Raw genomic sequence first — 1,153,433 nt, 5'->3', positions numbered from 1 at the left:
ATGGACCAGAGCACGCCAGGCACACCTTTCCTCCACTGCCTCCCGCAGTTTGGCCAAACTCATGCCAGTCGCTTCGAGAACACTGTCCAACCATCTCATCCTCTGTCATCCCCTTCTCCTTGTGCCCGCCATCTTTCCCAACAGCAGGGTCTTTTCTAGGGAGTCTTCTCTTCTCATGAGGTGGCCAAAGTATTGGAGCCTCAACTTCAGGATCTGCCCTTCCAGTGAGCACTCAGGGCTGATTTCTTTAAGGATGGATAGGTTTGATCTTTTTGCAGTCCATGGGACTCTCGAGAGTCTCCTCCAGCACTGCCCAGGTAGGAGAAGTGATTGACATTTTCCAATGTGGCACCATTGAGTTGGATTTGTGGCGCTGCAAATGAGTTGTTTTGTACTTGTTGGTGCAGCACTTTCCATCTTTCCCATTTAGCTACATGCTGCATTTCTTCATGTAGCATGTAGCTAAACTGCGGAACTCATTCCCACAGGAGGCAGTGCTGGCCACCAACCCAGATGACTTTAAAAGAGGATTGGGGGTGTGTGTGTGGATGGAGAAGGCTGTTGTTGACTACCAGCTACCATCGTTGCAGGCAGTAATGCTTTTGAACACCAGTTGCTGGAAACCACAGGTGGGGAGGGTGCTCTTGTGCTCAAATAATGCTTGGGGGCCTCTGGATGCCTACTGTGACAACAGGATGCTGGACTAGATGGGCCTATGGTCATATTGCAAGACTAATATGAATAGGAGCCATGGCTCAATGCAAGAGCATCTACTTTGCATGTTGAAGGTTTAATGATCAATCACCAGCATTTGATTGATCACTAGTATCCTGGAAGGTCTGGGAATAACCCCTGATTGAAAAATGGGGGGGTACTGCCCCCACTGATGCTTTTGAATTTTGAATTGATGCTTTTGAATTATGCTGCTGGAGGAGACTCTTGAGAGTCCCATGGACTGCAAGAAGATCAAACCTATCCATCCTTAAGTAAATCAGCCCTGAGTGCTCACTGGAAGGGCAGATCCTGAAGTTGAGGCTCCTGTACTTTGGCCACCTCATGAGAAGAGAAGACTCCCTAGAAAAGACCCTGATGTTGGGAAAGATGGAGGGCACAAGGAGAAGGGGATGACAGAGGATGAGATGGTTGGACAGTGTCCTCGAAGCTACTAACATGAGTTTGGCCAAACTGCAAGAGGCAGTGAAGGATAGGCATGCCTGGCGTGCTCTGGTCCATGGGGTCACGAAGAGTCGGACACGACTGAATGACTCAACAACAACAACAACAACAACAACAACAACTGCCCCCACTATACAGACAACACTGAGGCAGGCGAACCAATGGTTTGACTCTGTATAAGGTGTCTTGTTGTGTTTTTATATATCCAATAAACCCTGCTCAGCTTGAGCAGGGTTAATTTTAAGAAGCAAATGCATAAATGTGTCACCCAGTTAGAGGTGTGTGTGTGCGCGCGCGCATGTTTAGCAATTTAAGGGATAAATATACACCTCTGCCGTGCATATGTTTGCACAAATCAAGTTCAGGTGGTCTTTGCCAACTTGAAAAAATGGACATCCCTGGGATTCGGGGAGGAGGGGGGGGGAATGAGAGAGATCTCAGGTGAGCTAAATTTGTCTGCTTTCCTTTTCCCCCCACCTCGAACGAGAGAAATGGATTCTCAGCTTAATAAGGTTTGACAAGACCCGGCTCAGGAGGCAGGTGCCAAAGAATCCAACTAGTCGAAAGCATTAGAGACACCGTGGGCACCCAAGGATAGAGATGTTGCCATGGGAACAGAGTGAAAGGTGGCTGGTTAGGAGGCTGGAGTTCTTGTTGAAGACAGACCCAGGCAGCTGCAGCCGCGCTATCAGCCCACCACTTTAGCAACAGTAGGTAAATCCACCCTCCCTTCCTTTCCCCGTCGGGAGCTGAGGAATTTAATCCTCTTCCTTTGTACATCAGGAACAAGAGGGCTTGCGGCATACTTCCCGAAAGTATTTGCAAAAAAAAGAAGAGAGCCGGGCCAAGTTGGCTGCCGAGGAGAGGGAAAGGGTGCTCAGGGGTGTTGCTGGCATTTTTCTAAAGACGGCGAGGGGTGCTTTTTTTAAAGTTACAAAGCCCTAATAATCCTTTCGCTTACACAATCCTTTCTATTCACGGGGCCATAAATGCACACAGTTTGCTCCCGAGGTGCAAAGACATCCCAAGCAGAGCTTATTAGGAGGGGGGGGGAAGTAGAAGAATCAAAATTGCTTCAAGAGAGGATTTAATACTAAAAAGGAACATTGTCCGTTCACTAGGACAAAAACAAGGGTAGTTTGCTGGGTTTTGGGTGGGTCTCTCTCCTTATTTGATTAATATACTAACCAATTCCCATTTTCATTTTCATTTTCATTCTGCTGCTGAGGTTTAGAAATGTAAAGTGCCACACTCCTTGTACTGAGCTTAGAGTTGTACCTCAGTGTTATGTAGAGGGTCATGGGTATAGTTACCAGATTTCTTTTTCATTGAATCCAGGGACACTTTTTTTCTTTTTTTAGCTGAGTAGCAACAGGAAGTCAGTAGTGGAAATGGTGAGGCAAAAGACCCTGGGCCCAAGCACACATGCATATTGTATAAAGGTGCAAAGCTCTTCTTTCACACCCTATGAAACATAAATGCGCAGAGTTTTTTTTTTTAAAAAAACCTGGGCAACGCCATGCTGCCCGCCCGTGACTCTCAAGCCTCCCCCGATCTCCTGACCCCTTCCCCCTTTGTTTTGACTGATCAGGGGAGGCTTGGGAGTCATGGACGGGTGGCTGTTGCCCAGGAGGGGCGCAAGGCATGCAGTTTCTCTGCCAGGCAAGGTGCAAAACCCTTCTTTCGCACCCTGTGAAACTTAAATGTGCAGAGTTTTTTTTAAACAAACAAACTAGGCAACAGACGGTTGCCCGCAACTCCCGAGCCTCCCCTGATCAGTCAAAACAAAGGGGGAAGGGGGCAGGAGATCTGTACTGACGGACATCACCAGTTCCCCATGGGCAGTGGCGGCAGCAGCGGCAATCAGCAGTCCGGAGCCAGCCAGAGCCAACTGCGTCACCAAGCTGGCTTTGGGCTGCTGAGGCTGCTGCTGCCACATTTCCCGGGGACAGATTTGCAAATCCGGAAACTGTCCCCGGGAACTGGGGACGTCTGGTAATCCTAGTCATGAGGTGTGTTTTGGGTGTATGGCAGAGGCTGGAGAGTTCCTCCAGGCATGAATCTAAGACTTAGTCCAACCCCCTGCCAATGCCCAAAACTCAGTAGTATAGCTTCTATGATAGGTGACAAGTCTAGCCACTGATTAAAAGCCATGACTGCCACATTCTGCCTCAACTGTTGGAGACATCAAGCTTCTGAATACCAGTTACTGGGAACCACAGGTGGAGAGAAGGCTGCTATTGCACTCATGCACCCACTTGCAGACTTTGCACAGGCATCTGGTCAACAATTGCAAATACAATATGCTGGACATGATGGGCTATTGGCCTGATCCAGCAGGCTCACCTTATGTTCTTATTGTCTACATTGGCTGACAGCATCTCTACAGGATTACAGGTATTGATTCTCTCTCTGTCTCTCTCTCTCGAAGAAGAAGAAGAAGAAGAAGAAGAAGAAGAAGAAGAAGAAGAGTTTGGATTTGATATCCCACTTTATCGCTACCCTAAGGAGTCTCCAAACGGCTAACAATCTCATTTTCCCTTCCTCGCCCACAACAAACACTCTGTGAGGTGAGTGGGGCTGAGAGACTTCAGAGAAGTGTGACTAGCCCAAGGTCACCCAGCAGCTGCATGTGGAAGAGCGGGGAAGCGAACCCGGTTCACCAGATTATGAGTCCACCGCTCTTAACCACTACACCAACTGGCTCTTACCACACAGTCCCACTTGGAGATGCTGGGGATTGAACCTGGGACCCTCTGAGCCATAGCCCTTCTTATTCTTGTCTCACTGAGATTTATGATGAGAATGACAGCTCCCAAGGGTGAAATTTCTGGACATAAATCACGAGTATGAGCAGCGGTATGATTGCAAGCAACATTACTATTGCAAGGTCAACTCTTGTCACCATTCAACTGGTAGCCAATGTTGGTGTTTCCTAGAGGTTTGACATGGACTTGGGATAAAATGCCTAGTCTACTTTGAAGCTCAAAGGATTTATTTGTGCCGGTCCTGAACAGCTTAAGCTACCTTACAGGTAGGGATGAGGAGAAATTCAATTTTGGTTATATTTTAATGATAAACTGCCAAATTGGCCATCCTTTGAAGATCACACTTCTCGAAAATTTGCAGTTCTTCAAACAAGTGGAAATAATTGCATTTATTTTATTTTTTTATGACAGAATAGGGGAAATCACTTTGCAGAAATCTGCATTGTGCTGAATTTACTTGCAAATATTTGGAGAACTGCATCCCAAATGGAAAACGACAGATTTATCTCTTCCCTACTCCCAGGGTTGTTGTGACAATAAAAATGGTCTGTAAAGAAAAATGCTGGGTATGTCAGCCTAATTATTTTTGGAGGAAAGGGCATGATGCCCAATACTGGACATTTTCATAGATCCATACTCTTGGAAGAGTTGATGAAAGGTGCTTCAATATGCCATTGTACTCTTCAGCCGGCATAATTGGATTTAGGAGCACTCCCTGGCTGCAAACTTGAGTAACCAAGGGCAGCTGAAGATCCCATTCCCTTAGTCACAAGTCCTGCTAACAGCTATTATTTCAGTCTATAATGTGACAGCTTATGGCAATAGTTGTATACTGTATTTTGTCTTTATTAGGGAAGGGACAGTCATTTTCAACTCAGCTCTGGAGTATAAGAATGATAAAATAGGCAGGGTGATATCTTTTCCGTATCACCTTCTGTGCCAAGAAGAATGCACAGTGCATGTAGGCATTGCAATAATTCTGGAGTACAGCTAGTCAGAAATCTCCTCTCAAAATTTTCCGTCCCGTGTGCAGGCAGAGCAATTTTGGAGAGACCAGAAGTGGTTTGCTAGGTGGGATGGAGACACTAGCCTAGCTTCCAGACAGGTGAACATAAAGACACAATGCCCTGAGAAGAGCCTGCTGGATCAGGCCAATGACCCATCTACTCCAGTATCTTGTTCTCACAGTGGCCAACCAGATGTCTGTGGTGAACATGCAAACAAGATTCTAGCACAATATCACTCTCCCCTGTTGTGGTTTCCAGCAATAGGCATTCAGAAGCATTAATGACTCCATCTGTGGAGGAGAGCACAGCCATCATGACTATTTCACATCAATGGTTCTTTCCTTCATGAATTTGAAATTTCAAGGTGGACCACTGTTGCTTACCAGCAGCAGGTCCAGATTGGCTGTGCCAGTGAGTTTGTATCAACCCTTCCCTTTCTTCCTCTCTGTAAGCAACAGTAACCCTTCTGCTGAGAACCTAACATTGTGGCTTCACCCCATGCAGCAAGCTACTCTTTGAGCTAACCACTTCATTGAGCGTCGGTAGGAGGAGAAATTCTCCAAGGCTGTCCAGATTGAGGGAAATAATAGTACCACTCTATTCTGCCTTGATTGGATCCCACCTAGAATACTGAATCCAGTTCTGGCCACCATGGTTTAAGAAAGATATTGACAAGCTGGAACATGTGCAGAGGAGGGCAACCAAGATAATAAAGGATCTAGATACCAAGCCATATGAGGAATGGTTGAGGGAGTTAGGTATGTTAGCCTGGTGAAGAGAAGACAGAGAGGTGATATTATCATTATTAATATTTAGTAAACGTGTAGAGCCAGAGGCATAGCGATCCGCTTGGCTGCCGGGGGCGCCAATCCAATCGGCAACCCTGGGGGTGGGGCCTCATTCTGTAGCGTATGCGTCATGACGTCATGACATCATGACACATGTGCTATGGAGCGCAGCCCAGGCAGAGTGCTGTGGACATGCACAGTCCGCCCGGACTCCCAAGCCGCTGCCCGGCAACCCTTCCATGTGGCGGCTGCTTGCACAGAAGGGCTGCCAGGCGGCACCTTGGGAGTCACACTCATGGGGGGGGTGGCTGGGCGGAGGCCTGGGAGTCAGTCGCCTGGTCGCTGCCTGGCCACACACACACCCCCGCATGAGTACGACTCACAATCTACCACACGGAAGGCATGGAAAAGGGGTGCCGGGCGGAGGTTTGGGAGTCCGGGTGGACCGTGCATGTCCGCAGCAGCCTGGGCAGACTGTGCATGTCCACACATGCACAGTCTGTGCAGGTTGCTGCAGACATGCACAGTCCACCAGGACTCCCAAGCCGCCACCCGGCACCCCTTCCGTGCTGCGGCTGCTCGCGTGGAAGGGCTGCCAGGCGGTGGCTTGGGTGTCGCACTCACAGGGTGGCGGTAGCGCAGAGTGTCACCCTCCCCAGGCTGGAACATGGGGCGCGACACCCCCTACGCCCTGCCCTCGCTATGCCACTGTGTAGAGCACCCTTCATCTGAAGATTACAGAGTGCTTTACAACATAAAAATGGAAAGTATGATAGCTATATTCAAATATTTGAAGGGCTGCCAAAGAGAAGGTGGAGCCAGCTGTTCCAGAGGGTAGGATCTGAACCCATTGATTCAGATTACAAGCACGGAGAATCCAATTTAACATTAGGAATATCTTTCTGATGGCAATAGCTGTTTAACAATGGGATGTATTGCCTTGGAAGGTGGTGGACTCATTGGAGGTTTTCATTGGAGATGTGATTCCTTGGTCTAGATGATGCTTGGGGTTCCTTCCATTCTATGCAGAATCTTTGATTTTACCCATGCAGTTTCTCAGGGTTGAAGTTCATAATTAACAGTGACCCTTTTGCTCAAACTGCAAATGAAGGCAACAGCCTGGCCACCATTCTGCAGTCTTCACAATGATACAGACCTAGCATTTTTTGATTTTATTTTTATTTTTTTGGCAGGGAGGCCTGGACATACTACCACAAATGGTTGATAATATTCAAACAAAATTCTTCTAAGCAGCCTTCTTCTCTCCTCCCTCCCATTTTCTTTTGGAGGTGGGTGGGGAAAAAAATACTCACAAACATACACACACAGAGTTTTATGATGAATTGTGGATCTGCTCTGCAGAGAAGCATGTGGGATGGAATGTTCAAGGCTGGTCAATTATTTCCTTCATTCATGCATAGAAGGGTTTATTATACCCCCTGCTGGTCAATGCATTATATTTTTTTAATATATATATTTATTGAGGATTTAAACATTATTAAAACAACAACAACAACAACAACAACAACAACTGATGTGCTAGAACCCGGATTCGGAGTATTCCACACAGCAGTGTTTCTGATGTAATTCTCACTTCTGTATGCAGGTTATTAGGGTATGGTAAAAAAGGTAAAGGTAAAGGGGCCCCTGACCATCAGGTCCAGTCGTGTCCGACTCTGGGGTTGCGGCGCTCATCTCGCTCTATACGCCAAGGGAGCCGGCGTTTGTCTGCAGACAGCTTCCGGGTCATGTGGCCAGCATGACAAAGCCGCTTCTGCCGAACCAGAGCAGCGCACAGAAACGCCGTTTACCTTCCCGCCGGAGCGGTCCCTATTTATCTACTTGGACTTTGACGTGCTTTTGAACTGCTAGGTGGGCAGGAGCTGGGACCGAGCAACGGGAGCTCACCCCGTCGCAGGGATTCGAACCACCAACCTTCTGATCGGCAAGCCCTAGACTCTGTGGTTTAACCCACAGCGCCACCTGGTACCATGTGTCATATTATTTGTCCCTGAATGTAATAAACTTGAGTGGTCCAGGCAGTTGGTAATTCTCTCCCCACTAAAATAATAATGAAAAAACCACCTTTGCAAACTGCAGCCAAGTTCCTTCCACATGGTTATCACTTTGCAAACTGAGCCACCCTCGTGCCCGAAAAGATTGCCAACCATCCTGCCCCAGCTGATCAGGATCCCTTTGATGAAAACTCATGGGCATAAGGATAAATGGGCACAGGGAGACATTCTAATGCAGCTTCTCCCAGGATTGGTGTTGGTAATTACAGCCTCAGCAGGTAGCTTAATGGGTTTTTCGAATGCTAGATATTCTACCGGGAATAATGTGACCCAGCAAGCTCTGGTTCCCAAAGCCACTAGTTCTGCTTGAGGACGCTTGAATGAAATGGATTTGGCATGTGTAGGCCAAGCCACTTTTGAGATTCAGTGCTCTCCACAAAAGCAATCACAACGAGAGGGAAAGAAGTATCTTCTTCTCCCCCCAGATTCTCACATCTCCAAGGCTCCTTGTCCAATTAACCTCAAACTTCACCGAGAATATATATAGAAATCCGCTCCTTGGCTATGGAATGTACCCAAGTCTTTCTGCATGCAAGGCGGATGCTCTACCACACACTCACAGTCCTTGCCCCCCAAATAAAGCAAGACTCCAGTCCTCATGAGTCTGAAAAAGGGCTGATATAAACAGGGCCATTGGAAGATGTATCACAGACCATTGGTCTATATGGTTCAATGCCAACTGCCCAGACTCCACTTTCAGGTAGGAGTCTCTTATCTCCTACCTGGGGGTGCCCAGGATTGAACCTGGGACCTTCTGCATTCACGTCCCTTCCCTAAATGGGATGATATGGAGCCTGAGGGTGTCCTAGGAAGCTATGTTCCCTCCATCACATCCCCCCATTGCTCCTACACTCTCTGCATGCTGGGCAGCAGATTTCTGCTGTGACAAGCTTGTATTTGTGAAAGGTCCCCATGTTATTTAGAACACCAAACTTCTTGGGGGGGGGGATCACAAATTGTCAGGGAGTGACCTGAGAAATGACCACTGAAAACCCTTTAATTATGGTTTTCAGCAGCAACGCTTATGTCAGCTGGACTCCACGATGAATCCTCAAGTGAAATAAACTCTGTATTGCATAAAGGTAAAGAGACCCCTGACAATTGGGTCCAGTTGCGGATGACTCTGGGGTTGTGGTGCTCATCTCACTTTATTGGCCGAGGGAGCCGGCATACAGCTTCTGGGTCATGTGGCCAGCATGACTAAGCCGCTTCTGGCAAACCAGAGCAGTGCACCGAAACACCGTTTACCTTCCCGACGGAGCGGTACCTATTTATCTACTTGCATTTTGACATGCTTTCGAACTGCTAGGTTGGCAGGAGCTGGGACCGAGCAACGGGAGCTCACCCCGTCGCGGGGATTCAAACTGCCGACCTTCTGATCGGCAAGCTCTAGGCTCTGTGGTTTAACCCACAGTGCCACTCGTGTCCCTTCTGTATTGCATAGCTAGTAGTAAAAGCAATGATCAATATCATTTCTGTGGTGTTGACCTCTTTATGGAGAAGGGACGAGGGATGTAACTGCTCAGAGAAGCTTACTATAAACAAAGTTTGTGGGACAAGAATGTGCAAATGTGTCAAGCAATGGGCATCCACAAATGTAGTTGTATGTACTTAGTTTCCTGTCAGGATAAGGCCAATTGACATAAGTCAAAGTCTTCACAGAAGAGTTGAGTTTTGAGGAGGGATTTGGAGAAATATGCATGAGGGAGAAGTGGTTCTTTATTGGAGGTTGTCTGAACTGCTGTTTTGCTATATGTTGTGACACAGAGTCAAATGCTGTAGCATTTGACTACAGAAGAAATAGAGACCATTGTGTTTGTGGTGGTTGTCATCAACTCTCAGCGGAATGTCCCAGACAACCAAAGCCTCTGGGCCACAGCTTGGACTTTCATAGACAACTTTCTCTGAGCTAAAATATGGTTCTGCTGTGGAATTTCTGTTAAACCTATTATCAGTTAACCCAGCACCATGTATGTAGTTTTGACCACAAAACTGGTAAGAACAAGTCAAGGAGGAACCTAACAGTTGACTTTTAAAGTGGAAAAAGCCTCCGTGTAAAGTAGGAGGAAGGTTCTGTTTGTACAGTTTAAAAAATGGGTTGAATAAGACTTACAAAGGGATGAGAGATGGTGAAGTGATGGATCGATGCAAGATGTTTGGTTGGGGTGTGTGTGTCAACAGTTAAGAGGATGCATTTTATTGGGAAGGTGGAAGCAACATAACTCTGCCCATGCTGTACTTCCCGCTGTTGCTGCAAGGACTACTTATTTTGGATAAATCCTGCTAAGTATAATTGTTTAATTCACACTGAACTGGAGAATGCCAATGTCTATTGCTTTCATTGAAGCTAAAGAAAAGCAAGACGAGCTCTCTGAATTCCTAGATGGGTTGATAATTAACTGTTGTTATTCTCTGCTAGCCAGCGCATGAGTGATTAATCTTAGATCACATAGGAGGCTATTAAATTGAAAATTTGCCATCTTGGAAGGGTGGTGGCTAGAGATCTTTGTTCCTGGGCTCTGTGGGAGTAAGGATGTATAGAAGAGAATCTCCTGTAGGGAAAGATAAGACCTCCTGGCAAAATGGAGGCTGTAGGAAGAGGAAAAACATCTCCTTCTAGGCCTGTTTGGAATTATTTTTGATTTCTAAGTTGCTGAGCCTCTGCTGGACAGCACAAGATATTGTATGTAACTATTTGGATGTATCATTGACATTTTTTTTGTTCTGTCTTAAATTAAATTCTGCAAGTTAAGTTGTGAACAATCTAATGGGTCTGGACAATGCTTCATTTCAAAAGAGACAGTTGTTATGCATCCAGTTGCTTCAAGCTGTGCAATATTAATATCTGCAATAAAGACTGTCCCCAGTATCAGAGGTGGTGTGCCTCTGTTTGCCAATTTCTGGGGAGAATGAGTGGGAGAGAGAAGACTATGGAGGACAGTGTTTTTGTGTTTGAATCCTGCTTGCAGATCTCCCACGGGCATCTGGTTGGCCACTGTGGATGCTGGACGAGAGAGGTCTTTGGTCTGATCCAGCAGAGCTCTTCTTATGTTTGTTTGTTTATTTCGGTTTACAGAAGAGATAATGCAATGAAATTATCAGAAAGAAGAATTAGCAATAATTAATTTATGGCTTTCCAAAAAAGTTAAAACAACAATAAACTAAAAGCAGATTAATACTCTTATCAACTTTCTAGGTATTTAGGTAGGCTTGTCAGAAGAAGAAGAAGAAGAAGAAGAAGAAGAAGAAGAAGAAGAAGAAGAAGAGGAGGAGGAGGAGGAGGAGGAGGAGGAGGAGGAGGAGGAAGAAAATGTTTCCAGCAAGCCCCAAAATGAATATAGTGAAGGCACCTGCCTGATATCAATAGGCAGGGAGTTCCAAAGTACAGGTGTTCCTATGTCCATTGCATCAAGTATCTCAAAAGCTCCTCTCAGACCGTTCAGTTTGACTGGTGGACTGCGAGGTAGTCAAACAAGAACCACAGCAAAAAAATGCAATCACAGAAGCTCAAGTTTCAATGGGGAGACTCCTGGATTCTTGTCTCAGTTTAAACCCGATGGAAGATATGAATGTGTATTGCTTTATAATGAAGTTTCCACTGAGGTGTTCCTTTTTAAAAATTCAATGAACTGCCCTTATTGTAAGCATGTTGTTCAATCCCTTTCCACATCTATCCAAGTGGACAGTAGCCAACAAAAGCTCATGCCCTTGAAATAAAATGAGCCGGTCTTTCAGTTCTGACAAAGACCAAATCTTTTTTTCTTCTTTAATAACCTTAGCTATAGAATCACTTCTGCGGCTCCACAGCTCCGTAGGGACTGAGCTTTCTGACAAAGTCTTTTGCTGGTTAATAATGGACAGAGAAGTGGACGGCTGCTAATATGGAGAGGGCCGCATCCAGTTTCCATTCATGTATTTCTTCCACCTTTGGTGGTCCGGGGTCATTAAAAATTCATCCCCCTTTTATGTAGCCATTATTCAAGGAATAACAGGGAATTTTGTACCATTAAACAAAAAGCAAACAGGTTAGGGCCAAAACTAACAAGGATGGAAGCTGCTTCTACGACAAATAATGTTGGTACAATGAGGTAGAGGTGCAAAAAGTGTCAGCACCCATAACTATTGTACAGTTTGCTGTTACTTAAATCTCTTTGAAAGGTGCCTGCTCGCTGCTGCTGTTGTTATTTATTCATCACCTTCCACATATATGTCTCAAGGCGATGCACACAATCTAATAAAAAGAGCTAAAAAGGTATTTTTTTTAAAAAAAGCACAAAAATAAGAGTCAATGAATTGAAAAACAATAAAAACATGGCAGAAAACTATTCATAGATTAATGGCAGCAGCAGATTTATTATTTAATACTATTTATTTGTTCTACTTTTTCTCTCTCTCGAAGGAACTCAATGTGTTGTACATGGTTCCCCCCCCCCGGGCCACATTTAATCTTCACAACAACCCTGTGAGGTAGGTTGGGCTGAGAGATGGCTGAAGGTCACCCAGTGAGCTTCATAACCGACTGGGGATTTGAACCCAGGATTCCCAGGTCCTAGACCAGCACACTAACCACTGCACCACACTGGCTTAAATCTGATTATTATCTCATATTACTGACCCCAGAAATAAGTGAAAGTGCTGAGTTTTAGGCGTTGGATTTTGTGTAGCTATTGCTGTTGTTGTTTGGGAGGGTCAGTATGGATGAAGCCCTGGGTCCTCTTCCGAACCTGTGATCCTGTATCTGGTGGGCCAACACAACTTGTTCTTTTGTTCAGGTGATGACCTTAGTTGCTCAGCTGAGGACCCAACATCCGCATCTGAAAGAGTGAGCTGCATCATAAATGGGTGAGCACCATAGGAACCAATGGGTGGGTATTCCCCCACACACCCACTTTCACCTGGTGGGCAGGTAGAAGAACAACGATCATAGTGGTCATATGTATGGCCCTGAAGTAGGAGGACACAGAGACATGTATTGCTATGTGCTCAGCCAAAGCTGGACTTTGGCGCTTCTCTGGAAAACTAACAGGGAAGCAAGATCTGTTAGGTGTTAATCACACCTGGTAGCCAAATTTGCTTGGGCAGCTAAGAAGCTCCACTTCAGATACATTAATACTTTCTAATTTTAAAATGCTATGCTGTAAACTTTTTATAGGGTATGTCTTGTGATTTCAGATGAAAGCCTTGCCTTGCCCTCTGTAGCACATTGTAAAGACCTTTGGCTGTGTGCAATAAATTGTTTGATTGGGTGTTAATTGGGGCTATTTTTCCTAGAAGAAGAGGTGCTGGAACTGAACATGAACACCTCCATCGTTCTCTTAGAATGGCAATTGTGCCCACCTGATTGGTTCTGGAACTGAGTTCCGGCTGAAAAAAATGCCCAGGTGTTAATCCTCTGAGCCGCCTCCATCCTATGCTCAGGTTGTTGTAGTTGTTGTTCAGTCATGTCCGACTCTTCGTGACCCCATGGACCAGAGCACGCCAGGCACGCCTATCTTTCACTCCCTCTCGTAGTTTGGCCAAACTCATGTTAGTAGCTTCGAGAACACTGTCCAACCATCTCATCCTCTGTCGACCCCTTCTCCTTGTGCCCTCCATCTTTCCCATCATCAGGGTCTTTTCCAGGGTTCAAATCCTCACTCAGCAACGTGAAGCCCACTGGATGATCTTCAGCCAGTCACAGTCTCTCAGTCTGACCTACCTCACAGGGCTCTTGTGAGGATAAAATAGAGAGCAAGAGGACCATGTATGCCACCTTCAGCTCCCTGGAGGAAACCTGGGACATAAGCGCAACGAATCCATCAATTGTCCCAACGCAATGACTTTTGTACTTCATCTGATTTGCCACTAGGTGGAACTTGGTCTTTCCCCAGAAGGGCTGCTGTTACTGGAAAAAAAAAATCCAGCGCTAAACCTTCACTCAGATTTAGCTTGCCATCTCGCCACAGAATATACATCTATTCCATGCAATGCTAAATTGATTGGATGTTATTTTTGTCATTCTTGAATAGCTATTCAGGTTTTTTGCGGGTTTGCTAAGGATCACCACATTCATTAGCGGGAGGTTACAGAGGTTGGCTCCCTCTTCAACTAAAAGCAATCTACTCCTATGTACTTGGAGAAGCTTTAAGAGATTTCCTTTTCCTTTCCTTTCTTTCTCCTTTTTATTTTTATTTTACAAGAGCTTTTAAAACTTCCAGGATATTGTCCTCCTTAACCATGCTGGTCTACCACAATCTATAGGATGCTCTTTATAAATTGGGAGGGGGTGTTGCATTACAGATGGTGTTTTTGTAGACTCGGCACTTTTTCATGGCCCACACGCTTCTATCTTATATAAACTGAGGATTGTTAGATCCTCTATGAAGGAAGCACTAGTTTTGTGGCAACCTGACAAAAGTTGTGCAAGTGATACAATGGTGTCCTGCCTTTTCAAGAGGACTGAAAACGAGGACAACCAGTATACTACAGGAAAAGAATGGACAGCCCACCTTGAGAAGAGAAGAAATATTAATGAGTCCCCTGGACTTTTCAACTGCTTTGAGTTGATGTTCCAAAGAACCAGGTACAGAAATAAGAAAATAAGAGAAGCCTGATGGATCAGGCCCACAGTTCAGCATCCTGAAATCCCGCTGAGTAGGACATGGGAGCAACATCAGTCTCCACTCCTGTGGGTTCCAGCAACTGGTATTCAGAGACATACAGCTAGCAGCCCATGATAATATTATCCTCCATGAATCTTTTAAAACTATCTAGGCTGGTGGCCATCATTGCCTCCCATGGGAGCAAATTCCACACGTCCTCTATGTGAAGAAATACTTTCTCTGTCCTGGTTCTTCCAATATTCAGCTTCCTTGTATGTCTGCGAGCTCTAGTGTTCTCTATGCACTCTCTCCATGCCAGACAAACTGGACAAGCATGCAACAGTCCTCTGTTCAACTAAAGTTCCTAGCAATTGGTATCCAGAAGCATAATTAGAATCCAATACATTTGTTAGCAGGGACGCGGGTGGCGCTGTGGGTTAAATCACAGAACCTAGGGCTTGCCAATCAAAAGGTCGGCAGATTGAATCCCTACAACGGGGGGAGCTCCCGTTGCTCGGTCCCTGCTCCTGCCCACCTAGCAGTTCGAAAGCACATCAAAGAGCAAGTAGATAGGTACCGCTCCGGCGGGAAGGTAAACGACATTTCCATGCGCTGCTCTGGTTCGCCAGAAGTGGCTTAGTCATGCTGGCCACATGACCCAGAAGCTGTACGCCGGCTCCCTCGGCCAATAAAGCGAGAGGATCGCTGCAACCCCAGAGTCGTCCGCGATTGGACCTAATGGTCAGGGGTGCCTTTACCTTTACCTTTACATTTGTTAGCATAAAAAAGTAAAGATAAAGGACCCCTGACAGTAGAAGTCCAGTCGCAAAAGACTCTGGGGTTGTGGCGCTCATCTCACTTTACAGGCTGAGGGAGCCAGCGTTCGTCTACAGACAGTTTTTCTGGGTCATGTAGCCAGCATGACTAAGCCGCTTCTGGTGCAACAGAACACTGAAACCAGAGCAGCACACGGAAATGCTGTTTACCTTCCTTATTTACCTACTTGCACTTTTGGGCGTGCTTTCAAACTGCTGGGTTGGCAGGAGCTGGGACCGAGCAACAGGAGCTCACCCCGTTGTGGGGATTCGAACCTCCAACCTTCTGATCAGCAAGCCCAAGAAGCTCAGTGGTTTAGACCACAGTGCCACCTGCATCCCTTACAGGTAAATTGCAGTTGCAAACTTGGCTGAATTTCCACTTTCCTCCTTGCCCTTCTTGCAGAAGCCATCAAGCATTCTTCCCTGTGTGACCCCTGAATCCAGTTTTTTTTTTTTGTTAACTGAAAACACACACACACACACACACACACACATGAGTAAATAGAAGGCTATATATTGTAATCCTTTAAGATGATACCACGTACCATCTGACCCATGGACAGATAAAATTTCCCAAAACATAATTTCCTGAGAACAGCTGCTAGGAAATTTCTCCACCCCACCCAACTCACAAATCGGGTTCTACCTTGAGTAAGAGCACGTGTTGCGGTCAGGGCCTGGCAAGACACTTCCCTGTCCTGTGGGGTGGGGCCGGTAGCCGGCCTTAGCTGCAATAGGGTCAGGAGGTGTTGCTGGGCAAAGCTAGATGTAGCAATTTGTGATGGGCAGGCCAGCGTCCTTTATAATCCTCTGCACACAGGGTGATATCTCTCTTGGCTGCGAGCTTCGGATCATCCCCTCCCCCCCTCTTTTCATAGGCCTCTGCTTTTGGCCTTGCAACTGCCTGTCATGGGGTCATCTGCTTTTGGGGCAGAGGCCCAGTAGGAATTTTTCCATCTGGCTGATTGGCTGTTGCCATTTGGTTTTCGCCTACTGCAGTAGCAACTTGTCACAACTTGTAAGGTTGGTGGTTAGGCATTGGTTCTTGTGTTGATTACTGGAAGGGTGGTGCCCACCTCCAGATTGATGATGATAATGGTGTGCAGGGAATTCCGTTAAAGGAATCCGGCGGCTCTTATGCTTTGTCCGAACCCCCGGTAGGGGATAGGGCCGTAGCCAGAGCCCCCGGGACTTCTGGGGAGAGGGAGGCTTTGCCCCCAGCCTCCTTAACTCTCCCCAGCTGGCATTCTCCCGACGCTGACTGGAGGTCAGCAGCTGTCCCGGTTGGACAGATAGTCTGAACCAACGCCTACGCAACCACTCACCGAATTTGTATTTCAATAAAGTTGTGGCCTAAATTCTTGCCAAAAACCCAAACAAAATCAATGTCTCCAGTGTCAATTATTTGGGGGGGGGGGTGGCTTGAGGATCTCAACGCGCAAATATTTCACCAAATCCCCCCTCTCAATGTAAAGTAGATACATACTTGGAGGGGATTCTTACTCAGAACTAGATATTAGCCCAGGATCAGGTTGCAGGCAAATTGGAGCCCTGCTTGCAAGCTGCAATGAAATTGGGAACTTTTGTAAGTTTCTAACAGTTGGGGATATTTTGCTTAAATCCCTACTGAGCCCATCAGGATGCAGAGACCCCCCTCACTCTTTTGAAAGACACAAGATTGCAGACCGAAGGCAAGAGAATTAACATGGCTTGGCATTGAGGCTGGCGACCCAAGCATCTCACATGAAACTGACGAACATTCAAACACTGTTGTTATGCAAGACTCTCAGAATCAAAACGAGGAGCACGAGGATCTGGGGACTCGATATAATTTGCCTTCCGTGCTTTAACTTCAGTTAATGGTGATATCCGGAGCCAGCCAAAGGTGATACCAGGGTGAATGAATGCAAAACGGGCCTCCCTTCTTCTCTCCCCTCTCACCGATGCTTCCTGAATCTTTCAAAGTTGAAAAGCTGCTAATTTAGCAGTGTCAAATAAAATTTCTAAACTGTATGCCTATAAAAGAACATCTTTGCAATACGGCACAGCAAATATGCTTGCAAAACAGTTCAGTCAGCAAACCTGCTTTAGGTTTTGAAATATCTGGGAATGACATTTATTAGAAGCAAATGCTCATATATCAGCGATATAAAGGACTGCCTCTTCATCACTGCGCCTTTTTATTATAGGCACTAATTTCATGGAAAATCCTTTCAATTCTTTGCAAAACACCTGCTGAACTTCAAGAAATATGGTTACTGCTTGTGCCGAGACAGATGTAGCTTAATCACATAATACTGACTTTGACTTTCCAGTGCCTCACAATAAATGAAGTGAAGGTGCTATTGCGGTAGGTTTAAATCTTGCTCCAATTTGTACTCACTTCATGGCTGTGCAGCTTGAAATGAAGAGAGCATCTGAAGAAAATAAACCCAGAGTAGTTACTGGAACAGTATTGACTTGCTTCACTCAAGACATATTTCCTACCGGAGACGCTTATGAAATTCTCCCCATCAAAACTTTCCCCAGATTTGAAGGTTTTGAATTACTCGCTTATTTTGAGAGGGGATTTTATGCAATAGCAGTACACAACATCTTTGAAATCAAACATTTTTGATTTCCAGGCTTTGTTTAGGTCACTAGAAATGTGCATTGTTTGCATGGGTCCTAAAGGATCTTCACTGGCTCCCAGTATGTTTCCGAGCACAATTCAAAGTGCTGGTGCTGATTTTTAATGCCCCAAACAGCTTCGGTCCAGTATACCTGAAGGAGCCTCTTCACCCCCATCATTCAGCCCAGACACTGAGGTCCAACGCTGAGGGCCTTCTGATGGTTTCCTTGCACGAGAAGTGAAATTACCCAAATTGGCGGGGTGTAAAAAGAAGAAGAAGAAGAAGAAGAAGAAGAAGAAGAAGAAGAAGTGCATTGATTAGACCAGAACCCTGAAAGGAATCCTGAGTCAATTGCACAAGATTCCTTCTTGCACGGACTTAATCATTGTGCATATGTGTTGCTGGACATCTGTAACATCTAGGGGAAGGGAGATTGAAATTCAATGGCAACAAAAAGTATACGGACCATTTCCAGAAGTCACTAGTGATTTTTCCAGGTTTTAGGCAGGCAGAGCAGAACATATGGCAAAGCAAGACATGAAGATGAAGAGGGAAAGGCAAATCTGATTTCTATTTCTGACAGAGATTATAAGAACATAAGAAAGGCAGTTCTTGGATCAGGCCAGTGGCTCATCTTGTCCATCATCGAGAAGCCAACCAGATCCCTATGGGAAGCCCCAAAGTAGGACCTGGACACGACATCCCTCTTGTGGTTAAGTTTGTGGTCTACTAAGACCCCTAGATCCTTCTCCCATGTACTGCTGTCAAGCCACGTGTCCTCCAGCTGTCCAGAGCAGGGATGTGTCCCCCAGCTTAAATGCCCTAAGACCATAAAATGACGCTGCTAAACCAGGTCAGTGGCCTATCTAATCCAGCATCCTGTTCTCATAGTGGGCAGCCAGATCCCTGTGAGATTCGAGCATAAAAGCACTGTCCCCTCCAATGATTTCTAGCAACTGGCAGACAGAAGTGTTGCAGCTCTAACTAGGAAGGCAGACCATAGACATCATGGCTAGTAGCCATTGATAGCCCTCTCCTCTATGCATTTGTCAAACCTCTTTTAAAGCCATCTCGGTTGGTGGCCATTACTGCCTCCTGTGGGAGTGAGTTCCATAGCCCTGATTGCAGTAAAGGAGGTCTCCCTCCAAGGAAGTGGCCTGAACTTCATCTTCATCAGAGTCTTCAGCTGCACACTTCAGAGTCCCTGGTTTGTGGGTCACAAGAGCACCTCTCAGCACCCAACTTCCAAGCCATTATCTCTGATGGACGGGTTGTATTGAATTGTGCCTTCCTCCTCCTCCTCCTCCTCCTCCTCCTCCTCCTCCTCCTCCTCCTCTTCTTCTTCTTCTTCTTCTTCTTCTTCTTCTTCTTCTTCTTCTTCTTCTTCTTCTTCTAGTTCTTCTGCATATGGAAGAGAAGCACCAGTAAGGAAGGATGCCCAGAAATAGGAATATGTCCTGCACCTCATTCCCATGTAGATGTGGCAGGGCTACTCTCCCCTATTGATTCTTATTTATGCTCCTACGTAAAATAATGGCCCTTTAATTTTACTTCTGCCGATAAGGCAAGTGCTTGAGAAGGGAGGGGGGGAACCCATAAAACAATGAAACCTCATGAATATTTATATCAACGACTACATAGCATTATAGTAATAATCTTCAGAACTAGTTTTTACCGGTTCAGAATTAATTATCAAGTTGAGTTTTAATTGCATTCTTCTAAATTACAATTAAAAAATACATAATGAATTAGTTTGGAAGTATGCTGCTTGGCCTACTGAGTCCAAAAGTTTCATGGAATCCCATTCTTAATGCTTAATAAGCAGCTGGGGGGCGGCGGCGGATGATATGCTAAGGCATAACTTTTGTGCTTGTTATTGAACATATTAAAACTGTGGGGGTTTTTTATTCCTTTATTTATTTAAGTACTTGAAGCTGATTCTCCTACTTTGGTCCATTTGTTGGTCCACATTAATGTCACAGACAAAACACAGGGAAGATATCTGGGCTGTATCTAGGGCAAGGGGTCCATAGACTGGCCCCATCTGCCATGTTCCCATTCTACTTGCAATGGTCCAACCTCTCTGGAAGGAGCAATGAGATCTGAAAGGGACTTGTAAAGGCATTTAATGTATGCAGTTCAGCAACATCTGGGGGGGCAGAGGTTCCCCACACCTGCCCTATGGGGATATTGACTTTGGGGAAGTGTTGCTTGCACACATGAACCTGCTTCTGTTTGACATTGTTCACGTTGGATGTCTGAAGGGGGCATTTACTTCCCATCAAAATTAACCCCAGAGATCCACTGAGAATTCTGTGGCTGACCTTCAGAAGGTGATGCTCTCTCCGATGACTGAAAACCCAGTGGGCGTTGAAAACCAGCTTGATTTGATATGTTCCTAAATTTAAAAACAAAACAAATAAATATGAAAATGTCTTTTAATTTTCACTGATCTATGGCATTCTGATAACTGGACACCCAGTTCAAATTTTCATCAAGGATAAAAGTGAGCAAGGTGATTTCTATCTATCATCTATCTATCTATCTATCTATCTATCATCTATCTATCTATCTATTTGAGAAACCAGCTCTAAGTATTTTTTCATAACCCAGTTATGGGATGAGCTGTAACTTTGGAAAGAGGGAAAAGGGAGGGGGGCGGGCAAATCAAAGACCAAGGTGTTGCTTAAAAAAAGAAGAAGATGAAGCTATCTATGAAGTTTGATGCTGGCAAAGTTGAGTCCAAGTAGGAATCAATAAAGGCAATCATGTACAATCAACACATGTGGATTTAAGTCACGTGTCTCCAGGGCTTAAAATAGAGCCACGTTATTCCAAACAACCCCCATCAAGGACTTTACTTAAAGGAGATTTCACAGAATTATCTCCAGAATGTTGTTGTTGCTTTCCTTTAGTAGTGGGAGATGTCGTACTGCCTGTATCACAGGCAAAGACAAAAAAAGGGATGGGGGTTAGGGAATGTGTTTGAAGCAAGAAAACCCCGAGAAATTAACTGTTGTCCAATTTTCGAGGGGTGGTGGGTTGAAGATTGCTGTTTGGGAGGGCTTCCCTTTCACAGTCAATTTGCTGGGAGTGGGATTTGAAAGGAACATGCTGACATCCAGCAAAAGGGCTAACCTTTCAGGAAGCTTTTCAATATTTATACATTGGAACACTTGTTAAGATTTCCTACATTTTTCCTAAGGGGCCTTTTACATCTTCAGCCTGCATTTATCTTACCCCCTTTCTGTTTCACCAGAGACACATGTCTAGGGATGGGGGGGGGGGAATTGGACTCAGTTTGCATTTAAAGATGAACCTACCTAACTCACATTTTTTGAAACAAGTTGCAAAGCAGAGCACAGAGCCGTCCTTCGAAATTTTGTAGTGCAGTTCTCCAGCCAAGTGAGAGCTGTTCGGCAGCGGAATTTGCTACCAAGGAGTGTGGTGGAGTCTCCTTCTTTGGAGGTCTTTAAGCAGAGCCTTGACAGCCACCTGTCAGGAATGCTTTGATTGTGTTTCCTGCTTGGCAGGGGGTTGGACTGGATGGCCCTTGGGGTCTCTTCCAACTCTATGATTCTATGATTCTATGTTCCAAAAAATAAAAAAGCAAATATGATATGGTGAAGCGTACATAAAAATACATATGTTCGTGGAAATAGAGAAATTGCATCCGATTAGAAGGGATTGTTTTGCAAATATGTCAGCTAAGGAAGTCTGCAGGTGAAAGTGTGTCTATTAGGAGATATATGTAATAAAACGCCGATGAAATTTCATGAAGACGTTTTTTTTTTTTTTGAAAATTCAAAATCATTTTGAAAATTGCAAACTGGTGTGGAAATGTGGAGAACTGAGCTCAAGATTGGTAAAATGAGAAAAGGATGGGAACCCAAATGGCCAACTGTTTCAACATGAGCTGGAAGGTGGCTTTCTTCCGCCACAAATTCCGTAGGTAATAATGTCCAAGTGGAACAAGGAGGGGAATCTCCAAATGTCTCAAAGTCCGGAACATTTAGAGAGAAAATAACATAATATGCGCCAGTCCATGAGACCTTGAGTGATCTTGCAGCAGACTCTCCCCACCAGTGGTAAGTTGGACTTATTAAGTGGATCCTTTTCCTTAGGAAGATTGCACCCAGCATCTTAAGTAAGAGGCCATTAAAATGGACCAAATTAATGAGGAATTCTTTTTCAGGTAGAAATAATTCAAGGAATGAATGCCATGTTTCATTTTTTTTCATATGGATAAGCACATATATTTATTCTCTGCCTGTTCCTTCCATCCCTGAACTTCCTACATTGGTTTATTATGCACCTGAACTGTGTCTGTTTACTCTGAGGCAAATCCTAGTGGCTTATAAGCAAATTAAGGGATGCAGTTTGAGGATGCATATTTTATTTTGTGAGAGCCAATGGGGGCATCCTTCCTATTCAATTCCTCCATCACTCTTCCCAACAACCTTCTCCAAAATGTTGCCACGGCCCTCTGAGGATGCCAGCTTCTATTGCCAACCTGAAATATTAAGGGGAGAAGCTATTAAACATTCCCTTTACATACTGTCTCCCTTTTATATCTGAATTATTAGAACGATGAATGCCGGTCATCAAAAGAAATAATGAGTTTGAGAAAGCGAAAATGAAACTCACAAAGACAAAAAGGAATCGCGGCCAGGCAGAAGGGTCCTCAGAGAAGGTGGAACAAAGAGGTAGAGGATGAAAAGAGAAAAATCAAGAATGAAACAAAGAAGAAGACGAGAAGAAAGAGAGGGGGAGGGGGAGGGGGAGCAAGAATTGTGTGAGAGGAAGAAGGTTTCTCTTCCCTTTTCTGCAGAGTCAGGGATTATCCAGACGCTAAGTTCAAATTGCACACCATACGCAAACCTAGGCATCATAGAACACCCCTCCAAGCCTTTCTGTTATGTACTGAGTTGAATAGAATCAAAAACGCAGCAGTCCGATTGGTCCTAGAACAATAGGATCCAGAATGCAGCAGTCTGATTGGTCCGCAGGAGCCACCCAATCCAGCTCCAGGTGGAAGTGAATCTGCAACCTGATTGGCATACAGGTGTATCCCGGAATTAGCCAATCACGTGGGGCCCATTGTGTAAATAGTGTATATAAAGCAGACATTTTGGGGAAACTGCATTCCTCACTACTAGGAGCTGAATAAAGAGCATGCAATTCACACTTGACTCCGAGTATATTTCACTTTCCCAAACCCAACATTGTAATATCAAGTCCAGACACAATAGAGGTTGTGGGGGATATGTTTGCTTTAGGGATGGGCTCATTCTTATCATTCTGATTATCGGTTTTTAACCAGTGATGTGCCCTTAAGGTTGGGATGTGGACACTTCATCCAGTGATGCTGCTGAGAGCAAGTTTGGTGTTCACTCTCTGGTCAGACAGGAATCAGTTAATTGCTTGGCAGCTTTTTCAGTCAGCCCATAAAATTTCAAGCTGGTGTGGAATTGATTGCTTAAAATGTGCAAGAGAGGTTAGGTAAAACCTCGTTGTAAATTTCTAACTAGATCTGAGTTTTCTTCAGGAAAGGGTGTGTGGGTGAAGAAACCCCATGTATTGGGGGGGGGGGAGTTTGCCTAAGCAAGAACTCCAAAATCTCATTGCATTTTCATACCCTCCAACAGTGCTTTTTTGCTATTAAAAAAATGTTTAGGGGTACTCTCATTTTGACTCTAGAAAATCTCCTTTTTATAGTTCAAATCGGGGGAAATAAATACAGTAAATGGACAAAGGTACAAAGAACATGCATTACACCGGAAAAGGAAATGAAGTCGTCATTGGAGGTGCTAACAGTGAAACTGACCAATCACCGTGCTAGATTCCAACTCCTACTTCACACATTAAACACTCACTTCCATCTGAAACTCAGGAAACACTGTGACAGGAAATGAGGCCACCACTGGGGGTGGCAACGGAACTGAAATTCTTCTCCCGTTAGATTCACAAATGTTTATGGGTATGCATTCCCCTGCCCCCCTGAAAAAAACGCACTGCCCTCCAACATTTCTCTGATTAAAATAGGGGTGTCCTAATCAATCAATAAATCAATCAATAATACCCCATCCATCTGACTGGGCTGCCAGGGGGAACTGGGGCTCATCAGGGTAAATGGGATATGGGGGTGCTCTGCGAGACGTAAGTGTAGCAGGCAGCCAAACCCATATCCCTACACTCAGGGAAGTTCACTGGTGACCTTTCAGTGTATGGCCAGTGACAGCCATATATATAACCCCTTTAAGAGGGGGACCCTGGAATCACTGCCGCAGGGGGGTGTCACCACTTCATGCCCCCCCCATATATGGAAGAACAGACTAAAGGATTCCACCCAAGGCCATAACCGCCAAAGTTGTGATGAATTGCTACAGGGAAGACAAAACCTACCAATGCAGGAAAATTTCTCCCTGGTCCTTCAACAGCAACCAGTCAAAGACCATAGCAGCGCCCACTAAACAGGAAGAAAAAGTTAACCTGCAAACAAGAAACATTAAACAAAGGGAGAGTAGGGAGGGTGAATCTCCAGAGCTGACTGCCTGCCTATTGTCCACCCCCTGTTTTTATAAATGGGGCTGGCCCCACCTCCCAGCAAGAAACTTGATTACTGAGGCTGGGCGTGAACCTCCAAAAATTAACACTGGGAGGCAAGCCAGCCCCTGTTTGCCAGTAAGCTCCCTGGGAACTGTAGCACTACGTGTGATCCCACAAAGGGTAGCCAAAATGTAAAGTGTGAGTGCTCATTATATTAGGGTTACCAGACATCCCCGTTTCATGGGGACAGTCCCCGGATTTGCAAATAAGTCCCCAGACAAATTCCATCCCCGGAATGTCCCCAGATTTCATCTAATGTCCCCTGGAAACACAGTAGTGGCAGTCTCAGAAGCCTGGAGCAGTTGGCTCTGGCTGCCTTCAGGAGCTGCTCGGAAGTCCCCAGATGATGATGGTGTAGGGGCTCTAAGATGCAGCTTCCGGGCTGCCTCCACCTTCCCTGACCCCAGCAACTAAGCTGTGGCTTCATGCTGCCTATCGGAGCATGAACTCCCAACTCCTACTTGCGTGCAAGCAGGAACGGGGCAGGGATCTCTCAGGCAATGGGAAGCCTCCCTTCCCAGCTGAGGGATCCCTGCCCCCTCCTGCTTGCACGCAGATAGGAATGGGATTGGGGCTGCTCCAATGGGAAGGGAGGCATTGGACTGGCTGAGCCACGCTGCAGCAGCTCTCAGCCCTCCTTCTCCACCTTCCATGCCTGACCCACCGTGCACCGTTTCCCCACCACCACCGCGACCGAAGAACCAACAACTCAGGGGCTGCCAAGGCTCATGGAGAAAGGAGATAGAAGCCTCGGAGGAAGGGGAAACGTGGGGGCTGAGGTCAAGGCGGCGGCCACCTCTCTGCCACCGCCATCACTGCAGCATCAACGTCCTGAAAGTGTAGTATTTATTTATTTATTCAGATTGGTTCAAAAATAAAATTTTGTAGTGCAGTTCTCCGGCCAAGTGAGAGCTGTTCAGCAGTGGAATTTGCTGCCAAGGAGTGTGGTGGAGTCTCCTTCTTTGGAGGTCTTTAAGCGGAGGCTTGACAGCCATCTGTCAGGAATGCTTTGATGGTGTTTGCTGCTTGGGGGTTGGACTGGATGGCCCTTGTGGTCTCTTCCAACTCTATGATTCTATGATTCTTTGATCAATTATTGTTTTTTTCCTTGTTACAGGTGACTTGATGGCAGAGGTGAGAGACGACGCACAGCTCATTTGTTTAGCCATTTCACTACCTTAGCTTCCAGCCTTAAAAAGAGAATCTTTTCAAACTGCTTTCCTGGAAAATTCTTCAGATTTGACCTGAAGCGGAAACCTCCATCCCGGCCTAAATATTGGCAAACAAAGGTGAAATCAATAAGGGTTTTCTCCATCTTCATAATTAATGGGTCATTTATGCACGAATCTCTTATAGGCATTAATCAGTTCATTTTGTCAAATTATTGCCAGCTCATTCCAAACATTATTTTCGGAAAGCCCCAGCACTTTCTGTCGCTCTCTGCTTTGTTGATGTGTGGCTCCAGAGAAGTTTCCCTCCGCACCTCGAAAGAAGGATCACACCCCCAAATCTGGAGATAATTGGAATTAAGATTACACCTCGTGTCCTGAGCTCCTGTCTGCTCCAAATACATAAAGAGGAGAGGTAATGAAAGCAGGGGGCAATTATTCTAATTAGCCACCAAGGTCAGAACAAGAAGGAATGGGATGAAGAAGCAGCAAAGGGGAAATTTAAGTTAATGATTAAGACAAACTTTGTAACCATTAGGACAGTTAGAGGCACTGAACAAGCTGCCAAGGGAGGTCATAGAAGCACTTCTGCTTTGCGGCTTTCAAGGGCACAGCCCTCATCAGTCTTGAGGTAATGGCTTAAAGAAAATGAGTTCAGCCCCACTGAAAAATAGGAGCACGGACTGGGCTACCGAGTCAAACTCTTGCCCCAGTTCTAACGATTTGCTGATGGACTGGTGGAAGGTGGATCACTAAGCCTTTTTTTAAAAAAAAAACCCAGAAAGATGAACTAATGAATCATTTCACTGATGAATATACAGACACAGGTAGAGAACCTGCGTGCTATACCTGCCTAGGAGCAAGGGATCGCTTTGATTCGGTTGGCAATTAAAGCCATTTGAACTTTCGAAAACAACTCACAAAATGAAACGCCTTCAAACTTCGCAGTTCTCTGAATCTTGCGATGCTTTTAACCGGCAACACAGCAAGTTGTTCTTGTTTGCTAACCCATTGCCTGCTTCTCCTAAGTAGGGGATAGGGGAAAAATTGATTCAGTTCACATTCAGAATGGACCTACCTAATTCACACTGTCTGAAACAATATGTGAAGGAAACCACAGCCTTCTTACACTTCTTTGAAGTCTGCAATACGGTTCTCCAGCAAAGTAATGCGTACATCCTAGGGTCAAGTGTGCATAGAATTATATATTTTGGTGAAATCAGCATTGGGGGGAAATGCAGTATATAAAGGAAATCTGCTTTGTGAAAGCAACATTTTAAAATGTGAATATCGGTATAAACTTGCACTAAATGGCATGCATGCATGCGCGCGCGCACACACACACATACTCATTTAAAAAAACAGGCAAATTGACATGGAAATCTGTGGAACTGAATTTAAGACTCAAGGGGGGGGGGAGAAAGTGAGAGAAGCTGAAATTGACAGAATCCCTGTCTCTGCTTCCAAAGTGCTGGAGTTCCTCCTCTGCTTTCTTTACCCACCTCCAGCACTGCCTTAATGTATTATCAGTGTTATTTACAGGTGGAAATCGAAAAATTAGAATATCGTGGAAAAGTCCATTTATGTAAGCAATTGTTTTCATTAGCTACTGAAGTTTAATATATGAGATAGACTCATGACATGCAAAGCGAGATACGTCAAGCCTTTGTTTGTTATAATTGTGATGATTATGGCATCCAGCTGATGAAAACCCCAAAGTTGAGATTGTTAATTTGGGGTTCTCATCAGCTGTATGCCATAATCATCACAATTGTAACAAATAAAGGCTTGACATATCTCGCTTTGCATGTCATGAGTCTATCTCATATATTAGTTTCACCTTTTAAGTTGAATTACTGAAAGAAATGAACCTTTCTACGATATTCTAATTTTTCGAGTTTCCCCTGTATGTCATTATGATTTGCTTGCTATCCAACATCTTGAAGCAATTTCACAATACAATAAAAACCATATGCAGATTGATTCCATGTGTGTTTGTGTGCCTATACACACACACAGCCTTTAACAAAGAACAACCTTTACCAAAGGTGTCATGGGCTTTGAAGACACTTGAACTCAGGACGCAAGGAAGAAACGTGCTAGGAGGAAGGCACGTTTGGCAAATTGTCACTGTGATAAACTCCTGCCTGGAAACCAATGTCCCCACTGTGGAAGGACGTGTGGTTCCAGAAATGGCCTCCACAGTCACTTACGGACTCACTGTTATAACAGTTTTTATGGAAGACGATCTTACCCGGCTATGAGGGGTCGCCAAAGAAGACACAAACACACCCACTTGCACGTAAAAGACAATTTCAAATACATTCAGATTCCAACTGGGATATTAAAGAGAAATTCACTTTGATGTCTTGTTGAAAGTGGAAAAGCTTCAACAAGCAAAGTGACGCTTCAACAATCATGAAAAGTCAGAGGCTGCAGATTATTTGGGTTAAGGGTGTAGCAGGAAATACGAGTTGCATGTGACTATCAGAGGAGACACACTGAAATTAGTAGGCCAAAAATTAGCCACAGGACTTTATTTCAATGAACCCACTCTGCATAAAACTTAGTTGAATTCAACCCCATGTCAAGAATCGTATTAGGGAATGCAGCCAATGAAAAGAAACTTCATTAGGAAGGGCTGGTGACTGCTTCAAACTTACCTTCATGAAAGCTAGAAACTTGATTGATTGGTTTGCTTTCCTGGGGGAATCTGAGACTTAATTCATCCTTGGATGAAACATCTAAGAACTGGGGTGGTGGAGATAGAAGTTCCTGTTGGGGGATGCATACTACTGATCAAAAATTCTGCTGTGGTAATGTGGATGTTCTTGGCTTAATTTTCCTTCCATTCGCTCATGCTCATCTTAGCTGTATGGGTGGAACTGACAGCAATTAAGAAACATGCACCAAGCCTTCAGCTGGTCTAAACTGATGTTCCTCCATTGACTTCACCGCAGCTACATTGATTTATGCCAGCTGAGGATCTGTCCCTATGGGTTTATTGAATGCAGAGTGTTGCTTTAATTACAGTACTTCCTATTAGAGGAAATTGCCTACCCAGCATCCTTAATGGGAAGTCGAATGCATCTATGTTTTTGGAAAGCAAAAGAGAAGGGAGACACGGAAAAACTCCGTAAAGTCCCCATGATATGCTGCCTCGAGATACACACGCATGAGGTTGAGTGCACATCTTCGTACTGTGTGGTTTGTCTCCCTTGCCTGAGCCACTCAGTGCTGCCTATGCCATGGGTTCTCCTTCTATGCCCAGGGACCACTGGAGAAGGCTGAAAATTACTGACATCCATCAGTCACAAAATAGTGACAGGTGCAGACAGTTGGGCACAATTATCTGTCAGTCACTGGTCCAGCTAATCCATCTGTGGGAATCACTAAACTCTTTCCCAGAACTTTTGCTTTGTGGCAAGGAGTTCCACTGCTCAGCTTTCCTCAAGCTGACTATAGATATTTGCTCTGGAGGCTTATTATGTGTGCCCGTGAGGGTGGCAGGACTGAGAGAAAGGCCTCCCCCAAAGTCTCAGAGACCAGGCAGGTTTGTATGGGTGAATCCATAGGGATGTGGGTGGTGCTGTGGTCTAAACCACCGAGCCTCTTGGGCTTGCCGATCAAAAGATCAGCGGTTCAAATCCCCGCGACAGGGTGAGCTTCCATTGCTTTGTCCCAGCTCCTGCCAACCTAGCAGTTCGAAAGCATGCCAGTGCAAGTAGATAAATAGGTATTGCTGCAATGGGAAGGTGAATGGCGTTTCTGTGCACTCTGGCACTCGTCACAATCCTCCGTGTGCCAGTAGCGGTTTAGTCCTTCTGGCCACATGATGCAGGAAACTGTCTGTGGACAAACGCCGGCTCCCTCGGCCTGAAAGCGAGATGGGCGCCACAACCCCATAGTTGCCTTTGACTGGACTTAACTGTTCAGGCATCCTTTACCTTTTACCTTTACCTTTTAGGCACAACTGTTGATCCAAGAGGCTTTAAGTAAATAAGGTTTTCCCATTTATATTTTCTCATCTTACCTGCATCTCCACATGTTTCCCAAACTATCCTTTATCCACCTCCTATAATTTCTTCTCTCATTCTCCTCTCACACTCAAGCTACTTTATCGTTCATCCCTGGACCTATTTACACCCACTTGTTCCTTCTGCAACAGTTTCACTCCTTCACCCCCTTCCTTTATACACGCTGCTTGCGTCCCAGGGAAGTCCCTTTGGTTTGGTTTCACCCCTGGAGGTGCACTCCATTGTTTCTTGAGACACGGATGCCAACAACTGGAGGGACAAATGATGTGACATTGTGTAGGGCAGCATTCTACATTGCTATGCAGGAAAGCTGGAGAAAGTAATGTGACAAGTCTCACTTTCTCTTTCTAGGGTCCTAGACAAGGTTTCTTCTTCTGTTTCCTTGCAGTCGCACAAACCTATTCCCTCAATTAATCCCCCGAACCTCATTTTCTACCATCTTAACTTCCGCACTCAGCACTTTCTATGCTTCATCAATAAATCTCTCCTACTCATTTATCTCTCGGCATAATCTCAGTTCCTGCCTCAAATACTCTCCCAGTCTCAGCTTAACATTTCTTTCTGCTGTGACATCCCGTGATACTCAACCAAAACCAGAAGCAAGTTTTGGTGGGTGGGGAGGGGCACTTGCATGATTTGCAGCAGAAGCTACTTCACAGAGAAGGGAATCTCAAATTACACCTGGGTCAAACTCTGGCATGAAACTTGAAGGTTGTATAATACATGAGCAAATTCATCTCTCCAAAAGGCATAGGGTCAAGGGCTCAACTTACACCTGCATTCATCCCTGATCCACATTTATATCTATCTATCTATCTAATACACCTTCATAGACCTGTCCTCCAAGGGAGGGGGGGGAAGCAGGCTATTTGAGATAATGGTCATCATCATCACTTCTTGTGAAAATTGATTCCATAATGCAATTATCTGTTGCATGACGAACAGCAATTGTTTTGACAGCTCTGGCCATTCCTGGATTGGGAAGAAGCCTGGCCACAGTAGTTCATGCATTGGTTACGTTAAAACCATATTACTGCAATGTTCCTTATATGGGATTTATCTTGCACTTGATCTTGAGGCTGCAGTTAGTACAGAATGCAGTTGACCTTGTCAGCATATGCTCTTCTCGGTGGGGGAGATGGCCGTCCCCAGATAGCTACTGCAGGGCTGCAGGTTGACATTCAACATGTTGCACATGTCAAGCTGGAGGTGTTAGTTGGCTGCCATGACAAATAGCCATCTTAAGTTCCATGAATTTGTGTAGGCCCCCTTTTAACCCATCCATATTTGGGGGTGGGCACCATGGACAGTGTTCTCGAAGCTACTAACATGAGTTTGGCCAAACTGCGAGAGGCAGTGAAAGATAGGGGTGCCTGGTGTGCTCTGGTCCATGGGGCCACGAAGAGTCGGACACGACTGAACGACTGAACAACAACAACCATGCTATATCTCACAGAGGAGGCGGCCTGTTTGGGTGAACCACTGTGCCTATACTTAAACTTGAATTCAGGATTCTAATCGCCAAGATGGAAGACAAATCTCTCTCCAGTGTGGAGAGCCAGTGTGGTGTAGTGGTTAAGAGCGGTAGACTCTTAATCTGGGGAACCGGGTTCGTGTCTCCACTCCTCCACATGCAGCTGCTGGGTGACCTTGGGCTAGTCACACTTCTTTGAGGTCTCTCAGCCCCACTCACCTCACAGAGTGTTTGTTGTGGGGGAGGAAGGAAAAGGAGAATGTTAGCTGCTTTGAGACTCCTTCGGGTTGTGAAAAGCAGGATATCAAATCCAAACTCTTCTCTTCTTCTTCTTCTCCCTCCACTGAGCCCTGCCATGGCTGGTAGCACAGGTCTCTGACAGATGGCAGCAATGAGTGCTATTCAACCAAATCCTGCTCAGAGTAGACACAACGACATCAATGCACCTACATTATTTTATTTAAGGCATTTCTATGGCATTCACATTTCTAAGTGGTGTGAAGAAGCCATATTGTCATTCTAGTAGTGCTGGGGACATCCCCTAGCGTCCCTGATGGGCCCCACTTTCTCCATGGCAAGAGCATGTCTGCGAATTGAGAACCTTTCCATGCATGAATATTCAGTTCAGCTCCAGATATACCTGACTTAACTTTTCCTGGCAATCAAACACAGGCTGTGCAAACAGTTTGTTCTATTTGAAATTAAAGAGCTCAATTAAACCTGACATTTCTTAGAAGCTTGGCAGCAGCTTTCCTAAACGGAGGGAAAAATATAATGGGTACATCTTGTTATCTAGCTGCTTATCCTGTGCGGTCTTTGTCTTCCTGCACATGTTCTCTTCTTTGCCTCCTTCAAGTATTTAAAAGCCACGCTGGAAGGCAGGAATGATGCCCATCGCCCTTCTTTGGTTCTAGATGATTTGTACTTAGAAATGTGGGTAGAGATGCTTATTCAAATGCAGGTCCCAATGCCAGTAGAAAGTATTCAAACTCACAAGTGCTTGAATGAATACAGAACCACAGCTTTGTTGATTCAACAGTGGGACATGCAATGGGGGGAACTTGAAACATCCATCTAAAAGCTACCTAGTCCAGATACCGGGGGAGAAAGCACACTCGACACTTAAACCGTAACCAACTATCCTCACACTGCAACGAATGGGAGATGCACTAATAGTGCTCAGAGGAAGGATTTATATCAGAAGTCATACAATCATAGAATCATAGAGTTGGAAGAGACCACAAGGGCCATCCAGTCCAACCCCCTGCCAAGCAGGAAACACTATCAAAGCATTCCTGACAGGTGGCTGTCAAGCCTACGCTTAAAGACCTCCAAAGAAGCAGACCCACCACACTCCTTGGCAGCAAATTTCACTGTCAAACAGCTCTTACTGTCAGGAAGTTCTTCCTAATGTTTAGGTGGAATCTTCTTTCTTGTAGTTTGAATCCATTGCCCCGTGTCCGCTTCTCTGGAGCAGCAGAAAACAACCTTTCTCCCTCCTCTAGATGACATCCTTTGATATATTTGAACATGGCTATCATATCACCCCTTAACCTTCTCTTCTCCAGGCTAAACATACCCAGCTCCCTAAGCCGTTCCTCATAAGGCATCGTTTCCAGGCCTTTGACCATTTTGGTTGCCCTCCTCTGGACACATTCCAGCTTGTCAGTATCCTTCTTGAACTGTGGTGCCCAGAAGTGGACACAGTATTCTAGGCGAGTCACCAGTCTTGTAACTTCCCCCATGCCTGTCATGGAGCTGCATGCCAACTACCTATCTGCCTCTCCCCCTTTGCTGTGTGAAAATTCGCCAGTCCAATATGGAGGGTGGGGAACAGGAAAGGGATGTGGATCCGGTGCAAATCCAGTTTGCATTTGAGCTCCTAACCCATATAGTGATGTGAACACTGAAGTCTGGTTATATTCACAGATCAGGGGCATGAAATTCGCAAGACTTTTAACACCTTGGAAAACCAGCATTTGCAATACAATTTCTGGAAAGAAAGAAAGAAAGAAAGAAAGAAAGAAAGAAAGAAAGAAAGAAAGAAAGAAAGAAAGAAAGAAAGAAAGAAAGAAAGAAAGAAAGAAACTCCTGCGCTCTGTTATACTGGTTTCTATTACTTTAAAACTTTCCGGGCACTTTATCGCTAATAAAAAGAGACAGTAAAAATAGTGGGCTGTTCTGGAAACAAAAAGGTCCCCAAGGGCTGTTCTGTTCTGTTCTCTCTCTTTAAGGTTGCTTGTTGTAACTGAACACACAATGGCTTTCTTTGCTTACACTCAAAGTGGATTTAACAAACTCCTATATCCCACTATTTCAATCTTGCATGCCTATCACTTTGCCCAGCTGTTTGCCTCTCAGAGATGCTACCTACCCAAAACAACAGCCCCTGCCATGTTTATATTCCCCCTTTGTTCTCAGTGGAATATAGAAATGAGCCATTGAATCATCTAGCTCATCATGGAAAACCAGTGTGATGTCTTCCAGATGTTGGACTACAACTCACATCAGCCCCAGGCAGAACAACTAATGAAAAAGAATGTCCAAGAGATCTAGTAGGCACCATCAAAACAAAATAAAATAAAAAATTCATTCCAGTAGCACCTTAGAGACCAACTAAGTTTGTTCTTGGTATGAGCTTTTTGTGTGCATGCACACTTCTTCAGATACACTGAAACGGCACCATGTTAGGAAAGACAGGTCTACTTAAACTGGCAGCAGAACCAACTGAGCTAAGGACCAATACCTGGTGATTTGATGGAGCTACCTGCTCCAGGACCTGGTGATGGTTACTAGTTCTCATAGCTTTGAAATTCACTGAAGGCAAAAGGGCTCATGGATGATTGCTAGTTAGAATTGTGGAGTCGTCTTCTGAATGTCAGTTAATGGGGACAGAGAGATATAAGCAAGACGCAGTGACAGTTTCCATTCCTTCTTGTGGCCTTCTTCAAGGCTACTGTGTAAAACAAGATGCTGGAGAACATAAACCTTTGGCTAGGTATGTTTTTTTTTTTGTTTTTTAAGTACCACTTTACCCCATTACCTGGCATCTTTATGCTATGTGTTCCAGCTAAGAATCTGAGTTCAGGGCTGCAGCTTGAAATAAACATTTAAAACGGTATTTGGAATGTTTTCAGATTCCACTATGAAGCTGAACGTTCTCCCACATGCTGACGTGACTTTTAATATTCAAATCTTACAAAATTTACAGATTTGCACAAGGAATGTATAATGTATCTCCTATAGTGATTCAGTTTGGCTGGGATTTGTAAAATGCTTAGATATTTTTGTTGTTATTTTTGAAATGTGAAGCAGTATATAAAATAAGTAAATAAAGTAGCAAACTGTGGACTGCCAAATTCATTTCCTTTGTGTCTTCAAAGTCCCCTTCTATAAACAAACAAACAAACAAGACCCCAAATCCAACAGTCAATTACCAAATCTCATCATAAAGTATACTGTCTCTCTCTCTCTCTCTCTCTCTCTCTCTCTCTCTCTCTCTCTCTCTCTCTCTCTCTCTCTCTCTCTCTCTCTGTGTGTGTGTGTGTGTGTGTGTTGTTAAACTAGAGTAGAATGTGGTTTTCATTTGCAAATCCACTGCTGATAATTTCCCCACAACTCCACTATAGCTATCTTCTAAACCTTGTAATGTTTATTCCAGCTCCATCAGATTGATGTTGCATTTGATTGCATCATATGAAGTTTGTTTGGTTTAAAAAATAAAAATTATTGGTTTTGTAAGATTATAAAAAAGCAACATCATGCAACATTTTATACAAAAGATAAAAAAGAAATAAAAGGGGGAAAAGAAAGAAGAAAAGGAACATAGGTTCTTCTTACATATATAACTTGCACCACGTTCTGGGTGACTACCCTCGCGCCCCCCCCCCCCACTGAGTTCCATTTCCTTAACTATCTTTAGCAGTTTCTGTAAACCAATAACTTAACACTTATACATCTTAAACCTATAATTAACCTACCGGTATTTCAAAAGAATATAGCAAAAACCTATAACTACTTCCTAAGGCAACACTAAATATAATAATACTTATTCAAATAAATTTTAAATTTCTTCGCCCTCCTCAACCGTCTCTTCTCCCTGATCGTGGAGTCTTCCAGTCAGTTTGGAAAGTTCCATAAAGTCCATCATCTTCATTTGTGTGTCGAGGTCCCCAAACCACCCCTCTTCACACCAGAATGTAAGTTTAAAGTTTTTGGCATTATTTTGCCCACAACTTCATTGAATACAAAATAAGTGAGTGGTTGCTTAGGCATTGTTTAAGACTATCTGTCCCTCTGGGGACAGAACTGACATCCACCCGCCTGTGGAGTCATTATAGGGGAAAACACTTTGGGGAGAGAATGTGTGCCCATTCTCCCCTAATGCTCCCAGGGGCTCTTGCGTGGGCCCTGGCCCCCAAACGGGGGATACGGACAAGCATGACAAGCCCCTGGATTCCTTTAACGGAATTCCCCTTGCAGCAGCAGTATTGAAGGGGCAACCACAGCCAACTCTGCCCCTTCGCAGCATAGGAAGGGCAACCACAGCCAACTCTGCCTCTCCTCCAACCAATTTATAACCAATGCCTAACCACCAACCTTACAAGTTGTGACTAATTGCTACGCAGTAGGCGAAAACCAGATGGAATTAGCCAAATGGAAAAATTCCTACCAGGCCCCTGCCCCAAAAGCAGACGACCCCGTGACAGGCATAGCAAGGTTAATGCAGAGGCCTAATAACAGGGAGGGAGGGAGGGTGATCTGATGCACGAAGCCACACTGTGTGCAGGGTAATTTATAGGCTTTGGGCTGTCCATCAACAAATTGCAACATATGAATCTCCCCAACGATACCCAGAGCCCAATCATAGTTGAGGCCATCCAAACTAACCCGCCCAGCAGCAGCGGACGGGTGACTTGTTAGCCCCCACTGCAACACGTGCTCTCCATGAAGGAGAACAAGCTTTGCCATTTGTCTATTGTTGGTATTTCTTGGCTTTTCCAGTTCTTAGCAAATAGTAGCCTTGCAGCAGTTGTGACATACAAAAAGAATGTTAAGTCTCTTTTGAGTATTTCTTCTCCTACTATTCCCAGTAAAAAGGCTTCTGGTTTCTTAATAAAAGTGTCTTTCAGCACTTTTTTCATCTCATTATAAATCTTTTCCCAGAAGTCCTCTATCCTGGGGCACGTCCACCACCTGTGGTAAAAGGTCCCTTCTTTTTCTTTACATTTCCAGCATTTGTTATCAGATACAATACATTTTTGCAAGTTTTACAGGAGTTAAACACCATCTATACATCATCTTCATTATATTTTCTCTCAAAACAGTACACGCAGTAAACTTAATTCATTTTTCCACAATTTCTCCCAATCTTTTAACATAATAATATTGTGCCCCACATCCTTTGCCCAGTCTATCATTACAGATTTCACTTGTTCATCCTTTGTATGCCATTCCAACAGTAAATTATACATTTTGGGAAGATTTTTTTTAATCTTTGTATGCATCATATGCAGTTTGAGTCATATTTACCCATTTTCACAAACCTAAGATTGTAGCTAAACTCTGGGATGGACAGAGCAGGCTAGAATCCAGCTTAGTGCAAAGTCCCTCATTCCATCCATCTGAGGGTTTCTGCATGCACATGAAAACATTATCCACTTTCATCCAACTGGGGGCTATCTAAATCTGTTATAGGGGTTCCCCCAAACCTCTCAAGCAGATCTGAGGATAGTGGGGGAGGGGGCAGAAGCAAAAGGAAGAGAGGATGAAAGTCCTGTTGCACAACTGGAAATCATTGCGCTGGTGAGATGGGATGCTTGAATTACAGGGCATGGATTGTGTAGGATGCTAGGGGAATGAATTGTGAAATATGAAGGAATGTTCATGGTGATGACATTCTTCTTCCCATCTCCCCATCATATGAACCCAAAGCCATTGGAATGGGGTGAGTTTTATAACTGAACTCAATAAGCACGTACAGTTTCCGGCTTTGAGAAAAGCTTAAAGAGCAATTCCACAGAAGGACGGCTGCCTCTGCAATGATGGAAAACTTGGTGCATTCTGCACATCTTCATTGTGGCAAATCCTACTTTAAGTTAGAGCAAACAAACCCATTACAAACACACTCCACTTCAAACTCCAGCAAGGCGGAAAGCAAACACACTTCTGGAAATAAAAATGAAATAGGGAAACAGGGGAGGAGGAGGAGGAGAATAGTTTGGATCTGATATCCCGCTTTATCAGTACCCGAAGGAGTCTCAAAGCGGCTAACATTCTCCTTTTCCTTCCTCCCCCACAACAAACACTCTGTGAGGTGAGTGGGGCTGAGAGACCTCAAAGAAGTGTGACTAGCCCAAGGTCACCCAGCAGCTGCATGTGAAGGAGCAGAGACAGGAACCCGGTTCACCAGATTATGAGTCTACCACTCTTAACCACTACACCACACTGGCTCTCCACACTGGAGAGAGATTTGTCTTCCATCTTGGTGATTAGAATCCTGAATTCAAGTTTAAGTATAGGCACAGTGGTTCACCCAAACAGGCCACCTCCTCTGTGAGATATAGCATGGTTGTTGTTGTTCAGTCGTTCAATCGTGTCTGACTCTTCGTGACCCCATGGACCAGAGCACGCCAGGCACCCCTATCCTTCACTGCCTCTCGCAGTTTGGCCAAACTCATGTTAGTAGCTTCAAGAACACTGTCCATGGTGCCCACCTCTAAATATGGATGGGTTAAAAAGGGGCCTACACAAATTCATGGAAGTTAAGATGGCTATTTGTCATGGCAGCCAACTAACACCTCCAGCTTGACATGTGCAACATGGTAGCTATCTGGGGACGGCCATCTCCCCTACTGAGAAGACTATTTGTAGCTGTTCCTGGAGGGTGGCCAGCACCCCCCACTCAAGAGGACTGCAGAGAGTCCTGCAAGCACCAGGACCGTGGGCAGGCAGGCAGCAATGAGCAACACCTGCTGCCTCAGCTAGGTGTACACAAGTGGCTGGGGCAGCTCTATAAAGTAAGAATTCAAAAAGTGAAAATCTGGACACAAACGTTGTTGAGCTTTTTTTGTCAAAGTTGTTGTGATGTTTTTGTTTTTTGAAAATCTCCCCCCAAAATGAAGTTTATACTTTTTTTTTTAAAGGAAAATCACCAATATAGCCACACGTCCAATATGGGCTGCCATATTCCTGAGTTTTCCCAGAAATCTTCTGAAAATTCCACCCAGATGAAATTTTCGACAGACAATTCCTGGCTATGTCCAGGAAATTCTGGACTGGTGGCAGCTCTACTATAAAGCCTGCCTGCCCTGGGGGTAGGACCTCCCTGAAGGAGAGACACCAAAAGAGCTTGTCCCTTAGGTGGCGGCACTTCAGGAGCAAAACGAGGGCGCGGGCCAGCCCCCTTGTGTTAAAATTACTGCTTTAATGGGGGATGCAGTTTTAACTTGGGTGGGTGCTGTTTTATTTGGAGGGTGGGGTTGTTTTTAGTTGTTGTTAAATGTTATATGTCAATTTCAATTTTTGTATTTGTGGGCTGGAGAATTGTTATGGGGCTTTTGTTGGGGAGTGGACGGCTTATTGGTGCATATACAATAGTATTGTTTTGATAATTTGTATTATGTTTTGATTATTTTTATTACGTATTTTTTTTGCTTTGATTATTTTTTGTTATGCATTTTGTGCTTCGAATGCTGTCGGTTTCTGTTGAGAAATGCCCTGAGACCTATGGGTATAGGGCAGTATACAGATTTAATAAATATAATAAATCACCACCATCCCCATCATTTATTACCCATCATTCACCTTAAAGTCCCAGGATGGGTTACAAAGCTTCTCATATCCAAGGTGTTTTGTAGCAACGATTAAGTACTCCTTCCCATCCTTTGCTGTGGGGCCACAAGATGAACATGTAGACATGCCCAGGTGCAAGGAGGAAGTTGATCCCTACCACCTTAGGGAACTTCCCTGCTAAGTCTATATTTTGATCCAGCTATTTATGTTTCTTCATTGCTTGAAGGTTCTCCATGTCACTGTATTTTGAATAGGCATAACATTTCCCACCTATCTGGTGTTCTGAGTCTTCTTTGTGGGTGTGCTGGGCATGACATGTTGAAGAATGTTTTTGTTTAGTCGTTTAGTCATGTCCAACTCTTTGTGACCCCATGGACCAGAGCACGCCAGGCACTCCAGTATTCCACTGCCTCCAGCAGTTTGGTCAGACTCACATTGGTAGCTTCAAGAACACTGTCCAACCATCTCATCCTGTCATCCCCTTCTCCTTGTGCCCTCAATCTTTCCCAGCATCAGGGTCTTTTCAAGGGAGTCTTCCCTTCTCATGAGGTGGCCAAAGTCTGTAGCTAGGTCATAGTGCATGTATCACCACACTATCCTGCCTTGGTCGGTCTCCACCTGGATTCCTGTGTCTACTTTGGGGCGGAACAGTTTAAGATAGATATTGACAAGTTGGAACATGGGCAGAGGAGGGTAACAAATGTATGGTAAAAGGTCTGGAAAGCATGCCTTATGAGGAATGGCTGAAGGAGTTGGGTGTGTTTAGATTGGAGAAGTGAAGGATGAGAGGTAATATGAGAGACATCTTCAAGTATCTCAAAGGCAGATGGAGCAACCTTGGTTTCTGCTGCTCCAGGGGGTAGACCATAAACCAATGGATTCAAATTACAAGAATGGAAATTCTGACTAAATATTAGGAAGAACGTTCTGACAGTAAAAGCTGTTTGACAGTTGAACAGATTACCTCAGAAGTCTCCCTTGGGAGGTGATGGGCTCCTCCTTCATTGCAAAACCTTCTTCATTGGAGATTTTAAAGCACAGGTTGGATGGCCATCTGTCAGACATTATTTTGCTGTGATTCCTGCATTGCAGTGGGTTGGGCTGGATGACCCTTGGGACCCTTTCCAACTCTAAAGTTCCATGATTCTATGATTTACCCAGATTCTAGCTGTGCTTTCTTCTGCTGTTGATAGTTCTCCTTGTCATCGGAACAAGGAATTCAGCTGAACAGAAGACTGGCCATTTCTCCTCAAAGAGCAATATGACTTTTGTATTGCCCTAGGGTACAAGTGGATATATTTGCATTAGCGTCCCTTTTTAGGTCCTCTTCATCTTCCAGATCCTGCTGGATTAATTAGCAGTGAAGGGGGAAGTCCTGAAGGCCATCAGCAACTTCTCCCATCAGCAACTTCAGGCATGAGGGGAGGGGGGAGCTGGAATGTCATTCCAATGTGAATCCTGCGACAGCAGTGGCCTTATTTCCTTGGGGTGCAAAACTTGAGGATGAACAGTCAGGCAAGCTAGGAGCCCTCAATTCTTTCTGAGAAGATCTCCGGGGCTTTTGAAATCCCCACAGCTTCAGGATGCAGGAACAAAGCTGAGACTGCAACTGAGTTCAGGGTCTGCTATCTTGAGATAACATTTTTATGTAAACAAGCATAGACCATTGAGCCGAAGCTTGAAAGGATCCTGTTTCCTTGTGGTGCTCGAAAGGTTAATTCCTCCTTCCTCTTTTGCAGAAACATCCACCACCCCCAGCTCTCCCCCCACCCACCCGCCTCCTCCTTTTACTTGAAGCGAGAGTTATGCTTATCTGGGATCTAACATGGGGAGGTTGGATTTCTTGAGACAGCCTAAGGCTTCCAACAACAGCCTTCACATTCAATCAGCGTCGAGAGGCAGGAGAAGAAATTCATTTCGTGAACAGTGAGAGGTCCTTCCCTGCCCATGTTTCTGCTGAGCACACACCATCCTGCGCATATGCCGGTGGCAGCTCAGTGGGGTTCTTGCCATTTTCCCAAACCGCTCGTTGCTCAAATGCTGATAATTAAACACCATTTTATTCTGTTCGCTTAATAAAAAAAAAAAACAACCTCTCCCCACCACATGCCACACGCAGACACCCAACCAATACTGTAAGCTTGGAGAGATTCTCATTGACCTTGGCAGCTTCCGTTGACAAAGCTTTTGGGTTCGTGGAGAGTGGATTTTCAGCAGGATTAGTCTCATGAAGGCAATCAACCCCCTACTCCTCTCTCGCCTTCCCAATTCCTTCACACAAGCTGGTCATTGTGGCATTCCTCATCCCGTTTCTCTCTAGGAAAGATCTGTGGGCTATTACAGTTCATGAACTTCTATATTCAGTGTGATCTTCTCCCTGCCTGCATCTCTTACAAAACCTGTGCGTGTGTGTTTGTGTTTAACTGAAGTGTCTCTTCTATCGCAACCTGGTGCAAGATTCAAGGTGTCCCTTTGCCTACAAATCAAGGCTGCAGGACATTATTTCTTCCTCCTCTTCTTCTTGCTCCTTTGCCCTCACTGTCCTCAACCTCACTTGCCCAAGTTTCCATTTTATTCCATTGGAAGTAGTGGCCCAAATGATTTATATTATTTTTATTTTTTATCTGCAGGCGTCCATAATATACTCGTGGCTTTTTCTTTTCCCCATGATGACGTCATTGGTAAAAAAAAAAAAAAGAATTGCACGGGGTATCACGGCTAATTAAACAAAGTGAAGGCAAGCATGATGGAGGACAACGAAGGTGCAAGAAAATGAAGGTGAGAAGGCCAGCATGGCAACAAAATCTTATCATGATGAAATCGGTGGCAAAATTTGCATGGGGTGTCACATCCAATTAAAGGAAGTGAGGGCTAAATACAGCTGAGGACAGTGAGGGTGAAATAAAGTGAGGGTAGAAATTCAGCATTGCAACAGGCTACATAACATTGGTTATAATTATTTAAACACTCCTGGGTATGTTGTTGTTGTTCAGTCATTCAGTCGTGTCCGACTCTTCGTGACCCCATGGACCAGAGCACGCCAGGCACGCCTATCCTTCACTGCCTCTCGCAGTTTGGCCAAACTCATGTTAGTAGCTTCGAGAACACTGTCCAACCATCTCGTCCTCTGTCGTCCCCTTCTCCTTGTGCCCTCCATCTTTCCCAACATCAGGGTCTTTTCCAGGGAGTCTTCTCTTCTCATGAGGTGGCCAAAGTACTGGAGCCTCAACTTCAGGATCTGTCCTTCTAGTGAGCACTCAGGGCCGATTTCCTTGAGAATGGATAGGTTTGATCTTCTTGCAATCCATGGGACTCTCAAGAGTCTCCTCCAGCACCATAATTCAAAAGCATCAATTCTTCGGCGATCAGCCTTCTTTATGGTCCAGCTCTCACTTCCGTACATTACTACTGGGAAAACCATAGCTTTAACTATATGGACCTTTGTTGGCAAGGTGATGTCTTTGCTTTTTAAGATGCTGTCTAGATTTGTCATTGCTTTTCTCCCAAGAAGCAGGCGTCTTCTATCTTCTAATTTCGTGACTGCTGTCACCATCTGCAGTGATCATGGAACCTGGGTATACTTCCGACTAATAATCCTGTGCATTGCAGCCCAAAATTTGAAATGAATGTTGCCTAATTGTTGATGTAAGAGAGGGCAGGAGGTGAGGCGCATATATATATATATATATATATATATATATATATATATATATATATATATATATATATATCACATGATTGATCAACTCGCACATATGGTGAAATTTACACAACATTCCTTATTTGGCTCAATTTCAGAATGTGTTGCACTGTTATCCTTCCCCAAGCTCGGCTCCCTGATGCACTTGCTGTTACGAATGATATAGCCACATAGTTTGTGCTTTAATTAGTTTTCTAAACACATGACAAAGTAAACAGAATAAATCACAGTGACCTTTAAATTCCCAGAATTACAGCCGACTTAAATGACCATAATATGGTAATAATAACCAACCCTAATAGCCAGGCTCCGTTCAGCACTGTACCCTACGTGATATGCTCTGTTATTAATTTCAGTGTGATCACAAATTATTCCCATAGTTCAGGTTTAATACTTTATTGATGTTGTTATTAATATAGATTTGTCAGTAAAGATACAAAACTAAGCCACTCATACTTAATGTCAGTTGAGAAAGCCAACTGGGGAAAGGCAGGAGGAGGTTGGGAGAGGAGAGCTGGCTTCTTCTTACGGGGGGGGGGGGAGAGCAGTTGAAGGAAGGGAAGGGAAGACTTAATGAGTCCATTTCATTAGGGGCATAGTTAATCTGAATTAAATAAGATGAAGGAGGTGAAGATGCACACTGTAGAGAGCTGCTTTGGTTTCGCGCAGAACCCCCCACACTGTAAAACCTCAGACTCAGCCTATTTGTGCTTGCTGTGATTTCCTTTACTTTTCAAAGAAGCAGTGAACTGCATGAGGATATGAAGCATGTGGTTTAGGCCCAGGGAAGGCATGCCAGGGCAGTGTTAAAACACAAGAAAGGCAGCAACTCACCTATGAGGAAAGGTTGCAATGTTTTGGACCTTTCAGGGCTCATCCAGACTTCCTTTTGTGCCATGTTTCTAGTGTCATAGAATCATAGAATCCTAGAGTTGGAAGAGACCACAAGAGCCATCCAGTCCAACCACCTGCCAAGCAGGAAACACCATCAAAGCATTCCTGACAGATGGCTGTCAAGCCTCTGCTTAAAGACCTCCAAAGAAGGAGACTCCACCACACTCCTTGGTAGCAAATTCCACTGCCGAACAGCTCTCACTGTCAGGAAGTTCTTCCTAATGTTTAGGTGGAATCTTCTTTCTTGTAGTTTGAATCCATTGTTCCAGAAGCAACCTCTAAGTTCTCTTAAAAATATTGCCTCAAATGTTTATCATTGGTCCAACACATCACTTGCTCCACTATGTACAGTGATACCTCTGGTTAAGAACTTAATTTGTTCTGGAGGGCTGTTCTTAACCTGAAACTGTTCTTAACCGGAGGTACCACTTTAGCTAATGGGGCCTCCCGCTGCCACCACACCACCACCGCACAATTTCTGTTCTCATCCTGAAGCAAAGTTCTTAACCCAAGGTACTATTTCTGGGTTAGTGGAGTCTGTAACCTGAAGTGACTGTAACCCGAGGTAAATGTAAAGGTAAAGGGACCCCTGACCATTAAGTCCAGTCACAGACGACTCTGGAGTTGTGGTGCTCATCTTGCTTTATTGGTCAAGGGAGCCGGCATGCAGCTTCCAGGTCATGTGGCCAGCATGACTAAGCCGCTTCTGGCGAACCAGAGCAGTGCACGGAAAGGCCATTTACCTTCCCTCTGGAGCGGTACCTATTTATCTACTTTCACTTTGACATGCATTCAAACTGCTAGGTTGGCAGGAGCAGGGACCGAGGAACGGGAGCTCACCCTGTTGCGGGGATTCGAACCGCCGACCTTCTGATCGGCAAGCCCTAGGCTCTGTGGTTTAGACCACAGCGCCACCCACGTCCCTGAAGCGTCTGTAACCCGAGGTGCAACTGTATAAATATTCCCATTGAGAGATGCATCTCAGGTTTGTAGCTTATCTGCAAACAGCCCTGTCCCATCCTTAGAGAATAAGCCTTTCCTGCATCCATCTTCCACCACCCCACAGCCATGTAAATTATTCCAAGGAAGTGCCATGGAAGACAGCCAAGGTCTAACAAGAAATGCCCTGTGGTCATGTTTATGACACGTGACTTAGAAATTCTGCTTCGGGCTTTTTTCTTTCTTTCCTTTCCTTTCCTTTTTTCTTTTTAGAAAGAGAGAAGGGGAATATTTATACATGAGGTCTGCCAATAGACCGTAGAAGCCTGACTATAAGATGTCTAGGGACACCATGCCAATTAGCTTTGAACGTAAGAGAAATTGCTGGCATTGGTGTTGGGCATGCAGTGGATTGAAAAGAAATAATGAGAAATATTCAAAGGTATTTCCATCCTTTTCCTTTCTCCTTCTCGCCTGCTTTCTGTCTCCACCACAGAAAAAGCTTCCTCAAACTTTTAATGTGGTCTTGATGCAAAGTCACATCGTTTGACTTTGCCTTTCACCATTCACCAGAAGCGTGTTAAGTCAGGAGTGGGCAACCCTTGAGAGGTGTGTGGGCCTTGGCTTAATTTCATTTGGGCCTTGGCCTAATTTCATGCAGGTGGAAAGGAGGGAGAAATGAATAGAAAAGAAGGAGAGGGAGGCGGATAGAAGGTGAGAGAAGAGGAGGTGGCCCAAATCACATTTGACTCCGGATTCAGTTCACTTAAAGGCAGATCTACTATTGTGAGTCCTGCAATGCTGTCATAATTGGTCGTAGATTGACAGGCCCAAATGGCGAATGAAGATGAATTCATGGGGTGGGAGGAGATGAACTGAGCAGAGAACCTTTCAGGAGGTTGCCCCAGCATGAAGACCTCTCCATTCACTTTTAAGGTGTTGCTTGGAAGGAGCATAGACATTGGAGGAGACTCCATTAGGGAAAGTGAGGCAGTTCCCTACTGTCAGGAGCATGTAAGCAAGAACTTGCAAGGTGTCAGTGAAGTTAATTCTTTATTCAAAGGAACAAAACAGCTCAGGCCTACTGAGCAGAGCAACCATCCCCAACAGTTCTTGCCCCAATGAGGCAGTTGCAGGGATTGAAGGTCTCCACCTTCCCACATCTAAGTCTCCTTTCCCCACAAGGTCCTTCCCAAACAATCTGAATCTCTGACACCTTGTCTGTCTCTGCTCCACCTTCTCCATACCTCTTTGGTTCTGGGAAACCAGGATGAAGGGGAGTTGGACACAGCAGAAGAGGGACACCCCATGGCTTCTTCAGCAGCCCACCTCATCTCTGCCTCTTGCCCCTCTCCCCTCTGCTCCAGCCTCCGATTCTGCCCCAAGTTCTGGACTGCTCTCTGCCACAGACTCTTCCTGCTCACTAAACCCTGTTACCTCTTCAGCTTCCAACACCTCCTCCTCCCAGTCTGTTCCATCTTCTCCCTCTGGATCTCATCATTGTCCCTGGGCTCTGAGCTTTCTTCATTTGGGGGTCCACTTGGGGGTTCGCCAGCTGCTGCCTCCAACTTTGCATCCAGCCTGTTCATGACATTTACTGCTCTAACCCAGCCCTCACCTGCCTACGTATCTTCCTACTTGCATCCTGTTCAAGGTGTGGCATTTTCAGCATCCTGCCCTTGTAGAACTTGGCTGGGAGGAGAATGGGGATGGGTACAACACTAGAAATGGTCATCTCTGCCTGTCACTGGCTCTGGCACCACCTACAGCTGGTCCTCCCTGCATTCCGCCCCACCAGATTCGAGTGACACCTGCCACCACAGGGGGTAGGCCGGAAGGCTTAGCCTCAATCCCATTATGGGACTCCTTCCCTGAATAAATTGCAGGCTTTGCCTTATTAGTTTTAATTGGTTCCCACACTGACAGCTTTCTCTCTGAAGATATCTTGTTAATTAAATAAAGTGGCCCATAGCTTAACCCAGATACCTGTGTCCAACTCTCTATTTCAACCTTCGGTGGCAAGCAGTGTTTCCTCCTCAAACCCGCAAACAGTTCTTCTTACTCCCCACTCCAAATTTTTCCATCCTCTCTCCTTCCCTCCCCCGCCCCAAAACAGAACTAAGCAATGCTCTGAATCTTTATTGAAATATGTATATGCAAGCAAGCAAACCAAACAAATAAATGTGATTTGACAAAGCAGAGATCAACATGCAATAAGACAGGGCTTTATTTCTAAAGAAAGAGAGGAAAAGAGAGCAGGAGATGAGAGTCAGGAAATGGCCATGCAAGTCATTATACAGAATAAGGAGGTACGCCGAGAGGCTGGGATTCTGGAGTGCAACACTTCAGATGCTTCACCATGAGAAACACGCATGCACACCAGAAACCTTAAACGCTTTTTTGCAAAATGTATAGTAGTCCATCAGGCAGAGGGGGATATCAAAGCTCTACATGGGGCTGCCTTTGAAAAGTGTTCAGAAGCTTCGTCGGGCCCAGAAGGCTGCAGGCAGACTGCTGACTGGGGCTGGTTAAAGGGAACATGTTACTTCCTTGTTAAAATAACTTCTGTTTCAGGGCAGAATTCAAAGTGCTGGTTATGACCTATAAAGCCCTATATGGCTTGGACCAAAGCTATACCTGAAGCCTGAAGCCGCCCAGAGTGGCCGGGGAGACCCAGCCAGATGAGCGGGGTATAAATATATTATTATTATTATTATTATTATTATTATTATTATTATTATTATTATTATTATACCAGTGGTTCTCAAAGGGTGTGGCTTGCCACACTGGTGTGGCAGGAGAGGATGGCAAGTGTGCCAGGCAGATTCAAGGACAATCAAATAAACATTTGAGCATTTCAGAGTAGTATAATATAGTATAATGTCTATTATTATTATTATTATTATTATTATTATTATTACTATTACTATTACTATTACTATCATCATCATTATTTGCAGAATATGGATAGATAGCTTTTCAGAATGAGAGCAAGGGCATCAAATGATACCAGGGATAATCCTAGTTATGATCCCTAATCGCCGTTCTAACCCAGTGCTGGAGAAGACCTGTCTATAATTATATTTTTGGAATATTCTTGTTCTTGTGTAGTGGCATCGTTTTGTACTTTTTGGGTGTCCCGTGGTCATATGACAAAGTAGTTGTGTTCTGTTTTATAAACCAAGCAGTGCTAGGCATTGTTCCTTTTTTTTGTTTTCCAAAGTATTTCTTATCAGTTAAGAAAATTGGTGTGGTGCGAGCAAATTTTTATTCTGAAGTGTGGCCCACAGAAACAAGTTTGAGAACCACTGCCCTATACAAACCTGCCTGGGGGGGGGGAGGAGATCCTCAGGTGAGCACCTTATTTGGTCCCATCATCATCAGAAGCACAGTTGGTGGTGATCGAAGAGAGAATGCCTTTTCTGTGGCTACTCCATCATTGTGGGGTTCCCTCCACAAAGAGATTGGACTGGCTCCCTCCTTGTTATCTTTCCACCAGCAAACTGTATTTAAATTGCCAGTTCTAAATGTGTTACGATGCATTTTAGCTACTTTTGTATCTTATAATGTTGTAAGCAAACTTGAATCCCAACTTGGGAGAAGGACATGGTCTAAATGCATTAAATAAATAAGTATAACTTTCTACGCAGTGTCCCTACGACCAACTGTTGTTGTTGTTGTTGTTGTTGTTGTTTTATATGGAGGGAGAAACACTTAAAACAGTGTCTCCCCATTTGAAGTCTGAAGTGGTCCAGTCTGGAACAACTTCACCCACCCATATCCATTTCAAGTACTCGACTATCGCTGGAAAATGAAATGAAAATATTTGCAAGAAAGGTCAACTCAACATTTATCTTCCAGTTCAAGGGAATGAGCACGGATGATTTTTTTTTCCTGTCTAGATGCTCAGCTTGATTTGCTCTGTGTGCAAACACACACACACACACACACACACACTCCCCCCTGCATGTAAAACCACAGCATACTTTCCTCCATTATTCCCCAGAATTTATCATATCAATAAACACACACATACAATGCCCAAATAGATAACAAAGTGAAATGACTTATTTATAATCAGAAATGCTCGGGTACCAGATGGCATTCAGTACATCTTCATATAATGGGTTCTCTAGTACAGTTCCAACTCCACAGGAACAAACAGTGGAATATTATTAAAATGTCAATTAGTTTAATTTCTGCTCAAATCTATAATAGGAGGGGGTGGGGAGTGCTGGCACATGCTTGATTTTAATTTGGTTATAGGGTTCTGAATGCTAATAAACACACAAAACTTTGAAATGCGTCAAGATGAACAGATGCAAAAGAGGGGAGGAATGAAAAGAATGTGCAGAGGGGAGAGAAATAATATTTTTAAATGAAACTGACAGAGTCTTGTGTATTTCAAACCACAAAGACACTTTGTTGCACCTGGTTTAATTAGACACGTTGCCAATTTTGCGGCAAGTTCAAGCTCAATTATCTTAAGGATAGCCCTCCTACTGGGCAAGGATGACAGCAAAGTAAGGATGCCACAAATATCCATATTTCCCGTTCCTGCAGTGAAAATTGCACATTTGTTATTGTTACGGAAATGCCACAAAATACATGTACCAGAGACAGATCTATTAGTTTGGACCCAGGTCTCTTTTGATAGGGCTGTGCACCAGATGTGGCTAAGTCTCAAGGGGAAAAAATGGGCATTTTTGGAGGGACTTTGGTGTCGGAAAAGGCTGGTGCCACAGTTGGATGTGAGTCGTGTTGTATGGCCTAGAGGGATCCATGATTGTCAGAGGGTGGGACATCAGGCAGGAAGAAGAGGCAGGGTGAGAGAACCTCTCAAAAAGGCAGAGAGCTTCCTGAACCATGGCTGTATCTTCCCAGGAGAAGGTAGGCACCACCCCACCGTTCTCCTTCCTGCCCCTCAAGACCCATGTCTCTGATCAAGAGCGGTTGAGTGGAGCCACCAGTACTGTAAGGTGCTGCTTTATAGAATCATAGAACTGTAGGGTTGGAAGGGACCCCAAGGGTCATCTAGTCCAACCCCCTGCAATGCAGGAATCTCAACTCAAGCATCCATGACACTTAATGCTGCTTCGCACAAGCTGCAAGAAAGCTGCTTGTGTGAAGCGGCACCACACAAAATTGAATCTTCCTGTTCTTACCAACTTATTCTAGGACGACCCAATCCTGCAGGGTAGTGGCCCTTTATGAGTGACTCGTCTCCCTTGCATGAAGGGAAACTGCTTTTGAAGGAGCAGCACCCTACAGGATCAGACCCTCCAACTAACCAGCTGGTAAACAGAAGGCTCTCACCCTGTTTGGTACCCTCCTAACTGTATATTTAAACCCCATTTTAAACTTATGTGAAAACAAGGTGCAGAAAAACCCTTTAGCCCTGCTCTCTCAAGAATTTTGGGAACAAATTCAGGGTGGGGTAGGTGGTCCCCAGGGCAGGTAGTAAAAAAGGTGGTAAATTACATCTGGGGGGTAAAGTCCAGTAAAATTTGACTATTGGGTGAAACACCCATCTCCGCTTTCAGGTTGAGGGAGCCGACATTTGTCTGCAGACAGCTTTCCGTGTCATGTGGCCTGCATGACTAAACCACTTCTGCTGCATGGGACACCGTGACGATTGCCAGAGCACATGGAAATGCCGTTTATCTTCCCGCCGCAGTGGTACCTATTTATTTACTTGCACTGGCGTGCTTTCAAACTGCTAGGTTGGCAGGAGCTGGGGCAGAGCAATGGGAGCTCACCCCATCACATGGACTCGAACTGTCGATCTTAGGATTGGCAAACTGAAGAGGCTCGGTGGTTTAGACCACAGTGCAACCCCCATCTCTGCTAGGTCCCTATGGCATCACAGGGTGGATCAACCTGATCCAGGGGTCACAAATCAGATCCCTGGGATGAACTGAGGGGCTGTGCACACCCCAAAGCATATAGTTGGATGTAATGGCCAACTTCAACAGTAAAACTGGAACGTGAGTAGGGATGGGAGAGCTGGATTGTGGGTTGGTGCAGCTGTCATGTCCAGAGGGAGCATTTCCTCCACATGGGTTCTCATGCATCTTCCTCCTCTCACAGGGCACAGTAGGGCCTCAGGAGAAGACAGACACTATCTGAAGGAGCATCTTCACCCTCATCGTTCAGCCCGGACACTGAGGTCCTCCTCCGAGGAGCTTTTGGTGGTTCCTTCACTATGAGAACCAAGGTTACAGGGAACCAGGTAGAGGGCCTTCTCAGTAGTGGCCCCCGACCTGTGAAACACCCTCCCATCAGATGTCAAGGAAATAAACAATTATCTGACTTTTAGAAGACATCTGAAGGCAGCCCTGTTTAGGGAAGTTTTTAATGTTCAATCTTTTATTGTATTTTTTAATATCCTTTTGGAAGCCGCCCAAAGCGGCTGGGGAGGGCCAACTAGATGGGTGGGGTATAACTAATAAATGATGATGATGATGATGATGATGATGATGAAACGGCTGTTCAGCTCTACCATCCCACACCCCCTTGAAACTGACGGATTCATCCATCTCTAGATGTGACAGAGTTGACCTTTATCCACCTGCATATTTCGTAAGCTCACTGCAACAAGACGAGTCCAGCTGGGGGGCAATTTTGTGCATTTGACTGGGGGGGGGACTTCCAGAAGGAGGTTTTTTTTTTCTTTCTTTCTCTCCCCTACACTCATTCTGCTCAACAATCCCACTGCCATTGCTCACTTTACATGAAATTTGAAGCCAGATATGAATGGATCAGACAGTTTCTGGTCCATGTCCACTGTGTAAGTATTCAATTGTAAGTTCTCTGTGTCCCACTTCTGCATCTGAAGGCAGACCTGTTTAGGGAGGCTTTTAATGTTTAATAGATTATTGCATTTTATTGTTCTGTTAGAAGCAGCCCAGAGTGGCTGGGGAAACCCAGCCAGATGGGTGGGATATAAATAAATTATTATTATTATTATTATTATTATTATTATTATTATTATTATTATTGACTGCAAGAAGATCAAACCTATCCATTCTTAAAGAAATCAGCCCTGAGTGCTCACTAGAAGGACAGATCCTGAAGTTGAGGCTCCAGTACTTTGGCCACCTCATGAGAAGGGAAGACTCCCTGGAAAAGACCCTGATGTTGGGAAAGATAGAGGGCACAAGGAGAAGGGGACGACAGAGGATGATATGGTTGGACAGTGTTCTCGAAGCTACTAACATGAGTTTGGCCAAACTGCGAGAGGCAGTGAAGGATAGGCGTTCCTGGCGTGCTCTGGTCCATGAGGTCACGAAGAGTTGGACACGACTGAACGACTGAACAACAACAACTATTATTATTATTATTATTTGATGATTATATATGCATTGGAAAGTACACATTCTTGAATGCACTTTATCCTAAAATATGCACGTTTAGATGCATTCTGGCACATCGTTTTGAGTTGCAACACAAGATTTGGAGAAGTGCAGCATCTGAAGGATATCTCTATTCTGATCCCTGCATTGACTCAGAAGCTGTGGAGCAGGCCAATAGCAAATTCCTCAAGCATATACATTTTAAACAGGCCTGGATAAAAAACAAACTGGTCTGTTGCTACTGTCACAAGTCGTATCCGCCTAAGTGTCCTGAACAAGGTCTATAACTTTCAGTTCTGGAGAACTGTGCAAGGACGACAAAAATGTCAGCCAGGTACACCTGTGTTTTGCACAAGACAAAGGGTGGGGAGAGATTGATTCAGATCAGCAGTCGATGTGTCTTTTTGAATAGACAGTGATGCTCAGCAAAACCAGGTCTGCGAAGACTTTTGAATTGGGAATTATGCTCAATTAAGCCTACTGCATATGCGGGAATCAACTGCAGCACACATTAATGATTTGGGAATGTTGCATTAATGTGATAACCGCACACCCTGCCTTAGCTCTTTGCATATCCACTTTCACAGATCAGTGTGCCAATGTTTGGGAAAGCAGACGTATCTGAAGAAATAAATGGAAAGGTCTTGCGTGTCCCTGCAGTGATGACTGATGAGTTCATTACTAGGGGTATTCTTTCTACCTCCTGATGAGTAATGGCTTGAATTCCCAAGCTAGGAATTCACAGGTGCAAATCAGCTGATTTGCATATATTGAACTGGTCTTCTGAATAGCTCTGCCCATCTCTAATCACAATCTAACGCATCATTCCCAGAAAACAAGTGAGCTCGTTGAAATACTGAATTTGCGTCGATAATAAATGCAAACTTGATGTTATTATTAACACTGTTGCAATAAATAAATAAAGTTTGCATTTGCCTCTGAGGGTTTTGTGAGGGAAACTGTTCAGCTCACCATAAGCTAAAAGATTTGGAATTTAGAAGCTAAGGGGAGTAATCTAAAGTGTATTTATAAATCGTATCTATGTGAGCAACAGATAATTAAATAGATGAATTAGGGTCTATGGGGCAAAGGTCACCAATGTGTTACCTCACATGGTGCTTATGAAAGATCTCAGTAAATATCACCTCAAGAATCCCTAATACATGAAAGACTGTGACTTTTGCTCCACTTGATGAGTCAGCTTTCTCTGGCTTGACCAGTCCTACCTTAAAGGTGTCCCCTTAAATGTGTGGACATTTCATTGGATGCGAGGAAAGGACATTCATCTCCCTTCCCTTCTAAACACAGGAGAGTGCAAAGAGTTTCTCAGAGACCCTCCAAGTGTCCTTATTTTCCAGGGACAGTCCTGGATTTACAAAAGACATCCCAGTTTCTTATTTGTTCCCTGAATGTCCCACTTTTCTTTAGGATGTCCCTATTTTCATCAGTGAAATGTTGGAGGGTATGGAGTTATCCAATGCCCAAGCCATCTGAAGGCAGCCCTGTATAGAGAAGGTTTTTTTAATGTTTTATTATGTATTTATATACAGTCACACCTTGGTTTTCGAACAGCTTAGTTCACAAACAACTTGGAACTCGGACACCGCAAACCTGGAAGTAGGTGTTCCGGTTTGTGAACTTTGCCTCAGAAGCTGAATGTCCGGCACCAATCCTGCAGCCAATCGGAAGCATTGCCTTGGTTTCTGAACATTTCCGAAGTCAAACAGACTTCCAGAATGCATTAAGTTCAAAAATCAAGGTATGACTGTATGTTGGAAGCTGCCCAGAGTGGCTGGGGCAACCCAGTCAGACGGGTCAGTTAAAGTGCTGTTGTTGTTGTTGTTGAATAGGATGTCCCTACTTCCATTGGATGCGGGTGGCGTTGTGGTCTAAACCACAGAGCCTAGGGCTTGCTGATCAGAAGGTCGGTGGTTTGAATCCCCGTGATGGGGTGAGCTCCTGTTGCTTGGTCCCAGCTCCTGCCAACCTAGCAGTTCGGAAGCACGTCAAAGTGCAAGTAGGTACCACTCCGGCGGGAAGGTAAACGGCGTTTCCATGCGCTGCACTGAATTTGTCAGAAGGAGCTTAGTCATGCTGGCCACATGACCCGGAAGCTGTACGCTGGCTCCCTCGGCCAATAAAGCGAGATGAGCGTTGCAACCCCAGAGTTGTCCGTGACTGGACTTAACGGTCAGGGGTCCCTTTACTTTTACCTTACTTCCATTGGAGAAATGTTGGACACTATGTTCTCACTGTGTGAGAGAGCACAGTGGTAGCTGATTTAAGTTGCCTTTTCACCATGGACATGGGCATCCTTGCATTATTTTGGGGTCCTGTCTCCTTTTCTACTCCTTTAGCTGTGGCAGCCATTTTGTGTTCTGCCACAACCCACAGCAGCCATTTTGCAATTGGTGTCACAGCACTTTCTCAAAATCCAAACTGTGTCCACTGGCCTGAAGAATCTGGTGACCCCTGCAATAGCATTAGGGTGTGTAGTCAAGCAAGCTCAGGGACTGTCCAGTTTCATGTTCTCAAACTGCTGGAGTTGCCAGCAGTTCACTGGAGCCTTAAAAATCACAGTTTTGAAGTATACCTCTGCCTGAAGTGTCAGCCGTGTTCATAACTTAAATCCAATATTAGAAAGGCTATACAGAGATGAAATGTTGAGGAGCAGTTGAAAATTATAAGGCGTAACCAACATAAGGAGTCAATTTAGAAGTCTTGGGGGGGGAATATAACATTGATGATATATCCTCTAATGCTTATAATTGTATCCCAAATTCTCAGCTGTATAAAATCTGGAATAAATGCAATAAAATAGTACGAGAGAGACAGAGACAGAATAAATATATTCACTGGTTGTTGTTTGTTCTCATTCTAAAAAAAATCAGAGCCCTAAAATTCCAGACCCCCACATCATTCAAAGTCTAGTGGAAAATATAAGATTTTGGTGGGTATAAAAAAAAAGAAAAAACCAACCAGAGTATTGTTTGTTTGTTTGTTTGTTTGTTTAATTGCATTTATATCCCAGCTTTTTCTCCAAGGGGCTCAAGTTACCATACATGGTTCTCCTCCTCCTTATTTAATCTTCACAACAACCCTGTGAAGTAGGTTAAGTTGAGAGGCAGTGATTGGCCCAAGATCACCCAGTGAGCTTATTGGCTGGGCGCAGATTCAGACACTGGTTTCCCAGGTCCTGGTCAGACACTCTAACCACTACACCACCCTGGCTGTCTAAGTAGGTGGGTGGCACCTAGATTTCCAACAGAAGGGCATCACAAAGCTGGTTGCTACTAGAATACATTTTGTAGCTTCCTTTAAGTGTTAAGATGTCAGGTTCCAGACTGTCTCTGCATTCCTGAAAGATGTCTAAAAAGCAGTAGTTTGTGGATGGAAAGAGAGGGCGGCTGAGCTAGAACTGAGCTGGAACAACACTACTTTTAACAAAAAATTATGTTGCTACAGGCGGGGAATGGTTCCTTTAGGGAGAGTTTTTCAGTTCCTCTTACAAAGTGTTCACGTACCCATCTGCATTTCCATTATCTGCATTTGCCTTGGGTGATGTCACCACAGAGTCAGACCTGCTGGCTATGAGGACCATGCTGTGTTGAACTGCGACACCATCTTGTCCACTATGTGATTCCACTATATTCCACTATATTTTGCTCTGGTCAGACCTCACCTGGAATACTGTGTCCAGTTCTGGGCACCACAGTTCAAGAAGGATACTGACAGGTTGGAACGTGTCCAGAAGAGGGCAACCAAAATGGTCCAAGGCCTGGAAACAATGCCTTATGAGGAACGGCTTATGGAGCTGGGTATGTTTAGCCTGGAGAAGAGAAGGTTAAGGGGTGATATGATAGCCATGTTCAAATATATAAAATGATGTCATATAGAGGAGGGTGAAAGGTTGTTTTCTGCTGCTCCAGAGAAGCGGACACAGGACAATGGATTCAAACTACAAGAAAGAAGATTCCACCTAAACATTAGGAATAACTTCCTGACAGTGAGAGCTGTTCGACAGTGGAATTTGCTGCCAAGGAGTGTGGTGGAGTCTCCTTCTTTGGAGGTCTTTAAGCAGAGGCTTGACAGCCATCTGTCAGGAATGCTTTGATGGTGTTTCCTGCTTGGCAGGGGGTTGGACTGGATGGCCCTTGGGGTCTCTTCCAACTCTATGATTCTATAATCCTAACTGGCTGGGCTCACACCTGTGATTGATCCAGAATGAGGGAGGAACATTAGTCAGAGGGGGGCAATCCAACACCTCTACGTTGTTTCTGGTGTGGGGGTGCTTGTGGGGAAGACTCTGGTCCACCCAAAAATGCTATTTTCTACATCAGATCAAACCTAGAAGATATTTGGTACACCTCTAAATTGGGGGTGGCACAGGTAGAAAAGTATGGAATTTGCTAGTATGAATTCTTCCAATGAGTACCAGTTTGGACTAGTTAAGTCGGTGGGGATTGATCAACATTCCCCTCATGCATTAACACTTTTTGAATCTTAATTTGCAATGTAGAATTATGGATAATGAAATTACACTTGCAGGTTTTAATATATTTCGTTTTTGATTGCAAAAGATGTGTTGGATTACTAACTCAGTCCAGGCGTCTACGTTGCAATGCCTTCTCAGCTGCTTAAGGGGGGAAAGCAGGGGGTGGCGAGGAGAGATGGAATTTGGTAGAACCCAAGAGTCATTTATTTTCCGTTACACCGGATTTTTCAGAACAGCAATTTTGTATTTATTTATAATGTTTATCAGCACTCTAATGGCATTTTTTAAGAGATTAAATTAGCATCAGGCTTGTAATGAATGATACATTGGGAAACAGGGAATTGATAATGTTTAGCCATTTGAATATGGGCAGAATTTCTTGTTTAGATGTACACTTAGGAATTATTTATATCCTCTTATGTCATATCAATTTAAATAATAATCCACGCATTGAGGCAGAAAGAATAATGTTAATGCTAAAGGTTCTATTTAAAATTTGCTAATTGCACAAGAAGGAGCTCCATCTCCTTTAGTCAAAAGGAGATTTTTTTTTAAATTTCATTTTTAATTTAATTTAACTGTATTAAAAAGAATCCATGAGGTTAAGTCTGCAGAAATTATTGCTTTTAAATGTTTTCTAATAAAGACTGTGAACACCGAAAGGTATTCTGCCACCCTTCAGCAAGTTTTCCTTAAACGGGTTGGAGAAACTTCTATGGCAACAGGATCTGATTTCTAATGGCTATCATGGTAGAGTTCACCCTAATATAAATAAGGAAACGTAGTCATGCTAACCTGTAAAAGGGGGGGTCCATATGTGGAGAATACATTCATAAGACCGATCAAAATGTCACAAAATAATGTGCAAGGTTTTGAGTTATGCATAACTCCTCATTGAGATACCTTGTAAGTTAGGGGGGAAAGGTGAAGAAAACATTGCTTATTGGGCTTTCTATCTGGTCAGAAGCAGGAAAGAGCCATTCAGATAAGTTTCTGATAGGTGGTCCCAGAGCCTGTAAGGACTGAAAACAGATTTTTGGGAAAATAAAATCCAGGTAATAACCATGTCTGCCCCCATCCTTAGGCAAATCAAAAAGGGTTGCTTAGAAGGTGGAAAACAGGGATGTTGTTGTTGTTCAGTCGTTCAGTCGTGTCCGACTCTTCGTGACCCCATGGACCAGAGCACGCCAGGCACTGCCTCCCGCAGTCTGGCCAAACTCATGCTAGTCATGAGAGCCAGTGTGGTGTAGTGGTTAAGAGCGGTAGACTCGTAATCTGGGGAACCGGGTTCATGTCTCCACTCCTCCACATGCAGCTGCTGGGTGACCTTGGGCTAGTCACACTTCTTTGAAGTCTCTCAGCCCCACTCACCTCACAAAGTGTTTGTTGTGGGGGAGGAAGAGAAAGGAGAATGTTAGCCGCTTTGAGACTCCTTTGGGTAGTGAGAAGCAGGATATCAAATCCAAACTCCTCCTCCTCCTCCTCCTCCTCCTCCTCCTCCTCCTCCTCCTCCTCCTCTTCTTCTTCTTCTTCTTCTTCTTCTTCTTCTTCTTCTTCTTCGACACTGTCCAACCATTTCATCCTCTGTCGTCCCCTTTTCCTTGTGCCCTCCATCTTTCCCAACATCAAAGTCTTTTCTAGGGAGTCTTCTCTTCTCATGAGGTGGCCAAAGTACTGGAGCCTCAACTTCAGGATCTGTCCTTCCAGTGAGCACTCAGGGCTGATTTCTTTAAGGATGGATAATTTTGATCTTTTTGCTGTCCATGGGACTCTCAAGAGTCTCCTCCAGCACCATATTTCAAAAGCATCAATTATTCAGCGATCAGCAGAGATGATGAGTAACAAAGGAATTTTTTTTTCCCATTAACAAAGACAGAAATTAATTTTAGGTGGTGTGCTAGGTTGAAAGAAAAACCAGCAGAAGCCATGTTGGGTTGCTTGACCTAGCAGTTGGAGGGAGTGTTCCCTCAGAAAATAAAATCTCATCTTCAAGTGGTGTAAGATCCTCTTCCTCCATAGGAATCTGTGTAGGTAAAGTGGATTAGATGAGCCATTGGGTACCTCCAAACTCTACATTTCTATGATTGGTATGGTCTACATTGACAGGTAGCAGCTCTCTGGGATTTCAGACTGAGAACATTCACAGCTCTTCTTGTAGAGGATGGTGATTGAACTTGTGTCCTTTGCACACAATGTAGATGCTCTACAACTGAGCTGTGTCCCTTCCCCAGACCCCCCAAATTAGGATCCTGCTGTTGAATGGCTAAATTTGGTACTCGCAAAGTCATACAAAAAGTAGAGGCGGCCACATTGGCACACAACAGCAGCGGCAACAAAACACCATCCATATTAAGGCAGCCAAACTACTGCCCTGAAAGGAAAGGCGGAAGGGCAGAAGATAAACAGGTTATCTGCCCGTATAATGCTGACTTGACATCTGGCATCTTGATGGCCAGAGAGGGTTAACAATTAATGCCATCTAGGGGGATATTTGGGGGGTAGCAGGTAGCTAACTGCCAAAAACATTTTGTTATAATTTGTGATGGATAAAGTAGCGTTTGTGGCCTTCAGAAAGTCTTCCATCAGCAAATGAAATTCTTTTCCTCTCCCTCTCTTGCTCTATCCCAACATGGTTCCAAAGATAAAAAGCTTTCTAGTTCATCATTAAGTAAGGTGTGCAGTGCTAGAATTCATTATATCCCCTTTTTTTCCCAGGCTAGTGATAACAGTTCTGTTATACAAACCGAGGGATTTGTAAGGGGAGGATGCAGTCAATACAATCAATATCAGTAAGTAAAATTTACTTTAGCAGTATATTTTATTTGGAATGCATATGGAATAATCTATTTATTTGCACACAAACACAAGCAAACATCATAAATTGGGGGGCCGACTGCCACCTAATTTCTGCTTGCAAAGCCCAAGTCTAAAAATTAAAATTGACCCATTGCAAATGCCCAGAAAGATCACATCAGCCATTCCACATTTCCCCCTTCTTCCTGAGTTAAGACACCACCACTACTCACAAATAGCCAAAATAAATCTCAAAAGTTTCCCCATAAACCGGTCTCCGCTTCTCCTACCTGCTTGCATTCATTGATTAAGCTGTTTTATAAGATAATAAAAAAACCACAAGTAGAAAACATTATTTGCCCTAAGGCTGTGCAATGCCTCCACTCTTCAAAAGAACTTCATAAGTCATAACTGGAGCTCTGCAAAGTTGCCTGGCTAAGACCTCATAGTAGTTTTGGAACTGTACTACAAAGGCATTAGATGCGTACGATGGATCAGAGTCAACTGAAAAAGTCAAAAATTAGGAGTCTGCATCAGATTCAGATGAACCCCAAGAAACCTGGTGTAAAATGTTATATTTGGGAGGCGATTTGGGGTTGTCAGAGGTGAAGTGAAATCTAAGAGTTGTTGCAAATTGAAGCAGAGACACTTGAAGCACTTTGGAGCATCTTGGTGATCCTTACATCAAAATTATGCTGCAGACAAGCATCTGCTTAAAGAAAAATAATAATAATAATAATAATAATAATAATAATAATAATAATAATAATAATAATAATCTATGCTTGTCATAACCCCATAATGTCAGAGTGGGATGGCAGAGGAGGAATGAATACCGTAATTGTTTCCAAGGAGTGTGGGGGTGATGGGGTGGCAGAATGTGCTTGGAGAAAAGGTGAACAGCTAAGCCTATAAGCCTATATGCTGTGTGTTACAATTGCTTACTCTGTCATGTAATGCATTGCTGAACGAAGTCTGACCAATTAGGAATTTGATGTGAGCCTCCATGCTGAACGCTGAAGGGAAATTTCTCCCACATAGGTGTGTCTTTAAAAGTGAGTTAAATCAAAGTTCTTCTCCAGTGTGGTATAGAGAGCCAGTGTGGTGTAGTGGTTAAGAGTGGTAGACTCGTAATCTGGGGAACCGGGTTCGCGTCTCCGCTCCTCCACATGCAGCTGCTGGGTGACCTTGGGCTAGTCACACTTCTCTGAAGTCTCTCAGCCCCACTCACCTCACAGAGTGTTTGTTGTGGGGGAGGAAGGGAAAGGAGAATGTTAGCCGCTTTGAGACTCCTTCGGGTAGTGATAAAGCGGGATATCAAATCCAAACTCTTCCTCCTCCTCCCCCTCTTCTTCTTCTTCTTCTTCTTCTTCTTCTTCTTCTTCTTCTTCTTCTTCTTCTTCTTCTTCTCCATCCCTATTTGGGATGCCTTTGCTTGCATTTCATCAGAGTCGCTTGGGAACTTTTCAGTCCCCTGATTCTAATCAAATAAATGAAGAAATGCATTCTGGAAACCCCCCCCCCCCAGCCACCGCCTCCTCTCTTGATGGAATTCTTTCTTTCTCCCTTTCTTTTGTTTTAGTTTTAGCTGCCTCCATCTTTTCCACAAATCAGCATCTTGGATTTTAATCTTTCTCTCAGAGACTACATCCCAGAATGAATGCCCAAAGGAACAGTAGCAGCTGTGACTTTTATCTTGGGGAAGTGCAATCCATCTGGTTGCTGGGGGTGGGGTGTGTGTGTGTGTGTGTGTGTGTGTGTGTGTGTGTTGCAAATTAGCCAAAGGTGTTTAGATTTTTAGATCTGGGATTTTTTTTTAAAAAAAAATCACCACCACCATCATCATCATCATCATCAGTTTAGTATGCCACTTGGAGTTTTCAAGCTCCAGCTCTAAATATCAAAGCTAAATATGGGTACTGGGTAACAGGGGGTTATCCATGAGCTTGAGAAATCGTGGCATTTTGCTGTATTCTCTTAGAGAACTCTCCTATGAGTTTTTCCCCACCTGGCATCATGGAATAGGTTTCATCTGGAACATTTGACTTTGCTTTGGAATGCAATGTGCATATTATTACACAGTGCTAGAGCAGATTTTAAGATTTAGAATCCTGTCTGCAAAGCCCTAAGTCACTTGGGACTGTGTTGTTCGAGGGATTGCATCCCCCCTTGTGGAACAGTCTGATCAGTAAGGGCCGGCTCATCCACACTTAGCTTTGCTCCGCATTCCTAGGCACAGGTCTGTGGTTTCCAGGTCTGTGTCTGAGTGCCCCCCACCCCATGTTTGCTTTCCCCACAAAACCACACTCTTTACTGTGGGGAGGCAGAATTGCTGTTTGTTCAGATTTACAGACCCTCCAAGTGTCCCTATTCTCCAGGGAAAGTCTAACATTCACAGAAGAAGTCCTGGTTTCTGATTTGATCTTGTAATGTCCCAATTTTCCTTAGAATGTCCCTATTTTCATCAGAGAAACGTTGGAGAGTATGGAGTTAAGCGACCCCTGATCCAATGAGATAAGTAAGTATACAGCTTTTAGGAGACATCTGAAGGTAGCCCTGTATAGAGAAGTTACTTAATGATTAATGTTGTGTTATATTTTTATATATGTTGGAAGCTACTACCACGACCAACAGTGCTTTGATATATATATATATATATATATATATATATATATATATATATATATATATATACACATACACATACATATGTTTTGGGGTACTCTCATTTTGGCTGCTCCCTCTCAAACCCTTCCCCCCAACCCCCAACCCCAACCCCCAGATGAGGGACTCAAGGTGGCAACGCTGAGAGGACGGGAAAGTCTCCAGCGATGGCGACAGTGGGGTCAGCTTGAGCGAAGAGGGGCGAAAACCTGCTGGCTGGTTCTAGCCCGGCAAGAAGAGGAGGGGGAGGGGAAGTGCCGTCACCTGCACCACGGCTGCCCCAGATGCCCCTCCCTGGGCACCGGTGGGGAGAATGACAGAGCTCCAGTCTGTGCTGTGGAGACAGCTGGCATGTTGGCGCATTGGTCAGTCGGGGCAACACAAAATGTTTAGGGGTACGCTTTACCCCCGCATCCCCCCAGAAAAAAAGCACTGACCATCATTATGGAATAGGACATTCCTGTTTTCATCCTATTTTCATCAGAGAAATGTTGCAGTTATGGTAAAGGTAAAGGACCCGTGGATGGTTAAGTCCAGTTAAACTTGACAGTGGGGTGTGATGCTCGTCTCACTTCAGGCTGAGGGAGCTGGGATTTGTCCGCAAGCAGTTTTCCAGGTCAAGTGGGTTATGGATTCAGCATGAAAGCAGTGGGGGGCAGAGGGAGGAAGCACTCTAACACAGACGGGGAAAGTCCATATCTGTTTCTAGAAAGTGTGGGGCTAAAACTAAGAGTGGATGAGCCCTAAGATTTTCAGATACTGCTCTCTTGATAATTTTGCAGCCTGCAGACGTTCCTCAGGAGGACAACCTTTTCTGTTTGAAAACATAGAGATCTGCCCTATTTTGAGTCAGATCATTGGTCCATCTCATTATCTACACCGAATGGCAGCTGTTCTCCAGAGTTTCAGATAGGAGCCATTCCCCGCCCTACTGGAGATACCAGGGATTGAACTGGAGAAATTCTGCACGCAGTGTGAATGCTCTACTAAATGAGCTACAATCCTTCTCCAGCCTCTGAAGGCTGGTCCATTTAGCAGCTTCCCTTCTGAGATAAGGTAGGTTCCTACTGTTATAGGTTTCTAGCACTTGCTGAAATCTTACTTCATTCCCCAGGCCCTTGCTGACTTTTCATTCCAGCATCTTGAGCTTCTCCTGGCATTGTTGCTGCTCTATTTACTGTTTGCACAGATTTATTGTTTATCTTGTTTTATGTCCTCGAGATGTTTGTTTTTGAAAGGTGGTATAAAAGGGTACATGGAAACCACGAATCTGATAAAGTACTGCTGAAATATGCATTCAGATATTTACATCTTCTCTTCCTTTAGGACATTTGAGGTGGCAAGCACCGCCATCATAATTCACAGTCAATTAGAACAATAAATGGCACAACAAAACCAATAGTAAACAACAGAAATAGTGGCTAACCTTGCCAAACGTTTCATCAAATAAGTGCATTAAAAAAAATCCTATCTAAAATAAATAAACAGGACAGGAAACCAAATAAGCATAACTCATCTTTCCCCCATTTTTTCCTCCTTTCACTTTAACCAATCTGGTTATCTACTACTCTATAATTTTTGGAAAGTTGCCTGTTTGTCTGTTTGCAATGCATCTAAAGTTATCATAACCAGATTTTGCATGATGGTTCCTGAGATCAAGGATCAAAGTTTTTGGTTCTGTTTTTTGGCCAGTGTTTCCATACAATTGCATGCCATTTTGAATGATGATGGAGGCTTGAACCATTCAAAACTGCACTGACAGTAACCACTTATTTCACAACATCACCCATACACACACACACACATGGTTTCTTATAATTCATGAGTACCGGTAACAGTTAATATTATATAAAGTAGCTATTAACTCTTCAGTGGTAGTGCTGTGGACTACCCTTTTGCAACAACATGCCCCCTCTCATTTTTTTTATTTTTGTAAATATTCCTATTTGCATCCCACAAATGAACTCAAGGGATGGGGATTTACCATCCCAACTATCTACACTTTCTATCTAAACCGCTAGAAAGAAGGGCTTTTACACTGGCTAGATTCAACTCTAACCCCTCCAACCTCCTCTGGGGTAGGTTCGCAGGGACGACAGAAGGAGATAGGATCTGCCCATGTGATGCACACCTGGTGGAAACGCTAGCTCACATGGTCCTCAAGTGGCTCAGTTCTTCTGCTTGATCTTTGGCTGCAGAAGTACATTGCAGGTCCCAGACCTTGCTAGAGTCCCACAGAGGGAAACGCTGGCCTTTCTTCCCTTTGGTAGGTGACTGAACTGATGGTGTGACATCAAGAATGTACTGGCTCATTTATTTTAAATGTTTGTAAGTGATGCCAATAAAGGTTTTTGATTGATTGATGGATGGATGGATTGGTTGATTGATTTACCAGTTTTGCTCTCACTGTGGCCTTGGGAGGTGGGTTAGACAGAGTGATCACAGCTTCCTTAAGATAATAGAATGTGCTTCACCATGGCCAGAATTCAAGATACCCATTCCAGCTTAGGGCAGAGTGACCGGTTCCCCCACAATGGGCATCGCCAAGGGGGGGGGGCAGCACCTCACAACTATGACATTGTGCACATGCAGAATGGAAGGTGAGAGGGAGGAGGGTGCCACTGAAATTTGAAAGACCAAAGTTCACACCTCGTATCTCACATAGTCCCATCTTCTCTCTGTTGCTTTTGGTTCATCATTCACTGGAGCTAAGTTTGCCACCATGAATTCAGAGCCTCCATCATCCCATCACACTCAGAAACTAAAGCGGCTACCCTGTGATACGCTCTACCCAACAACAACCCCCTGGCTTTCTGGGAAAAGGATCCAGACATTGTGATGGGGATTCTCTCCATATGTTGCTGAGTCACAATGACCATCATCCCTGTTCATTGGACGTGCTTTCTTGGGTTGATGGGAGCTGGACTTCAGTGACATCTGGGGGGCCATTGGTCTTCCATCTCTGGAATGTGGTATGTCTGAAAAGCAAATCCATAGGAAAATAGGTGACTGCCTTATATCAAGCCAGACCATGGGTCCATCTTGCATGGTATTGTCTATACCAGGGGTCAGCAAACTTTTTCGGCAGGGGGTCACTGTCCCTCAGACCTTGTGAGGAGCCAGAATATATTTTGGAAAAAAATATGAACAAATTCCTATGCCCCACAAATAACCCGGAGATGCATTTTACATAAAAAGCACACATTTTACTCATGTAAAAACACCAGGTAGGCCCCACAAATAACCCAGAGGTGCATTTTCAATCAAAGGACACATTCTACTCATGTAAAGACACGCTGATTCCCGGACCATCCGCGGGCCGGATTAAGAAGGCAATTGGGCCGCATCCAGCCCCCGAGCCTTAGTTTGGGGACCTCTGGTCTATACTGAGAGGGGGTGACCCTGCAGAATTCTAGACAGGAGTCCTTCCCAGTCCTGCCTGGAGATGCCAGAGATTGAACCTGTGACCTTCTGCATTCAAGACTGATGCTCTACCACTGAATTATAATTCCTTGTCAAAGCAGCTCCAACTCTTCTTCCTCTTCTTCTTCCTCTTCCTCCTCCTTCCTCCAATTGTGTGTTCATTTCTGGCTTCTTAATTATTTTCTCTATTATATTAGCCATTTACTCAACTCCATCTTTCTTTCTTTCTTTCTTTCTTTCTTTCTTTCTTTCTTTCTTTCTTTCTTTCTTTCTTCAGTGATGTCTCTGTTTCACTCTAATTTGATGCCATTCATTTTCTTCTTCTTTTTTTTCCGGGGTGGGCGCTAGGGATATTAACTATTGTGGCTAATTATACGGCAAATTCAAATCTGAATGATTTTTTTTTTCTCCTTCTTCTTCTCAGGCTGCGACTTGCCTCTTCTTTAATTTTCTGTTATCAGGCAAATTACTGCACTGCTGATTGCTGGTCTTTCCCTGCAAACAGCCCCACCCTCATTTTCTTTTAATTCCTTGGCCTGTTATGAAGGTTTGAATCTGACAAGGTCATTCTGAAAACCTTTTAAAAAGAGAATGTGGGGAGGGTACCCAACATTTTGATAATAATTCCTCATTTAACTCTTAGTCTGCCCAATAGCATAGCTAACAGCTACAGCATCAATGAGGAGACAGCACTGAGCAGGGGAGTTAAATCTTTGTGGATTGTGGTACAAACTGACCAAGAAACTGACTTGATATACCATGTGCTTGCTCAGAGTATGCATTTCAACTGCAATGACACCCTGTGGAATTTTGCATGGGGTTAGCCACATTTCAAATACAGTGGTACCTTGGTTTTTTGAATGTCTCCATTGACGAACATTTTGCTTTTTGTATACCGTAAACCCGGAAGTAAATGCTTCGGTTTTTCAAACACGCCTTGGAAGTCGAACATGCCACACAGCTTCAGTATTGAGTTTTCCATATTGAGTTATTTTGTATCGAGGCTTCCATATTGAGTTTTCGGTTTTCCGACATTTCAGAACTCGAACGGTCTTCCAGAATGGATTTCATTCAAATCTCTCTTTTTTAAAAATATATATTTTTTTAATTTTATACTATACTACAACAAGAAAATCAAACATAACACTCACATATATTTTCCAGTTTTGGCTAGCATAGCCATGACTTCCCTCAGACCTTCCACATGGCTTTCAAAATTATATCTTATTATTATACTTCTTTAATCTACCATCGCTTACATTATCATAAATCTCATACATACTCTAACTACCACACTTACAATAATATTTCTACACATTAACTACAAAACTTCTTGAAGTCCTATTAGCATATTCAATTGCAAATTGTCTTTCAAATAATTCGTAAACTTTAACCAGTCTTTGATGAATTTCTGGTCCCGCTGTTCCCGGATTCTTCCCGTCATTTTATCCAGTTCTGCATATTCCATCAGTTTCATTGTCCATTCTTCTTTCGTCGGTAAGGATTTTCATTCGAATCTCAAACATCCTGAAACAACAACAACAACAACTCTGTACAACTCCACACTACAGTAAATTCTGCTTAACCTGGATTTTAACCAGGAGCTAATGCACAGGGGTGAAAGGGGAAGGGCAGGGAATTGCAAGATGAAATGCACATCAAAAGTTCACGTACAGGCATCTAAAGAAAATATATGAATCAAAACAGAGGAATGGTAGATAAGTGATGGATCAATGCAGCAACCACATTGCTAACTTAAAACTCCAAAATGTGGAGAAGAATTTAACATAAGAACAAAAGAAGACCCTGCTGGATCAGGCCAGCGGCCCATGTAGCTCAGTATCCTGTTCTTACCATGCCTAACCAGATTCCTGTGTGAAGCCTGTAAGCAGGACCTGAGTACAACAGTGCCCTCCCCGCCTGTGACCCCCCCAACCCATACTGACTCTTAACAGTGCAGGTAAGAAATAGCTACCATGGCTAGTAGATATCAATACCCTTCTCCTCCATGAATTTATCTCATCCTCTTTTAAAGCCATCCAAATTGGTGGTTGTTGCTGCCACGGGTGGGACATTCTGGTTTAACTCTGTGCTGTGCAATGAAGCACTGCCTTCCTGAATCTTCCAAAATGCTACTTCTCTCGGTGCCCCTGCATTCCAGTCTTCTGAGAACTACATCTCAGGAATGTGCATTTGAAATATCACCACTTTCTTGACCATCCATAAATGCCCTAACTTCAGCAGTTTTCATGTGGTTAACATAGAGAAAAGGTGGTCCTTGGCACTGGAGGAAATCCCTAGCCATCATGACTAGTAACTACAGTCAGAATAAGGTTAAAAAAAAAAAGGTAAAGGACCCCTGGACAGTTAAGTCCAGTCAAAGGCAACCATGGGGTTGCAGCACTCATCTCGCTTTCAGGCTGAGGGAGTCGGCGTTTGTCCACAGGCAGCTTTCTGGGTCATGTGGCCAGCATGACTGAAGCGTTTCTGGTGCAACGGGGCAAAGTGACGGAAGCAAAAGTGCACAGAAACAACATTTACTTTCCCGCCGTAGTGGTATCTATTTATCTACTTGCACTGGCATGCTTTTGAACTGCTAGGTTGGCAGGAGCTGGGACAAAGCAACAGGAGCTCACCCCATTGCAGAGATTCAAACCACCAACCTTCTGATTGGCAAGCCCAAGAGGCTCAATGGTTTAGACCACAGCACTACCCGTGTCCCATCCCTTTTAGTCAGAATACACAGTATTGGGCTGGGTGGTCCAGTTGGGTGACATAGTTTAAGTCACTTTCATATGTACATATGCAGAAGCCACCTATTTATTGTCTCTGATATGTGACACTCCGAGGAATTCCGTTCTTGAACATGGATGATCTATTTATCCGCCATAGCTAACAGTCACCCGAGAGCCCTGTGTTACCAGTGTATCATGCTGCGATTTGACCATGATTATGTAAAGTCTGCAAGTTGATTACACCGAGCAAGGAACTGTGTGATACATTTCTCTCCCTGACCCAAATATGCTGTAATGCGCGCATGTAATAGGAAGCCTTGCGGGCTGTGAAGGCATCACGGTGACAAAAAGATGTGAGCTATGATTTCCCCTGCCCCTGTAAAAAGTCCTCTGTGAAAGAAAATTGTCCAAAGTGCATATAATCGATGTGAATGCATAGTTTACATTGGCTATTAAACATGACAAGCTCTATTAAAACTGATGCTTCTTCCCCCCAAAGCTAATGGAAAAGAAGCAACTTGCAGGATCATTCCTTAAATGGACTGGGGAGAGGGGGAGTTGGAGGAGGAGGAGGAGGAAGCAGAGAGAGAGGGTGTGTGTGAGAGAGAGATCAGCTAGCAGGGGGCATGGATGGAGGGAAGGAGAGCTGAAGACAAGATGTTTGTTGGGAATCAGGTCCAACTCTACCAACAATGATTCAGTGGTTCCACAGTGTAGTGGCAATCGGTAAGTGGACTAGGGGGACCAAGCTAGTCCCTTCAATGTTCCCAGTAAATTAGTGTATTAAAATATTTAAACCTGGCACCTCCTTCCCAAAGCCCAGGAAGCTCCTGCCTGCCTTGGGAAGGGAGGCACGATACTCCGACATGGTCCAAGCCCTTCGGCCAGAGTCCACCTGGCTTTGGGAAGGAGGCAACCGGGTGGCAGCAAAGCCCCCAAAGTCTGGGAAGCTTCTGCCCAGCTTAGAGAGGGATCTGGAACAGCATACTTAGTGCCAGGGACGACGCCAGTTGGAGATGCTGATGGCACCTTTTTTTATTAGTACTGGGAGATTTCACTTTTCTGGGTTCCATGATCACTGCAGATGGTGACAGCAGTCATGAAATTAGAAGACGCCTGCTTCTTGGGAGGAAAGCAATGACAAACCTAGACAGCATCTTAAAAAGCAAAGACATCACCTTGCCGACAAAGGTCCATATAGTTAAAGCTATGGTTTTCCCAGTAGTAATGTACGGAAGTGAGAGCTGGACCATCAAGAAGGCTGATCGCTGAAGAATTGATGCTTTTGAATTATGGTGCTGGAGGAGACTCTGGAGAGTCCCATGGACTGCAAGAAGATCAAACCTATCCATTCTCAAAGAAATCAGCCCTGAGTGCTCACTAGAAGGACAGATCCTGAAGTTGAGGCTCCAGTACTTTGGCCATCTCATGAGAAGAGAAGACTCCCTAGAAAAGACCCTGATGTTGGGAATTGTGGCTGGATGACAATTCTAACATGCCGACATAGGAAGTGGCCTTATACGGAAACAGGGCATTAAATCATCTGGCTTGGTATCATCTGCACTAAGTGGCAGCAGCTATCCCAGGTTTTCAGAAAGGGGGTTTCTTCAAGCCATGCCTGGAAATACTAGGGATTGTACCAGCGACCTTCTGCATGTGAAACTGATGCTCTACCACTGAGTCCTTCACATCCACCCCCACCCCCACAAACATTTTGAGCATTAAGAAATACAGTGGTACCTTGGTTCTCGAACGCAATCCATTCTGGAAGTCTGTTCAACTTCTGAAATGTTAGAAAACCAAGGCGTGGCTTCTGATTGGTGGAGGCATCCCAGAAACAGTAGCCAACAACCACACCAGATGTTAAGCTTCTGAAAAATGTTCAAAAACTGGAACATTTACTTCTGGGTTTTCAGTGTCCGGGAGCCGAAATGTTTGAGTACAAAGATGTTCGACAACCAAGGTGCATAGATATTCTTTCTAGTTATCAAGGTCCTTTTATAGAACATCTTAGACTGTAGGGAAGGTTCCATTGAATTCACTGGAACTTACCTCTGAGTAAATATTTGCAGAAGAAGACTATGGGATGTGCACCACAAGTATCTGGAAGGTTTGGTGTTATGCATGTGAGGTGTACTATAAGAATTTACTTCTAGTGTGTCAAATAAATGCCCAAAATAAACATCAATTAAAAGGAGGGGGGTCTCTTTTTCAGAGAGATGAATTTGATTAGTACATTTTCTCTCTCTGGCACTCTTTCAAAGAGCCTTTTTGACATTCCTAAAGGAACCCAAGTTATGTTTATCCAATTTACTCCTTCCCAAACTCTCTCTCTCTCTCTCTCTCTCTCTCTCTCTCTCTCTCTCACACACACACACACACACACACACACACTTTGTGTACTAGGAGAAAAGGCGAACCAATGTAAGGTGTAATGGAACTGCTAATGAGCTGATGCTATCTAGCAACCAATTTTGAATTCAGTTTTCTTCTTCTGCATCTGTGGGGTTGTAATTTAAAATTACCAGTGGAGGGGTTTTTGTGTTTTGTTTTGTTTTTTTGCTGTTTCCCCTCTTTTCCACCTTGTTTCCACTGTTTGATCCCATTGTACAGACTGCCTTTGCAAGCCATGTCCAGAGAGAGAGAGAGAGAGAGAGTCCACAAGCTTAACATGAATCAACTGTGTGATGCAGCAGCAGAAGGGGAAAAAGGGGAAAAAGCTCATGAAATTCTAGTCTGCATCAACAGAAGTCTAGTGTCCAGCTCAAGGGAAGTAATAGCACCGTTTGATTCTGTCTTGGTCAGACCACATCTGGAATACTGTGTCTTTGTTCTGGTTACCAGTTTAAGAAGGATATTGACAAACTGGAAGGTGTGTAGAGGAGGGCAACTAAAATGATCAAGGGTTTGAGAACTAAGCCTTAAGAGGGAGCTGTGCATGTTTAGTCTGCAAAAGACGAGACGGAGAGTAGATATGGTTGTCACATGGAAGATGGAGCAAGCTTATTTTATGATGCTCCAGAGGGTATGACTTGAACCAATGAATTCAAATTACAAGGAAGGAGTTTCCAACTAAACATTAGGAAGAACTTTCTGACAGTAAGAGCTGTTTGATAGCGGAACAGATTTCCTTTGAAAGTGGTGAAATCCCTTTCACTGAAGAGGTTTTTAAGCAGAGGTTGGATGCTCTGTAAGGGATTATTTAGCTGTGATTCCTGGGGGTTGGACTAGATGAGCCTTAGGGTACCTTGCAACTCTATAATTCTATGATTCTAAGTTCTTGAGGCTCTTGAATTTGGGAGGTTGTTGGAGTAGAATGCCTTGGAACCCTTCAAGATGTAACATTTCAGTGAACCACCCCTCTCCAGCTGCAGTCTCTAGGAAGATCAACCCTCCACAAACATAAGTTGGCTTGAAAAAAAGCTAAAACACCATCCTCTACAGCCTAATGGTGTGGGCGATTAAGAGAGAGAGAGAGAGAGAGAGAGAGAGAGAGAGAGAGAGAGAGAGACCAAATTACTCCTGCTCAGAAGAATCTCTTCCTTTGGTGCTGTGGAATTTTGCTTCCCTTTAATAGTTCCTGTGGTCTTTGGAAAACATTTGGTTGGGAGCAGAGGACTGGCAGGGGAAGAGACTTGCAGTGGCTGATATGAAGGTAGAGGAAAAAATAATATGAACAGAGGATGGAGCTGATGTTTGGAGGGGGGTGTTAAATAAGACAAATCATGCTCTCCCCTCCATCTTCCAATAGCACCTCAGGTATACCTCTTGTAGTGAATTTAATTATCAGAGAGTGTGGGGGGAGCTGACATGAATGGGGCCAGCATTGATTCTGTACAAGGCGTTCTGAGCATCAAACCCTTTTTATTGCTTTAATAATTCTATAGCAAGTGACCAGGAACAGCCATCTGGCTATAGGTTTATGATTATTATAGACTCAGTGTGCTCGTCTGCTCCCGTTTAAACTCCTTATGCCCTGTCAACCTCCAGAAAGTTGCAAGCCTCTTCCAAATCATGCGACCTGGATGTTCTAGGCCTAGCTGTTTATTTTTTTTTGGGGGGGGGAGGTCACTTAAGGGAAAAGTTAGTTCTGAGATTCCTTGTTGCGTACCTGAAATATACTCGGAGTCCAGTGTGACTTTCATGCTCTTTATTCAGCTCATAGTAGTGAGGAATGCAGTTCCCCCAAAACGTTTGCTTTATATACACTATTTACACAATGGGCCCCACGTGATTGGCTAATTCCGGGATACTCCTATATGCCTATCGGAATGCGGATTCACTTCCACCTGGAGCTGGATTGGGTGGCTCCTGCGGACCAATCAGACTGCTGCAATCTCAATCCTATTGTTCTGGGACCAGTCAGACTGCTGCAATCTCAATCCTATTGTTCTAGGACCAATCAGACTGGTGCATTTTGGATCCTATTCAACTCAGTACATAACAGTACCGCACGCATCAAAGCAAGAAAGAGGGGACAAGAAATGTATTGGGGGTGGAGACTCCCACAGGTATTGTTGGAAGCTTGGAACAGTCTTGGAGAATCTGAGGGCTAGTGGAGATTAAACTGCAGGGACCTAGAAGTCGCTGCATGGAAATTAATGAAGATGGTAGGAGAGGGGTGCATTGAATTCGGGGACATCGCTTTCAAAAATGTGCATACCAGGCATAAACTGCATACCTTGACTTATGAGCGACTCGACTTCCGCATTTTCCGACTTCTGAATGACCTCCGGAAGCGAAAAAATGGCCGCCGCTTCCGAAATTTCCGACTTTCGAAAGTGAAAGCGGCGGCACGATACCTCGACTTACGAAGATTTTAATGCGCTTTTTTCAAGGTACGATTTTTTCCTAGATGGCGGCTTCGACTTGCGAAGATTTCCACTTACGAGAACGCCTTCGGAACGGATTAGCTTTGTAAGTCGAGGTACCACTGTACAAAATTTTGTATATTAGGAGAAATTCCCTTAAAAACGCTGGTGAATTTTCTAATTATTTACCATTCTAAAACTAACCTAAGCCTCAGTTTCTTCCAAAAACATTACTCTTTAAGAAAATATTACAATACTTTTTTTAAATACACTTTAAAATTGCTCCAATCTTGGTCTATCGTCTCCTCCTTCTGGTCGCGGATTCATCCAGTCATTTCGGCCAGTTCCATATATTCCATCATCTGCATTTGCCATTCTTCTTTTTTAGGTAAGTCCTGTATTTTCCAGTTTTTGGCAAGCAATATTCTTGCTGCTATTGTGGCATACAAAAAGAATCTTCTATCTTTTTTGGGCACTTCATCGCCTACTATTCCAAGTAGAAAGGCTTCTGGTTTTTTAATAAAAGTATTTTTAAATACTTTTTTTCAACTCATTATAAATCATGTCCCAGAGGTCTTTCACCCTTGGGCAAGTACACCACATATGATAAAATGTTCCTTCTTTCTCTTTGCATTTCCCATAGCCCAGGGTCTCTTAGCAAGGAGAGATAATTTACACCAAATCTTAGGGGCCACAGAAAGCAGGGTCCATTTGTACCCTCAGAAAGACCTCTTCCTACAACTCCAGAGAGCTTCTGTCCATCAGTGTGGAAAATACTGAGCTAGGTGGACCAAATAGTCTGACTTAGTATAAAGCAGTATGGAGGTTTTTTAAAACAGAGGTTATATGACCAGGTATCACAGTGATTCTTTAGCTGTGAGTCCTGAATTTTAGCTGGTGCTCAAAATGCATTTGGACTTGTGGATTTAAAATTTACTTTATTAGATCTTACATTTAGCTGTATGTTTCCTATACTGCGCCTCACCTTGAGCATTAGTGATTGGGGCAAAAAAAAAGAGAGACCCAAACAATTAAATTCAAGAATGAGTGCCATCATTTCTTCGACTTCTTTTCAGGCACTGAAGCCCAGCCGAGCTCAAAGATTTGCAGCAATGTTGCAATCTCTCCCCTGCCCCCGTGTCAATTTAATTTGACAATCTTGATATGAACAGAGGATGGGACACTACAATAATGGGACAACATCCTTCTCTTGTTAAGGCTTCAGAACCTGCTGTTGCCTTTTACAGTAATTGCCCTAGATCAAGAGACCGATTGTAAATGTGTTAAGTTTTGCTGACAACACAAAGTAGGGGAGAAGTGAAAACCCAGGCTTAAGAGGCAAGAAAAATGCAACGAGATTTGCCAGCAGTTTTGGGTGGTTATGCAGCAAATGGAATTCAGTATTGACAAACACGCATTAATGCGATTGGCTGGGGAAAGGGAGGGAGCAGCCACAATGAAATGCCACTCATATCTGGAGAAGTGAGAATCCGAGTCTCTGAAGCAGAGACGATGGCAATAGCCTTAATACAAAATAGATCCTCTCTGGATGGGATATATTCTATTAACGCTCTTTTGCTTCACTTTCCCTAAGTGATGAACAGCTAGAAAGAGCAATTATGGTGCCTGGGGGTGGGGGGAAGAAACAGCCTGGGCATGATCTAGTCAAAGATAAGAACACTGAAATCCCATTGACTGTGCTGCAACATTTTAGCACATTCCACAAACTGACTCTCAAATGAATAGGATTTAAAATTGAATGCAAGAAGAGCCCTGCTCATCTCATGGGTGGGGAACGTCAGACCTGGGGGCCAAACGGAGCCCTCTGAGCCTCTCCATGTGGCCTCTGGGACCTTCCTCAGGCCACACTCTTCTCCTGACCACAACCACCCACTTTTCACCATCTTGGCTTCACACCCTACTCAAGTTTCTTTTTTGTTTGTTTAATAAGTTTGAGGCAGTAATGCTTCTGAAAGCATTACCAGTTGTTTGAAAGTGCAGAAGGGGGAGAGAGCTCTTGCATCCAGGTCCTGCTTGTGGGGTTCCCACAAACAATTCGTCAGCCACTAGGAGTATAGGATGGGGAACTAAATGGACTTTAGACATGATACAGCAGGGCTATGCTCATACCAGTTGGTAGATGCCACAGGAATCATAGAAGCCTAGAATTGTGGGCTTCTATGTTGGAAGGGAGGGACGCGGGTGGCACTGTGGGTTAAACCACAGAGCCTAGGGTCAGCGGTTCAAATCCCAGCGATGGGGTGAGCTCCCGTTGCTCGGTCCCTGCTCCTGCCCACCTAGCAGTTCGAAAGCACGTCAAAGTGCAAGTAGATAAATAATTACCGCTCCGGCGGGAAGGTAAACAGTGTTTCTGTGCACTGATCTGGTTCGCCAGAAGTGGCTTAGACATGCTGGCCACATGACCCGGAAGCTGTACGCCGGCTCCCTCAGCCAGTAACGCGAGATGAGCGCCGCAACCCCAGAGTCGGACACAACTGGACCTAATGGTCAGGGGTCCCTTTACCTTTACCTTTATGTTGGAAGGGACCCACAGTGTCATGTTTTCCAACTCCCTGCGATGCAGGAATCACAGCTAAATCTGGGAAGGGGAATACTCTTGTGCTTGCGGTTTTCCCAGAGACATCTGGTTAGCCCCTGTGAGAACAGGATGCATGACTAAATGTGCCATTGGCCTGATCCAGCAGGGTCTTCTTATGTTCTTAAGGGAAGATAAGATTTTTGTTCACACCCCTGAAAAGTCTAGAACACTGCAGAGACCATTTGTAGAATGATGGAAAGGACATTCCCTAATACCCCTTGGCAATCATAAAAGTGAGATCGACCCAACAAAATCCCTGGATCCCTCCCGTGGACATTTGTAGGAGATTGTCTCTCCCACCTTTCATACTTTTCAAATGTCTTTTTTTCCATAAATTGGTAAGAATGTCGTCGTCATCAACATCATCATCATCCATCACAGCATAAATATTAAACTTGAATGGACCAGGAAGCAATTGCAGCACCCAAGTAGCTCCATAGAGCTAAAACAATTTTTGAGGAAGGGGGACTGTTTTGTCCCTGAAATTTGGAATCCCTCTGTTGAATCTCTGTGTCTCAAGATCTGATTCCTGCATGTTAATGGAATTACAAATGTGTGAACCATTTTCTTTAGAAAGTCCAATTTCCACCCTAAATAAAAAGGGCCAATTTTGGCTTTGTTGAAATTCCATAAGTTTTTGCTTGCTGACTTATGCTTGGTAAACCTTGAACTGCAGCAAAGCACCAACAGAGATCTTTGTTTCTCTGGCTTGTACTCAACAGCTTATGAGCTAAAAAATGCAAAAAGAAAAAAGTGGGTGAATATTCCAAGGAGAATGTTAATTTCAAAATCATCTCAAAAAGATGGAAATTCAAGAGCCTTTAGCACAACTCTGAAGAGTTGAGAGGAACTTGTGTTATTATTTCTAAAACAAGCAGTATCAAGCGCAATGCCTATAGTGTTTTCCTTGGTGCCTCCCTGTTGCGAGAGATCTTTCCGATCTATTATAAGTTCTTTGTTATTGTCCATCCTATTTCCACTCATGCAGGGAGGGAAGAGGAGAGTGGAAAGTTGATTTGCTTCCAGTTGCTGGGAGATTCTATACTGGTCCTTGGTTATTACTTGAGCTATTAGTTAATTTAAGCAGCAGGAAGGCGATTAACTGACCAGCGAGATTTCCTGCCCAGCATCTGCTAATCAATGAGCTGTGATTTGGGCAATAAAAATGAAATTGTGCCTGGACAATAAACTATATGTTGCCTTTTAGACCAATGATGGGAAAGAACCCAGAGTCGCGGAAAGAACAAGATGGTTGTGACTGAACGTGGGGAGACCTATAGCATGGTCCAACCATGCACCAGAGAGTACTATACAATCTATACGAATCTATACAAGCATAGACTGGGGAAGAGAGATTAGTGCGGGAACAAACAACCAGACTTACATAGGTCTCTAACTAGAAAATGAGAACTGAAATTCATATGGTGCACAGAGTCATATGGTAGCTGCAGCCATTCTAGATAGGCAGAGATTGGCTCTGTAGAAGGTCCTCTTTGTCCTTAAGTCTGAAAAGGGCCACATTGTTCTTCAAGAAGTTGCAGGAGGCTGCAAATTTGGAGTTGGCAAGCCAAGATGGAGACGGCACCATTCCAATGGTTGAAAGGCACAACAGTATGCAAACTTCTATTTTATTTAAACCATTTTCATCTTGCGCTTCAGCTGGGGGGGAAAAAGGACCCCAGAGCAGGTTACGGACATCAGAAATGACTTCAACCTATCAGCCACACCTATCAGCCAATCCCCCATTCCCACCACCCTTCTGAGTAATACCCCTCCCCACCCTCTCACTATATATAAAGGTCTGTTGACTTCTGTTTCAGTGTGTCTGAAGAAGTGTGCATGCACACAAAAGCTCATACCAAGAACAAACTTAGTTAGTCTCAAAGGTGCTACTGGACATTTATTTATTTATTTATTTAGTATATTTTGACTTCAACCTTGCAATCTATTTTTCCCCCAAAAGGAAAAGAAAAAAAAGCATGACACCAAAGGAAAAGGCTTTGGGGGAAGGATCCTGAGATGCCAGTTCCAAGCTGCAGAGTTCTTCCAGGTGGCATGGTATATCTGTAAGCTGCCTTGAGTCCCATTCTAGGGAAATGGGCAATGTATACATAAATATATATTCATATCAATAGGATATAAATAAATAAATGGGATAAGGCAGCCCAGGGAAGCACCAAAGAGGCAAATATAAAGGCTGCAGGTAGGACTTGCTAAGGAGCAATCTGGAAGGGAACACCCCCATGAAGAATATAGAATAAAAGATTTACAAGACACCCCAAGGGTAATCTAGTCTAAACCCCACCCCCACAATGCAGGATTCACAGCTACAAGATCCTTAATAAACTGTCCACCCGGCCTCTTGTCAAAACCTCTAATGAATGAAAGTCCAATACATTTTGCATTAGGTGAAAATTCCAGTCCAGCAAGCATGACTGTGCTGCCTACGGATGATGGGAGTTGTAGTCCAAAATATTTGGAGAGCAGCAAGTTGGCCAAGGCTATTCTGTTATAATGCAATTGGGGCAGAGGACGAAGAGTGATTCTCTCCATGCACTTCCCCCAACATGCATAATTCCACAAGCCTCTATCATCCTTCTGCTTCATCATCTTTCCCCCTTTTCTCTACTCTAGTGTTGCATTGGGCAAAAGGCCCTTCTTCTGAGCTACGCCAATAAAACTCAGAGACTAGAGGAGCTAGGAGTCCATTTTGTTTTCTTTATTGCAAAGCAATAAGGGTTACAGTCGAATCGTTTTGCAAACCTTCAACCCCGCCCAAAGGTCTGGGCAGGGGTATTTATAACATTTCAGACAAAGGATTTCAATTTAACCAATCATATTTCATTACCTCATTTCAGTTTAGTACGCATGTACATTACCTAATCTAATACACATGCACAATAAGCATGCATTGTTATCTAAACCTTGATTCTCAGAGATTGTTACATTTTCGTTAGTTTGCATGCATGGGAATCTGTGTTAGGCCTTTGTTCTCTGTATCAACTTTTGTTCTAGCTTATTAATGTGATTGACGTATTTGCTGTCCTTCTTTCCCAGTAGGGAAGGTCTCTTGCAAAGAATCATCAGTTTCCTTAAAGCAACAGGTCACCGTAACATTTCTATTATAAGCATATTCCATGATTAATAAAGGTATATTCATTGTGGCCCCTTTGGGCCACTGCTACACTAGCACTCTAAATAGTTTGCAGATCCTTCCTCCATCCAGAAATCCTGATTCACAGTTGGGCAGAGAAACCTGATTCTGCTTCTTCATGTTAACATTTGTCCTTGCACGGATAGCAATGTTTCTGCTGGTGTACAATGATCTCCATACATGTGAAGCCTCGGGAAAAGCTTTATATAAAAAGTTTAAAACCCAGAAGTTTCTGGTGTGTGTGTGTGTGTGTGTGTGTGTGAAGGTAGCTAGGGAGAAGAAATTAAAAACAAATTGAAATGGCATTAGTTGCTTTGATATCATCATAGTTATGACGGCCCTTTACAATCTCTTTTCTTCTCTCCCCCCCCCCACATTTTTCCTTTTATTTAAAAGGCTCTGTCGGGGGGAGCAATTTTGTAGCTCATTACTAGACCCTTTGGGCTACCCTAGCATCCCCAGAGTTAGCTGATTTACTTCATCAGTGCTAAGCATGATTATTTATTTATCTGCACGCTGCAGTTACATAATTTCCTGGTTATTTTTGTAGTGATAATCAGAATGCAAGAATAGGCTGTGACACATTATATTTTTTCTCTCTCTCTCTCCTTGTCCCCCCCCCTCCCCGCCCCCTGCCCACCCGCCTGCCCACCGTTCTTACTCTCTTGGTTTCTTACTCCTCTGGAAATCAGCTTGCATTCTGACGGCTGCTTAACAGGATTTGATTAAAAAGAACAACAAGCAGTAAACTAATTACAACGGAAATACAGCTCGACAAAACTTTTAGGGGGGGGGGGGGTAGCAACCCCCACCATGTATTATATTGTTTTAAGGTTCAGTTAATATACCTTCATTTATCATCTTTATAGGAGATATGCAGGGTGATGATGAATAATCCCTGGCTTCCAATCAGGAAATGTAAATTATCCTGTCTTAAAAAAATGAATAATGAATGCTAGCAGATTTGAAACTAAAAAAGTATAAGCCCCATAGTAAGCAATGTTGCAGTTCCAAATCAGCTGGTTAGTTGATAAAAGTGGCAATAGAGTGACTATCCTACAATGGTGGAATTTCACCAGCTTCGACCCATGAGACGTGGAAGGTGATCTGGAGAGAGTTAGCCAATCTAGGGTGGCTTCTTCCATGTTTTGGTCCTACTTTGCTGCAACTTTTGCCTTCTTCTTTGACAGAATGAGCTCCTGTTGCTCTGTCCCTGCTCCTTCCAACCTAGCACTTCGAAAGCATACCAGTGCAAGTAGATAAATAGGTACTGCTGTGGCGGGAAGGTAAGTGGTGTTTCTGTGCGCTCTGGCACTCGTCACAGTCCTCCATGCGCCAGAAGTGGTATAGTCCTGCTGGTCACATGACCCTGAAAACTGTCTGTGAACAAACACCGGCTCCCTTGGCCTGAAGCGAGATGAGAGTCACTCTCCATAGTCAAGTTTGACTGGACTTAACCATCCAGGTGTCCTTTACCTCTCTCTCTCTCCTAAACTGCAGGGTTTATGACTCTTGATAGAGTCCAGAAATGGAAGGGCCAGATGCCAGTTGGATTGGCAAACTGGTAGTTTTGATTAAAGATGTAACAAGGCAGTGGTTTGCATCCCATCCTATGTTTGTCACAATCAGCACTGTCTCCACTCTGCTGCAGCTCCGCATATACTACTAAAACATATTTAATTTGTCTCACCAATGTAATTATTATGTACTTAAAACAAACAAACAAACAAAATTCTTTGCAGTAGCACCTTAGAGAGACCAACTAGGTTTGTTCTTGGTATGAGCTTTCGTGTGCATGCACACTTCTTGAAGTGTGCATGCACACGGAAGCTCATACCAAGAACAAACTTAGTTGGTCTCTAAGGTGCTACTGGAAGGAATTTTTTATTTTATTTTGTTTTGACTATGGCAGACCAACACAGCTACCTACCTGTAACTGGTATTATGTACTTAGTTACATAAGGAAATTCAGTGCACTGCAATGGATGGGAAATGCCAAATACATTGCAGAAAACAACACAATTATGTACCTAACATTTGTAGACTAAAAATAATATTGATAGCAAATACACTTTGTATTCTCTTTCATGATTTCCATTCCTGACCTCATAGGAATAAGCAAATTGCGGCGATTTATGCTCTTATTTCAATTTCTCACAGAATTCTCAGGAGATGTGCTGTCTTCCAGGTGCAAAGATTCACAATGTGACAGATGTTGCCAAGTCTTATAAAGCCCACTGACCACAAACCCTTCCTTCTGATTCATATGAATATAACTGATGTTGCCAAACACAGCCTTTGATGTATAGCAAGGGACCAAGAGACTCTTGGCAGGAAGGTGAAGGGCCTTGGGGCACACATGGTTTTTTCATCACTCCTTCCTGTCGAAGGTTGTGGCCCAAGAGAGAGGAAAAATACTGCAAGTAAACCAATGGAGCAAGCTTGTTTTCTCCTGCTCTAGGGGATAGGACTCGCACCCATGGATTCAAGTTATAAGAGAGGATTTAAACATCACGGATAATGTTTTGAAAGTAAGAGCTGTTCATCAGTGGAACGGACTCCCTCAGGAAGTGGACTCTCCTTCCTTGGAGGTTTTAAAGCAGAGTTTGGCTGTACATCTGTCCTGGATACTTAGTTGAGATTTCTGCAGTGCAGGGGGTTGGACTAGATGACCTTCGGGATCCTCCCAGCTCTACAACTCTATGATTTGATGCTCTACTGTGTTTGTTGCTCTTTTAAAAAGCAAACAAACCTTAAGCAGTCCCTAAAGCAAATGATGTAACCTGAATCAAATCCCTAGGTCCATTATCCTGCACTCATCACATGTCATAGCCACACAAGTACTACTATGGGTGGTTTCTAACTGAATCGCACCAACAGCAGACCCACTTAAATCAACAGATTTGAGTTAGTCATGAATAATGAGCCTAGGGTGAGCCTAGGGCTTGCCGATTGGAAGGTCGGCGGTTCGAATCCCCACGACAGGGTGAGCTCCCATTGCTCGGTCCCTGCTCCTGCCAACCTAGCAGTTCAAAAGCACGTCAAAGTGCAAGTAGATAAATAGGTACCGCTCCAGCGGGAAAGTAAACAGAGTTTCCGTGTGCTGCTCTGGTTTCACCAGAAGTGGCTTAGTCATGCCGGCCACATGACCTGGAAAAACTGTCTGTGGACAAATGCCAGCTCCCTCGGTTAGTAAAGCGAAATGGGCGCCGCAACACCAGAGTAGTTCACGAATGGACTTAACTATCAGGGGTCCTTTACCTTTACCTTTTTTAAAATGAGCCTGCTCCATGATCACTGCAGATGGTGACAGCAGTCACGAAATTAAAAGATGCCTACTTCTTGGGAGGAAAGCAATGACAAACCTAGACAGCATCTTAAAAAGCAGAGACATCACCTTGCCGACTCCAGTAGTAATGTATGGAAGTGAGAGCTGGACCATAAAGAAGGCTGATCGCCGAAGAATTGATGCTTTTGAATTATGGTGCTGGAGGAGACTCTGGAGAGTCCCATGGACTGCAAAAAGATCAAACCTATCCATTCTCAAAGAAATCAGCCCTGAGTGCTCACTAGAAGGACAGATCCTGAAGTTGAGGCTCCAGTACTTTGGCCACCTCATGAGAAGAGAAGACTCCCTGGAAAAGACCCTGATGTTGGGAAAGATGGAGGGCACAAGGAGAAGGGGACAACAGAGGATGAGATGGTTGGACAGTGTTCTCGAAGCGACTGGCATGAGTTTGGCCAAACTGTGGGAGGCAGTGAAGGATAGGGGTGCCTGGCGTGCTCTGGTCCATGGGGTCACGAAGAGTCGGACACGACTGAACAACAACAACAACTCCAAATATATTTTAGGCCTCAAGCCTAACTCTTACCCTGGAGTAAGTAAAATTCCCTTAATCCGCTAAATTCAGTAGGATTTATTTATGGCTATGAATGGTGAGGCATGGGCTGTCAAGCCACCTTACAACCCTCTGCCTTTATATGCCATTCTGTGTCACCAGGCAACATTATAACAAGATAGTTTCACTGTGATTGGGAAACGTATAAGCATCTCAAATAGGTAGAAAAGAGCACCTGCCCCTGCGATGAATTCAAAGGTAATTTTAGGGTCATCTCATGAGTAAGGGGGATGAACATATTTATTGAAAATGCAGGGAAACAATTTACCTAGCAATGAATGGAGGTTGCAGAGCTTGGTGGATTACGCTCCAGGCAGCCAACCAGCCTCAGTTGACTTTAAATGCTGTTTAGCACCACAATGCTGTGGAGCTCCCGCCAAGCAGAATACTTGCTGATTATGACTTCCATTACGCACTGAAGTAACTGCCTGTAAACTTGTTCGGTTATTTTCCTCTTTTTTACTGGCCTGTAAAAGCATAAAATATAAATACATAAATAAATATTTATAATGCATGGATAGGAGTGCTAAATGTGTGCTTAAAGCTACTGCAAGGGGAGAAGAAATGGAAATCAATCATATATAGGCTCATCACCTTGCTGGACTTGTTATTAACCATCAGGATACGATCGCTACTGGGGGGAAAAGAGCAGTGTGGAGACATCAGGGAATGCCCATGTTGGAGGGGATGCCAATAGGCAGCCATTGGGCAGGAGCCAGGAAAGAGAAAGATCAAAGCATGCCCTAGAAATTCAAGCCAGGGTTCACAGCCAGGAAGCTAGACCCAGAGAATGAGCTAGCACTGGTTAGGAAAACTGTTGACAGGGTAAGGTCCCCGTCTTAGCAGGAAACCAGCCCGTTCTGTTTAGAAGAACCATAAGAACTTGACTGTTGGATCAGGCCAATGGCCCATCCAGATGCTTGTGGGGAACCAACATGCACTATTTGAGCACAAGAGCTGTCTCCCCTCCTATGTTGTTGTTGTTCAGTCGTTCAGTCGTGTCCAACTCTTTGTGACCCCATGGACCAGAGCACGCCAGGCACGCCTATCCTTCACTGCCTCTCGCAGTTTGGCCAAACTCATGTTAGTAGCTTCGAGAACACTGTCCAACCATCTCATCCTCTGTCGTCCCCTTCTCCTTGTGCCCTCCATCTTTCCCAACATCAGGGTCTTTTCTAGGGAGTCTTCTCTTCTCATGAGGTGGCCAAAGTACTGGAGCCTCAACTTCAGGATCTGTCCTTCTAGTGAGCACTCAGGGCTGATTTCTTTGATCTTCTTGCAGTCCATGGGACTCTCAAGAGTCCCATGGACTGCTCAAGAGTCTCTCCCCTCCTATGGTTTCCAGCAACTGGTCTTCAGGAGCATTGATGCCTCCCACTGTGAAGGCAGAACAAAGCTACCATGGCTAGTAGACACTGATAGTGCTCTCCATGAATTTGTTGAGTCCTCTTTAGAAGCCATCTAGGTTGGTGGCAATGACTGCCTCTTGTGGGAGTGAAGTCCCATCTGGTGGTCAACTAGATATTTGTGGGAAACCCACAAGAACAAGAGCACTCTTCCCCTCCTGTGTTTTCCAGCAATGGATATTACTGCTTTTGGGGGCAGAGTATAGCCTCCATCATGGTTAGTCCAGCATCCTGTTCTCACAGAGGCTGACCAGATGCCTGTAGGAAACCCACAAGAAGGATTTGGGCATAGCAGCACTCTCCCTTCCTTTGTATATATCAACCGATTGAAGTGCAGAGTGTTTGAGGACCAGGACATTCACAGGGAAACCAAAATGCTCGTTTACGAATCTATTGTACTACCAACCTTACTGTACACTTGTGAAACATGGACCACTTATAAACACCATCCTCCAGCTGCTTGAAAGATTCCATCAATGGTGTCTCTGAAAAATTTCACACATCACTTGGGAAGACAGGTGAACTAATGCCAGTGTACTGGAAGAAGCAAAGATCACCAGTGTCGAAGCAATGATTCTTTAACACCAACTTTGTTGGACTGATCATGTTGTGCAGATGCCTGATGATCATCTTCCAAAGTGATTACTCTATTCCAAACTTAAAAATGGAAAGCGTAATGCTCGTGGTCAACAAAAGAGGTTTAAAGACTCTTTCAAGGCAACCTTTAAAAGATGTAGTATAAACACCGACAGCTGGGGAAACAATGGTCTGCGAGCACTCCAATTGGAGAACAGCCTTTACCAAAGGTGTCATGGACTTGATGTTTGAACTCAGGATGAAAGGGAGAAACGTGCTAAGAGAAAGACACATTTGGCAAACCCTCACGATGATCAGCTCCCGCCCAGAACCTATGTCACCACTGTGGAAGGACATGTGGATCCAGAACTGGCCTCCAGAGTCAATTACAGACTCACTGTTAAAACCGTGTTCAAGGAAGACAATCTTACTCAGCTACGAGGGATCACTAAAGAAGAAGCAACTGGTTTTTGGAAGCATCACATTGTTGCATTTGGAAGTGCTCACCTACTCTAGTGCTTAGAAACTCTGTCAATTCTCTCTCTCTCTCTTCTCTCTCTCTCTCCTCCATCTCCATCTCCATCTATCTCCATCTCCATCTCCATCTCCATCTCCATCTCCATCTATCATCTATCTATCTATCTATCTATCTCTATCGTCTATCTATCTATCACCCCAGAGATAAGGGTCGACATAAATGAACAAACTTCCATAGCAAACAAAACAAAACAAAACCAATCTATGAAGTTAATGGACTACATGGAACTCCGCAGAACTGACCGCTAGAATCCGAGACCAGAGGGAGAGAAGGTGTCGCAGGACTGGAAAAAATTTAAGAACTATTTAGTTAAATCTGAAAAACTGAATATTTGAGCAGAATTAAGCAAAGGATCGGCTTTAGTAGGTTAATGTTAGATAAAACTGTCTAGAAGAAATTTTTGTGAATGATTTAATTGGTAAAGACTTTTTTAAGATATTGTGTTTAAGTTATGATTTATATTGATTCATATTGAGTAAGTATATTTAAGAGTATCAAGAAATATGGTAAATGTTATGGAAAAAGATACAAAGCTACCTATAACGGATAGATGATTTTGAAGGCAGTGAAGGGAACAGGGGAAGTCCCCCAGTAGAGAAGTTAAAACAGGAAAAGTACAAATAGTAGTGTTAGTTAAGGTTTGTATGTTTTTCTTTATGTTCATGATATTGTTATTGTTTTTATTGTGTTTAGGTATTGTGTTTTTATTGTGTTTATGTTTATGTTTATGCTGTGTTTATTCTTTGTTTATGGAAAATAATAAAAAATCTCTATAAAAAAAACAAAACAACAATCTATGGCACATAGGCATGTTATTTTTCTAGAAAAAGAGGTGCCAGAACTCACCATGAACACCTCCCTTGTTCTCTTATAATCACACCTGAGAGGTGCCAGAACTGAGATCTGGTGAGCTTTGGCTGGTGGAAAAAAAAGCCTGCATATAGAAAACTAGTGTTTTTAGAGGCGAGCAAAGGTAAAATCTTCCTCCCTGATGTCTTTGGCTTTTTTTGTGTGTGGTGGAATATTTTGTATAGAGGAGCACTCCATCACATGAACTCCCCACAGCACCACTTGCAAATTTAAGGGATTGCATTAAGCACTAACTTAAAGCCACTTAGCAGTACACTTGTTCCACTTGTGAAATATTTTCCACCAGCACAAATCTTGCTGCACAATGGAATGCACAAGCAGGATCCTGCAAAGTGTGCTGCTGCAACAGATTGCACACTCTGTTGAGCCATGAGTTTCTGCTCGTGAAAACTGTTGTGTTAGATGCCTCTGCTTTATAATATTAGGAAATGTGGGGCACAGGCCCGAGGGGCACAGCTTGCATGCAACAGTATGAATGCCAGGAAGCACTGAGAAAGCCTGTTATAAGCCTTTGCAATGTAACAGCAGATGTCCCCACAGATCACTTTGTGGGCCTAAATGTGAGCCTGAATAAAAGAAATGCTCAGTTGTGTTTTCTCTCACCTCTCCCTCTGCTGCCACTTTTGAAATTGTTCTTTGTTCACAGAAGACCGGCTCTCCCCCACCCCCCTTACAATCTGCTGTTTTGACCCCCCGAAAAAAACAAAAGTTAATTGACTATATAACTGAGAATTAACTAATATACTTAAATATTCCTTTGCAAAACATTCTTCAGTATTGTTCCCATTAGCAGCTACAAATTCGCATCATGCGCTGTTCTCTGTTAATCTCCTGACATTGCATTGTTGCGCTCAGGGAAAGCATGTTTTTAAACTCTGGTCGGAAATCTCTTTTCTTTCACATTTGGGTTGACTATTTCCTCTTGACAGGGGAAGAAAAAAAACCACCTCCCACGCCCACTCACATAAAAGAGATCTAGTTCCTGGAACTCAGGCACTCTCCTCGGCTTCCTTTCCTTGCATTTTATGAAGAGGTGCTTAGCGGATGACATCATCATGCTGGAATCAAATATTCTGACATCATCTCACAATAGCAAGTCATGTCACTGAGGTCTTAAGATAACAGTTATTGTGCAGATGGGCCAATTTAATAACACTTGCAAATCGCTCTTTTATTTTTCAAAGACAGGAGGAATATGAAGGAGGTCATGAAGAATGACAGAAATAGTTTTATTACATCATTTGCCCTTTGGCAACAAGAATGCTCACATATATGCATACATATACTATAAAAAAACACACACGTGGAATGGATGGATCCAGATCCTTTTCGTCCAGATCCTTTTCACACACAGATGCATACACACAGAATCCCAGTCCATTTCCATTTCTATGCAATACACACACACACACACACACACCACACACACACACACATTTCCATTAAGTATCGTACCTTGCTGTGCCACAAAGCAGTCTAAGGCAACTGCATTTAAATTTCCCATTCTTGCTTAAAGGTAAAGGTAAAGGGACCCCTGACCATCAGGTCCAGTCGCGTCCGACTCTGGGGTTGCGGCGCTCATCTCGCTCTATAGGCCGAGGGAGCCGGCGTTTGTCCGCAGACAGCTTCCGGGTCATGTGGCCAGCATGACAAAGCTGCTTCTGGCGAACCAGAGCAGCGCACGGAAACGCCGTTTACCTTCCCGCTGGAGCGGTCCCTATTTATCTACTTGCACTTTGATGTGCTTTCGAACTGCTAGGTGGGCAGGAGCTGGGACCGAGCAACGGGAGCTCACCCCGTCGCAGGGATTCAAACTGCCAACCTTCTGATCAGCAAGCCCTAGGGCTAGGCTCTTTGGTTTAACCCACAGCGCCACCTGGGTCCCTCTTACTTTCTTGCTTACTTTCTTTTTAAAAGCAGAATAGCCACTCTGGGAATAAACCCTGATTGTTAGCATGCATGATCCAAACAGGGGGTTTAAAAGCCCATAGGAGTGATGATGTGCTGATATCCTGTCCCTCACAAGCATAGTTGCATGAACAACATGCAGAGTCTGGAGCAGGGTTGGAATCACCAGCAATTTCTTCTGTTCTCCCCCATATCCCCATTACCTTGTATGTACAGAGCATACATCAGTTAAAAGACGTGGTTGAAGGATGGATGGTGGCTAACGGATTGAGGTTGAATGCTGACAAGACAGAAGTACTGTTTTGGGGGGGCAGGGGGCGGGTGGGTGTGAGGGACTCCCTGGTCCTGAATGGGGTAACAATGCATTGCTGGTGATTGCAATCCTGCTCCAGACTCTGTGTGTTCGTTGTGCACCTATGCTTGTGAGGGACAGGATATCAGCACTCACAGCTGTCCATGGAGGCGCAGGCTCAGGCTTGAACTACTGCAAATGTGCTCTATGTTGGGATACCTTTGAAGGTGACCCAAAAACTACAACTAATCCAGAATGCGGCAGCGAGACTGGTGACTGGAAGTGACCGCCAAGAGCATATAACACCATCCTGAAAGTCCTACACAGGCTCCCACTGCGTTGCTGAGCACAATTAAAAGTGTTGGTACTGACCTTTAAAGCCCTAAAAACGGCCTCGGTCCTGTATACCTAAAGGAGCATCTCCACCCCCATCATTCAGCCCAGACACTGAGGTCCAGCTCCGAGGGCCTTCTGGTGGTTCCCTCACTGCGAGAAGTGAGATTATAGCCATGTTGGTCTGCCATATTCAAAACATGTGTATCTGAAAAAGTGTGCATGCACACGAAAGCTCATACCAAGAACAAACTTAGTTGGTCTCTAAGGTGCTACTGGAAAGAATTTTTTATTTTGTTTTGACTTTTAGAAGACATCTGAAGGCAACCCTGTATTGGGGAACTTTTAATGTCTGATGTTGCACAATTTTTATATGTGTTGTAAGCCACCCAGAGTGGCTAGGAAAACCCAGCCAGTTGGGTGAAGTATAAAATTATTATTATTATTATTATTATTATTATTATTATTATTATTATTATATAATGATGTGTTTGATCTGTATGTCTAGGGGGTTAAACTCTACCTCTCACACATTAACCATGGGCCTGGGGTGCAAACTAAATCCTTCTAGCTTCTATTTCTGGTCCTTGAGAGACTCCAAAGTCCATTCCTCTTCATCCTCCTCCTCCGCTTCTTCTTCTTCTTCCTCTTCCTCTTCCTCCTCATCTTCTTCCTCCTCCTCCTCCTTTGCATCAGCCCTTTTCAATGCCCTCTTCCAGTTCTGGAATGCATCATTTAACTTTAGTAATGTCCCTTGCTTCCTTGGATGGAGAGACGTATATGTAGAAACCTCTGGGTGTTGTGTGCCTTGACTGTAGCCTATCGCCTATGGCTGACATACGATCACTAGGAATTAAAAGCATCTATGAAGGTCACACAGCCTTCCGATGCCCCCAACAACCATGCTATAAGAAGGAGACCTATGCATCTGTTGAGTGTTCAGTGATGTGAGTTGGGTGCAGGCTTCCCCCCATGTGCTTATGTGCATACATGGGCAGCCTCCTCACAGCTGATGTACAGTATGCACTACTGGTGTGGTAGGCAAGTGTGGTGTATCAGTAGCACGTACAAGGCTGCACCATGCATGACTTCAATGCAGGGACAGAATTCATCTCCATTTCTGCAGGATACAGCTTGCACTACTGAGCCTACATGAGTACAGCCTGCACATGCGGAAGAGGTATGTGGGCAACACAATCAATGCATTCAGGTGGGATGGTGTCACCCCTTTCCCTCTTAATGAATTAATTGTAAGCGGATATGTGGTCTAAAGAGAGCTCAACTCACCTGTTAAGTCTGCACCTCAGAGGGCTATTACATGTCCAGCTGGCAATCTTAGCATAAGCCCTTGCTTCTTCTTCTCCTATATGGCCTAGGACCCTTGTACTTACGGGACCACCTCTCCTGGTAAGCCCCGTGGAGGACCTTTTGTTGTTGTTGTTCAGTCATTCAGTCGTGTCCGACTCTTCGTGACCCCATGGACCAGGCACCCCTATCCCCCACTGCCTCCCGCAGTTTGGCCAAACTCATGCCAGTTGCTTCGAGAACACTGTCCAACCATCTCATCCTCTGTCATCCCCTTCTCCTTGTGCCCTCCATCTTTCCCAACATCAGGGTCTTTTCCAGGGAGTCTTCTCTTCTCATGAGGTGGCCAAAGTACTGGAGCCTCAACTTCAAGATCTGCCCTTCCAGTGAGCACTCAGGGCAGATTTCTTTAAGGGTGGATAAGTTTGATCTTTTTGCAGTCCATGGGACTCTCAAGAGTCTCCTCCAGCACCATAATTCAAAAGCATCAATTCTTCAGTGATCAGTCTTCTTTATAGTCCAGCTCTCACTTCCATACATTACTACTGGGAAAAGCATAGCTTTAACTATACGGACCTTTGTCGGATGTCTCTGCTTTTTAAGATGCTGTCTAGGTTTGTCATTGCTTTCCTCCTAAGAAGCAGGCGTCTTTTAATTTCGTGACTGTTGTCACCATCTGCAGTGATCATGGAGCCCAAGAAAGTAAAATCTCTCACTGCCTCCATTTCTTCCCCTTCTATTTGCCAGGAGGTGATGGGACCAGGTGGAGGACCTTAATGGTCCACAAATAATAATATCTTGGAGGTCCCGGGCCTCAATGAGGTTAAACTGGCCTCAACCAGAGCCAAGGCCTTTTCAGCTTTGTCCCCAGCCTGGGACTTGACATCCTTCTGCAGGGCCTGCAAGATGGAGCTGTTCTGCCTGGCCTTCGGTTCAGGCCCAGTTTGACCCCCCCCTTTACGGGACCCTGTAAGTTACCTCTTTGGCCCCTTTATCGGCTCATCTGGGACTGACATGTATAGCTGGCCCTGGTGAATACTTGAGGTTCCCGACCCCTATGGTTGTAATTCGTGGGCAGTCATTTAATTTTATCCTGATTCTAATTTTTAAGTTGTCTTTTAATCAATTGTTTGATTGTGTTTTAAGGTATTTGATATTTGATGTTAGCTGCCCTGAGCCCAGTCTTGGCCAGGGAGGGTGGGGTATAAAAAAAAATTACTTATTTACTTACTTACTTCCCATGGATGCTTTAGGCTGCTCCACTTACCTCTCCCATCACTCTGCTGCATGAATGGGGAACCTGTGGCCCTCCAGAGGTTGCTTGATCCCAATGCCCATCAGCCTCAGTCAGCATATCCAGTGGCCAAAGATGATGGAAGCTGCAGTCCAACAACATTTAGTGGGGCACGGGTTCCCCTTCTCTGCTCCACACCTTCCAACAAGTGAAAAATATCTCCTCTACTCCTCTGTGACTGTTGGTCTACTTTGGGGTCCTAGAAATTAGTCCCCGTTCCCAGCATCTACACCCTGTGGCTTCTGCACAACTGATGGGATTGCACCATGCATGAAAGACAACCCTCTGTGCACCTCCCATTAACAGAAAATAAATAGTTTATGTCATACTAGTACCAGTATGGGTTTTGTGCTTGTGTTATGTCATCACACACACACCACGCAACCATCATGAAATCATGGTAGAGTATGAATGCAAAATATCAGGCCATCTTGTAATATATGCAAGATAATCTTCTTAAGATGAGTTTTCACTTCAAGGAACAAAAGGGCTTACAGAGGAGCAGCACGCCTTCCCCACACCCCCACTCCAATTTCAGCATCTCATTATACTTCCAACCATTTCATTCCAGACAACATCTCATTATCATGTGTGGAGTTGCCTGGTGGGCCTGATCCAAGGAGAGGTCACTTTGCACTAATCAAACACTTAGGACAATTTTTTTGCCAACCTTGTCCGCCAGCTGTTTTGGACTACAGCTTGATGGCTGCGCTAGCTGAGACTGATGGAAGTTGTGATCCAAAAAAGATCTGGAGTGCAGCAGGGTGTTGAGAGCTGCTTTGGGTTCAGAGTTATTGGCCTTGGCACTGGCTTAATTGCATACCCGAAATGCATCCAGTTGGCCACTGTGAGAATAGGATGCTGGCCTGAATGGGCCACTGGCCCTTAATTGCAAACACTTGCCCCTCAATGCCTTTCCACACCCTGGTGGCAGCAAACCCAGATATGCCACTTGAAAGGTGGGCCTGCAACTAACCCTGACTCTCCAATGAATGCACCCTCTCAATCAAAGAACATAATAGCTTGGGAATATCAGATGAATCTGCTGAATCAAGTGGGAAGTCCATATCTCTAGCCTCCTGATCTCACAGTTGTCGACCAGATGCCTTTTAGATGTTACTCCACCACGTTAATCCCAGTATAGACACCTGCCTTAAACATAACATAAACTCACTCTGTTCAGGATGTGGAGCCTGCTGTGGCTCTTCACATGTTTGTGAACTCCAACTCTCTTCAGTCTCAGCCAGCATGGATGATAGCCAAGGATGGTGGAAGTTGAAATCCAAAACTGTATGGAGGACTGCTGGCTTCCCGCTCAAGCTGTTAGGGAGTGAGAATATTTGTGAAGATGAATTAAACACAAAAACGCCACAAATGTTCTTATTCAGTCTTCTCACCTTGTATTGACCGTAGTTCTGTTGGCCTGCTACATTTTGAATCAGGAGAAGATATGCACATTATCGCTGAAGGGATAGCCAATGAAAAACGCACCACATACTGTTGGACTACAGCGCCTGTTGTCTTTGACCATGTTGGCTTGGGACTGATGGGAATGAGAGTTTGAAAATGTCTGAAGAGCCACACCATTGCTGTCCTTAGCTATCTCTATCACAACTCTATCATCTCTTGGAGAACAAATCTGTGATCTACCCGATGCTGTTGGACTATAGTTCCCATCATCCAAGACCATTGACCAGGTTGGATAGTGGCTGATGGAAATTGTAGTCCAACAACAGGTGGAGCCCTCCTTCCACTAAATCCAGTGTTTAAAATTACCAGAGGGGCATTGAGTCATGTTACTGTCATATTCTCTCTCTCTCTCTCTCCTCTCTCTCTCTCCTCTTCCTCTCCTCTCTCTCTCTCCCTCTCTCCCCTCTCTCTCCTCTCTCCTCCCTCCCTCCCTCCCTCCTCCCTCCTCCCTCCCTCCCTCTCTCTCTCTCCCTCCCTCTCTCTCTCCTCCCTCCCTCCCCCCCCTCTCTCTCTCTCTCTCTGTTTCACCTCCATGGCTACCAAGAAAGTCTGAAGGACTCAGAATCCACCAAGGCTCTCATCACTGGTAAGCAAAGGGCAGGGGCGTAACAAGGGGGCGTAGGGGGCGGACCGCCCCATGTTCCATAATGAAGGGGGTGACAAATTATCAAGGAACAATTACTGCCCTACTAGGGCAGTTCATAAAAAAACGTTATTTTTAAAAAAATGCCTGCTCCAAAGGTCTTATCTTACTTCACTAGGATTATATAGCTATACAGTGGAACCTTGACTTACGAAATTAATCCGTTCCGAAGGCGCGCTCGTACGTCGAATTCTTCGTAAGTCGAAGGCGCCATCTCGGAACGGGGAAAAAATTCGCAAGTCGAAAAAACGCATTCACATTTTCGTAAGTCGAGGTATCGTGCCGCCGCTTTCCCTTCGCAAGTCGAAAATTTTGGAAGCGGCGGCCATTTTTTCGCTTCCGGAGGTCATTCGGAAGTCGAAAAATACGGAAGTCGAGTCGCTCGTAAGTCAAGGTACCACTATATATGAAATTTCATGCATATCGGTTAATATCTTGACCCTCCTCCACCAAAATAGCTGTTTATTTGGCTGTTTTCCTATGTCGTGAAGGCTGAAATTTCAGCTCAGTGGAGCACTTACTGTTCCCAACCCTAACCCTGTGGAAAGCCATCTAATTAGACTTTAATTTGATTTTGAGATGTTTTTAGGAGGTAATTTAATTATTGTTTGATTTTATACCAATGTTGTGTATCTGATGTTAGCCACCCTGAGCCCGACGTTGGCTGGGGAGGGCGGGATATAAATAAAAGTTATTATTAGTATTATTATTATTACTTGTTATTATTCCTTTGCAAGAAAATATGAAATAACGTAAAACCACTTTTGCAGGGGGGGGAATCAATGGGGGGTGACAAGAAATTTTCCGCACCGGGTACCACCTGACCTTCCTACGCCTCTGCCAAGGGAAGATGTGGGAAGGAGCGATGACAAGGCTGGCCCAGTCTGCTCAGTTCTCCTTATTTACTCACTCGTCTATCCTCTGAGCATCCATGTCTAATTCTAAGAAAACTCTCTCTTGTGTCTTAAGAGTGTTACATGTGAACTTGACCTTAGATGCCCTGCTGAACATTTCTTTGCAACAGAATTATATAGGCCCATATTTTTCACATTCTTTTTCTTGAGGGGGGGGGGACTTCACAAAAGTTTGAAATAATCCTTGAGTGGTTTTATATAATTGTTTTCCCTGCACAGCATCAGAAGGAAATTACACTTAGAGAGGTTGACAGTTGGATTGCTGTTAATGACGGCCTGTCTACGAAGGCTTAAACCAGCCTCTGGGGTAATTGTATGCTCTGACCTTCCACAGGCCCATTATACCAAATAAGTAAATATCTAAAGAAATAAACCAAGCCTCACTCTTGACGGAAAGAACACAGTGGAAATTACCACCGTTTAAACTGAAAGCATTGCCCCACAAATCTCTAAAGACACTAGTAATTGGGGCCACATCCAATTTTTCACAAGCAACTTGAAAGGAAGCTGAGAAAGGAAAACTAGGGAGGGGAGATCACAAAACAACACAAAAAACCTTTCATTCCCTGTTGGGTCTTTAAAGTAAATGGACTGGGGCGGTTGTGGTAGTGGATGCCATTTCTCAGCTTTGGCCCTGATCCAGAGAAGTGCAACTCCAACTTCTGTGCACCCAAGGGAGCTTAGGACATTTGCTCTTCTTAATTAGACCCCTTCAATCTTTGTTGTTGTTGTTGTTGTTTGTTGTTGTTCAGTTGTTCAGTCGTGTCCGACTCTTCATGACCCCATGGACCAGAGCATGCCATGCACGCCTATCCTTCACTGACTCTCACAGTTTGGCCAAACTCATGTTAGTAGCTTCGAGAACACTGTCCAACCATCTCATCCTCTGTCGTCCCCTTCTCCTTGTGCCCTCCATCTTCCCCATCAGGGTCTTTTCTAGGGAGTCTTCTCTTCTCATGAGGTGGCCAAAGTACTGGAACCTCAACTTCAGGATCTGTCCTTCTAGTGAGCACTCAGGGCTGATTTCTTTGAGAATGGATAGGTTTGATCTTCTTGCAGTCCATGGGACTCTCAAGAGTCTCCTCCAGCACCGTAATTCAAAAGCATCAATTCAATCTACATAATGACAAACAGCAATGAGACACTGGACAATATTGTCTAGGTGAATCACTAAGGCCCAAAACACAACTGGGTCCATCTTTAGTGTGTGCATAGAATTTTTCCTGAAGAGCACCACATACAAACCACACAATAATTCTTACAATGTTATCAGGTAAGCCAGAATCACCTTCACCCCCATCCTCACCCTTGGTCTTAACATCCATCTGCCTCTGGAGACAATGAAGGAGTATACCTTTAGGGTTGAATTCAATTTTTGGAGTGTTACTGTATTTCTTGTGGCTGTAGAGACCACAAATACACTATCTGGGTAACCTTGCATGGCAGATTGGTGCTGTTATCCCCAGTAGATTTCAGATGTTATTATTTAAAAAGCCTTTCTAAGCCACTTAATATTTTTTTTTTTTTAAGTCTCTAAGCGATATACAGACTTGCAACATAAAAAAGCAGAGATACAACATAAAAACCAATGGTATTCTACAAACAGGTAAAAGCAGGAATTCGGTAATAACGGGGTCCGACCTTACGGACCAGAGAAAGCCAAAGCAGAGAGAGAGAGATGCATTGTCTGAAGCAATTGATGGATGATGATTTGTGTATGGCAAAGGGCATTGCAGAGTTCAGAGCCAGTGGCAGGAAAGGCCTATTTTCAACTCACCGTCCTGTGATATTCTGTATCCAAGAGCCACTGATATCTTCTATCCTTCCGTTCCTCTCTTCCTCTGGCAAAGTGCTGCTGCTTCCCGTAGTTAATCAGCCAATGAAGTTTTAAATAAAGGGAGGGGCTTTTGGTGGGTATGCGGAAAGAGACTGGGGTTTTGGCGTCTTGTTGTTGTTCAGTTCAGGTTCAGTCGTGTCCGACTCTTCGTGACCCCATGGACCAGAGCACGCCAGGCACGCCTATCCTTCACTGACTCCCACAGTTTGGCCAAACTCATGTTAGTAGCTTCGAGAACACTGTCCAACCATGTCATCCTCTGTCGTCCCCTTCTCCTTGTGCCCTCCATCTTTCCCAACATCAGGGTCTTTTCTAGGGAGTCTTCTCTTCTCATGAGGTGGCCAAATACTGGAGCCTCAACTTCAGGATCTGTCCTTCTAGTGAGCACTCAGGGCTGATTTCCTTGAGAATGGATAGGTTTGATCTTCTTGCAGTCCATGGGACTCTCAAGAGTCTCCTCCAGCACCATAATTCAAAAGCATCAATTCTTCGGCGATCAGCCTTCTTGATGGTCCAGCTCTCACTTCCGTACATTACTACTGGGAAAACCATAGCTTTAACTATACGGACCTTTGTCGGCAAGGTGATGTCTTTGCTTTCTAAGATGCTGTCTAGGTTTGTCATTGCTTTTCTCCCAAGAAGCAGGCGTCTTCTAATTTCGTGACTGCTGTCACCATCTGCAGTGATCATGGAGCCCAAGAAAGTGAAATATCTCACTGCCTCCATTTCTTCCCCTTCTATTTACCAGGGGTCTACAGGCAGTCAATGTTTCTAAAATCAGATCAGCTTGGAAATAAGCCAAGTCGTTCTCCCAATTCCTGAGTCAATCCAATGTGTGTTAGGACATGCCACCAAATTCTAGCTACCCCACCATATACGTACCTCACCTTTTGCTCCGTCATTCAATCACACAGTGGCAGTAGGGGGCTGTAACGATGCCAGGGCAATTAGATCGTCCTTAGGATTCTCACCTCAGGTCCCTGGAATCCCTATCTAGATACTCACTTAGCTTGCATAGGAAATAAGGCGAGAGAGAGAGAGAGAGAGAGAGAGAGAGAGAGAGAGAGATGTAAGGAGCTCTATCAGCAAATCCATTAGAAAAAATAATATTGGGGTAGAGATCAGATAATGACTTCATGTACACTTGTTAACTTCTATCTGGCCTTTCTTAACCAGAAACTAGAGAGTTTCCTCCCTCCCTTCTTAGATGCAATCTTCCTTTTTAAAAGACATTTCTTGAAGTACAGCCACAGGGACTGCAATCCTATGCCCACTTATGCTATTAAGACTCCATTTTAAATCAGGCTCCTGGAGTTAAGATATGGGCGGTACATTTATTATTTATTTATTTAAAAATAGAGAGATCAGCTGGAGTTGGTTAATGCACATTTTTTATTTCAGTGGAGAGTCTTCTGTGTATTTTGTATCACTGATGGGTGGTGGGCTCTCTCTTATGCACACTTTACTCTGGCACGTCCATTTCTGTGCAATTTTCTTGGCTGCACTGCAACGTTTTGGAGAAGCGTGAATTTGGAAGGGGAGGTTGCGTTTCAGTTTGTGTATTGCAATGAAAAGTGAAAATCAGGTTGGCTCACTTCTAAATGGTGAACAGAATAAACGTTTGCCCTCCTGTGTGTACATCGAGCATTCCAAGTCCTTGTCCTCCGGTCCTTCCCCACAATATCTGAATTCTTTCCTCGCAAAACAGCATCGGAAAATTCACAGTGGTGCAAATTTCGAAGGGTGCCTGTGTTTCCATTTGTTTATTAGACTGAGATGTACAAATTACGTCCTTTGTCATTAAAATGCAAACTTGGGGTGCATTCAGACATAGGGAATATTGCATTCGTTTTTCTGATTATAATGTGTGTGGTTCTGTTCCATTTTCTAACATCCCTTTTTAACTAGCATGCTGCACTAAATTTCATTCACACCAGTGGGTGTAATGTGCCATAGCAACAAATGTCACCAACCCCTTCCACTCATGTGTGCTTCTGTTCACCCACAAGGCCCCCACTGAAACAGCATGAAAGAACCCCGTGCCGCAAATTTTGCCACTTTCCTTTCGCAATTTTCCAGGTTCAGGCAGTTGCAAACAGATTTCTATTTCTCAAATGAATTAGCATGGAAATGAGTGCTAAACACAGGCTGCATTCCACCAGGTTTCCATGCGTGGATTTTACACCGTGCAAAAGCTCAAATACAAAGCGGAGAGCGAAAGCTAGGGAAACATAGGAAATGGAGAAAATACTGTTCTGCCATGTGAATGCAGATTGAGTCTAATGTCTCGCTGAGTAACGAACATATTCTTGAAGATAAGAGCCTAGAGCAGGATGCATGCATGCCTGCATGCGTGTGTGTGTGTCTTCCAGCAGTTATTCTCCTTGCAAGGACAGGGGTACTGCAGAAGCGTCCCTGCTCCCTCCCGTCTTTGAAATGTTGGTGGCATGTGTGGGAGCCCCGGAGACCAAATGTTTCAAGAGAATATGACCTATATAAAATCCCCTTGGAGGCTTGCATACTGTAAAGGAGGGATGTATATGTCTGTCCGTCTGTCTCTTTCTCCTTCCTTCCCTCCCTCTTGTACTCTCTCAGAGAGGAGAGAGAGAGGAAAGGAGGAGATAGAGAGAGAGAGAGAGAGAGACTTAGTACGTGAGTAAAAAGAGATATGAGCAACTTTTAAAACGTTATTGGAGAGACACCACTTTCACATTAAATACTAAAATATTAAATTGATTGAGGTTGTGAAATAAGTGAATTACTTAGTCACCCATGCATTAAAATTAATTTTTCATCTCCTTATGTGAGTGGCTCCCCTATTGGCATTTGCAGGGCCTTTTAAATATTTTATATGCTTCAATGGGGAAGAAAGCTGCACTTTGACATCCCGGCATTCCCAAGGATGTTTAACTTTATTATTGTTATGTTTTCTTCTCTCTCTCTCTCTCTCCTCTCTCTCTCTCTCTCTCTCTCTCTCTGCATTGTTGGGGTGGGGATGATGAACACAGCAAAATGGCATTTGGCCTAGGGGAACAGATGGTGGCAGCGGTGTGGGCTTGGACCAGTTTCTAAGTGGCATTCGTAGGAACAGAGCAGTTGGTGAGATCAGGTCTGAAGCGGGATAGTTTCTGGGAATGAAAAGTCCGAATGCTAGTTAGCTAGTCAGAAAGCAAAGAGGCAGGGGAATACTGCCATCACTATCCTCTCGATTACTCAGGGTTACTGGGTTAATCAGCCTGGGCGATAATCCTCCCCAATCCCTGCACTGGGGCTCGCTCAGCACAAATGTTGAGTTCTTACCTACAATACGTTATTCATGGTCCTTCTCCATTTTACCTCCCTGCCTTTGTTCCCATGATTGCTACTGTCTCTTGGTATGTTGTGAAAAGCTCTGAGACGTACGGATGAAGGGTGTTATACAAATTTAATAAACAGCAATAATAAATAGTTCAGGCTCATGTATTTGTACAGGAAGGGCAAACTAAATAGGTTCTCATTCTTACACAAACTGAAGGAATCTCTCCACCCCGCCGGCGAAAGAGGCCTCGGGCAGCAAACGTGAAAGCGGCTTGCCTCAAACCTCAAAGACTCCCAACCACTCAGAACAGCCAGGGCAAGGCTAGAGGACCCATGTTCTCACTATGATGATGGGAGGATCTGTAGCTAATGAGCAGAGCAGCTGCTTGGCAGGTAGAAGTATTTCACGAGGTGAAATCTGTGCCATCTTCTGGTGGGACTGGGAGAAGCCCCAATGCATTCTATGACTCATTAGAACATCCGTAAAGGCCACACTGTTATGTACTGATTGAATAGGATCCAAAATGCAGCAGTCTGATTGGTCCCAGAACAATAGGATTGAGATTGCAGCAGTCTGATTGGTCCCAGAACAATAGGATTGAGATTGCCCACAGTCTGATTGGTCCGCAGGAGCCACCCAATCCAGCTCCAGGTGGAAATGAATCCGCACGCCGATTGGCATACAGGAGTATCCCGGGAATTAGCCCATCATGTGGGGCCCATTGTGGTAATAGTGTATAGAAAGCAAACGTTTTGGGGACGGGGGGAAACTAGCATTCCTCACTACTATGAGCTGAATAAAGAGCATGAAATTCACACTTGACTCCGAGGATATTTTACCACACCAATAGAAAAGCTCATTTGCAGGCATTTCCCTAATTTTCAGAGTACCGGCACATGATAATAGCTCCTTACCCCTGCCCGCACGCACGCTTTCCTGAGATTTTTCTACTTCCAGAAGCTTCCCAGTTTTTAAGGATTTAATCCGCAGAGACACACTGGTCCTTGCACACCACAGTGCTGACATCAACAGAGTGGGCTGCTGCCCCAGGAGATAACTTCTTAGTTGGTACCCCTGCGAACAAAAAGGGTTTTAACTGTATCAGCTACTGGTGCTAAACGCAGAGTAGCAAACACTCGCTCATCAGTGCCGGCGAGCGCTTAAACCAATGCCCTTGTGGTCTTCCGAGGTTTGCCAAGAAATTAAATATGTAAAACCTTCACTATTATGGTTCTTATATTCACATGCCTGAGTCTGTATCATTTGATACAACAGGATTTTATGCTCTGGGATCTTCCGTAGGCACTGCAGTCCTTCCAATAAGCTGCAATTTTATACCTTCCGGGATAACATTAGATGCGGGCTACCTTGCCAAGCATTACATAAGGCGGAGGCTCTGGATCCGATCTTCCCACTAACTCCAGATGGGCGGACTCCTTTGAGAACGCAGGGTCTTCATCTTCCTCGTGCTGCTAATGCTCGAATCCAAAAAGCCAGTGTGGGCAGCTAGGTCCCTGGCACAGCCAGCAAAATGAATTCGGGGGGCCCACATCCCCCGCCAACTTGCTAACACTTATTTCAAGAAACCGGCAGTTCAGCTCTACTGCTGGAAGTCACTCTCCCGTGAGGCAGTGAAGGCCACAAACCTGGATGGCTTAAAAAAGAAAAGGATTTGACAATGAATGGAGGAGGAGAGGGCTATGAATGGCAACTAGATATGATAGCTCTGTTATGCCTCCAGTGTTGCAGTGTGCTAGAGAAGTTTTAGGTCATTGGTAATGTTTTAATTACCGTATTTTCACTCCTAGGGCACACCGGACCAGAGGGCGCACCTCGTTTTAGAGGAGGAAACAAGAAAAAAAAAATTCCCTGTTTTCCCTCCTCTAAAAGCCCTTGTTTTTTTGAGGGATCAGCTAAAAAGTTTTGCAGCTTTTTTTGCAAAGGGAAAAGGCCCTGTTTTTTGAGGATCAGCTAAAAGTTTTGCAGCTTCTTTGCAAAGGGAAAAACCCTGTTTTGAGGATCAGCTAAAGTATTGGAGTTTTTTTGCAAGAGGGGAAAGGAAAGCTACCTTTTGCAAAGGGGGAAAAAACAAAGAGGAAAAGCACTGTTTTTATATGGTGTTGTTCAACTCACATTCACATTCTCTGCAGAGCTGTATAAAGGAAAGGGAACACTTTCATACAGTTTCCAGACAGATAAATCTAATCAGCCAGTCACATTTAGCTGGGGGAAACACCTCCCTCTGCAGCACATTCAACAATGTATAACCCGGGCCACGGTGTGCAGTTGGCTGAAAGTTGAGCCGGGGACGTCTTATCTTCTCTCCCAATTCTGCGGTTTGGCTGATCAGGCTGCCTGGAGTGTGGGTGGGGCTCCGTTTCACACGTGAACCCTTGTTCTCTTGTGTACTAATAGAAAGTGCATAGTCCTCTTTAGGGTTGTTTGGGCCCCTTGGGCAATTCACCTCCAGTGACCACCGTTTGCTCCATAAGATGCACAGATATTTCCCCTTACTTTTTAGAAGGAAAAAAGTGTGTGTTATGGAGCGAAAAATACGGTAGATTTTTCTTTAAATAATAATAAAAAACCTATATAAACTTATGTCTGGGTACAGCAGATGTTATGAACACGTATTAGTTTTGTGGAGTGATGCTTTGCCAGGGGTTTTCTGCAGGGAAGCTACTTGCAAAGGAGCATCCCACACAACAGAGTATTGATGTCTCGGCACATCAGCTGTAGGAAGGAGAGTCAGGTGGTCTCAGGCTCCTACCTTCCTCTTGGGAAGACTGTCAGTGGCCAGGCACATAAGTCTCAGCCTTTTCTAAGTAAACTTGATGCATGCCTCTCCTTCCCTCCAGTTGCCCTGTCAGGCCCAGATCCCTCTCTCAAAGTCAACCCAAACAGCAGTGATTTGTCGCTGTCACAGCCTTCCTTAGCTGAGGCTCAAATCCCCATTTTTGCTCAGGGTTGAGGTGTTGGCCAAATTATTATAGAGAACCAGTGGTGGTGAAGTGATTAGAGTTTGGAGACCGGGGGTTCAGATTCCCCACTCGGTCATGAAGCTCACTGGGTGTCCCTTGGGCCAGTCACTGCTCTCAGCCCAAACCTACCTCACCGGGTTGGTTGTGGGGATTAAAAGAACAGTGGTAGAGTCATGTTCACCTTGAGCTCCATGGCAGGAAAGCTGGGATATAAACACGACCAATCAATCAATCAATCTGCATGAAAGAGATAAACATTTTTTTTTTCTGATGCATTCAAGATTAGGGAGAGTGCTCTTACTTTTTGGTGTGCATTTGGGAGTGGGCGGGGGAGACTGACACCTTGCCAACAAAGGTCTGTATAGTTAAAGCCATGGTTTTCCCAGTAGTGATGTATGGAAGTGAGAGCTGGACCATAAAGAAGGCTGATCGCTCCGAACAATTTATGCTTTTGATTTGGTGCTGGAGGAGACTATTGAGAGTCCCATGGACTGCAAGAAGATCAAACCTCTCCATTCTGAAGGAAATCAGCCCTTAGTGCTCACTGGAAGAAGGCAGATCCTGAAGTTGAGGCTCCAGTACTTAGCCACCTCATGAGAAGAGAAGACTCACTGGAAAAGACCCTGGTGTTGGGGAAAGATGGAGGGCACAAGGAGGAGAAGGGGACGACAGATGATGAGATGGCTGGACAGTGTTCTCGAAGCTACTAACATGATCTCGACCAACTGTGGGAGGCAGTGGAAGACAGGATGGCCTGGCGTGCTGCTGGTCCATGGGGTCCGAAGAGTCGAGCACGACTAAAACAACAAAGGGTTGCCATACGTCCTCTTTTTCCAGGATAGGTCCTCTTATTTGTGGGTTTGTAAAATGTGAGTTGTCCATAGCATCCATAGTTAAAAGTAGAACATTGGCAAATGTGTCCTCTAGTTTGCTCTTCAAAATATGGCAACCCTACTTACCGGAATATCATTGTGATATCCTGGACCAGGATGTTCTTCTTTATAACTTTTAAAAATAAAAATCCTCATTGGTGTTCTTGAAGTCTCCCTTGTCAAGAACTTCCAGGAAGCACTGAAGGTCTTATTCATCTTCACAACAGTCCTGTCACAACCTTTACAGAGAACTTGCTTGTGCAGTCAAGCAGAAGAATCAGAAGTTGGTGGAGAAACAAACAATGGAAGGAAGGAGAATTGAAAGGAGGGAACTATTGACTGCTATGAATGTTTCATAGTGGCTACAGAGGAGAAGGGAAAGTTGGAGAACAAACTATTATTATTACTATTATTTATTTATTTATTTATTTATTTATTTATTTATTTATTTATTTATTTCTATACTGCTCTTCATCCAAGGATCACAGGGCAGGTTACAACATAAATAGGGAGTGGTCATTGGGTGGTTCAAGGTACCACCCCAATAAAGAAGAAGAAAAAGAAGAAAGATGAAGAAGAAAAAGGAGGAGGAGTTTGGATTGAATATCCCGCTTTATCACTACCCGAAGGAGTCTCAAAGCGGCTCACATTCTCCTTTCCCTTCCTCCCCCACAACAAACACTCTGTGAGGTGAGTGGGGCTGAGAGACTTCAGAGAAGTGTGACTAGCCCAAGGTCACCCAGCAGCTGCATGTGGAGGAGCGGAGACGCGAACCCGGTTACCCAGATTACGAGTGTACCGCTCTTAACCACTACACCACACTGACCCTCAATGTTCTTTAGCACAACATCCTGCAATGCAGGAATATGCAGAACTTTTGCATTTTAACTAAAGTGCCACATCTGCCGCTCCCCTTGCATTCAGTTTGTGAGATCTCATTGTGTGCACGAGAAAGCCCTGCTTAGACTCTTCTTCTTTAAACTTCTTTAATATCACCATGCAAGGTTGGAGGAGCAGATCCGCCACCCCACATGGGCTGCTCCTCCCAGGAGCCCGCCTTCCCAGCCCAAAGTGATGTCAGCCATGTGGCTCTCGACTGGAGCTCCTTCACAGGTAAAAGCCATCTCCCCCAAGAGGCTTTTTCCCTCCAGTTCAATCGATGGCTACGCTTTCAATCTCTCGACTGTGGTTACAGGAGGCCCGTGATATTTCCCTGTTCTGGGGTTGCCTGGTTTTGTCAATTCCAATTTACCCAGATATTCTTTTACCTTTTTCCAAGACAACAAAAGGTTTTGGATCAATAGAAAGCCTTATAAATGCCCTGAGAGGTATTGCTAAGCCTCCTTGCCTGTGTACCAATCTCCTCTAGGGTGCATGCGGAAGGATCTTAAGCAGTTCGGCTGCTTGGCTTTTAACTGACATATTATAGAGAAGCTGTTTTGCCTGGGTATTCTTAGACTCCTTCCCATAACACCCTTGTTTCTTTTAAACGATCCTTTCTCGCATTGCTTCTGGAAGTTGGTTGTGTTTGTTTTGTTTTGTTTTTAAAAAAGGCTCTTTCTCTTACGTTGATATAAATGGTTAGAGCTCTGCACCAGATTCAACCAAGGGCCTAGTCCAATGGGGACTGTTCAAAGGGATCCAGGACTCAGTTGAATGGGCCAGGGCAACCTGGGGCTGTCTATGCATCAGACAGGAAGGATATGGGAAAGGGTCATCTCCTTTGCAAGCAGAAGGCCACAGGTTCGATCCCCAGGCAACCGACTGCTGTCTACGCTCTGGTAACCTCAAGGTTAGATTACTGCAATGTGTTTATATGTAGGGCTGAATATGCTCCCATGGCAGGGGACCCAGTGAGGAGCCTTGCTGCAGTGTTCTGCACCCGCTGGAGTGTCTGGGACAGTTTTCAAGGGGCAGCCCCGCGTAGAACGAGTTACAGTAGTCAAGCCTGGAGGTGGACCCGTCGCATGGATTACTGTGGCCAGGTCGGGTCAGGAAAGGTTCCCATGCTTGAAACCCTGGAGAGCTGCTGCCAGTCAGTGTTGGCAATACTGAATAGATGGACAACAGTCTGTATCATTCCTGTGAGTCATCTTCCTGTGAGCCTGTGAGAGGTAGGCATGGGCAAGAAGAAGGAGAAGCTGTGAAAAGGAGAGGCCTTCCTGTGTCTACTTCTGGTCAGGATGACAGCAATAGGATGCATAGGATGGTTGAGTTGGAAGGGACCCAAGGCCATCCAGTCCAACCCCCTGCAATGCAGGAGTCACAGCTAAAGCAATGCAGAAGTGTGTGTCCCATTTGCTCCAGATTCCTCACAACTGGCCCAAGGTCCACCATATGCACCAAATCACTGTAAAAGATTCATGTGTAAGGAATGTCCCTCAATCAATTCAGGTGTTCTACTGTTATTATAACTCTTCAAAAGTTTCAAATTATGGCTGTTATTCCCCCCCCCCCTTAATATTTATTTGTTTTATCTTTTCTGTAAAGTGCTTTGAGGTTTCGTTCTGTTCTTGAAATCAAGCAGTGCATACCTTTTAGGAAATAAATAAAATAGTCACTGCAGAGGAAAGGATGAGCAAGGTGGCTGGAACCTTCGGGTTCTCAAAGACAGAATTTTGTAAGCGGAAAAATGAGAATGTGGGTTTTGTGGTTGTTGGTTGTTTCCTTGGCTATCAAGTTGAGTGAGGAGGAAATTTACAGTATGTTCAGACAATGTTTCCCATTTGTAAAAACCTCCCCATCCTCTTCTGCTTTGAAATGTATAAAAAGATCCTGAAATAAAACATAGATGGAACAAAATAAAAAATAATAATAAAGAATTCCTTCTAGTAGCACCTTAGAGACCAACTAAGTTTGTTCTGGTATGAGCTTTCGTGTGCAGGTATCTGAAGAAGTGTGCATGCACACAAAAGCACATACCAAGAACAAACTTAGCTGGTCTCTAAGGTGCTACTGGAAGGATTTTGTTTGCTTGTTTGTTTGTTTTTGACTACAGCAGACCAACATGGCTACCTACCTGTAACTAAAACATAGATGATGATAGATGATAGATAGATGACAGATAGATAGATGATAGATAGATGATAGATAGATGATAGATAGATAGATAGATAGATAGATAGATAGATGATAGATAGATGATAGACAGATGATAGATAGATAGATATAGATAGATAGATAGATAGATGATAAATAGATAGATAGATAGATAGATGATAGATAGATAGATAGATGATAGATAGATAGATAGATAGATAGATAGATGATAGATAGATAGATGATAAATAGATAGATAGATAGATAGATAGATAGATAGATAGATAGATAGATAGATAGATAGATGATAGATAGATAGATAGATAGATGTAGATATTTCAACCACCACCCCATTAGACAACCATATATTACTCTACTTGAAAAGTAGTCTGTAAAAACATGCTACTTAATTCAACCTATTTTATTTGCATTTCTTTCTCTCTCCATGCCCGTCTTTTTCTCTGGGTTTTTTGACCTGCCTCAGACCCTTGGATTAGGGTGGGGGTGGGGATCTAAATTAAGCATCGATGATGGGAGTCCATGCGCTTGTCCGTTGCAGGTGAAATTACTTAGTTAGTCCTCCTCTCACACTTAAAATGGAAAGCGTAAACGGTTTTCCTCTTGCTTCTTTCAGCCGCTGATCAATAGAGACAGCTCTTTATAAACAATGAAGTCATCGGACAAATGCAATCTTCCAGGTTTTGTTTTTTTTCCCCATCAGGGCCTACACATCTCAATGGGAAAAAGATGGGAATAAGAAGAGTTTTACATAGGAAAAAAGACACCCCTTCCCCACCCCCACCCCAAAAAAACCCTCCTCAAAATTGTCCATTTCATTGGATCATCTTTGCTTGCCTTTCCTCAGCAGTGTCTAACAGTGTTATCCTAGGCATGTCTACTCAGGAACAGGTCCGTAGTTCAGCAGCAGAGGATCTGCTTTGCCTAGGCAGTGTCACATTAAACTTTGTGGGGGCCCTAGGCAGTCAAAATCTGGGGGGGGGGGGGAGCTTGTCGCAAATTATCTCCTAAGACTTGTTCGATTTTACCAATCAACCATTCGAATAAACCAGTTCTAATCCAATGGCACATATATCCCAAGGCAGAAATTTCTCTTTTCTTAATTTTAAAATGTCTTTATTGAAAATTATATCAAAACATACAGATAAAACATCCCAATCAAAAACAAGCAAATAAAACATAACACAACACCACAAATCAAATAAAAAAAACCATTCAATATTCCTAACAAACATCCTAACATCCTAACAAACAAAAAAAAGGGGGGGGGACACTGATAAATCAAACAAAACAAACCATACACACATTCAACATTCATTCCTATCCACATCTTAGACCAATGCAGAATTTTTTTTAAATAAACTTTATTTAGATTTAACAATTTCACAACAAATTTAAAAACCTTTCGTAGGTACAAATACAAAGGAATAACAACAACCACAAAAGATAAAAAACAAACAAACAACAAACAACAAACAAACAAAAACAAAAACAACAAAATAGAAACCACAAAAAGTTGAAAAGGGAGAAGGAAAAAAAAAATAAAGAAAAAAGAGAAGGAAAAAAAGGGTAAGGACTAAGTGTATAGTCACGTAAGTAGCTTCTACCAATGCAAGAGAGACACAAGCAGAGGAAACAAAAAACAATAGTTAATTCTAATTACACATTATTCAACTTTTTCCTTTCCTATAGTCCTCCCTGCATTGCTACAATTCTACACAATAATCTATACAAATAGTCTATACAGTGACTTCCACCTTCCATACAGTACTTTGCTTCAGATTGATCCTTCCGTCTGTTTTAAATCTTTTCCTATCTTTCATCTTTCTTAATTTTAATTCAAAATAACTCTTCCTACTTTCTTTCCTTTCTTCACAAATTTCTTTCACTCTAAACTTAACCAGATTGTCGATTTTGATCCTTGTTTTTTAAGGTATTCGTTCAAACATTCCACTCATTTTTAACTAACTTCTAGGTTTACCTCTTCTGTATCTGTTAATTTTGCCAGTTCTAAATATTCACATACTTACAGAGCCATTCTTCCCAGGAGGGTACAAGTTTCTCTTTCCAATGCAGAAATTTTGAACACATGAAGACTGCCAGGAAAGGCAGTAAAAGGGATATTCTATCTCGATCTCGTCAAGTGCAGAATAATCCCTTTGTACCTTAATATTAGTTAGTTAGTTAGTTGGTTAGTTTACCAACCACTCACCTGACTGGGTTTTCCCCAGCCATGCTGGGCAGTTTTCCAATAACTCAAAACATCAAGTGCTGAATTTTGAGAACATGCTGTGGATACTCCTCACAAAATGGCTGCCCAGGGGTATGGCATTACACAAATGGGTTGCCACATCTAAAATGCAGGGGGGAAATGACACCAAATGATGTGGGCACCCACACCATCCCATCCATGGTGTGAAAAGGGACCTATATCAGACACCAGCAGATAGATAGAAAGAATAAAGAAAGAAAGAAAGAAAGAAAGAAAGAAAGAAAGAAAGAAAGAAAGAAAGAAGAAAGAAAGAAATATGTGGCCTCTCCTCTCTTCAGCATGGGGGGGTGGGAAGGACAGGGTTCAATACTGGATCCAATGATATATATATATTGGGGGAGGGTTTCAGTGTAGAAGAGGCTGAGGCAGTGCGAACAGAAACTGAGCAAAAAGAGGAGACAATATCCCATGAATGCTGCCTATTTTCCTTGAGGGGGAGGGATGTTTACTAGAAGTTTCATGGGAATAATTGACTGGCAAACCAGCACCCAGGGCACCAGGCATACAGGTGATACTCAAAAAAATTAGAATATTGCGGAAAAGTCCATTTATGTAAGCAATTGTTTTCATGTAGCTACTGGAGTTTAATATATGAGATAGGCTCATGACATGCAAAGCGAGATATGTCAAGCCTTTGCTTGTTATAATTGTGATGATTGTGGCATTGCAACTGATGAAAACCCCAAAGTTGGAATTGTGAATTTGGGGTTCACATCAGCTGTACACCATAATCATCACAATTATAACAAATAAGGGCTTGACATATCTCGCTTTGCATGTCATGAGCGTATCTCATATATTAAACTCCAGTAGCTAATGAAAACAATTGCTTACATAAATATATCTCGCTTTGCATGTCATGAGTCTATCTCATATATTAGTTTCACCTTTTAAGTTGAATTACTGAAAGAAACGAACCTTTCCACGATATTCTAATTTTTCGAGTTTCACCTGTACAACCCCTACATGACTGCCTGCCCACCGTCAACCACAGGCACCTCTGAATGTATCACCTATGCCAATCAAATAATATTGCACATGTCTTCATTAGCGAATTGATCATTGTATTGGCTAAAAGCAACACAACAATGTATAATCAGAATCAGACAACCACTAGAACATTCATATCTTGTGCCCTAACTGCCCTTGAAATCCGCTAAGCATTTCCTGGCTCCGTCTCCTTGGTTTCCGCTCAGCAGAGACTAAGGGGAAGGCAGGTCAAAGGTGACCATAAGCCATTTTTTCCCCATGGCTCAGCTATCCAGCATCTGCTTCTTACCTTTGGTACAACTCAGGGAAAAACAGCCACAGGGCTGTAGCAGCTACAATGTTTGCTTGTAATTATATCACTAGGATTGAGGTACCCAGAATGAGAGACCAGGTTTTCGTTATCTGTTTGGAAGTCCAGATAACGCAGGCAAGATGTCTAATCAAAAACCGTATTACCACAGGAAAAGAGGAGCCGATCGCTAACTGGATGCAGCTGTCACTCAAGGTTAGCCTGGCAGAGGAGTCGGGCAAGCTCTGGACACGAGGCAGTAATACTTTATCATTTAATTTCAGGTCTGGAACAGGTTCCCCTCCCCCACTGCCTTTCTCGCAAAAAAAAAAAAAAAAGACACATGGAGGTCGAACAGATTAACTTGGCATTGACACAAGAAAGGAGAGCTGTGTTCTTATAAGAAGCAAAAAGTTTCCCAATGGCCTGGTGCTAGGAGTTGTTAGAGAGAAGGGCTTTCACCACCTCTACGTTGATTCCAATAACTGGGACCAAGTTGAGATATTAAGAGGGTATGGGGAAGCATAGATTTGCGAGTGTGGCAGAGAATGTAATGCAGGCACGTCCAACAGGTAGATCATGATCCACCAGTATATCACTGGAAGTCTGCGGTAGATCACCGGCAGATCACTGGCTCCCCCCAAAGAAGCTAAAAACTTTGGCTCCCCCTCAAAAAGTTCAGTATTTAGCCCGGCACCCCCTAAAAAGGGGGGTAGATCACTGCCAGCTTTTAACTCTGTCAGTAGATCGCAGTCTCTTGGGAGGTGGACACTCCTGATGTAATGGAATCGACAGGGCTGGCCCAAGTTTCTTAGACAAAGGGCAAAATCACACCTCATATATCTAACGTGAGAACATAGGAAGAGAAGAGGAGCATGTTGGATCAGGCCAATGACCCATCTAGTCCAGAATGATGGCCAACCGATGCCTGTGGCGAATGACCAAGCAGGATTCATGCACAAGAGCACTCTCCCTTCTGCTGGTATTCAGAAGCACTGCTGCCACAAGCTATGCAGGCAGAGCATAACCACCAGTGGCGGAGGAAGCCTCTTCGCCTCGTGGGGCGGCGTGGAGGAGGCACCCCCTGGGGGCGGGGCTTCACAACGCGTCGGATACACTACGCATGACCGAAATTTCAGGGGATGCGTAGTGGATCCGGCCAGCCAGCGAGCAAGCGGCGGGTTGTCACCCTCCCCTCCCCTGGAACATGGGGCGGAGTGCCCCCTACGCCCTGCCCTTGCTACGCCACTGATAACCACCATGGCAAATAGCCATTGATGGCACTCTCCTCCATGAATTTGCCTAATCCTTTCTAAAGCCATCTAGGAAGTGGCTGTCACAGCATCCTGTGGGAACAAGTTCCACAGTTTACCTAGCTCCAGTGGCAGAGCAAGCCGATTTGGCACCTGGGGTGGCGCTCGTGCCCTGCGAACTGGGGCAGGATGCTCCACGGGGCCTCTGAGGAGTCTGCCTGCTTCCTGCCACTCAGCCGCCCTACAACTAAGGGGGAGGTGGTGGGCAGACCATTTGGGGCACTGCGGAGCCTGCGGACACCCAAGCCACCGCGTCACTCCCAGAAGAGATGCATGGCTACCCCACCCCCTTCCTCCGCCCCTGCCCAGCGCCCACTCAAAACTAACAACAAGTACATCTACTCAAAGTGAAGAAGTGAACTTTTATAATGGCAGTCTGTTGGTGCAAACTCAGCCCCAGGTCAGTCTTTTGGTTCCAGCCAGCGTGGTGTAGTGGTTAAAAGCAGTAGACTTGTAATCTGGTGAACCGAGTTTGCATCCCCGCTCCTCCACATGCAGCTGCTGGGTGACCTTGGGCTAGTCACACTTCTTTGAAGTCTCTCAGCCCCACTCACCTCACAGAGTGTTTGTTGTGGGGGAGGGAGGGAAAGGCGGATGTTAGCCGCTTCGAGACTCCTTATGGTAGTGATAAAGCGGGATATCAAATCCAAACTCTTCTTCTTTTCCTTCCTCCCTTTGCATGCCCCTCTTTCCTCCAGTTTGACAACAGGAGGGGCAGACAATATCCTTCAGAAGATGAGATCTGGCCAACTTTCAGGCTCTGAAATCTTTGTTGTCCTCATGCGGGAGAGTAGCAGAAGCAGAGTGAGGCAAGGCATTTATAATTTCAGCAAAGTTATCTCATCATACACCCACGGCTCACTCCCCTCTCCGGAGGACCCCAGCCCCCTCCTCCCTTTCCCACAAATATTAGCTAGTAGAGCAAATTGGTGGTGAAATCAAATTTTGTCTACCAACAGTTCCCCCCTCTCTCTCTTTCTTTCTTTTCTTTCTTCTTTTTTAAATATGGAATCTTGTCCGGCATGAACTCAAGTCATTAATAATACAGCAAGGGGGGGAGAGAAAAATATGTGCTACGGTTAACCTTAAATTATAACTTACAAAGGGCTTTCTTGCAGTTTCTCGCTTTGATTTATGGGCTCGGTTTATTCTATGCAAATTCATGCACAGCTTCTAATAAGAGGGAGGAGGAAAGATAAAGCAGCCCTGAATATTTTATAAGCTTTCCCACTTACCTTAATTTAGAATTATGGAGCTGAATACGTAAGTGGAGAATAATTACCTATTACTAATCTCCCACATAGTTTATCTATTTCAACCCCGGACATCCTGAGCAATGCAAAACATAACGATTTTACTACCTGCACCACTGTAAATATGATAATTAGGAACACTTCGGAGCTCCTTTTTTTGCTGATTCATGAGAAGATACATACTGTAATATAATCAGACAATGCTGTGCTATTGTTTTATATCCCTTTTAAAAATAATAATGCCCGCTGTTTGGTATTTCATCCATTGGACGCAATAACAGCAGAATTTTGAGAGGATGGATGGTTTGAGTTTGCTGTGTGTTTCTCCTCTCCCATCCCACAGGGGTATTGTTCCACTTTTATGAGCAGTGCAACAAGATTGCTGTGGCTGATGTTTGTGCACCACAATTCTCTTGAATTTCAAACTCATAACAGTCCCGTCGCAGCACCGATTGGCTGGTTACAAACTCCCTCTCTCAACCTTCCACCTGTAATTCACACAATATAACACCTTCCTGGAGTTTCTGTGTCCATGGTGCTGCCTCTGCCTTCCTTTCCCTTCAAACTCCTACTCAGAACTCATATTTTTCCCCATAAAGCCACGGGCTTAACCCCACATCCCTCCCCCAACAGAAATTAAGTAGGAGGAATTTGTTTGCTCTGCATTTTGCGACGGACTGACCCGATTCAGTGCTCCTGAACTTGCTTGCAGGTCATAATTGCAACTCACAGTCAGATAATACAGCTGTCTGAATTTTGCGATGCATTCTCAGTGCACAGAAATACCGGTACTTATTTTCCATAAAAGAAGCACACAGATAAAGCACATATTTTACTGGCAAATACATTGAAAAGTGCCCTTTTAAGGTAAACAATGTGCAGTTTCTGCAACAACAAAAGATGTGCTTACAAAATGCTTATGATGGGATAAAAGGAGGGGAAATGGGGGGGGGGAGGGATACAAGAGGAGACAGCAAAAGCCTCCTGGAACCTAAACTTGGTCTTCATACCTTACAGAGGTTCTAGCAAAATTGCATAACTTATGTTCGTTCATCTCTTTCTTCCCCTTAGAGGAAGGATTGGGAAATAGAGATGACCAGAGGCTGGAACCTGACCTCTCCAGCCTCTTGCTGACTTCAACATGATGTTTGCAAACCCTGATTTTTGACAGGGAGCTGCAACCAAAGTCTTGGGGAACACGGACTTCTCAGGTAAGTTTGGTCCACGAGCCAGTCTTCCCCATCCCTGATTCTTTACACTTTCTGGCAGTGTTCAAAGCTGATAGTAAGCTCCTTTCAACAAAGACCAGTCTTTGATTATGTTACTTTTGAAAGCACATTGATGGCATGATAAACAGAAACCTACCTTGGAGTTCTCTTGTACGAATTCCTGAGATAATGCATGTGAAACGCTTAGGAAAACTGGAGTATTAATTTCTGTAACTCTCTACCTACTGCTAAAGCTCTACTTCCAACGATATCTCAATCTTCACTTGACTTCCGCCCATCACAATAAATGTAGATCGAATTGCAGTAGGGAAACTGACATCCTCAATTCAGTTGGAAATAAAACCACTGGCCTTGGCACAAATCATAATATCAGGTTATGTTACAACAAGCAACTCCGGCTAGATCTTGTTACTTCTGGCAATCCACCCATATCAGTTGTTCACAACTCCTAAGCACCTTGTAAGGAGATCTTATTTCAGTGAGTTAACCTGGTTTACAGTGTATATTAATTTAAGATAAATCACACCAATTTCAGGACAGAGCAGGGTTAGCCAACACAACATCTTCTGGGTGTTTAGGATTAAAATTTCCATTGGCCCCCGTCAACAGAGCCAATGGTCAGGGATGATGGGAGTTGTGGTTCTACAAAATTTGGAGTACACCACCTTAACCAAGGCATAACAGGTAAAGGTAAAGGGACCCCTGACCGTTAAGTCCAATTGCGGACGACTCTGGGGTTGCGACGCTCATCTCACTTTATTGGCTGAGGGAGCCGGCATACAGCTTCCAGGTCATGTGGCCAGCATGACTAAGCTGCTTCTGGCGAACCAGAGCAGTGCACGGAAACGCCATTTACCTTCCCGCTGGAGCGGTACCTATTTATCTACTTGCACTTTGACGTGCTTTCGGACTGCTAGGTTGGCAGGAGCTGGAACTGAGCAACGGGAGCTCACCCCGTCTTGGGGATTCGAACCGCCGACCTTCCGATCGGCAAGCCCAAGAGGCTCAGTGGTTTATACCACAGCGCCACTCGCATCCCTAAGGCATAATAGAGTGTTCTTATTACTTCCCTTGATCTGGACACTACAGTATACTTCTGCTGATACAGCCTAGAATAGCATTAGCTTTTTTTGCTGCTACATTATATGCTGCATGTATATATTTCCTCTCCAGGGTGTGTGCTGATGGAAATGATTTCACTGACTCTTTTGGACTCTGTCCAGTAATGCATTACTGAAAGAAGTCTGACTAACTGAGGGTTACGGGATGCAGGTGGCACTGTGGTGTAAACCACAGAGCCTAGGGCTTGCCAATTGGAAGGTTGGCGGTTCGAATCCCCGCAACAGGGTGAGCTCCCGTTGCTCGGTCCCAGCTCCTGCCAACCTAGCAGTTTGAAAGCATGTCAAAGTGCAAGTAGATAAATAAGTACCGCTCCGGCGGGAAGGCAAACGGCATTTCCGTGCGCTGCTTTCGTTTCACCAGAAGCTGCTTAGTCATGCTGGCCACATGACCCGGAAAAACTGTCTGTGGACAAACCTCGGCTCCCTCGGACAGTAAAGCGAGATGAGTGCCGCAACCCCATAGTCTTCTGCAACTGGACCTAACGGTCATGGGTCCCTTTTTGTTGTTGTTGTTCGTTCAGTCGTTCAGTCGTGTCCGACTCTTCGTGACCCCATGGACCAGAGCACGCCAGGCACGCCTATCCTTCACTGCCTCTCGCAGTTTGGCCAAACTCATGTTAGTAGCTTCGAGAACACTGTCCAACCATCTCATCCTCTGTCGTCCCCTTCTCCTTGTGCCCTCCATCTTTCCCAACATCAGGGTCTTTTCAAGGGAGTCTTCTCTTCTCATGAGGTGGCCAAAGTACTGGAGCCTCAACTTCAGGATCTGTCCTTCTAGTGAGCACTCAGGGCTGATTTCTTTGAGAATGGATAGGTTTGATCTTCTTGCAGTCCATGGGACTCTCAAGAGTCTCCTCCAGCACCATAATTCAAAAGCATCAATTCTTCGGCGATCAGCCTTCTTGATGGTCCAGCTCTCACTTCCGTACATTACTACTGGGAAAACCATAGCTTTAACTATACGGACCTTTGTCGGCAAGGCGATGTCTTTGCTTTTTAAGATGCTGTCTAGGTTTGTCATTGCTTTTCTCCCAAGAAGCAGGCGTCTTCTAATTTCGTGACTGCTGTCACCATCTGCAGTGATCATGGAACCCAAGAAAGTGAAATCTCTCACTGCCTCCATTTACCTCCCTTTACCTTTACCTTTAACTGAGGGTTTGGTGTGAACCACCAAAGGGAGTTTTCTCCCAGAACTTATAGCCATCTGAATCTGAGATCCATCACATCCCAAGACTCTCACCGTGGCAGACCTTGGTTTAGGAAGGCTCCCTTGCTTTGTGTTCTTTAGCTCCCGAAGACACTTGCATTCTCCTGGATGGCACAGCTCCTGTTTTTATAAGAGATGATCTTTGCTGTATAGATTCTGAAAGGGTAATGAGTGAAAACATCCTGTCATGTTTGGAAGGTAAATCACTGATGCTCTTTTGAAGTGACACAGTGCTTCATTCATTCCTGATTAGCCTACTTGGTATTTCACTTTGAACCTAACCTCTCCTGAAAAATACAGCCCCGCTGAGTCAAATGCAGAGTCACAAGGGGTGAAGAATCTGTTGTGACATTAATTAGAAGGGAGTTGCTTCAGAGGCACATTTTCTTCCATTATATACGCCAGCAATCAATGAGATCTCTGGGATGATGGAGCAATCTCAAGTTTACAGCGGTCCTGCTTACGTACCAGGATTGGATGAAAAGAAAGGAAATGTTAACCCCCCCCCCCAAAAAAAAAGTCTTTTCTTGCTGCTGACTACTAGGCATGCACATATCTGTCAGTTTATGTTTCTCTCAGATTCCCATTTTGTTCCATTCTTAAGTTCCATATCAGTCCATCACAGTATTTTTCTGGTGCACATTTGATGCACATTTATCCTAATACAGAGCTCTGTGTGTGTACACACAGTGTGAGAACCAGTGTGATGTAGTGGTTAAGGGTGGTGGACTTGTAATCTGGTGAACCGGGTTCGATTCCCCGCTCCTCCACATGCAGCAGCTGGGTAACCTTGGGCTAGTCACACTTCTTTGACGTCTCTCAGCCCCACTCACCTCACAGAGTGTTGGTTGTGGGGGAGGAAGGGTAAAGGAGATTGTTAGCCACTTTGAGACTCCTTTGGATAGTGATAAAGCAGGATATCAAATCCAAACTCCTCCTCCTCCTCCTCCTCCTTCTTCTTCTTCACAGCTTTGCAAGCAATTATCCTATTATTATGCATTCTTGCATGCTGTACTCACAAACATATGCATTTTTCTGCACACTTCCCCATAATAATGTACATTTTGTACACATTATTTTGGTTGAGTAATAGCATTGTAAAATTCAGGGAAGTGTGCATTTTAAGGGTTAGCTGTATAATAATAATAATAATAATAATAATAATAATAATAATAATAATAAGTGCATTGCTGGGGAAGTCTGAATTAGGCATAAAAATAAAAAAAGTCATCTGAATCAAATAGATCTGACATCCCTGCAGACTACAGACAGTATGCTCTGGAACAGAAGCCTCCACTAGCATCAGGGGGGTCTCCTGCAATGGAAAACAGAGATCAATTTCGCACATCGCTCCCGGCTTAACCCTCTTGAAACACCTGTTCCCCACCTCAGTGAGAACCAGGCCTCAGTTGTGTTAAGGAGGAACTACGCTTCAATGCCCTCCTCACACCCATTGTCTTCCTGAACTTTTTAATAAAGTCGTACAAGGTGGTCACAGTTTAGTAGCATTAAGTGACAATTATCCACTCGGGGCTTTTGAAAACTGCCTGGAGAATGTAAAATACTTGACCAATCATATCTTTGTTATTTAATGGAGAGCTACGATAATTTAGTTGGCTGGCCTGTCATATAATGGGACACAGTAAATTCACTTGAGAAAGTGAGACCAAAGGCAGGATATATGCCACGGCAGGGGCTCTAAGGAGCCTGAATTTATGGTCTTCTGTAACAGTGAAGAGGTTTGTTAACTCATTTTCCATTCCAAAACCTTAATCCTCAGGACTGAACCAACCCCACGCTCGTAAATTTACTGTGGCAAACAAAGTGGCGAGCGGGTATACATGAAATATAGATTTAATAAATATCTTTCAAATATGGTGCAACTTCTGTTACATAGTTTTCCCACCCCTCGATGTGTAACATGGTGTCCCATTGGGCTAGGCCAGAGATGGCCAAAAATTCTAATTTGCTACCTTTATGTCTGAGTAAATCGAAGGACACTTGAAATCATTTAAAAGAAGACCACAAGGGCCATCCAGTCCAACCCCCTGCCAAGCAGGAAACACCATCAAAGCATTCCCGACAGATGGCTGTCAAGCCTCCGCTTAAAGACCTCCAAAGAAGGAGACTCCACCACACTCCTTGGTAGCAAATTCCACTGTCGAACAGCTCTCACTGTCATGAAGTTCTTCCTAATGTTTAGGTGGAATCTTCTTTCTTGTAGTTTGAATCCATTGCTCCGTGTCCGCTTCTCCGGAGCAGCAGAAAACAACCTTTCTCCCTCCTCTAGATGACATCCTTTGATATATTTGAACATGGCTATCATATCACCCCTTAACCTTCTCTTTTCCAGGCTAAACATACCCAGCTCCCTAAACCGTTCCTCATAAGGCATCGTTTCCAGGCCTTTGACCATTTTGGTTGCCCTCCTCTGGACATGTTCCAGCTTGTCAGTATCCTTCTTGAACTGTGGTGCCCAGAACTGGACACAGTATTCCAGGTGAGGTCTGACCAGAGCGGAATACAGTGGTACTATTACTTCCCTTGATCTAGATGCTTTACTCCTATTGATGCAGCCCAGAATTGCATTGGCTTTTTTAGCTGCTGCATCACACTGTTGACTCATGTCAAGTTGATGGTCTACCAAGACTCCCAAGACTGTTAAGGTCATTTTGAAGTGTGATCCTGATTATTTGTGATTGATTGTGTGGGGGGCTTACATGCCCCCCCAATATTTTATTCAAGTTGGCAGATCATAACTCCCTTTTCCCATTCTCTGTGTGTCTCTCCACCCCCCAAAAATATTAATTCGGTTTCCCTCTGGGAGGCCCTGCAAACAGGGCGAGAGAAAGTCCTGATAGGCAGGAAAAGTATTTGTTTTGAGGGGTGACTTTTGCTGCACTCAGACAATACTTTATTCTCCCCCCCCCCGACATTTCCATACTTGTCAATTTTCACATTTTATCTGACGTCTTGTGTGACGCAAAAGCCGTTTCTAGAAATCCAGTGGAATCTAGCAGAAGCTTAGCATTCATTTCCATGTTAATTTGCTCTGTAAAAAAATAAAATAAAAAATCATTTGCAACCCTGTTAATCCAGAAATTAATGAGAGTTTTGCTCTGTAATTTTTTCTCTCTACAATTTCCATGGATCACCCCCCCCACGCTGGCCACGTGACAAAACTTGGGGTGGTCTTCTGGCACACTGTGTTTCCCCACCATTTCCATGGGTGAATCAGAAGCATACATGCACATGAACAATAGCTATAATGCAACAGGTAATGCTGTGTACAAGCAATTTTGGAAACTGAGACAGAAGTGGGAATATTATGACAAGGAAAAATAAGGTAATAACCCATACACCTGAACGCATCCTTTGCTGGATACAACCCATAGTTACTTTTGCTGCAACAAGAGAGCGAGTGGAGAGCCAGTGTGGTGTAGTGGTTAAGAGCGGTAGACTTGTAATCTGGGGAACCGGGTTCGCGTCTCCGCTCTTCCACATTCAGCTGCTGGGTGACCTTGGGCTAGTCACACTTCTTTGAAGTCTCTCAGCCCCACTCACCTCGCAGAGTGTTTGTTGTGGGGGAGGAAGGGAAAGGAGAATGTTGGCCGCTTTGAGACTCCTTCGGGTAGTGATAAAGCGGGGTATCAGATCCAAACTCTTCTTCCTCTTCTTCTGCAACACATGGGCAATGTCAGCCCTCTGGGAATCACACCCATGTTTAGCTAACTGAAGACTATCTATCTATATGTAAATTGCGGCTCAGTATCACAATACCTTAAGGACAATAAGGCTTGACAGCCATCTGTCAGGAATGCTTTGATGGTGTTTCCTGCTTGGCAGGGGGTTGGACTGGATGGCCCTTGTGGTCTCTTCCAACTCTAGGATTCTATGACCACCTCTCCCCATATGAAATGACCCGGACCCTTTGATTGTCTCCCAAGGTCCTCCTCTGTGTGCCTCCTCCAAGACAAGGCAAGAACAGGCCTTTTCTGTGGTGACTCCCCACTTGTGGAATGCTCTCTCCAGGGAGACTTGCCTGGCACCATCTTTAAATAGCTTTAGGCCCATGGGGGGGGGAAATAATATTTCTTTTATACCTTTGCTTCATAATTATACGTGGCTTCCTTGAGTGGGCTGAATGTTTTAATCCTGCCTCTTCAAAGTGGGATTGTCTTACCTAGACTTTTCTTTGTTTTCTTTTATTTTAATTAAAAAAAAATTCTTTGTTTAATCTCGCTGTAAACGTGTTGTGGTACAGTGACAATAAAGTATTTCTATTTTATGCCGGTTTTAATGTTATCTATTTGTTTGTGTATTTGCAAGTTGTCCCCTTGGTTAAAACAACAACAACAACAACAACAACAACAACAACAACAAACCAACAAATTTAATAAATAATAAGGATGTGTAAAGATACACCACTTTTGCTGCTCAGCTAAGGGATTTACAGCAGGTAGACCTGCTAACCAATGCAAGTTCCATCACCTTCCCCATTCCTATGCTCGAGGCATGGCTTTCATTCTCTCTCTTGGTGCTTTTCCAGCCTGCAGCCATTAGTTTCCTTTATCCCTTACTGCGCCCTGGTTGATTTTGCCAGTGTGTGCAGACAAGAGACCGACTCTTCCTCAGTCCCGCAGCTGGGAAAAATATATATATACCTCCCTCATTGGCTTCTCCTTTCTTTGCAGTTATCATCGGAAAACACATCCCCTCTCTAATGCCACTTAATTCCTCCCTCTCCATTATTGGCCCCTCAGCTGACTTCAGCGCTCTAATTTATGTGCCCTGCCAAACCCATGCAGTCCCCTTTCCTTTAATTTGTAAATTATACTGCCAGCTCTCTTTGATGATTTAAACCTAGTAACCTCTTTGGGGACGTGGTCTTTATTGTACAAATCCGTGGCCACCTAGGACTGCTTGGCTGCTGGTTTGCTGGGCTATGTGGCCACCATCACAATCCTGGCATCTGTGAATCGTAATTTGCTGAGAGAGCAAGTGAAGGGGGTCAGAAAAAACTAAAGCAGGATCTCCAGGAGCTAATAAAAATTGCTGTTCCTTCGCCCTCTGTCAGAAAAAGTTTTTCCCCCCCTCCTCCTCTCATAACTCTAGAACTCGTGGACATTCAGTGAAGATTCAAAATAATGTTGGAAGATTCAAAATAATAATTGTCAGGAGTAGCCCAGCTACTCACGGGGAGAGGGAGAGAGGAAGCCCCGCTCAGGAACAGGGCAAGGAGAGCTGCTCTTCAAGAACAGAAAGCTCATGAAGTTACAGGGAACGCGAGCCGCTTTTACAAACGGACTCCTCCTCCTCATCATCCAGTTTATCACAGGAATTGTCTCCAAACGAGGGAGCGGAGCTCACAGCTTCCGGCACAGGCACCATGCAGGGGGGCTAGAGGACCCAGGAGACATCGTTTCAGGGTGCCGAAAATCTGGTGTTGGGTGGGAAGAAGAAGGAATGTATTTCCGGATTCTGATAGTGATTGAACGGTCATGTTTTTTACTATCTCCGCTTGTAAATAGCAATGCCTAATAAATAGCTTCAGTTTTCAAAAGAGGCTCTGTTGTTACTCATGAGCAGCACTGGGGAAGATCCTGACAACAATAAAAGAAGAAGTCCTTCTTCATGCACTGCAGAAATGAACTATGAGACTCGCTCCCGTGGAAAGCAGTGGTGGCCACCAACCTAGATGACTTTGAAAGAGAATTGGACCCACTCATGGAGGAATGAGCTATCGGTGGCTACTAGCCACGATGCCTCTGCCCAGTGGCGGAGCTTCATGCTCCAGCATGGTGGGCCGCCTGCAAGGGTGTGGTGTGTGTCCTGGGGGCGCGTGTGGGGGCGTGATGTCCAGGGTGGGCAGTGGGGCAGCCGCAATGGCACCCCACCGGGATTGTGCTGCTGGGGGCGGTGCGCTCCCCACGCCAGACTCTTCCTCCACCAGTGCCTCTGCCCTTCCTCCACAGTTGGAGGAAGCAATATTCTGAATGCCAGTTGCTGGAAAGAACAGGAGGGGAGCATGCTCCCGTGCTCAAATCCTGCTTGCTGGTTTCCCGCAGGCATCTGGTTGGCCGTTGTGTGAACAGGATGCTGGTCTAAATGGGTCATTGGCCTAATCCAGCATGCTCTTATAATCAGACTCACAGTCCATTTGCTCTCAGCTTACCTAGACTGCCTCCACAGGAAACTTTACATGAGTCTACACTTCCCCCATGTAGGGCTTTTGAGGATGGGTAGAGGAAATTAACCTTGTCAAGCATCATTACATGGTAAGAGTTACCAGTTAAACCCCCAGAGTCAGACACTCTTGATTTATGAATCTGGCTGAGTTCAGACATCTGGAAAATGGAAGCATCATGACTGTACTCCTTCCCATGTATTGCCGTTAACGTACTTCCTCTTGATTGCATTGTGGAATGTTAACTATGGTTTCTTCATAATGTGATTCCAGTTCACACAGAATCTTACAAATGAGCCACCACATAAGAGGAAACACGTTATGATTCTGTTTTTTAAAAAATTACTTCCATTATTCCAATACTGTAGACATTTGTTTTCTGGTGAATGATGCCTGTTTTCCTCATTCTGATTGACTTCAATTTCCTATTGAATTCAGTGGGAGACACTGGAGTGCTTCTGCAGCCTGTAACTTCAGTGTTTTCCTAAACATTTAACACAAAATGTTCAGACGCTGCACTACCATGTTTCTCCTAAAATAAGACACCGTCTTATATTTTTTTTTCGCTCAACAAAACACAGTATGGCTTATTTTCAGGGGATGTCTTATTTTAACCATGCCGCATCGGTACGCTGCATAGCCACACCTCTCCAGGCTGTTTTAATGGGAGGTACCACGTCACTATGGCTTATTTTTGGGGTATGGCTTATTTTGGGGAACGGCTTATATTTCGCAAATGCATAGAAATCCTGCTATGGCTTATTTTATGGCTATGGCTTATTTTAGGAGAAACAGGGTACCTGTCAAAGGTATCAGGGCTGGTTAATTTCAGAGAGAAAGGGAGATAGAAGCCTGGCTTAAAAGGTGATTAGAAAAGACACAAAGCAAACTTAATATTTAAAATGTCTCTAATATTTTTTTTTAAGTCCAGGACCAGGGACGTCTTACCCATAGGCGCTAGGGGTGCGGGGCACCTGGGCACAAGCTCTCAGGGGCACCAGGCCGAGAGTCTAGGGCCCGAGAGTTGTGGGTGGCTCTGTGCCACGGGTTCGGGGCGACCAAGCCAGCGAGACACTGAGATGGCTGGCCGGCTTCGTCCTCCTGCACACCTGGGACTGGGCAACTTGGGGGTGGGGGCGCTGGGTGGAACTGTGCACCCCAGCGCCACATATGCTTAATACAGCCCTAACCAGGACAGCTATAGATGCTCACAGAAACTCAGAATTTTTAAGTTTCTGGGGAACAGTGGTGAAGCCTATTTTATAGAATCCAGATGAATTGCCTTACAATTTGGCCAAGCAGATTCTGAGAAAGGTCCTCAACCCAGCCTAAGATAGGAACAAAGCTGTTCTCCTTTATGAGTTCTTGACCTCTTCATTTGATGGTGAGATTTCTAAAGGGGCAAAAGACTTATTCCCAGAAGTCTTTGGTGTTTAATGCTTTGATTGAACACCCAAGGCATCTGGTTGGCATGTGTCTGTCTTGAGAGGCAATGGAAGAGTGCACCTTTGGTAGTGAAGTCAAACTGTGGGAAGATTGCAGCACCTGCTGTGGCTGCAGAGGCTGATGTGGGAGAGACATGTTTTGTTGCGGTTGGGGAAGATGAAGGAGTTTGGTTGTGCTGCTGAAGATACACCATGGTGTTTATTCTTTCTGCACTCCTCCCAGCAGTCATTCCTTCTCTGATCACCGCTATAGATGCATGACCTGACTGTCTGTCTCTAGGGACTCTGGTTGTCTGCCAGGGATTCCCTCATAGTGCAGTTGAAGTTCCAGCATTCTTGCCATATTTGCAGACATCTTTGGAACATAGAGTAATGCCACATTGAGCCGCATGAAATGGAAGTACCAATTGCAGTCATTAACAGTCTTCAACAGGTTTGCCACAGCTATCAGCCTATCACCCATTCCCACCACCCTTTTGAGTAATACCCCTCCCCACTCTCTCACTATATATATAAGGGTCTGGTGACTTCTGTTTCGGTGTATCTGAAGAAGTGTGCATGCACACGAAAGCTCATACCAAGAACAAACTTAGTTGGTCTCTAAGGTGCTACTGGAATGATTTTTTATTTATTTATTTGTTTGTTTTGACCACAAAGGACATCCTTGGTGATCCCGGCATCTTCCATTCTGTGGACATGACCAAGACAGCGTAGACGTCGCTGAGACAGAAGCGTGAACATGCCTGAAATGTGGGCTTGGGAGAGCATATCTTTGTTTGAGACTCTGGAAGACAGTATTTGAAGATCTTGCTTGACTCCCTGATGTCCGAGACATTCAGAACAGATTACAGCATGGGCCTGATGGAACCAGTGAAACTTTTGAAATTAGAATGGGCTGCCTGAGAAGACATTTTATTTGCTTGCTGCGTTCATAGGTCATTCCGCGACAAAGCTCTCGGAGCTGTTCACAGCATGCCATAAAGCAATTTAAAGCAAATAAGTATAAATGCAGCCTTAAAATAGTTACGGAAAGTATACAGTTTAAAGCTAAGACAGATGAGCAGCTTAGTTCTATGGATGTCAGCTCAGGAGTAAGGCATGTGGAGCGCAGTGTCATTCAGTGGTTAAAGCTGCACCCCATGTGCACTAATGGGACTGCATGGAGTGGTGTGGGCACTGCCACATCCTCAGGGCAGGGCCAAAGAAGGTAGGCAGGCAGGTAGATCCCTGCTGGACTACAAACTATGTGGTCTTGCTCAAATGACAAGTCTCACTTCCTTTCTTCCTCTTCCTGCAGTACCAACATGGCTACCCAAATTAGCATCTCCTTAATTGGGGTCCCTGCTGGCAACTGCTATAACTTGAGGGCTCTTTTCCCCTTCTCACCTTTCTCCCCCCACCCCTTTCTTTTTCTCTCTCTTTTCCTGAGCTTCAAAGATACACCCAACCTGGGATTTGGGAGCTCACTGAACCTTTGCTTAGCCTTTGAAATGGCTCCCAGCTGACTACCAAATGCAGTCAATTCCCCAACCTATTGCTCCCAGGGGGGTTATTAAGGGTGTAGGTGTCTTATTACGGAACTCCAGGAGTGAGTTTCAGGGCCCATTAAGAAACCGTGTCCCGCTTAAAGGAGGTTTGTGGAGTTCCGCAGGCAATTCTTTCTAGGTTGATTAGACTAAGTGGGACTTGCAGCCCAACACTGGGCTGATCGCTCTGAAAGAGGAAGTGGAGCTGAGAATCTCTTCCGCAACCTGCCCTGACATCTCTTTCCCTTCCTAAGCTCTCTAAACCCTTTGCTCCCCAAAGCATTTCCCTCTCCCTACTTGTGTGTGGGGGGTCTCTTTTTGGTCACTTCATAGCATACATGCACACATACATAATTTTATTTGTATGCTACATTTCCATAGCTAAAACCATGCTCAAGGTGGTCTACAATATGGGAAAGACATATAGCATTCGACATAACAAAAGAAGTCATGAACAACAAATAAAACCACACAGAAAACACAGAAAACACACAACCAAATCCTCATGGTCCCTTCCAATTCTATGATTCCGTAAGTTTCCACATAAATCATAATAATATCTAAAATAAATATACAGAAAATTATTATCAATAACCACATCCCTCTAAACAATAATCCAGCCCAAGTATCAGTTCAACAGCCTCAGCTTTTGTAGCTGGAGTCAGTCCGGACTCCTCCCTCCCAGGCCAAGTGGAAAAAAAAACAAAAACTTGCAAGTCAGGGAGCAGGTTTTCTGGGACTCACAGCCAAGATGGTATCTGGACTCTTCAGCTATTGTAGAGCCTCGCAGGATCAGGCCAGCATCCTGTTTTCACAGTAACTTCACTGTACTCTTTTCGGCACCTGCTAAAACCCATTCTTCTTTAGACATGCCTACCAAGATGTTAAGAAAGCTGGCGCGAGTTTTAATCAGTTCTTAGTTGATTTCTATTTTAACCTTTTGAAGGCATTAGATCATGGTTGCTCATTTTCTTTAGTGATAATTGTATTGCTTTAGCTTTTTCTAATCAAGCAGTGTGTGTGTGTGTGTGTGTATATATATATATATATATATATATATATATATATATATATATATATATATATATATATATATATATATATATATATATAAATGGCATTCTTAAAATGCATTTCGATCCAGGGGCCGCCCATTTCTGCATGTATTCCAACAATGTAAATGTTGGCAACAGTTATTGACAGTGGCTTATTTGGAAATCTGGCGAGGGTGGGGTGGCCTTGGGGAATGAGGAAAGGTATAATCACAGCATACATCCCACCTGCCTGGGCTACTCTAGAGGTGCAAGCGATGCTGGCAATTATAGACTTCAGGTGTCCTGAGAAATCATTTTCCCCCAAACTGCTGCAGAGCTGAAAAAGACCGGGTTTGATCTGATATCTCAAGGCTCTAGGAGTTCGTTGTTGTTTTTTGCCCTTTAAGTATAATAGTGGGTTATTGGTGATTGTAGGGAGGCGAGAAAACAATAAGCCAAAAAAAAAAAAGAGGGGGGAAATGTCTTGCCCCACATTTCCCTTGTTGATGCTGACCTTTAAAGCCCTAAGCTGCCTCGGTCCAGTATACCTGAAGGAGTGTCTCCACCCCCATCGTTCTGCCTGGACACTGAGGTCCAGCGCCGAGGACCTTCTGGCAGTTCCCTCGCTGCGAGAAGCCAAGTTGCAGGGAACCAGGCAGAGGGCCTTCTCAGTAGTGGCACCCGCCCTGTGGAACACCCTCCCATCAGATGTCAAAGAGAAAAAACAACTACTACCTTTCAGAAGACATCTGAAGGCAGCCCTGTTTAGGGAAGCTTTTAATGTTTAACTATTATATTTTAATAGTTTGTTGGAAGCCGCCCAGAGTGGCTGGGGAAACCCAGCCAGATGGGCGGGGTATAAATAAAATATGGTGATGATGATGGTGATGATGATGATGATTACCCCTCTTAAAAGTTCTTGAGGGGTTGGTACTTTTCTGTGGAGACTTACTACCCTCATTATTTCAATAGGTGTTACGTGACTAGGTGGGTTGTGTCTGTCGTCTGCCATCCTGTTGTGATTATCCTGGTCTAATATATAAATATGATTGACATACTGTAGTTTCATTTTAAACTATCATGGAGGGCTGTGTTGATAATGCCAAACGAAGCAGGCTGCATTTTGCACAGTGGTGTGCAGCGTTCTGATGACTAGGGAGAAAGGTCCTCCCTCCCTCCCTCCCTCCCGGAGACAAGAGTTGCGATGGAGAAAGGAATCTAGAGATGGGAGGCTGTAAGACTTGTACCAAGAAAGGAAAGGAGGGATTCTTATTTATCTTCTTTCTCCACAGAATGATGAGAAACATCTACAAGAAGAAGAAGAAGAAAAAAATGTGCATCGCAGCCAACAAAAGCAGTGCTTTTTTCTGGGGGTACACAGGGGGTACACACATACCCCTAACTAAACATTTTGTAAATCCTTATACTTTTTTCCCATTTACTGTATTTATTTCCCCCGATTTGAACTATAGAATGGTGATTTTCTTGAGTCAAAATGAGAGTATCCCTAAACATATATATATATATAGATATATATATATAGAGAGAGAGAGAGAGAGAGAGAGAGAGAGAGAGAGAGAGAGAGAGAAAAGCACTGACTCAGAGTAAACCCATAGAAATTGATGGGCATCGATTAATTATTTAGATATACCACCCTGTGTCCAATAACATAGCAGTGAATTTGCCAAATAAGAACAATAGTTTGCGTTGGCTGGTTGCTTTATAAAAAAGAAGCCTCAGAGTGACTTAATAAGATAAAATAAGAATACAGGTGAAACTCGAAAAAATAGAATATTGTGGAAAAGTCCATTTATGTAAGCAATTGCTTTCACTAGCTACTGGAATTTAATATGTGAGATAGACTCATGACATGCAAAGCGAGATATGTCAAGCCTTTATTTGTTATATTTGTTATGATTATGGCGCACAGCTGATGAAAACCCCAAAGTTGAAATTGTGAATTTGGGGTTCTCATCAGCTGTACGCCATAACCATCACAATTATAACAAATTAAGGCTTGGCATATCTCACTTTGCATGTCATCAGTCTATCTCATATATTAGTTTCACCTTTTAAGTTGAATTACTGAAAGAAATGAACCTTTCCGATATTCTAATTTTTTTGAGTTTCACTTGTACAGTGATACCTCTGGTTACATACTTAATTCGTTCCGGAGGTCCGTTCTTAACCTGAAACGGTTCTTAACCTGAAGCACCACTTTAGCTAATGGGACCTCCCACTGCCGCTGCACCACCAGAGCACAATTTCTGTTCTTATCCTGAAGCAAAGTTCTTAACCTGAAGCATTATTTCTGGGTTAGCGGAGTCTGTAACCTGAAGCGCATGTAACCTGAGGTACCACTGTATGCAGAATCAGTTAAAAGCCAAATTTAGAACAACAGTGTTAAATTCCTAACAGGATCATTAACCATGTAGTAGAGCTCGAACCCATGGCCACCCTGTTGCACTCAGGACCTGACCCAGCAGCCCAACTTGTTCTGTGTTTTTATCAAGCCTGTCCACACATTACACCAAACACAGTGGGGCATGCCAACTCTGGACATGTTTGTGTGGCAGAGTGCACACTTGTTGAGTAGTACTGGTAGGTACACAGAATTGAAAGTTACATGTGAATGACTGTACATGCACTCAGCTCAACAATTTGTGTACCCATTGTGAGAAGACCCGTATGTATTTTGAGATCAGTTCAAGCTCCACGTAGTTCCCACAGCCACCATGCAGATTCCTCTGGAAGCTCACAAGCAGAGGTGACTGCAGGTACCTTCTCCTTTTTCTTCCCTCGCCACTTGTACAGATATACTGCTTCTGCCTCTGGAAGTTCCATTTAGCTCCCATGCCTAATCATGTTGACTTCTTCCTGCTTGGGCAGTAATAATAATAATAATGATGATGATGATGATGATGATGATGATGATGATAAACCTCTGATAAATTTGAAGGGAAGCACAACCCATTTTGCAGCGACTAGAGGAATTTCTCAGTTGGGTTGGTGTCATTCATCCCTAGTTCTGACAAACGAACTGGGGAGAAAGTTTACAGGCTAGCTGGAGAAGCACCGCCTGCTCCATATCCCCTTGGCTCTATTTTGTTCGCGTGCCTCATGTCGCTTGGAACTATTTGAGAAACTCAGTGGTATTCAGGGCAAATTAAATCTAATTTACTGTACAAATTGCCAGAGCATCAGAGCCTACAAGTGTTTATTTTTATTTTATTTTTTTTCTTAAGGAAAAATACACAAAACAAGAGATGTAGACACAGCTCACCTGCTTGTGGCAGCTTGATAATCAGAGAGACCAAAGTCACTAATTTGGATAAATCTTCTTTGGTTTTTCATGAGGGAGAGTGAACTTCCCTGTGGGTCTGCTCTCCCGGCCTCTAGCTGCCCCAGAGCGAGAGCCCCAGTTGGGTGTGTACGCACACCTATTCCACTCATATTGATTCATTTTAATATCTTTGCAAGGCTCCAGTGACTCACTCCCGGACGTAAAACTCAATTTCGTATCATGATTGGAACCGAGTTAAATTTCTCTCCATTTGTAACACTTGATTTTCCCCGTCCAGCCAGAAGCAATTAGAAGAGATTTGAGAGAAAACGGCGGGGTAGCATTCAACAATAATATTCTTCTCGCTTCTCGATTTTTCAGCTGTGCAAATGGGGAGGGAGAGCAGTGGGCAGTGAATTTCCCCCCTCCCCACCCCCAAGAAAAGAGTACAAGAGAGAGCATGCCCTCCATCTCAGAAATGTCTTTTCTTGGGATGCATGGTTTGGAAGACACATTGAGAGCAGGCAAGGCCATAAGGAGAGTTAAGAAGAGGCTAGTCCTGGCCATGGAAGCTTCGCTCATTGACCTGAGCAGGTTCTGATTTGACCCAGCCCCATCTTTATGGACAAAGGGCCCATCCATATTGTCAGCAAATGTAGACAGAAACGCTTCCTGCGTCTCCATTAATTCTCTCTTGTCTGTATGGTCCATTGCCCACATACCTCTGCTTGGAAACAATCGTGCTTCTTGGGTCTTGCTTGCCAATGTGATGTAGTCATTAAGAGCAGTAGACTCATAATCTGGTGAACCGGGTTCGCGTCCCCGCTCCTCCACATGCAGCTGCTGGGTGACCTTATGCTAGTCACACTTCTTTGAAGTCTCTCAGCCCCACTCATCTCACAGAGAGTTCATTGTGGGGGAGGAAGGGAAAGGAGAATGTTAGCCGCTTTGAGACTCCTTCGGGTAGTGATAAAGTGGGATATCAAATCCAAACTCTTCTTCTTCTTATTTCCCAGAGGCATCTGGCTGGCCAGTGTGAGAACAGAATGCTGGATTGGATGGTCCATCAGCCTAATCCATGGATGGTGGCAGCAGTGCTTCTGAGTACCAGTTTCGGGGAACTGTACGAGGAGAGAGTGCTCTTGTGCTCAAATCCTGTTTGTGGGGTTTCCATCTTCTTCTTTGGCGATCACTCGTAGCCAAGTAACATTGTCTCCCTTAAAGAATGAGTCTGTAAGTGACTGTGGAGGCCAATTCTGGGTCCACACGTCCTTCCACAGTGGGGACATTGGTTTCTGGGTGGGAGTTGATCACGGTGTGGATTTGCCAAGTGTGTCTTCCTCTTTGCACGTTTCTCCCTTGTGTCCTGAGTTCGAGTGTCTTCAAAGCCCATGACACCTTTGGTAAAGGCTGTTCTCCAATTGGAGCGCTCGCAGGCAAGTGTTTCCCAATTGTTGGTGTTTATACTACATTTTTTAGATTTGCCTTGAGACAGTCTTTAAACCTCTTTTGTTGACCACCAGCATTACACTTTCCATTCTTAAGTTTGGAATAGAGTAGTTGCTTTGGAAGACGATAATCAGGCATCCGCACAACATGACCAGTCCAACGAATTTGGTTGGCCTGATCCAGCAGGGCTCTTCTTGTGTAGTTATGTAACCAGTGATATATCATTTGCAGACTGAAAACAACAGCAACAGCAAGCCTCAATTGTACTCTCCGGGTCGATTTCCATTTCAGACATGGGACGAATAAACGAACGTTGGAAATTTCCATTTTAAATGGAATTGTCTGACATCTCTACCTGTAGATTTCACTTGAATTGGGCCTGTGCTGTTTTTTTCTTCTTCTGCAAAATGAATTCAGGGAGACCAGGACTATATGTTCAGTATTCTCTGGCTCTAAGATAGTGCATGTGTGTGTGTGTTTCTTCTTTAAATGTAGCAATACCATTATGCTCTCAATATGCAATGAATGCTGAAGTTTAATAGGATGGCTGGGGCTGTACCAGAGTTCAGATCTGCTGCCAGAGGTTGCAGCAATTCATAACCAGGCTTTTGTTTCAGACTCTGAGCAAAGCAGCAGAGACCTTGATGCAAAGTTCCGGATCAGAATTTTACCACTTGCTGAAGATGTCGTATCTGAAAGAGTTTTAGTCTGCAAAGACAAAAAGGAAATGAGTCAAGGACAGAGGTCAAACAGAGAGAGAATCTCAGACTTACTAAAACTGACAGTGCCTTCTCAAACATTTGCCTTTATTCTGGCATAATAATTGGGCCTGGAGGGGGGGGAAACACACACTAATGTGAAGTCAGCTAGCATGATACACACTAAAGGAGCTTGTTTTGGAGCAGCACGCCGAGTCAACTTTTTCCCTTTTTTAAGGGAAATTCCCTTATTCCGAATAGGATTCCTCTCAAGAAAAGGGAAAAGTTGACAGCTATGCACCGATTTGCAACAGTGTAGGATTTCTGGAGTTTAAAGGAGGATGGATGCAGTCATAGAATCATAGAATAGTAGAATTGGATAGAACCATGAGAGTCATCTAGTCCAACTCTCCACAATGCAGGAATCCTTTGCCCAAAGATCCAGTGATTAAGAGTCTCATGCTCTACTGACTGAGATATGGTCAATGCAGCTATTTTGCAGAATGCCCATTCGGATCTGAAGCCATGTTCTGGTGCTTGTTAATGGTGCATGAGAAGAGAAGACTCCCTAGAAAAGACCCTGATGTTGGGAAAGATGGAGGGCACAAGGAGAAGGGGACAGAGGATGAGATGGTTGGACAGTGTTCTTGAAGTGACTGGCATGAGTTTGGCCAAACTGCGGGAGGCAGTGGAGGATAAGGGTGCCTGGCGTGCTCTGGTCCATGGGGTCACGAAGAGTCGGACACGACTGAACAACAACAACAACGGTACAGTATCCATGGAAGGGCTGCAGAGTTTTGTGTGTTTCCTTCCCACCTTGACCTCCATGTATTCAGTAGGAAGGCACTGTCAATTCAGGACATCAGTTGTTAGCTTGGATTCTTGGAAAATATTTCCCTAGTAACTGCTTTATGGGTTCAGCTAACAGGCAATGGGAACACCATTTCCCCGAAGGATGCACCATTGAAGCCACTCTTCCATTGGATGCCACCCTTCTAGATTCTTGGAACTCCTGGAAGTACGCTGAGCTTTCCCCAAGAGTTCTGGTGATGGGAAGGAAGGGAAGGGGGAACTTGGCGAATTATGGGGTGACTTTCCCATTTTCAGAATGTCCCATGGCTGGAGGAGAAGCTCCAAGCAATGGGTTGCATTGCTGATCTCTAGGCATTGCCTGTTTACTGAAAAACAGATCAAGGCAATTTTGGAAGAACTTTCTCAACAGGAGCACCTACAAAACTGAATCGACTTTCTCCCCCATTCCGAAGGCCAGCTTCAATGTCAGATAAGGAGGTCTACATTTTCAAAAGTTAGCACACATGGACCATTCTGCCCCCAGGTTTTCTGATAAGTCAAAGACCCCCCACCCCCACCCCCACCAGAGATAACTTTCAAGTTGTATGTTATCAACATCAACTGCTTTACAGTAGTCACCACTGTGATCTCCCCAATTATTATAATGGAGGCTCAAAGCCTGTCGTGGATATTATACCCCCTCCCACTTTTTTTTTTCCTTGCTGAAACATATTAGTATATACTGTCAGGACAAAACTTCCCTCTGTTTGATCACTCCTAATTTGCATTTTTAATAGCCCCCATTAGACAGCCTCTGAGCTAATTAGCCAAACATCTGTAATAGAAGGCTCCTGTTTCCTGTTTTCTGAGCTAAGAAAGTAATGGCTGAAGCGCTACTAAAACAATTAAGTAATACGAAAAATACACTGCAAAGATTGGCAATCGAGCCGGCACCATAAATCACTTCTATAATGACTCGTTGCTCAAAAATGTTTAATTAGAGAGAAGGGGGGGGAGCCTATAAAATATTTCTGTAGGCTAGGAAGTGAAGGGTACCGGGTTGGTGGCGGTGCTGGAGCAGATAATTACAGTTGGCAATCTCGGATCTGATTGCAAGAAAGTTGAGTATACCTCTAACATCCCATTATGATGAGTGGGATTACGCCCCAAAGTGGAGCTGTGTATTAGTGTCAGTGGGGCTCAGAACAGGCTTCCCCAAGCTGGTGCTCTCAAGATGTTTTGCATTACAGTTCCCAGAACAGAACAGAACAGCTCACTTTGGCTAATAGGAGTCCAAAACATCTATACAGCAGCAGATTGGGGCTCATCCATACTTATTTTTGCTCCATATTTTTAGGAACATGCCTGGGCTTTCAAGGTCCATGAAAACATTCATCCATCCATTCATCCATTCATTTGCCCTGCAGTTCTGCCTGCAAAATGGCAATCCACAGAAAACCAAAATTGCCATTTCACATAATCATAGTACTCTAGAGTTGGAAGGGACCCCGGGGTCATCCAGTCCAACCCCCTGCAATGCAGGAATCTCAGCTGAAGCATCCCTGAGAGATGGCCATCCAACCTCTGCTTAAATTCCTCCAGTGAAGGAGGTTTGCCAATGAAAGAGGAGCCCAGCACCTCCTAAGGGAGACTGTTCCACTGTCAAGCAGTTTTTACTGTCAGAAAGTTACCAAACCTGATAAGCTTGTTACATAGCCTTCTCCCTGCCATGCCATTTTTTGTAGCAGAAGTTTTCTGAAGGAGGAAGAATTCAGACATGCAACTGTACACACAAGTGAGTTACAAAGTGGGAGAGATAAGCAAATAGAACGTATTTCTGTTGGTTGTATATAATCCCCCCTAGATGAGGCAGAAGACTCTAGTGTCACAAATGGGGACTCCACCCACTTACATTCAAAGGCGAGAGAGACCTGGAGGGGTGTGTTTCAGTGGAGGGGGGGGGAGAGATGGATGGAAGTCAGAAAAATATTCTGCTGTTCCCACTGGAGGCACCGAGCATCATCTCCTACTTAATTCTATTAGAGCCAAGAGCATCTGCTTTGGGTAACTGGAATAATATACCAAATTTGACTAAAAAGGACTTGCATGATGAATTGTAAGGCTTATAAAATCCTAGTCAACATTACAGGAAGTGTCTGGATGATAGACAGAGAGACTAAATATAATCCCCATGCTACCCTGATGAAACATACTCGGAGGTTTAGCTTAATCCCCGAAGGAATGACAGCAAAAATAAGGTGAAAGAGCAATTAGCCTTCTCCCACACTAATCCCAGGTAAATCAGTTTTTCCTTTTCTTACTTGTGGCACTGTTCTGAACACCCTGGAAAATTGAGAGGTGAGGAGATACACCTTCTCTGCAGAGGGATTTGATTATAATTAAGTGACGAGTGCCATTTTTAAATGGCTGGCTACAGACGAAATGAAATCGCTTTGAGTTCCGTTGACGGGGTGCATGGGTGCATTAAACAATGGCACATCCAGTTGTATTTGGTTGGGTTAATGGTCCATTTGGCCTTTCGCTTGCTTCTCACAGGGATAAAGAATTGGGCAGGATTTGCAAATGGTATAGTCTGCAATGGAGACTAGCAAAGGTGTAGATAGGTGGCCATTTCCACTCTCGGATTTGTGATGTGATGAAGAGCAGCAGGACAGAGGTGAAAGAGGCATCCCTCTGTTTGTTTTTCAGAGCCATCTGCCTGGCAATGATTGGAAATTGGAACAGGGGGTGCTTTGCCTGGTGCAGCAAGGCATATCTGAAGATTACCTCAGAAGGTGGTGGACTCACCTTCATTGAAGTTCTTTGCATGGCAGTTAGATGGCCATCTGTCAGGGATGCTTTGCAGTGCATTGGACTAAGTGACCCTTGGGATCCCTTCCAACTCTACAATTCTATTGTTATATGAAGTTCTTAAGAAAATGCCATACCTGGAACATCTCCTGCAAAAACCTCCAGAAAGTAACAGGACACAGGTATGGAAGAAAGCAATGGATTGCTCCTCATGCTTCTTAGTGGGAGAGGGTTCCATGTGTATTTCCTCTCTCAGGCACTGAAGTATATTCTATGATGGTGAACCCCTAAGCTGCAACTCTAGGAAACCGTAGCAGGAACCAGAGGGAAGGGTGGGTGTTTGGAATTTCATTTTGAAGAAGAAGAAGAAGAAGAAGAAGAAGAAGAAGAAGAAGAAGAAGAAGAAGAAGAAGAAGAAGAAGAAGAAGAGTTTGGATTTGATATCCCGCTTTATCACTACCCGAAGGAGTCTCAAAGCGGCTAACATTCTCCTTTTCCTTCCTCCCCCACAACAAACACTCTGTGAGGTGAGTGAGGCTGAGAGACTTCAGAAAAGTGTGACTAGCCCAAGGTCACCCAGCAGCTGCATGTGGAGGAGCGGGGTCTACCGCTCTTAACCACTACATCACACTGGCTGAGGCCATTCGCACAGCAGAATGGGTTGGCTGCTGCTCTATTGACAATCTGCTTCCATCAGCCAGGATAAAAACTAATGAAAACTCTCTAAGTGCGTTCTTAACCCATAGATCCATTACAACCCTCTTCCTCATTCCAGATGGGTAGCCATGCTAGTCTGCCGTAGCAAAAATCCTTCTGAAACCCTGAGACTAGAAGTGGTTCTAGTCAGTACAAGTAACACTGTTCATCTCTGATAGGGCAGCTACCTATATTCCTGTGTTTGGAGATAGACCCACATTCAATCTCCAACCTGGGAATGGCTCCTGCCAGAAGTTCTAGCAAGCTGCTGCCAGCCAGTGTAAGCAAAACTGAGCTGGACATAGACACAGACTGGTTCAGTATAAAGCATCTTCCTACATTAGTTGGGGAAGCATCAGGGAGGTGAGCTGGGATGTTGCTTTCTCAGATCTGTGGCCAAGCTCTGAGATCCTTGGGTTGCTTTTCTCCCAGGGCAGATCTCATTCCAAAGACTCGTTGGGGGGAGATGCTCCCTCCATGGACACAGTGGGATCTCTGGACCCTTAGAAGAGGTGTTTCTATTGTGTTTTCACTATTCAAAGGTGATGGAAGAGAGTCAGTGTGGTGTAGTGGTTAGAGTGATAGACCAGGACCTGGGAGACCAGAGTTCAAATTCCCATTCAGCTATGAAGCTTGGATCAGTCAAATGGATCTCTTAGCTCAGCATACCTCACAGGGGTGTTGTGAGGATAAAAACAGGGAGGCGAAAAATCTTGGCTACTGCCTTGAGCTCTGCGTAGGAAAAATGGGATATATAAGTAATAATAATAATAATAATAATAATAATAATAATAATAATAATTTGGAGTATTATTTGATACACCCAAGAAACACTGGTGGAGAAATATGTACAATGTTCCCAAAAACTCCTTTATTATTATTATTTTTTAAAAGAGAGAGAGAGAGAAAACAGAATCTGTGCAATTTCATTACAGCCAGGTAGTGTTTCAACCCAAGGGACCACCTTCCTCTGACAATTATTATAATTTATAAAAGAAAATATCCCACATCTGACACTAGTCAATTTACCCTGATATAAAATAGGCCGTGTGTTTTCCTTCATTTATATTTTTATGGTACGTAATGTCTTTATAATTTCTACCACTCCACATCAAAGCTGCCAACCGCTGAGCGTCTAAATAAGTAGCATGTGTAGAAAATGAATGAATTGCTAAATGTCCCATTACGTCCATGGAGAATATTCTCGCACTCTGAGTCTGGCATCTTAAAAAATTGAGACAGCAAATGAATGGTTTTCACTCCAGTGGACTGAAGGGTTTGGCAGTGGCGATTCCATTATATTCCGTGCATGGGAAAAAGGAGGGAGGGTTTTCAGGCAGAGGGGCAGGTGGAAATGAGAAGGAAAATAAATTTCAGAAATGTACATATAAGACTTTGTCATATCCAAGCAGTTGAGCTGAATGCCCCTCCCAGGAAGCAGAGGGCGAAGGCTGATTCAGAAGACCAAACCACTGCATGGTGAATGTGAGGTTGAATGGATAGAGGACAAGGTAAGAGCTGCTTTTGCTGAATCAAGTCAAGGTTCATGCAATCCAGCATACATTTCATTATAATAAACAGTCTCCAAATCAGGGAACCGGTGGGCTTTCAGGTGTTCCTGTCTTGCAGCTCCCATCATTCATGACCATGGGCAACAATGGCTGATGGGAGTTGGGCTAAGAACATCTAAAGAGTCACAGGCAATCCTCTAGAAGATTGCAATTCATTCATGAAGGTGATGGCATTCTCGTTTTCCCTCAGGATCTGGTATTCACCTGCATGTGGAGATTCCATAAGAATGTAATTTGCATAATCTTTCAAAATCTTCAAGTGGTATGCAAAAATGCAGCATGAAAGCAATAAACTTATGCCTCCCGTGGGAGTGAGTGTCTGGCTATCTTTCTACAAAAGCCTGCTAAAGTCTAAAGATGTGTGGGACCCCACCAGCTAACCCCCTAACTCTTCTGAAGACCCTTTGGCTTCCCTTGAAATTCCTCCAATGTTTGGTCTGGTGAGGATCCCCCATAAATTTTGAGAAAACTCTAAGTGGGATCCGATTCATCCAGCACAAGAATATTCTCCATCAGTCTATGGGTACATATAGTTCAGTAATGTCTGCATTCACTGGCAGTGGCTCTCCAGTCAGAAAAAATATTTCTTCAGTCCTACCTAGGGATGATGGGGATCAAACTCAAGACCTTCTGCACGCTTTACCTCTGAGTTATGGCCCTTCCTTACAGCCGGCAGGTTAAAAACAATGCAACTTTCCAAAACGGATCAATTTGGGCGTTGAGATTTCTGAAGTTATTTGCTCTCATAACTGCTGTTAATTACCAGAATGTGCAGCCTGCAGCACGTGAACATTTCACCAGCCAGATTCTGTTTTTCAGACTCCCCCCGCAGCCTGCCTAGCAATTTGACTGTCATGATCAACACTGCACCAAAAAATTACAATATTCATTTGCTTCCTTGTTTGGATGACATATTTTTGGCTTAACTTTGCACCCAAAAATACAAAGAGAAGAAGAAGAGAAAAGACATTTACCATTAAAAAAAAAAAGTCCAGGAATGTTTTCTTAGTAATTGATGGCCCAAGATCAGATGAAGCTCTGTGCCATTTAATTATTTAACTAAAATATTTCATATGCAATAATGAAATGGCATAACCTTCTCCCACCCTGGCAAAAAAGAACAAAAAAATTCCAATACAGAGCAAATTGGCAGCAGCTTGGTTAAGTGGCAAATAAGTTACAAAGGAACCAAGTAATATTAACAGGTAGGAGGAACCTCAGGAAATACAGTGATACCTTGGTTCTTTAACTTAATCAATTCTGGGAGTCCGTTCGACTCCTGAAATCATTCAAAAACCAAGGTCCGGCTTCCAATCGGCTGCAGGAGCTTCCTGCACTCAAACAGAAGTCGTGTGTGGTGTTCGGCTTCCAAAAAGTTTTCGCAAACCGGAACACTTACTTCCAGGTTTCTGGCGTTCGGGAGCCAATTTGTTCGACAAGTAAGCCGTTTCAGAACCAATGTACCACTGTAAATGGGTTCCCCAGAGGTGGAAAAAATGCATTGGTCGTGGCTTGAGCCAGAGAGCTTTTTCCAACAATCTGAGTGACCGGGCAGGTTGATATGAGGACAAGTGCCTTAAGGTTTTGGAGGTCAAAACTAAAACCTTAGGCCAAGCCTGTAGCACATTAGCTGCAAGAGAGGCATAATGTAGGATGTCCTAATCCACATCCTAGACACTTCATTTTCTGTTTCTTGTGGCTTCTGGATCATCCCTAAGGACAGCCCCACAAAGAGAGCATTGCAGTAGAACAGTATTGAAATTGTGAGCTTGCGAGTCACCTTAGCGAGACCATCCCAGTCCAGGAACAGTTGTAGCTGGTATCCCAGCCAATATGCTCCTGGGCTAGCCTTTGTAAGTCCCTAGATCTCCAGTGATAAGTCAATTTCCACATTCCCAGATCTGGGAAGGACCCACCCATCTTGTCCGGATTCAGCTTCAGCATGTTGACCCTCACCCAGTCTATCACTGCATCAAACCACCAGTTCAGGTCTTGCATAGTCTCGGCTCGTTCAGCTGAAACAGAAAAGCAGAGCTGGGTGTTACCAGCCTATGGATGACACTGTACTCTGAATACCTTAATGGCTTCTCCCAAAGATTTCATGGCAACTTGAAGCAACACTGGAGACAAGAGAGTTTGGATTTGATATCCCGCTTTTCACTACCTTTGTTGTTGTTCAGTCGTTCAGTCGTGTCCGACTCTTCGTGACCCCATGGACCAGAGCACGCCAGGCATGCCTATCCTTCACTGCCTCTCGCAGTTTGGCCAAACTCATGTTAGTAGCTTCGTGAACACTGTCCAACCATCTCATCCTCTGTCGTCCCCTTCTCCTTGTGCCCTCCATCTTTCCCAACATCAGGGTCTTTTCAAGGGAGTCTTCTCTTCTCATGAGGTGGCCAAAGTACTGGAGCCTCAACTTCAGGATCTGTCCTTCTAGTGAGCACTCAGGGCTGATTTCTTTGAGAATGGATAGGTTTGATCTTCTTGCAGTCCATGGGACTCTCAAGAGTCTCCTCCAGCACCATAATTCAAAAGCATCAATTCTTCAGCGATCAGCCTTCTTTATGGTCCAGCTCTCACTTCCGTACATTACTACTGGGAAAACCATAGCTTTAACTATACGGACCTTTGTCGGCAAGGTGATGTCTTTGCTTTTTAAGATGCTGTCTAGGTTTGTCATTGCTTTTCTCCCAAGAAGCAGGCGTCTTCTAATTTCTTGACTGCTGTCACCATCTGCAGTGATCATGGAACCCAAGAAAGTGAAATCTCTCACTGCCTCCATTTCTTCCCCTTCTATTTGCCAGGAGGTGATGGGACCAGTGGCCATGATCTTAGTTTTTTTGATATTGAGCTTCAGACCATACTTTGGGCTCTCCTCTTTCACCCTCATTAAAAGGTTCTTTAATTCTTCCTCACTTTCTGCCATCAAGGTAGTATCATCAGCATATCTGAGGTTGTTGATATTTTTTCCGGCAATCTTAATTCCGGCTCGGGATTCATCCAGTCCAGCCTTTCGCATGATGAATTCTGCATATAAGTTAAATAAGCAGGGAGACAATATACATCCTTGTCGTACTCCTTTCCCAATTTTGAACCAATCAGTTGTTCCATATCCAGTTCTAACTGTAGCTTCTTGTCCCACATAGAGATTTCTCAGGAGACAAATGAGGTGATCCGGCACTCCCATTTCTTTAAGAACTTGCCATAGTTTGCTGTGGTCGACACAGTCAACCTTAAGGACTACCTTAAGGAGTCTCAAAGCGGCTAACATTCTCCTTTCCCTTCCTCCCCCACAACAAACACTCTGTGAGGTGAGTGGGGCTGAGAGACTTCAGAGAAGTGTGACTTGCCCAATGTCACCCAGCAGCTGCATCTGGAGGAGTGGAGACACGAACCCGGTTCCCCAGATTACAGGTCTACCGCTCTTAACCACTACACCACACTGGCTCTCTGACAAGATGGTACCCTGTCCTTTCATTGATAGGGGGCAAGACATAATCACCCAATGCCACTCCCCCATCAGTCATATACAGTGGTACCCCGGGTTACACACACCCCGTGTTGCGAACATTCGAGTTGCGAATGCCCGCAACGTGGAAGTGTTTCCAGAGCACACACGATCCGCGCACAACCCCTGGATGCGCAGAAGCATTCTGTGCACTTCGCGCATGCGCAGAAGCACTCAAATCACGCTTCTTCTGGGGGTTTTCCGTGCGTTCGTGATACGCACGCCCGCGTTACGTACCGTGACCCGGAACGGATCACGTCCGTAACCCGGGGTACCACTGTACATTGGTATGGGACCACTGTAATTCCAATTCTGAAGTCACAAAGACTGTCATGGAAGGTTACATTATATACGGATGCGACATTATTTCCTATTTTCATTGTTCTGGCTTTATTATGATTTATACGATTTCTCTTTATTTTGTTTTATTTATTTTTTTAATGTATAAAGTGAACAAATGCTTATACATTATCTGCCCGGGGATTTTCTGGCGAAGGTTAGAGTATAAAAATTCTAAATAAGTAAAGGCAACTGGGAGTCAGAGCAAGAGAAAGTGGGCTTCTCCTTCCCTGTCCTTCTGCCAATAAAGGCGATTCTTCATCAGGGTAACCATGGCCAATACGGTTTGGAAACCATCCCTGAATCTAGACTGAAATGGGTCCAGATAATCCGTTCCCTCCAAGTGTGTTTGGTTAGCGTCAAATGCTCTTTGCACTGGGCTTGAGTCAGTGAGATCTGAAGCCCTTTAAGCAATTTGTATCTGTTTACAAAGCAAGATGCTCATTAAGTTAAAAAAAAAAACCCACCAAAAACCAACACACCAAACTGGAGGGGGGGGGGCAGACGGATGGATGGACCCTCAAAACACTTCAAGAATCTTTTTTATTTCTTTAGATATAATATGACTTTTCCCCTTCCATATCTCTAAGACTCCAGCTTCTCTGTCTTCTGATGAAGGCTTGACTCTTCCGAATGGATTTGGATAGAATATAAATGAAAGGGAACCTTCTGAGGTCCCTGGAAGTATTCGTTTTCAAGCAGTAATGATCAAGATCAAGCTGGTTCCTGGGGATTAATGAGGGGTTTGGAGGAGTTGATGGCCCAATGTACAACAGAGGGATATTAACAACAGCTACTCATTAATCCCAACAGATGCCCCGCTTTGAGGCTGTCATTATAGGAACACACTGAACAAAACAAACCCAATACAGATGTTCTGTGAACTTGAGGAGTTTTCAATTAGGGAAGGATACTTCTGGAGGAAAGACGTTTGAGGTTTTTTGTTTTTGAGAAAGGGGCATACAAGAAAAAAAGCGATCCACCCATTTGATGATTCCACATCTAAAATGCACACACAAATCACAAGCCCATTTCCTTCACTGAGGTGGACAACCTGTTTCTGGGTACAACTTAAACTGAAGGGAAAGACTTACATGTATTAATTTAGATGGCCTTTAGATGAGAATATGTTTTCCTTCCTCCATCATCGTTGCTCTGTAGTGCTGTTGTGTTGGTTTCGTTAGTAGTTGGTTTTGTGGTTTTAATTTTACAAGGTTAGAGATAGTGCATCTTGTTTTCCACTGTGATCTTCTTGCAACCTGCCCTGGAATTATTCATTCATTCATTCATTCATTCATTCATCCATTTCATAAAATAACAAAAAAATCCAATAAAAATTAAAATGAAGGAGGAGAAAAAGAAAACAGTTACCAAGCTAACTATCTTCCAAGACAGCACTATTGCCCAAAATAACCTTAAGACTATTGTCTCCTAGCTGTGCTGAGCAAATGACAATGGAGTCCAAGTAAATGTGAAGGAAGCTATGAGGCAAAGGAATACAAATATCATAGTATCCACAACCTCAAGGTGGAGATTTGTCATGTTTGGTAAATAAAGTCAAACCACAAGGCAAAGAAAGAGCCCTCCTTACTGTGTCCTCCCCAGTACTGTGTTTAGTTTAGAGAAAATGAGAGCAAGAAGTGACATGATCAAAGGGTATGAAATTATGTGTAGTATGAAGAATGCGTCTGTCAGGGGTTGCCCGGCTCGTCGCGAGGAGCAGGAGAGAGCAGGCACTACTCGGGAGGAGAGCCGGGGCAAGGGTTTTCCTTGGGAGGAGCAAGGGGAGAGAGTTTCTCCTCTCGAGGAAGAGAGGGACGGGATGACTACTCGAGAGGAGGGGCTGGTTGGAGGTCCTGCTCGAGAGGAGGACTGGGAGAACAGCTCTTAGGGAGAGGAGGGCTCTCTATGCTACAGGGAACTCCAGCCGCTTCTGTCGACAGACTCCTCCTCCTCTTCTAGCCTTTCGCCTGAGCTCTCTCCAAGGGAGGGAAAGCTGTGAAGGCTTGGAGACTCTGGGCAAAGACCCAGCACTGCCAGCCAGAGAGGATCTGAGGAAGAACTGCCACTTTGGGTGCCAGCACAGCATCGGAGGTTCAGGGGGCACCGCAGACGTCGTTTTAGAGTGCTGAGACTTTGGTGTAGGGCAGTAAACAGGAGATTCTGCAAGTGACTGAGCAGTCATGTTTTGAACAAACTCTACACTGTAAATAGTAATGCACAATAAATAGTCTTAGATACTGAAGGCTTGGTCGTTACTCATGAGCAACACTTGGGAAAACCCTGACAGTGTCTAAAGAAAAGTTTCACTTCCTCTCATGTGAAGCTAGAAAACCTGTGGGCATCCAAGGAAGCTAAACTTTGGAGGATTCAGAACATATAAAGGTCATTTTTCATGTAGCATATGAAATGTGGAACTCACTCCCACAACAGGCAATGATGGCTGCCAACTTAGAGGCTTTAAAAGAGGATGGGGGGGGAGGCAATGGAAGACAAGACTATCAACAGCTGATTACTGTCATGGCTATGCTCTGCCTCCACAGTCTGATGTAGTAATGCTTCTGAATGCCACTTGTTGGGAATCACGGATGAAGCAGAGTGCTGTTGCACTCATGTCCAACTTGCAGGCTTCCCACAAGCATCTGGTTGGCCACTGTGAGAACAGGAGGCTGGACTAGATGGGCCATTAGCCTGGTCCAGCAAGTTCTTCTTATGTTCATGTGTCCCCTCAATGCTTCTAGTTCTCCATCAGTGCAAGCGCCCATGCCATCTGTCCAAAGGAGCATCCTTCAGCATCTTCCACTCTCCAGAAATGACAGCCCTTGCAGCAGCTAGTAGAAATTGAATCAGACCCTTGGATCTGAGATCCCTGTTTGGCCAAGCAATGCCTGTTCCAGAGGCCTGTCAATGACCTGTTCAGAAATACTCTCTTGTCTCAGAAAAGGTGATGTTCCGAAAAAATCTTCTTTCTTTTGCACACCCAACAATATATGGTGGTAAAGGGACCCCTGACCATTAGGTCCAGTCACGGACGACTCTGGGGTTGCGGTGCTCATCTCACTTTATTGGCCGAGGGAGCCAGCGTACAGCTTCTGGGTCATATAGCCAGTATGACTAAACCGCTTCTGGTGAACCAGAGCAGCGGTCGGAAACATGGTTTACCTTCCCGCCGGAGTGGTACCTATTTATCTACTTGCACTTTGACATGCTTTCGAACTGCTAGGTTGGCAGGAGCTGGGATCGAGAAACGGGAGCTCATTCCGTCGTGGGGATTCGAACCACCGACCTTCTAATTAGCAAGCCCAAGAGACTCAGTGGTTTAGACCACAGCGCCACCCATGTCCCACCCGCTTACCACCCGTATATGGTGGTAAGTCCTAGCAACACTGCAACAAGCAGAGACAGCAAAATGTGATTGACCGATATGAGAAAGGTGACTAGGAGTGAGTCTGAGGTTTTTCCCAGCCCTATCTAGAGACACTGGGCCTTCTGCAAGTTCTATTCATGCACTCTCCTTTTATTACCTCTCACTGCAGTGATAGACACCCAAAATGTGGTGCAACATCTCTTGTTGAGATATCAAACTTTTCTCATCAGCATGCTTTAGAAAATAATTATGGTAAACTATAGTTTTATTACTCCGGAAATATATTAAAAATGTAGATCTTTTATAATTCCTTCAATTAACAGTAGACACTTCTTGATTACTTTCTAATTAAATCATTTCACTCCAAGACTTGGTAATTACAACAAGAAGTTATTAAAATTAGAAAACATTTGCTAACTCAGGACTTTTGATTATTAAGCCTTTGTCGCTTAATATCACGAAACCGTCTATGAAGATATATGGGCTTCCAAAGTGACTTTAATGTATTCAGAGGCAATAATTAACCACAGGTGTCCCGCAAACAATGGAAGACTTCGCTCTTGTCAGACAGTTTTCTTTCAAATCTATTGTGCATGTCATTAAACATATTTCCCTATTACATTATCAATAGCTATAAGATACAGATATAGCTATATAATGGTTCAAAAATAAACCGCAGTCCAGATCTTCAGGTTCGAATAGCTCCTAGCAGTTCAGCATGCTCAGAGAGAAAGGGAAGAAGGGAGAGAGAAAGGGAAGACGGGAGAGAAAGAGAAGATACAGATGGGTTGTTGTTGTTGTTGTTCAGTCGTGTCTGACTCTTCGTAACCCCATGGACCAGAGCACGCCAGGCACTCCTGTCTTCCTCTGCTTCCAACAGTTTGGTCAGGCTCATGTTGGTAGCTTCGAGAACACTGTCCAACCATCTCATCCTCTGTTGTCCCCTTCTCCTTGTGCCCTCCATCTTTCCCAACATCAGGGTCTTTTCCAGGGAGTCTTCTCTTCTCACGAGGTGGCCAAAGTACTGGAGCCTCAACTTCAGGATCTGTCCTTCCAGTGAGCACTCAGGGCTTATTTCTTTAAGCATGGATAGGTTTGATCTTCTTGCAGTCCATGGGACTCTCAAGAGTCTCCTCCAGCACCATAATTCAAAAGCATCAATTATTCGGCGATCAGCCTTCTTTATGGTCCAGCTCTCACTTCCGTACATTACATAAATCTACAGATGGGTAGATTTGATTATTTCCATTCTGTGCTCGTGTCTCATGAAATATATCAAAAGTTCAATTCATCTCTGATCTCCATTAACCTGTGATTTTTTTTTATCAAGCAAACATCCATACAAAAGGTATGGATTGTTATGTATTCTATTTCAATCTACGCATTGCTATAATAATAATAATAATCTTCATGTATGCATTTTTTTTTTTTTAAAAAAAATAACCCACATATTTGGGTACTTAAAAAAAAAAAAAAACAACTGGGTTTTTTCCCCCCTCCCTTGCAAACTGTGTAAGTTTGAAATCTGCAGGACAATTCTGTTCTGATCTGTTTAAAAAGAAGGACCACAACACAGTGGTGGAATAGCTCCATTGTGTACAAGAGATCTCAGGATCAATCCTCAGCATCCATAAGTACTCCAGCCTGAAACACTGGAGAGCTGTTGCTAGTCTGTGTAGGCAGTGCTGAGCTAGATGGATCAATGGTCTGACTCGGTGCAAGGCAATTCCTTGTGTTCCTACGTGGTATTCATTCAGGAAGTGTGAATTAAGTAAGTTCTCTTAAAAATATTCACAGAAGAAAATTGTCCTCCATCTCTAATTTTCCTCCAAGGTCTTGATCTATGATGGCAAGAGGAGGACAATAGTAGACTGTCAAGAGAAGAAATTGATGGTGGAATCATAGGACTGCAGCATTGGGAGGTACCCCAAGGGTCATCCAGTCCAACCCCCTGCAATGCAGGAATCACAGCTAAAGAATCCCTCACAGATGACTATCCAATCTCCGCTTAAAAACCTCCAATGAGGTTAAAAACCTCCACCATCTGCAAGGGTTCCACTGCCAAGAAACCAGAAAGTTATTCCTAATGTTAAGTCAAAACCTCATTTCTTGTAATTTCTGTCCATTGGTTTGGGTCCCACCCACTGAAGGAAAACTGTCTTGCTGCATCTTCCATGTGACAGCCCTTCAGATATTTGAATGTGGCTATCATATCACCTATCCTCCTTCTCTTCTCAGGCTAAACACATTCAATTCCCTCAACTGTTCCTCATAAGGTTTGGTTTCCAGACCCTTTATCGTATTGGCTGCCCTCCTGTGCACACATTCCAGCTTGTCAATGTTGTTCATTCGTTCAGTCGTGTCCGACTCTTCGTGACCCCATGGACCAGAGCACGCCAGGCACCCCTATCCTCCACTGCCTCCCACAGTTTGGCCAAACTCATGCTAGTCGCTTTGAGAACACTGTCCAACCATCTCATCCTCTGTTGTCCCCTTCTCCTTGTGCCCTCTATCTTTCCCAACATCAGGGTCTATTCCAGGGAGACTTCTCTTCTCATGAGGTGGCCAAAGTACTGGAGCCTGAACTTCAGGATCTGTCCTTCCAATACCTTGTGAATACCTTTCTTAAACTGTGGTGCCCAGAACTGCACTCCAAGTGGGATCTGACCACAGCAGAATAGAGTGGTACTATTACTTTTCTTGATCTGGACACTGATGGTGCTTATTTTGTACTCCAGCAGATTGAGGGCTGTTTATAGACCACAGAGCCTAGGGGTTGCCGATCAGAAGGTTGGCGGTTCGAATCCGCACAATGGGGTGAGCTCCCGTTGCTTGGTCCCTGCTCCTGCCAACCTAGCAGTTCAAAAGCACGTCAAAAGTGCAAGTAGATAAATAAGTACCACTCTGGCGGGAAGGTAAACAGCGTTTCCATTCGCTGCTCTGGTTCGCCAGACGTGGCTTTGTCATGTTGGCCACATGACCTGGAAGCTGTACACCGGCTCCCTTGGCCAGTAACGCGAGATGAGCACCACAACCGCAGAGTCGTCCGTGACTGGACCTAATGGTCAGGGCTCCCTTTACCTTTACTTTTAGTTTGAGGAATCAGAATAATTTTGTAGTCTCCATAGACTTTGCTACTGATGCTCCTTTCCCCATGCTCCCTTTCTGCTTCACTCTATGGCACTGGACACACTAGGGCTCTTCTCTGAACTGATCAGATGCCATCCTCTCTCCCAAGCAAGCACCACTTGGCCCCACCCATTGCAACAGGTCCCACCCACTGATGTATCAGGTGCCACCCGTTTGTTCCCAAGCTCCACCCCCTGAGCCTTAGGAAACCCGGGATATCTACATGCTCCCTAATGAACAACAATCTCACCCAAAAAGTCAAATAATAAACCTTGGGTGCTGATTAATCAGAATTATAATATCACACGTATGTATTAGTTCCATGAAAATAATGAGAGGCTGCATGTCACGGATGGAATAAAAAAGCAGTTGAAGAGAAAGTGAGGGAAATCAGTGCTTTGTTTACTTACAGTGTTGCTCCTGACGCATGAAGACACACCAAAATAACTGCTGTTTATTTTACAAGATGGAAAAAATATTGAACGCCCTCTGGTCATAGAAGGCATTTTCTTTTGGGATTACAAGTGCAGAGATGAATTAGGTACACTTAGGATCAATATCTGTTTCTCTTCTCAGTTCAAGATGGGATTTGTCAAAAATTCGAGAGAGGCTTCTATTGAGTGTCAGCTACAAATCCTCGCAGCCCCGAGTCACATACTCACTGGAAGTTGAAATATAAATGGCAAAGGCCTTTTTTCAGCCACAATATCTGAGGTCAGAATGCTAGATCACCCCTCTTCTTTCCTTTTAATGAGCTTCAGTTTGATGAAGTGACTTTGCGGGTCCGGAATAGAGGAGAGGAACGGAGTCTTTTCCAACCATAAGCCACGCCAGTCTCATTCAGAAGAGCAGGTTGTTCAGAATGGGGCTCTCAGAATAGGAAGGGACAGTTGCCGTAAGAGGGTTTTTGGGACCTGGTCAATATACCGGATCGGCAGGAGATAACAGTGAAGGGTGAGCAGGAGATTTGTAATTAGAGCTTGGATGTGGCTTGAATGCAGGAGGAGGAATTAGTGACCGACGCACAGCTCCTGTGTGGCCAACTGATGTTAATCAATCGTATGCCTCTTCCCAGATGCAGTTTATGAAAAATGAAGCAGAAGGACAATGGTCGTGAATGTTAATGCCCAATGAACAAACCCAACTTCCGACAAACAGAGACTCATTTCTCAGCATTGTGAGGACACTGGGAGATGAAACTACAGTTGCCATACGCCTGGAATTTCCTGGACATAGCTGGGATTCGGCCATCGGAAATCACTGAAATCACTGTCCAGGCAGAAATCACTGAAATGTCCAGGAAAATCCAGATGTATGGCAACCCATGTTGAAAGTGTAGATTTGGGTGAATTTCCTTAAAAATAGCTCAAAAACTTCCCTCTTTTTTTCGAGATTTTGCAAAAAAAATAAAAAACTCAAGAACTTTTATGTCCGATTTTCACTTTTTGAAATATGACAACCCTAGATGAAACACTTGATCAGAATATATAGCCAATGTATTTGTTCCTTATCTGTCCAGGCTACAGGTGGTGGCGGGGAGTTTGAACACCCAGCATAATAAAGGGGGGGAGGGACCTCATGAGAGGCAAAGACAAAAAGGAACACTACATGGAGAAAGTACTCATATGCCCCTTTCTCTGGTCTGCTAGTGTTCCGCAGGCAGAACCGAGGCTCTGAAACACTACAGCATGGAGATGTAAACTTCTAACACTGTTCCACTGGGAGGCATTTTAAGCCCAAGACTCACATTTCCTCATGGGCAACCTTCTGAGCATCATATGTCCATGGTGGGTGGGCCCAAAAGCAAAAAGTGGGTGGGGCGGCTTTTGTAGAAGACATTCCAGCGAAATCAGGGGTTTTCTGTACAGCTGAAGCTACTTAGCCACAGTCCTGAGGGCCAGACAGAGAGATTCAGAGGTCTGCGTTTGGCTCCCTAGCCTGGTTATCCCCACAATTCTAGCAGAGGGCTGTACTCCAGCAATTGGGCTGATAACCATCATGAACAAATGGATTTTGCTAATGCACTGATATAAGATCAGGTCATAAGGAACCCTTCAAATTTATGGAGAAATTCAGATGAAGAGGCTTTTTTAGTGGTATCATAGGAACATAGGAAGTGGTTTTACATTGGACCAAATAACTCAATGCTGTCTACAATGAAGAGCAGTGGCTCTCCGGGATCTTAGGCAGAGCTTTTTCCCAACCCTACCTGGAGATGATGGGGATTGAACATGGGACCTTCTGATTTCAAGGCAGAAGGAGAAATTCAGTTGTACCAAACGAAGTACCAATTAAGTACAAAAATTGCACTTTACAAAGCCGAAACACAGCAATCTGTTCGTGTTTCTTTGACTTTTGCAATGGCATTGTGTATGAAAATGCACAATGAAGGCATAGCTGTCAACTTTTCCCTTTCTTGCAAGGAATCCTATTTGGAATAAGGGAATTTCCCTTAAAAAAGGGAAAAGTTGACAGCTATGAATCAAGGGTAAAAAAGCATGCATGCAAATGGAAATAATGAAAATAACATACAAAACTACATTATATTTTGCATTGCGAAATGTGAAATAAGTATGATCATCCTTAGTCCTGAACAACTGTCCTGCCCCCCCCCCCCAGCTAAGAAAGACAAATGTCTGAAGCACTTGCAGCAACTCACGGATGCTCCAGATGCACATGCTCACACAACGCTTCAAGCCATTAGGCAGCTGTCCTCCTGATCTGTGCCCTGAGGAGCAGTTGCAGCAACAGTGAGACCTCGCTCCTCTGCAGGGGTATATACCCTCCCCTGACAGGTTTCGCATCCACAACCTGCATGCCTTTGTCCTACTTGGACTGCCCTGATTTTCCCTCCTCCCCTTGCCCTGGGTTCTACCTTGCGGGCAGTGCCAAACCCCATACATCGCTGGTCCATTCCCCCCAGTTCATTCCCCTGATCCCCTGCCTCCACCCCACACTCTTTGGAGCCCCGCCATTCTCTGACAACCACTCGAGCTTCCAAGTGAAATGCCCTCAGATGCCTTTTTTTTTTGCCAACATGCCTCATTTTGTGTGCCACGTTCCAGTCCCGGCAATTTAACAGTTGCGGTACCTGCACATGTCTGGCCTGTGTATGTTTACAGTACTTCCATTATAAAAACAATGCTCTCGTTTCCCCTTTCCAGGTCAGGAAATATCGCTTGATTCATGCCAGCGGGCCATTGGATGCTCCGCATTTCGCACCCCCAAGAGGCTTCTAAATCGTCTCCAAGTAGGTGACATCTCTCTAATTAGCAAATGCATTGCATTGCGATGCCATGTGTATACAGAAATTAACAGGGGAATTTGGACTGAAGAAGCTGAGTCCTTCTGTTAAGTGGGAAAAATACTGTATAATTAATATTGAAGGCAGTAACAATGCACAATGCTTCTTATCCTTGAAATTTCACTGACTGGAGAAATTAGCCTTCTGTTTCCGTGGCGTTCCCCCCTTTTTAATTATAACTTGCAGAGGCACTAGATAATACCCCTTAATCTCTTTTAATAACTACGCTATCCTAGATTTCTCTAAGAATCCCCTTTGCACTGTATCCACAAATCCAAGAATGAATTGCTCTTAAGATTGACTGACTGGCTGATCTCTCTGAGCTTCACTGATTTACTGATCCATGGCTCATTCCTTCAGCTCCAGAGATTCAGGATAAAGTTCTGAAGTGGGGAGGGTGAGAGCAAAGATCTTATCCTTTGGACCAGCCTGATGCAGGCTGCAAAAGTGCCTCCAGAATCGGCCACGTCTCGGGTAGCACTTGTGGCTGTCAACTAAGAGGAGGAGGAGGAGGATCATAGAATGCACAACAGAACTATGAATGACATTCATTTCTATGCTGAAAATAATGTCATTTTAAGCATAAATAATCCTGTAATACAGGAATAAGGAACCTCGGGCCAGCCAGCAATGCAGCCTTCCAGACTTTTTATTTAAAATGCTTTTTAGTTGAGATCCTGCATTGCAGGGGGTTGGGGTAGATGACCCTTGGAGTTACTTCCAACTCTACAAATCTATGATTTGGTGACTTCTGCAATTGGCCCTTGTAATTCTCCCCATATCACACCCCTCATTGTTCCTCCTGCTTCATGCTCTGATATGTTTTTTTTTTTTAATAGAACCACAGAGTTGAAAGGGATCTCATGGATCCTCTAGTCCAACTCTCTGCAGTGCACCCATACGGGGATCAAACCTGTGAACTTGCCATTACCAGCACCATGCAGGACCAGTGCTAGGGCTTCTTGTGCCCTAGGCAAACCACCTTCTGGTGCCCCCCGTCCCCCCGCCAAAGCCTGCTTTAGCGAGGGGTGGGGGTAGAGAGGCAAGCAGCAGTTTCTCCGCTATAGCAGAGAGCTGCTGCTCGCCTGCCCCGCCGCCCGCCCCCTGCCAAAGCCTGCTTTAGCAGGAACCAGGGGTGGTGGTGTAGGGGGCAAGCAGCACCTCTCTGCTACAACGGAGAAGCTGCTGCTAGCCTGTCCCGCCCAAGCCTGGCCAGCGCCCCCTCCATTTTGGCGCCCTAGGCAATTGCGTAGTTCGCCTAAATGGACACGCCGGCCCTGGCACGGTGCCAGGGTAGAATGTGTCCTTGAGCTCCGACAATGCTTCTTGCTTCTCTTGGTGGGCAATGGTGATGGGTGTGCATGCATGTGTAGAAACTAGCCTGCTGTACAAAGCTAGAATGTCCATTTGTTTCTCCACCCACATTGCCTCTGGCCCTTGGAAAGTTTCCCAGAGTTGAATGCTGATGGCACCCATGGAATGGGTTCCCCACCCCTGCTTTTTTCCAGGTGGGGGGGAGAGATAAGTTGCGCTCAGGTCCTGCTTGTGAGCTTTCGACAGGCACCTGGAGAACTGTTTGAACAGAATGATAGACTAGATGGGCTTTTGATCTCATCCATCTGAAAGGCTCTTCTCGTGTTCTTACCCCACTTTTCAGCCGAAAGGGCACCCTACAAAGATTAATAACAAGACTGTTCCTGCCTTCAGGCATACAATTCTTTAAAAAAGACACAAAAGTGGGTGGGGGGATGTGTTGTGATACAGGAGGGGAAGTCGCAAACTTAGGAATGAAGTCCTTATAATAGCCTGATGGAACATAAAATCGTTTTGGTAGAGGAAGCGCCAAATGTTGGTAGCATCTCCACTGAGCCAATGGCATGTTCCTGCTTCCCTTATCCTCCACTGTAGCCTGATGGAATGGTTGCTGCCAGCTGCCAGTTGATAGATGGGGACACCCTCTTAGCAGAACCAATAGGAAAATGATGTATTTGTGGCTGCAGATGCTCACCAGCTATATCAAGAGCAGCTATTTCAACTACCAGCAAACAAAATCTAAGCAGAGACCCACACATTTGTTTAGGTCGTAGCTCAGTGATAAAGTCACTTATGATGACAGAGATGGTCCCAGGCATGATACCCAACAGTTATCACTTCTGGAAAGTTCTCTCACTGGGCCTTTGGAGAATCACTAGTGTGTTAGCTACACCATTGGTATAGCTTGCTTTAAAGCAGCTGCTGATATGTTTTGCTGTCTTCTTTTTGTATTAGTATTACATGCAGGTCTCACAATCTGAGCGTTCACATAACAAGTTGGTAATTTCGATTGATTCCTATGGATAATTTTCTAATGTGTCCCTCACCCCAAAATGATGCAGTTCCCCCTCCCCACATATTTCAGCAACATCTGGAGGGCTAAGAAGTTTCCAACCCCTGCCCTAGACAAGTTGGGAAAGGGCTATTTGCATAGTACAGGAAATGCTTGACTTTTCTCCAAATCAGTCTCGGTCACCGTTTTCTAGTCTGCATTTACCTGGGTCATTTATTCATTAATCTAAATATGAGTTCAGGATTTTGTCCACAGCAGAGAGAGAGAGAGAGAGAGAGCAGGAGAGAGATATGAATATGCCCTCAAATAGCAAAATGGACTTGGCAAAGGCAGGGTTTTCTGCTGTTGTTGTTTTCACAGCACAATGCTTGAGAGCTTTATTATTAATTAACAAACAGTAACATGGGCACCACTGTTTGCTTTCCCTCTCCCTGATAGGAGTTTCACAATCAAATGAGCTCCTACCAACTTCAGTTTTTAATTTCATGGTATAAATTGGGGGTTTCACGCTAGTTAGCAATAAATAAACAAAGGCTTTTCCCCCCAGAATGATTGAAATGGAATTTCTGAAGGAACGAGCAATAAATAATTAGATGGCTCTATTGCTAATTATTATTAGAACTTGCTGGAGAATTACATTTCTGATCTGTGGGAAGTTCAAAGTTACAAAGTCAAAGTATCGTCACGCGGTGCCTTGGAGCGATTTTCTCCAAGGTCTCTCACTATGAACCACAAGGCAATGTTTCAGGTTTTAAGGCTGCGGGAAGTTGGGTGGGTGTGTACCATCAGGACCTCTCCCACAAGAATTTGGTTGCAATGAATGGAAATAGCCCATGAGTATGACTGAACTTGACGTGGGTGGCGCTGTGGGTTAAACCACAGAGCCTAGGGCTTGCTGATCAGAAGGCCGGTGGTTCGAATCCCTGCCACGGGGTGAGCTCCCATTGCTCGGTCCCAGCTCCTGCCAACCTAGCAGTTCGAAAGCACATCAAAGTGCAAGTAGATAAATAGGTACCGCTCCGGCGGGAAGGTAATCGGCGTTTCCGCGCGCTGCTCTGGTTCGCCAGAAAGCGGCTAAGTCATGCTGGCCACATGACCCGGAAGCTGTACGCCAGCTCCCTCGACCATAAAGTGAGATGAGTGCCACAACCCCAGAGTCAGACACGACTGGACCTAATGGTCAGGGGTCCCTTTACCTTTACCTATGACTGAAATTGGGAATTTTTGTGTGTAGGGTTCACATTTAATTTCAATGGAGTTGCAATGGATGCCTTCCTAGCAGAGTATAGAGACAACATGATAGCAGAGCTAGAGCAAAAAAAGGACACTATACTCATGCTGGTGTAGCCTCAAATAGCATTAGCTTTTTGTTGTTGCTGCTGCTGCTGCATCACGCTGTTGACTTGTGTTAATCTTTTGGTTCACTAAGACCCCAGGATCCTTTTCACATGTACAACTAGTTGTAGCCTAAAACATTTGGAGTTCACCACATTGGATACTTCTGCTGTATCTAAATGTTAATTCTCCTTTACCTCCACCTGGAATATAGGAGATGTTGTCACAAGCTGATAAGATAAGATAAGAGATAAGATTTATTTATTGTCATTGTCCGTATATACACAGTATACACAACAACGAAAATCAAACACCCAAAGACCGGATTTACCATACATATTTGCACATATCTCCAACACTCTCATCCTTATTAAAACATAATCTATTAAAACATAACATAATCCAGAGTATAACATAACCTATTAAAAGCATAGCATAACCTAAAAGCCTGTCTCATTCCTTACTACTCACTGCTTACTATTACTTACTACTGACCCTGAGATCATTATTAAGTGCAATCAAAGCTCTTGGATCTGGTCACTGTTAGGATTTCTTTGGGATTAGCCAATGGGGAATTCATGGAATCATAATAAAATACCTGGTCTCCTACTTGTTGGGGTGCTGGCAAATGGTATCAAGCTAATCTCCTCCCAATGGCTGTGCTACTAAGCTCTGCTGTTTGCTAAACAAGGGCAGGAGGTAACAAATCACAGTGGTGTTGGTGTCAGGCCAACTCCGCTAAATCAAGTTGTCATTTATTTTTGACGCGTTTTTGCCCCCGGAGCAGCAACTCTTTCGTTCAAGAGGTGAACGGAGCAATCAGGGGAGCTCAAAAGTCTATTAGGAAAAAATGGCAGGGAGGGTTAGTTATAGCTCCGGTGGTTGCACTTTGTCATGTGTCGTTAACTTTCCCATCCCAGGGCTTGAGAAAATGTCTGCATGGTTCACGGATTCCAGGGCAAGCTCACGGTACAGGGATGCAGAGAAGAGGGCATGGCAATGGATGGGAGGGTGGCATTGCCCCATGCTAGTCTGGACACAGGCTGGGAATGTGGATTCAACCCATACCATACACAGAGTGCCTTAGCAGTGGCTCATACCTGTCTGTATACCAGTCAATAGCTGCAGCATCAATCAAATCTCGGATGGGTGCTGAGGACTCTTCATGTATACCTTGCCTTCTCCCTCTTTGTTGTTGGTTTTGCCCAAGACTGAGTGCTGATGAGCTAGTGCTCAGTCACAAAGAGGTGAAAGTCTTATCTCAGGAAAGAGCCATAACTCAGTGGTGAAGCATCTTCTTGTGAAGCAAGAGGCCCCAGTTTCAATTCCCAGCATCTGCAGGCTGGAGACATTCCTGTCCAAAACTGGGGAGAGATGCTGCAGGTCAGTGTAGGCAGTACAGAGCTAGATTGACCAGTTGTCTGGTTCAGTATAAGACAGCTTGTTATGTTCTCATTCCTATGCTGGGTTTGATCCAGAAGACCTCTTCTCAGAGAGAGCATCACTCAGTGGTAGAGCATGTGTTTTGAGTGCCGATTCCGCAGTAGGTATGTCCCCTGTCTGAAATCCTGGAGAGCTACAGGGGCTGTAACCCTCCAATGGTTTGACTTCACTCTTGAAGGCAAACTCTTTCATTGTCTCCCAAAACAGATGTATGCCAACAACAACTTCTGGTCAGTGATGACGATACTGAGCTAAGTGGACCGGTGGGGTCACTGGTGCTTGTCAATAGGAAGAAGGGAAGGACAAGACATGGGAAGCTTGGCTCAGGGCAGTGCAGTGGCTCAGCTCCATTGATATGCACCATGTAAAGCTAAGCTCATCGTACCTTGCAACTCCCATCTCTATAAGCACCAGAGACTCTCTGTCTTTGGGAAGTGTCAGGAAAGCAATGATATCCTATCAGCACTACCTCACTGCTATTGTCAAGATGTGTATGCCTCCCATTCTCTATTCAACCACTGCTAAGAGCAGAAAAACAAAACAAAACAAAACATAGTAATGACTGGGTGAATAGGAAGGAGGTGCTGCTTAAGGTCTTATCAGATTCTGGCAAGATCCAACCTAGGTTCAGAACTAGTCTAAGAACCAAGCTATCTACTCTATCATCTACCTACCTACCTACCTACCTACCTGTCTCAGGGAAATAATTTGGATTCTAAGCCTGAGGGCAAAATCTGTTCCACTAGACGCTATCTCATAGAGTTGCCACCCAAAAAATCACTTGAAGCAACGTTTGAAGGATCTCATAGTGTCCCTGAATCCAGTGGAATTTTAACAAATTTCACGCAAGGGGCTGAGAGTTCTGGTGAGGTTATACAACTTCTCAGAGAAGCTCCCCCTCATAAGTCACCAGATTTTCAACTACTACGACTATTCGAAATGAACACAGGGGTTCCTTTTGTAAGGTTTTTTGTTTTGTTTTTTGCAGGGAAGGGGTGAGAGATGAAAAATGGGCGTTGGATAAACTAGTGACATTTTGTTGTTGCAGCTGCTCTCCAGAGGAATTTCACACATCCCCTGCTCTTGGGGGAATTTTCCCTACTCTCTGGACTTTGAGAATGTGGCATTGCGAAGGAAAGTGCAGGTGACATTAATTCATGTGTTTATGTAAGAGGTAAGTGAAAATCCAAGGGCATGACGGGGCCAGGCTGCGCTTGGATACTCAGCGGTGTGCAAAATAATTTAGTTGGTCTGTCGACCATCTCAGACTGGCCTTATTCTCTGTGGGTTGACACTTGACAGTCATTCGGCGTGATTTTCTGCATGTTGCTGCAGTGGGAACTATCCCATTTCATTACGTTCCTTGCGGTGAGTCACTCACCATATGTGCGAGTCATTTTATCAGGTAGATGCGTCTATGAAACGGAGTCACCGCAACAATACTGGGATGGCTGAAGGGAGGTTCAAGGTTGGATGATTCGCTTCTGACTCACTGCTGAACGAGACCACTGTGTTCCGTTTAATGCAATTCTCCAGACTTCTCTTACTTTTCTTTTTTAATGCTTAAAACACACACAAACACAAACACCTTGCTTCTGTGTGATGCATGCTAGTTCTTCGTTTCTTAGGCCCAAAGTGGAAATCATTTTTTCAATTAAAAATTATTTACCGTCAGATGGCCATAAACGTGGCTCTCGATAAGGATCTTAAAAGTCTCATCAATGGAAACTATGTAAGCAACAAGAACACAACATGGAACAGCCAATGGGTGAGAAGGAATAATGATCCATTAATCTGGCACAAAGGCTTCTTAAAAGCATGACTTGCCTTCCCAACCTTCAAAGGGCGAGTATGTGCCTATCTCAGCACCTATGCCAAGGGAGCTGCCCTGGGTACAAGGCAATGCTCATGATATAAAGCTCTGAACAACTCAGGGCCAGCTTGCAAGAAATCCGATCAGTTAGATCAGGCATGTCCAACAGGTAAATCATGATCTACCAGTAGATTACTGGCAGATTATTGACTACCCCCAAAGAGGCCGAACAGCTGTGGCTCCCTGAAAAAAGCTCAACATTTTACCTCCTCCCTGAAAAAAAAACAACAACTTTGACACCCCCCCCAAAAAAATGGGCCTTCCTCCTTCCTAAAAAAAGCTCAACAACTTTGACCTGAAACCCCCCCAAAGGAGGTAGATCACTGTCAGTTTTTAACTCTGTGAGTGTGAGTAGATCGCAGTCTCTTGTGAGTTGGCCACCCCTGAGTTAGATCATATGGGGAAATTGATAACAGGATAGTTTCTCCTGTGATTGGTTCCCATGTCATATGTTATCAATGGAGGCTGTCATAACAATGTGCCTCCTAGGGATGTGGGGAGGGGAAGGGTTGAGAGAATTTGATTCATTCCAAAATGAATGATGAACTTACCTAATACACACTTTCTGAAACAATCTAAGAACTGAAAACCCTCAATCCTTGAAAAATTGCACTTCTCTGAATTTTGCAGCCTGATTCTCTAGCCAAGTAATGGACACCAAAATGCATATACCAGGAAACTTGTAGGAGGAGACCAGAGGATATTGGGCAGTGCATTTTGTGGTATTCTGGCAACTGCAGCACATATCAACCATCTCTCAACTTAGTAACAAGTAATCTCCAAGGCTGGTCTTATTTATTTAATGCTCTTGTTTACTTGTATACATGGTGCCCTTGATTATTGTTAGGTTGCTTTTCTGCATTATATAAATTTCTTTTGGCTTTTAAATTGATGCTTTGAGAAGGTTCATACTTTAAGGTCACATCAAAATATTTGCCCGTATTTCTCCAGCGGTATCAAATCTATATACTAATAAGGGCAGGTTTCATGAAGATGTGATGCAAGGACTCCTAACTGGGGCCAACTGAACTGGTGATAAAGCTTTATAAAGCTTTAATGAAACTGCACAAGCTATAGATGTGCAGAAAAATAAAAGGTTGGACAGAAACCTGTTGCTGCATGGTGTTAAAAATCACAAGCAAACAGCTGTAGCTCTCTGGTCTCATTTCCTTATAATTAGGGATGGGCGAGTCTGTAAATTTCAGTTCCTCTCCAGAGTTGTTCACACCTACAGTGAACATAGGTCCAAGCTGTCTCTCCACACGTACAAATGTTTGTGTGAAAGAGAATACACGTGTTCACTCATACAGCTCAACGACTGTATACACAGGTACATGGGCAATATACTGATTGAACATTATGCGTGAATGACTGTACAAGTGTACAGCTCAACTTATTTGTGTCCACAGGTAGGGAAATTGTACACTCGTTGCATAGTAACATCTGAACACCCCTTCACTTTTTCACTTTCTCCATTTATACTCTCCATCTCCCCATCTTAGAATCATAGAACTGTAGTGTTAGAAGGAACTTTGAGTGCCATCTAGTCCAACCCCCTGTGATTTTTTTTTAAAAGGGGAAAATCCTCTTTAAAATTCATTGGCATATAAGTTTGACTTTCCCCTAATAAACACAATTTTGCAAAGCAAGTTCCCCTAATATAATGCATTCCTTAAATATTATTTTCACTAATCTATGCATTTGTGTGCACACTTCACCCTAGTAGCCTGAGCAATGTAGTGCATGGATTGGTAAAATTGTGGTTGGATTACTACAGTGCTCCATATGGCGGACTGCCCTTGGGACAGGAGCTGCAGCTGCTGCAGAATGAGGCAGCATTAGTTGTGATTCTTGCATTGCAGAGGACTAGATGACCCTTTGGATCCCTCCTAACTCTACAGTTCTATGATTCTATATCACATATACCTCTGAATATCAGTCGCTAGAGATCATGAGTGAGAGATGGCTATTGCAGTTATACTATAACAATAAATAAATAAAATCCTTCCAGTAGCACCTTAGAGACCTACTAAGTTTGTTCTTGGTATGAGCTTGCGTGTGCATGCACACTTCTTCAGATACACTGAAACAGAAGTCACAAGAGTCTTATATATAGTGAGGGAGTGGGGAGGGGTATTACTCAGAAGGGTGGTGGGAATGGGGGATTGGCTGATAGGTGTGTAAATCATGTTGACGACTGTTAATGACTGCAATAGGTCTTACAGGAAAAGGCAAGGGGTAAGATGGTTAAAGATAGCTTTGCCATGTATAATGAGATAAGAATCCAATGTCTTTGTTCAGACCAGGTCTCTCCATGGTTTTAAGTTTGGTAATTAGTTGCAATTCAGAAACTTCTCTTTCCAAGAAGGAATTTTTATTATTATTATTTTGACTGTGGCAGACCAACACGGCTACCTACCTGTTCCTGCAGTTATACTATGTTTGTGAGTTCCCCAGAGGCATCTGATTCGCTTCTGTGACAATACAATGCTCAACTACATGGGTCTGATCCAACAGGCCTCTTATGTTCTGACAGTTCATTGTGCTAGTAGGGAGGCCATTTTTATCCCATCCCCCAAATGTGGACTTGCTGATGGCAAATATGAGTTTAGATATGCTCATTGCCTTGTTTCTTTGTCTTGATTTAGTAGTACATTTCTCTAAATCGAGTTGTTTTTCTCCCGAAGTTATTGTTCAGTGTAGGAACAACAACAAAATCTCTCTGTTAAGAAATCTAATTATATGTTTGAATTATTGAACTTTTTTGTAAACAAATTCCTTTTTTTTCTCCCCACAAGAATCTGATCGTTAAGAGTCTTTTGTCAACAAAGCAAATATGGGTTTTATATTTCTAAGCCCTAGAACCACCAAATTCTAATTGCCAGCTTCATTACACAGAAAAGTATAAGTGTAACAATCAAGGGCCTTATTACACATTCATAATTGAGTTTCATTGCGACTTATGAAAACATAAACTGTCTTAAACACACTTGCAGAAAATGTCACATCATCAAATCTACACTTTTATTATACAGAAGTAATTGTGTTTCAAGACACCCGACATATGTTGGTTGTACAATCAAACCACAACAAAATCCATTGAGTTCGAATATGATTGAGAGGTCTTGGCAGCCCTAGAGTGTCAGAAAGTTTCTGTAACAATTTGCATGAAATTCAAAACATGAGAGATGTTCTCCATAGCAGTGGAAACCAAACTCACCAAGGAAAATCACTTCACTTGCACATAGAAGTTGTATTTGCGTCCTGATGTGACGATATAATAAACCTTCCTCAACCCTCCTTGGCCTTATCTTCAAAGCTCTTCAGGTTCTTGTTGCATCCTATTTTTTATATCCTTGTCTATCAACACATTCATGCCCATAACTGCCAATTCTACCTCTCTCTTCCTCATGGCCCTTCCTGCTCTCCCTTCTTATGCTCCTTCCTATTTTTTTATTTATTTCTTTTTCTTTATTAAGTTTGTATATCACCCTTCATTCGTAGACCTCAGGGCAGTCCACAACTGTGAGGTAAGTTAAACTGAGAGGCGGTGACAGGCCAAAGGTCACTAAGTGAGCTTCATGACTGAGTTGAACCTAAACATTAGGAAGAACTTCCTGACAGTAAGAGCTGTTCGACAGTTGACTTTGCTGCCAAGGAGTGTGGTGGAGTCTCCTTCTTTGGAGGTCTTTAAGCGGAGGCTTGACAGCCATCTGTCAGGAATGCTTTGATGGTGTTTTCTGCTTGGCAGGGGGTTGGACTGGATGACCCTTGTGGTCTCTTCCAACTGTATGATTCTATGATTCTATGAACCCTGGCTTCCCAGGTCTGATTTTCTGACCACTATAACTCACAGGCTCTCAATGTATGTGTGTGGGTGTACATGCATGAACATGTGTGTATGGAAGTTTAGGACCGATCACTGTTTCATTCCCAGAATGTTAGATGAGAACAATTTCCAGGAACTGAGATTTGAAGGCACTTGGAGCTACCATGTTTTTGAAGATAAGCTGGTCCACATAGGTCTGGTGTGTGGCTTGGAATGATGGCTGTATGGAATCCTCATGTACCCGTATATACCCGAGTATAAGCCGACCCGAATATAAACCGAGGCACCTAATTTTCCTACAAAAACCTGGGAAAGCTTATTGACTCGAGTATAAGCCAGTTCACCTTTGCCGCTGTGGAGGAGGAGGAGGAACGAGCAGCCCGAAAGCAGCCCTTTGGGCTGTTCCTTCCTCTTCCTCCTTTGTCAATTACAGGTGGGTAGCCGTGTTGGTCTGCCATAGTCAAAACAAAATCAAAAATTCTTTCCAGTAGCACCTTAGAGACCAACTGAGTTTGTTCCTGGTATGAGCTTTCGTGTGCATGCACACGAAAGCTCATACCAGGAACAAACTCAGTTGGTCTCTAAGGTGCTACTGGAAAGAATTTTTGATTTTGTTTTCTCCTTTGTCAAGTTTGCATTTATGCGAGCAGTTCAGGAATGAAACAAGCTGCCTGGGGAGAGTAAAGAACCGCTGTACTTGTACGCTTCTTAAGGAATAGTTGACTGGGGAGAGCGGGTGGAGGCACAAGCGGAGAGAAAGGGCTTCTTTCTCGCCGCCCCCACCACCCGCCTCACTCGAGTATAAGCCAAGGGCAGCTTTTTCAGCACCAAAAAATGTGCTGAAAAACTAGGCTTATACTCAAGTATATAAGTACACTACTTTTGGTTCCATGCCAGAAGAAATGCAGGATATAAATTCAAGAACATAAATAAACAAACCTTTCTAAGTGTCCTTCCTAAAACTTGGATCACATCTTCATCAACACGAAAAGTTCCCCATTGCAGCTGGAAGCCAAAACAGAACAGGGAATTCATGGTGAGATTCTTTCATATCCCAAGGAGTGAATCTTGTATCATCGGATCTCACATTCTGACTCATCTCAGCCTATAACGTGGTCATGTGATATAGAAATATGTGGCTTTTTTGGGTTTTTTTTTTTTTTTTTTTTTTTTTAAAAAGAGAAAACTTCCGTGGCCGGCATGTGGCTCCATCACTTATGCATTATAGACTTTCTACTCAATTGCAGTCTAATCTCGCAGGAATTTATTATGCACCCTTTATATAAAATAGTGTGTACCCTCTACAGAGAACATCAAAAGGCGGTTAATAGAGATGTTAAATTATTATTGGTTGAAAGAAGCCCAATGCCCTAGAGTAATCAAGTTCCCCTTTTCCCCTGCATGCTTCGTACACCGTATATAATATATACAATTAATAGCACACTTGCATCAATCTCTAAGAATATCTCAATGAAGTCTGCGTTGGATGTTCAAGGGACTGATGTATAAAACATGCGGGGACAAGCAAAAATGTCACGCCAGGGCAAATTGTAAACACTAGCAAAGAGTGGATAGATAAGCAGAAGAGGTACTCTGCTTGCCTCAGAACTGGCATCTAGACTAGGCTTTAAAGTTCAAAGAGGAATCTTCACAGAGTTGTATTATTCTACACCAGAGGGGGAAAGCCTGAAATTAATTTTGGGTGGAAATTCTCCAGCAAATCATCTTCATTGCGGGGTCCAAGTTGGACGTGTGGATGACCTCACTGAGGTCAGTGGCCTGGATTGGAGGAGATGGTATGGAGGAACATGCACTGCCCTGTTGACCAGGCAAAGGCAAGAGTCCAAAGTATTAGCATTTATATCAGTCCAGCCCAGCCTTGGACAGAGTCTGCATAGCACCTGTCAGTTGCAGTGGCTGGTGTTGCAGAGCATAGGCATACCACACCCCTCAACTATCCTGTGTTAAGTGGGGCATGCCAGAATTACAGAAGCCATCTGAGCTTCTGATTGGATCCTGGGAAGTCCCGTTTTGGCTCCTACAAGATCACAGCCTCCAAAGGCAACCCACAGAGCAAGTTGCAGCCTTGCTGGCACTGGCAGCACGAGCGCAGGAGGACCCCTTTGGTGCCATCTTTGGCTCAACAGCAGGCACAGGGGCGCAGCACATGTGCCAAGTTAGGCAGGGAAGGAAGGAGAAGGAGCTACGAAACTCCACAGGACACCACCAGGTCCCTGTGTCCCCTTGCACCCCTGAGAGTGCAGCGCACCAGCCACCTCAGCATGGTGGAAGTGTTGCACCGAGTGTGAGGCAGCGAGCAAAGAGGAGTGCACTGCAGGGATGCAAACGCCACTCAGCTGCAACATGTGCCCCATCCTGGCTGGGAGCTGAGCCTCCAAGGGGGCAACCACAGTCCCCGAGTGGCAGTGGTGCTGCTGCAAAGAGAGCTGCTACCTCTGTTCAATGCTGGAGGAGAAGGCAGTCTCTGGCTCCAGCTTCCTCCACACCAGGGGCGGAGCTACCTGCCCCGGCACCCAGAGTGGTGTGGGGGTGGGGCTAGCTAGCCTGCAGGGGTGGGGCTAGCTGCCCATCCAGCGGGCTTCCCTAGCCGCCTGCTGCCCACACAGCGAGCGTCAGGAGGGGCGCCGCTAGCTGCCCGTGGCAGCATCGCCCCTAATGGTTTGCCACCCTCGCAGCGAGCAGGTGTGGGTGGCGTGGCGATGTCACCCGTCCTCACGGCTGACACCCGGTGTGCACCGCACCCTCCCCCCACTCACCTTCCTCCGCCAGTGCTCCACACCTCCTCTCCACCTCCAGACTGGCTACGTTCCCCACTATTTAAGGAGAGTGTGTGTGCTGTCAGCTTTTGGGGTACCTACCTTGAATTATGCTGCTGGAGGAGACTCTTGAGAGTCCCATGGACTGCAAAAAGATCAATCATATCCATCCTTAAAGAAATCAGCCCTGAGTACTCACTGGAAGGGCAGATCCTGAAGCTGAGGCTCCAATACTTTGGCCACCTCATGAGAAGAGAAGACTCCCTGGAAAAGACCCTGATGTTGGGAAAGATGGAGGGCACAAGGAGAAGGGGACGACAGAGGATGAGATGGTTGGACAGTGTTCTCGAAGCGACTGGCATGAGTTTGGCCAAGCTGTGGGAGGCAGTGAAGGATAGGCATGCCTGGCATGCTCTGGTCCATGGGTCACTAACAGTCGGACACGACTGAACAACTGAACAACAACAACCCTGACAGGGTGAGTCGGAGATTCCGATCTGCTAGGGGATATGGCTGGATGACCCTTGGGAGACTTTCCAACTCTGTGGTTGTATGAATCTGTGATTCTCTTAGCACAGCCATGAACACGGCCCAGGAGAGGGATGTGAGTGCTAGAATAGGCGGTGTTGTTTTCTGAATGTGTGCAGAGGGCAGCTTGGTGAAAGATGTGTTTTTTTGGGGGGAGGGGCATACGAGTCACATGACACATGCAGGAGTGTGTCCCTGAAGGACAAGCATCCCGATTTTCCTCTGCAACATAGTGGACCGTATGACATTACAACAGGGTTTCCCATGGGCAGCCGAGTGTCCAATGTGAGAATAGGACGCTACACTACATGGGCAATTGGCCTGATCCAGCAGTTTCTGCTTATGTTAAGCATATGAGAGCATTTGCCCACCCACTCAGTTAATACTGACTGCTGTGCATTCCCACATGCCAGGTGACATTTCTCTAAGAAAGAGTCACCCAGGTGTACGTTTCTTGCACCCCTGTTGTGATGTGTCCTTTGCGAAGCTGCAAAACGTTCGATTCCATGGGGTCTCAAAAAGTAGAGCTCGCATGCATGGCAGTCTCCCTGCTCCACTTCATCCAAAAAGCTCCCTTTGGATCCTTGCAACGGGGTGGCCTTCCCTGCAAAAAGAAGAAATCTCACTTTCCCTTTCCACATTCATGGTGCTAGGAGATCAAACGATTACCTGGGGGAAAGTTTTCCATTTACCAAAACGCTCAACATTCTAAGCACCTTTTCCCCCAAACAAATGTATAAAAGGCCTTCTGGGAGGTAAAGGGGGGGAGTGGGGGGGAAGGAAGAGGGAAAATGGGTTTCTCATGGCTTCCCACTCCCACTCCCCCATCCCAGTGTACCCCAGCAACACACTGCCTGCAAATCAAGTTAAACAATTATGCCCTGTAATAAATAAACAAATAAATAAACTGTCTTTCCAAATCTTATTATCACAAGTGGCAGTCTCATTAAGAAAAGGCCAAGCGCTCCTGAAGGAATCGTTTTAGGTAAGGCTGTGTCACATCATATGTGTTTTATCACTTTACCCATTAGCTGATATTACGGTGGGGTGGTGGTATTGTGTGTGTGTGTGGGGGGGGGGGGTTGCACACAGGAGAGGAGGTGGTTTGTGCTTTGAACTTCGCGTTTCATCAGTTTTCTGTCTTAAGAACATAAAGGCCCTCTGGGCGCTGAATTTCATTGTTAAACCATCAGCGTGACAAAGTGGCACAGAGGCATCATTTCAAAAGACACTTTGCGGTGCTCCTAGCTTACATTGTCTCGGAATCTCGCCATTTGTCTGCTGACATCCTGCCTGATCCTCACTTGGAGGGGATGCCAATGTTTTCCTGGGTGTGGAGAAATGGTTTGCATCATCAGAGCTGGCTCTTCCATGAGGCAGCATCAGGTGAACACCTCTGAGAGCAGGCGCTAGCGACAGGGAGGCATGGCAAATACATTTGTATGTTGTTCCTCTTCAGCCATCTTCACCACTGGATCATTTCTTCTAAGGTGGCTTTTCAATAGGATGATCTGTGGACTCAAACATTTCACCATAATTGGTTGGGTTTAAATGATGCCAGGACTAATTTATGTCTATTGTACACCTCCATGAGAGCCAGTGTGGTGTAGTGGTTAAAAGCGGTAGACTCGTAATCTGGTGAACCGGGTTCGCGTCTCCGCTCCTCCACATGCAGCTGCTGGGTGACCTTGGGCTAGTCACACTTCTCGGAAGTCTCTCAGCCCCACGCACCTCACAGAGTGTTTGTTGTGGGGGAGGAAGGGAAAGGAGAATGTTAGCCTCTTTGAGACTCCTTCTGGTAGTGATAAAGTGGGATATCAAATCCAAACTCTTCTTCTTATTCATGATAAGCTTTGAATCCCATTTGCCGGGAATCACAGGTGGAGAGAGGTCAGTAGCACTCAGGTCTTGCTTGAGGTTTTCCCACACGCATCTGGTTGGCCACTGTGAGCACCACATGCTGGACTAGACGGGCCATTGGCCTGATCTAGTATGGTATTTCCTGTGTCTGCATAAGAGCCACAGCCATTGCGTGTCGAGGTCCCCAAACCACCCCTCAAATAAAACACACTTCACTCGAGATATAAGTTTAAGGTTTTTGGCATTAATTTGGCCACAACTTTATTGAATACAAAATAAGTGAGTGGTTGCTTAGGCATTGGTTAAGACTATCTGTCCCTCTGGGGACAGAACTGACATCCACCCGCCTGTGGAGTCAGTATAGGGGGAAACACTTTGGGGAGAGAGTGTGCACCCGTTCTCCCCTAATGCTCCCAGGGGCTCTTTGCATGGGCCCTGGCCCCCGACCGGGGGATACAGACAAGCATGGTGAGCCCCTGGATTCCTTTAATGGAATTCCCCTTGCAGCAGCAGCTTTGAAGGGGCAACCACAGCCAACCTGCCCCTTCACAGCATAGGAGGGGCAACCACAGCCAACTCTGCCCCTCCTCAACCAATTTATGACCAACGCCTAACTGACAACCTTACAAGTTGTGACTAATTGCTACGCAGTAGGCGAAAACCAAATGGCATCAGCCAATCAGCCAAATGGAAAAATTCCTACCAGGCCCCTGCCCCAAAAGCAGACGACCCCGTGACAGGCATAGCAAGGTCAATGCAGAGGCCTAATAACAGGGAGGGAAGGCGGGTGATCCGATGCACGAAGCCAGGAGGGCTCCGACGCTGCGTGCAGGGTCATTTATAGGCTCTGGGCTGTCCATCAAGTTGCAACATATGAATCTCCCCAACGATAGCCAGAGCCCAATCGCAGTAGTGGCCATCCAGCCTAACCCGCCCAGCAGCAGAGGGGTGAATTGTTAGCCCCCACGGCAACACGTGCTCTCCATGAAGGAGAACATGCTTTCCCTTCATCTTGATGGGGTGCCCCAGAATTGGCAGTGCTGTCTTGACACTGCCCTGAATGTCTTGTTTGGCACCATTAGAAAATGCCTACAACGGAGCTGGCATGTATCCAGTCTAAGCTATTAGCTCTGCATCAGGCATTACCTATACCCATGCACTGCTTTGCAATGTGACATGCAGTGACACATCAAAGGGACATGGGTGGCGCTGTGGTCTAAACCACTGAGACTTTTGGGCTTGCTGGTTGGAAGATCGGTGGTTTGAATCCTTGTGATGGGGTGAGCTCCCGTTGCTCTGTCCCAGCTCATGCCAAACTAGCAGTTCAAAAGCACATCAAGTGCAAGTAGATAAATAGGTACCGCTCCAGCGGGAAGGTAAATTGCATTTCTGCTTTCCATCACAGTGTTCCGTTGTGCCAGAAGCGGTTTAGTCATGCCAGCCACATGCCGGCCTGGAAGTGAGATGAGTGCTGCAACCCCATAGTCGCCTTTGACTAGACGTAACTGTCCAGGGGTCCTTTACCATTATTATTATTATTATTATTATTATTATTATTATTATTATTATTATTATTATTAACTGACATATCTGCCGCCATATTGAGCCATATTGTAGCATTTGTTTATAATAATTTTATTATTTTTACCCCACCCATCTGACTGGGTTGACCAACATATATCAAAGCATAATAAAACATCAAACATTAAAAACGTACCTATACAGGGCTACCTTCAGATGTCCTCTAAAGGTTGTATAGTTATTTATCTCCTTAACATCTGATGGGCGTTCCAGAGGATGGGCACCACTACCTAGAAGACCCTCTGCCTGGCTCCCTGTAACTTCGTTTCTTGCAGTGAGGGAACCACCGTAAGGACCTCAGAGCTGGACTTTAGTGTCCTGGCTGAATGGCAGTGGTGGAGATGCTCCTTCAGATTTGAATGGGTTGTGTGGCCATGAAGTTTAATGGTGCCCACAAAGCTAACCTTCTTCCCTTAGTTGATGTATGGTGGGGCATTTGTGCTTGCCTGACTTCTCATCACCGGCACTGGTGCATCTTACCAGGAAGGAGATAAGAAGGTAGTAAAGGTCACACAATGCAAGTGTTGGTGGTGAGGAGGAGAGGCAACCTGGCACTCCTGCTGTTGTGCTTCCACCACAACAACCTCATCTCCACCTCCCCCCACTTCGCGGTAAGTCTCAGCAACTCCAGTGATGGGAGGCCATGTAAGCTCAGATGCCCCTCCAACTACCACCAACACCCCTACTAACATCCAGGTCTGGAAACATGCTAGCCTGTATGCTATTTTGTGTGTTTCTGAAATTAGTGCTGATAGACCCACGAAATTTATTGCTAGGGTCCAGGTTTTGCATCACTGCACGTATTTGTGCATCTCCATGCCAGCCTTTCCCGAGTCACATTTTTCAATTAACATCCTTACTTTGAAAAATGTTGCATTTACGAAGAAGGCGCTTTTTTATTTTATTTTTTTTAAGAGTGGGGATGGAGATGACAATGAACCCAAGAGCTGTGTGGCTGGGAAGACTAACAGACCCAAATTACCATGAGCCATGCTTGTCCAAAATGTCCGGGAGGAGTATTGCTTTATAATTATTTCAGACTAATGGCAATATTTAAATGTTACTATTTTAATGGGAGCATTTGATCCCGGAAGGCTCATGAAATTGCATGTCGCTTTTAAGCTGCATTGCTAAACCAGCTCACATCCAGCCTGTATACAGGCCAATCATCCTCAGCTGGGCTTCAGGAGTGGAACAAATCGTTAATGCTTTTCATGCATGCAAAGGTTAAGGCCGCAATCCCATGTACACTTACCTGGGAGCAAGCCCCGTCGAACCTAATGCGGCTTAGTTCTGAGTAGATTTCACTGTGACTCATAGCCATAACATCCCTGAAGGTTCCCTCCCTCTCCCCTGTGTGGTTTTTGTACACTATCAAGAGTATCGTGGTGGGAACTCCTGAATGTCAAGAGACGTTTCTTGGCGATGACTCAATCGCAGTGTTTCTGGACTTCTGCTTTGCGCAAAAGGGGAAGGGCCGTGGCTCAGTGGCAGAGCATCTGCTTTGCACGCAGAAGGTCCCAGGTTCAATCCCTGGCATCTTCTGGTAGTGAGAAACTCCTGCCTGGAACCCTGGAAGGCCACTGCCAGACAGTGAAGACAACAACAAGCAAAATGGACCAATGGTCTGATTCAGTATAAAGCAGCTCCCCATGTTCCTAACAGGCACCCTGTGTCTAGATTTTGCTTGTAGCTCCCCACCCCACAGTGAAGTGTTAAGGTTCAATCTATTTCTCTGTGATGCCAGTTAAGTGACTATCTAGAATGATCCAATCAAGCAGAAGGGGGGGGGGGGGCTGGAATGTCAATAAGATGCCACTGTGGGGGAGGGTGTTGGCTCCACAGGCCAGATCCTTATTGGATCTTTGTCTCAAGGGCCAAATGTGACAGGTGAGTGGGGCTGCCAGCCTGGGCACACCTGGTGATTGGGTGCTTTGACGGCCCAACGTTGGGACTTCAGAGCACCAATGCAGGGCTTGCAAAGAGTCATGCGCATTGCATAAAGTGGCTGGGGATTTGGCTTGACTGCCAGCCAGCTGGAGGGCAGTGCAGCTGAATCCTGCTTTCTGCAAGCCTTGACTGTGAAAATGAATTCGCCACAATTATTCTGATTGTCCTTTGGTGGCTGCCTCTCTACCTGCCCTACACCTGATGTCACATAGGATTTCAGGCCTGGAGGAGGTGAGGAAACAGCCTCAGAAACCGAATTTGAAGCCCTGGTGGGACAAGTTTGGGCCACAGGCTTGAGGTGCCCATCCTTGATACAGGTCCCTAAGATTCCTCCAGATCAAAGGTGAATTTAGGGCAGCAGAACCACTGATGCTGCAGGGTGTCACAACTATGATGCAGTGCATATGCAGAATGGAGGGCAAGAGGTGGGGGTGCCAAATTTTGGGCTTTCACATGGCGCCGCTGAAATTTGGAAGACCAAAGAACACCCCTGTACAGATTACTGATGCAGGTACTGGGCAGTGTACAGTTTAGCTGAACAACAAATGGAAATATTACCTTTGTACTGTAGGCTCTTTCTAAGCACACTCACACATTGCTCTCTATTCTCCACCCAACATCCAAAAGAAGAGGTATTGCCAGAGTCCCAGGGCATGTGCCAGCCTGAGAAAACCACTGAAGTAAAGTGCAGAGGAGCGTCTGCAGATTACACCCTCCTGAACAAGAAGCAGAAGAAAGTGCATGTGTCTTTGAGACTATGGTAAATGCGCACAATGTCCAGTTATTATGCACATAAACCTCTCCCTCCACACAAACGAGAGAGAGAGAGAGAGAGAGAGAGAGAGAGAGAGAGAGAGAGAGAGAGAGAGAGAGAGAGAGACTTATTCCCTTTCTCAAAATGGCTGCATGACTCAAACTTGGGTTTACTGTTAAAAAGCAGAATGTTTCTCTGAACATTAAAAAAAAGAGAGTCCAAGTCCCCTTTGAAAACTAAAATGGAAATGGAAAAAAAAAAATACCCAAGTGCAGGGGTCGAGCTGTTATTCAAACTTGAAATGCAGAATTGGGGGCAGAAGGTACATTCCAAATGTCATCCCAGAATCTCGCCATTCAACAGTTATTGTGTTACAAATCAACCAACAAATGGAATGTCGAACGATCAAATCAAATCAAAGGTCTCGCTTTGCTCGGCAAAAAATCCAAGAAATAGATAAAACTTTGCAGTGTGCAATATATCTATTGCTTGCAATGTGTAGTGTTGTGTTTTTTTATTATTCTTTGTTTTGTTTTGTTTTTTTTTTAAAAAAAGGTTTTCGTTATATTTCATCATATGAAGATAAAAGGTGAGCTGATAAAGTTTTCTTACAAGCGAAACTGGAGGCAAAGGGCTGGATCCCAAAGTTGCCCTTCTCTAAACAGAAGGGGCTTGAATCCAATCGAGGCACCTGCCAATCAAAGGAAGCAAATAGCTTCTGATTTCTGCATCTCTCTCCATTCTCCCATGCTACACCCCATGCTATTGTAGAGGGCCTCCCAACCCTCTGGAAAAGATTTTAGGGAGCCACAGAAGAAAGGTTATTAAATAGTGGGTGGACATAGCAGACAACACAGTGATTCTCTCTTTGTTCTCAGGCTGGAACAGAAAAGAACTGAAGGGCTGAGCCAGCCTGCTTATATAGTGCTCAGTAACATGCAACAGTAGCAACTCTCTCTCTAGCTACCCAATCCGTGAGCAGCACCCTCAATGCTTCATTTGCATGTGCGGACCTGAGTGAGAACTGCAGCCATGGTAGGCAGAGTATACACAACAACACTAGTGGCCTAGGGTGAGAACTTCAATACATAACAAAGGTGAAGCTGAGACACATGTATGCTCCATTTCATGATCACCACTCCACACAAAGAACTCTGTGTTAGGGGTGTGCATTTGTTTAGGGGGAGTTCCATATCCTGAGCTGAAGCAGGAAGCCGCGGAGAGAGTTTTTTGGCTTGTCAAAGGTGAATCAGGATCCGTTGATTTGTTGTTTTCACTGAAGAGCTTTGTGGTGCCCCAGCAATGCAGACATAAAAATAATTGCTGCAGGCAGGCATCTGCTTAAACAGAAAGGAGTGTCTCTAAGCTGTTGTGGAAACCAAACCACACATGACGGAAGTGCCTTATCCCTTTATTCGGGTACCGGGTGAGGATCTCAGATTTCATGAGTGATAGTCCTCTGAAGAGCAAGCAGAATAAAGTAATATCTATACATTGTTTGTCACATGAAGCACAAGATCTACATCCTCAAATATAAAATGGAAGGTTCAAAGCAATATTTCAACATGTTCCAAAACGCAGTAGTTGTTAACCCTTTCAATTCAGCTTGCATAACAATTACTGTATTTTGCCATTACTGATAGTCTACAGTTACTCGTGTCTGAATATTTTACACAACTTTGTTCTTTGTAGCTAAGCAATACGTGAATCACCAGTTGTAACCCTCACCCTCCTGATCACCTCCCGTATTAACTAGGGTAAAGTTGAATACCACTAATCCTTAATGCTCAACCAAATTTTGTGGATTTTGCTAACAAAGTTTACATAATACCGCAAGAGCACTTCACCCAAAAACACACCAGATCACCGTCAGACATGCATCTCTTGTGAGATCTTAGTGCCAAAAAAATGCACATTTTGGGGCACACTGCTCTCAGATGGGTGACATGATTTATGCAGGAGCGCAGCCCAGAAGACATGTTTCCTGGTTTTGCTCTGGAACATTTTGGAGGGTATGGTGGCACCTGTCACATAACAAAAAACACCACAGAGGTGTCAACATTTTCAAAAGTAGGGGGACCATGGCTTGGCCTTTGAAAAATAGGTGGTCCTCCATATTTAGCTAATTGGGAACCACTGGATTAGAGAATATAATAAGCATTATCAATTTGTTCTAAGTAGTGGCCCCAACTTTAAGCAGCCATTATGATTTTCTGCAAAAAACGGCTGACCAGCTGCTATGGTTTTTTTTTTTATTATTATTGTATTTTAAATTATATGTGCAAAAGCAACAAAAAGCAGGTGAATGTTTTCAATGATTACTGGCCATTATGGCAATATTCTGCTTCCACAATTGGGAGCATCATTGTTTCTGAGTTTCAGTTGCTGGAAAACACAGGAGGGGAGAGTTGGATCCTTCTTGTGGGTTTCTCAAAAGAGGCATCTGGTCATCCGCTGTGAGAAAAGGATGCTGGGCTAGATGGGCCATTGGTCTGATCCAGCTGGACACTTCTTATGTTCTTAAACATTGGCTCAGAAATGGCCTCCGCAGTCACTTACAGACTCACTGTTAAGACTGTTTTCATGGAAGACAATTTTACTCGACTACTTCTTCTTCTTCTTTGGCGATCACTCGCAGCTGAGTAAACTGTCTTCCACAAACACGGTTTTAACAATGAGTCCATAAGTGACTGTGGAGGCCAATTCTGGATCCACACGTCCTTCCACAGTGGGGACATTGGTTTCCAGGTGGGAGTTGATTTGGAAGACGCCCGTGTGTGAATTTGTTTTATGTGTGTAGATCAGTGCACGCTGACCATTGCACAGTCTTCTCAGTAGGGCTCTGTTCCGATGGCATGAAGTAGTCACGACAAACCGGTAGATTCCTATCCACTGTAGCCTTCATCCGCCTTCACAGCCGTTGTAACATACCCCTTGTTATCATTCGCCTGTTCTGCCACTGATGACTTCTTGGATCATTCTTTGTCTAGCTCCTTCCCTTTGACCTTACTGCCTTGGGTGACCCTGCTGGGAGTACGAGATTCCTGATGGCTTCGCTCACAAGGGTCATAGGAACATGCAAGCCCACTCACCATGACAAGGTGATGATCCAGCAGGATGACTCGGCTACAAGTGATCACCAAAGAAGTAGAAAGAACATTGACTAGCTAGTTCCAACATAGCACCCCTCCTTTTTGCTATCTCTCTTCTCTGTCTCTTTCTCTCTCCCCCCCTGATTTTTATTCCTATTCTCCACTAGCCCAGCTGTGCTACGAAACCCGCAAGTTCAGCTGCAAAACTTTGCTGACCGAGCGGCCCGTTTTAGGCACTGAACTCTTTGCGTCTCTGCCTTATTAAGGTATATATTTGCAACCGTGGAAACTCCAGATGCTTTGGTTGTGGCTGCCTGAGCTTAGGCACTAAGCTGTTGACAATCTGTTGAGGATATCGTTTTGTTTTAAGACCATTAAAGTGTGATTCTCTCTAGTCTTTTTTAACTTTGGCTTGAGATGCTCAGATAAAAGAAAATAAAGATGCAATCAGTTCCTTTGTAAACCTCGCCTGCTTTGCATCTATCAACGTGGCAGAGGCTCTCCAGAATCAGAGGCCGCAATCTCTGTTCATCCTGCTTCTTGAGAAGGAAGCCTAAGATTCCCCCCCCCTTTTCCCTTTTTATCTACCATTCTGAAAACGCAGCAGGTTAAGGGGGGGGGAATATCCTAATTCTTGCTCAATTTACTTTGCATAATATATTGGTGCTGGGGAGGGGAAGAATCTGCCAGGGAGACTGGACTTGCGGCAACTGCAAAGTAAGTAGTGTGATGTGCAGCGATAAGATGAAGCCTGATCACCAACAATGCACCATGATTATGTATAAAATCCCAACCACCCAAGTTCACGGCATGATCCAAATTAACATAGACTAATCAACACATTGGAGAATTGCACTAGCAATCATTGTGCCCTGGAAACTGTGTGAAGTGAATCCAAAATATTCTACCAGATCAGAACACTGTTGGGTACATGATTATTATTTTTTACAGGGAAAGGGAGAAAGCTTCCTCTCTCTTTTGTTACTTTTTAGAGTAGAAATACATAACATGTCAGCAAACCATATTTATGTCAAGCCCCCTGGGTCTCAAATCAGAAGCCCTGTGGTCAGAAACAGGTTCCTTGCTCCTTGAGGCTCCGGCACTAATTTGTAAATGGGATTAAGGATATCATATATAACTGTGATCCCAACTGATGTAAAGGGACCCCTGACCATTAGGTCCAGTCGCGGACAACTCTGGGGTTTACTGGCCGAGGGAGCCGGTGTTTGTCCGCAGACAGCTTCCGGGTCATGTGGCCAGCATGACTAAGCCGCTTCTGGTGAACCAGAGCAGTGCACGGAAACGCCGTTTACCTTCCTGCCGGAGTGGTATCTATTTATCTACTTGTACTTTGACATGCTTTCGAACTGCTAAGTTGGCAGGAGCAGGGTCCGAGCAACGGGAGCTCACCCTGTCGCAGGGATTCGAACTGCTGACCTTCTGATCAGCAAGCCCTAGGCTCTGTGGTTTAACCCACAGCACCACCTGCGTCCAACTGATGTAGCTTTCTTTAAATACAAGATGGGAGAACATAATCCCAACATCCCTCCTTGGGAATCAATTGATACAAGAAATCCAATTTCACATTACTTGAAGGGTTATAGCACAGTGGCAGAGCTCTTGCCTTGCATGCAGAAGGTCTTGTGTTCAAATCCCAGCATCAAACACAAGGCTGGGAGAGAACCCCACCTGAAATCTTGGAGGTCCACTGCCAATCAATGTAAACAACATGGAGCTAAATGGACTTATGACCTAACTCAGCATAAGGAAGCTTCCTACTGTCTGCTGTAAATGTGCTGTTGTCTCTCTCGTCTGACCACAACCAGCCCTGAACCTCAGTTGCATGAGTGTGGTGGAGTCTCCTTCTTTGGAGGTCTTTAAGCGTAGGCTTGACAACCATCTGTCAGGAATGCTTTGATGGTGTTTCCTGATTGGCAGGGGGTTGGACTGGATGGCCCTTGTGGTCTCTTCCAACTCTATGATTCTATGATTCTATGAATAGAATCATAGAATTGTGGAGTTGGAAGGGACCCAAGTGTCATCTAGTCCAACCCTCTGCAATGCAGGAATCTCAAATAAAGCATCCATGACAGATATCCATCCAACCTCTGTAAGGAAGCTAATGTACATCAAGTCAAATCAATGCTGACGGGCAATAACTTAAACAGGCAGTAGTGTACTTGGTCCTGGAGAAACCTCCCCTGGATCTGCCCATTACAAATACAACCTTCTTGTGTAAGGTTGCGAAGAGTGTTGGAACATAGGAATTCCCTGGTGCCATTTATTTCAGTCTGGGTTCAAATCTGTTCATACCCTCCAACATTTCTCCAATGATAATAGGCATGTCCTGCTCTGTGACGATGACGATGATGATGATGATGATTATAATTTTATTATTTATACCCCACCCATCTCTGGGCAGCTTCTAAAATATATAAAAACACAATAAAACATTAAACATTAAAAAACTTCCCTATACAGGGTTGCCTTCAGATGTTGTTTAAAGGTTGTATAGTTACTTATCTTCTTGGCTTGGGGCTCACATAACTCCATATCCTTTAACGTCTCTCTGATGAAAATAGGGAAGTCCTACCTTACCCTCCATCATTTCTCCGATGAAAATAGGGACGTCCTAAGGAAAAGTCGGACATTCCAGGATCAAATCAGAAACCGTGACAGCTTCTGTAAATCCGGGACTGTCCTTGGGAAATAGGGACATTTGGAGGGTCTGTTCTGTTTCCATATGAACCTACATTGGGAGTCAGATGGGAACAAAAGGAGTAGTTAGCTGACTTCCCTGTAGGACCCTTTGGGAGTAATCCTGTGCAGAAGAAGATGGTGTAAAGCTAGTGAAGAGTTAAATCAAATCTGAACTCCATCCAGGAGTGGAGGTACTGCTGCCTGAGGTGGCCTAATTGTGCCCAGAGGGGAAGCAAGTCTATTATTATTATTATTATTATTATTATTATTATTATTATTATTATTTATTTATTTATTTGTACCCTGCCCATCTGGCTGGATTTCCCCAGCCACTCTGGGCGGCTTCCAACAAAAATCAAATACATTAAAATATCACACATTAAAAGCTTCCCTAAACAGGGCTGCCTTCAGGTGTCCTCTAAATGTCTGGTAGTTGTCTATCTCTTTGACATCTGAAAGGAGGGAGTTCCACAGGGCGGGCGCCACTACCAAGAAGGCCCTCTGCCTGGTTCCCGGTAGCTTTGCTTCTCACAGTGAAGGAACTGCCAGAAGGCCCTCGGCGCTGGATCTCAGTGTCTGGGCTGAATGATGGGGGTGGAGACGCTCCTTCAGGTATACTTGATGGAGGCCATTTAGGGCTTTAAAGGTCAGCACCAATAGTTTGAATTGTGCTCGGAAACCTACTGGGAGCCAATGTAAGTCTTTCAGGACCAGTGTTATGTGGTCCCGGCGGCCACTCCCAGTCACCAGTCTAGCTGCCGCATTCTGGATTAATTGTAGTTTCTGGGTCACCTTCAAAGTTAGCCCCACATAGAGTGCATTGCAGTAATCCAAGCGGGAGATAACCAGAGCATGCACCACTCTGGTGAGACAATAATGATTTTAAAATAAGGAGTAGCACCACCCCTTTTACTAGTTCAGCTTATGTCGTATGACCGAGCTAAAGGGGCTTAGGATCTTGCCTAAGTCCTCTCTCTCTTGTACCAGCCCCTGCCATGCCCCTAGACTGTCCCCTTTCAGGGCTTATGCTTGCTTAAGATCAGTTGGTCTTTATGTGATCCTGGCTGACTGAGATGGGGGACAGACACTGGTGTTAAGCCAATGTAACTCAGTTGTGATGGAAACCTCCTGGCTCAGCTGAAGACTCACTGGATCCTAATCCACTCATCTGGGTGGTTCTTTCCATAGGATTGCTTTCTTAGTCTACAAGTGGCATGTTTGCGAACAGTACTTAAAAATGCAACAGGGATGAATTTCCTGGTTCTTCCTAATGAGAAAATCGTTCCGATATTAAGCCTGAAGGAGAGACGCTTAGTCTTTGACTCCTTGTGGAGTGTGGTAAACACAGGTCTTGGAGACCTGGAGAAGAAAATATCTGCAATTTGGGAAATTCTTTTAGCATTGGTGGAAAACCACTCACTGTGGGCCATTGAGGACCAATCACCTGTTCATTTTTTTTTTCCTTTGTCCTAATTAAATTAATTAAGTTAACTTCCAAAGTGGTGTTAAGAAGCATTGCCCTGGGTGATTAACTGTTCCCATATCAAAGTGTTTTCACAAACACATTTACTCTGATTAGTGTACACATTATTATGTAATTAAATACCTCACACCGAGGGATTTATTAGGGCCTCTTTGTCTCCGAACAAATAAAGCAGCCCTCAGATTCTTGGGGAAAAAACACACAAGAAGACCCTTCTTCTGGCCACAGGGACTGAGAAAGTTGGTTGCTGAGTCATAAAACATTTGTATGCATGCAGCGATGGTTGAGATGTTTACTTCTCCAGGTAACTTATCAAAGGGATGAGGAAATGCAATATATAAAAAAAGAAAGAAACCCCACAAAAAATAAGAAAGAAGGAAAATGCAATACTCTACTAGTTTGCTCCAGGTTAGATTACTGCAATGTGTCGAATATAGGGCTGCCCTGGAAGGTAATTTGGACCTAGAGTTAGTGCAAAATTCAGCAGCCAAGGGATACACTGGGGCCAAAAGATCTGAGCATATTGCACTGATTCTGGCCTCATTTCCCTGGCTGGTTTCCAGGTTTGATTCAAAGTGCTGGTTTCGACATTATGGGGCTCAGGAGTTCAATACTTCAAGGACAGCCTCTCCCAACATTAGAAGGCTGAGGCCCAATGGTCTCCATCACTGTCAGTTTTTAGGTGCCGAATGAATACATTTTTTATATACCTAAGTCTTTGGAAGCAAGGTTCGCCTCATTCATGGTGCCCATCTTTTGGCACGGTTGGGTAGGCTCTTCCCATCTTATATTGTTGGATGAGCAATTTAGGAATCGGGCATTGCTTGTAATGAAATTTATCCTTCTGAATTTTAATTTGTTCTTAACTTAGAGTCATCTGTCTTTGTAGAGAGTCAATAACAAATGTAACAGCAGCAGGAGCAACAACAACAACAACAACAACAACATACCACTTGCAAGTCAGCTCAGAAGAGTTTATTTATTTATTGCATTTATATTTCTCCACCAAGGAGATGAATGTGGCATACATTATTTAATAATAAAATTATTACTATTTTGGAAACTGTCCAGAGTAGCAACCCAGCGAGATGGGTGGGGAATAACAACAACAACAACAACAACAACAACAACAACAACAACAACAACAACAGATCTGGCACATGGCCCTCCTCATTTCAATAGCACAAGAACCATGTAAGGTAGGTTAGCCTGAGAGAATGAGGCTGGCCCTAGGTCAACCACTGAGCTTCACAGGTGAGTGGCAATTTGGACCATGAGCTCCTGGGTCCTAGTCCATCGTTCTAAGCCCTACACCACACTGGCACTCCCCAAACATAAACAACAACAGCCAGAAAGGTTGTCATCTTCTTTATTGGATAAAATGGTGGAGAAAGCATTTTTGGTTTTGCAGTTAGTTACTGGCCAGTATAGGGTTGCGGAAATCCAGACACAAATGTTTTGGGCAAAGTTGTTGAGATTTTTGCAAAATCACCCCCCCCCAAAAAAAAAAGTTTCACAGCAATTTTAAAGGGGGGCCACATGGGCTTTCCCTGGACAATTTTTGTGATTTTTGGAAATTCCGCCATGACACTATTTGTGATGGACAATCCTGTATATGTCCAAGAAAACCCAGATGTATGACAGCCCTCATTCCGAGTTCACATGTTGGAGTAACAGGGAGACAGGGAGAATATCAGAGGGCCTGGTGACTTCTGTTACTTAAGATATAGTAGCACTGGTTCAGAAGAGAACACTTGGAGTAGAGCAGACACCCCCTCCCCCGCAGAAGAACTCTTGCAGAAGATTAATCTTTTCAAAATGGACTTGCAATAAATGCAACATTCTGTGGCATCCTTGGCTCATTTTATGGGCCTGAGCAGCCACTCATATGTGAGTGCCCCTGGTCTTTAGCTCAGCTTCTGTGATGCCACAGAATGTTGACAGACATTCAAATTTCTCGGGGTGAAAAGTTCATTATGACATGTTTTACTTAAGTAAAGATGCTCTCAGGAAAGCAAAAGATTTCATTGAGTCTTAGAGTTGGAAGAGACCCAAGAGCCATCTAGTCCACCCCTTGAAATGCAGGAATCTCAGCTAAAGCATCCATGACAGATTGACATTCAACAGCTCTTACTGTCAGAAGGTTTTTCTGAATGTTTGGTCGGAATCCCCTTTTCTTGTAACTTGAAGCCATTGCCTCAAGTCCTACTATCTAGAGTAGAAGCATGCTCCCTCTTCCACGTGACAGCCCTTAAGATATTTGAAGATGGCTATCAGGTGGCGCTGTGGGTTAAACCACAGAAACAAGGGCTTGCTGATCAGAAGGTCAGCGGTTCGAATCCCTGCCACGGGGTGAGCTCCTGTTGCTCGGTCCCAGCTCCTGCCCACCTAGCAGTTCGAAAGCACGTGAAAGTGCAAGTAGATAATAGGGACCGCTCCAGCGGGAAGGTAAACGGCGTTTCCATGCGCTGCTCTGGTTCGCCAGAAGCGGCTTAGTCACGCTGGCCACATGACCTGGAAGCTGTCTGTGGACAAACACCAGAACCCTCGGCCTATAGAGCGAGATGAGTGCCGCAACCCCAGAGTTGGACATGACTGGACCTGATGGTCAGGGGTCCCTTTACCTTACCTATCATATCTCCTATCAGTGTACCCTTTTGATGATCGTAGCAAGAAGGGGCCTAATCTGAGGAACGAACCGTTGAGAAAGGCCATGGGATGCACAGAAGTGAAGAGAACTAAATATTGCATATTGCAGGCGGTGACCATTTTGTGTGAGGATTCCATTGCTGGCCTCCACATGTGTCGACAGAGCACACATTAGCCCAGTCCACCCTCTTGCACCCAGATCCCATAATGAACCATTCTACCCCCATTCCTCCTCCTTCCAGGTCCAAGAGGACCCATGTGTTGGCAGCTGTGCATCAGCTTGACACACCTAAAATGGTTGCCGCCCGTAAAATATCCAGATATGTAACTGTAGGCTTTACACTTATTTCTGAATTTGCTTGGCTTGATGTGGAGACGTTCCTAAGAGTTTTGTGGAAGAGAGCCAAGCTCATCTCCACAAAACCAAGAATACAGACTGGGACCATCACTAGACTGTACCTGGTATTTTATTAGGCATGACCACCGTATTTCAGCATTCTTTGCTGGCTCTGATAGTAGGTCATAAATTGTAGTCACCATCTGATGAAGCAATGAGATTTGCTTTATGCCTCATTGGCTCCTCTTTTTCTCTCTCCCCCACCCCATTCTCTCTTGCATTACAGGCTGGACTGAGCAAATAGTCGAAGTTTCATCTGGGATACTTACCCAAAATTCATATAAAATTGATGCAGTGATCCTTGTCTCTATGAAGGCTCCCCCCCCAGGGTCAGTGTTAATATTTAGCCATCCTTGTACCTATTGGTACTGCCATAGAGTTCTGATGATTTCTAGAACAGAAGAGTTTCAGATAAGCATTGAACGCCTCCAATTTGCAGAGTTCTCTCTTGCATCTTTCCATCACCTTTCCTTCTACAGTAGGGATTGATGATTCTGTCAGTTTCACTTCTCTCTGTTATTCCTTTTTCCACCTTCTAAAACAGCTCTCCATATTTCTGCATCAATTTGTTGTTTGGTTTTAAAATCCCTGTGAAAATTCACCAGCATTTTAGTGCACGTTCCCCCCAATAAAATATTTTCTCTGTGTGTGCAGTTTTCGTAACTATGCTCATTTTTGCAAGCAATTTTATCTAACACAATGCACTTGTGTTTGCTATTTTTCACTAATAGTACTATTTTTGTGCATATTACTTCGGCTGGAAAATGCACTGCAAAATTCAGAGAAATCTGGATTTCGAGAAGGCTGTGTTTCCTTTCACATATTGTTTCACAATGTTCAGATTAGCAGGTTTGCTTTTAAATGCAAACTGAGCTGAATTTCTCCCCCATCTCTATTCTACATTGCTCAGATTTTTGAGCCACTCTAGTCAACGTACCTACAAATCCCTAAAGCACAATCTCTTTATCACGTTCCTGCTATCATGAAAACTATTTAAAACAACAACACCCTGATCAGTTATTACACAAATAATCCTCCTTCACCTAGCTAGCGGGAAAATAATACCTAAAGGAGAATGCTAGTTATTTGGGGGAAGAGCTATAACTGTGTGGGAACAGCTGTAACTCAACGGAAGAGTAGATGTTTTGAATGCAGAAGGCCTTTGCTTCAAACTTCCACATCTCCAGATAGGGCTGAAAAAGGTACCCACTTGAAGCACTGGAGAGATGCTTACAGTAAGCATAGATAGTTCTGAACTAGATGGATCATTGTTCTGTCTCAGTATAAGGTTAATTCATATGTCCACGTGTCCCCAGGATTCTGTCTTATAGATGCTTCAGCTATTTGATATTGTTCCACCATCCTGGCTATTTTGAAATACTGCAATGGTTGCAGGAGACATTAATGTTCTGAAGCTACACAGAAGGAACCAAGCCAGGGAAGGGCAACAGCTCAGAAGTAGAGCGCATGCATTCCACGCAGAAGGTCCCGGGTTCAATCTTTGGGTAAACTCTTGATGACCTTTCACCAGTCATTGTAGACAATACTGAGCTAGTTACAGGTGGGTAGCCGCGTTGGTCTGCCATAGTCAAAACAAAATAGAAAATTCTTTCCAGTAGCACCTTAGAGACCAACTAAGTTTGTTCTTGGTATGAGCTTTCGTGTGCATGCACACTTCTTCAGGTATGGTATCTGAAGAAGTGTGCATGCACACGAAAACTCATACCAAGAACAAACTCAGTTGGTCTCTAAGGTGCTACTGGAAAGAATTTTCTATTTTGTTTTGAATACTGAGCTAGATAGACCAATGGCCAGAGTTAGTCTAAGACAGCTTCCTATGTGCTGGGATGCAGGTGGTGCTGTGCTCTAAAGCATTGAGCCTCTTGGGCTTGCTGAGCGGAAGCTCGACAGTTCAAATCTGTGCAATGGTGCTGAGCTCCCATTGCTCTGTCCCAGCTTCTGCCAACCTAGCAGTTTGAAAGCACACCTCTATCTATCTATCTATCTATCTATCTATCTATCTATCTATCATTTATCTATCATCTATCTATCATCTATATCAGGGATGTTCAACCGGTCGACCGTGATCAACTGATTGAACCCTGGTAGGTTTTGATCTATTGCGGTTCATCACGGGCTCTTTTTTCTTTTTGGGGGGAAGAGAGCATCTTTCTCTGTCAACACACCTCATCCTCCATTTGCGCATGATCGCTAGAATAGAAGATGGACTTTTCGCTCTGAGAATGATTGTTTCCTGAGCAATCTTTTGGTGAGCGAATTTTTCCTTTTCCCCCTAAAGAAAGCTCAACAACTTTGACTTGAAACCCCCCCCCCCCCGCCCAAGGTCAACAATTTTGACTTTCCTCCCTAAAAAAACCTTTGACCTCCCTGGGGGGAAAAAAAAGCTTTGACATGGTAGATCACTGCAATTTTTTTATTCTGTGAGTAGATCGCAGTCTCTTGGGAGTTGGACGTCCCTGATCTATATCATGTATCTATCATATATCTATCTATCATCTATCTATCTATCTATCTATCTATCTATCTATCTATCTATCTATCATCATCATCTGTCTATCATCTAACTATCTATCTGAACTGGTCCAAATCTAATAGAAGTCTTTCTCCTTTTTTTGGAAAGGGACAATGTTTCGTTAACAAGACACAATCTGAGACCATAGGGATTTGCAGGATATCACAAGCGCAGTCCTCCAGCCATCTTTATTCCTCTAGATCACTGGCCTTCCTTTCCATCCTGGTCGGATCAGCACCTTCCTTTCTGTTGCTGCTGACTTTTCTCTTGTTTCAAAAGAGTTGAGTTTAGGCTGCATTCTTCAGGCAATCTGGAGAACACCCCTGAGTGAATCAATGTTGAAATAAGAACAAATGCAGTCCCAACAAATGGGACAAGAGCGATCAGGTCTGTGGCAGCAGAGACAGAATTATGTTTGCCTACGGCTAACTCCTTGGGGAGGGAGGATTGATTCTTCGTGATTGATGAGTCGGCAACCTGAATGCCGAGTCATCAATTCCCCCAAGTTAATGGCCTTGACAGCATCAAGATAACTTTTCCCTCATGCTTACACTCAGAGATAGCCCTCATCGGTACCCCAGCCCCCACAGATGCAGGTGGAGGAAAAAAAACACACGAATCAGTCTATTTAAATAAGGCAGACATCAAAAGTTGAATTATAAATGGATGTGGTTCCATCCTGAGACAGAAGAAGAAACAGCACCATAAAAAAGATAGATCTGAAGGGAAAGATGACTCTTAAAACCCCAACTTGTTCTTCATTCAAAATCATTGGTCACCAGCGATGTGGATAGGTCAAGTTGTGACTCTCATGTGGACTTGCTTATTCAACCATTCTTTGTTGGTGTTTCCTGCCCTCTGGGGAGATGGCATGCAGATGAGGAGTGTTGTAGTCTGCTAAGAGTTCTGTGGGTCAGGCAGAGAGGTCTGGAGGACCCCATTTGACCCCTGGACCTGAGGTTCCCTGCCCCTGACTGCCCATCAATAGCATTACACTGCAACCTTGTTGTCCCTAGGATGGTAACTTAGGCCATCAGAAGCAGTGGATCACCTTCCCTGAAGGTGGAGAGAGTGCTATAGTCTCAGAGATGGAGATTTGTAGTCCCCTTCTCTAGTGCTGCATCCCGAACCCCACCAATGTTGGAGCTGTGATGACAGTACGGTATGGCGGGGCGTAGGCAAGAGAAAAACTTGGTTCTCTATCCCCCTGGCATTAAATTCTGCCAGCCCTAGAGCTGGTGTAGTACATTCTTATTTGTTCTTCCTATTATTTGCAATGGGAGGTGAACAGTTAAAAATAACACAAGAACAGGGAAATGGCAGAGGCGAGACCAGCAGGGTGTTGGATATGGTGGACTAAGCACCTTTGGTTCCTCCCCATTAGAACTTGAAGATTGCAGTCTTAACAGACTACCTCATTATCATTGGACAGCAGTACATAAAATAGCCAGCACTATCTTCAAAGAGGCGCTCCTCTAAGTCTGTCACAATACTGCAACTAGATTGTTCTCTTTTTCTCTGTTTTTAGCCTCCATTCTTTAGTTCACCTCTCTACATTACGACATCAGTATGCATTTTTAAAAAAATTCCCATGAGATCCTCCAGCATTTAGAGCACATTTCTCCTAATATACAGTATTTTGGATGCAATGGTGCATAATACACAGGTTTTTTGTTTGTTTTTTTGTTTTTGCAAAGCATTCCACCCCCCACCCCCAATAAAACACATTTTTGAATGATTTGCACTAAGGTGTGCATTTTGCGGCATGTTTTACCCCAGCCTTTCACATACATTGCTTGGCTGGAGAGCTGCATTGCAAAAAAACATCAAAGACTTTGACCATTGGTCATGCTGGCTCAGGTTTATGAGAACTGCAATTTAAGAACATCTGCAGGCTACCAGACTGGAGGAAGGTTGGCATGCACGTACATACCATGTGCAGATGTGCTATGCTCTATAATCACATCTGTACTGTTGTATAACATAGAATATCACACAAGCATCTTGTTTATGACTGCTACTGTACTTAATAGAAGTAAATTTAGTTTTAGAAATACACAATACTTTGCAGCTTTGTGCTGCAGAGATTTCTGGAAGGTTCAAGAAATCTCTCTCTCTCTCTCTCTCTCTCTCATCTCCTCCATCTCTCTCATCTCTCTCTCTCTCTCTCTCTCTCTCTTCTCCAATGTTCTTCCATACATGATGATCATTACCCAGGTGATGATCTGACTCAATCATGTTCTCTCTCGTTCTCCCCACCCCGCTTTAGTGTGTTGACTTATAGTTAACAGTTACACTGTTTCTTCATCTTCTAATCTGGATTGCTAGTCATTTTCTGGAGGGCCATTTGTTCAGAAATGTGGCCAAAAATATTTCAATTAAAAAAAAAAAAATACCCGTGGTGGACCATTTAGCACCCTACAATCTTCTATTGAGGCATGCAAGCACACACACACAAACACACACACGCTGTGAGGCTTGGGGTCCTTATGGCAAATTGCACCATAAATACAGGTAAAGGCACCCTAATTCTTAAAGATTCAAAGCTACCACAATTTCTCAACCTATGCAACCCATTTAGGGGCTCAGTGAGATACTTTGGTACCTCTGGTTATGAACTTAATTCGTTCCAGAGGTCCGTTCTTAACCTGAAATCGTTCTTAAACCCGAGGTACCACTTTAGCTAATGGGGCCTCCTGCTCTGCCGCTGCATGATTTCTGTTCTTATCCTGAAGTAAAGTTCTTAACCTGAGGTACTACTTCTGGATTACCGGAGTCTGTACCTGAAGCGTTTTGTAACCTGAGGGCACCACTGTAGTTCCTACTGGAATTTGGATTAGGAGACCTGTGTTGGCAGTAAAACACACTAGATGTCTTTGTGCCATCATTTCATCTCTCAATCTAGCCCACCTCAGATGGTTCTTAGGAACACAAAATGGCGCAAAGCAGACAAATGTCTATGAGGAGGCTATATTAGTAAAAAAAAATAAAAAAATAACCCTCACTTTGTAGCCTGAAAAAAAAGTGTGGCAAGTGCCAAGATAATGAGCTGCAAATCAGAAAATGCTTGGGTAGTATCCTGCCTCTGCAAAGTGTTCACAAGATGCCCTTTGTTGCTCATCTAGAACATGAGGGTGATAGTCCTGGCCTACCCTACAGGGCAGTTGTAATGATCACAGCAATATAATGTATGAGAAGTGCCTTTAGCATGCTAGACGCATGAGAAAGTCTTGTTTAAAAAGGGGGCAATTCCAGAGCTCAACTTCATATTCCTAACTCAAAGGAAATAAGTGCCTTTCCTCAAGCTTTTTGTCTGGAAACAGGGATGGCAATTTAATGCTCATTCCACTGTAGCCTTGTAAGCTGTCCGACTCTATTACACAAAGTGAGGGAGAACAGGAGTCAATTTACACTATAATTTTGATTTAGATGCCTGTTTATACCTATCTGTCAGAAACATAAATAGTATGGCTTGTCCCCCTGTCACTAGGTGCCTCTGAGGCATTTTTCCTTCCTCTTCTTTCTAAATCCTGCATCATAGTCCTTATGTATCAGAATTGTAACTTGCAACCATTGAAAAGAGGACAGATATAGGAGAGGGAGGAACCTCAGTCTCACAGCCCAAATAGAGCCTTCTAGACCACAACCCTTCCCCAAGCACATCCTCTCTGAGCAGGCCACACCCCTTTCTCAGACCACACCCCTTTCTCAGACCACACCCTCTCTTCCCAGCCCGACCCCTCATCAAGCTTGCTCCACACATTCCTGTGATGCTTCTGCCTGTCTGGAATGTGTCCTTCAGCTCTGATAATGCCCCCTGCTTGGAAGGATAGACAGAGAAACTGTGTGAAGAAGGAACTAGCCTGCTGCACAAAGGAAAAATTCACATCCTTCACTCTGCCAACTTTCCCCTCTGGCAATATATCCCTGGCATACAGCTAGAAGTCGGGTTGCCATATGTCCTCTTTTTCCAGGACACGTCCTCTTTCTCAATGGGTATGTAATTGAGAGCCATCATAGTGATCTATAGTTAAAAGTAGAAGTCGGCAAATGTGTCCTCTTTTTTGATCTTCAAAATATGGCAAACCTACCAGAAGATTCATATAATGAGTCTAGTACAGATGTCATGAAGTCTAGTACAGATGTCATGAAGTGGATGTTTGGATGACATGGAGGAACAAGAGGAGCCAGTGGTGCAGCATGGGGTGCCAGTGCCCGGGGCCATATAGAGAGGGGTGGGTTGGGAGGGAGGGAAATGGATGGGGTACACATGCACATCAACTGCCTAACGGCATCTGCATCACCCAGGAAATTGCAGGTGCAGAGATAAGAAAAGAAGAGTTGTTTGTTTTTGTCTGCAGAAGTCACTTCCTGGCTGGCATGGGGAAGCTGTTTTCAATGGAGCTGAGTTATGGAAGTGTGTAGCTGTATTGAGGCAGCACCAAGTGCTGAATTTTTGCACCCCAACAATTTGCACCCAGGGCAACCACCTCTGTGCTCCCTGTACCACTAAGAGATGCTCAGAGAGTTGAAAGAGGCTGACCCAAGTCCCAGCAGCTTGGGAGCTGGAAATCTGGAGCTGTGGGGCACCTTTTTCAGCTTGAGGACCACGTTCCTTCTTGAAGAGACTTCCATGTGCCACAAGCTGGTAAAAGGTCAAGCCACAGGCAAGTGGGGCGGAGTTAGTAAAGTGACTTTTACAACAGGCTACAGCCTAGCTATGGGAGTCAGATATTTTGGACACACGTTCCAACATCCTCTCTCCAGGGTCTGAGATTTGGGCTCTTGGGTCTGAGATTACTTACCCCTGTCACCAGTCAAGGAATGTTAGAGTGCATTCAGTCAGGGCGATTACTGTGTTAGTTTTCCTGGTTTTACACTAGTTTCTGGTTTCTAACATTGCATTACCTGTTGCATTATGGAACTGTGTCTTTTGGATCAATATTTCACCATGTTGTGCTAAATTTCAATCACCCGAGTGGGTGTGGAACAACAGCAGATGACATTGGCAATCTTGCCACTTTTTATGCACATGTGGTGCTCATGTTCCCCCATGATTCACCCATGAAAATGGCAGGAAAATAACTTTAAAAAACTGGAAGAATACCCCAAATTACATCATATGGCATGAACCATGAAAACCACAGGAAAATTACAGTGCAAAACTTGGGTGATTTTCTGGGTTAATGGGGTTGCAAAAGGATTTTTTTTCTGGAAGCAATTAACATGGAAATTAGCATTAAACTTCTACAAAGACCCTTCTCATTTTCTACAATTGGCTGTTAGCTTGTGTGAAAATAGAAGAAGAAGAAGAAGAAGAAGAAGAAGAAGAAGAAGAAGAAGAAGAAGAAGAAGAAGAGAAGAAGAAGAAGAAGAAGAAATTGCCAGGTAAGGAAACATCAGAAAAATGGAATAAAGTGTTTTCTGCATGCAGCCTTTATTTATTCCTACACTAGATCTGTTCCCCCCCCCTGATCTGATATATTTTGCACTGCTACATAAGCACAGGAGTTCCGTTGTTTATTCTGAACCATATCCGTCCTTCCTAATATAATATTACACCTTCCCTTGCTTGCACCGACATCAAAAGTTCATAAAAAACCATTAGTGATGTTTTCATACTCTTCAAAAGGTATCACCCCTTTTATTTCTTTGTGGAAGGAAATTCTGTGATGAACCTCCATGCCTTTTATCCAGAGCTTTCCCCACTTAAAAACAAAACCCGAGCCCAACAGCAACCTTAAATGTATAAAACCTCATAAGTGCAAAGATAAATCAAATTGAACTGTGGGCTGGAATAACCTGAAACATATTACAGAGTGCAGACATCTGAGTGGAGCACTTCTCCCTGTGGAAGAGAAAGGAGGTGTGTGAGAGAGCATGCATCGCCTTTGAGCTGGAGAAGCGCAATGAGTTGTGATTAAAAGGATGATTGTAATAGTGATATTTCCCCTAGCATTAATAAAAAACACCATTAGAAATGTTCCCAGGTAACCGTTTGTGACATCAGCATTATTAAATGATAATCAGGGAAGGGGCATTGCCAGATAAACATTAAGCAATAATGATCCCAGGCAGTTGGCAAACACAGAGATGAGCAAACATTTATTTACACCAGGATTTGAGAGATGGAGATGGCTGGTCACGTTTTATGCCTTCTGCCTTCAGTGGGAATGAACACAGGGTCATAGAAAGCATACTTATACAGAGTTCAGACCAGTGATCCATCTATGGCAAGCAGTTAAGAACATAAGAAGGGCCTGCTATATCGAGCCAATAGATCCTAAAGTCCAGCATCCTATTCTCACAGTGAGCAACCAGATACCTTCTCCTGGCAGTCATTCTTCAGTAACTGGAATACAGTGCAGAGGCATATTGCCTCTGGTCTTAGATGCAAAGGCAAATCTAGGGGAGTGTGACCACTGCAGTCAGAACCAGGCGCAGAGCTTCTGAGGCACCGCTATTAAGTCTACAGCTATTAAGTCTAATGGAAGGTGAGAGGCGGGTGCTGGGTTTCGCCGTCATACAGGGCCACTGAAATTTGAGACCACAAGGTCCACCATAGGCGTTAGGACATAGTCAGCAGGAGCAGTCACCATTGAGAACCTTTGACGAAGGGTAGTATATTAATTCTCTACACCTCCCAAAGAATAAATGTAACCCAATGTCACTGGAGAGACTGGTAGGTATTCACACAGTGCAAGATGGAGTTAATTCTATTAGCATAAACGTGATCTCCACAGACTTGGTTTAGTGTCAGGCCTAATGAGCAGAGCAGCTCATTACTGGTTGTCATCCCCTGTGAAAATCAGTTGTCAAGACTGAAAGTCCTACCATCCTCACAGAGGTCGGGGAGTGGTGGTGAGACACCTGTGACTCTTCACCAGCCCAGACTCATGTCTGCTTCTTGGCTCCACATCCCACTCTCCTGCTTCAACTTCTGCCTCTGATTCTGGACGTCTCTTGCCACAGACATCTCCCTGTTACATCCTCAGCTTCTGAAACCTCCTCTCCATTCTTCGCCCTCTTCTCCTTCTGACCACTCATGTTGTCCCACCATCACTCCCCGACCTCTGAGCCTTCTTCCTTTGGTGTTCCCAGTTGATTCCTACCACCATTCATCTGTGTCACCAGTCCATGACACCCCAAGATGCTAGATGTGAAAGCAAATGTAGCAAGGCTCATGACCACCAAAACCTCCCAAACCAGAAGTACCTGCCTGGCCTCTTTGGACATCTTCTCTAATATGAAGCCTCTTTTAATGTTGATGGTGACACCAATTATTAAATTGCTGGAAACCACAAGGGGGGGAGAGTGTTCTTGCACTCAAAATCCTACTTATGGTTTCCCCAAGTTATCTTGCTCGCTTCTGTGAGAACGGGATTCTGGACAAGGAGGGACATTGGCATGATCCAGCTTATTGCGATTTACATCAGGAATTTTCAGGTTAGGATGACTAGGATGGTCTTGCCTTGTTGATTTTTCCTAGGTCATTTTTCCTGCACCAATCACTTAGTGCCGTTGCCAATTTGTTGATCATTTTAATTACAACAAAGCCTGATTATGGAACTACTTTGCTTACAACCAGCCAGGGCTCCTTTCTATTAAAGTCTTATCATTCTATAATTGCAAGCAAGAGGGAACTCTGGGTGCTCCCAACCTTGCTTGCTTAGAGGCTCTCTCTGGTTAGCCATGCATGACAAATCTCTTCCTATTTCCTTTCAGATCTCTTTTAACAAAGGGCCCAACTATGCAGGATGCTAATGACTTCCACTTGAAGCTGAGTGTATCTTTATATTACGATTATTACTCTAAATAGCAGCTACCAGGGTGGGGAGATTTGACTCAGGACTGGGACCACGTTGAGTGATGGTGTAGAATTCACATTTTTTTTTCTTATTCTGATTTGGGGGTGGGGTGGCTATTTATTTATTTATTTGACGGGGTATTTTTCAAGGCTCTGCACCGGAGTCGTCGAAAGCCTAATCCTGAACTGAATCGGTATGGGGAATTGGATCTGGGCTTCAGCTGAGTCATGTGGTGGCAAGCCCTGGATTGTCTTGGTCAGGATGCCAAGAGTGATCTGGGGCTCTTGGTAGGTGGGGTATTGGCTGGGAATGTTGCCTCCTTCACTGGCATGACCGCCCAGGGAATGTGCTGAAGAAGCAGATCCCAGGGGATTGACCTGTTTACCAGCTGTGCACACCCAATTTTTCCCCCTCATCTGAAGATGAATGTTGGAAGATCCAGGACAGATTAAAAACAATCCTTCTTCATGCAATGGATAGTCAAACTATGGAACTTCCCTCCAAAAGAGGCAGTGGATGGCCATTGACCTAGATGACGTCTAGAACCTCCAGCTTCTCAGTTCCGCAGTGTCCCACCACCACAATCTGGGGTCTAAGTCTTCTTATTGTATGTCCTCCCTGGGGGGGGCGGGGCTCTTGGGCAGGGAGCATCCCACCACTCTTCCTCATCCAGCCAGTCCCTGACACATTGACATGATCCAAAAGTCTCTTTACGTGCTTATGTCATATCCCCAGGGCACCTTCCAAAGCTACTACTACACATCTCTCTCTCTGGGTGGGTGGGTGTTGCTGTTGACCTTTCATTCAACGTGCCAGCATTCTTCAAATATCATTATAGCTTCCCAGGACGCAAATGGAACCCTTGGCAGAGTCAAAAGCAACCACGATTCCACTGGGCCAAGCCGCAACACTTAAGGCTGCTTAGATCTGTAGAGTAGACATGGCTTGAGACAATCCACTTTATTGTCGAGCCACCTTTCAACGGTCAGCTCTTCCAACCCCGGAACATCGCCTTGAATTGGCCCTGCGGCTCCCACTCCCTTCCGCAGCTCCTTTGATCACTACAAATTCTTTCCATTTGCTCTTCCATGGATAAAAAGGGGGGGGGGGAGATGAAGTAAATAAATCAGAGCTTTGAAAATCCTTTTTAGAAAGCTTTAAGGTGTGCATCACCCCTCCTTCAACCCCTTCCAGCTCACAGCAAGTGGGGAAGGTAAGAAAACATGCCTTTCAAGATCTCCCGGCGGGGCGGGGGTGTTTGCTCTTCCTATTCAAGGCATCTGTGCATAGAAAGAAAAAATAAGTCAAAAAGGGAAGAGAGAGATAGAGAGGAGAAGAGGAAGAGAAGAGGAAGAGGAGAGCCGGCTTGGCAAATGCTCTCTAAAAGCCCCTTAAAATGATGTAAGAAGCTCCCGTCTTCAACTCCTTCCTTTTAACACAAGGTACAACAAGTCATTGATGTCTTTAATCACACCGCCTTAATCACACGCCGGGTAGGTTTGCTCAGCCTGTAATGTACCACTTGACAGTTATTTACATAATGGATAACTTTACTCACATCCTTCACATGCAGCAGCTTCCCAATAACATTAACAAGAAATGTACATCTTCAGAACTCCCTGGCATGAGACAACCTGGGGGGAGAAGGAAGAGTAGTGTGGGTGTTAAAAAAAAAAAAAAAAAAAAAAGTTTCACAGTGTGGAAAGGCCAAAGCTCTTTCGTAGAGCATCTGCTTTGCTTGCAGAAGGTCCAGGTTCAGTTTCCAGCATCTCCAGTTAAGACTGGGAGAGAACCATAACTGGAACACTACAGAGCTGCTTGCAGCCCATGTAGGCAATGCTGAGGTAGATGGACCAACGGTCTTACTAGGCACATTGGTACCTCGGGTTACAGCCACTTCAGGTTACAGACTTCCGCTAACCCAGAAATAGTACCTCGGGTTAAGAACTTTGCTTCAGGATGAGAACAGAAATTGCACAGCAGCGGGAGGCCCCATTAGCTAAAGTGGTACCTCAGGTTAGAGAACAGTTATCAGGTTAAGAACGGATCTGCAGAACGAATTAAGCTCTTAACCCAAGGTACCACTGTATGTTTCTTGAGAACCAATTTAACATCTGAAGTCTGCAAAGGCATGAGGAATTGGCATGGGGAGCATGAAGGGAGCAAAAAATGTGCACTCAGACTTAATAAAGTCTGCCCGTCACCATCAGGGGAAGGATGTTTAATTCTATGGTAGAGCATCTGCTGTGCATGCAGAAGGGTCCCAAGTTCAGTCCCTGAATGTATTTCTATGCAGGGCTGGGAAAGAAGCCTTTCTAAAATCCTGGAGAGCCACTGCGTGCCAGTGTAAACAATACTGAGGAAAGAAGGGGCCAATTGTCTGACTCAGAATATGGTAGGTTCCCTGTGTTCTATGTAGGCTAGGATGGATGGAAGGATGGATGATAGATATAGCTAGAGATAGATAGAGATAGATAGATAGATAGATAGATAGATAGATAGATAGATAGATACAGTGGTACCTCACTAAACGAATGCACGCTAGACGAAAAACTTGCTAGACGAAAGGCATTCGCTAAGCGAAACGCTGTCTCGCAAGACCAAAGTTTCCAATGGGCTTGACTTGCAAGACGAACATTTTTGCGATCCCCCCCCCCCCCCGGTCAACTGCTCTTCCCCCGTTGGTGCTTCGCAAGACGAAATTTTCGCTATACGACAGCACTTGCAGAACGATTAATTTCGTCTTGCGAGGCACCACTGTAGATAGATAGATAGATAGATAGATAGATAGATAGATAGATAGAGAGATAGATAGATAGATAGATAGATAGATAGATAGATATAGATGATAGATAGATGATAGATAGATAGATAGATAGATAGATAGATCGATAGATAGATAGATAGATAGATAGATAGATAGATAGATGATAGAGAGAGAGAGAGAGAGATGATAGATGATAGATGATAGATGATAGATATAGATAGATAGAGATGATATTGTTACAGTCACACAAAAAAACACATGTCCCAAAGGCCTTTGATGTCTGTCTTCATGATGGGAGCTGCATCATGAAGATGCCAGATGAACCTCTGTGGGAAAGAGAGGACCATGCATGGAGGAGAGGGCTATTGATGGCTAGTAGCTGCTGGAAACACAGGAGGGGAGAGTGCTCTTGTGCTCAGGTCCTACTTGTTGGTTTGATGTCCTACTTGTTGGTGATGCTTGACTGGATGGGTCCCCTTGGCTTGATCCAGCACGCTCTTCTTATGCCCTTATGAGGGAATTCCACAAGTTGGGGTTGGGACAGAAAATGCCCTTTCCCAGGTTGCCACCATCCCAAAACCTCTCAGGGTGGTAGAAACTATTGTCACAGATCTTAACAACTGAGGTGGACTGTGGGGAAAAGATGGTCTTTCAGATATTTGCTCAGCCTGCATTGCACAACTTGGCATTGAGGAAGCATTGGTTTTAGATTGGCTACTTTTTGATTGGTTGCTAAAATCGAACAGCTGTTGACACGATCAGAAGCAGTCAATGCAAAATCAATGTTTGGTCAATGTCAAGTTGTGCATTACAAGCTTTGCAAATATAGGAAAGACCACATCATGCATATCAGTTAAAATATTACAACTTCACATGTGAGTCGTCTTAAAGATGTCATTAAAAAAACATGTATCTCCAAGACATGGACAGGGAAAGGATCATTGGCCTCATCATCACCCCATTTTAATGGGGTTGCAAATTGAGCCATCAGCCAGATCTCTTGCAGAAGTATCGCTCCCTTTGGCAACCTTACACAACTGTGCTTCTCTTGGTTAGCGTTCTTTAATGCACTGCAATGCACCCACACACATTAATTGCAGGGTGTATGTGCTGGACCTCAATAGACAGCTGCACAGAACAGTTGGTCCATAACCGCATCCATCTCTCTCAGTTCTTTGGCAGGAAAATTCCTTGGTTCCCCAAAATAATGTGAACAACAGGCGCTTTCTAGTTCCTGTAATTGAAGTGTGCATAGACACAGAGTCAGCTGTTTGACACAACTGGAATAGACTTCTTTACTGTACTCAGTAATTTGAGTTTATTTTTAAGACACCATGCTTGTGGGGTTAACCCCTTCCTTCCGAAGAGGGCTGAGCTGCAATAACACCACACATTTTGTGCTTGCTTCCATGCATGGCCTGCAGATTAAGATGTAGCTCTTCTTCCAGGCATTGAGGGAATACAATTGTCATGTGTATGTCACTCCTGCTCTTTTTTTAGGGGTGGGCAGGGGGTGTTTGCCTCAACCCCTGCTTTGTACAGTGGTACCTCTAGTTGTGGACACGATCCGTTCCAGGGTGCGGTTCGCACCACGGAAAGTCCGCAACTAGAGCAGCGCTTCTGCACAAGCCCAGAGCACGATAGAGCGCTTCTGCACATGTGTGAAGCATGCAGAACGTTCCTGCGCATGTGCGTGTGGTGAAACCCAGAAGTATACACGTCTGGGTTGTCACGTTTGCACCCGAAAACCCGCAACATGAAGCAAATGCAACAAGAGGCATGACTGTACAACAGGGGTCACCAAATTTTTCAGGAGGCAACCAGTCCACTGTTCCTCAGATCTTGTGTGGGGCCAGACCCACCCCCTCCCAAAAGCACACACACCCCACCGATGCCACTCATGGCAATGACACCTCGTCTTCAGCAGTGTTGGCATCCTCGGCGGGGCGCAGAGTCCATGCCACTGGCCTGGGCAGCAGAGGCAGCCTCCATGCCGCTGCCACTTCCGTCCCACTCGACTGCTTGCTTCCCTCCCAGACGCCTCAGCAGGAAGGAAGAGGTGGCACCCAGAGGACTCGCCACGTGGAGACTGACTTTCATGACGCGGCACGGCTTCTGATTGGCTGCAGGAAGCGTGGCCTCCATGCCATGCCTGTTTAGCACAGGGACTGACTGAGTGTGCGGCACGATCTGCAAAGTTCACAGGCCGGATTAACAACCCCAGTGGGCCATATCCGGCCCGCGGACCTTAGTTTGGCGACCTCTGCTGTACAATGAAGAGAGAGATTGACTTCCGTATGAGGAAAGTTTGTAAGATCTGGAACACTGGAGTAGAGAAAAGGTAAGAGGTGAGTTGACATAAATTTACCAAATTATTCATGGCATGGAGACAGTGGATAGAGACAGTTTTCTCTCTTGTTAAAACTTGAACTTGTGGACATCCAATGAAGCTGACATTTCTCCAATAAAAATAGGGACATCCCATTCCATAATGACAATTTTACTATTTATACCCCACACATCTTACTGGGATGCCCCAGCCATACAGGGCACCTTTCCAACACATATAAAAAACATAATAAAACATTTATTTATTTATTTTTTTATTTTTTATTTTTTAAAAAAAACCTTCCCTATAAAGGATTGCCTTCAGACGGCTCAGGGGTCAGATAACTTCATACCCTCCATCACTTCTGCAATGAAAATAGGGGCATCCTAAGGAAAAATGAGACATCCCAGGATCAAATCAGAAACCAGGAACGGCTTCTCTAAATCTGAAGAAGTGTGCATGCACACGAAAGCTCATAACCAAGAACAACACTCAGTTGGTCTTTAAGGTGCTACTGGAAAGAATTTTCTACTTGGAAAAGTAGGGAGACTTGGAGGGCCTGAGCTAAATGTTTTAAGCTCCAGGGCACACAGAAGAAATTACTACCTCACACAACACATTGATAAACTAGGGAACACATTCCTACAAGAGGCAGTGATGACAACCAATCTGGATCGCTTTAAACAAGGATTGGACAAATTCATGGAGGAGAAAGCTACCAATGGCTACTAGCCATGATGGTTATGCTGTGCCTCTATAGTTGGTAGCAGCATGCTTCGGAACAGCAAGAGGAGAGAGCAGGAGGAGAGAGTACTATATTGATTGGGTCATGCTTCTAAGTTTCCTAGCGGGCATCTGGTTGGCCACTGTGAGAGTAGGATGCCAGACTATATGGGACATTGGCCAGACCCAGCAGGACTCATAATGTTCTTATGAAAGGAAGGGGTCATCGGGGAGAGTTAGTGTAGGGATGGATCCTGGCTTTATAATCTAGCTCTCTCCTCACCCTTCATGATTCGACTTTCCCATCTTCAGTCAGAGCGGGGTTGGGCCTCTCACCTGTTAAAGGGGCGAAGTAGGAATTTGTGGAGGAATTTGTTGAACACTCTTCCCAAAACTTCCCGCACTTTGGTAAGGGGGCACTAGGCTTTAATACTTTAAAACTCTACTTTACAGGGAAAATTTAGGTTGACTATCCCCTACTGGGATACTCTGATTGGCTTCTAGAAGTGGTTTGGTCTCTTTCTTTGAAATTCAGCACAGACAGGTGAGGAAGTTAAGAACTAAACATTGTATCATAACAAATTATTGGGTTACGGGCACCCTTCAGGTACCTGCTGTTCCATGGTAGACCTGGGTGGGATGCTTTTTAGGCAGCACATGAACATGTGGGTGAATTCTGTACAATGCAGCCTTTGTGCGTTCATTTGGGTTCACATGTCCAAGGCTCACCTAGCATGGAGGGAGTAATTTTCTTCCAATCCTTGGCCAAGGAAGCTACAGAACACAGCTATTTCATGCCTAGGTGACTGGACAGATGCTTCCCCTTCAGAATTAGGGGAAAAAAATCCTCTCCTGCCTTTGCTATCTGCATTTACTTAGTTGCTTCTGCAGTTCTTCCTATTGTTACATTAATAAATACGACCTTTTCTACCAGTGCTTGGAATGTTAGAGAAGTTTCTCGCAAGCCGAACTGCAGCCACACAGAAACAGTTCTGCATGTGATGAACATAGGACAGAATGGAAATCAGGGTCTTCTTGCACCCCTAGTCAGACATTGGTCCACCCAGTTCACTACTTCCTACATTTGACTGGCAGCAACTCTTTGGGATTTCAGAGAGGTCCTCTCTACACCCTGTGTGGAGATGCTGATGATTGAATCTGGGAGCTTCTGCACCCAAAGCAGATGTCCCAACACTGAGCTACTGCCCTTCCCCTTAACTCCTTGAGCCATTGCACCAACATCGCATCAACATTTGTGGACCATGTTACCTTAAATTTGCAGTCGATAAACCAACATCATTCTAATTAAAGAGGGAAATGAACAGCCAGTTCCTTCTGTTGCTTAAATTTGTCTATGTTTACTTCTTTACTTTAAAAATTCCCTCAATTGTGTGCTTTGTGCAAATTATAGTGTGTATGTGTTGGGGGGGGGGAGATTGGATCTACCAGGTCTTCAGTTTCTAAATTGTTTCCATTTATGTTCTGTTCTGAAATATAATGAGAGGCGCATTTGGAGTTTGAAAGGTTCCGCTTTTAAATGCAATACTTCAGGCCTGTAATCAGAGACTATTTTGAATATGTGGCACCTAGCATACATATGAATATGCTAATCAGCTAAACTTAATAGTTCTCATTTGTATTAATGCAAATGAGGGAAATGTACTTTCTGCCCAATATTTTCCTTGATATTTATGGAGGAAACTGGGGGACGCAAAGCTTCTGCCATTGGTTTGGCTCGATACGGTCTAACATTTCATCCGCATGCCTTAAAAGGGCGTGTTTGATTTTAGCTTAATCTAATTTCATCAAACAGAATTGCATCTAAAAGGCGATATAAAGTTACAATTTGTTCCATGTCAAATAATAAAAATGGCCTTTAAATTTTACATGAATTTGACCTTTTGGATTTTGTGTTCAATTAAAACCCGACTCATAGCAAGGGAGACATAAAGAACTTGGTATTAGCTCCGTCCTGCGCGCAGGTGCTTAATCGAGAGAGTTATTCCTTCTGCCTGTTTTGTATTTATGATTATTATTGTTATGTAGGTTTTCTTTTTCAATATTGCCATATCCTTAAGACTCTGGGAAGGTCATAGCACAAAATTAAAAAGTGGGAAATCAGGAAGGGAACTTTGAAATTAAAGCTACGGGAAGGCGGAGGGACTTCAGTTGCAGAGAGTCTCCTATGCATGCAAAAGAATCTAAGAATTGTAGAGTTGGCAGGGACCCTGAGGGACATCTAGTCCAACCCCCTGCAATACAGAAATCTCAACTCAAACATCCATGACAGAAAGACCATGCAGCCTCTGCTTAGAAACCTCCATTGAAGGTCCACTACTTTCCGAGGGAGTCTGCTCCACTGTCTAACAGCTCTTGCTGTCAGAAGGTTCTTCCAGGTGTTTAATCTCCTTCTCAACCCACTCTAACTTTATGTTTAATTGGGGTTTTAAACACTAATCAAACATGTTGCAATGGGGAGAGGAAGGTGAACACCGGACACTTACCCCTTGCTTGACACCAGAGCCACCAACCCTGACAGCCCCAGATTGCTCCAGGTGACCGTGATCCACACCTGCTGAATCGGATCTGGTGAAATCCTGAGTCAACTCAAATCAGATGGATTTGGTCCAGGATCTGGGATTCAGCTGGTTCCCAGGTTTAGCCCTGATACCGGAGATCATGTAAGGTCAGCTGCCCCAACTCAGATGCATAAATATAGGGGCAACTGCTGCAGTCACTTCATCTAACATTGCTGCTGCGCCCTGAGCTGGAAAAGAAAGTTATTTGAAAATGAAAATAAAAAGAGATAATGGTGTCAGCCCTGGTGGGACCATGGACTATGTGCTGATGTTGAGTAGGGCTGGTTTTCAACATCACACTATATTACCAGCTGAACATCGCGGTATACTGAAATATCACAATGTCTGAAATAAGGGTTACAGGTAGGTAGCCGTGTTGGTCTGCCGTAGTCAAAACAAAATAAAAAAATAAAAATAAAAATCCTTCCAGTAGCACCTTAGAGACTAACTAAGTTTGTTCATGGTATGAGCTTTCGTGTGCATGCACACTTCTTCAGATACACTGAAACAGAAGTCACCAGACCCTTATATATAGTGAGAGAGTGGGGAGGGGTATTACTCAGAAGGGTGGTGGGAATGGATGATTGGCTGATGGGTGTGGAAACCTGTTGACGACTTAACGACTGCAATTGGTCTTACAGGAAAAGGCAATGGTGAGATGGCTAAAGATAGCTTTGTCATGTATAATGAGATAAGAATCCAATGTCTTTGTTCAGACCAGGTCTCTCCATGGTTTAAAGTTTGGTTGTTGTTGTTCAGTCGTTCAGTGGTGTCCGACTCTTCATGACCCCATGGACCAGAGCACGCCAGGCACGCCTAACTTTCAATGCCTCCCGCAGTTTGGCCAAACTCATGCCAGTCGCTTTGAGAACACTATCCTTTAAGTTTGGTAATTAGTTGCAATTCAGCAACTTCTCTTTCCAGTCTATTTCTGAAATTTCTTTGTAGTAAGACAGCTACATTCTATACAAGATCTTTGCTTCGAAATAAGGGTGGCTATGTAGAGACGTTGCCTGGCTTCACAGATTTTCCCACATTGCGATTTTTGCATAGCACACACACATCACGATTTACGATATATTGCCAGGTCAAAAATTATGAAACCAATATCCTGATATGGACATGAAACAAGTTTTGGATGATATTTTCCCTAGCCCTAACACATATCATGATTCAAGATATATTGGCAAGTCAAAAACTCCCGAAACAGTTATTACAATACAGACTTCAAAGTGGGTTTGGACGATATATTGATATATCCACCCAACCCTAATGTCGTTTGATGTCAATAAAACTGGTTGGTTTATGGTTTGTAGCAGTGTTAAAAAGCTTGGAAGCTGGAGTTACCCCTTCTATTCATGTCCTGTTCTGTCTCGTTTATACATCACTAGCATCAAAATTGACATATTTGCCCATCTCTGATATCAAGGCACAAACACCCTTCCCCACCCAGGCATATGTAACTTCAAGAACTGTCTGCTGCTACGAAATTACACAATTTATGTAATTATGTAAATTACATTGTCATTACGTTATTCCACCTAATTCGTTTCAATGCAAAGGAGACAAAACAAAATGTGTGTGTGTGTGTGTGTGTGGTCACAATCAATTCCTTTTTGTTTGCAGACTGAAAGCAACAATTGCAAACACTGACCATATTCACTGGATTGATTTTCTTTCTGGACATGGGATGTCATTCAGATAAACTTACTCAGATTAGATGCATTGAAATTAATGTATGTGACTAAACTGGAACAGCTGCGCTGGCTGCCCATCCAAGCCAAGCCAGCTTCAAGGTTGTTAGATTAATCTATAAAGCTCGGAATAACTTAGGGTCTAGGGTACCCTGATACTGCAGTCAGCTCAATCACTGAGGTTGTCTCTAGGAGTACCATTGCTCTTTCCCCAAGATGGTGTGGATCATTTGACAACAGCAAAACAACTGAGCCTTTGGCCCAATACTGTGGAACTCTCTGCCACTAGAGATTCAACATGCACCTTCTGTTTGAAAACTTTTCTATTCTGCCAGGTCTATGTAGGCAATTGGGATCTTTCCACAATAGTTAATTGAAGTCTGATTTTAACTGTTTGTTTGGTTTTCATTGTCTGGGTTTTCATACTTTTGTTGTAAACCACTTTAATTGTGTGTGTGTGTTTGTTTGTGTGTTAGGTCTGTGTGAGTAAAATTTCTTTCACCATGGAATGAAGAAGCAAACAACATAAATTTTCCATTTTCATCAGCAGCCACTGCCATTCCTGGGATCCCACTGCCCTGGGAGTCTTTTGATAAAGGGCAGTATATAAATTGAATAAATAAATAAAATTGAATAAATAAATAAAAATAAAATTCCAGGGTCACAGGTTTCCTATCTCTGATCTAGAGTCCAAAAAGAGAGTTCTGAAAGATGAAAATCTCTCTCTCTCTCTCTCCCTCTCTCTCTCTCCTCTCTCTCTCTCTCTCTCTCTCTCTCTCTGTGTGTGTTTGGGGGGGGGGGTATCTTAGTATCTCTTCAGATGTCAAAACAGTGACAGCATTTTACCTGGGGAAAGTATCAGAAATCAGGACTGTTTCAGTCTGTGCATCCATTGTGTGGAACACGAGCAAAGGGATTTTTCTCCACACAACCAAGCACCCAGCAGAAACCTTATTTTTGGCTTCAAGCAAAGGAGGCTGGCATTATAAAGGGAGCATGTGAACATGTGGGGGGTAGGGTAGGGGTTGCTTGGAAGAATCTGTCAGAGCAGCTCAGCAGCACCATTAGAATTCAGAGAGCTCCAAAGTAATTACAAAACAGCTGTAATGGAAAATTGGTAGTCAAACCCATTTTCCACCAACTAGAACGGTGAATGGGCTCCATTATGCTCCTAATTCTCATTAACTTAATTTGCATAGGAAACAATGAAGGAATACCTAATGAGGTGCAGGCAGACGGCAGCAGATCGATACCTAGTGAGCAAAGGTTCGACCCCCTAATTGCAGGACAAGTTGCAAAGGACAGGAAGGTGTGTGTTTGTGTGTGTGTGTGTGTGTGCATGTCTGTGCATGCTTTGCCATTGTATAGCATTTGGAGATGGGGACTGGGCCAGGTTGAAGATGATGACCCAGGCACTGTCTCGCCTGCATGTTTCGATGCTGGTTATGCACTGAATATTGTTGGCACTGGGCTGTTTTAGCTTGTTTTTTCAAACACAAATTGAATCCAATGTGATTTATTTGTGCATTTATATCACCTCATGAAGACCAAGGTGGATTCCATCATGGGTGGAATCAATAAGGTTGTGAAACATCTTCCCAACCAGGCATGGAACAGACTCAAATCTCCAACAAGGGTTTGATATCACATGGCTAGAGGCATGTTCACATGCGGGTTTACTGCCTGAGAGATGCAGCATCAAATCAGGAGTTCTTGAGCTGCAAATCCTGCAATGCAGAGAGTTGGACCAGATAATCCTTGGGTACCTACCAACCTACCTACCAATTCTGGGCTGCATCAATAGGAGTATAGCGTCTAGATCAAGGGAAGTAATAGTACCAATGTATTCCACTCTGATCAGACCTCACCTGGAGTACTGTGTCCAGTTCTGGGCACCACAGTTCAAGAAGGATACTGACAAGCTGGAACGTGTCCAGAGGAGGGCAACAAAATGGTCAAGGCCTGGAAACGATGCCTTATGAGGAACGGCTTAGGGAGCTGGGTATGTTTAGCCTGGAGAAGAGAAGGTTAAGGGGTGATATGATAGCCATGTTCAAATATATAAAAGGATGTCATATAGAGGAGGGTGAAAGGTTGTTTTCTGCTGCTCCAGAGAAGCGGACACAGAGCAATGGATTCAAACTACAATAAAGAAGATTCCACCTAAACATTAGGAAGAACTTCCTGACAGTGAGAGCTTTTTGGCAGTGGAATTTGCTACCAAGGAGTGTGGTGGAGTCTCCTTCTTTGGAGGTCTTTAAGCGGAGGCTTGACAGCCATCTGTCAGGAATGCTTTGATGGTGTTTCCTGCTTGGCAGGGGGTTGGACTGGATGGCCCTTCTGGTCTCTTCCAACTCTATGATTCTATGATTCTATGCTTCTATGAAATGGAGACTTTGCATGTGTGAATGAACCAAAACAGTTTCAGTGCCACAGATGGAATAGAATGCATTGTTGTTGTTTTCGGCAGAGATGCTGTGCACATTTGGCAACCCATCGCTGAGAGTTGACAATACAAGGGGATGCATATTTATGTGTGAACCAAACAAATGAATGAATAAATGGTCAACTTTAAAGCATCAATGTGTTAAATCAGGAACAAACAAAACCCAAAGCCAGAGAGAATGATACTAATTGTAAATCAATAATACTTTATAGTAGATTCCAGATTCCAGTCTGTCCTCCAAGAATTTAAGAACGGCTCTCCTGGATCAGGGTAAAAAAGGCCCATTTGGTACAGGATCTTGCTCTCACAGTGGTCAATCAATTGCTCCAGTGGGAAGCTGATGAGCCTAATCTGGTGTTTAGATTAACTGGACATCTAGGAAATCAGTCAATTTACTCTGGGAAGGTCACAAACAGAACCTGAGTGTGACAGTCCTTTTCACCTCATAGCACTAAGATGGCTTCATATGCACAAGAATTTCTGCTTGCCTGATTGAAGAATCTCCCCTTTCTTCCCCCTGCATGTTGTTCTAGGGGTTCTCCTGTCAATGGGGGGCTGTGGAGAAATGGGGTGGGCACTGCTACACTAGTGGAAGCCCTTGTTGAAGCTTCTGCTAGCGGATACAGTTAGCTGAATCCAGACCTTGGTCCACTTTCTTCACCAACAGGACATCTGCAATGCCTTTCCTGTGTTTTTGTTTGTATGAACATGACATATAACATACCGGCATCACTAAATATGTTGGCTATAGCATTTCAGAAAGATGGGTTCAAGGTTTACATTTAGGAATTAAAAGCAACTGTGTGTACTTTTGTACTCGCACTCTGAAGTCAGTGTTTCTACATCCTGTTAAGCCTTGGTAAAGTCAAATCCTGATTTAGAAGATTAGTCACATAATTACAACCCTCCACTATCTCCCCAGCCTCTCTGTCTAGTGTTTTGCATTTGTAGGTATGCTTGTGGGAAGATACAAAAAAGATATCAAATAGTTAAACACACAGAGAGACTCTAGAAACTTTCATACCTGGCAGACAGTTTGCATAGCCTCAGACCACCTTGGATTCTGAGGAGGTCAAAATATCTCCACAGTGAGGATCCTGACGTCAGGTGTTGTACTTCAGCCAAGGCAAAATTTCAGGTTTACTGGTGAGCAGAAGATGGCATCCATGGCTGGAAGCAGCAATGCTTCTGAGTACCAGTTGCTGGAAGCTGCAGGAGGGAAGAATGCTCTTGTGCTCGGATCCTGCTTGCGGGTTTCTTGCAAGCCACTATGGGAAAAGAATGCTGGACTGGAATGGGCTGACCCAGCAGGGTTCTTCTTCAGTCCATTTCATCACTATAGATACAGCCTGCACTGCAGTTTTCTGTGGGTTCCAAGTAGGAATATCTGCACATCAACTCAATGTGTTTCTCTCTTTTCCTTCCATGGAAAATCTCCTCCCAATCCCACTTGAAATTTGACATTAGGGAAAAGCTAGGGGATGATTGTGGTCAATGGTCTTATATCACAAGGCTGTTGAGTCAAATATTTAGGAAAGTATTCTCAAGAATCAGGAGAGCCATGGAAGAGGATGCTAAGAGCAGTGCTAGAATCTCCTCCCTCTGGAGGCCTCAATAGAGAGTGGTAGAACATGTCTCTGGGCCCACATAGGTGATGGGTATCCTGAAACAGGACTCAGTAATACCCTGGCTTGCTATTTCTCTGGTTTTATAACTGCCTGTTGCCTTTGAAAGAGAAGATCCAGAGCATCTTGCGTTTGAAAATGACATCTCTCTGTATATTTTGGCCTAGCCAAATGCCATCCCGTGAAGCTAATCATATTTGTTTAATTAAAGTAACACATCTGTGTAGTAAATAGCCTGTGAGCGGTCAGTAACATAATGCTGTACAAGTACAGCAATAATTGGATAATGTAATGAAATGCATGGGAGGATTTTTATTTTTTTATTTTTTTTAAAGGAAAATATAATGAGATTTCATCGTTTTATACACACAGGTAATTAGTTCTTAGAAATATGAGGAGAGCGAATGATCTGCAGATTTGAGCTATCAGCAATTAATTCAGACAATCCAAGTGAAGAAACAAACAAAAAAGTGATGTGGTTGAAGAATTCAAAGGAAAGATAGAAGTTATGGTTAGAATTCAAATAAATGAATGGACTGGAGGTGGGGGAGATGATGAATGAAGGGTATCACCTTTGCTAAGGTGGTGAGGTGAGTTACTAGAAAAAGAGCTTGCTCCCCCAGAGAAACAGAATCATGGAATCATACAATTGTAGAGTTGGAAGGGATCACAAGGGTCATCTAGTCTAGCCACCTTCAACTAATGGCCATCCAATTGCTGCTTTAAAATTTCAAGTTAAGGAGAGTCCACAACCTCCTGAGGGAGCCTGTTCCACTATTAAACCACTGTTCCTGTCATAATGTTCCTCCGGATGTTTAGTCAGAATCTCCTTTCTTCTAGTTATTGGTTCAAGACCTAACTTCTGCAGTAGGAGAAAACAAGCCTGCTCCCTCTTCCATGTGACAGCCCTTTAGATATTTGAAGATGGCTCTCATATCTCCTCTCAGTCTCCTCTTCCCCAGGCTAAACATACCCAGCTCCTTCAAGCATTCCTCATAAGGCTTGACTTCTAGGCCCTTAACCATATTGGTCACCCTCCTCTGCCTGCACTCAAGCTTGTCAATATCCTTCTTAAATTGTGACGCCCAGAACTGAACACAATATTCCAGGTGTGGTATGAACAAGACAGGATATAGTGCTACTATTATTTCCCTTGATCTGGACACTATACTTCTATTGATGCAGCCTAGACAAGCATTATCCTCTTTTTTTTTTTTGCTGCTGCATCACACAGTTGACTCATGTTAAGCTTGTGGTCCACCAAAACCCCTAGATCCTTCTCACATGTATTATTAGTAAGCCAGGTATCATCCATCTTATATTCGTGCATCTGGTTCTTCCTGCATAACCATTTGATCGATCTTTTTACCTACTATTGTTTTTAATTGTACATTGTGTATCTTTTGTTGCAATGGCTGCAACAAAGTTCTCAGTTCTCTATCCCTTTCTTTCATTTGGTTCTGAATCTGACCATCAGAACTCCATTACATAAAAATGATAATAATAGAAAGCAGTATTGATGATAGAGCAGTAGGAAGAGACCTCAAATATCGTTCAGTCCAAACCCCAACAAATGCAGGAAATTTACTCCTCCAGCATCCCTGATAGGTTGGTTGTTCAGTTTCTGCTTAAATATTTCTGATGAAGGTGATTCAAGGGTCTTCCGAGGCAACAGATAATTCCTTCAGGAAGTTCAACTTAACATTTAGTCCTTATTTGAACCCATTCATTTGGGTCTTACCCTCTGAAGTAATCAACCAATGGAGAAACTCAGTAAAGTTTTAATCTTTGCAGAAGAAAGGGAGAAAGAAACACACCAGCCATGGAACAGTTTAAAGCAAAGTTGCACGCTTTATAGCTAAGCATTTTGGAGCAGCGGAAGGTGGCCGTTTCACTGCAGGACACAGCATATATTCAGTAACCTACAATTAAGCCAAGAAGAATGAAGGAAATGTAAAGCACCAATATAGAAACATGTAGCTAAAATGGTATAATTTCCACATGTGAAAATAGAACATAATGAGAAATTCAAAGCATTTCTGACAGGAGATCTGACACACGTCTCAAATGATTACACCTGCCACGGCAATACTTATTTGCTTATTTATTCATACAGTTAAAAAAACAACAATCAACTTAAAAAAGAAAAGAAAAGAAACAGCAGACTGCAAAAGGAAACCTAAATATGTGGACTTCCTGAAACTCAGGGATGAAGGATGCAGTCATAGAATCATAGAATTGTAGAGTTGGAAACGTACCCAAGGGTCACACATGCCAAACCCATGTACAGCAGAGCAATCACAACCAAAGAATCTCTGATAGATGGCTACCCAACCTCTGCTTAAAAACCTCCAATGAAGGAGAGCCCGCCACCTTCTGAGGGAGTCAGTTACACAGACAAACAGCAATTGCCACCAGAAAGTTTTTTTCCTGATGTTTATCCAGAATCTCCTTTCTTACAACTTGAATCCAATGGTTCGGGTCCTACTCCATGGAACAGCAGAAAACAACCTTGCCCCATCTGCCACGTGACAGCCCTTTCCATATTGGAAGATGGCTATCATAACACATATCCGTTTTCCAGGTGTAATTTTTGTAGGTCTTTCACCTGTTCCTTATAAGGCTTGGTTTCCAGACCCTTGGTCTCTGCACACATTCCACGCCCCCAGGGCCTGTGGTCCTTTGGAGAACTGAAATACAGTGGAGGGTGTCATAGTGTTAAGAAATCTGGTTTATTCACCTATTTGCACCTCCAGTCTGCATGGAGGGAGTCCAGACCTTACAGCATGGTCATTTCAACTGGGCCTTTCAAGAGTGCAGCCATGAAGTTCAAGGCATCTCTCCCAGCCAGCTTGCCCATGATGGACCCCAGCCCTTCTTCCTCCTTTCTTCTTCCCAGAACCCCTTGCTATCAGACTCTCTTTTCCTGTAACCTTAAACACCTGGCTCCCCTGACAACCTTCCAAACCCCTAGTCTCTGTCCACACCTCAGGGCAAGGTGGGGAGGACAGTTGCCTTGCATAGCAGATGGCTCTCAATGGCCCTGTGTTGCATCTTGATGGCCCTAGCTTGGCCAGGTCGGTATGCATTGGCTAGTCCAGGAATTCCTCTACAGCTTGTATTTCTCCCTTCACATACCAAATAATCAAGAACCTACCATTTAAAAATTTCTAGGGTTTAGTGGGTCCCCCCAAAATCTATTACAAATATTTGGGTTGGGGAATGTAACCAAGGGCTCATACTTTTGTGTTTCCTTGCACAGTGTCATCTCCAGTTGCTCCCCCACCGCTCTGTACTTTCCCCACAAAAACTCACTTTATTGCTGAATGAGAGTCAATGGCAATGCAGAATGGCCGTTTGTTACAATTCAGTGGTTTTTAAGCAGGAAAAATACTGAGCCAAACAAAACAAAACAGAAAGTGCAGGGCAAAAGGTGGATGAACCTAAAGTCAGGACAGCATGAGGAATCTATTGGTGTTTTACTCCCTGTTTTTCTGCTGCAGAGAGGGTTGCTTTGTGCCTTCAAAATGCAGTGACATGAGCCATGCTCACTGGATCGCTAAAAAAGAAAAACAAAAGAAAAACCCCAACCACACACCTGTAAGGTTGTTTCAAGGACCACGCTCCTGATGTTTGGACGGTGCACAGCCATCGCTCCAACTGACGTGACAAAGGCCGCTTGCTGGGAAACGTGCAATGGCACGCGTGCCCGGGTGTGAAACTTGAGAGGCTCTCTTTGTGGCCATGGTTTGTCTTGAAAGCTCTTCCACCTGCTCCTTATCTTTCCTCTTCAAGCCGGTTCTTCGCACAGTGGGCGGCCTGCCACTCCGGCAGCCAGGTGGCCCTGCCGGCGGTGTGCTGCGATAAACGTCTTCCACGGAAATTTGCATTGCTTTTGTTCTGCCTCTCTGTCTCTCTGCTTCTCCCCGAATTCACACAAACAATGCCAATTTGAAAACTGCAAACAAACAAACAAACAAACAAATGAAAGAGATCTGAAACTTTCTCTGAAGGCTGCCTCACCCCCTTGAAGATGGTCCCCCTGGAGCCGAGCTTTCTTGTTATTTTTCCTTAACGCTTTGGCTCGCTATTTTCCCCTTCCCTTTGTACTTTGATGTTCCTTTGGGGACTCGGAGAAAGGAACAATAAGAAAACACTAAGGCATTTGCTGAAGTTTTTCTTCTTTTGCTTTTGCGTGGAGGAAGCCTGTCGAAACAGTCAGAGGGAAGGAGAGAAGAGAGGGTGGGTAAGAAAAGCTAGGAGATGCTCATTCAAGGAATCGGTGTCCTTTGCTACAGATCCCAACAGGCTTCAAAACCCATCCACCGAGAGAATGTCACCCTGCCCTGCAAACTATCTCAAGTTGCATCTGGATACGAAATATACCTTGGAAGACTAAGAATAATGAGTGCAGCTGTTATCAAGGTACACACCTATTGCCATCACATCAGAAAGAAGACTCAAGGCAAACTATAATTTGGGTAAATAGGATGTATTTATTAAAAATATTACTAAATATTATTAATATATAATAACTCGAGGATCTGCAAATCAATGAAATGGAACCAAGTAACCCAAACAGGTGTGGGCAGGTGAGTTGGAATAATTGGCAGAATATAATCACTGCTATATAGGGACTCGGGTAGCACTGTGGGCTAAACCACTGAACCTGGGGCTTGCCAATCAAGAAGGTCGGCGGTTCGAATCCCCACAACGGGGTGAGCCCCTGTTGCTCAGTCCCAGCTCCTGCCAACCTAGCAGTTCAAAAGCACATCAAAGTGCAAGTAGATAAATAGGTACTGCTCCGGCGGGAAGGTAAACGGCATTTCCGTGCACTGCTCTGGTTTGCCAGAAGTGGCTTAGTCATGCTGGCCACATGACCAGGAAAAACTGCCTGTGGACAAACGCCGGCTCCCTCGGCCAGTAAAGCAAGATGAGCGCCATAACCCCAGAGCTGTTTGTGTTCCAAAACTAAGGCACGCTTTCCCATAGAATGCAATGGAAAATGGATTAATCTGTTCCAGACTTTTAAAAGCAACCCCTAAAACAGCAATATAACATGAATTCTACTATCTAACGAGACCACTGATCCATAAAATGAAAGCAATAATCAATGTATTGTACTATAAAATAAATGAGACAGTATTGTAGCTGATAAAAATTAAAATCATTCTTTCCCCCTCTTACCTGCACTGATGATAGTCATTGTTTGGATGGGGGGCTCTTATCCATTTCCACAGTCTCACAATCAGTCAATCAATCCGTAGCTGAACTGGGTTCCACACAGTCACAAAAACAAATTAACTGAAGAAAGCCACAAAAACACGAAATAAATAGCAAAAATAAAAATGCCAAACTTAATCTGTTCCAGAAGCCCGTCTGAATTCCGAAATGTTCGAAAACCAAGCTGCAGCTTCTGATTGGTGCAGGCGCCCCTGAAACAATAGTTGACAACCACATCGGATGTTCGGTTTCAGAAAAAAAAAAAAAAAACCATTTGAAAACTCCAACGCTTACTTCCGGGTTTTTGGCGTTTGGGAACCAAGCTACCACTGTCATGGCCAACAACTTGGATGTCTTTAAACGAGGATTAGTCAACTTCATGGAGGAGAGAAATATCAGTGCCTACTAGCCATTGAGTGTTCACTGGAAGGACAGTTCCTGAAGCTGAGGCTCCAAGACTTTGGCCACCTCATGAGAAGAGAGGACTCCCTGGAAAAGACCCTGATGTTGGGAAAGATGGAGGGCACAAGGAGAAGGGCGCGACAGAGGACGAGATGGTTGGACAGTGTTCTCGAAGCTACCAACATGAGTCTGACTAAACTGCGGGAAGCAGTGGAAGACAAGAGTGCCTTCTGTGCTCTGGTCCATGAGGTCACGAAGAGTTGGACACGTCTAAATGACTAAACAACAACAACTAGCCATTAACAGTAGAGAGCAATATTGCATCTGAATACCAGTTGCTGAAAACCACAGATGGGGAGAGTGCTTTTGTGCTCAAGTCCTGTTTGTGGTGTTACCCATTGAAGCTTCTGTGTGTCCATTGTGATAACAGGATGCTGGACTAGATGGACCATTCACCTAACCCAGCAGGCTTTTATCATGCTAATAATAATAATAATAATAATAATAATAATAATAATAATAATTAGTGCCCGGCACATCTGGCTGGATTTCCCCAGCCACTCTGGGTGGCTTCCAACAAAAATCAGCTACAAAAATATCACACATTAAAAACTTCCCTAAAAAAGGGCTGCCTTCAGGTATTTTCTGAATGTCAGGTAGTTGTTTATCTCCTTGACCTGTGATGGGAGGGCATCCCACAGGGCGGGCGCCACTACCGAGAAGGCCCTCTGCCTCGTTCCCTGTAGCTTTGATTCTCGCAGTGAGGGAACCGCCAGAAGGCCCTTGGCACTGGATCTCAGTGTCTGGGCTGAATGATGGGGGTGGAGACGCTCCTTCAGGTATACAGGACCAAGGCCGTTTAGGGCTTTAAAGGTCAGCACCAACACTTTGAATTGTGCTCGGAAACGTACTGGGAGCCAATGTGGATCTCTCAGGACCGGTGTTATGTGGTCCCGGCGGCCACTCCCAGTCACCAGTCTAGCTGCCGCGTTCTGGATTAATTGCAGTTTCCGGATCAACTTCAAAGGTAGCCCCACATAGAACGCATTGCAGTAGTCCAAGCGGGAGATAACCAGAGCATGCACCACTCTGGTGAGACTGTCCCAACACAAACAATTCATCCCAAACAAAATAAAAAAATTAAAAAAAAATTCTTCCAGTAGCATCTTAGAGACCAACTAATTTTGTTCTTGGTATGAGCTTTCGTGTGCATGCACACTTCTTCAGATACCATTCAGCCCAGACACTGAGGTCCACTTCCCTGTTCAGTTAAGCTTTTAATGTCTGACATATTATATATGGCTGGGAAAACCCAGTCAGATGGGCAGGGTATAAACAATAAAATTATTATTATTATTATTATTATTATTATTATTATTATTATTATGAATGGGGTGAAAGTGGTATCAGTTGGCTCTGCCTGTCATTGGCTCTGACTCCACTAACAGCTGGCTTTTCTGAATTCCACATCATCAGTCTCAGTGGGGACCAGCCCCAACTGGTGGGGTGCAGCCCTGTGGCGGGTCTTTGATGCTGGCCCTGGCTGATAATAACCTGGCATTCTGCTTTTGTTGCGGAGGCACAACAATGCACCTTGCCGCAATTGTCAGTGGAGGCAGGCCTCTGTTCTGTCTTTGAGAATTCGCCTTCAAAGTCCCGTTCTGTCTCTGTGTGTGCACGCCCGTGTGTCTAAAGAAAAGAAGTAATAAACAGCGAGTGATTTATTTGTGTGGACAAAATGATTTGATGTTGTTCCTTGTTGACAGAATGATCTGTCCAGAATTACATTCTATTGATAAAACTGTGAAGAAATGCCATTCATCGACCGCACAAAGTTAGGGACTGGCAAAAATGCATTTGTCCAGAGAATATGGGATCTCCCCCCTCCCGAGCTGTCAATTGTTTCTAGAGAGTTGAGCAACCTCATGTTCATAACTGTAGTCTCATCTACTGAGATCCGCCCCCCCCTTCCCTTTCCCTTGCTTTTAACCTTTTGGAGCATTTCCTTAGATTCTTTTTGTAGGCAGCAATAAGAGAGGTGAATTTTTTTGGGGGGAGGTGTACTGAACACTCCTAAATTGCATCTAGCGCACTGACGGTGAACCAGATATTGATGGCTTTCCAGAGGTGTGGGGGCAGTTTATTAGGCAGGAAGATACCCAGAGCAAGTGAATAGGTGACGTTAGCCTGTTGGGAGGGGGGAAGGGAGAAGATCAAATACGAGGGAAAGACCCTTCTCTGCTTATCTGTGTAAATAATTCAGGGCTAGCCAGAACATAAGATGCAGGTGGCGCTGTGGTCTAAACCACAGAGCCTAGGGCTTGCCAATCAGAAGGTCGGCGGTTTGAATCCCCACGACGGGGTGAGCTCCCATTGCTCGGTCCCAGCTCCTGCCAACCTAGCAGTTTGAAAGCACATCAAAGTGCAAGTAGATAAATAGGTACCGCTCCGGCGGGAAGGTAAACGGCATTTTCGTGCGCTGCTCTGGTTTGCCAGAAGTGGCTTAGTCATGCTAGCCACATGACCTGGAAGCTGTACGCCGGCTCCCTCGGCCTATAGAGCGAGATGAGCACTGCAACCCCAGAGTCATCCGTGACTGGACCTAACGGTCAGGGTTCCCTTTACCTTTACCTTTACCTTTACCTGAACATACAGTCAGGAGAGAGGCAGGAGGAGAAGCTGGGTCTCTCCCCCACACTTCCACACACACAAAAGCAGGAGGGTTTGGTCTTGCAGGGTCCTGATTCACGATGGACATAGGCTTCAATCCTCTGCTTACCAGCTGGTGAGTAAGAGATTGCATCCTGCACAGTGCAAGGTGCTGCAGGGAAGTCCCTCGTGAAGTAACAGGACACTGTAACCTGCATGATCAAATTCTAGGATCCCATCTTGCATGGTGCTGCTTCAGGGGGGCAGGTATCAGGCACAGAGGGAGACAATGAGCAGGAATTCTGACCTTTTCCTGGAAGATGCAGCCGGTCAGTTACATCCCACTTGGCCTTGTCACCGTTTCCCACCTAATGCCTATCTCTCATCCCTGCTTCACATCCCAGGTCAGGAGATCCACCCGACCCCAGCAACCTGGGGCTGTCTTAATCCAATTCAGCCCATTTCCCAAGGTTAGAGAAGGTGCCAGCCCTCCAGGGACAAGGAAGAATGTTCTCGGCTGGAGTCAGATGGAACTGGATATGAAGCCTCGAAATGACTGCACAGAAGGATCTTAGGGAATATGCTGTTTTCTGAAGAAGTGCCTGTTTGCTTCCGTTGGGCTCTGCTTGTAAAGAAAGCAAACACTGCAAAGACACCAGAAGCACCCAGGCTCAACAAAATGTATCAGCTTTGGCCTCATTGAAGTCAGCAAGCGGCAGCTATGCATTTGTGTGTGTGTGTGTGTGTGTGTGTGTGTGTGTGTGTGTGACACTGAAAACCACCCTGTGATCCTTGGATGAAGGGTGGTATATAAATTGAATTAATAAATTAATAGAGCAATAAATCAATAAATAAACTAAGCCTTGCTCCACTGCCCACAAAACTTCTCACTTGGAGAACCTGGGAAACACACAGCAATATTCACAGTTCTCTTCTTATGTTAGTATGTTTCATGTTAGACCACTTGTTATCTCCTCTTTGCATGCAAACCATCTTCACTGTGACAAGCAAACTACATTCTGCTCAAGCTAAACATCTGCTTTGTAGCATAAGCTTTGTTTTATTTTATTTTAAATTTAGCAGAGAACACAAATGAAACATGCATGGGGAAAACAGGTGGAAGCTTTACATCAGGTGAGCAAATATCGTAATTACCAAAATTCTTTGCTGCTTTGATCGGAAGAAAACCTCTGAGTGGTTAACAAAAATGCAAAACAAAACATTAAAATGATGTACTATAAAGAAAACAAGTGGTAGAGCTAGAGGAAGAGCAAAGGACATAGGTAGGGTACATCAAAGATGAGAGAACAGAGAGGTGGGCGATTGGGGAATCCCATGGAAGGTTTTGATGGTCAGGACAAGGCAGTTGTCCTGGACTTCAGGAGCAGGCAGGAAGGCAATGTAGGGATTTAAAGAAGAGTCTTCACAAGGGAGAGCTGTTTCAGGTTTCCCATGGGCATCTGGTTGCCCATTGTGCAAAGCTAGAGGTGAGCTAGATGGGCTTATAGCAAGATCCAGCAGGGGGTCTAATTATGCCGACAAGGGAGATGCTTCTGGAAGAGCAACAGAAGAGGGAATGAACTCTGTGTGTGCCTTTAGGGGATGGCTCATTCCTCCTGCCTTGTTCATTCAGTAGCCCTGCGAGCTTCCATAATGGAGCTGCTTCTTAAAGAATAATAATAATAATAATAATAATAATAATAATAATAATAATACCCAGCCACTCTGGGCGGCCTCCAACAAATACCAAAATACAATACAAAGTCACAAATTAAAAACCTCCCTAAACAGGGCTGCCTTCAGGTATTTTCTAAATGACAGGTAGTTGTTTATGTTTCTGACCCCTGATGGGAGGGCATTCCACAGGGCGGCACCACTACCGAGAAGGCCCTCTGTCTGGTTCCCTGTAGCATTGCTTCTCGCAGTGAGGGAACCACCAGAAGGCCCTCGGTGCTGGATCTCAGTGTCCGGGCTGAATGATGGGGGTGGAGACGCTCCTTCAGGTATACAGGACCGAGGCCGTTTAGGGCTTTAAAGGTCAACACCAACACTTTGAATTGTGCTCGGAAACGTACTGGGAGCCAATGTAGATCTCTCAGGACCGGTGTTATGTGGTCCCGGCGGCCACTCCCAGTCACCAGTCTAGCTGCCGCATTCTGGATTAATTGCAGTTTCTGGGTCACCTTCAAAGGTAGCCCCACATAGAGCACATTACAGTAGCCCAAGAGTGAGATAACCAGAGCATGCACCACTCTGGCAAGACAGTCTGCGGGCAGGTAGGGTCTCAGCCTGCGTACCAGATGGAGCTGGTAGACAGCCGCCCTGGACACAGAATTAACCTTTGGGGTTGTAGGAGTAAAGGGGGTGGGGTTAAAGTACTAATGTCACCAGCTTTGTTGCTCCCTTTTGATGCGATGTGGTTTGATGTTTTCGTAAGCTTTCTGCTTATCGGAATGTTGGTGTTAATAGTTTATCACATTTAGTGTCACACTGTAGTGGTGTTACACTTTTTAATTATGTATTTTCACAGTACTGCTGTGGTTAGACTATGGTTTGCTTCCAATGTCAAGTGACTGGAGTGCTGTTGGTTGTGCTTCTGGTCTACACTAGTTGTGTAGGAACAGGATACTGGACCAGATGAACATGTAGCCTGATAACACAGGACTCTTCTTATACAATTATAAAATCATAGGATTGAAGTTGGAAGGGACGCCAAGGATCCCTTCCATCCTTGGAGTAAAAGGATCATCTACTCCAATCTTCTGCAGTGCAGTAATCGCAGCTACCTTCTCGGTAGTGGCACCCGCCCTGTGGAATGCCCTCCCATCAGAGGTCAAAGAGATAAGCAACTACTTGACATTCAGAAAATACCTGAAGGCAGCCCTGTTTAGGGAAGTTTTTAATCTGTGACATTTTAATGTATTTTAATATTTGTTGGAAGCCGCCCAGAGTGGCTTGGGGGTCCTAGCCAGATGGGCGGGGTACAAATAAAATAGTAGTAGTAGTAGTAGTAGTAGTAGTAGTAACAACAACAACAACAACAACAACAATAATAATAATAATAATAATACTTAAAAACCTGCAACACAGGAGAGTCCTTCCAAGGGAGTCCATTCCACCACCCAACAGCTCCCACTGTCAGAAAGTTCTTCCCACAAGGCTCCCTATAGGGTGGTGGTTAGGATTATGTTCTTATATTTGTGGGGGAAATGATATATTAAATAATTGTCCATAAAAAGGAGTCTCACAACATCAGAACAACTGGAGAAGTGGATAACATTGGTAGCAAGTTGCTGGACCTGGTTCTCTAATCCAAAGATACACACTTCTTCCAACTGACTATCAAGATGACATCATTTCAGCTTGGATTTTTTAGAGTGGGGAAAACACCTTCTAATAAAAGGACTCATGTTCTTGGTAATGTTCTTGGTATTGAAAGACTAATTTTTATTCTGTTTCGTTCTGCATTAACTCCGACCCAATGATGCCAACACACTGCAGAGATTCATAGCGAATAAAAGAGGCTGAGGACCCCTAAGTAGGACCCCTCCCGCCCTCCGCCCCAAAGCTTGGTTAATAAGAAGCTCCCAGAGTTTCATTCCCATCTTTTCTTCCCTCTTCCCCCACAATCCTCCACCTCCCTTGCATTTCATACCCAATCAATATTATTTGACAACACACAGGTCAGCAACGATGGAAGCATGGAAATTACAAAAGAAACTATTGTTTGGCTTGAAATTAAGGGCTGGTGGGATCAATAGTACATTTGAAAATTGATATCTATCATGGGGTGTGTGTGTGTATGGGGGTGGGAGAAGATACTGGGGGCAGTGTCCCTTCCCAGCGACACGACTTCTGTCTCATTCCAACAAAGCCAATGAAATCAACCTAAAAATTATACATGGGCAAATCTTTTTGAAACAATTGGAGTGGTGGTGGGGAAAAGGGGGGGGGGACTATTGACATCTCATAATTGGATTTCCCCACTTACAGCAGTAATGGGGAATTTTTGTTTTGTTTTGTTTTGTTTTTACCCTCGTATTATTTTGCAAGGTTTGGACATCAGACAATTGTTTTTGAAGCTTGTGTTATTTACTTAAAGGTTTCTAACTCAATACGCATTGGGGGAGGGAAAAAAAAAGAGGGGGCAAGAGTGGAGTCAGCAGAATGCCACTCACTTCAAAACAAGCTGGGAATCACAATCGTCAATGTTTAGCCCGCTGGAGAACTATTGTGTGACAAATTGATTTGGAGTCATCATTTGCTTAAAAAGGCAGTAAATGAAACTTTATGAGATGGGGACGAAATAACGACATGAAATTGTCCATCCAGAACTCCTGATGGTGATCAGTAAAATGAAATAGATTAACTGCTTTCATTCTTCTTCTTCTTTTTTTAATCTCTCCCCCCTCCCCCTGCACATCTCCACTATGACAGCCTAATAGGCAAGAGGGTGGGACATGGGTGCTTTGCCCTTGACCCGGTGTGAACTGATGGGTTGCCCACTGTTGGCTTCTGATTGCCAAACCTGGTGGTTAGCAAGAACTTTCAGCACATGTCCATGTGTTCCCAACTTATTATCTGATTTCCTAGGAAGAATATATGGACCTGTCTGACCCATATTGTTTTTTCTTCTTCTTCCCATAACTCATACTGCCTCATACTGTCAGACCTTCCGTCCTTCTAGCTTAGAATTGTCCACACTGACTGGAGATGCCGGGGATTGAACCAAGAACCTTCTGCATTCCAAGCATATGCTCTAGCACTGAGCTACAGTCCTTCCCTGACTCATAACTATCGGTAGACCCAAAACGAAGAAATACAAGAGAGACAAGCGGATCTACCTACCAAATAGAGAAGCACGTGTAGATAGCACAGTCCTCTCACTTCTGCTGCTAGCGCCACTCAACAGTGGCAGATGAGGCAAAATTACATGCTCCCCACTCCTGGAGATCTCTACTCTCACCAGGAAGCACCCACAATCTTCCTTCCACACATACAATGCTCATAAAGTCAAAAACCACCACAGAAATGAGTGGTGTCATTGCCCTTGTGGTGACCCAAAAAGGTGATCTGCAGTGGTACAGAAGACTGTAAAATCATGGGTGAGGACCCTGTGGCCCTTGTTGTTATATTCCATTTTCCACATTGCTATTTATGCATTTATTTTATTGCATTTACATACCCCCTTTTCTTCCTGGGAGCTCAAGGTGGTGTATGGACATGGTTCTCCCTCTCCCCAGTTCATCATCACAACAACCCTGTGAGGTAGGTTAGGCTAAGAGATGGTGACTGGATCAAGGTCACCCAATGAGCTACAGGTGAAACTCAAAAAAATTAGAATATTGTGGAAAGGTTCATTTCTTTCAGTAATTCAACTTAAAAGGTGAAACTAATATATGAGATAGACTCATGACATGCAAAGCAAGATATATCAAGCCTTTATTTGTTATAATGGTGATGATTATGGCGTACAGCTGATGATAACCCCCAAATTAACAATTTCAACTTTGAGGTTTTCATCAGCTGTACGCCATAATCATCACAATTACAACAAACAAAGGCTTGACATATCTCGCTTTGCATGTTATGAGTCTATCTCATATATTAAACTCCATTAGCTAATGAAAACAATTGCTTACATAAATGGAATTTTCCACAGTATTCTAATTTTTCGAGTTTCACCTGTACATGGCTGAGTGGGGATTTGAACCTTGGTTTCCCAGGTCAAAGTCCAACACTCTGACCATTATGCCACAGTGGCTCCATCATCCCTGACCATTGAACTTGCTGGATGCAGGCTGTTGCGAGTTGTAACCGAGCAGTGCCTGGAAGGCCACCATTTTTCCCATCCCTGCTCTGATTTCTATGGACTCATTTGACCTACCAGATTTCTCCTTCTGGTATAATGCAAGGGGAACAACTGGGAGAAAATAAGCCAGGAGGAGAGGCACTACAAAGATGCCACATAAACAAAGATTTCTTTTGGGTTTGCTCTCTCTCTCTCTCTCCCGCTCTCTCCCGCTCTCTCTCTCTCTTTCTCTCATCTCTTCCCTGGTCTGTCTAGAAGCAGCAAGAGTGACATTTGTAATATCCTCTCTCTCAAACTGTCTGCCGGTCGGGGAGTAATGAAGGGAGCTCGGCTCGTTTCTCGACTTCCTCAGGAGAGATCAAGATTTCTAATGGGAAAGTGGTGATGGAGATTGTCTGATCGCTTGTGCCCTCAGCAGAGACGACTTAGTCAATGTCACAATGCAAACCATCACTCACGAACCCTCGCTAAGCTGCCTTGACTACAGAGGCTTCCTATCCGAAGAAAGCATTGCCTAGGCCTGCTTCATTTCTTAATGGGATACTTGGCTCTTGGAAACGAAAACAGCAAAGGCTGCTACCCTCAAGGATCGTTTCTTTCTACGTTGGGAGAAGTATTCTTGGAAGGAGCAGCTCTTTCACTGAAGCCTCCACAAAACAAGTTACTCGGGAGTAACTAAACGGCAGTAGCTGAGTTTGACATGTAGCTGTTTGATCAGCTGTTTGACATGTAGAATGAACCAGGTTTAATCCCTGCCATCTTCAGGTGGTGTGATGGCCTGGGAGTCAGACTCTGATGCTGAACCTGAGGGATCCCAGCCTGCACAGGATTCCCCGCCTCCAGAACCAGCTGAGCCGGGGCCAGGGCTTGAGCCTGAAGGATCCCCACCTGTGCTGGATCCCCAGGTGCAGGCATCAGCAGAGTCTGCTCTGGCTCCTGATGGGAGGGAGGACCCATTGCCTGCAGGTGCTCCACTCCCAGCCTCTTCAGAGGAAGCTGAGGCAGCCCCTGGGTCCGGTAACCCACCAGCCTCTCCTGAGCTGCAGAGGCTCAGGGCAGAGAGGCGAAGGGAGCTAAGTGCCTACAGGAGGAGTGCTCGCCTCCAGGCCCGGAGGAGAGGTGAGTCTCCGGAGGATCGGGGCCGCCCTAAGCATAGGGCCAGATAAAAGCCAGCCAGACCCAGCCCAAGTTGCGTGAGCAACTTAGTTGCAAGCATATGCTCAACCTGCAACCTTGTGCCTGAACCTGCCTGGGACCTTGACCTGCTCCCTGCCTCGCTCCCCGCTAGACTGACCTCCTTTGGACCCCTAGACCCAGGACTGGACTTGGACCTCGCTTCATGGACAAACCCTTGGGGCCAGCACAGGTAGGGTTGGGAATGCCTGAGAACTGCTGCCAGTCAGAGTGGACAATGACATGACATGACATGCCGCCCTCACAAAACAGTTTACAACACTCTAAAACTCAGGAAAACACAATTAATAAACTCAAATTATTTTCTTTTTCTTTTCGAGATTGAAAGATTCCGCACAGTTCAACCCACTGAATAAACTTGAATCAAAGTATATTCAAAAGGTTTGCATTTGTTTAAATTCAGCAATGATGTGGCTGTACATATTTTCAACAGTGGAAGATTCTGCCCTGGAAGGCGGTGAACTGACCTTTCCAAGAAGTTGATTGATCTAATTTGATTTATTATATTTCTGTGCCATTTTTCATTTGAATTAATCCCAAAGCGGCTTACAAACAATAAATAGCAATAGCATGATAGAACAAAATGGAACATCAAAAATGCAGCATAAATCATATAGAATAATGAACAAACAATCAGTGGAAACAATACAATCTATAAAACACTGTTCATAAGCAGTGACTGGGTGGACCACCCATCAGGAATGTTGTGTGAGTGACTTGCTTGTATTGATAAGAGGCGGGTCTGGAATCATTTGAGAATCATAGAATTGTAGAGTTAGAAGGGACTGTGATGGTCGTCGAGCCCAACACGCTGCAATTCAGGAATCTCAACTAAAGCATCTGTGACAGATGGCCATCCAACCTCTGCTTAAAAACCTCTAATGAAGGAGAGTCCACCATCTTCTGAGGGAGTCATCCCCACTGTTAAACAGCTGTAACCATCAGAAAATCCTTCCTAACGTTTAATCAGAAACTCCTTAGTTTTCATTTGAATCCATTGGTTTGAGTCCTACACTCTGGATCTGCAGAAACAGATTTGCTCCATCTTCCATGTGACAGCGCTTCAGATATTTGAAAATGGCTATTCTGTTCCCTTCTCAGTCTTCTCGCCCTCAACCATTCCTCATAAGTCTTGGTTTCCAGACCCTTGATCATCTTGGCTGCCCTCCTCTGCAAATGTTCCAGCTTGGCAACATGCTCCTTAAGGTGTGGCTCCCACAACTGGACACAGCACCATGGGGTCCAGTACTTTGGACGGGCCTCCCTGTGGAAAGTCAAATACTTTCCAGCCTTATGGTTCTTTGAATTAACCATGAACACCATCCCATTGTTGCTTGTCAACTGTGACAGTTTTGGATACCCAGGTTGCTGGTCCCAGGTCTTTTGATCCAAATTCTGGACCTTTATCTCTTCCTTCCCCCAAGGCAGCCAGGTTTCATTGCGTTATCAGGTTCACGTCCGCAGCAAGAGAGTGATTCCACCCCGGGCGGACTGTCAGGTTCCCCATGGCCGGCAAAGGTTTTTATGAAATCAGATGTATTTGTCTTGATGTTTAGTAGAGAGCATGAAATTCAAATCGGGGCATTTGGCAGTCGGTGGACCAGTCCTTTAATATTCAATGACATAACTTCATTGCGGTTTTGACAACGCTCTCTAGGAGTTTGTGCTTACCACTGGAAATTAAAGCCACTGAAAGAGTCGACAACAGCAGAATTGCAAAGGCTCCCTAGCTCCTGAGGTGTTTGTTATTCTCATTTGTCGAAGGTTGTTATTGTGTTTGTAAGACCGTCACATTCTATTTAGAGGCGCACCTGAAGTCGATGCAATACAGGTATATACTGGGGAGGGGAGGGGAACCTTTCGACATGTTTTTTCCACATTTCTGCTCTTGCTACTCGTCTGCATTTTCATTTACTCACGACCCAATTGATTAGATCATTGTCACGAGCCCCTTGGGAGGAAGACTCAGTGTGTGGGAGCAAGCGAATAAGAAAGCTCTTTAGAAGCCTGCTTGTTTTCTTCCTGCCCCCCCCACATATTCATAGGGGCGCTGTGTGTCTTCAAAGGGGAACACATGGGGGGGGCACATTTCCTTGAGCTGGAGCTCATGCTTGAATCACAAATAAAGACTTTGAACATGTGTAGAGCGCATTCAGCTCCATTATATGAGTGGGTTGTGCTGCTAATTCCACCCCGTTTTGGCCGCACTATAAAATTGCAGCACTGGAAGGGACCCTAAGGGTCATCTAGTCCAACCCTCTGCAACTCCCTGAGATGAGCACTCAGTCGTCACTTCTATGCTGTTTCATGCCACTGTGCTCTGTTTTGCCCCATTAATTGACTTTATGTAGGAACAGCCGGCTGGGTCAGGCCAATATTCAATCTTCTCCAGAATCCTGTTCTCACAGTGGCCAACTAGATGCCTGTAGGAAAACTGCAAGCAGGATTCAAGCATATGAGCATTTTCCCCTCCTGGTATTCAGAAATGCACTGCTTCTTACTGTGGAGACCCAGCATAGCTGTCATGGCTAGTAGGCAATGGTAGCTTTATTTCCTATGAATTTGTCCAGTACATTTTTAAAGTCATCAAAATTAGTGGTCATCTCTGCCTCCTGGGGGAGTGACCTGTTACATGCATTTTGTGTGCAATTTTAAAACACCCACTTTTTAAGTAAAAAAAAAAAAAGTTTACAATGCATATACCACCATAGGTTTTTTGTTTTTTTTTGTTTTTTAAAAAAGGTAAAGGATCCTTGGACGGTTAAGTCCAGTCAAAGGCAACTATGGGGTTGCGGCACTCATCTCGCTTTCAGGCCAAAGAAGCTTTCCAGGTCATGTGGCCAGCATGACTAAACCGCTTCTGGTGCAACAGGACACCGTGACAGAAACCAGAGCACACGGAAACATTGTTTGCCTTCCTGCCAGGGTGGTATCTATTTATCTACTTGCACTGGTGTGTTTTCGAACTGCTAGGTTGGCAGGAGCTCGGACAGACCAATGCAGGGATTCAAACTGACGACCTTCCAATCAGCAAGCCCAAGAGGGTCAGTGGTTTAGACCACAGCGCCACTCGTGTCACTATTTACTAGCGTAATGCACATTTTGTGGGTGCCTTTTAGATTAAAAAAAAAATACATACTTTGTGTACACACCACAAAATTCAGAGAAATGCGTTATCTAACAGGGAACTGTGCTATTCCCTGCAAGTGAGTTTGGGAGAATCACACGAGGTCAAGTCACTGCAAACCTCCCAGTAAGGAGTTGCTACATGGGGAGAGAGAAAGAACTAAAAGTTGGATGACACTTTCCGCAGTATGGTGGTTAATAATGCAATTCTACTGGTAGTCAGGCTCCTGCCATTGACCACTGACTTCCGAAGAACCTGGGCAGGCAGAACTCAAACATCTGGTATGTGGGTGCCAAATTACCACATTTACAACCATCCTTGGCACGGGGATCACTCAGGGAGGGTACGACCACCAGATTTCAGAGCCCATTTGAAATGAAGACATAGTAGACCCCAACCACTTCATGGAAGCTTGAAGCAGAAAAAAAATTCCCAATGCACTGAAACCGTAGTCGACAGTCATATCCAGTTGCTCTGAGTTGTCCGTCAACAGTTGGAGTTTGTACTCTGTTTCCTCCCCAGTCTTCCTGATGAATTCCAAGAAAGATGCGGAAAATGAGGCTTCCGGGCTGTGAGGAGGGGACGGGTGTTCAGGAGGGGAGAGGCATTTTGGCATTAACGAGGTGCCCTCACTTATCGCTTGCAACTGGAAGTGGAGATTGCTGTTAGAAATGTACCATTAGTGCAAAAGCTCATTAGCATGCTCTAATCCTTGTAAGCATTTGCAAATGACACTCATGAAGCAGGTGTCATGTTTTCTTTTCTTATGTGGCTCTGAATGGAAACCAGGCTACTGAAGCATTCATTCGCTGGAAGAATCCCAAGTGCAGATGTCTGCCACATGTCCTTTTGCAAAGGGTCTTTGAACCAGGACTGAATCAAAGCATCCTATCTTGTTGAGGCTCGATTTAAAGACTTTCTGAAAAGTGCATCCTATTTTTGGTTGTTGTCGGCACTCATTGTTGCCTTCTCCGTTGTGTTCTTGCCACCATTTCCTCATTTGCCCTCACTGGTTTTGCCCTTGCTTTTTTCCCTCCTGCTCTTCAGTCTGATCAGCTGTGACGACACCACTTTGTCACTGTGTTCATGAAGCTCTTTCTGGCATCACAGAAGATCAATAATAAAATGGCATCGTTTGCCCTAGCCAATGAGATTAAAATGGAGTGACTCCCCTTTGAAGAAAGGTTGCAGCATTTGGGGGCTTTTTCATTTACAGAATGAAAAATGCTGTGGGTTAAACCAGTGTTTTTCAACCTTTTTTGGGCAAAGGCACACTTGTTTCATGAAAAAAATCACGAGGCACACCACCATTAGAAAATGTTAAAAAATTTAACTCTGTGCCTATATTGACTATATATAAAGTAATTCTCTTGAATAGGAATCAAATAAACACATTTTTTCCCACGGCACACCAGGCAACATCTTGCGGCACACTAGTGTGCCGCGGAACAGTGGTTGAAAAACACTGGGTTAAACCACAGAGCCTAGGGCTTGCCGATCAGAAGGTCGGTAGTTCGAATCCCCATGACGGGGTGAGCTCCCGTTGCTCGGTCCCTGCTCCTGCCAACCTAGCAGTTCGAAAGCACGCCAAAGTGCAAGTAGATAAACAGGTACCACTCCGGGGGGAAGGTAAACGGCATTTCCATGCGCTGCTCTGGTTTGCCAAAAGCGGCTTTGTCATGCTGGCCACATTACCTGGAAACTGTACACCGGCTCCCTCAACCAATAAAGCAAGATGAGCGCTGCAACCCCAGAGTCATCTGCGACTGGACCTAATGGTCAGGGGTCCCTTTACCTTTACCTTTACCTCATTTAGAGAAAAGGTGTGTAAGAGGTGGCATGAGCAGTGGTGTAGCGTGGGCTGAGTGGACAGCAGGGCTGGGAGGCAACGAAACAGACAGAGAACACATGAGCATTCAACTTCCTAACTGTATCTGCATCACCCAGGAGATCACAGCCACAGAGTTAAGAAAAGAAGAGTCGTTCCATTGTCTGGAGAGGTCACTTCCTGCTTTGCACGGAGGAGCTGTTTTCAATGGAGCCCAGCAACGGAAGTGCGCAGCTGTATTGAGGCAGCACCAGGTGTTGAAATTTTGTGCCCCTAGCAATTTTGCACCCAGGGCAACAACCCCTATACTTCTCCCATGCTTTGCCACTGGGCATGAGAGAGGTTTGTAAATTTCTTCATGGCATGGGGAAAGTAGACAATACCTTTCTCCCTCTCTCATAATGCTACAGCTTGTGAACACCCATTGAAGCCAACTTCACTGGACAGACAAAGAAAATACTTATTTGCACAGTCCATAGTTGAATTATAAAATTTGCCCCTGCAATAGGCAGGGCTGGCCACCAACTTGGATGCTTTAAAACAATATTGGGCAATTTTATTTTATTTTATTTTTTTGCAGAGGATAAGGCAATTGGTGGCTACCAGCCACAGTTGTACTCTGCCTTCATCTTTGGAGGTAAGCTGTTTCTGAATACCAGTTGCTGGAAACCATAGGAGAGGAGAGTGCTGTTGTGCTCAGATCCTGCTTGCAGATTTCCCGAATAATAAAATTATTATTCAATTGGCGACTACGAGGATAGGACGCTGGAGTAAATGGGCCAAACATTAGCAGAGCTATATTTATGTTCTTAGCTGAGAAGATCTTCTTGTCAAACCAAGGGGTGTACCACTTTTTCTAGTGCAGTTCTCCATCACTTTCCTTATCACAGAATCTTTTAGGGAAGTGTGCACAAGACCTCCAAGTAACTTTAACTGTGCAACCCAAATGGCCACTTTGTGATCTGAATCCTGAGAATTGTGACAGTCTGGAAGCACGCTAGGTTAGCAGAGTTGTAAGTATCTATGATTTTCCACACTCTCCTGCATATAGCTGCACATGCAGATAAGTGTGCTGAATGGACTGGAGGGGTCCAAAGTTTGTAGTTAGATCAATTGTGCGGGGTGGGGGGTGAGCCCACACTGGCAACTTAATTGCAAAAAGTTGGAGAATGCTGCAAAAGTCGGAGACTATTTCACACAGCTCCACTTTTTAACATCCGGACTTTTCTGAAATAACAGAAACGTATATGTTCATCTTCCCTAAAATATCTAGATATTTTTAAAAGAAATTAATTGAGAGAAATCCTGCAGTGTCTCTCTTCCCCCATCCCACCAAACCGCATGGCTTCTCCTTTCTCGTCTCCGACTTCTTATCGCTCAGCACTGATGTTCACATTATAATATTCCCCTTACAAGGCCACTTTTTTTTTCATCCCATAGAATGATTCATGTTGAAGTTGGAAGGATTAAACAATATGTTATCTCAAACACCGGTAATAGCTTCAGGTTAAAATCGCGCCGTTTGCGAGAGGCACCTTGTTGCTTAAGTTATGCAAGGACCAGAGGCTGTAGAGCAAGTGAAATCTCCCCCACAGCCTTTTATCATGCCCACTCCTCTAATGTATTATAAATCATTAGCTTCTCAGCCAGTATCCCAGAGCCACTGATACTCCAAAGTGTGCTTTTCGTTCCCCCAGACATATTTTGCGGGAAATATGCCGCTCAGGAATGGGATGGAAAGGGGCTGGTAATGAAGTGAATGCAGGGGGTTCGAGAAGGAAGGCAGTGAAGAGATTGGCCGTGCATGATGGTTGAAAACATCTCCAGCTGTATCCAAATATATTTCAGGCATAAGCAAGACCAGCGTCTCAGTGAGCTGGTTCTTATTTGTTGTTGTTGTTGTTGTTGTTGTTAAGTCGTTCAGTCGTGTCCGGCTCTTTGTGACCCCATGGACCAGAGCACGCCAGGCAAGCCTATCTTTCACTGCCTCCCGCAGTTTGGCCAAACTCATGCTACTCACTTCGAGAACACTGTCCAACCATCTCGTCCTCTGTTGTCCCCTTCTCCTTGTGCCCTCCATCTTTCCCAACATCAAGGTCTTTTCTAGGGAGTCTTCTCTTCTCATGAGGTGGCCAGAGTACTGGAGCCTCAACTTCAGGATCTCTCCTTCCAGTGAGCACTCAGGGCTGATTCCCTTCAGAATGACCAGGTATGATCTTCTTGCAGTCCATGGGACTCTCAAGAATCTCCTCCAGCACCATAATTCAAGAGCATCAATTCTTCGGCGATCAGCCTTCTTGATGGTCCAGCTCTCACTTCCATACATTACTACTGGGAAAACCATAGCCTTAACTATACGGACCTTTGTCGGCAAGGTGATGTCTCTGCTTGACAGTGTAATAGACTCCCTTTGAAGGTGATGGACTCTCTGTCATTGGAGGTCTTTAAGCAGAGGTTGGAAGGCCATCCGTCTTGGATGCTTTAGTTGAAAATAATAATAATAATAATAATAATAATAATAATAATAATAATAATCCACCCATATGACTGGGTTGCCCCAGCAACTCTGGGTTGCTTCCAGCAATATATATAAAAAACACAAAAAACACCCCTGCACTGCAGGGATCTGGACTAGATGATCCTCAAGGTCCCTTCCGACTCTACAGTTCTATGATTATATGATTATGCAGATCAGAATCTGATCTGTTAAATCCTAATCCCAATTTCACCTATATTCAATATAACGGGCAACCAAAAATGGCTATAATTTTTTTTTCCTCCTTTTTCACAGAAGTCAATGGAATTTGCAGGCAAGGGGTGGGTCAAAAGTGAATTAAGCTGGCCGAATTTTGGGTAGATGCATCTGGGTGTTTAGGAGACCTGCCAAAGTTCAGAGAAATGGGTCCAGGGAGTATCACATTAGGTGATTGTACCCTTGTGGCTAACAACCCCCCCCCCCCCCCAAAAAAAACCCCACTATTATTTTAAAAGTCGGTTTTGTTTTGTTTTTACCTTGCCATCCATTCCATGAAGAAAATAGTTGGAGAACTCCGATTATTTTGCTTACGTAAAGGAACAGTTGGAAAAATGAAGACCACCTTATTACTCTAACTCCACCACTGATACCCTGTTGCATGGCAATGTCCCTCCCCTCCCCGTGGAAATAATGACACAGACGCATTATGTAAATTTTAATGGCCGTAAAGGCCACAACTTTATTGGTTACGGATGTTGAGCGGTATTGGCTTCGGCATTGGACCCTATCAGCTATATCCGACCCCAACCCGTGTGTTGGGAGTCATGGAAGGGTTAACCACCAGTAAGGAACCCCAGTGTTGTACATTGACCGGAATTCCCCCTGTGATCACCGTTAGGGGCGTGCCTTAGGCCCTCAGCTCCCCGGGCTTCGGACAGGGCCATGCCCCTGGAATCCTTTAACGGAATACCCTTCAATTGAGGGGTAGTTGATGATGCTACCTCCTCTCCTCACTTCTATGGAAATTTTCCAGTGCCTAACCGCCACTCAAGCCTAATGGGCCCAATCAGCTGGGAAGCGGGACAAAGAGGGCGAGTTTCCCGCCTGTCTCTAGTTTATTTTTTTATAAGAATTTTATTGGATTTTCCATACAAACAACATAAAAACAATATAAAAAAACAAAAAAAAAAACAAATTACACAAAAACAATCAAATAAAACACAAAAACCTATCAATCTACTTCTTATACCCTCATTTCTAATCTTATTTAGGGGACTTCCCCTGTTCCCTCTTCTGCGTACATTTCTAATTTACTTTAGTAACTTCCTGACTATTTTAATAAACATTCATCAAAATTCTTCATCTTAACCTTAACTCATCTTATCTCTATCACTATTTCTTAATCTTTTCACATTAATCTTAACATCTTATATTTCTATCTTATACTACTTCTAAATTTCCTTCAATCTTCACTTCTTATATACTACTTCAGCCTAACATTGTATAGCTATCGCCTATTATTTACCGCCTGTCTCTAGTTTAAAGGAACTAAGACACGCCCCCCAGGCCGACCGGATTGGTCAGCCTGTGGGAGGCGTGGGGATATTCTACCAATCGCGCAGGGGCTGAGCCGTACGCGCGTGATCAGGTCGTGACGCCGGCAAATCCACCTCCGTTGCGATGCGGAAGTGGGCCTCTCACAGCCCAACTGAAAGGAGAATAATGACCTATGTGAAGAAAAATTCTGTTAATAGATTAATGTTTTAGATTAGATTTTTCTACCAGCATCCAGTCAGATGCCTATGGGAAGGATACAAGCAGGACCTGAGTGCAAAATCACTCTCCCCACTTGTGATCCCCAGCATACTGCCTCCGACTGTAGAGTTGGAACACGGCCACCATGGCTAGTAGCCACTGAGAGCCCTATAGCCCACGGATTGGTCTAAACCCCTTTTATAAGGAGAATGCTATCAACTACTTGAGTCTCAGTTGCCATCATATTATTCCCACTTGATATCCCAGGCCTGACATGTTGACTTAATGACAAATGGTGTGTTGGTTGAATGTTTGTTACTTTTTAAATGCAATTAAGCATAAGCCTACTAAAATCACATGAGTTGTTGATTTCCCCCCTCCGTAATAAGCAGTGTCCTTTCACACAAGTCAGGAAAACTTATGCCTGTTAATGGATGTTTGCTTAAACAGGTCATTTTTCCCCCCTGAAGATGCTTCCTTGACCTTTCTTCTAATTAACGAATTGTTCATCTGACAACCACAACTGCATTCTGTTAAGTGAATGGTTGTTTCCTGCTGAAACTGAAATTGAGATCTGCTTGCGTTGGTGGAAATGAGAGACACTTCTAAGCTGCACAAACTTAATGGATAACCACAAACACGGATGCCGTAGAGTTGGCCTCCACCATTTGTAACAGTAAACCTTCTATAAATACTCTGGTTAGAGGATCTTGCTCCACTTCATTCGACACCATCTGCCAAATGAAACCTCCAAACCACATGATCACCAGAAAAAGTTGGGTTGGTTCATACTAGCAGGGCTGCACCAAAAATTGTCCTACAGTTTCTCATAGATTTTCTTCACTTGGCAAAGAGGTGGCAATTTTTCTTCTCAGGTCCCTAGAATGTTTTTTGTTTGTTTAGAATTTTATTGAGTACATAGGAATACTGGAAGGTGCCTTATACTGAATCAGACCATTGGGCCCATCTAGTTCAATACTGTCTACACTGACTGAAAGCAGCTCTCCAAGTGTTCAGGCAGTGTTTTCTCCCAGCCCTACCTGGAGATGCCAGGGATTGAACCTGGGTCCTTCTGCATGCAAAACAGATGCTCTACCATTGGGCTACAGGCCTTCCCCCTCCTGGGGAAGGAATGCATTACATGCCACATGAACCCGTCCAGTGACTTCACCTCCTTCTCTAGGTACTTCACAGACTGTCTGTAGTGGTCTCCCACAGTCTGAGGACCCTTGACCGGGTAACAAATTGATCATGCATGAGTGTTCCTCTCTAAGGAAGCAAAATCTTTCTCAACCAGGTGAAGGCCAAGCCTAAATGTAAAGGTAAAGGACCCCTGGATGATTAAGTCCAGTCAAGCTTGACTATGGGGCGTGGCACCCATCAGGGCTGTCTTACCCATAGGAGCTAGGGGTGTTGGGCACCCGGGCACCGGGCTCTCAGGGGTGCCAGGCCGAGAGTCTGGGGCCTGGGAGCTGAGTCCGTGAAAGTGCCCGTCCATTGGTCAGAGTGCCACGGTGGGCCCTTCTGCTGCGGGCAGCTCTGTGTCATGGGTTTGGGGGCCACCAATCCAACGAGATGCTGAGGTGGTCAGCCAGCTCCATCCTCCTGTGCGCCTGGGACTAGGCAACCAGGGAGGACGCCAGGAGGATCTTTGCACCCCAGCGCCACATTTGCTTAAGGCAGCCCTAGCACCCATCTTGCTTTAGGCCGAGTGAGCTGATGTTTGCCCACTGTCAGGAGTGCGTGCAGGATCCAGGCCCTGTGACCAGCAGGGCTTCTGGAGAGGCAAGGTGCGGCCACACAGGTGAGGCTGCTTGGTAACTCACTGCACCTGGTGGCAAGAGCCGGGAAGGGACATAAGGTCAGCATTTCCCTTCGGCTCTTTGCCACAGCAACATACTTCCTGCCTTGCTGTGTCTGGCCTCCTGCTTCCTGCCTCCTGCTTCCTGATCCCCGGACCTCAGCTCCTGAACTCCTTGCTTCTCGACCCTTGCCTTTGTGATGCCTTGCTTCTCGACCCCCGGACCTTTGACTTCGTGACTTTCTGCTTCCTGATCCTCAGACCCCTGGTTTCTGGACTCACATTCCTGCTCCCACCTCGCCATCTTGCCCCTGGTCCTGATGTCCTCTGCTGGGACCAGACCGTGACACCCACGGACAGCTTTCCACATCATGTGGCCCATGGGTAATCCGCTTCTGGTGCAATGGGACACCGTGATGGGTGCCAGAGCACATGGAAACAGTGTTTACCTTTCCACTGCAAAGGTACCTATTTATCTATTTGCACTGGTATGCTTTCAAACTGCTAGGCTGGATTTGAACCACTGACCTTCCAATCGGCAAGACCAAGAAGCTCAGTCGTTTAGACCACAGCGCCAGTTGCTCCCGTTAGACCTTAGACCAAGCCTACCATGAGCACTGTGATGATCAGGCACATTGCAGAAATGCATCCTTGGAAGATGCCCCTTGGGTCACCAAATCCAACCACCTGTCAGAGGCAGCCAAGCATTATGAGCAGAACACGGATGTGAGAATCTGCCCTCGGAGATTTGTGTCAGAGGGGATAATCTGATTGTTGTGTTTCCTCGAGATGGTAGCTGAGGAGGCAGCTGCAGCTTCATCCTCCCGAAATGGCTGCTGACATGCACCGAGGAGCTTCGAGGCAAACCGATTACGCTCCTGCTCCATTAGGACGAAAGCGTCAGGCCTATGTGTTGAATCTGTTCTGGCACCACTATTATCCTCACTAATGATGTTTCCATGAAAACATAAAGATCAAGGAAAGAAAAGGGAATAACAACATCTTTCATTGTGTTGCTGTATGTCTGATAAAGTCATTAGGGAAAACAAGAAAATGGCTTTTTGATGCTGATGTTGCATAAACATGTTTTCCGAGGGAAAATGTTTTCACATTATCTTAAGAGATGAAAGAGGGCGGGGGAGAGAATAAGCTCTCGGGCTCTCCACACCAAAGGCTGGAGAGAATCAGAGAGGGTCTCTCTGCCACTTGCTATGGCCCAGAAGGTTGGATTTCCACCTGGTTTTGCCAAAAAGGGAAAGGTCAAGGTGAATGTTGAGGTTCCTAGTTGAACGAAACATCTACAAGTTGAGGGAAGCCACCAAATTTTCTCAGGATGAGGTTCACTACACATTCCTGCACAGTTTGGGGGTGAACCAATAGCACTGGTGGTCAACTGCTGGACCACGGTCAAGATCCACATATTTATTTATTATTTATTTCATTTCATAACATTTATGTACCTCTTGATTGGGAAAAAAGGAACCTCAGAGTGGTTCAGGAAAAAAACAAAAAACAATCCAGTCTGTGCCTTAGAGGCCAATGACCCAGTCATGATGCAAAAAATGAAGAAGATGCTGAGTTAAACATTAAAACATAAGAAGAGCCCACTGGGCGATCACCAATGGTCCGTTTAATGCAGCACCTTGTTCTCACAGAGACCAACCAGATGCCTGAGGAAAACTCTGCAAAATTTGTTTCATATGCCCAGGTTGCATTTTGTATGTTTTAGGGAGTATTGACCTAAATGCTTTTGCTTGCTTGCTAACATACATATAAAATACTCTATTTATGAAATGTGTTTGAGTTGGGAAAGTATAAATGAAATGAAGATGATGATGATAAATGGATATTTTGGGCAAGTGCTGTGTGTCACATAAAGCTGCATTTTAGGCGCAGCTTTCCTGCATTGAACACATTTTGTACTTGCTTGGAGACTTGCTTAAAAACTAACAAACTCAGAGGACTTCAAATATCAACCATCTCATCCTCTGTCGTCCCCTTCTCCTTGTGCCCCCCATCTTTCCCAACATCAGGGTCTTTTCCAGGGAGTCTTCTCTTCCCATGAGGTGGCCAAACATAGTTGTTGTTGTTGTTCAGTCGTTCAGTCGTGTCCGACTCTTCGTGACCCCATGGACCAGAGCACGCCAGGCACGCCTATCCTTCACTGCCAAACAGAGTAGAAAATATGAAATACTAGATGGATCATTTTGTTTGACTCGGGTTACAGCAGCTTTTTGTTTCTCAGAGTGCTTTTTCCATCAATTTCTATGTGAAAGTAAAACTTTGGCATTAGGATGAAATCAAAGCACTTAATTTTTTTCTCCCATTCTTTAGAAATGTTCATTGTTTATATTCATTGTTTCAGCTGAGCACTCAAATGTACTTATTATGTCTCAGATAGGCAGGAAAGGACATGCACACATAGGTGAAACTATCCCCTTTTCTATTGTGTTTTTTTTTTTTTCCAGGCTGCTGGGATCCATGCATGCAGCAACCCTCTCAAAAGAGACTAATTGGATGTCCGTCCCCCCGCATCTTGAGGTTTAGGAGGTGCGGGCTGAAACAATGTTCAATCAATGACAAAGCAAACCTGTTAATTTCAGATTCACGGGTTTTATTATTATGACTATAGAAGAGGTTCCAATTTGGTCTAGGGTGCAGAGTGAATAACCCAACATGGAAATGATTGTAATTATTTAACAGAATCAGGATGCAGAATGGCACCTATACATTAAAACTGAAAAGAATGAAAGGTTATTAATCACTGTAGTGGAAGGCAGCACAAAAAAGCTGGATGACCCAGAGGGATCCAGGGCATGTCAAGGGTGGGACAACATGCAAGAAGGAAAAGCATGCATTGGGTTTTCCATGAAAAGCTGAGACTTACCTGACCACCAGCTGTACCTTCCCATGAGAAATGTGCCCCACCACAGAGCAAAGACTCTTCCTTTCCCCTTCTTTCCCTTTCCTCGCGGATTCTCTCCCACTCACAACACACATAGGGGCCACCCAATATTTGTGGATGGAAACTCTCGCCCTTCCTCAGTGTGGAATCACATCTGTATCAGCTGTCATGAAACCCTCTTGAGTGTGTCACTAAATTAAGTGGCGGCTGCACGAATGCATAATCATGTTGTTGTTGTTGTTTGTTATAAATATCCCATTTCCCCAGAATGAGACTCAAGGCGGGTTACACAAATTAAAACAAGACAAATAAAATGGAAACAGCTAAAAACATGTAAAAATGAATTAAACACTAATCAAGTTACACACACACACACACAATCAATCTCTCACACACATACAGAGAGAGATCTATTGTCTTATTACACTGCCCCCAGCCAACTCAAGGGGACTTGGGCAGAAGGAGTTCCCAGCGCCAGAAGCTCTGGCCAGGGTCCACCAATAATCCTTATTTTCAAAACCAAGGCTGCCATCCCTCTTCCCATCCCAGAGTCATCTGCATTTGACTGCAAAAGGTGTGTTTGATATCTTCCCCACTCTACAGTTTGCAACCTGCTTTGGAAACCCTTCAGATGAGAAAAGAGGATGGCTTCTACTGCAACCGCATTAGCTTGTAAAGTAAACATGGAGGAATGGGTTACTGATCATAAACAAGCTGTTTGCCATTTGTCATTTGCAGTATACGCGCTGGATCTCATTCAGAAGAGCAAGATGCCGGGGTTTGTTTTCATAATGGCGCTCGCCGTTGCCAGGGACTCGTTACGATCCCGAACATAAATAAACCCAGTAATATACATTGTATGCCATTCTGTTCACTCAGTCTTCCGTATTAGATCCTGAAAAGTATTATGGTATGCCTATACCTTATGTCCTATATAGCTGAATGGTAAACTTCCTGCTATTCTAACTGACAAAGGGTGGGTTGGTAGAAACTCAGAACGATGAACTTTTTGGCACGAACAGAGGGCCAGTTCACACAAACACACACGCCGCACATTCACAGCAGAATGTAGTTTGCAATTATAGTAACACCTGCCCTCCTAAATATTGCTGTGATTGATTGATTGATTGATTGATTGATTACCCATCCTTCACCCTTTGGTCTCATTGTGCATTGCAACATTAAAACATCTTTAAAAATTGTTCAAAACTACTTAACAATAATAAAAAATAAGGTGGATCCAACATACAACTCAAGTATCAAGAGGTGTGCCTTCACTGGAAACTATACATTGAAGGTGCACACCCTCCAATATTTCCCAGCAAAAGATTTAGGATGTGTGACTTTTGATGCTGCGCTGCCGCGTGAGTCAGCTGGCTCACGCAGAAGCACAGGTACCAAAAGATGTGCAGGTCAGCTGGCTGCCTCCCCTGCTGCAGTCCATACCTGACAACTGCTTGCTCTCCTCCTCTAACCAGGGGCAGAGGAAGGGGTGTGTGGTGGGTGCGGTCCGCCCCAGGTGCCACCACTGAGGGGATGATAAAATGCCAGGCAGCATTCACTGTGGGGCCTGCAGTTCGCCCAAGCCATGTGTCTCTCCTGGGAGAGACAGCTCTGTGCTGCCCAAGCGGTCCGCCCGCTGCCTCCCCCACCCAGCTGTAGGGTGGCTGAGTGGGAGGAGGCAGGCAGACTCCAGAGGCCCTGTGGTGTGCCCTGCCCTTGTGCCGCCCCTATGGGCAGCTCGTGCTGCCCCTGGGCATGCCGCCCCAGCCCAGGCACCTGAGCAGCTTCCTCCTTCACTGCCTCCATCCCCACCCCACCTAATGCCACCGTGACAGTGGAAGTGACTTGGGAAGTGGCAGAGAGAGGCCAACAAGCATGTCACACACATCTGCCACCTCTGCTCCGGTGGGGAAATGCCAGCCCGGGGCACAAGGGTTCCACTTGAGGAAGGTTCCCCTGCTGAGTGCAAACACTGGCTCATCCTCCTCCCATGCTCCGTGGTTGTAGCGCTGGAATGGGACACTCACGGATGAAATCAGAACTCAGGATTGCTTCAGTAATTCCATGAATGTCCCAGCTAAATAGGGACACTTGATGGGTATGAAGGTGACAGGTGCGACTCTGTGGGGAGTGACAGCTTAGAGGCCACCACAGAGAATGCCCTTTCCCAGGCAACCCACCCATGCCATCTCCTTTGACAATCTCAGTGCACGAAAGGGTATTTCAGGTATTTGGGGCCTGAGACATTTAGGGCTTGATACATTAGCCTGAGCACCTTAAATTGGGCCTGGGGGGGAACTGGCAACTGGTGGAGCTGTTTTAAAACAGGGAATAAATGAAATATAAATGGGACCCCAGCCAGTAATCTGTCTGCTGCATTTTGGATCAGCTGAAGTTCCCCAGCCATCTTCAAGGACAGTTCCACATACAGTGCATTGCAATAATCCAGTAATCCAAGTAGTTCATGATAATATTAAGAATATAAAGAATCCTCCTTGCGGCTATTGGCAACTTTGGCTATCCTCTACCTCCAGTGTCAGATGTAGTGCAGCTCTGATTACCAGCTGCTGGGGCTCACAAATGGAGAGAGTGCTGTTGTACCCTAGTCTTGGTTCCAGGCTTCCCCTGGGTACCTGAATGGCCAATACATAAATAGGATGCTGAACTAGGTGGCCTGATTCAGCAGGGCTCTTCTGATGTTCTCACCAACTGCTCTTCCAGAATTCCAATTTCTCCGCCTGCCTATGTCTACTATCTGCCTCCAACGTGCTTGTGAATACCAGTTCCCGGTAACCACAGGAAGGAAGAGAGCTCCTGTGCTCCGGTCCTTGCTTGTGGTTTTGCCGCAGGTGTCTGGTTGTGAAAACAGGATCCTGGACTAGATGGGCCATTGGCCTGATCCAACAGACTCTTCTCATATACTTATTTCCTCCCCTCCTCCCTGCTTCCCTTCCTCCTCTCAGTCCCCATCACGTCTCTCTCCTCCCTCATGTCTGTTGTTTGCCTCCCTTTCCCCATAGGCAAATGCTCAATGCTCATGTAGAAGAAGGAGAGTTTGGATTTGATATCCCGCTTTTCACTACCCGAAGGAGTCTCAAAGCGGCTAACATTCTCCTTTCCCTTCCTCCCCCACAACAAACACTCTTTGAAGTGAGTGGGGCCGAGAGACTTCAAAGAAGTGTGACTAGCCCAAGGTCACCCAGCAGCTGCATGTGGAGGAGCGGAGACGCGAACCCAGTTCCCCAGATTACAAGTCTACCACTCTTAACCACTACACCACACTGGCAGCGGTGGCAGCAACTTGGGTGAACGAAGCCCAGTTGCCTTTTTCATACCTCTTTCTCCAAATTCTCGCTTTTCAGAGTGAAAAGCCTTAAGAAGAAGCAGGTAGCTGATCTGGAGTGTCACAAAAGAGCTGCCATTTGTTACTCACTTAACTTATGATTATGTGGGTGTGTATTGTGGTCAAGGAGGCAGAGAGGTGCTGCAGCTCAATGGCAGAGCATCTGCTTTGAATGCAGAAGGCGCCAGCTTCAATCCCAAGTAGATATGGGAGAAACACCTCCTAAAACCCTGCTTAGGTATTACCAGCCAGTATAGACAGCCACTAAGCAAGCTAGACCAATGGCATAACGCAGCTTTCTAGGTCCCTCCAGGCATATAAATGAGAACAGCAGATGTATCACTTGAGTGCAAGGCTCCGGGATTTTGAGGGTGGAGATCCCCACCTTCTTTAATTCAGCGCTGCCTTCATATATTTTGGACCATGCCACAGAATCCCTCAGGAGGGATACAAACCTTCAGAATCGAAGGTTTATGACTCTTAGGTTTTATGTCCCTTCCCCATGAGGTTAATATAGGTGCAACAATGGCTTGAAAGTTGTTTTGCAGTGGTGTGCAATTAAAGGCCTGGCAGGTATATAATTTAGTGTGGCATTAATTGGCTGGAGATGGAGCATAAACGAGGAGCACAGCGCGTGAGAGTGCAAGTCTTGCCTAGTTTACTTCAGGAAGGACAAGCCGCTAATATGATCCCAGCAATTCAGCCGTGAAAACCAGTTGACTCTCATTCATCTAGGCTGCCATTTTTCTTCAATGAGCTGTTGGATCAGACAGTTTCCTTTCCTTTCCTTTTTTATTTTTATTTGCTGGGGGTAAATCAACAGAGATCCATTTCAGGAACCACACTGATGTTATATATATATATATATGTGTGTGTGTGTGTGTGTGTGTGTATAAAAACACGGGCAAGTGTTTTATTTTCAGTTGTGTGTTTAGTCAGCTATTCCCTCCAGGAATCAATTCAGAGTTTTTCTAAATAAAAAAGGAGAACAATGGCTGGATCATACCCACTCTGTAAAATGTGAAATGTGTCCTTACAAGATGGGGTGGGAAGATCCATGGTAGTTGTCTGCACCTAGTCATTCAGCAGCAAATGGTCCTGATTAGGATCCATCATGGTTCTACCTAACATGCATTGTAGGATTGTTATAAAGGGGTGGAAAGGACATTCGTGGTACCCTGAGTTCCTTGGAGACAGGGTAAAGGAAGAAGAGGAGGAGGAGGAGTTTGGATTTGATATCCCACTTTACCACTACCCGAAGGAGTCTCAAAGCGGCTAACATTCTCCTTTCCCTTCCTCCCCCACAACAAACACTCTGTGAGGTGAGTGGGGCTGAGAGACTTCAGAGAAGTGTGACTAGCCCAAGGTCACCCAGCAGCTGCATGTGGAGGAGCGGGGACACGAACCCTGTTCACCAGATTATGAGTCTACCGCTCTGAACCACTACACCACGCTGGCTCTCAATAGGCATACGTACGTATGTATGTTTGTATGTATGCATGCATGCACCAAAAGGTTCATCCAGTCATTTCACTTGGGCCCAGATCAACACCACTGTGCTTGACCACAAAATAAAAATATGCGGCGTAATTATGTATTTCTCAGAGTGATTCTTAATTGGCTGGGTTGCTCCCTGGGTTGGGTGCTTTCGCTATGCTCCAAGGGGGCCATTGTTGATTACTGGGAGGGAAAAGAGGAGGTGCAAGAAGGTCCCTGAAGTAATTGAAGCTTTTTTTCCACAGAGGATGTTTTGGACTGATTTCAGCACCAGATGATTAGATAGGTAGATAGATAGATAGATAGATAGAGGTGATAGATATAAATCTGGACTTGCTACATAGTTATAAACTCCCTGTAACATCTCCCATTCAAGCTTTGAACTGGGTGGTGTTTGGCATGCATAGTTTGGAAAGAATGATGTTAATTTCTGCAAAACATCAGCTACCTCATAACTCTAGTGATTAATAACAATCTCCGAAGACTCCATCTTCCCATGATACTTTCATTTGTGCAGTAATAAAGCTCCCCTTTTCTTGCTTAATAAAAACAATGAGGAAATAAATGAATGTGCAAACAGTGGAACTTTTGAGGAATTAATTCCATGGCACGGAGGAAAGTTTTTTATCATGCTGCAAGCACCCGAAAGGTGCACATTACTCTTCCCTGGAGCTGCTCGCCATGCATGTGTTATACTGAGGCAGCACCAGGTTCAGAGCCAGATGCTCTTAGGAATACCAAACCCTCAAGGGATTAGATATGTGATAAGGCCCCTCGCAACCTGAATGAGTTTGTAGGCACCCAACAGAGCTGGGCTGAGGCCAACGGGGGAGACACAAATTCTGACCACTCATGAACATGAAAATGTTGTTCAGATGCAAGTGGACATAAGAATTTAAACAGAGCCTGTTGGATGAGGCCAATGGCTCATCTAGTCCAGCATCCTGTTCTCACAGTTGCCAACCAGATGCCCAAAACCCACAAGCAGGATTTGATCATGCAAGCATTCTCCCCTTCCATGGTTTCCAGCAACAGGTATGCAGAGGCTCTGCTACCTCCAACTATGAAGGCAGAGCATAGCCATCATGGCTAGTAGCAATCGAAAGCCCTGTCCTCCAGGAATTTGTCTACTCCTCTTTTAAAGCTATCTACAATGGTGGGCATCACTAACACCTGTGCAAGCAACCTGCATTGTTTATGTAGTGCATGAACAAGTGCTTCATCTTTATAGAATCATCAAGTTGGAAAGGGGCCTGAGGGCCATCTAGTCCAACCCCCTGCAATGCAGGAATTCCAGTTAAAGGATCCATGACAAATGACCACCCAAGCTCTGCTTAAAAACTTCCAATGAAGGAGAGTCCACAACCACCCAAGAGAGACTGTTCCACTGTCAAAAAGCTCTTCCTGCCAGAAAGCTCTTCCTAATTTCTAGTTGGAACTTGGAGCCATTCATTTGGGATCTGCCCTCCAGAGCAGGAGAAAACAAGCTTGCTCAATCTTCTCTGTGACAGCCCCTAAGACATTTGAAAATGCCTATCATATCTCCTCTCTGTCTCCTCTTCTTCAGGCTAAACATACCCTGCTCCTTCAACCATGGTTTCCAGACACTTGATCATCTTGGTTGCTCTGTACTGCACACGTTCCAGCTCAAATTATGGCTCACAGAATTGGACATAGTACTCCACATGTGGTATGACCAAGATAGAATGGAATTGTACTATTACTTCCCTTGATCTGGACACTATACCTTTGTCGACACCACCTAGAATAGGTTGTCCTAAATTTTCCAACATTCAGCTTTATTGGATGTATATGAGTTCTAATATCATAAGAGAGGGGAAGACATGTTTTTCCATACAGTTTGTCCATGCCATGCATAATTTTACAGAGTTCTGTCACATCAAGAAATGGGACGTAGGTGGTGCTGTGGTCTAAACCACAGAGCCTAGAGCTTGCTGATCAGAAGGTCGGTGGTTCGAATCCCCATGACGGGGTGAGCTCCCCTTGCTTGGTCCCTGCTCCTGCCAACCTAGCAGTTCGAAAGCACACCAAAGTGCAAGTAGATAAATAGGTTCCTCTGCTGTGGGAAGGTAAACGGCGTTTCCATGTGCTGTTCTGGTTCGCCAGAAGTGGCTTAGTCATGCTGGCAGCATGACCCGGAAGCTGTACACCGGCTCCCTTGGCCAGCATCATACTGATTCTGTATGAATATTTTAGGAGAAAGCTTGCACCAAGCTTAAGTAAGAAAAGTGCAAGGAACTTTTTCTTTTCTTTTGGAGGTGTTCTGAGAGCAGCCTTTCTGCTTGCTTTTACAAAGGTAATTACAGCTGCCAACAAGCAGCTAGCTGGTGCATGAATCTCCTGCCACGGCATGTATGGAAAGCAATGAAAATGTAGAGCAAGTCCCCATGGGAGTGACATGACTTGTCATGGGGTCAGCCCTGCTTCTTCCCAAAAAATTCTCCTTGACAGAGGCATCACATCATCGAACCCAAATCCCCACATTCAAAGGAAGCGGATTGACCAGTTGGGGGGTAAGGAATGTAACTCGGTGGTAGAGCATATGCTTGGCATGCAGAAGGTCCCACATTCAATCCCTGGAATATCTAGGCTGGGAGAGACCCTGCCTGAAACTTAAGAGAGACCCTGTGAGTCGGTGTAGTGTAGACAGTGATTTGTTAGTTGGAGAAGGGTGCGACTCAATACAGCTTCCTAAGTTACTTCATCCCTTTATATGAATTAATAGCAGTGTTTCATTCAGCATTAAATGAGCCAAAAATTTATCAGAGCAGATTTTTTTAGAAGAAATACCATTGAAGAATTTCCCCCCACAACAATTTTTTTTCAATAATTTTATTCTGTGAACCACCCTGAGATCTTGTGATGAACGGCATCATATAATAATAATAATAATAATAATAATAATAATAATAATAATAATAATTTGTACCCCGCCCATCTGGCTGGATTTCCCCAGCCACTCTGGGTGGCTTCCAACAAAAATCAAATACATTAAAATATCACACATTAAGAGCTTCCCTAAACATAATTCATTCATAAATTAAATGAATGAATGAATGAATGAATGATAGAACCATAGAATCAGATTTGGAAGGTTCCCCCAAGGATCATTTAGTCCGACCTCCTGCAATATAGAAATCTCAACTGAAGCATCCATGACAGATGGCCATCCAAGCTCTGCTTAAATACAGCAAAGTAAGGAAATTCCACAACCTCCTGAGGGAGTCCATTTCTCTATCGAACAGCTCTTACTCTCCGAAAGTTCCTCCTGGTGTTTCGTCGGAATCTCCTTTCTTGTAACGTGAAGCCATTGGTTTGAGCCATACCCTCCAGAGCAGGAGAAAACAAAATTGTTCCGTCTTCCACGTGATAGCCCTTAAGATATTGGAAGATTTCTCTCATATCTCCTCTCTGTCTCCTCTTTTCCAGGCTAAGCATCCCCAGCTTCTTCAAGCGCTCCTCATAAGGCTTAGTTTCCAGACCCTTGATTATCTTGGTCGCCCTCCTCTGCACACGTTCCAGCTTGTCAACATCCTTCTTAAATTGTGGCACCCAGAACTGGACACTGGACTCCAGGTGTGGTCTGACCAGGGCAGGATAGAATGCCTTGATCTGGACACTAATTCAGTGCCTTGTTCCTTCCCTTGGAGACTATACTTCTGCTGATGCAGCCCAGAAAATATTAGCTATAATGATATAAATGAATAAAAAAAATGATTGACAACGTGCACATGATTTCCCCATTTATATGGGAAGGACCATAGCATGGTTTGCAGAAAATCCCAGCTCCAATCCCAGACATCTCGAGGTAGAGCTGGAGACAAAAGTTGGATGGCCACCTGTCAGAGATTCTTTAGCTGTGTCTAAACCACATAGCCTAGGGCTTGCCAATCAGAAGGCCAGCGGTTCGATTCCGGGGTGAGCTCCCGTTGTTCGGTCCCAGCTCCTGCCCGCCTAGCAGTTCGAATGCACATCAAAGTGCAAGTAGATAAATAGGTACCACTCTGGCGTTTCTGTGCGCTGCTCTGGTTTGCCAGAAGCGGCTTAGTCATGCTGGCCACATGACCCAGAAGCTGTCTGCAGACAAACGCCGGCTCCCTTGGCCTATAGAGCAGGATGAGTGCCTCAACCCCAGAGTCGTCCGCGACTGGACCTAATGGTCAGAGGTACCTTTACCTTAGGGCAGTGTTCCTCAACCTTGGGTCCCCAGATGTTTTTGGCCTACAACTCCCATCATCCATAGCTAGCAGGACCAGTGGTCATGGATGATGGGAGTTGTAGGCTAAACACATCTGAGGGCGCAAGGTTGAGGAACACTGCCTTAGGGGGTTGGACTAGATGGCACTTGTTGTCCCTCCCATCTCTACAATTGTAGGATTCTACAGTCAGCTGCCCCCACCTGCCTCAGCCCCTCCACCAAACTGTATCCTTCCAGCCAGATGATGCCCATGCCCTAACATTATGGCAATTTGGAACAAGGCTTGGTGCAGGCGGAAGTCTCGCTCAGCTTCACCCGATTTTCCTGGAACTGCCTTCCTGCTTAGCTAATAGGCAGGGCAGCCACATCTGTGTCGACATTGCAGTCACGAGTTTCCAGTTTCTCCCCACTTCGTCAGGCCCTGTGCTAACCTTCACTTAATAAAAATGTGTTTTAGCCACAGGCTGTGAGTACTTCAGAGACATCCTGACTAGCAAAGCCAGAGACCTTTGTAATGTAATAAAAATATATATATATGGGAGAGCGAGAGAGGAAATATTGTGATAAATTGTTCACCCTGTGATCTTTTCCTGTCTTTCTACATATATATATATATATATATATATATATATATATATATATATATATGTATGTATATATGTATGTATGTATATATATATATATATATACGCTCTCTCTCCTCTAAGAAAATGAGGAGTCTGTTTCATTAAATCACTGTTTCCTTAATCAAGGAGCCCTTAAAAACATGCTTAAATAAAATACTACTTTAAAAAACGGGCTCCCTTTTTATACCGAGTGGAAGAGAGATAGTGTCGGAATATACAGTATATCAGCCTGAATTAGCTTTTCATGGCACAAGATGTAAACAAATCTATTTAATTAGAACACCTTGTTCGTGTCGCCTCCCGAGTTATTTTTCATTAGGAGGGGGAAAATGCTTATTGGGGAATTTCAGACAGCATTATGCAAACTATCTAACAGTTGGGCTAGCTCTTAATTGCTCTCATTTCTGCTTGTTTGCTATTACGGATGCTGCATAGTAACCTTTGCAAGTCTCAGGCCCACCCAGAAGCTGAGGACTATAATTCCCATCAGCCCCAGCCAGCATGGCCGCGCAGACAGGGCCTCATGGGAGTTGTAGTCCAATGCAACTGGAGGTCACTCCCTTACAATGGAGGGAGAGGTGAAACAAACATTGATAAAGCCTCCCCCTTTGCCCTTATCTTAACTGATAGCACTATAACTGGTGATCATGCGTTGCCTCTTTTGTAGGAAATGTATACTTTATGGTGCATTCTGCAATTTGTGATCTGCAGAAAGGTTGCAAAACAGTCTGGAATATCCGTGCTTGTTGTTGTTGTTCAGTCGTTCAGTCGTGTCCGACTCTTCGTGATCCCATGGACCAGAGCACGCCAGGCAAGCCTATCCTTCACTGCCTCTCGCACTTTGGCCAAACTCATGCCAGTCGCTTCGAGAACGCTGTCCAACCATCTCATCCTCTGTCATCCCCTTCTCCTTGTGCCCTCCATCTTTCCCAACATCAGGGTCTTTTCCAGGGAGTCTTCTCTTCTCATGAGGTGGCCAGAGTATTGGAGCCTCAACTTCAGGATCTGCCCTTCCAGTGAGCACTCGGGGCTGATTTCTTTAAGGATGGATAAGTTTGATCTTTTTGCAGTCCGTGGGACTCTCAAGAGTCTCCTCCAGCACCATAATTCAAAAGCATCAATTCTTCGGCGATCAGTCTTCTTTATGGTCCAGCTCTCACTTCCATACATTACTACTGGGATTAGCCCTGCCTATTATTATTATTATTACTACTATTACTACTACTACTACTACTACTACTACTACTACTACTACTACTATTTTATGGCTTTTTCTGCTGGAATGTGCTGGAACACAGTTTCAGCAGTTTTTCTTTTTCTTTCTTCCCTGCTTTGTCCAAGTGGTGAGCCACGCAGGATTGTGTCCAAAGTGGCGTGAGTGGTTGAGGAGGCCAGCAGCAAGGGATGAGCCCAGCTTATTGTCCCATAATTTGGTTTCAAGTTGGTGTTGGTATTGACATCCCTAGCCTGCCACCCAAATCGGTAATACGTGTGGAAATAGTGGCGTTCTCCTCAGTTAAAAATGCATATGAGAAATTTTAAGTGAATTTGCAGAAGAAATAACAAAATTTCCCAAGAGTTGCTGGGTGGGGTGGGGTGGGGGACAAAATATCTATTTTAAAAAATCTATATTCAACTATCTCAAGGGCTGCCACATAGAAAATGAGATAAGCTTGTTTTCTCCTGCTCTGGAGGCAGGACCCGAAACCAATGTGTTCATATTCCAAGAAAGGAGATTCTGATTATACATCAGGAAGAAATTCCTGACAGTTCAGCAATGGAATCGTCTCCCCCAGGAGGTTGTGGACTATCTTTCCTTGGAGGTTTTTAAGCAGAGGTTGGATGGCCATCTGTCATGGATGCTTTAGTTGAGATTCCTTCATTGCAGGGGGTTGGACTAGATGACCCTTGGAGTTCCTGCCCTACTCCACAATTCTACGATTCTATGAAACGCGTAGACCTAATTGTGGGTTCTGCATTGCTTTTTTAAAAATTATTTGCTTTGCTTCTTAAATACACGCATGATCAGACAGAGGAAAACCTCCCAGACGCGGAAGAAAAATGTTTCCATCAAATTCTAGCTTAATTCTTTGTGGCACAATGGCTGCATTCAATCTAATGGAATATGACTTTCATACACCAACTGGAAATTTAACCTTGGCCACAAGTTATGGTGTACATTACAATACACTTTTATTATGTTACCCTGTATTGTTGCTGTTACTTTAATCTATCGCTAAACCCCTAACAGTATGTCTGTGTCGGTGAAACCCATCTGTCAAAGCCTCAGTGGGGACATTAGCATGCAAATGTTTCTTGGTTTTTTTTCTTGGAGGGGGGAGAGAAATTTAATATACTGTCCTAATATTCCAGCCAGAGGGGGGAAATGTTTATGAAAAAGTATCTCTTATTTCCTCTCTCACTCCCTTTCCCGGTAGGAGGAAAGGATTGTTGTTCTTTTTTTGAAGAAGGGAAAAAAAAGTCAGGTTGAATGGCAAGTCAGTTCATTCTCAAAACCCTCAGCAACAGAATCCTTTAAACCTAATGATGCAGTTTCTAATAAAAAAAACCCCCAAATAATATACATGAGAGACTGTTCTGTAAACATTCCACAAAACATCAACGACATTAATATTGGTGTAGCTATCTTTTCTATATTACAGTCATATTTCAATAAGAGATGTTTCGAGGAAGCTGCCATCTTGGATTATTTCTTATTAGATTGTTGCAAAATATGCAGATTCCACCTCTGCTTCCTCCCTCCCCCCATCCCTCAGCTAGATTTATTGCAGGTTTTTAAAACCTGAACCACCCCCCTCAAAAAAAACAAACAAAAAACAATAGACATTGGGGTGGGAGTGGGGAATACTATCTACACCTCTTTGCTGAAATTTTGAAACCTGCAGGCACTGTACATTGGCCTTTCATAAGAGAACAAAGCTCTTGTTCAGCTTTCCCATCAAAACGATGTTTGTGTGACAGGGTGTGCACCAGTTGACTTGTGTGGCTCAGTCACTTGCATATTTTTGTTGTTGTTCGGTCATTCAGTCGTGTCCAACTCTTCGTGACCCCATGGACCAGAGCACGCCAGGCACCCCTATCCTCCACTGCCTCCCGCAGCTTGGCCAAACTCATGTTAGTAGCTTCGAGAACACTGTCCAACCATCTCGTCCTCGGTCGTCCCCTTCTCCTTGTGCCTTCCATCTTTCCCAACATCAGGGTCTTTTCCAGGAAGTCTTCTCTTCTCATGAGGTGGCCAAAGTACTGGAGCCTCAACTTCAGGATCTGCCCTTCTAGTGAGCACTCAGGGCTGATTTCTTTAAGAATGGATAGGTTTGATCTTCTTGCAGTCCATGGGACTCTCAAGAGTCTCCTCCAGCACCATAATTCAAATTCAATATGCATATTTGCATATACAAGCATGCAAATTGCACACCCCAAAAACTGCTTTTCTGTGGTCCTTATAAGGTCATTGGAATATTTCTCTGGGCAAAACTTGCATCCGTGGCTGGATTCACAAAGCAAGGAGATCCCACGTCTTCCTTGGGCAATCGATTGCCAGTTACAGAGAGATCTTCTGCTCTCCTCTAATGCTTGCCTGGGAGAGACCTACTCTTTTCCCTGGAAGAGTCACACAGGACTGTATTGTCTGTACCAGTGATTCTCGAAATGTGGGTCACAGGGATGGGTGGTTCAGTCCATGCATTTCTGGTCATTGTTTCTTTGGAATGTGTTTATTCATAAGTCCAGTTCATCTTGTTTCTGCATTCATGAGTGATTTTTAGAAGCAACATTAAAAAAAAATCTGTATGAAAATTTACACTTAAATCTATATTTTAAGAATGTTTTCTAAGGAATTGTGAATTTCTAAATGTATTTTTTCTCATTTTTAAAATGCATTATTATTCTTTTGAGCCAAGAACTGCACTCCAACCTTTTGCAGGTTTTTGCAGGAATGCCATGTTCTGATGGCATTCCTGCAAAAACCTGCAAAAGGTTGGAGGTTTGCACATCTATCTGCACATTAGCCCAGGAAGTGAAATCTGGTCAGTTTCTATTGCAGTAAGAACAAAAATAGAAGAAATTCCTCATTCACACCTTAATTGTGACCAACAGGCGGCTCTGAATATTTGGTACAACAACAAAATGAGGGCTCCCCGTCCTATTCCCAGAGCGCTTTAACAAACTATCCATCTTCCCAAGGAGCTCTGTCATCTCCTGAGAAGCAGAGACAACCTAATTCTGAAGTCAGTGGAACAACCAAGAGAGGTCCCCTCTGCTGAACCTGCACCTGAGAGGGTCTGTAGGGAAGGGAGGGGTCTTTCATATATTTGGGATCTGAGTAATATGGGACTTTAAAGGGGGATTATGCCACTGAATACGAGCTGATGGGAATTGCAGGTCGTCAGAGTGCTGGTGTTCTCTTCGCCACCTTGTGGCCTTTCTTGAGGCATCTAGTTGGCCATTGTGTGAACAGGATGCCAGGCCACTGACCTGATTCAGCAGCTACAGGTAGGTAGCCGTGTTGGTCTGCCATAGTCAAAACAAAATAAAATACAAAATTACTTCCAGTAGCACCTTAGAGACCAACTAAGTTTGTTTTTGGTGTGAGCTTTCATGTGCATGCCCACTTCTTCAGATACCTGATTTCAGATACCTGAATACCTGATACCTGATGCACACTTCTTCAGAACCTGATTCAGCAGGTTCTACTTATGTTCTTATGCCAAGTCTCCTTTCAAGGCACTAACTTGGAAGCCTCCTCCCCGTTCCCTTTAAGTTGCCCTTTTATTTCAAATTATTCCAGCCAGCACAAGACTAATCTAGTTAGTGCAGCTTCGATCAGGGTGGTGTGAACAAGATGCAATACTATGGGAGTAAAGATAAAAGGTCTGGGAAGGTAGCCTATCTAGGAGAAGGAAAGCTTTGATCCTAAATCTCTGTTGCCTTGAGGATACACTCATTCATGAGAAAGGCTTCGGGAGTAAACCCTGAGGAAAAATCCATACCCACTGCCTTGAGGGACATCTTCAGGAGAAGAAAAGGATAAGGGGGGGGGCCCACAGAAATCTGGAGTGGAATCTCTAAGGCAGTTGGGTGGCAACTTGTATGTCTCCTTCAGGCAACTCCTGCAGCCAAGCTGATATTCCTTTCCTTTGGACATCAGCAAGGCCAAGAGGGGCTTTTGTCATCTGAGCAGCCCAGGACCTCCATACACACTGCCCAGACTTCTGCCCCAGAGAGGTCACTTAGGTGCTGCTAACATAGCAAATACAATACAGCCATACCTCTGGTTGCGTTTGCTGCGGGTTGAGAACGGCATGGGTTACGAATGCGGCAAACCCGGAAGTGTTGACTGCGCATGCAGAGAAGCACAATATTGCACTTCCGCGCATGCTCGGTATCGCTGCTCTGGTTCTGGACCTTTTGGGGTGCAAATGGCACCACGGAACGGATCGTGTCCACAACCCGAGGTACCACTGTATGGGAAACAGCAGTTATGAGTTACTGGTCTCTGCAGCCACAGCAGGTGCTGTGAGTCTCCAGAGATTTGACTTGACCCATTGCCTCTTGAGACAGATAGATCATAGAATCTTAGAGTTGGAAGGGACCCAAGGGTCAAGCCCCTGCAATGCAGGAATCTCAGCTCAAGCATCCATAATAGATGGCCATCCAACCGCTTCTTAAAAACCTCCAAGGAAGGAGAGTCCACCACCTCTCCTGGGAGTCTGCTCCACTGCCAAACATCTCTTACTGCCAGAAAGTTGTGGTATTTATAAATGTTTAGTCGGAATCTCCTTTCTTGTAACTTGAAGCCATTGGTTCAAGTCCTATCCTCCAGAGCAGGACAATGCAGGCATGTTCCCTCTTCCATGTGGCAGCCCTTAAGATATTTGAAGGTGGCTATCTTATCTCCTCTCAGTTCCCCCTTTTCCAGGCTACACATACAGCTCAGGACTGTCAACAATGACTTGCAGAAGCTCTTCACTGGCTCTCCCCAATGGTTTTCATACCTGATGGTGATGTTCCATCTCCACTGTTGGAGGCAGTTGCTGGGAACTGCTGGTGAGATATGGCTCTCAAATGGTGACCTGCTGTGCCAAAGGCCTCTGGGAATCACCAGTAGGGAGAGTGCTGCTGCGATCAAGTCCTGGTTGGGGACTTCCCAGAAACATCTTGTTTGCCACTCTGAGAGCAGGATGTTGAACTAAATGGACCTTTGTCCTGATTCAGCAGGCTTTCCTTTCTGTTCTCTTCTTTCCAGATCTTATATTCAAGAACACCTGCAATCTCCTGACGCTTGTTCCATCCTTTGACTGACGATCCACAATCTCCGGAAAGGTATGCAAAAGTTATAAAGGTGTGATAGAAAATGAATGAAGAATGTCTTGAACCACACTTCCCAGCGGTTTAGCGGCAGTGATTAGGAACCAATTTCAGGGACGTCGTGCCTGAGCACCATGCCTTAATTATGAAACTGTGAGTTCCCTCTCCTTTTCAGCTCCTCCTCGTAAAACAATAACCAGGTACATCTCTACCTACACCCGGATTGCCTGCTATCGACAGCACTTCACTGTTGCCTTTCCAGCTGCATTGCATATGACAGACCACATTAGAGCTCTAGTTTAGATTGATGACATGCCAAAGAGAGATTCCCCATGAAATATGCTCTCAAACTCCAGCGCTCTCTTCTCCTACGGGCTCCCGGTGAATGCTTGCAATTTCAAGCAACTGGAAACAAAAGCCTAGAGGCAAATCAAGACAAAAGCTTAACTCGGCTGTACGTATGGTGAAAGAAAAATCTCAGGTTTCCGCTCATTGCTCTCCGTGAATCTTTTGCAACAGGTATTTGAATGTCCAAAGACTCAGCCGCCATCGTTAGGATGAGTTATGTATACAGCAGGTTTAGCTTGCAATGCTACGTGCAAGTCTTATTGGAACGTATCAGGGCTAGAGCAAGACATTTTGGCACCTGCAGAGAACCAGAATATGGCACCCACAAATCCTGCCAGGGAACAAGGGCTGAGTGAAGATCAACATCAGGAAAGCAGGGGGGAGTATAAAGATCTACATCAGCAACAAGGGCTGGAGGAGACCAGCTGTGCTGTCAGGATGCTGTCCGTGGCTCCCGGTTGGTTGCCCAGGGAAGTATAAAGACAAGGAAAAGTTTCTTACAGCCCTTTTTTATTTCAAACTTTACAGAGAGAGGCTATAGAACCCAGCCTCTTGGATAATGGTATTGTCCCAAGTGAATCTCCACCCCACCTCCCACTTCTTCATTCGTCGTTGTCATCCTCTATGGGTTCCGCTAAATACTCTCTGTCTTTGAGCTCTTTGCTCTCCTACTTTTAAGGCTCGTCAGGTTCTGGGAGATGGAGGGTCTGGAATGCTTTCTAGCGACAATGTGTCAGTCAACTGCTGCTCCAGCTCTGCCTGCTCCTCCTCTCCCATTATTTCCCAACTTTTCCCTCATCTGCCTCTGAGCTGTGACCTCCTGCAATTCACTGTTGTAAATCTATATGGTCTTCCTCTTCCTCCTCCTCCTCCTTGGAAGGGTCAGGATGTGAAGGCAGTCTCCACCACTCCTCTTCCTCTGCCCAGCACCTGTGCCTCCTACCAGGGGTGCCAACTTGAATAAAATATTGGGGGGGGGCAGGTAAGTAGATTACAAGACGTGGCACACACACCACATTTGGATGGCAATGGCCATCAACTGTGGAGGTGAATCCCTCACATATTTTATTGTGTGGGCAAAGGGACCTTGACCCCTAGGAGTTCGCTTCTATGCCTCCTATTCACCAAGAGGCCACTGCAGAGGTGGCATGGTGGAGGACTACCAAGGAGGTGGCAGATCCGGTGTCCAAGGAGTGCACTGCAGCTATTGATACCACCATGGCAGCAGCAGATAGGTGATGCATGCCTTGGAGGCTGGATCTGCTGTCCCTGCTGCCTGAGGCGGTCGCCCCACCTTGACTCATGAGTGGGTCACCCCTTAAACTGATGCACACGTTACTCTATAGAGAATTGCAGCTGACTACTCCAGTATTGTGAACTGATGGAGTCAAAGAGGTTCCAAGTTCTTCTTGTCTTGACACAAGGTATGGTCTTAGTGGTGTGGTGCAGTACCTATCTAGGGAAGTTTCCTAATTTATTCTCACCTGAATTCCTCCCAGAAGTGGGAATTCCAAATTACCAGGCTTGTCTTTGAAGTGGATGCATTCAGGATTATTCATTGTACCATTAGGAAGTGTACTGAGCACACTATGCAGTGGCGGAAGAAGCCTCCGCACCTCCCGGGGCGGCGCGTGGAGGCACCCCCCTGGGGGCAGGGCATCACGACGTCACAACACACGTCAGGATGGGCTGTGCATGCGCGGAAATGCTGCACATGTGCAGTCCATCGGCCCAGCACTGCTGCTCCCGCAACGACCAGGCAGGCTGCCGGGTGGGCGGCGGCTTGTGGGCTGCCCCGTCTGTGCTGCTTTATGGATGGGGCAGCCCACAAGCCACAACTCGCTTGGTGGCCCGCCCGGTCACCATGGGAGCAGCGGCGCCAACTCGGATGAACTGTGCATGCCCAGAATTTCCGGGCATGCACAGTGCATCCTGCCCGGCACTGCTACTCCTGTTGCGACTGGGGGAGTGGCGGCTCGTGGGGCTGCCCCGGCTGTTTGTGGAGCAGCACAGATGGGGTGCCGGGCGGCGGGGAGTGGCGGGAGGGACCGCCAAGTGTCACCCCCCTCCCCTGGAACCCGGGGAGCAGCGCCCCCTATGCCCCATGCTTTCTACGCCACTGACACTATGCACAATTTCCCATAGCTCTCAGTTTCTTTAATTCATTTAGGAACATAAAAGGAGCCTGCTGGATCAGACCAATAGCCCATCTTGTCCAGCAACCTGTTCTCACAGTGGCCAACCAGATGCCTGTGTCCCTTTTCCATAGGAGGCAGAGGAAGAGGAGATATAATCTTGATATGATCAAGATTCTTTTGGTGTGTTGTTTTCCCAACTGAAGATCCAGAAGCAAAATCTTCTGAAGCAAAATTTTCTGAAATTCTGATTCAGCAGGCGAGACCAGATTTTTGCAAGGCACAGTTGCTGATCAACAAGAAAAGCTATCCAACCCTGGGTAATTAATCCAAACGGGATATTCTTGAAACAGGAGTCAAGTGAAAGTTCAGATGAGTCCCTAGTTTAAAATAAGCAGACTGCCTTGAGTCTCTCCCACAAACCTTAGGGAGCACCCCCAGAGTCCCCAAGATACATAAGCCTATATGTCCATCAAAATCAGTGTTGTCTGCTTGGCTTGGTAATGACTCATAGAATCACATAATCATAGAACTGTTGAGTTGGGGACTTCCGGCGGCTGGCGCCATTGCGGATGGTCCTGGGTTGCTTCGGTGGCGAGGCACCCAGTTCATCCCGGGGGTTAGGAGCCCTGCAGCCGCATGCAGGGCTCTGGTTGGGGCGCGGGAAGAGCGTCCCGCGCCCTGGGCTCCCCGGCTATGCCCGTTGTGCTCCGAACCCTTCCCCCGCGCCCCCTGTAAGGGGGGAGTGGGGGTGAAGGGACCACGGAGTCGGGCTTCAGGGGACATGCCCCAACCGGGATGTTTACATGCGGCGGCAAAGTCCGTGAGGAGCGTCTCTGTTCTACCTGTCATTAAGAAGTTGCTAAGAAACCAGAAGCTGTGAGTAATTGACTGACTCTTTGTACTTCGGGAAAAGCTCTGGGATCAAAAGAAAAGGCAGCCCGCCTCTCTCCCTTCGGGGGTTGGAAGGAATTAACTCTTTAAGTGACTGCTGCTACACTAATCACTTGAAAGTGCTTGGAATTTGAAAACTGACTCTGTAGAGATTCCCTCTCAGGGGTTAATTGAGGAAAAATATCTCCATTTGAAGTTTTGGTCTTTATACTCTGGCTTCGGAAGAAATGGCGGCGATTTGGAATTGCGCAGGAGAAAATTGAGACAAAGGAGGAAAAAGACAGGAAATGTAATTTGATACCCACCTCCCTTCCCCGAAGATGTTGGACTTTGCGCTCATGCTGGCACAGAAGGACTGGGAGGTAGAGGAAAAGCTCACTGTCTTTCAATTGGAGCTGGCTAATCGAAAATTAAGAGTCTTGTGTGGGATTATAAATGGAAATAATCTGTATTCCACAGAGGAGGCTTTCCAAAAAATCTACTCAATGGAAACAGACTTTTGCAAAGAGCTGGAAGATGTGCTGGAAGGATGGTCTGAGATGGCAGAGCAAATCCGATTGGAACAGGGACTGTTTTCAGGGGGTGGCAGAAACCCTGAAACGGAAAGTTTTTTAATATCTAGATTCCGAGGTGGCAGCTCGGGGTCGAGGGACAGAGAATTAAGATTTCTACAAGAAGAAGAATTTTGGTACAAAGCTACGGAGAAGCTCAGAATGCAGAGGATGAACATCTTGGAGCTCGATGCAGGGTTTGTTGTGGTTGTAACCTGGATCTGTGGACATTCAGAAGCATACAATAGGGGATTCGGTTCTGGTGAAAGACAGGAGAAGACAATGGACAAAAGGGGAGTGGGTTGAATTAATCATTGTATAACATAGATGGTCTGCCATGGTATCCGAAATCGGAGTGTGAAGTTTGTTAAATAAGTTTATTTTAAATAAGTAAGGAGATATTGAATTTAAGTTAAAAGCAGCATGCTAAATGATAGAAGAAATAAGTTTAGCTCTAAGAATATTTGGTTAAGTTTTAGGTTATAATGCAAAAGATAAGATAAAGGTGTTTTTTCTTTCTATATCAAGATAAGTTAAACTTCTATGGAGAAAAGATGTTAAGGAGAAAGTGTATTGTATTAAAACCGAAGGTGTATAGGCGGGGGAAGTCAAGTGTCAAGATTCGGAACTAGAATTTTTTTTTTTTTTTTTTTTTTTCTATAGCAAGATATACAGATAAGAAGAAGAATCCTGACATTATGTGTATGTGTATTTGTATTTGTGTTTGTTTTGATATTTGTAGGTGTGGGGGTTGGGTTTATGTTGTTCTGTGAAAATGCCAATAAATTCTGTTAAAAAAAAAAAAAAAAAAGAACTGTTGAGTTGGAAAGACCCTGCGGGTCATTTAGTCCAATCCCCTGCAATGCAGGAATCTCAACTAAAGCATCCATGACAGGTAGCCACCCAACTTCTGCTGAAAACCTCCAAGGAAGAAGAGTCCACCACCTTCCGAAGGAGTCCACTCCACTGTCAAACAGCTCTTACCATTAGGAAGTTATTCCTTATGTTTAGTCTATTTGGAGCCTTGGGGAGAAGAGGGTCTTCTGCAACACTCCAACTGACTTTCTCTCCCCCCCCCCGCAAAGCCAAGGATTGGCCTGGGATTGATCCTGGGATCTTTGACATGCAGAACATGTTCTCTGCTGCTTAGGCATGACCCCTCTCTCGCACACAGCTGGTTAGGAACCTTTCAGCATGAGATGTCAAAGACACAGGTAGGCCACAACAGGGATGTAGCAGCAGGGGGTACTAGCAAGGGGAAGGTCAGCTATGCTCTTTGATTGGCAGGCCAGCATCTGCTAATCAATAACCACAAGAGATCATTGATCCCTTCACCAATCCTCACTCTTAATTACTGACATTTAAATGTCAGATTTTTTGAAGTGAGTTTACCATCCATGGCTACAATCGTGTCTTCCGGTTGACCCTGCCATGGTGAAACATTGTCCATCGGCCAAATCTTCCAAAGGATGGGATCCAGTTTCCACTCTTCCCATGTCAGTGTGGAGTAATTCCACTGACTTTTTTACCTGCCCTATGGATTCACAGTATAGGAAAGCATTGCCATTTTTATTTTATTTAGTTATCATATCATTATAAAATAATAAAATACAGAACAATCAACATTGAATCAAACTGATACTCTAAAAAAACGTTTGGATGAGATGAAATAACAAAATTATTTACCATTGCTTCCTTCCACCCTTCTCCTTGTCACCTTACAGCTGAAATGGTTTTTAGGGGTGATTAAACTCAACTTGTAGGGACCCAGGTGGCGCTGTGGGTTAAACCACAGAGTCTAGGGCTTGCTGATCAGAAGGTTGGTGGTTCGAATCCCTGCCACGGGGTGAGCTCCCGTTGATCGGTCCCAGCTCCTGCCCACCTAGCAGTTCGAAAGCACGTCAAAGTGCAAGTAGATAAATAGGGACCGCTCCGGCAGGAAGGTAAACGGCATTTCCGTGTGCTGCTCTGGTTCGCCAGAAGCGGCTTTGTCATGCTGGCCACATGACCCGGAAGCTGTCTGCGGACAAACGCCGGCTCCCTCGGCCTATAGAGCGAGATGAGCGCCGCAACCCCAGAGTCGGACACGACTGGACCTGATGGTCAGGGGCCCCTTTACCTTTACCTTTAAACTCAACTTGCATGTTGGTTTTGAAATTTAACAACAAAATCCAATGGCTTGAGTTCTACTATCACTTGAAGGAGTTGTGATTGGTTAAATGGGTGAACAAAGCCTGTATGAAATTGACAAACATTGCATTTAGAAAGCACTTTGCTCCATTTTCCTGATCTGCAATGAAAGGTGGTTGGAAAATTGCCCTTCACTCACAAACGCAGTGGATACAGAACAGTTTTTCCTCACTCTTTCATAATGCTAGAACTCATCAACATCCAATGAAGCTCAATGTTGGAAGACTCGAGAAACATAGCAGGAGGCACTTCTTTGTGCAACTGATAGTTAAACTATGGAACTCCCTCCTGCAGGAGGCAGTGATGGCCACTAACCTGGATGGCTTGAAACGCATCTGGACAAATTCATGGAGGAGAAGGCTGGTCCTGCTTGCATCTGGTTGGCCACTATGAGGTCAGGATGCTGGACTAGATGAGCCCTTATCCCGAACCATAAGACTTATCTGATGTTCTTATGGAAGAGGCTTAAGGAGACGCCGCCTATGGACCCACAGTCAGAGGTTCTCCACCCTTGAGCTAGGTTGTTCTTATGCACTATGCAAACTTGAACGTGAAACTTTGCGGGAAGACTGTTGGAAGCCAATGCCATCTGTGAAGCTCTGATTTAATAAAACGCGAGTGAACCTGGCTCCGGAACAGCCCAGTGCAATACAGCTACTAATAATAATGAGCAGAAAAACCTGTGAAACCAACATAAAGTAATGGAAGGGTGGGGGGAAGAATGAAGTGCATTGTTTGAACTGTTTGACATCATAAAAGAAGATGCTCACTTGGGATGTTTATGCCCTAGATTGTTATTTTCTGATAATGTACCTGGTTAAAATAAAGTTTTCCCTCTGGATGCATATATAATGCTTAGATAAGAACAATTCACAAAATCCTATTATAGCTGCGCTGTACACAAACAACATTTGCGGATGCACTAGATAACATCGGGTACATATATACGTGGAGAGGGGGTGGGTGGAAAACGTATTTCTAGGAATATTATTACTTGCTGCCATATCTGGTTAAGTCAACACATCGGTTTAGGGGCCTCGGTTGCAGCCAAGTATTTCAAAAATCAAAAAATACATTTGATTTCCTAAACTGACATTCTTAATAAAATTGCATCTGTAATTCCCCACTCCCACTGACTACTGGAAGCATCTTGGGACAGAGTCAGTGGTGTTTATATTATACATTAAATCCACAGGAAGGAATGCAGAAGAAAGTGTGGAGCAGATTTGGAGCCCACCATTGCCATTTGTCAAAAAAGATGGCCTAGCCATTTTCACATAAAACAAAATGAGTTGCCAACAGGCTTTGGGGACTGACAGGGTGGGTTGTTGTTGTTGTTACTGCTGCTGTTGTTGTTGTTGTTGTTGTTGTTGTTGAGCTCTCAAAGAGTGCTGTGCTGCTTTTTACTAATGATATTTTAATAGATCTTTTTATATCATTTTAATTCTATTATAGTTTAATAACTTTTCAACTACAGTGGTACCTCGACTTACGAATTACTCGACATATGAATTTTTCGACTTATGAATGAAAAAAGTGCCTGCACGCCTACGAATTTTTCGACACCTGAAGGACATACGTTGGCAGTTTTAGATGGGGTTTACTTGACTTACGAATTTTAGATGTGGTTTACTCGAATTACGGATTTTTCATTTCCAATGCATTCCTATGGGGAAATCGCTTTTTTCAACTTACGAATTTTTCGACCTACGAATGTGCATTCGGAACGGATTAAATTTGTAAGTTGAGGCACCACTGTATTATTAATATGACTTCAGCCTTCTTTATTTTATTTGTGTTGCTTTAAGTTGTGCAAGCCCTCATGAGTCTCAATCTGAGGAAAAGGCAGGAAATAACAATAACAGACCTCCAAGTGTCTCTATTTTCCAGAGACGTCACAGATTTAGAGAAGCCATCCCGGTTTCTGATTTGATCCTGGAATGTCCCACTTAGGATGTCCCTATTTTCATTGGAGAAATGTTGGAGGGTATGGAGTTATTCGACCCCCCCCCAAGCCGTCTGAAGGCAATCCTGTACTGTATAGGGAAGTTATTTTTAATATTTAATGTTTTATTACGTTTTTATATATGTTGTAAGTTGCCCAGAGTGGCTGGGGCAACCCAGTAAAAGATGTATGGGGTATAAACAGTAAAATTATCATTATGGAATGGGACGTCCCTATTTTCATCGGAGAAATGTTGGAGGGTATGCAATAATAATAATAATAATAATAATAATAATAATAATAATAATAATAATAATATATTCAGAAGCATTGTGCATCTGATAGTGGAGGCACAGCACAGCCATCATGGCTGGTACATAGCTGTCAACTTTTCCCTTTTCTTGCGAGGAATCCTATTCGGAATAAGGGAATTCCCCTTAAAAAAAGGGAAAAGTTGACAGCTATGGGCTGGTAGCCAATGAAACCCATATCCTCCATGAATCGTCTTTTAAAACCATGCATGTTGCTGTTCCTCACTACTTCCTGTGGAAGCGAATTCCACAATATAACAATGTACTGTGTACCTACTTTTATCTGTATTGAATCTTCAGCTTAATTGGACGTCCATGGGTTCTTGTGTTACGAGAAATGGAGGGAACCCTTTTCTCTACCCAATTTCTCTACACCATGCATAATTTTATTAGCTCCTATCTTGTCACCTCTTACTGACCTTTTCTAAGCGAAAGAGTCCCGAATGCTGCAACCTTCCTTCACAGGGGAGTTGCTCCGTCATGGATCCTTTTGGCTGCCCTTTCCTGAACCTTTTCCAAGTCTGCATCATCCTTCTTTGAGGTGAAGCAACTGGAACTGCACGCAAATGACCTGTGATTTCCAGGGATGCCTGGAAAGCTAGGCAGCCAAAAGGACTTCCGCCCCTTGGATAAGGCTGCTAGAGGTCTTGACAGAAACTTTGCATCAGGGTATTCATTTTATTTCTGCTTCTTTCTTTCTTTTATTTTCTATTTCTTTCTTTCTCTATTCTACCCTTCCGCCGGCCCAGAGTACAGAGCAGCCTACAGCAGGAGAAAATAAATCACAAAATCAACTAGTATGCATTAAACAGCAGCAATCAAATATATAGGACAGCACTCCCAGAGATGATAATCTCCTGGTCTTTTTTAAGTATCAAGCCATGTATTTAATGTGACAGCTGCCTGGATATCATGTAAAGGCAAAGGGAGCCACCACCAAGAGCGCCCTGTCTCACGGCACTGCCTTCCTAGCCTCTGTTATGGGTGAACCTCTCCTGCTGTAAATGCTTGGGTCAGTTGGCAGCTGGGGATGGAGGTAGGAGATATGCACTCATATGCAGAGTTTCCAATCACATCCAGGAAACTGCGAATTGCTTGAGTGAACATAAAAGCAAAACGACAGTGGAGACTTCCTGTTTGGTGGCGCTTCCAGGTCTGCCTCTGTGTCATTTGCGTAGAAAACAGATTCTCAATTGTGGGATGTAATCCACTGGGAGCAGTCAAATACAACATTCATTTGTTGTTGTTGTTGTTGTTGTTGTTGTTGTTGTTGTTGTTGTTTTTGTTTATTAAAGATTTTCTTGGTTTGCAAAAGTGTGTGCAATGTCTCTCGTATTTTTCCATGTAACATTTTTACAGATCAATTTTGGTTGTTGAGACATTAGGGAGAGAAGGGGGAAAGAGGTGGGTGGGATGGGGGGGAGGGTGGGGTGGGGAGACAATGTTTTTCCGTAATATATGTAGGGTTTGGTGTCAGCGTCGTTTGTTGGTTCTCTGTTGTTCGCTTGTGTTTCTTTGGCGGTGAGAGGTCGGGATTGGCGTAGGGTGTGATTGTTCATCAGTGGTTGGCTGTGGTGATCTTTGGTTTCCTGTGTGAGTGGGGTGGGTGGGTGTTTTGGATCAGGTTAGCCATATTGATTTGTATGCTGTCGGTAGATTTTTGCCATTATCTTAACATTCCTTGTTTTGCTAGAGTGGACATGCAAGTCAGTCAAAACTTCCTGTTCCCCCTGGCCTGGGGCATCCTTCCTTGCATGTGACAAGTGGGTGGGTGTGACCTTTCCGGATCTGGTAAAAGGACAAGGCATGCTGCCACTTTCTCTCTCTGCCTCTCTCTCTCTCTCTCTCCCATCTTCCTTTCGTCCTGTGAACTGCTGGACTGCTAGCCTGCAGTCACTAGGTAAATCTCCTTTATAGAGTAAACCTGTTTGTATATGTTTGAAACTTTAAGCCTTAAGCCTGTCTTCAGGGATCACACTGTCCTCTGCCTGATCGTGAGTAAACTTTCTTTTTGTTACTTATGAATAAGACTGTGGTGTCTTTATTCTTTTAGGAGGGATTCAAGGGGTCTTACCAGGAAAATACTAGAACACATTTCAATCTGGGCAAGCTAGATTGAATTGCGTATTTTCTTAAGAAACTCACACAAGTTTGCAACAGGTTTTCTGCCATGTAAAGTAAGGTTGTTGTTGTTGTTCAGTCGTTCAGTCGTGTCCGAATCTTCGTGACCCCATGGACCAGAGCAAGTAAGGTTACCAGATTTTTTTTCCAATGAATCTGCGGACACTTTTCAACTTCAATGGATTTTGTATGGGGAGTGATTTGTAAATCCAGGGCCTGTCCCCGGGAAATGGGGATGTCTGGTAACCTTAATGTAAAGGGGAATGCACTCTGCTAAGTAAAGGAAATTGCTAGTGCAAGTTAGGAAGGATATTGTTAAAGGAGAAATCTGAGGCTTGGTCTTTATTGAAGACTGTTGCAACAGGACTCCCACCTGCCACCAGGTGGAACAAGATGGAACCCCCAACCAAGAGAGACCCCAACTGTTATTAGTTCCTAATCCCCCAGTTACACCCCTAAAACTACATCACCACCACTACATCACAAATACATCATAAAAAGGAGTTGTTCAAGGTGGAAACCTGAGTAAGTTTACACGTGTCCTGCTTCCTCTTCTCACCCCTCCCAGACACACTTTCCAGAGAACAAAGAGATGTTCACAGTTTCCTGCCCTTCCAGAGAGGGTTTGATTGCTGTCCTTTGTTTCAGTTCGTGTTGAATCCATTCCCAAAAGGTGCCTCTTTGTAAGTGAAATGATCCGCAGTCTGGCACCTGAGCAGAGTTTGCTGTGGACGTGCTGCCACATCTAGGAGACGATGGCTTCCCCACACTCCAAGTCTTCCTCCCCTGATAGTCCACCTTCCATGGTGAGAAACAAAGGCTGAATTTATAGGAATTTATAACAGAAACATCACAGAGAAAGAAATACTTCCACTCAAGTGTGTGTGTGTGAGTGTAAACAAAAACAAAAACAAAAAAAACCATTCCAGTAGCACCTTTGTTGTTCAGTCGTTCAGTCGTGTCTGACTCTTTGTGACCCCATGGACCAGAGCACGCCAGGCACGCCTATCCTTCACTGCCTCCCGCAGTTTGGCCAAACTCATGTTAGTAGCTTCGAGAACACTGTCCAACCATCTCATCCTCTGTCGTCCCCTTCTCCTTGTGCCCTCCATCTTTCCCAACATCAGGGTCTTTTCTAGGGAGTCTTCTCTTCTCACGAGGTGGCCAAAGTACTGGAGCCTCAACTTCAGAGACCAACTAAGTTTGTTCTTGGTATGAGATTCAGTGTGCATGCACACTTCTTCAGATACACTGAAACAGAAGTCACCAGATCCTTAAATACAGTGAGGGAGTGGGGAGGGGTATTACTCAGAAGGGTGGTGGGAATGGGTGATTGGCTGATGTGTGAGTGTAGTGCCTGTGGAACTGGGTGGTTTGGGGAAATTCCTGTAACAATATTAATAAACAATATATTCACTCCTGCCACCCTGAACATTTCCACATCAATAGCCATCAATGGCAGTTAACATATCCTCTTCGGAGATCTTGGAAACTACTCCAGGATCTCTCATAGCATTGCTTACCCAACACATAGTCTATTCGGAGGTATTAAAACCTGAACTCCCAAAGGGTCACTTTTGTCATATCGCTTGGGGAATTGGGAGAAGCAGAGAACCACGAGGTTCAGTAACACTGAGCTTGGGAGTGCAGATTCCTTGGCACACATTGCTGTTAAAATGTAAGCAGCGGTGAGCCAAGTGTGGCCGTTTGCACTCTAAGACCTAATGGGAAACAGATCTGCCAGGCAGCTACATCAGCTGTGATAAAATGGGGCTGTTTCCTAATAGTTTTCTTTTTTTCAGTGGGAATTGCAATGAAAAAAAATGCATACAATCCAAACAAGGATTATATATTTCAATTACTAAGGAGAATGCCTTGTGCTTATAATAGTCTGAGTTGGGGTTGGGGGAGGAATAAGGATATCTATAGGATTTTGTTTGTTTGTTTGTTTCAGTCATTTCTTTCTAGATTTTGCTGGCCTTCCTAGTTATTAGAGGCGTTACTTGCTTATACGTTTGTTATTTCATTTCATTTATCAATCGCTTCCTGCGAAACATCCCAAATTGATTTCAACAAGTTAAAATATCAGCAATAAAAACTGTATGCTTTTTTTAAAAAAATCAAAATCCAACACAGGTTAGTCCATATTTGTTTATTTGTTTGATGTCCTTGATCAGCACTCTGTACTTTTGTTTATGCAGCCCATAATTGCATTAGTTTTTATTTTATTTTTTTGTTTTGCTACTGCTTTCTTATTCTTCTTTCTTTGGCGATCACTCACTCCTAGTCGAGTAAGACTGCCTTCCATAAACATGGTTTTTACAATGAGTCCGTAAGTGACTGTGGAGGCCAATTCTGGATCCACACGTCTTTCCACAGTGGGGACATTGGTTTCCGGGTGGGAGTTGATCACGGTGTGGATTTGCCAAGTGTGTCTTCCTCTTGGCACATTTCTCCCTTGCGTCCTGGGTTCGAGTGTCTTCAAAGCCCACGACACCTTTGGTAAAGGCTGTGCTCCAACTGGAGCGCTCACAGGCGAGTGTTTCCCAGTTGTCAGTGTTTATACTACATTTCTTTAGATTTGCCTTGAAACATTCTTTAAACCTCTTTTGTTGACCACCAGCATTACGCTACTGCAGGGGTAGCCAACTCCCAAGAGACTGTGATCTACTCACAGAGTTAAAAACTGGGAGTGATCTACCCTCTTATTTTGGGGGTTCAGGTCAAAGTTGTTGAGTTTTTTCAGGGAGGAGGTAAAATGTTGAGCTTTTTTTTAGGGGAGCCACAGTTGTTCAGCTTCTTTGGGGGGAGCCAATGATCTACCAGTGATCTACCACAGATGTCCAGTGATCTACCTGTTGGACATGCCAACGCTACTGCTACTTCATCATCTGAGGCCGTTCTTCATGTGCTTCCTCCACGAGAGGCCCAGAGGTGGGCAACACAAGAGTGGGACTTTTCTGTTGTGGCTCCCTGCTTGTGTAGGTTCCTTCATTATATATCTTTTTTCACTGAGCAAAACATTCCTCTCTAACCACACCTTTGGTTTTTAATGATCTGAAGCATTTTAGAAGTGAGAGGGAAGTTTTTAATGCATTTCTTTTTCTGCAATACAGGCCAGGTTACCCAAAAGACCAGCTGTCACTGTGTAGACCCGTAAGATCACTTAGATCATCTGGGAAAAGTTATAATTGTGGAACCACACACTATGGGAGACCATATGGTGATGTCCCGAAAACTGGCTTTTTCTTTCATTGCTCCTGCCCTTCCCTTTTACCAAATATGAAGCGGTAGTCCTCAGTTGCTTTGGAAGTCTTGGAAAAATATACCATTTCATCCAGGCTTTTCCTGATCCGTAAGATTGGATGTTGAATTGTGCGTATGAATCCCGTAAACCTGCTTTATTGGTGTTTGTGTTTCTACATTGTTTTACTGCTGTGTTTCTTGTTTGGCTTTCATGGATATTGTTTTTACTGTATGCTGTACATCATGTACACATTTCAGATATTTTTAAAAATATGAAGCACTTTAGAAATGCTTTTAGATAAATGCAATAAATTAATGCCTGGTGCTGGGGAAGACACATAGGAGAGTATGTCCTACTTCTCAGCTTCCTAGTGGTTGGCCTCTGAGGGGCACAGAAAGTCAGCCTAGGCAATCCCTTGGCCGGATGAGCAGAACTCTACTTCAGTTCTTAATATTCAATTCCTTTTAGCCAGTGTTTTTCTTTTCTAGGGAAAAAAGGTGCTGGAATTCACCGCCTCAGTCACCAACCCAGATGTCGATGCAGACACCACCTTGAAACCAAAATCACGTGGCAAGATGCATTTTGTCACTCACCCCGCCTCAATAAAGGGACTCAAGTCACTTTGGCCACCATCTTGAATACCTCACTGCTCAGGGACTTCCTTTGATGGGTGAGCAGACTTGCGTGTCGAGACCCCAAAGCCGCCCCCCGGGGATGAAATAAAAGCACCAGGACACAGAATATAAGGTTAATGTTATTGGGCAAAATTTGGTCACAACTTTATTGGTTACAGCATGTGAGCGGTATTGGCTTAGGCCAATGGACCTGACTATATCTGACTCCTGCCCGCAGAGCAGGGAGTCCAGTAAGGGTAAACCACTGATAGGAGGAGCTCCGTCGATTCAGACCAACTCGAGTTGCCCTGGGTTCCCAATGGGGTCGTGGCATGGCCCTAGCCCCGCCCCGGGCTTCGGACAAGATCCACACCCCCGGATTCATTTAACGGAATACCCTTAAGCTTGGAGGGGCAGGCGATGGCCAGGCCACCCCTCCCCCATCATTAGGTCACCCAATGCCTAACCGCCACCTTACAAAGTTGTGATGATTGCTAAGTGGTAGGCAAAAACCAAATGGCCCAGCCAATCTGCCAAGTGGAAAAAATCCTACCAAGCCCCTGACAAGGGCAGGCGACCAACCGAAGTCCAAAGCAAGGCCATAGAGTGAAACCTGCCTGTAGGGTGGGAGGGTGGGAGATTTGAAGAAGCGAGCCAAAAGGAAGCCTCTCGGCTCACGCCTCTCCTTTTAAAGGGGAGCCCCCGGCCACGACCCCAGCCGCCTGATTGGCTGGCTGTTTGCTGACGTGGCCTGGGACTCCCCTGAGCGGTGAGGGACAAAGTCCCCCGCCCCTCCGGAAGTGGGGAGAGCGGCTTCGCAATCCACCGCAACCCCTCCCCACGTGGAAGTGGAGGGGACTTCTTGGACAAATCAGGGCTTTAAAAAGGTGCTGGAACTGTGCTCTTCCATGTTCTGGAAGAAGAAAAAAAGATGTGCTTAATTCCCATTTAGAAGTGATGAATCATTTTATCTTTTCAATTCTAGCCTTTAAAACTCCGAACTGCTTGGGATCTGGAAATTTAACAATTCACCTGCTCCTCCATGGGCTTGACTATTTGTTAATGTCACCATCAGAGGCCGGCCAGGAGGTGCCCAGGGGAGAGAAGCCCTTCCTGTGGTGGTGTCCTAACTTTGGAACACTCTCCTCAGGGAGGCTTGTCTATCACTTAGATTGATGGTGCTTTTGGCACCTTTATTCTCCCAGGCTTTTGAGCGTGCAATCTTAGGAACAGGGTGCTGCTTCAGACTAATGGTTTGAGAAGAAGGGAACATCAGACAAGCCCGTCAAGCCCAGCGCTCTCACGATGGCTAACCAGATGCACATGGGCAGCCTGCAATCAGGATTCGAACACAAGAGCCCTCTGCCCTCCTGTGGCTTCCAGCAACTGGTCTTCAGAAGCATTGCTGCCTCCAACTGTTAGCCATCAATCGCCCTCTAATCTGTGGATTTGTCTAGTCCTCTTTGAAAGCAAAGAAAGTTGGAGGCCATCACTGCCTCCTGCAGGAACAAGTTCCATTGGCAAAGCCATATCCAAAGGACGAGTAAAATGGGGAGGGGGAGAGAGAGAGAGGAAACCATGGCATTAGCAGGTTTACAATTTAATAAGAAAAGGCACACAACAGAATGTATCTGAAGAAGTGTGCATGCACATGAAAGCTCATACCAAGAACAAACTCAGTTGGTCTCTAAGGTGCTACTGGAAAGAATTTTCTATTTTGTTTCACCTGTGGCAGACCAACACGGCTACCCACCTGTAACTGGAACTATGGAAGGCACCACATTGAGCCGCATGAAATGGAAGTCCATCTGTGTATCTGTAGAAGTGTGCATGCACATGAAAGCTCATACCAAGAACAAACTCAGTTGGTCTCTAAGGTGCTACTGGAAATAATTTTCTATTTTGTTTCAACAGAATGGAGGATAAGGAAAAGGTAGAGGAGGATGACCAGTTCTTCAAGTTCAGGACACAGTGGTGAGCTATAAGCAAACATCTTTATATCAAGTTTAGCCCAGGCTGATCTTTCCATCCTTGATTAGAACTTAGCGGCTTTTGTCCTTTTTGGACCAATGGATGGGGTCAGAATGTCCTTCCTCTCTTGATTTTCCATCACACAATTGAAATTGAATTTCCTTTCAGGCAAATTGTGGGGGAAGATTGCTTCTTGCAGCTGATGGATGGAGCCCAAGTTGGTCTTCCCTTTGCCTCAGTGCCCTTCCTCATTTCCTCCACTCCATCCCAAGCTCCTATGCCCTCTTGAAATCTGTGGCCCCCACAGGACCTTTTCTTCCACTTCCCCACAGGAGACAGCGATGGCCACCAACCTAGGTGGCTTTTAAAAGAGATTAAGGCAAGCAGAAGCCTAAGAAGTTGGCAAGATTGAATCCCAACAGCAGGTATTATGATTTAAGATTTATTATGATTTACTTTGTGGGAGTAAGGAATATTGATTTGTTATTACTAGAATGAATGAATATGTAAGATTTGTTTTGTTATATTTTATTTAAGATTTATTTGGTGTATTTTGTTATGTTTGATATTTATTATTAGGTTGTTGTTTTTTCCTGTTTTGGTTGTTGTTTAGTTTGTTCTGTTTTGATTTTATTGTACGGAATGTTATAATTTTCAATAAAGATTAAAAAAAATAAAAAATAAAAAAGATTAATTGATGGAAGAGAGGGCTATCAATGGCTACTGGCAGGGATTCTCCTGAATGCCAATTGCTGGGAACCACAGAATCATAGAATCATAGAATTGGAAGAGACCACGAGGGCCATCCACTCCAACCCCCTGCCAAGCAGGAAACACTATCAAAGCATTCCTGACAGATGGCTGTCAAGCCTCTGCTTAAAGACCTCCAAAGAAGGAGACTCCACCACACTCCTTGGTAGCAAATTCCACTGCCGAACAGCTCTCACTGTCAGGAAGTTCTTCCTAATGTTTAGGTGGAATATTCTTTCTTGTAGTTTGAATCCATTGAATCTTGAAGTTTGAAGAGGAATTTGTGCTCTGACTCTGCTTGTGGGTTTCTCACAGGCATCTGGTTGGCCACTGTGAGAACAGGATGCTGGACAAGATTGGCCATTTGGCCAGATCCAGCAGGTATTTTTCTATGCCCCCACCAACACCCCCTGTCACTGCTTTGATTATTTCCCCCCTTTATGCATTATATAAGCAGGAGCAAACCAGGTTGCATTGCATCTGGGAGGTGAGAATTCTCTGCCTGCCGATTTGCATGCGAAGTTCCAGAATGCTCTCCTGCCCGGCAGCCCGGCTATTGGCTGAGCTCTGGGAACTGGTTGGGAGGGCTGGGGGCATAGGCCGTTAAATGCACTTAAGTTATGTTCTGCGTGCTTCATTCTGCAGAAGGCTTTTCACGCTTTTAGCCTTCAGCCTTTTATTGAGTGTGGAAACACAGTTTATAAATAACTTCTCTCTCTCTCTCTCTCTCTCTCTCTCTCTCTCTCTCTCTCTCTCTCGTGTTACAAAAAAAGGATGTCATTTAGATGCAGTTTTACTAGAGTTTATAAACATGGTATATTCAGTTTTTATCACTGCAGCCTGTTTTATTGGCTCTGGAAGACAGCTGTCTGTCAGCTAGACCAGTTTTAATCACATTGTTTCCTGGAAGATTGTGTTCTGAGGCCTTCTGTATATAAATAAACCTGGGCTTGGCAGGCGGGCGATCTCTTTGGAGTCTCGATCCTATGGCATACATTAAGCCCGTCCAACCAGAAGGTTGCTTGCCCACGATTTTACAGGAAATCTTTCCTCCGGACTGGAACGAGGTGGTGTCATGTAGCCGCTAAGAGACGGAGTTATAAATCAGGAAGTCCCGGGTTAGAGTCTCACCTCTTGCCCTAAGCACATGGCAAGATTTTCTCTAAGCATCATCATTCCACAACGAACTTGGCACCCGCCCTGTGGAACACCCTCCCACCAGATGTCAAAGAGAAAAACAACTACCAGACTTTTAGAAGACATCTGAAGGGCAGCCCTGTTTAGGGAAGCTTTTAATGTTTAATAGTTTATTGTATTTTAACATTCTGTTGGAAGCCGCCCAGAGTGGCTGGGGGAACCCATCCAGATGGGTGGGGTATAAATAATAAATTATTATTATTATTATTATTATTATTATTATTATTATTATTATTATTATTATTTCAGGTGGAAGCTATATAGCCCGAGATCTTGATCAGTGATCACAAATATATGAAGCACACCAAACACTGCAAAGCTGGGGTGACGAAGCTCATATTCACTGGCCAAATCTGGCTCTCCATATCTCACTGTCAGGCACTTGGAACCATTGGTCCATTAGATCATATGGGGCACTGCCCCACCAACCTCTGTCCCCTCAACCTCCTGCCCACCTTCCTTCTTGTAAGCAGTCCAGGGGGGGATCCCCAGCTGCCAGCTTCCTTCTCCTCCTTAGTCTCTGGGTTGTCTTTCCAGAGCTCGGCTAAGAGGAGAATAAAGACACAACTAGACTTTGTTGGCTCTGCCTGTCATTGGCTCTCGCACCACCTACTGCTCATTTCCACGCCTTCTGCCCTACCAGCTCCAATGGGGACCAGCCATGCACCAAGAAACTGGTTCAGGAGAAGAATGAGGGCAGACAGACTCGCGGATAAGTGGAACATAAGTACAGGAGATATTTCACTGCATTTCCAATTAGTTCTCAATCTTTCTGGGTTCCTCCCCCCCTCCCCCCATCAAGCTGACTCTTTCTCTCCCTCTGTTCCTCTTACACACACACACACACACACACACACACACACACACACGTAATGGGCAGGAGGCAAAAAGCCATTTTCTGCCATAAGATGAACTACAATATTAAAGAAACTGAAAACTACATTTTGAAAATTGTTTCCTTCCCGGCCTCCTCCTGCCTATGGAGAATCAATACGCCAGAAGAGCATCGCCTTAAACATTAATATTAGAGAACAAAATTCATTCCTGATGGATTGACGGGCGCATTTTCTTAAGGCCAAGCCGTAATGAACACGGCAACTTCCCTCTTCCTCCCCTTCCTCCTTTCCATTCCGTCGCTCTCTTCCCTCCCCTTGCCCCCACGGAGATTGCAGTGAATAATTGGATACTGCTAGCCTGTACACAGAACCATCTATTATTAGGCAGTAAGACGCTTCACGAGGCCTGGTGCCCTCAACCTCGTAATGGCAAGGGGAAACCGGGAGAAGAGAAATGCTGCTGTTTTGCTCTAAGGCCCTGGATCCTGAGTCAATCAAGGGAAAGGTTGGCTGATGCAATGCCGGCTAATAATTCCTCTGGGGCCACGGCTGCCCTGACTGCGAAGACCCCTAACAGGCTGGGCTTAAAAGCAAATCCGTGTACCCCTATAATTTTGACACGGAGGTTTACATCATGTCACACTCGCTTTTACTCTCCAAATCAGCAGCCTTCCAGCCCAGGCGTCGCTTCACAGGTATGCCTGCCGTCTGTCCAGGCCTGTTCCGAAGGGATAATGATCGTGTGACCCATCACCTCTGGCTATCAATCCTCTTTGGGATGTCAATTAGCAAGAGCAGAAAGCAATCCACGGTTTGTTTGTTTGTTTGTTTGTTTGTTTGTTTGTTTGTCCTGCGGTGACCACCTTGTGCTTCCTCGAGCCCAATTTAACAGCAGCACTGGGCTTGCCAAGGAAGCTTAGCTGCATATGGCTGGCATCACATTTAAATCAGGTTCTGGTATGGTATTTGTTATAGGGCAAAGAGCTGAACCAGATCCAGGTGGGTATTCATCTTCTCCAGCATCCTAAGCCCAACAAGCAGGGAATGAAGGGAAAACAGGAAGTATATGAAGCAGGGCCGTCTCGTCCATAGGGGCTGGTGGCGCGCCGTGCCAGTGCGCCAGGCACCCCAGGGGTGCCCCCACGAGCCCGCCGGCATACCGGGTACCCCCTCCCTAACCCGCCCCCACCCCCACGGGTGGGTGGGCGGGTGGGCTGAAAGACAGCTGCCCTCACCTCCCGGAGCCCCAGCTGCAGCACTGGAAGGGCGCGCAAAGCCCCGCGCCACTCCAGCGCCACGCCCCTCATCCCCCGCTCGCCCACCCCCCCTCCCGAGGGGTGGCCAGCGCGGGAGGGAGGCAGACGGAGAGGCGGCACGCTGGGGGCGCCGAGGGATCGCCGTGCCACGGCGGCCGATCCCTCTAAGACGGCCCTGATATGAAGGTAGGCTGTCTCCGCAAATGGAGGTTTGAATCCAAGCTATTCATCATCATCATCATCAAACTTTTTTATTGGCATCACATACAAACATCCAAAACAAATCAATACAGAATTACCACCTCCCCAGTGGCACAAAACATTTGCTAAAAGAAAGGAGGCAGAGCAGTCTATCGTCACATCTCTAGGTGGTCTCCATGGAGATTAGACATCTGTAGTGTATGTTGACGGCAAAAAACCCAAATAGAGATATTTAGCCACTAACTTGGTGAGTTCCTGATCATTCCCCAGTAATAGATAATGTATGACCTCCAACTCTGGTTTGCATTTGGGGATGCAGAGTTGGTCTAGAAATTGCTGGCGGGGATCAGCATATAGTTGACAATTAAGAACCATATGTGTAAGGATTTCTACCAGGTGGTCTTCACATGGGCAAGTTCTTTCTCTTTTCACCCTGCCTGAGAACCTTCCCCAAAGGAGGTTTGATGGATTTGAATTAAACCTGGCCAGCGAAAATACCCTTCTTTCTTGAGGGTTAAGCAAAAATCCAAGGTAATTGTGGTTAGTTTCATGTGCCCAAGAAAGTTGAAAATATAGAGGGGAACATGTTTTCTCTGCTGCTACTGTTAGTTCCTGGAGTTCAATGTCCCACAAACTAGTTTTTATTATAGCATTGGCAGATGTCAAGTTATCATTGCATGGCCAGGCGGAGTCCCCCGAACCCCGGGCAGCCCCTGAGGGAAATAACAACACGTGACAACGTTCTATGGGATTAAATTGGCCACAACTTTATTAATATCCAGATGTAGGGAGACCTTGGCTCAGGCATTGGGTGTTTATCCTTCCCAGTCCCCCAGTCGGGGTTCTGGGTAATATCAGGGTTATCCAGCATGAGTGGGGAGTGGGCTAACTCTGGAGAACATATGTTCAAGCAGATAGCCTGCCCACCCCCCGTTTGTCGCCGCTGGAGGGGGAGGGCAATGACGACCCCTGGGCATATGATCCAATGCCTCCCCCTGAGACCCCTTTAACGGAAACCTTGTTATTGCTGCTGCAATGGGGGCGGGGGTCACCGCCCCCCCCCCCATTTTGTAGATGACTAAAGGATTCCGCCCAAGGCCTGCAACCGCCAAAGTTGTGACGAGTTGATATGGGAAAGGCGAAACCTGCCAATGCAGGGAAAGTCCTTTGCGGCGGTTCCTGGAGTTCAATGTCCCACAACCAAGTTTTTGTGGGAATGTTTAGGAATGTGGATGAGTATATATTATTTTATATATATCATCCCAGCTTGTGTGAGCAAGCTCCAAACTTAGCAGAGTTACATTCCCTTCTAAAACACAGCGGAAAACGGTTGCATAGACTTGCTAAAGCCTCTATAAGAAATATATATCCCTGGTATATTCCCCTTCTTCCCTCTTAAAAGCAAAGGCACAATACAGTACTGATTATTAGATATAAAAGTTTACTTACAGTTATCGTCTATGAGATACAGTACAGGCTCAAAGAGGCAGATAAGCTTAGATAAATCTATTTACATGTGGTGAAGCTGCTTCCATAGGGGAACAGGCTTCACCTCTGCTTCTCTCAGCTGCAAGCTGAGAGAGAGCTTCCTGCTAGTTCAAACGACGAGGCAAAAAGAAGAGTGAACTTTGGGATCTGGTTCCCAGGTAAGACCACACCTACTTCTGGTTCCTGTAACTCAGTCCAGGTAAACAGGAAGTTAAGCCTGGAGGACTGAGTTACCTTCATGTCCACTCTAGCAGTGTTGGGTTTGGCTGCTCTGTGTTTACATCCCTTGGCAGATGCCAAGTTATTATTACAGGCTAACACCAGCATTGTGGTTGTGGTTGTGGTTGTTGTTACTATTCATTACATTTGTATACCACCATTCATCCAAAGTTGCCAGGGTGGTTCACAACAGAATAATGCAAAATGAAAATACAAAACACATAATAAAACAAAAACAAAACCAATAGCCCACCCCCGCCCACAAACACATTTATAAAGCCATAGAATGTGAATCAGCCCAAAGCCAGGTCTGCATGGCAAAAAAAGTGCAACAAAGGTGTCAGGCATTCCGCAAACAAGGAGCCACCACAGAAAAGGCCCGTTCTCATGTTGCCGCCCTCTGGACCTCTCGTGGAGGAAGCAAGTGAATAAAGATCTCATATGATGATTGCAGGGTCCGGGTCGCTTCTTGATACAAAATTGGAAGAGCAAAGACAAACTACACACAGGAAACCCTGGAGAAGAGGAGACATAGATGGCTGTGAGGAGGCAAGGACCTTTTTAGTCTCGGCAACTGATTTAATGTAGGAGGACCTACAGGGCACGAGCTGCTGTGCTCATTAAGCCTTAAACTCAGCCAAGTCTGTGAAGATCGTGTTTCGTTAATAAAGACTTAATTCCAGCTTTGAACTGTGTGATTTACTGACTGTCTTGCTGTCAGGAGCCAGAGTCAGGAATAGATCAGCATTTTAAAAAAAACATCACCGGTGTCAGTGAAGTTAACTCTTTATTCAAGAAACCAAAACAGCGTAGGCTTAGGGATCACAGCAACGCTTCCCAGGAGGTTTTGCCCCAGTGGGGCATTTGCAAGGACTGATGGTCCCTGCTCTCTAAGGCTCCTTCTTCAGTTCCTTCCCCGGCAGCTTAAGGCAGTCTTGTCTCTCTTTGATTCTCCCTCTTCATTTGTCTGCGCGTTCTGGAAGATCGGGGGGGGCGGAGCTGGTTGCAGCATGAGGGGTGGACTTCCTGGTTTCTTCAGCAACCTGTCTAATCTCTGTCTCCTGGCCCCCTCATCTTCTGCCTCTGAGTCTACATTGCCCTCTGTCAAATAATAATAATAATAATAATAATAATAATAATAATAATAATATTTATTATTTGTACCCCGCCCATCTGGCTGGATTTCCCCAGCCACTCTGGGCGGCTTCCAACAGAAATCAAATACAAAAATATCAAACATTAAAAACTTCCCTAAAAAGGGCTGCCTTCAGGTTTTTTCTGAATGTCAGGTAGTTGTTTATTTCCTTCAAAGCCTCTTCCTCCTCACTAAACCCTGTTGCGTCTTCAGCTTCCGACACCTCTTCCTCCCAGTCTGCTCCTTCTTCTCCCTTTGGCCATTCATGGTTGTCCTACCACCAATTCCAACTCAACTCATTTCATTTCGGCTTTAAACCCATAAACATAACGACCAAAAACAGAGACAGAACATTACAGAGTGCTTTACAATTACTAACAATAAAATAGCTTTAAAAATACTCAGCTGTGTAGAATATGAAAGTTAAATTGAAATTTCAAACTGTATATAGTAAACCATTGCGTTTCTTAAGTGTCAGGACTGAGGTCAGAAATTTTGCCATATGTAAAGTTACAATCGGGTCTGTACCTTGCAACAGAAGAGCAAGGTAAGTCTCTTCCAAATACCCCGGTAATTTTTGAATTAATGGAAGTAGTAAAGTCTTTCGGGCATCAGAATACAAGGAGCAGACAAACACTATATGGTGTAAGGATTCAATCAAGCGGTTATCACAGGCACATAAGACTGAAACTTGGCCCCCAGAAAATCTGCGAAAAAGAACATTTGAAGGGAAGACAATAAACCGTGCTTTAATAAAAGCGAAACGGTGACTAGCAATAGAAAGAGTTGATAGATAGGCAGGTGTTTGAAGTGGGGGTACAATGCCCAGAGATCTTGGTGAGCAGCTCAATATCATCCAATCTTTGGGAGATGGTCTTTTTTGCTATACTTAGATCTTGATTCAGAATCTCTAATGGCGAATTTCCAATCAGCAAAAGTTTGGTGTGAATCTTACTAGCTCAAGGGCCCATGAACTCATTGCGCCAATTCCACCAATTCCACGGCTCTGAGTCTTCTTCCGCTGGGGGTTCCCCAGCTAGTTCCTTCCACCCCTCCAGCCAGATACAGGTCGACTGCTCTCCATGAAGATAGGCCTTTATGTTTACAGATGGAGGATGGATTATCCACCACAAGGATTTTTTTTTCCCCCAGTGGAGAAGCTGCACAACACATCTGAGATTGGAAACCACTTTTCAGGGCAAACAGCACAGAGCTGCAATTTTCAGCTAGGAAGATCACAGATCACAGTTCAGACGCTGGGGGTGAAATACCAGAATCTCCCACAATCTTATCAAAACTGCTCTTTAAAAACTGATGATTTTTTTTCTGGCTCGGAGACTGCCTGGACCAATACAAAACAATAAAATTAAAAGGTGGCAACTCTAACAGACCCTCAAAGAGATGGAAGTGCAACACACATTGAATAAGCGAATAAAAATAAACATACTTTTTAATGTTCTCTCTCCCCCCCTTTTTTTTTTTTGCTATTGAACGCATCCTCCCAAATAAGTGAAGGCTGCAGGTATCACTTTATTACCACTAATTCGAAAGCTGTTCCTAATAATTTTTTAAAACATTTCCATGTAATACATCTGTTCCATTCAAATTTATAATTGCATTTCATTGCAGCTGCGGAATACGGGTAATGACTATCAGATAAAAGGCACACTGTTTTGTCAGGTCGGAATTAGTTTATTTCTTGACGCATCACCCTTTGTTTAAGGCTTCTGAAACAATCTGTTCTCTGTTGTTGTTTTTCCTCTTCTTGGACAGTGTTGTCACTGAGACTCAACAATTGGGTCTGAGGGTTATATGACTCTGCAAGAGCAAGCTGTGAAATGGGAGCATAGAGAAATTTGATTCTTCAAAATACATAGTTCAAAAATAATTATAGATCACTATCAAATGAAAGCAATAAACAATGAACTTCAGCCACACAGTCAATCAATCAGTAGCTGAACTGGGTTCCACACAGTCCCAAAAACAAAACGAAAAAGAGCTGCAAAAACAAAAATGCATAAAAATAGTGAAAACAGACAGACCTCAGCGTAGCACTCAAAACGGAAGTGTGGCACTCAAATCGGAAGCGTAACACTCAAAACGGAGCACATTCGACTTCCGAAAAAAGTTCACAAACCGGAACACTTACTTCCATGTTTCAGTGTTTGGGTTCCAAGTTGTTTGAGTACCAAGGCGTTTGAGAAGCAAGGTACCACTGTACCACAGGAGGGGCAAATTTTCTTCTGCTCAGATCCTGCTTGCAGGTTTCCCACGGATGTCTGGAGGCCACTGTGAGAACAGGATGCTGGAGCAGCTGAGCCACTAGCTTGCTCCAGTAGGGCTCTTCTGATATTCCTTTCCAGGCCCAGCCCGGCATCCCACTATGCATGAAAGTCCTCAAGAGCTGAAGAGGGAAAGAATCATTGTACAGCTATGGATGGGCTCCAAGGTAAGGATTTATCAGCAAACGCTGTCTCTGTTCCTTTTTAGCAGATAACATTCTCTTTGTCCCTCTATCTCTCTCTTTTCTTCTTATTTCTCCCTACCATTACACACACACACACACACACACACAACAACAACAACCCAATAATGAGTATAAGCATCACTTTAAAAGCATGCCACGCTGCCGACCACGAGGCACAATACATCAACCTCAACTCCACCGTACTCGTTTATGGTGAAACATTTGATATTAATGTTTTCATTGCTTATCACAGACACTGGCATTATAAGTGCTTAAGTCAACTTGCCTTATGTATTAGGACTGGTTCCGCTGCCATTTCTTTAAATAAAATGTCTGCTCTCCATGTTCGGGGAGATCGCTTTCCCTCCTGTCACTCATGGGCAGCTCTCTGTCTCCATCCGTCACACAGTTACTATGGGGGTAAAGGCCGGAAATGGATTCAATAATGAATACTATATTCCTGATTGCAATTCATTATATCTCTCAAGGAGCTAGGTGCATATAACTTGGGACTTCCTCTCACAATAAACAGAAAAAGATGGAGCATTGCCTTTTATTTATGCATGTATCACATTTACCTCCTACCTAGTCTAGGGCTTGCCGGTCAGAAGGTCGGCAGTTCGAATCCCAGCGATGGGGTGAGCTCCCCTTGTTCGGTCCCTGCTCCTGCCCACCTAGCAGTTCGAAAGCACGTCAAAGTGCAAGTAGATAAATAGGTACCACTCCAGCGGGAAGGTAAACGGCATTTCCGTGCACTGCTCTGGTTTGCCAGAAGCAGCTTAATCATGCTGGCCACATGACCCAGAAGCTGTATGTCAGCTCCCTCGGCCAATAAAGCGAGATGAGCTCCACAACCCCAGAGTCATCCGTAACTGAACCTAATGGTCAGGGGTCCCTTTACCTTTCCTCCAGAAAGTTGAAGTTGGCATGCATATTTCTTCACCTCCACCCCCCACTTCATTCTGTTCTCATAACAACCCTCTGAGGTAGATTAGATGGAGAGACTTTGGGCTATAGCCAATGTAGTGATAACTCAAAGTCACTGACTGGTATGCTTGTTCCACTGGGGATTTTTTTTGCACAAGTAGAACATTGTAGCATAAGTTGGTTGCTGGTGATATTTTTGCACGATTGATTGTGCCATCTGTTGCACAATGAGTTTCCACTAGCACAACTGTCCCATTGGATTCCTCTTTTTCACAAAATTAAAAGTCACCCATCTGCAAGGGCAAGAGCCTTTGCACCAATGGAAACAGAATGTTGTCTACAACCAAGGGACGAGGGCAAGTGAGCTTCATGGCTGAATGGGGATTTGTACCCTTGTCTCCCAGGTCCTAATTATGCTCTCCTAATCATTATAACACACCAACTCTCTGAAAATAAACCATGAAGAATCTTATCAATGGAGCCAACATGGCGGAAAGGTGTCCATGGAAAGTTACAATGAAATGAAGTCTGTGGAAGCAACAGGTCTGAAATTATGCTTTCTGTCGAGTGTCTGGTTGAGTAAGCACAGTTTACATTATGCAAGGGCACACTTTCTAAATACAAAAATATCCAAATCTTCTCACCATATCCAATCATTCCAGAGGTCCTGCTTCAGTTTGTGTTTTATCTGAATCTGATACACACACCTAATGACCATCTGATGACTGGCAGACACCATCTGAAGTCTCAGGCAAAAGGTTTTTTCCCCCCACTTCTGAAAGCTGAAATACTTTTCAGTGGAAATGTAAAGACTTGGGCCTGAGTGATACCCACGGGTCAGGTTTGGAAGCTCCAGCTGGTACAGAACACCATTGTTAAAACAGCTGCAAGGGGTGTCCATCTATTTCTGAGCCTGGTTCAAGATCCTTGTATGAATTTACATAAGCCCTGAACAACTTAGGTCCAGTTTTCCCAGCTCAGTCACTGAAATAATCTGCTGGAGTGTCATTGGTGATTCACTGAGTTGGCAAGGCTCATCCAACAATAACAAGAAACCAAGCCTTTAGTGTCATTGACCTAGTCCCGTGGAACTCTCTGCCACTAGAGGTTAAGCAGGTGCCTTTTTAACTCGTGATGAAAACTTTTCTATTCCACCAGGCTTATGCAAGCAATTAAGAACACGTCCTTCCACTTTGCTTAATTTATCTCTGTTTTTAACTTTTTCGTTGATTTTATTATATGGCTTTATGTTTTTGATTGCTGTAAACACAAATATATATATATATATATATATATATATATATATATATATATATATATATATATGAGAAATAAAGGCCATGCTATACCACGGATACCCTGCCCTCCTGCAATATACACAATTGGTATTTACAAATACTCATCATGTCCAAATTATGTGTTTTATTTATTTGCATTTCAAATGCATTTGTAGATGCCATAACTTTATAAATAAATACAAACAAAGGAATTGGGGAAGATTCACGAAGTTTCTCAGTGAGCGTTTAATTAGTTCCATCTGAGAGGGGAAAGCACAGTTCAGTTTCAAGGCCAGTGGGTGAATTCTGTAGAGAGCAGGACAATATTCAATTAAATTAGGAGGTCAAGGGGTTCACCTTTGAGGATTTGAGGCTGGAAATATGAAGCTAGGATTTTGCAGGATTATCCAAGACTGATGGGTTCCCCCCTCCTCCTTCTTGGATATGGGTTTTTGGTTTCTTTGGCTTAGATATGTTCCCTTTATCAGTTTTTCTTCGCCATCTTTCCTTTTCTTTGCATGTATCTAGAGGAGTTAAGCTTTTGAGGTGGAGATATTGCAACTGATCAACATTGCTGTGTAATCCGAAGTATGCTATAGATTATGTAAGAAAATGTAATGCAGGAAGTGAAAGTTTAAGTTAAGGAACAAACTGAAGACAATGCAGCTGTCTTCCAAAAACCACTTCTCCTTTATAACATAGTTGGGATTGAAAGAGCAGGGTGTCCCCATGAAGAGAATGAAGCATTTTTTATTTTATTTAAAAAAAGGAATTAATGGAAGGATGCCCAAAGTACAGTGTGATACAGTATATGTAATTATGGATGACATATGTGGTCATGTCTTCTTGCCATCCAAGCTAAATTCAAATCACTGTACAGGTGAAACTCAAAAAATTAGAATATCATGGAAAAGTCCATTTATGTAAGCAATTGTTTTCATTAGCTACTGGAGTTTAATGTATGAGATAGACTCGTGACATGCAAAGTGAGATATGTCAAGCCTTTGTTTGTTATAATTGTAATGATTGTGGCATACAGCTGATGAGAACCCCAAAGTTGAAATTGTTAATTTGGGGTTCTCATCAGCTGTATGCCATAATCATCACAATTATAACAAATAAAGGCTTGACATATCTCGCTTTGCATGTCATGAGTCTATCTCATATATTAGTTTCACCTTTTGAGTTGAATTACTGAAAGAAATGAACCTTTCCACGATATTCTAATTTTTTGAGTTTCACCTGTATACCCATTTGCTATTTCTAATCTAGTTTACTTCTTCATGCATCAGAACTATGACACTTGTTCCCATGGGAAGCAAGGATGACCACCAACTTGGATGCCTTTAAAAGAGAGTTGGACAATACTGGCTACGATAGCTAGGCTCTGCCCTCATGACCTGAGACATTAATGCTTCCGAATGTCAGTTGCCAGAAACTTCAGGAGGGGAGAGGGCTCTTGTGCTCAAGTTCTGCTCACTGGTTTCCCACAGGCATCTGGGTGGCAACTGTGAGAACAGGATGTTGGCTAGATGGGCCCATTGGCCTGATTTAACAGGTGCTTCTTGTCTGCTAATCACTGTTCCCAAAGATCTCAGACACAGATGGGGTCATATGCATTTTGGTTTGATATACAGTCGTACCTTGGATGTCAAATGCCTTGGCTCCTGAACAAACTGGCTCCCGAACGATCGCAACCTGGAAGTGAGTATTCCGGTTTTCGAACATTCTATTGGAACCTGAATGTCCAAAGGGGCTTCTGTGGTTTCCGATTGGCTGCAGGAGTTTTGGTTTCCGGACGTTTTGGAAGTCGAACGGACTTCCGAAATGGATTCCATTTAAGTTCCAAGGTACAACTGTATCTATCATCTTGCACAGCCACCAATATAGCTTGATTACTTTGTGACTGATGACCAGCCCTGCTTCACACCCTCCTTGAGTGATTTTGTGTGGCTGAAATTTGTCATGGATCTCTCATTAATGCCTCTTGCTTGTCTGGATAGAGGGAAGAAAGAGGATCATGAGTGTGTGCAAGAACTAATCTACTATATAAAGAAAAAAATAATTTTCATTCATTGCTCTGCACACATTTTTCTGTGGTCCTGCCCACCTCTAGACCATGGCTTCTAGAACACAGGAAGGTGCTTTACAACATTGGTTCATCTAGCTCAGTATTGTCTACACTGACTGGCAGTGGCTGCCTAGTGTTTCAGACAGGAGTCTCTCCCAGCCCAACTTGGAGGTGGCAGGGGACCTTTCACATTCAAGACAGATGCTCTACCAGTGAGCTACAGCCCTTCCTCGATGGATACTCAGAAGGGAATGTGGCTGTTGTGCTGAAAAAGATAACTGCACCTGATACAGACTTGCATCAGGACCACAGAAAACCAGTGTGGCGTAGTAGCTAAGGATGGAGTGGGATGTTCTGGCTCCCCTCCATACCCCTTGTTCTGGAGCAATGCTAGAGCTGAGTGAAAATGGTCTCTTAAAGCTCTCCGTCCTATAGCTATGATTCCTGCATTGGGTAAGGGGGTGACCTGGGTGACCCTTGGGGACACTTCCAGCTCTACAATTCTATGATTTACAGGTGATGGAATTTGGAATTTGGTGATTAGGTCACCAAAGAAGAGGAGGTGGAGGAGGAGGAGGTGGAGGAGGAGGAGGAGGAAGAAGAAGAAGAAGAAGAAGAAGAAGAAGAAGAAGAAGAAGAAGAAGAAGAAGTCTATCCTCACCTATGCATGTGGTGTGTTTTCAGAGTACAGGAGCAAAGAGTAATTGGGCATATTATCTTCATAGGCTGGGAGTTGGACTTGATGAGCCTTTGGGTTCCCTTCCACGTGCATGATTAAAATGCACTCTTGAAACTAGCCATGTGCACCAGTGAACACCAGCCTTTTAAAAGCACAGGCCGCATGTTCAGGGGATTTCGGTGTGCTGTGCGCCTGTGATATGCACGCTGCAATGATTCTATGCAACAGGAAAAGGGCTACTGCCCCAGCAGTTAAATATATCTTCTCTGTTTGAGTGGCTGCAGTAAAATACAGTGCCTTTTGTATGTGTGCGAGGGAGGGAGGGAAGGAGGGAGGGGGGAGTGGAAGGGTGGAATTCATTGATCTCGGCAAATATTTATTCACTTGGCAATATCCAAGCTCATATGGCCATATCCATGTTCATATTCACTACAATGGGCCAAAGGAGGGTGCGGGAAAAGGGGGATGGGTGAGGGGGAACAGCTTTATAGCTGGCCAAAAGGAACCATCTGCACCAGAGGTAAACAGATAGGCTGTGAATTATGGCCATGAGGGATAAAGCTCCAATGGTCTGCAGGTTTGGCTGCTGTCCGTGGTGCTGCTAATGCAAGCCTTTGTGCTTATTAAATTCTCAGGGATCCAAATCAACCGCAGCCCACGATCCTTGTAAAATTTAACCAGCAGCCATTCATTCAACAGCAGAGGCCTATTCGATAGTCTTCCTTTAGTACTTAGCACAAAACAAAGTATATTTCTCCAATGGCTGTGTGAATTGTGCTAAGTTACCAGAAGGGCATTCAAAATACCTTCTGGTTACTTAGGGTCTGCTTCAGGGTGTTCCAAACAACAACCATTTTCTTGAAAACCAACAACCAGTTCTCCATTTTGGTGACTTTTTAATGGCGGTTTGCAACCATTTCACCACCCCTGCTCTGCCCACTCCTTCCCCCAAGTAATCACAACCAGTTACGGATCCTTTTGTGATATTAGGTTGCTATGTAGAGCGTCAGGTTTAGCTAGTTGACAACTTCACAGAGGGCTCTACTGTCATGAGAGAAAGAAGGGGAAAACTTCACTCTATCCACTTGGATCACGTCATATGTAATTCTTATAGGTCTCTATAGGACTCACTTGCATTTTCTTTCCTAAACTGAATATCCCAAATGTTGCAAACATGCTTCATAAGGGAGCTCCTTCAGCCTCACGATAATTTTCCTTGCCCCTTTCTCATGCTTTTACTAGCTCCACTTTTTTTGAAGTGCAGCAAGCAGAACTGAACACAGTATTCAAAGTGTAGTTGCACCATAGATTTGTATCACGGCATTATGATATTGGCAGTTTCCCATTCCTAATGATCCCTAATATAGAATATGCATTTTTTTCCTCACAGCTTGGTTGACATTTTCATCGACCCCTCTGCCACAGTTTCCAAGATCTCTTTCCTGGTCCGTCATTGTCAGTTCAATCCTCATAATGAAGCAGATTTTTATTTGTCTGATTGCTCTAAACTTTACATCTAAACATAGGGATGCAGGTGGTGCTGTGCTCTAAACCACTGAGCCTCTTGGGCTTGCCGATCAGAAAGTTGGTGGTTCGAATCCACACAACAAGGTGAGCTTCTGCTGCTATGTCCCAGCCTACCTAGCAGTTTGAAAGTATGCCAGTGCAAGTAGATAAACAGGTACCACTGTCAGGGGCGTAGCAAGGTAAATTGGTACCTGGGGGCAAAAAATTTTGTCAACCCCCCCCCCCCCGAGGTGTAGGAAGGTCAGGTGGTACTCAGTGCAGAAAATTACTTGTCACCCCCCATTGATTCCCCCCCTTGCAAAAATGGTTTTACGTTATTTCACACTTTCTTACAAAGGAGTAATAACAAGTAATAATAATAAAAAGCTTTTATTTATATCCCACCCTCCCCGGCCGAAGTCGGGCTCAGGGTGGCTAACATCGGATACATAACATTGGTATAACATCAAACAATAATTAAATTACCTCCTAAAAACATCTCAGAATCAAATTAAAGTCTAATTAGATGGCTTTCCACAGGGTTAGGGTTGGGAACAGGAAGTGCTCCACTGAACTGAAATTTCAGCCTTCACGACATAGGAAAACAGCCAAGTGAACAGCTATTTTGGTGGAGGAGGGTCAAGATATTAACAAATATGCATGAAATTTCATATCTAAATATATATTATCCCTGGAGCAGGCATTTCCCCAAAAAAAAGTTTTTTATGAACCACCCTTGTAGGGCAGTAATTGTTCCTTGATAATCTGTAATCCCCTCCATTATGGAACCTGGGGCAGACCACCTCCTACTATGCCCCTGACCACTGTGACTGGAAGGTAAATGACATTTCCATGCACTCTGGTTTCCATCACGGTGTTCCGTTGCACCAGAAGTGGTTTAATTCTACTGGACACATGACCTGGAAAGCTGTCTGTGGACAAACACTGGCTCCCTTGGTCTGAAAGCGAGATGAGCGCCACAAACTCATAGTTGCCTTTGACTGGACTTAACCGTGCAGGGGCCCTTTTGTTGTTGTTCAGTCGTGTCCAACTCTTCATGACCCCATGGACCAGAGCACGCCAGGCATTCCTGTCTTCCACTGCCTCCCGCAGTTTGGTCAGACTCATGTTGGTAGCTTCGAGAACAGTGTCCAACTATCTTGTCCTCCGTCGTCCCCTTCAGCCCTCAATCTTTCCCAACATCAGGGTCTTTTCCAGGGAGTCTTCTCTTCTCATGAGGTGGCCAAAGTATTGGAGCCTAAGCTTCAGGATCTGTCCTTCCAGTGAGCACTCAGAGCTGATTTCCTTAAGAATGGATAGCTTTGATCTTCTTGAAGTCCATGGGGCTCTCAAGTGTCTCCTCCAGCACCAGAATTCAAAAGCATCAAAAAGGGGCCCTTTATCTTTTACCTTTAAACTTTACATTCTGTAACATTGAATCACATTTGCTGTTTCAATATTCATTCATTGTTTATGGAGAGATTCTTTTGGAGCTCATTGCAATTCTTCTTTGGAATTTCTGGTCGTCTTGGTTCTGGATCCTCACAGTCAGTTAGTCCATCATCTTCATCTGCCACTCCTCAATCGTTGGTAATTCTTGTGATTTCCACCTTTGGGCTAACAAAGTTATTGCTGCAATGGTAGCATATATACCAGTAAATAATCTTTGATCTACTTTTGCAATTTCTTCTCCAATCAACCCGAGCAAAATGCTTCCAGTTTTGGGAGGAAGGTATATTATAGCATCTTTTTTAGTTCATTGTAGATCAATTCCCCCCCCTTTTTTTTTACCTTGTCACAAGTCCACCACATTTGGTAATTTTTTTGTCTTTTTCATTACACTTCCAACACACACACACACACACACACTCATTCTAGACATGTTGGCCAATTTCACTGGTTTCCTAGATTTTCAACTCCCACAGAAGGGGAGTTGCTCATGAAATGTTTCCAGCAGCTCCCCACCAAAGGGGAGCTTGTAGTTTATTTTGTAGTTGCTACGCTGTTAATAGCGTTTTATAGATCGCAATTGTTTTATTGAAGATTTGTTAATTATTTCATATGATTTGCTCTGCATTTGTGATGTTCTGTTTTGTTTTATAATGTTCTTGTTGGTTTGTAAGCCACTTTGGGATTCATTTACATGAAAAGCAGAATAGAAATCAATCAATCCAATCCAATTTAAAAATGCATGAATAAAACAGTCATTAAAAAGATCAAGTCAATGCATTTTTGTTGCATTTGCAAATCCTATTTTTTAAAAATAAAATAAAAAGATATAATCAGTAAAAAGGTTTAAAATCATCTACCTAAGCCATCTGTCTGGACAGGCTTGCTGAAACCAGAAAGTTCTTCAGACAGCAACTAAGAACTCTACACACACACACACACACACACACACACACACATATATATATATATATATATATATATATATATATATATATATATATAGTTATTAACTTTTTTCAAAAACATCAACAAAACATTGACATCCCCCCCTATATTTAAGGATCTGGTGACTTCTGTTTCAGTGTATCTGAAGAAGTGTGCATGCACACGAAAGCTCATACCAGGAACAAACTCAGTTGGTCTCTAAGGTGCTACTAGAAAGAATTTTCGATTTTGTATCAACAAAACACATAAAATAAACCAATACAACTACAAGCATACCACAGATACAAATACAAAAACTATACAAACTACAAAATTCAAAAATGAAAAACAAAAAATTATTTGTTAAAGACTGCTTCTTTCCTTAACGTTGTTACTTGACTTCCTTACGTCTGCCCTTCCTGAGTTCATTGTCCTTCATCTTTAGTAATTTCTTTACATTGCACCAACCATGTTTTCCAAAAAAAATCTTATCTATTTCCTAAATTATTTTCTCAATTCAATATTTCACATTTTGTTAACACTTTACATAATTCTAAATCTGCAGTCTAATATTTCTTAACTAAAAACAATATAGTGAAGGTACCTGCCTAATATCAAAAGGTTCCAGAGTTCATATGTGTCAGGAAAACCCCCTCCCCGCTACGGCCGGCGTCGCAGGAGCATTTAGAGTACAGGGATCCACGTCTGCTGTTTATGAGCTCCTCCAACCCCCCTTCCAGTGGGAGCTCGCATTCTTCACATTCCTCAGGCGGGGACGGAGAGGGGGAGACAGGAAGGCAATGCAGGGGCTTAGAAGGGGTTGGAGAGCCTCAGGGAAAGCAGAGATAGAGGTCAGGTTCCCACACTACGTGGTTGGTCACAGGAGGGAAGAAGGAGGGGTTTCAGGGTTCCGAGGCTTTTTTGCTGGAAGAGAAACCGAAAGAGTTCATTCCTGGACACTGCTGAGCATTGAGAGGACGCTTGAGACTTTGCTTTGCTGTACACAGCTTGTACAATAAAGAACTTAGTTATTAGAAGTTCTTTGCCTTGGACTGTTACTCATGAGCAACCACTAAGCATCCTTACAATATGCAACCGTCTGAATGACTCACCCCCCAAAACTTTAGGGCAGTCTGAGTCTGCCTGCTGAATGATTGAACAACATCAAGGTTGAAGAAGAGACGGGTATAAAATGAAGAGAACTAGGGATGCTACGTGAAAAGTTATTTCCTGTTTACCATTTCCAGGAAAGGAGAGGCTTTGTGGGGTATTGCCTGTTGCCCTCCTCCCTTGGCTTATGGAAGTTGTGGATACTGGCGGGGAGGGATGGTGGCTGAGGCAGATTGTGAACCCCATTCTAAATCAAGCCCAACTTGAAGCAGGGGATGGGGTGCAGCTTCTTACTTGAAATCGGGATAGATTTTTATTGACACCCCTGCTTTGACATCTTGCATCCTTCCTCGGAGCAAATAAGCTCCAGGTAAAAGCCAGCATCAAATTTGGGTTTCTTTGTCCCATGGATCCACCGTTCTCCCCCAAAATGAATCCATTTCTCATCCTGTCACAGCCTATTTGTACTCCAATCAAATCTAGTTGACCAAACTCATGCAAATGCAACCGCAATTTATTTCCGTTAAAAGAGAGTGCAGAGTAGGTTAATAGCCCTTACGCCGAACTGTCGCATATTAAATGTAAACTAATTCATTTCCATAGCAATGGCTTTTATTAAATACAAAAGGAACTTTGTTCCAGGGAGTTCAAAGAAAATACAATCCTCTCCACCACCCCCCCTTCTCCCATGCAAGGAACATGTTTTCCCTCCCTCGCCACAAAACAAAACAAAAAAAACAATTACAGGCTATCATTCTCCTATGCAAATATCTTTTCTTTTTATCTCCTTGCTTTTGTTTACCAGGTGGGATCAATACACCTTAAAAGAACTTGAGAGGCATTGCTAGGTGTTGTTCACTTCTCTGGACACGGCTAAACAACTTTAAAATCATAATTCCTCCAACTCATCCCTGATCTGCCAAACTTTGGTAATAACCTCCGTTTATGGCTCACAATTGGAGCCATCTCCCAAACTCTAAGAGGCAGAGGTAAACAAAGCTGAATGTTTGGAACCAATATTATGGGTTTATAATAACCATTACACACCAAAGCTCAGGTTTGGAGCTATTATTTAAAAAAGGCTTACTGGATCACACCAAAGCCCAGCCAATGCAGTATTCTGTTGCCAACACTGATCAAGGCAGATGCCTCTTGGACATTTGCAAGCAGGTCATTCTGGTGATAGTAGACCCTTTTTTATAGCTAGCATCTGATTTTCATGTGCATGATGCATCTGAAGAGGGGGTTAGGTCTAGATACCATGACATATAGCTATAAATATGTCTACTTTTTTAAAAGTAAATGTTGATTGAACCACCTTGCATGGTCTAATTCTGGGGGAGGTAGCTCAGCTTATCTTTTAGGTAAAGACTATATCAACCAAATGGGACGCGGGTCGCACTGTGGGTTAAACCACAGAGCCTAGGGCTTGCCAATCAGAAGGTCGGCAGTTTGAATCCCCGTGACGGAGTGAGCTCCCGTTGCTCCGTCCCTTCTCCTGCCCACCTAGCAGTTCGAAAGCACGTCAAAGTGCAAGTAGATAAATAGGTACCACTCTGGCGGGAAGGTAAACGGCGTTTCTGTGCGCTGCTCTGGTTCGCCAGAAGTGGCTTAGACATGCTGGCCACATGACCCAGAAGCTGTACGGCGGCTCCCTCGGCCTATAGAGCGAGATGAGCGCCGCAACCCCAGAGTCAGACACGACTGGACCTGATGGTCAGGGGTCCCTTTACCTTTACTTTATATGAACCAAAGGCTGGGAGTTGCTGGTAGACACTGGAGGGGAACTTAGCTCATGTGCTGGTTTTCCACAGGCATCTGGTTGGCCACTGTGGGAACAGGATGCTGGACCAGATGGGCCCTTGGCCTGATCCAAAAGGCTCTTATTATGTTCTTTAATGGAAGGGACCCACCTCTACTGTATATTAAAAACATCAGGGTGTTCATTCTCATATTCCCATTTCTGGTATGGACCATCGGTTGATCAATTAATTAATTTTACACACCCAACGTCAGGTCCTCCAGGGAACTGGGTGTGGCCTCATCAGCTCTTCAATCCCAGAGCAAGTGAGAGTTGGAGGAGAGTATTGTTTCTGGCAGGACAGTGGGAAACAGGTTCCTTGCAGACACACCTTCTCTGGCCAATGGATGGGCCAACACCAATCTTCTCTTCCGCCTGGTGCTCCTGCTTGGATAACAGTCACCAGCTCTTTTACCTCTGGGTGTTGGGTATTCTGTCCTCATGCTTCTGCAGCCACAGGGCAACCAACAGTAGGCTCTTGGTGTTATTTGCAGCTGCACCTTCTATGGCTGATATTATTTATTTATTTATTTATTTATTTATTTATTTATTTATTTATTTAAAATCCCACCCATCTGGCTGGGCCTTCCCAGCCACCACTCTGGGCGGCTTCCAACACAATATTAAAATATAATAATTAATCAGACATTGAAAGCTTCCCTAAACAGGGCTGCCTTCAGATGTCTTCTAAAAGTCTGGTAGTTGTTCTCTTTGACATCTGGTGGGAGGGTATTCCACAGGGCGGGTGCCACTACCGAGAAGGCCCTCTGTCTGGTTCCCTGTAACTTGGCTTCTCGCAGTGAGGGAACCGCCAGAAGGCCCTCGGCGCTGGACCTCAGTGTCTGGGTAGATCAATGGGTGTGGAGACGCTCCTTCATATATAAGGATACACTGATCTTCCATGGTTGCTGATGGAATAGCAGTCAGTAGTTTTCATGCCTTTGGGTCACTGTACTTTCTTCCTGCTTCTGAATTCCCAGGGCAACCTACAGCAAAAGGAAAGGAAAGGAGAAGCAAATTTATTGCAGCTGTGTCAAGCTCAAGTCAATGAACAGGGCCAGGCTGCTCCTTCCTTTCCTGTGATGTCCTTCCTGGGAAGAAGAGGCTGCAACCTCCCAGTTACTTTCAGCCCACCGGCCAATTGCACAACCTCCCAAGGGCCCATGGTTCCCCAGCCTCCATGGGCAGGTCCAGAATGTATTAGCATTTTCTTCTGCAGCCCCAGGAAAATCATACCAATGTTATAATGACTTTTAATGTGAATTAAGACCTCAAAACTGTTTCTGTGTTGATTGTAAGAAATCAACGACGGAACAGCAGTGACATTAAAAAAAGAGAGATAACAGTAAAATTAAAAAGTACCAGCAGATGTAAAAGGCAGTCTGTTAAATAGAGGCATTTGAACCACAGTTTCTTGGCATGGGCAGCTAAAGAGGAAGGCCCACACTTTTATACCTTTCATAATTAAACTGGAATAGATTGCAGAACAGTGCAGAGCTATTATTTATTTGTGATTTATAAAGAATTTGTACATCTATAATATCCCTGCCCTGTCTTCACAACGGACCTCTGAAGTAGAGTGTTAATATTTGCATTTCACAACCCCCAATCACTTTGTTGTTGTTGTTGTTTAGTCATTTTTGTTGTTGTTCAGTTGTGTCCGACTCTTCATGATCCCATGGACCAGAGCATGCCAGGCATGCCTATCTTTCACTGCCTCCCACAGTTTGGCCAAACTCATGTTAGTAGCTTTGAGAATACTGTCCAACCATCTCATCCTCTGTCGTCCCCTTCTCCTTGTGCCCTCCATCTTTCCCAACATCAGGTTCTTTTCTACAGAGTCTTCTCTTTTCATGAGGTGGCCAAAGTTGTTTAGTCGTGTCCAACTCTTTGTGACCCCATGGACCAGAGCACGCCAGGAACTCCTGTCTTCCACTGCCTCCTGCAGTTTGGTCAAATTCACATTTGTAGCTTCGAGAACACTGTCCAACCATCTCGTCCTCTGTCATCCCTTTCTCCTTGCCCAGTCACTTTAGAGTTATGTGAACTGGGAGGATCCATCTCAGGCAAAAGATGGGTCTGGGGAATATAGGGGCCTTACATCTACCTGTATCATTTTCCTACAAAGAGAAGCCCGGGTTATGTATAGAGCCTAGGGCTTGCCAATCAGAATGTCAGCAGTTCAAATCCCCGAGACGGGATGAGCTCCCGTTGCTCGGTCCCTGCTCCTGCCAACCTAGCAGTTCGAAAACACGCCAACATGCAAGTAGATAAATAGGTACCACTCTGGCGGGAAGGTAAACGGCGTTTCTGTGCGCTGCTCTGGTTCGCCAGAAGCAGCTTAGTCATGCTGGCCACATGACCCGGAAGCTGTACGCCGGCTCCCTCGGCCAGTAAAGTGAGATGAGCACCACAACCCCAGAGTCATCCGTGACTGGACCTAATGGTCAGGGGTCCCTTTACCTTTACTATACCAGTTGCTAGAAATCTCAGGAGGGGAGAGAGGCCTTGTCCACAGGCTCTGCTTAATGATTTCCCACAGAAACCTAGGTAACAATTGTGAGAGTGGACTAGGTGGGCCATTGGTCTAATCCAGCAGGCTCTTACATTTTAAATAATAGCAGCCATGTCTGCTTTCACTGCATTCTCCTTTGCAAGTTCATTGAGTCTCTGGTTTTCATTTGCAAAGTGTTTTCGATGAGATAGAGTTTTATAGCATTATAAAAGTCACATTGTCAGCCAATCAGAAACCCAGAGCTCAAAATGACGGTGACTCCTCTGCAGACACTCTTGCAAAGTTTTCCGAGCTAAGACGACGAAGGCACTTCAAGGCACAAACGCATCCTTGGGTAAATTACTTCCTATTAGAATGTCACATATTTCTTATATACGGCTGTGGTTTCACAAAGTGACAGCAGTGCTTGACAATAAAAGTTTGCACTCTTCTTTTTGTTTATATATATTTTTTCTTCCTGGATGGTTCTCTACCACCATTCTCTCCTATGTTTCAGAAAAGCTTGGTTTGCTTAGCAATAGATGGCAAGCAAGTGCCCCCCCCCCCATGTAAGTCAAAAATCTCCCACCATCAATATCTTACAAATCTGTCAGTCATTACATTTTCTCCCCTTGGATATATTTGCTCTCATGAGTGGAGAGGGATGTCCTGGTCTGGTCCAATGAGAACATAAGACCAGAAAAATAGCCTGCTGGATGTTGCCCAAAAGCCCATCTGCTTCAGTATCCAGCTCTCACTGTGGCCAACCAGATGCCTGTAGGAAACCATGGAGCAGAACATTAGCACAAGAGAAGTTTTCCCTTCTGTGGTTTTGTTTACTGGCATTTGGAAGCATTGCTTCCTACAACTGTGGAGGTAGAACATAGCCATCATGGCTAGTAGCCATCATTATCCCATTCCTCCACAAATTTGTCTAATTCTCTTTTAAATCCATCTAGATTTGTGGCCATCACTGTCTCCTGTGGGAGGGAGTTCCATAGTTTGACTCTGCACTGCATGAAGAAGTGTCTTCTTTTATCTGCCCCAACTCTTCCAACATTCAGCTTCATTGGATGCCCATGTGATGCGAGAGGGAGAAAAACTTTTCCCGATCCACATTCTGCATGCAGAATTTTATAAACGTCTATTGTTTCGCCTCTTACTCATCTTTTCCCATGGAGCAAAGGAGGTTAGGAATTGCATAGCTGTAGAGAACTCTGAACTTGCTGCAACAAAGCCCCAAAGCAAACTGAGCTTTACTAAGCCTCTGCTAAGGGACGCAGGTGGCACTGTGGGTTAAACCACAGAGCCTAGGACTTGCTGATCAGAAGGTCGGCAGTTCGAATCCCTGCGATGGGGTGAGCGCCCGTTGCTCGGTCCTTGCTCCTGCCAACCTAGCAGTTCGAAAGCACATCAAAGTGCAAGTAGATAAATAGGTACCGCTTTTGTGGGAAGGTAAACGGCGTTTCCTTGTGTTGTTCTGGTTTGCCAGAAGCAGCTTAGTCATGCTGGCCACATGACCCGGAAGCTGGAACACCGGCTCCCTTGGCCAATAAAGCGAGATGAGTGCCGCAACCCCAGAGTTGTCCGCGACTGGACCTAATGGTCAGGGGTCCCTTTACCTTTAAGCCTCTGCTATTCATCTCTACTTACAGTGAGCATTCAAAGTTGACACTCCCCTAAATGCACGCCTGTCATCTGAATTGGTACAGTCAATTCTAGACCTTCAATCCAGTGCATGTGCAAACCTGGGCAGGATTCAACTAACTAGTCTCACTAGTGGAAGTTTGTGCAATGACTTCTGATAGTGTGCACTAGCTGCAGTGCCTCAAATTGGCTCTGTGTGGATCAGTAGATGCCCCAGAGCAGAACAAAGGGGAGAAGATGGGGGTGTCATCCCATCATGCAAGCGAAAAAGTGCTACGTTGAATCACTTCCCAGAACTTCCAGTGTAAACCTTACAATCAACAGGCTTAAATTAGTCCTGCTCAGTATTAGCTGCTGCCCTGGGACTGGAGGGGAAACGGCATATGTAGAGAGATTGCTTTTCTCCTTCCTACTAGAAATATGATTTCCATAAGAAAAGTCCTGCTACGTCAGGTCAAAAAGTTCATCTAGTCCAGGATTGTCTTTTCAATGGGACCAAGCAGGTGCCTTTTGGAAGCCCACAAGCAGGGCATGAATGCTTGCTAGCAACTCGTGTTCAAAGCTATGCTGCCTCCAACAGAGGAGAGAGAACTTAGCCATTGCACCTAGATCGGGTCCTCCATTAAAGAGGGCACATGTTGCGGTGTGACCTGGCCACCTGACCCAAGTGTTGTGGGTGGGTAACCCTGGAACAGTCACAACCCCTGATAGGTGGGCCCTGCGTTGTTTGGGTGCAATCTGACCAATGGGGTGCCTCAAAAAAGGAGCAACGCGGGACCTTACGAGCTTCTTCTTTGGGGCTATCACATCGGAACACCCGCCCACCTCTCCCTATATTTAGGGCTTGCGCTTGACCTTGCTATGCCATCGTGTGTCGCCTGCTTTTGGGGCAGGGGCATGGTAGGAATTTCCCCCACTTGGCTGATTGGCAGGTGCCATTTGGGTTTCGCCTGCTGTGTAGCAAATCGTCACAACTTGTAAGGTTGCAGATAGGCTCTGGTTCAGGTGATAGGTGTGGCACATGACGTGGCCATGCCTATGCAATGAAGGGTATTCCGGTAAAGGAATCCAGGGACTCACTGGTTTGGCAAACCCTGAAAGTGGTTCGGTCCGTGCCTGAGTCTAGGGGACATCAGGGCAGCTGATTGGTGCTCCCTCCATCAGCTGTCCCTGGTGTTCATCCTTTGGCTGTCCTATGAACGTGGCTCTGGGACAGCGCTGCCTGCAAGGGTGCAGGGATATAGTCGAACCAGAAACTAAGCAACCACTCACTTGATTGTAATCAATAAAGTTGTGGCCTAAATTTCTGCCAAAAACCAAACCAAATATCTGACTCCTGTGTGGATTTATTTAGGGGAAAAGTAAAAGGTCTAAACACGCAATAGTAATTCACACTTTCTGAAGCAATAAATAAACCGAAACACAGCCATCCCTTGAAATTCACACTTTGGATTTTGCCTTGCAGTGCTTCCGCTATGTAATATGTACAAAAATGAGCATCTTAGGGGGAAACGTGCATTTTAAGAAAACCATTTATTGGTGAAAATGGCATGCAAAAAAAGAGAGTCTTTTATTAGGAGAAATCATGGGGGGGGGGAGTGCACTTGAGGAGAAAACCATAGCAAAATGCTGGTGAATTTTCATGGGGCTTTTTTTCTCTTTTAATGCAAACTAATGTGGATGCGGGTGGTGCTGTGGGTTAAACCACAGAGCCTAGGGCTTGCCGATCAGAAGGTTGGTGGTTTGAATCCCCACAGGAAGGCAGGAAGGTAAACGGCATTTCCGTGCGCTGCTCTGGTTTGCCAGAAGTGGCTTAGTCATCCTGTCCACATGACCCGGAAGCTGTACGCCAGCTCCCTCGGCCAGTAAAGCCCTTTACCTTTTTAATGTGGAAAAAGTGGAGAAGTGACCTTAGAAGTAGAAATGGAGAGGAACTGAAATGAACACATTCAATCATTCTTAGGTGATGCAGAATAATCACCAGATGTGGTCTCTGAAACTTCCCCCTGTCATAATGGGACTGCCATAACTACTGCTATTCTCCAAAAGGTATGGGGGGTGAATAGGAGTATATAATTCATGCATGATCCTGAAATTCCTCTTTTTGCTTTGGAAAGACAAAAGTGTATATCACATCTGAAGCTCACCTCTCATTACGCCAAGGAGCATAATTGTAGAGAGGCATAAGGAACAATTTGACAAGGCAAAGACTTATCTTGGTCACCTTCATTATTATGGGGGAAATATGCAAGCAACATAAAACAAAATATAAATATGCCTTTTACAAATACATTTGCCCACACACAAAGGAAAAAGAAACAAGGTAAATTTGTGCTCAATTTACGTAGATGGATAATAAGACTTTCAATTATGGCTCCCTTATTTGTTAGCACCCGGGATGAAAGATTAGGTGACAATATGCAAAATATATTTTCTGCATATTATAATATTTAGCAATGTCATTTGATTTTTTATATATTTCATTAAATTGTTTTGTGGCTTTATTATCTTCCCAGATGCACAGCGCAGAAATACAATTATTCAGATTTAGACGCCATAAACTGTGGCATGCGTTTACTTGCATTCAGAATTCCTGCATGTTAAAGAGAAATTACTGCATTCTCCCCACATAGTTTGGCTCTCACGCTCCTATCGAACCATTTGTTAGGCAGAGAACATTAGGGGAAATACGCCATTTATGTTAAAGGAGCCTTCTGATAACAAATGCATTTGTGTAAAGCAAATATTTCAATATACCACCGCCTTTTGATCACGATTGTAATAGAAGCACAACCAGACACATTTTCCTGTAATGCATATCTGGGCTATGTGGTTATGGGATGTGGGTGAGATTGGGGGGTAGGGAATGAAGGCCATAACTCACGTAATGGGAAGCAAGGCACCTGCACCCAGGCTTTCGGAAGCATTCTTAAAGCATTGCAAAGGGCAGGCTAAATTGTGCTGCTTGGATGTGAGTGAAATGTTGTTGTTGTTGTTGTTCAGTCGTTCAGTCGTGTCCGACTCTTCGTGACCCCATGGACCAGAGCACGCCAGGCATGCCTATCCTTCACTGCCTCCCGCAGTTTGGCCAAACTCATGTTAGTAGCTTCGAGAACACTGTCCAACCATCTCATCCTCTGTTGTCCCCTTCTCCTTGTTCCCTCCATCTTTCCCAACATCAGGGTCTTTTCTAGGGAGTCTTCTCTTCTCATGAGGTGGCCAAAGTACTGGAGCCTTAACTTCAGGATCTGTCCTTCTAGTGAGCACTCAGGGCTGATTTCTTTGAGAATGGATAGGTTTGATCTTCTTGCAGTCCATGGGACTCTCAAGAGTCTCCTCCAGCACCATAATTCAAAAGCATCAATTCTTCGGCGATCAGCCTTCTTGATGGTCCAGCTCTCACTTCCGTACATTACTACTGGGAAAACCATAGCTTTAACTATACGGACCTTTGTCGGCAAGGTGATGTCTTTGCTTTTTAAGATGCTGTCTAGGTTTGTCATTGCTTTTCTCCCAAGAAGCAGGCGTCTTCTAATTTCGTGTCTGCTGTCACCATCTGCAGTGATCATGGAACCCAAGAAAGTGAAATCTCTCACTGCCTCCATTTCTTCCCCTTCTATTTGCCAGGAGGTGATGGGACTAGTGGCCATGATCTTAGTTTTTTTGATGTTGAGCTTCAGACCATATTTTGCGCTCTCCTCTTTCACCCTCATTAAAAGGTTCTTTAATTCCTCCTCACTTTCTGCCATCAACGTAGTATCATCAGCATATCTGAGGTTGTTGATATTTTTTCCGGCAACCTCAGATATGAAACCTCAGATATGAGTGAAATACCTTCTGTCAAAAGCAAAACCCTTTCCTTACTGCCATTGGATTCTCCAGTATACTTGATAAGAGTGGGAGGAGCATCATCTAGATCAGACTTGGTTCTCCAGCTATTTTTGGACCACAACTTCCATCGTCCCTAGCTAGCAGGGCCAGTGGTCGGGGATGCTGGGAATTGTAGTTCAAAAAACAGCTGGAGAACCAAGTTTGGGAAACACTGATTTCGATCAAGAGTAGCCAGTAAAGTGTATTCCGGATGTTGTTGGACTGCCACTCCCATCAGCCCTAGCAAGCATCACCAGCGGTCAAGGAGGTGTCCTACAATATCTGGAGGACATAGCATTGACTACTCCAGATCTGAATCTTAGATGCTGAGAGACGATCTTTATACCACACAAGGAGTGAGAAACCTGAGGACAAGCTCATGATTTTTATGCCACTCCCTGGATGTAACATTATTTGTTTTTGTAGCTGTTTGAGGAAAGTTCTGTTAGTAAAGCCTTGAAGCCATATTTTGGGTGTGGAGAATTTTTATTCCAAGAGGAGTCAGGCTTTATTCATCCTATTCTTTCAAGCTGCACAATATTAATTTATGCAATCATCATCACTGACCACCAGAACCATGCTGGCCGGACCTTATGGGAGTTGTTGTCCTACACCATCTTGGAGGCCAGAGGTTGGCCATGATGAAGAGGATGAAGTGACTCCCCTAAGAAGAAAGGTTGTGGCCTTTGGGACAATTGCCGACAAGAGTGAGAGACCAGGAGCATACAAAATCTGCACTGGCGGCCAATTTCCTACTGGACTGAATTCAGTGTGCTGTTGGTGGTATAAATATATTAATGGCTTGTTCCCAGTTATGAGATAATCTTACCCCATCTGCACTGATTTGATCATTTCGGTCTTCAGAACTGCTAAATGTTCCATACAATGTCTATTCCACACTAAAGTCATTCCTTTAGTGTGTTGGGACTCCCTGTCTATTGACATTGGGCAGGGAACTATCACACAGGCCCCACACATCTGAAAGACCCCCCTCCTTCCCTACTGAGTATCATGGGTGCTAAGATTGGAGGAGACCCTCTTGGTAGTTCCTCCACCCTCAGAAACTTGGCAGGTGGCAACTCCTAAGTTGTGGAAGTTCTTTCCCACAGAGCTGGGTCTGGCATCTTCATTATACAACTTTTGATGAATGATAGATACACATGTCTTCACCCTGACATTTGACACTTCATGTATATATTTTAGGACCCTCCTTATTTCTGTAATTTTAAGTTGTTTTAATCTAGGTGGTGGTTTTTTTAAAATAATAATAATATTGTGTTATAATTGCTGCAACCCACCCTGGGACCTTATAATAATTACAATAGCTGTTCTCTTTTCGGCAAATTAAGGGGACGTGGGTGGTGCTGTGGTCTAAACCACTGAGCCTAGGGCTTGCCGATCAGAAGGTCGGCGGTTCAAATCCCTGTGACAGGGTGAGCTCCCGTTGCTTGGTCCCAGCTTGGCTTAGTCATGATGGCCACATGACCCGGAAGCTGTCTTTGGACAAACACCGGCTCCCTCGGCCAATAATGCGAGATGAGCACCGCAACCCCAGAGTCGTCCGCGACTGGACCTTACGGTCAGGGGTACCTTTACCTTTACCTTTTAGGGAAATTATTTAGTTATATATGTTTTAAAATTTAATATGCTTTATTGTGTTTTATTGTTTAGCTAGATAGAGGATAGATAGATGTTAAAATTGTAATTGCATATCTATTACAAAAGTGTTTGGGCTCATTTGGGAGGATTAAATAAAGTGAGAAAAAGAGATGATATTCCAAGAAACCACATTGGTGATGTTGTGATTGTCATTATTAACTATCGTATCATTGTTTGGTGAATGCATCTGGTGGTAGCCCACAATGAGGTGCAGCCGATTCACACACACATATGGCCATCCCTTGCCCTGCGTTTGAGCTTTGTTTTCTCCTTGCATTGCATTGCAATGTGCTTTTATTGGTGGATGAAATATTAAATCAAAGGCATATTGGGGTGATTGTTGTTTTGACACCTGTTGAAAGCTTCCTCCTTTACACAACTGCCTTTGTGCCCAGCTGGGTATGTGTGAGTGACTGGACTGGGTAGGGGAGTTATTCTGCCCATCCCTGCTGACTCCATTGGCCTCCTGCCATTTGCTGCCAGCATCCCTTTGCTGGCATGGTATTCTTTCTCCACACCATCACCACCAACGTTGATGAATCAGTGCCGGTCAAACTCCACATAGAGAACTTCCATGCCACCTCACTGCACTCCGAGCACAGTGGACTCAGCTTGCACACTTAGCTGCACAATCATTACATTAGGAAGGACCTTTCGGTGGTAAGAGTTGTTCGACAGTGGAATGGGTTCCCTCAGAAGGTGGACTTTCCTTCATCTGAGGTTTTAAGCAGAGGTTGGATGGCCATCTCTCAAGCTTTCTTTATCTGTGCAGGGGTGTAGGAACAGGGAGCAAGGGGCCTCACGCCCCAGGTGCCATCATGGAGGGGGGTGACAAATTATCAAGGAACAATTACTGCCCTAATAGGGTGGTTCATAAAAGATTTTTTTTTTAATGCCTGCTCCAGAAGTCTTATCATATTACACTAGGGATTATATAGCTGTATTTGAAATTTCAGGCATATCAGTTAATATCTTGACCCTTCTCCACAAAAATAGCTGTTTACTTGGCCATTTTCCTATGTTGTGAAGGCTGAAATTATTATTATTATTATTATTATTATTATTATTATTATTATTATTTGTACCCCCACCCATCTGGCTAGGTCCCCCAAGCCACTCTGGGCGGCTTCCAACAAATATTAAAATACATTAAATTCAGTGGAGCAGGGTCAAGATATTAACTGATATGCATGAAATTTCACATATAGCTATATAATCCCTAGTTTAGTAAGATAGGACCTTTGGAGCAGGCATTTTTTTAAAAGAAAAGAAAAGAAAAGTTTTTTTTTAATGAACCGCCCTACTGCCCTACCTTCCACTGGGCTTCCCGGGTCCTGGAAAGTCGGCCAATGTGAAGAAAATGAGACTAGGCCGAGTAGATTACATAACACAGAGCATGGTGAAATCACAATAAATAAAAACTCCCCTTCAGTACTTTGAAGCACTACTACAGGTTCCACATAATATCTGTACTGCATTGTTTACTGTGACAGCACAACAAAGCACTTGCCTTTGCTAGACTCTTTTCGGGCACCTGCTAAAAGCATTCTTCTTTAGGCAAGCATACCTAGATGCTTAGGAAGTTGAAGTAATTTTAATCTTAATATTTTAGCTTTTGTATGTTTTAAAGCAGGATTTTTTTTGTTTTGTTTTGTTTTTTGGTAAACCACTTTGCAGGCTTTTAAAAATAATTTTTTATTAAATAAATAAACAATAAATATAAATAAAATGACACAAGCCGAAACACAATCCATCCTTTAGATTTAAGTATCTGTCCATAGTCACCTACTTGTTATCAGACGCCCAGAATCCACATTCCTTTGTAAGAAAATATGAAATAACGTAAAACCATTTTTTGGGGGGGAAATCAATGGTAGGGTGACAAGAAATTTTCCACCTGACCTTGCTACACCTCTGTATCTGTGATCCCTGAATTACAGGGGGTTTTGACTCCTGGGATCCTTCAGAATTCTGTGATTCTATCACAAAGTCTTCACTGAACCTCCAGAGAGATTGACGGCACATCTTCACAATCCTGCAGGTGACTGATGGGCATGTATTTCCAGAATACTATATTTAAGTTGAATGTTTATCTCACACGCCTCCACCCTACCCCACCCCACCCCACCCCCCAAAAAATCACCCTAAACACATTCACAAAGGCACTTTATCCGTTCAGGATTGTTAGCCACAGATAATGCCATGCCACGGCGTGACGTTTTAACAGACCACCAGAAAACAAAAGAATTTTCGACTTTCCCGACGCGAGCGTTTCATTCCTTGATATATGTTGTCCTTCCGAGACCGCAGCTGCCTTTGATTTAACTTTTCATCCACCCTATTTTATTTCCTATCAAGAAAGAAATGTTACTCATCACACTATCAGCCACATAAAAAGTGGCTAAAATAAATACAGGCCTCCGATATATATCAGTTGGCGTTTTGCTTGTTATAACTCAAAAATATAGAAGCACTCCTGAGTTTGCTGAGAGATGAGGCCAGGGCTTCTACGGCTTTGGGGGTGGGCAGGCAGGAGGGTTAAGCTGCGAAAGCTTTAATACGGTGGGATTTCCAATAGAGCTACCACCAAAATTCTATCTAAAGCGAGCTTGAAGAGATTTTGGAGTTCTTCCTCATGCAAGACATCAGAGCAATTCTGAGGGTTTTGATAACATCAGCAAAAGTTGCAGTCTCTATGTGTATGCATTTCTGTGTTGGTTTTTCAAGACTCCCCCCGTTTCACAGTATATGCATTAAATTTAGAATTGGGGCTGTGCCAAAATCTATTTTGAGCTTTGGATATTTCTTTTTTTGGGGGGGAGGGAGGGCAGGATATTGCTTCCAAATCTTATTGACTGTGAAAATATTTACACCCCCCCCCCCAAGAAGAACCTTTTTTCAAGTATGAGGACCTTATTCACTTCTGAGCTGCCTTTCGGGCAGCATATGGTGGGTGGAGCCAGAACCAAAAGTGGGTGGAGAAATGTATTTTTTAATGTTTTTAAACACATTAGTTTCTACTTGAACTCCAGGGAAGGGGGATTGTTTTCGGGTTATTATTGTTGGGGATCAGTATTTACTTATTATGGTGCTGGAGGAGACTCTTGAGAGTCCCATGGACTGCAAGAAGATCAAACCTATCCATTCTCAAAGAAATCAGCCCTGAGTGCTCACTAGAAGGACAGATCCTGAAGTTGAGGCTCCAGTACTTTGGCCACCTCATGAGAAGAGAAGACTCCCTGGAAAAGACCCTGATGTTGGGAAAGATGGAGGGCACAAGGAGAAGGGGACGACAGAGGATGAGATGGTTGGACAGTGTCACGAAGAGTCACGAAGAGTCGGACAGGAACAAAATTTACTTATGGAGATGTTAATTTTGCTGCGTTTTTTCTAGCTGTATTTCTGATCTTATGCAGGAATTAACATTTAACTGTGCATGTTTTGCTGTGTTTTTTTCTTCTTCTTTATTGCTTACTAGCTGGCCCGGCCACACGTTGCTGTTGCTGATTTGGTGAAATGGGAAAGGGAAGCGCAGTGCAAAAGTGGAAGTGTTTGCTTACCAACACTTTTTCTTGTCGAAGTTGAGGGTGCGTGGTTTCCTTACTGACTCTGCAGATGCTTTGGGCACCGCCATAAATGGCGGTCATTTCATTTCCGGGCATCCAGACTCTCCCCTCAGTGGAGACGGAGTCCCGGAAATGACCGAAGGATTTTTTATTTTTTTATTTTTGCGGCCAACTCCGCAGGCGCTACGGCCGTCTTGTTAGTGGAGGTGGTGTCGGAAACTGCTTCTTATCCGGCTGGCTCTACAGCTTCTACTGCCGCCGCCACAAATGATGGTAAGTTTCATTTATGCCCGCCCTGGCTGTTTTGTAAGTGGAGGCAGCGTCGGAAACTTGAAAGGTTTGAGAGTGCCGTTTCCGCCCGTCCTGGCTCTGTAGGCGGCCGAGGTAACACCACAGATGGCGGAAGCGATGTTTCGTCTAGCTTTTCCTCCCCACCCGATGGAGCCATGGCGGCCAACTGCACAAATGGTTGTTCCTGCCTGCGTGGGTCTACAGTTGGCGCCGGAGACAGCAGCGGCGTTTGTGAGTGGCATGCCCCTCTATTGGCTGGAGGTAGTGACGTAGTAACAGGAGGAGGAGGGGTTTGATACATTTTTAGTGTGTTATGCTGCGTTCCATCCACTGGAGGGTGCTGTGTTTTTTGCACAAAATCTAATTTTTACCTGGGTTAGGTGTATTATTTTTGCAATCTAACTACGTAAGATCCTTCCCATATGCACATGGAACGTTGTGTCCAAATTTGAAGTAAACTGGTCAAGCGGTTACGGAGAAAGGTGGCACAGCACAAACACCCGCCTTTTACGATTTTATATATATAGATGAACACTTTTGTTATATTTCAGCAATTATGTCAATATTTTCATGTTGTAAGCCACCTCGAGCATGGTTTTAACTATGGAAATTTGGCATACAAATGAACTGTGATGACGACGACAACTCACACATATTTGAGTAAGTGGCCAACAGGTTGCGGATTCTAGCTAATTTGACCTGGTGCAAGTGCACTTAGCGCAGGAGAGGGAGAAGGAGAAAGACAAGATGTTTTGCTCAAATAGTCCTCTATGTGGACACCCACAGCAGCCAACTTTAAACAGGATCAGTGAGTAAATAGAAGCACCATTAAGCAGATGGAAATATTCAGGAATCCAAGAGGGATGGTGATTTTGTCTGCCCACTGAGGCCCATTGAGGCTGAAGCTAGGAACTATTAGCCACCTGAGTAGGGTGTACAATATACAAAAAAAAAAAAAAAAAAACATTCTGTTTTGAACAATAAAATATCTTGCTAAGCAGGAGACCTAATCTGGTGTCTCTCTCTGTGTGTGTGGATCTTGGCTGGGAAATCTAATACTGAAATAGAAGTCTTCTCGTCAAAGATTTATAAGATTGCTTTAGAGAGACAGGGCAGAACATATAGAGTGAGACAGGGGTGGGAAAACACTCCTTACTGGAGGCATGTCACAGTTTACAGAGCAGTGGTACCATTTGTGCTGCTGAATTTTGTATCGCGGCTTTCATGAGAAGGACATACCCAGCTCTCATTCTGTAAAGAAGGGCTGAATCAAAACTACTTGCCTCTCCCGTGTTAGTTTTCATAAATGTCAAAAAGCTCTCCTGACTTCTGGCTATTTTTAGCACTCATTGTGAACACATTCACATTGGTTCAGTGCAGTCCTTGGTGTAATTTTTACTCCTTCTCCTTCACTTCCCATTACTGTCCTTGCCCTCATTTGCCCTCACCGCTTCTTTGTGCCATTTTCCCACTTGTTCCAGTGGCTCTTTGCTGAGATGAGCCTTGCGATTTTGTCACAGCCCATAATGACACCATATCTAATGGTCAAGAAAATCACATTGGCCGCCAAACAGCCAATTAAATGATAGCTTGGGCAGAAGAGATGTTAGATAACAATGTTAAAAGAAGAGGAGGGGAGGAGGAGGAGGAGGAGGAGGAGGAGGAGGAGGAGGAGGAGGAGGAGGAGAAGAAGAAGAAGAAGAAGAAGAAGAAGAAGAAGACGGCTTCATAGGAACAAAATGACACCAAACAACTTTGAAAAACTGCAAATGTTTGATAAGGCATTCATCACACACACAGCATACTTTCAAAGAGAATATAGAAACCAGAAAATATTTGGCACAGTCTAATCTAAGTCATCAGGTGGTGCTGTGGGTTAAACCACAGAGCCTAGGGCTTGCCAATTGGAAGGTCGGAGGTTCGAATCCCCGCCTCGGGGTGAGCTCCCGTTGCTCGGTCCCAGCTCCTGCCAACCTAGCAGTTTGAAAGCACGTCAAAATGCAAGTAGATAAATAGGTACCACTCCAGCGGGAAGTTAAACTGTGTTTCTGTGCTCTGCTCTGGTTCGCCAGAAGCGGCTTTGTCATGCTGGCCACATGACCCGGAAGCTGTACGTCAGCTCCCTCGGCCAGTAACACGAGATGAGCGCCGCAACCCCAGAGTCGGAAACGACTGGACCTAATGGTCAGGGGTCCCATTACCTTTACCTTTAATCTAAGTCATGGCCTTCTGAACAAACAGCAATCTGGGGAAAGACCACATCTCTTTGTCACCCAGAATGTCCCAGATTCAATTCCCAACTTCTCCAGGTAGGGCTTGGCATGCTCCCCACCTGAAACCATGGAAAGCTGCTATCAGTCACTGTACACAATGCTCAGCTAGATGGACCACTGCTCTGACTTTGTATAAGGCTATATTCACATGGCTTTTATATGTTAAATGGAGCTAAACAGTCCAACTTAGGTAAACTGTTGAGTTTGCCCATGGGAGATTGAGACTAAACTCTCTGCTTCCACCACACCTAATCCAGAGCACCCCCGTGTTTGTACCAAAAACGGGTAGGGCTTTTCATGCTACGTGGTCCTAGATTCTCTGACCAGCAGAACAGCCATCTCCTTTCCCCCATGGTGGATGCTATGCCATGATCTAGTGTAGTTCTCATTAGGCCCAGAAGATTGTGGGTGAGCTGCTGCTTACAGCTCCAACACTGCCTGAAGGGAAGCAGCAAAACCTTTTGTTTGTTTGAATAGTGAAAGAGCAACTAGGGCCATCTAGCATCTCCTAAGGGAGCCTTGCCTGCTCCAAAGTAGTGGATTCTGCCATCATCCTCAACTGATGGAACCAGCACTGTTACAGGTGCTGCATAATACCCATTCCACATTTGTAACAACTTTCAGTGTGGCAGCGCCTACACTTTTGAACTCCCTGCCTACTGACATCAGGCAGGCACCTTCACTGCACTCTTTTCAGCGCCTGCAGAAAACACCCTTATTTAGATTACCCTACCCAGATACCCTATACGGGTGGTGCTGTGGTCTAAACCACTGAGCCTAGGGCTTGTCGATTGGAAGGTCGGTGGTTCGAATCCCTGCAACGGGGTGAGCTCCGGTTGCTCGGTCCCAGCTCCTGCCCACCTAGCAATTCGAAAGCATGTCAAAATGCAAGTAGATAAATAGGTACCGCTCCGACGGGAAGGTAAACGGTGTTTCCGTGCGCTGCTCTGGTTCGCCAGAAGGGCTTTGTCATGCCGGCCACATGACCCAGAAGCTGTATGCCAGCTCCCTCGGCCACTAACGCAAGATGAGCGCTGCAACCCCAGAGCCGTCCACGACTGGACCTAATGGTCAGGGGTCCCTTTACCTTTACCCAGATACGTAGGAAATTGACATGAATTTTAATATGCTTTTAGTCTACTGTTATTTTAACTTTCTTAAAGTTTTAAATTATTGTTGTTAAAAAATTTCAGTTGATAATTTTATTGTTTTATCTTTTTTGTAAACCACTTTGAGGTGTTGTTTTTTTAACACTAAAGCAGTGTAGAATTTTTTATAAATAAAGGATTAAAGTTCTTCTCTTCAGCCCCCCCCCCTTGCCCCCTATGGCTATTTTGTCCCAATGCTGATTCAAGCCTAGTCTTCTCCACGGCATGTGGATTCTCTGTTTGGAGGGTGTTTGTATCCTCCTATCCAAGGTGCAATACATGCAGTCCTCACCTCCAACCCAAAGTGGTCAAATCTCATCTTATCATGCCGGCTGCTGTTCATGTTGGCCACTTATAAGTTCTTCCAGAACTTGGCCACGCAGAAAGAAAAAAAGGGAGGAAGGGAGGAAGAAAGGAAGGAAGGAAGGAAGGAAGGAAGGAAGGAAGGAAGGAAGGAAGGAAGAAAGAAAGAAAGAAAGAAAGAAAGAAAGAAAGAAAGAAAGAAAGAAAGAAAGAAAGAAAGAAAGAAAGAAAGAAGAGCAAGCAAGAGAGAAATCCATATTGGAGTAAATTCCTGATCGTTCAAATTGCATGTGAAAATGCAGCCCAAAGAGTGATGATGTGACCATTTAATAACGGGCTGGGTAATTGTGAGTGTGCTGCATTCCTCACCCCCCCCACCTCCGCACCTTTCTCAGCAGTAATTAATGTGGTAGTAAAATCAGCAGAAAGGCAACATAGAGATCTGGCACAGGCGGGGATAAAAAAGACCCGAGGGAGAGCCTAAATGGACAATAATTGCAGGTTATTATACACTCCGCTACCTTGCAGTGGAAATCTGGTCAGCTATTAGCAAACTTGCAAGGAATCATCAAGTGGACAAGGGCATAGCAGAGATGCTTTGAGGCGAAGAGGCGGAATTGAGGTAGACAAAAAGTTGCCATCAATAGAACGACTGGCAGGAGGGAACCCTGTGATCCTCCAGAAATATCTAAGCTTCAGCTCCTGGTAATCCTGGTCATTTGCCAATGCTGACTGGGGCTGGAGGGAGCTGGAGTCCAACCTCCACCAAAGGACCACAGATGCCCCATCCCTGGAACATAACATACATGGTCCACTTGTGCAGGTGCAGTTGAGTTTCCTAAAGTGAAACGTCAATGGGAAATTTGGACATTCCTGCTTGCTGAAATTTCTGAGAGGTTTTGAATGAAACAAAATCATTGTTGATGAGGCTTTGCAAAATAGTGTGTTCAGTCCATGCATGGTGTTCGTTATGATTTCCCCCTAAAATTCAAAGCACAGCAAATATTGAATTGAAGGTTCTTGCTTTGGGGAAAATTATGCAGAAATTCCGGGAAAAGGGGGAAGAAAACCAGTAAGAAAAAGAATTGTGCCTTAGTTTATTCCCACAGGAGAGTTCTTCACAGCCCTAGGTCACCCCCATCCCTGAAACAAAATTCTATATGACTTTGGTGAAATATCTGAACAATTCTATGGGGGAAGAAGGACTTTTGACAGTGGTGATTCCTTCAACTTTATGCATAAAGACATAATGCTCACTGTCCTTTACTTGCAGAAAGGGATTGTGGAATTGGGAATGAGAAATAAATGATTTTGTGGGATCAAATGAGATGAAGAAGGATTCACTGTCAAGGAAAGATAATGTATATCTTTGACTTCACTATTGCTTGTGTGAAGCCTGCCTGCCTGTTGCTCCCCAATCCAGAGATTTCATATCTGGTGTGCAATTTTATTTGGCTGATATTCTAAAGGAAGCTGCCATAGGATCATAGAGTTAGAAGGAGCCTCAAAGGTCATCAACTCCGACCTTCTCCCAATGCAGAAAACCCACTGCTAGAGCTTTCCTTGGTAGGTGGCCATCCAGCCATCCAGTACAGGAGAGCCCACCAACACCAGAGACACTCAGCTCCACTGTCAAGCATCTGTAATTACAGGGCACAGGACAAGGTCAATGAATGTCCAGGGTTCTTCACACTGACATCCACACTATCAAATTTTCCCCACACCCACATCCGCAAGTGGCCTTTCCTGGGCTGGAGAGCAAAAGTGGTCATTTACAGGAGTTATGTGGCTAGAGCATGCTCAATGAACACACTAGGTTTCCCACAGCCCCCACCAAACAAACAAAAAACACCTCCATGTGGAGGAATACCCAGGAGATCTCTCCAAAGAAGTGATGTCCTGCATCAGCCAGCAAAGAGAATTCCAAACAAGCATTTCTTGCCAGTAGAGGGAGTAGACACGCTGCCACCAGCACTGTCAAAGTTTCAGTGGCTTCAGTGATGTGTGAACCCATCAGGATGTTTGCCTGCATTTCATTATCACGGCCCTCCTCGGAGTGCATTCACAGGCTGATCCCCCCACCCCCGTGTGTGTGTGATGCAATCCCAAACTGATGTCTTATGAAGTCTTCAGTATATATAGCCAGACTACGATATACAAGTCAGCCTGCAATACCTTTAAGAAGTGAGTCACTGGTGCAGTATTTTATGCTGTATCCTTTGATAATTCAGATTGCTTCAAAAAGTGCATGTTAGGCTGGCTCCACCTGCACTATCCGTGTAAAACAGTATATCATATTAAACAGTCATCCCTTCTCCCAAAGAATCATGGGAACTGTAGTTTGTTAGGAGTTTGTTAGGAGTGCTGAGAGCTGTTCAGAAACCCCTGTTCCTCTCAAAGACCTACAGTTCCCAGACTTCCCTGGGAAAAGATTTTTAAACCACTCTGGGAATTGTAGCTCTGCAAGAGAAATAGGGGTCTTCTAACAACTCTCAGCACCTTTAACACACTACAGTTCCCGTGACCCTTTGGTGGGGGGAGCCATGGCTGTTAGAAATGGTATGTTACTGCTTTAAACATATAGTACAGATGAGACTATGGTCTCTGTCTCACAGTGGCCAAGTCAACTGAATATGGTTATATTTCACTTCCTTACCTGTCCTATTCATTTTTTATTTTTTTATTTTTTTGCATTTTCCTTTCAGTTATAAGACACTGTTTTAAATTGTCTACCACTTTAATCAGGGGAGGGATACCCTCCAAAAACTTCAGCACAATGGCTATATTTTTTCTGGCCTATGGGGAGGGTCTCTGTGTGAGCTGGAGAGGCACTGTGGTTTTGTTTAGCTGCTCGGCTGACACACAGGGAAGCAACTGCTGCTGCTGTGCTACCCCGCATATCAGTTGTTAGGAGGGGAGGCTGAGCAGCCACATCAAAGAACCTGTTGTCCCTCCAGCTCACACTGGGACCATCCGCAGAGCCCAGTGGGGGGAAGACATCCTCTTTGAACTCCGGGGAGGGTCTCCTCTCAAGCCTCTAGGGATCTTCACTGGTGTGCTTGGAGGCCCAGAACATAACCTTGTATAAGTGGGGAGTTGCCTGTGGTTTAAAACACTCAAGTTAAAATATTAAAACCGGATAAAGTTCATATCAAGTGTAGCTTTGCCTAAACACAAATATTTTTAGCTGGCACTGAAAAGAGTACAGTGAAGTTGCCTGCTTGTTCTCACTAGGCAGGGAGTTCCAAAGTGCAGGTGCTGCCACACGGAATGATCAAGCTCTTACAAATGCAAAATGAGTATTATGTGGCACGTGTAGTAGTGCCAGTTCCTTTGAGCGAAGCGGTCAAGTAAACATAGGTGGAGTAAGACCATGTCATAGGTAAACTGATCCCAAGTTGTTAAAGGTTTTATACAATAATAACACATTGAACTTGGCCAGGCAGCAAATTGGCAATCAGTGCAACCACTAGTCATGTCCTTCTTGTACTGCAGTTTTGTAAACCACTTTGAGTCTCAGTATATAGATAGTGTCAGGGGTTTGCCTTCTCCTCGTGAGGAGAGCCCGGGGGGGAGGTCCTACTCGTGAGGAGAGCCCGGGTGGGAGTACTCCTCATGGGGAGAATGGGGAAAGTGATCCTGCTAGTGGGGAGGATCAGGGTAGGGAACCTCCTCGAGAGGAGGTCTTGGTCAGGTACAGGGAGCCCCAGCCACTGCTGTCATCTGAATCCTCTCAAAGCTCTCTCCCGCGGAAGAGGAGGAGGAGCTGAGGGTCAGGGATGCTGGGCAGAGACCCAGCAACGCCAGCCAGAGGTGATCAGAGGGGGAGTTGCAGCTTCCGGTGCCAGCACAGCATCGGGGGGTCAGGGGACACAGAAGACGTCGTTTCAGGGTGCGGAGGCTTTGGTGCTGGGCGGGAAACAGGAGAGGGGCACTTCCGGATTCTGCAAGTGACTGAGTGGTCATGTTTTTAGCTAGCTCTGCACTGTAAATAGTTATGCACAATAAAGTAGTCTTTAGTGTAAGAGGACTCTGTCGTTACTCATGAGCAACACCGTGGTGTACCCTGACAGATAGCTTAATAAGTAAAAGCAAATAAGTCTGGAAACCAAGCTTTATGAGGAGCAGTTGAGGGAGTTGCAGATGTTTAGCTTGGAAAAGAGGAGACTGAGAAGAGCTATGATAGCCATCTTCAAGTAGTGCAGCAATGAAACTGCTGGCACATTTGCAAAAGCTAAGCTGGGTCCAGTGAGGTTTCAACTATCCAAAGGGTTGTCACATGGAGGGTGGAGCAAGCTTATTTAGAGAGCAGGACCCAAACCAATAAATTCAAGGAGATTCTGAGTCAACATCTGGAAGAACTTTCTGATGGCAAAAGCTGATGGACAGTGGAATGGACTCCTACGAGAGGTGGTGGACTCTCCTTCATTGGAAGTTTTGAAATAGAGGTTGTGTGGCCATCTGTCATGGATGCTTTAGTAGTGGTTCCTCCATTGCAGGAATTTAGATGCCCCTCAAGGTCTCCCCCAACTGTACAATTCTGTGATCCTGTTATTCTAGGTGGAGCTAGCCTGGTATGATAATTTTCAGTAAACAGTTCCAGTGGTCTGTCGCAATGGGAGGATTAATCGGCTTCCTCTAGTCACAACGAGGCTTCGATCTTGGCCAACACATTCTTCTCCATCCCTCCGATGGGCACATTCAGCTTCCATGGATATTCAGAGGAGGGAAAGGGGAGAGTTTGCAGGGCTGTGCTGGTAAGAGGAACACGATAACCAGATTATGGGAAATAGGATATAGCTGATAATGAGAGTAATTGAGCCAGTAGAGAAGCAGGTAGAGATAACAGGATTTATTGTGGAAATTAGAACGCGGAAGACAGGGAGGTTTTGGGTGGCTCAGCAAAATAGAAAGAAAGGAGCTAAGCAAAACATATGTTGATGAAAGAGGGAAGGATGAGAATAAGTGAACAGAGCACAATGGGGAAGAAAAATTACCGGGAAGGTTTGAACAGATAGAAGGATGAATGAAATTATATGCCATAAAATGACAGCAGCGTTGAGCCAGGAATGGAAACATTGCAGTGGTGTTTTTATGGGAGCGTGATTAATTTAAGCAAGAGCGTAAAAAGGTCTCTTTGGGTGATCTCACACCACTCTGAAACAAATCTTTTCTCTTTCTTTTTGGAAACAGTCTGAAGGCTATTTGAGGCGGAACCCTGAAAACTGGAGTCACCCACTGAATGAATTGGATAGCCAAATGATGGGAACACAAAGCACATCTTCATTGAAAGGAAAGCCAACTTTTGTAACTCACTGCTGCAGGAAGTTGTGATAGTCATTAATGGCTTTTCATGAGCCCAGGTAGAACCTGCAATCACGTTAAAGGGTATCCATCCTAAGAAGGGGTTGCTTTCTATTATTTTTAGGGCTTTGGCCAGCTTGGACAAGAGCCTCGTTCAAGTCTCAGCAGGGGATGGGTGGAAGCATTTCAGAATGGTGTTAATGGATACATTTCCTTCTCCCATACCCCCTGAGGCCTTTCCCTGCTGCACCAGCAGGTGAGCCGACAGACCCTTGTGTGTGTCCCTGGAAAGGAGCTGCAAGACAAAATAAGCAATATAAAACAGTTCAGGGTAGATTGCAAAAATTAAAAATAAAAAATAAAAAAGCTGCAAAAGGACCTCTCCAAACTGAGTGAATGGGCAATAAAATGGTGGATGCAATTCAATGTAAACAAGTGGAAAGTGGTGCTTTGGGGGCAAATATATATATAATTACACACACACACACACACACACACACACACAGTGTCTGAATGGGCAGTGACTGACCAGGTAAGAGACCTTGAGATAACAGTGAATAGTTCGATAAAGATGTTGAGTCAGTGTGTGGCAGCTGCAAAACAGACAAAGTCCATGCTAGGGATCAATAGGAAAGGAATTTAAAATAAATCTGCCCATATCACAATGCTGTTAGGAAATCTATGATTCAGTGAGTGAAATTTGATTCTGTTCTCATTCGAAGCCAAATCTATCCAATTCATGCTTTCCCAAAATAATATGTGAACCAAAACACACCTATCCTTCAAAATTCGTTCCTATCCGAATTCTGCCATAGAATTTGCCAAGCAAACAATATTGACAAAAATGGCTGTTAGGAGAAAGTGTGCATGCAAAATGAACATACAGCTGGAAATGAAAGACAAAACTGCACTATATTAGGGGGAATTGCTTGCAAAACTTGTACATCAATCAAAACTGCATATTAAAAAATGTGGAGTTTTTTAAAGAAATTCACACTAAGATACTGATGAATTTTCATGTGTGTGTGTGTGTGTGTATGAAAGAAATCATAAATTGATGCAGAACGTAGATAACTGGGTTTAAGATTGGAAAGATTTGATGGGGAGATAAACAAACCCAACAGATCCTTTCATCGTTAGTCCAACACTCTAATCATTACACCACCACTGGAAAACTGGGATTTGCTGCAGGTTTTCAAAAAATGGCTTCATCTGTGTCGCTGATGCCTGGGTGGGCAAATAAGTGGCAATGTATAGTCTGGGGAGGCAGGGCTACATTATTCAGGAATGTGGGCCTATAGAACCCCCCAACTTTGAAATCTTTATGGCGATCAACCCACTCATCATAGTAGTTCATCCATATGTATTCCCAGAGGTTGGTGGGCATCCCTTGTGTGTCAGATAGCCTCAGTGCAGCCCTCAAGATTCCTTATGAAACATCAAATTTAAACAGCATACAGTCAAGAAAGTTGGAGGAGAAAAAGAGAAGGCAACTTAACAAATGTTGTTTGTCTCAAGACTCATAGCTCTTGAGTTTCTCTTATTTTTTGAAATCCAGGTCCGACGGCAATCCTGCTCTCACCCAGTTGATCACCCTTTGCTGACACAGAATATCATCACAAAGTACACACAAATCCCACAAATGGCGCCTCACACACTTTTTAGATAGTTACTCACTTTGCACAGACATTGTTTCTCCCAGACTTGCACAGTTCAGTTAATTGCATTGCTAACTCCAAAGGAATCCACAATAACTCCTGCTTCTGTGCATTCCCATCTTGATAACGGCTTATCCATCTTCTCTCCAACTCAATTTGCACCTACCTGGTTATTTAAAGAGTCACATCTGTTTGTGCTGCTTAGGCAGGTACATCCTGTTACAGTAGTCACTACTTGCTAATGGATGTAACCCTGAGTGTATTCACTGGAGATGGGCGGATGTCCCAGGCTTGGCCCAATGTCCGATTCAAAGTACATCCATTTAAATCAAATTAATTTGGAGGACATCTGCTAGAAGTCCAAAATTAATTGTATTTTAAATCAGATCCATACCTAATCAGCAAAGCCTTTAGGCTCTATCATTCTTCTGATGATGTTGTGGAGAGCATGGCAGGTCGTGGATGGCATCCTGCAGCCTCTCATTGTCCCAGTGTGCCTCCTACCTAACCAACAGGAGCTCAGGGGGCAAGGAGAATTCCTGTGGTAAAGCTTCAGACCTCATTCCCAGGATATTGACACAAACAACAAGCATTTCAGAGGCCAAAAGGCTTTGCCAACACAGCAATGAAGAAGACTTGAGAGACAAGGTAATGGGGAAACGGTTATATTCCTTCAATATAACAACAGAAGATCTGTAAACCAATTAAGCACATTATGACAGCGGGTGTGTTTTTAATTCCAGTGTATATGGGAAGCATTCCTCCAATATGCTGGGCTTGTAAACAGCCACATTTCATGGATCCCCAGCCACGGATTATGATAAAATCCTCCCCCCTTTGCTGGGTGAGCCTTGGGTATGAAAACTCATTGTACACGCCCAAGCTTCTGCTGTCCCCAGTTTACCAAGCAACACCTTTGGCACCATATTGGCTGAAGGAGTTGCAGGAGGGAGGCGTACAAAGTCCAATCCAACCATCTTAGGGACTCCTCTCCTGATTTGTGTAGGGTTTACTCCTTAGCCTTTTCTTCTCCTGAAGATATCCTACAAGGCAGTGGAGGCTTAGAACCAGAGTTTTCCTTCTCCTAGATGGGCTACCTTCCCAGACTGCCAAGCCCGATCTGTTCCTCACTTCCCTCTACAGCACATTGGACCCACTATCGGTATAAATGATCTAAAAAAGCACTAAGGGATTTCAAGATGTAAACACCTGGAAAGCTTTTAAAGGCTACAAAGTAGACCCCAGGCCCTCTCCCTAGTAGTCACCTGACACAGCTTGCCATTGTGATACGTTGAACTGTATTTGACCCCGCCGCAAAGCAGTGGTAGCGCAGGTGTTCTCCAGGGACACCTTACTCACAATTCCTCACTGAAGGAGGACTCTTTCTCAGAGAGACGTTGTGAGATGACACCATGGCCCTGGAGGGTCTAGCACAGCCTGCATTTCCAAAACAATAAATTAAAATGAGCCGTGACGAGCTCATGAGGCACGCTTCCTTACACCAGCCCTGCCAGGACTACTGCTGCTTTACTCTTTTGCAAATGCAATCAATTAATGGATCCATCCATCCATCATCAAAAAGTTCTGCCAATTAATCAATGAAGATTCCTTTCATCAAGCGACTGCCCTAGCTCAAATATTCATAAGGATGAGTCCAGCTGAAAAGCATTATTAATGATAATCTGCCTCCCTGTCACTTTTTAATACAAATTATGATTATTTGACCCATCTGGTTCGCTTTCCCACCCCATTTCAAGGTGTTCTGAGCTGGTCAACAATAGACTAAAACACCAAATTATCCGCAGTTAACATGTCCCATTGATTTTGCTATTCTTGTAATATAGCACTTTGTAGTTTTGAAAATCAGAAGTCAATAAGGTAAGGCAGGTTGAAGAGGGCAGAGGCTGCCTCTGAATGAACCAATTCATCAGTTTAACAGTCAGAGCTTATTCCCTGATAGTCTAGGAATGACCTCAAATATTCTTGTCCATATATATTGTGTGTGTGTGACATAGTAAGTTAGAGTCCCTATATAATCTCTCTCAGCACAGCTAATAACGTCAATAAAGTCAAATTAGCATTCTGTAGAATCAGATACAAATACCAACACCCCCCTACACCTCTGAATCACTAACATTTGATTGAACCTTAAGGATTCTTAAACCATATCATCATAATCTCCAGAGAGAAAATGAAGTTTGAGACGGACAAAGACAATGAAAATATGTTGCCAAATAAACAGTTAGAACACACACGCTTCAGGATTGTAGCAGTCAGAGGGATCCTGAGAATGGAACCTCGGTGCATTTAAGGCTGTGAGAAGGATGGGTAAACAGCTAAATGAGAAATGGGTGCTTCTCTTTGAAATGAATTTAATTTACAAGGAAGAGCGTCACTCAGTCAGCTTCAGACCCAGTAGCTAAACGGGCCATGGGGTGTTGATTAACCCTGCCATTCCCCACCCAGTGCTAGAAATAAGACAAGAACATCAGGACAGCCCTACTTGAACAGCCCTACTTGAACTGTCCAGCATCCTATTCTCACAGTGGTCAACTAAATACCCATGAGAAGCCCATAAGCAGGTATCTGAGAGCAACAGTCTTCTCTCCACTCATGTTCCCCAGCGACTGGCATTCAGAGGGAACCACAACATCTCTCTTGACATTGCACACTTTCCAAATAATAAATGGTGCCTTCAAGTATATTACTTCACAATCCATACAATAACCCTGCAGGGTAGACCCATATTCTTCATTCTATACTGCAGACAAGGCTGCGAGAAAATGCCTGAGGTCTCCTGGCAGCTTTGCAGCAGAGATGTGGTTCGCACTAGGGACTTCCTCCTGTTGACAATGTGGCGTAGTATGGTAGGTAGCATTGGGAGCTTACTGGGTGATCGTGGGCCTGTTACAATCTCAGTGAACTTTGTGACTGAGTAGGGATCTGAACCTGGGTCTCCCAGGTCTTTGACTAACACTCTTACAACTACACCAAACAAGTAGGTGTCTGTGTGATGTTGTATATAAAAAAGGACTAGCCAAGATAGATTTATGTTGGAGATATGGCAAGGACAATGCCTCCCTTAAGCATATGTTTGCACAGTGTTCTAGAGTTACTAAGTTTTGGGAGAAAGTGCTGAACTGCATAACTAAGGAACCTTGAAACTTGGTGCCGGCTCTCTTTAAATCCCTTGCTTCTGGTCTTTAACTGGCAGGACTGAGCTGAGGAGGCGTGTGGACATCGACCTAGACATCCTGCTTCTATCCTTATTCCATTTTTTACATTGTGTATCCAATGGATACAGTTTCTGATTCAACTGAGAAGCCTGCCTGACAGTAATATGATCCAGATGCAGGTAGCAACATTAGTAGCAAACAGAAGAATTAAAAAAAAAAAAAAATCGGGAAAACACAACCAGTAGAACTGAGCTGGATTTTTATTTTATTTTTACTTTTTTTTTTTTTTGCTAACAAATCATCCCATCAGGGCAGGCATTCAGGGTCCCTCTCAGTAAAATGAGCAGCACCGCCCACAAATGCAGCAGGCTGGGCTTGCTACATGTGCAAGAAATGGAAGCACCACACATGACCTGCGGTGGCAGAAGACCATTGCATTCTGAATCTGGGGTGGCTGAACTGCAACACGGCCAAACGTTCTTGCTGTGCCCCATATGACTTCCTCTTCCCTCTGAATTTATACATGCTTTGCAAACAAACAAACACAAGGCCATTTGCGTATTTGTCTACATTGTCCTCTTGTACCCAGAGGCAGAGCATCCCAAGGGGGCACCCCCGTGGCGAGCGGCCCAGGGGGACAGGGTGGTGATGCCATCCCCCCTCAGGGATGACACCCTGAGTTCTCCACATTTCCATATCAGTGTGCTTTAAAATAAACATAAGTCCCCATCAGCATTTCATTGTGGATTTCTCCTAAAATACACATTTTTGTTTGCATTTTTGCAAACAATGTACACATTTTTTTGCAGAGCAATTTCCCCTAGTAGCGTGCATTTCCCCCCCCCCATAATTTCCACTAAGCATTTTCATGCACATTTTACCCAAGCATATGTATTGATGCACACATGACTTCGCCGGAGAGCTGCACTGCAAATGCCAAGGGTGGTTCTGTGGTTTGGAATGTGTGCTGTTTTGGAAAGTGAGAATTAAGGTAGGTTTACCTTTCAATGCAAACTGAACCAGTTTCTCTCCTCCTCCACCCCCCCCACACACAATCACTGTTTGAAAGGCAATAATTTGCCTGATCTGAGCATTTCTACTCTGCCAAAACAGGAGCATCGAAACAGGGGAGAGAATTTCCAGTGCAGCTCTAAAAGGAAAAAGGAAACAATACATCAGTGCAAACCCCAGCTAGCTCATGCCTGGTTTCCAAAACGGCAGCCCAAATAGAATTGTTTTACAATGCTTCTGAAAGAGGCGAGGGTTTTGGCAGACTTCCAAGGGAAGATGGTTCCACAAGGGAGGGGGGAGTAGCCACCGAGAACACCGATCAGCGTGCCCTTGGCTGAGGATGCCTCCCTCGGTGTCCGAACATGGCACACAAGCAACATTGTTAAGAAGATGCTCCTGGCTCCTTTCCTTCTGCCTATTCACCCCCCCCCCCTGGTAATATTGTTTGTTAGCAGTTCAATTATATCTGTTTTAAAGGCTGCTGTCCTGTGCACACTTGCCTTGGAGCAAAGTCTCTCTGAACTCAGTGGAATTTACTTCTGCCTAGGATCAGGTGCCAAAATCACAAATCCTTCCATGCACATTATGCTCCTGTTGGATATATAAAAATATTTGTGCTATCTGTTTGCTTGGTTGCAGATGTATTTGAAAGAGTGCCTGATCCCTTATAGACCCATTAAGTCACTGTGGTCTGCGGGACAGCTTCTGAAAGCAGCAAATATACCAAAAGCCCGCTCCACAGGAACTCAGAGCAGGGCTTTCTGTGTGGCTACTCCTATTCTGTTGAACAGCATCCCTGTCAAGATACGATAGGACTCCACTATTTGCACTTTCTGGAAACAGTTGCTTCCTGCCAAGATGGCTATGCTCTGCATCCACAGCTGGAGGTGGATGAGAGGTGCCAGAACTGAGTTCCAGCAAGTTGTGGCTGAAAAAAAAAAGCCCTGGACTAGAATGACCACTGGTCTGATCCAGCTTGCTCTTCTTATGTTCGTTCTTAATTGAATACATTTTTGTTCTGACAAGTTTTCCCAGCTGGAAGAACGGGTCTCTGCAATGAGTGTCTATTTTGGATTTAAACAACAGCAACAGCAACAGCAACAACAACATATAGATTTCCTGCTTGCTGTGTTGTTTTAAACTGTTTTTAGCTATTGTCCATCATATTGAGATGCATGTGTGGAAAGTTTCACAATTTCTCCAGGCCTTATATCATCACAAGCAATCTCAAGGTAGGTCACATAATGATACAAAGGAAATCCGCACAATGTGATAAATCAATGAAACTTGAACAGCCTAAAACTTTACACTCGCTGAATCTGTTTCTTTGTAAGAATAAAACCAGGTGACTCGACATCGCAAACCCCACCCACACCATAAGGACACAAGATCAGGCCAAAGACCCCTCTAGTCCACCACCCTGTTCTCACAGGGGCCAACCAGATGCTCATTGTGCAAAGTCCACCACCAGGACCCAAGGACGAAGACACTTTTTCCACCTGCGATTCCCAGCAACTGATTTTCAGGGGCTATCGCCTCCATCACTGAAAGTAGAACTTAGCCCACTGTGGCTAGTAGCCAATGGGTCCTAATTCATTCTGGGTTCTTCATGGAATCAGAAAAGCTTTGAATTTGGTCAAGTAACATGGAGGTTGCAGACCCTTTATCAGTTACAATTCTAGGGAACTACTCAAGAGACAGGACTGCCTAGAGAAGTGATGGACTCTCCTTCATTGGAGGTTTTTTTTTTTTTTAAACAGAGTTTGGATGGTCATCTGTCAGGAAGTCTTTAGCTGTGACCTGCATTGAAGGGGGCTGGACTAGATGACACTGAAGAAGAAGTCCCTTCCAACTCTATAGTGTTATGATTCTGTTATTCTAAGTTAAGGAGCATAACTTAGGCTGGGGACCATCTTTGTGTGTCCTTCCCACTACTGGAAAATCTTTGTGCAAATGACGTAGGGACATTTCCTATAAAAAGTGTGGATGAAAGTTCGCATCCCTCTGAATTTACTCACAGATGGAAGGCTGATGAAAAATGTTTTAATAGAAAAGGGATACACATAGTAATACAGCACATGGTTAAAGAAGGAGGGGGTGAAATAAGGGTATAACACATTTACTACATGATAACCACCCACTTCTAGTCCTCGTGAAGATTTAGCTGTGCATGATTTGAGCTGATGTCATTGGCCAGCATTATTGGCCAGCTTCAGGTTCTGTACCACAGCAAACTTTTTTGTGTGGTAGGAATCTGTTGAATGTGAAATATATACATTAGTTCAACGGATAGGCTCAGATAGAGGATTTTTGTCATTTTGATTTTTCAGCTTAAATATCAATTGCTAACAAGCATGGAATGGCAATATCTTCAATCACAACATTTGCTGGTGTCTATTCATTGCTCAACTGCTTCAAGCATTTCTACATCTCCTGAATTCTTGGAGGGTATCATTGGATCCTTACAGAGAGCTAGACCTATAGTTCTGTTATAAAAATACGTAATGGATCTTTTTAAGGTTCAGAAACCTGGAGAGGTGTAGAATAGGGGATTAGAATGTCTTATATAGCCTAAACAATGAGAGTTTTCCTTGTGAAAAGAAAGTACTGGGAACATCTTCCCTTTTTTGCATTATCTACCTGTTAACAGGCATACAGGTTCAGCAAATGGGATAGAAACAAACTCACAAACAGTGTTAGCCTCAAAATAGCAGCAATCAAGCACCAATTATGAGCCATCAGAAATCACTTAGCACATGTTCTCAATTCCAGAACTCTAGAACTGTTTTCAATTTCCCAATCCAAAATTCGATTTTCTTTTTAGCCCCAGCATTGAAGCTTGCATGGGTGTGGCCTCTTCTAAAATGGACTTCCAAGCAGAAGAAGGAGAAGGAGAAGGAGAAGGAGAAGGAGAAGGAGAAGGAGAAGGAGAAGGAGAAGGAGAAGGAGAAGGAGAAATGACACCTGGTGGGCCAGTAAGTTGCCCAGAACAAAAATTACACACCATGACGCAAATTGTGAGCAGTGAGACACCATCTAGCTGAGTTGCTCTCATTTGCAGCCCGAAGTTGCAGCCCTTCCTTGTAATAGGCTTCCTAGCCTATTGCTTCCTCCCCCTTTTGCTTTTCAACAAAACAATTAGCCGAGGAAAAGGAAAGGAAGCCCTAAAATGACACTGCATTAGCTTTACTTCAACCTCACTGCACTCAATGCCTTGAGAGGATCATGTTCCTAGTCCTCATGAGAGAAACACAGTGCCTGATCTGGAGCCAGCAGATACGATAGGATGCAGAATTTGGAGCTATTAGTCAGTGGCATAAATGGATCCTAAAACCACACGACTGTACAGGGACGCTTGTCCAGGGGAAAGATTTGTCCTCCCTCTAGGTACAGATATGTTTCTGCCTATAGAAAGACTAGGCCAAAGGGTGACCCAAGCAGAGAACAAGGACTTTTTGGACAGGAACTTGTGGAATAGCATTCTGAAACACACTTCCAGCTTCCCTCTTTGGTTCTGCAGCCTCAGTCCCTTGTCCATACATATGTCATTCTTTTCTTGATACACTACCTTCCTCTTTTTCCTACCCTCAACATTCCTGCCCAGCTACATAGAGCTGTGGCAAAAGTATGCACTGTAGCAGGATAGGGCCCATCTGCACCTTACCTCCCTTTGGAGCTGTGGCAGGATCCACATTTCCCACCTTAAACATCCTGCTGCAGAGAATCAGGTGTCTACAATTTAGACAAGCATCATTTTTTAACCAATTACATGGATTGTGAAGGTAGTTCAATCACACAACACTGTGTCAATGGATCTTCCATCACTATCCCCCCCCCCACTTCCAATGCCACACAGTTATTTGGGGGGGGGCATTGATGTACAAACAAAGCAAGATATATCTAAATGCATTTTGCAACTCAAAGACGCTAAGCAACTGCAAGTACATTTTCATAATTTGCTCTGCCTAGAGAATTAGATGGGGAGTGTTAAAAATGCAAATATCAACACCACTCAAAAAACAGCATTTGAGTAAAAAGGAAAATAAAAGAGTCTCATTGTGTGTATGCATCTGCCTGCCTTTTGGGGGGGGGGTTATCATAGGACCTTTGAGGGGCTAAAGTCATGGAATGCTGCTCTGATTTCATATAGGATATATATATATATATATATATATATATATATATATATATATATACACAAATGAATGTGCAGGTTAGCACAGAAAGCTGCCTTTCTCCAGACAAACTCTGATTGCTTTGTTCCATGATAGTTGTTGGGTTTTTTTGTGGGGGTGTCATCACGTTTTAAAACAGTGAACATCCATAATTACTAGTGCTCATTTCTTTCTTCAAATGCTTCCTGACAGTGGAAAACTATTAGAACACATGACGGAAATTATCAAAAGAGAATTTCCAGAATCAAATGGCTCTTTCCATCAGCCTCCCTTTTTCCCAGTTGCTGTCCAGCTAGAATAGCAGGTGCCTTGAGCATATATGCAGGAGATGGAAAAAAGGTGTTTAGCATTCGTTCATTTTACCGGCCAATGGCTAGCTTCTAGTTTCACCAGATGTTTGTTCTCCTGAGTTTAACATCATTCACTCCAAAGGTCTCCCTTTCCTGTTCCACATCTATTTTCTTTGCACCATGGAAAACAAACTTCTTCCCCTTTATTTAAGCCAGAAAAATTGACACATATTCTCCCCCTCTCTAATTTAAGTGCCTTGGATCAAACACAGATTGATGCAGGCAACGACAACAACAAAAAACGACCAAACAGTAAAAGTGGAAAATCTCTGTGTAGAACGTGATTGCTTCACCTGTTGTGTAGTAAAAATAAATAAATAAATCCCATTATCATTTAGCGGGATATAGCAGATGACCGAATTACCCTAGAATGAATGAACATCCCCCAAGTTGGTCACATGGGCACTCTGAGTATTTGTAACCTTTTCCATATACTGCAATTACTGGTCACTAGACACTTTATGTCACTGCCTTGCATTATTACAAATCACCTGCCAAAAGGCACTTGCACACTGGAAATAATAGACACAGAGATATGTACGGACCCACGCAATGCACAAGCCATTTGCGATATATACAAAGATACACCCCCCCCCAAATCCGGTTAAAAAGAAAAGGGAACCAGTGACTCCTGTCTGGTTTACTTCCTTTCTAAAGTCTGTTATTTATATATGAGTTAACAAAAACTTTTATTTATGCTGTGGCTGCATTGCTGCATAGATACTTCTTGAGAGCTTTCATGCACACCTTAAACTAGTGTCCAGAATTCACCAGAGGTAAGACATAATCTACCCAAAGGAACTGCAGCCTACCCCTAGCATAACCTGGGAGTAGCTGCTAAGCATTCCTGAGCAAAACCAATTTAAGCACTACACAGAAACCAGTATGTGCACAGAAACTCCACATGTATGCTCAAGAATGCAACCTGGGTCATGAAAGGTTGGGTCCCTAGAAAAATTGTGTGTTTGTGCTGTAAGCAAATTGGCCATTAAACCTCAGGGCTCCCTTACAGATACCTGCCGGATTCATGGAAAGTTATATTTTCATGCCCTGCTTGCTATCCACAAAATTGCCAAGGGTGTTAGTGTCTTTTTCTCTCTACAAGGCCCATGTGCCTGCAAACTTTCACCCCAAATGTCACTATAAGATCAAGCTGGACTCTTCCTCTGCCTCCTCACACCCCAGTTAGGTATGGTTTTCAGTCCAGGATAATTTAAGGCACCATAGATTTGAAGAGCCAACCTCCCCATGACTTTCTTTCTTTTTAAAGGCAAGCATATTAAAAGAACATGCATATATCAATAGGACATTTGAAAACAAACATTTCATCAACCCACCATCGCCTAAGCAAGTTTACTTATAAGTCCCATGGGGGGTCTATGAGGCTTACTCCCACGTAAGTGTGCAAAAGGACTATCAGCCTTAGCCTTCCACAATACTGCCCCTTCTGTTTAAAGTGATGTACTCCTAGTCCTTCTCATCAACTGCCCCCCCCCATCGATATAATGTACACTGGTCTACAAGGAACTGAGATTATATTCTTATGAAACATACGGCTGGAAAGATAAGAGTTGATTTAAATATGATTTAAAAGCAAGACCTTGTCTCTCTCTCCTAATGGATGCATCACTTTAATTAACCATCCCCCAAACCATGTGCACACACACACACACACACACACACACACACGTATACCTGTAACTCATGCTAATGCTTCATGCCTCAGATGAAGTGGACTGTAGCCCACAGAAGCTGGTGCCACAATAAATCTGCAAGCTTTTAAGATGTCCCAAGACTCTTTCTCGTGGTTTTTGTTGCAAGATACTGAGACAGCGACCAGTTTGGAAATTGTCACTTGAACCATTTATTTTTTTAAAGAAAAGAATCCCGCCATACCTCAAAAGCTGCAGGCAGGTGCCTTAAATCAATATCCAAAATGCATTTAATGAATTCAGATAAACCCCCTGCCAGTGTTCATAAATTTGTATAGGAAAGTGGATGCTTTCTGCAGCTCGTTTATGAACGAGAAGATAATCCACTTGAAAATATTGTGTGTGGATATATATATATATATATATATATATATATATATATATATATATATATATATATATATATACAAAACAACTAATCAACATTTATATATAGATCTCCCTCTCTCTGTCTAAACAGAGTAACTTGCAGGCTGAAAAAAGCTGTCCTTTCTCAACACACTCGTATTTCCCTGCCTCTAGTAGAAGCTTATGCCACCAGATGTTTCTGCGAGATTTCATTTAAAGCTAAGAAAAATTGCTTTGAGCTACATGTTGTATTTTTTTTTAATCCGATTCCTGCTTCTCTCCCTCCCCCCCCCACCGCCCCCAAATAACAACAGTGAGGAAGGAGGGCGGTGGGTTGGAGCGGGAGGGGGGGGGAGATCCTACTTCTTTTATTACAGTGTGACTTAATTAAGTATAATGCATTGTTCCTATAAACATTTAAGAAACCTGGTGCCTACTGCGAGAGCGGAGCGAAAATGTTTACTCGCCTATCAATGAGCACAAAAACCCCCCAAGAAACTGCACCGAGACGGCTCAGGGTAGAAATTTTTACCTTTTATAAGGAAAGGAGTCCCATTGTAATACAGTCGCCTTTCCCCCTCCCAAACCACCCTCTTATAGCCCAGGAAAAAAATGCCAAGCTAATTTGAAGGAAAAAAGATAATTAACAGCCCAGACAGAATTGAAAACACAGACACAAATGGAGAAAGCTAAGACACGGATAATAACAATCACCACTTTCACTATTATATCACCACCACAACAAGAAAACACCTCTGATGTCCAGGTTGCCTTCATATCTGTAGTTCTTTTATTAGCAATGTTTTAGGAGAGAGAGGATATTAAAAAAAGAAAAAAATATGAGAGAGATTGATTTAAATAGTTTTTAAAAAATTAAAAACAAACAAAAACAAAAACCACACCTCGCCAGCACAACCTCGTTTTATTTGGGCTATTTTGCTTTTGCTCTCTCTCTCTCTCTCTCTCTCTCTCTCTCTCTCTCTCTCTCTCTCTCTCTCTCTCTGCTTTTCCTTCTCAAACAAAAGGCTTTCTTTTTCCTAGCCATTACTGGAAGGAAAAGTCGAGATGGTTGGGTTTGCAGAAGCTGGAAAATAATAATAATAAGAATAATGGTATTATAATTTTTTTTTAAAAAAATAAGAAATTCAAAAAGAAGGGGGAGAGGCCCCACCCTCCCCCCATAAAAATATTAAGGAAAAAAATACGAAAAATCTCTTGGCTTCTGCAAAATGCAACCGCTCCCCGTTTGCTCGGTTACCACAATAGACATTGACTCTCTCTCTCTCAAAGAACCATGCGCCTGACGCTATTTATAGCCAATGCAAGGACTGGAATCTACCACTGGGCAGGCAGACGGGGGTGGGGGTGGGGTGGGAGTGAAGTGGGAGGAGGGGCGAGGGGGTTCGGTGGAACCAAAGCGAAAGAAAGTGCCCCTCCAGCCCCCACCCGCCTTCCCCCTGGTCTCCATCCCTCCCCACCCCCGCGCGCGCCTCTCCCCCTCCCTCCCGCCCCCTACCCCCCAGCCTCACTGGCATTTTGAACCGATCCAGCCTGTTTAAACGGAAAGGACAGAGATCCTGGCTGTTCAATGTATTAAAAAAAAAATCAGTTCAGACCTAGAGAGCGAGAGCGAGAGAGAGAGAGAGAGAGGGTGGAGTGAATGTGTGTATGTGAGAGAGAGAGTGTGTGTGTTCCTGTGTGAGAGTGTGTATGTGTGCGAGAGAGAGAGGGAGTGTGTGTGTGAGAGAGAGAGAGAAAGAGGGAGCGGGAGAGAGGAACAGAGGAAGCGAGGGGGGGTGGGAAAAAAAGGAAAAGAAGATTTTTCTCTATGTATATAAAGATGGCCACGTTAGCAAACGGACAAGCAGACAATCCCAGCCTCAGTAGCAACCACACTAACCCCAACACCAACGGGCACATGAACGGATTAAATCACAGTCCAGGGAACACATCCACCATTCCCATGAAGGACCACGATGCCATCAAGCTCTTTATTGGGCAAATCCCTCGCAACCTGGACGAGAAGGACCTCAAACCTCTCTTTGAAGAGTTCGGAAAGATCTATGAACTGACGGTGCTGAAGGACAGGTTTACTGGCATGCACAAAGGTGAGGTCCGCTTCTTAACTTTCCCCCTTATTCGCAGGGGCTTGGAGGAGGGGAGAGTCCGGGGAAGGAGGTGCTGCTGCTGGGGGGGGCAGATCCTGCTAGGTTGGAAGCCCATAAAGAGAGGTGGGGGGGGAAGGCTGATCTCTTATAGATCCGACTGATCTCCAGGGTGGGGGAAGTTTAAACACAAATGTAGCTAGCAAGAGCCCACCAGGGAAACGAAGGGAGGGACCGCAACTATCCATAAGGGTGTATGGGAAAGGATGGACGGAGCTGTCCAGCGGCTCGTGGTGCTGAAACGGGCTGCTGCTATTTGGGTTGCGCGGACTCTGCCCAAACACAGAGGCGTTGGGTAGGTGGGTGGACGGGAAGGAAGCGGGGAAAGGGAGGTGGTGGTTATTTTGCAGCCGGTCCCAGACCAGACAACGGCGGACCCTAGAAGACGGGGAAATTAATAGGGCGGGGGGAGGAAGAGAGCAAAGGAACGGATGTTAGGATTTTCTGCTCTTTTGCTAAGAAGTCCTCGCCGTGGAATCCCAGAGAAGAAAGAAATCAGCGATGTTGTGTGTGTGTGTGTGTGTGTGTGTGTGTGTGTGTATAGCCAGCCAGATAAAGAGAGGAGAATTACTGAGAGAGGAGAAGAGGTTTTAGCGATGCATCTGGAGCGAAGTATGTGTGGACTGCTCAGGCATCCACTTCTGGAGACGGGGGTGTGGGGGTATACCTCGTTGGGTCAGCAGCGGAGAGGGGAGCTCAAGAACTTTTTAATGACGGTGATCAGAGTTTCTTTTTTTCTTTTTCTCCCCCCCCTTTTTCTTTTTGAGGGGAGGGATGGAGTAGGGGGAACCGCCGTGCTGTGGGACCCGTCTACTCCTTTCTTCGGCCGAGACCTCCCTTGTTGTTTTCCTCACTCGCGGGGGTTTGGGATGGAAGTCCACTGGCGTTCCCCTTCTCCTTTCTTCCACTCGGGTTCCCCCTGCAATGCTTCGGTGTGTAGTTTAAAGATCACAAAAGGGGAGGAAGTGTGTGTTTGTTTTGGGGTGGGGGTGGGGAGTGAGGAGGAGAGGGCTTGCAAAAGGCATGCCAGTGTATCGATCGCGATGCCTGAACAGTGGGACTGAAGTGAATAAGTTGGATGCGATTGACCTAAAGGACTGGTTTAGGCATAAGCAAGTAGATAAAGTCTGGCGGCGGAAGAACTGCTTTGCACTACTCGGGGTTTCTCTGGTTGCTTTTCTCTTATGGGTTTGTCTTTCCACTTCTCGGTTCAGAAAAGGTAATAATAGTAAGAGTAATAATAACAGTAACGTAGAATACATGGGGGGACTTCAATAAGGGAGAACCAAATTGTGGAAGAAGAGCATGGGGGTGGGGGTGGGGTGGGGATCCAGCCGCCAGATTTCCCTTCCCACTTCAAATCCCAGAGAAATGTCTCACAACGTGCTAAGCCAGCCGTGTGTGTCCAGCAGTAAATCTTCAAAAAGTTAATGGCACGTTTTGAATCCTCCCCACCCCCACCCCCCAATCCGCTAGGGGATGGCTATGCAAATAGAAAGTTATTTTTAAAAGAGGAAGAGTTGATGTTGCAAAACGGGTGGGGGAAGGGAAAGGGGGAGAGTATGCTGCACAGGAAGAACTCTGGGGGGTGGCAACTGACAACTGCCTTTCTTTCCTTCACTACAGCCGCCACCCCACCCCCCCCTTTCTCTCCTCTGCAGTCACTACAAACCAGAATCTTATTTGGCCATCCATTCAAGCTTTCTGGAAGGTGGGGTTCTTGAGGCTTAATAAGAGAGGTGTGGATTTGATGGGTAGCTTCATCCCCTTTGGGCGATGTCTGTTGGGTTGTGGGTTTTTTTTTTTGGGGGGGGGTTCTCCACTACCATCAATGCACAGAAAGTTTATAAAGCTTTTCTAAGTAAATACAAATTCTACATCAAGATATTACTTGAAAGGGGGAAAAAAAGAAGAAGAAGGATGTGTGTGTAACTCAAGGATCTTTTTATTATTTAATGGTTGCCTCGTGGCTCTTTTATTTTCATTTACGAGAGCACACATGTACACACATATTATAATTATGACAAAGAGTCCTGAACAGACGAAAGTCCAATAGATAATACCTGCCCTATTTTGTCTAGGTGTGGGTAGCCCGGTGTTAACATTTTAATGATGAAGGAGGTTTCTTGAATCCTTTATTTAGCATGATTTTAGTTTTAGGCTATTTTATTGTGTGCTTCATGTAACCCACCCAGACCTCAAGGGATAGGATGTGCCAGAGAAACTAGCTAAATGGGCTTTGTTAGAATCCAGAAAACTTGCACCTCTTTCATTCAGCGAATCTCCATCCCACTCTCCCCGTTAAGCGTTTGCCTTCCCTGGGTTGCTTAGTTTTAGGGCAGAGTCTTGCTCAAGGCATGCTTAACTTTCACTCCTCTGCATCTTACTGTATTTCAAGGTGAATCGTAAGGACTGTCCAAGTGTCAAGGTATAAGCCCTTCAGGCCAATTTGCATAAGTACAAGCTTGTTTAGTAACCAGGTTCATTTTTTAATCTCTCAGAGCAGCCAGGGGAATGTACAGCAGCCAACCCAACCCAATCCCTCTCATTATTCATACGGCACGGCAGGGGGATTTACTGTGGTTTCCAAAGGCACCCAGGGCTGAAACTCCTGGCCTGATTTAGCCCATCTGAGAAGAGTCCTCTGTGATGTTACAGATTTGCTCACTAATCCTGATAAAAATGTGCCTTTGGCTACCTGGTGTGTGTTGGGGGGTGGTTGGGGACGAATTGCTTGCCACTGCTGGTTAATTAGTGGAAAGTCAAAAAGCATGACAGGGCTCGGAGAAATAGGATCATATTTATCTTACCATTTCCTCCTGCCTCCTTCTTTTCATGACTGCATTTAAATCAGAAACTAATGCAACCATAAGAATTCATACAATTTCCTTCCTTCGTCTGCTCAGGTTCCTATACCATTCTCTGCTCATTCACATCCTGTAGTGGGAAGAAAATGCTTTCCATAGGTGAGGCAGGGACAAATACCTCTAGCGGTACTTATTTGCAGACCTTCCTAGGCAGGTATGTCTCTCACTGAAAAAGCTTGTGGAATGATTGAGAGAAGTGGTTTTCTTTATGAAGCCTGCCACGAACCTCTAAACATCGTATTAGACTACAGTCACTTATTCAGGGTAGGTAAGTGTGCTGAAATCCACCGAGTTACATCAGAGTGCAATGCTGTGACTGTGTTTGTGTGTGAATGCACACACACCGTTGGGTTTTGTTGTGCCTTGGCTGAAAGGTTTCACATAGATAGTTTGCCGTGCAATCAAACAGATCCCCTCAGAAGGAAGTCCAATTGAGTTCAACAGGGCTTGCTCCTAGATTAGAGGGGACTCTGTCCACTTCTTGGGGAGTAAGTCCCATTGTCAGTAACGTAGCAAGAGAGAGAGGAATGGGCATAACTAGTTTAAAGATGCGCAGAAAAACTCTCACCAGAGATCTGTACTTCTCATTCGGGTTCCAGGAAGGTGAAATGAAATTTAAGATCTGGCAGTTCTATGCAAATTCCAGATAAAATATAATCTGTGTGTCAACTGCTGATTCGGCTTAGATCGGTATAGTGCCTTTTTTTTTTTTAGGGGGCAGGAAAGTACTTGAGGAAGGTGGCCTCTGCAGGGATTTTGTTCACACAGTTTATCTAGATCATTGACAGGCAAATGTCTTGGCAGCTCAAACTATCCCACACATTTTTGCAACATGTACAAACATACAAAGCTAGTGAGCTAATCAGAGACACTGGCAACAAATTCATTCACAACTTCCCCACCCAATTCATGCTTAGCAGAGGCATCTGCTTTAGGTCTGAGTTACTCAGAGGCATAAAGGTTAGTGCTCTCAGGACAGACATATTATAATGCGCTATCTTTGGAAATAATTTAAGGCCAATTAAGTGGCATTTAAGCCTAATATTTATAAATGAATGAAATCAAAACAGGACCATCCCAAGTGGTTTTCAATAGTAATTTTTTCTATCCATGCTTGATTCGTAACCAAGGCCCGCAGTGCGTTTTTAACTGGGATATGCCATCTTTTTTTTCTTTTTCTTTTTTTGATAGTCCTTAGGAAGTCAGGCTAGATCTGGTAGTGAGATTTAGCAAACACAAACACACATACACAGGGTTTAATGGGCTTTAAAAATCAGAGTTGTGAGAAGCATCATAAGCATTGAGGACTCCATTACCCTGAAAGATAGGATGTCCTTTCAAGTCTCATCTGAGCAATGCAGCTCATGGAAAATTGTTACTATCCATCACCAAGATGGTGGTGGGGGGTGTCTCCCCCACCCCCCACAATAAAAGGCCAAACCTCACATTCAGTAAATATACATAGCTAAAAAGAGGTATATAAGGGAAGAATAGTTTATTTCAACTGTTGTCTGTTTCCCTTCTCAGAAACACAGGTCATTTTCCGAGTCGAAAACACCTGGTCTTATAAGTCCACAAATTACCCAATTCACAATAGTCTCTTTTATTAGAGAGAAGCCAGAGTGGGAGAGACAGATGTGAATTAAATCTTTGTTCAACCTCAATGCAATATCAGTTTTCAGGTTAGCTGTGAGATTTAGAAGTGCAATGATTGTTAAATTAAGATGCACTGTACGGAGCGATAAAAAAAGACTTGGGGAAATGAAAATGTACTCAGAAAGGGACACAGCTAAATACAGGTGTTGAATAAATGCCTCCATAATTGAAACATAAGGCTTGCGTGACTGAAAGCAACCTGCTTAGTCTTTAGTTGGGTTGTAATCCAGATCGAGTTTCAAAGAGGGAATACGCGTACACAACGAAAAACAGCATCAAAGTGTGCGTGGGGGGGGGGAGCATTCTACCTGCAGCCAAAAAGAACCAACTGTTAAACCAACAAACCACAGTGGGTTAGTTTTATGACAAAATAATAATAATCCATTTTCCTTCTCCAATCGCAATACCTATGAATGTGGAAGTATGTGGGGTTCTGTTTTTTGTTTTTTTGTTTTGTTTTGTTTTTAGAATGGCAAATGAAGAGCTTCTTTTCTTCACCCTGTCAAAAGTATAACCTATTTGTGATAGTATTCCAAATAAATGTTGTATTCTTACTCACCCTTGCATTAATCACTCTAGTAATAGTAATGGTATCCTGGTGTGCTCTCTCTCTCTCTCTCTCTCTCTCTCTCTCTCTCTCTCTCTGTGTGTGTGTGTGTGTGTGTTTAAAGTTTCTACTTTAATGAATAGTTATCCCGTGTTTTCTCCCTCACATAAGACCTATTGCTCTAAGGGAGTTTGGAGATGAATTGAAGCATGTTCTTTCAGGTGTTTTATTTGGACACCATAAACATATTTTCTGACTCAGAGATGTAGAGAAATTCAAATTATTATTATTTTTGTTACTCCACAATAGCCCTCATTCCAATGCCTCTGATTGGCGGAAGAACATGGGCACGTCAGAGGAGACAGGTAACAGGACAATTACCTCCCTGTACCTTGAAGAGAACAAAGGAAAAGAAGGCATATTCAGAGCAATTGATTGTGGATGTGACAAGGGATAACAATTCTGATTGTGAAAATAAATACTTTAGAGACATAATCACTGCAGCAATTGGCTGCAGATGTTGGGCCTCTCGTGTCCTCGCACTTGGATGTTGACGAAGGGCCTGTTCCTATATAAATCTTTCCATTTAAGATAACCAGGGAGGCCATTCTTCAGGAGAGGTATCACCTAGGACTTTAGGAGTAGGCCCTGATTTTACAAAACACTTTCTGTAGTGATATATGTTGATGCACAATCCTATTAGACTCCAGGATGAAAGATGGGGGTCTTTCTGTTTTAATCTAACTTGCTCCTGGACTAATTTTAGTATAACAAGTCTCAGGCTGTTTTAATCACACTTCCTTTCTGTATTATTGATTTTTAATCTATCGTTTCCTCCTTTGAGGAGTTTATAAGAAAAAAAGAGTGTAACAACAACAATGCAGAGAATACGAAGTTTAAGAAAGTTTGCAGTGACTTACTCAACATTGCTGAAAGCTGTTGACATGCAGCAAAGTAGTCTCCATGGAAAGGGTGTGGGGGAGTTACCATACTTTTGTTGACTGTGGCAAAAAGTTGGTAAGAATTAGTTTGTACTCCATTGAGATCTGGATAACACGGAGACAAGTGCAGTCCTGAAGTCTGTGGAAGAAATGACAGGAGCCCCTACCTGTTATTCATTGAAAGGTGCAGTCATGTATCCCAATGCTGGTTTGGAAGTGGTAGTTTGGAAGGCTGTGATGTCTTTTGCTTTTAGAAATTGAATGTGCTCCATGAATGCTTATGCTTGCCCCACCAAGCAGAGAGGCTTATGACTCCAAAGCAGTTGAGCTAGAATCCCATGTTTATCAGCTGAGAGCCAACGACATTGAGCCAGACAATAGGAAGCAGTGAACAGGGTGGACTCCTATTAATCAGTTTGGTAATCTTGGGGAAGGGGTACATTCACTTCCAGTCATTGACTCCAGACAAACAACAGTTTTATCATGAACTGGAAGTATCTGTGAATTGTACCAGAGTTTAGATTTGAGATTTTACAGTTGCTTCATGTGGTCATGGTAAATGTTTCACATCTTACTACTTGTTGATTCTGGCATAAGAGCTCATTTGCACAGGAGGAGAAACCATTTAGTTCAGCCTTCATAGTGATGAACTTAGTTGGTTCAGTCTATCAGAGGAAGTTGTGCAGCCACAAAGAGAGGGATCCAGGTTTCCATTATGGCCATTGGTTTCACTCTTGTGATGTCAAAAGCACATCCAGAAATTGCAGCTCACAAATTCAAATAAATGCCGCTACATATGTATGACATAATAACTCACACAAACCAAGACCAAGACTGTCTGGATCTATCAATGCTCATAGATGAGCATGCATTGAATTGTGGTTTCCAGATGCCTCTTTACAAGCAGATGTTTACTCTAACATCTGTTAGTGCCACTTATTATAGTTATTTGGATCAGGCTCCTGATTCCTTGGAAATCTTCTTTTAGGGGAACCAGAATTGTTTCTTGGATTCCTGTTTGGCCATTATTATTCTGGTTGTACGTTATGCACAAGATCTTTAGGCATATTCCGGGTAGTGTTTGACAATAGCAAAGTCAAACTTTAATAGGGCCCAACCATTTATTTATAGAAACTTCTCTTTTAGAGATGCTGGTGCTGTGAATCTTCCAGGGCCAAGAAACTGTTTTATGCTTGGAACACCATTGTACTGAAATGCTTTTTGTGCCCTTCTAAATGCCTCAAGATATTTCACCTGGACAGGCTAGATGAATCCACCTTGAATTTCACTTGCAACAAAAGTATGTAGTAACTCTGCGGCAACTGGTAAAGCTCACTTTTAGATTTGCGTCACTGGCTAGACTAAAAGTTAAAAGAGGAAGGTGTTGCTTTGGTCTGGCCCAGCCGGGACCTTTTCCATCCAACTTTCATAGCCATACAAATATACAAAAATATGATTGGAAGGGGAGGGGGAGTCTTAGACCCCTCCTCCCAAATGCTGTTCAGCTTGCTTGCTGCCGCAGTGCCTGGCATGAGCTAAAGAAAGGGTGTCATTCTGGACCTCACATTAGTTTGTGTTTGTCATCTGGTGTCACTGCTGGGATGCAACTTGCGGGCGAATGCGGTTTTTTATTGTGCATTCATTATGCACAACTGACATCTTATCTGGGGTGGGGAGAGAGGGAGAGAGAGAGAGAGAGAGAGAGAGAGAGAGAGAGAGAGAGAGAGAGAGAGAGAAGTCTTATTATTGCAGCTCCTTAAAATAAAGACGGATGACAACTCAAAGCCTCTTGAATAAAGTGCCCAACCGTATGGAGCGGCTAAAAATAAATCATAATCAGTTGGCAAAATGAATGGCGAGACATATAGATATAGACATTGTGTTAGGTTTGTCAAGACGGAGCAACCAAAATATATTGATCAAGGTGAGGGACGAGGCAAAATGATAATGAACTGGACTCCAGCAAGATTTTAATTGACAATGACTCCCGTGAACCAGTTCTGGACAGTGTATATAAACTGACCACAATGCAACTTTATTGCAAGTTGCTCGCCTTTAATTAATTGTCTCCTTCGTTAAGACTGACTACAGATCAAAGGTTTTAAAGATACTTAGCAGGTTCTTAGTAACGAAGCCTTCAGATGCATTAGAAATATCCGACAGCTTGGCCAATGAGGCCTACCAATTTCGATCTACCTCATTGTCGTGCATTTATTCCTTCCTCTCTGCTTGAGCATGGACAACCTTTGCTTAAACTTTAACTGTTTCCTAGGGTAGCCACCAGAGCCTTAGGTGAAGGTGGGGTGGTGAGGCTGCCACATCGTAGGTGCCAGTAAAAGGCAATTCTGCAAAAGATTTCCCAGCAAAATTGTCAGGAAGGAAATAGCACAGAAAATACATTTCTGAAATAAGGCAAAGTAAGACAAATGTTGGCATTTGGAGCCATAACTTCATGTAACACCAGTATGCCCTTACCTGTCTGTGTCTATAGCAACTTGTTTCAACTCTAAATCTACAAAAGGTTTATTAGCCAGGCTAATGTTGTTCTGATTAACTAATGAAGAGCAGTTCCATATATGCATTTTAACTAGTATATATATATACTAGTTAAAATGCATATATGGAACTGCTCTTCATTAGTAGAGACACCTATAGGTGCACCTATACATAAATATGGACATTTAGATATGGTACTTTTCATAGAGTGAATCCCAACTGTGTGGCATGTGCAGTAGGCAAACTTGCAGTTTAACAGTAAAAACTAGGGAACATATCAAAAATTGATAGTTACATAAATTGATAGTTACATAAATATCTCAAATTCACCCAGGGAGGAAACTGCAGGAAAATTTGGGTAAAGTTTTCTTCTCCTCCTTGGGCTCTTAAAAAGAGGCACTGCAAATCCATGAAGATTTTACCCACACATTTAACACCTGAAATAATCTGTAGGTTGTGTGGCTTATACTGCAGGAACAATGGGAAAACAGTCGCCCACAAAATAGCTATGCAGACTCTACATACATTTAAATTACAAACGTGTGCCACAGACAGGCATAGTCTTGAGTGGAAAAACACACACACAAGGGATGAAATATTTGTTTACATGTTACGGTGAGTGTTCTGAATGTGGTGCCTGCCCTGTTCAGCACTGAAATTTGGGACATTGGCGTAATTAGCCTGGGATTGTTCATATTCACATATGAATGCCTACATCCATTAAAGTTTAGACAGCTCTCTCTCATCCTTTCCATGAAATGTTTATAAGTTTGCAAACTTCAAGCTTAAATCACGAATTAAGCTGGATTTAATACTGTTGAAGTTAGTTTTTGATCCCTGCACGCTCAAGAGCACACAGCCGGCTTCTTAAAAAATAAATAGATTTTACTTCTTCTTCTTTCTTTACAATAATTTGTGATTGCTTGGGAATCGCACGTTGTCATCTTTTAACATGACGTTACACTCAAATCAACACTCCTTTTTTAATGGATCATGATCCAAAATCTGTTCCTTTTTGCAGAACTGGAAGGGAACTCCTTTTCATTCCGATAGTTTGCATGGAAGCTGCAGAAACATGAGAGAGAGAGAGAGAGAGAGAGAGAGAGAGAGAGAGAGAGAGAGAGAGAGAGAACATGACTGTGTGTCCATAATGGGCACCTGTAGAGATATAAAAAATGTAGATATGCAAAATATGCATATTGGCCCATAAAATATTTAAGAACTGCCCCCCCCTCACATGAGCATTAGTAGTATTCCAGGTACAGGTGCGTCCCGCTGGTGCTAAGGGATATGCAGCTGTTTTGCCCCTTTCTGAAGCGGATGTTGTAGGCTTAGCTCTGTGAGAAAGTGGCAGGTGACTTGAAGGCTGCTGGGGAGCCTTACATGCCAAGTCGGATGTGATACGTAGCTGTTTGTTCATTATCCTAATTTAATGATACAGTCACACCTAATTAATCCATGTCTGGTTTCCTTGTGTACTGTGTCTGGGTCCAGGGAAAAGGATAATTTCAAAGCTAGCCTGGCCGTTTTTACTGCGCTGTGGGTATCTGGACCCTTGTGTGAGGTTTTTGTCAGCGGCAGGTTTAAAGCCCAAAAGCTTTGCAGTTTTCAGACGATCTGTGGATTGACTGTATATTCTGGCATGAGAGAGAGAGAGAGAGAGAGAGAGAGAGAGAGAGAGAGAGATACATAGAAGACCCAAGTCACATATGCACAGAAATATCCCCCCACATCCTTTGCTGTGGAGCTCAATAGCAATACACAACCCGCTCCTCAAATGCACACACAAATTTATTTGTTGGTCTTATGCAGTGTGGCATTCGAAGCAATCTTCAGGTAATTGTAAGTGCTATAAAACCGCACATTCTTTCACCGAGAAGGAGATCGTCAAGCAATCTATCGCTTAGGATCTGTGGGAATCTCCCGATTATACTGCTTTTGTGCCAGACTTTAACTGGCTGATCACCTTAGGGGCAGGGAAAGGAGAGGATGATTCTTGAAGCTCTGAAAATGAGAAGGATACAGTCGCTAGTTAAATATTTTTTTTTGGGGGGGGGAGGGTATCGCAAAACCACCTTACCTGCAACAGCAATAGCCGTATGGCGATAAATGTACCGGCAGTGTTCCTTTAAGGATCTGCGAGCGTTCTAAGGAAGACCCAATCCCAAAGGTGGCCATTTAGCCGTTCATTATTAATAGCATCAATGGTTTGGTTGACCAGCCGCACCAGTCCGTGTATATAAAGGGACTGCTGACGGTAACGTTCAAGGAGGACAGACGGTGCAGAATTTACAAAATTGCCCACATGTAATATTAATTGCATTGATTGCTTCTAATAATATGGTGAAGTAACGATGTTTTGGAGTGCTCCTTGGAAGTGCTGCAGGAGACACAGATACCTTTCTTCTCCTGAGCCAATTGTGTCCGGGCTGGAAACTACTTGAAAGCTAACCCATGGAAGATTCACAAGCCCTGCTTATTATCCCTTGCCCGTTTGGAAGCAAAAAGATCCTTCATTCTTCCTTCCTTTCTTTCTCAGCCGTTTTTATTTTTTTAAATTTTTTATTATTTAAATATTCTTTTGCCCAGTTTCACTGCAGACACTGGAGGATGACATCATTTCTGAAGCTCCCCCACCCTCTAACTTAAACAGCTAAGTTGGAGAGGGAAGAGGCAGAGGTTGGCTTTCTTGCTAGCCCCCCCCCCCACCCAAAAAGGTGAGAACAGAAATATAAGACAGCCCAAAGGCCTGATCCAAAATGGATTGGATTTTCAAACAATGCTTCTCCCCTCCCTTGCCTTCACACTTCCATAGAGCATCTGTAGTTTGCAGTGTCCTATCGATCAAGACCATAAGTTTGGAACTGTTATGCAAGCTATTATTCATGGGGGAAAGGAACTACCTCCAATATGCATCCTGACTGCCTTATACTCAGATAAATCTCATCATAGCAAGGCTCACTTGCTTTAAAGTATACTAACTACTCCCTCTCCAGCAATCCATGCCTATCTCAGCACATCATTGCACTCATTCGGTTACCCCATTCAGCTTGAACAGTCTTACTCTGGCTGTTTAGGGTGGTTCAGGTTTTACCCTAATTCTCCGGGATACTTTGCTCATATCTTGCTTTAGTTTTCTGGCGTTTTCAGCTCATGTATATCCTTAGCTGCCCAGGCTATGTGGCTTGTAACTAACCCTCGTTGACTGGGATGTTCTGCTACTTGTCCTGGGCAGACAGTTTGCATGGCGCTCTTTGTTAATTTGACTGGGAGAATGAAAGTGCTTGCTTTTGCAGAGAGAGAGAGAGAGAGAGAGAGAGAAGAAAGCTATTGTAAAGCTATTTATTTGAAAAAGTGCACTAGCTAAGGATCTGATGCTAGGCTGATTTCTTCCTTTTGTTATTTAAAGAAATTTATAGCCCACTGAAAGCGGCTCATGGGAAAAAAAAACATACAATATGTGAATTTTTAAGCATAAGTCCATAGTGCAAAGGCCTCCTGAAGTAAAGTCATTTTTTACTTAGCCTCTGAAATGTGGCAGGGACTGTGCTTGCTTGATTCCTAGTGGGAGAAAACTCCACACCGTGGGGCCCACCACACAGTTGTGTTTTTGGTCTATAGGAAAACCACTCATATGATCTCATAGATGAACTTGAGCCATGTTGCGAAACATAAACTAAGTTGAAACATGAACTAAGTTGTACACAAGAACAAGAACATTGAACCTGGCTCAGATAAGATGGGAGGCCATTGCACAACTTCCTAACCCCTGTCTCATGCTTTGGCAGTAGTCATCTCAGGCAGCACCTGTTGGGGGCAGCTGTGGGAAAGAACTATTTTGGGATGGAGGGAATCACTGGATTTTATTATCTGGAAAGGTGTGTCTGTGACAGTGCTAGTACTTAAGTAGCTGTGGTATGAGGGGCTCTGGAGATAAGTCTTGGAGGGAGGGAGGGAGGGAGGGAGGGAGGGAGGGAGGGAGAGAGAGGTTGATGCTCAGGCAATGCCACAGTTGGTTTCTTGGAACCCATTACAATCTTTCCATGTGGTGGCTCTCACTGGCTGCTTGAATGGGTAGCTTTGGGACTGGAGTCATAAGAACAATACAGCATCAAGCCCATCTATTTCAGCATCCTGTTTCCCCAAGGTGGCAAACTAGATGGCTCTGGAAAGTCTGCAAGCAGGACATGAATGAAATAGCACTTTGTGGAAGCTGTCTCCCAGCAACTGATATTCAGATGCAGGATGCCTCTGACTTTGCAAAGACCGCATTCCCTCGTACGAACCTGCCTGGGCCCTGTGATCGTCAGGGAAAGCTGTTCTCTTGGTCTCTCCACCCTCACAGGCATGCTTGGTGGGGTCACGGGACAGAGCCTTCTCAGTGGCTGCTCCCAGACTTTGGAACTACCTTCCTAGAGGAGTCAAAGCAGCTCCTTCCTTGTTGTCCTTCCGTTGGCAGGTGAATACCATTTTGTTCCAGCAGACTTTTAGGAACTGACTGTTTTTAAGGAAAGGGATGGTGCTATTATCTTTTTACTGCTGTTGTTATTCATCTTTTTCAGTAGATTTGTGTCATTATATTGTTTTAATTTTATTGGTGTTAAATTACTTTTTTAATGATCTTCTTTTCAGTGCTTTTAGCATTTCTATTTTATCCGTGTTTTGTATTTTTATTTGTAAGTCATTTTGAGACCCGGTCTGGAGGAAAGGCAGGAAATAACAACAACAACAACAACAACAACAACAACAACAACAACAACAACAACAACACAGAAATTCATTCACTGTGTATTTTCAAGCAAACCAATGTAATCCACCAGTTCTGGATTTATGTTCAGCATGAAATTGACCAGATTATGCACTTACTATTTGAATTCGGTAGTGCAGTGATGGGTCCAAAAATGCAGGTGCGGTTTGTTGTTGTTGTTGTTGTGGTGGTGGTGGTGGTGGTGGTATGGGAGGGGATGCACACAAACTTGTGTGTTTTAGAGGGAAATGCACCAAAAAGCATACCAAAAAAAAACACCATGCAATTCAGAGGAAGTGCATAAATGCATACAAAATTGTATAATATAAATGCAAGGTTTTGGCATGTTATTAAAAACTCTGCGAAAATAAATAGATAGAGCCAAGTGACTGAATGTATCTGAAACCAACACATGACAGTAGTAGCCTGATCTTTCTTTCCCTAACCCCCATCAATGTTTGCTGGGCCAACTCAGTAGGGTGGGGGTAAGGTGTCACTGTGCTCAGCACAAATGGATACCTGCTCCTGCTTAACTCCAGCCATTTAGGCTCAAGCTCTGAAAGCCCCCTTGTGGGACACACTAGAGCGCGATTGAACTAACACTTGCATTGACGGATATATCTTTGTATGACTTCCTATTGTTCTGTTGCCTCTGGCTTTTTTTAGAGAGAGAAGGTATATTATGACAGACTGAATGAGTATGCTCCACCTTTCCTCCACAGACCTCAGGGTGGTGCACAAAGTTCTCCCTCTCACCATTTTATCTTCACACCAACCCTTTGAGCTGAGCTAGGCGTCATGGCTTTGTGAGGACTAGAACCATAGCTGATGTTCCAGCCAATATTCAACACTGTCCACGAACAACAAGGAAGACCCTTTAATTGCGGCAACTTTCTAAGCACTCCCGGTCATTTTTAAATGTGTGCACCATGCGCACTGGCCCCCTCAGGTCATTGACTGCTGGCATGTTGCCTTGAATCACATGTAGTAAGTGTATTTCATCACATGTAGTAAGTGTATTTCAGATGTACATGGAAACCTCACAAAGGTAAGGGCATTCCTCCAATGCTACCTATTGTACAGGTATAAATCAAGAATAAAAGAAGAAATCATAGTTGCTTTCGGCAGGAATTCGTATATGCATATTACCGGGGAGAAGACAGCAGAAGCAGCTTTTGCATTCTACAAGCAAGCACAGGAAAAGTTAGCCCCAAACTGAAACCAAATAAAACAAAAGTCTTTTGCCCTTTGTTGTTTGTTGATGGCTACTGGGATTTCACAAACTTCTGGGCCTTGGATTCCTGCTGGAATCGCAAGAGCCTGTGTTGGGGAAAGAATGCTGAAATCCCAGTGTCAGCCCCAGCTGTGACCTCCATTATATCCGAGGTCTTTAAACATCACAAGGAATCTGTGTCCATGAGTGTTGTTGAAAGTGCAACTGGACTGTGCTGGTTGGTGAGCTTTCCAGAACACAGAACCCCATCTTAGTAAGGAAGGGCTGCACTAAGAGGCAGTATACCTGGTTTGCATGTACAAGGTCTCAGGTTCTCTAGGTAGAGCTAGGGGAGAAACCCTGTCTGAAATCTAGACAGGCTAGATGTACCAATAGTCTGACTCGTGTACAAGGTTGCTTGCTATGTTCCATCCCATGCCACATTCAAGGCGAAAGACACAAAGGGGTAGATCTGAACCCCGCAATTTTCGGTTTAAAAGCATTTAACCCTTCCATGCGTCCTCCTGCTGTTCCGCCGGGAGGAATCCCTTTGCGACGGTTTGCATAACGACCCGACACATGTCTGTCAAATCGACGGAGAGATGACCATGGGCTTCAATTAGGTAAGGTTAGCTTTGTCATCGTGGCAAAACAGCTTCCCGGTTGGCATGGGTGTGTGTCATTGCGCTTGATCCCCGCTTGCGGCAAGTCCCAGACAAAAGGTGTTATGTAAGGATAGAGCATTATTAGCAGAGGGAAGGGAGAGGCAGAGAGACCTGGAGGAGGAGGGGGAGAGGGGATTTATTTAAAAGGATCAGGAGAGGGACTTAGTTTCTCAGGGTACCTCCAGATGGCAGCTTTGTATGTTTTCTGCACAGCCCGTATGCGCTGAACTGGATGTGCAGGACAAAGACGGCTCTTGCTGAAGCAAGTCGAGGGGTGGTGGGTGGGAAGGAGGGGTTAAGTGTGATTCATCTGTTACTGCAGGGCCCTGTTTGATCCATCTGCAGAGAAAGCAGGGAAGGAGCAGAAGTATTGCAGAATTAAATTTCAGGCAAATGTGGACCCCGGGGACCACAGTTATGGGTCTATCTCTCCGTTTCTCTTTCCATTTCCCTCTCAGTCTCTCGTTTCTCCACTCTTAGGTTCAGTTCCCCGTGTCACAATGCCAATGTGCTTTTTTAAAAAGACGCACTTATGAAAATGCATCAGTTATTCCCCCCTTCCAATATTTACATTTCTGCATGAAGTTTTCACACACACACACACACACACACACACACACACACAATATATATATATATATATATATATATATATATATATATATATATATATATATATATTTGCAGAACCATTTTCCATACCTCAGTGCAATCGTGTACGCTTTCTCTTCTAATAAAATGTTTGTTTCTATGCATGTTTTGAGCCAGTATATGCGTTTTTGTACGCATTGTGAAATTTGGAGAAGTTACGGGTATTGAACGATGGCTGTGTTTTGGTGTGCATAGAGTTTCAGTAAGTGTGATTTAGGTATGTTCACTGCTTAATGAGGACTGAATTAAATTCCTTCCCCATTCCTAAGGAACTGGAAGTGGGTTTGTTTGTTTGTTTGTTGTGGAAGGAGGAAAATAACTCCCCCCCCCATGTTCAAATATTTTAAGAATGAGTTTGTTAGAAGCATCAGCTTTGATCAGTTTAACTGCTAGGCTAAGTTGTTAGATTAAGTTATGAAGGCAATTTGCAATCAATAGTACTGTAAATCATGGAATGTGTGGGGTACAAGGAAGGGCCTGGTTTGGTTTTGGTCATGGTCATGGTCATGGTCATGGTCATGGTCATGGTCATGTTCATGCAATAGGAAATGAAGCAAATATATGGCAGGTGGCTTGTGCCATTGGCTTACTATTTTTCAGTATTTTATACCCCCCTCCAATTATAGTTCCAAGGTGGCTTACAAATATATATATATATATATATATATATATATATATATATATATATATATGGAACAATTAAAATGCAAATAAAAGAAGAAGCTGAGAGCCACAAAATCACAAAAGCAGCATAAAAAACAGGCGGCAAGAGAAAAAGTGTGTTGAAGAAATAAAGACTTTTTGCCCAGTCCTGAAAAGCCAGTAAGATAAATACCAAGTTAACTGAGTAAGGATGTGAATCCTGGTCTCCCAAATACTCGTCTGACACTAACCATTACACCACACTGGCTCTCTGTTTTTAAATACTAATCTGCAATAGGTGGGGAAGAGGGATCCTCACAGAAGCAGAAATTGATGCGTTGCCCCTCAAAACTGGCATTTGTAAGCACCTCGCATCAAAATCTAAAACCCATTTTAGTATTAATTGGGATAAAATTCAATTTTTTATTTTATTTTATTGGTGCCGAAACCCGGGATAAAACTCATTTGAGCCAAGAACTGTGTTCAAACATTCAGGAATTAGGAAGGCCGGTTGAAAGCTAAGGACACTTCCTGACTGTTGCTACTTTTGGGGTGTGACTCCATCACCTACCAGCAGATCCAGGTTGCCCAGTTAAATTTGACTCGCTTCTCCGATAAACCAGGCTTTTGTAATAAGAAAAATGACAAGGAAATGCACTGGAAAGTGTGGGTATCACTTGCTTTGCCACATACATAGACTTGTAGAGTTTCAAGGAGCCAATGACCCATTTAGTCCAACTCCCTGAATCACAACAATAGAATCCCTGGTGATGGCCTTCCAACCTCTGTTTAAAAAATCTCCCATAAAGGAGAATCCACCACCTTCCAAGGCAAGTTATTCCACGGTCGTCAGAAAGCCCCTTCCTAATTTTTATTTGGAATCTCCTGTCTTGCAATTTTCTCTAACCTCCTCACAAGCAAATCAGAAAGAAAGACAGAAAGGAAGCTCATTAAAATGGCCAATCCCGCCGAATCCCCCATCAAAAAAATCCTTGTGAATGCTCAGTAAACGTGCCGTATGGAGGTGCCTTGAGTTCCAACCCACACGTTAGCCCAAGAGGTATGCATCAGTCCAGTTCATTTTGTGATTTGCCAACATCGAATCCCTGAACCAAAATCAGGGGGTACACCTTCCCGTTATTTGCACTGTGGCATCGCATGCTTCTAAGCTTCCAGAAATGCCTTTAAAATATGCCAAAAAAGATGAAGATATATTTGAGGGGAACACAGCTCAGGGTTAATGAGTAACTCGCTGAATGATCTGTGGGCTGCTGGCTCTTGCTGCAGCCCTGGTGTCTCCTAACAGTTGGATGCAAGTCTATCATCTTTTATGCTCTGCTTGTCAGGTTCTGGTGTCAGCTGGCTGAGGTTGGAAATGATGTGATGGGCTTTGGCGTGACTCAGATAAGCAGTTTTTGCAATCCTATGGAGGTAGCAGGGAGCCAAAGTGCTTGGTGGATAGAGCTTCAAAATTTCTCCTTACCAAATGGAGAGGAGAGTCCAAATCACGGCCAATACTGCCTTTCTCCAAAAGAGATTGCCATTTATTTTGCACCAAACAGCCTAACCTTTCCATTAAAGCTAAAAAAAAGTTTCTCTCCCTGCTCCCCACCTCACTTTTATTGCATATGTTTATTGCTTCAAAATCCCACCTTCTACTACAAGGAGCTGCAGGTGACACACGTGGTTCTCCCCCTCCTCATTTAAACCCCTCAACAACCCTGTGAGGTAGGTTAGCCTGAGAGACAGTGACTGGCCCAAGGTCACCATTTGAGGTTCATGGCTGAGCATGGATTTGAACCTTTATTTCCCAGACCCAATCTGATGCTTTTAGGGTTCCTCCCTCTACCCATTTCTTCAAAAGAGTTTATAATCTTTCTGGTCTCCCAGCTTTTCTACACTAGCCTTCCCATTTGTGCTCATTGGGGGAAAAGGTGAAGGCCCAATATACAACCCATCCATGTGTCCCGTCCAACCAGTGTCATCCTTCCAGCTTTCTGCCATTGCCTGTGGTTTCCTGCTACAGATGTATGCTTGAATGACTGGTGTGTGTGTGTGTGTGTGTGTGTGTGTGTGTGTGTGTCTAACTCGAGGCACTTTGCCTTGCATGAAAAGCATATGTCTAGCAATGCATTTCTCCCCTAGCAATGCAGATGTTGGGATTGGTAGCAGTCTGCTCCAGGAGTCTCCAGAGATCAGCATCTTTCAGGTCCTGGAGGTTGAGATTGAGACCGTAAAGCAATTTTGCAAGTTAAGGGACCTGTATACAAAATAATGCTTTTGAAAAGAGATGGAGTGTGGCTCCCCAGTTGTGGTGATACTCCAATTCCATACCCTCCAACATTTCTCTGAATGGACATCCTAAGGAAAAGTTGGACATTCCGGGATCAAATTAGAAACTGGTATGGCTTCTCTAAATCAGGGATGTCCCTGGAAAATAGGGACACTTGGAGGGTCTGCAGCTCCCATCATCTCTAGCCAGCATGGCCAATAGTCAAGGATGGTGGGTGATGTAATGTATTTTAATAGTCGTTAGCAGTCATTAACAGTCATCAACAGGTCTACCACAGCTATCAGCCAATCACCCATTCCCACCACCCTTCTGAGCAATACCCCTCCCCACCCTCTCACTATATATAAGGGTCTGGTGACTTCTGTTTCAGTGTATCTGAAGAAGTGTGCATGCACACAAAAGCTCGTACCAAGAACAAACTTTGTTGGTCTCTAAGGTGCTACTGGAAGGATTTATTATTATTATTATTATTATTATTATTATTATTATTATTATTATTTTAACAGTATCTGGAGAGGCCCTAGCTCTCCATTCTTAGTTTTATAAATGCTTTTGGAATATTTGCATCCTCAAAGAATTCTGCATGCCTATCTCTTGATACATACTTTGTCACCATGCAAACAAAGTTTAGATTTTCAGGAATGCCTTTAGGCTGATTTATAGAAGACCAAAAACTTTGTTTCTAGCTACTGATTTTGGCAAAACATCATCATCATCATCATCATCATCATTAGAGCTGCTTTATCATGTGGCAATGTGATTTTATTGCTTCAATGATATGGTTGTGTTTTTTTTTTTTTTTAGAGCAGCTTTGCTAAGGAATTATCCTAAAAGTTTGAGCAGATATAAATAAACTAATAATTTTATTATATGTTCAATACATTTATATTGTCCCTTTCTGCCAACCATGGGACCCAAGGTTTCAGGCATGTGAATGAAAGGTAGCTTCCCATCACTTCCCATCTGGTTTAGGATTGCCCAAACTGAGTGGCAGTGACTCTCCATGATTTCAGGCAAGGGTGTGTCTCGCTGCTTTCTCGAAACCCACCTTGGGAGGGTTGGGTTGTTCCTGGCCTGGGCAGGAGTTATAAAATAAATCGAATCAATCAATCAATAATTCTTACTTACTTACTTATTTCTAGAGATGCTGGAGATGGAACCAGATAGCCTTTGGCATTTGAAGCTACCTTGAGTGTGACGATACCCACCCCATGGTGGGTTATCCCACATAGTTATCCATGTGGTGGCCAGAGTACTTGTGGGGCAATGCCCATAAGCTATGGAGCCATCGTGGTGAAAACCTGTTCCCTTGAGTGCCTGCCCTACCTTGCCCCCCCCCAACAATACTTTGGCCATCTTTTGTTAACACTGAGTTCTCTGGACCTCATTGACAGGGATTCTCTCTCTTCTCTCTCTCTCTCTCTCTCTCTCTCTCTCTCTCTCTCTCTCTCTCTGTTTGTGTGTGTGTGTGTGTTTGTGTGTGTGTGTGTGTGTGTGTGAGAGAGAGAGAGAGAGAGAGAGGGAGAGAGAGAGGGAGGGAGGGAGGGAGAGGGGGAGGGAGGGAGAGCGGGAGGGAGGGAGGGAGCAGTGTGCATTTCTTGCATGCCCTTGCATTTTACAAGCCCAATCTCAACAAACACACAGGCCTCCTGGATGGAGGATCAAGAGAGCTCTGTAAGTGTGTGGAGAAACTAGCCTCCTGTTTCTGCATTTTGGGCTTTGCCCTTTTTTGTCATGAGCCTCATCCACCACAGGCAAGTAGCCCTCAGAAAATTGCCCAGAAAAGAATGTTACCCTTGGTTGTAAGAAGGTTCTAAGCTGGCTTTTGGAATGAGCAGCGGAGTGGACCTGGCAATTTTGTTTCTTTGTCCAGTTGCTATGATTCTATAGGCACTTTCTGTTACAAGAGTTGTAGGGTATATCCACAACATTTCATGTGACAATATATACGCTATTGGAAACCACAATTGCTTTTGAGTGAGAGAGATGGCCCTCTCACATTATGGGGTGAATACACACAGACACAAAAATGCTCGCTTTCATAATGTATTAAGCAACTTTCCAAGTTTTACAGCACAATTTTGTATTGGGGGAATTGCACTTTCTGAGACTTGATTGCATGAATTGAGCCAATATTGATAATCATGGTTACATTTTATAATTAGTCTCATTCGTTTCAACTAGATACAGGCAACAGCGTATTTTGGAATACCATCTTAAATATTTTGTTTTCTTTAGAATAAAATTTGTAAGCATTTAAAATAAAATAAAAAAAATCTCACTGATAACAGTAACAGGCATTTTGCTAAATCATCCTCACCCTTCAAACCTCTTGCATATAGCCTCACCCATTCCGGTGAACTTATTCCTTTCTTCCCAGCAAAGCAAATGAACACTACATTTGCTGCAGCATGATGGTTTGGAATAGGAATATTCATTTCCATCCTTCTGTGAATCATTCCCAGCTTTCTGTTCGAGGACAGCTGAGGAGTTGCTGTTGCTTCGGAAACGGAACCCAGTTGAAAAGCATCGGGGAGCAGAAGAGCAGATCTATTCAGTGCAGCAGAAATCTCGCTCACACACTCAGGGAGGGTCGCTGGAGTGCGCTGTTACTCACAATCAGGTTTTGTAATCAGTTTCAGCAGGGAAAGTTTGAGAGTTTTCTTTTGAAAGCCAGCGGAGAGTGATCAGCATCCGAAACGCGCTCGTACCTGAATCCCGAGAATCAGTGCAAGTCAGTTTCATCAAACCATGCTGTTTGGTTTGGGATAAACTCAACTGTTGCTCCGTCCCTGGCCATTCTAACAACACATAATAATGGATTGCTTCAATTGGTGCCATAAGTGGGAGCATTTTAACTCTGCTCCTGATGCTGCTATTTCCTTATTAACAGATGTGATTGTCAATGCGCCATCTTTTTCTGCATTGAATGCATGCAGAAGTCCTGTTGTGCTTTGGAGAAATCCCAGTGGCAGAGTTTCTGCTTTGCATGCAGGGGGTTCCAGATTCAGTCCCTGTCACCACAAGCTTGGGCTAGGAATGATCCTGCCTGAATCCCTGGTGAGCTGCTGGCAATGAAGACAGGACTGCAATAGATGGAACAATGGTTCCATCCACGGAATAAGGCAGCTTCCTATGCTTGAAGACTTCCATTTGAGGGAGATCCCACCCAACCCCTCTATGTAATCAGTTCCCTTTTCAAAGTGCTCTTACCATCATGATTTCATCTGAAACCTATCTTTTTTTTGCAACTTAAGCTCATTAGGCCTCGTTCTGCCCTCTGGAGCAGTGGTTGCCCTACCCTGGGCTGGGGCAAAGCAGAACTCAGGCTGGGTGCAGGGTGAAGATCAGGTGGGTAATGGGCAAACTGAGGTGAGGCATGGTAGGGTAGCTCAGGCTGTGTGCTAGAAGCACAGAGCTCCAATGTTGCTTCAGCAAGGGGCAAGCTTGTCCCAGGTTCAATCATTGTTATTTGGAACAGACCCCTTCCAGAAACCTTGGGCAGCCACTGCTAATCAGTGTAGACAATATTGAGCCAATGGTCTGATTCAACAGGAGGTAGATCCATATGCTCTTCTCTTCCATTATACACTTATTTAAATATATGTTTCTCCTGTGCCCCAGTGCCCAGTCTCTAAGGGTGGAATATACTGTAGGAAGCCGACTTATGCTGAGTCAGACCTTTGGTGCACCTAGCTCAGTATTGCAGCTAGAAGACTTTGTGCATGCAAACCGTATGATCTAGAACTGAGATGTGGCCTCTTCCAACACAAGTCAAAGCACTCATCTATCTTGCTCAGTATTACTTACATTGGCTCTCCTGGATTTCAGAGAAAGGTCTTACCTAGCCCTCTGTGAAGATGTTGAGGATTGAATTTGGGACCCATCACATGCAAAACAGATACTCTGCCACTGACTTGCAAAAAAATGCTTTCCCAGCATGCTTTTGCCCCCTGTGGGTCTATGCATTGCCATTTCATTGCTTTCCATTGCCAGGCCTTGCAAAAGTCCATGGAGAGTGGGTGGCGGTGGGACCCTTGTCTCCCCAACTTTAATATTCCCTTCTGTTCCTTATCTTCTCTGATTTTACCCCCACCCCACCCCCTCTCATTTTCCCAGTGCAGTTTAGTTCACAAAGTGATTTTTTATTGCATCATCAATATTGTCTCCAGCCAATCACCAGCCTCGGATGCCCTTTGCCTCTCCAACAGCATCCGTAAATAATAACAAGAAGTATTTGAACTTTCTGGTGGGTCTCGAGCCAAGTGCAGGAGCCAGCTTGATGGTCTCTATAAGTCACTTGCCAACAGCTTGTATACCCCAATGGGTGCTGATTGCTCTGATGAGTCGCCTTGTTCCTGGAAGCTAAATCCCGGGGAACTCTAGCCTTAGGAGAATCACAGTGGTTCTTAAAGGGCAACTTCTGAACGATTTCCAGCAAAGCATTACCTAGAAAAGCTGGCATTGTTCCTCAGTGTGACATTCTTCTACTAATGCAAGTGTGCAGGGGGTTTGAAATCCTGTTCTTAAAAAAAAGGAACAAACCCAACCTTCTACAGTACATTTTATTTCATTGTGCATACCTCAAGAAAGGCAGGCAGACAGGGAGCTTACCTTTGTCTCCAAGGAAGGGCTAATCACAGTCAGGAATGGGGAAGAAATGTTATTCCAGTTCACGTTTAAAGGAAAACCTACCTGATTTGCATTTTCTGAAACAATATGTGAACCACAACATAGCCATCCCTTGATATATGCGCTTCTCTGAATTTTGCAATGCAAAGTCATGTGTACAAAAATGCAAATACTAGGATAATGTGTAAATAAACATCTGCATATTAGTGAAAATAATATACCCAGAAGGAAACCAGATTTGCAATAAATGTGTATATTAGGCAAATCTTCATCAAGAATGTATATATTAGGAGAATTTCACACTAAAATGCAGACCCTCCAAGTGTCCCTATTTTCCAGGGACAGTCTTGGATTGATAGAAGTCCTCTTGGTTTCTGATTTCATCCTGGAATGTCCCATTTTTCCTTAGAACATCCCTATTTTAATTGAATAAATGTTGGAGGGTAAGGTAGAATGGCCCTATTTTCATTGGAGAAATGTTGGTGGGTATGGAATAGGGTGCCCCCAGGGCTTTTTTCAGCTGGAAATCAATTTCAGAACCTCTCAGGTGGGCACCATTGCCATTCTAAGAAAATGAGGGAGGTGCACCTGGTGAGTTTTGGCCCTTCGTTTTCCATAAAAAAATAGCACTGGACGTCCCTATTTTCATCAGAGAAATGCTGTAAGGCATGAAAATGCTGTTAAATTTCCTTGAGGACTTTTTTTAAGCACCAAATTTTGTGGAAATGTGGAGAATTTAATATTTCAAACTGGGAGAAACTGAAATTGATAGAGCCACCTCTCCCTAATCACAATGCTCACCTGTGGTATTGACACCATTTCGTGAGCTTTAACAGAAATATTGAACATTTCATGAGGTCTAGAAACCTCTTTCCCCAACTCCCTCATTATGAAACTATGACTATCCTGCACCAAAGAGACAAGATTGATAAGGCTAGGGCTGCCAATCGAGGAGGTTGTATCTGATGCTAATCCTACTAATTTGGGGGGTGATTAATTTCAATGGGTCTACTCTGAGTAGGACTAGGTTGGCACAGACCCATGGAGCATGACCATGGACCAGTAGCTGCAGCTCCTGTAACTGCTACATGCAACCTCCTGACCTGATAGCTTTCTCATCCTTAATAATTGGTAGATATGCCTTGGCCTTCTTTTCCATCCCTGTTTTACACTGCGACTGCAGCATGGCACTTAAATCCCCTTATGTGGCCTGGATACATATTTTATTTTATATATTTATTCCAGAATGTATAAGCCACTCTACATTCGGGGAAAATGCCTGAACCGTGTACAGAAATAAAAGATAAAACATATCAGGAAAAACAGGAGTGAAAACATAAAACCCTATAAGGTTTTTTTCCCCTAAAAACAACTCTGGAGTTAGAATAAGCTGATATGGGGGAAAAGGAAACATTTCTAACAAATGGGGTGGGGGGGCTTGCTTGACTTCCAAGGGGAGAGAGCTGGTGTCAGGGTGTTAAAAACACATGATTGGGTCACAGCATCCCTTTCCGCAGGGGCACCTGACATATGGCACCATCCTTAATTTACATAAACCTCCCAATGAAGGGATCATTGGTGTATGGTGCCCATTAGGGCTGGTAGAGCAGGAGGCAAGGAGAAGGTGCTGGAGCCCCTGACAGGCAAAGCAAACCCCCACTCTCCGAAACAAGTAAGAAGACAGGTGGATGGGGTCTGCTGAGGTTGGTGGGACAATGTCCCATTTCCCCCAATAGACCGGCCTCCACTGGTCAGTCATCCATGACCCTAGGGGTGGAGAAGAATTTTGCCTGCTAAACTTTTCAAAGTGAACCAACCCGGTTCTAAGCTTCTCCACTGCTTCAGGGATCAGGACACACTTATTATCCTTTGGATTTCGCACTTCTCCAAATTTTGCAATACAATCCTGGCTCAAAGGACATACAAAATAATAATAATAATAATAATAATAATAATAATAATAATAATAATGCAGTGAAAATGTGTGTTTGGGGTTACATTTAGAAATGCATACCTTGAAATCAGAATACTTAAATAGTATTTAAATATGAATTTCCACACACATATTTTTATATTAAAAACAACAACATAATGCACAACCGAAAATAGGAAGGAACGGAATGCATGTGAAACTGGCGCAGTTTGGAAACAGACTGATCTGTCAACTCCCACTGCATGAACGTGCAAACACACACACGCACACGCACACACAAAATCAAATAATGCATCACATATCTGGATGCGAGGTCCATCCAAGCACCATTTATTAAGATTTGCAGGAGCCTTGCATTTTCTCTCCTGTCCACCCCAGCCGCAGAAAAGCTGTGTTGCGTCGGGAGCGCGCCTGGGTTGGTGGTATTAGCAGCAGTATTAAAAATGCATTGGATGGCGCAGGGTGGGAGATTAGTTGTGTAGAAAGACCCATGAATGAGGGGTTAATTACATTCAAAGAGGCCATTGGCAGGAGCAGGAAAGGCAATGGGTTTCTTTTCTTCGAAATTTACTAAATAGCTGGAAACACGGTTTAATGAATTTTAATGGGATGATACCAAATTCCATGCATATTGCGGTTCCTGATGGGAGGAAGTCAAGGTATTGTTGAAGGGAATCATACTGCCCTACTTTAGGTTTCACAGTTCACTCTCTCTCCGTGCTTCCCCCCTTCTCTCTTTCAATTCTCACAACAAGCACTTTCTACAGAACGTGTGTGTGGTGTAGTGTTATGGTAAAGGTAAAGGTGGGATGCGAGTGGCGCTGTGGTCTAAACCATTGAGCCTCTTGGGCTTGCCGATCAGAAGGTCGGCGGTTCGAATCCCTGCGACCGGGTGAGCTCCCGTTGCTCTGTTCCAGCTCCTGCCAACCTAGCAGTTTGAAAGCACACCAGTGCGAGTAGATAAATAGGTACCGCTGCAGCAGGAAGGTAAACAGTGTTTCTGTGCGCTCTGGTTTCCATCACGGTGTTCCGTTGCACCAGAAGCGGCTTAGTCATGCTGGCCACATGACTTGGAAAGCTGTCTGCGGACAAACTCCAGCTCCCTTGGTCTGAAAGCGAGATGAACGCCGCACCCAATAGTCAGGTTTGACTGGATTTAACTGTCCAGGGGTCCTTTACCTTTACCTTACCTTGTGTTATGCGTTTGGGGTGGGGGAAATTAGGCTGTCTGCAGAGACCCTCTAAACTCCTGGACACAGCAAGTGTTATAATATAAGCCAGGCTAGTTTTCTGATGAAGTAATCGCCTGGGTGATGGGCAATGAAGGGAAACAAAGGAAAGGGGCTCTGTGTGAGATGGCAAATGAGTGGCAGCTAGCAGTTCCTTAGAAGAAAAAGCTGGATCTGAGCTGCAGAGATATGGGCCAGAAGCAAGGCAGCAAGCTGGAGAGAGAATTTGAACAATGTTTAATTTCTGTTTGAATCCAAGGCTGTGGCTATGGGATAAACAAGACCATTTTGGGGTGTTAATGCTGAGAGCATCAGGTTGTATATACGTGCAAATAAGCCATATATCATAAAGACACCACAGTTTCCACTGTGCCTCATTCAAAAAGGAAACGCGAACCCTGGGTAAGTGCTTGAAATCCTACCCACCCCAGAGAGAAATGGCCTTATTCATTCCCCATCCCACCTCCTGAAAATGAATGATAATAGGGGGAAAGAGGAGAGCAAGCAAGGAGGAGCCTTCAGTCCAATAGATTTTATCACTGTTATGTAACATGTGGGTTGAACTGGTAGAAAGCAGCATTTTGTGTCCCTTTAAAAAACAACAACAAAACAACAACAACAAAACAAAGCCTGCACCAGAGGCATGAGTTCACAACCTGCTTTTGGACACACGTTGAATCTTCCTTCATTTGTAGAAAGAAGGGTTGTAGCTCACTAACAGAGCAGCTGCTTTGCATGCAGAAAGTCTCAGGTTCAATCCCCAATTGCGTAACCAGGTAAGGCTGGGATAATGTCCCCTGTCTGGAACTCCAGAGAGCCCCTGCCAGTCAGAGTAGACAATGCTGAGCTAGATGGACCAATTGCCTTACTCAAAGAATCATGGAATTGTAGAGTTGGAAGGTACCACAAGAGTCCAACCCCCAGAATTGCAGGAATCTTTTGCCCAACGTTGGGCTCAAACCCACAACCTTGAGATTACGAATCTCATGCTCTACTAACTAAGCTATCCTCAGTCAAAGGCAGTGTCTTATGCTCCTACGTTGCACCTCGTACTTCCTCGAAAGAGATCATGTGGCATGTGTGGCTTCTCCTCCCTCTATACTCACAACTACCCTGTGACGTAGCCCGAGTAGAGATACAGGTGAAACTCAAAAAATTAGAATATCGTGGAAAAGTCTATTTATTTAAGCAATTGTTTTCATTAGCTACTGGAGTTTAATATATGAGTTAGATTCGTGGCATGCAAAGCGAGATATGTCAAGCCTTTATTTGTTAGAATTGTGATGCTTATGGCGTACAGATGATGAGAACTCCAAATTAACAATTTCAACTTTGGGGCTTTCATCAGCTGTGCACCATAATCATCACAATTATAACAAGCAAAGGCTTGACATATCTCGCTTTGCATGTCATGAGTCTATCTCATATATTAAACTCCAGTAGCTAATGAAAACAATTGCTTACATAAATGGACTTTTCCATGATATTCTAATTTTTCAAGTTTCACCTGTATATAGAAGGAGAGTGGGGCATAGTGAAGAGGTAGGAGCACAAAAAAGCTGATTTGGGTCAGTCTGATCTGAGGTAGTAGGTTTGGGGAAAGGACCTCTGCCTAAAGGCTTAGAGAAAACACACTGTGTCTGTTTAGAGACTAGGAGCATCCACTTGTGGCTTTTGCCTCCTTTTCAGTTCTGCAGCTTGAAATGTCAAACTGCCACACACAAACACAATGGTAGCAAGAACATTTGCAATGCAGCGATGAAGGCTGCACTCTTCTGTCCACTTCCTTGGAACGAAGTATGAGACTTAATGTCCATGTATAACCTTACACAGGATCGAACATCATGTGTCAAAAGCCGTAGGGTTTTGACATAGCAGTATCACTCTCTCTCTTTCTCATTGTCACAGATGAGCCCAAGAGACTGATCAATAATGGAAATCTAAGTCTCCATGCCACCATAGCAATTGGCCATTAGAGGGAGCTGCAGACTGGCTCTCTGTTGTGCCTAGATACTACCAAGAGTTCTGGCCAGAGAGGAGTACTGCAGCAGTTGTCAGGTGACATGGGAGAGCCAATGGGGATCCACTATGCCTTATAAAACTTCAGGCACCCAGTCCATAGCTGTCAACTTTCCCTTTTTCTGTGGGAAATTCCCTTATTCCAGCACCGTTTCCCAATGCAAAAAAAGGAAGGTTGACAGCTCTGACCCAGTCCTTCCCCACATTCTTGTTGTAAGGGGTGAGGAAGGTGCCCGCAGACTGGTTGGTGCCTCCTGGTTTTGCCTCTAAATTGGCATTGCCATTCCTGAAAGCTAATGCAGCAGGATGGCATGTATTTAACCATTGAATCATGGGACTACTTCAAAATCGAAATGAGATATCCAGACTGGAGGAGGTTGTGGGGAATCTGAGAGCGTATCATTTCCTCAGGTTGTGAAAGCAGTGGTATCTCTCCCTCAGCTGTGGGCCTGGAAGGCAAAGGAGTTTTCTCAGCTGTGAGAAGAGAGGTTGGGTGCCACCATCACTTTTCTCAGAGACTGAGAGGGCAGAGACTGAATTGGCTAGAGCTGATTTCTGCGTAACTTCCAGTAAACCTGCGTGTTTCATCTGCCACACAAACACACATGACAGAACTGGACCTCCTGGTGTCGTTCGACTCTCAACTCCCATCAGCTCAAGTCAGCATGCTCATTGGTCTAGGATGATGGGAGTTGGGACCGAGCAGCATCTGCAGGGCCAAAGCTTCCCCACCCTTGCTGGTAACCAAGAGAGATTAAGAAATATGCTATGATCGGCCTATTCCAACCAGTCAATATTCTGTATCGGCTAAAGTTTCTGGATGCTTTTCAAGGGCAGCCCCACATATGAGTGTGTTACCGTGATCAAGAGAATAATACAATTTCTAAACAAAATAAAAAATATAAAAAATCCTTCCCGTAGTACCTTAGAGACCAACTAAGTTTGTTATTGGTATGAGCTTCTGTGTGCATGCACACTTCTTAAGACATCTGTTCAGATACCTCTGAAAAAGTGTGCATGTACACGGAAGCTCATACCGGCGACAAACTTAGTTGGTCTCTAAGGTGCTACTGGAAGGAATTTTATTTTATTTTATTTTAAATTGATTTTCATAATACAGTGGTACCTCAACTTACGAATTACTCGGCATACGAATTTTTCGACTTACGAATGAAAAAAGTGCCCGCACGTTTATGAATTTTTCGACATCCGAAGGACATCCGTTGGCAGTTTTAGATGGGGTTTACTCAACTTAAGTATTTTTCTGAATTTTTCGTTTCCAATGCATTCCTATGTGGAAATCGCTTTTTTCGACTTACGAATTTTTCAACCTATGAATGTGTATTCGGAATAAGTCGAGGTACCACTGTACAAAGAAAAAGACGAACAAACAGACAAACACACAAACAAGCAGACTAAAAATAAGATACATCATTCTTATAATCTTCACAATATGTTCTTCACACATAAACTTAAGATTTTCATAGACAAATAAATATTATATTTAGTAATAAATATTCTGGTATTATCAAATTTCTTTTAACAATTCCTTTCAAAAGAAGGAACTAATTTAATAATATTTTATATATTGAACTGACTTCCTTGTTACCACTCTCCACCAATAATATATAATTATAACTAAAGAAAAGCAAAGATTTATTTTATTTTGTTTCACTATGGCAGACCAATGTGGCTACCTACCTGTAACAATTTCTAACATATGCTGAATCCCAGTTCATGGGAACCACAGGAGGGGAGAGGGCTCTTGTGCTTGGTTCCTGCTTGTGGAGTTTCAACAAAATTCTGGTTGGCCAGTATGAGAAGAGGATGTTGGACTAGATGGGCCATTGGCCTCATCCAGCAGGTTCTTCTCATGTTCTTATGCTTTGAGTGCAATAGTCCAGCATTTCCTTCTACCAATATCTAGTTATATATTATTAGCTAGCCTCTAAGATTGTGCAGATGGTGACAGCAGTCAGGAAATTAAAAGATGCCTGCTTCTTGGGAGGAAAGCAATGACAAACCTAGACAGCATCTTTAAAAAGCAGAGACACCACCTTGCCGACAAAGGTCCGTATAGTTAAAGCTATGGTTTTCCCAGTAGTGATGTATGGAAGTGAGAGCTGGACCATAAAGAAGGCTGATCGCCGAAGAATTGATGCTTTTGAATTATGGTGCTGGAGGAGACTCTTGAGAGTCCCATGGACTGCAAAAAGATCAAACATTGTTGTTGTTGTTGTTGTTGTTGTTGTTCAGTCGTTCAGTCGTGTCCGACTCTTCGTGACCCCATGGACCAGAGCACGCCAGGCACGCCTATCCTTCACCGCCTCTCGCAGTTTGGCCAAACTCATGCCAGTAGCCTCGAGAACACTGTCCAGCCATCTCATCCTCTGTCGTCCCCTTCTCCTTGTGCCCTCCATCTTTCCCAACATCAGGGTCTTTTCTAGGGAGTCTTCTCTTCTCATGAGGTGGCCAAAGTACTGGAGCCTCAACTTCAGGATCTGTCCTTCTAGTGAGCACTCGGGGCTGATTTCTTTGAGAATGGATAGGTTTGATCTTCTTGCAGTGGATAGGTTTGATCTTCTTGCATATCCATCCTTAAAAGAAATCAGCCCTGAGTGCTCACTGGAAGGACAGATCCTGAAGCTGAGGCTCCAAGACTTTGGCCACCTCATGAGAAGAGAAGACTCCCTGGAAAAGACCGTGATGTTGGGAAAGATGGAGGGCACAAGGAGAAGGGGATGACAGAGGATGAGATGGTTGGACAGTGTTCTCGAAGCTACCAACATGAGTCTGACCAAACTGTGGGAGGCTGTGGAAGACAGGAGTGACTGTCGTGCTCTGGTCCATGGGGTCACAAAGGGTCGGACACGACTAAACGACTGAACGACAACAAGATTGTGCATTGTGCAGTTTCCGCTCTTCACCTCTGATTCTAAACCAAAAGACTCTAGCATGGATGGGTTTTCGTCACATGCCATACATTGATACTAGTGCACTAGCTAGAATGCCCTCTCTAAGCATGCACACATCCAATCATCGGCAGAATTTGCCTCCAATAATGGGTAGATTTCATTATTTATATTTGTGTTGCTGTTTCCTCACCACAGGTTTGCCTGTCAATTGCACGTCTTAGTACTCCTTGTGTCTGAGCCTTTGAAACCAAAGAAATGCTCAGCTCCAAAAGGGGAATGAGGGTGGGGGTTTTTTCTGGGGGGGGGGAGCGTTAACCTTCCTCCCTAATAAATCAGCCTGGGTGTGATAAAAAAGGACCCTACACCCGTCTTGCCTGCCTTGCGATGATTTTGCGAGACACCAGAGCAATGCTGCCACATTGTGGCTTTCTCTGATCAGTTCTCAATCTGGGAGAGCACCTTGATCTGAGAACCACTGTGTGGTTCTTCCATCCTTTATAAGGAGGTCTCAATGGCAGGGGTTTTTTTGTTTTGTTTTTTTGGGGGGGTTTTTCGAGCTCCCAGTTATAAATTCTACCTCAAAGGATTTCACAGCACACCTCAAAGTTAACAAAGAAACCCCTGGCTCCTATTCTTTTCCTAAACACCCCTGTCACGAATTGCAGCTTGGTTTCAGGCCGTATTGACTCATTCGCTTCTTCTTCTTCTTCTTTTTGATGTCTCAAATTAAAATACACGCTGTTTGAAAATGTATCTGGGTGGTGCAAAATGTTCCCTAATGTTTGGCCTAGATATCAGCCCCTGGTCTGGGGTAGCTTTGCACTGATGGGATCCTCTTCGGTGGCCCTGAAGCTGGAATCATAACAGGGGTTCATGCTGAATGTTCATCTTGAATGAAATACGTCAGGGTCTGGGGCAGGGGAACAGCATGGGTATAAATAGCCTTTAGGTTCGAAGGGCTGCAAATGTTTTATTTTGCAAAATGGCATCTTGCATTCCTCCCAAAGGAATGGCGGCTAGGTTAGAAAGCCTACCTCTCAGGATCGTGGTGAGGATCTCTGTGGTTAATATAAAGCACTTTGCTCTTTCCAAAAGTGCAGATACTGCAAATTTGACTTTACTGCATGGGTCAGGAAGGGTGGAGTTAAATTCCTTGAACCATATGAGTGACCCCTTGCTTTGGTTTAGCCATCAGAGTGAGTGAATAAATTCCCCAGTAATGTGACATGCCTGAAGGACAGTGGCATTTTGAGTTTCGGCCGAAAGATAGTTAGGGATGGCTGCTTCTTTTAACTTCTTCTTCAAAGATTTCAGTATCTCTCTAATAGCAGGAAAGAGCACTAGAAACTCCTTCCTCGCCAGCAAGTTTTCGCCCACCCCCCGCCCCACTGCAAGTTTTTGATATTTCAATCTCGTTTCAATTTCTGTCGCTGCTTTTTTCTCATTTCGTCTCAAGAGGCACTACTGTACCTCTTATACTTCATTGTTTCCTTTCTTTTGTCTGCAAATATCACATCTGGCTCCATGCAATCTATTGTTCTGTAAGTATTGACATGATTATCCCAAGAGATTGCAAAATTAGGATTCTCTCGAAGGGCGAAAATAGATGATATGTGAAATGCATGGCTGCGATTCATATATCTGCTGTTTCCATTGTCTTTTTTAAAAAAAAAGTGGGTGCAGGAAAGGGAGAGATCAGAATTGCAACTGCAGCCAACCAGGGAGGGGAGGAGGGGTATGGCTACCTTCATCCAGAGAGGGGGGGCATCTCAGCCTAAGATTGGATGGACATGATGTGGGATTTATTTGCTCAATACGTAAGTAATCTGCAAAATTTATATACTGATTGATTGGGGGGGGGACCTCAAAGTTATTTACAAAAAGAATAAAACAATAAACTCATTAGTGAAATCAATTAAAAGCTAAATCTAGCAATAAACTAAAAACACACCAGCATTCTAGTTATCTGGGTAGTCTTATCTAAACAAAAAAATGTTTACAATAAGGACCAAAAAGAGTACAGTGAAGGTGCCCGACTGGTTTCAATAGGCAGAGAGTTCCAAAGTCTAGGCACACTAAAAAAAAATTTTTTTTTCTTACAAGTGCAGAATGGATATTATGTTGTACTGGAGAATTGTCCTTTCACCGACCTCACAGGGTGAATTGTTCTCAAAGACCCACCTAGCATGTGAATTAATTAATATCTGAATACCTTTTCCCTTACTCTCCCCATGTGATAGAAGACACTTTGCTGAGGATGCTATTAATCATAATAGGCAGTGATTATTGGCATGGCCTTATTGGTGGTGGTGCCATATCTTCCCACCTGACAAAACTGGCATAGGCTTCTCTCATTCAAACCCCTTTTGGAAATGGCTGGTAGGTTCTTTTAAATGACCTGTATTTCCAGCATGTGTGTTTTAACTGGTAGCAAACAACTTCAAGTGGTTTGTATTGCTATTGTTAATGATATTTATATTGCTGTGAGTTATATAGAAGTTTGTTGTTGTTTTGTCATTTAGTTGTGTCAGACTCGTGTTAATAGATTCAAAAACACTGTCCAGCCATCTCATCCTCTGTCGTCCCCTTCTCCTTGTGCCCTCCATCTTTCCCAACATTAGGGTCTTTTCCAGGGAGTCTTCTCTTCTCATGAGGTGGCCAAAGTATTGGAGCCTCAGCTTCAGGATCTGTCCTTCCAGTGAGCACTCAGGGCTGATTTCCTTCAGAATGGATAGGTTTGATCTTCTTGCAGTCCATGGGACTCTCAAGAGTCTCCTCTGGCACCATAATTCAAAAGCGGAGCTGGCACGCGTCCTGGGGGTGGGGCACACATCCTGGGGGCGGGGCGCCTAGCGCTGGCCGGGGGGGCAGCTGCGATGGAACCCCACCGGGATCGTGCAGCCTGGGGCAGTGCATTCCCATCACCCCCCCTTCCTCTGCCCCTGTCGGCAAGGTGATGTCTCAGCTTTTTAAGATGCTGTCAAGGTTTATCATCGCTTTTCTCCCAAGAAGCAGGCATCTTTTAATTTTGTGACTGCTGTCACCATCTGCAGCGATCATGGAGCCCAAGTAGGATGGAAAAAATCAGTAGGATTTTAAGCTGTTGCTTTTTGAAAGGAAAACTTTTGCAATGATATGGAGTAGGTCGTTCAGTCCATGCGGAAGCCTCACCTTGTGATCATCACTTTCACCAGGCCTTTCCCTGGGGGCCAACATCCCTGGGCAATTACATGGCTCCCACCCACCAGAGCCCACTGCAGATGCTTATATTTTAAGAGTGGTGGAGATCTTTGGCCTCAGTCCCAAATGTCCCTCTCCCAGGCCTTTCTACTTGTCCCTCCAGAAGGTGGAGGATATGGAGTTACCCAACCTGTCTGAAGGCAACCCTGTACAAATAAGTTTTTTTTAATGCTCTATTATGTTTTTATATATGTTGGAAGCTGGCCAGTGTGGCTGGGGCAACCCAGTAAGATGTGTGAGGTATAAATAGTAAAAATATCATTATGGAATCGGAAGTCCCTATTTTCATCAGAGAAATGTTCGATGGTATGCTCTTGCTTTTCTGGGAGAAGTTTGTGTGTGTGTGTGTGTGTGTGTGTGTGTGTGTGTGTTTGCAGAAGATGAAAACGACACAGCCTTAAATGCTCCGTTGCTGAAGTGCCCTGTCAGTGGGCTTGAGAGTCGAGCGTTCTCCTGGCAGCAAATCGTGGCAGTCTATCAGGCAGGTGCCCATATTTCTTTCATCCTGAGTGTTAATGAATGTTAATGAGAATATATGGGCCTTTAAAATTATTGGTACGCAGTGATGTTTGCTTATTGGATTACGGTTTCTCTTCCCCCATAGTGGATATTCTTCTGTGAAATTTCCTCCGCAGAGTTCACAGATAATATTTATAGGTAGTCTTAGTGAGAATTTCTGAGCTGCGGTGGGTAGCTATTTCCCCCTCTCCTCCCTCCCTAAGTGGGAAATAATTTGTTTGATAAAGCACAGTAGTAAAATATGAATTCCTTTCTAATTATGGAAGGTAGAACAGAGTGCATGTAATGCAACCATTGCAATGTAAATAAATATATATATATGCAACATATGGAAGGATAGGATCGTGATTATTGATATTTTTATATAGCAGAGTCATGGTGCAAGGTGTTTATAGAAAAGTGTAGGTCTTTAAAATGGGCAATACCTAATGTTGCTGGTAGAGGAAGCAAAGGGGAAAGAGTTTGAAAGAAGGAGAGGGGAAGGGAAGAAGGAAAGGGAGAGAACACGAAGCAGGGATGTGCCTGGTTGTTTTTCTGCTGGGTTTTGCAGATAGGACACCATGACTTTCCGGTGTGCAGTAGCAAGAATGTAAGAGCCCTGCTGGATCAGACCAATGGCCCATCTAGTCCAGCATCCTGCTCTCATAGTGGCCAACCAGATTCACTGGGAAGCCCCCAAACAGGTCATGTTGCTCATACCACCCAGCCATAGGCATTTAGAGGCATACTGCCACTGATCATCATCACTGGTAGCTGTTGATAGTCTTATCCACTACTGCCATCCAGCTTGGCAGCCATGGCTACATCTTGTGGCAGTGAATTCCATAGTCACAATGGACTATGCCTTAGATCAAGCTGAATAGTGAAACTATGGAACTCGCTCCCACAGGAGACAGTGATGGGCCACCAACCTAGATGGATTTAAAAGAGGTTTAGGCATTTTTTTTTGGGGGGGAGCTATCAGTGGATGTGTCCTAAACCCCTGGCCTACCTCATGGCAAGTCATTATATCAAGTCCAAGGTTCAAAGACCAGGGGTCAATCCATACAAGCAAAGTCCAGAATCCAAAGGTCAGGAAATGCAATCCAGGTTCAATCCAAGTAGGTCAAGTCTGAAGTCCAGGAGCATCTGCGCTTGATGAGGCATGTGACCCTCACCTGTTCCAAGCTTAACCCAACTGAGGAATCACACACCTCCTCCCAGAGCTAGGGAGCCCCACCTGGCCAGCTACTGAGCTGGTGTCCTGATCCCCTGGCCTACCTGGCAAACAGTGTGCCAAGACGAAGTTCCAAGTCTAGAAGCCAATCCACACAACAAAGTTCCAAATCCAAAAGCCAATCTGGATGATAAAGTTACAAGTCCAGAAGCCCAAAGAACAGGAAACACAGTCTGGGTTCAGTCCAAATAAGCCAAGATTCAGCAGTCAGGATATAGTCTAGAGTTAATCTCGAAGTAGAGACCAAGGAGAATCCCAGGCAAGGTCCCTCAACTTGGCCAGTTGAGCAAACACAACACCTCAGCTATGCTGTCTTCTTACACTGTGTCTGCTGATGGCAGCACCTGGGCTTGATGAGGCCTTTGTGACCCTCACCTGCTCTCAGCATGCCCCAGCTGAGGAATCACAAGCCTCCTTCTGCACCTGGCCAGCTAGTGAGCTTGGCTGCCGGTCCTGGCCTGCCTCTGCTTCCTGGAGTGTTCTGCCCACCGTGTTCATGGAGACAGGGGCTTCTCTGGCTCTGGTGAGTGGTCTAGCTGCTCGGCTTCCTGTGCACTAGCCCCTGTCCCCTCTTCATCCTCCATCACCCTGTGAGTATTGTCTATACCAACCTCTCCCTCCCCACCCCCAGCTTGCTCCTGTGTGACCCAGCTGCACCCCTCGCCAGGATCCTCTTCCTCCTCCCTGAAGTCCTGCGAATTCATGACACCTGGGCTGTGGGCCCTTGCCTGCTTCAGCCCCCCACGGCACCACTCCCACTGCTCCCTATGCCTTAGGGCCCACCACACATGGAGACAGGGCCACCTCTGGCTCTGGTGATGGGTCCCACTGCTCTGGTTCTTGTGCATACCCTCCAAGTTTCCTGATTTTCCAGGGACAGTCCCAGAATTACAAAAGCCATCCCAGCTTCTGATTTGATTCAGAATGTCCCTGTTCCCCCTGCCAGTGCTGCCACCCCTGAGTTTGGAGAGCAGGGATGAGTTGATGCTCATCCTGAGCAGTGGTGGAGAAGAGGGAGCACCTCCATGGCTGCCGCTGCCGGCTTCCTCCTTTGGCAGCTTGTAGTGGCTGCTGGAGAGCAGGTGAGAAGGAGGAGAGGCTTCCCCCACTGATATCCATCCCGGTGTGATGCACCGAGGCTCAGGCAGAGAGCAAAGCCATCCTAGGTGGGAAGAAAGTGGGAAGAGAGCAGAATGCAATTAGTCATTAAAAAAAAAAAAGCTTTGTGTGTTCACATCTCATCTTGCCCAATCAGGGGGTTTGGACTGGGTGTTCATCAGTATGCGGATGATGCCCAGCTCTACCTTTCTTTTAAGTCAGAACCAGTGAAGGCGATGAATGTCCTGTGTACTTCTGGGTTTCGGCGCTCACACATGCGCAGAAACACTAAATCGTGCTTTGCACATGCGTAGAAGTGCCGAATCGCGACCTGCCAGTGCACAGATGTGAGGCTGCAGGTTGCGAACGTGCCTCCCGCACGGACATGTTCGCAACCCGAGCGTCCACTGTAATGCCTTCTCCACCTTTGTGAAGGAGTCAATCTGCTACACCCTCATCCTCTCCAAGAAGAGGAGAGGTGGCTAAGTCTCTGGTGGAACACGTTGTGACCAATGAGGAAAGAGAGGGAGATTAGGATATTTAAGCCAGGTCTGCCTCTGCACATGTCCCTCATCTTAGGGTACCTGCCCTTCTGCCCTTCCAAAGTGTGAGGGCTGTGACTTATCACTCTATTGAGGGCTGAGCAGGAATTTTTGGGGGGAAGCACTGATTAGGATTTGGGGTTCTCCCCCCCCCCAATTTCACACTATGTGATGCTGTTTGCGTTTGGAGTGGCATTTGATTAGTTTGGCTCATTTGTTCTTTAGTCCAGGCAGGTGAGAGGACTTAAGAAATGGTTGATTGAATTTCTGACGCGTTATTGGATTTGGGCCTGGCGGACAATTTTGGGCCTGCCTGGACAAATTTAATTTGCTTCAATTTTGGTTAATTTGGTTTGCTGCGGATCCTCCTGTTCGTTATATTTAATAAATATAGCCTGCATCCTAAACAGTTGTTTTGTCTCCTCTCTACATTTGGCAAAGTCCCCTTGCAAAACTGGTCGTCATTCTTTGCATGCAACGGTTTGATCCCGCCCAGTGGACCTTTGCAGAGGAGCACGTTTGATGCAGACAGAATTAAAGTAGCTTGTTGTGGGGGAGCAACAAGGTTGGGGACTGGGATGATCTTCACCAATGGCATCACATAAGGGATTGCAATCCTCAGAGACAGTGTGTGTGGTGAAGTGATTAGAGTGTCAGACTAAGACCTGGGTTCAAATCCCGGCTCGGGCGTGAAGCTTACTGGGTGACCTTGGGCCAGTCACTACCTCTCAGCTGAACCTACCTCACAGGGTTGTTGTAGGGGTTAAATTAGGAGGGGGGAGAGCCATGTATTCCACCTTGAGCTCTTTGGAGAAGACAGGATATAAATGCCAAAAAATATAAAGGCTTCCTTGTTTCAGCACACCACCAATTATACCGAGGCATATTCCATATATGGCGTTCATCCTGAAGTACTTTCGCAACGGGTTAAAAGACTTCCCTCTTCTATGTCAACAAATATCCGCAATCCAGTTGTAAAAAACTTCCAAGGGAGCCAATGAAACGGAACAGGGAGTTGAGTTGCTATAAATGGATGTTACAAATGGGGAAGAGAGGTTGGAATCATGGGATATGCCTCTGAGCGAGATCACAACAAGCTAAGAGCAATCCTTTGCAGAGAAGGAGGGAGGGAATGTGTACGTACACACACACACACACACACACACACTTAGACCACATGTAATGTACGAGATTTATAAGTAGCTAAGCTCCCTAGAGGAATCCAAGCATATTTGCTATATATAGGCTTGTTCCCTGATCACCAAATGCCTCCCTGGCTGTAGCGTTATCAGACTGTAGGGAGTTTTAAACCAGCCCACTCCAAGCTATTTCCCTTTGTTCATCTGTGTTGCCGAGTGTTAAGCATCAGAGGGAGATGAATTAAAGGACTGGAGCTAGTGGGAAGGGAAATATGGTACGAAATTAGTCTTGGTGCAATCCGCATCTCGTTGTATTCAGCATCAGACTGCAGTGGATTTTATCACACATTGTTTAAAAAAAAAGAAAAAAAAAGAAAATGTGCTGAATGCAATGTTCAGCAGATCTCACATCCCCATACCAGAAGACCACAGCTTTTTGCAGTGTGTCCCTCCTCTTTGGAATTTCCTTGCCATGGAGGATCTGCTTGGAGGTCCACGGAAGTCCACCATAGATGTCAGCCTTTCCTACACTCTGCCTGTGACTCTTTTAATTCTGGGTGGAGGCAAAACATTGTATTTGAAAACCGGCAGGCATTCGTGAAGACAAAGTTTTGGGAAGGATTATATATATATATTAGTAGACCTGGGCACGCGTTGCTGTGGCTCATTTTGTGGAAACAGCCCTGAGACTCCCCTGTCACCTGTTGTTTTTTCCTCTCCTGTTCCCCCCTCCCTGTCCTCTCTCGCCACAGACTCTCTCTCTCTTTAGTTTGTGTGCGGCTTCCCTCTGACGACCCCCCTGCCTCCCTCTCCTCTCTCCTCCTGGGCTGCCTGAACCCCCCCCCACTGGAAGGAGACCCCGTTTTTGCTTCCTTCCCCACAGTTTCTCCATTTGAACTGCTTCCTGCCTCCGGTAAAAATGCTAGCTCCATCCCCCACGCACACGACCCCACTTTCGTCTACCAAACTTGGGTTGCTTCTCCAGAACCAGTAATGGTGTCCAGCATGCTTTCAGCTTTGCTACGTTCCCCTCCCAGTTTCTGGGCTGTTAGCAGAGCAATTTTAGCTATTTCAGGGTCACTCACGTAGCAGGAAGATGGTCTGTGTGTAAAGGAGCTGCAACAATAAATCTCTCAGGAGCCGGCTTCTTCCTTATGTAGAAGTTTTATTATTTACAGCACAAACGACCCGGCATGGCTAACTCCCGGCACAGCAGAACAGAAAGAGAAAGTGTCCCAAACGCTGACTCACAGAAAAACAGCATGTCATGTGATCAGAGCAGTTTTAACCCTGTAAGCTCTGAAATATATCACAGCCTGTGGTCTTTGACATCCACTGGAGGGCGCTGTTTTTTGCACAAATTCACGAATTTACCTGGGAAATGTGTGATATTTTCGCAATCTAGGTACCTAAGAACCTTCCCATATGGCCAAGGAATGTTGTGTCCAAATTTGAAGGCAATCGGTCAAGCAGTTATGGAGCATTGCGGCTACATCAGACGACCCATCTTGAATATATATATATATATATATTCAATTTCTTCCCTGCCCTTTCTCCCAAAGGATCTCAGGATGGCAAATATGAAACTTTCAAAACTAAAAGAATAACATCTTTAAAATATTTATTTTTTAAAATTAAAATTTAATCTTTATTACAGAAAAAATCGACACAAAAAGCAAAAAAAAAAGCAAAACGAATGGTAGACAGTTCCAACGTTGCCATGGCCAGTATCTATTAGCCATCAAATGCCACAGCAATACTTTTTACATTTCTCATGAAAGTCAATAATGAGGGAGCCAGGTGCTTCTTACCAGAGAGGGTATTCCACCAATGTGGGAATCCCCACCAAGAAGGCTCTGTCATGAGTCGCTGGCAACTGGGCAGCACCCAGAGGTGGCACCATCAACAGGGACTCCCTGGCTGATCATAGGAGATGGTGGAAATGCCTCCCTCATTTGCCTGTTTCACTGCTGCTGGCTTGAATGATCATCACCATCTGTTCATTTGCATGGCCCTTTCCAGGGGAGCTGTTATATTTAACTGAATGTGTGTGGTGCCCAGAAGATCATTGTGTTAAAGCCCCTTCAGGCTCTCAGCAGTTAGGTGACCTTCTGCTGGGAATGAAGCCTTGGTTCATGTGGGGCCACCAACCAGACCTGTTCTCCCTTGGCATCGCCCTAGCTCAGGCCATAGGCAAACCCGGCCCTCCAGATGTTTCGGGACTACAACTCCCATCATCCCTAGCTAACAGGACCAGTGGTCAGGGATGATGGGAGTTGTAGTCCCAAAACATTCGGAGGGCTGAGTTTGCCTATGCCTGCCCTAGTTGGATTGAGTGGTCCCCACAACCTACTCACAGCAGCCTCTGCGTATTGCAGACTGCGCTTGGTAATGACAGGCCTGTCTTTCAGGGATGCTCATTTCCCCCCCCCCCCCGCCACCACCAGCAGTACTGATCTTCTCAGTGAGGGATCCCTGATAAGCTTCCAAGCAACCCCAGGAATCTTCAGAACACAGCTTGAAAACCCCTGCACTAGCTTATTGTTATAATACTTGCAATTAATTTGCACAGTGCTAGGTGAGGCTTTCTTGCCCCAACCCATATGTTGTGCACCATCTTCCTCTTCTTCTGTTGTTTCCTCGCTTTCTTTGTCATTATTTGGGTCCAACGTCTCTTTGCTTAGAAATCTCGCTGTTGAAGGTCCGCGGGCTAATAGGCACTCAACGGAAGAAGAAAGAAATATCTAAAATGGACTGGGTGCTGAAAGGATGGCAGTGTAGTACCGGATAACAATGGCTCTTATTTTTCCCCAACGTGGACCTTTATTTTGAAATAAAATTAAAAAGCGTAGGCAATGAAAGGGGGAAGAATACAGGCAACACTGCCACAAGATTACTCAATAGCAGAGAGAGAGAGAGAAGAGAGAATGTGCTGTCTATAATCCTCAGTGTATCATCTCCAGTCCTTGGCGTGTCATTCCTGGCTCAGTGGTTTAGAGCATCTTCTTTCCACGGAACAAATCCCAGGTTCAGTCCCCAATGGTAGGGCTGGGGATGTCACTTGTCTGAAAGCCTGGGGAGCCACTGCCAGTCAGAGTAGGCAGTAGTGAGCCAGATGGACCAATTGGTCTGACTCTGTAGAAGACAGCGTGGGATGGAACCCCTCTCTAATTCCCCCTGTTACTATTTATTTCTCTGTGGTGGCGTGCCATGTACTCTTACACACACACCCCACCTGTACTTTGAGGTCCGTCTAAACTGCCAACATTCCCCCCCATTCACTCAGGGTCCTGTAGTAACAATGGTGCTCCAATCCAGCTACCGTGGCCGGTTATAGGCTTGGCTCTGGGCTACTGGGATGTAAAGTCCTTTTGGCCTATAGTCCAGGGCTTCACTCATGTATGATCCCTCCCTGCTACTGTTACCTCAGCTCACAGGGCAACTATGTGGCACTTCTAGGCTTTTAGTCCCTGCACCCCTCCTTAGTGTAACTCCAGGACCTGACTTATCACCCTGTAAGTCTTTTGGTCCACTTCTCCGAGTTCACCCTCTTTTGAGCCCTCCTAACTTGCTGGATTGACGATATATCTTGGCACAACAAGAACAAGGCTTTATTTTTCAACAAACATAACAGTCTTAATATTTCTTCTGTTTACAAGCTTAGTTACAATAGAGCATATCTTCCTTCAGTTGAACATCATTATTTCAAACCTAACCACCACTATCCTGGCCCCCACACCCTCTACCTTCCATTCACCACTCTCCCTCCGCCCACTTCTCTCTCTCTCTAAGGCTGCTCCCTCCTTTTAAAGTGTGGAATGTCCCGCCTCCCAACAGTGAACTGTCACTCTAACAGAGTGCAACTTAACTCTTAACTCCCTGGGGATAGTCCGAAGCCCTTAACCTAGGACCAATCCATTACTCAGCGCATGTTTTCCTTTGTTCCATCCCCCCTTTTAAACTAGAATCCACATCTTGAACCAATAACACAATCTGAAACAGGGATTATCCTTCACAATTTGTACTTCTCCAAATTTTGGTAGCAGTTCTCTCACTCAAAACGTGTACAAAATAGTATATTAGGGGGAATTGTACATAAAATACATACATAAGTGGGAAAAAAGCATTACAATGTATTGTAATAGGAATATTTGCTTGCAGAATTGTGAATATTAGTCAAAACTGCATGCAAATATCTGTATTATTCCAATAAATTTGCACTAAAATGCTGCCATATGTTCATCGAGTCCCCCACCCCACCATCCCAAATGCAAATTACTTAAGAAATATGGACAACTGAATTCAAGAGTGGAAAGGGGAGAAGCTGAAATGGACAGATCAGTCCATTTCTAGGTAAATTTGTGGAACAATTACTCCACGGCCACGAGACTCTTAATCTCAAGGTCATAGGTCCGAGCCCCATGTTGGGCAAAAGATTCCTACATTGTGTGTGTGTGTGGGGGGGGTTGAACTAGATGCCCCTTGTGGTCCCCCCCCAGCTCTACAATTATATAATTCTATGTCTATTAAGAAGTTAGTCCTTCTGAGGTCTGTGAGGCATGCTCCCATATAAATGTGTGTAGGATTGCAGCCTTAAAGGAGAACATATTGGAGAGATACACACACAGTTCTTTGAGAGAGCTTGGGTGTGTATGTTACCCTATGTAATCAGAAAGAAAGAAAGAAAGAAAGAAAGAAAGAAAGAAAGAAAGAAAGAAAGAAACTAAATGCATATCTGTATTTGACTGGCATTTGATCAGCCATGATTCTAGTGTCTTAAGTTGCCATCCTAAGCCTGGGGCGAGGGAAATCAAATGCAGTTGAACCACCTGCTGGGCTTTCATCATATAAGTATCTTTTGCTCTTTACTCCTTTTCAATACCTCTATGGCAGTGGAATAAATGGGCAAATGGGCAAACTTTTAGAAGCCCTGTGGCTTTCTTAAAAAAAAAAAAAGTTGGTCTAGCTCAGTTGTTTGATCGCCGAGGAATTGATGCTTTTGAATTATGGTGCTGGAGGAGACTCTTGAGAGTCCCATGGACTGCAAAAAGATCAGACTTATCCATCCTTAAAGAAATCAGCCCTGAGTGCTCATTGGAAGGGCAGATCCTGAAGTTGAGGCTCTGGTACTTTGGTCACCTCACGAGAAGAGAAGACTCCCTGGAAAAGACCCTGATGCTGGGAAAGATGGAGGGCACAAGGAGAAGGGGACGACAGAGGATGAGATGATGGGACAGTGTTCTCGAAGCGACTAGCATGAGTTTGACCAAACTGCGGGAGGCAGTGGAGGATAGGGGTGCCTGGAGTGCTCTGGTCCATGGGGTCACAAAGAGTCGGACACGACTGAACAACAACAAAAGCTCAGTTGTTGCATTCCCTTGGGGGGGGGGAGCTCCAGAAGGATGGGTTCCAGAGGCAAAAGTAGGTGAAGAAATGTATGGGACACTTATTTACTGTAGACTACCATGCAGGCCAGAAGTTTCCATCCTCCATCAATCCAGGAAAGCCAGAGACATTATCATAGTTCAGCGATGCATTTCCAGCCAGGCAATAGCACTCAAGGAGGGTGTGGAGCTTGCTGTGGCCTGGGGATGGGTCCATGGCCTGCAGAGAGCCTGGAGGACCAAATAAAAGAGGCCGCTGGCCTGCAGACCTGAGGTTCCTGGATGCAGTACATCTCCTGGCTTTCCCTGGTCTGACTTCAGCACCGGCCCCAGTGTGGTGGCAGCTTCTTTGGCCATATCATTCCTTGTCTTCCTAGCAACATAGCTTGAAACCTTTGAGTAAATTCCTTTGAGTAAATTCCTGTTCAGAGTCCAGCTCCCTGACAGCACGAACACAACCTCGGAAGCACAGTGCGTCGTACAATTTGGGGAAGTCATAATCACAGTGTGAATTTAATGTAATAATTTAAATGTCGTAATTATGAGGGGAAAATATGTGCTCGTTTATTCTTCTGCAACTCAAGGGGGGGACACATTATTAGTATATCTTAGGGTGGAATTTATCTTCTTAGAGTTCTAATTATGGAACTTCTTAGTTTAGTAAATGCCGTTTGGACGACCAACTGCTTGGCAGAATGTTAATTTGGTCTCCATGATGCATAATAAAAAATGTAAGGGTTGCCAGAGAAGGAGATGCCATTTTCAAACAATGTATTTTGGAATAATTTGCTTGGTGATAGCGGGCACAGTAGCCATTTCACCTCCTGGATGCAGCCCTAAAATGTAGTTCTGTTGCATTTCAGTATTGGGAAGACTACCTTGTAAGTCGGGGTTGGGAACCTCAAACCCAAGGGCCCAATTTTGTCCTCTCTATTTTCCCCTCAGGGCTGTCTTCAGGCCACTCCCCCTCCCACAGACCCCACTTTTCTTGAGTCCTTCTGCCCCCCTCCCCAATGAATGAGGAGACTGAGGGGAGCCATGATAGCCATCCTCAAATATCTCGAGGGCTGTCATACGGAAGAGGGAACAACCTTGTTTTCTCCTGTTCTGGAGAGTAGGATTCAAACCAATGGCTTGAAGTTACAAGAAAGGAGATTATGACTCAACGTCGGGGTGAACTTTCTGACAGTAAGAGCAGTTCGACAATGGAACAGACTCCCTTGGGATGTGTGGTGTAGTGGTTGAGAGCAATGGACTAGTAATCTGGTGAACCGGGTTTGCGTCTCCCCTCCTCCACATGCAGCTGCTGGGTGACCTTGGGCTAGTCACACTTCTTTGAAGTTTCTCAGCCCCACTCACCTCACAGAGTGTTTGTTGTGGGGGAGGAAGGGAAAGGAGAATTTTAGCCACTTTCAGACTCCTTCGGAAACTCTTCTTCTTCTTTAGGCCCTTCTTCATCAGAGGTTTTTGAGCAGAGGTTGGATGGTCATCTGTAATGGTTGCTTTAGTTCCTGCATTGCAGGGGGTTGGCCACTGTGAGAACATGATGCTGGACTAGATGGGCCATTGGCCTGATCCAGCAGGGATCTTATTTCCTTGTCAATATACCTCTCCTGTATTCAGTTGTGCCATTGGGGCCAGGCTGACTGTTGGGCAGAAGTCTATGGCTCCATTGAGCAAAATGAGCAGGTGAGCCCGCAAACGCAGCAGAGCTACCTTACCACACACATTGTGACATCAGCAAAGTAATGCACTAAGTGTAACCAACATGGTGACCTCCAGAAGTATCTGATCTAAAATGCCCATCATCCCTGCCTGTTGACCTTGCTGCCTGGGGCCGACGGGAGCTGATGTCCCACAACATCTGGAGGGCATCATGCTACATCCCCCTGAAATGTGCATTGCCATCTGAAGAGCCCACCCCAGAGACTAGCATTACCTAACTGCACCAAGTCAGTCAGCAGCTAACTCGGTGGAGCATGAGATGCTTAATCTCAGGGTTGTGGGTTCGAACCCCATGTCGGGCAAAATATTCCTCCATTGGAGGGGGTTAGGCTAGATGACCCTCATGTTCCCTTCCAACTCTACAATTCTGGGGTTATCTTTAAATTTGCTTTGTGGTGTTTTTTTTTCTAGGGCCATTGTGGGAAGCAACAGGGGAAATTGACTCTCTCTGTGTCTTCTACTATTGAAACTGAGCTTTCTCTTTCTACCCTATCCCTGCTCCCTTCCCACCCCCATGAGGTAGAGTCAGGATACATCTACATCCTTTAAAATCATCTTGCTTGTTCCAAGTGCCGGAATAGAGTTGTCTGAATATTAATTATGGTTTCAGCAAAGTTCATAGGTTGAATTGGGGGGGACTGAGAATCCTGCCTTCACTCTCAGCCACCTGCTTAGATTGTCAGTGTTTATCTGCTTGAGTGAACTTAAATCAGTTTCTCTAAGTGAAAGGCTGGTTGCTCCAAGCAGATGTTCGTGCTCAGAACCGATGTACAGCGTGCCATTAGCATATGTAGCCTAATCCTAATAAATAGAGGGGACTGACTGTACCACTTTCAAGGTGATTCATCCGATCAGGGACCCAGCATTCCCCCTCCCCCAATTTGGGCTGCTCCTCTCCCCCTCCCTCCCCAATTTGTGGGTATCTCTAGATTTGGACGCAGAACATCCCGCCCCTTCCAGTGGTCTTCTCTGTTTACGCTACATTGGAATGATTAATGATACTGTGCATTGTAACTAAATTGTACCGCCATTATCACCAGGTCACTGGTGACAACTAGATATATCATCTCAGGGGTTTATATACAGATAACAATTTTACCTACGCGAATAAAGGCGAGGCTGGATGTCGGCCTCATGCTAATGCCAGTGTCTCCGCATATTGGAAAGGCTGTAATGCACTGAACATGGGGATTTCATTAGAGCAGCATCCGTCCGGGAGCAATGACGGAGTGGGTAGTTTGTCAGCCCGAGTTCCATTATCACCGAGAGGTGTTTTTTTTTTTTCTTTCCCCCTGCCTAGGAAAGTATTTTTCTTGCATTGGCATTCTCTTCAGGTCTCACAGGAACCCACGCAAGTGTTGCAAAATCTTATGACCCAATTTATTGGGGATCGGCAATCGGCGTTGCCTCCCTTTGCAATGGAGGATGTATCTTGCACGTGAGCAGACCCTCTTGGTGGTGGCTCCACGGTTGTAAGATAAAATCAGGTGGCTACAACTTTATTGACCTAAGTTATCAGAGGTCAGTGACTTTGATCACAATACAGTGGTGCCTCAGGTTACAGACGCTTCAGGCTACAGACGCTTCAGGTTACAGACTCTGCTAACCTAGATATAGTACCTTGGGTTAAGAACTTTGCTTCAGGATGAGAACAGAAATCGTGCAGCGGCCGCGCGGCGGCAGCAGCGGGAGGCTCCATTGGCTAAAGTGGTACCCCAGGTGAAGAAGAAGAAGAAGAAGAAGAAGAAGAAGAAGAAGAAGAAGAAGAGGAAAAGGAAGAGTTTGGATTTGATATCCCACTTTATCTCTACCCTAAGGAATCCCAAAGCGGCTAACAATCTCCTTTCCCTTCCTCCCCAACAACAAACACTCTGTGAGGTGAGTGGGGCTGAGAGACTTCAAAGAAGTGTGACTAGCCCAAGGTCACCCAGCAGCTGCATGTGGAGGAGCAGAGACGCGAACCCGGTTCACCAGATTACGAGTCTACCGCTCTTAACCACTACACCACACTGGCTTCAGTTTCAGCTTAAGAACGGACCTCCACAACGAATCAAGTTCTTAACCCAAGGCTACCGCTGTATCCTCTGTGTAAGCAGAAGCTGCTTTAATTTGGACAGGGTGAGGGGAATGATCTGAAAGGTTTCCCCAAGCCCTTTGTGTCAGTTTTAGGGCTTGCTAATGGGATACATTAGCAAAATACCCTGATGTTGGGAAAGATGGAGTGCACAAGGAGAAGGGGACGGCAAAGGATGAGACGGTTGGACAGTGTTCTCGAAGCGACTAGCATGAGTTTGGCCAAACTGCGGGAGGCAGTGGAGGATAGGGGTGCCTGGCGTGCTCTGGTCCATGGGGTCACGAAGAGTCGGACATGACTGAATGACCAAACAACAACAACAATGGGATACAGTGTTTTATTAACATTTCACCGTCCCCCAAACTGTTGTCATGCATAGAACAATATGAGTTTGGAATGTGAACTTCCTTTAACATTGAGTAAAGGGGAAAAAAGTATAACTGTTGAAGATCACAAGAGTCCAACCGGTCTCCCTTGTCAGCATCTCGTGATGGTCTGTTGGAATTGTGGGACTTTTAGTATTTGGTATGTGTGTTAGGAATATAGGAGGAGCCCTGCTGGATCAGGCAAAATTCTCATCTCCTTATCCATGCCGCAGTTTAGAAAACAGTGCAAACATTACTGTAAGGTCATAGCAAATAGTTCCAAGTGACTTGAGCAAGGGAACTTAAGTTACGGCAATATGGGGAACCCCCTCCCCACACACATAGGTTACATGTATCCCACACAACGTCACTGCTCTGTTAATGGTATTGATTCCTGGAAAAGGTCTTTAATGGGAGATTCCCCCCCCCCAAAAAAAAATCTCTGAGTCTTCTAAAGGAAAAGAAATTAAAACTTACATGCAGAATCCTTCCCCAGGTAGAAAGTGTCTGTTCGACAATTTAGGCATCGTAAAACTTGGGTTGATCCTTATCAATTCATTTTGATTCCACCGGCGGTTTGCTTTGTTTTCCCACCCCCACCCCCGCTCTTTCCTTTTTTCTGCGCTTATTGATCCTGACCTAGGAAAAAGGCTATTAATCTTGAAGCCAGAAAAGATCAGAGATAAGTCAAAAATGTGCTTGTTGTTACACAGTGGTGTGAAACATTGTCTTGCTGTGTGTGCGTGGGGCGGGGGAGAAGGGATAGGATCATGGAGGAGAAAGAAAGAAAGAAAGAAAGAAAGAAAGACCACCACTCTGGTCCTGTGTGAAAGGAGGAGGCAAGGAGGAGGGGGAACCAGAGGCTCCTGTGGGTGAGAATTACCTCATTGGGTTTATGGGATGGATGGCCAAGAGGCACAGCGAGAGGGCAGACAGAGGATGGAAGAGACAGACAGTCTGAGCGAGCGATGTACTAGCATCTGTCCTTTAGGCTCCAAGAGATGGTTTTGTAGGACACTGGCATATCCCAATGCCATTTAAGATGATGTGTAGCTTTTAATGAAAAGGCAGCAGAGACGGGCTGTCTCCATCATGGTCTCCCTCATTTCTTGGCTCACTGGGGGCGAATTATTTGCCCATAACTCTTTTTTCAGGTCAGATTAGAAGCATTCCTCCATCTGTATGTAAGATAGTTGGCACTCAGTCCAGTCTTCTCTCTCTCTCTGAAATGTTAGTGCTGTGCAGAAATCGTTCGCTCCACATTCTCACGTTGAGCCTCCATCTTCTCTTTTATTGAATTGAAATTTCCTTCTGGCCAAAAACACGCACTGGTCCTGCTCAGATGTCAAAATATCCACCTTCCTGAGACTCTTCCTTCTTAGTGATCTGGGGACACTGACAAGTCGATATGTTTGTGGGTCCAGCCTCCATTTCTGTTGAGCCTGGAAGTCTAATTTATTTGCTCTTCTCACAGCTCCTCCTGAAGGATTTCCTGACTGGACAAGTTTCCTTCAGGATTTGAAGTGTGTGTGAGAGAGAGACAGGGGGGGAGAGGGGGGAGAGAGAAATCACCCACTTGCACACTTTCCAACAAAACCAATTTCTGGGAATCACAAGTGCGGGAATGTTGTTGTGCTTGTGACTTGCTTGAGGGCTTCCCATGGTGGGCATCTGGTTGGTCACTGGAGCAACAGAATGGTGAGCTACATAGACCTTTGGCCCAGTCCACCAGGGATCTTCTGATGTTCTTACAACTGAGCTATAATCAACTTTGTGGAAGGGTGTGATGAACCTTTTAATACAGATCCTCACATTAGACTGCAATGAGTACACCAGTGATTCTTGCAGAAAACTCCAAAACCTTGGAGTTCAAAGCTTCACACAAGGCCAGGAGAGTGAGAGGCATTATAACCTTGCCACCAGGCCCCACCATGCTCTCCAAGCATTGGAGGAAAACAGCTGGCAGCAGAACCTGATCCACATGTACAAGCTCCATGCATGATATGGAATCCTGAGTGCACCAGAATGCTACACGTGTAGAGCAGGCTCTCAGTCATAGACCTGCTACTGCCAAATAATGGTGTGGTTGATCCTTCATCCCATTATCCCACTTTCTTCCTGCTGCTTTAAGAATTTGCCTAGCCCTCCCTTGAACTTTGCCTATCCCTGTTTCTTGTTTGCAGATGGATTACTTTTTTTCTTTTGTTTTTTTTTGCCCACATGCCCATTGTCCTCTACCTTGTGTGAAGATATTGAGATGCTGGTTTCCTGCCTCTTGTTTACTTTGGCTCCAGGAGTGCTGCCTGCTTGAATCAGCTCCTTGTGCTCAGAAAAGGATGAAGTCGCCTACGCTGTTTCAAAGCTCCATCTCTCTCTCCCTCTCTCTCCTTCCCTCCTCAGGTTATGATCAGACAAGTCACTGAGCCAGAGGCTGCCCATCTGCCTTGACTGTGATCATCAGTGCACTTGAGTGTGTGCGCACACACTTTTAACTTCAAAGTCTCTGGTCCCCAGGGCTCTTCTCAAACCCACTTTTGAATTAAGAATGAGATGGCTGCCCCCCTGCAAAGCAGATCTGGACCAGAACCCTAGATTGTGGCAGGGGCAGAAAGGGCCCAGGCTCTGCCACCTTCTTGCCCAGAATTCTGCTACACCCCTGATTGTATTGACTGGTTTTCTTTACAAAATACAGCATTAGGGGGAAGATCCTATTGATTCGGGGTTGGATGCAGGCAACACATTGGGGGAAGAGTGTTCAGTTTATATCCTGTCCTGTCTTGGGCTGCAACATGAAGGATAGCTCACTCAGTACAGCATGAGATTCTTAATCTCAGGGTTGTATGTTGGAGCCCCACATTGGGTGAACAATTCTTGCATTGCAGGCAGTTGGAAAAGATGATCCTCATGGCCCCTTCCAACTCTATGATTCAAGCTTCAAGCTTTCTTTCAAGGACCTCAATACCAGTGGCTACTAGCCATGATGGCCATGCTCTGCCTCCACTGTCTAAAGCAGTAACACTTCTAAATACTAGGTGCTACAGACCACAGGAGGGGAGAGGGCTCTTGTGCTCAGGTCCTGCTTGTGCGTTTCCCACAGGCCTCTGGGTAACCACTGTGAGAACAGGATGCTGGCCTAGATGGGCCACTGGCTTGATCCAGCAGGCTCTTATTAGGTTCTAGGTTCTCCTCCATCAAATGTTGCACAAGCAGGCTTGGCAGGGATTTGTTTCTGCAAGTAACAAAATATGTATATTTTTATTTGTATAGAATTGTTAATAATACTAATTAAGGATCAAGAGCAGGGAAAGAAATACGTTTGTTAAAGAGATGGTATCTTCAAGGCTCTTGAATGCTTCTTCATTCTTCTTCATTTCATTTCTACGCTGCTTTAAAATTTTAAAAAAAGTGGTTTACAACACATCCGGAGAGTTCTGAGTACTTTCCTCCCATCAAGTGAAATATCAGGATCAAAGTCAGTAGGGCATGAGACAATAGGGTTGAGAAATACTGTCTCACTACCCAGAGGAACGTTCCTCTGGGATTGTATCCAATGTTAGTTACACTCAGAGCAGATGCATGGAAATCAATGGACACGACTAACATACGTAGGTGTGTTAATTTCAATGAGTATACTCTGAGTAGAACTTAGTTGGCTAAAACCATGGTCTTTAGAGGAAGTTAAAAAATTACTTGCAGTTTATTGGGCCATTTCATGACATGTCCCAGATACACCCAGAGATGACACAGTCATTTCAATTGGAAGTCTTGGCTAATCTTTGCTCTCCAGCGGGTGCATGCATTTTCAAATATTCCTAATATGCATGAAGTGTAATAATCACCAGCATCCTTGGTCCTGTATGTCTTAAAATGCAAAATGTATGGAGGCACTACCAAAGTCTTTGCCCCAAACAGCTAGGAGGCAACAAAGAAGCTTTTTACCCTCATTATTGTTGTAAGTGTTGTCTTGATTATATACAGGTGAAACTCGAAAAATTAGAATATCGTGGAAAAGTCCATTTATGTAAGCAATTGTTTTCATTAGCTACTGGAGTATAATATATGAGATAGACTCATGACATGCAAAGCGAGATATGTCAAGCCTTTGCTTGTTATAATTGTGATGATTATGGTGCACAGCTAATGAAAACCCCAAAGTTGAAATTGTTAAATTGGGGTTCTCATCAGCTGTATGCCATAATCGTCACAATTATAACAAATAAAGGCCTGACATATCTTGCTTTGCATGTCACGAGTCTATCTCATATATTAGTTTCACCTTTTAAGTTGAATTACTGAAAGAGATGAACCTTTCCACAATATTCTAATTTTTCGAGTTTCACCTGTATATGGATGGATTGGACATATATGAAGTTCTTTGGATGCTCTACAATTAAAAGTAAATGCTATGTATTATGGGGAAAGCCCACAGGGGATTTTGCAATGGGGACTAGGGACTGACAAGAAGAAAATGAATGCAAAAGGTGAAATGTCCTCTCTTCTTCCCCCGCCCCTCTCATTCTCTCTCACACACACCTCACAAACACCCTCAGATCTGTTGCAGAACAAACAAGCAAGCAAACAATGGTGGAAATGTTGAGTGTGTTGCAATCATTCCATCATGGGTTCTACATCAAAGCCCCCCTTTATTGAGCCCCTGCCCCATGCTGTTGGAAACATCCCGAGCAACAGATCATGATAAAAAATGAAGAAATATTCAGGCGAACCCCTTATCTCTGAAAGTAGTGTACTTTGCCAGCCTCCTACCCCTGCTGTCTGGACCGAAGCGTTATTGCATAATCACATTCACACGCATGCACAGAGGGTAGGAGGGGCGAGGGGCAGGCGAGGGAAACAGGAGCAGGAGAAAACAGTTTATCTCGTTGCCGCTTTGCTCCCCGGTGTCGCTTGATTGCCTGATTGATATTTCTGACACATTTTTTCCATGACTGAAGCTGTGATCCTCAAAGTTCAACGGCTTGCCCAATGAAATAAGATCCCTTTGTACAAATTTCTCCTGAAGACTCCATGCACGCGTTGCCGCTAGTTACCACGTCATCATATTCCTCTTCCCCGGCGCCACCGCTGGTGATCAAGCCTGTATATTTTTAGCTGTTTGTTCGCATTATAAATCCTGCAGGCTTTAAGCTCTGCCAGGTACTCCTGGTATAATTTACCTTTTGGTTTAATGAGAAATAGGAGCTGAGTCAGGGATAAAGGTGTGTTAAGTCAACACAAATAATCATAGGAGATATCAGCGGAGGAGAATTGGAGATGAACACAACACGCAAGTGAGTTGGTATAATGGTCCACAGTGCATTTAGTCCTATAGTTCAGGGGTCGGCATGCAATACAGAAGGAATTAATGGTTGATTTTGGGGTGATTCACAGTAGATTACCAAGGGCTTTTGACTTCCAAATGTCAATAAAAAGATCACTTGACCACCACCACCCCTAAGTTTTTCTCCCAGGAGTCCATGCTTCACACACACACACACACACTTAATCCCTAAAACCAGTGGTATTTTTAAAATAATAATTTTATTGTATACCCCACCCATCTGGCTGGGTTTCCCCAGCTACTCTGGGCAGCTCCCAACAGATTAAAAACAGAATAAAACATCAAACATTAAAAACTTCCCTATACAGGGCTGCCTTCAGATGTCTTCTAAAAGTCAGATGGTTGTTTATTTCCTTGACATCTGATGGGAGGGCATTCCACAGGGCAGGTGCCACCACCGAGAAGGCCCTCGGCTTGGTTTCTAGAAAAAAAGAGATGCCAGAACTCGCCATGAATGCCTCCCTTGTTCTCTTACCTATAATGGCAATGGGACCCACCTGAGAGGTGCTGGAACTCAGTTCCAGCGAGTTGCACCTGAAAAAATCCCTGCCTGCAACAACACTTTTTTTTGTAACTTAAGAGGCTGCAACAGATTCCAAGATCATGCAGTGAGCTTCATGGCTGAGTGGAGATTTGAACCCTGATCTCCCAGGTCTAACCACTAAACCACACTGGCTTCCTAGAGTTCTTCTGCTATGGGGCAGCTGTATAAATTAAGCAGGTAACTAAGTGTGGTGAAAGCAAAACATCACTTTGAGAAGGATCTGAAATATTTTCTTTCCAGCTTGCATTTTTTGTTAAATCGGGATTGTTTTATTTGATGTTTTAATGTGTGGTCAGCTGCTTTGAGATTTTGAAAAAGAAAAAAAAGAGAAAGAGAGATAAGAAAAAAGAGATAGAAGAGCTTTCAAGAGGAAATAGAAAAGATACAGTTCAGAGATTAAAAAACCAGAAACTGAGCAGGAAAAATTGCGCTCGTTGCTGTGCCCACTTTCCCCTCTGAGCCTACCTACTAGAAAGTTGCTCAGAGGAGGAATATAAGACCTGGACTGACAGAGGTTCCCCAGACCTGCTCTAAATCATGGATTATCTAGCAAAAAGTTTCAGAGCTGTACCTATTTATATGTATGCTTCTGTTATCTCTTGTGTATAAATGTGTTCCCCCCAGATTGACTTCCTGCTTCTGGAAATGGATACTTTGGTTTCATATCTAGTGGCATTGTGAAGGGTTGTGTGTGTGTGTGTGTGTGTGTGTGTGTGTGTGTGTAGCAGGGATGGTGTAAATTGACTCTGGCGTCATAAGATACTAAACAATATCATGAGGAGCAATGGTAGTTCCTGGCCCGTATGCATCTCTGCACAGAGTTTTCACCCCATTCCCTTTCTGCTGCGAGTGCAATGTAAAGAAAAGATCCATCTGCATCTGTGTGATGACATCTCAGTGTCAGGGTGTGCATATTTATTATAGATAAGCTGTCAAAATGTGTGTTGTCAATTTCGCCCGATACTCGAGATTTAATGGCGTGCATCAAAGACGGAAAATCTTTACCATTAATATTAATACGAATCTAGATTATAAGACTTCATCATTGTAGGTATCAATCAACCACTCCTTAAAATGCGTCACTCAAGTTGATATGCTTTGCAGACAATTAATGTGTGCCATTCAGAACCATCTAGGAAAGAAAATGGGCCGTTGGAGGGTGGAGAGGAGAATATTCAGATTTGAAGGCATGTAGGGAACTTGGTCATAGAGAGAAGACTCCCTAGAAAAGACCCTGATGTTGGGAAAGATGGAGGGCACAAGGAGAAGGGGACGACAGAGGATGAGATGGTTGGACAGTGTTCTTGAAGCAACTGGCATGAGTTTGGTCAAACTGCGAGAGGCAGTGAAGGATAGGCGTGCCTGGCGTGCTCTGGTCCATGGGGTCACGAAGAGTCGGACACGACTGAACGACTGAACAACAACAACAAGGGAACTTGCTCCTGGCATTCTCCTCTAGATGGACATATTTCTATTTTGCTGGACTCGTTTCTCTCTTTGACTTACCGAGCGACACTACCTCCAATACGCCCTTCTCTGCTCTTCCAATAGTGTTTCTATCCAGGTGTCCCGCCTGGTTCTCTCTATTCCATCAGATTTCTGCTATGCTCACTATATCGGTGTCATCCTCTATGACCAAGCACTTCAGTTCTCCCATCTTGGCTTGAAGGCTTCTAGCATCGGCATACTTCTACCAGGCACATCCAACTCCCAAGAGACCGTGATCTACTCCTAGTATAAAAAACTGGCAGTGATCTACCCATTGACATTGGAGGGAGGAAGAGCGTGTGTGGGGTGGGTTGATTGCCCAGAATTGTTGAGCCCAAAATACCTCCTAGCTTTATTTAGGATACTTTACATCTGGGAATATACAGCATTTGTTTTCACGAGGGCAACATTGTAGATATTTGCTACAACGTGATGTTGCAGCCATCCAGTGATGAACATGCCTGGGTGAAGCAGCCCATCACCTCTTAGCAAACAAGCCGTGGGTCTCTCTCGGACTCCCCCTGTGGCTCAGCTCCAGACTCCCAGTGAGCTGTTTAAAGCAGCCCGGCCTTTGCATTCCTTCTGGCAGGGAAGCATTTCTTCGCCTACTGATGGATTTTGGTGTCATGCGGGTGTTTGCATAAGCAGATTGCATTTTATCAATGAGAAATCCTCTAGCAGAACTGTTTCAATTCCACTTGCAAGTTTAATAGCTTAAGGTTATCTCCGTCTCAAACGTATTTGAAGGGTGAAAACACTGAAGAGGAAAAGGAGGAACTGCTTACAAGTGGAGTTCTCACTCTTTTGTTAAACTTCTCTTTGCTCCCCATCCTCCACCCCTGCTTCTTTCCAGTCCAGTAGGGAGGACTAGCTGTATTTAGATCCAAGCTGTAGTACGCTCTACTATTTATCTCCAGCTGTATCTCTCATCTTGTCCCCAGCTGCCATTCTTCTGGATCCTTTCATTCTACACAGGCTTCTTTTCTCCATATATGACTCAGCTATTGCTCTAAATCTGTTCCTCTTCTGGCTCAGCTCTGCTCTAAATCTGTTCCTCCAGAGAAGCTAGAAATGGTGGCTGCCGACAGTGGCTTGGAGACCTTGGGATGACCTCCCGTAGAAAGCACCGAGAGCTGATAGTTAAGTAGGGTCCTGGGAGGTACATTTATTTAGACCCAAATTGTTGCTCTCTTATTGTTCAAATGGTCTTGCTTTATGGGTACCCTAAATCTGTCTCCCTGTGGTCTCTTTTTTGCATCCTTGCTGGAGAGGACGGGCAATTGTTTCCTGACACTTTTGGAAACTTACACATATTGGTCTACAATGAATTGGCTGTTTCTATCTACTGGGTCACCATTTTCCTTTGTTGCAGTTCTTTTTTTCCTTTTTTTTAACAAGAGAAACCTGTGTGTGTGAAAGAGAGTGAAAGAAGGCGGTCCCAATTGGGGTTAAAAGGTGGATCCCATAAGTCTGGGTGTGGTGGCATTGCGGGACAGCGGAGGCTCCTCTAAGACCCTGACGAGGGATCTTGGGATCAGCATCCTGGCTGGATGGGGAGTGTGGGATGGGTGGCGTGGGCATAAGCCTGTGCCACCTATCAGGTGACGGATCCTAGCCTGTGCCCAGGATGGGCAAATGGGGGCACAGGTTTGGATACGGGCCATGGGTTGGAACTGACAGAGCAGGAAGGCCATTTAAACAGCCCACACCTGGGGCCCTTACCTGTTTTCCCATATTGGGTTCCCCACCCTCCCTCCCTTGGTTCAAGCTGTTGGTTCATGACCTCGCTGTGGCTACAGTGGTTGCCATACTTTGGGGTCGGGTGGGAATCTGTCCACCACGCAAATTGGCCCCAGCCTTCTGGTTTTGCCTACCTCATAGCAATTGTCACATCTGGGTTGGGCATTGGGGCAGTCTTTGTCTAGGATGGAGGGCAGGTTGTAATCTCTGCCTGCCCGTCCAAATGCTGGGGTACCCCAATAAAGGGATCCGGAGGGAATTGCCATGTCCTCACGCCCAGCCGTGGACCAGGACCAATGACAGATGGAGGTCCCTGCGGGGGTCCTAAGATGTAAGTCTTAGGAACCCCTACTGGGATTGACCTATGCTTCACTTTTGGCAAGTGGGCCAGAACTATTTTCCATTGCCTCATGTCCAAGCCAAACCTCTTCCACCTGTATTCAATAAACGTGTGGCCTGTTTCGAGACAAACCAGTCTCAGTTGTATTTTAATTCTCAGAGGGTTAGGAGGATGGGGAGCACAATGCCTGGGCCTGCAAGAGAGAAAGAGAGAGAGAGAGAGAGAGAGAGAGAGAGAGAGAGAGAGAGAGAGAATTAGCCTATTGTTTGCAAATATTTACTTAGCTAGAAAAACGTTACCTCTGAGATCACCTCCTTCCCTTTGCCCCAGCAAAATCTTGATTGTCAGTTGATAAGAACATCTGCTTGATACTCACCATACAACTCCAGTCAAAAAATGAATACTGTGGTTATAGATGTACTAGGGTTTGTTTGTTTTTTTAGTGACTGTTCTCAATGAATCTTAGAAAAAGTAATTTTCTCAAGGTAACTAGAATCCATGGGTGGTTTCCATCCAGATCTTATCATGCTCTGAATGATTTCTTATTTAAAGTATTTAAAAATAGACCTCTTAATATAATTATAAAAAATATATAGTTTACATAAATAGGTATATCAACAACATTTCCTTAAAAAAATTGGATGGAAACAAAATGCTGTTAAATTAAACTGAGCAATGCATGAGACAAATAAAACACTAAAAATTAAGAGTCATAGTCCAGGGAAGCCTGGGTAAAGAGATATGTTTTCAAGAGGTATTTAATGTTCATTACTGTCTCCAACTCACAAACAACCTAGTGGTGGGGTGGGTGCAATGCCCCCAGAGTCCTATTTTTATGTTATCAATTACGACATTTGGGTTTTGATGGTATCAAGACTATAATGGTGATCCTGATGTTTTAGAAAAACAAATTTGGTTAACAGATCAGTTTTGCTATGAGACGAATGGGAGGAGGATTGCTCATTGCTTGAAATTTTTGGGGAAGCAAGACTTTCAGCAAGACTGGTGGGGTTTCTGTGCACCCCTTTCTATTTTTTACCCTATTATTCTGATGAAGAGCTCTGTGCAACTTTCAAGACAGCAGCTTCTTTGCCATCTCCCTTTTTCAGACTCCAAATGTTAAGACCCATCTCTGTACCCAAGAAACGAAGGAGACGGATCTCTCTGCTCCTCGCCTGTGACAACCAGCGCTGCTTTCACAGGGCCGTAGAGCTTTGAATACCAGGAATTGCTGAGCAGGGGAGCTCTTACAAATATAGAGCAAATGAAACTCGCTGTAGGGAGAGCTCTGGTTCCCTTCCCGGAATGAAGAGAAGAACGGATGTGGTTAGATACAGCAGGAGTTCATATATCTGCACATACTTTTCTTATCTGGGGACATTAAAAGACACAGCTGATACAACTTCAATAAATCAAAATAGTCCATAGCACGATGTGTGTGTGTGTGTTTTGAAAAGATAGGTGGGTCGTTAAAGTGTTTCAGTGATCTTACTTCCTCGTGACTTTTAACAGAGCTGCAGTCTGTTGTTGTTTTTTAACGGCCTAGTATCTCGCAAGCATTGGTCTAAGGAAGAACTTCCTTGCATCATATTTACATCTATAAGTTGATGGATGAATACCCAGCCTATTTTTCATCTCCTCCTCCTCCTCCTCCTCCTCCTCCCCACCACCACCTCCCTTTTTAAACACAAAAGCTTTTCCCGGAGTCTTACATATTAGCTTTGCACACAAAGGGGGAAGAAAAATTGCTGAATCAGAGGGAAAATATCTTTATCTTGTGCTAACACTTCAAACTACAGGAACAAGAAGGGGAGGGGAAGCCCCCCCTTAAAAAAAAGAACTTGAGAACCTAATTCTATACCTGGAGGGCAGGGAGCTATACAATGAATACAGGAAATGCTTTTGTGCTGAAGTGCTCGTTGTTATGGTTATTTATTTATTTATATTTAGATTCGCGGAACCACAATTCAAGGCAGCCCACAAAAAAATAAAATATATGTGGGTAAAACAAAAGCAGTTTGCAATAGGCATGAATGAAATTAAACGTGACAAAAATACAACACACTGTTGCTAATCTTGCTACCACAATAATCCGTCCTCATTCTTTTCAACTGAGTTAACTGAGCAGTGGCTTCTCTTCATCATGATTACATTTGTTTGTTTGTTTGTTTGTTTGTTTGTGTGTCTGTCTGTCTGCAGACTCTCCAAGTTTCCCTATTTTCCAGGGACAGTCCTGGATTTAGAGAAGCTGTCCTGGTTTCTGATATCCTTAAAGGTAAAGGTAAAGGGACCCCTGGCCGTTAAGTCCAGTCTTGGACAACTCTGGGGTTGTGGCGCTCATATCGCTTTATTGGTCGAGGGAGCCGGCATACAGCTTCCAGGTCATGTGGCCAGCATGACTAAGCCGCTTCTGGCGAACCAAATCAGTGCATGGAAATGCCGCTTACCTTCCTGCCGGAGCGGTACCTATTTATCTACTTGCACTTTGACGTGCTTTCGAACTGCTAGGTTGGCAGGAGCAGGGACCAAGCAACGGGAGCTCACCCAGTCGTGGGGATTCGAACCGCCAACCTTCTGATCAACAAGCCCTAGGCTCTGTGGTTTAACCCAGAGCGTCACCCGCGTCCCTGTCAGAATGTCCTTAGGAAGTCCCTATTTTCATCTGAGGAAGGTTGGATGGTTTAGTAGGATGCCCCTATTTTCATTGGAAAAAATGTTGGAGGGGATGCATCTGTCTCTGTGTGTCTCTGTCTGTTTGTGTCTATGGGGGACAACCGTCTGGAAACCTGCTGCTTCCTTCTGAATGCATTAGTAGTAGTTGAACATATACAATAGTCCATGGAGGGAACGCACATATTTGCTATACCCCTAACACAAAGAATCATAGAATCATAGATCATAGAATCATAGAGTTGGAAGAGACCACAAGGGCCATCCAGTCCAACCCCCTGCCAAGCAGGAAACACCATCAAAGCATTCCAGATGGCTGTCAAGCCTCCGCTCAAAGACCTCCAAAGAAGGAGACTCCACCACACTCCTTGGCAGCAAATTCCACTTTCGAACAGCTCTTACTGTCAGGATGGGGAACCTCAGATCTGAGGGGGTCAAATGCAGCCTGCCAAGCTTCTCTATGTGACCCTGAGGACTCTCCCAAGGCCAAAACCCTCAGAGGCACTGCCCCAAGCTGCCCACTGTCAGAGACAGCATGCTTCTGAACATCAGTTTCTGGAAATTGCTGGAGAAGGAGGTTCTGTTGCTCTCAGGTCCTGCTGGTGGGCTTCACATGGGTGCCTGGCCACGGCAAAAACAGGATGGATAACCCAGCAAGGCCATTTTTATATTCCTAGATACGACTTAGCCACACATAAGGAAAGATAATGGCTATGTTGTGACTCCACAGTGAGAGGCAGTAATGCTTATGAATACCAGTTGCTGGAAATCACAGGTGGGAAGAGAGCTCTAGTACTTAGGTCCTGCTTTTGGGTTTTGCATCTGTTTGGCCACTGTGAGAACAGGATGCTGGAATGGATGGGCCCATTGGCCTGATCTAGCTGGGTTCTTCTTATGTTTTTGACCATGATGATTGAAACCTTCATCATATTTAAGGAAAGGCCCCAGATACTTGGCATCTCCAGGTAAGAATGGGAATATTCACTGCCTGAAATTGTGGAGAGCCACCACCAGCCAGTGCAGAGGCAACATTGAGCCAGATAGATCAATGTTCCGATTCAGTATATGGTCACGTTTCTCAGCCTTAAAGATGCCTTTAAGAATGTATTGGGGTATTTTTTTATTTTTATTTTTTTCAGAAGAACATTTAGAAATTTGGAAAGCAAACACTATTAGAAATATCTATTAAATGCAGAAAGGAGACAGAACAGACTTATGGGTGAAGAAATGGAAAAGCGAAACAGACCAGAAGTAGACAGGGTTTCCAATCTGCACCTAGAGATGAGGGCTTTGCAATAAGCCCCGGTGGCCTCAAATAAAGAGAAATCTGCTTTCTTCCCTTTTTCTTTTTCTCCCTTCTATCTGTTTATCGCCTTGTCTCCAATATCTGCTTTTATCTACTAGTGTGTCTCCTCTCCCATGTTTTATCTGCTAATACCTCTTGTTCAGCTGAGGATAAACTCCATAATAATTGTCCTATAAACTGGAGAGTACACTCCATGTCTCTTATTGCTCAGGGGTCTGTTAATTGGAATTTATAAAGTTCAATAAACCGTAATCCGATAAGACCTCAACTCTTATTCATTTATCTTAGGGGTAATATCCCGCCTGTCAGCAGTGTGTGCTGGATGTAGCAGAGCCTTAAGCTCATTCACATGTGCATACATACACCCTCCTTGGCGGAGGGTAGCCCACCTGTGGTCATCTAAGAAGAATTGGCATGGGGGATCTGGGTGGGAGGGGGTTAGGAAAGAGGAGCAGAGCCTAGCAGGTTGAGGGTTGACCTCAGTTTCCCAGTTGCAATATGGAACTCATGAGCTCCCTTTCGAGTGAATACTATAAATTTCCAAGGGTGTCATTTAGAACACCATCTGCCACCCCACCCACTTTCGAGGCTGTTGAGAGTGAATACTATAAATTACAAGGGTGTCATCTGCCACCCCACCCACAACCCAGAGCTTTGTCCTGAATGGGGTAACTGTGCCCTGAAGGATCAGGTGCACAGACTGGGAGTCATTTTGGACTCACAGCTGTCCATGAAGGTGCAGGTCAATTCTATGTCCAGGGCGGCTGTCTACCAGCTCCATCTGGGACGCAGGCTGAGACCCTACCTGCCCGCAGACTGTCTTGCCAGAGTGGTGCATGCCCTAGTTATCTCCTGCTTGGACTACTGCAACACTCTCTATGTGGGGCTCCCTTTGAAGAGGAAACTACAACTAATCCAGAATGAGGCAGCTGGACTGGTGACTGGGAGTGGCTGCTGAGACCATATAACACTGGTCCTGAAAGACCTACATTGGCTCACAGTACGTTTCCGAGCACAATTCGAAGTGCTGGTGCTGACCTTTAAAGCACTAAATGGCCTCAGTCCTGTATACCTGAAGGAGCGTCTCCACCCCCATCGTTCAGCCAAGACACTGAGGTCCAGCTCTGAGGGCCTTCTGGCAGTTCCCTCACTGCAAGAAGTGAGGTTACAGGGAGCCAGGCAGAGGGCCTTCTCGGTAGTGGCACCCACCTTGTAATGTCATCCCATAAGATGTCAAAGAAATAAACAACTCTAATACGTTTAGAAGATATCTGAAGGCAGCCCTGTTTAGGGAAGCTTTTAATGACTGATGTTTTAATGTATTTTTAAACTTTTGTTGGAAGCCGCCCAGAGTTGCTGGGGAAACCCAGCCAGATGGGCAAAGTATAAATATATTATTATTATTATTATTATTATTATTATTATTATTATTATTCCAAAGCATACTCCACTTTGTTTTAAAAAAAGGATTCCACTCATTCTTCCTTGAGGAGGGAGGACTATAACTCAAAGTTAGAGCATCTGCTTTGCAAACAGAAGGTCTCAGCTTCAATTCCTGGCATCTCCAGAAAGGGCTGGTTGAGAACCTTGTCAGGAATCTGTCAGTGCAGACAGAACTGAGCTAGATGGACCACACCACACTTTCCAGGCACCGATCCAGCATTTTAAGGTCTGTGTCCGAGCGGGTTGCTGTTGTTGTCCCAGCACTTTCCCTGGGAAAATGGGGACACACACAAAAGTTGTTAACACATGGAGCTCTAAAGCCAAAGCCAGTGACTAGAAAAGTGGCACGAAAAGAAGTCTGGGTGAGCCCTATCTCTCCTCTACTGATTTGTTGGTTCACTACAAGTGTACCCAACCTTTTTAGTTGGATTGTTGAGTGAATGCTGTGGGTGCCACCCTCACTTGTCACTTTTTCCCCATCCTCTGCATCACACACACACACACACACACACAGAGAGAGAGAGAGAGAGAGAGAGAGAGAGAAGCACAGAAAGTTTGAGTGCACATATTTTGCTTTCCCAATGGATCTGAGCAGTGCTTTTTTTCCCTTAAAAAATGTTTAGGGGTACTCTCATTTTGACTCAAGAAAATTCACCATTTTATAGTTCAAATTGGGGAAAATAAATACGGTAAAGAGACAAAGAAGAGTCGGACACGAAGAGTCAGACACGACTAAACGACTAAACAACAACTAAGGGACAAAAGTACAAAGATTCACAAAATGTTTAGGGGTGTGCATACACCTGCGTCCGTACCAGAAAAAAACGACTGGATTTGAGTCAAAATAGGGTCCAGCACACTTAACTTAAGCTTTGGAAAGCATACAGAGCTGAAAGAGGAAGTGGGGGGGGGAGTGTTGCTGTTTCAACTTCCTCCGTTAGCTCTATGTACTTTTCAAGGCTGAAAAGGGTACCGGTAACTGCCCCACAATCAACATGGCAGTGAGCAGAATGGAAGAGGGGACTCAGAGGCTACATGGGTGCCAGAGGAAGACCACAAGGATGCCACCTTGATGGCCCTAGTTTACTCTGTTTGCATGCTGCCTTTCTGCAAAAGGGGGCACACATAATAATATCAAGGCTTGCAGTCTAAATAATGTGATGCAAAGGGAGAAGAGTGGGAGAATGACTGTGGAGGCAGAGGGAATTTTCCTCCCCTGGTAGCAAACCAAAGCTTGCCTTCTCGTTTTGCATCCTTGAAACCAGTTCTATCCTAAGTGCATGTAGCCCTTTTAGATACTGTCATTACTCTGACAATATTGCTCTAAGTGAAGATTGTGATTATTTATTGTAGCACTCCTTGCAGCTTGCTACGACGGCGTGGGTGTATTAGGAGCAAACTCCTGCTGATTTCAATGGGTCTTCACAAGCCTTGCATAAGCTTTGCACCCTTTGGCTGCCAAACTGAGTGGAGAGCAGGGTGGGAGGGAGAGAATGAATGTGAGGAGGCAGTGGCAGTGACAATTAGAGGGAGAGAATGGCCCTCTCCTACAATCTGGTATCAAGTCTTAAAATAAAGCCATCCGCTTGTTGACTAATGTAGAGGCAGATTGTATGGCCTTGTATTTCAACATCAAACAATTATGCATTATGTAATGTGATCCTGGCAGAGATGCTACCAAATGTATTTCAGTAATAACGGAGCTTAGACAGCAATCTAAGTGAACAAGTTGAGTAGATAATATGATAACCAGTCACTGGATCACTGGATGCTTTGATGGCATTAGATGAGGGAGGGAGAGTGAGCATTTGGGGTTCAATGCATCCTCCTTTTTGATGTAGAGAGTTTATAAGTAGTCCCACAAGGAAGATACTCATCCCACATTCCCATCTAGGGACTTTTCGTGCATCTCTTGACTTAGCTTCCACGAGAAGTAGCTGTCCTCAGACCCACTCTCTTTGCCCAGCCATAGGAGAGTTGATACGCTCTGGCAAGGCAATGGTTTTCTGAATGATTAAGCTGATTAAGGAATACCAAACAGGTCCTATCAGGGATGATGGAAGTTGCATTGCAGCAACATCTGGAGGGAACCACATTGGCTACCCCTGAAACTGGCCCACAAACCCACAGCAGATCTTCATGGATTCGCCCACATGCAATTGCAATTCTATGGAGGTTGCACTCCCACACTGCCACCTTTATGTTACCATTCATGTCTCCACAACCCTTCCTTGTTTGGTGAGCTGAACTTCTGCACTGGAGAGCTTGCTCTGCTTGCATCGGCTCCCTGTGATTTAGAAGCTGGGAAGCTCAGGGTTCACAATTGCAGTGGGAGCTGCCGCAGCCTGTCTCTGAATGCCAGTTGCTGGGAATAACAAGTGAAGAGAGCGCTGGCGCATCCAGGTCCTGCTTGTATGCTTCCCATGAGCAGTTTGTTGACCACCATGAGAACAGAATGGTGGACTAGATAGACCTTTGGCTAGATCCAACAGGGCTCTTCTTCCGTTCTTATAAGGCTACCTATCAGTTGGAAGACCAGCTTCTGAAGCAGGGAGTGTTAGGAGATATTAGGAGATACATTACGTTTTAATTCATCCCCTTTTGCCCTATCCATAGCTATCATATCTCCCCTCAGTCTTCTCTTCTCCTGCTGAAACATACCCCGCTTCCTCAACCATTCCACAAAAAGGCTTGACTTCCAGACTCTTGATAATCTTGGTTGTCCTCCTCTGCATTGTTCCAGCTTGTCAATATCCTCCTTAAATTGTTGCATCCAGAACTGGACATAGGAGCCCAGGTGGGGTCTGACCAAGGCAGAATGGAGTGGTAGAGCCCTCCACAGCCATATTGTCACCAAAATTTCTGGCTTAGAACAAGAGGCTACCCAGATCCACCATGAACTGATCACTTGCAGGAGGTACCCTGCCCTCTTCTCTTTCCATTGATCCATTTTGGCTCTCTCCCATTTTTTCTCCTCCCCTGCCCTCCCCCTTTCTGCCTAGGCCTTCCCTACCCACATGAAATTACGCTGTGGGGTTCATGAAACTGGGCTGGGTGAAAGGAATCAGCTTCTGAGCATGGGTGTCAGGAGCGGGTGTTAGGAGCAGGTCAGCAATAAGTCACATAGTGTCGGTGAAGTTAACTCTTCATTCACAGAAACACAACAGCTCTGTAGGCCAGGTCTAGTGAGCACGCAACTCTTCCCAGTAGATCTTACCCCAATGAGGACTGAAGGTCCACACCTTCCCTCATTTCTCTAAGTCTCCTCCTCCTCCCATGGGTCCTTCCCAAGCAATCTGAGACTCTGATGACTTGATGTCTTTCCTCCTCTCTCTTCATACCTCTTCTGGTTCTGGGGAACCAGCGGGGAGGAGAGTTGGTTGTAGCAGGAGGGGGGGGAGACCCCCTGGCTTCTTCAACAGCCTGCCTCCCCTCCTCTCCAGCCTATGCTTCTGTGTCTGATTCCAGACTGCTCTCTGCCACAGACTTTTCCTGTTCACCAAACCCCTGTTACCTCTTCAGCTTCCGAAACTTCCTCTTTCCAGTCTGCTCCCTCTTCTCCCTCTGACCATTCCTGGCTGTCCTACCACCAATCTCCTGTCTCTGAGCCTTCTTCCCTTGGGTGTCTGTCCCCCAGCTGGTGCCCCCCTCCTCTGCATATAACGACTTCATGACACTGTGCCCAGAGAGGTTTCCAACTTTGGATCTAATGTCGCCCACATATGTGCAAGATTGCGCAAATATTCCTAGCATATTTCATTTTATAAAATAGATGTAAAGATTTCCGGGGGAAAGAGTTCTACTCCACATGCAACGCAGTACCATGTGCTTGGGGAATTCATATTTCAAGTCCATTATTTTCAGACTTAGGCATTATGGCTAGTGGCAATATCAACATGAGAAAAGGAGAAACCATAAATCTATGTAATACCTTGTTCAAAGAAAGTTTATCAAATTCTGGTGTATGTCCGCACCATGCAGAGAGGCCCTGTTGGGAAGGGCAAAACATTCAAGATAGATTCTCTACTCTACTGTGTGTGTGTGTGTGTGTGTGTGTGTGTGTTTTTTAATTGCATGATTAAGGCTGTGTAAATCCAATGGAAACCCATTTGCCCTGGATCATATGCTGTAGTCTTAAAACTGCATAATGGCTTCACACATGAGCAGTTACCACACTAGCACTACATTATGGGCTTAAACATGTTACAGTTCTATAAAGACCCATCCCCTATGCGATTCAAATGTTCTGCAGGGAACAGGATATGGTTTTATGAGAATACATAATATTATAAGGAAGTGGTTTAGCGTAAATAGGCAAACAGATGTGTACAGCACTGAAACATACTGGGCATGATGTGCAAGTTCAGGACTTGGTTTAAAACCATCCATTTCTGCCACCTCTTTCAGAATATCATTCTGATTTAATGAGACGTGAAGCCAACGGAAGTAGTGAAACTCAACAGTACTTCTAGTTACGACTGCTGTGTGTCGAGTCTGTAGGATTAGAGTATGGAGAGGCAACCATTGGTGTGGTTTCTCTGGAATCAGAGCCTGAGCATTTGCTAGAATCCAAGTAAGAACTGTTTTGGGGTTTTTCATGTCTTGGATTAAGATAATGCAGACCAAATTTGACTTCCTATAGTTCAGTGCCTTTAGAGAACATTCTGACAAGTTCTTGGGTTCCCTGGAAGTTTGTAGCTTTCAATGAGAGATCCTGTGATAGTGGGCAAACTTCTGTGAAGCACAACATTCCTACCACTTCAGATCTTTCATTGCAATGTGCAACTTTAACGACCACATAGCTCACTGGCCTTCCATGGAACTACTAGGTGCCACCTAAACCCCTTGAGAATTCACCTCATTTATTTATGTATTTATTTGCCTGTTTATTGGTTTATTAGATTTATATCCCACCTGTCTCCCAAGCTAGGATTCAAGGCGTATTACAACATGTAAAAATAATGCCATAAAAGACAAGGTGATAAAAACAAACTAGTTAAAAACAATAAATGAAATACATCCAAACACAAAAACAGCAATTAAAATACTGCCTGCCCTTAAATCAGCACAGTGATCAGAATCGTCTGTACTTTAGCTTTCAAAGGCCTGTATGAGCAGGAAAGTCTTAGCCTGTCATTGGAAGGATAACAAGGAAGGAACCAGTCTAAGCTATCTTGAGAGGGAACCGCCCAGAGTGGCTGGGAAAACCCAGCCAAATGGGCGGGGTATAAATAAATTGTTGTTGTTGTTACCCTGCAATATGGGAGCAGCCATGGAAAAGGCTCTGTGTGGTGCAGGGGCATAGCGTAGGGAGGGGCAGGGAGGCTGTCGCCCTGGGTGCATGATTTTCAGGGGGGTGTGAGCCTGGTGCCCCCATGCAGGGATCCCCGCCCTGCCTGCCTCTGGGTGTCTCTGGCAGTGGCAGAGGAAGCCGCTCACGCACCTGGGGTGGCATACCCAGGGGCAGCACTAACCGCCCATGGGGGTGGGGCAAGGGTGGGGCACGCCGCAGAGCCTCCAGAATCTGCCTGCCTCCTTCCACTCAGCTGCCCTACAGCCGGGGGTGAGGCAGCAGGCAGACCATTTGTTACTTACAGAGTCCAAATCTTGCCAAATCAACTTCAAGGAAAGGCGAAGCGCTCTTTTTCCGCCGGCAACACTGCTTCACGATGTCGGGCGAGCGGTCGATCCAAGCGCCCGCGCCTACCACCTCACCCGCTCTCGGCAGCTCTTACTAGAGCTTACCGGGGGGGCAAAGGAGGCACAAAGGGCAGCAGCCGAATCTCCAAGTCCGCAGAACCAACAATCTGTGGTTTAAACGGGGCCGTATCGCAGTTACGGTACCCCAAAAGCCCGGCAAGGTCGGAGCCTTCCCTGTGCTGGGAAGGATCCCTGCTGATCGGGAATGGCGCTTCACCGGAAGTCGCAGGCAGACCATTTGGGCAGTGCAGAGCCTGCATGTGCCCAAGCCACCACGTCACTCCCAGAAGAGATGCGTGGCTCGGGCGCGCTGCAAGCCCTGCGGTGAGTGCCGGCCGACATTTTGTCACCCCCTCAGTGGTGACACCCGGGGCGGACCACACCCACTGCACCCCCTTCCTCCACCCCTGGTCTCTGGGCCCTGGAGCCCAGCCACTGAATGCCCACCAGGCCAGTGTTGGGGGTATGCACAACCCCCTATGTCCCATGCCTGTCCCGTGGCAGCAAGGGTTGGGCTGGGAAAGCAGGTTTTGTTTATTCTCCACACCCCACCCCTAGTCCTGCCTGGTGTGTCTGTGTACGCTTGCTTGCATCCTGGGTGCCAGTGAAGGACGCAACACTGTTGTTCTCGTGTCACCCCCACGTGTGTTTCAAGAGAAGGTGCTCAGCTGAGGATCTTAGCACCTGGACAGGTTCATATAGGGATATATTATCTTTTCATTTGCCTTGGCCCAATCCTATGATCTTCCTAAGTTATAGCCAGCACTCTACGTTGTTCCCTGAAATGGTTCAGTAGCCCCAAGGCTCTGTAAATCCTAGATCGCATGGTCATTATGGAGGCCACATTCGTAATGGGTGGGTAAGGGCTTAGCAGTTGGTGGCTAGCTTACTTCTCGGCATCTCTCCCTGCGTTCCATGGGTCAAAGTTAACAGGCATGTCTAGAGTTAACTTCAGCAATGGTTGCCACCCCCCTTATAGTTTGCGCTCCATCAGCCCAAGTGCCTTGTCAGAAACACTCCCCATCCTCCAAGAGCCCCAAATATTTGTTAGGAAAATGAACTTTTGCAACAGTTTTGGCACAGCTAAAGCAAAGAAATGAGCCCTAAGAGTCCATCATGGCAAGATTTTTCAACTGAGTATATTTGGAAAGACAAAAAATAATAATAATAAAATTCAGGCTAGGGATGGTCCCGGCATTCCCTCTCGCCCTCCTGTGTCTGCACACCTGCACAGAGCTTGCTCCTGCCTGTTACCCAGAGAATCTTCAGCTCCTGTCTCTCTGGTGTCTCTGGAACAAATTGTGCTCCTGGCCCTTTGCCATGCCATGAAATCACAGTTTTTCATTACACACTCAGAAACCTTAATTAGCGAGTAAGGCAGCTGGATTCTCTCAAAAATACATCTATCAGTACAAAACTACCGTGTGACACTCCTAAACACAAATGCCAGGCGTTTTCCTCTCTTCACTCCTAAAGCTGATGCCAATATAGGTTGAGATATCTCATTCCTTTAGGGGAAGAGGGATGTTCTTCATTCTCAATCACATGCTCTCCCTTTTAGGAGCTGAGACTTGAGATCCCGCAGTCGACAGTGACTCTGAGAATCCGCAGAGCACATCAAGTCCTGCCACATCAAGTCCACACAGTCCAGCAGTCCACCAAATGGCCATTCGTAGAATCATAGAATTGCAGAGTTGGAAGGTAGCCCAAGTGTCATCTAGTCTAACCCCCTGCAATGCAGGAATCATAAACAATCCCTGGCAGGTGCCCATACAACCTCTGTTTAGAAACCTTCAATGAAGGAGAGTCCGAGGGAGACCTTCTGAGGGATCCCGTTCCATGGTTGAATGGGCCATAAGAAAGTTATTCCTAATGTTTAGCTTGAATCTCCTTTTTTTGTCGTTTGAATCCACTGGTTGAGGTCCTACCTTATGAAGCAGCAGAAAACAAGCTAGCTCCATCTTCCATGTGATAACCCTCCAGATAGTTGAAAATGGCTGTCATATCACTGCCCTGTCTTCAATTCTCCAGGCTAAACATATCCTTAACCCTAGAAGAAGCAGGGTAAATTATGCAAATATAGCCTGGTGTGCATCATTCTTAGAAGCCCCATAATTCAGGCCAGGGAGGGGCCATGGGCTCAGTGCTATAGGGCATGCAGAAGATCTCAGATTCAAAAGGCTTGTGTAGGACAGATGAGGAAACCAAGCCTTATGAGGAATGGTGGAGGGAGTTGGGTATGCTTAGCGTTGGAAAGAGGAGAATGAGAGGAGATATGATAGCCATCTCCAAATATCTCAGGGACTGTAACAAGGAAGATGGAGCAAGCTTGTTTTCTCCTGTTCTGGAGGTAGGACTCAAACTCAAATTGCCAGAAAGGAGATTCCAACTAAATATCAGGAAGAACTTTCCAACAGTAAGAGCAGCTTGACAATGGAACTGACTCCCTTGGGAAGTTGTGGAATGTTCTTCATTTGAAGTTTTCAAGCCGAGGTTGGATGCTTTAGTTGAGATTCCTACATTGCAGAGGGGTGGACTAGAAGACCCTTGAAATCCCTTCCAACTCTACAACTCCATGATTCTGTGGAGAACCTTTGGCCCTTGTGATGTTATTGAATGGCAACTCCCACCATCTCTGGCCATTGGCCATGCTTGCTGGGGATGATGGGAGATGTAGTCCAGCAACATCTACAGGGCCAAACATTCCCCATGCCACCCACATACCTGAGGTGAAGGGAAATACATCTTTTTGCCCAATATATTGGAGAGCCACTGCCAGTGAGAGTCAATGGGCCAGATAATTTATGATCTGTCTCGGCATGAAGCAGCTCCAAGGTTCATAGTTTTCTTTGAGCCAGAATTTGGGTTTCGTTGATGCAGGATGTTTGATATGTTTAAAGGCAGGCAATATGGACCCCCAGATTAGACCCATTTTAAACCTGGGACCAACCATGTTAGGTTAGGACAGTGAAGAAATATCCTGTAAGTTGCGTCTTGGGTGAAGGGAATCTTGTGACTGCCTATCCTTGCAAAATCTGCTAACAGCAGCACCGGGTCACTTCCTGGTGTCGATGCTTGACGATTCCTTGAATAAGCAGGACTTCATTCTCTGGGGCTGTCAATTCGCCATCCATCACCTGTCAAAAGCAGTAAATTCACAGGCAAAACCTGAAGCCCAAAAAAAGATGGGAGAAGTGTGAGGTCAATGGTGGAGTCAGGGAGGAGGGGAAGAAATTTGAATGTAAAAAGGGCTTTCTGAACGCCCTCTTCTCTTCTTTTCAAGTTGCAAAACTCTCGTCTCTGCAGTTTTGATGGCAAAGATATAATTGCTTTGCATGCAGATTTAAAACTCCCGTTCTGCTCTGCAATGAATGCAGAGCTTGAGAAAGCAAGAAAATGTATGTGTAAACGCCTGTATATATTTTCCTTCCTTCTTCTAGATGATTAGAATTTGTAAACAAGTCTAAAATTAGACCTCTGTGCTAGAACGAGGAGCACAATTTCTGTTTCATTGTGCCAGGGTGTACATAGATTTCTTTTTTGTTGTTGTTCATGATGGTGTATGTACCCTCCCCCCTATTCTACCCAAGGCCGTTAGGTATATAAATTTTAAAAGAGATTTATTTTTTCCCCTTTTCCATGTGATGCAATTAAACGTGAAGGCAAAAGAGGCTTTTCTGAGTGCACGGGAAATGCGAGGGGGAATAAAAAGCTATATGATCTCAATCCTCCGTCTGTTACGTGAAGCTAAAAAAATTGAAAAAGGAAAGGAGATGGGGTTTGATGTTCTTTATTTCCAAAATTAGGTGCAGAGGGTTGTTCAGCTTCTAATCGGACATGATTTGGGAAGTGATGGGGAAAAGTCTATGATAGTTCTCCACTCTCAGCCACATTGTGGAGGGACAAATCTGTCAAATCTGGTTTCCCATTTTCCTGTAGCTTTTTTAAAAAATAATTATATTTATAATTATAATTGGCGGGGTGCAGGGGACGAAAGAAAAAATCCTCATGGAAAATCCCCAGCATTTGGTCAACTTCCTCCTAATTGATTTTTGTTTATTTGTTTATTAAATTTCAACACCATCCTTCATCAGAGGATCACAGGGCAGCTGGCAATGTAAAAACACAAGAATACATAACATGTTGTTCAGTCGTTCAGTCATGTCCGACTCTTCGTGACCCCATGGACCAGAGCACGCCAGGCACCCCTACCCTCCACTGCCTCCCGCAGTTTGGCCAAACTCATGCCAGTCGCTTCGAGAACATTGTCCAACCATCTCTGTCGTCCCCTTCTCCTTGTGCCCTCCATCTTTCCCAACATCAGAGTCTTTTCCAGGTAGTCTTCTCTTCTCATGAGGTGGCCAAAGTACTGGAGCCTCAACTTCAGGATCTGTCCTTCCAGTGAGCACTCAGGGCTGATTTCTTTAAGGATGGATAAGCTTGATCTTTTTGCAGTCCATGGGATGCTCAAGAGTCTCCTCCAGCATCATACATAACATAGTAACAAACAAAAGCAACTCACAGTTTAAAAGGTCATAGAATGTTAATCTGCCCAAGGCCTGGTTATAGAGAAACGTTTGCTCCTCGTGCCTAAAGATATGTAACAAAGGTGCCAGGTGAGCATCCCTGGGGAGAGCATTCCATAAGTGGGGAGCCACCACAGAAAAGGCCCCTTCACCTGTTGCCACCATCTGGACCTCTTGTAGAATAGGCACACAAAGATGGGCCTCAGATGATGATTGTAGGGTCTGGGTCAGTTCCTGTTTCCACATTTGTTGTTGTTGTTCAATCGTTCAGTCGTGTCCGACTCTTCGTGACCCCATGGACCAGAGCACGCCAGGCACGCCTATCCTTCACTGCCTCTCGCAGTTTGGCCAAACTCATGTTAGTAGCTTCAAGAACACTGTCCAACCATCTCATCCTCTGTCGTCCCCTTCTCCTTGTGCCCTCCATCTTTCCCAACATCAGGGTCTTTTCTAGGGATTCTTCTCTTCTCATGAGGTGGCCAAAGTACTGGAGCCTCAACTTCAGGATCTGTCCTTCTAGTGAGTACTCAGGGCTGATTTCTTTGAGAATGGATAGGTTTGATCTTCTTGCAGTCCATGGGACTCTCAAGAGTCTCCTCCAGCACCATAATTCAAAAGCATCAATTCTACGGCGATCAGCCTTCTTTATGGTCCAGCTCTCACTTCCGTACATTACTACTGGGAAAATGTTTCCACATACATTTTGACTAACATACACATTTTTATTTTTAGTTTGCAAAATGTCTTCTTTAAAATATTGCATTTTTGTATCTAATTTCACCAATACATGCATTTCTATCCAAATGTTGCTCTCTTGTGATGCATTTCTTTTACCCATTACAGTGGTACCTCGGGTTAAGAACTTAATTCGTTCCGGAGGTCCGTTCTTAACCTGAAACTGTTCTTAACCTGAAGCACCACTCTAGCTAATGGGACCTCCTGCTGCCGCTGTGCCGCCAGAACACGATTTCAGTTCTTAACCCTGAAGCAAAGTTCTTAACCTGAAACATTATTTCTGGGTTAGCGGAGTTTGTAACCTGAAGCATATGTAACCCGAGGTACCACTGTATTTGATTGGAGAACTGCATTGCAAAATTCAGGGCAGTGCACAGCACATTTTGAAAGGTCCGTTTGCATATTGGTTTGAGAAATGCAAATAAAGTTAGTTTTCATTAAAATGCATATTTAAATTGCTCCCTCTTCTCTCCTCCTAACCCAAATGTCTCAAATTAAGGCCTGCCTTCTGCATGTTGGAAGATTCAGGACAGACACACAGCAGAGAGTTAATCATGTCACTGCCTTATGCATACTGGCATAAGGAATGTAGATAGATATATAGACACACACACACACACACAAGTTTCTCATAGGAACACAGGAAGCTTCCCTATATTGAATCCATTGTTCCATCTTGCTTAGTATTGTCTACTCTGTTTGACAGCAGCCTCCCAGGGTTTCTGGCAGCAGTCTCTCTCCATCGTACCTGGAGATGTCAGGGCTTGAACCTGGAACGTGCTGCATGCAAGGCAGATGCTCTACCACTGAGCTACAGCCCTTCCCCCAACGGCGTACTTTGGCAATCTTTCATAATATAGTGCCCTGTGCACCATATGGATCTCTCAGCTATGGATCTTCTCAATTTTGTGCCCCCTTGGCTTAGCGCCCTCTGTGGGGGAACCACCCGCACTGCCCTAACACTGGTGCTGCTTCCCCTATCTCATGGGAACCACCGATGAACTCCATACCAATCTCTTGGGGTACCAGTTGAAGCTGTTAGGAAAAGGTTATATCAACGTCTCTCCGCCCTCTGCCAGAGCACCACTCCTGGTGGTACCTTCCTGGTTGCCATGGGAGCTTGCGATTACTCTGGAAAGGCTTCTACCAACTGATAAAACTCCTGTCAGTCTCTCTCCCCCCCCCACCTGGGGAGCTGCTGACATTGCATTAAAGGTCAAGTCTTCATGTAGATGTTATTTTCCCCCTTCTTCCCTGAAATTGATTTTTTTTTTTTAAGAAAACAAAACAAAAGAAAACAAAACAAACCTATTTTGGGTAAGAATGACGGCAGCTGCGGTGGGATGCCTGGTGAACCATTTGTCAAAAGTATTCACAAATCCAGGCCTGGTAGCATAAGTTCTATTCCCTTTAGGTAGGTTAGGGAATTTAGGTGGAAATTTGCAATTGGCATTAAGTAACCTTTCCTGACTGCGTAGGTCTTACATATGAATGAATGAATATATGCATGCCTTTCAGAGCCTTTGTTACTCCTTCATCTCTTGTTGACTCCTCTCCCTCCCACCCACATGGCAAATCTGGAATGTAATATACTTCTTTTATTGATGTTCCTCAACTATTTGGGCTGCCCACACCTACAAAGTCACACAGGAGAAAGCCTATTGTGTAGGACTCTGAGGTTAAGAGATTAATTTCTTAAGGGAAGCTAGCCTGCCCCCCCCCCCCCACTTTCAGGGTTTTTCATTGTTCCCACCCACCCCTGAAAATCCACTGCAGATAAACACATAGATTTCAGGCAAGTGACTGTGGAGGAATTACTGTCATAATGGGTGAAGGCAACCCCAGCTTCCCAGCTATGTAGGCTACTGACTAGGCCAGACTGTATGAAACTTTTTCTAGTGTCCAGACAGTATCATACGGACAATTCTTAAGAGCAGAATTACTTGCTGGTTCAATTGATTCCTTGCAGTTCACACCTCTGGCCAGAGCCGAGTGGTAGCTCACAAGAACAGTGTGATTCGGTGCAAGTATGTTTGAAGTGATGCATATTGAGGCAAAAGAGAACAATCCTAACTATATATACACACTATGAATTTGAACTGGCTGTGGCTAACCAGAAACAAGACCTGAGGTCATGGTGAATAGCTGACTGAAATTTGACTTGTGGGGCATCAAATATTTAAATCGGCTATTCACAATGCAAAGGGGTGCAGGAATGAGATTATTAATAGTGGGTGCCCAGAGACATCTATACAGTGAGAGAGAGGTTTTCCTAGACCCCGCCAGATTTTGAGACCTGTGAGTAGAGAAATAAAAACACCTTTTGAGACCAGCCATGTAGTGAGTTACTGTAGCTGAATGTGTGGAGAAAAGAAGATTCTGGTTTGGGGTGGGGGGAAGAATTAGTCTTTTTGTTTAATTGTTTTAGGGGATGTGTTTGCCACCCTGGGCTTCTTGATCAGGATAGAATATAAATTTTATTATTTTCGTTATCATCATCATCATAGACAATAGCAACCATGAGACATGTTAGGACAGGGGTGAGGAAGCTTTACATGAACACCCCAGTTTGGCACATGAGGTTGTTTCTCCCCTGAAAAGAAAACACCCACCTGCCCCACACCTGATGTCAGGTGAGAGGCTAGTGCAGATGTGGTTGCAAGGAAACAATTGGGAGCGTCAGGTGAGATCTCAATTATTTCTTTGCCAGTAGGGCTTGCTGACATTCCTGATCAGTGCTGACAATGAGCCCCACCGGGATTGGCTTCACTAAGAGGATCCCCATTGGGGATGTCCTCATGCCGTCGAAGGGAATGATTGATGCTGTCAGCGACCCCCCACTTTGTCAGATTCGAACAACGACTGCAAACAGATTGCAAAGGAACTCGCTAGAATGGCTGCTCAGTTCATTGACAGGTACAGCAAGTCCCTTTGAACTTTGATAGGTGGCCAATTCTCTCCCCACCTGTCAAAGTTGGCCCACAGGGGCTGGGGGAATCAAGGATTCAGCCCGGTGGCCAGACCCAGTTCCCAATCTCTGTGTCAGGACGAGGTCACGAAGCAGGTGGTCTGGTGCTGCAGCTCATTCCTGCACAGCTGATAGGAGAAGCAGAAGTCGTGGTCAACTGTTTCTCCCCTGTGCAGATGCAGCTGAGGGATGTGGCAAAGTGGGCTTGCACAGGGCTCTGTGCACAATGCTGGTTGCACAAAATAGAACAGCGGAAAATGTTTAATGCTGTGGAAACAAGACCCAGCCAATTCAAAATTTGAAGGGGAAGGGCCATAGCTCAGTGACTTTGCATGTGAAATATTGCAGGTTCAATCCTGGTGACTCCAAGCAGGAAAGCTTGAAATCCTGCAGAGCCACTGCCAGTCAATACTGGGCCAGATGGACCAGTAGTCTGACTTAGTTCTGGACAGAGGGTAATTCAAAATACCCCATACTGGTCAAGTGCAGTCACTGTGACATCTCCTTCTGGCCTGTTGTTGTTCAGTCGTTCAGTCGTGTCCGACTCTTCGTGACCCCATGGACCAGAGCACGCCAGGCACGCCTATCCTTCACTGCCTCTCGCAGTTTGGCCAAACTCATGCTAGTCGCTTCGAGAACACTGTCCAACCATCTCATCCTCTGTCGTCCCCTTCTCCTTGTGCCCGGTCACTGATAAATATTGTGTGTGTGTGTGTGTGTGTGTGTGTGTAGCCCCTAGCCAAGGCCCTTCCTAGTCACCAGAAACTGCCACAATCTGAACGGTGCCCTTTGATGCTCAATGTTAAACAGTAATAAGGGTAGCTGGCCATGCTCTTGCATCCCAGAGGATAATTACAGTTGGGAGCTGCATGCACATTGTGTTCGCAAGGTGGAAGAGCTTCACTGCACACCTTTTCATCCAAGGCACTGCTCATGCGCCATGCTGTTGGCTTAGAGGGGGAAGCCCAACCAGAGTCAGGTTGCAAAGGCATAATTTATGAATGCTCAGCATGCCGTTAAGTGCAAAGTGATGGAGAGGGTCTTGGTTGGCTGCACGGCTATGCTTGTGAATCTTTCTCCAACCCTCCCATAGCCCCTCCCCTGCATCTATGCAGGTTCATAGGTAGTTGAAAGCCAACCTTCACAAATATAAACCATAGGAGGCATAGGGGAGGGATTCATCCCACCTACTTTGTGACGACAGGAGAAGGGGACGACAGAGGATGAGATGGTTGGACAGTGTTCTCGAAGCTACTAACATGAGTTTGGCCAAACTGCGGGAGGCAGTGAAGGATAGGCGTGCCTGGCGTGCTCTGGTCCATGGGGTCACGAAGAGTCGGACACGACTGAACGACTGAACAACAACAACTTTGTGCAGGAGGCCGACCCAAATGTTCTGATCTGCAAGCGTCAGTCGGAATCCACACTTCTCCAGCTATCACAATAAATTTTCAATCCCTATAGGTGTGCACAAAACTTCATACACCATAATAAAAAACTGTGAAAAAGATGCATATTATAGTGAGAAATGCCTTGATAGAAAATGCCTATTTTCTAGCAGGCAGGCATGCAAAATGTGAAGTTGTTACATGTGGATCGCCCATGTCTTCTCTTTGGGACAAAGTCTGCAAATAATGGGACAGATTGTGCATGCAGTGAACTAAGGCTGGTCTAGCCATCCCTATCTTGGGACATGCCTTAGGTCAGTGATATTCCATGTGTTTCTTCAGTTCTTCAGTTCTTCAGTTAAGGATGCAGAATTGAGAAAGGCTTCGGAGAGATGGATGCCTCCGTTTAGATGAGGTGATAAATCTTGGGTTAGATGGACCAGTGGTCTATTTTGTGCAAGGCGGGGGCAGGGCAGGGCAGAGGTATGTGTAGGAACATGTGAGCTGAAGCATGAAAAGCCAGGCTAGCAATGTGGGGTGGATCCCTTTGTAGATGCCTTCAATTTGGAGCAAATGGGCTGGGTTCTTCTGTCACGCAACCCAATTATTAGGAAAGGGACTGAGAAATTGAAGCAGTCGCCTGATGCTATTGGATAAGCCTAGGTGTAGCCACAGATGGAATACTCAAATGGTACTCAACTTAGGTCTTATCTACAGTAAGCTTTTGGCTCATGCTCTCCAGGCAGATGTTTTTCTCCCTTTCCCACCCCCCTCTCTTTTTGCTCCAGAGCTTTCCCCATGAAAACCCACTCTTTACAGCTGAAGCTCAACTAATGACAATTCGGATTTTCTGTGGATTGCTGTTTTGTCCAATTCAGCTGTAGAGACTGGCTTTACATAAGGAAAACCACAGAAAGAAAGAAAAGAGTGCTCTGACACAGAGCTTTAAAGCATAGATGAAAGGCAAATATGGACAAGCCAAGAGTTTGACTCAAAACAGACCCATTGAAATGAATGCACCCAACTAAGTCATGTCCATTAATATCAATGAGTCAAACTTATTTGAGTACCACCCCCCACACACATCTTGTGTATAATCCTGAGTCAATTTGCCCTGGCTCGAGAAGCTCACACCTTCAGCTAAAATGAAAGGTTGATCAGTTTTTAGTATGTATCTTGAGTTTATATCTTGCACTTTCACGCTGTGATCTGCCCTTAGATCTGCAGATGAAGGGCAGTATGCAAATTTAACAAAATAAATAAATGTTACTTTAATTCGGAAAAGAAAATGATGACAAGTAATATATTATCATTTATTAAAGTTATTTGACGCCTTCTCTGGCCACAAGCAACTGAAGGCATCTTTAAATAGGTAGATATTCATTATTTATATAGATAGATATAGATCTGTCACACACACACACACACACACACACACACACACACACGAGATAGAATGTTTGAAGCATTTCACACACATTGCCTTGCAACATTTACACCAGCCCTTTAAGGTAGACCAGCATACTTATCCCCGTAATGCACACAGCAGGCACCATGGCCTAGAGAGAGAGATTCCCACTCCCCACCCACCCCCATGAAGCTGCCTTGTGAGTCATCGCAGGTCATAGCCAGGGACCTCCCATCTCATAGCGCAGCCTCTTCTCCATCATGTTGCCCATGCTCTAAGAAACTGTGGGTTCGAGAGAAGCGGATTACTGCCTGCAATAACTGCCGTTGATGGAGAAGGTGGTTTAATTTCATGGTGGCCATGAGCGGAGAGTCCTGTGGTTTGAGATGCACGCCACCTTTTGCAACCTGACAACCTCATAGCAGCGCTGAGAAGCCTTTTGTTGGAGGCTCGTTTCTGCACTCCAGATTCCCTTCTTTTTCCTCCCCCCCAACTCCCCCCCCCCACCGCTAGCTCCAAGTCGTATTCTCTGCCAGCTTGGCTTCTCCCTAAACGCGCTGTAAGCTCACTGAATTGGTCACAATACGGAGGCTTCCTGCTTGACAAACCGTGATCTTGAAGGTTCTGGAGAGCCATGGGGCACCCCGGCAGCCAGCTGCCTTGTAGCAGATTCATTGTGTATGATGCAAGGGACCATTAGTTTAGCTTATTATTAATACATGTGTGGGCTTTAATACACCGTGGCTCTGTCTGTCAGCGCCGGGCTCTCCAGCAGGCATGCCTTTTGTCCTTTTGTGTTTTCCCCAAACAAGCTTATACAATTAGATTCTTCTTGTTTCCTAAATGATTTTTTTTTCCCGGCTCCTAATTATTTCACACTCCATATAAAAGAGTTATTGGGGTGGGTAATGGGAGGCCGGGGATCGCATTCTTGATGCTTTGCAAGCAGCATGATATTATGGCAACTTTGATTTGTTTTATAGGGTTGTTCTCTCCCCCCCCCCCCATCACAATAGCCTGGCACATACAGCATCAAAGAAGTGATTTGCAGGTGAGGAGTGTAAGAAGGGGAGAAGAGAAAAGTGGGACGGAGGGTAGGAAGACTGTGACACCCCCCCCCAAGTGCACTCAGTGAGCAGCACGACCAGCAATGGAACGATCTTCTGCTCAGGTGCAGAAGAAAATGATTATCGTGCAGGGGGTCCCTACGTTCAGCCCCTAGCGGTAAGGTGGCGCTGTGGTCTAAACCACTGAGCCTCTTGGGCTTGCCACTTGGTAGGTCCGCAGTTTAAATCCATGCAATGGGATGAGCTCCCGTTGCTCTGTCCCAGCTCCTGCCAACCTAGCAGTTCGAAAGCACGCTACAGGTGAAACTCGGAAAATTTGAATATCGTGGAAAAGTCCATTTTATGTAAGCAATTGTTTTCATTAGCTACTGGAGTTTAATATATGAGATAGACTCATGACATGCAAAGCGAGATATGTCAAGCCTTTGCTTGTTATAATTGTGATGATTATGGCGTGCAGCTGATGAAAACCCCAAAGTTGAAATTGTTAATTTGGGGTTCTCATCAGCTGTATGCCATAATCATCACAATTATAACAAATAAAGGCTTGACATATCTTGCTTTGCATGTCATGGGTCTATCTCATATATTAGTTTCACCTTTTAAGTTGAATTACTGAAAGAAATGAACCTTTCCATGATATTCTAAATTTTTGAGTTTCACCTGTAGGCCTATTGTATCATGAGGGGCCCCAGTTAAGCCTTGCACCCAGTTAAGCCTCACCCCACATAATCGATCACAAGATGTGGCTCATGCACACCATTTGAATGGCAACGTTCATCAATTTTGGAGGTGGCCCCTTTAAATATTTTATTGGGACCTCAGCCCCTAGGAGTTAGCTTCTATGTCAACACCAGTATGCCTCTTAATACCAGTTGCACTGGGAACCAGAAGTGAAGAGAGTGCTGGCACACTCAGAACTTGCACCTTTGGACTCCCTGTAAGAATTTGGTTGACCAGATCAGGATGCTGGACTAGAAGAAGAAGAAGAAGAGTTTGGATTTGATATCCCGCTTTTCACTACCCGAAGGAGTCTCCAAGCGGCTAACATTGTTCCTTTCCCTTCCTCCCCCACAACAAACACTCTGTGAGGTGAGTGGGGCTGAGAGACTTCAGAGAAGTGTGACTAGCCCAAGGTCACCCAGCAGCTGCACGTGGAGGAGCAGAGACGCGAACCCGGTTCCCCAGATTACGAGTCTACAGCTCTTAACCACTACACCACACTGGCTCTCATTTGCACTGATTTGGCAGAGCTTCCAGAGATTTGATCAAGTTAATGAAAGGAATAAAATGGAGCACGGATGCCATGTTGTTCAGCTTTTACAAGACTGTTATTGTTTTTCCCCCTGACGTTTTATGAGAAGCACTTATATGGGTCTTCAGGCGGGAGGTTATTGTGCCTTTTATAAAACTAAGCGAGAGCCCGCTTCTCTTCTTTTTCCTCGCTGCTGCTAAGTAGACAATGTGCTTTTGTGGTCATTATTTCCCAATAGAAATGTTTCATACTGGAGTTGTGCCTGGAAAAGCAACAGATTCAGATTGCAAAACTCCCCCAGGAGGGTTGGGGAGTGAGCGGGGAGATCTTCACCAAGGAAGAATAATGACGGCTTTTAAGGGCCAAGTCTTCACTTTATTTCTCGTATTCTGGTGCTCAAAAACAGGTCCCAAACACTTGCTTGTGTGCCATTGAGTGTGGAGGCTGCGGTTCGTAGGAACACTTGATGGGTGACTCAAGAAGAGCAGGAAATATGCCCAGTTTACAGATGTGCAAAACTTTAGGACTCCTATATTTCTGTCGTGTTGAGAACCAAACCACACTTATCTGCAAAAGGAGGGAGCAATATTCATGGGCCTTTTGCAAGTTAGTTTAGGATATAGCATTATTATTCACAGTACTATTTCGAAAGGCAGAGAAACGCAGTTTAATTGTGCATGGTTATGGATAGGAAGGCACAGCAATTTGGTTTAATCATGTGTCATTTTTTATTTGGAAGTAAGCATATATATTTTTTAAAAAGGCAGTTGCTGTTGCAACAGGGTGCAATGCAGCAAGCTGGAAAGTGTGCAGGGAAACGGGAGCAGCTGAACTGTGCAAGGTGCAATTATGCCAGTTGATCAATTGATCCTCTGCCATGATTGAGATCAGTGCTCTTCTCATGCCCAGATGAAGGAGAGGGCAGAAGAATGAAATTTAGCAGGTTGCCATGCAAATGACCTTTGGTAAAATCCCCGTTTCTACACAACTGTTAAAAAGGGCAAGAGCACTGACCTCTTTTTTCTTCCTTAATTTTTTTTTTAAAATGAATTTATAAAAATACACAAAAAAAAACCAGAACTGAAGAATAAAAGTAAAAAAGTGAATGAAAAAGAAGAAAAGGAAAGGGGGGTATAAAATTAATACAAGGACCTTGAGCCTGACCCAGTAGCAGATGGACAATAGTAGATTTACTAATGATGTCACATGTTGTTGGCCTTATGCACCCTTCAGTCACCAGGCTGCTGCATTCTGCACCAGCTGGAGTTTCCTAACCAAGCTGAAGGGCAGCCCCACAAAGAGTGCATTGCAGTAGTCCAGCTTCATGGTTACCTTGGACTACAGTGTGTGTGCCTAATATAATATATAGCATTGTGTGTCCAGGCGGAGTCCCCCGGACCCCGGGGGCAGCCCCTGAGGGAAATAACGGCGCGTGACAACGTTCTATGGGATTAAATTGGCCACAACTCTATTAATATTCAGGTGTAGGAAGACCTTGGCTGAGGCATTGGGCGTTTATCCTTCCCAGCCCCCCAGCCGGGGTTCTGGGTAACTTCAGGGTTATCCAGCATGAGTGGGGAGTGGGCTAGTCTGGAGAACATATGTTCAAGCAGATAGCCCGCCCCCCTATGTTCGCCGCCGCTGGAAGGGGAGGGCAGTGACGACCCTGGCCGTATGGTCAATGCCTCCCCCTGAGACCCCTTTAACAGGAACCCTGTTATCGCCACCACAATGGGGGCAGGGGTCACCGCCCCATCCCCCCCCCCCAATCTTGTAGATGACTAAAGGATTCCACCCAAGGCCTGCAACCGCCAAAGTTGTGACGAATTGCTACGGGAAAGGCGAAACCTGTCAATGAAGGGAAATTCCTTTAACAGGGACCTTGTCATAGCAGCGCCTGCGTGCCTGTGTGGCTGTGGAAAAAAGGTGGTTAAACCTGCAAAGTAAGCGTCATTTGAGGGAGTGGAGGGTGGGGAAGCTCTGAATCCAGCAGCCGCTTCCCAGGTATGACTCAAGTTCTATTGTGTGTACTGTATAATCCCTCCTTCTACCTGGCCAATCCCCCTGGCAACACCTCCTCAGCTGGGATTAGGTGGCTGCTAGAGTAGGTGGAGTCCACAGGTATCCCAGCCTGGGGAAGGCGTTGTCAAGACCAACTGCCAGGAGCTGCACCGTGATCCAATGGGGCTACTCGCGACCATGCAAAAGGCGCACCCCATTTGATGTGGGGGAACGCTCATTATGTGTTGTAATCTTACCACAGAATACTTGCTCTGTGAGTTCTCTCCTAGTTAAAAGTGTCCGGTTTCCCGTTCCTTCACCCGTAAGTCTGATGTGCTAATCTGTCCTGCTGTCGCTTTGCCTGCCCATTTCCCTGTAATAGTTTGTTGGTTAATGGATTAAACTAGACAGGATTAGCCATTTCAATTTATATTCGGCTGCTTTCTTCATTTAATGTTCTCACTGTAAGTAGTGAATTATTGACTACTTTAAATGTGGCTACAAACAGCTTCAAAAAGAGGAGCATTTGCAAGGCCAAGTTGTGCACCACGGAGGTCAACGCTCCTTTCATCCTTATCCCCCTCCCCTTCCATTTAACCCTTCAGGGGCTCTCTTCTCCCCTGGGAGACCTCGGCAATTTGCTCTGGCCAATGCTTAATGGCCCGGACAGGCCTTGGGGATAAATATAGTTAAGTGTGTGAAATTTAACCTATATTATTGATATTGGGTGCTGCCCAAAGTGTCTGCAAAGTGGCTTAAAAGGAAGAGTTCATTAGAGAGTAAAACACAACGGGCAGGAGACCAGTTCTTCAGACCCTTGAAATTATTCCTAATCTTCTTCCACCCACTGCCCCTGGCTTCGTCAGACTTAAAGAAAAATCCAATGCCTCGAGCACTCAGGGAGATATTGTTTGGAGACAGCAGAAGTGCTGAAAGGATGCCACAGGCAAGGATGGCCCGGTTGATTCTCCCTGACCTCTCTTTCCGCAGCTTTTGCAGACCTTCTAAGTGTCCCTATTTTCCAGGGACAGTCCCAGATTCACAGAAGCCATCCCAGTTTCTGATTTGATCCCAGAATGTCCCACTTTTCCTTAGGATAACCTTATTACCATTGGAGAAATGTTGGAGGGTGTGGAGTTAGACAACCCCCAAGCAAATGAGATAAGTAACTATGCAACCTTTACAAGACATTTAAGGGCAGCCCTGTATAGGGAAGTTTTTAATATGTAATGCTTTATTCTGTTTTTATATATGAGTGGCTGGAGCAGCCCAGTGAGATGGGTGGGGTATAAATAATGTTGTTGTTGTTGTTTATAAATAATGTTGTTGTTGTTGTTGTCATCGTCATCATCACCATCAATATGGAATAGGATGTTCCTATATTCATCAAGTGGGACGCGAGTGGCGTTGTGGTCTAAACCACTGAGCCTTGGTCTTGCCAATCAAAAGGTTGGCGGTTCAAATCCCTGCGATGGGGTGAGCTCAGAAGGCTGGGTTTGGAAGCGCTGGGCAGTTTAGTTTGGGTACTCAGAGAAAATAATTGTGAGTGGTCCCTACTGGGACATGTGGAGCAGAAGACAAGGGGCCCAATGGCAACAGGTAGAGGCAGAACTCATAACAGGCAGAGAAATGCTCTGGCTGGTTGTAAGAAAGAAGATAGGCAGGTGGGGCTGGTTGAGGGCAGGCTAGGCTTGGTGGGGCAGTGTCCTGTTTCCTCTGTTGGACCAGACTCTACTGAGGGGGAATGGCCAGGGGACTGCCGCCACCCCCAACCTCTGCCCGCTGAAGCACCTTCTTTGTTCTGCCTAATTGTAGGGACAGCCTTGTAGGAGAGTCTTGTTTGGCCCCATTGCATTTGTGCTAAACTAAAGCATCTGTGACAGATGGCCATCCAACCCCTGCTTAAAAACCACCAATGAAGGAGAGCCCACAACCTCCCAAGGTAGTGTACTCTACCGCCGAACAGCTCTTACTGTCAAAAATTTATTCCTGATGTTGAGTCAGAATCTCCTTTCTTGTAACTTGAAGCCATTGTTTTGAATCCTGCCCTCCGGAGCAGGTGAAAACAAGCTTGTTCCCTTTTCCACGTGACAGCTCTTGAGATATTTGAATATGGCTATCATATCTCTTCTCCTCTTTTCCACGCTAAACATACTTAGCTCCTTCAACTGTTCCTCACTTGATTTCTAGACACTTGATCATCTTGGTTGCACTCCTTTGCACACATTCCAGCTTGTCAACATCCTTCTTAAATCGTGATGCGCAGAGTTGGACACAATATTCCAGGTATGGTCTGTCCAAGTCAGAATAGAGTGGTACTATTACTTCCCTTGATCTGGACACTAGACTTCTATTGATGCAGCCTAGAATAGTGTTAGTTTTTGTTTGTTTGTTTGCTTGCTTGTTTGTTTTTGGTGCTGCATCACACGGTTGACTCATGTTAAGATTGTGGTCCACCAAGACCCCTAGATCCTTTTCACATATAGTGTTAGTAAGCCAGGTCCACCCTATCTCATATTTGTTCATCTGGTTCTTCCTGTCTAAGTGTAGAACCTTACATTGAAAATCATTTTCTTTGTTTGGATCCATTTCTCCAATCTGTTAAGGTCATCTTGAATCCCGATTCTGTCTTCTGTGGCATTAGCTACCTCTCCCAGTTTGGTATCATCTGCAAATGGGATGAGCCTCCCTTCAATTTCTTCATTGGTGCAATGATTTACAAAGATATGTATATTAGAAGAGATGAACAGGTTTTTTGTTTTTTTGTTTGTTTTGTTTTTAACCAATCCAGAAATGGGATAAACTAAAGTTAAGAATAGGAGCGGGGGGTGGGGGGGAGAGAGAAACTGAGAGTACCCATAATGGATTGATTCTTCCATCCTTCCTAGGTATGGGAGCCGTGGTCCACCTTGTGTGGGGATGGCGGGCACAGGTGACACCGTGACCCAAAACATTGTTTGTGGATGAGAACCTGAGCTCAGATTCTCTGCAATGCCTTGAAACAGAATGAGGCCCTTTGTGATGGCCTGGGAGTCAGACTCTGATGCTGAACCTGAGGGATCCCAGCCTGCACAGGATTCCCCGCCTCCAGAACCAGCTGAGCCGGGGCCAGGGCTTGAGCCTGAAGGATCCCCACCTGTGCTGGATCCCCAGGTGCAGGCATCAGCAGAGTCTGCTCTGGCTCCTGATGGGAGGGAGGACCCATTGCCTGCAGGTGCTCCACTCCCAGCCTCTTCAGAGGAAGCTGAGGCATCCCCTGGGTCCAGTAACCCACCAGCCTCTCCTGAGCTACAGAGGCTCAGGGCAGAGAGGCGAAGGGAGTTAAGTGTCTGCAGGAGGAGTGCTCGCCTCCAGGCCCGGAGGAGAGGCGAGTCTCCGGAGGATCGGGACCGCCCTAAGCATAGGGCCAGATAAAAGCCAGCCAGACCCAGCCCAAGTTGCGTGAGCAACTTAGTTGCAAGCGTGTGCTCAACCTGCAACCTTGTGCCTGAACCTGCCTTGGACCTTGACCTGCTCCCTGCCTTGCTCCCCGCCGGATTGACCTCCTTTGGACCCCTAGACCCAGGACTGGACGTGGACCTCGCTTCATGGACAAACCCTTGGGGCCAGCACAGTTTGCTCACGCCACACCCGCACTCCCCCTTCGCTGGGGTGCGTTCGGGAGGAACTAGTAGCCATGGCTGACCAGGCGGCTGCGCTAGTGGCATTGGCCCAGGAGAACCAGGCCTTGACCCACACCGTGCAGCAGCTAAGCAATGCGGTTACGGCGCTTCAGCAGCGTTTGGATGCCCTACCGGCTCCTGGGGCCGCCGCCCCAGCTCCTGGCAAGTACCCAGTGGCCCTGCCAGAGAAATTTGATGGGTCCCCAGCCAGCTTTCCCATGTTTCTCGCCCAGGCCAAGCTGTATATTCAGGGGCGAGCTCGGGATTTCCCTGACGACCGCACCAAGGTGCACTTCCTGATCAGCTTGCTGAAGGACCAGGCGGCCAAGTGGGCGTTGCCGCTGCTCCGGCAAGACTCCCCCTTACTGACAGACTATACGGGGTTTTGCAATCATCTGGAAACCACGTTTGCCAACCCTCAGAAGGGGAGTCAAGCCAATCGGGCAATTCGGCGGTTGAAACAGGGCAAGTCCACAGTGGCCACCTACGCCACGGAATTTCGGCTGCTGGCGCAGGACTTGACCTGGAACGACTCTGCCCTGCGGGACCAGTATCTCGAGGGACTTTCAGACGAGATACTGGATCAGCTGGCCACGTTGGATCGCCCTGCCACACTGGATGCCCTCATCCAACGGAGTCTGCAGATAGACGATCGGTTGGAGGACCGTCGCCAGGCCCGGGGCCGCCGGCACTCCGGGCTCCCGGCGCCGGTGCTTCCCTGCAGTTCCGTGGCCAGAGCTGAGTCAATGGAGGAGCCGATGCAGCTCGGGGCAGCGCGGCCTCGCCTCTCCCCCTCGGAAAAGACTCGGCGTCGGGAGGGGAACCTGTGTCTCTACTGCGGTGGGAGTGGACACTACGCCCGAACCTGCCCTGAGAAACGCCAGCCGCAGGGAAAACTGCCAACCCCAGTAGCCGATGGCCCAGGCTACCTGGGGACCCAAGCATCGCATGATGGGCCCTCACCAGTGGAATTGCAACACCTCATGATACCGGTGCGTCTATACCCCCCCGGTGGGCCCTGGATTCTCACCCACGCTCTGGTGGATTCGGGGGCAACCCGCTCCTATATGGACTCTGCCTTCGCCACTCAGCATCAGGTGCCGCTTCAGAACAAGCCGGAACCAGTACAGGTGGAGGCAATTGACGGACGGCTCCTACGCTCGGGCGCTGTTACTCGGGAGACCCAGCCCTTGGTCCTGTGCTACCAGCAGCACCGGGAGGTGCGAACCCTGGACATTGCCACCATGCCCCGGTTTCCCCTGGTGCTTGGGATGGACTGGCTGGAGTCACACAATGTTCAGATCGACTGGGTCAATCGGACTGTACGCTTCCCAGACCCGGGTTCCCGTGCTCAGTCCGAGTTAGTAGCAGCTGCCCCCATGGGGCAGGCTGTGTCAACGCTCCCTGCCGTGTACCAGGACTATTTAGACGTGTTCGAGGAACAGGGAGCAGACAAGCTGCCGCCTCATCGGTCCTTCGACTGCGGCATAGACCTACAGCCTGGGGCGCCCCTGCCTGTGAGCCGCCTATATTCTCTTTCGGAGCCAGAGCGTGAAGCCTTGCAGGACTTCCTTCGCAAGAACCTGGAACGTGGGTTCATTAGACCCTCTACCTCACCCACTGCCGCTCCTGTACTCTTCGTTAAGAAGAAGTGTGGGGAGCTTCGCCTCTGCCATGACTACCGGGCCCTGAATAAGATCACCATCCCAGACCGGTACCCCTTGCCCCTTATTGCAGAATTGCTGGAGCGGGTGCAGGGGGCGCAGATGTTCACCAAACTGGACCTCCGAGGGGCCTACAACTTGATTCGGATCCGTGCTGGGGACGAGTGGAAGACTGCATTCGGGACCCGGTATGGGCAGTTTGAATACCTGGTTATGCCGTTCGGATTATGCAACGCGCCCGCCGTGTTTCAACGGTACATCAACCACGTGTTCCAGGACTTGCTAGACAAATACGTGGTGGTGTACCTAGATGATATTCTGATTTATTCCCGTGACCCAGCCCGTCACGAGAGTCATGTTCGGTCCGTGTTGCAGCGCTTGCGGGAGCACCGCCTGTACGCCAAGCTCAGCAAGTGCGAGTTCCACCAGCGGTCAGTGGACTTCCTTGGACACCGACTCTCCCCTGACGGGGTGCAGATGGACCCTGGGAAGGTGGCTGCGGTTCGAGAGTGGGCAGCGCCCCGGAACCGCAAGGACTTACAGCGGTTCCTAGGGTTCGCCAACTATTACCGGACCTTCATTGCAGATTATGCTCATCGCACCACCCCATTAACCCGACTGCTGCGCCCCAAGACGCCCTTCTCCTGGGATGAGGAGGCTGAAGTGGCATTTCAGGGGTTGAAAGCCTGTTTCCAGAGGGCGCCAATTTTACAGCACCCTGATCCCTCTCGTCCCTTTGTGGTGGAGACTGATGCCTCCAGTACGGCTCTCGGTGCCATCCTGTCTCAGCAACACGGACCCGATGCGCCACTGTTACCCTGCGCTTACTACTCCCGGCAGCTCCTTCCGGCGGAGCGTAACTATACCGTGTGGGAGCGGGAACTACTGGCCATCAAGGTGGCCTTTGAGGTCTGGCGCCATCATCTGGAGGGGGCACGACACCCGGTGGAAGTGAGAACGGACCACCGGAATCTGGAGTACCTCCAGACCACCCGCAAGTTGAACCAAAGGCAGATCCGGTGGGCGCTGTTTTTCTCCCGGTTCCAGTTCCGGATCCGCTACATCCCTAGCTCCCAAAACCGGAAAGCGGATGCCCTGTCCCGGAAACCTGAGGACGTTGCAGACACTGTACAGCAGGCAGTACCGACGACTATCTTACCACCAGCCGCATTCCTGGCCACTCAGGAGGCCAAGCCGCTGCAGGCTCGGGTGCGAGAACAGCAACGGGTCGATGCTTGGGCACAGGAACGGCTCCGGGAACTGTCTGACGGGTCATGCCCTCGATATCCGGGGCTGGCCCTGCACCAGGGCCTACTGCTGCACCAGGGTCGTCTATACATCCCACCAGGACCATTGCGAGCTGAGGTTCTCCAGATGTCCCACGATGCCCCAGCAGCAGGGCACTTTGGGCGGTACCGGACCACCCATCTGGTAAGCCGGGAGTTCTGGTGGCCCCGCCTGAAGGCTGATGTGGCACGCTATGTTGCTGGTTGCGACGTCTGCCGGCGGGCCAAGGGTCCTACCGGGCGACCCCCCGGTCTGCTCCAGCCATTACCAGTCCCACCGCGTCCCTGGCACACGGTCTCGCTGGACTTTGTGGTGGACTTGCCCCCATCTCGTCACTGTACCTGCCTCCTGGTTTTCACGGACCATTTCACTAAGATGGTGCACTGTGCCCCCTGCCCGTTCATACCCACAGCTAAGGAAACGGCTCAGCTGTACTTGCAGCACATCTTCCGCCTGCATGGCCTGCCCGAGCGTGTGGTTTCTGACCGCGGCGTCCAGTTCACATCCCACTTCTGGCGAGCCCTGCACCAGACCCTTGGGACGGAGGTCTGTCTATCTTCGGCCCACCACCCGCAGACCGATGGCCAGACGGAAAGGGCAAATGCGGTGCTGGAGCAGTACCTCCGGTGTTACTGCAGCTTTCAGCAGGATGACTGGGTCGATCACTTGCCATTGGCGGAGTTCGCCTACAACAATGCAGTGAACGCCTCCACCCAGCAGACCCCGTTCCAGGCCTCCTATGGCTACCATCCACGTTTGTTCCCGGACGTGCTGCCAGCTTCCGCGGTCCCCGCAGTGACAGACTGGCTTCAGGAGCTTCAGTCCCAGCAACAATTATTGATGGAGCAACTGCGCCAGGCCAAGGACGCATACAAGGCCCAGGCTGACCGACATCGTCAAGAGGGGCCAGAACTCCATGTTGGCGATCGGGTGTGGCTCTCTACCCGTCACCTGCATCCTTCTCGGCCCTCACGAAAGCTGGATGCACGGTTTGCCGGCCCATTCACCATCACTGCGCAGGTGTCGCCGGTGGCGTTTCGCCTCCAGTTACCTCCATCGCTCAAGGTTCACCCAGTATTCCACCGGTCCCTACTTAGTCCAGTCGCCCCGCCCGACGAGTTCCACCCGGACAATCCACGACCGCAGCCAGTTTTGGTTGAGGGGGAGCCTGAGTACGAGGTGGAGCGCATTCTCGACTCACGATACCGCAGGGGGAAGCTCCAATACCTCATCGACTGGAAGGGGTATGGGCCTGAGGATCGTTCATGGGAACCAGCGGGAAACGTCCACGCACCTGCCTGCCTCCGTGATTTCCATGCAACTTACCCCAGCAAGCCTGGTCCGGCCCCTCGGTTGAGGGGGAGGCCTGGGAGGGGGGATGGTGTGATGGCCTGGGAGTCAGACTCTGATGCTGAACCTGAGGGATCCCAGCCTGCACAGGATTCCCCGCCTCCAGAACCAGCTGAGCCGGGGCCAGGGCTTGAGCCTGAAGGATCCCCACCTGTGCTGGATCCCCAGGTGCAGGCATCAGCAGAGTCTGCTCTGGCTCCTGATGGGAGGGAGGACCCATTGCCTGCAGGTGCTCCACTCCCAGCCTCTTCAGAGGAAGCTGAGGCATCCCCTGGGTCCAGTAACCCACCAGCCTCTCCTGAGCTACAGAGGCTCAGGGCAGAGAGGCGAAGGGAGTTAAGTGTCTGCAGGAGGAGTGCTCGCCTCCAGGCCCGGAGGAGAGGCGAGTCTCCGGAGGATCGGGACCGCCCTAAGCATAGGGCCAGATAAAAGCCAGCCAGACCCAGCCCAAGTTGCGTGAGCAACTTAGTTGCAAGCGTGTGCTCAACCTGCAACCTTGTGCCTGAACCTGCCTTGGACCTTGACCTGCTCCCTGCCTTGCTCCCCGCCGGATTGACCTCCTTTGGACCCCTAGACCCAGGACTGGACGTGGACCTCGCTTCATGGACAAACCCTTGGGGCCAGCACACCCTTCCTCTGATGGCTGCATGCTCAAGCGCTCATCCTCTAAGTTAGTTATGCACCGCAGGGGACCATGCATCTCCGGCAGAATGCGGAAGCAGCCGCCACAAAGAGGGAGATATAATTCAGGCAGGTGGAAAACTGAAACACTTTCATAAAATAAGCTGCACAAGCCCCAGGATGGCAGTAAGGCAGAGCAGAGGCATGCGCCGGTAGCATCGCCAAGCTTTAACCCTCGGGTGGATTCAGCCGTTTAAAAATAAAACAACTTTCCCAGAGTAATGCTTGTGGTGCATCGCTTCGCTGCCGAGACTGCTGCTGTCGTTGGGAAAAGGGGCATGGAAGGGGAAGTTCTTCTCAAGTTCCTTTCACACCCAGGAATGGAGAACCCGTGGCCCTCCAGGTTCCTCCAGATAGGCTGGAAGACTCAGGACAGATTAAATAAAGTCATGCAGCACATAGTTGAGCTATGGAACTTGCTCCCACAGAAGGCAGTGGTGGCCACCAACTTGGATGGCTTTAGAAGACAATTAGACAATTTCATGGAGGAGAGGCTAGCCATGGCTCGTAGCTATGATGATGAGGTGGATAGCTCAGTTGTTTAGAGCATGGTGCTGACAACTCCAAGGTTGCAGTTTAGTCCCTGTAAGGGACAGCTGCATGTTCCTTCATTGCAAGCGGTAGGACTAAGATGATTCCTAGGGTCCCTTCCAACTCTGATTCTATGAGATGAAGCCTCAATGAGACTATGCAATGTCTGCACAGTTGGAGGCAGCCATGCTTCTGAAGACCAGTTGCTGGAAACCACCAGAGAGGAGAATGCTCTTGTGCTCAGATCCTGCTTGCTGGTTTCCCACGAGCATTTGGTTGGCCACTGTGAGAACAGGATGGGCCATTGGACTGATCCAGCAGGGTTCTCCTTACGTTCTTATCTGGTTGGACTCCAACTCCCATCATCCCTGCTGATAAGTCATGCTGGGTGGGGTTCCCCCATCTTCTACACTGATTGGATGTGATTCTCCCTCATTTGATTCCATAATATTTTCCACTACAGCCTGGCAATGCAGGGTATTCAACAAAGAAACATCGACATGTAGGTCAACAGCAGCTGGAATAAAATCAGGATAGGCTATATTCAGGTTATCTTTACAGATCATGCTGTGCACCCCCTCCCTCCCATCAGGAATTCATCTCTCCCTTATCATATCTTGCCCCCCTTATTAGCAGGGCACCACCTCTCAGTTCCCAGACTCCACCCTTGTGTCTTGGGATCTGAGCATCAGGAAACCTAGCTCACCTCTGCCCTATGCAAAGGAATGTACAGAAATACAGAGCTGGCCTTGCTGTATCCTGGAAACCAGCATTCTGTGTGGGCAGCTCGCAGCGTCCCTCGTGTGTGCTCTCTTTTGCTTTCTCTTTGATCTGACAGAGTTCCTCAGCTGCTGTCAGACATGAAAATTAAGCAGGAATGCTGTGCTGTGCTCTCTTTTCTGCGGCAGCGTCAGGGAGAACAGTTGAATTTAGACTGGAGTTCTGAGGAAGTGGGTGAAGAACAGAGCAGGGGGTTTGCACTGCGGCAGCACTTAGTGTTATATGGGTTGAAACCTAGAAATCTGCCTTGATCCATGCAGCTCAGCTTTGTCCACATTGGCTGGCAGTGGCTCTCCGGGGTTTCAGGAAGGGGCACTCTCTGGGGATTGAACCTAGGATTACCTGGCGGGAGGGCACTAAGAGGCAAGGGGGTTGCCGTGGGTGCTAGAGGTGTAAATTACTATTAGGATGGTAGGACTGAATCAAGCTCATCTATCCATTTTGTGCAGAATGGAGCAAATGTTATGTCAATCTCTTCATGTTGCTCCCTGAGACCTGGTCTTCCAAGCTCTACTGCCTCTGAATATGGAGGTTCTACTTTGTTTATATAATCATTAGCTGCTGGTAGAATTTTGGACAGGACCCAAGAAGTAATTTAACTCCCATGACCATGTGGGCATCCCACATCTAAAGCCTACGCTAGAAGTGAGTACCCAGCTTCACCAGTATGCCTCTGAGGAACACAAATGGATATGGGTGCTACTGCACTGAGGTCCTCCTTGTGATTGGCTACTGTGAGAAGAGGATTTTGGACTAGACGGGTCACTAGCCTCATACAACTTCAGGGCTCTTCTAATGTCACCTGTTTTCTTATGCTATCAGCTGGAGGTACTAGCTGGAATGGGAGCTGGGTCTAGACTCACGTAGAATTATAGAGTTGGAAGAAACTCCCAAGGATCTTCCTGTCCAACCCCTCTGCAATGCAGGAATCACAGGTAAAGATTCCCTGAAAGAAGGCCTTCCAATTTTTTTTTTTTTAACCCACCAATGAAGGGGGGTTCGCCACCTTTCAAGGGCATCCATCCCACTGATCTAGCCACTTTGATGCCATACAGTTGGGCAGGGACAAAAACTTGAACATCAGGGACCAGAGCTGGGAAGCCCATCCAGATGATCATTCTACTGCACTCCTGGACCTAAAACTCACCACCCAGCAGGACCATCCAAACTGCTCTGAAATGACACCTCACTTTCTGATGGTTTTGCCCATCTTACTAGGCTCTGTCCATTTGGCAGAGAGATGGAAAGTCTTCGCGACGTGATCCAGGCTCCCCAAAGAGGGCACATGCATGTCAGGGAGGAGGGAGAGGAGCCAGTGAATTGTTCAAGGGCTATTCATCCATTTGAAAAATACAACCCTTGTAATGCTCCCAAGATCAATGAGTCCAGGAGCGAGATTTGCTGAGTAAGTGCTGGCCATACATCCTGCAGATGCCGGAGGGCTTTTTCCCCCTGCCAGGCACCCATTTTTCCCCAAGACATAAAACCAAGAGAGAGAAAAGCTCCTTTAGTAGAAATTGCAATACCTATAACTTGAGCTGATCATGCTGGCTGATTTCATTTCCTTTCATTGCTTTCTTCTTTGTCCTCTGCAGCACATTTGTGCTACTTCTTCTTCTTCTTCTTCTTTTCCTGGTGGCCTAAATCAAATTCCTCCCCTGAATGTTAGCAGAGGAAACCGGGACCCAAGGAGAGAGAAGAACTGAAATGTTTTCCTCTGGAGAGAGTTGAGCACTCAAGTTTTCTACTATATGCAAGCAAGGATGGATAGGCCCAAGTGACTAAGCTCCCAATGTTTTTCTTTCATTTCTAGCCTGATTCTCCATCACTCCGGAATGATTTTTGGAGTCATCTGCAGCCACTCATGCCACAAAGTGTCCACTAAAGCCAGAGGTCTATGAAAACACAGGTCTCCAGCCACACTAGAACCTTGCATTGAGCCAGAGCGGGATCTAGCACAGCCTGCGGATGGCTCGGAACAGCACTAGATCCCTGCCACAGAGATTCACTTTCCATTAAGAGCATAAGAGCTTTTTGGACTAGGCCAATGACCCATTTAGTCCAGCATCCTGTTTTTGCAGTGGCTGACCAGATGCCTGTGGGAAATCCACTGTGGAGGCAGAACCTAGCCATCTTGTCTAGAAGGCAGCGGTAGTCATCTCCTCCATGAATTTGTTCAATCTTCTTTTAAAACTGCACACAGTTTCCACTGCAGCTGGGATGTGTCTAGTTGAACAAGAAAGGAACTCGCTGTAGATTGTTGGGTGCTGGTTCTGAAAGTGCTTATACTCCACCTGATTTCTCAGGATTTTGGCCCAGATGCCAGCTGGGGTAGAATTCAAGAGAGTCCTTCCAAGGCAGCAGGCAGCAGTTGTGCAGAGATGCAACAGGGAGAAGAGCAAAGAGGAGTCATAAGGTCATAGCTCAGTGGTAGAGCAGAAGGCCCCGGGTTCAATACCCCACCTGAAACCATGGGGAGCTGCTGCCAGTCAGTGTAGACAACACAGAGACAGATGGATCAATGGTGAGACTCGGTGTGAGACAGTTTCTGCTGTTTCTATGTCCGGGTTGATGTGTTTTCCTGATCATAGACCTCTTGGAGTTATACATGTCCATCAAACTCTTAGAAATATACACGTCCATCAAACTCTGTTGAGAGCATCAACAATTGTCCTGCTGTTTCAAGCAGAGGACCACCAAGGTGGGAGGATGATGCTCCAACTGGGGAACAGAACCACGGACAGATCACCCTATTTGGGCCATATTCAGAGCAGCAAAACAAGGCATGTTAGGATGTTGCTCCAGTGAGCATCTTGAGGCAACTGAAGCTCATGCAGCCCTCCTGTGAGTTTTGGTGTACCTGGCTCTGCCTGCCCCTGTGAGGTGTTTAAAGGGACTGCATTTGCAGAGCATCCCACATGCAAATATATGATGACAAACTAGCCTTTAATTCCTTTGTGAATAATACTTTTAAAAAGCACACCCATCATAGCTCCCTATCACTCCAGCCTGTCACTTCCAAGGCATCTACAGCATTTTACACACTATACAGTTTTGACAGTGTAAATTCTTTTTCTTTGCATTTAGATATTTTAGCCCAGCCTTTCCCGAGGTCTCCAGATCGATACCGAAGCATGAAATCAATACTAAATAAAGCCTACAGAATCTGGCTGAGCCAAAGTACTCACTCCTTTTGGATGAGAAATGTTCAGGTGTTTTAAAAAGCCCCGCTTCCCAGCTCCCCCCCAGCTATATTTGTGAAAATATTTGCTTATTCATTTCTGCTGCCCACTCTTAAAAAAGAGCGCTTCCCTTTACCAGGTCAGACTTCCAATCTAGACCAAGATTGCCTCTTCTGTCTGATGGTGTCTCACCAAGCTATCATCACTAGTTACTTGGACTGAACCTGGTACTTTATACGTGCAAATCAGTTGTGTTCTTATTCTTCCTTTCAACTGGCTTTGCTTGCCCTCATTGATGACTTTCTGTAGCCTAGGCTGATTGGCAATGCTGCATCCTAACATCTCATTCACTACAGGATCCCTGACGGATGGTAATTGTCTATATGGCTCACCTAGGCAGCAGAATCATTCAGGAATGTGGTTGGAGTATTGGAGGAACAATGGCGGAGAGATGGAGCAATAACTCCAAACAGGACTGGGGAGGGGGGAAAGGAAAGCTTTTAATGAAAAACATTTCTCACCACCACCATCTCATTATTTCTCACCTGAAACTCAGAATGGGCAGGTGACTGGCATGCCCCTACGTTAGAACAAGCTGTCCCTTTAAATGTAAAAGAGTAGGTTAATAGCAGCCAACGAAAAATGAACCCAAATTCAAGATGCTTCTGCAGTGTGTTTGGAAGACAGGCTTGAATTCTGGCAACTGTCTGACATTTCAGGGCTTGTATTGAGAACCACACAGGATGGGGACGTGACCTGGTTTAGGGAGCAGGCCAGGATTCTGTGATCAAGGGGGTGGAATGACTCCTCTACGAGGAAAGGTTGCAGTATTTGAAGCTGAATATTGAAAAAAGGTAAAGGTAAAGGACCCCTGAAAGTTAAGTCAAGTCGCAAATGACTCTGGGGTTGCGGCGCTCATCTTGCTTTACTGGCTGAGGGAGCCGATGTTTGTCCACAGACAGTTTCTCCGAGTCATGTGGCCAGCATGCTGCTTCTGGTGAAACCAGAGCAGCACACAGCCGTTTACCTTCCTGCTGGAGCGGTACCTATTTATCTACTTGCACTTTGACGTGCTTTCAAACTGCTAGGTTGGCAGGAGCTGGGACCGAGCAACGGGAGCTCACCCCGTTGCAGGGATTCAAACCACCAACCTTCCGACTGGCAAGCCCAAGAGGCTCAGTGGTTAAAAGAAAGCACTTCTTCATGTAGTACAGAGGTTAGCAAACCTTTTCAGCAGGGGGGCGGTCCACTGTCCCTCAGAACTTGTGAGTGAGGGGCCGGACTATATTTTTTTTTTTAAAAAAGATATGAACGAATTCCTATCCCCCACCAATAACCCAGAGATGCATTTTAAATAAAAGCACACATTCTGCTCATGTAAAAACACCAGGCAGGTCCCACAAATAACCCAGAGATTCATTTTAAATAAAAGGACACATTTTACTCATGTAAAAAACACGATGATTCCCGGACCATCTGTGGGCCAGATTTAGAAGGCAATTGTGCCACATCTGGCCCCTGGGCCTTAGTTTGGGGATCCCTGATGTAGTGCATAGTTAAACTGTGGAATTTGCTTCCACAAGAGGCAGTGATGACCACTAATTTGGATGTCTCTAAAAGAGGATTGGACAAATTCATGGAGCAGAGGGCTATTGGTGGCTACCAGCCGTTATGGCTGGCAAGTTGGAGGCAGCAGTGTTTCTGAATTGCTGGAAACCGCAGGAGGGGAAAGTTCTGTTGTGGTTGATTCCTGCTTCTTAAATGGAACTCAGGTCAACAAGGCTTGGAAAGATCCCGCTTGGGGAGGCTTTGTTACATAGTGCAGACAACACTAGGTGGGACAGAGTGATAAGGTAGCTTTGTTTCTCCAAATTGGGGAGGGAAGTTTCCTTTGAGAGAGGCTGCATTTTGCAGGTCAGATGAGTTTTCTGAAACTAGGGGAACACCGGTGCAGCCGGTCAGAGCATAGCACCAATCTTGATTAATGCTGCTGTTGATTTTCGCCCGATATGACATCTCAGGTCAGAGTGTGGAGGTTCCTGCTGGGTCAAAGCGTTAAAAAAAAAAAAAAAGCTAGCTGATGTGGGGAGTGGGGGCGTAAAGGAAGCAAAATAAGAGTATTTCAAGAAGCCTAGCAAAAAAGGGGGGGAGCAAAACTCAGATTCCCTCGAGCTTGTTTCCAAAATACAAGGGCAATTAATTTGTCAACACCTGATTGGAAAACCAGAATAAAAATAAAATGGTATCATTAAGGAGCTGGCGTTTGTGTATATTTCAAGGCCCTTGCCAGCTGGTGATTCATAGGCTTGTGCAAATTAGAGATGAGAAAAAGATGACTCGCTAGGTCGTGCTGCCTGTACAACAGACACTGAAGTATTGTTCCCTGTGGCCTATTCATCAGTGCTTTGTCCAGTCCAATTTTAAATGACTCAGGCAAAAGGGGATTCTCAACAGATCTCCTGGGAGAGCAGGTCTATAGTCAGCTACAGCTCACCGATTTTGTTTTGTTTTTATAAGAATTTATTGACCTTTTTCTTATAACAACATATACCCACACCCACACCTACAATTAAACAAATACAAAACAAATACATTAATAAAACAAATACAAACAATGTCAAGTTTTCTTGTTGCATCTTTTCTTTAAAAAGAAAATTTCTATTTCCATATCTTGACCATTGACTTCCCCTGCCCTTTCTCCTTCGAGTTCATATCCTTAATCTATTTTATAACCATTTCTCCTGAAATTCAAATTCAATTATATAATTACACACAATTATATATTCAACATTTAACTAACAATGCATCATCGTAGTAATATCTCATCATAATTCTTCTTCCATTGAAATCTTCACCAATCATTTATATCATATCTATCTCTTCTATCCTTTAAACTGCTGCTAATAACATAGTAACTCAAAATATCTCCTTTCATATTCAAACAAAAAATAAAACAGAAAGATTGTTGACAGTATTCACCCTCCGATTTCAAAATTCCATGACAGGCTACTTCAAATTTTACTTAGTGTTTCACCCCACACCCCCTCTGTCCATTATTCTTCTCCTGGTGGCCTCAACACTGAATTTCCCTGTGGCTTCCCTCTCCAAGCGTCCACAGATCCAGGCACAGTCCAAAGCTCTCCTTGCCACGAGCTCCAGGATGTCCATCTCGTCGTCTCTCAGCTTCTCCGGTTCTTTGTAGCATTCCTTTTCTTCTTGTAAAAACCATAATTCTCTGTCCCTGGCCCCCGAGCTCACACCTCGGGGGCTGGATATAACAAATCTTACCGTCGCCTTGGGACTGCCACCCCCAAAAGGCGAGTTTCTTCTCCGAAGTAGCTCACTCATTTCTCTCCATCTTCCCAGACATCCTCTCAGCTCTTTGGCAAGACTTTCTTCCAAAGTGTTAAAAGTTTTAAAAGCCTCCTCTGTGGGCAATTGGTTCTCTTTCAGACCCCCACACAAGACTTTGACTTTCCTGTACAGCAGTTCCACCTTCAAAGCAGTGAGCCTCTGTTCGTCCGTTAGTCCAGAGTTCAGTACCAGTTCAAGGACGAAGCCCAGCATACTGGTAGAGGGGGAGGAAGTGGGTATCAAATTTCTACTCCTGCCTCTCTGTTCATCGCCATTTTCCTAAACTGGAGCGCAGATACCGCAACTTTAAATGGAGATATTTTCCACTAATTTACTTCCCAAGAAAAAAGTTTGCCAGTCTCATGTATCAATTTTAAGCACATTGTAGCAGTCCTGTAGCAGCAGTTGCTCAAATTGGTTAGCTTCTTTAACTCGAAGGGAAGAAGGCAGGCTGCCTTTCTCCTTCCCCCCGGATCGTTCCAAAAGCTCGATTTCTGGTCAAATTAGTTACTCACGACCACCGGGTTCCTTTGGCTCCATTCTTCAAAGGTAGAACTAAGACGCTCACCGCGGGCTTTGTCGCCGCATTTGCATCCCGGTTGGGGCATATCCCCGTAAGCCCGGCTCCGTTGTCCCTTCACCCCCACTCCCCCTTTACAGGGGGGGCAAGGGAAGGGTTCGGAGCCTCCGTGGGCGCAGCCGGGGAGCCCAGGGTGCGGGACGCTCTTCCCGCACCCCAACCGGAGCCCCGCTTTGCGGTTGCGGGGCTCCTAACCCCCGGGATGGATCGGGCGCCTCGCAGCCGAAGCAGCCCCGACCACCCGCTATGGCGTCGCCAGCCGGAAGTACAGCTCACCGATTTTGGGCAGGGGGATTGCTTTCCCCCTCCTTCCTCCTAGCAATGGGCCTCCCTTGGAACCCCCTTGGGCAATGGCCCATTCTGGGGCGGGAGACATGGAAGCATCTCTAGACATGGTTTGCTAGTAGGGTTCATTCCTATATGTGATGGTCAGTGATGCCATCTGAAACATTTCGGCTTTGGGAATTAATCCCTTGTCATCATTCCCACTCTCCCCCCCCCAAAAAAAAAAAACACGGCTGAGTGTCTTGCTGATTCCCTTTGGACCAGGGATTACCTGGTCACATTTTGATAGTTTGCCACTTAATTAATTGATCAATTAATTATGCGGCAAACCAATTAATAACATTTAAATCCCACCCTATAAATGCATTCTCAGAGTGGCTTGCAAGAAAGAGGAGAATTAAAAACATATAAAGCACCTGTGAACAGCATGAAAACTGCAGTTCAGTGAAAAGAAAAGAAAAGCAAAGAAAAGAAAAGCAAATTGTATTTATTTCAAACAATGGTTTAACCTTCTTCTAAATCTAAATATAGCAGGGTGGTGCATGAAGCTGTAATTAACATTCATATGGAATAGAAATAGGAACATAGGAAGTCTCCTTATATTGAGTCAGACAATCGGTCTATCTAACTCACTTTTCCTAGCACTGACTGGCAGAAGACCTTCTGAGCCCTATCTGCAGATACAGTGGTACCTCGACATACGAATTTTTCGACTTACAACGAAAAAAGTGCCCGCATGCCTACGAATATTTCGACATCCGAAGGACATCCATTGGCGGTTTTAGATGGGGTTTACTCAACCTATGAATTTTAGATGCGGTTTACTCAACTTTCGAATTTTTCCGAATTTTTCGTTTCCAATGCATTCCTATGGGGAAATCGCTTTTTTCGACTTACGAATTTTTCAACATACAAATGTACATTCGTAATGGATTGAATTCGTAAGTCGAGGTACCACTGTATCTGGGATTGAACCAAGGGCCTTCTATGTGCAAAGCAGATGTTTTTATCACTGGTATGATTTAAAATCCATAAGCTAGGGGCTGATGAGGGCTGTGTGAGACCCATTTGCCGTGATGAACCTACCTCCACCAGCAGAATGTGTGATTTCTTTTTAGTATTGCTGGTTTATAAGGATCTTGTATAAATTGCATTGCATTGTACTGTAGTCCTGTTATTTTTATTCTACTGTTGTTATCATTTATTGGATTTTTTTGGCCCACCTTCCACCAAAGGTACCTTGATAGCTTGCAGCAGTTTTAAAAAATACACTATTAAAATCAGTTGAAACAATCTGCAATCAAAACAACAGGATGGATCCCTGTGTGTGAAAGTGTGTGTTTAAGGAGATGTGCCATTCTCCTATGACAAAAGCTGTACACTAAAGGTGCCAGGTTAAAGGTGCATAGTTAAACAATGGAACTCACTCACACAGGAAGCAGTGATGACCACCAACCTCTAAGAAGGGGATTTTAAAAGAGGATTAGACAAATTCATGGAGGAGAGAGAGAGAGAGAGAGAGATCATTTATTATGGTCAGAGACCAGCTTAATGGAGGAGAGTGTTATCAATGGGCATTAGCCACAATGGCTGTTCTTTGCCCTCCACAGTCAGAGGCAGCCATGCCTCTAAATGCCAGTTGTTCGAAACCACAGGAGGGGAGAGGGCCCTTATGCTTGAATGTTGCTTGTGGCCCCTGTGAAAACAGGGTGTTGAGATAGATGGGCTGTGGGCTTGAACCAGCAGGCTCTTATGTTCTTATATACAGTAGGTACATATTCTTGGAATTTTACAATTTAGGGGCAGCTGCAGAAATAAAACCTAGGGCTTGCACACCCAAAGCAAGTGCTCTATCCTGAGGCATCTTTAGTGTGCCCCCAATGTTTTGAGATGGACACTAGGTTCCCTGCCCTCTTTCTTCTCCATGAACCCCTTTTTCTGATTCCACCTACCCATCTTATTCATTTCCTTAGACATCTAATTATACCTCTGTACAGTGCTGCGGACTGCCTGGAGTCTCTTAGGTCCCTACACAAAACCCTTGGCTCTATCTAATCATAGAATTATAGAACTGGAAGGGACTCTGGGAGTCACCTGGTCCAACTCCTTGCCATACAAGAATCATTAGTAAATCGTCCATAACAGATGACCATCCAACCTCTGTGGAAAGACCACCAAGGAAGAAGAGTCCATCACCTCCCAAAGGAGTCCACCCCACTGTTGAACAGCTCTTACCATTAGAAAGTTCTTCCTGATGTTGAGTCGAAATCTCCTTTCTTGTAACTTGAATACTTTGGATTAAGTTTTTACCCTCCAGAGCAAGAAAAAACCATGCTTGCTCCTTTTCCCATGAGACAGCATGTAGATATTTGAACATGACTATCATATCTCCTCTCAGCCTCCTCTGATTCAAGCTAAACATACTCAACTCTTGAGGCTCAGTTGAGGAATAGTTTCCCTCTGCTGGAATGTATTACACAAAAATATGCAGATTTCCCCAACTTGCATAACCCAGCCCAGAAAATTCAGTGCTCCCTGTTGACAAATTGTTGTCCATCGTAAGTCTTATAATGCAGCAGGTCTTGCAGATATATCCCCTTTGAACAACACTTATGGGGGAAAGAGAAGGGAAAGGAATGTTAAAGTCCAGTTCCTTTCAAAGAGAATGTGCTAAACCTTCCTTAAAGGCACTTAATCACCATGAAAATATTGGATAAAACATTTCCAGCACCACAAATCTTCCATTGATTTGTGTCTCCAGCAAAAGCAACCAGTCCCAGGGACCCTGGTGTGATTATGGCTGGACTGTCCACTCTGGAAGAAGGAATTAGGATTGTTTTAAAACAGAGAGACAGGCAGCTGGTTTGGCTAGCCTGGAGGAAAAGAAATTGACCTCCTTCTCTCTCCATGAATCTGCAGCCTGCTGAATGCAAGTGCATTAAAGAGTTTCACTTATATGCTACATTGGGGTGGGTGATTGTTCCCCTCCATCATCAGATGAGCTTGGAAATAAGCTGAGCCCCCAAATGGGAAATATCTCATCTTAACTCTGAGCCAAGCAAAACAACCACAACCACAACTCATTTCTAACACTCCATCTCCTGAGACCAGAGTACTACCACAACAAGGCTCATGGCCAGGCATAGGCGAACTTGGCCCTCCAGATGTTTTGGGACTACAACTCCCATCCTTCCTAGTCAACAGGAAAAGTGGTCAGAGATGATGGGAATTGTAGTCTCAAAACATCTGAGGGCCGAGTTTGCCTATGCCTGCTCATGGCATTTAAAGTGGAAAGGGGTTGGGTGGGTGGGGGGTCAAGAAAGAAGCTCAGAATTTTCTTGTTAGACTTTTCATAGAATCATGGAATTGGAGGGGAAATCAGAGTTAGACCCTTCACTGCTCCAGAGAGCAGGACCTGAACCAATGAATTCAAATGGCAAAAAAGGAGATTCAGACTAAACATTAGGAAGAACTTTCTGGTGGTAAGAGCTTTTTGACAGCGAAATCAACTCTTTCGGAATGTGGTAGAGTGTAGACTCTTCTCCAATGGCGATTTTTAAGCACCTGGCAGGGATGCTTTAGCTTTGATTCATGAATTGCAGGAAACTTCCTGCAACTAGATGACCCTAATACTGTTTTGTTTTGTTTTTTAATCCTTCCAGTAGCACCTTAGAGACCGACTAAGTTTGTTCTTGGTATGAGCTTTTGTGTGCATGCACACTTCTTCAGATACCAAGTATATACTGTTTGATACTTCTAGATCTACAACTCCATTATTCTAGGGAGGAGAGCCCACCATGCACTCCTAGATCATTGGTTCCATTGCCAAATCGCTCTTAGGTTTTCTCTTAATTTTCAGCCAAAATGTAGACTCCTATATATTAAGTGCCTTGGGGCTGAGGCAGGGAGCAGAAAATAAGACTTTGCCCTCTTCGGTATCACAGTGTCATCAATACTGAGCAAATGCCTTACACTGATTCAGATCCTCAGTCTGTTTTGTATAAGACAGCTTCCCATGTTCCTATCCTCGATTAATCAGTTTCATGTATAAGCAATGTGCAAGTTGAATACGAAATCCTCACACGAGGTTGAGTTTTAGTCTACAGGTATGTGGGGCTGCCCTTGAGGTTGGCCCCAAAGCTGGAGCTGGTAAAAGATGCTGTAACTCGACTGCTCAATTGGGGAGGATATATCCAGCACGTTACCCAGCTGTTGAAAGAATGGCACTGGGTGCCAATTAGCTACCATGAGGCCAGGTTCAAGAGGCTGGTTTTGATCTATAAAGCCCTATACAGCTTGGGACCGCAGGGGATCTACAAGATTGCCTTGCCCCTTATATACCCAGTTGCTCACTGTACACTGCAGGTGTACTTTACACATGCCATTTGACAAGGACTTCCATTCCATACAATGTAGCTATGTGTAGTTAGTGTGACACCTCCCCTTTGAAATTCCCTCTCCTTAAATATTGGACAGCTGCTTTCTCTGTCATCGTTTCAGCACCTACTGAATAGCTCCCACTTCTCAACAAGCCTTTTATGTAAAGTCCGTATGTGCATTGTAAGTGTTTTATTTATTTATTTATTTATTTATTTATTTATTTATTTATTTATTATCTATCACTTGTTGATCGCCACCCTGGGCTCCCTTGGAAGGAAGGTCAAAGCATAATTTCAATAAATATATATTTAGCATGTTGTTGAGCAGTGTGCAAATGCCATCTCAAAAGTCTCCAAACCATACAGGTATGCGCGGAGAGATATGGGGGGGGGGGATTTCACTGATTTTTTTTTGGAGAGGGAGAACAAATTCTGCAGATGTTTTGAGTGGGGCTCACCATTAGCATTTGTTTGTTTGTTTGTTTATTGGCCAGAGAGTTTTTGGTGGGTGGCCACCACAGTGGAGGAAAAATGGTGGACACCACATCTGAAAAGTGGCTTTTTTCCAAGGGGAAAGTGGTAAAAAATATACCCCACCTCCACAAGGGAAAACCAAGTCCTCTGATAATTTTTTTTTTTTTTTTTGCTCCCACCTGGCATATTATGAATTGAATGGATCGGCTATTTATGGTACATCTTAGGGAAACTATGCAAAATTTTGCTTGGCTTGACCTCAACTCTGGATTCTTTGATTCATAGTGTTACATTTTGTATTTGGGGTTGGGGGATGGGTGACAGTTGGAGGATTTTGATCCCAGGACTTCTTCAAAGAGCTTTGAAGGAGATTCCACAGGAAGATGTAAAAGTTCAGAAAGTGTTCAGTGACTCTGGCTTTTTTTTTCATTTAGAAAAGAGGTCTGGAGACATTAGAGCATTAAATTATGGATGTAAAACGAATTACAAGGGCTTCATGATGAAACGGATAAAGGATACAAACGTCTTCTGTTTTTGACCCTTCCACTGATGTACAGTCCCTGATTGTGGAACACCCTGTGCTTTCTTTGATAAGCAAAAGTCTGATGTGGGTTTGGTGGATTTGCATAACCTCTCTTACATCGCTCATCGCCTTCCGATTTTTGCTGGTTTCATTCTGTTTTCTGCAGGTCACACATCCCCAGCAAGCCCTGAACATTTTATTCAGTCACCCTCAATGTCATTGAGCTTCAGTGATTTGCTTCCAAGCATAGCTTGGTAGCCCTTAAAAACAAACAAATGACATCCATTTTCATGGATGTTGGGTTCCACAACTGGTGCTGTTTGTGCGTTGTTGTTTTTTGCTCTGTGCCTGCAGAATCAAGGCTCTAATAATGAGTTGACCCTAAGAACCAATATTTACTTCAATATTCAACCCTTTCATGCAATGAGTGGACCTTGCTAATTTTGGCAGAGAAAAGCTCTGTTGAGGTGGTGCAGTATAGGCAGCAGGACCTAGTGGCTAGATCTTCAAGCAGAGGCCAGGTCCCTTGGTGTGATCAAGAGCAGACCCCCCAATCAACTGGAAGTTTAAAATCCAAGCGAGAGGAAATGCAAACTGTTCCAGGCAGGCTGCCCAGTTTCCAGAAGGAAACTAAGGCAGTCTCCAATTAGATTGGGGTTTTATTGAGTTAAACTGCAGGTGCTACCAAAAGGCAGTCTCTAGAACAAGGGCAGACAACATGGTGCCCTCCGTATATTTAAGGCAACACGAGACCCAGAGCGAAAGCAACATATCAGTTATAGAAAAACTCTATTATACCAATGATATACAAATGCAAATACAATCAAGCAAAATGGCAAAGTATGAAAAAAATCTCTGTAGCATCAAATACAACCGAGCAGAATAGCAAAATTTGAAAAAGTCTCTGTAGCATGGATGGAACAGTAGGTCATATAATGTTCCAATGAGGCTGAAGTAGACGGAGACTGGACAGTGATTCCGGATAGGGTGCACTGTTTCGATGTTACTTCTTCAGCAAAGTCATAGTGTTAACATATACCTATGAGCACTGTTCCTCAAAATACCTTCCACCATATGAGAAGGGTCTAAAATTTCAGTTACCTATGACTTTGCTGAAGTAGTAACATCGAAACAGTGCACCCTATCCTGCTATTTCGCTTGGTTGTATTTGATGCTACAGAGATTTTATCATACTTTGCCATTTTGCTTGATTGTATTTGTTGCTGTTGTATATAATTTGTATAATAGAGTTTTTCTAGAACTGATATGACGCTTTCGCTCTGGGTCTCGTGTTGCCTTGTTTGTTGGTTCTCGGTTGAGTCGCAACACAGAGGTTCATTTTGTTTCTTCTCCATATACAGGTGAAACTCGAAAAATTAGAATATCATGGAAAAGTCCATTTATGTAAGCAATTGTTTTCATTAGCTACTGGAGTTTTAATATATGAGATAGACTCATGACATGCAAAGCGAGATATGTCAAGCCTTTGCTTGTTATAATTGTGATGACTATGGTGCACAGCTGATGAAAACCCCAAAGCTGAAATTGTGAATTTGGGGTTCTCATCAGCTGTATGCCATAATCATCACAATTACAACAAATAAAGGCTTGACATATCTCGCTTTGCATGTCATGAGTCTATCTCATATATTAGTTTCACCTTTTAAGTTGAATTATATGAAGGATATGAACCTTTCCACGTTATTCTAATTTTTTGAGTTTCACCTGTATTTAAGACAGCTAACTCCCACCAGCTCCAGCCATGGGCTATGGGTCAGGGATGGGGGGCACCTACAAGAAATTTTGAATGTCTCAAGTACATAAGGGCCAGGGCTTTTTCAGTGACGGCTCCGACCTGGTGGAATGCTTTGCCCCATGAGACTAGGGCACTGCAGGACTTGATCTCCTTCTGCAGGGCCTGTAAGACTAAGCTATTCCATCTAGCCTCCAATAGGGGACTGATCCTCTATTCCCTTTTCCCTTCCCTCTTCTATGAAGAAACCCTTTCTGGGACCCCACATTTTAACTCTTCCCTGGTCTCCTTTCTGGCCCTAGTAGGACCAACTTGGCCATTTACCCTGGTGATCATTTGATGTCTACTGACTAGGGTTTTGTTTTGTTTTTTCCTTTCCCCAAAATGACTCCTGAATTTTTTAATTTGAATTGATGCTGCATTTTATGCTGTTTTATGTTGTTTTTAAGTCTCATTTTAATCGCCGTTGTATATTTGTTGTCAGCTGCCCTGAGCCCGGTTTTTAAACTGGGAAGGGCAGCATAAAAATAAAATTATTATTATTATTATTATTATTATTATTATTATTATTATTATTAAGTACTGAATCACTGGCAATGGGAGTTGTACTCCACAACACCTGGAGCGTACCACATTGATTCACGCTCTCTCGACTTCATCAGACACATTGCTCAGACTGTGAGAATCAGGTAGCAGTTATATAAGGCCACCCAGGTGGCCCCTGTTGGCTTCCCAGCTCACCTGATCTGGATCTGCTCGTGAGCTGCAGTGCACCTTTCCAGGCTGTTCTGTGACAGCCCGGCAGCGCAGCAAAACTTTCACAACCAAGGATTTTAATCAAGGTGAAGGTGCTAATTAATCAGATGCAGCAGATTTGTAAACAGTTTTTAATATGTGCATAGGAAAACTGGATATGGAAAACATGGAGGGGCACTCTCTCACACATAGAGGAGAAATGCCTCTTCTAAGATACTGGAGATGTATCGACTTAAAGCAAAAGAAAGCTTTAATCCTGATTCAGAGATATAAATTTTACCTATATGCCGATTAATCAGCTGACCAACTCATTCCTATGGCTGATCAAGTAAAATGTCACTAATTTAGGCTGCAGCTCTATAATTGAAATTTTGGAATGAATTGTTGTAATATGTTGTGATGGGCATTTTTTTAATTTTAATTTTTAAGGGCTTTTAAAATAATTTATGTCCACTGGGACAGGCCAAGTGGCCAAGTGATTAGGAGCAATGTTCCTCTGTTGCCTGAGGCTGGAGACAAGCAACAGGGCATTGCTATTAAATGGTGTCGAGGGAGCTTCTAAGACTGGTCATACATGAGGACAAAATGTTGAGCTGGATGGACCTTGGTGTGGTCCACTGGGGATCTTCCGGTGCTCTCACCCCTTTCCGCTCCTTTGAGAAGTCCGTCTTGCATGGGAAGGTCCATAGTCCAGTGGTAGAGCCATCTGTGTTACATGTAGAACATCCTAGTTTCAATCACCAGGTAGGACTGGAAGAGAATTTGGAATCAGGCCAGTGCTGAAACCCTGGACAGCTGCTGCCAATCACCGTAGCCAGTCTGGACCAAATGACTCAGTATAAATCAGCTTCCTGGTTTGTATGCATGGCCCTGCTTCACTGAGACAATGGCGCTGAGTGCCCGACATGCACGGTGACATCATCCTTTGAAGGTTGCAAAGCCACTTTGTGGGTGAGTTCATTGCCTACCTGTGTGTGTGGGGGGGAATCACCTAAACAAATTCAAGACAAGTAGAGGTCTTAAGGTGGATGTTAAGTGCTTGTCCTCTGGTCTAAATGGGGTGCCTTTCTCTGCCAAGAGAGCCATGGCTGCCTGCCAAAGGAAAAAAGAAAAGGGGGGGGAGCCCTTAATTACAACTATTAATAGTTGGCTGATATGCGTCATCTTCCTCTCAAGGGATGGATCGCTGCAGTGTTACCAAAGGTCTGGATAATACATCTGTAGGTGAAGGGGATGAATAGATGCAATAGGGGCAGAAGGAATATGTTTTCCGGCAGTTCATGGGCAAACTAAATCAGAGCAGAATGGCATCTTTACAAACAGAACATTTCAACAACATCCCCCCCCCCACACACACACACACCAATGCTTTTGATATCACAATATGTGATATCAACTACCACACTCCTCAATTTGTTTGGCAGGCGGGCATAAGAAAAATCCAACTTGTAAAAATTAGTAAAACGGACGCATGAACCAGAGTGTGGTGTGTGAACCAGGCTCCTGGTTCAGGCCCACATGATATCTTTATCCGCTTTCTCAAATGTCAGGGCTGGAACCACAATGCCTGTGATGTGGAAGAATGGCTCCCCATCAAAGTAGCAGCCTAGTGGTTTGACTCAGCAGAAGGCAGTTCCTTACATCCTTATAAAACCACATTATGCCTTTTCCATTGTGTTCCAGCCCTCAAAACTCTTTAGGGATTGATTATAGGGGTTGGCGTGACCTTTGCTGCAATTATTATCCATCTGTGTTCTGTGCAATTATTATTTATGTTGTCGAATCCCCTGGTGGTGAAATTAAAATAGAGCAGAGATAGAAGGTTCCCCACTCCCACCCCTCCTTTCCTCCCTTCTCCAGCTCCTGGATATTTTTTCTTCTTCTCTTTAACAACCTAGCCCTCCCAGGAGAGCACTTGATACATCCTCATGTTTCCTAGAGACTGTGGTTCGATAGGATGACAGGTAATTACTGGTTGGGAGTTTCCAGATGTGTATGTTCAAGCTGAAAGAGTTGTCCAGTGTGGTGGGAAGTGAGATGTTTGGAGAGGCCCCCCCTTTTTTTGCCAAGCTCACAGCTGTGCTTGGGGTGTTGTCTAATTCAAGATGCTCTCTCAAATTCTTCCTCTTAAAAGAGCCAGAATAACACACAGGGTTTTGACCCATCCAGAGAGCTTTCTGTAGCTTGGGGAGATGGGAAGCTGCCTTATACCTTGAGAGCCAGTGTGGTGTAGTGGTTGGAGTGCTGAACTAAGGACTGGGAGACCAGGGTTCAAATCCCTACTCAGCCATGAGGTTCATTGGGTGACTTTGGGCATATCACTGTTTCTCAGTCTAACGTAACCCAGGGGTTTGTTTTGAGGATAAAACACTACCATCTTGAACTCCTTGGAGAAAAGGTGGGATAGAGATATAATAAACAAATAAAAATATGCCAAGTCAGACTGTTGATCTGTCTAGCTCAGTATTGTCTACACCGACCAACTGTGGTTCTCTGGGGTTTCAGGCAGGAGACTCTCCCAGCCCTAACTGGAGATGCCTGGGATTGAGTCTGGAACCTTATGCATGCAAAGCAGATGTTCTGCCACTGAGCTATGACCCTTCAGAGATGGATCTGCAGCATATAGCTTCAAGTCACTGAACAGGCCCCATGGCCTTCTTGATTCAATCCACCATGGAAAGTTTGAGCTCTGCCAGATGGAGAACTGCAACCCCAGTGGTCAAATTTGACCCTCCAAGCCTAACCTTCTGGACTCTACCCCCACACCACAGCCATTCTCCCTGAGCCATGTTCCTCCCTGGCCATGTTTTGCAGCCTCCTTGAGTGTTCTTGGCTTTCTTGAGACACATTCTTGAACTCCAGCAATGCCTTTTGCTTGCCAGGGATTGAGGACAGAGAGCTGTGTGAGTGGGAACTAGGTTACTAGAACCCAAAGGTAAAATTTACACCAATTGCTCCACCTACTTTTGCTTCTGGCTCCACCCATCATGGGCATGTGCTTCTCATATTGAGAAAGGTTCCTTACCACTGGTCTGGACCATTGGTCCTCTGTTGTGTAATAGATTCTGTCCATTCTCCTTGATTCTGTCTACTCTGATCAGCCACATACAGACTTCAGAAGGCCCTACTTTCAGTGGTTGCAGGAAGAGCCTCTGAATGTGTCATCTGATGTCCTAATGGCACCAGGCGATTCCAGCCCCTCCCACCTGCCAAAATTGGCCCACAGAAGCGTATGGGTGAGTAATAAGGATCTGACCCAATTTTCAGATCCCGCTCCCCAACCCTCCTCTGGGCTGTAGCACCTAGCACCTGAAGAGGGAGCCACTCCCTTTACCGGTACTTCACACAGTACACAGTTAAACTTTGGAACTCACTCCCACAGGAGGCAGCGATGGCCAACAACCTAGATGATTTAAACAAGAGGAAAAGACAAATTCAAAGAGGAGAGGGCTATTGATGGCTACTAGCCCTGGTGGCAATGCTCTGTTCTCCACGGTTGGAGGCAGCAATTCTTCAATATCAGTTGCTGGGAGGGAAACCACAGGAGGGGAGAGGGCTCTTGTGCCCGGATCCTGCTTGTGGGTTTCCCACTGAGGCAAAGAGCAGGATGCTGGGGAAGATGGGCCATTGGCCTGATCCAGGAGGCTCTTCTCAGGTTCTCAGCCAACTGAATCCATGGAATCCATCATCACTTCAGTGTGATCCTTTCACACACACTCAGGCCTTGGGGGGCTCTTTGAGCTCCCAAAGCAAAAGGGAGAATTTCATCCCAGCTCTTCCCTCCCAATAACTCATCCTGCTCTGAATGGATCTCAGAAGCGAGGATGCTGTTTTTATAACGAAAGGAGGAGTTTCCCACCTGCAACATCTGAATTACAGTCACAGTGTGGGAAGCATTGCAGAACTTCATTACTCTCGCCTGTCATCGGGGCCATCACCAGAAGAGGAAATATATAGCCACCATTACAGGAGCTTTACACTCTGTAGTTTATCTCTCTAACGGTGTGCTATGATCAGCCTAATTAGACTGTATCAACTACTCCAGGTTTGCTACTGGTGGCAGAGACTCCCCTCATTGTTTGGTCAGCAGAGAGCACTCGGTGCATGATTTAGCACGGAAATTAAATTTTAAGCATAGCTTCCCCTTTGATTACCCACTGACTATCTTTTAAGGAAGTCGTTAGCTTTGTTTCTCTTCTTTCTCTCGCGGCAAGTCCAGTGCCCTTCTGCATGCAAAATATAAATCCACAGGCAGAAGGAATCACAACACTTGCTGTTGTGCCACCTTAAGGCAGGGTGGTCTGTGCTTGGTGATTGTTTGTGAGTTGCCATTTCAAGCAAACGAACAATGCAAATATTGAAGAGATACAGGCCAAATTCTGCACTGAGACAACCTGAACTCAACAAATCATGCAGCTCAAGCAGATGTCAAGGAATCTGCATTTTCAAATAACAATATTTTATTGTATTGATGAATGCATTTATTAGTGCTGAATCTCTAGTTTCTTAAAAGTTCCCCCTCCTTTGTGTAAGAGGCTAACAGAGATGCTGTGCTTGTGTGAGAACCAGGATTAACTATTCTTCCAACCTTTAGAATTAACCAGGGTTAACTGTTCTTCCAACTGTTCTTCTGTTTCAGTGTATCTGAAGAAGTGTGCATGCACACGAAAGCTCATACCAAGAACAAACCCAGTTGGTCTCTAAGGTGCTACTGGAAAGAATTTTCTATTTTGTTCTTCCAACCCTTAGGATTAACCAGGGTTAACTATTCTTCCAAGCCTTAGGATTAACCAGGGTTAACTATTCTTCCAACCCCTTAGCTTCCAACTGCTCTCATGGCTGCAGATGTGGAGGAATGTGAAGTTGGGATTAACCCCAGCCTACAGCACTGGTGCAAAGTTATGCTGTTTTACCCCACACGAGAGGATTCTCCTTCTTGGGAAGCAGCACTTTCTGCTTCTGTGGTTTCCAGCAGCTGCTACCCAGGAAGCCTTGCTGCCTCTGAACATGGAGGCACAGCATAGCCATCATGGTTAGAATCCTAGAGTTGGAAGAGACCACCAGGGCCATCCAGTCCAACCCCCTGCCAAGCAGGAAACACCACCAAAGCATTCCTGACAGATGGCTGTCAAGCCTCTGCTTAAAGACCTCCAAAGAAGGAGACTCCACCTCACTCCTTGGCAGCAAAGTCCACTGTCCAACAGCTCTTACTGTCAGGAAGTTCTGCCACTGAGAGCATCACCTTCCATGAATTTGTCCAAACCTCTTGTGAAGCCATCCAAGTTGGTTGCCAGCACTGCCTCCTGTTGGAGTGAGTTCCAAAGTTGACCCGTCTGTTCATTGCCCAAATGACACTGCTGACAGATGCTAGATGGGGGGACTATCAGCAAGAGAGCTTTACCCTGTACCACACAAATTATGGTGGTTCCTGCCAAGACCTCCTGGGAGCTGTAACATTTATTCTAATCTATTCAGGGCCAGGCACAGTCTTTAAATCACAAATTGATTTAATTTGCTGTCTACATTTTATCTTATTTTTTTAGGGTGGAATGGATGGGTTGGTGATCCTTAAACCACTTGTTATATTGCTTTTAACTTTGTGTGTGTGTGTGTGTGTGTGTGTGTGTGTGTGTGTGTGTGTGAATGCTTCTATTAAAGTTTTCTATTTGTGTATACAGCACACTCTTGACCTTTCATATTTTGCTTTGATAATGTCCTTGATATTTTGTTAACCATCTTGACTGGCTGAAAGGTGGCGTGTGTAATTTTTGTGCCTTAAAAGAAAAGAAAAAAGGTAAAAGAGACAGTTGCTTTCATCACTCCAACATGTTGTTTGCATGCAGCCCCTCCCAGAAAGAAAACACTAGGGAAAGGTTGTACTTGGGTAACCAGGGCCATGACTTTGCTAAGATATCCAGACAAGGGGATCTGCAATACTCCAGCAGTGGGAAAGCAATGATGCAGAAGGTGGCTGTTTACCTCCTCCTAGGGAGCTGTGGGAATTGTAACTCTGCAAAAGCAATAGCGGGTGTCCTAACAACTAGAAGCAACTTTAATGAACTATAGTTCCCAGGTCTCTTTGAGAGAAGCCACGACTGTTTAAAGTGGTTTTGTTGTTGTTCAGTCGTTCAGTCGTGTCCGACTCTTCATGACCCCATGGACCAGAGCACGCCAGGCATGCCTATCCTTCACTGCCTTTCGCACTTTGGCCGAACTCATGTTAGTAGCTTCGAGAACACTGTCCAACCATCTCCTCCTCTGCCGTCCTCTTCTCCTTGTGCCCTCCATCTTTCCCAACATCAGGGTCCTTTCCAGGGAGTCTTCCCTTCTCATGAGGTGGCCAAAGTACTGGAGCCTCAACTTCAGGATCTGCCCTTCTGGTTTAATAATGTTTTAAATGTACATTTCAGATGTGGCCTATATGCATTCCATCCCATTTCTGCACAGCCCCAATTTTAGTCTGTTCTACCCCATTTATATGCAGAACTTCAAAGAGAAAAACCCCACACTTCAGACACAGTGGCCTACAGATAATGAATAAACAAGGCAGTCCCTGCACTCAGGCCTAGCATTCTAAGAAACAAAACAAAATCACGACACAAAAGGAAAATGGGTTGGGAGGGAGGAGGAAATAAGCAACCTTGGGTGCAGTTTCTTAAATCAACCGCTGCATGTGAGACTGGCTTTTCTTTTAAAGAAAAAAAAAAAAAAGACGAGTGCTGAATTATCTGCTGTACCAGAAAGAGTAAGTGGTGCGCTGTGAGTTTGATTCCAAATGGATGCAAAAGGGTTAACCAGAAAATCACAGGAGAGCTGTCCCAGTCCCTGGAGTGCAAAGGCAGGCCACAGGTGCAATTGCTGCTCCTCTTGTTTCCCACAGCTTTTTGTAATTTGTTCCTGAATTGGGGGTGGGGTGGGGGGAGAGTTTGCTAGCTGCTGTTCCTTCTGGAGCTCCTCCACATTTGGCTTTAGGGTCCTGACAGAAGTCCAGAGGCCGTACTCCCTTCTGTTATTCCTGCAGCAGTTCTAGCTGGCTAGATCTTCTTTGCCAAATGTGCTGATGAATCAACATGGGCTCAGGTGTGCGCTGGGAGGGCCAGGTGGCTGCTTTGCCTAGGCATCACTCTGGATCCAACCATTCCCCTTTGAGTAGGTGAGTAGGGACAGGAGAGCAGCCTCATGGATTTCAGGGCATCTCAGTTCTCTTTTTCTAAACTTTGTTCCCTCCTGTGCATCCCAAAGTCATGATGCCCGCTCCCCCCCCCCCAAAGAAAGAACATGGTAGAATGCTCTATTGAAATGTGTCACTCACTTTCTCTCTGTGTGTGTAGTTCTAAATGTGGACCAGAGGTCCCCACATTTATTTCGCCTACCGCCCACTTTTCAGAAAAAAAAACTCAGTGCCCCCCCCCGGAAATCTACTACCCTTAAGTGGACAAAGATTATGATACAGTGACAAATATGTGGGTTTTTTTAAATGTACCTATATCTCTACCTACGTCCTATAACAGAGGACTTACAGATCGAACATATAGGGATGGTTTTTCAAAACTGGATGAGGAGGTGGATTAGGCCCTGTGATTGAAAACCCATGGGGAGGACTGGGGTGAAGCCTGCCAGCTCAGACTGATCCACCCCAGGGGTGGGGGGGCGGCACTGTAGACTGTCTCCCATTGGTCAAATAGTCAGGAAAGCTGTGGTCTACTTCCCAGGCCTGGATCATTGGATCCAGGGGAGGTGTTGTCGTCGCCATCCCATAACAGCACCCAACCTGTCAGTAAATGTCTTTACACAACAGATGAAACATGTATGAACATTTTTTCAAACATTTTCTTCTCTTTCTTTTTTACGCTTCCACTGCCACCTTATTTTTATTCAACACCCCCCCCAGTTGTACCTGAGGCTACTGCCGCCCCCCTGGATCGTTGCAGCACCCCCCAGGGGGTAGTATCGCCCACTTTGGGAAACACTGATGTAGATCCTCAAGAACAGTGTTGTGTGGGCTGGAGGGGAGATTCTCAGGCAGAAGGCTCCCCAGAACAAGCAAATGGGTGAGTTTGGACTGATGGGAAAGGAAAAGGGAGGCAGTCAGGTGTCAGATAATGGGAAAGACCTGTTTTTCTGCTGGTCTAATGAGATGCCCACCAGCTTGGCAATCACTGATGATATGAACATCTACCCGCATACTCAGAAGACCACTGTTGGTCTTCAGGTAGGCCTAGGAAACGTTCCTTCCTGAAACCCCTGGAGACTATGCTTCCTACTTTCCCATCTCCTTATTAAAGGTAAAGGGACCTGTGACCATTAGGTCCAGTCGTGTCCAACTCTGGGGTTGCGGCGCTCATCTCACGTTACTGGCCGAGGGAGCTGGTGTACAGCTTCCGGGTCATGTAGCCGGCATGACAAAGCCGTTTCTGGCGAACCAGAGCAGCACATGGAAACACTGTTTACCTTCCCACCAGAGCGGTACCTATTTGTCTACTTGCACTTTTGATGTGCTTTCAAACTGCTAGGTGGGCAGGAGCTGGGACCAAGCAACGGGAGCTCACCCCATCATGGGGATTCGAACCGCTGACCTTCTGATCAGCAAGCCCTAGGCTCTCTATGCTTCCTACTTTCCCATCTCCTTATTACCCGTACCTTTAAAAAAAACCCAAAGTGCTGCAGAATGGAATCTCTTTGCTGCCAGAGGAAGGAAAGCTCTGTAGTAGCCATAAGAGTTAAATAGAACTTCTACACTCAGAGGCAGTGTACCTCTGTGTTTCCAGTTGCTTGAGGACCAACAGTACGGAAGGATGGCCAGCCTGCCTATAGAATGCAACTCTCTAATTGCAGGCTCCCTGGAGAAAGTTGGCTAGCAGTTGATGGAAAGAGGATGCTGGAGAAGATCAAATGTTTGTCCGATGTTGTCCTGATGTGTTATTATTTTTCTTTTTCTATTTCAGGCTGTGCCTTCCTAACATACTGTGAAAGGGAGTCTGCTCTGAAAGCCCAGAGTGCACTGCACGAACAGAAGACACTGCCAGGGGTGAGTCCAGATTGACCTTTTGCTCGGCACAGTTTTGCAATGTCTTGGTTCCTTTTGGAAGATGGCGATGGAGATCACAAATGACCGGTTGCTCGGGGTGACTTATGGTTTGCGTTGGATGAATGGAAACCAATGCTGATTTATTTAGCCCTGGGAGAGATCGACTCCTTCCCATGGTTGGGAGAACTCCAGTGAACTGCACTGGGGCCAGATCTTGCTGGCTTTTTGAAATACTTTCAGAATCTGGATATATCTGTGTAGTGACTTTCTTTCCAGGGTGGGGAATGCGCAATGCCTTTACCGACAAAGTTCACTTTCAGAATGACAGTCTTGACTATTGCGCTCTCACACAAAACACAATCCTGATGGGGCTGGCACTGTTGCTTTTTGCGTTTCGATTAGTTCTGGGAGGTGGGAAGCTAGTTTCTAGGAGGGAAAGGAATAAATTGGGTGAGAGAGACATGAATGAATCTGGAAAGAAAGGAAATTGGGTTTGAGCAACACCAACAGAACCAGAAAAGCTAAAATAGATTTAGAGCAGCACTGGCAAAACCTTTGGGTTTCCATATGGTGGTTGTTCAACTTCAACTCCCATGAGCTCAGGTCAGCATGGCCAATGATCAAGGTGCTGGGAGTTGGAAACTTTCATCATCTGGTGGGCACCTTGTTGGCTACCCATGGTCTAGAGGGGCATGTGGCTTAATTGAATAACTGGGGTACGGGGAGATACTGCTTGATTGAGGATAGATTTACAGACACATCTATGGAAAGGGCTACTATGTTTGATGACCGAGTCTGTATATACATAAGAAATTTGAGAGGGAAGATGAGAAGGCAGAAGCAGTCAGTGTGTCCGCGTGTGTATGTGGTTTTCAACATATACCTATGCATGCTTACCACAAAGTTGATCCCACTGTATTCAATGGGACTTACTCCCAGGCAAGTATGCAAAGGATTGCAGCCTCAGGGTGGATTTCAAAGTCTCGCCTACCAGCATTTGCAAAGCGTGGAGATGAAAAGGAATCTTGCATACATTTTGGAAATTATTTCCAAATTAGAAATTTAGATTTGGTATTTGAAGCTGGCGCCTTGGTTAGGAGACCACTGGGGGTCCCATGTGTGGGTATGATAAATGCAGAGGATTTAAGAAGAAGAAAAAGAAATCAAAATATGGAATTTAAAGGGGTCAAGAACTGACAAGGTTGGAGTTGTGTAAGCGTTTTCCGTGAACCGCCCTGAGAGCTCCAGGTATACGGCGGTATATACATACAATAAATAAATAAATAAGCTTTTAAAAATAAGTTTCATCATCAGTACTTGCCTCCTGACATTTGTATGCTTTGCTGCTATTACCTGAAGCGTTACACTTTATTTTAAATTCTTGCAGATTTCTGGTTTGACGATTTGTGTTTGTTGCTCCATATTTTTGAGTCTTACGTTCCAGATTAACCTTGCCCCCGGCAACTTTCTGTCAGCACAGATACTTTGTTCACCACCCCTCAATACAGTTAATATGGCTAGGCATTTCCACCATCCCATAATTTTCTCAGCTCTCCAGTTCTCTGTGATAAACTAAAGCACCGTGATATGCCAGCATTGCTCATGCAGTCTTTATGGTCAACAACATGTTACAGCAAAATATTTTGTATGTAACAGATACCTTTGCATAACCCTTTGAAATGAATTTTCCAACTACTTGGCTTAGCTCCAGCCTTCATGGTGTTAGTGAGTCCTGGAAGTGCCTCCAGTGTTGCTGTTGTTTTTGACGTTGCTAACAAATGGGTTCTTGCTATTTTCTTCTCTTTGGCAATCTCTGCTTCAGTTTCAAGAGACAGGTGTTGGGTGTTTTCCTTCCCTTTTATTTATTTTTATTTTATTTTTATTTTTAAAGGTATGTCATGTGCTTGATCACGTGACCAAAACGAAGGCCTCATGACCAAAGTGACACACACGTTCAGCTCCTGGCCAGAAATGATGTGTATTACACAAGACATTTGTTTTGACAGCTGGTGACGATGTTTTTGGTCATGCTATATATTGTTTGTTTTGGTCACGTGACCAAGAACGTGGTGATGACATCTTCACATTTTGACAAGAAGTAGCTCTGCCCTACTGCTTTCCCATATGGCCACATACTGTGTTAGTTAGGTCCACCAAAGTTTAACGGTATTGTTTTCAAAGCCTGCTAGAAAGGGCATTCCATGCCCTTTAAAAATGTGGGTTTCGTGTGTTTGTGTGTGGGGGGGGGGGTGCTAGTGGGTTGTTGTTTTTATTTTTATTGTGTATTTTGTGGTTTTATATCTTGATTTTATTCTGTGAACCGCCCTGAGACCTCCGGGTATAGGGCGGTATATAAATTCTAATCATCATCATCATCGAAAGTTTTCTGTTTTTTTTAAAACTGCTGATTTCATTTACATTTGACTTATTATGTCAACTCATTTTAACACACACAAGCATATCTGCTGAATATTTTGTGGTGTTTTATGTAAACTGCTTAGAGGTGTCCATTGATTAGAGTGGCATAAAAATCTTGTTAAGTAAATAAAAGACAGGCAGGAACATAATTATCAACTCAGAAACTGGAAGGGGCAAAAAAGAGAGGAGGATGCAACTCGTCCAATAGCTCATTGACTGAAGGTCTACCTTTTCCATTTTTCCCAAGTAAGGGATTCAGCATTTGTCCTTTCACGCTAGCTCAAAGCCTGAATCAAGGCATTTTTTTAAAAAAAAGCAAACTAATCTGCACATGAATGCAAATGAATGGCAGTGTGGCTCACCTTGGTATCTGTACATGGGAGCTGGCCTTTCCCTTCTGGTTTCCTATGTTTGTGTTTTTGCACAGCTATTACTGGCGTAATATTCTACTGTAATCATTTCCAGGCCGTGCTTTGCAAAGTGACAGGGATATGTTTTGTGTATGTCCGCATGATATGTGGGGGGTATAAAGTCAGCTGCTGGAGTCATTGCATGACTTCTGAGCTTGTGTAGGTATGGATTTGACAAGTTTTAATGATACTTCCAGCTGAGGGAGGGTTCTCTTAATAATAATAATAATAATAATAATAATAATAATAATAATAATAAACAAACAAACGTGAGGAGGGAGGGAGGACGAGGGGGTGGGAAAAGAGAAGAGTGGGATATATTTTGCGGCAAGTTGAGCCAAATGCAAAACATTGAATCTCCGTCCCTTTCTCTCCCCTTTGTGCTAAGTGGTTTGGACAGTCTCCCCTTTCTCCACACAGAGGCGGAGCAAAACTCTTGCCAACTCTGGGCACTTTCAGATCTGTAACGTTGTTTGCTGGTGGTTGTTTATATTTTTACATATAATAGAATAGTGGGATGATGAAGTATATTAGTTCTTTAATAATTTATAGAAATGCTTTGATGTTGCAGTAATTACATTAAAGGTCACATATCAAAGGTAATTTGGGTGAGCAGCTGTGATGGTTTCTCAAAAGCAATCAATACTGCTGTCCGTGGTGCTGATTTCACCAAGGGGCCTTCCAGATTAAAGGAAGCTTATTACCAGCCAGACATACACAGGGGAAATCAAGAACAGATTGAGGAGATGCTTTGCTCTCTTCCCCCACCTACAATTAACACTGTTCCCCCTTAATCTGTGCTAATCCTTCATACGGGGACAACCACCGGCATTTTCAGACAAATTAGGTGAGTGGTCTGTTTGATGGAGGGGAGGGAGGGGGTGGAAAGCAGGCCTGTCAATCGAGCCAAACATAGTGTGGATTGTTATCTGGATTTTGTGTGTGTACTTTGTGAGAGATTCAAATACATACATACATACATACATACATACATACCATGCTTAGGGTGGCTTGCAAGATGAAACAAAACATCACAAAAGTTGTCATGAACAATAAATAAACATTTAAAAATGCAGGTGAAACTCGAAAAATTAGAATATTGTGGAAAGGTTCATTTCTTTCAGTAATTCAACTTAAAAGGCGAAACTAATATATGAGATAGACTCATGACATGCAAAGCGAGATATGCCAAGCCTTTGTTTGTTATAATTGTGATGATTATGGTGTACAGCTGACGAGAACCCCAAATTCACAATCTCAGCTTTGGGGGTTTCATCAGCTGTGCACCATAATCATCACAATTATAACAAACAAAGACTTGACATATCTCGCTTTGCATGTCATGAGTCTATCTAAACTCCAGTAGCTAATGAAAACAATTGCTTACATAAATGGACTTTCCCATGATATTCTAATTTTTTGAGTTTCACCTGCAAGCACACTGAGCAATTTCCACAAAAATCACAAGATTTAAAATAAGAATAAACCAACAACAACCACGTAAAAAGTCCTCAACCACACCCCAGCCCAAGATTCCCTTCAGCAGCCTCAACTTTTGTAGCTGGAGTCAGTCAGGGCCCTGCCCTCCCAGGACAGGTGAGAAAAGACCTGCAAAGCAGGGAGTGATAAAAATATGCAATGGAAAGAAAAAACCTACCATATCAGAATTGAATCCCCGTGATCTAGGAGGAGGGGAAAGCAAATGCAATCTAGACCATGACGATGCAGGAGACACGAGAAAAATGTTCCTACATATATAGTTCAATATTTACTGTTCCACCAACCCCTCCCTGTCTCAAATTGGCTCCCCTAGGAAATGAAATTTGGGGTGGGAATATAATTATCATCATAATTGTAATATTATGCTAATTGTTAATAATTAGTATTATCATATTATTGGGGTACGTGCACACACACACACACACACACACAGTCATCATTCCAATTCTAAATTGCAATCCAGGCATCTTCCCCCCTTCTCCCTCCTCCCCCTTCTGAGGTTAATGTCAGAGGATAACGTTGTGAAATGTAATTACACTATCAAGATCAGCTTTTATTTACGATCCGAATAAACTGAGCTCATGTCTAATAAGCACAGTGGTATATTTTCTCTCTCTCTTCGCCCTCCCCACCCCTCCCGGCAACTTTTCATCTTCTTTGCTAAGAGGGAGCAGGTCATATGGTAGACGGGGCTGCCTCTTTGCATTACCTCACCAGATCACTACTAAGGCTCCAGAGGAGAAATAGCGGAAGTGGGGGAGCTAGCAAACTGTTAACTTCAGCAGTTTAGGTGGCTTTCCAGATGCCAGGTTCCATTAAAATCCATGCCTCGGAGAGAAAGGAGAGGGCATGTGAGAAACGTCTTAAGTGTTGTGTTTGATTTCTTCTTGGCAAGTTATGGAAAACTGGGATTTGCTTGAGAGTGTAACAGTATCCCATAGATAAGTAATCCTACAGATAATCATGTATCCTGCCACTGAAGTACTATAACAGGGAAACGATGTTGCTAATAGAGCTGGCACAAAATTGCCTTCTTAGTTTCGTTTTCAATTTTGCTTTTGTGGACAATCCCCTTGGTGTGCTTTCAACTGCTCCCTTTTCCTCAAGATCTAGTTTTTGTCTGCATCCTGGACTTAGGAGGAAGTATGCACAGGTCACCCAAGGCTTTATTTTAAAGAATAAAATAAAAAAGAGGCACACTTTTAAAATGCCCTTTAAAAATGTGTTTTTGATGGGGGGTTGTTGTTTTTATTTTTATTATGTATTTTGTGGTTTTATATCTTGATTTTTATTCTGTGGAACACCCTGAGACCCCCGGGTATAGGGCGGTATATAATTTAAACCAATCAATCAATCAATCAATCAATCACCTGAAGGCTAAATGTTCCACATACACCAGGTTTTTGGGGAAAGTTTGGGTCTCTGGATGATACAAATTGGGCAGTTGTAGCTTGCTACTAAGTTTCATTATGCATAATCTCTCTCCTGCTCAAATGTCAAGGAAGGGGACCTCCAGGCCAGAGACCAAAGAAAAAGAGGCCTTGAGAGAGCACTTTGAATAAAAAGTCACAAAACTTTTCTTCAAGAGCAACTGGACTGGTTTGTTCAAATAATAATAATAATAATAATAATAATAATAATAATAATAATAATAATAATTTATTTGTACCCCGCCCATCTGGCTGAGCTTCCCCAGCCACTCTGGGCGGCTCCCAAACGAATGTTAAAATAAGACAGTATTAAATATTAAAAACGTCCCTAAACAGGGCTCCCTTCAGGTGTCTCTTAAAAACAGGATAGCTGCTTATTTCCTTGACATCTGAAGGAAGGGTGTTCCCCAGGGTGGCGCTACTACCGAAAAGGCCCTCTGTCTGTCTGAATACTTAAACTGGTCTTGCATACTATCTCAGATACTTTCTAAGACCCAAATAAGCTTTCCTTGAAGAAGAGGTGTGTGACTTGGGATATGCCGCATCAATTACACTCAGCAGGTCTTGATGATTTCACCTCCATTTATCTTTACAAGGCTGTGAGGGTCACATGTTTTCACATTTCCCATATCATCTTCTTGTTGTTTGAATGAATGAATGAATCTTTATTTGCATCAGCCATCGGCCATAGCAGTAAAACAACGATACGATATACAAAGAATAGAAATAAAAAGTCAATTATATAAAATACATGTTAGGGTTTCGAATCCATAGTGAAATAATGGACCTTGTTCTGATTGCCCCAGCTAAAAACCTTGCAGCCTTTGCTGTCACCTGCTCATCTTGATCTGCCAAGAGAAAGGATGCTGTGGCAGTGGCTGGGCGACCTGGAATGGACAATAAAAGAGGGGTGATAACCTCATTCCTCAAGTCTTCATTAAAAGTACAAGCCAGAAGGGCATACGCCACCGATTCGGTACTGCCATCTCCACAGGGACATAAGAGTTTTTCGTGTGGAATCTGTTTGTTATGTTTTTTTAACTAGCATGGCAAGGACTAGTGATTTAGATCAATTTGTTTTCTGCGTTCATTGATGATTTCTTTGGGGGAATTGGGCACTTCAACTTGAGATTCTGCAAACTTTGCTTGGAAGTGGTTCCATCTTGCCAGAGCTATAGGATGTGATTCAGCAGAGTGAGTAGCTTCATTCTTAGTTGAACTCTTGCATCCTGCTTTCCTCCTCCTACTGCTGCTGCTGTTTCTGCAGCCCTGCCCTCCTAATGTCAGTTGTAGTTGGGTCAGCAGCAGCATATGAGCAAAAGACTCACTGAATCTGCTGAACGCACACAAACCATTTGCTATGCCCTTAAGACTCTTTTTTGAAGGGAAACTGATCTAATTGTTCCCTAGGGAGAATCTAGCTTTTTTTCTAAAGTTAAAATAAAACACAAATAATAAGAAAGATGAAAAGGTATTGGGCTTGTGGGGGAAGGAGAGGGAGATTTAAGGGGAAATGGGAATGAAAGGCCTGGAGAAACTATTTTGCTTTGCAAAATATTGGGACAGCAGCAGCACTGTGGTTCCATTGGGGAAGGGTTGGAGCTATGTTTCAGAGGATCTGCTTTGCATGCAGAAGGTATCTCCATGGGGGCCTGGAAATACACCAGTTACAGGTGGGTAGCCGTGTTGGTCTGCCATAGTCAAAACAAAATCGAAAATTCTTTCTAGTAGCACCTTAGAGACCAACTGAGTTTGTTCCTGGTATGAGCTTTCGTGTGCATGCACACTTCTTCAGATACCAAGAATCTGTATCTGAAGAAGTGTGCATGCACACGAAAGCTCATACCAGGAACAAACTCAGTTGGTCTCTAAGGTGCTACTAGAAAGAATTTTCGATTTTGTTTTGGAAATACACCGTGTCTGAAACTGTGGAGACCTAGATGGACTAGTGATTTGTCTTGGTGTAAGGGAGCTTCCTTTGTTTCTATGAGTTCACAAGTTCCCCACAAATTTGCCAACCAAACAATAATGCAATGGAATAAAATCTGGGCAAAATGAAGGTGGGGAGGGGCATGGGAGAAGCTGTTTTTCATTACAAGGCTCTTTCTTCTTCTTCTTCTTCTTCTTCTTCTTCTTCTTCTTCTTCTTCTTCTTCTTCTTCTAGTCAGTTTGACAGTATTTCAAAGCTTGCCAGCTAAGATGAAACACCTGAGTCCTATCTCTTTTGTAAACATTAAAAGTTCCATTTCACTAGGTAAAGATTGGCTTCTCCCATCCCCATGCCAACAACCTCTGGAATGCAAAGAGAATTCAGTCTCTCTGTTCCAGGTGAAAGAATTTTGGAGTGAGGAGTTGACACAAGTGCTCAGGTTTTAGGACAGGTGTGTGTCTGAGAGAGAGGAAGGATGCTTGAGGAATTTGATGTCTATGAATTCCAATGCAAGCTGACCTGATCTGCACCTCCCAAGCTAATGTGCATATTGTAATGTAATTATCCTTCAGATTTTGCACTTCTCTGAATTCTTCAGTATGGCTTTCCCCTCGGAGAATGAACTGGAATGCATTTTGGGATGAAATGCATTTTTTTAAAAAAAAGTATTCATGGGGATAACTGTGTTAAAATACATATTTACAAATCATCATGCAGATTTTTAAATAAATGCATTGCATTTTAATGCAAAAACCAGAGAGAGTAGACGTATGAATGAAAACATTCAAAAGTTGGCAGAGGCTGAAAATAGTCTAAGGTGCCCATCCATTATAACATCTGGTGTTCTTACAGCACATCACACACTCCATCTTATCTCAGGCCTCCCCTTCATCGTCACATCTTGCCATGTGCGGCCCCAAAATTTAGAACCCTCTGCCTCTCACACTCCATTTTATATAATAGTTGCAGCGCCGCCCAGTGTGAACGAACCGGCCATGCTCCCATAAATTTACCTGTCCCCACTGAATCTAACCAGATAAAGACTATCTAGACCATCCACTGGAAGAGCTTTCTATGTCTAAAGCCATATGTGGATACTGAGCATTGACTTCATCATCCAGGCAGAGAGATATCAAACTGTTTCTCGGGGCAAAAAATAATAATAAAATAAAATAAATCTCAGCAGAACCAATTTGTTATCACGGCTAATGGGCATAATAAGTACTGCTTGCAGGAGTTGAGTTTTGCCTTGCAATATTTTTAACTGGAGAAGGATGGTTAAGAATTCCCCAACGTCCTGGCCATTTGATTGCAAATTAAAAATCAGATTACAAAGGTTACAATCTCTCCATCTCCTTCTGTCTCTCTCTCTCTTCTGACACCTTTTTCATTTGGTTCTCAAAGGACAATTTCCATGGTGTTCAAGCAAAGCCTGTCATCGGGCCTTCATTTGCTTTATGTGTTATTCAATGACAACTTTTCTATTCTTGACGGGTCTGGCAGAGGCGGATCAATCTAATTTTATGTACAACTGTAAAGATGAATGATAAGTAGAAAGGAACCCAGCAAGAACAAGCTGAATAAATTATAAAGGGCAATTCATGACAGGGACAGGGGGTCCCGGGAGACAATGATATGATAACAGAAACCAAAGCAGAATTTATGATGGAGTTAGTTAGCGTGTACTGAGGCTCTTAATTCTTCAGGATAGCTTTTACAACTTTTTGTGATTGGAACAATCAAAGTATTTCATTTTAAAGAGGTGCCGGATATTTGGCACTTCGTCTTCTGTGTATTTGTGGTCGGCGCATATCTGAGCATAACCCACAGTTCCCAGAGGTTACCCAACTTTCAGGGCTGAGCCATGTGTGGCTCTCAGAGGGGAGTGGGGAGCCAATGATTAGAACAGAAGACTGCAGGAAAGTAAATGCAGCACATATCAATCAATCAATCAATCAATCAATCGATTGATTGATGGCAGCACATAGTTAAACTAGGGAACTCACTCCCACAGCAAGCAGTAATGGCCACCAGTCTTGATAGCATTAAAAGAGGATTACACATTCATGGAGGATGGGGTTATTTGATGGCCACTAACCATGATGGAAGGGACGTGGGTGGCGCTGTGGGTTAAACCACTGAGCCTAGGGCTTGCTGATCAGAAGGTCGGTGGTTCAAATCCCCACGATGGGGTGAGCTCCCATTGCTCGGTCCCAGCTCCTGCCCACCTAGCAGTTTGGAAGCATGCCAAAGTGCAAGTAGATAAATAGGTACCACTCCAGCGGGAAAGTAAACAACGTTTCCGTGCACTGCTCTGGTTCGCCAGAAGCGGATTAGACATGCTGGCCACCTGACCTGGAAGCTGTACGCCGGCTCCCTCGGCCAATAAAGCGAGATGAGCGCCACAACCCCAGAGTCGTCTGCGACTGGACCTAATGGTCAGGGATCCCTTTACCTTACCTTTAACCATGATGGCTAAGTTTGGCCCTCCATAGTTGGATGCAGCAGTGCTTCTGAATTCCAGTTTCTGGAAGCCACAGGAGGGGAGAGAGCTCTAGGGCTCAGATCCTGATTGCAAGTTTCCTCACAGGCATCTGGTTGGCCACTGTGAGAAAGAGGATGCTGGACTAGATGGGCCCAGGGTGGGTGGGCAGAGTCATTCTAGAGCCTGGAAATATTTTGCTGCCCTTGAAGTTCCTCCAAGCTGCAACTCTTCCAGCTCTCACCACAGGGGGCAGTGGTGCACAGAACCAAGGGTTCTTGCTTATAGTCTTGACAACACAAATTGAATTGACAATAATAATAAAAATTATCTTTCTTCCCTATTATTATTTATATGAATTTGAAAGCATGTGATTTGGCAGCAATTCGCCAGTACTGTGTAGCAAGGGACCATTTTTTTGTCGCCATCAACTTCCTTCTTCATAAGGAGAACACTAGTTCTGAGAACACAAGGGAAACTCTGTAGAGCCAAGCTGTATGACACAAAGGCCAGCATTTTATTTGCAACTGTGGCAATCCCCATGCCACAGGAAAACTGTGTTGGCTGTGTCCACTGTCAGAAGCTATATGCCTCTGCATATTGGTTGCCTGGAAACACAAGTGGGGAGGGCACTGTTGTACTCAGGGCCTGCTTATGGGCTTCCCATTGTGGCATTCCTGGTTGGTAAGGAAAGCATTCTAGACTAGACGTGTCTTTCACCTGATTCAGCAGGGCTTTCCTCATGTCCTTAATGGGAAAGGCTAAAGAATGCTTTGCCAAATGAACTGAGTTGAGGTGGGATGGGGGATGGACATTATACTGTTTCAGATGGCTTGGTAATACATTTTAAAATATTACTTCTCTGTGGCATGTTGGTGCTTGGTTCTGACTGCTGCACTGTTTTGTGGTCTCAGTGCGTATGCTAATATTTGTGACGGATGGTTTTTGCGTAATATTATGGATTGCGTAATATTTTATTCCTCTTGGTTTCCATTGTGTCGTGCCTTTAAGTAAGTAAGTAAGTAAGGAAACGGAGAGGAGAGCAAAATGGAAGGGGGGCCCACAAGAAGCTGCCTGATATTGAGTCGGACAATGGGACCATCTACATCAGCTGACTAGCATCAACTTTTCAGGGTTTTCCAATTGGAGAAATCTTGTTCCCACAGGAAACCCCAATGAGAAACCTGCAAGCAAGACCTAGGTGCAACACCACACTGCCAACCTGTGATCCCTTGCAACTGGTATCTAGAAGCATAGTCATCGCATCTAGTAGCAGTTCATAGTCCTCTCTTCCATGGATATGTGTAACCTAAAAACCATTGTCCGTGACCACAGATTGGAAAAGTTTCCCCAGTCCTGCTTAAAAGGGTGATGAAGTCTAAGTGCATCTAATTCTGCAATTCAAGGTGCGTGGTCCAAGCCCAGTTATTTAGGAGCACCGTTCTTCCACGGGTGACTTTGCAGTCTGTCTTTGTAACGGATGGTGGTCCTTAAAAGGCCCCTTCCTCTGAGCTGCTGCTATTGGCAGCCTCCCCAGTGATCTCAGATCTTACTGATTAGTTTCTGTAAGTACAAGGACAAAATTAAGCTGAACCAATTTGTCAGAGAAGAAACATGTACATTTAACTATTTCTCTGTAATGGGAAGCTTCGGTTTTCTCGTGCCCCATTCCCCCACAAGAATACCAGGAAGCGTAGGGAGACTTTCAAACTATGGGAGATTGAGATTTTGCAAATGATTTAAAGCCATGTCTGTTATCTTTACAACAACTCTGTAGTCTAAAGGGATATCATTATTCCCATATCACAGAAAGAAAAGTTTGGAACAAGGAGAGACAATAAGGCTGCATTGTCATATTCTTCCTAGGGGTGAGGTTCAGTCTCGAGATTTTTAGGACATGTGATGCACCAGCTTGGTTTGTGAAGGATAATTTTCCAAATGCAGGGCTTTATTTTTTAGCTCTTATGGAAACTCCATTCATTTCTTGCAGTGGATGTGCTGCAGGACTGGGTCACAAACCTGCTGTGCTGTAGGAACATAGGAAGCTGCCTTATACCAATTCAGAACATAGGTCCATCAGCACTGTCGAGACTGGCAGTGGCCCTCCAGGGTTTCAGATGGGGGTTGGAGATGCCAGAGATAGAACCTGAGACCTTCTGCATGCAAAGAAGATGCTCAACCTCTGAGCTGCGGCAGTTTTCCTCCTGGTGACTTTTGTGGCCTTAACGTGTTTATTTGAGTCCGTGTGTGTCTGGTTCATTGTATCCATCTCATTTCATTTGTGAGATGCTCTTGAAGCAGAGAGTGAAAGAGATTCCAAATTTACAATCTAGTATTGTTACTTCTAGGGTTGTCAGGCACGGCTTATGCTTTTTCCTAGTTGAGCAGTTTCCACGTTCTGTATAAGTCGAGGGGTGATATAAGTTGAGCAGGGAGCATCAGTGCCATCAGTGAGGCAACATCAACAGGGGACATCGCTGATTAAAAACTCACATTTTGAATCTGAGATGAGTGCATTAATTACACTGATTAATGGTTAAGGACCTCAGCCCAGGTATTAATGCCAGGGCTATTTCAGTGTTTCTCCACAAAGTTTCCCTTTTAGGTAGAAGACTAAAAGAATGCCTTCTTCTATCCAGCACAGCTCACAGGTCCTGCACTGGTAGAGTTATTCCTTCATTAAGTGCAAAATCACTTCAGATTAGTTAGTCTGGACTAGAAGAACCTAACAGAGATTTAAAATGGATTTTTTAGTCTTTCTGTGTTTCTTGATGTGCATGTTTCATGTATTATTATGACTGCATTCATTCACACCCATCCTTCATCGGACTTCTCTCTTCCCCCAGTTTTTCCTTCCCTCCATCATCAGTGACTCTTGACTAGAGATTGCATGGATGGATGTATAACTCACACCTTGCAATCCACAAATAGGATTTGCTTCTTCTCCTGCACAGCTGAGGAACTTATTTCAGTCCAAGGGCCATATCCCATTATGGGCAACATTCTGGGGCCAGTGGTGGGCGGGGCCAGAGGCAACAATGGGTGGAGCAATGGATATGATTTGGATTCAGTTCCTGATATCTGTTCAGGAACCTGCTGGGTTTTTCAGGACCTGGGAGAGCACCCAGGTGAGAGAGACATAGATTCTCCAAGGGCCTTGGCTCACCTAAGTTCTTCCATAGCAAAATCCTGCCCCTTAGCTGAGAATTAGCAGGAATGAAAAGAGGGGAATGAGGTATTATGAGCTGGTGAAGGTGATATTCTTGCTTCTTAAGTAAAGAATCTGAACTAGAGCTGAGCTAAAGGTTCTCATAAAATAATTTTCAGCTCTTTTGGGGGGTATTAAAATTGGGAGAAAATCTGCCATTATATTTTTGGGGTAGGTAGGTGTGTCCCCCCCCCCCAAGGTTAGAGTGGAGGCAGAATTCACCACTGTTATCATATACAGCATCTTCCTTTAGTCCTCTGGGTGTCAACCACCAGTCCCCTAGGGTGGTGTAGGTCTTCACCCCTATTTTCACAGCCTGGAAATGGGAAGGGGGTCTGCTTTGTGGTCCTAATTTTAGGCACTCGGGTCTTCTGCTGGGTGCCTTGGAAAGAGCTTTTTCTCTCAGGCTGGTTTCGGCTCTGGAGAAGAATTGTGCTGACCCATCTCCTGCAAAACCCTCCAGACCATGGTCCGTGGCATCTAACGATGGGCAAATAAGAGAAGGTGCCTGAACAGTGGCAGGCAATGAGTTTGTTTCTTGCTGAAAGGCAGCTAGCCTTGTAAGCAGGGCGTGGGGGAGCTGGCAAGGCTGTTCACAACTCAACCAAGCAAGACTCTGTTTCTTGGACAATTTCCCCCTCCGTAATTGCATTTGGGCCTAGGATTCTTCCTGCAGGACTTGGAGTGCAGAGCACTCCAGCCCCTGTTATTAGTTTACACAATAAATGAAGCCCATTAGAACAGGATAATCAGAGCTCCAAGAAGTCCACCTCACTCCTTATCTGAGGAGGATATGTTAAGCCTGGGGAGTTATTAATCATCTTTCTCTCCGCAGATAGCTGGAGATTAAGAGCTCCATTTAACCTCTTTCCTCCTCATTTTTTTGCATGCTGCTCCTTGGCGCCACAGCTGCCCCCTTTTTTTTATCCCAGAAGCTGCGTCCTTAGCATCATAGAATTGTATGGTTGGAAGGGACCCCTTCCTGTGAGGGCCATCTATTCCACCCCGTTGCAATGCAGGAATCACAACTAAAGAATCCCTTACAGGTGGCCATTCAACCTCTGTTTAAAAACCTCCAAGGAAGGAGTGTCTGTCACCTGCTGAGGTAGTCCATTCCACTGCCGAACAGCTCTTACTGTCAGAAAGTTCTTACTATTTTATATCTGTAAGCATCCCTGAGTTCCTGTCAGAGGAAAAGACAAAGTATATATATATATATATAAAATCAGTGCTATTTTTCTAGAAAAAGAGGTGCCGGAACTCACCATGGAAACCTCTCTTGTTCTCTTAGAATGGCCATGGCACCCACCTGAGAGGTGCCAGAACTGAGTTCCGGCAAGTTCTAGCCGAGAAAATGCCCTGAATATAATAATGGTTGGCATCCATCTGTCTTGGGAGGCAAAGGAGGAGGGCACCTTAGGGGGTGAAGTCAAACTGTTGAAGCTTACAGTTCCTGTTGTGGGGGGGGGGGAGAGAAGAAGAATTTTATAATTTATGCCCTGCCCATCTGGCTAGGCTGCCCCAACCACTCTGGGCGGCTTCCAACACACATAAGAACATAATAAAGCATCAAACATTAAAAAAACAACATTGTAGATAATGATATGGGAAAGACATGGTTTGTTGCAGCTGGGGCAGATGAAGGCATCCAGTTGTGCCACTGCAGATGCTGGTGTCTATGACGATGATTGCTCATCAGTACAGCCCATGCTTCCGTTTAAGAGGCTCCAGGTTGAGTCTCCAATTAAATGGATATTTAGAAAAGGGACTTAGAAATATCTCTTCAGGAGACCTTGGGGAACTTTTGTCAGTCGGAGTTGATATCAGAGTGTGCTCAACATACCAATGGTCTGACTCAATGTGTAGGAGTGGATTTATCTGTCCGTTTCAGTCTCCCTTCATTTTCTCCTGTTCCTAACCTTAAATTCAGTGTGTCGCTTCCTGCACCAATTTCATTTTTTTAAATAGTCTGCATGAAAATCTCTATGAATGTTGGTGTGTAATAATAATAATAATAATAATAATAATAATAATAATAATAATTTATTTATTCCCCGCCCACCTGGCTGGGCTTCCCCAGTCACCCTGGGCGGCTTCCAACAAATGTTAAAATACATTAATTAATTAATTTATAACCTTTTTTGTCTACTGCTATTCATTTAGGGGCAAAAAAAAATAATAAAAAAAAATCAACAATTGTACATAAAGCCGTGCAAAGGGTTAAAAATAGAAATAAACTCTCATGGAAAGATGTATGCTTAATTTCTTAATTGCCTGCATAAGCCTGACAAAATAGAAATGTTTTCTCGCTAATTTTTTGCAAGTAATTTTCACCAATATAATGTAGCTGTGCACATCGTTTTCACCAATTCGCCATTGGGTTTTTGTGTGTGTTTGTGTGTGTGTGTTTGTTTGTTTGTTTGTTTGTTTTTAGTCTCTGCATACTTTTTGGTTCAAGAAATGTGCAATTAGGTAGGTTCACGTGAAAATATGAGCCCAAACAACTTTCAGCCGCATCCCTAAATATAAGGCAGCGTCTTACGTTCAGTTGGAGAAATAGTTTCTTGCATACATGGGAAATGCCATTTCATCCCCTCCAACGGCGATGCTTTTCCTTGCTTCTGCCTGAAACACAGTTACACTTACTGGCTGCTCTCCTTTGACGCATCACACCCGGATCTCCCCCATCCCCTCCCTCTTTCCTTCCTTCAAGTTCCAAAGTCTAGTTACATTCCTTCCCACATTTCAGGTGCCGGCTCAGATCAAAGCCCTCGCAGGATCAAATAGCCTGCCTTATGCAATCCTTACAGTTACAAACAAGATCTTCACTTGACAGAAACACACTTCTCAGCTGCGGTTTCTGCAACCCATCAGGCTTGGTTCAGGGGATGCTTTTGATTTCCCAATGAAACTTCCTCCCCCCCCCTTTCCTTCACTCAGTTACTATCCCCTGATGCCAGCCACCAAAAAAAGGGGGGGACCCACAGAATGTGCTTTCGCTGGAGAATGAGAAGGAAATGTGATGAATAAGTTTCAGCTCAATGACTTTGGTGGCAGACGTTTGTCTTTTATAAGTTCCTATTTCTTACATGGTTTATCAAAGAGGCAACATCTTTGAGGCCCATGTCTTTGAGGAACAAGTCTAAGGAGGAATGGATGGAATCACAGTCATTTTTTTTTTTTTTTTTTTGCATGTGTTCATTCCTAATGAACTGCTCCCATATTTTGGAACTCCTCCCTCCTTCCTTGCTGTCCTTCCACTGGCAGGTGAAAACTTACTTCTTCCAGGGGGCTATTGGGAACTAATAATAATAATAATAATAATAATAATTGGTTATTTGTACCCCGCCCACCTGGCTGAGCTTGCCCAGCCACTCTGGGCGGCTCCCAAATGAATGTTAAAACAATACAGCATTAAATATTAAAAACGTCCCTAAACAGGGCTGCCTTCAGATGTCTCTTAAAAATAGGATAGCTCCTTATTTCCTTGACATCTGATGGAAGGGAGTTCAACAGGGTGGGTTATAATGACAGGTCTGCTTTTAATGACAGGTCTGGTGCCATCAGCGGCGGAGGAAGCCGCTCGGGTGCCTGGGGCGGCGCGCTCAGGGGCAGGGTGAGCCAGCCATAGGGGCGAGGACAGGGCGAGCTGCCTATAGGGTAGGGGTCTCTGGAGTCTGCCTGCAGCCTGCCTCCTCCCACTCAGCTGCTCTATGGCTGGGGAGGGGAGGCAGCGGGCAGACCGTTTGGGCAACGCGGGGCCTGTGCGCACCGAAGCCACTGCGTCTCTCAGGCACACTGCAGGCCCCGCGATGAGTGCTGCCTGGCATTTTGTCACACCCACCCCCCACCCCCAGTGGTGACACCCAGGGCAGACCGGACCCACTGCGCCCCCCTTCGTCCACCCCTGGCTGACATACTGCTTTTACTGTAATTATTGGTATGTTTTAAACAGATTTTCTGCATTCCTGAAAAAAATATGTACCCCCCCCCAGAAAATGAATTAAATTTTGCATTGTATCTCGATGTACACATTCCCAGCCTATTTGATCCTAAAATATGCATTTTTAAATGCATTTTGGCAGGTTTGGCAAGGACTGTGTTGCAAAATTTGGAGATTGGTGAAATCTGAAGGATAATTTTGCTCCGATCTTATCAGGGAGCTGCAAATTAGGCAAAAAGAAGAAGAAGAAGAAAAGTAGAGCATACACAATTATCCCCCATCCCAATACCTAAAGAGCCTGTTTAATGAGGGGGGGGTGGGCATTGTCATGCTTGGCATTGAACCACAAGCACACAAAGGATATTGCATTAGTGGCAGAGCAGTTGCTGCAGTACAGATCTCCCATGCCAGGTCTTGCACATCCCGGAGGTGAGCAGCAGTGACTCACTGCAAGTGAGCAGCAGCATTAAATGAAATCTGGGGTGGTGTCAGATAGAACTGGGTTCGGATCTTTCCTCAGCCACGAATCTTGTGGGGGGTGACTTCAGTCTGCTAGTGTGATTATTCAGTTGTCGAGGGAGTAATGTCAGAGGCTGGAAAATGCACAACACCTTGCTGGATCAAACCAATGGCCCATCTATTGCAGCTTCCTGTCTTCATGGTGGCCCCTAAGATTCCTGTCTGCAAGTAAGATTCAAGCACAAGAGCACTCTGGTGGTTTCCAGCAACTGGTTGTTGTTGTTCAGTCGTGTCTGACTCTTCGTGACCCCATGGACCAGAGCACGCCAGGCACGCCTATCCTTCACTGCCTCTCGCAGTTTGGCCAAACTCATGTTAGTAGCTTCGAGAACACTTTCCAACCATCTCATCCTCTGTCGTCCCCTTCTTCTTGTGCCCTCCATCTTTCCCAACATCAAGGTCTTTTCCAGGGAGTCTTCTCTTCTCATGAGGTGGCCAAAGTACTGGAGCCTCAACTTCAGGATCTGTCCTTCTAGTGAGCACTCAGGGCTGATTTCTTTAAGAATGGATAGGTTTGATCTTCTTGCAGTCCATGGGACTCTCAAGAGTCTCCTCCAGCACCATAATTCAAAAGCATCAATTCTTTGGCAATCAGCCTTCTTGATGGTCCAGCTCTCACTTCCATACATTACTACTGGGAAAACCATAGCTTTAACTATACGGACCTTTGTCGGCAAGGTGATGTCTTTGCTTTTTAAGATGCTGTCTAGGTTTGTCATTGCTTTTCTCCCAAGAAGCAGGCGTCTTCTAATTTCATGACCGCTGTCACCATCTGCAGTGATCATGGAACCCAAGAAAGTGAAATCTCTCACTGCCTCCATTTCTTCCCCTTCTATTTGCCAGGAGGTGATGGGACCAGTGGCCATGATCTTAGTTTTTTTGATGTTGAACTTCAGACCATATTCAGCCCTCTCCTCCATGAAATTGCCTAATCCTCTTTCACAGTCATCTAGGTTGCTGGCCATCACTGCCTCCTGAGGGACAGAGTCCCATGGTTTAACTATGTGCTGTGTTGATGAAATGCTTTCTTTCATCTGTCCTGATAAGCATAACATTACAGGTGTGTAAAGCTGAGGAAAGTGTCTAGTCCCTTGTGTAGTTCATCTCTGGAATATTCCTTGGAAATGTTCATTCAGAAACCCAGCCAGAATAACATCCAAGTCTCACCACCACCATCCCCACCCTTTCCCTTGCTGAATTGAGTTGTTTTCAGGAAATGAAACTTTCCTGGAGACCAAATCTCACGTTAACATTAAGAGCAGGCAATCTCCCACCCTGGAAGCTTGGCACTCCACATTTTGCAAGAATCTTGAAGCAGAGGGAGCAACAAATTATGATATAGAAATAATTAAAATAATTGTTCACCAATGTCCTTGGCTCAAGGAAGAGAAACTGTTACCGGGGGGTGGGGGTGGGGAGAGAGACTGGAGAGGTGGAATGAATCTTGGGAAGTCATTTAATATTAGCTAAGGGGTGGGTGAGCTATGAGTCAAGGACACCTTGAGTGATCAAATCATAGAATTGCAGAGCTGGAAGGGACCCTGAGGGACATCTAGTCCAACCCGCTGCCATGCAAAACCTCAACTAAAGCATCCATGACAGATGGCCATGCAGCCTCTGTTCAAATCCCATGGAACAAATGACATACGATGTTAATCATGTGGTTTCCAGCCCATCATCTCTTCTTTCAGTGCAGCTGCCCCCAAGCAAGCAAGCAAGCAAACAAACAACCAACCAAAAAAACAGAAATGATATTCTGGTCTGGAGATGGTACCTTCATCCCTTTGCCTCTGCTGTAGTCTCAGTCTGGATGTGGAGCCCTGGGTGCAATGTGCATGGTGGCAAGTGTGCTTGGGCACTACAGTGCCCTGTGTCAGGCCAAAATTTGGTGCCCTGAGCCCAACCCTTGCGCAGCCTTCCCAAAGGCAGGTAAGGAGGCGCCTTGTTTTCAGAAGGAGGCTTGAAGGCTTTGGCAGTGTCCCAGAGCCCTCGCACCTCCGTTCCAAAACCCAGAATATGCTTACCATGCTTTGAAACAGTGCTCCTTAGCTCAGCATGCAGTGCGCACCGTTCTGACAGCCCTAAATCTGCCCCTGCTCCTTCTTCCTATCCAAAGGGGCCTGACCCAGATCAGGACAAGATTGAGGGGCAAAAATTCCGCCCTTCCACTTCCTACACCAGGGTCCCAATCCAGTTCAACGGGGAAGAGCCATAGTTCAGTGGCTAGTACATAAATAATAAAGTTATCACCACCACCATCTGCCTTGGATGCAGATGCTCCAAGGTTCAATCCCTGATTGGGGCTGAGAGACTTCAGAGAAGTGTGACTAGCCCAAGGTCACCCAGCAGCTGCATGTGGAGGAGCGGGGACGCGAACCCGGTTCCCCAGATTACGAGTCTACCGCTCTTAACCACTACACCACACCGGCGAAGGAGGAGGAGGTGAAGGAGGAGCCACCAGCCACTGAAGCCATGCGGTCGCTGTGTTTGGCTCCACCCCCGACTCTTCACGATATCCCGATGCCACACACACGACTCCAGGATGTTGTGCACATGTGACGTCATGTGTGCAAATTTGCTCTCCCGTTGTTAAGGGTCTGACTCAGTAGGAGCCAGCTTCCTTTCTGAGCCTTTGAGCCTGCTATTTCTGAAAGACAGATCGGATACCCATGGGCAGACCATATGACTAGCATCATGTGCTGTTTGATTCAAATACTCGGGATGAGTTACTTTTCTTTTTTTATAATAGTTTATATTAAATTTTACATGTATTCTTTTAAACATCCATTAATATTCATCTCTTATACATGTTTTTGACTTCCATCAACCACATCTCAAGATTTTCAAATTTCCTAATTTCATCTTGTATTTCCAACTTCACTATTACTTTTTATCACAACAATTAATTATTACCATACAAAGTTATTTCCGTAATATTTCCTAAAAATTAACCTTACAAAACTTCTTGTAAACCTAGTAGTGTGCTTTGTTGTTTACAATTGTCTTTCAAATATTTCTCAAATTTAGTCCAATCTTTCAGGAATTCCTGGTCCCGCCGGTTTCGAATTCCTCCTGTCATCTTGTCTAATTCTGCATAGTCCATTAATTTTATCTGCCATTCTTCAATCGTCGGTAATTCTTCTTGCTTCCGTTTCTGGGCCAATAACATTATTGCTGCCGTCGTTGCATATAGCCGAGTTACATTTCATCCACACAGGAAGTACCGATTCTTTTCCCCTTACGCTGTGTGAGTTGGAGTTACAGGTAGGTAGAAGAAGTGTGCATGCACACGAAAGCCCATACCAAGAACAAACTTAGTTGGTCTCTAAGGTGCTACTGGAAGGTTTTTATTTTATTTTATTTTATTTTGTGTGAGTTGGAGTTACTCAAAAGGAAGCATTCTTCTGGTTCAGGTCCTCAGGCTGCTTAACTTACAGCCACAGGGTGGGTTCCTTATGAAAGGATACAGGCAGGGAGAGATACAGGCAGAAGCTTCAGAGGGTAAATCCAAATGTTCTTGGTTTATTCAAAGGGCATCCTCTCTGAGGATGAAGGGAAAATACAAATTAGTCATTTCTTACTGACTTTTTCCATCTCACATCACGGCAAAAATAAAAAATAAAAAAATCACACAAGCTGACCTATTTTGATCCCTAAAGCAATGAAATACGTAATCACACCACGTCTCCGCATGCAGCCTTCAGACAGTCCCAGACTGATGCTCCCAAACAAAATCCCTGGGTACCGGATCTTTATGAAGGAGGCTGTCGGCTAGATCAGTCGCAAGACAGCATCCTATTGTAAAATGAATGGAATATCTAAAACACAGATCTGTATATGACAGGCAGTGTCACACTGTGAGTTTACAGCCGGCGTTCAGCAGTGCTAGCTGCTCACCCGAAGAGGTGGAGAAATGCAAGGGAGAAAAACTCTTCAATACACCCATTCATGCTATGAGTTTTGCAAAAGTCAAGAGTGGTTCTGCATTGTGATTAATTCTAATCTAGATGCAATCTCTTTATAAGAGTTAACAGCTGGGAAGATCCAGTAGAGAAACAGTGGGCTTCTGAAGGCCACCTCCATATTCAACTGGGTCCAACAGTGAGACACAGTAAAGTCATCAGGCTATGGATAGTAATCTCTCTGTAGTAATTTGTGTTATGTGTACTTCCTGAAACAAAATACAGCTCTGTTTGAAATTCACCTTTCCCCAGATTTTCTGGTGCAATCAAAGGATGTATCCAGTCAAAGGATGAGTACAAAAATACATACCTTACTCGCACACAAAAAACACTCGCACGTTCATGAAAATAGCATGCAAACATTCATTCTGTTTCAAAAATGCATATCACTAGGCTCTGTTGTGTAGAAAATGCATATATTGGAAGAAATGTGCATGAAGATACAACGGATGTGGAAATGGGCCAGTCTGAATGTAGGGCTTGAAAAATGAGAACATAAGAGGAACTTATATTGGCAGATCCATCCATCAGTACAGACAGCTTGACAGTTTAGTGCAGCTGAGCATGTGGGATGGTGTGGAAGAAGTAGGTCGGGGGCATTTGGAGGCATTGGAGTACGGAACAGAAATTTTGTAGCATTTCAAATGTAACAGCAATATTTAGCACTGTGCAGGATTTGTCGTATTCATTGCCTCAGTTAGTAGCATGTGGTAGGTCAGTATTATCATCATCAATGAGGCTGAGGTTGGTTTCCTCAGGCATTTTTTGACTCCTCTAACTTAGCCTCCTTCTCATGACATTAAAGAAACTCCTCTCTCTCTAGTTGTTTCTGCACTCCCCAAAGCCCCTGCCCCCCAACTTCCCACAGACAACTGGTTGGCCACTACTAGAAGAGGATGCTAGACTAGATGGTACATTGGTCAGATCAATCAAGGCTCTCCTTATGTTCTCACGAAACAATAAAACAGCAGCAAAATCATATACGAAAATATGAAAAACCAAAACCATATTGATAAAACTGTGAAGTATCAGTATCAATAGAAATTGCCCAGGGCACCAAGAACCAAGTCAGTAAAATCTGAGTTAAAGAGAGATGCTTTTAATTGATGATGGAAGCACCCAACAGTTGGTGCCGACCAGAGGGAGGTAATTGCAGAAGCTAGTTGCTGCCAAAGATGCTGTCCTTTTCCACATCACGGTGAGGTAGTCAGCTGCAGGCCATGGTAGAGTTAGCAGTGCCTCCATGAGAATGTTTATCCTTGCATATTCCATTATGAATTAACATGATCTGCACCCCACAACTAATATGTGGACCAGGACTTGGTATTCATCCAGATTTGCAGTCCCTGAATTTCCCAGCACAGCTCTCTGCTCAGAATAAGTATTGTTAATACATTAAAAATACGTGTTTTGAAAGGAGATCTGTTTAGAAGTCAGCTGTCGGTTATGTCAGCTACAAGTCAATGTTGCATTGTAAAATGAGAGGATAATCTTTGAACACTGATCATCCTTGTATGACAGGCAGTATCACATTGTGAGTTTCAAGTCATACTAGGGGTGTGGAGCAACCCTGTGCATTGCACAAACAACAGTGCAAAGTAGGGTGACTTTTAACCTTTTCCAAGCCAAGCCGCAGTGTCAACGAGGTGCCCCAATTCAGATCATGGCCTTCACGAAACCTCATTCTGCTCTATTTCTGTACTCTACCTTTTGGTGAACTATATATTGTTTTTTACTATCTCTGTTTAACTGAATGCTGCCTGCAGAGCTCTGAATGATTTCTTTAAAATAAAATAAAAAATCCAAACCAAACCAGTGCAGTTACAGGTAGGTAGCCATGTTGGTCTGCCATAGTAAAAAAAAAAAAAAAAAAAAATCCTTCCAGTAGCACCTTAGAGATCAACTAAGTTTGTTCTTGGTATGAGCTTTTGTGTGCATGCACACTTCTTTAGATACAGATATCTGGCGGGAAGGTAAACGGCGTTTCCGTGCGCTGCTCTGGTTCGCCAAAAGTGGCTTAGTCATGCTGCCCACATGACCCAGAAGCTGTATGCCGACTCCCTCCACCAGTAATGCGAGATGAGCGCCACAACCCCAGAGTCGACCACAACTGGACCTAATGGTCAGGGGTCCCTTTACCTTTACCTCTACCATGGCTATAGCATCACCAGGAAGCTAGGCTGGCTCTTCCAGGAACTTGAATCCTTGCTTAAATTTTAACACTTGCTGGATTCAGGAGTTAGCAGGGTCTTGTCGTACAGTCTATTCCCTTCCCCCTGCAAACTCCTAACAATATCTTGGAAGAGCCTTTGCCCAGCTGGTTTGCTCCAGACCTTTTGCACTACAACACCCATCAGCCTTTGTCAACGCTCCCATACTGTCTAAGGGTGATGGACGCTGTAGTCTGGAGCAATACCAGCATGGCAAAGTCTGCCATCAAATTTAGGGTCCGGGTCACATTAATTCCCTGTCGTGCTGAATAACGAGGTCTAGACGGGTTTTGCTCTGCATCGTTATACAACATTTGAGGAGACTGATTGATTCATAAATGCATTCTTGAGTTACAGTTCTACAGAGAAATTACTCTGCGTGGTGTACAAAAGAAAGATAAAACCAGCAGAACAAGAATGATAAAAAGACAGAGGCAGACACATAAAAAACAAAGCTAATTACATCTTTATGCTGGCCCTTCCCCAAGTGCAGGATGGATACCAATACATTCAAAAATACGAGAGAAAGAGAGGAAGCGAGAGAGGGAGGGAGAGATGTGAAGAGCCCCGAGGAAGTTTTAGGTTGAGTTTTCTGCTTCATAAGTTTTTTGTTGTTGTTTTTTAGGGGGAACCTAAGTGTCAGCTCCCATCCCTAGGAATATCTGGTGCGAATCTGATTTCACTACCTCTGGAGGTAGGCAAGGCCTGGCATCCCCCAGCCTTTGCAATCTGATGCTCTTTCTTTCACTCTGGGATACTCCTTTCAGTGATTTAGCCACCCCAGATCCTGATCCAAGCCAAAAATACGTTGTGTCCATGGTGTGGATCTGTTGCAGGGCCGACCCTATCATTAGTCGAACTGAAATGACAGACTTGGGCAGAAGATGTTGGCAGTGGTGAGTGAGTCTGCCCTACACACACACACACACACACATTCCTGCTCCCCCCCCCAGAAGACTCTGTCCCATCATGCAATGTCACAATATCGTGACAGCACCATAGCAATCTGTGTGTGAAAGAGGATGCTATCTCATCCTTTGCCTCGGACGGTATAATGTCTTGGGCTGGCCCTGAGTTGGTGACTTTTCCCTGAGTAAATAAATTGTGATGGAAGAGAGCTGTTTTTTCACAGGCAGGTAGGAAGTGGAGGACTGCTGGCAAGGAGAGAAGCCACAAGCCTTCACCCCACCCCCCCCTTTCTGGCATGGTTTCATGCACCTCTAATCTGATAATGAGAGCCTTTGTACATCATATGTACTTGTAGTCACCAAAGTGCCAACAGAAGCATTCTGTGTTATCGGCGAAAAATTTGCTGCTGTTGTTGATGTATGTGTTTGCTGCCATAAATGCTCATCAGAGAAGGAAAGGTCACTCGGAGGCTGTTAGTCTCTTCACTTTATGAAATGAAACTCTGGGCTTTCGTGTGGCTCAGCAGGAAGAGAGGATGCGGAAGGAGGTCTTAAGACTGAAACAAGAAAGGTTGACTTTTGCAGAAGTTCTTTGATGTACATTAACTCTTTTTTCCCCTTTCCACCTCCTCAGCGCTTCCATTCTAATAAAAAAAGTACAAAACTGCTAGCCTTGGAAGCTGGAACAAGTTTTATACACAGGACCTGCCCAGCGTAATCCTAAAATAAAGTTGCCAATATGGGCTGGGATTCTACAGTGGGTTAGCAAATGTGGTGGCGTTTGAAACTGGAATAAGGAAAACCCCCAGTAAGAACTTGGTTCTAGATGGAGATGAACCTCCATGCTGAACTGAATACATTTAGAGTGAGAACAGGATCCCGCCACCCATGCCCTGTGGCTCCAACCCTCCTGCCTACTCATGTTAGGGTGAAAGTGTGACAAACACTCTTTTTTGCACTTTCTGCTGAATACATATATGGAATGAGTGCAAAGCCAGTTCCCACAAAGGGCAGGATCCAGCTTACTCTGTTATATGCATCCGGTTCAATATGCAAAGGAGGCTAATGGGAGAATCTCATGGTCTGATATTTGATAACTAACTGCACTATTCTAAATTAGCATCCCATTTTGTTGGGAGGGGACATTGCAAAAGTGAATCCGGACTCCAAAACAAGTCTTGTTCCATCCCCTGCACATCGATAGCCTGCGCAGATGCCCTTTTGGACTTTTTGTAAGGGAACATTGTCACTGTGCCCCAAGGACTGGAGGTCTGAGATTCTACTGAGGTGGAAGAGACAGTTGATTGTATAACTGCACATACCCTCTGACATTTATAGACAAAACCAAAGGCACAGTTCTGTGCATCTAGGGACTCTGCTTGGATTTTTAAATGGATTTCTCAAATGGTTTTGTATAGAGCAATGTACACATACGTTTTGCTGTGGACTTCACTGGTGTCAGCCAGCCAGCCAGCCACCCACCCCACGTTGCTTAAGTAGATATGTTCATAACATTGTAGTTTGGCTGATTTTCCTTTGCAGTGCTTGCAGACTTGGTGTGATGGTGTATATACACAGTGGCATCGGCATTATTTTGTGCGGTATCTTGCCGTTGCGCAGCAGCGAATGTTCACATCTGCAAAACACTGTGCAGTAATTGTCCTGATGCAATCACACATAGGATGGTGCAAAGGTTTATTTGCATTTATTGCAGTGTGTACTCTTAATCGTTCTGTATGCAAGTCGGACCGCCTCCTGTCAACAGAATTCACCATGTGTTGTTGTTTAGTCGTTCAGTCATGTCCAACTCTTCGTGACCCCATGGACCAGAGCACGCCAGGCACGCCTATCTTCCACTGCCTCTCGCAGTTTGGCCAAACTCATGCCATTCGCTTCGAGAACACTGTCCAAACCATCTCATCCTCTGTCGTCCCCTTCTCCTTGTGCCCTCCATCTTTCCCAACATCAGGGTCTTTTCTAGGGAATCTTCTCTTCTCATGAGGTGGCCAAAGTACTGGAGCCTCAACTTCAGGATCTGTCCTTCTAGTGAGCACTCAGGGCTGATTTCTTTAAAAAATGGATAGGTTTGATCTTCAAAAACACTCATAATAAAAGCAGCACCTTCAAATGATGCATGAATCCACTTTCTCAGACTTCCCCTCATCCATAAACCTGCTGGAAAAGGGGCATCTAGGCTTGCCATACGTCAGCAAAATTCCTGACATGTTCTGGTTTGCGGGTGTAAAAATGGCATCGGGGGGAATTTTGCCGAAACGGCACAATGCCAGGGGAAACCCGGATGCATGGCAACATGGTGGAAAAAGCAGCGGAAACAGTTCCAAAAGCTTAAAATCACTATTTTGGGGGAGGACCCTCAAAAATCTCAGCAACGTGGTGGGTGTCGGGGATTTTACTTGCATGAAGGGGAAGAGCATTCCATTGGTGTGGCGCTGTTCCATCTGAAGTATCAGAATCTGTGCTATTGGATTTCTACTCCCTGTAGCCCTGTGACCAATGGTCAGGGATGGTGGGAGTCGCAGTCCATCTACACCCGGAGGGGCCACAGGTCCCCCAACCCTGTTTCAATAGTGACGCAAGACATTGGCTTATTATACTGAGGCAGATCATGGTCCACTTAGCTCATTGCTGTCTACACTCACTAGCAGCAGCTCTCTGTGGCAGGATTCTCTCCCAGCCCTACCTGGAGATGCTGGGGATTGAACCTGGGACTTTCTGCATTCTAGGCACATGTTCTGCCACAGCTTCCTCTCACCCAGTGCTATTTTTTCTAGAAAAAGAGGTGCTGGAACTTACAATGGACACCTCTTTTGTTCTCTTATAATGGCAGGGGTGCCTGCCTGAGAGGTGCCGGAACTGAGTTCCAGAGAGTTCCAGCTGGAGAAAGCCCTGCTCTCATATGAGGCTATAGAAAAGATACATCTCTGAACACATTCATCCACATTTACTATGTGTATAAGGGGTGATGGGGAAGGAGTTGAAGGAAAACAGTCATGTGTTAGAGTTTGGTGCTCATTCATGTGCATCTGCACTACATTTGAGCGTCATCTGCCTCTCAGAAATGTAGCTCCTAGAGACTCTTGGGGAGGGAACTGACCCTGAAGGATGACAGCAGCAGCAACTCATGCTAACAAGATTTGCTTTTGTTTTTTTTCCACATGGCGTCCCCCAAAGGCAATACAAATAAAAATAGGGAGCATGATTTACCAGGGATGAGGACCAGAAATTGGGACTGTTCCAGGCAGATCGGAATGATGGGGAAGTATGAGGGCATGAATGTCGTTATCCTCAAAGTGTGTATGTATGGGGTGTATGAATGAAGGAATGAACACATGCTGTAGAAGTTGCCCCCCAGGGGCGTAGCAAGGGGTGGCGTAGGGGGCGGTCCGACCCATGTTCCATGATGGAGGCGGTGACAAATTATCAAGGAACAATTACTGCCCTACTAGGGCGGTTCATAAAAAACCTTTTTTTTATGCCTGCTCCAAAGGTCTTATCTTACTATACTAGGGATTACATAGCTATATATGAAATTTCATGCATATCGGTTAATATCTTGACCCTCCTCCACAAAAATAGCTGTTCACTTGGCTGTTTTCCTATGTCGTGAAGGCTGAAATTTCAGTTCAGTGGAGCAGTTACTGCTCCCAACCCTAACCCTGTGGAAAGCCATCTAATTAGATTTTAAGTTGATTCTGAGATGTTTTTAGGAGGTAATTTAATTATTGTTAGATTTTATACCAATGTTATGTATCTGATGTTAGCCACCCTGAGCCCGACTTCGGCCGGGGAGGGCGGGATATAAATAAAAGTTTTTCATTATCATTACTTGTTATTATTCCTTTGTAAGAAAATATGAAATAACCTAAAACCATTTTTGCAGGGGGGGGGATTCCTGCAGTGCAGGAGATTGCACAGAATGGCCCTTGGGGTCGCTTCCAACTCTACAATTCTATGATTCTATGTGGGAAACCCAGCACCAGAGCATGTCCGCCACCTGCGGTTTCTGTAAGAACACAAGAGCTTTCTGGATCAGGCCAAAGGCCCATCTAGTTCAGCATCCTGTTCTTCAGTATACCTGAAGGGGCGTCTCCACCCCTATCACTCAGTCCAGACACTGAGGCCCTCCTCCGATGGTCTTCTGCTGCTTCCCTCACTGCAAAAAGTAAAGTTACAGGGAACCAGGCAGAGGGCCTTCTTGGTAGTGGCGCCCTCCCTATGGAATGCCCTCCCATCCAATGTCAAGGAGATAAAAAAAACCTACAAAATTTTTAGAAGACACCTGAAGGCAGCCCTGTATCGAGAAGTCTTTATGCTTGATGTTTTACTATGTTTTATATATGGTATCTCAAGAAGTGTGCATGTACACGGAAGCTTATACACAGAACAAACTTAGTCAAAACAAAATAGAAAATTCTTTCCAGTAGCACCTTAAAGACCAACTACCAGTAAGTTTGTTCTTGGTATGAGCTTTCGTGTGCATGTACACTTCTTCAGATACCTTGGTATCTTCAGATACTTTGGTATCTGAAGAAGTGTGCATGCACACGAAAGCTCATACCAAGAACAAACTCAGTTGGTCTCTAAGGTGCTACTGGAAAGAATTTTCCATTTTGTTTCGACTATGGCAGACCAACACGGCTACCCACCTGTAACTAGAACAAACTTAGTTGGTCTCTAAGGTGCTACTGCAAGGATTTTTTATTTTTTTAATTTATTTTGACTGTGTCAGACCAACACATATATCTATCTGAATTTATATATGCTGTAAGCAGACCAGAGTGGGTGGGGAAACCCAGCCAGATGGGCGGGGTATAAATAATAAAATTATTATTATTATTATTATTATTATTATTATTATTATTATTATTATTATTGACAACCAGATGCCCATGGAAAACCCACAAGCAGGATTTGAGCAGAGGAGGACTCTCCCCTCAATGGGTTTCCAGAAACAGGTATTCAGAAGCATTATTGCCTCTGACCATGGAGACAGAAGCATAGCCATCACAGCTAGTAGCCAATTACTGTGTTATTCCTCATGAATTAGTATAATCCTCTTTTAAAGCAATCCAAGTTGGCGGCCACCACTGCCTCCTGTGGGAGTGAGTTCCACAGTTTAACTGTGGACAGTGTGAAGATGTACTTTGCTTGATATGTCCTGAATCTTCCAACATTCGGCTTCATTGGAGTTCCATGGGTTTTAGTGCTCCGAGAGAGGGAGGGGAACTTTTCTCTCTCCGTTTTCTCCATGTCCTGCAAAACCAGGATATGAAAATGCTGGCCTCTCTGTCCCATGACCCTTCCACTCTTGCGGAGGAGCTATGGTTGTCATGCCTGCACACATTAAAAAGGTAAAGGACCCCGACAGTTAAGTCCAGTTGTGGACGACTCTGGGGTTGCGGTGCTCATCTCGCTTTAGTGGCCGAGGGAGCCGGCGTACAGCTTCCGGGTCATGTGGCCAGCATGACTAAGCTGCTTCTGGCAAACCAGAGCAGCGCACGGAAATGCCATTTACCTTCCCACCGGAGTGGTACCTATTTATCTACTTCACTTTGATGTGCTTTCAAACTGCTAGGTTGGCAGGAGCAGGGGCTGAGCAATGGGAGCTCACCCCATCGCGGAGATTCAAACCGCCGACCTTCTGATCGGCAAGCCCTAGGCTCTGTAGTTTAACACACAGTTTCACCCACGTCCCTGCCTGCACACCTTAGTCTTCTGCATTTCTAGCACACACATGCACACACACACTTTGAAGGCTTAGCATTGTGATTCTTGTATGTGCTCTCTCTCTCTCACACACACACATACACACACCTATTTGTTAGAGGAAACTTCATATTTCCTTTTTGGATAAACTGGAGATAATACAATGTGCTTGTTTTAATTTGCAAGGTTAACTGATCTAATTATCTGTGTGTGTTTATTTAAATCCTTTCATGCATTCTGCCAGTGCAGGTGGCTGCTTTATATTCTGGGAACAGGAAGTCTCTTAAAATGAGATGATAGAGCTCAGCGGGCCTCCTCGTAGGGGAAAAAGATTTCTTCCCCTCCCAATAATGGACAAATTTATTAACAACAAAAGATTAATGGTTTATTTACATTAAACAAATTTCAGAAGGAACTTCTTTTTTTAATGGAGAAACTACTGATGGCTAAATACTCTCTCTGCTTTCTCTAACAGCTGGATCCTATGCAATTGTCCCTTCTGTGCAGGTATGAGGAAGGACAAAGGCTTAGCTTCAGCACATAGGCTTTGCATGGAAAATGCCCTGATTTCAAACCCTGGCATCCCCAGGCATGAGATGGGAATGACCCCAACCAGTCACCTTGGTGAACCACAACCAGTTGGTGTAGACCAGGGAAGGGTGTCCAATCAATGTGATGCTCTCCAGATGTTGGTGGAACCCAGCTTCCATCATCTCTAAGCAGCATGACCAGTGGTCATAGGTGATGCGAGTTGTAGGCCAACAGCATCTGAAGGACACCATGTTGGCACTATTGCACAAGCAGGAGGTCCCAGGTTCTATCTTCTCCAGGTAGGGCTAGGAAATCCTGGAGAGCCGCTGACAGTCATTGTAGACAACGTTGAGCAAGATGGACCAGTGGTTTCTAAGGCAGCTTTCTATGTTTCAAATCCACAACAGGCAACCTAATATCATCCATACTCCAGATTGTTGCTGAACTTCAACTCCCAGCACCCCCTGTTCATTGGCCATGCTTGTTGGGGTTGATGGACACTGTAGTTCAACAACATTTGGTGGGCCAAATGTTTCCCCTATACCTGCCTTATGACACTGAGGTAAATAGACCAATGGTGTCACCCAGTACAAGACAGTGTGCTGTAGTGGTTAAGAGCGGTAGACTCGTTATCTGGGGAACCGGGTCCGCGTCTCCACTCCTCCACATGCAGCTGCTGGGTGACCTTGGGCTAGTCACACTTCCCTAAGTCTCTCAGCCCCACTCACCTCACAGAGTGTTTGTTGTGGGGGAGGAAGGGAAAGGAGAATGTTAGCCGCTTTGAGACTCCTTCGGGTAGTGAAAAGCGGGATATCAAATCCAAACTCTTCTTCTTCTTCTTCTTCTGATGTCCCCATGACATCACAGCAGCAGAGCCATTGTGGGGGAAATGTAAGGTAAAGGAAAAGGTAAAGGACCCCTGGATGGTTAAGTCCAGTCAAAGGTGACTATGGGGTACTCATCTCACTTTCAGGCCGAGGGAGATGGCATTTGTCCACAGACAACTTTCCGGGTCATGAGGCCAGCATGACTAAACCGCTTCTGGTGCAACGGGACACCGTGACAGAAGCCAGAGCACACAGAAATGCTGTTTACCTTCCCGCCACAGGGGTACCTATTTATCTACTTGCACTGGCACGCATTCAAACTGCTAGGTTGGCAGGAGCTGGGACCGAGCAACGGGAGCTCACCTCGTCGCGGAGATTCGAACCGCCAACCTTCCGATTGGCAAGCCCAAGAGGCTCAGTGGTTTAGACCACCACGCCACCTGCATCCCTAAATGTAAGTGATGGCAACACCCATTTCCCTGAACCCTTCTATGCACAGGATGAAAGCCAGATTCAGAATGATGGCGTGGGTTATCCCCTTCCTTCTGTTTTGCATCAGTGTAGCGCAAGGCAGAAGCCGCTCTCAAGCAGGAAAACAAGCCTGCCTTTGTAGCCGACTGCTATCGCTGATAGTATTGTGTGTATGAGTGGAGGGAGGGATCTCGCAGCGGAATCGCCCAAAATGCTGCGGAAAGAGCAAGTGGATTCGGAGTTGGCGCCGTCCAAATTGCTTGGAGGAATAAGGAGGATAAATGACGGAGTTCTAATACCTTCACTTGTCAACATCCTATTTCCTGAGGGGGCTTAAAGGTTTTTCTTACAGCTGTGGCAGGAATTATTTTGTAGGATTTAGTGCTCTTTAACTGTTCCTCCATCGTGACAGCAGAGCCTGAGCATCCCATTTCTCATCTTGAATTCTGTGGAGTGGAGATAACACCACGGATTCCTCCCATCTCCCCACAGCTTAGGCGGAGGCCTGTTAAAATGGAGATTCTTGAGCAAAGGCTCTTGCCAGCTGGCCATGACCAGAGGGGCACATGTTGACTTCTGAAAACGTGGGCTTTTGCTAAGGCAAAAAATACCTTTAGAATCTCAAGGGGTGGAAAGAGCCGTTTGACAGGCTGACTTGAAGCAATGGATGGAGAGAGCAACATTAAATAGCCCTCCCTCGAGTGGGTGGGGTGGGGTGATCCAGTATATTTATTTATAAAAAAATATTTATATTTATTCACTTTATGTCCTAGGCTGCTGGTGGGGCTGAACTTTGGAGCACAGTGGTGTGTGCAGAACGCACATCCCAGTTAAATATAATGGAGATAAACTCAGGTCTTTTGTTTTGTCCCCCCCCCCTTCCTGCACAGTGAGGACACACAGTGGCTTAGATCAGCAGAAAGGAAAGTGGGAGATGGCAGAGGGTTTCTTGTTTTCTGCTGAGTAAACGGAGGAGTTAATAGAAGCAAAGTAAATCCCTTCTATTTACCACCGAGGTCAGGGGTCAGTGTGAGTAAATCATTAATTAACACACTGACGCCTCAGTGCTATTGACAAGGTTGTGTTTACACACTGGGACAAAAGCACCCCTTTGCAATTAAGCAAGCAGTGAACTTCCACGCTCTTGACGCTTGATTGTTTTTCCAGCTTAGGTTACCTCTGTCCCTGGTGCAAAAACAACTCTTGATCCGTTTTTGACGGGGCTGGCTGTAGCCAACTGCACAGGCTCTCTCTCTCTTTCTTTCTCCAGTCCCTTTTCTTAGGAAGGCATGGAAAGGCACAAGTTCACCTCTCAGAGGAAAAGCCAGATTTTCATTTTGGGCCAGTAGAGAGGCCCAAACAGGGAAGAAAATAGGCAAATGTGAAAATTAAAAAAACAACAAGGGAATAACGCTTCACTGTCCAGCCTTCTAGAAGTGGAGCTGGAAGAAGAGTTAGAAGCCAGTTCTGGTGCTCCACCATGGTGGGTGTCAGTACGGGGAAGAAGAGGACGAGGTCATAGAACTGTAGACTTGGAAGGGACCCATCTATTCCATCCTTCTGCAATATAGGAATCACAGAGCCAGTGTAGTGTAGTGGTTAAGAGCAGTAGACTTGTAATCTGGGGAACCGGGTTCGCATCTCCGTTCCTCCACATGCAGCTGCTGGGTGACCTTGGGCTAGTCACACTTCCTTGAAGTCTCTCAGCCCCACTCACCTCACAGAGTGTTTGTTGTGGGGGAGGAAGGGAAAGCATAATGTTAGCCGCTTTGAGACTCCTTCGGGTAGTGAAAAGCGGGATATCAAATCCAAAACTCTTCTCTTCTTCTTCTTCTTCTTCTTCTTCTTCTTCTTCTTCTTCTTCTTCTTCTTATGATTTGTTTCATTTTATTTGTTGAGTTAAGGGGTGCAGAAATTTTCAACGACTTCCTAAATACCAGGATCAACTCTTGCCCTCCTCTGTCTGGCTCCACGCCAACTGCTCAAATGCTGTTGGAAATGCATTTGTGTTTATTAGGCTGGACTGTTGTACTCTCTGCCTGCTTAATATCCTAATAATTTTCCATCTTGGTTCAGGCAGCTTTGCCGCTTCTGCTAGATGCATGGCCCCTGCCCCAGTCATGTTGAGATAACCATGTTGAGTCAGCACAGTAGGGTGGGCATACATCAATAGATCCAAGGAACACACAAAGCGGCTGTGAATGTTAAGGCCACCTCTTGATTGAAAGGACCTTGTTAAAAAGCAAAATCATTGAAGTGGGGTTTTGCGGGGGGGGGGGAGGGATGATAAGGGTGCTGGAGGTGGTGAGCATGAAATTCAAGGGAGAAAAGTTGAGGGAGTAGTATTTAAGAGGCAAAAAAAAAATGGCAGGGTGAAATCCAGGGTGAACTACTGACAGTGAATGTTTCGAAACAGAGCCTTAGGTGGCAAAGTGCTCCCAACCAATCAGGGAGCAAAAGTGACCGAACACGTGGACTGATAACACGGAGACATGTCACTCTAGAGCAATTTTGACATGGAGTTTAACTGCAGCTAAAATTTCAATAGCCCAGAAAAGGAGAAACTTGAAGGAAAATAATTCAGTGGTGCCTTGGTTGTCGAACGGCTTGGCTCCCGAACAAATCGGCTCCTGAATGCTGCAAACATAAGTGTTCTGGTTTGCAAATGTTTTTTGGGAAGCTGAACGTACGACGCGGCCAAACGGAAGCCGGGCCTTGGTTTTCGAACTGTTTCGGGAGTCGAACGGGTTTCCGGAATGGATTAAGGTAAACAACCAAGGTACCCCTGTACAACCAAGGAGCGTCTCCTCCTCCATTGTTCTGCCCAGACACTGAGGTCTAGCGCCGAGGGTCTTCTGGCAGTTCCCTCGCGGTGAGAAGCCAAGTTACAGGGAACCAGGCAGAGGGCCTTCTCGGTAGTGGCACCCGCCCTGTGGAACGCCCTCCCACCAGATGTCAAAGAGAAAAACAACTACCAGACTTTTAGAAGACATCTGAAGGCAGCCCTGTTTAGGGAAGCTTTTACTGTTTAATAGACTATTGCATTTTAATATTCTGTTGGAAGCTGCCCAGAGTGGCTGGGGTAGAAATAAATTATTATTATTATTATTATTATTATTATTATTATTATTATTATTATTATTATTATTAGTCTTTCTAGTGTAAGAACATATGGACTTTGGCAATTGCAGCAAAAAAAACCAAAAAAAAAAAAAAAAACCACACACACATACACACAAATTGCATTTCTCCAGAGGGATGGAGGATCCAGAATGCTTTTCTCTCATATGGTGGGATTTACTTACTTACTTACTTACTTACTCACTCACTCTTTGGACTTAGATGCCCAACATTCACCATCCATGCCAGCTTGGGAAATTTGGATGTCGTGATTGATATTGGTGTGTAACCCTTTCTTCATTTAATTGTTGCTTGCTTGCTTGCTTTGCATATGGTATGATACAATACCCAGCTCCTCCACCTTCAGGTTCTTGATAATGGATGGTCGTGATGCTACATTTTTTTTATTAAAAAAAATTGAATCAACTCCCTCACACATGTACAACAACCACCTGTTCATTTGCATATTTAATGCATCCAAACATACCAAAACAGAAATTGCTTTGAGGAATGATATTTGAGGTTTGTATGCCTTTATTGCAGCAGCAGCTATTTTATATATATATATATATTTTTAGAGGGGGTTGGAAATATAGAGAGATGTGACCTGGTCAGATTCATCCTGTTTATTCCAAGCTGTGGCTTTCTTTGGACTTATTATAATCCTCCCCCCCCCCAATAACATCATAACCTCAGCAACAAACCTGTTCCCACTTCTGCTTCCCTTCCCTTCCTCCCCTCTGTTACTCGGATGCTTTATGAGTCCAGGGCTCTGGGCTCTATTAAGGTTCAGTTCCCAGCCAGTAAAAATGAGGAATTAGTTCCTGCCATTCCATGAAAGGAGTTTTAATGCACTCGGTCGCCTGTGAGCCCAGATGCAATAGTTCTGTTATCGCTGAGAGTTGTATAACATAGAGGCTTAATAAAGCTTTATAAGGGAAGGATACGAGGGTGTGTTTGTTCCGCTCAGCTCCTGGAATCCTAGCTTTCTTTCTGTTGCTGGGAGTCTCCAAGTTTTTTTTTCCTCTGTTTGTTTCTGCAAGTCTCTCCAGTGGCCTCTCCTGCAGGACGGTTTTGCAAAAATGCAGCCTCTTGATAGCCACCAATAGGGAGACAGACCTGCTTGATAAAAGCATGGAAGCTGCTGGGTTAACTTGGTGAAGTGTCACACTGCGTTAATGTAAATGACTTTTGACAAGCTTCCTTTAGAGAGGGGTGTGTGTGTATGTGTGGATGCTACATGCTTGCGCCTTGAGAAATTATTCTGTGCCACAATGCTCTGATTGTCTTGGATCTCTGCTATGGAGTATGAAGGGTGCATTTCAACGGGGTTAGTCATCATTACCTCCTCCCACCCGCAACAACAAAAATATCTGCTTCCTAAATCATATTGGAGAGGGATAATCACAGGAAATGGATTTAGCCATGGAATCAGATTTCTAAAAAATAAATAAAAAATCTCTGGTTTACATTTAATTTTTAAGATAAAATGGTTTTATATTCTGATTTTATCCTGTGAGACTTGCGGGCATCGGGCTGTATAATAGTAATAGTAATAATAATAATAATAATAATAATAATAATAATAATATTTCTTTCACCCTCATTAAAAGGTTCTTTAATTCCTCCTCACTCACCATATGGTCCATATTGGACCATAGGGGACCAATAATGGTGATTCCCCCACATAATCTCAGTGACTGGCCTGGGAGATGCAGGGCAAGAAAGTCCTTGAGATATCCTGGACCAAAGTAGTTCAAGGCCTAGTTGTTGCTGTTGTTGTTTAGTCGTTTAGTCGTGTCCGACTCTTCGTGACCCTTCAAGGCCTAGTACACTAGTGCAAAAGCTTTGGATCTTTGTGTGGTGTAGTGGTTAAGAGCGGTAGACTTGTAATCTGGGGAACTGGGTTCGCGTCTCCACTCCTCCACATGCAGCTTCTGGGTGTCCTTGGGCTAGTCCCACTTCTCTGAAATCTCTCAGCCCCACTCACCTCACAGAGTGTTTGTTGTGGGGGTGGAAGGGAAAGGAGAATGTTAGCCGCTTTGAGACTCCTTCGGGTAGTGAAAAGCGGGATATCAAATCCAAACTCTTCTTCTTCTTCTTCTTAGGCACAGGAACGTAAACTTTGTCATTTAGAAATTGACTTAACCCCTTTGCATATCAGCTATGCAAAACAAGTATTTAAGCTGGCCATGTTGGTATTCTTCTGTTTCATATGAGAGAGCGAGAGCGCATGAGTGCAGATTAAAAAAAAAGTTCTGTATCTGGATAAAAATTGATGGAAACTTTGCGGAAGGAAGGAAGCCCATTATGATGCTTACAGAGGGGAAGAAAAGAGAAACAAATGTCTCTTGAAAGAATCCCCTCAACAAATTAAATCTTGAAGCCCAAAGACAAAGGAATGGAGAATTAATTTTTTCCACCAATATGAAATGCTCTGAATCAGATAAGTCTTGTCATTAGAGGAGGCACTAAGCAGCAAATGTCTGGATAATACTGCCAGCTCTGAGCTTCGCTCGGAACATCTAAATACATTAAATCCATAAAACTAAATGAAAGCAGCTGCAATTTTGTAGAAATGAAAGGCTCTCATATTAAAAAAACAAAAATCCAAGTGCTTATGAAATGAAGAAGGAAAATAATAATAAAATTAAATTGGGGGTGCGGGGTGGGGGTGGGAAAAGCCCTTGGGATTGCCAGTTCACTGACAAGGAAGAAGAAATTCCAATCAATAAGTTTTAGGCCTTTTGCAACCCCACACCTTTCATTCATCAAAGCCTAAGCCCTGCAGGTAGACAGTATCTAGGTTATAACCAGTCCAGTCTCGGATAGAAAGAGAGCTCAGCCAAACCTTTGAATGGTCTCTATTTCGACCGTTTGGAAATGACGGGAATCAAAAAGAAAGTTGGTTCCCAAATGGGCAAGCGGCAAGGTGGTGGAAGAATTAAAATGAGGAAAGTTGATTGGGGAAGAAAGGGGAATGGCCTTACCTAAGGAAGTCTACAAGGTGGCCAAAGGCTTTTTTTTCAGTTCTCCATTGCAGTGGGTCTTCCTGGAAAGAGTATACGATTGCACAAAGTTATGTGGTCACAATGTCCTTCGAAGGAAATGCTGCTGGAACTTTTGTGCATGCATATATACAAACAGCATAACATTCCGTGATAAAATTACATACATAAAAATTACATACATACCCTCCAACACTTCTCCAATGAATATTGGGATGTCCAGTGCTGTTTTTCTAGAAAAAGCGGTGCTGGAACTCATCATGAACACCTACCTCGTTCTCTTAGAATGTCAATGGTGTCTTCCTCAGATAATAATAATAATAATAATAATAATAATAATAATAATAATAATAATAATAGAATTTATTTGTACCCCACCCATCCGGCTGGGTTTCCCCTTCCAACAAAGATTAGAATACATTAAAATGTCACACATTAAAAACTTCCCTAAACAGGGCTGCCTTCAGATGTTTTCTAAATGTCAGGTAGTTGTTTGCCTCTTTGACATCTGATGGGAGGAGGTTCCACAGGGCGGGTGCCACTACCGAGAAGGCCCTCTTCCTGGTTCCCTGTAGCTTTGCTTCTCGCAGTGAGGGAACCGCCAGAAGGCCCTCGGAGCTGGACCTCAGTGTCCGGGCAGAACAATGGGGGTGGAGACGCTCCTTCAGGTATACTGGTCAGCACCAACACTTTGAATTGTGCTTGGAAACGTACTGGGAGCCAATGTAGATAGTTCAGGACCTGAGAGGTATCGTAACCAAGCTCCCGTGAGTTCTGGCTGGGAAAAAAGCTCTGGGGACATCCCATTCCATAGCCTCCAACATTTCTCTGATGAAAATAGGAGGACATTCCAGGACATTCTATGATCAAATGAGAAACTGGGATGTCTTCTGTAAATCCGGGACGGTCGCTGGAGAATAAGGACATTTGGAGGGTCTGCAGTAATGCTTCTGGATACCAGTTTCTGGGGACCATAGGAGGCGAGAGAGCTCTTGCGCTCGGATCTGACTTGTAGGTTCCCCTTAGGCATCTGGTTGGCCACTGTGAGAACAGGATGCTGGACTAGATGGGCCATTGGCCTGATCCAGCTCATCTTGTGTTCTTAATAGATAAGATTTTCATACACCGGCATAGCTGAATCACCCCTCAGGGAAAGCCTGGATTAAATATGGTTTTTAAAGTAATGCTAAAGGGACCCCGGACCGTTGGGTCCAGTCACGGACGACTCTGGGGTTGCAGCGCTCATCTTGCTTTATTGGCCGATGGAGCCAGTGTACAGCTTCCGGGTCATGTGGCTGCCAAAATTCAGGGTTCCTGACTTTTAATCATTGGGGGTGCATTCCAATGGGCAGGTATTGCTGCACTAAAGGCCCTGGTCATAGTTAGCATAAGATTAACCCTGTGAACATCTGGCCCCACTATGGTTATCTCTGCGGAGAAGTGATTGGGCAGAGGAATAGAATGCAGGGTGTTCCTGGAGTGTAGCCCGGTTAGCCGACTTTGCTTTGCAACAAAGTTTGTAAAATACATTTTAGAAACTGGGGGGCGGGGGGGGGGCGGAGTTCAAATTGCAGCAGAAACTGTTCACAACAATGGGAAGCAATCTCCTCTGATGAATCCAAGAGCAGGAAAAACAAAAACAATCCAGCATGAAACCAGGGAGGCAGAATTGACCCTATTCATATAGGTTCACATTCAGAGTGAAGTGGAGCAGGGAACCAAAGATTGTCAACATGTGTTTCATTTTGGCAGATCATGCGCTAAAGCACCTGCCTCTCTTACATCTTTTTCTTCTCCCACTCCCTACACACACACACACACACACACACACTATACAGTCTTACCTTGGGTTACGTCCGCTTCGCCTTACGTATTTTCGGGCTATGTACTCTGGTAAACCGGAAGTGTTTTTCGGCTCGCGGACGCATCTGCGCAGTAGTGCGATATTGTGCTTTGCGCATGCGCAAAATGGACGATCGGGTTACGTACTTTTCAGGGTGTGAATGGCACCCCGGAACATATTGGGTACGTACCCCAAGGTACCACTGTATGTATGTGTGTGTGTGTGTGTGTTGTGGCTGGTTTTGATGCCCAGAACACAACAGGCTTCATCTCCATACTTCCCGTTCTTATACTTGGATCATATACTGGACGCAGAGGGTGGTGGAGAAGGCAGTACCCATTTCCTCTAATGTGCTTTGTGCTGACAGCCATGTTTGTACTCATAAACCAGCACAGATCATCCTCTTCCTTACCCACCCCCCTTTCTTCCAGGCTATTTTATTATTATTATTCAGGAAGAATAGTGCAGACCACTGGAGACAGCTCTTTGAGGCTGGTGAAAACAATCTCGATAACCTTTGGCTCTGGGGCTCTTCAACACTGTCTTCATTTTCTCTTCCTCCCTTCTTCTGCTTCAACCACAGGCAGCCCATCTAGAAACCCCCTGCTATCCTCAGATATACATTTCAAGGCTATATCAGGCTAGTTGGTGTGCATAACCACCCAGCTTTGGCTTCTGCGCCTTCGCCACGGCCCATGGATACAGCTTTTCCATGTATTTGAGTGCAACTTTACTTTCCTAATAGGGTGTGATTGACGACAGTTCTCCTCCTCTCTCTATTTATTTATTTATTTATTTTTAAATCACCTAAAGGAGATATTAAGACAAGGCTAGATGCGAAACAGACAGCTGGCCAGCTTGAATTCTTGGCAATTTCATTTCTCCCCCAAAAGGCAATAAATGCATAAATAAATAAAGTTAAAAACCTTGTGCATGGAAAACTTATAGACTAAGAAGAAGAGTAGGGTACCTCCACCATCATTCAGAACCTGATTCAGCCTTTGACAACCTGGTGCTGTCCAGGCTGGCGGTGCTTGCCTGGGGCTGACACAACTTGCCATCCGAAACATTTGGAGGGCAACAGTTTGCCAAAGGCTCACCTAATCTTCATGGGGAAGGCTCGGGGAAAGTGGTAAAAACAACAGAACCACATTTTAAATTCAAAACTGAGTGGGAGCAAAACCACAGAATAAAAGCATCAGAGCCAGCAGATTTTATTTTATTTTTATTTTGCCCTTTTCTAAGCCAGCTGCTAAAATCTCTTTCAAGTACGAGGAAGTTGGACAGGCCCTTAGAATCATAGAGTTGGAAGACACCACAAGGGCCATCCAGTCCAACCCCCTGCCAAGCAGGAAACACCATCAAAGCATTCCTGACAGATGGCTGTCAAGCCTCCGCTTAAAGACCTCTAAAGAAGGAGACTCCACCACACTCCTTGGCAGCAAATTCCACTGCCGAACAGCTCTCACTGTCGGGAAGTTCTTCCTAATGTTTAGGTGGAGTCTTCTTTCTTGTAGTTTGAATCCATTGCCCCGTGTCCACTTCTCTGGAGCAGCAGAAAACAACTTTTCTCCCTCCTCTATATGACATCCTTTGATATATTTGAACATGGCTATCATATCACCCCTTAACCTTCTCTTCTCCAGGCTAAACATACCCAGCTCCCTAAGCCGTTCCTCATAAGGCATCGTTTCCAGGCCTTGGACCATTTTGGTTGCCCTCTTCTGGACACGTTCCAGCTTGTCAGTATCCTTCTTGAACTGTGGTGCCCAGAACTGGACACAGTATTCCAGGTGAGGTCTGACCAGAGCAGAATATAGTGGTACTATTACCTCCCTTGATCTAGACGCTATACTCCTATTGATGCAGAATTGCATTGGCTTTTTGAGCTGCTGCATCACACTGTTGACTCATGTCAAGTTTATGGTCAACCAAGACTCCTAGATCCTTTTCACATGTACTGCTCTCAAGCCAGATGTCACCCATCCTGTATTTGTGCCTTGCTAGTGCTTGGTGCTCACCACAACAGAACTGCTACCAGGTGAACAAATCTAAGGAGTGTGAATGACAAAAATGCTCCTCTCTCTGCTGGTCACCCACCTAGCCTCAGAAACAAAGGTATCTCTGGCAGGTTCATGCGGGTGAAGATGGCCATCAGGATACCTTGCTGCGCGGCCGTTTAGCATCTTAACTGTCAAATAAGGCTGTGCGGTGAACTCCTGATTTGACAATGCTCCATACCCGACCTGACCCTATTCAGACCTCAGTTGGTATTGGGGGTCTTGCACATTCAGAATATGTATTCAGGCTTTAAACCCCCCCCCCCCCAATTAAACATATGCTCAGGCAATAAGGAGAGGGGGAAGAGGAGGTGGCGATGGGCATGTGCCCTCATCCTCTGTTTCCTCCCCTCCCCACCCAGTTGCATATTCATTCCTCTCTGGCTTTTTGACAGCTGTGGATCACTTCAGGTGAATCCAAACCAGGGCAATCCAGGGCTGCTTCAACCCACTGGATCCTCGACTGAATCGGGTATGAAAATGACCGATTTGTATGATTATCTAGTCTTCAATATTCAGGTTTTCTTTATGGCAAATTAGGGCTTTCTTTGCAGAGTATATACAAATCCCTAATTAGCATTGAGCGTCACCCTCTAATCCCTCTGCGTCTTTCCTCCTTAGCCTGCCTGATCCAGTAACGGTAGTTAGCCTGTCTTAACTGATATAAATCGACATCTACATATCAAACACATCCCTGGACCTCTAGGAAATGAAATCCTTTAAGTGCCGTCTTTTGTGTCGGCAGTCTAAAGCTTCTCCGACTTTCCTTGTTGTGAAAAAAAGAAAAAAAGAAAATGACCTAGAACTCTCTTTTCCTGGATGATGCAGGATGCTGCCCAGTGAAACAGGCTTGCTTCTGAAACCTCCACTGATGTAGATCTATTCAATTTAACTGGTGGGGAGGGAATGGGGGGGTTAGGGGTGTCTTGGTGCCACGTGCGTTTTGCTCAACTCCCTTGGCCCCCCCATCGAAGCTGCCTCGGGTCTGTAACGATGGATCAGGAGTTTTGATGTTGCCTTTTCCTCCTGGATGTGTTGCTTATTAGAATAACAAAACGAGCAGCAAATCTTCAGGCATCAACCATGCTTTGCATCAATTAAAAACATCAAAACCCCAAAGAAGAGTGCGGGAGAGGGAGAGCCTCCCTTCAGTTCTGCTTCTTACAACTTGATCCTTCCGCCTACCTCCCCCCCCCCCTTTGTGATTCTTTAACTCTAATCCTAAATCCTACTCCTTGTTTCCTTCAGTGTTGCCAACTCTCTCTGCCTCTCTCCTTTGTCACCATATTGCTCTGTCCCTGATTGGTTGGGATAGGAACCGGGGTTGCTGATTGCCTGCTCCTCTCCGTCCTCCAACAGTCCGGATGAAGTAAAACACACACTCCCTGGTCCTGTTGGTGCAGCTGAACCTCTCCATGGGGTTTGGTAATTGGTACCATCCTTTATGGAATCCTTTTGGTGATGTGCTCAGAAGTTCCAAGTGTTCCTTGGGGGTCAGCTTCACAAGGTGATGCTGGGAGTAGACCACCTGGGGATTTGAGGTATATTTTCACCAATACACAGCTGATACACAGACAACTCTGTTTCTCATTTTCATCTACTGCCAGGGAAGCTATTGATCAGGTAGGTTAATAATAATAATAATAATAATGATTATTTATACCCCGCCCATCTGGCTGGATTTCCCCAGCCACTCTGGGCGGCTTCCAACAAAAATCAAATACATTAAAATATCACAGATTAAAAGCTTCCCTAAACAAGGCTGCCTTCAGATGTCCTCTAAATGTCTGGTAGTTGTCTATCTCTTTGACATCTGAAGGGAGGGAGTTCCACAGGGCGGGCGCCACTACCGAGAAGGCCCTCTGCTTGGTTCCCTGTAGCTTTGCTTCTCGCAGTGAGGGAACTGCCAGAAGGCCCTCGGCGCTGGATCTCAGTGTCCGGGCTGAATGATGGGTGTGGAGATGCTCCTCCGTGCCCATCGCTCCCCCCCCCGCGATGCCACTGTCCCCCCCCCTTTTTGCTGTGCCATTTCAGTTAAGAGAAATGCCCACCAAAAAAAGAAAGAAAAGTATTTTGTAGGAAAATATACATAAATGCATATTTTCGGGGAAAACACATAAGCATTGAAAAATGTGTACCGTTAGGGGAAGAATGCATACAAAATGACATCAATTGTATACAATTTAAACACAAATGTGAATGTGGTTTTTTTTTAAAAAAAAAAATCCACAACAGCTCAGGAGGGAACATATTTATGATTAAGCACGTGCACATATTTACTTGGAACCAAAATAGGCTGATCCACCCATCCTTTGTGCTGACCCTGCCATGTCCCTTTGCAGTAACTGCAAGAATAAGTGGATTATTTTAATTTATTTTTATTTTTTTTACCGCAGGCAAAAATAATAAAATAAAAAGCAGAGGGTGAGGAGGTGAAGTGAGGGGTGGACTGAAGAAAAAGACAAAAATCAATTGAGAGAGAGAGAGAGAGAGAGAGAGAGAGAGAGGGAGAGAGAGGGAGGGAGAGAGAGAGCGCTGCTCTGCCAAGTTTTCAGCACCATCTTGCAGGGAATTTTTATGGACAAGTTATAAACCTTTGAAAATAGGAGTTTGTAATGGAAATGCTGACAGACCTTTTATACAGTGACATTAATGCTGGTTGCTCTGAGATTGTCCTTGCCTTTTTTCCTCACTGCCTTATATTTTCATCTTTCATCCTTGCTGTTCTACATTTTGATACAACCTTCCACTCCTCACTCCTAATACCAGAGGGTGGGGAACACTCTCTCTCTCTCTCTCTCTCTCTCTCTCTCTCTCTCTCTCCTAGCCTTGAGGGCCACATTCCATTTGGGACAAGCTTCCAGGGGCCACCTGCCAGTGATGGGCACAGTGAGAGGCAAAAGCTGCCAGAGGAACAAATGTGCTATTATTATTATTATTATTATTATTATTATTATTATTATTATTATTATTTTATTTGCCATTTCTGCAGTAGACTCGTTCCTTCACATCTTCTATCCAGGCAAGCAAGAATCATTATCAGAGTTCAAGAGCACAGGCAAAAACACTCAAAGTGGGGCTGTGAAGCAGGGTAGGAGAAGGGCTGAAGAGGAGGTATAGTCTCAGGAGGGACCTGAGGTCCAGATAAAGAGGTCTGTGGCCTGTGTTTGGTCACCATGTCTGATGTTCTCCAAACAGATAAAAACAAGTCCTTGGATTTCATCGTTACCCTGCAAGAGAGAAGCTTGCTTGATCAGACCAAATGCCCATGTCCTTTAAAAGCTCCCACAAGCAAGGCAAGAAGGCAACGGCCCTTCCCCAGTGATGGGTGTTCTGAGGTAGACTGCCTCTGACTGTGGAAGCTCCAATTGCCCAAGCCATATCTTCTACGAACTTAGCTGCTGCTGCTTCTTTTTTTAAAAAAAGCCCTTCTTCTTTTAATATAGTTGCATTGTGTACGCTATACATAGTATGAAGAGGTCCTCTTTTTTTGGTGGAATGGACGAGTGGGGTGTGCCAATTGATTTCTGGGACTGCATCCAAGATTCAATTCAGATCCCTTTTCTTACAGAGAGAAACAGGAATGCACAAAGGTTCCAAGTGTCACCTTTTCTGTGTAGCTCTATCTGGCCGTAGCTCTATCTGGCCCCAGTTCTACTTCGGAAACATTTTGAGTCTCACGAGAACATCTACTTTCTACTACCTGTGATTCGCAGTAATGAAAAACAGGGTTCGGATCTTTCAACGGAAGGCAAGGCTGTGATGGCTTCCTTCTACTCTTGGGAAGAGCAAGCCATAGCCTTCTCTGGGTTTGCCTGGCCTCAAGGCCAGCCAGCCCATGAGACGTGGTGAGGCTGTTGGGGAACAGTTGGGATGGGCAGCAGATCCAGGACCCAAGGAGCATGCTGTGCTGCTCTCCTCCTCCTCCTCCTCCTCCTCCTCCTCCTCCTCTCTGGTCTCCTCCACTGAGAGGGAGGCAGCTTTGGGGCATGGCTGCAGGTTCCTGTGGGACAGCAGGTGGTATGGCTTGGGTGGGGGGCAGGCAGTGGAAGGGGTGCCCTTGTGTGATTTGCCCCAAGCGGCAAAACTTTCTGAGCTCAGTCAGCCCTGCCTGGCCTTAGTGGCCAGTGACATACTTTCCAAGTGTTCCTATTTTCCAGGGAAAGTCCCAGAATTACAGAAACCATTCCAGTTTCTGATTGGATACTGGAATGACCCTTTTGCTCCCCCCCTTTTTTCCTCCCCTCCACATCTCAGAGAACAATTATGCAAACAGTGCCTGTTAGGCTCACCTTAACACCATGTGTTTAAAGCCGCATGATACCACTTTGAACAGCCAAAGAATTATGGAAGCTGTAGTTTGTCAAGGGTGTTGGGAGTTGGTAAAGGGTAAAGGGACCCCTGACCATTAGGTCCAGTCGCGGACGACTCTGGGGTTGCAGTGCTCATCTCGCTTTACTGGCCGAGGGAGCCAGCATACAGTTTCCGGGTCATGTGGCCAGCATGACTAAGCCACTTTTGGCGAACCAGAGCAGCGCACGGAAATGCTCTGAGAGAGGGAGTGCTCCGAGAGAGGGAGGGGAACTTTTCTCTCTCTGTTTTCTCCATGTCCTGCAAAACCAGGATATGAAAATTGCTGGCCTCTCTGTCCCATGACCCTTCCACACTTGCGGAGGAGCTGTGGTTGTCATGCCTGCACACATTAAAAAGGTAAAGGACCCTGACAGTTAAGTCCAGTTGCGGACGACTCTGGGGTTGCAACGCTCATCTCGCTTTACTGGCCGAGGGAGCCGGCGTACAGCTTCCGGGTCATGTGGCCAGCATGAATAAGCCACTTCTGGCAAACCAGAGCTGCGCATGGAAATGTCGTTTACCTTCCCGCCGGAGCAGTACCTATTTATCAACTTGCACTTTGACATGCTTTTTAACTGCTAGGTTGGCAGGAGCTGGGACCGAGCAACGGGAGCTCACCCCGTCGTGGGGATTCGAACCACCGACCTTCTGATCAACAAGCCCTAGGCTCTGTGGTTTAGACCACTGCGCCACCCGTGTCCCTTGGGAGTTTGTTAGGAGGCCCCTATTCCCCTCACAGAGCTGCAGTTCCCAGAGTGGTTTAACCCTGCATCCTTCTTTACAGGGAAGCCTGAATTTCAGGAGAAATACTGCAATGACTTCTCTGGTTCCCCACTGTTTGGTTTCTCACGGCTGAATATTGTGGTCTGGAATGGGACAAGATGGATGGAAAATATGGGCTTTTGTTCAGCTCTGTTCCCATTAATGGAAGCATTTTTTTGCCTTTTATTTCCTGCCTTAATTGAACATAGTCATGCCCCCTCCTGATCCCATAGACGGCAAAATCAAGCCACCCCCCTGTCTGCTTCACTGCTTCCTAGATGCACGGTTTAAGTTTATTTCTGGGTTCCTGTTTCTAGAAAACATGCAGGGCTCAATGTTTTTGTTGTTATACACGGTGGCACAATTCTTGTAGCCTCCAGGCCATTGCACCACCGCTAGGATATTCCTCCTAGGGACAGGACTACAATGTTGTGCCTTATTATGTGATTATTCACTCTCTGCAACCTCCTAACCCCCCCCCCCCCCGACTCAATCTGGGCTTCTTTGTGTGCATATTACTAAAACAAACAAACAAGGGCTTGTAGCTCAGTGGGAAGGCATTCTGCCCTGCATGCACATGGTCTCAGGTTCAATCCCTGGCATCGCCAGGTAAGGTTTCGAATGCACTTCCTACCTGAAATCCTGGGGGGCCGCTGCCAGTCTGAGTTGGGGTAAGGCAGCTTTGTTACCATGAATGTTTTCGGGGGGGGGGGGGAGAAACGAGGTGATAAAACTCTTACAAGGTGATAGGAACTGATGCCATGGCTTTTAACTGTGTCCAAACGCATCGTTAATTTACCCTAGTAATTTATCTACTCTGACGGGAAGCTTTCATCAAATTAGAGGAAGTTTGTTTGTTTGTAAGTCACTTTGAGTTGCCTTAGGCAAGATAAGTAAACCTAACAAATTTAATTAATAAGTGTCAGTTAATGTATTTGGTGTGCATTTTAATGTATCTTCCATGTGTTTATATCAATATTTTTTTTAACTGTGTGTGTTTTTTTGTAAATAAATACATGTATACATACATACTAATACTAAAATAATAATAATAATAATAATAATAATAATAATAATAATAATAATTTATTTGTACCCCACCCATCTGTCTGGGTCTCCCAAGCCACTCTGGGAGGCCTCCAACAGATATTAAAATACATTTAAAATATCACAGGTTAAAAACTTCCCTAAACATATATAATATATATATTATATAATACTAATATAAATGTTAGTATTATCTATATCTCACTCCCCCCCCCCCCAGACTGGAACTGAAGGCAGCTTACGCAAATTAAAACAACACAAAAAGAACACAAAATGTTCAAAATGTATAAAAGATGACCATTAAAAGATAATTAAACTCTAATAGAATTAAAGTAATACAAAAAAACTGAAACATTGATAGTGAAAACAGCACAGCACTATTTAAAAGCTGTTTTCTTAAAAAAAAAAAAAATCAAAACATTAAAAAAAATAGTCTGTTCCCAAAGTCCTGTTCGGAATAAAGCAGTCTTTGCCTGCTGGTGGAAGGACAACAAGGTGGAAACCAGTCTGGCTTCTCTGGGGAGGGAGTTCCAAAGCTGCCTGGGAGAAGCCAACACCAAGAAGGCCCTCCCTTGCATCCTCACCAAGTGGGTCTGTTATTAATTGATCTGGGAACTTCTTCATTCAAAGTATTTGCAGAGTTATGACCCCCTTCATCAGACCATTGGTCTATGTAAACCAATATTGTCTACTCTGACAGGCAGCGGCTGTACATAAGCCTAGTGACAGATTGAACTAAATAGTTATGCTAGCGGGGAGCAGCTCGGTGAAGCCTGCTGGCACATTGAGACTTCCTCCCCACCCTTCCTCTCCCCATTCATCACAAAATCAGCTGGGGGGGCTGGCGGAACCCCCAGAACAGGACACAGAAGGCTGAGAGGGGAGATTGTTTCCTCTGAAAATCAGAAATGATAGTCATAGAATTGTAGAGATGGAAGGGGCCCCAATGGTCTTCTCGTTGAACCCCCTGCAATACAGGAAACTCAGCTAAATAATCCAACCTCTGCTTAGAAGCCACCAAGGAAGGAGAGTCCATTCCACCGCTGAACAGCTACCATATTACCATCAGAAATTTCTTCCTGGTGTTTAGTCAGAGTCTCCTTTCTTGTAACTTAAATCCTACCCTCCAGAGTATGGTTTTATATTTTCATATTTGTTGTAAACTGCTGTAATCTATTTTGTATGTTACAGTATGTTTGTGAGTGTGTCTTCTCGGCAGAGTTTTCCATATAGTCATGTTCCGGAGCAAATATGATGGTTAAAACCATCTACAAATCAATGCTCTGTTGACAGTAAGGTTTACAAGGCTCAGATCCATGAAGCCCCCTTCAGAAATTTAACACAACAGTATCCCAAGGACTCAGGGGATAAAGGGAGAATAGTTGCCAGAGAAAAATAGAAAGGAGTGGGGGGAGGGGAGGGGAGGGAACCATGACATGAAATCTGTCAACTGCTTCTAAGAACGTAGGTTTGAGTAGACCAAAATCACAAAAAAATTGCCCCCCCCCCACTTTTATATGTAGAGTAATATCCTGAAAGGAACGAGATTGCTGATCAAAGCCTCAGTTTTGTTTTAATTGTTTTTTTTTAAAGTATGAAGTCTCGAGAGGGTGGATAAGCTTTTTAATTAATGAATTTTGGAGGAGGAGGAGGAAAGTGATGGCATTCAGATTATTGAAGGAATTAATAATTACAACAAAGTGAAAAATCTCCAGGTGTGCTACCTATTGACTACTTCCTTTTGTAATAACCATACAAGCAGCTGCCTTCCTCTTCTTCAGAGATGAAGGAACACTAAATGGCATTAAAGGGGCTTAGATCGTAGCTACCATGATGAGCAGAGAGAGATTCTTGCTTATGGAATTAGTAGAGAATACGTCCTGCAGCACATTGTCACATTCACAAAACAGAGGTCCTATTTATGCATTCAAAATAACATATGCGGAATCAAGGTGCATTGGAGGAATGGATACAGGTAAGGCAGCTGGACTTTGATCACCCTTGTTCCTGCCCCATCCATTCCTCATCTTCCTGCTGCAGGGTGCACATCCCAAATGAATCTTCAGTCTCCAGCATCCCCACTTAAAACGGGCCCCAAGTGATGGGGAGACCTATCTGCCAAAGTGTGGAATCCAGTGATTGTGGGTATGTTCAGGGTGGAAGGAGAGGATGTATTGTTTATTAATATCTGTCAGGAGTAGCCCAGCTACTCACGAGGAGAGGGAGAGAGGAGGCCCTGCTCAGGAGCAGGGCAGGGAGAGCTGCTCTTCAAGGGGAGACAGCTCACGAAGCTATAGGGAACCCGAGCCCCTTTTGCAAACGGACTCCTCCTCCTCCTCATCCAGCTTATCACAAGAATTGTCTCCAAACAAGGGAGCGGAGCAAAGGCTCCGTGGCACTGCTGAAAGACCCAGCACCACCGGCCAGACATGATTGGACAGAAGCCCACAGCTTCTGACACAGGCACAGTGTAGGGGGGCTAGAGGACCCAAGAGACATCGTTTCAGGGTGCCAAAAATCTCATGTTGGGCGGGTAGTCGAAGGAATGTACTTCCGGATTCTGATAGTGATTGAACGGTCATGTTTTTGACTAGCTCCACTTGTAAATAGCTATGCTTAATAAATAGCTTCAGTTTTTCAAAACAGGCTTTGTTGTTACTCATGAGCAGCACTGGGGAAGATCCTGACAATATCCTTCCTAACTTGCGCTAGCAAGTTCCTTTACTTAGCAGAGTTTGCATTCCACTTTTACATGCACAGCGGATAGCTGGTTGCAGGCTTGTGTAAGCCTCTCGCTATTATACAGTTCAGTCTGTTAAGATTGAATTGTAAGTTCCTGGTAAGTTCCCTTGAATACCTCTTAAAAGAATGAAGACACTACACTTACACTTATCAAACCTTTATTAGGCATTTACATGTAAAATCACGAGAGAAAGAATCACATACAGGAACTTTAAAATATATATACACAAAGAAACAACAATTAAACTCATAGGCTGATCGTATGTGTGTATTAGTAAAATCTAGAATTTCGTCCTGTTAAAGTACTCCTTGAAGCACTGCTGCCAAAAACTCAGCTACCCCCGCAGTCACCCCTTGGTCAATGTCAGAGAGACAGAATCCAACACTTCCACCCTGCTGCGGTTCCAAAACGTCCAAAAGGGGGGACAACACGCGTTCACGCAGCATACTATGTAGTGGACAATAAAAGAGAATATGCTCTACAGTCTCCGGGACATTCAGGGAACATCTGCAGTATCTCTTGTTTCTGGGAATATTCTGACAAATATGTACATGTGGATCTACCCCATATGGAGGAATGATCCCCGTGCCTCTGCTACCTGAGAAGCTCGCACGACAGTCCTAGTTCGAAGCTGGTCAAACATAGAAGGAAGTGAAAAAGAAAGAGGTGTGCTGTGTGATTCGTTCTTTTGTTACCTGGACAGGTTAGGTCACGCCCACCTTCTATCACATGCAAAAGGAAGGATGCCCCAGCCCAGGAGGAACAGGAAGTTCCGATAGGCTGGACCAAACATTCCCTTGGATGTCTTTTCTAGCATTACAAGGAATGTTGTACTTGACTGCCTCTCATGGATCACATCCCACACTCCTATCTAAAGGGCTGAGAGGGATGGAGCAAGCTTGTTCTCTGCTGCCCCAGAGGGTAGGACACCAACCAGTGAGTTCAAATGACACGGGAGAAGATTCCAACTAAACATCAGGAAGAACTTTGTGGCAGTAAGAGCTGTTGGGCAGTGGGATGGTCTATCTCAGAAGGTCAGGGACTCTCTTTCATTGGACGTTTTAAAGCAGAGGTGGGATGGCCTTCTGTCACAGGTGCTTTAGTTGAGATTCCTGCATTGAAGGGGGTTGGACTAGATGGTCCTTGGGGGTCCCTTCCAACTCTATAATTCTATGATTCATACGGTAAAACAATAAGTTAAACACAAGTTTAAAGCAGAAGGTTTAGAAACATCAGTAGGGGGAGGCGTACTCTTAATTGCCTGCATAGGCCTGGTGGAGCAGGGAAGTTTTCAGCAGGCATTGAAAAGTTAGCACAGAAGGCACCCACTGAATCTCCAGTGGCAGGGTGTTCCACAGGACTGGACCGATGACACTAAAGGCTCAGTTTCTCACTGTTGCCAAACAAGCCTCATGGATGGGGAAGGTTTGGGCCTCCATATGTTGATAAACTACAACTCTCATCATCTGTGGCCACTAGCTAGGGATAATGGGAGTTCCACAACAGTGGAATGGACTCCCTTGGAAGTTGGTGGGCTCTCCTTTGCTGGAGGTTTTTAAAGAGACATTGGGTGGCCACCTGTCAGGTATTCTTCAGCTGTGATTCCTGCATTGCTGGGGGTTGGACTAGATGACCCTCAGGAACGCTCCCAACTCCACAATGCTATGATTCTATGAACCTCTAGAGTGCCCTAGGTTCTTCACCCCTGTGCTCCCTCGTGGCAAATATGTTTCTTTGTCCAATATGTAGCAAACGACATGTTTTTGCCTAACTATGGGGGGATAATTTGCCTTGGAATTCTAGTCTACAGAACGCTCACTTTAATGGTGAAGCATAACCATTTATTCACCATTTTACCTTGAGATGAGAAGTTACTCCAAAGCCATACTGTAGGACTGTCGTAGGTCTGGATTTCCCAGGATATTACCGAGATTTCAAAGGCGGAATTGACGTCCTGATGGAATTGAAAAATTGACTCAACAACAACTCTGGGGTTTGTCTAAAAATAAAATAAAAAAAGCTTAACAATTTGGGGGTCTTCCTAGAAAAACTCAATAACTTTCACGGTGTCCTGGTTTTTACTTTTTGAAATATGGCAACCCTTCCCTACTGAGTTGAGGCAAATCCTCTTCCTCTTAGGAGTCCACAACGAGCGAGGATCTGCGGTGTCTTATCCAGGTGAGAATTTCGTCAATCCATCTTTTTTTGACTTTCTGATTAAAACACTAACCTAATCCTAACCTAATCCCTTTCAATTTTCGAGGAGAAATTGGAAGGGTGGGTGTCGGGGAGGAGGGGGGGACCCAAAGACGCTCTGCGTAGCTTTAATGCTAACAGATGGGTTATGCCGGCCAACAGGCTATGCGGATGTCAATTTAATCTATCCCAGATAAAGCAATATGAAAGGTGTTTCATTTATGGAGGAAATTAATTGCTGTCCGAAGGACTGCAGTGTGCAAAAAATCCATAATAGTTGTCTTTAAGGAAGACGAGTGTTGGTGGGAGGGGGCTGTTAGTTCCTGATGAGCAAGCGTTTTCCGCCCCTGAATGTTGAACTTGCAAAGTTACATGGATCCATATAAGATTTTCTGGGATATAATGATCTCATTTAAACAGGTAGGCATCGGGACCCCAGTGGAACAAGAGCACTACAAAGCTTTTCAAGACAAAATGTAGAGTAACTCCATCTTTGTTGACTCACTCAGAGACAGTGGTTCAGGGCACAGGTATTGTGTGTGTGTGTGTGTGTGTGTGTGTGTGTGTGAGTGCGGCTTGGGGAACCCAGCCAGATGGGTGGGGTGTCGATCACTTCTCCTACCTAGGCAGTTATCTTTCCACAAGGGCCAACATTGATGCTGAAATCCAGCATCACCTGAGCTCTGCGAGTGCGGCTTTCTCCTGATTGAAGTGCAGAGTGTTTGAGTACCGGGACATTTGCAGGGAAACCAAAATGCTTGTTCACAAAGCTATTGTACCACCAACCTTACTGTATGCTTGTGAAACATGGACCACTTATAAACGCCATCTCCAGCTCCTCAAAAGATTCCATCACTTGGGAAGACATGCAAACTAATATCAGTGTACTGGAAGAAGCAAAGATCACCAGTGTTGAAGCAATGATTCTTCAACATCAACTACGTTGGACTGGTCATGTTGTGCGGATGCCTGATGATTGTCTTCCAAAGCAACTACTCTATTCCGAACTTTAAAATGGAAAGTGTAATGCTGGTGGTCAACAAAAGAGGTTTAAAGATCTCAAGGCAAAGCTAAAGAAATGTAGTATAAGCACTGACAGCTGGGAAACACTGGCCTGTGAGCGCTCCAATTGGAGAACAGCCTTTACCAAAGGTGCCATGGGTTTTGAAGACGCTCGAACTCAGGACGCAAGGGAGAAATGTGCTAAGAGTTTGCACGCTTGGTAAATCCACACTGTGATCAACTCCAGCCCGGAAACCAATGTCCCCACTGTGGAAGGACATGTGGATCCAGAATTGGCCTCCACAGTCACTTACAAACTCATTGTTAAAACCGTGTTTGTGGAAGACAATCTTACTCGACTACGAGGGCTCGCCAAAGAAGAAGGTGTAAATAATAAAATTAAATGTCTTCACTATCTACATTGACTGGCAGTGGCTTTTAAGGGTTCTAGACAAGCCTTTTGCAGAGATATTAGAGATGGAGTCTGGGGTCTTTGCATGTCAAACAGTTGCAGTACCAATGAGCTTCCCCAAATGAAGAATATTTAAAATGAAGGACATGAGCTTTCGAATTAGACAGAACTCTTTAGGCTTGGGGGTTCTAAGTACCAAACACATACCTGTCTCAGCAAATCCAAACATGAGAAAACTGATGGTTGTTGTCCATAACAGTTGCCCCAGATTTTGCCTAGTTGTAAGGAAGATTTAGTGGTTTTTGAGATTTTCAGAGAGCACATCTGTGGGGAATTTCAGGAGAAGCTGAAATAATTTTCTGTAAGGTTCGCAATGTATCCTTTGCAATATTTGTGTAGTTTTGGCTACTAAGTTGTGTTTACAACAAAATCCGAGGCTACGTCTTGGAATTGAGAGGGGGCCGAGATCAGTAAGAAGCCTGCTGAAAGCTTTTTTTAAAATAAATAAGTAAATGAATGAAAAAAAATAAACTTTTAAGCAGAGGTTGGGTGGCCATCTGTCATGGATGCTTTAGCTGAAATTCCTGCATTGCAGGGGGTTGGACTAGATGGCCCTCAGGGTCCCTTCCAACTGTACAATTCTATTCTATGGTTCAAGAAGGTTAGCCTTCGAAATCCTGAGCTGCTGTCACTAATGAGATGACCCAAGTTTGTCAATACAGAGGGAGGGAGAGGAGGACTTGTCACTCCTCGGCCAATTGTCAGAAACCTCTTTCAGATGAAGTGGGCACTAACTGTATGACAATTTGAAAATAAAAGACAGTAAACTTGTCGATACACAATTGATTGTTCCCATTGAATTTTCTGAGGCTTCTGTTCAAAAGCGCTGTGTTTTATGTCTTGGGCTAGGAGCCTCTCACCACGGTAAATAACTTAGATAACGAACAGTACTTGTGTGAGGGGCAGGGTGCATGATGCAGCGAAATGGCATACTTTCAGAGACCTTTTTGAAATATTCTTAAATGTCTTGCTCCTCTCCTGTCTTCAGGATAGCATGTTTTGCCCCCTAAGTTGTTCTTCTTTATATATATATATACTTTTGAATTATGGTGCTGGAGGAGAGCCAGTGTGGTGTAGTGGTTAAGAGTGGTAGACTCGTAATCTGGTGAACCGGGTTCGCGTCTCCGCTCCTCCACATGCAGCTGCTGGGTGACCTTGGGCTAGTCACACTTCTCTGAAGTCTCTCAGCCCCACTCGCCTCACAGAGTGTTTGTTGTGGAGGGTGGGGAGGGAGAGGAGAATGTTAGCCGCTTTGAGACTCCTTCGGGTAGTGAAAAGCGGGATATCAAATCCAAACACTTCTTTTTCTTCTTCTTGAGAGTCCCATCCAATACCCACAAAGATCAAACCTATCCATTTTTAAGGAAATCAGTCCTGAGTGCTCACTGGAAGGACAGATCCTGAAGCTGAGGCTCCAATACTTTGGCCACTTCATGAAAAGAGAAGACTCCCTGTAAAAGACCCTGGTGTTGGGAAAGATGGAGGGCACAAGGAGAAGGGGATGACAGAGGACAAGATGGTTGGACAGTGTTCTCGAAGCTACTAACATGAGTCTGACCAAACTTTGGGAGGCATTGCAAGACAGGAGTGCCTGGCATGCTCTGGTCCATGGGGTCACGAAGAGTCGGACACAACAAAACAACAACATGCTTGTCTTTTCAGCTAAGGGTGGTTCTCAAAGAGCTTACCCTCCAACATCTGTACATCAGAAAACTACTCTTGTTTTTTATCTCACCACACACATATAAGTCATATGCAGCCACAGGGAAAAGAAATTACACCCTCTTTGAGTTCTGTGGTTTTGCATATCAGGGCATAATAACAATAATCTGTTCCTTATTAGGTCTTAAAATTAGGTAAATACAACCTCAGGTGAACAACAACACATGACGTATTACTCTGTGTCATAATTTGTTTAACAAAAATAAAGCCAAGATGGAGAAGCCAATTTCTTTTCACCTGCCACCTTGAGCCATTTGCAGCCTCTCTGACTAACCTACCTCACAGGATTGTTGTAAAGAAAGAAAAAATGTGCGAGGGAAGAGATCGCGTACAACACCTTCCACAGATAAATGGAATGGAATAAAATTTTAGCTGTAAACTGCCTTGAGTCCCTGTCAGGGGAAAAGGTGTGAGAAGGAGAAGGAGAAGGAGAAGGAGAAGGAGAAGGAGAAGGAGAAGGAGAAGGAGAAGGAGAAGGAGAAGGAGAAGGAGAAGGAGAAGAAACTGTGAGAATGATCAGGAACATATCAGAGAATAAATCCTATTGAACTCAGTGGGTTTTAGTTCTGAGTAAAAAAAGATTGCAGGGTAAGGCTGCCCAGTCTTGACCCAGCTACCTGGGAGTAAGCCCCATTGAATACAGAAGGACTTCCTTCTGAGTAGACAGTGTCAGGCTCCATTCACAATAAAGGAATAAACACTCCATGTGTTTCCTAAGAAACGACTGACTGCTGAAGCATTGCAATGGGAGAATTTAAAGGGGATTGGTGACCTTTTCCTTCAAAATTACGGGAAGGGGTTCGTATGGCAGCTTCACCATTTCCTCCATTTGGTGCAGGTATTTTACATTCAGTATAAACAGGACTCTGTTTACAGGATGGAACCCATGTTTCCGATTTCCATTCTTCTCCTTCCTTGAGCTGCTTGCCGTCTTCTGCCCTGGCTGTTTCTGCATCCTTCGCATCAGTGCCTGCCCTCCTCACTCTCTTCCTCTTCCCATCCCCATTCCTCCATCTGTCTCTCCATCCTTGCTCCTGGGATGAATAAAGGAGAGGATCTTCCTTCTCCGTGGGAGAAAACGTGCAGCTCGGGGTGACCCTATGCTAATGCCAAATAAATAACGAAATCAAGACCAGACTTGTTAGCGGGTAGGTCACCCAGCCAAGCCTTTTTGAGGCACTCTCTTCAAGGATGGTAAAGGGGAAATGTATGAATCAACAGGCAGGACAAAGACCTCCGAGTGACTCATCTGGGGAGAGAACCGGCTTCATTAGCATAGTGTCACCCAACTGCCTGCCTTTGTTAAAGGAAAAACAGCTTCCTGGTGATGACCTTCTCGAGAGTAACTTTGGGAGGCCTCCTTTTTTAGCCTTGGAAAGGAGAGACCCCTCTGCCTGACTCCCTGGCCAGCATTTGTTGAAAGGGGTGCGATGGATGCTCCATGAAAACAAGCTAATCCCAGAGAGGGTTGCATAGTATCTTGTCCTATGCAACCCTCTCTGGGGTATAGTGTGCATGCATTGTACTATAAGAGAGGTTTCTGAGACCACCAAAAAGAAAAGAAGACAAGGGAAAGGTACATCCGGCCCTCACCCTGAACGTTGCCATACACCTTGACTTTGCAATGGGCCCAGGTGTCCAACATTTAACACCACATGTCTGCAATTAACTGCCCTTAATGTAGGAATCCAGCAGTTGCCTGATCCAGTAGCTGCAGATTATTATGCTGAGAGAGTACAAATTATCCTCCGTAGGAGTGAGGCAATTCTCAGGGACCTGCTAACTTAATTCCTTGTTTTACAGCTGCCGAGCAGAAAGGGAGGGAAGGTGGGAAGGCAGAGGAAGCAATGCCGGCTTTGGACGGAGCTGGCGGCTGATTGACTTTCAGCTCAGGCAGCAGAGTTGCTGCAAAGTTTTACCTCTCTAATGACAAAAAGGCCCTGCGTGTTTTCACTCTGGATAATAAGTGCTGTTTTCGGTGGGTTGATTCTTCTGGTTTCCGCGCATTGTTTTTCTAAGCCTAGATTCAGCTTTTGGTGCCACTAAGCCTTGCTTCCACAATGGAGTGGCCATTGAGAGGCCTTCACGTGGGTCATGGGCATATCATGAAGGGAGAAACTAGTCCCCCCCCTCCCACCTCCCAGCAACTAGGATTGACCGGCATACTGGTTCTGGATGTTGGGTTTCTCCTACAGAGAAAGTGGAGCAGCTAAGAAATTTGAAGAAGATTTTGATCATCAGGGGTAATGAAGTGGTTCAGCAGCACGAAACCTGTGGCTTGCACATCCGGAGACGGAAATAATTCCCCTCCCCATCATCCCTAGTGCTTGTGATAAGTCAGCTGGCTCTCTCTTGATGCTACGTAAATGTTAAATAGCAATAGTAAGCATTTGACTCCTTAGATCACCTCGTGTTTCTGCCAGAATATCCGTAACTCTTTATGGCTCCCACTGAAAAGTAAAGCCATCAACCTAAACACAATGGCACAGGAGTTAGTATAGTATAGCTTAGCTTAGGTTTCCAAGCTGTGAAACCTTAGAAGCCTCTATGGCTGTGGAACTTGAGACACGGGGACATAGGATGGTGTATTATACAGAGTCAGACCCATTGGTCTGTCTAGCTCATTATGGTCAAACCGGATTGGCTATGGCTCTCCAGGGTATGAGACAGGGAGTCTCTCCTAGCCCTACCAGAATATATTGTTGGGGATTGAGTGTAGGACCTGGGATCTTCTGCATGCAAAGCAGATGTCCCGGCACATTTCGCAAAACCTTTGTTAGCTGTGTTGCATGCCCATATTTTTTTTTTTTTTACTTGGGGGGGTATCATCTTCAAGACAACCAGATTAATTGCAAATGCACCTCCTCCAACCAAAGTTTTCTGAGGCTTATGCAGCAAGCTTCCAGCAGAAAGTTTGCTTGGACCTCTATAGCATTGGGCTTGCTTAACCTTCATTTCTGATGCTGTTTGTTCTGAGGCAGCAGACCTTTTTTTCGGTTCCATGGGGAATGTTTGAACTTAAATCCTAATCCATATCAGCAATGGCCAGGGAATTGTGAATCCAAAGCTTGTTATTTGGGCTTTTTTATTTATTTATTGCACATTCATTTTGTGACTCACACTAGCCAGGAACTTAGGGTTTAACACAGTTAAGTAAAATGTGCACTTCTGTGCTTGATAAGACCTTTGTCTGCATCCATCCTTCTCCAGAGGCTCAGTGACCAAGATATCAGCTAACCATAAGGGGGAGATGCATTTTTGTCAGGACTGGATGGAGTGGCATTGCTGCTGTTAGCTGAATGACAGCATATACCCCACCAACTTTTATCTGATGAAAATAGGGCCATCTTAATCTCTAATAACAACAATGATATTTTTTTATTATTTATACTCCACACATCTGACTGGGTTGCCCCAGTCATTCTGGGTGGTTTCCAACATATATAAAAACATAATAAAACATCAAACATTTAAAAACTTCCCCATACAGGGCTGCCTTCAGATGTCTTCTAAAGGTTGTGTAGTTACTTATCTCCTTGGCTCGGGGGTTGGATAACCATACCCATCAACATTTCTCCAATAAAAATAGGGACACCCTAAGGAAAAGCAAGCTGGGATGCGGGTGGCGCTGTGGGTTAAACCACAGAGCCTAGGGCTTGCTGATCAGAAGGTTGGCGGTTCGAATGCCTGTGACGGGGTATGGAGGATGGAGGGTTAAACCACTCTGGGAACTGCAGCTCTGTGAGGGGAATAGGGGCTTCCTAACAACTCCCAAGGACGCGGGTGTCGCTGTGGTCTAAACCACAGAGGCTAGGGCTTGTTGATCAGAAGGTCGGTGGTTCAAATCCCCTCGATGGGGTGAGCTTCTGTTGCTCGGTCCCTGCTCCTGCCAACCTAGCAGTTCGAAAGCACGTCAAAGTGCAAGTAGATAAATAGGTACTGCTCCAGCGGGAAGGTAAACGGCGTTTCCATGTGTTGGTCTGGTTCTCCAGAAGCTAGCCACATGACCTGGAAGCTGTATGCCAGCTCCCTCAGCCAGTAAAGCTAGATGAGCACCGCAACCCCAGAGTCATCTGCGACTGCACCTAATGGTCAGGGGTCCCTTTACCTTTAAGGAAAAGCAGGACATTCTGGGATCAAATAAGAAACCAGGACGGCTTCTGTAAATCTGGGGCTGTCCCTGGAAAATAGGGACCATAGGAAGAAGAAGAAGAAGAAGAAGAAGAAGAAGAGGAGGAGGAGGAGGAGGAGGAGGAGGAGGAGGAGGAGGAGGAGGAGTTTGGATTTGATATCCCGCTTTTCACTACCCGAAGGAGTCTCAAAGCGGCTAAAATTCTCCTTTCCCTTCTCCCCCACAACAAACACTCTGTGAGGTGAGTGGGGCTGAGAGACTTCAGAGAAGTGTGACTAGCCCAAGGTCACCCAGCAGCTGCATGTGGAGGAGCAAAGACGCGAACCCGGTTCCCCGGATTACGAGTCTACCGCTCTTAATCACCACACCACACTGGCTCTCAGAGGGTCTGCAAACCAGCAAATTGGCCCCATTGCTGGAGAAGATGATGTGAGGTGTAGTGGTTAGAGTGCTGAACTAAGGACCTGGGAGACCAGAGTACAAACTGCCACCCCACCCCCCTTGGCATTGAAGCTCACTGAGTTGTGACCTTGGGCCAGTCACTGCTTCTCAACCAAAACTACCTCACAGGGTTGTTGTAGGGGAAGGAGAGAACCACCTAGAGCTCCTTGGAGGTAAATGTGGGATATAAATGGAATAGTAAATAAATAAGAGCCCTTTTTATTCCAACCTCCCAGAAATTAGAACAGTCCACTATTAGAGTGTTATTAGAGGTTTCTCATCCCGCCCCGCCCTCCCCCCCCCCCGGCAGATAAATGTGTGAAGATTACTCAGGCTGTGACATCCTCTGTCAGGACAGCCGGCAAAACCGAGGTGCTGTTTGTCAAAGTTAAATTAGCCACCCTAAATTAATCCTGATCACTTCTGAGATCATGCTCTTTATACAGAATGCTAATGATGCTGTTTGCTAACACTCTGAGTGAGCTCTTTGCTCCAGGAAGGATTTTTAAAAGCTCTTTGAGTGAATAGGGAAGATGACGACTGCTGGTTTGAGGCCTGGCTAGGGACAGAAGGACCATATAAATTTCAGTACAATTTCCAGTCTTAGGGTCAGCTCTCCCCATTTCCACAGCAATGTGGAAATATTCTTTTTTAAAAAAAAAACTTCATAATTTTAATGCAATTTTCTCCTAATAAACACATTGTTGTATGCAGTTTTGACTAATGTGCATTTTGCAAGACGTTTCTCCTAATCTAATGCATGTTTGTATGCTATTTCTACTAATACGTTCATTGCTATGCACACTTTAACTTAATAGATGCTTTTCTAATTTTTCTGGGCATTGTTTGGCTGGAGAACCGCGTTGCAAAATTCAGATAAGTGTGAATATCAAAGGATGGCTGTGTCTTCGGAATGCGATAAATTCTGCTTTTGAAGCAAACTGAAATGAGTTTCTCCTCCATCCCTAGTTCTGCCTAGCACAGCATATGATATTGTATTACGAAATCCGAAGTGGTTTATGGGGGTATAAATCAGGGTTTCTCAAACTTTTGGACTACAACTCCCATCATCCCTGACCACTTCTCCTGGTAGCTAGGGATGATGGGAGTTGTAGCTCCAAACCAGCTGGAGACCTAAGTTTGGGAAACTCTGTTACAATTGCACAAAACAACCTTAAGCTCCAGCAGCTGCTCCTGTGGTCAGTAAAACAAAGGCCATATGCCAGTGCTAGAGTGTCTTCCTTGCCAAAAGTTCCCAGTTCAATCCCTGGCATCTCCAGGTATTTCTGGGTAAAAATTATGCATCTGAAGACCTATAGTGTTGGTATGTGGTTCCATCATGCCTCCAATCCATATTCCTACACTGGTATGTGCGTACGCACCTCCTATCCTGTCACAACCTGGTCAGGGGTGGGGAGCCTGTGGCTGTCCCCATGTTATTGAACCCCAACTTCCATGAGATACACCCAGCATGACAGATTGGCCAAGGATGGTGGAAATTGCAGTGGGTTAAACCACAGAGCCTAGGGCTTGCTGATCAGAAGGTTGGTGGTTCGAATCCCCACAATGGGGTGAGCTCCCATTGCTCGGTCCCTGCTCCTGCCCACCTAGCAGTTCGAAAGCACGTCAAAGCGCAAGTAGATAAATAGGTACCGCTCTGGCGGGAATGTAAACAGTGTTTCCGTGCGCTGCTCTGGTTCACCAGAAGCAGCTTTGTCATGCTGGCCGGATGACCCAGAAGCTGTACGCCAGCTCCCTCGGCCAGTACTGAGAGATGAGTGCCGCAACCCCAGAGTCAGACACGACTGGACCTAATGGTCAGGGGTCCCTTTACCCTTTACCTTTACCTAACAGCTGGAGTGACCGCACATTCCCCACTGCTGTGCTAAGAGACATCCTGGAAGAATTGTGTACTCAAGCTGTATACAAGCCCATTGGTTCATTCTAGATCAATTCAATATTGTCTTCACTGACTGGCAGCATCTTTCCAGGGTTTCAGATGGCAAACACTCCCAGTCCTGCCTGTAGATGCTGGGGACTGAAGCTGGGACCTTCTGCAGGCCAAGCAGATGTTTGACCAATGAGCTACTACGTTTCCCCTTCTTGAGAAACAGAACTAGACATTGGTTCAAATAGAAGTGGCCAATTCTCAGCCCAACATTTCCCTTGTAACAGAAGAGTTGATTGGCAGGAAGAAGATGTCCCCCCCCCCCAAAAAAAAACCATTCTCTCCTGAGCACGAACCTCTCCCAACAATTGTAATGTGACTGTCTTCCTACCAGTTCAAAACAACAACAACAACACCAACAACAACAACATTGTGGGATATTTACAGAGGTGAATCAGCAGGTACAATAGTAATAATATATTTATTTATACCCTGCCCATTTGAATATTAATAATAATAATAATAAAGTGACAAAACCTCAAACATTAAAAGCTTCCCTAAACAGGGCTGCCTTCAGATGTCTTCTAAAAGTCAGATAGTTGTTTATTTCCTTGACATCTGATGGGAGAGCATTCCACAGGGCAGGCGCCACCACCGAGAAGGCCCTCTGCCTGGTTCCCTGTAACCTCACTTCTCGCAGGGAGGGAACTGCCAGAAGGCCCTCAGAGCTGGACCTCAGAGTCCGAGCTGAACAATGGGGGTGGAGATGCTCCTTCAGGTACAATGGGGTTTAAGGACCATTGAGCATCCCAGCTGCTGCTCCAGCTCCAGCTCTAGCTCCATTGGTTCCTCATTCCCCTCATCACTAGTCATGAAGATGCACAGATACCAAGATAGCACCCTTTGGGTGAGTTAGAGAACTTGGTGGTTGAAAAGAGTTCTGGGGTAATCTCTGCAGGATAACTGATCATGTAAACAAGAGCGTTTGTTCTTGCACCACTTCTCTCTCTCTCTCTCTCTCTCTCTCTCTCTCTCTCTCTCTCGTTTAGTTACCTCCCTTTCCTCTGTGGTTTGGTGCCCCAAATGTTAGAGTCCATTGACTAATGAGTGGAGATGAGGAGCCCTGTCTTAATGTTTATCTATATAGGCTTCCCTGCTCCTACAAGTCTCTGACACTTTGCAAAATGAATAATAGAGGGTTGGGTTTATGTAACTGGTTTAGCTATAAATAAAGGGATAATAAAAAATAGATACTAATAAATAATGGAGATACCGGGATTATGCAAGGAGAGTTCCAAGCCAAGAGCAGAGGAGGAATGAGAAATGCAGGAGGCTTCATATAGAACCCAACTCTTGTCAGTTGCGAGCCAGTTAGATCTCCAATTTATCCTGGATGCTTGGCTTAAAGGTAATGGTAACCATACAAGATACTGGTGGGAAAGTCCCAAGACAGGGTGGGAGTGTAGATTTTGCACAACAAAGGGAACCTCCAAGCCTCTCTTTCAGATAAAAGGAAGCACTTCTTCATTCAGTGTGTACTTAAACCGTGAAACTCACTCCAACACGAGCCAGTGATGGCCACCAACCTGGATGGTTTTCAAAGAGGATTGGGCTAATTAATGGTGGATGGGGCTACCAATGGCTACTGGTCACGATGGCTATTCTCTGCCTCTATGGTCAGAGGCAGCAATGCTTCTGAATGCCAGTTTCTGGAAACCACGGATGCAGAGAGGGCTCTTGTGCTCATGTTCTACTCCCCGGTTTTGCACAGGGATCTGTGAGCCTGGATAGCTCAGTTGGTTAGAGCGGGCTTCCTCAACCTCAGCCCTCCAGATGTTTCCAGACTGCAATTCTCATCATCCCTGATCACTGGTCCTGCTAGCTAGGGATCATGGGAGTTGTAGGCCAAAAACATCTAGAGGGCCGAGGTTGAGGAAGCCTGGGTTGGTGCCGATAAGACCAAGGTTGCAGGTTCAATCCCTGTATGTGATGACTGCATATTCCTGCATTGCAGGGGGGGTCAACTAGATGATCCTCAGGGTCCCTTCCAACTCTACAACTCTATGGTTCTATGATCTGGTTGGCCATGGTGAGAATAGGATGCTGGACTAGATGAGTATTGGTCTGATCCAGCAGGCTTCTCTTATGTTCTTCTACACCACTATGGTGTAGTGGTTAAGAGCGGAAGTCTCGTAATCTGGGGAACCAGGTTCGCGTCTCCACTCCTCCACATGCAGCTGCTGGGTGACCTTGGGCTAGTCACATTTCTCTGAAGTCTCTCAGCCCCACTCACCTCACAGAGTGTTTGTTGTGGGGGAGGAAGGGAAAGGAGAATGTGAGCCGCTTTGAGACTCCTTCGGGTAGTGATAAAGCGGGATATCAAATCCAAGCTCTTCTTCTTCTTCTTCTTCTTCTCTGGCTTCCAGGCCACATCCATCACCAGTCCTGATTCACACCCTCCATGAGTGTTTCTTTTGCCTAGCTGAAAGGTGTCTCTGAGCTCTAATAATACTTCTTGATGGTGAGGGTGGATGGAATGGAGGGGTGCTGTGCAAATGTGCATGGAAACTAGACTGCAAAGTTAACCTTTGCACACCTTGTTCTGCTCACTTCTGCTTCTGGCCCTGCCTGCCCTGGGCATGTTGCCCCCCCCCCCAGAAACCTGCCCAGGAAGGAAGGAAGGCTGGAAAAGATTCCCCATCCCTTTTGTATAGCTCCATTTTGACTCCATTTTGGTGAGAGAAGGCTGGTTCTTATAGGACCGGCTTTGAGCGTTCTGTGTGTGTCACTTTGCTACACAATTTCTATCTCTTTGACAGCACTAAGTGATCCGCTCCAAGGCCCATGAATCCAATCAGGGCATAATGCCACATTAACAGAGAGATCGCAGACATCTCCATGTCCCATAATGTCTTTATGATTATCCTTAATTTCAGGTAGCTGGTGAAAGAATTGGTGTTCAATAGTTGGATCCGCTCTCTAATTGCCTCGCATGCAACGAGAAATGCATGCACAATAAAAAGGGCAGATTTTTATTGGAGATGGCTGGCAACAACACAGAGGGGGAGGGGGAGGTATTGGATGCCCAGACCGCCGTTGTAAACTTGGAGGAAATCTCCGAAGCTCGTAGATGTGAATAGTTATACTACTTTGAATCTGTCAGTTGCTGTCTATGCTGATCATTCACAGTGGATTGCTGCTGGAGATTTTGTGGAACAAAAAAATTAAACACATGCTGTGTGTTAGAGGAGGAAGTGAACGGGACTGGCCTCACTTTGCTGCAGGAGAAGAGGGAGAAGGCGCTGCCTTCCCATTCTGTGCACAACAGCTGACCAGACCTGCAGCTGAATCTTCCTAATGATGAATGGGATGAATGGGAGCATCCTTTGCTACCGTATTTTCCGGCGTATAAGACGACTGGGGGTATAAGACAACCCCCAATTTTTCCACTTAAAATATAGAGTTTGAGAGATACTCGACCGCAGATTCTCCACCCGGCGTATAAGACGACCCCCGACTTTTGAGAAGGTTTTCCTGGTTCAAAAAGTAGTCTTATATGCCAGAATATACAGTATGTCTATTTTTTGGGGGGGTGGGGGCAAGTTTATTAACCACTTCCATGGCGTGCTCTGGTCCACGGGGTCACGAAGAGTCTGACACGATTAAACGACTGAACAGCAGCAACAACAACAAAACATACAATATCGTACAACATCAAATTCTTGCTAATAGAAACATTTTCCTGCCTACTTCCCCCTAACAGAATGTATTTTTATGAGAATGGTGTTTTTTTTGGGGGGGGGGGGAGAACGCATTGCAAAAGTAAGAAAATTGTTAATTTCTTTGGATAGTTTCTGTAGGTGTGCTTGTTTGGGAAGTCAGCATCAGCCAGATCAATTCCTCCTACAAGATATAACTATGCCAAACACGTTTTTTAAATATATATTTTGGTGATGTTTGTAGGAGTTTTTTGTTTTGCTTTGTTTCTGCCCTTGAAAAACTTTTCGTGAATATTCATATAATTCCCCCCCTTCTAACCTAGTCTGTTTTACACTATTCTTCCCCATGGCTGATACTTTCTTTTCCCTTTAGTTAATCACAAGGAAGGTCCCACACAGTTACAGTAAATAGGCTATGGAGCTAATGTTATGTGGTTCCATCGCTGAGGGCAAGTGAGAGCAATGGCAGTATTTCAAAAGCAGCTCCGTAAAAATGAGAGAAGTTCTGAGCAGTTCCAAAAATGTATGTGAAAAGCTTCGGATCTTCTCTTCTCATTATTTGTTTATTTATTTCGTTAACCTCTTCCTGCGAGGAATCTCAGACAAATTTGCAATTCAATAACATACATGAAACAATTAAACATATATAATCACAGCATATATTTACAATCGATGAAAATCCAAGACAGGGAAAGATTTTAGTAGGATTCTCAAACCCCCTATTGACACTTGAGATGCATATTTTTAGGACTCACCTTGTTTTTGTAATTTTAAGTTGTTTTCAGCTGTTTTCAATATCGTTTTACAATTGTTGTAACCTGCCCTGGGGCCTTGGAGTGTAGGACAGGTTAATCATCACCATCATAATCGGTGCTTTTTTCCTCTGGGGGTACTCAAAAATTATGCAGAACCTTTTCTTTCTTTCTTTTTTTTAAAAAGCACTGGTTAAAAGTGTGGAGCTTTTTTTCTAGTAGAAAAGTACTGATGATGATGATGATGATGATGATGAAGAAGAATATCTAAGTCAACCGAGTTTTTGGATAAAAGCCATTCACAGATATACCTGGAAAAGCGAGTTCTCCAGCAAGACACCCCTCTGTTGCTGGGCGGGATTGTTTGGATGGCCAAGGGCTATGATTGGGCTCTGTGGGTCGTTGGGGTGAATTGCATGTAGCAAGTTTTGAAGGACAGCCCTGAAGTTATACAGGTTGCTGGCACGCAGCATGAGCCCCTCTTTGCTGCGTGCAACGGATCACCCACCATCCCTCCCTATAATTTAGGCTGCTGCGTTGACCTTGCTTGGATTCCTTTAACGGAATTTCCCGCTCAGCAGCAGCATTGGAGGGGCAGGCACTGCCAATCCTTGCCCCTCCACCAACCAATAATAACCAATGCCTAACCGCAAACCTTACAAGTTGTGACTAATTGCTACGCAGTAGGCGAAAACCAAATGGCACCAGCCAATCAGCCAGATGGAAAAATTCCTACCAGGGCCCTGCCCCAAAAGCAGATGACCCCATGACAGGCATAGCAAGGTCATATGCGGAGGCCTAATAATAGGGAGGGGAGGCGGGTGATCCGATGCACGCAGCAAAGAGGTATATCACGCTGCGAGCCAAGGAATATATAGTCGCTGGGCTGGCCATCAACAATTGCAACATAGAAATCTCCCCAATGACACCCAGAGCCCAATCACAGCAGTGGCCATCTATACAATCCCGCCCAGCAACAGAGGGGTGACTTGCTGGCCCCCACCACAACACGTGCTCTCCATGAAGGAGAACCCACTTTATCATAAGATCGCTAGCAGTAGATGACACTTGTTTGCCCTGTCTACTCCTGCTTCCATCGCCTGGTATATTTTCAAGAAACAGTCCCTGTCACTTTTGCAAAAGAGGCCACCCAAATACACTTAGGACTTGATCAGACATACAGTGGTACCTCGACTTACGAATTTAATCCGTTCCGAATGCACATTTGTAGGTCGAAAAATTCGTAAGTCGAAAAATTCGATTTCCCCATAGAAATGCATTGGAAATGAAAAATTCGAAAAAATTCGTAAGTCGAGTAAACCGCATCTAAAATTCATGAGTCGAGTAAACCCCATCTAAAACCACCAACGGATGCCCTTCGTATGTCGAAAAATTCGTAGGCATGAGGGCACTTTTTTCATTCATAAGTCGAAAAATTCTTATGCCGAATAATTCGTAAGTCGAGGTACCACTGTACCTCTCTCTTTTCCTCCATGTTTGCTCAAATCTGCAAACCCTGCAGGAATTCCAAATCACAAGAATTCACTCTTTCTCCCCATCAGCACCCTGAAAATGGTTTTTCTCCTCTTCTCTTTTAAACAATATAGGGGACCACTAAACTTTTGTGAACTTATTTTCAAGGTTGCAGATAGTGGAGGGTGGAGGCACAGGTAGAGCACATCCGCTCACGGGTTTGACACCGGACAAATGCATGAAGGTTGACAGGTGTAATTGTAAATCCCACTTTTCCTCCTTGGCCTCAATTTAATTAAAGGCTGGATTCCTTTGCTTTCAAAGCTGAATGAAAGCTGCCCCCTAACACAAGCAGACACGCAGGGGCAAGAGATGGCTGACAGAGCTTTCAGCAGGGTATGAAAAGACCTTCCAATGTTGCTGGAGGAGGGAGAGAAAGTCGGGATTGGGGAAACCAACACACAGAAGGGAATGAATTGGCGCTCCGAGCTTTCCGTTTATCGGAGTAGAACATCTGCTCATGTCTGCTTCCCCTCCCGCCCTTGTGCCGCCTTCGAAAGAACACCGTTCTCCCACCCCTGCCTATCTCTGGGCTCCCCAAGCAGGATATTAAAGTGTTTCTGGCATATGAGCAATTTGCCCAGACAACAGCCTGGCTGGCGGGGGCGCTTCCCAGCAAACTTGTGCCGTTTTTTCCCTCGGCAGGAGTCTAATTTTTTGTAATGTAGCACAGCTGCCCTTGATGAAGACAGGCAGATGATGTCCCACCGTGGTGAAGCCCGGACATCTGTGTCGGCTTTGGACACGACGGAAGTCAAGTGAAATGGGGGCGGGGGGGGGGGTCAGTGGAAGGGGGCCAGAAAGAGAAGGGAGCAGGTTAGTGCCAGAAATTCAATTGTTTTGTCTATGTTGCCGAGAGCTGGCAGTCATTCTGTTGCGAGCACTTCTTTGTGCGACATTGGAAGAGGATTTGGTGGATGCAATGGGCATTAGAGAGGCGCCTTTGACTCCCGTTCCTCTTTGGTTAGGAGCCCAGGAAACCATTAGATGGACAAAGTGTTTTGAAAAGTGCTGAAAACCCAGCTGCCATTAGTGTTCGTAGCCTGTCCATTGTCCTGCTCATCTCAACCACGTTTATTCTTTTGTTGGATATCCAGTCTCCAACTGTTGGCATACTGTAGAGGGGTGGAGTCTGCTTTCCAACAGAGCATCGGGCCTGGTTGGAGGAAATACTGAAAGTGCTGATACAGGACAAGCAAAATCTCTAGGAGTGAACCAATCGGGTTAAGATGAGAAAACCAGAAGCATATGTATCAGCCAAAGCTGTTTTCCTCAACCCAGTACCCTTCACATGCTTGGGATCACACATCTCCTGGTATTCATTTGCCCCAGCATATCCTCACTGCATCTGGGCCTACAGTTAGACTTTGATGTGTGGGTCGTCCCATGCCATTGCAAACTTCTAACATTGGCCTGTATGTAGTTTAGCAAAGAGGGCTATCACTGCCACAGTTTCTTGGCTCAGGTGTGACTACCCTGGTCTGACAAACCATGGTTGATTAGACATCTATGCTTCTATTGCTAGCATGCTGGAGTGCCTATGTATCGGTGCTTCAAAAATTTTCAAACTGAGGTGGGGAACCTGTGGACTTCACAGATTTTTATTTTTATTTTTATTTTTATTTTTGGACGGCAACTCCCATTATCCTCATCCAGCACAGTCACTGGCCAAGGATGATGGGGGTTGGAGTCCAACAAGATATGGAGTGCTGCCAGTTCCCCAACTTAGGTTTAAAAAGCATAGAAAAAAGTGGGAGGCTTAAAACGGGCCAAAAAAGTTGAACAGATCCCCTCCAAAGGCATGTAATTAAAATGTGAGTTTTACAGAATCAGTGTTCCAAAGGATAAATAACTTCAAAGTCTCCGGCATCCGACCTCAGGATCCTCTCCTTTGGGCATCGAGCCCCACCTGGAATGTAAGGTTCACCACGCCAAGAACACCACAGCAAGAGAGGTTAGCTATTACCCGAGGTAATTCACGCCAGCTATTAAATAATTAATTCACGCCAGTTATTAAATAGCTCTGGACTTTTTCTGGGTTGCACTTCTACCCGAGAGGAGAAGTGTGAAAAGGGATGGAGAGAGGCCCTTTGTTTTCTAATTTGTGTCTCTTCTGTGTTGAAAACTTGACACAATGTGCTTCCACAGCACTCCCCCATTCTCCCCCCCTCCCTTAACGCTCTGTCGTCTAATGTGACAGCTGAGGGAGATTAAAAAGAAACGCTAAACTAGCAGGAGTTGGAGGGTTCGGGAGGGGGGGCGGTGAGAGAAAGCACATTTATGAATAATTTCAGCACAATTCCAACAACATTGCAATCCCTGGACAGGGCACATTTATTATCTTATTCACCATGACGACAGCAACATTAGTGATTTGTTAGCAAATCAATTATTAATTCATAGGAGTGAATAAGGATTTTTTTTTCTTCTCTTAACTCTTCAATGGGCTAAGTTGGGCCTCCATCCATGGGCTGCATATTTTTAATTTTATTTTTTACATCTCCAGGTTGTATCGTACCTGGCCCCCTCCCCCGAATGTCATCAGAGAGATGGCAGCCCTTCATTTCATTAAACAGCTCTGCAAGAATGCATTTTCTTTTTTTCTGCAGAGAGTTCCCCATTGCCCTCCCTGCCATGAGCCAATAAGCAGCCATGCAGCCTTGACAGCTCTGCAGCCAAGAGATTGTTAGGAGGGTTTTGCAAGCCATTGGTTCAGAGGATAAACCATGGGGAGTTTGGAGTTTCCTCATCCCCATCCCTGCAAGTGGAGGAGTTTGGATTTGATATCCCGCTTTATCACTACCCGAAGGAGTCTCAAAGAGGCTAACATTTCCCTTTCCCTTCCTCCCACCCACCCCCCAACAAACACTCTGTGAGGTGAGTGGGGCTGAGAGACTTCAAAGAAGTGTGACTAGCCCAAGGTCACCCAGCAGCTGCGTGTGGAGGAGCACAGACGCGAACCCGGTTCACCAGATTACGAGTCTACCACTCTTAACCACTACACCACACTGGCTCCCACTATCTGACTCATCAGGAAGTTCCAAATAATTGGTTGCACCAAGTCAGATTGATGGTACGTTTGGGCCCCTAAGTTTTGTTAATGGGAAGAGTCCTGAGGGGTGATATGATTGTTTTTGTTTAGTCATTTAGTCGTGTCCGACTCTTTGTGACCCCATGGACCAGAGCACGCCAGGCACTCCTGTCTTCCACTGCCTGCCACAGTTTGGTCATACTCATGTTGGTAGCTACGAGAACACTGTCCAACCACCTCATCCTCTGTCGTCCCCTTCTCCTTGTGCCCTCCATCTTTCCCAACATCAGGGTCTTTTCCTGGGAGTCTTCTCTTCTCATGAGGTGGCCAAAGTCTTGGATCCTCAGCTTCAGGGTGATATGATAGCCGTCTTCAAATATCTCAAGGGCTGTCCCTTGGAGGATGGAGGTAGCTTGTTCTCTGCTGCTCCATAAGGGAGGACCTTGTTAGAAGAATTCCGAGGTCTCAAATAATAATAATAAAAAGTTCATAAATATACAAGCCAAACACATACATAAACCACGTGTCTGAAATAGTACAGGAGAGCAATCCTGAAGCCATTTTGACTCTCACAAACCATTTTGACCCTCCCAGATTGACCTCAAACATTTCTCTGCAAGGAGGAAGGAAATGGGGAAGTCTCTCTGTTGTCTTTTGCTTACCTATCTCTAGGGCATATTTGTGTATGAATAGGGTGAACCTCTGACCTGGTTTCAGGTATTAAAGTATTTACCATCACAAAAGAATGGCCAGGCTGCCCAGGTAAAGCAATCAGTGACCCTTATCACGTATCCTGGCAGGCAGGATTTCTGCTGTAGACCGCCTCCTGTGATGTATTTCTGCCATGGACTGCCTCCTCCTGTGATGTATGTGTGATGTTTTGGGGGTGGTCTTGGGCTACAGGGTAGGCAATTTCAAAATTATATATAAGGGCTTGCATAACCATTTTTCTAGGTTCTCTCCTCCTTCCAGTGTGTAGGGAGTGGGGACCCTGTTGCAACAGTACTTTTCTATTGCAGCATAGATCAGGCTTACTAGCAGCTTTGCTTCTCAATATACTCTGGTTGGACCATAAAGAAGGCTGATCGCCGAAGAATTGATGCTTTTGAATTATGGTGCTGGAGGAGACTCTTGAGAGTCCCATGGACTGCAAGAAGATCAAACCTATCCATTCTTAAAGAAATCAGCCCCGAGTGCTCACTAGAAGGACAGATCCTGAAGTTGAGGCTCCAGTACTTTGGCCACCTCATGAGAAGAGAAGACTCCCTAGAAAAGACCCTGATGTTGGGAAAGATGGAGGGCACAAGGAGAAGGGGACGACAGAGGATGAGATGGTTGGACAGTGTTCTCAAAGCTACTAACATGAGTTTGGCCAAACTGCGAGAGGCAGTGAAGGATAGGTGTGCCTGGCATGCTCTGGTCCATGGGGTCACGAAGAGTCGGACACGACTGAACGACTGAACAACAACAACAACATACTCTGGTTGGCCTCTGTTGTTTTCTCATACTGATAGGGACCCACTTAAGGACTCTATACAGGCTCTTGGATACCCCATAAGGGAGAAAAGAAGGAGATACTGACTAAAGATCAGGATGAACTTTCTAATGCTGAGCTGCTCAAGAGTGGGAAGGACTATCGGGAAGGCAGAGGACTATCACTCATCGGAGGTTTTTAAACAGGGTGGTTTCCATCTGTTGGGGGTTCATTAGCTGTGGTTCCTGCATTGCAGGATGCTGAACTTGGTGACCCTTCCAACGCTACAATTCGATTATTCTATCTGGTGCTGCAGTTTTTTAAGATCAAAGTGTTAGGTCCATAACCTGGAAACCCTCTACCGCCAACATCCCAGATGTCTTGACAGTGACCAGTGCACACTCAGATGTGCAGGAAATTCTGCCACACATCCTTTCGGCCACATGTTCTGATCCTTACTCTGGAGAATAGTTTGATTTTGGCTGAGATATATTTTTTTCTCTAGCCAGCATTAATATGGCATGGTGATTGGGGGTGAGTGGCAGGGTGGGCAAGAGTAGCATCTGCTATATTTTAGTTGGTGTAATCTCATTTTAATAGGATATATGTGATTGGTGTTCAACTTCTTATTACCCGTGTCAAGTCTTCCAGATGGGGCTTGCTAAAAAAAATTAACTTACGAAATAAAATAGTACAATCCCCCACCCTTGGCTGTCTCCAGAAAACTGTGATTCTGCCCCATTTATGTCTGTGCATATATGGGAGAGACCAATGCCCCTCTACAAATATTCTAAATGTGGATTAAAGACACATGTTTAATGGATAGAGCCCTCTCTCATAATCCTAGAACTTGGGGCCACCTAATGAAGCTGAATGATAGCAGTGTAGATAGCTCTGTTTGTTAGAACATGGTGCTGATAACACGAAGGTTGCAGGTTCGATCCCTGTATAGGACAGCTGGTGGTGCTGTGGTCTAAACCACAGAGCCTAGGGGCTTGCCGATCGGAAGGTCAGCGGTTCGAATCCCAGCAACGGGTGAGCTCCCATTGTTCGGTCCCAGCTCCTGCCAACCTAGCAGTTCGAAAGCACGTCAAAGTGCAAGTAGATAAATAGGTACCGCTCTGGCGGGAAGGTAAACGGCATTTCCATGCACTGCTCTGGTTTGCTGGAAGTGGCTTAGTCATGCTGGCCACATGACCCAGAAGCTGTCTGTGGACAAACACTGGCTCCCTCAGCCTATAGAGCGAGATGAGCTCCGCAACCCCAGAGTCATCTGCGACTGGACCTAATGGTCAGGGGTACCTTTATCTTTACCTTTAGCCATGGTGGGTATTTGCTACCTCCACTGTTAGAGGCACCGTGCCTTTGAATGCCAGTTTCTGCAAATCACAAATGGTGAGAGCACTGTTGCACCCAGGTCCTGCTTGCAGGCTGCCCACTAGGGAATATGGTTGGCCACTGTGATAACAGGACACTGCAATAGATCGGCCTTTAGTCGGATCCAGCTGACCCCTCCTATATTAAGTTTCATGAGCAAGGGAGGATTCCATTACACTTCAAGAGTTGGAGGGTGAACTTGTGATCTGTACTGGTGGAGGCTCCTTGCATGTTTTAGAACCCTGTTGGGTTTTAAAAGCCACAGGGAGCTTCTATGAGGTTCCTCGTTTCACAAGTTCTCAAGAACTACAACAGGGGAGAAGCTGGCACACTCATCTCTGCTGCCCTCCTTTGTGTGTTTATTTCAGAAGCTCAAGATGAGACCTGGTTGTTGGAGGAGGAAACAAACAAAGAACAATTTATGATTGTCCCAGGGAAGGATGAGAGAGAGAGAGAGAGAGAGAGAGAGAGAGAGAGGCGCAATTGTGTAAAACACTGTTTATAAAACCTTAAAAGGACAAAAAGGCAAGGGGAGGGGAGAAAAAAGAGAACCCCCTCTGTCATTTAAGGCCTGCCCATAAATCTTGGGAAGACTGCACACTTGCAGCTTGCTTAGTATATTTTATAGAGGGAGAAGTTGCTGACTCGGCTGGTGCTAGGTAGGAGGCAGAGAGGGCCTGGAAGCTTGAGATTTGGGGGGTGGGTAAACATCCCCATCCATCAAGAGGCTGGTTTTGCTGCAGAAGTGGCAAGAGCCACAGGAGATTAACACAATGGGGGCCAGAGTGGTGCGAAGATCTGCTGTCTGTCTGTCTTTGAATGCATCTTCCCAAGAAGGATGAAACCAGAGGCTTTAAGGAGAGGACAAGGGTGGCATGTACCTTCCATACTTCCTGAACCTTCCTTTGAAGAAAATATAAGTTGGAACAATCTTTCATTTATCCACTTCTCTAATATACAGAATCCCCCAATTAATAGCTAAGCCTTACAGGTTTATCTTCCAGGTTGTTGTTTTTTAAAGCTGTTTATATTTCCCACCTCTCCTAAGGATGACCAGGTGCAACGTACCTTTAGCAGTAGGATGGAAGAGGCTATTTTGGCAGGTGCAACTTTTAATGCAGGCGTGAGAAGATCTACAGCAGCTGCAAATCCTTCTTCTAGATAGTCATTAAGAGTAGAGGAATGCCCTGCTGTTTTTCATTTGGTTCTCTCTGGGCTGTAGCCAACATTATGCATATTCAGAGTGGACCCTTTGAAGTTCATAGACATGGCTAACTTAGGTCTCCTAAATTCAGTGGGTCTTCTCTGAGTAGAGTTTAGTTGGGTACAACCTTCTCTTTCCCCCTTCCTGTCTGGGTGGCTTCTAGTCTATAGGCCCCCACATTCCAGCCACTATTTTGTTTTATTTGATTTGGGGCAAGGGTCCTCCAGAAGGGAAACTCTAGAAGCTGTAGCATGTACCTCACATCTCTAGAAGAAGAGATGTGAATTCAAATCCTCACAGCTGTGTAATGTGTATGGTGACTATGGGACAACCATGCCCTCTCAGCATGACTTACCTCACAGGTCTAAAGAATAAGTTAAGTCCAACATTTAGGAGACTGGAGGATCTCACCTCTTCATGAAGCTCACAGTTAAACTATGGAACTCATCCTCACAGGAGGCAGTGATGACCACCAACCTAGAGGCTTTAAGAGAGGGTTGGACAAATTCATGGAGGGGGGGGGGCTGAATAAGCAAACACAACAGTTCTGAAAATCAGTTGCTAAATTTGGAGATTTCTGAAGTTGCAAGTTTGGAGAATTCCCCACCACTCCTGCTTGATCCTTCAGGTGTAGATCCATTGCTCTGTGGTAAGAAGACCACGGACACCATTTCATGCAGAAGGTCCCAGGTTTGGCCCTGATCCTTCGAATATGGAGTCAAAGGAGACAATCCTGGAAACAATACTGGGGGGGGGGGGACAGGCAAATGTTCTGGGTCTGTATAAAGTATAAATGATGCTGAATTATAGTTTCCGTCATCTCTGACCATTGGCTGTGTCGACTGGGGATGATGAGAGTTAGAATCCAACAACATCTGGAGGACTTTGGCTTCCCTGCCCAAGGCATCTTCAAATATTGATATGAGCTTTGGCTGACCTGGTGCCCTCCAGTTTTTGTTAACAACACCCATCAGTCCCAGCTGATGTGCCACCGGGGGCTGACAGTCCAACAACCAGGTTGGCAAAGGCCGTTTCATATATTTCTCAGTGTGTACTTGCTGCTTTTAAATTCCTTGCCACAGAGCTAGGACACCCCTGGGACGCTCAGGACTTGAAGATCCCATTAACATAATCAATCCTTGGTGGATTAAATATTTAAACAATTTGTCTGTGAGTTGCCTTCTCAATCCAAAGGGAATCAGATTTGCAAGAGGAGGGTGGCTGCCCCTCCCAGGAAAGATAAAAACGCCCTTTGAAGCTGACCAGTATTGATCCCCCCACCACCACTTCAATGAAGCACCCAAGTTTGTATTCTATGTTTCTTCTTCTCAGAGTGGACCCATAGAAATGAATTAACATGGCTAAAGTCCATTACGGTCAATGGTTCTAATCTAAGTAGAACTCAGTTGAAATACATTTCTTCCTCTTGTGGAGGCATCTACTCTTTGCCTCATTTTTTCAGTCATTCCAGTCTTGTGATGGGTCTTGGGATACTCCCCATTTTGCTAGTTGGAAATGCAGTTTAGAGTGGCCACACACCTTCAGTGTCACTCTAATGTTCACCAACACTACTGCCATCAATACAAATTTATGTTTGTATTGCACCAACATGATGCATTGCAAAATACAAGTTCTCTGGCCGAAATGAGGATGTTGGAAGCTTTCAAGGTAAGAACAGGGAGACTTCAGAACTCTTACGTACTGTAAATATCTCTTTTCTACCTATTCCCCCTATCACCAACCCATAACAGCTCTGAGATTAATTGAGTCCATAGCTCTGTTCCGGCACGATTTGCCTTATCACACAGTGGATAGAACCAGGGGGTGCAGGCAGGGCCATGCCCACAAAACTCTACCACACCACAACCTTGGGGAAACCAGCTGCTTTTGAGATGTTTTCTTCTTTAGAATGAAGGGGAACATGTTGTTTGTTTGTTTGTTTGTTTGTTTATATACCACATTTATGACAAATTTGTGCTCGGAGCTGTTTTTCAAGCACATTTGTAAACTGTTCCCCCACTGTCAGAAAAACCCAGTAAGCCAGGTTTTCTGTTCATAGGGGAGATCCCCCCCATGCTTGTAAGAACAGCTTCATTCCCCCCTTTTTTTAAAAAGTATTTTTATTAAAGATTTTATCTCGTGTTTTTTCCCCCCTCCATGTAATATTTTTGCAAGTCGGTTTCATTTGTTTAGACATTAGAAAGAAAAGGGGAAAAGAGGTGGCGGGGGGTGGAAGATGGGTGGGGTGGGGTGGGTTGACGATGTTTCTATTTTACTTTATATATGTAGGGTTTGGTGTCAGCGTTGCTTGTGCAGGTTCTCTGTTGTTTGCTTGTGTCCCTTTGGTGGTGAGAGAGGTTGGGGTTGGCCTAGGGTGTGGTTGTTCATTTGTGGTTGGCTGTGGTGGTCTTTGCTTTCATGTGTGAGTGGGGTGGGTGGGTGTTTTGGATCAGGTTAGCCATACTGATTTGTATGCTGTTGGTGGATTTTTGTCATTGTCTTGTTGGGCTGTGTGTGTGATAAAGGGGAGCCATACCGGGGTGAAGGTGTCTTCTTCTGTTTGTCCCCGTGTCAGTTTCAGCTTATTGGTTAATTTTTCTAGTAAGGCTGTTTCCCATATTATTTGGTACCATTGGTCCATGCTTACTCCTGACAGGTCTTTTCAGTGTCTGGTTATGATGTTCATCCCTTTGAGCAGAGATTGGAAGAGCATGAGATGGGGATTTTGAAGGTGAAGCTTAGTCTACACACACACACACACACACAGAGAGAGAGAGAGAGAGAGAGAGAGAGAGAGAGAGAGAGACCATATGATCAGGCACGTATCTGAACGTAGCTTATATTTGGAGCAAGGTGGAGCAATAGCAGTGCAGTGGTACCCCGGGTTACGTACTTAATTCGTTCTGGGTTACAGTACGTAACCCGAAAAGGACGTAACCCGAACAATTCATTCTGTGCATGCGCAGACCGAAAAAACCCCAGAAAACCAGGGGGAAACCGCGAAAAATGCTCTGCGCATGAGCAAATCGCACACACGTCGGGTTGCACTTCCGGGTTAGCGAAGTTCGTAACCCGAAAAGTACGCAACCCAAAGCGTACGTAACCTGAGGTACCACTGTATTAAGCCATGTCAGATGCCTCTATTTTATCTCTCCACCCCACCCCACCCCAAAATATTATTATTCAGTGTGAATTGATAGGTACAATTTCATATCAGACCCCCCTGGCCTGCGACTGGTCAGGGTTCCAAATGTTCAGAACCTGCCTCCTGAAATTTATTTCTCTTGCTGCCTTTGGTTTAAGAAAAAAAAAGACTAAAAGGCATTTCCATCCCTTGTACAACTGCAAGGGGAGAAATGTCATTACCAGCCTCTCCTCCCCCCGAGTAAACAACATGGCCAGTCAATAAATGTTGGAGTTCATAAAGGAGTGCTTCACTGCTGGTTGCTGTAAATCTCTGGCCGCTTCCTTCCTTCCTGCTCTTAGCAATGTGGGGCATTGTAGCTGAGTCTGGAGAGCTCTCCTGCCAGCTCACGCCATCCAGGCAAAACAGCCTAGTGCATAGAGCATGTGCCCTAGTGAGTTCCTTCCATTCAGTGCCAAGGATATTGAGTAGATGGACCAACTGGGTAGATGGAGTCATTATAAGAGAGCTTCTTAGGGTTTATTTCAACTTCTGCGTTGTATAACAGAACAGGATGTGCACAACGTGATGGTTTAGTGTTCATGCGCACATGCATGGGCATAAACGGCCTCGGTCCTGTATACCTGAAGGAGCGTCTCCACCCCTATCATTCAGCCCGGACATTGAGATCCAGCGCCGAGGGCCTTCTGGTGGTTCCCTCATTGCGAGAAGCAAAGCTACAGGGAACCAGGCAGAGGGCCTTCTCGGTAGTGGCGCCCGCCCTGTGGAACTCCCTCCTTTCAGATGTCAAAGAGATAGACAACTACCAGACATTCAGAGGACATCTGAAGGCAGCCCTGTTTAGGGAAGCTTTTAATGTGTGATATTTTAATGTATTTGATATTTGTTGGAAGCCGCCCAGAGTGGCTGGGGAAATCCAGCCAGATGGGTGGGGTACAAATAATAATAACAATAACAATAACAATAACAATAACAATAATAATAATAATAATAATAATAATAATAATTACTCTGACAAGGCTCCTCTAATCCAGGCAGATTACTAGGGATAGGTAGCAGCAGCGGCAGCAACAAAACCAGGTGTGTGCTTCTAGGTAACTTGGAAAGTGGGCTTGGCTAAACCTTGTGGCCGTGCCAGTCATCCAAAGTCTGCGCCAGAACACAAACGTCTCTGGTACAAGTATTTTGATGCTCTCTGCACCGAACTGGCTGCCCAGAGAATTCTAGAATCCATGGGTCATGGTGGATGGAACTCATTGCAAAACTGCAAGAGAGGTTGCAAAATATTGCAAGTTGCAATAGTGTATATGTGCAATTCATGCTGCTTTTACTAGGAGGGTGTGTGTGTGTGTGTGTGTGTGTGTATGCATATGCAGGAGAGGTTTTGCTGTCTATGTTTGGGTGCTTTAATCTCCCAGTTAACTTCAGTGGAGCCCCTCAATTTATTCCTGCACAGAAAATGTCTGTGTGGTTGTAAAACACCCTGCCTAAACCCTTGCAATGTTCCAGGGAGGCGAAGAACATGATTTGAATCTCTGCGATAGCAGATGACACAGGGCGGGAGTGGGGGGGAGGGAGCTGGGTGTGCTCCACGTGGACGGGCACATGCATGGAGCCTGCAGAGTAGTGGCGTTAATCCTCCTCGAGGCACATTGTATACTCACACACGGCTGAGCAGTTTCTCCCCATGTAAACAAACACGCCTCCTGCCTCCTCAGCTTCCGACCTAGAATCCAAAACAAAGCAAAATCCAAACATGAGCCCTGAAATATATTTTATTTTGAGATGCATTCAGGCAAACCTATCTCTCTGCTCCTTCCACGTTCACCTTGGACCTCAAGGTGCCTTTCTGTTTATTTATTTTTAACTTTTGCAAAGAGAAACCGTTCTGGGAAAGGTTAAGTGAGGACTAGCAATGCTCCTTTGTGCACATCCCCGTACCTCCGAAAGTCCGCTCACACCAACCCCCGTGCTCCTCCCTCACTCCCCCAGCCCCCTAGTTATTAAAAATGTAGACACCGCAGACTCCAGGGGTCAATATGCTGTTGTTTTGAAATTTAAACGTGAATTTCCATCTCACTGACCGTTTGGTTATAATGAGATGTGCTGTGAGGGGAGCTTTTCACTGCAAAACATGCATGAGTGAAGTCAGTTGATAGTAGAAACACAGGGTGTAGTAGCTACTCACATTCTCCCTCTCTTTCCCTCCCTCCCTCTCCCACACATGTGCGCATACTCCTAGAGCTGCTACGATCACGGATTTCTCCTGCTGAGCCATGAAATGTCAGATACGGTTAGCCATCTTAAAAGCAAACTTCCAACTCACTCCATCTCCCCTGGGGTGGATTATTGAATCGCAGCATAAGGGCATAGGAAGCTGCCTGATTCTAAGCCAGACCATAATTGCTCATCTACCTCAGTGTTGTCCACACTGGCTGGCAGTGGCTCTCCAGGGGTTCAGGCAAGGTTCTTTCCAAGCCCTACGTGGAGATGCCATTGGAGACCGAACCAGGGACCTTCTTCCGGACAGATCAGATGCTGTGCCACTGAGCTATGGACTTTCCCCAAAGAAGAGAATGAAGGGAAGGTTTTCCTATTCCTTGCGGGGCGGGGTTAATAGAAGCTTGAGATAGCCCCCCTTTCCACAATCACATGTTAGGGGTGAGGGAACACAAGAGGCAAAGGATCCAATAGGGCTCTTCTTCCGTTATTTCACACTTTCGGATCAGAACGCAAATCCCAGCCTCTAGATTCTGTGATGCAGTTTCAGTGCAGAAACTGCATCACAGAATCTAGAGACTGGGATTTGCATTCTGCAAATCCCAGTCTCTAGATTCTGCACTCTGCAAAAATTTCCGTTCTGCAAAAACTTTGCGCTCTGCAAAAATTTGCGTTCTGCAAAAACTGCATCACAGAATCTAGAGACTGGGATTTGCGTTCAACTCAGTTGGTCTCTAAGGTGCTACTGGAAAGAATTCTCTATTTTGTTTCGAGTATTGTTTCAAATGTTTGTGATAAAGTGTGTCAAAGATGAATTCTCTGAAAAGTGAATGTTTTGCTTTCTTTTCTTTCTTTAAAAAGGGAGTATGAATAGTGCGAACAGAAGAAGTACAAAATGTGTACAGCTTAAGTGCAGACTTTTCAGGCAATCATATATATATATATATATATATATATATATATATATATATATATATATATATATATAGCCTGCACCAAACAGGAGGGAATTTACCTATGATTGTGTACCAACATGCTAGAAACAGGACAGAGTTACCTGCTCAGTCCATCCCTAGAATCACCCAAAATCTGTCCTCCCGTAACCCAAGTCTATTCGCTCTCTTCATGCACAGAACAAGTCTTTGCCCTCTTCTATGAAAGAGCCTTTCACGTTCTTGATAAAGCTGGGTTCTACCTCAGAAGCATGATTTTTCCAGGGCTTACTGGAAGCTGAGATATTGTGTGTCTCTTCAAGCAGTTCCTTCTGCTAGTTTGCACAATAATATGTGTTTATGTGACACCAGGACTACAAAACCCATGATAAAGTGCGAGTGTGAGCTGAATACAAATGCCAAAAATCTCCAGGGCCTATAACTGAAGTGAGCATTTACAATCCTGGTCGGTGCAACTGAATGTCTGAAATCTGGGAGAGAGGGTGGCTTTCTTAAGAAAAATATCTTGCTCTCAGCCAGGGAAATGGATTAGCGGACAGAATTTCTCAGGGGTTTTCCCCCCTTCCTCTATATGGAATTGACTCATATTCACCACCACTGTTCCTTAAAATACTTTAGTGTGAAACGGCTGCGAGTCCCATTGACTTCAACAGAGGTAAATCAATTTACAACCTACAGCTTAAGTGGGTTGCAGAAGACTGGGCTGTAAATGACTCACCCCATCATATACCTTGAGCTTGAACCAAAAATAGAACAGTTAGAGACCCAGTTTTTGGATGCTTTGTTCTCTCCGTTAGATGGCTTCCTCTCCTTCTTCTTCTTTTTCCTCTTTTTTAACTGGGGGAGGTGGGATGGAAGGTAGGTAAAAAGAGGAAGGTTGTGTCGTCAGTGAGGATTTTCCAGTTTTACATATAGAACTCTTTTCTGACACTCCAGCTCCTGAGTTAGCAGTCTGAGAGCAATAACTCCCCGTAATAAACGGCGCCAGAACACCAAGTTTGTGTGGGTAAATTTGGTTCTAAAGTGAGCGATGTGCTTCAGTGTAATCAGGCACAGTTGTTGTTTGAACACCGTAAAGCCTATGAAATATGGCGTCTCCGTTCTCTGCTACAGGAACGGGGTGGGGAGGAGAGAATAGGCTAGAGGAAAGTGAGCAGTGGAGAATCCAAATATAAAATCTGTGTATTAAGCCACACTGATTGCTGAAATGGGGTGAGGGGGAGAATTGGGAGGGCTACGTGCACCCAGGAGGCGGGGTTCACGTATTTGCATGGAACACTCGCAAATGCCATTTTGTACACTTATATTTAATTAGAAATTAAATCCCACCTTTTGTCCTAAGAGCCTTCACATTGGCTTTCAGCAACAGGAAGATGCTAACATGATGATGATGACAATAATAATAATAATAATAATAATAATAATAATAATAATAATAATAATAATAATAATAATAGCAGCCATTGGCTGGGTTTCCCCAGCCACTCTGGGCGGCTTCCAGCATGTATAAAAATGTAATAAAATGTCAAACATTAAAAACTTCCCAATACAGGGCTGCCTTCATATGTCTTCATATGAGAGCCAGTGTGGTGTAGTGGTTAAGAGCGGTAGACTCGTAATCTGGTGAACCGGGTTCATACCTCTGCTCCTCCACATGCAGCTGCTGGGTGACCTTGGGCTAGTCACACTTCTTTGAAGTCTCTCAGCCCCACCCACCTCACAGAGTGTTTGTTGTGAGGGAGGAAGAGAAAGGAGAATGTTAGCCGCTTTGAGACTCCTTCGGGTAGTGATGAAGCGGGATATCAAATCCAAACTCCTCCTCCTCTTCCTTATACTGAGTCCCTGTGACGGAGTGAGCTCCTGTTGCTTGGTGCCAGCTCCTGCCAACCTAGCAGTTCGAAAGCACATCAAAGTGCAAGTAGATAAATAGGTACCGCTCTGGCGGGAAGGTAAAGGGTGTTTCCATGCACTGCTTTGGTTTGCCAGAAGCGGTTAGTCATTCTGGCCACATGACCTGGAAACTGAACGCCGGCTCCCTTGGCCAATAAAGCGAGATGAGCGCCACAACCCCAGAGTCCGCAACTGGACCTAACGGTCAGGGGTCCCTTTACCTTTATGGAAGCCCAACAGAGAGTTGTCCAGATGCCAGCAGTCTTCTTCTTCTTCTTCTTCTTCTTCTTCTTCTTCTTCTTCTTCTTCTTCTTCTTCTTCTTCTTCTTCTTCTTCTTCTTCTTCTTCTTCTTCTTCTTCTTCTTCTTCAGTTCTTTATCTCCTTTATTATTTATCGAATTTATATACTGCCCTATACCCGGGGGTCTTAGGGCGCTTCACAGAATAAAAACACAATATAAAACCGCAAAATATATAATCAAAATAAAACAACAACCCAATCCCCCCCTGCCCCCGCCCCGAAAAAAGCCCACATTTGAAAGGAGCATAGGATGTCAATCAAATCAACCAAAGGCCTGGTTGAAAAGGAACGTTTTCACCTGGCGCCTAAAAGTGTAGAATGAAGATACCAAGCAAACCTCCTTGGGGAGAGCATTTCACAGATGGGGAAGCACTTAATAATAATAATAATAATAATAATAATAATAATAATAATAATAATGCAATATTAGATAGCCACAAACCAGAAAATAAAAGCAACAGAGAACAAGCAAATGAAACAGATTGCAAGTGGAGTCTGGCTGGATAAATCTCAACACCCATCTAGTCCAGAAATTGGATTCCTACAAACTGGACCTGACCATAATGCTGCCTCTGACAGTGGAGGCCAAACACAGCAACTGTGCCTAGCAGGAATTCATAGCCTTATCTTCCAGGGTTTCGTCAAGCAGTATCTTAAAAACTAACAGAAGGGTTTGTGCTATCATTACAAGAATGGGAGACCAAGATGGACTTCACCTGCCATCTAAACAATAACAGGCTGCTTAATTTGGGGTATTAACAGGGCATTCTCCATGGCAGCCCCTTCATTCTACAGCTTTTAGCAAATGCTGAAAATCACATCTTTACCCTAGCTTCTGACAATTGAGATTAATATTTTTCAGGACCCACCTTATTTCCGTAATTTTGATTGGCAGCCACTTGCCAGGATTTCAGGTCTCCCAGCAGATGGCAGGGATTGAATTTAAAACCTTCTTCATGCAAATGAGATGTTCTGCTATTGACTTGTAAGCCTTTCTCATAACTAAGTGACTTTTGTGTCCTCGTTTGAATCTGCCCAAGGGGTGATTAGAGGAAGGAATGGTTCCGAACCTTAGCATCCTGGAGGCCGCTAGCAAATTCTGGTTTAGACAAGAGCAACAAAAATGATGAAGGGATCTGAGCCAATGACTTATGGGGAGAGATTTAAAAAACCAAATATGTATAGCTTGGCCAAACGATGGCTGAGGGAGTGGTGATATCCATCTCCATATATCTGCAGGAGGTGTAAACTCCGAAGAGGGAGATGAAGTGCTTAGGAAAGTACAAAGGGAAATTTACTAGGTGTCGTAGAAGGAAATTAAGCAAAGGAAAATTTTGGCTGAATGTCAGGAAAACTTTCCTATGCGTGAGATTACAATGATGGAAAACTACCGCTTAACATGTTAAAAGTGCTTGTTTAAATTGCAGCCCACTATTCTTCTCACATGATGAAGCCCTGCTATTAAGGAAGCAAAATTCCAGATTTTTACAGTTGTGAAAATGGAAACTGTAAAGCCATTTTGACATCTTTTAGGGGGTTGAAAATCAACCCATGTTGACTTCCTTGATTATGTTCTCATTTCCACACCTCCCCAGGTCTGTCCATCAATGTACTCAAAAGATATGGTGGGTTGTGATATGGTGGTCATAGAATCATAGAATCATAGAGTTGGAAGAGACCCCAAGGGCCATCCAGTCCAACCCCCTGCCAAGCAGGAAACACCATCAAAGCATTCCTGACAGATGGCTGTCAAGCCTCCACTTCAAGACCACCAAAGAAGGAGACTCCTCCACACTCCTTGGCAGCAAATTCCACTGCCAAACAGCTCTCACTGTCAGGAAGTTCTTCCTCATGTTTAGGTGGAATCTTCTTTCTTGTAGTTTGAATCCATTGTCCCGTGTCCGCTTCTCTGGAGCAGCAGAAAACAACCTTTCCTCCCTCCTCTATATGACAACCTTTTATATATTTGAACATGGCTATCATATCACCCCTTAACCTTCTCTTCTCCAGGCTAAACATACCCAGCTCCCTAAGCCGTTCCTCATAAGGCATCGTTTCCAGGCCTTTGACCATTTTGGTTTCCCTCCTCTGGACATGTTCCAGCTTGTCAGTATCCTTCTTGAACTGTTGTGCCCAGAACTGGACACAATATTCTAGGTGAGGTCTGACCAGAGCAGAAAACAGTGGTACTATTACTTCCCTTGATCTAGATGCTATACTCCTATTGATGCAGCCCAGAATTGCATTGTGATGAAGAGAAGAAGGTTTTGGATTTGATATCCTGCTTCATCACTACCCAAAGGTGTCTCAAAGCGGCTAACATTCTCCTTTCCCTTCCTCCCCCACAACAAACACTCTGTGAGGTGAGTAAGGCTGAGAGACTTCAGAGAAGTGTGACTAGCCCAAGGTCACCCAGCAGCTGCATGTGGCGGAGCGGAGACGCGAACCCGGTTCCCCAGATTACGAGTCTACCACTCTTAAACACTGCACTACACTGGCTCTTAAACACTGCACTACACTGGCTCTGTGTTGTAACTGTATTATGGGATGGAGTGAGCAGACAATGAACCTGACTTGTGCTAACTTCAACACACAAAAACTGTGTGTGTAAAAGGTTGTGTGGTTTGGTACTTAGCATATCAACGATCATGGACATTTCCCTAATCCCAAAGGTCATGGATATTTCCCTAATCATAAATCTTAAAATGTCTCTTCATGGTGAGATTGCTTTGGTAATACTTTTTCTACAGAGATCATTTCCTAGCAAATTGCAAATTCCCTGAAATAATGTGGTATTGGGACTGTGGGTCCCAATATTCATATGTTTGAACACTTCCACCCACTATTTTTTTTTAGTTAAAAAAGAAGTCTCCCTCCTTGCTTGTAGAAACTTAGCATATCAGGAAGCAGGCCAGGTTAGAATGCTTTAAGGCCTAGCAGTGATTTTCATATGGAGGGCCATCCTATCAGAAGCTTGTCCCACTTGAAAGAAAATGGCACAACCCAAAAGGACCATGCCACATGATATTTCTGTAGGAGCAGTTCTAGACTTCAGGCCTCTTCTTTCCATCCTATCATGCCTCACCCACAGTCCTGAACCTGATTCCACCCCCGTCTCTGCTAGGTCTTAATGGACTTGCCCTAATCATGCAAATGCCTTTACTTACCTCTGAAGGCTACTTCAGCTTTCGAGTGTGGACCTATATTTGCAAACAACACCTGGGCTATGGAATCCATGGTTGGCTGTTGAGCATCTGCCATGTCAGAAGCTGACGTTTGCCTTTGTGTAGTGTGTGACATGGCCCTCGCACTTCCTCGTATGCGTGGCTTGCGACTATACCGTGACCCCATTCTTTCATTTAAAATTAAAGAAATGTGCTCTTTGTCCTCTAACAGCATTCTTCCCCACAACCCCGCTCTGCAAAATCTGGAGGCCAGTGAAGTCCAAGGAAATCTCTCTTCTGCAAGACATCATTGGGCAGTTAGATCAAGGCCTTGAATGGCCCTGTGATCTTCCTCGAGCTCCTCAGAAAGAGAAGTGTTGCTCGCCCATTGAGACAAAAGCGGCTTCATCTAATGTGATTGGACACAAAAGCATTGTCAGATGTGTAAATGCAAATTTAATGAGTACCAAGGAGGGAAGGGAGGTGGCGGCTGGTGGGAGAAACTTCCAAATCAATGCAAAAATATTCGGCGCTGCAGTCATTTTGATTAAAAAAGAACAGAGAGAGAGAGGAGGCCACTTGAAATAAGCAAAAAAAGGGGGGAAAGAGCTAATGGGAATCTCATCCATTATTTAATCTGTTCCTTATCTGAAATGTACAAAAACTGGAATCTACTATGGTGTGTGTGTTGTTCTCTTTGTGCAAAAGCAACCAGAGCAAGGGGCAGCAATTTCACTTAATATATTAAATCCAGTGTCAGACTTGGAGCCGGATTAATAACTCCAGCTAGCTGGAAAATCCCTGTGTGTGTTTGTGTGTGTGTGTGTGTGTTTGTGTGTGTGTGTGTATACATATAATGTTTCTGGCTTCATGTGTTATGTGGTTTGATTCATAAGTATCCCCACTGTTGGGCTTTATTAAATAATAATAATAAATAGCATAACAAGCTAGGGATGGGATGGGAAGGAGTGAGATTCCTCAGTTTTGCTCTTGGTATAGGAAGGGGTAGGAACCGGGGGGGGGGGGGTGGAATTTGCTCAGGCTGCTTTTCACAGCAGGTGGAACCGATTTGAGATTCCCAAATTTGCCTGCAGGTTAGAACACAACTTTCAGTGGGATTATCCACTACTCTTGATTTGTGTGGTGCAGTTTGAGTCCCAAAGAGTGTGAACGAAAGTAAACATGCAGATTATAGTGGAAACGGCATTTGGGGAAAATGCATATTCTATGGCAAAACAGTGCACCTAGTATGCAGCTAGCCACAAAGGGGAATGTTCTACCTCTGCTTTGAAGGCAGCTGCTAGGGCTCAAAAGTGGGAAGGTGTTTTTGCACTCAGGTTCTGGGTTTCCCAGCACCTGGTTGGTTGTTGTGAGAACAGTATGCTGAGGTAGATGGGCAATTGGTGTGATGTAGCAGTCTGTTCTGATGTTATTTTTTCCCCTATCTTATTATTTTCATCTGGTTGGCCAATATGAGAACAGGATGCTAGACTAGAGTCTGGCTTGAGACAGATTGTCTCTTCTTCTTTTGTATTATTGGAGGAATGGGTGTGAAAGAAACACCTCTCCAGGTTTATTTCCAAGAAGCTATTTCAACAACTTTTCTGGCTTGGGAAAATGGGTCACATGAGTACGCACATCCAATCAGATACTACTATACTTATCAAACCTTTATTAGGCATTTTACGAGTAAAACCGCACGAGAGAGAGTAACATACAAAGACCTTAAGATATATGCAAAAAGACGACAGTTAAGTACATATGCTGATTGTGTGTGTATATATTACATATATATATATATGTAATCTGGGATTTCTTCCTGTTAAGCTACTCCTTGGGGCACTGCTGCCAAATACTCGGCTACCCCCGCAGTCACCCTTTGGTCAATGTGAGACAGACAGAATCCAACGCTTCCACCATGCTGTGGTTTCAAACCACTCAGGAGGGGGGACAGTACATGTTCACGCAGCCTACTGTCCAGTGGGCAATGAAAGAGAATGTGCTCTACTGTATCTGGGACATTCAGGGAACATCTGCAGTATCTCTTGTTTCTGGGAATGTTCTGGTATCTACCCCTGACAAATGCTGAGGGAAAGACATTCAGTCGGGCCAGCATAAATGCCCTACGTTGGGCTGGGATTATTAAATTAGTAACACAGATACACAGACAACGTGTCATCTGAACTGTTGGTGCCCAGGTCCATCTTGACTCAACAGATTCTGCTACTGAGTCACCACTGTTGATTCCAGCTGGTTTCCTGTCTGCCAAAGTTCTTTTACCTTAGTGGCAGCAATGAGGGGGGCCCCATAGTGTAACTTGGAGCTGAAATCCGAGTCCCTCCCTGGAGGTGAGAGTCACTGTCTCAGATGTCTGTGCATCTGATTGGGGTGTGTGGACCCATTTGCTACTCCGAGGAGGAGGTTGCTGAAGACAGCAGCAGAAAAGGTCTGGGGGAAAGACGGTGCTGCGTTTGATCACACCCACTCACCAGCGCAAATGACTGGGGAGTGTGTGCTATTTGCTGAGCAACTTCCCGCCTCCCCTGCTGAAAATGTATATAGGTAAAGAGGTAAACAGACCCCTGACCATTAGGTCCAGTTGCAGACAACTCTGGGGTTGTGGCAGGAGCAGGGACTGAGCAAAGGGAGCTCACCCCGTCGCGGGGATTCGGACTGCCAACCTTCTGATCGGCAAGCCCTAGAATCTGTGGTTTAACCCACAGTGCCACCCACGTCCCTTGAAAATGTATATAGGTAAAGGTAAAGGGACCCCTGACCAGTCGTGTCCAACTCTGGGGTTGCGGTGCTCATCTTGCGTTACTGGCTGAGGGAGCAGGTGTACAGCTTCCAGGTCATGTGGCCAGCATGACAAAGCCACTTCTGGTGAACCAGAGCAAAGCACGGAAATGCCGTTTACCTTCCTGCCGGAGCAGTACCTATTTATCTACTTGACCTTTGACGTGCTTTCGAACTGCTAGGTTGGTGGGAGCGGGGACCGAGCAACCGGAGCTCACCCCATCGCGGGGATTAGAACCGCCGACCTTCTGATCGACAAACCCTAGACTCTGTGGTTTAACCCACAGCGCCACCCACGTCCCTTGAAAATGTATATACTGAGCCCCAAATATGCAAACTACAAATATTTGACTTAGCTCTGCACCCAAAACTCAATTGCTACATACCAGTACCTCCTTCCTACACACTTTTGCAGATTGCATAATGGCAGATCAGCAATGTAGAACCCATCAAATACAAAGAATGTGCATGGCTGAGGGTGCCTCTTTGTTCCCAGATTTGCCTAATCTAGTTACGGAAGCAAGTCCCCCCCCCTTTCTTTCTGGTGGCTGCTTTCGGGACCTCTTCTTTTCTCTCCTGCACACGCGCGTGCGCACGTACTTATGAATTCATCATCTGTCATTTTCCATTAAGCTGGTTAAAAGAGACGTTTTGAAAAGCTCAGAGTTTCCGAGAGCAGCCATGTGTACTCTGTTGGAAGTAAATGAAAGCTAATTGGGGGAAAAAAGTCATGCTGGACACTGGGACAAGATGCGCCCTTTAAATGCAGATTATTGACCTGTGAAGAATGTATTGAGCAGAGCAGGGCGGGGACCTCAATGGATTTGCTTTATGGCTGTGGCTAAGTGGCTAATCCTGAGACAGCAGCAGAACCAGGGGGCATTTTTCCACATTACGAAACTGACCCCTGGACCATGGACTCCTACAGAAAAAGGAAGTGCCATCTACTGCATCAGATGATTGTTCCATCTTACCCAATGGCAGCGGGAGTCAATGTCATGCCCTCCAGGTATTTTTGGACTGCATCTCCCATCAGTCCCAGTCAACTTGCCCAATGGCAAGGGAAGATGGGAGACAGAGGATAACAATGCTAGGAGGTATCTGAAGAAGTGTGCATGCACAAGAAAGCTCATACCAAGAACAAATTTAGTTGGTCCCTAATGTGCTACTGGAAGGATTTTTGTTTGTTTGTTTCAATGCTTGGAGGGCAACACATTTGCTTTGTTTACTCTGATGGTGAGCAGCTTCTCAAGATGTTGGGCAATGGAATATCCCATCCTTTCCAAATGAGTTCTTTTAAAGTTATAGGGGACTGAACCCAGGGAAAGTAAAAACCCATGTTTTCATATGGAGCTGTAGGCTCATGCTAAACTTGAGTGCATGTCACAGGGCTTCTGTGAAAGGGAGACACAAGGTACAATGCCGTGCAAATTAGCTTCCAAGTAAATAGTAAATGCTGATGGGTTTAAGAAGGCTTCCTCCTGGGTAAGAGTGTATAGGACTGCAGCCTTATTTGCCCCCTCACCTGTTCCATCTCCTAATGGTATTTGGTGGGAGCCTGTAGCAGAGCACGTGCAAAATGGCATTGTTCACCCCAGGTTAACAGCATTCAGCATCAAAGCTAGGAAGAGCTCTACACAAGACCACGGAGAGCTTCTTCCACTTTGAGTAACTCAGGGATGTCAGCATGGTCAGTGGCCAAGCATGGTTCCCACAGAGTGGTCCAAACGTGGCAACAGTCCCGTGGAAGGGTTCTGAGAGAGAAAGAGAAAGCAGTCAACCCATATATTTAAAGCACTCCTGGCTTTAAATATGGCTTTAACAGTCATGGCTTGTCCCAAAGAATTATGGGAACCGTAGTTTCTCCATGGTGCCGACTTCACAGACCTTCAGTTCCCATCACCCTTCACAAACAAGGAAAGGTTTCAGCATCTGGGACTTTTTAGTTCCCAGAAAAGGCAAGTAAGAGGCAACATAACAGAAGTTGATAAAATGTGCATGGCATGGAGACAGCATGGAGAGAAAAGCTTTTCTCCCTCTGTCATAACGCTAGAGCTCAATGAAGCTGAATGTTCCATAGTTAAACTATGGAACTCCCTGCCACAGGAGGCAGTGGTGGCCACCAACTGAGATGGCTTTCAAAGAGGATTGGACAAATTCATGGAGGAGAGGGCTGTTGGTGGCTACTAACCATGATGGCTCTGCTCTGCTTCCATAGTCAGAGGCAACAATTCTTCTGAATAGCAGTTGCTAAAAACTGCAGGAAGGGACAGTGTTTTTTGGATGTGCTCCTCCATGACGGTTTCCCACTGGCATCTTGTTGGCCCCTATGAGAACAAGATGTTGGGTCATTGGCCTGATCCAGCAGGCTCCTCTTGTGTTCTTTACTAAAGTTCCCAGGACTTTCCATGGTTATCAAAGTGGTGTAAAGTGACTTAAATGGATATTATCTGAAAAAAATGTGATGGCCAGCTCATTGCTTGATCCAGCTGGGCTTTCACCTCTGCAGAGCAATCTACCATCAACTGCTCTGTGAGAAGGACCCCAAAAAGCGCTTTTCAATACAGTCTTACCTTGGATTCCGAATGCCTTGATACTTGTACGTTTTGACTCCTGAATACCGCAAACCCGGAAGTGATTGTTCTGGTTTGCGAACGTTCTTTGGAACCCGAATGTCCGCACTTTAGTTTCTGAATGTTTTGGAAGTCGAACAGACTTCCGGAACGGATTCCTTTCGACTTCCAAGGTACGGCTGTATTCCATTTTTATTTTTATTTTTTTATCACATTGCATGTTACTTGTAAGCTGCTTTGGTAGGGTTTATATCCTTCCCCAAAGGGTTAAAAGGCCATTTGCACACATCTCAAACTGAGGCTAGCTTAAGATGATCACATAATGAGAAAAACCTAGATCACCAAATGAGGTGAGACTGGATCCAGAAATCTTCTGGAGCAGAGCTCCTTCTTAACTGCAACTCTGGAGCCACAAGACCTCATTTGTCTTGTTTTGGGGGGTGGTGAGCATGCCCCCCTCTTTATTCAGACAAGCTCCTTTTGGAAACCAAGATAAATTGATACGTTTGGCATGTGCCAGTTTATGAGCATCTACACAGCTGCAGTGGTATAGCTAAATCAATTTTAAATCATACCCTCCGTTAAATCAATGGAATTTGACGTGGAAGAAGGCCTCCTGAGAGGCAGCACTTGTGTTCCTTGGGGAAACGAAGCTCATTAGTCTTCCATAGTCAACAGATTTCATCCGCACACTCTAGGACAGCTTTTTAAAGCTTGTTTAATGGGCTTAAGATACTATTAAAATGCTTGTTTAAAAGTGTCTTTTAAAAATAATAATAATGGAAAATTCATATATCATTTGCACCCCCCCCCCTTAAAGGAAAAAAGAATGCTGTGCCCCCCCCCAAAAAAACCACCCACTGTCAACAAGTTTTTCATGCAAAATAGAATGGTGGGGGCCCTGGAAAACCATTGCTTCTGGCTCTTTGGGACAGAACATAACACCCCCAAACATTGACATTTCAGGCTCAAGCCTAAGGATGGGGGGCAATTTTGGTTCAATTTGCATTTCAAGGCAAATTTGGCTCATTTTCACTTTCCGAAACAATTAGCTCAACTGAGACACAGCCATCCTTTGAAATTTGCAGTGTCAACCCAGGCCAAAGTTTGGCACTTAGTGGGTCCCAGAAGCTGCTCTTGGGTGCCTGATTCTAAACTTCTTTAAAAGCCTGCAGTCCCTCTTGCTTATTTCCTAGGATGAGGTGCCCTCCTTCCTGCCATGTCACTGTTTTCCCTCTACCACATGGCTGCTTTCTTTGCTTCTCTCTCTCCCTCTCTCCCTCTCTCTCCTCCCCTCCCCACCATTCCTCCCCATAGCGCTGTCTCAGCAAAGTTGGCTGGATGTGGGGTGGGAATAGGTTGTGGCCTGGATGACAGATGCTTAGGAAATTAGAGGTGGAAACAGCCGAGTCAGGGACCAAATTATTTGTAATCCCAGGATCGTATTTAGTTCAATAATCACCGTAAGACCCGCTAAGTCTGGAAATGAAGCCTGAGGGAGAAAGAAGTTAAGGAAATCTGTTCGACTTCTTAAAAGTGCTCACAAGAAAGATTCTCTCTGGCTCTCCCCCCACCCCACCCCACAACTTTCCAGTGAAAGGCAGGCAATTAGATGAAAAATGGCCCATCTTCTTTCCCTTGCCTGCCTACCTTGGGCACCTCAAATTGACCTCTCCATTACATCCAACGATCGGTGGAGCATGATACCGATTTAAAGACGGCCACGGAGGAAACCAATTTAGGTTTGGGCTGCCTTGACAGGAGTAGGCCTGTCAAACCTGGGATTTGGCCTTACTGGGATTTGGTCCATGATATTATTGCAGAGAAGTTGATAAAATGTGGGCTGAATAAGGTGGATTTGCAGCTGGTCAACTAACTGAACCCAAAGAGTACTCCCTAGTGGTTCCTAGTCATCCTGGGGAAAGTGACAAACGGGGCGCTGCAGGGTTCTGTCCTGGGCTTGTTGTTGTTCAATGTCTTTAAAAAACAACTTGGTTGAAGGAATTGAAGGAAAGGCACATCAATTTTGCAGATGCGTCAAACTGGGAGGAGTAGCTTATGTCACAGAATCGGGATTCCAGATGACTTTAATGGATTGGAGAGCTTGGACCAGAGTAACAAAATGAATCAACAGGGACAAATGTAAAGTTGTACACTTAGAACCAGCAGCACAAATATAAGATGAAAGGCACCTGGGTTACCAATAGTACATGTGAAAAGGATTTAGGGGTGTTAGTGGGCCACAAGCCGAACATGAGCCAACAGTGTGATGTGCTGCTGCAGTGTGTGTGTGTGTGTGTGTAAATCTAATGTTATTCTATGTTGGATCAACAGAATTCTAGTGTCCCGGTCAAGGGAAGTAATTATACCAATCTATTCTGCCTTTGTCAGACCACATCTGGAATACTGTGTCCAATTCTGGGCACCACAGATTTAGAAGGATGTTGACACGCTGGAACGTGTGCAGGCAGAGGAGGGCGACCAAGGTGTACAAGGGTTTGGAGACCAAGCCTTATAAAGAATGGTTGAGGAAGTTGGGGTGGGATATGCTTAGCATGGAAAGGAGGAGATTGACAGGAGATATGCTAACCACTTCAGCTCTCTAAAGGGCTGTCACTTAGAAGATGGAGCAAGCTTTGATTTTCTCTCCTGCTTCGTAGGGCAGGACCCAAACCATTGGATTCAATTTACAGCAAATTAGATTCTGACTAAACATCAGGAATAACTTTATGGTGGTAAGAGCTGTTCAACAGTGGAATGGACTCCCTTGGAAGGTGATGGAGTCTCCTTCTGTGGAGGTTTCTAAGCAGGGGTCCGATGGCCCATCTGTCATAATGCTTTAGTTGAGATTGCTGCCTCGAAAGGGATTGGACTAGATCACCCTTCAGGTCGCTTCGATCTCTGTGGCAATAGTAATAATGGCATCAGCTTCTGCCTGCACTAACACATATTAATGCTACCCTGGACATATTTGATGATACTCAGACACAGGGGAAAATGGGACGATATTCATGCCACTCCAAATGTCATCTTTACACACCTCTTGTTCATTACACCTTCCATGTTTTCCCCTTGTTTCTGTTTAGACAATTTTGAGCTCTTCATTAAATAGCCTTTAGCAGACACCAAGGGTGGGGGAATCTCATACCCACTACTAAATTATTCACATTCTTGCATCTCTGAAAAAAAAGAAAGAAATCAATTTGGCCTAATTTCTATCGAAAAGCAAATATCATTAGATCACTTAAAATGGGGTTACTTCTGTGTGGATGTTGCCTGTATCTCTTTGTGTGAGTTGAGTTTTTGAAATTAAACATGGATGTGAGTTTCCGGTAAGGCCATAAATCTCACTTCTTTGAGGACAGGGTATGTGAGGGGGAGGACTATTAAAATACAAAATACAGTCTTGTGGAACAGAGGACAGTTTTGCAATGTGACAGAAGGTTAAGGCTAACAGTGGATACCATTTCCACTGTCAGAGACAATACGCCTCTCGTTGCCAGTTGCTGCTTGTGGGCTTCCAACAGGCATCTCATTGGTCACTGGATGCTGGACTAGGTGGTCCACTGGCCTGATCCAGTGGGACTCTTCTTGTGCCCTGTTGGTGCCAGAGGTGAAGAGGCAGGTGACATGCATACAACCCTTTCCAAACACAAAAGCCGACCTGGCTGGCAGCTGCATCTTAGTTCAGCACTGGGGCAGCAGACAGCCTGAGAAACACACACACAATGCTGTCCATCAGCACCTCCCTGCTTCTCTCTGCTCCTTGGTATCTGCTGTCTGAGGTAACCACCTGTAAATAATAATTATAAAGCAATAAAATAAAAAAGCAACTATTTAAAACATTAAAAAATGCTAACACACTATACCCACTGGGGCTGATGGGAGTTGCAGTCCAACAACATTTGGAGGGGAACCAGGTTGGCAAAGTATGGTTTATACATTTCTTAGTGTGGACTTGCTACTTTTTGATTGCTTGTCACTGAGCTAGGACACCCATGGGAAGCTCGGTGTCCAGCGACTGTGTTGATACTGGAATGGAGAATGGAAGTGTTTAAAAGAACAGATAATAGAAAATAGGATAAAATATATATATATATATATATATATATATATATATATATATATATATATATATATATATATATATATATATATATATATATATATATATATATATATATATTGTGTGTTTGTGTGTGTGTGTGTGTGTGTGTGTGTATCCGTGTGTGTATCCCGCCCATCTGGCTGGGTCTCCCCAGCCACTCTGGGCAGCTTCCAACAAATATTCAAATACATTAAAGTATCACAGATTAAAAACTTCCCTAAACATGGCTGTCTTTAGGTATTTTCTGAATATCAGGTAGTTGTTTATCTCTTTGACCTCTGATGGGAGGGCGTTCCACAGGGCGGGCGCCACTACTGAGAAGGCCCTCTGCCTGGTTCCCTGTAGCTTTGCTTCTCGCAGTGAGGGAACCGCCAGAAGGCCCTTGGCGCTGGATCTCAGTGTCCGGGCTGAACGATGGGGGTGGAGATGCTCCTTCAGGTATACAGGACCGAGGCCATTTAAGGCTTTATAGGTCAGCACCAACACTTTGAATTGTGCTCAGAAACATACTGGGACACATAATTGTGGTATAGTTAGAGAGGTGCATGTTCCTGTGCCTTTCAGTTTATGTGTCTGCTCCTTGGTATCATTTGCTATTATGGGCAAAGATGGGGCATGCTAAACTACTTCAGAATGGCCATTAGTGATGATTGACATGGCCATCTCACCTGCCATCTCCTGACAACTTTCCAAACTTTATATGGATTATTCTCTCTGCCGGCCATCTCAGCACACCAATTATGTGGCCCCATGGATAATCTTTTGCAAGATTTGAGATGTTTCATAAAGATCTGGCAAGAAAAGACATTTTTTTGTTGCACTCAACCCTGGAACCTGGGGGGGGGATCTAACAGGTTTGGGGGTGAATAGTGGTGTGTTGTTGTTTTTTGGTATTGGAAAGTAGGTTTTCTCTTTTTGAAAAAGAAGAAAGGGGGGGCTCAATTTCCTTCACACTTGACTCACTCCTTAGATTGCTCTGAGATCTACAAAACAAGCCAAGTGTGAACACAGTTGATTGAACCATCACTGAATTAACATAAGCAGTGGATTGCCAGTTGAACTGTATGTTCCCCCATACTTCCAATAACTCAAAATCTGGGACAAAGTTCTGCTTAAATTTCCCATCTGAAGGTCGCTATGGCTGTGAAATAACTTCGCCGCAAAGGAGTGACTCCTCCAAAGTAATAGGAAGCTTGAGAATTTAGGATTCTAATAATCAGCTCATTCCTGCCCTCCTTGTAATGGATTGTACAATGGTCACTCAATAACCAAATCTATGTACTGTACTGGTTAAATTGGCACCAGGGCATTCACTTCCTCCTTTTTGGAAAACGTATAAATATAAGAGCAATTAGTAAGTGATGGGGGGTGGCCTTCAAATATCACGTTCCTTCCCCCTTTTCTTTCTTTGTTGGCTGTGAATTCCAAAAAAGGCTTCTTCTTCTTTTTCAGAGACATCAGTTCCATTATTACCTAGAATAGATTTTGACTCCTGGCACCATTTGACAAGTTTTGGAAGACCTGTTCAGGAGTCTGTCTCCAGAGAGTTGTGCAATATTGCTCTGTCGCAATAAGAAAAGGAGCCAATTTGCTACGCTTAGACTATCTTGCAAATTGAGTGAAAAAATATTACTGGCCAACTGAAGAAAATAATAATATGATAGGCGTAGTTCTTGGAGAGCTGTTACCTGCCATGCAAATGCCCAGTTAGAGTAGGTGTCAAGAATCACAGGCTAGATGCAAGTTTCACAGAATGAATGTTTCATGTGAAAGAAGCTCACTCTGAAAGCCTCTTGCATGTGGAAAGCTAGCAGATAGCAGGGAGCTTCTAGCTTAATCTTGCCTCCTGATTTACTACATGCAGTGAACCTTTGAAACACATACTATTAAACAAGTGAACAAGGTCATGCGAATTGCATGAATGCAGTTAACGTGCATTTTTTTTGTTCTATAAATAGCAGTCATAGGTGGGCAGGAAAGCATTAGCAGCCTCAGAGGTGGTGAGGTGGCTGAATTAACTCTTTCACTACCACAGCCCCCACAAAAATTGCCTCCCTGTGACCACTCCTAGTATACTTGCTGTTTAGTGCCAATTGAGGCTTCCCTTGAAAATCAAGTAGCATAATAATAATAATAATAATAATTTATTATTTATACCCCGCCCATCTGGCCGGGTCTCCCCAGCCACTCTGGGCAGCTTCAAGGTCTGTGATACTGACACATTTTCTAGTGGTTTTGGTGCAGCATTGCTTAGGTGGCCATTCCACACCATAAAGCCCTATCCTACTTATTGCTGATCTTCAATAGAAGGAATTTCCCCTCTATGCATTATAAAAGTGTTGCAAGTACAGAATTCTGCACCATGTGCCTGCCTGCAAGTTTGGACTGGCTTTCATGGACGGTTCAGAACTTTTATCATTTCCTCTGCGTGTGGTAGCCCCTGGGCATATAGATATGCAAATACAGTAACTTCTGGGCCTTTTATCCTCCAATGTCAGCCATTTATTGCATGCACCTGGTAATACATTTCTGGCTCATACAAATCATCACTTGAAAGTGAAATCTGCAATTAGCCAGCATTTTGGATGTTCATCATTCAAAGTTCTTCCCTTCATATGACCATGGTTCCTTTGGAAAGAGTTTTTAAAGTACGATCTCACCTAAAGTCACTGGCTCTTCCAGCTGCCTAACAACCCCAGATGCAGAGCCTTCTCCTTGCTCTACATCAGGGCTGGTGAACCCGTGACCCTCCCATCAGTCCCAACCAGCATGATCAATGGTCAGGGGTGATGAGAACTGAAATCCAATAACTCTTAGAGACCTAGAGGTTCCTCACCCCAATTTACTCCATAAAGTTTCAGGTGTTAATTGAGAGAACAACCTCTGCCTAAACAAATGAGAAGTTTTAGAAGGCTTTCAATCACAGATCACTAAGCTTGGGACAGTCTAGCCACTCCTGAGAAATAAATATTTTATAAGAGAGGCATTCTCCACAATTAACTTCTCTGGTGAAACTGATTTTGTTTAATTATTTATAATAATAATAAAAAATCCCCAGACCTCCCAAACTTGCCTGATAAAAGGTGATTGCAGGACAAGGAAAGTTCTCAACAAAATAAGAAACTTCAGCCTTTGTTATCTACGGGTGACAGTGAACACCACTCACAAAAGGCAACTTTGCAGTCGCTTACATGTGTATGATGTTGATATGTTGGCAGTCATGAACTTAGGCTGGCTTCCAGCAGATCGATGGACCAGTGGTCTGGATCAGCTTCCTAGTATTCCTATGATCATGTAGGTCGTGTCTGGGAGGGCCAGCGTGTAGAACTAGAGAAAGGATATAAAGCAGGGTGTGATGGACAGCTGAGCTAGACCAGAGTTTGGTGATGCAGTACCTCGGAAGTCCACCAGAGTGCTGGAGTGCTCTCTGATTGGCTACCAAGACAGTCACAGTCAAAGGCAGCAATGCTTATTAAGAAGTTGCTTGAAACCACAGGAGGTTTTGGTCTTGTTTGCATCTTGTTGGCCATTGTGAGAACATGACGTTGGACTAGATGGGCCACTGGCCTGATCCACCAGGCTCTTCTCATGTTCTTATGAGGAGAGTAGCTTGGGGTGGGGGGATAGTATTGTGTTTGCATGCCCTGTTCCCACCTACCAAATGCTCAAGATTCTGCTTCACAAAGGAGTCTAGGCACGTACCTGTCAAATGCACGTAGTAAACCGTACCCTGCGAAAACTGAGGTTACAGATTGCATGTAAGCAGCACGCATGTGTTCAAGTGGATGTACGTAGGCCTCTGAGCCATGGACACGCCATGCATTCATTTCTACAGTGTGTAGCTATTGACACAATGCAAATATGACAGCTTATCGAGAACCGGAGAGGACAATTGCAAGCCCATGGTGGCGTCCAACACTCTTGCCTCTTTTCCAACATTGGACATGCATTTTGAACATGTAGGCAGATCCTACAATGAAGGCAAGGGTGTCTGGGGTTAGAGAAGCAGTTGCTCGGTTGCCAAAGCACCACAACTCTGTTGCGTTGCTCTAGGTGACAAATGTGGTGGGTCTACTGAACCTTGAACATCTCTGTTTCTCCTGTCCAGCAAGCTCAAGTGCTGTTAGTAACAAAGATTCTATTTGTGACATCTCTCACTAAAGTTTCGCCAAGTTTATTTCCCATGTTCACCTCACCCCCAGATTTACTCCTGCTGAGGCTCACCGAGATGGTCCACATTTTGGATTTAACTAAACTTTAAGGGTGCTTCTTTCAAAAGATGCTTTAGTGAAATCAATTCCTCTCTCTCTCCCTCTCCCTCTCTCTCTCTGCTGCCTGTAAATCAAGCCTTCACTTGGATGATCCTATTTTTTTATTTTCTCGGCTGCCGACTTCTGGAAAAAGGGCTCGGTGGGGCAAAGTGGTGATAGAAAGGCCCAGCTCCGACCTCTTCACTTTCGGCAGAAGGTTATTGTCTTAAATAGAGCATCTAGCTTTGCAATTCCCTGTTTGATCCTTTGCAACTCTGCCTTAGACACCTGATACATATTTTCCATCCTCAGCCACCACCGCCTTCCCCTCCCTGCACACACCACCCCCTAAAACTCCAACGCATTATAACAGGAACTAATTTTGTCTGGACTATTATTAGATCATGAGATCAGGGCCACATAGAGGTCGTAAAATGTTTCATTCTCTCCGAACGGCCATCGTGCCGCTATCAGGTGCCATAACGTGAGGTTTGCTTATTGTGCATATTGCTTAGAGTTGCAAATTGCCCATTACCCAGCTTAAACACCTGGCATTTACATCCATTATAACCCCGATGCCCCCCCTTTATGGCCTCCCAGGAGAGCCTTCCAATTGGTCAGAAGCGCAAATGAATGTTTTATGATTACGATGAATGATGTGCGGGGATCTGTGGGAAGGGACGGTTTGCCTGGCGCTCCGGAGTTTGCAGCCACCTCAAGCCCAGGACTTGCTCCTCTTGGGAGTTGTGGACTTAGTTACCTGGGGAACGGAAGGAACTGTTGAGTGTCTTAATTAAGTAGCCAGGAGATGGAGAGTGCCCAAGAAAGAAAATAGGATACATTTGATAGGGAGGGTGGTGGTGAGGATTTGATTCCGTTTGCATATACTGTACAGGGCAACGTACCTAACACTTTTCAGAACAATGCACAAAGTGAAACACAGCCATCCTATGAAACACACACACTTCTCAATTTTGCAGTGCAGTTTGTTAAACCACAGAGTCTAGGGCTTGCTGATCAGAAGGTCGGCGGTTCGAATCCCTGCCACGGGGTGAGCTCCCATTGCTCGGTCCCTGCTCCTGCCCACCTAGCAGTTCGAAAGCACATCAAAGTGCAAGTAGATAAATAGGTACCGCTCCAGTGGGAAGGTAAACGGCGTTTCCGTGCGCTGCTCTGGTTTGCCAGAAGTGGCTTTGTCATGCTGGCCACATGACCCGGAAGCTGTCTGCGGACAAACGCCGGCTCCCTTGGCCTATAGAGCGAGATGAGCGCCGCAACCCCAGAGTCGGACACGACTGGACCTGATGGTCAGGGGTCCCTTTACCTTACTTCTGTGCACCAGAATGCATGTGCACGGAAATGCACTGTTAGTGAAAATAATGCACAGAAATGCATTATTTTGGAAGAAATTGCTGAGCAAAAACATATACCTTAGGCTAAACTGCATGGACAATGTGCATATTGGGAGAAATGGGGACCAAACTGCTGATGAGTTTTTACGAATAATAATAATAATAATAATAATAATAATAATAATAATAATAATATTTATACCCCACCCATCTGACTGGGCTTCCCCAACCACTCTGGGCAGCTTCCAACAAAATATTAAAATGCAGTAATCCATCAAACATTAAAAGCTTCCCTAAACAGGGAAGACTTTTTTAAAAGATTGCAAATGTAGGGAGCTGAACTTAAGATTGATATATATCACTCACCCAGTGCTTTTTTTCTGGGGGGATGCAGGTGTATGCATGCCCCTAAACATTTTGAGAATCTAAGTTTGGCCTCATTGAGGGGCAGTATTTCAATATGAGTTGGAAAATGAGAATACCCTAAGCATATTATTATTATTATTTAAGAAAGAAAGCACTGGACTCACCCATACATAGCATTTGAGTATTCCGAATCTGAATTTGGCAAATATTATTTCAAAGCATTGCCATTTAAATTTTGTCCTTCTTCCAGTAAGCTCACAGTCACCCAGAGGAAATCCCTGTAGACCGGGGGTCTGCAACCTGCGGCTCCGGAGCCGCTTGCGGCTCTTTTACACCTTTGCCACGGCTCCGGGGCGGATACGCCTGTCCACTTTTCCAGCTGGCCAGTGGCAGCGGCTGCCCTCCAGCTGGCCGGCGGCCCGCCCCCCAGAGGCTGAGGGCGCTGCTGCTGTGCTGCTCTGCTCATGCGTTGTGCCTTGTTTCTGCCAGCGCAGGCGCAGCAGCAGACAGCAGCAGTTTCCCTCCGGAGGTGTGGCTGCTGCTGCTGGTGTGGAGCTGCTGCTGGCTGCTGCGTCGAGGCTACGACGAGGTAGGCAGCTGCGGGCTGGGCCAGGGGCGGCGGGTGGTGGGCGAGGGCGAGGGGGGAAGCCCTCTTTTTAAAAATGGTTGAGGAAGCAGCGCCTGTTTCCCTGCCGCTGCCTCCTTCACTCCTGGTTCCGCTCACAGCCTCAGGCCGCGCTCTCGCGGGCGCGCGTCTCTCTCTGCCCTGGAGCAAGGCTGGGACTCACCCTTGCCCGGGACCCGCGTCTCAGGAGCCAATGGGTGCACGTGTCGCGAGGGGGCTTGGAGGTGCCTAGGAGCCTGAGCACGCACAGCAGGGACGTGGCTGCTTAAAAAGGCTGCATGGAGAAAAAGGCAGTTGTGCGTTCTTCCGCAGCAGCGCCGAGCGGAGCCGCCGCCGGACCTCACCAGGCAAGGTTAGTCACGTCGCCCCCGCCTTCCAGGGCGCAAAGCTGGGCAGAAACCACCATCGAGCTCTCTGCCTGCCGTGGGCAGGGGGCTTTGCAACCCCCCAACGAGTCCCTTGGGGTGGGGGACTGGGACTGGGGAGGGGGAGTCCTCTGCCGCTGCTTCCTCAGGTGTGTTGCTTAGGCTGCCGGGCGGAGCACAGGAGCGCAAGTTGGCCGCCTGCGCCACGCCCTCCAGCTGTGGCCTCTCCAAAGTGGCCTCTCCAAACGTGCGGCGCAAAGAGCGGTGCCTTGGCTTTGCCCCGGTTTGGTTGGGCAGCCTGTGGCTGGAGGAGATCCGGGGGGATTCCTCCTCGGCGGCTGAAAGAGGGGCTTGTTCTCCCGCGCTTTCTTTTCTCCCAGTTCTAGGTCACTCGACCCACAATAGCACTTCTTTAGTCTCCTTGCCGCACGCGCTCTGGCAACTTTTCAGGCTCCGGCTTGCATAAAAACTGGGAAAGCTTTCTCTCGCTTCCTTCCCCCCTCCCCCCTCATTTCCTTCCCCCCTCCCCCTCCGATGCTGCTCTCCAACCACCTACCTGCTTGTCACGAGTTTCGCCCCCCCCCCACTCCTTGGAAGGGTTTCATTATTGGAGCTGAGCTTGTCCCCTGCTGAGGTAAATGACTTATTGCTCTGCTTCGACCGGGGGGGGTGGGGTGGGTGGGCTGGTAAAGAAAACCAAACCTGCGTAACTTATGCAGAGGCAGAATTTACTAGGTGGGGGAGAAGCCCCTGTCGTGACTTCCAGGCGTTTGGAAGCACGGACAGCCCACCCAAAAGAAAACTTGTGAAAATGCTTCCTTCGCGAGGACAAGGAGTAATAAGGGTGGAGATGAGCCGAAAGTCCAAAGGAAATGAATTCTTGCAGTGGGAGGATGTACTACGGGAGGCAGAATAAAGGGCTGGTTCTCACAGAGACATGGGTAGGAAAATGATGCCCCAAAAGGTTGCAGTTTTTCCTCTGTCCTGAGTGTGTGTTAGGGGAGCCTTGACAAAGCACCTGTTGGCGTGGAAGAGAGGAGTCCTAACTTGGATCTGTGTTCATGTGCAAAATCTATCGCCATTGTCATTAAGGGGGCAGGGAACTCCCCTAAAAAGCTTTGAACACTACGAACTACTACAGCCACCTGTATGCAAGTCAGCACAAACATCACAGGCTTCTCTGGTGCAATTCTGTGCTTTATTTAGCAAGAGAGGAGGTTGGAAGAGGTGAGCATAGCCTCTGGTCTGGAATATTAAGGGTAAAAGACACTAACATTATTGTAAAAGCCAGCAGTCTTCAATTAGACATGGGACAAACATTTAACACAAGTGTGCAGTTGAGGACTCATTTTTTTAAAAAACAACAACAAATCAAATATTTGTATGCTGTTGCAACCCACCTTGGATCAGGCTGTGACCTGGTAGTGGTCCCCAGGGTGGATAAAAATGAATGATTTAAAAAAAAAATCAATTTTTTTTAATCAGATTTTTTTTATTTAAATCGGATTTTTAAAATTTAAATCGGATTTTTAAAAATAAAATGCAGCGTTATATTTGTTTTAAATGTCGCAATGTTTTTGCGGCTCCCAGTTTCTTTTTTTTTCTTCGGAAACGGGTCCAAGTGGCTCTTTTTGTCTTAAAGGTTGCAGACCCCTGCTGTAGACACACAAAGAGTTCAGGACTATCAAATCCAACAGATGAACTCAGGAACAATGGTGAAGGAACAGCGGGCGGCAAGGTAAACGGCGTTTCCGTGCGCTGCTCTGGTTCGCCAGAAGTGGCTTAGTCATGCTAGCTACATGACCAGAAAGCTGTATGCTGGCTCCCTCTCCCAGTAAAGCGAGATGAGCGCTGCAACCCCAGAGTCGTCCACGACTGGACCTAACGGCCAGGGGTCCCTTTACCCTTTACCTTAATCTCAACATTATGTCGTTATGTTTGATTTCTAAGCAACACCTCTAGCTACCCCACAAGCTGACTTCAACGCTAACAGAATTAACCCTTAAATTGCAACCATGATGATCCTTGCTGTTGCATTTCCAGCAGTAATTACTTTCCACTTTCAGAAAGCAGCTTTAGATACCAGTTCGCGACATGTTGGTAAAAGTAATTGGAAGTCCTTTTGTAAGCACTTTTGCAATAGTTGAATAGGTTTAGCTACTGTTAAAACTAACTACTTCTCCTGCCCTGTTCCCTGCAAGTTGATTTTTTTTGTTAAACGCTGAAATACTTATTTTATTATTGATTGATTGACTACACATTTATTTTGTTCCCTGGGTGATTGGCAGTAGAAGGTTAGAACTATAAAACAGAACAGTGTGTAAAATCTAAAACAGAATAAAGCACTGCAATATGAAACCCAAATGAAAACCAAGAAATTGCAGCAGTGTGTGTGTGTGTGTGTGTGTGTGTGTGTGTCTGTGTATACATATATATACATATAAAGAAAAAAAGAAGACTGATCACCGAAGAATTGATGCTTTTGAATTATGGTGCTGGAGGAGACTCTTGGACTGCAGAAAGATCAAACCTATCCATCCTTAAAGAAATCAGCCCTGAGTGCTCACTGGAAGGACAGATCCTGAAGTTGAGGCTCCAGTACTTTGGCCACCTCATGAGAAGAAAAGACTCCTTGGAAAAGACCCTGATGTTGGGAAAGATGGAGGGCACAAGGAGAAGGGGACGACAGAGGATGAGATGGTTGGACAGTGTTCTTGAGGCTACCAACATGAGTCTGACCAAACTGCGGGAGGCAATGGAAGACAGGAGTGCCTGGCGTGCTCTGGTCCATGGGGTCACAAAGAGTCAGACACAACTGAACAACTGGGCTATATATATGAATATGTAATGCTAAACCACTTCTTAAAAGTAGTTCAGGAGAATATCTAATAGTTCTTCATCTCTCTGCCCAAAGACCAGGGTAAAGGTAGCCGCTGATCCTCTCTGGACAGAATAGGTGAAACAAGAGTTTATTTTTACCATTACATTGCTATCCTGCCTCTCTGCAAAGGACCTCGAGGTGGCAAGCACGATTCTCCCACTCCCCCATTTTATCATCACAACAACCCTGTGAGGCAGGTTCAGTTGTTTGAAACTGATTGTTCGAGGTTACGCGAGTGAGCTTCACGGTTGAAGGAGGAATTGCTCTTTCCCTGACCCTTGTCACATTTACATACGCTCAATTGCAGATTCTTTTTCACGCAAAAAAGGCCAGGAAAACAAATCACATTCAAATTTTAAGAATTTTTCACACATTCCTCCCATGAAATAGACTTTTGTTTTCATACACTGCTAAGTGCACTCTCCCCTAAAATATACATGTTGCAAGTACTTCATGCTTTGAAATGCATATTTTGGGGAACTGACTGCATTCCAAAATGGTGTATAACCTGATTGATGGTTGCATTCCATCCAAGTTCGTGACTGACAGCTTGGGCTTGTTGGCTGCAAAGAGCGGACCGAACAAATTTCTCCTGCGTCCCAAGGGTGTGTGTGTGTGGGGGGGGGGGGAGTTGCTTCTCTCCTTAACTAGATGGAAGGCACAGCAGACAAGGCAAGGGCATACCACTGGGGAAAACCACCCAAATAAACGGCTTTCTTTAACACACATTACCGCCCGGAAGACTCATTCCTCACACGCTGACAGGGCGCGGGATGGTGGAGCTGCAAGCAAAACATTAAAGGCCGTTCTCTGCCCTCAATCTTCCAAGTCTTTTGGCACCAGGCATTTCCCCTCTCTGTCTCTGCTTCTAAGTAGGTCCCCTCCTTCTGTTGAAATGAGATCATCTCTCCTTGACGGTGGGCTTTGCAGCAGTGTAAAGGGGTGGCCAAAGGCAACCTCTTCTTGTCCTTGCTTGCGTAGCTAGCTGTTTGCCTCCACCATAGCAGTTTTCCATCCTCCTGCCTAGCAACTAGGGATGCAAGAAGGCGTCACTTCCCCATGAGACATTGCTTCCGTTCTTCTGCAGTTCGTCTTCTGCAAAAAAAAACAAGAACAACATGCTAGTCAGCTCTCTGTCCACTGTGGCAAAAATAATTTGTCATTATGCTATTCCACCCCATTTATTCCATTGCAAGGAAATGCAAATAGGTTGGGGGGGGCATGTAGTCAATTACATATTGCAGGGGTGGCCAACTCCTAAGAGACTGTGATCTACTCACAGTTAAAGACGGACAGTGATCCACCCCCCTTTTTGGGGGGAGGTCAGCGTCAAAGTTGTTGAGCTTCTTTTAGGATGGAAAGCCCTGTTTTTTGGGTTCCAGTCAAAGTTGTTGAACCTTTTTTTAAGGAAGAGTAAGGCCCGTTTTTGGGTTCACGTCAATGTTTTTTTTAATCTTTTTTCAGGGGGGGCAAGATTGGTGATCTACCAGTGATCTACCACAGATGTCCAGTGATCTACCAGTAGATCACGATCTACCTGTTGGCAAAGCACTGTTGGACTGTATAAATCTTTACAACACTCCACCAATGTATTATACAGTCATACCTCGGGTTGCGTTCACTGCAGGTTGCGTTCGGCACGGGTTATGAACGTGTCGAACCCGGAAGTACCAGAAGTACTGGAACGGGTTACTTCTGGGTTTGGCCCTTCGCTCAGGCGCAGAAGCACCAAATCATGCCACGCGTGTGCGCAGATTTGGTGCTTCAGGTTGCGGACCTTTCAGGTTGTGAACGGGGCTCCGGAACGGATCCCGTTTGCAACCAGAGGTACCACTGTACTCACAGCTCAGTGGATCAGGGCATGTGATGCAGTAGTGGTCAACAAAAGAGGTTTAAAGACTGTCTCAAGGCAAATAAAAAAATGCAATATAAACACTGGCAACTGGGAAACACTGGCCTGTGAGCGCTTCAGTTGGGAAACAGCCTTTACCAAAGGTGTCATGGGCTTTGAAGACACTCAAACTCAGGACACAAGGGAGAAACGTGCTAAGAGGAAAGCACGCTTGGCAAATCCTCCCACCCGGAAAGCAATGTCCCCACTGTGGAAGGAAGTGTGGATCCAGAATTGGCCTCCACAGTCACTTACGGACTCATTGTTAAAACGGTGTCTATGGAAGACAATCTTATTCGGCTACGAGGGATCGCCAAAGAAGAAGAAGCTACTGAATGTATTGGGGGTGGAAAGGGCTTTGAGTCCCTCCCTTTCCAAACTGCCCCCTTTCGTTGCAACCCTCCCCCTCCAAAGACCCACTCCAAAATTTGGCGCAGTGCTATGTCTAGGGTGATTGTGGCTGCAAATATGACTGAGGCTGTAAATCGTTTTTCACGGGAAATGTACATTATGGACGACTCCCATTAATAACACACCCTCAGTTGCTACGCGGTCCTGTTCTTCCTTGTTGATCTTAAGTGTACGTAATTGTTATGTATATATCCATATTGCCTTTCTCAGCAAAGCTCCCCCATTGCCTCCTCTGCTCGCCCCCTCTCTCTTGCCCTCTTCCTGCCCAATCGCAATGTGAATCTGCAAAAAAAAGTTTAGCGATAATTAGCAGTGACCTCTGGCAGTTGTGTTCGCTCTCTGAATCCCGCTTGTCAGCGCAGCCTGTCAAGTGGGGCTGAGAAGAAATGAAGAATTCCGAAGGCGAGGACACACAAGCTTGCAGATTTGGGGGTGGGTGGTGGGTGGGAGGAGGCGAGGTGTCCCTCTACACTACAAACACATTGCTATTAAAGTGTCAGGGCATAGGGGTTTTTTTTTTTTTGTTTTTTTGGTTTACTGTTGCAGTTTGTGCAAAGAGTTTTATGGATCAGCAGATAACAGTAATTATCAAACAGGCTCTTCAGCTAAAGTTGACTATAACCTTTTATCATTTCGAACCATGGTTCTCTTCCTCCTCCTCCTCCATCCCCCCTTCTCTCTCTCTCTCTCTCTCTCTCTCTCTCTAAAAAAGCTAATGCATTAAATTTTCTTTGCTTGTTTGTTTGTTTAGTTTAGCAGCAAAGAGGAAATTAGACATTCGCATAGCAACTAGGAGGCACGGAGTACTTGACCGAGGTGAAGGGGACGCTGGTATGGATAATAATTATAAACAAAGTAACAAATTGCTTTGTTAGGGGAAAGCCAAAGGTCCATCTATTCTTACACTAAAGGCCATTCAGCACATCCTCTGGGGTGAAAAGGCTGGGTTGGCCTCAGAGCGGGCAAATCACAAGGACCCAGTCAGACCCTTTCCATATACACATCTGAGTGGCAAGGAGGAATGAGGGAGAAATTGGGATTCGGTTTGCATTATTATTATTATTATTATTATTATTATTATTATTATTATTATTATTATTATTATTATTATTATTATTATTATTATTATTATTATTATTATTATATTATTGTTATATTATTATTATTATTATTATTATTATTATTATTATTATTATTATTATTATTATTATTTGTGGGAATGTTCAGGGTGGCAGGAGAGGATATATTGTTTATTAATATGCTTCCTGACTTGCGTTAAAAAGTTTCTTTACTTTGCAGAGTGCATTCCGCTTTACACAGCAGAAAACTAGTTGCAAACTCCTGTGAGTTTCTTAAGACAATACGCAATTCAATCCGGCTCGTCCTAATTCTGTTCTAATATTTTCCTGGCAAGACCCCTTGAATCCCCCCTAAAAGAATAAAGACACCGCAGTCTTATTCATGAGCAATAAAAAGAAAATTTACTCGTGATCAGGCAGTGTGATCCCTGAAGGCAGGCTTAAGGCTTAAAGTTACAAAAGTTAAAATTACTTAAAGTTCGCAGGATGAAAAGAAGATGGAAAAGAGAGAGAATTGGCCTTTTACCTGGTCTGGAAAGGTCACGGCCACCCACTTGTCATATGCAAGGAAGGATGCTCCAGGCCAGGAGGAACAGGAAGTTTGGACTGGCTGGACCAAACATTCCCTTGCATGTACACTCTATGGATGATGATGATGATAATAATAATAATTTATTTGTACCTCATCCATCTGGCTGGGTCTCCCCAGCCACTCTGGGCGGCTTCCAACAATATTAAAATATGGTAAAATATCACAGATTAAAAACTTCCCTAAACAGGGCTGCCTTCAGGTATTTTCTGAATGTCAGGTAGTTGTTTATCTCCTTGACCTCTGATGGGAGGGCGTTCCACAGGGAGGGCGTTCCACTACCAAGAAGTCACTCTGCCTGGTTCCCTGTAGCTTTGCTTCTCGCAGTGAGGGAACCGCCAGAAGGCCCTCGGTGCTGGATCTCAGTGTCCGGGCTGAACGATGGGGGTGGAGACGCTCCTTCAGGTATACAGGACCGAGGCCATTTAGGGCTTTAAAGGTCAGCACCAACACTTTGAATTGTGCTCGTAAACGTACTGGGAGCCAATGTACATCTCTCAGGACCGGTGTTATGTGGTCTCGGCGGCCACTCCCAGTCACCAGTCTAGCTGCCGCATTCTGGATTAATTGCAGTTTCCGGGTCACCTTCAAAGGTAGCCCCACATAGAGCGCATTGCAGTAGTCCAAGCGGGAGATAACTAGAGCATGCACCACTCTGGCGAGACAGTCTGCAGGCAGGTAGGGTCTCAGCCTGCGTACCAGATGGAGCTGGTAGACAGCCGCCCTGGACACAGAACTGACCTGCGCCTCCATGGACAGCTGTGAGTCCAAAATGACCCCCAGGCTGCACACCTGGAAAACAAGGAACGTTGTACTTGACTGCTCCCAGTGTATTATATCCCACATTATTATCAGTAGTAGTAGTAGTACCTCTCCATCTGACTGGGTTGCTTCAGCTACTCTGGGCAGTTTCCAACAAATATAAAAGCATGATAAAACATCAAGCATTAAAAACTTCCCTATACAGTGGTACCTTGGGTTGTGGACACAATCTGTTCCGGGGTGCCGTTTGCACCCCCAAAAGTCTGCAACCCGAGCGGCGATATCGTGCATGCGCGGAAGCGCAATATCACACTTCTGTGCATGCGCAACCTGCACAAAATGCTTCTGCACATGTGTAGACCGCACAGAGTGCTTCTGTGCGTGCCGAAACCCAGAAGTAAATACTTCTGGGTTTGCCGTGCTCGTAACCCGCGCTGTTCGCAACCTGCAGCAAATGCAGGTACGACTGTATGGGCTACAAGCCATTGATAGCTTTGTCCTACACCTATCACTGATGCTGTCTTTGCAGATCCTGCACTGAGTAAGGCATCACTTTCTTGGATATTTATGATAATCAGAGCCGGCTGTAGCATTAGGCAACCTGAGGCGGCCAAAGCTCCTAGGGAGCAGCTTCCACAGGTGCCACACCTCTGGGATTGACTGAAATGGCACAGAATTTTGTGAGCGCCCAAGGTCTTGTGCAGCTTTTGTGAGATCTCACCTGAAATTCAGGCAGTGGCAGGCGGGCAGGGAAGCGGTGCCAGCAGCAACAGGGATGGTGGCTGCGGCAGAAGTGGCAGAGAAGGGGAAGGTGGCGCGTCCAGTTTTGCCTCAAGGGATGCAATGATGTGGATGTTTCTGAACATAACCCCTTCCTCCTTTCAGCTGAAGCCCCCCCTCTCAATTATTATCAAAACTCTTTGACTGCCTGTAAAAACCCTTTGAGATTTAGCACATTCACGAGCAACCTAGGCCCTCGTTTTTGTTTGTGAACCTGGTCTCCGGGCCGCCACCTAGAATAAATCTCTTTTGCAGCTCACTCTGGGTCAGAAGAGAAGTTGGTTGGAGGAGACGCCAAAGCCAAACGAATTGTGTTATTAAGACATCTGTGGTGTCTAATAAAAAGCTACTGGGCAGGCGAGAGGTACAAATCATTATGAATCAATTTAGCCCCAGCCAACAAATACAGGGCATAATTCATGCTGGAGGATGAGTTAAACACCAGCCTTTTAAAAAATATAGTGTCACGTCAAGGCTGTCTCCTAAGCCAGCTTGCCTTTCTGGAATCGCAGTATTTCATTGCCCGGGACACTGGGATGTGCTTATGACACAGAAGTGGCAGCCAGAGTTGGGTCTGCAGATTTTGGGTGTCCAGATTATGAATGGGAAACGCAGGGGGTCTCGGAGGTGGCCCTGTCAGGAGGCAAAATTAAGGCAGCTTCATACAGCACAGCAGGAGCAGAGGTAGATGCTTTATAAATACTGACTCAAGCCATCTAGCTCAGAACTCTGTACATGGATAAGGTTCCAGACAGGGATTTTTCCTAGTCCTACCTGCAGATGTCGAGGATTGAACCTGGGACCTCCTGCATGCAACAGATGCTGGACCACTGAGTTATGGCCAATCTCCAAAAATGCCTAGGAACACAGGGCACCTGTCAATCCATTGGCCCATCTAGCTCAGTATTGTCTCCACGGACTGACAGCAGCATTCCAATGCCATGGTAGTCATCACCCCCATCAATCCAGTTGTCTCCATGCACTGACTGGAGGCTTTTCAATCCAGCAGAGGCTTCTTTGAGCAGAAAAGCAGGGAGCAGGGGTGGAGGAAGGGGGGTGCGGTCCTCCCTGGGTGAGAGCCAGTGTGGTGTAGTGGTTAAGAGCGGTAGACTTGTAATCTGGTGAACCGGGTTCGCGTCTCCGCTCCTCCACATGCAGCTGCTGGGTGACCTTGGGCTAGTCACACTTCTCTGAAGTCTCTCAGCCCCACTCACCTCACAGAGTGTTTGTTGTGGGGAAGGAAGGAAAAGGAGAATGTTAGCCGCTTTGAGGTGAGTGGGGCTGAGAGACTTCAGAGAAGTGTGACTAGCCCAAGGTCACCCAGCAGCTGCATATGGAGGAGCGGGGAAGCGAACCCGGTTCACCAGATTATGAGTCTACCACTCATAACCACTACACCACACTGGTAAACCACACAGAGCCTGGGTGAGTGCCTGGAACCCCATGGGTTCTTGCCACCCCTCAGCAGAGAGACAGGGAGGCACCCAACTTTTTGTAACAATGCTGAGAGGAACACCTCAAACCTGGCCCGGTAGCAAATCAGCAACCAGGGCATTTTTCTGAGCACAGATGCTACAAGCCGACAGGGCCTTATCCCTGTCAGCGACAGAGCCGCAGCCTTCATCCTCCTGTCCGAAGGTCACGATGCAGCTGAGGAGACGTGGGTCTCATCCGCGGCTATGAGAAAGTCTTTGAGCCCCTTAAGATGGCCGCGTGCTCTACTTTGAGGGCTTAATTAAGGTTGAAGTGGTGCTAAGACCCTGGAAGAGGTCCAAAGCTAATCTGTTTACTCTCCAGAGATGGAAGGGTGTGTGTGTGTGTGTGTGTTTTGCTGCAAGGCAGTAGCTCTCTCTCTCCTTGCTGTTTGGAGGAAAGACCCTGGACAGAGCAGGCAAGGCGCAGAATCCAGAACCGCAGGTTGATGTGACTGTGGCGGAAGGAAGGAAGAAGCCGCAGCCTCCCTTAATCACCACGGTGGATTCTTGACATTTGAGGTCTGCAAACGGGGGCCTCTTACAACCAGCGGATGTAAAATTAGAGATCAGACTAAGCTGTGGCCGGCGTTAGCATAGAGCCATGAGAGATTTGGACGGTTCTAGTGAACTGCAAATGAGAAGGGGTGGGTTTCTTGTTATTTCTCCCCTAGATTGATTTATTTAAACCTAGTTTCAGTCCCAGTGACCGATTATTTGGAATCCTGGGCTCCCCGTGTTGCTGTTTTAAGGCCAAAATTAGCTCAGGCATTGGGGGAAAAAACTTGTTTCTCTCCAGGGATGAGGGAGAAATTTAAGCCATGTCCAACACATGCATTTAAAGCACTCTTATACCAGTTTAACAACCGTGGGTTCCTTCAAAGAATCATGGGAATTGTAGTTAGTTAAGGATGCTGAGAGCCTTAACAGACCCCCGTTGTCCTCACAGAACTACAATTCACAGTCTCCTGGGAAGAGGGGTTGGTTTTTTTAAAAACTAAATCTGCAGTTTAACTTCAGTGGGGTTGTATGCAGCTCAGAGAAGACTCACTGAAATCAGTGGGTCTAAATTAGTGATGGTCATTAATTTCAATGGGTCTACTCTTGAGTAGGAGTGACACAACCCACAGTATCTGTGTGGTGAAAACAAAAAAAGCCCCCCTGTACTGTAATTCTATTCTGGAATCAACCATTTGTCATAATGGGCAGCAGCTACCTGGGGAGTCATACAGAGGACATATGGAATCATAAAATTGTAGTGTTGGAATGGCTCCCAAGGGTCATCTAGTCCAACCCACGGCAATGCAGGATTTCTGCCCTCAGTGGGCTCGAGCCACCAACCTTCTGGTTAACAGCCAGACACAATAACCCATTGCACCATAGGAATCTTTAGCTATTGGGACAGCCACCCCCCCCCCCCATATACTGTCCTTGTAAAGCTAACAGTGACTTTGTGGGTGGAAAAAAGTACATGGGAGCAGCCATCTTTTTCTCTGTGTAGTGTAGTGATTAAGAATGGTAGTCCCGTAATGTGGTGAACCTGGTTCGCGTCCCCTCTCCTCCACATGCAGCTGCTGGGTGACCTTGGGCTAGTCACACTTCTCTGAAGTCTCTCAGCCCCACTCACCTCACAGAGTGTTAGTTGTGGGGGAGGAAGGGAAAGGAGAATGTTAGCCGCTTTGAGACTCCTTCGGGTAGTGATAAAGAAGAAGAAGAAGAAGAAGAAGAAGAAGAAGAGTTTGGATTTGATATCCCGCTTTTCACTACCCGTTAAAGCGGGATATCAAATCCAAACACTTTTTCTTCTTCTTCTTCTTCTTCTTCTTCTTCTTCTTCTTCTTCTTCTTCTTCTTCTTCTTCTTCTTCTTCTTCTGTACAATTCCCCACAAAGGGACTGTGTATGGCAGTAAGCAGTCATTTCCTAGGAACATTTTAATTTGTTTCTCTCTCCCCCCTCCCCTAGTAACAATGAAGTTACTAGCTGCTCCAAGCAACTGTAAAATGTTCAATAATAATAATAATTTAAAAGGGGTAGTCCTCAGACCAGCTCTTAAATGCATCAGTTGTGTTGTCAAACCGGTACACCTATTGAGTTTGCAGATTGAGTGGGTGGGTGGGTGGGTGGGGAGAGGGGAATGCGTTTGAAAGCAAACATACCTCTTTTGCAGTTTCCAAAACAAGGTGCAATCTGAGATGGATTTTGTCCAGGGACAGATTTGTAAATCCGAGGACTGTCCCCAGGAAACGGGGATGTCGGGTAACCAAATGCTAGCCTGCTCCCTAAAATATCACTATTAATATACTTCTTCTTAATTGTATTTCAGTTCAACAATTACTTTGACAAAATACCTGACAAAATACATATTTTGTTAAATACCTATTACCATAAATTACCATATAGCATATATTCACCACAAAAAAGCAACAATTTGTTGTTGACAAAGGACAGCTGGACATATAAAGGACATTACCTTCAGTAGCTCAGGGCCTCGTGAAACCTAAATCCAGCCCTGGGCTACATACATTGTTCCCTGATGCACTGAAGTATTGAAGGGAGGAGGGATGTAACAAAGTGGTCTCTTCTCCTTACATCTTGCTGCTGCTCCCCCCCCCCCCAGCCACTTTCTGGGTAGGGGCAGAAAGAGCAGGAGGATGGGAGGGCTACTGTAAATAGCTTTGAGGGACAACAAGGTTGGGATGGAGAAATAAACCAGAAATTCTTCTTTGGCTCAGATCTCAATGCATGCCAGAGAAGAAGTCAGGGTTTTAAAGAGCCCTCTTTTGATTTTGAGGTCAGTACAAATCATGACGATATGAGCTGATGATGCTCATTCACCTTAGCAAAGTTACATCGACCCTAACAAGGGGAGCGCGTGTGTGGCATGGCGGCGATTCTGCTGCCGTGCCGACAAACTTGGGCCTGAATTATCCAAGTCTATCAGCCTGGTCCTTCCATAGGGACTGAATTCACTTAACAACAAGAACAACAAAGGTCCGAGTTAATTCCTCTCCAATGCACATTTTGCAACAAGAGCAAAAGGCTCCCCCCCCCATCTCTCCACGCCCATTGATTAGCGGGGATTATCAAGCCATTCTGATTATCAGCATTGAGTTGCTTCAAGAAGCATCAGAGGCGACGTTAAATTGATTAATCCAGTAAAGCTCCCCTTGTAATTGCACACATCCCCTTTCAAATTACCCAGCCACAAGTGTGCTGGATTTGACGGGAAGGGGTTAGGGCTCCATGTGTGTCTGCAGGAGCCTTCTCGTCCCTCGGAAATCAGAGTTCAGCAGGCAGAATCTCATTTGCAGGGCCCCTTTGTAAGCACCCCCCCCCAAATGTTTCCTTGGAAATGCAACAATTACAGGGTTGCAAATATATGCATTTATGCACCCATCTCAGAGTAGCTTATTTTAAAAAGTTTATAAAATTATGCATGGCAGAAAGTGGTCAGGGGCAATATTTTCTTCCTCTCTCATAACACTAGTAATCATAGACATCCAATGAAATGGAATGTTCTCAGATTGCGGAAAGATTTAAAAAAGGGACTGGCTCTCATTCCAGGATCACATCAGAAGCCGGGATGGCTTTCGTAATTCCAAGACTGTCCCTGGAAAATCGGGACACTTGGAGGATATGCCGTGATGAGGCCTTTTCAGTGGTGGTTTCTCCTTTTCAACCCCATGAGTTGCTTCTGATTCCCTCATTATTGACTTTTAGGAGGGATCTGAAAACATCCCTTCCAGCATGTGATGGCTGAGAGATAACTGTTGCTGGCTACCCTGATATCACTGGCTGAATGTTTCATCTGTGTTTAGAAGGCTGCTCTTTATATTCTTGGTGGATTTGTCACCTTGGGATCTGCTGGGCGGAAGGATGGGGTGTAAACAGAGATCATCATCCTTGGTCGTAGGCAACATATCCACTGGTGAGGGACAATGGGAACTGCAACAATTGGTGTGGGTGCTAGTCTGGCTATTCCAGCCTTGTTGTCGTTTAGTCGTGTCCGACTCTTCATGACCCCATGGACCAGAGCCCGCCAGGCACTCCTGTCTTCCACTGCCTCCTGCAGTTTGGTCAAGCTCATGTTCATAGCTTTGGTCCAACCACCTCATCCTCTGTCATCCCCTTCTCCTTGTGCCCTAGGGTCTTTTCTAGGGAGTCTTCTCTTCTAAGGAGGTGGCCAAAGTATTGGAGCCTCAGCTTCAGGATCTGTCCTTCCAGTGAGCACCCAGGCCTGATTTCCTTCAGAATGGATAAGTTTGATCTTTTTGCAATCCACGGGACTCTCAAGAGTCTCCTCCGGCACCATAATTCAAAAGCATCAATTCTTCAGCGACCAGCCTTCTTTATGGTCCAGCTCTCACTTCCATACATCACTACCTTAGCAAGCCCCTTTTGCCCTGGTTGAGGAACAGAGGCTTTGGTGATCGGTTTTCTCTCCATTTCTAATCTGAAGGATAGCAGAATTCTGGGCCAGATTTGGATAGAGTCGGGGTTATTGCGGCAGATGGGGAGGCCTCGCCTACTTCAATCCTTTCCGAGGAGCCGGTGCGTGGAAGGTCCGGGCAATCTCTCTGCCGGCCTCCTGGTGAGCTTGGCTCACAAATAAAGGCCGGCAACAGAGTGTGTTGCTTATGATAGGAAATGAAAGGCAAGGAGAGTAAAGGAGTAAAGGAGCCAGCAGGGGGGACACTTCACAACCACTTTGAAAGGGGGGGGGGAATAAAATAACCAACATCTGATGTTTGAAATATAGCAACAAGCCTTTCTGGCAACAGAGGGTTTTAGTTTTATTTTTATGTTTTGCTCCCTGAGTTTCTCAGGCTCGGCTCCACCCGCTGTATCAAACGTGAAGTTAAGATTTCTTGAGGGCTTCTCTTTTGAAAAGAAGTGGACTCCCCCCCCCCCCGAGTTAAACCTGTCTGTGCAAGAATGAAAGGAGAGTGTTGTTGAAAGCAATGAGGAAGGAAGAAAGACGTCGTTCATGTGGGACACGTTTCTCTGAAACTTAAGCAATTCTCAGGTTGTCGGACTCAATATGATCTTAGAACTTGCATGTATATGGAACTCTGAACACTCTCTCTTTCTCTCTCTGAGTTATCTGAGTGCATCCCTCATCCCAGAATTCCCTTGTCTGTTAACAGAGGAAGACTCATTCCACTTTCTCTGCTGGTCAGGGTTGATGGGCGCTGTCGTTCCAAAATATCTGGAGAGCATCAGTTGGCTAAACATGATGGTCCTTGTGGGGGAAGACTGGAAAATTCCACTCTCAGTTTTGGGTGGGGGTGAATTTGCCACTCACACTCTGCCTTTAGTAAGGGGGAATGTGGAATGCATTCTCCCAGAGATGAGTTGTGGCTTAGCACATGGACATTTGTTAAGGAGTGGCTGTCTGCCATTTTAAGCTGGCTCCACCCCAAGTCCTTCTCTTGTTTCCTTGCAGAACCCTCCCTCCCTTCCTGCACAGAGTGTTCTTTGCTAGTTGCCTTTGGGGGACTGAACAGGATTTTCTGGGGGGTGTCCCTGACTGGCCTTCGAAACTGGGAAGATTTGGGACAGATGGAAGGAAGTTCTCCTTCATGTGGTGCGTAGTTAAGCCATGGAACTGGCCCCTGCCAGAGGCCACTGACTTGGATGTAGGACTGGATAAATTCATGGAGGAGAAGGGTATTGATGGCTGCTAATCACAATGACTCTGCTCTGCATGCACTGTTGGAGAAAGTGTGGCTCAGTTGCTGGAAATTACAAATGCTAATTGTCTTTTGGGGACTGAGAAGGAATTTAGGGGGCTGGCCCTGCTTGGCCTTTCAGACACTGGGAAGATTCAGGACAGATAGAAGGAAGCACATGCACCAGTTTCTGAATAAGAATGGGGGTGGCACACAGTGTGTGACATCACACTCACAAAGTCTTGACACTGTACATGTGATATCAGGATGTTGGAGGACCTGGGGTGGAGCTGAGCCTAGTGGCATCTCCTTCTCTTGCCACCAGCTGCTTGCAGCCTCTTTCCACTCCACAGCAGCAGCAGCAGGAGGAGCCACAACCATTGAGGCCATGCCATGCTCAGCTCTGTGCTTGGCCTCCTTAGGAGACCTTTGGACTTTGGGGGGCTTGGCCTTCTCCTCCCCCAAAAGAGGAGGGGGGTGGCTGAGCCCCTAGGAGGAGTCGCCCCTGGAAGTCCTTCTGCATGCAATGCGTCGTTAAACCATGGGATTCAGATGCTGGGCATTACAAGTGGGGAGAGGTGTTGGGGCATTCCGGTCCTGCTTGCATGCTTTGTAAGTAAGGGAGCGGGTGGCGCTGTGGTCTAAACCACTGAGCCTCTTGGGCATGCTGATTGGAAGGTCAGCAGTTTGAATCCATGCGACGGGGTGAGCTCCTGTTGCTCTGTCCCAGCTTCTGCCAACCTAGCAGTTCGAAAGTACGCCAGTGCAAGTAGATAAATTGGTACCGCTATGGCAGGAAGGCAAATGGCGTTTCCGTGCACTCTGGCTTCCGTCACGGTCCTCCGTGTGCCAGTCGCAATTTAGTCCTGCTGGCCACATGACCCGGAAAGCTGTCTGTGGACAAACACTGGCTCCCTTGGTCTGAAAAGTGAGATGAGCACCACACCCCAGAGTCGTCTTTGATTGGACTTAACCGTCCAGGGGTCTTTTACCTTTTACCTTACCTGCATGCTTCCCATTGGGGCATTGTGAGAACAGGATCCTGGACCAGAAGGACCGTTAGCCTGATCCATTAGAGCTCACCTTACCTTACATTTCCATGTCCCTGTCAAGGCAGCCTGAAGGCAACAACATCTAACCTATGGGTCAAGGCTTCTCTCTCCTGGTTATTTGAGTTACAGGTAGGTGCCTGTGTTGGTCTGCCTTAGTCAATAATAATAATAATATCCAGGTCTCTCCATGGTTTTAAGTTTGATAATGAGTTGTTTAAAACTTAAAACCATGGAGAGACCTGGTCTGAACAAAGACATTGGATTCTTATCTCATTATACATGACAAAGCTACCTTTAGCCATCTCACCCCTTGCTTTTTTTCCCTTTTAGACTAATTGCAGTCGTTAACAGTCGTCAACAGGTTTTCCACACCCATCAGCCAATCCCCCATTCCCACCACCCTTCTGAATAATACCCCTCCCCACTCTCTCACTATATATAAGGGTCTGGTGATTTCTATTTCAGTGTATCTGAAGAAGTGTGCATGCACACAAAAGCTCATACCAAGAACAAACTTAGTTGGTCTCTAAGGTGCTACTGGAAGGAATTTTATTTATTTTTATTTATTTTTTTGTTCTGGTTATTTGAGTTTCACATCGGAGTTTTTGCCCACCTTGGCGTCTCTTACACTGACGGGACGGGAAGGGGGTCGGGAGCAAGGCCTCACCTCGCAGCTTCATGGTGGTGCGATGGAGACCACCGAAGAGGCAAAGTTAATTGCCATGACGACAGCAGCTCCCAAGCATCTTCCTGCTTCCCCTTTTTAAATTTTATTTCATTTTGTCTTTTCTTTTTTGCCACCTCCACTGAATGTGTTGTGCTAATCTAATTTGTTCAGCTCGGCAACTAAACAAATAACCACAGAGTAGGCTGGTTGCTTTCATTCAGACATGTGGCGAAGGAGAGAGCATCACAGAAATGATATTTCCTTTAGATATCTGATGAGGCAGAAAGGAGGATCTGGGGAGGGGGGGAGGAGCAGGGAAGGAAGGCAAGCTAAATGGAAAGGGACATTATAAGTACTGGCAGGTTATTATTGCAACAGTGACTCAGATCATCTTGGATTCATCTGGTACTTGTGAAATCCTAATATGAACATCTTAACAGGATGCTAGCCTGGAAAGACCTTGGCTTTGAGGCAGTAGCAAGAAGACAAAATCAGAGGCCTGCAAAAATTTCCTTTCGCCCCGATCCTGGGAATAACGGTCTCCTTGCAAGGCTTGCCAATGCTCCCTTGCAAAATAATCCCCTCGAAAATCCACAATGCACTGGAACTCATGGATATGCAATGATGCTAAACGTTGGAAGATTCGGGACAGATAAATGAAAGTGTTACTTCATGCAGAGCATCGTTATAACTATGGGACTCGATCCCAATATAGGCAGTAATGACCACCAACCTAGATGGATTCACAAGAGGATTTGACAAATTCATGGAGGAGACTGCTGTTTGCTCGGCCTCCACAATCAGAGGCGGTGATGCTAGAAGCCGTAGCAGGAGTGGAGAGCCAGTGTGGTGTAGTGGTTAAGGGCGGTAGACTCGTAGAAGCATAGAATCGTAGAGTTGGAGGAGACCACAAGGGCCATCCAGTCCAATCCCCTGCCAAGCAGGAAACACCATCAAAGTAATCTGGTGAACCGGGTTTGCGTCCCCGCTCCTCCACATGCAGCTGCTGGGTGACCTTGGGCTAGTCGCACTTCTCTGAAGTCTCTCAGCCCCACTCACCTCACACTGTATTTGTTGTGGGGGAGGAAGGGAAAGGTGAATGTTAGCCGCTTTGAGACTCCTTCAGGTAGTGATTAAGCGGGATATCAAATCCAAACTCTTCTTCTTCTTCTTCTTCTTCTTCTTCTTCTTCTTCTTCTTCTTCTTCTTCTTCTTCTTCTGAATCTTGCTTGCAGGTTTCCCACGGGCATCTAGTTGGACCCTGTGAGAATAGGATGCTGGGCAAGAAAGGCCAATGGCCTGATCCAGCAAGCTCTTCTTCTTGTTTAAAGGTAAAGGTAAAGGGACCCCTGACCATAAAGTCCAGTCGTGAATGACTCTGGGGTTGCAGCACTCATCTCGCGTTACTGGCCGAGGGAGCCAGCATACAGCTTCTGGGTCATGTAGCCAGCATGACTAAGCTGCTTCTGGTGAACCAGGGCAGCGCACGGAAACGCTGTTTACCTTCCCGCTGGAGTGGTACCTATTTATCTACTTGGACTTCATGCTTTCGAACTGCTACGTTGGCAGGAGCAGGGACCGAGCAACAGGAGCTCACTCCATCGCGGGGATTCGAACTGCCAACCTTCTGATCGGCAAGCTCTGGGCTCTGTGGTTTAGACCACAGTGCCACCCGCGTCTTGTTTACTTATTCTTGTTTACTTATGTTCTTATTGCTTCTTCCTTTCCTTGATCAGTTCTTTTCCTCTGGCTCCACCTCTCCTCTCTTGGACACGCCCCATTAAAAATCTCCACCTTTCATTGGATGCCAGGATTGGAGACCCCCCATGCTTTCCATTCAGAATATTGGCAAAAATAGCTTCTCTCTGAGAATGTGAGGCAGCATGTGATGTAGGCATCTTTTTACATTGTTGGGGTTGGTGGGTTCATGTACCTCAATATTTTGGTGAACATTACATACGATTCTAGTCCTAGAAGATTTTATCCAGTGAGGAGGAATACAATTCAAGTTCTCTTCTTCTTCTTCTTCTTCTTCTTCTTCTTCTTCTTCTTCCTCTTCACTGACCCCCCCCATTTAATCTTAACTAATTATAGTTCTACAAAATTGAATTTTAAAGGTTCGGTCCCTAAAGGGGCTGAGATGTAATTTGTTGTGGATATTAAATTGTATAAAACTGGCGCATACGTGTATAACTCCCCGTGAAGAACAGCTGGCACTCATTTGAATCAGCAATAATTCAGATGTTTTAGGTGGAACCTGATAGCACCAGAGAAAATGGCGGCTGGTTAATTCATCTCCTGATGGTAAAAAAAAAGTGGTTATTTCTCTCCCTCACCAAGATCATGCAATTCTTTATTCTTTAGGCAAGCTTACTAGAGCTGAGAAAAGTTCCCCAGTCGAAGCTCTTGTTTTAAACTTGGGAGGTAGGGCAAAGATGCCCTCTTTAAAAAGGCGTGTTGTTTTTTTTCCACCAGGAGAGGACATTTTTTGAAAGATTTGTCAGTGTGGTGGGCTAACAATCACCAGAGGGGAAGAGGTAGAATCATAGAATCATAGAATCATCGAGTTGGAAGAGACCACAAGGGCCATCCAGTCCAACCCCCTGCCAAGCAGGAAACACCATCAAAGCATTCCTGACAGATGGCTGTCAAGCCTCCGCTTAAAGACCTCCAAAGAAGGAGACTCCACCACACTCCTTGGTAGCAAATTCCACTGTCCAACAGCTCTTACTGTCAGGAAGTTCTTCCTCATGTTTAGGTGGAATCTTCTTTCTTGTAGTTTGAATCCATTGCCCCGTGTCCACTTCTCTGGAGCAGCAGAAAACAACCTTTCTCCCTCCTCTACATGACATCCTTTTATATATTTGAACATGGCTCTCATATCACCCCTTAACCTTCTCTTCTCCAGGCTAAACATACCCAGCTCCCTAAGCCGTTCCTCATAAGGCATCGTTTCCAGGCCTTGGACCATTTTGGTTGCCCTCCTCTGGACACGTTCCAGCTTGTCAGTATCCTTCTTGAACTGTGGTGCCCAGAACTGGACACAGTATTACAGTATTTACAGATTAAAAAGGTGACTTTTTAATCTCTTTTTTGAAATAAAATAAGCAGCTAGTCCTCTCAGAGGTCACTGGCTGATGGCCTCTGAATCCCGTGCACTAGGTGTTACTCTGGAGCAAATATATTGGTCTCCAAAAAATTGTAAAAGGTATGCTTAATGTGCATTATGTGGAGGTTTGCATTTGCAGAATGTTTTGTTTTTCAGCGAACTGCAGAATGTGCTTGTGCAGCGAAAGTGGCAAAAAGCGGGTGGGGTCCTTGTTTCAATGCTATGCAAATCCATGACTCATCCCTGAGAATCTGCATCTCTCTCGGAGAATCTGCCAGCATATTGGAGAAGCGAGTTGCTTATCTGCATCTTAGAGAATAGTTCTTGGATTATAATAACAAATAAGAACTTAAATGAAACTGGACTGTGTTGCTCGCTGTTTAAGAGCAATGTGTTGATTTGTATTTATAACATTTTTGTGTGTGTGTAACAAGTTTAAAGACAATTTGAGGTAAAACTTGGGAACTCCTCTCTTGGTGTGGAGAGCTTACGGATTCATACTCTGCACATGGTCCAGATCGGGGAATTCTGCCCACATAACTCTGATGGTAATATAGTGTGGGGAAATGATGGCTCTCCATCAGTGGTCAGTATTTTTGTGTGGAATCCATCACAAAACCATAGAATCAGAGAGTTGGAAGTGACCCTGCGGATCATCAAGTCCAATTCCCTGCAATGCAAGAATATGCAGCTGTCCCATATGGGGATTGAACCTGCAACCCTGGCATTATTGGCACCACACTCTAACCAACTGAGAGAACTCATCATTTAAGAGAGAGAGAGAGAGAGAGAGAGAGAGAGAGAGAGAGAGAGAGAGAGAGAGAGCATGTCCCCTCTACTGGCAATGGTAAGGTACCTGGGCCCCATGAACCATTGAAACATAATGAAGAAAGTCTCCTCTCCTAATCTGGAGTGATGAGTTGGGGATGTTAGTCTGGCACTTTTGTATTTTAAAAAAGACCTTTGAAGTGGTTTCCTAAAAATCGGGTGAGGGACTCGCACAAAATGCATTAGAAATACAATGCGGAAATTGAAGCATTAATAACGTAACCACAACAAACAAAACATCGAATTAAAAGCAGGAGGGAGAAAATATTACATGCAATTGAAAATATGAGAGATTTTGCCAGACACCTGAAAACTAATGATGTTGAGTGGCAGGTCTCTCATTGGGGAGAGTTCCATAGTGCGATTTCTTTTTGTTTTTTTCAAATAATGAAAAGTTGTTATTGATGATCATTCATGGCCAAACCAACTAGACACATCTAATGCACGATCTTTGACACAGAAGAACAATTCCAGAGAGATTATGGGAAAGAGGGGGGGGGCTTCTTCTGGTCTCAAATTGCTTAGGCCTGGCCCTTTTCCTGGGCCAGACATTCTTACTTTTCTTAAATTTCATCATCAATTGACTTCCTCTGATTCCCCCCCCCCCGTTGAATTCCAAATCAAACCTAGTTCCCAGTTTTCCAATTCATCCTTTACATTTCATTCTACTTTACACACTATAACTTTCCTCCTTGTCACTTTTAAACATATTTATTCATCCGACTTAATTACTTATAGTTTTAACTCAACCTCGGCCTCTAAATACCTCTGAACTCTTCTAAGACCTTTATTAAAATTTTCAATATTCAAACCAATTTTATATAACTAAATTTTCCTTTTCCCCCTCCCTTTCCCTCCCTCCAGTCTCAAAAATTTGGCTAATAGTTATTAACATTTTCCATTACCGCAATATCAATATCCATCTGTCAAAACCATAAAAAAGAGAAAAATACCTGTAAGCATGTCCGATTTTTTAACCCACTCCAGCCCTCTCCAAACCCTGAACCCAAAAGTCAAAGCAAAGTGGCTTCTGTTTCTGTCTTATTTCTTGTAGCATTATCTCTTGTCTTGTCTCTTGTAGCATTGTAGCATTGTCATGACGAAGTGCATCCCCAAATGGTTGCACCTTTATTCAAGGGTGGCTGTGTTTCAGGTCACATATACTTTCGGAAAGTTTTGATTTGTTATGTTCAGCTTTCAATGCAAACGGAGTCGAATTTATCTCCCAATCAGACAAATTAAAAGAGGGAAGCAATCCTATGCACAGGGTGTGTTTGTTGGTGTGAGATATATAGATATATTACCCTACTTTGTGTTAAGTAAGTTAAACAGCAAAGACGACTATCTCCTCACATCGCTCTCTCAGATCTTGCTGTGACACTGAGCACAAATGACCTAAAGAATAATCCATTGTACTCTGGTCCCTGCTTGATAAGGGAAGGGTGTGTGTGTGTGTGTGTGTGTGTGTGTGTGTGTGGAATAAAGCATCTAATTATTTTGTTTTATTTTGAGAAATCTTGTGTGTTTATCTTGGAGTTCTTAGTGGGTCTCATGGGCTCCCTCTGGTGGTTGACAAGGCACACTGTGGAAGAAAGGAGGGAGAAAGACGCTGTAAGGAACCAGCAAAGTCTAGGTGACGACAGGCATAATTTTAACTATTTTCGCATTTGCTTTCTGATCTTGGACACTTCCATTAATGGGCTTAGGCTATTAAAAGGAGAACAGGGATAATCACGTGTCACCCTTGGGAATCAATATTGGTTTCTATCAGTTTCTCATTTCCATAGCACTTTGCAAAACAAAATTTAAAAAATAAATTAATTTTTTTTAAAAAAAAAAAAATCCTCATGAAGATTCGTCAGAACCTAAGTGCAAATTTCACCTGGGAAGGATTCAACTGAGTTCTCTCAGCAGAAGCCCTGTGCAAGGACTTCCACTTGTACAATGAGATTTCCCCCTGTCCTCCTCTGCACACACCACATGCCCTCCAAATTAGCTGGGGGGGGTGCAGGATGAGGTCAAGAGAACCCCCCAGAACAGCAGACAACCATAGGAGAGTGGGGATTTTTCTGTCTGGCAATCCAAAATGCTTGCCCTGACAGATTGATCACCTTAGTGCAACCCTGAATTTCTTAGTACACAAGAAAGGCCAGCAGGATCAGGCCAGTTGCCCATCTAGTCCAGCATCCTGTTCTCCCGGTGACCAACAAGATGCCTTTGGGAAACCAGGAAGCAGGATCTGAGCTCAAGAGCAACTGTGATTGTGGACGGCAGAGTCAGGGGGAAGGGGGGAACCGGGAAAGCAAGGAGCAAACAGGCATCAGAGAGGCTCACAAACTAATGAAGATTAAAAACAGAGAAAAGGCAGAGACAAAGCAAAGGAGACAGAACCATAAATGAGCAGATTTGAGATGCAGACAGGGAGACGGAGATCAGCCTGCCAGAAGCTGCTTCCTGCTTCCTTTTACAAAGGGCTGCCATGAGACAGGAGCCAAAAGAAGGAAGGAGACCTCAACCGCCACCTTCCTTCTCAGAAAGAACGTTGTCTGTGATTGCTCTCTCTCCAGCACCTTTTTGTCAAGCAAAGTGGACTCTTTGTCAACATCCCATGTTGCCAGAAAAGGACCTCAGACTCATACTTAATAAGGTTGTTGGTCCAAAGGTACCATCAGCCCAATATGCAACCATTTGTGATGGGGTTGGGGGATGAATGATTGCGGCATCTAGAGAATAAGACACTATTAATGTTGTTTTAATTCATTAATAAGATACTATTAATGAATTATGGTGCTGGAGGAGACTCTTGAGAGTCCCATGGACTGCAACCATTCTGAAGGAAATCAGGCCTGAGTGCTCACTGGAAGGACTGATCCTGAAGCTGAGGCTCCAAGACTTTGGACAACTCATGAGAAGAGAAGACTCCCTGGGAAAGACCCTGATGTTGGGAAAGAACAGATTCCGTTCGGCTTCCAAGGTACGACTGTACAGCGTTGCCTTCAGATGTCTTCAGAAGGCAGTATAATTATCTATCTCCTTGACTCCCTTGCTGGGAGGGCATTCCACAGGGTGGGTGCCACTACCAAGAAGGCACTCTGCCTGGTTCCCTGTAACCTCACTGTGGGAACGTTCAGGGAGGCAGGAGAGGATATATTGTTTAATTATATCCTTCCCAACTTGTGTTAACAAGTTCTATAGTTTAGCAGAGTAATATTCCCCTTTTAAAACTTGTACAGCAGATAACGTCTTTGCCAGGCTTGTTTAAGCCTCTAAAATAAGTTTCTTGGTAATTCCCCTTTATTCCCTCATAAAAAGATTAGACACGACACAGTCTTGTATAAAAGTATAAAAATAGTTTACTCACATTCTGTTCACAGATGGATCCCAGAAGGCAGACTTAGGTTACAAAATGTATACACCTGGAATCTATCCCATAAGGACATAGTTCCTTTGTCCTCTCTTGGCTGGAAGCCGAGAAAGCATCTCAGGCTAAGATGCTGCTTCTTCGAGGAATGGAGTCAGAGAGAGAGATGTCTGCCTCCCCTGAGCTATTTTGTTACCTGCCCAGGTGAGGTCACACCCACCTCAGGTCACATGCAGGTCTATCCCAGCCCAGGAGGAAACAGGAAGTTCCGACTGGCTGGTCCTGACACCCCCTTTTTATGTCCCCTCTAGGAATGTTGTATTTGACTGCTCTGTGTTTCACATCCCACACTCACTTCTTGCAGTAAGGGAATAGCCAGAAGTCTCTCAAAGCTGGACTTCATTGTTTGGCTGGACAATGGAGGCAGAGACTCTCCTTCAGGGAAACCTACAAGCAGGACCCGAACACAAGAGAGCCTCTTGTTGTTTCCAGCAACTGGTATTCAGAAATCTGCTGCCTCTGGTCATGAAGGCATAGCCTCCATCATGGCTAGTAACCATTGATGGTTCTGTTGTTGTTCAGTCGTTCAGTCGTGTCCGACTCTTCGTGACCCCATGGACCAGAGCACGCCAGGCACGCCTATCCTTCACTGCCTCTCACAGTTTGGCCAAACTCATGTTAGTAGCTTCGAGAACACTGCCCAACCATCTCATCCTCTGTCGTCCCCTTCTCCTTGTGCCCTCCATCTTTCCCAACATCAGGGTCTTTTCCGGGGAGTCTTCTCTTCTCATGAGGTGGCCAAAGTACTGGAGCCTCAGCTTCAGGATCTGTCCTTCTAGTGAGTACTCAGGGCTGATTTCTTTGAGAATGGATAGGTTTGATCTTCTTGCAGTCCATGGGACTCTCCAGAGTCTCCTCCAGCACCATAATTCAAAAGCATCAATTCTACGGCGATCAGCCTTCTTTATGGTCCAGCTCTCACTTCTGTACATTACTACTGGGTTGATGGTCCTACCCTCTGTGAACTCATTGGAGGTCCGTGTGTTCTAGCATTACACCACAGGGAGAAAAACCTTTATCTATTCAGTTTCTCCATTCTGTGCGTGATTTTTAAACATCTATTGCGTTTCCCCTTCCTCTCCTTTCCTCCAAACTATCAAGTCCCAAATGCTGTCACCTTTCTCCATAGTGGAGTCGCGTCATCTTTTGTGGCCTTTGTGGGATGGGGATGGGGAGGAGAGTATCTGCTCCTGCCATCCCCTGGCACTTCTCTTCTGCATGTGAGCCTTATCCTCTGCCTTCCGCCCCCTCCCTTTTCAACCCCCAGGCAGCCAAAGGGAAAAGCTTCAAAACTGGCAATGTCAGCGTGGGTTGAAAGGATGGATCACAGCCCCGCGCCTCTCCCAGTGGGGGAAAGGAGACTGCATTTTTTAGTCTATTTACATAGGAGAGAGGAGAAAGGGAGAGGGAGAGAGATGACAGGATTCCTTTTGGGAGCTCGCCTGCCGAGGTGTTTCATGGCTTTGACTCACACAGGGATGACGGGAACCCACCTGGCTCTCGGCTCTCCTCTCTGCAGCTGTGGAATCTGACTTCACAATTTCCACTCCCTAGTGACTCGCTTTGGTTCCAGTTTGAAAACTGCGAGGCTGACAGCAAGGAAGACCGGGCTGCGACTTGCTCATGCTCAAAGGACCCACAAGAAGATAACTCCCCATTTTATTTCTGTTATATATCACACTCACACCCTTTTTTATATAAATCAATCCCAATGGGAAAAAAAAAACATCAATTAAAACCTAGGGAAAATGGTTGCAGGGTTTGGGAGGGGAGAGTGCATTTGAAGATGTTTCAAACTTGACTTCCAAGATGCTTGCAGGAGCAGGAAAGGCCTCAGTAAGAGGAAATGCATGAGCTCTCTTATCTAGGCATGCCTTGTTGACTAGTTGGGCCAGGGGGCTGACAGAGGTGCAGACATCCTCTTGAACCCTATGCAGTGCAGGTGTCCTTCATTGGTGTTCACCTGCATCTTGCTCAAAGCAGGAATAGGTTGGGGAAATAATGCGCAAAAGAGAAAGGAAGGCATTTAAGATAAACTCTTAGAGTGGTGTTCTGAAGGCAGCCCTGTACCGGGAAGTTTTAAAATTTTGACATTTTATTGTGTTTTTATGTTATGTTGGAGGCTGCCCATAGTGGCTGAGGAAACACATCCAGATGTGCAGGGTATTATTATTATTATTATTATTATTATTATTATTATTATTATTATTATACCGCACCCCACCAGTGCAAAAAAAAAAAAATCTGCTTGTGCAACAGGACTTGCCCCCTCCTTCTCTCCACTCCTATGACACCCTGAACCCACTGGCGGAGAAACGGGAGGGCGGGGGAACGCACTGCCCCTGGCACCATTGGGGAGGGGGCCCCCAGACATGCGCCACACCCTGTAGGTGGTGCACCATGCCACACCCCTGGGAAACATACCACGCCCCCAGGACACGCACCAGCCATGCCCCCACCTGCTCTCCGCCCCCAGTGCCAGAGCATGCAGCTTCACCACTGCTTGAACCCTCCCCAAATCTTTTCCAGAGGGCTGGGGGAACTCCTTGTACAGTTTTTTGAGGGGGGCCTCCCTGTGGGGAGGAGAGAGATTGACTGTCCTGTTGCACAAGGAGAAATCCTTGTGCTGATTGAATGAGAGACCTAGTGCTATATTGCCCTCCTGCCCTTATACTGTTGGCATACAGTTGTGAGACTGCCCCGAACCTGGAACAAAGCCTTGTGCACATTCCCGGCTACGTGAGACCGGTGGCACATTCAATATGCGATTGTTCCCCAGTGTGAAGAACAACACACACAAGCCATTGATGAGGCTACACTATTTATTATAGGTAAATGCAGAATATGTCTCTGCTAGCCAGCTCAGATACTCAGAGCTGTGCATAAGAGTGTCCAGCATCTCTCAAGCCAGAACTGAAAGTAAAGTACAATAACAACACATGTGTGAGAAAGCAGATAGGACTGCTGGCTTTCTCACAGGATAAAAACAGACACATGTTACACTGGCCTCGCTGTTGCTTTTGCAGCTCGGCGTGTACAAATATCCCAACATATACTCCCCAACTTTCCCAGTGAAAATAGAACATCCCCAAAATGTGAATCAGTACACTATACAGCTGAAACTTCAGTCTTCATTTTTTAGAGCTCGCTCTTGAGCGCGCGCGCGTGTGTGTGTGTGTGTGTATTAGAAGTGCATTCGGACCACCACCGCCATATTAGAAATGTTAACATCTGTCTTCACCTTTATGGAGCTTTTGTGCAAGCAGTACATTATGCATGTTTGCACTTTTGTCAAAATGTCAACGCTGGGTGTCAACTTCTGAACTCCAAATTCAATTTTGAGACAAAACTCTTAAAGAGTCTTAAAAAAAAAAAAACATTTTAAAATGAGTGGTTCAGAAGATCATGTTCCAGCACAATAGGCGACGGATAGGTTTTGTGCAAAATTGTTGGGTTTCTCGATGCCAAAATTTCAAGAGGAGTTCTTTTTAAGCTGGAAGAGACCCAAGAAGTCATCTAGACATAAGGAGATGCCTTAGTCAGATCATTGGGTCCATCTAGCATGTTGTTGTTGTTGTTGTTCAGTCGTGTCCGACTCTTCGTGACCCCATGGACCAGAGCACGCCAGGCACGCCTATCCTTCACTGCCTCTCATAGTTTGGCCAAACTCATGTTAGTAGCTTCGAGAACATTTTTAAATGGTAGCAGCCAATCCAGAGTGACCAAACGTGATCATTGGACATCCTGCATGCAATGGATGTCCCATGCCCCATACATACAGGTAATCTAACATGGACTTATGCTAAGTTGCAGAGGAAGGTAGGAGGCTGTTTTATACTGAGGCAGGTCATTGGCCCATCTAGGTCAGCATTGTCTTACTGGCAGTGGCTCTCTGAGGTTTCAAAAAGAGGTCTCTTCCATTCTTACGTGGAAACACTGAGGGTAAAACCTGGGACCATCTGCACGATAATGATGCTTTGCAATTGAGCTACAGCTCTTCTTGGTGAACGTTCGAGGGAAATAATTTTGTTGTTGTTTAGTCGTTTAGTCGTGCCTGACTCTTCGTGACCCCGTGGACCAGAGCACGCCAGGCACTCCTGTCTTCCACTGCCTCCCGCAGTTTGGTCAGACTCATGTTGGTAGCTTCGAGAACACTGTCCAACCATCTCGTCCTCTGCCGTCCCCTTCTCCTTGTGCCCTCCATCTTTCCCAACATCAGGGTCTTTTCCAGGGAGTCTTCTCTTCTCATGAGGTGGCCCAAGTATTGGAGCCTCAGCTTCAGGATCTGTCCTTCCAGTGAGCACTCAGGGCTGATTTCTTTGAGAATGGATAGGTTTGATCTTCTTGCAGTCCATTGGACTCTCAAGAGTCTCCTCCAGCACTATAATTCAAAAGCATCAATTCTTCGGCGATCAGCCTTTTTTATGGTTCTGCTCTCACTTCCATACATTACTACTGAGAAAACCATAGCTTTAACTATACGAACCTTTGTCGGCAAGGTGATGTCCCTGCTTTTTACGATGCTGTCTAGGTTTGTCATTGCTTTTCTCCCAAGAAGCAGGCGTCTTCTAATTTCGTGACTGCTGTCACCATCTGCAGTGATCATGGAACCCAAGAAAGTAAAATCTCTCACTGCCTCCATTTCTTCCCCTTCTATTTGCCAGGAGGTGATGGGACCAGTGGCCATGATCTTAGTTTTTTTATGTTGAGCTTCAGACCACATTTTTCGCTCTCCTCTTTCACCCTCATTAAAAGGTTTTTTAATTCCTCCTCACTTTCTGCCATCAAGGTTGTGTCCTCAGCATATCTGAGGTTGTTGATATTTCTTCCGGCAATCTTAATTCCGGTTTGGGATTCATCCACTCCAGCCTTTTGCATGATGAATTCTGCATATAAGTTAAATAATCAGGGAGACAATATACAGCCTTGTCGTACTCCTTTCCCAATTTTGGACCAATCAGTTATTCCATATCCACTTCTAACTGTAGCTTCTTGTCCCACATAGAGATTTCTCAGGAGATGGATGAGGTGACCAGGCACTCCCATTTCTTTAAGAACTTGCCATAGTTTGCTGTGGTCGACACAGTCAAAAGCTTTTGTATAGTCAGTGAAGCAGAAGTAAATGTTTTTTTTTCTGGAACTCTCTAGCTTTCTCCATAATCCAGCACATGTTTGCAATTTGGTCTCTGGTTCCTCTGCCCCTGAGGGAAATAATAGTACCGCACTATTCAGCCTTGGTCAGACCACACCTGGAGTCCTGTGTCCAATTCTGGGCACCACAATTTAGGATGGATGTTGACAAGCTGGAATGTGTGCAGAGGAGGGCAACTGATCAGTGGTCTAGAAGCCAAGCCCTATGAGGAACAGTCGAAGGAGCTGGGTATGTTTAGCCTGGAAAAGAGTAGATTGAGAGATGATTTGATAGCCATCTCTAGATGGAACAATTTATCCACTGTAACTCAGTGGTAGAACATCTGCTTTGCATGCAGAAGGTCTCTGGTTCAATGCTCAGTATCTCCAGGTATGGCTGGAAATTTTTGCTACCTGAAACCCTGGTGAGTCATTGTCACTCATTTCTGAGCTAGGTGGACCAATGGGTCTCCCTCAGTATCAGGCAGCTTTCCATGTTCCTCCATCCTAAAGACTGCTTTGTCCATGGAATACAGTATCATAATGGAAGAAGAAGACCCCGACAGTGTATGTGTCTGGAGAGTGGCGATGCACCAGGGTGTACTTCTAGGAATGAGTACTTAATTTATCCAAGGGTCCATGGCATTCAGAGCCTTGAAACGCTGGAGCAGGAGGCCTGCAAACCAGCTTATTTTAACAATTCCTGACAGAGGAACATTAATTTAATGCAGAGAAGGGAGCTGGCGAGCCGGAGCGTTAAGAAAGAAACATTGTAATCTATTACGGGGGACTAGGTTGCCGTTGATCAATATGGCAAAGTCAATAATAGCTTTTGATTCTGGAATATTAGGCTGACTGTCAGATTTGTGTTTATTAGAGGTTTTTACAAATGAGCCGAGCCGGTGACCTGAACGGAGAGGGAAGGAGGATGCTCAGGCGAATGTGTGCGGCTTGGCATTTTAAGAGATAAGCAGCTGCTTCATATATTTATCTAAGGACGGTTATTTTTATTTTATTTTTATTTATTTTAAAAAAACCCACCTCTGGTGTATTTATTTATTTATTTGGTGGCTTCAACCTTGAAAAACACAGAGAATACCCCCACACACACACACAAACACTTTAAAGCAGTTGCTCATAAGGACAACTATCACATTATTATTATTATTATTATTAATGTAAGAAGCCTGATTAGGCCAGCATCTAGTCCAGGCAGGGGCGTAGCAAGGTAAATTGGTACCCGGGGGCAAAAAATTTTTTTGTCAACCCCGCCCAGAGGTGTAGGAAGGTCAGGTGGTACCCGGTGCAGAAAATTTCTTGTCAACCCCCCCATTGACCCCCCCCCCCCCGCAAAAATGGTTTTACGTTATTTCATATTTTCTTACAAAGGAATAATAACAAGTAATAATAATAAAAAACTTTTATTTATATCCCGCCCTCCCCGGGCTCAGGGTGGCTGACATCAGATACATAACACTGGTATAAAATCAAACAATAATTGAATTACCTCCTAAAAACATCTCAAAATCAAATTAAAGTCTAATTAGATGGCTTTCCACAGGGTTAGGGTTGGGAACAGGAAGTGCTCCACTGAACTGAAATTTCAGCCTTCATGACATAGGAAAACAGCCAAGTAAACAGCTATTTTGGTGAAGGAGGGTCAAGATATTAACCGATATGCATGAAATTTCATATATAGCTATATAATCCCTAGTATAGTAAGATAAGACCTTCGGAGCAGGCAAAAAAAAAAATCAAAAAAATTGTTCCTTGATAATTTGTCACCCCCTCCATTATGGAACCCGGGGCAACACCACACCCCAGGAAAACTGTCCTCAGAGGGGTCTCCAGTCAGACTGTGGAGTCAAGAGTAATTGTCCTGGAGCTGGAAATGGTAATGCAGGCACCATACCAATAACAATCTGCTCGCAATCCTAAGGATGGCGCCAACAAATATGGCTGCCATTTTTCAGTGTTGACATGTGTTGGCTGTGGTTGTTGCTCTCGTTTCATCATTTCTAATGCCCAAACAAAGTGACTTAAAAAGTCAAGAACACAAAGAGCAACGACAGAGTGGACCCACTGAAAGTAATGAACCTAAGTTACTTGTGCCCATTCACATCTACCCTGAGTAGGGCTAGCATTGGGTACCCCTATTTCATTTATTTATTGGAATGTTCTTATGCCACAAATTCATTTTTAAAAAAGCGAAACACAAAGCAGTTAACAACAATCACAAGTCCACAATCAAAACCATGTAATTAACAACAAAAAGAAAAATTCAGATCACCAGCTAACTTCTTCAGAAAGGTTGATCTTAACAGTCCGAATAAGTCTGTCAGTAAATAAAAAATTCAGCAGATATTTAAGAAGTTAATATATAGTTGGTGCCTGCTAAATCTCTGGGCTGGGCCAATGAGGTTAAAGGTTTTATGTTGATGACAGATGAGCCTTACCAGCTCAGGGGGCATTTTAAAAAATCAGGAATGGGGAAGCTGCAGCCCTCCCAATGTTGTTACACGTGAAGCTACACATGGAGGGCAATAGACTCCCCTTCACTGGATGGCATACTGGGTGAGGAACTGATTTGCATATTGAAAGGAGGGCCCATTTCCCCATCATTAAGCTTGGAAGTATAGCACTGATGATGAGTGACCCCATCTCTGAATTCACATGCCTTTGAAAGGTACCACATTTTCCCAGGACATGTTACGTGTGTTTGTGTGTGTGTGAGAGAGAAGCATGGAGGGGTTATGATGTGAATCTAGCATGTTATTCTATTCCTTCTAGGGAAGAAGGAGCATAGTTCTTTGAAGGATCTGCCTCTCTCTTAGCAAGACCACAAAATGCTACGATTTGGGCAGGAACAACAAACAGAGGGAGGCTTAAGCAGGGGTCATTGTGAACTTTTTTTGTTTGTGTGTGTGTTTCATTCATGAGCCCCAACCTGACTCTTTGTGCTCAATTCCTGACACCCTGCAGATAGTTAAATGGGACCATTATTGGTCACCAGAGCCCCACAGGTCAAGAAGAGAATGGAGCTGTTAAAAATAGGAATGCGAGTTCAAAGCATGGGGTCAAGAGAGATTAATTGAAAAATCTTCTGCAGGCCCCGACATCATCTGTGGAGTCTGCAGCATCTAGACATCTCCAGCTGTTGATAGGTTTGTGGTGAATGCAAATGAGTCCCTCCCCATTGTGGTGGATTAGTATGGGATCCAGGTGGAATTTTCTTCATTCCTCCCCTCTGGATGTCAATTAGTGCTAAATTCCAGCTCTAGACCCAAACAAGCAAGCGAACAAACAAAAACCCCTGGCGCTGACCCTGTCGTTCCCCCATGCTGAGATGTTGTTTGTTTGTCTGCTTGTTTTCTGTTTCATAAGACAATGATGATCTTGAGGTCTTACGTTGCTTTAAGACCTCTTACTTGCAGCCCATCTGTGTTGTACAGACATCACTTTTCAGAAAGCTGTGATTACAGGACAGGGAAAAGAAATAACTTCTTCCCGCAATGCACAGTTAAACTATGGAACTCGCTCCCACCTGAGGCAGGGATGTTGACCAACCAAGATGGCTTCAAAAGAGGATTCATGGAGGAGAGGGCTATTGATATTGCTTGCCGTGATGGATAAGCTCAGCCTCTACAGCTGGAGGCAGTGACGCTTCTGAATACCAGTTGCCTGAAAACGCAGGAGGAGAGAGTGCTTTTGGGCTTGAATCCTGCTTGTGGGTTTCTCACAGACATCTGGTTGGCCACTGTTAGAGCAGGGAGCTGGACTAGGTGGGTCATTGGCATGATCTAGCAGGCCTCTCGAGAGTCCCATGGACTGCAAGAAGATCAAACCTATCCATTCTGAAGGAAATCAGCCCTGATTGCTCACTGGAAGGACAGATCCTGAAGCTGAGGCTCCAAGACTTTGGCCACCTCATGAGAAGAGAAGACTCCCTGGAAAAGACCCTGATGTTGGGAAAGATGGAGGGCACAAGGAGAAGGGGACGACAGAGGATGAGATGGTTGGACAGTGTTCTCGAAGCTACCAACATGAGTCTGACCAAACTGCGGGAGGCAGTGGAAGATAGGCGTCCCTGGCGTGCTCTGGTCCATGGGGTCACGAAGAGTCAGACACGACTCAACGACTAAACATCATCAACAACAAGCAGGCCTCTTCTGATGTATTTATGTACATGAAGCTCTCTGCTCTATAGAACCATTTTGGTGGACCCAATTTTGCCTTTGTATAATGGGTGAAATGAACTTCAATTGCCTGTCCATACACTCAGTTGCAAATTTTCACCATAGCTATAGATAATAGCAATGCAAGTCTTTCAGCACTGGACCCCATCTGATTTTTGTGGCCCCTGCCCCCCCCAAATGGATAGCAATGATCATCATAATCATTTATTAGATTTATATAAAAGAAGAAGAAGAGTTTGGATTTGATATCCCGCTTTATCACTACCCGAAGGAGTCTCAAAGCGGCTAACATTCTCCTTTCCCTTCCTCCCCCACAACAAACACTCTGTGAGGTGAGTGGGGCTGAGAGATTTCAGAGAAGTGTGACTAGCCCAAGGTCACCCAGCAGCTGCATGTGGAGGAGCGGGGAAGCGAACCCGGTTCACCAGATTACAAGTCTACCGCTCTTAACCACTACACCACCCTTCATCGCAAGTTGATGACCTTTGACAGATGCTTGTTAAATCCCTATTCTCAGAGTACTGTAAGAAATAATATTTCCTGAATCTATTGCCAATGAAATTCATCAAGTGACCGCGAGTTTTCCTTTTACGCCGTGTGTAATTTTGTAAACTTCCCTTCCCCTTAGCAGTCTTGCACCCCAAGAAACTCAGACGTCTCAAAGTTGTTCACTTGCCTCATAGGAAAGATGCAACAACCTTTGATCAGTTTGGTGCCCCCCTTTTTTATTAAAGATTTTCTTGATTTACAAAAGTGTGTGCAATGTCTCTCTCGTATTTTTCCCATGTGACATTTTTACAAATCGGTTTAGGTTGTTGAGACATTAGGGAGAGAAGGGGGAAAGAGGTGGGTGGGTTGGGGGGTGGGTGGGTGAGGTGGGGTGGGGTGACAGTGTTTCTATTCTCCTTAATATATGTAGGGTTTGGTGTCAGCATTGATTGTGTAGGCTCTCTGTTGTTCACTTGTGTTTCTTTGGCAGTGAGAGAGGTCAGGATTCGCATAGGGTGTGCACTCACACAAGAAACCAAAGATCACCACAGCCAACCACAAGTAGCCCCTTTTTTGAGGGGATGCAGATGCTGCTGCTGCTGCCGGAATCCAGCTTCACAGATGCACCAGCAGAACTCCACACACACACACACACAGAGAGAGAGAGAGAGAGAGAGAGAGAGAGAGAGAGAGAGAAGGAGGAAAATATGGGTTTTCTCAATACAGCAAACGAGACAAAGCTCCCCTTGTCCAGGCTACAGCTGTTATACTGGAGGTCATTAAGGATCATCCTTCTAAGAAAAGAAAGAAAACGAGGCACAAAGGTATCAGAAGAAATAGCCCCCCATTAAAAAAAAAAGGCTGAGGGAGTCTACAGACTATATCCTGCTGAAAGAAATCTATGCACCACAAATGCCTCTCCTTTCTCTCTCTTTTTGCAGCTAATCTCCCTCGCGCTGCCAAAACTCAAAGTAGTCCCTGGGTATGGATTGATAATATTTTTAGAGATGTAGAAGTAGTATCAGTTCCAATGTGTGTGCATATTTTTGTACACACAAACACTCTCTTCTTCTTCTTCTTCTTCTTCTTCGATCACTAGTAGGTCCATAAACACGGTTTTAACAATTTGTCCGTAAGTGACTGTGGAGGCCAATTCTGGATACACACAGATAGGGGGTGGGAGAGAGGAGACAGACAGACAGACAGACAGACAGACAGACAGACAGACAGACAGACACTGTGGGAAGGGTGCTAGTTGTCCAACAACTGGGATTTGCATGATCAGTTTTATAAATGATAAGAATATAGGAATCTGCTGTGTACAGAATCAGACCATTGGTCCATCTAGCTACAATGACTGGCAGAGGCTCTCCAGGTGGGGAACATTTGCTGCCCTACCTAGATATGTTAGGAATTAAACCTTTGACATTCTGCAGATGTCGTCTGACTTCCGTAGTCTCTACACAAGGACTACAGGATTAAAACGTTTTATTTCATGAGGACTAGAAGCTTATGCATAATTCCATGTCAGGTCGTTAGTCTACTTGATCCAAAGGAGTGACTCACAGAACTATTGTCAGTGTCTAACGATTGTGTCTGAGGCTCACAGGGCAGCTGGGGCCCTTGAGTTCGGCTGCCATGTCTCCATTTGGGATTCCTCAGAGGGGCTTGTGTTTGTTTGCCGCTTTTGTAAAACAACAACAACAAAGCCCCCTTTGCAGTAGAATTAAGTCGATCATTAGTTCCGATCCCTGACAGTTGTAGAAATCAAAATGCACTTCAATCCACTTTACTGCTGTTCAATTAATTATAATTCTTTTCCAATAGAACAGAAGCCATTGCTGGGTGTTGTGTTTGTGAGGGGTTAATGGTGCTAAAAGATGTAAATGACTGCTTTAGCTGACTAATTTATAGTTTTCCTAGTGCAGGTGGCTATGGCAGACTCAACTCTTTTTAACAGTAGTGAACCAAATCTCTGGGTCCCTATGCTTAAAATCCTTAGCTAAAGTTGCAGGGGACCAAACCGGGAGTTTATGCAGATGCTGTAGCCCTGAGCCCTTCTCCTAAAATGACCTTCCTAGTAGAATCCCCATAAAACAACCTTCCTGGCAGAAGACTTCCCTTTGTTTCCAATGCCAAATCTCAACACTTGCAAACCTATAGCAATGTACCTATCGTGGTCTCCTTCCTTACAAAGAATCCTGGGGACTTTGGCTTGGTCAGGCACCTCAGAACCTTCTCTGAGAGCATTTCACCGTGCAAAACTACACTTCCCAAGATCCCCCGGGAAAAGAAAGAAATTGCTTCAAAGCCAACTTCTCCACAATGGGGAGAAAAGCCTGTGTAAGTGCTATAGGATTTCGTTCCTTTCAAATTTCCCATTGCCGTCTTCTGACGCTTTATAGATTTTGAGAGGAGTAACTTTTGTTGCAGACTATTAACTCCGTGCCTATTGGACTTTCCCCATAAGGGTATAAAAACACTGAGATTTAGTGAGTTTGAAAAAAAGAAAAGAAAACCACCTAAGTATTGGGTGGGAACTTTGCCAAGGGCAGCTATTTTTGGTTGACTGCAAAAAAAGGAAAGAAAGAGGTGGGGGGTTGAAGAGAAACGTCCTAAAATAAGACAGAGGTTGGTTCTGCGGTTCCCGTTTCATTTTCACTGCTGCAATAGTGATGTCAGCCCTGGAAGGGGAATGTGGTGGAGTAAACAGGGACCTAATAAAAATTTAAACCGGCTTTTGATCTCCACTGCTCTCCCCTACTGCTTTGCTTTTTGGGAGACGCTTTGGGAGTTGGCAATCTTATCCAAACTGAATTTGGATGTTGCTGTTGGCATGGCGCCACCCGCTTTCTTGGAGTGACCTCTGCAGTTTTCTAGTCCTACCAAAGAAAGAGAAGGGTCATAGCTCAGTGGCAGAGATCCAGCGTGGTGTAGTGGTTAGAGTGCTGGGCTAGGAGCTGGGTGAGACCCGGGTTTAAATCCCCACCCAGCCATGAAGCTCACCTTGGGCGAGTCACTCATTCTCAACCTGACCTACCTCGCAGGGTTGTTGTACAGATAAGATGGGGGGAAGGAGAACGTATGCTACCTTGAGCTACTTGGAGGAAAGGTTGGATATAAACTAAATTAATTAATTAATCAGAGCGTCTGCTTTGCACACAGAACGCCCCAGCTCTAATCCTGCCTGCCTGATCCCTGGAGAGCCACTGCCAGGCAGTGTAGACAATATTGAGCAAGATCACACATGGGGGGGGGGGCTCAAGTCCATGGGCCAAATGTGGCCCTTCAGAATTCTCTCCATGCCACACCCCTCTCAGGTCCTTCCCTGAGTGTTTTTTGCAAGCCTGGAAGGTGTCCTTCACCTCTGATCATACCTGGAGGACCCTCTTGTAATGCTAACAGCTCTACTCTTCCCAGACTGGTTTGTGTAAGGCAGCCCAGGGTTTCCTGTCTAGCACAGCCCCACAATTTATGGTTGTTGGGGTTTTTTTAATCCATACCCCACTCAAAATCCTAGTATTTATTTTTTCCTAGTGTTTAGAGCCACCCCCCCCTATTTCTATAACACGGTTTTCTTATGCTTCATGTGTGGAATCTACAGGTGAAACTCGAAAAATTAGAATTTATGTAAGCAATTGTTTTCATTAGCTACTGGAGTTTAATATATGAGATAGACTCATGACATGCAGAGTGAGATATGTCAAGCCTTTGCTTGTTATAATTGTGATGATTATGGCGTACAGCTGATGAGAATCCTAAAGCTGAAATTGTTAATTTGGGGTTCTCATCAGCTGTACGCCATAATCATCACAATTATAACAAATAAAGGCTTGACATATCTCACTTTGCATGTCACGAGTCTATCTCATATATTAGTTTCACCTTTTAAGTTGAATTACTGAAAGAAATGAACCTTTCCACTATATTCTAATTTTTTGAGTTTCACCTGTAATTGCCACTAGTTGTATGGGAAGTCTTCCTTGTTCCTCTTTGTTTCCTGGAAATGCAGTCCAAGCCGGAGCGATTGCCTTCCACTCTTGCTCCAGGTGAGATAGAAGGGCCCTTCTGGGTTTGCAGAACAGATGCCCATCAGCCTTGCCTGTTCACTTAGCATTGCCTTCCCATCGCTGTGCTCCCCCCGCCCCCCCGGAAACAAGCACGCCGAGCCCCCTGGGAAACAACTCCAGCTCCACTTCTGTGGAAGCATGTGGGGTCACATCCCCCTCTCTCCCCCCATCTCGACTGAACAAGGCTTTTCCTCGAGGGAGCCGAGGGAGCCGAGAAGAAAGACGCTTTTCTTGTTGTCATCGCTGCAATTATCAGCTTTGAACATAATGGCAATTTGTTGTTGTTGTTGATTGGCTTTGTTATGCAAATGCACCAGCCCATTTTCTGCCTGCCATCTCCCCTCCCCCCCTTTTTTTGCACAGCATAAACAGGAATATTGCACATTTAATTTCAAGTTGTCATTGGTTTCCCTCCGAGATTTCCTCCAGCCATTTCTCTGTTCAGCTGCGCTCAGGCCGGTGGGAGCCTTGGAAACAACATTTGAAATTCCAACTTTGTTGCTGCTATTTACTTTTTATCATAAAAGGGCATTGTCAATAGGTCTTATGCAGCGCTTGTAAAACCCATTTAGGAATTTAAATCTCCACTAAAACACAGAATTTATGTCTGCTTTTATGATTTACGAGCCTAGATTTCTAAAACCCCAGTTTTTTAATAGTCTGCGCATTTATATGCCAAGCAATCAGCTCTGCACTCCATGGAAGACTTAAAGTCGCTAGAGCAAAAAAGATATGGCGGCTGAACTTGAGAACAAAATGCATCAGAATTGAAACTTGGGATGTAAGGGGGAGCTGACTCATAGGAATTTAGGGGGCTGTTTTAAACTGAATTAGCTGAATAGCTGAGTTGGTTAGAGCATGGTGCTGATAATGGCAAGGTTGCAGGTTCGATCAGCTGCATACATATTCCTGAATTGCAGGGGGTTGGACTAGATGATCCTCAGGGTCCCTTCCGACTCTATGACTCCATGATTCTACTTTTCCTTTACATTGAGCCATGTAGCTCAGGGTTGTCTGCACCGATTGGAAGCAGCTCTCCAGAGATTCCGAGACTGTTCTCTCCCAGAACACTGGTCTGTCTGGCTCAGTATTGTCTAACCCTGCGATTCCCAAACTTTTCCGGACCACTTTGGTTCCATAAACACATCCCCAGTGCCCCCTGATCTATATAAAAAAGCATTATTCAGAATTGTGGTTTGCAACACCCACTAAGCGAGATGATAGCACAGTAAAACTCAAAGCAGCAACAATAAATTGCCCATTTTGAGTTAAAACTATTTAGTTCAGTTCAACAAAACTGATGAACTTGATGCACTGTTACCAGCTTTTCAAAGTCGGATATTCATGTACACCTTTGAAATCCTGTGGCTGCCCCCTTGACTCTTAGCACCCCCCTGGATTACCCCCCCCTCGCTCACTTTGAGAACCTATGGTCTACACTGACTTGCAGCAGTTCTGCAGGGATTCAGACAGAGAGTTCTTTCCCAGCCCTACCTAGAGATGTTGGGGGTTGAACCTGAGACTTTCTGCATGCCAAAAAAAATGGGGAGATGTTCTGCCATTGGGCTGTGTCCCTTTCCTTCCGCACAAGCAGAGAGATGGTATTTGTATCCCAGCCCATGTCCTCTTGGGCTGGCAATGGGGCACCCAGGATAAAGTTGGTGCATCCCAGTGTAACAAATAATGGAAAGTTCAGCCATTTGCCAAATCAGTTTTACAGACCCAGGGAGGGCTAACTATAATAATCACAGTTACAGGTGGGTAGCCCTGTTGGTCTGCCATAGTCGAAACAATATATATATATATATATATTTTTTCCCAGTAGCACCTTAGAGACCAACTGAGTTTCTTCTTGGTATGAGCTTTCGTGTGCATGCACACTTCTTCAGATACACTGAAACAGAAGTCACCAGATCCTTAAATATCACAGTATTTCATACTTCCAGGCATTGTGCTGCGTTTTCTGGCTCCTTTAAAAAGAGCTTTCGAACTTGAAATGGGAACATGATGACCAACAACTCACCAACTAAAGAGATAGATTGTACAGTGGTACCTCTGGTTAAGAACTTTATTCGTTCTGGAGGTCCGTTCTTAACCTGAAACTGTTCTTAACCTGAGGTACCACTTTAGCTAATGGGGCCTTTCTGCTCTCATCCTGCAGCAAAGTTCTTAACCTGAGGTACTATTTCTGGGTTAGCAGAGGCGGAGGGAGGCTCCGTACTGCCCGGGCCCCCGCCACCGCTTCTGTGGCGACGTTGCGAACCCTCTGAGTGAATAGGCGGTTTGTGGGGCTGCCGCGCGCGATCGGCAGCTGCCCCCAAGCCGCCTTTTCACCCGGCGGGCTCGCAACGTCACCGCGGAAGAGGCGGCGGCGGCCCAGACACAGTGCGCACGTGCGAAATGTCACGCATGCGCACTCGTGTCTGGGCCGGTGCTGCTGCTTCCGTGGCGGCTCGTGCAGCAGGGGAGGGCAGCCCCATAGTGGTGCCACCAGGCGGGCCCCGCACGAGCCGTGGGGCGGAGCGGCCTCGCTCCGCAGCTTGCTCGGGGGCCGCCGGCGGGGCGGGGCAGCCAAAGTGTCACCTCCCCTCCCCTGGAACCCGGGGCGGCCCGCCCCCACCCCCCCTAGCGACGCCCCTGTGGGTTAGCGGAGTCTGTAACCTGAAGTGTCTGTAACCTGAAGCATCTGTAAACTAGGAACTGGGTTCAAATCGCCTCTCAGTGTTGAAACTTGGTGGATAACCTTAAGCTAGTTCTCTCTCTCTCTCTCTCTCTCCTGAGTGAACTTAGCAGCGGTTTTTTTTTGGTTTTTTTTTTTTTTTTTAGAATAAGATAAACATAGATAGAATGGCATATGTGGGATATCAGTGTTATTTACAATTGTCATCTCCATGCCAAGCAGGAAGAGCAAAGGTGTGCAGGCATTTCAGAGAGGGGGGGGAGAGAGAGATTTGATGGTTGTGTTACATCAGTGGAGGTTTGGGCAACTCACAGTCTGAGCATCTTCTAGAAGAAGCACTTTGGGATTCTCCAGCCCCACTTTTATTAGTCACTTTCAGAAATTATGGGGCATTGTAATTTACTGCCGGAGTGGCTCCCAAACTCCCCCCCCCACTTGAAAATTGCTGATGGTCTTAGCAAACCACTTAATGGTTTTCTTTTTTCTGCTTGTTTTAGCGATTTCAATGTGCTGTGCTAGATGCTGTATGATTTTTAATTGTATTTTTATTGCTTCTTTTTATTTCCTGTATTTTATTTATTGCAATTTGCATCCCATACTGTAATGCAATAAAACATCAGAAATAAAAGAAGCAATAAAAAAACGCGAGCAAAATCGGGATGGGTATTTAATGCGGACTTGTCGTGGAACCCTTGAATGAAGCTTGTGCACCATTGCAGACCCACAGACTACAATTTGGGGTCCCCTGTATAGCTGCATAGAAATACTGGTGGCTGTTTAAATGCTGCTGTTACCCTATCCAAGATTTTGGAAAACTGGAATGAAGAAACCTACAATAATACTGTGTGTACTCTTACTGGGATTGTTTTCTTTCTCAGCATATGGGGTTTGCTTCAGATTCCACATGCATCAGTGTGACTGCATATTGCATCCTTCTCAGGTCTTAAGGCTGCACATTCATTGCTTCTCCCAGAGCTTGACTCCTTTGCTGTAGCAACCAATGAGGCAAGCTTACTTGGTCATCAAGGGACACAGGTGGTGCTGTGGGTTAAACCACAGAGCCTAGGGCTTGCCGATCAGAAGGTCGGCAGTTCGAATCCCCGCAACGGGGTGAGCTCCTGTTGCTCAGTCCCTGCTCCTGCCCACCTAGCAGTTCGAAAACTCACCAAAGTGCAAGTAGATAAATAGGTACTACTCCGACAGGAAGGTAAACGGCGTTTCCGTGCGCTGCTCTGGTTCACCAGAAATGGCTTAGTCATGCTGGCCACATGTCCCGGAAGCTGTCTCCATATCAACTTGTCATCCTGATTCCTTTCTGCCACTCAGGCACCATGGAGGGACAATTTAGCCCCCTGATGATACTTTGTTCTTTGTGTAATCTAAGGCACACCAAAGTGCAAGTAGATAAATAGGCACCACTCCGGTGGGAAGGTAAACGGCGTTCACCAGAAACGGCTTAGTCATGCTGGCCACATGACCCAGAAGCTGTACGCCGGCTCCCTCGGTCATCAGGCCAGATGAGCATCACATGCAGTCATTTATGACGAAGGATTTCTTAGCGCCAGTGTGCCTTTTACGGCAAGTGATGTTATGCTCAGAGATTTTAGGCGGGGTGGGGGTGGGGAACCTGATGGGACATTTTTCTGGTCAGCTTTAGCACAGAGGGAACATCATATAAAGTAAATAAATGAATATGGGCTCTTCTCACAGTGGCCAACCAGATGAACCAATGGAAAGCCGGCAAGCATCGGTGCAACAGCGCACCCCTCACTCTTGTTTCCCAGCATTCAGAGCCATGCCAACTCCAATTCCTGCTCCACCCCCTTAATTGCATTTCTCCAGCCAAGCAATGTATAAAAAAATGCATACACTGAAGTGTGCAAATAAACGCATATATTAGTGAAAATAAGATACAAACATGCAGTATGTTACGGGGAATTCATGTGTGAAAATGCTTCTATGAGAGAAAAGTGCGTATGAAATGTGCGTATTAGGAAGAATTGGCACTAAAATGCTGACGAATTTTCACAAGGACTGTTTTGTTTTGTTTTTTGGGAGGGGGAAGCAAACCATCGTGTAGATGAGGAATAGTGAATGTTAGACTGGAAAAAATAAGAAGGTTGGGGAAGTAAAATGGGGACACCCAGTGCTTTTTTTTCCTAAAAAAAAAATGTTTAGGGGTACTCTCATTTTCCTACATATATTGAAATATTGCCCCCAATGAGGCCAAACTTAGATTCACAAAATGTTTAGGGGTATGATACCCCTGCATACCCCCAGAAAAAAACAACAACACTGGGCATACCATGTTTGTTGCAGATCTAGCCAAACTTGGAATCTAGCAGCTTTACAGCCACACTGATACATTGGGTACATTTGCTTATTCATTCATTTGTTTTTAGCAAATTTCTTTCACACCTTTCCACTCTTTTTTTTTTTTTTTAAGCGCCTACGGTAACTAATAACCCATTACAAAAAGACATTTAAAACTATAACAAAGCAAATTAGATACACACTCTATGGCAGATTGTTTTTTTTAAAGTGAAACAGAACTTAACCCAATAAATTAAATGCCTACTGGATTTTTATTTTTATTTTTAAAATTAAATGTATTGAGGAGGCAATGGAAGGACAGTGCTAATTACTTGTAATCATTGCCTGTATAAAATTAAGGCATTTTCACCTTTATTTTTTTATATAAAGATACCAAACATTTAACAAAAGAATCTGCAAATTAAACTATGCATAATGCATTTTCTGTTGTTGTTTATAAAGTAGTTTTGTGTTGATGAGAAATTGGTATAGAATATATTTCAAGTTTTATTCAAATTTTCCTTTTTTGCGGGGTTGGTGTGGAAAAACACCCCCAGCAACAACAAAACAAAACTTTCTCCCATCACTTCAAACAGCTAGATAGATGATAGATAGAAAGATATAGATAGATAGATAGATAGATAGATAGATAGATAGACAGACAGACCTCAGACCTTGTTTTGTAATGAGGCCTGTTAAATGAAGCATTTTGGTCCAAAAGGAAGATACTCAGGGGCATAACCACAACGTATGAATAAAAGAGCCAATATCATTACAATTTCTCCAGCAAGCTGCTGAAATTGTGTTGTTAATTTTACTTAATAAGAGTTGGTGCATATACCACCAATGTACAGTTTTAAGAGCATTATCATGGGTTCTTGTTCAGACAAATTTATAGGGAGCCTTGGGCCAATTCTTATTCCATTCTGCATCTTCTAAGGCAGGGGTCAGCAACCTTTTTCAGCCGTGGGCTGGTCCACCATCCCTCAAACCATGTGGTGGGCCAGAATATATATATATATATATATATATATATATATATATATATATATATATATATATATATATATATATATATATATATATATATATATATATATATATATATATATATATATATATATATATATATATATATATATATATATATATATATATATATATATATATATATATATATATATATATATATATATATATATATATATATAATATAATATATATATATATATATATATATATATATATATATATATATATATATATATATATATATATATATATATATATATATATATATATATATATATATATATATATATATATATATATATATATATATATATATATATATATATATATATATATATATATATATATATATATATATATATATATATATATATATATATATATGTGTGTGTGTGTGTGTGTGTGTGTGTGTATTGGGAGGAGGGAAATGAACAAATTCCTATGCCCCACAAATAACCCAGAGAGGCATTTTAAATAAAAGAACACATTCTACTCATGTAAAAACACACTGATTCCTGACCGTCTGCAGGCCGGATTTAGAAGGCGATTGGGCCGGATCCGGCCCCTGGATCTTAGTTTCCCTACCCATGATATAGATAGATGATAGAAGATAGATAGATAGATAGATAGATAGATAGATAGATAGATAGATAGATGATAGATAGATAGGCAGATAGGCAGATAGACAGATAGATGATGATAGATAGATAGATAGATAGATAGATAGATAGATAGATAGATAGATAGATAGATAGATAGATAATATCTCCCATTCTCAATCTGGCATCTTCTTAATGTTACAAAGACCATAGGAAGTTGTCTTATACCAGTTCAGAACATTAGTCCAATGACTCTCCAAGATTTCAGGCAGGAGTCTTTAAGACCAGTTCTACCTAGAGGGAATCTGGAAACGTTTAGCATGCAAAACTTGTGCTCAACCACTGAGACACAGAACCTGTTTTTTGGACTCCGACTCTAATATTTCCTGACTTTGCCGGCTGGGGCTGATCTGATGGGAGTTGTAATCCAAAACTTCTGGAGGGCGTAAGTTTGCAGAAATATTCTCTTAACAGAAAGACCTCGCTTTTGTTTAACAAAAAGATAACTCTAGCTTTAATAATCACCACAGGATGAAACAGCCACATCAGAAGAGATACCAAAGCTCAGGACTGCAATTTGCTTCATGGAAAGCAGCATTTTGGGGCTTCTGCTCAGTTGCGGATGCAACTCTGTGTTTACAGACATTTGGGTGCCCTTGAGCTGTTTACTCCACATTGTGTATTTTTTTCTTAAAAGGGAGAACCAAGATCCATAGGGAAATGAAGCTTTTTTGTTTCCTGCTTAGATCCTTTAATCCCTTTGTTTTACTCCTGTGTGTCCTTTTTCACCGTTCTTTCAACCAGTTGCCCTCGAGATTAGTCAACATAATTTGAAAGTTTACCAAAGTCGGCGTCTCCTAAGCTCCAAATTGAATCCAGCGTGAGTGACGGGGGGCCATTACCCACAATGCACTGCGATGGCACTGGGCAGAAGGGCGAGATTCAGGGCTGGAGAGGAAGAATGTGGTGGTCGATTGGTTCTTTTCAAGCTTCCATGAGTGCTCTCAAAGGAACCAGATGTTACGCCTTTCCCTCTCTTTTAATCTCATCATCACATACACATTTTCAACATGCATCTAATTTTGCAAAGACCTGGGCTATTGATTCCAAATTGTGCCGCTTCTGCTGCTGAGGTTAACCCTGTGTTGTGGAGTAACACTAATAGCATCTCTCTGTGTATTATATTTTCTTCTGATAATTCAGAAGACCCCAGTAGGAAAATGTGAGACAATGTTGCTGGAAACCTGCACATGTTTGTGAATGTGCACCTTTCCCACAGACGTCTGGTTGGCCACTGTGAGAACAGGATGCTGGCTGAGATGGGCCATTGGCCTGATCCAGCCGGCTCTTTCCATGCACATGAGAGAGATGTAGGTGCAAGATCCCAGAGGCTCCCTGGGTACATTGTTCATGTGGGTCCTGTTATGGAATCTGTGGCCCCTCTTCTAGGAATGGGGCAGGAATTTGGATTGATTCACATTTCAGTGTGAACCTACCTAATCCACAGTAATAATAATCAAGCCCAAATGCAGCTGTCCTTCAGAGTTTACACTTCTCCAAATTTTGTGAGGCACTTCTCCAAGCCAAAAATATTAGGGGAAAATGCATAAAAATCCATACATTAGGAAAGGTCACACACACACAAAATAATTGTTTGCGACAATTGTGTGTATTAGGGGGAATGTGGACTGAAATGCTGACAACTGTTCATGAAGAGTAGAAATGATGTAGAAATGTTGTGAATTCAACTCAGAATCGGGGGGGGGGGAGAGATAGAGAAACTGAATTTGACCATTTCTCCATCCCTACTTCCTTCCTTCCTTGATCATACCACTCACAAAAACTCTTTCTTTGCTCCCTTTGAAAAACCTTGAATATGCTGCCCAAGGAGGAACCTCAAAATTCACCTTGAGGTTTTGCTTTCAACAACCTTCTCAGCCGATTCTGTCTCCCCCCTACATTTATCACATGGTGTGATTTTAAATCTGAAGAGCTGTTGTCCTCCCATTCAATACCAAGCAACCGCCAACCTCCCCTTTACGCCACCTCCTTCTCCTGCTATCCTGCTCAGCTGCTGAGCTGTAAATAAGAGGGATTGATGCCGGACACCGTGCTCAATGTCACAAAGCGCCATATATCACAACAAAGAGCCACTCAGCTGCAGGGGGGGATCTGGGAGCAGATACACGGAGCCGAAAGCATTCAAAAAAATGCCAGTGACCCGTCATAATTTGTCAAGCAGTTGCAGTAACTCCACCATGAGCTCACACAGTCCTCGCCGTAGCCAACTCTCTGAGTCAGACGCTGGCTACAGATGATCCATGAATCACCAGTTGCGAGAGGGGAGGGCACCGCCGGTGAATTGCAGCTGGGATAAAATAAGAAGGTGCTTTGGATTTCCACTTTGGTCAAAAGATCTGAGGTTTCTTTTTCTTTTTTTTAAAGAGAATTTATTAAATTTTAACAATAAAACACACACAAAATACAACAACAAAAAAATACAAAAATACAAAAAAACTTGACAAATAAACACTTATTTAACTATCCTTATCTTATTCCTAACATTGTTTGAGTACCTCCTCACATCCTCTGCGTTCATTTCTAATCTTCTTTAGTAACTTTATAACATTGTAAAATCTTCTTTCTCCTCAAATCTTAATCTTTATAAACAATAATCATCATTTAACTTTAAACTTCATCCTAATAAAAACAAACATATCATATTTCTAACTACTTCTTATATCCTATCTTAACCTAACTTCTGGCATTACTGTAGCCTTATATATCCACTGATTCCAATTTCAAATGTCTATCTTTTCACGTCGTTTCAAATAGTCTTTGAATTTCTTCCAATCCTCCTGCACCATTTCTTCCCTCTGGTCTCGGAGTTTCGTGGTCAGTTCTGCGAGTTCCATGTATTCAATCAACTTCATCTGCCATTCTTCCACTGTTGGTAATTCTTCAGTTTTCCAGTTTTTAGCTATCAAAATCCTAGCAGCTGTTGTCGCATACATAAAAAATGTTCTGTCTTTGTTGGGGATTTCATAGATGGTCATGCCCAGCAGAAAGGCCTCTGGTTTCTTAGTAAATGTGTTTTTCAACACTTTTTTAAGCTCATTATAAATCTTCTCCCAGAAGTCCTTTACCTTTGGGCACGTCCACCACATATGATAGAAGGTACCTTCTACTTGTTTACATTTCCAGCATTCATTACTCAAACCATGATACATCTTAGCTAACTTTACTGGAGTTAAATACCATCTGTAAATCATTTTCATAACATTTTCCCTCAATACATTACATGCAGTGAACTTAGTACCTTCCCTAAAGATCTGAGGTTTCTTGAGGGAAACTCAGAAGAGGTGGCAGGCCAGTAGGACTTAGCAGGGAGTGTAGGATTCTTAGACAAAGATCTGAAGGAAGTTGGAAGGGGTGCTCAGCACCCAATTTTCCTTCGCCTTTCTCCACCTACCAACTCAGCTTCCAAGTACACAGCTGAGCTCTGAATAAATCTTCCTTTCCCAGGTAGCTCTTAAACATTGCCTCTCAGGCAGCACTCGCTTTCCATGTGATGCCCACTTCCTGTTTCCTTGTGTCATTTCCTGCACGATAAGTGAATGTGTCAAAATTGTCTGCAGTGGAACTGCCATTATCCGCCCCCAGCCATGCATGCACAGACTACACCAGTACAATTCCTCAAGGTTGGATGGATATCACACATCATTCTTAGGTGGCAACAGAATTCCAGCTCAATATTTCAGAATTTGAGTCACTCTGAATGGCTTCAAACATATATAAAAACATTTGTTGTTGTTCAGTCGTTCAGTCGTGTCCGACTCTTTGTGACCCCATGGACCAGAGCACGCCAGGCACCCCTATCCTCCACTGCCTCCTGCAGTTTGGCCAAACTCATGCCAGTCGCTTCGAGAACGCTGTCCAACCATCTCATCCTCTGTCGTCCCCTTCTCCTTGTGCCCTGCATCTTTCCCAACATCAGGGTCTTTTCCAGGGAGTCTTCTCTTCTCATGAGGTGGCCAAAGTACTGGAGCCTCAACTTCAGGATCTGCCCTTCCAGTGAGCACTCGGGGCTGATTTCTTTAAGGATGGATAAGTTTGATCTTTTTGCAGTCGATGGGACTCTCAAGAGTCTCCTCCAGCACCATAATTCAAAATATAAAAACATAATGAAACATTAAACATATTAAAAACAAAACAAAAAACTTCCATATACAGAGCGGCCTTCAGATGTCTTCTAAAGGTCGTATACTTACTTATCTCCTTGGCTCAGTGGTTGCATAACTCCACACCCTCCAACATTTCTCCAATGAAAACAGGGATGTCTTAAGGAAAAGCGGGACATTACAAGATCAAATCAGAAACCAGGAAAGCTTTTGTAAATCTGGGACTCTCCCTGGAAAATAGGGATGCTTAGAGGGTCTGAAAACAAGCTGGCCTCCTGAGCGCCACCCATACAACTTTTTTTCCCCTACAATGTTCAGGGGAAAGTATTGGTGGCAGTTACAAAGGGCAGCTCCCTGCCTTTCCAGCCAGATAAGGCTTCCTCCAGGCTTTCTGACAGCTGACAAAGTACAGAGGACAGGCCTGTCGGGAACGAAGAATGGGTGCCCTCCTTTCTGGCTGGTGGCCCTTGCTGTATTCAATTAAAATTGATCAAGCGGGGTCAAAGTTGCCCCTCTGTTTCACTGGTCACCAGAAGCTTTCGTGATGACTAATGAGGTGGGAGCCCTCAACAAAACACGGTGCCATTCAGGAAGGTTTTAGTGTTTATTTCCCCTCTCTGCCCTTCCATATCCCCAGTAGGTGCAATAACTTTCTAACTAACCTGACCTCATGCAAGGCATCCATCAGCATAATTCAATAACCTCTCAATAACCCTCCTGTCTTCACCGCTGCCTGCCCTTTAACACGGCCACAGACGTCCGGAGGAAGAATTTACACAGGTACAAATAGATGCCGTTTCATCTCTGCCCCGCCTGTTTTGCAGCTGGTTTGGGCAAAGCAGGGTGGAATTATTAAGGGCTGGAGGGTGGGACAGTGTTGCCACTTTAGGATGTGATTGACAGGGTGTTGCTTGCGTAAAATGCTCCACTATTCTGAGCATGAGAAACTATTGTGTTTTGGAGTGCCAATCCATGTAGACCAGGGGGCGGCAAGGCTTACTGGGCATGGGGCAGATCACTCCCGTGGAAATCCTCCATGGGCCGGACCAGCGCAATGTAATACCGGAAATTGCATCTGCGCATGTCCACGGCACCAGATATCGCTTCTGCACATGCCCAGACACCGAAAATTGTGCCTGCGCAGAAGCGGTTTTTGGGGTCTGGGCATGCCCAGAAGTGATTTCTGGAGCCACGGAAGAGAGTCCCCGCACCACGCTGCACTGGTTTAGCGCAGTGGGCGGGGACTCACTGAGCAGGAGGCTCAGTATGGGGGCGGCTCCTGGGCCGGTTAAGCGACCCTCACGGACTGCTTCTGGCCCATAGGCTTTAGGTTTCCGAACTCTGATGTAGACAGTACTGAGCTAGACAGACCAATGGTCTGACTCTGTACAAGACAGCTTCCGATGTCCCTATATGTCAGGGAGTGGCAGAATGCTGGCATGTGTGCACCAGGGGAAAAGGGGCTGGAATATGACTCAGGAGAGGGGATCAGTGATTTGTGGGGAACTGTTCTGACCAGGTGGCAAGACTCAGGGTCAGGGGAAGCTTCAGAGCTGGAGGATGTGTTGGAAGAAGAGAAGGAAGAGGCAGGTCAGGCAAGTGAAGGGCCGGGTGCTTCCCCCATCTCCTGCACCCCTATCTTCCAGAACCAGGAGCGGGTTGAAAAGGAATGAGTAAAGGAAGCTTCAGTGCAGGCATAGTCTCTGACTGCATGAACACAATCCAGTGGGTGAAGGTACATAACCTGGTGGAGGGGAAGTGGTCCTCTGTTGCTGCAACTGCAGACCTGGGAAGAGCTGCCTAGGCACTAGGGCTGGGCGAAATATCGGTACAGTGGAACCTTGGTTCTTGAACACCTTGGTACTCGAACCTTTTGGCTTCCAAACACCAAAAACCCAGAAGTAAGTGTTCTGGTTTCTGAACATTTTTCGGAAGCTGAACTTTTGATGCGGGTGTTGGGTATTGTTTTTGGGCGCATGCGCGAACTGGAAGCCATGTCTTGGTTTCCGAACATTTCGGAAGTCAAACGGACTTCCGGAATGGATTATTTTTGAGAAATAAGGTACAACTGTATATTGTCCAAACCATTTTGGTTCCGGCTCCAGCCGGGGAGGGCGGTGTACAAATAAAAAATTGTTTATTTTATTTTATTTTTATTATTTGAAATCAGTTGTGATATCAGTTTCATAATTTTTGACCTGGCAATATATCACGAATCATGATGTGTATGTGTGTGCTATGCAAAAATCACAACATGGGGCAAAATGCAAAGCCAGCCAATGTCTCTACAATATCACGATGCTTAGCTGGTAATATATCACACTGTGGAAAACCAGATATCACCCAGCCCTATCAGCCACTACATTGGTGTGCATAGGTATCTAGAGCTGTAGAAGCAGCTGTAAAAGGTAAAGGTACCCCTGACCGTTAGGTCCAGTCGCGGACGACTCTGGGGTTGTGTCACTCATCTCACTCTCAGGACCGGCACTAGGGCTTCTTACGCCCTAGGCAAACCACCTTCTGGCACACACACCCCCGCCAAAGCCTGCTATTTTCTTGCTGGGGAGAAAATATTCATTCATGTTGGTGTTAATGACATTTCCTTGTGAAATGCGTCAGTTTTGAACTATTTATGTTAAATATACTTTCACATTGTTTAGCTATTCTCATTAGCAAGGCAACTTCCCTATACTAACTTCAGTAGAAATATGTGATGACGTAATTAGGGAATTTAGTACGTAGGAGATCCAGTAATACTATGCACCGAGTCTTAGCTGGCTTTGCTGCCAAGAAAAAAAACTATGTGTATCTTACAGTTGCAGTCCGCTTATTTGCTTGCAAATAAATTTACAAAAAATCCTGAGACGTCCCCCATTATTCTGTGTGATTTATTCTTCAGCCAACCTCCTCCCAATATGCTATCTATGTTCATTCACAAATAAACTCCACTTTTTTGCAATGGAACATCACAGGATTGAAGCCTAAGGCAGCCTTTATCAGGGTCAATGAGCACCAGCTGATCTGCTCTGGCCAGATCTGACTCCATGTCCGAAAGGGTCCTAGGCAAATGTTCTCTGGCAGACCCCTTCGTCTGTCAGTGGGCACTAGTTCAACTGCAGCTTAATGTCTGAGTCATTTTCTAGGACTGACTTCTCATAAACTCAGGCTGAAAGTCTCTCTTTCTCGTAGCCGAGTAAGATTGTCTTCCATAAACATGGTTGTAACATTGAGTCCGTAAGTGACTGTGGGGGCCACTATTTTAAATCTTTAACATTGTAATGCAATTAATACCGGTAATTTTCTTTTAAATCTTGTTCAAAGAGTTTTATATATGTAACATCCCTGGAAAATGTTTCGTCAAAGGGATCCGCTGTATTTATTTTTTATTTTTACTTTACCTCCTTTTTAAGAGCTGGTCTTTGACCGTAATAAAGAATGAATTTGAATTTGACTGTGGAGGCCAATTCTGGATCCACATGTCCTTCCACAGTGGGGACATTGGTTTCCGGGCGGGAGTTGATCATGGTGTGGATTTGCCAAGCATGCCTTCCTCTTAGCATGTTTCTCCCTTGCGTCCTGAGTTCGAGTGTCTTCAAAGCCCATGGCACCTTTGGTAAAGGCTGTTCTCCAACTGGAGTACTCGCAGGCCAGTGTTTCCCAGTTGTCAGTGTTTATACTACAGTACATTTTTTTTAAGATTTGCCTTGAGAACATCTTTAAACCTCTTTTGTTGTCCACTGGTATTTTTCTTTCCATACTTAAGTTGGGAATAGAGTAGTTGCTTTGGAAGACAATCATCAGGCATCCGCACAACATGACCAGTCCAGCGAAGTTGGTGTTGAAGAATCCTTGCTTCTATACTGGTGATCTTGTTAGAGATTTCAGAGTTGCCTACATGCAGAAATGCAGCTGTTATCTCCAAGCAATTAACTAGTTGGCAGAAAGCCCAGATCTGCTCTCTCTCAGACCCTTAGCAATGACCTGTGATTGGTCAGTGAGTTCCTGATAAGGTGAGCTCTGTGTGAGAGCTGTGTGGTTAGTGTGGAGAAAGTGGTCAGTGTGGAGAGAGAGACAGAGGAAAATATTTTATGTTTTGTTTCTTAAATTTTGTAAAGTCTGTAAATAGTAACTTATGGATGCTAGTTGCTTCAATCAATAAATACTGTATATAGTTATCCAGTGAGTTGCTGAGTTCCTGCGTTGAGCTGTCTAGTCAATTTCACAACAGCCAGAAGCTTCCAGAAAAGTCTGCGTCTAACTCTGCGGTGTCCAGCAATACGTTATACTCCTGACACTAAATCTTAAGAGATCTTTGATTCATCCAGTACACTGGTGTTAGTTCACCTGTCCTCCCAAGTGATGTGTAAAGTTTTTTGGAGACACCGTTGATGGAATCTTTCGAGGAGTTGGAGATGCCGTTTATAAGTGGTCCATGTTTCACAAGCATACAGTAAGGTTGGTAGTACAATAGCTTTGTAAACAAGCATTTTGGTTTCCCTGCAAATGTCCCGGTCCTCAAACACTCTGCACTTCAATCGGGAGAAAGCCGCACTCGCAGAGCTCAGGCTCAAAGTAGCAATGTCTTGGACACTAAGAAAATATACTTTAAGGAAGTTCACAGAAGAGACATTTCCCATGCATCCATCTCCTTTGCTGTGATTCCTTTGCTGTGCAGAGCATTGGACTATGATTCTATGACAGCGGCATGGGAGGGGCAGCTAATATCTCAGGACAATCAGGATTCAAGATGACCTTAACAGATTGAAGAACTGGACCGAAATAATTTCCGATAGGGACAGATGTAAGGTTCTGCACTTAGGCAGATGCAAAAAAATATAGGATGAGGAAAATTGGCTCAACAACAGTACATGTGAAAAGGATCTAGGTGTCTTACTAGACCCAAGCTTAACACGAAAAACTTACTAGACCACAAGCTTAACAAAAAACAAAAACACCATCTTCAAATATCTTAAGGGCTTTCATGTGGAAGATGAGGCCACTTCTTTTCTCTGGGCTAAAGCATCCATGACAGATGGCCATCCAACCTCTGCTTAAAACCTCCCATGAAGGAGAGACCACCGCCTCCCAAGGGAGTCCGTTCCACTGTCGAACAGCTCTTACTGTCAGAAAGTTTTTCCTGGTGTTTAGTCGGAATCTCCTTTCTTGTAACTTGAAGCCATTGGTTCGAATCCTGCCCTCCGGAGCAGGAGAAAACAAAATTGCTCCACTTTCCGCGTGACAGCCCTTGAGGTATTTAAAGATGCCGATCAAATCTCCTCTCAATCTCCTCTTTCCCAGGCTAAACACCCCCAGCTCCTTCAACTGTTCCTCATAAAGCTTGGCTTCTAGACCCTTGATCATCTTAGTTGCCCTACTCTGGACAGCTCTTCCCATCAGAGAGGACTTCATAGAATCATAGAGTTGGAAGAGACCACCAGGGCCATCCAGTCCAACCCCCTGCCAAGCAGGAAACACCATCAAAGCATTCCTGACAGATGGCTGTCAAGCCTCTGCTTAAAGACCTCCAAAGAAGGAGACTCCACCACACTCTTTGGTAGCAAATTCCACTGCCGAACAGCTCTCACTGTCAGGAAGTTCTTCCTAATGTTTAGGTGGAAACTTCTTTCTTGTAGTTTGAATCCATTGCTCTGTGTCCGCTTCTCTGGAGCAGCAGAAAACAACCTTTCCCCCTCATCAAGATGACATCCTTTTATATATTTGAACATGGCTATCATATCACCCCTTCACCTTCTCTTCTCCAGGCTAAACATACCCATCTCCCTAAGCCGCTCCTCATAAGGCATTGTTTCCAGGCCTTTGACCATTTTGGTTGCCCTCTTCTGGACACGTTTCAACTTGTCAGTATCCTTCTTGAACTGTGGTACCCAGAACTGGACACAGTATTCCAGGTGAGGTCTGACCAGAGCAGAATATAGTGGTACTATTACTTCCTTTGATCTAGACGCTATACTCCTATTGATGCAGCCCAGAATTACATTGACTTTTTTAGCTGCTGCATCACACTGTTGACTCATGTCAAGTTTGTGGTCTACCAAGACTCCTAGATCCTTTTCACATGTACTGCTCTCAAGCCAGGTGTCACCCATCCTGTATTTTATTTTTTGCCCAAGTGTAGTACTTTACATTTCTCCTTGTTAAAATTCATCTTGTTTGCTTTGGCCCAGTTGTCTAATCTGTTAAGGTCATTTTGAAGTGTGATCATGTTCTCTGGGGTATTAGCCACCCCTCCCAATTTGGTGTCATCTGCAAACTTGATCAGGATGCCCTCAAGCCCATCATCCAAGTCATTGATGAAGATGTTGAATAAGACTGGGCCCAAGACAGAACCCTGTGGCACCCCACTAGTCACTTCTCTCCAGGATGAAGAGGAGCCATTGATGACTTCCTGGTGTTTATTCAAAATCTCCTTCCATCATGTCACCTCTTCCTTGCCTTTTCTTTAGAATGAAAAGACCCAAAGGCTCCAAACTTTATTCCAAGAGGAGTTGCTCCACTCCCTGGAACACTTTGATGGTGTGAAAGGAAATGCACGCTCCCAGCTCTGAGATGAGAGCAGCGAGCCTGAGCCCCATGCTGGGCCTGGTCTTTACCTCGACCCCTGCTTCCCCTATCCTTCCACATTGCCCGAGGAAGCAGTGCCAGAAATAAGTGCTCCTTGTTCCTCTTATTAGGGTTTATTATCATAACTGCTTATTATATTGCCCATTATGTTAATGAATTAGAACAACAGATCTGAAATGTTTGTTGTGGTATAAAGCTCATTAGTCTGAGAGAGGAGCTCAATGCACACCAAAGGTTGAGAAGCTTGGTTGCAGGAATATTGCCAATTAAGGCGTATATGAACACGCAATTAGGTAGCAGGCCATGCTTGATTTACATTGCTTTATGGCCAAGAATGGCACAGAACGTCTTTAGAAGCTGAGCGCAGGGGAGGGACAAAGCAAGCTGCCTTATAAGGAATCACACCATTGGTCCCTACAGTTCAGCATTGCCTGAGCTGATTGGAAGTGAACGTTGGAAGATTCGGGAAAGGTGAAAGAAACGACTTTTTCATTCAGTGCAGAACTAAACTATGGAACTCACTGCCACAGGAGGCAGTGGTGGCCATTAACCTAGATGGCTTCAAAAGACAAATTCATGGACGAGAGGGCTACCGATGGCTGCTAGCCATGATGGCTCTGCTTTGCTTCCATGGTCATAGAATCCTAGAATTGTGGAGTTGGAAGGGACCCCAAGTGTCATCTAGTCCAACCCTCTGCAATGCAGGAATCTCAGCTAAAGCATCCATGGCAGATGGCTATCCAACCTCTGCTTAAAAACTTTCAAAGAAGGAGAGTCCGCAACCTCCCGAGGGAGACCGTTCCACTGTCTAATAATAATAATAATAATAATAATAATAATAATAATAATAATAATAATAATAAATACCCTGCCCATCTGGGCAGCTCCCAACAGAATATTAAAAACACAATAAAACATCAAACATTAAAAACTTCCCTGAACAGGGCTGCCTTCAGATGTCTTCTAAAAGTCAGATAGTTGTTTATTTCCTTGGTAGGAGGGCGTTCCACAGGGTGGGCGCCACCACCGATAAGGCCCTCTGCCTGGTTCTATGTTACCTCACTTCTCGCAGTGAGGGAACCGCCAGAAGGCCCTCGGAGCTGGACCTCAGTGTCCAGGCTGAACGACAGGGGCAGCAATGATTCTGAGTAGCAGTTGCAGGGTACCACAGGAGGGGAGTGGCCTCTTGTTTTCGTACCCTGCTTGCAGGTTTCCCGTGGACATCTGGTTGGCCTCTGTGAGAAAAGGATGCTGGACTAGATAGGCCATTGGCCTGATCCAGCAGGTTCTTTTATGTCCTTATGGTTGTATGTTGGTTGCTTGGTGATAAATCAGTCAAATGGTTTATTGCATAACGAGGTCAGGAATTTAGCAATGTAGCAGGCTCTCCCTATGTTCTTGAGTGACTCTAAATGGTTTCAGACCAGGAGTCTCTCCCAACCCTAGCTAGAGATTCTGTTGAACGCTCCTTGTCTGGTTCTCAAGCATGCTTAGTTATCATTGACCTGTTTTGTAATTTCTGACACCCTTAGGTATGTTTCTAAACATTTTTTTAAAAAATGAAAACCTTTGAATTATTCCAAGTCTGCTGGTAAATGTGCCCCTCTCCCTTGTATCACTTTCAGCATTTACATAGAAATTCTGACATTTGCAAACATGTATAATGTTTAGTGAAAGGGTAGGTCATTTCACAGAGCCCAAAGGGAACTCCGGGACAAATCACAAGAGATACACCCACCAGACAAAAGCGAGAAAATGGAGGCAGGCCCATTACTGTCTCCCGATAACCCACTCTAATGGATGCCTGTGAACTAGTAGGAGTTGTTCCCATTAAATTCCTGCATTATCAGGCCATTACTTGACAGGGCAAAGATTAATTGTGAACTTTCCAGAGCCCATTCATTCCTTTTGCCAATCCATCTCGACCCATTACGCCTCTTCAGCTGCTTTGTCAATTTTTACATTGCCAAGGAGCCAGGCTGCATCCAATGTTCTCTGTCCATCGTCGGACATGTCAAACAGTCGTCAGTCTGGTGTGACCTGGCAGATGGGGGGGTGGGGGTTTGCCTGGGAATTGCGAAGGGGAGAAGTGGGGAGGCTGGCAAGTGAAGTGGAGTGACCAAGAGACTGAGTGACAAATTAGGAAAACACCTGGCCTCAGAACTCACCTCGGCCATAAACGTGTGAAAAATAGGTCATTGGTGCTTCAGGACGAGAGTCCTTGCAAACCCACGCATATTGCAATTAATTAATCAGAAATATTTGTTAACGATATTTCATCAAAAGATTGCAGGGCAGTGTAGAAGCAGGGCAGTGTAGAAGAGGTGTGTAGAAAAGTAATCCATACAACATAGGAATACAGGTGAAACTTTTAAAAATTAGAATATCGTGGAAAAGTCCATTTATGTAAGCAAATGTTTTCATTAGCTACTGGAGTTTAATATATGAGATAGACTCATGATATACAAAGCGAGATACGTCAAACCTTTGCTTGTTATAATTGTGATGATTATGGCGTACAGCTGATGAAAACCCCAAAGTTGATTTGGGGTTCTCATCAGCTGTACGCCATAATCATCACAATTATAGCAAATAAAGGCTTGACATATCTCGCTTTGCATGTCATGAGTCTAGCTCAGTGTTTTTCAACCTTTTTTGGGCAAAGGCACACTTGTTTCATGAAAAAAATCACGAGGCACACCACCATTAGAAAATGTTAAAAAAATTAACTCTGTGCCTATATTGACTATATATAAAGTAATTTTTCAATTTTTCCCACGGCACACCAGGCAACATCTCGCGGCACACTAGTGTGCCGCGGAACAGTGGTTGAAAAACACTGGTCTAGCTCATATATTAGTTTCACCTTTTAAGTTGAATTACTGAAAGAAATGAACCTTTCCACGATATTCTAATTTTTTTGAGTTTCACCTGTACATTTTTTTTAAACTCGACAAAACCACGTAGGAAAACATAACAAGGCAATTTTAAAAACCAAACACAAAAAAACAGAACAGAAAAGGCTAGATTAAAAAAAAAAAAAATCAATGGGGGAGGCCTGCAGCTCGTTGGAAGAACATCAACTTTGCATGCAGAAGGTCCCAGATTCAGTCCCCAACAGCATCTTTAGGTAGGACTGTGAATTCCTTACCTGAAACCATGAAGAACCACCTCCAGTTATTATAGACCAGTGGTTCCCAACATGGAAGGTAGGATTACTTAGGTGGGGCCTAAGAGGGAAGCGGGTGGCAGTGAGGGGCTGGAGGTATAAAGGACTATCAGACTTTGAAAAGCTTGTATCACTGGCTCAAGTTCAGCAATTTTGTTGAATTAATTAAATAGCTTCAACTGGATTCTGGATAAATGTGCAATTAATCGTCACTGTTTGGAATTTCATGGTGTTAGTACCTTCCTTAGTGGGCCATGCAAACCACTATTCTGAATGTTGCTTTTTGTAGGGTAGGGTTGGGTAGGGGGCATTGGGGACAAGTTTACGGAACCAAGGAGGCAGTGACCTGTTTGGGGATCACTGGTATCGGCAATGCTAAGCTAGATGGGCTAATGGCCTGACTCAGTTTAAGACAGTGCCCTATGTCCCTATGCAACATTTCAAATGTCTGGGCAGCTGGAAAGGTATTCTGACATTGATATATCATAAATATTTGGGGGTTTTGGGGGACATGCAAACACATGGCAGAAGAACCACAGAGCCTAGGGCTTGCCGATCAGAAGGTCGGCGGTTTGAATCCCTGTGACAGGGTGAGCTCGCGTTGCTCGGTCCCAGCTCCTGCCAACCTAGCAGTTCGAAAGCACATCAAAGTGCAAGTAGATAAATAGGTACCGCTCCGGCGAGAAGGTAAATGGCGTTTCCGTGCGCTGCTCTGGTACGCCAGAAGCGGCTTAGTCATTCTGGCCACATGACTCGGAAGCTGTACGCCGGCTCCCTCGGCCAGTAACGCGAGATGAGCGCCGCAACCCCAGAGTCGGCCACGACTGGACCTAATGGTCAGGGGGTCCCTTTACCAGTTTCCCCCAACTGCACTTTGCAGTGATGGACTCTAGGAACAGTATTACTCACCTGTTTTGTCTCTATTGAGCCTGTCACAATGAGTTCTGCTTAGCTTGCAGCGGAACTTAACTTCTGCAACGGTTGTCCTTAAGATCACAGCCTTAGTCACCTTCAGAGGCCGGCAGGGAGGGGACTGTGTCCTAGAGGATTGGAAGGGTCAACCCGTCATCGCTCCATCACTTTGGTACAGCTGCAGCACTGGGGGAGGGAGGGAGGAAGCTAATTATGACTGATAAATCGAGGGCTCCTGTTGTTAGCAATGTCATTGCGCTCACCTTTTTCACAGTCCCCTCTTTCCAGCTGTGTAATTAATTAGTGCATTGGAAGTGCTTCGTTTTCCGTGATCTACAGGTTGACCTTGCACCTTCCTTGGCTTGTCCCGGATTGTTATCAGAGGAGCCTTTGTCCCTTTTGGTGCACCGAGGAAGGACCTTAGTGGGATCTTCTTCCCTCTGTCTTTGGAAGAGGCGTCGGCTGGGCTACCTGAGCGCCCTCCTTGACATATGGAAAAGTTTTGGGCGTGCCAAATTTCTTCTAAATCCCTATATAAGTGTCTCAATCTGATATTGGCATCCTCCGACTCAGCCAGGGCTGAACTGCTATCCTTCCCCCCAGCCCAACTTTTTGCAGTGTGTGTGTGTGGAGGCCATTTTGCCAGTTTTCAGGGAGCAAGAGAAGGGCGAATTGGCAGGCAAATACATTCCGTGCCCCCCTGAAAGTGGGGAAAGTTGTTGGAAAACAGGACACAACTTTATTGACTATCCGAGGCAGGCAGGATTAACATGGAAACAGAATCCATTTCCATAGCCTCCAACATTTGTCGGATGAAAATACAGATGTCCTATTCAACAATGTTGTTGTTGTTGTTGTTCCCCGCCCCTCTGACTGGTTTGCCCCAGCCACTCCTGGAGGCTTCCAACAAATACAAAAGCATAAACCATTAAACATTTTTTTTAATAAAAAAAACTTCCCTATAGAGGACTGCCTTCATATGTCTTCTAAAAGTTGTATAGTTACTTATCTCCTTTTCTCAGGGATCACATAGCTCCATACCTGATGAAACAGGGACATCCTACCATACTCTACAACATTAAAAGGTAAAGGGTCCATTAGGTCCAGTCGCAAATGACTCTGGGGTTGTGACACTCATCTTGCTTTCAGACGGAGGGAGCCGGGGTTTGTCCGCAGACAGCTTCCAGGTCATGTGGCCAGCATGACTAAGCCGCATCTGGCAAACCAGAACAGCACACGGAAACGCCGTTTACCTTCCTGCTGGAGTGGTACCTATTTATCTACTTGCACTGCATGCTTTTGAACTGCTAGGTTGGCAGGAGCAGGGACTGAGCAACAGGAGTTCACCCCATTGCAGGAATTCGAACCACCAACCTTCTGATCGGCAAGCCCTAGACCACAGTGTCACCCGCGTCCCTCTCTACAACATTTCTCCAATGAAAATAGGGACATCCTAAGGAAAAGTGGGACATTCTGGGATCAAATCAGGGACCGGGATGTCTTCTGTAAATCCAGGATTGTCCCTGGGAAATAGGGACGTTTGGAGGGTCTGGATTCCACATTCCACATATCCTGTGCTGTTGGAATAGCACCCCAAGGTGACTGGAATGAGAGATAACAGCCAGACAGAGGTCCAAACCAGAGCTCAGGGCATGCCATGGCCAAACGTCCTTCCAGGCACTTTCTGGCTGGGCAGGAGGCTAAGTCCTTTCCTATGCTGATCCTGCCTAATGCCATTTCTGGACAATAAACATAAATAAGCCTTATTTCACTGAGGAAAAGGCAAGAAACCCAAACCAAAACTAACAACCCCACCCCCAAAGATCATGCCAATTGAAGTTGATAGGAAAATTCCTTGTCAACCAAGCAAAATTCAAGGACAAGAGTCTCCTGTGGTGTCCAGAATCTGGTCTTCAGAAGCATTGCTCCATCCAACTCCAAGATAGCCATCATGGTTAATAGCCATCGGAACCACCTCCTCCATGAATTTGTCTATATTCTTTTAAAGCCACCCAAGTTGGTGGTCATGACTTTGTCTTTCCATGCCTTCCCAGGAGTCAGAACTTCAGACAGAACATCCATGCTTCTGCAACCTTTGCCATTCCAATGGAGGCTTCTTCTCACGTGAGATTTCCTTCTCTCGCCTCCCACAAACCCCACACCCCCCTCCTTCCAGAGAGAAAACACCCAAGCCCTGGAAGGATATTAATGTGCAAATTAGTGCAACCTGACTTGCTCCAGATTGCTACTTAGAATTTGCATATTAATAAATGGGTTGTTTTTTCCCTGACAGCATTTAGTGGATCAAGAAAGGGCAGAGATTTTTTTAAAAGGGGGGGTCAGCATTTTTTTTAATGTGTTACCTTCCTAGCTCCCTTTGCCTTCTCCTCTGCCCTCCATGATAGATCTCCATCTGTTTGTGTACTATATTATTCATATGTGCAGAAGTTGCACATATAGATAAGCATCCCAAAATTGCTATTTAAGAACTTCATAACAGCCTTGTTTGAGCACACCAAAGGCTCATCTCATCAACATCCTTTTTTTCAAAATGACCAACCAGAACCCTCAAACAAGATATAAGTGCAATACCTTCTTTCCACTTCTGATTTCCGGTAGCAGGTATTCAGAGACATGCTTTCTATAATTGCTGTCTACAATGGAATTTGTAGATATCAGGAATTTACAGAACATTCACCAACTGAAAAATGAAGTGGCCCAGATCTTTTGCAAGTGCTTCCTTCTTCTTCTTCTTCTTTTTCTTCTTCTTTGGCAATCACTTGTACCAAAATAAGATTGTCTTCCATGAACACGGTCTTAACAGTGACTCCGTAAGTGACTGTGGAGGCCAATTCTGGATCCACACATCCTTCCACAGTGAGGACATAGGTTTCTGGGCGGGAGTTGATAATGGTGAGGGTTTGCCAAGTGTGCCTTCCTCTTAGCACGTTTCTCCCTTTTGTCCTGAGTTCAAGCATCTTCAAAACCCATGACACCTTTGGTAAAGGCTGTTCTCCAATTGGAGGGCTCACAGGTGAGTGTTTCCCAGTTTTCAGTGCTTATACTACTTATTTTTTTGATTTGCCTTGAGAGCATCTTTAAACCTCTTTTGTTGTCTGCTGGTATTTCACTTTCCATACTTACCGGTAAGTTGGGAATAGAGTAGTTGCTTTGGAAGATGATAATCAGGAATGTGAACAACATGACCAATTAAACAAAGTTGATGTTGGAGAATCATTGGTTTGACACTGGTGATCTTTGCTTCTTCCAGTACACTGGCATTTGTTTGCCTGTCTTCCCAAGTGATGTGTAAAAATTTTCGGAGACACTGTTGATGGAATATTTTGAGGAGTTGGAGATGCCGTTTATAAGTGGTCCATGTTTCACAAACATACATTAAAGTTCCAGTTACAGGTGGGTAGCCGTGCTGGTCTGCCATAGTCGAAACAAAATAGAAATTTCTTTCCAGTAGCACCTTAGAGACCAACTGAGTTTGTTCTTGGTATGAGCTTTCGTGTGCATGCACACTAATGTCCTGAAGAAGTCGCATCTGAAGAAGTGTGCATGCACACGAAAGCTCATACCAAGAACAAACTCAGTTGGTCTCTAAGGTGCTACTGGAAAGAAATTTCTATTTTGTTTCATACATGAAAGTTGTACAATAGCTTTGTAAACTAGCATTTTGGTTTCCCTGCAAATGCCCCATTCCTCATAAGAGAAAAGGCCAAAAAGAGGAAGCAACAAAATTTAGAAAAAGAAAGATTGTTGGACCAAATAAAAGAAAAAGAGAAGAAACAAACACTCTGCATTTCAATCAGGAGAAAGCTATCCTCGCAGAGCTCAGGCGATGCTGGATTTGGGCATTGATGTTGGCCCTTGTGGAAAGATAGGCCCAGGTAGGAAAAGTGATCAACACTTTCCAACATTACACCATTAAGTTGGATTTATGGCACAGCAGAGGGGTTGTTTTGTGCTTGTTGGTGCAGTACTTTGGTATTTGATATTGAACGATAGGCCAAGCTTCCCTTAAGCTTCTGCAAAGATATTTAGGATGGTTTGGAGGTCATACTCTGAGTGTGCGCACACAATGTTGTTATCAGCATACTGAAGCTCTATGACAGAGGTTATGGTAACCTTACTCTTTGCTTTCAGCCTACTCAGATTAAACAGCTTTCCATCTGTTCAGTATATTATTTCTACCCCAGTGGGGAGTTTCCCTTTGGCAATGTGCAGGATCATAGCGATGAAGGTAATAGATAGAGTTGGGGCGATAACACATCCCCGTTTAATGCCTGATCCCACTGTGAATGGTTACAGGTGCAAAACAGACTTGGAAATGGGGTTGCATGTAACCACCCCAATGCCATCATGAGCACAGATCATCATGAATCCACAGTAAAAAAAAGAATTGAAAAGGAACACCTGGAAGGGTCATAAGTCAATACAATATAGGGCGTAGAACCATGCCACCTGAGATACGAGGTAAGGCAATGTAGTTTTCTGTGGCTTTGACAAATGGGTTCTTTGATAATGTGGGGGGAAGTTCTTGGGATCTTTCAAGATTAGGCCAGAAGTGCATGTATTAGGCTGCTTCAGGATGTCCCCATCCCAAGGCAAGCGTCCGGAGGAGATGATGGCACCCATGTGCCCCCTCTGCAAATGGTTTGACGATTCTGCCCAGGCAAAAGGTCTTAGTGGAGATTGCGAAATGAAAAGCCCTGCGACATAAGCCAAAGCCAGTCATACATAACAGCGGCATTAAAGATATATTCCCTGTCTGAGTTAATTACTTGTCACATCCGTCTCAGAGAGAAGGGACTGGCAGATAGCCAGGGTGTTTTGTGTTGGGAATCTATCTGTGTGTTCATCCGGACATGCCTGCATGCATACAGAGGGTCTCTTGGCCCTGCTAGATTTGTCTTCCCGATTTCCCATTGTTTCGATTTGCTTTAGAAATGGGCCAGAATCGCATTGACATTCTCGGCGTGGTGCATCTCTTGGATGTTTCTGCCCCGGTGGTACAGTTTGTTCCTGCAGAGATGATCACACATTCGTGGCACACTTGAAGCTGCACTGATGTTGCTCCATTGTGGGTTTGCCCCAATGAATCGGAGAGCAGAGCTGTCCAGTTAGGACATCTCGAGTGAGTCTGAGCATCTCTTGGTCATGTAGATTCTCAGGGCTGGTGTTGAGCAGCTTGGTAGCAGTCCATCTCAGCCATTAAAGGTCACTTAGATGATGATGATTTATTTCATTCATTCATTCATTCATTCATTCATTCATTGCATTTATATCCTACCTTTTTTCTCCAAGGAACTCAATTTGGCATCCATGGTTCTCCCCCTCCTCCATGTTTAATCCCCACAACAACCCTGTGAGGTACGTCGGGCTGAGAGGTAATGACTGGCCAAGTGGGGATTTGAACACTGGTCTCCCATGGCCTCTGGCCCTTGTCTGACATTCTAACCACTGTACTTGAATTTATATTCCACTCTTGCTCCAAAATGAACCGGGGGTGGGGGGCAAAAAGCAAGCAATAAAACAATTAAAATCTTCTTTAAAACATATTTAGAATGATTCCAGTACAGAAGCAGACTGGGAAAGATCTCATACCCAATTTCTATACTAATGTCCTGATAAGATGGTGTGTTCAGGAGAAACAAATCATAGGCAGAGTGTGTTGATTGACTGGGTCTATAAGGAGTAAGGCAGTGTTTCAGGTATCCTTGTCCCAAGCTGGATAAGGTTTATACACCCAAAGTAGCACCTCCAACTTAACCCAATAGCTAATTGGCAGTCAGTGAAACATCCACCAGCCACCCGAGTTTCTTCTCTATTCCGTCGGCAACCATCACTTGACCCAAAGTCCACCCATTGAGCCTTCCCAATTTGCACCCCACCCCCCAGAAACACAGCAACCACAGGCATCATAGATATTTGCTGGCGAAACTCCAGCAACCTCTGTGAGTTTGTATGTATGTGGTTATGTACATCCATGCTCTGTTTGTGAAGGATTATTTACCTCCCCCAGGTATGCCGCAAAACAAATGTGAAGTCTTAAGTCAATAGCCAAGTTTGTGCAAGGAATCCCATTTCCTTCCGGGAGAACATCTGAAATCTCCACCAGTCAAAAGATCTTGGGCTGAATGCCAAATCCAAGGGCACCTAATGTACCTCATTGACATTTGCCTTCCTGGTATGGTGATGATTGGAAAGAAAGAAAAAAAGCTATATTGAATTAGTTTTGAATGCAGGGTTTTGGGATTCATCTATGTAGTCAGTGTGGTGTCCGGCAATGTTATTGCACTACAGCGTCCATCAACCCCACTCAGCACAGCTTTGGATCAATGAGAAATGCCTCCCGTCTTGACTTTCTAGTCCACAAAGGTGAGAAAATGAAGTTAGAGGGTGAGAAATTGAAGCAATGGGAGCTGCCTTCTGGCCATTAAAAAGCAAACAAACCCAAGAATTAAGCTGTTCTACTCAGAGAATGTGCTACAGCAGGGTTCAAGAACCTGTGTCCCTCCAAATATTGATGAACTTCAACTCCCAACAGGAGCCAGAATGGCCAACGGATTGGGCAAATGGAAATAAGGGAACTCTGATGTGTAATAACTCAAGGGTGAGATTCCTTCAAAAGGTGACATATGAAGGCTCCAGTAGGATGATGGTGGGAAACACCCTCTCCCAGAGACATTAGATCAAGAGTATGGAGCCTCTTTCAGCCTGCAGGACACGGTCCCTTCTGGCCAAATGTCTACGGGTTGGAACCAGAGGCACAGTTGCAGATAAATGGGTGTAAATGTTATGTCTGTATGGCAACTGAATTTCTAGCCATAATCTCACCTCCCCCCTTTCTCTTCTCCAACCATCCAAGCAAGAGACCAGGGGCACATTCCTTCCAGGCAAGAGCACTCAAGGAGGGTGTGAAGCAAGCAGTGGTGTGGGGTCAGTGGACCAGGGAGACTAGGCTAGCCCCCTACATTTTCCCTGTAGAGTTTTAAAGTATTAAAGCCTAGTGCCTTCTTCCCAAAGTTTGGGAAGCTTTGTCGCCCGACAGAAGGAGGCATGGTGCTCCAATAGGATCCAAGAGCCCTTCCACCACCTTCCCAAAACCCTCCTTAGGCAGCAGGGCTCCAGGATCCAGTCAGAGGCCTGATGCCTCCTTCCCAAAGCCCAGGAAGCTTCTGCCCCACTTAGGGAAGGAGGCGCTGTGCCTGGCATAGGCAAACTCGGCCCTCCAGATGTTTTGGGACTACAACTCCCATCATGCCTAGCTAACAGAACCAGTGGTCAGGGATGATGGGAGTTGTAGTCCCAAAACATCTGGAGGGCCGAGTTTGCCTATGCCTGCGCTATGCTCATGGGCGCAACATTGGCCACCAGTTGCCTTCGCAATCTGGCGCCTCTGTCCCCAAATGCTCCCCTTTGAAAAAATTCAACACACGCCACTGGAAGCAAGGCCAGTGAGGGATGTGGCTGAAGAGAGAGCATGGTCTAGTCTAGGGAGAGTTCTGATAGGCAAGTGGAGATGCCTGGAGGACTGCATTTGGCTCCTGGGTCTGAGGTTCCCCACTTCTGCTTTAGATGTTGCTGCTGGGAGCTGCTGGCATGGTCTTCTTCCACTGCAGCTCTATTAAAACCCTGTGGTGATGATATGGAAGAATGTTCCATTCTCTGAAACTGTGGAGCCCAGGGTCACTTATGTCCAGGCCCGTTAGGTGTTGTTGCATTTCTGATTCTTATCAGCTCCGGGATCAGTTTGGCAAGCGGTCAGAGATGATGGGAGTTGCTTAGTCCACCAGTATCCCTAGGAATTCTGCAGATTCCTCACCCCCATACAAAATCCTAAGGTTACCCTGAGCACCAGCTACCCAACTTTTAGAATAAATAACATACCTCCCCCCATGCTTCTTCCACACTTCCATTTATCACTTAGGGGACATAAATAATGGAAAAGAATAGTACATAAAATTAATTGCGGAAAACATGGCCTTTTAAATTCTCATCTGCATTTTTCTTTAAAACGAAACAAGAAACAATGGGGAGGCGAGGCAAGTTAGGCTCCTTGGGTTCACTTTCCCCACCCTATATATATTCCAGGCTTCTTCGTATAATATCTACAGAAGAATTAGCTGCAAGAGTCTGCAGTCCCATTCATCCTGCTAAGATGTTCTTATCGGGCGTCCATAGATCTTTATCCTATGAAAACATTAATTGAATATTTATTGATGAATACTAGAGAGAGAGAGGAGAGAGAGAAACATATGAGTGCAGGTTAGCCAAGGAAAGGGGTGGGGTGAGGGGAAAGGGGGGGGATGATCCACTAGGAAAGACTTATGCACAAACCTTTTTTTGCAGAAAGAGAGAGGGGAAGAGAGAGGGGAAGAGAGAAGAGAGAGAGAGAGAGAGAGAGAGAGAGAGAGAGAGAGAGAGAGAGAGAGAGAGAGAGAGATTGCTGGTGTTCCCTTGCTCAGCTTCCATGGATTTCAATGGGACTTATTTGGGTACATTCAGTTGGATTGTGTCCTTGGAGAGCATGGAGTCAATGGCACACCATCCCCATTGAGTTTGTCCCATTACTCACCCTGTCCTAATTAAATCATGGCAGAAGGAAAGAAACAGGACAAAGAGTGTTTTCTTCCTCAGGAGAAACCATCTCACCTCACTTAAGGAAGAGGAAAGAAAAAAGGCAATGCAAAGAAAAACTGCATGGAGCAAAAAGATATGGCTCTTTTCATTTTACTCCTGGAAAAAATGGGTTTGGGGGATGGGAGAGAGAGGGAGAATGAAGGAGGGAGGGAAGGAAGGAATGTAGTTCATGGCAGGACACTTAAGTACATCATCTATGGCTGGCTACAAATGCATTCATGCACATGGCTGAAGCAGGGGAGAGGATGAAAATCCAAGAGTCCAAGAAATATAAACGTATTTATAGAATCATAGAGTTTGGAAGGTGCTTAGAGGCCATCAAGTTGAACCCCTCTTCAGTGCAAGAATCTACAACTACAGCATCCTTGATAATTCAGCCTCTGCTTAAATATATTTATGATCATTTATTTCATATATTTTTTAATTTTAATTTAGAATATGATAATATATTTATAATCCAGAGTGTGTGTGTAAGCATGTTTTGTTCCTCCTCCTCCTCTTCTTTTTCTCCTCCTCCTCCTCCTCCTCCTCCTCCTCCTCCTCCTCTTCTTTGCATTTGTAAGAGGAGAGAATTGCTGGATATTAAATCATGACATCAGAATGGAACCCCGCTGCGATTCAGTCTCAGTGGGAGGAGACACCTCAAGAGAAAGACACCATGTTCATTCCCCAGTGATAGCATAGATATATCTATCTGGCCACTGTAGGGACCACAAGGCTGAATCGTAGGAACATAGAATTGTAAAGTTGGAAGGAACACTGAGGGTCATCTAGTCCAACCCCCGGAAATGCACAACACTCAACTAAAGCATCCATGACAGATGGCCATCCAACTCTGCTTAAAAAATAACCTCCCAAGGTTAAACAACCTCCCAAGGGTGTCCATTCCACTATCCTACAGCTCTTTCCATTGGAACGTTCTTACTGATGTTTAGTCAGAATCTCCTTTTTTTTAAAAAATAACTTGAACCCATTGGTTCAGGTCCTGCTCTCTGGAGCAGCAGAAAACAAGCTTGCTCCATCTTCCATCCTTCAGATATTTGAAGACAGCTCTGTAGAAACAATGCCACATCCTATCCCCAGAGCCCCATTTACACCACACTGCCAACTTCATACTTTTAATAACGTCTTTATTACATAACCATATTGCTTCCTTACTCCCTCCCCCCAGGAACAATCTCTTTTTAAGGGTCCATTTCTCACCCCAGACCCCAATCTCCCTGCTCAGATCTAGCCAATGTGACTGTGTAGCCTTCTTTCACTCCTTGGTATTTTCCCCCCTTCCCAGCCACCTTGCCCATTCCTTCCAGCCTGCTTGGAAATACAGGAATCTTAACTATAGAGGCTAGTGGCATGGGGAACCACAGCGCCACATTCTGGAGGGCGCCAGGGAAGAGGCGGAGGTGGAGGCTGGATGTGGTGCCTCTCGGCATCAGCTCACCACCCTCGCCCGCCTCCACCATGCCATGCCGCGCCCAGAGCCTCCGTCCCACCGGAGGAACTGTCCTCCAGCTGCTGCCCTCCCGGAGGGAAGGGTGGGGGTGGGGGTGCCGGAGGGATCCTTGCACCACGGCGCCAGATGAGCTTAAGACGGCCCTGCAGCCCATGCTCAGTAGCAATTGCTGAAGTATTTGCCCTTATCCCGTCTCCGCATGATGACCATCTCGTGTATAAATAGTATAGAGACATGCTCTTCGTTGCCAGCAATAATTTATTCCATCTGCCTTGAGAGAAATTCAGAAGGTAAGAAATTAGCTAGCTGGTTGAGGGCAGCTCTCCAAAGCAAAAGACATGAGGGCAATCGGAGATTTCGAACCCGTGGCTCAGAGGTTTCTTAGAAAAGCTGTGGAAGAATGACATCAGCGGCCTAACAGGAATTGATTCTAAAGAGGCGAGGGGGTTATTTTAGGACTGGAGAAGGCAGGGAGACCTTAATGGAGCACAAAAATGGAAAGGGAGATGAGTTAATGGAGCCGGTGGTGTGGTTGGAGAGTTTGAAGCGTAGGGTTTTCATTGGGAAATCGATTGGGGTTGGGCTGGGGCTATTTGCAGCTATACTTAACCTAAATCCTGAGAGGGAAGAAGTGTTCTTGAGGACAGAGGGTGTATACAAGACCGTGACTTCCAAAACTGACTATTTATCTTTCTTTGAGGCTGAGCATGTGGTATGTGGCAAGGGGGAGAGGTTGAGGGATCCACTTCTCTGGACTGCAGATGGCTTCAGAGACATGAGTGATGCTTTTCCATTCAATACAATAAAATAAAAAGGGGGTGTCTTGTTGGCTCACAGGCCTTCTGAATAAAAGGGTGGAGAATTATTATTATTTTTTCCGTCTAGGGGGCCACATTTGCTTCTGAGCAACCTTCCTGGGGCCACATGACAGTGGTGTGGGTGAGACCAGAGGCAACAGTGAGCAGAGTCGCACCTGAGGATTTTAACTTCCACAGTAGCAGACCCTCCAAGTGCCCCTATTTTCCAGGGACATTCCTGATTTACAGAAGCCGTTCTGGTTTCTGATTTGATCCCGGAATGGCCCATTCCGTAGGATGCCCCTATTTTCATTGGAGAAAGGTTGGAGGGTATGCAGTAGGCTAATTTTTACAGCCACTCACCCTCTGTATCCTCTATCCAGACAAGCAAGGAGCTTGATCGGAGTTCAAGGACTGGTTCCAACCAGGCAAAAACACACAAGGCGAGGATGCAAAGCAGGGCAGGTAAGAGGTGTGGACTTGGGAGAAAGGTTGTGCCTGGGAAGGGGTGTGTGGCCTGGTTGTTGGAAAAGCAAAATGCTAATGTTAAATCAACTCAACTCAGATGTTTAGTGCCTTCTCTCACAGTTGCTTTTGCACAGACGCGGGGGGGAGGGGAGCAAGGTTGTTAGAGAGCCAATGTGGTGTAGTGCTTAAGAGCGGTAGACTCATAATCTGGTGAACTGGGTTTGTGTCTCCGCTCCTCCGCATGCAGCTGCTGGGTGACTTTGGGCTACTCACACTTCTCTGAAGTCTGTCAGCCCCACTCACCTCACAGGGTGTTTGTTGTGGGGGAGGAAGGGAAAGGAGAGGTTGGAAGAGAGGCACCTCTTCCGTCTCCCCACTTGCGCAATGGGGGGAGGACGCAGAGGGGATAGGTAGGGGTTCCACATCCCGCGGCTTTTATGCTGGGCAAGGAACCGGAAGGGGCCATTCCCGGACTCTGCCGAAGGATGAGCTGGACCTATTTTTTTATAGCTGCACTGTACATATCTGCGCAATACAGAAACCTAGTTTCAGAAACCTCGGAGTCAGGCTGGTTACTCATGAGCAATCACCGAAAACCTTACAGTTCCAAACACCTATTCCTCCTCATGCAATCATTTCTGTACTGCTACCCAGCAACTGGGTCAACAACAAAAAACGAAAACAAAACAAAAATTAAAATTCCCACAGTTAACTTGCATCAGGGACCACATTGACTTAGGTCAAGACTAATGTCCTGGAAGCCTGACTAATATATATCTGAGGGAAGAGTCATTTTCTAGTGAAATAATTATTGGGCTGAGTGAAATATTACCAGGAGGCAGCTCAGGGAAAACGTAGCAAACTTCAGCGCTGGGAACCGGACTCATAAAAGCATAGTAAAGTACTTTCATTTAGAATGACTTTTTCAATAAACTTTTAAAACAGGAAGCTCTGAAGGTTTGTGAGTGTGTTGCCGCCTGCATCCAATACAGAAGTGTTTGCGAATGTTATTCATAGCCAGAACCCAACCGGATATAATCTTTGATAGCCAAACGATTCCCTCATTCCTCATCTGCCTTCCTTTTGCCAATCTCTGGATGAATGTTCAGGATATTGTTATGCATATGAATTAAGGTCAGAAGTATAATAATAATAATAATAATAATAATAATAATAATAATAATAATAATAATGGCATCGGATTATGGTCATGCACCATGGCGCACCTGCTGCATGGAAGCCAGTTTATGTGTGATGTGCTGGTTTGGACATGAGTTTGTTGCTTTATGGCATGCAGTGACATTGTATACATGCCTACTCTGTAGCAGTTGCTGCTAAGTTTAGTGGGCCTTACTCCCAGGTAAATGAGCATAGGTATGCAGCCTGAAACATCTTGGGGTGATTTGTAGGGCCAAGCAAGCCAAAACATCCCCCGGGGAACTTGCTCCATGTGGCTCAGTGTTGATTTAATAGTAGTGCTTTTCAGTGGAGCGTTTCACTGGAGCCAGCTGGTGTTTCCTGGAACGTTTCACACTAAGGATGCTGGAGGAAGTTGCTCTTTGCAAATTCCCAGTACAAACAGAACTTTATCCCACCTCCTGGGATGAAGTGTGGATTGGACGTAGTTACCCACCAGCTTTCACACTTCTCAAATGTTCCAACACAGTTCCTGGCTCAAAAAACGTACTGATACATTTAGAAATGTGTATTTTGAGATAAAATACTTATAAAATACCATTTAAGTGCGAATTTTCGTTCTTTGCGGGCAGGGATCACAGATTAATGTGGAAGTGGGATGTAATGAAATGGATTTACAGATACCTTTTTTTGCAATTGTACATTTTAAAACTGTTTCTAACATTGCATTTTAAATTGCTTTAGTCCACCCTGGGACCTTAGGTTGAAGGAAAGGTAATAAATTAAAACCATAACAGTCCATGTGTGAGTGATGCAGACTGAGTTTCCTGTTCCTGAATCACATACTTGCACATGAATTTCTTGATACTGCCGCGTTCCATGGATGTGAATTGGCCAGCACAAATGCAGCCCCATCAAAATAACTTTATGCATGCTACTAAAAGGGGGCCCTCTCAAAATCCAGTAGCCAGTGATCATCTGTAGGTAAGCCAAGGGATAAGCCAGTGCGGTCTAGTGGTTGGAGTAATGAACTATGACCTGGGAAACCCAGTTTGAAATCCCCAGTGAGCCATGAAGCTCACTAGGTGACCTTCCTCAAGTCACAGTTTCTCGGCCTAATTTCCCCTGCAGAATAGTTGTGAGAATAAAATAGTGGGAGAACCATGTCTGCCACCCTGGATTCCTTGGAATAATCAAGAAATAGAAGTGGGATGTAAGGCTATTGGGTCAAGCTAATAGCCCATCTAGTCCAGCAACCTGTTCTCACAGTGGCCAACTAGATGCCTGTGAGAAACCAGAGCGGATCGTGCACACAAGAACACTCTTCCCTCCTGTAGCTTCCAGCAACTGAAGCATTGCTGCTTCCAACTGTGAAGACAGAGCACAGCCATCAAGACTAGTATCCATTGATAGCCTTCTGCCCCAGGAAATTGTCTAATTCTCTTTCAAAGCCATCCTAGTTGGTGGCCACCACTACCTCTTAGAATCATAGAATCCTAGAGTTGGAAGAGACCACAAGGGCCATCCAGTCCAACCCCCTGCCAAGCATGAAACACCATCAAAGCATTCCTGACAGATGGTTGTCAAGCCTCCGCTTAAAGACCTCCAAAGGAGGAGACTCCACCACACTCCTTGGCAGCAAATTCCACTGCCGAACAGCTCTCACTGTCAGGAAGTTCTTCCTAATATTTAGGTGGAATCTTGTTTCTTGTAGTTTGAATCCATTGCTCCGTGTCCGCTTCTCTGGAGCAGCAGAAAACAACCTTTCTCCCTCCTCTATATGACATCCTTTTATATATTTGAACATGGCTATCATATATATTTGAACATGGCTAGGACCCAGGTGGCGCTGTGGGTTAAACCACAGAGTCTAGGGCTTGCTGATCAGAAGGTCGGCGGTTCGAATCCCTGCCACGGGGTGAGCTCCCGTTGCTTGGTCCCAGCTCCTGCCCACCTAGCAGTTCGAAAGCACGTCAAAGCGCAAGTAGATAAATAGGGACCGCTCCAGCGGGAAGGTAAACGTCGTTTCCGTGCGCTGCTCTGGTTCGCCAGAAAGCGGCTTTGTCATGCTGGCCACATGACCCGGAAGCTGTCTGCGGACAAACGCCGGCTCCCTCGGCCTATAGAGCGAGATGAGCGCCGCAACCCCAGAGTCGGACACGACTGGACCTGATGGTCAGGGGTCCCTTTACCTTTACCTTTACCTATCATATCACCCCTTAACCTTCTCTTCTCCAGGCTAAACATACCCAGCTCTCTCTTGTGAGAGGGAGTTGCATACTTTGTGTTGCGTGAAAAAAGTATGCAGATCTAATAAATAACTAAAAAGTGTGTGAACTGGACTTGAGCTGGTAGCCATCACCATATCTTCTGGTAGCAAATCCTAGGCTTTATGTGGAATTAGCATTGGGCCTGCCATAGTGTGAGGTCATTTAAATGTTCCTCGAGTCACTCTGCATCAAGCAAAAGGGGAATAAACACTTCCATCAGCCTCAGTCCACCAGCCCAAACATTGCTCCCTGCCATGAGTCCACAGGCCAGTGCTGGACTCAGAGCTGTTCTTGCAGGGAGTGGCAAAAAGGTTGCCTCCATCCAGGACCTAATTTGTGGTGTCAGAGTAACCCATTATCAAGGTGATTAAATTTAAAGAGCCTGCAGTAAATGCTAGCATACAGAAGACATCAAGCATCATTAAAATATAAATGGAAGCCAGGCTTAATGAGGTAAGGGGGAGGGGGAGTTGCCCAGAATCTCTTCAGTGTCACTTCCCCCACCCTTCCCATGCCTTGCTGTGTCAAGAGATAGTAGACATTAGGTTTAACATTACCACGATGGTGGCAAATATAGCATTGCAAAAGAGAATAAAATTTAAAAAATTCCTTCCAGTAGCACCTTAGAGACCAACTAAGTTTGTTCTTGGTATGAGCTTTCGTGTGCATGCACACGAAAGCTCATACCAAGAACAAACTTAGTTGGTCTCTAAGGTGCTATTGGAAGGAATTTTTTATTTTATTTTGTTTTGACTGTGACAGACCAACACGGCTACCTACCTGTAATTGCAAAAGAGGATAGTGCTAGATTTTCTTTGCAAGGGTTGGAGTTCAGTACATGCAAACACATATCTGAGGCCTCCTCTCCCTTTGCAACCACAGAAGAAAGTTGTGTGAATCCCTTCTGTATAGATATGCTCGTTTCCTCGCCCCATGAGGAGCATATGCAAAAATGAGTAGGCAAATAGCTGCCAGTGTGGTGTAGTGGTTAAGAGTGGTATACTCGTAATCTGGGGGACCGGGTTCGTGTCTCCACTCCTCCACATGCAGCTGCTGGGTGACCTTGGGCTAGTCACACTTCTTTGAAGTCTCTCAGCCCCACTCACCTCACAGAGTGTTTGTTGTGGGGTAGGAAGGGAAGGAGAATGTGAGCCGCTTTGAGACTCCTTCGGGTAGTGAAAAGCGGGATGTCAAATCCAAACTCCTCCTCTTCTTCTTCTGCCCTAAGAACAAGTCATTTAGAAGCCTTCAGGATTTGAAGCAATGTGCCTCTGGAAAGCAGGAGTCAATCTGCCTTTAATGTACTGAACCAGGAAGGAAGGAAGGAAGGAAGGAAGGAAGGAAGGAAGGAAGGAAGGAAGGAAGGAAGGAAGGAAGGAAGGAAGGAAGGAAGGAAGGAAGGAAGGAAGGAAGGAAGGACTTGATTCCACCGGTGGCCACCAACCTAGATGGCTGTAAAAGAGCTTTAGACAAATTCATGGAGGAGAGAGAGCTATCAATGGCTATTAGCCTATGCTCTGCCTTCACAGTTGAAGGCAGCAGTGCTTCTGAATCCCAGTTGTTGAGAATCTCTGGAGAAGAGAGGGCTCTCGTGCTTGAATCCTAGTTGTGGGTTTCCCACAAGCACCAGGCTGGCCACTAGGAGAACAAGGTGCTGGAATGAATGGATCACTGGCCTCATCCAGCAGGCTCTTTTTATGTTCTTGGTGAGATGCCCAAGTTAGGGATATACCTGTAAGATGCTCCTACACTCATAGGACAGGGAATCAATGGCTTGGGTGGGGGTCAAGTGGAGGAGGAGCAGGAGAATTTTGAGAACCTTTGGGTTCTACCTCCTCAATGACAAAACTTTGGTTTTTACAAAAAACCTGATTGCACCGTGTGTTTCTGGTTCTCATGATTTTGACTGTGTGCTGGTGACAAGTCCTGAAAGGTTGTAACTAAGGTGTGTGTGTGTGTGTGTGTGTGTGTGTGGAAACTTAGCGTTGCTTTTCAGTTCCTGCATTTTCCAGGAGCTGCTGCAAAGATTTACTTTATTTGATATTGATCTTAAGGCCCTTGTCAAAGTCACTGAGAGTTGGTTTAGTCAGTTTCATGACACTTACCTGTCTGTGAAACTGATGTGATGCTGACATACATCTAGCTATCCAAATGTGGTACTGACATGGATGTTAAGATGACATGGGCTTAAGATCAGGACAGATATGTTAAAAAGAATATCGGAAACAATCTTTCACCCTGTTATCAATTTCAGTTACTACTACTACTACTACTACTACCACTACTACTCTGCAGAATAATAATTTCAGAATAGGGATACCATATACATATGTATGAACTGCTTGGTATTTACAATAATGAATGATCTGTTTAAAGTCCAAAATGATGGAAAGGCAGAGCTGGATTAAGACATTTAGAGGCCCTAAGCACTTAAAACATTTTGGTGCCTTCATATACAGATATATTTAATTCAAAATATAAACAATAATACACCATAATTTTTTTAATTTTTTTTTAAAAGGAATCTCAAAACCTACAGTAAGATGTGAAATGTGTGTGTATCGTGCACATACACATACAAACACACTTCCACTTTATTCTTTATTTTTTTGGGGGGGGGGATTCCTGCTTTTTCTAATTGCATAGTCTTTGATCAGATCCTCAAAGCTAATCTTACATCATTTCTGTGGTGCCCCCCCTTCCCTTGATGCCTTAAGAACATGCTTATTTTGCTTAATGGTTAATCCAGCCCTGTGGAAAAGGCCTGGCTTTATTCATAGATCTGGTGATAGTTCTGGAACCAAAGGAAGGTGCCATGGCTCCTTTCCAAAACAAAATGAAACACATTTCATTTTGAAACACATTCCTGCTTGGCAGGGGGTTGGACTGGATGGCCCTTGTGGTCTCTTCCAACTCTATGATTCTATGATTCTACAAACTTTGTTTGCAGAAGGTTCAAGCTTTAACCCTACAGACATAGGTCAAGTATGAATGGATGGCATCCAACCTTCATTTCACTCATGACTGAACCCATTGAAATGAATGAACATAGCTAACTTAAATTCATTCATGTCAATGGGTCTACTCTAAGGAAAACTTAGTTGGATACACTCCTGTGAGTTTATATGAGGCCCAAACTATATGTGATGTTAAGGGCATAAATGGAGATTGCATGTTTGCTTTATATTAACTCAGTAGCAGATGCAGAGTGGGAAAATCCAGATCAGAATAACAGGACGGAGGAACAAGAGGCTTAACTCTTTGCCCCATCACAGTCTCATTCCACCCACAGTCTCATGGTGGATTTTGGAGAGATCTCTTTGATGAGCATATATTTTGGTATGCCGTTTGTATGGTGTGAAAATGTCCGTTCATTGAATGGCCATATGGGTGAGTAATGCAGAGACAATTAAGGTGTTCTTGTTTATTATGTATTATAAAATGATGCCACTTCCAGACCCTGCAGCTGCTATTTGACACAGGAGGAAAGTTCTCTATTGCTAGTAATTGGTTTAACCAATTATTTATTTATTTATTTGTACCCCACCCATCTGGCTGGGCTTCCCCAGCCACCCTGGGCGGCTTCCAACAAATTTTAAAATACATTAAAATGTCACAGATTAAAAACTTCCCTAAACAGGGCTGCCTTCAGGTATTTTCTAAATGTCAGGTAGTTGCTTATCTCTTTGACCTCTGATGGGAGGGCGTTCCACAGGGCGGGCGCCACTACCGAGAAGGCCCTCTGCCTGGTCCCCTGTAGCTTTGCTTCTCGCAATGAGGGAACCGCCAGAAGGCCCTCGGCGCTGGATCTCAGTGTCCAGGCTGAACGATGGGGGTGGAGACGCTCCTTCAGGTATACAGGTCCGAGGCCGTTTAGGGCTTTAAAGGTCAGCACCAACACTTTGAATTGTTCTCGGAAATGAACTGGGGGTATCCAGATTAGGACCATGGCAGAAGCAAAGAAATGATCTCTCCTCACCACACCAATCCCAATCTATATCATTTCCCCCCATGACTTATTTCCCAGAGAGCCAGTGTGGTGTAGTGGTTAAGAGTGGTAGTCTCGTAATCTGGTGAACCGGGTTCGCGTCTCCCATCCTCCGCATGCAGCTGCTGGGTGACCTTGGGCTAGTCACACTTCTTTGAAGTCTCTCAGCCCCACTCACCTCACAGAGTGTTTGTTGTGGGGGAGGAAGGGAAAGGAGAATGTGAGCCGCTTTGAGACTCCTTCGGGTAGTGAAAAGCGGGATATCAAATCCAAACTCTTCTTCTTCTTCTTCTCAGAAAACAAACAACAAACAAACAAACCAAGGGGGCTATTAATGTTCTCAGCATCCCCGAGTGCACCCCACAGTGCAAATGAATGTTCTGTACAGGTACTGAGATACTGTTATTCCCTTTCACCCTTTCTTCTGACGGGACTGAGAATCCCTCCCTCGGAACTTGCCGGAAGAAAATTGGTTGGTATCCAGGTTCCCTGAGTCATTGGATTGCGTGGGCGGTTCCATTTGGAAGCTCTGCTCTCCAGCTCACGTCTCGGCAGCATGATTCTAACCAAATACCATCAGTGAGAAAACAAAGGAGCATCAACAAGCTCTCCAACCATCTCCGTGCCATCTGGTTTTGCTACCCAACCAGGAGTCAAACCTGGAGTCAAACCCAGAAAGTCCTGACAGCCTGGTGGCAAAGGGTCTCTTGGTTCCATTCTCATACAATTGCATGAGCTGATGGCAAAACCCTCAGTCCTGTGGTTGGGTTAGTCAGCTCAAATGTCACATGGGCAGCACTAAAGAAATACATCTTAGGACCAGGATACTTGAAAAACATCATCTCACCCTTGTGGATGGTCCACTCCACAAAATGTAGGAACCAGGTCCTTTGTGTTGTGGTTCCATGGATTCCCTCCACTTAAATATTAGAGATAGTCTTTGTGGTGTCTGCTGAAAAACTTCCTTTTCCAACAAGTAAAGGTCTTTCCTCATCTCCATCTGTATCGCATACAAATGTGACTTTCCGAGAGCTGTAATTTATTTGTTGTTTATCAGATTCATATATTGCCCTTCATCCAAAGATTTCGGGGCAGTTCACAAAATGTGGCTGGGCTGGGTCAGCCCGGGATCTGCTGGATCCTGAGCCAGCTCCACTGCCATCTTTTGACTACGTCATACCTGATTCAGGCAGGATCACCATGCCAGCAGAGCACTCTTTCAGTGTCTTCTGCCCCACATTCATAGGGGAGAAGGCTATGGATGGCTACTAGCCAATGATGGCTCTGCTCTGCCTCCACAAATGGAGGCAGCAAGGCTTCTGAAAACCAGCTGCTGGAAACCGCAGGGTGGAAGAGGGCTCTTCTCCGGTCCTGTTTGCTGGTTTCCCACGGGCATCTGGTTATCTACTTTGATGACAGGATGCTGGACTAGATGGGCCATTGGCATGATCTAGCAGGCTCTTCTTGACTTTCAAGTCAAGGGATTGGTTGGTCAGTTTCTTTATTTTTCATGTGCATATCCATGCTTCATTCCTCCTGTAAACAAAATACTAAAAGGTTTTTGTGTTGCCTGGGCAGTGTGAAACATCTCATATCATGCTTGGTCCCCCATTAAAAGCACAGGCCAAGTGCAATCGCTTTTCTCCGTGATGCTATTTACTTCCATTTATTTAAGTGTTGTTGGGGTGTTTTTTGTGGCATTTTGTTTTGTTGGTTAACAATTGTTTTCATTTTATGCTTTTTTTTTACTGGAGTCCTATGCCACTTTGAAGTTTATTATAATAGAAAGGTGGGATTAAAACAAACCAACAAAAAAACAAACACCTTTTTGAAATGAATAAAGACTAGCTCCCTATTCAAAGTCCCAACAGGTTGCCACTGCTTATCTGCACTTTTCACTCAGCTGTGCTGAACAAGTTGCCATTGTGAAGTGATTTCACAACAAATCCACGGCAGTTTTGAAAACTCTGTGCCATGAAATGCTACACTTCCCTCCACAGATCCGTTCGGAAGCGCATTGCTATGGGTTGTGCCCGACTGCTCAAAGTAGACACACTGAAATGAATGAGCCAGTATGGTGTTGTGGTTAAGAGCGGTAGACTCGTAATCTGGGGAACCGGGTTCGTGTCTCCGCTCCTCCGCATGCAGCTGCTGGGTGACCTTGGGCTAGTCACACTTCTCTGAAGTCTCTCAGCCCCACTCACCCCACAGAGTGTTTGTTGTGGGGGAGGAAGGGAAAGGAGAATGTGAGCCGCTTTGAGACTCCTTTGGGTAGTGAAAAGCGGGATATCAAATCCAAACTCCTCCTCTTCTTCTTCATCATCAATGAACTTCACTGGGTCTACTCTGAGCAGGACTAGCATGGGCCACAACCCTATGAACATTAGAGGAGCCTGCTGGATCAGGCCAATGACCCACCTAGTTCAGCATTATTTTATCACAGTGGCCAACCAGATGCCCATGGCAAACCTGCAAGCAGGATTCAAGCACAGGAGCCCCCCCTTCCCCTCTTGTTTCCAGCAAATGGTATTCAGAAGGATCGCTACCCCCAACTATGCTTGGAACATCTCTTCCACTCCAGCTGGGAACATGTACAAGTGAAAATCACGATCTTCATTACTTCCCTAAAAATAGCGTGTGCTGTTTAAAAATAATAATAAAGGGGGGGGGGGGACACAACCGCACCATTGAGTCTCCAGTGTGCTGAACTTCCCATTGGCTGAGCAAGGTGCAGAGGACAGCGAAGGAAATATGCTTGATCATAAGACGGCGGGGTTACTCCGCAGAAGATCCTTTCTAGGTATTTTAACAATGCAGGGATTCCGAGAACCCATTGGACGAAAATAGCCTTAGAGCTGGCAGGAAAGCTACAATGGACTTTTGAAAATTATTATTATTAACAGCCGCGTCTCGGAAGCAGGGCTTGCTCAGGCGGAACAATTAAAAAGCACTAGGCTGCAAGAATAAAGGAGGGGAAGAGGAGATGGAGTTTACCTCTCTCTCTCTCACACTTTCTTTCTCCCTGTCTGAGCCTCTCCCCCCCCCTTTCTCTTTTGTGTTGCTGTTATAATCCGAGGCTCCCACTGGGGCCAGCGCTAAATCTTCCACTGAATTAGCATGGCGGTTCCCCGGGGAGGGCCGCCGCGGTGATGACTAAGGGAAGGGGTGATAAATGTTAACAGAAACGCTTTGGCAGAGTGCTGATTTGGTGTTTGCAAAGCGCACACCTGCACAAAATATGCCGAGTGAGGGGAAAATCGCAGCTCCATCTTTACGGGAGACAAACGCGCACCGAGGCACGCACTTGTTTAACAAACATTGCAGGAAAGCCTCGGCGCCGCCTGGGCAGGAGGAGGAGATGAAGGGGAGGTCACACAGGGGTTCCATGGCTGTCCTGGGATTTAGCAGAGGGAGAGAGGGAACTGAAACAAATGTGTTCCGTGTTCACACAAACTGTCCCAACAGCCTTTCAGTACTTCCACTGCTGGTTATTATTCTTGGGGGTTCCACAATTCCACTAGCCACACTCTCCATGGAGAGTATTGCAGCACTTCCTGGAGCAACTGGCCTCTTCCCAGCCTTGGAACCAGGAAGGAGAGAGAATGATGGCCACCAACCTGGATACCTCCAAAAAAAAAAAAAAAATGGAAGAAGAGGACTATTGGTGGCTACTGGCCAGAATGACAATGCTCTGCAGTAATGCTTCTGAATGCTAGTTGAAGAAGAAGAAGAAGAGTTTGGATTTGATATCCCGCTTTTCACTACCCGAAGGAGTCCCAAAGCGGCTAACATTCTCCTTTCCCTTCCTCCCCCACAACAAACACTCTGTGAGGTGAGTGGGGCTGAGAGACTTCAAAGAAGTGTGACTAGCCCAAGGTCACCCAGCAGCTGCATGTGGAGGAGCGGAGACACGAACCCGGTTCCCCAGATTACGAGACTACCGCTTTTAACCACTACACCACACTGGCTCTGCAGTGTGCTAGAAACCTCAGGACGAGAGAAGCTTATTGTGTTCAGCTGCTGCTTGAGGGTGTCCCAGTAGAGGCATCTGGTTGGCCACTGTTAAATAGGTTGCTAGATTAGATAGGTCATTGGCCTGATCCAACAGAGTTTTCTTATGTCCTTGGGTGCCACCCTTGGTGTCGTGTGGCATTTTTGATGTGCAGGGAAACTGGAGGGGTTTTCCTCTGACCCTTCTTACTTTTGTTTTGTTCTATGCTGCTGAGTAGCATGGAAGGACAACGTGATTGCTGGAACAATTCCCACCCAACTTGTAAGTCATACTAATATAACCCTGGAGCTGTGAAGTGCAACACAGGATTGTCCCAAAACTCAGACTGTGATTTTGATGCGAAGCATAAGGTCGTGGAGGGGACTATCAAAACCAGCCAACATCGGTGGATCCCTGATCCTTGGAGAGCATAGCTCGGTGATAAAGCACAGGATTTTCCTGTGTAAGTTCCCCGGTTCAATCTTTGGCACCCCCAGTTAAAAGGACCGCATCACAAACAATGGGAGAAAATTCTGATTGCTGTCTTGTGCAGGAAGGAAAGTAGAACCACAGAACTGTAGAGTTGGAAGGGACCCTGAGGGTCACCAATCCAACCCCCTGCAATGCAGGAATCTTAACTAAAGCATCCATGACAGAGAGCCACCCAACCTTAAAACTATCAAAGGAAGGAGTCTGCTGTTCCACTACCGAACAGCTTTTATTGTCAGAAAGTTCTTCCTGATGTTTAGTTGGAATCTCCTTTCTTGCCACTTGAATCAGTTGGTATGGGTCCTACCCTTCCACAGTCCTAGAAGCTGTGGAAAGGAGGGTCTCTTCCCACTGAGCAATTCCCCCCTTCCCTTAAAGAAAACAGGATACAAAACAAGGAGATGTACAGGGATTGAATCCCTCCAAAGAACGGTGTTGTAGCAAGCTGACAATGCAAGTGAGTTCATTCAGAGGAAGAGGCAGGAAAGGAGGAGAGAGATATGGAGGCAGTGTTTAATTAGGGAGCTAATTTCATGACATCATGCCTCTTGGCCTTTATTCCATTAATGAAGCTGAAAGTAGGCCACAAAGCATACGGATTTACTCTTCCCTGTTGGGGCTGGGTTGTGTTTGTCAGTCTGCTTACTTGCCTGCCTGCCTGGAAACTGCAGAATCATAGGCGGCACTTAAGTTATTCCATAACATTCGCCATCCATTTCCGTAGCCTCTTTCGACTGCATTCCTAATGCCCTGTATAATTTGACTCTCTGCATACTGATGTGTTGATTTCCTCAAAAGAGCAGAAAGTTGTGGGAGAAATAGCCCTCACAAGCTGAGCAAGTTTTCATACAGCTGTCTTGGAAAAAAAGGAAACCACTCAGCTAAACTCAGAATTAAACATCCCAACTTGCTGCAGACTTTTAAAATAGAATACCTGAGATTCGGTGGTGGGATCACGTAGAAGTTTACTATGTTTATCCAATTTGGCTGTTGGGGAAAACACTGGCAAACTCTAAAACCTAAGGATGGTGAAGGTTGTCAACTTTTCAACTGACAGCTGCAGCTGTGCCTTTAAGACTAATATTTTCTGAGACTATTAAACTGGTGAATAAAGAGGGTAAACGCAACTGATAAATGTCACAGCCTTCCAAAAACAGAACATATCCATAAAAAGTAGTGAGCAAGTTGGCCTGGTCAATCAAAACAGACCCCCAAAATGATCATTCTCAGAAAGTAAGATCAGAACTCAAAGAGATATTTATGGTTACCGTAAGTTAAAGAGTTGTGATATTTTGATTGAGTTTATTTATTCCTTGATTCCTTTACTTTTAGCAGCTAAACCCCAATACAGATATCTTGACGGTTGTTAGTTCTGATGGTTCCAAAAGAAGATGAGGAAAATCCACGGAAGGCAAATCTATTAATAGCTATTAGTCATTTTAGCCCAATGGAACCCCCTTTCACAAAACCACTCAGCCTCAGGATGAGCACCACTGAATACAAATGAACAGGGATGGCTGTTCTCTTCATGCTCTGCTTATGGCAAAGGTGGGCTATCTTTGGTCCTCCAGATGTTGCTGAATGCCAACTCCCTGAAAACCTGACAATTGGCTATTTGGGGGCTAATGAGAGTCAGGCTCCAACAACCTGGAGAGTCACATATTCCCCATCCTTGGCTTATGGGCTTCCCAGAAGTGCCTGGATGGCAACTGTTGGATTAAAAAGCTATGCTAGATGGACCCATACCCTCATTCAGCAGGGAACAACTTATTGCTTATCACAAACTGTTTATGAAACCCAAAAGTGGTTTGTCCTGGGCTCACAGAACTGTGTTCACAATTCTTTGGATTCTAACCCAAAGCTTTAGTACTAGCTTATGCTGGGAAAGCCTGCTACATAGAATTGTATTCCAGGGAATATGAAACTCCATTTTAATTTGGAGCAAAGAGTGTTACTGTTTTCCCCTATTAGCTGGTGGCCCTATAATTGATGGACTATGCTGAAATATATCAATAATCTGATTCACATATTTGGCAGATTGGACCACTGTCCAAGGTGCTGAACTAGCAGTTACCAGTGTAAAACAGCTGCCTTTTAATGAACTGGTGACCAATGGGCCATTTATTAGTATCAATTTTCACTGGCACTGGCTTTGCAGGATTTCAAGCTGGTGTCCATCCCAGCCAGGCCAGAAAAGCAGAACCAGCCATCAATGCCCCTCCTAGACCAAAATCCTGTAAAACTGAAGTAGCATCTACTTCTCTCTTCACACATGTCCATCAGAGGATGACTGGAAGTAGTGGCTGGCATGTGTGAATGAGCTGTCCCAGATTTAGCAGCACACATATCTCAACCGATGCCAAGAGGGAGAATCAGTCACTTTGAAAGTCCCCAGTGAGCCATGCAGGAGGAGACAACTTGGTATTTTAGGCTTGAGATGTTCTGAGGTTAAACACTGCATGAATTTAAAATATTTTGTAGGCCAACAAATGAATGTCTCTGTTCCTTATCCCCTATCTTGCTTTTGGACGCAGAACAGAGAATGTGCAATAGGAAAATCTGGCTCCTGTGTTTTAGAATTAACTGTTGGTGCTGTTGCAATGTAGGTATCGTGATCTGCACTGAGCAGCCAAAATACTGGTCTTCATGATTTCTCCCCCCAACCACTCACCCATGAGTAATTCAGACAATCCACTCAGTCCCTGGTTCAATAGCTTAAAAAGGCTTCTTTAGGAAGTACAGAAGCCTGGCAAATGCTTTGCAGGTGACTTGGCATCTCAGCTCCAAGGCCTGTTTCTTGTTGCTGTTTTTGTTGCCCTCGCTCAGACATGCTGTTCTAATGGTGTGGTGCCAGCCGTATTCTGGGTCAGTGTTAATCTTTGGAAACAAGTCTCAGTAGGGGGACTGATGACAGTGCACCCCTGACCTGAGGGAAATCAGGAAGGAGAGAGGAACCAGACACAGAGATAATTGGCGGGAGGAGGAGGAGGAGGAAGAAGAAGCAGAGAAAGCTGGAAGAACAAGCTGCATGAATATTAAATTCTCTTGAGCTTGGAGATACAACAGCTGAACCATTTAAACCCCACCTTGCAGGCTGTTTCCCAAGGAAGGAAACAGCTTTCAAGTATGTTTGCACTGGGAGCCAAGCAGTGGGGCTCAGCAGTGCATAGCTGGAAGGTCAACATGACGGACAGGAGAACTGAGATCCTTCTTCAGCAATTTATGTAGATGTACAGGCAATTAGAAGGAACATAGCTCAATGGTGCATGCTTTGCATGCAAAAGGTCCCTGGTTCAATCCCTGGCCTGTCCACGTAGGTCTGGAAAAGAGCCCCAGTTTGAAACCCTGGAAAGCTTCTGTTTTTCAGTGTTGAGAATCCTGAGCTTGATGGAACAATGATCTGACTTGATATCAAGCAGTTCCTATGGAGAAGAGCTGCTGCTGAGTGGAAGAGCACTGCTCTGCATGCAATAGGTCCCCGATTCAACACCTCCAAACAGATATAGTCCCAGCCAGCTTGAAATCCCAGAGAGCTGCTGCCATTCAGAGTTGACAGCACTGAGCTAATGGACCCCAAACCTCACTTGGTATAAGGCAGCTCCCTGTGTCATGAACAAGAGCTTTAAGGAGCTCTGGGAATGGCTCTTTCAATGAAAGGGTGGCTGGGAATTATGTCCTGTCTCATATGCGGGGGGGGGGGGGAGAGGCGGAATCAGATATTTATACCCTGTGTTAATGATCCATAAGAAACTGCCTTAGCCTGCCCTCTTTCTTAGGGCTGTTTTACACATGCAGGTAATCAGCTGACAAAGCACTTGATGACTTTGAGCTGAATGTGTAAATTGATCCACATTGATAAGGATGAGGAGATACAAAATTTATCTCTGCGACATTACTCTAATTGTGATCGTGGCATGCTGGCTGAAGGCTTTTAAATGGGCAACGTCTCCGATAATCAATCTTGCACGTGGTGTTCAAAGAAGATGACTCCTAGGTCTCATTTGTGCTAGATATTTACCAAGCATATTACCATATACGTTAATCTGGCTTCCAGGTGAGAGGTGGAATGCTGAGCCGCTGCATCTGTGGCGAGAGCACGGATGCAGCTCGTTTCAACCTTGATTGGTGATTTAGTTATTTATTAAAATGCACCAACATTTATACTTTTAAGTTTTATTTAAATATACCATTCTGAAAGCCTGCCCTCTCAAAAGATCATTTCTAAATTCAATATTCTAATATGCATTTTTAAAATGAATACATGCACACACATGTAACCAAGAACTTCATTAGAAAATTTGGGGTGTGTGGAAGCCGCTGGATAACTGTGTTGTGATATGCACATTATGAATTTGGAAGGTGCCCATCAGCTTTGATTCTATTGGAATTTGCAAATCATCCAGACCCAGTGTGGTGCAGTGGTTAAGAGCAGTAGACTCGTTATCTGGTGAACCGGGTTCGCGTCTCCGCTCCTCCACATGCAGCTGCTGGGTGACTCTGGGCTAGTCACACTTCTCTGAAGTCTCTCAGCCCCACTCACCCCACAGAGTGTTTGTTGTGGGGGAGGAAGGGAAAGGAGAATGTTAGCCGCTTTGAGACTCCTTCGGGTAGTGATAAAGCGGGATATCAAATCCAATCTCTTCTTCTTCATCCATCATGCCTAAGTGCAGGTGGGTGGAAAAATCCACATATAAAGGACAGATTCTTGCGTTCCAGCTAGCTAGCATTAAAATAAAATCACCCTCTCCCAATCAGATGCTGAAGAAATGCAGAATAGAAGCTATTAAGTGCTGTAGATATTTTAGGGGTTTTTCCGTGCAAACTTCTTAATGGACTTTGGCTGCAATTCTAAGCATGTCTACTCACAACTCAGCCTCACTGGATTCAATGGGACTGACTCCCAGGTAAGTGAGGTTAAGATTGGAGCCTTTGCCTCACTGCAAACAAACAAGCAAAAAACAAACAAGCAAAAACCCCAAAAGTTTTCGCAGAAGCTGCTTGAGAAACTGAAGGTTCAGAAAATGGCAAAAGAGGTAACCGGAGCAAGAAATCAATTACAAAGGAGAATAAACGATGGGGTAGGAGCAAGTCACTTTTTGTGTGTGTTTCAAACCTACTAAAGAAACTAATGGAGAGCTGAACAAACCCCGCAGCATCTCATAAAGATCCAGGTGTGCTCACTGCAAAAGAAGGGATGGGAGGTGTGTGTCTTGCAACTGCCTGGATTAATAAGTGCCAGATCAGTAAGAGGAGCTGATGGTGGAAGGGTCAGCCTCATGGTGCGCCTGTATTAGAGGGTCTTTCAAAGTGTGCAAGACAGGTTGCTTGTCTACATCAAGCACAGGCCTCTGCAGTGAAGCCTGGCAGCGTCCCAATTTCTCCAGAGTTGATAAGGATTCCAGCGGTGGGCGGCTTAAAGGGAAGATCATGGAAAGGGGAGATTCCAGGAGAACGGTTTGAGCCAGCGCATGCCAGGTGCCTAATAGCTGAAGCATCCTTTCTTTCCGCCTTAAAAGCGAAGGCACAGTTAACTCTTGAACCCAGATAGCTTTGCTTTGAGTGTGCGCACGACGATTCGGAGTTTTGAATTGCTCACCTTAACCCCCTCCCATTTAATAAATTATTATTAAATCTCCAAAAAATATTCCAAAACATTTATCATCATCTACAATTTCCCCCCAACATATTTTTTCCTTGACTTCCCACCCCTTCTTTCCTGATGTTTGTTTTTTACTTCTTTTTATTAGCTGTTTTCAATACATACGTTTTTATTATCTCAACTTCACTGTCATTAGATCTTTCAGTAATCCACTGCTTATATTTCAAGCACTGCCCACAACTTCATGTATGGGTGATAACTTTGATAGATAATCCATCAATGATCTCCATTCCTCTTTAAACACTTCATCTTAGTCCCCTCCCAGTGTTTTTCTATGAGTCATTGTCCTGAGAAACAACTCAGCATTGTTGATTGCGGGACAGACCCTGGTTTGTTTGTTTTTTTCTTAAGAATATAAAAATAATCCTGCTGGATCGGGCCAAAGGCGCATTTCATCCAATATCCTGTCCTCAAAATAACCAACATGAAGCCCACAAGCAGAACCCGAGGGTAACATCACTCTCCCCATTTCTGATTCCCAGTTCAGTTGCTATTCATAGTTGTGCTGTCCCTGACAATGGATGTAGAGCATAGCCTGATCTTCCTTGCTGAAATAGCAGCCATCTCGGTTCAGGAGTGGAACCATGACATAGCAGAAAGAGGCTTCAACCCTTTAAAGGTCAAGGTAAAGGTACCCCTGACCATTAGGTCCAGTTGCGGACGACTCTGGGATTGCGGCGCTCATCTCGCTTTACTGGCCGAGGGAGCCGGCGTACAGCCTCCGGGTCATGTGGCCAGCATGACTAAGCCACTTCTGGTGAACCAGAACAGTGCACGGAAATGGCATTTACCTTCCCGCTGGAGCGGTACCTATTTATCTACTTGCACTTTGATGTGCTTTCGAACTGCTAGGTTGGCAGGAGCGAGGACCGAGCAATGGGAGCTCACCCCGTCGTGGGGATTTGAACCACCGACCTTCCGATCGGCAAGCCCTAGGCTCCGTGGTTTAGACCACAGCACCACCCGCGACCCTTTACTGTGATGCTAATCTGGAATGGCATCCCTACAGCTGCTATTTGCCTCAGAAAGGAAACTGCCTTAAGTGATAATGCTACCTAAGGGGGACAATAGGAAGAACCTGGTGCAATTGGCGAGTGGCCCATCTAGTCCAGCTTCCTGTTCTCACAGCAAGCTGCCAGAAGCCCTCAAGCAATACCTGAGTGCAGCAGCACACTCCCCTCCTGTATTTTGCAGGGGGTTGGACTAGATGACCCTCCTAGTCCCCTCCCAACCCCACAGTTCTATGGTTCTATTATTTCCCAACAACTGGTGTCTAATGGAAGTAGAACCACATGTATCCAAACCATAGAAGTAGCCAATGGTGGATCTTAGGGCCTCAATTTTCAATGGCACCCTGTGTGCCACATAAATTCAGGGCCCCGCCCCACCTCTCGCCTTCCATTCTATATCATAGTTGCAGTGCCTATATCATAGTTGGTCGCGCTCCCCTAAATACGCCTCTGTAATAGCCAGGTTATTTTTTATATATAAAAGAAGAAGACTTCTTTTTTCTGCTGAGGTCCCAATTTGGATTGAGTCCCATGGTGGCCAGGGATGGGGGAATGGAATTTGGTTCAGTTTGCTTTAAGAGTATTCATGTGTGTGCGCACATGCAGAAACACCTCACTTTTACATGGCAGGAAGGCAGCCTACTGCACAAAGATAAAATACACACCGATAGCTGCACACACATTTGCATCTGCTCTCACCCTTTCCCCTCAGAAGACAGTCCAGCTCTAGTAGGTGGAAGGAGGATTTGGATTTACTGGTAGATCTCCCAGAAATTTGCTGTAGATTGGCAATGATTTTTGACTCGCCGTGGTTCGATAACAACAACGGGAATAAAAAAGGGTAAGTTTCTGAAATAGGGAAAGCCGTTTTAAGTGGGGGAGGGAATCAAGATCATGTTCAGGTTCTGAAAATAAATCAGATGATTCCTGTATCTTCACGGCAATTAAATACCTCCCATTATTTTGCAACTGACTCCATTTGTTGGTCATTGTGGTCCCAGTAAAAGCAAAGGTAGACCCCCTCACCAGGCTGAAGCCTGTGTGGTGTAGCGGTTAAGAGTGGTAAACTCATAATCTGGTGAACCGGCTTCGCGTCTCCGCTCCTCCACATGCAGCTGCTGGGTGACCTTGGGCTAGTCACACTTCTTTGAAGTCTCTCAGCCCCACTCACCTCACAGAGTGTTTGTTGTGGGGGAGGAAGGGAAAGGAGAATGTTAGCCGCTTTGAGACTCCTTCGGGTAGTGATAAAGCGGGATATCAAATCCAAACTCCAAACTTTTCTTTATCCAATACCTTACAGTTTGTAGATTACTGCATTAAGATCAGAGTTACCAGAAAACAGGTTTTCCTGTAGGCAGTGCATTGAGGCTTATATCCATAAATCTCTGTTCCATTTCTGGTTGCTCCGAAGAGGCAAACAGAGTTGTTGCTTTTTAGAGCATCATTGTATATCCTGAATGTTACCCATCTGAGGAAAAGAAACTCCTGCTGACCCCTGCAGGAAATCTGTTTGCACCCTGAAGCATGAGATTTGATTAGCCTCATTATCTTAGTGTGCATTAAAAAAAAGTAAACGTTATTAATGGTAATAAAATTAGCTGGCCTGTTCTAATAACCCAGCCACAGCATTTGTCTCAATGACCTCCTTGGGTGGCCAAAGATTTTGCACCGCATGTAGTGTTGCCTTCTTTATTTATTCTGAATTTAACGGCCATTAATTTCACTGGGCGACTGACCCATTGTTCGCCTGTGAAAAGATGGTGCTTACAACCAAATGAGCAGGTCTTTCCTGCATACGCAGAGTCCTAAATGTGCACACATCCCCCATTGCCATAAAGAATGGGAATTCTAATGGAAAGGTGTTGCAGTGCCTGCCTCATAACCCTCACAAGATGTGGACTCAAAACTCCCTCAGAGTTTTCCCATGCTGTTGACTGAGATTAGGTTGTTTGGTTACCAGTGCGCTGCCAAAATTCCCGTGGTTGTTTTGTTCTGTTTTTATGGTATGGTGTATTTAAATTTGTGTTTTTAAATGCTTCACATGTTGCCTGCAGATCATTAGGTAGCAAGGACCGCTTCACCACTTTTGATGTTTAAAAGATTGGGATGGGAAAACTAAGAACAGTACACCATTTTGAAATTTTGAAACTCTTTTGGAAATGAGATCTAGTGGAGCCCTTAGAATCATAGAATCCTAGAGTTGGAAGAGACCACAATGGCCATCCAGTCCAACTCGCTGCCAAGCAGGAAACACCATCAAAGCATTCCTGACAGATGGCTGTCAAGCCTCTGCTTAAAGACCTCCAAAGAAGGAGACTCCACCACACTCCTTGGTAGCAGGATGCAGAATGAAGATGCAGAATGGAATAAGAATTGGGCAAGGCTCCCTATAAATTTGTCGGAACAAGAACCCATGATAACGCTCTTAAAACTGTACATCGGTGGTATATGCACCCACTCTTTTTAAGTAAAGTTAACAACACAATTTCAGCAGCTTACTGGAGAAATTGTAATGATATTGGCTCTTTTATTCATACGTTGTGGTTATGCCCCTGAGTATCTTCCTTTTGGACCAAAATGCTTCATTTAACAGGCCTTATTACAAAACAGAATATTTCTTTAGACCCTAAAAATGCTCTTTTATCTTATGTGGAAGATGCCAAGGATCTCTCCAACAAAGACCTTATCAGACTTCTAATTACTATGGCAAGGCTCACTATCACGAAATATTGGAGAACCTTGAGTGTGAGGCTTGGTTCTCAGAACTTTAGGAATTAATACTAATGGGGGGAAAATAGTCAGTTATATATAACCCCTCCCCCCCCCAAAAAAAAAAAACATGAAATCAGATGATTGCTATTCACCTTGGCATATAACACAATGTCAAAAGAATATGGCTATAAAGACCACAAACAAGCCATGGAGACGTGTGGAAGAATGCCTCTGCTTAATAAGTGAGATGACTTTGATAACTGATGTAGCTAATTCCAAAATCTGTACTTCTGAAAGGGGTGAGTTGTTTGTTATTCCTTCTTTTTCTTGTTGTTGTTTAGTTGTTTAGTCATGTCCGACTCTTCGTGTCCCCATGGACCAGAGCACGCCAGGCACCCCTGTCCTGTCTTCCACTGCCTCCCGCAGTTTGGTCAGATTCATGTTGGTAGCTTCGAGAACACTGTCCAACCATCTCGTCCTCTGTCGCCCCCTTCTCCTTGTGCCCTCAATCTTTCCCAGCATCAGGGTCTTTTCCAGGGAGTCTTCTCTTCTCATGAGGTGGCCCACGTATTGGAGCCTCAGCTTCAGAATCTGTCCTTCCAGTGAGCACTCAGGGCTGATTTCCTTCAGAGTGGATAGGTTTGATCTTCTTGCAGTCTGTGGGACTCTCAAGAGTCTCCTCCAGCAAAATGGTTAGAGAAGAAGCCTACTTCTGGATTAATTCCTGAGATTTTTCTCTTTTTCTCTCCCCCATTACCACACTTTGGGGGGGGGGAGGTGCAAAGTAAACCTCAAACATGTATAGGCACAGGATCTGTTTCTCCAGTGCAATAATCTGTGTAGCATTCATATAGTTCATATACAAATTATGCAAAGACTCTTTCAGGCAGGGTGTGGACAGACTGCAGGCTTGTAGGGTCCGTTTTGCCTTTGGTTAGACCCACCAAACAGAATCAAGTGAAAACTAGTGGCTTTGCCAGGTAGGCATACAGTAAAGAACAGGTTGCCTCTGAGCACATGCTCAGCTCAGGTGTCCATTATCAATGCCAAGTACTTTCAGTACCAGAACAAATCCTCCCTCCTCCCCTGCTGCAGCAAAATTCTTGAATGGGTTGTGGGCGCCATCTTGAGTTACTTTAAAGGAGGAGTAGATAAAACCACGTAGGATAAGGCTATCCTACTACTAGCCATAATGACTTTACCTCCATTGGCAGAGGCAGGACGCTTCTGGGTATCATAGTTGGTGGACATGCTGTTGCTTTCAGGTTCTGATTGCAGGTGGGGACAAAATGGTGCATTCAATTGTCCTTTGGTTTGATCAAGCCGAGCCTTTTAAGTTCTTGCTTTCAACTTTGCTTCTGTTAAGAAATTTCAATACGATACTGATGTCAGCTCTCAAAATGAAGCTTCGTTAGAAAGGCAGAGGTAAGATTTGAACCTAGGATCTCCTGGTGCACAGGTTACACCTGGTATTGTCCCTTTCAGCTGAGATGGTGGAAATAAAACAAAGGGAACTCATTTTATATAGAAACATTCCTGAAGCTAAGGAAGGCTGGGTCTGGTCAGTACCTGGGTGGGAGACCAATTTTATGTATTTCCCTTTGAGTTGTGTGATGGGATAACGATGGCACACACACACACACACACACACACACACACACACACACACACAGAAATCCCTGGTAAGATGCATACCTGGATAATTACATCATCACCATTCCATCATAGTACAATAAAGAATTCCCTTTACTCTTGTAAAAGGTCTTTGAATAAGTTGCCCATAAGATGAAATACCTTCTCTGTTCCCTACACCATTTTAATTGTCTTGGATTGGCACAGCCTCCTCATCTTAGAGCTTGCCCTCAATGGTAATATAAAAGCTACTCGAAAGTCACAGGAGAAAGCCAAGCCAGGATTTAATCTATGTTCTCTGAGTTCCGTTGAAATATACTGCTGGCTTAATTTCTTGTGTGAGCATCTCCCATATTTATAATGCCTTCTATTAAACTGCATCCCATTGGCCAAATTTCTGGAATGATTTACATATTTATTTATACATTATTTTTACACACAGACAGGGAGTGATCGTATCTCTCTTTGACTACCGGCCCCCGTACACTTGATTATGTTGTTTTATCTTCCATCCACTTGCCTGCTTTTTCCAAAAGGCTGTAACTAGAACCAGGTCTTTCTTTTAGTGATCATACCACGGATATCACACAAGGAGAATTGCCTTGGTGAGTATGAGGTGGGTCAATGTTCAGAGGTAGGTTGCCCAATGAAGTAACGTCTGTCCTTCCAGGGAACTCTCCAGGGTCCTGATAAAAGTCTTTGGCACACTGTCTCTATTGCCTCATAGCTGCTGACCCAGTGCCAGATTCCAGCAAAGCCTTGCTGAAATATTGCTTGATACCCTTCAAGCTCCGACATCAATGGATGCAGCACTGATGGTTTCTCCAACCTCCACAGTGCAAGTTGGTGTGATGTCATTACATAGAACAAAGTATTTAAAGATACTTATACAATGAACTCTCATGCTCAGGCTCAGATACCTGAACAATTTTCTCCGAACCCAGTTTATTCTGGGTCCCTGTCACACCAGTCCCATTTGGAGTGCAAAGAGCTCCAGCTCTCCCACCCTTCTTGTGAGATCCAAAACTGTCTTCTACCAACTCCTATCACCCTCCTTCCCTTTCAAGAACCCACTTTGCTGGCTTGCTGCTCCACCAGTGGTGATGGAATCTCTCTCCTCTCTCTGGCACCTGCCATGCAACCATGGGCATAAGCCAGGTACCAGAAGCCATAGGAAATTGAGTTTTCTATTGCTCTTCTACATTTGCCAACTCTTCTTCAATCAGAGAAGGGAATGGTAGCTTCCCTTGCTACCATTGCTGGAGCTGGAAACTATGCAAGTAGATTGGAAGTGGGACTTGGGAGGTGGATGTGTGAGGATTGGGATGGACTGAACTGTCTGTTTCAGTTTCTCAATTTTTTTGTTCAAATATGGGGTTCATTCCACTACCTTCCCACAACACTTTTTGATTAATCAGTTCTTCTTCCCATATATGGATTTTTATATCAGTTTTGCTGAATATATTGCATATTTGCATGCTATTTCCATGAAGAGCCGCATCACAGAAGTGTGAATTGGGAAAAATAGCTGCTTTTTGGTTTCCCGTATTATTTTAAGAAGTGTGAGTCAAGCAGGCTTGCATTTAATCAAATTTCTCCCTCCATTCTTATGGGAGGTCTTCTTCAGTTTAGACTGAAATCATAGAGAGCTTTAAGGGCTGAGATTCTCATGTATTTGAGGAGACTATTATGGGCCACCAAGGTGTGCATTTCCAAGTAAGGAATGCGAGTGGCACTATGGTCTAACCCACTGAGCTTCTTGGGCTTGCTGGTTGGAAAGTTGGCGGTTCAAATCCATTTGATGGGGTGAATTCCCATTGCTTTGTCCTGGCTTCTGCCAATCTAGCAGTTCGAAAACATACCGGTGCAAGTAGATAAATGGGTACTGTTGCAGCAGGAAGGTAAACAGCATTTCCATGCACTCTGGCACTCATCACGGTCCTCCATGCACCAGTAGCGGTTTAGTCATGCTGGCCACATGACCCAGAAAACTGTCTGTGGACCAACACCAGCTTCCTCAGCCTGAAGCAAGATAAGTGGCCGCACTCCAGTCACCTTTGACTGGACTTAACTGTTCAGGGGTCCTTTACCTTTTTTTTTTTTTTTTACCTTCCAAGTGATGAGTTGCAATTTAAAAAAAAAAAAACTAAGGATGTCTAGCAGAAGTATCCACAGATTGAGTAAAACTATAGATTGAATTGGCCTTTGCTCAAGAATACATGGCTATGTAGAAGCTGAAATGTTTGAGTGGCGGAATGCCAGATAAAGTTTTGGATTTTAATAGGGGGCTTTGTTTGAGAAGTAGTGGTGGCCTGGAGGCAGTGGTGGCCACCAACTCAGATGGCTTTTTAAAAGGATTAAACAGTTTCATGGAGGACAAGGCACTCAGCAATTGCTGCCTTCAATAGTTGTGTTATGTCTCCACTGTCGGATGCAGTATGCCTCTGAATACCAGTTGCTAGGAAGTCCAGCAAATGAATGCTGTTGGGCTCATGTCGAGATTGCAAGCTCCCCACAGGTATCTGGTTGGCCACTGTGAGAAGTGGATGTTGGACAGCGTGGGCCATTGGTCTGACTCAGTAGGGTGTACTAATGTTCCTATATTCTTGGATATAGGCATTGGTGCAAGCAGCCCCTTTCAAAATGCAAAAAGACCTCCTCTTGGGACTATTAGTTGTCTAGGACAGGGATGGGGGAATCTGGGCCCCTCCAGAGGTTATTGGACTCCAACTCTCATCAGCCCCAGCCTACATGGTCAATGTTCAAGGGATGTGAAGGCCCATAGCTCCCCCATTCCTGAACTAGGAAACATAGATGCCCCTGTGATAGGCACTGGAGATACTTGGTTCAACAAACATCATTTTTGGTTACGGCTGGTTTCTACTACTCACTACACGTGCCTCCTAGGAGAGCAACAACTTGCTGGCATGGCATGGGCAGAATCTCCAAGAGCACAAACTGTGCTTTTGAGGAGACCAATGCTGTTTTAAAGACTTGCCCTGCCTGCTGCTTGAGTGCTGGCCATTCCTTAATTTCTTGGTATTCATTAGGGAATAAACAGATGCTACAAAACTGCCACGAGTCTGGTAGCCTTTCTGGTGAGGCATCCTAAGGCATGGGAGAAAGAATGAAAGAGCAACATCTCAAAAGCACCTGATATGTTAAGTGAGGAGGGGAGAGTCAAATGCAACAAAATAAATAAATAAGAAAACAGGTGCATTGCAGTAAACTTGGATCAGAGACGAGGAACCCAGAAGGCCTGCCACACTCATGGCTCATTAAGAACTCCAGATCTTCTCTATGACTTCCCTTGCAAATGAGTTCATGCTCAGTAAAGGAAATTGATTACTTTCCATTGCAATTAACATCTGGTCTTGGGTCAGATCATTAGGATAATTTGTTATAGTGTGTGGGGGGAGGGGGAGGGGAGAAATCAACCATAGGCACCAGTTACAGGGTAATAAAGTTTCTCTCGGACCAATTAAATATGGTACCACCGGCACATTTTCCATGACTCAAACCACTTTTTCTCTCCCAGCTTAGAGAAGAGAATTTAAGGAATAGACTTTGGCTGATGGGAGTTCTAATTCAAGACCACATAGCCTGTTGGCTTAATTTATTGCCGTCTGTACAAAGTGTGTCCTCCCAATGGCTTGGTGGTGCTTGTTTGGGGGATTTCTGGGTGATATACAGTTTTTCCCTACTTGGCAAGGAGAGCTTCTAGGAGCAACATGAATCAAGGAGACAGCAATAGAGTTTTGCTTTCTGTTTCTTCTTCTTTTTTAAGAGCTCAGCTGAAATTTCAACAGATTTTTATTTTCAGTTTTCAATTCCAATAGTTGATTTTTAATCCTTCTACTTGAAGTGAATCAAACAAAGCTATACATTAAAAATAAGAGAAGCAGAAATACAAAATAGCAGCAGCAGAAACTTAAATCAGGTAGTAGAGTAATTAAGAGCATTAAGAAAGCCACATTTTGTATTGTCTTGTGGAGAGGAAGTCTTGTGTGTCTGTATTTCCAGTTTACAAAATAAAACCCCATCAAACGGCATATAATTTTTCAGAATTATCCAAGCCTTTGGCAACATGTAATTTATGAGCGCTTTTTTTTTTTAAAAAAAAAAAAAGCTAATACTAAACTCCACGTATTTTTATACCAAAGTTAGAGTTGCAATTCCTGTGAGGTCTTCCATTTGGGGGCAACTGAAGTTCTGGGAGCTGCTAGCATCTGTATCAAGAATCCTTGAGAAATGAAACCATTCAGTCGACTGTCCCACAGATTTAGTAAGCAAAGCTGTGGTCAAGTTGGAATTGGATAGTTTGGTATTTTGGTCATTTCTTGACAAGCCATAGTCCAGAATTTGAATACAGTGGTTGGTACCTCGGGTTACAGACGCTTCAGGTTACAGACTCCGCTAAACCAAAATAGTACCTCGGGTTAAGAACTTTGCTTCAGGATATGAACAGAAATCGTGTGGCAGCAGCAGGAGGCCCTATTAGCTAAAGTGGTACCTCAGGTTAAGAACAGTTTCAGGTTAAGAACGGACCTCCAGAACAAATTAAGTTCTTAACCCAAGGTACCACTGTCCTAGGGTTTTTGAAGGAATACTTGCCGCAGATGAAAGATCTCTGTTTGTTGGGCTGTGTGTGTGATGAAGGGGAACCATACCGGGGTGAAGGTGTCTTCTTCTGTTAGTCCCCGTGTCAGTTTCAGCTTACACTACCAACAGAATACAAATCAATATGGCTAACCTGACCCAAAACACCTACCAACCCCACTTCACACAGGAAACCAAAGGTCACCACAGCCAACCACAAATGAACAATCACACCCTACGCCAACCCCGACCTCTCTCACCGCCAAAGGAGCACATGCGAACAACAGAGAACCTACACAAACAACGCTGACACCAAACCCTACTCATATCAAGTAAAAAAGAAACATTGTCACCCCACCCCACCTATCTCCCCGTCCCACCCACCTCTCTCCCTCTTTTCTTCCTAATGTCTCAACAACAAAAACTGATTTGTAAAAATATTATATGGAAAAATACGAGAGAGACATTGCACTACCTTTGTACATCAAGAAAATCTTTAATTTTTTTTTTTTTTAAGATCTCTGCTGATATTTCAAAACGATGGAAGGGGTGGCAATTATAAGAAAAAGGATGGCATTACATACCATGGTTAAGGTTTTGCAGCAGCAGCAACAAGGACAATAGAAATAATATTTTCTGTATTAGGTGTCCCAGAGGATAATATTGTGCATAGGACTGGGCTGAATATTCCCCAGATTCAATTTTCTGAGAAACAGTTTACGCCAGTAGTCACTTTATTTATTTATTTATTTACCTTGCCGCCGCCCCCCATTGCTTTTCTCACCTACAGATGCAAACAAACATCGCTTAAAAACATAGGGGTGAAAAACACTTATTAAAAACAAATAGACATTAATAGAATTAAAACTGTATACATATATAAAATCAGTTTAAAACATACAAATAATTACAGCTCCCTTTCTCCTTGTTACCCACAATGCCTTTGTTTCCCCCTGCCTGCTATTGTCACCGCCTTCTCCCTTCTGGATCAGTTAACAACATGGAGTGAGATATTGCAATGCTGAAGAGCCGGTCAGTTTCGGGTTTGTGATGACGTCACTCATAGGCAAGTCACCTGACAGTGAGGGCAACTTGGGGAAATGTAAATGAACATGTTAACAATTCCATGAAGAGTGTCAGGGTTTTGTTTTTTGCTGTGTGTGTGTGTGTGTGTGTGTGTGTTGTTTTGTTTTTTTGTTTTACAGTATTGAAAATATTCCTGAAAACCGAGTCGTTTTTGGCTGAGCTATAATCACGCAATCTACCTCTCAGGTCTCAGTGGGTTGTCGGGGGATTGACAAGTCTTGAAGAATATTCTTTTGACTTGAACAAATTTGACCTAGAATTGTTGAGAGAGCGAGGGAATAAAATATGGAAAGCCCCAGGATGGCATTTTCTACAGAAGCGTTTCTCCAACTGCTTGAAAATTTGCAGGATGAGGCTTCCTCAAATCTCCTGGATGTCGTAAATTCTGTGGCAGTGGAGAGAGATACGCCAATTCAGATGTGCCGCAAATGCTAGCTTTGTATTTTATTGTAAATAAATAGGAGAGAGCTTGGTCTGTGTGGGTGGCTGAAAGCAGGAACTAGCCAGTAAAAATAAGGATCAAAATCCAGGGTGGGGGCAGTTCACCCATTTGCTGGGTGGTAATCCTGGCCTCCCAGTGAAAGAGAAGTACTCAGAACTATTCTACGCCCATTCCTAATATAACACGTAACATGGGAGGTCTTAATGCATCAAGATCCAGTTCATGTCTTCCTTTCCCCCTACCCCAAAAAGCATGGTGGGTGATCAATTCAAGCTAGGGATTTGGGAGAAATTCAATTCAGTTGGCATTCAAAGGTGAGAGTAGCTCATTTGCATTTTCCAAAACAATAGGTGAACCAAACACAGTCTTCTTTGACATTCAGATATCTCTGAATTTGGAAGAGCATTCCAGGGAATGCACAGACCCTCCAAGTGTCCCTATTTCCCAGGGACAGTCCCAGATTTGCAAAAAAGCCATCCCAGTTTCTGATTTCATGCTGGAATGCCCCGCTTTTCCTTAGGACGTTCCTCTTTTCATCAGAAAAATGTTGGAAGCTATGAATGTATCCAAGTAATGTGAGTGAAGTGTTCACAAACAGTGTATATTTGTGGGAACATATAAGAATATTATATTTGGTTAGATTTCTTTGCAAATATGTGCATGTTAGGGGGTGTTGCATACACTGATGTTTAAACCAGGAGGGACTCACACCTTGATAGATGGCACCTATTGAATCAGGGATGGGGCTTCTGTGCTGCTGTTCATTCGCACACATACCTAAAATAATCTGGTCATATGTGCTCTTCTGAGCATGCTCTCTGACATGTAGCTGTGAATGGGAAATCAAGGTGCTTCTTTCTTATAGATCCCCTGCAAACCTTGCAATTGTTTAGATATGTAGCTGAAGCACCCATCTCTGGACTCAGTAAGACATGGATATTTACTGTGGCTTTTGAATCCATTTGGCTGGCTGCTTTAGGATGCAGATGTGACCAGCTGAGCTATGCAATGGCCACTGCCAGCTTCCGCAAGCAACATTTTGAGGAACATGAGCACATCTCTGGCTCAGCTGTAGCGTCACTCTCCTTGTATTTGCAGCACAGGAGCAGTTGGAAGACATGCATTTCCAAAGGACTGGGAATCCTCAAGAGTTGTGTTGGAATAAGGGAGTGTAAATCTGGCCTGGTTGATGCACTAAAAGTGATGCACTTTTAGAAGGTTGTATTCGAACCAGAACAGGCTTGGAGGAGAGCAGTCAAGATGGTTAGGAATACGGAATGCTAGTCTTATGGATAAAGGAGCTGGGTATGTTTAGCCTTGAGAAGAGAGGACTCCAAGGAGACAGGACAGGAGTGGCATGTAGAAGAGGGCAGAACTAGCTCTAGTGGGCTTAACTTACAGGAAGGTGGATCTCAGATGAGTATTAGGAGAAACACCTTGATGGCAAGAGTACTTCAATGATGAAGGAGCATACAAACTCACCATACCTGGTAGGCTTTCCCCTGGTGGAAGTCCTCAACAAGAAGGTGTTGGAGATTCTCCTTCCACAAGCAAGGGGCTAGACTCAGTGCCTTACACAGGAGGTCTTTAGACTCAACACCTTCCTTGGAGGTTTTTGCTTAAAAGGTTGAGTGGCTATCTGTCATGGATGCTTTAGCTGAGATTCCCATGTTGAAGGGGGCTGGACTAGATGATGCTTGGGAACCCCTCCAACTCTACATTTCTATGAGTCTCCAACCTTTGTTTGTTCCGGTAGGCACATTTGGTCACCAGTCGTAACACTGGCTGCCTGGAGGCCGTGGCTCAACACAGCATGGCTGCCATGAGGGTATGAAATAACACAGAGTGGCTGCCACCTCTAAAAAAAGGCACAGCTACAAATGGAGAAAGGGTATCTACATCGGCCACTACTGTGCTTGCTCTCCATGCCTCTCCTTTGTTCAGAACAAAAGAGACGCTGGACAGCTAATCCTGACATCCACTGAAATTTGGACATCTCTAAGGAGCAGGGATGCCCAAATTTCAGTGGATGTCAGGATTAGCTGTCCAGCGTCTGAATGCTCACTTGAAGGACAGACCCTGAAGTTGAGGCTCCAGTACTTTGGCCACCTCATGAGAAGAGAAGACTCCCTAGAAAAGACCCTGATGTTGGGAAAGATGGAGGGCACAAGGAGAAGGGGACGACAGAGGATGAGATGGTTGGACAGTGTTCTCGAAGCTACTAACATGAGTTTGGCCAAACTGCGAGAGGCAGTGAAGGATAGGCGTGCCTGGCGTGCTCTGGTCCATGGGGTCACGAAGAGTCGGACACGACTGAACAACTGAACAACAACAACAACAACAAGGAGCAGGGTGTTCTGTGTACCAGTCACTGAGTCTGTGCAAAGAGGAACTGAGCAGGAACGGTAAGCCTGGTAAATATCCAAAGGGATATTTACTGAGACCTTCTGTGGGCATCATAGGAGGTGCTGGTGGACATGCCTGCACCTGCAATCACCGAGTTAGGGACCCCTGCCCTAAAAGGTCCCTTCCAACGCTAAGATTGAATATGTGTCTCAGGCAGCCCATTCTGGAGGCTTAATTGGGTTCCTGCCATACACAGTTAGCATGCGGCTGTCCTCCCCCCCCCCCGCCCACTCACTATGTACGGAAAGTGACAGCTGTAAAGAGGGACATGCAGTACTTAATCTTGCTCTGAAGGGGAGCTCAGAGAATGACTCACTGCTGATATTAGAGCGGGACTGTCTCTGGCTTCTGGAGCAGAAAGACTCTGCTGCTGGGGAAGAGAGACAGGAGACAGCTTTCCAGCTCTCCAGACTGCAAATCTTGCCAAATCTGTTGATTGGATTTGAGTTAACTCCTTCTTTGCACTCAAATCTGCCATCTGCCCTCTTGGTGGCTGATTTGGTGGCTACAATTCAACGAGGGATAGGTGAATCTGTCAGAGCGGGATTCTCTAAGTTTCTCGTTTTCCCAACTTTAGGTCCAGTTATCCACATTTCCAGATTATTATTATTATTATTATTATTATTATTATTAATGATAATATATTACATTTATATAGAGGCCTTTGTCTTAGGATCACAGGGCCACTTTTTAACAACCCCCCCCCCCCACCACAAAAATACATCATAAGCAAAACAAGATCCCCCCTCTAGTTTAAAAGGATGTAGTTTGTTTTAACATAAAAACACAAAAATACATTACACGTTCTCAAACAAAACAACACACACACACACACACACACACACCAGTTGAAAAGGATGTAGATTGTTTTATTAGCCAAAAACCTGGTGCCTAAAGGATATATGAAGGAACCAGGCAAGCCTCTCTGGGGAGAGCATTCCACAAACGGGGAGCCAATGTCGAAAAGACCTGTTCTCGTGTCGCTGCCCTCCAGACGTCTCCTGGAGGAGCTACACAAAGAAGGGCCTCAGATGATGACTGCAGAGTCTAGGTTGGCTTCTATGGGGACTAAAGAAGCCTGTGAAAATTAATCAGCTTTTTGTGCAAATATGTCATTGTCTATTCATTTTTTGCATAGAATTTTCCCCAAGATACACATTTCTGCAAAAGTAGGCAGTGAGAACCTATGCCCTTTTCTGAATCTGTCTGAACTCCGCGTTATCCTCTTTGAGGCGAGGCAAACCGAATGACATGCATTGTCTTGCTCTGGGTTCCGTTTCTTAGGTCATGTGTGAATTAATACAGGGAATAAAGCACTTTCCCCTTTCACAACTTAACCAGTCAGAACGTTCAGGGTGGGTTGAGCTGGATGCCCAAATAAAGCACTAAAATCTAGTAATGAAATTGCCATTTTAACAACAACAATAATAATAAAAAGTCCCTTAACATCTTCCGAGTGGTCTTTTGTGCGAGAGCCACGCGGTCGGCGATTTCCCAACACCGTCTGTCCAGAGATCCCCTGTCGCGTGTAGCATATTGACCCACTGTCCTGATTCCGTTTTAATCAGAGTATTAAGCTCTAAGTGAGTTTGGCACGGTTACCCTGCTTCTACATTAGCCAACATTCTGTCGGTTTCATTTTCCACGAGCCGGGCTAAGTCCATGATTGCGATGCTGAGTAGCCATTAATTCTCATTTCTTTCAGCTATTCTGTAACTCTGGCTTATAAACTCTCCGATAAAAAAAAGAGAAAAGCTCCCCAAAGTTACCTTGGCGACTCATACGTTAGCCAAGCTGACAGATTTATGACAGTTACATATATAAATATTTATATGCTGCGGCAATGCAATTTTTAAGGGCAGATATATACCCTCGTACGCCGGCTCTCAAACAAGACTTCATGCTCGCACATGCATCCAACTTACGAGAGTCACGCTTGGGATGGGGAGACATCAGAGCTGAGACAAAACTGTCTGGGTGTGCACTTACTTGTGTGTATGTGTGTGGAATTGCTGCTTGACACCTCCCCATCTCAATACCCCATGCAATATGCCTGCATTGCTCTCATCTGCCCTTGTTCTCAGTTGTCCATCATCATCATCATCAAAAACAATAAATAAATACATAAATAAATAAATTGATTTTTTTATACCCCACCCATCTGACTGGGTTTCCCAACCCACTCTGGGCAGCTCCCAACACTAAACTTCAAACATTAAAAGCTTCCCTAAACAGGGCTGCCTTCAGATGTCTTCTAAAAGTCAGATAGTTCTTTATTTCCTTGACATCTGATGGGAAGGTGTTCTATGGGGGGGGGATGCCACTACCGAGAAGGCCCTCTTCCTGGTTCCCTGTAACTTTGCTTCTCGCAGGGAGGGAACCGCCTGAAGGCCCTCAGCGCTGGACCTCAGTGTCCGGGGAGAATGATTGGACTCTCAAGAGTCTCCTCCTGCACCATAATTCAACAGCATCAATTCTTCGGCAATCAGCCTTCTTTATGGTCCAGCTCTCACTTCCATACATCACTACTGGGAAAACCATAGCTTGAACTATACGGACGTTTGTCGGCTAGGTGATGTCTCTGCTTTTTAAGATGCTCTCTAGGTTTGTCATTGCTTTCCTCCCAAGAAGCAGGTGTCTTTTACTTTTGGGACTGCTGTCACCATCTGCAGTGATCATGGAGCCCAAGTAAGTAAAATCTCTCACTGCCTCCATTTCTTCCCCTTCTATTTGCCAGGAGGTGGTATATTATTATTATTATTATTATTATTATTATTATTATTATTATCATCATCATCATCATCATCATCATCATCATCATCTTAAGAAGTGTGCATGCACACGAAAGCTCATACCAAGAACAAACTTAGTTGGTCTCTAAGCTGCTACTGGAAGGAATTTTTTATTTTATTTTGTTTTATCATCATTATTATTTGCTGTACAATCAACCAGTGAAAAGAACAGTTAGGAACATGCCAAAGGAAGCAGATACATTTAAAACAAAACAACATAAAATGGACACACATAGCAAAGGAGAGGCACATGTAACCTATCATTTTCTTCTCTTTCCCTTCACTTCCTTATGACTGAGGAGGAGGACAAAAGTACTCCTGTTGGGGAGGACAAATGTACTCACGCTTGTCCGGTGCAGGAGGACAAATGTAATCACCCTTCTTTCCCTCCTGCTGGCTCCCCCTTTCTCCTCCTTCCCACCTCTGGCAGACAACTGATGACCACAGCAACTGCTTTCCCTTATCAATTCCAGTGATGAGGTCAGCTGTTTCATTGTCTGGCTAAATAGATGGGGATGATGCCAAGTCCAACAGGAGGCAATGGGGGTCATTTATATGTAAACGACGGGAGCGATTTATTCCTTCCCAAAGCCTCAGAGTTGCTTTATCAGCAGTCATTAACCCAAGGCATGTAGGTAAGAGTACGTGACCCGCAAGCTTCTCCTCCTTTCCCCTCTTTTGTTTGAAAGCCTAAGTGTAAAATCAATTCTTCTTAATTTTGGCATGGTGTTTTTAAGGTTAAAAAATCGAATGGACAAGATAGACTCTTCCGTTCTGTGCACACCATTGTGGCGGGTTTTATTTACTTGTTTCACACTCTCTCTCGCCCTCCGCCCTCCTCCCAGTTCCCTCTTTATGGCCATCTCAGATTCCTTCTGTTGATGCTGGTTTGAACGTCTCCGTTAATAAAACATTACAGGGAAGCTGCGGGGAAAGATGATGGATTAAAAAACATCGGTGGTGACAAGGAAACGGTCCTCTCCGATGCCACTTCCACTCCAGTTCACCGCTCCTTCTCCTGCTAATGAAAAGCTTGAGTTTTAGCAAGTGAACTGGGGATAGGGTTATATGGGGTATGTGTGTGTTGTTGTTGTGTGTTTGCTTGTTTGTGTTTGTGTGTGGAAACCACTGCTACTGAGATGAGGTTACATGAGGTGATGGGAAGTGGGGCTTTTGTCTTGGTGAAATGACCGACATTGAACTTGACATCTGCCACGTCTTTTTATTTGCGTTCTGAAGTACTAAAACAAGCACCAACAGAACAAAATAGAGGCCATATTTGCACTGCTTTAAACAGGTGTGGCTTCCCCAGTGTAATCCAGGGAGCTGTAGCTTGTTAAGGGTGCTGAGAGTTGTTTGGAGAGGCCTATTCCTCTCCCAGTGCTACAGTTCCCAAGGTGTTTTTTACATACTGTTCCTCTTCGCAGGGAGTTCTGCGAATTATAGTTCTGTGAGGGGAACAGGGGGTTCTCCTAACAACTCTCAGCGCCCTTAGGAAACTACGGTTTCCCGGGGTTCTTTGACTGTTTAAGGAGGTATGATGCTGCTTCAAATGTACAGTCATACCTCGTGTTGCGTCCACTTCAGGTTACGTCTTTTCGTGTTGCGTCCCGTGGCAACCAGGAAGTACCGGAATGGGTTACTTCCGGGTTTCGCCACTCTTTGCCGCTCACACATGCACAGAAGCGCTAAATCACGTCTCTCGCGTGCGCAAATGCGTCGCTTCTAGATGCAAATGCTTCGAGTTGCAGACGTGCCTCTGGGATGGATTACGTCCACAACTTGAGGTTCCACTGTGTAATATTTGATTGTGAAACTACTCTGAGAACTGTAGTCGTTGATAGATAGCCTTGGTCTTCCTTCCTTCCTTCCTTCCTTCCTTCCTTCCTTCCTTCCTTCCTTCCTTCCTTCCTTCCTTCCTTTGGCGATCACTCGTAGCCAAGTAATATTGTCATCCATGAACGCAATCTTAACAGTGAGTCCGTAAATGGCTCACAGAGTGTACACTTGTTGAATGTAATGTGTGAACATCCTTCCTGATTCCTTCCAGTAGAAATCATACATCATAAAAACACTTCTCCTTCCCTCCCTCCTTCCTTCCCTCCTTCCCTCCTTCCCTCCTTCCCTCCTTCCCTCCCTCTCTTTCTATCATGGTGGGGGACTTGCTATCCCTTCCTCTGTTCACTGAAGGGAGATGTGCACTGGGGTGTGTATGTGTGTGTTTGTGTGAGCACATTTAAGTCATCGTTCTGAAGAACGAACAGAAGTGAGGATGATCCTCCAGGAATTTACTGTAACTCAGTAATGGATTTTGCTTGTTTTCAGGCTTGGTTGTAAAATGTCTTGTAAAAAAATTATGTCCCCAATGCATACTGTGCAGAAATTAATGGTGAATTGGAGCAAAATTACTCTGGCTGTTATGCATTAAAAAAATTCCCAGTGACATGAGATCAAAACATTACAAAAATATGTGTGTGTGCTCTCTGCTCCCCTGTTCCCCTCATCCCACATGTTCCATATAATTCTTTGCTGTTGTACTGTTAGATATATAGGCTGGGAGGGGAGAGAAAAAATGCTTTACTGTGCAACCCTGTACATGCCTACTCAGAAGTGAGCTTGCTAGGACTTTTTCCCAGGTAAGTATCAGCCTGAGTATGATTAAAACACACAGGTAGGATCCCATAGGAAGTTCTCTTGCACAAGCTCCATTTAATATTTCATAGGTTTTGCCCAACAGATTTAGGTGGGTTGGTGGTGTATTTTTTTAAGAAGAACATTCTCCTGCATTTCCGCAATAACTGTGCTGGTACCTTGACCGAGACGAGCTGCTTTCACAGTTTCATCACACAAGTAGTGAGTTTTGCGTGAGGCTTCAACTTCAGCAGCCTGAGGATATCAGCTTTCGTTTGAAGAGAGAGTTTCTAGTCCCTAGGATGCCCAAAATAGGCTTGAAATTAAGCGCATGATGAAATCTCAAAAGCTGGGTAGTGTGCAAATAGCTGGGAGGATTAGGCTATGTTGGGCGTGGGCGAGATTTGCCTGCAGTTCAATTTTTGAGTCAAAATGAATTCCTTGGGGATGGGGACACAAATATTTAGTGGGGGCTTAATTGTGAGAACTCTCGACTTTAATCAGCCCTGTTCTCAATAATTGGTACAACATCTTATCAATGATACTTTTCTTCTCACTGTACAGTCTTCTCCCTTGACCAGTATCACAATTGGGAATCACTTTGGGAACAGAATGACATTGAGCACACCCTCCAACATTCCCCAGAAGACAATAGGGACATTCCATTATATATCAGTATAACTGCCGTGGGAGAGTGGTGCTCTCTTTTTTTTGCACGTTGAGATACTTATTAAAGTTTTTCATGATACAATGCCACTGAAGTCCAGCTAGCTCCAGAGCCCACCCTATATGTCATGAAATACAAAATATTAAAATTTCATCATCTCTCCACCTAGCCTACTTAGCACAGTGATGGTAGGGTACCATAGCCATTATTCTCGGCTATACGTCTCCTGTTTCATATCCCTATGCTGCTCTCCCTTTATAATGTACTGCAGGACTCTAAGGCCTTTGGGAAACATAATGCTCCAATCTGAACACATAGACCATGCATGACCCCAAAATGGCTGCCTTCTATTTTCATATGTTTAAAAGTTTAGGAAAGATTACCTGGAGCTCGTCCATCCATGCAATCTCTGTAGTTTGTTGCAATGAGTTTATACAAGTGGGTTAAGTCTGGGTTTCCCCCAGCTGCTGCCAAGGCTTCAGGAGTAGCCATGTGCATGACGGTGTCATCGCTGACCCTCCAGCCTGCCACGTTGAACTTGTTCATGCCACCTATTTTGGCCAACTCGTTGTGAATCTTCTCACCGCTGTGCTGGAACTCCCATTTTCCATTGTAATAGCCCAAGGCATCTCCAACGGCACTCAACAGACTATGCCTCAGGATGCCACACCTAGCCAATCAGATATGGTTACGTGCTGATACAGCTCTGTCCTTTAGTGTGATGGAAGCCAACTCAAGAAGCCTGTCCTTCCCTCTGAAATGAACAGGCAAACTCTTTTAATGCAGCCACCCAAGGGCGTAGTGATGCTGCCTAATAGATTGTGTGCAAAACGCTTCTAGGCTGCATCCATCCTCCAGGGAGGAAGTATGGGATTTGCATCCACAAGATGGAGCAAAGGCCACCAAGTTGCATGACTTTAAAATAGGATGAGGCTGAGAATCACAAGGTGGGGGGGAACTATCACCCTCAGGTCCTGCTTGTGGGCTTCTCATGGGCATCTGGTTGTCCTCTGTAAGAGCAGGATGCTGGACTAGGTGGGGCTTCGGCCTGAACTAGCAGGGCTCTTCTTCTATTCCTACAGCCTTTAAAGCAGAGGTACTTCAAAATACTCCCCCCCCTTCTCTGAATGTAGAATTAATCCATTGGTTTGCGGCTACCCACTGCAAGCTAGGATATGTTTCATTTCCTTCCCTTTTGCTTAAATGATCTATAGGAGCAGCACATTTTTTTGCCCTTAGGTTACCCAGTCTTCCTCTGGAGACTCGCGGAAAATTGCACAGCCCACATTAGGTTGAAGTTTATATTGTGAAATTAAAGTGTTGAAAGGAGTATTTGTATTTGTTTATTTATTAAACTGGTGCTAGTAAATCAGGGAGTTATTGTGAGGGTGGGCTGTTTTTCATGTCCAGAGGGAAAGGTTCTTAGTAAGGCACTGGAGCTGTTGAGGCTCCAGTACTTTGGCCACCTCATGAGAAGAGAAGACTCCCTAGAAAAGACCCTGATGCTGGGAAAGAAGGAGGGCACAAGGAGAAGGGGACGACAGAGGATGAGATGGTTGGACAGTGTTCTCGAAGTGACTAGCATGAGTTTGGCAAAATTCCAGGAGGCAGTGAAAGATAGGCATGCCTGGTGTGCTCTGGTCCATGGGGGTCACGAATATTATTATTATTATTATTATTATTATTATTATTATTATTATTATTATTATTATTATTTGTACCCCACCCATCTGGCTGGATTTCCCCAGCCACTCTGGGTGGCTTCCAACAAAAATCAAATACATTAAAATATCACACATTAAAAGCTTCCCTAAACGACTGAACGACTGAACAACAACACAACAAGGCGCTGGAGCTTAAAACTAGAGCTTTGTCAAAGCAATCTTCTTTTTAAGTTTGACTTTCACTCTTTTTCCTCCCAAAGCTGTGTCGATTTGTCTGTCCATATCCTGGACAGGCAAAGGGGGACTAACACAATGCCTTTCAGATGTTGTTGGACTCCAATTCTCATCAGACCAAGCCAACATGGACATTGCTGAAGAATGATGGGATCTGGGCAAAATGAAAGCCACGTTGGCTTAAGGTAAGGCTAACCAACATGGTGCTCTCAAGTTGTTGTTGTTGTTATTGTTGATCTCCAAACCCCGTCTGACCCAGCCAATATGGACTGTGGTCAGGAAGATGGGATTTGTAGTCCAACAATATCTTGAGGACACCATGTTAGCAACCCCCAGCTTAAGGTTGTTGGTGAATGGTGGAAGTCAATTGGTAGTCCACCACACTTCAACCCGTGCGATGTCTCAGCAGAGTAAGTGGAGCCCCAGCAGGGTCTTCAGAGATCTCCTGCCACCAGCAGACAGCTTCTTCCAGAGTCCCTGGTTAAAGGAACAGACTCCTCTCCCACATACTTCAAGGTAACAAAGTGTTTATGGTCTCCAGGCACACTATAAAGCTAATATCTACTATCTACAGTTCTTCTGGTCTTTGAAGAAAACATAGGCATGTGCAGATCTGTTAACACTATCACCCTGCTAGCTAACACTGCTGTGAAAAACCCAGAGCCTCTTCTCTTGACTCTCACTGATTCAGAATCAGACCTTGACAGAAAACAGTGCAGCATCAGTATTTGCAACAGGACTTAATGAAAGCAATGCTGTAGATTAGGCTTCCTCAACCTCGGCCCTCCAGATGTTTTGAGACTACAATTCCCAGCATCCCTGGCCACTGGTCCTGTTAGCTAGGGATCATGGGAATTGTAGGCCAAAAATATCTGGAGGGCCAAGGTTCAGGAAGCCTGACTTAAGCTGATACTTACCGCAATCTTTTGTAAGTGCTGGATACAAACGCATGCCTAAGATCACACCAATAATCTTTTTAGAATTTACTGTGTTTCCTACTTCGTTTTTGATTATTGTTAGCTTCTCTGTGTGGTGTCTAATATATTTGTACTTAAAAAAAACAACAACCCAAAACCAAACCCTCAATCCCTCTAAAATCATGATAATAGATTAGATTTGATTATTATTTACTCATATTCCCGAATCAATGGGAGGGCAAATGACTATGCAGGTCATACACTTGACCTCACTGGTGTTGCCATGGTAACCCAGTGCACCTGGCACTCTTATCTCAGAACATCCAGATGTGAGGGATGTGCTCCTCTCAAGGCATGAACCCAAGCACTGTGTAACTTAACCCATTGTTCAGATTGCACCAGCAAAGGTTTAGGAGGTACTCATGGATGTGGGGTCCATATAGGTGACACTCCTGCCTCTGTGGGCCAAATCTGCACCATCACCCCAGAAGGGAGAGAGCTCTGGTCTTTCTTCTGGAACGTGCATCTGCTCATTCACACAGGTCATCAGGCAGTGGCAGCAAGGAAAAGGCATATCGGAAAGCTGTGGGCCCCAGCAGGTGTCTGACAAAGCCAACCCCCATCACTGGCCCAGAAACAAGAATGAAACACCCCCATCATTCAGCCCAGAAACTGAGATCCAGCGCCGAGGGCCTTCTTGTGGTTCCCTCACTGCGAGAAGCAAAGCTACAGGGAACCAGGCAGAGGGCCTTCTCGGTAGTGGCGCCCGCCCTGTGGAACTCCCTCCCTTCAGATGTCAAAGAGATAGACAACTACCAGACATTTAGAGGACATCGGAAGGCAGCCCTGGTTAGGGAAGCTTTTAATGTGTGATATTTTAATGCATTTGATTTTTGTTGGAAGCCACCCAGAGTGGCTGGGGAAATCCAGCCAGATGGGCGGGGTACAAATAATAATAATAATAATAATAATGGTATTATTATTATTATTATTATTATTATTATTATTATTATTATCATCATCATCATCATCATCATCATCATCATTATTAGAGTAGAATCCTTGGTTGGACCCAGGTTTTGAATTCATGTCCTTGAGAGGAAGGGCTACAGCTTAGTGGAACAACATCTTCTGTGCATCTGGAAGGTCTCAGGTTCACTCCCTGGCATACAGGCATCTAGGGAAAATAGGTAAAGGTAAAGGGACCCCTGACCATTAGGTCCAGTCGTGTCTGACTCTGGGGTTGCGGCATTTGTCCGCAGACAGCTTCTGGGTCATGTGGCCAGCATGACTTAGCCGCTTTCTGGCGAACCAGAGCAGCGCACGGAAACGGCATTTACCTTCCCTTATTTATCTACTTGTACTTTGACGTGCTTTCGAACTGCTAGGTTGGCAGGAGCAGGGACCGAACAACGGGAGCTCACCCTGTAGCAGGGATTTGAACCGCCGACCTTCTGATCAGCAAGCCCTAGACTCTGTGGTTTAACCCACAGCGCCACCTGGGTCTGAAACCATGGGCAGCTGCTGCCGGTCAGTGCAGGATAATGCTGAGCTAGATGAACTGAAGGGCAGATTCCCTATGAAACAGTTTCCAGTCCTTCCTTAAATTCTGGAAGTAATCAAATTCCAACTACCGTAGTTTAAAGTAACCTTGGAACCAGCATCAGTTTTAACAGCTGCAAATGGAGTGTCTTCTTTTTCTCGCCTGATCTTGAGAAACACGGGGGGGGGGGGAGTGCAGGGCAAGGTGAAAGACTTTTCATTTTTTTTAAGGATCATCAAAAGCATGAATTCCTAGATTTAGAAAAAGAAAACCGGGGGGGGGGGGAGAGAGAGAGAGAATCACCTTCTAGCTATAATTGGCTCCATTCTTTGTCGTTTTGCACAGTGAAATGGTGTCCACCGAAATACGTATCTGCGTTGCATCCCATATGTCCTCGGCTGAACTTTGCAGCTGTCTAAAAAAGGCAGGAGGATGGGTCAATAATTTTAGCTTTTGAATAGCTCAGCTGAATCTCTGGCTTGAGTAAAGGTGGGAGACGGGTGGAGCTGGAATTTGCTGGCTTTGTGGCAGCCTCGTCTCCCTCTCCCCTTCTTCCTCTCTCCAGCTTTTATTGGGGGAATGTTAACAGATTGTAGCCAAAGACTGCAGTGCCAGTCTCTGAATAAGGGTGTGTGGTTTTTACTGAAGTCCTTGAAGTCTCTCTCTCTCTCTCTCTCTCTCTCTCTCTCTCTCTCTCTCTCTCTCTCTCTCTCGTTGCTTTAAGAAAAACCCTGTCAGGGATAACGATGGTTCCATTTTTGCCCTATGTGTTTGGGGCACAGAGAAGGTTGTATCTGAGGCCTAGAGGTCTGAGTTCGAGGCATACCACTGCCAGACTGTCGTCGGGGTTGGCAATGGGCAGGGGCGTAGCTAGCTGCTCTGGCACCCGGAGTGGTGGGGGTGGGGTGAGCCACCTATGGGGGTGCCGCAGCGACACGTGCACGGAGTCGGCCTGGTGGACGCAAGCCCAACGCTGCTGTTTTGGGCAGCGTGGGGCCCCGAGCCACCGCGTTACTCCCAGGAGAGATGCGTGGCCCGGGCGTGCTGCAGGCCAGGCCCCACGGTAAGTGACGACCCCAGTGCTGTGCTGTTTTGTCACCCCCCTCAAGGATGACAGGCCAGACCGCACCCCCGCACCCCCCTTCCTACGCCCTGGCAATGGGCCTTTACTGGGGTGCAGGCACCCCAGCAAACACCCAACACTTCCAACAGTTCTTGGTGTTAGTACTAGCACATCAAGCCCCAAATGGGAGGGACCTAGGAACCGAAAAGAGTGCATTTCTCAATACCAACCATACAACGGGCAGGGCAGGCATTGTTGGTGGTTGCCCACTTGGCATTGACCTGTGATGCTACCTCTTCGGTAGAAGTTCTGCATTTGTGAAATGCACCTTTCTTCCTCACTGTTGACTTTCAGGATAAATTTCAAAACATTTTTTGTTGACCCCAAATATCCAAAAGCTGAAAGACACTGTTCCTCGGAACCTTGAGATCACTTGTTGAAATCATGTTTCTAACTGTTTTTGTTTGTTTTAAGAATTTGCTTTATAATATTAATATTAATAATAATAATAATAATAATAATAATAATAATAATAATTTATCATTGCTCTGCCTGCCACCTCAAAGGGCAGGATATCAATCAAAGCAACAACAACTACAACCCCATTATTTTTTTATTATTTTTTTTAAAAAGCCCAACAAATTTAAAAAGGATTTCAACAAGGAATGGGGACAAATTTGATTCAGTTTGCATTGAAAGGTGAATGTACCTTTGTTATTTTGCCACCAATTGACTCAGTTTGGAGAGGTCACTTAGGAGGTCTTCAAAATATATTTCAACAACCCTGAACATTTTAGTATCAACAGCAAACTTGGCCACCTCACTGTTTATTTATTAAGAAATAAAAAATGCAGGTACCCATACCAGTCCATCTTCTACATCCTTCCATTGTCAATAAAGACTTCACTATCACAGATGTGCCTTTCTCAACTGTGTTGGACCAGGACACACTGCAATGAAGGAAGAGGCGGTGCTTAGTTCCTGTCCATCCCTGCTCCACTACACTACCAGATATAGTAGGTGCTGCTGCAGGGGACTAAGTGAAGCAATAGACTTGCTTTGTTGTTGTTGAAACAAAATAGAAAATTATTTCCAGTAGCACCTTAGAGACCAACTGAGTTTGTTCTTGGTGTGAGCTTTCGTGTGCATGCACACTTCTTCAGATACCAGTTTGGTGTAGTGGTTAGGAGCGGCAGACTCGTAATCTGGGGAACCGGGTTCGTGTCTGCACTCCTCCACATGCAGCTGCTGGGTGACCTTGGGCTAGTCACACTTCTCTGAAGTCTCTCAGCCCCACTCACCTCACAGAGTGTTTGTTGTGGGGGAGGAAGGGAAAGGAGAATGTTAGCCGCTTTGAGACTCCTTCGGGTAGTGAAAAGCGGGATATCAAATCCAAACTCTTCTACCTGTTGTTGTTGTTGTTGTTGTTTAGTCATTTAGTCGTGTCCGACTCTTCGTGACCCCATGGACCAGAGTACACCAGGCACTCCTGTCTTCCACCTCAGTTTGGTCAGACTCATGTTGGTAGCTTCAAGAACTCTGTCCAACAATCTTGTCCTCTGTTGTCCCCCTTAGAATCATAGAATCATAGAGTTGGAAGAGACCACAAGGGCCATCCCGTCCAACCCCCTGCCAAGCAGGAAACACCATCAAAGCATTCCTGACAGATGGCTGTCAAGCCTCTGCTTAAAGACCTCCAAAGGAGGAGACTCCACCACACTCCTTGGCAGCAAATTCCACTCTCACTGTCAGGAAGTTCTTCCTAATGTTTAGGTGGAATCTTCTTTCTTGTAGTTTGAATCCATTGCTCCATGTCGTCCCCTTCTCCTTGTGCCCTCCATCTTTCCCAACATCAGGGTCTTTTCCAGAGAGTCTTCTCTTCTCATGAGGTGGCCAGAGTATTGGAGCCTCAGCTTCAGGATCTGTCCTTCCAGTGAGCACTCAGGCCTGATTTCCTTCAGAATGGAGAGGTTTGATCTTCTTGCAGTCCATGGGACTCTCAAGAGTCTCCTCCAGCACGGTATATCAGTGTATTTAAATTTGAATTGTCAAAAAAAAAAAGAGTCTCCTCCAGCACCATAATTCAAAAGCATAAATTCTTCGGCGATCAGCCTTCTTTATGGTCCAGCTCTCACTTCCATACAGTGAGAGTATGGAAGAGTAGACTTGCTACTGAGCAGCAAACTATGTTTTATTGTATTGATGTCCCATCTCCCCCCCAGCAGATTAAGGTGGCAGAATGGTTTCCCCGCTCCTCCTCATTTAATACCCACAGCAACTCTGTGAGGTAGGTTAGGCTAAGAGGCAGTGGCCAGCCCAAGGTCACCCAATGCGCCAAGTGGGGATTCAAACCCTGGTCCCCCAGGTCACAGCCGAGCACTCTTAACAACTGTCTGTGCAAATGGGGGAGGAGGTTGGGGGCATCTGCCAATAGAGAGGGACTTGCTTGGCAGCAGCATAGACACAGCTGGTGAGAGAGAGACACTATTGGTACCCACTGGGTGGTGCATTTGGCCTACCTGCCATTTCCCGAGCCACAGACCTCTGCTGTTCAGCCTCGGCCAGTCCTGCCAACTCTACCACTTTGAGGCAGAGGTTGCCAGTTTTTAATGCTGACCTGCATCTCTGCAAGGCGATCTGCTGACATTGCCCTTGTTATAGTCAAGTTTCAACCAAGGCACTACAGATTCTATCCCTTTGCAGATGTTCCCAAAGCAAAAGTACTGTCCATTAAGATGAAATTTGCAAAATCAGGGGTGGGGTGGGGATTGACCTTCACCTTCCAAAACCTTCCAGGCGGACTAAAAGAGATGTTGCTGCAGAGAGAGACATCCTGGCTGATATGCCACAGTTCCCACTTTAATACATTAAAATGTTTGTGCCTTACCTCTCCAAAGTTTGAGACAGATTCCAGTAAGCAAACTATAAAATAATGGCAATAACAGATGCTACATTCACACCATGCACTTCACACACTATGATACCATTTTAAATAATGATGGTTTCCCCCCAAGGAATCCTGGGAGGTGTCATTTATTAAGGGTGCTGAGAATTGTTAGGAGACCCTCATTCCCCAGCAAAGTGACATTTCCCAGAGTTCCCTGGGAAGAGGGATTGATTGCTAAACCACTCTGGGGATTGTAGCTCTGGGTTGGAAATAAAGCAGAGAAGATAAGAGCAGTAATACTTCTCAACCAGAAATATTCACATTATGGTAGAGGGCTGTTTTTCAATGGCAGAAGTTCTCAGGTTCCATCCCTGGCATGTACAGATAGGGCTTGCAGATATTCCACCTGAAATCCTGGAGAGGTAAAAGGTAAAGGATGGTCGTAGGGAAGATTTCTGCCACTGTTAACCTTTGTCAACAATGCTGAGCTAGGTGGACGGATGATCTTGCTTGGTCAAAGGCAGTTGTAGTTTCTGGGTCACCTTCAAAGCTGAATACCAGTTGCTGGAAGCCTCAGGAGGGGAGAGGGGTTTTTGTGCTAGGGTCCAGCTTCACGAATTCCCAAGGGCATCTGGTTGGCCACTGTGAAAACAGGGTGGTGGGCTAGATGAGCCATTGGCCTGGTCCAGCAAGAGTCTTCTTTCCATAACCTTAGCCTCACTCCTCCTTCTAATATGTCCTTACTTCATGCAGTATTGGCCCAGGCAGAAAGTCGCAAGTTCAATCCCTGGAATCTTCAGGTAGCTCCTAATCATTTCAATGGGTTTCTTTTTACTAGATAAATTTCTAGTAGCTAATTCCCAAGTTTGCAGCACATTGCTCTAATCAGTCTATATTCTTCCCTTCGGAATTATCATCTGTTGACTTCTCTTTCATTTTCCTTCCTTCCTTCCCTTTTTTTAAAAACCTTAACATTAGTATGTACAGCACTAATATGGAGGGTTTCTTCTTGAAGGCCAAATTATCGGCTGTGCTATCTCTGTCAAAACTCTTGAAGAAATATTTCCAGAGAGAGTGAGAGAGGAAGTGCCTTGATCTCCTGCTTAAGATAATGTCATACCTGGCAAATATTTCTCTTGATCGTCACAAAGGGAGAGGGGGGGTCCATTTTAGTGAGATTACAAAGACATGCAAATAAGAAGGGGTCTCCTTTGAAGTGAAGACAATTGGTGTCGTCTCAATGGTCATTTCTTACCAAGGGTGATTGCCTCTTTATTAATAAATGAAACTGAGCTTCTGAACGGTAACTTTCATCTTCAAAGAGGTTTGCCGGCATTTATCCGATTCATGCATCTCCTCTGCGAGGAACATCGGAAGACTTGAGTCAGTCGGTCGATCTGCAGAGAGTGAGAATGCCAACATTGGATGGAGCAAAAACTACTTATTTGGTTTGGTGTTCCTTTTCATGAACTGCACCTGCCATTTTGGGGTATTTGTTTGAAACCAATATGTATTGCTTTGCTGTTGTTCTCTATGAGGCTTCCGTAACATTTTCGCCCTCACTGCTCCTGCCCTCATTTGTCCTCACTGTCCTCTAAATATTTTGGCTGCAATAACCCACATAATTGGGGAGAAATGAAATGGCATAGTGATGGCATGGATGCTAGCAAACAAAATCCGACAGGATCACCTGGGTTCCCATAGCCCATGGATAATCTGTGTGGTGTCCCCTAGATGTCGTCCCATTAACCTTGATTTTTAGTCATGCCGGATGGTCCAGATGGGAATTGGGAGTCCAGCAACAATTCAGGGGCACCACATTCATTAGCCTGACTTCACCCTTCAAGTGAAATAGCAGAGTGGTCAAATGAGACGCGGAGCCTAGGGCTTGCTGATCAGAAGGTCGGCGGTTCAAATCCCCGTGACGGGGTGAGCTCCCGTTGCTCGGTCCCAGCTCCTGCCCACCTAGCAGTTCGAAAGCACGTCAAAGTGCAAGTAGATAAATAGGTACCGCTCTGGCAGGAAGGTAAATGGCATTTCTGTGCACTATTTCAGTATTTCAGGATAACATATTTACCTGCATCAGATGCAGTGCTTTTGATGTTGGGCTGGGTTTTTAAGCCTTTCTGGATAGTGGACTGCAAGATCTGGAAGTCGTGTCTCACACTCGTCCCGGACTTAAAAGGGTGGGCTGTGATTAGTCAGTGATGAACGCAGGGCATTCTGTATGTGCTCAAGGACACATTCTGTTAGAACCTTTATTACTACAGGACATGTTCTGAGCCTGTATTTTAATGGAGCAAATACAGGTGACTCTCAACTTACGTTGGGGTTGTTCCAGGGATCGCGCCTAAAGCCGGAATTATGTTTTGTCAAAACAAATTGGGTTCAGTGGCAGGTGGGATTGCCAAAATATTTTTCCCTGGACTCCCGCTCCTTTCTGAACCCTTTTTATTTTAAAAAAAAATGCCGAGTGTGTAAAGCCGAATTTACACAAGTTAGATGTGCAAAAGTTGTGAGATACCTGTTGTTGTTGTTCAGTCGTTCAGTCATGTCCGACTCTTCGTGACCCCATGGACCAGAGCACGCCAGGCATGCCTATCTTTCACTGCCTCCCATAGTTTGGCCAAACTCATGTTAGTAGCTTTGAGAACACTGTCCAACCATCTCGTCCTCTGTCGTCCCCTCCTCCTGATCTTTCCCAATATCAGGATCTTTTCTAGGGAGTCTTCTCTTCTCATGAGGTGGCCAAAGTACTGGAGCCTCAACTTCAGGATCTGTCCTTCCAGTGAGCACTCAGGGCTGATTTCTTTAAGGGTGGATAAGTTTGATCTTTTTGCAGTCCATGGGACTCTCAAGAGTCTCCTCCAGCACCTGTAGTCAGTGATAATAAATCTAGCAAAGATATTTAGGGAACCCAGGATTGAGCCATAAGATAGTGCGTTTGGGTGTGTTGTTTAGCTTTGGAAAGGAAACATAACGTACCTTGGATCGTATCCTCCCAATGCGTTGTAAATAAAGACTGACTTAACCAGTGATGCTTGAGCAAGAGAAATAAACTTTCATTGTGAGACTTGTGCCACCAGTGCTCCTCTGGAGGGAGGAGAGAAATAGGAGCCTTTGTTGCTCGCATGGCCCAAAATCTATTTCCCTGCAAATCTATTGGCAGGGCTCTCTTTTGCTCTCCTACAATATGTTAGCTTAGTTAATGAACCACAGTCCCAAACTGTTTATAGTACCAATCTAATATGGATGGTGTTGTCATAGATTTCCAATGGGAAGCCATACGGATTTTTGCTGCAGTTAACAAACAAGTAATTAGTTCAAGGTCATCATCTGCAAAAGTCTTTAGAGAGAGAGAGAGAGAAGATATTCCCAAAGTACCATTTTACCTAAGGTCCTGCAGAATTTCAAATCTTGCCACTGCTTTCAAATAGTTAGGTGCATCATGTCCTAAATAGATGAAGAAATAGGGGAAAGTAACCAGAATGGGGTGATTGATGATGCCTAAAAGGATGGTGCTTTACATCAGAGGTGGAAACCTCCAGCTTGTGGGCTCAACATAGCCCCCCTACATTCCTATGAATAGTTACATCCTCCTGGGATTACAGTGGCATGCTCTGTGTGGTGCTGCCTTTGAAAAGTGCTCAGAAACTTAAACTGGCTCAAAGAGCTGCAGCCAGGTTGCTGAGCAGGGCTGGTTATAGGGAGCAGATAACTTTTTTGTTAACAGCCAGATCCACTGTACCACTGGGGTGTGTGGTTTTAATAGTTTTGTGTGTGTGTGTGTGTGTGTGTGTGTCATTTTAATTCCACCAATGCTTAATTGTTTTTTTTAGTGATGTTTTCCCCTACATTCTTAGCTGTTCTTATTTTTATCTGTAAGCTACCTTGAGTTCTTGTCCGGGGGAAAGGTGGGATATGGATGGATGGATAGATAGGGAATACTCCTGAGTACCAGTTGCTGGAAACCGCAGGAAGAGAGATTGCTCTTGTGCACAAATCCTGCCTGTGGTTGGCCACTGTGAGAACAGGATGCAGAACTCACAGGCGGAGGAAGGCTGATGCATGGGGTGCGGTGCGCACTGGGTGTCAGCCTTGAGGATGGGTGACATCGCCGTGCCACACCCACCCACCTCGCTCGCTTGCTGTGCAGGCAACGCCCCAGATGCTCGCCGTGCGGGAGGCCCCTCCGGACACTCGCTGTGTAGGTGGCAGACCACTAGCAACGATGCTGCCATGGGCAGTGCTGGTGCCCCTCTGACACTCATCGTGCAGGCGGCATGCAGCGCCCCCCGCACTTGCTGTGTGAGCGGCTAGCAGCAGCACCCCCCCCCCATGCTCACCATGTGGGCGGTGGGCGGTTAGGGATGCTCACCATGCGGGCGGCTAGCCCCAACCCCCCGCTGCTCGGGGGGAGGCAGGTAGCTCCGCCCCTGGCTGAACTAGGTGGGCCATTGGCCGGATCCAGCAGGTCTCTTCTTACCTTCTTATGCTCTGTCCTAATAGCTTCTCCACATCAAGTGGGCATGTATGTGCCACCTAGTCCTTTGCCTCTTGCAACAAAAGGTCTGGCCACGTGTGCAGGATAACGTGTTTTTCTTTGGGCCGTGTCATCACATGACCTCTGCGCAAAAGAAATTGCTGCCATCGTTTGGCGTGTGTAAGCGTGCGAATGAAGAGGGGATGGGCGGGCTGTGAAAACACGAGCGTGAGTAAGAGGACTTGGCGGCGTGGGAGAGAGAGAGAGAGAGAGAGAGAGAGAGAGAGAGAGAGAGGTGCAGGCATTTCAAAGGAAACGGCGTCTGTGAATTTTCACAGGTCTCCACTTGTAATAATAATTCGCCACCAACGCCGTGGTTTCCAATCATTACCAGCGCTGGAGGGCTTTCAGAAGTGTTAATTTGCACAGGCCAATAAGTGAAGCCCAATAGAAAATAGCGTGGCCGAGGCTGTTGAGCATATGGCAAGATGGATGAACTTTGCCATTTCATCTGAGCGTTGCATGCTACAGTAAATATCAGAGGTAATGATATTGACTTTAAGGTATTACAGCTCCAAATGTCACTTCTCCTCTTTCTAGCACCTCTTTCTGATTTCATTTACATTCTCCCCCATCTCAGGAAGCCGCATAACTGGGATTGGAAAGTGGGACACAAACTCACTCCCTCTCTCCTTCTCCTTCTCTTTCTCTCTCTCTCCTTGTTCTTTCCCCTTTTGTTATCCTTTTATGTTTCTAACCTCTGGCCATGGCTTCAGAACTGCCTCGCCGAGCCCTTTGCCTCCTCCTTTAATTTTGATTATAAATAATACTGCCCCGGACTTAGGGAGTAGGTCAAACGCGCCAAGTGTCGGGAGCCGGCAAAACAAGGCAGGAAGCAGAAGGTGCAATTGCTGGCTGCGAAAGGTCAAAGGAGCATTAGCGGGGAATGCGACGGAATGAAACCAACCCAGGGCTCCGGGAAAGCACGGAAGGATAACATTTATACAACATTTAGAGACCTTTAACACACATTAACAAAGGAAGCTCTGCGCCACCCAGGGCAGACTGGGATTTGCCAACCCTGTGATGTGCCTGAAAAAGGATCTTCCCAAATCAGAAGATCAACAAGAAGACAATTGCGAGATCCTGATTAGGGGTGAATGGATCTGGTGATTTTGGTTCCCATCGATTTCTCATTTCAACAAATCTTTAGTTCAGTTCTTCACATCTCAAATAATTTATTGTGGGGGGGGGGCGAAGAGACCTCGGCCCCCTAGGAGTTGACTCCTACGATCCTTATTTGTCACAGAGAAGTGTAAACTCTCCCAGCTCTCACCTGAGAGCTTCCCCCTTCCCCTTCTTTGCATATCCTTTGAGGGAGCTCATATTTAAGCCAAACTTGGTTTATCCTCTTCCACCCAAAATATTGTCCTTGCAGTTCCTCGCAAACAGCTGCAGATCACCCTCCCCAGTTTCTATTAAAACAGCCGCTCTGTGCAAGAACAGGCTGCAATTCCACTGAAATGCCCATCTGCCCACTAGGTGTGTGTGTGTGTGTGTGTGTGTGTGTGTACGATCTCTCTCTCAGCAAAGACCCAATTCCCTGAAGCCGAGCAGACAAGGGACCCAGATGGAATGAAGCCGTGCCCAGGCCACGTTGCCACAGAGGCAATTGCCGGGAAAGGCCTGCGTTTCAATTTCCCCCTGACATGTCCTCAGCGATTTCCCCGTCTCGGTGGTCGGCGGCAGATTCAATTTGAAAGGTCGGCCAACGAGGGGGGGGGGGGCAGGGCGGGGAGGCCAGCTTGCGGCTGGGACCTGGAGTGTCGGAACAAGGTGTTTAATTACACACACATTTACTGCGCTGTGTCGGGAGGGAGGTGAGGGGCCTGGCCTGGAGAAAGGTCAAGCTTTTGCCCTGCTCTCCCTAAATTGCAAAATGGACAAAAAAAGGGGGAAGGGAGACCCTGACCTTGTGTAATGAAGAACGAGCCACGGCAAAGCATACACTTGGGTGCTTTATTAGTCTTGGTTTAACCCTCTCACCTTCTTCTCCCTCTTGAGAAGAGGAGAAGAAAAGAAAGCAAAGTGTGCCTAGTTAATAAATACGGTATCCCGCTTTCTATTGATGGCCAATGGCCAAGATGGCTCTCCGCTACCTCCACAGCTGGAGGCAGCAATGCTTCTGAATGCCAGTTGCTGAGAACCATAGGAAAGGAGAGAGCTGTTCTGCTCTGATCTTGCTTGCTGGTTTGCCACTGTGAGGACAGGATGCTGGAGCAGATGGGCCATTGGCCTGATCCAGCAGGACTCTTCTTGTGTTCTTAACTCCAGGTAGGAACCTTCTTATGTTCTTATAGGATGGGCTCTCCTTGTGTTCTAGCTAGGATTGCCATACTTTTTGAATTTCTCAGACATAGCTGGAATACGGCAGTAGGAAGCAGTGTTCGGAAATCGGCTGAATGTCCAGGGAAATCCAGACGCGTGGCAAGTCTCGATAGCAAGTCTTGATTTTGGCGAATCTCCTTTAAAACTTTTCAAAAAGCTCAACAACTTTGCCCCCCTAAAACTCAACATTTATTTGTGTCCGGATTTCCACTTTTTGAAACTTCATTGGCAACCCTAGTTCTAGCTAAGTTTCAATGCTCATATATACAGTGGTGCCTCGCAAGACGAAATTAATTCGTCCTGCGAGTGCTGTCGTCTAGCGAAAATTTCGTCTTGCGAAGCACGGACGGGGGGAGCGCGGTTTGACGGGGGGGGGAAACGTGAACATTTTTCGTCTTGCGAGTCGCGCCCATAGGGAAATTCGTCTTGCGAGTCACCCTTTCGTTAGCGAATGCCTTTCGTCTAGCGAGTTTTTCGTCTAGCGAGGCATTCATCTTGCGAGGTACCACTGTACTATTAGCATTGGATTTGTCCGTGGCAGTTCTTTGGCTGACATGGTAAAGGTGCCATGGAGTGCACGGTAAGAGGTACATCCATTGTGGGGAACCTTTGGCCCACCAATTGTTGCCAAACTACAGCCCCAATCATCCCTGGCCATTGGCAGCACTTGCTGGGGCTGATGGGAGTTGTAGTTCAACAGAGAAAAACACCCAAAAGAACCAAGGTCACGAACAACACTATGCTAACCACACAAAAATCGTAACCGGCTGATAAAGTAGTCCCAATTTTATATACTGTATTATGTAGATCTCGTGTATTGACATTTGATGTCACATATTTTCAGTTGAATAGTTGTACCCGTGTATAATTATGTTCTAGTTCTATATTATATCTGTTTATATGTAAAAATGATGTAAAATTGAGACTACTTTATCAGCTGGTTACGATTTTTATGTGGTTAGCAGGGAGTTGTAGTTCAGCAGCATCTGAACTACAGGTTTCCCATGCACAACACACAACACATACAACCCTTTGCTGGTTCCCACACGCAGACCTGGAACTTTGACCCTCAACTGAGTTGTTGTGATTGAAAGCTTTGTTCCAAAATTCGCTACAGCACCCAAGTAGGGGCTTGGACTAGACGACCCTTGAGGTGGCTTCCAACTTCACAATTCTGTGGTTAAGTCAGGTTGTGGGTTACAGAGTTAGAAAGCACATACATGCTTTCTAGAGTATGCAGCTAGGCAGAAATGAAGGGCTCCTCCACGCTTCTGCTTGTCCAAGAGGTTTTCTGCTTCTCTCATGCTTTCTAGGCATGGATGTGAGTTGTTTTCCATTTGCCCTACTGCTTTCCCCCAGGGAAAACCACTGGATCAGAGCAAACTTCAGTCCGCAAAAATAAAGAATAAATTGTCATTTGCTCTGATTCATCGGTAAAGGGTGGGTTTTCCCAGGGAAAAGTAGTATGGCAAATGGAAGTGTGGATGATGATCCCTAAGACATTGACCCAGAAGTTGGCATACTTCCATGAATTCTCCTTTTGAAGAGCAGGGTGGAAACCCTAATTCACATGGTTGAAATCCCTGCGAAGAGGGACTGAAGTTTAAACCACACTAGGAGGAGACTTTTGAGAGTCCCATGGACTGCAAGAAGATGAAACCTATCCATCCTTAAAGAAATCGGCCCTGAGTGCTCACTAGAAGGACAGATCCTGAAGTTGAGGCTCCAGTACTTTGGCCACCTCATGAGAAGAGAAGACTCCCTGGAAAAGACCCTGATGTTGGGAAAGATGGAGGGCACAAGGAGGAGGGGACGACAGAGGATGAGATGGTTGGACAGTGTTCTCAAAGATACTAACATGAGTTTGGCCAAACTGCGGGAGGCAGTGAAGGATAGGGGTGCCTGGCGTGCTCTGGTCCATGGGGTCACGAAGAGTCGGACACGACTGAATGACTGAACAACAACAGGATACGAAGTTCTTTGCAGGGAACAGGCACCTCCTGACAGCTCTCAGCCCCCTTGTGAAATCGCAGTTCCCATTGCTCTTTGGGAGAAGCCAAGATGGCTGAAGTTATACTACGCTGCTTTAAACGTATGTCGTGGCTGTGGCCTTACTCTGTGCGCCAGTGCTGTGCAAATATATTGTCAGTTATGGGTAGCCTTTGGCGAGTCACTTAGCTTCACACCGCACATTTGTTCCCTGACATGTTGATGTGGTATCTGTTTTCGAACATCACAAGCATGCCTGCACATAATTACACACACATATATAGATATAGATATATAGTTATTAAAAAAGAAAGGAAGTTCTGAAGTATCTAAATACCGCAACGTCCCCGTATCGACAGATATGCACCCAGGGAGACAGAAACAGAAATGGTAATGACATTTTTGTTCCCTGCGTTTTCAGTGGGCGCCTCAGGACGTGCTCCTTTGTATTGAGAACAAAGATATTGAGAGATCACAGCTTCCCCATCTTATTTATAAATCAGACTCTAAAGACTTTTATTATTTTTTTCAATGTATCAAAGAATATGGAAGAACACACACACGCACACACAAATATTCACTCAGTATCAAAACTCTGAGGTAAATTTGATATGGTGATTTATTTATTTTTGTTTTTTGTTTTGTTTTTCCCCCCTCTTCCTCCTTCCCTTCACTGGCTGAAAGCTCCGGTAATTACCTCACATTTTTGTGGAGATGTAAATGACTTTTATTTGGGGGTTTTTTGTGCGCGGAGAGAGGAGATGAAGAGGACTCTAAATTGGTTTTGCTTCCTGTTTCCCGTAGTGGCTACAGGATTAGTCCACGGTGTCTCTTTGCCCTTCCATTTCCTTGAAGACTTTGGAAGCCTTCATTTTCCCAGTAGTTAGTTCCTCATTAAAATGAATCAAACAGGCCAGATTGTAGCAGGCATTTGAAAAAAGAAAGAAAGAAAGAAAGAAAGAGAGGGAGGGAGCTTCGACTCTCCTCTGCTATCTGTCAGGAATTTTAAATTTAGAATTAACATTGAGCCCTCCTTTAAGACAAAAACCTTGACCTTAAGTCGGATCGTGATTGGCACAGGCTTCCCATCCCCTGACTCGATTAACATTTAAATGCCATTTTGTGTGAATATGAGTGGTGCCTCTGGAACAAACAAATTGCTGATGTCTTTCCTGTAGGAATAGCACATCACAGTCGCATTTTCGTTTAATGCCTAATTGAAAATCCTTTCCTTATTCCTTGGAGGTCAAGCGGGTGAGGAAGAGTTAAGAAGGGGAACTCATCTCGGGACCCTTTCATCCCGCCAGGTGAACTTCCCCACTCTCTGATCCGCCCTTGAGTTGGCTTTCTCTGAGGTTGGATTCATACATCCAGGGAAGCATGGAGGTGAAGAATTTGACTTGGCTAGGCCCTCACTTTTGTCTTCCCTACGAAGGAAAACTCAATAGAACACTGCTAATTACCCCAATGGGGTTAACGGCGCCATCTCTCCTTGCGAACAGAATAAAATAATATTTCATACAGCCAATAAATTAGTAGTGTTGATGGCCACAATGGCTACATTCTACTTCCATTGTCAGACACAAGGTGCGTCTGAATACGAGTTGCTAGAAATCACAGGTGTGGAGAGTGCATCTGGTTGGCCACTGTGAGAAGAGGACGCTGGACCAGATGGGCCTTTGTTGTGATTCAGCAAACAAAAGCTGATGCTCTTCTAGGCTGCATCATAACAAGTTTAGCGTCCAGATCAAGGGAATTAATAGTCCCGCTCCATACTGCCTTGGAATCCTGTGTCCAGCTCCACAATTTAAGAAGGTTATTGACAAGCTGGAGGGCAACCAAGATCATCAAGGGTCTCAAAACCATGTCTTATGAGCAACAGTCAAAGGAGTTGGGTATGATTAGCCTGGGAAAGAGGAAAATGAGAGGGTATAAGATAGCCATCTTTAGATATCTCAAGTTTAGCGTCCAGATCAAGGCAATTAATAGTCCCGCTCCATACTGCCTTGAAATCCTGTGTCCAGCTCCACAATTTAATAAGGTTATTGACAAGCTGGAACATGTGCAGAGGAGGGCAACCAAGATCATCAAGGGTCTCAAAACCAAGTCTTATGAGCAACAGTCAAAGGAGTTGGGTATGATTAGCCTGGGAAAGAGGAAAATGAGAGCGTATAAGATATCCATGTTTAGATATCTCAAGGGCTGTCCCATGGAAGTGTCAGGATATTATTACACGCCGAGCTGCAAAAGCAGAAGCAAGGCCAACGTGACTATGCGTCTGTTTTTATCCTGTGAGAAAGCCACCAGTCCTATCTGCTTTCTCACACATGTGATGTTATTGTACCTTACTTTCACTTCTGGCTCGAGAGATGCTGGACACGCAGATGCACAGCTCTGACTTACTGAGCTGGCAAGCAGAGACACACTCTGCATCTTATCTACAATAAAGTAGTTTAGCCTTAATGGCTTGTGTGTGTTGTTCTTCATGCTAGGGAACAATCGCATATCAATGTGCCCCTGGACTCGAGTAGCCAGGAGTGCACCCAGGCTTCATCCCTACCTGGGGGGGGGGGGCAGTCTCACAACTTGCCCCAGCGGGACGTTTGCTGACAGAAAGATGGAGCAAGCTTGTTTCCTCCTGCTCTGGAGGGTAGGACCTGAACCAATAGCTTCAAGTTATAAGAAAGGAGGTTTCGACTAAACTTCAGGAAGAGCTTTCTGACAGCAAGAGCTGTTCAACGGTGGAATGGACTCCCTTGGGAGGTTGCAGACTTTCCTTCCTTGGAGGTTTTTAAGCAGAGGTTGGAGGGCCACCTGCCATAGATGCTTTAGTTGAGATTCCTTCACTGCGGGGGTTGGACTAGATGACACTGGGAATCCCTTCCAGCTCTACAATTCTATGATTCTGTGACTCTTCCTGTGCTCTTAGACTCCCTATCTTCAGAAAGATTTGAATTACACTCTAGTAATGCAGTACAACTTGTTCTAGAGAGGAATAACCTTTGGGGGGGGATATAATATGAGAGTACTGCATCACCCTGCCTCAACCTGGAACCTGCCCCCCAGATGTTTTAGACCAAGACTGGCCCTACCACGAGGCAGAGTGAAGCAGCTGCCTCGGGCAGCAAATATTGAGGAATAGCAAGTGGAGGGAGCTCTCTCTGTGTGCTATGCAGCCTCTCCTGCTCCCACTTAACTTGCCCACTGCCCTTCTGGTGCAATGGGGAATGTTGAAATAAGAGTCAATGGTCTGCTGAGCTTTTGCACGTGAAATGTGACTACAAGGAGGCAACTTTTTGCCCTTTGCTTCAGGCAGCAAAACTCCTTGGGCTGGCTCTGACAGTTGTAGGGTTGAATCTGGTTGAAAACTGCCACTTCTCGCCCAGGTCCAGGTTTCTCTAGTGAGCCTCCTTTTCTCTTCTCAACTCTGAGCACTCTCGGTGGCTCATGCGCTTGGCAGAGGCGAGGATGAGAGAACATGCTTCAGCAGCCATTGTGTCTTCCCTGCCAGCACTAATTGTGCAAATGGGGAGAAATTTATAAGTTGCATGGTGCCGTTCAGAGAGTGGCAGAATTTGCTGCTGGGTTGGATAAATAAATATGCGTATGCAAATGTCTTTTTCACACACACACACACACACACACACACACACCCTTCTTTTCCAGAAGAATACACACAGCCTCCTTCAAACAGGGCCAATTTGAATTTGCAAATTTGTTCAAAGCACGCAGGGATCTTTGCCCACTAGACCTGATGCTTTCTGGGTTTAGAATGCCTTGTTAAGATTATTCCAAGTCTCACATTTGTACCAAGAGTCCTAGGGACTGAACTCTGTAACATCTGGGTTTGTCTCAGAGTAAAAGAACACGTTTGGGAAAAGATGTGCATATGGTCCCATGTGTCAAGAACATTTAGATGAGCCTTGCTGATTCAAGGCCAAGGCCTGTCTGGTTCAGCACCCTCTTTGGTTAGGGCCCAGTGCTGATAATGCCAAGGTTGCAGGTTTGATCCCCATAGGCGCTGGTGGATCTAACCCCCATGGCAGGTCGCCGGGAACGGATAAGACAAGGAAAAGTTCTTACCATCTGCTTTTTATTCAATATTCACAGAGAGAGGCTTGGAAATGCAGCCACTTGGAATCATGGCATTGCCCCGAGTGAGTCTGTACCTCCTCCCTCTCTCCATGCATCATCAGTATGGGTGCTGAGAAGTGCCCTCTGCCTCTGAACTCTCTACTCTCCTACTTTCAATGCTCACCGGGTTCTGAGAGGTGGGGTCTGGAATGCTTTCTAAAGACTTTGTGACCATCAGCTGTCTCTCCCCTGCCCTCTGGTGCTTCTTCTTCCTCCTCTCCCATTATTCCTTAGCTTTCCCCTTCATCTGCCTCTGAGCTGTGATCTCCCTCAAACCCCTGTTGTAATTCTGAACCATCTTCTTCTTCTCTGGAAGGGTCAGGCTGGGGAGGCAGTCTCCACCATTCCTCCTCTGCCCAGTCCCTGACAGATAGCCTGCATTGCAAGGGGTTGGACTAGATGATCCTCAGGTTCCCTTCCAACTATACAGGTGTATGATCCTTTGATTCTCACAGTGGCCAACCAAGTGCCTGTAGGAATCAGAACCTGAGAACAGCAGCACTCTCCCCACTCATGCTCCCCCACAGGGGCACACCATGGTATTATGGCATCCTGTGCAAGGTCAAAAATTGACATACACCCCAGCCTTTATGTTGCCTTCCCAAAGGCATGGATATGGGAGTTGCCAAGCTTTGGGAAGGAGGCACAAGGCTCTGCTAGGGTCCTAGAGCCCTCCCATCTGCCTCCCAAAGCTGGGCAAGCGCTTACTGAGAGCCAGTGTGGTGTAGTGGTTAAGAGCGGTAGACTTGTAATCTGGTGAACCGGGTTCGCGTCTCCGCTCCTCCACATGCAGCTGCTGGGTGTCCTTGGGCTAGTCACACTTCTTTGAAGTCTCTCAGCCCCACTCACCTCACAGCATGTTTGTTGTGGGGGAGGAAGGGAAAGAGAATGTTAGCTGCTTTGAGACTCCTTCAGGTAGTGATAAAGTGGGATATTATTATTTTTTTAATAAAAATTTATTATATTTCAAGAATAACAAAAGAAAAGAAAAACATAAAATGAAACACAAAATACAAATACAAACACTACACATCTAAAAAAATAAAAAAACTATACTTAACAACAAAATACTAAAACACCAAAAACACAACAAATAAATCCTAAGCATCCTTATACTCATTTAATTCTTACTTAATGGACTTCCTCCCATCTTCTATGCTGCGTTCATTGCAAATTTACTTTAGTAACTTTATAACAACTTTAAATCTTCATTCACAATTAATCTATACCTTATTTATCTATCATCCTATCTCTAACTTTAACAACTTATATCATTCTTATATACCTTAGCAATTCTAGCAATTATATCCTACTTTTTCTAAACATAATCTATGCTGTTGCCATTATTTCCGCTGATTTCCAATTCAAATCTCTATCTTTTCACATTTTTCATATAGTCTCTGAATTTCTTCCAATCTTCTTGTACCACTTCCTCCCTCTGGTCTCGGAGTTTCGCAGTCAGTTCAGTGAGTTCCATGTATTCAATCAACTTCATCTGTCATTCTTCCACTGTCGGTAGATCTTCGCTTTTCCAGTTCTTCGCTATTGTGATAAAGCGGGATATTAAATCCAAACTCTTCTTCTTCTTCTTCTTCTTCTTCTTCTTCTTCTTCTTCTTCTTCTCCTCCTCCTCCTCACCCTGTTCAGGGGAACTGGTTGTGCTGCCCTAAATCCACCTCTGCTCCTCAACACCTGATACTCAGATTCCACAAAGTCTCAAACACTGGAGGGTGTACATAGCCACCAGGGCTAATAGTCATTGTTCAAAGCACGCAGGGATATTTGCCCACTAGACCTGATGCTTTCTGAGTTGAGAATGCCTTGTCATGATAATTCCAAGTCTCACACCATCCATTTGTCCAAGCCCTTTTCAAAGCCATCAATCTGGCGGCCATTACTTTGTGCTGTGGTGACCAGGTCTGTAGCGAATCTATGTTTTCTGTGAAGAAGTACTTCTCTGTTTGTCTGCCCTGAATCTTTCAGCTTTCAACATATTTGGATGACCTCAAGTTCTAGCGTTGTGAAAAAGAGAAATAGTGCTAGGTGGTTCTAGCAGTGCTTCTCATTATGGGGCTGAACATGTCACGATGTATAGCCTCGAGAAGAGAAGGTTAAGGGGTGATATGATAGTCATGTTCAAATATATAAAAGGATGTCATATAGAGGAAGGAGAAAGGTAGTTTTCTGCTGCTCCAGAGAAGCGGACACGGGGCAATGGATTCAAACTACAAGAAAGACAATTCCACCTAAACATTAGGAAGAACTTCCTGAAGGTAAGAGCTGTTCGACAGTGGAATTTGCTGCCAAGGAGTGTGGTGGAGTCTCCTTCTTTGGAGGTCTTTAAGCGGAGGCTTGACAGCCATCTGTCAGGAATGCTTTGATGGTGTTTCCTGCTTGGCAGGGGGTTGGACTGGATGGCCCTTGTGGTCTCTTCCAACTCTATGATTCTATGATTCTATGTCCCTCCATGGGACATGGGACACTGGACAAAGCAAAGCTTCTGGGTTTTCCCAGTTGTAGAGGGACCTGTTTAAGGCTCTGTGAGGATGCTGCTCATGGGAAAAGGACCAATCCCCAGGCATGAGAGGCCAAGAAGTGTAGAGATGATGTGAGCATGTGCAGGTATAATTATTTTGGGGGAAGGAGGTAATCTGTTCAATTGCATTGAATGAGCTGCTTTCAAAAGGGATACCGAAATTAGAGCATATTCAACAAAGTCCTAATCAAATTTTGAAATTGCATTATTATGGAACCTTAGACAAGACTTTCCTGTGGCTTTCAGAAGTAATGTGAGCCGCGGTCTCAGTTAACCTTTGCTGGCGACTGTTACTTGGGATACATGTATTTTGTTTGACAGTTGCTATGAAAAGTCATGGGGAAGCTCATAGCTCAGTGGTTGAGAACACGCTTTGAATCCCAAAGGTCCCAGGTTCAAACTGTGGCATCTCCCATGAAGAGTCTTGGGTATCAGGGCTGGGGACAGGGTTCTCACTCAAGAAAGTTGCCAGTATTGGAGTTGGGGTTGGCTCAGCCGTCGATACCTTCCAATCCTCCAGATTTCCTAAAAGTAGGAGACTCATCATCCCTGACCATGTTGTCTAGGGCTGGTAGAGTCCAACAGCATTTAGAGGTACATCAATAGGAAAGACTGGGCATCAGACTATGGTCTGGTGCAGTATTAGGCAGCTTGATACTGTTACAAAAGTTGTGTGCCTTCCCCTCTCTCTGCCGAGTGGTAGCAAGAGCCTAGGGGGTTCCAAGCACAAACACACCCCAGAGCCTGTGGTCCTTTGGAGAACTGAGACACAACAGAGACTATCGTAGCTTTAAAAAGTATGGTTTATTCACCTATTTACACCTTCATTCTGCATGACTGGAGTCCAGATCTTACAGCATGGTCGTTTCAAGAGGGGCTTGTCCCCCACAGCAGTCCAAGGCATCTCTTCCAGCCATCCTGCAGCCAGTCTGCCCAAATTGGATTCCTTCCTTCCTTCCTTCCTTCCTTCCTTCCTTCCTTCCTTCCTTCCTTCTTCTTCTTCTTCTTCTTCTTCTTCTTCTTCTTCTTCTTCTTCTTCTTCTTCTTCTTCTCCCCAGTGTGGGAGCCAGTGTGGTGTAGTGGTTAAGAGTGGTAGACTCGCAATCTGGGGAACCGGGTTCGTGTCCCCGCTCCTCCACATGCAGCTGCTGGGTGACCTTGGGCTAGTCACACTTCTCTGAAGTCTCTCATCCCCACTCACCTCACAGAGTGTATGTTGTGGGGGAGGAAGGGAAAGGAGAATGTTAGCCGCTTTGAGACTCCTTTGGGTAGTGAAAAGCGGGATATCAAATCCAAACTCCTCCTCCTCCTCCTCCTCCTCCCCCTCCTCCTTTCTTCTTCTTCTTCTTCTTCTTCTTCTTCTTCTTCTTCTTCTTCCCAGCAACCCTTGCTCAAAACTCTCTTTTCCTGTCACCTCACACCCAGGTACCCTGGCAAGCTTCCAAACCCCCAGTCTCTGTTCGCACCTCAGAAGGAGGATGGAGGATAGTTCTCTTTCAATGCCAATGTCCCTCAATGGCTTTGTGTTGTTTCTTGATGGCCCTAGCTTGGCCAGGTCGTTTTGCATAGGCTAGCTCAGGAATTCATCTGCAGCTTGTCTTTCTTCCTTCACATACCAAACAATCAAGATCCCACCATTTATAAATTTCTAGGGTTTAGGGGAGTCCACCTCCCAAATCTATAACACTTGAACTTTGAAGAAGAAACATCAAATTGCTGTTCTGTAGCAAAAAATAAATAAATGTATTGCCAAAAAAGCTAAGCTCATCTTCATTCCCCTTTCTTCTAGCACTAGAAACCATGGACCAGAACTGTTCTGGAAGATTCAGGACAGGTAAAAGAAAATACTCCTCCATGCAGCACATTGTAAAACTATGGAACTCACTGCCACAGGAGGCAGTGATGGCCAACAAATTGGATGGCTTTAAAAGAGAATTAGGGGGGGGAAATGATATCAGTGGGGATCAGGCTATCAGTGGCTGCTAACCCTTAGTGGGTTTTTTTACCTCCACTACTGGAGGCAGCAGGACGCGGGTGGCGCTGTGGTTTAAACCACTGAGCCTAGGGCTTGCCGATCGTAAGGTCGGTGGTTCGAATCCCCATGACGGAGTGAGCTCCCGTTGCTCGATCCCTGCTCCTGCCAACCTAGCAATTCGAAAGCACGTCAAAGTGCAAGTAGATAAATAGGTACCACTCTGTCAGGAAGGTAAACGGCGTTTCCGTGTGCTGCTCTGGTTTCGCCAGAAGTGGTTTAGTCATGCTGGCCACATGACCTGGAAAAACTGTCTGCAGACAAACATCGGCTCCCTCGGCCAGTAAAGCGAGATGAGTGCCGCAACCCCAGAGTCGTTTGCGACTGGACTTAACTTTCAGGGTTCCTTTACCTTTACCTTTTACTGGAGGCAGCATGCTTCTGAATACCAGTTTCTGGAAACCACAGGAGAAGAAAGTAGGTTTTCTATTATGCTGGGCTAGATAGGCTACTGGCCTGATCCAGCTATTGTTATGCCCCTGTTCTCATTTGAATTTCTAAGATGCAATGGAAAAGCAACATAGCTGTTTGAACGAACCATGCACAAACAGATGGATTCCCTTCCCCTTGCTCTTTTTGCAGAGTGGATATGAGCAGCACACCTCAGATTTTGCAAATCAGAAAATGGAAAAAGAGAGAGAGAGGATCAGTGAGATCTGTCACATTTTGAAGCTTGTAATGAAAATTGTCAGAAAGTTACGTGCCGCTAACAGTACGGCAAGGTTTATCTGAGAGATCTATATTTTTGCTTCACCGAGAGCTTGCTAAAACTGAAATGCACTAACCCTGCCTCATCCCCACTGTCAGAGATTTTGCTATGATACAGTAGGGTGTGTGTGTGTGTGTGTGTGTGTGTGTGTTATCTTGGACAAGATGGAGCATTGCGCAGGTGGCCTGGTCGAAGGGGGAATGGTCCACACCATTGATCACGCCATTCTGCTGCTTATCACATCACACCGCTATTTATCACGCTCGTCCTATAAACCTCTACACTCTTGTGTATTTCTTGCATTTAGAACTCATTACGTGCCATAATGGGGCATATCAAACTTGGTGGGTGGGTGTGGCATTCTCAGGTTCTGCTGGAACCTCTAATACTGAATATGCAGGGGGAGTGCATTTTGCCAAATAATGTTGACAGGCAACCTGAATAAATCTCTTTGCAGGCAGACCGATGTGGCTGCACGCCCGAGGTATGTGTGCAAGGTGGATGGGTGAGAGATTGCATTGTGTCTCGTGCACTTAGATGCACTGTTCTCTTCTCTGCTTCGGGGTATTAATGTTCCTTGAGACTGTTCTGGGAACAGGAGCTTCAGCGTGCATGCAGTCCATGAAGCTCCCTGGTCGGTAATGTCTTTCTGCAACTAGTGGACTATATCAGCGTAGAATTGTAGAGCTGGAACGCATCACAAAAGTCATCTATTCCAACCCCTTTCAATGCAGGAATCACAGCTAAAGAATCCCACCCAACCTCTGCTTAGAAACCTCCACTGAAGAAGACCCGGCCACCTGCCAAGGTAGCCCGTTCCACTGTCAAACAGTGCTTACCATCTTTCTAAAGTTTAGCTGGAGTCACCTTCCTTGTCATTTGAATCCATTGGTCCATTCCTCCCCTCTGAAGCAGCAGAACCCAAGCTTGCTCCACCCAGAGGCATAGCATGGGGTTTGGAGGTAGCAGGAGCAGTCGTCCTGGGCACAGATTCTGGTGGATCATGGTGCCACAAAAGGAAAGGTGCCCTTTGCTGACCTGGCAATGAGTGGCACACACAGCTGGTATAATAATAATAATAATAATAATAATAATAATAATAATAATAATAATAATAATAATTTCTTATTATTTATACCCCGCCCATCTAGCTGGGTTTCCCCAGCCACTCTGGGCGGCTTCCAACAGAATATTAAAATACAATAATCTATTAAACATTAAAAGCTTCCCTAAACAGGGCTGCCTTCAGTTGTCTTCTAAAAGTCTGGTAGTTGTTCTTCTCTTTGACATCTGGTGGGAGGGCGTTCCACAGGGCGGGTGCCACTACCGAGAAGGCACTCTGCTTGTTCCCCTGTAACTTGGCTTCTCGTAGTGAAGGAACCACGAGAAGGCCCTCGTCATTGGACCTCAGTGTCCGGGCTGAACGATGGGGGTGGAGACGCTCCTTCAGGTATACTGGACTGAAGCCGTTTAGGGCTTTAAAAGTCAGCACCAACACTTTGAATTGTGAGACCCCAGAGTCCTGCTACCTCAGCGCCAGCTGTGACACTGTGAGGGGCCTTGCTGCCCATCGCTTGGACTCTGCAGCACTGATGGTTGGGGGAGGCAAGCAAGCCCTCGGCACTGGACCTCACTGTCCGGGCAGAACGATGGGGGTGGAGACACTCCTTCAGGTATACTGGACCAAGGCCGTATAGGTATGTCTCCTGGGCAGCCAGGTGGGCTGCAAGGGGAGTGCAGGCAGCTGACGCAGCCTTACCCTGCCAGCGCAAAGCCCCCTTTCACTATTCAACCCCTTTGGTGCCTCAGAACAGAGGGCCAGGTTGCTTCTTCGCCGGGCAGCCCCCTCAGATCCCTCCTTCTCAGGGCCACCACAGAGCTCCCAGCCACGGCCCCTGTATGGTGGGTTGCTGCTGGAGCACCCAGCACAAATAACCACTGTGTCAGCTCCTGGGACAGACTGGCAGACATTCCTGTGGGCACACTACAGGTGAGCCTCGGCACCCTGCCCCTTTTGTGCCTTGCCCCGGACACTGGTGACTGACGCTACGACACTGGCTCCATCCTCCATGGGACAGCCCTTCAGACATTTGAAGATGACTCTCCTGTCATCTCTCAGTCTCCTGATATCGAGAAGCAACTTCATATTTAGCATTAAAGCTAGGCTTTATGCAAAGTCATGAAAGTATAGCTGGAGAGGAACTCAGATGACTGATATGGAACACAAGGCCAACCAGGAGGTCAGTCCACTAGGATCTGTGATGGGCCAAAGTAGGGAGCTGTCACTGGATGCAATAAAATAGTCATAGCTATCAGGAAAGAGGGTGCAAGATCCATGGTGTAACAGAGGAATGTAGCACTGGGTCAAGGAGCCTGGTGATGCACTCTTGCATACATACTAGTAAATTTTGATCCTGACATTTTTAATAGAAATTGACAGATTTCTCAATTTTAGTTTATCTCAGCTTCTCATGATTTAATCCTCCCCCGTTTGCATTAAAATAAAGGAAAAGGGTAGTATGAAAATGCATAAATATTGTTTTCATAGTTTCATCTAAAATAGATATTCTGCGAGCAATTTGCCTTTATAATAACCCAATTTTCTATATTGGGTTTTATTAGTTTACACGTTTTTGCATGTCTTTTTTGGTTGGAGATGTGCATTGCAAAATTCAGAAAAGTGCAAATTTCGAAGGGTAGATATTTTTTTTTTTTGTTCACATACTGGCTTGGGAGGGCAAATTTGGGTGCTTTGCTTTAACCAAGAAACTTTCTCTCTGAATTGTTGGTTGGAAGGGTCCCATTTGCTACACACGCATGCAGCAGCTCACGCCTGAGTTCAACATGATCATTTCATTTTAGGATCCTGTGGATCATATTTAAGGGATTAGCTGAGAGACTCTGCAGGGTGTACAGCTGGGGATTCATCCGTGATTGCTAGCCCAGGTTCCAGCACCTTCACAAAGGGCCACATTAAACCCAATGGTAAAAGCCAACATCTCACATATTATTATGGATAAGGAATCTATCAATTTCAGTTTTGTTCATTTTCACTTTTCCCCAATCTTGAATTCAGTTCTCCAAATTTCCACCACCATTTTATGATTTTTTTATTTTTAATGCACCACTGCTTTAGTGTGGATTTCTCTTAATATATGCATGTTTGTATTTAATTTTGTCTAATATACACATTTTCACCAATATATGATTTTTTTAAAACACACACTTTACCCATTTTACTGTGGTGTGTGCATTTTGAACACATCCTTTGGCTGCAGAACTGCATTGCAGAATTCAGAATATGGCGAATTTAGACAGATGGCTGTTTTTCCCCCTTTGCACATTTTTTTTCCGGAAAATGAAGATTAAGCGGATTCACCTAAAAATGCAAAATGAATCAAAATTCCCACCCGTTTATTTTATTTCATAAAATTTATATGCCTCTCAATTTTAAAAACCAGCGAACCTCTAAGCAGATGACAATGAGAATAAAGCAATAAAATTATTTGAAAAAGCAGCTAGCCAAAGCATTAAAAAACAACAACCATAAATCAGTGATAAATGTGAAAACTTATTATTATTATTATTATTATTATTATTATTATTATTATTATTATTATTTATATCTCGCCAATCTGGCTGGGTTTCCCCAGTTACTCTGGGCAGCTCCCAACAGTATAACAACAACAACAACAACAACAACAACAACAACAACAACAACAACAACAACAACATGATAAAACATAAAACATCAAAAACTTCCCTAAAGAGGGCTGCCTTCAGATGTCTTCTAAAAGTCAGGTAGTTGTTTATTTCCTTAATATCTGATGGGAGGGCGTTCCACAGGGAGGTGCCACTACCGAAAAGGCCCTCTGCCTGATTCCCTGTAACCCCACTTCTTGCAGTGAGGGAACCACCAGAAGGCCCTCGGAGCTGGACCTCAGATTAAAACACAAGTCAATGTTCTACATTCCCACAAATACACGCCATTCCTTTGACTGTTGATTTCTAGCAAGTTCCCTGAGTGGGCATCTGACAGCATACAGGTTCTGGTTTATGGTGACACAACACAGCTATGATGAATTATATGGTGGCATGTGCAGAGTGCGTTATGCTTCCTAAAATCTAACACATTGCTGGGCCTTATCAATACGAATAAAATTGGTAAATGAATTCCTACGAGGCTCCAATTATCGACACCTTTTGGAACTCACCCAGACTTGTCTCAAAGGCATCCAATGACGGACTGTCATGTTTGACTGCTGAGAGTTCCTTCTCTTCCATTCCCCCCACTCCCCTCATCTAAATATGCCTGCCTTTCCTTCCTACCCATTGGAGCTCATTAATTCATTCCTGATTCATTCCTTCCAGAAAAATAACATTGGCATAACCTCCATCTAATGTGTCTGCATTTCTGATGTCAATAATTCATGTTAACAGCATGAGAACATCAAGGTTTCATGGGATGGAGGAAAGATTGGAGGAACGGACCGGCGTAGCGGCGGCGGTCAGAGGTCTGACCACACTCATGTAGGTAATGGGGTGAAAAGGCCCAGCGGGTAGCTGGGATTGAGTGAGGGATCTTAAGATGAGTTTGCTTTTATCTAATCACTGTCCCAGCATCCCCTTGCACGACTTCAAAAAGCTTTCAATAAAAACCAAATAAAATGCACGATAAAATATGGACTCACAACAAAAATTCAAATGGCTGTCCTAGCAGAAGCCCATAAATAAAGATTCAGCTAGTGAGACATCTGCAAAATACATTTTCAAAAGGCTTTTAAACTGATTAAGGGAGTCTGCTTCATGTATATATTGATAGCATGTATCGGTACCTTTCCTTAAAAAGAGCAGGCAGGGATGCAAGGAGAAAGGAAGATGCGATGGGCAGGGGAGAAGGTGGATTTGCAAGGGCTTGCGAAACTGCAAACTTTGGCAGGCTGAAGCAGGCGACGGACACTTTTAACTTTACAACTCTGTCACTGCCGTACTTTCCGCAGGTTCATAACTCGTATTGCAAACTGTGGGCTAAATGCTGGAGCCACTTGGAGCCGAGATTTCCAAAACTGACCTTTGTAAGTAGGTAAATAAACCTACTTTGTAAGTAGGTAAATGAACTTTATTCGCATTAGCCAAAGGCCATAGCAACAATAAAACGTTACAGTGTATACAGAAAAGAAAATTTGATTAAAAAGCACATATTAGAATCCTGGATTATCAATCAATTAATGGCCCTTATTCTAATTGCCCCATATATGAAGCTGGCAACCTTAGCTGGTTATCTGGTCATTTTGGTCTGATGGAAGGAAGGGCATTATGGCTGCGGTTGAGAGCCCTGGGATGGTTAGTAGGAGTGGGGTGATGGTCTCATTCCTCAGGTCTTTGTAAACTGACCTTTGTTGTGATTTAGCCATCATTGACAGCTTCAGTTTCTACAACGCCTTGTTTTCCCTTGCAATATAAACCAGCTTCTGGAAGTTTTGCACTACAACTCCCAGCACCCCTGACCGTTGGCCATGCTTCCTGGGGCTGATGGGAGTTGTACTCTGAAACATCCAGACGGCATCAGGTTGGAAGGTCTTTAATTTCCCTCAATCGTTGGACCGGTTTCTCCTCTCCTCCTTTCTCTCCACCCAGCTCTCCAATTGGCCAATCGGATTAGAGGAAATCAAAAGATCTGGCTAAACTGAATTATAAAAGCTTTGTTATTGTGTGGGTTTTTAAAGAAAAAGCAAAAGGCGGAAAAAAACTTTTTTGTGTTTTGCAGTGAACATTTTGCTGCTTTTGCTTACATTTCTCTCTCTCTCTCTCTCTCCCCCCCCCCACCCTTTATCCTTAGCCGAATGCTTCCCATTAGTCAATGGAGCTTAATAATCCAAAGACAGACAAAGCAAAATACAAATGTTTCCAAGTAATGCAGAGCTGCCCTTCAGATACCTGTGATGGAGTGATCAGTCTGCAATGCAGTGTTGAGACCCCATAATTATTACTCATTCACAAAGCTCTCTCTAAAAAAAGAATAGAAAAGTGAGTCAATAAAAGAAAACATTTAACCAAAATTCCTGTTCCTCCTGCGACTCTGACAATTCACCCCACCCCCAAATTAAATAGAAGATATATAAAAAAAAACAATCATAGAAAATTGTTGTTATTTTATTATTTTAAGACATGGGCACCACACTTCGGTATGAATAATTCAAGGATGGTTAACAAAATAATAATAAAATGACATCATAACTCATCAATCAGAGCAGATCAATAAAATAATGCAAGAGGGGGAAAGATGGCTGGTTGAAAGCAGTGCTAAAACTGCAGCTTCATAAAGTTTATGAGCTTGGGGCAATAAAAAGGGGTTCCCCATGATGGCCAAAATAGGAATGGACCGACTGGCAAATTTTGTCCTGTTTCAGTCCTGCTGCTCATCAGTTTCATCCCATTCCATTCCCTTGAGAAAAAGGGACACGGGTGGCACTGTGGTCTAAACCACTGAGCCTTTTGGGCTTGCCGATCGGAAGGTCAGCAGTTCGAATCCACATGATGGGGTGAGTTCCTGTCACTCTGTCCCAACTTCTGCCAACCTTGCATCTTGAAAGCACGTCAGTGCAAGTAGATAAATAGGTACAGCTGCAGCGGGAAGGTAAACGGTGTTTCCATGCACTCTGGCTTCCATCACGGTGTTCTGTTGCACCAAAAGCGGTTCAGTCATGCTGGCCACATGACCCAGAAAGCTGTCCGTGGACAAACGGCTTTGTCGGCCTGAACAAAGATGAGCTCCACACCGCATAGTTGCCTTTGACTGGACTTAACCGTCTAGGGGTCCTTCAACTCTTTGCCTATTCTCTTGAGAGCTGTTCTGTCCTAGTCCATCCCACTGTGCATATTTTGCATGCACTTTCCTATGGTCAGTCTTGCTTGCTGGTTTCCCCACAGGAATCTGAGTGCCCATTATGAGAACAGGATGCTGGACTAGATAGGCGATTTGACTTGTCTTACGTTCTTAGCACAGAATCGTAGAATTGTAGAGGTGGAAGCTACCCCCAAGGATCATCAAGTCCACCCCCTGCAACACAGGAATCTCAACCAGCTCATACATGACAGCTGGCCTTCCAACATCTGCATGAACTCTCATCTGTTTGAACCCAAGTCCATCATACCTTCACACACACCCCAATTCATGTTGAAAACACTCCCCCGACATGCATACACATGGGTTCTATATGCAGACTCTTGACACCAGTCAATACAAAAATTATTTTTTTCTCATTTGAAGAGATTTGCTATTCCTAATTTGTGAAAGGTTTCTGCACAAGGTGGCTGGCTAGAAAGGAAAGAGGAGGAGGAGGGGACACAGCCTCTGCTTTGTATTTCATGGTTAGAAAGTCGAGATGAACCATCTGTGAATGAAGGAGACTCCAGATGAGGTGTCTGAGGACACTGCAGATTTCCGATGAGCGATCATTCCTCGGGCACATGATATAGAGGATCTTCTGTGACTCGTACAGCTGCAGATAAATCACACCACTTCCCCCCCCCACACACACACCTTCCTCCCACCAGTCAAACAGTCAGTGTTTTAAAGAAGACTTTGTCATATTTAATAGAGCTGTCAACCTTGCTGAGGTTTTTTTTTTTTTCCCTTTCCCCTTTCCTTTTTTTCCTGGACTGTTAATAAGAAATTCCAAATGTGACACAGCTCGCCACTTCACATCTGGAAATGTGTATTTAAAAAAACAACACAAAAACCTTCGTGACACTTTTAGGATTTGGGCAAAGCTCAAAGTCACAGGGTGGCAAGATCTTATGCGTACACACACACAGAGAGAGAGAGAGAGAAAGAGAGAGAGAGAGAGAGAGAGAGAGAGAGAGAGAGAGAGAGAGAGAGACCTCATTGACGGAACGGCTTACTCATTCAGTTGCTGGGGAAAAACAATAAACGAAGAAGAGTTCACCACCTTCCAAAGTGGTCTGTTCTACAGCTCAAACAGCTCTTACCACCAGAATGTTCTTCCTAATGTCACACTGGTATCTCCTTTCTTGTCATTTGAATCCACTGGCCTGGGTCCCCCACTCTGGGACAGGCGAAAACAACCTTGCTCCATCTTCTGTGCAGTATGGGGGGGGGGGAGGCTCAGACCTGGCAGTCAAGGGCAGACCCTCACAATCCTCACCCTTTGGACCTTGGAACCTTCCCCAACTAAAGTGGTTTTGCCTTGATAGAATGTGTCCTTGAACTCCGGCAATCCCTCTTGCTTGCCTAGATGATGGGGAATCGAGATGGTTGTGTGTGTAGAAACTGAAGATTGCTGCAAGCACCTTCCCACACCCTTTAAATGCTGCTGAACGATCTCCTCTGTCTGTTCTTTGCTATAATAATAGTTTCTGCAATAACCTATCCATTGGTGGAGAAACTCAGATAGCTGTTTGTTTGTTTGTTTGTTTGTTTGTTTGTTTGTTTTTGGTTAGAGATACGCCAGAAAAATCTAATTTGCTATTATATTACCGACGTAGTTTAAAGAAAGGGGAAGCTATGGACCTCCAGTTGTGTTTGGACAACAATTCCTTTCATCCTCTAACCATTGGCCATCCTGGCTGGGTTTAATGGGGGTTGGAAACATCAACAGCAGGAAGGACATTTCCTCCATCCCTAAGTTAGACGCTCCCTAACCCAGCCCCGTTGCCAGGTGTTTTGGACTACAATTCCCATCACTCCTGACTATTATCCTGGGTAGCTGGGAGTGGTGGGATTAGAGTCCAACAATATCTGGAGGCCACCCACTTTGGGAGAGGCTGATCTGGAGACTTCCTAAGGAACACTTTCCTTCTGGGAATTTCAGGTGGGCAGAGTGCTGTTACACTCAGGATGTAGTTGGTTGAACTGTGGAACTCCTGCTCGCAGGAGGCAGTGGTGGCCACCAACTTGGAAGGCTTTAAGAGAGGATTGGACAAATTCATGGAGGAGAAGGCAATCAATGGCTACTGCCCAAGATGGCTGTGCTTTGCCTGCACCAATGGAGGCACCAGTGCTTCTGAATACCAGGGATCTTCTCCTCCAATCCCGTTTGCCGGTTTCCCACGGGCATCTGGTTGGCCACTGTGAGATTAGATGGGTCTTTGGCCTGATCCAGCAAGCTCTTCTGATGTTGTTATGTGCTAATGTTGGCAACTCTTCGCACAATAAAACAGTTAATGGACTTTCCTGTGGCTGATTTCAGATAGAAAACCCTTCCCTTTGTACACACACACACACAAACAAACAAACAAACACAGACACAAGGTTAGACTGAAGCTCTTCTTTTGCATGTGCTTTCCTCATCTGCGCTCTGAAACACTACAGACCAGGGACACAGTTTTGGCCATGTGTGATGAGTTGTTTGCCCAGAGAGTCTCTTAGGTATTTTGCATACAGTGGATTACGCTCCGTCCTTTGAAGAACAACTGTGGGAACAGATGACTTGCCTTTGATGCCCTTGATTCTGTGGATTCATTTTCAGAAACAAAGTCCCGAAAAAATATATTTGCACTCCAAGGCTGGCTGGCTTTTTCTTCCTTTTGATCTCTCTGTGTGTTTCCTTTTTTCCCTACATGCTCACTAGGGCCATCTTGCAGGAGGATTTATTATTATTATTATTAATGAAAGCAACCTCCTTTTTGACCAGATGGTCCAAATGCAAACTCACAGCTGGCTGGATCTCCCCCCTCCCTTTAAAAAAGTACCTTTAATAAAAACCTAATTTCCTTTCTTCATCTGTCTCATTTGCTTCAGCCCTTTGAGTTGGTTGATTTGTCATCTCAGGTGTGTGTGTGTGTGTGTGTGTGTGTTGAGGGGGGAATAAGAATGATAAAGGTCACTTGGAGATCTGCCTGCTTCTGAGGGTCAGGCTGATTGATTTGAACATGCAAGAGTCCCCTGGTGTTTGCCTCTATTTTTAATTCATAAAGGTGTTGCATTGGTTAATTATTTACTCATCGTGACTCCGTTCCAACCATTAAAAATAGTTTAGTGCATCTTTTTTTCCTATGCAGAAAGGATAAAGCATTTGGGGTTCCTTGTACTGAAGAAGAGGGGGAGAGATGATTTAAAGCAGGATGTGATGGAGCTTTATCACATGATACTAAATAGAGAGGGTTGCATCTAGGAATGGACAGATAGAATTATGGAATCATAGAATTGTAGGGTTGGAAGGGACACCAGCAGTCATCTGGTGCAGAAATCACAGCTAAAGAACCCCTAACAAGTGGCCATCCAACCTCTGTTTATATCAGTGTTTCCCAAACTTGGGTATCCAGCTGTTTTGGGACTACAAATACCATCATCCCTGACCACTGGTGCTGCTGGCTAGAGAGGATGGGAGTTGTAGTCCCAAAACAGTTGGAGACCCAAGTTTGGGAAACCCTGCTTTAAACCCTTCAGTGAAGTAGAGCCCACCACCTTCTGAGGGAGTCTGTTCCGCTGTCAAACGACTCTTACCACCAGAAAGTTCACCAACGTCTTTAGTTGGAAATTCCTTTCTTGTCATTTGCTTCCATCGGTTCGGATTCATGCATGGAGAACATGGAGGCTTGTGGGGGAATTGCACATTACAACCACTAATGGGGGAATTGCTAATGGGGGAATTGCACATTACAACCACTCTTTCCGTATCTGCATTAGCTCCTAGTGGTCCTGCTGGTTTTCTTTAAAACAACAACAACAACAACAACAAAAACCCAGCTGGTCTGTGTTCCTCTGCAGTTCACTGCCAGGACTACAGATGGCCAGAGGGTGGTACTGCAACTCGGAGCTCAACGGGAAGCAAGTGACATGAGGATCTGCCAAGGTTGTACCTGAATTCCAGCATTTATGTGTGTGTAGAATGAACAATCCTCCAATTTCAGTGGAGTGTCCTTCTGAATCCAAATCACAAGATTTAAACTAAATATTAGGAAGCATTTTTCTGATTATACAAGTTGTTTGACAGTGGAACAGAGTGCCTTGGAAAGGGGTGGGTTATTCTTCATTAGAGGTTTCTAAGCAGAGTCTGCTTAGCCACCTATCAAGGATCCTGTAGCAGTGCATATCCTACTACATCAGCAGTGGGTTGGCTAGATGATGATTGAGATTCTTTCCAGCTCCATGCTTCTGTGCTGGGACGAGGAAACTTTATCTAGTCCAATGGCTGGGTTGTCCTTTCTGAGCAATCTCCCAGGTGTCAAATTCATTATCAACTGTTTCGTATGTCTAGAAATGCAGCCCTGATCATTGCAAGAAAGGAGATTCTGGCTAAACACTTGGAGTAACTTTCTGACAGAGCTGTTCAACAGTGGAATGGGCGCCCTCATAAGGGGGTGAACTCTCCTTCATTGGAGGTCTTTAAACAGAAGTTGGATGGCCACCTGCCAGGAATTCTTTAGGTTATGATTCCTGCATTACAGGGGGTTGCAATAGATGACCCTTTGGGATCTCTGATTCTTATATGATTCTAGAATTCCAAACCATAGAATAAAGGAGTATCTGAAGAAGTGTGCATGCACACGAAAGCTCATACCAAGAACAAACTTAGTTGGTCTCTAAGGTGCTACTGGAAGGATTTTTTTATTTTATTTTGTATAGAATAAAGGAGTCATTCCCCCTCAAGATTTCTCCTCTGTATTGCTTTTGGCTAACGAGGCCAGAAATAATCAGATGCTAACATGGGTTTCGGAAAAGGAGGAGCGAGCACCGCATTTAGTTAAAGTTTGCAACTTTGCTCTGCATCAGAGAAACAGTCTTCAGAGATTTTAAATAGCTAGCAAGTCTGCTTTGACAGCTGTGCAGAGGCAGACAGCTGGAAGCAAAACATCCAGCTGCAGACACTAAATACTCCAGTTTAGCACTAATGCACATCTGCATGAAATGTCATGTCATGGATTAAAAGACCAAGAAAGTTTGGAATTTGAAAGACTCCAAACCTCTTCAATCACCCCATTATCAGCTTCCATTACAACACTGATACTGTTATGAGTTACTCATACTAAAATTTCCATGTCTGCTTGACAAAACTATGCCATGTTTTATTGTGATCCATATATTTAATGAGGGAGAAGAAGTGAAAACATAGGACAACTTCAGGTGTACGGTGCCAATTATTCTCATTATTGTGTGGGGTTTCAACTTCCTCATTCTTGGGCTTCTTTATGCCACTGATGATATGGAGAATGGGCCACCTATGTGAATTTAGAATTATGTGGAGGACATCTCCATCTTTTGAGACCAGGAGATGCAGGGCTGTTTCACATCCCTCTGTGACCTGAAGTGAGATCAAACAGAAGACTTTTTATGGTGACTCCCTACTATTTAATGATCCATCAGAAAGGAAGCCCACTTTGGACTTACCTTGAATAACTTCTGCACCACGTGAAAGGATCTTCCCTAGATATTTCCTGATCGTATATTAAATTTTGATTATGCTGACTTTTCATTTTGGGCATTTACATTTTAACTGATTGTGCGTCTGGATGTGTTTCCAACTGCACATTGGTTTTGAGTGCATTCCCCAGAAAAGAAATGAATAAATGTATATATAGGTAAAGGTAAAGGTAAAGGGACCCCTGACCATCAGGTCCAGTTGTGTCCAACTCTGGGGTTGCGGCGCTCATCTCGCTCTATAGGCCGAGGGAGCCGGCGTTTGTCCGCAGACAGCTTCCGGGTCATGTGGCCAGCATGACTAAGCCGCTTCTGGCGAACCAGAGCAGCGCACGGAAACGCCGTTTACCTTCCCGCTGGAGCGGTACCTATTTATCTACTTGCACTTTGATGTGCTTTCGAACTGCTAGGTGGGCAGGAGCTGGGACCGAGCAACGGGAGCTCACCCCGTGGCAGGGATTCGAACCGCTGACCTTCTGATCAGCAAGCCCTAGGCTCTGTGGTTTAACCCACAGCGCCTTTCTCCAAATGCCAAAATTGGCTCTCACCACCAACAGTTCACTGGAACTTTCTGCCTGGGTTCGCAAAAATAAGTGAGAGCCCTTTTGTGGAATGTATCCCCACCATTTTAGAGTCCAGTTGCATCCCTGTGTGACTTTCCAAAAAATGTCTAGCCCGCCATTGTTGAGAATGCCATGCTAGACTGGAAGGCCCTTTCTTCTAAGTCTTGAGCTCAACCTTGTAAGTTGGACCTACTCTGAAATTTCCCAGAATCTTCACTTGATTTTGCTATCCCGACTCTCATATTTTTACATCCATGAAGTTCCATGTTTACTAAATACGCTAATGTTACCAGGGAATCACAAACAGATCCACTGGTGTGTGGTCAACCACTTCAGCTGAGTATTTGAGTGTGTGAAGGTGTGGTGGGAGTTAGCTGAGCAAAACCATGAGTGAGACCTGTGAACTCGTGTGTGCTCCCCAGTAGTTGTTCATACAAGCTGAGCATGCTAAGTGGAATTCAGGACCACTGCTTGTGACAAGTAGTAGCTGTACAAAAGTTGCTCAGGTGAAATTTCCATTGGTTTATGTCTGTTGACAGACTCTGTACACCAGGGATGCTAAGTCCCATTAGCCCCAGCCAGCATGACAAATGGTCATGGATGATCAAATCAAACAACATCTGGAAGACCACAGATTTTCCATCCCTGCTGCACACATACATACACCAAAAATTAATTAAGAAATGGATGGAAGTCTGCTGGGCATTCAGCATCAATCTGGTTCTTTTTGTAGACCATGTCTGAATTAGGAAAGCCTTTAAATCCCAGTACACTCCAGTGATGACCACACTTCCTTTATTGCCTACCCTCCTGGGAATGCCAAGACCAAACCAAACACTACTTGCCCTGAAACCACTCTCAGCATGTCAGTGGCGTAGCATGGGGGGGGGCACACAGAGGCGCTTGCCCCAGTTGCAAATCTATTAGCAGCACAAAATTTCAACACCCAGTGCTGCCTTGATACAGCTGTGTGCTTCCGGTGCTGGGCTGCATTGAAAAACGGCTTCTCCGTGCAAACCAGGAAGTAACCTCTCCAGACAATGGAACATCTATTCTTTCCTTATCTCTGCAGATGCAATTTCCTGGGTGATATGGACACCATTAGGTAGCTGAATGTGCATGCACATTCCATCTGTTTCCCTCCCTCCGTGTGACCCCGGGCACTGGCAACCCATGCTATGCCACTGGCATACATACAATCATATTTGCTTTCTTTCCTACCTCCTGTGCCACAAAGTAGCATCCTTTCATGAATGGTGGGCCACTGGATGCTAAGACTCCTCTGGATCCCATTGTTCATCTGATGACATCATCAAGAAGAAGAAGAAGAAGAGTTTGGATTTGATACCCCGCTTTTCACTACCCGAAGGAGTCTCAAAGGGGCTAACATTCTCCTTTCCCTTCCTCCCCCACAACAAACACTCTGTGAGGTGAGTGGGGCTGAGAGACTTCAGAGAAGTGTGACTAGCCCAAGGTCACCCAGCAGCTGCATGTGGAGGAGCGGAGATGCAAACCCGGTTCCCCAGATTACAAGTCTACCGCTCTTAACCACTACACCACACTGGCTCTCAAGAGTGCACCAGCGGCTATCACTGACCTTATTGGGGCTATTGCAGTCTTCTCACAGACTGGGAAATGTCTCCAACCCTTCACTGATCCCTGCCAAAAGAAAAAAGAAAAGAAACACCTCCCAAAATCTAATTGTCCCCCTTTCAAATTCCCAGCTCACTGATACTTAAAAGGCCCCTGGTGTCTGTATCTTTGAACAGGAGTTAGCTATGTAATTTTTGTTCCTTACTTTTTTCTTTTTTCTTTTTGCAAAGCACACATGAGCAGAGCTGAATTTCTTGAGGGGCAAGGAGAACACAGGCAGAATCCTCCTTTATCTCAATAAAATTAATGGCAGGCATAGCCTTCGTGATTTGCATTGACAGCAACAAACAGGAGCATTAATGCTGGCGGAGAACAGTGTGTCGATTAGGTCTGTCCGAGTCAGCATGCTTTTAAGCAAATGATTCCCAGAGTCTTCTGTCCCTCCTGTTGATATCTCCTGGGTAGCTGCTGCTACTTTTTGGATATGGCCTGCCAGGAATTCCTGTCTCATTAGATGGTCACACAAACAGAAGGAAGGCTCGCAGAGTAATCAGGAAATAGTAGGTCAATTGATCTGTATTTTAGCAGTGACTGTCAGCAACAAGTACTAACTGATTTCATCAGATCTGTAGCCCATCCTGTGAGAACATAAGAAGAGTCATGCTGGATCAGGCCATTGGCCCATCCAGTCAAGCATCCTGTTCTCAGGATGGCCAACCAAATGCCTGTAGGAAACTTGCAGGCAGGATTTGAGCACAAGAGCCCTCTCCCTTCCTGCGGTTTCAGAAGCACCACTGGGATTCAGAAGCATTACTGCCTCCGACTGTGGAAGCACAGCAAAAGCTATATTGGCTGTTAATAGCCCCATGTATTTATCTAAACATCTTTCAAAGCCATCCAAGTTGGTGGCTATCACTTTCTCCTGAAGGAGTAAACTCCATAGCTTAACTAGAAGAAGAGCTCAGGTTAGACCTCAAGATGAGAGTCATAAGGAGTGGCTGGAACCCCCCCCCCCCCAAAAAAAAAACAGAACCAAAAACACTCATAGAGAGCCAGTGTGGTGTAGTGGTTAAGAGCAGTGGACTCATAATTTGGTGAACCGGGTTCGCGTCTCCGCTCTTCCACATGCAGCTGCTGGGTGATCTTGGGCTAGTCAACACTTCTCTGAAGTCTCTCAGCCCCACTCAAGTCACAGAGTGTTTGTTGCAGGGGAGGAAGGGAGATGAGAATGTTGGCCGCTTTGAGACTCCTTCATGTAGTGATAAAGCAGGATATCAAATCCAAACTCCTCCTCTTCTTCTTCTTCTTCTTCTTCTTCTTCTTCTTCTTCTTCTTCTTCTTCATTGTTGTCAGATGACATTTAAGAATAGCCCTGAACAGCTGCTCCTTGGGGTGGTTTTTGAAAATCTTCATAAAAAAACGATCACCCATTTGTTTGAAATTGCTCCCACATGTCTTTGGGGTAACATTACCCCCCAAAAAAACAATTAAAGGGAAAAAGCCTGGATGTACATTTCCAAAATATAAGATAAAAAAACAAATAAAATAAAACCTACATACAGCAACAGTGTTTTGTGTTGTGTAGGCTCCTATGATGTAAGTAATGGTCCCCGCCTGCTAGACTGCTCCCTAAAATATCACTGGTTTGCTCATTTCTATATATAGGGTGCCTACATTCTGCATGTGCAAATGGCTTTAGATACCTGTTAGGTCCATAAATTACCATATAGCATATATTCAACATAAAAAAACAGTGACAATCTGTTGTTGACAAAGAATAGCTGGACATATAAAGGGCCCCATTACCTTCAGTAGCTTAGTCAAACCTAAATCCGGCCCTGGCTCTATTACTGAGTTATTTTGACTCAAAGCTGAATTTCCTGCTTCCATTCCCTAACTCTGTGCGGACTCACTCCTCCTTTTCCAGAGACACATTGTTTTCCCCATTGGCTTCCCTTTTTTCTAAGACTGGAGGTAACAACCACTTTTCTGCTACAACCATTCAGAATTGAGACTATTCAGGCCCTCCTGAGGTGGTGGCATCTGCCCACCTTTCCCCAAAGGCCAGTCCTGAGTCTCACTTGTGGTGAGGGATGTGGGTTCTGGAGGGGTGGAAAATATCAAAGAATGCGCCCATACACTTTTACCATAAGTCTCTGCTTTGTGAATGAGATAAGATGGCTTAGCAAAACACACACAAACACACGGAAAATCCACAACAAATCTATTTATGTTATCGCCACATGCCAGCAAAGATCTATTGCAGCAAGTCACCACCTACAATTATTATAGAAAAGAGACCCTTTGATGGAGCACATTGGGCCCTGCTATTTATCAGACACAAGGCTATTGTATTTTGGCTCCTAGGAAAGGTGCCCAAGCTTTGTATCCAAGAAGACATCAGGTACTCTGCAATAAGCCAGAGCGCAAAGTCTTCCCCTTTTTCTGTATGGCATTTCCGAAAACTCCAGCATTGTCGATTTATAGTTATTTATTAGGTTTGTATACCCAGGACTTTTTTTCCTGTTCTGGCACCTCTCGTGTGAGCTCCATTGTCATTAAAGGAGAACAAGGGTGAGTTCCAGCACCTATTTTTCTAGGAAAAAATTGCACTGTGTATACCGTCTTATATCTGTGGATCTCAGGACGGTTCACAACATAAAAGCACAACAAACCAAACTTGGTTGTCATATCCATTACTTTATCTTGCCTTTATGGAGAAAGATACCCATGCTAAGTCGTTGGCATGCTTTGTTTTAAATTGTGGTACAAACACAAACTTGCCTTTTGAGGACTCGGGCCATTAGCCATATACTGTCTGCACAGACTCCAGTATTCGCCTTGTATTTTTATCCGGGCATTTCTTACACACACACACACAGAGAGAGAGAGAGAGAGAGAGAGAGAGAGAGAGAGAGAATATACTGTTTCTGAGTATGTATGTTTTCATTTCACTCTGGGCTCTGGGCTCTGGGCTCTGGGCTCTGGGCTCTGGGCTCTGGGCTCTGGGCTCTGGGCTCTGGGCTCTGGGCTCTGGGCTCTGGGCTCCAAGCTGCTCTGTGTAAAATGATGCTCTGTGTACCCTATTCAGAATAATGGGCAGCTTCAACATGGCTATAATTCCATCCCAGCCAAAGCAAATGAAGAAAATTAAACAACCATAAAATAACAAAAGTGGTCATGAACAATAAATTAAACATTAAGAATGCAAAACCAAACTGAACAATTTTCCACATAAATCGCAACAAAATCTAAAATAAAGATACAAAACAACAACAACCCAGCAACAATCTCATAACACCCCCCATAATGCCCCATTATTAAAAAAAGCTAAATGGCTTTGTATGAGGTTACCTTTACCTTTATACAGGAGGAATTCACTTTCCTCCCCAATACTTTTTTTTTGGGGGGGGGGGTTATTTTGCTCTTTCTTACCTTAGAATAGTTAAAAGTTGGTTGACTGGAACGTTGTAGCTTCACACCGATCTTTCCTTTCTGGTGCTTGTGCCCTCCAATAGGGTTTTCATTGCGAAAGTCTCCTAAAACTTGCCTACAAAATTCTGAAGAGCTCTGCATTTTGTTTTGGGTTTTGCTAGAGCAGTGCAAAATGTGTGTGTGTGTGTGTGTGTGTGTGTGTGTGTGTGTGTTTAAAGTTTGAGCTTTTCATTCCTTTTTTCAAATCTTCACTGTTGTGCTTTTTAAAACAAGCAAGCAAGCAAAAAGAAAAAGAAAAAGAAAATCCAAGCCAATGTTCATCATTGTTCTTTAGGCAACGTTTTAACAGTCTCAATTTTTCTGAAGGCCATGGACTCTGGTAAACATATATATTGTAAATTGCCCTGCTACCCTTAGGTGGAGATTGATATAGAAATGTAAGCAACGATGACAACAACACAGATATATAGGAAACTATAGAGCTATAAGCACAACATAAATAAATAAAGCAGAGTGACAAAATGACACAACACTTTGGGGCAATATGAACATGTGCATCAGACGTGTTGCTCACCAATGGGTCAGTGCATCTGGCTGTTAATCAAAAGGCTGGTGGTTTGACCCTACCCAGGGACAACTGTGGGCAGGATTCCTGCATTGAAAGGGGTTGGACTAGATGGCCCTTGGGGTCCCTTCCAACTCTATGATTCTATGAAAAGACACTCTGCACGTGTCTGGGGGACCCTCTCTTGATAACTCTCACTTTGTCAAGACAGGAGCTGAGTTATAGACCCAAGTCGAAGCTCTACAGCTTTGCTCCAGCTGCAGTTAAACCATTCCAGGATGACACCTTAAGAAAACGAGAGGTCGTCCCCCCCTATCTCGGTACCTGCCAGAAACAACACCCTAGAAGAGATTTTGGATTCATGTTTAGCCAGCAATAGAGTGGATTTAGGAAGTTTGCAAGCAGAGGAGGAGGCTGGTAGTCAATGCCCCCATCCCTGTCATTAGAAGCAGTGGCCGTGTGTTTAGCCAGCACATAAGAGAGTCGGCAATTTCTTTGTGTGCTTGCCTCCTTCCTCCCACTTTAGCTAAGTCAGCCGAGATCCTCGATGTCAGGAGCACCCACTGCATCACTGACCCATTTCTGAACCAGCAGGAGAACACATGGTTGCAGCTTACCTGGCAAAATTAGCTGACGTGCAGTCAAAGCCCTGAAGTCCATGGGGGCGGGGAGGACATGAGTGAATATCTGTTTAAAGCCCTGGGCACAAGGTGTGTCAGCTCCTCATAGCCCTTCCATAGAAGCTCCACACATCTGCATATTAACCAGGCCTGACACTTGGCCAGTGGCTGGCACCATGGAGCGTCTTGATCTATTTCCCTCTGAGTGTTTCATTAACCCAAGGAAATGTGGGCGACATACTCCAGTTTGGCCTCAGACAAAAGGAGAAGCTGAGTTTGCATGCAGGGAGATTAGAAGAATTTCTGCTGCCCCGGGTTTTTTTCCCCCCTTAGAGAATGTCTGTGTCCCTGAATTAAGCATAGTTGTGGAGTCAAACTACATATTTGTGGGCTTATTTATTGTCCGCAGTGCTCAATGTGAGGAAAATTATCAGGATGACAATTGATTCTAATCTTGACTCTAAATATACATCTGAGTGGAGCGGCATGATTCTCTTGCCTGTTCTTACTTATTTTCTCACGGCAACAAAGGAAGCTGATTTGTTCCGAGTCAGCCCATTGGCCCATCTAGCTCAGAAGCGTGGTGTAGTGGATAAGAGCGGTAGACTCGTAATCTGGGGAACTGGGTTCGTGTCTCCACTCCTCCACATGCAGCTGCTGGGTGACCTTGGGCTAGTCACACTTCTCTGAAGTCTCTCAGCCCCACTCACCTCACAGAGTGTTTGTTTTGGGGGAGGAAGGGAAAGGAGAATGTTAGCCCCTTTGAGACTCCTTCAGGTAGTGAAAAGCGGGATATCAAATCCAAACTCTTCTTCTTCTTCTTCTTCTTCTTCTTCTTCTTCTTCTTCACCAGTGTTTCTCAAACTTGAGTCCCCAGTTGTTGCTGGACTGCAACTCCCATCATTCCTAGCTAGCAGGACCAGCGGCTAGGGTTGACGGGAGTTGTAGTCCAATGCCTAGAGACCTGAGATTGAGAAACACTGGTCTACACTAACTGGAAGAAGCTTTTCAGGGTTTCAGCTGGGATGTGTCAGGAGCGAGCCAGCAGTAAACCACACTGTGCAAATTGGAGTTAACTTTGTCCATGATAGCATCCTTCCTAGCCCTACCTTGGAGAAGTCAGAGATTGAGCCCAGACCCTTCTGAATGCAAGGCAGGCGTTCTACCACTAAGCTACACCCTGTAGTAACCAGCTTTAGCCCCAGAATGTCCCTGTTGGCCCAGTTCTGACTCTAGGCCTGTTTGGCATCAACCTCCACCTGCCCAGGACTGGCTGTATGAGAAAGAGTGGTGGGAGCCTCCTGCCCAGGAGCCCCCAAACGAGGACAGGGAAGATGAGGACTTAGATCCTGGGTCCTGATGGTGGGACAATGGGCAAGAGGCTGGGGAAGGGATGACCTGGGAGGCACTGGAGGCAGGAGGTTGGAGTGATCAAGGGGGGTCAGAACAAGAAGGCGCTCCCAGAAGAGAAGAGGCAGGGAGGAGTCAGAGGGTATACTTGTCACCCTGCAGCAGGACATCATCATCTGCTACTCTTGGTCATTTGGGCCCCTCTAGACTTCAGGGCCACAGATTTTGTCCCCAAGCATCCAGCCTTAGCTACCCCACCACAAGTGATGTTTGCTGGGCACAACTCTGATGGAAGAGCTTGCCGTCATCTCAGTGATGGAGCGTGTGCATGTTGCTTGCATACGATATGATGAGTGTTTGCAAGTGAGTGTTGGCCCTCTGGCTCATTAGTTATTTCCACTGTGGCCTTCAGAGATGAATGAGATACTTGGTGGTAGCTTAGGAGGAAGGCGGAAAAGCGCTGTGTATCAACGGCACAGGACGCCTGCGTAAATTATTCCGGGAGTGTAAACAGCTCCGCGAATGAAGGTGTTTTATTTAAAATCATTCCGTTTGCCAATGTCTCTTCATATTCATGAGTTCAACGACTCTCACTTTCCCCTCTCTGTCTCTGTTTACCCTCCTTTTTCCAAGGCTGGAAGAACGGCAGGTGTTCCAGATTCACAGGTTCCTATTTATTCATCAGATCAAAAAGACAGGGGCTGGAGCGCAGAAGCTATTTTCTGGCTGTAGAGTGTCCCTGAAGGATTCTCTCTCTTTTTTGTGGTGTGTGTGTGTGTGTGTGTCAGTGTGTGTGTGTCAGTGTGTGGGTAACAAGTAGGGTAACAAGCCTCTCTCCAAATGGCAGAGGCAAATATGTTGCAACATGGTCATCTTTTTTTATTATTACGTATTCTGAATTCCACACCCTGGTGCGGCTTTGCGTTGGCCCCCAAAATAGCGGTGGCAACAAATAGCATGCACAGCATCACAAAGGGAGGAGAAAAAAATGGATGCAAATTGCTCACCACCCATTCTTTTTTTCTTCTTCCCCCCAAAGCGGGAGCATTTAGTCTGCTCGCTAATGCAGCTGCCTGCTTCTCCCCCACAGAGATAGCCAACTAAAGCACCGTTTAGAAACAATTTGGCCGATCCATCCAACACTTATTTCTTGAGCTGCCTTTCCCTTGATCTGCTCTTTCTTTCTTTCTCTCTCTCTCTCTCTCCCCCACCCACCCACCACCCCACTCCCTAAGAAATTCTGATGGACGAATCTTAAATTCAGAGATTCAGCTGTGAGTGCTCAGGCTGGCTGCTAATGTGAAGCTTAGGCTACTGTATCGAGGGGCCCTCTTCATCCAGGGGTGCTTATCTAAGCATTAGGCAACTTGTGTTTCTGTACACCAGGTAGACGCTTAGCTGTAGATTATGCACAAATGTGGGGAAATGCTTTCGATCTGTTATATGGAACTTCCCCCCGCCCCGCCCTGCCCCCCGGTCTTAGCTGCAAACCATTTAAGACAAAAGGCTCAGATTTTATAGCAGTGGAACAAAACTGTCACAGTCCCTTTTCTTTGTGGATATAAAATAGGGAGGGATGGTTCACGTATCTCTAAACGGTTGATTTTTTTGGGGTGGGCGGGACAAAGCCCTGGATTTGGGGGTTCAAAGCAGGTCCGTGATTGAAGCAGTCTAGGATCAACCTAGGTTTGCTACCAAGTCAACAATGAGCTGCAGCCAAACATATCTACCTGGTTAAGGTGTATTCACAGAGGGATGGGGTGGAGATGACCCCTCTGGAAGCAATAGGGCTGGAGTGAAACATCTGTTTTGCATGCAGAGTGTCCCAGGTTCAATTCCTGGTATCTCAAGTTGAAATAGGTCCAGGTAACAAGTGACATGAAAGACTCACCCTCTTCTCTCTCTCTCTCTCTCTCTCTCTCTCTCTCTCTCTCTCTCCCCCCACCCCCGTGACTTAGAAGGATGCAGATCAGTGTGGGGCTAAATGAACAAGCATGGGTGACCTGGTATGAGCCAAATTCCTCTCTTCTTAATTCCGGAGGGGTGGAATAATTTCTAACATAAGCCCCAAACCTATTGATTTTTGTGAGCTTCCAGGTGCAGTTGTTGTTGTTGTTGTTGTTTTGCTTTCTCCTCCATGTCTTGAGCCTTTGGGCAGCCCCCTGGGCTATACTGTACGCCTACTTCAAATCCACATCTCAGAACATAGCCACATGGGCTATTGGCTATTGATAGCCTTCTCCTCCATGAATTTTCCCATCTCTCTTGAAGACATCCAAGTTTCTTCTGAAGTTGGTGGTCTTCTCTACTTCCCGTGGGAAGGAGTTCCACAGCTTAGCAGTGTGCTGCATGAAGAAGTGATCTATATATCTGTTCTGATTCTTCCAACGTTCACCTTTGTTGGATGTAAATGAGTTCTAGTGATATGAGAGAAATAGGATCCCCCCCAACCTGTTTCTCTACCCACAAACATGAACACACATACCGTGGTGTATTTATGTTCTTAAAAACTACAAAACGGAACTCCGGTTCCTATCTGTATCTTATTTTCACGCTGTTCCGTGAGACGCTGCCAGCTCTCTTTGAATCTGGCAGTCTCTCTCCCCGGTTCCAGAGGGGTGCTGTGCCGCAGTGGAATATATAGACGGAGAGGGCATCATTACTGGCTCACTAAACTGGTATTTGGCAGGGCTTCATTGTAGCAGCCGCGGCCACCCTCCTCTGGCAAAATCCATCGCCTCAATCGTTCTGCGGATTGCAGCTGCTGGGATGGAGAGAGGGAGCGAGGAAAAGCAGGCCGGGAAGAACAGACAAGCCAAATTAGTATTATCAACGAGGGAGGATGGACGTGAAGGCAGAAGGGAACAGAGCGGGAAGGAGAGCAAATATTTATCAGCCTTGTAAACCCATTGTTTTTGTTTCACTTTACATCTCGGAGCATAGGTGGGGGGTGATCCCCCCCCCTTGAAATGCCCTAATCCGCCTTTCACAGGCAAGGGGGCCTGTGTTCAGGACTCTGGCATGTCTTGAAAGCATCTTGGGGAACGTCTGTAGAGCATCCTCTATCCATGCAGAAGGTTCAACCCAAAATGTCATCTTCAGGTAGGCCTGGGAAAGAGTCCCAGCTTGAAAGCTCTTGTCATTCAGTTTTGACAGTATTGAACTACACATAGGATGCTCTGATCTAAGTCAACCATTTGTTCAGAACCATGAGGACTTGCATCTCAGCTTACTTTTAAGGGAGCCACTATAGCTCAGCAGGAGAGCATCTTCCTTGCATGCAGAACGGCCCAGGTTCAATCATCAGCATGTCGAGGCTGGTGACAGTCTTCTTACCTGAAAGCCAGAAGAGCCACTGCTAGTCAGTGCAGACAGTAATGAGCTAGATGGGCCAATAATCTGATTCAGTAGAAGGCAGCTTCCTACATTACTGTGTTCAGGGCCGTCTTAAAGGGATCAGCCGCCCTGGCGCGACGATCCCTCAGCGCCCCCGGCGGGCCGCCTCTCCGCCCACCTCCCTCCCGCGCTGGCCGCCCCTTGGGAGGGGGGTGGGCGAGCGGGGGGGTGAGGGGCGTGGCGCTGGAGCGGCACGGGGCTTTGTGCGCCCTTCCCAGCGCTCCAGCTGGGGCTGCGGAGGGCGGCCGGCTTGCACCTCGCCCGCCTGCCTGCCCATAGGGATGGGGGCGGGTTGGGGAGGGGCCGCCCGGTATGCCGGCGGGCTCGCGGGGGCGCCCCTGGGGGGCCCAGCGCCCTGGTGCACCGCGCCTCCCTGCCCCTATGACGAGACAGCCCTGACTGTGTTCCTACTAGGGCCTCAACTTAAGGGTTTTCCAGATCCTTAAACATTTTGGTTGCCCTCCTCTGCACACATTTCCAGCTTGTCAACACCCTTCCTAAATTGTGGTGCCCAGAATTGGACGCAGTATTCCAGGTGTGTTCTAACCTAGGCAGAATAGAGTGGTACTATTACTTCCCTAGATCTGGACATTATACTTCTGTTGATGCAGCCTAGAATACCATTGGCCTTTTTTTGCTGCTACACCACACTGTTGACTCATGCTAATCTTGTGTTCCACCAAGCCCCCGAGATCCTTTTCACATATACTGCTAGTAAGCCAGGTGTCCCCCATCCTATATTTGTGCATCTGGTTCTCCCTGCCTAAGTGTGGAACCTTACATTTGTCCCTATTGAAATTCATTTTGCTAGCAGTCAATTGAGTAATAGTTTTTTTATTGACCTCTCTTCATCTGGTGCTCTTGCCTTTTTCAGATAATGTACAATTAAAAACAGAAATGTGACTGTAGTAGTAAATGCACCTACCACTAGTAGTAAGTTATGGTGTAAAGTACTAGTCATAGCACAATTAGTAGCTAAAGTACCAGTAAGTAGCAACGTATTATGGGGAATGGTAGTATCTGTTTCTAAATCACATTGGTTGTTTTAATATTAACAGAATACTCCAAGCAGCACACAATTTAAAAAATGATAAATCCAGTACTGGTTGTAGAAGCGGCTGTACTAGTAGTAAATTACTGCACTGAGTAGTCAGAGTGCTAAATCACTATACTGGGAAGGCTGCCTTTGCCCGTGTCCTAGGTCACCTCTAGTGCACAGAGTAAGGCATACAGATTCTATTTTTACATCCATTAAAATAAATGGATATCTTAGGGGTCTTGCCTCATGTTGAAAATTCTATCCCTGTGACATCCCACTGCTCTGATGTGTTATTTCTTGCTCATTTCAATTCACGATAGTCCCGTCATCAAAGATTTACCCTAGCTGCTCCCCCCCCCCAACCTCCTCGGTTGACTTACTGGCCAGCAGTAAACACATGATAAATTCCAGGCATAAAACATGCCAAAGTCCACAAACCCAATGGATCACCACACGGGAGAAATAAAAAACGGAAAGCTGTTCGTTAGATGCCCTTGGAAATAATTAGTGGCTGTGGCTTGTGTCTCCCTCACAATCTGGTCTTCTGGTCCCCTGGCCTTTAGTTACTCTAATATCCCCCAGTAAAAATAGATTTCCCAACCACTCACCCCAAAAAAAGCACTTTGATGGAATGAATGTGATGAAAGTTCATCACATACATAAATGACAGGGCCAGATGGATCCCAAAATAGTTTCTGGCTCTGGGATTAAACCAGCTTTTGCTCCAGAATTCCAGTTCACCTTCCTTATTTATAGAGCTGATGGCATTGGAATTTTAACGTCAAAGTAGTAGTTGAAGTGGGTTCTAGCTCCCTCCCTCTCTCTTTCTCTCTGTGGCAAATAATGCGGCCCACCTAATTCAGAAATCCCTTCCCCTTCTGCGGTTCCTTCCTTTCCTATGATATCCAATTAAGATGGGACCACCAGCCACCCACAGTGGACCAGTAGTTCAATGAAAACAGACTGTTTTCTCCATCCCATTTTCTAAAATTATGTTCCAGAATGCTAACGTGCTGCCACGTCTCGTAAGAACCTAAGACAAGGCCTGCTGGATTTGGCCAATGACCTGTCTAGTCCAACATCGTGTCCTCACAGTGACCAGCCACTGGGCGCTATCCCCTCCTGTGTTCCCCAGCAACTGGTATTCAGGAGCATATTGTCCCTGACATAGGAGTTCAAACATAATGTTGTTGCTGTTGACATCTGTATGCCTTGGGAGACAATGAAGGAGTGCACCTTTAGGGGTGAAGTCAAACTGTTGGAGAGTTACAGCCCCTGCTTCTAGAATCATAGAATCATAGAATCATAGAGTTGGAAGAGACCACAAGGGCCATCCAGTCCAACCCCCTGCCAAGCAGGAAACACCATCAAAGCATTCCTAACAGATGGCTGTCAAGCCTCCGCTTAAAGACCTCCAAAGAAGGAGACTCCACCACACTCCTTGGCAGCAAATTCCACTGTCGGACAGCTCTTACTGTCAGGAAGTTCTTCCTAATGTTTAGGTGGAATCTTCTTTCTTGTAGTTTGAATCCATTGCCCCGTGTCCGCTTCTCTGGAGCAGCAGAAAACAACCTTTCACCCTCCTCTATATGACATCCTTTTATATATTTGAACATGGCTATCATATCATCCCTTAACCTTCTCTTCTCCAGGCTAAACATACCCAGCTCCCTAAGCCGTTCCTCATAAGGCATTTTTTCCAGGCCTTTGACCATTTTGGTTGTCCTCCTCTGGACACGTTCCAGCTTGTCAGTATCCTTCTTGAACTGTGGTGCCCAGAACTGGACACAGTATTCCAGGTGAGGTCTGACCAGAGCGGAATACAGTGGTACTATTACTTCCCTTGATCTAGATGCTATACTCCTATTGATGCAGCCCAGAATTGCATTGGCTTTTTTAGCTGCTGCATCACACTGTTGACTCTTGTCAAGTTTATGGTCTACCAAGACTCCTAGATTCTGTTGACTTCTGTTGATGCAGCCCAGAATAGCCTCTTTTTTTTTTTTGCTGCTACATCACACTATTGACTCATGTTAAGCTTGCGGTCCACCATGACTCCCAAATGGTGCCAACTAGAATTGGCATTCCCCAAATTTTGCCCCTGTTCACATCTCCAAGTCGCCCAAAATGACACCCCACTCATTCTGCATCCTTTGCACAATGTGGCAGAATGAGAGGAGGGTAGTTGTGTTTATGCCAAACCTAACCAGCCCTATGTACCCAAAACGTTTATTTGTGTATTTCTCAGAGGCTATTGCCCATTTCCTTGGTGTGTCCCCGGCTCAAAACAACCAAACGAAAGCATTTGTCCCCATTGTGGTCTTTAGGGGAAATTTGGAGGCGTCTCTTTAAGGCTTTGTTAATGCTCCTCTTAACTGCCTTTTCAGATCAATGTTGCTCAGTGTGATTGAGCTGAAGCTTTTTGTATGAGAAGTACGGGCCTGATCTATTGAGAGATTAAACATTCTATTAAAGCATTTAAATTTTTAAACAAGGGAACTGTTCCGGGCCAGTTTACACACACACACACATACACACACACAGCTTTATTTATTTATTCAGGGCACTCCCAGCCTGTTCATCATTAAAACAGAGCAGGGAACAACATCAAAGCACATAAAATAATGATGATGATGATGATGATGATGATGATGATGATGATAATAATAATAATAATAATTTAAAACAAATAATGATCGTAAATATAAATCATGGTGCAAAGCAGTTCGGCAAGGGGAGAGTATAAAACATCACTTCCTCCAATCAATTAACCAGATGCCTGGCAAAATAAATCAGAAAAATATATTTCGAAGATGCCCGAGGCTTGTCAGGATTGGTGCCAGCTGAATTTGGGGGGAGGCAACTGCTACTGAGAATGCCCTCTCACGGGTTGCCTTCAGAAAGAAGGGCAAGGCAAATTATGTTGGAACGTAAAAGTGGAAAGTGCCCTTGGGCATATATAATAAGCTGGACCAGCCCAGAGGGAGGGCATTCTCTGCGGAAAACCCTAAGTTGTGGAGAACCAGTACGGTGTAGCGGTTAGGGTGTTGGACTGTGACCTGGGAGACCAGAGTTCATTGTATCATAGAACTTGTAGAGTTGGAAGAGATTCCGAGGTACGCCGAGTTCGAATCTCTGCTCAGCCATGTTGCTTACTAGGGTGACTTTGAGGGCCAGTAACTGCTTCTCAGCCTAACCCACCTCGCCGGGCTGTTGTTTTTGTTGTTTTGGGTAGTAAATGAAGAGGGGGAGAACCATGTACGCCACCTTGAGTTCCTTAGAGGCAAAGATGGGTATAAATACAGTAGATAGATAGATAGATAGATAGATAGATAGATAGATAGATAGATGGATGATAGATAGATAGATAGATAGATAGATAGATAGATAGATAGATAGAACCTCCCTCCCTACAGAGGTGCATCTGGCACCTTCATTATTATTTTGGTGAATGCTTTGCCATGGCTTTTGACCCTTTGAGTGTACATTTTTGGAACTCACCCGTGATTGTATATTGTTTCACATTAAAAAAAAATAACAATGGGGGGGTTAATTGCTCTGGGATCTTAGGGTGAAAGTTGGGTAATTAATAGCAGTAATAATAATAATAATAATAATAATAATAATAATAATAATAGGCACAGAATTATGTGAGAGATAACCAGTAGGGCTGCCAAATGTCCAGAATTTCCTGGGATTCATCTGTTGGTTATAGCATCTGAGTGGAATTTCCAAAAATTCCAGAAGGAAATGTGGCCCTCAAGTGGTAAACATTTCCCAACAACCCACAGGCACAACTGGTGTTAACATTGTGGCCTCAGGTGAAAAAAAGAAAAACAACCCGCATCTGCTTCTCAGGGCCTTTGGATAACTGGGAATATTGTGTTTTTAAAGGCAGGATTTAGTTTCATCTGTTGCTATGAGCTGCTTCTATCATAACATTGATTTGGTTTGGTTTTGTGTGTCTTGTGTTTTTTTGTTTTGTTTTGCATTGCTACCTGCCCTGCGGTCATTTGATGTAGGGCAGGCAAGCAATGCTCTGGTCAAATAAAGTAAATTGCTTAACCATCTCGGACCTTCCTACTGCTTGAACCCTAAGTAGCTGGTGCCACATTTAAATTACTTCTGCAATTAAGTGCAGAACTGAGAAACAAATCACAGATGCCTAGCGGTCATGATAATATTTCTAAGTATTCCACGCAGCCGTTTCAGGTGTCCCACTGGGTATGTGAAACAAATGATAAAACAATATATGTTATATATTTACCCTGATTACATTGTGTTGCTGTTTTTTATACAACTGAAAACATACTTTTCATTCACCCCCACCCCACCCCATTTCTCTCCCTGCACTGGTTTTGCTGCATCTAGAAGCTTGTTTCACTCAGACATATATATATAAAGAGAGGAGTGGTATGAAGTGCTTTCATACACAAAAAATGGGCAAATTCCCATTTGCAATACTTATTACAAAACTTCCACAGCATGAACAATGCATAAAAAATTATGGCTATTCCTGCCACCTGTTTTACAAAGCCTTCAAAAGAAGAGAGATGCTGGTTGCATTATGGCCGGGTGCCGAGTGTCAGTTCCAGACTTGAGGGGCAGCCAGGGATATCAACATTGTGATTTCTTTCCATTGTGGTTTCTTTCCCAGCCTTAAGTTTGGTTCTCCACATTTTTATATCAGCTTGCAGAATTTTTTAAGTCCTCGTGAAAATCCATCAGCTTTTTGGTGTGAATTTTCCGCAGTACGCACAGCTTTTATCTGCAATTTTGCCTAATGTGCACATCTTTTGAGATTTTTCTGGCATAGTGCATTGATGTGTCATACTCTCAGTAATATATGCATCTTTATGCATGCTTTACCCTAGTATATGCCTTTATTTGTACATGTTACACGGATGGAGACCTGTAAAGCAAAACCAGGAGAAGTGTGATTCTTTTGTTCTTTCTGAGCCTTCGGGCCTCTCCTGAGCCTCACTCTGTCTAATACAGGGGGTTGACTGTGGGCACTTTGGGATTTTTGAGTGAGTACTGCAGGCACCTCTCACTCTGGTCACTCCCCCTCCCAATGGATCAGACTCCCCCTCCACACCTCAAACAATAGAAGGAAACAAAGTGTACACTCAAGAATAGAATTTTCCCAAAGAATCTGAGTTAAAGTCACATCCAGTAGAATGAATCTGTACCTTAGAGCTGAAAGAGGAAGTGGGAAAGAGGGTCACTCTTCCCAACTTCCTTCTTCAACCCAACATGCTCTTCTACAGAGAAGAAGGTAACCACCCTCACTAGATCTTGACAAAGGGAGCACTTAGTGCATTCCTCTCAACTGCCCTGATTAAACCGAGAAATCCCGTTTTGGGGCTCCATGCTCTCATGTGGTTCACATGACTCACATGAGAGCATGGTCCAGAAGACACATGTCCTGGTTTTTGGCCTGGACATGTTGGAGGGTATGTTAGTGTGAGTGTTGAGATGGGACTCAAAGACTTGATGGGCAGCTTGGGAAGACCTCAAGGGCACCATCGCCCCCATGGGTGACATACTGTCATCCATTGGCCTAACAGTTGTTGTTGTTCAGTCGTTCAGTCGTGTCCAACTCTTTGTGACCCCATGGACCAGAGCACGCCAGGCACGCCTATCCTTCACTGCCTCTCGCAGTTTGGCCAAACTCATGCCAGTCGCTTCGAGAACATTGTCCAACCATCTCATCCTCTGTCGTCCCCTTCTCCTTGTGCCCTCCATCTTTCCCAACATCAGGGTCTTTTCTAGGGAGTCTTCTCTTCTCATGAGGTGGCCAAAGTACTGGAGCCTCAACTTCAGGATCTGTCCTTCTAGTGAGCACTCAGGGCTGATTTCTTTGAGAATGGATAGGTTTGATCTTCTTGCAGTCCATGGGACTCTCAAGAGTCTCCTCCAGCACCATAATTCAAAAGCATCAATTCTTCGGCCTAACAGTAGGAATGGGAAAAAATTAAACTCTACCTCAGGAGCAAACTTCCCTTACAATGATGGGCATTCGGTGGCCTATTTTTAGCTTCTTTTAAAGGCACCTGAGTGACTCGTGAGCCCTGTCACTTCTCTGACAACGAGCCTTAATATGTCTAAACATATATGTGTATAATAATAATCATTAGGACGGAGCAGCTCAGCCGCCTGCCGCCCGGTTTGCAAGATGAATGGCATTAATCAACAGGATGCCTTCAGAACTTTTGGCGAGTCATTTGTTATGCTAATTGGGCCACTTAAAGTAAACTGTCAATGGGCGCTGATCTTTTGACAGGCGAGAGCTGATGTCGGGCTAATTAATCGGCATATGCAAACAGCTTGCGTCGCCCCAACTTTCCAAATCTAATGTTCATTAGGAAAGGTGCTACTAATCACCTGGCCAGACCTTCTGATAAATGGGAGGGCAGGTGGGGGAAGACAAATCCAGATGGGAGGCTCACACTACATCCCTGAGTAGCGACAATGACCACCTTATAATATTTTATATAGGCAGAAAGAGGGTTTGGAGGAGAAAAGTCAAACCACCCACACAAGGCAAAAGGTTACTCCGTTCTTTTTTTTTTAATGCAGGGGAGTCCTACCTTGTGACAGATGGATAAACATGATAGATGTTGAGTCATCTCAACTTTACCATTTGTAAGAGGTTGTGGGTGGTCCTATTTAGGCCAGGAGGAAATATTTTCCAGACAAGAGAGACTTGCACAATCCTGAATAATAGTGGCATATTGCATGTATGGTGTGTTTTATTCCCCCATTCAAAAGCACAGTCTCTGCTCAACAGTGCAATATTCCCCATTCCAAAACATTGACCTGGTTTAATGGTGCATCATTCCTGCATTCAAACCCTCAGGGTCTCAACTTAATTGTGCATCTTTCTCCAAGGAAAAGCACAGACTTCCATCTCAGCTATGCAACATTCTCCACTGGGGGAATATTCTGCCATTTGATAGGGGATTGTGTAAATGTGCCTTCAGTCCCTGTTTCCATTATGGGACAGCACTGTTGGTGGATGAGATGGTAAAGGTGATGAGAAAGAAAGAGGCACAGGGTTTTGGTGACAGGAAATAAGCAAGCACAAACATGGGGCATAGGGGGTGTCCAAGAAAGAGGCATAGCACTGGTGGATGAAGCGATTCATATCGCTTGCCACTAAGATGCTCTTCATTGCAGAGAGTAGGGCATGTGTTGGAGGAGGGCCTGTATATTTCAGATGTCCCTCAATGGACAGTTCACAAACTGCAGAGACCACAGACTTACCATCTCCATCAGTAGCAGTTGTGCTTCAATTGCAACATTGTTCCCCAGGGGCACACTTTAACATTATTACCCATCCACCCCCATAGCAACCATTCACAAAGAGGAGGAAGTTGAACTGTGTGCCTAAAAACAACATTAGGGAGGGGATGGTTTTGACTTTTTAAAACTGTACCCCAGACAGTACATATTTTGTCCTTATATTTCAGTGAGAGGTGTTGAACGAGCTGCAGTTGCATAGTCTCTGCCTTTTGTTTGCATATCTGTACCCTGTGTTCACTATCTTGCTATGATGCTAAGAATAATGCTGCAGAATCTCCAGCTTTTAAGAGCATGGTCAGGTTGCAGAATTTCGGAAGATGGGAATTCTAGATGGAGAGAGCTGTCTGGGGCAGCTGCCAACATGGTTACACACAAATACCAATGTACAACATACTCACAACTAAATCAGATTTTTGGTGCAAAAATGCATTTTTATCCTGGCAATTTAAACTTTGGCTAGCCAATGCCAGCTTAAAGCAAAATAAGAAAATTGCTTAGACTTTCACAAGTTTCCCTACTGTTGCAAGTGAACCATCAAGAACATCTCCCTCTGTTTCTTTGCTGTACAGCAGATGAGAGGAAATTCAGCCTCAGGGGTCAAATACAGCCCTCAAGGTCTCTCCATCTGCTCCTCGGAACTCTCCAGGGGTCACAGCCTCACTTGCTCTGCTTTACAACCCCATTTTTTGCCTGTCCGTACAAAGGTAAAAAATTGCATTCATTGTCCTAACTACTTTTTGCCTCTGCCTCCACTCACCACTGCCATCTGGGCCTTGGAAAGTTTCCCAGAAGGGAATGTGAATGTTGGAAGGTTCCTACCCCAACCCTACAGTATATTGACTGTTCTTGTTATCAATGGAAAGAGTTGAGAAAAATAATGAACTTGCAAGACTTTGCAAATGAAGATCAGGTCAAAGATATGAAGAATGGGAGAGAGTCTTCCCTTGTTGTTGTTCAGTCGTTCAGTCGTGTCTGACTCTTCGTGACCCCATGGACCAGAGCACGCCAGGGACACCTATCCTTCACTGCCTCTCACAGTTTGGCCAAACTCATGCTAGTCACTTTGAAAACACTGTCCAACCATCTCATCCTCTGTCGTCCCCTTCTCCTTGTGCCCCCCATCTTTCCCAACATCAGGGTCTTTTCTAGGGAATCTTCTCTTCTCATGAGGTGGCCAAAGTACTGGAGCCTCAGCTTCAGGATCTGTCCTTCTAGTGAGCACTCAGGGCCGATTTCTTTAAGAATGGATAAGTTTGATCTTCTTGCAGTCCATGGGACTCTCAAGAGTCTTCCCTATCCAGGGACAAGTTAGTAAGGATGCTTCTTTGCTCTGGCCCTACTCTCCCAGCTAAAGTGACTTCTACCTTTGAACCCATTGCAACACCTCGCCTTGGATTTTGGAGAGTAATGCAGTAGACCATAACACTCCCTTCTGCCCAAACCCACAGAAGCCACCAATGACTTCTGTGAAGCCAAGGATCAGCAAAGTGCTACTCTGGTTCCCAATTCTCGCTACAAAGCATACCCTCCAGCATTCCTCTGATGAAATTAAAGGTAAAGGTAAAGGGACCCCTGACCATTAGGTCCAGTCATGGATGACTCAGGGGTTGCGGGGCTCATCTCACTTTATTGGCCAAGGGAGTCGGCGTTTGTCCGCAGACATCTTCCGGGTCACGTGGCCAGCATGACTAAGCCACTTCTGGCGAACCAGAGCAGCACACAGAAACGCCATTTACCTTCCCGCCAGAGCGGTACCTATTTATCTACTTGCACTTTGACGTGCTTTCGAACTGCTAGGTTGGCAGGAGCAGGGACCGAGCAATGTAGCGGGGATTCGAACCACCAGGGATTCGAACCACCAACCTTCTGATCGACAAGCCCTGGGGTCTGTGGTTTAACCCACAGCACCACCCACATCCATTTCCAATTAAATTAGGAACGTCCTAGTCAATACCTTCCAACATTTCTCCGATGAAAATAGGGACATCTCAACGTTTTTCCGATAAAAATAGGTATGACCTATTGTATACCCTCCAAAGTTTATCTGATGAAAATAGAGGAAAAGCGGGACATTCTAGGATCAAATCAGAAACTGGGATGGCTTTTTCCCTGGAAAATAGGGACAGTTGAAGTGTCTGACAAAGTGATTGCAGGAGCATCACTTACATTCAAAGAGAAGTCTCTCTCCCCACCTCTATGATTCCCTTGTGCCATACAATTGTAGAGGTAGGCTATCCATTTGACCTCCTGATATTCTTCTACACACACAAAACCCCACATGTTTTCTGCTGCACTTGGTGATCATCTCCTGCTCTACCAGAAGCCCCAGTGTCTACCCTTGGTCACTAACCAAGCCCAAGAACAGAGTAGAGATATTGACAGCCGCATCCGCTGAGTCATGGAGCCACATACATTGAGTTGTATGCAAGTATATTTCTGCTTCAAAATTATTCTATGGATGTGCTCATTAAACAATTCCACTTGCTACCCTGTCTGAAGGAAATGCCAGCCGCCTTTGAAGTTTCCCAAAGAGCAGGAGAACAAGTCAACGACGCTGGTCAACATCAAACCATTAATCATCCATTAGGTGAGGTTGCTCACTCATGTCACCTGTCACTTTGTAATGCATGCAAATCACTCTGAGGGTAACATTTCCAGGCTGACATTTCCCAGGGTTGGGGCTGGAATCAACCTTGTCTATTGTAGAAGAGAGGAAGGGAAGTGGGAGAAATGTGTGAGATCACAGAATCTCAGAGAGGTGCTTCTAATGGAAGCCTGAGTGCTTAAACCAAAGCTTGTTGCAGTCACAAGCCATCAATTCCATTCTATGATTTGTTGTGCAAGGCAGAAAGCAGGGAGAAATATTCATGGGTCCTCAACAAATACCCTCCAAGTGTCCCGATTTTCCAGGGACAGTCCCGGATTTACAAAAGCCATTTATTGAGGACCATTTATCGAGTCATTATATCTCACCGCTAGCTTTTTTCACCACATCTCTGAACTCAACCAGATATCTGGGGGAGCAGAGGACTTTCAAAAGCAGCATTTTTTTGCCATGGGAGAAAGCAGAAATTTGGATTCCCCCTCCAACAGAGTAAAATAGCTCATTGGTGGCTTTCTGTATGGTTTTGCCTTTTGTGTTAAAGAGTTTGGAACTTCCACAAATGGAGGTCACCGAGACATTTCTGCTTGCTGCTGTCCTTAAATGACTTCTCCCACTGGCTAAAACCTCATTTTGTGGCAGGTAAATAAAGATTGCCTAATTGCTCCCTTGCTTTAAGAGTGAGAATACCGAGCAAGGGCCATTCCTTATGAGTTGGGATCGCATCCAAGTCATGGTCTTGGCAGATGTGCACTCCTTGGGTTCTGCTGTAATGATAAATTGGAACATTTGAATGCTGTGCACCCAAGCCCTGGTGTAGGGTTTTCGTGAACCAGGAGGAACAAGCTCAATCAAGCTTTCCTCCTGCAAACGGTGACTTCCAAATGTTCAGGAGCCCTCAGCAGGTTCGGCAAGGAGGGTTTCCCAAGGTCATCCAAAGGGCGGCTACCTTGACTCTGTAATAGCGTTCTCTCCTCCAAGCTCAAGTATTCAAAAGCATGCGCCATCTCAGAAACGCACTTTAAATTAAGGTGACACTTAACTAATCATTAATGAGTGATTAATGGAAATTGCCTTTTTAGTTGATAAATTGCTCACTGTGGCATGTACCATAGGAGACGTAGATAAATATTTTTATGTATTGCCATTTCATAAACACTTAGAGATGGGCTCTCAACATTCAGGTGTCTTGATTTCATTTATCCCCATCATCTTTATAGCCGGCTTGGGAAGTGCTCCTTCATCTTTTATCCCGAGGGTTCCTTTCAATTAATCAAATATTAATTATTGTTAAAGAAAATATTTATATGCATTTACCCTTTCAGCTCAGGTCATTATCCGAATACTCTTGCTGGCAGACAAAGAGGAGCAAACACTTTTTTTAAAAAAAAAAGTGGAATAAATGTCACGTTCTTCAAAACCCAGTAGGCAAGTTTTGTTTGGCAAAATTGCTATGGTCTCATGCACTGTACCTTTGCATACTAGCCGAGGGCTTTAGTACATTTTCCTCCTCTGCAACTGTGTTGTACTTCATCTGCAAGCAGTCCATTCATATGTTGCAAGTTTGCCATATTGTCCGACCATTGATTAAAGGGTATCAAATCTTTATTCTTCCAGTTCATCAGTATCAGTCTCTTGGTCACCATTAGGGCACATAGAATCCATTTCTGTTGTCCCGTTGTTGATTTCCATACAATATGTATGGAAGACTAGGTTGTTTCCTTTAAAAATTGTGCTAAAAAGTGTCTTATACATGGATAGAGCATAGGGTGGACATTTGATCGGTTGCTGCCACAGTTGTCAGCAGCTATTGGGCGTGTTACTGGTTGCTGCATCAATGGCTGGTGTTGATTGGCTAACGCTGCGGCAGTTGGGCAGGTGATTGGCAGCTGCAAATATATAAAAGGATATCATATAGAGGAGGGTGAAAGGTTGTTTTCTGCTGCTCCAGAGAAGCAGACACAGAGCAATGGATTCAAACTACAAGAAAGAAGATTCCACCTAAACATTAGGAAGAACTTCCTGACAGTGAGAGCTGTTTGGCAGTGGAATTTGCTACCAAGGAGTGTGGTGGAGTCTCCTTCTTTGGAGGTCTTTAAGCGGAGGCTTGACAGCCATCTGTCAGGAATGCTTTGATGGTGTTTCCTGCTTGGCAGGGGGTTGGACTGGATGGCCCTTGTGGTCTTTTCCAACTCTATGATTCTATGATTCTGCCGGTGAGGGGACAGACGATTGGTGGATTTTTGGACGTTTGCAGGTGAGCAAGTTTCGACAATCCCCCCCTCGAAAAAAAGGTCGACAACTCTGTGCCATCTCCCCCCATTTTCTTAAATTTGAGTCCCCAAAATTTATACATGGGGCATCTTATACACGGAAAAGTACGGTAGCTCAAAAGAACATTCTGTAGACTTTGTTTGGATAAATATGACAACATCTGCAATGAGTTCACCCAGAATGCAGTAGGCTATTAACATTTACATATGTATTAGAATAATAACTCCATATCAATTCATATAAGAATGTATGGGAGTATATTACATTGCATTTTTTGTATATTGGGGTTTTTTCCCCTGTCTCTTTCTTATACACATCCATGTTCTTCCCCTCCTCACTTTTCCCTTTCATTTGCTGTATCACTTTAAAGGGGAAAAAAGCAACTGTGTTGTTCTTGGCCACTGCAGTGTTATACACTACCTGAATGTTTCACCACCCAAACCCACTAGATGATTTTGAGTTTCATAGGAACAAAAATAGCTGCCTTATACCAAACCAGACCACTGATTCATCTGGTTCAGTCTTGTCTTCACCAAAGCAGTAAGCATCTGGAAGACACCAGGTAGCAAAGGCTGGAATATATTTTTGACTGCAGCCCTCCAGGTTTTCAGATTTTCCCCATCCAAACCTGGAGGTACCAGGGGTTGCTTATGGGACCTTTCTCTTGCAACACATGTGATCCACTGCTTTGTAGCTCCTTCCCAAGGTTCTACAGGGTCAGCTCAACAGCAAAATCAACTCCACTGGTTGCCTGGCATTGGGTTTTTGTTTTGTTTTTGTTTTTAAATCCAAAAAGGTTGCATGCAGTGGAAGCGGTGGTATATGCACCCTCTAATACCGCAAAATATTGTGCTGTGCTTGTCTTAGCTCATGAGTTGCAGCCACTTGATTGTGTTGGGGTGGAGGGAGATTATTCGAGCCCAGGGTAACCTGTACCAAGGTTCTGCCATTATCCTACTTCTCCGAATGCACCTGGAAGCCTAATTTCAGTGGGAGGAGAGACAGAGGAAAGGACTTTTTGGGCACCAGAGACGATCTCTGAAGGTGCATGTGTGCTCATGAGCACCATGCTGGCAACCACTGTCATCTAATACAGTCATACCTCGGGTTACGGCCGCTTTAGGTTGTGCATTTTCAGATTTTGCACTGCACCAAACCCGGAAGTACTGGAATTTCCGGGTTCGACACTCGTGCATGTGCAGAAGTGCTAAATCGTGCTTTGCGCATGCACAGAAGTGTCAAATCGCAACCCGCGTGTGCACAGATGCTGCACTGTGGGTTGCAAATGCTGCGGGTTGCGAACGTGCCTTCTGCACGGATCACGTTTGCGACCCGAACATCCACTGTACACTGATATTTTTTGCTTTCTACCCTGTCAGAGTCCATTCATTATGGAAGTTCCACTTATAAAACTCCTCTGGTAACAAAATCTAAATTTGGTCTATCCGGAGTGCTCAGTGAAAGGTTTTCGGTGTTGTTTTTTAAATCTCAATCATGGGACTTGGCAATGCTCCAGCTCCAGTTTCCCCTCCACCTGTACCCAAAATTTTAAAAACCTGGGCATAGTAGGTTCCTTTTCAGTGTCCATCTGTGTATTCCCAGGGAGACTTAATCATCTGCAGAGCCGAAAACAAATCTGTTACCTTCCTTATTTCTGGCAAGGAGCTAGATGGTAACTCCACTGTGAAGACATGTGGAAAAGTACGTATATGTAGAGGTCCCCCTGTGTGTGTGTGTGTGTGTGTGTGCGTGCACGCGCGCATGCATGCACATTTTATGTTTCCATCTAAAAATATGGTGCGTGAGCCTTTTTGCAATGTAAACTGCTCCAGGCCAGAAAGTCCGAAAACGGAAGATAAGGAATTTTATTTCCAGTTAATCCTATATGTGTAAAGGGCAAAGCCTCTTGAAATGCAAACACACATCATTTGCATAATTTATTCCAGGTGCTGAGACCTGGGCATGCAAAAAGAAGCTACCCTGGGCCCAGTTTTCTCCATCTCTCTCTCTCTCTCCCTCTCTTTCTCTCTCTTTCTCTCTGCTCAAATCCATTTCCCGAGCTTCAGAGAGTATCGTTTCCAAACGTTCCGGCTCTTCAGCTCCATTCCGACTCCTGAAGTGTTTGCACAAGCCAGGCACGGATGAGAAATTGCAGAGGGGGAGAAAGAGGAGGGACTGTCGGCAAGGAGCCCCGTGCTAATCTTTCCCTTCAAGACGGGACCCCGTTTGGAAACCCATTTTAATATTCATGGGCTTTAGGTAAATAGCCTCTAAGTTGGTCTGTCAGGTTCTGCGGATCTGGCTGTCTCCTGGAACTCCAGCACATTTTATCAGTGAGTAAACAGCGGGGAGAGTAGGGGGGGATTAGGGAATTAAATTAGTGTGTAACCACTCTTCTCCTCAAGTTTTTGGCATTGCCTTGTGTGTGTTTAGTTCCAAGAAGTGTTTTCTTCTTCTTCTTTTTAAAAAAATCTCTTTTTCGTGCACATATCAGGGCTATTGTTGAGGCTCCAGTACTTTGGCCACCTCATGAGAAGAGAAGAATCCCTAGAAAAGACCCTGATGTTGGGAAAGATGGAGGGCACAAGGAGAAGGGGACGACAGAGGATGAGATGGTTGGACAGTGTTCTCGAAGCTACTAACATGAGTTTGGCCAAACTGCGAGAGGCAGTGAAGGATAGGCGTGCCTGGCGTACTCTGGTCCATGGGGTCACGAAGAGTCGGACACAACTGAACGACTGAACAACAACAATCAGGGCTATTTGGGGATTCCTTCCTTCCTTCTTTCTTTCTTTCTTTCTTTCTTTCTTTCTTTCTTTCTTTCTTTCTTTCTTTCTCCTCCCTTGTTTTCTGCTTCCTTTATTTCTCCCCTTGATTTGTAGCCCATCCTGAGAGATTCCCCATGCTCTCAGAGTATTGTGGTTATCAATACCAATTTTCTAGGAAAAGGGGTACCAGAACTCACCATGAACACCTCCCTTGTTCTCTTACAATGGCAATGGTGCCCACTTGAGAGGAGCCAGAACTGAGTTTCGATGAGTTTCTGGTGGGGGAAAAAGCCCTGGTGTGTGTGTGTGTGTCCCAAATCGGGAGTTGAGGCATCTTACACAAACTAAAGCAACACAAGTAAAATACAAAAAGCTAGAAGCATATAAAAGGTCATTGTTAAAAGTCATTAAATTTTAACAGAATTGAAAGAATAAAAAATACAAATAGTAAAATCAGCCACAGAACTATTAGAAACCCCTTTCCTTTAAAAAGACAGTAAGTTCCCAAAGGTCCATGGGAAATAAACAGTCTTCACCTGCCAGTGGAAGGACAAGGAAGGAGCCAGTCTGGCTTTTCTAGGGAGGGAGTACCAATGTCTGGGAATGGCCATCGAGAAGACCATCTCCCCCATCCCCACCAAACGTGCCTGTGAGGATGGCAGAACTGAGAGTTGGGCTTCCCTCAAAGATCTCCAAGTCCAGGCAGGTCCGGATGGGGGAATATGGTCCTTCAGATAGCCTGGGGCTAGGCTGTTATGGCACCTGAAACAATTTCATATATTAACACAGAGGTTGAGGACCTTATTTTTTCCTGAGGGCCAGATTCCATTCTGGAGAAACTTCTGGCCAGAAGCAAAGGTGTTAGCAGAGAAGCTAAATTGCAGCTAGGAAGCCAAATCTTGTGCAATTCTGGCTCTTTTCTTGAGTTCAAGGAAACATTCAGATGGACAAAAATTTGCAAGGAGGGTGCAAGGCAGAGGCAACAAGGGTTGTGGTGTAGGTGGTTCCAAGGGCCAGATACAGAGGCCTGAAGGGCCACATTCAGCCCCCAGGTCTGAGGTTCCTCATCCTGTGTTTCAACACAATCCCATGTGTGGTTACTCAAAAGTTGGCCATATTGTATTCAGTGAGATTTATCCCCATGCGAGTGTGCATGGGATTGGCTGCAATCCCATGTGCACTTTGTCTGGAAAGGCAGCTTGTCTCTTCAGCAGTGGAAACAGTTGTATGGATGCATGTATGGATCTGCTCCATGTGTACAGATTTCTTTTGGCTCCCAGCCATAGTCACAAACATTACTTGATGTCAAGGCAAATCAGTTCCCACTGCCAAAGAGGCAAGCCATGTTTTACCCCAAATGAAAAGCAGCTTGTCTCTTCAGCAGTGGAAACAGCTGTGGTGTGATCAGGAAACCACAGGGGCATATATGGGTCTGATCCATATATGAAAACTTATTTTGGCTCCCAGCCATAGTCCAAACATTCTTTCATGTTAAGGTACAGTATATCAGTTCCCACTGCCAAAGAGGCAAGCTGTTTTATTCAGCTGAACTGCAGCAAGCAAAAAGTGAGAACAGTTTGGTGCCATTGTCAACAAAAGTTCCAGTTATGCGCATGCATGCACATTTCTCCTTTGACTCCATGCTCATTATATATATATTTTTAGCTTGTCCTATAAATTATTGCGTCACCCGTTTCCTTTCTTTCCAGCCACTCGGTTTGTTGTGATTTCCCTCTGCCTAACCTGACGGGCGGCTAGCATGCATTAACGAGGCCTTGCCAATTCTCAGGAGAAGTGGGGGGTTTAGCCCAAACAAAGCAGTTAGTGTTTCCAGTGCAGTATTTACCCAGATTAATACATTACGCAGAATAACAATCTTTTTGGTGGTTTTATCCTGGCAAACATTTGCTTTTCGGATTTAGCTCTGCTCCGTTTCCTTCCCCCACCCCCCACTGGCTCCACTCCCGCCTCACCAACGCCAGCCTGTCTCGGAGGCCTGAGGGTCTTAAGCGGTCTCTAGGTCTCCCCGCCTTCCACTCCTCGCTGAGGTGGAACTGCCTGAACTGATTTTTAAGGAGATTGTAAGAGGGAAGAGGAGAGCAGGGAGACATGGACCCTCCTAGACTAGCAGCGTACGTATTCTCCAGATACATCGCCTTATCCTGCCAGGTACGGTTCGTACTTGAACAAAATAGAGGTGAACCGTCAGTCTTCATTCCCCCCCCCCCTGTTTCCACAGTCTCTCTTTTCATCTGCACTGGAATATGCTGTTCCTCTCCCTGCCCCTCACAAAGCTTGGCAAGGATGCAAACTGACGCCTTGCCTTGTCAAATAATCAGAACCTCCCCTTATTCTATTCTTAAAAATGGACACCCACCTCTTCATGAACTTTTAGGGGATTTGTTTCCGATGTTTTCTTGACTTTCCCTCCTCGGTATTTTAAGGGAATTCTGAGCTAAGATTCTGGCCTGATGCTAATGCTGCCATCCATCCAGCCTTCCTACAGGAACCAGTGGGATTTCTAACATTAGCACCAGTGGGAGCTTCGTTGTACCATCTCAAGCGCTGGTCTTCAACCGGTGGGTCAGGACTTGGCACTGGGTCAATGGCCTGATCAAGAGTGGGTCATAACAGCAGCACTGCTGTCAAGATCCTTCCAAGGGTTGCTCATGAGTAATGACAGAGACTTCAGTTGCTAAGACTATTTATTGTGCATTGCTATTCACAGTGTAGAGCTAGTTCCAAACATGACCGCTCAGTCACTTGAAGAATCCGGAATCCGGAAGTGCCGCTCTCCTGTTTTCCGCCCAGCACCAAAGTCTTTAGCACCCTAAAACAATGTCTGTGGTGCCTCCTGACCCCCCGATGCTGTGCTGTCACTGGAAGCGGTAGTTCTCCCTCAGATCCTCTCTGGCTGGTGGTGCTGGGTCTTTGCCCAGTGTCTTCAACCCTCTGCACCTCCTCCCTTGGAGAGACCTCAGGGGAAATGCTGGAGGAGGAGGAGTCCATTGGCAGAAGTGTCTGTGGTTCCCTGTAAGTTAGTGAGACTTCCTCTTACGAAGGGCTGCTCTCCCAGTCCTCCTCCCAAGGAGGACCTCTGTCCCTGCCCTCCTCGTGGGTAGGACCTCCTCCTAGCCCTTCCCCTCAAGTAGTCCTCCTGTCCCACTCCTCCTCGGGGAGGAGGAGGACCTCTCTCCCCTCGCTCCTCCCAAGGAATACCTCTGCCCCGGCTCTCCTCCCAAGTAGGACCTCCCCTCGCCCTCTCCTCGCGAGGAGCCAGGCGATCCCTGACAACTTGTTGTTGTTGTTCAGTTGTTCAGTCGTGTCCGACTCTTCGTGACCCCATGGACCAGAGCATGCCAGGCACCCCTATCCACCATTGCCTCCCACAGTTTGGCCAAACTCATGCCTGTCGCTTCGAGAACACTGTCCAACCATCTCATCCTCTGTCGTCCCCTTCTCCTTGTGCCCTCCATCTTTCCCAACATCAGGGTCTTTTCCAGGGAGTCTTCTCTTCTCATGAGGTGGCCAAAGTACTGGAGCCTCAACCCTGACAACTACCACCAGACAAATCATAGAACTGTAGAATTGGAAGGGGTCTGAATTGTCATCTAGTCCAACTCCCTGCAATGCAATATATGGTGAAGAGTTAAGAAATGGGTCCCTAAATGCATGTTTGGGTTAAACATGCATTTTCTGGATTGGAAGAGGTTGGAGCATGAGATTCAATGGCCAGTCTCGTCAGTTTCTGTGCCTGAAACAGAAGAAGTGTGCATGCACACGAAAGCTCATACCAAGAACAAACTTAGTTGGTCTCTAAGGTGCTACTGGAAGGAATTTTTTATTTTATTTTGTTGTGCCTGAAAAGATAGGGCTGCCATCTTGCCCTTCACCTCAGGAGGAAATATTTCTGGAGAAAGCCCTTCTCTTGGATCCTGCATTTTACTGACCTCTTCAATCTTGAATAGTTAGTAACTTGCAATTGCATGGGTAATTCCAGTGTTAGAAACAATTAGCTTCTGAAGTGGGGGACCTTTTCTACTCCTGCAGTCTGCAGAATGCTTTTTTTCTTTTTCAGAGTTCTGAATAATGCAAATAAAGCAAACATCCCACTTCAGAAGTGATCTCTCCAACTCACGGAGGACAACAGGGATACAAAGCTAATGTATCCTCGAATGAAGAGGGGGGTTATATAAATTAAGTAAACAATTAATAAATAAATGATAATATTGTGCGCGACCTAGCTCTCTCCCTCTTGTATGCTGATTTAACACAGGATCAGAACCATGGACAGAGCTACGGAAAGTCCATACGTAGAATATTCACAAACATTGAAGCTTCTCTGGGGGAAGGGAAAGATTAAGGCGGATTGAGGTACAAGTCACACAAAGCCTAGAGACAGGAAGCACTGTTTGCTGGTATCTGAAGAAGTGTTCATGCACACGAAAGCTCATACCAAGAACAAACTCAGCTGCTCTCTAAGGTGCTACTGGAAAGAATTTTCTATTTTGTTTCGACTATGGCAGACCAGCACGGCTACCCACCTGTAACTGTTTGCTGTTGGTAAGAGGCAGGAATGAATGTAGGATCAATGGGTACAGAGGATAATGGGGGCAAGATTGGGACTTTTCTTTTCTTCATTTAAATATGGCTGTGTCCTAGGCCACCAAAGGTTTCATGAAGAAAGTTTTTAGCATAGAAATTTGTAAAGTTTTGCCTGGCATCGAGAAAGTCGTTAGAGAAGAGTCCCACCCCCCATATGACCAGTAGACATGGTCATCCATCGAAAATCCAGGACTTCTACATGCAGTGCATAGTTAAACTATGGAACTCACTCCCACAGGAGGCAATGATGGTCTCCAGCCCAGGTGGATTTAACAGAGGATTACAGGTAGACAAATTCATGAAAGACAGGGCTATCGCTGGCTGTTGACAGTGGGAGGCAGCAATGCAATTCTGGGCTGCATCAATAGGAGTATAGCATCTAGATCAAGGGAAGTAATAGTACCACTGTATTCCGCTCTGGTCAGACCTCACCTGGAATACTGTGTCCAGTTCTGGGCACCACAGTTCAAGAAGGATACTGACAAGCTGGAACAAGTCCAGAGGAGGGCAACCAAAATGGTCAAAGGCCTGGAAACGATGCCTTATGAGGAACGGCTTAGGGAGCTGGGTATGTTTAGCCTGGAGAAGAGAAGGTTAAGGGGTGATATGATAGCCATGTTCAAATATATCAAAGGATGTCATATAGAGGAGGGTGAAAGGTTGTTTTCTGCTGCTCCAGAGAAGCGGACACGGGGCAATGGATTCAAACTACAAGAAAGAAGATTCCACCTAAACATTAGGAAGAACTTCCTGACAGTAAGAGCTGTTGGACAGTGGAATTTGCTGCCAAGGAGTGTGGTGGAGTATCTTTCTTTGGAGGTCTTGAAGCGGAGGCTTGACAGCCATCTGTCAGGAATGCTTTGATGGTGTTTCCTGCTTGGCAGGGGGTTGGACTGGATGGCCCTTGGGGTCTCTTCCAACTCTATCATTCTATGATTCTACCAGTTGCTGGAAGCCACAGGAGGAGAGGGAGGGATATTGTTCTTGGGTCCTGCTTGTGGGTTTCACTCTGCATGTGGCTGGTCACTCTGAGAACAGGATCCTAGGCTCTGAACCAGCTGCAGGGGTCTCATGAGATAAGAACACAAGAATGGCCCATTTGGTCCAGCGTCCGGCTCTTGCAGATGCCTCTTCCAGGAAGGCCACAAGCTGGACCCAAGCACAGCAGCAGAATATCAGCAGTTAGCCAGCCTCTCAGACTCCCCACCCCTCTGATGAAATCGAGCACCCACTTCGTCAGGTAATTCTGTCGTGCAATTTTGTCAGACAAATAAAGCCATCATCATCTCCACAATGAGGCTGCCTTTGCCGGGCCCTTGACTAGAATAAAGAGTCCATTAAGGCTTAGTAGCACCATTACATCCCCTTGTTCAACAAGGAACCACCCTAAGCCAATCTCTGCCCATCCCTGACCATTCCCAAGAGACAACAGAGGGCTGCAGAGAGAGGCGAGATCACCCCGACCCCTCATCTTTCAAGTGCTGGATTCCAGAGTGCATCATTTCATGATTCATCAATTGCCCGGCTTTTAATTTCCTATTATGTGGAGAGTGCAAGGAGGTAGAAGTCAAATTCATTTCCTGGAGCTGATCATGACAATGTTTGGTGCTAAGCAGAAAGAAGAGAGTCTGAACTGTGTCAGGGCAAAGGAAGCAGATACTATACTGGGCATGTCGTACATGAATGGCATTGAAGATGGTCCCCTTTCCTGACTCTCCCAAGGGAGAGAGCTACACAACTTGTGTGTCACTGTGGTGTGTGTGTGTGTGTGATATTTTCTCTGTGTCCCTGCCTTCTTTCCATACAAACTCTTTAGCCCATTAGTTGCCATGACAACATCAACATAATGCATGGCGGGCTTCCTCCGCTCCCCCCCTCTCTAGTTCCAGCTGTCACACTGCCCTGTACATCCTCCCTCTGCAAAAATAGAGCTTTTTTTTTTTAAAAAAAAAAGCAAAGTTAACGCCAGAGAGTCTCTCTCACTTTATCACAGTGAGCTTCTGCGAGATAAGAAAACAGCTGTAAGCTTCCCCCGCCATCCATAACCAGCTCTGGGCTTGATCTGCAATATTCCGGGTGGCTGCAGGAAATGTGGTTTTGGGGGCTGAATGCTCTTTTTGGAAAACTAAGGGTTTTATTTATTTACTTTGAAGGGAAACAAAAGTACCTACCAGCCACACTTAAGCACATTTGAAATCTGGCCATTTCCTCTGGGCCAGGGGCGTACCCAGGATCAAAACTAGGGAGGGGCAAGCCATGGTCGTTCAGGTTCAAAAACAAAAACAGCTTCAAAAAACAGAAAAACTCCCCCCCAAAAAAAAACAACAGAAAGCCCCAAATGGCTGAAAAACTCAGTTTCCCAGGATCCTCAGTCCTCGCAAAGGAACTACTCACCATGCAAGGGAACTCAGTTTGCCAAGCTCCCTTGCAACGATGAATCCCTGACACTGCCCAAGTCTCAGCCTGCATCCCCATTTGACCAAGCAGGGTGCAGGCTAGGATCCGGTCTCTGGTAGGCATGCCAGCTCTTTGTCGGCATGAGGGAGGGGGAAACAGCTGGTGAAACACACACACACACACACACACACACACAGTGGCCAACTGTGAGATTTTGGGAGGGGGAGAAAGACCAGTCTTGAGTTTTTTTTTCCTTTTAGGCTGCCGATAACCATGTAATTTTTTTTGGCTTGGGGGGGGGGCAGCTGCCCCCCCTGGGTACGCCCATGCTCTGGGTATTAAAGAGTATGCCAAACTCTCTCTCAATGAAATCAAGATGACTTAAAAGCACATAACTTTGGGCTGAATTGGGTCTGAAATGTTAAGGTGTGTGAAGCTGGTGACATGTTCTTTAGGGTAAGGATTAAAAGCATCCCATATAGTCATATACTTGTAGGATTGGAAAGGGGTTCCAAGGGTCATTGAGTCCAAGTCCTGTCAGTGCGGAAATGACAGCTAAAGAGTCCCTGACGCAACATCAGGAAGAACTTTCTGGTGGGAAGACAGTGGAATGGACATCCTTGGAGGAGTTTGGGTGGCCATCTGTCCTGGGAGTTTTAGCTGGGATTCCCACATTGCAGTGGGTTAGGTTAGAAGACCTTTGGGGTCCCTTCCAACTCTACAATCCAATTATTCCATGATTCCATGAGAGCCAGTGTGGTGTAGTGGTTAAGAGCGGTGGACTCGTAATTTGGTGAACCGGGTTCGCATCTCCGCTCCTCCACATGCAGCTGCTGGGTGACCTTGAGCTAGAAAATTGAACTTATTTTTCAATCCCGAGTCCAGTATTGTGTGCTCCAATGCATATATTAGAGTGAAATGTGTACAAGAATGTGTGCGTTGGTGAAAATAACATGCAAAAAGGTAATATAATAAGGGGAAATTGTTTGCAAGAACTTTTACTTTGAGCAGAATTTTGGTCTTTTAGCAGGATCATAGAACCATCGAGTTGTCAGGGACCCTGAGGATCATCTAGTCCAGGAGTCATCAAACCTTTTCAGCAGGGGGCCGGTCCACTGTCCCTACGACCTTGTGGGGGGCCGGACTATATTTTGAAAAAAAAAAATGAACGAATTCCTATGCCCCACAAATAACCCAGAGATGCATTTTAAATAAAAGCACACATTCTACTCATGTAAAAACACCAGGCAGGCCCCACAAATAACCCAGAGATGCATTTTAAATAAAAGGACACATTCTACTCATGTAAAAACACACTATTCCCGGACCATCCACGGGCCGGATTTAGAAGGTGATTGGGCCGCATCCGGCCCCCGGGCCTTAGTTTGGGGACCCCTGATCTAGTCCAACCCCCTGCAATGCAGGAATATGCAGCTATCCCATACGGGGATCAAATCTGCAACCATGGTGTTATCAGCACCGCACTGATGATACGAATTTCCTTTTCCTCTTGGTTTTAATGCATCTATATGTGTGTGTGGGGGGGGGGTTGCCTGTCTCTCTGTCTGTCTGGTTGGTTGGTTGTATGACGCTTTGGATTGCCGTGTACAAGATAAGATGACTAACAAATTTAATAAATAATAATAGACAATTAGAATTAGAATTAGGAGACCCCTGCATGGAAATGCTAGTGGGTTTTCATGAGAGGCCTTTAAAAAAAAATGCAAACTGATATAGAATTTTGGAGAACCACACTTGAGATGGAGAGAGAGAGAGAGAGAGAGAGAGAGAGAGAGAGAGAGAGAAAGAAACCAGGGAAGTTTGTTATGTTTGAAGTTATCATCAATATGTAGCCCAGTCATATGAGTGTCATATTAATAATAACTTCTTCTTGTTGTTGTAAATAGATTTGCCCATCCCTGACCCTGAGACCCACCAGCACCAAGGAAGAAAGCCAATACAGTCGTACCCTGGTTTTCAAACAGCCTAGTTCTCAAACGTTTTGGCTCCCAAACGATCGAAACCTGGAAGTGACTGTTCCGGTTTTCAAACGTTCTTTTGGAAGCCGAATGTCTGACGGGGCTTCCATGGCTTCCGATTGGGTGCAGGAGGTTCCTGCAGCCAATCAGAAGCCGCGCTTTGGTTTTTGAATGCTTTGGAAGTCAAATAGACTTCCGGAACTGAAAGATACTCGGAGTCCAGTGTGATTTTCATGCTCTTTATTCAGCTCATAGTAGTGAGGAATGTAGTTCCCCCAAAACGTCTGCTTTATATACACTATTTACACAATGGGCCCCACGTGATTGGCTAATTCCGGGATACTCCTGTATGCCAATCAGAGTGTGGATTCAGTTCCACCTGGAGCTGGATTGGGTGGCTCCTGCAGACCAATCAGACTGCTGCAATCTCAATCCTATTGTTCTGGGACCAATCAGACTGCTGCAATCTCAATCCTATTGTTCTGGGACCAGTCAGACTGCTGCAATCTCAATCCTATTGTTCTAGGACCAATCAGACTGCTGCAGTTTGGATCCTATTCAGCTCAGTACATAACAGGAACAGATTCCGTTTGACTTCCAAGGTACGACTGTATTTAACAGGGCCCAGCCCAAGCTCAGAGGTTGCATCAGGCTTCCCATCTGATGCACCATGGAGATCTGAATGACAGTTGACCGAGTGAGACCATCAGCAGAAGGGACAAGGCGTGCGTCCTCCAGAGTTGCTAGCAATAAACACCTATCACCCCTCCCCAAAACATGGTCTCTTTCTTACAGCACAGCAGCGTGAAAGAATTGGAAACCCATGTTTAATTGCTCTATGCTGCCATCTTGTGGCCTTTTTGCTCCTGCGAAACTCACGTCATCCCCGTTGCGTCCGTGCCCCCCCCCCCCGTGCTTCCCAATTAAGCAATGCCCAGGGCTAATGGAAAGAAGGTGTTTTTGCAAATCTCCATCCAGAAGAAATTATTTGGTCCCGACATCACATTTTACGTTTCATTTTCTTTATCTCCCCTTGTCACGCCGCACGCCTGTCCGGTCGGCTCTGGAGCCGGCCTTGAACAAAACAGGCTTTGCATTTAGTGAAACCGAGACAGAGGATCTGGAATCCGACTTGCAGTGATAACCAAAGCAAACGACCCCCCCGGTGTACCCAAGGGGCCTGGAGATTCCTGTTCTGCAAACCAAACACACCCTGTAATCTGGGTTGGGGATTCAATGCATGTGGCGTAGTGTACGAGCATTTTATTGTTACATATCCAGCTCCTCCCAAATGCTCTATATTTTTCATCTCTCCCCTTATAAAATGTTCTATGAGCATCGATTCCCAGACAAGATAGCAAAGCCCTGTGCCGTCCAAAAAGGTACAGTTTGTTTTATTATTTGGAAGATTTATTTCTCAGCTGTCCGTAAATACAGGTGGACTCTCAACGAGGGTCGCTTCCAAAATACATCAACTCCGCCCAGGATTTTGGATTGAATAAATTGGGCTTCATTGCTTGCAGAACCGCATCGCCTTTCCTCCAAAGGGTTCAAGGCACAGCTGTCAAGTTTCGGATTTGAAAATAAGGGATCAGCACCCTCACCCATCCCGGGGACAGTCCACGGTTCTCAGGGACAGTCCACGCCGCGGTAATCCCCCTAGGCTACAAATAAATTTACACCAGGAAAGAGCTTCCAGGAAACAGAAATCAGGGCAGCATGACTAAGCCGCTTCTTGCAAACCAGAGCAGCGCACGGAAATGCCGTTTACCTTCCTGCCAGAGTGGTACCTATTTATCTACTTGCACTTTGATGTGCTTTCAAACTGCTAGGTTGGCAGGAGCAGGGACCGAGCAATGGGAGCTCATCCAGTCATGGGGATTCAAACCGCCGACCTTCCGATCGGCAAGCCCAAGACGCTCAGTGGTTTAACCCACAGCGCCACCTGTGTCCCTTTGCTCAGCTCATTGCATGATGCTGAGCAAACTGTGGGCCTCCCCGCCTCACTTCCTCATCTTTCAAATCTGTAAAATGGGAATGATACCAGGTGCCCTGATGAAGCTGCAATCGTGGAAAAAAGCTTTGGAGAGAGAGGGGGGGAACTTTTTGCAAAAGAATCAGATTCCTCGTTTCGCGACATCTGTTCCTCTAATGAAGAAAAGAGTTTGATCTGCCCCTTTCAATAGCACAAGACAGATCCAGACTGTTGGCGATGGCTTTCTTTTTTTCTTTTGTTTTCTTGGTGGGCCGTGACCAGAGCTGGCAGGAGCAGAAAATTACCTGCGAATTACCTGCAAGCCATCCAAGATGCTTCCTCACCACCCGCACCTAAACGCATTGCAGGGCCCTTGGCACCTCTCCAGACAGAACAAACATCAAGGACAAAATCATTTATAGGGGACTGCTAGTCATAGCTGTTATGGTCTCTCATTTGCAGCAGGAAGATTATACCATGGCGAAACCCAACAGGCTAGGAACTAGTAGGTCATATTAGCAGCAGCAGCAGCTAAGATACTACCCTGCCCTCTTTCCGGAACTTCAGATATGAATTCACGGAGAGCCTTATCGGCCCCTCGAATTAAATGCAGGATCAACAAAAGCATTATTTAAAAGAAAGCAGTGCAGCCTCCATTGCATGGCCAAAGATGGTATTGCATGCCATTGGATGTTTCTGCAGAGAGGGAAACATAGGATTGTAGAGTTCGAAGGGGCCACAAGGGTCATCTAGCCCAACCCCTGCAGTGCAGGAATTGCAGCTGAAGAATCCCTGGTGGCCACCCAACCCCTGTTTGCAAACCTCCCTGGAAGGAGAGTTCACTACTTTCCGAGGAAGCCCGTTCCACAGTTGAACAGCTCTTACCACCCAAAAGTTCACCCTGATGTCTGGGTTGAAGTTACATGTAAGAGGGAGCAGGTTTGTTTTCTCCTGCTCCAAACCAAGGGCTTCAAGTTACAAGAAAGGAGATTCTGACTAAACATCAGGAAAAAACAATCTCTCAGTAAGAGCTGTGATAGACAGTGGAATGATCTATCTCAGAAGGTAGTGGGCTTTCCTTCCTTGGAGGTTTTTAAGCAGAGGTTGGATAGCCACCTGTCATGGATGCTTTATTTGAGATTTGTGCAAGTTGAACTGGACAACCCTCAGGGTCCCTTTCAACTATACAGGTCTATGTATTATTTTACATCTCGTTAGCCGCCTTGAGTGTGGCTTTAACTTTGGAAAGGCAGCATACAAATAAAGTGAAAATGATTGAACAGAGGATGCCTCCAGGGGATGCGGGTGGCACTGTGGGTTAAGCCACAGAGCCTAGGGCTTGCTGATCGGAAGGTCAGCGGTTCAAATCCCCGCAACAAAGTGAGCTCCCATTGCTTGGTCTCAGCTCCTGCCAACCTAGCTGTTTGAAAGCACCTCAGTTTGCAAGTAGATAAATAGATACCGCTCTGGCGGGATGGTAAACGGCGTTTCTGTGCACTGCTCTGGTTCGCCAGAAGCGGCTTAGTCATGCTGGCCACATGACCCGGAAGCTGTACACCGGCTCTCTCTGCCAGTAAAGTGAGATGAGTGTTGCAACCCCAGAGTCGTCCGCGACTGGACCTAATGGTCAGGGGTCCCATTACCCTTAGGATGGTGACCATCCCTGACTCACATGGAAGCAAGTTGCATAGTTAGACTATTTATATATCTTTGCTGTTTCCACCCCCACTGTCCCTGAAGAGAATCTAAAACTCACAAGTATTGTTGAGTTACAGGTGGGTAGCCGTGTTGGTCTGCCATAGTCGAAACAAAATAGAAAACTCTTTCTAGTAGCACCTTAGAGACCAACTGAGTTTGTTCTTGGTATAAGCTTTTCGTGTGTGTGGTTTTTCTTTCTTCAGGTATCTGAAGAAGTGTGCATGCACACAAAAGCTCATACCAAGAACAAACTCAGTTGGCCTCTAAGGTGCTACTGGAAATAATTTTCTATTTTGTTTCAAGTATTGTTGATTTGTTTCTTGCCATTAATCCTAGCCAAGAGTGGGCTTTTAAAATCTTTCCCTGTCCTACCGAAATAAGTAAGAGTGCCTCACACACAGTAATAGGGTGGGAAAGATAAGATTTGCAAACGCGGATCACATGGAAGCTGCCTCCTAGCGTTTGGGAGGGAGAGAGGGAGAGAGGGAGATGGCACTATGTTACCTTAGAAACAATGGCCAATGGCCCATCGTGGCAAACACCCTCTTCTCACAGTGGCCAGGTAGATGCCTATGGGGTCCCTGCAAGATGGACCTGAGAGCAGCAGCAACTCTCCCAACTTGTGATTTTCTGCAACAGGCATTCATAGGATTGCAGCCTCTGACACTGAAGGTACAGATTATTCTTCTGGCTCTCCCCACCCCTAACCATGGGGGTGTAGAGCATATTCAAGCCTCCACAACCTACTATCCTATCTGTAGTTGAAAGCGATGCTTCTGGGGATCCTTTGCTGGGGAGGGAATGAACGTTCCTAATCTTGCAAGGTTGTGGGTGAGGCAACTGAATAATTTGGGGAAGTGTTTGTGTGTGTGTGTGTGTGTGTTTGTGTGTGTGTGTATACCTGCTCACAGTGAGAAATGTGTAGGATGAGAGGGAGCCATCCTCAGAGCTGGAGCCTAATTCGAATGTTAAGCCATGCTGTTCACTTCCTCCTGGGTCACGTCGTCGCTGTGCTCCCCCTTGCCCAAAATTGATGTACAGAATCCCTGGAATCTGACAAGTATGAAACCAGATCTCTGTATTTGTAGTGTTGCTTCATCTCTGCTAACAGTGAGTCACTGAAGAGGAGGGAGGGAGCAGGGAACCTCAGTTAGAAAAGGTGGAAGCACCAAAAGCCACAGAGAGGAAGAGAGGAGACACCTTGTTGGAACAGTTTCCTTCCAGTTTTCCTTTATGATTCGTTGCTATTCTGTTGCATTCAAAAGAGCTTCCTTGGTCCGGCTCTGTCACCTGATGGGGAAAACAGAAAAGCATTTTAGAGAAGGGAGAGGGCGTGGGAGAACAGCTCTCGCTGAAAAAGAGGAGGAAAACATGACCACAGGAGTCATTGCTCACTGCCTCCTCTTATTGCTGTTACAGGTAGGTAGCTGTGTTGGTCTGCCATAGTCAAAACAAAATAAAAAATAAAAAAATTCCTTCCAGCAGCACCTTAGAGAGCAACTGAGTTTGTTCTTGGTATGAGCTTTTGTGTGCATGCACACTTCTTCAGATACACTGAAACAGAAGTCACCAGACCCTTATATATAGTGAGAGAGTGAGGAGGGGTATTACTCAGAAGGGTGGTGGGAATGGGTGATTGGCTGATAGGTGTGGAAAACCTATTTGCAACTAATTACCAAACCTAAAGCCATGGAGAGACCTGGTCTGAACAGAGACATTGGATTCTTATCTCATTATACATGACAAAGCTATTTTTAACCTTCCCACCCCTTGCTTTTTCCTGTAAGACCAATTGCAGTCGTTAACAGTCGTCAACAGGTTTACCACAGCTATCAGTCTATCGCCCATTCCCACCACCCTTCTGAGTAATACCCCTCCCCACTCTCTCACTATATTCCTATAAGGGTCTGGTGACTTCCGTTTCAGTGTATCTGAAGAGGTGTGCATGCACACAAAAGCTCATACCAAGAACAAACTTAGTTGGTCTCTAAGGTGCTACTGGAAGGAATTTATTATTTATTTATTTATTTATTTATTTTATTTTTCCTCTTATTGCTGTTCCACATAAACCCTATGCCACAATATTTGAGCATTTGCAAATGCAGGGTGAGCCTTTCTGTGAAATCCAGACTCTGACTATCAGAACAGTGCCGGATCGTTGCCTAATGCCCCCAAGTTCCTTTTCTTTTGTTTCTTTTGTTTCTTTTTAAATTACATTTTAATAGCTCCAAGGAGGTCACAGGAAAAAGAAAAGAAAGAGAAAAATGAAAAGGAGGGGAGGATAAGTTGGCAACATTGCAGTCAAGAATCATAGGCTACACAGCAATGAGATTTACAGAGTCAATACTAAACTATAGCAAGAGGAAAATTATGTATGATCTGTAACTACAAAGGTTTCCATGGTCTAAATCAAAACAATTAAAGCTTTGTTGTTGTTTTTTAAAAAAATAAGTTAAAAAGTAACTTTGGACTGTACTAAATTCAGACACTCACTCAGACGTATGTAACCTGATGTTCCTGAGCTGCTGTGTTTGTATATAAAATAAAATTAGACCAAATGACAAAGAAACAATCTCAAGCACTTTCGCCCCTGCACACTTTGAGCTTATGTGAGATATTTTTTCAAGAAGGGCTATTTGCCCTTTCAGGATTAAAGTAGCACTCTTAGTCGTGGGGATATTTCCAGTCTGCCATAATTAATAATAATAATAAAATGGTCACCTCTTTTCTTTTCTCTTTGGTGGCATGTTATTCACCTATCACCTTCACCTTGGGTGCCATTCCACCCCCCTTATTGGTCAGGGCTTCCTGTCCCTCCTGTCATGATCCCAGCCAATCAGCAGTGGATGTGATGATGTCACAGGGCTGTACAGTCAATCAGATTTGGCAATGAAAATAACAATAACTTTATCATTTGTACCCCGCCCATCTGACTGGGTTGCCGCAGCCACTCTGGGCAGCTTCCACCATATATAAAAACATAATAGAACATTAAACATTTTAAAATGTCTTCTAAAAGTTGCATTTATCTCCTTGACATCTAATGGGAGGCCATTCCACAGGGTGGACACCACTGCCGAGAAGGCCCTCTGCCTGATTCCCTGTAACTTCTCGCAGTGAAGGAACCACCAGAAGGCCCTCAGAGCTGGACCTCCGTGTCTGTGCTGGACGTCAGGGGTAGAGACTCTCCTGATTTAGAATGAGAGCCATTCTCACTGGGAGAGCCAGAAAGGTGATCTAGCCAATCAGGGATCATGTAGTGAATTTGATAATGTCACCGAGGTCAATAAAAACTCTTTTGGAATAAGCAAGCACTTTTGTCCCTGATTGCATGACTCTCCAAAAGCAATTACCAAGTGGAAGACACATTTCAACACTGATGGAAAAGTTTGTGAAAATTGCCTCACTTTTTTTTTTTTTTTTTTTTTTGCCTCAGAGTGACTTTCTCTGCAGCATGGGCTAGCCTTTTCCATCATGGATTTGTCTAAACCTTTTAAAAAAAGCTCTCTACTGTAAATTGATAGCTATTGCTACAATTTGTGGGAACAAATTCCATAATTTAACTATGTGCTGCATGAAGAATTTTCTTTTGTCAGTTCAAAATCTTCCAACATTTAGTTCAGGCATCTGCAAACTCGATCCTCCATATGTTTTGGGACTACAACTCCCATCATCCCTGGCTAACAGGACCAGTAGTCAGGGATGATGGGAGTTGTAGTCCCAAAACAACTGGAGGGCCGAGTTTGGCTATGCCTGATTTAGTTTCACCGGGTGTCCCCAAGTTCTAATGATATGAGAGAGGGAGGTGACGACAATACTGTTGTTGGTTGTGGCAATTATGATGAAAATAATGGAAAAGGGTATCCCCATTGAGACAGTGCAGCCCCCCTTCTTTTACATACTTTCAGAATAACATTTGTACCGCCTCTTAAGTGTCCAACCTGCTGCTGTTGTTTTAGCGCTCATTGCACGCTCCACCATAGGTTATCAAGAAGCTTTTCATCTTAAACTGACAATGGTATTGTTTTTATTTATTTGTTGCATTTATATCCCATGCCCCCCCCACCCAGGAGCTCGAGGTAGTGTCCATAATATCCCGTTCCTCATTTAATCCCCACAACAACCCTGTGAGGTGGTTACAGGTAGGTAGCCGTGTTGGTCTGCCATAGTGAAAACAAAACAAAATAAAAAATTCCTTCCAGTACCACCTTGGAGACCAACTAAGTTTGTTCTTGGTATGAACTTTCGTGTGCATGCACACTTCTTCAGATACTGTGAGGTAGGTTAGGCTGAGAGGCAACGACTGGATGAAGTTCATCCAGTGAGCTGCATGGCTGAGTAGGGATTTGAACCTTAGTCTCCCAGCTTGTAGTCTGACCCTCCAACCACTACACTGCTCTACCTATGTTTATCTTTAGTATTTTCTAATGGTGGACACAATCACTAAAATAAAGGTGCATTTCAGATGGAAAACATCGGAAGGCCTCAAGTTTAATTCCCGGCAACTATAGTTATAGGAGTGTTGTGAAAAGGACCAGGACAGACCCATTGCTAGGTAAAGGTAAAGGGACCCCTGACCATTAGGTCCAGTCGCGGACAACTCTGGGGTTGCGGTGCTCATCTCACTTTATTGGCCGAGGGAGCCAGTGTACAGCTTCCGGGTCATGTGGCCAGCATGACTAAGCTGCTTCTGGCGAACCAGAGCAGTGCACGGAAATGCCACTTACCTTCCCGCCAGAGTGGTACCTATTTATCTACTTGAACTTTGACATGCTTTCGAGCTGCTAGGTTGGCAGGAGCTGGGACCGAGCAATGGGAGCTCCCCCTCCCCCTCCCCGTTGCGGGGATTCGAACCGCCGACCTTCTGATCGGCAAGCCCTAGGCTCTGTGGTTTAACCCACAGCAGCACCCACGTCCCATCGCTACCTGTTCTTAAAGAGCTGCTACGCAGTTGATGAAAGCAGCACTGAGGTAGGAAGAACCAGAGATGGGACTCTGAGCAAAGGCAGCTCTCCAAGGTCCTGAAACCATCCCCTTGCAAAGCATTTGGGGATGTTGAGAAGGCAAATTTAGCTGGAGGGAGTCATTAAAAAAAGGCACAAAAGGGGGGGGGGAATACAGGCAGGGTATAAGATCCAAGCACATGTCATTGCTATCTTCATCTGGGCACGTACAACGCGTGGATGGATGTCCTCAGATGCCTCCAAGCTGTTGCTTGCTCCGTGCTAAGGACGCACTCCACTGGCTGAGAAGCCTGTAGGATGATGATCTGCATCTCTCGCTTTCTCCCTTTGCTCATTTCCCGACCCGACCCTCCTGCCTTTCCCTCCCATCTCCTCATTTATTTGTTTACAGCAAATTTTCAAATCTATAAACCCATTACAGCTGAGAGCCAGCTCCTCATGCAGTCTCCGAGCTGGCAGATGTGGCTGGTCTTGGATTCCAATAACAGAACTTATTTGGGGTGTGTGTGTGTGTGTGGCAATGGGGGTGGGGTGGGAAGATTATCTGTAATGTGGAAATGGTCTGGCCTGAGGGTAAAATTTATCATCATTACCCTAATATCGTCTCAAGCCTCAGTTCTGGCAACAGCTAAAGGAAACACTGAGGCTTATTTGAGTCAGTTCAGGGAGAAGAGAAAGAGGGAGATGGAGGATGGAAATATGATTTATGATAGAAATCAATGCAATCATAATACTTTAGGCTTGTAAAAAGTGGGCTGTTCTGGTGGTACTTGGCAATTCTCAAGGCAAATTGCAGTCCCTGCTTCTTTCTCCCTCAATCCCAATAAACAAGGGAGGGAAGGTTTCTTTTTCTGTACCTCCAGGATCCTACATGACAGGAATAAATATCTGTTTGTTTGGTTTGTTTATTTTATTTTATTTTTTAAAAAAATGGCATCCTAAGAAACTTACACTCATTCTTTTCTATTCTTTTAAATCAAGTTTCTAGCCCTTATGGCTGAAGAGATAGGTTTGAAAATAGAAGGGTACTGTGTGGAATTTCAGCAAACAAAATATGGTTTCAGTACTCTGCACTGTTCATTGTTTTGCCTCCAAGGCTAACAATGATCATAGGAACATAGAATTGTAGAGTTGGAAGGGACCCTGAGGATCATCTAGTCCAACCCCCTGCAATGCAGGAATGTACAGCTGTCTCATATGGGGAACATTAAAGGGTTGTGCAAATATGTCCCAAAATGCCAGAAGCCAGGGGATTAGTGAAATGAGGTTTCCAATGATGATGGAAGACAACCATTTTAGCAGAATAACCATTGGGCATTATCAAGTTATACTTGGCCTTCATCATTTTTTATTGGGAGGAAATTCAACATGTGGTCACAGGAGCCTAGAAAGCTGCCTTATACTCAATCAGTCCAATAGTCCACCTACCTCAGTATAGTCCATACTGATGGGAAGCAGCTCCCCAGGGTTTCAATCAGAAGTCTTGATATTGATTAAGAATTTGAAGGGGGCGGAAGCAAGTAAGAAAGGACATGGCAGAGGTCTATAAAATTACACATGATGTGGATAGAGAGAAGTTTTTCCACCCTTTCTTGTAATACTGGAACCTAGGGCATCCCATGAGACTAGGTGTTGGGGGGGGGAGGTGAGGGTGGAGAAGAAACTGAATGGTAGAAGATTGAAGACAGAGGCAACTTCTTCACATGCGGCACATAGTTAAGCTGATGAATTCTCTACATTGTGATGTAGGCAGATTTAAAACAACACAGACAGACTTAAAAAAGGATTGAACAACTTCATAGAGGCTAAGACTAAACAGCTGCTAGTGCGGATGGCTGTGCACATCTGCCAGGATCTGAGAAGGCATGGCTCTGGGTAACAATAGTTGGGGATGGTGAGCAGGAGAGTGATATTGTGTTTATGTCCTGCTTGAGTCAATTAAGATTCAATGTAAGAACATTAGCAGAGCCCTGCTGGATCAGGCCATTTGCCCATCTAGTCCAGCATCTTCTTCTCACAGTGGCCAACCAGATGCCTATGGCAAGTCCACAAGCAGGATTGGAGCACAGGAGCCCCCGCCCCCCGCCCCCGTGGCTTCCAGCAACTGATATTCAGAAGCTATCCTATCGTTATTCAATCTCTGGTGCCAGACCTCCTGATTTCTTTGATGGTGCCAACACATGAAGCTGGTCACATGATCCAGTCATATACATATTAAATTAACACCATAACATGCACACCCAAAAATAATGTAAATGTCCCCACTACACCCTCCTCTCAACAGAAGCCTGGCAACTGTTCTCCTGTAGGATCTTCACCCATGATTCCTTAGCCCTGACACTGAGGTCCAGCTCCGAGGGTCTTTTGGCGGTTCCCTCCCTGTGAGAAGTGAGATTACAGGGAACCAGGCAGAGGGCCTTATTGGTAGTGCCGCCCGCCCTGTGGAACGCCCTCCCATCAGATGTCAAGGAAATAAGCAACTATCTGACTTTTAGAAGACACCTGAAGGCAGTTCTGTGTGGGGAACGTTTTAATGTTTGATGTCTTACTGTGTTTTAATTTGTTGGAGGTTGCCCAGTGTAGCTGGACAACCCAGTCAGATGGGCGGGGAATAATAATAATAATAATAATAATAATAATAATAATAATAATAATAATAATAATATTCCTTCAACAGGGATCTTATATATCATATCATCATATTCTCCATCACCCAGAGGTGGTACGACACACATGAGCCTGCCTTTAACAAAGGGGGAAACAGCCAGGAACATCTGTACTGATGTTCTCCATTTGGGATGTCATCCTTTGTTTGTACCCCACCCATCTGACTAGGTTGCCCAAGCCGTTCTGGGCAGCTGCCAACATATAAAAAAGCATAATAAAACATTAAATGTTAAAAAGCTTCCCTATACCAATGACATAGAAGGTGTATGGTGTCTTTCCCTGCTTCAATACTGATACACCATGGGCATATGCTATTCTCCATACATTCTTAAACCACAGATATCATCCTGTACCTTGTGAATTTTGCCAAGTTTGGGCTATGGAGATTCTCGCAGAGTCTGGCCTCTGACTCGTGACCCGTCTTCTCGCAGAAGACAAAATGGAGGTCAAGCGGTGGTGGCCTATTTGACGATACAAGAAGCCCACCGTTGGGAATGTTGGCGTTTAGTGTGTGTGTGTGTGTGTGTGTGTATATATATATATATATATATATATATATATATATATATATATCCACACATATATTCCGAGGCTCCGAGCTTAAGATGTTATCTGCAGGCTATGTTCTGTGCCATTTTGAACGCAGTGGTCTTAATAAATACCGACAGCAAATCAGGACAAGAACAGACGCAAGTTGTTTGAGGCGACTTCTGTCAAGTGAACAGTAATGCGCCAGGATTAGTGGCAATCCTCTCCATATTGCAGAGAGTAAGTTGCCTGGAGATGAAGTGCTGCAGGCATCACGCGGGGCTTATCACCCACTCCTTGATATTCCGGAGCAGACGTGTGGGCCGTGCTGTTATCAGTGGCTACCCCTCCCTCCCCTTTCCGTCCATCTATCTCTGATGCCAAGGGAGAGCTTGTTGTCAGTGCCTTGTCATTTTTTTTCCTATGCTGGGAGGCATCTTCGATGAGCACAGCAGCTCCTTCTTTCCCTCTTCTCTGCTCCTTCCTGTATCCCAACCACCGCCCAATTCAGCCCACCCCTAGGTATCGCACAAACACAATTTGTGTGTTGTCGTTGTTTTCTTTATGTTTCTGCAACATGCTTTGGAGGTTGAGAATGCACATGGCAAACTGACCCTTGCCATTTTTATTCATCAAATTTTCGTCTGAAGATCTCAGGGCCGTTCGCAGCATAGAAATGCAAAATTGAAACACGAAATGCATAATGAGAACATTAACAAAACAACCCCCAACCACCACAAAAAAGGACGTAGAATGTTAACCAGCCAAAGGTCTGGTTACAGAGCAACTCACTTCCATAGGAAGCAGAAATGGGCACCAATCTAGATGGGTTTAAAAGAGGATTAGAAAAATTCATGGAGAAGACAGCTCTCAATGGCTACTAGCCATTATGGCTATGCTGTGTGCCAATCCACCCCAAATTTGCCCAAAGGGAATGTGTTCCTCAGGCTGAAAATATACCTCCATGCTGTATTGTTGCATGTATTGATGTGGGTGGTGCTGTGGTCTAAACCACTGAGCCTCTTGGGCTTGTTGATCAGAAGGTTGGCGGTTCGAATCCCCGCGACGGGGTGAGCTCCCGTTGCTCTGTCCCAACCTAGCATTTCGAAAGCACACCAGTGCAAGTAGATAAATAGGTACCACTGCGGCAGGAAGGTAAATGGCATTTCTCTGGTTTCCATCACAGTGTTCCATTGTGCCAGAAACTGTTTAGTCCTGCTGGCCACATGACCCGGAAAGCTGTCTAGAGACAAATGCTGACTCCCTTGGCCTGAAAGCGAGATGAGCACTGCAACCCCGTAGTCGCCTTTGACTGGACTTAACTGTCCAGGGGTGCTTTACCTCTTTTTTTTACCTTTATTGTTGCATGCATCCAAATGCATCCCAAGGCAATGTACCGTAATTATAAAATACATTTTAAAATGCAATGAAACAATAAAAGTATAAAATACTAAAAGTGTTCCTCCATCTAAAAAGGGGACCCTGACCATTAGGTCCAGTCGTGTCCAACTCTGGGCTTGCTGATCAGAAGGTTGGCAGTTCGAATCCCTGTGACGGGGTGAGCTCCTGTTGCTTGGTCCCAGCTCCAGCCCACCTAGCAGTTCGAAAGCATGTCAAAGTGCAAGTAGATAAATAGGTATCGCTCTGGCAGGAAGGTAAATGGCGTTTCTGTGCACTGCTCTGGTTCGCCAGAAGTGGCTTAGTCATGCTGGCCACATTACCCAGAAGCTGTACGCCGGCTCCCTCGGCCAATAAAGCGAGATGAGCGCCGCAACCCCAGAGTTGTCTGCGACTTGACCTAATGGTCAGGAGTCCCTTTACCTTTACCTTTAAGCCCTATCTGCAGCTATTGGTCACAATGCTAAAGAGAGCCTCCATTTTCAGAGGTAGTTTACCCCTCTGAAACAAAGCACAGAGGAGAGCTCATGGGCTGTTCTCCTGGCATATCTGAAACTGATAATTTGGTACTTCACAGCAAAATACAGACAGCTGCAGTTTGAAGGTCTCCTTATTTGGGCATTTGTAGGGCGGGTTGGCTGCTAAAGAGCTGAGCGTTTTAACATTTGTAATGTTCTTAGCTGTTTAATTGGATTTTAATTGAGTTTTAATGGGCTGTTTTACTATTTTTAAATCTTTTGTTACCTGCTCTCAGCCTCTGGCTAAATACACACTAGGTAAAACTGACTTTCAGGCTGGTTCTTTAAAAACATGGCAAGGCTTTTGAGTTGTGATTTTCTTTGACATATGAAAAGGAACCTCTTTATCAGTTGAGTCTTTGGGACATTTTTTTTTCTTTTTTAATTTTTTTTATTTTGCTATTAAACAGATACAGGAAAATATGAACAACTCAAATTAACAAAAAAAGGAATGTTTTTTGGGACAATTTTTGCATAGATTTCTATATGTCACAGCCCTTAAGTGGTGTCTCTACCTCACCTGAAAAGGTATATGTCTAAAACTATTTCCTTGTGTTGCGTGTGGAGTGTGGGAAAATCAGTCTTTTTCATGTGTGTTGGACAATTTATCACGGGGTTGGTGAACCCTCATGCACACATGACACTGAGGTGGTACAGTCCCACCAGAAAGATGTTTATTCTATTCTGCTCTTTAGCCAAAAAAGGGTCCCACAGCAGTTTACAAGAATCAGTAGTAAGATAATCCTTCCCCTCAGAGTTACAGTATAAAAGACATGAGGCACAAGAAAAGGGGGGTTAGGAGGGAGGAGGAAAAAAGCAGGCTCAATGAATGCAAAAAAATGGCTCTGTTGTTTGCTGGTATAGCAAACAGAGACCTGCCACTAGTCAGGATTCCTGACCATTCATAACTTATATAATTGTGGAATTGTAGAGTTGGAAGGGTAGCTAAAGAATCATGTAGTCCAACCCCATGCAAAGCAGGAATATGCAGCTGTCCCTTACGAGGATCAAACCTGCAACCTTGGCATTATTGCCACCATGCTCTAACCAACTCGGCAACAAAGGGATGCGGCCCTTGGGCTTAAACAACGCTCTCCTTCCCTTTCTGGGTCATTAGCAGACTGCCCTATGCAATGGTGTGTAGCAGCTAGTAAACCATTTCTAAGAGGAAACCATTTAGCAATGAGGGCAGACACCATGCAGTTTTTGCTAGACTGAGTTCTTCCACTTTTTGCAGGCCTTGTGGATTTTTTTTTTTTTTTTTGCTCCTGCCATCCATCCTTCTCCCCACTCCTCGTCACATCCTGACTTCCTTCCCTCTGGTTAGTTTCCCCGTCTACATCTCCCACTTTTAGCAGGCCTCCCAGAGAGACCTTTCCCTCCATACTATTTGTGTGAAATTTATGGAATCTGACATGCCGCGCATGGTGCGTAAGGCGGCACCCGCACCTGAGAATAAACCACCTTTTGTTCATAAAAAGGAGATAAAATACTAGTGACATTTCGCAGGGAGGTATCCAGGGACCTTCGCTTGCCTTGATGAAACCAATAGACTTTCCAAACCTAATTAGTACTTAATGATCTGAAGAGGCACGAATGTCCATCACCTCGGCTACAGCCCCTCCATTCTTCCTCAAATTCTTAATTAACCTTTAAGAAGATGATCAGCTCATGAGCTTCCTTGGGTATCACATTGATTTGCACATGGGCACACACACACAGAGAGAGAGACACATTTTTTAAAATAAAAATAAAAATTGGAACCCCCTCTCCAAGTTTCCCAAGCATGGGCCCTGCTGATTGATGTATATTAATGAAGCGCTCTTTCAGGAAAAAAAGTTAATTGATGGCAACATACAGAACGTTGTCTGGAATTTAACCTTATTCATCATTAAAGTATGGTTGAGGCTGGAGCGCGGTGTTAATTAATAGCGTGAAGAACAAAAGTTGGATCTTTCTGCTGCGGAATTGCAAAATAAAAAAAATAAAAAAATAAAGTAGGAGTGGTGATTAAATACAAGGCTGGAGAAGGAAGGGAGGGCCAGGAGAGAGAACGGGAAAGGCAGAGGGAAGAATGAAAAAGGAGCCTGAGTTGGTGTCATCTTCAAGATGACTCACTTTGTGCTGCTAATGAAATAAAAATTTGCTTGAGCTTTGGTGTAATATTTTTACTATTGTGTCAGATTTAATCAGCTGTGAGTTTGAGTAGGGAGAGAAGGAGAGAGGGCGAGTAGAGGAGGAAGAGAGGGGAAAGTCTGCAACAGGGACGCTGGCTTGCTGCCTTTTTGGAAAGGAGTGGATGGGCTGTGCAACTATTTGGGGAACCTCCTCCAGCCCGAGGGCTGCTTTGCATTCTGGGCCACATTCTGGGGGCCACTTGCCAGTGGTTTTTTTTTTTGGGGGGGGGTACATACCAACATAGGAAGAGGCTGTGGGATCAGGACAATGGCTCATCTAGTCCAGCATTCTGTTCTCACAGTGGCCAACAAAATGCGTTTGGGAACCCCCAAGCAGGATTCAAGCACAAGAGCAACTCTCTCCCCCTGTAGTTTCTAGTAACTGGTATTCAGAAACTTTGCTGTCTCCAGCTGCAAAGGCAGAGCACAGCCATCATGGCTACTAGCCACCGATAGCCCTCTTCTCCGTGAATTTTTCAATGAATTCACCGAGTCCTCCTACGTGCTTATTCATTTCAGCTGAAGAGGCTGGAAATCGGCATATGTAATGAGAGCCAGTGTGGTGTAGTGGTTAAGAGCGGTAGACTCATAATCTGGTGAACCGGGTTCGCGTCTCCGCTCCTCCACATGCAGCTGCTGGGTGAACTTGGGCTACTCACACTTCTCTGAAGTCTCTCAGCCCCACTCACCTCACAGAGTGTTTGTTGTGGGGGGAGGAAGGGAAAGGAGAATGTTAGCCGCTTTGAAACTCCTTCAGGTAGTGATAAAGCGGGATATCAGATCCAAATCCAAACTCTTCTTTCACAAGATTTATGCACCACGTGCTTCTAAAACACCTCAAAGCGGTTTACAAAAGATGCAACAATTAAAAAAAAAACCAAGGGAGAAATTGCAACCATGCTTTAAAAGTTTAAATACTATGAGAGCGATAAAAATTACCTCCATTTCCTAAGCATCTGGGTAGGTTTGTCTAAACAAGAATGTTTTTAGCAGGGGCTGAAAAGAGTACGGTGACAGTACCTGCTTGTTCTCAAGAGGCAGAGAGTTCTGAAGTTCAGGCACCGCCACACTAGGTGACCAAGTTCTTACAAAGGCAGAGCAGGTATTATGTGGCATCTGTAGTAGTGCCAATTCATGTATGGCCTCTCAATATTTTCCAGGGGAAATGTGGGTGTGCATGTTACTGCTGTCACCCTCCCCAAAGTGATCCCCCACTCTCTTCATGCTGACCTCAGCACCAAAGGGTCCTTTCCCCCCTAAAAAAAACAAACAAAAAAACAGGAGTTGGCTGTTTCAAGGAACACCCCCATCATCTCCATCCATCCAGCTGGCTTGCTCCATATATCACTTCCCGTACCAGTGGAGTGCAGCTGCTTCTGAGCCAAGAGAAAAAGCAGATGTCTAACAGCACACAATGATGGGAAGGAAGAGTTTAATGGACCAACCCTGCAGCTCTTTCTTCCTGCCTCTCCACCACCCCTAACCCCCCTCCCCCCAAAATCTACAAACAGTTTTGCTGACAACTGCATGAGCTGAAACTCGTGGGATGGGAGTGGAAGAATTAAAACTTATTGTAGACCAGCAGCCAAGGATCTGGGCAAAAGGTTTGAGCATTCGGCTTCCTCTCCCTCAAGGACACAGCTTCTAAAGTCCTCCATCCCTGGAACACAGGAAACTGCCTTACACTACCTGTAAGTAAGACCGTTGGTCTCTCAAACTCAGTGTTGTCTACAATGACTAGCAGAGTCTCTCTAGGGTTTTGGACAGGGAGTAACTGTTCCCAGCTGTTTTTGGAGATGCCAGGGATTGAATTCGGGGCCTTCTGCATGCCAAGCAGATGCTCAAACACTTTGCTACATCCATTCCAAAATAGGATCAGAAATAGGTGCTTAAGACTGAGCCACGCCATTAGCCCCTCTAGCTCAATATTGTCTACACTGACTGGCAGAGGCTCTCCAGGGTTTCAGAAAGGGCTCTCTCCAGACCATACCAGGAGATAGCAAAGATTGAACCTGGCAAAGCATGTGCCTTGACCCTGAGCAATGGCCCCCTGCATTCTCCCTCCCTTCACAATAACATCACACAGTTCCTCTAGCTCTGGCACTGCAATGCAAGGCTCCCCGGTCTTTCCAGAGATGCTTGAGGTCTTTGCGGATTCCTCTACAAAGCTACCTGATTGGCTCCTCTCAGATTACTGTGCAAAATTGGAGGAACTTAGCTATCTACCAGATTTCACACTTCTCCAAATGTCGCGATGCAGTTCTTTGCAGGGGAAACCACTGAGAAATATGTGTTGTGCTGCTTATTTTCTGAAGCAAATGTGGATTAAGATAAGTATTTTGGAAGCGGTGTTCCTCTTTTAAGAAATGAACGGTTAATTTTGAAATAGAACATAATTGCGTGTGCAAGAGAGAGGGTAGGAAACATGCAAAAGGACTGATTTAGCTCTCTCTGAATCCATTATTATTATTATTATTATTATTATTATTATTATTATTATTAATCTTTTTATTCATTTTATGGAAAAACTAACAAACATACAAACAAGTAACATACAAAAACAGAATTTTTTCTTATCCAATCATAACTTTTTCTTAACATCTTGGGTTGACTTCCCTCGGTCCCCCCCCCCATCTGAATTTCATTTATAAATCATCTTTGGCAGTTTCAACATAAAAAAAACAGCAACAACTATCATACAAACTTAATTCTAATCCTAAATGCTTTCAAAATGAAAACTTAACCCAAAATCTAAATACACACCAAAAACCTATAGCAAATTTCCTAAGGTATTTTAATTACAACCATTCTTATTCAAGTATAATTTAAATTTCTTCCAATCTTCTTCCACTGTCTCTTCATCCTGATCGTGTAGTCTTCCAGTCAGTTCCGCAAGTTTCATAAAGTCCATCATTTTCATTTGCCATTCATCTATAGCTGGAATATCTTGAGTCTTCCTATTCTTTGCTAACAGAGTCCTCGCAGCTGTTGCGGCATACAAAAAGAAAGTAATGTCCTTCTTGGGAATTTCTTCCCCTACTATTCCCGATAAAAAGGTTTCTGGTTTTTTGTTTTTTTTATACAAAGGTGTCTTTCAACATTTTTTTCATCTCATTATAAATCTTTCCCCAGAAGTCTTTTACTTTGGGGCACGTCCACCACATGTGATAAAAGTTTCCTTCTTTTTCTTTACATTTCCAGCACATATTATCAGAAGTATGATACATTTCCGCAAGTCTAACAGGTGTTAAATACCATCTATACATCATTTTCTTCATATTTTCTCTCAGTGCAGCGCAAGCCGTAAACCTATGTCCTTTTTTCCACAATCTCTCCCAATCCTTAAACACAATGTTGTGCCCCACATCCTTAGCCCAATCAATCACGACCGATTTCACTTGCTCATCTTTTGTATGCCACTCCAATAACAGATTATACATATTAGAATTTTTTTTACTCTTTAGTTCCAATAATTCCATTCCCAATCTGGATTTCTCTACTTGAAACCTAGACTTCTGTTATCTAAAAAAATGAACATAATTGAAATAGAACATAATTGTGTGCAAGAGAGAGGGTAGGAAACATGCAAAAGGACTGATTTAGCTCTCTCTGAATCCTTCATTATTTTTTACCTTCCTCTCCTCCTCATGCCTCATTTTAGGCCCTTGCTTTCCTGCCCGCTGTCTGCCTTTCCCTCCTCACTTCTGCCCCCTCTCAGCCATTTAAGTCTTTTCCCTTCCTGCCCACAGCACTCGGCTTCTCTTGACATGAGGCCAAGTCTGGGTTTGGCTTGCTTTTTTTATTTAAGTCATAAAACCAGCCCTGCACATCCATATTCTATTCACTTACATGATCACCTCGAAGGCCTTGAAGCCACTTGCATTCCAAATGGTCCAAAACAAGGTCTAAAAGTCACTTAAAGGAAAATATGGGCTATATGATGAAATTACTCGACCCAACTTCCCCAATACTTTGTTTTAGCTGCACACAGGGGGGAAAGGGGGACTTTGTGGTATGGTCGTGAGGCAACCCCTTTGGCAAAATTATCTAATAAAATTCATGGGGTGAATAATGTGGATAGAGAGAAGCTGTTCTCCTGCTCTTATAAAACTAGAAACCATCAGAAGTTGAATGTTGGGAACTTCAGAGCAAACAAAGGAAAGCACTTGCCTATGATGAAAGGTTTCAGCCTTTGGGATGTTTTAGTTTACACCAGGGTTTCCCAAACTGGTGCCTCCGGCTGTTTTGGGACTACAATTCTCATCATCCCTGAACACTGGTCCTGCTAGCTAGGGATGATGGGAGTTGTAGTCCAACAACAATTGGAGACCCAAATTTGGGAAACTGTGGTTTAGTGAAAAGAAAAGAAATAAACATTTATAAAGTAATGCATGTAATGGAGAAAGTGGTTAGAGAAAAGCTTCCCTCCCTCACTCATAAAACTAGAACTTGTGGACACGCAAGTTGGAAGATTCAGGGCAGATTAAAGGAAGCACGGCTTCATGTAGTACAGAGTTACCATATTTTTCCACTCCATAAGATGCACTTTTTTTCCTCCTAAAAAGTAAGGGGAAATATCTGTGTGTCTTATGGAGCGAATGGTGGCCCCTGGAGCTGAATTGCCCAGGGGCCAAAAGAGGATCATGCTTTTTTAAAACAAAATCAAAAATTCTTTCCAGTAGCACCTTAGAGACCAACTGAGTTTGTTCTTGGTATGAGCTTTCGTGTGCATGCACACTTCTTCAGATACACACTTCTTCTCTTTTATTTTACAAAGAGAGGAGCGGGTGTTGAAAGGACCCCACTCAGCAGCTGATCAGCAAGAGATTGGGAGAGAGATAAGAGTCCCGGCTCCCTTTCAGTCCCGCCCTCCATTGTTGAATTTGCTGCAGAGGGAGGTTGTTTGTTTCCCCAGTGACATGTGACTGGCTGATTAGATTATCTGTCTGGAAACTGTAGAAAAGGCTCCCTTTCCTTTAGAAGCTGCAGAAATGTGAGTTGAACCCCATAAAAACGGGGCTTTTCCTCTTTGCTTTTCCCACTTTGCAAAATGAGCTTTGCTTTTCCCCCTTTGCAAAAAAGCTGCAAAACTTTTTAGCTGATCCTCAAAAAACAGGGTTTTTCCCTTTGCAAAAAAGCTGCAAAATGTTTAGCTGATCCTCAAAAAAACCAGGGTTTTTCCATTTGCAAAAAAGCTGCAAAACTTTTAGTTGATTCTCAAAAAAAACAAGGCTTTTCCCTTTGCAAAAAAAGCTGCAAAACTTTTAGCTGATTCTCAAAAAAAAAACAAAAAAAAACAGGGCTTTTAGAGGAGGAAAACCAGAAAAATATTTTTTTTCTTGTTTCCTCCTCTAAAAACGGGGTGCGCCCTATGGTCGCGCCCTATGGAGCGAAAAATACGGTAAACTATGGAACTCACCCCCCACAAGAGGCAGTGATGGGCACTACCTTGGATGGCTCTAAAAGACATGCTGGCTATGTTTTACCTTCACGGTCAGAGCCAAAGACCTCTGAATGCCAGTTGTTGGGAATCACAGATGGGTCGAGTACTGCTTCCTCCAAGTATCTGGTAGGTCACTGTGAGAACAGGATGTTGGATGAGGTGGACTATAGGCCTGACCCAGTAGGCTCATCTTATGTTGTTGCTTCTTCACACAGTGCAGAGTTAATCCCTGGAATTTGCTTTCGCAAGCTGTAGAGTCAGCGACCAACATGGATGGCTTTAAAATTGGGTTGACGTTGTGGTTGTTTATTTTTTTTTTTTTACACTTCCCTACACCCAAGAGTCACAAGGAAGTTTCCAAATTCAAGGCTATTAATGGCCACTAGCCATGATGGCGATGTTCCAGCTCCATTGCTGAATGCCATTTGCTAGGTATTGCAAATTGCTGAGAATGCTGCTACTGCTCTCTTCTCCTGCTTGTGGGCTTTCCATAAGCAGCTCATTGGCCACTATAAGAGCAGACTGCTGGACTGGATACATCTTTGGTCTGATCCTGCAAGGCTCTTCTCATGTTCTTATGAAACTGAAATTAGGTCCTCTCCAAAATTGTCGCCTAAACAGAGCAAGTATTTCCAGCTCAGATTTGAAACACACTGCAACACAGCCTATATATAAATTTATCTTTGTTTGTTTAAGATATAAATATCTTTCTGCAAGGTGACTACAGTACTATGAATGGAAAGATTCATCTGATCTAAGGCAGCAATATTCTATATAGCAGCTTCTTTCCTTACTGGGTGTTATTTGCACTTATGGAGAAACTCTATGGGCCAATTCTTCCACTGGTGGTGGGATGGTACACATGTATGAATGAACTATTGCTGATGACCCAGTGCACAACCTCGTAAATATTATTCCACCATTTCCATTTACAATCAGTGGAAAAACAATGCTTAAAGAAATAACTAGGCTTGTGCTCATGATCTGACAGCTTTGATTTCCAGATCAAATAGTTTCGTTCCATTGGTTTGGACAATTATATTGAGCTCACCTTTAGTCTAACTCTTTCTGAAATATTTGCCGCCAACAGCTTCAATGACTATTTCCCATGTTCACTTCTATCCCTTGATGGCTGCAATGTTGTAAGAACTTTAGAACATCAGTAGAGCCTGCTGGATCAGGCCATTGGCCCATCCAGTCCATCATCCTGTTCCCACAGATGTCTGTGGGAAACCTGCAAGCAATGCCTCCAAATACCAGTTGCTGGAAACCACAAGAGAAGTGCTGTTTCGCTCAGATCCTGGTTGCGGGTTTCACATAGGCATCTGGTTGGCCACGCTAGACTAGATGGGCCATTGGCCAGATCCAGCAGTCCTCTGCTTATGTCCTTGGGTGTCATATGGAGCCTTTGCCCTTCAGCAACCAAGGTATTCTGCAGCTTCCAAATCAATCTCAGGGGCTCGCCCACACATCCTACATGATTGTAGTCTGGCCTAGAGGTTACAGATGCTTCAACCACTCTGGCCAAGATATCCCAAGCCGAGAACAGCCGAGTTCAAGTGACTTTGTGCACGTGTGAAGCAGTAATCAGGTGATGGGAAATCAAGTGAGGGAAGCTACGCGCTTGTGCCAACAAAATCTATATCTTCCCACATCCATCCTCTTCACTTCAAAAGAGAAGATCTCCTTATTAGCCCTGATTACGGTGTCATTGAGTGTAGTGCAGCCTTTGAAACATATTTGGGAACAGATGGTTATCCAATTAGCTCTGTCCAGTTGATTGAAATGTTAAATTCAGGCTCACTCTTTGCCAGGGAAAGAGAAAGAAAGAAAGAAAGAAGAAAGAAAGAAAGAAAGAAAGAAAGAAAGAAAGAAAGAAAGAAAGAAAGAAAGAAAGAAAGAAAGAAAGAAAGAAAGAAAGATGTAGAACAGATATGGAGTGAACTTTGATTGGGGTGGTATTTTTAGACTTCTTAAAAAGATCTGCTATTTGTAATAACAGCAAAAGAGATGTCCTTAGGCTATTTCGGCAACTAGCATTTCCTGGGCGGGGCAGAATGGATGGCAGAACACACACACACACACACACACACAATAAAGCACAACACACACAAGAGCAAAGCCAGAGGCAGACCTCAATGTACCACTGGTAAACTGTGTTTTATTTTTATGAGGAATATATTTCAACTACGGGTCTTCCTGGGGGGCAAAAGACCTTACTCTCATAAAATAAGAACAGCACCCATGAATGCAGCTGGCGTTCTTCATAAAATAAATGGCTGCTTCCCAGCACCAAGTTGAAAGCTCTTTGTTTCAGCAGAGATGAGAAATGACTCTGGCATTCCAGATGTTGTTGGACTCTGACTCTCATCAGCCCTAGCCAGCATGGTCCAATATCCAGGGATGGACCATCCCAGAGCTCCCCTGACCACATTGCCACCTCGCTGTGCTCCCGTCTAAACCACAGAGCCTAGGGCTTGCCGATCAGAAGGTCGGCAGTTCAAATCCCCATGATGGGGTGAGTTCCCGTTCCTCGGTCCCAGCTCCTGCAAACCTAGCAGTTCGGAAAGCACATCAAAGTGCAAGTAGATAAATAGGTACCACTCCAGCGGGAAGGTAAATGGCATTTTCGTGCACTGCTCTGGTTCGCCAGAAGCGGCTTAGTCATGCTGGCCACATGACCCAGAAAAACTGTCTGCAGACAAATGTCGGCTCCCTCGGCCAGTAAAGCGAGATGAGCACCGCAACCCCAGAGTCATTCATGACTGGACTTAACTGTCACGGGTCCTTTACCTTTTTATAGCCCTCATGACCAGTCATCAGTAGCCTTCTCCTCCATGAATTTGTCCAATTCTCTTTTCAAGTCATCCAAATTGGTGACCATCACTGCCTCCTGTGCCAGTGAGTTCCATAGTTTAACTATGCACTGGGTGGAAAAATAATACTTTCCTTTATCTACTCTGAATCGTCCAACATTCAGCTTTATTGAATGTCCACAAGTTCTCGTGTTATGAGAGGGGGAGTAAAACTTTTATCCACTTTCTCCATGCTGTGAAGATTTTATAAACTTACGTGACAGGCATTAACTGGGCTGAAATATTTTAGGAGAGGGTTTTGGAAGAAGTTTGTTTACCCTGCTAAGGTGCTTCCTCTCTCTTCCCCCTCTCCTGCTAGGCTCCTCTCACGTAACACACACACACAAAAGACATTGTTGGCTGCTAAGCAACAGATTGCTGGCGTGCCTGTCTGTGTAGTGTATGTTTTCATCCAGGGACAACAGGAAAGCTCATCAGGAAAGCTTTCAGCAGAGGGTAATTCGATTCATTAGGCCTGCTGCAATCTTCCCCTTTTAGCTTCCCTCTCCCTTCCTTTTCTTCTCTTTGCAGCTATAACTATTTTTAATTGACGTGTGAAAAGGGGCATCTGTGAATGAGGAGCGAGAGGGAGGGAAGGAAAGAAAGAAAGAAAGAAGAGTCACATCTCTTTTCAGACCTGTGCGGCATCAGCCAGCCTCACCAAGAAAAGAATTCATTTTGTTCTACATTTCTAGGCATAGATCAGAGCTTTAAAACACCACGTCTGAGTGCTTTTCTCTTCACCCCGTCCCTTCCTTCATGAAAACCAGCTCTTTAACGCTTCCCTTATATCCCTGCCCAATCTTTAAGATCCTGAAGATTGCTTGCCTCCCCCAACCATCAGTGCTGCAGAGTCCAAGCAATGGGCACAGGGGTGTAGCTAGCCCCTGGGCTGCTGGGGACGGCAAGCCAAGCGGCACCCATGGGGGCAGGGCGTTGCTCCGTGCGCATGACGTCATGACGCATGTGCACGGAGCGACGCCTCCGCCCAGGCCAGCTAGCCCGCCCCTCTACCGCTGCACTCCGTGAGCGGAGCCGTCCCGGGGAAAGGAGAGGGGTTGGGCCAGCGAAGGGGGTGTCATTCCCCTTACTGGCCCGCCCTTCTCCTTTCCTCGCGGGCTCCGCTCCCTAAGCGCAGCGGGCTGCGCTCCATGAGCGGAGACGTCCCTAGGAAAGGAGAGGGGTTGGGCCAGCGAGGGGGGTGTTATTCCCCTCGCTGGCCCGCCCTTCTCCTTTCCCCGCGGGCTCCGCTCAGGGAGCGGAGCGGTGAAAAAAGCCGCTGAAAGGGGGAAAGCCCCCTCTTTCAGCGGCTTTTTTCGCAACTGGCTGGAGGTGGGCCGTGCGCTGCTGCTCCTGGGTGACGGAGGGAGTGGTGGCACATGGGGGTGACAAGCGGCGGCCCCTCCTGCCACTCCCCACGCACCGCCGGTCACCCTGGGAGAAGCAGCGCTGCACGCACGGGGTGCTTGCTCGGCCGTGTGCTGCTGCTCTCTGGGGTGACGGAGGGAGCAGTGGTGCATGGGAGTGGTGGGATGCATGATGACATCACTGGAGCCCACCCTCCCCTGTCACCCGGGGCGTACCGCCTCTACCGCCCCCCTAGTGACGCCCCTGGATGGGCAGCAAGGTCCCTCACAGTGTCACAGCTGGCGCTGAGGCAGCAGGACTCTGGGGGCTCAGAATGCAAAGTGTTGGTGCTGACCTTTAAAGCCCTAAATGGCTTTGGTCCTGTATACCTGAAGGAGCATCTCCACCCCCATCATTCTGCCCGGACACTGAGGTCCAGCACCGAGGGCCTTCTGGCGGTTCCCTGGCTGCGAGAAGCCAAGTTACAGGGAACCAGGCAGAGGGCCTTCTCGGTAGTGGCGCCCGCCCTGTGGAACGCCCTCCCACCAGATGTCAAAGAGAAAAACAACTACCAGACTTTTAGAAGACATCTGAAGGCAGCCCTGTTTAGGGAAGCTTTTCATGTTTAATACATTATTGCATTTAATATTCTGTTGGAAGTTGCCCAGAGTGGCTGGGGAAACCCAGCCAGATGGCAGGGTATAAATAAATTATTATTATTATTATTATTATTATTATTATTATTATTATTATTATATCATGCAGAGGACGCTGATGCCAAGGTGTCACAGGGCCAAACTCCAGGGCTGTGTTTTTGTTTTGCTTTGTGTGGCTGCCACACCAGTTTGGAAGGTGTTAGTTTAGCCAGAAGGACATTCTGATCAGGATTGTGCAAACGGGTGGAGGGCTATAGCACCCTGACTGCCACAACACAGTCACAGTCCACCTCTCTCTCTCTCTCTCTCTCTCTCTCTCTCTCTCTCTCTCTCTCTCTCTCTCTCTCTCTCACACACACACACACACACACAGTGACTAGGGTTACCAGGTCAGAAGCACTCCAGACCCTGAGATTCCAAAGCCCAAACCTGAGACCTAGGAGAGGACCTCCTGGTGATGTCATGGTGATGTCAGTGTCGCTGGGAGGGGCTCCAGTGATGTCATCATGCATCAGAGCATGCCTTTCAAACAGAAATAATGAAATCTAAAAAATGAGCAGATATGCTAATGGTTGGGAATCCACCTTAGCTAAAGTGGGTGTTCTCTTGTCCAGCTGAAGTAAGGGGATCTTTCCTCCTCACTCACTTAGGGAGCCACTGGATCATCTAGCTCAGTACTGTCCGCATTGGCTGTTACGTGGCATTCCCAGCTCAGACTTTTACCAACTTGTCAGTGGTTAGAGTGTCAGACTAGGACCTGAGAGACCAAGCTTCAGATCCCTACATGGCCATGGCACTCGCTGGGATATGCCAGTGACGGTGTCTCAGCCTCACCTACCTCACAGGGTTGCCGTGGTGATTGAATGAGGAGAGGGGGAACCATGCCTGCCACCTTGGAGGAATATAAATATAAAATAAAAATGCAATGAAATAAAATAAAATAAGCTTCGTGCTTTAGTAGCACACAAAGCAAGAAGCCAGGCCCAGCAAGTCAAGGGCCCAGGACAAAACTAGGTGTGGAGAGTTTGCAAAAAAAAAATAAAGGGTGATTTCGCGACGCTTGCCAATGCATCCCAAGTAACTTCACGATTTCCCTCTCTCCATCCTGCAAATGAACCACAATCATTTTCAAAAGGTTTTCCAATCAGTCAGAGCAGCCTTTCTCCTCTTTCTCCCTGGCTCACTCCATTAGCCGAGGCCTTCATTCCTGGGGCTGGAGGCAACGGGGTCAAAGCCCGCTAATGATGCCATAACTGGGCTGGTTATCTTTTTATTAGAATTTCTCTCTTCCCTGCTTGTCTCCAGCCATTATGCATCACCTCGTTTTCTGTCTGTGCTCCAGCAAGAGTGGGAGGGGACCTGACAGTTCTGCTCCAGTTTAGATGTTATTTATCTGAGCCAGAGAAGAACTTGGAGGGGCTCCTAAAGCTTGCCCCTGTCTTTGGGTGATATTTTGAACCTCTGAATATGTGCTTCTCAAGCTCCACCGGCATGTAAGCGTGGGGAAAATCTGTCAATTTTTGCTTCTCTTGATTTTTCATTTTTGTCCAGATTGCTTCTCTACATTTCTACATTAGTTTGGTGTTTTTTTTTAAGTCCTCATAAAATTTGTCAGAATTTTAGTGCACATTCTGGTTTGCAATTGTACCCAATTTACACATTAAAAATTTAAAAAAAATAAAGTTTAATTGGACAAAATAAAAAGTGAAGGTATATGAGATCATTAAGAAAGTTAACAATTACAATTTCGTATATACTTCTCTAATGTATATATAATTATCCATATATCGATATAGATATAGCTATAACCTACAATACTGTGTATAAATGCATTCCAAGTATCATTATACTTGTCCACTCAAAGTGTATAAGCAATTAGTTTAAAAGTTGCAAAGTGATTATCCAAAGTGGGAGTTAAAATTTTATTTTGCTAATATATGTGTTCTTATGCACACTATACCTCAGCATGTGCATTTTCGCACACATTGCAAAAGTCAAAGAAGTGCAGATTTCAAGGGATGGCTGTTCAAGAAGGATACTGACAAGCTGGAACGTGTCCAGAAGAGGGCAACCAAAATGGTCAAAGGCCGGGAAACGATGCCTTATGAGGAACGGCTTAGGGAGCTGGGTATGTTTAGCCTGGAAAAGAGAAGGTTAAGGGGTGATATGATAGCCATGTTCAAATATATAAAAGGATGTCATGTAGAGGAGGGTGAAAGGTTGTTTTCTGCTGCTCCAGAGAAGCGGACACGGGGCAATGGATTCAAACTACAAGAAAGAAGATTCCATCTAAACATAAGGAAGAACTTCCTGACAGTGAGAGTTGTTCGGCAGTGGAATTAGCTACCAAGGAGTGTGGTGGAGTCTCCTTCTTTGGAGGTCTTTAAGCAGAGGCTTGACAGCCATCTGTCAGGCATGCTTTGATGGTGTTTCCTGCTTGGCAGGGGGTTGGACTGGATGGCCCTTGGGGTCTCTTCCAACTCTATGATTCTATGAGTTTAATCTGTGTGTTGCTTTGGAAAGTGCAAATCAGCTTTAAAGTCATGTTTAGAATGCAAACTGAATTGAATTGCTCTCCCCCCTGCCCCCGATCCCTGCTGGGAAGGGAAAGAAATTTGGATCGGTTTTGCATTCTTGCTCAAAACTCCTTAATCTGCATTTCAGGAAACAGAATATGAACCAAAATTCTATACTGCACCAACAGAAGTACAGTGTCCAGATCAAGGGAAGTAATAGTTCCACTCTGTTCTAACTTGTAAACTTTGCATTGCAGTTCTCCAACCAAAGCTTTTGTTCAAGCATTTATGCAGTACGGAGGATATGGGCATAAACTTGCATATGTTAGTGAGAATGACAAGCAAAAAAAAAGGGGGTTGTTGGGCAAAATTCCAGACAAAAAGTTGGTTTATTGAGGGAAATGCATACTAAAAATCAACAGTTTTTCGTGAAGGCTTAAAAAGAACAGAAACTCAGGAGGAAATGTGGCAAACCGATCTTAAGTCTGGAAAAAAAAAGAAACTGAGAGCAAGTGAAATTGACAGATTCAACCGCGCCCAGTTTAAATATCTGCCTTTCACTGTGACAGTTTGTACCCTCCTGTAGTCAGGACAGGGATAAAAATTGCATCGTACGAAGCGGCTCTTAGTAACGTTCATGTCAGAACTTTAACGGGTTTCTCCGTTATTGAGTTGTTAGTGCTTTCTTAAAAAAAAAAAAAAAACCAGCAGCATTTCATGGCAGTAGTTATATAACACAGACTCTCTCTGAATCAGAACATGTAGTCTGTGGGGAATACAGGGCCAGTATCCCTATCAGGAAAAAAGGCAATAAACTGGAAGAACTCTGTCGGAAACATTACCAGCCTCCAGTTGTAATAAGCGTTTGGCGCATCTAGAAAACAAGTGTGATGCCGGCAGTCGCCTCCCACCATTGGACAAGCACAGCTATTGTCCTTCCTGCTTTTTTAAGTGTGGGTATGCGAATGAGTTTGTGCACATGTGTGGGACTGCGTGCCAGTGATTCATTGTAGACCAAAGTTTGTCAAACCATGACAATACCTTAAATCACCATGGGGGAAGAGCTATAGCACCTGCCTAGCAAGCGGAAGGTCCCAGATTGGGTGGGTTTGGAAAAAGACTCTTACTGGAAATCCTGGAAAGGCTCTGCAAGTCAATGTGGACAACACTGAGCTAGATGAACCAATGGTCTGGCTCAGTGTTATAATACGATTGTTGATTAAATTCATATACCACCCTTCATCCGAGGATCACAGGGCGGTTGTCAATTGTTGTTGGCATGTTGGAAGACAATGATGGAGTGCACCTTCAGGGATAAAGTCCAACCGTTGGAGAGTAACAGCTCCTGCTGTGGCTGTAGAGTCCAATACAGGAGAGACATGTTTTGTTGCAGCTGGGGCAGATGAAGGAGTCCAATTGTGCTGCTGCAGGTGCACCATGGCATTTCTTCTCTCTGCGCTCCTCCCAGGGGTCATTCTTCCTCTGGTCACTGCTGTGGATGCACAACCTGACCGTCTCCAGGCTTACAATAGAAAAACACAAAAGTGCATTCCATAATAATAAACAAAAGCAATACCATTGCAGTATTATTATTTATAAGTTACTAGCTGCCTGGCCACGCGTTGCTGTGGGTTTTTTTCCCCCCTTGCTTTTTTAAAATTCTGACCCCGAAAGTATTCTGGAAGCTCATGTTTTCATTCTTCCCTGTCCCTGTAGAGTAGGGGTCAGCAAGGGTCTGATGCGATGGTATTGATCACTTGGGACTGTGTGTGTTCATCATGCGAAGTTGCGGCGGCCATTTTAAGTGAGGGCACTGGCCACTTTATGGAGGCCTACTGAGGGCTTTTCTCTGGTTTTTTTTTACTGTAAAAGCGCAACCCCCCCCACACACAAACACCCCCTCCTCACAATTAACTGGCCCCATGCTGTACGCCATTAAAAAGAGCATTCTCCCCCATCCCAGTCCCAAAATTACGCACCCCATCGACAAAATCCCCTCAGAGCTGGTCTTACTCACTGCGACCTCTCAGACCTCATCTGTGCTTACAGATGGCAGTTATAAAATGGTGGGTGGGGTTTTCTTTTTGGCACAGGTCTGATGACGTCAACAGGCAATCTGCCTTTCTATTGGATGCTGTTGGAGTCTTCAGTTCTTTTTCTGGTGACACGTAATGTGTGCACCATTTTTTTGGCCTTTATTCTATATTTTAGGCACGACAGGTGTGGTTTTGTTAATTTTTATTATGCTAGATCCTTCCTCGATGGTCATGTTATGCTTTGTCCTAATTTGATGCTGTTTGGTGCAGCGGTTACAGAGCAAGTTGGTGTCGCGCGCACATGCAATGGGAACATTTTTATATATATAGATAGAGCAGGTTCCTCTGTTCCTATCCTCATTCCTTATGAGACCACTGCTGAAGGATAACTAGGATGCAACAGGTGCAGGATGAAAAAGCAAAGGGGTTGAGGCAAGCTGCGTCAGCCCACTCCATCTGCCCCTCAAATTGCTCTTCACCTTTATCCAGCATTTTGGGTCAGTGGCTCCTAGGCATGATGGTGATGTTCTTCATCCAGTGCTGGAGTTAATATGCCCCTGAGTCCCAGTTGCTGGGAAGGATAAGTGAAGAGAGTGCTCTTGTACTCAGGTTATGCTGGCAGGCTCCCCACAGGCATCTGCTTGGCCACTGAACATCAGAATAGCCAGCTGGATCACGCCAATGGCCCAGCATCCTGTTCTCACAGGGGTCACCCAAATGCCTGTGGGAAACCAGCAAACAGGACCTCTCTCCTCCTGTGGTTTCCAGAAGCATTACTTTTTTAAAAAAATATATATATATTTATTTTTTTATATTAAACTACAATTAATACCACATTCAAACAAAATTTTCTTACATTCATCTTTGGCTAACAAGCCATGACTTCCCTCAACCCCTTCACATGGCTTTCTAATTTATATCTTAACATTATACTTCTTAAATCAACCATTGCTTACCACTATCAAACAGAAAAAAAGATTTTTTACTTCTATCCTACTTACAATGATAACTCTACAAATTAGCTACAAAGCTTCTTGAAATCCTATTAACGTATTCAATTGTAAATTGTCTTTTAAATAGTTCGTAAACTTTAACCAGTCTTTGATGAACTTCTGGTCCCGCTGCTCCCGGATTCTTCCTGTCAATTTGTCCATTTCTGCGTATTCAGTCAGTTTCACTGTCCATTCTTCTACCGTCGGTAATTCCTCTTGTTTCCATTTTTGTGCTAGAAGGATTCTAGCTGCAGCCACAGCGTATTGGAAAAGTCTAGTATCCTTCTTTTCAATGTCTGTACCTACCATACCTAGTAAAAATGCTTCAGGTTTCTTAACAAAACTATATTTCAACATTTTTCTTAATTCAAGATATATCTTATCCCAATACATTCTCACCTTTTTACATTCCCACCAAGCATGATAAAAGGTACCAACATTTTCTTTGCATTTCCAACACTTATTATCTGTCTTATACATCTTTGCTAGTTTAACTGGGGTAATATGCCATCTATACATCATTTTTAACAAATTCTCTTTTATTGATGTGCTTGCTGTAAACTTCATTCCTTCCCTCCACAGTTTTTCCCCAGTCTTCTAGCATAATGTTATGTCCAATGTCCTTTGCCCAATGAATCATCACCGACTTTACTTCTTCATCTTTCAAGTTCCATTCCAACAGCGTTTTATACATGGTTTCCAGAAGCATTACCGCCTCCAACTGTGGGTACAGTGTGCTCCACTAGATCCGGCAAGAGTCTTCTCGCTTCCTTATATTCTCTGCCATTGCTAGGCTTAGGCTGATTCTCAGCTGCCGTGTGTCAAATGCAGAGAAGGAACCAAGCAATTATATGTGCACTTGTGAAGGATGCTTACTCCTGCTCCGATGGACCAGCTTCTCATGGGTTATTGGAGCTGTTACTTCTGACTTGGTTGACCTGGCGCCGTGATCTCAACCAGGGTGACTTGGAAACAGGTTCAGCTGAAACAAATGCAGATTTATGATCCAAATGCATTATGGGGTGAAAGAGACCTTTCAGGTGGCTGGCTAAATTTCCCATTTTATCACTTAAGAATTACAGCTGTGGATCTTTGCATGAAAATGCTAATTCTTTTTGTAGAAACTCAACGCCTGACCATATTTTATGTATTTTTTAAAATTCTTTTTTCGCTCCTTGTAGGTGCCTGAACATGTACCTCTTGTAATCAAAAGGAAGCCAAGGACCTGACTAATAGATATTACGTTCCATTATATGGTCTTGAAGTCAATAAACATTAGGTTACCTTCATGCCGTGAAAAAAGACTGGATTTATTTTTTAAAAAAATCTTATCTGGAGGGTTTGCATTTCAATAGGATGTGAATTTGCATATTTTAACAATAACCTCCCATCATTCTGTCTGATCTGTGCTCAGTTGGCCATACAGATCACTTTATCTTGAATAGATTATCACTGGTTTAATAAACCCTTCATAATATGCAGGTATAACAATGGTACTTCATTGGATAAAGATGGTATTAAAGTTCTTTTTCTAGAAATAGGGGTGGCCTGACTAGTGATTAACTTTATACCTCTGTACTTTCCTGTGCGGAATACGCAATTACACGAGGCCATTCCCATTATTCTCGTTCAAAAACCAACCATCTCTTCCTGACTCCATTTTCTCTGAGCGGTCCATAATGGATCTGAGAGTGCATCTGTAGGGCAGATTCCCCCATATTCTGTTCCGCACATTGGTACAATACCTGACGGATGGAACATGGACAATGCGGGTATCTTTTCCTGGATAAACAATCAAAGCCAGAGTTCATTTCAAGGGAGGAAGATGAACCATGCATAGAAAGGCCCACACATAAAGATCAGCCTCTTAAGCTGAAATGAATAAGCACATCGTTGCAGGTAGAAGGACTCTGTGAATGTTCAGGGACTCGGCAATTGAAAAATTCATGGAGGAGACAGCTATCAATGGCCACTAGTCACAATGGCTATGCTCTGTTTCTGTGGTAGGAGGCAGTAATGGTTCTGGGTACCAGTTTCTGAAAACCACAGGTGGGGAGAGTTGCTTTTGTGTTTGAATCCTAGTGGGTTTCCCACAGGGATATGATCAGCCACTGTGGGAACAGGATGCAGAATGAGATGGGCCATTGGCCAGATCCAGCACGCTCTTCTTAAATTCTATGTCCCACCTCTATTGTTCCCATAGTCATACCCAGATGTGGCGCAGGCCTATTTGAGGGGCCAGAGTGGATCAATGTCACTGGCACATCTGGACTGTGGGACTTGACCAGGCATTGGACCAGCCAGCCCACAGCTCCATTTCCTTTCCCTGCTATCATCTGCATCTTGACATCGTGGATTTATGAAGTGTCTCATAAATTCAACCCCCCATTGAACACACCCTGTTTAATCATAGCCTTCCTTGTTTAAACAGCCTTGTTTGTTCTATTACCAACCAATGAAGCCATGAACTCAATTAAGGAAAGTCATTCCACAGTCTGGTGCAGCCAGGATGAAAAAGGAAGTACAAATGGAAGTCCTTCTTCTTCACACAGCGCCTTGTTAAAGTGTGGGATCTGCTGCCACTGGAGGCAATGACAGACACCCAACTTGCAAGGATATAGAAGAGGCTGAGACAAGTTCTTTGAGGATAAGCCTACGAATGGCTACTAGTCATGTGGGTGGGACGTGGGTGGCAAGGTGGTCTAAACCACTGAGCCTCTTGGGCTTGCTGATCGGAAGGTTGGTGGTTCGAATCCCCGCGACGGGGTGAGCTCCCGTTGCTCTGTCCCAGTTCCTGCCAACCTAGCAGTTCGAAAGCTCGTCGGTGCAAGTAGATAAATAGGTACCACTGCGGCGGGAAAGTAAATGGCGTTTCTGTGTGCTCTGGCACTCATCACGGTTCTGTGTGCGCCAGTAGCGGTTTAGCCCTGTGGACAAACGCCGGCTCCCTCGGCCTGAAAGCGAGATGAGCACCGCAACCCCATAATCGCCTTTGACTGGACTTAACCGTCCAGGGTTCCTTTGTCGTGTTGGCTGTGTACTTCTTCAGGAATTCTTTAGCTGCGATAGGGATTATTTAGCAGTGATTCCTGCACTGCAGGGGGTTGGAATAGATGACCCTTGGGGTCCTTTCCAACTCTACTATTTGCTTCCTTCCTCTATCAGAGGCCTCTGAATGTCAGTTTTTGGGCAGCACAATTGAGCAGAGCACTGTTGCACTCATTTCCTGCTTGTGGGCTTTCCATACAGCCACCGTGAGAGCAGGATGCAGCCCTAGATGGGCCTTTGGTCTCATCCAGCAGGGCTTTAAAAAAATGTTCTTACATTATACTCAAGATGCTCTAGGCTCACGAATGTTGCAATAAAATACAATACTGCCAGTGCTCACATACCACAGCCCTACAATTTGTGACATTTTTCTGTGATCCAGGGGTGGGGAACCTGCGGCTCTTGAAGCTTTGCTGGACTTCCCTTCATTCCTGAACATTGGCCGCGCTGGTTTGGGGTTGATGGGAATTGAAGTTCATCTACATCTGGAGGACCACATGTTCCTCTTTCCTGCCATGGACCCTGGACCAGAGTCATGACTTCCAGTGGTAACCCCCCATTGAACACACCCTGTTTAATCATAGCCAGTGTGGTGTAGTGGTTAAGAGTGGTGGACTCATAACCTGGTGAACCGGGTTCGCGTCTCCACTCCTCCACATGCAGCTGCTGGGTGACCTTGGACTAGTCACACTTCTCTGAAGTCTCTCAGCCCCACTCACCTCACAGAGTGTTTGTTGTGGGAGAAGAAGGGAAAGGAGAATATGAGCCGCTTTGAGACTCCTTTGGGTAGTGAAAAGCGGGATATCAAATCCAAACTCTATTTCTTCTTCTAACTGCTGTTTTGGTAGTTGCTGTAGGCCTCGAAACAGGTGATTGGAAGATATAAGTCTGCATAAGTTTCCCAATGGACCATCTATTCAATGTGCTTGGCACTCTCTCTAGATTCTCATGCAGAAGATTCGTCCCACAATGGCCTCAGAAAATCAGGTTTTTAAAAAACTCAAGCATATATTAATATATCTGACTAGCAATGCATCACTTCATAAAAACCTAGTTTCCTTCATCCCAATTTATGGAGTAAGGGTGAGATCCGAAATTAGTCATAGTCAGGGTTGAACCATTAAAAACAAATGACTTATAAGTCAATGGATTTCAGTGGACCTACTCTGAGACTTGTTACATGGCACCCCAATCTCTGAGCAGTGACTGAATCCAGGGGTTCCAGGAACATACAGGTGAAACTCGAAAAATTAGAATATCGTGGAAAGGTTCATTTCTTTCAGTAATTCAACTAAAAAAGTGAAACTAATATATGAGATAAACTCATGACATGCAAAGCGAGATATGTCAAGCCTTTATTTGTTATAATTGTGATGGTTATGGCGTACAGCTGATGAGAACCCCAAATTCACAATCTCAACTTTGGGGGTTTCATCAGCTGTATGCCATAATAATCACAATTACAACAAACAAAGGCTTGACATATCTCGCTTTGCGTGTCATGAGTCTATCTCATATATTAAACTCCAGTAGCTAATGAAAACAATTGCTTGCATAAATGGACTTTTCCACGATATTCTAATTTTTCAAATTTCACCTGTAGGTTCGTTTTCCTTGGGGTGAAGGTAAGCAGAGACTGAGGCTAGTTCTGTCCCCATCCTCCTCCTCCTCCTCCCTGCTGAATTCTGCAGGGGCAAAACTGAGACAATGGAGGAGGAAGCTGGTAGCCAGTGCCATCCTCTGGGCTGGTTGTAAGGCAGAAGGCAGGGAGGTGGCAGCTGCCTGGGGGCAGGCTGAATTTTTTGGCAGAAGTGCCCCTTCGCTCCAATAGCCCAGCCCTCACTGACCCCTGTGTTTTGAGGCACCTGCTCATGTAGCTGGCTCACCCCAGTCGATGCCTTCTTACTTTTACTTCCAGCCAACATGGTGACTACATGCACAGTGAAGCACCAGTTAACGGAAGCAACGCCACGACTTAATCCGACTCGAGTTGGGAGTCTGCCTGTGCCCCCATCATGCTCCTGGTGGGCGAGGAATAATATACTGTGCTTGGAGCACCAGCTTGTAGGATTCTCTCCAGTCCACCTTAATTCCCGGCGCCCAGTTTGTCAAAACGGTGATAAATGTATCTCAGCCTAGGACATGCGGGAATTAATGAGTAAATACTTGAAAAACTTGGGTTATAAAGGCCAAGTATTATTATTAATGGTATATTACTTAAAATGAACAGAAAGGGGAGATGCAACGGTGGGGGTGGGAGGTGAAAGCATGAAATGCAGCGTTCCACAACCAAGCCATACACTTATCTGTCTCTATCAAATTAGTGTAACCATTAGCAACACAGTGTAGATGCTGTTGTCGCTTTCCTTTTATTTGTTGCCTTGGTGAATAAACCCTCATCCAGACTATGGCAAGGAATAATTTCTATTTTATTTTGTGTTATTTAAAAAGGAAAGTAGTCAAGGGACGGGCGGTGGAGTAGGATGGGGAGAAAACTCTGAAAGAATTTTCCTTTCTTTCCTTTTTATTTAGACAACTGTCGTGACAGGTGGAAAGACCTTAAACCTTCTGAAGATTTTAATTTTTTAAAAAAACAACAACATGCATTGATTACATTTTTAAAAAATCATCACCATGCATTTCCAAATATAATGCATATCTGATTCAACAATACATCCTGTTGACAGCGCTTCCTCAAAAGGGGGTATTTGTATATTAAATGCCCTGAATGATAACACAATTATAATTATAGGGTGGTATCCAACAAAACGGGGACCCAGGTGGCACTGTGGGTTAAACCACAAAGCCTAGGCCTTGCTGATCAGAAGGTCGGCGGTTCGAATCCCCGCGATGGGGTGAGCTCCCGTTGCTCGGTCCCAGCTCCTGCCAACCTAGCAGTTCGAAAGCACGTCAAAGTACAAGTAGATAAATAGGTACCACTCTGGCGGGAAGGTAAACGGCGTTTCCGTGTGTTGCTCTGGTTCGCCAGAAGCGGCTTTGTCATGCTGGCCACATGACCCGGAAGCTGTACACCGGCTCCCTTGGCCAGTAAAGCAAGATGAGCGGCTCAACCTCAGAGTCGGACACGACTGGACCTGATGGTCAGGGGTCCCTTTACCTTTACCTTTTATCCAACAAAACAATATCGTGTCTGGAGCAGACTGAAGTGTCCAACCTTACTTGAAGGGGGCCTTCTGGTAAAAACAAGTTGCAAACTAGGGATTTCAAGCTTTGCAATAAACACTTGCAGTTTGAACTTGGCCCAGGATTTTTTTTTTAATATATAAAAATTATGTAGCAGGATTTATATGCCATTTAATCATCAGAACCTCTAAGCGGTTTACATGAAATATACAACACACATTAAAGTTACTGATAAAAATCAGATGTGGAAAACAAGCTAGCCTAAACATTTTCAAAATCCAGCCGGGAGTTTTAAAAATGCATGTGATAAAATACAATTTCATATTAAAATGCATGTCAAAGCTACACATTTGGGTAGGCTTGCTTACAGTGAAAAACAAACAAACAACAACTTTTTTTTAGCAGGTACTGAAAACTTGTACAGCAGAGTCATGTCAATGGGCAGGGAGTTCCAAAGTTCAGGTGCTGCCACACCGATGGATCGACTCCTTGACAGTGCAGAGTAGGCACTTGCAAAGAGTCTACCAACTGAAAAGGTTGAATGGGCATGTATGGGATGAAATAATTGGAGGGCCAATGTTGCTGATGACTCAGAAGCAAGCTGTTGCATTCTGTCTGAGCGGCAGCTTCCAAAACCACTGAGAAGGCCATAAAAGGAGCTGCGTTGCCCCCCTTTCTCACGCCCGCCCCGATCTTTCCCTGGTTCAAAGTCACCCACTGTCAGCGGCAGAGTTATTTCTGGAGTATGTTGATAGAATGATCGAGACTCCCCAGTTCGGAAACAGGCTGTAAAAAGGTTAATGTCTGATGCTGCCGGAAAGTTTATGGCTGAATTTTTAGTGTCTTTAATCAGCACACCCTGCTTAATTAAATGCCACAAAAGGGGGGTGGGGAATAATGTGCCAGTGAGTTGTCACTTCCAGTTCCGATCGAGATGCTTGGCCTACCCTGGCATCACTGGAGGGCATTGGCGGGCGGGAAAATCGCACGCGAGCGGTTGGGTAGTTGGAGCTGGAGAGTGATCAAGGAAGCCCAGGCTAGCTAGGAAGAGGAAAGTAAATAACTCGACACTTGGCAGGTCTGCCGGGGGAGTCTGACCATTAGCCGACATGGACAGGTGAACCTTTCCACCAAATCAATCATCATATTTATTCTAATTGTATTGTAATAGTCCCCCAGGAGCTCGGTTCAAATGAGTTTGACATTATTAAAATTTTAATGCCCAGTTTTCATAGCTGAATGAATATTTAAAGGGTATGTCCCGGGCTTAAGTTATGATGATGAAGAAATTAATGGAATGTCTTGTTTAATGCATTGGTACATCAGGATGCAGAAGGAAGGAAGGAAGGAAGGAAGGAAGGAAGGAAGGAAGGAAGGAAATCAGCTCAGCGTTCATGAGGATGTGAAAGCGAGATTTATTTAAGGGAAGAATCCTTCAGATGTGTGGTTTCTAATTCATTTTCCAAGAATGGGTATGGAGCCTGTGGACTGCCGGATACCTTTGTAAAGTGCTCAGAAACCTCAGCTGGCTCAAAGAGCTGCCGCCTAATTGTTGGCCAGGTATTGTGGTTCTCCAGTGGTTTGACTTCACCCCAGAGGCACACACCGTTGTCTCTCGAGACGGATGGATCCCAAAAACAAACACCTCTCTCATGAGACTGGGCAGAAGGTTGAGCAACCATGGTTGCCGCTCTCCCTCCTTGCCACGTGGTCACTCGCCGCCTCCCTTTCTGTAGTGGAGGGTGGATGATGAGTGATCACATTGAAGGAGATAGCAGGAGGAAGAAGCTCTGGCCAGTGGCACACCCTATGTTGGAGTGATGCTCCACCATGTGCCCACCACTGCTGCTGGGACAACTTGTGTGCAGTCAACTCTTTACAACATGAATAAGAAATATTTGCTGCTTGTGGCAACTCTATAGAGCAGGAGTGAGGAATTAGACCATGCATGGTGAGCTGGCTGGTGGCGCCTGATAACCCATGAGCAATGTCTTTACCTGCTGCACACCAATTTCATGGGTGCAACTTGGTCAAAATGGGCCAACGAGGGAGGCCTGGTGGCCGTCATGAGGGCTGCAGGCCAGCAGTTCTGCATCCCTGCTCTAGAGAAAATCCTTGGATGTAAATAAAACATGTGGGCCATTTGGGCATGCATCAAATGCTGCACTAAGTAACCATCCCATCAGTGAAAGAATGTATGTTCATGCAATGGAACTCCACCGCCCCCCCTTTTCTTCCTCCAGCCCACACACCATGCTCCCTGCACATATTTCTCTAGAGATTGGGGGGGGGGCATAAAACAGATTTAGGGGAGCAGGTGGAGGAGCAGGTAGAAGTTCTGTTCTGCAAGCATAACTCCTTGTTGGTGAGGTAGAAATTCTGTAAAAAATGATTATTAGAGAAGCCAATATCTCTATGGAAGAGTGCGCCCTGGCCACAGAACTGGTAAGAACCAGTTTCATGCAAAAGGCAGGACTGGATGAATCCCAAACTGGAATTAAGATTGCCGGAAGAAATATCAACCACCTCAGATATGCAGATGACACAACCTTGATGGCAGAAAGTGAGGAGGAATTAAAGAACCTTTTAATGAGGGTGAAAGAGGAGAGCGCAAAATATGGTCTGAAGCTCAACATCAAAAAAAACTAAGATCATGGCCACTGGTCCCATCACCTCCTGGCAAACAGAAGGGGAAGAAATGGAGGCAGTGAGAGATTTTCCTTTTTGGGTTCCATGATCACTGCAGATGGTGACAGCAGTCACAGAATTAGAAGATGTCTGCTTCTTGGGAGAAAAACAATGACAAACCTAGACAGCATCTTAAAAAGCAGAGACATCACCTTGCCGACAAAGGTCCGAATAGTTAAAGCCATGGTTTTCCCAGTAGTGATGTATGGAAGTGAGAGCTGGACCATAAAGAAGGCTATTCACCAAAGAATTGATGCTTTTGAATTATGGTGCTGGAGGAGACTCTTGAGAGGACTGCAAGAAGATCAAACCTATCCTTTCTGAAGGAAATCAGCCCTGAGTTCTCACTGGAAGAGCAGATCCTGAAGCTGAGGCTCCAATACTTTGGCCACCTCATGAGAAGAGAAGACTCCCTGGAAAAGACCCTGATGTTGGGAAAGATGGAGGGTGTCGCGGGCCCTTCGCCCTGTACAGCCCACCCCCGGACGTTTTACGGTCTATGAGTGCTGCACCAACGACAAACAGTCCCCAGCTGCGGCCCTTCAGACTACTAGCTGGATCCTGCTTACTCCATTCACCACAGACGAGGATATTGGGAACTAAAAAGTTGTTTATTGAGTACAAAGCTTGTGGTTGCTGATAAATAAAAGGTTGTTCAAGAAGCTTATAACAGTTGTCCTATACCGGCCTAATACCTCTAAATATTACCGGCCTAATACCTCTAATAGTAAACTAAATATCAATAACAACGCGTTTCACAATCTCATTATCCTCTCTGCTAACATCCACCTAAGACTCTAAACTCCCAGCTCTATCTCTTGACTCACACTTCAACTCCCCGCACTTAACTCTAACTCCTCCTGCCCACACTTCAACTCTAACTCCGACTAACTGACTGCCCACTGGGAGGGGTGTTTTATACCCAGGCTAAGCCCGCCCCTGAGGGTTCTAACTGTCAGAACATTTAACCCCTACCTGGCATGAGGCTAGTTCTCCACATACCTCCCTCCTTTTTAGGTTTGTATCAGAGGAGTTACTAGCCAAAGTATCCCTCTGATACAAACAACATTTTTAAACATTAACATAAATAAACATTTTCTATGCTTACTAACCTTAACTCCACATATCATACTGGCATAAAAATTGTGGTTTTTTATTATATACAATAGTTCATGCAGCGTTAGGCTTTTATTGCAAGAAAAGCCGTAACTGTCCATTAACCTTTGTCTTTGGGTCTTCATTATAAGGCGTCTGCGATGATGTTTAGGATCCTTTCACGCTCCTTCTCGTCCTTAACCGTCGCAAGAAGTATCCTTCTCTGGGCACCAGTCTTTTCTCTGCCATACGTGATGGGATGTAAGCTGTCGTCCTCGGCCAGATGACACAGTCCCATTCCGATTCCTGCACTCGAGGCGTCTGTAACGATTGTGGATCCCAAGCTGGGTAGAGTCCTTGTCTCTCAGGGTCAAAAGCTCTCTTAGTTCAACCTCTCCCTCCTTCAGGATCTCTGTTAAGGGTTCAAGCTCGCGGACTTGTACACACATCTCCATGTCATCATAAGCTGCATATAAACTGGTTGTCGGGCTTTTAAATGCACTGGGAACTATTTTCAGAAGTTTGTGGATGTCTTCTTTTTTAATCAGCTTGCTGAAGCTTTCTAGACAAGCGTGATCACTTAATAAAAGTAAGCTAAAAAGCTTTGATTGCTTATTGCTCATAGCAATCTCCCTTATTGTCAGTTCATTTTTGGTCTGTATTGATTTATCAGTTCCCACTTCGAGCAATTTTAAGACTACTTTTGTATGTCTTTGACGTGGTAGCCCTGTTAATGCTGTGTAACCACATTCATTTTGGACATTTATTTGTGTTGCATGAGCAGCAGGGTACCCATCTTCCCACCACACAATCTCTAGTGTAGGAAACACTTTCACTTTCATAGAAAGTCGATAGGCCCCCATGCCAGCTATAACTTCTAGCACGTCTTTCTTTCTATCTTTCCAACTGATGAATGGTTTATCATAAATTTGACTAGTTGTTCTAACTGATCTCACAGATAGGTCACTGGTCACATTGCAGGTAGACACTCCTTTACCAATATCACAGGCTTTTTCAACAACGTGACTACTGTAGTCTAGATTGGGTTCATGGTTTAGGGACTTGATTGGGTTTATCCTATTCACATGCATGACCCGCCTCCCTTCACCGTATTGAATTATATCGTTTATATCATTCATTTTTGAAATGATCTTACAAGGACCTTCCCATGTCAGTTGTAACTTGTCACTGTTTACTGGTCTGATTAATAAAATGTCTTGTCCTGGCTCAAAAGATCTCTCATGTGCTTTTGTTTTATCTTGCCCATGTCCTTGTAATTGGCAAGTATGGCACGTTCGACAAAATAACTTTATTTGCTTGCCCATCCCAGGCCAAAAGAAATTTTGGGACACCCTTTGTTTGGTTCTGGTGATTCCCAAGTGACCTCCAAAGATACTGCCATGTGCATGTTGTATTATCTTGGTTCTGAATTCAGTAGGTACTATCAGTTGCCTGTGGATCTCATTACCCCCTCTATTAGGCTTTAAAAGAATCTCCCTGTATAGCAACCCATTGTTGACTATAAACCGCTCCGGGCTTTCAGGGGTTAATACTGTATTCACGGCTGTGGCTTGAAAATATTTCTGTAAATCTGTATCTAGTTTCTGCTTGGCTGCAAAACTAGCTGCTTGACTATTTGTAACTGGCATTATACTTGTATCTTGTGTCAGTTCAACAATTGTATCAGGCCTTTCCTCCTGAGGTAACTGTCGCAGTTTTTGTGCCCTAGTTATTACAAATGCACTCTGTACATGGTCAAGGAGATCCCACCCGATTAACATTGGAGCTGGGATTTCTGGTGAAACTGCTACTTGCCATTTTCCAGACCATTGTTTATATGTCAGATTAACTAATGCGACTGGCAAGATTTCTGGCTGTTTTGATATTCCTTTTAAACTGATTGTTTTGCCTTTAATAAAGTCTTCTGGCTTTAACAAATCAGGATGTACAATACTAATCTGAGACCCTGTGTCTTTTAAGCCTTTATATGGTTTACCATTCACCCAAATTTCTTCTCCTGTTTTGTGTAATAGCATGTCATCTTGTTGAATTATATAGCACCTCACAACTTGGGCCACTGGTAACTCATCAGCCTGTTCTCTAGACTGGGCCTCGGTTGCCGTGGCAACCATGTTGACAGTTGGCTCTGCCTCCACAGTTTGGACACAATATGTCTGCTTCTGAGGGATAGTATTTGCACTCCTAGTTCTGAGTTCAGTTCTACAGTCCACCTGTCGATGGCCTTTTCTCCCACATTGCCAACAGATTAATTCAGGCCTTTTACCCTCACTATATTTATTTACTTTTCCCTCAGTCTCCCCCGTTGTCATAGTCGTGTTATGGGGAACATTTGCATTGGCGGGAAAAATTTTCTTGGCAGTTTCTGTGGTAAACTTTGTGGGCTGTTGCATTCTCTTAAACTTATTTGTTTCCCACTGTTTGTCCTTATATTTTGGGGCATCATAAGCGTGTTCTCGGATTTCATTTATTTCATCTGCCAGATTAGCAGCTTCCAGGATGGTTTTAGGTCGTCTTTCTTTAATTAAATACTTCAGATGACTATTAATCGTGTCATAAAATTGTTCTAATGCGATCACCTCTTTTATTTTCGCCACAGAATCAGCACCCTCCTGTTCTAGCCACTTGTTTAAATAATTTGTAGTTTTAGCTCCTAGTTGAGCAAATGTTTCCTCTCGCACCTTTTTTATTGTTCTAAACTTTTGTCTCAGTTGTTCTGCAGTAATTCCGAATCTAACATAAACCAACTGTTTAAATGCTTCAAAATCTTTAGATTGATCAGATGGCATTTGAGAATAAATCTCTGTTAATGTTCCACTAATACGAGCTCTCAGTATTTGCATTTTCTCCTCATCTTTTACTTCAAAATCTTCGCAAGCCCTCTCAAAAGAAATGATAAACGCTTCAGGATCGTCTTTATCTTTGAAGTCAGGGAATCTTTTTAAATCCACCCTGCTAGGATTTTGTGTGGAACTATTGTTGTTGTTTCTATTATCTACAGCTGATAATTCAAGTCTTTTCATTTCTAGTAAATATTCTCTTTCCTCCCGTTCTCTTTCTCTCTCAATAGCTAAGGTCATTTCTTTCTCTTTCAGTTCTCTCTCTTTTTCCTCAGCTTGTAACTTTAATTCTCTCTCTTTTGCTTCAGCTTGTAATTTTTTCTCTCTTTCCTCAGCTTGCAATCTCATTTCTAATTCCTTCAGTTTATATTCTTGTTCTAGCTTCCATTTCTCAAATTCCTCTGAGGCTTTAAAACTCGTTCCCTCAGCAGGATTTTTGTTAACTGTTTCAGTACTGGTTTCTTCCATCTGGGAAACCCCATTTTCTTCTTCAGAGCTTTCTACTTGTGAGTCCCTAAGAGCTGTTTTAGTCTTTCTAGGTGGCATTTTCTATTTATTTGGTGGTATTATTTCTGTACTTAAATCAAGGATGTTTCAGTTAAACTATTTCTCCAGGCTTAGTTTCCACAGTTTAGGTCCAAAGTCACGCCTAAAGTTACCTCAGTGCACTTTGTCCAGCGTACTTTTCCGACCTCTCACTATAAACCTTTCTGCCTGAAATAGTTTCAAACGCAAAGTATCTTTGTAACTCTCTCACAATCTCACAGTCTTAGGCGCTATCACACCACACCCTAGGGCCAGGTAATTCCTCTCTGAATTCCCCTTCTCCCTTTCCAGGTGTATGCGATCCCCTTCCTGACTAGATTGTAGAGTCTCACAGAAGTTTGCTTAAATCCTCTTTAAGCCTCACACTTCACACAATGCGTAACCCTTAAATCTTTCTTGTACCTTGGCACTGCTTGCCAACCTTTAGATCTTTGATCTCAACGTGACCACCACTTTATGACTATCTTTCGTCCCGACGCTGCCACCACTTTAATGTCGCGGGCCCTTCGCCCTGTACAGCCCACCCCCGGACGTTTTACGGTCTATGAGTGCTGCACCAACGACAAACAGTCCCCAGCTGCGGCCCTTCAGACTACTAGCTGGATCCTGCTTACTCCATTCACCACAGACGAGGATATTGGGAACTAAAAAGTTGTTTATTGAGTACAAAGCTTGTGGTTGCTGATAAATAAAAGGTTGTTCAAGAAGCTTATAACAGTTGTCCTATACCGGCCTAATACCTCTAAATATTACCGGCCTAATACCTCTAATAGTAAACTAAATATCAATAACAACGCGTTTCACAATCTCATTATCCTCTCTGCTAACATCCACCTAAGACTCTAAACTCCCAGCTCTATCTCTTGACTCACACTTCAACTCCCCGCACTTAACTCTAACTCCTCCTGCCCACACTTCAACTCTAACTCCGACTAACTGACTGCCCACTGGGAGGGGTGTTTTATACCCAGGCTAAGCCCGCCCCTGAGGGTTCTAACTGTCAGAACATTTAACCCCTACCTGGCATGAGGCTAGTTCTCCACATAGGGCACAAGGAGAAGGGGACGACAGAGGATGAGATGGTTGGACAGGGTTCTCAAAGCTACCAACATGAGTCTGAACAAACTGCGGGAGGCAGTGAAGGATAGGCGTGCCTGGCGTGCTCTGGTCCATGGGGTCACGAAGAGTCGGACACGACTGAACGACTAAACAACAACAACAACAACAATGCTGACTGTGAAGAACAGCTCTATATAAGGTGCAAGAAGGGCTCCGTGCATACAGAAAAAAACTTTGATTAAGTGTTTTCAAGGAGCATAGATGGATGAGACACAGTGAGGTGCTGGGGTGGCAGAAGAAGGTTGGTGAGAGAGAAAACAGCTAAAATGATGTATATTTTCTGTATAGAGAGTGTGTCATAATTGAAAGCTTTCACAGATTCTTTGGGACACTAGTTCCTTAAGGCATTACTGAATAAAGTCTGACCAATTGGGAATTAGGTGTGAGCCTCCGTACTGGACCCCCAAAGGGATTCCCCCCCCATGGTTGTGATGCTTGCCTGGCCCTTCCTTGGATTCAAGCCTCTTGTTTTAGCAAGGGTTCACCCTGATGATCGGTGGAACCAAATAGTAAAGGAGAAGGAATGAGATAAAGGAACAGTGCGAAAGAGAAAAGGAATCCAACCCTCTGGATGAACCCATAACAGAATGCCGAAATACCATCCCAGACATGATCTTGAGTTTTTCCTTTTCTCCTACCTTAAAACCTTCCTTGTCTCTTCCTCTCCCCCCACCCCCACCCCACTCGCTCGCCTCGCATCTTGCTTCGGACGAAGAGATGCATCCCACAGATGCCGGGCGCAAATAGATGAGAAGATCCAAAATAGGATTATGTGAGAGATGAAAAAAAATATCTTGAAGGCTCTGACCTTTACAAATCATTCAGTGCTCCACTGCCTACCCCTGAGAATGATTGCTGCTGGCCATCTGCACACTAGGAGAGTATTGTCGATATATCATGTGAATCACATTCAAATGCATCCATCTCATGATCAATTCATCTCCCCACCCCACCTGTCTTGTCTATATGGATGAACCCAGAGGGGGACCTGAAGTTTCAGGCGCGGCTCAGGCGCAGGAGCCTGGCATTCAAAGATAAGCAAACTTCATGAATGAAAAAGAGTTGAGCTGCAAAGAGCCAGCCGTTCGGCAAGTATATGCCTAATGCCAGCAGGATCCCAGGGATAGGACTAGGTTCAGCTTCTGCACAGTGGCCCAGTTCTCCAGTTTGTTAAAGTCATATTGAATCCTGATTCTGCCTACTGAGGAATTGGCTACCCCTCCCAGTTTGGTGTCATCTCCAGATTTGATGAGCATCCCCTCAATTCCTTCATCCAAGTCATTTATAGAGATGTCAAACAACAACATGCCCAGGACAGAACCCAGCGGCTTCCTACTTTTCACTTTCCCCCAGGATGACAGGAAACCATTAATGAGTTATTTTTGGGTTCGGTCAGTCAACCAGCTACAAATCCACCTAACAGTTCCCTTGTCCAGCCCACATTTTACCAGCTTCTCTATGGAATATCTCCACAAAAATATTGTGTGGGCCCCTCCCTATATTAATGGCTTTATTGTTCAAATTGCCCACCATGTCCAAAGTAGCATCATTCCAGAGCGTTGTGGGGAATTTAAAAGTGCAGCCCATAGCCATCTGGCTCAGGAAACTCAGGGTAGGTGTCACTGCTGGGGGGCCCTGCTATGCTCTGAGGGTGCTGGGTGCTGATGGCAGGCCTGAGCAGGGAAAAACAAGGATGTGGGTGATGCGGAAAGACAAGAGCAACCATGTAGGGAACAATCACTCAGGCCAGAAAGGATGTGGGCATTCTGCTGTGCGGAGAACAGAAGCAGAGCTTTGTCAGTGGTGGCACCTTGATTATGGAATTCCATCCTCTCCTTGCTGGGTTTGCAACAGCATTTTAAGAAAAAGCTCTTCCCTCCAGCTTTAGGGGGAGGCAGATGTAATGAAATCATACAAACACGGTTTTAAAGTACTACCTGTATGTTCTGTTGTTTTTGTAGAATGTACTGTTTTATGTTTAAAGGTAAAGGACCCCTGACAGTTAAGTCCAGTCACGAATGACTCTGGGGTTGCGCCGCTCATCTCACTTTACTGACCGAGGGAGCCGGCGTTTGTCCACAGACAGTTTTTCTGGGTCATGTGGCCAGCATGACTAAGCTGCATCTGGTGAAACCAGAGCAGTGCATGGAAACACCGTTTACCTTCCCGCCAGAACGGTCCCTATTTATCTACTTGCACTTTGGCGTGTTTTCTAACTGCTAGGTTGGCAGGAGCAGGGACCGAGCAACAGGAGCTCACCCTGTCGCGGGGATTCGAACCGCCGACCTTCCGATCAGCAAGCCCTAGGCTCAGTTGTTTAGACCACAGCGCCACCCATGTCCCTACTGTTTTATGGAGGAGAGGACTATTATGGCTACTGATGAGCCAGTCACCTTCTTGTAGGGTAACCTACCTCACTGGGTTGTTGTGAGAATGAAATGGAGAGGTAGAGAACTATGTACAGCACCTTGAGCTGGAAGCCACAGGAGGGGAGAGGGCTGCTCTTATGCTTGGGTCCTACTTGTGGATGTCCCACAAGCATCTGGTTGGCCACTGTGGAAACAGGATGCTGGACTAGGTGGGCCATTGGCCTCATCCAACAGGCTCTTCTCATGTTCTTTTGCCTGAGTTGGTATAAGGTAGCTTCCCATGTTCCTGTGTTCAGAAGGGTTTGGGTTAAACTCAAACATGCACTCAGGGTTTGCAGACTGGGGAAGCTGGTTGACTAAACCTTTCCACCGTGGGAAATGCTACCAGTCTAAAGTGACGTACGTAGTCTAGAATTCTACCACCCCATTAAGCATTATGGCAGAATCTCAGTATAGGCAGCCCTGAAATTGTGCAGACAAAGCTGAAGGAAAGAGAGAGAGAGCTTGCTTTGTTTTGATTACCAAACAAGTAGTTATTTTATATGCAAATGCGCACCTCAGAGGACCCCAGCAGCTGATCAGCATGCAAAATAGCCTGATGACTTTTTAGCACAGTTTGCTGGAATAAACACTGACAACACAGAACATCCACATCCTCCCCCCTCCCCAGAAAAAGGAAAGAAAAAAACAGCAACACAAAACTGCTGGAAGGTTTGCAGCTTTGCACAACATCCTAGTGTGAGATTTCCTGCACTCAGCATGCGTTTGGTGCTCACCTGCACTGAGCACGCTGCAACCTAAGTAGAAGAACAAGGACTCAACTGTTGCAAAGAAAAACAGAGTACCAAACTTCCAAGGCCCAATGACTTACAGCTGAAAATCAGGAGGAGCAAGCAGGGAAGATATTGTTGGATGTTAAATGCAGTTAACACATATGTGATCCTGTTAAATACAGTTGACACATGAGTGATCATCACTTACTCTGGATTGACATACACCAAACACATCAAATTATAATGGGATGCTTAGGTGTACCAAATCAGCCTACAGGTAGGGCGGAGGTGCCATGCTTTGATGCTGTTGCAGGAAAAAAGCTCCAACCAATAGCATGGAACACAAGAACATAACTCAGTGGTGGAGAACATGGCTTGCATGCGCAATGTGACGGGTCCAATCCCCAGAACCTCCACTGTCTGAGGCAGTCATGCTTCTGAATGCCAGGAGGGAAGAAGGCTCTTGTGCTCAGGTGCTGGTTGTGGACTTCCCATAGGTATCTGGTTGTCCACTATGAGAACAGGATGCTGGCTTAGAATCATAGAATCATAGAGTTGGAAGAGACCACAAGGGCCATCCAGTCCAACCCCCTGCCAAGCAGGCTTAGATGGGACACTGGCCTGATCCAGCAGCTTCTTCTTAGGTATCTGGTTGTCCACTATGAGAACAGGATGCTGGCTTAGAATCATAGAGTTGGAAGAGACCACACGGGCCATCCAGTCCAACCCCCTGCCAAGCAGACTTAGATGGGACACTGGCCTGATCCAGCAGCTTCTTCTTAGGTATCTGGTTGTCCACTATGAGAACAGGATGCTGGCTTAGAATCATAGAGTTGGAAGAGACCACACGGGCCATCCAGTCCACCCCCCTGCCAAGCAGGCTTAGATGGGACACTGGCCTGATCCAGCAGCTTCTTCTTAGGTATCTGGTTGTCCACTATGAGAACAGGATGCTGGCTTAGAATCATAGAATCATAGAGTTGGAAGAGACCACAAGGGCCATCCAGTCCAACCCCCTGCCAAGCAGGCTTAGATGGGACACTGGCCTGATCCAGCAGCTTCTTCTTAGTCTGAGGGCTGGAGAAACGCCTCCTGTCTGTAACCCTGGAGCGCTGCTGCCAGTCACCGTAGTTAGTCTGCACTGAGCAAGATGGACCAATAATCTTTCCCTGACACCTCCTGGCAGAAGCAGAGGCAGGAGCTAAGGAGTGCCTTGATTTGCCATCCCTGCCAGGTCCCCCTTGATATCCTCGGTGGCCCCACAGCAAGACAAAAGGGGCTAGTCCTCAGTGCTCTATTTAGTGTGGTTTTCTTCAGTGCTTTTGGACTGGTCAGTTGCCTCCAGCCTATAAACAGAAAGGTGGGGTGTCCGTTTTAATAAGTATCATCTTAGTAGTGTGAGAATCCCACCGGAACAAACTTTGAAAGCCCCTGCCTGAAATTTATGCAGTGCAGAGATCAAAGATATGTCCTCGCCTTCCGCTGCATTCTGGAGCAGAAAACGCTGCTAATTCCCAATTAGTATAACCACCACACACCTACCTCGGGCAGAGAAACAACTCCTTGTTTATTGAAAATTATGAGCCTAATGGAACGTGGAGAATAAGCTACTTTCCCCCCTCCTTGTTTCTAAATGATGGCTTTAATCAAGACAGGGGGAGAGGAAACTGGCGTATGATGTGATCTATTGTTTGGCAAAGTTTGCCACCCTACTATTTTCTTTGCAAGGAAGTAAGAAATTACCCCCCCCCAAAAAAAAAAAATCCACAAAGATTAAATACACACACAAAGATAAAATTGAAAAAATGTTTTTGTCTGCATTTTAAAGGGAACCAGCAACCTCATTCTCCAGTCCAGGACGTACAGGCAGGTTGGAGCACAGCTATCAATACGATTGAGTCCTTCTCTGAATTTTGCAGTTTGTTTGTTTGCTTTTAACGAATGCAAAAAAAAAAAAAAATGTGAACAGGAGCCAGCTGAACAGTTCAGCTAGCTCAAGGACTTTAAGCCACACAATGACTGTACTGCCCTGAGAAATTTTGGCCCAGCCCTGCTTCACCCAAAGTAGCTATTTGGGTGCAGTGACTCCGCGTTCCTGCGAGCGAAGGATGCTGCCGCCGGGGAGAACAGCTTAAAGTTTCTTCCCCCACACACCATCTATTTCCAGAGCAGCAGCCCCTAGTGAAAGCACATTAATAAAACAGGGGGGTGGAATCCCTCCCCCTTATTTTGGTCCACGTTTTTATTCTCTCCCCCCCCCCCCTTTAACTCAGTAGCTGCACAATGTCTAGGGAATTCTGGGTGAATGCATACTAATGATGCAGCAAACTCCACCTCATTATTATGGATTAGACCTCATTAGTATGCGTTTTACCAGAGGTGGGGATCTATGGGGGCTTCACTCCACTAGGTGCCAATTAAAGAATGCTGAATTTTTTTGCCAATGTTATTTGCATCCATTTGGAAGCGATTGGCACAGTTTGCCCTACCTGGTACCTAAGATGGAGAGGGGGAGGAGGAGGCAGAGGAGGCAGATATTTTGTTTCTCCTTTGCTTTTGCAAATCTGAACCACTGGAGTAATAGAATCATAGAACTGTAGAGCCGGAAGGGACCCCGAGACTCATCTAGTCCATCCCCCTGCAGTGCAGGAATCTCAACTAAAGCATCCTCGAGAGGTGGTAATCCAAGATCTATTTAATAACCTCCAATGAAAGAGACTCTACCACAGGCTTCCTCAACTGCGGCCCTCCAAATGTTTTGAGACTACAATTCCCATCATCCCTGACCACTGGTCCTGCTAGCTAGAGGCCTGCCCCACTCACAGGTCTGATAGCCATATGCTGCACTAGCTTCAACCTCTGGACTGTCTTCAAGGGCAGCCCCACACAAAGTTCATTGCAGTACTCCAAGTGACTACAGCATGAACCAAGTCCGTGATAAACACAGGAAAGAGATCAGAAAAAAGGGAGGAGGATGCAGGCCTAGATTAACAGACAAAGGATATGCATTTATTTCAGTTAACTGTATTCTTATCTCATGTAGAGGACACCCCATGCTCCTTCTGGGGCACTGTCCACCTTTGGGACAGTGTGGTGTAGTGGTTAAAAGCGGTAGTCTTGTAATCTGGGGAACCAGGTTCGTGTCTCCGCTCCTCCACATGCAGCTGCTGGGTGACCTTGGGCTAGTCACACTTCTCTGAAGTCTCTCAGCCCCACTCACCTCACAGAGTGTTTATTGTGGGCGAGGAAGGAAGGGAAAGGAGAATGTTAGCCGCTTTGAGACTCCTTCGGGTAGTGAAAAGCGGGATATCAAATCCAAACTACTACTCCTCCTCCTCCTCCTCTTCTTCTTCTTCTTCTTCTTCTTCTTCTTCTTCTTCTTCTTCTGTCCCCTCCCTGCACTCAGCTCTCAGGTCTGGAACCTAGAAGCTGTCAGCATGCAACAGCGACCACACTCTAGGAAACGGCTTTGATTGGCCGGCTAAACCAGGTGAGAATAGTTGATGGGTCCTCAGACCCTCAGTGGGTTGGGGAACCTCCCCTGTATGAAAACACAGGTTCCAGCAGATTGTGTGAATGAAACCAATGGTGGGTCCGCCAGTCAAGGTGGCGGTTTCTGCATATGCTGTAGAGGGAGGTGAGGGGCAGATGGGGCTCGTATACCTGGGAAGAGAGGCCTTTGAGGAGAAGGAAAACTAAAATCCTGCTGCCTTGCAGGAAATCTCTGGGAGAGGAAGAGGCTAAAGAGTAAACCCTACACAAATCTAAGTCCGTTGGGTGGTGCTTCCGGCAAATCCTGCAGCTCAGCTAGTGTCAGATGTATTGCTCTGCTTTCCTTTGGACCACATCGGCGAGGCCCAGAGGAGGGTATTGTCTTCTGGGCAGCCCAGGACCTCCATCCACACTGCCCAGGCTTCCACCCTGGGGAGGTCACTTTGGTGCTGACTTCAACCCTCGAAACACACTCCTTTATCTCTTGAGACAACAACAATTCCTACTGTACTGCTGCTCTCATTTGGTTCTTACTGATGAGCTTTAAAAAGCGTTTAAAGGGAAATCCCACCCTATGCTCCTTCTCGACTCTCATTTCCAGCTGTATATTTAGAGTTGTATTACTGTATATAAAATAAAAATAAAAATGCTTCCTTTATATTACCGGGTGGGTGGGTTCTGATTTTTTTTTAATTGCTTTTTATTTATTAGCAAGAATTAAAGAAAACATGGTGTGGAAGATAACATGGGGGACTTCAAAAGGGCTTGTTTCCCAAAGTTTTCTGAAAGAAGAAATTTAAGCCTGAAAGAAGAAGGAATTGACAGGGGAGAGAGAGAGAGAGAGAGAGAGAGAGAGAGAGAGAGAGAGAGAGAGAGAGAGAGAGATCTACTGCCTCTTAGATTTTTCAATTCCCCTTTTCTAGGTGTTCTTTTCCTTGTTCTAAATTCATTTCAAAGCCAGAGGGAGAAGAACAAGGGAAGGAAGGAATGGAGAGAGAGAGAGAGAGAGAGAGGGAGAGAGAGAGGAAAAGAGGGAGCCTTAAAGGGGGGGAGAGAATCAGAACCCAGTGAAGTGTCTGTCCCTTGTCTGATTCTTTTGCTGGCCTGTAGCTGATGGTGCTCAGAAATTTAGAGCGGCAAGCTCTGACATTTCATTTCTGCAGAGAATTGAAAAAGGGTTTGCTGTAATTCATCGCTTCTTGTAACTCAAACCCTTTCTGACAGGAGTACCTGCACTGTCTTTTAACGGTGGCACCGCCGCGGCTGTAATTGGACATGAAAAATGATGTCGTGTTTGCTGTGAGCTCGGGGAGGGGATGGCCAGAGGTGTGTGTGTGGAGGGGGGTGTGTGTTCTGACATACGTGCATGTGAACATGCACACACATCGTCATGTTAAAGCTGACATCTGTGAAGGCTTGGGAAGCACGAGTAGGAGAACAAGCGTAGCCTCATCTCCGGTGAGTCTCCATAATCCGATCCATGGTGCCCTTTGACTCATCGACCTAAATGAGTCACAAGCCAAATGATGCTGAACAAGACAGTTGCCTAGAGGTCTCAGGGCAGTACAGTCATATCTCGGGTTGCACTTGCTGCAGGTTGCGCATTTTCGGGTTACGGATGCACCGAACCTGGAAGTACCGGAATGTGTTACTTCCGGGTTTCGGTGCTCGCGCATGCGCAGAAGCGCTAAATTGCAATCCACGCATGCGCAGACGCGGCGCTGCGGGTGGCGAACATGCCTCCCGCATGGATCACGTTCGCAACCCGAACGTCCACTGTACACATAAAAAGATCGCAGTATATAAAATAAAAAAATAAAAGCAGTAACCCAATAATACCGCCCTCTTGGACACACCCACTTTTGGACACACACTCCATTGGCATGTGGCCCCCAAAATGTTGCCCAGGAGTGAATGTGGCCCTTGCCCCCTAAAAGGGGGGTTATCCACCTCTGCTCTGTACCCTTCTGAATTCACGAGCCCAGCCACAAACTCGGATGGGAGTTTCTATTTCTTCCCTGTGAGATGTTCACATGTCTTTACTCGCAGTTCTGTTCCGTTCCAATTCCTCTCTTTTTAAAAATAAATAAATAAATAAACAAATGTCAAAATACAAATGTAAATATATATTTAAACATGTTTACTCTCTCAGGTGATGCTCTCAAACATATGCACTCCAGCGTCCTTTTCCTCCCAGCGCATGAATCAAATGTGTATTTTGATATGTTAAAACTGCCAAAAAAAAAAAAAACCTGAGTCACGACAGTCAGAGGAGGGATGAGACGTTTTGGAGCTTTGCGAAAGGGGCAGATCAGGTCGTTCCATGTCAGGATATGCAGATGGAGAGACAGTGTGGTGTTATGGTTAGGGTGTTGGACTAGGACCTGGGAGACCATAGTTCAAAACCCCACTTAGCCTTGAAGCTCATTGCATGACCTTGGGCCAGTCACTTCCTTTCAGCCTAACCTACCTCACAGGATTGTCGTTGGGATTAAATGAGGGGGAGAACCATGGTGGCTACCTTGAGCTCCCTGGAGAAAAATGTGGGGTGTAAATGCAATAATAAATAAATATCAAATTTCTCAAGCAATGAAATCATTCCTGGCCACTTCTTCAGGTGATAAAGCAGTACGTTGGGGTGGCGGGTCCAAAATATTCATTTCTCCTCCGGAAGCTAAAATCACATTGGGCAGACCCTGGATGGGGTTCTACACAGTTTCACTTGTTCTTATCTCATGGCCTCAGTCCAACCCCCCACCTCACCCACATCTTTCTCCTTAGGTGGAGGAGGGGTGGAAAAAGAGAGAGATTCCATCCGCAGAGAAAAGAAACTTAATTATTTCCCTCTCAGTGGTTCTCCCCATAATTGGTGTCTTTCATGTCAAGATGATCTCAATTTGTATTATGGACTGTGCGTGTCTTTGCTCTATAAAAGAATTGTCAAGTGCAGAAATCGTAGTGTACATTAAATTACACTCAGCTTTTACTTATTAATTTCAATAGGTTATTTGCTTCCACCACCACCACCCCTCTGCCTTCTACTGAAAACAGCTCCCTTTGTCCTTTCTGCCGCTCTCCCCATGCCAGAAAGCCTTCTTCTCAGAAGCACTCTGCACGTGTCTGATGAGCCCTTTGTGATGGATGACACTTTTGCAGTCGTGCTAGGGGTGTCGTTGGCCAAAGACGAGCAGCCCCTGCTCTGTAGCGTGAGGTGTGATCATAGAATTGCAGCGTTGGAAGTGACCCAAGGGGTCAGCAGCTCCAACCCCCTACAATGGAGGAATCACAGCAGGTGAATGGCAAAAAACAGGTGCAAAGGCTGGCCTTTTATTTGCTGAGACAGGCCATGATGCCTGACTCAGGCTGCATTCACACAGAAGTTTGTCCCATTTCCTTACCTGTTGATTTCTGCATTGTATTTCATCTTTCACTCGACGTAAAAGCCAACTTAATGGAATATACTTAGCACTCATTGCCATGTTATTTGATTCCAGGAAAAAAACAAAACACTGTTTCCAGCCCCCTTAACCCGGAAAATTGCAGGACAAAATTTGGGGCGCTATACCACAATACAGTTATTTCCTGCTACTTTGTGGAGGGGGGCGGGAATCATGGGAGAACAGAAGCACACAGGAGGATAGAGAGTCGAGGAATAAATTGTCAAGTGACATCTATTGTTGTATCACTCCATGCCCAACTGGTGTGCGTGAAATTTAGCACCACACAGTGATATGGCTGCTAAAAAAGCCACAAAACAAGTACTGCAGTGTGAATGGAATGGCCAAAAACAGGCAGATGTTTCAGCATTATAATCAACTAACTCAATCTTCCCCCATGTATGAAAAGCCTGAGAAGCTTTTGCAACATTCTGGGTGCGACGCATAGAGTCACAGAATGGCAGAGTTGGAAGGGACAAGGAGAATCATCTAGTCCAACCCCCTGCAATGCAGGAATCTTTCTCCCAACATGGGGCTCAAACCCATGACCGTAAGATTAAGAGTCTCCTGCTGAAAGGGTCTTGCTGGTTGGAACAAGACTTTCTGTGGCCAGGGGGTGATGCAAAGGCCATCTCAGTCCAATCCCACCCATGTGCAGGTACACCGCAAACAGACACACCGTATTTCAAGATTGAAAGGGATAAATTCTCACATATTTATTTTTACCCACCCCTGTCTCCAAGAAGGGCAAGGTGGTGTGCATAATTAAGAGTATAAAAGGAACTCTGTAGCAGGATGAGGCCAAAGTGGGCCCATCTCAATCAAGCAACCAGTTCTCACAGTGGCCACACAGAAGCCTATTGGGGCCTGATCTGTTTCTTCAGAGCAGCCCCAACCCAAGCTCAGATGATCCAGAGTTGACACAACCCAGATCTGAGCCTGGAACTGGTTTTGAATCCAAATGAAACATGTGGTCAGGAGCTGGGAATGATTATCCACCACTTGACAGCCCTAGGATGATCAGTGGTCACCTCAACCTGCTCCGGTTAAATCCTGAGGTGACCCAAATCAGCTCAACTCAGTTCAGGATCCAGGGTCCCTCTAGAGCTGAGTGGAGATCCGAACTGGGGTCTTTCCCCCACCACTGCACCACACTGGATGTGGTGACATCACAATACAACATAGCCAATCAGATGTAGAAAAATGTTCTTCTATTCCACTTCTGACATTCAGGTTTGTAAGATTTAAAACAAACAAACAAACAAACCAGAAGAACACAGGGAGTCGTAACTCTTAGTGATAAATGAATGTGCAAAAATCAATTCTTCTCATACCTTTTTTCCCCCCTCTTGAAACTCTTTCATCCAGGTGACACTAGTCTTGGCTGAGGTCCAGGAGATCTCTTGCAAGGCAGCAGAAGGGTGTTTTAGGCAGGTCTGCCCTCCAGAAGGTGAAGTGAGGCATCCCTCTAGGGGATTGGCGGTGTCCATGGTGGTCTAGGGTCCAGGCACCCTTCTCCTCTCTCTGTTTCCTCACTAGTTTAATTGGAGGCTGTGATGACATCTAACCTCTAGTTTTTCAAAACCTTCCCTATTTTGCAAAAGAAGTTTCCATTGTGGGACGCCAGCAGGTTCCTATGTTCTTGTTTAATCCAGGCCTCTATGCAGAACTGTGGAAACTAGAATCTGACTTTACTTCTAGGGGAGAGGATCACAAGTAATTGGAAGAGCATCTCCTCTGCATGCAGAAGGTCCCAGGTTCAGCCCCCCAAAGCAAGGGGGCTGAATGTCCTCCTTTCCAGCCCTCCAAGGGCTGGAAATGTCCTCTGTCTGAAACTTTAGAGAACGGCTGCCAGTCCGTGCAGACAATTCTGAGCCAGCTGGACCAATGGCAAAAGGCAGCTTCCTGTTTTAAAGTGGGAGAGTCAGGAGGAGCTTAGACGGTGACAGATTCTTCTGCACAACGGCCAGCCAGCTATTCCTCCAAGGAGCAGCATGGCATTACAGACAACCCCTCGACACATCCCTCCAGCCTTCTGACCTCTCTTTGTAGACTCGCCAGAATTAGATCCTTCTTGCTGGTCTCTGTCAGACGGTGAGATCAGAGCCATTTCTTTCTTTCCCTTGTTATTATCATCTTTAGTGGTGGTAGCGTTTCGGAAGGCATTTCATAACCACTATCTAGATTTATTCTAATTGCTCTGCAAACATATTTAGCATTTAGAAGCTATGAAAGTGGCTGACAAGTAGGTTAACATGATGGAGGGCTGAGCCGCTCTCACCATCGCTGTGTCTCAAGAGGGAGAACGTGCTCAGATGCAGTGTGGCTGCAGTTCTAATCACACTTGCATTAAAAAAAATTGCAAGTGGCTTGACTCCTGGCTTGGGATCAGAGGTGGGAAGACTCCAAGCTGGTGGGAATGATTCAGTGTTTTCCTGGAGCAAAGCTAGAAGGATTTGGGGATTTGTGTTCAAGTCACTGTCCTTTGAAACAACAACAAAATTCCACTGTTCTTGTTATCGGCTTTTTATTATTATTTCAGTAGCATAACTTGGGGAGAGGGATGCGGGTGGTGCTGTGGGTTAAACCACAGAGCCTAGGGCTTGCCGATCAGAAGGTCGGCGGTTCAAATCCCCACGACGGGGTGAGCTCCCGTTGCTCGGTCCCAGCTCCTGCCCACCTAGCAGTTCGAAAGCACGTCAAAGTGCAAGTAGATAAATAGGTACCGCTCCAGCGGGAAGGTAGAAGGCGTTTCCATGCACTGCTCTGGTTCGCCAGAAGCGGCTTTGTCATGCTGGCCCCATGACCCAGAAGCTGTATGCCGGCTCCCTCGGCCAGTAACGTGAGATGAGCACCACAACCCCAGAGTCAGACACGACTGGAGCTAATGGTCAGGGGTCCCTTTACCTTTACCTTTTAACTTGGGGAGGGGAGGCAGTGTTTTGTTATTGCCTTTGTTTAATATTTGCTGATCAGTGGTTCGAATCTGCCTGATGGGGTGAGCTCCCCGTTGCTCTGTCCCAGCTCCTGCCAACCTAGCAGTTCAAAAGCATGCCAGTGCAAGTAGATAAATAGGTACTGTTGTGGTGGGAAGGTGAAAGGTGTTTCCATGTACTCTGGCACTCGCCATGGTGTCCTGTTGTGCCAGAAGTGGTTTAGTCATGCTGTTCATATGACCTGGAAAGCTGTCTGTGGACAAACACTGGCTCCCTCGGCCTGAATAGCAAGATGAGTGCTGTACCCCATAGTTGCCTTTGACTGGACTTAACAGTCCAGGGGTCCTTTGCCATTTTTTTTTTTTTACATAATACTTTGGAACCATAAATATTACCGTTCTGCTTCGTATCACCCAGAGTGTATCCTGATCTATCTTCTTCCTACTGCTGTTCTAGAAGGCTTCATTCTTTGCTCCCCGATTTCAGACACACTGAGAAAAAAGTGGGGAATCCCAGTGATTATAATGGGTGCTTTTCACTTGATGACAACAGCACCGAGTGAATAGTGTCACCTTCGGATGGGTCATTATGGAGATAACGCCATAGATTAACTTCTGTACCTCCTGAAATGCAATGCTTTCTAATGGAGCAAGTTCAGCCATTTGGCTGCAGATCTTCAAGTGTACAGAAATTAGTTATAGAAAAATAATCTGGTGTGGGCTAATGTGTAAACCAGCACTTTAGAGAACATCAGATCTGTTTTGGTGTTTCTCTTCCATTCAGTTCTCCACCTGTCCACAGCAGTTTGCAAATAATAAAAAAGACCTCGTAAAAAAAATATGCAAGCATTTTAGTGCAAATTTCTTGTAATGCATGCATTTTTTGGAAAGCAATTTTACCTAATATAATGCCTTTTGATATTATTTCCAAAAAAATGTGCATTTTAATGCACATTTTACCTAATCAATGTGTTTTCGTACACTTGGTTGGAGAACTGTGTGGCAAAATTTGGAGAAATGTAGAAGCTGGCTGAGCAGAGGCTAATGTAAGTCCCCCCCGGGGGGGGGGCATTCTGGGAATGTGGTTGGAACGGGGGGTGGACGGACATATATGCCTACACTGAACCTGAAGACCCTCTTTTGTGACTCATTTGCACCTCAACTGCTTCAGTCACCAGAGGGCTCCTAAATAATAGCAGAGGTTTTGCCGACGTCACAAAGTTTCAAACTTCTTACTGGAGTAAAAAAACAACAACTGGGAAGCGGGTTGAGAATGTGGCCCCCCATGGCCTCTTTATCAGGCCACGGGCCTTTTTGGGCCACACTCCTTAGTCATCCAGCTTCACACCCTCATTGAGAGCTTTTTCCTAGCTGGAATAAGTCATTGAACCCTGATAATGCCTGGCTGAAGGATAGAGGATGTGTAGAACCTAGTCAATTGTGTGATGGTAACATTTACAGCTATTCCTTTTTCTGGTTCTGCCTCTGGCTCCATTGACCACTGACATGTGGTTCCTCAGAAGCTAGCCAGAAGGGAATGAGGCCCTCAGGCTTAAAAAAAGTTCCTTATTCCTGGATTAGAGATTCCTTCCTTCCTTCCTTCCTTCCTTCCTTCCTTCCTTCCTTCCTTCTTGAAATATATTTTTGATTCTCAGTAGCTTGAACTACGCAACAGAATCATAGAAATTCTGCCCCATGTTTACAGAAGGACATCACCGATGGCAGAGATGCCTTCAACCCTGGTGAAATATCTTTCTGCAGCCCCTACCCAAGCGCAGGTTGTTCTGAAGCTGTTGCTAACGGTGCTCCTTTCTCTCTCCTTGTGTCTCCTCACAGATGAACAGACCGATCCAGGTGAAACCAGCGGACAGCGAGAGCCGAGGAGGTAGTTGTGTTTTGTGTTTTCTTCCTTAGCCCCCAGCTCTGCACGTAATTGTTGTCCCTGGCTGCTCTTGGGCAACGCGCGGATCAATTAGTAACGCAATCACTGCCAAAGCAAAATTCCCTCTGTAGCAAAGATGCTCTTTATTAAATCTCCTTCACTTCGCCTTCCTTTTGCTCATATTCAATTTTTATTTGATTTTTAAAGGCAGGTAGGTGCCAACGATTGCTCGGGAAACAAATAACGGTCTTGTTAAGAAGTGGGTCTCTGGATGGTCAACTTAACGAAGTTTAGCAGTCTTGACTGTAGCAATGATTGTCCGCAGGCAGCTCAACTCTCTTAAGTCTGAGCTGCTATCTCGGTTGGTTAGGGCAGAAAGTTTTATCCTTCTTCTGCCTCTCTGGCCTCCTTTTTCATTTGCTAAAGGGGGCCTCTCCACTTGGGAAGGAAGTGAAATTGGATATTGCCAAATGATGGTCAACTGGCCTGGCACCATTTAATCTTGTCCCTGTTGGTCCAGCCAAATGTTAATCAAGGTGTGATAAAATAATAGCCTACAGTCTCACTTGTAAGGAAGAGGAACAGTGTTGTGAGAAGCAAAGGTGCATTGCACACTTTAATGTTTCATCACTTGTGTGCAATCTAGGTGTCGTTAAAATCTTGGCTGCTATGAAATCCAGCTGCATCGTTACGGTGTTGTTGCGAGATGGCACCAGTTTTATTAGTGAGCATAATTGCTTACGAGGGGGTCAGTTGATGTGGCAAAATGTATTTTGGGACTCTGGAGAGAAGAGAAGTTGGACATGTCTCACCTAGTGGGTTTGCTAGTCCAAAACAGCAGTTCCAACCTAGCAGATGTGTCTTGTGATCCCATCCAGTTGGCAATCGGGACATGTGAAATGCATTCGCTTTTGGAGTTGTGGTCTGGAGTTGTGTTGCGTGTGTATCCAAACGGAGCTTCAACAAAATGTCAGCTACATGTCGTCAGGGGACTAAGTGTGACAACCTGTGATATTCAGCAGTTCTCCAGGCTAGTTAACTTATTTGCAATGTTGATTAAATTCTGGTAGGTGCCTTTGCCTCTGGAAGAGCTGGGCAGATCTTCCTCCCCTGCCTCTGCATTGTCCCCCAACCCCATCTGGATGTGCAGGCACTTAGTGGCCCCCAAACTCCTTTGTTAACATTGCAAGTGCTGTCTCCTGCTCATCAACAGAAGCCTTGCAAAAGTGGGTTGATCTAACCTCATGATAAAGGGGAAGAGGAAATATGTGATGGGGTGTGTGTGAGAAAAAGGATTTCTAGCCCCTGAACTTGAACTATGCAAGCCTTTGCAATATATATATATATAGAAAGAGAGAGACAGTGAGTGAGAGAGAGAAGGCTGGGGGGGGGGGGTGAGGAGACATCCTGCTGTCTGTCAAATGGGATGCACCCAAAATAATAATCAGACCAGCCAATTTGCTGAGTGCTCCTTGAGGGTGTGTTGCCTACGAACCGGCCAGCTTTACTGAGATTGCTAATAAGCACACAGGTCGTGCACAGTGTTCCAGAGAGAAACCCCCCACAATTTGCAAAAACTCTCTTGGCATTGCAACCGCCTCAGCTTTCGGGAAGGTGCTTCGGAAGGGTGCGAGCGCGTGAATCATTTATACCTGTCACACAACTCCCTGGTAGCCGCCCTCTTAGTATTTTAGCTAATTACCTCCCCCCTCGTTCACCCCGCCGCTGCCTTGTTTACTTGCTCATCCCGGCTTTTATTATAATACGAGGCGTGAGTGTCAGGATTGGAATGGGAGCCACGTCGTGCCGATTCCCAAAAGAGGAGCTGCTTCCGGGCTGGCAGAGCTGTTTGGAGGACACCCGGACTCAAGGGCAATGATGGGGAGCTGAACAGTTTGGACCAAAGGGAAGGGCTGGGTCTGAGAGGGGGCGGACAATATAGCTTGGCTGGGTGCAAGCACGACCATTAAAATACCAGCAAGGCATGCTGAATGCTAAAGAGGAAGGTGAACATCATGAGTCCAGAGTGTGTGATCAGATGCATCAATAGGGAGGGACCAGGTTGACTACCCCTGGTTTAGATTGTCCCCTAATTGTATCCGTCATTTTGACCAATTCAAGGTAATCAAATAATTTATCTTTCCACTCTTTTTTTGTTGGTACTACAGTGGTACCTCTGGTTACGTACTTAATTCGTTCTGGAGGTCCGTTCTTAACCTGAAACTGTTCTTAACCTGATGCACCACTTTGGCTAATGGGACCTCCCGCTGCCACTGTGCCACCAGAGCACGATTTCTGTTCTTATCCTGAAGCAAAGTTCTTAACCTGAAGCGTTATTTCTGGGTTAGCGGAGTCTGTAACCTGAAGCGTCTGTAACCCGAGGTACCACTGTATCTTCCCCCCCACCCCCAATTTTTTTGCAATTAAGATTCTCGCTGCCGATGTTGAATACAGGAATATTCTCTTACTTTCACTTGCAATTTGCCCAGCAGAAATGCTTCTGTTTTGGGTTGTTTTGGGTTTCTTTTTTTAAATAAAGGTTTGTTTAAATATTTTCTTCATAAATAAAAAATAATTTCCAATGTGCTGGGGGAGCTCTTCCCAGATAATGGTCTCAGAAGGTGATATTCAGTGCTAGTCCCTGAAACCCCAGAGAGTCTCTGCCAATCAAGGGAGACAGTATGTGCTAGGTGGACCAATGGCCGGACTCAGTATATGGCATCTTCTGGTGCTGCTCTGCTTAATACCCATCTGTGTGACCAAAAGTCCCCAGCTTGAAATTCACACTCTTCATGCAATACCAGCTTCTCCAGCTCCAGGGAACAGCGTAGGGTTTTGTGCCAGGTCATAGCATCCTGGAGAGAACAAGTTGCTGATTTTACAGCTAGGTCACTGGGAAACCTTCCTAGACTACAGCTTAGAGTCTACCTAATGAAAGAGCATCTTGTTTTGTTGTCTGTAACTAATGGGCAACTGAACCACGAAATCCCTTCTGCTTACAAGTCTCCCCTGGGCAACCCATATTTTAAAAAAAGGAAGGGAGTTTTGTTGTTGTTTTTGCGTGTTTAGACCTTTAACCTCCAAAAATAAATTCACAAAAGAGACAGATATTTGGTTTTGGTTTTGGCACAATTTAGGCCACAACTTTATTGATTACAACCAAGTGAGGGGTTGCATAGGTTCCGGTTTGACTATCTCCCTGCATCCTTGCAAGCAGCCCTGTCCCAGAGCCACGTTCATAGGACAGAAAAGGATGAACACCAGGGACAGCTGCTGGTAGGGGTACCTATCAGCTGCCCTGATGTCCCCTGGACTCGGGCACCAGCCGGACCCCTTTCGGGGACCGACAAACCAATGAGTCCCTGGATTCCTGTACCTGAATATCCTGCATTTGCATAGGCATGGCCACATCATGTGTCACAACTATCACCTGAACCAGAGCCTATCCACAACTTACAAGTTGTGACTGATTGCTACGCGGCAGGCAAAAACCCAAATGGTACCAGCCAATCAGCCAAGAGGGGGAAATTCCTGCCGCCCCAAAAGCAGGCGACACACGACGGCATAGCAAGGTCAAGCGCAAGCCCTGAATATAGGGTGAGGTGGGTGGGTGTTCCGATGCGAAAGGCCCCAAAGAGGAAGCTCAGCAGCCTTGCATGGGCTTAAATAGGTCCCACGTTGCTGCTTTTTACGATGCCCCATTGGTCAGATTTCACCCCAGCAACACGGGACCAACCTATCAGGGGTTGTGGCCTTAGTTTCCAAATACCCCCACAACACTGGGTCCGGTTGCCGGTCACACTGCAACACGTGCCCTCTTTTAATGGAGGACCCGATTTCCCCAAAACAGCAACACTTTCTTATTGTGCCAATTCTTTTGGCTTTGATTATCTTTTAGGAAAGCATCCTGTTAGAATTGTTGTGGTGCGCACATTCTGTTGGAGATTCGTTCCCCGTGTGCAGTCATGGGATTGTTCCCTGAAGTGGGACTATTGTCCTTTGTTCTCTCTCTTTGCTGTCTGATGCTAGAGAGAGAGGGAGCCATGTTGAAGTGCTCTGTGTGTATTTATATGTAAATAAAGCAGATTAGCCTAAATGCTGAGTTCTCTTATGCAACTGTGCAAACATCTGCGGATCCCTAAGTGTGCTGATGTCTTCTGGCATCAGTCGCTGTGATGTCCGGCCTGAGGAATGCTTATGAAGCTCCCGAATGATCGTCCAGGAGGGAGGGAACATGCCAGTCGGGCATGTGTCTCTGCCAAGGTCCTACTTGTGTGTAGGACATATCCTGACACATTCTACATGTACACCATCAGGGTCCCTGATAGTACCTTGTAGAGCAGCATAAGCTGACAGGCGTGTCTCTGCCCTAAGGAAATTACCATTTGATGAAGAGAGGCCACATTCATGCCATACATTTAAAGCAGTGCAGTGCCAGCTCATGGCTTCTCCCAAAGAATTCTGGGAGCTGTAGTTTGTTAATGGAGCTGAGAGTTCTTAGGCAGCCTCTATGCCCTTCCCAGTGCTACAATTCCCAGAATTCCCTGTGAAGAGGGATTGGTAGTTAAACCACACCAAGAATTTGAATTCTTGTGAAGGGAATTTCATGGCAAGATAGTCTATTTTGAGAGAGCCAATGTGACGTAGTGGTTAGTGTGTTGGACTAGGAGGACCAGGGTTCAAATCCCCGCATGTCCATGAAGCTCCCTGGGAGAGACCTTTGGAACCAGTCACTCACCCTCAGCCTAACCTACATCACAGGTTTCTTGTGGGTATTAAATAAGGAGGGGTGTGTTCATCTATACCACCTTGAGCTCTGTGAAGAAAAGGTGGGATAGAAATGCAATAAATAAATAGGCATGCAAATTAGCCGTGGTTCCTGTACTGCAGGGGGCTGGCCTGGATGACCCTTGGGTATCTTGACTCTACCATTCTAAGATTTTATGACATTGATTATGTAAATTAATACCGCAATACCTCAAGGACCACCTCTTTCCATATGAACCTACCCAGACCCTGAGATCATCTTCCGAGGCCCTCCTTCGTGTGCCTCCTCCTCGAGAGGTCCGGAGGGTGGCAACACGAGAACAGGGCCTTCTCTGCAGTGGCTCCCCGTCTGTGGAATGCTCTCCCCAGGGAAATTTGCCTGGCGCCTTCATTACACACCTTTAGCCGCCAGGCAAAAATGTTCCTTTTTTAAACATAGTGATCTGATTTACATCCTATGCCCTTTTAAAATGTTTTTTTTTGGGGGGGGCTATTGGGTTGTTGTTTTTTATTTTTATTATGCATTTTGTGGTTTTACACGCTGTTTTTAGTCTTTATACCTCCCTGAGACCTCCGGTATAGGCGGTATATAAATTCTAAAAATGATGATGATGATGATGATGATGATGCACACGTAATGGTAAGCATTATTTTTGGTGCTGTGGAAGGAAAACACGGGGTCTCTGAAGAGAAAGGGCATATCGCTGTTCCCATTGCTTCTTTCCATTTCTCCGCTTTTCCTCCTTCCTTCCTTCCTTCCTTCCTGACTCGCCCTTCAGAAAGACAAACCTGCGTTCCTTGATGTGAATGAACAGGGAAGTGTGTGAGAGAAAGTCCAAAGGTTATTTGGAGTTCAACGGTTGCCTATGCTCTGTGCTGAGGGATCGGGGGGGGGGGGGTGTGGAGAGGCAACTCCCAGGGAGTTCGTGTTGCACTGCGTTGCATTCCAGCTTCTTCGGCACGCAAGTCTTCCCAAAACAAGCCATTCCTCTCCGCCGGTGTGGAAATGCTGATAGGATTCACTGCCGAGGGTTGATTGCAGTCCTTGTCAGATTACACGCATGAAGCTGCTTAGCTTGGGACCTTTGGTGGGGAGGGGAGTGGGGGGACAGGGAGAAGATTCACCGCTGTGACTGTCTCTAATGGATTTCGTGAATATCATATATATTTTGTGCTGCAATGGTTGTTTTAGGGGGTCAAACGGCAGAAGTTGCAGAGGCTTTTGCATTGGCTCAGGTGCATCGCATCTGCCTCGCGTGCTGAAGGTCCCCGGTTCAGTCCCTGGCACTGCCATGTGGGGCTGAAACAAACCCTTTCCTGAAACCCTGGAGAGCCTATGGTCCTTGGGCAAACAGAAGAAGAACTTTCTGGATCAGGCCAATTGTGATATCTAGTCCAGCTTCCTGTTCTCGCAGAGGCCAACCAGATGCCTGTGAGAAACCCACAAGGGCTAATCTCCCCCCCCCCCCGTGGTTTCCAGCGACTGTATTCAAAAGTATTGCTGCATCCAGTTGTGGAGACAGAGCTTCTTCTTCTAAACAAAATAAAAAATAAAAAGATCCTTCCAGTAGCACCTTAGAGACCAACTAAGTTTGTTCTTGGTAGGAGCTTTCGTGTGCATGCACACTTCTTCAGATACCAGGATTTCTTTATTTTTTTATTTTTTATTTTGTTTTGACTATGGCAGACTAACACGGCTACCTACCTGTAACTGGAACTTCTTCTTCTCCTTCTTCTTCTTCTTCTTCTTCTTCTTCTTCTTCTTCTTCTTCTTCTTCTTCTTCTTCTTCTTCTTCTATGATCCCTTGTAGCCGAGTAAGATTGTCTTCCATAAACACGGTTTTAACAATGAGTCCGTAAGTGACTATGGAGGCCAATTCTGGATCCACACGTCCTTCCACAATGGGGATATAGGTTTCTGGGCGGGAGTTGATCACGGTGAGGGTTTGCCAAGCGTGCCTTCCTCTTAGCGCATTTCTCCCTTTCATCCTGAGTTTGAGTGTCTTCAAAGCCCATGACACCTTTGGGAAAGGCTGTTCCCCAATTGGAGCACTCGCAGGCCAGTGTTTCCCAGTTGTTGGTGTTTATACTACATTTAAAAAAAAAAAAAATTGCCTATACATCTATACAAAAGGAAACCAGAGGCATAATTATTAGGCCTATTTATAAAAGACATACCTCAGAAAACAAAAGGATTTTTCTTATATGCTACAGCAGCCACCAGGAGAATATATGCTAGCAAATGGAAAACTGAAGCAATACCCATGAAAGAAGAATGGTTATACAAACTAACTGAATTCATAGAAATGGCAAAGCTAACTGCATAGAGGCAGACAAACCAAAAACTTAGATCCGAATGGCAATGTTTTGAAGACTGTATGAATAAACACTATCTGGAGAAGGGTGCATGCACATGGAAGCTCATACCAAGAACAAACTTAGTTGGTCTCTAAGGTGCTACTGGAAAGAAATTTTTATTTTGTTTTGACTATGGCAGACCAACACGGCTACCCACCTGTAACTGAATAAACACTGTTCAAAACAGAACATGCTGGTATGCAGTGGCTTCCGGAGCCGCTTTGCCACCGGGAGCTGCAAACGTGGGGGCACACACACACACCCCGTGGCGGGGTGCTGCTCCATAGTGCACTTGCATCATGACGTCACGGCGCATGCGCGCTACAGAGCTCAGTCCGTCTGGGCTGCCGGGCGTAAGCAGCCGCCGCACGGACGGGCTACGGCAGCCTGTCCGTGCGGCGGCTGCTCGCATGGCAACTCGCAAGGCTGCCGGGCACGAGCCTTGCACTTCTGCAGTCCATCCCGGATGCCGGGTGTGAGCGGCACCACTTCCGTGCGGCGGCTACTCACGCAGCAACTCGTAAGGCTGCAGCGCGCGAGCAGCAGCACAGACGCCCATCTGTGCTGCTGCTCACACGCTGCGACCTTACAAGTTGCCGTGCGAGCAACCGCTGCACGGAAGTGGTGCCGGGCAACGGCTTGGGAGTCGTGGGGGGGGCGCCGAGTGTCACCCCACCTCCAGGCTGGAACAGGGGGCGTGCCGCCCTCAACGCCCCCGCCTTGCTCTGCCCCTGTTGATATGCTTGTTGTTGTTGTTCAGTCGTTCAGTCGTGTCCGACTCTTCGTGACCCCATGGACCAGAGCACGCCAGGCATGCCTATCCTTCACTGCCTCCCGCAGTTTGGCCAAACTCATGTTAGTAGCTTCGAGAACACTGTCCAACCATCTCATCCTCTGTCGTCCTGTCCAACCATCCCATCCTCTGTCGTTGATATGCTTAGTCTAAAGTAAAGTGGAAAGGATAAAACCAATTAGGAGATTAAAATTCAATGGCATAAAGATTGCAACGAGAGTACTGAAATGAAAAGTTAAGGAGGTCGAGGTGTGGTGGAGGGGAGTGATAGGGTAGGGGTGATGGGAATTCACGAGGGGGGGGAAGGATATAGGTTTATATATGTTTATGTTAATGTGTTTTTTTTCCTTTTGTATTGGAAGGGTGTCTTACCCTTTTTACGTAATATGAAAATTTAATAAATAAAAAATTTAAAAATGAGGTAGTCCTTTTCCATGCAGCAGATAGTTGGACTATGGGACTCCCTCTCACAGGAGGCAGTGATGGTCACCAACCTGGATGGCTGCAGAAATTCATGGCAGAGAAGATTTTTGATGGCTTATGCAGTACCTGTAGAGTTGAAAGCAGAAATGCTTCTACAAGCCAGTTGCTGGAAAACACAGGAGGGAAGAGTCCTCTTTTGCTCAGATCCTGCTTGCATGTTTCCCACAAACACCTGGCCACTGTGAAAACCGGACGCTGGACTAGATGGGCCGCTGGCCTGATCCAGCAGGCCCTTCTTATGTTCTTAGCTGCCCCGCCACCTATTTCTTTAATTACAGCTCAGCAAAAAATGCCCTTTCTGAACTCGGGGGCAACGTGAACAGCTCTGCAATCTCCTCTTCTCAATATACAGGTTGCTTGTCAATGAATTATTATGTGCATTAATAATATATTTATAGACATGCTACACAATTAATTTGCAGAAGCATTAACTGAACTCTGTCGTTCGAGTGCCTTGGAATAATGGCTGGGAGCGCGGCTCCTTTATGGCTCAGAGTGCAGGTCCTTTATGGCAAGTCTGCGGCGCCTCCTTCTAACAGGCTTGTTATTACCCAAGGCTGCCATAACCCCCTCCTCGCATTGTGGTTTATAGCACATCAATAGCAAATGTGTTCCCTTTATTGGAAGTGATGTGCATTTTACTATAATATAGCGGAATTTGTGCAATCTATATGGATGCGTTAAGCATCCAATGAATTGGCTTGCCGAGCAGTCACAATTGCAAATGCTTTATTGAATTGCCCCCCGCCCCTTCATCTGAAGATGGGAACACAGCTGAAGTCGCCGCAAATTTCCTGCTAAAATAGGTGGGTGGCGAACACTTTTCAAAGATGCAGCATTTCACCACAATAGAGTAGAGGGGAAATCTCTGACATCAAACTGGGTGGGATAGCTAATATTTCAGAAGGCAAGTCCAATATGATCTTGACGGGATGGAGAAGAAGGCCAAAACCAGCATTAGGAACTTTGACGGTTAATTGTAAAGTTTTGTAGATGGATGGGAAAGGGGCTGTAATCGTCGTCGTCATCATGCCCCACCCATCTAGCTGGGTTGTCCATTCTGGGCTGCTTCCAACACATATGTTGTTGTTGTTCAGTCGTTCAGTCGTGTCCAACTCTTCGTGACCCCATGGACCAGAGCACGCCAGGCACCCCTATCCTTCACTGCCTCTCGCAGTTTGGCCAAACTCATGTTAGTAGCTTCGAGAACACTGTCCAACCATCTCATCCTCTGTCGTCCCCTTCTCCTTGTGCCCTCCATCTTTCCCAACATCAGGGTCTTTTCCAGGGAGTCTTCTCTTCTCATGAGGTGGCCAAAGTACTGGAGCCTCAGCTTCAGGATCTGTCCTTCTAGTGAGCACTCAGGGCTGATTTCTTTGAGAATGGATAGGTTTGATCTTCTTGCAGTCCATGGGACTCTCAAAAGTCTCCTCCAGCACCATAATTCAAAAGCATCAATTCTTCGGCGATCAGCCTTCTTATAAAATCATACTAAACACATTATAAAATCATACTAAACACATATAAAATCATACTAAAACATCAAACATTGAAAACCTCCCACCTCCAGATCTTGTAAGAGCTACCACATATATGATGGGGCAAATTAGTTTTCTATTGTTTGGGGGCATGGTCTCTGAAACAGCAGGGTCAAATGACAAGAAAAAGGAATGGTTGTGCAAAACATGAGGAAGGACTTCCGGGTGGGACGGGCTTCTCAACAGTGGAAGAGGATGAACATTAGAACATAGCAAGAGCCCCGCTAGATCCAGTCAATGGCTCATGCAGTACATGTGAAAAGGATCTAGGAGTCTTGGTTGACCATAAGCTTGACATGAGTCAACAGTGTGATGCAGCAGCTCAAAAAGCCAATGCAATTCTGGGCTGCATCAATAGGAGTATAGCATCTAGATCAAGGGAAGTAATAGTACCACTGTATTCCGCTCTGGTCAGACCTCACCTGGAATACTGTGTCCAGTTCTGGGCACCACAGTTCAAGAAGGATACTGACAAGCTGGAAGGTGTCCAGAGGAGGGCAACCAAAATGGTCAAAGGCCTGGAAACGATGCCTTATGAGGAACGGCTTAGGGAGCTGGGTATGTTTAGCCTGGAAAAGAGAAGGTTAAGGGGTGATATGATAGCCATGTTCAAATATATAAAAAGGATGTCATATAGAGGAGGGAGAAAGGTTGTTTTCTGCTGCTCCAGAGAAGCGGACACGGGGCAATGGATTCAAACTACAAGAAAGAAGATTCCACCTAAACATTAGGAAGAACTTCCTGACAGTGAGAGCTGTTCGGCAGTGGAATTTGCTACCAAGGAGTGTGGTGGAGTCTCCTTCTTTGGAGGTCTTTAAGCGGAGGCTTGACAGCCATCTGTCAGGAATGCTTTGGTGGTGTTTCCTGCTTGGCAGGGGGTTGGACTGGATGGCCCTTGGGGTCTCTTCCAACTCTAGGATTCTATAATTCATCGAGTCCAGCATCCTGTTGTCACAGTGGCTGGCCAAATGGCCCAGTGGGAAGCCTGAAAGCAAAGCCTGAGCACAAGAGCAACTCTCCCCACCTGTGGTTCCCAGGAACAGGTATTCCAAGCATTTGTTGCCTCCAAATGCATAGCCATCATGGCTAGTAACCACTGACAACCTCCTCCAAGAATTTGCCCAATCCTCTTCTATAGCCATCCAGATTAGGAAGGATAGGGCTATAGGCAGCTGCTAGCTCTGATGGCTAGGCTCTGCCTCGGGAGGTTGAGGTGGTGATGCTTCTGAATACTAGTTGCTGGAAATTGTACAAAGGGAAAAGGCTCTTGTGCCTGAATCTTGCTTCTGGGTTCCTACTGAGGCACCTAGTTGGACACTGTGAGAACAGGATGATGGACTAGAGGGGCCAATGGCCTGATCAAGCAGGGTCTCCTTATGTTCTTATCTCCAGGTAGGGACCTGAGGAGCAACTGCCAGGCAGAGTAGGCAACGGATTGTATTCAGCTAAGCTTTATTCAGAGTAGACCTACTGGGCTGAACTCACCTAATAAGCCCCACATGCGGAAGCCTTACACAGATCCAGAATGCCATTGTTAGCTAACGTTTCGTGGGTTTCGTCACTGTATTGACAGAAATGCCTGAGGCATTTTGCAGCAGGCGCGCGCGCGCACAAAAAGATAGTATTAGAACGTCAAACGGGTGTTAGTCCTAATCCTGACCTCCACATGTTGGCCTGTGTAATGGGAATCTGTCATAGCCATCCTGTCAGTTAGACTATCTCTTAAATGCAGCTGGGGAACTAAGCAGTAAAGCAGGCACAACTGTCTGGTCACAAAGGGATCAACATCAGCTCAGCCCAACTCAAATCCTAGGAACAAACACCAGGTTGGAGATATTTAAAGCTCCTTTCAAGCTTCTGACTTTCTATTTTCTCTGCCTCTCTGTACACAAAGCTGTTTCTCCTTTCCTAAAGACCCCCAAATGCCAGCCATTCACAAAAAAGGGTAAATAACCATTCCGCAGTAACACTGTCTCTGCCTTCGGAGGCAATCACGAAACTACAGAATTATCCTTAGGAAAGCAAAGGTTTGCTCCTGAAAATACAAATTCCCTTCCCTTAGAAAAGGTGCTGCTATCACTGCAGCAGTAGATGTGTCGCCACGGAACAATAACATCCTGGCTCCCCACTGGGGATGGGGCAGAGATTCGTGTGGTTCACATTTTAATCAAACCGATACAAAAAAAAACTGAAGTGCAGTCATCCGTCTACATGCAGGTCCCTCTGAATTTAGTGGTGAATTTCTCTAACCATAAATAGGTATAGCTAACAAATGGATTCATTTCAAACAAATTTCCATTCTCAAAGAAATCAGCCCTGAGTGCTCACTAGAAGGACAGATCCTGAAGTTGAGGCTCCAGTACTTTGGCCACCTCATGAGAAGAGAAGACTCCCTAGAAAAGACCCTGATGTTGGGAAAGATGGAGGGCACAAGGAGAAGGGGACGACCGAGGATGAGATGGTTGGACAGTGTTCTCGAAGCTACTAACATGAGTTTGGCCAAACTGCGAGAGGCAGTGAAGGGTAGGCGTGCCTGGCGTGCTCTGGTCCATGGGGTCACGAAGAGTCGGACACGACTGAACGACTGAACAACAACAACAAAACAAATGGACCTTGGTGCAGTGGTTGCAATGGGTCTGCTCTGAGTACGGTCTGATTCCAATGAGCACAGTCTGATTCCTGATTTCTCCGAATTCCAAGCAAAGGGAAATGTGTGGACTCCTTGGAGAAAGTTTGTTCAACTTCTCTAAAGAAGGACAGGGAGGTTTCTTGTAAATTTATCTCAAGGAGGAACCTCCAGATTTCCCCCCAGATGTCCCTTGACATGAATATAGGAAAGTAGGAAGTTGTCTTATACCCATTCAGAGCATCTGTTTATCCAGCTCAGTGCTGTCTACACTGAGGGTGCATTCAGACATAGAGAATTTTGCATTAGTTTTCCTGATTATAATGCTAGAACTTCTGTCCTGTTTTAGAATGTTCCTTTCACACTGTACTGCCTGTTGTGTTATGGAGCTATGACTTTTTGAACTGTATGCCAGCATGTCATGCTAGATTTCATTCACACCCGTGAGCATGGTGTGACACGACTACAAATGTCACTGGGCAACATGACTACTCCCCACCCCCTTTCTGCACATGTGTGTGTCTGTTCCCCCATGATTCCCCCATAAAACCACGAGGAAAGGGCTATATGTCAATACACCACCATCAATTTTCTCCTGTGGTTTTCTGGTGTCAGGGGGATGCAAACACGTTTTTTTTCCCCCTTTTCTGTAAGCAAATAACATGGAAATGATCGCCAAACATGCACCATATTCCATTAGTTTTCCAGAAGTGGCCTTTATGTCACGTGAAAGCTCAAATATAATGCAGAAATTAGCAGTTAAGGCAGTTCTTGGGATATTGCAGTCCTGAGCAACACAAGGCTTTATAGATCAAACCCAGCACTTTGAATTGGACTGAGAAGCTAATTGGCAGCAGTGTAGTCAGGCCAGGATTGGCGTAATCATCTTGACTTGGTGAGCAGCTTGGCCACCCAATTCTGCACCAGCTGAAGTTTCTGAACCGTCTTCAGGGGCAGTCCCATGTATAGGTATAACATGTTGCTGTAATCTAACCCATGGTTACAAGAGCATGGACAGAAGCTAAGCTGTCCCTGCCCAGATCGGGGCACAGCTGGGTCACCAGCCCAAGCTGATGGAAGGTGCTCCCTGCCACCAAGGCCACCTGAGTCTCAAGCGACAGCAAAGGATCCAGAAGGACCCCCAAGCTGCGTACCTGCTCCTTCAGAGGGAGCGTAGCCCCATCAAGAGCAGGTGACCTTCCATCCATCCATGGGAACCACCCTCTACCAGTGCCATAGTCCCATCTGGATGGAGATTCTGTTGTTGGCTCTCATCCAGACCATTACCAAGGCAAGACACTGGCCCAACACTTCCACTGCCATGCCTGCAGGTGCAAAGCAAAAGCAGAGCTGTATGTCATCAGCAGATTAAAGGTAAAGGTAAAGGGACCCCTGACAGTTAAGTCCAGTTGCAGAGGACTCTGGGGTTGCGGCGCTCATCTCGATTTATTGGCCAAGGAAGCCGGCATTTGTCCACAGACAGCATGACTAAGCCGCTTCTGGCGAACCAGAGCAGTGCACGGAAACACTGTTTACCTTCCCGCTGGAGCAGTACCTATTTATCTACTTGCACTTTGACGTGCTTTCAAACTGCTAGGTGGGCAGGAGCAGGGACCGAGCAACGGGAGCTCACCCCGTTACGGGGATTCGAACCGCCGACCTTCTGATCGGCAAGCCCAAGGCTCTGTGGTTTAGACCACAGCGCCACCCGCATCCCGATTGCTGATAACCAAATCCAGAACAGGTTGGCTTTACTGCCTTTTTCTGTAACCCAGGATCCTGGGAGTCGCTCGCTGCCCCCTGGGTAAGAGGTGGGCACTGAACAGAGATGGGCATATCTGACACTTTCGGTTTCCCTGTGTGTCTTATTTTTTGCATTCCCACCGGGCTACATCCCTTCCCTTCCCAGAGTGTGCAGCTAAGAATGTGAGAATGGTGCTACAGCCTTTTCCCCTCCCCTTCTCCGCCCGGCTGTTAAATCCCAGAGCATTAGCCTAGCATAACAGTGTGTATAGGCATTGCAGGCAGCATGGGGTTTAATATACTGCAGGCGGCCAACGGGTGATACTCCCTGTCAGAGCTCTTTGATGTAGAGCTGATATACCTTGGCTACAAACCTCGGGGAATCAATGGAATTGGGGGGGGGGACGGACACCCTATTCTTTCAAGGACAGCAACGAGTGACAACCGTCGCCCGCCTACCAATTGGCACCCGAGCTCCTTCTGCCAGTATTTCAGAGAGTGGCTACTTGAAAGCAAGGTCATGCGAGCGTTATTGCTTTTCATGAATATCAGAAAATGCATCTCTCCCACTCTCTTTCTTTCTTTTGATCACATTTTTCTTTTCTCTCTTTAAAAAAATAAAAGAGGGGGGGAGAGAGAAAGAGAGAGAGAGAGAGATGTACGATTGCTGTTTGGAATTTCAATACCGCCGTTCCTGAATGCACGTTAGTTTTATTCCTCTCTTCAAAGAAAACCTTGATAGCCTTAATACATGAATAGATATTTATATACACATAGGTAGCAGCTGCTATTCATAAAACACCTGGCAGAGGTTTTTTAAAGGCATCCCTCACTCCCCCCCCCCAAAAAAAAAAGAAGAAGAAGAGGAATACGGCTCCTTCAGTTCTGCTTTGTCTCCAAAGGTTAGTCACTTTCTTGCAGAACAGGATAATCCATCCTTGCACCCTTGGAGTGGCTAAGATTAGGATCCTGTGCTTTCCACTGACATTGGAGGAATATGGGGAGGTGGACTCTTCTCAATTTAAAATGATGGGGCAAATGGAAGACCACCCCTGTAATTAAGAAGAACTTCCTGACAGTAAGAGCTGTCCGACAGTGGAATTTGCTGCCAAGGAGTGTGGTGGAGTCTCCTCCTTTGGAGGTCTTTAAGAGGAGGCTTGACAGCCATCTGTCAGGAATGCTTTGATGGTGTTTCCTGCTTGGCAGGGGGTTGGACTGGATGGCCCTTGTGGTCTCTTCCAACTCTAGGATTCTATGATTCTAGGCAGATACTGCTGCCTTGAACCTGGACAACCTCATGAGACGTCAGGCTGGAATCCAGACTAGCCTGGGAATCCTTCCATAATAAGACCCTGCTGGATCAGGCCAATGGGATCCTGTTCTCACAGTGGCCAACCAGATGCTTGTGGGAAACCAGAAAGCAGGATTTGAGCACAGAAGATCTCTCTCTCTTCCTGCAGTTTCCAGCAGCTGGTATTCAGAAGCATGGTTGCCTTCTTCCCAGGGCCGGATTAAGACCTTTAGAGGCCCTAAGCATTTAAAATATTTTGGTGGCCCCCTATATATATATCTAATTCAAAATATAAACAATAATAAACTGTGAAATAAAATTTTATTTTTCAAAATGAAAAATAATGTTTGTTTTTGTACACTTCCACTTTATTTATATGTGATAAATTTCCTCCTAATTTGCAAAATCTTTGATCAGGATCCTCAAAATTAATCTTACGCGATGCATCTGTTTCTATACTTAGTAGAGACAAGGAATCCAGCCTGCCTACTCTGACTGAGAAAATGAACGCTCAGCTGAGCATTTTGTGACCATTGATGTTAAAAACCTGGCACCTATAGGTGCTAGGCATAAATGTTCCTTTTTAACCAGGCCTTTGGTTGATCCGATTTATATCCTAAAGGTAAAAGTAAAGGGACCCCTGACCATTAGGTCCAGTCGTGTCTGACTCTGGGGTTGTGGCGCTCATCTCGCGTTACTGGCCGAGGGAGCCGGAGTACAGCTTCCAGGTCATGTGGCCAGCATGACTAACCTGCTTCTGGCGAACCAGAGCAGCACACGGAAACACCATTTACCTTCCCGCTGGAGTGGTACCTATTTATCTACTTGCACTTTGACGTGCTTTCGAACTGCTAGGTGGGCAGGAGCAGGGACCGAGCAACGGGAGCTCACCCCGTAGCAGGGATTCGAACCGCCGACCTTCTGATCAGCAAGCCCTAGGCTCTGTGGTTTAACCCACAGTGCCACCCACGTTCTGATTGACATCCTACGCCCTTTTAAAATGTGTTTTTCCCCGGATGCCCTAAGTGCAAGCTTATTTTGCTGAATGGTTCACCCAGTCCTGCTTCCTCCATCAAATCCAAATTTAAGGAAGGGTCAAGAGTCACATGTTTTGCAAGCAGAAAGTCAAAGTTCAACCCCTAGAATCGCCAAATAGGTGAGCCGAGTGAGCCACTCTAAAGCACATGACTTCCCCCAAGGAATCCTGAGTACTGCAGTTTATTAAGGGTGCTGGGAACTGCAGCTCTGTTCCCCAGATTCTTTGAGAAAGCCTTGTTTTTTAAATGCATGGCGTGTCTTCAGCTTCTGTTTCTGACGACATAGGAAACTGCATTATACGGAAGCTGTGTACACACACCATACACTTAAAGCACATTTAAAGCACATTTGACTTCCCCAAAGAATCCTGAAAGTTTACCCTTTCACGGAAGGACAATTCCCAGCAACCTTATCAAACTACAATTCCCATGGTTATTTTGGGGGCTGGGGGGGTCATGTGCTCTGAATGGCTATCAATTAGTTTCCAGCCCCAATTCAAATTGCTGGTTTTGACCTTTAAAGCCTTAAACAGCTCAGGACCGCAATACCTCAAAGACACCTCTTTCCATATGAACCTACCAGGACCCTGAGATCATCTTCTGAGGCCCTCCTTTGTGTGTCTCCTCCTCAAGAGGTCCGGAGGGTGGCAACACAGTGGAATACTCTCCCCAGGGAAGTTCACTTGGCCCCTTCATTATACAACTTTAGGTACTAGGCAAAAACGTTCCTTTTTAACCAGGCCTTTGGTTGATCTGATTTACATCCTATGCCCTTTAAAAATGTCTTTGTATGTTTTTTTGGTGGGGCGCTATTGGGTTGTTGTTTTTATTTTTATTATGTATTTTGTGGTTTTATATCTTGATTTTATTCTGTGAACCGCCCTGAGACCCCCAAGTATAGTGGCCAAACTCATGCTAGTCGCTTCAAGAACACTGTCCAACCATCTCATCCTCTGTCGTCCCCTTCTCCATCCTTCCCAACATCAGGGTCTTTTCCAGGGAGTCTTCTCTTCTCATGAGGTGGCCAAAGTATTGGAGCCTCAGCTTCAGGATCTGTCCTTCCAGTGAGCACTCAGGGCTGATTTCCTTCAGAATGGAGAGGTTTGATCTTCTTGCAGTCCATGGGACTCTCAAGAGTCTCCCCCAGCACCATAATTCAAAAGCATCAATTCTTCAGCGATCAGCCTTCTTTATGGTCCAGCTCTCACTTCCATACATTACTACTGGGAAGACCATGGCTTTAACTATATGGACCTTTGTCGGCAAGGTGATGTCTCAGCTTTTTAAGATGCTGTCTAAGTTTGTCATTGCTTTTCTCCCAAGAAGCAGGCGTCTTCTAATTTCGTGACTGCTGTCACCATCTGCAGTGGTCATGGAACCCAAGAAAGTAAAATCTCTCACTGCCTCCATTTCTTCCCCTAAAACACACTCCAGAATATGACCCCAAACCTTCTGCAAAATTCAGGTGTACTGTGGCAGGTGCATTGCATGTGTGTTTGCAAGAATCATGCACCTCCTTTGCACAGTGCTGGATGATGTGTGCTCCTAAGACCTGATCTCTACTATATAAAGGATATTACAGCAGGGGACCAGTATCTGATTGTGCCTCTCTGCTGTGCATAAGACACGTGCCGATTAAATCATTTGTTATTTTATTATTTATCAAAGGCTGCGGAGGCTTCTCTTAACGCCTTTTTTCCCCCAATGTATTTCAGCTTTTTACAAGATATATTTTTGCATCTCGTCACTGCAGGGAATATTTAAGTGTGTTGGGCTCTTAACTAAAAACATATATAATTTCAGGCAGATATCCGTTCCAAGGGGAACAAGGGCTCCCAGGAATAAAGCTAAACTCTTCTGAATTCCCCCCCCCTCCCCTCTGATTGCTGTAATTCTGCAGGATTTAAGGACGACCTCCCTCGAGGCGCTGGGTGGGGAGCAGCCATTATCTAGCTGGAGATTGAATCTGAAATTTTCCTAATGGCACTCTTGGCATTAGGAGAGAAAAGGGTGGAATACCGAGAGATTGCTGAGGCCCCGCGTGGTTTCCAGTTCGACACTTCCAAAATCCACACGTTCCTTCCCAAATGTACTCCTAGAAGAAAATCTTTGTATCCCACTCAACATTTCTCGATTTCTGTAGTCTCCCGTCCAATAGTGGTTTGCAGTGTTTGTGCGTGAGGGAGTGTTGGCAGTGGTGCCCTCCCAACAACGACACTATGCTCCTCAGACCAGGGATAAGGTAAGATGAACTGGCAGTGAGGTTGGGGATGCTCCAGGGTGATGGTCCTGCAGTAGCCAACTCGCTTGAGCCAAACTGTCTGCCACACCTGTACTGCCACTTCTCCTGGCACCAATGGAGAGCGGAAATGAGGGTCCAAGCAGAATTAGGGCCAGAGATACATGAGGCATTGGGGCAGATTGGCAGAAAAGTCAGGGCACATCCAAACTCAGGCCACATCTGTACCATGCATCTGAAGAGCACAGTGATACCACTTATTATTATTATTATTATTATTATTATTATTATTATTATTATTATTATTATTATTATTATTTGTACCCCGCCCATCTGGCTGGATTTCCCCAGCCACTCTGGGCAGCTTCCAACAAAAATCAGATACAGAAATATCACACATTAAAAACTTCCCTAAAAAGGGCTGCCTTCAGGTATTTTCTGAATGTCAGGTAGTTGTTTATCTCCTTGACCTGTGATGGGAGGGTGTTCCACAGGGCGGGCACCACCACCAAGAAGGCCCTCTGCCTGGTTCCCTGTAGCTTTGCTTCTTGCAGTGAGGGAACCGCCAGAAGGCCCTCGGCGCTGGATCTCGGTGAATGATGGGGGTGGAGACGCTCCTTCAGGTATACAGGACCGAGGCCGTTTAGGGCTTTAAAGGTCAGCACCAACACTTTGAATTGTGCTCGGAAATGTACTGGGAGCCAATGTAGATCTCTCAGGACCGGTGTTATGTGGTCCCAGCGGCCACATAACAGTCATGGCAAAGAATCTTGTAGTTTGTTAATGGTGCCGAGAGGAATAGGGGTATCCTAACAACTCTCGGCACGTTTAACAAACTACAGCTCCCAGAATTCTTTGGGGGAAGCCATGGCAGTTTAAAGTGGCATCACAGTGCTTTGAATGTTAAGTGCAAACATGTCACAAGGGCATGTTTGCGGGAGCAGGGCTGCGAGTGTAACTGAAGCGTGCCATTGACACAATATGTGTGCATTCAGGAAGAATTTATACTGGACTCTCCTCAAATCCTTCCACCTTATTAATTGTTCTGCAGTGTTCCCCCAGTGTTGCTGGATTGTAGCCATCTCCAGGGGCATTCTAGTGCCATAGCACAATGAAAGCAGAACAATAAACTGGAGCATTTGTGGTATGGATTTCAGCAGGATGTTACAGGATATGCAAGGATTGGCAACAAAGCAGTACTTCTGCTCCGAAACAGTCCTGAAAGAGGGATCACATATATGTTATCATGAGCACAAATAATCACAAATTGTGAGGAGCTGGAGTCAGGTGTAGGTCAGCAATAAAACAATAAATCGCCCAGCGTCAGTGAACTTAAAAAGCAGTTTAGTCTAGTGGTCACAGCAACTCTTCCCAGGAGGTCTTGCCCCAATGAAGCACTTGTGAGGACTGAAGATCCTCACCTTCATACTGATCTCTAAGGCTCCTCCCCTGGTTCCTTCCCCTGCAGCCTCAGATTTCATCACGTCGTCTCTCGTTGCTCCATCCTCTTCATTGCTCTGTGTATTCTGGGAGACCGGGAGGGAGGGCAGCTGGTCACAGCAGCTGGGAGAGACTATCCGCGTTCTTCAGCAGCCTGTCTCAGCTCTGTCTCCAAGTCCCCCTCCTCTCCTGCCTCTGAGTCTGGACTGCTCTCTGCCACAGTCTCCTCCTGCTCACTAAACCCCGTTGCCTCTTCGGCTTCCAACATCTCCTCCTCCCAGTCTTCTCCTTCTTCTCCCTCTGACCACTCATCATCATCGTCTCACCACCAATCCTCTGTTTTTGAGCCTTCTACCCCTGGGGTTTCCCTTGGGGATTATCCAGATGGTTCCCCCCACCACTCCTCTGTGTCCAGCCAGTCCATGACATAAATGCACAGTGAAAAGGACATGGGGGGGTCCTAAAACTGGGGAAACATTCAGTTGCAGGCCAGGTGATAAGATAAAGAGGATCCTTCTAACATGGGTGTTGGGATGACTGGGCAACATAGTGGGAGAACATTTATCTGAATGTGAGGTGAAGAAGAAGAAGAAGAAGAAGAAGAAGAAGAAGAAGAAGAAGAAGAAGAAGAAGAAGAAGAAGAAGAAGAAGAAGAAGAGGAGGAGGAGGAGGAGGAGGAGGAGGAGGAGGAGGAGGAGGAGGAGGAGGAGTTTGGATTTGATATCCCGCTTTATCACTACCCGAAGGAGTCTCCAAGCGGCTAACATTCTCCTCTCCCTCCCTCCCCCACAACAAACACTCTGTGAGGTGAGTGGGGCTGAGAGACTTCAGAGAAGTGTGACTAGCCCAAGGTCACCCAGCAGCTGCATGTGGAGGAGCGGAGACGCGAACCCGGTTCCCCAGATTACGAGTCTACCGCTCTTGACCACTACACCACACTGGTGTAGTGAGATGAATTGAAACTGGGCCTGTAGCCCTTGCCCTCCCACATTCTCAAGATCTGGGTCACACAGGGACCTTTTCACAGATGTCCTTATTCACGAAGGTCCCCCACATGTGTGCATCTAAAAATGGACAGTGTGGATCTTGCTGAAGCTCCTGTTCAAATGGGACAAATGTGAACATGTGTGTATTCTCCCCTCCCCAGATTCCTTCCCACCTGAAATGAACATCTGAACAGGGCCTGCGCTTGTCCTTTTCACCAAATCTGGCTGGGGCGGGGGGGCTTCTGTAGCACACAGAGCCATCTAGTGGGCAAATGGTGCACAGCAAAGGCGAACAGAATGCAATTGGTGGTCTCTCTCGATTCTGCAGTCGCCCAGGTCTAAACTAGTAAAATTCTTATCCAGGAAAAAAATCGGAATTTGACTAATTCTGATACACAGATCTGGAGGTAATTATGCTCACTGAGAAAGAAGCAAAATGGAAATACCTTCCATGGGGAAGGACACAGTTGACTATACTCACCTGCAGCAAAACAAAACAAACAAAACAAAACAAAACAAAACAAAACAACAACAACATCAACAACAACAACAACAACAACAACAACAACAACAACAACAACAACAACAACAGGACAGGCAGGCACCCTGTTTTATCCCTAGTACAAGCTATTGTTTTTAATAATAATAATAATAATAATAATAATAATAATAATAATAATTTATTTATACCCCGCCCACTCTGGGCAGCTTCCAACAGAACATTAAAATGCAATAATCTATTAAACATTAAAAGCCTCCCTAAACAGGGCTGCCTTCAGAAGTCTTCTAAAAGTCTGGTAGTTGTTTTTTTCTTTGACATCTGGTGGGAGGGCGTTCCACAGGGCGGGCGCCACTACCAAGAAGGCCCTCTGCCTGGTTCCCTGTAACTTGGCTTCTCGTAGCAAGGGAACCTCCAGAAGGCCCTCGGCGCTGGACCTCAGTATCCGGGCAGAACGATGGGGAAGGAGACGCATTAATGTTGCATCAGGAGTGTGCATGGCGATTTAAGAAATCAAGCAATGCCCAGGTCCCCTGAGAGTTTATAATCTAAAGTTGTGGGGGGTGGGAGCTGACAGAGCAGAAGGCATAGGATGACGGATGAAACACCGTTATATGTGCTAAGGCTTTGAAGTTGGAACGAAGACTAAAGGTGTGTTCAAGCGTTTGCATCAACATGCGAACATGTGAAGTATAGACAAGCACCAGGTTGTGCAATCAGGCAACCAGGTTTTAGGTTGGAGAAACTGTGAGAGGTGACAGCAAGTGTAGGGAGAAAGGTTTTCCTCCCTCTCCCATAACACTAGAACTTGTGGGCAGATAATGAAGCTGAATGTTGCAAGCATAGCTGTCAAGTCTCCCTTTTTTTGCGGGAAACTCCCTTATTCCAAGCCGTTTCCCGCTGCTATCCCTTATTGTTGATATCCCTTAAATTTCCCTTATTTCCGGGAAGGAGAGTTGGAGTCCGGGGACTCCTTGGGTCTCTGCATTTCTCAGTCCTGCCTGCCTGCCTGCCTGCCTACCTCACAGGACTGTTGTGGGGATTAAATGAGGACTGGGACCAGGGAGCTCCTTGGAGAAAAAGGTGGAATATAAATACCTAATAACAAACAGACAGACAGACAGACATATAAAGAAGAAGAAGATAAAATAGACGAATGTTTCTCGGCAACAAGTGCTCAGATTAAGTATTGCTGCCCCTAACTGGAGGCAGAGCAGAGCCAACCTGGCCAGAAGCCATCAGTGGTCCTCTCCTCCTGCATGAATTGGCCTCATTCTTTTCTAAAGCCATCCAAGTTGGTGCCCATCGCTGCTCCCTGTGGCAGGGAGTTCCAGAGGTTAACCGTGTGCTGCGTGAATAAGTGCTTTCTTTTCTCTGCCCTGATTTCTCTTTCCTGGGAGCTCTTTCCTGGTGTAAATTAATTTGTAGCTTGGGGGGGATTACCACGGCGTGGACTGTCCCCGGGACAGGTGGGGGTGCTGATCCCTTATTTTCAAATCCGAAACTTGACAGCTATGGTTGCAAGGTTCAAGGAAGTATTTCTTCACACACACCATAGTTGGAATACGGAAATTGCTCCCACAGGGGGCAGTAATGGTCAGCTGGATGGTGTTAAAAGAAGATTGAACAAATTCTTGGAGGAGAGGGCTATTGATGGCTCCACGATTGGAGGCAGCAATGCTTCTGAATACCAGTGGTTGCAAAACGCAGGAGGGGAGAGGGCTCTAATGCTCAGGTCTTGTTTGTGGGTTTGGCTACCGCAAGAATAGGATGCTGGACTAGATGGGCCATTTGCCTGAATCAACGGGATCTTCTTATGAGCAGGAATTGAAGACAGCCTTCTGGAACTGCTGGTCAAATGCTGGTGGCCGCTAGGTTAGAAGAGGACAATTTGGGCAGTTCAAACAGAGAAGATCCTTCCCTTTCTTCTGCAACAGTAGAACATGCCAAGTCTCCTTGAAGTATTTCTTTTCAGCTTCTCAGTGATTGACCACTGATGCTTCTGGAGGCTAGATGGACCTCATCACCACTTCCCAGAATCCAGTTCTTGCTGGGAATCAGGTGTCACCACAGTTGCAATCCTAAACAGGGATGGGGCAATTGACTGAAGGGAGGCTTCTTGAAGATGTGCGTTCCTCCATGCAAATCGCAGTGCTCCAAATTTGAGGCAAGCACCGTCAGCCTTCAAGTGCAACTTGAACTCTGCTATAACCTTACCTTGCATTCCCTCCTATCTCCTGCCCACTACTCTAAAAGTAAAATAAAAATAAAAATAAAAAATCTTAGCTTGGAAAAGGTGGTGGTGTAGAAGCTCTCCAGGAAATAGAGACTTTCTTGGTAGCTTTTCTAGCTAATGGCTATGCAAGCACCGTGATTCCCAGGAGGAAATTGCACTGTGCAATATTTGCAGACAATGGGAGCCCCCTTGGAGTTTTGCAACCATTTGAGAGAAATATTTAGGTGACTTTATTTGATTTCCAGAGCTTGTCCACACCTGATCCTAGGCAATCGGGACCCCATTCTGGCAATAAAACCTCCAGATGTTTTCTTCTCCCTTACTTGAGGCAAACTGATTCTGAGGGAGGCTACATGGTTATCCGTCTGCAGCATTTGGCTGTCTGACCACCTGCCTGCCTTTGAGGGAAATGCCATGGCTCACTGGCACAGTATCTCCTCTGCGGAAGTGGGTGGTGCTGTGGTCTAAATCACTGAGCCTCTTGGGCTTGCTGATCAGAAGGTTGGCGGTTTGAATCCCCGCGGCGGGGTGAGCTCCCATTGCTCTGTCCCAGCTCCTGCCAACCTAGCAGTTTGAAAGCATGCCAGTGCAAGTAGATAAATAGGTACCACTGCAGTGGGAAGGTAAACAGTGTTTCCATGCATTCCGGTTTCTGTCAAGGTGTCCCATTGTGCCAGAAGCTGTTTAGTCCTGCTGGCCACACGGCCTGGAAAGCTGTCTGTGGACAAACGCCGGCTCCCTCGGCCTGAAAGCAAGATGAGCACCGCAACCCCATAGTCACCTTTGAATAGACTTAACCATCCAGGGGTCCTTTACCTTTACCTTATCTCCTTTGCATGAGAAAGGTTTGAACACCCATAGCGTCTTCAGGTAGGGTTGGGAATGTCCTGGAGATCTGTTGCCAGTCAGTACTGGGTACTGGGCTAAGTGGACCAACAGTCTGGCTCCTATATTCCTACTCTTGTGTGACCCACTCACCAGCCCTTGTGCCAGAGCACTCAACAACAGATGAGACTCCTCTCGCCATACAGAAACGAAACAGTTAACCAGCTGCTCTACAGGCACCCCTCTCTGTGCAAACACATCGCAATAAATAAATAAAAAAGACAGAGAGAAGTGGAGACCGAAAGCCGCGTGCGGTGAGTCAACTTCTCCCCATTCTAAGCCAAGCCCATTACAAAGAAAATGGGACATCGGAGGCTGAGATTATTAAAAAATAATCCATTGTGTCGTAACGGCAAACATTTCACACCTGAGGTGGCAGGAGCAATAAATCCCATTGATTCCTCGGAGGCAATTTACAATTAAAACCCTGATTTGCACACCAAAAAAATAAATAGAGGGAGGGAGGGCAAAGACGAGCTGGCAGGGGTAGAGGGAGCGAGAGAAGGACTTGTTCTACCTTCTCTCTGCCAACAATCCAAAAACACATAGAGCAGGTTGGAGAGTAATTAATAGACATGCCGTTTTGGATACTCAAAATGGAACCCACTGTCTGCAGCTGCCAATGGCTCTTCATAGTCACCCAACCTGCTGCTCTAATGTCTTCCATCATGCCACTTTTTGTTATATAATCACTTACCATCCAAGGGGAGGGGGGGAGACATACCAGTTCTCACTTTCTCAGAAATGGACACAGCCTTGATCTGAATTGCAGCTGAGGCGAAGTGTGTCCACGCCAGTTAATGAAGGGCAGGGGTGAAGGAGAGCTTCATTCCACATTCCTGCTCCCCAAAGAAACACACACCCCACACACCAAAACACAGCTCTCCTTGAAATTGGCATTCTTCAAATGTTGAAAATTGCAAAAGAGGCATCTCTCTCTCTCTCTCTCTCTCTCTCTCTCTCTCTCTCTCTCTCTCACACACACACACACACACACACACACATGCATGTGCTTGTGAAAAGTGCACACCACTAGGGGAATACTAGAGAAGAAACTGATGTGCAAAACATTTATTTATTTTTATAGGAAAAACACCCACAAATTTGTGTAGGAAAAACACCCACAAATTTGTGTGAAATTTTCAGGCAGATTTTGTTTAAATACATAACATTTGCATACATATGTAGAAATGAGTCAAACCTAAGCGACAAATGCAAAATAAATAAATAAATAAATAATGAGTAACTGAGTGTAACTGAAATTTTCAGAATTCTCCATCCTCAGTGAGAAGTGGGATGTAAGAGAAACATCCCCGAGTGAAATGTGGATTTGTTGGTGCAAGGGAATGAGAGAAAAAAACAAAATTGATGTGTGTATGAAAGCTTGTAAAAAATGCATAAATAAAAAAAGAGAAAAAAAATAAAATTGACATCTATTCTGGGAAAACTGTCTTCTGAGAAGTTTTGGCTCAGCTGTCATTTGAGCCAAATTGCATGCGCAGAATCCAGGGTTCAATCCCTAATTAGAATGGCTCTTGGGAAACTCTGCTAAAAAATCTTCCCCTTGCATCTCTGAGAGCTCCTGCTAGTATAATTCAGGTTAGTATTGTGGCTAGTCACAACAGACAGTCCACTGTTTTCTTCACCTGTGGTAGTGTAAGGATGCTTAGTGGTTGCTCATGAGTAACACGCCAAGGCAAAGATCTTCTAAAAACTAAGTTCTTTAGTGTGCAAGCTATGTACAGCGAAGCAAAGTTTCAGGTGTCCATCTCAGTGCTCAGCAGTGTCCAGGAATGAAGTCTTCCAGTTTCTCTTCCAGCAAAACAGCCTCGTAACTCTGAATCCCCTCCTCCTTCCCTCCTGTAACCGACCACGGAGCGTGGGAACCTGACCTCTATCTCTGCTTTCCCTGTGGTGTTGAGGCTCTCTGACCCCTTCTGAGCCCCTGCATCGCCTTCCTGTCTCCCCCTCTCCTTCCCCGCTTGAGGAATGCGAAGAATGCGAGCTCCCACTGGAAGAAGGGGAGGGGGAGCTCGTAAACAGCAGACGTGGATTCCTGTACTCTAAATGCTCCTGTGACGCCGACCGCAGTGGGGAGGGGGTTTTCCTGACAGGTAGAGAGTTCTATATTTCTGCCTCATTCACAGGACACCTGAGAATTTCTTTAGGGTCTATGGGTGGAGTGTTCTTTTCTTACCATTGACCATTTTCCTGAGGTTCTGCAGTGCCCCCACCTGCCCATGGCTTCCAGTGCTTCTTGATCTTCAAAAAGGCCGATGGGAGGTGTTTCCTCATTATGACTTCCCATGGGACTTAATCTTGGAAAACTCAGCCTGGAAGTTGTGGACACCTGGGAAGGCTGCAGAGTGCAGACCACCAGAGAAATGCATGGACCACCCTCCACCCCTGATCCAATTCTGGACTCAATTTGGTGATTCAGAGCAATCCCAGTCCGACCGAGGGTGATCAGATGTTCACTGAACCAGTTCAGAAATCCTGGAACTACATATAAAAGTGGTTTCCATGATATCTTGGTGAACTACAGTGGTACCTCTGGTTGCAAATGGGATCTGTTCCGGAGCCCCGTTCTTAACCTAAAAGGTTTGCGTGGTGCAATTTAGCGCTTCTGCGCATGCGTGAAGTGCCAAACCCGGAAGTAACCCATTCTAGTACTTCCGGGTTTGGCGCGTACGTATCCCGTGACGAACACAAGCCGCTGCAAACACAACCCGAGGTATGACTGTATAGGTGAATTGAGTGCTATTTGGGATAGACCTTTGGATGATTTCTAGTCCATATTCATGTTCATTCCCTCTCCTTCATTCCTAGCTGCAGAAAATCATTTGGACATCTGTAAAGAAAGTTAGAAATCAAACTATGGAGGCAATGCTGTAAGGATTATCAGGCAGAACCAGAGGCACTAGTGTTGGTAAAGTTTTTAGCTACTTAATCACCATTGCTAGGCAACCAGAAGGAAGGAATGTGCAGCATTTCCTGCAGCTGAAGAGATTTTTTTTCCTCTTTCAACAAGAGCAGCTTGCAGTGAGAACTACAGGTACAAGAACAATTACGGTGACAGCTTCACCAGTTGACATTCTGCCTTTCAGACAGTGTATCACGTGTAAGCAGCCTCTGTCTTACTTTTGGACCCTGTAATTTAGCACAGCAGCTCCTAACATTCTATATGCTGATTGTTATTTTTCAATTAACTTTATTATTTAAAACAAAATAAAAAATAAAAATAAAAAATTCCTCCCAGTCGCACCTTAGAGACCAACTAAGTTTGTTCTTGGTATGAGCTTTCGTGTGCATGCATGCATGTATCTGAAGTAGTGTGCATGCACACGAAAGCTCATAGCAAGAACAAACTTAGTTGGTCTCTAAGGTGCTACTGGAAGGAATTTTTTTATTTTTAATTTTGTTTTGACTATGGCAGACCAACACGGGTACCTACCTGTAACTTTATTATTTATCTACTAGTACCTTAACCCCGTTAAATTAACAGGCGCTAGAACATATGTGGTCAAACTGTTGCCCTAGCAACGTCGGGGACATGCGCAGAGCTGACTGAGCAGCTCTCGCTTATCTCGTGTTTTTTTTCCTCTAACAACCGAGCAGCTCTCGCTTGACATTGCTCGCCCTCCGCCACTTGTAACGGCCGCTGCTGCTTAGAAGTAAGTCCACATGAACGCGCACCCGCCGTGTGCCCGCGCACACCTGCTGCTTCAACCGTTTCGCCCGGCCGCCCGAAGTCTCTGCGCTCCAAGTCCCAATGGCTGTCCGTGGGGCACATGCGCAGTAGCGCAATCCCATGGACACAGGGACTGGACGCAGAGACACTTGCACTTTATTATAGAGGATTGCTTGATTTATTGCATTTGTAAGCCACATTTTTTTCCCTCCTAGAAACTCAAGGTGGTGTACTTGGCTCTCCCGCTCCTCATTTAATTCAAACATCCCTGTGAGGTAGCTCAGGCTGAGGGACAGTTACTGGCCCACCATGACCCTGAGAGGTCTGTGGGCAAGTGGGAATTTGAACCCAGGTCTGAGTCTGACACCATACTGGCTCTAAGTGAAACTAGTTCATTTTGGGGCACAAGTAACTTTTTAACATTAATGTTCCAAGTACTGTCTTCCCTGTGGTTTCTGATCATCCCAGCCCTGTCCTTGAACTTCAGTGTCAAAGCAGATTCCCAGTCTTACAGGTGATTGTCCCTCCTTCCCTGTCTCCAATACAGACCCATCTGGGACTCGGGTTCCCATCCTCTCCAGAGGTGACTCCACTGCCCTATATCAGCACTGTGTGCAACAGCATTTTATACTAATGGTCCCACTTGCCCTGTTCCCCATGGATTCCTTGGGATTTGGCTGCCAGCCAACCGTGTCTTCAGCAATCCGATCAACTGTGTGATTTAATGAACCCTCCTCCCTCCTTCCTGGGGAAGGGCACCCGCCTTTATGAAAAGCCAGCGAGATGGCACATTGCGCCGGATGACCTCTACTTTTATAAGATGATGGGAGAAAATTGGTTTTGGAAATTGAGGGAGATTGCATTTTGCAGAACAGAATCCCACAGAGTGACACCAGCCACCTTTCCATTCCAGTCCATTTCGTTGCAGGGTGGCTGCCTCTCTCTCTCTCCCCCCCCCCCATCCACCACCCGATTTTTGTGGACTGATGAGTAACTAAAAATAGATAGGGTCGCTTCAATGAAAACTTCAAATAAGTTGCCAGAAATCTCAAACTCTCTTGATCCATTGTTAATTTAAAAACAAAAGAAATGCAGGCTGAGAACCAGATTTCCTGGAAGCCACATCCCTTCTGTCTCAGAATACCTCTCCATGATAAGAACATAACAAGAGCCTGCTGGATCAGGCCCATGGCCCATCTAGTCCAGCATCCTGTTCTCACATTGGCTGGCTGGATGCCTGTGGGAAACCCTGTGATTCAACAAATTCATATTGCATAAGCCTATTGATGGCTACTAGCCATGATGGCTATGCATGGTTGGAGGCAACAATGCTTCTGAAGACCAGTTGCTGGAAACTACAGGAGAGGAGAGTTCTCTTTGGCTCAGATCCTGCGTGCAGGTTTCCCACAAGCATCTGGGTGGCCACTGTGAGAAGTCGATCCTCGACTAGACCCAGCAGGATCTTCTATTGTCCTTACATTATATATATATAATCATAGAATTGTAGAGTTGGAAGGAACCCTGAGGATCATCTAGTCCAGGCTTCCTCAACCTCGGCCCTACAGATGTTTTTGGCCTACAACTCCCATCATCCCTAGCTAGCAGGACCAGTGTTCAGGCATAATGGGAATTGTAGTCTCAAAACATCTGGAGAGCCGAGGTTGAGGAAGCTTGATCTAGTCCAGTGTTTCCCAAACTTGGGTCTCCAGCTTCTTTTTGGACTACAACTCCCACCATCCCTAGTTAGCAGGACCAGTAGTTGGGGATGATGGGAATTGTAGTCTCAAAAACATAGAGCTGTTCCCTATGGGGACTGAACCTGCTCTGTTGCCATTAACAGCACCATGCTCTAACCAACTGATCTATCCAGGCTGACGTGTTTCTGCATGTACATATGATAGGGTTGCCGTATTTAAAAAGTGAAAATCTGGACACAAAAGTTTTTTTTTTAGTTTTGTCCAAAGTTGTTTGAGCTTTTTTTCTGAGCTATTTTTAAGGAAATTTGCCAAAATCTACACTTCCGACATGGGTTGTCATATGTCCAAGTTTTCCCAGACATATTATTACTATTAATAATAATAATAATAATAATAATAATAATAATAATAATACCCCGTCCATCTGGCTGGGTTTTCCCAGCCACCCTGGGCAGCTTCCAACAAAATATTAAAATACAGTAGTCCGTCAAACATTAAAAGCTTCCCTAAATAGGGCTGCCTTCAGATGTCTTCTAAAAGTCTGGTAGTTGTTGTTCTCTTTGACATCTGGTGGGAAGGCATTCCACAAGGCGGGTGCCACTACCGAGAAGGCCCTCTGCCTGGTTCCCTGTAACTTGGCTTCTCGCAACGAGGGAACCGCCAGAAGGCCCTCAGTGCTGGACCTCAGTGTCTGGGTAGAATGATTGGGGTGGAGACGCTCCTTCAGGTATACTGGACCGAGGCCGTTTAGGGCTTTAAGTGATTTTCCGCCCAGGTGCTTTTTCCAGTGGCCAAATCCCAGGTATGTCTGGGAAATGCTGGACATATGGCTTCCCTAAATAATAATGACTATGCCATGGGTGTATTTGAAGTCTTTGGGCTCTCTGGTGCCCATTAGAGATGGCTCTGATATTTGTATTTAAAGCTTAAGTGTCACTAGCCCTGCGCATGGAACATGAGCATGATTTCATTTGGAGCTGCCAATTAACACACACACACACACACACACACGCATGCTTGCACACATATGCCTGGGGATAATTTGCATGCCTGCACTCCTTTTAAAGTTAGCACCCTGTCATTGAAATATTGACAAGGCTGTTGCAAATGCCGTCTCATCTCACTGTAAATAAACAAGCTTTGCACTGTTATTTTAGAATAAAAGGCCAGAATCGGCTTTGTATTGACTTTCTAATACCCACTCAGGAGTTGGGAGAAGAAAATTAAAGATAATAAAGTAAAACAGCAAACCTTAAAAGGGGTGGAGGAGAGACGGCTGGCACATAAGCAAACCTTGGCCCTCAATCGATGTGCGGAGTTTTGTACTATAATGCAGGAAAGGTCAGTGGTGGAGATAAGACTCTGAGGCTGTCAGCGAATCCCAGCGTCTATATTTGGAAGGATGACGGACTGCAGGCGATAGGATCTCAAGTCAAGAGATGACTCAAAGCTTGCGTCCTCTCAGTGCCACATATGGCTGACAGCTGGATGATACTTGTAAGCTCCTTGAAGGGGACATTGTTGTCACCCGGAATGTGTATTTGGCCTCATGGATGGAGGCGGTGGAGACAGTTAACCCTTCATTTCCTGACCCAGCCAACAAAGGCTAGCAGCTGAGGCCTGGTCTACCAAATTGTAGGTGGAGTATTTCCCTTGGGCTCTTGACATTTCATTATGCAGGTGGTTGCAGTGGTGGGAGGTGACATCAGAAGATAAGAAGACTAGGTCATTGGTCCCTCTGGTCCAGCATCCTGTTCTCACAGTGGCCAATCAGATGCACTCCCTTCTTCTGTGTTTCCAGCATAGGGGCGTACCCAGGATCAAAACTGGGGGGGGGGGGGCAAGCCATGGTCGTTCAGGTTCAAAAACAAAAACAGCTTCAAAAAACAGAAAAAACCTTCCCCCCAAAACAGAAAGCCCGAGGATCCTCAGTCCTCACAAAGGAACTACGCACCATGCAAGGGAACTCAGTTTCCCAAGCTCCCTTCTTGCCAGCACAATGTAGCGTGGATACAAAAAGCAGGCAGAGGAGGAAGGATGAGAGGATGAGAACCCAGGCTAAGACCATGGTCAGCCCTCAGATTCGCCCCCTGACACTGCCCAAGTCTCAGCCTGCATCCCCATTTGACCAAACAGGGTTCAGGCTAGGATCTGGTCTCTGATAGGCACGCCAGCTCTTTGTTGGCGTGAGGGAGGGGGAAACAGCCGGCGCAACACACACACACACACACACACACACACACTGGCCAACTGTGCCTCGGCAAGAGGGCAAGAGCTCAATTGTTATTGAGATTTTGGGAGGGGGAGAAAGACCAGTCTTGAGCTTTTATTCAGGAGGAGAGCTTTTTTCCCTTTTAGGCTGCCGATAACCATTTTAAAAATTTTTTTGCTTCGGGGGGGGGGGGGCAGCTGCCCCCCTGCCCCTCCCTGGGTATGCCCATGTTCCAGCAACTGGTATTCAGAAGCATTGCTTCCTGCAGCTGTGGAGGCAGAGCACATCCATCATGGATGGTAGTCAATAATATTTTGGAGCCGTATTCATAATATACGTGTAGAAACAAGGATCAGACATCATACGGGGCACTTTTGAATTGGTGTATAAATTTTTGTATTGATGCGTTGCTGGTGGTGAGCATAATCACTGCAAAATGATTCCTCACTCCTGCATGATATGGGGAAGGGCCACAGTTCAATGGCAGAACGTTCCCAGTTCAATGCCTGGCATTTTCAGATAGGACTGGGAAGGCGCAAAAATTCCATTGGTCTGATTTGGTGTTCCCTTTGGGGGGCAAGAATCATAGAATCGTAGAATTGGAAGAGATCTCACTGGGTCATCTAGTCCAACTCCCTGCAATGCAGGAATCACAACTAAAGCAGCCATTGCAGGTGGCCATCCAACCTCTGCTTCAAAACCTCCAAGGAAGGGAGGTCCACAAGCTCCCGAGGGGGATCATTCCACTGTCAAACAGCTCTTACCATCAGAAAGTTCTGCCTTCGGAATCTCCTTTATTGTAACTTAAAGACATTGGTTTGAGTCCTGCTCTCCAGATCAGGAGAAAACAATCTTGTTCCCTCTTCCATGTGACAGCTCTTGAGATATCTGAAGATGGCTATCATATCTCCTCTTTAAACGTTTCCAACTCTCTCAACCGTTCCCCATAAGTTTGTCCAAAATGCAGCAACTCTTTATACTAGATTTAAGCCCTGTTTTAAAACATCTGAACAGGGTCCCGGAACATTTTCGGGCCCAATTCAAGGTCCACACATAGTTGGTTTGAAACCCTAAATGACTCAGGTGCCAAATTACCCCAAAGACCACTTCATTCCATTCATCTCTTGGGTGCTGAGATTGGCAGAGGCAGGCCTCTTGGTAGTTCTTTTGCCCTGAGAGGCTCAGGGAGGTGGCAGCCCAGGAGAGGGCATTTCTCTGTGGCAACTCCTAAGCTGTGGAGCTCCTTCTTCACAAAGGTGCACCTGGTACCTTCATTGTATAGCTTCCAGTGAATACTGGAGACACCACCTCTTCACCATGGCTTTTGACAAGTGGCCAACTCCTAGAGGCCAACACAGTTTCACAAACACCCCCAAAGTAACTTTGTTGTTGTTGTTCAGTCGTTCAGTCGTGTCCGACTCTTCGTGACCCCATGGACCAGAGCACGCCAGGCACGCCTATCCTCCACTGCCTCCCGCAGTTTGGCCAAACTCATGCTAGTCGCTTCGAGGACACTGTCCAACCATCTCATCCTCTGTCGTCCCCTTCTCCTTATTGCCTTCATCTTTCCCAACACCAGGGTCTTTTCCAGGGAGTCTTCTCTTCTCATGAGGTGGCCAAAATACTGGAGCCTCAACTTCAGAATCTGCCCTTCCAGTGAGCACTCAGGGCTGATTTCTTTAAGGATGGATAAGTTTGATCTTTTTGCAGTCCATGGGACTCTCAAGAGTCTCCCCCAGCACCATAATTCAAAAGCATCAATTTTTAGGGTGCCAACATTCAGAAGGCATTTGGCTCTGTCCCTGGGTCCTCATGGCATCATGCATGTGGCTTCAGGACATTGGCGACGTTGTATCCATGACATCAGGACGCCCTGTGGCATTGTACGCATGACATCATGACATTGCTCGGCATCTCACAAGCGTCCCCTCAATCCAATCAGAAGATGGTGTCCCTTCCCTAGAAATCTATGCTCTTAGGACCCAGCTTAATTTTATGGTTGTAAGTGGTTTTAAATTGTTTAATGCAGTAACCTACCCTGGGACCGTAGGGTGAAGGGGGGTAAATAATAATAATAATAATAATAATAATAATAATAATAATAATAAACTTTAGTGCCCTACAACACTCTATGCACTGGGTGAAGTATTAACAAAGTTGGGACTTGATCATCAACTAGCTAATGTGTCATTAATTCCAATGGATCTGCTCCCGACCCATAGCGTTGTCTCTGTTGCTTTGGACTGGCAGTGGATCCCCTGCGTTCAGTTGCTGGTGAGATTTCCCACCCACCCACCCTCAATCTACCCTCCTCCACCCTTTGACAACCATGACAACCTGCTTAGAGCCTTCAAGGCAAGGCCAGCATTCACATTTGCATAAGCAAATAAAAGACTAAACAAGTTTTGTATCAAATCATCTTTGCGATACCGCGCCATTCAATCCCCGAGCCTTCCCCCGTTCGGCTCCGCTGGCTCTCAATGACATTGTCTCGTAACATCCAACGTGCTGTGCCCGCATAATTAGGCGAAGTAATGGCCCGTGGGTTGTTGGTTACAAGCAACCTATTCATGTGGTTGGTTCATTTTAATCAGATCTCGTTATTCCATCCCAATAACAACATTTGAATAAGTTCCTCTGCCGTCTCCTCGGGAGCGGAGTGTAGGCTCCCAAACGTTGCAGTGCTTTGAAGGGGTGGGTGGGGGGAGCCTGGAAACGGATACTCAAAGGCCCCACTTGCTGGGTTTTATGGAGGCCGTAAGTCCTCCAGGCACCACGACTCTTTAGCTAGTGGAGATGGATTGGTCCATCCCGGATGACATTAAGGCGAACACATCCTGCTTAAATGGAGGTATCTGTCTCTCCAATGTGCAGTAAAAGACATGGAGCTGAGCCGGGATGGAATGGCTCCAAGTACATTGGAACAGTAGCAGAGGGGCGAGCGGCAACAAACAGAGAGAGAGACGCAGAGAAGGAGAAAAACAAATTTCAGCTACCCACAAAGCATTCTCTCCCACTCACGCTGCAGGCACAAGGAACTCCCCTGAATTTTGTTGCCAACATAAGACATCAGAACAAGCATAGGCGAACTCGGCCCTCCAGAATGTTTTGGAACTACAACCCCCATCATCCCTGACCATTGGTCCTGTTAGCAAGGGATGATGGGAGTTGTAGTCCCAAAACATCTGGAGGGCCGAGTTCGCCTATGCCTGCATCAGAACATGGATCAGGCCCATGGCCCGTCTTTCCCAGCATCCTGCGCTCACAGAAGCCAACCAGATACCTGTGAGAGACCCACAAGCAGGATTCAAGCACAAGAGCGCACTTCCCTCCTGCAGTTTCCAGAAACTGGGATTCAGAATCATTGCTGCCTCCAGTTGTGGAAGCAGAGTGCAGCCATCACAGCTAATAGCCATCGATAGCCATCTCTGCCATGTGAGGCTATCATGCTAGCAGAGAAACCATTTAATAGCACTGGTTTCCATTCTTTCTCCTCCAGCTCCCTGTCCCTCAAAGTCCTTACTTGCAGGAGTATCTTCTGAAAAAGAAAAAGTCAGCCCTGCGTTCAAGTCTTATTTGTTTTTTCTAACACGGGGGTGCAGAACCTCAGGTCTGTGGGCTGCAGATGTGGCCCTCTTGTCATCTCTGACTGGCGCACTGCGTGGAGCCTCTCCGCCACCTCCCCCTTAGCTGTAGGGTAGCTGAGGGAGAAGCGGAGGGCAGATGCAAGCCCCACACTGCCATTTCAGGCAGCACGGAGCCTGCAGGCGCCCAAGCCACCACGTCACTCCCAGGAGAGACACGTGGTTTGGGCATGCTGCAGGCCCTGCGGTAAGTGCCAGCCCTCGCAGTGTGGTGCCCAGTGCCAGCCATGTTTTGTTACGTTTGTTGACTGAACTAAAATGTTTCACGAGCCCAATTTTTTAAAATTATTATTTTTTAACTCATATTTTTCTCATCTTGTCAACCCCCCTCAGTAATGACACCTGGAGCAGTCCGCACACCCCCTGCACCCCCTTCCTCTGCCATTGAGTGGTGGGAGAACTTTCTCAGCCAGAGGGCTGCATTGTGATTTATTTATTTTTCCGGGGGAACTTGCTGGTGGTAGATGGGACCAGGGGGCCACAGCAAGTGGAGAAACAAATGTGAATTTTACCCTTGTATGCAGTAGGTTAGTTTCTACACACACACACACACACACACACACACACACACGACATACATTCAGTCCTCTATCCTGCATGTAGGCAAACAAGTGGCATCAGCTGAGTCCAAGGACAGATTCCAGCCAAGATGAAACATCCAGGATGCAAAACAGGGCCAGTGAGAGGTGTGCCCTGGGGATCATTCGGGGGGGAGCATATAGCAAAGGCTCAGAGGGCCACATTCAGCCACTGGAACTGAGAACCCGCTCCCCAATTTTAAAGTCCTCAACCTCCACTGGTGCTCCATTTTGCTCTATCCTGGGCCTGCCTTTGACTCTCCAAAGATGCATATAAAATAAAATATTTCCCAAGATTCCAAATCTTCAGAGTATTTGCTTCGCTGCCAGCTATGGCTCCCCAGTTGTAGGCGAGAAGAAAAGGGGAGAAGAGAGAGGCGACAATCTAATTCAGAGCCGGTATTGACTACCTCTGGATAATTCAGGAGATTATTTGGCTCCCATTACTTTGATTCAATTCCCCTCTAATCTGCCGAAGCATTAACACAATTAGTGGGTTATTGGGGTGTCGGTGGATTCAATTCCTTTGCACAATTGGCCGGTGGGTAATTTACCACCATTTTAATTTTAAACAGGGGCCAGCAAATGCTAGACGGTAAGAAAAAGCGTTCAGAATAGCGGCTGTGTGTGTGTGCGCGTGTGTGTTGCACGCTAAGCTTTTCATCATCGGAATTTAGTGACTCCTGTTGCACCTTCCATTTCTCTCTCCTGCACCTCTCCCCCCCCGACTTCCCTCCCCCCACCCCATTCCTAGTGTTCGTGGGAAATTATTTAAAAGGAGCGATGGGGTAGATGAATGCCTACAAATCACGAAACCCATCTGAAGCTGTCATCTTACTTACAGCCATTTTGCAACCTCCCTGGTCCTTAAAATGATACATTTTATTTTTAATCTGCATGGGAGGCGGAATTTAGACTGGGGCCCAATGAGAGAGAGCCCTGCAATGCCTTTCTACAAGATGTGGCTGGGAATTAAAACCCATAACCTCAGGTTAATACAAAAGGCAATGGGGGGGGGCGGATGGAGATTTTTGAATTGTTACGGCAGCTTCTTAACCTCCTACGTGTTGTACTTAGATGCGTTTCGAATTGCTGGCTCCCCCACGCACTGCAGGAACCGGCTCTTAATATTCGTCATAGACAGAGATCTGCATCTAAAGATTTGGTGGGATTTGTCTAATCAATTTCACACACTCGCACATTCACTTTTTGGGTTGTCATGACCCCATCAATGGAGGACAGGGCTGTTGATTTCTACTAGCCCAAATGGCTATGGTCTACCTGCACTGCTGGAGGAAGTAAGCCTCTGAATACCAGTTGTTGCTGCTACAGCTCCTATGTTCAGGGCCGGTGCTAGGTTGTTTTGCACCCTAGGCAAGATCACCTTCTGGCGCCCCCCCCCCTCCGCCAATCCCTTGCACCGGCCCTGCAAAGAAGCCCGATTTCAGGCTGTTCCCCCCCTCCCCTGCCACTCTGCCGCTGGCGGAGCGGCACTGGGCGGGGGCGGGGGGCAGGCTGGCCAGCGCCCCCTCCATTTTGGTGCCCTAGGCAACTGCCTAGTTCGCCTAAATGGACGCGCCGGCCCTGCCTATGTTCATAGGACTGAAGAGTTGGAAGGGACCCCCAAGACTCATCTACCCCACCACCCTGTAATGCAGGAATCGCAGGTAAATAATACCCAGCAGATGGCCATTTAACCTCGGTTTTCAAACCACTAATGAAGGAAAGTCCATCACTTTCCAAGGTGAATCCACTGAACATCCCTTACTGTCTTTCGTGTGTAGTTCCCTGCTCACAGAGGAGCACCTGGTTCCTTCATTATATACAGGTGATACTCGAAAAATTAGAATATAGTGGAAAGGTTCATTTCTCTCAGTAATTCAACTTAAAAGGTGAAACTAATGTATATGAGATAGACTCATGACATGCAAAGTGAGCTATGTCAAGCCTTTATTTGTTATAATTGTGATGATTATGGCGTACAGCTGATGAGAACCCCAAATTCACAATCTCAACTTGGGGGTTCTCATCATCTGTGCACCATAAACATCACAATTATAACAAGCGAAGGCTTGGCGTATCTCGCTTTGCACGTCATGAGCCTATCTCATATATAAAAATCCAGTAGCTAATGGAAACAATTGCTTACATAAATGGACTTTTCCACGATATTCTAATTTTTTGAGTTTCACCTGTATCTTCACCCTTAGAACTGCGTGGGAATTCTCTAATATTCCTACTGCATTATAGGTTCATCATCATCTCTGGTCTTGCTGTGCTTGTGGCACAAAGAGTGGCCCTCCCGCTGCTCCTTACACGGGAGTCTCGTAACTGTCTGAGAGCAATTCAGGATGTGGGATCCAAGATGAACCCCAATATGCTCTATTCACAGCTGCCCTATTTTCAGGTGAAGCTGACCGTGGCTCCAAACATACATGAAAACTGACGAGTGATTGAAGCTGAACATAATTGCATGAGTCCATCTCATATATTAAACTCCAGTAGCTAATGGAAACAATTGCTTACATAAATGGACTTTTCCACGATATTCTAATTTTTCGAGTTTCACCTGTAGTTTCCAGCATTGTATGCTGGAGATGCATCTCTGTATCCTGGCTTTTGGAATATATGTGTTTTAAGAACCACCCTGTCTTGTGTCCATAATTTGTATTTTAAAAATTGTATTTTTATATATTTTTTTATTATTTTGCATTGCTATAACCCTCCCCCCCCCCCCGGGGACCCTATAGTAAAAGGTGGGCAAGGAACCAAATAGACAACAACAGCAAATAAGCAAAACAGCTGGCCGGACGGGTGCAATTAACCCACTCCGATTCACAACATTGCCTTGGGCAGAGAAGTGGCTTGAGAGAGAGAGCTCCGGAGTTAGAGAACTGTCTGCTTTAGATTCATAGTTATATACCCATAGTCAGATTGCAAGGTGCCATGCTATGATTCACATGAATACACTCTTTTCAGTTTTGCAGAGGCAGGAATCTTCACTAGGACCTTGCAAATAGCATCTTGAAAGTGAAGACGTCTTTCCTTATCTCCCACTGCTACCCAATTACCCCAAGTACTGAAAGGCAGATTGGAAAAATACTGAGTCAGGGGCTCAGAACTGATTTAAGGGCCAACACGCCGAGTCCTTGAAGAGTTAAGAACAGTGGGTTTTTATACGACTGGCAAAGGACATTTCTAGCCATCCCAAGGGAGAATCTAGCATTTGCTAGTAACCCCAGAGGCCCCTGAGTTATTGGACCTTAAAATTGCAAGATTATTATGTATGGAAAAGCTATTTTAGGTCATTCCTACAGTTTTCTAAAATGTTATTAGTTGTCATTTTTCTTTCTTTCTTTTCCTGGCCAGACCTGCATACCAGGGATCTTTGACCTGCGAGTTTTTCAGGGGGGGTGGGGAGGGATAAGAAAAATAAAACAAATGGGCTTTTCATTATTTATTTAGAGGATAGGGGAGAAATCCATTTGTGGTTTTTTTTGGGGGGAAAGAAGTTCTGAAGAGGCGTTTTACTTGCAAAGGACAGACTGATACCCTGAGGGATGGTATGGTATATTGGGGAGGGGGGGGGGAGAGAGGAATTCTGGCTTCCGAGCCAAGACACATCCTATAGCGGAGAGAATATATTAAATAAATAAAAAACCACCTCCGCATTTTAATGGGGCTTCTGCAGAATTTGAGCCGTGGTGTTGGATGTAAGAATATAAGACCTTGCTGGATCAGGCCCACCTAGTCCGGCATCATGTTCTCGCCATGGTCAGCCAGATGCCTATGGGAAACCAGCAAGGACAAGATCACTCTCCCCTCTTTCAGAAGCATTGCTGCCTCTGACTGTGGAGAAGAAGGAGAAGAGTTTGGATTTGATATCCCGCTTTATCACTACCCTAAGGGGTCTCAAAGCGGCTCACATTCTCCTTTCCCTTCCTCCCCCACAACAAACACTCTGTGAGGTGAGTGGGGCTGAGAGACTTCAGAGAAATGTGACTAGCCCAAGGTCACCCAGCAGCTGCATATGGAGGAGTGGAGACGCGAACCCGGTTCCCCAGATTCCGAGTCTACCGCTCTTAACCACTATACCACACTGGCTCCTGGGCAGAGCCGGGCGGGACAGCGAGGAGGGGAGTCACGCCAGCCACAAGCGTGACGCCCCTCCTCGCTGGCCCGGGTGGAGGTGTCGCTCCGTGCGCATGCGTTATGATGTCATGCGCACGGAGTGCCGCCCCGCCCCCGGGAGGAAGCACAAAGCCACCGTTGCTCATAGCCAGCAATAGTCCTCTCCTCCAGAAGTGAGGAGTGCTTATCTGAACTGAGGGGAGGCAAGCTAATTTGTGAGCACTGCACCACCACCAGTGTAATGGGAGCTTTTGGTTGTATTTGACATTACTCTGTGAAAGGAGCAAGGGACTGTGCACTGTGTATTAGGAGCAGGAATCTATCCACGTCTTCATTTCTTTATTTTAATAAATTACAAACTACTTAATACTGCAGCTTTTAAGCAGTGGGATCTAGCACATATTATGAAATCAGCAAAAATTAATCCAAGGCAATGCTAAGGTAATGGAGATGGTGCTTTCTGGCCTCAGACCAAGGAAGCGCTGCCCTATTGGTGCAGAACGTGGATATTGATTTGCATTTGTGCTACGCATTTGAATATAAACCAGTCTGGGTCACAATTAACTTTAGCTGGATTAGCGTCCATAAGCATTGCAAATTTGTAAAGTGTTGCAATAATATTTCAGGTTTTTTGGTTTAAAAATCCAGCTTGATATCCTTTTTTGGGGGGGTGGAAGACATGAAGCCGGAGGATCCATGATCAATTGCTTTCTCCTACCCTAAACCTTTCCCTGCCAGTTCAGCACCAGAAACCCTCTATGGCTCAGCCTGGGGAGAAGGTAATATCCACTCTGAAAATTGCATTCAAACAGATGCCATGCATTAATCTGAGGCGGGGGTAAATCAGGTTTGTAGGCTTACAGCATCTCCCATCCATGGATACCAAACTTTGTTACGGGGATGATCAAATTACATCTCACCAAGGCCTGGGTGGATTTGATCTAGGGCAGACCCCCTTGGAGTGTGACATCTGCAGGTTTACTACATGACGGTGTGTGTTTTGAAGAAGGAGAAGAGCAGGACACAGACTCCGACTCCAACATTGTGCGAATGGAACAAGGGGGATGGGTTTTTCGGATGGGGACCGCCTCAATTTTGACGGTGAGGACCGCTGCCTGGTCACACTCCCAAGTCCACCTTGTTGGAGACTTTTCTCCATCTCCAGTTTCTGTATTTGCAATGCTTGTATTTGCAATCACCCTTCCTTCTAAGCTTCCTAGGTTTTCCTCTCCTTGCTTGTCCTCTGCTTGGTCATTGCTTGCAACTGAATCATCTTCCTTTGCCCAAGCAGCTAGCAGGACACTCCTGAGGCAACTGTAGGATTCCAGGAATGTTCCCATTTTCCCTTAAGACTTATTTTCATCAGAGTAATGTTGGAGGATATGCTCTTGGGTCCTGTGGGCTATGGGGTTGGGAACCAGGGAAGAAGACAGGGCTCAGGATGTGTTCAGAGATGTTATTGGGAGGGACTGGACAAGACATTCCTAAGACAGGGCTCTTCAGATGGCCTCTGGACATCTGTGTCTCCCTCCATGACTCCACTTGTTGTTTCTGCTCTATTCAGGATCTCGAGCCTCTCATAGAGTATTCTCCAGGGGTGTAGGTCAGATGGAATTCTAAGATAGGTCCCCACCTATCAAGGACCCCCTACCCCACAACGGTGGAGAATTCTTCAGAATTTCACTCCACTTCCCACAATTTTGTCAGGGTTGCCTGCAAACCTTCAGATTTATGTTTCAGGAAATAAGGGCCAGAACTTTAGCTGAGATTCATTCATTGCTGAGGGTTGACTAGATGATGCTTGGGGGTCTTTTCCAACTCTACAATTCTATGATTCTGTGAACTTTCTTCAGAACTTCCAATATCCAATGTGAATGGATTTTTTTTTTATCTTCTCTGCTGATTTTATACTAGTGAGGTAACTGGAATACAGTATTCCAAGCATGGTCACAACATGGTTTATACAAAAGGTTTATGCAAAAGCATTGTAATATCGGCATAATACGGGTGAAACTCGAAAAATTAGAATATCATGAAAAGTCCATTTATGTACGCAATTGTTTCCATTAGCTACTGGAGTTTAATATATGAGATAGACTCATGATATGCAAAGCGAGATACGTCAAGCCTTTGTTTGTTGTAATTGTGCTGATTATGGCGTGCAGCTGATGAAAACCCAAAAGTTGAAATTGTGAATTTGGGGTTCTCATCAGCTGTACGCCATAATCATCACAATTATAACAAATAAAAGGCTTGACATATCTCGCTTTGCATGTCACGAGTCTATCTCATATATTAGTTTCACCTTTTAAGTTGAATTACTGAAAGAAATGAACCTTTCCACGATATTCTATTTTTCGAGTTTCACCTGTATTATGCCAATTGATTTCAGTTTAGGCAAAACTCTGTGCGCCCTTTAGACATGTGGGAGTTTCAGTGAGCCCTGCTCATTTAATTTTACCCCAGATTCCCTACACATAGCCTCCTTAGTGAGAACAGCCATCCGCACACGCTCAGGCGAGGGAAATTTTGCAGCGACTCGATGGGCGACTTTGGCAGAAGTCGTTGCCGGCCTCCTAAGACTATTGGCCCATGATCTGGTCATTGAACAGAAGAGAGAAGGAGGGGGGAGAAGAGGGAGGGGTGGATGACTGAAGGCTTTATAAATGTAAATGATTTGGCAAGGACGGTTTAGCGGCCCTGGGTGGAAGATTGCGCTCGCCGTTCCAAGGCACTTATTTTCTGAACTCACAGTGCTGGAGTCTATCCGAAAGCTGTTTCATGTTTGCTTTTTCAATCAGTGAATATCAGGTTGTCTCTTTTTATCTCTGTGCGCGGATATGCCAGGATTAAATGAAGCCTTGGTGGTGGGGGAGAGGTGGTTGAGAGAGAGGGAGAGAAGGAAGAGTCACACCAGGACCTCACTTCTGGGGCCCTGTCGCTCTTACTTATTAATCTCCCGTTCCTTGCCAATCCATCCCCCCCCTCTATAGTACCATTATTGCTTTAAAAAATATCCACAAGTCAATCAGTTTCAGATTTTGGTCCCGGAGACAGATGTTTGGCGAGTCATTTTGTGCCTCTGAATCCTTCAGACGCTTTGCTTGCTCGTTCTCTCTCTCTCTCTCTTCTCTCTCTCTCTCTCTCTCTCCACCTCCTGCTCATTTAAAGCATATTTGCAGGCCTCCCCCCTTCCTTTTCAAAATGTCTTTAACTGCCGAACACTCGCTCCCACTGGGTAGACTAATGGTGTTGGACACAATAGTGTGAACATGTCTTCAGAGGCTGGGTCCTCCGGCGCTTTCCCTCCCTTCAAAATCATTGTTTATTTAGTCCTTGGGCCTCAGAACCATCTGCAGTCCCTCTGGCTCCCGTTGTTTTTAAAGTCCTATTAAGTTTCTGAACTTCTCCTCGGAGCATTATTCTATTTCTAAACAACCAGCAACAACTTCCTGTCAACGCCGGAGCCTGCCAAGCAAATTAAGGGTGGCAGTTTCATTCTTTCCAACTGTGTGGCAGGCTCGAGTCCAATGTTATTTCGTGCGGGAGCAACTGTTTATATATATAGTTTTCAAGTTTTCTTGGCGGGAGGGGTGGCGTTTGGGGGGGCTTTTTTGCGAAGAAAGAGCCCATGGGGACAGCCCGCACGCTTGGGTTGAGAAATTGCAGGCAACTCTCACTCCGTCAGAAAAAGCACAAAGGATTGTGAAGACCAGACCCACTTAACGTCATCTGGGAAGGCAGCAGAGGAGGGTTGACTTGGTGTCATTCCCAATTAGGCTTTCGTTGGCAGACAGTGAAAACTTGTTTCGTTCGGGCTTTTTTTCCTGCTAAATATAATTTCCTTTCTTCCTAGCGGTGTTTTCCGCGCCGCCGCCGCCGCCGCCACCTCTGCCTTGTAAGCTTCTGATACGATCCTGAATTCCAGCCCTGTATCGTAGAAAGATGGGGGGGGGGATTTGGTTCAATTCACGTTATAGGGTGAAGTTACCTAATTCGTACTTTCTGGAACAATGCATGGACTGAAATGCAGCCATCACTGGAGAGTCACAGTTATCCGAATGTTGCAATGCGGTTCTCCAACTAAGTCGTGTGTAGCAGAAGTTCATATATAAGTGGACAGGGAATGCATATATTGGGGGGGGCACAAAAATGCATTTTACTGAGACAAAATGCTTACACCCCCCCCCCCAAAAAAAAAATCCATGGCAGATTTCGGAAACCCAACTTTGTGGGTCCAAAGGTCCTGTTTTCCATAAACATCTTTGTGCTGAAGCCTACAATATATGTGCAACCGACAAATGGATTGTATGCACAAGAAAAGCTCACACCTGTAGTCTATGTCAGCATGGTCCTTGAACGTGTGGAAGGTAAAGGTAGGAGGAGCAGACCACAATCAAATTAGGTAAAGGTAAAGGGACCCTGAACATTAGGTCCAGTTGTGGACGACTCTGGGGTTTCGGCGCTCATCTCGCTTTACTGGCAGAGGGAGCCAGAGTACAGCTTCCAGGTCATGTGTCCAGCATGACTAAGCCACTTCTGGCGAACCAGAGCAGTGCACAGAAATGCCATTTACCTTCCCACCAGAGTGGTACCTATTTATCTATTTGCACTTTGACGTGTTTTCGAACTGCTAGGTTGGCAGGAGCTGGGACCAAACAACGGGGAGCTCACCCCGTCATGGGGGATTCGAACCGCCGACCTTCTGATCGGCAAGCCCTAGGCTCTGTGGTTTAACCCACAGCGCCACCCACGTTGTACCATGCAAGTGTGAACAGGCTGCCCTAAAATGCACTCTTATTTAACCAGAAAGAAAAAAAGTTGCAAAGGAAAGGAGAAAAGAGCATGTTATCTGCATTCTCCTTGCAGCGTCTCTTAATAATTTTAATTCCCATTATGAGTGCCTGCATGCACAGGGTGGGGTGGGTAGGGGAGGGAGGAGGGAGGGAGAGAAGGGAAGAAGATTTATAGAGATATTTCACTCCAGGTTGAGTTTTGTCTTTCCATGTTTTCTTGCATTTATCAGCATGTTTTAATTTAGATCTGAGACTTGTTACCATCTGGTCCTTATTGCAAAGAAATATTCATTTTCTCTGAGTGACAGGGGCTTCATTCATCACAGGGGGAGATGATCGCCCCCCCCCCTTGCCTCCCCTTTGCCTCCTCCCCTTGGCTTGAACTGGAGCCGAAAGGTGGTGAGAACGCAGCGAAGCTACAAGACGCTGGCACCCGAGATGGGGAGTAGAGGAGAGGGCTGGGGTGGAAGCATCCGTTCGTTCATCCATGGTGGCAAAAATGAGCCTTGAACTTCCACGAAGCTGCTGAAACAAACAGCGAGCCTACTGCTTCAAGCTAATCCTTTTTGCCTGAATATTCAGTGGAAATTCAAATTTAGTTCTAAAACAAGGGGGTTGGGCAGGCCTGTCCGTTCAGAAGGTTTACATGCGCAAAGTGCTTTGAAACTTCTAAAAAGTGTTATGGAGGATGATGGTGGAAGTTCATCGCAATACCTCCCATGATTCTATCCTTCCTACCTCTGCAGGAAGTGGTGTGGGAAGAAGGAAGGGGAACAGAGTTCTCTGCACTGACTTGGGGCAAGTAGCAGCCAAGAAGGTACTAGCCTACATAGAACCATAGAACAGCAGGCTTGTGGAGTTGGAAGGACCCACAAGGGTCATCTAGTCCAACCCCCTGCAGTGCAGGGATCGGGGCTGACGAGAAGACCTGACAAGTGGCCATCCAACTTTTGCTTCAGAACCTGCAATGAAGGGGGAGGTCACCACCTTCTGAGGCAGTCCCAGTCCACTGTCTTACCATCACTGTTTCTGATCTTAAGTTGAGTGGACCACATTTCTGCACCTGCATTTATTCTGATAAAGATCGAACCCTGACACAAAACCTCTGCATGGACACTAAGCCAAAGAATGAAAATCACTACACTCTTCTCCCCGCCCCCCAACCTCTCTCTCTCCCTCCCTCCCAACTTTACTATGTCTACGACACAAAATGTAACGGACCTGTAGAAAGGACTCTATAGACTGAAAACAGAGACGTCATATGTGCCTTGTTAACTGTTGAAAATCCTTTAATAAAAACAACCATTAAAAAGCAAAATTTCATGAAAATTTCCATGCACAATTTTATCTGAAATGCACGTTTTTTATGGGCACATTTCTACTGCGTGCACCACTTCTGGTTTGAAAAACTGCGTTTCAAAATTAGAAGTGCAAGTTTTTGATGGAGGGCTGTGTTTCAATTAAACTCAAGCCAAACTGGATTTCCCCACTTCCCTAGCTAGAACCTACTCACCGTTTCACTGCTTTCAGTGCCTCTCTGCTAGATTGCCCTGTGGTAGGATCATCTTATTTTTGAATGTTCCTCTACTACCATCCCCTTTGAGTTTGTTTCCCCATCGGTGGCGCAATCGTGTAGTCGAAACCGAACTGGCTGCGTGGGGCCAGGATCCCACCCACCTCACGAGTGATCCCTGGTTGGTTGAGATCGCCCATGTGACGAATGCAGGAAAAAGAATGATTCACCAGGCTGGGTGGAACTGTGGACAGGGGATGACAGCAGAAGATGGGAGAAAGAGCATATCCAACAGGATCAATAAATGGGAATCTCTTCGCAATCACAGCGTTTTTTCAACAAATATTCACACCCTGCCCCCCTACTGAGTGAGTCAACCTGGGTTGCAGCTAACTGAATCCTACTCAAAAGTAGACCCATAGAAACATGTGGAACCAAACCAGTCATCGCCATTAACTTCAGTGGGTCTTTTCCACTACCCTTTGCCTGCAGTAGGGTGTGCTTGCACCCCCAACCCTCTCCCCTGTGCCCCCTTACTACATATGCCTGGGCTGCGTGCAGGAGCCAACCCTATGATTAAGGAGAAGAGCAGTGGGGTGGGCGGCCGAGGCAGAGAAGCCACCCCACAGAGGCGGCGGCAGCCCCAGATGTGCCTGCGCGCACAAAGAGGAGGCCTGCCTCTCTCCTTTTAATGATTGTGCCAAGTGTAATTTTGTTTCTCTGGAAATCATTCTGTGACAAGCCCTGCCTGAGGAACATCTGCTCCCGCAAATCCAGACCTATAATTTGAATAAATTATCAATATCTGGCAGGGGCCCATTATTAATGCTTTTGGAGTCTTTGAATATTCTCCCGGTTAATAAGGAGACCGGAGTTGGCAGTTGGCATGGTGGTGGATTCCGGATAGCCTTCTATGGACCTCTTTTGTTCAGCTTCCCCCTTCTCACTTTTCTCTCTCTCTCTCTCTCCTTTTTCTTTTTCCTCAAATGCTACGGTGGATGGTGTGTGTGGTGTGTGTGTGTGTGGTGTGTGTGTGTTTGTGTGCGATGGTTCCCGGCTCCGCGAGAATGAAAGAAAAGAACAGCAAGGGGGGGGGAGGTGTGGGAGAAAAGCCATTAGTATCATATATCAGGAAGAAAATGACACCCTCACCCCGCCCTGCTTAAAGGACTCCCTCGAGTGTTTTTGCCATTATTACCTGTACAAGGTTGTGCACGTGGTTTCAGAAGCATCTTCTCTTCCGTCAGGCGGCGAGTTTCTCAATTCTGCGCCAGAGACAAGTTTTATTAACTTTCTCTTCAGCATCCACCCTGATAGTTAATGATGCAGGGCACCTTTGAGGTAGTCTAATGCAGGCCGTTTATCAAAAAAACACCACCGCACGAAAATAGGACGGCATGCTCTCGATATGATAAATCAGAGGATGGTGCCAGCACTCTCCTTACAGCTCTCTTTGGGAAGCAGAGGGACTTTCTCTAATTGCTGGCTGCCACTTAATCGGCAACCTATCAGCGCCAGGCCATGGAGAGGCGAGGTTCGGATCAGGGCGAACAGGGTGCAGGGAAAGGGAGACAGAAGGGCGTTGTCAGAGTCAGCAGCAAGCCAAGGTCTGGATGGGAAAAATCTGCCCAGAAGGTTGGTGGGTGCCATGCAACTTGGGCTGTCGGAGAATTCTGGCAAAACCCAAACGAGACTGGAAATTTATTATTATTATTATTATTATTATTATTATTATTATTGGTGAAACTCAAAAAAATAGAATATCGTGGAATGGTTCGTTTCTTTCAGTAATTCAACTTAAAAGGTGAAACTAATATATGAGATAGACTCACGACATGCAAAGCGAGATATGTCAAGCCTTTATTTGTTATAATTGTGATGATTATGGCGTACAGCTGATGAGAACCCCAAATTAACAATTTCAACTTTGGAGTTTTCAACAGTTGTACGCCATAATCATCACAATTATAACACAAAAAGGCTTGACATATCTCGCTTTGCATGTCATGAGTCTATCTCATATATTAAACTCCAGTAGCTGATGGAAACAATTGCTTACATAAATGGACTTTTCCACAATATTCTAATTTTTCGAGTTTCACCTGTATTATAATTATTATTTACTTATACCCTGCCTATCTGGCCAGGCCTCCCAGCCACTTTGGGCAGCTTCCACAAAACTTAGTTGGTCTCTAAGGTGCTACTGGAAGGATTTTTTATTTTTTATTTTGTTTCAACTACGGCAGACCAAAACGGCTACCTACCTGCAACTAGAGCTTCAACAGGATATTAAAAACACAATAAAAGATCAACATTAAAAACTTCCCTAAACAGGGCTGCCTTCAGATGTCTTCTAAAAGTCAGGTAGTTTTTTATTTCCTTGACATCTGGTGGGAGGGCGTTCCACAGGGCGGGCGCCACTACCAAGAAGGCCCTCTGCCTGGTTCACTTGCATGTCAACCCACTTGCATGATCCCACAGTTCCCTGGGAAGTGAATAACCAGACAGGACAACAGCATATTGTTTTATGGATTGATATAGGCCACAACTTTATTGCTTGCAGATGTGGCATGGTTTGGCAATAGGCGTTGGGTGAAGCCAGAACTATTCCACTCCAGCCCATCTGCTGGAAGTGCATCAGAAATTACCAGTTGCTGGAAGCCACAAGGTTGTGGATGGAGAGAGTGCTCTTTCCTGTTTCCCATAGGTAACTGGCTTGCCCCTGTGTGAACAAGATGGTTCACTGCCCTGATATAGCAAGATAAGAAGGCAATTGCCAGATTGTCTCATTCAGTGTGGAAGGCCTGAGCTTGCAGAACTGAGTCTAGATAAGCCCCCTCCTTGCTGAACTTTGGGTGCCTGGAAAAGATTTCCTTCATTTCTTCATGCAGAGCATAGCCTAAAGTATGGAACGGGCCCCTGCAGGAGGCTGTGAGCACCACCAAATTAGTGGATTTCAGAAATTTATGAAGCAGAAAGCTATCAATGGCAACTATCCATGATGTTTAAGCTCTGCTTCCACACCTGGAAGCAGTAATCATAGCTGTCGATTTTTCCCTTTCTTGCGAGGAATCCTATTCGGAATAATTTCCCTTAAAAGGGGGGAAAGTTGACAGCTATGGCAGTAATGCTTCTGAATACCAGTTGCTGGAGACCACAGGAGAGAAGAGTGCTCCTGTGTTCCAATCTGCTTGTGGGGAAAAAATTGCCGGAGTAGATGGACCATTGTCCTGTTTCAATAGGACCTTCTTATGTTCTTGTTCCAGTACTCATTTTAAGGCGGTGTTTGGGTCTATGATGTTTTATAATATTTTATTGTCCTGTTTTCTGTGGGTTCCTCTAATGTGTGCTTGCTTAGGTATGTGGGTGATTAAGCATATAATATATAAGCATATAAATATCTTAAGCACATAAATATATATATACGCACAAATTAAGATGGCTTATTTGTATAATTTGTAAAATATTGCAGCTGGTATATAGGAGATTAGTGCCTCTGAACATGAAGGCAGAGCATGACAAGCAGCCATCAATAGTCCTCTCCTCATGAATTGACATCACTTCAAAATGACCTTACAGATTAGAGAACTGGGCCAAAGCAAACAAGATGAATTTTAACAGGGAGAATGGTAAAGTACTACACTTGAGCAAAAAAAATGAAAGGCACAATACAGGATGGGTGACACCTGGCTTGAAGATCAGTACATGTGAAAAGGATCTAGGAGTCCTTGGTAGACCACAACTTGACATGAGTCAACAGTGTGATGCAGCAGCTAAAAAGCCAATGCAATTCTGGGCTGCATCAATAGGAGTATAGCATCTAGATCAAGGGAAGTAATAGTACCACTATATTCTGCTCTGGTCAGACCTCACCTGGAATACTGTGTCCAGTTTCTGGGCACCACAGTTCAAGAAGGATACTGACAAGCTGGAACGTGTCCACAGGAGGGCAACCAAAATGGTCAAAGGCATGGAAATGATGCTTTATGAGGAACGGCTTAGGGAGCTGGGTATGTGTAGCCTGGAGAAGAGAAGGTTAAGGGGTGATATGATAGCCATGTTCAAATATATCAAAGGATGTCTATAGAGGAGGGTGAAAGGTTGTTTCTGCTGCTCCAGAGAAGCGGACACAGGGCAATGGATTCAAACTACAGGAAAGAAGATTCCACCTAAACATTAGGAAGAACTTCCTGACAGTAAGAGCTGTTCGACAGTGGAATTTGCTGCCAAGGAGTGTGGTGGAGTCTCCTTCTTTGGAAGTCTTTAAGCGGAGGCTTGACAGCCATCTGTTAGGAATGCTTTGATGGTGTTTCTTGCTTGGTAGGGGTTGGACTGGATGGCCCTTGTGGTCTCTTCCAACTCTAGGATCCTATGATTCTATGAATTGGCCCAATTCTCTTTTAAACCAACCTAGTTGATGCCCATCACTGTCTCCTGTGGGAGTGAGTTCCATAGAGTTCAACTATGTGCTACATGCAGATGTATGAAATGAAGATACCAGCAGAGAGCAAGGAGGCACAAAGGGAAGGGGGAAAGGGGTGCCCATCCACTTTGGGCCGTGGCCACACCTCCTTCTGGCTTAGGCCACACCCACTGTGAGCATGTGACTCCTCGCAGGCTATCCTCATGGCAATGTGGCTCTTCACGGGGGGGGGGATATCTGTCCCCATCATAAGCCTCTTTCCTTGTTGCTATGCTTTTTTGGTCTCCTGATTTCCCCTCCATACCATAGCATTCCAAGCATGAGTAGATCTGGCAAGTTTAAGACTTTTTTTGAGGGGAAGGGAGAGATTTTTTTCCCCAGGGGGCATTTTTCTTCCCTCCCTTTTCCAAATAACATTCAAAGGCATTAGTGGAAGAATTGGCCTGTGGTTATTTCACAGCTAGTTTTATTTATGGTGAATTTATTATAATAAGGATGTTCTCTGTCATTGTCTGGTGCGATTTATTTATTGTTTCTCCCTTTTGAAAAACTGTTGATATTGATTGCTCTGAGAGTTGCCTCAAAGAAAAGGGGGAGAAAAGGGGGGGAACCTGGGAATGAAAAGAAATGACCATGTTGTTATCAATTACTACTTCATAATGAGATGTGAGCGGAGAATTTTAAGCATTCTTCCTAGCACTACTGTGGGGGGGGGCACAACACACACAATATATTTACAGGAAATTATCCCTGGGTGATGAATGGTGTGTTTTAAAGTGAGGGATTCTCTAATGAGGGCCTCTCTTAGTGGCACAGAAGCTTATTTCTAACTACTATGTGTTTTAATTAAAACAGAATTTAGTGTGCATCTGCCAGAGACCAAAATAAACCAAACATTTTTTTTGCACATAGCTCCTGTGTCTTTCCATCTCAGACCAAAGCTGTTAATTCTCAAATAGATCAACAAGGGGAAAGTAGCGGGGAAATTCTATAGGCTAAGGTTTCTTAAAACATGTGAAGAGTCCTGATGGATCAGACCAGTGGCCCATCTAATTCAGCATCGTAAGAGCACAGTCCCTCTTCTTTGGGAGAAAGGGGGGTGGGATAGAAATTTAAGAAATACATCATTGGGTTGTGATCAGTCTGTCTCAGGAGACAACTGAGGAGTGCACCTTTTGGGGGTGAGGTCAAGTTGTTGGAAGGTTTCAGCGCCTGCTGTGACTGTAGAGATGGATGGGGGAGACATGTTTTGTTGCAGATGGGGCAGAGAAAGGTGTCCAGCTGTGCTGCTGCAGATGCACCAGGGCGTTTCTTCTTTCTGTGCTCCTCCCAGCAGTCTCTTCTCCTCTGGTTGCGCAAAATAAACAGAACATAGCCACCATGGAGAATAACTCCCTCAATTATCAACATTCAGGCTGTGAGTGTCGTTCGATGCTTACATAGCCAAAACAACAACCAAGAGGCAAAAGCAAGTTCAGGGGAACCCCCAGGTTTGCAAAAGTACATAAAAGGGGGTCCTAAAAGGCAGGGGGCAGTGAGCTCTTCTGCATTGCAAGCTTTTGCTGCAAGTCACTTGTCGGGACTATTGGTTTGTATCCACTGGTAGTTCTGCTCAAAGTGGACCCATTGAAATTAATGAATCTGTATGATTGGAAATTAGATATAATTTGGAAGAAAAGCTAGACTGTAGATATAGAGTTTGGTTATGATTGTAGGAATTGTGAAGGTATGAGTTAAGATACTAGATAAGATTAGTGATATTTTATAGTAATGTAAGATATTTAATGGTGGTAAGAAGTTACTAAAGATGATTGACAAGGAACGCAAGAGGCGGAGATGAGAGGAAGTCAAGATACAATGTAAAGGACAGAAGTTAGTGAAAATAATATGTTCTTCTTTTTCTTTGTTTTTAAATGTAGGTTTGCTTTTCCTTTATGGTTGTATTGTTTGTTTTATTGTTGTTTTTTTGTTAAAAATTAATAAATATATATATATTTTTTAAAAAATGAAATTAATGAATCTAAGCTAAGGAGCAATCCAAAGTATGGAAAACCAGCGCAGCTGATGCAATCTTAAATTAAGGCTTCATAAAGCATGCCAGATCCAAGCTCTGTTCAGGAACAAGGCCACTGCTAGCTGAGTCATTTAAGGCTGTAAACAATGATGTGAGCACCTTAAACTGAGCCCAGAAACAAGCCAGTCTGGTTGGCTCTGGTTGACAGAGAGGGTTGCATCTTGTCTTTCACCTCTGGCTGGCTCTGCCACGATTCATAGCACATGAAAGGTCAAGGTAACAAAGCAGAAAGAGGCCCAGGTAAGCTGTATATTGTTGTCCCTGTGTAGTTAGTGGGATATTTTTTTTTGGGAGGGGGCTGAAAATGATCCTTCCCCACTGCCTGTCCTTTGTTAAGAAGTTTCAGACACAGAGCAAATGGTACAATGGCCTACTGAACCCCCCCCCCGTGATATTGGACCTGTCGTTGCCTGGGCTTGACTCTTTGAGGACGATTTTCAAGTCTTGGTCCTCACCCTTCAAAACTTGCCTAATTTTTATTTGGAGCACCATTTTGCTTCCTGTGACACACGATCTCTCTTTCTTCCCTTGGCCTTCCTTCATCAGCAAATATTCAACGGAGAGAATTTTAGCATTTATTATGCACCCTTTATGTGTACACACACACACACACCCCATCTGATGCAGAATTGGGAATTATACATTAGTTACTTTGACTCCTGGCTATGACAGACAGTAATTTACCATTTTATTGTGATTCAGTACCTTGGACAGAGGCGCACATAGCCTGTCATACTGCGTTCGTCACCAACAGTAGAGACAAGCATTGCCTGTCAAACAGAAGCAGGGCTCTAATGAGGACACCTAGATTTATAATTTTAAAGGTTCGCAGGCAATGGGGGGCTTTACAAAAAAGGAAAAAAAACCTTTCTAAGCAGGGCAGGCTGGTTAGAGGATATAAAACTTATTTTTATTTTTATTTTAAAAAGTAACACACAGGGATTCCCCCCCTTGCATGTCTCTGTAGGGACAGTACTTTTCCGTGGAAATGCCAACCAATCTATTTGCAAGAGATATCATTTGCATTGGAAAGGGGAAACGGACAAGGGGGGGCAGTGATGGTCCCTCCCCTCTTGGCGAAAGCAGTTGGAAAACTCATAATGAAAAGATGGGGCCTTTTTGACTTCTCCATTTATCATCATTTCCAGTCGGCTTGGGAGGGGGGAGAGGGAGAGGGAGAGAGTTTAGGGGTGGGTCTGTTGGCTGCAGCCCAGCACACACATTGTGTAATGAGCACCAGTGATGGGCTGAGAATGCTGACATTTTGTAAAAAAGCAATTCTCCCTTCTGACCTGGTGGGTGGCTGGGGGGGGGGATTCTTGTGCTGAACTATTCGAACCAGAGGATTTCGCATCTAGGTGTAATCATACACAGGCATGCTGTGGCATTTTGCAGAAGCAGAGCCCACAATCAAGAGCCGGGGTGAGAGACGTAAATGTTTATCTGGGACAAGGCTACGAAACTTGGGGGCCACCAAGGCGAATGCAGTCCTACCGACTCACTGGAGGTTTAATAGACCTCCCACATTTGCAGTTCCTGAGATGCTGAAAATTAGGGTGGGGAACACTTTTTAACCCAAAGTCCACATTCTCTTACTTGTGGGGGCCACATGCTGGAGGAGGCAAAAGTGAACAGAGCAACAAATGTGACTTATACCTTTGTATAGGAAGCTTTTCCCACATGCACTGCCACATACCCCAATGCATGCTCCACACAAGCAAGCAGGTGTCAATCAGAGCCCAGGGGCACATTCCAGCCAGGCATAGATACTCAAGGAGAATGTGAAGCAGGCCTGGACAGAGGCATAATCTGGGGGGAGTTGATTTTTCATGGGGAGAGTCTCAAGGGCCAGATAGAGAGACTCTGAGGACCGCATTTGGTTCCCCACCTCTGCTATGTATTCTTGACTGGCTGAATTTGGCTTGGTGGGTCACAAGTCTTGGGCAGACCTGATTTGAGAGATGGAGACTCAAGTTTGATTCAAGTTTGAGCTTTGTCACATGTGGATGGTGTCCTCCTGGGCCGGTCACTGTGGGTTAAGCTGGGCAGGAGCACAAGTGTGTCTAAGAAGTGCAATATTGCAACTGATTGCCATGCTGTGGTGTGTGTGTGTGTGTGTGTGTGTGTGTGAGAGAGAGAGAGAGAGAGAGAGAGAGAGAGAGAGAGAGAGAGAGAGATCTCAATCAGGACTATGGAATTGAGGTGAAGGCTTTAACACTTTTCTCCACCCTGTTTTCTCATTTAAAAAGAGCAACTACTTAAGCTGATATTTACCCTAATCTTAGTTGTAAATGCTGGATTCAAACACATGCCTAACATCACACCAATTATCTTTTTAGAATTTACTGTGTTTCCTGCTTCGTTTTGATTATTGTTAGCTTCTCTGTGTGGTGCCTAATATCTTTGTACTAAAACAAAACAAAACAAAACCTTCAATCCCTCTAAAACCATGGTAATAGATTTGATTTGATTATTATTTATTAAATTTAAACACTGCCCTTCATCCAAAGATCTCAGGGCAGTTCACAAGACAATAGATTTACCTATCTCTCCCTGGTCCACAGAGAAGTTTATCAGCACTTTTCTACTTTAGCCTCCTTATATGCCCTCCTTACAGAAAGGCAAAGTGAAAATTATTTCAATCTATAACTATCACACGTACACACGTACAGCAAAAGCAGTTATCCAACATTTAAAACTGCTTCAGGACATCTGATCACCTTGTTCTCCAAGCAGTGGTCAGGATGAACAAAGAAAGAAAGAAAATTCACTACTCGGTGATAAATAAGTCTAGCAAGTCTCCATATAAATGAAATAAAGGACTGAGGCATGGAGATTCAATGTCTTGCATACGCTTGTGAAAGGTGCAACAATAAATCAGAAATAGTAGAATATGTAGGAATAGTAGGCTGCCTTGTTCCAGATCAGGCCACTAGTTTCCTGGCTACAGCGACTATCTGCAACTCTATAAGGTCTCAGGCAGGGGTCTTTTACATCAAGTGCTGCTTGGTTCATTGACTAGAAATGTCTGGGTTAAATCTGGATTTTCTGCATTCAAAGCAGGTGCTTCGAAATTGAACTCCCAGCCCATTCACACAAGGCAGGCGGCTTCACTGTACTGTTTGTTTTTTACAGTTGTAAAAGGTAAAGGGACCCCTGATCATTAGGTCCAGTCGTGCACGACTCTAGGGTTGCGGCGCTCATCTCGCTTTACTGGCCGAGGGAGCCGGCATTTGTCCGCAGACAGCTTCCGGGTCATGTGGCCAGCATGACTAAGCCGCTTCTGGCGAACCAGAGCAGGGCACGGAAACGCCGTTTACCTTCCCGCCGGAGTGGTACCTATTTATCTACTTGCACTTGGACGTGGTTTAGAACTGCTAGGTTTGCAGGAGCAGGGACCGAGTAACGGGAGTTCACCCCACCATGGGGATTCAAACTGCCAACCTTCTGATCGTCAAGCCCTAGGCTCTGTGGTTTGTGGTTTAACCCACAGCGCCACCAAGTTGTATACGAATCCCGTTCAATAAAAACAAAAAATGAACTGTGGTCCCCAAATACCTGGAAGAATGCAGTCAGGTTGCAAAACCATTTGTTGGTGCCTGGCCAGGGACTACCGTAGGACTGTAACTTACTATGCGTGATATACTTGCATGATTGCAGCTTTGTGTGGGTGGCAGAAAAATAAATAACTGGAGAGCAGGAAGTGAGCAGTTGGAAAGCACCATCCAAGATCTCACGGGATCTTGTGACAGCCCTGGATTTTCTCGCTGCTGAAAGAGTTTTCATCAGCATCATTAGCATCATCATTTATCATTTATACTCCACCAATCTGGCTGGGTTTCCCCAGCCACTCTAGGCGGCTACCAACATAATATTAAAAACTCAATTAAACACCAAACATTAAAAACTTCCCTAAACAGGGCTGTGTTCAGATGTCTTCTAAAAGTCTGATAATTGTTTATTTCCTTGACATCTGATGGGAGAGTCTTCCAACAGGGCGGGCGCCACTACCAAGAAGGCCCTGTGTCTGGTTCCCTGTAACCTTACTTCTCGGAGTGAGGGAACCGCCAGAAGGCCCTCAGAGCTGGACCTCAGTGTCCGGGCTGAACGATGGGGGTGGAGACGCTCCTTCAGGTATACTTGACCAAGGCCGTTTAGGGCTTTAAAAGTCAACACCAACACTTTGAATTGTGCTCAGAAATGTACTGGGAGCCAATGTAGGTCTTTCAAGACCGGTGTTATGTGGTCTCGGCGGCCGCTCCCAGTCACCAGTCTAGCTGCCGCATTCTGGATTCGTTGTAGTTCTCGGGCCAACTTCCGGGTCACCCTCCGCCTTCCTTACCAGGCTCCGGGAAAGGCTCTGTGAGATCTTGGATCTCGTGGGAGCCTCCCAAGGCTCTCCGGGTGCCTTGTGTGACCCATTAATGTAGAGACAGGACTTGTGTGACCTTCCCAGCATCCAGTAAGATAGGTACGGTAAACTAGGGATAGTTGTGTGGTGTGGTTCTAGAGATCCTCCTGACCTCATGATTTTGCCTTTGCACATAATAATAATAATAATAATAATAATAATAATAATAATAATAATATTTATTTATTATTTATTTATTATTTATTTATTTATTTATTTATTTATACCCCGCCCATCTGGCCCCAGCCACATGAACACCCTGGTATGTAATTCCCATTTAAGTTGTGGTCCACTGTGCTAGCTAATCAGTTCAGAACTAGCCCCTGTCGGGAAAGAGGGTCTCCAAGTACCCTCCAAGACCCTCCTGGTAACTAGCACAAAACAAAGTGAACTTATCCCCCAGCCAACAGTCTGGGCACTGGAGTTCACTGGGGTGAACTCATTCTATTGTTTTAGACCTGGGAACGATGTATGGCCTTTCATTGTAACCTCTCCAAACTGCAGGGTTCCATCAAAGGTATCTATACATTTATTTATTTTTCCTGCTCCGTGATTTGCCCAATGAGATAGAATCATAGAGTTGGAAGAGACCCCAAGGGCCATCCAGTCCAACCCCCTGCCAAGCAGGAAACACCATCAAAGCATTCCTGACAGGTGGCTGTCAAGCCTCCGCTTAAAGACCTCCAAAGAAGGAGACTCCACCACACTCCTTGGCAGCAAATTCCACTGTCGAACAGCTCTCACTGTCAGGAAGTTCTTCCTAATGTTTAGGTGGAATCTTCTTTCTTGTAGTTTGAATCCATTGCTCCGTGTCTGCTTCTCTGGAGCAGAGATGTTTATGCAGGCTCAATAGTGTCCCCATTTGTAATGCCTTTGACACTGTGCAGTACACATCTGTCTCTTGACACAGTTTGGCATCTCATTTTCCACCAAAGTTGTGTTTTCTTTTCCACCAGGATGCTGGATATACCAGTCAATTACAGACACAGGTACAAATTTCAGGTAGGGGGCTGTGATTGAGCTTGCATTTTGAAGCTGATCAGCTCTTGAACTTTTCCATTGTCGACGGCAGGTATAAATCTGAGTATTACCAAAGCTAAACAGATTGATTGAATTACATTAAGGGCATTGAAGGCGCAATTGCGACAATTTGCTTCCCGTTACTATTACATTTACCTCCCTGGAAACTTTGGGGATCCTGCTGATTCAATTGGAGGTTAAAGGTAGCCATGTATACATTTGTATTTGCCTTATTGCTAAGCAAATCTATTCTCCACTGACACAAGATCCTTCCCTCGTTTGCTCGCCCCAGCCCAAAATGGAGAAGCGACACATCGAAGTTGAAAAACGGCACTCGGCGAGGGGTTTAAATACATTTTTTGAATCTGAAATATATTTTAAAGGTCAATTTCGGCAGTAATTATGTTATAATGGCAGAGCCTTTTAAAGACAAAACACAAGATTAATATGTTTCCAGATGAGAAGTGTTGGAAGATTCGATCTCTCTCTCTCTCTCTTTTTATGCTGTGTTTTTCAGGCCGTGAGGCTGCAATGCAAATCTCAGTAGCATTGAAGGCATTAAAAATACTTTATCTCCCCATTCCACCCATTTCTTTACTTGGTATTTTATTAAAGTTTTCCCTTTTTATTATTTATTTATTTATTCAATTTATATGCTGCCCTTTATTCCAAGATCCCAGGGTAGTGTACAACATTTAGAACATAATGTACACAGCATTTAGAACTTAATGTACACTTCTCTCATGAAAAGAGAAGATTCCCTGGAAAAGACCCTGATGTTGGGAAAGATTGAGGACACAAGGAGAATGGGACAACAGAGGACAAAGTGGTTGGACAGTGTTCTCGAAGCTGCCAACATGAGTCTGACCAAACTGCGGGAGGCAGTGAAGGATAGGCGTGACTGGCGTGCTCTGGTCCATGGGGTCACGAAGAGTCGGACACGACTGAACGACTGAACGACAACAAATAGAATGTCCTGGGAGATTGAAGTGTTCTCCTACTGGTTTCTCTGTCTTGTGATTCCTGATGTCAGATTTATGTCCATTTATCCTTTGGCGTTTAAAAAGCAGAGACATCACCTTGCCGACAAAGGTCCGTATAGTTAAAGGTATGGTTTTCCCAGTAGTAATGTAGGGAAGTGAGAGCCGGACCATAAAGAAGGCTGATCGCCAAAGAATTGATGCTTTTGAATTATGCTGCTGGAGGAGACTCTTGAGAGTTCCATGGACTGCAAAAAAGATCAAACTTATCCATCCTTAAAGAAATCAGCTCTGAGTGCTCACTGGAATGACAGATCCTGAAGTTGAGGCTCCAGTACTTTTGCCACCTCCTGAGAAGAGAAGACTCCCTAGAAAAGACCCTGATGCTGGGAAAGATGGAGGGCACAAGGAGAAGGGGACGACAGAGGATGAGATGGTTGAACAGTGTTCTCGAAGCGACTGGCATGAGTTTGGCCAAACTGCGGGAGGCAGTGGAGGATAGGAGTGCCTGGTGTACTCTGGTCCATGGGGTCACGAAGAGTCGGACACGACTGAATGACTGAACAACAACAACAACAACAACAACAGTACACAGCGTAATAATAAAATACTCATAATAAAAGTCTTCCCGCATTTAACAGACCATAGATAGTTTAATGACCAAAGACCTGGGCAAAGAGGGATGACACTTAAATATATTTAATGATGGCACCAGGCGAGCATCTCTGGGTAGAGCATTTCACGGGTGGGGAGCCAACACAGAAAAGGCCCATTATTGCATTGCTACCCTCTGAACCTTTCAGGGAGGGGGGCCATAGAGAAGGGCCTTGGATGACAAACACAGCGTCCCAGGACGGTTTATATGGAGGGAGGCTGTCCTCAATGTATTGACATCCTAAGGCATTTAAGGCTTTATAGGTCAATACCAGCCCTTTTAATTGGGCCCAGGAACTAATAATCAGCCAGTACAGTTGGCCCAGGAATTTTTTTACACAATCTAACACTTCTTTCCTCCCCTTTTGCTCCCTTCCTTGGTTTGCCCTGGCCCCATATCCTAACCCTAGAAACCTCCCATGATTTAATTATGCTACCCTTGGCCATAATAGCATAAGAAGGGCCTGCTGGATCAGACCTATGCTCCATCTAGTCCATCATCTGGTTCCAACAGGGGCCAACCAGAGGCCTGTGGGAAACCCCCGAGCAGGATTCAAGCAGAAGAGCAATCTCCCCTTCTGTGGTTTCCAGAAACTAGTGTTCAGAAGCAATGGTGGAGGCAGAGCATAGCCATCATCATTAGTAGCCATGATATATATGTCTTGTCCTCATATATATGTCTTGTCCTTAAGGTCCTCAAATAATAACTTTTTGGAGGTACCAAGCCACATGGATGCTAGGTTGGCTTCAACTAGGGCCAGGGCCTTCTCAGTACTGGCCCCAACTTGGTGGAACGGTCTATCACAAGAGACCAGGGCCCTGCAGGATTTGGCATCTTTCCACAGGGCCTGCAAGGCGGAGCTGTTCCACCTGGCCTTTGGGTTGGTTTCAGTTTAACCCTGATGTTTCATTCTTTTGGTGTGATTGGTGGGCTACTTAAAAATGAGGCTGCAGTCTAGATTAAATTTTAAATTGTATTTTAATCTGTATTTTAATGAATTGTTTTATGTTTTTTGTTGTGATTTTATTGGTGTTAGCCGCCCTGAGCCCAGTTTGGCGGGGAAGGGTGGGTTATAAATAAAATAAAAATTTATTATTATTATTATTATTATTATTATTATTATTAGACCATGAGCGATCTCATCTGTAGTTTTGGCTGATGCCTGTTGGGACTTGAGGTGCAGGAAGCAGGGAGGCCAACAGTGAGTGGAGGCAGAACCAATGAGAGGTGGGGCCAGCTAATTCAAGATTCATTCCATCCTTAATAATAATAATAATAATAATAATAATAATAATAATTTATTATTTATACCCTGCCCATCTGACTGGGTTTCCCCAGCCACTCTGAGCAGCTTTCAACAAACTATTAAAATACAATAGTCCATCAAACATTAAAAGCTTCCCTAAACAGAGCTGCCTTCAGATGTCTTCTAAAAGTCTGGTAGTTGTTTCCCTCTTTGACATCTGGTGGGAGGGCATTCCACAGGGCGGGTGCCACTACCGAGAAGGCCCTCTGCCTGGTTCCCTTCCTTCCTTCCTTCTCCCTGCTGATGTCTACAAGCCAGATGGACCAGCCCATGAGGCAAGGTGAGATGGCTGTGTCAAGTGGCAGGATTCACTGGGGGGGGGCAGCAGATCCCAATGTCAGTCTTTCTTCTCCCCTTGTTCCTGATGTAGATCTCCCTACATCCCTACTTCCCTGGCAGGGAGGGCGGATGTCATTTGGGGGTTCAAAATGTATTGGCTCTGTCTACATGGGCAGTGTTGAGACTACAAAGGAGAAAGCTGACAGCCAAAGCCACCCCTTCACTGGAAGTCAGGAAGAAGACAAGAAGATGGGGCGATGGCTGAGGGCAGACCAAGGTTAGTGGAGCGGTGCTCCATTTGCTGTAATGGACCAGGTCACTGCATAGGCTCATTACATCTCAGCAAGAGCACTGCAAAGTTGGAAGAGGTACAATGATGACCAGACCAGCAAAGAGATTGGTGGGGAGCTATTTCTTTTACTGTGACACCACCTGCAACACACATGGCATACTGTACATTTGAAGATATTTTACATACTCAGAGAATGCCACAATTCACAGACGATGTCACAGTTAAGAAACTCTTGATGCTATGCAAACAAAGAAGAAGGAGCTGGAGCAACAGCAACAGAAGAAAATGAGTAATAAGATGGTTTGTCTTCCTCTCTTAACTTCCACCAGAATCTTCACTCCCTCTGTACAGAATATCTAAAGTAAGAAAACACAAGACTGGATTTTTTAAAAGAAATAGGGGAAAAAAACAGCACTAAGTGGAGATCATCGTTTCCTATACTCTTACCATAAATACTGCATTTATATCTCATTAATTAAAATGCCAGCAACTTAAATCATTTATAATAGAGACCCAAGAACTATTAGTGAAGTCAGCCCTGCTTCATTCCAGAGAGATTGGACAAAGATGAATTGCAGTGTAAGTATCTGAAACACTTCCTGGCTTCAAAATGTTTTGGCTCGACAGTGCTAACTAATGTATTAATATTGCATAGATTAGGAGAGTAACAGGGTAAGCTTTGGTGTTTTATGGGTTGCAGGGGAAAGAGGTCTGTCAGGGAGACCTCCAACACACTCTTCCACACAACAGAACAAAAAATTAGTCCCAGTTACAGGTAGGAAGCCGTGTTGGTCTGCCATAGTCACATCTATCTATCTATCTATCTATCTATCTATCTATCTATCTATCTATCATGTTGTTGTTCAGTCGTTCAGTCGTGTCCGACTCTTCATGACCCCATAGACCAGAGCACGCCAGGCACCCCTATCCTCCACTGCCTCCCACAGTTTGGCCAAACTCATACCAGTCGCTTCAAGAACACTGTCCAACCATCTCATCCTCTGTCGTCCCCTTCTCCTTGTGCCCTCCATCTTTCCCAACATCAGAGTCTTTTCTAGGGAGTCTTCTCTAGGATCTGTCCTTCCAGTGAGCACTCAGGGCTGATTTCTTTAAGGATGGATAAGTTTGATCTTTTTGCAGTCCATGGGACTCTCAAGAGTCTCCTCCAGCACCATAATTCAAAAGCATAAATTCTTTGGCAATCAGTCTTCTTTATGGTCCAGCTCTCACTGTATATATGTATGTGTATATATATAAATAAATAAACAAAAATCCTTCCAGTAGCACCTTAGAGACAAACTAAGTTTGTTCTTGGTATGAGCTTTCATGTGCATGCACACTTCTTCAGATACACCCAAACAGAAGTCACCAGACCCTTATATATAGTGAGAGGGTGGGGAGGGGTATTACTCAGAAGGGTGGTGGGAATGGGGGATTGGCTGATGGGTGTGGAAAACTGTTGACGACTGTTGACGACTGCAATTAGTCTTAAAGGAAAAAGCAAGGGGTGAGATGGCTAAAGATAGCTTTGTCATGTTAATGAGATAAGAATCCAATGTCTCTATTCAGACCAGGTCTCTCCATGGTTTTAAGTTTGGTAATGAGTTGCAATTCAGCAACTTCTCTTTCCAGTCTATTTCTGAAATTCTTTTGTAATATGACAGCTACTTTGAGATCTTGTATAGAATGTCCTGGGAGACTGAAGTGTTCTCCTATTGGTTTCTCTGTCTTGTGATTCCTGATATCAGATTTATGTCCATTAGTCAAAAACCATGAATTAGTCAAATTAGTCAAAAACCATAAATAAAACTAAAATGCAAACCAGACTGAACTGTTTCCACATAAATCGCCATAAAATAATGATACAAAAGCAACCTAACAACAACTTCCCCCCGAAACAACACCTCAGCTCAACTAAGGGTTGCTGTTGCTACTTGCTTCTATTTTAAACAATTTTCCCTTCCAGCATTGTGCTGAAATCAAGAAAGTGCAATAGTCGTCTCCATCAGCTAGCAGGAACAGATTTCCCCACACCCACCAAATTTCAGGAGTTGCCAGAGCGTTACATAAGAAATACATGAAAGCAGCAGCATTTGCAAACATTTAAATCTCATAGTCTTCATCTTACTACTATAGCTGATCCTTTATTCAGCGAAATCTAAACAGCGATGCAATGCCTTTCCCATTACAAAACCAGATCTATGTTCAAAGTTCCTTTTTCAGAGAGCCAGTCTTCTTCTGGAGTCTTCTGGCTTGGTATTTATTGAAGTGTATCGTAAGATATTAATCCTGTGTAAGTTTAGTATCACATCCAGTTTTCAACACAAATCAGTGCACATTACCCAATTAAAGGATCGCTATCATCTTCCTGAAGTGGACATCGTGAAAATGGACGTGCAGAAGCTGTTTAGCCCTTCATGATGAAGACACCAGCAACAATTCCAATGGCCTCAGGGACATTGATACACCACCAATCACCTAATAAGCGCTTGCCGTAGCTCAAGGCGCCATTATTGAGCTGGGGCATCAAACCCAGGATGTGACACATCGTTGGATAAATATCAACTGAATAAATGGTAGTTTGACTGTAACCTTTGTGGAAAGCAGGCCCACGAGCTGCCAAAAATGGAAGCCTACTTGGAAGAGAGTTATCATAGCCACGATCTCCTAACTTTGAACACAACAGCCTTCCCTGCGGTTTCCAGGAACTTGCATTCAGAAGCATTACTTCTGTGGAGGCAGAGCACAGCCAATATGGCTAGCAAAGCTGAGTGATATCTGGTCTTCAACATCGCAATATATCACCGGCTAAGCATCGCAATATATCTATATATCACAATGTCTGAGATAAGGATGGAACTATGTAGAGGTGAACAGTAGGGCTGGGTGATCTCTGGTTTTCAACATTGTGATTTATCACAGCTAAACATCGCGGGTGGCACTGTGGGTTAAACCACAGAGCCTAGGGCTTGCCGATCAGAAGGTCGGCGGTTCGAATCCCCATGATGGGGTGAGCTCCCACTGCTCGGTTCCTGCTCCTGCCAACCTAGCAGTTTGAAAGCACATCAAAGTGCAAGTAGATAAATAGGTACTGCTCTGGCGGGAAGGTAAACAATGTTCCCGTGCGCTTTTCTGGTTTCGCCAGAAGCAGTTTAGTCATGCTGGCCACATCCATAGCAGTCAACCCTCCCTGCTGTTTCCCAATGCTATAATAAGGGAATTTCCCGCAACAAAAGGGAAAGGTTGACAGCTACGCATGAACCGGAAGCTGTACACCGGCTCCTTCGGCCAGTAAAGTGAGATGAGCCCCGCAACCCCAGAGTCATCCGCGACTGGACCTAATGGACATTCTCGGTAGTGGCGACCGCCCTGTGGAACTCTTTCCCTTCAGATGTCAAAGAGATAGACAACTACCAGACATCTGAAGGCAGCCCGGTTTAGGGAAGCTTTTAATGTGTGACATTTTAATGTATTTTGATTTTTGTTGGAAGCCGCCCAGAGTGGCTGGGGAAATCCAGCCAGATGGGCGGGGTATAAATTATTATTATTATTATTATTATTATTATTATTATTATTATTATTATTATTAATGGTCAGGGGTCCCTTTACCTTTAAACATCACCATATACCAAAATATCACAATGTCTGAAATAAGGGTGGAGCTACATAAATGCAAGGCTTCACGGTTTTCCCCACATTGTGATTTTTGCATAGAACACACAAACACACACACACACACACATCATGATTCACAATGTATTTCCTGGTCAAAAATTATGAAACCGATATCATGAAATGGACTTCAAACTGGTTTCAGATGATATATTGAAATATCGCCCAACCCTAATGGCTGGTAGCCATTGATAGCCTTATCTTCCATATTCTAAGCAGTCACCCCATCCAGGCACTGAGGAGACCCAGACTTACTTCACTCTGTGAGGTCGTCTCACATGTCTTCAAACCACACCATCTGGACCATTCCTGGGTTCACAAGCAGGGTCTTTCGAGACACAGCAGAAGACATACTGCTGTATTTCCCCCAGGGTAATGAGTGAAGAGTTCTTTCATTTATTTTGCTACTGTGGCTCCTTCAGCAGATACTTTCTGTAGCTGGCCAACATTATCGCCTCCGTTCATCCCTCCTGTGTTCAGCATTAATGATATGGAGCCAGAGGCTTTGCTAGAGAGCCAAGTCATACATTTTCCTTTCGTGCTCCTGATATTTTGATTAGCTTCTTCTATAAAAGGCAAAGGGTAAATCATCTGCTCCAGAGATAATGGAGCATTTCTTCCATGAAGAGAAAGGAGGTGGGCCTTTTTTGAGGGTGAGGGGGGCGGGTGCTTTATTTTCAGGCCAGTCCACTGATAAAGACATCAAGCTGAAAAACTCTTGATGCAACCAGGGAAGACAGCAGAAGTTTGGCCTTTGCATCTTCAGCATTTCTGTAAATGAAGACACTTGCAAGGAGTGGGGATAATTGGGATTAGGAGGCTTGGCCTTTGGAATCCCATACCATTTTTTTAAAGAACGGAATGAGAGCCTGCTGGATTAGGCCAATGGTCCATCAAATCCAGCACCCTGTTCTCACAGCAGCCAGCCAGATGCCTGTGGAAAACCCACAATGGCTAACAGCCATAGATAGCTCTCTCGTCCATTTGTCTACTCCTCTTTAAAAAACCGTCCAGGTTGATGGTCTTCACAGCCTCCTGGGGGAGAGACCTCCATAGCGTAACTATGTCCCAGATGCCCTATAGATTTGCCACTTGACCCATGAAGTGAAGCGCCATGTAGCTTCTGAGGTTGACATTTGAATTGGAAGGGGAAGGAGGTGTGTGGAGGGGAAAGGGAAGCCCTTCCTCCACATTATACAGGTGAAACTCGAAAAATTAGAATATCGTGGAAAAAGTCCATTTATGTAAGCAATTGTTTTCATTAGCTACTGGAGTTTAATATATGAGATAGACTCATGACATGAAAAGCGAGATACGTCAAGCCTTTGTTTGTTATAATTGTGATGGTTATGGCGTGCAGCTGATGAAAACCCCAAAGTTGAAATTGTTAATTTGGGGCTCTCATCAGCTGTACGCCATAATCATCACAATTACAACAAATAAAGGCTTGACGTAGCTCGCTTTGCATGTCATGAGTCTATTTCTTTCTTTTTTTAAACAGAATTTATTAGCATTTTCATAATATAACACAAACCCAACCCCACACCTACAAATACAAAAACAAATACAAATACACATAATGTCAGGATTCTTCTTCTTATTTATATACCTTGCAAAAAAAAAAATTTCTAGTTCTGAATCTTGACGTTTGACTTCCCCCGCCTTTTCACCTTCGGTTTTAAATCAATATACTATTTCCTTAACAACTTTTCTCTATAAAAAAATTTAACTTTACTTAAAAAAAAAAGAACACAATTGTCTTAATCTTTCCATTATAACCTAAATCATAACCAAATATTCTTATAGCTAAACTTATTTCTTCTATCCTTTATCATGCTGCTTTTGACTTAAGATTCAATATCTCCTTACTTATTTAAAATAAACTTGTAATTAACAGACTTCACACTCCGATTTCGGATACCATGGCAGACCATTTGGATTATACATTTAATACTTCAACCCACTCCCCCTCTGTCCATTGTCTTTTTCTGTCTTTCACCAGAACCAAATCTCCAATTGTCTTCTTCTGAGTGTCCACAGATCCAGGCAACATTCACAACAAACCTTGCATCGAGCTTCAGGGTGTTCATCACTTCCATTCTGGGCTCCTCCGTTTCTTTTTCTTCTTCTTCTTGTAGAAATCTTAATTCCATGTCCCTTGCCCCCGAGCTGCCACCTCGGAGTCTGGATATTGTAAATTTTCCCGTTCCAGGGCTGCCACCCCCAGAAATCGGTTCCTTTTCCCGGAGTTGCCCAGCCATTTCAAACCATCCTTCAAGCGCCCCTCCCAGCTCTTTGCCAAGGTTTGATTCCATTGTGTAAAACTTTTGAAAAGCCTCCTCTGTGGAAAGTAAGTCCTTTTTATTTATAATTCCACTCAAAACTTGTAGTTTCCGATTAAGCAGTTCCAGCTTCAAGACAGTGAGCGTTTCCTCATCCTTTAAACCAGAGTTCAATACCAGTGCGAACACAAAATCCAGCATTTTAGAAGGGAGGGTGAGTATCAAGTTTCAGTTCCTGTCTCTTCCTTCCTTTGTTTCAATTTTTTCCCACGACAGTCCAAGTCGTCGCCATTTCTCCGAAGCCGGAGTATAAAGACCAAAACTTCAAATGGATATATTTTTTCCCCAGTTAACCCCCGAAGGGAAATCTCAACAGTCTCAGTTTTCAAATTCCAGATACTTTCTATCGATTGTTGTAGCAGCAGTCACTTAAAGAGTTAATTTCTTTCATCTCCCGAAGGGAGGGAGGCGGGCTGCCTTTCTTCTTTCCCCCAGATCGTTCCAGGAATACAAAGAGTCAATCAGATACTCACAGCCTCTGGGTTCTTATCAGCTCGTTAAAGACAGGTAGAACTTAGACGCTCATCACAGGCTTTGTCGCCGCATTTACATCCCGGTTGGGGCATGTCCCCTATAGCCCGGCTCCGTCGTCCCTTCACCCCCACTCCCCCTTTACAGGGGGAGCGGGGGAAGGGTTCGGAGCCACAACGGGCACAGCCGGGGAGCCCAGGGTGCGGGACGCTCTTCCCGCACCCCAACCGGAGCCCCGCTATGCGGCTGCAGGGCTCCTAACCCCTGGGATGGACTGGGTGCTTCGCAGCCGAAGCAGCCCACGACCACCCGCAATGGCGTCAGCCGCCGGAAGTCATGTCATGAGTCTATTTCATATATTAGTTTCACCTTTTAAGTTGAATTACTGAAAGAAATGAAGCTTTCCACGATATTCTTATTTTTCGAGTTTCACCTGTAATTATTCTAAAAATAAAAATCCCCCCCCCCCGCTGATATTGCACTCATTGGGGGAAATATACAACCATTTGCCTCTTCTCTCTAACAGGGCAAGGTAAAAATAGATAAGGGCGGGGGTGGTGTTTGCAATTTTCAGTATGGAAAATGGTGGGAGGGGAAAGGGTCAAGAGGTCCCTCTCTCTTGCTGTGGCCTTCCAATTGAAAGGTCATCTAATTCAACACACACACCCTAATACCACTGCAACCTCTCTAATAGGTGGCCACCGAGACTTTAAAGAGCTTTTGGAAACAGAGTAGATTCAGCTTAGCTGTTGCGTTATTTATTCCTAAGGATTCCAAGCACATTCAGAATAGCACTCAGGTTTTATCTCTTTGCTATTAAGGGTCCAATTTTCCTTTCCATAAAAAGGTGTGTATGTTGGGGAGGGAGGGAGAGATTCAACCCCGGCAGGGTTATTTCCCTAATTTCCGCCACCTATTTTTGCAAAGCTCGGAGGAATGGAATGATATGCCCTACTTCCACCAATTACAATTCCCATTTATTCCTCCCTCCCTTTCGCCAAAACAGAAAAGAGGACAACTCTCCCACACACACACACACAACACACACACCAATACATTTTCGAATCAAGATAAAGCCATCAAGGAAATAACTGAACATGATTAGAAAGGACCTCTGCTTAATGGAGAAAAGAGGCATGATTTCGCTCTGGCTGCCTTCCAGCAATCCACGTGCAATCAGCCCAAGGCGGGTGTTTGAGAAAACAGAATTGTAAAAGTAACTTTGAAGAACTGGTCGCCATGGCAACAGATCTGTAAATACTTAACTGCAAACGTTAAATGACACCACAAGAGCCCTGGACCTGAGATGGTTTAGAAGAATGGCAAATTTTCACCCAGCGCTCTGAAGAGTCAGGACACACTTAAGATTTTTCTCCTCACGCCCCACTTCAGCTTTTGATCTGCATTGCATTCGCAAGGAACAGAAAGACCTTATAGCTCAATTGTGAGAATCTTTTGAAATTTGCACCTCTCTGAATCTTGCAATGCAATTCTCTGCCCAATCTTCACTTCTGGAGATTATATGTGGACCGAAATGTAGCTATCCTTTGAAATCCACACCTCTCCAAATTTAGTGGTGCATATACTGGGGTAACATGCACATAAAAATGCATATATTAATGAAAATGGCAAAAAAAATGTTGTAGTGAAGATTCCAGGGGATTGATGACACTTCTGCACACTGAATTCTTTATTCTGGCACACCTTTTCACATGCAAATAACATTTTTTTTTTAAGTGCAAATGAAGTTGGATAATGTGTACGTCTCAAGCATCATAACTCATCAACTCTTTGGGTCACATCCGCAACATACTTTTACAGTCATGGCTTCACCCAAAGAATTCTGGCAGCTGTAGTGTGTTAAGAGTTGCTAGGAGACCCATATACCGCCCCCCAAGCTACAATTCCCAGAGTTTCCTGGAAAGATGAATAGACTGTTAAACCACTCTGGGAATTGTAGCTCTGGGAGGTGGCGCTGTGGTCTAAACCACTGAGCCTCTTGGGCTTGCCGATCAGAAGGTCGGCGGTTCGAATCCCCGTGACGGGGTGAGCTCCCGTTGCTCAGTCCCTGCTCTTGCCAACCTAGCAGTTTGAAAGCACGCCCAAAAGTGCAAGTAGATAAATAAGTATCGCTCTGGCGGGAAGGTAAACGGCATTTCCGTGTGCTGCTCTGGTTTCGGTGTTCTGTTGCACCAAAAGTGGCTTAGTCATGCTGGCCACATGACCCGGAAAAACAGTCTGCAGACAAACGCCAGCTCCCTTGGCCTGTAAAGCGAGATGAGCACTGCAACCCCAGAGTCGTCTGCAACTGGACTTAACTGTCAGGGGTCCTTTACCTTAAACAACTCCCAGCACCCTTAACAAACTGCACATCCCATAAATCTTTGGGAGAAGCCTTGATGCAAGAGTGTAAGAGTGTTTTTTCGTATGGCGTAGGCGTGCCTATTGTAAGAATAATTTTATTAGCCCATACTGTTGGTTGAAGAGGCATCTGAGAGGGAACAGCTTGCCTGAGGCTACCTGGTGACAGAAACATAGAATCATAGAATTGTAGAGTTGGGAGAGACCCCTTCAGTCATTTAGACCAACCCCCTGCAATGCAGGAATCTCAGCTAATGAATCCCTGACAGGTGGCCATCCAACCTCTGCTTAAAAACTTCCAATGAATGACAGTCGTCTGCCTACCAAGGGAGTCCATTCTACTGTCAAACAGCTCTTACTGTCACAAAGCTCTTCCCAGTCTTTAGTTGGCATCTCATTTCTTGTTGTTTGAATCCATTGGGTTGGGTCCTGCTTTCAGGAACAGCAGAAAACAAGCTAGCTCTCCCATGTGACAGCCCTTCTCTCTGCCTCCTATTTTCCAAGCTAAACATATTCCACTCCCTTAACCGCCTTCTTCCAGAAATAGAGATGGAAGAGGAATTTTGGGGGGCTGCTTCTTGCAGTGGACCAACCTGATTCAGGGTTCCTGAGCGTGCTTGCTCCTTGGAAAACAGCCATCATTTGCAAGGCCCTCCTGCATCCCAATTCTCCACCTCTGCCTTAAACCAGCATCCAGATTTTCTGTCACAAAGGGGAAAGGAGCTTGTTAGTGAGAGAGGTCCCAGACTGTTGTCATGCCTGTTGGGACCTGTCACACTGACTTGACCCATGGAGTTCCACCAACCCCATCCAACGTTGCAGCAATGTGACAACTTGCTCATGTTCGTGAACATTTTTCCTGTTGTTTGAGGTAGACCTTCTGTCACCTGCTTGTTTCATTTTTGAGTAGGTTAGGAGGGTCTCCCTTCCCTGTGGGCTGCTTGTGTTATCCCACCCAAAGCTGAGCTGTCTTATCCGTTAAGCTGATTCCCCCCCCCCTTTCTCTCCTTACCAGCCCAGCTTATAGGAAAGCAAGGGAGGAAAGGAGAGGGAGAGAAAGGAAGCAAAGTCCTCTGAGCCAAAGAAAGAAGGTCGACTCTTAAAAGGGGGAAGAAAAACCCCAAAACTATCCTCTTACTTTATTTAATGAAAACCAAACACCTCCAAGAGTCTTGGTTTGCTATTGGAGAAGACAGAAGGACTGCTGCAAACTTCTCCATCCTTTTATTGCTCAATTCATGGAGGATAAGGCCATCAATGGCTGCTAGTCATGATAGCAAAATTGTACCTCCACTGTTGGAAGCTGCTTGCCTCTGAATGCCCAAATGCTGGGAAAACTGGGGGAAAACTTGGTTCCTGCTTGCCAGCTTCCCATTGAGGCATCCGGCTGGCGACTGTCAGAGCCAGGTGATGAACTGGATGGGCCATTGGCCTGATTCAGTTACAGACTCCTCTTGTGTTCTTATATTAAAAGTAAGAGAGCCAGTGCAGTGCAGTTGTTAACAGTGTTGGGTTGGGACCTGGGAGACCTGTGTTCAAATCCCCACTCGCAGTATCTACCTGTAACTGTGTCTTCCATGCAAGAGAGGGAAGTGTGAGCAGGCTTTGGAGGGGGAACCCCAATTTTTGCAGACATACAAAAGATCTTTAGGGGGGGAAATCCCGAAAATAACATAATAGGCACAGTGTGTGCTTAGTGAGCACAGGGTGATGACTGATGATTGGAGACCAAAAAATTATAGGGGGAGAGGCAGAGCAGAATAAAGTGCAGTGTGAACCTGGATAGGACACCCCCACAATACAACTTGTTGTTGCAGGTCTGTTAACTCTTGTGCTAGAGATTCTGCACCCTTAAATGTCATCCGAGGGGCTAGTCAGTTGGCATCTGTCCATGGGAATATCCTTTGATGCAATGGATGGACAGACAGACAGACAGACAGGGACTCACCCTATTATTGTGTCTGTAATTCTGAACTGTTTTTCATATTGCATTTTTAAATGTTTGCAACCTGCCCCTTTTGATGAAGGGTGAGTAAGAAATTGAAATAACAACAACAACTCTGATAATAACTATTGCATGCAAGGGTGAAGAATAGAGAAACACATCTGAGTGTGATTAGAAACTATCCTACTGTGCAAAGGTAAATGTTTCATTTCTTGCTCTGCTCATTTTTGCCTCTGGCTTCACCCACCAACGGCATGTGTCCCTGAGACAGGAACACATTCCTCAGAGTGAAAATATCCCCCAACCCTGGTCTGTCGGGTGCAGAGGGGCTTCTCTGTGTCCCTTTGCATCACCATACTCCAGACACTAGGGTAGAAAACCCATTTCATTCATTCATTCATTCATTCATGCTCTGACTTGTTCCCTGATGGGACTCAATGCAACTTACAAATAAAAGCAAGAACCACTAAAAACATAGGGGGGAATCATTATAAAGCAATTAAACATTGATGGCAGTAAGATTATATACATATATAAAATTTATTAAAACCATGCAAACCATTGCCATAAATACAGCATAGCACCAGTCCTTTCATTAACTGCAGTCAGTTCCCAAAAGCCTGTTGGAACAAGGAAATCTGCACCTGCCAGCAGAAGGAGAACAAGGAGGGAGCCCGTCCAGCTTCTCTAGGGAGGGAGCTCCAAATTCTGGGAGCCACCACCAAGAAGGCCCTCTCCTGCATCCCCACCAAGTGTGCCGGTTAGTGTGGTGGGAGTGAGAGAAGTGCCCCCCCCCAAAAAAAAAGATTTCAGCGGTCTTTCCGTTTTAAGCTTGGAATGACAAAATGCAGTGTGCAGCAGGTGGGTGGGTGGGATTTCTCTCTCTTTTTCCTTAAGCCTTCTGGGTCTTCCTGCACAGCTTGTCATAAGCAGCGTCGCTTTGTGTCCAGCGCTGGGGAGGGAAAACATGAATATTTTTGAGGAGGGAGCTGAAAACACAAGCAGAGATGGAAGTGCTAATTAGCCTCCTGTGTGATGAGCAGGGGAGCTAAAGAGTATTAAGGGTTTATTGGTGCTTAGTGCTTGGACTAAAGCAAGACAGCTTAAAAGTAAGGAGGGGAAATACGTTGAATATATATTCAATCAAAAAATATTGGGTCACATCCAATGCCCACAATCTATGGGCATAAATTTTCACACTTGTGCAATAAAATGTGCCCCCTGTCCCCATCCCCACACCCTCGACAGTTCTGCTCTGGAGAGTTGGAGGGAAACACGGAATATATTTAAGGAGCACAGGACAGGATTGGGGATAGATAAAACTAGAATTAAAAAGACCCTTAAGGATCAGGCCACAGGGCCACCTCATCCTGTTCTCACAGTCATCTTCTCTGGTCCCCCCCCCCAAAAAAAAAGATTTGTGGTTTATATTCTGCAGCGGTCAGTTCCACAGTTAATTTCCTGACCTGAGCTGAGTCAACTAAATGGAGCCCACTGCTGGTGAATGGCAATAGACAGAACGATGGACACAATAGGTGTTTCCTGACACTTCCTTCTAAGTTTATAGCATGCCTGTTCAAGTTCAGCAGTAGAACAGTGGAAGGGAAGGAGGAATACAGTTCATGGCATAGTGACAAATTATAGAAAGAGGCAAAAGACAGGGGTGTAGGGAAAGAACTGGGTGGGGGGACTGGTGAGGGGTGGAGAACAAAAGCTGCCCACTTTTAGCCTGTGATCATTCAACATACCCTCCAACATTTCTCCAGTGAAAATAGGGGTGTCCAATTCCATCGCCATCATTTTCTTATTTATTGCCCCAGCCACTCTGGGCCGCTTTCAACTTATATAAAAACATAATAAAACATTAAACATTTTTTTTAAAAAAAACACCTCCCTATACAGCTCTGCCTTCAGATGTCTTCTAAAGGTTGTATAGGTCCTTGGCTCGGGACCCACATAATTCCATACCCTTCAACATTTCTCTGATGGAAAAAGGGATGCCTTAAGGGAAAGCAGGACATTCCAGGATCAGATCAGAAACTGGGATGGCTTGTAAAAAATATGGGACTGTCCCTGGAAAACAGGGACCCTTGGAGTCCCTTAAAGCAGGGGTAGGCAACCTAAGGCCCGTGGGCCCAATGCGGCCCATTCACCTTCTCAATCTGGCCTGCAGATGGTCCGGGAATCAGCATGTTTTTACATGAGTAGAATGAGTCCTTTTATTTAAAATGCATCTCTGGGTTATTTATGGGGCATAGGAATTTGTTCATTATTTCTTTTTCAAAATATAGTCCATCCTACCACATCCTCTGACGGACGGTGGACCGGGCCATGGCTGAAAAAGGTTGCTGACCCCTGCCTTAGAGGGTCTGTATTCAGTAGGTCACTGCTTTCAGTTTTCTGAAACTTTTCTGCCTATCTAGCACCTTGTTTTCATTTAACAGAAAAAAACCAACACTCCAGATTGCACCCAGTAGGCAGATCCTATGATATGTGTGATAGGTTCACAACAGAGGAGACCTTGTGCCCGACTGTAACCTGCCTGGTGCTATTTATTGTCTTGGTCGTTGTTTAAGGGAGCCTTGTGCGGAAGCAGGGATTGTCACAAAGAAAGCTATCAGTTTTTTTGGGGGGGGGATCAAATCCACAATGCATTCTTCCTTGGTTGCAGTGGCGGGTGGCGGCAGTGGGCAGGCGTCTTGTTGGGTTGCGGGGGAGAGGAAGGGGCACGGGATGTCAGCTCGCTTTATCACTGCCTGAGCTCGCGCCTTGTCATGCAGGACTCGCTGTGAATCTCAACAGAGGCTGCCCTTAATAACTTCACACAAGTACGGCATTGCTAGTGACTTTAGAGACGGATGACAGCAAGCAAGGAATTATAATGAGTTGCTGCAAATGTCTCCTTCACACAAATTAGTTATTTTCCTCGGATTCCGGCTAGATTTTGCAAACATCCCTTTGTGTGTGTTGAGGGCAAAGAGAGAGAGAGAGAGAGAAGAGAAAATCTCCTTCCCCGCTTCCATCATTTCCTCCCTATTTTAATTACCACGCCTTCTTTCACTCCAAATTAATTTTCCTGCTGAGGACTTGAGGATTCATTTAGGAACCTGTGTTGTTCTCTCCACTCCAAGAAAGAAGAAGAAGAAGGAAGAGGTCTTGATTTGGAGAAAGGGCTGGTACTCATTGGCCGAGCGCTCCCTTTACATGCAAACTGTCCTGGGTTCAATTGCCAAAAACTCCAGGTTGGACTGAGAACTTCCTCTGCCTGAAATGCTGGGACGCCACTGCCAGTCAGTGTATCCAGCACTGAGCTGAATGGTTCCCAGTATGCAATGGTGGGGAAAGGGGTAGAGTGAGATGGTTGCCCCACCCAACTTTGTGGTTCTGGCCATGTCCACTGTTGGTGCTGGCCCCACCCACTGTGGTATGAGGCCTCCAATAGATTACTAGTAAAGGTAGCAGAAGGAGGGGGAGGCACTGCAGAACTGGACAGCTCAGTTGCTTAGGGAGTGGTGCTGACAATGCCAAGGTTGCAGGTTTGATCCCCGTATGGGACAGCTGCATATTCCTGCATTGCAGGGGGGTCGACTAGATGATCCTCAGGGTCCCTCCCAACTCTAGAATTCTATCATTATCACTGAGGCATGGACAGCTACGTCCTCCCTCAGTTGAGCAGTCTAAAGAAACTGCCTGCCGATGGTATGAGGGCAGAAGGGACTTGGGAGTGGCTGATGTTTCAGACGCGATATACCTCTGGGTGAAGCAGACATCATGGTCTGGACCTCATACCAGTCCTGGACGATGTATCGATACATCAGCCAGGCCTAGCATCTGCTTGGTCACTGTGTGAAGAGGATGCTGAACCGGCATCCTCTTGCGCCTGATCCAGCAGGCTTGCTCTTTGAGTGTGCTTTCATTTCTTACTAGGAAAAGAAAGAGGGTGGCTCTGTAGTCTAAACCACAGAGCATAGGGCTTGCCGATCGGAAGGTCGGCGGTTCGAATCCCCGCAACAGGGTGAGCTCCCGTTGCTCGGTCCCAGCTCCTGCCAACCTAGCAGTTCGAAGGCATGTCAAAGTGCAAGTAGATAAATAGGTACCACCCCGGTGGGAAGGTAAACGGTGTTTCCATGTGCTACTCTGGTTTTCACCAGAAGCGGCTTAGTCATGCTGGCCACATGACCCGGAAAGCTGTCTACGGACAAATGTCGGCTCCCTTGGCCAGTAAAGCAAGATGAGCGCCGCAACCCCAGAGCCGTTCATGACTGGACTTAACTGTCAGGGGTCCTTTACCTTTACCTGTAGTCAAGGAACTGAGTTTAACGGAAGAAGAGAAGCCATCCCACCATCAAATACTGTGTTTATAGGTCAGGACTACGTTACTGGAGAGACTGCCTTGTCCTTATAGCAGAGGACTTTTCATGCAAAGCTTGTTGAAACAAAAATGTCCTCAATTGCTTCTGGGAAGTTCAGATAGCGGGCGCCTGTCGTATCTCAACAGGAATGCTGTTCTATGTCAGCGTCGAGTCAGATGAGGAGGAGTGGTGGCAAGCACCCCCCCCGACAGGGCAGCACCCACAGAGGAATCTGAGGAGTTCGTACCTGGGGAGGACTGGTGGCGGCACTCCTCAGAGGAGGAGGAATCTGACAGGGAGGAGGAGGGAAGACCAGAGCTAGAGGAAGAAGTGGGGCCAGAAGCAGGTCCCAGTCAGGAGGGGAATCAGCTGATCCCCTCTCCTCCTCCCTTCTCAGCTGTGGAACGCTGAGCTGAGAAACGAAGGTGGCAATTGGAGACAGCTGTAGCTCATAGGAAATGTGGGAGTGAACCGGCTTCTTAGGGAAGCCAGCTAGCCCACTCTACAGCTTCTGCAACTATTGTGCTGGGCGCGTGGTTGCTTTTGCTCGTCTTGTTCCTGTGTTCCTGACTCCTGGCTTGTTCCTGATCGACTTGGTTTGTTCCTGACCTGGACTGTCCCTGACTTCGGCTTCTCCTGACCCCAGTACTGATACCTGACTTCGGCTGGCTTCTGACCTGGACTGTTTGACCTTGGCTTATCTCACCCTGACTGCTGCGCTTCAGCACGCCAACTTGTTGGTGCCCTAACATTCTACAGCCCTCAGAGTTCACTATGAAGAGGGTGTTGGTTGTTAAACAACTCTGAGAATTGTAGCTCTAGGAGGGAAACAGGGATCTCCTAACAGCTCTCCGACCCTTACAGCTCCCAGAAGCCTTTGCAGGTAGCCATGTCTGTTTAAAGTGGTATCGTAGTGCTTTAAGTATATGGTGTGAATTTGGCATTGGTCACACAAACGTTCTGGCAGAGGACAGAATCAAGGAATGGCTTTCATAGCAAGACTCTTTCATTTACGTGCAGGCCCCAGAGGGCACAGCATCCTCCTTCACACCTCCTACTCACCCGGTGTCCCGCCAATTTCGAGCCCGAGTTAATCCCATCACACTAACAGAACATAACAATGCACAGCGAGAGTATTTAGCCTTTTCCTCGAAATGGAGGAATGTCGATGCGGTTATTAGCGGTTCCTAATGATATTTGCATAGATTAACAGACTTTAATGCAATCACGAATGCGACAATCCTGGGGAAAAAATAATGAAGAAATCCATTACCAAGTAATAAAGTAACTAAGTCAATACAGTAATAATTTTATCCCATATTAGTAATAATTTCATCTCCTGCTGCAAGCCAATTTTACCGCACATACCATTTCTGGACAGTTTTATAAATATCACCTTTGTTTGAGATAATTAATTAGCTATATATATATATATATATATATATATATATATATATATATGGTATTTTAGACGATAAATTAGTCATTAGGTTTAAACTGGCAGGCTGTAATAAAAGTTATTAAGATAAATGTGCCAGGATTCTAAACACAAGAGAGAGAGAGAGAGAGAGAGAGAGAGAGAGAGAGAAGGACTGGCCTTCGTCTTAAGCCACTTCTGGCACATAGCTATAATCGCTGGTCGAAATGTGTATTAAAACCCAATTAGGACAATAATGGTTCAAATCCCTGCTAGTTCCCCAGTGGGAGAGGCATATTTCACCAGGCCATCGTGGCTGCTGACCAGCTGATCTGCAGGGTTCAGGAGCGAGAGACCTGACCATTGGCATGGCATCACCAGGGCAAGATAAGCTCTTGTCCCAGGGAGAAGGCAATGCAATTTATAGCTTGTGTGCGAGGAGGAGGAGGAGATAACAGAGGGCAAGAGAGGCAGAAGGAAGAAGGCGAGTGGGGGAAACAACTGCAATTTGTGGGTTAAAAAAACACCGCTATCAGCAGGTTGATGCAGTGCCATTAGCACACGTTGGAGAAGGTCCCTGCCCTGACCAGCTTACAATGTAGATTATGGTGATGATTGTTTGCAGTAGTAATATTAGCAACAGCAAACTCATTTTACATAAAAGATATTCACATTAATAAAAAAATGGTCCCTGCCCTGACTAGCTTACAATATAGATTATGGTGATGATTGTTTGCAGTAGTAATATTAGCATCAGCAACCACGTTTTACATAAAAGATATTCACATTACGGTAATAAAAAAATGGTCCCTGCCCTGACTAGCTTACAATGTAGTTACTACTGCTACTACTCCCTGACTACACTGTAAGCGAGACAGGGCAGGGACTGCATTTATTAATCAGAATACTTTTATGTAAAACATGGCCATTGTTTGTTGTTGTTGCAGCTGCTGTTCTTCACTAAAGTATTTGGATTAATATAGACCAACCCCTGCCTTGATTTGTTTAAATAAGTCGTGCCAGATGGATCTCTTTTTTTAGAAATAGAGTTACAAGCTTGGTGGATCAGGGGAATGCTGTGGACATAGTGTATCTTGATTTCAGTAAGGCTTTTGACAAAATCCCCCATGATATTCTCGGGGAAAAGCTGGTGAAATATGAACTGGACAAGGTAACTGTTAGGTGATGTACTAGCTGGTTGACTGACCCAACCCTAAAAGTGCTCTCTTAGGGTTCCTCATCATCCCGGGGAAAAATGACAAGTGAGGTGTCACACAGGATTGTTTCCTGGGCCTGCTGTTGTTCAACGTCTTTATAAATGACTGGGATGAAGGAATTGAGGGGGTGCTCATCACATTTACAGATGGCACCAAACTGGGAGGGGTAGATAATGCCGCAGAAGACAGAATCAGAATTCAAAATGACCTTAACTGTGATTGGAAAACTGGGCCTAAACTAACAGAATGAATTTCAATAGAGACCAACGTAAGGTTCTAAGCTGAAGCAGGAAGAAACAGCTGCACAAAAATGAGATGAGGGATACCTGGCTTGCCAGGAGCACAGGTGAAAAGGATCTTGTGGTCTTAGAAGACCACAAGCTTAACACAAGTCAATAGTGCGATACAGCAGCAAAAAAAGCTTATGCAGTTCTATGCTGCATCCCAATCATGGGTAGTGATAATATGGCTGTATTCTGCCTTGGTCAGGCCACACCTGGAGTCCTGTGTCTAATTCTGGCAACCACATTTTAAGAAGGAAAGTGACAAGCTGGAGCATGTGCAGAGGAGGGCAGCTAAGATGATAAAGGGTTTGGAAACCAAGTCTTATGATGAATGGTTGAGGGAGTTGGGTATATTTAGCCTGAAATAGAGGAGTCTGAGAGGAGATATGATAGCCATCTTCAAATATCTCAAGGGCTGTCACATGCAAGATGGAGTAAGGTGTTTTTCTCCTGATCAGGAGAATAGGACCCTAAGCAATGGATTCAAGTTACAAGAAAGGAGATTCTGACTAAACATCAGGAAGGACTTTCTGACAGTAAGAGGTGTTCGACAGTAGAATAGGCTCCCTCAGAAGGTTGTGGACTCTCCTTCCTTGGAAGTTTTCAAGCAGAGGTTGGATGGCCATCTGTCATGGATGTTTTAATTGAGATTCCTGCTTGGCAGGGGGTTGGACTAGATGGCCCTTGTGTTCTCTTCCAACTCTATGATTCTAAGAGGCTGGATGGCCATCTGTCACAGATGTTTTAATTGAGTTTTCTGCATTGCAGGGGTGGACTAGAGGACCCTTGGGGGTCCCTTCCAACTCTACAATTCTATGATTCTATATTTAGGCAATGGTGGTGTAACAGTTCTTAACACTTTGTATCCCACTTAGAGATGATCACTACTCACTTTCATTGTGTGTAAGCTATTCAATATACTATAAACCTAATAAGCATTTGCGGGGAGAGGAAGAAGAAGAAGAAGAAGAAGAAGAAGAAGAAGAAGAAGAAGAAGAAGAAAATACAGTGGTACCTCGGGTTACAGACGCTTCACGTTACAGACTCCGCTAACCCAGAAGTAGTACCTCTGGTTAAGAACTTTGCTTCAGCATAAGAACAGAAATCGTGTGGCGGCAGCGGGAGGCCCCATTAGCTAAAGTGGTACCTCAGCTTAAGAACAGTTTCAGGTTAAGAACGGACCTCCGGAATGAATTAAGTTCGTAACCAGGGGTACCACTGTATACATAATATACCGTCCTATACCTGCACGTCTCAGGGCGGTTCACCTAGGTAAAATCACAATATAAAAACACAACCTACACAACCAAAACAAAAGCAATCCAATAACCTTTTAACAATAATAACAATAATATTTCATTTATGTCCCACCTTTCCTCCAAAGAGCATACGAAGTGCTCTTTGTCTCCATCTTATGCACACAACAACCCTGTAGGGTAGGTTCAGCTGTGAGCATCAAGGCTCACTTGGAGTTTGACCCCATATCTACGTGTCCTAATCCAACACACCAACTACTGCATTTTTCTTGCTTCTGCTTCTGCTACTATTACTATTACTATTACTATTACTATTACTGCTGTGTTGCTCATGAACATATGAGCAGCACAATGTATCCACTAAGCATATGGGGACATATTTAGTGCAGAATTTGGGAGTTCCATTGCCACAGCCCACCCAGTTTCCTTCCTCTTCCTTTTCTCTCTCTTGGTGGGAAGACAAACCAAACTGTGACTACTTCCGAAGAATTGTCTCAGACCCAGTAAGTGTTGCTCAGTGACAGGCGTCTGGCAAAAAGACATCTTGGCGATCATTCCCCTTGTCGATATGGTGACCTTTCCGAGGCGGAAGATCCTTTTTATTACCGTGCGTGCTGGGGTAAACCAGACCGCTGCTGTGTTATCTGCCCAATTTATCAACCGTCTATTTGTGGCTGGACCATTCCACTGTCTGGCTTAACTGAGCGCTCAGAGACCCAGCGCAGAGAGTGGCAGAGAGGAAAGAAATGTCAATTCCAACCTAAGTCCCCTGAAGTGAAATAAAAGGAAGAAAGTAAATAAGGGAGACAGAGCAAACACTATTGGCATGGCGACGGTGTTTATCTGCTGCACGACGGGGCAGGACGGAAGCCGAGAGAAGCGCTGCCTTATCAGTGTCATCACCATTGCGCCACAGAAAATGGAGGCTCCAGTGTTCGGAACAACCAAGTGCAGCTTTGGCCTTTAATGCCCTGAACTCTAAGGTGCCACTGGTTTTTAATTCTTCAAATTCAAATTAACTTTGGGGAGCATCCGAAATTACGTCCGCAAAATTCAGGGGGTTCTTTTCTTAGTAAGAAATGTAAAGGTAAAGGGACCCCTGACCATTAGGTCCAGTCGTGGACGACTCTGGGGTTGCGGCGCTCATCTCGCTTTACTGGCTGAGGGAGCCGGCGTACAGCTTCCGGGTCATGTGGCCAGCATGACTAAGCCGCTTCTGTCGAACCAGAGCAGTGCATGGAAACGCCGACCTTCTGATCGGCAAGCTCAGTGGTTTGCACCACAGCACCACCAGCGTCCCAGTTCCTTGACTACTCGATAGTAAAGATTGTGGCAACAGTATTGGACGGAGCAGAGAGGTTGATTGCTTCTGAATCTTGGAGGAGCAAGGCAGAACCTGCATATGCCCAGATTGAAAAGGAGGTGCCAGCTAGCCTCCTTGAGCTCCCATAGCTCTGCTAGCTTTGAGATTTGGGGTGACTGAAATCCTAGGAGTATCTCTATGGTCACCAGTGCACTTTTATCATAGAAACTTGAACCTTTGTTTGCTTTCTGTGTGAGAATGGGGGTCACCTTGTTGTCAACTGCTAGTTACAATGATGGACTCTGGTGTGGGCTATGGGCATAACTTAGTTTTTGAACCTTCAGCGCACAGCGTTTGAATGCTTATGTGCTCTTTCGTTTGCTCATATAGACACTGGACACTTGCGGTTTCTTTAAGTTAACCTTTCTAAGCAAGGATCTTGTTCTTACTATTAATCCAATTATATCCCACCTTTTTCTCCAGAGAGCTCAAAGTGGCATACATGGGTCTATCCCTCCTCAATCATAGAATCATAGAATCTTAGAGTTGGAAGAGACCACAAGGGCCATCCAGTCCAACCCCCTGCCAAGCAGGAAACACCATCAAAGCATTCCTGACAGATGGGCTGTCAAGGCTCTGCTTCAAGACCTCCAAAGAAGGAGACTCCACCACATTCCTTGGCAGCAAATCCCACTGCCGAACAGCTCTCACTGTCAGGAAGTTCTTCCTAATGTTTAGGTGGAATCTTCTTTCTTGTAGTTTGAATCCATTGCCCCGTGTCTGCTTCTCTGGAGCAGCAGAAAACAACCTTTCTCCCTCCTCTATATGACATCCTTTGATATATTTGAACATGGCTGTCATATCACCCCTTAACCTTCTCTTCTCCAGGCTAAACATACCCAGCTCCCTAAGCCATTCCTCATAAGGCATGGTTTCCAACCCAGTGAGATAGGTTAGGCTGAGAGGCAGTGACTGGCCCAAGGCCACCCAGTGAGTTTCTTACCTGAGCAGAGATTTGAACCCCGGTCTCTCAGGTCCTTGTCCAACACTCTAACCACTATACTACAGGTGCAACCCATTTATATCCTCCTGCTGAATGCAGTTTGTAACGCCATTAAAGAGGCTTTGTCTATTGGGGTTGCCAACTGGGGTTGAGGGGTGTGTTCCTTGGACTTTTCCATAGCTGCTGGTGTGTTGGCTGCTATCTCCTATATCACCCAAGAAAGGTCTCAATAAGTATTCCTTCAAAAATCCACAATGCGCAAAAGACTGTTTGATCTTTCTGCTCAGTTTCTGTTTCCGCTGGCTCAGCCCCTCACACAGCGGCCATTTTGTGCAACGCAACACACTCATAGCAGCCATTTTGTGACCGGCATACATGCCATTTTCGATTTTAGATGGTTCCATAGTTGGGTGGTTTATATGCCAGTTCCCCCCCCCCAAGTTCATTTTATGCTGTATCCTGCCTGCCTGGGTACATGAACAGAAGAAGGATGAACTAGGGGAAATGAAATAGTACCACTATATTCTGCTCTGGTCAGACCTCACCTGGAATACTGTGTCCAGTTCTGGGCACCACTGTTCAAGGAGGATACTGACAAGCTGGAACGTGTCCAGAAGAGGGCAACCAAAATGGTCAAAGGCCTGGAAACGATGCCTTATGAGGAACGGCTTAGGGAGATGGGTATGTTTAGCCTGGAGAAGAGAAGGTTAAGGGGTGATATGATAGCCATGTTCAAATATATAAAAGGATGTCATATAGAGGAGGGTGAAAGGTTATTTTCTGCTGCTCCAGAGAAGCGGACACGGGGCAATGGATTCAAAAGACAAGAAAGAAGATTCCACCTAAACATTAGGAAGAACTTCCTGAAAGTGAGAGCTGTTCGGCAGTGGAATTTGCTACCAAGGAGTGTGGTGGAGTCTCCTTCTTTGGAGGTCTTTAAGCAGAGGCTTGACAGCCATCTGTCAGGAATGCTTTGATGGTGTTTCCTGCTTGGCAGGGGGTTGGACTGGATGGCCCTTGTGGTCTCTTCCAACTCTAGGATTCTATGATTCTATGAAATAAAGTAAAACGAATCTAGGTCTGCCACATCCAAACCCTGCAATGGAACCACCACCTCATTGCCCCCATTGGTTTGACCACTGCTTCTGAAATCCCCCCAAAAAAGGAAGAAAGCAATTTTCTATCTAACTATTTCATCTCCTTCATTTTAATAAACCTTTGAGGCTGTGCTCCTCGGACTTTGCCACCCCATGGAGCCTAGTTAATTTTAATGAGACTTCAGCTGATGTGCTGCTTTGACATTCGGTTTGCAAATCTCACCCTCTCCTTGCTTTCGACTCTAAACCTGATCTTTTATTCTAAGCAAGCCGTCTTGAAACACATCCACCCTTTAGTCCGATGTCTTCTGCTGTGCTTCCTCTCTGCTGCCTGATGGATTCACACCGGTGTTTCTGAATATCACCTGCAGGTGGATATTCAAATTGACCTAAAACTACCCCCCCCCCGAAAAAAACCTCATCTTAGGTCCAATTATAAGAGGCGCTGAACTCTGAGTGCCTTATATTCTTCCATCAGTGTGTGTGTGTGTGTGTGTGCCAGAGCCCTAGAAAAGGAAGCAGGGCTTGAAAATGCTAAAGGCTTCCCATTTTGACAGAGCTCCCTGCTCTCTGCTATTAACAGCCAAGGCAGGGGTCACAGGGTGGGGGGTATGTGTGAGAGAGGAGCATTCCTGCAGCCTCAGGAGATGACAGGAATTTTGATACATCCAGATCTCTGTAAACACCGAATCTACCCCCCCCCCACACACACACAAGTTAAGAAAAATCCCTCCAGCAAGTATGAAGTTCAGAGCCCGGAAGGAAGGCATAAGCAAAGAGGTGAGATTATCCGTTTGCTCCTCCATGAGTGGATTAACAAAATGTGATTGTATGGCGTTGGGCTGCCCATTTGAATTTGTCTTGGAAGAAAGGCCAACGTTAACTTGCAACTCTCTTGAAGAGGTTCCATTGCAGATTCTGGCTCATTTCCCATGTCTGTTTCCCGACATTGGTGTGGATACAAAATAGAAAATTCTTTCCAGTAGCACCTTAGAGACCAACTGAGTTTGTTCTTGGTATGAGCTTTCGTCCCCTTCATGGATCACTGCCTTGTCGTGGCGAAGGGGCTTGAATTACTCAGGGAAGCTATGAGCTATGCCGTGCAGGGCCACCCAAGATGGACAGGTCATAGTGGAGAGTTTGGACCAAATGTGATCCACCTGGAGGAGGAACTGGCAACCCACTCCAGTATCCCTGCCAAGAAAACTCCATGGACAAAGACAACAGGCATATAAAAGATATGACGCTGGAAGATGAGCCCCTCAGGTCGGAAGGCGTCCAACATGCTACTGGGGAAGAGCGGAGGACAAGTACAAGTAGATCCAAAGCTGATGAAGCGGCTGGGCCAAAGCCGAAAGGACACTCAGTTGCGGATATGCCTGGAAGCGAAAGGAAAGTCCAATGCTGTAAAGAAAAGTATTGCATAGGAACCTGGAATGTAAGAACCATGAACCTTGGTAAGCTGGATGTGGTCAAAAATGAGATGGCAAGAATAAACATTGACATCCTAGGCATCAGTGAACTAAAATGGATGGGAATGGGCGAATTCAGTTCAGATGACTATCATATCTACTACTGCGGGCAGGAATCCCGTAAAAGAAATGGAGTGGCCCTCATAGTCAACAAAAGAGTGGCGAAAGCTGTACTGGGATGCAATTTCAAAAATGATAGATTGATCTCGATACGAATCCAAGGCAGTCCTTTTAACATCACAGTAATCCAAGTTTATGCACCAACTTCCAGTGCTGAAGAAACTGAAATTGACCAATTCTATGAAGACTTACAACACCTTATAGAAATGACACCAAAGAAGGATGTTCTTCTCATTATAGGGGATTGGAATGCTAAAGTAGGGAGTCAAGAGATAAAAGGAACAACTGGCAAGTTTGGCCTTGGAGTTCAAAATGAAGCAGGGCAAAGGCTAATAGAGTTCTGTCAGGAGAACAAGCTGGTCATCACAAACACTCTTTTCCAACAACACAAGAGACGACTCTACACATGGACATCACCAGATGGGCGACATCGAAATCAGATTGATTATATTCTCTGCAGCCAAAGATGGAGAAGCTCTATACACTCAGCAAAAACAAGACCTGGAGCTGACTGTGGCTCTGATCATCAGCTTCTTATAGCAAAATTCCAGCTTAAACTGAAGAAAGTAGGAAAAACCACTGGGCCAGTAAGATACAATCTAAATCAAATTCCTTATGAATACACAGTTGAAGTGAAAAACAGGTTTAAGGACTTAGATTTGGTGGATAGAGTGCCTGAAGAACTGTGGATGGATGCTCGTAACATTATACAGGAGGCAGCAACGAAAACCATCCCAATGAAAAAGAAATGCAAGAAAGCAAAGTGGCTGTCCAATGAGGCCTTAAAAATAGCGGGGGAGAGAAGGCAAGCAAAATGCGAGGGAGATAGTGAAAGATACAGGAAATTGAATGCAGATTTCCAAAGAATAGCAAGGAGAGACAAGAGGGCCTTTTTAAACGAGCAATGCAAAGAAATAGAGGAAAATAACAGAATGGGAAAAACCAGAGATCTGTTCAAGAAAATCGGAGATATGAAAGGAACATTTCGTACAAAGATTACCACAATTAAGGACAAAAGTGGAAAGGACCTAACAGAAGCAGAAGACATCAAGAAGAGGTGGCAAGAATACACAGAGGAACTATACCAGAAAGATATAGATGTCTCATACACCCCAGGTAGTGTGGTTGCTGACCTTGAGCCAGACATCCTGGAGAGTGAAGTCAAATGGGCCTTAGAAAGCCTCGCTAACAACAAGGCCAGTGGAAGTGATGATATTCCAGCTGAACTATTTAAAATCCTAAAAGATGATGCTGTTAAGGTGCTACACTCAATATGCCAACAAGTTTGGAAAACTCAGCAGTGGCCAGAGGATTGGAGAAGATCAGTTTACATCCCAATCCCAAAGAAGGGCAGTGCCAAAGAATGCTCTAACTACCGCACAATTGCACTCATTTCACACGCTAGCAAGGTTATGCTTAAAATTCTACAAGGCAGGCTTAAGCAGTACGTGGACCGAGAACTCCCAGAAGTGCAAGCTGGATTTCGAAGGGGCAGAGGAACCAGAGACCAAATTGCAAACATGCGCTGGATTATGGAGAAAGCTAGAGAGTTCCAGAAAAACATCTACTTCTGCTTCATTGACTACGCAAAAGCATTTGACTGTGTCGACCACAGCAAACTATGGAAAGTTCTTAAAGAAATGGGAGTGCCTGATCACCTCATCCGTCTCCTGAGAAATCTGTATGTGGGACAAGAAGCTACAGTTAGAACTGGATATGGAATAACTGATTGGTTCAAAATTGGGAAAGGAGTACGACAAGGCTGTATATTGTCTCCCGGCTTATTTAACTTATATGCAGAATTCATCATGCGAAAGGCTGGGCTGGATGAATCCCAAACCGGAATTAAGATTGCCGGAAAAAATATCAACAACCTCAGATATGCTGATGATACAACCTTGATGGCAGAAAGTGAGGAGGAATTGAAGAACCTTTTAATGAGGGTAAAAGAGGAGAGCGCAAAATATGGTCTGAAGCTCAACATCAAAAAAACTAAGATCATGGCCACTGGTCCCATCACCTCCTGGCAAATAGAAGGGGAAGAAATGGAGGCAGTAAGAGATTTCACTTTCTTGGGTTCCATGATCACTGCAGATGGTGACAGCAGTCACGAAATTAGAAGACGCCTGCTTCTTGGGAGAAAAGCAATGACAAACCTAGACAGCATCTTAAAAAGCAAAGACATCACCTTGCCAACAAAGGTCCGTATAGTTAAAGCTATGGTTTTCCCAGTAGTAATGTACGGAAGTGAGAGCTGGACCATCAAGAAGGCTGATCGCCGAAGAATTGATGCTTTTGAATTATGGTGCTGGAGGAGACTCTTGAGAGTCCCATGGACTGCAAGAAGATCAAACCTATCCATTCTCAAGGAAATCGGCCCTGAGTGCTCACTAGAAGGACAGATCCTGAAGTTGAGGCTCCAGTACTTTGGCCACCTCATGAGAAGAGAAGACTCCCTGGAAAAGACCCTGATGTTGGGAAAGATGGAGGGCACAAGGAGAAGGGGACGACAAAGGATGAGATGGTTGGACAGTATTCTCGAAGCTACTAACATGAGTTTGGCCAAACTGCGGGAGGCAGTGAAGGATAGGCGTGCCTGGCGTGCTCTGGTCCATGGGGTCACGAAGAGTCGGACACGACTGAACGACTGAACAACAACAACATGAGCTTTCGTGTGCATGCACACTTCTTCAGATACACTGAAACAGAAGTCACAAGATCCTTAAATATAGTGAGGGAATGTGCATGCACACGAAAGCTCATACCAAGAACAAACTCAGTTGGTCTCTAAGGTGCTACTGGAAAGAATTTCCTATTTTGTTTCAACTATGGCAGACCAACACGGCTACCCACCTGTAATTGGTGTGGATGTTAGAGATCTTTGGGGAGTGTACTATTACTTCTGATGACACCCCAGGAAAGGTATATATTAATCCCCCACCCGGAGCAGATGATATTACTATTATTATTATTATTATTATTATTATTATTATTATTATTATTACAATTTATTACCCAACCTTCACTGATCTCAGGGCGGGATGCGACAATTAAAACACTAATATTATGACACAATAATGCATCGTGCATTAAAAACAGTTTACGACAACTTAAAATTGCAGAAATAAGGTGGGTCCTAAAAATATATATCCAATGTGATTTTTATGTCGCTATGTCAATGCAGCATATTTCTGCTTCAAAGTCCTGCATCGTATCTTAAGGACTGTTATCTCCCTATATGAGTCGTCCCGGGCTTCTTATAAAGGTAAAGGTAAAGGGACCCCTGACTGTTAGGTCCAGTCACGGACGACTCTGGGGTTGTGGCGCTCATCTCGCTTTACTGTCTGAGGGAGCCGGCGTACAGCTTCCGGGTCATGTGGCCAGCATGACTAAGCCGCTTCTGGCGAACCAGAGCAGCGCACAGAAACGGCATTTACCTTCCCGCCAGAGTGGTACCTATTTATCTACTTGCACTTTGACGTGTTGGTTGGCAGGAGGGGCCTCTTATAGGGAAGCCTTTAATTTGTCCCTGCCACCTTCACAGGCACATTGGTGAGGACACGAGAGACCCCAAACAACCCAATCCCAGCTGCATCCAAGCGCAAATCTCTTTGACTGGAGGGCCTTCTGTTGTGCCATGAGCAAATTGAAAGAGCAATTAAACATTTAACGTGACTGTAAAGAAAAGAGAAAAGTTGGGTGAATCAGGCAGAAGGAGGGGCAGGCAGGGTGAAGGGGTGAGGCTCCCGAGGCTTTCTGAGCATGAGAGAGCAGTCGCCGCTGCCACGGCCGTGGGATCAGCTGAGTTCAGGGGCTCCGATTCCCAGGGAGCTGCAAAAACATGTTGAAGAGCAACATATTCATTTTGCCCAGACCCTTCATGGGATTTCCCCCACCCTCAACCATCTGGACGTTGCCAGAGCTGCCAAGTTGATGTGAGTCTTGCATCTGCCGAACAAACAAGGCGAGATTCGCACTTCCATTGTGAGCTGGTCTTTTTTTGGGGGGGGGTGTACCTAGAGGCCCTGCAAAACCAGTTGTCAAAGAAACAAGGCAGCTGTTAAGTGGTAATTGGAGGAAGAAAATTGTAGAGCTGGAAAGGATACCATGGGCCACCTAGTCCATCCCCCTATAATGCAGGAATCATCTGACCTCTGCTTAAAAGCCTCCACGTAAGGAGAGTCCAAGGTAATCTTTTCCACTGTCAAACCGTTCTTCCTAATCTCCTTCCATGTGATTTGACTCCATTGGCACAGGTCCTACCCTCTGGAGCAGGAGAAAACAAGTTTGCTCCATCACTCCATCACTCCTGACAGTAAGAGCTATTCAACAGTGGAATTTGCTGCCAAGGAGTGTGGTGGAGTCTCCTTCTTTGGAGGTCTTTAAGCGGAGGCTTGACAGCCATCTGTCAGGAATGCTTTGATGGTGTTTCCTGCTTGGCAGGGGGTTGGACTGGATGGCCCTTGTGGTGTCTTCCAACTCTAGGATTCTGTGATTCTGTGATTCTGTGATTCTGTGATTCTGTGATTCTATGCATGTGACAGGCCTTCATATATTTAAAGATAGCTGTCCTATCACATCTCAGTCTTCTCTTCTGCAGCTAAACATTCCCAACTCCCTCCATCATTCCTCATAAGGCTTGGTTTCCAGACCCTTCGTCACCCTCTTTTGCACACATTCCAGTTTGTCAATAACCTTCTTAAACTACACAACATGTAGTTACACTATGGAATTTACTCCTGCAGGAGGCAGTGATGGTCATCAACTTGGATTCAACAGCTTCACAAAGGATAAGGCTGTCAGTGGCTATTGGCAATGATGGCTGTGTTCCACCCCCTCTGGCAGAAGCTGTATGTTTCTGAATACCAGTTGCTGGAAGCCACAGGAGGAGAGAGTGCTCTTGTGCTTAGGTTCTGTTTGTGGGCCTCCAACAGGCATCTGGTTGGCCACTGAGAAGAAGATGCTGGACTAGAAGGGCCATTGGCCTTATCCAGCTGGCTCTTGTGTTCAGAACACCATGTGTTAGCCTGTGCTAGTCTGCTGCTGCAAAACTAACCAGTAGTCCTGTATTGCTCCAAGTTATTTCCAGGGGCTATGCCTGAGTAAGAGCTGGACCATGAACATTGCAAAATGCAGGCCCCAAAAGCAATGGAATCCTGAAATCTCTCGGGCATATTTGGGGCTCTGAACTTGCTAACTAGCTCCTTCTTAGTATAATATCAGGCGCTTGAGCCCCCTTTTCATATACCGATCCAAATCTCTAATACAATAAAGGTCTAATGTATTAACAAATAAGGGTTTGTAATATGCTAAAACATTTTCTTCGTCACATTAATATTCTATTAGCCAAATGCATTATTATGCTAATATGGCATATTAAAAATGCAAAATGTAATTAGACTCTCTCTGCACAGCTCTTGCATGGAGATCCCATTCCTGACCTACTGTACATTTATTTGTCCACCAGGATTTGCCTTGGAAGTATGTATTTTTAGAAAGCTTATTTATATTCCCCCCCTCCCTCCTCTGCTGCAAACAGTTGGTCAACCTCAATGGAGGAGGTGCCCCAGTGCTCTCTTTGCTGTTAATTTATTGAAGGTAGGGCCTTAACTCAGCAACAGAGCATCTGCTCTGATGCAGGAGGTCCCGGGATCAATCCCCAGCATCTCCAGATACAACTGGGAATGTGCCCTGCTTGAAACTCTGCATCAGACAATGTCCTACCAGCCCTTACATTCCTTCAAAGCCCTACCCACCGGATCCACACAGATATACTTTCCCTTCCTTTCACTTACAAGGTTTGGGAAGCTAAGATTCTGGATTCCTCCCTCCCCTCCTGCCTTCTCCATTGCCCTTGCAGGCTGGGTCAATTGAGTGTTAGAGCTGAAAGTCCATGGAAGTATGGTGGATACTACAATTGCAAGGTCACAAAACAAGAGTTTTAAGGAGTAGGAGACTGGCAGGAAAGACTGGTGGGGGACAGTTCTAGGGGTGTTTTTTCCCCAAGTCTATGGACGGGGTCCAAACCAGCAACAATTCTGAAAACAACGTTTTCTGATATATCCTGGAAGTTCTTAGAGAAATACTGACTTGATCTAAGGTGAAATTGGAAGAACCTCAACTATCTCCTATCACCATGCATGGCCAGTAGGCTGCATTTTGATCACCGAATCACTGTGGAAAGTTTGATTTAGGAAAAATATAATAGAAATTATTTCATAATGTAGAAAATTGAAACCAGCTGCCTTGGGTAGGTTCTGGAATCTCTTTCCTGGGAGTGTTCTGAGAAACGTTTGGCAAGGCATCTAGAGGAGTGGACTACTGAAGACCACTATCCATGAGGGCTGTGCTCTGCCTCCACAGTTGGAGGCAAGAATGCTTCTGAAAACCAGTAGAAGGGGAAAGGTTTCCCACAGGAATCCAGATGACCACTTTGAGAACAGAATGCTGGTTTAAAGGGGCAATTGGCCTGATCCAGCAGGCTCTTGTTGAATTCTTATGTTAATACAGTCAATATAGGGTGACTTATCTCAGAAAAACCAGGGGAGATCAATGCAGTACCTCCCAAGGGATCTTGGATTATAGTTCCCATCATCCCTTGCTGGCTGGGACCAATGGGAGTCATTGGACGACACCACATTGACTACTCCCACCCAACCTGGTGACATCCAGATGTTTTGCACTACAACCCCCATCGGCTGCAACCTGGCATGGTTGTAGTCCAAAAGATCTGGAGAGCACCAGGTTGGGGAAGCCTGGACTAGATGCTCCTTTTGCATCGATCCCAGCTTGATGGTTCCAGGAACTTGAAACAGCACACAGAATACCTCTCCTGTCCATACCCCACATGCTCATGAATAATGGAGCTGGAAAGAGAGAGGGGGTCTCCTGCAGTTCGCCGCGCCGTTGCCAAACGTTCGTTTGATTGCTTTTAGATGGGCCAATTAAGAAGGAAAAGGAAAAGCAAACAGCATGCTTTAAAAAGTCACATTTGCCAAGTTTAGGAAGAAGAGCATGAAACGAAAGGAGGACAGGAGACTTGAGGTTGTTATTAGGGACAGGGACAGATTTGGGACAGGGGTGGCATTTAGTGAACTTTTTTCCCCCTCTTCCCCATACTTTTGGCATCTCCCACCAGGGAAGGTGGGCAAGAAGTTTACTCAATATCAGTTGCTGATGAGCAAGAGCAAGAGAAGGAAATGAATGGATTAGATCAATGGATCCCCAAATGGGTGGTACCACCTGCTGGGAGACAGTGGGTATATCTTGTAACACTAAATCAAGTCAATCCATTTTGTTGAATACAGTCATGCCTCGGGTTACAGACGCTTCAGGTTGTGTGTTTTCGGATTGCGTACCATGCCGAACCCGGAAGTACCGGAATGGGTTACTTGCAGGTTTTGGCGCTCGCTCATGCGCCAAAACGCTAAATCGCACTTTGCGCATGTGCAGAAGCACCGAATCGCAGACGCAGCGCTGCGGGTTGCAAACGCTGCAGGTTGCAAATGTGCCTCCTGCACGGATCACTTTCGCAACCCGAGCGTCCACTGTAGTGTTAAGTGGATTTTGAATAAATGTACAGTTAATTGTTGCCGTTTTGAATTTTATTGTGTTATTAACTCCTTTAGTGGGTCATACAGACTGCTGTCCAGAATTATGCTTTCTATAGGGTAATGTAGGAGGCACTGAAGAGTTTATGCAACCATGGGGGCAGTGGCCTAAAAAGGGCAGGGAACCACTGAACTAGATGGCCCCTCTGTCTGATCCACCAGAGTTTTCATTCTGTTCTTGGGGTTCAAAAATGTTTTGCAAGGAGTTATGGGCAGAAGCCTGGAGATGTAGAAATGTTCAGCTGCCATTGTTCATCTGACTGAGGTGTTCTCCATCTCTCATCCCTGGTTTGCAAGAGCAAGGCCAGGCCAGGCCCTGGGTTCCAGAGACCCCAATGGCAAGCAGGGCAGGTATCGCTGCATGGGGGGGTGCCTGGCTTATGCCCTCCCCAGCCCTCCCCATGCCACTGCATGATAGAGCATCTGTTTTGATTGCAGAAGGTTCCAAATTCATTCCCCAGCATCTCCCAAGTAGTTCAGTGTAGGCAGCATTGAGCTAAATGGACCAATGGTCTGATTCTGCATCAGACAACGTGGATGTACGCTTTGCCCACAGTTTCAAATGCCCCATGTGTTCGTTCCAGACAGCCCAAACTTCTCTGCTTTGGCTAGTGTCTCGTGCACACATACACAGGGACATGCACACACATTAGAGGAGTAAACTTCTAATGAAATCTTTTGCACCTCCCTACCGCTGCGTTACATCCCGCCAGCCATGCCTTGACAGGCCGCATCAGTCAATAACGATGCAATATTAAAGGGTAATGACACAGCCACGCAGATAATGAGAGAAAGCAATTTCTCTCACTATTTAGCCATTTACCAATCGATTGGTTTTGAAGGCACCGGGTCGAAAACATGGAGGGTTGGCAAAACCTCGGCAGCAGCCTGATGCTGATCGTCCCCGGAACGCGGCACACTTTGCTTCACTGCCCGGGGATGATTAAAATACGCAAAGGCAAAAGGGGGGGGAGAGAGAGAGGCTTGGTTAAATCAAATGGCGCATCTCCAAGCCCCGAGACGAAGCAGAGTTGACGGGAGGGTGAGGAGGCAAAAATTCACCGGAACGGCCACCGAGAGAGGCTGAGCTAGCCAAACGAAGACCTAGGACCCACTTGGGGTAGGAGTCAGTAAGGTAAAGGGGAAAAGGACCCCTGACCATTAGGTCCAGTCGCTGACGACTCTGGGGTTGTGGCACTCATCTCATTTTATTGGCCGAGGGAGCCGGCGTACAGCTTCCGGGTCATGTGGCCAGCATGACTAAGCCACTTCTGGCGAACCAGAGCAGCACACGGAAATGCCATTTACCTTCCCACTGGAGCGGTACCTATTTATCTACTTGCACTTTGACGTGCTTTCGAACTGCTAGGTTGGCAGGAGCAGGGACCGAACAACAGGAGCTCACCCCATCACGGGGATTTGAACCGCCGACCTTCTGATCAGCAAGCCCTAGGCTCTGTGGTTTAACCCACAGTGCCACCCGCTTGGGGAGTCAGTAGCACAGAGTAAACTTTTGTCTTTTTTCCTTCCTACGAAATGAGAACAAAGTTTCCGAACTCTGAAATCCCACAAATCTTTCAGGACAGATAAATGGAGGTACTTCTTCACTCATGGAACTCACTCCTGCAGGAGGAAGTGATGATCACCAGCTTAGATTAGGGAAATTTATGGATGATAAGGCTGGGAGTGGCTGCTAGCCATGATGGGTGTGCTCTGCCATATGCAGTCGGAGGCAGCAATACTTCTGAATCCCAGTTGCTAGAAACAACAGGAGAGGAGAGAGCTGTTGTGCTTGATTCCTGCCCGCAGGTTTCCCACTGTGAGAACAGAATGATGGGTTCAAAAGGGCCACTGGCCTGATTCAGAAGGCTCTTCTTGTTTTCTTATGTACTCTTGAAATTGGTTTGCCGTTACCTGCAAGGGTTTGGAGCACCTTCCATAGGAAGAAATGAAGTAGCATCCTACTATGGGCTGGTTCCCAGTGGCAGATGTCTCTGGTGTACAATACCCTCTTCCCTGATGACAATTGTCCATGTTGGCCGGGACTGATGACAACTGGAGTCCAACACTCAGGTTCAGAAAGGATGGGGGAAAGTTTGCATTGTGGTTGCTTTTAGCTCAGATGAATACTGACGACGCAAGGGCATCAAAGAGACATCTATGATGATTCACAGTGTGGAGAAAGTGGAGGAATATTTTTCCCCTCCCTCTCTCACCACCCAATGAAAGTTGATGGGCCATAGACCCAGGAGGTACAAAAGAAAGTAATTCTCCACCAGCATAGATTATGAGCACATGGAATCTGTCCTTGCGAAAGGTGACATCGGCAAGGAGGGCGGATTTGCAACTTCAGAAGTTCCCAAAAAACAACAACACCAACAACCCACAGTTCCGTAACACAACAAGTAGTGCGGTGTAAAAGGAATGTTAGAAAATGAGACAGAAGTGCTAGCATTACGTACAATCAGGGAAACTATGGCAATACAGCAATCTGTTCTCTGCATGCCTTCACCCGTAGACAAAAACAAATTTTCCAAGGCCATACTTTGAAATCAGTGCATGGGTTGGGGAAGGGGTAGAGAAGTGAGGTCTATGTGCAAATGTGGTGTCCTGTCCCGTCCCCGTCCCCTTTGCTTGTGTGCAAAATTCACCTCCGGTGGGGAAGGTAGGGTTAAAAAATTTCCAGAGCTACAGTTGCGGCAAAGGAAGAGACCTGCGGCCTCCCTGTGTGGTGCAGGAGAAATGCAGGCGGGAAGCACAGCCGCTAAACGAGACCTTTGAGTGGAACTCAGTGGTGTGTGGGGCGGAAAGAGAGTCAGCAGGATGCTGGGAGATTAGGAAGGGACAAGTGGTCTGGGAGGGTGGAGAGGAAGAGGAGCAGCAGAGAGAAATGCAAAAGCCTGGGGAGAAGGCAGGCGGAAGAGTGGTGGAGAGGCTGGTTTTATTTTATTTGCTCTGAGCTGATTGTATGAGTAATCCCACAATCGGAGGGAGTAAATCCAGCACAAGTGGCAGAAATTATTGCATCTGTAAGTGATGTCACAGGTAGGTAGCCGTGTTGGTCTGCCATAGTCAAAACAAAATAAAAAATAAAAAAATTCCTTCCAGTAGCACCTTAGAGACCAACTAAGTTTGTTCTTGGTATGAGCTTTCGTGTGCATGCACACTGAAAGAAGTGAGAAGAAGTGTGCATGCACGCAAAAGCTCATACCAAGAACAAACTTAGTTGGTCTCTAAGGTGCTACTGGAAGGAATTTTTATTTTATTTTTTATTTTGTTTTATCTGCAAGTGATGCTTGCCTTGGTGGGGGGAGAGACAAAGTGAACTGACGCAACTGGATTTGAGTTGATTCCTAGGAACTTTGGGGGGCTGCCACCTGAGACAGCTACCTCATGGGTGGGCCGGCTCTGTTCCTAGAATCATAGAATCAAAGAGTTGGAAGTTACTCCCAAGGGTTGTCTAGTCCAACCTCCTGCAATGCAGGAATCTCTCAAGCATCCACAGCAGAAGGCCATGCAACATCTGCTTAGAAGCCTGCAGTGAACCTCCTGAGGCAGTTCATTCCACGGTTAAACAGCTCTTACTATCAGAAAGTTCTTCCTGATGTTTAGTTGGAATCTCCTTTCTTGTAAATTGAAGCCGTTGGTCCAGAGCAGCAGAGAACAAGCATATTCCCTCTTCCATGTGACAGCCCTTGAGATACTTGAAGATGGCTATCATATCTCTTCTCAGTCTCCTCCTGGGTAGACAACGTTAGGGTTGTCCTGTTTAGTTATCAACAGGAAGTTGTGATCTCTGCCAAGTTGGGAGGCTTTAAAAGAGGTTTAGGTGAATTCATGGAGAATAAGGATGTGGGTGGCGCTGTGGGTTAAACCACAGAGCCTAGGACTTGCTGATCAGAAGGTTGGCGGTTTGAATCCCCGCGACAGGATGAGCTCCCATTGCTCGGTCCCTGCTCCTGCCCACCTAGCAGTTCAAAAGCACGCCAAAGTGCAAGTAGTTAAATAGGTACCGCTCCAGCGGGAAGGTAAATGGTGTTTCCATGCGTTGCTCTGGTTTGCCAGAAGCGGCTTAGTCACGCTAGCCACATGACTCAGAAGCTGTATGCAGGCTCCCTCGGCCAGTAAAGTGAGATGAGCGCCGCAACCCCAGAGTCGTCCACAACTGGACCTAATGGTCAGGGGTCCTTTTACCTTTACCTAAGGCTATCAATGGCTGCTTGCCAGAATGTCAATGCTCTGCTTCCACTATCAAAGGTCGCATGTCTCTGAATACCAGTTGCCCTAAGACGCTCCTTGTAGACTTTCCATAGGCATGTAGTTGGTCACTGTGAGCATGGGATGCTGGACCAGATGGGAATTTGGCCTAATACAACAGGACTTTTCTTAATGAATAGTAGAATCCATTCCCCACCACCACCACAAAAAAATCATTTTAATTTATTTTCTTTGCTTGCAGTGACTTTTTCATCCTTCCGATTGGTCATCTTTGCTTGCTAATGTCTTCCTGTAGGGTCTTCTGCCACCCCTTTCCAGTTGTTGTCATACTTTAGCAAAATCCTTATTTAAAATTAAACAACAACAACAAAATCTTTACTTCTGCAGGGGGCGGGGGAGGAAAAACCCTTCGATTCTCTCCTTGAGAGCTAAGGACAAACTGGCAATATTTTATGTTACAGCATGGTATATATATAAAAAAATACATTACGCTATAAATTATAATATGAGAGCCGAAATGCTCAGAAATATGCCAAACGCAGGTGGGAATCCCATTAAACAACAGGGCTGGATGGCAAAGCATTCCCCGCAGAAATCTTAGGCGCCTTGCAAGAAGCCGTTTGGTTGGGCCCGAGGAGGCATAATGTAACAGATCAAATGCATAATCAGTCAACTAGAGATATGATTTTTTTTTTTACAAATGCATAAAGAAGAAAGGTGACTTACATTTAGAGCGAGATCAATTTTCAATTGAGGCTCCAGGGATATGGAAATGTGAATTGTGGCTTGAATGGGAGAGGAGGTCTGCACAGGCCACCATGAGTGGGGAAAGCAATGTTGTTGTTGTTGTTGTTGTTGTTCAGTTGTGTCCGACTCTTCGTGACCCCATGGACCAGAGCACGCCAGGCACCCCTATCCTCCACTGCCTCCCGCAGTTTGGCCAAACTCATGTTAGTAGCTTCAAGAACACTGTCCAACCATCTCATCCTCTGTCGCCCCCTTCTCCTTGTGCCCTGCATCTTTCCCAACATCAGGGTCTTTTCTAGGGAGTCTTCTCTTCTCATGAGGTGGCCAAAGTACCGGAGCCTCAACTTCAGGATCTGCCCTTCTAGTGAGCACTCAGGGCTTATTTCTTTGAGAATGGATAGGTTTGATCTTCTTGCAGTCCATGGGACTCTCAAGAGTCTCCTGCAGCACCATGATGGTGCTGGGGGAAAGCAATGGCAGAAAGCAAAGGAAGGGACCCATCCCACGGATGCCACCAGCTGCATCTTGGCTGGTGCTCAGGTGGAAACCCTCATTGTGGTGGATAAGACCATCAACGGCAAGAAGCCACAATGGGTATGTGCCACCCCCAGTGTCAGATGCAGCACTGTTGGAGGCTGCAACTGTTCTGAGTACTAGTCGCTAGGGATCACAGGGGGGGCAGGGAGAGTGGTGAGGTGCTCAGGTTTTGCCTATAGACTTCCCACAGGCACCTGGTTGGCCACTGTAAGAACAGGATGTTGGACTAGATGGGTCTTTGACCTGCTCCAGCAGGACTCACATTATTATGACTGAGCCTTTATAGAGCGGGACCAGTAAAAACACTTACCCCCTCAACACATCATGGGCTTCTGGACATGTGTCATGGCTTGGGAGGTCCAAAGTAGATTAGGGGAACAGAGCAAAATGTCCCTGACTAGATTTCTTGGTCAAAACAAAATAAAAAATTCTTTCCAGTAGCACCTTAGAGACCAACTAAGTTTGTTCTTGGTATGAGCTTTCGTGTGCATGCACACTTCTTCAGATGTTTTGACTATGGCAGACCAAGACGGCTACCTACCTGTAACTAGATTTCTTGGACAAGTCAAGTTATCTGAAACGTCCTAGAATTCCCCCTTTCCCTCTTGGGCTTGTGATGTCACACCCACATTACTGTATCATATATTTGTTCTTCATGGCGAATGTATTCAAACAGCAACTTCCAGAAAGCTGGATAAAACATGTGCCACTTTAGTATAACAAATGCTTCCCCCCCCCCCAGCTGGAATTCATCGGAACTCAGTTCCGGCACCTCTTAGGTGAAGGGGAAGAGTGTTCCTCTTGTGCTCAGATCCTGCTTGCTGTTTTCCCACTGGGCATCTAGTTGGCCTCTATGAGAGCCAGTGTGGTGTAGTGGTTAAGAGCGGTAGACTTGTAATCTGGTGAACCGGGTTCGCTTCCCCGCTCCTCCACATGCAGCTGCTGGGTGACCTTGGGCTAGTCACACTTCTCAGAAGTCTCTCAGCCCCACTCACCTCACAGAGTGTTTGTTGTGGGGGGAGGAAGGGAAAGGAGAATGTTAGCCGCTTTGAGACTCCTTCGGGTAGTGATAAAACGGGATATCAAATCCAAACTCAAACTCTTCTATGACATCTGGGTGCTGGACTGGTCGGGCCACTGGTCAGATCCATATTCTTATGTTCCTATGTTGGTTTTGTGGTAGGCAGCACTTCTTGTATTGCGTAGCTCACTTGCCTGAGTCATCTGGAACTGAGTACAATGACTGACTGACTGACTGACTGACTGTTGCTAGGGAATGGAAAACTGGAGGTGGGAAAGTGGAAGAAGGCACAGTTGGGGTGGAACCCTGAGCCGGAATAGTCCACATGACAACATCTTGTTGTGTCAATTGCAAAGTCCTCTGGTCCAGCAGGTGGAAATCAGGTGGAGACCACTAATTCTCTCCCACTTCTGTTTCCTTGGCCTTCAGTCACAAGTCTCCTGTGTCCCACTACATCTCATTAGGTCTCATTTTGGGCAATTTGTATGTATGTGCAATTTGTATGCATTTTGTGCGCACTTTTTTTTACATACAACACACACTTTTCAATGCTTGGGGGGGGCATTCACTAGTAAAATGCATATGCTGTGTACATCGTTTTTTTAAAAAAAGAAAATTTATTATATTTCAAGAATAACAACAGAAAAAAGACAAAATACAAAAAATGAAACACAAAATACAGAATACAAACACTACAAATCTAAAAAAAATAAAAAATAAAAAACTACACTTAACAACCAAATACTAAAACACCAAAAATACAATAAATAAATCTTAAGCATCCTTATACTCATTTGATTCTTACTTAATGGACTTCCTCCCATCTTCTATGCTGCGTTCATTACAAATTTACTTTAGTAACTTTACAACAACTTTAAATTATCGTTCACAATTAATCTATACCTTATTTATCTGTCATCCTATCTCTAACCTTAACAACTTATATCACTCTTATATACCTTAGCAATTCTAGCAATTATATCCTACTTTTTCTAATCAAAATCAATGCTGTAGCCATTATTTCCACTGATTTCCAATTCAAATCTCTATCTTTTCACATTTTTTCATATAGTCTCTGAATTTCTTCCAATCTTCTTGTACCGCTTCCTCCCTCTGGTCTCGGAGTTTCGCAGTCAGTTCAGTGAGTTCCATGTATTCAATCAACTTCATCTGCCATTCTTCCACTGTCGGTAGATCTTCGCTTTTCCAATTCTTCGCTATTAAAATCTTAGCAGCTGTTGTGGCATACATAAAAAAGTCTTATCTCTATTGGGTATCTCATGGTTGACTATGCCCAGCAGAAAGGCCTCTGGTTTATTAATAAATGTGTTCTTCAACACTTTTTTAAGCTCATTGTAAATTTTCTCCCAGAATTCCTTTACCTTTGGGCACGTCCACCACATATGATAAAAGGTACCTTCTCCTTTTTTTACATTTCCAGCATTCATTGCCCACTCCATGATACATCTTAGCTAATTTCACAGGTGTCAAATACCATCTATACATCATTTTCATAATATTTTCTCTCAAAGCATTACACTATGCTGTGTACATCTTTTATACAAAATATCTGTGTGCACACTTTTGGCCAAACCAAAATACACTGCAAAATCTGGAGAAGTGCATCAGTTGCCTGGGGGTTGCATTCTGACCTACAAGTAAATCTAGGAGCAATAGATCAAGCAGGTCCACTGTAAAAAGCAAACCACATTCAGAGCCTTCAGATCAGGTCACTTTTATGGTGAATTCACCATGATCCAATTGCTCAAGTTTCCCAAGAGTTTGTTCTTTGAGAGAGTTAAATATAAGCGGGAGAAGGAATCATCCCCCAAAAAACTTTTTAGACACAGGGGAACCTGTTTTGGGACAGCTACTTGCCTTTGAGGTCTCTACCAAGTTCATGAATTCTTGTTGCAAGCATGCAAAACTCAACCTGACAACCCAGTCAATGCCACAAAAGCAGCACTCAGCATCTGAATGAACAAACTCACCTACTACAAGAAAAAGCTTTATGTCCAACCAAATCCCTGATAAGTTGTTAAATGCAATGCAAAAATCATTCAGGAGGAATAGCAGAGGCATGGATTTTGTTTGGGTTTTATAGGGTCAGTAAAAGAAAAGTGCCTGAAGTTTCCTTTTCTACCCCCCACCCCTTTCCCCCATCACCACCAAGGTTGTTTAATCGATAAATGTTTTTATTTGGAGGAAACATTTAAAAGAAGAAGAAAAAACAGTATCCCAATCAAAGTGTGTTTTCTGATTTATAGAATGCTAACAGCTGCAGTGTGCCCGGCATTGCGTGAGAATTCTAAGAAACCCCAAAACTCAGAGCAGTTTTGAAATCAGTAATTGCAATCAGTGCAGCTTTGAAATCAATAGTTAAAATCAGTGCAGTTTGAAAAGTCCGGTCCGCCATCTTGACTCAAAATGGCATCCAATTGTATCCAAGCATAGATGAAAACCAGTTCCTTGATCTGAGGAACTACCACACACAATTTGGTTACTATATCTTAGGATAGTTCAGTATGGTCCACATGGACTGGAAGGATCTCTCTGAGGTTTCGGGGGGGGGGGACCCAGGCCTAACTGGAGATGCCATCAGGGACTGAAACAGGTTTTGCATGCCTAGCAGACGCTTCAAAACCTCAAGGACCATATGAACCGACCCACACCCTGCAATCATTATCTGGGGCCCTTCTTTGTGTGCCTCCTCCATGAGAGATCCTGAGGTCAGCAACACAAGGACAGGCCTTTACTGTGGTGGCTCCTCATTTGTGGAATGTTCTCCCCAGAGAGGCTTCTTGGCACCTTCATTACACACCTTTAGGCACCAGGCAAAAACGTTTGTCTTCAACCAGACCTGGAGCTGATAAACATCTTATGTCCTTTTACATGTGCTTGTGGGAGGGAGAATTACTGGTTTGTTCTTGTTTTTATTCCTAAAATTATTTATTTATTTATTTATTTATTTATTTATTTATTTATTTATTTATTATTTATACCCTGCTCATCTGGCTGGGTTTCCCCAGAAAGCGCAATAGATAATCAAACATGAAAACTTCCCTAAACAGGGCTGCCTTCAGATGTCTTCTAAAAGTCAGATGGTTGTTTATTTCCTTGTCCTCTGATGGGAGGGGGTTCCACAAGGCGGGCGCCACTACCAAGAAGGCCCTCTGCCTTCTTAGTTTGTATTTTGTGTTTTTTTGTTTTTATGTTGCAAACTGCCTTGAGAACTTCGGACGAAGGGCGGTATACAAATGTAGCCGATAAAGAAATAAATGGCTAATTTTCAGGGATAACGGGAGCAATAGTCCATAATATCTGGAGAGCACCACATTGGCTATTCCCAGCATCACCATCTGCCTAGGAGGCTAACCACCATCTGCCAAGGTCAAAAACCAATCAAGACCTGAAGATTCCTAGCAGGTGCAGATTTACATTGAGGCCGAGCTTGATTTACACAGTATAACCACTTCCCTGCCGAAACAGGCATGCTCTTTCAGAAGTCGTCAGCCCTTTTCCTAAGCGCTGCTTTCCTATTAAAGATGACTCTCGTCCTATGAAAATTCATAAACTCTGCAGGCGTTTCCACGGCGATTTGACGCCGTAATCTCCCATCATCTCGGCTTCTCTCTGACAATGACAAGGGGAAGATGGATTTATCAAATACACGGAGACATGTTTATGACCCTGTTTTGCATAAGCAGGCGCTTGAGCCACGAGCTGCGCGGTTGCAGATAGCGAGGGAACGCTCCCCTCCCACGCCAGGGGCTCTGACAGGCAGGAGAGATATTTGGAAGTACATGAAAAATATATGTATCTATATTTTATTTCCAGTTTCTTTGAGAAAATGGGAAATATGACCCCTCCTTCCCATTAATTTCTCGAGGAGTATGAAAGCTTATTCAATCAATTTTGGTCCCTGAAATTCTGAAGTTTGGCCTTAAACCTACATTTACCCATGGCTGAAACGTTACTGCCATAGAGGCACGTGAGAATTCATAGCGGGGAAGGGGATTTGCACTTGCTGTCAATCACAGCAACACTGACCAATCAGAGGCCTTCAAAATGGGGGCGCTGAAGTTTGTCGGCATCGTGACAATTCAGCACTATGGCTGTGCATTAGTTGCTGTTTGATAACGAGCCAATTTTGGGGAGAAACTGTGGAGGGGAATCTTTTAGACTTTTCTGTCTGATCCACGTTAGCAGCCAGGATGCAACAGTGCCTAATTTGAATGAATATCTTGGTAAATCTGGAGGAAAGATGGCCGGTGGTTAAAGGTGATTGGAACTGTTGTCCAACAGCATCCTGAATGCGTTACCTTGCCTATCTCTGGCCGATATGAATCCACCAACCCCTTAGGTTTCTAGGGAAGGGTCATAGCTTGGTAGTAGAATAGCAGAATGTCCCACATTCAATCCTCACCATCCCCAAGCGGGGCTGGGGAGAAACCCACTCCTGGAACCCCAAAGAGCCTCTGTCTGTCAGCAATACTGCACTAGACAGACGAATGGCTGGCCTCTGTGTAAGGCAGCTTCCTGTGTTCCAACGTCCACAACATTTGGAAGGTGCCATATTGGATACTCTTTGGTTGTACTATCTAAATCCAGTTTGGCCTCGGTGCAAATTTGCAGCAGCCGGGAAATGCAAGCCTTGGAGAATGAGTGGTATAATAATTTATAATAATAATTTATTATTTGTACCCCGCCCATCTGGCTGGGTTTCCCCAGCCACTCTGGTACCCAACCTCTTTGGCAAAAGCGCCTCAAGAAGGTATGGGCAATGCCTGGTTTCCAACATTGTGATGTGTCCTCAGCTGAACATCACAATATAATCACAATGTCAGAAATCAGAATGCAACTATGTAGAGGTAGGGGGTGCAATGTCCCGGCAGCTGGTACTACTTAGGGGTCTAAAACGGATGCATTTTTATGTGCCTTTAACATATTGTTACAACTATTTTATAGTACAGAGCAACCGAGGGAGGGGCAGGAATCATGGAGGGAAGCAACGACCGGCTTCGTGGTTTTTCCCACATCACAATTTTTTCCATAGCACATGCACACTTTGTGAATATTATGTCGAATATTATGAAACTGTTGAATATTATGAAACTGTTGAATATTATGAAACTGCCATGTCGAATATTATGAAACCGTTACCATGACGTGGACTTCAAACCAATTTTTGACTACGCATTGATACATCTTGTTATGTACTGAGTTTTTTTAAAAAAATATTTTTATTAAAGATTTTCAAAGGTAGTAAGTGTTATGTACTGAGTTGAATAGAATCCAAAATGCAGCAGTCTGACTGGTCCCAGAACAATAGGATTGAGATTGCAGCAGTCAGATTGGTCCGCAGGAGCCACCCAATCCAGCTCCAGGCGGAAGTGAATCTGCACTCCGATTGGCATACAGGAGTATCCCGGAATTAGCCAATCACGTGGGGCCCATTGTGTAAATAGTGTATATAAAGCAAACGTTTTGGGGGAACTGCATTCCTCACTACTATGAGCTGAATAAAGAACATGAAATTCACACTTGACTCCAAGTATATTTCATATCTCCTAGCCTTATTGCACACTGTGTGGAATTAATTTATTTATCTCCACAACTTATCTCCTTCCCTTTATTGCAAGGTGCCCCAGCACCACGCAGGGCAAGTTGCAACCAATATATAGGAAATGCACAATAATGGACTATCACATAATATCAAGAGTCCGCCAGTTCCTCGTGACTCAGGAAGCCTATGTAAAAATCTAGAAAGCAAAGATAGGGAACAGGATTCAGCCGGCCAGCTGCATTCTTATCTACCCCGCTGCCCGCAAGCCAAGTTTGACAGGCGGGTGGCTGCCACACACCTGTCAACTGCTCGACATTGCAGTGATGTTGGGCGGCCTGCTTTGTCTTGCCTGCTCAGTTTGAAACCAAATCAAATGGTGGGGAGAGTGTCGCGGAGGCACTGGGTGCTCAGCTGATTGGCGGCACTTGCAAAGCCAGCAATCACGGCACTTGCAAGGGCGCCGTGCCTGGCCAAGGTGCCGCCAATCAGCTGGTCGGCGGTGCCTGCAAACTCTGCTTTCAGCCAAGCCATGCCTGTAGCTGCCGCGAAGTAGCAAGAAACAGTTGTTATCCAAAATAGACTCCCAGAAATAAAAGGGGGTGGGGAGAGATATCAAAATGCTCAAGTTTTTCCATTGATAGCAAGGAGGTGGGGAGAAAGATTTGCATTATCAGGGATCAGATTTGCATTTCGAGTAGGTTTGTAAAGATACCTATTTCCATGGTTTTTAAGCTTTGTAAAAAAAAAATGCTGTAAATTTGTTTGAGGCTTATTTAAACAACAACAACTATGCTTGTTTTTTGCAAATGTGTGTGAGGCATTATTAGTTTTTCTGTCTTTTAAGGATATCCCTAACATTGCATATTCTGTGGCGTGTTGTGTTACTCTTAAACCAGAGGCGCCATATTGCGAGGGCGATGAGAGGGCGATGTCGTGTGTGTGTGTGTGTGTGTGTGTGTGTGGCTTTGTGTGTGACGTCACACTCGGGACATCAGGACATCGGTAGGAGCTGGGGTGGAGCCAAATGCAGCAGCCATGTGGATTTGAATACCACAGGAGGGGAGAGTGCTTCTGTGTTCGAATTCTGCTTGCTGGTTTCCCACAGGCCTGTGGTTGGCCACTGAGAGAACTGTATGCTAGCTTTGGTGGGCCATTGGCTTGATCCAGCAGGTCCTTCCTATGTTCTTAACTGAAGATCTATGGTTAACAGGGCCAGGGACTGAATATTATATTTATTGTCCCCTCCCCCATGTCCCCATGGATTGCTAGTTCCCATGCGACATTTTTCATATACTCCGATTTTCTGACATTTTTGTGAGCTTAATCAAAGGATTACCTGTAGATTTTATTATTATTTTAGGTCAGATCTGGGGTCAACTAAAAGATGCACAAAACTCCCATTCAAGGTACCTGGAGTCCTGTGTTCAGTTCTGGTCACCACAGTTTAAGAAACAAATTGACAACCTAGATGATGTGCAGAGGAAGGTGGCCAAGATGATGAAAGGTTTGGAAACCAATCCTTATGAGAAACAGTTGAGGGAATTGGTTATGTTTTTAGTTTGGAGAAGAGAAGAGCGAGGGGTTACATGAGCGCCATCTTCAACTCTCTCTATTTTTTAAAATATATTTATTAACTTTTTCAAAACATTAACAAAATACATACAACAAACAGATACAAATACAACTATTACAAACAAACTACAAAAATGAAAAACAAAAAACCATTCATTGAAAACTAATTCTTCCCTTAACATTGTAAATTGACTTCCTCACGTCTGCGCTTCCTGCGTTCATTGTCATTTGTCTTTAGTAATTTCTTTACATTGTACAAACCTTATTTTTCAAAAAATCCTATCTATTTCTTTAACTATAATCTTAATTCATTATTTCCATTGCGGGGATTCAAACCGCCAACCTTCTGATCAGCAAGCCCTAGGCTCTGTGGTTTAACTCACAGCGCCACCTGCATCCTTATTCTCCAGGAATTCACCTAAACCTCTTTTAAAGCCTCCCAACTTGGCAGACATCACTACTTCCTGTTGATAACTAAACAGCACAACCCTAACTTTGTCTACCCAGGAGGAGACTGAGAGGAGATATGATAGCCATCTTCAAGTATCTCAAGGGCTGTCACATGGAAGAAGGAGCAAGATTGTTTTCTCCTGCTCCATAGGGTAGGATCTGAACCAATGGGTACCAATTACAAGAAAGGAGCTAAAGAACCTTCTGGTGGTCAGAGCTATTTGACAGTGGAACAGACTATCTCAGAAGGTGGTGGACTCTCCTTCCTTGGAAATTTTTAAGCAGAGTCTGGATGGCCACCTGTCAGGGATTGCTTAGCTGTGATTCTCGCATGGCAGGAGGGTTACACCCGATGACCCTTGGATGTCCCTTCCAAATCTGCAATTCTATGATTCTGTGTATCGTGTAGAAACCTCCCTAGAAACTTCTTGGAAGTTTTGCCCAGGCAGATCCCTCCACATTTCCCTGGGGATTTCGATATAGGCAAAACAGGTGTGGCAACTCCATACCTGAGCACCCTGACCCATGCTCCCCTTTTCCATATCATGTCATTGCGTCTTCATCCCGCGTTTAGCGGCAGATCCATCTGTGGTCTCAGCTGCTTCTCAAACAGACCTAATAGCTGTGGTACGCTCAGACAAGCATGATGGGTAATAGCGGAGCAGATTGAACTATATTGTCCTGGGAGTTCATATATTTTTATACACTCGCAGAGTACACATCATCCTGTGACGGCAATGAAGCCAAGTCAAGCATCTCAGCCATGCAATAAAAGAGATTAAAATAGTCTCCTTTAACTCATTTGCCAGGCAGGAGGGTGGGCTCTCTCTCTCACTCCCCCCTCCTTCTTCCAATTATTATTATTTATTTATTTTGGACGGGGCTAAGTGAGAGATTTCACTTTCTCGGGTTCCATGATCACTGCAGATGGTGACAGCAGTCAAGAAATTAGAAAACACCTGCTTCTTGGGAGGAAAGCAATGACAAACCTAGACAGCATCTTAAAAAGCAAAGACATCACCCTGCCGACAAAGGTCCGTATAGTTAAAGCTATGGTTTTCCCAGTAGTAATGTATGGAAGTGAGAGCTGGACCATCAAGAAGGCTGATCGCTGAAGAATTGATGCTTTTGAATTATGGTGCTGGAGGAGACTCTTGAGAGTCCCATGGACTGCAAGAAGATCAAACCTATCCATTCTTAAAGAAATCAGCCCCGAGTGCTCACTAGAAGGACAGATCCTGAAGTTGAGGCTCCAGTACTTTGGCCACCTCATGAGAAGGGAAGACTCCCTGGAAAAGACCCTGATGTTGGGAAAGATGGAGGGCACAAGGAGAAGGAGACGACAGAGGATGAGATGGTGGGACAGTGTTCTCGAAGCGACTGGCGTGAGTTTGGCCAAACTGCGAGAGGCAGTGAAGGATAGGCGTGCCTGGCGTGCTCTGGTCCATGGGGTCACGAAGAGTCGGACACGACTGAACGACTGAACAACAAGAACAACAAATCAACGAGAGAGACTGCTTTACATCCCACTTCGAAACGAGGCTTCCTCAGCGACCTTGCCCTGCCATCATGCCCCTTTCCACTCCTCACACGCCAGGCACGCTCACCTAGGTAGAAACCAAAAGCAAAAAATCTAGCATTGTGAGCTTCTAGGGATAGTGGTGGACATGAATTCCCAGGAGGAACTGGGTCAGGGGGAGCAGAACTGCTGCTCCTGTTGGATTAAGGACATATCAGCATTGCAAATTTATACTGCTCTGATGGGCATGGCTTCAGCTGTCCCACCCAAGGAAGCCAGGGGATTCCAGCTGATGGAGGGGGCTGAGATGTCACTGTACCAAACTATACTTCCTGGGAATCCTCTCTGAGAAAGGCTGTCCACCCACCCACCCACCCCCACCCCCCAGTTTAAAGTCCAAAATAGATCTATTTATTTACTGTGGGAATAGGGTGTTATTCAAATGTAATGTAATTAATTAATTAATTACTATTAATTATAATATTTATACACCGCTGGATAACTGCAAGCACAGCAAGGGAATGTCATAGCTTGGATCCAGACTATGTTTTATTTATTACTTATTTCCTAAAATTTATATACCGTTAATAATAGTAAAAGAAACCTCCAAGATAAAACAATGTGACAATTGTTACTAAGGAAAATGAATAACAGGAATTTGAAAGTTAAAACAGCAAGAGACTAAAAACAAATAAAAACTCGCATCGACTTTCTAAATGTCTGGGTGGGCTTGTCTAAGCAAAAAAAATAAAATAAATGTTTTAGCAGGCGCCAAAAAGAGTACAGTGAAGGCAAATGCTGGGGTCAATAGGCAGGGAGTTCCGAAGTGCCTGTGATGTCACACAGCAACACATTGAGCTCCTCCAACGTTCAGCATCATGGGATAGCCACAAGTTCTAGTTTTTAAAGGAGAAAAACTAATGTTATAAACTTCTATCGTTTTGCCTCTTACTCGCCTTTTCTCTAAGCTTATTATTATTATTATTATTATTATTATTATTATTATTATTTATACCCCGCCCATCTGGCTGAGTTTCCCCAGCCACTCTGGGCGGCTTCCAACAGAACATTAAAATGCAATAATCTATTAAACATTAAAAGCCTCCCTAAACAGGGCTGCCTTCAGATGTCTTCTAAAGGTCTGGTAGTTGTTTTTTTCTTCGACATCTGGTAGGAGGGCGTTTCACAGGGCAGGTGCCACTACCGAGAAGGCCCTCTGCCTGGTTCCCTGTAACTTGGCTTCTCGCAGGGAGGGAACCACTAGAAGGCCCTCGGCGCTGGACCCCAGTGTCCGGGCAGAACAATTGGGGTGGAGACGCTCCTTCAGGTATACTGGGCTGAGGCCATTTAGGGCTTTAAAGATCAGCACCAACACTTTGAATTGTGCTTGGAAATGTACTGGGAGCCAATGTAGGTCTTTCAAGACCGGTGTTATGTGGTCTCGGCGGCCGCTCCCAGTCACCAGTCTAGCTGCCGCATTCTGGATTAGTTGTAGTTTCCGGGTCACCTTCAAAGGTAACCCCACGTAGAGTGCATTGCAGTAGTCCAAGCGGGAGATAACTAGAGCATGCACCACTCTGGCGAGACAGTCTGTGGGCAGGTAGGGTCTCAGCCTGCGTACCAGATGGAGCTGGTAGACTGCTGCCCTGGATACAGAATTAACCTGCGCCTCCATGGACAGCTGTGAGTCCAGAATGATTCCCAGGCTACACACCTGGTCCTTCAAAAAAACCCGAAACGCTGCAACTTTTCTTCATAGACGAGTTGTGCCATCCCTTGGATCGTTCCACTTGCCCTTTTCTGAACCTTTCCCAACTTTAGGGTCTGGTGACTTCCGTTTCAGTGTATCTGAAGAAGTGTGCATGCACACGAAAGCTCATACCAAGAACAAACTTAGTTGGTCTCTAAGGTGCTACTGGAAGGAATTTTTTATTTTATTTTGTTTTTTCCCAACTTTTCAAGTGTCCAGAATGTGCGCAGTATTCCAAACGCAGCTGCCCTATAGATTTGTAACATGGCATTATGAGATCATCAGCCTTACGTAGCGTGGGTTCATACGTTTCCGCTGTCCTGGTTTGAACGGCGCATCTTTGGTGCTGCTTAATTTGCAGGTGCTAGCTGCATCTGTTGTGGGCACGCTTGCTTGGGGGGGGGGCAACGGGAACATTTGTAGCTTTGCCAGCTAGATCGGGAGGGAGGGCTGTCTCCTACCCTCCTACCCCTGGAAGAGGAGGCCAAAAAAAATTTGAAAGTCCCTTTCTATCAAGACCTGTGGGAGGAGTCAGGGCAATGATAAGGGGCTGCAAATATTGCATGTGCAATTCAGCCGATAAAAGCAGGAGCCGCTGGGTAGCGAAGGCTCTCAGCAGAGCACCGTATTCGCTTTCCCATTTCCGAGATGACTGAGCTCGGCCTGAGTCTCAGAATTTAGACTCCTTGTATCAGCAGTCTCTGGATTTCCATTTCATCTGGCGTGGCTAAGATGGATGGGCAAGCTGCAGACCTCCGCAACGCTCCCTTTGATTGTTAATATCTTTGCCACGTCGTCCTGGCATGGGAAATGTATTAAAGGCGCCGGTTATTTTAACTTGTTTTGCTTTCTGTCGGGTCATCCAACTTCATTTACTAAATCAGATGTGACAGGAGAGGATTTTATAGCCATTCATACCCCTCTGCTCGCTCCTTCCCCGGACGTTTAGTTATGTCGAACAGAAAAAGTATTGAACATATCCCTGAGCCATAAGATCCCATATCTCTTCGGCCAATGGCTTCTCCCCCTCCATGCCAGGGAAAGAACACATTTCCAGAGGGAAATTACCCATTATAGATACAGTGTTCTTTGACTATAGGGAAGAATTATGGAGGCTGCAAAGCTAGAACTAAAAGCGGGTGTAGAAACAGACTTTTCCGCACAGTGTTTTCCGGGGGAATCCATAAGCACGAGACGTGCCATATTGATTTTATTTATTCTTTAAATATATCTTCCATCTTTCTTCTTTGAACAAGAACTCCATGTGGGTTATAACATTACATAAAGCAGCAATAAAGTACCCATAAAGCAATATATTGGAGTGACCAAGGGTGGGGTGGGATATTTCAGCATTTAGTAGACAAATTCACGGAAGCGTAAGGCCTCAACCAGTGGTCAGGGATGGTAGCATTTGCACTCGTAAGAAAATGCCAGTTTGCAGGATAAAGTGATATGCATTTGAGGAGGGCAAAGCTAGGTCCGCTATAAGACAGAGGCTGCAGAATTTGGGACTTAATTTTTCTTATTTATTTTATTGTGTTAAAATCCTGCTGATAGATAGGTAGATGTTTATTCGGCATTTGCGCCCGTCATACAATACAATCATACAATACAAAACAAGCAGTCAATAAAAAATCAAATCAAATAAAACGACGACCCAATACAGGCCGCGGATATAATAACACAACTCACAGGGATCAATATTATCACTTCGATAAAACATATCTAAAAAAGAATTAAGGTTAAAATTTAGGCACCCAAAACTAAAACCAATGTCTAATTCTATTTTTGAAAAACATATCTGATTATCAGTAATCGGCTGGCATCCCATTTTGTCTCTTGTGCGAGATGACGGCTGTTAGGAATCTAGCAACCTGTAGAGTTATATAAGGGTCCACATCTTGGAGAACCCAAGCAAGACGTAGGTCGACTGGCTTATCAGCAATGGACTGAATTATCGGATTTAATATACTGACACGTATCGATCTGTACATAGGGCAAATCCTGCTGCTTTCTCCAAGGAGCTCTAGGCAAGCACACGTGGCATTTCCCACCACTGTTTGTGATAATCCCACAACAACCCTGTGAGGTAGGGTATGCTGAGGGACAGTGTTTGGCCCAAGGTTACACCCAGTGAGCTTCATGGCTGAGTGGGGGGATTTGAATCCTGGTCTCTTCTAGGTCTTAGTCCAACACTCAGTCATGAAATACACATTTCCCAAGGTCTGTTGGGGGTAATGTATTTTGACTGGGGAACATGCACAATTCCCTCTTCACTGAAGGAGCTTGTGCACCTTTTCCACGAGACCTGGTGAATGTTCACAATAGCCAGTTATTGTGCACATCAGTGGCTCAGCGTACTGTTTAATGCCAAGACAAACTTCTGAGCAGTTTAGCAAAGTGTAAAAATCTGCCGCACAAACATTAGAAATTAAAACTTCCCTCATTACAGTGGTGCCCTGCTAGACGAATGCCTTGCTAGACGAAAAACTCGCTAGATGAATGGCATTTGTCTAGCGGAAGCTGCCCCGCAAGACGAAAAAGTCTATGGGGCTGCTTCGCAAGACGAATTTATTTTTTTTGCGCGAAAACCTCCGCGCTCCATTGCCGCTTCGCTAGACGAATAATTCACTCTACGAAAAAACTCGTAGAACGAATTATTTTCGACTAGCGGGGCACCACTGTATATTGGATAATAAAGCAATCTCTTTAAGACCACAATGGAAAGAGGAGTCTCTCTCTGTGTGTGTGCACCCCTCCACACACACTAGCCTTCATTCCACACACACCCCAAACTTAAAAAAACAACAACCCAAGCTCTTTAAAGGTAAAGGTAAAGGGACCACTGAAGAAGTGTGCATGCACACGAAAGCTCATACCAAGAACAAACTTAGTTGGTCCCTAAGGTGCTACTGGAAGGAATTTTTTAATTTTTAATTTTGTTTTGACTATGGCAGACCAACACGGCTACCTACCTGTAACTGGACCCCTGACCATTAGGTCCAGTCGTAAACGACTCTGGGGTTGTGGTGGTCATCTCGCTTTACTGGCCAAGGGAGCCGGCGTGCAGCTTCCGGGTCATGTGGCCAACATGACGACTAAAGCCTCTTCTGGCGAACCAGAGCAGCACACGGAAACGCCGTTTACCTTCCTGCCAGAGCGGTACCTATTTATCTACTTTGACATGATTTTGAACTGCTAAGTTGGCAGGAGCAGTGAACGAGCAACGGGAGCTCACCCCGTCACAGGGATTCGAACCGCCGACCTTCTCATCGGCAAGCCCTAGGCTCTGTGGTTTAACCCACAGCGCCACCCTTTTAGCATTTGCTCCTATGCATGGTGACTCCTCCCTGATTGTGTTCAGCAATGCTTCTTGGTCCAGTTCTTCTTACCCTGCTTTTTTCTCCTCCTGACCATTCTACCCCCCCCCCCCCACAAAACATTTTATAGAAAAGTACAGAGAAGAGAAAAATCTTTCCCTATATACTACAGGGGAGGGGGGGTGCAAATGGAATCCGAATGCCATGAACAGGATCTATTGCAGCCTTCTGTAATTTATCAGTCCTACTTATAACGTAATAGCAGTATAACTCATACAAGCCATTGACTCGTGTAAGGCATGGCGCTCTCCATTGCACAGGGGAGACATGAACACACAAGCCACCGAGTCCGCCGCCCGCTAAGATTGCAACTCAGGCAGCAGCCTTTCCCCCACACTGTGAATGCCAGAGGGAAACCGCCATGGCCTGCAGGTGCTCAGCAGAGGACTTTTCATTGCCCCCCCCCAAAGGCCGCCATCTTTTCCCCATCAAGATATCTGCATAGCTAATTGGCAGGACCTGAATCCTGGACTCTCACCCGGCAGGCAGAGAATTCAGGTGGTTCCGGAATCCCCTCTTTCTTCTCCCCTTTGCTCATAACAATTTGCAGGGAAAGGATTTTTCATTCCTGTTGGGTGGCCGCTGGTAGCAAGTGTGATGCAATTTCCACCACAATGATTTTTTTTAAAAAATATAGATATATAGTGGCAGATAATGCAGGAAGTCAAGATGGTGAGTTAGAAAGAGGGTCCTTTCAAATGTGGCTAAGCATTTATTATGAACTAACATAGGGATGGGCAACCGGAATTCTGAGAGCTGAATTCAACCCTCTGGGCTTCTGTGTCTGGCCCCCAGAACTCACCCCAGGCCACGCCCATTCCCCGGCCACACCCTTTCTTCAAAGACAACACCCCTCACACACACACACACACTGCTTTGCATCCTCCTTAAGTGTTTCAGGCTGACTACAATGTGTCCTTGGACTCTGATAAGGGCTGCTTGCTTGTCTGGATTTAAGACAGAGAGGGATGTGTGAACAGAATCAAGGAGAAGTTACCTGCAGACAATTTGGGATCTGTACATCCAAACTCCACGTCAAAGAATGGTATGAAACCACTTTGTGTCACAAATATGCACACATTCAAAACCTTTAAATATAACTAAGCCAAATGAGTTTTTGCCATGGTGTCTTCAGGGGTCTGAAAATGCATGCACTTCGTAGCATATACAGATACCTCAAGTTAGAATACAGCATACAATCAGGACCGGTGCTAGGGTTTCTTGCACCCTAGTCAAGACCACCTTCTGGCACCCCCCCCCCCCCCGCAGCCCGCCCCCACCAAAGCCTCCTTTAGCGGGACGTGGGGAGCGGTGGAGAGGCAAGCAGCAATTTCTCCGCTGTAGCAGAGAAGCTGCTGCTCGCCCGTCCCGCCGCCCATCCCACTGCCAAAGCCTGCTTTAGCGGGAGGTGGGGGTGGTGGAGAGGCAAGCAGCAGTTTCTACGCTGTAGCGGAGAAGCTGCTGCTCGCCCGTCCCGCCCCCTGCCAAAGCCTGCTTTAGCGGGAGCCGGGGGTGGTGTAGGGGGCAAGCAGCACCTCTCCGCTACAGCGGAGAAGCTGCTGCTAGCCCGTCCCGCCCCCCCCGCCCCCAAGCCTGGCCAGCGCCCCCTCCATTTTGGCGCCCTAGGCAATTGCCTAGTTCGCCTTAATGGACACACTGGCCCTGCATACAATTAAAGAAAACATATCAGCTTAAATCTGAGTAGCAATACAAGTTAAAGTTCATTGTCATAGCCCCAGGCAAAGCATTGAATGAGAGTGTCTGATGGCCAACAGCAAGACTCAAAGGGAGCACTATGCTGCCTTCAAAGTTAGGGCCTCCAAGACAGCTCAGCACTGTAACTGTTATTATTCAGAGCATATTAGTCATAACAGCATATGACTAATATAATCCGAATAATAACCAACCAATAAATAAACCTGCGCTTTGTAGGGGAATGGGACTGAGAAAGCTTTTTCCCACCCTAAACCACAGGAATGCCTGGCATCGGGTTGTGTTCTACGTAGAATTGAGCAGATAGTTCTGTCTGCGCAAGGATTTCTCCATGTGCAATGGAACAAGCTCTCCCACACCTCCTCCTGTGTGCTTCCTAAATATATGTTGTTTGTTTAACAAAATGTATATATCCATTGGCGGAGGAAGAGGAGTGCGGGGGGAGCGTACCGCCCCCGGAGGTGCGATCCCGGTAGGGTGACATCGCGGCTGCCCCCCCACCTGCACTGGGCACCACGCCCCCACAGGTGGTGTGCCACACCCCCGGATGCGTACCAGCCCCAGCCCCACCTGCTCTCTGCCTCCCCCCTCCCCCCAGTGCCAGAGCATGGAGCTCCGCCACTCTATTGTAAAAACAAAAGAGAAACCTCTAAGAGTCTGGCAGCAATTCTATGTGGCTTGCAACCATTATAAGTGCCCTTCAACAATTCTGGTCTGGGGGTACTCTCAACCCTCTCAAAAAGGTCTGGGTGCGGGACTATATTTTGGAGGAAAAAAATGAACAAATTCCTATGCCCCACAAATAACCCAGAGATGCATTTTAAATAAAAGCACACATTCTACTCATTTAAAAACACCAGGCAGGCCCCACAAATAACCTAGAGATTAATGCACATTTCTTCAACACCATCTACCTTTATGCTACTTTTTCATTATTTATTCCATATATATATATGTACAAACCTGTTTCAATTTCCAGCAAAGTTTTCCCATATATTGCATACATCAATTAAAGATACAAAATAAGTGACACAGGCAGCAAATGCAGTGGCGCTTTTTTTGTAAATCGTATTGGTATTTAATAAAGCTATTCATCTCCATAACTTTATCCTTCTTTTTCATTTCCTTTGTCACAACTAATGTACTTCTAATTATTGAAAACACCATCAGAGCCATGCTGGTCAATAGGGAGATCATGGTTTCTCTAACAATATGACATAAAAGGAGACCACATTTCCATGAATTTGTTCTGTTCAATACCCGTTTCTCCTGACCTTATACAAAATGTTAATTTTGACATTAATGCTAGTTCCCAGAGTTTATTAATCTAGTCATTCACCAGTGGTGGTTTCAGGGCCTTTCCGTTTTTGATCCTATAACAATCTTGCTGCTCCTTTCATCTAGCTAGTTAGTTCTCTGGGCTCATTATTTGTTAAGCAAGGCATATCGTTCAGCAACAAATTTAATGGTTCCACTACTATCTCATATTGTAGCATTTCAGATATTACTTTTGAGGTGCTTCCCCAATATTTTTTTCTGCAAAAGGACATGCCCACCACATATGCAAGTTAGTGCCTGATTTTTTTTCTTTCCTCCATCAACAAACTTCTGATTTGTTTCTATATAAAATTAAACACAACAGGAGTCATATACCACCTCACCATAACTTTATAATAGTTTTCTTTCATCAATTAACCTAGTGAGAAATTTCGCATTTCGCCACACAAATTTTCCCAGGCTCCCATGGGAATGTTGGGTGGTATTCAATAACATGTTAGGTCCATTAATTTCAATAGATCTACTCTGAGTAAGACTTAGTTGACTACCACCCATTGTCAGTGTCAGATTAAACTCTGTGAAGGCCCCATGGCAGTTGAAATCTCAGCCCTGCCCCCCCCTTGTGCGTGGGCTCTAGTGGGATAACATTGAACTCAGAAAGCTTGATTGCAATTTACTTTCAAGATCAAATCAATATTATTTAGATCCATTGTCGCAGGACCCATAAAAGGTGCTGGCTCCATTGGCTGGTGCCTACTCTGCCTATTTTGTAACCCAGCCATTGGTACTAATATCTTGTGTCATTTTGTCATATAGTCTTTATCTTGTTTATGTTCACCATATGCCCTTTTTGCACGGCATATCAAGCTGAAAGCTGCTCAGCAAGACAGGGGGGAAATTTCATAATAAAATGCAACATTTCAAGATTGTGCAGTAACAAGGACAAAATACGAACAGACATACAAATATGAATACACTGATCAGAACATCTCATATTAATAAATACACACTGAGATTAAAGGATGTGTCATGGCTTCCTGATAAGGCCTAACAACAGTCATGCGAGAATATCATCCAAGCCGCAGAAAATACAATTGCATCTTCTCTGAAACTTAATGTAGCCTCCAGCAACGAGCCCTACACAAGACCACACCCTGAGGATCTCTAGGCACCATGAGCTGGCTTGCAGCTTGAGTCACTCAATGTGTAAATGCTTCAGATACACCTCCTTAAACCCCAAGGGCCATTTAGACAGGTAGGTGGAGCCAGCAAGTGGATTCTCTTGGGTTTTCTCCTTGCTGGAGCCGCATTGTCTGTTGACGCTTGGCTATTATTGAATTAAGGTGTAACAGGTTTATCACACAGTTATACATAGCTCCCCTGGAGAGCCTGTTAATACAGGCTTGCAGAAGCATCGCTGCAAATCCAAGAAAAGGGGGATAATGTGGAAGCTTACTTGCATATATGAGGACAGTACAGAGTTAATTTACTGTCCCTGAAGACAGAACAAATAGTTTGGACTTCAGGGTTATCCAGCCTGTGAGGGTATTGGGCTAGCTCTGGAGAACATATGTTCAAGCAGATAGCCCGCCCCACCCCCATTCGCCACCGCTGGAGGGGGAGGGCAGTGACAATCTCTGGGCATATGGCCAATGCCTCCCCCAATACCACTTTAACGGGAACCCTGTTATCGCCACTGCACTGGGGGCATGGAGTCACTGCCCCACGCCCCCCACATTTAGGAAGATGACTAAACGATTCCACCCAAGGCCTGTAACCACCAAAGTTGTGACGAATTGCTACGGGAAAGGCGAAACCTGCCAATGCAGGGAAATTCCTTTCTGGCCCTTCAACAGCAGCCTTGACATAGCAGCACCTGTGTGCCTGTGTCCCTGTGGAAAAGAGGTTAACCTGTAAAGTAAGCATTAATTGAGGGAGTGGAGGGTGGGAGAAGCTCTGGAGCCAACTGCTGCTTCTCAGGTAAGCTACACCCTCTATTGTATACTGTGTGGTCCCTCCTCCCACCTGGCCAATCCCCCTGGCAACACCTCCCCAGGCCAGATTGGTGGCAGACTGGGGTAGGCGTAGACCACAGGTATCTTGCCCAGTAAGGTGGTGCCAGTCCGAACTGCCAGGTGCTGCTGTGGGATCTAAGGGGGCTGCGCACGACCACGCAAAGTGTGCACCCCATTTGATGTGGGGGACGATCATTGCAAGCACACAGATTCCAGGAGATAAGATTGTGGGCCCTTCACTCCTCCCTGATTGTCTTACTTCTCTGCTAGGCTTAACTAACCCATAGTTTGTCTCAGCTTGTAGTTCAAACCCATGGTCATGATTCAGCAATCCCAGACAAAGCACAACCATGGTTACAGCTCATGGTTAGTCTGAAGAGAGCTGAACCACCAGCCCATTTGTGGAGAAAACTCCAAGAAATTGGAGGATGGGTTTCAGCACAATGCAAGCTCGAGGATCAACCATTTGATGTCCTTGCTTGATGATGTGTGTATATACTGTGTCCCATCGTAGAAGCATAGAATTGTAGGGTTGGAGGGGACCCCAGGAGTCATTTATTCCAACCCCCTGCAATGCAGGAATCTCAGCTAAAGAATCTCTGTTTAAAAGCCTCCTCTCTCCCCCTTTGCCTTTTAGGGTCTAGATTTGGAAACGCTCAACTTCTTGTTGTTTGGTGGGGGCAGGGGATGCACCAAGTTCATTCCAAGAACTTCTCTGTCTTGCCCTTCTCCCCAACTGGCTTTCCTGCCTCATATTGGGTGGCTTGGAAATACATTTAGTCTTCCCTCCTCCCTCTTTGTGAGCCTTCTTGTCTCATTTCAAATATAGTTTCTCTCTCATCCACAGCGCCAAAGAGTAAATAATTGAGAGGGGGGGAGCGGAAATGGCTGACGTCTGCTTTCATAAAGGATCTATCACTCTCTCACACATACACACTATTTCTTCTTCCCGTGTTCCTTCAACCTGTCCACTTTTTTTAAAAAAAAATATTCAATCCTGCACATATGGTTTTCTGGGGCTCCTGTGCTGTCAAAGGGACCCAGGTGGCACTGTGGGTTAAACCACAGAGCCTAGGGCTTGTCGATCAGAAGGTCGGCGGTTTGAATCCCTGCCACGGGGTGAGCTCCCGTTGCTCGGTCCCAGCTCCTGCCCACCTAGCAGTTCGAAAGCACGTCAAAGTGCAATTAGATAAATAGGTACCGCTCCGGCGGGAAGGTAAACGGCGTTTCCGTGCGCTGCTCTGGTTCGCCAGAAGCGGCTTTGCCATGCTGGCCACATGACCCGGAAGCTGTCCCTCAGCCTATAGAGCGAGATGAGTGCCGCAACCCCAGAGTCGTCCACGACTGGACCTGATGGCCAGGGGTACCTTTACCATTTATACTGTCAGAACAGCCTGCTCTCCTTGCCAGGGACTTGATTTGATCCAGGGCTCATCCCTGAACCCTGAGAAATGTCTTTAATTTATTGTTGCCTATATTTTCTACCTTTCCCCCAAGGAGCTCAAGGCAGTATACATGCTTCTCTCCCCCACCCCTCCAGCCCCACAACACACACACAATATTATTCTAATGGTAGTAGAGAAAATCAATGCAGCTCACAATGCAAGCTCGCCTATTCTCCTCATCAAACTGCAAAGCAAAACACAACCTTTCTTAGAAATTCACCTTTCTCCAAATTTTGTGCTGCAGTTCTCCAACTAAGGTACAGAAATGCATATACGGGGGCAAAGCATGCATTAAAACGCATGTTAGTGAAAATTACATACAACAAAGTCTATTAGGGGAAATTGCTTTGCAAAAAAATATATGTTTATATTAGGCAAAAATGTGCACATTGGAAGAAATGTTGCGTCATGATTTTTTCCCAAACTTCACAAAGCCAGGTTGATGTTAGCATGCATGCATTTCCCCAGCACTGTGTAATTTTCACGTTCAAAGGGATTCTGAGAAGTCTGTGGGAAGGGCCCATTGACATTGTAAATCAGAAAGATATTTCGTTCAATATCGTCATGTCCTTGCCCTTCAACCCAGACAGGGTTGGTGTTCAAGATTGTCGGAAGCCTTAGTCCTGTGCAAGAGAGGCAGCTTCCAGAAGCACGATAGCCTTGGGAATAGGTGTTTGGAGCTGTTGCATCAGCAACTTCCACGCAGCAACTAAAAGTTTAGGGGACTCTGATGCAGGGGCCTCATTCTGGCAAGAAACTGCAGTGATGTTTGGAGCAAGCCTTGATGTTGGCTTCTTGAAATTGCTGCTGTGGATAACTCAATGGTGATGTTGGGAGTCCAGATTCAGGAAGATGCATCTCATTTGCATCCACTTGTTTTTCATGTCCTCCTGGAAGGCTATTATCTTGGGGTACAATCTCAGGGGTTTGGCACCCCATGTCTTTCTGGCCCTGATTCTTAAGAAGGGCCTGCTGGATCAGGCCAATGGCCATCTAATCCAGCATCCTGTTCTCACAGTGGCCAACCAGATGCCTATGGGAAACTAGTAAGCAGAATTCGAACACAGGAGCACTCTTCCCTCCTTTGATTTCCAGTAACTGGTATTCAGAAGTGTTGCTGCCTCCAACCATGGAGGCAGAGTGATAACCCTGTGCGACGAACCTCCCTGCCAACTACCCCTCTGTTACTAAGTGTATTATTCCTGAGGTGTTCCGGGTCACTTTTTATATCCACCCCACCTCGATTCTTGAGGTCTGTGTGGATAATCCCCTTTTATTATAACTAGGGATAACTTAGTAACGGGGTTCTCCTGTCCAGCTGTCGTGGCCTGTTTTATATATATATTGCTCTGGGCTCCTGTGTTGGGAATACCTCTCAGCTCTATCAGTTCCGGGTCTCTCTCTCATTAGATTCCCCCCACTGCGTCAGTTAGCTAAACCCTTTTAGTAACTGTGTAGCCTTACCAAGGTTTCTGCCCTTTTGCCCCTCCTGAGGGAAACTCCAAGACACAAACTATCACCCTGCAGGTCAGTTTTGTCTTTTCCCTGAGTTCACCTCCTCATGAGCATCCATATATCGCTGGACCAAATAAATGACTCTTTTCTCTTGGCTCAACAAAAACAAGTCTTTATTTATTTCAGAACATCATGTTTCCAAGTATTTCAAAAGTTCATCAGCTTAGTTACATCTAAAGTATAAACTCTTTCAGTGTAACCTACTAATCTTCATCCTATCCTAGCCTAACCACCACTATCCTGGCCCCACACCCCTCTTCTCCCTGTCTCCACACACTCCCTCCCTCTTCTCCCCTTCCCTCCTTTTAAACCGGGGATCGCCCCGCCCCCAAAGGATGAACTGTCTGTCAAGACGAAGGTGGCTTAACTCTTTCTGCGCTGGGATGTCATACCTCCTCCATCCTAGGGCCAATCCGTCACACCCTGTCCTCCATAAATGTGCCTAACCCTCTTTTAAAACCATCCAAGTTGGTGGCCATCACTGCCTCCTGTGGCAGTGAGTTCCATAGTTTAACTGCACGCTGCCCGCTTCCAGATCCTAACAGATAATCATGGGAGAAATGAGAGTCTCTGAAGGTTTGCAAGACAAAAGAACCTTCCCTATTAAGCTATGGCCAAGCAGCTCATCTCTTCTTCATTTCCTACCTTCAGATCTTCCCAACAAGTCGTTGAGTTTTCTGTTCTTTGGCTCTCCTTATTTTTAAAAAGAAAAAGAAAAGAAAACGCAGAAGAATAAGCGTACCATTGGCTGTTCTCCAAATTCTGTTGAACATGCCACCTGGAAGGAACAGAGACATCTGGAAAAATCCTTCCTGGATCTCTGAGGAAATTACAAAAGAAATACCGGATGATTGGAAAGATAGGCCTTTATGGGATTCTTTCGTTATCAGCTAATTTTGCTTTGAAATATTTTTTTTTCCCCTAAGTAGCATATGTTCAGGATTTTAATAGGAAATCTTTGGGTGCTGGGTGGTTATTTATGAACTTCTTAAAGGGATAATGTTTTGAAAACTTTTCAGGGAGGAAAACAGGGGGGGGGATGGAGATCTTATTAAAAAATGCATGAGGATAAAATATTCAGGCTGCAATGCTGTTCACACTAATCTGGGAGTAGCTTCCATTGACCTCAGGATCAGTTATTTCCAAGTAGGCAGGTATTGGCTCACTCTGTCAGTGCAAAAGGAGGTATAGAAACTTTTAAAAAAAATTGCTATCTATTTTCATTTGAATGCCTGCCTAATTCGTCTCGCAGGGCTTTTCTTTGTGCATATTCATGTGCAAAATGAATGTCCTCTTCTTGTGCATTTTCATGCTATTTCTATATAGATGCTCAAAATGTTGTTACGATGATCTTTCAAAAGAGTCCTTTGCTGTCTTATTCTTTCGGTTTGCTTGTTTCTTGACAATGCTATTTCAGGAATAACATTTGCACTGAAGATGCAAATATGGTAGGGTTGCCAGATTTCAGAAAGTGACAATCCGGACGCAATGGTTGTTGAGCTTTCCGTTGGCTAAGCTGTTGAGCTTTTTTAAGGAACTTCTGACATGGTTTGCCATACATCTGGATTTTCCCGGACGTTAAAACGATTTCCGCCTGGACACTGTTTTCGTCTGTTGAATCCCAGCAACGTCCAGGAAATTTTGGACGTATGGCAACCCTAAGATATGAAAATAGGATCTATGCTGAACTGCAAACGCTGCCCTGCAGCTATTGCGAGTCTCGAACTTCAAAAATGCAATTGCATCTCGAAAATTCCATGCATGCAGTTGAAAATGGCTTATTGCATATTTGCAGAGAACGGGTCTACTTCTCTGCAGACTCCTCTGCTTTGAACTTCTTGTGGAGGGAGGAAGTGCAATAGCAAACTTTGCACAACATCAAAGCACTTTTCATCCTCATCTGCTTCTTGCTGAGGGATGTGAAGGGACACAAAGCCTGATGAATCCCGGCTCTGGGCAAGATCTAGCCCACAAGCCAAGGACAGATTAATACACAACCACACACCCTTTGCATGCATGCACACAAATGCACACAGATATTTCCCAGGGAAGCATATGTTTAGAGGTAGCCTTTGTCAGTCCCTTCTGGGTTTGTTCTGGGAGCTCTGAAGCTGGGAGGTTTATCTACCAGTTCATGTTGCTGAGAGAGGGTCCGAGTTAGTAGGTAGGGGGAAAGATTGGAGGATCGGAGGGATATGCTTAGTAATTTCCATCCTGGGACACTTTGGCATGTTTCCCACATTTTAAATTCTGTTCCATTGCATTTCTGCATTAACCCATGGTTTTGAAAAGCAACAACCTCTCAAAATGCATATTTAAATTGGTTACTTACGTAACTAGGGATGGTTACGTAACATATCCAGCAACTGTATCTTCACGTGCTCACCCATCAATCTGTTCAATCACATCTTTGCGTTAATCTGAGATATTTTCTTTTTGAAAAACTGCATGGGAATCTGTGTTTAAATATGTATTTCCCTCAAAATGCTATGTCTAAAAACATTTTCTCTTTTTAAAAAACTATTTTAAGATACTGTTTTCCAGCGAGAGCTGGGTCAGGGCGCGTAGGAAGTGCTAGCGCTGGTTGCTAAACAAAGCTGCAGGCCTAAACACACCTGGGATGATGTCCCAGTGAACTGATTGCAGTTTACCTGAGTGTCCTCAGTTAAAAGCACAAGCCATTTGATAACAGATAAGTCCTCACCATTTGTCTCAGGGGATTGGAGGCATGAATATTTTGATGTTTTAGAATTTCCTGAAGACAGTTCTGAAATTTGTTTTAACATTAGTTCCTCCACTTTTCGATCTTGAGATGGTTCAGGAGGAGCTTGGGGTTTAAGTCTCTGTTTTGCACTTCCTTTAGAGTAACTCTTTTGGAGAGAGGTCTTGGGTTACTCCAAAGAAAGCCTGAAGTTTTACAGCCACTCCGGGTCGTCACCATTATTTGTTTGGTAATAATCAAGTTGGTAAAAATCTCACTTCAGTTCATTAGCTGAAATAGTAGAGCAGTAGGGCAGGGAGTATATGCAGAAAAGATAATGATAAAGCAGTCACAACTTGGGGAGTTTTCTTCTTCAATTACCGCTGAGGCCAGACGCTCTCCCAAGTGAAGGTCGGGAGAGCTTAAAACAACTCCCTTAAAAAACTTATGACTAAAACTTAGAGCTTAAGACTGAACTAAATTAATCAGATAAAGGATAAAACAAGAATAAAATATAAACACGGGATAAAACAGTATAAACCATAAAAACAGACCAGTAAAATACGGAGGTCAGAGGGGAGGGTGTTGATGATCCGCCATCTTGCTTCCTCCCTTCACAATCCCTGAGTGTCCTGGAATGTACATTATTCCACATCAGAATTCATCATCGTCATCATCATCACTTTTAATTTGTATACCGTCTTTCTATCTTACAATACTCAAGGCGGTTCACACAAAAAACGTACACAAAGAATTCACAAAGCTCTAATTCCTCACGCATCCTGAACGCCCACCATTTCCTCTCAAAATATGCATTTAAATGTGTGTCCTCTCTCCAAATACGTATTCAAACACCTATCTCAATACGCCGGCAATGCCAAGGGCAGCATTACAAAGTTCAGAGAATTGCAAAAGCCTCTGGGTAGCCGAATTCCCCCTTGTTCATCCAAGAGATTCCGATCAGGCCGCACGGTGTAGGAATTTGCCAAAGCACAAATTCCTCCAGCAAACCTACAAGGAGGAGGTCGCTCCGCGGGCTGATAAGGCAGGCAGCTCTGCACCGGGATCCTGTTTGCCGTGGATTAGTTTCAAAGCCGGAAGCTCTGCTTTGAATTCACACCCATGCTTCATGCCGCTAGGAGCACTTACCCCTTGGCCGCCGGCACCCCAGCCCATTTCCCGCAATGTATATGAGACTTCGAGCAACCTGGCCAACTTCCTTTCGTTTTCTCCGTGCAATTTCCTTCCCTTATTTTTTTTCTTTTCCTGCTTAGCTGAGATGAGGTGAATGACAGGAGGGGAAGAGATATTATCTCTGGTTCGTAAACATCTTGAACATTTGGAGGCATTTAAGCAGATGCTCTCTCTGGCAAACTCTTTTCCCAGGCAGCCACCTGCATATGGTGTGTGTAAGGGGGAGGCATCCCCTTTTAAAGTTAGCCTCCAATGATATGGATTTACAGGTGGAAGCTTAGAAGCATCACACACCAGCCTAAGCCCCCAATTTCTTCTTCTCCCTCCTTTGTGTGTTTAATCCTAAACTGTACCACCAGCAGCAGCAGTCCCGGCGAGTCAATTAGTTTAACAAATACACAGCTTGCAAATAGAGGCTCAACGGAGGCACAGGAGAACAAGGCGATCCGACTCTGAAATCAGAAATGAAAATGAAAATCCATTACCAATGGCACAGAGGAGCTGTGTCCCCAGCTCCAGTTGGGTTCAATCCACCAGAGTCTTCCCGACAGCTGCTGCCTTCTGTTATGCTGAGCTCAATTCTCCACCAAAGGATGTCCCATCTTGTAGGCTGTGGTGGTATCAATAAGGGAAGGTGGAAGCCCAAGATTTAACAGGGGAAATCTAGGAACTTCTTCCTCCCCTTTGAGGTTTCTTTCTCTGTCTTCCAGCGGGTGAAAGGATGAACAGTGAAGGACTAGAAAAGAAATGTTAAAATGAAGAGGGAGAGCGCTTGGATGGAGAAAAAGTAACAGTAAAAAGTTGGCTACAAGGGGTATATTATACATAAAGACATAAAAGGAACCTGCTGGATCAGGCCAGTAGCCCATCTAGTCCAGCATCCTCTTCTCACAGTGGCCAACTTGATGCCCACTGGAAACCTACAAGCAGGGTCCGGGCACAAGAGCATTGTCTCCTTCTGTGGTTTTCATCAACTGGGTTGTATTGCTGCCACCAGTTGTGGAGGTAGAGCTGAGCCATCATGGCTAGAAGCCATCCAGGTTAGTGGCAATCACTGCTTCCAGTGGGAGGGAGTTCCATAGTGTAACAATGCACTGCATGAAGAAGGACTTTCTTTCATCTGTCCTTAATCTTCCAACATTCAGCTTCATTGGATTTCCCCGAGTTCTCGTGTTATGAGAGAGGAAGAACAACTTTTCTCTTCCCACGTTCTCCATGCCATGCTTCATTTATCAAAGCTTCTATCATGTTGCCTCTTACTCAACTTTTCATTAACTAAAGAGTCACAAACGCTGCAATCATTCTTCACAGGGGAGTTGCTCCATTCCCTTGATCATGGGTAGCCCTTTTCTGAGATATTACAGACAACCTGTCATGGTCCTGTGACCTCTGGGAGTCTGTGTTCGTTCTAAACAACACCAACTTGACACCATAATTGTAATAAAAGCTTTTGGGTTCCTGCTGGTCTCGGAGTGGAGGAAAAGGTTGTCCATTCCTCAATTCTTCAGCCTTGACCTTCCTGGGATCATTCCCAGGATCATTGAGGTCAGGCAAGGAAACCCACTTGGTCATATTCTCTTCTCTCAACTTTCTGCAGGTCTCCTCCATCTTTCCCCAGACGTCTTCCACCTTTTCAAAGTTGGAATCTGAGTAGAGTGTCAGACTAGGACCTGGGAGACGAGGGTTCGATTCCCCTCCCAGCCATGAAGTTCGCTGTGTGGCCCTGTGCCAGTCACTGACTCTCAGCTTTGCCTATCGCACAGGACTGTTGTTTGGATTAAATGATGAGCAGGAGAACCATGTACACCATATTGAGCTCCTTGGAGAAAAATGTGAGATAGAAATGTAATCATCATAATCATTCCCTTTTCAATCAGGCATTCTATTGTTAGCCCCACTTGGAAGAGTTGTGACAATATGGTCACACCTGGTTGGAACAGCTTCTCTGTGTCCATCCAAGCCATGATAGGTAAAGTTGCCTCTTGTCCTTGAGTAACCGCCGTCCAACTCTGCATCGACATGAGCTGCGTCTAAAAAGAGGCATCAGTTGCCTGTAGGTGTCTGTTTTTGCCATTCCAAAATGCAGCACAGAAAGTCTTGTATCTCCTTGAATGGCAGCGTCTCGATGCTCTCCCACAAACAAGAAAGCTAAAATCTGGACGGACAAATACCAGCGGCATCTCTTTGGCGTCCACCTACACTTTGACTTGGACGTTAGAAGCTGGATTTGTCGACAATGTTTAAATCAAAGGTAAGCAGGAACAATAGAGCTTGAATCCTTTTGAAAAGGTGTGATGGGGCCTTTTATCTTCCCCATAAGTAGATCCAACAGAGGAAGAGTCTGGTGTGGTGGCTCAACTGAAGGTCAGTCCTTCTGACAATGCGGGACTGTCTGAGATAATCCGAGCCACCACAGCCCTTGTCCCTTTGATAAGGCTCTCTTTCTTCTCTCCCTCTTGCTTGACCTTGCGATTCGGCTCCCTGTGCAGGAATGTGAACACACATCTGCCGTCTTGTTTGTTCAATTCGCAAAGGCACTCCCAGAAGGCCTGCAAAATTCATGTAAGCCTGAGAGCCTACCACCGTGGCAGCCAGAACAACCAACTCCGTAATCACTAGCCTGTAGCCCGAAGGGAGGGAAAGGTCCTTTCCTTCCCCATAGGGGAATTTATTTATTCACTGGTTTGTTTACAAGCAATGAGGAGAAGGTGGGAAATGGACTAGCGCGTATTCTACTTTGACGTGGAGGAATGCTTCAATGTGCAAATTAATTTCTTACATTGCTCACATCATTATTGCACAGTGTGTTGATTTCATGATCACAGGGGGCCATTAATTGTACCTGCATGCTGTCCTTCCATCAAACAGCTCGGGGTGGCAAGTGTCAGGGCGTTTTCTCCTTTTATCTTCACAAAAGCCCTGCAATCATCATCATAGGTTGAGCTGGTGATTCTGACTGTCCCGGAGTCACATGACAAACTAAGCTTTACCTTTGATTGAGAGCTTAAGCTCAAGTCACCCTGGTTGAAATGTCTATACCTGCAGAAATTATTAAGATCCCAGGGCCTGATATCAATAATATAAGCACCCACACAACCATTGCCAAACTAACAATGTACTTTAAACGCTAAACCAACGCAAAGTGTATCACACAAAACTTGGTGGCATTCGGACGGTGTTCGCTTACGAAAACCACGCGTAAGACGAAGCTGTGCTGTAGCGCTGTCAAATAGCAGAAGCAAACGTTCGTAGAGAGTCAGAAATGCTAGTTTCACCGCACAGGTTGGCAAGCTGTTGCTCAGAATTGTGAATGCATTGAGGGTGAAATGTGTATTCTGTTAATTATTACATAAAACATATGCAAGATACTTGGGCCCCAGGGCTCCTTCCAGACTTCCCGGCCCCAGAAATCTACTGGCTCCTCCACCCCTCATCTCATCGGTTCTGGTTGTGATCGTGCCTGTACACTGCTCTCTCCTCTCTTTCCCTCCCTCCCTCTCCCTCCCTCCCTCCCTCTCCCTCTTCTCTCCTTCTTCCCTCCACCCCCTTCTCCTTCTCTCCTTCTCTCTTGCCTTCCCCCCCCCCCCGCTTTCTCCCCATCTCATCTTGCAGCCCGGTATCTGTCTCATATTGCTTAGAATCCTCCCCTCCTCTGTTATTGTATCATGAAGCATGAACAGCCGGGGATGTTATTAAACTCTGCCAAGAGGAGATGTCACCTGCCATGCAAGCATCTTCCTGACACTCCACTTTCAGACAATTTCGGAGACTTCGCTCAGATGGTTTCAGGTTGGGTAGGCCTGCCAGATATGATAAGGCCCACAGAACTGCCTCTGTGCTGGGTACAACCTGGTGCATCGCAGCAGGAAATGCCACGGTACTTCTGTGGAGCCAGTAGCTGGACCATCTCTCAATGCTCGTTTGCAGCCCTTTCACCAAGGGAGGTATCACTGGGGAAGAGGGTGCTTTCAAGAGAGAAGTAGGAGGTTGCATTTCTGCAACCTAGGGATGGATGAGAGAAATTTCAGATTCGTACTGAAAGGGGAATCTACCCAATTCTCGCTTTATAAACCACAGCAGTCATTTGAAATCTGCACTTCTCCAAATTTTGCAATGTAAACATCTTCAGCCAAGCAACGTGTAAAAAATAATAATATGCGTATATTAGGGTAACGTGCACGTGAAAATGCATATATTTGTGGAAATGGCATACAAAAAACCAATGTGTTAGGGGAGATGGTTTTTGCAAAAATGTGTATATTAGGGGAAATTGCATGTTCTACCCGCACTGTCAGAGGCGTTATGAATGCCATTTGCTAGAAACTGGAGGGGAGGGTGCTTCACTTATGTCTTGTGGGAAACCCGCAAGCATCTGATTGGCCATTGTGAGAACCGGACGCTCGACTCAATGGGTCATGGGCCTGATCCAGCATGCTCTTCTTATGCTCTTAAAAATTTGATTTATTGATTGGTGTGTTGTTGTTTTTTTAATGACAACTCAATGCGACGTACAACATTTTAAGCACAAAGCAAACACATACATGGAAGAAATATAAAAGACAATTCTATTTAAAATAAAATAAAATGACAAACTGGGTTTGAGATTGGAGAAATGGGGAACTGAACTAGACAGAGCCATCTACCCCTGCAGGTATGGTGGAAATATCTGTAGATTGAGCTATTCATTAGTGCCGAGGTGCCCCCTGGACACCCCAGGATTGATGTCCTTGAATGCTTCCAAAAGAGTCCAACTTTAGCTGCAAGTGGAGAAGTTAACACCGAAAGTCTCACAAGTAATTCAAATGAACTGTGGCTATTAAAGGCCAACCGATGCGTCTCAGAAAGAGGGAAAGCAAACATGTCTGCATCAATCCATCAACTGAAGTTCAAATCAAGGATCTCACAGCTTGATTGGCTGATGCAATCACATGACCCCAATGTCCTTAAGCCCCTAGTTACAGTGGGTGCAGAAGGGTGTCAATGGTTTGCACTAATCAGGAAGTCACAACCTGGGGTTTGTTTGCTTCCCCTTACAATAATTGGGGAAATATGGAAATAAAAATTTATAATTCACAGGATATCGTAGTGACGTATATTTATATTATTTAAATGTATGTCTAATTGGAGCAATTCTTTATTTATTATTCAACTGGACTTTGTTTTCCTCCTTCTGCTGTTAACCTCAAATGCAATTTTAATGCCCCATGTGTCACAGATCAGGCCAACTTGTACTTGGGGAAAACACATTAATTCACCAGCGAAACCATGTCAGTATTGAAGGCATAAGAATCAAAATTTAGCTCTGTGAGAAAAAGGGGCAACATTTTTGGGATGAGATAGAACGTGGGAAACAAGAGACAACCTTATACCAAGTCACTGGTCCATCCATCACAGAACTGTCTGTAACAGGATAGCCAGTATGGTACTCTACAGATGCTGTGGACTACAACTCCCATCATGCTCTACCAATGGCTTTATGGTTTGGGGATGATGAGAATCGGAGTCCACACCATCTGGAGGGACCCATGTTGACTACCCTTGCTCTATACTGCCACAGTAGCTTTCCATGCTTTCAGATGGGAGACTTCCCCAACCCTGCTTGGAGATCATAGAGTTGGAGAGTTGGAAGGAACCCTGAGGATCATCTGGTCCAACTCCCTGCAATGTAGGAATATGCAGCTGTCCCAGAAGGGGATTGGACCTGCAACCTTGGCACTATCAACACCATCCTTTAACCAACTCAGCTATCCAGATGCGAAGGTTTGAACCTGGAACCTTCTGCCTCCAAGATCTGTGCTCTACCACTGAGCCACTGTTGAGCACCCTCTTGTCATCCTAGCCACTTGTTCATCACCAACAGCCATGGAGGATCATTGTGGCTACTAGCCACAATGGCTATGTTTATTCATTATGTTGTATTTATACCACTCTTCATGCGAGGATCACAGGGCAGTTTGCAACGTTCTGCCTCTATGGTCAGAGGTAGTGATATTTCTGAAGTCCATTTGCTGGGAGCTACAAGAGAGAGAAATGCCATTGTGCCCAGGTCCTGCTTGGGGGGTTTCTCACAGGCATCTGGTTGGCTGTTGTAAGAACAGATTGCTGGATTAGATGAGCCACTGGCCAGGTTCTTCTTAAACGCCCTTTTTAATCAGATTGGTAGCCAGAGCACAAATCTGTGACTTCATCAGCCCTGGTGGAACTGCATCACCAGCAAAACCATGCGGGTCGCCACAGCCAATAGAGCAAAAAGGAGTGGAGGCAAATGAGGATGGGGCCAAGCAAGGTTGGACAATGGCAATGGGAACTATCTTCAGTGAAATTCCCAACCTGCCTGTATTTCAAGTGGTTTCCCAGCTGCAACAAACAGGCTGATTTCAAGGTAAATGTCCAGAGGTTTTGGAAAGCAAGCCTTATGAGGAATGGTTGGGGGAGCTGAGTATGTTTAGCCTGGAAAAGAGGAGAGTGAGAGGAAATAGGATAGTCACCTTCAAATATCTCAAGGGCTGTCACAGGGAAGAGGGGGCAGCCTTGTTTTCTCCTGCTCTGGAAGGTAGGACTCAATCCAATGGGTTCAAGTTACAAGAAAGGAAATTCAACTCAACACCAGGAAGACCTTTCTGATGGTAAGAGCTGTTGAACAGTCTCAGGAGGTGGTGGACTCTCCTTCCTTGGAGGTTTTCAAGCAGTGGTTGGATGGACATCTATCATGAATGCTTAGTTCAGATTCCTTCATTGCAGGGAGTTGGATTACATGGCCCTCGGGGTCCCTTCCAACTCTACAGTTCTATGATTCCATGGGAAATTAGATAATATCCTTTGTTGCCCCCATTGGTTCTGTGCAACCCAAGGAGAAGGTTGCCGATTATTTGCTGGATAATGAACAAGTGGACTTGGCCTTAAGGAAGTTGCTGTTCCATGCAAAACAGGAAAGGAGTTTGCAGAGCAAGGAGCCATCTATTGAGCTTCCAACTTCCGCTCGTTGCAAAGTTGGCTCAGGCAGGTAGCAGAAGTATTAAGTGATAAAAGGGAGGGAGGATCAAAAGTGACAGGCAGCAGATGCATGTAGAGTTAATTTGGTGTGATAACCCACCAAATTCTATTTTAATGAACTTAGCTCGCTCGCTCACCATGCAGCAAGAACCTGCCAGGCAGGAGACAGTGAGATGGTTGGGGAGAAAGGGGGGGGCCTTCCAGAAATAGCCCTGTGCAGAGGTGTGAGGCTGCCAAGGAGAAAATCTGCAGCCCCCACAATGCTTACTTTCATTGAGGTGAGCCTAGGCACCAGCCAACCGCCCTGCATCGCGTTACGCCGGTGACAAGAACGGCAATCATACCAAAAGGTGCTTGTTAAAATGTTGGTACTCACCGAACAAAGCAAGGGAAGATGTGAAGAATAAATTATACATCACAGCTTCTAAAGATAACTTTGGAATAGGGTAATACAAAGGGAGAGATTCATTCATTCTTTCCTCCCTGGATAATGTGTTCCTTCACTCTTCTGGCTCCGCATATTATGTGACAATGACCCCTGGGTTTGTATATTATGTGGATATTGTTCCTCTCCCAGTGCTTGGAGGGGGGTGAATTTGCCCAACCCGTGGCCAAGGAAGACTTAGGAGATGTTCCTTCCAATGAGAGGGATCAAGGCAAGCAAGTGGATGGTCCTGGCCAATCAGCAGGAGCCTGGCACCCTCTTTAAAAGGGAACCACCACCCTCAAGGCTTCCTCTTTTGGACCAGCATGGCATATCACCCGCCAACCCACCCAGGCAGTGGTGGCTGGTCCTGATGGGGCCCTGTGCAGCAGAAAGCGGGGAGCTCAACAGTACGGGGAGCCAGAACCAGTGTGAGAGAGAACCAACTCATTCTAGTTTTGCCCATACTGAATTCTACAAGGGCCACACTGAGATGGAGGAGCAGGCAACTGGTAGGCAGTGCCACCCCTTGGACTGGTTTTGCGTAAGAAGGCAGAAAGGTGGGGGCTGGCTGAGGTTGGTGGGGCAAGGCCCTGTTTCTCCCAGTGGTCCAGGCCCTGTTTTCCCCCAGTGGTCCAGCCATCACTGCACTCATGGAGTAGTGTGGGATTAGCTTGTCAACCCAAGGAAGGATTTTTTGGGGGTGCTCCATAGCCAGCTGTTGGGCTGCCTTTTTCTGCCTGCCCTACACTGGCCTTCAAATTCCTCTTAGGTGTGGTGGTGCCCATTTGGCTAACTGGTTCTTTCATGATTATAACTTGAGTGTGTAGTGCATGGATGGGGAGGGAAGGAGGGAAGGAAGCATGGCCCTGGTGAGTACTCAGAGGTAACTTTGGGTAATGGATACTTGATTTATCTACCACTCGTTCCTGACCAGCTCATGGAAGTTGTGTTGTTTGGATGTTCTTGGGCCCTGAATTCACAACATCAGTCAAATGGGGAGTTTGGGGCAGAATTGCTGTCCATCTTTGATGAGTTAGGTTTGTTGTTGTTGTTCAGTCGTTCAGTCGTGTCTGACTCTTCGTGACCCCATGGACCAGAGCACGCCAGGCACACCTGTCCTCCACTGCCTCCCGCAGTTTGGCCAAACTCATGCCAGTCGCTTCAAGAACACTGTCCAACCATCTCATCCTCTGTCGTCCCCTTCTCCTTGAGCCCTCCATCTTTCCCAACATCAGGGTCTTTTCCAGGGAGTCTTCTCTTCTCATGAGGTGGCCAAAGTACTGGGGCCTCAACTTCAGGATCTGCCCTTCCAGTGAGCACTCAGGGCTGATTTCTTTAAGGATGGATAAGTTTGATCTTTCTGCAGTCCATGGGACTTTCAAGAGTCTCTTCCAGCACCATAATTCAAAACCATCCATTCTTCGGCAACCAGCCTTCTTTATGGTCCAGCTCTCACTTCCATACATTACTACTGGGAAAACCATAGCTTTAACTATACGGACCTTTGTCGGCAAGGTGACGTCTCTGCTTTTTAAGATGCTGTTAGGTTACCTTAACCCTATTTCTGGTGTTGAAACTTCATTTCTGGGTGCAGGGGCAATGCCAATACTAGAAATCCCAAGATGCAGTGTAACCTGATTTGTCAAATTCTGATGTTTTTTATGATTCACATTTGTGCAACTTCGTTCCTCCAAGAATCGCAATGGCAACATGCTTTCACTCACCCTGCTACAGTATATCCTCACAAAATCCCAGTGAACTGCTTGAATAATTGGCACTCATAATAATCGATCCAGCAAATTCTGATGTGGGGCCAGAGTTTCCAGAGAAATCTGTTCAGCGATTCTAGATCAGTGGAACTGAGAGCCGATTTATCTCAGGGGATTAGAAACAGAGCGAAATTCTGTTGCTTCAGCCTGCAGCGATGTCTACGAGAGGCTGCCAGATTATTTAATTTAAAGCAATGACCCATGGAAAGCCAATATGCAGCTGACATTTGGCTCCAGCTGCTTTTGGAGTGAGGGTCTTTGTGATAAAAAAAAAAAACCAACAACCCTCTAATCTGAAAGGCTCAAAACAGCCCCCCCCCCCCCGACTGAATTCAGGAACTCCACACCCCCACACACACACACCAATAAAAAAAATTCAGATATCAACACCTGACCTCAGATTTTTGCCTCAGCAGATCCTCGTAGATTTTGAAATGCAGAATTTAATTCTTCCCTTAACCTTTAGCGATTGTAGGCTAACAAGATCATTTGTGAAGTGCGAGAATCTCTTAAAGTGCCTCACTTCACCGCAATATACCCACAAGGCAAACTAGACAAACTGCCTTTTATGAAAAGTAGAAAGCAAAAAATAAACAGCACAAACGACACCAAAGGACTTGCTAAGCAAATAGTGGAAGCCTCCTTGATCACACAAACATCTGCATTAGGAAGAGACAGAGACTCCTCCCATGAAGATGCTAAGGAAGCCAAACTTGGGGTGTGGGATTTGGTTCGGATTTAAATGCAGACCTACCTGATTCACACTTCCCAAAACAACACTCAAAGTGAAGCCCAGCTAGTCTAAATTTGTCTGAATTCTAGAATGCAGTTCTCCAGCCAAGTGCCATGTTACAAAAAGTGTGTTTTAGAGGGAAGCACGCACTAGAATGCATATAGTCGTGAAACTAACATACAAAGCTGCTTTAAAAAATGTGTATATTGGGCAAAACTGCATATAGAAATGTGCTTTTGTTGAGAAATCTGCACTAAAAAGCTGGTGAATTTCCATGAGGAGTTTTTAATAATTAAAACCACAAATTGATGTGGAGAACTGAACTTTAGACTGGGAAAAAGGGCAAGACAGAACAAACCCTCCCCTCCCTTTCCTCCATTTGCATACAGTTCCAGGGGTACTCTTGGACCGCCCCCCCCCCAGCAATTCAGTGGGACACATGGAAGAGGAAATGGGGGAAGCCCCATTGCACAAGCAGAGGTCCTCGTGCACGGCTTCTGCCTGAATCCCACCCATAAATTTCAAACACTTAGATGGCTTGAATATTCACTTTTCTTCCTGGGTGAGCCATGGGTGGGATCAGGCAAACAGATGGGTGTGTGTGCTATGAGACCTCCCCTTCCACTCCGCTCAACTGCAGCCCCCACCCCAGTGCACCCCCCCAAAAAAAAATCTTCTCTATGGGATTGGGAGTCCCTCCAGAGCAGATGTGGGGGGGGGGACAGAGGTTCATGTGGGAGTAGAGGAAAAGGAAGTCCCATCACACAAGTGGAACTGTACTTTTTCACCCTATAAGTGTCAGAGGAAGGGGGAGGGAGGGAGAAAGGAGAGGGAGAAGGAAGGAAGGAAGGAAGGAAGGAAGGAAGGAAGGAAGGAAAGAAAGAAGGAAGGAAGGAAAAGAGGAAAGAAGGAAGGAAAGGAGGAAAGAAGGAAGGAAGGAAGGAAGGAAGGAAGGAAGGAAGGAAGGAAGGAAGGAAGGAAGGAAGGAAGGAAGGAAGGAAGGAAGGAAAGAAAGAAAGAAAGAAAGAAAGAAAGAAAGAAAGAAAGAAAGAAAGAAAGATCCACTTGATTAGCCTCTTTGTGATGCTTGGATATGACGCCTCTTTGAATATGGATGAGGCCTACAAGAAAGATGATCTGGCAAGAAGAGTTGTTACTGGGGAAGTAAGTGATGCAGGAGGTCAGAAGTCACCTGTCTTGCTGGCTAATGAAAGGATTCTAGGAGACGGAGCTTTTCTCTCTGATTAATGCAGGGCTTGCCACTCCTGCCCTCCCCGCCATCTTATCTGGCCTCCCTTTCGAAAATATGCCAAGGCTCCCTGCTGCAGTGCTTGCCAGGCAAAAGTGTGGCCGAGGGTGGGGGGGGGGCGAAAGCCTAGAAGAAGAATCTCCCCCCCCCTCTCTCTCTTGCTTTTAACCATTGCTGTTCAAATTGCAGCTGGGATTTGTGCTCAGGGTTTGGGGAGGAACGGGCAACATTGCGATTCTGACAAAGGGGCCACTTGAATTCACGAAAGCTTAAGCCAAGTTTATTTTTCAGTTTCATTTCTACCCTACCTTTCCTCCACGGAGCTCAAGGTGGCCCACACAGTTCTCCCCAGTTTCACCTTCACAACAACCCTGTGAGGTAGATTAGGCTGAGAGGCAGTGACTGGCCCAAGGAGACCCAATGAGTGTGGATTTGAACCCTGTACTCTGAAGTCCTTTTCCAACACTTTAACCACTACACCACACTGGCCTATGAATGTGTTCATCTTCAAGGTGCCACAAGACTCTTGGGCTGTGTTTGTTGTAAGAGACTAGTGTGGCTACCCTTTAGGAAATCATTACTAAAACTGAATGCACTTCTCATATGTAGGGTTTTTATTTGTCCTCTGCAACCCTCTCACCAAATTCTGAAGTGGGCTTTGGTGAGGTCATTTGGGTAGGTATCCTGCCCCTTCACATTGCTTGAGAGTGATTCCATTGCGGGGCCTATCCCTTTCATTTCAAAAGGTATTTAAGGATTGAAACAAAACCCACATCTGTACCACACATTTAAGGCACTGTGATCCCATGGCTTCCCCCATAGCATCTTGGGAAATGTAGTTTCTTAAGGCCTCTGTCCTGTATAACTGAAGGAGCGTCTCCACCCCCATCGTTCAGCCTGGACACTGAGATCCAGCGCCAAGCGCCTTCTGGGGGTTCCCTCATTGAGAGAAGTGAGGTTGCAGGGAACCAGACAGAGGGCCTTCTCAGTAGTGGCACCCGCCCTGTGGAACGCCCTCCCATCAGATGTCAAGAAAATCAGCTATCCTATTTTTAAAACAAAATAAAAAAATAAAAAAAAATCCTTCCAGTAGCATCTTAGAGACCAACTAAGTTTCTTCTTGGTATGAGCAAACTTAGTTGGTCTCCAAGGTGCTACCGGAAGGAATTTTTTTATTTTTTATTTTGTTTTGACTATGGCAGACCAACACGGCTACTTACCTGTAACTATTTTTAAAAGGCATCTGAAGGCAGCCCTGTCTAGGGAAGTTTTTAATACTTAATGTTGTATTGTTTTTAACACTCGATTGGGAGCCACCCAGAGTGGCTGGGGAAACTCAGCCAGATGGGCAGGGTACAAATAAATTATTATTATTATTATTATTATTATTATTATTATTATTATTATTATTAGGTGCTGCAAGTTCTTAGGAGGCCCCTATTTTCCTCACAGAGCTACATTTCCCAGAGTTCCCTTGGAAGAGGGATGTATTGTTAAACCACACTGGGAATCGTAGATCTGGGAGGTGAACAGGGTCCCTTCCGACACCAGATTTCTATGTTGCCATGAACATGTGGTAAGTGTCGTCCATAGGGCAACCAGTCCTAGCTGGCTGGGCAATGGCTAAAGTTCAAGTACAACACCAACTATATTTAGCAAAGAGTTGAGTATGAAGCATTTCTCCCCTGATGGGAAACAGAACAAGAGGCTGGAACTTTTCCATATTGGAGGTATCAGTCAAAAACTTTGTTATCCCGCCAATCGATACCCACACAATTGAGAAGGAAGATGCCATGGCTAGGGAGCTCATGTGGTCCCATGGCGACACCTGGGTGTTGATAGTCATGGAGAACGTAGCGGCATGATCCATCTGCACCAAGGTATTCTTGAAAATAAAATAAAAAACCCCATCCCCTTTTCAGTGCTGAAGCAGCCTGCCAGCCTCGGGTTCTTTATTCCAGCACAGTTTGACAGAAGGGAGTTGTGTGCTGCTATCCTGCACCTAGGTCTAATTTATTCTCTAGGTATTGTAGTGTTTTTTTTTTAATCAGGCCGAAGCTTGGAATGATGCCACGGCAGAATTTATTAGCGGGATTTTCGCTCCACCGACAGAAAAGGTTTACTTAGCACCAGATAAAGGAATGAGCTGGAAAGAGGTTACAGGCTTGTGATTGTTAAATGGATTTTATCTTTCAGAGATAATTCCGCCCCCTTCCCAGCTCTGTGGATGTACTTGCATGCTCTGTTCTTCATATGCGTTTTACCCCTCAGTTATGTTCCCCGACCCCTTGTGGGGAAATTTTCATCTGTATCCAAGTTCTATCTGTCTTGAGCAGTACATTTTCTGGCTGAGTTTTGAGGGACAATACCCCCCAGCTTCTTGCTCCACCCACTTCTCTTTTAATCTGGACTATCTTACAAAGAAGAAGAAGAAGAAGAAGAAGAAGAAGAAGAAGAAGAAGAAGAAGAAGAAGAAGAAGAAGAAGAAGAAGAAGAAGTTAATTTCCTTGCTGTGGTTTCATAATCGATGCCACTAAGGCAAGATTTGCATGAACTGCTGCTTAAAATGTGCCCACTGTTTTTCGTGTAAATTCAAATATAGTGATTTCATCATAAGGATTTCATCTCCCCAGACGCAATTGCGTATCGAGGCCCCATGACCACCCTGTTTCCTGAGGTGCGAATAACCAGACAACACTTGGCACAATGGTTTTGGGGGTCAAATAAGGCCACGACTATATTGGTTACGGATGTGAGGTTTGGCCGTAGTTATTGTGGTATGCAATGGCGCATGTCGCTCCTGCCAGTGTGCTGGGAGTGTTTCTAAGGCTGAAGCTGGGGAGTGGGGGCAGACGTCCTATGACCTACATCAAATTGGGGTGTGTGTCCCCCCAAGCGGTCCCTGTTGGAGGAGTGGTATGACCCTAGCCCCCGTCTGGGCATCGGACAGGAGTCACTCCTCCCAAATCCTTTTAACAGGTTATCCTTACTCGTGGAGGGGCAGCAAGAGAGAGGCCAAAAGACCCGCAGGCCAGGCATTTAAACTTCTCCTGAGTGTGGCACCAAGGGCCGCAATTGGTCAGTCCCACACTCAGGGGAATGCCCCCTAACTTCCTCCGCCATTGGCCCATTTGATGACAGTAAAGCAGCCTATCGTAGGCCAGATCATCTTCCTAGCGAGGCCAACCCAATAAGGGAGCAACAGATTTCCCAGCTAGTATTCAGAGGCATATTGCGCCCAAGAGTAGAAGTATTTTTTGCAGAGAAACCATACCATGAGATAAGATATCTCTGTGATTCTTCCACGATTGTTCTTCATTGAGATTTGTCATTACCTGTGTCGAGAAACAGTGCACCACCAGGGATATCTTCCAGTGGAAGAAGACCCATGGGCAACATCTCAAAAACCAGATATCATTGGTCACTAAAGCCAATACAGTGGTACCTCGGGTTAAGAACTTAATTCGTTCTGGAGGTCCGTTCTAACCTGAAACTGTTCTTAACCTGAGGTACCACTTTAGCTAATGGGCCTTCCGCTGCTGCCACGCGATTTCTGTTCTCATCCTGAAGCAAAGTTATTAACCCGAGGTACTACCTTCTGGGTTAGCGGAGTCTGTAACTGGAAGTGTCTGGTAACCTGAAGCATCTATAACCCGAGGTACCACTGTATGTTCTTCTTCTCGTCTTCTTCTTCTTCTCTTCTTCTTCTTCTTCTTCTTTTCTCTCTCTCTCTCTCTCTCTCTCTCCCCCCCCCCACATATGCTTATTAGGCCTAACTCTGCTGGGCTGTGTTGGTCACAACGATTTCCACGTGGACAAGCAAGAGTGGGTTGGGGAGGGCTGAAGATAAGCAGGGATGATGTTGGTGATCTATGTCATGAGCTCCCATGGAGACTTCTTGGCCTGATTGAGCAGAGCAAGATGAGGCCGGGATGAGACTGTGGGACGGGATCTTGGAGAGGGGCCAAGTGATCCAGGATGCTGCAGAGGAGCCATGGAATAGTCAGGAAGAGTCCCACCTCAGTGTTATTAGTCTCTGGAGTGTGTTGGCAGAACAACTTGACTTGGTGTCTGCACACCTCTGGGGAGTCACCTCAGGGAGATGAGACAATGAGCTAGCCATGTCAACTTTCTCCATCACCATTGGATGTGCAACAGTAGGGCCAGAAACCCGGCCTACGGACAGAGTCCACACATGTTGCCCATCAAGAGGTTGGGGACGACAACCACACAAATGAATGGTAGGCTTCCTGTGTCAAGCTTGGGACGTGGGTGGAACAGTGGGGAATGTGTTTCTGGGAAGAACTAAGGCACCCCAGCAGGTCATGGGGGGGTGAATGCAGCCTTTAAAATATGCCGGTTCTTCTGTCCCTTGCCCAATTAGGAAATGAAAGGAACAGACATGCCATTTCCATGGCGCATAATGCGCTGGCTGCCATTGGCTTCAGCTCATTCTTTCCTCGGCCACAATAACCAGAGAGCAAATGTGTTATCGTGGTGAGCCATTGCCAAGCCTCCGTGGGAACCCTTGATCTCCAACCAGCACCCACGCAATGCGCGATCGGGATGGGAAGGAGGGGCAGAGGAGGAATAGAAAGAATCAGGCAATAAGAACTCTTGGATTTAGAAGGTCATGGTGCAGGGGGGGGGGGAGACACAGAGAGACGTATTTCTCAACTTTTTGTTACACCCCCCCAAACTGCCCCTCCCCTCTTTATCTTCCTCCGACGAAGAGCAAGCAGCCATGGAACACTTCCGTGATACAGCTCCAGTACTTTCAAATGAAGCCATTTCTGGAGAAACATACTCCATTTCCCAAGACTCTCTGGAGCTGGGGGAGGAGAGGGGGGATTTGCATCCTTAAAAAGGACAGTTGGAAGGAGAGAATCACAGTGTGCCTCTAGATCTGAGCGGCATCTTCATTCCCCCCCCTCTTTAATTTATTTCTTTTTTTTCTCGGGATGTTATTTTTTGGTCTTCTCTGACCCCCCCCTCCCCCCGCGCCATCTTCGATGGAAAACCAAAGGCTCCCTGTCTCTCGACAACATTCCCCCCTCCCAGCACTCTGAAACAGAAGTCACTCTCTCACACACATACATTCCTTTTCCGTACTGTTAGCAGCTAAGCCTCAGATCCTAACCCCAACAACACAACCTAATTAAAAGTACCAAAGCATGCATATATATATATATATATATATATATATATATATATATATATTCTTCAATTGATTTTTTTTTCATTTGAGGAAAGAGAGAAGAGCTATTGCCCACCCCCACACTCAACCCCCCCCCATTCAATGACCAACATGCTGTGCACTCTTAGCTACAAATAAGTCCTTTGATCATCCCCTGCCCCCACCAGCCTGTGAAAATAAAAAAATTAAAATTACTGCACACTTGTAAGTACAAATAAAACAGACACAGTTGAGTGGGGAGGGGGGTTGTCGGCTCAGATTTCTCTTCTGCAAAACATCATCACAGGAAAGAGCAGGCGGAAAGGCGGCAGGGAAATCTAAACATCACAGCTGCCGAGATGAAACTGTACGGAAAAAAGAGGAGATGTAACTGAGGTTTAGGCTAAGAGATGGAATGGGTGAACCTCATCAGCCAGAGATAAGAAACCTGCACCCTTCCATAGGACGTCGCTGGACTCCAGTTCCCATTCGCTCAGCCTGCGTGGCCAATAGTCAGGGATGATGAGAGTTGTAGTACATCAGGAAGGCCACAGGTCATCGCCACTGTCGGGAACCATGTTGGAACCTAGTGTTTTGTGGGTGGAGCTATTTGGGAGCGGTTTGCCTACCAAAGAGCCCACGTTTGGGTCCCAGCACCATCAGATTGAACGCTCCCAGGTGGCATGATTGGTAAAAGCCTTTTCTGAGGACCCGCCTTCCCCCCAAAAAAACTGTAAGAAACTGGTTGTGGCAGACTTTGGCTCTCAAATTTCAGTGGCACCCAGTGCTGTGCTAAAATTGGCGCCCCCGCCTCTCACGCTCTGTTCTACAGCATTGGTTTTTGGGTGCCCTTTGCAACACGGTGCCCAGTGTGACTACACTGGTCGTGCTACCCCAAAACCACCTCTGCAAACTGGGCTTGGTGGACCAATCCCAAGATGGTCTCAGGACCAGGTACAATCCTTTGGGATTGTCTGCACAGGAGACTCCCGTTCTTCTTCAGGTCAGCCTGCTCTGATGCTCAGAGGTTAAATCATAGAATTATAGCATTGGGAGGAACCTCCAAGGGTCATCAAGTCCAACCCCCTGCAAATGCAGGAATCACAGAGAAAGAATCCCTGGCAGACGGCCATCCAACCTCTGACTGACAACCTCCAAGGAAGGAGAGCCCATCGCCTTTTGAGATAGCTCGTTCCACAGTTTTGCCATCATAATTTTTTTCCTGATGTTTAGTCAGAATCTCCTTTCTTGCAACTTGAGTCCATTGGTTTGGATCAAGCCTCTTGGTATCTGAAAGATAGCTCTCCTTTCTCCTAGGCTGCTTTGAAAAACATGTGAGTTCCGCTTTTAATTGTGGCTGAAAGCTGTTGGTTGACTGACCCTCCAAGTATGTGTCCAATTCTGTCTTTAAAACACCCAAGATGGTACCAATCCATGGAAGTAAAGGTAAGGTAAAGGGACCCCTGGCCGTTAGGTCCAGTCGCGGATGACTCTGGGGTTGCGGCGCTCATCTCGCTTTATTGGCCAAGGGAGCCGCCGTATAGCTTCCAGGTCAGGTGGCCAGCATGACTAAGCCGTTCTGGCAAACCAGAGCAGTGCATAGAAACACCGTTTACCTTCCCGCCGGAGTGGTACCTATTTATCTATTTGCACTTTGACATGCTTTCGAACTGCTAGGTTGGCAGGAGCAAGGGACCGGCAACGGGAGCTCACCCCGGTCACGGGGATTCGAACCTCCAACCTTCTGATCGGCAAGCCCTAGGCTCTGTGGTTTAACCCACAGCGCCACCCTTTCTGTAATTTATTTGTGATGTCTGCAGTGCTTCATTTTGCCTTTTCTGAACCTAGAACACTTCAAGTGTACTGAGTCTCCTGATTCTCATATTAGGGAGCAGGTAAAAGGCTATGCCTCCCTTTTCATTGAATCCAGCCACTCTAATCATAGAACACAGGAAGCTGTCTTTTTCCGGAGTCTTACTCATTGGTCCATGACTGTCCTGGGTTTCAGGCAGAGTACATGTTCAGTGTAACCTGGAGAAACCCTTGGGGACTGAACCTGGGTCCTTCTGCATGCAGAACTGGTGATCTAAGGCCATTGTGCCTCCTCTGCCCCCTAAATTTGAAATCCCCCCCCCCGAAACACTCTAGCCTTTCCTCCCAGAGAAAGGGACGGCATTCGGATCTCTTGCCTGCCTTTTTCTGTGCATTTGCTATCTCTGTTTGCATCCACCCTCTCTGTTTCAGAGGTGGGGGTACCAGATCTCAACACAGTATCCCCAAAATGCAGGTGCTGTAAGGATAAAATGGGGAGGACTATGCATGCCACCTTGAGCTGCTTGAAGGAAAAAGTAGGATATAAATTCAAGGAAGGAAGGAAGGAAGGAAGGAAGGAAGAAGGACAATATTCAATGAAGTCATAGTTTACTGCTTACTGCTAATAATTTATTGCATCGATTATGCCTTTTTTTGCTGCTGCTCCACAATTGTGGCTTGTGCACGCCTCCATTTGCCCCACTGCTTTCCCCCAGGGAAACCTGCCGTTCACTGCTGAATCGGACCCAATGGCAACTGCGTTTTCCACAACTGTGTTTGCCGTTTGTTCCAATTCAGCAATAAAGAGCATGTTTTCCGGGAGGGAGGGAGGGGGAGACTGTGGGGAAAATTCCTACAAAACACAGGGCAAGTTGGAAAACCTCTCAGACACATGCTTTCTAGGCACAGGAGAAGCAGAAGTGTGGACAAACCCCAGTCAGTGTTTCCAGTGTGCTGTGCACATCAACTCAAGATCTCATTCCTGGAGAGTTGCCAACAATTCAGACTCCATCAGTTACAATCCTAGAACTGTAAAATTGGAAGGGATCCCGAGGGTCATCTAGTCCAGCCCCAATCTCAACTAAAGTATCCATCTGAAGAAGTGCGCATGCACACGAAAGCTCATACCAAGAACAAACTTAGTTGGTCTCTAAGGTGCTACTGGAAGGATTTTTTTTATTTTTTTATTTTGTTTTGACTATGGCAGACCAACACAGCTACCTACCTGTAACTAAAGCATCCATGATGGGTAGGATGTGTTGCCACACGTATGCACATTTTTGAAAAAAACCCCGCTCCAGCTTCTTAGCTCACTGTATTTCTGGTGGCTGAGAAGTGCTGAAGTCTCCTCATTTTTCGCTTTTGCAAATTGTCACAAAAACATCTTCATCTCTGATTTGAAAAGGCAAATTGTCAAAAAAAGAAAATGGGGGGGGGGGACAGGACACCAACCCAACCAATACCTGGTTGTTTGGCTGAGATTGAAAGAAAGGGGGGGATTGTTTAAAGAAGTGATTTGGCCAGAAGCATTGCTATAAAAAGGCATTTCTACCTGCAGTGTCAGAAACGATGGCATTTATGGGCTAAATTTATTTTCAGTTCTCCCATGCTAGATTTGATAGGTGAATGGATTGATGCTGTAAATTTCAGCCTGAGCCTAGTCTATAGTGACTGATGTCTGCTTAATGGCATATATCAAATAAGTTTCTGATCAATGGTAGCCAATTTCAGAGAGATACTCACATCCTAAAACTTGACAGCCACAAGCAGAGAAATTACCGGCACCGGAGATTTCAAAGGCAACTTTCAAAACAAGTCTGGATTGACCATTTAGGGTAGAGATTTTTTTTTTTTTAGACTCTTTACAAAGCTGATGCGGTTTGCACTGACATCCTTCTCGGCTCTGCTAATTCCCCACAAGCAGAAAAGAAGGGATTCAGATGCACGCGCATGGATAAAAGTCTACAACGGGGCACACTTGCGCACAGCAGCTTTGGGGCACCTTATGCAAATGGTATCAGGTTGAAAGGGAAAGCAAATATGAGGGAATGGGAGAGATGATTCCACCAGCTGCCTCGACTAGGCAGGAGGAAATATACATTTCATTTAGGGAGCTCCATATGGGAAGCAGTTCATGCTAGTGCAGCCTTTCAAAGGAAACTGAAATTGGCACCTGTATGTCCCCAACTGTGGCTTTGTCAGCTAAAAGCAATAGTCCAGCAAACTTCAATTAAGTGCCATATTGCAGTGAGTGGCCAGTTTGCATGTGCATTGGAATTGGAGCTTTTAAGGTCTCAAATGTTTTTAAGATTTTTAAAAATTGTTTTATGCTGTTTCCCACCCTAGGCTCCTTTGGGAGGAAGGGTGAGATATAAATAGATGAATCGATCAATAGATGAGATAAAATTAGATGAGTAGATCATAGACGATACTTGATCCCTGATTGTTTGGGATCTCTCCAAGAAAGGGAGGGGACAATTGTCGAGGAGAAATGGGAGAGGTTGAAAGTGAATATTCTAATTAATTAAGCCCGTTTGAGAGGGTGGGATTTGTCCTCTCCATCCATACAAGCATTACCTTTGACTTCCGGGAAATAAAGGTAAAAGCTTGACAAAACTCTAATCATAATCATGGGTCATTTGCTAGAATAAATACAAAAGGCTAGAGAATCGATCGGGTTGCTTTCAAGCCAATGGTTCAATAGATTTGGCAAACCTTTCAGATTTGGCAAGCCAGCCAAGACAACACAAACACATATGGCTCATTCTTTTACTCGTACAATATGCAGTGGCTTGAAAACGTTCCACTTTCCAAAATGCCATTTGGAATTTTACCGGAATGAATCCAGCGATTAGCTTATGTTGACTTGAAGCATGACCACCACCCCCGCATCTTGGATCTGGAATGAGAATCAACTCGTCCAGACGGCTATTTCCAGCCCGCTTGTGTGATGTTCCTGCAGCTCAGAGGGTTGTGTGTTTGTAGCCGTGTGGAATCCCACCCAGCGCTCTTCCTCCACGCGGCTTAATTACCTCCCAACCACAGGCCACTCCACACAAGATCTGCACAGCAAGTGTGGCTCTATGTGCCGTATTAATACATATGTATGTGGACTTTTACATATCAGTTCTATGGGGCTCAGACTTCAAAAGGAACCTGGTAATCACAGCAGAAGATATAGAAGATCAAACAGAATATCTTTTAAACAGATCTGAGAAGATTAATTTTCATCCAATGTTACTGCAGGAGGTTTTTTTTACCCCTACCCTTTCTCCCCCTCCTCACATTTTTCCCCACTTCCTTTAGTTGCTTTGATCTGTTTTGATGTCTTTTTCAGCTCATCTTTCAAATAAAAAATCTGTTTAAAAATCTTTCTCTCTTTTTTTTTCAACTTTCTTTTCCCCCCAAAGTCATGCACACTTCTAAGGGTGAGGAAACAAGCTTCAGTCTGTGCTTCACACACTTCCATGTTTGGCAGGGACAACTCTCGGTTATATAGAAGATGAGGAGAATCAAAAAAGCAAAAGGGTGGGGTGATTTCAGGACAGGCCTCTCGCCACACAACAGATAATTCATTTATGGGTTTTGCTAAAAAAAAAAAACAAGAGGTCTGTTCATGCAGCAGAGTTCTGTCCTGGGCCCATTGTTGTTCCACATCTATATAAACGTCTTGGGTGAATGTATTGAGGGGATGCTAATCAAATTTGCTGGTGACCCCAAACTGGGAGGGGGGAGCCAATTCAACTGGAGACAGAAGTGGGATTCAAGATGACCTTAAAGACTGCAGAACTGGGCCCAAACTAACAAAATGAATTTAGTTACAGGTAGGTAGCCGTGTTGGTCTGCCATAGTCAAAGCAAAATAAAATAAAGAATTCCTTCCAGTAGCACCTTAGAGACCAACTAAGTTTGTTCTTGGTATGAGCTTTTGTGTGCATGCACACGAAAGCTCATACCAAGAACAACTTAGTTGGTCTCTAAGGTGCTACTGGAAGGAATTCTTTATTTTAAAATGAATTTAAATAGGGACAAATGTAGGATCCTAAATTGAGAACTAGCTGCATAAATATAAGATGGGGGAGACCTGGCTTACCAGTACTACATGTGAACAGGGATATATGGGTCTTAGTAGACCACAGGCTTCACATGAGTCAACAGTGTGATGCAGCAGCAAACAAAACAAACAAGACAAAACCAAACCAAAAAACCCTAATGCTTTTCTAGGCTGCACTGTAGTGTCCTGATCAAGGGAAGTATTTGTCCTGCTCTATTCTGCCTTGGTCAGGTCACACCTGGAACCCAGCTTCATTAGTCAAAAAAACAACAACAGTGTTTTAAATGCATTATAAACATGCAACACCAGAAGGAGGTGTAGAGCACAGAATCTGCAATAAACCCAGATGCCAACTTTGCTGCCACATACACCCGGACAACACCATTGCTGTTCGCAACAACATCAAACATACCATCTCAGGACTATTTAATTGCTCATCTTCTAACATGGTGTGTGCCATCAAATGCCAACAGTGCCCTTCAGCTCTCTATATTGGACAAACAGGCCAAACCCTACATCAAGGGCACACCCGGTACCTTCATTGCATAGCTTCCAGTGAATACTGGAGACACCACCTCTTTACCATGGCTTTTGACAAGTGGCCAACTCCTAGAAGCCAACACAGTTTCACAGACACCCCCAAAGTAAATTTTTTGTTGTTGTTCAGTCGTTCAGTCGTGTCTGACTCTTCGTGACCCCATGGACCAGAGCACGTCAGGCACCCCTATCCTCCACTGCCTCCCGCAGTTTGGCCAAACTCACGCTTCGAGAACACTGTCCAACCATCTCATCCTCTGTCGTCTCCTTCTCCTTGTGCCCTCCATCTTTCCCAACATCAGGGTCTTTTCCAGGGAGTCTTCTCTTCTCATGAGGTGGCCAAGTACTGGAGCCTCACTTCAGGATCTGTCCTTCCAGTGAGCACTCAGAGCTGATTTCTTTAAGGATGGATAAGTTTGATCTTTTTGCAATCCATGGGACTCTCAAGAGTCTCCACCAGGACCATAATTCAGAAGCATCAATTCTTTGGTGATCAGTCTTCTTTATGGTCCAGCTCTCACTTCCATACATTACTACTGGGAAAACCATAGCTTTAACTATACGAACCCTTGTCGGCAAGGTGATGTCTCTGCTTTTTAAATGCCAAAGGATAAATGGACATAAATCTGACATCAGGAATCACAAGACAGAGAAACCAGTAGGAGAACACTTCAATCTCCCAGGACATTCTATTGTTGTTCAGTCATGTCCGACTCTTCATGACCCCATGGACCTGAGCACGCCAGGGCACTCCTATCTTTCACTGCCTCCCGCAGTTTGGCCAAACTCAGTCTTCTCTTCTTATGAGGTGGCCAAAGTACTGGAGCCTCAGCTTCAGGATCTGTCATTCTATACAAGATCTCAAAGTAGCTGTCTTATTTCAAAGGAATTTCAGAAATAGACTGGAAAGAGAAGTTGCTGAATTGCATCTCATTACCAAACTCAAAACCACGGAGAGACCTGGTCTGAACAAAGACATTGGATTCTTATCTCATTATACATGACAAAGCTATCTTTAGCCATCTCACCCCTTGCTTTTTCCCGTAAGACCAATTGCAGCAACAAGCTCTCTCAACCTCCTGTAAACAACAGACCAGCCCAAGAACCTGTTCAACAGCCTCAGCTTTTGTAGCTGGAGTCAGTCCGCACTCCACTCTTCCTGGCCAGATGGCAAAAGGCCAGCAAGGCAGGGTGCAGGTCTTCCAGGGCTCACAGCCAAGGTAGTCTCATTTAAAACAACAAAGATAAAAATTAAAAACAATTTTAAAAGTAGGGCCCTCTCTGCTGAGCAGCAGCTGCAGCCCTTAAGTAGCCTGTATGGCCCCGAGAGCTATGAGAGAGTTAGCAAGTTAGACTCTGCAGCCAAAATAAACCTACATCATTAGTTCAAATCAGTATGTGAAATTCAGGCACACCACCCAACCCCCAGTCCTTGGCACCCAGGTTGCCAGGGCACGATGCAGCAGTAATGGCAGAATCCAGAACTGTGAGATTTCCCCCATTCCATTCAAACTCTTAAAGTGTTTAAGCTCTAAAATCCATCACCCCTACACCCCTTACGTGACCCACCAAAACTACTCCAATCCTTAGTATCTGTGCCAGGCTTTTAAACCCACTCAATCCGAGAGGCTGTGCGGGCTGCAGTTCTTTGCTCCCTGAGCAGTTGGAATGTTTCTGAGCATTCCACGCCAACCCATTAGCTCAGCCAATGAGTGTCGGAGGCGTCTCCGCCTCAAGCACAGCGCAGTAAGGATTGGCCACTGCGATGCTGGGCATTGGTGCAAGCACACCGTAAAAATCTCTTTGCAGCTGGATGCCAGGCAAAGCCTTAATGGGAATAAGTGGTGTTCCGAGCACACGAAAATGTACACATTTGTTTTTTTGGTTTTTAAGAAAGCTCTTTTTAAAAATTCTGGCCGCCTCCTGCGAAGTACAAAGCTGCTTCGCCTGCCAAGGCAGCTGAGCTGATCTCAGTCCGAGACGCAGGGTGCCGGAGATATAATCCCGGATTTCCCAAATCTAATCGAAATGGCACAAGGCTTGATTAATAATTTACCACTTTATTACTGATACGATGCCTCGGACCATCACAGCATCTGAATAATTGATCTGCCAAAAGGAGCGGCTCGTCCTCTGCGAAAGCGGAGGAAGTTTGACTGGAGTGTTACCAAGGAAAGCTGGATAAACGCATTAAAATGGATTTCGGCTTGGCTCTCGGAAATCCACTCTCTTGAACGGGAGTGAGGGGCGGGCAGAAACCAAAGCCTTGCACCAAGGGGGGGGGGATGAGCTGCTAGAAGTATTCTCTGAAAGGAGCGCACTGCCCAGACTCTGCCATCATGAACTTCCACAATAGAATTACACCCGTCTCCCTACATCATCTCAAGCACGGTGGTTTTTAAATTTTATTTTTTTTGTTATTCATTAAGTTCATATATTGCCTTTCACCCAAAGATCCCAGGGAGGTTTGCAACATAAAAACACAAGCTATGGTTCTCCCAGTAGTAATGTATGGAAGTGAGAGCTGGACCATAAAGAGGACTGATCACCGAAGAATTGATGCTTTTGAATTATGGTGCTGGAGGAGACTCTTCTTGAGAGTCCCATGGACTACAAAAAGATCAAACATATCCATCCTTAAAGAAAACAGCCCTGAGTGCTCACTGGAAGGACAGATCCTGAAGTTGAGGCTCCAGTACTTTGGCCACCTCATGAGAAGAGAAGACTCCCTAGAAAAGACCCTGATGTTGGGAAAGATGGAGGGCACAAGGAGAAGGGAACAACAGAGGATGAGATGGTTTGACAGTGTTCTCGAAGCGACTAGCATGAGTTTGGCCAAACTGCAGGAGGCAGTGAAGGATAGGCGTGCCTGGCGTGCTCTGGTCCATGGGGTCACGAAGAGTCAGACACGACTGAACGACTGAACAACAACAACAACCCTACATCATCTCAAGCACGGTGGTTTTTATATTTTATATTTTTTGTTATTTATTAAATTCATATACTGCCTTTCACCCAAAGATCCCAGGGAGGTTTGCAACATAAAAACACAGAATGAAAAGACAGAGGATGAGATGGTTGGACAGGGTTCTCAAAGCGACTGGCATGAGTTTGGCCAAACTGCGGGAGGCAGTGGAGGATAGGGGTGCCTGGCGTGCTCTGGTCCATGGGGTCACAAAGAGTCGGACACGACTGAACAAAGAAAAAACAAAACTCGAAAGCAAAACAAACCAATAACCACCACCAATACCCCTAAAAAAACAAACCACATTTGAAAGGCCATAGAATGTTAATGACCCCAATGCCCGGTCTGGGTCGGTTCATATGGGGAGAAGTTGCCCTTGAGATATTGCAGTCCTGGTTTCCCCACCATCAGCTGAGGTAATTCACACCAACTCCCATCTAGCCCAGCCAGCATGGCCAACGAGTAGGGGAGATGAGGGCTGGCATCCAGGAAACATCTGAGGGGTGACAGTTTCCCCATCCCTGCCGTATAAAGAAGTGTGGGTCAGATCATTTGCACTTGGGTGTAATACAGAGGCTTTGTTGATGTTTTTATCTGTTGTCTTGTATTAGGTTAATTTTGCTGCTCCTTTAGCTTTTCCAAACCATCTTCGATGACAAAGCAAAGGTGGGGTCATGGGGCTCTCTGGCCGAGCAACTTTTCCGGTCCCAAGTTCAGTTCTTGACATCTCCAGGTCAGGTTAGAAACTCCCCATGCCTGAAACCCCCGAGAAGGTGCTGCCAGAAAGTGTAAAGAAGACTGACTTTGATAGACCAGTGGTCTGACTCAGTATAAGGCTTCTTCCTATGTTCCCAGAAGTGTACTGATCCTGGCTCACTGGGGATTGAAGACCCGTTATTCACAGGATCCCTGTGTCCAGTGTCCTAGAGCTAGCCAATTGGCACCCTTCACAGGCACCGGGTTCCAACCAGAGCTGTCAACCTTCCTTTTTTTGGCATTGGGAAACGGCACTGGAATAAGGGAATTTCCCACAAAAAAGGGAAAGTTGACAGCTATGGTTCCAATCCATGGGGGGGGGGGGGGGCGCAGTGGACGAGTGAGATGTCATGCGGCAGGAGGAGGCCTGCTGGGGTCCTCCACAGCCACAAGAAATCCCGACGGGGCCCATGGCAGCTGCAGAAGGCTAGGCAGGGCCCACCGCAGCTGTGAAATATTGAGAGGGCCCGGCACCCTCCTTGAAAAATTTTTGGGGGGGCCTCAGCCCCACCTAGATGGTGCCCTAAGCAGCTTTTGTGCTTATTGGAGACAATCAGAGGGAAAGGAGGTGACGGCTGGCTCCTAAGGCCACACTTGGGAAAGCCCAGCATTTAGGAACACCAGGCGCTTCCGTTTCAAGAGAACGGTGTGCAAGTTCTGTTATGTGTGACGGTACTTCTAGGAAAACACAGCTTAAGCCATTTTGAAAGAAGAGATTGGAGCATTGCAAAACATTTGCCCATGTCCCAGCACAGAAGATAGAAAATCTAACTGAAAGGCAACGCATTGATCACTGCCACGTCTCCATTATTATTATTATTAGTAGTAGTAGTAGTAGTAGTAGTAGTAGTATTTTTAGTTTATTGTATTATCTTAGAAGGTTGCACAATTGTAGAAAGGGGCATGACTATCATGAAGGAACACTGCACTTCTGAATTTCCAACAACTTTCCTAAAGGTCCGTCCCGTTGTATTAAAGGGTCGGGGGGGAGGGTGCCTTAGCTGCAGTTAACCTGCCGGTGCAAGAAGCAGAACGCCCTCCTTTATTTTATTTTATTTTTTGAAGCACGCACGTGAAAGGAGCAGGCCTGTAACACTCAAGCCACTAAAGAGGGATCGGCCAGGAAGAGGTTAATCTAATAGGGGCCAGGATATATTGGCAGAGAGGTTTTGCTCTCCCCCTTTGGTCTCGTTCTGGCGGTTAAATAGAAAGCCAAGTCCAGCTGCCTTATTACTCTCATTGTGCTGCGATATTGCATTAAAGGAGTTTAGGGTTTCAAATTGAATGTCAAATATAATATTGCAGGGGAAGCTTGAAGAGTGTGCCGGCGAGCAGCTCAGCTCCAGCGGTTGCGGAGGCTGTTATCATATCTGCCCAATAGCGTGCTGAACAAGCGATCCTCCTGTCCAGCCCAGCGACTTATCTTTGCTCACCAGCTGAAAGGCAGGGAGGGTGGGGAGAGGGAAAGGAATGGGGGGGGGGAAGCAGAATGAACTGAACCCGCTGGGGGGGGGGGGAATGCATCAGCACCCAGTCATAATTATTCAGCATTAGGCTCGCTTTGCAATGGGGTTGAAATTAAGGTGGCACGCACACCGTGCACCTAAAGTGATGTGATTCCACTTTCAACAGGCATGGCTTCTCCCCAAAGAATTATGGGAGCTGTAGTTTGTTAAGGGTGCTGAGGGTTGTTAGGTAAGGGTAAAGGGACCCCTGACCATTAGGTCCAGTCGCGGACGACTCTGGGGTTGCGGCGCTCATCTATTGGCCGAGGGAGCCGACGTACAACTTCTGGGTCATGTGGCCAGCATGACTAAAATGCTTCTGGCGAACCAGAGCAGCACACGGAAACGCTGTTTACCTTCCCGCCGGAGCAGTACCTATTTATCTACTTGCGCTTTGACGTGCTTTTGAACTGCTAGGTTGGCAGGAGCTGGGACCGAACAACGGGAGCTCACTCCGTCGCGGGGATTCGAACCGCCGACCTTCTGATCGGCAAGCCCTAGACTCTGTGGTTTAACCTACAGCGCCACCTGCTTCCCTGAGGGTTGTTAAGAGACCCCCTATTTCCCACCCAGAGCTACAATTCCCAGAGTTCCCTGGGAAGAGGGATTGGTTGTTGAACCACCCCAATAAAATATGGGGGGCAACCATCCCCAAGTTTACGGGCCTTGCCATTCAAATGGCACCCATGCGCCAGGTCTTGTGATCAGTTAGGTGGGGCATGCTTTACCTGGCCCCCTCCCAATATTTTATTCAAACTGGCAACCTTGGGAGTAGACAAGCAGAAGGTGGTGCTACAAAAAAATGTTGTTAGGCAACTCACAGCTGTGTGGTGTAGTGGTTAAGAACGGTAGACTTGTAATCTGGTGAACCGGGTTCGCTTCCCCGCTCCTCCACATGCAGCTGCTGGGTGACCTTGGGCTAGTCACACTTCTTTGAAGTCCCTCAGCCCCACTCACCTCACAGAGTGATTGTTGTGCGGAAGGAAGGGAAAGGAGAATGTTAGCCACTTTGAGACTCCTTATGCTAGTGATAAAGTGGGATATCAAATCCAAACACCACCTCCTCCTCCTCCTCCTCCTCCTCCTCCTCCTCCTCCTCCTCTTCTTCTTCTTCTTCTTCTTTCTTCTTCTTCTTCTTCTTCTTCTCAGCTTTGGTCCTCCTCACACCTCCAGCCACCCCCACCCCCGATTAGAAATACTGTATAAGAAAAATAATAGACCTATTTAAATTGGGAGAAAATCTTATTATTGTGTTGACATCTCGTTTCTAGCAAAAGGGATCTCCCTAAATCAGTCCAGAAGGGCAGAAGGCCCACAAAGAAAGATAGCAACTTCGATGATGGAGTTACTCAGTGTTGCCTGTTGTTGCATTTTCTGCTCTAAGGAAGGATTTTTTAAATAAAACAAACAAAATCTTAAAGCCCACATCCTTCAGGGTTAAGTTTGCATTTTACAGCCATGCTGTTACAGTAACATGGCAAGAACTGTGCACTCATCCTACAGGCAGTCTCTATTTAGTGGCAAACTAACAGAGCCTTCAGAACGTCCATCAATCACTGAGATAATTTTCCATCTCATCAATTATGCAAATTGAACCACATGCACACACACAAAACTATGTTCAAATAATGCTAAGGGTCTGACATAAACCCATGAAAGCGAGGAACTCAGAGCAAGGGTTGGGATTCCCTGTGTCTGTTTTTGGGAGCTGCCGTAAACGAAAACCTACAAAGCCCTCCACCCTGTAACCAGGAGGTTCGAACTTCTGGGAGCCTTACAAGGCTGCTCCTGAGCATACGAGGAGTGCCTTTCCCTCGCCCCACTGTGTAAGTAGAGCTGGCCCGTATTGGCATTAGCTGTGCTACCTCTTGTTTGGGGGAACTGAGGCTACAATCGCACCATATGTTTAAAGCATTGCGATAACTACTTTAAAAGAGTAGTGGCTTGCCCCAAAGAATTATGGGAGCTGTAGTTTATTAAGGGTGCTGAGAGTTGTTAGGAGACCCCCATTCCCCTCACAGAGCTACAATTCCCAGTTGGTCGTTGGTTGGCATCTGTCTGTCAAAGGAGGCCATTGAGGAGTGCACCCTTCGAAAGGTGAACTCAAACCATTAGAAGGTCAGTGTGGTGTAGTGGTTAAGAACGGTAGACTCGTAATCTGGGGAACCGGGTTCGCGTCTCCGCTCCTCCACATGCAGCTGCTGGGTGACCTTGGGCTAGTCACACTTCTCTGAAGTCTCTCAGCCCCACTCACCTCACAGAGTGTTTGTTGTGGGGAGGAAGGGAAAGGAGAATGTTAGCCGCTTTGAGACTCCTTTGGGTAGTGGTAAAGCAGGATATCAAATCCAAAATCTTCTTATAGTGCAGTGGTGGCGAACCTATGGCACGCGTGCCCAAGTGGGCACGCAGAGCCCTCTCTGTGGGCACGCGCGCCATCGCCCCACTGGTCTAGGCCCTGCGGTGCGAGGGCGAGGGCGAGGGGGCGGGGTCTCCCGAGCGGCGCGGTGTCTCAAAGTGCTTGCCGGGCGGTGGAACCTTGTGGCACGCGTGGCGGCAGCTTGTTTTGGGCGCCGCACTCCACGAGGGAGCCCCACAGCGGGGCCGAGAGAGAAACGCCGGGATGTAGAGGAGCAGCGCCCGCGCCGCCTGGTGAGACGGGGGGGCAGAAGGGGGCGGCCTCCCTCGCAGGGCTGGTGTCGCGGCGCCTCGAGCCACAGGCCTCAGGCCCAACCTCCCCCTTGGGGGCCCCGAGCATCGCCCGCCCGCCCTCCGCCAGGCCTCCCCCTGCCTTGAGGCGGCTGGAGAGGCCTCCCTCCCAGGGCCTCCCGCTTGGAGTTCAACAACTCTGGGGTACTCCTCCCAAAAAAAGCTCAACAACTCTCCCCCATTACCCCCCAGATTGGCACTTTGTGATAAATCATTGGGTTTTGGGTTGTAGTTTGGGCACTCTGTCTCTAAAAGGTTCGCCACCACTGTTATAGTGCCTGCAACCTTTCTCAGCTTAATAATCAATCCCTCTTCACTGGATACCAAAATAAAAGCAATTGTCTTATCAATAAGTTCATCACTCAAAAATAAAATTTAAAGGAGGGTTATGCCAAGGAAATGGATTAGCAGTGTTTAAATCATTTGAAATATTCATAATTGTTCTTTTTTATGTTCTTCAAGCTTTGTAAATCACTTTGAGACTTCTCACAGCTCAGAAATTGAGATAACAGTAATAGTAATAAACCTGTATACGTTGCATTTCTAATGTCAATCCAATTCTGTGTTGATTTTGCAACTGACACATCCACCGAAGAAAGTCAAATGTGCCAGCCTCGTTTGGGCACTTGAAAAAACAGGGATCATATGCACAGGCTATTCTGAATTGTAAGGTGTTTTCTAAACCAGAGGTTTCTCGTGTCCCTAACGAGTCCCTGGATATGACTGACGGACAGCTTTTGGCTTGGCGGATCGCAAGTGGTGCAGGGCTGCAGTGGTTGATAAATAATTCTCCATTAAGCAGTGCCTCGTTAGCAGCATCTAAGGCTATACCCAGAACTGTATACTTGTCACTTTCCATTTAATTGTTCATTCCGGATTTGCTCCTCATTGTGCTGTCCCCAGCGTCACGCATTTTCCCATACATACCCTCATCTTTTTTTTTTTTCCTGGAATCGTGAGCTCATTTGTGTTTTTAATTTCTTAATAACCGTTGAATTAGTGTAATTGCGGTAATGCAGCTGTACACACTACTCTGATAAATTTGATGTAATTTGCCAAAAGGCAACGAGAGAGGACATTGAGATGGGATGCTGAAGTATCAGCATTGCAGGGCTGGGAAGATTTTGGCTGATAATAGGCTGTTATTGTTTGTCTGCAGAAAGCCGAAAGCAGTCTGGAACCGGGGTCGCTCCTTGCAGTGTAAACACTCCTCTCCCATCTCAGCAGCTTCTGTGGGTATTTGTCCTCTTTGACCAGAGGAAGCAGTTGGACAAAGAAACATCTTTGTACACCTATGGTGGAGAGCCACCAGTCCATGGGTCTCATTAGATCGGGCAGGATATCCAACAAGATCCACAAAGCTATTTTTGTAAAGCCACTTGCCCCACACCTGACATTGCATGTGAAGATACGTGGCAAATTGTGGGTTGCTAGTACCACCATCCAGCTGTTCAGTTGCGCCCCAAAGCCATGTGCCTTTGCAAGCACTGATGGAGTAATGTGTCCAGTTACCAGTGTGGTGTAGTGGTTAAGAGCGGTGGACTTGTAATCTGGTGAACCGGGTTCGCTTCCCCGCTCCTCCACATGCAGCTGCTGGGTGACCTTGGGCTAGTCACACTTCTTTGAATTCTCTGAGCCCCACTCACCTCACAGAGTGTTTGTTGTGGGGGAGGAAGGGAAAGGAGAATGTTGGCCGCTTTGAGACTCCTTCGGGTAGTGATAAAGCGGGATATCAAATCCAAACTCTTCTTCTCTTCTTCGTCTTCCAGTTCTGGGCACCACAGTTTAAGGAGAATATTGACAAGGTGGAAGGTGTGCAGGGGAGTGTGACCCAGATAATAAAGGGTTTGGCTACCAAGACTTAAGAGAAACGGTGGAGGGAGTTGGGGAAAGTTAACCTGGAGAAGACCGAGGGGTGCTGTGATATCTGAAGGGGTGTCACATAGAAGATGGAGCCAGTTTGTTTTCCACTGCTCCAGAGACTAGGACCTGAAACAACAGGTTGACAAGAAAGGAGATTCCAACTAAATATAAAGAAGAACTTTCTGGTGGTAAGAGCTGTTCAACAGTGGAGTGTTTGACAGTGGTGGACTCTCCATCGTTGGAGGTTTGTAAACAGAGGTTGGGTGGCCATCTGTCAGGGATTTGTTCGCTGCGATTCCTGCATTGCAGGTGGTTGGACTAGATGTCCCCTTGGTATCCCTTCCAATTCTATGATTCTTTGATTCTATGATCAACTGATTGGTGGCTACTGTCAGGCAAGGGCTTTGCAAGCCCCAGCAATCCATGGATTGCAGACCCCTTGCCTGAAAATGTCCCTTCAAAGCCCATTGGCAAGCTTGCTTTGATTGCAGACTGTGCCTCCAGATGGACTTCCAAGGGGTACTTTGTAGGTGTGCTGTCAGCTCCAATCAGCTGATTGGCTCCAATAGCACACCTTCAGCAGAGCTGATCAGCTGAAGATGTCACCGGACATCATTAGGACCTCACGGGACTGAGATGGGGGTGAATTTTCTCACACCCACTTTCGTCTGTTTCCTGGCTCAGTTTCTACTAGATTATTTTTTTTTTAATATTGTGTGGAGAATGGAAGAGACGTCATGAGAGAAGGGACTGTGGGGAGAGACATGAGGTCTCTGTACAGCTCTGTGCCTGCCTGAGATTCTCCTGAGAGCCTTCTTAATTGGCAGATCTCTGAGTCTCTAAGGGCCTTTGACAATTGAGAGAGCTCTGCGCCACACAAGGAATGGATATAATGCGAGTTTGTGTTGCACATTTCCATAGACCCACAGAAAAAGAGTGTGACAGGGCTGGACATAAGGCAAGTGAGGCAGAGGAAAATCAGTGAGATGCCTTTCTCCTGCATTTCCCTTGGCTTCCTCTACCCATCACATCCGTAGACAAGGAGGATAACGGAATCCGTTTTCCCAGGCCAACTGAGAAGCAACCTTCTGTGATCTTCAAAGCCTCGTCTTCCCCACCTGTCAAAAGAAGGCGCCACCGCCAGCCCCTGACCGAATACATTTGCCCATCAGCCCCCGTAAGGGTTGTCATGTTTGCTCCCTTTTGTCCACGTGGGTCTCTCCCCTCCTAGAGCCACAAACTTTTGTTCATGCTGCCTCGAACTGTCACCTTGCTCGCCTTGGGAATGCAAATCACCCAACACCCAGGAGCAAGCTTGTCATCTTCCATGATAAACAGGGGAGGAAATGACACAGACATCTGTGTCCCTGTCATGGTTTGCTGGTGGAGGGCGGGGAAGAGGACAGATACAGATCTTATTTATGGGCCCACAGCTTGCCACCATTGTTGTCCTCATCATTGCTATGGCCCTCTGTTGAGTTTGGGGGAGGGGGGGAGCAGCGAGCCACCGGCTGCCTGCAGTTGGGGACTAGGTGGTCAGGGATCAGGTCCACCATGTTTGGGGCTTGGCTGTCTTTGGATGGGCATGGATTGATGCCAGCACATTGGTCCCATGGATTGGACATGTCAAGTGTTGTCCAGTGAGCCTTCTGCCTATATACAGGTGAAACTCAAAAAAATTAGAATATCGTGGAAAGGTTCGTTTCTTTCAGTAATTCAACTTAAAAGGTGAAACTAATATATGAGATAGACTCATGACATGCAAAGCGAGCTATGTCAAGCCTTTATTTGTTATAATTGTGACGATTATGGCGTACAGCTGATGAGAACCCCAAATTAACAATTTCAAATTTGGGGTTTTCATCAGCTGTATGCCATAATCATCACAATTATAACAAACAAAGGCTTGACATATCTCGCTTTGCATGTCATGAGTCTATCTCAAATATTAAACTCCAGTAGCTAATGAAAACAATTGCTTACATAAATGGACTTTTCCATGATATTCTAATTTTTCGAGTTTTACCTGTAGATGATGCTAATGAAGGATGTTCAGGAGAATTAGGGCATCCTATCGGGGTGATGTCCAGTCTCACCTGGTGAGTTAAACTCACCATCTTGAATCTGTTGTTCCTTGGATAAGCTCACTTTCCAACTATGGCAAAGGGATCTTTCACCTACTTCCCTTTAACCAGATGTGTGCAAGGCAGGGATGAGGAATCTGTGCTTCTTCAAACGTTGCTGAGATGGGTGTTGGATAAGTTAATTGTGTTCATTATTTTCAGTTGGTCAGCCCTGAGTTAAACATAGTTGAATACCACCCTCCATGCAAGGGCGTAGCAAGGGGGCGGGGTTCCCAACCCTAACCCTGTGGAAAGCCATCTAATTAGACTTTGATTTGATTTTGAGATGTTTTTAGGAGATAATTTAATTATTGTTTGATTTTATACCAGTGTTATGTATCTGATGTTAGCCACCCTGAGCCCGACTTCGGCCGGGGAGGGTGGGATATAAATAAAAGTTTTTTATTATTATTACTTGTTATTATTCCTTTGTAAGAAAATATGAAATAACGTAAAACCATTTTTGCGGGGGGGATCAATGGGGGTGGGTTGATGGGATGTGAAGTTCAGCAGCATGTGGAAACCCAAAGGTTCCTCACACCCGAACTTGAACACCAATCCAGAGCATCTTCATTTAGAGACGCTGGGTAGCTGGGGGAAACCTCCGTTGCACACCCGCTGTCGCACTGAATAGAGAATCCTGACCTCGATTCTCCCAGGCTTTTAGTGGAGGACTGACAGGGAGTAGATTCTTGGCTGTGGTGGCTGCTGTAATGTTGTTGGGGAAGGTTTTTATAATTGCCGTTGGCTCCTGCTTCGCATTTCTTTTCGTTGTGAATTGTTTATTTTAATTTTGCAATAGCTCTCAGCCATTGTTGCCCACTCCGGGATCGTGAAAGTGATGAAAGGCAAGATGTGAATCCAAGTAACAAATAAATAAGTGGTTGAAGAGTGTAAGGCATGCTCAGATTAGGAGCTCAGTAAACTTCCTATTTTTCCAGCTTGTTGGTGATGTAGCACAGAATATATCATCAGCCCTACCCACCCCTTCACTACCAAAAAAAAGGGCTGTCTACCCTTTCTTTGTCCCCAACTGTTTATGACCAATGATGCTCTCAGCTTCTTCAAAGGGAACTTTCAATAATTCAGAGCAACAGCTTGTTCCCTGGTGTGTCAGTGTGGACTGTGGCACACGAACATTTGCTTGTGGCCATTAAAGAGACAGTGGCCCTTTAGGGGGCAATAAGAGACTTAACTCTCTTTTGCTGGGCCGATTCCAGCTTGAAGAACCACTCCAGACTGCCTGCCTCAAAGAGCCAACGTTCTCAGCTTTCACACGGCTCTGGAGTATTTTTAGCATAAAGCGCAAAACCAGCTGCTACAATCTGTCCCCAAAGTGGCTCAAATCGGGAGAGCGGGAGGGAAGTGATCCTGAAGGAGAGGTGGAGGAATCAGGAGGAGGAGAAAGGAAAGTGATTTGGGCATGTGCCTTACAGACCTTCCTCATGGCACATTGTGAAGTATCCTGTTGATTAGCAGCAGGGCCGTCTTAAAGGGATCAGCCGCCGTGGCGCAACGATCCCTCGGCGCCCCCGGCGAGCCGCCTCTCCGCCCACCTCCCTCCCGCGCTGGCCGCCCCTCGGGAGGGGGGGTTGGCGAGCGGGGGGTGAGGGGCATGGCGCTTCAAGCCGGCCGCCCTCCGGAGCCCCAGCTGGAGCGCTGGGAAGGGCGTGCAAAGCCCCGCGCCGCTCCAGCACCACGCTCCTCATCCCCCGAGGGGTGGCCAGCGTGGGAGGGGGGATGGGCAAGCAGGGGGTGAGGGGCGTGGTGCTGGAGCGGCGCGGGACTTTGCGCACCCTTCCCAGCGCTCCTGCTGGGGCTCCGTAGGGCGGAGACGGCCCTGGTTAGCAGCAGTCTCAGCCTGTCTCATAGCACCACACTAATGGTTGCACCACTTCTAAAGTTGCTACACACACACACACACACACACACACACAATGTGCCATGATGTTTTCCTGAGAAGGCATAACAACATCAGAAGAGCTGGATCGGGCCAAAAGCCCAACCAAGTCCAGCATCCTGTTCTCAAAGTGGCCAGCCAGATGCTTGTGGAAAGCATTCAAACACAAGAGCCCTCTTCCCTCTTCCCTCTCCCTCTCCCCTCTCCCTCTCCCCTCTCCCCCCTCCACCTCTCCCCTCCTGTTGCTTCCAGCAACTGGTATTCAGAAGTATTGCTGCCACTGACAGCGGGTGCAGATTATAGCCACCATGGCTAGTATCCTTCAATACCCCCCCCCTTCATGTATTTGTCTAAACCTCTTCTAAAGTTGGCGGCTATTGCTTCCTCCTGTGCAGGGGCATAGCAAGGGGGCAGGGTGCGGTCCGCCCCAGGTTCCATAATGGAGGGGGTGACATATTATCAAGGAGCTATTGGGGGGGAATTGAAATTAAAAAAAAATTAATGCCTGCTCCAAAGGTCTTATCTTACTAAACTAGGGATTATATAGCTATATATGAAATTTCATGCATATCGGTTAATATCTTGACCCTCCTCCACCAAAATAGCTGTTCACTTGGCTGTTTTCCTATGTCGTGAAGGCTGAAATTTCAGTTCAGTGGAGCACTTACTGTTCCCAACCCTAACCCTGTGGAAAGCCATCTAATTAGACTTTAATTTGATTTTGAGATGTTTTTAGGAGGTAATTTAATTATTGTTTGATTTTATACCAATGTTATGTATCTGATGTTAACCACCCTGAGCCCGACTTTGGCCGAGGAGGGTGGGATATAAATAACAGGTTTTTTTATGATTACTTGTTATTATTCCTTTGTAAGAAAATATGAAATAACGTAAAACCATTTCTGCAGGGGGGGGGTCAATGGGGGGGTTGACAAGAAATTTTCCGCACCGGGTACCACCTGACCTTCCCATGCCTCGAGGGGGGGTGGCAAAAAAATTTGTCCCCGGGTACCAATTTACCTTGCTATGCCCCTGCTCCTGTGGAAGCAAGTTGCACACTTTATGCACTGCGTGAAGAAGGATTTTAAATCGAATTGCCCCAAGCATCTGCTTCAATGAGCTTCGAAGAGTCCAGAATCACCTGGCCCCTCTGAACCTAAACACATCACAAAAAGAGAAAACTAAAAAACGTGGAATAGCTATGGGGTTTTCCAGTGCCGCCTGCAAACCTTACCGCAAGTCAAAATTGGGAGGGGATGTGGCTCAGTGTTAGTGCACGTGTTTGGGGTGCAGAGGGTCCCTTTTTCAAGTATGGCTGGTCAAGACCCCGTCTGATGAGTCACGGTCAGTCATCATACTGTGGTAGATGGACTCGTGGTTTCATTCAGCATAAGACAGCTTTTCTTCTTTCTGTGCTCCTAATTCCGTGACTCTGGCACAGGGAAATGTAGTTATGGCAAAATAAAATTGCTCTCCTGTGAACTCTTACCAAGGAGCAGCTCCTACTTAACAAAGGAAGAGTAGCCTCCATGCGTTGGATCTGGGCTATGCATTGAAAGCAAAAGCCTAAAGTTAGCTGCAACTAAGCTTAAGTGCCGTTGGACCAGAGGGCCATATTAAATCTTTGTTCTTTCTTTTAATGAAATCTAGTTACTTCCTCCTGCAGTATCTCGCACTCATCATCCCGCCTCTTTGAACTCAAAGTGATGTGAATACCCAGCAGTCATTTTCCTTATTAAACAGGATCGACACCAATGAAGTAAAAAGCTGGTTGTCTCATCGTCCGGTCAAATTATGTTGCATGCTGTGAGGAATCTCACAGGACTTTTTTTTTGTCTAAAAAAGAAACACAGAACAACAATTAGCCCTCAGCTGTTTTTGACTCGTTTCTTCAGTATCGCCATGGTGCCAAACGAGTCGAGTTCACATCCCTGTCAGTGACACAGATGGGCCTCTAAGTGTCAAACGCCACGCAACACGAGAGGTGAAGAGATTATTCCTTAACACAAGGCCGTGATGGAGGGGAGGGCAAGTGCATTATTTATCCAAGGCAGGAGGTTCCACAACTGGAAAGAGAAGGATTTGAGGAAGGTGTGTGTGTGTGTGTGTGTGTGTGTGTGTGTGTTAGAGTCTGCTGTCAACATCCCTCAAGAGTTGCCTGTGTAAGAGCCTTGCAGATGGGCCTTGGGGAGTGATTTATACAAGGGGCTGATACAGTAAATGCAATTTGTTTTAATTAAGGCGATGGGCTATTGCATAATTCACATGGCTCCCGCTAAAATGACCACGCGAGGCAGTTTTGGAGAATTACAAGTCGTTCTCATAAATTCCATTAACTATAATGCAGCAAATGTTGCAGGAAACCTGAAAGGGAGAGCGAGCGAGAGGGAAAGGGCTCCGTCAGGAAACATAAACGCAACATTGCTGTTTATATAATAGAAGCGGCTCTGATACGCTCCTGCTCCTCGGTGCTTCGGCTCTATATGAGTGACAGAAGGCCTCTAAATGAGAAGCAATCTGGAGCAAAACAGCTCGGAATGAGGGGTGTGCTGAGGGACAACATCTAGGGGGGAAGCGGCAGTCGCCTCCGAGTTCATGCCCTACTTGTGGGCTTCCTGGAAGCATCTGTCCAGTCTGCTATCCAGAAGCAGGATGCTGGGCTAAATAGACCTTGGCTGTGGTCCACAAGGCAGTTTTATGTTCTTATGGAAATGAACTGACACTTCATATAGAGCGGCGTGGGCCTCTGCTCAGCCTCGGATCATCTCTGAAAGAGTTGAATGCCATTGCGATGAAGATATCTGTTCCATAAATACGGGAAGCTGCTTTTTTTGTTTTTTTATGGTGTCAGGCCATAAAAACATAAGAGGAGCCCTGCTGGGTCAGGCCAATGGCCCATCTAGTCCAGCCCTCTGCTCTCACCATGGTCACCTACATGCCCATTATGGAGAGCCCCTAAGCAGAACCCGGGGGCAACAGGACTCTCCCCACCTGAGATTCCCAGCAACTGGTATTCAGAGGTGTCCTGCCTCGACGCAGGTGGGTTTCCTTCCATCCACCCATTCATACCCCAAGCAAAGGAGCAGGGTCCAGTACCATGCAGGATCAGACCTTCTCACTTAACAGCTGGTAGGCTGGTAGACCACAGCGCCACCCGCATCCCTTTACTTGGACCCAGGTGGCGCTGTGGGTTAAACCACAGAGTCTAGAGCTTGCTGATCAGAAGGTCTGCGGTTTGAATCCCCGCGACGGGGTGAGCTCCCGTTGCTTGGTCCCGGCTCTTGCCCACCTAGCAGTTCAAAAGCACGTCAAAGTGCAAGTAGATAAATAGGGACCACTCCAGCGGGAGGTAAACGGCGTTTCCGTGCACTGCTCTGGTTCGCCAGAAGAGGCTTTGTCATGCTGGCCACATGACCCGGAAGCTGTCTGCGGACAAACGCCGGCTCCCTTGGCCTATAGAGTGAGATGAGCACCGCAACCCCAGAGTCGGACACGACTGGACCTGATGGTCAGGGGTCCCTTTACCTTTACCTAATTCCCACTGAATTCAATGGAACTTACTTCCAACAGAATTGATACTATCTATGGCTTTGGGCCATTAGACACTTATTAGCTTTTGTCTTTTCAGTCCCATGTGACTCTTTGTTCATTTTACTGCAAAGTCTAACACGGTTACCCCTCTGAAAATTAATTAAATTTGAAAGGGAAATGCACAGTGGAGGTAACTGGTTTGTAAACATCTGTTGGTGGCAGGGATACGTGTGTCTCTTGCGCACTATGAGATTTTTTTTCAAATGTGCATTTCCACACCAGTGGAGGATGGAGCGAAAGAACGATGTTCAAAATGAACCACTCGCAGCAGAATTGAAAATATTGGGTGAAGGTGCAAACGAATGTCAGAATGGACTGGGGCCCATTCATTTGCACATCCCCACTTCTTCATGCACCTACTGAGGGGAGCTGAGCTGGCAGCGATTAATCCAGAAAAAGGCACTGGGGTCAAAGGAGCAAGCTGACTGGAAATGTCAGTGGCAATGGAAATGACAAAGTCAGTATTAAGAACTGATAAGGAACGGTACTGAATATACAACAGCATATAGGCAAATGCCATTATTTGAATACTGCATGTCGTTCGTTCTCAGCCTGTCTCAGAAATGATATCGCAGAGGCGGAGAAGGGCAGAAAATGGCAAGTAAAATGATGGGGTGTTGATGCTGGAGTTTTCTTTCATTTAGAAAGAAATTGGTTGGCGTGGCATGATACAATAGCTAATGAAATTATGAATACTTTAGAGAAAGAAAATGGAAAGACATTATCTTCCTCTTCCTTCTTCTTCTTTGTCATCATCATCTTCTCCTCTCTCTCTCTCTCTTTCTCCATCTCTCTATCTCCCACTCAGCGCTGGAGCTTGGGTCCATCCAACCCAACAGGTTGACTGCTAAGTTCAGGAGAAGCAAAATGAGGAGATTCATATTTCACATCTGGAATTCGCGGTGCCAAGATGTGACCCTTACCTTGGTTAGATTTTAAAATGAATAGGCAAATCCATGAAATTCTTGAATGTGAGGTCTACCGCTGGCTAGTATGAAACTTGCATGTCTGCAACAGTATACACGAGGCGGATTTAGGGGAGCACAGCCAGTTCACCCCCACTGGGCGCCGAGCCGAGAGGCACTGCAACAGTGATGAGCAATGGAAGCCAAGAGGCAGGAGGGTGAATTTTGGCTTCACACAGGGTAACACTGAAATTTAAAATCCAAAAGTACACCACTACCTCCTTACTTGCCTTTGGGAAGGCAGTGTGAGGGCTGGGGGCACCAATTTTGGGGCTTGCACAGGGTAGGGCTGGGAAAGACTTGTAAGTGTAGACAATACTGACCTAGACAGACCAGTGGTCTCATAGAATCATATACAGTAATTGTAGAGTTGGAAGGAACCCAATGGGTAATCTAGTCCAGGGGTAGGCAACCTAAGACCTGGGGGCTGGATGCGGCCCAATTGCCTTCTAAATACGGCCTGCGGATGGTCCGGGAATCAGCATGTTTTTACATGAGTAGAATGTGTCCTTTTATTTAAAATGCATCTCTGGGTTATTTGTGGGGCCTGCCTTGTGTTTTACATGAGTAGAATGTGTGCTTTAATTAAAATGCATCTCTGGGTTATTTGTGGGGCCTGCCTGGTGTTTTTATATGAGTAGAATGTGTGCTTTTATTTAAAATGCATCTCTGGGTTATTTGTGGGGCCTGCCTGGTGTTTTTATATGAGTAGAATGTGTGCTTTTATTTAAAATGCATCTCTGGGTTATTTGTGGGGCATAGGAATTCGTTCATTTTTTTTTCCAAAACATAGTCCAGCCCACCAAATGGTCCGAGGGACGGTGGGCAAAAGGTTGCTGACCCCTGATCTAGTCCAATCCCAATCAATTGGGGGGGGGCATGTCTGCTTCCTAATGTCCTAGCTTCATCATTTGACATCCTGAGGCTTACAAGAGCCTGGAAAAGGCTGCTGCTAGGCAGGATAGACCCGTCTTCCCTAAACTGGTGCCTTCCAGATGGGATGACTCCAACTCCCATCAGCCCAAGGCAGCATGGTTAATGGTTAGGGAGCATAAGAATTGTAGTAAAAAAAAACTTCTGGAGTATACTAGGTTAGAGAAGGCTGGAACAGACAGTACTTGGTTGGAGAGACTGATGGACTGATTTGGGACAAGGTAGCTTCATTCATTCAAAAATATTGTAACCGTTCTTCTAGGAGCCAGCCATCATGCTCACACTGCTGGAAGTAATATTTGCACAGGGAGGCAGAAATACAAGAAGAAGACTTTCCCCTTAAAAATGAGCAGAAAAAGAATGATCTGGGAAGTCATACATTGGACACATGGTCAATACTTCCATAATCCACAGGCCAAAAATAAATCGGGCTGATTGCTAGTATCTAATAAGTTATTGACAAACAATTGCATATTAGGCATAAGCTGCAAGACGTCTAGACACATTTAGAGGAAATTCATAAGCAGCTGCCTATATTTCGGGTTGAGTCACATGCTGACTTGAAAGCCATTTCGCTTATTAAATTTTCTTCCCAGGTAGGTCGTTAAGGAGGATAGTTTTTTTGTGCAATGAAAGGATACCACCTGGCTCAAAGAAGGCATTTGCCAACTCTGGGGGACCGACCTGGAAGATGCCGTCATCAACTGATGACTTCTTTGGGTGCCTCCTCCACAAGAGGTCCAGAGGGCGGCAACACGAGAAGGGGCCTTTTCTGTAGTGGCTCCCCATGTGTGTGATGCTCTCCACAGGGAGGCTTTCCTGGCACCTTCATTACATATCTTTAAGCACCTGGCTAAAAAAGTCCTTTAAAATTAGCCTTTGGCTAATTAAACAATCTATGGCCTTTTGAACCAGGGGGCATTGTTTTGTTTGTTTGTTTGTTTTTGTGTTTTTACATTGTAAACAAGCCATCTTCAAATATCTCAAGGAAGATGGGGCAAGCTTGTTTTCCTCCTCTGCTCCAGGGGGTAGGACCCAAACTTCAAGTTACAAGGATGGAGATTCTGATGAAATGCTAGAAAAACTTTCTGGTGGTAAGAGCTGTTAGGCCATGCAATAGAGTGCTTCAGAAAGTGGTGGACTTTCCTTCCTTGGCAGTTTTTGAACAGAGGCTGCCAGGAATTCTTGTGTTGTGTGTGATTCCTGCATGGCAGGGGATTGGACTAGATGGTCCTTGGGGTCCTTTGTTGTTGTTGTCTAAGTCATTTAGTCTTGTCCGACTCTTCGTGACCCCATGGACCAGAGCACGCCAGGCAATCCTGTCTTCCACTGCCTCCCGCAGTTTGGTCAGACTCATGTTGGTAGCTTCAAGAACACTGTCCAACCATCTCCTCCTCTGTCGTCCCCTTCTCCTTGTGCCCTCCATCTTTCCCAACATCAGGGTCTTTTCCAGGGAGTCTTCTCTTCTCATGAGGTGGCCAAAGTATTGGAGCCTCAGCTTCAGGATCTGTCCTTCCAGTGAGCTCTCAGGGCTGATTTCCTTCAGAATGGATAGGTTTGATCTTCTTGCAGTCCATGGGACTCTCAAGTGTCTCCTCCAGCACAATAATTCAAAAGCATCAATTCTTTGGCGATCAGCCTTCTTTATGGTCCAGCTCTCACTTCCATACATCACTACTGGGGAAACCATAGCTTTAACTATATGGACCTTTGTAGGCAAGGTGATGTCTCTGCTTTTTAAGATGCTGTCTAGGTTTGGGGTCCTTTACAACTTTAACCCAGGTGGCGCTGTGGTTTAAACCACAGAGCCTAGGGCTTGTTGATCAGAAGGTCGGCGGTTCAAATCTCTGCCACGGGGTGAGCTCCCGTTGCTCAGTCCCAGCTCCTGCCCACCTAGCAGTTCGAAAGCACGTCAAAGTGCAAGTAGATAAATAGGGACCGCTCCAGTGGGAAGGTAAACGGCGTTTCTGTGCGCTGTTCTGGTTCGCCAGAATCGGCTTTGTCATGCTGGCCACATGACCCATAAGCTGTCTGCCGACAAACGCCGGCTCCCTCGGCTTATAGAGTGAGATGAGCGCCGCAACCCCAGAGTCGGACACGACTGGACCTGATGGTCAGTGGTCCCTTTAACTTTACCTTTTGCAACTTTACAATTCTATGATGATGGGTTTGACCTAGTGAGGAGAGCTAAGTGGGGCAGAGAGACCTGAAGGGCTGAATTTGGCCTCCAGGGCTGAGGTTCTCCACCCCTGGCTACACCTGCTGGCAGAAAGTCTATGGATTTTCAGGCATAAGACATTCCCATCGCTACCTGGAGATGCAAAGATTAGTAAGAGAACACTATCCTTTAGATTGTTGTCTCTGTGTCTTTCCTGTTTCCACCCCACCAGAGCTTGCAGTTTTCCTCCATCCCCCGCCCTGCCCCCCAGCTTCAGTGTGCGCCTAAGAAGGAATATGAAGTGTGTCATGTTGTTCATGGACTGTAGCTCACACCTCTAGGTCACCTCTGTTTTTGACTCAGTCAGTCAGGGTTTGCTCCCCGTGACGAGAGTGTCGCCTGCCATCCCCCAGCAAATAGGGGAATGATGAGCCCATGTCACACGACGGAGGGCACAGCCTCACCTCACGCTGTCCACTTCCCCTCAGGAACATGATTGAGGATGACAGGGACATGAGGCCAAGAGTAGGGCAAACCTGGGATCTCCATCAGCGAGGCAGTGATGGGATGCTTTCGAGACATCTCCGGTGAGAGAGGGAGTTGTGAAAAGTTGAGTCGCAACTCAGGAAAAGAGCTCAATTATTCCGCACAACAGATGGACAGATTCCTTCTGGCAATGGACCAGAGATGACAAAGAGTTTAGAAAACATTTGTGGAGGATCAGCGGCTCTCAGCCACAATAACCGAACCGAAACACTGTGTTGCTGTGTTGAGGACAAGCAATGAAGGAATAGTTGCAGGCCCTATCATTAGATAGAGTGGGTTTGCCAGCTGATTTTCCCTTGATGGAAGATACAGGTGTGGCAAAGACATTTAGTCATAAGATGAATCCGGACTATGTTATTTTATTTATTAGTCATTTCAGAAAATTTATATGCCACTTGATAGTTTTATTTAAAAAAAAAATAAACCTCAAAGCGATTTTTCATAGGTTTTAAAAATCAATAGGGAAAAAAATAACAGAAATGTTAAACTTTCAAAAAGTTAAAATAACACCGACAGATTAAAAATTTGCAGAAACGTTCTAAAAATCTGGGTAGGCTTGTTTAACCAAAAATGTTTTTTGCCAAAAAGAGGACAGTGATGGCTCCTCCTACCTGATATCAATAGGCAGGGAGTTCCAAAGTGCCAGTGCCGCCACACTAAATGATTGAGTTTTTACAAATGTGGAATGAGTATTATGTGGCACCTGTATCAATGGTTAGAATGTCAGATGAGGCGCTGGGAGGCCAGGCTCTCAGTGGGTGGCCATAGACCAGTCACCGCCTGTCAGCCTAACCTGCCTCGCAGGGTTGTTGTTGAGGGGATTAAATGAAGAGAGGGAGAACCCCGTCCACCACCTTGAGCTTCTTGGAGAATTAGGATACAAATGCAATAAAAAAATCTATTGAAATAATAATAATAATAATAATAATAATAATAATAATAATAATAATAATAATAATAATAATAATAATAATAATAATAATAATAATTTATTTATAACCCGCCCATCTGGCTGGGCATCCCCAGCCACTTTGGGCGGCTTCCAACAAAATATTAAAATACAGTAATCCATCAAACATTAAAAGCTTCCCTAAACAGGGCTGCCTTCAGATGTCTTCTTGAGGAAAGCCAGCGTGGTATAGTGGTTAAGAGCGGCAGACTTGTAATCTGGTGAACCGGGTTCGCTTCCCCGCTCTTCCACATGCAGCTGCTGGGTGACCTTGGGCTAGTCACACCTCTCTGAAGTCTCTCAGCCCCATTCACCTCACAGAGTGTTTGTTGTGGGGGAGGAAGGGAAAGGAGAATGTTAGCCGCTTTGAGACTCCTTCGGGTAGTGATAAAGCGGGATATCAAATCCAAACTCCTCCTCCTCCTCCTCCTCTTCTTCTTCTTCTTCTTCTTCTTCTTCTTCTTCTTCTTCTCTTCTTCTAAAAGTCAGGTATTGTTTTTCTCTTTGACATCTGACGGGAGGGCGTTCCACAGGGCAGGCGCCACTACCGAGAAGGCCCTCTGCCTGGTTCCTTGTAACTTGGCTTCTCGCAGTGAGGGAACCGCCAGAAGGCCCTTGAAGCTGGACCTCAGTGTCCGGGTAGAAAACGATGGGGGTGGAGACTAGTGGTTTGGGCCTAGGGAGTTGTTCCAAAGGCTTCATGGGAAAGTGGTTTTGGATGAGGAGAGGCAGTTCCATCTGAGAGGATATCACTGGTTCCCTTTTATCCTCCAAGTGGCAATCAGACAACGTAAGAAAACCAGAAGAGGCTGGATCAGGCCAGTGGCCCATCTGAGTCCAGCATCCTGGCTGGCATCACAGCGGCAGACCGGATGCCTGTGGGAAACCCGTAAGCAGAATCTGAGCACAAGGACAACTTTCTCCTTCTGTGACTTCCAGCAACTGGTATTCAGAAGCATTGCTACCTGTAGAGGCAGAGCATAGCCATCGTGACTAGTAGGTGGCGCTGTGGTCTAAACCACTCAGCCCCTTGGGCTTGCCGATTGGAAGGTCGGCGGTTTGAATCCCTGCGACAGGGTGAGCTCCCGTTGCTCAGCCCCACCTCCTGCCCACCTTGCAGTTCTAAAGCACACCAGTGCAAGTAGATAAATAGATACCACTGTGGCGGGAAAATAAACAGCATTTCCGTGCGCTCTGGTTTCCATCACGGTGTTCCGTTGCGCCCAGAAGCGGTTTAGTCCTGCTGGCCACATGACCAGGAAAGCTGTCTGTGGACAAACGCCGGCTCCCTTGGACTGAAAGCGAGATGAGCGCCGCAACCCCATAGTCGCCTTTGAATGGACTTAACCGTCCAGGGGTCCTTTAACTTTTTTTACCTTACCTCTCCTCCACAGTGCCACAAGAAACGTGGCATCGTCTGGACCCTTCCCGAAAGACCCACAGGGGTGGTGCAAATTGGATGAAAAGCAGGTATCCCAAATTGCATCTAATTAGGCCCACAGAGGTTTGGCCTTCTAGAAAGCGTCACAGCACAACAGGGCTGGAAAATGGAAGGGTGGCGATTCCAGCGCCCGCTTATTTCCTTTCAATCCCCAGAAGACAAAAAGAGGGCCAGGCATTTGTTTATTTATTTATTTCCCCCCACCCTCCCGTGGATGGGGGATCGGAAAACAGGGAGCCTCCCCGCGGGGAGCGGCCCTGTGTCCCCCTCCCGTTTACATAATCGCGAGCGCCAATGTGTTCAGGCTCTCTTCCCCCGAGTATATATAACGGGCCGTCAAAGTGATCTGCATTTTTATGGACAGCTCAGGAATAATAGTTGTCTAATTGTAGCCCTTGATTGTGGCCCGTGTCAACGGATAGGCAAATAATTGCATTCTGCAGAACCTTTTCAGGAGATGTGGTGAAGCGTTCCTCACGCCACCGGCATCAACCCTATCTCCTCTGCTACAGGCGAGAGTTCTCTGGACAGACAAATTAGCTGGGGAGGGCTGTGTGTGTGTGTGTGTGTGTGTGTGTGTGTGTATGTGTGTTTATCCTCTCTTTTTTCTTCCGACCGTCCTCCTTTCTCTCTCTTCCTCTCCCTCTCTCCCACACCCCTCGGTATTATTATTATTATTATTATTATTATTATTATTATTATTATTATTATTTCACAGAGATGCCAGCCATTATTGTTCATACGGTGGTGGCCGCCATCAAAAACTACCGAAAATGACATGGTAACCAGGCATTCTGAAGAGCTGTGTGTGTGCTGGAATACAATAATAAGTGATTTGTGTGGGCTGTTGCAGTTTGAATGTCTTTCTGTTGAAGGCTTGGGTGAGATGGGGCGGGTGTGGGGAGTGATAAGGGAGAGGGGGGGAACCCGGATAATGTGAAGGGTTCTCCACGCACTGACAAATGAATGCCGATGTTGATAACAAAGCTGAAGTTTCAAAAGAGTGGCCGAAACAATCCCCAGTTTGACTTTTAATAATATATTGCTAGCAGAAATTTTCTCTTGAGTCACAGATCATTTGGTTCTGGCTGCCCTCCACCCCAACATAAAGCCTGCCCCCCACTCAAAATAAATCCATGACCTGGATGCTGGTTTTTCCCACATAGAGGAAGCTGGCAACGCAGGAGGAGGAAGCTGTGCTTAATTCTGGGAAGAAAGCTGACTTAAACCACAGGCTTTTAAACCTGGTTTAATAGTTAATAATAATAATAATAATAATAATAATAATAATAATAATAATAATAATAATAATAATGTATTATTTATACCCTGCCCATCTGGCTGGGTTTCCCCAGCTACTCTGGGCAGCTTTCAACCAAATATTAAACAGAATAAAACATTAAGAGCTTCCCTAAACAGGGCTGCCTTCAGTTGTCTTTTAAAAGTAAAATAGTTGCTTATCGCCTTGACATCTGCTGGGAGGGCGTTCCACAGGGCGGGCGCCACTACTGAAAAGACCCTCTGTCTGGTTCCCTGTAACCTCACTTCTCGCAACGAGGGAACCGCCAAAAGGCCCTGGCAGCTAGACCTCAGTGTCCGGGCTGAATGATAGGGGTGGAGACGCTCCTTCAGGTATACAGGAGCGAGGCCATTTAGGGCTTTAAAGGTCAACGCCAACACTTTGAATTGTGCTCGGAAACGTACAGTGATACCCCTGGTTACATAAGCGATCTGTTCTGGGTCACGGTACGTAACGCGGGTGTGCATATCACGAATGCATGAAAAAACAAAAACAAAAAACCCAGAAGAAGCACGATTTGAGCGCTTCTGCGCATGCACGAAGTGCGCAGAACACTTCTGTGCATCAGGGGGTCGCGCGCACTCTGAAAACACTTCCGGGTTGCGGGCGTTTGCAACTCGAATGTCCGCAACACGGGGGCTACGTAACCCAGGGATCCACTGTACTGGGAGCCAATGAAGATCTTTCAGGACCAGTATAATATGGTCTTGGTCTTCTGAGTTCTCTGAGGGAGATAAAGGTCTCCAAACAATGCAGTTCTCAAGATTCCAGGAGGGGAAACCATGATGGTTAAAGTGATATGTATTCAGTATAAGGGGACAATGTGGATGAGGCCATAATGCAGACCCACCTAATTCATACATGCCAAGAGGCAGACTGAAACACACCTGCCCTTCCAAATTTCCACACTTCTCTGAGCATCTGTGATGCTGTTCTCCAGCCAAACAATGAGTTGTCTCCCAGGGTAGTCCTGCTCAGAGTAGACATAAAAATGAGTGAGCTCAACTAGGTTCACTAATTCCAGTGAGTCTACTTAGGGTCAGACTTAGGTGGACACAGTCCATAAATTCTGGACTAGATGAGCCATTGGCCTGTTCCAGAGGGCTGTTCCAATGTTCAGATGTTGGGAAGCCAATAAAACAGGCTCTGTAAATCTGTCTAATGTCAACATGCATGAATCACCACTGTAGTGCACAAGAGTTTCAGCATCTACTTTAGGGAAAGACCGGTGTGAGGTCTAAGAATACTACCATTGGTTGGTTGGTTGGTTGGTTGGTTGGAAGTCATTTTGTGTTGCCTTGGGCAAGACAACGAACAAATTAAATAAATTAGACTAAAAGTGATGCCCGCATAAAAGTTACAACTTAATCCGTTCCGGAATCCGTTCCAAAACCAAAGCGTTCCAAAACCAAGGCACGCTTTCCCATAGAAAGTAATGCAAAATGGATTAATACATTCCAGACTTTTAAAAACAACCCCTAAAGCAGCAATTTAACATGAATATTTGAAAACCAAGGCATGGCTTCTGATTGGTGTAGGCGCCCCGGAAACAATAGCCGACAGCCGCATCAGACCTTTGGCTTCCAAAAAAATGTTCAAAAACCAGAACACTTACTTCCAGGTTTTCGGCAATTGGGAACCAAGGCATTTGAGTACCGAGGTGTTTGAGAACCAAGGTACCACTGTAATTTTTAAAGCAAGGAGATCCAGCAGGCTCCGTAGACTTTCTGTGGATTTCCGAGAGTGTGCAGAAATAAAGTTGCGGATTTGGCAGGTATATCCCTACTCGCGAGCAAAGCATGACAGAGATGCTGACCCCTACTGTGTGGCTCCATCATTTGATAATCAAACGCATCCATGCTCTGAGCACCTATGCCAAGTGAGCATGACTAATGGTCATTGATAGAGCTATCTTCGCTGGATTTATTTACCTCTTTTTAAAGAAGCCATTATTGCTAGTGGCCCATCACAGCAGCCTGTGTCAATTAATTCTATAGGGTAATTATGCGTGGCATGAAGAAATGCTTCCTTTTGTCTGTCTTGGACCTGCTGCTTATCGTTTTCATCGAATGGCCCCCAATCTCGGCGTCAGAGAGAGCGAAAGGCATAGATGCACAGAAGGCTAGTATTGTCTGCACCGACTCAGGGGATCTCTCCAGCGTTTCAGATAGGAATCTTTCTCAGTCGGCCCAGCAGATGCTAGGGATAGAACTTTGTGGAAATGTTTAGGAGTGTGGATGAGTATATATTATTTATATATCTCAATCCCAGCTTGTGTGAGCAAGCTCCAAACTTAGCAGAGTTACATTCCCTTTTAAAACACAGCAGAAAACAGTTGCATAGGCTTGCTAAAGCCACTATAAGAAATATATATTCCTGGTATATTCCCCTTCTTCCCTCTTAAAAGCAAAGACACAATACAGTACTGATTATTAGATATAAAAGAGTTTACTTACAGACATCCAAGAGTCACAGTACAGGCTCAAAGAGGCAGATAAGCATAGATAAATCTATTTACATGTGGTGAAGCTGATTCCATAGGGGAACAGGCTTCACCCCTGCTTCTCTCAGCTGCAAGCTGAGAGAGAGCATCCTGCTTGTTCAAAAGACGAGGCAAAATGGGAAGTCTTCTTTGGGATCTTGTTCCCAGGTAAGACCACACCTACTTCTGGTTCCTGTAACTCAGTCCAGGTAAACAGGAAGTTAAGCGTGGAGGACTGAGTTACCTTCATGTCCACTCTAGCAGTGTTGGGTTTGGCTGCTCTGTGTTTACATCCCACAAACTTTTCACATGGAAAATGTATGCTCCGCTGCTGAGCTATGGTCCTAAAGAGCATAAGAATAGCCGGCTGGATCAGGCCAATGGTCCATCTAGTCCAGCATCCTGTTCCCACAGTGGCCAGTCCATCAAAACCCTGCATGCAGGATCCGAGCACAAGAGCCCTCTCCCCTCCTGTGGTTTCCGGCAACTGGTGATCAGAAGCATTGCTGCCTCCAACTAGAGGCAGAATGGAGCCATCCTGGGGAGTAGCCATTGATAGCCCTCTCCTCCATGAATTGGCCAAATTCTCTTTTGAAGCCACCCAAGTTGCCTCCTGGGAAAGTGAGCTGCATAATTCCATTATGCATTGTGTGAAGAACTTTCTTTTAACAGTCCAATCTTGCAACTTTTAGCTTCCATGGATGTCCTCGTGCCCAAGAAAGCATACCCCGCAAAGTTGGAATCAGAGTAGACTGCCAGACTAGGACCTGGGAGACCTGTGTTCGAATTCCCACTTGGTCATGAAGCTCACTGGGTGGCTTCAGGAGCCGGTCACTACCTCTCAGCCTAACCTACCTCGCAGGGTTGTTGCGGAGATTAAAAGAGGAGAGGCGGAACCATGTATGCCACTTTGAGCTCCTCGAAGAGAGAAAAAGAGAGAGATAAATAAATGTAAACTTGTAAATCTGCAACTGTCTGCTCACATATGATTGCTGCTCCTTTGTACCTGGGGTTGCCAACTTTTTTTTCTGGCAAGGCTCCTGTGCTTTTAAGAGCTACAGGACAGGCAGAAATCAAGCAAGCGTACATTTCCATAGCGTGGTGTTACACCGCCTGTTGTATTTGCAACCGCCGCGCAGCTCTTAAAGAGCACTGTTTCGAAATGGGGAGAGTCTCCTTGGCGAGGGTCACCCCCTGGCAAACCATGTGACACCTCCGGGTGGCGTCTCTTCCCCTCGGAAGCTTGATCCTTCTGTCTCTCTGAGATGGCAGCAGCTGGAAGGAAAATAACAGTAAAATTCTATAGCTGCAATAAAATGCATTAGCCATCTGAACACTCATTTCAATCAAATAATGCAGCCCATTCATATTTAAACAGGAAATATTGTTTAATGTTTATGGTAATGACCGAATCAAATTTTAAAAATTAAACATGGAATTAAACATTAAAAGGGGCTCTGGAGTTTGGCATGCACGGTGTGTGTGTGTGTGTGTGTGTGTGTGTGCGTGTGCGCATGTGAAGGAACAGGCTGTACCAACAGCAGAGGTGTGCTTTGAGAGATATCGATAAGGTTGAGGCGAAGTGGAAGGGGTGCATTTCAGAAATATTTTCACCCTGTTGGAAAAGTGCCCCTTTTTCGGCAGGGTTTAAAGGGTTAGCTGTGAACAGGGACAAAAAGAAAGAGAGATACATATCCACTCTGTGGTTCTCTCCTCGACATCACGCAGAGCGAAGACAATGCTTGTTTCCCTCGCTCTGCATTGGTAAATTGACGGCTCCCAAACTTTCTTGGTGGTTCTATCAACTCATCCCTGGTACCTGCTACCCTACCCTTAAAAAGCCAGGCCCCACCTCAACACGTGCTCTAGCTAAAGGTAGAACCCGATTTGTTGAAAGTATAAAACAAATTCCAGTTACAGTGCAGTCCTGGCCTGTGTGTTAGTCATACATTCTGCAGTCTGGTTCTAATCCACGGGCCACTATCCGACTGGCCGCTTGGACAGACCTAGCAAAGTTTTTCCTAATGTTCTTAAGATCTCTTTGCCCGCGCTTACACCTCTCCTTTGTACCTTCCCACATGCTGCTTCCTGAGGACTGTGCTGTTTGCTTTGGTACCCATAAAACAAATGAAAGCACTGCATTCTCCATACCACCTCCAACTTTTTTTGTTTTTTAATGTGCTTAACACACACGTGCACACCCAAATCCAACATCTTTGCCTTGTAAGGAGGCAGCCTCCCTGATGGGGTTCATTGGCAAAGTGGAGGCAACGGAGAAGACTGGTGGTGTTTTAAAAAAGAGAGAATAAATTAGCCAGGCAAGTGCGGCAGAATGGCAAGATTTATCTTCACCTGTGACTATCACGCTGATCCTCGTACCATGCACTTTAAATTGGATTGGTATCCTCTAAGAGGCTGTCAAGGATTTCATTTGTTCTGCTTGACATACAGATGTACAATTGGCAAAACTGCATCTTATCTTCGTAATTGTCTACACTGCTAAGCCTGCGCCTAGTTATCGACTTCAAAAGTCAGGCCTCGGCTGCATGGCTCCCTGATCCAATGTCAGCGCAGGATCTCCCCCTCCCTTCCCTTCCCTTCCCTTCCCCCCACCCCCACCCCTGCTGGTCAGGCTCTCTCTGCCCAGCCCAGATTTACAGCCAAAGCCCACGAAGAACTATGTCTTGTGGGGCAGGATATTGTATCATTATTTATCATTTATCACCATCATTTTAAGATGGCCCCCTAAGTTGGGAAACCTTAAAAAGTCTGCAGAGTGCAAGACACCTTTCCATGTTGATTTTGGACTTTTGAAGCATGCAAAAGTCAGATGTTATTGATCCATTGGTTGGTTTCTAAGTGCCCAGCAGCCCTTAACTCTCCATTGAGAGTTTCCTAAGAATATGCCTCATCTGTGCTGTTTCAACTTAGAATCATAGAATCATAGAGTTGGAAGAGACCACAAGGGCCATCCAGTCCAACCCCCTGCCAAGCAGGAAACACAATCAAAGCATTCCTGACAGATGGCTGTCAAGCCTCCGCTTAAAGACCTCCAAAGAAGGAGACTCCACCACACTCCTTGGCAGCAAATTCCACTGTCAGGAAGTTCTTCCTAATGTTTAGGTGGAATCTTCTTTCTTGTAGTTTGAATCCATTGCTCCGTGTCTGCTTCTCTGGAGCAACAGAAAACAACCTTTCTCCCTCCTCTATATGACATCCTTTTATATATTTGAACATAGCTATCATATCACCCCTTAACCTTCTCTTCTCCAGGCTAAACATACCCAGCTCCCTAAGCCGTTCCTCATAAGGCATTGTTTCCAGGCCTTTGACCTTTGAATGTACAGCTTAACTTCTCCCCAAACATGTTCTGACACCCCATTGCCCCACCCTCTCTTCATCCAACCACTGTCCTCGGAAACAGTTATTTTTTTTAAAAAAAAAAAAAAAAGTTAAGCTGTACATTCAGAACGCTCCTTGCAGCTTATCTGGAGCTGTTTCTTACTCTTCAGCAATTAGGTTCCTCCTTAAACTGGTTCTTGCCATTTTTCACTTCTGGTCAGTTCCTGCTGAAAAAGAAAGCCCTGCTGATAATGAATTTTGCATACTTTCTACCTCACCATCCCAGTCGGGATGGATGTTCTGTCTGGGGCAGGCGGGGGGTCATAGTCTGAAATATCTGGAGAGGGCACCAGGTTGGGGAATCTGGCACAGTGCGATTCTGTAAACCCTTCTGGGCATCCACGCCATAAAAGTGGAGGAATGGGGTGGCTGCTTCGAGACTATTGTACTCTTGGTTGTGAGGGCTGGAATCAGCGGCGGAGGAAGCCGCTCGGGCACCTGGGGCAGCTCACCCGGGGGCAGGACAAGCTGCCTATAGGGGTGGGGCACACGGCGGGGCCTCCAGAGTCTGCCTGCCTCCTCCCACTCAGCCGCCCTACAGCTGTGGGGAGGCAGCAGGTGGACCGTTTGGGCAGCGCGGAGCCTGCAGGCACCCAAACCACCCAGGGCCGGCGTGTCCATTAAGGCGAACTAGGCAATTGCCTAGGCCGCCAAAATGGAGGGGGCGCTGGCCAGGCTTTGGCGGGAGGGGCGGGATGGGCTAGCAGCAGCTTCTCCGCTGTAGTGGAGAGGTGCTGCTTGCCCCCTACACCACCCCCCGGCTCCCACTAAAGCAGGCTTTGGCGGGGGTGGGATGGGCGAAAAACAGCTTCTCCGCTACAGTGGAGAAACTGCTGCTTGCCCCCTACACCACCCCCCGGCTCCCGCTAAAGCAGGCTTTGGCAGGGGGTGGGGGTGGGGGGCACCAGAAGGTGGTCTCGCCTAGGGCGCAAGAAGCCCTAGCACCAGTCCTGAAGCCACCACATCGCTCCCAGGAGAGAACATGACTCGGGCACGCTGCAGGCCCCGCGGTGAGTGCCATTTGGCATTTTGCCACCACCACCCCCCTCAGTGCAGACACTTGGGGCAGTCCACACCCACTGCACCCCGTTCCTCCGACCCTGGTTGGAATGCCTGCTCCCTACCTTATAAACCTTTTCCACCTGGCCTGGGAGGGTGGGGCAGGGGTTGTGTGTGTGTGTGTTGGGGGGGGCGTTGTTGCTGTTGCTTTTGGTTTTTTTTATCTTTATTTTAGCTCTTGTGATTTATGTGGAAATCGTTCACTTTGGTTGGTTTTTTTTTGGGGGGGGGTTACTTTACCGCTGGTGACTACTTTTGTTCTGTTGCAGCTATGTATTTTATATAATTAATAATAATAATAATAATAATAATAATAATAATAATAATTTATTTGAAAAGATATTTTATTATTTTTCACATTAAACAGCAGAAACACAATACAGACACAAATACATAATAAAGAAAACATAATAAACACATCAAACAAAAACAACAAAAAATAAAAGAAAACTTATACATACCTACATAGACAGGAACAATAAACTATCATTATTTAATTCTAGTTTCTATCTTCTTTAGGGGGGGACTTCCCCCGCTCCCTCAACTGCGTTCAATATCAATATACTTTAGTAACTTTGTATCTTTTTTCTTAACATTAACCACTCTTCTTAATAGTCTTCAAGATATTAATTAATCAAATATAATTCATTACTTAGACTGCATATCCTAAAACATTCTTAAACATTTAAATCGTTCATAACAATACTTCTTGTATATTATCATAATAATAATTTATTTGTACCCTGCCCATCTGGCTGGGCTTCCCCGGCCACTCTGGGAGGCTCCCAAACGAATGTTAAAACAATACAGCGTTAGATATTAAAAACGCCCCTAAACAGGGCTGCCTTCAGATGTCTCTTAAAAATAGGATAGCTGCTTATTTCTTTGACATCTGATGGAAGCGTGTTCCACGTGTTGTAAGCCACCTTGAGCTTAGTCTGAACTGCGGAAAGGCGGCATACAAATAAAATTACACCTGTATGCTTTCCCCATTTCCCCCCCCCCCATGAAGAATTCACAGCATTTGCCTTCCCCATGGAGCCAAGGGGCAAGGCAGTGGATGCATGGCCGATTTTTCTCCAGGTGCTAAAAAAACAAAAAAACAAAAACTTCTCTGCATTTCCCATTTGCTTGAAGTAACTACAGTTGCTGAGAGAGAGAGCAGACTGGTGGCTAGAATTAAGCTTCCTCAACGCAGGAAGAAGGAGGGACACGAGAGAAGACACCATGGGAAAAGCCGGCGTGGCTTTCTCAGAGATGTGCGTGTGACTCGAGGGTCCCTCTGGACTCCTGGATGCGGCGCTTTGAAAAGGGAGCCTTAGATTCCAAGTCCTGTGCTCAGAGGAGCCTTTGGGGAGCTGCAGATGTGCAGGCAACGTCTGAAAGAGGAGCAAGTGCAGAGGCACTTCCAACTCACCATCCCGCAGACGCACAGGTATCAGAAGCCGCTCCTGTTTGCAGGATGTACAACAAGGCCCTCTGGAGTCGCTGCTTGTCCCTCTGCAGCCAAACCTAAGGGGAAAGGCTTGAGGAGGAAGTGGGGGGTATTTTTAGCCTGGGATTCTCAGGTTAGCACAGAGAAGATGAAAGATGGGTGCATTTTCCATATGTGGTGCTCGTGTATCGGCCCCTTTTTTCCCTCCTGAGTCACCTCCTAAAGGTAAAGGACCCCTGGCAGTTAAGTCCAGTTGCAAACAACTCTGGGGTTGCACTGCTCATCTCGCTTTACTGGCCGAGGGAGCTGACATTTGTCTGCAGACAGTTTTTCCGGGTCATGTGGCCAGCATGACTAAGCCGCTTTTGGCAAAACCAGAGCAGCGCACGGAAATGCCGCTTACCTTCCTGCCGCTGCGGTACCTATTTATCTACTTGCACTTTGACGTGATTTTGAACTGCTAGGTTGGCAGGAGCTGGGACCGAGCAACGGGAGCTTGCCCCATCGCAGTCATTCAAACTGCTGACCTTCTGATCAGCAAGCCCTAGGCTCTGTGGTTTAGACCACAGTGCCACCCGCGTCCCCTGAGTCACCTCCTAGGGTTGGGCAAATCTCTTCATTCCAGCTTCTCTCTGATTCTCATTTCCCCCTAGTCTTAAGTCCAGTTCTTCACAATGCCACGTGATTCGCGATGTTTAAAAATTATCGAACCCTCGTGACAATTTGTCAGCATTTTGGCGCTGGAATATTTGGGACAGATTTTTAAAAGGGACTTCTTCGTGGATTCAAATGACAAAAGGAAATTCCGACTCAACATTAGGAAGACTTTTCTGGCAGCAAGAGGTGTTTGAAAAGGGAACGGACTCCCTCTGAAGGTGGTGGACTCTCCTTCATTGGTGGTTTTTAAACAGAGGTTGGATTGGGATTCTTGCAGTCCAAAACCTTTGGAGAGAATCAGGTTCTTAAAAGTCGTGGGAGAAGGAGATGATGCAGGCAGAGAGTCTCACCTGTACTGTTTCGTTCTCTCTTCCCCTCTCCTTACTGCCTAACTGTGCATCTTTCAACAATGCAAGAATTGCTGTCTCTGGTCTTTAGCATATTTGTCATTTAGCCCTGAATCCTTTCCATTTTCTACACCGATCCTCAGAGTTATGCTCCAGCTGAGACCTAAGATTTGCCAGATATGATATGCACATTTATAGACATTGGAATAGATGGAGGTGGGGCAACAGTGGACTCTAACAGTAAAGGGCTCTCTTTCTTCTCCATAGACATCTGATGGTCCTTAGGGCAGTTGTCAACACAAATTAATTTGCCGCCTTCTGCCTCAGCTCACTCCCAAGCGATCATGTTGCTTTTTTTGAAGAAAAAAAAACCTTCAGTGCTGTATTACAAAATATTGCAATGCACCGATCTCCCTTGCCCTGATCCCCAGTCTCTTGGCATACTCACAATTCACCTGTCCTGTAAGAAAGCGTATCATGATCCCTCCTGACAGATGTCGGCAGTGATCACATCAAGGACTGCGTTGTGTCACCCCAATGATATTGTAGGGTGAGATCAGACCTTGACTATATTACACCCTCTTCAGGCCCCGAGGGAAGAGGGCAGCACTATGCTAATTGATTCTGATGCTTGCCAACCTGTTGAAAAAATTAGGCAGCTAGCCTTTGAATTTCACACTTTTCCAAATTTTGTGATGCCGTTTTCTAAGCCAAAAAAAAAAGTTTATCTTAAAGGAAAGTGTGCAAGATGCATACATTTGTGAAAATAACAAGGTTAAATGCATTTTATATTTGGAAATGGCTTGCAAAAAAATGAATCTATTAGGCAATATTGCATTAAAACGTATAAGGAGAAATTCACATTAAAAAATGAGAAGCAGAAAGAAACTGAAATTGACAGATCTGCACATCCGTAAGCCGAGTGAGTCACATCATTATGGCTCTTCCTCTCAGTCACATCAATTTTTACTGGATCCAAAGACTGTTGATTCCTGTTGCCCAACTGTGTAGATTTTGAAACTCTGCCATAGTCATGTATCTTAATGTGTGTGGCAGAAGGGTGAGTCACTGAATTTCAAAGAACTCAGTAAGATGTCGTTGTGGATTAAGAATGTGTGAAACCTTCCCCATTATTTCCTCAAATATTTTCACCTCACCTAAACATAAGAACACCTGCTCAGGAAACCAATTCACAAAGGTGTATATGCAATTTTCATGAGGAGAGGGTCCTCTAATTTCTTCTTTAATCCACATATCAATTAATGTAAAATAGATTACTGTTATCTGGTATTGCACAGAATGCTGGTCTGTTTACCATCACTGGTCTTCATTCAGTTGTCAATGAGTTGAGCATCACGCCATGTAGTTGCTTTCAGATTTCCCCATTCAAAAAACTGGCTGGTTTATTATTTCACTTGGGGTAGAGCTGCATTAGTGCATCTTTTTTCAATTCAGTTAAATTGGTTTAATTGTGGAACATTTTGACCAATAAGGCTTTATTTTGTAATTTCTAAAAAAAATCATAGATCTGAAATACACTTTTGGGGAGCCTGGTGTTATATTTGGGAGGTGCCACAACTCCAGCATATTAATTAAAATCACATAGAATAGTTGCATACCTAATGCAGATTGAACACTGGTAATTTTTTTTCATTGTATGAGTTTTTCTTTTTGATCTTGATGTGTGTTTGCTATCTACCTAGAAGAAGCCGTGATGGACTAACCATTCTATTTTGTTTTGTTTTTTGCCATATCATTTTTATTTGTTTTATAACAATACAATAATAAAATCCATCACATTTATCTTTTCAACTCTTAGCATTTTGGCTTTTTAAGGCCATGACTTCCAACAAACACTCCTTATGATATTCTAACATTCATCACTAATATCTATACTTCACAAATCAATCACTGCTTAAAATTATCACACTTAAATTTGTCACTAAAATTTCATATTACAATGACCTTCCTTCTTTAATCTACAAAGGTTTTCGCAGTCCTACCAACATATTCAATTCAATACAATTGTCCTTCAAATAATCTGCAAACTTAGTCCAATCTTTGATGAACTTCTGGTCCCACTGTTATCGGATTATTCCTGTCATATTATCCAATTCCGCATACTCCATTAGTTTCACTGTCCACTCTTCCTTTGTCGGTATTTCTTCTTGTTTCCATTTTTGTGCGATTAAAATTCTCGCTGCAGTTACAGCGTATTGGAAAAGTTTAACATCTTGCTTTTTAATGTCAGTACCTATAATTCCCAGTTATATTCTGGTTAATGTCTGTACCTATAATTCCCAAAGAAAAGATTCTGGTTTTTTAGCAAATGTATATTTCAACATTTTCTTAATTTCATTATATATCATATCCTAAAATCCTTTCACCTTCTTACATTCCCACCACATATGATAAAAGGTACCTTCTTTTTGCTTACATTTCCAACATTTATTCTCAACCTTATAAAGTTTCGCTAATTTAACCAGTGTAGTGTACCACCTATACATCATCTTCAAGACATTTTCTTTTAACGCATTACATGCTGTAAATTTCATTCCTTCTTTCCACAGTTTCTCCCAATCATCTAGCATAATATTATGACCAAAATCTTTTGCCCAATGAATCATCACCGACTTCACTTCTTCATCTTTCAAATGCCAGTCCAACAACATTTTATACATTTTTGACAGTATTTTAAAATTGTTATTCAATATTTGTGTTTCAAACTTCGATTTAACATTTCCAAATCCATTTTTCATCATATCATCTTTGAACATCTCATCAATCTGATAATAATGCAACCAATCATTTACCAAATCTTTCACTTCCTAATATGGTTTTAGTTTCCATTTAACACCATCATTTTGAAGTAACATTTCATGTGTTACCCAATTTTTACTCATGTTAACTTTTTTCATACTCAAAGCTTCTAATGGTGATAACCACCATGGTGTTTTCTTTTCCAATAGGTTTTTATACCTATCCCAAACTTCATAGAGAGACTTTCAGAATATCTGGTTTCCAAATCCTTTGTGCACCTTTGTCTTATCAAGCCATAAATACGTGTGCCAACCAAATCTGTTGTCATGTCCTTCCAGATCCAATAGATCTGTTTTCTCCAACATCATCCATTCCTTTAGCCAACAGAGACAAGCCGCTTCATAATACAATTTCAAGTCTGGCAGGGAGAATCTACCTCTTTCTTTACACTCAGTTAGTAATTTAAATCTTATCCTTGGTTTTTTCCCCTGCCAGATAAACCTTGAAATTATCTTTTGCCATTCTTTAAATATGGCTGTCCCCGGACTAACCATTCTATTTTGATCCATGTCACTTTTTCACATTCTCATTCATAAATGAAAACTTTCATTCATAGAAGCGTGCATTTGGAGAACTCCATCTACCTCTAGGTGACTGCAGTTGAAGAATGATATTTGAATGAGTTCAGGGGGTGGTACCAGAGTTGATCAAAGATATCAGCAAGTCCTGTGACGACTTTTCAGGATGCAAAAGTGCTGGTTATTACGTATAGAGGCCTACACGGCTTGGGCCCAGGCTACCTGAGAGATTGTATCTCCTCTATACAGACCTGCCCAGGTGCTAAGATCCTTGGGTGAGAGCACCTTCTCAGTCTCATCAACATCAGAAGCACGGGTGGTGGTTACAGGAGAAAGAGCCTTTTCCGTGGCTGCTCCAAGTTTGTGAACTTCCCTCCCAATAGAGGTAGTCATGCTGGCTGGGGCCGAGGGAAGGTATAATTTAGCAACCTTCGGAGAGGACCACATTGACTATCCCTGTTAGAGGCCAAGGGAGAAGAGGTGGTTGGAGGTTAGCCTGTATTTGAGGGAATATTGCTTGTCCCTGGATACAAAAGCCCCTAGCTCTTTTATTAAAGTCATCTAAACTCGTAACCATGCTTTTTATTGTAGCAACGCATTGTGGATTGTGTGGAATATTTCCTTTTGTTTACCCTGAATTAGCTACGAGTCTACCTTAGTGAGGGAGAACAAACTTTTTTTCATTTCCCCCCCTAAATCGTCCATGAAAAGGTGTTCCTAGGAAATGTGAAACACTTAGTATATTATCTCCACATGAGCTGACATTAAAATTCTGGCCTGTCATCTACTGAAATATATGGGGAGGCCTCTGCTCTTTGCGGGACCTTAATTTCCTTCCCTTGTCTTCCGGTGGTAAAAAGCTATCTGAAGGCTCCTTCCAAGGTTCACATCCCAAATCAAAGAGCAATTAGAGCACCCGGGTTGTCTGAAATCGTTAGCGTCCCTAACGAGGATCAGCTCAAGCAATCTGACCAATGGAGACATATCTTAGTCCCGAAATATCCCCCCCACACACAGAATTAAGCATGAGCAGGCTGTCAGTTTTGTCTCCACAAAATAAAAGGTGACCTGGACCTTCTCACAAAACCCACTGGTGACCTTTCCAAAGAAACCTCTCCTCCACTCTATCCAACCCCCCCCCCCCAGCACCACCACCCAGCCTCCAATAATGAAGCTCTGGGCCATATTCTGAAGTCACATCAGTGTAAGAAACTCCTCCAGCTGGAATTAGATGCACTAATTAGGAGGAAGGGAGCCATGTTGATTGAGATTGTCAGTTCAATTTTACATAGAGGAGCGAGGGAGGAGAGGAGGAGGAGGAAGAGAGAGGAGAGCAAGAAAAGGGAGAGGAAGAGGGGGAAGGGGAGGGAGGAGGAAAATAAAGGAAGGCTTCCGAAGGCTCACTCGATTCACTTTTCATTGATAAACAATGGGGGTTGTAAAGGAAGAAAGAGAAGAGAAGAGAAGAGAAGAGAAGAGAAGAGAAGAGAAGAGAAGAGAAGAGAAGAGAAGGAAGGAAGGAAGGAAGGAAGGAGAAGAAGAAGAAGAAGAAGAAGAAGAAGAAGAAGAAGAAGAAGAAGAAGAAGAAGAAGAAGAAGAAGAAGAAGAAGAAGAGGAGGAGGAGGAGGAGGAGGAGTTTGGATTTGATATCCCGCTTTTCACTACCCGAAGGAGTCCCAAAGCGGCTCACATTCTCCTTTCCCTTCCTCCCCCACAACAAACACTCTGTGAGGTGAGTGAGGCTGAGAGACTTCAGAGAAGTGTGACTAGCCCAAGGTCACCCAGCAGCTGCATGTGGAGGAGCAGAGACGCGAACCCGGTTCACCAGATTACGAGTCTACCACTCTTAACCACTAACACCACACTGGCTCTCACTGGGAAGGAAGGAGAGGAAGAGGTGGGGAGAGAGAGAGAGAGGGGGGGAGAGATCTACACCACACTATTTACAAGAAACTTGAGAAAGAACCCTGGGAGAGGAAGTTCATTAAAGCAAGACACCATCAAGGATGGAAAAATAAAGAAAAGAAGCTCCTTTCCTGACACAGTGAAGTGCTGTCAGCTCCCAGCAGCATCCCAGCAGCTAGAGGGAGAGTCGTAGTTGGTGAGGCAGACAGATGATTGACAGGGGTTAAAAGCTTCCCGCTTCCTTCCCTGCATTGCCTCCTTAGCAGCAACAGAGTCCCGTCCCTCATGCAGGCAGGCAGCCTTCTCATTCCATGGCTCTAAAACCTTTCGACGGAAAAGCAGTGTGCTCGCTTTCCCTGCGGCTTTTGACAACACCTGCCCCACATGGATGGGTCCCCCCACCCACCCAACTGGTGGCCAAACCTATGCTTCTTCGCATGGGAGGCACATTCCACGAACTGTGCATGTCACGTGACTGGGGAACAGTCTTGAAATCTCGAAGATACATCTTCCCCACTGAGAAACTAATAATGGTGTGATCCTAACCCTGCGTGACCCCTAACAACAGGGGTAAGCCAACAAGGAGTTCTCCAGCTGTTGCTGGATTACAACTCCCATCAACCCCAGTCAGCGCAGCCAGTGGTCAGGGTTGATGGGAGCTATAGTCAAGCCAGAAATGAAGAGCACAAAACTGGCTATTCTTGCCTTATGTAAAAGGACGTTACACAGAAATCAAAGGAACCTGCTTCTAAGCAGCTGTGCATAGGATCTCTGTTAGTTTCATGAAAGTATGATTCGTCTTGTATTGTCTGTGCAACCCTCTTCCATTCTCGTGCCGGCCAACTGTTTCTAAACTCCAACCCCCATCAGCTCCAGCCAATAGTCAAGGATGATGGAAGTTGTAGTTGGAAATAAGCATAGAAAAATAGAATTGTAGAGATGGAAGGGACCGCGAGGATCATCTAGTTCAACGCCCTGCATTGCAGGAATCTTTTGTCCAACATGAGGCTCGAACCCACAATGCTTTTGAATACCTGAAACCACAGGAGGGGAGAGTGGGGGTTCACCCAGACCCTGCTTGTGGGTTTCCCATAGGTGAGAACTGGCCACTGTGAGAACAGGATGCTGGACTAGATGGTCCACTGGCCTGGATCCAGCAGGCTCTTCTTCAATTCTTCTGGGGTTTTTTAAAATAGTGTACAGAACAATTTCCTCCCTCTACTGGAAAATCCCAGCTAAATTCCTGCAGGAGGTGGGTTTCCAACTTCCAGGTTGGCTGAGAGCTGTAGTTCACGGATACATCATCGGCTTTATGTGCAGAAGGTCCCAGTTCCAATCCCTCACATCTCTAGAAAGGCCTGGGAATGTCATCACGAAAGAGAGTAGACAATACTGAATTGGATGAGGGGCAAGTGGCCTGATTCATAGAATCATAGAGTTGGAAGAGACCACAAGGGGCATCCAGTCCAACCCCCTGCCAAGCAGGAAACACCACCAGAGCATTCCTGACAGATGGCTGTCAAGCCTCCGCTTAAAGACCTCCAAAGAAGGAGACTCCACCACACTCCTTGGCAGCAAATCCCACTGTCCAACAGCTCTTACTGTCAGGAAGTTCTTCCTAATGTTTAGGTGGAATCTTCTTTCTTGTAGTTTGAATCCATTGCTCTGTGTCCGCTTCTCTGGAGTAGCAGAAAACAACCTTTCTCCCTCCTCTATATGACATCCTTTTATATATTTGAACACGGCTATCATATCACCCCCTTAACCTTCTCTTCTCCAGGCTAAACATACCCAGCTCCCTAAGCCGTTCCTCATCAGGCATCGTTTCCAGGCCTTTGACCATTTTGGTTGCCCTCCTCAGTGTGAGGCAGTTTCCTATGGCCTTAGGTCACCCAAGAGGTTACACACGACTCAAAACCATCTTCCATTTGGGACCCCAAACGTTCATTTTGGCTGCGTCACTTGGCCTCCCTCCATAACACACCCCGAGGGGTTAGCGCACCGTTTTCCCGGCGACTTCATTTGAAAACAGCAATGATGTGTCTGGCATGAACAGGCCATGAAGTGCGTTCCAGCAGCCCACTTTCCTAATTCCCTTGAGCTGCCTTCCTTCCCAGCTTCATTATTTAAATGCTTCGGCATTTGAGCGTAATTGCTCTGTTTGGAACAACGTTTTCTTTTGAGGGGCAAAAAAACACAACCTATTTCCCTTTGTTGGGTAAGCGGCAAATTGGCAGCAGCACCACTTTAGCACCAAGGTCCCCCCGCGCGAAGCTCCCACATGGGCGCTCCATCACTCGTTGGCATTTCCAAAGTGAGGGGTGGCACGCTTTCGTCTTTGTTGTTCTCTTTCCGGCAACCGCAGGGCTACATTTTGCTAGTTAATGACGCATTTGCCAAGGGAATACAGGTGCAACTCAATCGCGCATGCCATAATGTTGTGTCTGACCCATTGAGCGTGATTAAATGGGTTTCACTTGGCTACGACGCAGCATTAGAAACACTTTCGTACTTTACAAACCACAACATTCAATTAAGGGAACGGAAGCCGGAGATGAATAAACATCATATTTCCGTGCATTTTTGAGTTTAATTGTATCGAATTATCCAATTGGTTCCTCCAATAAACAAGGCGCAGCTGATGATCAACAGGTTTTTTATTTCTTCGGAGCATTCCAGTTATTGTTTTAAAGCTCTCCATTTGTTTAAAACGCTCCAGATTTCAGGCACAATTGCTTCTCTCCGCATTTACTGCTCTTGTCTTGAAATGGGAAACTTCAGAGACTTTTGACAAATAGAATAAAAGGTTATCTCGCTTGGCCACTGCCACTCTTGGCCAAAAATCCTTGTCGCGAGCCTTTAAAAACCTCAGAATGGCCTGGGTATCATTTTCATCAGGTCAGTTGAGTCTGAAGGGGTGGGGTGGGGGAGCAGAATGGGCAGCAGATCTTTGAAATGTGTAAGAGCACCAAGAAAAGGAAGCGAAAGTGTGGACAGAGCAACAAGGCTGAGAGCTGATTGCTAACAAGGCTTTAAGCCAAAACTCACTTCTGATGCCTTTTCCTTGACAGCAGAATCTACACAAGCAGCAGAATGAGGTGTTAGATTATTTGGAGGACTGTAGCACTTCTCATTAATGGTGAGGGATGTCATTCTTGAAGACTTCCTTGTGTTGTTGTTGTTGTTTTTTAAAAAATCCCCTGCAGTAGAAAATTTACTCATCAAGCTTAAATGTGCTAGCCCCAGATCCTTCCCTCCTCTACTAGATTTCTACTTGTGGGAAGCTATTTGGTTTTGTGTGTGTGTGTGTGTGTGTGTGTGTGTGTTTTTATGTGGGGGGAGGGACATTCAAAAATGTGATCCTCCACCAGTAGTTTGAAATAGTAATCCATAGTCACAGAAACCATTCTGCTATGCCTATGCAGATCGGAGTAAATCTGATGTACCTTTAAAGGCAGATATTATTATTATTATTATTATTATTATTATTATTATTATTATTATTATTATTATTACTATTGAATTTATATGCTGCCCCATACCCAGAGGTCTCAGGGCGGTTCACAGAAAAGATCAACATAAAGACCACAATATATATAATCAAAATATAATCAACAACCCAATGACACAGACACAGACACACACACACACACACACACACGAAAAGAGCCACATTTTAAAGAGGCATAGGATGTCAATCAGATCAACCAAAGACCTGGTTAAAAAGGAACGTTTTTGCCTGGCGCCTCAAGGTGTGTAATGAAGGCACCAGGCGAACTTCCCTGCGGAGAGCATTCCACAGATAGGGAGAAACTGCAGAGAAGGCCCCGTTCTCGTGTTGCCACCCTCCGGACCTCTCGAGGAGGAGGAGGCACATGAAGTAGGGCCTCAGAAGATGATCTCAGGGTCTGGGTAGGTTCATATGGAGAGAGGCTGCCCTTGAGGTATTGTCTTCTCCAGCTGTAGCCAAGTCATGCCTGTAGCCTTATAAGAGCCTGGTGGATCAGGCTAATGGCCCATCTAATCCAGCACCCTGTTCTCACCATGGCCAACCAGATGCCTGCAGGAAACCCGTCCCCCTCCTGTGGCTTCCAGAAGCATTGCTGCCTCCAACTGTCGAGGCCATTATGGTTGCTAGCCATCGATAGCCTTCTCCGCCATGAATTTGTCCAGTCCTCTATTAATGCCATCCATGCTGGTGGCCAGCACCGTCTAGAGCAGTCCTTCCCATAGTGGGTGGTACCAGCCCCTCGGGGGCAGTGGGATTACCTAGGGGGCACTAAGGGATGGCAGTGGGGCGCTGTAGGTGCAAATGACTATCGGAATTTGAAATGCTGGCATCACTGCATCAAGTTCATTGGTTCTTTGGAATTAATTAAATAGTTTTAGTTGGATTTTGGATAAATGTGCACTCTACTGTTACTCTTTTGAGTTTCATTGTGTTATGATCTTCTTTTAGTGGGCTGGCCAAACCACTATTCTGAATAATGCTTTTATAGGGTTGAGGGCTTTGGGGTGAGTTTTTGGAACTATGGGGGTGATGGCCTGGGAAAAGTTTGGAAGCCAATGCCCTAGAGCCTTGTAAAACAGTAGGTAAGAGGAGTATCTCTCCCCCCACACACACACACCGTAATTAATAGAAGCATAGAATTGTAGAGTTGGAAGGGACCCAAGGGTCATCTAGTCCAACCCCCTGCAATGCAGGAAGTCCTCAGTGAAGAGAGTCTGAAGATTTAGTGTCAGGAGTATAACGTATTCCTGGACACCGCAGAGTTAGACGCAGACTTTTCTGGAAGCTTCTGGCTGTTGTGAAATTGACTAGACAGCTCAACGCAGGAACTCAGCAACTCACTGGATAATTATATACAGTATTTATTGATTGAAGCAACTAGCATCCATAAGTTACTATTTACAGACTTTACAAAATAAAAGAAACAAAACATAAAATCTTTCCCTCTCTGTCTCTCTCTCTACACTGACCATGTTCTCCACACACTAACCACATTAACCACACAGCTCTCACACAGAGCTCACATTATCAGGAACTCATTGACCAATCACAGGCCGTTGCTAAGGGTCTGAGAGAGAGCAGATCTGGGCTTTCTGCCAACTAGCTAATTGCTTAATTGCTTGGAGATACACATCTGCAATTCTGCACGTAGGCAACTCTGAAATCTCTAACAGAGAGGCTCTAGAGGACTGAGCGGATAAGACCAAGAGTGGGTCCAACAGCCGAGAACATGGTTTCCGCATGTGCTGTAGAGGGAAGTGAGGGGCAGGTTGGGCTCCTTAACCTGGGAAGGGAACCCGTCTAGGAGAAGGAAAACTCTGATCCTAACCTCTGGTGGTTTGTGGGATATCTTCAAGAGGAGAAAAGGCTAAGGAGTAAACCCTCCACAAATCTGGAGTGGAGTCTCTAAGACGACTAGATTGTGCCAAATGTCTTGCTCTGGCTTTCTTTGGGACCACCTCAGTAAGACCGGAGGTGGTGGTCTTGTCATCCAAGCGCCCAGGACTTCCATACACACTGCCCAAGTTTGTGCCCCAAGGAGGTCACTTCGGTGCTGCTAACACAGCACTTTGGACGCCACCCCTGGAGGTGCACTCCATTAACTCTCGAGACAGAGGGATGCCAACAATACTATTCCTCTCCCAGGCCAGATTGACTCCTGCCTTCTTCTGAACCGGAATCTGCAACCTGCCCACACCCTTGTTCACAGCCCTACTCACGCCTCATCCCTTACCCAGCAAATGAGAACTCTGAAGAGGAGATATGTGCGACGCTGCGATGAACTCCCGTCACTTTCATGGTTTCACCCACACAGCGGAAGGGATTTTTTTTTTAAAAAAAATAAAAAATAAAAGAGAGAGAGAGAGGAGAGAAAAAGAAGAAAACTATATATCTGCCTGCCTATTAATTTAAATCTACAGCCAGGAAGAAGTCAACGAACTGTAATTTATGAGCTGTCAAGGCCTGAAAAATTCCTTTTGACACCGTATTTTCAGTTATTACATGGTTTCCTGCAGGGCGACAGCGTAATTCTGTAGGGAGCCTTCCCAAGAAACGCATGAAGGCAGAGGGCAACAAGGGTTTTCTTATTATCTGTTTTCCTCTCTCCCTCCCTCCCTCCCCCCCTGCAATACCTTTCAATCAGGTCTTCATCTCCCCACCCGAATCGTCCCTTTCTTCTTAGGCTATGTGAAAATCTGATCGGGAGGTTGGGGGGTGGGGGGAGCAGCTCACAGCAACCCATGTTTGCTCCAGGACCTGAAACTGCAAGATGTCTGCTCCGATTTCTCTTGCAGAGCCCTGCGCATTCCAGGTGCATATCTCCTGCCATTTCCCAATGTGTGCACGGCAGTCTCAGTGATATGACTGAAGGCAGCGAAGAGTTGCCCGTGGGATGATTCCGTGAACTATGGACCCTGATAAATCGCGTTCAATGTAAAATACAGAGCAATGCTCATGCGCACACTTGTTTTTGCTCTCTTGCAACTGTTTCCTTAGGGACGCGGGGAGGATTCCGTTCACGAACTTTCGGAATCTGAACTTCTCGAAACTGCTTGCACCCTGAATTTCCGAATTTTGCAGCACAATTCTCCCGCCAAGAAATGTGTACAAACATATATACACTAGGCGAAAGTATGTCAAAGCCTATTCAACAGGCCATTGCTTTGTTCTGTGGGTAAACTCATAAGTAAACCCAGAAGTAAACATCTGAAGGCAGCCCTGTTTATCTGAAGAAGTGTGCATGCACACGAAAGCTCATACCAAGAACAAACTCAGTTGGTCTCTAAGGTGCTACTGGAAAGAATTTTCTATTTTGTTTCGACTGTTTAGGGAAGTTTTCAATGTTTGATGTTTTGTCGTATTTTTAATATTCTGTTGGGAGCCACCCAGAGTGGCTGGGGCTACCTAGTCAGATGGGTGGCATACAAATATGATGGTGGTGGTGGTGGTGATGATGATGATGATGATGATGATGATGATGGTATAAATATGGGAATAAATATGAAAGCTACCTATTATTGGAGATGAATGCTGCCGATGAATGGATGTGTGCATGCTTAGAGAGGGCATTCTAGCTAGTACACTAGTGTCATAGAATCATAGAATCCTAGAGTTGGAAGAGACCCCAAGGGCCATCCAGTCCAACCCCCTGCCAAGCAGGAAACACCATCAAAGCATTCCCGACAGATGGCTGTCAAGCCTCCGCTTCAAGACCTCCAAAGAAGGAGACTCCACCACACTCCTTGGCAGCAAATTCCACTGTCCAACAGCTCTTACTGTCAGGAAGTTCTTCCTAATGTTTAGGTGGAATCTTCTTTCTTGTAGTTTGAATCCATTGCTCCGTGTCCACTTCTCTGGAGCAGCAGAAAACAACCTTTCTCCCTCCTCTAGATGACATCCTTTGATATATTTGAACATGGCTATCATATCACCCCTTAATCTTCTCTTCTGCAAGCTAAACATACCCAGCTCCCTAAGCCGTTCCTCCTAGGGCATCGTTTCCAGGCCTTTGACCATTTTGGTTGCTCTCCTCTGGACACGTTCCAGCTTGTCAGTATCCTTCTTGAACTGTGGTGCCCAGAACTGGACACAGTATTCCAGGTGAGGTCTGAAATACTGTGTGAATGTATGGCATTTGGGGGAAACCTATCCATGCTAGAGTCTTTGTTTTAGAATCAGAGGTGAAGAGCGGAAACTCCACAATGCACAATCTTAGAGGCTAGCTAATAATATATAACTAGATATTGGTAGTAGGAAATGCTGGACTATTGCACTGAAAGCATAAGAACATGAGAAGAGCCTGCTGGATGAGGCCAATGGGCCATCTAGTTCCACATTCTCTTCACATAGTGGCCAACCGGGTGCCTGTGAGGAAATCTCAAACAGGATCTTTGCACAAGATCCCTCCCCCACCTTGAGTCCCATCAAGGGAAAAGGCAGAGTGTAATAATAATAATAATAATAATAATAATAATAATAATAATACCACCAAGGTCCATCCCTGAATGGATTTTAGCTGCAAGCAATACTGAGCTGCATGGACTGATACCGTCGTATGTTCTTAGTGTTTCATTCTGCCCCAAATCCCAGGTCTCTGGGGCTGATCCTGCCCAGGACCCAGCCCCTTCAGACCATCACAGCATGCAATGGGAGAAGTGGAGCCCATTTCCCCGAGACAGTTAATGAGGGGAATTTGAAGCTGCAGGCTATCTCAGGCTTGAACTCACAATGTTTCAGCTGCCTGGAAAAATCTGTGAGTTCACACCGAGTCCAACTTGCTTCCAAGTCTCTTGGGGAGGGAGGGGAGGGGAGGGGGAGGGAGCACGCCAGCCTTTTGCCGAAAACAAATGTCATTTATCCCTTTATTTCCAAATGCTTTGTGTAGTCTCTCTCTCCCCCCCCCTACCTCTGCATGCACAATTGTTCTGTAATTTGGGTAGCTTTCCTTCCCCCCCCCCATTTCCTGCCCTCCCTCCATCTCGCTCCTCAATTTGATTTCTCACTTACAGCCCATAAACCTGTTTACCGCTCAACGGCTACGTTGAATGTATTCAGTGAATTGCAACTGAGATTATTCCTCCCAAACCTGAGACTGAACTAAACAGGCTCTCCCTGCCCGCTCTTCCCAGGCTGGGTCTGTGGTGCTTTGTTCCTTTTCATAATGAGAAGTCAAGGAAAGCCTTCTCTTTTTAATTTCCCATTTTCGTAAACAGCAGAGCAGCCGAAGCAACTTTAGCGTCGCTATTCAGAAACGGGGCTTTTTCACAATGTCCCATTCCATAGCAACATGGGAAGCTGACTTATACGGAATGGGACCATTGCTTCACCAGTCAGTCTGGTATAGTGGTTGAAGCATTAGACTGGGGCCTGGGAGACCAGGGTTCGAATTCCCACTCGGCTATAAAGCTCACTGGGTGACAACAGGGCTGTTGTGGGGGTTAAATGAGGAGGGGGAGAACCATATGAGCGAACTGGAGCTCCTTGGAAGAAAAAAAAGTGGGATAGAAATGCAATAAATATATAACTCAGTATTGTATTCACTGATTTGTGAGAATGTTCAGGGAGGCAGGAGAGGAGATATTGTTTATTAATATCCTTCCTAACTTGCTCTAGCAAGTTCTATAACTTAGCAGAGTTTTTACATACCACTTTAAACGCTCTAAACGCTTTAAAGGTTCTAGGACGCGGGTGGCGCTGTGGGTTAAACCACAGAACCTAGGGCTTGCCGATCAGAAGGTCGGCGGTTCGAATCCCCGCTACGGGGTGAGCTCCCGTTGCTCGGTCCCAGCTCCTGCCCACCTAGCAGTTCGAAAGCACGTCAAAGTGCAAGTAGATAAATAGGTACTGCTCCAGTGGGAAAGTAAATGGCGTTTCCGCGTGCTGCTCTGGTTTGCCAGAAGCGGCTCAGTCATGCTGGCCACATGATCCGGAAGCTGTACACTGGCTCCCTCGGCCAATAAAGCGAGATGAGCGCTGCAACCCCAGAGTCGTTCGCGAATGGGCCTAAATGTCAGGGGTCCCTTTACCTTTACCTTTAAGCTGTGTACACACGTTGCTCCTCTGGTACAAGTGCAACGTTATCAACTTGGATAGAAGTTCTCTGGTGTTATGAGATTTTGAAGTATCTCTGAATGTAAACTTTCAGAAGCCGGAGAGGGGAGCATGAAATAAAAGGAAACTAGTCGCTCCATTTCAACTGAAGCTTATTACAAAAACTATTGACACAGAGTGTGTGTTATGGCAGTGTTTTTCAACCACTGTTCCGCGGCACACTAGTGTGCCGCGAGATGTTGCCTGGTGTGCCGTGTGAAAAATTGAAAAATTCAAGAGAATTACTTTATATATAGTCAATATAGGCACAGAGTTAAATTTTTTAACATTTTCTAATGGTGGTGTGCCTCGTGATTTTTTTCATGAAACAAGTGTGCCTTTGCCAAAAAAGGTTGAAAAACACTGTGTTATGGGACTGCCATGGAGCCCAAGACATGGACATGATTTTAACCCTCGACCGTCTTTGTCATATTCCAGACTTGCCTCAATGAATAGAGAGTTCTTCTCTCTTCATTCAGGAATGACCTCCTCCACTGAGTTGTCACTTTAGCCACACATCCATCCGAGTTGGGGCTCCCATTATCATGAGGACTAGAAGAGCCCAGTGTGGTTAAAGGAACAGCGTTGCCACCAACCCTCCGAACCACACCTCTCCCCCGCCACCAGGGCTGGCGCGTCCATTTAGGCGAACTAGGCAGTTGCCTAGGGTGCCAAAATGGAGGGGGCACTGGCCAGCCTGTCCTCCGCCCCCGCCCATGCTGTTCCGACAGCGGCAGAGTGGCGGGGGAGTGGGAGCAGCCTGAAATCAGGCTTCTCCGCAGGGCCGGTGCAAGGGATTGGCGGGGGGGCAGAAGGTGATCTCGCCTAGGGCGCAAAAAACCCTAGCACCGGCCCTGTCCGCCACCATTGGATCACAAAGCCGCTGGCAGCAACACATAGATTCATAGAATCCTAGAGTTGGAAGAGACCACAAGGGCCATCCAGTCCAACCCGCTGCCAAGCAGGAAACACCAGCAAAGCATTCCTGATGGACGGCTGTCAAGCCTCCGCTTAAAGACCTCCAAAGAAGGAGACTCCACCACACTCCTTGGCAGCAAATTCCACTGTCCAACAGCTGTTACTGTCAGGAAGTTCTTCCTTATGTTTAGGTGGAATCTTCTTTCTTGTAGTTTGAATCCATTGCCCTGTGTCCGCTTCTCTGGAGCAGCAGAAAACAACCTTTCTCCCTCCTCTATATGACATCCTTTTATATATTTGAACATGGCTATCTTCAGTTGCAATTGGCAATGTAGCAGAAAATTCAAAATTCAAATCAGGAAGCTATAAATAAGAATAAATAAATGCAGAGTTAATGATACTTGGACTTAGCTGCTTCCGCAGCTTAAAAGGAAGAAGAAGAAGTCTTTATGACCTGCAGGAGCATCACCCTGTTGTTTAAAGGTTAACCTCCCTTCTTCCTGCATAAGTTGGTTTAGCAAAATAGCATTCAATGCAGAGGCAGGGGGACTCCTTTGTAGCAGAAGCAAGTGAGGAAGGCTTAGACCGCGGATAAAATTGCCTGCTTGCCTCATCCCTCAGGCTCAGAGCGTGTAGCAACTATTTGAAAATGCACAAATATCAAAACTGACTTGCAATGCCATGAAAACGTACCACTAAAATCATAGCAAAAACACAAGGAAAGGGGATCAATGTGGGCGGGAGAGGGAAATTCTGCCGCTTCTTTCGACTTTCCTGCCTTTATTGCTTGTTACTAGTGAGGAATGGATGGATATGTCAATTCTGGTTTCTTGTTTTCCCAATCTGTAGCCTGCGTTCACCACATTTCTGCATCAACTTCTGATTTATGTATCTGCTTAAAAGGCCTCACAAAAGTTCCTCTCCCTTTAAGCACACTTTTCTCCTAATGCACACATTTTTGAGTGCAGTTTTGCCCAATGTTTCTCTGTGCAAGCCATATTGCCTAATAGAATGCCTTTTTTGCATACTAGTAATTTCATTGTGTGCATTTTCTTCTAGCAGACACACTTCCCCCTCGCATACACATTATTATTATTTTTTGGTAAGCATTTGTTTGGGCTGGGGAACCTCATCACAAAATTCAGAGAAGTGTGACTTTTGAAGGATAATGACATTCCGGGAAGTGCAAACGAGGTCGGGTTTTGTTTTGGTTTTTTGCATTAAAATGCCAACGAAACTAACTTTCTCCCCCACATCTATTTGTTACTGTCGTTGTTCTACACAATTTAGTCAGCATTTCATCACTTCCCTTTCATAAGTGTTGACCTCCATGGCCATCCTTGAGGTACAGAAACAAAGGGTACAAGTGATTTGAAACAAAACAAATAACTATAGGTAGGACTCCCCCAACACCACCCCATTTTAGAGAATCATAGAGTTGGAAGATACCACAAGGGCCATCCAGTCCAACCCCCTGCCAAGCAGGAAACACCATCAAAGCATTCCTGACAGATGGCTGTCAAGCCTCTGCTTAAAGACCTCCAAAGAAGGAGACTCCACCACACTCCTTGGTAGCTAATTCCACTGCCGAACAGCTCTTACTGTCAGGAAGTTCTTCCTAATGTTTAGGTGGAATCTTCTTTCTTGTAGTTTGAATCCATTGCTCCGTGTCCGCTTCTCTGGAGCAGCAGAAAACAACCTTTCTCCCTCCTCTATATGACATCCTTTGATATATTTGAACATGGCTATCATATCACCCCTTAACCTTCTCTTCTCCAGGCTAAACATACCCAGCTCCCTAAGCCGTTCCTCATAAGGCATTGTTTCCAGGCCTTTGACCATTTTGGTTGCCCTCCTCTGGACACGTTCCAGCTTGCCAGTATCCTTCTTGAACTGTGGTGCCCAGAACTGGACACAGTATTCCAGGTGAGGTCTGACCAGAGCAGAATATAGTGGTACTATTACTTCCCTTGATCTAGATGCTATACTCCTATTGATGCAGCCCAGAATTGAATTGGCTTTTTTAGCTGCTGCATCACACTGTTGACTCACGTCAAGTTTATGGTCTACCAAGACTCCTAGATCCTTTTCACATGTACTGCTCTCAAACCAGGTGTCACCCCATTTGGCTTGGTGCTTTTTCTGGGGGAAGCATCTCCCAACTTAAGAGGTCCAAATCCAGCTGAGGCCACAGGCAAGGGCAGAAACAGCTCTCTGGATGCAGCAGAATTAATACCCTGGCTTCACTGTTGCTTAACAGTGTGATTCTTAGAAAATCCAAAGAACCTCTGTGATGCAATCTTCAAGCAGAAACCAAAAAGAAGCACCATGATGGCCAATAAAAAGGTGTATATTTTCTATATTGTATATAATAACAGTAAGACAGCGGACAGTGATCCGGTATTAACACTGTTTCATGTACGTCATCTTCAGCATATGACTGCAAAATAAATAGACAAACAAATAAACAAAAACCTGCAAGGAAATGTATCCCAGTAATCCATGAGATCAATATATCTACTATAAATATACAATAAAACATAACAATAAAAATGTAACATTATTGCTTCCAATATATGTTGAGGTATGGACAAAGACAACAGGCGAAATGATAGCCACCTTCAAATATCTCAAAGGCTGTCACATGGAAGAGGGAACATGTTTGTTTTCTCCTGCTTTGGGGGGGGGGGGTAGGACTCAAGGCAATGGCTTCAAGTTACAAGAAAGGAGATTCCGATTAAACATTCAGGGAAAACTTTCTGGCAGTAAGAGGTGTTTGACAGTGGAACGGTCTTCCTTGGAGGTTGTGGACTCTCCTTCCTTGGCGGTCTTCAAGCAGAAGTTGGATGGCCATCTATCATGGGTGCTTCAGCTGAGATCCCTGCATTGCAGGGGGTTGGACTAGATGACCCTTGGCTCCCTTCCAGCTCTAAGATGCTATGATTCTACCTTGGAGCGGGAGCAGGAAGTATGAGGCAGCAGGGAGGTCGGTGCAGTGCAAACGCACCAGCAGGGCCACTGGATTGTCTCCACTGAAGCATTAACAGCATTCCAACCTCATCGCTACCACACCCTTTCCCCTGCTTTTAAGAAACTGTAACCTGCCTGCTGGGAACCTAGCAAAGCATTGTCACCCTACCTTATACCTGATCTGTGTACAGAAGGTCCTATATTCAATACCAGACGGCTTTAGTTTAAATAACTTGCAGGGTCAGGTGTAGGGAAGATTTCTTCTGGCAGAGAGCTGAAAAGAACACTGGCCTTCAACTCAGTGTAAGGCAGTCTGAGGTGTGAGCAATAGTGGAAGATAATGAGAAACGTTCCCAAAGACAGCAGACTCCTTCCTTCCTTCCTTCCTTCCTTCCTTCTCTTCTCTTCTCTTCTCTCCTCTTCTCTTCTCTTCCTTCCTTCACCACCCCCATTGTTTATCAATGAAAAGTGAATCGAGTGAGCCTCCGGAAGCCAGAAGAGGCAAATAGTTTTATATTTTCTGTATATCTTTAATAGTATTCTGTATAATTCAAAAATGAGGAGGGGGTGCTGTCTTTTTTTTTTTAAAAAAAGGAATTAGTAAAAGAATTGGGGGGGGGTTAAAAAGAAAAGAAAGGGAAAGTGGAAATGTGTGGATGAATTTTAATGCAATCAGAAAGCTGTAATAATGGTAATAAAGGAATACATTCAGGCGTCAAGCGAGGGAGAGAAGGAGCAGGCCCCAGCAATGCCAGAATTTAAATCAGGCATTCTCTCCCACCCCCCACCCCACCCCTTCAACTTTCTTCAAATGAAGGAAATGGAATTTTTAAGCACGGGCGAAAGAGGGTTGCTGCCGCTTGCTGCGTGAGTGTTGGGAAGGCCGCTCCCTTCTCCTGCTAATTCCACCTGGCTGAGGGGGCGAGGCCTGCACTCACTGCTGCACTTTTAATTTGTTTTAATGGTGGTTTTTATATCATTTTATTATTTTTTGTTTGGGGTGGGGCAAATGTTTAGTTTAATTTTAGCGTTGTTCTCTGTTTTTTATTTGTATTATTTTGTTAATTTAGTGTATGGTCTTTATTTGTTTTTTAAGGGGATAGGGGTAGGGCTGCCTGGGATTGGGCCTCAGCCAACAGGATGGCTGGGGCAGGTTCCACAGGGGGGGTAGTCTTGGAAAGACACCCGATCTCAGTGATCATGGGCAGGAGGAGGAGTCACGCTAAGACCAGATCATGTCATTACCGAGGAGGCAGGTTTAGTCGTTGTCTGAGGACTATCCCTGCCTCCAGGTCTGGTCCTGACCGGATGGATATTGGAATCAGCAGGGGATACCCACATGACCTGAAAGTGTTGCTGTGTAATGCCAGGTCAATGATTAACAAAACCACTGCCATCCACGACTTGATTGTGGATGGAGGATTTGACCTGGCATGTGTAACAGAGACTTGGTTGGATGAAGCAGATGGGCTTGTCCTTGCCGCTGCTTGTCCACCAGGTTTCTCTTACGCACAGCAACCCAGGCCATCTGGGCGGGGAGGGGGGGTTGCAGTGATTTTTAGGAAGTCATTAGTTTGCACCAGGCGTCCTATTGGGAAGACCCAGTTCTCTGAGTGCATGTTCTGGAAGTTGGGCAATAGGGGCAGTACAGGATTCCTTTTGGTGTACCGACCTCCCCGCTGCACCAAGGATTCCCTGCCCGAGCTGCTTCAGGTCGTGGCGGATATGCTCCTGGAGACACCTAGTTTGGTTGTCTTAGGGGATTTTAACATCCATGCCGACACGACCTTACAAGGGGCCGCTCGGGACTTCGTGGAAAGCATGGCCTCCATGGGGCTGTCCCTGAATAAGTCTGGTCCAACTCATAGCCGCGGACATGCCTTAGACCTGGTGTTTACCTCTATGGATGTTGGTGATCTGACACTAAGTAAAAGTGAAACAAAAGAAGTGCCATGGTCAGATCACTTCCTGGTGCAGCTGGACTTCTCTGCGACCCTTCCCCTCTGCAGGGAGGTGGGACCGATTCAGATGGTCCGCCCCCGCTACTTAATGGATCCAATTGGTTTCCAGAGAGTGGTAGGGGATGCATTATCCCATGTTGATGGCCTTTCAGTTGATTCCCTGGTGGCCCGCTGGAATGCGGAGTTAACCAGGGCTATTGACTGTCTGGCTCCGAAGCGTCCTCTCCGATTGCATGGAGCCCGGACAGCTCCGTGGTTTTCCCCGGAGCTGAGGGCGATGAAACAGTCGCTGAGACGGCTAGAGCGCCGGTGGCGGAAAACTCATTCTGAATCAGACCGGACACGGGTTAGAGCTCAACTTCGAGCCTACCAAGTGGCAATGGCGACAGCGAAGAGGACCTTCTTCGCTGTTTCTATTGCATCTGCAGAAAACAGCAGCAGGAGACTCTTCCAGGTGGTTCGCAACCTAGCAGAACCACCTTTATCACCGGGGTCTGGTAGGGACCCCAAGATCTCCTGCAATGCTTTTGCAAAGTTTTTTGCAGATAAAGTCGCTCAGATTCAGAAGGAGGTAGACTCCACCGTGGGAGCAGGGCCGGGGCGGGAGAGTGCTAGAGCCCTGTCTAGTCATGTTTCATGGGATCAATTCCAATCTGTTACCTCCGAGGATGTGGACAGGCTGCTTGGACGAGTGAAACCGACCACCTGTCTCCTAGATCCTTGCCCATCCTGGCTTATAAAAGCTAGCCGGGAAGGGCTGGGCGATGGGCTCTGCGCGGTGGTGAATGCTTCCCTCTGCGAGGGAATCTTTCCAGACCCGCTGAAAGAGGCGGTCATTAAACCGCTTCTTAAAAAAACATCTCTAGACCCGGCCAATATGGCCAACTATCGCCCAGTCTCAAATTTACCATTCTTGGGCAAGGTGATTGAGCGGGTGGTTGCTGAACAACTCCAAGCACGCCTGGAAGATGCGGACCATTTGGATCCCTTCCAATCAGGATTCAGGCCTCATCATGGGACTGAAACTGCCTTGGTCGCGCTGGTTGATGATCTCCGGCGGGCTAGGGACAAAGGTGAGAGCTGTTTCCTGGTTCTGCTGGATCTCTCAGCGGCCTTTGACACCATCGACCATAACATCCTTCTGGACCGGCTAGAGGGGTTGGGAGCTGGGGGCACTGTTATACAGTGGTTCCGCTCTTTCCTCCTGGGCCGTGTTCAGAAAGTGGTGGTGGGGGATGAGTGTTCAGACCCCTGGGCTCTCACTTGTGGGGTGCCTCAGGGTTCTGTCCTCTCCCCCATGCTTTTTAATATCTATATGAAGCCGCTGGGAGAGATCATCAGGGGGTTTGGGTTGGGTGTTCATCAATATGCAGATGACACCCAGCTCTACCTCTCTTTTAAATCAGAACCAGTGAAGGCGGTGAAGGTCCTGTGTGAGTGCCTGGAGGCTGTTGGAGGATGGATGGCGGCTAACAGATTGAGGTTGAATCCTGACAAGACAGAAGTACTGTTTTTGGGGGACAGGAGGCGGGCGGGTGTGGGGGACTCCCTGGTCCTGAATGGGGTAACTGTGCCCCTGAAGGACCAGGTGCGCAGCCTGGGAGTCATTTTGGACTCACAGCTGTCCATGGAAGCGCAGGTTAATTCTGTGTCCAGGGCGGCTGTCTACCAGCTCCATCTGGTACGCAGGCTGAGACCCTACCTGCCCGCGGACTGTCTTGTCAGAGTGGTGCATGCTCTGGTTATCTCCCGCTTGGACTACTGCAATGCGCTCTACGTGGGGCTACCTTTGAAGGTGACCCGGAAACTGCAATTAATCCAGAATGCGGCAGCTAGACTGGTGACTGGGAGTGGCCACCGGGACCACATAACACCGGTCCTGAGAGATCTGCATTGGCTCCCAGTACGTTTCCGAGCACAATTCAAAGTGTTGGTGTTGACCTTTAAAGCCCTAAACGGCCTCGGTCCTGTATACCTGAAGGAGCGTCTCCACCCCCATCATTCAGCCCGGACACTGAGATCCAGCGCCGAGGGCCTTCTGGCGGTTCCCTCACTGCGAGAAGCAAAACTACAGGGAACCAGGCAGAGGGCCTTCTCGGTAGTGGCGCCCGCCCTGTGGAACGCCCTCCCGTCAGAAGTCAAGGGAATAAACAACTACCTGACATTCAGAAAACACCTAAAGGCAGCCCTGTTTAGGGAAGTTTTTAATTTGTGACTCTGTATTGTATTTTGATTGTTGGAGGCCGCCCAGAGTGGCTGGGGAGACCCGGCCAGATGGGCGGGGTATAAATAATAAATTATTATTATTATTATTATTATTATAGCAATTGGCAGGTTTTGCAGCCTTTTGTCTTTTGGCGAATCCCATTTAATCACCGCCTTTAATATTAAGGAGGCAGTTGGGGAAAGATGTGCCGTCTCTGGCTTTGGCGGGGCGGCTGGGGGGGGGGAGAGAGAGAGAGAGAAAGAAAGAATAGGATGATATACAGAGGGGGAAGTGAGATAACACAGAGACAGAGGCAACTTTCAGGAAGTGTTTCAATTACCTCTGCCGAAGTCTTTAAAAACTGAAGTTTAATTTGATCTGAAATGTCGTCGCAAGTGCCGGCTCAACGATGAATGGAGGCGGAATTAGGTCTTCCCCATCTCTCCCCCCCCCCACCGCCACCTTCTTTTCTCTTCCTTCCCTTTTCCTTTTAATCTTTCTTTCCTTGCTTCTGCCGTTCCAGCAGGTCCCAGGAGATCCGAGGCTGGAATGGCACAGTGTATTAATGTCACAGCCTTTTTAGGTTTCGGGATGAGGGTTTCTTTTCTGCCTTCGTCCCCCCCCCCTAAGCCCCTATAGGTCAGTCGTTGAAATGAGTTTAGGTGCTGGAACTTATTTCCTTGACACGCCAGCCTTCGCTCGTCTGACCCTGCAGAGGGTGTCAGGAATCTTTGAAGATTTGCTCTGAGCGGGTGTGAAAATCCCACTGTTCGCAGGCTTAGCCTGTATCAAGGATTGCACAAATTGTGTGTGTGTGTGTGTGTGTGTGTGTGTGACAGAGAGAGAGAGAGAGAGAGAGAGAGAGAGAGAGAGAGCGCAGAATTGACAGATTCGACCATTCCTAGTGGAGTGTCAGAGAATGGAGCAAAAAGAAATGAACGGGAATGTGCTAACCCCAGTGCAAAGTATTCCAAACCTTAGAATGATAGAATTGTAGAGCTGGGAGGGGCCGCTAGGATCATCTACAGTCATACCTCGGGTTGCGCTCCCTGCAGTTTGCGCGTTTTCGGGTTACGGACGCGCCGGACCTGGAAGTACCGGAACGAGTTACTTCCAGGTTTTGGCACTCGCACATTGGCAGAAGTGCTAAATCGCGCTTCGTGCATGCACAGAAGCGCTAAATCCAGTGTGGTGTAGTGGTTAAGAGTGGTAGACTCGGAATCTGGTGAACCGGGTTCGCGTCCCCGCTCCTCCACATGCAGCTGCTGGGTGACCTTGGGCTAGTCACACTTCTCAGAAGTCTCTCAGCCCCACTCACCTCACAGAGTGTTTGTTGTGGGGGAGGAAGGGAAAGGAGAATGTGAGCCGCTTTGAGACTCCTTCGGGTAGTGATAAAGCGGGATATCAAATCCAAACTCTTCTAAATTGCGACCCACGCGTGCATAGAAGCAGTGCTGCGGGTTACGGACACTGTGGGTTGCGAACACGCCTCCCACACGGATCGCATTCACAACCTGAGCGTCCACTTTATTCTGGTCCTCGGCAATGAAGGAATCTTTTGAGGCGCAGACCCACAACCCTGAGATAAAGAGTCTCATGCTCCACCAGCAGAGCTATCCCTGAACGTTGTTAATAACTGTATCCTGTGTAGTCATCAAGGAAGTTGAAGGCATGGTATACTTTTGCCTGGCTCAGGATTCTGCAGATTATGCAGCATCCGACTCCCTATCTCTCGGGGCTTTGTTGTTGGCACAGCCTACCAAGTTCACCCTTAACAGGAGTCATTCTAAGCACCTGGCCAAATTGCTCCCAGGCATCAAGAATCTCTGTGTCTTTCGACCATTTCTGGAGCCCTTTTCATGCAGTTTCCCAGTGAACCCAGGTTAGTTCTGGTTGCATCTTCTCCTTCCAGGGTGAGGAGCTAGTGTGGTGTAGTGGTTAAGAGCGGTAGACTCGTAATCTGGGGAACCGGGTTTGCGTCTCCTCTCCTCCACATGCAGCTGCTGGGTGTCCTTGGGCTAGTCACCCTTCTCTGAAGTCTCTCAGCCCCACTCACCTCACAGAGTGTTTGTTGTGGGGGAGGAAGGGAAAGGAGAATGTTAGCCTCTTTGAGACTCCTTAGGGTAGTGAAAAGCGGGATATCAAATCCAAACTCCTCCTCCTCCTCCTCCTCCTCCTCCTCCTCCTCTTCCTCCTCCTCTTCTCTTCTTCCTGATTTTTAGCCAGAATCTCCTTCCTTGTAATTTGAATCCATTGGTTCAAGTCCTGCTGTTCCGGCGGGTCGGACCCGTAGCAACGAATTCAAATTACAAGGAAGGCGTTTCTTACTAAATGCTAGGAAGAACTTTCTGGTGCCAAGAGCTGTTCGAGAGTGGAATGGAGGTGGTGTGGACTCTCCTTCCCTGGAGGTTTTTAAACAGAGGTTGGATGGCCGTCTGTCAAGGATGCTTTAGTTGTGATTCCTGCATTGCAGGGGGTTGGACTGGATGACCCTTGGGTTCCCTTCCAATGCTACAATTCTATGGTTCTATGGTTCTATGAGTCTAACCATTGTTCACCAAGCCAGTCTTGTGAACGGTTTGACATGCAGCCAGCTTGTTCTATGAAAAATCTGGAAGAAACTTCCAAACCAAGACCTGTTGACGGGTAACTGGCACAGACTGAGTCAACACGCATCACCTCCAGTGCCCACCAAACTGTTTTGAGAACGGGCCCCTCCTTGGAACCACGCTATCTTGTGCTTGACTGAGAGACGTGAATGGGCAAATCGCCAGAGCAGAAACTGCGTTCTGTTCGAGCCCTTGCACTCGACTCATCTCCGACACCAGTCTCTCAAATTAAGGATAACCGAAGGTGGCCGAGAAATGCCTCCAGTAAATCACTCGCTTTGAACTAGTTTCACATCCCTCTAGTGGGAACGTGGATGGCGATAAAGAAGCCTGTGATTTAAGGGGAAAGGGTGGAAATGCATTTCTTCGCCGGTCTCGGGCTGCATCGATCCTGCCGTTGTGTAAGTCAGAATGTCTGGAGTGCACCATAGGGCAGAGTGCAAGAGGTCAACAGAATGGAATTTCAGGCCCTTCTCAGAAAGAGAGAGAGAGAGAGAGAGAGAGAGAGAGAGAGAGAGAGAGAGAGAGACCTTTAGAGGCAGGAAGTTGGATGCTACAGACTTGTTCTTGTTGTTCAGTCGTTCAGTCGTGTCCGACTCTTCGTGACCCCATGGACCAGAGCACGCCAGGCACGCCTATCCTCCACTGCCTCCTGCAGTTTGGCCAAACTCATGCTAGTCGCTTCGAGAACACTGTCCAACCACCTCGTCCTCTGTCGTCCCCTTCTCCTTGTGCCCTCCATCTTTCCCAACATCAGGGTCTTTTCCAGGGAGTCTTCTCTTCTCATGAGGTGGCCAAAGTACTGGAGCCTCAACTTCAGGATCTGTCCTTCTAGTGAGCACTCAGGGCTGATTTCTTTGAGAATGGATAGGTTTGATCTTCTTGCAGTCCATGGGACTCTCGAGTTTCCTCCAGCACCATAATTCAAAAGCATCAATTCTTCGGCGATCAGTCTTCTTTATGGTCCTGCTCTCACTTCCATGCATCACTACTGGGAAAACCATAGCTTTAACTATATGGACCTTTGTCGGCAAGGTGATGTCTCTGCTACAGACTAGAATCTGCCAAATGCCCCTGAATTTACCAGTTGCTGGAAAGCACAGATGGAGAGAGCATTGTTGCATTCAGGGCCTGTTTGTGTTGTTCCCATGGACAGTCATGGAGGAGAAGGCTTCAAGCCGTGATAGCTATGCTCTGCCTCTTGGCTTCTGAGTACCAGCTTCTGGGAACCACAGGATACATACCCTCCAAGGTAATACAGAGAGAGAGGCTGCATCCACACATTTACATTATAAAGCACGTGGCTATCCCCACAAAATTCTGGCAACTGTCATTTGCTAAGGGTGCTTGGAATGGTAGCCCTGTGAGAGGTCAACCATAGTTCCCAGCAGTGTCGTTTTTCTAGAAAAGGAGCTGCCGGAACTCACCATGAACGCCTCCCTTGTTCTCTTAGAATGGCAATGGCCTCCAGGATTCTTTGGGGAAAGCCATTTGATTTAAATATATGTGTTAAATGTTTGGTGTGGATGTGACCCAAGAATGGGGAGTCTGTGACCCTCCAGATGTTATAGGGCTCCAACTCCCATCAGCTCCAGCCAGCAAGGCCAATTGACAGGGATTATGGCCATTGTAGTCCAGCCACACTGCGAGGGCTACAGGTTCCCCGGCCCTGTTGTCAGGCGTTTGGGATAAATGTGGAGTAGCTGACCCCTCCTTCCTTCCTCATTCACGGTCACTAATCTTCCTTCCTTCCCCAGTTGTTACTTGGTTTGTCTGGAAAGATTCTGTTTTTTCTCATTATCCCTACACTTGGAGTTTGTACACATGCCTCCGTACAGGCGAAGCTCGCATCCATTTATATGATAATGCAATGAGGGGCGAGCCTGATTCTGCTGCCAGCGCTTTCTTCTGCCCCACAATTCCTGCGACCTTCTTGTCACCGGTCCAGCCGGACATCTCCATCTCCTTCCTCTCCGTGCCTAATTAATTGGTGATTCGCACCTCCTGTTTAGCCCTGTACCTCTTGCTTTTCACGTGTGAGCTGACTTGTTCTCCCAGCCCGTCTGACACCTCTGCCTCGCAACTCCTCATAAAAACAGAACATTTAAATACAAATAGAACAAGGAATAATTTAACCTCAGTTTGCACCAGAGAAGGTGCTGGGACTTCCTATAAACACCAGGAGCTCGGTTTTGAAAAACCTGCATATTTTAATCTGACGAGATCACACAGTGGGTGGGTGGGTGGCAGCCGCCAGCCCTAATGAAAGGCAAGCAGAGAGTAGGAAGGGAGAAGATCTGAGGGGCCCCACCAAGGATTGGGACCCTTGACAGGCAGAGGACTGGTTCAGGAAGGCTCTCGAAGGCAAGATGTTTCTGAAAATTTGGCATGCCTTGCACCAGGGACCGTGCCATGGCATTCAAAGGGCTTGTTCAAACCTTGTTCAGCCTGACGGATGCGCTCCCTCCTGGGTTCTAGTAAGGCTACATACATACCATAATTTAAAGCACATTACTTCTTCCAAATGGGACGTGGGTGGTGCTGCGGTCTAAACCACTGAGCCTCTTGGGCTTGCCGATCAGAAGGTTGGCTGTTTGAACCCCCGCGATGGGGTGAGCTCCCGTTGCTCGGTCCCTGCTCCTGCCAACCTAGCAGTTTGAAAGCACGTCATTCTGGAAAGATTCTTTGTATTTGGTTCAATTAGTTCAGTTTCCAACTTCGATTTCTCTAATTGAAAGCCTAGTTTTCTATCAGATTTAAAAACTTCATTAATCTGATAGTACTGCAACCAGTCAGTAACCTTATCTTTCAATTGTTCATAACTCTTCAATTTAACACTCTAACCTTCTGTTTGCAGTATATCAGCATACTTCGGCCATTTTGCAGGCATATTAGGTCTCTTATACACTTTAGCCTCAACTGGTGACAACCATCTAGGGGTCTTTCTCTCCAACAAGTCTTTGTTTCGATTCCAAACCTGATACAAGGCATTCCTTATAATATGATTTTTAAATGCTTTGTGGGCCTTAACTTTATCATACCAAAGATATGCATGCCAGCCAAAAACGTTATCATGTCCTTCCAAGTCCAGCACATCTGTATTCTCCAAATAATCCTCAGAGGTGGATTTAGGGCAGTGATGGTAGTGCAGGAGGAAACTGGGTGCACAGCTAAGGAGCACACCTTCTCAAAATCGAGTAAGCACATGTCCAGCTTGGGGAAGGAGGCATGAGGGCTCTGGTAGGGTCCTAGCCTTGACAAACATGTGCCAGCTTTGCCTCTAACTTCTCCTGCACCTCCCTCAACCTTCCCACGTGGAGCAGGGAGTCCTGAAGGCACAGTCAGCCTGCAACCCTATATGGTCAAAGTTCCTGGTTCTGGAGAGGCTCCTACACACCATCAGCCAAATATCCTTGCAAGTCCCCATCCTGTGTTGGTTGGCAGGAGCTGGAGCAAGCCAAGACATCCTGGGGCAGACCAGCACATGTGTCTGCATGTTCCCAATACGCACTATTCCTTGAATGCTCGAACAGGGCTGGAGAGGGTTAACACATGCTTATTTCTTGACTTAATCGTTTTGGAAAAAAAGAAAGAAAGCCTGGAGAATTTGTTTACTTATTGACAAGTATTTATTTAAATCAGTTACATCTGTTCTGTGGATGTCTCCAGAGAGAGGGGAGGGGGGGTTGCCGCTCATGAACATTTACATAGTATTTAATGAACTATAAATTAAGCATTTATGCATCGTGTAGAAAGAGCTCTCTTAAATGCAGCAATAGTCTATCTTTAAAAAAACAAACTTTTTTTAAAAAAAATGTCTATAGTGAGATTGCAAAACCTGGAACCGGTTCAGACTATATAAAACCGGGATGTTCAAATTATCAGTTCTTAGTGGCCTCTCTGTTTCCTGTCCTTTTACCCAGACCTTCATTCAGAGCCAGATCTGCATTTTGCCAGGGCACTGGACACTTTACTTCTGATCAGACGTGGTAATAAAGCTGGTGCCACTTGGCACTGAGAGCTTTTAACTGTGGGGAACAGAGAGCTGGCTGCAGCATTGAAGACAAACCTCAAATACTGATGTAGCATGAACTCATGGAACACCTCTGCAGTAATGTTTGTGCTGCAGACGTTGGTCTGATCCAGCATTGCCTTTTCACAGGGAACCCTTAGGCTTCGTAAGACTGTAGGGCCGCATCTAGAAAACTCAAGAACCTGCAGCACTACGCCAATCTATGCCAATCATCACCTCCAGGCTGTCAGTAATTCATGCACATACTGGAAACTGTGGTTTGTGCGATTGAAGTGGATGAATGCAATGTCACCTTAGTGCACTAAATCCACTTATTTGTGGTTAGGATAGTGATCAGGAAATGCACTGAACAGATGAGTAATGGCGATTCTTTAAAAAGTGCAAGCAAATCAGGATGAATGCTCATTATCGTATAACCTCCCCACAAACAAACCAGGAAGGGTGCTCAGTAAAGGCTTTGTCTAACCTGCACATAAGTTCCATGCAAGAAAATCAGGATGCTCAAAAGTTTAGCTCTCAATCGAGTCTGTTATGCTAGAAAGGATGTCAGCAGTTAGGTTCATGTTTCCTTATGTGTTGGGAATGCAAACCTGGAAAAAGATTTTGGAAAATCACCTTTGAAGAAGTTTCTTCCGTTACGGGACAGGTGATACAACCTGATCCCAGGCTAGCTTTATTAAATCTTTTTATAGATGGACATAAAAATTATTGTTTAAGGACCTACTAATCTTTTTTCCCCCCCATGTCTTCAGCTAGAAATATAACAACACAACCTCAGGAAACAGCTTCTAACTTAACTCTTAGAGGTGTGGAATATAGCCCTTCTGGGGAAAGTAAAGAGGCATCTCAGGAAAACAAAGGCCCAAAATGATGTTGAAACTGTAGGGCACATTGTGTTCATTCAGTACACCAGAAAGGACAATGTTGTCCCCTCATCTCCAGCTCCCCATAGCTCACTCTGGGACAACCTGTTAAGACAGAGAGTAGGAGACAGCTCACAGGTGTAATCAGTTCTAAATTAAGGTTCCCCCCCCCCCAATGAATCTGGGGACACTTTTCTTTTTTTTGTTATCACAAAGCTTTATTGATTAAAACACAATACATCCAATACATTCTCACAATAACATAAAATATCATTTTTATCATACATTTCCCATTTTTTCATCCTCACACCCACCACCAAACACCCCTCTGACTTCCCTCCATCACTCTTTCGACTTCCATTATAAGCTATTTGTTCACTATTTGTACAATCATAATTACTATATATTTCTATAATCATCTTTAATTCTTTATATTAATTTATTATTCTACAATTCCTTCATACCTCTTACTCCAAGCATATTAGCACTTCTTTCTTTGAGCAATGTTTCTCCATATACTCTTCATAACATTTCCATTGTTCCTTCAAATCAAAATCTGGGGACACTTTTCAACTTCCTACTAAATAGATGGATTTTGTCAGGGGACTGATTTTTAAATCCAGGGACTGTCCCTGTAAAACGGGGACATCTGGTAACCTTAAGGTAAAGGGACCCCTGACCGTTAGGTCCAGTCGTGTCCGACTCTGGGGTTGCGGCGCTCATCTTGCTTTATTGGCTGAGGGAGCCAGCATACAGCTTCCGGGTCATGTGGCCAGCATGACAAAGCCGCTTTTGGCGAACCAGAGCAGCGCACGGAAATGCTGTTTACCTCCCCGCTGGAGTGGTACCTATTTATCTACTTGCACTTTGACGTGCTTTCGAACTGCTAGGTGGGCAGGAGCTGGGACCGAGCAACGGGAGCTCACCTTATTCTAAACTATTTACAAACTTGCTTGATGCTTGACTGAATCATTTGCATTGTGTATGCATGGAATGTTCCTTGGAGTGTGGGTGTGGGTGTTTGTGGGTCATTATACGTATTTTTAGAAACTGAAAAACAAGGAAATGCAAATAAATAAATATTTGTTACAAAGGTTGGGTGCCTCTCCTTCTCTCTGCTGAGTGGTAGAAAGAACCCAGAGTCTGTGGTCCTTTGGAGAATTGAAACATGGCAGAGACCGGCATAGTTTTAAGAAATATGGTTTATTCACCTATTTACACCTTCAGTCTGCACGGAGGGAGTCCAGAACTTACATTATGGTTATTTCAAGAGGGATTTTTCCCCCACTGCAGTGCAGCCAGTTTTCTGCCTGCCCTCAGGTGTCTTTTGAAAATGGTCTTCCTTACAAGTGAAATTCTGGGCAATATATTTGCCACACCTTGAACACATTTGGAGGCCACTACAAATCTATTCCACTAACCAACAGCTGCCCATCCTGCGATATAAGAGATCCACTTGGGCACTATTTGGTCATTCCCAAATCTGCCCTTGATTGCTGTGCCCATCTCAAGGTTTATCTGCTTTCCAATCCCTTCCGAAATATGGTAAGCATCTCTTAATTTTGTTCCAGAAGACAGAAAACTCTTTGTGGGTATGCTCAACAAACAGCAATCAGAAGACGACGTGCGCCGGCTATTCGAGGCATTTGGCAATATCGAGGAATGCACGATCCTTCGGGGACCAGATGGCAACAGCAAAGGTAAGTGTGGCGGAGGAAGGAGCCGGCCCAAACTGCACCACCTGAAATGATTCCTGCTCAGGTGAGGAGCCGTCGAACGAGCAAGCCTCTTCATTGTGAGATGGGCAGGTTCAGTTTAGTACGTTGTGGAAGAGCCTTTCCCCACCAGAGCCCACGAGATGGAATGTAAAACTAAGAAAAGCTGCAACATAATGATACAGGCAAGACTGCCCGTGAGAGCCAGTGTGGTGTAGTGGTTAAGAGTGGTAGACTCATAATCTGGTGAACCGGGTTCGCATCCCTGCTCCTCCACATGCAGCTGCTGGGTGACCTTGGGCTAGTCACACTTCTCTGAAGTCTCTCAGCCCCACTCACCTCACAGAGTGTTTGTTGTGGGGGAGGAAGGGAAAGGAGAATGTGAGCCGCTTTGAGACTCCTTTGGGTAGTGAAAAGCGGGATATCAAATCCAAACTCTTCTTCTTCTCACCAGCACAATGCCTGCTTGGCATGCAGAAGGTCCCAGATACAATCCTCAGCATCTCTAGGTAGGGCTGGAACAGACACCCCTGCCTGAATCCTTGGAGAGTTCTGAACTGCACGGAGCAACAGACTCACCTGTGGTCTTCCTTGGGTTATTTTTGGTACCAGGGAGACATCTTGGTATTCCCTGCAGCCTTTTAATTCTTTGTGCATTCCAGATCTCTGGCACTTAGTGTTTTCCTCCTGCTGGTTTTATGTAGGCTTACGCTGATGGTGGCATGGGTATTATATTGATATTGGCAATTTCCAGGGTGAATCTCTCTCTCTCCCCACCCTCCCTATTAAAGTTGGGTGCGCCCCACTTTACACAATTTCATTTATGCACATGGGGGCCTGGAGTGTAACCCCCACATAAGTGAGGGGCACCTTTATTGCACCAAGTTGATTGGAAGGAGGGAGTGTTTTGATTACTATTCGTTGAACAATTCTCCCCACCTGCCATTTTGTTATTTGTAGAGTTTGCAAACTAATTTAACATGTAATCTGAGCTTCGTTTCTTTCCCCTAGCCGTTATCTGTCGGCTCTTTCAGTTTGGATAGGGACCCCTTCCTTCTCTCGGCATTAAATATTGATCTTCTCGTATTATATCATCATGTGCAAGAACCCGAAAGATTATTCCAGTCTTACTGAGGGAGTTCATATGTCAGCAGTTGTTTTGAGAGGTGACAGCATTCACAGACATCAATTCTGTCAGGCAGAGGAGAGAAGTCTTGCCAAACATGACATACTAGCGAATCCTAAAATTGCAGGGTTGGAAGGGGCCCAAGGGTCATCTAGTCCAACCGCCTGCAGCTAGATAGAAAAGTTGCATTAAGTCAGATCTCTTGAACTTTCCCCACAAGAACCTGAGAAATAAGATGTAAAAGTGAAAACTACACACCCCAATCAAAGAAATAAGAAACAAGGACTCAATAACTACAAATGATGCTCACCAGTGGTTATAGTCTCTGTTTTAGAGCTCTGTAAGCACTTTGAAGGGACCCAGGTGGCGCTGTGGGTTAAACCACAGAGCCTAGGGCTCGCTGATCAGAAGGTCGGTGGTTCGAATCCCCGCGATGGGGTGAGCTCCTGTTGCTCAGTCCCAGCTCCTGCCCACCTAGCAGTTTGAAAGCACATCAAAGTGCAAGTAGATAAATAGGGACCGCTCCAGCGGGAAGGTAAATGGCGTTTCCGTGCGCTGCTCTGGTTCGCCAGAAGCGGCTTTGTCATGCTGGCCACATGACCCGGAAGTTGTCTGCGGACAAACGCCGGCTCCCTCGGCCTATAGAGTGAGATGAGCACCGCAACCCCAGAGTTGGACACGACTGGACCTGATGGTCAGGGGTCCCTTTACCTTTACCTTTTTAAGGACTTTGATGCTCACTCCATGTGAGTGAGTTTCCCTGAAAATAGGAAAGTGTGAAAGCTGCTTTGACAGGTACACCACTGCACATCAGCCACCATTGCATTTCACTTGACAGACACCATTGCATGTCAGCTAACCCAACAGCACTGGGTATCGAGCAGAGAGATCCGGTATTTGACAAATGCTCGCATATTTAGAGAATATCTGAATAACACTCAGTAACAGCATTTGTAAAGGAGACTTTATGGCATCAAATTTGTTTTGATTCAACTTGTAGCATTACAAGCTGGTTCGATTAAAAATGTTCTTCCCCTCCTTCTGAGGGACCAGCAAAGGAATCATAACCACTGATTTATTCTTAAATAATGGTGTCCGCATTTTGAAAAAAATCAACATTCCCTCTTGAACAACGTCAATGCATAGAAAAGCGGTTGTTGGAAAATAACTTAGTGCGGCTCTATATAATCCCCTCTTACTTTCTGATCTTCTACCGCCATGTTTCTGTCTCTGCAATTATGGGGGCTGGAAAATGACTTTTTGTAAAATGTGAAAGTTGTGACTCATGCGTTCCACCTTCTTATATCTTTTCCCTCTTCTTTTTTCCCTACAGGCTGCGCGTTTGTGAAATATTCCTCACATGCGGAAGCGCAGGCGGCCATCAATGCCTTGCACGGAAGCCAGACAATGCCGGTGAGGACTAGTCTCTTTGTTGGGGTAAATAATTCCAGGTCATGGATCCAAAACGCTTGAGTAGTCGTTCCGTTGGCGATGCCTACCGAAGGCAGTTTTTCGTATACTGCGAAAGTAGCCAAGACTTCCGGACAATGAGCGATTGGGCAAGATGTACATTCCTGGGTTGTAACACCAGACTTTCTAGAATCATAGAAACATAGAGTTGTAGAGCTGGAAGGGACCCTGAGGATCATCTAGTCCAACCCCCTGCAATGCAGGAATATGCAGCTGTCCCATATGGGGATCAAACCTGCAACCTTGGCATTATAAGCTAACCAACTGAGATACACACACCAGCACCACCAGCGCCTTTTATTCAAAGGCCCCAGGGTTGTGTACAATCTTAAGAACATAATTTATGGGGGATAATAGCAAAAGCACAGCAAAATAACAAAACACCACATAATAATTGCAATAATAGTTCTCCCACATTTGACAGGTCATAGATATCATAATGGCCGAAGGTGTGGGTAAAGTGTGGGGAAAATCCAGTTACATTGCCCCTCCAGCAAGGCTCAGACTGTTGAAATAGAACTGAATACAGCATGTTCTTTCAAGAATTTTAGGGCTCTTCCCAGGACCAAGTTATCACAGACAATGACTCCCATCCCGTATGGCGCCATTGGAGGGCATGACCAGATCATATGATCAGCCCTGAGGTAGGGTACCACAGTGTGAGCAGGTGTCTATGGGTCCAAGACATTTTCGACAAAGGCAATGAGAAGTCCCAATATGTCCCAAATTCAATGAGCGAAACCTTAGACACGCCAACACCGTTTGCCATGGTTTCAAGTATGGAGGGCTCTCTTAGCTATTCACATCAGATTTCACTTAACACAATAGGATCTTATAAGGGTAGATTGTGGGTTATGGATCAAGGTGATCCAGTCTTCTAATAAACCTGGTGTTTCAGAGGCGCTTAAAGCTGCCAGGTCATAAGCGGAAACTAAGAGGTTTAGACATTGCAAAAGCTGCCGCTCTGCAGAAGGGGAGAGGCTGAAACCCCCCCAAACACACACAAAAAGAGGGGGGAAACATTGTCATCTGGACTCGCCAACTGGTTTAGCGAAGACAGCAGCTCTGTCGCCCATTGATTCCACAGAACCACCTTGCCCCCAATTTTCTTGCAGAGGGTAACACCACAAAGCGAGTAAATTGGAGCAAGTTCCATAGTTCTATGTGCTGAATCTTCCAAAAAATCCAGTTCTGTTGGACTTTCATTCTGTGAAAGAGAGAGGAGTCCCCATCTCTTCTCTCCTGCCTCCCCAGTTCTTCCAATTCGGTTCAGCCAATTTCAGCCTTGCTCTCCCCATCCTCATGTTCTGCCAACGGGGGGGGGGGGTGGATCATCATTCCTGTCAGGTCTTGAGCCGTTTGCTCCTGAGGCAAGCTCCTGCTCCTCCACAGCTGTCAGGATTATTGCTGCACTGTGGCTCCCTGTTCACACAGCATATGCTACCTCATGGTTTCCGAAAAGGCAACTTTCTTTGATGAAAGTTTCATTTCTCTTTCCTCCAACCCCTGGAAGCCAGGCTGCCTTGCACCCGCCATGTTTCCTGTAGTCCCCCTGTAGGTCAATAATGTCAGAATCATCATGTTGAGTTCCATCAAAGGACCCGTCACCGAGAGGCAATGGGTATCCTTTGTGTGCCAAAAGTCACAGGTTCAATACCTGGGAACTCAGGGAGCAGAGCTGGGTGGAAAAGACCTTGCAGACATGCTGCCAATGGAAGTATAATGACACATAAACCCGGACAACACCATTACTGGTCCCAACAACATCAAACATACCATCTCAGGACTATTTAATTGCTCATCTTCCAACATTGTGTATGCAATCAAATGCCAACAGTGCCCTTCAGCTCTCTATGTTGGACAAACAGGCCAAACCCTCCGCCAAAGGATAAATGGACATAAATCTGACATCAGGAATCACAAGACAGAGAAACCAGTAGGAGAACACTTCAATCTCCCAGGACATTCTATAAAAGATCTCAAAGTAGCTGTCTTAATACAAAGAAATTTAAGAAATAGACTGGAAAGAGAAGTGGCTGAATTGCAACTCATTACCAAACTTAAAACCATGGAGAAACCTGGTCTGAACAAAGACATTGGATTCTTATCTCATTATACATGACAAAGCTATCTTTAGCTATCTCACCCCTTGCCTTTCCCTGCAAGACCAATTGCAGCCGTTAAGAGTCGTCAACAGGTTTTCCACACCTATCAGCTGATCACCCATTCCCACCACCCTTCTGAGTAATACCCCTCCCCACTCCCTTACTATATTTAAGGGTCTGGTGACTTCCATTTCAGTGTATCTGAAGAAGTGTGCATGCACACGAAAGCTCATACCAAGAGCAAAATTAGTTGGTCTCTAAAGTGCTACTGGAAAGGATCTTTGTTGTTGTTTTTTCTTTTATTTCAAGTTCTTCCATATTTTCTCAGATCATCCAAAAAGGGTCTCCATTCTTCTGCAGGCATTTCTTCTTTGTAGTCTCTTACTTTTGCGGTCAGTTTCGCCACCTCCATGTAGTCCAATAATATCCAAGTCCACTCCTCTTTCGTTGGAACTTCTTCTTTCCATTTCAGGACGTACAGAATTCCGGCTGCGGTAGTAGCATACATAAACAGTTTGACCAACTTTTGGGGGGACCTCTGTCCCTACTAAATACTGTATGCTTCAGCAGATAGTTCTGGACTAGAGATGGACATCAGAAGATCCCTGATGGATCAAGCCAATGGGGACCCGCTGAGTTCAGTATCCTGTTCTCATGGTAGCCACCCAGGTTCCCATGGCAATCCATCGAGCAAGACTTGAGTTCATGAGCACTCTCCCCAGTTGCATTTCCCCTACAGCTGATATTCAGAGGTATACTTCTCCATGAGAGTTGGGTGGGGGGTAATCCTTGCAGTAAACGACATAGCTCAGTCGGTAGAACATGAGACTCTCATTCTCGAGGTCATGGATTCGAGTCCCACATTGGCCAAAAAGATTCCTGCATTTCAGAGGGGTGGATTAAATTACCCTAGTGGTCCCTTCCAACTCTACAATCCTATGATTCTATGAAGAAAACATGTGTGTTGAGGAGAAGGTTCAGGATAAGCTAATCTCCCTGACATTTTTCAGTGTACAAGATTATTGGGTTTCTTCCCCGTGAAAGAAACCAGCATGCTCCTCTGCCCCCACTAATGCTCTTCCAGCATGATCCTGGCAAGGTGTAGGCCAGGGGTCCCCAAACTAAGACCCAGGGGCCGGATGCGGCCCAATCGCCCTTCTAAATCTGGCCCGCGGACGGTCCGGGAATCAGCATGTTTTTACATGAGTAGAATGTGTCCTTTTATTTAAAATGCATCTCTGGGTTATTTGTGGGGCATAGGAATAATTCATATATTTTTTCCAAAATATAGTCCGGCCCCCCACCCCAGGTCTGAGCGACACTGGACTGGGCCCCTGCTGAAAAAGTTTGCTGACCCCTGGTGCAGGTTAATATGCATGAACCACCCTCAGTTTTACACACACACACACACACACACACACACACACACACACACACGTACATGCCACAGGATTCAACCCTAAGTAATGAACAAGGAAAGGACCATTAGTCATTTGTTTCTGAAGAAGGAGATATGTGGGTTAAGCCTAGGGATGCACGACTCTATCAACTTCGGTTCTCTCCATTTCTTGCTTTTGTGCCTTCGCTGGTTCCTTCATGTATGGACTTGACTACTCCCTCCTGTTGCCCAGCAGATTAAAAAAAGGTTTCTGAGCCAGTGGGTGATGTTTCTGTGGGAGAAATTCAACTTTGTTTGCATTTTTAATGAGAAACAACCTAAGACGCAAACTGAGAATATCTACACCCTTTTAGAATGTGGCTCTTTTTTTGAGGCGGGTTGGATATTGGGTTATTGTTTTTGGTTTGATTTTATATGTTGTGGTCTTGTTTGTGAACCACCCTGAGCGAAACACACCCACCCTTCAAAATTCACACTTCTCTGAATTTTGTGATGCAGGTAGAAAAATACATAGCTTTGGGGGAAGTGCCTAAAATGCACGTATTAGTGAAAATAGCATGCATATGCACCTTATATTAAGGGGAATTGATTGCTGAACTATGCACAGTAGCAAAAAAAAAAAAAACTGCATGCAAAACTGTTTATATCAGGAGGCTGCAAAAAATGTGGAGACTGGAAAAATGAGAAAGAGACAGAAATTGACAAGATTCACCCATCCCTTAAAAATGAAGAAGAAAATAGCCGCGCAGAAGTGATATTTGGCTCGCAGACACAAGCATCCAAAGATGGAAGCACCACTCTGGGAGAGTTCTTGACAACCTGTAGCTCTCCAGAAGTTCTGGACTACAACTCCCATCATCCTCTGCCAGCGCTGGTTGGGCATGATGGGAGTTGTAGTCAAGAACATCTGGAGAGCACCAGGATAGCGAATCTGGCTATAGGAAAGCGGGCAATGTAGTCAAGAACATCTGGAGAGCACCAGGATAGCGAATCTGGCTATAGGAAAGCAGGCAATGCGATCTCGATTAAGTTGTATCCTGCAAAAGGGGGAGCAGTGAGAGCGCCACGCATTGTATATGCACCGTGGAGCCAAACCGCTAAGTTGGCAGAAAAAACTGCCTGACAAGGAGGATCACAATGGTCCTTGGCAGTGTCAGGGCCATGGGTGCTGTAGATCAGCACTGATATATATTTTAACAATTATTTTGATATAAACCGCTCCAAACTCAAGAGGCACCATGTAAATGGGAAGCAGTGGGGCTTGTAATTAGATTTGTGTACACTTTCATAAATTGCTGGGAAGCATCAAAGGCTGTGGCACACTTTATATATCCTTCTTCTGTTAATTGAACAGTTGATGTGTGGATGGGAAAAAAGTGTTGGCTTTGCGGAGTACTATTTACAGACCCGCTGACAGCTGCGCCGCGAAAATTAACAGGAACAGAGCAGCCTCAGCCTCAGCTCCTCACCAGAAGGGACTGGTTTCAGATGGAATGGCTGCGCTCCTGGGGAGGGAGGGGGACTGTTGTCGCCTCACTCTAAGAAAGAACTTAAGAAGTGTCTTGCTGGATCAGGCCAAAGACCCATCTTGCTCCATCTTCCAGGAGCCAGCCCTTTAGCTATCTGATGATGGCTATCATATCTCCTCTCAGGCTAAACATACCCAGCTCCTTCAACCATTCCTCATAAGGCTTGGTTTCCAGACCCAGGAGAAATCCTTCCTTTTTTTCTGCCCTGAGTCTTCCAACAATGTATATCCATGAGTTCTAGAGTTCAGAGAGGCAGAGGAAAAAAAACTTTCTGTGTCCACTTTATCAGTGTCATGCAAAATTTTAGGCACATCTGTCATGTACCTCTGTTCCTCGGCTCCTCTCTACATTAAAAACTCCCAAACGCTGCAACTGTTCCGAATGCAGGAGTCACTCCATCGCCTCGATCATTTCAGCGGCCCTTTTCTGAACTTTTCCAGCTCTACCATGTGAGCGTGAGGCGACTGGAACAGTCTTCCTCCCTGAATTCCACAAATTGACCCAGTTCCCTTTTGTAAGCTGCCTAGCCTGTGGCTATCACCACAGCAAATTCCACAAGTCAACAGTGCATCCTGCAAAAAAAAAGTTTTCCTCTCCTACTTTCTTCCACTTTCTGGACTCAGAATGAGACATTCCACTGGGTGGCCCTTCCTTCTCATAACCCCCACTTAATATCTCATTGCATTCCCTGGTGGCCGGACAGCTAGTTAGCACCTCACATCACAATAATGCCTCTTAAAGCCTCTTGTGAGCGCATGGCGGTGTGCATGCATGTCCGTGAGTAGTTTTGCTAATCCGCAGGACAACTTCCTCTCTCCTCACCCCACTCCCCGCTCCGCACACCCTCCCTATTGTTCCATAAATGAACTAATAAATCAGATGTTCCTAAGCCCCGGAATAGAAAGCTAGTCAGCCCGGCTGCTTGACAGGGGGTATGAATCATCGCGGCTCTGAAGACGGCCTTTTGGGGCATAAAGACCTCATCCGATCTACTTTCCTTCTCTAGTCACATCTCTGAAACAGTTCAGGCATCTGGTAGGGCAGCTAAGAGGCCCTGGGGGACTTCACAGGCATCTTTTCTCTCTATCTCTATCACCCTCTCCCTCTCCCCCTCTCTCTTTCCTTCTGCACCTCTCTCTCTCTCTCTGTTCCCCTTCAAAGTCTTCTGCCACTGCAGAATCCATTACGCCCAAATGGGATAAGTGGGAGATAGCCAATGGCAGGCCTCCCAGCCTCGTGGAAGACAAAAGGAGCTAATTGGTGCTCTAACGGCCTTTTATTGGCCCGTGGGGAGAAAGGGAGCTAAATCAGCAATACCTGGCGAGGAGGAAAGGGCTAGGAAGGCACAGGGGACGAGAAGATGCTGCTCACGCCGGCCTCTGGGCAATACTGCTCAGATTTAGACCCAGGATGGTCTTACTATTAGGTGGTGTGAGACAGCTGGGAGGCAGGGAGTGGCAGAAGTTGTGGGAGAGACACAGCCAGCCCCAAAGTGGCCTGACGATCTCAGGTGTGGTAGAGGAGGAGGCTCCAACACCAGCTTTGAAGAAATAGTCAACTGCCACTCTGGCTGGCTTCTGTGAAAGGGAATCAAGGGTGGGAGGGATCTTGTCCTTAACCTCAGCAGCAGGTGTCTTGGCCGTCTTGTACAATGCGCTGCCATCAACAGCCACAAGAGGCAGTTGCCCAGGTGTGATGCTGCTGTGTAATGATCTCTGGCAGGCAAGCAAACCCCTCCCACAGCAGGAAGGATGCCAAACTCCCGCCCTTCCTCTCTGGCTCTTCCATTGCCCTCTGATATTATCCAGTCTCCTAGAACGGGGACTGAGAAGCTGGCCTCCACCCTCCCCACTTCCACTCGGCACAGACTCAGACCTCTGCTTATCTGCTGATTGCCTAGCAACGCTCTGGCTGCCTTCCAACTCTTCCTCTTCTTGAGAGCTAACAGAGTCTTCCCCAGGATCAAGCTGCCCTTTCTCGACTCTGTCAGCCAGCTCTCATCTGCAGAGTTGCTCCCTTGTTCACATAGTTCAATTTCTGAGTCTGACTCTTCCCCTTCACTCTGGGGGCCACGTTCCTGGCAGGCTGCACCTGTAATTAAACAATTGGACATCCCTTTATTTTCTTCCTTGCTGATGCAGCTGCAAAGTCCACAGTGCCTGGCTCCATCCCTGGGCACAGGCAGCAGCACCTTCTGGCATTATGTCCCGGGTTATTCTATTAGTGAGTCCTCCATCGGCTGATCTCAAAGTCAGGACCACCTTCCAAAAGGCCTCACATCCCCTCCCTAGTCTGCCAGGCCTGGAGCTTCTGGTAGGAAACTCCAGGCCTGGCAGATGAAAGTTAACAGGGATAAATGTAAAGTAGTACACTTGGGCCAAAAAAGAAAAGAAAGAAAGGCACAAATACAGGATGGGTGACACCTGGCTTGAGAGCAGTACATGTGAAAAGGATCTAGGAGTCTTGTACGAGGTGAGATTAGCAGTCCTCGGAACCAGCTTCTCCCCCGGTTAAAGAGCGCAGAGTGACAAAGACAGAGCGAGGGGCAGGGCACATCCATCCAGGAGCTGGAGTGACACAGCCTGTGGCGAACTCATCCTCCTTGGTTATGGGGCTCTTTGGGGAATATTGAAATAGCGAGAGGCGCTCAGAGGGGCTTCCTGAGTTATAATTTATTTGCAGAGTGCCTGATTTAAGTCTCCTCCCCAGTCTCCATTCCTTACTGGTTGTCACTGTGAGCCACAGTAATTACTTTCTGCCAGAGACGGCTGAATTTTTTAACTTGCGGAGAAGTTGAGCCCGATTTTAATTGGGAAAGATCTTCTCTTCAACTCCCACCCACCCACCCGCCTCCTTTCCCTTCCTTAGGCCTGCGGAGAAAGGGCTGCTTTGCAGTGTTTTCTCTGAGTACCCGCCCCATATATATTTTTAATGGAAGTCACCAAAATCATTTATCCCCTCCACCAAAGTGTGGGACATACTGTAGGGCGAGAACTGGTGGCTAGGCTGCCACCGATGCAGTTGCCAACCCAGTTGGCTCATGTTGCAGTGGCAACAACAACAAAATCTTAGAAAAGTAGGAATATATTTCCTCTCCCTTCAGGAAATTTAGTGAATGGTCTTATTTCCTCCTCCATCAAACCCTGCAGTTTATTTGCCCACAAATAGGGTAGAAAATTCCAAGACCCCGTTTGCACACACCTCTGTCTTGCTCAGGGAGAATAAAATGCCCCCCTAAACATGTACAGAGTATATGAAGTAGTTTTTGAACCGCCCCATCTTAGACCAGTAGGAAGCTGTTGTGAGTCAAACCATTGGCCATCTAGCTCCACCTTGTAAACACGAACTGGCAGCAGCTCTCCAGGGAGGTGCCAGGGGGTGTTGTGGCTGCTAGTCATTGCAATATATTATCTTGTTTTTCCTCCTCCTCGTTTAATCCCCACAACAACAGCCCTGCAAGGTAGGTGAGGCTGAGAGGCAGTGGCTGACTGCCAAGGTCACCCAGTGAGTTTCATGGCCAAGTGGGCATTTGAACCCTGGTCTTCCAGGTCATAGTGCAATGCTATAACCACTGCACGGTGCTCTCTCCCATCGAATCCGGGACCTTTGGCAGGCAAAGCTCGGCAATATATGGAGGGCCACAGGCTCCCCAGCACTGAGACAGTAACCTGTAAATTTGGGCTGATTCCAGCACTCTGGAGAGCCAGGGTGGATGACAAACCGAATGGAATTCTGCACCGAGAAATGTGAAATGCTACACCTAGGGAGAAAGAACCAGCCAGATACATTTATGCAAATAACTGTAAGTCAGAGATGCCCGAGGCCCCTGCGAGTTCCTTGACAGGAACTAGAGACAAAAATCTGCCGGACCTATTGGTTTTTAACCCTTTGGGGCCTATTTATTTTGCAATATACAGCCTCTAACTTTGCAAAGCAATAGTTCCGGCAAGTGTCGGGTGGGGCCTTTTCGCCGCTATTGTTCACCTAAAGAGAACAAGATTTAACTGCTGTCTCCCTGCAGTTTATGCTTGGCTTGTGTGCAGTGGGTTGCATTCAGGCGCAGAGGGAGGGGGGAATGGAAATAGGGCAGGGAGCAGGAGAGGGGGGGCCCCCAGATTTGTTTTCATGGCTTTTAATGAAATATCAATGGATGGATATTTTATTTTGCTGTGAATATGAAATTTTGCCACTGACCTGTCAAGCTCTCATTTTCAAGAAGAACTTTATTTCACACCTCCAGACAGGCTGGGAAATTAGTTTTCCCCCACCGAGGTCTCTCATTAGGGATTACAAAGTGAGGACGGCGCGGAGCAATCGTGACTCCATTTTTATCCTCCCCTCCTGGTCCCGGGCTTGAGGATGCTGAGTTCGGACGGCGGAGGGGAGCGATCTATTACCAGCCGCTGGGAGACAGCTGAGGGAGCTACATTAACCGGCCCTGCCAGTCGGAGAGCAATCGGGTTTTGATAAGCTCCGAGTTTAACTGGCCTGTTACAAAAGCAGAGGCTGAAAGGGAGACTTCATCCCCATTCAAGGAACTCAGTTGCTTGGAGTCAATGCAAAAGGCTTGGATTCCATCTCACTAGACTATAGGTTACAGATTTATGCTCAAATAAGCCCTGTTCCTAGATCAGGCCAAGGTCCATTTAAATTAGTGTCCTGTTCTCACAGTGGATCAAATTCATCTCAGAATCACAGAGTTGGAAGGGACCCCGAGGGTCATCTAGTCCAACCCCCATCGTCATGGCCACGATCACAGATAGCCTTATCCATCACAAATTTGTCAACTCTCTTAAAGCCAAACCAAGTTCGTGACTATCACATCTTGTGGGAGCCTATTCTGTAGCTTAACGATGTGCTGCGTGAAGAAATAAATACTTCTTTTTTTATGCATGTGGGCAATCTTTCAGCACACAAAGTTAAATAGTTGCTGTTTTTCTTACACTTGGGCATGTGTAAGAAATGGGGCATTCTGTCCCATTTCCTCAGTTCTCTGCAAACTTGGAGCCACGTGGAAATCCACATATTGATATGTGGTTTTTGAACACATTTCCCCACAAAATAAACATTTCTAAATCTCTTCTCTTGGAATATCTCTTTTAAACGTGTTTTGATACCTTTTTTGAGCCGAGGCAAACTTCAGAGAAGGTCGAGGCCCGGTGGATCACTAAATTCCCATTTACACAGTAGCCCAGATCAGGTCAGCTTTGCATCAGAATTTGCAAAGTCTGGATTTGCCCCTCATCCTCTGATTAAATGAATGCATGTGGGGTTTGTTTGTTTGAATGCCATACATTTGCAGCCATAGAACAGTTGCAAAAACAGGATTCTTAATCTTTTTTAAAAACTTTAAAAAGTTTCAGATTCCCTGTGGCAATCCATTGCGCACCTTGTCGCCCATTTGCACCCACCGCATTTTGGGAGCACCCTGTGCCCCTACCAGGAAAAGAAGAACTGGAGGAACTTGGCTGACGGATTTTCAGTCAATGGTCTCAGCCTCCGACGTTTTTTTGCAAATAGGTTGAGATCATTAGATCCCGGTTACCAAAGCAGTCTCCCGATCCAGGATTAATTAAGCGAATCTTGAGATCTAATTAAGGACTGGTCTGGTGATAATTGCCAGGAAATGTATGCATTAAAAATATTCATTTGTCAATGAAGTGTAATTAAGAGCACTGTTTGGGGAAGGATCGATACTGTGTCATGTGATTTGGAGACTGGGAGGGGAGAAGGGAGAGATTAAGGAAAAGACTCGCTCCTGTGCATGAATCAAAAACCTTGATAGAGACTGGAGGTGATTCCCCCCCCCCCTTTCCTAGCTTTGCTTTCATAATAACTCACAGTTAGCGCTCTCTCTGCATCCTTGAACAGAGTGTATCTCTCTCTCTCTCTCTCTCTCTCTCTCTCTCGCACCCCCCTACCTTTGTTTAGCTAAACCATTTGTTTCACTTCCTTGTTCCTTGCTGCATTGTTCAAGTGGGTTATAGATTTATTAGAGTGGGGAAGAGTGACAGGTCAAAGCGAGAGAAAGGGAGGGCGAGAGAGAGAGAGAGAGAGAGAGAGACTCAAAGCCACTTCCTCCCCGAATGTGCTGTTAATCCCGGGAACATGGCTCTTATTGTGAAACCTCCGCACAGGGTAAAATTGGCTTCCTTAGCATGTTAATCCCTCACCTCTTTATGCTTGATTATTGTGGATCTGGAGAGGCTGTTGAACACATATAAAAACAGGATGCAGATAAAGCAATGTGATCCCACGCTCTGCGGAGGAGGAGGAGGAGGAGGCAGCACACCACTGGCTTCGCCGGCATTGGAGAATGCGGTGGTGCACATCCAACCCTGGGCGTGGGGTGGGGATTGGGTTCGAATCACATGCTGATGATTTAAAGTTGGTATACATACACACACACAACCCCGAAAAGGAGGGAAGGGTGCAGAGAATCGCCATTGCTGGAAGGCCTTCTTTGAACCAGGCCCAAGGGAAGCCCCACGTGGATCGCATTGCAGTCGTCCAGCCTCTAGGTTAAGAGCACCTGGACTGCCGTGATTTCCAACAGGCACAGCGGAGCTCAGGAAGGGGAGATGTCTGCCCACCTTCTTGACGTTTTGTCTTCCTTCCTGCAGGGGGCCTCGTCGAGCCTGGTGGTCAAGTTTGCGGACACAGACAAGGAGCGCACGATGAGGCGCATGCAGCAAATGGCCGGGCAGATGGGCATGTTCAACCCCATGGCGATACAGTTTGGAGCCTACGGCGCCTACGCCCAGGCAGTAAGTGTAGACACAGCTCGTGTGTGTGTGTGTGTGTATGTGTGTCCATCAATTGCATTTGTGCAGGAAGGAAAGTCATAGTTCATCATTACAGGCATTTGCAGGGCAAGAAAGCACTCTTTGAGCTGCATCAAGTCTCACAAATGTGCAGGTGCTAGTGCTGGGCTTCAAACACTTATCCCGGTCTCTTTTTATCCCGGGTGCAGTGGTTTGAGTGTTGGTCTAGGACCTGGAAGACCGGGTTTCCCGTCCCCACTCAGCCATGTAGCTCACTGGGCAATACTGGGCCCGTCGTTGCCTCTTGGCCTCACCTACCGGTAATTGGCACGCAAGGGGGAAGAGACTGGGAGGGAAGAGGAAAAAAGCAAACCCAGGCACTGATTGTTAAAATGGTCTTTCTTATAATGGGCAACTGGCGTAGAAACAGCTCAGGGTGCAGGAGGTGCCTAACAGAGCTGGTGCTTCAGCAGAGTTCATAGAATCATAGTAATGTGGGGACCCCAAGGGCCATCTAGTCCAACCCTCTGCAATGCGGGAATGTTGATGGAATGAGACCTGTTTCCCACCTCTCCCACTGAGGGAGTTTGATGGACTGGAGCTCCTTTTCTCAAGCAGGTGCACACAATTTATTGTCCCATTTGCCCTCACAACCCTGAGAGGAGAGAGAGAGAGAGAAAGAGAGAGAGAGAGATGATGATGATGATGATGATGATGATGATGATGATTGGCCCCAATGTCGCCCAATGAGCTTCCTGGCTGCGTGGGGATTTGGACCTTGGCCTCCTCATCTGATGCTCTAACCACTACACTACACTACACTACACTGCCTCTTTACCCACCCGGCTACGTGCAAAGGCCAAGATTCCTTGGCATTTTTCAGCTGCTCCCTTCACCGTTCCTTTTCTACTAAGCATCAGGTCGACAGCGGGAGATCACATGCAATCTCTCTCTCTCCCTCTCTCTCTCTCTCTCTCTCTCTCTCTCTCTCTGTCTCTCTCTCTCACACACACACACTGAGCGGGTGGCCCTGACCACCCCGGGGAGACTCGGAGTTGTCTAAGTGACAGGATCACGTCCCGGTGCCCGGTGTCAACGGGCCACAGTCCTGCCGGGAGCCTGTTCCTCACTCAGACCAGTTATCTGTGTCATTTACTATCTGTCTCCATCACCACATCATGCACAAAGAAAAGGGATGGCGTGATACAGTCTTGTGCTGTCCCGGAGGCCTTGCTTAATCCACGTAGGACCACTGCCTTCAAGATACTTCAAGGGTGATTGGCACCTCCAAAATATGAGGGACACAGAGAGAGAGAGAGAGAGAGAGAGAGAGAGAGAGAGAGAGAGAGGAATCTACACTGCACTATTTACAAGAAACTTGAGAAAGAACCCTGGGAGATTTTTATTTCTGAAGCCACCCAGATGACTCATTCAGCCAAGATAATGATGATGATGATGATAATAATAATAATAATAAGCCGTCCATCTGACTGGGCAGCAGGACTTTTTAATCCGTGTCTACAACACAATAAGAACGTATCTGAAAACTATGTGACGCCAGAAATCATGGCAGCTAGTTTTGCTAGTTTATTATATTTGAAAACACCAAGAGCAGTTACCCCCCCGTCCAACTTTTCGGGGTGTGGGGATGTGTTGTCATTTAAGCCTTGGGTCAGAGTTGGACCCTTATGCTGTGCAGGGGGTTGGGTGCAGGATGACCCACGGGGTCCAAGAGAAGATACCTTAGGCCACATCCACATTTATGCGCTCTGATTCCAGTCATGGCTTCCACCAAAGATTCCTGGGAACTGTAGCTCATTCAAGGTGCTGAGAGTGGTTCGGAGACTCCTAGTCCCCTCGCAGAGCTGCAGTTCCGAGAGTGGTTGCACAATACTTGCTCACAGGAAACTGGGAATAGTAATGCTGAGAGAGGGATAGGGGTCTCTTTGCAATTCCAAGTACCCTTCTTGGGGGAGGGGGAGCCGTGACCGTTTAAAGTGATAACTATTTATTTAATATTTATTTCATTCATTTACACGCCGCTTGATCGTAAAGACAAACCACGAAGCGTTTACAAAAAGCCAAAAGGAGAAAATCAAGTACAGTAAAACGAACTACAGTACTTTTAAAACATAAGTTAAAATACCGAAACAGATTAAAATATACATCAACCTTCTAAGCATCTGAGTAGGTTTGCCTAAACCAGAACGTTTTCAGCAGGCGCTGAACAGGTGCTCTGAAGCATAGCTGTCAACCTTTTCCCCTCCCCCCCCTTTTTTCCAATGCTATAATATGGGAATTTCCCGCAAAAAAAGGGAAGGTTGACAGGTATGCTCTGAAGACGCCTGCTTGATATCAATAGGACACCTTCCTCCCCTCTGGGCTACAACACTTCAACAGGAAGGTTCAACAACTGGGGCTATCAGTGGAATTCCTGCGCACAATGTCCTTACTATCTGCCAAGGCCACAATAAAAACTAGGTTGTGGGACACCAAGCGCCAAGAACTCATAGAGGCAGCAGGCAAAACACGTTCCCCTCTTTATTTTCATCTTCCGTGGGCACACGAAACAAATTGTAATTATCTTGATTTTCTACTGAACCCCCCCAGAAAGAAGGGCTTTTTCGTTGGCAAGGTTCAATGCAAATCCATCGAACCTCCTATGGGGAAGGATCTCAGGCAGGGTGGAGGGTGAGAGGATTTGTCCATGCGATGACCACCAGGTGGAAAGCCTTGTTCATATGGTTTTTCACTGCAAACTTTACGACGATCTCCGCCAGCAATTCCTGTATCCCTAGAAGGAGACCAGAGCGGGAAGTCTTACGTTTCCTACTAACGGGGACTGACCAGGAGCTTACCAAATTGGTAGATCAATGCCTACATTTGCTCTTTTCTCGTCGTAATATTCTGCAGTCATCTGAGTTATCAGGAGTCCCAGAGATGTGATCGTGGATAGCGGAGTCTTGTCTCTTTTCTCTTCTAACATAGTCTGTGCCACTGTGAAAGTATTAATCCGCTTCTGTTTTGAATGTTTGTTTGTTTGTTTGTTTGATGCCAATAAAAGGTTGATGGATGAATGGATATCAATAGGCAGGGAGTTCCAAAGTCTCAGTGCTGTCACACTAAACGATCTAGTTTTCGCAGGTATGAACCTGTACTAGTGCCAATTCCACAGACTGAAATGGAATGCAAGCTTGTTAAGGGCTTTATATACCCCACCTTTTCCGCCAAGTGAGCTTCAGGGCCGAGTGGGGACTCGAACCCTCGTCTCCCAGGTCCAAGTCCGGCACTCGAGCCACGACGCTGTCCTTGGTGCTGAAACAAAGAAATCTTTGGTCTGACCCAGCAGGAAACTTCTTGTCGTCTTAGGTCCCTAAAGAAAGGAGGAGACAGAATAAATAAATAAGGGGTCGACCTTCCCCACATCCCGGGCAGGAAGATATAAGGAAGCGACCCCCTCCCCCTCCATACTTATTGTAATGGCCTCGTGTCAAATCAAGACACGCTGCAGAGGTTTTACAGGAGAAAGCCATGACCCTTACAGGAATCGGCTCACCTGCCATAAATCTTCCCAGAGATACATCTCAAGGGCCAGATCTCTCGTTTATAATTCTTCTGCAGCTCCCAGGGTTATAGGACTTCCCCTCCCGAGGTGTTCAAGGCACTCCAATTCTCTTCTGCGTCTGGCTTCCCTGTCCGGCGATCCGCCGCACACAGTAAGCTGGAGCAAGTGCAGCTGAGCAAACCTCAAGGCACGCTGCCAGGGCAAGACGAGGAGCTGGTGGCCATTGGAGGCCTCCTCCTGGGCCGCCTCTTCCATGAGGCAGAGGGAGGCAGCTGCCTCAGGCTAGAGACTGGGAAGACTTCGCCTCAAAGCAAGCGGGAGCCATTTCCCGCGTTTACAGGAGTCGTAGCCCACGGGCAGCGTTTCCAAAATACAGTAAGCCTACTGCGTGCGTTCACACCAGTGCTGCCCACTTTTGCTTCTGGCCCCGCCCACCACTGCCATGTGACTGTCCCCGGGATAGGTGAGGCTGCTGATCCCTTATTTTCAAATCCGAAACTCGACAGCTATGTTCCTTGGCACCCTCCAAAACTGTGTCTATCGCTATGGCTTATTTTCGGGGTACGGCTTATATTTCACAAATGCAAAAAAATAATAATCCTGCTATGGCTTATTTTATGACTATGTCTTGAAATAGGGGAAACACGGTAGATACAGATTGTTCACAGCTCTGTTACCTGGGATCCTTTCACTGGAGACATTAGGGGAATGAATCTGAGGCCTCCTCTGGAACGTGTCCAGAGGAGGGCAACCAAAATGGTCCAAGGCCTGGAAACGATGCCTTATGAGGAACGGCTTAGGGAGCTGTGTATGTTTAGCCTGGAGAAGAGAAGGTTAAGGGGTGATCTGATAGCCATGTTCAAATATATAAAAGGATGTCATATAGAGGAGGGAGAAAGGTTATTTTCTGCTGCTCCAGAAAAGCGGACACGGGGCAATGGATTCAAACTACAAGAAAGAAGATTCCACCTAAACATTAGGAAGAACTTCCTGACAGTAAGAGCTGTTCGACAGTGGAATTTGCTGCCAAGGAGTGTGGTGGAGTCTCCTTCTTTGGAGGTCTTTAAGCAGAGGCTTGACAGCCATCTGTCAGGCATGCTTTGAATGTGTTTCCTGCTTGGCAGGGGGTTGGACTGGATGGCCCTTGGGGTCTCTTCCAACTCTAGGATTCTAGGATTCTATGATTCTATAGCTGCCCCACCAGTGTGCCCCCATTAAACAACGGCCCCTTCCTGGTTCATACCCTTATTTGCCCTGGCATGTCAACAGTGCAAGCCTGCGTTGCTCTACTCAGAATTAAGTGCTGTTGGGTTCAATGTGACTTACTCCCAGGTAAGCGCACAGGGGAGTGAGCGCAGGCCACGTTTCTTAAAGGCCAGCGCGGTTTCCCTTCCAGGCTCCTGTTCCGGGTGTACTTTACAAAATCCACCTGCTCACTTCCTAATCCAGAGAATAAATTCCACAGACACCAGATGAACGGGTGTGCTCCTTGAAACCGGGGGGGGGGGGGTGAATCTGCCATTGTGCAGCAATAGAAAAGGGCTTCTAATCACTCCATCAGTAATTACAAAGAAGAGTAAATCGCTAATTAAAATGTGAAAGTGTCTTACGCGGCATGCAGTAAGAAAGGGTAATTAACAATCAAACAGGAAGCTGCCACCTTGACACCCAGATGATGTGTGCTGAGATACAGGAAATCATAGCAAGGTCCAGCTTTTTTCTTTAGCACTTTTCCTTTCAAACAGATCTAAGGACATTTAAAAAAAACATTGAAGCCGCAAGTGTGGGGAATTCGTGGTTGTTGGGTGGGGGGGAGCGAGGGGCGGCTTATTCCCTGCCTGGCAACAGCAGCCAATTAAAAAGTTACAGGAAAGGGAGGCTCGAAGGTTGCAGCAGTGCCTGCTTGGCTTTGCTATCCCTGCATCCCGACACCCAGTGGAATTTAAAGAAAGGTGGAGAGATAAGCTCAAAGAAACTTTGCTGCCCCGGGTTCTCTCCCAATTTGATTTTGGGCAGAGAAGCAGCGCTTTCCAGGAAAGAATAATACTGTATTTTTCCATGCATAAGATGCCCCCTATTTTTGTGGACTCCAAATTAAGAAAACACCCCCTCAGCACTACCCTTGTATATGACGAGCTACAATTTTAAACCTAATTTTTTGGTTAAAAAAAAAAACCCTAGTCTTATACACAGGAAAATACGGTAATTCCCACCTCCCCTTAAATTACACAAATGGCTTCATTGTTTGCAGTTGGGCCTCATTTTCCTGCTCTGCTGCTCCTTCAGTGACATATTTTTTTAAAAGGATTTTCCTTCTGGGAGTAACCATATAGGTGATCCCAGCCAATTGGGGATGCCGTGATGAGCAAGATATATGGCCAATCAGGGTTTCCTCCATATTGATATCATCAAGAGCAAATGAAGCAGATCCTAGAATCATGGGGTGGAAGGGACCTCAAGGTTCATCTAGTCCAACCCCCTGCAACGCAGGAATCACAGGTAAAGATTCCCTGACAGAAGGCCATTCAACCTCTGCTTTAAAGAAGTCCAATGAAGGAGAGTCCTTCTCCTTCCAAGGGAGTCTCTTCCACTCTTACCCTCAGACAGGGGCGTAGCAAGGTAAATTGGCACCCGGGGGCAAAAAAAAATTGCCACCCCCCCCCCGAGGCATAGGAAGGTCAGGTGCAGAAAATTTCTTGTCAACCCCCCCCATTGACACCCCACCCCACCCCGCAAAAATGGTTTTACGTTATTTCATATTTTCTTACAAAGGAGTAATAACAAGTAATAACAATAAAAAAAACTTATCCCACCCTCCCCAGCCGAAGTCGGGCTCAGGGTGGCTAACATTAGATACATAACATTGGTGTAAAATCAAACAATAATTAAATTACCTCCTAAAAACATCTCAAAATCAAATTAAAGTCTAATTAGATGGCTTTCCACAGGGTTAGGGTTGGGAACAGTAAAGTGTTCTTTGAACTGAAATTTCAGCCTTCACGACACAGCCAAGTAAACAGCTATTTTGGTGGAGGAGGGTCAAGATATTAACCGATATGCATGAAATTTCATATATAGCTATATAATCCATAGTATAGTAAGATAAGACCTTTGGAGCAGGGATTTAAAAAAAAAATTCAAAAAAAAATAGTTCCTTGATAGTTTGTCACCCCCTCCATTATGGAACCCGGGGCGGCCTGCCCCTCCCGCCCCCCTTTGCTACGCCCCTGCCCTCAGAAAGTTCTTCCTTGCCTTCCTTGTAATTTGAATGCATTGGTTCAGGATCTACCCTCTGGAGCGGCAGAAAACAAGCTTGCTCCATCTTCCCTGGGACAGCCCTTCAGATATTTGAAGATAGCTATGTTAACTCTCAGTCTTCTCTTCGACAAGCTAAGCATACCCAACTCCCTCGTTGATAATAGGAAGCACTTTTAATCTGATTGGACATGATGCCAGAAAAAGAAAAAAGTCCTCATCCCAAATTACTGTGTTTTTCAACACTGCCCAAGACGTCTGTTAAAAGCACCTATCATCGCAGCTAAGCGCTGTTTGGTTAAAGTAATTGGGCAAGAAGAAATCCTAGTCCATTAATCAGATGCATTTTGGCCAAATAATTTATTAATGAATTGTTTAAATCAGCATACATTTCCATATCTTCAGATTTCTTAATAGTCCACAGATGTTCACATTCCAAAAGCAAATAATGGATTCCATATTCTGGAAGGACGGGAAACTCAAAAAATACAGGAAAGCCCAGAAGAACAGCACTTTTTTTACTGGTAAAAATTGTGTGAGATTAGGGCAGACTTGGAAACCAGAACCCTGTCATAATTTTGTAAATGTTGCTTTTGAGTCTCCATACAAACTTTGCAACTGATTCAGTTACATGACTTGTTGGAGCCCTGCCCAGAAAGACCATGTTGTTGGCACTCCTGTCTTCCACTGCCTCCCGCAGTTTGGTCAGACTCATGTTGGTAGCTTCAAGAACGTTGTCCAACCATCTCGTCCTCTGTCGTCCCCTTCTCCTTGTGCCCAACATCAGGGTCTTTTCCAGGGAGTCTTCTCTTCTCATGAGGTGGCCAGTCTTGGAGCCTCAGCTTCAGGATCTGTCCTTCCAGGGAGCACTCAGGGCTGATTTCCTTCAGAATGGATAGGTTTGATCTTCTTGCAGTCCATGGGACTCTCAAGAGCCCATACCTCACCATAAAATCCTACCTGATCATGGAGTGATTGAGGGACAAATAAGCCAAGTTCTTCCTCCCAAAATTGATTCATGTACTACAATTTCACCCAGTGTGGCGTCAGGGTGTTGAACTGGGAGACTTGTCCAAAAAGTTCATTGGGTGACCTTGGGCCAGTCACTTTTTCTCAGCCCAACCTACCTCACAGGGTTGTTGCAGGGATTAAATGAGGAGGGGGAGAACCACGCACACCACCTCCTAGTGTTGCCATATTTTGAAGAGCCAGCAAGAGGACCCTATGATGACTTTCATTTGAAATACCCCTACTATATGTAGGCTACAGAAGCTGTGATATATTTCAGAGGGGGGCAGGAGAAGAGAAGGGGGAAGCGAGTCTTCAACCACCAGTTATGTCTATGTTTCATCCAGAAAGTATTTTAACAAATTTAAATATCCACCCGGGCAGAAAATTTTACCCCTGAAAAGGAGGACATGTCCTGGAAAAAGAGGACACATGGCAAACCAGCTTGAGCTCCTTGGAGATGTAAATGCAATGAATAAGTAATAAATCAATAACTCTTACCCCAGGGACAGGGAACCTGCAGCCCTCTGGATTTTGCTTGGCTCCACCTCCCATCATCCCTGACCATTGGCCATGCTGGCTGGGGCTGATGGGAGCTGGAGTCCAATGACATGAAATATTCCTTCCAAAATCAGGTTCTGCAAAATAGCTGAGGGGACCACATTGAAGCAAATAGGTATAAAGGCTTTCCTACATTTTACGATTTACATTTCGCCGCCCTGGGATCTTTGGATAAAGGGTGGTATATAAATTGAATAAATGATGATGATATTATTTTAGCATAAATAACGAGCTCAATGGATTAGTTGCAATTTATTTATTTATTTATTTATTTATTTATTTATTTATATATTAAAAAGCAGACTTCCTGTTGTTTTCAGAAGTCCTTTCGCCCCCTTTGTGGGCGGGAGATTTTGCGGGTGGACCCCAGGCCTCCCTGGTAAACTGGCCTGTTGCTGGCCAGACCGTATTCCTGCTGTCAATAGGGCCAATGGCGGCAGGAGGGAGTGGGCATTCCGCTGGCCTCTGGTCCAACCGACCAATTGCGGCACTTGGCACCGCGGCCAGGGGAAGTTTAAACGCCCGGCCAGCATGGCCTTTCAGCCTCTCCTTCACTCCCATCACAGCAGACATGGGCTTTAAAAGACCTTCCCTATTCTGTTTTGAGCCTCTTTCCACATAGTACTGATCACCTGCAGTTTTTAGAAGTACTTGTGTTCAAAAATATTTATCAGGACCAGTGTGTTTGTGTTTGTGTTTGTGTTTGTGTTTGTGTGTGTAGTCAATCAACATGTTTTATACAGTCGTACCTTGGAAGTCGAACAGAATCCATTCCAGAAGTCGGTTCGACTTCCAAAACATTCGGAAACCAAAGCGCGGTTTCTGCTTGGCTACAGGAAGCTCCTGCAGCCAATCGGAAGCCCCGTCGGACATTCGGCTTCCAAAAAAGTTTGAAAGCCAGAACACTCACTCCTGGTTTTCGATCATTCGGGAGCTGAAACGTTCAGCGACTAAGCCTTTCGAGATCCAAGGTACGACTGTACTTGATAAAACAAAGCACCCTGGATTAATATGGGAGGATTGCAAAACTGCAAAATAATTAAAAATAGTAATAGTAATAATAATAAAAAAAACATAAGAAGAATGAAAGTACTTCTTCGCGAAGCACGGAGTTAAACAGTGGAACAGCCAGTGAAGCTGAATATTTAAAGATTCACAACAGATAAAAGAAATACTCTTCATGCAGTGCATCGTTAAACTGTGGAACCCCCTTCCCCAGGAGACAGTGATGGCTACCAACTTAGATGATTTTAAAAGTGGATTAGACAATTCATGGAGGAGAGGGCTATCGATGGCTATGCTCTGCTTCCATGGCTGGAAGCAGCAATGCTTCTGAATACCAGTTGTTGGGAGCCACAGGAGAGGAAAGGACGCTTGCGCCCGAATCCTGCTTGCGGGTTTCCCAGAAGAGGCATCTGGTTGGCCGCTGTGAGAAGCGGATGCTGGACTAGATGGGCCACTGGCCTGATCCAGCAGTCTCTTCTTCTGCTCTTAACTAATCGGCAGAAGCCCTGCTGAAGAGCTTCCGATTGCGCAATGGGGCTTCCCCCATCTTCTCACCCTGGTCTCCCCACATGCCCCCCCCCCCAAAAAAAATTGGCTTGGTGGGAAGGGTTGGGAGAATCTGTGGAACAGCATGAAAAGGAAAGAGAAGGAGGATTGTTCCATGTGGCAAACTGAAATACTTGCCCTGATTGCACCATCACTTTAATAATAATAATAATAATAATAATAATAATTTTTATTTATACCCCACCCTCCCCAGCCAAAACCGGGCTCAAAGCGGCTAACATCAAGTGTATAACACATTAACATAAAATCAGGCAGTCAATTAAAATACATCCTGGGCAACTCCTAACAATAATTTAAAAAATTCATCCGAGTGCTTAATTTATTAAATATCGCAGTCATACTTAATAATCTGATTCTAGATTAGTTCAGGCCGACTTCCCCTATTTGTTTCTGACACGGGGTCAAGCCATCACATCCCCTCTGCTTCCAACATCCAAGCTCAGGGTGTTGATCCTTACACAGTCAGAACGATGGCACTCATGAACAAGAGGCAGGTGTCAGCAGATTTGTGGGGGACCCCAAGATTTTCAGAAGCACCAAAAGAAAGGGGGGACTTAGGGGAGAGGGGGAATCCCAAGAAGAACCCAGCATGCTCAGTGGCTACAGAACGCTGATAGTCTCTTGACGGGAAATGGAAGATCAGGATGAGGAGGAATGGAAGGGTATGCCTTGGGAAAGGGCATGGCTGGCTGCCACCTGGAGCAGGAGCAGTTCAACACTGCAGCATTTTGTTGCAGCCCCACCCCCCACCCCCCGTTGCCATAAGGGAGCATGTATTATGAAGGCACTACACTGGCCAAAGGGTGAGATGAAATAGCCTTCCAGAGTAGATAAATTCCAGGAGCCACCACATGGGGGAACAGTCAGAAGGAGCATCATCGATTAGACGAAACAGAGATAAAAGCTGCGAGGAGCTGTTCTTCTGCTACTTCATAGAATCATAGAATGATAGGAGTTGGAAGAGACCCCAAGGGCCATCCAGTCCAACCCCCTGCCAAGCAGGAAACACCATCCAAGCATTCCTGACAGATGGCTGTCAAGCCTCCGCTTAAAGATCTCCAAAGAAGGAGACTCCACCACACTCCTTGGTAGCAAATTCCACTGCCGAACAGCTCTTACTTCTTACTTCCACCACTCAAAACCTCTCACTCCCTTCTGAATCCCAAGCAAGCTTTGTCGATGTGCAAATTCGCTTCAGTGAAAAGTAACCAGCGAATGGGGCACACAAATGCTGAATAATTACAACCAGCTAGAAAGTCTTTATGGGTTCAAACTGCTCTGTTGGGAAAGTGTGGGTATCCTCGAGTCCCTCCGAAGCCCTGGAAATGCACGGCTGTGACATCATCGGCGGCCGCCTCCGCCCCGGGGCTGCCCCGCCAGTGAATGCGTGATATTTTTTCCCGGTTCTCTTTGTTCCAGCTGATGCAGCAGCAGGCCGCCATTATGGCATCCGTGGCGCAAGGCGGCTACCTAAACCCCATGGCGGCCTTTGCAGCAGCTCAGATGCAGCAGATGGCAGCGCTAAACATGAACGGCCTGGCCGCCGCACCCATGACGCCCACCTCAGGTGAGGATCCCACCGCTCCTAGCAGGGAGGGGGCAGCTGTCTGGGCCAGGGAGGGGATTAATGCCTCCTTGCGAGATGGGGCGGTCCCTGCCTGCTTGAAGAAGGCAGTGGTAAAACCCTCCATGGATTCAGAAAATCTAAATAATTACTGCCCAGTTGCCAATCTCTCCTTCCTAGGTGAGGTTCTTGAGCGGGCAGTGGGGGGGGGGTGTTTGTGGGAGGGGTTATTGGTTTGCTTTTGTTTCTGTTTTATGTTCTCATTTTGTCTATTTGCGTGTCTAGACCTTTTAACCTCCCCCTAAATAAATTCAGACAATTTTGCTTTGTTTTCAGGCAGAATTTAAGCCACAACTTTATTGATTACATCAAGTGAGTGGTTGCATAGGCTCTGATCCGACTAGGTCCCTGCACCATTGCAGGTAGCGCTGACCCAGGGCAACAGCATAGGTCAGTCTAGGGTGAACACCTGGAACAGCGGAAAACCGGGGTCTTGCTAGTCCACCACCCAGATGTCCCCCTGGACTCAGGCACGGGAACAGCCCCTCTCAGGGTTGGCCAAACCATTGAGTCCCTGGATTCCTTTAACGGAATACCCTTCGCATAGGGATGGCGAGACCATTCCCCCATCCCTATCACCTGAACCAGAGCCTATCCGCGAACTTACAAGTTATGACGATTTGCTACGCGACAGGCGAAACCCAAATGGCACCAGCCAATCAGCCAAGTGGGGAAAATTCCTGCCTTGCCCCTGTCCCGACGACACACGACGGCATAGCAAGGTCAAGCAATAGCCCTAAATATAGGGAGAGGTGGGCGGGTGTTCCGATGCACTGGCCCAAAAGAGGAAGCTCAAAACACGTGCATATATAGGTCCCTTGATCCGTTTTGCTAGCGTCCCATTGGCCTGATTAAACCCAGCATCGAGGGACCTACCAATAAGGTGTTGTGGCTATCGAAATGTACCCACCCACAACACAGGGTTTGGTTTCCAGGTCACACTGCAACACGTGCCCTCTTTGAGGGAGGACCCGATTGCTGTCATGAACTGCCCTGTGATCTTCAGATGAAGGGCCGTATGCAAATAATACTAGCAACTGCAGGGCATCCCGCTTTCATGTTGTCTTCTCCACCCCTCCTCTAGGTGGCAGCACACCTCCAGGCATCACCGCAGCAGCCGTGCCTAGCATCCCATCTCCCATTGGGGTGAACGGTTTCACTGGCCTACCGCCACAGGCTAACGGGCAGCCTGCCGCAGAAGCCGTGTTTGCCAATGGCATCCACCCTTACCCAGGTAAGACCAACCAGCCTCAAGTCTTATATCCTCCCCAGGCAGGGGCGTAGCAAGGGGCGGGGGGCGGTCTGCCCCGTGTTCCATAATGGAGGGGGTGACAAATGGAGGGGGAATTTGTTTTTTAATGCCTGCTCCAAAGGTCTTATCTTACTATACTAGGGATTATATAGCTATATATGAAATTTCATGCATATCGGTTAATATCTTGACCCTCCTCCACCAAAATAGCTGTTCACTTGGCTGTTTTCCTGTCGTGAAGGCTGAAATTTCAGTTCAGAGAACACTTCCTGTTCCCAACCCTAACCCTGTGGAAAGCCATCTAATTAGACTTTAATTTGATTTTGAGATGTTTTTAGGAGGTAATTTATGATTTCATACCATTGTTGTGTATCTGATGTTAGCCACCTTGAGCCCGGCCATTTTTGCAGGGGGGGGGGAATCAATGGGGGGGTTGACAAGAAATTTTCCGCACCGGGTACCACCTGACCTTCCCATGCCGGGGGGGGGGGACAAAATTTTTTTGCCCCCGGGTACCAATTTACCTTGCTACGCCCCTGTCCCCAGGTCCATCATTGGCACTCAGTGCAGCCAGGCATTGGCCAGGGGTCCTAAGGATCAGAAGGAGTCACCCACTGGGCTGACCTGTCGCCTGCTCTCGGACTGCTGGACCCAGTTCCAATCCACAGAAGCTACTGTCAAGACCAGTGGTTCCCAAACATTTTGGAGCCCCACCCCCTTCGTTCCAAAAACTCATCCCCAGTGTCCCCCACCCTACCCTACAAAAAAAAAAAACATTATTCAGAAGAGCAGTTTGCATGGCCCACTAAGGGAGATATCACCACAATACAGTTCAAAATGGTAGATATTAACTGTACATTTGCTCACAATCCAGTTAAAACCAGACTGGTGACTGGGAACAGCCGCTGGGACCATATAACACTGGTCCTAAAGTGTCTACATTGGCTCCCTGTATGTTTCCGAGCACAATTCAAAGTGTTGGTGATGACCTTTAAAGCCCTAAATGAAGGTTACCAGACATCCCTGTTGCCCGGGGATAGTCCCTGGATTTACAAATCAGTCCCCTGACAAAATCCATCCCCTTCAACTGAAGTTGAAAAGTGTCCCCCGGATTCATTGAAAAAAAAATCTGGTAACCTTACCCTAAATGGCCTCAGCCCAGTATACCTGAAGGAGCATCTCCACCTAAATTGTTCAGCCCGGACACTGAGGTCCACCTGCGAGGACCTTCTGGTGGTTCCCTCACTGCAAGATGTGAAGTTAGAGGGAACTAGGTAGAGGGCCTTCTCGGTAGTGGCACCCACCCTGTGGAATGCCCTCCCGTCAGATGCCAAACAGATAAACAACAATTTGACTTTTAAAAGACATTTGAAGGCAGCCCTGTTCAGCAAAGTTTTTAATGGTTGGTGTTTCATTGTGTTTTTATATACGTTGGAAGTTGCCCAGAGTGGCTGGGGCAGTGGGGCAACCCAGTCAGGGTATAAATAATAAAATGATGATGATGATGGAATTGTTGTTGTTGTTCAGTCGTTCAGTCATGTCCGACTCTTCGTGATCCCATGGACCAGAGCATGCCAGGCACCCCTATCCTCCACTGCCTCCCGCAGTTTGGCCAAACTCATGCCAGTCGCTTCGAGAACACTGTCCAACCATCTCATCCTCTGTCATCCCCTTCTCCTTGTGCCCTCCATCTTTCCCAACCTCAGGGCCTTTTCTAGGGAGTCTTCTCTTCTCATGAGGTGGCCAAAGTACTGGAGCCTCAACTTCAGGATCTGCCCTTCCAGTGAGCACTTGGGGCTGATTTCTTTAAGGATGGATAAGTTTGATCTTTTTGCAGTCCATGGGACTCTCAAGAGTCTCCTCCAGCACCATAATTCAAAAGCATCAATTCTTCGGCAATCAGTCTTCTTGATGGTCCAGCTCTCACTTCCGTACATTACTACTGGGAAAACCATAGCTTTAACTATTCGGACCTTTGTCGGCAAGGTGATGTCTCTGCTTTTGAAGATGCTGTCTAGGTTTGTCATTGCTTTCCTCCCAAGAAGCAGGTGTCTTTTAATTTTGTGACTGCTGTCACCATCTGCAGTGATCATGGAGCCCAAGAAATAGGATGATGGAATAGGATGCCCCTATTTTCACTGGAGAAAGGTTGGAGCGTATGCCTGTTGGCTTGATCCAACAGTCTCTTTTTATATTCGTATGAGTGTTTGGGTGGCCACTGTGTGGATGCTGGACTAGATGGGCCACTGACCGGGTCTCCAGCTTCTTAGGTTCTTATGTTCTCCTTTGGCCTTCTCAGTGTTCAAAACCTTACTGACCTAAAAAGGCCCACACGGCTGGCCATTTAATGCAGCTCCTCTCCCCCAAACTAATGCCGGAACCCCTTGCGAAACCAGCCGAGCAAACCCCCCAAAATCCAAGGGTCGGTTGCCATTTTCTGCCGGCTCAGCGCTTTCTTCCGGTTATTGCCGTTATTGTTGTGTCTGAATGCCTAATTAATTACAACAGTAAACGCGCACTTCTTTAATCACTGCATCAGCTGTCCTAATCAATCTTCATAATAGGGGATCCGTAGTATGGCACCCATGAATTTTAATCTACATAAATTTCATAGGACCTTTCGCAAGCTTGTTGTACCAAATGATATAATTATGGATATAGATTAGGCTTGGGGAGAGTGATTTAAATTGGATTTAAGCAGAAGGTGAAGCGAGCCCTCCCACTCGCCCGCTTATTTATTTATTTTGATCCTGACCTTGCGGAGGTGGCTCTTAAGGCGAAGTGGCGGCAAACAGCCTCTCCCCACCACGATGGCTGCCTCTGCTGCTACTCAGCAGAGCGGGGTTGACTTGAATCTAGAAGGCCTGGCATCCGGCCAAGAGGTCTTATCCTGCTCACTGCTTTTGGGGGAATGGAAAAGCACTTATCAGCAAAGATAGACGTGCAGTTTATGAAGTCGGGAGCCATTTGAGGTATAGAGGCAACATTAATGCGATCTGCTCTGGGGTGTTAAGACTTAGAAGGGGAAAGGCCGCATTGCACCCGGGTGAAAGGAAGCTTCTTCAGTCCAAAGGCCACACTCCGTCATTGAGAACTTCCTGGAGGGAAAGTGGGTCGGTCAATGGATAGGACTTTTACTTTTTCACAAGAGGCTATATTCCAAGCCGTGCCTTTTTTACAAGAGGCAATATTCCAAGCCTATTGGGATGCGGGTGGCGCTGTGAGTTAAACCACAGAGCCTAGGGCTTGCTGATCAGAAGGTCGGCAGTTCGAATCCCCGCGGCGGGGTGAGCTCCCGTTGCTCGGTCCCTGCTCCTGCCCACCTAGCAGTTCGAAAGCACATCAAAGTGCAAGTAGTTAAATAGGTACCGCTCCGGCGGGAAAGTAAACGGCGTTTCCGTGCCAGAAGCAGCTTTGTCATGCTAGCCACATGACCCGGAAGCTGTATGCCTGCTCCCTTGGCCAGTAACGCGAGATGAGCGCCGCAACCCCAGAGTCGGACACAACTGGACCTAATGGTCAGGGGACACTTTACCTTTACCTTTATATTCCAAGCCTGCAAAAGTCTGAAGTTGTTATACCTCCCTGCCTCGCCCCACCCGCTAAATAAGCAAGATACGTTTGTTTGTTTGTTTGTTTGTTTGTTTGTTTGTTTGTTTTCTATCCCCCCAAGGCATTCAAGGCAGAGAGCCTTGCCTTCCCCTCCTCGTTTATCCTCACAACTACCCTGTGAAGAAGGCTAGGCTGAGAGACAGTGACTGGCCCAAGGTCACATCCAGTGAGCTTCATGACTGAATGGGGATTTGAACCCTTGGACTCTCAGGTCCCAGTCCATCACTCTAACCACTAGGCCATGCTGAACAAATTCATAGTTCAAGGATGCAGTCTAGTCAGGAAAACGCATGCAGGGAGCGGGCATGGGCTGATTGTTGCCTTGTGAGGGGTTTGGCCTCACAAGTGTTCTCAAAGTGTTCTTGAAGTGTTCTCGAAGCTACCAACATGAGTCTGACCAAACTGCGGGAGGCAGTGAAGGATAGGCGTGCCTGCCGTGCTCTGGTCCATGGGGTCACGAAGAGTCGGACACGACTGAACGACTGAACAACAACAACAAAATCTTCCTGTGGGCCAGATAAAGAGACCTGGGTCTCTAGAACCCACACCCTGGGTTCTAGAATCAGGTCCAGAAAACTCACGATATAAATATCTAGGGTGCTTGGAGAGGGAAGCGTGAAGCTAGGACTTCAGAGTAGGTACGGGAGCTCTAGGCCAGAGCCTTTGCAAATAAACTAGGAAGCTTCCGAGCCGTGGGCCTGAGCTGCACCACTCTAGATTGGCAAAAGTAATTTTCCTACGCATCTCTTTAAATCAGCCCTTTCTCCAGAACAATGAGGACTAGCATCTTAACTTTATTCCAAAGGCCTCCATGAGACAGCTAGATCCCTGGTTCAAGGCAGACAGGGCTCCTGCCTCAAACTCTGGAGAGCAACAGCCAGCCGGTGGGGGAAAAAACGCTGGTCTGTCTCACTAGAAAGCAGCTTCCAGTGCTCCTGTCTTCAGTTGGCTGTCTGAAGTGGAAGGACAAATTGAGAATGGAAGGTCTGGCTTAGATGCCACCAAGGAGAGGGGTCCCAAGGAGACGCAGGGCTCCTGTTTCCAGCGATGGCTCCCCGCCCCTGGACTCTCTCTTTTTAACCACTGGCCGGTGAAACCCTATAGCACTTGCAGGTTTTCTCGGGGGAAATCGCCTTTGGATTGCTGCTTCCGCCCAGCATTCTGGCTCTCTGTCCCTCTGAGTCAAACACATCTCCCTCGATGTCAGCTGATAACTCTATCAGTGGCTGTGGATTTTCTGAGGATCATTCCCGGGCGAAGCAGCCAACGTCATGCTGACTTGGGTTTTTCTTTTTCTTCCTGGCACCGGGCAGACACTTGGGGAAAGTGACATTAACAGATCTACTTTCTTTGAAGGACTTGGGAGTCGTTCCTCGACTCCTACCTAATGAATAAGTGCTGCCTTCGTTAAATTCATATTTATGGTTGTCGAGGAGGTCATTGGCTTGTTTTATGTCTCCAGGTTTATGGAAGGTTATCCGCCATGGTCACACCGTGTCGTGCTGGCCGGGATCGCCTTGCAAAAGAAGCGGCTGTAGCTGAGAGAAGCCTTTTTTTCCACTGGGATATGGAAATGATGGGATTAAAAGAGAGAGGCGGCCTCCTTTTCTCGGCCAGGTGCCCCTGAGAGGGGCCTTTTGCCCTGAGATGACAAGAGAAGTTACTTTGGACATCCGTTTTATCAGCTTGGCTTAGTCTTCCATTTTACGAGCTCAGATCTTGCTTTCTATGTAGCCCGTCAGGCCAGGAAAGCCTCCTTCCTTCTCTGATAGGCTTGCACCAAAGACTGATTCGTACTAGGGAATGTTGGAGAATTCCAACAGAAACAGAAATGGGGGCAGAAATGGCCAGTGTTTGCTTATTCCTCCCATGTCCAGGATTGAACCAGCAAACGTGACCAGTGTTTGTTGCTTTTGCAGCTTGCAGCCCACAAACGATACATATGTACTTGTTTTTTCTTCCCCATTTGCATTTTGTGCTTCCTTTGCAATGAAATGAATGGGGTGGAATAACGTAAGCAGGCAGCGAGACAACCAGCGGAGTTTCTGGAGGAAGGCAAACTGCAGCAGAGCAGAAACGGTGTGGCAGCTGTGGCGGGCGGCACACGGACTCAGCCGCAGCCAAGGTGGAGAGATGAAGCCAGGCACCCATGGGCATCCACAACAACAACAAAATTGTGACGTCATTATGACGTGGCATGGTGCACGCCGACGCCGGGCACCCACAGTGTGGAGCCCAAGCTGGCGCCCCTGTTTGACAGAAGCAATGCATCACTTTGCGTAACAGCAGTTTGGGGCACCCAGGTGCCTCTTCTAGGACAAGCCAAGGGTAGCCAGGCAAATTCTTTTGAGGCTTCAGCTTCTGCTCTGCCTGAGCCCTCGTCTCCAGGTGATGTTCCACTTCCGCAGACAGGAGAGAAGCAATGAGGTGGAGAGCAAAGGGATGAACGGCCCTGATCCCCCTAAGGGGCTGTCTTTTAAAAAGTACAAAGCCAGGGGGACTGCGTAAATGTAAAACCTAGCAGCGCCGATAAATACAAATTAAGCTCCTAATAAGAAGTGAAATATTAGGGCCAAGGTGACATTAGGGGGGACAGAGGTTCAGCCAAGCTATGCTTTAAATATTTTATTGCTGCACACGCGAGGAAGAGCTCGTTTAACTGATATCTTTTTTTTGCGGACTTCTCCCTACTCAGGGGGGAAGAGGACATGAGAAAGGAAAGTCCCGGGCTATTTCACGTTAACTTGCCTTTTTTGTGTGTGCTTGCAGGATGATCATGAAACTGTAGAGTTGGAAAGGACCCCAAGGGTCCCCTCGCCCAACCTCCTGCGATGCAGGAATCTCAGCTATAGCCCCCGTGACCAGTGGCTGAGCTTCATGCTCCGGCACCGGGGGCAGGAAGCAGGCGGGGGCAGGGCTGGCGTGCGTTTTGGGGGTGGGGTGCGCCGCCCGCAGGGGCGTGGTGTGCGTTCTGGGGGTGGGGTGCGCAGCGCAGGTGGGGGGCAGCCGAGATGGAACCCTACCGGGATCGCGCTGCCCGGGGTGCCCCGCCCCCTACGCCCTGCCCTTCCTACGCCAGTGCCCATGACAGCCACTCCATACTAGTCAAGACACATACTAGCTCCTGGACACAAGTTGCTGGGAACTGGAGGAGGGGAGAGAGTCTTTGTGCCTGGGTCCTGTGTTAGAGATTTCAAAGTGCCTATGTGCAGAAAGTCAGCTATCTACCTTATGGCAATTAACTGTTTCTGAGTTCCTGCATTGTGCTGTCCAGTCAATGCTCTACAGACAGAAGCTTCCAGAAAACCTGCGTTCACTCTGCTGTGTCCAGGACTACGTTATTTCCTGACACTAACTCTTGACATCCTGCTTGCGGGTTTCCTATTGGGGCATCTGGTCAGCCCCTGTGAGAAAAGGATGCTGGGCTAGTTGGGCCATTGGGCTGACCCAGGAGGTGCTTCCGATGCTCCTGAGCTTACCTGCATCCCTTTAACCCCCCTCTTTCTCTCTCTCTTGTGTCTTCACAGCACAGAGTCCCACCGCAGCCGACCCTTTGCAGCAAGCCTACGCCGGAGTGCAGCAATATGCAGGTCGTTAGTATTAACACTTTCCCCCAATAAACCTTTCACTTCTCTGATGCCCGATACATTTGGGTGCTCTTCATAACTGGCACGCCGTCCCTGTGTTCTGTATTTCGGAATCCCAGTGCAACCATGAACCGACATCCGATGGAGCATACATTTGTTGAATCCTTGCATATATATTTTTTGCCCTGCCTTTCTGTAACAAATGCCCAAAGAAACTGTCTGTCACTGTTTTCAGGTGGTTCCAGCAAACTTGGGTTGCACAATTGTAGTTGATTGGGAAGCCCTGTGCGACAAACTGCCTCCCCCTCCCCCCAAAAAATCTGACTTTCTGCAGTAAAGAAAATGAGAAATGCTCGTTCAATATCCATCCTTTGTCTAACCTTCACTGCAAACAAAACAGGATCTGGGCTCAATAAACAGGTCATCTGGAATAAAACCTGCCATATGGCCTAGCCACGGAACAGAATAACCAGGAATACAAGAAAGCCATACAAAAATCAAATAGAGTTCAAACTGAAAATCATAATTAAGTTTACAGATTGAAACACAGGGCAGCAAAGAAAACTTTCTTCATTTGAAATAAGTCCTTTATTCAAGGGCACCAAAACCCCACTGATTATAGCAGATAAGCCCCTGTTTTTTAAAGACATTCAAATCAGGGTTGTGGGTATTTCATTATTATTATTATTATTATTATTATTATTATTATTATTATTATTATTATTATTATTATTATTATTATATTACATTTATTTATATCCTGCCTTTTACCCTTACTGAGGCTTACAGATAAAATAGAAACAGCTAAAACAATTGAACTTTAATAAAATTATATACATATGATCTATTGAAACATACAGATAATTACAATTAAAAAAACACAACAGCATCCTTTTGTTTAAAACGCCAGTTCCCAAATGCCTGTTGGAACAAGAAAAAAAGCACCAGAAAAAAGAGAGGGCAGAATCTAGTGTCACGTACAAAATACATCATCCTGGGGATCTCAGCTCTCATTTTTAAAAAGTCCAAATTTCTAGTCCTTATGGCAGGAAGATAGAATGCAGTGGTATCTTGTAGAATCTCCGAAAGGAGAAGTGAATAATGAGATTCCCAGGGGGATCGGGTTTCTGTGTCCTTTGCAGCAACCTGTCCCTTCACTTAATTAGCAGCATCAATTAAGCAAAATAAGAAATGTATGCAATTTTGCTTGGTGTGCACAATTTAGATGGGTAATGAAAATCCCCCTTTTCTCACACTGCAGAGCTCAAATTACCTTAGCACACAGGATTTATTTTGGTACAAGTGCAAAGTACTTGCAGATATTAATGGATACTGGAAGTCCTTTGCTTCCAAACTTTGGGAGCATTTTTTTTTGTCTTGGGTAGAGAGGGGGATGGAAGATCTCACAGGTTCCCATGTACAGAAGAAGCACAGGGATCAAAAAAGAGACATTAATCTGAAAAGGCAAGGAGGGCATGCCTTGAGATATTATTTATTCATCTAAAAGATGATTGTGAATTAGACTAGAATATATCAGGGCCCTCCTATCCATCTCCCAAGAGTTGCCGACTAGTCAACACAGAGTCCTCATTGGTTTCAGCCACTGTGGTGTAAGGAGTCGTGTAGAGCAGAGGTGGGCAGAAAGGAGATCTGGATCTGCTGGTCAATCTCTCGGTGATCTGCACTAGATCCGGACAATTCTGATTCTCAAGTTGTTTTAACAGTAGGAACAACCAAGTGACTTTTCTCACCAAAAAAAAAATGAATTAGGCTGCTAAAGGAAGGAACAGTGGTGTAGCACGGGTTGCCAGAGCCCAGGGCAAGGAAAGTATTATGTCCCCTAAGGCAAGTATTGCTCCCCCAACCAGCACCTCCATGTGGTACTGCTGCTGCCGCCAGGCAGAGCTACAGAGCAGCAGCAGTACCTGCGTGCATGCCTCCTCAGGATGGATCGCTGCCACTGCTGCGAGTCTTGCCATCCACTTGTCCCTCCCACCGCTGGGGAACCCAGTACAGCCAAAATATGCAAGGGCCCGTCCTCTCCCAGCTCCAGCTCAGAGTGCTGCTCAGGTGAGGAAGGTGGGAGGGACAAGGAGTGCCTCTAGTCAGGGTGGCAGCTGCAGAGGCATGCCTCAAAAAAAAATTGCACCCGAGGCAATTACCCTGGTAGCCCACCTTCCCCCCACCCACCCACCCACCCACCCACATGCTATGCCTCTGGGAAGGACGCTAGCCAGAAACAGACTTCCATAGTAAACAGAAGCTGTGAGCTCAGTTTTGTTCAGGCAGGGAGAAGTACCTGGGCTCAGTATATGCTCAGAGGCACCGTTCTTTTTCTTCTGTGTCTTTTGCAACTGGCTCTAACTGGAGGAACATGGAGTTCCGGTAAATTAAAATTTTGTAAAAAAGCAGACACAACAAGCTTGACATTTTCCCACCTCTGGTCCGGAGCACAGCAGAGCACAGCAAAGCCCTCTAGCAAATAAAATCAGGGACAGGGAACTGTGGCAAATGACTAAGAGCAGGTGAAGGAGAAGGCAACACAGGGATTCAGAGTCAGGCAGCAGCTCAAGTTCAGGGTAACAAATTCCTCTGCAAAAAGGGGTGGAAGGACACTCTTCCCTGAAATGCAAAATGCAGGGTGCTTTGGCATAGGATGCTTTCAGTCCCCCCGTATGTTTTAGTCGTGGTACATTTCCACTGGAATTTTCTCAGACTTTTAATATCAGTGCTTAGTCTTCCTCCATGGATAACACACAACCTGCCTCTTGCTACAACCAATTGGTCTACTTTCTATGATTCAAAGAATGACCATCGACTCCTACCAAGGAATGCTTTTGTGTGCAAATCAAACCCGGATCTGGGAAGTTCAGTTTCATTCTCCATAAAAGACCAGTTCCTGGTGTCTTAGTTTCTGCCCCTTATTGCTTGCAAGATTTGACAGACTGATCTGGTTCAGACCTTTCAGTTCTTAATAACCCCCCTGGGAAAGCAAATTTGGCCTTTGTGGGGTCCCAAGGTGTCGTGATTTTGGAACTGGTGTGTCGTGCTATGGCGTGACCTTTAAAATAGTTGTCCATGGTGCCATTGCCCCCTGTTGCCATGCAAGCAGATAACTACAAGAAAGAAGATTCCACCTAAACATTAGGAAGAACTTCCTGACAGTAAGAGCTGTTCGACAGTGGAATTTGCTGCCAAGGAGTGTGGTGGAGTCTCCTTCTTTGGAGGTCTTTAAGCGGAGGCTTGACAGCCATCTGTCAGGAATGCTTTGATGGTGTTTCCTGCTTGGCAGGGGGTTGGACTGGATGGCCCTTGTGGTCTCTTCCAACTCTATGATTCTATGGTTTCCATCACACATGGAAGTCCACTTGAGATATCAGCCTCCAGTCCATGAAAGCTTATGCCATAATAAATGTGTTCGTCTTTCAAAGTACCATGACAGGAGGCAGTGATGGCCACCAACCCAGATGGCTTTACGAGAGGATGAGACAAATTCATGGAAGAGAAGGCTATTGATAGCTATGAACCATGGTGGCTATGCTCTGCTTCCACAGTTGGAGGCAACAGTGCTTCTGAATATTGTGGCTGGGAACCACAGGAGGGGAGAGGGTTCCTATCCTGCTTCTAGGTTTCCCACAGGCATTTGGTTGGCCACTGTGAGAACAGGGTGCTGGACTAAGTGGCCCATTGGCCTGATCCAGCAGGCTGTTCTGATGATCTTACCACAAGAGACTTCCTTGGTTTTGCTGCAACAGAGTAACATAGCTAACTCTCCACAACTCTTTCCCTTGTGTTATTATCCATGGACCCCTGCTCAGGGCCACACCAGCCTACCTGCAACCAAGTTGCACCATGATGTTCTCCCAGATCATTCACTGGGCCTTCAAGGTTGCCTCCCTTCATCTATGCAAATGGCTTGTGGCTCTCTCATTTGCGATGCATTTCCAGTGTGATCCTCAGAACTGCACAACTGGATGCAGGATACAGACAGGCCCGTTGCATGCACACTCATCATTTTAAATTGCATTGGTGAGTGGGCCGTCATAGCTCAAGCATGGTGAATCCAACTCTTGCAAGAGAGTCAGGTCACACGTTTAGTGTTGAGGAACCAAGTGATGACATCCATGTGTGTGCACTGAACCCAGTTCTGAAGAACACCAAGAACTCTTAAGCAAAGGAAGGCCGCCCAGTTTTCAAGAACTCAACTTATTCTGGGTTCATGTTATGATGCGCCACCTTACAACCCAACGAGGTTTAATTCTTGGTTGGGGGTGATTGTTGGGGGTGAAGATCTGCTTCTGCAATGGTCCTGAAATCTTCCTTCCTTTCTTCTCTCCCCCTCTTTCCCCTGTAGCCGCATACCCTGCTGCATATGGCCAGATAAGCCAAGCCTTCCCACAGCCGCCTCCCATGATCCCGCAGCAACAGAGAGAAGGTGAGTCTTTGGGATACTGTCTTGAGCACGGGCTATTCTTTCTGTAGCTTCAGGAAGAAACACTGCGTAGCCAGCCACCACTTCTGGAAAACACACTTCCTTGCGATGTCACGCACATACTCCAAGAAGCGGTCACTATCTAGGTTATTATAACTTAAGGAAACTCCTGCCAAAGGGCTCCAGAGTTGCTATTTTGATGCCACTATGAAAACTCCTATGAAAGAAGCCACAAAAAAATACTTACTGAAGATTGAGACACGTGTAGGTTCCTCGATTCTCAGTTCGTCTTGGCTGCACCTCACCAGAGGCTCACCAGTTTCCCAAACCTTTTGTGTCACATCATAATAAACAGAAGATATGCTATTACTTCAATGTGAGCCCAAGTTTTGCTTTGTTTGCTGGTCTGCTTTTTGTAGCTGCTGCCTCCTGGAGGAAATGATAAAATAGTAGGAAAGGTGGTGAGATTTTGCACCTAGAGTCTCCTCAGATATCAGCCTCTAGAGAGCAGCATAACATGCCATGAATGGCCCAGTGTTGACCATAGTGTGTTAGACGATAGCTGGTTTGTTAAAAAGTGAATACCAATAACTGCACAATACTACTTACAAAATTACAATACTACAATACTAATTACACAAGCCATCAATCCGTGCAAATACGTACAATTTAACAACTATAAGAACAGCCATAATAGAGAAGCTAACCACATCAACATATCAAAACACAAATTAAAACCAATTTAGCCAGCTATCAGTGTAAGTTGATAGCAGGGTCTGACCTTATGGGTCAGACAAACCCCCGGGCAGAGAGATATGTACTGCGCTATATGTGGGGCTACATTTGAAAGCTTCTCGGAAACTACAACTAATCCAGAAAGGGGCAGCTAGACTGGTGACTGGGAGCAACCGCCGGGACTATATAAGACCAGTCCTAAAGGATCTGCACTGGCTCCCAGTACATTTCCAAGCACAATTCAAAGTGTTGGTGCTGACCTTTAAAGCCCCAAATGGCCCCATATACCTGAAGGAGCGTCTCCACCCCCACCGTTCAGCCCAGACACTGAGGTCCAGCTCTGAGGACCTCCTGGTGGTTCCCTCCCTGTGAGAAGTGAAGTTACAGGGAACCAGGCAGAGGGTCTTTTTGGTAGTGGCGCCCGCCCTGTGGAATGCCCTCCCATCCGATGTCAAGGAAACAGAGAACTATTGGAAAGTTTTTAACGTTTAATGTTCAATTATGTTTTTATATATGTTGGAAGTCACCCAGAGTGTCTGGGGCAACCTAGGCTATATCTACACAGTTATTTAAAAAAAAAAAAAAACACTCTGAAAATGCTTGGGGGGGGGAATCGTTTTGAAGCTCACAATGGGAAAAATTCATAGAGTTCCGATTTCAGCTCTACAGTGCCATCTGGTGTCACAGTATTATAACGCATTTATAACGTTTTATTTTTACATGTGTAGCTGAGTCCCCAGTCCCAGATGGGCGGAAACTACTACTACTACTACTACTACTACTACTACTACTACTATTATTATTATTATTATTATTATTATTATTATTATTTCTTTATGAGACTTTTGAATAGAAACAGAAATAGAATTTCCCAACGTGATCTACAGGGTTTTGCAGGGTCTCTACGGGGGCAGGTGTGTTTTCCCCCAGGTCATCTGGTCCTGAATTGTTCAGCACCAAGACGTGATCTACAGGGTTTTGCAGGGTCTCTACGGGGGCAGGTGTGTTTTCCCCCAGGTCACCTGGTCCTGAATTGTTCAGCACCAAGACGTGATCTACAGGGTTTTGCAGGGTCTCTACGGGGGCAGGTGTGTTTTCCCCCAGGTCACCTGGTCCTGAATTGTTCAGCACCAAGACGTGATCTACAGGGTTTTGCAGGGTCTCTACGGGGGCAGGTGTGTTTTCCCCCAGGTCACCTGGTCCTGAATTGTTCAGCACCAAGACATGATCTACAGGGTTTTGCAGGGTCTCTACGGGGGCAGGTGTGTTTTCCCCAGGTCTCCTGGTCCTGAATTGTTCAGCACCAAGACATGATCTACAGGGTTTTGCAGGGTCTCTACAGGGGCAGGTGTGTTTTCCCCCAGGTCACCTGGTCCTGAATTGTTCAGCACCAAGACCTTGAACCCTGCCCAGCAGCTGATCTCGACATGATGTCAGCGTTTCCACCTTGCATCTTGGAGGGACGACGCTTTTGGCTCGCCTTTCGAGTGCTCCAGTTCTCCAAGTCACTTAGCTAAGCGGCAGGGTCTTGGGGGCCTCATTAGTCCATTAGCCTGGCCCGCTGACCCCAGCCCGGCTCCCCCATGTTGGCGTAAACGCCGAGGCAACCTCACGGTCCCCGAGGAGCCTCGCGCCGTGTAACAGGTCGGCCGTTCCTTTTTAGCAACGTAGTGGAGGAAAATTGTGCTTAGCAAGTCTTCATCAGGGCTTCATTTTCCATTAATCCAAAAAGAAAATGTGGAGGGGGGAAGTGCCTTCAATCATGCCAAGGCCCGGGAATTTTAATGAGCTTTAAATGGGCATCTGTCAGAATCCTGACTCGGCGGAACTACCCCTGCCAGCCGAGGGGATGAGTAATGGCTAATAAAAAGCCAGGGGAAGCACCTTCGTGAACTCCTCTCTCTAACAGGAAAGGCAAAGTTGTAATTTGCTGTGTTATGACACTATAATTATGCCCTGATGAAGAAAGCGAGAACATTAAAAATCCTTCTCTTCTACATGGTACACCCCTGTTCCCTCCTTTCTCTCTCTCTCCCCGCTGACTCCCCAACTGACAGGGGGGGAAATGGTTTAACCCTTGATCCACTTGATGGTTGTGATGATTCCAGATAAGGCATTAGGAAGGGTAGGGGGGAAGAGTTTCACACAGTTACACACACACACACACACACACACACACAATTCTGCATCAGATTCCATACCCGTCAACAATTCTCCACTATGAAAAAAGGGATGTCCTATTCCATCATCATAATTATAATAATTTTATTATTTACCGTATTTTTCGCTCCATAAGGCGCACCGGACCATAGGGCACACCTCGTTTTTAGAGGAGGAAACAAGAAAAAAAATATTTTTCTGGTTTTCCTCCTCTAAAAGCCCTGGTTTTTTGAGGATCAGCTAAAAGTTTTGCAGCTTTTTTTGCAAAGGGAAAAGCCATGTTTTTTTTTTTAGGATCAGCTAAAGGTTTTGCAGGGGGGTTGCAAAGGGGGAAAAGCAAAGCTCCTTTTGCAAAGGGGGAAAAGCAAAGAGGAAAAGCCCCATTTTTATGGGGTTCAACTCACATTTCTGCAGCTTCTAAAGGAAAGGGAGCCTTTTCTACAGTTTCCAGACAGATAATCTAATCAGCCAGTCACATGTCGCTGGGGAAACAAACAACCTCCCTCTGCAGCACATTCAACAAAGGAGGGCGGGGCTGAAAGGGAGCCGGGACTCTTATCTCTCTCCCGATCTCTTGCTGAACAGCTGCTGAGCGGCAGCCTTTCAACACCCCCTTTTCTCTTTGTAAAATAAAAAGCATGATCCTCTTTTGGCCCCTGGGCAATTCAGCTCCAGGGACCACCATTCGCTCCATAAGATGCACAGATATTCCCCCTTACTTTTTAGAAGGAAAAAAGTGTGTCTTATGGAGCAAAAAATACGGTATACCCCGCCCATCTAACTGGGTTGCCCCAGCCGCTCTGGGCAGCATCCAACATATATAAATGCAGTGGTACCTTGGTTGTCGAACTTAATCCATTCCAGGAGTCCGTTCAGCTCCTGGAACCGTTCAGAAACCAAGGCGCAGCTTCCAATTGGCTGCAGGAGCTTCCTGCACTCAACCGAAAACTGCAGAAACCACATCGGACGTTCGGCTTCTGAAAAACGTTCGCAAACGCGAACTCTCACTTCCAGGTTTGTGGCGTTCAGGAGCCAAAACATCTGAGTGCCAAGGCGTTCGAGAACCAAGGTACGACTGTACATAAGGTACGACTGTACCCTCCAACATTTCTCTGATGAAAATAGGGATGTCTTGAGGACGTCCTGGGTAAACCCAGCCGGATGGGCGGGGTACAAATAATGCAAATCGCAACATTAAAAATGAACTGTTGCGACGAGAGTGGGTCCTAAAATCTCCCTCAAGTGTCAAAGGCCAAGCTGAATTGGCATTTTGAGGTGCCCACAAGTTTCTTAGATTTTGAAATGTACCTCCCCGCCCCTGCCCCCAGCCCGCAACAAGTTGGTTTGGACTACCAGCAGAAAGAAATGCTGAAGTCTCTCTTGGTCTGTACCACCACTCAGATTTTCAGGGGAGGGCAATGCATCCTTTGAACACTTCAGTACAGCAACAGCGAACAGACTGCTTCAGAAAGTGGTGGGTTCTCCTTCACTGGAGGGTTTTCCACAGGTGGCTGTCCGTCGGGGAGTCTTTAGCTGTGGTTCTTGCATTGCAGGGCATTGGACTATGTGATCCTTGAGGTCCCTTCCAACTCTACAATTTTACAATTCTACGAAAGAAGTCTCCCTCCACATAGGATAGTGGCATTCCAGGGGGATGGTTGGGCAAGAAGTCTGTTCCTTAGGCTAGTAAATTTCTGTCTGCAGGGAAATTTTTTCATTTCATACACGGTGAAAAGAGTCAGTGTGTGTGATCTGCAAGATGGCCTTGAGAACGTTGGAAGATTATAGGTAGATAAAAGAAAGTACAGTGTATAGTCAAAATATGGAACTTGCCTCTCCCCCAGGAGGCAGTGATGATCACCAACTTAGATGGCAAGTAGGCACTGTTGTTGTTGTTGTTCAGTCATTCAGTCGTGTCCGACTCTTCGTGACCCCATGGACCAGAGCACGCCAGGCACGCCTATCATTCACTGCCTCCCGCAGTTTGGCCAAACTCATGTTAGTAGCTTCGAGAATACTGTCCAACCATTTCATCCTTTGTCGTCCCCTTCTCCTTGTGCCCTCAATCTTTCCCAACATCAGGGTAGGCACTGGGGGTGGACTATTGATGGCCACTTGCCATGATGACTACGTTCTGCCTCCACAGTTGGAGGCAGCAATAATTATTATTCATTCATTCATTCATTCCCCGCCCATCTGGCCACTCTGGGCGGCTTCCAACAGAATATTAAAATACAATGATTCATCAAATATTAAAAGCTTCCCTAAACAGGGTTGTCTTCAGGTTGTCTTCAGATAGTTCTCTATTTCCTTGACATCTGATGGGAGGGTATTCCATAGGGCGGGTGCCACTGCTGAGAAGGCCCTCTGCGTGGTTCCCTGTAACTTCACTTTTCACAGTGAGGGAACTGCCAGAAGGCCCTCAGCGCTGGACCTCAGTGCCTGGGAAGAACGATGGGGGTGGAGACGCTCCTTCAGCAATGCTTCTGAACACCAACTGCTGGAAACTATGAGTGTGGAGAAGGCTCTTGTGCCAATGCTCTGCACTCTGGTTTCCCACAGGCATCCGGTTGGCCGCTGTGAGAACAGGATGCTGGGCTAAATGGGCCATTGACTTGATCCGACAAGCGCCTCTTACGTGTCTTGTGTTCTCGTGTTCCGTGTGCTCCCGCCTTCTTCATCCCTTACCTCTTTTCTCTCTCCTTCTCCTCCATCTTCCCCGCAGGACCAGAGGGCTGTAACCTGTTTATCTACCATCTGCCCCAGGAGTTTGGGGACGCAGAGCTGATGCAGATGTTCCTGCCATTCGGTAATGTCATCTCCTCGAAAGTGTTTGTGGATCGGGCGACAAACCAAAGTAAATGCTTTGGTGGGTAAAGATAACAAAACAATTAGATTCATCCAGGAAAGGAACTTTCTCTGAACTACTTTTACCGTTTGGTTTTTTCTTTTCTTTTTCTTTTTTTTTGGTTTCCTTTTCCTTTTTCTTCTCATACTGCTATATTTTTTGTAACTTTACTTAGCTGATTCCCCCTCCCCTCCTCCTCGATTTCCCTTTGTCGATCTGCCTTCTTCTTTCCCCCCCTTCCCCCACCGCTGCCCCACCTCCCCTTCCCCCTCGCTCCCTTCTCACTGTCTCATACTTTGGAACTGCATTGCCCTGCTGCAGAGAGGAGGATCGCTGACTCCCGGAACCTTTTGGGAAACTTCCCAAATCCTGGCCGGGTGGAAATGGGGTATTGCTAGGCGTTTGGGGGTGGGGAGGAGGAGGAGGAGGAGGAGAGGAACCAGCGGAAAGACCGGGGTCAAACGAGGACAGCGGGCGGCAAAGGAAAAGCTTAGCGGACAATTCAAAGATGGCGCAGGAAGGGAAGCTAAGCGATGGGGTTGGGTGCCGTTTCTCAGCTGGGTGAGCGAGACCGGGTGGCAGAAGGAGAGGGCGCCTGGTGAGCAGAGAGCCTGCTCCTTTTTTTTTACCAGAGATGGAAGGGGTTGGGCTTCAGGAGTGATGAAGTGCATGTTGGAGCATGCTGGTCCCAGTGTTTGGATTTCTTTGTAGGGTGTCCCCCCATCCTCACTCCCTCCTCCCCTTTGTGCTGCTGTTAACTGTCTTGGATGCCTATGTTGTTATGTGGGGCGGTGGTTGGGATCTCCAGCTCCATCCATCCATCTATCCATCCATCCATCCACTTCCTGCCATTAGCTCACCTCCCTCAGCCCTGCCATTGTCCCCCAAAGAAATGCTTCCTCCATCACCTACCCTTCTCTTTCTGACATGGCCAAATGTCTCTGCACAATTCGGTAGTGACGACAGCCTTCCGATGACCCTCGCGGACCCTTCCACCATTCTAGGATTCTAGGATTCCCCTCAGCCATGCTAGAATTGGTTGTGCTCCACAGTCCCAGGCAGCAATGCTTCTGTTCTGAGGAACAGCTGCTGAGATTCAAGGTCCTCTTGTGCTCAGTTCTTGCTTGCAGGCATATTCATTATGATATCGATTGCATTTATATCCTGCCATGGAGGTGATAAACATGGTTCTCACGTCTGCCTATTTTATCCTCAAAACAACCCTGTGAGGTAGGCTGAGAGGCAGGAACTGGCGCAGGGTCTTACCCAGGGAGCTTTTCATGGCTGAGTGTGGATTTGAAACCTGGCCCTGGGCCCACACTTCAGCCGCTACACCACACTGGCATCTGGGTGTCCACTGCTGGAAAAGGACGTTGGGCTTTGTTTGTTTGTTTGTTTGTTTGATGGCTGGGTTTGTATTCTGCCCTTCATCCGAAGATCCCCATGCACTTCACAGCATTAAAATACAAAATAAGAATACAAAATACAGTACGCAATGAAAACAAAACAGAAAAGAAACCAATACTGGGTCATTGGCCTGATCCAGGAGGCAAAGTCATGTGAAATCCTGACTGTGACCACAGGATGAAAAGTGGGCTGGACCACAAGAGGGAGTGGGAGATGACAAGTCACGTGAGCCCAAAAGGGGGCCGAGACGTGGGGTGAGGATGCACAGGCACATGTTCAGTAATGAGATCATGGTGCAAAGTCTTCAACGTGAGCCCAAGATTCCCGAGTTATCCATCCCTGATCTGTTTCCAGAGGCATTTGAGGAGATATGGTAAGCTCACTAGTATGTGTGCCCAGACCCACTCACGCACTGGGAATGGAGGAGACGTCAGGGCTGGTTCACGTTTTAAAGCGAACTTACCTAATTCCCCCAAAACAGTGCGTGAACGCGAAACACAATGACCCTTCGAAATCCACACTCTTCCGAATTTGGTGGCACAGTTCTCCACCCAAATGATGTCTGCAGAAAAATGATCTATTGTTATTTATTATTTATTGCATTTATAGCCCAGGAGGCCAAGGTGGTGTGCATAGCTCACCCTCTCCCCATTTTATCCACACAACAACCCTGTGAGGCATGTTAGGCTGAGAGGCGGTGACTGGTCCCCGAAGTTACCCAGCGAGCTTAATGGCTGAGTGGCAATTTGAACCCTGGTCTCCTAGGGTATTAGTCCAGTACTGGCTCTCTACGTTAGTGGAAATTATAATCAGCTGCTTACATATATATTAATGAAAATAACACACAATGTGTTATATTATGGTAAAACGGCATACCGATATGTTAGAGAAAGAGAGAGAGAGAGAGAGATCACAAACTGGGGTGAAAATTTTGAGAAAGGGACTTAAGATCTGAAAAGCAAGGGTCTGAGGGAAGCTAAAACATGTCGAGAATTTGTGCCACACTGCAGTGAATCCAGGGCTGCATTGGTCTCCCACCCGCATTCTCACAACCCTAGTTCCAGCACGCTCTTTGTGGTCATGTGAGGAATGGTTGAGGGAGTTGGGTATGTTATGCATGGAGAAGAGAAGACATATCATACCCTCATATGATAGCCAACTTCAAATATCTGAAGGGAGGATCTTGGGGGATGGAGCAAGCTTTTTTTCCGCTGCTCCAGAGGGAAGGACCCGAACCAATGGATTCAATTGACAAGAAATGTTAGGAACTGACACCAAGAGCTGTTCAACCACCTCAGAAGGTGGTGGACTCTCCTTCACTGGAGGTTTTTAAACAGAGCTTGGATGGCCAGGGAATCTTTAGCTGTGGTTCCCTTTAGCTGTGGTTCCCTTTGGAGTTCTTTCCAAACCTACCATTCTATGATTCTAAGACTTACACCTGGCTGGTGAACACAGGGACAAGGGGCCATCTCTACTGGGAATAATTAAACATTTTATTAAGTCTTCCCCCCACCTCCCAAGGAAGCCCTCTTGGTGGATTCTTGTGAGGTGGGGCAAGCAATTTTCAGAAGGGATAACAGCCCTCTATTGGCCACTGAGAAAGTGGACCACAAAAATATGGATTTGGCTTTGTTCATTTTTTAAATCAATCAATCGATTAATTGTGTGCCGTGATTACAAAGACCCAGCATGGGTTTCTCAAAAACAAGCCATGCCAGACAAATCCCATTTCTTTTTAGAGTTACACATTTGGTAGATCAGGGGAATGTGTGGACATAGTATATCTTGATTTCAGTAAGAGCTGTTTGATAGTGGAATGGTCTCCCTCAGGAGGTTGTAGACTCTCCTTCCTTAAAGGTTTTTAAGCAGAGGTTAGATGGCCCTCTCTGTCATGTTAGTTGAGATACCTGCATTGCCGGGGGTTGGACTAGATGACCCTCAGGGCCCCTTCCAACTCTACAGTTCTATGCGTCTATAATTCCGTTAATTAATTAAAAAATCCCTGCCATCTAGGCAGGCTCCAAGTCCCAGCAACAATCCCACCCGCCGGCCTTTCCTTGATCTTTCGGTGAAGTTTATTTCATGCCAGGGCCTCACGCTGCACTTGGCAGCTGTGAATGGTGGGAGGAGAAAAGTCTCCAGTTGGGTGGGAAGGTATGAATGAAAAATAGAGGTCCATAAAACTTCTTGCCCTCCGCCCACATTCCGCGACAGCATCTAGGCAATCAGGGGAGGGAGGGAGGGTGACCGGCGGGGGGGGGGAGGGTTGGAAGAGCCGCACAAGTATTAGGGCTGTGAGCCACTATTCATTTTACAAACTATAATTAATTTGATGTTTAGATTAATTTCTGATGCGCTCTCAAAGGTGCACAGAAAGCATTTTTCCTTTATTGTAATGTTGATTGCTTATTGGGGAGATAAATCTAACTGTCAGTTATGTACCGACTTACCAAAACTTTCAGTCCTAGCAAGCATGTCTGCACACAAGGAGCAGCTGCTCTGCTGTTCTGCAGTTAAAGAGACAGCCCAGTCTTTTCCCAGGCAACAACAACAACAACAAAACTCTCTGCACATGAGTTTCAAGGGTCTTCATTGTCTTTTTTCTTTCTTTCGAAGGGACATGGGTGGTATTGCAAAGGTCACATCGCAGAAGAAAACTCGACTGCGTATTTCAATTGATTCGCGGTCCAGTCTTTGTTATTTTGTCCCCCTTTGGATAACTTTCAAAGGTGGAGCGTTGGAAGAAGAGGTGCAGCTGGAGAATAATGTGGGGTGGCGGCAGCGTAGAAGGCTAGAGAAAAAGTGTCTGAGAATGAATGGAAAACTAGGCTGGAGTGGGTGACAAACAGAAAGGAGATGGGAGCCTCAGGGGTGAGGAAGGCTAATCCTTTCTGGTTTGAAATCTTCAGCCCAATCTTCAGCTCCGTGCCTCTAAGCTACCTTTCTAAATCATGGAGAAAAGGAAGGAAAATTTCGCATTTTGCAAGTTATTGTAGAAGCAACCATGCTCACTGGCAATTAAAATTCTACTTATACTCGCAGTGGGAGCAGAACCAGGTGTGAGCAGGATTCACAGCCGCACCACACATTTATTCATTCATTTGATAGTTATTTATTGCATTTATAGAAAAGGGTGGGGCGTGTTTGCATTAGGTAGGAAACCAAATGGCTGAGCCTATGGAGACCCTTTCCTTCTGTCTCCAAGAATGTGACCAGAAGGATGAAGTTCCCTCCCTGGTCCACTCAAGCCAAGTGTCACTCCCAAGCTAAAATCTTATTGGTTGGGGGAGAGGGAGACCGACCAACAGCAAAGCAGAGCAAAGAGGGTCAGCGAGAGCTGCCCGTCAAGCCTGTCACATGGGCTGTCACGTGGAAGATGGAGCAAACTTGGTTTCTCCTGCTCTGGAGGGCAGGACTGAAACCAATAGCTTCAAGTTACAAGAAGGGAGATTTCAACTAAACATCAGGGACAACCTTTTGGAGCTGTCCGACAGTAGGAGCTGTCCAACAGTGGAACAGAATCCCTCACTGGAGGTTTTTAAGCAGAGGTTGGATGGCCATCTGTCATGGATGCTTTAGTTGAGATTTCTGTATTTGTGGGGGTTTGGACTAGATGACCACCAGGGACCCCTTCCAATTCTATGATTCTATGTGCTGTTCTCTCTACCCCAGTGGTTCCTAAACCTTTCAGGGCCACTGCCCTCTGCTTCCATAAACTCATCGCCAATGCCCCCTACCCTACCAAAAAGCATTATTCAGAGTAGCGGTTTTCATGACACTGTGAGAAAGAGGATAGCACAATAAAATTCGAAACAGTGACAATTAATTACGCATTTATTCAAAATCCATTGAAAACTACTTAGTCTAATTGATTCAACAGAATTGATGAACTTGATTCCGTGATACCAGATTTCGAAAGTCTGGTAGCCCTTGATTCTTACCTCCCCGCTAGGAAATCCCACTGCCCCCTATGCGGTGGTACTTTGGGAAGCACTGTTTTGCCTACAAATAGACTCCAAGAACCACACCCCAAGGCCCTCAGCCTTGCGGCAAAGAGAACTCTTATACATCCTAAGAGCACAGTCAAAAAACCGTTGGTCATATCAGCCCACGCTGCAGAATTATCTCAGCTTAGAAAGGAGAGGTGTTTGTTTTGCTTTCCTGCCTGCTCACATGCAAGGACGCCTTGCGAGAGTGCGTTTGAATCCTGAAGCTGCAATCCTCTGCTCGCTTACTCCAAAGTAAGCCCTGCTGAACCAAGTGGGCGGGTGGGTGGGCAGGGGATATTTCTGAGTAAATATGCACAGGAGCTGACAGACTTGTAAGTGTCCAGAACTTCTTCAAGGCAAGGGATAGCAGTCGTTGGGCAAAATAGTTTTGGTTCCCCAACCACTGCACCCTGCAGGAGATAGAAAGTAAATCTCCATGCTATCTTGGCTGGTAGAGTTTATAAATATTCATAATTCAAGAAGTGAATATAGTGGAGGGCTCAGATAGATGGAGGGCATTTAAAAAGAGGAGAGAGAGAGCAGAACCATCCATTTAATGTCTCTGGATGATGCTGGATGCTAGTCCAAGAATGGCTGTTAGTCCCTAGGCCAGGAAAGAAACCCACAATAACAGCTGAAATACATTATTTATTCTGTTGTTCATACAGTTTAACTTCCCAGCTCTCCCCTCCCTGCACAGAAGAACAGTCTTTAATTCAACATCTTTGAGAGATACTCGGGGTTCCGATTTAAGAGAACGTAAGTCCAGGCGTTAACTTGCTTGTTTGCATTCAATTCAGATTTCATTTTCCATGCAGTTTTATACGAAAAGAGATGCTTACTGTGATTAGATTTTTTTTTTTGAATATTTGAATATAAAAGCTCCAATTTTATTTGTTTGTTTTAAAAAAATCAAAAAATCATCGATTTTTATCCACCCTGCCACGAGGTGATTTTTTTCCTAGGCAATTATTCTGCAATTACTCTTCCTTATAAATGAACTCCTACATGGAGAAATTATGTGACGAATCAATGAAAACTAACTTTGCATTTCCACTGCTTGAATCACAATTTTTCCATGCAGAAGCTCGTTTATTAGTACAAAGGAACCATGGAAGTAATATGAAAGTTGACGGAGCGTGCGATTCAAGCCCGCCAGCCATGCACAGGGTTAAATCCTGACATCTCTGCAGCGATAACAAAATCAACCAGATTCTTCAGCTAAAATATATAGTGGCTGATGTCCAATGTAGTCAATACTCCAAGTAGACCCATTGAAATCACTGGGCAAAAGTAACTTGTCCGTTGATTGCAATGGGTCTACTGCTATGACCCAATATATTTCCACACATTGGCTAATGTTTTCTCATTTATTCTGCCTTTAAGATTTTAAAATTTAAAATTATTTGGTAGGCTGTTGTGTTCAAATCCAGCTTGCAGGTTTCCCATAATGGCAGCTGTTTGGCCAATGTGAGAACAGGATGCTGGACTTGGTGGGCTATGGGCTTGGCTTAATTGCTCGAGCCACCTAGAGGCATTTGCTCCTTGGCAATACAGCTGGAGCCCCTTCAGTGAACCGAGAGCAGCTTCCCTTTGGTAGGATCCCGCACCGCTAGGTAGTCGCTGCAACATGTAGCGGCTGCTTGGGCAGGGCCAACTGCAGGGGTCTTTCTGGTCCAATTTCCACTCCACCAAATTCAGAAGGCTGGCTGACTTGCTTGTGCTCTGCTGCAGGGATAGTCAGTGTGATGCCTTTTGGGTGTCACTGGACTACAAAGCCCATCAGTCTCAGGCAGCAAAGGCAATGATGGGAGGTTGAGGTCCATTAACAGTCGGAGGGCATCGTGTCAGCTAATCTGGCTCTATTGCCGTGTGAATGAACTGGATTGCAGTGGGTTGCTCTAGAGCCAGTGTGGTGTAGTGGTTAAGAGCGGTAGACTCGTAATCTGGTGAACCGGGTTCGCGTCTCCTCTCCTCCGCATGCAGCTGCTGGGTGACCTTGGACTAGTCACACTTCTCTGAAGTCTGTCAGCCCCACTCACCTCACAGAGTGTTTGTTGTGGGGGAGGAAGGGAAAGGAGAATGTTAGCCGCTTTGAGACTCCTTCGGGAAGTGATAAAGCGGGGTATCAAATCCAAACTCTTCTTCTCTTCTTCTTCTACGGATACAGCAATGCTGGAAGTGTGGTCCTGTTATTTGGGAAGAGTTATAATTGGGACTAGATGGCCTTTGCGAATTTCCATGACTCCTTTAGAGCATTCTTCACACACACACACACAAACACAAACACACACACCTGCACTTAAGCCACAAAACTATAGGCACAAAAGCTTTGCCATGAATCTCCCTCCATTTGCTGCTGCACCAGAAGTGCTGCTCCTAGCAAATTCCTGCCGGGGGCTGCTTTGTAGTAGCAGCAGCAGCAACTAAACCGGACACTCCCTTCGAATAAGAACTCCCATATTTTAGAGCTGGCAACTTTGCGGAACAAGGGAGATCAGATGCCCTGAGCTGCAACCCTTGCAAATTTCTTGATCCTTTACAGCCTTGCTAAATCATTTATTTAGCACAGCCTTTTAACATAATCCCGGAGAAAAAAAAACATAAAATAGATTTATCACAAAGCCCTGTCCTCCTACCAACCATCTTCAGACTAGTACATATATTTCTCTGATTATTAATTAACGTAGGCACGGAATGAGCTAAGAGCTTTTTAACCTCTCCTCCTCTCTCTCTCTCTCTCTCTCTCTCTCTCTCTCTCTCTCTCTCCGTCTGTCATCTGAAGAAGAGTAAGGCCTTCCAAGAACTCAATTCAGGGTGTTATATTCTTACTGCCAGTCCCAGTCCAAGGCTGATCCCATGTAATGCATGGGAAACTGTTAACCAGGCTGTGAGGAGAGGGCACCTCCATCACTGAGTGTTTTATATCAAGCAAAGGGTGAGGTCTCAACTCCAAAACTAGGCAGCGAAGATGCGCCATAGGGATGGGAGAATCTGACAATTTTGGTTTCTCAGAGTTTCTCATTTCTCCAATCTTAAACTCAGTTCTCCAGATTCCAGTTTTGCATGTGTATAATTGCATTTTAACATATTGTTCTGCTAACATACATTCTTGCATGCAATTTTGCCTAATACACACATTTTTTCGCAATACAACCCCCCACCCCCCAAAAAATATAATGCATTGCAAAATTCGAAGAAGTATGGATTTTGAAGAATGGCTGTGTTTCTGTCCCTAAAGTACATTGTTTTGGAACGTGTAAATGGTTCAGGGTTCTCCTTTAAATGTGAACAGTGCCAAACTTCTGCCCAATCCCCAATGTACACCCTCTGAGCAACGAAAGTGGGGAAAGGAAATGAAAAGGGAGAGAGGGGTCTAGAAAGGTTTGCTGGTGTTCACAACTTTCTTCCTGGTCTCCAGCCCCCCCCCCCCACACACACACACACCAAGAAACTAATACAGGGTATAGTCACTGTGGGAGGAAGGTGCTAAAAACCACCTGTTCTCCCTACAAAATTATCAGCTCCATTTTTAAAAGTGGGTGACCCTGATCACAATCAATCTTCCCTCATCTCATATTGTTGAAAAATATTATATCCACCCTCTAAACTGCACCGAAGTCCCACAAAGGGCACGTTATCTTACACACACACACACACACACACACACACACACACACACACACACATATACATATAGATATACATATACATATATACACACACACCCCACCCATCTGGCTGCGTTTCCCCAGCCACCCTGGGCAGCTTCCAACAAAAGATTAAAAATACATTAAAACATCAGTCATTAAAATCTTCCCTAAACAGGGCTGACTTCAGATGTCTTCTAAAAGTCAGATAGTTGTTTATTTCCTTGACATCTGATGGGAGGGCGTTCCACAGGGCAGGCGCCACTACCGAGAAGGCCCTCTGCCCAGTGGCGGAGCTTCAAGCTTTGGCGGGGGGACGGAGAGCAGGCGGGGGAGTGGCTGGCGCGCGTCCCGGGGGCGTGGTGCATGTCCCGGGGGTGTGACATGCGTCCCAGGGGCGTAGCAAGCTGCCCGCAGGGGCGTGATGCACCACCTGCGGGAGCATGGGGCCCAGCGGGGGGGGGGGCAGCCGCAATGGTACCGCACCGTTCCTCCACCAGTGCCTCTGCCTGGTTCCCTGTAACTTCACTTTTTGCAGTGAGGGAACCGCCAGAAGGCCCTCGGAGCTGGACCTCAGTGTCCGGGCTGAACAATGGGGGTGGAGATGCTCCTTTAGGTATACAGGGCTGAGGCCGTTTAGGGCTTTAAAGGTCAGTACCAACACTTTGAATTGTGCCCGGAAATGAGCAGCCTTGTTCATGCTTTCACCAGCAAGCACGTACACTGATTATTCCACTTGCTAGAGTATTCTTCCTACAGTTTCATATCCAAACAGGTCCTGAACATTCGCCTGCACAGCCACCAACCTTTTCTGACTTCCCTAAATTTAACCTGCCTTTGTTAGCCTCAAGGCAGACGCACACCCTGCCATGTTTCAGACCCCACTGCTAAGGCCCTTTGTTTTCTGGGACCCAAACCTTTTAACCAATCAGCCTTCCTCTCTCGTCTCCCCTGCAAGATCCGCCGCGGCTCAGGATTTGCCCCTTCTGCAATGGAGACTGTCCCTGCCCTTGACTCTTGATGGACAGTGACATTTGTTTGTTTATTTGTAAAAAATATCTGTATACTGCTCTGTCATAAAATATATATATATAAATTAAAGCGGTTTACAGCAGTACAAGCATAAAATATTTTGTATTTTTATGCTGTGAACTGTCCTGAGATCTATGGATGAAGGGTGGTATACAAACAGTAGTAGTAGTAGTAGTAGTAGTAGTAATAAGCCTTGCTTTTTCTGGGGGTACTCAAGGGTACACAGTACTGTCACCCCCCCCCCAAAAAAAAAAAAAATGTTAAAAGTGCCGCACTTACTGTAACTACTTCATGGTGAATAACGACACCTTTTTTCCTATTAAACAAACAAACAAACACTGACAATGAACCATACAAGAAAAACAGTGTAAAAAAGTTAAGCTATGGAAGGATGCATTCTGAATTGCCTGCATAGGTCTGGCAGAATAGAAGAGTTTTCAGCAGGCATTTAAAAGTTGAAAAAATTGGAAGTCCTTGGGGAATTCACGTAATCAAATAGAAAGGTTGCAAGGACTCAGGCCAGGGCGAAAATAAACAATGGTTTCCTCTATTTTTGTTGTTTAAAGTATGAAACAAGTTCCATTTGCAATGATTTTTAACTCCAGGACAAGGCCCTGTTTCGTTTATTCTTCATCAGCTGTCGTTTCTTAGTTAGCTAGTCAGAGTTAGTTAGTTAGACACACTCGGTACACTTTGACCATAAAACTAAGAAACGACAGCTGATGGAGAATAAACAAAACAGGGCCTTGTCCTGGCATTTAAAAGTAGGCACGGAAGGTGCCTGCTGAATCTCTAGTGGCAGAGAGTTCCACTGGACTAGGACAATGACACTAAAGGCTCAGTTTCTTCTTGTTGTCGAATGAGCCTCACCAACTTGAGGAATGACCAGCTATGGTCTCAGAGAGGGACTCAGGGTTTTGTAAATAGACGCAAGGACCTTGAACCTGGCTCAGTTTCTTGTTGTCGTCAAATGAGCCAGTTCCTTCGCCTGGACTCAGCTCTCCCCATGGCCTTGCTTCCCACCTCACCTGTCAGCCGAGACTTGCCAGAGGTCCATCCCATCCTCACCCTTCCTACTCCCCGCCATGACAACGGAGCAGCCATACCCTCCCGCCTCTGGCGCCACCCGGCAGCTCTGCCATCCACCGGCCCCCTTCGCCCGCACTCCATCCTCATCCTCGAAGTTGGTCTTGTGTGTGGGGTGGCCCGGCGACCCCCTCCAGCTGGTTAAACCCTGCGCCTTTGCCTTGTGTCTTGACAGGCTTTGTGAGTTTTGACAATCCTGCTAGTGCCCAGGCTGCCATCCAGGCTATGAACGGCTTCCAGATTGGCATGAAGAGGCTGAAGGTGCAGCTGAAGAGGCCAAAGGATGCTAACCGCCCCTACTGAAGCATTGTGGGAAACTCTGGATAAGCAAGGTCTAGCACAGGTAACTGCTCAGGGAGGGAAGGGGCCAGGGGAACGTCACCTGTTGTCCAATAGCGTCTCTTGTGTCATGGACCCTGACCGTTCAGTCTCCGAGGGGGTCTGCCTTCTCCTCTAGAGCTAGACCAGAAAGTATAAACATGAAGTGGGATCGGACGTCTTTAAGCATCATTGTTGGTGCTGGAAAGGGACAGAGACAAGAGAAGTGATCTGGCAACATGCTGGACCCTCCTTTCCCCCCACCCCCATACCCCGTTTTTGTCAAGCTTGCAAGACACAGGGGTCAACTCCCCAGTTCTTCTTCTCCGGCACCAGCTCAGACATCTAAAAAGCAAGAGTTGGAAGAGGTATTAAGAGGGGGTAGGCATTTCGTGCGCATAGATGCGCATTGCCAATGTGATTCCCATGGCTGTTCGCTGGCGAGAAGGGTCATAAGAACATTCCACTCTGAAAGTCTCCCCTGAAAACTCCCATGAAATGAATGGGAAGTTGCGTAAAAAAAAAATGCCCCCTCGTTCCAGTGGGGTGGATGTTGTCAGTGACCTGTGGATCTTGTAGTTGGTGAACGTGTTAAAGACACAAGTTGATGTTGTGGTTTTCAAACAGAAGGACCTGTCCAGTTTATGCATATCGCTAGTTCTGTGTTCTAAGCATGTCAAAACATTTTCCATTCCTTGTACGGTTTGGGGTGGCGGGCAGTCTTTATTATGTGATGCCTTCTGATCGGGATAAAGGAGCTTTCGGCTTAGTACTACTTCTGTGCATCCCTCAAAAAAAGCTTGCAAAGGGGCATTAAATGATAGACTCTGAGTTCAACTGCCAAACGAGTAAAAAGGCTCGTTTTCATGGCGAACCATGAGCAGCATGGGGCAATTGCAGGTTGCTGGACTTGAAGGGTTCGTGTGCCACTTAGGCTTCTATTTCAACTCTATACCTACTGCCGGACGGGTGGTGGTGGTGGATTCCTCTGTGCTTAGAAATGTGTGCTTGTTCTACCAGTTTTGCCAAATGCCCAGGCTTTCCCTGGGAGGAGAGGATGGTTGTGGTCTTTCCCGAGGCAGGTAAAGGGAGAAAGAAGAGTGGGTCCCAAATGCATTTGTGAGGGTGGTGCAGGACGTAGCAGAAGGTGGGCACCTGTAGAATCCAAGTTGGGTGGCAGTATGAGGCATCACCCCTTTTTGAACACCCTCCCTTGTGGAGTGTTCCCTCAGCCTCTTCTCCTTGAGAGTCCTCTGGGCAGCTGCTGCCGCCACCCCTGAACTCCCCCCCCCAAGAGCCTTTGGGAGGCAGAGGCATGAGAGGGCATCAGAGGAGGGAGAGAAGGAAAGAGGGCCAGATGCCAGTATTGCCTGCGGGACCCTTGACCACCTTCAAGGCACCTCAGGGTGCCATGGTACACTGGTTGAAAACCACTGGCACACGCCATTATTAGTTGGGTAGGAGAGTTGGGGGGAATCACATCTGGCAACCAATGGGCCCCGTTCGTTTCAGATAGTATACGGGTACATGAGTGTAAGAAGCATGAGACACAATTTTTCACGGCCCTCTAGCAGCTATGGTGGGTCATTTAGCAGAAGTAATGTATTTAGTGTTAACTCTGGAAGCGTGTACTCGATTCTGACCAAGCTAGGCCTCCTAGAGCAAAATATACATCAGCTCCCTTGGGAGGTGGTGGACTCTCCTTCCTTGGACGTTTTTAAGCAGAGGTTGGATGGCCACCTGGCATGGATGATTTAGTTGAGATTCCTCCATTGCTGGGGGTTGGACTGGATGGCGCTCCAAGTCCCTTCCGACTCCACAATTCTATGATTCTATGATCTGTTCAGCCACCATAAGAACAGGGTGCTGGATTAGACGGCTCAGGAGATCCCAAAACGGGCTGTGAAGTGCTCCAAAAGAGCCTGTCCGGAATTGGCGACTAGGCCATTGGGTAGAGATCCGTGGAGACACCTCCATGTTTATCTGGAGCTCCTCTTGTGCGTAGGCCTCCCCAGTCACTTCTGCAAGGAGGCGCTGGGTGTCCGCTGCCTTCTAAAGGACGTGCTTGTCCAACCTTCACCGTTAAACAAATAAGGAAGACCCCTTTCATTTTGGAGGAAGCTCAACATGTGGGCCAAAGCTCCCAAGACATTGCTAGACTACAAGAGAAGAGGGAGAGCAAGAAAAGGAGCTGAGAGAGATGGAGGGAGAAAGCTTCGCTCAATTAATTCTGAGTGCTTTCTTCATCCCTTTGATCAAATCCCTCTTTTAGAACACAAATTGTTTTAGCTTACAGTGGTTTTAAGTCTTGTTTTCACCACTAATGCTCTCAAAGTTGTTTTCAGGCATTAAAAAGATCACTGAGATGTGGTAGATAAGGTCACAAGCTTCAACAAACAAAGCCCCCAAGGATCCTTCTGGTGGCGGGGGGGGGGAGAAGCCACCTCCCAAAATGGCCGCCTTCTGTTCTCCGTTTCCTCTCTAATTACAGAAGCAGGGCTGGGAGGAGGGGAGGTGTGAGTGTGTGGCAGGCCGGCGGGGAGGCAGGGCGGGAGGACGGAGAGAGGATCATTTGAGGCAAATCTGCCAAAATCAATATATTCTGTTTCAAATCCTCCTGTCAGGAAGAGAAGGCAAGGATTCCTAGGCACTCGGTGTGGCTGCCAGATAGCAAGAAACAGAAAATAATGAGGGAGAAATGCCCAAGTGTTTGGAGTCCTTCGGGTGACTCCTGTTTGGAGTCCAAGCCCCATTTACTGATGCCACTCTATGTCCTAAAACGTATGAAAGAAGAACATGGGAAGCTCCCTTCTAGGTAAAGGGGGAAAGGTAAAAGATAAAGGGTAAAGCGACCCCTGGCCATTAGGTCCAGTCGCGGGCGACTCTGGGGTTGCAGCGCTCATCTTGCTTTACTGGCCGAGGGAGCCGGTATACAGCTTCCGGGTCATGTGGCCAGCATGACTAAGCCGCTTCTGGCAAACCAGAGCAGCGCACGGAAATGCCGTTTACCTTCCTGCTGGAGCGGTACCTATTTATCTACTTGCACTTTGACGTGCTTTCGAACTGCTAGATTGGCAGGAACAGGGACCGAGCAACGGGAGCTCACCCCGTCGTGGGGATTCAAACTGCCGACCTTCTGATCGGCAAGCCCTGGGCTCAGTGGTTTAGACCACAGCGTCACCCGCTGTGGCATGGTGGAAATTTAGGGACAGGGGCTCCTCCAACACATAGGAGTCTTCCAGGAGATGTTTGCCCAGGTCTCTGGGTCTCGGGAAAGACGCCATTTGCTTGGGATACCCGGGGCAGTTCCTTGGAAACGGTTACTTCGGCTCAGAAAGGATATGGCAGGGCTGGAAAAGGTTCAGAAAAGGGTGAGGATACAGCGATTTCCCTACAATGGAAGTTTGCACCGTTTGAGACATTTCACTTAAGAGAGAAGCCAAATAGAAGTTTGTAAAAATGATGCCTGACAGTGAACAGAGAAAATCTCTCTCCCTCTCTCATAATATGCTGGAATTTGCGTGCATTCGGCGTAGCAGAATGTTGGGAGATTCAGGGCAGATAAAAGAAAGTACCGTATTTTTCGCTCCATAGGGCGCACCTCGTTTTTAGAGGAAGAAACAAGAAAAAAAAATATTTTTCTGGTTTTCCTCTTCTAAAAGCCCTGTTGTTTTTTGAGGATCAGCTAAAATTTTTGCAGCTTTTTGCAAAGGGGGAAAAGCAAAGAGGAAAAGCTCTGTTTTTTATGGGGTTCAACTCACGTTTCTGCAGCTTCTAAAGGAAAGGGGAGCCTTTTCTACAGTTTCCAGACAGATAATCTAATCAGCCAGTCACATGTCGCTGGGGCAACAAACAACCTCCCTCTGCCACACATTCAACAATGGAGGGTGGGGCTGAAAGGGAGCCGGGACTCTTATCTCTCTCCCGATCTCCCTTTTCTCTTTGTAAAATAAAAAGCATGATCCTCTTTTGGCCCCTGGGCAATTCAGCTCCAGGGTCCACCATTCGCTCCATAAGACGCACAGATATTTCCCCTTACTTTTTAGAAGGAAAAAAGTGTGTCTTGTGGAGCAAAAAATACGGTATTTCTATACACAGCACAGAGCTGAACTACCTGGGAGACTAGGGTTCGAATCCTAACTCACTGGGTGAGCTTGGGCCAGTCACTGCCTCTCAGCCTAGCCTACCTCGCAGGCTTGTCGCGGGAGTTAAATGGGGAAGGGGAGAGCCACGTACACCGACTCAAGCTCCTTGGAGGAAAAGGTGGGATATATATTCTATATATACCGCATATGAGACCTCCGGGTATAGAGTGGTATATAAATTCAATAAATAATAATAATATCATAAATAGACAACCGTGATCTCCCCAAACCAGTTCAGCCGCCTCCCCCAATTCCAACAGGTCCTTCGCCTTTTGTCACAAATTCACTTTCACCAGCTCCCAGGTCTGCCTTCTCCTGTCTGCAAGGCAGCTAAGCTGGCTGAGAAAGCCATTTGGCTGCAGCAGGATGACTGATGAACCATCTTGAGCTGCGCTTCGCTAAGAGGAACCACAGAAGAAATGAGCTCACCCAGATTATTCTCGAAGTATCTACTAACCAGATCCTGCATTTAACTCCTGCTTATGACTTGACTTTACTGCACTCTGCTGGAAAACGGGGGACCCAAGCTAAAAGTCTGAAGGGTCTGGAGCAAAGGGGGGGGGGAACCGTGAAACACTGCTTGTTTTTTAATTATTATTATTTTTGTCCTTCTTCTTTCAGTGCATCGCGGGTTTCTTTCCCTGTATTTTCCAACCTGATAGCATCCTTTTAAATTGCCAGCCGCTTCAGCGATAGCACAACACAAGAGTTCTCTCCCATGAACTGCAAATTTCAATTTCTAATGGATGTGAAATCCCGTTTGCTAATTATCACGGTTATACTAAGATTGGCATACAATAGCCCGCATTGATGGAAAACTGCAATAATTAATTACCGCGTTCGCTTCGAAATACAATCAGCAATTACCATGCCGAGGCAAAATTCCATTCAGCAATATTTGCTGCTTGTTCATGAGAGTGGCTTTCTGCTCTCTCTCTCTTTTTCTCTCTCTTTTTCTTTTTTAATGCAGGGCAGATATTGGGCTACTCTGCAGAGTTGGCACCTTAATGACCAAGGGGTAGGTTGGGGAGACACGCTCAGCTGGAGCTGTGGGAGGCGATGCAATTGAACTCTGATTTCGCGCGGAACTTTGATTGAAGACACACCCTCACCCAAATAATATTACAGGAAATTACAGCTATCGTTTTGTGAAGAAACAGCAGGCGAGGTTCCCCTCTCGCGGTTCCAAGAGGGTGGTAATCCAATCAGTGGTGTTGTTTTACCGTGGCATAAAGACAGACATTTGTGCCCTTATTAAAGGCAGCGTGTGTGAGAGAGTGGGCGAAACACCGTTCTTTGATAAGGGCAGGATTTGGCCAGGCTGGGTTGCAGAATTCCATGTCCTCGAGCTACTTCGTAGGTGTTGTTCTGCCATTCTAAACCAGCACTAGGTGGGGTGCGGCTGGAAGAGGCTGCTTAATTCTTTCCCTCCAACAGATCGAAATCCCACTTCCCAAGCTGCTTTTACACCCACGGCTGAAAAGCTGCAGGCAAAGCAAGCAGGGGGGGGGTCCATCATGGAGAGGGTCGTTCTGAGTGGGGGGAAGGAATGGTGGGGAAAGGGTGAAGCAGCCTCCCTCTCAGCCCACTCTCCTTTCACTCTTGCTTACAGCCCGTCCAAGTAAAACGCCAGCGCTTGTGCTGCTGTTGCGGTTGTTGGGGATATGCGTGAGGGTTTCAGTGCAGGGGAAATAAGCAGATTCTCTCCCAGTTGCGCCACGGCTAAGAAGGACTTCAGCACTCGAGGCACATTGTGCAGCATTGGGGGTTATTTGTTCAGGTACTTATGCGCCGCTTAATTCATTGAGAAGGTGCCTTCTAAGTGGTTTGCAAGTATAAATCCAGTTTTATCTTATAATATATCAGGGGTGGCCAACTTCCAAGTGACAGCGGTCTACTCACAGAGTTAAAAACTGGCAGTGATCTACCCCCTTGGGGGGGGGGTTCGGGTCAAGGTTGATGAGCTTTTTTGCTTTTTTTTAGGAAGGAGGGATGTAAGGCTTTTTAGTGGTTGCTCATGAGAAATCAGGCGGACGCAGAACTTCTAAAAACTAAGTTCTTTATTGTGCAGCTATTTACAGTGGAGCTAAAATAAAGATGTCCAGCTCATCCCTCTGCAGAGTCTGGGATTGTCTGTTTCCGGTTCTTTGCCCAGCATAAAAGGCGCGGGATCCTGAACCCCCGCCTCCCCCCTCTACGTCCTTCCTCCCTGCCCAAACGGGGCGACGGAAAGGGTTCCTCTCCCCCTCTTCCCGCTTGGTGCAGAGGCTCTCCATCCCTGCCACAGCCCCTGCTCCGACTTCCTGCCTCCATCTCCCCCTCCCCACTGGAAGAGCGATCGCTTCCTCCACTCGAGTAGGATGACGAGCTGCTCAACGGAGACGGGGGTTCCCTGGACTGCAAACACCCCGGGATCGCTTCCCGCTGCGGCGAGGGCGGTTTCCTGACAAGGGAGGCCCATTTTGGGGGGGTTCAGGTTGAAGTTGTTGAGCTTTCTTCAGGGGAGCCAAACTTGTTGAGCTTCTTGGGGGGGGGGCAATGTTCTACAACAGACATCCAGTGATCTACATAGGTCACGATCTACCTGTTGGACGTGCCCGTAATATATATGTGTGTGTGTGCAAATCGTTAAAAATACTCAAGAAAACAATTTCATCAGAGGAGATATGTTAGCCATCTTCAAATATCTTAAAGGTTGTCACATGGAAGAAGGGATATGCTTGTTTTCTCCTGATCTGAAGGGTAGGACTCGAACCAATGGCTTCAAGAAAGGAAATTCCGACTAAACATTCGGAAAAACTTTCTGACAATAAGAGCTATTTGGCAGTAAAACGGTCTCCCTCGGAAGATGGTGGACTCTCCTTCCTTGGAGGTTTTCAAGCAGAGGTTGGATGGCCATCTGTCATGGATGCTTTAGCTGAGATTCCTGCATTGCAGGGGGTTGGACTAGATGGGGTCCCTTCTGACTCTATGATTCTATGATCATAACATCAAGGATCCCCAGTCAACGTGCTCAATAAAAGAAACCCATTTAAACAATTATAGCAATCAAAGGAGGTAAAATGGCAATTTGAACAATTGAAGTCAGGAGATCAGGGGAACAATTGACTAAATAGGTGTGTCTTCAAGAACTGGCAGAGTGCCAATGCTGATGGGGTTGTGTTTAACTAAATCCTACTCAGAGTACCCCCACTGAAATTAATAAACCTAAGTGAGCCATGTATATTGATTAATTGATTGACTGAATGTATTTTTCTCCCAAGTTGGGATTCATTCAAGGCAGTTCACAACTTTCAAAAACCTTGTTTTAAAATACAAAGTAATTAGAACCAACTAGTTTGGAACTATAAAAATACAATAAAACACATTTAGAACCAGCATTAAAATACTGATTGCCCTGATAGCACCTAATTTTCAAAGGTCTGTCTAAATAACAGAAAGATAACAAAGAGAGCCCATCTAAACGCTCTTGGGAGAGAATTTCCAAAATCTGGGAGAAGCTCTCTCTCTTTCTGTCATGTCACCACCAACCATGCCTCTGAAGATGATGAGAGTGAGAGAAGGTGCTCACCTGAGTATCTTAGCACCTGGGCAGGTTCATAAAGGGAGATGCAATCTTTCAGAAAGCCTGGGCCCAAGCTATATATTATATTAGATTAACTTCAATAGGTCTGCTCTGATTAGGACTAGTCTTGAATGGCACCCATGGAGCTCTCTCGTATTTCAGCAGGGAGACACTTGCAGAACACTGGTACCACCAGTGTAAAGGCCCTGCATCCTTTTTAATGCTGTTATTTCCTTTGGGGGCCTGCGCGCGAGCTGCTTGATCAGCTGCCACAGGATAGCACTTATGATGACATCCCTGATGACAAGACGTACAATTTCCTCCAAACATCTGATTAAATGAACAACAGACCTAAGCCTCCGTTGACGCATAAAGGCACTCCACTGAGATATGTCAATAAAAGCTCTCTCCTATGCTCTTTCCTAGGGATGGCTGAATCTCTCGATGTGGCTTTCTATTTTTCTGCTTTCCCTATTTCAGCACCAATTTGTGAATCTTGCCAAAAAACGACTTTCTCCCTAGTGAGTGTATTTAGGCTTGCAGCTTTAAGCGTGGCAAGACATGATTTTCAAGGCAGAGAATTTCTTCATTTTTTAAAGTAGGGAATGTTGGGTGATCAATAGTGAAAATTAACTTTACCCTTGCAAAAATTGAGATTTTTTTTCCATTGGGGGGCTGGGGTCAATGATTGGAGCATTGCATGGGCAAGAGGGGGGGTGAAGTTTGAGGATGGAAATGCTATTTTGGAGCAGGGAGACAGATAGTGGTGAAGTCATGGCATAAAACCATTTGGGTATTTCCCCCTCAATCCCAGATGGGCAAACAAGTCAAACTTTTGCATAAAATGTCACAAGGTGCAGATGAGTGGATCAGTAAGTCTGCCTGTGGAACTTACCCTACTCCTCAGCACTGTCCCTTTCCCTTGGAGTCAACCCACTGGAACCCAGGGCACACATTTGCCACCTTGTTAAAGACTGGAATATTAACCATTTGTGGTGACAAAGCACGACATGAAACCAATTGACTTTGCCCATTGGCGGTGCAACTGAAAGCCAAGATGTGTCCCTAAGCTGGGTGAGCTTTGCTGTTTTGCCCTCTGCCTCAGAAAGTGGATAAAAATGAATTTGCTGTGCTGATTCTATTTTATACCTGGGGTATTAACAGGAAGCGGTATTGTCACTGCCCTTCCAGTCCCAGATGTGAATGGCACCAGGATGGGCTTTTAATGAGCACAACCTGATTACTGTCACGACCAGAGGAGAGTGGGCCCCGTTTGTTTGCGTTCCGTGGAGTGGCGGGGATCTGTTCTCAATCAGAATAATCCAATTTAAAGGAATGATTCATATTAGCGAACACATCTGTCTGAGGCCAGAGCAGAACCCTGGTGTTAGTTTAATAAATGACGTTCATTAAACTCAGCTGAAAATATAATCTGGAGAGACTGATGGAGTGAGCAGAGCAAAGAATAAGCAAAAGGAGCTGGCAATTATCAGCCGTCATTTGTTCTGCCGCCACCGCAGAAGTGGGGCTTGTTTGCTGAAATCTTAATTTCGTTTGGCTGAGGTGGAATCCATCAAAAAGGTCCATACAGCAGACAAAGCCCTCGTTTCTCAAAATCTGTCAGTGCAGGGGTGGACCAGGCGGTTGGGAGTGTGGGAGCGAGGATGTTAGCAGTTTTTCCTGTACCAGGACGAAAAATTCCCAGGTCAGAATGGATGGGGAAATGCTTCTCTGGGAATGAACAAATGAGCTCAGCAGACAGAGAGCGAGCCTCCTCAAAGAAACATTGTCAAATCAGATGCTGTCCTGTCTTGGGGGTAGCAGCTCTTGCCTCCGTTACGGAGTCCCTAGTTGCTTCCGGACTAGGTGACTGCCGTGCTATCTAAATAGGGCTGCCTCTGAAGGCATTCCTCTCACAATTCTTCATGCAACACATTGTTAAAGTTGGGGATTTGCTTCCATAGGAGGCTGTGATGGCCAACAACTCATATTAGCTTTAAAAGAGAGGGTTGTTGAAATGCCCCAGGAGCAGACCTGCTCGAGCTGCAGCCATTGGGAGCCTTGCAGAGCACATGCAGCCATTGGGAGCCTTGCAGAGCGCATGCAGCCATTGGGAGCCTTGCAGAGCGCATGCAGCCATTGGGAGCCTTGCAGAGCGCATGCAGCCATTGGGAGCCTTGCAGAGCGCATGCAGCCATTGGGAGCCTTGCAGAGCGCATGCAGCCATTGGGAGCCTTGCAGAGCGCATGCAGCCATTGGGAGCCCTGCAGAGCGCATGCAGCCATTGGGAGCCCTGCAGAGCGCATGCAGCCATTGGGAGCCCTGCAGAGCGCATGCAGCCATTGGGAGCCTTGCAGAGCACATGGCTTGCACTTGCCTCTTATATCCCCATCAGAGCAACCGCGCCCTGTCACGCCTTCGGCCGTTTCCCAGCTTCCTCTCCCAACATGTATTTCCAAAAACTCAAGTTAGCCTTAGCCTTGGTCTGTTGGATTGTGATTAATGAGCTGGTCCTTGATGTGGCTGAATCTCCCACGGGTTTTTTTGTTTTTGTTTTTTGTTTTTTGTTTTTTTGCAGAGCCTTTGTTCACCTTTCATCCCATTCCATCTCCTTCATTGGGTATATTACTTTGGGGGGGGGGGTTAGGGATGTTTTATGCTGGGGGGGGGGTGTTTTTAATATGTATGGGCTGACAAGAGCAGCCCTCAAGTCCCAAGCAGACAGGCGAAAAAAGCTGAAAAGAAAGAGAAAAGAGTAATGGAGAAGGAGGCAGACCTTGACCTCATAAGCTTTCAGCACTGATTAGAGCGGCGCATGGTGTCAGCCACCTTTTCTTGTTGAGGGCGGCCTGGCTGTGAAGTGAATCCCCCTCCCCTGTCCCCCCCAACCCTCTTTAATCAGTTTCCAGAGTTTCTGTCTTGGACACAAGGATACCATCTGCATTCCTGCAGACTCTATTTGCGAAATGGGAACAGAACCTCTTTAGACACATGCAGGTGTTTACTTGCTTGGTTGTGGTTCAAATTTGTACCCCGTGGCAATGGCTTACGTAAGGTTTTTTGTTTTTTAATCTAAATACAGTGGTACCTCTGGTTACGTACTTAATTCGTTCCGGAGGTCCGTTCTTAACCTGAAACTGTTCTTAACCTGAAGCGCCACTTTAGCTAATGGGACCTCCCGCTGCCACTGCACCGCCAGAGCACGATTTCTGTTCTTATCCTGAAGCAAAGTTCTTAACCTGAAGAGTTATTTCTGGGTTAGCGGAGTCTGTAACCTGAAGCGTATGTAACCTGAAGTGTATGTGACCTGAAGCGTCTGTAACCCAAGGTACCACTGTAACAAGAGTAAAGCAAAATAAAAATTTTAAAAAAATCCTTCCAGTAGCACCTTAGAGACCAACTAAGTTTGTTATTGGTATGATCTTTCATGTGCATGCGCACTTCTTCAGACAGAGCATTACGGATCAATGAAAACTTAGAAAGAGGTATACGCAGGGCTTTGTTTCAGCAAGAGCTCACAGGAGCTCAACTCTGGTACCTCTCAAGTGGGCGCCATTACCATTCTAAGAGAGCAAGGGAGAAGTTCATGGTGAGTTCCTGCTCTTCTTTATTTTAGAAAAATAGCACTGGGTATACAACAATTAGGGAAGCGGGTGGCGCTGTGGTCTAAACCACAGAGCCTAGGGCTTGCCAATCAGAAGGTCGGCGGTTCGAATCCCCACGACGGGGTGAGCTCCTGTTGCTCGGTCCCTGCTCCTGCCCACCTAGCAGTTCGAAAGCACGTCAAAGTGCAAGTAGATAAGTAGGTACCGCTCTGGCGGGAAGGTAAACGGCGTTTCCGTGCGCTGCTCTGGTTTGCCAGAAGCGGCTTAGTCATGCTGGCCACATGACCCAGAAACTGTATGCCGGCTCCCTCAGCCAGTAAAGCAAGATGAGCGCTGCAACCCCAGAGTTGTTCGCAACTGGACTTAACCGTCAGGGGTCCTTTACCTTTTTATACAACAATTAAAAGTGATGCTAAGAAAGCTGGAGGGGTGCTCATTCAAGGCCTAAGTTGTTGAGATGTTAGCATTAATACAGACCCTCCAAGTGTCCCTATTTTCCAGGGATGACCCAGGTTTACAGAAGCTGTCCCTGGTTCTGATTTGATCCCAGAACATCCTGCTTTTCCTTAGAGAAAAGAGAAGGTTGGCGGGTATGGAGTTATCTGACCCCTGAGCAGCCCTGTATAGGGAAGTTTTGAATGTTCAATGTTTTATTACAGTATTTTTCGCTCCATAAGATGCACTTGAACATAAGACGCCCCAAGTTTTTAGAGGAGGAAAGGGGGAAAGCCCTGTACTGGTTTTTTGAGGATCAGCTCACAGTTGTGCAGCTTCTTTTGCAAAGGGGAAAGCCCTGTTTTTTAGGATCAACTCACAGTTCTACAGCTTCTTTAGGAAAGGAAAGGGAGCCGTTTCTACAGTTTTCAGACAGATAATCTAATCAGCCAGCCAGTCACATGTCGCTGGGGAAACAAGCAGCCTCCCTCTGCATTCAACAATGGAGGCCTGGGCAAGGGGGTGGGGCAGAAAGGGAGCCTTATCTCTCCTGATCACTTGCTGATCAGCTGTTCAGCAGCTTCCTTTCAACACCCCCTTCTCTTTTTGTAAAAAAAAAAAAAAAAGCACAATCTGCTTTTGGCCCCTGGGCAATTCGGCTCCAGGGACCACCATTCGCTCCATAAGACGCACAGACATTTCCCTTTACTTTTTCGGAGGAAAAAAGTGTGTCTTGCGGTATGTTAACATGCTCTGTTTTAAGTCTTCTTTCACAAGACAGAATCCAGCAATATGCAAAGTCGATAGGCTGTGCATTAAAATGTTTTTACATATGTTAGAAGCCACCCAGAGTGGCAACCCAGCATGATGGGGGCATTATTATTATTATTATTATTAAATAGGATTCCCTATTTTCATCTATTTTCATCAGAGAAATGTTGGAGGGTATGTTAATATCTTGTATTGGGCTCCGTCGTCCATGGGCTAAAAATGCAGGCCTCGTTAGATTGGTGTCCTATGATTTTGATAAGGCACATCATTTAGGATTCCACCAACTGCAGTAGCTGCAGCTTCTGACCCATCTTCAAGGATGAATCTATGAGCATCCTGCCAACCCTTTCCAGTTGCTGGTGGTGGGGAATTTATTTTAGTGCTAATGCTGGGGATTAGTTTCCAAGAGGGAGGCAGAATTGATTTGCCTGTCACCACTAGACATGTGCTAAATCTGAAAGTATTCACATATGAGGAGCGAGATGTGCAAGATTATTTTTAAAGATTAGATTTATGACTTGTCCTTATGAAATGTGCATTTGGGGTTGCAAAGCGTCCAGTTCACACTTCCAGGTATACATCACTTGATCGCGCCAACACTTGATGATGGGTAGCTGAGTGGGTGAATTTGAAAAGGATTTCACTATTTCTTTATTTAATTTCCACCATTTCTATATAACAATATTGAGTTCTTAAGATCCTAGAGGTGTGTGGTAAGGTTAGGAGGATGCAATAAAGATGAAATTGGTTTAAAAACCAATAAGAAAACTCACTTAAAATGTGTGCTGTAATAGGTGCCAAAAATTCAACAGGGAATGGGAGCCTGTCTGATCTCAGCCATGAGGGAAGTCCACAAAATTGGGCCCAAGATACTGTAAACACAACTCCTAGTGGACACAAAGCTTTGGTCTGAGACATGGTGGACCAGCAGCAGGGACTCCCCCAAAGACCTCAGTTCCTGGTCTGCGACATAAAGTATCCTGCCCCCAAGTTGTTAAGGGTCTTGCAGATTAATACAGCAAACCTGAGCTATCATATCAGCAGCCAGTGCAGTCTTTTAAATATCAATGTCATGAGCTGGCGGTAATTCATTCCCATATGGAATGGATTACCGCCAGCTGGAGCTTCTAGACCAGGCCCAAGGATAGACCAGGCCAAATGGTAGTCCTCCATAGGACATGTCGTAAAGATTGAGCCGTGAGGTTACCAAGGCTCTATGGAAGTGGTTGGTTTGGTGGGCTCACCACCATACTTCATAAACCAGACAGCTTCGCTTACCCAGCCTGATGAAAGTTGTAGTCCCAAATGTCTGGAGGGCACCAGGATGAGGAAGGGGGGGGTGTAAACCTTTCTTCATTTATAAATCAACCCTGCATGTGTTTATTCAGAAGCAAGTCCCATGTGTTCAGTGGAACTTTGTTGTTGTTGTTGTTCAGTCGTTCAGTCGTGTCCGACTCTTCGTGACCCCATGGACCAGAGCACGCCAGGCACGCCTATCCTTCACTGCCTCCCGCAGTTTAGCCAAACTCATGTTAGTAGCTTCGAGAATACTGTCCAACCATCTCATCCTCTGTCGTCCCCTTCTCCTTGTGCCCTCTATCTTTCCCAACACCAGGGTCTTTTCCAGGGAGTCTTCTCTTCTCATGAGGTGGCCAAAGTACTGGAGCCTCAACTTCAGGATCTGTCCTTCTAGTGAGCACTCAGGGCCGATTTCCTTGAGAATGGATAGGTTTGATCTTCTTGCAGTCCATGGGACTCTCAAGAGTCTCCTCCAGCACCATAATTCAAAAGCATCAATTCTTCGGCGATCAGCCTTCTTGATGGTCCAGCTCTCACTTCCGTACATTACTACTGGGAAAACCATAGCTTTAACTATACGGACCTTTGTCGGCAAGGTGATGTCTCTGCTTTTTAGGATGCTGTCTAGGTTTGTCATTGCTTTTCTCCCAAGAAGCAGGCGTCTTCTAATTTCGTGACTGCTGTCACCATCTGCAGTGATCATGGAACCCAAGAAAGTGAAATCTCTCACTGCCTCCATTTCTTCCCCTTCTATTTGCCAGGAGGTGATGGGACCAGTGGCCATGATCTTAGTTTTTTTGATGTTGAGCTTCAGACCATATTTTGCGCTTTCCTCTTTCACCCTCATTAAAAGGTTCTTCAATTCCTCCTCACTTTCTGCCATCAAGGTTGTATCATCAGCATATCTGAGGTTGTTGATATTTTTTCCGGCAATCTTAATTCCGGTTTGGGATTCATCCAGCCCAGCCTTTCGCATGATGAATTCTGCATATAAGTTAAATAAGCAGGGAGACAATATACAGCCTTGTCGTACTCCTTTCCCAATTTTGAACCAATCAGTTATTCCATATCCAGTTCTAACTGTAGTTTCTTGTCCCACATACAGATTTCTCAGGAGACGGATGAGGTGATCAGGCACTCCCATTTCTTTAAGAACTTTCCATAGTTTGCTGTGGTTGACACAGTCAAATGCTTTTGCGTAGTCAATGAAGCAGAAGTAGATGTTTTTCTGGAACTCTCTGGCTTTCTCCATAATCCAGCGCATGTTTGCAATTTGGTCTCTGGTTCCTCTGCCCCTTCGAAATCCAGCTTGCACTTCTGGGAGTTCTCGGTCCACGTACTGCTTAAGCCTGCCTTGTAGAATTTTAAGCATAACCTTGCTAGCGTGTGAAATGAGTGCAATTGTGCGGTAGTTAGAGCATTCTTTGGCACTGCCCTTCTTTGGGATTGGGATGTAAACTGATCTTCTCCAATCCTCTGGCCACTGCTGAGTTTTCCAAACTTGTTGGCATATTGAATGTAGCACCTTAACAGCATCATCTTTTAGGATTTTAAATAGTTCAGCTGGAATATCATCACTTCCACTGGCCTTGTTGTTAGCAAGGCTTTCTAAGGCCCATTTGACTTCACTCTCCAGGATGTCTGGCTCAAGGTCAGCAACCACACTACCTGGGGTGTATGAGACCTCTATATCTTTCTGGTATAGTTCCTCTGTGTATTCTTGCCACCTCTTCTTGATGTCTTCTGCTTCTGTTAGGTCCTTTCCACTTTTGTCCTTAATTGTGGTAATCTTTGTACGAAATGTTCCTTTCATATCTCTAATTTTCTTGAACAGATCTCTGGTTTTTCCCATTCTGTTATTTTCCTCTATTTCTTTGCATTGCTCGTTTAGAAAGGCCCTCTTGTCTCTCCTTGCTATTCTTTGGAAATCTGCATTCAATTTCCTGTATCTTTCACTATCTCCCTCGCATTTTGCTTGCCTTCTCTCCCCCGCTATTTTTAAGGCCTCATTGGACAGCCACTTTGCTTTCTTGCATTTCTTTTTCATTGGGATGGTTTTCGTTGCTGCCTCCTGTATAATGTCACGAGCCTCCATCCACAGTTCTTCAGGCACTCTATCCACCAAATCTAAGTCCTTAAACCTGTTTTTCACTTCAACTGTGTATTCATAAGGAATTTGATTTAGATTGTATCTTACTGGCCCAGTGGTTTTTCCTACTTTCTTCAGTTTAAGCTGGAATTTTGCTATAAGAAGCTGATGATCAGAGCCACAGTCAGCTCCAGGTCTTGTTTTTGCTGAGTGTATAGAGCTTCTCCATCTTTGGCTGCAGAGAATATAATCAATCTGATTTCGATGTTGCCCATCTGGTGATGTCCATGTGTAGAGTCGTCTCTTGTGTTGTTGGAAAAGAGTGTTTGTGATGACCAGCTTGTTCTCCTGACAGAACTCTATTAGCCTTTGCCCTGCTTCATTTTGAACTCCAAGGCCAAACTTGCCAGTTGTTCCTTTTATCTCTTGACTCCCTACTTTAGCATTCCAATCCCCTATAATGAGAAGAACATCCTTCTTTGGTGTCATTTCTATAAGGTGTTGTAAGTCTTCATAGAATTGGTCAATTTCAGTTTCTTCAGCACTGGAAGTTGGTGCATAAACTTGGATTACTGTGATGTTAAAAGGTCTGCCTTGGATTCGTATCGAGATCAATCTATCATTTTTGAAATTGCATCCCAGTACAGCTTTCGCCACTCTTTTGTTGACTATGAGGGCCACTCCATTTCTTTTACGGGATTCCTGCCCGCAGTAGTAGATATGATAGTCATCTGAACTGAATTCGCCCATTCCCGTCCATTTTAGTTCACTGATGCCTAGGATGTCAATGTTTATTCTTGCCATCTCATTTTTGACCACATCCAGCTTACCAAGGTTCATGGTTCTTACATTCCAGGTTCCTATGCAATACTTTTCTTTACAGCATTGGACTTTCCTTTCGCTTCCAGTGGAACTTACTCTCGGGGAAATGTGCATTGGGTTCTGCACAGGTAATGTGACACAGGTGTGTTAATTCGGCAACTGTTGGACAGTATTCTTGTATACAGTGGTACCTCTGGTTGTGAACGGGTTCCGTTCCAGAGGCCCGTTCGCAACGTGAAAAGCCCGCAACCTGAAGTGCCATGTCTGCACATCCGCGTGGCGCGATTTGATACTTGTGCGCAAGCGCGATTTAGCGCTACTGCGCATGCGTGAGCAGCAAAACCCGGAAGTAACCCTTTCCGGGTCGCCACGGGACGCAACCTGAAAAAACGCAACCTGAAGCAAACGTAACATGAGGTATGACTGTAAAGGCAGTAATGCTGGTTAATAACCATGGAGGACATGCTGCTTCTGGAGACAAAATTGTGCCCTCCCCATTTTGTATACAGAAGCTGCCAGGAATGCCAGCTGAAGCTTCCTTCACCAATGGGAAGGTTGCACATGACAGCAGCAGGAGAATTTGGGGTTGGTTGGGTGCATCTCTAGACTGTGGCACACATGGCTCTGATCTCCCACTGAGGAGAATGGTCAGGGGGCTCAGGTGGAACAACTGGGAAGGGGGTATCTGCTGCTACTTCCCCCTGGTGCCACCTGAGGGTATTGTCCTAATTCTGTCTAATAGCTGAGCTTTCCCTGCCTCCATCCATCCATCCATCCATCCATCCATCCATCCTTTCCTACTTGGAGTCCATTACAGAGAATCATGTCATGGCTATAGGGTTGGGGGAGCCTGGAAGGTGTGACCTGCTTGCCATAATCAGAACGGCATATGTTGTGGTGGCTATCTTCACCCGAGGAAGAATGGGACAAGCCAATTTTAATTGTGGGTTATGTTTATTCCCGTGCTAATGTTGTCCTTGGTTTTAATGTGTCTGAGTTTTTGCATGGATGTGCCCACTTTCCAGCAAAAACAAACTCTTGCACATAAGATGTTTATATCCTACAAGAGGCGCTCAAAATTGTTTCTAAGACAAGCACCCCAGCTTTACTGATGCAATTCAGGAACATCGTACGAAGTGGGGCTTTGAATGTCTTTTTTTTCAAAAATGTAAGAAGAAATTAATAAAACTTTAATAATTAATAGTCCTATGAAAGCTTATTGAGTGATCTCAGGCTTCAATCAATCTTCAACATATGGGGACACCAATTTTCACCTTACTCTTCCTAGCTGGAGGTGTATCCTAGTTTTAGTGCAATTAAAAACGAGTCAAGAAATATTTTTAGTTAATTGAGCCATACACCTTGAAGGTAATTTGAAGCTGCAGGCGAAAAATAATAATAAAATATCTAACGTGCTAATTGAGTGTTGAAAGATTAGAGTTAGCTTGTTTCCGCACAGCCAGGCCTAGCTCAGAGATACTGAGCATGCTCTTAATTTCGAGAGGGTTTTGGTTGGGGAGGGAGACTGGGAGAGAGATGTAAGCAACAGCGGCAGATTTGTAACCCATAGAAAGTCCTCCCAAGTACCTGAGTACTCGATGTAAGGTTGTTTGAGTGCAGAATATCACCTACTGGTAAGATGCTCATGGGCTCTAGGAGCTAACTCCTTGGAGCAAGGTCCCTTCACACGTGCCCCCAATAAAGTATTTCAGGGGACCCCCAAAGTTGATGGACATTGCCATTCAAATGGTGTCCATGTGCCTTGTGATCAATTATGTGCGGCGGGGCATGCCTGAGGCTCCCCCCCCCCATATTTTATTCAAGTAAGCACCCCCTGCTTGGGTCTTCTGAGCAGAAATGTCCTTGCCCGACATTGATCCCCCCTGAAAGCAGCTTTGGGGGTGAAGTAGTTGTTGAGGGAGGGGTGGAATAACACAAAGTGACTTCTGTGAGTATGTAGCACAATATAATGTGGATAATGTGATGTGTGTGATGTAACACAAAATGACGGCAACATCTAAGAGAGGAAGGGATAGGACACCCTCCCCCCAAAAAAGGTATTGAAGGACCCCACCCCGCACCAGCTGCCCCCCACAGAAATGGGAAAAGGCACTTACACCAACCAGCCCTACGTATTCATAGAGCGAATCTCTCCTCCTCTGTTCAAAATGGAAAGGAGGAGTGGGGCTGGGGTTCAATCAGTTTTCTGAATTATGGCATGTTTAAGGGGATGTGTTCAATGCAGGCGAGTCTGAGGCAGCTCAAACAGGAACTGAGCAGGAAGAGCAAACTGTCCCCTGTGCGTTGTGAATTTTTGAGGGGATATTTACGGAGGCGTTTCCTGGGCACTGTAGCAGCCCTGTTTAGGGAAGTTTTAAATCTGTGACATTTTAATGTATTTCAATATTTGTTGGAAGCCGCCCAGAGTGGCTTGGAGGACCTAGCCAGATGGGTGGGGTAATAATAATAATAATAATAATAATAATAATAATAATAATAATAATCAGAATAGTGTATTCTGCTCAGGCCCCGTTCAGGACATTTTGCTGCCCAAGGGAAAGGACAAAATGGCGTCCCCTCCCACATGCAGAAGCCAACTGGGTGGCCAGTTGACTCGCACTTCGACAACGCAGGTGGCAGGATAGTATCCTTCGCCACACCTAAGGCAACAGGCTAGTTTAAAGGGTGGAGGCCAGGCTGTGTGGCATACAGAGCCACGTCCTCCACCCAGGAAGAATGGCCAGGGACTCGGGCAAGAATGGTTGGGCAGTGGCCTACCCTGCTCCACAGCAACTGCCGCCTGAGGCAATTGCCTCATGGTGTCCAATCTTAGAGACCGTGCTACTTCTGCTCACAGAGGGGGATGTTTGGATTCGGTCCCACATCTTCTGGAAGTATTCCTATTGCTGAGCCATGGAATTGTTGCAATGTGTTGGGTTTTATGGAAATCAATGGAGGGAGTGAGGAGGACCCACAAACAGAAAGCAGGAACTGTTGCATAAAAGCATACTGGTTCATAGCTGTCGACCTTCCCTTTTTTTGCGGGAAATTCCCTACTGATAGGGGAATTTCCCGCAAAAAAAGGGAAGGTTGACAGCTATGTACTGGTTCCATGAGTAAAGAAAGTAAAGGATGCAAGAATCCTTAGGAAACACAGGAGATACCATATCTATGCCATTTATTTATTTTTTGAGGCCTTCTCTGCAGTGGCTCCCCATCTGTGGAACGCTCTCCCCAGGGATGTTCGCCTGGCACCTTCATTACACACCTTTCGGCACCAGGCAAAAACGTTCCTCCTTTAACAAGGTCTTTGGTTGATTTATTGACATCCTATGATGCCCTTTTAAAATGTGTTGTGGTTTTCGTTTGTTTGTTTGTTTGTTTGGAAGGGAGATTATTGGGTTCTTGCTGTTTTTATTTGGATTATGCATTTTGTGGTTTTATATTTTGATTTTATTCTGTGAACCTGAGCCCTGAGACCTGCGGGTGTAGGCACATAGCTGTCAACTTTTCCCTTTTCTTGCGAGGAGTCCTATTCGGAATAAGGGAATTTCCCTTTAAAAAAAGGAAAAAGTTGACAGCTATGGGCCAGTATATACATTCAAGGAAATAAACAAAATAAATAAATAAGCAGGAAGGATGAAACACCCAGGAAAATGAAGAACAGAGCGCAAAAAACAGTCTGTGCGAGGATGAGGAATAACTTCTGCAGCAAAGCTGTATTTAAAATGCCCCTTTGCACCTAATCACCTCATTCCACAACTGTGGCGAAGAAGACAATGCAGCACAACGTCAAGTTTGTCTGTGAGAGTTGCGTGTTGAGGTTCCCAGACAGCTCAACTCCCCCCCCCCAATAACTCAGACATCACACAGTCATTTTAAGTTTAAGGTTTTTGGCATGATTTTGGCCACAACTTTATTTAAATGCAACCAATGTGAGTGGCTGCTTAGGCATTGGTTCCGACTATCTGTCCCCTGCCCTGGGACAGAACTGACACCCGCTAGCTAGCAAAGTCAGTAAGGGTAAACACCTATGGGGTGAGATCAGGAGCTGGGTGCCGTGCCCTCGGCTCTCCCCCAAATGCTCCCAGGGGCTCTTGCACGGCCCTAGCCCCTTCTTGTGGGGTACGGACAAAAGCAAGATGAGCCCCTGGATTCCTTTAACGGAATACCCTTGCAGCAGCATTTTGCAGGGACAGGCCCAGCCAATTCCTGACCCCTAGACCAACCAATTTTAACCAATGCCTAACCGCAACCTTACAAGTTGTGACGATTTGCTATGCAGTAGGCAAAAACCAAATGGCCCCAACCGATTAGCCAATTGGACAAAATTCGTACCAGGCCCCTGCCTCAAAAGCAGACGACCCCATGACAGGCATAGCAAGGTCAAAGCGAAGAAAAATTCCCTAAAATTAGGGAGGGAGGGCGGGAGATCCGTTGCACGCAGCAAAAGTGAAACCAAAAGGTCCCGTGCAAGGATTTTTAAACCATAGTGCCTGTCAATCATTAACTCGCAACATGCTCAACTCCCCAGCAACCCAGTGAGCCAATCCAAGCAGTGGCCATGCCAACAAACTGCCCAGCAAGAGAGAGCCTGTTCATATCCTCCAAACCTTCCTGTGACGTTTTTACACTGTTTGTTCTATCTTTTTCAACCCAACCCATCAAGGGTTAACGCAGGCGCCAGGTTGAACTGACGGAACATTCCATGAGGGGCAGGGTGGCTGAATGGTTAGAGAGAGAATGGGCAGCCATTTTGTCAGCGGAGAGGGTGCTTGGGAGAGGGAGTGCGGGGTGGTTGAGAAGAAGGTCTGTGAGAGTAGGTTTAGGTTAGTTATTTGTAAGGTTATCTATCATACGATTAACAAAGATATTACCACTGAAACTAAGCTTGTACACAAAGAAACCTTAATGCAACCATTGTGATATTAAGCAGTTAAATTTCCATCGTTAAAGTGCCAGTCAGAAAGTCGTCTGTGTTACTCTCCAGCAAAGGTACATGAAACTCAATGGTGTGGACACTCATTCCAGAGTGGAACGGTCAGGGTGTGTCTTTGAGGTGCGCTGTGAGGGCGAAATAGGGAAACAGACCCAGGGTGTCACAAAGTTACCTCAGGGAAGAGGCGAGCTTTTACATGAGGGGATTTCTAGTGGCTGAACCCCTTATACTGGGGACACGAGGGATAGTCTCATATTTGGCCTAGAGTTGAAAAGGGTATCTGGCCACGTTGGTGCCGGAAAGGGACTCTCTTTTATTTAAAAACAAAAAACAAAAAAACCCAGTAATGCTAGAGGGTTTACAGAAAGGCTAAAGGGATAATCGGGAGGGTGGATTCACTTCAGAAATCCCTGTTAGTTCTTTTAATAATTGAGAGGACGAAGAAGTTCTAAGACGAAAGGAAGGGTCTTTCTTCCCCTCACATTTCCCCATTTAGCCTGCCAACATTTTATCTAGGGGTGTATGTGCCTCCGAGGCACATCTGAAGGCAGCCCTGTTTGGGGAAGTTTTCAATGTTTGATGTTTTATCGTGTTTTTAATATTCTGTTGGAAGCCGCCCAGAGTGGCTGGGAAGCCCGGCCAGTTGGGCGTGGGTATAAGTAATAAATTATTATTATTATTATTATCATCATCATCATCATCATCACCACCACCACCACCACCACCAGGTAAAGGACCGGCCTTCCTGGAAAACTCCACTTCCCATGCAGCCAGCTTCCCCCAAACCGATCTCAAAACTGTTTCATTGGTACTCATATCTATTGTTGCCAACATCCTAGACCACTCTGTACACCTGTAGAAGGGGGCACTACCCCCTGAAAGCTTACACTGTTTAGCCTGGAGAAGAGAAGGTTAAGGGGTGATATGATAGCCATGTCCAAATATATAAAAGGACAATATAGAGGAGGGTGAAAGGTTGTTTTCTGCTGCTCCAGAGAAGCGGACACGGGGCAATGGAGTCAAACTACAAGAAAGAAGATTCCACCTAAACATTAGGAATAGCTTCCTGACAGTGAGAGCTCTTCGACAGTGGAATTTGCTGCCAAGGAGTGTGGTGGAGTCTCCTTCTTTGGAGGTCTTTAAGCAGAGGCTTGACAGCCACCTGTCAGGAATGCTTTGATGGTGTTTCCTGCTTGGCAGGGGGTTGGACTGGATGGCCCTTTGGGGTCTCTTCCAACTCTAGGATTCTATGATTCTAAATGCATTACTCTTAAGCATCTCCAGTTCTTTCTGATGTTCTGGCTAACACAGACCAACACGGCTATCCATGGGCACAGCCAGGATTTTTGTTGAGGAAGGCAGGACTTTTGTTGGGGGCGGGGCAGAAGCGACATGATTCGCCAGTTAAGTGTTTCTGTTGTTTTACTTGATCGGAGGCACAGATGCCCCCTGCCCCCCCCCTTTTGGCTATGCCCATCTGGGTATCCTACACAGATGTAATCTTCATATAAGATTTAGGGAAGCTTTTAATGTGTGATATTTTAATGTATTTGATTTTTGTTGGAAGCCGCCCAGAGTGGCTGGGGAAATCCAGCCAGATGGGCGGGGTACAAATAATAAATATTATTATTATTATTATTATTATTATTATTATTATTATTATTAGAACTTGGGTGGGTTTAAAAGAGAGTTAGAGACAGGCTGGTGCAGTGGGCTAGACCAGGGACACCCAACTCCCAATAGACTGCGATCTACTCACAGTATAAAAAACTGGCAGTGATCTACCCGTTGTCGTTTGATGGATCAAAGTTGTTGAGCTTTATTGCGATATACACAGACCACAATCGATTACTCAATTCAATTCAATTTGCTACAGCGAAACCCAGCAATATGATACAATATAATTCCAGACCAGTGATCAGTAATATCACTACAAAGCATCAAAATCCTAAGGATTAGAATAGTACAAAAAGCAATTGACGCAAGAGAGATTTATAGTATATTTTCCAATAGAAGCGATTTATGTTTTTTGATGGCTAAGGTGCAAAACTTGGCAACAGCATAGGATACTGAGCTCAAAGACTCTTCCAAAGGGAATTTACGTAGGATTTCAGGGGTAAATTCCAGATAATATTGCAAGGGTTTAAATTTTGATAAAAGGGGTAATATAAGTCAAGACCGTTCTTCATTGTAAAGTTCACAGAATAAAAGAATGTGAGTAACAGATTCCACCTTATTGGTCATGCATGGACATAGGCGCTCGTGGATTAGTATCCGCAGGAATTTGCCGTGTAGTACAGCTATAGGCAATGCCTCAAATGGGGCTCTGGAAAAAGCCCATCTATAGGATTCGCAAGTAATATTAGATAAATAAGGGGCAGCTGAAAAATTGGGCCAAGATTTTAGACACCTATAGTTCTCAGGGAGTAAGGCGTCTTCTTTTTGCAGTTCGATATCGAGAAGCCTCTGAGTAATAGTTGATTTTGCCTTATTCAGGGATCCACTGAAGTGGACTTCGGGATTTAATCCCAATTTATTTGATCTTGTTAACAATTTGCGTAAGCCAAGGTGGATAAGGTACTGCAGCCAGAAAGTATTTTAAAAAAATATTTATATAAAACACGCAGTTGAGGGTCCTGAATCCGCAGTCAAATAGTGGACCTTAATCTGATGGTCCACTTTTTTTTGCTAGGAAGCAAAAGTTGCCGAGCATTTTTTGGAAAGGCAAAGTTGTTCAGTTTTTCTTAGGAAGCCAGAGTGGTTGAGCTTTTTAATATTCTTTTTTTTATTTGGGGGGGAGAAGATCCCTGAGGGACCAGAGATCTACCAGGAACACCCCATGATCTACCAGTAGATTGCGATCTACTTGTTGGACTTGCCTGGTCTAGACAAATGCCTATCAATATTCCTCCATTGTTGGAGACAGCATGCCTCTGGATACCAGCTGCTGCGAAATAGCAAGTCAGGAGAAGCTGCTGGTTGGCCACGGTGAGAACAGGATGCTGGACCCCACGGACCTTTGGCCTGATCCAGCTGAGATCTTCTTAACGTTCTCAAATTGTCTTGCGGGAAGCAACCCTGGCTTCCTTCCAGAAAAGTTTCTTTTGCAGTTCTCCCGGTTATCTTTCAGGTGTGTTGATAAGCGAATCTGCTTTTTACATCCAGGGTTTGGGCTGGGTGTTCATCAATATGCAGATGACACCCAGCTCTACCTCTCTTTTAAATCAGAACCAGTGAAGGCGGTGAAGGTCCTGTGTGAGTGCCTGGAGGCTGTTGGAGGATGGATGGCAGCTAACAGATTGAGGTTGAATCCTGACAAGACAGAAATACTGTTTTTGAGGGACAGGATGCGGGCGGGTGTGGGGGACTCCCTGGTCCTGAATGGGGTAACTGTGCCCCTGAAGGACCAGGTGCGCAGCCTGGGAGTCATTTTGGACTCACAGCTGTCCATGGAAGCGCAGGTTAATTCTGTGTCCCGGGCAGCTGTCTACCAGCTCCATCTGGTACGCAGGCTGAGACCCTACCTGCCCGCAGACTGTCTTGCCACAGTGGTGCATGCTCTGGTTATCTCCCGCTTGGACTACTGCAATGCGCTCTACGTGGGGCTACCTTTGAAGGTGACCCGGAAACTGCAATTAATCCAGAATGCGGCAGCTAGACTGGTGACTGGGAGTGGCCGCCGGGACCACATAACACCGGTCCTGAGAGATCTGCATTGGCTCCTAGTATGTTTCCGAGCACAATTCAAAGTGTTGGTGTTGACCTTAAAAGCCCTAAACGGCCTCGGTCCTGTATACCTGAAGGAGCGTCTCCACCCCCATCGTTCAGCCCGGACACTGAGATCCAGCACCGAGGGCCTTCTGGCGGTTCCCTCACTGCGAGAAGCAAAGCTACAGGGAACCAGACAGAGGGCCTTCTCGGTAGTGGCGCCCGCCCTGTGGAACGCCCTCCCATCAGATGTCAAAGAGATAAACAACTACCTGTCATTTAGAAAATACCTGAAGGCAGCCCTGTTTAGGGAAGTTTTTAATTTGTGACTTTGTATTGTATTTTAGTATTTGTTGGAGGCCGCCCAGAGTGGCCGGGGAGACCCAGCCAGATGGGCGGGGTATAAATAATAAATTATTATTATTATTATTATTATTATTATTATTATTATTATTATTATTATTATTAGGGACAGAGAACTTGTGAGCTGGGCTGTGGGGATGTGGAGAGGAGAATCAGATTGGCATAAGCCATGGGTAGGAACCGAACACTGATGCAGAAGAGAACCTATGGGGAAATGGAATCATTGGTTTGGGGGAGGTTACCTTTGGGGAAGCGTACCTTTGTGTGATCGTGGGACTTTTAGCAGTAGCTGGAATTCATATGTCTGCCGTATATTCAACAGGCAGGCAAATAGCTCAGTCGCATCAACCACACCTTCTTCCCTGTTTATTTCCTTCACCCTCCAGGTGTGGTTGCGCTCCAACTGGATTCCAACTCCCACCATCCCTGATGGTTGTCCATGCTGTCCATTGGAGATGGTGGGGTACCACATTGGCAATCCTTGCTTTGCACCTTTGGAGCAGTGTTAGAAACTGAGATATATAAGCTAGGTGCCAAATGGCTCCTTATACCAGAGTTCCAGCTGCCAAAATGGAATGCCTACCAGTAGTTGCCATTTCTGGCCAGACAGCTCTAAACTTGCATTTTTCAATACAATGTTTTGGTTCCTGAAATTCGTTCTGATTGTGTAGTTAGAATATCACAGGTGGAATTCTACTGGGTGTGTTGCTAGTGTACGAAAAGAGACAAGGTCCAAGGATCTCCACCTCCAGATGGTGGAGATGGCTGGCTCAGGCACTATCCTGTCGCCCGGGCATCGTCACTTGGTCACGAGTGGTTGATAGCCCGGTGCAAACTGCGCCTGGGAAATTTCGAATGCTGCTGCTTTGGAAGAAGGAGACACCAAGTCTCTGCCCAACCCAAGGCCCCTTGGGAAAAGGAGTTGGGGGGCAGGCTCCTGTCTTTTAGTAGGCATATCCCATCCAGTTGAGGCCTGCAAAAATGGGAAATTCTGGGGAAGGTTTGCTCTTAGGTCAACAGGGGATGGTTGGCAGCCAATATATTTTCCCAGACTTTGCGAACCAACTTACCGGCCGCCTGCTGTCATCCATCCAACGCATGCTTATTTTAGCTGCCACGACATATTGTTCTGTTAATGGTCACTGTTTATTATGTGCCCACACGAACTGTCTGTATATGTCGGTGTGTCTCTTGCTAGGCTTCTTCCATCCATCCCTGTTTTATTTACTTAATTCCTTTTCCGTTTCCTGATTCTTTTTCTTCGTTACGTTCGATCGTGCGTGTTCATTAGAGCTTTTCGGAACGATGCTTTGTTTTTGCTGCTTATTTTTTATCCCCCTTTTTCTTTCTTTTTTAAAAAAAATCTTATAATTTCATATTTTATTATTATTAATATTATTTTTGCCGTTCTAATCTATATCTTTCCTTCCCGCCTTCCCACCTTTTTTTTCCAAACTATATATAAATACAAAGATATATATATAAAAAAAATCTTTTCTTCTTTTGTCATTCAATCAAATTCCAACAATACCAACCAAGAGCCAGTCAAATCCACCACAGTCTCGCGCTGAGCTAGGAAAAAAGTTCACGTAATGACAGGAAAGTGGAGAATACAGTCCCCCAGTCCGTAAGTTCAAATCAACTCGAAGTTGAAAGTGTGACATGATGGCGCCATGTAACGAAGCTAAGAAATGGTTGCATGACATGCCGTCAAGTTTCGTGGAGGTGCCGTGATTGAAGCATTTTTTCTTGGATGTTGTATCAGTTGATGATTGGCCAGTCATGATCACATGTGCCTTTCTTGACTTTTGTGCTGCCTCGGTTTTTAATTACTGTGCTCATTTTTTTTAATTATTATTTTTTTTCCTATTATTTGTTCGTTTCCTTTAGTGCTTGCAGTGGTTTCTTTGTTGTTTAATTTCTCGTTCAGCGGTTTTTTGCTTCTTTAGATTATCACACGGAAAGAGGGGAAACGTGAATTCTTAATTCTTTCGGGGGCGGAAAGGGGGATTGTTATAAATGTATGAATAATTCCTAGTTTTTTTATTTAAAAAAAAGGAAGCAGGGGGGAAATGTGTGATTGGTATTCTTGCACTCTAAAATCTTGTGTTTTCTTTTTTTTAATGGATAATTGGGGGCCTTTTTCAATTGATCTTTTTTTCTTTCTTTCTTCCTTAAGATATTTCAAATCCCTCTCAAAAATTCATAAGAGTTAATCGCAGCAGTTTTTACAAATGGAAACAGCTACCTTCCAAAGCAAGCTAGGAAATAAAACCTGCGGCTTCTAACGTGCCTTATTAGAATTCCTAATTTGCTTCATAGCGCAATAACTCTCAATAAATCCATCCTGTCTGGGGGGGGAGGGGCGTTATTTGGGAGAGAGAGGAAAAACCCTGATTCAAAAGTAAAATGCATTTTTTCTTTTTGTTTGTTTACAACTGAAAAAGGGTCCTAGATGAGTGTTTTCCTCTTTTTATTTCTTATTCTATTCTTATTATTTTTGGTGTTGTAATTGTTTAGACTGCTGTGTACGGTTTGCTGTTTGTTCAATCAACAGTGTCGGAAACCTGCCAGCATGGTTTGATATAACGCATGACACCTTCCCCACCAGAGGGGAGCTTTGCAGTTTCTAAGTTTCTTGATGTAATAAATCACCAAGTGTGTAAGAAGAGAAACCTGCTTGCTAGCAAGAGATAAGAGCTAATCCGTAATGATTAAGCATCCTCCTTAAATGTCAAGTTTAGTTGGATCATGATTAAAAAAATATATTTAAGAAATGTTAGCTTTACATTTTTTAGTTTATTTTATTGCACAGAGAGAGGGAGAAGGAGAGGAAGTTTGTTCCAAGTAATTTTATTTTTTTTAAGCCACCTGTGCAAAAAGTGTTTCTTTCTGCCACTTGCAAAAGAAAATATCTTCCTGGCAGCTTAGCTGCCCCACAGAAAGTTGAGAGTGGGGAAACTTTTAAAAGGACAATTTCTCCTTGCTTTCCTATAGCGGTCCACAAAATTAAGCTAAGGAGCATGTGACCATTACCAGGCGATGACCGACCCAACTGCCCAAATCAGAGTCTTGGTTTTTTCGTGGTAGAAAAACAAAAGCTTGGGGAAAGGGCTAGTGCAATTCTAAACTGTCATGGTCAAACAAAGGAAAGTCACTTTGTGTGTGTGTGTGTGTGTGTACACACACACACGCACACGCACACACCAGTATCTTTTCCCAGCCTCCTCCAGTGTGCAGGGAAGGTTTATAGACATAGCTACGTCTGAGAAAGCCCGTGTAATTCCAGAGCTCCACGAAGCCCTATACAGCACGCTTCTGTTTGGGGTCGTAGATGGGTCTTTCCTGAATTCAGTCTATGGAGAGTGACTTGGGGGAGCGCTCCCGTAGTTTGACAGTGTGGAAGCACCCTGATATTTGGCAAATGCAGAAATGTGGGACTTAGCAGAGAAGGTGGCAGAGCCAGCCTAGGCATCACGGCAGCCCCAAAGCCCAGTTCAAAGCTTAGTGGCAACCGAGATGCATGACACAGAACTCTCTTGAGAACAGCTTTGCGCACTCATTGTGGCATCGCCAGCAGCTTCCCGTCTCCAATGAGGGTACAATATCTGGCGCTGTCTCATAATCTGAAGTGAACGGGGAAGAGTTCACTCGTGCGAAAGCCATGTGTATGAACGCACATTATCCTGACACAGTGTTGCTATTTCTTAAGTGGAGAAAACATTTCAGATTTCATTATGAGCAGAAATTCCTTGTAGTCAGGGGCCGTTAGGGGCTAGGAAAACACCGGAAAGACATTGCACCACTTATGGGGAATGGATTGCACAACGTTCTCAAAATGTTCCCAAGCAGTTTAGGGATCTGATCTTGAACCCCTTCGCCAAATTTGCATTTAGTTCCCACAATGAGAGCAAGGTTGTCTTGGAAACAGGTGTTCTCCTAAATTTCCTTTTCCTTTTCCTTTTCTTTTTAGGTATACACTTTTGAACTTCTCGTCCCTTGTCAGTTTTCTCTTATCTTTCATCCTTCCTTGTTTAATTTATTGAAGGTTATTTTTCTTTCGTTTTCTTAACTGGTAAAACGTGTGTTGGTTAAATCTGCAATGATCCTCTTCATCTCTTTTTAGGGCGTCAGCTGAATGGGCCACATTTAGAGAAATATATATATATATATTAAATAAATATATATAGGAACGAGAACTGTTGGATTACACCTTTAACATATCAGCAAATATCAGTCAAGCTGAAGACTTCAGATTTACTCTCTTTCTGATTGTTTAGACTGTACCATTTCTTTAAGAAAAGTCACGTCAGCTGGGTTCGAAAGGACATGAGCTTGAAACAGAAACATAAATATCAACAACAACAACAACAAAAACCCACAGACAAAATCACGACAGGAGCAAGATCGTCTAGGATTTCTGCAGTGAAACTGATGTTACCACAGCGGCTTTTCTCCAAACAGGAAATGCAAACCTTGATACTGACAAGAGGAGTGCCTGTTTGCCACCAAGGATGCAGTTGCTATGGAAACCCCATGGCACCAGTCACTACGCATCTTTATCTGTCATTCCTTAGCTATATAGGGACCAAAGGACATAACTTTTTATCGCAGACTTGTAGCTGTATGTAAATTACAGAAGTTCTTTCCTTTTCTCATGAGCTGTTCCTATAACAGGTTTTGAGAGCAATTATATGAAATATGTAAAAACTAAAAAAAAAAAACCGCTTAAACGCTTTTAAAAAAAATGGCAAGATAATAGTTCTTTGATACTTTGGGAGGATCTTTGGTTATACATTAATTAAGAGTCTATGAAACTTTCGTATGGTTTTCTGTATAATATGTATGGATTGAGTGCTCAGTAGGGGGAGATTGAGGTGGGTATCTGTGGAAAGCAGACAAAAGGAAAAGGAGAAAACCCACACAAATAGGCAGATCACTGGACTGGAAAGTGATGATGATGATGATGATGAAGAAGAAGAAGAAGGCGCAGAAGACGAAGATAAGAAGGCTGATGCAAAGTAGAAAGAACACAAGTTTGTAAATGCTTCTGACTCCACCCGCCCTAAAATAGCTGTACAGAATTTAAAAAAGAAAAAAAAAGTTTAAAATACCTATATAATAGGGGGAGGGGGGAGGATTAGATGACATAAAAAGCAAAAATAAAAATAATAAAAAAGCAAAAAAAATATACATAGAAGTTAGCATTAATGCTAAAAAAAATCCACAAAGATGTTGTAGAACTGTAACTTTTGTAGAGTTTAGAATGAAATCAGTTCCTGCTCTCAGCCAACTGCTGTTGGAAGCTGTGTCTTATTGGGGGGTGGGAAGGGGAAGGGGGGGGCAAAGGAGAAGATGGCTGAACTCGGCAGCTTTTTAAACTGCAAGCATTCCAGCTAGTAATAAATAAATAAAACTAATAAGCAAACGAAACAAAAAAAAACTCAATTCCTGTAGGCAACGCAAACGGGGGCGGGGCGGGGGACTTGACGGCTATCTTCTTACGGACTATCGGAAGTTAGTTCGAACTTGACAAAAAAATAAATAAACTGGGAAAAAAGAAAACCACAGCTAAGACGCTTTCATGTTTCCATAAGCTGTCGCCAGCAACCTCCAATCATCTTTCGCTTCGGTAGCTTCCATATTTGCTCTAGAACCCTTCAGGACAGGGGTGGGGTGGGAGCGGGGTTTAGCCTAGAACCTTAATCTTAAAAAAAAACCACAAAAAACATTTAAAAAAATATTTAAAACACAAAAACTAAAACAAAAAATAAAAAATTACAAAAATGCAATCTCTTTGAAGAATTTCTGAAACTGTTTACAAGGAATTTTGAAAAACAGGGGGATGTTTAAAAATAAAAGATGCTGGCTCTGTTTTTCTGTAAATAAATTTGCATATTTTGTAGGACTTTTAATTGTAATGATAGAGAAAAAAAATCAAGGAAAACTATTTAAGGAAAGCACGATATTTATCTTTGGTAAATGACTTTAGAGCAGTTTTAAAAAGTTGCTTTAAAATCTGAATCAGAAAAATAGAAACAATGAATTATTTAAGAACACATATATTTTAAAGTATATCATATTTATTATAATTTATTTCCACTGTGTTAAAACTTTATTTTTAAGGGTGTGTTTTTCCTCCTTTACTCCATTTTATTGGACTGAGAACAACGACGCTGTTCTTTTACGGATTTTTTTTTTTTTTTGCCTTTTTGTTTAGATTTGGGGGATTTCTTATTTTGTTTTTTTTTTTAAGAAACTGATCTCTGTCTGTTGGGCCTGATTTTGAAGTCTTTATACTGGCTAAACACCCCCCTGGTCTTCTCTGGTTGTTTGGCTGGGATGAGACCAATGAAACAAGCCCCTAATCTAGGTGTGTAAATGCCTCTGCAGTTCCATACAACTGCTCTCTGATTCTGAATTCCCTAAAACTCCTTGTAATCTTCTGTAATTATTGAATGACGCTTACCAGCTTAGCCCTAAATAAAGCACAGTTTAAAAGAAGAAAAAAGGACGCTTCACTTCTCCGTGGTTTTCCCTCATCCCACCCCGTCCCTTAATGTGTTTGCTCTGAGAACCAAATGAATCGCTTTCGACTATTTCATTAATATACATTGTTTGAGTATCAGAACAAATCCCTTTGTGATATAAAACACACCTCGCTGGACTGAATTAGCGACACAGTTTCATTTAATGTCTGCTTGGTATTCCACAGCCACTGACCTTAAGCCTAGTAGGTGATGAGATCGAGAAAAAGTACACACAAATTAGAGATATTGCTTCTCCCAACACAAGACGGCTGTTTGATTTCAGACTTGGGGGGCTTTTCTATGCTGAAAAGGAAGGAGGCCAAAATTCAAGACATTGGCCATCAGTGGCAACACAGGGAAATTTATGGCTCTGTGATTGAAAATCCTGGATGGCTCCGCAATCCTAACACTTCTCCTTTGAACTGTCATCGAAACCTCTCCTTTTTTTGCATGCAAATGCAATTTTTTCAGCAATGGTGTCACACAGTGGTTCTGGTGATTATAATAACAGTCTGCCTCAGAATTTTGCCCTAGCTGCAGTTTTGGGGGCAGCCCCACATAGAACACATTGCAGTAGTCCAGCTTGAAGATTACATTCAGATTTGACTTCCTTCATTCCAGCAGCATGCAGTCAGTGGACTACAGGGACTAGACTAGTCCCCTAAATGTTCCCGGTAAATTAAATCATTAAAGCCTGTTGCCTCATTCCCAAAACCCAGGAACGGGGTGACGGGGTGAGCTCCCGTTGTTCGGTCCCTGCTCCTGCCAACCTAGCAGTTTGAAAGCACGTCAAAGTGCAAGTAGATAAACAGGTACCGCTCCGGCAGGAAGGTAAATGGCGTTTCCGTGCGCTGCTCTGGTTTTGCCAGAAGCGGCTTAGTCCTGCTGGCCACATGACCCGGAAAAACTGTCTGCGGACAAACGCTGGCTCCCTCGGCTAGTAAAGCGAGATGAGCGCCACAACCCCAGAGTCGTCTGCAACTGGACTTAACTGTGGGGGTCCTTTACCTTTACTCCGCATTCAAAGAATACCAGAGAGGTGTACCAAAAAAACAGAGTATAAATCGAAATCATGTAAGAAGCACAAAGCCCACAAGCATTAAAAACCTACAAAGTTACAAGGGAACTTACTGGGAGTAAAAACCTACGTTTGCATACAGAATGGGGTCTGAACTGGTGATAACTGACCAAGGAAAGTGTCCAAGAAATCTATTGTGCGATAAATCACAGAATTGCAGAGTTGTCAGCTACTGATAAGCCTCATCTGCCGCGAATTCATCTACATCTGGCATAACTGAATGTCATGGATGCCACTGAATTGCAGGGGGTGGGGGCGGACACAAAGGCAAATGGCTGTGGCGGGAATAAAACCAAGTCGTTAGAACTGAAGCACACACATACACATATATGAAACCGTTTCTGGGTAGATCGCTTCCTGGTCCACACACGGAAAGGCTATTTTAAAATGTATACAGGAATCAAACAGAGTTTACTTCTCCCATCCTGATGCTAAACATGTTTACCTGGATTCCCAGGCAAGCATCAGTTTTGCCGTAGAAAAGGGTAGCGCATTTTTAAAGTGAAGATAATAAACTGAGCATCTGTAGCTAATTAGATGCCTGGAGAGCCAGTTCCCGATTATGCATATATATATATATACTGTGTTGACCAACATTAGCTCTGGTGTCCAGCCCAGATGCAAACATGGAGCCTGTCTGCAGCTGCTCCTATCATATGCTGGTCTTTAGGTGGTCATTTGGAGGCCCCCTATGCTGTGGAGCTACTGGCCCGATCCAGCAAACTCTTCTTATGCTCTTTTGTTCTTATTACAGGTAGGTAGCCGTGTTGGTCTGCCATAGTCAAAACAAAATAATTTTAAAAAAAATCAATCCAGTAGCACCTTAGAGACCAACTAAGTTTGTTCTTGGTATGAGCTTTCGTGTGCATGTGGTATCTGAAGAAGTGCGCATGCACACGAAAGCTCATACGAAGAACAAACTTAGTTGGTCTCTAAGGTGCTACTGGAAGGAATTTTTTATTTTTTTATTTTCTTTTGTTCTTAGTTAGTAGATCTTTCAAAGTGTTGTTTTTGACCTATGAAGCCTTAAACAGCAATATCTCAAGGACCACCTCTCCCTGTATGAACCTACCCAGACTCTGCGATCATCACCTGAGGCCCTTTTTCCTGTGCCTCCTCCACAAGTGGTCCGGAATGTGGCAAAACAAGGACAAGGCCTTTTCCACAGTGGCTCCCCGTTTGTGAAATGCTCCTCCCGGGGAAGCTCACCTGGCACTTTTGTTACACACACCCAACTCTGAAACCCACTTCAAAGCTGGAAGGGGTCATGGGGGGGTCATCTAGGGCACCCCTCAGCAATGCAGGAATTGTTCACCCAATGTGGGACTCGAACTCACAACCCTGGGATTAAGCGTCTCATGCTCTACCAACTGAACTGATATCCTAGTAAGGTTGTCTATTGCCAACATGGTTCGCGCAGGTAAGTGTCTTGCAGATTCGGGCTTGGGGTGGGGGCAGGACGGACATTCTTCCCCCCAGTAGGGGGTGGTCAAGACGTGCGAAAGTCTGTGCTAGAATGACAACGCGATTTGGGCACCTCAAGACAACCCAAGATGGCGGCTGTTCCTGTAGAAGAAGCGCAAGAGCTCGTGTCAAGGGGCAGGTATCTCTCAACAGTCTGCTCCACCTCTCCCACTCAGCTCCACTTTGTTTTTGTTTTTTATTCAATTTCAACAAATAAAAAAAAGGATTACAAAATACTTACATTAACAGAATGGTCCAAATGGAAGTCCCAGATGTTGTGATTTGTTGTTGTTGTTTTAAAAAAGGGGGGATGTTTAAAGTTGGAATAGCAAAGTCTGAGCCTCATAAGGGAATAAACAGAAGGTTGAAAGCAAAATAGGAAAAAAATAACTTTAAGGGGGGAAACCACAGCCCTATTAAACCCTGCATCTCTTCGAAACCTGCTCATGAGTTGAAATTTCCAGCTCCCCAAAAAGGCCAGCTCTGATGAAGCAGCTGAGAGTAGCTTCAAAACCTGAAGGAGGGTCATGAACAAAGCAAGAAATCCCTTCCCATTTACCCACGAAGAGGGCAAAGAGCAAACTGGGCTCCCATGGTCTCAGAACAAGCAGAAATCTGTTGGACTAAATAAGCAGAAATAAGATTAAGCAAAGAGGAAGATGCGAGTTCAAACAACGAGGGACAGCTTCTTTTTTATCCCTCCAAGCACCCTGTTTTTCCTGCCTCGCAATTCACTCTTTTCTCTCACTAAAATTCAGTCCTGTGCTACTAAATGACATGGGGTGGGTGGGTATTTTTTTTAAGTGTTTGACTTTTTTAAAACTTAATTTTTTGGGAGGAGTGATGCATTCCCATGCCTAATTGGGGTACAAGGGGCTTCACGAAGGTCACTTGGATCTGTAATGAGCCTTGTATCTTCTTCATCTTGGGCCTTGATCTCAGCTGGGCTGGAGCCTCACGAAGAATTTTGCTATCACGTTGCAGATGAGACATTTCTTCCATTGAAAATCAGTTTTTCAGGCCTGCTTAAATGAGAGCTTTCTTGACCAACGTTTGCTTCTGTTCCACTCCACATCTTCTGGAGTGACCACCTTCATCACACATGCTGATTCATGCCCCCCATAATAATAATAATAATAATAATAATAATAATAATAATAATAATAATAATAATAATAATAAAACCACCCTATACCTGGAGCTCTCAGGGCAGCTCACAGAATAAAACCAGAACACATAATAATAATAATAATAATAATAATAATAATAATAATAATAATAATTTATACCCCGCCCATCTGGCTTGGTTTCCTCAGCCCCTCTGGGCAGCTTCCAACAGAATATTAAAATACAAAAATCTATTAAACTTTAAAAGCTTCCCCAAACAGGGCTGCCTTCAGATGTCTTCTAAAAGTCTGGTAGTTGTTTTTCTCTTTGACATCTGGTAGGAGGGCGTTCCACAGGGCGGGTGCCACTACCAAGAAGGCCCTCTGCCTGGTTCCATGTAACTTGGCTTCTTGCAATGAGGGAACCGCCAGAAGGCCCTTGGCGCCGGACCTGTGTCCGGGCAGAACGATGGGGGTGGAGACGCTCCTTCACGAAATATCTAATCAAAATAGAAGCAACAGCCCAATAACCCCCAAATCCAAATCATAGAGCTAGAGAGTTGGAAGGGACCCCAAGGCTCATCTAGTCCATCCCCTTGGCCACATTCATTCCATACCTGGAAAGCTCTGCTACGACTCCACTTTACACAGTCATGGCTTCCCCCAAATAATTCTGGGAACTGCAGTTTGTTAAGGGCGCTAGGAGGTGTTAGGAGATTCCTCTCCTAACTATTTTATTTGAAGTTTAGTACATAAGCATGTGGTTTCTGAATAAACAGTTCTTTCTTGGTTGTGTTCTTGTTAACAACAGTGCCCAACGATTTCTCCCGCCCTTATACCTACTCCTTCCTTTGCCACCCTCCTTCCAGCCTCTCAATACCCACAACAAGCCCCAAGACAAAGACAAAGACCAAGACCCCGACAAAAGACCCCCTTCCTTCCCCGGGAGGGGTTTATATAGCCCACATAACTCCGCCCCCTAAAGGTTCTTACTGGTTATTCCTTTTAACTCCTTCTATGTCATTCCTAAGTTTGGGTGATCGTCACAGAGGGCATGGCTTCCCCAAAATAATTCTAGGAGGCGTTAGGAGATTCCTCTATTTCCCTTGCGAAGCTACAATTCCCAGATTCCCCCGGTAGGAAGGACTGATTGTTAAGGCGCTCAGGAAACCGTAGCTCTGTGAGAACCATACGGGTCTCCTAACAATCTCCAAGAAACCAGCATCCCATTTTGCTTCTGTGACTATACCCGCGGGCTGAATCCTGCTTTCAAACCACCCTCGCGCCTTGTGGCAGCAAATCCTGTACGTTAATTCCACCCTCCGCGAAGGAGCACTTCCCTTTGTGTGCCCCCGAATCTGCCGCTCATCCATTTCCCCCGGATTTCTGAACAGCGATCCAATTAATCAGGGAGAAATATCCCGGTTTGGGGCTCTCATTTGACTTTTGCGCAAAACGCACCTATTTCTTCCCTGTCACCCACCTCGACCCTGGCAAATCCCTCCCTGAAAAATCCGGGCTCATTAGGAAAAAACCTTTCAGGCTGGGTGGTTGTTTATGGTGCATCCTCCTTCACTTCATCTCCTCATTTGAATATGCTGTAAACTTGATTAATGTTGACTCTTAATCTCTTTTTCTCTAGAAAGAACACCTGGAGCTTCGTTAACCTGCCTCGGCATTGGAATTTAAAATAAAATAAAAATATAAGCGGGTTGTGGGGGCCTCTCCTCTGTAGCTAGTTCCCCTGATGTTTTAAACAGGTTTGGGGGGGTGAACAACTATCAACTGGTGCAGACGACGCAGGTACAGTCCTGGAGAAGCGTGGAGATGTTTTTGGCAACCTCTCTCCATATAGACACACCTCCGAGCCCTCCTGAGCAGACGGCTAGATTTATGGCCCAGTCTCCTCGCTTTCCTCTTGAGGTGCGCAGTTTCCAGAATCTTGCACCCTTCCTTGTCGGTGGCTCTGCCAACGCACATTATTTACTTGAGAGCGACCCGCTTGCCACATTCCCTGCCATTTCCTCCCATCCTTTAAATTTGTCAGGCAGGTCTGCTGTGCCTTGCGTGTGGCGTTCGCTGGAGATAAATAACGCAGGGGACAGCGTACTTGGAACCACTTCCCACCGAGCCTTCCGGCGGCATCAATCATCTTTGTTGAACTAGAAGAGTTTTCTCATTGTAATTACACTAATGCCTCCGTAATTTCATCCTCGTTAGCGGCAATTGAGTTCCGCACTTCGCCGGTGCCAGGAATGGATACTTCCCAAAGATCACATCCACCCCTTTCGGATAACAGCTCCGTACTATTTTCAGCCGCTCCACAGAGGAAGTTCTCAAACTCTGTTCAAGGGAGACTCGGTGTCATTATTAGGGCTTTAAAACAACAGCCAAAAAAAAAGTTCGAAGCTCCCCCAGATAGTTGCTGGGAAGTGCCTTCCTTTCAGCCATTGATCTGTTTCTTGCGCAACGTTGTGAAAGGGACAACATGGATCATCTATTCCAGTTTCTCCCAAACTTGGGTCTCCAGATGTTTTTGGACTACATTTCCTATCATCCCAAAACACTGGTCCTGCTAGCTGTGAATGATGGGAGTTGTAGCCCGAAAGTTTGGGAGACACTGATCTAGTCCAACCCGCTGCATTTAAAACTGCTGGCATCTGGACAACTCTCTGTTGGGCTTCCATAAAGGTAAAGGGACCCCTGACCATTAGGTCCAGTTGCGGACTCTGGGGTTGTGGCACTCATCTCGCTTTATTGGCCAAGGGAGCCGGCGTTCAGTTTCCAGGTCATGTGGCCAGCATGACTAAGCTGCTTCTGGCAAACCAGAGCAGCGCATGGAAACACCCTTTACCTTCCCGCCGGAGTGGTACCTATTTATCTACTTGCACTTTGATGTGCTTTCGAACTGCTAGGTTGGCAGGAGCTGGGACCGAACAACGGGAGCTCACTCCGTCACAGGGATTCAAACCGCCGACCTTCTGATCGGCAAGCCCTAGGCTCTGTGGTTTAGACCACAGCCCCACCCATGTCCCACTGGGCTTTCATAAGTTGGTTTAAAAGGGCTGTCTGGTGGAAGTCCAGTTTGATGATAAAGAATAGTGAGGAGGAAGCTCAACCAGCGGAGGGGAGTGTGACAAGGTGTCCTGCAACCGTGAGCCTTTTGACAGCAAACTCATCACGGTATTCAGCTTTGAGCAGACCTGCCGAAAGAACAGATCTAATGAAATCAATAGGCCTAGTCCGGTTCAGCAGGTCTTCTCTGAGCAAAACTTAGTTGAATATTTATTTCTATTTATAAATCTGTACATTGCTTGATGGTTCAAAAGAAAAAAGGAAAGTAAGAAGCCCTCAAAGTGGTTTATCCAGAGAATAAAACAAAAAGTTTTTTGGTAAAAACAATGCATTCATTGTTCAGAATTCACCTTCAGAAAAATTAAAATCATCTGTAAACTGAAAGCAGATTAAAACACGCACCTATGTTTTACATGCCGTACTGTATGTCTGGATAGGCTTGTCTAAATCAAAATATTTTCAGCAGATGCTAAAAAGACCACAGTGAAAGCGGCTGTGTGATGTCAAGAGGCAGGGAGTTCCAAAGGGTAGGCACTGCCACACTAAAAGATTGAGTTCTTACAGATGTGAGATGGATATTTTGTATCACCTGTAGGAGTGTCAATTTCACCCAGCTGAGTGGGCATATCTGAGGTTAGGCTGACTGGGTTCCACCCATCGTATTGCCAATATTTACATTATAGCAATTTATTTAATTGCATCTCTCTATGTCTGCGGACAAACGCCGGCTCCCTCGGCCAGTAAAGCGAGATGAGCGCCGCAACCCCAGAGTCGTCCGCGAATGGACTTAATGGTCAGGGGTCCCTATATCTTTACATTTAAATTCGTATGTGCAAATTTTATGCAACTCTGTGTCTTCTTTTGGCAATGGGCATCATCTTTTGAGGTTCATACATAGCCCTTCTATGCTCTGGCTGCCTCTCTCTCACGGCCAGTTTCCCCGCTTCCTTCTACCACAGCTCAGTCGGAAGAGCACGAGACCCTTGACCTCAGGGTTGTGAGTTCGAGCCCCACCTGGGCGCAAAAAAAAATCCTGCATTGCTGGGGGTTGGCCTAGATTAACCTTGGGGCCGCTTCCAACTCTACAATTCTGTCTCTGCCCTCCCTTGCCTAGAGAAGCATCATGTTTGGTTTGCTGGGGGACTGGCAGTTTGGGGGGGGGCAGCGGTGCCCAGGACCATCCTAGTATATTTATAATGCAGAAGCCCTAGAAGAACATATTTTTCCCCGTGTAAAGACAACACTAATGTTTCCCTGAGCAGTGTGTCATTTTGAGTCAGCGCTTGGTGCCGCAGGAGGGTTAAGATGGCTCCCACATACTCCGCTCCTGACACTTCCTAAATTATGCTCTTAACTACTGTAGCATGGCCGTAAAATATAATGAAGGCCCATGGAAGAATGCCAGCCTGGCTGTGCCGGAGAGAAAGAGGCAGCGAGCAGAGAACAGGCCGTTTGGAAGTTTGCCGGAGGTCTATAATTTTTCAAATCCTCTTTAATTGCCAGGAGGACAAGGGGAAGACAAAGGGGCGCCCCAGAAGTCGGGAGGTCTTTGGTTAAGATCATTGGGAGGGGGGGGGAGTTTTCCTCCCTCTCATCTAACGCTAGAATTCAGACTCCTAATGAAGCTGAATATTGGGAGATTTGGGACAGGTAAAAGAAAGCGCATGCCAAATTAATCAAATGCCACTCCAAACGCAAACAACACCACATAGTGTGAAATTGGGGGGGGGGAGAGAACCCCAAGGCCTAATCAGTGCTTCCCCAAAAAAAATCCTGCTCAGCCCTCACACTTTGGAAGGGCAGAAGGGCAGATACAAAGGTAAATGGACCCCTGACCATCAGGTCCAGTCGTGTCCGACTCTGGGGTTGTGGCGCTCATCTCGCTCTATAGGCCGAGGGAGCCGGCGTTTGTCCGCAGACAGCTTCCGGGTCATGTGGCCAGCATGACAAAGTCGCTTCTGGTGAACCAGAGCAGCGCACGGAAACGCCGTTTACCTTCCCGCCGGAGCGGTCCCTATTTATCTACTTGCACTTTGACGTGCTTTCGAACTGCTAGGTGGGCAGGAGCTGGGACCGAGCAACGGGAGCTCACCCCGTGGCAAGGATTCGAACCGCCGACCTTCTGATCAGCTAGCCCTAGACTCTGTGGTTTAACCCACAGCGCCACCTGGGTCTCTGGGTCTGCAGAGGCAGACATGGCTTAAATATCCTAATCTCCGCCTCTTTCCTCATTGGTCACAGCGTGTTCCACCAGAGACTTAGCCACCTCTCCTCATCTTGGAGAGGACGAGGGTGTAGCAGATTGACTCCTCCACAAAGGTGGAGAAGGCATTACTTTGTCATCAGAAAAAAAGGATGTGATCTATTTATGAAGGTATTCCATACCCTCCAACATTCCTCAGATGAAAATAGGGACATTTCTCACTCCTTACCTCCAAATAATCTTCCTTCACACACACACACACACACACACACACACACCATTTTTTGTTTCCCCACAACCCGCTGAGCATTTCCACCACCAATGCACCAACAGGACACAGCATTCGCACCCTCCACCGCCCTGAAAAAAAACCCTTAATCCCGGTTTTATTTTATTGCATTCTTTGGAAGATGTACAAAAATCAAAGCACGCACCAGGCACACTCCATGTGCTCCGTCTTCCTTTCTTCCTGCCCTGCCCACTGCCTGCACCTCAGGGCTGGCGCATCATGTGCGGTTGGGGTCCGGCCTCTCCTCCTCCTCACCTGCCCTCCAGTATCCAGTATCCAGGCATGGATAGGCAAAAGGCAGCTCCCTCATAGACGCCACTGATGAGACGGCACTGGCAGGGGAAATGAGGGGCATTCTGGGATCAAATCAGAAGCTGGCATTGTTTTGCCCAATGCAACAGCATGGCTTTCTTAATTCCTGATTGTCCCGGGAAATTCTTCTTCTTTGGCGATCCCTCGTAGGCTTAATCCAGCAGGGTCTTCTTATGCCAACCAGATGCCCATGGGGAGCCAGGTGCTGCTTGCTGGATCCTTCAACTCGGGTAGCAAGGGACTTGGGACACCTCCCTGTCTAAGCAGCGGTGCAGCCAGGGCATCAGCCCACAAACTTTCTGGTTAACTTTTTTCCTCCCATTTTTGTTGGGCTGTAGCCCTGAGGCAGCTTGTGGCGATCACACAGGGTCCCCGGATCTTTCACAGTCTATTGATCCCTGTGCCACCACAGCGCTTCGCTGCCACCAACCAGGATCCCACCCCCTGGTAATCACTCACAGTCGGGGTTTTGATTGGAGCAAAGAAACGCTGTTTATTTTAAACATCAACAAAAGTAAGGTATTAGTCACATTGGTATGTATTTATTCTTATCTCAACCCTGTCTTGATCCTACGCTCACCACTCTACCTCACCACCAACCCTCACAATCACCACCCACCCACCAACCAACTGTGTCAGTCAACTGCCCTTAACCAACTGACTAACTCCCCCCCCCCTTCTATGCTGGGTTTCAAAACCCCTAAGCTCCTCCTCCGGCTTTCCATTGGTCAGCCTAGGGTCAGCCAATTAACCCTTTACTCACTCCTGCACATTCATATATTCCCCAGGAATGGGCAAACGCCACACAGCTATAATGCAATGATGTGGGAAAAGCATGCACTGCACAAAGAGGAGGTGGAACTACACACGGGGGTGGGGCGGGGCGCTATAAATAAATCAGAAATTAAATCATAATAACAAAAAGTGGGGAACCTATGTAAAAAATGCAATAGAAAGGTTTTGTGCTCTCTGGCCCCACCTGGTGTTGCATGTTTATAACGCATTCAAATCACTGTATTTTGACTAATGTAGGTGCACAAGTTGCAGGGTTTGCCTGCAAACCGAGATCAGCCTGGAGGCACTGCGGATGTTAATACTGTGCAGTTTGAAGTGACTGGATGCATGGCAACGGACTCCTTCTTGGAAACAAAACCTTGTCAAGGCCCATCAGTTTAATTAAAGCTTTACTTGCAGAAACAAAACAATCGAATGGTACATCCAAACAGTTCCAGAAGACATAGGCCAATTCGGGGCATAAGCTCAGCATTTTACAAAATCTGAAATAATTCCAACAGACCTACCTGGAAGCAGAGGTCTATCTCTCCCTGCATCTTGCGTTAGGCTGTTTACCTGGAGAGCTCCATTTTACACCCTCCCTCTCACAGAGGCTGGACTGCAGCCACCCCCTTCCAAGAGGGTGAATTTGCAATTCAATACCTCTCCTGAGATCTAAGCGTCAGAGCTACCTGAAAATAATAACAATAGTTAATTATCAACCCATCAAGGCAGCTCAGAGCAGGGACGTACCCAGGATCAAAACTAGGGGGGGCAAGCCATGGTCAAAAACAAAAACTCCCCCCCCCAAACAGAAAGCCCCAAATGACTGAAAAACTCAGTTTCACAGGGTCCTCAGTCCTTGCAAAGGAACTACTCACCATCCAAGGGAACTCAGTTTCCCAAGCTCCCTTGAAATGATGAATCTGGAGAAATTCAGAAACTGTTCCTCTCTTGCCAGCAGATGTAGCATGGATACAGAAAGCAGGCAGACGAGGAAGGATGAGAACCCAGGCTAAGACCATGGTCAACCCTCGGATTTGCCCCCTGACACTGCCCAAGTCTCAGCCTGCATCCCCATTTGACCAAGCAGGGTGCAGGCTAGGATCCGGTCTCTGATAGGCACGCCAGCTCTTTGTCGGCATGAGGGAGGGGGAAACAGCCGGCGCAACATACACACACACACACACACACACACAGTGGCCAACTGTGCCTCAGCAAAAGGGCAAGAGCTCAATTGTTATCGAGATTTTGGGAGGGGGAGAAAGACCAGTCGTTTAGGTTTTTTTCAGGAGGAGAGCTTTCTTTTTCCTTTCAGGCTGCCGATAACCATATAATTTTATTTTATTTTTGCTTCGGGGGGGCAGCTGCCCCCTGCCCCCCCCCAGGTACGCCCATGGCTCAGAGAACACTTTTTGCTCTTAGTTTAGCATAGTATACATTAATGGGATCTTCCATGTTAAATCTTTTCAGCAGTGCACATTTACCATTCACCATTACAGCGTCAATTAAATAATTGCACTTAACAGCAAGGACCCTGAGATCACAGCTCATTCAGCAACAGGTAGACCCAGGAGCTGAAGGCTTCAAAGCAATTCAGCCAGCAGTATGCAGACAAGAAAGCCCAGCTGCTCTGTGCTGACATTGTCTCATGCAAAAGAGTCGTATGGGTGATGATACACAAATCAGTTGGAACCTCAATACTAACTGGACCAGACTAGGAATTTATTGAAGGAGAATATTACTTTCTGCTACTTTTCCAGCACAGAGAATTCTCCCCAAACTCTAGAGATCCCACGTTCCCTCCAGACAATTGTACCAGAATAACGAATTTTTAAAGGGATTTATTGTAACATTAGGTCTGTAACAATAGATTTGCCTTGAGAAAAACCTTCCAGCAGAGGACGGGGAGAGGGGGGGAGTGCTGGATTTAGGAATATAATGGATGTGAGATTTGAAAGAACTGAGAGCTAAAAGATGTCGACAGCAGTTTTTCAGGGTCCTTAACCTTGATGAATAAATGAATAAATCCCTTTTTAAAAAATGGCACTGTTTCTTTCAAGCTCTTTCCAGCATGTTAATGATCAAGAGGAGAAGAGGGAAATGACTAGCGTAGCAGCTTGTGCTTTCCACATGCTCCCACCTTCAAGACGGAGGAAGTAAGCAACGGAAGGCAGAGGCTGTCCCGTGGATAAATTCAGACGGCGGGCGGGGAGCAAAATGGCACCAAACTGCTTCCACCAGGATTTCAGGCAGGCGTCCTTCCCAGCCCTCTTTGGAGATGCTGTCAGGGATCAGTCCTGGGATCTTGTGCCAGCCCCTGGGACTGCCTTCAAAAAGTGTTTGGAAGCTTCCATTGGTCCAGAATACTGCAGCCAAAGTGCTGACCGGGACTAGTCACATGAAACATGTTGCTCCCCCATTAAGACAAATTCACTGGCGTCTTTCCAGGCACAATTTTAAGTGCTGGTTGTGACCTATAAAGCCCTTTATGAACCCGCCCAGGTGCTAAGATCTTCAGGTGAGCACCTTCTCTCGATCCCATCAACACCAGGAGCATGATGGGTGGTGACGAGAGAGAGAGAGAGAGAGAGAGAGAGAGAGAGAGACTTTTCTGTGACTGCTCCAAGATTGTGGGATTCCCTCCCCAGAGAGGTCAGACTGGCTCCCTCCTGGTTCTCCTTCTGCTGGCAGGCTGAGACCTTCCTGCTCAGACAAGCATTTGAAAACAGTACTAATCACGAGGCTGCTGCCAGGCAGGTCTAGCTCTGAATGGAAATCAGGTTTTCCGCAGGCTGCTGTTTGTTCCAATTGAACGCTAAAGAGTGTTTTCCAAGGGAAAGCATTGGGCCGAAGGCAAGAATGGGAGAGAGACTTTGTTCTTCATCGGGCAATGGCTTTTCCCACCTGCCTTGCCTCACCTTCCAGCTCTAGGAGCCTTCATAAGGGAGCTTTTTCCAGAGGAAGAACAGTGAGAGGAGGCAGACTTTGTATGTATTCCTCAGGTGGTTGGCTCCCAGTACATTTCCAGGCACAATTCAAAGTGTTGGTGCTGACCTTTAAAGTCCTAAAAGGCCTCAGCCCAGTATACCTGAAGGAGCATCTCCACCCCCATCGTTCAGCCTGGACACTGAGCTCCAGCTCTGAGGGCCTTCTGGTGGTTCTCTTACTGCGAGAAGTGAGGTTACAGGGAACCAGGCAGAGGGCCTTATCGGTAGTGGCACCCGCCCTGTGGAACGCCCTCCCACCAGATGTCAAAGAGAAAAACAACTACCGGGCTTTTAGAAGACATCTGAAGGCAGCCCTGTTTAGGGAAGCTTTTAATGTTTGACAGACTATTGTATTTTAATATTTTGTTGGAAGCCGCCCAGAGTGGCTGGGGAAACCCAGCCAGATGGGCGGGGTATAAATAATAAATTATTATTATTATTATTATTATTATTATTATTATTATTATTATTATTATTATTATTTCACCTGTGCTGTCCCACCTCCAGGTTGAGGAACATTCAGGAGGGAGTTACTGCCACGAGCATCATGTCACTGTGTTACATTGGCAAAAGGCCCTTCTTCTGAGCTACACCAATAAAACTCAGAGACTAGAGGAGCTAAGAGTCCATTTTGTTTTCTTTAATGTAAAGCAATAAGGGTTACAGTCAAATCATTTTCGCAAGCCTGCAACCCCGCCCAAAGGTCTGGGCAGGGGTATTTATGACATTTCAGACAAAGCATTTCAATTTAACCAATCATATTTCATTACCTCATTTCAGCTTAGTACGCATGTACATTACCTAATCTAATACGCATGCGCAATAAGCATTGTTAACTAAACCTTGATTCTCAGAGATTGTTACCTTTTCGTTAGTTTGCGTGCATGGGAATCTGTGTTAGGCCTTTGTTCTATGTATCAACTTATGTTCTAGCTTATGAATGTGATCGACGTATTTGCTGTCCTTCTTTCCCTGTAGGGAAGGTCTCATGCCACATCATCTGTTTCCTTAAAGCAACAGGTTACCATAACATTTCTATTATAAGCATATTCAATGATTTATTGGGGTTCACATTATCATATTGGTTGTGGCCCCTTTGGGCCACTGCTACAACTGGACTAAGGGTACTAGGCTAGTCCCCTAAATCTTCCCAGTAAATCAGAGTGCCTGTTCTTGGGCTGATGGGCATTGTAGTCCTAATCAGCCACACTAGTTTGGGATGGTGGGAATTGTGGTCCAAGACATCTAGTGGACACCCAGTTTGGCAAAGGCTGGTCTACAGGGCCTGGCGGCGGTGGCTGTCTGGGGTTTCAGGCAGCTGTGCTTCCCAGCCCTACGTGGAGATGGTTGAACCTAGGACCTCCTTCCTGCTGCCTCCCAGCACCTTGCTGGGATGTGTCTGTAGGATTGGCCGGGAGAAGAGGCTCCTCCTCCCCTCTCCTGCCAATCACCCACGCAGCAGTGGGGTGGGGGGCTGAGGCTCCCACCGTCTCCCACCGTCTCCCCAAGCACTGAGGTGCGTGAAAGCGCCCAGCAGCTCAACACCCCAGGAGTACGAGAAATCGGCGCCGGAAAACTAGAATGGAATTGTGGTGTAATTAATGGAGAGAAGCCAGCTGGGGAAATTACGGGGAAATGCAAAGGAGGCGAGTGGATGGATGTTTAAGCCCAATGTATATTCATTTCTTCCTCCTTCCCTCTCCCCCCCCCCCGCTCTCCGCACCCCCAGAGTAAAGGCTCAGAGTTTCATGTGGGTGGATGGATGAGGAAGGGAGAGGAGGTGAAAGGGGAACCAGAATCATGAAGTCTGAAGGTGAAAAGAGTCTTTATACCTGGATTAGTAGAGTCCTGGGGCCTTCAAAAATAGTTAAAATTCCCCCTTTTTTTGAGTAATGGCAATGTAGTTTGCATTGATCTTAAGCATTTGCTTATAGTTTTCCCTGGAGTTCAATGTGCTGGGGAGCACAGTGCTGACACAGCTCAAAAGTTTTATGAACCTCAGGTAACAGCGTGAAAGGAAATTTTAATAAATATTACATTTATTTAAATTTAATTTTTTTCCTTGTTAATAATAAAAGCCAACCTTGGTCTTTGGGGCTTTTTTCTCATATGCCCTGTTTAATACAGCAGCCAAATTGTAAGAATTATTTATACTTTTTAACTCTGTTTTTCAGTAAATCGTCAATCATTCGCCTTTCAAAGGCATTAGGTTCCCAGGCAGGGAGGGGGGCGGGGAGCCGGAGAATGGAAAATAAATATTGACTGTTGGTGGGGCTACGCTTAGCTTTGAATGGGGGGCAGAATACCCATCAGCTGGGAGGGAAATCAGCTGCAGGTAGGAACGCACATGTTATGTACTGAGCTGAATCCTAGAACAATAGGATCCAGAATGCAGCAGCCTGATTGGTCCGAGAACAATAGGATCCAGAATGCAGCAGTCTGATTGGTCCACAGGAGCCACCCAATCCAGCTCCAGGTGGAAGTGAATCAGCGACCTGATTGGCCTGCAAGAGCAGCCAATCAGGCTCCTGGAGGAAGTGATTGGCCTACAGGAGTAGCCCGGAATTAGCCAATCACGTGGGGCCCATTGTGTAAATAATGTATATATAGCAGACGTTTTGGGGAAAGACTCATTGCTTGCTACTATGAGCTGAATAAAGAGCATGAAATTCACACTTGACTCTGAGTATATTTCAGCACAGAAAGAGAGAGAAAAGGTTTCTGTACATAAATGTATCTCACTGATAAGTTGGCGTCACCCCAGCAAAATTAAGCCCCAAACAACAGCTGCTTTGGCCAATCCTTTGCCTGAGATTGTTAAAAGCTGAAGAAAGTGTCACACAAGACTTACAGATGTTTTTTTTCCTCTTTCTTCAACCTTCTTGGCACCTCACAAGGATCCTTCTGCATGCATATCTACCACTGAGCCATTGACGGGTTGAGGTCTCCACCGTCACTAACGGACTCACAGTTAAGACCATGTTCATGGAAGACAATCTTAGTCAGCTACGAGTGATCGAAGAAGAAGAAGAAGAAGAAGAAGAAGAAGAAGAAGAAGAAGAAGAAGAAGAAGAAGAAGAAGAAGAAGAAGAAGCTTATATGTTACTTTTCCACAGTGAGCTGTGCCTAAAGCAGCTTCCAGAAAACATTCAAAACATCAATGCAGAGAACACCGGAAATGCAAATTTGCAAAAGGCAGAACATGCCGGCAAATTCAAAATGGCTAAAATCAACAACACAGAATAAATTCAATCTTGTTCAGTCGTTTAGTCGTGTCCGACTCTTCGTGACCCCATGGACCATAGCACGCCAGGCACTCCTGTCTTCCACTGCTTCCCGCAGTTTGGTCAGACTCAAGTTGGTCGCTTCAAGAACACTGTCCAGCCATCTCGTCCTCTGTCATCCCCTTCGCCAGTTTGGTGTAGTGGTTAAGAGTGGCAGACTCGTAATCTGGGGAACCGGGTTCGTGTCTGCACTCCTCCACATGCAGCTGCTGGGTGACCTTGGGCTAGTCACACTTCTCTGAAGTCTCTCAGCCCCACTCACCTCACAGAGTGTTTGTTGTGGGGGAGGAAGGGAAAGGAGAATGTTAGCCGCTTTGAGACTCCTTCGGGTAGTAAAAAGCGGGATATCAAATCCAAACTCTTCTTCTCTTCTTCTTCTTCTCCTTGTGCCCTCCATCTTTCCCAACGTCAGGGTCTTTCCCAGGGAGTCTTCTCTTCTCATGAGGTGGCCAAAGTGTTGGAGCCTCAGCTTCAGGATCTGTCCTTCCAGTGAGCACTCAGGGCTGATTTCTTTAAGGATGGATAAGTTTGATCTTCTTGCAGTCCATGGGACTCTCAAGAGTCTCCTCCAGCACCAGAATTCAAAAGCATCCATTCTTCGGCGATCAGCCTTCTTTATGGTCCAGCTCTCACTTCCATACATCACTACTGGGAAAACCATAGCTTTAAATATGGAGCAGGAGTGGCAAGCCACTCCAATATCTCTGCCAAAAAAACCTCCATGGACAAAGACAACAGGCATATAAAATTCAATCTTACAAAATAACAGAAGACACCAATCCAGGCTTAAGTACATAAATGCAAAGCAAAGAAAGAAAGAAAATTAACTGACAATAAAGTTTTTGGTCCTAGTCTTGCTGCACTCCAAGGAGGCTGGCCTAAATACAGCTCAGGGGAGAGGGGCAGTGCCAAGGGATTGGCCGGATGCAGAGGTGTGCTGGGAGGCACCCAGCTGGGAAACCCCCAAGGGAACTCCCAGGCCAGAGGATTGGTGGTGAGTTGCCAGAGGGAGAAGAGGGAGCAGACTGGGAAGAGGAGGTGTCGGAAGCTGAAGAGGCAACAGGTTTTAGTGAGCAGGAGGAGACTGTGGCAGAGAGCAGCACAGACTCCGAGACTGAAGTGGAGGCTGGAGAGGAGAGAGGCACAGAGGCAGAGCTGAGACAGGCTGCTGAAGAATCCAGGGGGTCTCTCCCTCCTGCTGCGACCAGCTCCCCTCCCTGGTGGTCTCCTAGAACACAAAGAGCAATGTAAAGAGAAGAGCAGAGATTGGTTGTGCATAGACACAGGTTGTGACCGCTTGGGAAAGGCCCTGGAGAGGAGAGCCTTAGAGAGCGGTGGGAAGGCCTTCATTCCTTGCAACTGCCTCAACTGGGGGCAAGTGCTACAGGGGAGAGTTGCTGGGATCACTGTTTTGGTTTCTTTGAATAAAGACTTTGACTTCACTGACACCGAGTTGTTGTTTTTTATTGCTGACTGGCTCCTGACAGGTAGATTGCGCACAGCAAACTTCCAGAGAAGTTTGGCAGTGCCAAAAGGCAGAAGGCAATGATGGCAAGTCATAGAACCATAAAACTGAGTCATCTAGTCCAACCCCCCCTGCGATGCAGGAATCTCAGCTAAAGCATCCATGGCAGGTGGCCATCCAACCTCTGCTTCAAAAGCTCCAAGGAAAGACGTTCCACTGTTGAACAGCTCTTACTCTTTCTCCTCCAGCCTCCTGGAAATTGGGTTCTACCTTGAGTAAGAGCACGTGTTGTGGTTGGGGCCTGGCAAGACACTTCCCTGTCCTGTGGGGTGGGGCCGGTAGCTGGCCTTAGCTGCAATAGGGTCAGGAGGTGTTGCTGGGCAAAGCTAGATGTAGCAACTTGTGATGGACAGGCCAGCGTCCTTTATATTCCTCTGCACGCAGGGTCATCCCTCTTTTGGCTGCAAGCTTTGGATCACCCCCCTCCCCCCCTCTTTTCATAGGCCTCTGCTTTTGACCTTGCAACTGCCTGTCATGGGGTCGTCTGCTTTTGGGGCAGGGGCCCAGTAGGAATTTTTCCATCTGGCTGATTGGCTGTTGCCATTTGGTTTTCGCCTACTGCAGTAGCAACTTGTCACAACTTGTAAGGTTGGCGGTTAGGCATTGGTTATTGTGTTGATTTCTGGATGGGTGGCGCCCACCTCCAGAATCATGGTGATGATGGTACAGGGAATTCCATTAAAGGAATCCAGGGGCTCTTTATGCTTTGTCCGAACCCCCGGTAGGGGATAGGGCCAGAGCCAGAGCCCCCGGGACCGCTGGGGAGAGGGAGGATTTGCCCCCAGCCTCCTTAACTCTCCCCAGCTGGCATTCTCCCGACGCTGACTGGAGGTCAGCAGCTGTCCCGGTTGGACAGATAGTCTGAACCAACGCCTACGCAACCACTCACCGAATTTGTATTTCAATAAAGTTGTGGCCCTAAATTATTGCCAAAAACCCAAACAAAAATTAATGTCTCCGTGTCTAATTCTTGGGGGTGGCTTGAGGACCTCGACAAGCAAGTACCAGCTGCTGGTGCAAGTCTTATTGCACTATGACCTTCGCAAATGTAGACTACCAGAAGGGATGAGAGGGGGAAAGAGGGGTTCGCCTGGTGCTCCAAAGTGGTGGTCCACAGCCCACAAGCCATTGCCTGCCAGTCCACAATGTCTCCACCACGACCCAGGTTGGGTGGGACGTTTCAGGGACCATTCGTGGCACCAGTCCCCAGCACACACTGGGCGGGTGGGGTGGAATTGTTTGTCCACCCCCTTAGAGAGACTGAGAAGCACTGTTTTGGAGGATGCCTGTTTCTCTGGGAGTCAAAATGCCTGGGTAGCGTGCTTGCTCCTCCTGTTGGGAATTCCATTCCTCCCGTGTTGCAGATGTCTGTGGGATTGTCACATATCACATGTCTGTGTTTACATTCCAGCACTGATTGTATGGAGTCTTGTGAGCGGAGACTGAGACACGCTACTCCGTTCTGTATAGCTATTGCTTTCGCAGTTCTCTCTCCAAGGAAGAAAGACAGACAGAGAGAGAGAGAGAGAGAGAGGCCATGCTTTCTTCGTTGTGTTATGTTTGATTTTGTCCGCAGTAAATTAGGCTTAGATGTTACACCTCAAGGCTCAGCGTCTGTTTGGACTCTGCTAGTCGTGTGCTCATGTCCTTGGATATGGGTCACATCTGCGTGACGGGACACTGGAGTGATGAATCCCAGGTGACACTGAGTTGGGGGTGTAAAGGAAAAATCCCAGGTGTGGAACTGCCCAGCCACCTGGCCCTTAGGGATAAGCCCACTGGTTTCTGCGGAGTAAAATAAAAGAAGTCCAGCCACTGGAGCAAGGACAAGACAGGTTTTATTGCGCAATAGGTTACAGTCAAACTGCACCCCCAGAGCAGTGTTACAAGAACTTTTAAAAACTCCTATCATATCCCAGAATGGGATTCCAGCTGAGGGATATTAGCCCAGTGGCTTCCTGAAGCACCCAGAGATTACCTGCTGAGGCATCTCCCTGTGTACATGGTCTCTCGCCTACTGGATCATGGCAGAGAGATGGGTCCCCTTAAGGGCATCACTCCATACCCCAAATGAGTTTACTCAGGAGGAGACTTTGCTTAGGTGACCCCCCCCCCCATAATTTCCGTAACAGCGGGGAGGCACCGGCCTCAGCATTATTACCCAACACCTCCCAGGACATCTGCAAACCAAAATGTGCCGCAGAATCACTGCAAGGCTCCACAGTTCCGGCCTCCGTCACTAGGAAGTAGACGCTGCAGAGGAGATTTCTCTGCCACTTGGAGGAGTAAGAATCATAGAACCTTAGAGTTGGAAGGGAACCGAGGGTCATCTAGTCCAACCCCCTGCAATGCAGGAAACGGTGTAAAAAGAAGCAGTTCTTAGCTAGAGGCTGTGCTAAGAAAGGTGCCAGGAACTTCCTGGCTGAATGCAAGAATCCCAGCTGCGAGGGGGCACCGTGAGGGCAGAGGTCTGTTTTGGCAAGAGCCCTTTGAAAGGGGAGAAGAAAGGAAAGTCGGGGATGAAAAAGGAAAGGTGGGGGGTGTCTCTCCACGCCCCTGCCCCAAATCCGCTGCCAAGTCTTCCTTCCCAGCAGGAGCTGCTGAATCGAGGCTCATTTGCCTCCGCCGGACCCGCTGCCTTTCATCTCCCAGGAGGCAGGCTGATAAATTTTACAAAAGAACAAACAGCTGAAAAATGCTGGTATTTAAAAAATATAGCAGGAGAATTTGCATCGCGCTCCCTTTGTGCGGTGGGAGACGGTATCATTTATACACCAGGCATTTCGGCTCAGAACATTTTTTGCGTAGCAATTAATTACATGCTCGCATCCGAGCGGCTGCCTACAGGCTAAGTGAGCCGCGCTGTTATCCACACAGCAAATATCCCACGCATATCCGGAAAAGCATTAGAAGACACCCATGGATGGCGGAGGGTGGGGGCAGGGGGCTCAGGGAGAGCCCCAAAGGCCCGGCGAGCTTGTCGCCACTTCCTGCTCCTTCCAAAACACTTTTGAGCACAGTGGCAGCAAACAGCAGGCCCAGTGGAGTGCGCAGAGACCTGTGTTCAAATCTCTGTTTAATTGTTTAACAAGCCAGCTCAACCTCAGTTCCCGCATCTGTAAAAGGGGAACAGCAGCAGAGTTTGCAGCCTGACTTTGTCAGCTGGACCTCAGCCTTTAGCCAGAGGTGAACCCGTTGTGGTTGTTGTTGTGGTTTCCAAAGGGGTGGACGCAGAATCTCTTTGGGTTCCAGTCTTGGTCTCAGCAGAGTTACTCCAAAAGTCTTCCTGCAGAAACCAGGAAGACCAAAATTTTAATAAGGAGTGTGCGAAATTTATAACTGATCTTAAGAACCATTGTAAACAGCTAAAATTGTTAGTAGGATTGGAATAACACTTGTAGTCCAATGGTGAATTTTGGATATAATGGAGATGTCAGAGATGTGGATTATCAGAGAGGAGAAGATGATTAACAATAGGACCCACAAAGGGGAGGAGGGAAGCCCAGGAGATTCCTTGAAATCTTGTTTCTCTGTTGTATGTTGGATATGTGACTGTAAAACTTTAATCTGAAAAACCAAATACATAAGTTAAAAAAAACAAAAACAGAAAGCCTTCCTGCAGCAGCAGCAGTCCAGCCCTCTCTGTGTGAATTCCTGTGACACGAATAACCACCCCAAACATCCGGTTCTTCTCTAAAGTCTTTATTATTTACATTACAAGTTGCATAACACTACAGTCAAACCTCTTCTTACGTCTACTCCTGCTTGCGCCCAACATCCGCAGCAAACCCGGAAGTAACCAACGGGTTTGCCACCGTTCGATCATGCGCAGAAGCGGGCCATCACAGCCTGCGCACAACGACCCGCCTCTCCCAGCGACCCGTTTCAACCTCCGGACAGAACTCTGGAACGGATTATGGTCGCAGGTAGAGGTTCCACTGTACTGGTCTACATATAAAATAAGAAACAGAACTTTATACAGATCTCTGCTCTCTTTCAGGCATCCAGCCAGGCTCACAGACTTTCACAAGTTCTGGCAGCCACACTGACCAACTCTGACTGCCTCACACTCAGCTGCATCTCTCTGGAAAAAAATGCCCTGATAAAGACACTTGTTGCTGGGGAGAATCCTCATTGCTAAGCAGATGTTTTAGGCGTGCCTCAAGGATGTGCTTCAAGGCTCGTTTTCAAGTTTATTTGGGCAATACACCAACAGAATCATGGAATCGTAGAATTGGAAGGCACCAATTCTAGTCATCTAGTCCAAGCCCACAATTCAATAGAATTCAGGGGGAGAAAGCAGGGTGCCTTCCAGATGTTGGTGGACTCCAACTCCCATCAGCCCCAGCCGGAATGGCCAGGGCTCAGGAATGATGGGAAGGGGAGTGACAGGAACACCTTCAGGGCAACACACTGGTGACCTCTGCAAGAGGTTGCTGCTGGAAGTGGGCACGCTCCCTGTTCTTAGGTCTCGCTCTCCTCCCTGGCCGAACCAGGTTTGGAATCAAAATGGAAATTTGAAGTGCACACAACTCACATGACCAAAGAGGGTGGTTAGAGAGCCACTGAAATATGGAGACACTCAGCTTAAGACCGCTTTGCCTCAATGCTGCTGGCTCACTGAGATCTCAGGCAATGTCCCTTCCGTAGTCCAAGCTGTGGGATCTGGTACACCCTCGGTACGTGGTTCCCAAAGCAGGTGGTACTGCCCCCTGGGGGGCATTGGAATCCCCTAAGGGGGTACAGAGAAGCAAGGAGGTGGCAGGTGGGCACTGGAGATGTAAAGGTCTATCACACTTTGAAAAACTGGTACCACTAGACCAAGTCCATCCATTTTGTTGACTTCGTTAAACCAAAAGGTTTTACTTGGATTTTGAATAAATGTGCAATTGATTGTTATTGTTTTGAATCTTACTGTGTTCATATCTTGCTTAGTGGGCTGTGCAAACCACTCTTCTGAATACAGTCATAACTTGTGTTGCGTACACTCTGTGTTGTGTACGATCGAGTTACGCACCTCCGCAACCCGGAAGTCCTCCAGGGAGCGTGCGCAACACGCGGGTGTGCACAGATGCACAGAAGCATTCTGCGCACTTTGCGCATGCGCAGAAGCACAAAAACCCGTGAACTTCCAGGTTGGGTTGTTGTTCATTCACGTTACGTATGCCCGGGTTACGTGGTGCGACCCGGAACGGATTGTATACATAACACGGGGTACCACTGTAATGCTTTATATAGGCTACTGGGCTGTGGGGATAAGTTAATGCCCCCCCAAAAGTTAGGGAACCACTGCCCTAGTTGTTGATGAACTCCAGCCCCCGTCAGCAAGAACAGTCAGGGGTTGAGGGGGGGGCACCCTTGTTCAGCTGCATCTAGAGGGCCACAGGTTCTCCCCATCCCTACTTTGACTAGAGATCAGCCCTGGATCTGGGACTTCTGCACAGCAACACCCCCTCAGACAAACCTGGCATCTTTCTCCAAGCTTAGCTGATCTGGAGTGGATCTACCCACGGGGGGGGGGGGGTACACCTCTATAAATTAAATTGTTATAACAAAGGGAAAAAACTCTATCTAAAATTTCATGGAAAAGTTTTGTGCTCTACAGCACCATCTGGTGTTGCATGTCTATAACACATTTCAAATGCTGTTGTTGTTGTTTTTTACTAATGTAGCTGAGTCCCTGGTTGCACCTCAAGAAGCTTAGAATCTGGGATAAAATTAGAGCAACCAGAATCTCTATGATGGCTAATGCCCTGAGCTGTGATTAATGGAGGAACCTCTTAATGTGGACTGGTTTGCAGCAAAAAACCAAAAGCACAGCAGGACGGGGGAAGAAGGAGGTGGTCTCTTGGGTGTTATTTTCTCCTTTCTCTAATCTTCTCAGCACCACTAAAACTAATTTTCTGATTTCCTGGCCCCCTTGCGATGCGCACAGAATAATTCTTAATAAGCTTTCGGGAGATACCGTCTTTATCCCATTTATTAGGGCACACCGTGTGCCCAGCTGCTTACTGACTCGCTGCTACGTTATCAAGACTTCCGTTGTCTCCTCGGCTGTCAGAAGCACGCCCAACTTTGGTCCCAGAGAGGGAGGGGGGAAACCCCCCAAATGCCATCAGAAGTGTGGCAATCCAGATTTCTGCTTTATCGCCCCCATCCTCCCGGGACGAAAGCTGGCCCAAATTCCCCAGGTGGAATGAGACTTCTCCAGCTGTCAATTCTGATTTGTGTATTGCATTTAATATTGCATCGTGTATTGGAGACACTCAGCTTAAGACCGCTTTGCCTCAATGCTGCTGGCTCACTGAGATCTCAGGCAATGTCCCTTCCGTAGTCCAAGCTGTGGGATCTGGTACACCCTAGATCCGTGATTCCCAAAGCAGGTGTTGTTGTTGTTGTTGTTGTTCAGTCGTTCAGTCGTTTAGTCGTGTCCGACTCTTCGTGACCCCATGGACCAGAGCACGCCAGGCACTCCTGTCTTCCACTGCCTCCCGCAGTTTGGTCAGACTCATGCCAGTCGCTTCAAGAACACTGTCCAACCATCTCATCCTCTGTCGTCCCCTTCTCCTTGTGCCCTCCATCTTTCCCAACATCAGGGTCTTTTCCAGGGAGTCTTCTCTTCTCATGAGGTGGCCAAAGTACTGGAGCCTCAACTTCAGGATCTGTCCTTCTAGTGAGCACTCAGGGCTGATTTCTTTGAGAATGGATAGGTTTGATCTTCTTGCAGTCCATGGGACTCTCAAGAGTCTCCTCCAGCACCATAATTCAAAAGCATCAATTCTTCGGCGATCAGCCTTCTTGATGGTCCAGGTGGTACTTAAGCATTTAAACCCCACCTTTTCTCCAAGGAGCTCAGAGTGGTGTGCAAGTTCCCCTGCCCCCCCATTTAATTCCCACAACAGCCCTGTGAGGTAGGTTAGGCTGGGAGTCGCATTGAGGTTCTGAACCCTGGTCTCTCCCAGGTCCCTATTCGACCACAATGTGAGGGATCCTATTCCCTCCCCTTTGGATACTTCCCCAACCGTGACTCTCCCTAAGTTTCTCTGCCAACTAGGATGAATCCTTCAGTGTTTATATGGGAGTTGTCTCTGGGGTACCTCAGTGCTTTACGTTTGAATACCTCTTGCCACCTAGGGGATCTCCCTCCCAGGGTTCCCACCTACTGCAGTTTGCCTTCACTTTAGGCAACTACGTGGCACACTTGGCTTCACTGTCCAGCCCTCTGTATGACAGGAAAATAAGCCACCCGTTCCCTCTATCACAGGAAACCCTTAGTGCTTTTCCCCTCAGCCACACCTCTTGAGGCACTGACGCACTGCCAGAGTCCACGAACGTTTAAGCACTTTTAACTTTATTAAGGTAACTTGAAAACATGGATGTCTTGAGTTATTACTGGTACAAATCTTCTTATATAATTCAGCTCAGTTATAATCTTTCCTGCATCCCGTTAGCAATGGTAATGACCTTTTCTCCCATTCCCCAAAGCCTAACCTTGCAGTTTCTCTTTCTAAACCTCCACACCCAACTGCCAAACCCCCAACTGACTTTCCAGGTTGTTCCCCCTCCTTTTAGAATGCCAGGTAGCTCCGCCTCCCAGGGAACACCTAGGGCATTAGTCCGCCACACACAACACCACCCGGGCTCTCATAAATCATAGGTGCAAAAGCTCGACGCTCTGGCGACAAACTCTTCAGAGTTCCAAATAGGCACGTAACAAAGTGTGCTTCCATTCCACGGCCCCAGCACCCACCCCCCCTGCAAGAAGACCTTGGAAAGTCTCAAACAGGGTCTTCCAGAAACCTGGCCAGCCTTGGGGACTGGAGAGATCCTAAATGCCACAGCTCAGACTTGCCAGCTATAGCAGGCTGCCATTCCCTCCACCTGCAGTGGGTCTCGAACTGGTGGCCTGGGAAGAAGAAGGAGAAGGAGAAGGAGGAGGAGGAGGAGGAGGAGGAGGAGGAGTTTGGATTTGATATCCCACTTTATCACTACCCAAAGGAGTCTTAAAGTGGCGAACATTCTCCTTTCCTTTCCTCCCCCACAACAAACACTCTGTGAGGTGAGTGGGGCTGAGAGACTTCAGAGAAGTGTGACTAGCCCAAGGTCACCCAGCAGCTGCATATGGAGGAGCAGGGATGCGAACCCGGTTCACCAGATTACAAGTCTACCGCTCTTAACCACTACACCACACTGTGCAGGGATTTCGGGGGGTGGAGGCCTCCTTGCAACCAAAGACTACAGCAAGGGTGGGTGAAGAACTTTCTTTTCTTCCTAGCCTCAGGGTCACGTTCCCTTCCAGGCAACAGCTTCTTATTTTTTCAATTTCAGTTGAATATGACTTTTTATAATATCAGAGTGTACTTTACACCTTTCCTTTTCTATGCGTAGTTCAGCAGCTGCGGCATCATCATCATCATTTACAGAGAAGACCTTGATAAAAGACCATCGTGTGGAAACGCCTCTGGCATAACTACTGTACAGCGAAACTTTCCGTTGTTGTGCCATCTCTGAGATCCCTTGCTCCACTCTGCTCCACATCCTTGCTTGCTGGGCTGACCTTCCAGAGGCCATTGCTTAGTGGGGAGAGAGGCCAAAGCACTCAGAGCAATAAATGTTAAACCTTGTACAGTGGGGTACAGAATCATAGAATGGGTAGGGTTGGAAGGGACCCCCAAGGGTCATCTAGTCCAACCCCCTGCAATGCACAAATCACATCATGCACACCAAAATACATCTCCCTCCAAGTAAGCAGGTGGTTTTATCTGAGTCCAAGGACACATTTCAGTCAGGCAAAGACACTCAAGGAGGGTGCCAAGCAGGGAGGGTCTTGGGGGCCAGAGAGAGAGGCTTTGAGAGCCACATTTGCCCCTTGGCCTTGAGGGTCCCCATCCCTGGGCTAGATGAAGGCTCCCTGACTTCTTTAAAAGCTCCCAAGCCATACTTGCTAAATGCTCAGAGCAACCAGGAAATCTGGAATACTGCAGCAAACAAAATCCATTCTTTTCTCTTTTCTCCTCCTCTCTCGTAATAGTGCCTGTGTTTTCCACCTCCCCTTTGCGCCCCCCCCCAGATGTGTTTCTGCTGCATTGTGTCCTCGGTTGGCTGTGCAGGCCTCTGTGCTTTCAGGCCCCATCCAGCAGATGAGCTAATCTCAGCCACCCATGTGGACCATCGCCCCCGCCACTGCCCCCGCCCAGCCACGACAGAACTGGAGGGCATCCTAAGCAAGGCAGCCCTTACGGTTGCCAGGCGAACGCTTTGGCACCACTGTATGGAGCGGTTGGCTGAGGAAGAAGCAGAATCGAGAGCAACTGGCCTGTGTGGTTGTTTTTCAGAGGGAGAGCAACCTGCCGCCCTCTCCAGATCCATCTCGCTTCCCTAAACTGGCAGCTCAAAAGTGCTTGCATGGAAAGTCATGTCAGACTAACCTGATCTCATTTTTTGACAGAATTACAAGCCTGGTAGATGAAGGGAACGCTGTGGATGTAGCCTATCCTGATTTCAGCAAGGCCTTTGACAAGGTGCCCCATGATATACTTGTAAAGAAGCTAGTAAAATGTGGGCTAGACGATGCTACCATTCAGTGGATTTGTAACTGGCTGACTGACCGAACCCAAAGGGTGCTCATCAATGGCTCCTCTTCATCCTGGAGAGAAGTGACTAGTGGGGTGCCACAGGGTTCTGTCTTGGGCCCAGTCTTATTCAACATCTTCATCAATGACTTGGATGATGGGCTTGAGGGCATCCTGATCAAGTTTGCAGATGACACCAAATTGGGAGGGGTGGCTAATACCCCAGAGGACAGGATCACACTTCAAAATGATCTTAACAGATTAGAGAACTGGGCCAAAGCAAACAAGACGAATTTTAACAGGGATAAATGTAAAGTACTACACTTGGGCAAAAAAATAAAATAATGAAAGGCACAAATACAGGATGGGTGACACCTGGCTTGAGAGCACTACATGTGAAAAGGATCTAGGAGTCTTGGTAGACCATAAACTTGACATGAGTCAACAGTGTGATGCAGCAGCTAAAAAAGCCAATTCAATTCTGGGCTGCATCAATAGGAGTATAGCATCTAGATCAAGGGAAGTAATAGTACCACTATATTCTGCTCTGGTCAGACCTCACCTGGAATACTGTGTCCAGTTCTGGGCACCACAGTTCAAGAAGGATACTGACAAGCTGGAACGTGTCCAGAGGAGGGCAACCAAAATGGTCCAAGGCCTGGAAACGATGCCTTATGAGGAACAGCTTAGGGAGCTGGGTATGTTTAGCCTGGAGAAGAGAAGGTTAAGAGGTGATATGATAGCCATGTTCAAATATATAAAAGGATGTCATATGGAGGAGGGAGAAAGGTTGTTTTCTGCTGCTCCAGAGAAGCGGACACAGGTCAAGGGATTCAAACTACAAGAAAAAATATTCCACCTAAACATTAGGAAGAACTTCCTGACAGTGAGAGCTGTTCAACAGTGGAATTTGTTGCCAAGGAGTGTGGTGGAGTCTCCTTCTTTGGAGGTCTTTAAGCAGAGGCTTGACAGCCATCTGTCAGGAATGCTTTGATGGTGTTTCCTGCTTGGCAGGGGGTTGGACTGGATGGCCCTTGGGGTCTCTTCCAACTCTAGGATTCTATGATTCTATGACTCGGATCAGAAGAAGAAGAGCCCTGCTTGGTCAAACAAAAAGCCCATCTAGTAATAGTCCCATGCTATTCAGCCTTGATCAGACTGCACCTGGAATACGATGCCCAGTTCTGGGCACAACAATTTAAGAAGGATGTTGACAAGCTGGAACGTGTGCAGATGAGGAGGGCAACCAGGATGATCAAGGGTCTGGAAACCAAGCCTGATGAGGAGCAGTTGAAGGAGCTGAGTATGCGTACTGCTGCCATATATCCGGTTTATCCCGGACATGTCTGGGATTCCAGTGGCGAAATTGCTACCTGGAGAGAATTTTCAAAAATCGGCAAAAGGTCCGGGTTTTTGAAAACAGAACCAGGAAGTGTTCCCCAGGAACAAATCAGCTCAGCAACTTTTTGGGTCTGGATTATTTTACTTTTTGAAATATGGGGGCCCTGGTTATGCCTGATGAAGAGGAGGCTGTGTGGAGCTAGGAAGGTAAAGGTAAAGGGACCCCTGACCGTTAGGTCCAGTGGCGGACGACTCTGGGGTGGCGGCGCTCATCTCGCGTTAATGGCCGAGGGAGCTGGAGTACAGCTTCCGGGTCATGTGGCCAGCATGACAAAGCCGCTTCTGGAAAAACCAGAGCAGCGCACGGAAACGCCGTTTACCTTCCCGCCAGAGCGGTCCCTATTTATCTCCTTGCACTTTGACATGCTTTCAAACTGCTAGGTGGGCAGGAGCAGGGACCGAGCAACGGGAGCTCACCCCATCGTGGGGATTCGAACCGCCGACCTTCTGATCGGCAAGCCCTAGGCTCTGTGGTTTAACCCACAGCGCCACCTGCATCCCTGTGGAGCTAGGAAAGCCATCTTCAAATATCCAAATGGCTGGTCTGAGGGCAGTCAAGCCAGTGGACCTTCTAGATGCCCGTGGGAATCCTGCAAGCAGGACTTGAGCACCAGAGCCCTCTCCCCTCTGCTGTGCTTTCCAGCAACTGGGATTCAGAAGCATCACTGCCTTTGACTGTGGAGGCACAGCCATCCTGGCTAGCAACCTTTGCTAGTCCTCTCCTCCACGAGTCATTTCTTTTCTTTTTTAAAAATAATTTTTATTATTTTATACTATATTACTACAAAAAATAAAATATACATTCACATTCATTTTTCAGTTTTGGCTATCATAGCCGTGACTTCCCTCAGACCTTCCACATGGCTTTCAGAATTATATCTTAATATTATACTTCTTTCATCTACCGTTGCTTACATTATCATAGATCTCATATATACTCTAACTACCATACTTACAATAATATTTCTACACATTAACTACAAAGCTTCTTGCAATCCTATTAGCGTATTGAACTGCAAATTATTTTTCAAATAATTTGTAAACTTTGACCAGTCTTTGATGAATTTCTGGTCCCGCTGTTCCCGGATTCTTCCTGTCATTTTGTCCAGTTCTGCATATTCCATCAATTTTACTGTCCAATCTTCTTTTGTCGGTATTTCTTCTTGTTTCCACCTTTGTGCTAGCAAAATCCTAGCTGCAGTCACTGTGTATTGAAACAGTTTAATGTCCTGTTTTTCAATGTCTGTACCTATAATACCTAGAAGGAAGGCTTCAGGTTTCTTAACAAAGTTATATTTCAACATTTTTCTCAACTCATGATATATCATGTCCCAATATGCCCTCACCTTCTTACACTCCCACCACATATGATAAAAGGTACCAACACTTTCCTTACATTTCCAACACTTATTATCAGACTTATACATCTTTGCTAGTCTCCACGAGTCATTTCTAACTGTCTTAACTTACCACTGTCCCAGGGGAGGAGGAAGCTGCTTCGCCACCTGGGGCGGCAAACCTGGGGGCGGAGTCACCCTGTAGCACGCATGCGCCACGTTGCTACGTTCGATGCATGCGTAGCGATGCTGCGCATGCGGGCTACCGAGTGGAGACGAGCCAGGAAGGGGCACCAGCGGCCCAAGAGAAGCCCGCCCCTCCCCTCCGCCTGCAGCCAGAGCGGGAAGGAACAAAGCAAAGCCCTTGCTTCGTTGCTTCCCACTTGGGCTGCGGGCGGAGCAGAGGGGCGGGCTTCTCTTGGGCCGCTGACACCCCTCCCTGGCTCGTCTCCGCCTGCAGCCCAAGCAGCAAAGCGTGCGCCGACAGCTAACCTGCTCGGTGCACGCTTTGCAATTTCCAGCTCAGGCGGAGGCGAGCCAGGGAGGGCTGGAAATAGCAAAGTGCGCGCCGAGTAGGTTTTTGAGCCCCGCCGCCGAGCATGGCTTTTTCCCGGCATCCGCGGGGCTCGACTTGGGTGTCGCACCGGGGGTGGGGCACCCAGAGTGTCACCCCCTCCAGCCTGGAATCCGGGGCGACCCGCCCCCTTCACCCCCCCTTCCTACGCCACTGCACTGTCCCCATTTGTGCCAGGCTGCCACGCTCCCTTCCCTGGCTCCTTCTTCTTCCAACCAGGGAGTTGGAGCCCCCGTCTCCCCCCCCCCCCATGTTGCATTTATGAAAAATGCAGGCAGCTCCATCCCAGCAGCTGCTCAGCCGGGGCTGAGCTCATTTCGTTTAATATTCCCTTTTTTCGCCTCTCAGAGTTTTATATTATTCAAAGTGAATTTGGCAGCCTTTGAAGAGGTGCTCAAAGCTTCCTCGCTTTTTTTTTTTAAGGGAGGGAGAAAAGAAGGGAAACCCCCCCCCCAAAAGCCCCTCTCCCTGCTTTCCTCCTTTCCCAAGACTTAAGAAGTTTCCACATTCTCAGGGTGGGAGTGGGAGAGGGATGGAGAAATATGGTATTTAACCCCAAAAGGAAAATCTCTTTCCTCCCCATGAGCAACTGTGAGCTTTATTTCCTCAAGGGACAAGTGGACATTTACTTTTATTTATTTGATTCCATTTATGAATGGTTTCCCATAAAGCACCTCGGAGCGATTGCAGAGTCCGTAAAAGCAATTAAAAATGATTTCAGACAGAAGGAAAATTCTCTATATTAAAAAAAAAGTTTCAAATCCAAAGCAAATAAAAATTGGAAAGCCTTGGGTGGGGTAACCCCCCTCTTCCTCAGGCAAAATCACGAGCTATGCTTTGTTTTTGCACATTATTTGATCCGACAATTATGTTCTGATCCATGCATTAATTCAGGAAGTACAAACGAGATCAGTTTCCTTAATAATGTGGGCTAAACAAATTTTCCATCATCTTTCCGAATCTTCAACTAGCATCCACATGGAAAGAAAGGTGAATCATAGAATAATTGAATTGCAGAGATGGAAGGGGCCCCGAGGGTCATCTAGCCCAACCCTCCTGCAATGCAGCAGTCTCAGTTTTACTTCTTTCTCATGACTGGAACACACAGGCACCCAAGTGCATGTGAGAGTAATTGAGGTCACCTATTATTGCATATTTTGGACGCCTCCTTTTTCTCATTCTCCACATCAAGATCTCCCTGGGTATTTTGTTCAGGTCCCCAGTACTGCTTTATAACAATACTAATAATAATATGAATACTAATACTAATAATCACATTTGTCTCCAACAAACCCCCTTTTCAAAGGAAAACAACCCAGGTAATTTCTTCTCCAGGGATTTTACACCACTTGGGAAAGAGCAGAACATGTAAGAAATCATCTGTGTCCATGCAATCCGGAGTCCCTCTCATCAATATGGAATTCTCTTCCCCTGGAGACAGACTGACACCTGACCCTGAGCATTTCCCCCTCCGAGAATCAATACGTAACCTTTCTCCTTGCAATGCAGCTTACTAACAAGGAGTAATTCTAGCTCGTCGCATCTTTAACTGGTTTTATTCAACGGGTGTGTTGTTTTTTTTAAAGCTACTATAAGCACATGTTTAAAATGTTTGTTAACAATGAAGACGCATCCTCCGAGACCAGGCAGGTTAATAGTTTGAATGCACGCACAAAACATTCCCATTTTACAGATGGGCAGCTGAAGGTCAGGGAGGTCTGCTGTTCTGAACTCCCTCAGGGAGCGGAAGCCGCACTGAGCAGCAGCCTGAATTTCAGATCCCAGCACCGCATGCTGGTTATGGGAGTATAACAAAAGCCTGCTGGATCAAGCCAGTGGCCCATCTAGTCCAGCACCCTGTTCTTGTCACGGCTATTAGAAAATTGGACGCTGTTTCTTTAATACTAAAATGAAGAAAGTCAGCATGAGTCAGCAGCCTGCGATGACTCATGCTATTTCTCACCAAATTGTACCTGTGTATATAAAGTGGTTGAAATGTTAGTATTTGTTGGTTGGTTGGTTGGAGCTGGTAGTGTTGGTGTGTGTAATAGCTGTTAGTCGTGTTTGCAGACAAAGACTCTTTTAAGAATAAAAGCAGTACTCTGCAAAGATACTCTGCTCAAAGACTCCTTTGTGCCAGTGCGGGTTCGAGGAACAGGCAAAGGAGAAAAAGGAGATCAGAACCTTTAAAACAAACACTGATAGTTCTCACAGGGGTCAACTAGATGCCCCCATCCTGGCAAGCAGGATTTGACCACAAGAGACCTCTCCCCTCCTGGGGTTCCCAGCAACGGTGATTCAAAAGCATTTGTTGTTGTTTAGTCGTGTCCAACTCTTCGTGACCCCATGGACCAGAGCATGCCAGGCACTCCTGTCTTCCACTGCCTGGTCAGACTCATGTTGGTAGCTTCGAGAACACCGTCCAACCATCTCATCCTCTGTCATCCCCTTCTCCTTGTGCCCTCCATCTTTCCCAACATCAGGGTCTTTTCCAGGGAGTCTTCTCTTCTCAGGAGGTGGCCAAAGTGTTGGAGCCTCAGCTTCAGGATCTGTCCTTCCAGTGAGCACTCGGGGCTAGTTACAGGTAAGTAGCCGTGTTGGTCTGCTATAGTCAAAACAAAATAGAAAATTCCTTCCAGTAGCACCTTAGAGACCAACTGGGTTTGTTCTTAGTATGAGCTTTCATGTGCATGCTCACTTCTTCAGATACACTGAAACAGAAGTCAGCAGACCCTTATATATAGTGAGGGAGTGGGGAGGGGTATTAATCAGAAGGGTGGTGGGAATGGGTGATCAGCTGATAGGTGTGGAAAACCTGTTGATGACTGTTAACGGCTGCAATTTTTACAGGGTCTTACAGGGAAAGGCAAGGGGTGAGATGGCTAAAGATAGCTTTGTCATGTATAATGAGATAAGAATCCAATGTCTTTGTTCAGACCAGGTTTCTCCATGGTTTTGATTTTGGTGATTAGTTGCAATTCAGCCACTTCTCTTTCCAGTCTATTTCTGAAATTCCTTCAGAATGGATAGGTTTGATCTTCTTGCAGTCCATGGGACTCTCAAGTGTCTCCTCCAGCACCAGAATTCAAAAGCATCAATTCTTCGGCAATCAGCCTTCTTTATGGTCCAGCCCTCATTCAAAAGCGTGGCTGCATCCAACTGTGGAGGCAGAGCAGAGCCAACCTGGCTGGTAGCTCGGGTTGCCAGCTTTGGTCAGGCAAAATATGGGTCAGGTTGGGAGTGAGGGGCACGCACAGTCTCATGACACCCAATCCCCACCTTGTGGAGTAGGGTTCCCCACTTTAGCTACCTGCCTCCCTCAGACACACACCTAGTTGACTGGTTCCCATGGACAAATTGAACCGCAGCTCCAGCCTCATGCACATTCTGGTGTCAGAAGAGACTCAAGTGTAGAGGAAGAGGGGGGAGGAGGGAGGGAGGGAGGGAGGGAGGAAGGAAGGGCAAGGCAGGTGGCAGAGGGAGCCAAGTAGCAGCGGATCTGCACCATGCTAGACTGGCGGCTGCAGCTGAGGAGCAGCACAAGTGAGAGGGAAGGAAGGAGAGGCGAGGGAAGGAGACGAGGTCACCCCATTCTCTTTTTCTCTGCTGTTACTTGCGCCAAGTTCGCCATCAGCTGCACCAGCAGCAAAGCAACAGCCATTCTGGGCTGGCCGAGATCGAATACAGGTAAGAAAGTGCCCTGTTTGAAGGCCAAACAGGAAAGGGGACAATTTGTCCAAAAAAGGGGAACGATCCCATTTTTCTAGGGATGGGTGGTAACCCTAATGCTAGCCATCAACAGATTTCTCCTCTGTAAATGTGCCTTTTACACCTGTGGTAAGAATGGACTTCTACACCACCTGTTTGTTGCCCAGGTGAGGGAACTCATTTTAAATAAAACAGAGAACCAAGAGAAAAATAGGAAGATTAGCTGTCAAATAGGGACCCTGTGGTTGTTCTGATGGAACCTCCAGTTAGGAAGGACTGCTTCGATGGAAAGTTGTAACAAAGCTTATATGCGGGATTCAAACACAGCACATGAAGAGTCATAAAACTTCCAGACATCCTTCTATGTACATCAAGAAAGGTTACATGTTGTGGGATGGAAGCGTGCATGGCTCCATACTGAGATCAACTTCCCACATTTGCCCCAAGACATGTGGTCCCAACTAGTACACTTTGACCCGGTTGCCTTGGCAACCAGACCTTCAGTCGGGGCTGTTGACATGCCATGCCCGTATCTTACTTCCCTGTCCCTGGAAGGTGTGGAGGAGCTCCAAGGAGAGGCTGGCTTTAAACCCTGTCGTCAGCTCAAAACAAACATAGCAAAACTTCCTGGCTGGCCACCTGTGCCACTTTTAGGGTCAGATAAGATTGCGCATTTGTTGCCCAAGAGGAAAGCATTGTGGGAATGTTTAGGAGTGTGGATGAGTATATATTATTTATATATCTCAATCCCAGCTTGTGTGAGCAAGCTCCAAACTTAGCAGAGTTACATTCCCTTCTAAAACACAGCAGAAAACGGTTGCATAGGCTTGCTAAAGCCTCTATAAGAAATATATATTCCTGGTATATTCCCCTTCTTCCCTCTTAAAAGCAAAGACACAATACAGTACTGATTATTAGATATAAAAGAGTTTACTTACAGACATCCAAGAGTCACAGTACAGGCTCAAAGAGGCAGATAAGCATAGATAAATCTATTTACATGTGGTGAAGCTGATTCCATAGGGGAAAAGGCTTCACCTCTGCTTCTCTCAGCTGCAAGCTGAGAGAGAGCATCCTGCTAGTTCAAAGACCGAGGCAAAATGGGAGAGTCTTCTTTGGGATCTTGTTCCCAGGTAAGACCACACCTACTTCTGGTTCCTGTAACTCAGTACAGGTAAACAGGAAGTTAAGCCTGGAGGACTGAGTTACCTTCATGTCCTCTCTAGCAGTGTTGGGTTTGGCTGCTCTGTGTTTACATCCCACAAGCATGAGTGTTGCAAAATGCAGGCACACAGGAGTCATTCATGGAGGTGGTCTATCTGAAGGCTAAATGCAATTAATACTGAAACACAAAAGCAAAATTTATATCTAATGTCAAATCAAATATCAAAATTCTACATCAGACCCATCTATATTGGGGGCCATCACTGCTTCCCGTGGCAGTGAGTTCCACAGTTTAACTCGGCAGTGAGTTCCACAGTTTAACTCTGCGCTGCGCGAGTTGATCACGGGAGGCTGTGTTTTAAGTGCAGCAAAAGGAATGGAAGAGGTATCTTGTTTCCTGTGCAGGTATTGTGTGAATTTTGTGACTCGGGTTGGTTTCTTCCTGTGCTGGCTAAACTGGAGGCAGCGTCTGATGTGATGTCATGCATCCCCACCATTGGATCCTTCCAGGTTAGCAATGCATCTCCAGCTACAGAACGGTCAAATCAGCAACTAGAGAATTGCTGGGAAGCCACTTGCAAAAATCCCGGGGGCCGTTGCGGGAACCTGGCTTGCAATTAAGAAAACGATAACTAAAATTAAAATGGCTTTCTTCACCGGGCTGGGTACTCAATAATTAAATAAGAGAGACCTGAACAGGCGGGGGGGCAGCAAAAGGAAACATGCGGCCGCAGAGAAGCTCAGGGAAACCCACAGAAGCTCTCGGAATAGCTGGAGACGCTGATGAACCAAATGCTCAGCCAAAGGTGCTCTGGCCAAGAGGGAGGCAGAGTGGTTCAGTGGTTAGTGGTTTGTCTGACCTGGGAGACCAGAGTTCGAATCCCCACTCAGCCATGAAGCTGGCTGGGCGAATAGGGGCCAACCACTGCTTCTCTCTCTCTGCCACACCTACCTCACAGGGTTGTAGTGAGGATGAAATGGGGAGGAAGAGAACCACATGCACCACCTTGAGCTCCCTAGGAGGAAAAGGCGGTGTGGAAATCTCATAAATAAATCAACAAATGGTGGAAAGAGGGTTTGGGTGTCTTTTAAACCAAAATAGCAATCCTGGAAACTTCTCAAAGCAATGCCATTTCGAGAATAAGTACCCAGAGGTAACATAGTGCAAAGTTTTTTGGGGGGCGAGTTGTTTGTTTTTAAATGAAATACAGAGTTTCAGACTCTCACACACATGGAAATAATCTGCAAGAACATGACCCTAAAGCTGTTAGATAATAAATGTGTGCGTGCTGCCTTTCAGACAAAGTGCAGTCTGTGCAATTAAAATACAATACCTTTAAAAAAATCAATAAATAGGAGACAACAGTTGCTGGCTCCGTCCCCCTGCAGTGCTGGACTGATGAGACCCAGATTCGAATCCTGGTTTATGCGCAAAGCTTGCTGGGTGACCCTGAGCGAGTTGCCATCTCTCGGCACAGCCTACCCCACACGCCTCTTGTGAGGATACGACAACCACGGTGTGTTTGTGCATGGGGAGGTTCATGTGTGCTGCTTTTGAGTTCAGTGCATCAGCAAAAAGAGTTAGAAGAGCTGGCCGCAGGAACGGAGGGGAAATACAGACCGAAGGGACGGCGGACTCAGCACCACAGCAACGAGAGAGGGAGCGAAAGTCCAGAAAGGGCACAGACCAGAGGTGGTTATTAAGGACTTGCTTAATTAAATAAATGTTTCGTTTTGAATAATTCCAGCCGAATCTTTACGGGCAGTGGCAAACTTTGTTAGCAACTTCTTTCTATTATTAAAGTGCTCCATCTTCCATTTTATTTGCAGCGGATGTGTCACACGCATCGACCGGGTTATTTTCCATGCATTGGCTCTTCTGGAAGAAGAAAAAAGCGGAAGGGAGGTTGATTCCCCACCTAGGCAGAGCACACTAGGCAGCAAGGGGTGGTGATGGCAGGGGGTGGGGGAATGCTCTCCAAATATAGCTGACAGAACCAGGATGATTTTATGCAACCATTGACAAGCTGCACGGAGCTACCTTTGCATGACCTTTCGCTGCTTTGCTCAGGCTGAGGAGCTCAGTGGGAGACGGTGGTTGAACTTTTAAACTGTGGCGGGGCTGTTGCGAGGAGCGCAGTGGGGTCAAACCCCCCTGCTCCATCTCACTCAGGCTCTACACGGCTACGAGCATCAGTCCCTCCGGGGGCTCAGGCAGGAGCTTTCCCCTCGCCTGTTGAACTTCGGCCTGTTTGCATGCAAAGCCTGCGCTCTACCGCCGGACACCACGCAAGGCTGGCTCTCCCTCATCTGCTCTGCTCAGCAGGAAGTTATCTGCCCTGTCTGCCCAGAGGATTCTGCCAACAGCACAGCAAGTTGCTAAGGAGATTCGTGCCGAACCGCTGCTGGAGGTTCTCCCTGGGCTTGTCGATAGCAGGCCGGCCGCAGCCCTCTCCAAACAGCTTCCCCGTGCCGTGCCAAGCTCTGAGCGTGTCCACACGAATCGCTTTTGGATGCAGCCGCTGCTCTCTGGAAGTCAAATCTCTTCTCCTCAAGTTAATACCTGACTCTAAATCCTACACAACCCACGTATTTCAATTTTCCAGACCAGCAAGCGCAGGAGCATGGCTCCGGCAAAGGGTTGGATGACTTCCCCAAACTTTCTGCCAGCCGTCGGGGAGAGCGTCAGCAAGCCCTCGTCCTGGAAAGTGGCATCTGGAAAAAGCACCAGACTGGGCAATTGCAAGCCATGTTTGACCGGGAATGTTCTCTCTTGCAAGCCCCATCGGAGGGAATGGAGCCCCAAGTATGAGGCTGTGCACTTTCCCTTGGGATCAAGGAGTCTCGTGATGGTACATTCCCAGTGGGTTGGAACCACAATTTTCATAGAATCTCAAGGGTTGGGAGGTACCCCAAGGGTCATCTAGTCCAACCCCCTGCAATGCAGGAATCTCAGCTAAAGCATGCATGACAGATGGCCACCCAACCTCTGCTTAAAAACCCACAAGGAAGGAGAGTCCGCCACCTCCTGAGGAAGACTGTTCCACTGTCAAACAGCTCTTACCATCAGAAAGTTCTTCCTGATGTTTAGTCGGAATCTCTTTTATTTTAACTTGAAGCCATTGGTTCGAGACCCACCCTTCAGAGCAGGGTAGATTCTATTTTCATAGATTCATAGAATTGCAGAGTGGGAAGGACACAAAGGGTCACCTAGTCCAACCTCCTGGTACAGAAGACTGATACAGTGTCAAATCTCAGGGGCACATTTATTTCCGTATGAAGGCAGATCTGAACATTTATATAGTTTTATTTAACAGCAGAAAGTGAGGAGGAATTAAAGAACCTTTTGATGAGGGTGAAAGAGGAGAGCGCAAAATATGGTCTGAAGCTCAACATCAAAAAAACCAAGATCATGGCCACTGGTCCCATCACCTCCTGGCAAATAGAAGGGGAAGAAATGGAGGCAGTGAGAGATTTCACTTTCTTGGGTTCCATGATCACTGCAGATGGTGACAGCAGTCACGAAATTAGAAGACGCCTGCTTCTTGGGAGAAAAGCAATGACAAACCTAGACAGCATCTTAAAAAGCAAAGACATCACCTTGCCGACAAAGGTCCGTATAGTTAAAGCTATGGTTTTCCCAGTAGTAATGTACGGAAGTGAGAGCTGGACCATCAAGAAGGCTGATCGCCGAAGAATTGATGCTTTTGAATTATGGTGCTGGAGGAGACTCTTGAGAGTCCCATGGACTGCAAGAAGATCAAACCTATCCATTCTCAAAGAAATCAGCCCTGAGTGCTCACTAGAAGGACAGATCCTGAAGTTGAGGCTCCAGTACTTTGGCCACCTCATGAGAAGAGAAGACTCCCTGGAAAAGACCCTGATGTTGGGAAAGATGGAGGGCACAAGGAGAAGGGGACGACAGAGGATGAGATGGTTGGACAATGTTCTCGAAGCTACTAACGTGAGTTTGGCCAAACTGCGAGAGGCAGTGAAGGATAGGCGTGCCTGGCGTGCTCTGGTCCATGGGGTCACGAAGAGTCGGACACGACTGAACGACTGAACAACAACAACAACATTTAACAGCATTCATCTACTGCAGACCCTCCAAGCGTCCCTATTTTCCAAGGATGCCCCTGTCCCGGTTTCTGATTTGGTTGCAGAATGTCCCACTTTTCCTTATGATGTCCCTATTTTCATTGGAGAAATGTTGGAGGGTGTTATCTGACGCACACACACCCCAGAGCCATCTGAAGGCAATCCTGTATAGGGAAGTTTCTTAAAAAATGTTTTAATGTGTTATTAAGTTGGAAGCTGCCCAGAGTGACTGGGGCAACCCAGTAAGATGTGTGGGGTATAAATAGTAAAATTGTCATTATGGAATGGGGGGGGGGGGAATCCCCATTTTCATCGGAGAAAGGTTGGAGGGTGTGGTGCTGCCTAACCATCAATGTTTCTAAGCGGTCTACACAGAATACAAAACCAAGTACAGAGCCGTGGAGAAACAATAGGGAACCAGGGAATGGGGTGGACCGTTGAGGGCAATGGGCAATGCAAAAAGCTACCCTTCCCATGCCTGAGTGCTGTGAGAGGGGCAAGGAGAGCCGCTCTTGGGGTGTAATGTTCTGTCCCCTTCCACTGAAGTCTGCAGGTGCAAATCAGTGCTTTTTTCTGGGAAAAGGATGGGGAAACTTGACACGAAGTTAGTTTGTTTATTACGACTCCAGTCGCAGTGGCACCCCCACAGGCAGTGGCTAAGTGATTAATAAACTCAAGTAGACAATGCTCTGGATTGGAAATTGCCACAACTTTATTGAATACAGATACAGGCTCAGGCATGGGGGGTGTATATTCATTCCAGCCCCCGCAGGGCAGGGAAATATTTATTTAATTTTAGAAAGGTAAGGGAACTCGGTTCCACCAAATTCCTGCTCAAAAACAAACAAAGAAACAAAGAAACAAACACTGGTGCAATTACATGTAAAGTGGTAATTACTGGTTGTAGTGGTAGAGTCATTTAAGTTCTTGGGCTCTATAATTTCTCAAAATTTAAATTGGTCAGACAACATCAATATTATTATTAAAAAGGTCCACCAGAGACTGTATTTCTTGTGACAACTAAGGAAATTTAATCTGCCCCAAGAATTGTTGATCCAAGTTTACAGAGGTACTATTGAAACTGTTCTCTGTAATTCCATTACTGCCTGGTATGGTACAGCCTCTAAGCTGGATAAGAAGAGGCTCCAACGAGCAGTAAGAATTGCAGTCGGGTAATTGGTGTTAGTTTGCCTCCAATAGAGACACTTTATGCTGCTCGAGTCAGGAAGAGAGCAGAGGGAATTGTTGCAGACCCTTTGCATCCTGGTCATTACCTGTTTGATTTACTCCCATCCGGACGACGTTACAGGACTCTATACACAAAAACGTCTAGGCACAGGAATACTTTTTTTCCTTGTGCCATCAAATTGTTGAATTTGTAGTTGTGTGCGGAAGGGAGGTCAATTGGTGGTATGGGGTTCCTTTGCTGTGCTGTGTATTGTGAGGGGAATAGTGTTTGTATGAGGTACGCTTTTCTTTACATTGCAATGTAGTCGAAGCAAAATTCCAAATATGGTTGATACTTGGCCAATAAATAATTCTAATTCTAAAATAAACTACATTTCCAAAAGACACTAGCCTCCACTGTGCCTCGGTTTTCCTAACGGAAACAGCACCCTTGGTGAGCACCAGGAAACCCCTGGAATCTTGCTACTGCTTGGCAAGGATTGGGGGCTCTGAGATTGGGGGGGGCTGTGAAACAATAGGATTGGACAAATTCATGGTGGAGAGGGCTATTGATGGCTGCTATCCCCAGCAGTGCTTCTGAAACCCAGTTGCTAGAAGGCACAGGAGGGGAGAAGGCTCTTGGGCTCAGATCCTGCTTGTGGGTTTTCCCATCGGGGCATCTGGTTGGCTGCCCTAGATGGTTCCATTTTGGCCTGATCCAGAAGACTCTTCTTAGTTCAGTGATGATGCAATAAAGGTGTTTTCCGCCTGCACGGAGACGTTTGTGATGCGCTCCAGAATGCTCAGGGCATCCGTCTCAGAAGCAAATCCAGCGTTGGCCAGGAACGCAATGCCATGGATTTTTGTTTCCCCTTTGGAGATGGTTTCCTACAAAAGCATCGCTTACATTTGGAAATCTCTCTCCTTCTTGAGCAGGAATGTCGTCTTGCTGCTGGTCATCTATTTTATTTGGAAACTTCTGGGAGGTTTCCCTGTGTTGGCCAAGGCTTACTCCTGGCTGAGAAAAAACTGCAGACGTCCTTCGTTCTGCCCTGAAATTTCACCAAAGGTCCTTTCTCTCGCAGAACGGGTAAGTCTCCTTGGCTGGCCCTGGGAGTCTTTGCAAACAGCCGCCCATAATCCAAGGGTTCTGTTTGCTGGAAAGGGTTCGCCAGGGGATCTTGTCTCTGATTGTCTTTCTTTCTTCATTGCAGTTTTTTCAGAAGGTCGCAGTCTTGGAAAAGAAGATTGTGGAAAGTAAGAAGTCTCCTTCCAGGCCCCCAGCTGCTTTCCTTGGGTGCAGACGTTGCCAAGCTGGTTGTGGGAAGAAGGGAGAATTTCGATTCCGTTTGCATTCCAAGGCGATCCTGCCTCATTCACCCTTGGCGAGAAGCGGCAGGAGAAGACAAGCGCTGCCTCCCTTTGAGATTTGCGCTTCTCCCATTTTCTTCGGGATAAAAATTCTGTCCGGCAAAATCACATACCAATGTGTATACCGGAAGAAATTCACACTTGAAATACAGCCTTTTCCGTGGTGGCTCACCTAGTGCCCTTGTCACATATGTTTAGGCGCCAGGCAAAAACATTCCTCTTTTAATCAGGCCTTTGAAGCTTTTAACTATCCATGGCCTTTTTGCATGGATAAAAAAGGCAAAGGGACCCCTAACCATTAGGTCCAGTCGTGTCCGACTCTGGAGTTGCAGCGCTCATCTCACTTTATTGGCCGAGGGAGCCGGCGTACAGCTTCCGGGTCATGTGGCCAGCATGGCTAAGCCACTTCTGGCGAACCAGAGCAGCGCACGGAAACGCCGTTTACCTTCCCGCCGGAGCGGTACCTGTTTATCTACTTGCACTTTGAGGTGCTTTCGAACTGCTAGGTTGGCAGGAGCAGGGACCGAGCAACGGGAGCTCACCCCGTCGCGGGGATTTGAACCGCCGACCTTCTGATCGGCAAGCCCTAGGCTCTGTGGTTTAGACCACAGTGCCACCCGCATCCCTTTTCCATGGATAGGGGGCTTTAGTTTTTATTTTTTGGGGGGGGCAGGGGTGACAGTGGCTGAAAATGTTGTATTTCCCGGTAATTTTCGCGATTTCATGGTAGTCCATCAGAAACCAGGAAGAGAGGAACTTTAATAAGGAATGGGATAGATTTACAAATTACCCAAGAGAACACTGCAAACAACTAAAAACTTTGGCAGGATTGGAGTAATGCTTGTATTGTCCTGTAAACGAAGGTAAAAATGGAATATTTTAAGAAAAAGTGAGAAAATGTATGATGCACAGTCGGAAAAGATTAAAAATGGAAACCATGGAAGGGTGGAGGGAACTCCAAGAGAATCCTAAATCAGGCATCCCCAAACTGCGGCCCTCCAGATGTTTTGGCCTACAACTCCCATGATCCCTAGCTAACAGGACTAGTGGTCAGGGATGATGGGAATTGTAGTCTCAAAACATCTGGAGGGCCGAAGTTTGGGGATGCCTGCCCTAAATGTTAATGATGATGTTTAATGTTTGAATTTAAATATGTAGTGTAAAATTGAATAAAAGAAATTAATAAAATAAAATATTGTAATTCCCTGTGAGTTGCCATGGCAACAAAGTGACTAATCAATTTAATGTATTGTCATGATCATCACCACCACCATCATAATATATATAACCGGCCTGAAAGCGAGATGAGCGCCACAACCCCACAGTCGCCTTTGACTGGACTTAACCGTCCAGGGGTCCTTTACCTTTACCTATCACAATGTGGGGAACCGGGTATCGCCCAACCTTACCTACCTCAGCGGGTTGTGGCAAGGATGAAATGGGGAGGAGGAGAACCATGGGCATCCCCTTGAGAGATAACGGTGGTCTAGAAATCTAATAAGGCCTTTTCTTCCCATCGCAGGTATCAAGCGCAAGGTGTTTGGCAGGCTACCACATGGCGTCACCCACAGGGCTCCCGGGAGATCTCTCCGCCAACTGCTGTGCAATGACATGGGCTGCAAGGTGTGTGAGCAAGCAGCTCAGGAGGCCTCGCAGCTGATGAGCGGCGGCAGAGCAGGCGGCTACAGTTTTCCCAGCTTCCGGGCCCCACACTCCCATGGGCCTTGTGTGGGGCGCCCGCTCCAGCTTGACACTCCCGATTCCTTCCCACAGAGTGCCAGCGCACCTGAGCCCATCTCCAGAGGTGCCCACCTGACAAGACCAGCCTCGAGCGGCAGGCCTCTATGTCCCCCCAGCTTCCCGGCGGAGGATAGGGAGCGAACCTTCTCCGTCGCAGAGCGTGTTTCCGAGGGTTCGAGGGGAAGCAGCCACCGTTCTGCTGACCTAGTCAGGCAGCAGGAAGAAGTCCTCGTCTGCTCTTCCACTACGCATGAGATGTCGCAGATGAGCTGGACGGAGTCTGATCCCAACCTGTCTGAGTTGTCTCTCAGCAGCTGGGAGGGCGGCAAATCTTGCAGGTGCTGCCAGGTTCCCCGTAAACTGCATAACCGCCGTAGGGACTCCAGCTGGGTCAAGAGCTCTGTGACGTCCCAGACAAGCATCAGAGACACAGAGAGCTTCTTTCTCCGGATGAGAACGTACTCGCAGAGCTCGCCCAGTGAGGCCAGCCGTGGCAGGGGACGCAAGACGATGGCACCTCGGGAGGGAAGGAGGGAAGCCCCCTGTAGTGTGACGGACCCATCTTCCAGCAGGGCCCAGGCGTTCATGTTTACAGCAGCTGACATCTCCTTTGTGGACAAGGCCGTGGTAGCAAGCTTGGAATCGCACCTGCTGGGGAAGAGGGTGCAGCACCTTCTGGGGCTGCCCATGGGCCTCCTCAGGTCCCTCCGAGAATTCATGCCCTCTGCTCCGCGTCCTGCGCCCCAGCGGGACCCTGTGGGTGTTACTGTGTTGACGGTTCCTCAAGGCCTCTCCTTTGTGGCTGAGAGTACAAAGAAGAGGCTGGAGCTCCACCTGAAGAAAATGGTCCAGATGAAGCATTGGCAGCTGCCCCAGAGGGCGCAGGAGGCCCTCAGGCACATGAAGCCGCCTTCACAGCCTAGAGAGACGTCTGCATTCCCAGGGACGCCGGGTTCCTCCATGCAGAGTTGCTCGGAGCTGAGCTATGCCCGGAAGCAGCAGGCGTTGCAGAGGAATTTGGCCAAGAGAGCCCTTGAGATGCAGCTGGGTGTGGCTGCTCCTAAAATCCAGCAGTTTCGGAAAGCCTCCCCTCAAGCCCCGAAGCCTGCGCTCCCCAAAATCATCCTGCCCGGGTTGAGACCTCCAGAGCCGAGATCCCAGCAGATCCATTTCCTGGACCTGCCAGCTCTTGCTTACATCAAGCTCAACATTACCCACAAGAAGTTGACCTATTGCTTGGGGCTGCCCTCCCTGTACCACAGGTCCCTTGCCCAGCTGTTGCCAGATGCTGTGCTTCCAGCGCCCACCTTCTCCTTGCCCAGGAGATCTGCAGCGTTTGGCTTCACCTCTACAGAGATTCGGTTCCTGTGTCCCAAGGCCCGAGAGGAGCTGGAGTGGCATGTCAGAAGGAGGACTCTGCAACATGCCTGGGGGCTCCCGAGACTCGTTCAAAGGTCTCTCCAGACCCTGCTATCAAACTGCCCTCAGGTTCGCCCCTCGAACGCCAGGGCTGGTGTGGTGTCCATTTCCACACCCGAGCTCTCCTTCCTCAGCAGGGCCATCCAGGGCGAGCTGGAGAAGAATGTACAGAAAAGGATTGTCCACCAGCGCTGGATGCTGCCCCAGAGGGTCCTTGACTCCGTGAAGCTGCTCTACCCACAGGGTCAGCCCTGTGCTGTCGGTCAGCAGAGAAGGCAGAAGGCCCAGAGGATGGTTGCTCCAGCCCCACCGCTGCTCCTGTCCACTCAGCTGGCCAAGACTCAGGTGGTCCTGCAGCACCACGTTGCAAAGAAGAGCGTGGAGGTGAACTTGGAGGTCTTCCCTGCTGCTGTCAGAGTCTCCTGGAGATGCATGCTCCGCGTTCTGTGGAGGCCTCTCCCCAAGCTGATCCATCCGGGCCACAAGCCTTTGCTGCCGCGCAGACCCTTGCCTCCCATGGCGTTTGCAGAGCACATGAGCCGGATCGAAATGTCGGTGAAATGCAACCACCTGGCATCCTTGTGGGGGCTGGGCACCCGCTACACGGAGGCGCTTAGGGCAATGAGTGCCCCTGGACCTCCCATGCGGAGAAGGGCAGCCTTCACCTTCAGCGGAGTGCAGGTGACGATCCTTCCGCGAACGGAAACGGAAGCTCTGGAGCGTCACGTCAGCAGCAAGAGGCTCCAGCACGAGTGGGGCTTCCCAGTCCTTGTCCAGAGGTCACTCAGGTACCTCGTATGTGAACCGCCTCCTCTGCTTCCCCTGAGGCAGACGGGGGTCTCTGTCCGCATCCTGGTGCAGGACTTGTTCCTCCAGCAGAGCTTCTGCAACCGCCTCGAAATGCATGTGCAGAAGATGAAGCTGCAGCGCCTTTGGGGGCTGCCGAAGAGGGTGGTGGAGTCTCTGAGGACACTCTGGCCGGAGCTCCAGGCCACTGCCCACCGGCAGAAATCGTCTGCTGAACTGGTGGTGAAAAGCACGCCCAGGAAAGCTGGGCCTGAAAGCCTCCCTGTAACCCCCATCGTGGGCACCCTCTGCACCGACTGCCGCAGAAGGAAAGCAGCGTCCAGGGGGTTCCCCGGCATGGGACGCCAGAATCTGGAGAAGATTAGGGTCCACTCGGCCAAGAAGTCCATGGAGGTGCATTGGGAGATTTTCCCGGCCGTCACTGTGAGCTCTTGGAGAAGAGCGGTTTTGACGTCCAGGCAGCCTCTGCCCAAGCGGGTTCTCCGCGGTGTCAAGCCCTTGCAGCCCCGGAAGCTCGTCCTGCCCTTTGTGCTCGCCGAGGACGCCAAGAAGATCGAGGTGTCTGTGCAGCGTTACCACCTGAGCTCCCTCTGGGGGCTAGGCCAGAGGTACGTGGAGGCCCTGAGCGCCATGGCCCCTGTGCCGCACCCACAACCTCCCAGATACAGGAGGGCTCCTCTCGGGTTCTCCCAGGCCCGGACTCTGTTTCTCCCGCAAGAGGACCGGGAGTCCTTGGAGCGACACGTGAGGAAGAAGAAGCTGCAGCACGAGTGGGGCTTCCCCGTCTCTGTGCAGAGCTCTCTCAGAGCTTTCATGCCAGCTCCCCAGATGCCAGGACAGGTGCTGCTTCCAGGGGCTTCCAGCAGAACCAAGATCTGGGTCCAGACGCTGCCCGGGGAGCTCTTGTTTCTTCCTCGCAGCACCCTCGTACGCCTGGAGCACCACATCCAGAGGATGAAGCTCCAGCGGCAGTGGGGGTTGCCCAGGAGGATCCTCGAATCGATGCAGTTCCTGTTGCCGGGGAAGAAGATGCTGCCGGCGGGAAGCTCTTCGCGGGAGTCCAGCTTTGGGGCTTGTGCCAAGCCGTGGACAGTTGGCGCCAAGGCTTTTGAGCCGGTCAGGGAGAAGGGCAGAAGTGTGGTGGGTGTGGCCGCGCATTCTGCCAAGCTGTGTCTCCCGCTGGAGGGCATGTCTCTGGAGAAGCTGCAGCTTCACGTGACTAAGAAGAGTTTGGAGGTGCACCTAGGGGCCTCGCCTGCTGTGCTCAGAAGCTCTAGGCAAAGGGCGTCACTATCCCTGAGCCAGACCCTCCCCAGGCTGATCCACCCCAGCTCGGCGACATTGAGACCCCGTAGCTCTTGCCTCTTGTTCAGTGCGGATCAAATGGGTCGGATTGAGCTGGCTGTGAAGCACAACTACCTGTTCCACCAGTGGGGGCTGGGGACACGCTACGTGGAGGCGGTGGCTGCGATGGCCCCCCGGCCGCCCTTCCGAACTCCGGCCAGGCGCAGAGGGGCCGCCTTCGAGTTTTTGGCAGTGGAGACGTCGTTCTTACAGAGGTCGTCCAGAGAGGAATTGGAGCTGCACGTCAGGAAGAAAAGGATCCAGCACATGTGGGAGTTTCCTGCCCTTGTGCAGAGGTCGCTCGAGGGCTTTATGCAGGGACCACCCAGGCTGCCCAGCCTTCCCAAGACCAGCATTCAGATCTGCGTCCAGCACCAGGAGCTGCTTTTCCTTCCTCGGGGCATGTGCAGCAGGCTGGAATTTCACATTCAGAGGAGGAAGCTGCAGCGGAGGTGGGGTTTGCCACGGAAGGTCCTGGACTCCCTGCAGTCCTTCCTCCCCACTCCTCCCCCAGGAAGGGCTCTGCTTCCTCCGAGCGGCAAGGAAATGAAATTGGCACAGGCAGAATTCAGCACCGCGGGAGGGTCCCGGGCAGCCGATGCGAGGCGGAGGAAGACCTGCAATGTTCCCCCGGTGAAGAGCCAATGCATGGAGAGCTCCACCAGAGCTACTCTGGAGACCCATCTCAAGAAGAAGGCTCTGGAGAGCAAATTCCAGCTGATGATGAGCTGTAAGGCACCTGCCAGCCCCATCAGACGAGCCCCTCTCCCTAAACCTCCTTCCCTTCCCTCAGGGGTGAGACCCAGAAGGCCCCTCCTGCCTTTTGTCGAGCAAGAGGCTCTGTTGAAGATCCAGATGAACATCAGGCAGAAGCATCTCACATGTCTTTGGGGCCTACCCAGCTTGCAAATCAAATCATTGAGCAAGATGTACGGGCAAGTTCCTGGGCGGCCGCTGCCAGGAAAAGTCGCCACAGTCAGAAGTTCGTCGAAGGTCCCGGGGAGAGAAACACCCAAGGGCCCTGTAGCAACAGGCCTTAAACCCTGGAGGTGGGGGGCATCTTTCCTCAAACAGGAGGCCTCAGATCTTCTGGAGATGCACATCCTGAGGAAGAAGCTACAGCATACGTGGGGCTTGCCGGCCACAATACAGAAATCCCTCTCTGCATTTCCCCGGGCCCCCTCTAAATTGCAAAGGGCTCCAACCCGTGCAGTCGAAGTGAGGGTCGTAATAACCCAGCGCCTGGTCTTCCTGGATCCCATCACAGCTGGGAGACTGGAGGCCCACATGAAGAGCCGGACTGCGACACACCGATGGGGCCTTCCCAAACTAGTCCAAGAGTCGGTCAAGGTGTTTCTGCCTCCTGGGTCTGCTCCCCAAGCTGATCAGGCACAAACTCCGCTATGCACCTGCAGCAAAGACCACCTAATGCCACTGGGCACAGGTGGCCAGGGCCTCCAGGCAGCTGGAGAAGAAGCCCAGAGCCCGCTGGCGAAGCAGGTGGAAAGTGAATGGCAACTCCTACCTCGAGAAGGAGGGAAACCTTCACAGCTATCTCCAGGAAGGATGCACTTGGAAACCTCACGGCATGGAAGAGAGGCTCCAAAGACAGAATTAGAGCAGTTGCCAGTGGGAACAACATGCCTTACAGATGAGGCCAGGGAATATCTTGAATTCCATGTAAAGCGCAAGAGGGTCCAGCATGACTGGAGCCTGCCGTCCACCGTGCAGAAATCCCTACGGGCCTTTGCCCCACCTCCCCCTGAGCTGCAAGGGCCTGCAAAGGCTAGAGCAGTAGTACTCGTCAGCCCTGAGAAATCGGGGGGCCGAGGAAAAGGGGGCACAGCTGCCCACCCACCACGATCTGCGATGGAGGTGATGATTCCTCGCCGGATCCTGCGTTTTATGTGTCCGAACGTAAAGGATTGCCTGGAGACCCATGTGAAGAGGTGGGCCACAGAGCACAGGTGGGGGCTGCCCCAGATGGTTCGGCGTTCAGTGAGGGCGGCTCTTCCTGCTCAAGAGAAGTCCAGTGCGGGAGAAAAAAAGCACCCTGTGCGACTCTCAAAACATCACCACGACTTGCCCCGGCGGCAGGAAATCCATTCCCATTCTGAGGGTGAAGCGTCACCGGGGCTTCTCCATGCTGGAAAAAGGAGGTATCCTGTACGAGTCTCCAAACACCATCGCGACTCCTCCCAGCAGTGTGGAATCCTTTCCCATTCTGAGGGTGAAGAGTCCCTGGCGCTGCAGCCATCCAAGAAAGCACCTTCTCAAATGCCAAAGGGTCATCAGAGGAAACAACGGCCGGCCAGAAACGTGGGCACGGCTGCCGAGATATCGCCCACGCTGAAGCCACATTTCCTCACGGACGAGGCCTTGCATCTGCTTGAGTTCCACACCATACACAAGAGAATCCAGCATGCATGGGCCACTCCGTCTGTTTTGCAGAAATCCCTCGATGCCCTTGCCCCGTTTGCCCTCTGCCAGGGAGAGGACGCACCCAAGACACACCGTTGGCGTGGAGCAGAAGTGAGGGTCGTCGTCAACGATCTCTCGTTCCTTAAGCCGGACATCAAGGAGCGCTTGGAGGCCCACATTAGGACCTTGACTACCAGGCACAGGTGGGAGATCCCGAAGCGGGTTCAGCAATCCCTGAAGACCTTTCTGGGCTCCAGGCCCCCCTCCCGATCTGAAGTGAGTATCTTGCCTTGCCAGTGCAAATCCTGGCAGCTGGCCACAGACGATTATCAGACGAGTGACGACGACGACAAAGACTCTCCTCGAGGAACAGGGGGCAGGAGGAGGACAACCAAGAAGCAAAAGGTCCTCTCGCAAGGTCAGCGAGGAACAGTGGCACATGGGGGGCATGAAGAGAGTGTTTTCTTATTTCACGGGGTGAGACTACCGTTCCTCCAGCACGAGGCCCAGAATGTTCTGGAATTCCACATCCAACACAAGAAGATCCAGCATGCCTGGGGCCTGCCTTCCGCTGTGCTCAGGTCCCTGCAGTCATTCGCCCCTCCTCCCCTTGAGTCGCATAAGAAAAGGCCACAAAGAAAGATTGTGACCCATCAGAAGGAAGGAGAAATGCAGACTGTTATTCGGAGCCTCTCCTTCCTCAGCCCAGAAAGGAAGGAGCACCTGAACAGCCACCTGAGACGTATGATTGAAAAACACAGGTGGGGCCTTCCAGAACGCGTCCAGCAGTCGCTGAGGGCGTTCATGCCTTCCAGGCCTGCTTCCCAACCTGAACTGGATCGGTCACGGCGGCCGCCGCCTCCTCCCTCAAAATCCCCCCAGGATGCAGCTGATTCAGAGACTGATGGCGGCAACCAGTTGGCTTCTGGGACGGAAGGAGACAATGAAGGCTACTCCAGCAGAGAGGCAACGGAGAAGCCCGGGCGGAAACTCCACCACAAGAGAGCTGCAGCTGCTGCACATGTCGATGTGTCAACTTTCTTCTTTCCCGAGGTGACGTCTCCTTTCCTGCCGCACGAGACCCAGAATGCTCTGGAGTTCCACATCCGATGCAAGAGACTCCAGCATGCCTGGGGCCTGCCCTCCACCATGCTGAAGTCCCTGCAGGCATTCGCCCCTCTCCCCCTTCAGCCGCACAAGAAAAGGCCACCAGGAAAGAGCGTCGCCCATCCATTTCCTTGGGATGAGGGAAACGTCGAAATTATGACTCGGGGGCTCGTGTTCATTAACTCGGAGGTGAAGGAGCGTCTGGAAGCGCACGTGAGGAGTCTGACTGCAGGGCACAGGTGGGACCTCCAAAAACACGCTCAGGAAGCCATGAGAGCGTTTCAGCTTCCCAGGCCACCTTCTGTTGGAGAAATGGGGCTGGAAACTCAAGAGGCCTTCCGTATCCGCTCCCCATCTCAGCTGGGAAGCTCTGTGCAGAAACGCCAGGACAGGCAGAACGTTCCAGGTGAGATGGAGGTGGAGAAGCTTCTGGCAGCAGCGCCATCTGCCACTTCTGCAACAAGCATAAGCTGTGAAAGAGAGTTGCCTTTCCTTGCTGGCCATCTCCAGGACTTTCTGGAGTTCCACATTCAACGCAAGAAGATCCAGCATGACTGGGGCCTCCCAGCCACCGTCCAGAGGTCGGTGCGTGCATTTGCTCCAGTTCCCCGGGGACTACAGGAGAGTCCTCTGCCCAGCACAGGAATGGGCATCTCTGCAGCAAGAGCAAAGGGCGTTGGCACAGGAACAAGAGCAGGCACCAAGAAAGGCAAGGAGGTCCAAGTTGGTGCCAAACAGCTGCATTTCTTGCACGTAGGCACAAAGGAACATCTGGAGAAACACATCCGGGGCCTGAAAGTGCAGCACCAATGGCACGTTCCCAAAGTGGCTCAGGAGTCGGCGAGGGCATTTATTCTTCGTGCTCATGGACCAGAGGAGGAAGAGGAGGAGGAGGAACAGCCATCCATGTATGAGCAGACCCTCGACACGTCAGACACCCCGTTTAAGACGGAAACGGAACTAGAATCCAGCTCGAGTTGGGAAGACCCACGCACCTACCACACAGAGCTTTTTTCCGAACTAAGGCAAGACAGCGGAGAGGCATCATGGGTGGAAACAGAAGAGCCATCCCTCTGCCTCTGTGGAAGAACGTGGCACCGCACAGCTGCTCAGGAGGCAAGCGGTGGCTGGGAGGCTGGGAGAGAAGCTCCCGGCAGGAGCCGATTGCAGGAGAAACCTTTGCAAGGATCTTGGTTGAAGAAGCCCAGGCAAGTGCAGCGCCCAAGGATTCCTGACAGGATGCAGGAGCCTGGGGTCTCCCCTCTCCCACAGCCCTCTCGCAGACCCCAAAAGTATGTACACAATGCCAGCCGTCGGCTTGAGAGGAAACCCAGCTCCCAGAGGGTGAGATACACCTGCGGAAGAATCACTCACCTGGCAACACGCTCTTCAAATACATCCCTCGGGAAGAGGAAGAAGAAGATGACGAGGGTTCCATGGCAGCCGGAGGGTAGCTTTGAAGGGATGGCAGACGACAGTCACCTTCCACCTGGGCAGCTTCCGCTGTTGCCAAAGGGCTCTGAAGCTGGCTGGGAGCACAGGAAGGATGGCAAGCTACCCAACTGCCCTTCTCCATCCCATTTTTTGAAGAAGGCCACTGCCGCCACCTCCTCCTCTTCACAGTTGGCGGCAGAGCAGAAATGGCGGCAGCAGGAGCAAGAGCAAGGTGCAGAAAATGGCAAAGAGGCCCAGGGAGGCTCCTCTTCTCTGCTCTCAGAGGATATTGAGCAGGTTCCTGGTCCATCCTCGGGAGAAAGCATCAGGGATGCTTCCCTGCCGGAGCAGGAAGCCACCGAGGCAGATCTCAGGCCTCCGCGAGGGACAGAGAGTATGCAGCAAAGCAGCCTTTTTGCCCCCCAACAGGCCTTGGGGGCCTTCCTGCAGCAGGCGTACGCCGTCGAAACCCAGTCGTCCTACGAGGACGTCGTGGCCAGAAACTACAGGATGGCAGGCAG

At 45.5% G+C, this 1,153,433-nt stretch overlaps 1 protein-coding gene across 10 annotated transcripts; it reads left to right on the top strand.

Moving 5' to 3' along the window:
* The first annotated feature begins 325,405 nt into the window (after positions 1-325,405).
* On the top strand, positions 325,406-1,097,996 carry CELF4 (CUGBP Elav-like family member 4). Of its 10 annotated transcripts, XR_004427551.1 has the most exons (14): positions 325,406-325,760; positions 444,669-444,751; positions 794,629-794,677; positions 1,011,648-1,011,776; positions 1,014,251-1,014,330; positions 1,026,044-1,026,187; positions 1,037,565-1,037,712; positions 1,038,854-1,039,003; positions 1,046,161-1,046,226; positions 1,050,575-1,050,655; positions 1,056,273-1,056,416; positions 1,067,735-1,067,902; positions 1,095,158-1,095,245; positions 1,097,745-1,097,996. XR_004427551.1 is itself a non-coding variant. In XM_033164061.1 (13 exons), the coding sequence occupies exons 1-12, from the start codon at positions 325,481-325,483 to the stop codon at positions 1,067,860-1,067,862; spliced, it is 1,422 nt and encodes a 473-aa protein (XP_033019952.1). In that variant the 5' UTR covers positions 325,406-325,480; the 3' UTR covers positions 1,067,863-1,067,902; positions 1,097,745-1,097,996. The 10 variants fall into 10 exon arrangements, 9 of the variants coding, with proteins under 9 accessions (XP_033019952.1, XP_033019947.1, XP_033019951.1 ...); XM_033164061.1 differs by lacking the exon at positions 1,095,158-1,095,245 and having other exon boundaries at positions 1,056,273-1,056,356; XM_033164056.1 differs by lacking the exon at positions 1,095,158-1,095,245.
* Positions 1,097,997-1,153,433: the final 55,437 nt, after the last annotated feature.

Source organism: Lacerta agilis, chromosome 11 (assembly GCF_009819535.1).
Source record: "Lacerta agilis isolate rLacAgi1 chromosome 11, rLacAgi1.pri, whole genome shotgun sequence".
NCBI classification, from domain to species: domain Eukaryota; kingdom Metazoa; phylum Chordata; class Lepidosauria; order Squamata; family Lacertidae; genus Lacerta; species Lacerta agilis.
The sequence above is the reverse complement of the archived record's forward strand: the minus strand, read 5'-3'. Positions and strand labels throughout refer to the sequence as shown.

Excerpts from the sequence above, each read along its gene's own strand:
- CELF4 (XM_033164056.1), top strand. The coding sequence starts at position 325,481 with ATGTATATAAAGATGGCCACGTTAGCAAACGGACAAGCAGACAATCCC. Across the intron at positions 1,011,777-1,014,250 it reads ACCAGATGGCAACAGCAAAG|GCTGCGCGTTTGTGAAATAT; the intron begins GTAAGTGTGGCG and ends TTTTCCCTACAG. Across the intron at positions 1,056,417-1,067,734 it reads AAACCAAAGTAAATGCTTTG|GCTTTGTGAGTTTTGACAAT; the intron begins GTGGGTAAAGAT and ends GTGTCTTGACAG.